Source organism: Schistocerca cancellata, chromosome 5 (genome assembly GCF_023864275.1).
Source record: "Schistocerca cancellata isolate TAMUIC-IGC-003103 chromosome 5, iqSchCanc2.1, whole genome shotgun sequence".
In the NCBI taxonomy this organism is placed as follows: Eukaryota; Metazoa; Arthropoda; class Insecta; order Orthoptera; family Acrididae; genus Schistocerca; species Schistocerca cancellata.
The window spans coordinates 297,713,317-298,688,491 of NC_064630.1; the positions used below are offsets into that span (position 1 = coordinate 297,713,317).

Consider the following 975,175-nt stretch of genomic DNA (forward strand, 5'->3'; position numbering starts at 1 on the left):
TAGGCTCTGCAGCACTGACCTCTTACTCGAGAAATTCGAATCCGCGTGTAGCCACCCACATTCAGGTTTTCATATATGGCTTCAAGCAATTGTCACGGCCGTTCCTTGCATCAACATAAAAACGATCCCTTCTCCATCCCTCAACATACGGAAAAGTGTCCTGTGCCTAATTTACTTGCTGTGGACGAGACGTTGGTGTTTGCTTTTGACTTCATCGCCAGCTCATGCTGCGAGACATTTCCTTGGGGAGTTCGTCTCTGCTCATTTCCGACGATCTACTTTTTTATTTATGTGCACGAGCTTTCTGTTTCAACAACGTTTCTCACTGTTTGCATGAACATACAACTCTACATATATACACTCCTGGAAATTGAAATAAGAACACCGTGAATTCATTGTCCCAGGAAGGGGAAACTTTATTGACACATTCCTGGGGTCAGATACATCACATGATCACACTGACAGAACCACAGGCACATAGACACAGGCAACAGAGTATGCACAATGTCGGCACTAGTACAGTGTATATCCACCTTTCGCAGCAATGCAGGCTGCTATTCTCCCATGGAGACGATCGTAGAGATGCTGGATGTAGTCCTGTGGAACGGCTTGCCATGCCATTTCCACCTGGCGCCTCAGTTGGACTAGCGTTCGTGCTGGACGTGCAGACCGCGTGAGACGACGCTTCATCCAGTCCCAAACATGCTCAATGGGGGACAGATCCGGAGATCTTGCTGGCCAGGGTAGTTGACTTACACCTTCTAGAGCACGTTGGGTGGCACGGGATACATGCGGACGTGCATTGTCCTGTTGGAACAGCAAGTTCCCTTGCCGGTCTAGGAATGGTAGAACGATGGGTTCGATGACGGTTTGGATGTACCGTGCACTATTCAGTGTCCCCTCGACGATCACCAGTGGTGTACGGCCAGTGTAGGAGATCGCTCCCCACACCATGATGCCGGGTGTTGGCCCTGTGTGCCTCGGTCGTATGCAGTTGTGGCGCTCACCTGCACGGCGCCAAACACGCATACGACCATCATTGGCACCAAGGCAGAAGCGACTCTCATCGCTGAAGACGACACGTCTCCATTCGTCCCTCCATTCACGCCTGTCGCGACACCACTGGAGGCGGGCTGCACGATGTTGGGGCGTGAGCGGAAGACGGCCTAACGGTGTGCGGGACCGTAGCCCAGCTTCATGGAGGCGGTTGCGAATGGTCCTCGCCGATACCCCAGAAGCAACAGTGTCCCTAATTTGCTGGGAAGTGGCGGTGCGGTCCCCTACGGCACTGCGTAGGATCCTACGGTCTTGGCGTGCATCCGTGCGTCGCTGCGGTCCGGTCCCAGGTCGACGGGCATGTGCACCTTCCGCCGACCACTGGCGACAACATCGATGTACTGTGGAGACCTCACGCCCCACGTGTTGAGCAATTCGGCGGTACGTCCACCCGGCCTTCCGCATGCCCACTATACGCCCTCGCTCAAAGTCCGTCAACTGCACATACGGTTCACGTCCACGCTGTCGCGGCATGCTACCAGTGTTAAAGACTGCGATGGAGCTCCGTATGCCACGGCAAACTGGCTGACACTGACGGCGGCGGTGCACAAATGCTGCGCAGCTAGCGCCATTCGACGGCCAACACCGCGGTTCCTGGTGTGTCCGCTGTGCCGTGCGTGTGATCATTGCTTGTACAGCCCTCTCGCAGTGTCCGGAGCAAGTATGGTGGGTCTGACACACCGGTGTCAATGTGTTCTTTTTTCCATTTCTAGGAGTGTATATAAGGCGTTGAATAGTGGCTCGATGGGGGGGGGGGGGAGAGGGAGAGAAAATGTAATATATATTTGAAACCGTTTAAAAATTGCTGCTTAAATAATTAAAAGGGAAATTTTGAAAGAATAATTGAAAGAAATTGGAAGGTACACATATCCTGAGTGAACTGTAACTGGCACAAATATCAACAGATCTTCAATATTAAATACATTCAAGACGACGTTCACCATTTACATTTACGTACGTCTCGTTATCGCCATTGTGCATAGAGCTGGTTATGACGATCACCGCTCCTCTGCACGTAAATTCCTCTTGTTTGCTTCGACCCTCTTGACGCAGCATTCTCGGCGCGTCGCGAAATGATGAACAGATGGTTTTTTATTAAACTTCGTCCCAAAATAACTTTTGTAGCGCTTCTTTTAATGTCCGGTTAGAATACACATTGTAAATAAGTTATAAAAAACTGCAACCAGTCACTCTTTTGAATAATTAAGTTTTATTCCATGAACCGGTTTTCAAACATTTTCAGGTTCATCTTCAGATGGTTTCAGGAAGTTACATCATTATTGCTAGCATAATGCTGGGTGCTGACTCTATGACAAAAAGATCGAACACACTTTAATGTATCGCCATGACTATAGCTTATCTGTCGATATTGATGTAAATTTAGTTTTTTACTTACTGCGACAGTATAGGCGGCAATTTTCGTTTAGTGTCCATCTGCCTGCTTCCATTTTGATGTCCAGTTCTATTACTACACACACTTCCACACAAACTACATTAATTACACTCTGGCAGCGAGACTTTTCCAGCATCCAGCATGAGCTTTACCACTGTTGCTTGTAACAAAGATCTTGAGAGAAAGATATGGCATAGGCCTACTTTGCACAGATATATAATTTGTTCTTCTTTACATGTATTAAGGTCGATATAAGAGCAAATATTCTAATCAGACTGGCGATAACATGAGAGTACAAAATAAAATAAATAAACTACTACAAGAACGAAGTTCAGGTGATCTGATAACTTATTTCTGTTTGTATATTATGTATAATACAGGCCGTTTACAGCATTTTTTATGTGATTGGCATTAACATGGATATCTATGAATCAATGCTACGGAGTTATTGCGTCTGCAATGAGATGCAGATGTCTGTTAAAGTAGGACCTTTATATTTAAATTTAAATTAATAACTAACCTTCAGATGAACTGTTGACTTATTTCTGTTGTTATGTTAACATGATATGGGGTATTAGCAAGAGTAGTTTCTTTTTATTTTAGCTAAAGGTATATGTATATAAGTTATAGTGATTGTAATGGACTAAAGCTGTTTGTACGGCTGTACACTTTATATTTAAAAACCATGAACAAAAGTTCTTTAACTGTTGACTTAATTTTATTCTAACATTAAAGCGATCTTGAATATTGGTAAAGGCAGCTTCTGTTTGTTCCAGCTAGAAGTAATATGTATAAAAGTACTGATTCATGTTAGTAGTACAGGGCTTTAACATTTAGAAACATAGTACCGGTTTTATTCTGTGGTAGGATATTACATTGGCACCAATGCAGTTAGGAAGTGAGGAGAGGGAGGGTGGGAGGTCGTTGGGGGGGGGGGGGGGCGCATGGAGAGGCAGTGTAGGGTTCGTTGAGTGGTTACTTGTTTTGTACTAGTAGATCTTCAAAGTTCTGAAGGAAAAATTTGTTTCTCAGTTCAGTTTGATCATTGAGTAGGTAGTCAGGTTCTGTATTTCTGTGGACAAATATTTCAGTTTCTTCAAGAAGGTCAAGTATTTTGCCTTTGATGGCAAAATGGAGTATTTGGAGATTCTCTTCTATGTTGTTTGCAGAATGATTGTGTTGGGCAAGATGTGAGGCAAAGCTGGACTTACTCAGGTTGTTAAGACGGAGTGCACCTATGTGTTCTTTAAATCTTGTTGTGAAGCTTCTTGAAGAAATTGAAATATTTATCTACAGAAATACAACTGACATACATTTCATTTCAATTTGCAGTGACTTAGTATCTGAGCATATTTATCAAGTTCAAAGAATTAAATAAGTAAACAATAGTCGCTACAACAGATTCAACGCGACGCTTAAATAACTATGCGTGGCTTCGCCCCTCTAGCGTTCTCCAGGAAGGCTCTACACATTACAGGCCTAAAGGAAGTTCACGGAAAGCCATTTATGTGCTCAGTTACATCTTGTTACTGGATTTAATTGTGATCCCCAGGGCAAAATAGTTTGTTGTTTATAAACATTCCAGTCGCGTATGGTTCGCAGGAAGAACGACTGCCAGAAAGCCTCCGTACGCACTCGAATCTCTCTGATTTTACATTCATGATCTCCTCGGGAGGTATAAGCAGGGGGAAGCAATATATTCGATACATCATCCAGAAACGCACCCTCTAGAAACCTGGACAGCAAGCTACACCGCGATGCAGAGCGCTTCTCTTGCAGAGTCGGCCACTTGAGTTTGATAAACATCTCCGTAACGCTGTCACGCTTACCAAATTACCCTGTGACGAAACGCGCCGCTCTTCTTCGGATCTTCTCTATCTCCTCTGTCAACCCGACCTGGTACGGATCCCACACTGATGAGCAATCGCAATCTCGGGTAAAGGTTTTTCCCATTCGTCTACCTGTTTGCAATTGAACGTCAGCTCATTTGGTATAAATCCAGTTGATGTATCGGGTAGGCTGTTAACAACTTGTAAGAAAGGGGTGCCATATTCCATCTACTTGGTATGTTTACGAGGTATATAGGTCCTCACAAACCTGTGAATTCCTTAAACAACCTTTCTCTGGGGGATGCTTCGGGATGAAATTTGGATACTAAAATGTGTTTGATTCGGTTGGAATCTACAAACTCTTTCCATTTACATCCCACAAAATATGAGGCATTATCTGTTAACATGACTTCTGGTTTTCCTACTCTTTCAAAATAATCATCTTTAATTTGTCTTATAATTGACCTGGCTGTAGCTTTCTGTACAGCATACAGTTTTACGTATTTACTGAAAATATCATACAGGCCTACTTTGTATTTTACTACCCCTTCACCTCTTGGATAGGGTCTAGCCACATCCAACGATACCTTTTCTAGAGGTTTATTGGCCACAGTGGGATGTAGCTGTATCAGTTTGGAGATATTAGAATGTTTTGCTTTCTGGAAAACAATAGACTTTACCAAATGTAGTACTCTAAGGTTGGGGAAATAACAATATTTAGCTATTTTATCAGAGCATTTTGCAGTGCCATAATGGCCCCAAGTATTGTGTGTGTATGAGATAAAATCATCCACATATTCCTCTGGCAAATACACGCGCCATTGTTCTAGTTCGGGAGCCTTCCTACGGAACACAACACCTTTATGAATAGTTAAAAACCTCTTTTATTTTTCATTGCCGTTATGTGCAAGTTTTGGTCTTACCTAATTCCATCGTGTGTCTTCCTGCTGTCATTGCTCCATATGTTTGCACATGTGGACATAGTATGGTCGGAGTTTTCTGTCCTCCATCATCATAGCTCTCATTTCACCTTCCTGTTCTAAAAGATCGTTGAATTCCTTTAAGCCTTGTGATAGTCAAGAAAGAGCATCAGCTATTATGTTTTAATATCTTTTATATATACTATTTCAAAGTCAAATTCTTGAAAATAGATACATCATCTGGCTATCCGTCGGTGTAGCAGTTTACAAGTTAACAAAAGCGACAGGGACTGATGGTCACAGTACACTTTTTTGTGTTTATCCCAATGGAAATATTCAAACTTTTTAAAGGACCAAATTACAGTCGAGCCCTCGAACTCTGTGACTGAATATGAACGTTCAGCTTCGAATAAGGTGCGACTTGCGAAGCTAATTACTGCAGGGATGAGATTTTCCTCTTCTTCTACCATTCGAAAAAGGCATGCACCCAGACCGTGAGAAGACGCGTCGGTACGTAAACTTTCTTCATGTTTGGTCGATATAAAATATTAACATTTAATAGGGCACGCTTGATGTTTCCGAAATCGGTTTGACATTGCTTGTCCCATATCCAAGGTATGTTTTTCCGGAGAAGATTGAGTTAGTTGGGGATGAATTTCCTGAAAAATGAGACTAGGCCTAAATATACCTTTAATTGTCCCTTGTTTTGAGGAACAGGGCAGCTGCTAATGGCATCAAGTTTTTTATGATACGGCTTCCGAAGAGATTATATGTCCTAAAATTTTTACGATTTCTTGTCCGAAATTAGATTTCTTGAGATTTGCTGTTACTCCATATTTGGAAAAACGCCTTAGTACTTGATCAATTAATCTTAAATGTTCTACCCAAGTGAATGTATCGACTAGAAGGTCGTCCACGTACACTGCTACCTTACTCAAAAGTTCCGACCCTAGCACTCTGTCAAGTGCAGAGATAAATACACCTGCACATACGTTCAATCCAAACGGTAATACTTGAAATTCGAAGCTCCTACCCCCACATACGAAGGCGGTATACTTCCGACTTTCTTCATGTAGTTTTATTTACCAATATGAAAACCGGTGGTCGATTGTAGTAAGAAATTTAGCATTTTGGAATTTCATAAGTTGTTTCTCTAAATTGTCTGGACGTGTTCGGACTGGTACAATAATCTTATTAATGTTACGTGCGTCGAGGACCAAGCGCACCTTGTCATGTGGCTTACTCTCAACCAAGATAGGATACAATAAGGGGAAAACCATGGTTATATTATGTACCATTCAAGCATCCTGTTAATCTCTTTTCTTACTGCTTCCCTCTTTGTCCATGATATAGGGTATGAGGCAGAACAAAAAGTTTCGTGAGGATACGTTTCCATTTTGTGCATGAAATCCTTAATAATACCTGATCTTTTTTCAAATACATGTATATAAGCAAGTATCAGTTCTGCTTGCTTTTCTTTAGACAAGCACTTTGATTCACCTACCTTTGCGCTTACTGTGTCGCTGTTTATTTCTTCTGCTGACGACTGTCCCTTACTGTATTTATGGAGAAACGTAACTATGGGCTTTACCAATTGAACTTCAAAGTCGTGAGTTACTGCAGTTTGACATTTATTAGTACATCACCTGATTAGGACTATTATAAACAATTGGTTATTCACAGTGAAATGACAATAGCTTTTTTCCTATATCAGTTTGTACTTGGTATGTCATAAATGTATCCATACCCATTAAACAATCAACTATAAATTTCTCTACTATCAAAGAATTGCATCGTACAGAAAACTGTCCTAATTGTACGGGAATTAAGGCTTGTACCTTGACTTCTTTCGACTTCTGACCAGTGGCAGTCTGTACCTTGCAATTTTGCATTGGCATTGTGGGTATACATCCACGTTTCTTCAATTATTGAAAGAATCTATGTGACATCAAATTACTCGTAGCACCTGTGTCAAGCATAATGCGTACATCAAGGTCAAATATTTTGGCTTTGATACTAGCTTGTACCTTGCTCTCTATCACGTTTTCCTGCGTATGCTCATTACCTTGATACAGATCACCTCTCACATCATTAACATGATCGTATCTGATAAAGCAAGTGTCGATCAAACTCGTGCCTCTACTCCCCTCCAAGGTCACAGAACGGATGCCTACCGTGACCAGTTCAAGTTTTCCGGCGCCGCGGCGGCATCGACCTCTAGGTTAGGCGTAACTTCCACTTTGCAGACCATTGGTACTTGGAAACGCCAGTTAGTGTCCTGAGAGGTTCTCGATTGAAATTCTCTTTGCCTCTGCGTGCTATTCGGCGTATGTGTGTTACTTTGCTGACCGAATTCCTCTGTCTATGGGTTGTTCTGTTGACTGTTATTGTTTTGCGTTTGCCAAGCGATTGGCTGATTATTGCCGGTATCTTGTGTCTGCACATACTGCACAGGCTGGCCATACGCTATTCACCCATTGTAATTGTTTTTGCTAAATTTTGGCCCATTTCTTTTATATCCACCTTTGTATTTACGGCTTTCTCCATTGCCGTTGTGATTACCGTTACCATAGGTCTGTGTGGGGTAAAATTGCCATTCGTGTTGTACTACGAATCCGTTGTTTACTTGATCCGTAAATCTCTGTGTCGCTATCGGCGTATTAACAGGCTCTGGTTGTACTGGTCTCTCTTCGTATATTAAATCTATTGAGTCCAGTACAGACAGAAAGTATTCGGTATCGTTTTCTGCGATGGTAATGTGTTCTTCCCTAATGTGGGCAGGAAGACACCTCATTAAAATTTTCAGCACGTCTACTTGAGATACCGGATTCGTCCAGTATCTGGTTTTATTCAAATATTTTTCAAAATAGCCCCTTAAAAGCCGGCCGGTGTGGCCGAGCGGTTCTAGGCGCTTCAGTCTGGAACCGCGCGACCGCTACGGTCGCAGGTTCGAATCTTGCCTCGGGCATGGATGTGTGTGATGTCCTTAGGTTAGTTAGGTATAAGTAGTTCTAAGTTCTAGGGGACTGATGACCTCAGAAGTTAAGTCCCATAGTGCTCAGAGCCATTTGAACCATAGCCCCTTAAGCTTCCATACTTGCTATTGAACGGAGCTGGGTTGAATATTTCACGTCTGAGCCCCTCTTGTACGGCCTCAGACCAATACGTATACAGAAATGCTTTCTCAAAATGTTCATAATAGTGTCGAAGTTCTGCCACGTCCGTAGGCCATATGAGAACGTCACCGTGTGTGTATCCAACAACAAATCTAATTTTCTGGGCTTCGGTCCAGGTTCGAGGTAAAACATTTCGAAATGCACTGATAAAAAATGGTTCAAATGGCTCTGAGCACTATGGGACTTAACTTCTGAAGTCATCAGTCCCTTAGAACTTAGAACTAATTAAACCTAACTAACCTAAGTACATCACACACATCCATGCCCGAAGCAGGATTCAACATGAGAGCGTAGTGGTCGCGCAGTTCCAGACTGTGTCGCCTAGAACCGCTCGACCAATCCCGGCCTGCACAACGGGAAAGATTTTTTCATCATAATTTAATAGTGGGACGCCAACCTGGTTGTTTTGGTAACCATCGACCATTTGACGATTTGGCATATTGGCATATTGCATTTTGTAATGAATTTTCAACAGTGGCAATTTCCTTTGACTCCATTGTGAAGTGTTTAACAAAATTATGAAAAGAAAAAAATTTTAAACATGAAATTTTGTTTGTATCGGTACTTTTAAATTAACGCAGATTTATATGCGTATTCATTAATGAACCTGATTATTCTGTGACACCGCCTTACGTAATTTGAATGAATTATTTTGAACTTTAATGCTGACTTCATACAAATTTTCGTCTTTCTTATAGAAATGCTCTTTCCATAAAGGGTATTCATTGTAAGGAAAAAGAGATTATTTACTGCGAGAGAGACGGCGCCAAGCGCTGCCATATAAGCATATTTTCCGCGCAAACAAAGTTGACCCTCAGCTCGGTGGCTGATGGGAGCGACTGTAAATGGGAAATGCCTTTACGGTCGCTCCCATCTGCCACTGCGCGGAGTGTCAACTCTGCGCGTATAATACAGCGTAGAAGCTTCCTACCTTAACCGCTGAAAACCGCATTCCCGGCGAGTTTCGTTTGCAGGCAGTATTTAATATTAATTTGCTCTTTCAAGTTGTTAATAGTTCCAATCTCACGGACTTGTAACAAATGCGACAAAGGCACATTAGTTCTTTGTAGCGATAAAATGGATCATTTACTTCAAAAAAATTTTATGTCAAAAATTGAAAGGTCTGTTCATATTCCGTTCGGCGCCGTCCTTTGAACGGCCGCCGTGGAATACGGGGGGAGGGGGGAATAAGATGTAATATATATTTGAAACCGATTAAATTGCTGTTGAAATAATTAAATAATTAAAATTGAGAGAAATTGGAAGGTACACATATCCTGAGTGAACTTTAACTGGCGCTAATATCAACAGAACTTCAATATTCAATACATTTAAGATCAACATTCACCATTTAAATTTACGTACTTCTCGTTATCGCCATTGTGCATGGAGCTGGTGATGACAATCGCCCCTCCTCTGCTTAAGCAGATTCCTCTTGTTTGCTTCGATCCTCTTGCTGCAGGATTCTCGGCGCGTCGCGGAATGATTAAACGATGGTTTTTTTATTTAACTTTGTCTCCCAAATAACTTTTATAGCACTTCTTTAATGTACGTTTAGAAGACACATTTTTGAACAACATTAATGACGCAGAGCTCTCCATACGTCCGCGCTACCACTTATAGAGACAAAAACATATTTTAACAATATTAACTCGGCGGAACTCGTAATACGTCCGACCGCTATCACATAGAGACGAACAGATGAATATAAAGAAATTAAGAAACTGAAGAGCATATCTCTACTTGTTTTGTTCCTATGCCAGAGTTACGTATGGTACAAAATTGAGTCTCTCGTAACACTCCAAATAGTAGTTAGGCGTATTTCATCTGCACTGTTTCGGCAGATATTTGCAGTTCTTTTTTTTTTTTCTTTTTACAGTGTGTGTCTGGAGTCATAGAATAAAAAATATCGCTCATCAATTATTTCATGCGATGCTCGGTGCCGACAAAAATCCGTCGTTTGTTTCCCATCACAAATAGAATGATTTAAATGATCTTTAAAGCGGAAATTTTAGTGCCCATTCGATAGAGCAGTGCCAAATTAGTCTTCTTTAATATTCGTTTTATCGATATGTATTAACAGGTACAGTAAAACCTGAAAAATAACCATTGCTCCTGCAGTGACGTCGTCGCCCTGGCCCGGTCTGACTACCACCGCCATAAAGTGCGTTGCTCAGTCGTTGCTGGAAGACTGGTTATTCTCAATGTTTTACTGTTCCTATCAATACATATCGAAAAAACAAATATCAAACTAGATTTAAAATGCGAAATCTCTGTAGAGTGGACACGTCAAATTCCGCTTAAAAAGTCATTTTGTTTTTAGTGGGAAACAAAACTATGCTTTCTGTCGGCACCTGTCGTCGCACAAAAAGGCGTGATGTCCATGTTTTTGTCTGGACTGACTCCAGCTACACACTGCAAAAACGAAACTGGAATTATGTACCGAAACACAAGAGGAAATGCGCCCCACGACTCTTGGTAGGAATACTCAGTGGTATTTGTAGCGTGTGCTTTCGAAAATATTGTAACGAAACGAGCACATCCATTGCTAGAAAGATAGCTTTAATTGCTTTGTGTTGAGATAGGAGCACCAAGTTTGCATGTAGTATTGCTAGCTAGGCAATTTTTCAATTCCATAAATGATTTTTTCTTTCTGGTTTATCGACGTTATGCTGTCTTATATCCAAAAAACTCTTCGGGGTTTTCAATTCACAGCCGTGCTCTGTAATCTGAGACGTTTCTTTCAGCATTTCGCGTGTGGATCCGCTTTTAAGACCTCATAAACTTTTCAATAGCAGCTACCAGTAACTCCTGCTTTACTATCTTCTTCGCAATCGCAGACGGAACACCCGCCAATTCTGAGGCACAAATAGCGTCGGTCTGGAACGTTTCCCCTCTCAGGCCCTGGCAAACTCTTTACGAGCGCTCCCCCGGGCTGACTCGCTGCAGCAGTGCATCGAAGTGAATCAGGCTCTCTCTTCCCAACGTTCCCAGTAGGTTAGGCCTAGTCTGTCTACCAGTCTCAAACAGTTTGCCAAATTATCCTGAGAGTAAATCCTCCCGAACCACTCTAAACCCTACTGTGGGCTATCAAGATACTGATACTACGCCACCATAATGTGTATAGTCTGTCTGGAAACTGAAGAGCGAGCAGCGCTCTTGGTGGGGGAAGTGGACTTCCCCGGAAGAACGCTGCCACCGGACTACAGGGGCACCCAAAATCTGTTGCCCGTTACCTGTGTAGCGCTGTAGATGGGCGTGCAGTGATATACGTCGTTTCTGTTCGTGGGATTTTAGTTGCCAGTGCCAGTATACTTACTGATATACTTCGATATAATCGTCTAGCATTGTACGAAAATGTGCAGAATACGAAGAAGAGGAGGTATTTGCGGAGTAACAAGCGTTCGATCGTCTCTAATGTTAGTACAGCGTATGTTAAAGAGGCGACGCAAAAAGAACTGTTGGCTCCCAACCAAAGGGCTGCAATTTAGGCAAACGTCGGCCTCTCCCAATAGGACGCTTAAAGAAGAAACGCGGAAATAAGCCGCATGGTTCACTTGAATCGCCACGAAGGAAATTAATAATTTTGTGAGGAAACCCATCGTTATAGAAAGTTTCAATCACGTAAAACCTTTGATGCTGATGGAACACTAAATCTCTGTCTCAGTCACTATTCACCCGATTCTAAGTCATCTTGCTTAAAACATGTGCGCAATAGCTATTGTAAACACTGCTGAAATTTCCTTCGAAACACATACCCTGATTCTGGAGTTCCAAGCAGAAAGCTTGACATACGAGGTGCGCTTACATATTAATTTTTATTTTTTTGCTAAGAACTTTCTTTGTTAGTCTACAGCAATGTTATACTCTTCAAAATATTCCCCATTACATACTACACACTTATGCCAGTGCTTTTTCCAATTCCTGAAACACTTTAGGAACTGTTTCTTCGGGGTAGTTTATAGGTCTTCTAACTGCACATTTTTAATCTCATCCATATTTGTAAAACTGCTGCCCTTTAAGACTCACTTTGAAATGTTTATACCACTTGTATGCCCTTGGTTTACTCATAACTAGTTCACCAAAAGCAATATTCAACATTTCTAAAAATTTCACACATTTTATTCCATTCTTACAACAAAATTTGATACAGATTCTCTAATCTATTTTTATACAAAACAAATAATCGTTGATGCTACCAAAACACATTAATCTTTTTGACAACTGACAACAGAGTAAATAGCCAATATGCATAACATTGTACACATAATTTAGAGACATGTTCACGAAAACAGTGACAAAAAAGTAGTGCAAATCGGACTAACACACAAAATTATAAATTTCTGCTTACTCTTTAAACACTCTTCATGTTGCAAGAATTGTTAAGTTTCAATACAGTCCTACAAAGAAAACTTGTACCTTTCAGTAGAAACGCAAAGTAAGAATAAGCCTTAAATTCTACAGATTGATTGAATTATGTGCGGCTCGTTTTACGAATAGCAATAGAGGAACATATACCATATTCACATGAACAGGCATTCGGTTCTACGTTTGTAGTAGAATCCTGACTTCCGTTCTTATGTTAGTATTATTTACTCAATTGTTTTATTTCGAAAGAATCTATCGTCTTTTGTATTCCTTATGGTCTTAATGCATTTGTCTAAAAACAAACGCAGCCGAGACGTATCTGTGTACGGCGTCGCCACAGATTGAAATCGCGCGCCGCAGCAGGGCCGGTACTACGTTGTGAAACAGCTTGTAGAAGCGCCTTGTGACGTAGGTGGGTTGGCGGAGTAGGGACTCGCTCGCTCGCTTTTCAGTTTACCGACAGACTATAGTGTGTCGTCTAGATGCAGCGGTCAAGATTTTTCTGGGATTTCATAAGGGCGCTACCGTTCAACCATGCACCACTACAAAAATGTTACCACCTCTGTGTTTTGTTTCGTGGACATCTGGGACCCATGTCCACTGGACAGTCGCTACACAGACCCAGCTGTTCATGTACTATAGCCTCGCACGAAAAGCAATTTCTGCTGTAGAAGTGAGTAGCGATTAATCTTCTGCGAAAATTGCCTTCCCATTTGAACGCTATGGTAGGTCCCACATTGCACTATTAAGCCCAGATGTTCTAAATGTAACCAGAACGGATGGACATATATAGTGCTTTTCAAAGTCTTTACATCAAACTCCTAGGGGCGTCTGATCACATCATGGGGGACAACTTTCGTTATGGTCAAAATGTTCGTTGACGCTTCTGCACTATGGCAGGAATCCTTTTGTAATGGTTATGCAGGGCGTAGCCGCTTTGCGGTTGTGTGTGCCTTGTGCGTTGCCTGTAATCCAGTCATCTGCTGGATGTCAAAGGGGATAGGCTCAATATCTTTCAAGTAGTTCAACTTTTTAAGTCGATAACTCATTTTGTCTTTTTGATTATTATAGTTCGAAAAACGGTTCTTGTTAAATGTGTTTCTATTGGCACTGAATACAACCCTAACTTCCCCCCAAAGAAGAAAAGCGAATGAAAAACCAATATGAATCGAAAGACAGCTACACAGCGATGATCGAAATACACGAATATCCGCAGATATATCGTAAGTTACGAATAATATAAAGTTATAGATCAAAAAATTCACAGTGCAGTAGGTTAAGGAGCGGTCTCAGAAAAGCCGCGAAGGAATGAAACCGTTGAATGTGTGCTTTGCAAGTTCGACTACCAACTACTGTTAACACACAAAGCAGTTTTTACAGTACGTATGAAGAGGAACACAAAATTGTAACGGCGATGTGTAGAATAGGTAATTCAATAAAAAAACTGAGTAACAAGTTTTATCTCCTGCTATGCAGCAGAAATGACAGGCAGTAAACGGTTACTTAAATAAACAGCTCACTCCAATTTCAGTAACTGTATTTGAATGAATATTAGTTATTCGATTGAATAGACACTGCGCTGTGTTCCACTCTGAATCTGAGTGATTTAGAGCTGTCACAAAACGGCGACTGAATTTATAGTGGCATAAAGTGCTGCGAGACAGTGTATAAACGTTCGGTAACTCAGTTCCCATCTACTTATTCCGAGACTGGAGGTGAATTAACTGGCTAAATTCATTGCGTATGTTCTTGTCATTATGTAATAAGTGACTATGAGTCAGAAAGTTTGTATCGACAGCAATATCATTTTACGAGTCCTATCTATTACTTTCCCAGCAATTTCAATTCCTTTCTGCTTTTGTTACAACAGTACGGTAATAATCACAATATAGGAGCATCGTTCCTTGTGCGTTACATCACTCATTTTCTGATGCTAATGAAACTTAACTATAAATTCCAATTTTGCCCCAGAAGTGTCATTTTCCCCTCATTTTGATGTTACTGAGAAACACAAGAACGAAATTCAGTAACGAAATCTTAAGAACTTTTCTGAGAGTGTACTGCAGTTGATTAGTCTTAAGAGGGAGCTTCTGACAATCATCACGATTCTTGTGAAGTGTGCCCAGCGTCATTCATAATTACTATGTTAAGTATTGCTTTTATTATTTGTTTAGTTATAAGAGGTTTCTACTATATTCTGAATGGAGGAATTGGACAAATGGAAGCATTTAATGTTCACCACGCGGAATACTACCAATTACCTTAACTGAATCTTCGTAGCATTAATAGTACCGTCGGACAAGCTGATAACAAGAAGCTCCGTAGGTATAAATTTTCAACCAATTATCACAATGAAATTCAGCAATTCACGTCAGAGCATTTTACCTAATTATTGACTGCGTAGCATGCGCTAGCTACCAGAAAGTCATGAATGTGCTTTCTTGAAAAGCTCAGAATGATTTACTGTTTATTCAGCTGCTGACTGCGATAAAATAACGGAAAATGGAAGCCAATTTTACACGATGCTTCGAGTCTGATGACTTTTCAAAGGCCTCTGCAGAGGGCGAAGTATAGAGAGTTTCTTGCTTACGGGTGAGCCTCTAAATTGTCAACAACCCGGTGTTATCGGTTCTGAGCTCCTCTTGCGACACACGTGCTCCTAAGAAGAAATAATCTTCTGTAATAGTGAAGGGGTTTGTGGGTTTCTAAATTCAGTTCTAACAGCCGACACAATACTTGGAGAAATGTAGTCAGCACAACAATCATAATATTTCGGTATTCTTTCTCTGTGTCATCAGCAGATAGATGAATATTAGCGTCGGAGATTGAGTCAGATTCGGCTGCATGTAGTACTAGTACTAACTACCGCTACTAAACATAGTAGATTGGGCTAGCATTTACACCTCGACAACTCTCATGTAAATATTCTGGTAGCCCAGAGATGTTGTTAGTATGAAACTAACAGTACCTAACTTAGGAGTGAACTCAACAATCGCAAGGCGCTGCTTAGAAATTCCACTTCATGAATAGGTTAGTGGACTTCTTACTGTTACTTGTCTTTGTTTTTGTTTTAAACGCACAGAATATTAAAAGATCATCATCAGGTGTTTTTCTCTTTTATTGACAAGTAATTAGAAGTGGTTGAAAAAAATGGTTCAAATGGCTCTGAGCACTATGGGACTTAACTTCTGAGGTCATCAGTCCCCTAGAACTTAGAACTACTTAAACCTAACTAACCTAAGGACATCACACACATCCATGCCCGAGGCAGGATTCGAACCTGCGAACGTAGCGGTTGCGCGGTTCCAGACTGAAGCGCCTAGAACCGCTCGGCCACTTCGGCCGGCTAGAAGTGGTTATATTCTGATCATTGCGAATAGGTGACTCTTCCTTTTTATTATTAATTTGTTGACATTTCTGCGTAATGATGATAAATTCTAAGACATTGTTTGGCAGTAGCTGAAAATATTCTCACAGGTCACAAACGTCCACTCACAGTCAGTTCTGAAGTTCATGCACTACCTGCATCCTGCACATTTGTTGCATCCACTGCCGCGGAATCGTTCTCGTGTTCTCGTTTCTTATGAGTGTTGGATACACCTTCGTGCTAATTCATGTGCCTTCATCAAAAGCTTTCGTGCAGTTTTCGCGATTGTTTCTTCAGTGAGCCTTGGCTCCCAAACATGTGCTTTTGTCTATCACTGTTGCATACTTTGCTGCAAAGTTGTTCGAAAACATGTCGACTGACACGGCAGAAGCTGCAGAAGGTCTGAATTATCGTCGAAATTTACACATCAGACGAACACGTTCACCCCCAAGAGACACCACCACCCGCGGGCCAGGTCCTCGGACAAGTAATTTAGTTTTTTGTGAACAATAACGTCATTCAGATTTTGATTCTCCCTCACTGTGATACAGTTTGCACTATATTGTTAGTCCCGTTCGACAGTGCCTAGCTATGGGGTTGGAAAAAATATCTAAACAGCAAAAACATATCGTACTACATGCCTAATACGGCACAGGATAAATGTTGTTGACACTAGAAACAGCTTCCAATCGTCTCGGAATAGATAAATACAGATCCCATGTGGTTTTAAAGAAAATCATATACATTCTTCCTGCAAAACCGTGGCAAGATCAGGGAACGATGATGGAGGTGGAGAGCAGCCGCGCATCCTTCTCTCCAAAGTAGGCCACAAAGGCTCAAAAATACTGAGATGTGGTGACTGTGCTGACCAAGGAAGACGCGGCAACTCATTCTGGTGCTCCCAAAACTACTCCTGGACGATGTAAGCTGTGTTAACAGGGGTCTGTCATCTTGGAACACAGCGGCACCATTGGAGAATAAATATTGTACCACTGGATGGAGCTGACCCTTGGCACCAGTGCAACCCTGGAGGTTAACCATGGGACCATGGAATACCAGGGCATGGTTGATCAAATCATCACCGAACCATCTCCATGTTTCACTCCTGGAAGTAAACTCGGCCAGAAGTTGGAAACAGTGTGAAACCAGACTGATGTGACTTAATGACTTTCTTCTACGCTTCACAGTCCAGATTTCATGGCTTCAGTATCACGTTTTTGCGTTACGGGCTTCATCACTGACGAGTGGTTTCGGAATTCCAACGTACCTTTCGCTTCCCTCATTATGGTGCTCCCTTCGTGTTTTTTTTTTTTTTTTTTTTTTTTTTTTGGTGCTGACAGGGTTTGCGAGTGCGAAATTTAGTTCTGCAGTGGCTCTTGCAGCTGTCGCCCTCTTATTTTCCGTACGAGATGTTAATGTTGACGCTTTCCCGCTTTCCCTACATATGGTATAAATCTTAGATACGGTGCCTCTTTAAGCACCAAACACTTTGACTGCCTTGTTTACGGAAACTCCCATCATGTGAGTACCAACAAACTGCCCACGTTTTAATTCACTTAGAACCGACATTATGCACTCACTACTACACAGAATACTTTCTGACCATGACTGACACTTAAACGCATAAAGGACATGAACAGGTGCCATTCGTGGTCAAATACAATAGCGCACCTGCAGGCTTGGCTGGCATCTGTGAATATGCTCTAGGACGCATTTATCGCGGTGTTTCCAATTTTTTTTTGTCCAACTCCTTTAATTTTGTTTGTCTCTTGACGACGACTTGATTATATTAGGATAAGACTTCGTTTGTTTTAGTTAGATCTGAAGATGATCGCTGTTGTGTCTGCAGTTCTAGATGTAGTTTATGAGGTAGACATTTATTCTAAAATACAAAGAGGTACAGTTTGTAAGGGTGTAGTACCCTTACATAGCTTTGCCCTTACATAGTATCAATCATACGCTCTATGCGACTACATTCCATTATCCTCGTTTTACTTTTGTTGATGTTCATCTTATATCTTCCTTTCAAGACATTGTCCATTCCGTTCAACTGTTCTTCCAATTCCTTTGCTGTCTCTGACAGAATTACAATGTTATCGACGAACCTCAAAGTTTTTATTTCTTCTCCATGGATTTTAATACCTACTCCGAATTTTTCTTTTGTTTCCATTACTTTTTGCTCGATATACAGACTGAATAACATTGGGGAGAGGCCACAACCCTGTCTCACTCCCTTCCCAACCACTGCTTCCATTTCATGTCCCTCGAATCTTTCAACTGCCATCTGTTTTCTGTACAAATTGTAAATAGCTTTTCACTCCCTGTATTTTACCCCTGCCACCTTCATAATTTCAAAGAGAGTATTCCAGTCAACATTGTCAACAGCTTTTTCTAAGTGTACAAAGCTGCAAACGTAGGTTTGCCTTTCCCTAATCTATTTTCTAAGATAAGTCGAAGGGTCAGTATTGCTTCACGTGTTCCAACATTTCTATGGAATCCAAACTGATCTTTCCCGCGGTCGGCATCAACCAGTTTTTCCATTCGTCTATAAAGAATTCGTCTCAGTATTTTACAGCCGTGGCTTATTAAACTGATGGTTCGGTAATTTTCACATCTGTCAACACCTGCTTTCTTTGGCATTGGAAGTATTATATTCTTCTTGAAGTTTAGGGGTATTTCGCCTGACTCATACATCTTGCTCACCAGATGGCAGAGTTTTGTCAGGGCTGGCTCTCCCAAGGCTATCAGTAGTTCTAATGGAATCTTGTCTACTCCCGAGGCCTTTTTTCGGCTTAGGTCTTTCAGTGCTCTGTCAAACTCTTCACGCAGTATCGTATCTCCCATTTCATCTTCATCTATATCCTCTTCCATTTCCATAATATTGTCCTCAAACATATCACCCTTGTACAGATCCTCTATATACTCCTTCGAACTTTCTGCTTTCCCTTCTTTGCTTAGTACTGGGTTTCCATCTGAGCTCTTGATATTCATACAAGTGGTTCTCTTTTCTCCAAAAGTTTCTTTGATTTTCCTGTAGGCAGTATCTATCTTACCTCTAGTGAGATATGCCTCTACATCCTTAATTTCTCCTCTAGTCATCCCTACTTAGCATTTTGCACTTCCTGTCGATCTCATTTTGAGACGTTTCTATTCCTTTTTGCCTGCTTTATTTACTGCATTTTTATATTTTCTCCTTTCATCAATTAAATTCAATATATCTTTTGTTACCCAAGGATTTCTACTAGACCTCGTCTTTTTACCTACTTGATCCTCTGCTGCCTTCACTATTTCATCCCTCAAAGCCACCCATTCTTCTTCTACTGCATTTCTTTCCTCCATTCTTGTCAATCGTTCCCTAATGTCCTCCCTGAAACACTCTACAACCTCTGGTTCTTTCAGTTTATCCATATCCCATCTCCTTAAATTCACACCTGTTTGCAGTAACTTTACAATGCAATATATACACATTTTACACAAACAGTGCAGTTTTCTTTTATATCTGTACAGCACCCAAAAGAAATTATGGTATGCCTACACTCACACCTGCTATATGTCACAATTCTCCTCAGTCCTAGGGAAGCACTGTCCGCCTTTTCTTTATTTCTGCAGACGTGACTTTCAATGGCAAAACAGATATTTTACAATGATCGCCATATTGCACCAACAACTAAACCTAGCAATGTGCCAAACATATCATCAAATATGGAAAGACTCTTACTCAATTATATTGCTCTCCCACTGGCGATGGGAGCTTGGATATTAGAGCATGAAACTGATTTCCTACCCAGCAATAAAGCACCGCATACTGTGTCGTTGTAGTAAACACACTATTCACATCCTCTGCCATACAAAATAATCCCTTCTACATCAGAGAGCCATCAATGGATTGAAGTCACTCTCAGAACTGTTGTGCGAGATCTGACTCGTTTCCCCCTAGACACAAACCTGCTTCCCTGCTAACTCTTTTCTGCACCCATCTCCAGACTCTGGGATTAAAAGAACAAATATATTTTCCCATGGTTTGCACACAGCATTGTCCTACCGATCGCTCACACAACAAAATTCCAAAGATGCGGACTGGGAATTATTTCTCAACAAACCCCAAACTTCAGCTAGGTTGAGTGTGCTCTAGACCATTGGGTAATTAGAAACTTATCCCGTCTGTGAATACCTTTATGTGAGAACTCAAAACAAATAGAGGAAATAGATATTTCCACTTGCGAATACCAATGTCGGTAATGTAATAGGTTCCAAGTCATCACTACAATTTATAAAGTCAGCTAAAGCATTGCTCATGTCTAGAGAACTGGAAACGTGTCTTCCACATGCTAGATGCACACACCACAATAGATACTCTCTCAACTAAATAAAGACAGGAAATGTGAAGAAACAGTCAACCGAATAATTTACATGGGAGGAAATAACGGTCCAGTGCAAACGCACCTCCATATTCAATCTCCTCAAATTTCCATGCGATTATGAAAGCCTTCCAGCACATACTAAGTATTAGTTTGCTATTCGGTAGTCTAGAGGACAACACGTTAATTCATCTCCATTCCTACACTCCAACAGGCATCTCCATTCTGACAGCTCCTACCATTAATGGGAAATATGAATCACCCACACACAGGTCACCTGCGCTGCAGGCCGAGCATACACAGGTATAATCAATAATACTAAGAAATCGGTCACATATATATTTTATCCCTGTACTTACAACTAAACGTTATGATCGTGGTCTCAGTTCAACAACTTTCGATAATGAGCAAAATAGAAATACTGTAGAAATATCAGTACCAATCTTATGACTTGAAATTCCCATTCTATAACAGTACTTGACATCAAATCCATACCCTCCTTATGCATGGACATAGTCATTTCCTTTGCAAATGTCAGAACACAGACACATACTTTACAAGCTTGATGTTCAAGGCGAAACTGTCACACACACCCTACTACTAAGTATAATACTTCGTCAATAATTGATTACTTATGATACAAAATAATACTTAGAGAAAATCAGCGATGGGTGGACATGTCTCTATAAGTTTTTCTTGTGAGTGATACCATTGTGTCTTAGAAAGAAAGCCGTAATCGGGTCATATGTTAAAAAACCCGATCGCAACAGCTACTGTATGTTACTGTCACAAGCGGTCTTGGTTCTACAGGTGCACACAAGTAGCCATGTTAAAAGCTATACCGGCTTGATAAATCCACGTATGGCATTACCTATGAATGAAGTATTTTTTCCAGACAAATACCGTGACAATGAATATAGATAGTGATGGCCGGGATGCATATTATAACACCAGCAGTGTAGTTACACGTTACCGACGGTGCACCCTCGTAATAAAATTATCCAATTTTGAAAGTGATTCAGCTAAAGAACGTGGTAGGAAACATATGTGCAACCCCCTCACACTGCCCCACTAGATATTTCTCCAGTATTTGTAACGCATTCTGTCTCCACGCCATTTCACATTTCTGTTACTCAAATATCAGGAAATGAGCCACCTTTCTCGAACACATCTGCTACAGTAAAATTCCAATGTGGGTTTAGGTAGCCTCTATGTGTTGTGCAACTACCCCTCAGACTCTGCGCTACTGTCCCTACATGTGATTGTTCCAATGTAAGTCAGAACTGAGTACAAGTCGGAGAAAGATATATCTACCACCTTCGGCAACCCATGTAGAAACAGGCAAAGCTGAGTTACTGTGACATAGCTATGTTTGGACCAACTGACGAAAAGGAATCCTGCAACATGAGGTAGTCGATCTGTTATAGAGTTTTAGAACATGTTTTTTGCTCGCGTATCATGTCGTTTTTGGAAACCCAGAATCTACTCTGTAGGAATCAACATGGATTCCGGAAACAGCGATCGTGTGAGACCCAACTCGCTTTATTTGTTCATGAGTTGCGAATACATAGAAAGAAGGATCCTTTATTGTATGATTATACGATAGCGGAACAAACACTGGTAGCAGTTACTTCTGTAAAATATCTGAGAGTATGCGTGCGGAACGATTTGAAGTGGAATGATCACACAAAATTAATTGTTGGTAAGACGGGTATCAGGTTGAGATTCATTGGGAGATTCCTTAGAAAATGTAGTCCATCAACAAAGGAGGTGGCTTACAGAACACTCGTTCGACCTATACTTGAGTATTGCTCATCATTGTGGGATCTGTACCAGATCTGGTTGACGGAGGAGATAGAGAAGATCCAAAGAAGAGCGGCGCGTTTCGTCACAGGGTTATTTGGTAAGAGTGATAGCGTTACGGAGATGTTTAGCAAACTCAAGTGGCAGACTCTGCAAGAGAGGCGCTCTGCATCGCAGTGTAGCTTGCTGTCCAGGTTTCGACAGGGTGCGTTTCTGGATGAGATATCGAATATATTGCTTCCCCCTACTTATACCTCCCGAGGAGATCACGAATGTAAAATTAGAGAGATTCGAGGGCGCACAGAGGCTTTCAGACAGTCGTTCTTCCCGCGAACCATACGCGACTGGAACAGAAAAGGGAGGTAACGACAGTGGCACGCCAAGTGCCCTCCGCCACACACCGTTGGGTGGCTTGCGGAGTATAAATGTAGAGGTAGATGTAGTATAGAAGACAGTACGGGAGCTGGGGGACGGACGTGGATTTCTGCTACTGCATTGTGGTGCTTCTCCAAACTACAAGTAGATACTACAGATCTGCGTTCCTTGGGGTCCATTCACTTCTATCACCCCATCACTCTGTCACCGTTATTCTATTCCATCCACCATAGAAAAATTATGAACTATAAAAGCTCAACTAACTTCATCTAATAGAGAACAAGATAAGATTTTTAACGCCTCTCTCTCCTCCCATATACTGAAACCAAATACCACATGAGTGCAGACATCGAGCACATATGACGATCCCATTAAATATACAGATATTGATCAGCTGCACAGACCAGTTTAAAGTTACATCATCAGTACTCTAGGAGGATGATCGTATCCTGCAGACAATACTGTAAGTCGCAAGATATGCACCCCTGTGACCCTGACTCATGGCTTGAAACATTATTTTCTAACACACTTTGTACACTGCAAACATTTTATTTTTATGCAATGACTTCGAGGTCTGTGTGAGGTTCTAAACTGACATTAAGGCGTTCTGATCCACGACTCTCACAGACAACAATGAAATCACCCCAAAGTACAGTTGTCCAAGACGTTTCTCTGTGAAGCATTTGACGTCATTCAAGATGGCTGCTGTGACATCAGCTGATGACGCTAGTACGCTTACCCAAGATAGCAGGAGAGTGCCACACCCCATGCCAAGCCCCTAGTGGGGAGTTTGAATTTTGGAAGGAAGATATGTCAACTGGGGTACCTATACATTGAAACTCGTCTGTCACAGTGACAGAATAGGTGATAGCTCTGCGTTCATTTCAACTGATTCCTCATATTGCACTCATGTACGCGATAACTGTTTCAGTGCTGGCAACTCCCAGGAGGTGTCACCCATCCACAAAACTCTTTCCCCAACTCAAACAAGCGTTGTCAGTCAATCATTGTGTGGTAACCAGCAGCCTGTCAGTGGATGGATGGGATGGAAAAGGCACCGCCGATGTACTGTAATAATAAGCATCACAGTTGATAGCGTGAACAATGTTAGTAATTTTAGAGTAATTTCAACACCTGCCAATCATATAACAGCATGTTTCCCCAATTTCAGTATCAGAGCTAAACCGCCCCTTCTCTACTTTGCGAGTATCATTGCGAATGTAGATAGATGACTGTACAGTACATCCATTCGTTGTTAATTCTCGAACACATACATCGTCAGAGTATACCAGACAGGGCTCTACATACAGGGTGTTACAAAAAGGTACGGCCAAACTTTCAGGAAACATTCCTCACATACAAATAAAGAAAAGATGTTATGTGGACATGTGTCCGGAAACGCTTAATTTACATGTTAGAGCTCATTTTAGTTTCGTCAGTATGTACTGTACTTCCTCGATTCACCGCCAGTTGGCCCAATTGAAGGAAGGTAATGTTGACTTCGGTGCTTGTGTTGACATGCGACTCATTGCTTCATCACGAACGTGGTTTTGCAGTCAGTGTAATGTTTACAAATGCGGAGTTGGCAGATGCCCATTTGATGTATATGTATGGATTAGCACGGGGCAATAGCCGTGGCGCGGTACGTTTGTATCGTGACAGATTTCCAGAACGAAGGTGTCCCGACAGGAAGACGTTCGAAGCAATTGATCGGCGTCTTAGGGAACACGGAACATTCCAGCCTATGACTCGCGACTGGGGAAGACCTAGAACGACGAGGACACCTGCAATGGACGAGGCAATTCTTCGTGCAGTTGACGATAACCCTAATGTCAGCGTCAGAGAAGTTGCTGCTGTACAAGGTAACGTTGACCACGTCACTGTATGGAGAGTGCTACGGGAGAAGCAGTTACTTCCGTACCATGTACAGCGTGTGCAGGCACTATTAGCAGCTGAATGGGCTCCACGGCTACACTTCTGCGAATGGTTCATCCAACAATTTGTCAATCCTCACTTTAGTGCTAATGTTCTCTTTACGAATGAGGCTTCATTCCAACGTGATCAAATTGTAAATTTTCACAATCAACATGTGTGGGCTGACGAGAAACCGCACGCAGTTGTGCAATCACGTCATCAACACAGATTTTCTGTGAACGTTTGGGCAGGCATTGTTGGTGATGTCTTGATTGGGCCCCATGTTCTTCCACCTACGCTCAATAGAGCACGTTATCGTGATTTCATACGGGATACTCTACTTGTGCTGCTAGAACATGCGCCTTTACGAGTACGATACAACATGTGGTTCATGCACGATGGAGCTCCTGCACATTTCAGTTGAAGTGTTCGTACGCTTCTCAACAGATTCGGTGACCGATGGATTGGTAGAGACGGACTAATTCCATGGCCTCCACGCTCTCCGGACCTAAACCCTCTTGGCTTTCATTTATGGGGGCATTTGAAAGCTCTTGTCTACGCAACCCCGGTACCAAATGTAGAGACTCTTTGTGCTCGTATTGTGGACGGCTGTGATACAATACGCCATTCTCCAGGGCTGCATAAGCGAATCAGGGGTTCCATGCAACGGAGGGTGGATGCTAACGGAGGACATTTTGAACGTTTCCTGTAACAAAGTGTTTGAAGTAACACCCTGTATATCTGACACCTTGAGCATAGTGCATAATTTTAGATCTATCTCTATGTGGATGGGAGTCATAGAGCATTCTCGCAGCCCTAGGATAAAATTAGAGACTGAATTGCCGCCCTACACTGTCCTTGACCAGACCACTCTGCAGCACTGTTACCGATTTAATCTGCAGCGGACCAGAAATAGATCACTACAATCCACGTCTCTTCAATGAATGGAGCTTGCCCAGTCCTCACCCATCCAAGTGAACAAGAGTTCCCCAGATGAACCCCTGTCAAGGAGGTTAGCACACCTTATCGGAGTATAGTAACAGATTTGAAAGTGTTGTGATGTAATAACAGATGGTTAAGAAGAACAAGAAATGGGTGATTTTTATGCCTGATGGTGCTCCATCCGTCTGGAATGTGATGCATTTTACATAAATCAGCTTGCTGTAAACCCTAAAGTGTGTTTCTAGAGTCCAGGATCAGTACGTGGAAGGTATTCGTAAGTGAGAACATAAACACCTGCACCCTAAGGCTACAACGTTCCGCACTTAAAACAGGCTATAATGTTGGATCACTTGAGTTTCTGACCTATCAGTCGTGTGGAATGCAGCGCAGGTAATATTTCAATGTAAGAAATATATTTCCAGCGCATGATGTACATCCTTCTTGCAGGTTTCTCTACGATAAACTATGGTAACAAACTGTAAAACACTGGCAGTGTGATACATGGACAATATAGCTTTCCAATGGTGTATACCATCCACTGTCTACAACTGATCATGGTCCAGAAATTATACTACGCTCACATCAGTTCTATATAAAATGATCGTTAATAACTGAGAATACCTCTTACAAGGAAACAGATAAACGCATAGCAGCGGTGTCTGACATGTGAATTTACAAGTCTTGCCACCACTAACTCTGTAAAAAGCACATCTGTCAAACAGATGTATACAAGGGGATTGTAGTGTCTCACAAACACCTACTGCTAACTTAGTTATGAAACTGAAGTATCGGTTTTACACTTAACATGCGACAGGGAGTACATCGCATAACTCTACATTTGTTTAGAGGAATGTGTCACATGGTTCATCACATGTGAGATGGAAGTCATCTGATGACCGAGAGGTTTACTGTTAATGATCGCAAGTAGACAGTGCACAAAGACCCACACAGAGCAAGTGGCTGTGTACGAGTCGAACGCTGGCATGTCATGCGACTGATGCATTCTGACAGATCAGCGGAAAAAAATGGTCAAATTACCTGCGCCAACATATCCATCCCTCTCTAGAATGCATCATCAGTCTGCCATTAAATCGTACCTCATTACAGCTCCATCTCAATCGACCACTGTCCATTCGCTGTTATCCTTTAACGCAGATGCAAGTAAGTTTAGAGGCATATAGTTCCCTGTCTTCCTGAAAAGCGTCAAGTACAATAGTCAACTCGCATGCATCACTGTTACCTCAATAGACGTACAGTTGAATGCCATCCCAACGGAAGAAAAAGTGACTGTTTCCCTGCTTTAGGTCGCTTCTGTGTCGACGTTTTCCCAGATTCCTCTTGCTGTCGCATACTTACCCCCATGTACAAATTGTTCCGGGCCAAGCAGAAGACACACAAGTACATCCTCATACACCCCGCATTTCAGCGTAATTTCCCTGAATATATACTTATTTTCCGCAATTCTGTCGATTTTTATGTCACTTCTACCCACGCGATCATAACATAACCTCTCCTTCTGTGTTCTAAAATTGATTGTAAATGTAGCACAACTGCCAAAACCTAGCCCAAATACACTAATCGTATGGTGTAGTATAGCACTGTACTCAATTGTATCCAGCCACCTCCACACTTAGAGAGCATATCCTCTGTTTTCTGTATGTCTGTGTATATACATGCTCTGCAGACGGCATGTGTTCGGTATCACTGTGATAAATATACTCCATCCCTAAATAAATTGTTCCAAAATAAATAAATAAAGTACACTCCTTCCTCTCTCCAGCAGTCCAGTGCAGTCTGAGTACTCTCCCAGCCATTTCCTAGGATGAGGTGACGGTTGGGTGACTTTGGTTAGTGGAGGTAGCCCAAGTGACCTATCTACCCGCGATTTTCCTAGGTTACTAGAGGTAACCATGGTGTGATGCATTAGCCTGTTGGAATTTGAGCTTCCCACCATTTTTGTGGGGGAGGGGAGGGGGTTTTAAGTTACTGGAGGTAGCCCAATTGATCTTCTTCCTGCCAAAATTCAAACTTCCCACCAAAATCCGCCATCTTGGATGACGTCATCGCCGCCATATTGGATACATTTGGAAACAATGCAGAGTGGCTCAGAACATAGGTTTCCCCAACACTCAGATGTTGTGTTGGAGTTGTGTAATCTATATATATATATTGTGAATTCTGAAGTTTTTTGATATCATATCAGCTTAGGATAATGAAAATATTGAGATAGTGATGTGATATTTCTGATTTTAGTCACTCGATATTTCTAAGATTGATGTTTTGTGACGTGTGCCACAAATTAGCGATCGTTTCAGAAGTACCGCGGATGATGTGCAATGAGTTAATTGCGTGACATATACATTGAAGCAGTTGTCACGGTTAAGATTCTTTTAAAAGTTCAACAGTTGTGAAAACAATGGGTCGTGATAGCTTAAAAGGGATTGGGTACATGTTATTCTGCTTGCAGATAGGATGCAAGGCAGGTTCAATATTATCCTCTGTCTCAGCTCAACATATCTGTAATACTGGTTCGATTTCTAGCCAAAGTAGTGTAAATGACACACTATTAACACTGCTAGATTTGGTGGATGATGAGCATGGAATCACAGCTGAGAGCTCCAGCGAAGCTTTTACATCGTTCTGTACTAAAACAGCTCATGGTTTGCATACACCCCCCCCCTCCCCTCCTACACACTAATTATCAAGCAAATGTTCAGACTCGGTGTAAGCAGTTCGTTATATAGGAGTGCATACACATACATTCGAAATTTGACACCTAAGTCGTCATTACGAGCCCTCATCCTCAAACCAGAATCAGTCATAAGCGTGTTTTTAAGGACAATCTTCTATAGTAGCTCCGAAGTTCGTGGGATCGAGCAGAGCTTCCTGGGATGGACCAGACTTTCCCAGCCTGCGGCAGTATTCTGATCTCATAACCGTCTTATGGTTCATGGTATGATCCTTCAGCTATCACTGATTTCCGCTATTGCATTTTCAAGAGGTGTTAAAAGATCCTTCGAATCAATAATTATTTATCACATACATAACACTTTTAGGATTACCGTGGTGTATTACGACGAAATACAGAATTTCATCAAGAATCTAAGACTCTTTTAAGGCTGTTTAATGGCTATAGGCTACAATTATTCCAAGAGCTACTTCCATACAAGTCTATTTTTTTACTAACACTCCTCTGCTTACATATGTATAATTTCGAAGAAATATTAGATTTAGGACAAATCATCCGCTTAGTAAGGAGTGTGTTATAACGACAAACGAGTCACTGCTAGGAAGCTGATCAGTAGATTTATAAAAAAAAACATTGCTTGATCATATCCCTTTTTTTCTTTTTCGAAGGAAACAGTGTATGAGTCTGTCTTGTGATACATCGATCATAATGTAACACTATGTACGTTTTAATAACGCTTTTTTTATGAGTCCCAACACGACGGAAAATGTGACGCAAGTCTCTGCATATCTGTCTCAGAACATTTTTTTTTCTAGCACACTCGACGTTACAAAACATGGCTGGGTAGAGAGACTCTGAAACGGTTCCTCTCAAAGCTATTAGGCTCCTATGTAAATTGATTTGTGATTTTTCATCGATAATATTGAGTCTTTGGAGCTCTAAAGTATTTGCGAGGTCGACCTGTAAAAAGTATAGAGTGTTTCTTGCTACTAAAAATATTTTTGTAAATAAGACTCTAGCCAACAACGTCTAGTCCATCCTCCCCCTCCTCCCCCTCCCTATCCCACCATACTTACGTGTTTACACCATTGGGTGTTCACTTTGAGTATGCCCTGTGCACAATAAGATGATGCATGGAAAGTTTAGGGGTGTGGATTTAGCAAAAACTATTGGTTTATTGGATGAGGCTGCGGCTAGTTACAGAGTTAGGTTAAACCAAGTCCGCCAGATTGCAGTTGGCTTTTAAAGTATATTACCAGATGACAGTAACATGGTTAAAGAATATCACAGCTTGAATTCTTTATTCTATACACGCAAGTGATGGCCAAACAGACTACTAAAATTGTAATGTTCACAGCTACAGATCAATTTAAACCTCCAGAGTGGATAACAGATGGTAGTTAGGGGAGATTACCTATGAGTAAAGTTGGTTATAGGTAATCGATTTTAACAGGCTTGAGTTACACATCCTACATACAAATGGAGGCGAGGTCAGACATTCTACAGTGATGGCATTGGCAATCCACTCTCTCCTTGAGAGTAATGCATTCATCTTGTGGGTAAGTATGCTCAGAAAAAAAAATGCACATGGGAAATACGCTTTATTCAAAAAGCTTTAAGACTTTCACTTAACTAACACATACACATTCTCAATAAATCGCCTTCTTTTTGTTAGACGAAGCTAAATGTGTATTCATGACCACTTATACGGGGTGAGTCACTAACTATTGCCACCGAGAATAACTCCGAAAGTATGATGGGAGCTGAAAATTTTGTGGGACAAAAGTTGCATGGGACAACTGGGGCCATAGTTCGACACTGGTTTTTTGTTGCTATGTGGGGTCACTTGAGAGATATGAAGGTCAACTTTGCTTTTTAAATGTGGTGCTATAGTTTGGTACTTATTTTATGATACCTGGTATCGAGACAAATCCAATATTGTGTAACAGTAAGGTCTTTGAAGGTCAAGGACGTTCACAATGGTGGCATGAACGTCCGTTTACAGAAGGTGTTCGTAGTGATGACCGCAGTGCTGCAATCTTCTTATCATGGGTTGAGTGGTATTCCTTATCACATCAGCACATATCGAAGTACATGCTCTGACAATTCTCTCTTGCCTATCTTCATGTGTAGTTGGAACATCTGTATAAACAATGTCTTCTACGAATCCCCACAAGAAAAGACCAGAGGCGTCAAGTCGGGCGAACGAGCCAGCTACGACACGTCTCCTCCGCGTGCAATCCAACGATTTGGGAATTGTCTCTACAACTCATTTCGAGTCATCAGCGAAAAATGTGCCGGATACCCATCGTGTTGATACCGCATTCTGTTCCTTGTTCCTAAAGGAATTTCTTCCAATAACAGACCTAATGTTTCTCACAGGAATGTGGTGTACTTCCTACCATTAAGATTTCCTTTGATAAAATGGGGGCCTATAATTCTGTCCTCCAGAATCCCACACCGTACATTCACCGACCACTGTGTTCGGTATGCTACTTGCAGCAGCCAACATGGATTTTCAGTTGCCCAAAAATGCATTTTATGCAAATTAACATTTCCATGGTTCGTGAATGTAGCCTCATCAGTAAATAAAATCAAATTAATAAATATGTCATCTCTCTGAATCTGAAGTTCAGCCCATCGGCAGAATTCAGTGCGACGCATACAATCGGTACCAGTTCATTCTTGGTGGAGACTGATATGATAAGGATGATATTTATGGCAATTCAGAAGACGAACAACACTACTCTGGCTCATGCCAGATTCCCTTGAGATTTGACACGAACTAACACAAGGATCTCGAACCACAGTGGCAAGAGTACCAATATCCGTTTCCTCGTTAGTAATTTTCCTTTGCTGGATACGTTTCCGATGCGTTAAAGATCCAGTTGTTCTCAATTTATCATACACATATGTAAATGTACGACATGTGAGTACGTTGGGATTATCTTTCAGCGAATAAGTCTATAGCTATCACCGAATTTCGTTGACATTCTCCGTAAATGAGAAGAATATGGACTTGTTCTTTGAAGGAAAGCGTCATTCACATTCGCTTGATTCGACGATACTAATCTTACCGTTCCTGTTAGTGTTATATTGCGAAACCGTCGAATGGTGTTTACGTGTCAATGGTATGTTAGGTGGATACGCCGTATTCGGCGAATCTTTACTATTTGCACGATATACGAGAGAGCATCGTCAGAGCACGTGCTTTGATAAGTGCCGAAGTGATAAGGAATACCACTCAATCCATGATATGAAGATTGCACCACTGCACACCTTCTGTAAATGGACGTTCATGCCACCTTTTTAAACTTTGCTGACCTTCAAAGACCTTACTGTTACACATCACTGGATTCGTCTCGATAGCCGCTATCAGAAAATAAGTACCAAACTATAGCATCGCATTTAAAAAACCAAGGATGACCTTCATATCTCGGAAGCGACCCCACATAACAACAAAAAACCAACGTCATATTATGGCCCCCATTGTCCCATGCAACTTTTGTCCCACAAACTTTTGTCCCAGAAACTTTTCAGTTCCTATCATACTTTCAGAGTTATTCTAGGTGGCAATAGTTAGTGACTCACCCTTTTTATACAAGGAAGTGATATTTTCTGCGGGAAATAAGCGATCAGGTTTTACTTTTATCATTTTCGTTTTATTCATCATTATAACACTTTTGATAAATGAATACCTGTGTCACATGCTCTGACACATGCTCTGACACAGCAACAATACATGTAGACCATTTCATTCTGGGTTTCGTTGTATGCAATGCTTGCTCCAGCACTTTGGATGGGTACGCAGGGTGTAAAGCATGACATCAGAGGTGTGGAGTAGAAACTGAAGTATGGTTGGCAGTGAATGATGATGTGTGGTGGTTTGTGGCAGATGATGTTCGATGTGGAATGATTGTCAATGTGGAATGCTGGTCATCGGCACTTCGTATAAATATGACCATACTTGACGATAGACATACAAGTGGACATGCACAATATCTCCAAACCGACTCGTGCTAGGAGAGGAGATGTAGCGCAGTTATGGGCTAGTGATGCCCAGACCCTCGGTCAGATCAGCCCACGACCTACAGCACTCATGGGTGAGTGGCTGCATTCGCGGGATTTTCACTCCACATTCTGGTTCACACTTCACAGTTAGCTCCTTTTAGAAGTGTCTCCTGTGGACAGTTCTGTCTTGCAGTAGTGGTGTGCGGCAGAAGGGTTGAGTGGTATTTTGTGGCATTGTTACTGCAGCTCATGCAATGGACCTGGCAGTCAGTCCCCATCGTCTCTGACAAGCACAGATCCGCAGACTTCTACTGGCAAACCTTTTGTGAGCATATTTCTTTTTTGAGATAAATTGTTGTGTTTCAGCCAAAACACCGATTTCACACACATACCACGGGTAACTGCATATTTCTAAGCTCTTCTTAGAAGTAGTCTGACAATGAGATAAACTGAAAAATTCGAGAGAAGCATTTTTCGGCATTCTGCATCTCTCCCAGGAGAGTCTATTGCTGTCTATATCAAAGCCACAGCCAGTTTAACCCATGAGATCTAGGAAGATCTTTTCGGCATTGCCTTTAAGACTTTCCTCAGGTCCATGGACGTCTTTGAGTACTGAAGCATTTCCTGGAAGCGACATTCTTTGTTGGTGAAAGCAGATGTTAGTACTAGGACAAAGCAGGAGTCAGCTCACTTAGTTAGTGCAGGTTGCCTACATCAGGGGCAAGTATGCACTCAGGGGCAAACCTATTGTTCTCCTTTGACTGAGAGGAACTTAACCTATTGTTCTGCTCAAAGGATCCTTCCTTTTGATTGACAGGCACTTAACCTATTGTCCCCCCACCCCCTCCCACTCCCACTCCTTTCCCTCATCACGAAACCTGACCCATTGCTGATACTAGTACACTTTCAGGTCTGAGTTATTCGAATAGCCCCTCTCACTTTTAACAGTTTGATTGACTTATCAATTAAATTGATGAATTAATTAACCTCTCCCCTCTGGTAAACCGCACTCCCCTCCAACCCTCCCTCCTGGAAATTTGCAGGTAAAAAACGTAGTTGATTGGTCATTTGAAGAGAATTTGGTTACAGGGTGCAGAATATTGTTTAAACACTTTAAACATTGTATATAATGTTATTTAATTATTTATGGCAGTGTACGGAGTATAGTTCATTTATTTAGTTAGTTAAAGAATGTGTCCAGTAATTGACTGCTGTGTATGGAATATTGTTTAAACAATTTAGACAATGTGTGGAATATTGTGAACTTTCGAAGGATGACAGAGACTAATGACTGTTGAAGACTGCAACTGAGACTGGGCCAGCCATCCTGCATCACAGAGGCAGAAGGTTTGTTTAAATTTGTATAAATTTGTTAATATTTGTTTAAATTTATTATCTACCTATGGCAGTAGTGGCTTAGTGTGGTGCTACCACCACAAGAGGCTTGCTGAGCTGTCAGTGTGGAAGGAGCATGTGTTCCATTAGCGAGATGTTGGTGCCAGACAGGGGGAGTTTTAATAGCTGTATTACATGCACTCATTTAGCCAAGGAGTGCATCCACAGCTCACTGCATGAAGAATTGAAGCCAGCATTAATGCTTGAACATATGAAGAGGAAGAATACAGTCCTGCAAATAAATACTTTGCATTAAAGATGCATTACACGGTGCATGGAAACATCTGTCCCTGCTGGAACTGTGTGTCATTTCTAAGACCTACGTGTAAGTTCAGACCACACAAGAGACAGCTGCCTCCGATCTAGCAGACCAAAGAACTGAACTAGTTTGGGAGTTCACTGCTAGAGGGCGCTGTGATAGGTCACATGATCATGCAGTTCAGTCAATAGGAGCACAGCATCATGATGACATCATGTGTTTTTCTCAGCTGCATGTGTGCCTCAGCCTCCTCATCCACCCCTCCCCCCCACCCCAGGGGTCTAGAGGGGAAAAATTGTGAGAAAAGAGCTCAGCCTGTGTACTTTATTTATTTTTTGGAACAGTTTATTTATGGATGGATTTCACGTAGTTTATTTATTATGCCAATACAAAACACTCACCCTGACGTACTTGGGGTCACAATATACAGTTTACAGCCATGGAAACTACTCGTAATGATGTGCAGAAGCACAAACAACTCGTAAATTACCGAAATAATCCAGTACGCAGCATACAGACATGCAAACTACTTGTAGATCACTAAAATAATGCATGTGTAACACTGTACAAACACGTTCACAACACTTAAATACCGGAAAATAATGCAGTGCACAAACACTCACTGCACATAAAAAACGCAACGTATCAGCGACTCGAACCCTGATTCTGCTGGATGGAAAGCCTAAGTGCACCTCCTAACACATGGAAACAGTTCAGAGATGGGAGAGGAAGGATAGGTTAGTGTACTTTATTTATTTTGATCAGGAAACTTACGCAAATATCGATCCTAATTACGTAATTAATCACAAAGATTGAGCCTAATTACACAACTATATGCATAGGACTACAGCAAAAAGCACAATACGCTGCAAAAACTGATGATACTATACAACTGGTGTTATCCCATTGGGAAAAAAATTCGCAATACTACTCGAAACCAGCGACAGATACACTCAATCTCCACCCTATACCTACAGTCATCAGTCTTAGTCAGCCTTCGACAGTTCGCAATGTTACAAACATTGTCTAAATCGTTTAAGCAATATTCGACACACAGCAGTCGATTTCTGGTCACATTATTTAACTAACTAAATAAACTATGTTCCATACACTGTCATAAATAATTATATAATATTCTATACAATGTCTAAAGTGTTTAAACAATATTCTGCACACTGAAACCAAATTCCCTCCAAATGTCCAATCAACTGAGTCTTTTCCCCACCAATTTCCAGGATGGGGGTGGGAGGGGAGGGGGTTTACCATAGGAGGAGAGGTTTATTAATTCATTGACTTAATTAAGTAGTCAATGAAACTGTTAAAAGTGAGACGGGCTATTCCAATAACTCAGACTGAAAGTGTACCAGTATCAGCAATGGGTCAGGTTTCCTGGGGGGGGGGGGAGGGGGAGAGGAATGGGAGTGGGAGGGGCTGGGGGGACAATAGGTTAAGTGCCTGTCAATCAAAAGGAAGGATCATTTGAGCAGAACAATAGGTTAAGTACCTATCAATCATAGGAGAACAATAGGTTTGCTCCTGAGTGCATACCTGCCCCTGATGTAGACAACCCCTCACTAACAAAATGCGCTGACACCTGCTTTGTCCTACTACTGATGTTCAGCATTATTTTTTGAGGAAGAACTTTGAAACTGCCACTGTCCAGTGTGGTAGTTCCTGCTTACATCCCTCTACAACTCATCTCCAGCTGCAAGGATGTCTTTGAATTATTAATGACTTGGTGGTTCCAGTGGTCAGCGTTCGTTGTCTGTGGTTGCCAATCTCTCTAGGAGGACCTTAAAGTTGCCATCACTTTAGAATGGTGCAGTTCTGAGAGCTACACCATAAAGGATTTTGGCATTCGCTTAGACCCATTTAGCTTCTCAGTATTTTACAACCATCAAAGGAAACCAACTCGTTAGCCCACAAAGCAACCCCCACTAAGATCATCCAGCGCCTCCCAGCTGGGTGAACACAGCAGCACTTAAACAAAACCCATGATGCCAATGCTTTGTGACACTGCTAGGTGTCAGGGGCTTGCATCATCTTCCGCTATTAGTGGTGGGTAGTTACCTGGCTCACCATGCAGCTGCGCTACCACTGTACTGGCAGAAGCCTTGGGCAATGGGCTGGACAGCTGTTGTGACATGTAGATGGAGATTGACTACACGATCCCAGTGTGCAGCACATATCATGCACAATTGCAAAGGTGATATCAAGTCAGATCACTGGCACACTGCAGTGACAGAGTTCATTCTGCGTGGTGCACCTACTCGGAGTTGATAATGTAGGGTGCAGATGTTATTTGACTTGCAGCACATGTTATATGACATTTGCTGTTTGTTTTAAATATCAGTTATCAATGATTTTGAACCATATAAAGATGTCTAAACAGGATACGTCATTACCAATACATGCATCTCCCACACCTACAACAAAGTTTTCCCTCAAAGTAAATAAAGACCATACCTTCCCCTCCAGCAGCTCATCACTGATTGAGTCTTTTTCCTGTCAATTCACATATGGGTAAGTAGGAGTGGGGAACTGGGTAGGGGGGGGGGGCTGGAAGCTGAGTTCACTAGGAGCCTCTGGTGGTGGTATTGTGAAGTAGGGCTCCAAAGTTTGAAATTGGTGCCATTTAGAGTTCCTCATCATTTCTTACATTTCTCGCCATTTTTGTATCTAATTAATTTCTAAAATTACCTTATTGAATTTCATATCAGTTTAATTTATTGGGATATCAATTTAACTGCTATGTCTGCACATCTCTAGTACAGTGTGGTGGAACCGGTTTATAGTATTTTGTGACTTTAATTACTTATAATTGATATTTCAGGTAGATAAAGAAAATATAAGACTAGTTACCTATTGTCACCTTAAGAATTCGTTTGATCTCAAAAATGATTACCCCGGCTAATATTTGTCACTCTGTTAAGGAAATCTCAGAAATCTCCACTTGACATTGTGTAGAAATGTCTGTAAAGTCATGTGAGTCACACTAAATTACATATCATTATCAGATTTTACACAACTGTTACTTAAGATGGAACCACTTTTCTCTAGCAAAAGGAACATTTAGTCAAAAAATATTACCCATGCACAACACTGGCATATGTCTCCAATTAAAATATTTCATGTAAATGGTCTCAAATAACTATGCTTCATACATCAGCAAATAAGAAATTGATGTTACATAATGTGCTGGGAGCACTATTTTTAAAGATTCAATCTGAGTTGAATTCTGTCTTTTAAAGTAGATTCGGGACCACTGGTGCACGTTTATTTCCATTCATTTATATCTAACAACATTTATGTTCGTTAAAATTCTCGATTCAAAACTGCCACGGAGATAGTTTTGCTAAGATGGCGACAGAGAGATGATAGTCAATTTGTCTACTGTTACTCTCAATTCCTTTTATATCAAGTTAATATATTCAGATAAAAGTCTTCAAGCCTTTTGTTCTCTATTCTTTAGCGTTTAAAATCATTCTCAACGTAAAATCTTTCCTGTGTTCTATACGAGTTGCTAGTAAACTCCCCTGTAAGTTACTAGTGCTAATGACTGCACTCCTAATTGTGGAGCTGAAAATTAACACTTAAAACATTAATTAGATTGGATTACAATTGAAATAAATACAAATGCACGTTTAGACAATAGCGACTCTATTTCTCAAATAATGATTAAGAATATACACTCCTGGAAATGGAAAAAAGAACACATTGACACTGGTGTGTCAGACCCACCATACTTGCTCCGGACACTGCGAGAGGGCTGTACAAGCTACGATCACACGCACGGCACAGCGGACACACCAGGAACCGCGGTGTTGGCCGTCGAATGGCGCTAGCTGCGCAGCATTTGTGCACCGCCGCCGTCAGTGTCAGCCAGTTTGCCGTGGCATACGGAGCTCCATCGCAGTCTTTAACACTGGTAGCATGCCGCGACAGCGTGGACGTGAACCGTATGTGCGGTTGACGGACTTTGAGCGAGGGCGTATAGTGGGCATGCGGGAGGCCGGGTGGACGTACCGCCGAATTACTCAACACGTGGGGCGTGAGGTCTCCACAGTACATCGATGTTGTCGCCAGTGGTCGGCGGAAGGTGCACGTGCCCGTCGACCTGGGACCGGACCGCAGCGACGCACGGATGCACGCCAAGACCGTAGGATCCTACGCAGTGCCGTAGGGGACCGCACCGCCACTTCCCAGCAAATTAGGGACACTGTTGCTCCTGGGGTATCGGCGAGGACCATTCGCAACCGTCTCCATGAAGCTGGGCTACGGTCCCGCACACCGTTAGGCCGTCTTCCGCTCACGCCCCAACATCGTGCAGCCCGCCTCCAGTAGTGTCGCGACAGGCGTGAATGGAGGGACGAATGGAGACGTGTCGTCGTCAGCGATGAGAGTCGCTTCTGCCTTGGTGCCAATGATGATCGTATGCGTGTTTGGCGCCGTGCAGGTGAGCGCCACAATCAGGACTGCATACGATCGAGGCACACAGGGCCAACACCCTGCATCATGGTGTGGGGAGCGATCTCCTACACTGGCCGTACACCACTGGTGATCGTCGAGGGGACACTGAATAGTGCACGGTACATCCAAACCGTCATCGAACCCATCGTTCTACCATTCCTAGACCGGCAAGGGAACTTGCTGTTCCAACAGGACAATGCACGTCCGCATGTATCCCGTGCCACCCAACGTGCTCTAGAAGGTGTAAGTCAACTACCCTGGCCAGCAAGATCTCCGGATCTGTCCCCCATTGAGCATGTTTGGGACTGGATGAAGCGTCGTCTCACGCGGTCTGCACGTCCAGCACGAACGCTGGTCCATCTGAGGCGCCAGGTGGAAATGGCATGGCAAGCCGTTCCACAGGACTTCATCCAGCATCTCTACGATCGTCTCCATGGGAGAATAGCAGCCTGCATTGCTGCGAAAGGTGGATATACACTGTACTAGTGCCGACATTGTGCATGCTCTGTTGCCTGTGTCTATGTGCCTGTGGTTCTGTCAGTGTGATCATGTGATGTATCTGACCCCAGGAATGTGTCAATAAAGTTTCCCCTTCCTGGGACAATGAATTCACGGTGTTCTTATTTCAATTTCCAGGAGTGTAGTTACAGGTTTTCTCTTTACAGACCTTACACGTCTCATGTCTGAACAGTTCATCGGATAGCACAGAAAGAGCAACTGAACCACAATTATCACAGGTAACACAAAAAGATTATAATTCTTGTTGTCTGTGAATGTAGTTCTCTGATAATAGTTTTAATTCTCACAGAAATTAAATTATTACAGAAATAATGAAATAATTATCGTCATTTTTACGCGATACAGTCTTATTTATACATAGTATCGATAATATTTGTTGAAGTTTGTATGTTTAGTTCATTCTAACATCTTGTGGTTAGAACATTGTGTCGTGGATATTAAAGCAGGGAGAGGAGACGGGGGGAACACCCAAGAAGAACCGCCATGTTGAATAACTTTTGCAGCAGTGCAGAGTGCACCAGGACAAACTTCGTTCCACTACTAGCAAGCATCCAAATGTGCATGCAGTGTGTTGTACAGATTCCAGATGTCATTTTGTGAGGTAAGGTTCCATACCTGTTGCACTTGGCCGGTCAATACAGGAACTGTTACGCTGTTTGTGCATGATGCTAGAGTTGTCGCCCGATGATGTCCCATATGTGCTCGATTGGAGACAGATCTGATGATTGAGTAGGCCAAAGGAACAGGCCAGCACCCTGTAGAGCATGTTGGGCTATAACAGCAGTATGTCGGCGAGCATTACCCTGTTGGGAAAAAAACCTGGAATGCCTTTAATGAATGACAGCACAATAACGCGGATCATGAAAGACATAGAAAATTGGCAAGTCAGGGTGCGTGGGATAACCACATTCATGCTCCTGCTGTTACAAGAAATCGCACCCTACACCATAGCTCCAGGTGTAGGTCCAGTGTGACTAGCACACAATCAAGTTGTTGCAGGCCCTCAAATGGCCTTCTTCTAACAAACCTAAGGCCATCACTGCCATCGACGGAGATCCAGCTGAGCAATGACTTACGAAGGTGTGTTAAAGGATATTTGCTTCGCTGTTGAGTGTGGCGATAATCGGCGGCTTATACACTAATGGCCATTAAAATTGCTAAACCAAGAAGAAATGGAGATGATAAACGGGTATTCATTGCACAAATGTATTATACTAGAACTGTCATGTGATTACATTTTCACGCAATTTGGGTGCATAGATCCTGAGAAATCAGTACCCAGAACAACCACCTCTGGCCGTAATAACGGCCTCGATACGCCTGGGCATTGAGTCAAACAGAGATTGGATGGCGTGTACAGGTACAGCTGCCCATGCTGCTTCAACACGATACCACAGTTCATCAAGAGTAGTGCCTGGAGTATTGTGACGAGCCAGTTGCTCGGCCACCATTGACCAGATGTTTTCAATTGGTGAGAGATCTGGAGAATGTGCTGGCCAGGGCAGCAGTCGAACATTTTCTATATCCAGAAAGGCCCGTACAGGACCTGCAACATGCGGTCGTGCATTATCCTGCTGAAATGTAGGGTTTCGCAGGGATCGAATGAAGGGCAGAGCCACGGGTCGTAACACATCTGAAATGAAATGTGACGTCCACTGTTCAAAGTGCCATCAATACGAACAAGAGGTGACCGACACGTGTAACCAATGGCACCCCATACCATCACGCCGGGTGATACGTCAGTATGGCGATGACGAATACACACTTCCAATGTCCGTTCACCGCGACGTCGCCAAACAGGGATGCGACCATCATGACGCTGTAAACAGAACCTGGATTCATTCGAAAAAATGACGTTTTGCCATTTGTGCACCCAGGTTCGTCGTTGAGAACACCTTCGCAGGCGCTCCTGTCTGTGATGCAGCGTCGCAGCCACGGTCTCCGAGCTGATAGTCCATGCTGCTGCAAACGTCGTCGAACTGTTCGTGCAGATGGTTGTTGTCTTGCAAACGTCCCCATCTGTTGACTCAGGGACCGAGACGTGGGTGCACGATCCGTTATAGCCATGCGGATAATATGCCTGTCATCTCGACTGCTAGTAATACGATGCCGTTGGGATCCAGCACGGCGTTCCGTATTACCCTCCTGAACCCACCGATTCCATATTCTGCTAACAGGCACTGGATCTCGACCAATGCGAGCAGCAGTGTCGCGATACGATAAATCGCAATCGCGATAGGCTACAATCCGACCTTTATCAAATTCGGAAACGTGATGGTACGCATTTCTCCTCCGTACACGAGGCGTCACAACAACGTGTCACCAGGCAATGCCGGTCAACTGCTGTTTGAGAAATCGGTTGGAAGCTTTCCTCATGTCATCACGTTGTAGGAGTTGCCAACGGCGTGAACCTTGTGTGAATGCTCTGAAACGCTAATCATTTGCATATCGCAGCATCTTCTTCCTGTCGGTTAAATTTCGCGTGCCGGCCGGTGTGGCCGTGCGGTTCTAGGCGCGTCTGTCTGGAACCGCGAGACCGCTACGGTCACAGGTTCGAATCCTGCCTCGGGAATGGATGTGTGTGATGTCCTTAGGTTAGTGAGGTTTAACTAGTTCTAAGTTCTAGGGGACTGATGACCTCAGCTGTTAAGTCCCATAGTGCTCAGAGCCATTTGAACCATTTGAAATTTCGCGTCTTCAGCACGTCATCTTCGTGGTGTAGCAATTTTAATGGCCAGTAGTGTATTTTCATGCGTAGCGACACCCAACAGTGTTGCGGCGAGAGTGACAGATGATGCGGAACGAGCGTCGTGCCTGCTGGTGGCCATCCCAGAGTCGTTGCACTGAAGGCCTGGTCACATAGAACGCGTCGTTGGAACGCGTGTTGTTGCATCCTCTTAGTCACATAGAGGGCGGTCTTGTCGCCACGGCGACCGGCTAGTGGCAGCGGCGAGCGCCAGTCTGTGTCATAATACAGCTTCGTCGCCGCGGACGGCGCTGTGAGCGCGTGCAGCCGCATTTTTTACCATGTTCTCACACCAACGGCTGAGCCAGCAGCAGCAGCAGGCAGATCTGTCGTATCGGTGAGCGTGCAGTTCACTCAGTGGAAAAACTTATCGAAAAGGTGAGGAAGTACAACTTGTTTCGTATAGGCGATGCAGATTATAAGAACATTTCGAAGAAGGGATATAGCTCTTAAATTTGTTCAAAATGGTAAATATTTCTGCAAAAAGTTTTTAAAACATGCAGTAAGTTACACTACATGAAGTGCAGTACAGTGTTAAGTACTGAAAATCAGTTAGTGTTTACTACATTTTAAAGCATCTGAGAAATATTACAGCAAGTATGTAGGCACCATGTGATCACAACGGAGAGCAACACCCAGAAAATCGAACTTCATATAAGACAATTACGTGTCGGATTCAAATGAAAATTGTATAGCTTCACATGATATTTCTGATATCAAAAAGAGTTATTTCCATGTTTGTTTTTATCACGAACAAACGAAGATGTTATTCTACACACTTGTTTTGTAATACAACTTGAAGCGATATCTCCTGTCTTACGAGAAATTGTATGCTTAATATTTGCAATCACTAAAGAGTGTACCCACTTGTTAAAACTGAACAAAGCCCCAGACCCCAACGGAATCCCCATCAAATTTTATACTGCGGCTGAGTAAACCCCCCTGTTAACTATAATCTGTCGTCGAACCTTGTAACAAAAAACTGTGACAAGTAATCGGAAGTAATATAGTCCATAAGCATCTACAAGAAGGGTAGCAGAAGTGATCCACTGAACCACCGTCCAATATCTTTCACATAAATTTTTTGTACCTTCGGGCACATTCTGAGCTCAAATATAAAGAGGTATCTCTAAGAGAATCACCTCTCCCATGCCAACCAGCAAGGAATTCGAAAACATCGATCATGCGAAATTACACTACCACTTTTCTCACATGACAAGTTCTATCGTATGGGGTATCAAGTGAACTTTGGGACTCGATTGAGGAGTTTTTGTTTGCGGAGATGCAGCAAACTACCTTGGATGGAGAGTCATCATGTGGTGTTGACCTAAATTCGGATGTTGTGCAGGAAGTGTGTTCAGACTCTTGCTGTTCTTTTTGTGTATTTATGACCTTGCGAACAATATTAATAGCAGCCTCAGATTTTTCCAAATCACATAATTGGCTGTTGTGAAGTACCGTATGAAAGAAGCTGCGTAAATATTCATTGAGTGCTAAAATTTTAGTGTGGTGCGCACATTTGTAATCTGCTCTAAATGCTCAGAAATGTAAAATTGTGCCCTTCTTAAAACGAAGGAACGAAGTAGCCTATGACTTATGATATCAACGAGTCACAGTTAGGATCTGCCGAGTCGTTCAAATACCTGGTTATAATACTTTATAGGGATATGGAATGCAATGATCACAAAGGCCCAGTCATGGATAGGGCAGACTTAGGTTTACTGGTAAAATTCTGAGGAAATTTCCAAATTTTGGAAAGGAAAGAGTACCGAGCGACATCTCTGAAAAATTGTATCCAAGATCTAATTTCTTTTTTGTGTATCCAGAAATAATTCTACTTCTATACTACGCAAACCGCTATCAAATGCGTGGCGGTTGGTATGTCCTATTGTACCAGTTGTAAGGGCTTCTCCTATTCCATTCACGTATGGAGAGCGGGAAAAATGACTTTAAATGACTTTGTGCGTGCTGTAATTATTCTTACCTTGTCCACACGATTCGCATGGGAGCGATACGTAGGCGGTTGTAGCATTTTCATAGCCGGCTCTTGAAACTTTGTAAGTAGGCTTTCACGAGCTACTTCACATGTATCCAGCACCGATCCCTGGGGCACCCCCCCCCCCCCCCAATTAAACATGCCCCACTCAGATCCCTCATCATAGCTATTCTCAGCATTGTGGAGAATGATCTTCTGCTGTCTGTTATTAAAATAAGAGGTGAACCAATTGTGAGCTACTCCCCGTATTCCATAATGGGACAACTTCTGGAGCAATATTTTGAGATCAACACACTCAAACGCCTTTTTTCCTTAATTCTTAATTAAATAAAAAATTATGCCTAGCGTTCGAAACCTTTTGTTTAATCCATCCAGTACCTCACAGAGGAAAGAGAATATAACATTTCCAATTGCTGAACTGCTTTTAAAACCGAACTGCACATTATTATGTGAAAAAAATGTTCAATTATCCTTATATACACAGCCTTTACACTAACTTTAGCAAACACTGTTGGCACAGAAATAGATCTAAGTTTGTTTACAATATCCCTTTCTGCCTTTTTATAAAGCGACTTTACTTCTAAGTACTTAAATCGTTCAGGAAACTGACCCTTCTTAAAGGAAACATTACAAATATGGTTAATTACAGGGCTAACATGTGCAACACAGTATTTTAGTATTCTGCTATGTACTCCATCATATCTATGAGAGTCCTTTGTCTTCAGTGATTTATTTATTGATTCAACCTCCCCTTGTTAGTAGCACAGAGGAATATTTCAGACATCTGTCTCGAAAAAGCGTTTTCCAAGGGAGTTGTATGATTTAATGTAGAAACTAAGATTTTGTTTAATTCACCAGCAATGTCCAAAAAGTGATTGATAAATACTGTACATATATCTGGCTTATCAGTAACAGAAACATTTTTGCTACGAACTGACTTTATATCGTCGGTCTTGTGCTGTTGGCCAGACACTTCCTTCACGTGTGACCATATGGCTGTAATTTTATTCTGTGAATCAGCTATTCTATTTGCATGCCACATAATCTTTGCCTTCCTAATAACAGTTCTAAGCACCTTTAAATACTGTTTTTTAATGGGCTACTGTAGCTCGATTGTTACTACTCCTAACATTTTGATATAATTCCCACTTTGATCAACCTGATATCCTCATCCCACTAGTCAGTCGCCCAGGCTGTATTTTACTGCTAGTACCTTGTTTACAACGTTCTAACGGAAATCAACTTTCAAAGGGCATGAGAAATGTGTTAAGAATAGCATTATATTTGTCATCTATATTATCTGCACTATAAACATACTGCCACTCTCGTTCCTTAACGAGTTTTGAAAAGCTCTTTATTGCCGTTGGATTACCTTTCCTACATGATTTGGAATTATCGTATATGACATTTGTTTGAGTGAAAAAACATTTTAGTGTTGAAATTCGTGTGAAAAGCCATTCACTATTTCACTAACAGAATACCCATCTAGTAACGAAAAATGAATAAAAATATTTGTCTGTGGTTTGCTACTGTTCCACTACTTCCTAGTTGCAAAAAGGCACAACCTGCATTAGATTATATGAATTTGGGAGATTTTCCAACATCCTTTTTCTTGCACATTTATATACAAAACTAATATTGGAGTCACCACATATAACCACATCTACATGTACATCTACATTTATACTCCGCAAGCTACCCAACGGTGTGTGGCGGAGGGCACTTTACGTGCCACTATCATTATCTCCCTTTCCTGTTCCACTCGCGAATGGTTCGCAGGAAGAACGACTGTCTGAAAGCCTCCGTGCGCGCTCGAATCTCGCTAATTTTACATTCGTGATCTCCTCGGGAGGTATAAGTAGGGGGAAGCAATATATTCGATACCTCCTCCAGAAACGCACCCTGTCGAAACCTGGACAGCAAGCTACACCGCGATGCATAGCGCCTCTCTTGCAGAGTCTGCCACGTGAGTTTGCTAAACATCTCCGTAACGCTATCACTCTTACCAAATAACCATGTGACGAAACGCGCCGCTCTTCTTTGGATCTTCTCTATCTCCTCTGTCATCCCGACCTGTTACGGATCCCACAGTGATGAGCAAAACTCAAGTATAGGTCGAACGAGTGTTTTATCAGCCACCTCCTTTGTTGATGAACTACATTTTCTAAGGACTCTCCCAGTGAATCTCAACCTTGTACCCGCCTTACCAACAATTAATTTTATATGACCATTCCACTTCAAATCGCTCCGCACGCATACTCCCACATATTTTACAGAAGTAACTGCTACCAGTGTTTGTTACGCTACCATATAATCATACAATAAAGGATCCTTCTTTCCATGTATTCGCAGAACATTACATTTGTCTATGTTAAGGGTCAGTTGCCACTCCCTGCACCAAGTGACTACCCGCTGCAGATCTTCCTGCATTTCGCTGCAATTTTCCAATGCTGCAACTTCTGTGTATACTACAGCATCACCCGCGAAAAGCCGCATGGAACTTCCGACACTATCTACTAGGTCATTTATATATATTGTGAAAAGCAATGGTCCTATAACACTCCCCTGTGGCGCGTTAGAGGTTACTTTAACGTCTGTAGACGTCTCTCCATTGAGAACAACATGTTGTGTTCTGTTTGCTAAAAACTCTTCAATCCAGCCACACAGCTGGTCTGATATTCCGTAGGCTCTTACTTTGTTTATCAGGCGACAGTGCGGAACTGTATCGAACGCCTTCCGGTAGTCAAGGAAAATGGCATCTACCGAGGAGCCTGTATCTAATATTTTCTGTGCCTCATGAATAAATAAAGCGTGTTGGGTCTCACACGATCGCTGTTTCCGGAATCCATGTAAATTCCTACAGAGTAGACTCTAGGTTTCCAGAAATGACAAGATACGCGAGCAAAAAACATGTTCTAAACTTCTACAACAGATCGATGTCAGAGATATAGGTCTACAGTTTAGTCATATGCTCGACGACCCCTCTTGAAGACTGGGACTACCTGTGCTCTTTTCCAATTATTTGGAACCTTCCGTTACTCTAAAGACTTGCGGTACACGGCTGTTAGAAGGGGTGCAAGTTCTTTCGCGTACTCTGTGTAGAATCGAATTGGTATCCCGTCAGGTCCAGTGGAGTTTCCTCTGTTGAGTGATTTCAGTTGCTTTTCTATTCCTTGGACACTTATTTCGATGTCAGCCATTTTTTCGTTTGTGCGAGGATTTAGAGGAGGAACTGCAGTGCGGTCTTCCTCTGTGAAACAGCTTTGGAAAAAGGTGTTTAGTATTTCAGCTTTCGCGTGTCATCCTCTGTTTCAATGCCATCATCATCCCAGAGTGTCTGGATATGCTGTTTCGATCCACTTACTGATTTAACGTAAGACCAGAACTTCCTAGGATTTTCTTTCAAGTCGGTACATAGAATTTTTCTTTCGAATTCACTGAACGCTTCACGCATAGCCATCCTTACGCTGACATCGTTTAGGTTCTGTTTGTCTGAGAGGTTTTGGCTGCGTTTAAACTTGCAGTGAAGCTCTCTTTGCTTTCGCAGTAGTTTCTTAACTTTGTTGTTGAACCACGGTGGGTTTTTCCCTTCCCTCACAGTTGTACTCGGCACGTACATGTCTAAAACGCATTTTACGATTGCCTTGAACTTTTTCCATAAAAACTCAACATTGTCAGTGTCGGAACAGCAATTTTCGTTGTGATCTGTTAGGTGGTCTGAAATCTGCCTTCTATTACTCTTGCTAAACAGATAAACCTTCCTCCCATTTTTTTATATTCCTATTTACTTCCATATTCAGGAATGCTGCAACGGTCTTATGATCACTGATTCCCTGTTCTGCGCTTACAGAGTCGAAAAGTTTGGGTCTGTTTGTTATCAGTAGGTCCAAGATGTTATCTCCACGAGTCGGTTCTCTGTTTAATTGCTCGAGGTAATTTTCGGATGTGCACTCAGTATAATGTCAATCGATGCTCTGCCCGTACCACCCGTCCTAAACATCTGAGTGTCCCAGTCTATATCTGGTAAATTGAAATCTCCACCTAAGACTATAACATGCTGAGGAAATTTGTGTTAAATGCATTTCAGATTTTCTCTCAGTTGTTCTGCCACTAATGCTGCAGAGTCGGGAGGTCGGTAACAGGAGCCAATTATTAATCTAGCTCGGTTGTTGAGTGTAACCTCCACCCATAATAATTCACAGGAACTATCCACTTCTTCTTCACTACAGGATAAACTACTATTAACAGCGACAAACACGCCCCCACCGTTTGCATGCAATCTATCCTTTCTAAACATCGCCTGTGCCTTTGTAAAAATTTCGGCAGAATTTATCTCTGGCTTCAGCCAGCTTTCCGTACCTATAACGATTTCAGCTTCGGTGCTTTCTATCAGCGCTTGAAGTTCCGGTACTTTACCAACGCAGCTTCGACAGTTTACAATTTCAATACCGATTGCTGCTTGGTCCCCGCATGTCCTGACTTTGCCCCGCACCCTTTGAGGCTGTTGTCCTTTCTGTACTTGCCCGAGGTCATTTAACCTAAAAAACTTTTGGCATTTCCTATAAAGTGAAACAAGAACCCTCTCTAGCTTGAGCAGAAATTGTTTGAAGTCAGAGTTCATAAATAACATCAATTACAAGTTTAATTTCACAAAATTCAGGTGCCCCTGCACAACATTCAAATATCTGTTCTGTACGTGCCGTGAAACGTGTATGGACTCAAATGGAATACTGTTTTTTACGTACATGACCACTCCCCCTCTCCGCAAGGAACTCCTTGAAAAACATCCAGCTAATCTGTATCGTGGTAAAAGAAGCCTCTGAATTGTCAGTTTATTTAAGTGGTGCTGTGATATACCAGTAATTAAAGGTTTTCAAGGTTTTCAAAAATTACTGCAACCAGTCGCCTGGTCGTACCAGTAATTTCAGATTCAACATCTATAAACAGTTCACTAACTTTACCTCTAATACTTCTAATACACTCCTGGAAATGGAAAAAAGAACACATTGACACCAGTGTGTCAGACCCACCATACTTGCTCCGGACACTGCGAGAGGGCTGTACAAGCAATGATCACACGCACGGCACAGCGGACACACCAGGAACCGCGGTGTTGGCCGTCGAATGGCGCTAGCTGCGCAGCATTTGTGCACCGCCGCCGTCAGTGTCAGCCAGTTTGCCGTGGCATACGGAGCTCCATCGCAGTCTTTAACACTGGTAGCATGCCGCGACAGCGTGGACGTGAACCGTATGTGCAGTTGACGGACTTTGAGCGAGGGCGTATAGTGGGCATGCGGGAGGCCGGGTGGACGTACCGCCGAATTGCTCAACATGTGGGGCGTGAGGTCTCCACAGTACATCGATGTTGTCGCCAGTGGTCGGCGGAAGGTGCACGTGCCCATCGACCTGGAACCGGACCGCAGCGACGCACGGATGCACGCCAAGACCGTAGGATCCTACGCAGTGCCGTAGGGGACCGCACCGCCACTTCCCAGCAAATTAGGGACACTGTTGCTCCTGGGGTATCGGCGAGGACCATTCGCAACCGTCTCCATGAAGCTGGGCTACAGTCCCGCACACCGTTAGGCCGTCTTCCGCTCACGCCCCAACATCGTGCAGCCCGCCTCCAGTGGTGTCGCAACAGGCGTGAATGGAGGGACGAATGGAGACGTGTCGTCTTCAGCGATGAGAGTCGCTTCTGCCTTGGTGCCAATGATGGTCGTATGCGTGTTTGGCGCCGTGCAGGTGAGCGCCACAATCATCGTCGAGGGGACACTGAATAGTGCACGGTACATCCAAACCGTCATCGAACCCATCGTTCTACCATTCCTAGACGGGCAAGGGAACTTGCTGTTCCAACAGGACAATGCACGTCCGCATGTATCCCGTGCCACCCAACGTGCTCTAGAAGGTGTAAGTCAACTACCCTGGCCAGCAAGATCTCCGGATCTGTCCCCCATTGAGCATGTTTGGGACTGGATGAAGCGTCGTCTCACGCGGTCTGCACGTCCAGCACGAACGCTGGTCCAACTGAGGCGCCAGGTGGAAATGGCATGGCAAGCCGTTCCACAGGACTACATCCAGCATCTCTACGATCGTCTCCATGGGAGAATAGCAGCCTGCATTGCTGCGAAAGGTGGATATACACTGTACTAGTGCCGACATTGTGCATGCTCTGTTGCCTGTGTCTATGTGCCTGTGGTTCTGTCAGTGTGATCATGTGATGTATCTGACCCCAGGAATGTGTCAATAAAGTTTCCCCTTCCTGGGAAAATGAATTCACGGTGTTCTTATTTCAAGTTCCAGGAGTGTATTTTAATGAAACATGCTAATTCCTTCCCTACTCGAAAACATGACGTTCTCTGAAGGTGATCTCTTAGTTAGAGGGATGCCTTTAAGCAGGTATACTTATCAGCTGATTTCAATCTAAAAAGAAGAAAAAGGTGCAGCTCTAACACCAACTAATACAGAAATTTTCCATGAGTGATCCCACCACCACTCACTACACTGTCACGTATAAGCTATGCCAGCCTCCCCTTCCCATACCTATTGAAGTACAGGCCATTCCTAATGAAACCTGATCTATTGATATACTCAACTGGCACCACTGCAATGTGAGCCATGCCCTCTGTCATCAATGTCTTCTCCAGCCCCATGTTAATACGCCTGACAGCAGCATTAAGGTAGGGCCAATCATGACGCTGAAACAGTTGCACGATGTGCACATTAGTGCCATCAGTTTGAGTCGCTATCTTTACCAGGTTACCATCTACATCATACCCCCCTTCCCTATCAAGACTACTACCAGCTGCATCCACAACCACTACCTGATACTGTTTCGTAAAATTCCTTCATAACTCCCTTACGCCAACAGTCACCTGAGCCAATTATGCACTAGGTTTCAAAATGTTGGTGACTTGGTACTCACTCCTCAACACTTTCTACAGCTGCTGGCCCACTCCTCTGCCATGCAAACTATCTAGAAGCAGAAATTCCTTTTTCTGCAGCAGCGGATCACCAAAACTAACTAAACGTCCAGTAGCTAGCGACTACAGTTTTCACTGCAAACCCTTCCAAATTCATGCTACACAGTAGTTGGAAAGTAGGTATCACAATAACTATGACTAACATCAACATAACACACTTCGTCGTCAAGCTATAATGTGAAACTATAACATATCCAAATATCAACTTTTTGTGCCACTTACTTTCCTCAGAACCGTATGAGAAGTATCTTATACTGACAAAAACCCACAAACCCGAAAGAAGTGATTTTTCATTTTTTAAAAGAATAAGAGAATCTCTGCCGAAAAACTAACTATGGGAGTTGATGTAGTTTTGTTTCATTTACACACAGTATTCTTTTAGCGCAACAAGTTCGAAAAACTCATTTTCCTCAATTACCGCCATCCGCCGCTCTGTGGGAACCGCTTTCTGTGTGGCGTCCCCTGACGCTGAAAGACGCTGCCAACTGTACGACGTGAACCGCAGCGCCAGACCTCTTTCCGTCTGGCCAGGCCTTTAAACTGTCTGTGGAGTGGTGCACTGGCACCGTCATGTGTGGCTCGTATTTCTTTTTCATTTTTTTCTTTCTTTAGAGACATCAGTCTTCTGATTAGTTTGATGCGACCCGCCACAAATTCCTCCCCTGTGTCAACCTCTTCATATCAGAGTAGAACTTGCAACCTACGTCCTCAGTTATTTGCGGGATGTAGTCCAATCTCTGTCTTCCTGTTTTTACCCTCTGTATCTCCCTCTAGTATCACGGGCGTCTTTCCCTGATGTCTTAACATACATCTTGTCATCCCGTCCCTTCTCCTTGTCAGTATTTTCCATACATTCCTTTCCTCTCCGACTCTGCGCAGAAGGGCCTCATTCCTTACCTTATCAGTCAACCTAATTTTCAACATTCTTCTGTAGCACCACATCTCAGTTGCTTCGATTCTCTTCTGTTTCCTTTTCCTCACAGCCCATGTTTCACTACCATACAGCGCTGTGCTCCAACCGTACATTCCCAGATATGTCTTCCTCAAATTAATATCTACATTTGATACTAGTAGCCGTCTCTGGGCAGGAATGCCTTTTTGCCAGTACCAGTCCTTGCTACGACCTTCATTGGTTATTTTGATGTCTAGGTAGCAGAATTCCTTAACTTCAATTGCTTCGTGACATCACTCCTGATATTAAGTTTCTCGCTATCCTCATTTCTGCTACTTCTCATTACTTTCGTCTTTCTTCGATTAACTCTCAATCCACTTTCTGTTCTCATTAGACTACCCCCTTCAACATATCCTGTAATAGTTCTGCATTTCCACTGACGATAGCAATGTCATCCGCGAATGTTATCACTGATATCCGATCACCTTAAAACAGAGTTCCACTCTTGAAGCTTGCTTTTACTTCCGTCATTGCTTCTTCGATGTATAGAATGAACAGTAAGGGCGAAGACTACATCCTGTCTTACACCCTTTTTAATCCGAATATTTCGTTGTTGGTCTTCCACTCTTGTTACATTATTGTACATGTGAATTGTTACCAGTCTCTTCCTGAAGCTTATCCCTATTTTCCTCAGAATTTCGAACATCTTGCACCATTTGACATTGTCGGAAGCTTTTTCTGAGTCAAAAAAATTCCTATGAATGTGTCTTGATTTTCCTTTTTGTCTTGCTTCCATTATCAACCGAAACGTCAGGGTCCTTTACGTCTGGTGCCTTCGCATTTCCTAACGCCAAACTGTTCGTCATCTAACACGTTCACAATTTTCTTTTACATCCTATGTATACTATTCTTGTCCGCAACTTCGATGCATGAGCTGATAAGTTCATTATGTGAAAATTCTTGCTTTTGTCGGCTCTTGCTGTCTTCAGAATTGTGCGGATAATATTTTTCCGAAAGTCAAATGGTATCTCGCCAGACTCTACATTCTACACACCAACGTGAATAGTCGTTTTATTGTCACTTCCCCAAATTATTTTAGAAATTGTGATGGAATGTTATCTATCCCTTCTGCCTTATTTTATCTTAAGTCTCCCAAAGCGCTTTTAAATTCTGATTTTAATAGTGGTTCCCCTATGTCTTCCCTGTCAACTCCTGACTCTTCTTATATCACGTCATTAGACAAATTTTCCCCCTCGTAAAGGACTTCAACGTATTCTTTCACCTATCTGCTCACTCATCTGCATTTAACAATGAAATTGCCATTGCAGTCTTAATGTTGCCATCCCTGCGTTTATTTTCACCGACGGTTGTTTTGAGTTTTCTATATACTGAGACAGTCCTTCCGACATTTCTTTTTCGATTTGTTCACATTTTTCATGCCGCCATTTCGTCGTAGCTTCCCTGCAACTCCTATTTATTTACTTCCTCAGAAAATACTTGTATTATTGTATTCCTGATTTTCCTTGAACGTTTGTGTACTTCCTTCTTTTGTCGATCAACTGAAGTATTTCTTCTGTTATCCATGGTCTCTTCGCAGTTACCTTCTTTTTACCTATGTTTTTATTTCCAGGTTCTGTGACTGATGTCTATTCCTCTTCAGCTGAACTCCCCACTGAGCTATTCCTTATCGAAGTATCTATAGCCTCAGAGATCTTCAGGCGCATCTCCTCGTACCTTAGTACTTCCGTGTCCCACCTATTTGTGCAATTAGTTTTCCTGACTAGTCTCTTCAACTTCAGCCTACTCTTCATCACTATTAAATTGTGAACTCACTCTGTGTCTGCTCCTGGGTATGCTGTTCATTACAGTATTTGATTTTGGAGTCTTTGTCTGACCTTGACGTAATGTAACTGAACTCTTCCCGTACCACTCGGCCATTTCAAAGTGTACCACCTCCTCCTATCACTTTTGAACAGAGCATTCGCTATTACTACCTAAAATTTATTACAGAACTGAGTTAGCCTTTTTCCTCTCGTATTCGTAGTAACAAACTCATATTATTTCGTAACCCTCTCTTCTACTCCCTCTGATACAACATCGTTCTAGTTCCCCATGACTATTACAATGAAGCACCAAAGAAACTGGTAAAGGCATGCGTATTCAGAAACAGAGATATGTAAAGAGGCAGAACACGGAGCTGCGGCCGGCAATGCCGAAGTAAGACAAGTGCCTGACTGAAGAGAATCGTACAACGTGACAGAAGCGCAACCCTTCCGCAAATTGTTGCAGCTTTCAAGGCTGGTCCATCAACAAGTGTCAGCGTGCGGAACATTCAACGAAAAATCATCGATACGGGCTTTCGTAACCGAAGGCCAACTCGTGTATCCCTGATGACTGCACGACACAAAGTTTTACGCCTCGTCTGGGGCCGTCAACACCGACACTGGACTGCTGACGACCGGAAACGTGTTATATGGTCGGACGAATCTCGTTTCAAATTGTATCGATCGGATGGACGTCTAAGGGTATGGAGACAACCTCATGAATCCATGGACCCGGCATGTCAGCAGCTGGAGGAGGCTCTGTAATGGTGTTGAGCGCGTGCAGTTGGAGTTACATGAGACCCTTGGTACGTCTAGATATGACTGACAGGTGACACCTGTCTGATCACCTGCATCCATTCATGTCTATTGGACTTGGGCAATTCCAGCAGAACAATGCGACACCCCGCACGTCCAAAATTGCTACAATGTGGATCCAGGAACACTCTTATGACCTTAGACACTTACTCTAACCACCAAACTCCCCAGACATGCACATTATTGAGTATATCTGGGATGCCTTTCAACGTGCTGTTTAGAAGAGATCTCCACCCCATCGTATTCTTACGGATTTATGGACAGTCCTGCAAGATTCATGGTGTCAGTTCCCTCCAGCACTGCTTCAGACATTAGTCGAGTCTACGCCACGACGTTTTGCGGCACTTCTGTGTGCTCACAGAGGCCCTACGCGATATTAGGCAGGTGTATCAGTTTCTTTGGCACTTCAGTGTAGAGTTTCATGTATCTTTTCGTACTGAATTACCCGTTCAATATCCTCATATAATTTCTCTTCTCCTCATCATCAGCATGGGACGTTGACGTGTATACCTGAACTATCGTTGTCGGTTTTGATTTGCTGTCAATTCCGATAAGAGCCACCTTATCACTGAACTGTTCACAGAAACTCACTCGCTGCCCTACTTTTCGATTCATAACGAATCCTTCTCCCGCTTTAACATTTTCTGTTGTTACTGATATTACCCTATGCACAGCTTACCAGAAATCCTTGTCTTCTTTCCATTTCACTTCAATGACTCTGCCCCCACTTTTGTATTTCCCCTTTTTCAGATTTTATAGCTTTCCTACCATGTTCAAGTTTTTGACATTCCACGCCCCGACTCGTAGAACGTTATACTTTCATTGGTTATTCAATTTTTTTCTGATTATCATCTCCCCCTTGGCAGTCCCCTTTCGGAGATCCGAAGGGGCGACTATTCCGGAATCTTTTGCCAATGGAGAGATCATCATGACACTTTTTCAGTTGTAGGGCACATGTCTTGTGCATACACATTATGTGTCTTTAATGCAGTGGTTTCCATTGCTTTCTGTATCTCATACCGTTGATCACCGCTGATTCTTCCGCATTGACGGGTAGTTTCCCACCCCAGGGACAAGACAGTGCCCTCTTTAACTACACCGTTAGAAGAATGAGGGTAACTTCTTATGCCTGAAGTCTTCGGCCGCCAACGGCGATGATTTTTATTCATAACTGAAGCTGTGATGGGATGCGAACCCGGGACCGAGGACGTTTCGACTACTAATCAAAGACGCTAACCCTAGACAACGGGTACTAGAATTAAAGGAACAAAAGTTGCCCTGTATTAGGAACGGCTTATAATTTTCCAGAATTCTTCACCATTGTCTAAACATTGTGGTTCTCATTTCACTTCATTCTGCTGAAGCAAGCTGAGATTTAGGAAATTGCCTTAATATAAACGCCTTTAATAACATTTTCTTTAAGTTGTGAAGGAAATTTTCCTTGAGCTGGGAGGGAGTATCATGAGACCCTCTTCCTCTCCGCTGCGATCCGCACCTTTGAAAAGCAATTTCTGTCACTGCATGTGACCCCATGGCAATCTGTTAAATGTTAATTCACAGGTGTTGGTGAAAATACTTCTTTTTGAATCACTGCATTATGAAACAGAAAGACCAAAGTCGAAACCAAACCCCTGAGTCGAAACTCCGTCACCTGGTCTGGAAGATGTATCGTAATATACGAACATCAACAAAAGCAAAATAAGGGTAACGGAATGTAGTCCAATTAAATCAGTGGATGCTGTGGAAATTAAATTTGGAAACGAGACGCTAAAGTAGTAGATGAGTTGTGCTATTTGGGCAGTAAAACAACAGATTATGGCCGAAGTAGGATATGTAGTATATGTAATGCAGACGGGCAATGGCAAGAAAAGCGTTTCTGAAGGAGAGAAATTTGTTAACATCGAATATACTAAATGACTTCGTGATCTTATAAACCTTCAGGGCTGATGGATAAGGATAAATATATGAATTTGAGATAAGGTACCCAGTTCCAGAAACGACCTATTCGAAAGTTGCTAGCGAAAATTGTTCTGGTAGTTCGGACAATGAAATACATGTAAGTATTACATGTTGGTAAGAATGTAGGATAGGCAACATTCAGAGGTGATAGTACGGAACAAACCAAAGGGCTTAAAGTGCATACCTTAAGGCCAGGAACCACTTCTTCATCTTCGCCTTTGCGAAACATATATCTTCTACTGAACAAGTGCCCTTAGCTCTTAAGGTATAATCCGCAGCTCGTGGTCGTGCGGTAGCGTTCTCGTTTCCCGGGCCCGGGTTCCTGGGTTCGATTCCCGGCGGGGTTAGGGGTTTTCTCTGCCTCGTGCTGACGGGGTATTGTGTGATGTCCTTAGGTTAGTTAAGTTTAAGTAGTTCTAAGATCTAGGGGACTGATGACTATAGATGATAAGTCCTATAGTGCTCAGAGCCATTTGAACCATGTTTTCTTAAGGTATAAATTTTAAAGCCCATGTTTGCTGACCATTCTTTTTCTTTTTGGCCCACATTATTCCTCCAGAACTATGGAAAACTAAGAGCTTTCGATAGAAGATGTCCACTGAAGGGGTATCAGAACGATTTTCACTTATAGCTTTCGACTCTGTCGTTTCCGGTCCAGGGTCCCTTACCTCAAGTTGACACATTTACACTTCTCAAACATCCCAGAAAGTCTGTAACAACGTCCCGTTATCGTCGTGTAGATTTAAGTGATAGGAAGCCTTTTCTTTTTTAAGGTATTTGTCTGCAGTGTTACCTTGTACACAAATGAAATGTGGGCAATAAACATCTCCGACAAAAAGAGAATAGCAGGTTTTGAAATGTGATGATAAAGAACAATGCTGAAGATTAGGTGCTAAAATTGTGTAACTAATGAGGGGGTACTGACTAAAATTAGGGTGTAAGAAAAGTTGTGGCACAGCTTGCCCACTACTTACCCACTACTTAATCTGACTTAAACTAATTTACGCTAAGGACAACACACACACCCATGCCCGAGGGAGGACTCGAATCTCAGACGGATCCAGCCGCTCGGACCGTGACGATGCGCCCCAGACCGCGCGGCGGGCACAGTTTGACTAAAATGATGCGTCTGTTGATAGGACGCGTTCGAAGGCATCAGAGGATCGCTGATTTAGTACTGGGTGGAAGTGTGGGTAGTAAAAGTTGTAGAGGGAGACAGAGATGAATACAGTAAGCAGGTCACAGTAGTTATTCGCAGACGAAGAGGCTTGCACAGGATTGAGTAGCGTGGACAGCTGCATCAAACCTGTCTCCGACTGCAGACAACAACAACACCAGTGAAATCGTTCAGCAATTTGTAATCATCATGTGCTGGACATATCGGAAGAGAGTTTGTGAACCACTGCGTGCCCGTTTTAAGAGTGATTAGTGAGCGGGAGACCGCATAGACACTCTGGCAGCAGCAGTAAGTGGCCGCGCCTGCCGGGCTCCCCACGTGAGCTACAGGGAAAGCGCGTCCCGCCTGTAACGATCAGCGCCGACCGGGTGGAAAGCGGGCCGTGGCGTCCCCCGAGAGACGCGCCGCAAAACAAACGTATAAATATTCACACGCCGCATTAACTTCGCCGCGCGCTGCCACGCTCCGACCCGTTTGGCGTGCAGGACCACCGGGAAAACATGGTGTCTCGCGGAACGCATATTGCGGCCGGAAATAGCGTTATTTACCTCGCGTTGTTTATTCGACCCCAGGCACGATAAACAAATTTAAGGTAACTCACAGGTCTTTTCTTCTACCACCGCGCTTTTCTGATCTGTAATGCGTTTATCGCATGCAGATTTAGAGCGTGCTTGCATTCGTGCGCTCTAAAACGTTGATTGGACTGGCGCTTCTCGTCTGATTACAATTTTAAAAGTGAAGTTTGTTAGTGGAGAGGCTCGTTAAAACTTCTGTAATGCACCTAAAGTAGAGCAGATTTGCTAATTCAGCATCGTCTTGAATTGTGAAGCTGCCTTCAAATGAATATTGCTATTTGTTTTTTAGTTGAGTCTAGTGGTATAGATCTAAAGGTTATTCCTAGAAACTGGAAGGTCGCGGGTCGAATTTCGGTCAAGACCTGCAATATTTGAATCTGCCTTTAAGCTAGCTCTTACCTCTTAATCATACGAAGATTCGCCAGGTACGACACATGGTGAGGATTCATCGTTAAGCTGTGGCGCTCTCACATTACACTCATGCTCATAAATTAAGGATAATTGCAGAATGTGGTGCCACTCAACGTGGCACTACACAAAACTGGCGCTAATGGCATAAGCACATAGGGAACACGCACGACACTGATCTGTATGTCCACGATATTGGTGATAAGTTGAGAAAACCGTCCTGAAACACCTGTGTTACTAAACGCCACTGTTGCCTGCGCGTGTACCCCGACATCAATATGGGATATGACAACCATGCACACGTACACAGGCCGCACAACGGGTTGGCATATTCTGGATCAGGCGGTCGAGCAGCTGCTGGGGTATAACCTCCCGTTCTTGCACCAGTGCCTGTCGGAGCTCCTGAAGTGTCCTAGGGGTTTGAAGACGTACAGCGATACGTCGACCGAGAGCATCACAGATGTGCTCGATGGGTTTTAGGTCTGGAGAACAGGCAGGCCACTCCAACACCTGATGTCTTGTGTTTCAAGGTACTCCTCCACGACGGCAGCTCGGTGGAGCCGTGCGTTATCATCTATCAGGAGGAAGGTGGAACCCATTGCACCCCTGAAAAGGTGGACATGTTGGTGCAAATTGACGTCCCGATACACCTGACCTGTTACATGGTGACAAATAAAAACACCTACAGCCGTCCTTATGATTTGATATTATTTTATCGCTACCAGTTTCGAAGCTTCATTGCGTCAGCTTCAGGCCATTATGATGCGGCATAGGTTGATACGATCCCCATGCATAACCGATCAGTTGCCAGCATTACTGGATTCGCAGATAATCAGAAACATAAGTGTCAGCCCTCCAACCTTCAACTGTTCAACTGAGATGTTCTGTTAAAAGGATGGACATACAAAAGCTTGACCTGTTACAGTTCGTTTGTGAAAGACATGCAGGGGTGGACGTGCAGCGCCGGCCGGTGTGGCCGAGCGGTTCTAGGCGCTTCAGTCTAAAACCGCGCGACCGCTACGGTCGCAGGTTCGAATCCTGCATCGGGCAGGGATGTGTGTGATATCCTTAGGTTAGGTTTAAGTAGTTCTAAGTTCTAGGGGACTGATGACCTCAAATATTAAGTCCCATAGTGCTCAGAGCCTTTTGAACCATTTTGTACGTGCACCAATCATAATCAAACCCCACACTATCAAACCACGACCTCCATACAGGTCCCTTTCAAGGACATTAAGGGGTTGGTATCTGGTTCCTGGTTCACGCCAGATGACAACCCGGCGAGAATCACTGTTCAGACTATACCTGGACTCGTACGTGAACATAACCTGGGACCACTGTTCCAATGACCATGTACTGTGTTCTTGATACCAGGCTTTACGGGCTCTCCTGTGACCTGGGGTCAGTGGAATGCACCTTGCAGGTCTCCGGGTGAAAAAACCATGTCTGTTCAGTCGTCTGTAGACTGTGTGTCTGGAGACAACTGTTCCAGTGGCTGTGGTAAGGTCCCGAGTAAGGCTACCTGCAGTACTCCGTGGCCCTCTGCGTGCACTGATGGTGAGATATCGGTCTTCTTGTGATGGTGTATACTGTGGACGTTCCGTACTGTAGCCCCTGGACATGTTTTCTGTCTGCTGGAATCGTTGCCATAATCTTGAAATCACACTTTGTGGCACACGGAGGTCCCGTGCTACGACCTGCTGTGTCTGACCAGCCTCCAGTCGCCCTAGTACTCTACCTCTCATAAAGTCATCAATATGTGTTCTTTGAGCCATTTTCAACACACAGTCACTATTAGCACGTCTGGAAACGTCTGCACACTTATTCGCTGCACCGTACTCTGACATCCACCAACACAACTCTGCGTGTGTGGACTGCTGTCAGCACCACCATGCGACGACCGCAGGCAAATGCACCGCATGGTCATACCCCGAGGTGATTTAAACCCGCAAACCGCCCACCAGAGCGTTGTTTTACCGTGTATCAGCATTATCCTTAATTTATAAGCATGAGTGTAATACAATGTCCACTCACCTTAATGTTACCACCAGCCGCGCTGGGTAGCTGCACTGTCTAGGGCGCATTGCCACAGTTCACGGGGCTCCGCCCGTCGGAGATTCGAGTCCTCCCTCGGGCATGAGTGTGTGTGTTGCCCTTGGTGTAAGTTAGTTTAAATTTTGGAAATTTGTGGTAAGTTCCTATGGGACCAATCTGCTGAAGTCATCGACTCCTAGGCTTACGCACTATTTAATCTAAGTTAAACTAACTTACGCTACGGACAACACACACACCCATGCCTGAGGGAGGACTCGAACCTCCGAGGGGGAAGCAGCGCGAACCGTGGCAAGGCGCCTCAAATCGCGAGGCTACCAAGCGTGACGTAAGTTAGTTTAAGTCAGATTAAGTTGTGTGAAAGCCTAGAGAGCGATAAACTCAGCAGTAGGAACTTACCACTACCACTTGTTACCACCACCTCCGATCGACGTCAAAGTGCAATAAACACTCACAGACGATAGGTGTCAGCACTAGCAGTGGATTGAATGTAAAGTACGTAGAGGGGGATACGGAAAACAGTGCAATCGTATCGTAATGCGGAATCTGAGCGTTTTATCTGACGTCGAAAAGGGCATCATCATTGGCTTTGGGGCCAAGGGCGGAAGAATTTCCAAAATAGCTCTGTTTGTGAAGTGTTCGTGAGCAGCTATGGTTCGAGAATACAGTGCATGGCAAAATGGCGCTATCCAACGAGGCAACGATGGTGCAAAGCAGGTCATAGATGACAGGGTGAGGCGTAGCGCCGTTAACGATTCTGCCTTGAAGGCGGTTAAGTTGGAGATGTGTCTCCGAGCTGGATAGTGACAGATAGTGACAAATGGTGACGCGAGACTGTACGCGCACATAGTTTATGTATCAGCCGATAGAAGACAGTATTGGATAGGGGACTGATTTAGTTTCTATTGTGCCCACTAGAGTGCACTAAAGTAATAGAATGTTTTTCATAAACTGTTCTAGTATTTTCATAAAGTGTTATGTCTTTTTGTGTATGTAAAATGTTATAAATGTGTTTTAGCAGTATGAGTGATGCGTGAGTGTGGTTTAAGGTTAATATGAAGATAAGTGTTTAATGAGTTATGTAGTTGGATTTAGTGTGGGAACATTTCGAAGTAGTATGGATATGGACAAAGGGGATTTTTGTAGAATAGATTTGTAAAGTAAGTTTATGGTAAAGGGAAATTTAATTCAGGTATAAATAACAATAGTAAATAACTTTATGCATAAACAAAACTTCAGCATATTAGATAATTACGTTGGTAAAAAGTGCAGTCGTTAGGTTTACTATTTTGCGACTGGTTATTGATGAAAAGCGCGGGAGAATGATGTGCTATTGGCTGTTGAGTAAACTGACCAATGGTAAAGCAATATTCTTCGCGCGTCTTTCTCTGCTGGTAGATAAGACTTAGAGTATTCTAGAGTCGGAGCCTAGCCATGAATCAGTTCGGACGTGTGTTGTTGTAGTTCCGATGGAAATGATAAGTTGTCGGATCTAGCAGTGTTTCATACATGAAAAGTGTGGTAAAGTGACGGTATAATTATTCCGATGGGTGTGTAGAAATTTCGGAATTTTTAAGTGAATTTTATGACGAGAAAAGACATATATTCCGCGTGGCGTATTGAGCAGGTCGGTGGCTAAAGAACTGTGACTGCATTTGATACCGACAGACTTGATATTTGGCGAGCATTATCAGTCAAAAATAATCAGTATTTTTGTAGCTATTACGTTTTCGGGAAAGGCAACACCATAAACTTGCTAACGTGAGTGAAAGGGATTGTGTTGACTGTGTTAAGACTATCACGGGCTTGGCAGTGATACTTGTTCACCTAAGTTTCAGAATATATTAATTGAGGACAAAATTCCCAACCTTTCATTTGTGCGAAAACTTTCTCCCGAAACGTAGGTTAGTGACTTAAATTGCAGCCTGGTTCACGTCGAAGTACAGTAGGTTTCACTCGGCTTTCCTACTGATGATCTGCTGAGACAATGTTCACGGATAGGTGCAGGTCCGTCGTAAAGGGACGGAAAGAACCGCGCCGCTGCAAGGGGTGAACGACGGCTGTGGGGACATGTACGGCCGAACGCGAGTGCAACTGTTGAGCAAGTGACCGCCCAGCTGAACCAACGGACTACTACCAGCGTCTCCTCAACGACCGTTCCTTGAACATTGCTGCGTATAGGCCTCCACAGTAGGTGCCTAGTTCACGCAGTTATACTGAATGCTGTTCATCTGCAACGAAGTCTTGAATTTGTATGCCAATACCGCTACTGGACGTCCACTAAGCAGCCTTTTCAGATTAATCACGTTTCTTGCTCCATCAAATAGATGGCCGTGGCGTGTAAGGCGTGAAATAAGAAAAGAGCGTTATGCTCTATTGAATGTTTTGTGGCATTCCCTGGGTGATATCGTCATTCTGAAAGGCTCAATGGATCAACACAAGTATACATCTGTCCTTGGAGACCATGTCCACCCCTACAAGCGGTTTGTTCTACCTCCGTCCAATGGTATCTACCAGCAGGACAATGCAGCGTGTCACACAGCTCGCAGTGTACGTACATGATTCGAAGAGCACCAGAACGAGTTTACAGTGCTTCCCTGACCACCAATTCCCCGTATTTAAGGCCAACTGAGAATCTGTGGGACCACCCCGACAGCGCTGCTCATGCCATGGATCCTCAACTGAGAAACCTAGCGCAGCTGGCTTCGGCTCTGGAGTCGGCATGGCTCCACATTCGTGTCGATACCTTTCAGAACCTGACTGACTCTATTCCTGTTGTGTTGGCTGAAGAGCCAACACCGTGTTACTAGTGGAGGCCAAAAGGCACACGTTTTAGCTCCCGCAGGCTGGCGTGAGGAGGGAAGGACTATACTGATGTGAGGTCTGGAACATGACAAGGAATTAGAATTCAGAAAACGGACGTAATTAGTACTTAAATTTAATCCATTAATGATGAACGTCGCTCTTGACGGTACATGATTCACAATATTGTCTTCAGAATTGATTCTAATTACTGAATATGGCGCCTTGCTAGGTTGTAGCAAATGACGTAGCTGAAGGCTATGCTAAACTATCGTCTCTGCAAATGAGAGCGTATGTAGGCAGTGAACCATCGCTAGCGAAGTCGGCTGTACAACTGGGGCGAGTGCTAAGGAGTCTCTCTCTAGACTATACCTGCCGTGTGGCGGCGCTCGGTCTGCAATCGGTGATAGTGGCGACACGCGGGTCCGACGTATACTAACGGACCGTGGCCTATTTAAAGGCTACCACCTAGCAAGTGTGGTGTCTGGCGGTGACACCACAATTCCTGTACGTCTCGTGCTGCAAAAGGTGGTCATTCAGGCTACTGACAAGCAACATGCGGTCCAAAGTGAGTTTTCGTGAGAGCAACAGAGCCACCTTCTTCAGAGCTGCGACGGCGCGTGGACTGCTGTGTTGAACACGTAGCTTATGAGCCGATTTTGACACACATTTGCGAGGTGGCCCCGCTTGCCGCACAACTGCCAGTCTAATGCATGATGCAGGAAGGCACTTTCTGGAAGACCGGCTACCACAGAGCAGGATGGGAGTCTCCTCAGCTTGCGGAAAGCACGTCGCAACGCCGAGAAGGGAAGGAGTTTCTCAACCACCCAATTGAAGAATTCTCTTTCAAATCCCGAAGGGATAACAACCGGCCGTCAGCTAATCCTCTGCCTTACAGCGTGATGTGGATGCGGTATTGAGGGATATGGGATCAGCACACCGCTCTCTCGGTCATTTCACCAACTTTGCAGACAGTGGAGCCCATACTTCTCACTCAAGTAGCTCCACAGTTGGCGTCACGGCGCTGATTGCATCCCATACCAGGCCTCCCCCTAAAGAAAAAGCCTTGGCAGTACTGGGAATCAAACCCGGATCCTCCGCCGGTTAACATTACAAAAAATGGTGACTCGAAACTGAGGAGGGAGCAGAATAATCAACGTACTTAACAGTCTGTTGTGACGCCCATAGCTCGTGAATCCGGCTGGAGAGGCAGAAAAAAAGAGGATGAGACGGAATTATCAGTTGACTGCAACTCAGTACGGCGAGAAACTGCTTTTGACTCTTGAATTTCACTTGTGAAAACACACTGAGCCACAGAAGCAACCTTGAAAAACACAGCAATTTAAGCACTTCGTCAAGACTGGGACCGGACTTGCCCACAGCTTCTGCAGCGACCTACTTCACAGGGGTAAGAAGCACAGTCACATTACGAATCAATGATACCGAATACAAAACTCTAGAGCTCCGACATGTGAAACTGCACTTGAGAGCGTGATCCTGCAAGTCAGCAGTTCATTTTGCGTAAGACTCTCCATACTGTTTACGATGTTGATTGATTGAACTGTAGCCTAGTGGCAACAAGGTGCCTCTGCTGACGCTAGTATTTTGTGAACAGAGCACAGACATCGTTGAAAGACGTAGCACTATGGTCCAAGGCTGGTCTTAATTTCTGTAACACTTCGTATAAACAACTACTAGAGGAGGAGAACAATACATACACTTTGCTGCCTACATGAAGCACCATAAGCACAACGATGAAGGTAGACTCATCGAAGGACAATGGTTCTTCGATTTCATTTATGTAGCCAGAAGAGATTTAGATGGCTTAATTATGATTGAAGATGGAATTCAAGGTAAAATTCGCAAGTATAGCGCAAAAGTAATTGCACGCATAGGCTAGTGATTGTTAGTCCGAATTTGCAATAATAGCATATTTTGCTTGTCAGTTAAAGAAGTCTCCTTATCCTTCAAACAATTATAATTATTTTCCGTATCTGAATAATATGCTGTGGTTATTAAATGTTAATGTAACTTGAAAACTGATATAATTTGTTAATCTGGCACTCAGCCATGATTGATACCTATATCATTGTCTATTATTTCTGACGTTTTAAATAGACTTAATTTATGAAATCCCTTCTCACAAGTTATTTAGTAGTGAACAGGGCCCAAAAAAACTCCTTTTCATTACATTCGTTCTTAGCAATAATAAGCTTTAGCCGCTGCTGCTCCGAATTGCTGTAAACCACATGGAAAAAGGTAGTCATCAAAAAAGGTGAGCGCAAAACTTATGGCCAAAACAGAGACACTGACGCACCACAACATGTCATATACTCTATTCCAGTAAATTCCGTTGCACAAGTCAGATTCTGTACATCTTGTCAATTTTTATTCAAAAACGCAGTCAGATAGCTTAGGTATTCATTGTTACGGGTTCATTGTTCCTGTAGTTTTTCATATTCAAATGCGCAGTCAGATAGCTTATCCAAACGTTAGTTTTAATTTTTTCATGTAACGATTTGTTGAGGGCTTAAATGTCAGTGAAACTGACACTCATACAACACGCACGCTGTGTTCTGTAGATTAGATTCCGTTTACTGATAGCTCAGGTTGCTTATCGAGTCCATTTTCACAGACGAGCACAAGCAACATCGGCTGTAGCTACGTCCCATATATTAGTTGCATATACGTTACAAGCACTATAATGGGTTGACTCATGGACGCTTACCTTGCACATTGCTATTAATGGCTTGGACCGTGTGACATGCCTGGAGTGTGTCTAGTGGCACTCGTCAGTCGAGGGCTGTATTGCCTGTAATCTGCTCTTCATCCCAGCTGCTTGTGGCAATATTAAATTAACTGTACACGCCCAACACACTGATTGGCCAGCCCCAATCTAAGATCTCGCTGTGCAGTAAAAGATTTCTTCTCTTCCTGTTTGATTAGACACAACTAAGAATAGTGACTGAATGTGTTGCAGTAGCTACGAAACGGCTGCCTTTCACAGTGTAACAAGCAGTGTGTTTTATTGTGCTCATAGTTGTACAAAAGAGTTACTAAAGGTGTAGAATGCTTTGCGTGTTCTCATTCGTTATTGTTTTGTAATGACTGTACAGAAATGAAACCAATACAAGCTATAAACTGTTATACTCATATTGTAATATTAATTTTTCTCGTAAATAGTTTTAGTTTCACCTCCTGCATCATAACGTGGTGCAGTTCTCCCCTAATCACACAGCAAACTCCACACGATCATCCTACAAACAGCGTACCTACTTTCTTTCATGAATGCGTTCCTCAGGATCGTGACAGATCTTGTTGACCCTCTCTCTTTAGCCTATTATTCTTTCATGTGTAAGGACTGAATGTGCTTCCGTTGATCCGTATGTTTCTAATTCTTTCAACTCTATTATGTACTTCTGATGTTGAGATATTTTGTTACAGTGTCTCTCGGGGTTAATTTTACTACGTAAAAGACGTACAGAGAAACTGTAGAACACGTGAGCTACAGTTAGGAAAAGCGTCTTCTGTCAGGTGAGGCGCAGACGTTTCTCTTGTGGCGTGAAGGGTAAACTGCAGGCCATCCGAGCCGTGAATGAGGCAGTCACAGCACGGCGATTACACAGTCAGCGTGAGTTATCGGAGTGCTAGGTCAGTCGTGAATGTGACCGCGATTTATGGCCGAGGGAGGGTTTGGGCGGCTGGGCGCCGTGGCTGGGTGGGGAAGGAGAAGTCCGGTGGGGAGCGGAAGGGGGAGGGGAGAGCTGTGTTTTACTGCGCGTCCCCCGTCTGGCCAGCCCAGGAAGCTGCGTCTGCAGCTAACGACACCGAGGAAGCGTTTTTATCCTCCTGTAACTCGCACGCCACTAGTTTTCACTAAGCTCAGAGGACGTCTGTGGTACCGTATTTCATAACATTTTTCTCTTCTATTTTAGTTCATTAATTGTTTTGGTTTGCCACGCATATGGTAGCACTGGAGATCAGAACTGTCATGTGTAGCAATCAATGTGAATTACGTAAACAGCGGTCAGCAAACATATCGTGCTCTTTCCTTCTTTTCTTTTTTGTAATTGAATGTATTGGCTTTTATCTGCCACCATACAATTAGCTCATACTTGAATATTCATAGAAAACTAGTGTTAGAATATTTGTTGATTTGTGGGAACACACACGTTGTAGACATAGTTACAGAGAGGCCAAGATATCTTAACAATGAGGACACTAAGAAGCTGTTAATGGAAACCTCCATGATTAACTCGAACAGTCCACGGGTATACTGCCGGTTCATAGTGTCCAACGGGCAAAATATTTCGGCGATCAGACGTGTCGCCGTCATCAGGTGCGCTGACGAACTGAGCTCCTGAGGGCGGGCGGCCGATTTAAATCCCCTCCCCCCACGGGGCGCTCTTTTCGCCGTCCACGCCCGCGAGCCGGCGGTCGCGAAGACGTGGGCGCCGAATTCTGTCGTAGCGTCGATGTGCTTCCTACGTCCGCCCTGGTTGCCAGTTCGTACTTTTTGCCGAGAGTCTTCTTAATTACATTCAGTGCCGGGTCCCAAGCCTTGCTGAGATTGTAGCCGCAATCTCGGTTGATAAGATCTTCCCTGGTGCGAATTTCGATAGCATCCGTTATAACGCTGTCCCAATATTTAGAGGTCTGAGCCAGGATCTTGGTACGCTCATAATCCATCTCGTGTTTCTCGGACAAACAGTGCTCTGCTACCGCCGACTTATTTGGATTTTTCAGTCGAGTGTGCCTTTCATGTTCTCGGCAACGATTTTCGATGGTGCGTACTGTTTGTCCGATATAAGTCTTCCCACACTCACAGGGAATTTGGTATATGCCGGCCTTCCTAAAACCGAGGTCATCTTTCACACTTCCCAGTAATGCCGGGCAACGATTTTCGATGGTGCGTACTGTTTGTCCGATATAAGTCTTCCCACACTCACAGGGAATTTGGTATATGCCGGCCTTCCTCAAACCGAGGTCATCTTTCACACTTCCCAGTAATGCCCGTGTTTTATTGGGCGGGCAAAAGACGGTTTTAACTAGGTGTTTCTTTAATATACGGCCGATTTTTCCCGATAGTGCGCCATTGTAGGGAATAAAGGCAGTGGCTACCACTTCTCCCGTGACTTCATCCGTCTCCACAGGCTGTGCTGTGGTGGTGGGACGGACAGCGCGTCTAATCTGGCATTCCGAGTACCCGTTTTTTCGGAACACGGTTTTGAAGTGTTCCAATTCCTGGGACAGATTCTCTGCGTCTGAGATGCTGCGCGCCCTGTGTACTACTGTATTTAGTACTCCATTCCTCTGAGAAGGGTGGTGGCAGCTGTCTGCAATGCAGGTACAGATCAGTGTGCGTTTTCTTCCTGTACACACCGTGGCTCAGGGTACCAGCAGCTCTTCTCTTGGCCATGACGTCCAGGAATGGTAATCTTCCTTCTGCTTCGGTCTCCATAGTGAATTTGATGTTTGGGTGTATGGAGTTTAGGTGTGTGAGGAAGTCCAGGAGCTTGTCCTTACCATGGGGCCAGATGACGAACGTGTCATTGACATAACGGAAGAAACAAGTAGGTTTCCAATTGGATGATGCCAAGGCTTCCTCCTCGAAGTAATCCATTTACAAATTCGCGCTCACCGGCGAGAGTGGGCTAACCATTGCGACTCCATCCGTTTGCTCATAATATTCCCCATTAAACAGAAAATACGTTGAGGTCAAGACATGCCTAAAGAGATCGGTGGTCTTCTCGTCAAATTTCTGCCTGATAAGCTCGACTGACTCTCGTAGAGGCACCCTGGTGAATAGTGAAACCATGTCGAAGCTCACTAGGGTATCAGTGTCTTTCAGTCTGAAGTTGTCGAGACGTTTCACGAAATCCACTGAATTACAGATATGGTGAGGGCATTTACCTACATAGGGGCTAAGTAATTCAGCGAGATATTTTGCAAGCAAGTAAGTAGGTGCCCTAATGTTGCTGACAATCGGGCGCATAGGTGCCCCCTCTTTGTGGACCTTAGGGAGTCCATTGAGTCTTGGTGGTACAGGTCCTTGAGGTGACAATTTCTTGCCGTCCTGTTTGTCCGAGAAACACGAAATGGATTATGAGCGTACCAAGATTCTGGCTCAGACCTCTAAATATTGGGACAGCGTTATAAGGGAGGCTATCGAAATTCGCACCAGGGAAGATCTTATCAACCGAGATTGCGGCTACAGTCTCAGCAAGGCTTGGAACCCGGCACTGAATGTAATTAAGAAGACTCTCAGCAAAAAGTACGAACTGGCGACCAGGGCGGATGTAGCAAGCACATCGACGCTACGACAGGTTCCGACGCCCACGTCTTCGCTACCCCCGGCGCGCGGGCGCGGACGGCGAAGAGAGCGGCCCGCGGGGGGAGGGGATTTAAATCGGCCGCCCGCCCTCAGGAGCTCAGTTTGTCAACGCACCTGACGATGGGGACATGTCTGATCGCCGAAATATTTTGCCCGTTGGACACTATGAACCGGCAGTATACCCGTGGACTGTTCGAGCAACAAATACGCCTGGAGCAAATGAAGAATCACATCCATTATTAAATTTGTGTCTGGCTATTACTGATACGAGATCCTTAGACACTGAAATTGTATGAGCTTTTGTGGGACAATTTCCAGTGGGTGAATCGTGGCGTACTTTCTGCCTTTTTCTCTTGTTGTTTCCTCCCATTATCATTCCCAGACTTCTATCTTGCGTCTGTGTGGCAAATGTCAGTAATCCGTGGTTGCAATTGCAGTCCAGATCGTATGCACGTCACATCAGCTTCTTTGGCTAAGTGGCCGATAATTTCATTGCTGACGTATTTCTGTGTCCATCCTCGTGATGGATTCTTACAAGGACTTAGGCCGTTCAATATGGTACGAAAATTAAAAATTCTGTGGCAATCTTTTCCGCATTTACTTTATTTATGCAACCAGTAACTAGTTTTGGTGTTCTGTTATACCATGTTTAGGCCCCTTGACGGACATAAACTGAGACATCCAATCTCGTGCACAGTCACAATAAAAACCGGTGTCTGTAGAGCTCTGGTTTACGTGACAGTATCTCTTCATTAGGAGATTCTATTTCTCCTAATTTACAGTGTCGCCGGCCGGGGTGGCCAAGCGGTTAAAGGCGCTACAATCTGGAACCGCGCGACCGCTACGGTCGCAGGTTCGAATCCTGCCTCGGGCATGGATGTGTGTGATGTCCTTAGGTTAGTTAGGTTTAAGTAGTTCTAAGTTCTAGGGGACTGATGACCACAGATGTTAAGTCCTATAGTTCTCAGAGCCATTTGAACCATTTACAGTGTCGAGAGGCCTGAGGATGGCTCAAAATGTTTCAAATGGCTCTGAGCACTATGGGACTTAACATCTGTGGTCATCAGTCCCCTAGAACTTAGAACTACTGAAACCTAACTAACCTAAGGACATCACACACATCCATGCCCGAGGCGGGATTCGAACCTGCGACCGTAGCAGTCGCGTGGTTCCGGACTGAAGCGCCTAGAACCGTTCGGCCACAGCAGCCGGTGAGGATGGAATAATGGAATACTGAAACGGGTTGTTTAAACAAATTAAATGCAAAAGAGACTGGTGCAGGTGGTTTAATTTTCATTTCACTATCGATGATCCCACAGTACAATACCATGTAATCAAAATTGCAGAATAGCCATCCTCATGCATCGATTCCTACACTTTGGTAATCCTGTGTACAATGGTGTTTTCAGTCAAATAGGTACTACAGCTTTTAAGTATTGTTAGAGCAGATAGAGAATCAATGAGCAGGAAATAAAAAATGCTGAAACCAAGTGCAGACATGAAATACTTCTAGTATCATAACAAGTTACTTGGCCTTGATACTTGCCTCTGTTCATACTTTGAAGAGCCCAAAAGCCTGAGAACGTGGTATGTAGTACATGCTTCCCACAGTCATTGGTTTTCGAGCTGTAAGTACAAAAATATATTGAGTCAACATACTGTCTTAAAACCTGCGCCGAAGTTCTATTGTTAATGCAAATCTCATGGTCAAATGTAATGCCAGTTCCTAAGTTCAACTCACAAAATTTTTCTGGGAATGAGACGCTAGACCTATTTAGTCTAGGTGCTCTGATGATCTTCCTTGAAATTTCCTCTGTATCTAAATATCTACACATATCGAAAAGAAAGAAAAAACTAGTGGACCTCTTCGAAAACGGAAATGGCTTCACATAGCCAAAGCCATGGAAAGAAGAGGTCCTTTGGAAGAAGAATGGCAGAATAGAAGTTCGTGGCACTTGAGATTCAGATTTTAAGAGCTGTGACAATACATCCCATTTCATTCTTCGATCCTCATATAGCAAAACTTGCTCCTGTTCATGAACCCACAACTTCCCTTACTCCATTCTCAAATCAAATTCCATCAAACCGGCCTGTCAGACGGATTCTTCGAGATTTTGAAGCCCCACATGTAGAGATAAGTAGCTTCTGCGATAAAAAGATAAAGGAAGTTTTTACGTTTACACAAACATACACAACAACAGCCATGAATGGGAATAGCCAGTAGGGACCTCGTTTTTCCAGAAAACGCTATTCTTGCTTCCCTAGACATTAAAAATTGTATACCAACATTTCCATAGACGAGGCATTAGAGGTTATAAGAAAACAACCTTTACCAAGGCAGTAAAAACGTGCTAGAATTCAATTCATGGTTGAGCTGAAGGACCAATCATGCATAAACTACCTAGAGCTGACAATTACGAGCGAGGGCTCAAAAGTGGGAGAGTTTGTTAGTGCGGGCTGCTTACATCAGGGTCAAACGTGATTGATTTATGAACCCCAGTGGATTGATTTATACCCCCTGGGAATTAATTGATTTAATACCCCCTGGGGGCTGATTTATGACCACCTGGGGATAGTCTGTCCTTCTGAGAAACCCACACCCATCCTCCCCCCTCCACCACCACCAACATCTCTGGGATATCTCCAACCCTTTCCACTTCCCATCACCATAGATGCATACTTTTGACATCAGACTGACTGACTAATTAATTATATTGATTAATTAATTATCCTTTGGATCTCTGGGAAATCGCCCATCCCTCCCATTCCATCCCCCCACTTCCCCTCCCCTATCAGGAAACTTGCGTGATTAAGAAGCGTCTATGCTCGAGACGAAGGATATAGGGTAGTTTTTTTTTATTTTTTGGTGCTACACTGCTGGAAAGTAGCAGGATGAGCTTAGCCTCTGCACCCTTTTCCCTTGCTTCCCCAGACCTGGAAAAATGGCGGAAAACGCTCAGTTTGTGCTGAGCTGTTGTACTAGTAGGTGCAAGTATTATCTGGTCCAGCAACTATACTTCCTAATTCTGTTATTACACGCTGCAAATTAGAGGTGTTGTCTTGTTGAAAAATTTTCTTGTGTGTGCTCACCTTGAAATGCAGTGTTCAACTGAGGCAGAGCACAATTCGACTGCCAGAAGATGTTTCAACCCCCGACCCTCGCACCGTCCCTCCCCATAACTCCAAGAAAAAATTGTCAGGAAAAATAGTTGAGCTGGTGATCTGGAAGGATCTCACGATAGGAAATTCAACTAAATACAGAGGGCAAAATAACATATTGTTTATTTTGAAAATTCAATTTTCAGAAACTGGATCTCTTTATTTGGCGAGAAAAGCTGATTACTGTCTGGTGTTTTGGAAGATGCAGGTCTTGTAAAATACATCGAAAAGATGTAATTAAATATGTAAATACATCTTTCTTTTTCCGAGCATACAAGGAATATCGTTATGAAATTGACATCAACGTAACCCACTGCATGTAATTACACTGTTACAGATCACGCTAAACACCTCGTGAAGAAACAACTTATTGATTGCACTGCTTCTTCATGAACACCGTCTACAGACTACCAGGCAATGACTGGATTGCAACCAGCCGCTCTATGTTCTCGCCCTGCTCTGCAGATACTGAGTTAGTTCACAATACCACCAGCAGACGACGCTGGGAGATGCAGCTTCCCCTCCTCCACCCAGTCCACCTTACACTTTTGATTTCTTCCTGTCAAGCAAAGCATCAGGTGGTGGCAACAGTTTGATATTAATATCTGAGAAATTCCTATCGAAACACATGCGCTCCCTCTCTCTCTCTCTCTCTCTCTCTCTCTCTCTCTCTCTCTCTCTCCCCCTCCCCCCTCTCTTGACTGGCTACTTCCTGATCTGTGAGCATCTGTCACATGCCACTGGAAACAACACTAACCGCTCTTAAATCCTGAACAAACTAGTGGATACCTGGTAGATACCCAGCCCTCCACAAAGCGCTGGGCTGTAGATGTCTTAGAAACAGACCACATGCGGTACCACCACCACTCAATCCAATTGTTTGACTAGTTAATTAAATTAATACCATCTGTGTTCGGCTATTTTTTCTTCTTTCCTACTGGTATACAGGGTGTCCCATTTATCTTGACCATCCTAAATAACTGTTCGTGCAGATGCAAATTACAAAATATTTCAAGCAAATGTTCTTCAGTCGTCAGAGGGACATCAATCAGAATGATTGCCTTCATTGTAGCTTTCTTTTTTAAAAAGATATGAACGGCGGTATGACATTTTTAAATGGCATCCCCTATTTTTTATTCGGTAATTAATTTTCTCTCCTAAAGATCTATTCAAAAATGTATCACAGTGTACCATTTACTGAAACGCAACGTTATTAATTACGTAACACAACATTGACGTTGACGCTCCCTGCGCGTAGTGCCGGTACTCGGGGTAATGGAGTACATCCACGTGCTGACGCTGACAGAGGACAAATGTCAACATAAGCAGAATGCACACCAGTTACTCCGTCAACCATCGTCAGTTGAAGAGTTGTGTGAGTAGAGAAGGTAGAAATGCTACTCATCTATGGGGAATGTATGTTAGTAGAACAGTAATTGCAACAATGTTTCCTTATATACGGGTATATTTAGTACAGTAGTTTAGTCGTTTCAAATATTGTTGTGTAGAGAAGGCATACAGTAAAGGCTGTCCTTCCTACAAACTGCATCGGCATAACGTTTCTTTTATTGTTATTGTTGAAAGAGAAGATATCAACATGATGGATGTCCAGCACACAACGCCTTGCGTGCACGTCGTGTTCTGAACCGAAGGTATCCTGCCAGATGGATTGGTCGAGGAGGAACAGTTACTTGGCCTGTTAGGTCTCCTGATTTAAATCATCTGGACTTTTTTCTTTGGGGATGCATTAAAGACGTTGTCTATCGCGATATTCCAACAACTCCAGAGGACATGCAGGAAAGTATCGTGCTTGCTTGTAATTCTCTTCAGCAGGCAACAATGGAAGCAGTAAATAATTCTTTCATTCAACAAGTGCACCGGTGTATCGGTGTCCAGGGTCATCACTTTCAGCACCTTTGAATTTTCTACTCCTGGGCAATGGTACAGGAGAGTCAAAGTCAATTTTTTTTTTACTTGGTTTTCATTTGTTTTTTCACAACTCCAGCAAGTGGACGAGTTTATGATCCCGGGCTCAAAGTCAGTGTTGTGTTATGCAATTAATAACATTGTGTTTCAGTGAATGGTACACTGTGATACATTTTTGAATAGATCTTTAAGAGAGGAAATGAATTACCGAATAAAAAATACCGGGTGCCATTTAAACAAGTCATACCGCTGTTCATATCTGTGTAAAAAATAGAGCTACAACGAAGGCAATAATGCTGATTGGATGTCCCCCTGACGGCTAAAGAACATTTACTTGAAATATTTTGTAATTTGCATCTGGACAAACAGTTATGTCGGGTGGTCAAGATAAATGGGAGACGCTGTATACTAGGAGTGAAATATATATCTCTGGAAATTCCAGGATTCGATCCTGCAACTGCCAAGTTTCCAAACCCTGCTGGTATACCGTAGAAGGACGTATCTACTTACTGCATGATAGGGTAGTAACAACAGTGAATATCACTCCCATCTTTCTGCTGTAAGACAAAGCCCAGTTAACCGTAATGAGAAGCAGTAAACACCACACACTTAAGCCACATTCCATTATGTACTAGTAGTCGTCATAGTTAGATGTCAGATATCACCGAAACACTTGCACATCCTACGCACTCATGTCCGGAAGTCCACACGCATAAACCCAGGCCAAAGATCACACGGAGCTCGTTGCGGCAGTGGATGCAGGTCTCAGCAATCGCGCTAGGTCTGTAGCCGGTCTTAGCCTGCAGAGAAGATTGTCTGGTTGTAGGTGGTGTCCAGGATGACCCGAGTGGTAGGAATTCGGATGTCACCAATATGTATAATGCCAACACTTGTCAGTGATCGATATTACATCTTCTCAAATATCCTTGTAAAAATTGGAGAATACTCACAACACATGCAATCACGAAGGGTGTCCAACACATACTATCAGTTCGCTATTCACTGCAGGCCTGTAACCCTCAAAATCGATTCAGGAGGCTCAGAGGTGGCTCGCTCCTTAACCCTGAATTGACAGTTCATTCCAGTCACGGGCTAACCCCACTATGTGCGCATACAGCAGACTGAGCTGTCCTAGGAAACTAGCCAAATATTCATCAGTGTAATTGTAATTAAATATTACGATTGTAGAGTCAATCTCGTGACATTCGACAGTGAGAAGTATCGCAAATACCTCCTCATGACGACTGTGGCTTGGGAAATATCAATTCCCCACGTAAATCTATATCTCTCTTATCACTGGACATAATTTTCCACGTAAACTCTTTCATCCCCCTTGCAGGCGTCAATGCACTGAAATTGCAGTTTCTCGAGTCACACCTGTACCTCCCTTACGATCGGCCATAGTTCTTTTCTCTCCATATGTCAGAACACTGACCACAGTAGTGTTACATTCCAACAACACAACATTCTGACAAGTAGCTTTATTAGTATTTACAGTTGTATAGTGTATGAAAAATCATGGCGTGTCCTCTCCCAAACCAGATACGAGTCATTTCACATGGCTAACAACAGTTTCCCAGTAGCAAAACCCTCCTGCCACATCGTCATTATCACGTATTTCTCAAGGAATAAAGGAAGTAATTACAAGGCTCTCATGTCTTATTTATGTTACATACTATTTGGCTCGATAGCTGACGTTTGCGAAAGCAGGCAGCACTGATACCACCAGACAGGTCACAGTTCCCTGCTAATTCCCTCGAAATACCATCAAATTCCAACAGAAACTTCCTTTGCACGTTTCAGAATACTGGTCACAGTAAAGTTATGTTCCAACAGCATAACATTCCTGACAAGTATTGTAATTATCATTTACAGATGTATAGCGTCCCAATAATTATGCTACGTCCACACTCACACCAGATTGGTGTCATTTGACATGGCCTACCATAGGTTCCCAGCAGCAAAACCCTCCAGCCACATTGTCGTTATCAGATATTAACGCACAGGAGGAAATTTACTAAAATGCAAAATATACACGAACAGTGAAAATAAATTCAGAATAACGCATCTACAATTCATCAATACTAAATGCCAGTCTATAAATATCCCCCTGTACATGTCCTAATCTCTTTTATTGTATTCTTATGATTACCACACTACAAATACGAGAGTGTAATGATGTCAGAGTCAGTCTCTCTCTCTCTCTCTCTCTCTCACACACACACACACACACACACACACACACACACACACACACACACACACACACTCTTTTGTAACACACAATGGAGTAAAAATAAGAAGTATAAAAACATCGTTAAAGTCATCTGGTAGAGAACTCAATAAGATATTACCATACCTCTCTTCCATTATATCAGAAACACATACTGTCTGCAGGTTAACATCGACCGTACCTTACGACCCCGTTTAATGTATATGTATTGGTCCATTGCAGCAGGCAGATAGCAATTTAAGTTGCACACTGCTGTGTAAACTTCTGTTGCCTGTACTGGAGGAAGACCATATCCCACAGGCTGTCGCTCACAGTATAGGGTTCATCTGTTTTTGTTTCATAAGAAGTATGATACATTATTGTTCGCTGCAACAAATCGAAGTGGTGTATGACTACAGCTGCGTACACATCCATAGTTACGTTATTCTATCGTCACTTCGAGGTCTGTGTCAGGTACTAAACAGACATTAACACATTTAGATCCACTGAATATCACAGAAAGCTGAAAATCAATGTGTTTCTTATTGACCTCTACATTTGCTCTCATCTTCTAACAGGGTATCAGATTTCTCAGTGTTCTGTTTTCAAGTCGAGCGCAGGTTATACCGCACAACTGATACACCCCGAGAGATCAACAGAAAAAAATCGTTTAATGTGTGGTAAATGACCTGCCTCACTGTAGACTGCATCATCAATCTAGTATTAAAAATCATACCTCGTTACAATCCCTCTCAACCGATTACTCCATATGCTTTCTATCATCCTTTAACTCATATCCATGTCAGTTTAGAGACAGATGCTTCTGTTTTTCCAGGAATGCACTCAACTTGTATGTATCCCTATTACCTCAATAGACATATGGCATAAGGTTGTTAAAAATCATTCAGCAACTTAATTACGGTCTATACCACTAGCGCTGGTCAGTTCAAGTCTGGAACACAAACTTCACCCATTGTGGAAGCAAAATGTAAAAGTATGATGATTACATGATAGTCGGCTCATTCTGTTTCTTCATTTGTGGACAGTTACAAATTAAATTAAAAACAATGTTGCTGGGAGGGTTGGTTAAAGACAGAGGAAGAGTTACGAGATGCATAAAGAGAGGTCAAAGAGAGTTTTGTTCAGGGTCCTTACCTGATACGTTCGATGAAGGGACAGATCGTTCCAAAATAGTGTCAGAGCACTAGATAATTGAATCCTTGACCTTACCCTATGGATGTGAGAATAGTTTGAGACTCCCATCCACGTATGGGGAGAGGGCAAATCATGATAAAATCGTACCGAATTTACGATATGTGTTGTCTAAAGAATATAGTTTCTGCACCTTCTCTCCGCTGTTGGCTATTTCCCACAACAAGAAACATTATTTGTCATGTGATATAGGCAGTATAACAGGGTCTGCAATATATCCACATGTGTATGACCGTTGCAAAGTAATGGAGAGCATGGTTTAGTTGTTATACAGAAATTGAGAACCATCCTCCATGTCACTGGCTGATAGTATCATGAGATCGACACCATGAGACATTTTATTGATGTGACAACTCATCGAGGGTTGTGGTCTGGACATTGAATAATTGAGTAAAATGCGTTGAAATTAAGAAAATTGATCTAAAATACGTAAAATTGATAGAAATACACTCCTGGAAATGGAAAAAAGAACACATTGACACCGGTGTGTCAGACCCACCATACTTGCTCCGGACACTGCGAGAGGGCTGTACAAGCAATGATCACACGCACGGCACAGTGGACACACCAGGAACCGCGGTGTTGGCCGTCGAATGGCGCTAGCTGCGCAGCATTTGTGCACCGCCACCGTCAGTGTCAGCCAGTTTGCCGTGGCATACGGAGCTCCATCGCAGTCTTTAACACTGGTAGCATGCCGCGACAGCGTGGACGTGAACCGTATGTACAGTTGACGGACTTTGAGCGAGGGCGTATAGTGGGCATGCGGGAGGCCGGGTGGACGTACCGCCGAATTGCTCAACACGTGGGGCGTGAGGTCTCCACAGTACATCGATGTTGTCGCCAGTGGTCGGCGGAAGGTGCACGTGCCCGTCGACCTGGGACCGGACCGCAGCGACGCACGGATGCACGCCAAGACCGTAGGATCCTACGCAGTGCCGTAGGGGACCGCACCGCCACTTCCCAGCAAATTAGGGACACTGTTGCTCCTGGGGTATCGGCGAGGACCATTCGCAACCGTCTCCATGAAGCTGGGCTACGGTCCCGCACACCGTTAGGCCGTCTTCCGCTCACGCCCCAACATCGTGCAGCCCGCCTCCAGTGGTGTCGCGACAGGCGTGAATGGAGGGACGAATGGAGACGTGTCGTCTTCAGCGATGAGAGTCGCTTCTGCCTTGGTGCCAATGATGGTCGTATGCGTGTTTGGCGCCGTGCAGGTGAGCGCCACAATCAGGACTGCATACGACCGAGGCACACAGGGCCAACACCCGGCATCATGGTGTGGGGAGCGATCTCCTACACTGGCCGTACACCACTGGTGATCGTCGAGGGGACACTGAATAGTGCACGGTACATCCAAACCGTCATCGAACCCATCGTTCTACCATTCCTAGACGGGCAAGGGAACTTGCTGTTCCAACAGGACAATGCACGTCCGCATGTATCCCGTGCCACCCAACGTGCTCTAGAAGGTGTAAGTCAACTACCCTGGCCAGCAAGATCTCCGGATCTGTCCCCCATTGAGCATGTTTGGGACTGGATGAAGCGTCGTCTCACGCGGTCTGCACGTCCAGCACGAACGCTGGTCCAACTGCGGCGCCAGGTGGAAATGGCATGGCAAGCCGTTCCACAGGACTACATCCAGCATCTCTAAGATCGTCTCCATGGGAGAATAGCAGCCTGCATTGCTGCGAAAGGTGGATATACACTGTACTAGTGCCGACATTGTGCATGCTCTGTTGCCTGTGTCTATGTGCCTGTGGTTCTGTCAGTGTGATCATGTGATGTATCTGACCCCAGGAATGTGTCAATAAAGTTTCCCCTTCCTGGGACAATGAATTCACGGTGTTCTTATTTCAATTTCCAGGAGTGTATTACAAATATTTGGAGATGAGGACAGTTACCTCCTCGCCTTGGTGTATGAAAATGATTTCATTTCTCTGCCAGTGGGGCTGGCAACTGATGTTGCATACCATCCGTGATCTTTGGGTTTAAGTCCTCTTCTTCCACATGTGATTACGCATTGTAAGTCATAAAAATGAAAGACGCAATGTCCAAAGATCTGAGTGTCAGGATGACTACCACCTAGGACCGAAACAGGAATCACATACCCAGGTGCAGTATGCACCACCAATATGAGAAATCAATACTCTGGATCTCTTCAAAAATAGAACACTGAGAAATCTGCTACCCAATCACTGTGCAAAATGAGATTAAATGTAGAGGTCATCACCTATAGATAACTGTCTGGAAACACTTCACAATGCCACAAACTCCCCCGAATTCCCATATACTGAGATGTCTTCCACATTTTCGTTAATAAGAAACATAGCCTCTATCTTTTATTTAAACCATTCTGTGTTGTGGGAGCAGCTTAGTTTCCACGGTTGTATGTTCAACTTCCTGTGAGAATCGGTGGATCTAAACGTGTTACTGTCGAATTAGTGCCTCACACAGACCTTGAAGTTATGGAGAACAACAAAATGTGTGGTTATGCACACAGCTGTAGTCATACACTGCTTCAATGTGATACAGGAAGAAACAATGTATGAGACTGCTTATGAAGCAACAACACAAGAAGCCTCTATTGAGACTCATAATCTGGGATAAGGTCTTCCTGCAGCACAGGTGACAAAACTTTACACAGCTCCGTGGAAATGACTTCGATCGCTGGTCGCATGTTCCATTGGATAATACATGTATATAATGGAATCACAACATAATGTCGACGTCAATACGCAGACGGCATTTGTTCCCAGAAGAGAGAGACATGGTAAAATCTTATTGAGCTCTCTACAAGGTGAAGTTGGCGAATTTTTTGTAGTGCGTACTTTTACTGCGGTGGATGTTACAAAAGTAACGAAGAGAGAGAGAGAGAGAGAGAGAGAGAGAGAGAGAGAGAGAGAGAGAGACAGAGAGAGAGAGAGAGAGAGAGAGAGAGAGAATGTGCTGTCAACGAAGACTATGACACCATTAAACTGTCTTATTTCTAGCATCGTATAAATAGGAATACGATAAAAGAGAATAGAACATGTAGGGGGGGGGTATTTATAGACTGGCATTCAGTATCAATAAATTATAGGTGTTACGTTTCTGAATATCTTTGTGCTGTCGGTACTTTATGGTATTTCAAGAGAATTAGCAGGGGACTGTGACCTTTCTGGGGATATGAGTTCTTCCTGTTCTGGCAGAGGATGGCTATTGAGCACGATCGTACGTAACACAAATGAAAAACGTGAGGGCTTTGTAATTGCGTCCATTACTCCTCATTAATGTTGTGGGAGGGTTTTGCTACTGTGAAATTACACCCATCTGGTGTGAGTGTGGTCAAGCCATAATTTTTCAGACACTATACACCTGTAAATGATGATAACCAATACATCCAAAAAATTTAGTTGTCCATTATTCTCTTCTCCATGGTGAATTGTATCTTTGGATTGAAACATTTTATGTGCACCAAAGATACAATTCACCATGGAGAAAGAGAGTAATGGGCAACTAAATTTTTTAGATGTATTGGTTATTAAACGGGCAGATGGGACTTCAGAACACAAGGTATATAGGAAAGACACACACGCCGATTCGAATCATAATCCTAGGCAGAAGAGAGGAGTCATAAAAACTTTAGTGGACAGGGCTAATAACATCTGTGATCCAATTTATTTGCAAGATGAATTAAGCCATTTGCGAACGGCTTTCAAGAGAAATGGGTACACTGACAACGAAATAGATCGAGCACTCCAAGTGGGCACAATTGGAAAGTTGTTTTTTCACAAGATATGCTTAATGCAATCTGTAACAGTGTAATTACGAGCAGTGAGTTATGTTGACATCAATTTTGTGACAGCATTCCTTGCGCCATCAGAAAAAAGAACAATCTATTTACATAATTATTTTCTTCTTTTCGAAGTATTTTAAAATACCTGCACCATCCAAAACAGCCGAGAATTATGTATTTCTTCCACCAGATAAAGATATCTAACCACTGAATACTGAATTTTAAAAATGAACACTATATTACTATGCCCTCTGCATTGTAGTTAAGTTTCCTGTTGCAGAGTCCTTCCAGTCCACCAGCTCAACGATTTTTCCGACCAGATTTCTCTGGGAGGATTGCGGAAGTAGACGGGGGACGGGTGTTGGGACACACTCTGCTAGTGGCATTGTGCATTAGACCAGCGTTTCCAGACATTTATCCCGGTGTGGGGTCGAGGGGGGGGGGGAGGCAGAGGGAATGGCTGAGCTTTTCCCACCAATTTCCAGTAGCACTCAGAATACACAAAATAAACTACCCTATGTCCTTCCTCTCCAACTCACAATGGGTCTTTTTCCCACAAATTTCCTGGTGGTGGAGGGGGGTTGGGTGGAAGGCAGGGGAGGGCGAAGGGATCTTGTAGAGATGGAAAGGGGTAATTAACTGATCACTTTAATTAATTAGTGAATTAATTTGATATCAAAAGTGTGCTTGTATTTGGCGAGTGGGAAGGGAGTACGGGAAGAGGGTACGGTTGGAGATTTCCTAGACGGGTTTTGGGGAGTCGGAGGAGGTGTTGGAATGGGAGGGAGAGGGTTGGTTGGTTTCTCAGAAGGGCAGATTGTCCCCAGGGGGTAATAAATCAACACCAAGGAAATCAAATAATTCACAGGTAATGATAAAACGATCCCCTGAGGGTCATTAATCCATCAAGTTTGCCCCTGAATCTATGCATGCCCCTGATACATGCAACCCGACATCCCCTTGCCCCACTACTGGACTGTCATTTCGTCAGAGATATCCATTGTAAACATGCTACTAAAGACTTAATTAGTAGTGTAGATTCAAACCATCCTAACTCTCACAAACGAGCTTAGTTTTCGTGCCTGTTTAATAGGCTTGCTAAGTTGCAACTTAAAGACCATGCTGTCAGGAAAGAAAGTAACATCATTGTTCAAACAACACTGTCTAATGGATACACCAAAAGCACCACTCATGCAATGGGTAATGATATTGTCAGCAAAACAGAAATAAAAAGCACTTGCTTTATCCCCTATTGACGAATATGAATTTCCTTCCATCTGCTATTTCGGAGCTCTTTGTGATAAAATAGGCTATGCTTTCAAAAGGCAAACGTAAAGATAGGTTTTTGCAGCTGTAAAAAACCTGGATTATTCCTACATCATTGCAGTGATGGCAAGAACAACAAATTCAATTTTCGGGTGCTACTATATTAACTGCGTATTGTGTGATTGTACCCATGTAGGGCAGTCTAGCATGGGCTTTGTCACACAATTCAGTGAATACATTCACAAGACCATAGTGTGCTTGGATCAGGTCTTGAAAATGGTCATGTTCTTTCATCCATAACTAAGAATATGGAAATTTTACACATCAGAGCTAAGGGGCAGAATCTGGAAATTCACAAAGCACTGGTAATCCATATACAGGCTATTCAGAAAGAAGGAACAGATTTGAAACATTTATTGCTTCCAAACTACAAAAGACACACAATTCCAACGTTCCTGGAAGGAGAAAAGTTCAATTTTTATGCATTTAGTGTGAGCAACATGTGTTACACTACAAATGCCAAATGGTGGCTCATTTCCTACCACACATGAAGCAGCTGTCTGTCCTTATCGAATTCGTAGCTTTAACAGTGCTCTGTCGCAGACATTCTAGAGTACCAGGTATAGAGGGGATAAAAATGCGCTCTTTTACTTAACGCCGCAGATAAAAGTTTTCAGAATGTCACGTCTGGACACCTGGAAGTCGACCGGTGATGAAGTTAATCTTCTGCTCTTCCTCCTGCAATCCAACGTCCTGAGAGGGTGTCATTCAGGTAACATCGCACGTGCTTAGAGAATGTTGATTGTGAGAAGGTCGTGTTGTGCCTCGCGCAATAATGAAAAATATGTGCCAGCACGTGTCGCAATTACACAGCGACAGAATCTTTCATCCACCCGCGATATTGCTGCTCGTGTTTGTCGTGTTCACAAGAGTGTCTTTCGAATATGTAATCGATGGTCTCAGAGTCAATGCCATGTGTGATTTCAGTGGGCACAAGTGACAAGTGACAAGTAGAACAGAGAATATTGTTCACTCGTCACATACTTTGAGTCAGGGAGTCGGCTTGTCATTACGACGACATTTGTCCATTGTGGACTACTAGCAAGGCGATCATTGGTGCTGTTCCCCTTGATGCAGCAGCCAGAGAGGTACGACAACATTGCTGTGCCCGATGGTAGCAATGGACGTACAAACATTACTACAAAGTTTTTCAAACGAGTAGCAGTTCTGCGTACAGCATCACATATCAGTGCGTGACGGCTCTAAGAAGAACGAATGTTACCAGTTCGTATTTGTCATCATCTGATGGGTCCAGCACTAGGAGTGAAGCTATGATGTTGCGTTAGCTACACAACATGATCACCTCAGGTTCACATACTTGTTAACTTTAAAAGCAGCTATTACATAACAGACGTTCTAAGACCTAAGGTCTGTGCACTGTCATCGAGATCTCCGCGAAATCGTCCCACAAGATAACGCAAGACCATACATTAGCCGTTCTTTCCCGGCTTACTTCGTTACGTTCGGCGTACGACTGTTGCTCTGGCCAGCTCTTTCTCCAGATCTCGTGTTCCATGCAAATATCTGTTCATTGTTTGTTGAGAGACTGGCTCACCACCACTCTCGGACAACTACGGTTGATAAACTGTGACATGGAGCTGCAGCTGCATGGAATGACATAGCTATTTTGTCAGCCAAGTTCAGTTTGACCCTTTACTTGTACTAAATTTACCACGCTGAGTAACACCAAAACACTTACAAATTTAGTCACTTGTTGTGTTTACTATACAGTATATGCACAATAATTAAAATTCCGTTATTTGCTATGCTGTCTGGTGTTGTAATATTAATGGCCAACAGTGTAACTACATATCCTCACCTGAAGAAAATACTAGGTTATGCGACGTCGAATAAGAATAGTAACTAAACTGGATACTTCTTAGTAAATCTAACTGTAAACCTGTATGAAATGGTTAGATGACCGTATTATGCAAAACTGTCCTATAAATGATTTAAAACCAGAAATAACGAGACAAATCAAATCAGAGTAATTAATCACCACTGACAAATGAAATGTGTATCAGTACCAGTGATTGCTAGTACTTAACTAACGTAGATTATATCTTCATATTGAACAGCATGTTCACTCAAACATGAACCTGACATCTTTATGAAAGCATCCTGCACAAGTCACAATAATGAGTAGGGAACTGCCCCCCCCCCCCACCCCCAAGTGAATAACAGAAGGGATTCGGATACCTGCAAGGGTCAACGCTTAGCGGTGAGACTGGCTGTACTATGAGAAGCCACCCTCGGTGTCGGACGCTAAATGTCTCTTTTTAAAGCTATATATGGAAGAGAGGTGCGCGTACTGCTTTTGGCAGAGACCGGGAAGATCGCCATTATGGACAGAATAGTAGAAATCAAGGAATTCGTTGAAATACATGGACCACTATAGACAACACCTAAGAGTGCAGCGAGAATCAGGGAGTTTAGGCCGCCTTTGAAGTGTGTTGGACACTGCCACCGGGCTCAGACCATGGAATACAAAACTTGCAATGCAATGTGAAAAACAGCAACGACTGGGTAACACAGATAATTTAGAAGTAGGAGAGAGAAATACGGCTTTGTCTACAGATGTCCATCCTCATTGGTCACGGACAGAGAGATAAAAAAGAGTGAGTTTTTCAGTGCAAAATATTAATAAACTGTTACTAGTTAACCGCCTGGAATAAGACTAAGGAAGGAGGCCAGCGTCCCGGCTTCTTTTAAGATAACTAATCGCTGTCTGGCACTCAGAATGTCTATCATTCAGCCAATCACAGTTATGTCATGAAAGAAAACCGCAGAGATAAGAGTCTTTTAAGAAGCAAACGGCGCAAAATTCCTCTGCAGCCGAGCATTTCTACACCCAGGCATCTCTAAAGCTTAGGATCTCCGCAGCCAGATGCCTCTTCGAGCAGACTTGATGATTTGAAATCAGACGCAGATGCGAGTTGTCGGTATGAAACCAACGTTTGATTTTGCAGCCCCTTCAGTCTCCATCTGCAGATTAACACGGTGAAATCTAGCTGCAACAGTGCGATGAACTATAGAGAAAGCCGAGTCTATTCACCAAGATTCAGTAATTTCACGCTTCGTTCTGAAGACTTGCCTACACCTATAGGTTCAATATGCCTTCAACTCTGACCATTCATAGTCTTCTGTAACATTTTCTCTCCTTCAACACTAACCCTTTGTCAATCACAGTGCGACTTCCACTAAGATAATGTGTGTTCTTCTTAGTCATATTCCAAATCTCTTGTTCAGGCTTGCCAAGATATTACCTTAGTACTGTCAACGTTTGTCAAAGCATTTTGTAACCTCCCCCTCACTTATCGACCTTAATGACAGTGAAAAATTAAACCGCGTGTACCTAATGGAAATTTGGGAAAAGCAATCGTTACCGAGGTTAATTTGTCGGTAAAGAGGGAGGAAAGGGTTACATCTAAATGAAAGGAAAAATGCTAATGAAACTGGTGGAAATTAATTTTGAAATAGGGGTAAAGTCAATAAAGAAAGTAAATGTGCGGCCGTTACGTTAACAATAAACTAGCGGTAATTAGATATTTGAGATTTGGGGGAAATTGCGGTCGCCAGTCCAAGGACAATTACTATAGTAACTGAAAAAGAAAGATTATTACACATATAATTAGCACTAGAAGTGTGGCAACTGAAGGTTGACAAGTGTAGTGGGAAACTGAAAGTTTGTCAGAAGTAATAAATTTCGCTACACTCTGACTTAATTTAGCAAAAGAATTAATAAAACCGGAAAATCGAAAGTTAATTTAGTGACTGAAGTTAATAGTGAGCTTTCTTTCTGAAGCACATCGAAATTCAGTAAAATACGGTTATTCTTGGACTACCTCAACAAAAGCTACTGGAATCTATGCAATTTAGAAATAAGAGGTTTAACTTTGAACTTGAATTAAATGATTCTCAGCAATTAACAATAGTAAAATTTAGTACATACCAAGCTGAGCTGCAGTCACAGGTAAGCTAAAATACGGTAACAAAACTCGCACTCTTAATTTGTGCTTGTGTAATCTGAATATTGTAGTCAGCTATGAATACTTTAACTGAACTTTGAAATTAAAGTAGTGAAGTGGAATGATGCTGGCGTTTGAATTTCAATGACACTCGGGTTCATTCCGGAAAAGGAAGGGACCCTGCTTGATAATGCAATTGGGACAATGAGCAACAAATGTTCATGCTAAGTTGCTGTAATTTTGTGATGCAACAATTTTAAAAGTTTGAAAAACTGAGGTCTGCCATACAGTTCTCAAACTTTACGTGCTTCCTGTCTTCCTTGTTGGTTGATTGAAGGTTTGAAGCCGTCGATCGAGGAGGTGGCGACAGTCACTCATTGTCGGCCGTCGCTGTTGCAGAAGCTGGTTGTTGGCGCGTCTTCTTCTCGACACGGTCACCAGACGAAACGGGCTCTTGATGTGCGCCAGCTAATGCTTCCCGTCCGCGACACCATGTCAGAAACTATCATTGCAAGTCGAGCGCAATTACATGCTGCCAAACCCAGAAAGCGCGGCAACTCGCGGGAGTGTCACACAACACACTTGCTCCACTCACTACTCCAGCCAGACTCCCTCTGACCGCGCTCCACGCGGCAGAGTTAACACTACCAAAGATCCTACACACTTTGATTCTTCACACGACCTATCGATGTATCCGTTCGATAGCATAGTTTTCCCTAGGCCAGACCCAGCGTATAAATACAAATAATATTCACAAAACAAACAAACATAAATGCATAAATATATATACAAACAGTAAAACAATTACAATATATAAAGAGACACAAATGTCATATCTTGAGATGACAAAGCAAGGAAAAAAAATATAGTACAATAGATGGAAATAGGAGGATATACATTTCCGGCGTTACACGTGCCCCACATTGTCTGAGGATGTTCGTGTAATGTAAACAGACTCAGAAAATGTCCCAAAAAAGAAACAGCGGAAATGCATATGCTCAAAACATCAACAAAATTTAGCATTCGTCTAATTAACCATAAATCAATTTTTAGACCATAATAATTGAGTGGAGACACTCCTAATCTCACTCCACTCTGTCATTTTGCACAAAATAAAACAGGTTGACAACATATTAAAATTCATAGAAAACATAGAAAATCGTTTAGCTATTCCAAAATCGTCAAAATTCGTAACACTAACAAGAAATGGAATACTATTTACAAAATTAATCAGAGTACATGGTCATAAAAACAGGTAGATCAAAATACGCAAACTAATTATTAATTGCATAGAATACACATTTTATATAACCTTTTCATAATTAATACTCTCGTCATGAGTGTCCACTTAACGCTAAACAAGAAAATAATATACAGCAGATCGACAAAAACATAAATATTGACAGCAGAATTCTTTCACATCAGCTGTCCCGAAAGAAAAACAACTCCACCTTCCGTACTCGCAAGTACAAAGAATGCTGACAGCGGCACAAGAGCCAACAGCGACACAAGAGCCGACAGCGGCTCCGCCTTGCCAGTATTGTTGCGCCCGCCTGTGCGGCACGCTTGATCTCACTCGCCCTTGTAACGGTGTTTCCAGAACGTCCGTTTCACTGAATTCTTTCGGAAAAACTCACTCCCGAGTAATCTCAAGGAGTCCATAAACACTATCACAGTGGATAACTCAACACTGTCCTTCATCACACGCATGTACTAGCCTGAAACTTAAAACAGCGTCTAAGTACACCGGCATTGACTAGTAAATCACATATTTATGAAATCTTACAGCTATTTACAAAATCATATTTACATTCCTTAATCTACTGTGACTCAGCTGAAAACTTAAACTAGCAGCTTGGATTTTTCAGTTGATTAGATCATGATTAAATTGATTAAAATTAAATTGATTAATCAAAATTAATTACTTATTAATTACAACTTCTTTAATGTCCTCTTGGTCAGGCAAAGCATGGAAATCTAGCAAATCATGAAATATTACACTCTATATGTACATATTGTACAAATTACCCATTCTGTGGTATTAATCAATCCTAGGTTGGTACAATTTCAGGTCTACAATATTCCGTATACCTAATAGTTTTCCAGAGCTTGGATACTCTAAGCAATAAGCCTTTGTGTGAGGTATACCAATGACCTTATATGGTCCATTATAAACAAACTTAAATTTAGAGATTTCATGGTCTATCTCGCTCGATTTCTCGTGAGCTTTTACAAGTACTAAGTCTCCGATCGCAAACTTAGCAAAACGCGCTTTAGCGTCATGACGACGTATGCGACCATCGGTTCTTAGCTTCATTATTTCTGGCAAACGATCCTTTTTCACACCAATACTCGGTTTGTCTGGAAACACACTCTTATTCCTCATTATTACTTCATACAGGTCTCGTCTTTGTTCGTGTGTTAAGTTTGACACACCGTCTACAATACTTTCCAAATCACTTTCTACAATATAGTCAATGCCGAGATTCCTCACATTACAGTAGTTCAAATTCATACCTACGTCAACAGCATCCAGCCAGTTAACAATGTGTATAGGCTGGTATTGCCTATGCACACAGTCTCCTGCCTCGTCAAAACTAACTACTATTGTTTTATCTTGTGATGTACATGTCAAAGTTTTGCTTTCGCAATTAATCACTGCATGGTACTTTAATAGCCAATCCAACCCGATAATTACTTCCGTAGTTAAGTCTGGCACGACGACAAACTCTTGTTCAAATCGTGCCCCACATATCTCGAAGTGGACAAAAATCTGTTTTGTGACCGGTTTACTGGCCTTCCCAGTAGCACCGATAATTTTCACTCCTGTTACTGGCATAACTACGATGCCAGGTCTGTTTTTCAGTAACTCAAATATTTTCCCAGATACAGCACTCAATTCTGCACCGGTGTCAATCAACACGTTCAGTTGTAGGTCGTGCATATTAACAGACACTACTACCTGTCTACACTTGTCCTCGACTGTTTCTTTATTTTCCCACAGTAAATCCTCGTCTATATTCAGGTCATTCCAGAAAAAACCATCTGGCTTTGATCCTAAATCCGGCTTATCTGGCAGCTTTTTCAGCCTCTGTTCACATACAGTTTTAATTTCAACACGTTTGTCCTGAGGCTTAGTCTGTAGCTTCGCCTCCAATACCGAAACCTTTTCCTCTAACTCGTCAACTAGTGAGTGTTGCTTTGCTATCAATTCACTAATTGTCACCTTCGTTGATTCCTCTTTGGTCAGATTGATCTCATCTGCCAATCTACCTGGAGAAATGTGCCCAGTAGTATCTGCAATTACTTCCTCTAGATCTGCGCAACCCACACTGTTATCGTCTGACCGTATAATGGCAGCTCTAACCTCATACACGCTGTAATCTACGTGCTTTTCTACCAATCGTGTCCGGCTATCACTAAAATTTTCGTAATCTTTCTCCTTAATACTCTCGCAATGTTTAAACTGGAGTTTTGCGTCGGATGGGTCGGCCACTTCTACCACTATAACTTTCGGTAAAGTCTGCCGGTTAGGGCCAGAACTTTCTGTCACTTCACAAATACTATCTTCCTGTGGGACGAGACGCGGCAAATCCTGCCCGCGCTCCCCATAAACACTTCTCCCGTACAGGCCCCTATAATCTCTTAGTTCGTCGTATAAGCGACCAAACTGCCTTAATCAGACCTCATCCCTCTCTGCATCCCCTCGCTCGATGACGGACGTTTTATCCGACATCTGATCTCCTCTCAACACTTGCGAATCATTCTTAAACTCAATCTCCAGTTCCGCTGTGGGTGTTACAGCTGCCACTTTATAATCGATTTCCGGAACACTACTTAAATCGTTCTCACTGACAGTGAATGTATTTTCTACTGCCGTGTCTACAGCTGATCTACGACTCGTGGGCGCACTCCTTTCTCCTAACACTGGCACACTCTCCCGCCGTTGATTATTCCACACGGAATTTTCATGACGACCTCTGGGTTTTCTCCTGTTATTGGGCCTCCAAAACTTCTCCACGCCCGGTCGGCCCCTCCCCGGCGCGGCTAATGGTTTCCCTGTCTCGTCCCAGCAGATACGCTCCCCGGATGCTGCTGAGGCGGCTTATCACACCCTCTGGCGTTATTACTATTCTGTGAAGCCCGTATCACGTTATTATGATACTGGTTTGCGTCATTCCTGTTATTATTTGCATTGTACCGATTGTCATTACGGCCCAAACCACTATTGTTATTGCTGCCATGGTTGCGGTATGCATTATTCCCATGGTTATCGTTGTTGTGGTTCCCGTTGTTGTTACCACGGCCTCTACCACTGTCGCGATTATTGCGCCAATTGTCCTCGTCCTCCACTCTCTCCAGGAAATCATTTATCGTCCTGTAATTGCTTCCTACGTAGCGTTTTGTATCATCTGGAAGCTTCTTGTAGAGTTCCCAGACTATTTCGGATTCCGTGCGGCGATCACGCAAATATTCCAACTTGCGGATCCAACCCTCACAAAACTCCTTCATCGAGCCGCGCGAATTCGCATCGAAAGGCCTCGATACGACAAATTCGCGCCAGACACATTGCTGTTTTTGCTCTGACCAGTATTCAGCCAGAAACAAATTTTTAAACTCGTCAAAAGTCAGGTTCGTAATGTTGAAGTTTAAGCCCCAACGCTTGGCATCACCAGCCAACACATCAATAATCGCATTAATTTTTCTCTCACTAGTCCATGATCTGGGTAAAACTCTTTCACAATTCTTAATGAAATCCGTCGCGTGTATACCGCCTTTTTTCAAGGGGTCGAACCGCTCCTCTTTCGTCAACAATTCCGAACTATGTGCATAGATTGGCACATAGCTCTGTTTTTCGTCAAGTTTCTTTTCTAATTCCGACACTCTCGTAATTACTTGGCAAGTGGTTGTCGCAAGCGTTTCTACTTCCCTTTTTTTCTCTTCGCAGGTATTAGCCTGCTTCGTCACTTTGGTATCTACTTCGGATACTAAAGCCTTTAAAGTTTCCACCTTCTCTTGATCCTCTTTTTTTCACTAATTGAATTTGTTCCGTCACCTTATTTTCGATGATCGGAGCAACTGATTCTCCTACACTTTTCTCGATTCTGCTAATTTCGGAATAAAAAAGAGTATTTATGCTCGCAATTTCCACCTGAACGCCTATCATTTCCTGTTTAAGATTACCGATTTCGGTATTAATTACAACAATATCTTCTTTGATTTTATCAACTTTTGTGTTAACAACTCCAACATTGTTGTTAACAACGTTAATAGCTTTGTTCTGATTGTCTAGCATCCGTTCAATTTTTTCAGACTGAGCTTCTTGCTTGGCAGCCTGAGCTGCTTGCTTGGCAGCCTAAGCTTCTTGCTTGGCAGCCTGAGCTTCTTGCTTGGCAGCCTGAGCTTCTTGCTTGGCAGCCTGAGCTTCTTGCTTGGCAGCCTGAGCTTCTTGCTTGGCAGCCTGAGCTTCTTGCTTGGCAGCCTGAGCTTCTTGCTTGGCCGATTGACTCTTGATTTCGTTAATCAAAACATTCAATAAATCAGTTAAATTCCCGGAACTACCGGTTTTACTTCCGTATCGGCTTCCTCTTTAATTGTCCCCCAGTATTCGTCATCAAGGGATTCAGATTTGATTTTCACTTCCGATTCCCAAACATTTTCTAAAGTTTGGAATTCCATTTCTGCTCTTTGTTGCGTTTCGGCGGTCGCGTCTTTCATGCTAGCCGCCTGCCCCTGAACATTGGGTACCGCGGTGCGCGTTTCCCACTGTTCGACCGATTGTTCCGTATCCAAGTCTACCAAATTTTGGCAATTGTTGCCTTCACTCATTTTAATAATTTTCAATATAAATGCCAAATTTCAAATATAATTAGGATAACTCCCACTACATAATCTCGCTGACGTAACGACCTATTCGTAACCAATACTTTGTTAAGAGATTTGCACCATACAAAATTCTTGTCCAGAACAACCTCAAATCCGAAGATGGTCCTGTCACCAGGTCGCCACGTGTAACCTCCCCCTCACTTATCGACCTTAATGACAGTGAAAAATTAAACCGCGTGTACCTAATGGAAATTTGGGAAAAGCAATCATCACCGAGGTTAATTTGTCGGTAAAGAGGGAGGAAAGGGTTACATCTAAATGAAAGGAAAAATGCTAATGAAACTGGTGGAAATTAATTTTGAAATAGGGGTAAAGTCAATAAAGAAAGTAAATGTGCGGCCGTTACGTTAACAATAAACTAGCGGTAATTAGATATTTGAGATTTGGGGGAAATTGCGGTCGCCAGTCCTAAGGACAATTACTATAGTAACTGAAAAAGAAAGATTATTACACATATAATTAGCACTAGAAGCGTGGCAACTGAAGGTTGACAAGTATCGTGTGAAAACTGAAAGTTTGTCAGAAGTAATAAATTTCGCTACACTCTGACTTAATTTAGCAAAAGAATTAATAAAACCGGAAAATCGAAAGTTAATTTAGTGACTGAAGTTAATAGTGAGCTTTCTTTCTGAAGCACATCGAAATTCAGTAAAATACGGTTATTCTTGGACTACCTCAACAAAAGCTACTGGAATCTACGCAATTTAGAAATAAGAGATTTAACTTTGAACTTGAATTAAATGATTCTCAGCAATTAACAATAGTAAAATTTAGTACATACCAAGCTGAGCTGCAGTCACAGGTAAGCTAAAATACGGTAACAAAACTCGCACTCTTAATTTGTGCTTGTGTAATCTGAATATTGTAGTCAGCTATGAATACTTTAACTGAACTTTGAAATTAAAGTAGTGAAGTGGAATGATGCTGGCGTTTGAATTTCAATGACACTCGGGTTCATTCCGGAAAAGGAAGGGACCCTGCTTGATAATGCAATTGGGACAATGAGCAACAAATGTTCATGCTAAGTTGCTGTAATTTTGTGATGCAACAATTTTAAAAGTTTGAAAAACTGAGGTCTGCCATACAGTTCTCAAACTTTACGTGCTTCCTGTCTTCCTTGTTGGTTGATTGAAGGTTTGAAGCCGTCGATCGAGGAGGTGGCGACAGTCACTCATTGTCGGCCGTCGCTGTTGCAGAAGCTGGTTGTTGGCGCGTCTTCTTCTCGACACGGTCACCAGACGAAACGGGCTCTTGATGTGCGCCAGCTAATGCTTCCCGTCCGCGACACCATGTCAGAAACAATCATCGCAAGTCGAGCGCAATTACATGCTGCCAAACCCCGAAAGCGCGGCAACTCGCGGAAGCGTCATTCAACACACTTGCTCCACTCGCTACTCCAGCCAGACTCCCTCTGCCCGCGCTCCACGCGGCAGAGTTAACACTACCAAAGATCCTACACACTTTGATTCTTCACACGACCTATTGATGTATCCGTTCGATAGCATAGTTTTCCCTAGGCCAGACCCAGCGTATAAATACAAATAATATTCACAAACAAACAAACATAAATGCATAAATATATATATACAAATAGTAAAACAATTACAATATATAAAGAGACAGAAATGTCATATCTTGAGGTAACAAAGCAAGGAAAAAAAATTATAGTACAATAGATGGAAATAGGAGGATATACATTTCCGGCGTTACAATTTATCATGCACTTTAGCATAATAAATTTCGTTAATTGTGATCCTTGGTTAAATTCGCACAAAAGGAATTCCTTTATCTTCACTTTGGAGGAAAACGATTTAAGTCACATAAACAGGACCGTTTTCATGTGTCTAATTAGCACCGCAAGCATTCTTCAACCACGATCACTTACAATTTGGTGATGCTGCTCAGGATTCGTTTGCTTGTGAACTTCTGACACTGCAGTTGTATCTACGAAAGTTACCAGTTTTTAATTTAGAAGAAGGATTTGCATTTTCATTTTCCATCTCAAAAATCATTAAATTAACTACTATAAAAATACTTTTTATTTGATGACGCATAACCATTTATGCAATTGTTTCAGTAAGGTGATGCACATCGATGTCCAGTTGAGAAATCATCGTTGAACTTTCGTAGAGGATTTTACTTCTTTTCCTTGTCTGATAGTTTTGTGTATTAGTCAGAGTATAGCGCCGGAGTTTATGCTGAATTGGGTGTCCGCTATTGAGAAGGACTTCGAGAAAGTGGATGAACTATGGTGAGGGACAGAAAAGGTCTTGCTCTGATGCAAGCGGGTGCTTCTGCCACGTTGCCCAGGCACGTGCGTTAATGTCTAGGAGAGATACGAGGGACAGTGTACGTTAATAAATAGTAGAGAAGACTGAGGGTACGAAAATCTCGGTGCTCGTCTGCACACAGCCAGGATAGTTGTGCACGTGATGGTTAAGTACCATCAAAGAGTCCAACATCACTGATATAACGGACACAGGCATTCATAGCCACTTCTAGGAGCCGTCAGATTTCCTGAGAAAGGGCTTGCAGCATAGCGTCCCTGTAATCAATAACTGGAAGTGCAAGTGTTTGTACAAGTCTCTTTTTCAGATAAAGCGGGATGAGCATGTTGATATCTTCTTGCATATTGCAGATACGTGCTCACTCCAATTTATATTTTCATCTATTATTACTCCTATACTCTTTGTTGAAGAAGAGAAGTTGATGTGTACCCATTAGGGATAAAGATGGTAGGGATCCCCTGTATTTCAAATAAAAATTAAATGATGATGTGGTGGCCATTAATTACATATCCTCTGACTCAAGGTTGAAAGTTTTGGCTGGTATCGTTGTTTATGGGCTGGGATACGTAGTTGGCGCATTACAAGCCAAATACTGATGAGTCTACAGTATACAATGTGAATTTACACATGACAAGAATGGTCAAAGGTTCCTATCACGCAGCAACTGAGAATTTTTAATGCTATTTAGAAATTTATAAATGAAAGATTTCAATTAAATAAATTCTGCAGGTACTATTTTAACGACTTTAAATGTTGAGTACATCAGAAGTACCTTTAAGAATGCCCTTTATTACTGTATAACACTTATTGGTGTCGACGGTCCAGCACTTAAATAAAATATAAGTTGAATAACAGGGAAACAATACATTCGTACTTTACGTAATTAGTTATGAACAACAACATAGCTCGCGAGATAGTCACTTCTAAACGCAAATAACGTCTCCACTGCAGAAGCCACGGAAATCACACAAGTGCACAAGTCGGTACTACGGAATATTTCTATCTCTCGCAACCACGTGCAGACTCCTCCACTATCCAAGTCTTTCCCGTGACTGTGCGTCCGTCGCGCCGTACTGTCCAGGACTCTCTCTCTGTCTTATCCAGCCTCCCACACTCCCCTGTCATCCCTCCGTGACCTCTTTGGAACGATCGCTGTGATTGGTTAGAGCGCTCCCGCCCTGTCTCCAAGCCAACACACACTCACAAACACAATGAAACACATTCGAAATACTGGATTTACATTTAAATAACTTGAATCTAAATAAATTTTCCTATGGCTGGACCATAAACACGCTCTAACACACGTTATTAAATACATAAACAAATTAATCATACATCAAAGGAATAGCAACAAAAGGAAGCCAGTACCCTAATGTCTCTGTGCTTTCTAAAACACAGTAAATATTTAACCAATTTCTTCATGAATAGTATATATCGTATATAAACAAAGACACAGACGAATAAATATATTTATAAGCATGCTGTTACCGTTTTATCGTGTCACTGTGGAGTACTTATGGCCTGACTCGATCGATAGTAATCGGCCACTTTGACCTCCAATAATTCATGTACTATTCAAGTTACATGCCTGTAATTTATAGCTTTCTAAAGACATGTCGATCGACTAAATCGGATGAAGCGTTTGGGTGTTGTAAATTCGTTGCTGGGAGTTACTTGTATAATGTATCGTCAGATACTAAACTTTGAACAAATAATGATATTGAAAATCTAATTAAATCTTCAGAGTCATCGTGTAAATAATGGTAATGTAGATGTTTCTTTTTGAGGTATAATCATTCATGTAGCTACTATTAATTTCTACATGAACTGGGAAGTGTCTGCCATTAAGGTTCCACAAAGTCCGCCACCTTTGGCACTCCTGGCATGTCTCCTTCATCGACACAGTGTCACCATGGAATTCCCAGACACTCGCTCGGCTGGACCACGTGGTCCGTCCGTTGTGCGGCATCACGCAGTTGCTAACAAGCCACGGCTTGCCGAGCGGCCCGAGCGGTTGCTGCCAAATCTGAACTTAAAACATTTCCAGGGCGCCACAACTCTCTCGTTACCTCACAGCCTACACTGACCAACCAATACCGCTTGGGTTTTTATTGGTTAAGTTTTAACACTATATCTTGTGCTCATTTTGATAGTGCATTCATGTCTGCATTGAGATTGTCGTCAGATGTCTTCAGGTTTGTTGGTTTTTCAATACATACAGCTCGAGGTCATTAGCATATATGTGGTATTTTCAGAACGAGAAAAATAATGACACGTATTTACACAAAACCCTTGGGGACGCCATTTAATACTACCTGCCTCCACTGTCACTTTATCGTGCCAGAAGTGACGCGTTGTTATGAACTAACCCATTGTGCTGCACTAGGCCATAGATTTAAGCTGCTAAGTTTGTCAAGTAAAATGTCGTAGTTTAAGTGTCAAAGGCTTTGCGGAAGTCTAAGAAATACATGACAGTTGCCCCTTGTGCATCCATGGCAAGTTTCAGATCATCTGTTACCTGAACCATGGCGTATGTTGTACGGCAATGTTCAGGGAAGCATGATTGGTGTTCATCTAGTAGGTTGTTCGTAGTTGGGTAGTTTGTCAGCTGGTCGTGGACTATACGTTCTGAGGCCTTGAGTAGAGGAGGGAGAATGCAAATAGGCCGGTTATCAGAGGGTGCTGTGGCAACTTGCTTTCCAGATAATGCTTGTTCCCCGACCTCAGGGAAAGAACTTTAGGTCAAGAAGTGGTTCAAGATATCTGTTATTGTGAGAAGTAGCGGAACGGTTATAAACATCATTTCGAGTGCGACGACTTCGTGTCCAGTAGATGCTGAGCTGGTAAGAATGATGCCCTTTTTTAATGGTATTGTAAGACAGAGTTTTCCGTAGTTACAGTCATTTACCCCCATTAAGTAATCAGTCTCTGTTTCGTTTGTGGTTCAATTGAGGTTATAGATAATGTTAAGTACCGGTTCTGATCATCGGAAGGACAATGGGATCAGCTGCAGCTTTTACTTTGCCTATGCTAAGACCACGCAGTGTTTTCCATCGGACCAATGGTATAATTCTGTTGTCACTCAATGTATGGGCATGACTGGGTCTTGCATTTATCACAGTTTTACTGACTCTGTTCCGCTTCTGTTTGTAAGTAATATGGTTTGTAAGCCAGATACGCTGCGTCTGTGAGATTAATGAGCTGTTTCAGGTCTTCAGTTAGCGAAGGTGCCGATTACCTTCTTACTTTCCCGGTCTTTACACAGACACGAGAGTGGACTGGAAGGAATATGTGGAGATACTTCTGGTGTCATTATCCGTGAGCACCAAGCTGTCAACGCGTCTCTGTCTGCTAACTCAAGGTACGAGGGGTGTTCAATAAGTAATGCAACGTATCTTTCTCCCCGGACAGTTTCGGTTGAAAAAAAATATGCGGCATTTATTATGGGACACTGTGGAATATTCCCTCTTCAGTCCCTACAGTTTCATGCAGTTCCGATAGGTGGTAGTGCTGTACGTAACCGTCTCAATCGTGTCTGTATTGGAGGTGTGTTCCAAGCAGACAGCTGTCATTGAGTTTCTTTTGGAACAAAACCAGAGCATCGCAGATATTCGAAGGAGCTCGTAAAATATCTACAGAGACCAGGAAGTGAACAAAACGATGGTGAGCCGTTGGATGAGGCGCCTAGCATCACCGCAACAAGGTCGCGCTGACCTTTCAAATTTCCCAGATGTCGGCCACCCACACAGCTATGTCTCCTGCAATGCTGGAACGTGCGGATACTCTTATTCGAGATAATCGACGAATGGCAATCAAACACCTCGCTGCACAACTGGACGACTGTGTTGGCGGTGCTGACACCCTCGTCCACAAGTTGGGCACTCAAAAGATGTGTGGCAGCTGGGTTTCTTTCCACGTAACAGAAGACCATAAGAGCAACGAAGGAACATCTGTGCGGAATTTCTTGCGCATTACGAGGCTGATCGTCAAACATCATCAAAGACGATGCAACATGGATTCATCACTTCGAACCGTAAACAAAAGACAATCTACACTACTACCCATTAAAATTTCAGCACCAAGAATAAATGCAGATGATAAACGGGTATTCATTGGACAAATATATTATACCAGAACTGACATGTGATTACATTTTCACGCAATTTTGGTGCATAGATCCTGAGAAATCAGTACCCAGAACAACCACCTCTGGCCGTAATAACGGCCATGATACGCCTGGGCATTGAGTCAAACACAGCTCGGATGGCGTGTACAGGTAAGCTGTCCATGCAGCTTCAACACGATACCACAGTTCATCAAGAGTAGCGACTGGCGTATTGTGACGAGCCAGTTGCTCGGCCACCGTTGACCAGACGTTTTGTTTTCAATTGGTGAGAGATCTGGAGAGAGTGCTAGCCAGGGCAGCAGTCGAACATTTTCTGTATCCAGAAAGGCACCCGATACCATCACGTCGGGTGATAAGCCAGTAGGACGACGACGAATACACGCTTCCAATGTGCGTTCACCGTGATGTCGCCAAACACGGATGCGACCATCATGATGCTGTAAACAGAACCTGGGTTCATCCGAAAAAATGACGTTTTGCCATTCGTGCACCCAGGTTCGTCGTTGAGAACACCTCGCAGGCGCTCCTGTCTGTGATGCAGCGTCGCAACCACGGTCTCCGAGCTGATAGTCCATGCTGCTGCAAACGTCGTCGAACTGTTCGTGCCGATGGTTGTTGTCTTGCAAATGCCCCCATCTGTTGACTCAGGGATCGAGACGTGGCTGCACGATCCGTTACAGCCATGCGGACAAGATGCCTGTCATCTAGACTGCTAGTGATACGAGGCCGTTGGTATCCAGCACGGCGTTCCGTATTACCCTCCTGAACCCACCGATTCCATATTCTGCTAACAGTCATTGGATCTCGACCAACGCGAGCAGCAATGTCTCAATACGATAAACCGCAATGGCGATAGGTTACAATCCAACCTTTATCGAAGGCGGAAACGTGATGGTACGCATTTCTCCTCCTTGCACGAGGCATCACAACAACGTTTCACCAGGCAACGTCGGTCAACTGCTGTTTGTTTATTAGAAATCTGTTCGAAACTTTCCTCATGTCAGTACGTTGTAGGCGTCGCCACCGGCGCCAGCCTTGTGTGTTTGCTCTGAAAAGCTAATCATTCGCATATCACAGCATCTTCTTCCTGTCAGTTAAATTTCGCGTCTGTAACACGTGATCTTCGTGGTGTAGCAATTTTCATGGCCAGTAGTGTATGAAGTGGCGCCACACCGATCTCCTCCGAAGAAAAACTTCAAAGCCGCACCCTCAGCAGATAAAGTCGTGCCGACGGTCCTCTGGGACTCTGAACGGGTTACTCTGTTTGCTATCCTTCCTTATGGTGCACTGATCAGTTCTGAAGTGTATTGTACTACCCTGACGAAACTGAAGAAAGGACTTCAGCGTGATCGTCGCCACAAAAATGCAAATGAACTTGTCCTTCCCCATGACAACGCAACAACAAGTCTGCGCACCCGAGAGGAGTTCGCAAAACTTCCTTGGACTGTTCATCCTCATCCACCCTACAAACTGGACCTCGCACCTTCCAACTTCCATCTGTTTGGGTGGATGAAGGATGCACTTCGCGGGAAGCAGTATGAAGATGATGGGGAGGTTATTTACATAGCGAAGCGTTGGCTTCGACGTCGACCAGTAGATTGGTACCACGCGGGCATATGGGCTCTCCCAGTAAGGTGGTGTAAGTCCATCGCATTGAACAGAGATTATGTACCGAGCGAGGTGGCGCAGTGGTCAGCACACTGGACTCGCATTCGGGAGGACGACGGTTCAATCCCGTCTCCAGCCATCCTGATTTAGGTTTTCCGTGATTTCCCTAAATCGTTTCAGGCAAATGCCGGGATGGTTCCTTTCAAAGGGCACGGCCGATTTCCTTCCCCATCCTTCCCTAACCCGAGCTAGCGCTCCGTCTCTAATGACCTCGTTGTCGACGGGACGTTAAACAACACTAACCACAGAGATTATGTTAAAAACAGGGTTTTGTAGTCAAAGCAGTGGGGAGCAGTACGATTTTTTTGGAATTCTTAATAAGACCAACCTGCTTTCAGAAAAAAATGTACTGCATCACTTCTGGAACACCCCTCGCACGTGACACTGTTGCATGATAGAGCACGACGGAGCAAACAAATTATCGGCCCACTCGAGTGGTACTCGGATGGGACCGTTGAGATGCTGCATAGCGTTCAGTATGGACCTCCTGATCCATTGGACTGCATATTCGATTGATAGCTGTGGGATCTCGACCGACGCGTGAAGCAATATGATGAAACGTTAAACCACGAACTTGCCCCTATCGAATTCCGCCACTTACTTGTGATCGTTTGTCCTCTTTACACGAGGCATAACACAATCGCCTCACGTACAGCCAACATAAAATTATGTATGGGAAACCCGTTGAGTAATCTTTCGACATACACAAATAGTAGATGGTATTACTTCTACCTATTTAGTGCAATTTCGTGGAAATGCTTATCGTTTCAATATACAGTTAAGTACGACGGTCACTCAATAAGTAGTTCTCCAAATACACAGAAAAAAATCTCTTTAGATCCTTCAAATTTTATGTTTCTCCTGCACGTGTGCAAATGTTCGAACGTTTCCGACTGATGGCAGAGCCGTAATCAAACCTCGGAACGCTGACTACACAAGACACTTGTCACAAACAGCTTGTTGTAATTGAATTCGTGGTTGTAGAAACAGAAACCGTAGTGACCCTCTATGGACATTTCCGTTCAGTGTATGGTAGTTTGTAGGTGTGCTTTTGAATAAAGAATGAAATTACCAGGAAGTGCAGAAATTGAGCTTTGTGATCGTCCACGTTCTGTACGACCAGTCACAGCCACTGCTCCCGATTTGGTGAACTCTGCGGATGATGATGTTCGTGCACCGTGTCGCATCACACCCCTACAGTTGGCTGCAGAGCTATCGATGAACATTATAGTGTGTACCCAGTGACTGAGATTCTTTTACATTCAAAGATGTGCTGAAGATGGGTTCCACGAATGCTCGGACCAGACCACAAGGTTCATGTTTGAGACTCACAGAGGGTCCATTCTGTCACCGCTATTTAAATGTGACGAAACTAGTGGACATCACATTGAGTCAGAGACAAAAAGGCACTCACTGCAGTGGCACCACCTGTAATCACCAAAAAAATAGTCTTTGTATGTACGTCCTGCTGACCGATGGTTTGTGGGACTTCGGTCGTTCACTTACGTAATAAAACGAAACACCTGCTGCAGCTGTTTTCATGTTATTTACTATATTGCAACCATTTTCGTTAACTCAAGGCCTCAAGATGTTGTACTGAGCCGCCAAAACTGGTTGCAGTATACTAAATAATATCAAAATGACTGCTGCAGATGTTTCATTTTATTAAGCACAAAGATAAGAAATTCTAACGAGTCCCTTTGCTGGCAAAGTCATAATGACAGTGCTGTGGGATACTGATGTCATTCTAGTGGATGTAATCCCAAGAGATTAACCATTAATTCAAAAGTATATGCGAATTACCTGAATAACTCAAGAAACATTTCGGCTGCGTACAACTAGAATTACTACTTAGCTTGTAGTTGCCACGTGTGCACCGGAGTCTATCACCGTCTTCTCCTAGTTGAAGCGTCTACTGCTCCATCAGGTGCTGCTAAGGAGCATCACTGCACTCTCGCTGCTCAGATTACTTGCTGAGTCTCTCCTCTCTGTTATACTACTATTACTACTGCTACTGTTACTAGCGCTGTCACTTCCGTTTTATCTGCCACTCTTTGAGCTTATATTTCGTTCTACATTGATTCTCGGTGCACGCGTTCCTCTGCGATATCTGTCGGGAACATTCTCTTGGAAGCATTCCACGACATATGATTATTCTAAATTGTACTTGAGCTTCTTCCAATGCGCACATTTGAAAGTTCCATCGACTCTCGCCACTGCTCGCGAGGAGTCGATTGTACTGTTTGCAGGCATGTTTGACCAGCCTCTAAGACGCTAATTGTGTCCAGCTGCTTCCAGACGCAATATCTGCGCCCGATATCCTGTTTAACTTCCCTCTTTCACACTCTCGGCCATCTTGCGTATCAAGGCCGCTTCTTCTTGCATTATGATGTGATATGTAATTACAATTAATATTTCCTCATCTGATATAATCAAAATGATTAACGTTTCCTGCGTTCATGGTATTTGTCCGCAAAAGTGCATTAATGTGTACTATCCAAAGTTCAGTTAATAAAAACCAAAAAAGCTTTACATCAACTTGCCTTTATACTGTACCTGAGAGAAAATGTCTTATCCTATTCACAAAAGTTGTTACATCCATTGCACTTCATTCTATACATCAAAGAAATTATTGTAGTTACAAAGTTTTTACATCCATTTTACTACATTATGTACTTGAAAGAAACCATCTTAACGTCTGTTTTTAGTTATCACTCGGCCATGCGTGTTTCTCAGATTTCTTTCAGGAATGACCAGTTCCCTCTCTACTATTGGTAAGGCTATTGTACACACATCAAAAACAGTTTGCATCACCTCGGTTCTGAGAGTTCTGGAACCTGTACAGAAAATTGGAATAGAGATCAATATAAACATCTTTTCCGCCCTTTGTATCGCTCATGAAAACCATACATTGCATGTTGTACAACATACAGCGAGACCTTCAGAGATGGTGGTCCAGAATGCTGTAGATACCGGTACCTATCATACCCAGTAGCATATCCTCTTGCATTGATGCATGCCTTTATTCGTCGTGGCATACTATCCACAAGTTCATCAAGGCGCTGTTGGCCCTGGCTGTCCCACTCATCAATGGCGATTCGGCGTAAATCCCTCAGAGTGGTTGGTGGGTCACGTTGTCCATAAACAGTCATGTTCGATACGGTTCATGTCTGGAGAACATGCTGGTTACTGGTCGAGCGATGTCGTTATCCAGAAGGAAGTCATTCACAAGATGTGCACGATGTGGGCGCGAATTGTCGCCCATGAAGACGAATGCCTCGCCAATATGCTGTCGATATGGTTGCACTATCGGTCGGAGGATGGTATTCACGTATCGTACAGCAGTTACGGCGCCTTCCATGACGACCAGCGGCGTACGTCGGCCCCAAAGCAGCAGGGAACCTCAACCTTGCTGCACTCACTGATTAGTGCGTCTAAGGCGTACAGCTTGACCAGGTGGTCTCCAAACACGTCTCCGACGATTGTCTGGTTGAAGGCATGTTGAGCCCATCTGTACCGCGCTGCATGGTGTCGTGGTTGCAAAGATGGACCTCGCCATGGACGCCAGGAGTGAAGTTGCGCTTCATGCAGCTTATTACGCACAGTTTCAGTCGTAACACGACGTCCTGTGGCTGCACGAAAAGCATTATTTAACATGTTGGCCTTGCTGTCAGGGTTCCTACGAGCCATAATCCGTAGATAGCGGTCGTCCACTGCTGTAGCAGCGCTTGGGCAGCCTGAGCGAGGGTTGTCATCGACAGTTCCTGTCTTTCTATCTCCTCCATGTCCGAACAACATTGCTTTGGTTCTCTCCGAGACGCCTGGACACTTCTCTTGTTGAGAGCCCTTCCTGGCACAAAGAAACAATGCGGACGCGATCGAATCCCGGTATTGACTGTCTAGGTATGGTTGAACTAAGGGCAACACGAGCAGTGTACCTCCTTCCTGGTGGAATGACTGGAACTGGTCGGCTGTCGGATCCCCTCCGTGTAATAGGCGCTGCTCATGCATGGTTGTTTACATCTTTGGGAGGGTTTAGTGATGTCTCTGAACAATCAAAGGGACTGCGTCTGTGATACAATATCCACAGTCAACGTTTGTCTTCAGGAGTTCTGGGTACCGGAGTGATGGAAAACTGTTATTGTGGTGTGTATTTATTTCAGGCGTCTGAACTATTGTCGTCTTGACACAAATAGAGCAGCAGCAATTCGCATCCCTAGTGTCATCAAAAAAGTTTTTGTAACAATTACATTTTGCACAGCATGAAAATACAATACTAAAAATAATGAAAGTTATCCTCATACTATATATGGAGCAATGGAATAATTTTGCATCTTCTTTTCCGTTCTAATTCCAGTTGTTATTTCCCTATGAATTATTAATGACTTTTAATCGTTATCAGCTACTCGCAGGCCGCCTAAGTTGAATGTGTTATGTTTTAAAGGCAATCCAAATTGTATTTCTGAGCTATTGATTTTTGTTTCCTTTTCGTCACATTTGGTATTACGTCTCTCCTGGTCTAGTTCATTTTTGTTGCGTTGTCTGATTGCATATACGTGTGTGATGAATAACCTTCAGTTTTTCTGAAATTTGAGTATACCTATTCCATTTCATTTGCTGGATACGTGCTACACAAAAGTCATTTCTTCTTTTTAGTGTTACATACAAGCATTCATTAATGCGTAAAGTGGTCCATAATCTTCTTTCTAATGCAATCTTTTTCTTGGCACAGATATTAGGTATGTGCTTGTCTTGTAACAATTTGACTTCACACTTCTCCTGGTTGTACGTTGAAATCAACCAAAATGTTTGTTTACATATCCTCCTTTCACTGTCCATTTCTTTAAATTTTATTGATCAAATGATAAATCAGCGTACTGTTTGTCAGCGCTTTCTATCGCCAAATAATCCTTCTCTGGTTGTATGTAAACCTATTGATCTGCGCCAGAAGTTAATGTCATTGGAACTGGGAACATGTTGTACAAATTAAAAATACTTGTTTTCAGTTAGTGAAATAGTAATCACATAGCCTAATATTTCACGATTTACAAATACATAGAGATCCAAAATTTTTTATACTGTATATCCATACTCTTTTGCTAGAGGTACTGGATATTTTACTTCTCGTAACTAATTTTGAATTAGCCGTAGAAAAATGACATCAAGTACTGGATTTAGAATGTGAGCGGCAAGAATGCCCTTTTGAGCGTAATTATCACACTTACTAATTGCTCATATCCCATACTTACTTCATTAAATAAAATCTGTAATTGCAAAAGTTGTTCATTGATTGTCATGAATGTGGCAATCCTCTTGAGCTCATAGTCTGTAGTCCTCAGAAATTATGGAATAAATTGTTATGTTTTTCATTTCGATTTTAAGCGATTGCTCGTTGGTTGCGATTGAATCCACGGTTTTATTCAGACCTGACAATGTGGCTTTTACTACGGCCACGTGTTCTTTTTACAGCTTCAGCAATTGTTCTCACCTTGGCCGCATAGTATTGATGTACGTTTTGAAATAACCAGCCTCTGCCTCCGAATAAAACTTTACTGATTTCCCATACAAAGTTGAGAATTACTCTCTTTTGTCTTCTTACTGGTCGTGTTGCTTTATTTATGAGAGCTTTGGTCCCTTGCACTCGTTCTACATTCTGAGTAGACCCTTTAACTAGCATATTACATTCTACTTGATTAATTTGAGTTGCTCCAACCTCTGTTTGCATTCTTCATTTAGTGTTAATACTACCCTTCTTACAGAGTGAAATTTTTCATCTAGCGTCTTCAGATTCACATAGGTTACCAACGTCCACGTCGTACTGATTCTCTCGACGTCCCCTTTATCGTGATAGTATATCCCTGTTGATGTCTTTATCATATGCATATCCACGATACCATCCATCTCGCCATACCTGGGCCAACTGTTGGTCCACCATCGCCGGTGATAATCAGAATCCACATCATTGTGGTTGATAGCATAATGATGGGTCTGTAAGTGAAATCCTGATCTTACATTTCTCACTTCGACTTATTACTAAGATTTCATTCTATTTGCATGTATTTTCCTTTCTTGTCTGCTATTTGTCTTCCTTACGATAGTATGCAACACGACTTTATTTCTTACTGGCGTCTGAGCTGCGAATTCAACTTCATTGATTTCCCACGTCTTACTGTCTCATCATATAGTAACGCACTATCTCCTACCTGAAATGTTCTTTGATGCTCCATGTTTTGATAATGAAGCTTGCTCGCTTCTTTGGCCTCTTATTTTACCCGTCGCTACTCATCCTGGCTTTGAATTTACATACATAATCCTCATAATTTTATCTGATTGTGGCTGTCTTCTTTTGTAACATTCCGGGTAATATCACAGTTCTTCCAGACTATTGCTTCCTTCTAAAAATAAACTTGTATGTGTACTTGTATCTACTAAACATTTCAGTTCTGCACTGAATTCCTTGCAATAAGTCGTCTTTATATGGTTTTATGCCTCGCAGCCTACTACCCTCACCTTGAAGTATTTAACGGTGGCCACGCACGACTGCTGTGTCTACCACCTGTTTGATTTCCCGTTATCTTCTCTGGAATCTTTCCGATTCTTAGCTTTACACTAAGGTGCTATATGCCCATATTAAGTATGTCCACAATATTTGGGATTGGCCCTGTGCCACAGTCTTTCACATTTTTCATATGCAATAATCCTGTCGCATTTAGCATCCTTATGACCTGGCTCATCGCAATGATAACTATAATTTGGGTACTTCTGTACTTCTGCCCTGTTGGGCATCTGTACCCATCTTACTCGGGCAATGTGATGGCAATGTTTGGCTACATGCTTCATTTTACCGCTCCTATAGCAGTTTACTTGTCTTGACTGTTTCTTACTATTATTATACCACGTTATTCCCCTGAAGCCCGATTCTTTTCGCTCAGTGACGTTATTTCGCTCTCTTCTTCTTAGGCTATTTCCATGCCCTCACCTGACTTACGTTTTCGCCTCGACTGAACACAATCGATGTATTCTTTCATTGGCTAATCCCTTGAATAAGACTTGCACAGCGTAGTGCATGAACTATGATATGGATTTGTCGTTAAGTACGAATGGGAGTAGGAGGGCTGGCCAAGTTCCGGGGGATCGAACAATACAGGCTCCGACAGTGATAGCGAGTGACGCGCCTCAGAATAGGCAACTCTCTCAACCCAAATATGCGCCCGAGGTACAGGGTACAGGATCACGGTTGGGTGCGGAACATCGGAAACCAATGTCGGCCCTGCAATGATCATAAATACAGACGTTTATTGTGTTCCCAAACCTTAAGTTGGAAAAATGTATATAAAAGGATATACCCAAATTATGATCACTACGCAATTAAACCAATAACCGGGGCACAATTCTCAATAATGACCGGTTATTCTCAGACCTGTTGCGACCAAATAGTACGTATGTACATAAAATTAGAAAAATGTAATCAACCAAGCAACAAGCCAGAATACTATAGCTGATGGCCGTAAGCTACCAGGTAAACCTGCTGCGGATGAGGCTATTAAATGACCAGAATTATTCTACCCTTTAAATATTAACAGACAGACACAGATAAAGGACTACAACAAGATAATCGTTGAAGCAACAAGTAGAAGGTGTTACTGACAACAGTAATACTTAGTCGACAGACCTGCTGCGACCCAAATTGCACTTACGTTATAGGGGCTTATATATATATATATATATATATATATATATATATATATATATATATATATATATATATATATATATATATAAACTGAGGACAACTGCTAATGGCTGTAAAACATTTGGTGATAACAGTATTTTCAACTGAACGCTGATTGAGCACGAAACAGCGCTCTGTCGAAAGGCTCTTCTTGTTGCTTGCCGTTAAACAAATCTCCATTCAACGGTGCACGTTAATAACAACAACAGGAAAATTTGGGGAACACTACAAGAAAGCCACGACATGAATCCGCAAGCTGAAAACTTGCAGATCAATTTGAGAATCTACCATTTGACGTTTTTTTTTTTTTTTTTTTTTTTTTTTTTTTTTTTTTTTTTTTTGTGGGTTTAGGGCGCAAAACTTCTATGGTCATTAGCGCCCAGTCCCCACCATTTGACGGTGAACACACACACGCGAGTACAGGCAGATTCAAACTATCAATCAAGCTCACCGTACGATTCAATCCTGCTCGTGAAACGCGGCCGTCAATGCGGGCCACCTGCCACAAACTGCCGGTACGCTAGTACGTCCTCTCTCTCCGAAAGCCGCCAGCGATCACACGCTAAGCACCGTGACCGCGATGCGCTAGAGGGAGGAGAGCACGGCTCAAACTAATTCTGCAGCTCCTTTTAGCTGTTCGTTGTCCGTACTCTCGTGACGGCAACCCTGAATGATTTAGACATCTCACCTACCGATTTCGCTAAGAGGCAATTGACTCACCTCAACATACGGCAAGGACAGGTATCCGTAGTTCTTTCAACAGAATAGTTCTCCCCTAAAATGTTTCTCCCTTCCGGCCAATTATTTTTGTTTCCCCTCACTATCAATTTTTCTCTAGCTTCCCCTTTAACGTATTGAAATAACAATTTTTCGTTTCCTCTATTTTAACAACTTCAAAAGCGGCATTCATATTTTTAATGAATTCTATCAGTTTTCTTTTGTTACCATCGTATGTCTTCGGAACCAAAACTGACACATCCTTAGCACTTACGTTAACGTTTCCGCTACTGGAGAACGTCATTTTGTTACTATACAAAGGTCTGTTCTATTGCTTTCCTGTTCCCGTTCTTTCTTTGGTCTGCTCGCCTCTGTTGGTCTGCTCGCCTCTGTTGGTCTGCTCGCCTCTGTTGGTCTGCTCGCCTCTGTTGGTCTGCTCGCCTCTGTTGGTCTGCTCGCCTCTGTTGGTCTGCTGCCATTTGTGTAGTCTGCCGGGCTCCCGGAATCTTGGGCGCTGCTCTTCGTGTAGTCTGCTGCGCTCTCCGGGATTTTGGGTGCTGCAACTCATCAGGGCTTCTTCTCGAGGTGAGACTCGGTGACGCAACTGCTATGTTTTAGTCTCCTGCTTCCTATGTCTTGTTCGCTACCCACCTTTCATTACCTAAGACAGTCTGATAACACCATCCCACACCAGGCACAAAATTTTAGTATCGCCTCAGGACAGTTTCTCTACACCATGTTTTTTTTTTTTCTTTTGGCTACGTCTCGCAATTACGACGTTAACAGCAACATGGGTTTAGCTAGCTTGTTTGTCAACCGTTATAGCCGAGATGATGCAAGCCGTCGCTTGCTTTACTCTTAAATAGATGTCTGAGTGACGCTAAATATTATTATTTTTGTGTGATATTCTCAATTACCTTGAAATCGTGAGCTACACTCTTCCCCTCGAACTCGTTGATCAGATGCCACAGGAGAAGATTATAATATTAAATCATCTAAAATCGTAAGGGCAAGCACATAAAGAACAATACACTAAGTGACTACTGTTTATGTTCTTTAAATGACCTACACATATAAAAAAATATTCGCGCCATCTCCATGCGGCATAGATATCGAGGGAGGCATGGCGGAAGTCGCAAGTTTTCGTGGACGTACCAATGAGCCGTGACTGTGGGGTACGGTATACTCCCTGCCGTATCCCTCCATCTGGCTCGCAAGGCAACAGGAATGTCCTCTGGAAAACTGCTGCCAAGGCGCACGTCCACTCCTGAGGGCGTGCCTTGGGGCGATAACGTCGACGTCGACGGTGACGGCGATGGTGGGTCCAGATCCATCAGGTCGGCGAGCGGTGACAGTCGTGCGAGGGCTCATCGTCCTTCTGCTCCTTCTGGGGTGCTCTGCGAAGGCCACGCAGTCCAGTGAGCCCGTGAATCTGGGGAACAAAAGCAGCAGAATCATGGGGAAAGTGACTTGTAAGAATTTGGTTCTGGTGGCGGCGCTGCAATCCATCGGGACCTGCAATCGTGTATATAAAAGAGCCTATGCGTTCTTGGATCACCACCTTTCCCAGCGCCCACGGTTGCCGTAGACCCTGAAAAGAACGATATCGTATGGCACAAAGCGACACTTGCGGACCATTGGCGGCGTCAGATGCTGTGATGTGTGTAGCGAGTGTAGCAGCGTCCGAAGACTGCGGCCATGCAGAAATTACTTCTATGATGGTCTGTCTCGTGGATGGGAGCGATAGGAGGCTAGAAAGAGTTGGAGCGCCTGCTCACGTGTGTGGGTAGTGTGAAGCTTAAAAATGTGTAAGAAGCGTTCTCCTCCTCTGTTGGACTGGGAGTAAAACGGAGCACTTGTTAGATGACGAGGGACCTACGACCTGAGCAGTTTGTTCCTTTAGGAACTCACACACACACACACACACACACACACACACACACACACACACATATATATATATATATATATATATATATATATATATATATATATATATATATATATATATATATATGACGAATGACAGTTCTTTCACAAAATGGTTCGAATCCACGTGAGGTGAAGTGTCGTCCATTGTCCAACACGAGTACTTCTGACAAACCTTCGATGCAAGACATGGAGGACAACGCTTACATGCAGCTACGTGATGCGGTAGAATCCAAGGGCACCGTAGATGGGAACTTGCTAAAAGAGTCTACCACTATGAGCTAACGAATGTCCTAAAATGGTCTTGCAAAGTCTATGTGAACTCATTGCCATAGAGATTGACTATTAGGCCAAGCTGAGAATGTCTGGGGCGCAGCTGATTGGCTTTTCGAGCATGCACGATACTGTGACGTCATCTGTTCAATATGGGCGTCCATGTCCTGCCAAGTACAGTGCCGGCGCGCTAACTGTTTAGTGCGAACAATTCGCCATGTCCTCTGTGGAGCAATCTCAACACATCCATTTGCAGAACTTTTGGAAGAAGCAGATACGATTGTCCACTGTTATTTTGAAATAGAATCACACCCTGTTAAACTGAAAAGCTAGACCACCGCGGCCGGCACTTGAGAACTAGGTCTGCTTTTGTGGCCTGTGCAATTTTTCTGTAGTCCAAGGGAAAAGATTTCAGCAATTCAGAACCCCGCGCATCAATTTGGCAACAAGATGTGGCAGATGCATCAAATTCAGAGAATGGACCAATAGGAAGGCGAGATAGAGAGTCCGCATTGACATGCTTTGCCGTAGGGCTACACACATTTTCATACTGATACTGCGAAAGCAACGAAGCCCATCGTTGCAATTTTTGAGCAGTGTGTGTAGGAACCGGTTTTGACGTATGAAACAATGACTGCAAAGGCTTGTGATCCGTCACTAAAAGGAACTTGCGACCATACTAATAGTGATGAAATTTCGACACACCATACACGATTACTATTTGAGAATAATTGTACTGTGTTTTGATAACAACTTTGAGGCAAAACCAACTTGTGCACCAATTCTGTGGAAAATTACAGGGCCGATACCGCAAGGAGAAGCGTCTACTTGCCGAACTACTGGCTTGGCAGGGTCAAAATGCATTAAACATCTGTCACTGAGCAAGGCATTTTTGAGTTTCTGGTGTGAATCGATTGTAGTATGTCATCTTGTGTAGTACTGACGGCAGTTCAGACACTGTGACAAACAAACAGGACACGGATTGCAAGCAAATGAGATTGGAGGGGTAGCACTCCCTGACGCATGATCCACGTACTGTAGTTCAGTTTGAAAAAAAGTCACACTTTTCGAGACTACACTTGAGTCCTGCTTCTAACAACACGCGAAAGAAAGTACGTAAATTGGCAATGTCTTCCTGTGGTGTACCATTATGGGACGACACTATCGTCAAGGTAGTTTGAACAAAATGATACTTTTGCAATCAGCTGTTCCAATTAGCGTTGACACATGGCGTGTGCGGAAGCACTGCCGATCGGCAAACACAAATACTTGAACAGGCCTAAGTGTGTATTTACAACAAACACATTCTGTGATTCTTCATCTAATGGAATTTACAAGTAGGCATCGCGCAGATCTGTCTTAGAAAAGTAATGTCCTGCATCAAGCATGTCCATGAGTTCGCCAGGGCGAGATAATGGTTAAGTGCCAACTACTGTCTGTGGGTTGACTGTATACTTGAAGTCACACAAATGCGAATGGGACCAGAAGGCTTCGGCAACAAAACGAGAGGACTTGTCCACTGACTAGCTTGAATAGGAGCAATTACACAATTATCCTGAAATCCTTTCAATTCACTGGCTACTTTGTCTCTTAAAGCAACTGGAACGGGACGGATCTGGAAAAACGTAGGCTGTGCATTGTCTTTCAATGTAACATGCGCTACCAAGTTATTAGCTTTCCTCATTCCTTCTGAAAATAGTTCAGTAAATCCTTTAAGCAAGCTAGCTACATTGTCTTTCGGGTTAAAAGCAAATACTGAAAGTACATTGTCTTGGATGCTAAGTCCAAACAAAACAAAGGCATCTGAACCGCACATGTTCTCACTATCTCTTCATTTCAACACAGTATAATTCACTGCCTTAATGTGTGGTTTGTAAGTGGAATTTCCTGTCCGTTATAAGCACTAAGGTGCTTTGCTAGATATAGAAAGGCGTGGTGAGCCTAACTGTTCGTACGTGGCACGATTAAGCAAAATTACGGAGGCACCTGTGTCTAACTGGAAGTTCACAAGACGGTCAGCAATTCGTAATGAGACAAATAGGGCGAGAAGGAGTTTTTCCACACGAGCAACATGTTGCCCTACATAATAGGCAATCCTGTCTTTAATGACGAGCAAAACATCTAGGGCAAGACTGTACTAAATTCACGGGCTCATTTGCATGTCTACATGGCTGTCCGCGCGGCTGTGCACGCGCTCGTTGTTGCGGCTGCTTGGGGCGGTCGCGAGCAAAGGGCGATCGACCTGACAAATCGGGGCCTGGTCAAACTTATCGGCCACTATGGCACCCGAATCATATTGCTCTAATATTTGCAATACTTAGGATTCGGGAACAGTTACACCATTTTCCCAATATTTGGGACCTCGTGATGTTGGGTGTTGTGTGATGTCCTTAGGTTAGTTAGGTTTAAGTAGTTCTAAGTTCTAGGGGACTGATGACCATAGATGTTAAGTCCCATAGTGCTCAGAGCCATTTGAACCAATATTTGGGACATTGAATGTTATTGCATCGTGGATCGTTAAATCACTGTAAAAATTGCCACATCTGTATTTAAATTTACACTTTCTAGTCATGCCCATTAATTTTGGGTACCACTGGCGGTACGTCTGTTCCGGCTTTTTCTGCAAGCGAAATGACTGATATCCAGCTGCAGCTACTTTGACATGCTGGACATAGTATTTAGTTAATGCAGCGATTGGCTCTGAGCACTATGCAACTTAACTTCTTAGGTCATCAGTCGCCTAGAACTTAGAACTAATTAAACCTAACTAACCTAAGGACATCACACACATCCATGCCCGAGGCAGGATTCGAACCTGCGACCGTAGCGGTCACTCGGTCCAGACTGTAGCGCCCAGAACCGCACGGCCACACCGGCCGGCATGCAGCGATTACTTGGTCATAGCTGAGTTCGTCAGGAGACGCGGTTGGGAATAGTTTTTGTATTAAACTTAACACTGGGGACACCGCAATCGAAAGTAACTATTGCTACTTTACAGTACTTATAACACGATGAACTTGACAATGTGCTTGGAACTTGGAACTGAATCAGGTACTCGAGCCATTCCTCTTCTATGTCCTTGAACTGCCGGAACGTAGGTATGCTGGTCGGCGACACTAGTTGGGCTGGTTGATTGGTCAGTTGGGTTGCGCGGCCGACGCAGTTTGTGTAGCCAGTAGTTGTTGTATCGTCGTCAGCAGGGTTGCAATTTATTGGTTCTGGAACTGAAAAACCTGTGTTAGATCCATCACACTGGCTGTTTCCGGCTGGGGTGCGGGGGCAGGGGGTGGAGGGGGCGAGGTAGCCATGCTTTACACAACTACGTTATAGCAAAAGAGCAAGCAAAGCCTCTGATAAAATAAATTTTATTAGTTCTGCGTCTCCCCTCCTAGAATATATTGATGAACACGATAACAAATTAGCGGATTAACACTCGCACAGGAGCACCCCTACAAGCTAAAACACAAGAGAAGCTAGTAAAACCTTAGGCCAAGTTGATTATCTTCGATCGCTACTGAATTATCCTCATTGCTACTGTAGTATCCTCGTCGCCACTGTAGTATCCTCGTCGCCACTGTAGTATCCTCGTCGCCACTGTAGTATCCTCGTCGCCACTGTAGTATCCTCGTCGCCACTGTAGTATCCTCGACGCCACTGTAGTATCCTCGTCGCCACTGTAGTATCCTCGTCGCCACTGTAGTATCCTCGTCGCCACTGTAGGATCTTGTACTGTAAGGATGCAAGGCAGAGGATGTTATGGGTGGCCAGGATCCCATTTCCACAACACAAATGCACATGAGGATTAATATGGTTGTTTACTTACATGAACTTGAAGTATTTACTTATCTTGAATAGACTCCATGTGTTGTCGTACAAGTTCATCAGTATTAGTCCTCTTGCAGGCAATATCGGTAATCTTGCTGATAGTTCTCTCTGCCAGTCCCGCTGTAGTCACTAATCTGTTCACTATGTACTGTTGTAATCTGTGACCTGCTCTCCGAGTGGACTAACAGACGCCAAATTGGAAGAGTCAGTGGGTCGGCCCTCCGGCCAGCTGCTGTTGAGAGGGCGTTGGCGGTGTGTTGCTTGTCGGTCTGGCCTCTCTCATGATAGGCACGCTTGATCCAGCGCCTACTAATCGATCTTAATCTTTACTGGCCGGTGAGCTATTAACAGCTTATGCCTGCCCAACCTTTACCGTTGATGGGTTGCAAACAGAGTGCAAAGCTCTACCTGAACAGGTGCAAGACCTGTCATTGTAACTAAACTAAGGTTTAATTACTCTGTTCATGAGGAAGGAGCAAGGCAGGATAGATACATACATTAAGGAAATAATAGAGCTGAGGCTGGTATCCTAGACCAAGGCAGTATCCTGGTGCAGAAGGTAGTCCAGCAGCACAAGAATTATGTAGATGTGATCCAGGAAGCAATAAAGGTACAGAAGGCAGAACCAAGAGCGGAAACAGATCAGAGGTTGAAAACACTGGAGGAAAAATCGCTGACTAACATCGTTAGTAACAGTGAAAAGGAAAGAGAACATTCAACCCCAAGGTATCGGGTATCAACAGAAAGGATAGATAATATGAACATCTATCCACACTTGCACCCTAACCTGTCAGGAGAAACAGATCGCAACTATAAGAGGCAGCAGGCGCGGCCGACTTCCGTCCCTGTTGCGCAGAGGTATTAGGAATACGATCCGCCATGCCACCAACGGACAGTGCTATATGCCTTTCTACTTTGCTTGAAGATAAGGGCTTATTATGCCACAGGCAGTTTCCAATTTTTTCTTCAGAAGGTAGGCGAAAAAACCCAGTCGTGTTCATAAGAGCCTTTCGGAATGTGTTACCAAGGAACGGTACCGAAGCATAGAAGATATGCTTTTTGGTAGGTTGTGCACAGGATAATGTATTGTTGTGGGTCATTGACAGGGCAACGAATGTCACACCTGCGAACAGTTTGAAAAGGCATTTCTAGAAGAGTGCTGGTCCACTGCAGTACAAGATAGATTCAGGCACGAACCTCTTAACCCTGCGCCATTCAGCAGTAAACAAGGAGGGCTTAGAAGGTAGTTCGAGAAGTATCTAAATAAAACTCTTCACTGGAAAACCCGATATCACACGTAGATGCTCTAAAAATTTTGAAATGATGACTACCAGCTAAAATAAGTGAGTAATTAATACCACTCCTGAGCATGATACAGCGATTTACCTCTCATTTCTCGCTTCCATTGATCTTATCTGCAAAGAGAGGCCCGCACAACCACAAAATGATAGTGCGCAGGCAGATCCCACAAGAACTAATTAACAACATGGTTTGATTGCCAATAACAACCAACACGGATGTCAGCCATATCACCCTGGTAGCAATACCAACAGAAACCAGTTTGCTAAATGAAAGGGCCGAAAATTCAGCCGGCCGCAGTGGCCGAGCGGTTCTAGGCGCTACAGTCTGGAACCGCAAGACCGCTACGGTCGCAGGTTCGAATCCTGCCTCGGGCATGGATGTGTGTGTGATGTCCTTAGGTTAGTTAGGTTTAAGTAGTTCTAAGTTCTAGGGGACACATGACCGCAGCAGTTAAGACCCATAGTGCTCAGAGCCATTTGATTTGAACGAAAATTCAAGCAAGGATGCAAAAATAACCAAGTACAGAATTTTAATCGGTCAGGATTCAGTAGCCAGTGAGGTTACAGTCAGAAAATGTACAATGCACCGTCGACCAGGGGCAATAACCCGAACGGCCAATTGCAAGAACAGAACCAACTGGGCCACAAAATAATCCTCCGCCGACTTACTATAATCGATAAAATCAAAATTATGTTTCGAATAGCGGTCAGGGACAACGAAATTTCGAATCGAGAGCCACGCAAAATACTAATTGTCGGAACCAGACGCATAATGTGCGCATAGTCGAGGTTACCCCTAATGAGGAGTTACGTGTTCAAGGTTGGTTGGTTGGTTTGGGGAAGGAGACCAGACAGCGTGGTCATCGGTCTCATCGGATTAGGGAAGGATTGGGAAGGAAGTCGGCCGTGCCCTTTCAGAGGAGCCATCCCGGCATTTGCCTGGAGTGATTTAGGGAAATCACGGAAAACCTAAATCAGGATGGCCGGACGCGGGATTGAACCGTCGTCCTCCCGAATGCGAGTCCAGTGTCTAACCACTGCGCCGCCCCGCTCGGTCCGTGTTCAAGGTAATTCGAAAATCTCGTACCGGTTCCGACAGGTCACCGTTCGTTGACCAGTAATAGGGTGGGGGCATGGAACTAGATAAAAGCTATATGAGAAAAAGTACCACCACAACTGTATCTTGAGAATGTCATTCGGTCACTCGACTAGTTTCGGCGGTACATTGCCGCCATCCGCAGACCCTACATCTGCCACAAGAGTGTTTGATTTCCTTGGCGCATTTACTGTAGAATCCCTGTTAATAGCACGTGTGGGCTAGCTTTTATCAGGAGTCTATACTCGGCATCATATTGTCTCCATCAGTTAAAAGCTGTTTTCTTCGATACGACAACTGTGGTGATTTCGAAGATGACCTATATCAGGAAGATATTACCAACTGTGTAAATGAAAATGAAGACACAGTACAGGCAGTAATCAATGCACAAATACCTGGTCTAGGGGTAGGCATAGTACTGGACAGTGGAGTTACCACAAATATAATTTCACAGGGTCTGATTGACCAGTTACAATAACGAGGACACATACCGACATTTCCAGTCCAGAACTGGAAAATCCAAACAGCTGTAGGACGTAAATATAAAGGTATAAAAGTGCAGGCATCGATACGTATTCAAATTTATAGCTTCTCTTAACAAGGCATTTTTCTTTTGGTTGAAAGGCTAATAGTAAACTACCTTATCGGCATGGACACCTTTAGGAAGTACCAAGCACAAATTAACATTGGTAAGGGAAATGTAGTTTTCTTTTGAACGAGCAATAATATTCAGTAGCCCTAGTCAAGTCAGACGCCAGAGAAAGTAAACCAAAACACACTGCTGATATTCAAATACAATCCTTCTATTCTACTATGATATTTGTAAACACACAGGGAATTGACCAATCATGGGAAGAGGAAATAGGCGCTAAGATCGTGGGCACCATGGTAAGTGAGTCAGCATGTCTTACAGAAGAACACAAGGAAGAACTGTAGGACCTGTTAATACGTTATGCCCACGTTTTTAAATGACATACTGGCATAACCAAAGGATACAAATACAGAATGGAGTTTTACCCACACGAAACCTTATTTTCGTCTTACCCCATTCCATGGGCCAAGATGGAGGCTGTGAGGAAAGAGATCAACAGAATGCTAAACTGGGAAACAATATAACCATCCTGATCTCCACTGTAGCCTTATTTTGGCTGTTAGAAAATCAGACAGTAGTGTTCACCTCGTGCTCGATGTACGAGGAATAAATAAAGTTATTGTGCTTGTCAAGAGGCGGCCTCACAACCTGGAAGAACAACTTCTAAAATTCCATAACGTTAAGCACCTCACCATAATAGGTCTCTGTCCCTCGTACTGGCAAATTTCACTACATGAAGATAGCCATACGTACACTCCCTTCATATGTGGGGGCAGGGGCTATGATTTCTGTGTTCTTCCTTTGTTTAGACGCCAGCATAGGCGTATTTATTTCTGTTTTAGATCGAGTCATAGGATATAAATTGATATGTAGAGTCACTGAGTACATAGATGATTTACTTATTGCTACCCCCATGTGGTCAGAACACTTCTGGCTCTTTTTTGAAGTCTTGTATAGCTTTTCAGAATACGAACTCACAATCCACCTAATGATGTCACATTTTGGCAAGGAAAGAGTTAAATTCCTTAGACACATAATACCATCTCAAGGCATACTTCCAGACCCTAAAAGCTCGATGCTATAAGACCCTGGACCTCAAAGTAAGAGAAACTGGTGAAGGGTTGTCTTGGATTAGCATCTTTCTTCAGAAAATTTATACAACAGAATCTTTCAAATAGAAATGTTCTGTTGAACTTTCAACAGAATAACCAGTCTTGGTTATCGACAAAGCGTGGTAAGCTGAATCACAAGTGGTAACTACTGTACACAGGGCCATTTATCATATCAAAATCGCTCACCTCCCGATAAGTTAATTTACTTAAACAGTGGTAAGGAAAAAGGTTTCTACTGACACAAAAAATTACGTGAATTTCTACACTAAACAGAATTTGACACTGATCAAGCATGGCTTAGAGCAGGCTGTTCCAGCTCATCGGCTCCGTTGTGAGCCGCGGAGCGCTCCCTGCTCCAGGGAGCCGTGTCGCTCGCTGTGACCATTCAAGTGGGCTGGCACGCCAGCACGTGGCACAGCTGGCTGAGGCAGGCGCCAAGGCAAGTGTTTTGATGTGCCAGCTGCGTCTTACAAGATCGACAACCTCATACTCTTAGCTGCTAAGACGTGGTGACATGCTACACCAGGCAATACGATGTTCAGGAAATAAATAAGAAACAACTGTTTTACAAGAAACTGCATACTAACTTTATTGGGTCTCTGTAGCTCCAACGTGTTGTAGTACCTCTTTCAACAAAGTTGAATTTTGCGAATCAGTTATCTCCAATTGAAGTGACGGTGACAAGTCATCGGGGGAAACTGAAAAAGGAGTGCTGAACACCTTAAGTTCCATTTCCAAACTAGTGAGGTCTCGGAATCGTGTTTCAAACGACGTGATGAGCTGCTTTAACTTTTCTTGGTAATCGCCGAAAGTAGTACCTTCAGGTAGTTCTAAAGAAGCAAGACGACTGAAGAACGTTAAATGTCCATTACTCATCTGCCTCTCAAATAAACGTAACTTTTCCATGAACGCTTTGATCTGGTCGTGCATGTCGACGATTAGCTGCCCTTTGCCCTGCAGTGACAGATTTAAATTATTCAGATGCATAGTTATATCAGCTAGGAACGCCAGGTCTGATATCCATTTTATATCTTTCAGACAACACATTCCTTCCCCCTTCATTTCGAGAAAAAGGGATATTTCCTCACGAATGGCAAAGAAAACAAGAACTTTTCCCCAACTCAGCCAACGAACTGTACTGTGGTAAGGTATATCCCCATACTCCGCTTCCATATCTTTCAGGAATCCTTTGAATTGGCGATGATTCATACCGTGACGCCGCACAAAATTCACACACTTCACGACATCTTTCATTACGCCTCCTAGCTCTACTGTTTCAGCACACAGTGCCTCTTGGTCAATAAAACAATGAAGAGTCAAAATGTCTTTCCAGAATTCGTCCCTGAGTTTATTTTTCAAACGAGAAGCAAAACCTTGGTGACACCCGATCATTTGTGGTGCACCGTCTGTCGCTACAGAATGGAGCTTATCCCACGGCAAATTCATATTGTCCACTGATTCACAAACAGCTTCAAAAATGTCATGTCCTGTTGCGGTGTAATCGAGTGGTACCACATCCAAGAGTTCTTCAGTTACTTGCAGCTCCATGTCAACACCACGCACAAAGACTGCAAGTTGAGCACAGTCCGATATGTCGGTGCTTTCGTCAAGCGCTAACGAAAATGCGACAAAGCTCTCCGCCTTTCTCCTGAGCTGTGTCTCTAAATCCGCGGCCATGTCCAGGATTCGACGAGACACTGTTTGCTTCGACAGGCAAACCCCTTCAATTGCCTGCACCTCCATTGGAAACAAACATTCTGCAACAGCTACCATGCACGATTTTACGAGTGGTCCCACCGAAAATGGCTTGCCACTTGTCGCAATGATGTGAGTGACCCTGTAGCTTGCTCGAAGTGCAGATTCAGTAGTGTTTTCTCCGCTCTCATTCACCTGAAAATTATAAACGCATTACAGAACACGAACTATGTTGCATGTTTTGATATCCTCCGTATTACGAAACTGTTTCTGAACTTACGTCTCCTGCTATGTCGTTCTTAAGCCTGGCTACCAGTTCTCTGCGTGCAACGCCTTCTACCTGATCGTAGTGCGCAGCGTGAAGACTTGTATAATGTCGTTGTATATTGTACCTCTTCACAGAATTGAATACTTCATGACATACAAGACATTGCGGACGACTATCCCTCTCAATGAATAGAAAGGTATCCTCCAACAGAGGTACAGGGCTCCCGCGACTAGTCATAGCTGTCATTGAACAAGGATCATTGCGTCAGTTGCGGCTGTATGCGGCCAGGGGGCAGTGAGTTAACTTTCCCCCTCCACGCAGGCTCCGAGCTGCCGCAGTGAGCGCTCCGGAGCGCTCCGGCTCCCTGGAGCTCGGTTGGAACAGCCTGGCTTAGAGGAATGTATATAAGTGTACATAATTGATGACTTACTGCCACTTGAATGTACTTATTACGACTGATGTTTGGTATTAAGAAAAGATTTCATTTTTGCCTATTTCATGTGTGCTCCCGTATTATGATACAAGTTTTAGTTATGTAAGATTTTTATTGTATGTTTACAGACTGGAGAAGCTCAGAAAACATTACCCTGCTGAGCACGAGAAATTCTTTAATCTCACATTGTACTATTTAAACACACAGTACATGTGCGATTGGGGTTCAGCGCATGTAAGTAGCGAAATGGAGTGGGGACAGATCAGCGCATGCGCAGAAGCTACCTCTAAGGTTGACAACCTCTGCGCATGTGCACAGCACAGCGTAAGCCGACGGATCGCCGCCAGACTAGCTTAACAAAGAGACACCAAGAAATCTACAATTAGAGAAACCTTATAATATGAGTTAACTAGTAAAGAAATAAAACGTTTACACTTCATAAGAAACTAAGATTAAGAAATTAGAAAGAACTAAGCTAAGAAATATATACAGAGCACAAAGCAAACACTATCTGCAGAAAACTAGCTACACACTGCGATACTACGTACAAGTTATCTAGATTTATACAAGTTGCTATTTACACGCTACACGAAAGTGGATATCTGCCTGAGGAATGAAGGAATATAAATTAAGTCTTGAATATACTACGAAAAATCGGACTGTGCCCCATCTACGACAACACTTTTCTTTCCAGGTTCAAAACGCAAGTCAAAACGACAACTGCAGAACGAACATGTGCGCTCTTACAACTCATAAATAAAACTGATAAAGAATAAACTGCGTACTGATATAAATTGAATATATGAATATTGAAAGTGTGATGCATTAGTAGCCAGCGAGCATCTATGCACTGTATTTAAGTCTCCTTCCAGCGAACGTGCACAGTCACGTCGTTGGTAAAACAGAGGACACTATAGTTAGGTGTTTGGTACCGAAGCATAAGCGACATCAAAAATAAATAATTACAATTATAAAAATATGTGTGCATGTGATAGTGTGAATGTGTGTATGAAAAAGTTAAAGTACGCCAGATGTATAAACGGATGAACTTAAGTCCTGTGCTACCAAATGAAAAGGGGTCAGACCAAGCATTACACGTATATGTGACTGAGAAGAGCGCCAAGCAAGAGTTATTACAGAACATTTGAACACGAGCACAAGTTGTCTCAACATTGTTTTACATTTGTTCATTGGCACAATCCTCGTAAGGACATATTCATGCTCATCAGTATACACAAGAGTGATAGCCTATAGCAAAGGAAGTATAAGTCACCGACAATGAAGTACACTGTTTACAGGCGATGATGACACTTGTATAAATAATATCGTACTGCCAGAATGTATCAGTAGCTAGTAAACACGAAGTAAGTGGATTAACACGAATAGATAGTCATGAAATGATGTACTCAATGGTTCCCCGAGATGAACAAAGGATAGCAGTGATACATAATATTTCCTGTAGACCAGTAGACACATTCTTGGAGACTTGTCAGAGGCGTAGCGAAGCGTAGGTATGTAAGCTTATCCCGATCTCGTGTTATGAAGCTTTGCTTCCTCCGCATCTATAACGATGGATACTCGCGTCACTTGCGGTGTTTGAACACAAAACGTATGCACATCATGTGATAATGTTATATGCAAATATTTTGTCAATACTGGAAAATGAAACTGAAAACAACAACAACAACCTGTTTAATGTTAAAGTAAGATTAGACTATGAATACAGATTGCTCACAAATGAACATTAAAAATAGGTAATGGTCGAGAGCAAAAGGCGATAAAAATGATAATGTAAAAACTGAAAGATATTACGTGACTTAAAATATCAGGAAATGTACGTAGTTTTAACTGACTTGTATGTATAACTTCTGTACAGTAGTTATGTTAATTTTTGTATAATATTTACGTAAAAAATGTAAATACCATACGAGAATGTAAATGTACGGAGTAACAAATACACAAATCCTGCTTGTCAATATACAGGATGATTCAAAAAGAATACCACAACTTTAAAAATGTGTATTTAATGAAAGAAACATAATATAACTTTCTGTTATACATCATTACAAAGAGTATTTAAAAAGGTTTTTTTTCACTCAAAAACAAGTTCAGAGATGTTCAATATGGCCCCCTCCAGACACTCGAGCAATATCAACCCGATACTCCAACTCGTTCCACACTCTCTGTAGCATATCAGGCGTAACAGTTTGGATAGCTGCTGTTATTTCTCGTTTCAAATCATCAATGGTGGCTGGGAGAGGTGGCCGAAACACCATATCCTTAACATACCCCCATAAGAAAAAATCGCGGGGGGTAAGATCAGGGCTTCTTGGAGGCCAGTGATGAAGTGCTCTGTCACGGGCTGCCTGGCGGCCAATCCATCGCCTCAGGTAGTTGACGTTCAGGTTTCATAACTAACCTTTTTCGTAGGACTCTCCATACAGTTGATTGTGGAATTTGCAGCTCTCTGCTAGCTCTGCGAGTCGATTTTCCTGGGCTGCGAACAAATGCTTGCTGGATGCGTGCTACATTTTCATCACTCTTTCTCGGCCGTCCAGAACTTTTCCCTTTGCACAAACACCCATTCTCCATAAACTGTTTATACCAACGTTTAATACACCACCTATCAGGAGGTTTAACACCATACTTCGTTCGAAATGCACGCTGAACAACTGTCGTAGATTCACTTCTGCCGTACTCAATAACACAAAAATATTTCTGTTGAGCGGTCGCCATTTTAGCATCAACTGACGCTGACGCCTAGTCAACAGCGCCTCAAGCGAACAAATGTACAACTAAATGAAACTTTATAGCTCCCTTAATTCGCCGACAGATAGTGCTTAGCTCTGCCTTTTGTCGTTGCAGAGTTTTAAATTCCTAAAGTTGTGGTATTCTTTTTGAATCACCCTGTATTTTAAAATTTAAAGGCTTAGGTTACTGTTTCAATGATGAAATGTAAAATCTGTGACGGAATATAATGCTGAATGGGTTTTTCATGAGTGTATATGTGAAATAACAACTATAAATGTGCTACGAAGATTTTGTGAAGGTTTGAAATCAGTAATTCTCTGTGAGTTCCAGTGAAAAATGTGTGCCAGTGCTGGGTAGGAAAGAACATTTATGTTATCGGTGGACTCTGGTACCGACAAGACATTCTACCTCAAAGAAGGTATGGAAAGGAATAAAGGCATAATTTCTAAAGTGGCCATTAAACAGAATTAAATATACTTTTAATGATACTTTACTCGAGTAAACAAGATGAACGTGGCCACAAACAAACGTCTCAATACCACAGGAGCAAATGGCGTAATATACCACCACTGTATTCTGACGTTCAGTGATACGGATGACGCCGGTATACAGTTGGGGAGGGGAGGGAGGTGTAGGTTCTTTAATGACCTATAGACCTTACAGACCTTCACATATAAATAAATATTCGCGCCCTACCAGCGCGGCACAGATATCGTAGGGAGATATGATTACATCTACGCTGACAGAAAACTGAAGAGCAAAACTGTAATTTTTCTGATGTACCTCACTTTTCAATTTTTTAAATTATATATATATATATATATTATATATATATATATATATATATATATATATATATATTTTTTTTTTTTTTTTACAGATGTCGATGTTTGCGGGTGTTTTAAGCTGGTGTGAGAAAGACGTATGTAATTAGGTTGTCTCGGAACTGTGTTAAGTAAAAGTTCTAATATGCGGAAGTCGCAAGTTTTCGTTCTATTACCGAACTACGCCCTAATTTACTTCTCCCTATGCGACGAGGGCTTGTATTTTTAAATGGAGCTTTACAGAAATGAAGTCAACACGAAGAGAGAATAGCCGACGCAGCCATGCCGGTATTACTATACATCATTCGGCAGAAAAGGTAAAAGGGTAATTACTTCAGATCTGAACAACTCCTATTATCTCTCTCCTTAACCACTGTACTACATAAATGAGTTGCAAACAAATGATTCTGAACATTAACTAAATGATATAACAAGGCCGCAGAGGTCTACTGTCAATTCCTACGCAAACGTCTGCTGCGGTTTCTATTTAAGGGGTCAAGTGGTCTGATTTCCACTGTGTCATTCTGGTGATCACGTTGTGGACTTCGCTTATAAATCCTTCCATTATTCCTTGTTTTCCCTGAGTTCCAAACAGGCTGCATGAACTGGTCAGAATTTTGCATTTCCTCCTGTTACTGTATCTGTTTTCTTGAAAATTGTCACAGTACTTCCCTCGTCTGCTTCTATCATTCGCCGCGTGGAGTTCGCGCGCTGTTAGAGGCGCCACGTCACTAATTGCGCGGCCCCTCTCAGCGGAGGTTCGAGTCCTCCCTTGGGCGTGGGTGTGTGTGTGTTGTTCTTAGCATAAGTTATTGTAAGTTAAAGTAGTGTGTAAGTCTAGGACCGACGACATCAGCAGTTTGATCCCTTAGGAATTCACACACATTTGAACATTTTTTTTCTAGCATTCAACTGACGTACATTATTAAATCTTTGGCCTTGATTCTGGTTTCTTGTTTCCCTTTTTCTATTCGCATTCTGACCGTCATTATTTCCACCAGATGCATCCCGCGGATTTCGTTCGTTATGTCTCATTCGGTCCCTTGCGTTTTGTGCTTCCTTGACAAAGTCTTACACTCAAAGAGCGCTTTTGCATCACTCTGTTGTGTCATTACATTTGCCAGTGAGCAGTTCCTGGTACCTCAATGGCAGTTTCATGTATCTGTGTCACATTATCTTTTTCTTACTATAAGGTTGGTCTACGTAATGGTTCTTGTTGACAAGCGTGTCGAAAAACTTCACCGGTCTGCGGCACCCCGATGTTTCGTAATCCTTCCCTAACAAAACCTCCTGTTTAATCCTTTCTTGGGCGTAGGTATTGAGAAAACGCTGCGGCACTTTGCTGCACGCTACGCATGTGCTTTGCTATCGAACCTTCCAAGTATCCACAAACTAATTCCAGTTTGTATACTAGTGGCCATCATTCGGGTCATACTGAGCAATCCACGACTTGGGATATAATAAATTGTGGTTCTCTTTGTAAAAGAGAAAAGCTTGATTTGAGAGAAAATGTTTTAAGTCGAAATATTTATAATTTAGCGACCCTGGAGTATCTTGCACGTATGTGTCCAAGATTTCATGGCCGACCGATCCCTGAATGCTGTTGTATCCTCGTCTCATGGCATCAGAGTGATGTAGTAATATTTCCGTACGTCTGAGGCGCGAGCAGTTGTGGTCTGGCTCGGAACTTTGTGCACTACGCGGCGTTTCCTGCCGTATATTGCTCTGTGCCGGGGATGTGGCAATGGGTTGAATTGCAATATCTTGTCTTTGACATTCCTGGTGACCAACGAGCTCACGGCGACGTGCTGATTCTTCTGGCTGTAATTCTACACGAGTGACCATTTAGCAGATTTTTTTCATCTCACCCGCCAGCTCATTCTGCTGGTTAGTGAGACATGCTCGTCTTTCATTTTTAACATTTCTTCCTGGGTCTTTACAACTACTCTCTGTTCCAATTTTTTGGGAGTAGAAATAGCCTTCTTGGCTGCTCTCACTTCGACGTTTGCCAGCGCTGCCTAGCGCTACTTGGACGTTTTTAGCGCATTTCGTGCTCTCGTAGCCTTACGTTTCGACTCTACCGCTATTTCTCGCGTCTCATCCCAAGTTTTCCTAATGTCTTCAACCTCTGCCTTTACACCCTTTACTTCATTCCTGACCTTATCGACAAGCTCAGCAGCCCTTGTAACGGTAACACCGACCACCATAAACGGCAATCGACTCTAACGTTAAACTTCTGCGAGGAATGTTTGAGAAAGTTGTGACCGTGAGATAGCCTAATGGGAACAGAACAATCAGATTGGGCAGGCTGGTGTGGCCGAGCGCTTCTAGGCGCTTCAGTCTGGAACCGCGCGACCGGTACGGTCTCAGGTTCGAATCCTGCCTCGGGCATGGATGTATGTGGTGTCCTTAGGTTGGTTAGGGTTAAGTAGTTCTAAGTTCTAGGGGACTGATGACCTCAGATGTTAAGTCCCATAGTGCTCAGAGCCAATCAGATTGGGATTCGTTTCCGAAACTTTCCAGCAGAGTACAACCAACAGGAAACAGATGGGTCAGGAACAGACGTTCTCCAAGCACAAAAGCAAGTTGTAATATCACGTATTAATATCGTTCGCCAGCCTGATTAGGAATTCTGCTGCCAAGCAATATAATAAATCAGAAGGCAGTGCTAAGGCTAACTTAGCCTTCCTTGACACACACACACACACACACACACACACACACACACACACACACACACACACACACACCAAACTCTTTCTTTATATCTGTTCACACTACAACACAGTAACCTAATCTTGCAGTTAATTTACTACTAACTTGGAAGTCAGACAAACAAATGACCAATGAGATAGCAAACAGTAACATGTGCCTCTCAACGACTTTAAATGAACTGCATGCAGTAGTTCATAGAACCAATCACCAACTAAAATGAAACTAATAGTAATACTAAACAGGGAAGAGCATGAAATGATTCTGGTTTATATCGGGGTATATTAATGATCATACTCCATAGCATCATTGCTTAGTACAGGGTATCTATGCCTGTGCATTGACCAACTTGCAATGGAATAGCTAACACATTAAAGATTTCTTTCTTAAGCTCATTTTGATGAAATTAAACAGAATGCAAATCTAACTGTACTGGCTCTGAAGGAGCCTTTGCTCTGCTTCATTAACTAACCAACCTAGCAGATGAGGGCCCTTCAACTTTCATGGTTTTCTAATCACGCACATTAACAAAACAACACAAGTATGTATGAGAAATGGTAAGTATTCTCATCAATAATTGTTAATTAGTAAAGCACAATAAACTATAACCCTTTAACTAACAAATGTGCTTTGATAAGCACTCTTTTAACTTATTCAATAACAGTTGGCTGTGCAAATGCCAACAAACATTAAATTCTAGTTCACACTTTCTCATGAAATGAACACTGATAAAACTTTGTAATTCTTATCAAAGTGCATAAATGCAATAATTAATAATCTTTTTCATTTCAGATCAATATTATCATTCTTTTAACTAACAACTTTAGTGTTTTCAGGCAGCTTTTCAAGTAAGGCTAATTATTTAAGAAAATGACCGCAGATTCATTTAAAAATGCACTGGAAATGGAGTATTTCTCAAACTAGAAAACTGAACTTTAAACACTGTATATCCACATATTAGTCAGAAATCACAACTATTTTTTCAGCTGCCGAATAAGACTTTCATAATAAATTAGGACACTCGGAATTAAATTCACTAGGATAGGATTCCTATCCAGGTTTGTGATCTGGTATAACCACAGGCGTAAAATTGAGTATTTAGCAATACCACGATTATTACTAAAATCAACCAAATTTCACAAATACCTGGTCCATTTACTAAGTGCCAAATACAAGCAATTTAGTGGAAGGCTGGTGGCACTGGTGATGTAATTCGCAGTGGCTGCTAACATGGCGGCTATGCAGTCATGGTAGTCACGGCCTCGCCGTGTTGCAGATCTTCTTGGCCTCGGAATTACGTTTTTACAGTGTCAAAAACCATGCCACGATAATACTACCACCAAATACAACATCCGAGGCCCATAAATACTGCTCTTAAGCTCATCTGGCTTCAAAACTCCATTAATATGAGCCACCATGTTCCGCTACTGCTAGCGAGACTTAACCACGGCGCTGTTCAGCCCCGACTCCTCACCCGACACAACGGACGAGATGCCACTTGCGCGCCAACCACACCTTTCCCACTCTGCCAGGCCACTTCCGTAGATGCAGGGCTTCCCCACATCTTTTACATTCAACCCTACTTTCCCTAACTATGGACCAAGTCACTAACAGTACATTATGTAACAATCATTCCAGTTGTTATTTAAATCCGCAAACACAATTTAAACAACATCGTTCAAAAGCTTCACATAACTGAAATATGAATTTCCAAGACAGATACAATACTCCACATAAGCAACACTACAAATTTACATAGAAATATAGATACAGATACAAAACAGGTCAAAAATAGGTGTTACACCCTCCGCGGGATTTCCTTAATTTATTTCATGACTTGGTCTTTCTCTTTTCTTCCTTCTCTAGTCGCTTCTGAATTTCGCTAATTTCATTATTGAAGATTTCCTGTCTTTGGTCTTCTTCCTGCCTTTTCTTTTCTTCCCTTTCCTGTCGTCTCTTCTCTGCCTCTTGCATCAACTGGATAATCGATACAACTTGCGCACTTCCAGTAACGTACCCAGGACTAGACGCACGCGATTCAGCTGCTGTGTGACGCCTTGTCCGCAAAATGTGGCTTCCTCCATCCACTTTCTGACAACTGGCCACCTTCGCAATGGACTGCCGCGTGGCCCAGGTAAACTGTTTTGCGAACTGACGCCCTTCTCTCCGACCCTAAGTGGAAGGAGGAGAGGCTTCAGTCAGAAATCCCTCTGTAGGTAGGATCCACTGTGCGCTGTTTCCCAGAATCACTTACACATCCCGGTCGCTTAACTCAGCATTTAAGGCTCCCAATTTCTCTCTCTCTCTCTCTCTCTCTCTCTGTGTGTGTTCTCCATTGTGTCCACTGTGGCCCCTGGGGTACAAGTTCTCTACAGGTTACACATGCAGTTAACGGAACATTCTGTCCACAATTTCCTCGTGTAAAGAAGTCATAAACGACACATGCCAAATGCAGTACTGGGAAACACCGAGATCATGAAATAAAATATGAATGTTAATCTGACTGACAACATTGTTAAAGTAAGAGAGCGGCGTGCCACCTGTCAGTGAGAGGGAGGTAATCTCCTTGGTTGCAATGGGTGCTCAGTTACAACAGGTTGGCAATTTTCATGAAAGCAGCAGGATTGATCTGCTGAACCAGCAAGTTACTACACTTAGACACTTCATTTATTGTTCTATCAAGACACGTGTTTATTGAGGTGTCAAACCAAAACCCCGTAACAGAATGTCAAATGCTTTCAGTAATCACTAGGAAGGACCTTTATCAGAAAGGAGTGCTTTCACTGCCACCCGGTCTGATAAGTATTTGCCCTGTAGCCTAAATAATAAATCATCAAAAATTTGAAATAATTCACTGTGAATCAAGAGCCACTTGACCTATAGTATAATGCCAATCAGTAACTTGCTCCTCGAATTCATCAAAATTCCTCTAACTTAGAGATAGTCAGTCTCTGTTCAACACTATTCCAATGAATACTGAAAACTGTCACTTATCTTCTTACAGTTTCCGAGTGTCCACCAGAGTCCGTCACCATCTTCTCATAGTTAATGCGTCTACTACTCCATCAGGTGCTTTTGAGGAGCGTCACCGCACTCTCGCTGCTCAGATTACTCGCTGAGTCTCTCCTCTCTGTTATACTACTATTACTACCGCTGCCCTTCTCTGAGCATTTCTTCCGTTCTAAATTTGTTCTGGATGCATACGTTCCTCTGCAATATCTGTTGGGAACATTCTCTTGGAAGCTTTCCTCGACATTTGATCGTCTTAATTTGTGACCGACATTCTAAATTGTACTTAGGGTTCTTCCAGTGCGCACGCTGGAAAGTCCCCTATCATGCCGTTGACCTCGACCCTCGACGCTGCTGCCGAGGTGTCGCGTGTACTGCTTGTAGGCGTTTTTTACCAGGCTCGCAGAAGCAAAAGTATCCAGTATCTTTCAGACGCAATATGTTCCCCATAAATCCTGTTTAACGTCCTTCGGTCACACACGAGGGCAGCCTTACATACGGAACCAAGCTCACTTCTTACCTTATGATCTAATACGTAATTAAAATTACTAACATTTCCGATGTGACTTGCTAGTAAAATTATTAACCTTTTCTACGGTCATGACACAGGCACACAGGTGAACAGTGGAATGAGGTTTGCATACAGTGACTGTAGAGGTGGCACTCAAAGCAGTTATATCACAGTCAATATACATAATGCCATTTTGAGTAATTTAAATTTTCTCTTTATGTGCGATTATGTGTTGATTAATTGTAACCTTTTATTTTCACTACTGTGATTCAACCGTTTTTAGATGCTTTTTGTAATCGTTGACTGTCATACAAGTGAGCGCCACCTATGTCTATCCTCTTCAGTCACTGTATGAAAGCCTCATTCCGTTGCTGGTCTGAGTGCCCGCTTGATGCAGCACCGGTGTGTGTTCTGCGTAAATGTGTATACTTGTTTGTTGCACCATTATGGCCTGCGGATACGACATTATTAATGTATGTTTCGTTCAGTTTTATTATTTATTTAACATTCTGTCCATCCATTACACGTAATACATTAGTTGTTTTTGAGCAGGCCTGTGCGTGTTCATCCGATTTTATGCGTGCATGAATGTAGCCCACAATCGTTCTATGGTTTTCTGTAACCCTGTAAAACGAAAATTCTAAATTAGTAACAATTCCTTATTCATATTTAGAATCGTGCTTGCTAGGAGAACGCTCTGGTTTCTGGTTGTTATCTGTATAGATAATCTGAAGATGTGCGACGAAGCAGAAACGTGTTGTTAGTAGAAGAATAAATCACAGCCAATATTGTTTTAGTTGAAAAAAAAAAACAATCTAACATATTTATGCTGCTTAAACGCCAGTCATATTTACAACGTTGATGTAAGAGCATTGATATAAATGCTTCTAGAGCACATCGCAAGACACGCCAGACTGGGTGCACATTTTTTTTTGTGTTTTCGCAGTCTTTATTATTGTCCTTTGTTATCGTGACACAATGCAAATGTTCGATGACGACATGAATATTTTTCATCGTTCTTCCACGGAACAGGCCATACATCTGAAAGTAAAAAATGATTAAGCTTTTAAAACATCTGCATAGAGGAAAAGCCTACACTATGTATAAGCGTAACTTGATGTAGCAGCTTTCATTGAATATACATTTTTTTTAACAATGAAAAAATCAACTCTGCTGAAAGAGACGTTATGTGGCACCTTCATGAAAAAGCCGCAGCAGATTAATTGAAATACTGTTTGATGGTTTATATTTATGTATTTTCGATGGCAATAAATGTCGATCTTTCGAAATCTATTGATGATATTTTTCCTGTTGTTTCTCTTCTGAGCAGCCTATCATACAAACTTTGTCAAGAACATTCGTTATGAGTTGCTCTGGTCATTAACAAAATTTACCATTGCTATTTCCTTAATTCTGATACTATATTCCGACATGTATCTCAGAACCCCAGTTTCACCGTTCGGTAGTGGGCTAAGTGCAGTGATGTGGAGTTGACATTCCGTCAACTGCGAACCTACCACTATCTGGCAGTGACGTCAGCCTCCGTTCCGTTGAATTTTGGTGTAACTCGGCCTTTACCAAGTTGATGTACATTGAGGTGACAAGACTCGAGGGACGCCTCCTAATATCGTGTCGGACCTTCTTTTGCCCGTCGTAGTGCGTCAACTCGAAGGCGTGGAAGTCCCCTACGGAAATACTGAGCCATGCTGTCCTTACAACCTCCAGTGCCGCTGCAGGATTTTATGTACTAACTGACCTCTCGATTACGTTCGATGGGATTCAAGTCGGGCGATGTGCTTGGGCAATTCATTTACTCGAACTGTTCTGAATGTTCTTCATATTAATTGCGAACAATTGTAGCCTAGCGATATGGCGTATAATCCATAAAAATTCAATCGCTGCTTGGGGACATGAGGTCCATGAATGGCTGCAAATGGTCTCCATGTAGCCGAACATAAACATTTCCACTTAGTGATCGGTTTAGTTGGACCAGAGAACCTAGTCTATTCCATGTAAAAAGAGTCCACACCATTATGGAAAAGCACCATCAGCTTGCACAGTGCCTTTTTGGGCCCATGGCTTCGTGGGGTCTGCATCACACTCGAACCCTACCGTCAGCTCTTACCAACTGTAAACGGGACTCACCTGACCGGGTCACGGTTTTGCAGTCGTCCAGGATCCAGCCGATATTGTTATGAGACTAGGAGGGGCACTGAAGGTGATGTCGCGTTGTTCGCAAAAGCATTCGCGTTGGTCGTCTGCTACCATAGCCCGTTAACGCCAAATTTGGCTGCACTGTCCTAACGGATACATTCGTCGCACGCCCCACACTGATTTCTGTAGTTATTACACGCAGTCTTGCTTGTCTGTTAGCACTGACAATTCTTCGCGGACGCCGCTGCTCTCAGTTATTAAGTGAAGGCAGTCGGCCACTGTATTGTCTGTGGTGAGAGGCAGTGCCTGAAACATGGTATTCTCGACACACACTTGACACTGTGGATCTCGGAATACCGAATTCCCTCACGGTTTCGGAAATGGAACGTCCCATGCTTATAGCTCCAACTACCATTCAGCACTCAAAGTCCATAACTCCCGCCGTGGGGCCATAATCACCTCGGAAACCTCTACCTAAATGATAGCTCCGCCAATGCACCGCGCTTTTATGGCTCGTGTACGCGATACTACCACTATCTGTAAATGTGCATATCACTATCCCACGACTTCTGTCACCTCGGTGTACACTCCTGGAAATGGAAAAAAGAACACATTGACACCGGTGTGTCAGACCCACCATACTTGCTCCGGACACTGCGAGAGGGCTGTACAAGCAATGATCACACGCACGGCACAGCGGACACACCAGGAACCGCGGTGTTGGCCGTCGAATGGCGCTAGCTGCGCAGCATTTGTGCACCGCCGCCGTCAGTGTCAGCCAGTTTGCCGTGGCATACGGAGCTCCATCGCAGTCTTTAACACTGGTAGCATGCCGCGACAGCGTGGACGTGAACCGTATGTGCAGTTGACGGACTTTGAGCGAGGGCGTATAGTGGGCATGCGGGAGGCCGGGTGGACGTACCGCCGAATTGCTCAACACGTGGGGCGTGAGGTCTCCACAGTACATCGATATTGTCGCCAGTGGTCGGCGGAAGGTGCACGTGCCCGTCGACCTGGGACCGGACCGCAGCGACGCACAGATGCACGCCAAGACCGTAGGATCCTACGCAGTGCCGTAGGGGACCGCACCGCCACTTCCCAGCAAATTAGGGACACTGTTGCTCCTGGGGTATCGGCGAGGACCATTCGCAACCGTCTCCATGAAGCTGGGCTACGGTCCCACACACCGTTAGGCCGTCTTCCGCTCACGCCCCAACATCGTGCAGCCCGCCTCCAGTGGTGTCGCGACAGGCGTGAATGGAGGGACGAATGGAGACGTGTCGTCTTCAGCGATGAGAGTCGCTTCTGCCTTGGTGCCAATGATGGTCGTATGCGTGTTTGGCGCCGTGCAGGTGAGCGCCATAATCAGGACTGCATAAGACCGAGGCACACAGGGCCAACACCCGGCATCATGGTGTGGGGAGCGATCTCCTACACTGGCTGTACACCACTGGTGATCGTCGAGGGGACACTGAATAGTACACAGTACATCCAAACCGTCATCGTACCCATCGTTCTACCATTCCTAGACCGGCAAGGGAACTTGCTGTTCCAACAGGACAATGCACGTCCGCATGTATCCTGTGCCACCCAACGTGCTCTAGAAGGTGTAAGTCAACTACCCTGGCCAGCAAGATCTCCGGATCTGTCCCCCATTGAGCATGTTTGGGACTGGATGAAGCGTCGTCTCACGCGGTCTGCACGTCCAGCACGAACGCTGGTCCAACTGAGGCGCCAGGTGGAAATGGCATGGCAAGCCGTTCCACAGGACTACATCCAGCATCTCTACGATCGTCTCCATTGGAGAATAGCCGCCTGCATTGCTGCGAAAGGTGGATATACACTGTACTAGTGCCGACATTGTGCATGCTCTGTTGCCTGTGTCTATGTGCCTGTGGTTCTGTCAGTGTGATCATGTGATGTATCTGACCCCAGGAATGTGTCAATAAAGTTTCCCCTTCCTGGGACAATGAATTCACGGTGTTCTTATTTCAATTTCCAGGAGTGTATTTCCCTTGATGAAAATGTTTTTAGAACGGAGTGTAACACTCTGCCCTAGACCAAGGCAGGCAGTTGGGGCCCCTCAGCCGGCGCCCGCTTCCCCCCTGCTCCGTCCTCGGCCCGCTTTTGTCGGCGGCCGAGCCGCACCGCGAGATATATTGCAGCGTCACCGCTGGCTGCGGCGCCGTCGTCCCTACCTGCGACCCCAGGATTGCTTTCTGTCTGCCTCCCCCGCCGCATTTCCACCCACGCGGTGCGCCAAATGGAGGCGGCTCGTGTCATAGCTCTCGCTGTTCTCACTAACGGAGATATATGGCAGTGTCTAGGTTTCCGTTGCGGTAATAAGAGCGGGAAAAGCTTTTACGTTTGATATTGACGCGGGAGGCGGATATCAGACCTCGACTGGGTAGTACCGTACACTCACTGCACCTTGCGCTGAGCCAGAAATATTATTTATCTTTTGAGAACTATCTGTACTTGAGGTTGTTGCTGTTGTGGCCTTCTATCTGTAGACTGGTTTATTGCAGCTCCCACTAATGCATCCCGTGTAACCCTCCGAATGACTTCTAAAATCTTGAAGGGACAGTCACATGAAAACCGAACATCTGCCACAATGGGACAACGGAATCGTTCCGTTCAAATGTGATCGCCACATGTATCATGATGTTTATCCCACTGGGAGACGACAGTCAGTTCCTATTTCGAACAATGCAGTCGAACACTGACTAATGCAAACCACACCCACTCTTCCACCTCCTCTTTTGAGTGAAACCGAAACCGAGACAGGTCTTTCTTCAGGTCACCAAGGATGTAAAAATAACATAGTGAATGACCCAGGCTGTATGGAGGATACTGCAGTGTTACCGAACCAAACTACTGAAAGGTAGCCTTCATTTATTGATAGTGTACGACTGGGAATTATCATGAAACAGGATGATACCGTCAGACAGTGTTCCTGGTTGTCTTGACTTTATGGGGCGTCATAGTTTATTCAAAGAGTTATCGTAGCGCTGCACATTGATTGTGCATCCACACTCAAAGGATTCGAGGAGCAGACGGCCCCTGCAGTCGAAGAAGAAAGTCATCATGAGTTTGCTGGATCTCTTTGGCAGGGGAGTTGTGGGACTTTTCCATTGTTGGCTTTGCCATTTACCGTCAGGCTCGAAATGGTGGCACCAGATAAGCTCATGAGGATCTTCTTCTTCGACAGCAAAAGTCATCTGCTCATAGAGTTCCTTGAGCACGTAACCACAATCAATGCTCAGCACTATAAGTCACTTTTCAGAAACTGCAGCGCACCATAAGGTTAAGACACCCAGGAATGCTGTCAAACGACATCATCCTGTAGCATGATAATGTCCTCCCCCTCACTGACAACCTGACGAAGGGTGTGCTTCAGCGATTTGGTTGGGAGACACTGAAACACTCTCCATACAGTTCATATTGTCCACCTTGTGATTTACACATCAATGGCGACCTGAATAAAGCCACGCGTTGCTGTCGTTTTCGGTTGGGTGAAGAAGTACAAGAGCGGATGTGGTTGTGAGTCCATCAGCAGCCTTTTCCGTCCTACGAGACAGGAATTGGTCATCTTGTCTCCCTGACGGATAAATGTCTTAACACGTGTGATGGTTACTTTCGAACAGAACCATACCACGACCCCAGTGTGGGAGGTGCTCAGCTTTCATTTCACTGCCCCTCATATATCCATCTGAACCTGCTTATTGCATTTACGGTTAGGTCTACAATTTTTATCCGTTACACTTCCTTCCATTGTAGTCAAGGGTGTCTTGTGGGTAGAGCAGGGGATTGTACTCATTTTAGTCCTTCCAGAACAGCTCTAGTTCAACTCATCCAGCTGCCAAAATTGAGTACTGGGGATCTTCCCCCAGTGGTAAATGGCAGCTGGGGTGGGGACCAATCACCCCTCCCCCTCCATGTCCCATGCTGGACAGAAATAAGACTCTATTCTACTTGAAATCAGGCTGATAGTACAGTAATGGGCTTCTGCCACAGACTTTACCTTTACACCTACCTCAATTTTCGAACTGGCGATCCCTTGAGAGCTTCAGATGTGTCCTGGCAACTGATCCCTCCTTTTTGTTAAATTTTATCATAAAATTCTTTTTTCCTGAGTTTAGTTCAGTACCTCCTCATTAGTTATTCAATGTACCTGCCTAATCTTCAGCATTCTTCCGTAACACTGCATTTCTAAAGTTTTCATTCTCTTCTGGCCTGATTCACTTGTCTTCCAAATAGTAAGACTCATCTGCCACTACTTGATTTAATTCGACTACATTCCATTACACTTATTTTACCTTTGTTGAAGTTCAACTGCCCAACCAAGTCCTTTGCCATCTCTGGCAGAACAACAATGTCATGGGCAAACCTCAATCTTTTTAATTTTTTCTCCATCAGCTTTAAACCCTTTATAAGTTTCTTCTTGGATTCTTTTACTGCTTGACAATACACAGATTGAATGACATTGGTGATGTGCTGCAACAGTCTCTCACTCCCTTCTCAACCACTGCTTCCCTTTCATGTCCTTTGACTTTATCAGCCATATACAGGATTATTTTAAATGACTCAAGCGATTTCATGAAATCACTGTAGCTACGCTAATCGACATATGGATAGATTTCTGCCGCAAGAGTGCATCAGTGAGCAGTTACGCAAGATAGCGACAGGTGTTGAGAAATCATATGGTGCTTGAAATATATTCATATCAGTCTGCTGTAACAGTACGTACAACGACACTTCAGTACGATGTTCAACAAAGGTCCACGAACTGCCAACTCCATTTGACAATGATATGCACAGTTTAAAGCTTCAGTATTCCTTTGTAAGGGGAAATCAATGGTTTGGTCTGCAGTGACTGAAGAAACTGTTGACTGCAAGTGGGGGAGTTTTGCTCATAGCCCACAGAAATCGATGAACAGGAAAACTGAAGGCTACTAACCGCTTACCGAGCGAGATGGCGCATTGTTAGCACTCTGGACTCGTATTTTGTGAGGACGATGGTTCAAATCTGCGACTGGCCATCCTGATTTAAGTTTTCTATAATTTCCTTTGAAAGGGCACGGCCGATTTCCTTCCCCATCCTTCCCTAATCTGATGGGACCAATAACCTCGCTGTTTGTTCTCTTCCCCAAAATCAACCGAGCAACCTTAATGCTTGCAACTGCTTCAAGCCCTGACTCCCAATGACAGCCAGATGCTTTGAATTTTCAACACAGTTGCATTATCTTATGTGGAGGAGGATGGGTTTTATGAGAAACTTATCTTCAGTGATGAAACAACATTTTTTGTGAAAGGCACAGCGAACAGTTACAAATCCCAGGGTGCCCACAGCTCTTTTGTGAGTTGGTGCGTGGCACGCATGGTGCCCTGAGCTGTTGTGACCCTTTCTTCCTTCCTGGACTGCATTTCCTTCCGTTATTCCGCCCTTCCTGTCCTCGCTGTTTCCCCTCTGCCTACTCCTTCCTCTGTCTCGGTGTCCCTGCTTACATCAGCCTGGCTATCCTCCTGGTTTCTGGTATTGTTTCCCATTTTTGATTATCTTTCTTTTTCTTCACCTTTCCTTTTCCTTGTTTTTGGTCCCCCTGGGATTTGACCTCCCATTCTAAATTTTGTCTCCATGGTGTGAGCCAACTGGGGAAGATCACCACCTTTGTGTCTTTCTCATGTGGCCTTACTGCCTCTGCCATCTTCTCTTTGATACCGTTGTCATTAAATGCTATATACCCAGCACATTGGCCAATCTGTGTGGTGGGGTCGTAATGTACTCTTTTGGTTGAGCCGCTTGACAACACAGGAATCTCACTTCTGATACCTGAGTTGTTGCTCCCCATGTATGCGTAGGATTGGTTACTCATCATAATGGACCATCAGAACTGGCAACGGCTGCTGTGACAGACAGCCCTTGCTGTTGCCAGATGGCACCCTCGGGGGTGTTTTTTCTAAGGCCATCACTTTAGCTGGCAATGGATTTTTAATGATATTTCTTATGACTCCGCTTCCTTCCTCTTCCTCGCTACACCCTGGGTGGATGGCCAGGCTCACTGCCTTGGGGTAAAACCCTGTCCCTAGTATCTGTTCTGACTGGTGGGGACACTTCCAACGCCACCAAGCCGTAATTTTTCGTGGAAATTACCAAAGATAAGTTTGACAAAGTGGACTGTCTGAGTAAGATGTGGTCAGGTTTGCGGTCGATCAGTCTGTGGCTCTTTGTGCCTGTCACCATATTGGCAACAGCTCGAATCCATTATTCCTTGTCAATCTTTAAATGTGGTTAGGGGAGGCATTTTTTATAATGACAACATCTTTCATAGTAGTGAGGAACTCTGGGCCAACGTGGATAGTTGGGGCATTCATGTTTTTGGCGTATCAGAAAGGCCATAAGGACAATCATATTCATAATGGCGTCTTTATTCTGCCATTTTAGGGACATACCCTCCTGGAAAAGTCAAGGTATTGGTTTATTGGTGTGATGTGAAGCTGTACGTCCCAACACCCATGAGGATTTTTCGGTGTTTGCGTTTCATGTACGTCTACCCACATACGGTGGACCTGTGTTCCACAACCTGTGTGTGTTAATTCTTATGACTATCATTCTACATGCTAGCTAGATTGTATGGTTTGTAAGAGGAAAAGTAGATATCAAGAACAAGAATCCCTTGATCGTTTATTCACCACATAGGCTGATGCCTATGACATTTAACTTTGCCTTTGGCACATGTTTCCCCCTCCTTTTGAACCCAGTCCTGTCTCTCTCTCCTTTCCTACACCCCCCTCCCACCAGCAGCTTCCTCACCCTGCCCTCTAGTTGCTTCTCCCCCATTCCAGCCAGAGAAATGATCCACTGTTTTGGCACTTGCCGGTGACCTGCTGCCACAGGTTGACCACACGACCCATAGTCCATGTGACCCATTGTCACCTGCACTCTCTCTCTCTCTCTCTCTCTCTCTCTCTCTCTCTCTCTCTCTCTACAGGCACTGAACTCCTCCACCTACAAAAGAGAAGGAGCAACATAAGTATGGGACAAGGCTCCCCTGGTGCCCCCAGTTGTGCTGACTCCCCCTTCACAATCTAAGTTTGACCTCTGGTTTATGGATATTACTCCACCCTTGTCGATGATGGAGGGTAAGGTGGCAGCATCACTGGCTTCAGTCCACTTGCCTCTCATTTGGATCCCCACTCTGTGCTTATTCAATGAAACAGTAATGGCTACTACCAACATCTTCCAGAGTTTCAGTCAGTTATTTCCGTCTATTCCGCAGGTTGTGTCATTCTCCAGACATCCCCTTTTACTGATGCTTACTCACTGACCCTTCATGGTTTCTGTGCTTTGTGTTGGGCCTAAGTCCACCCTTTGAGGACTCCTGGTAGTGTCTGAACATTGGTCCATACTAGCGTTGTTAGCACATGGATCGCCCTTCATACCACAATGGAAGTAGATGCTGTCTCAGTCTACTTGGAGTCTGTAGTCGCCATATGCAATTTCTGTCTCCCTCCAGACAGGCCACCTACATCTCCTGCTCTAACTGCCCTCCTTCAGTAACTGCCATCTCCTCTTCCTCCTCCTTGGGGATTTTAATGCCTATCACCCCTGGTGGAGCAGTGCTGGTTCATCTAGTCAGTGAATCCTCATAGACCAGTTTCTTATGGTCTTACGGTCACCTGTGTCTTCTTAATGACTGATCCTCTACCCAATTTAATGTCGCTTATGGCATTTCCTCTGCAGCCGATCTTTCGCTTACTTCCCCATCCCTTCTCCATTCACTATACTGGTAGCTCTGTGGTAGTGAGCGCTTCCTGTTGATTCTCTCGTTCCCTTCCCAACTCCCAAAGGGGATGTTACCCCACTGAGCATTCTGGCAAACTGTTTGGCCTCTATGTACCTCCCAGGTCGCGTTTAGCCCGGCTTTGTCACCTTGTGTTTATGAAGTTGTCCGTGACCTGTTCAGTACGATTATTCACATCACCACAATTGCCATGCCACACTAAGGGCCATAGGCCCCATTTATCATCAGGTAGTCCCATGGTGGAGCATGGCCATTGCCTCACCATCTGTGGCTGCCATCACACCTTGCAGCACTTTAAGTGGTACTTGTCCTTTGCCTGTCTTTACCTTCAGATTTCTTCACGCTAAAACCCATTAGTTAATAAAACACAGCAAGTGGGTGTGTTTGGAACACTTTCCTCCTCCCTAGGTTCTTCCATACTTCGCCACAGTTTGAGACTCTCAATGCACCCTCCAAGACTGATACGAGAAATTTTCCATCCCAGGCCTTGTCCTTCCAGGTGGTCTTTGTACGGATGCATCAGTTCTTGTTGGACACTTTGTGGCTCATATTGAGTCAGCATCGGCGTCAGATTCCTATCCAGCCATATTCCTCCTTCAGAAACAGCAAGCTGAAGCTTCCCAATTATGTTTTACCCCTTTTCAGGCTTCCACTTGCCATTAACATTTACTAAATGGGAACTTCTTCTTGCTCTCTCCTCTTCCCACGATTCATCCCGTGGCTGTGACTCCATCCATAACCAATTGCTTCAACACCGCAGTCCCTCACAAAGACAATATCTCCTCCAGGTGTTCAAAAGTAATGGCTCCAAGGCGGTTTCCCTCCCAATGGAGGGGCAGTATTGTGGTTGCCATCCTTAAGCTCAGTAAGGATTTAGGGTTCTTTAGTAGCCAGTCAGCCTTGTAAATGTCCCCTGCAAATGGATGGGGGCTTACTGGCTCAGTTGGGTCCTCATATCTCAGGACCTTTTATCTCCTTACCAGTGTGGCTTTTGGGAGGGATGGTCTCTGATTGATGATCTGCTTCAATTGTAAACTGCAGTTTGACAGGCCTTTTCTCAGTACCACCATCTTGTCACAGTGTTCTTCGATATTCATAAGGCTTACGACACAGCTTAGTGCCATCAGAGCTTGCTTACCCTCCATGAATGAGGTGTTCAGGCCACCCTTCCGATTTTTAGTCACCATTTCCCATTCCACCTTACATTCCAAATTCAGGTTGGTAATGTTCTCAGCTCTTGACAGACTAAGGAGAATCGCATTCCACAGGGCTCCATGTTAAGTGTCCTTCTTTTCCTTATCTCTATTAAAGGACTTGTGGCCTCCATTGGACCTTTGCCACCCCTGACATTAATGTGGATGATTTCTGTATCAGAGCTAGTTTCCTCTCTGTCGTCTCCGTGGAGTGTGCCATTCAGCTTGCTTCTGCTTGGACACTATGACATGGTTTTCGATTCTGCCCACTTAAATCGAGGATGGTGCATTTCTAGCGCCATACTATTATCCACCATGATTCAGAGCTCAACCTCGACACCCAGTGCCTGACTGTGGTCCACCCAGTTGCGTTTCTTGGGTCTTCTTCTTAACAACAAGCTTACTTGTTTGCCCAATTTCCACCTTCTGAAGGTTGGCTGTTTCTGTAAATTCAATATTTTTTGCTTTCTTGATCATATCTCTTGTGTGGCAGATAATTTCAATATTCTTCATCAGGCCTTAGTTCTGTCTCGTCTGGACTATGGTTGTCAAGTTTATGTTTCAATTTCACCTTCCAAACTACTCCTCTTGGACTCAGTCCGTCATTGTGGTATCTGTTTGGCCATTGTAATCTTTCGCACTAGTCATGTCGATAGTCTTCTGGTTGATTCTGGGATTCCTCCCCTCCATTTCAGTGTGGTGGTCAAAGTTCCTGGTTTCTTAAGCCATAACCGTCCGCGGTGGCCGTGCGGTTCTAGGCGCTCTGTCCAGAACCGCGTGACTGCTACGGTCGCAGGTTCGAATCCTGCCTCGGGCATGGATGTGTGTGATGTCCTTAGGTTAGTTAGATTTAAGTAGTTCTAAGTTCTAGGGGACTGATGACCACAGATGTTAAGTCCCATAGTGCTCAGAGCCATTTGAACCTAAGCCATAGCTATCTACATTTTCCCTGCTCACCCCTCCTACCTTTTTTTTTTTTTTTTTTTTTTGTGGCTTTGAGGTGTAGCCTGCCCTGAGGTGAGTTTATTGGTTGAGCTCTGCCTCACTTCTCTCCGCAGTGATTTCCATCTTCCCTTTTTCTCCTCTTCCCCTTTTTCTCTCCTTGGTTAGTTCCTCAGTTCCACATTCGGATGGATATATTCTGAGGTCCAAAACATCACACCAAAGGTTTTCCTCTGTTCTGCCCAGTCTTACAGGGTTTTTGAAACTGTTTTACACTGATGGCTCTAAATCTGTCATGTTGGATATGCCTTCACATCTTTTGGATCACCACCTATTGCTTGCTGGGTGTTGTATGTTTGTTGCAGAAGAGACGACCATCTGTCTTATTAAATTGTCATCTCTCATTCAAGTTTTGTTATGTATGAAATCGATGAGTGGCACTGAGGTGTGTTTTAATCACCACCCTCTGGCCTCTGCCCTCCATGATCTTTTCAGCGGTCTTGACCATGCTGCTTGTTCAGTTGATTTCCTCTGGGTCCACAGCCACTTAGATACCCCAGGTAATGAGCTTGCTGATTTGTGACAGGGAGGCCAGCCACCTATCCCCCATTCTCCCTGAACCCTCCAGGGGCGGGTTAGCACCTTCACATCAAATTTCTTTTTCTTCACTTGTGGGCTAACCCTTGAGGGCCACCCTATGCCTTATAATCTTTGTGCTTCTCCAAGCTTCTTTTGCTTCTCTGTTTGCCCATTTTGTCTTTCCATCGACTGACTCCGCTGTTTGTGTTTTTTCTCCCTTCATTTCTGCTCTCTTAGATCGTGGGACAGATGACCTCGCTGTCTGGTCCCCTTTGCCCTCCCCCTAATCAACCAACCAACCAACCAAAGAGCACAGTCTTCGAATCTGGAAGACCGTCGAGAGCGAATTGCCACACTATTGCGTAGCACATTCGGATTCAGCAAAAGTTAATATGTTCTGTGCAATCTCATGGTTTAAAGTTTATGAACTTCTCTAAGGAAAGGCCATTACTTGACACATGCATCTGAAAATGCTGAAAAATTGGCTCATGTCACAACCGAAAATCGATTTTTTGGGCTTTATCTACCAACAGGTTGGTGCTTCAGCACACTTTCATCATTATGTCCGTGATTTCCTAAACAGGAAATTGAGAAACCGCTGGATCGTTCGTGGTGGGGATGATAGCAATATTTGTCATTGCCTCGACGCTGTCCCTGTCTAACCCTTTTTGATTTTTTCTGTGGTATTATCTGACAGATTGAGCTTTGTACACTTCCTCTATCAACAAACTGCCAGAATTGTGAAATCGTATTAACAGTGGCTTGGAACAGATTGATAAGGGCATGCTGCGCCGACATGACAAAAACTCGTTTAGCGACTTCATATCTGCAGAATTACACATAAGGAGCACTTGTAACGTGAAAAGAAAACTTTTTCAGTTTTTCTATGTGAGTGTAAGGCCCTGTGACAATGACAAATCGTATAGCGGCAGCAAATCTGCGAAATCGTTTCAGTCATCTACAATAACCTTGTACTTACATTCATTTAAAACATAAAACTTCTTAACGTTTCATACCCGTAGAGACCCGACACCACATTAAAAAAGGGTTTCATTCAGGTTATAGGATACATCCCGTTATGCAAATCTTCTTGCTGGTATCTACGGCTTTCCAGACAAAAATTTACTCAGAGACTGCATGGCACTAATGCTCTGTAACCCCCACCTGTATCACTGGTATGATCTCACTCCAAATTGCACGTGTGCTTAATGCGTAAGGCGGTAGACTATTCCGACGAATGTTATTTACAATGCTGATAAATTATTTTATGAATGATTTAACAAACTGAAGAACACGTGTTTGCTACAGATTCAGTTACACATATTCCTATAGATAAGTTTGAAAGCCTAACACATTTTGTAGAACTTTCACTGAAGGTTCAGACAAGTTCTGCACGTATTCCATCACTATTTTTGTACCAAATTTTCATATACAGAATCCTGCATAACGCAGTCTGACTTGTCTTTTAGATTCATGGATGGATTAGCTATTGCTCTGCACTCACACGTACTTTCGAACAGGCCACAAAGGAGTAATTAAGTCAGATACGTTGTGTGAAAAGCTCTCTTGCATAAACACTACTTGAAAATGTGATCGAAGCACAAGATCCATAAATGGGACGTGAGAGAAGTACACGGGTTAGTGCCTGTAGCAGGCAGCATTGCTAGCCAGTTGTACCAAATATCTTGCTGAAGCATCGAGACACGACCATCGTTTGTCAGAAGAAATTATAATTAAATGGACACCCTAGCTGCAAACAGGCGTTGATATACTTCATTGGGGACATGTTGAAAATGTGTTCCTCGACCGGGACTCGAACACGGGATCTCCTGCTTACAAGGCAGACGCGCTATCCATCTGAGCCACCGAGGGCACGGAGGACACAGCGCCTGCAGGGACTTATCCCTTGCACGCTCCCCGTGAGACCCACATTCCCAACATGTCCACACCACTACAATCGCAGTGCGCTTAATAGATGTTTGCCCATCATACTCATTACTCGGGGCAGATTAATCTACAAAGTCCCGTACGAGTTCAGGCATAGCGTGTGCGTCCGCACAAGAAGGTCAATGGCCGAGAAGCCATATTTTAACTGTATATGACTGTAGTATCTGTTCCCGAAAGAACAGTTACAGTTGATGACCATGCAGCATGACACTGCCAGACCACACAGGAGCGCTGCGACGCCGGCAATAATCCGATGCTTTGGGTTCAGCGCAATCGATCATCCTCCATACAGTCACGACTTCGCCACATTGCGATTTCAGCGCAATCGATCATCCTCCATACAGTCACGACTTCGCCACATTGCGATTTTCATCTGTTTCCAGAACCAGAAGAAAACCTTTCGAGGACTTCACTTTGATAGCAATGAAGTGGTGCTAGCAGAGGTGAGGTAGCCTCTCCGTCAATTAATTAAATCATTCTATAGTGATTGCTCTCTTGTTGGGAGAAATTTGTTCGTCGCCAGAGCGACTATATTGAGAAATAAGTATGCAGACATACAAAATAGAGATGTACATTGTTAATAAAGTATGTTTTGTTTAATAACCCTTAAGAGTTTTCATATACAAGATTGGGAGACATTAATTTTCAGCACGTCTTCGCATTAAATGTTATCCAAGTGACAATAATCGATCACATATAAAATTAAATTATTCGTTCGATTACAGTTGACATTAAAACGTTTCAGACGTTTAATAAGCTATTTGAAATCCAAGAATATAGCTTTATCTCTGGATATATAAACGTATCGGTATAGTGAATTAATATGTTGAAAATACACGCTTGTAAAAACCAATCCATCTTTAACACAGCTTCATTGCTCGGACAGCACCAAGAAACAACTTTCACGTTTTATGTGTGGAACCTACATCTGACATTCTTCGCTCGGTGAACGCCCAGCAAAGGTGTGATTTTGTTTGATGGTCTCTCTCTTTTTCCTACAGTTCTGACTGATAATAAAGCATACAGTGTGTTTCTTATGTCCCTGACGTCCATAAATTAAGTATATATTGCAGGCCAAAAATACTCCTTTTTACTGTAACAGGCCTATAACGTAAGACCACTGGTGTTGAATTTGCGAGTATTTAGCTTTGTAGATGTCATCCACTTGATTACTTTTCTAACAGCTGTTTTAATCATATACTATAATTTTGTATTGGAAAAGGACACAGTTTTGCTCAAGTACAAAAAATGTTCCTTCTGGTTGAAACTGTGTTTCGTCTGAATTATATTCATACCCTGAACTAACCTTTTGTAATTTGAAAACGCTCCGACTACACAATCTCAGGTTACCTAACTGAATCATTGGTTTCCTATTCAGTGATTCCAAAGGTGCAGCGTTTGGAACACACATACGTCATTTGTCTATATTTAACACACAGTTGAGATGCGTAAAACTCTCTGAAAATTCTGTTGTAACTTTAGACGTTCAGCACTTCTCCACGTCTTTTAATTTTTCTTTTAAAGTAGCGGATAGGAGATCTTCTGCAACTTGATAACAGTGTCGGAATGGCGCAATCAACTAACACAAGTGATAAAAAATAAGTTTTATACAAAATGCCAAAGAGTGAAATAGCTCATAAAGCTGGCGCTAATCATCTCTGTTTCGATGGGAGTGACACAATAAACACATACAGGAATTGGACAAAAATATGGTAACACCACGAGGAATTCACGCTTCAACTTAAACGCAGATGCAACCATGTCTGCATGTTGCGCCGCTGCATCTGAGCACGAATGGTACCTGTTCTCAATATGCCGCAAGTGTCAGTCGCGGTCAGGATAGTGCTCTGTGTAGTTGTCAGCGCATTCTGTTGGCTCTAGGTGAATCCGAATGTGGGAAAAGTGTTGCTGCTCCTATGGAAGATGGTTCCGTAACCCTGGTAGGTCGCATCGTCCAGGCCTGGTTTTGTGAGCACAAGGTTGAACTGGCGCATCTCCCCTACCTACCAAAGCCGCCAGATCTCAACATTATCGAACCTTTGTAGTCTACTTTGGAGAGGAGGACGCAACTTCACTAACTCCTTTCATCATGATTACCTGCAATTCGGACTATTTTGCATGATGAATGGTATAAATTTTCCTGTAAACCACACTTGTAACTATCCATTCCAAGGTAACTGGAAGCTGGTTTGAATGCCAACTGTTTTCCTACACCGCATTAGCTGTTGTTATGTGCTTTTGGTGTTTCCATACAATCGGACCACCCCTGTCTGCAGGAACCTGTCGCAGCGGCCCCTTATCAGTTAGAGGGCCCGCACAACAGACAAGCAAGGTGGGCTGCCGACCTCCCTTCAAGAGGTCGACAGTGGATGTAATTATCAACAGACTTCCCGCATAAATACGGCACTACATCGTGAAAAGCCAGGCACTACATCGTGAAAAGCCACGTGACAGAGATCAACCAATTAGAACTAAAGTGACATTTGTAGCACTTCGCCGAATCGGTCTTGCAAGCACGCCAGCAGAGTCAGACGGCGGTGTGTACCTACAGCTAGGACAGCTCTGGTGAATACCTATGTCGGCTCTAGCCTGGTAGACACTCAGCGTAGGGTTCAGTAGAAAGTTATGTCTTGTTGGGCGTAACGCCACTTTGTAATTGTCTAGCGTAATATTTTGGTTACTATTTCTTTTCATTGTCCTGTACTCTTACTGGCTTCTGCCACAACAAGAATCGTTGGGTTTCTTGTTGCTCTTGCGTTTGGAAATTAGTCCACTCCAAGAAGAAGTTTTAGTTAAACAAAGTGTGTTCAGACTTGGTCGTTAGTTCTTCCCTGCCGACCGTAGCCCACTACAGAACCAATAACGTCAAAGATGCCGAAGGGATGTCTGGTGGAAATTACTGAACGCGTTTCACTTGCGAATTATATGGATGAGAATAGAATCTGTTACATGTCTGTTAGAATGATAGACGTATAGAACTGTACGCTATCTATCTAAGAAACTAGGAAGATGAAAGGCACACATAGAGTGAGAATAAAGAGAGAGGCAGACAGAGGTTTGTGTGTGTGTGTGTGTGTGTGTGTGTGTGTGTGTGAATGGAGGCAACACAGTGAGAGGCAGAATGGACCTCGACTAGCAACAGACTCAAGTGTTCATACATGGTGACCGTACATGGGTACGATTCACTGTCAAGACACAACAGAATAACTGTCTCATCATCGAGATCATTTGATACTTTCAGACAACCACAGAGTTTCAGTATTCTATAGATGTTGGAAGATAACGGAGACAAAACGTTGAAAAGTGTGATTTAAATTCAAGGTGGAAGGATATCACTGACATGGTTCGCCGATAAAGAAGAATTATGCTATATTTTGAATGAATGAGCAATGTAAGTAGTGCACACTGTGAACTGAGAGTAAACCTTAGAAACGAAATGGCCCTGAGCACTATGGGACTTAACTTCTGAAGTCATCAGTCCCCTAGAACTTATAACTACTTAAACCTAACTAACCTAAGGACATCACACACAACCATGCCCGAGGCAGGATTCGATCCTGCGACCGTAGCGGTCGTGCGGTTCCAGACTATAGCGCCTAGAACCGCTCGGAGGAGCGGAAGAAATGAGATTAGTGGCGTACTTAATATAAAAATTGGTGATCAAACAGTAGACGAAGGGAAGCAGTTCTGCTACTCTGGAAGCGAAACAACTCATGCCAGACAAAGTAAAGACGACATAAGAAGCAGACGCACTCAAGGAAAGATGGCGTTCCTCACTTAGAGTATCAAACTAAGGTCTTAATATGAGAGTGTAGAGCAGGTACACAGAATTATCAGGAAGCGAATCATGGACTGTGCGAACCCGAAAAGATTAGAATCAAAGAGTTTCAGATTTACTTCTCTATAATGTTGTTGAAAATTAGCTGATAACAAATAAGGAGGTTACAAGCAGAATTGGCCAGCGAGAAGTCAACTTTGTAGCAATACTGGAGACAGTAAGTTAAGCATTTTTCGGCAAAGAAAGGGATTACTGAAAAAAGTGTTTACAATTTTATTTCTGTTTGCTCTTCCACTATTGTCTTAGTTCACACTTACTAATCTACTGTACTTGAAAGAGGAAAAGCTCGTTCTCGCTCCCTGTACACACGCAAAAATTAAAACAGTGGCTTTTATATTTAATTATTAATAGCACTGAAATTGTATTCAGAAAGATAACGGATGAAATCGGCGTCCGACCATCCAGATATAGGTTTACCGCGATTTCCCTAAATCGCTTAAGGCAAGCGCCGTGAAGGTTATCTCAAAGGGAATGGCCGACTTCCTTCCCATCCTTAACCAATCCGAGCTTGTGCTCCTCCACTAAAGAGCTCGTTGTCGACCGGACGTTAAACCCTATTATTCCTTCCTTCTTTAATAGCATCGCACTTTACAGTAATATTCGACGACTGTCTTACTGCACTGCCGTTTCTGCAGTACTTTGAGCGATTTTGATTTAATAGTTAATTGTTAACCAGTAACCACCACAGATAATTCATGTCTAACAAAACCAGTCATGGATATGAATCTGAAGAATGTCTAGTTTTCTTTTTTCCAGCTGAAGCCACTACTTTCATCTAATTTCATTCGTAACGGTGCTCTTTAGCATAACCGGTAATGGTTGGGGAAAGTTACGAGGCCGTGCCTCCGAATTTTTTATGTTAAAACTTTTAAAACTCCTCTCTCAGCATTATCGCCATGGCGACTAACACTGATCTCCCAATTAGAGACCATTTTGTTGATACTGTCACTGTAGGATGCTCAACTTTGTCGAAAGAGCCGCAACCTCACCTCTACTGGCAACGTTTCATCACTATCAGTGTGAAGTTTCGGAAGCTGACGAAAATCGGATGGGGCCGTCGGATCTATTTGGAGGACTATTGATGACAAAGAACCCAAGACGTTACATTGTTGAACACTTCGCAGAGCTCGTGAGCCGCGCGGGATTGGCCGTGCGGTCTAGGGCACTGCAGTCACGGACTGTGCGGCTGGTCTTGGCGGAGGTTCGAGTCCTCCCTTGGGCATGGGTGTGTGTGTCTGTCCTTCGGATAATTTAGGTTAAGTAGTGTGTAAGCTTAGGGACTGATGACCTTAGCAGTTAAGTCCCATAAGATTACACACACATTTGAACATTTTTTGAGTTCGTGTGTGAGCGTTGCCATGCTGAAGGAGAAGGTACACCATGTGTGATCGAACTATTCGAATTCGAAACACGGTGACACCACGTTGTTTCTCACGCATTGGCAAAGTCACGTTACACACCGCCATGTTAGACGCTAAAACCCAGAGCTGTCTAGCGGCAGAGGGTTGGAGTGATATGCATGACATCTAATACCTCAGCCATAGTTTAAATACGCACACTCCACGAGGTCGTCGCTGATTGGCTGTAGTTTTATGGGTGTAGCTCCACAACTGTGCATTTCCGACCAATGGTTGTTCGAAATAATTTTGCTCTATTCCACTTGCCCCTTCCGTGCTCTAACTTTATTAGCGGGTTGTTTCATGTGCACCCCTATAAGTGGTACGCTATTTATCATTATAAAGGAGACTGGTAGCTGTTACATTTGAAGTAATTTTTTCACCAAACCAACAATCTACATCTATATCTACATCCATACTCCGCAAGCCACCTGAAGGTGTGTGGCGGAGGGTACTTTGAGTACATCTATCGGTTCTCCCTTCTATTCCAGTCTCGTATTGTTCGTGGACAGGAGGATTGTCGGTACTCCTCTGTGTGGGCTCTAATCTCTCTGATTTTATCCCCATGATGTCTTCGCGAGATATACGTAGGAGGGAGCAATATACTGCTTGACTCCTCGGTGAAGGTATGTTCTCGAAACTTCAACAAAAGTCCGTACCGAGCTACTGAGTGTCTCTCCTGCAGAGTCTTCCACTGGAGTTTACCTATCATCTCCGTAACGCTTTCGCGATTACTAAATGATCCTGCAACGAAGCGCGTTGCTCTCCGTTGGATCTTCTCTATCTCTTCTATCAACCCTATCTGGTACGGATCCTACACTGGTGAGCAATATTCAAGCAGGGGGCGAACAAGTGTACTGTAACCTACTTCCTTTGTTTTCGGATTGCATTTCCTTAGGATTCTTCCAATGAATCTTGGTCTGGCATCTGCTTTACCGACGATCAACTTTATGTGATCATTCCATTTTAAAAACATTCCTAATGCCTTCTTCCAGATAATTTATGGAATTAACTGCTTCCAGTTGCTGACCTGCTATATTTTAGCTAAATGATAAAGGATCTTTCTTTCTATGTATCCGCAGCACATTACATTGTCTACATTGAGATTCAATTGCCATTCCCTGCATCATGCGTCAATTCGTTGCAGATCCTCCTGCATTTCATTACAATTTTCCATTGTTACAACCTCTCGATATACTACAGCATCATCCGCAAAAAGCCTCAGCGAACTTCCGATGTTATCCCCAATGTCATTATGTATATTGTGAATAGCAATAGGTTGTTAGGTATAATATTTTGAGAGGGCTCCTTTTAACCTTTCTGTGATCGTGGATGATGTTTTCGAAAGTAGTACATGTATGACGCTACTGTAACTAGTGCACATTCAAAGTGTGGACTACTGGAACTCTTCAGGGACCTTCGGCATCACAGGGACTACTGGACTATTACAGGAAACACCGTAGGAGTAATATCAGCAGACAAGTCGTTAACAGTGTGGTAAGGAAACATGAGGAAGATTAAGGCAGTTCAAGTCAGAAATGGTGATCGTAAAGTAATACATTGAGCTATTGTAGTCAGACATGACGTACAGTACTGAAATTGCAATAACTTTAGCATTGCAATATTTTTCGTCCTTTATGTTAATCTAGACCTTCCTGATTCGTATCATTTTGGTCCATCTTTGAAAGACGCAGCAGCAGCAGCAGCTCTGTATGGTACGGATGCGACAAACCGTCAGAAGGATCCAGAGGTGAGTGGCGCAAGATACCTGCGCACGAGTCACGCAGTAACTGTAAATTACGGGCCGGTGATTTATAGGCGCGGAGCTAGCTCCCGGCAGCGTCCCAGAGATTTAGAACAGGCCTGCTTGGTAGCTAAGACGTCAAAATAAGTTCACTGTAATGCTCCTCAAACCACTGCAGTACGATTCTGGCACTCGGATAGGCAGAGTTACTTGCTGCTAGATGCCACTGTCTTTCGAAATGACATCAAGAATGACGAGATGTGGGTGGTACATATCTACATTCTCGTAGTTCACAGCTGTCATGGTATCTCCGATTACTACCACAGGTCCAAAAAGGCCACATGAATGTACCTTATAGTATAATACTGCTCACATTACCTGCATGTTTCCAACAGCCATTCCCCTCACTGAAGGCTGTTAGAAACCGACCATCGAGCTGGTGTAGCCAGGAACGTGGTTTGTCGACCAGGCGACAGTTCGCATTACTCCACGGTCAAATACAAATGAAACCATATCTTTTGCAATCCCTAATTATGATATCGCTGGGTCAACATTAGAACACAAGAATTGTGAGGAAGATGTGATGGACAGGGTCAGCGGCAATCTGCGGCTTTTTGCTGTTGATGCTGTACTTATGGAAAGATGTCCTCGTTGAGTTACTGAAGAGGGGTGTAAGATGGCTTAGACAAAATTCCTAGTTGTTGTGGTGAGCGGAAGCAAACTCTAAATGTATAAAAATGTAAGTTATGCAGATGAGTAGAAAAAACAAGTCCGTAATTGTCGAATACAGTCGTCTACTGCTTGACACAATTACATCGATTAAATAACTAAGTGTAGCGTTGCTGATCGATATGAAATGGAACGATCGTGTAACGACGGTCGTAATCTGACCCCCTCCTGTCATTTAACTACTCGAAAAACTATTACTGATGATTATTTTCCCAAACTGTGCAAAATCTACGTTTTCGTTGGAATAAAACGTGTTCACCTGCGTAAAGCATAAATATGAGAAAGAGAGAGAACCAGTAAAAGGTATTTCGCACGTAACTTATTTATCTTTGAGCAATGTACATTCTTTCTTTTTGATGGCTCGGCCTTCGTAGGTTTATGATTCTTTGAAGCTAATACTGGAAGAAGGTATCCGGAGACGGTTTAACTATGCATTAAATAAGCAACAGTGTGTAGCAGGAATGTTTGTTCTCCTCGGTTACATTATTTCATCTTTTCCAGTTTTCACGAATTAACTCACTCCTTGACACGAACTAGTCATTAACAAGTGTGCAAGAACATGCTTAACTTCCAACTATTTTGCTCCCCCCCCCCCCCCCCCGAAAAAAAAGACCTGTCACACAAACTCCAAGTGAAGAAGAACAAACAGTACATACATTTCATTAAAAATATAAGTTTACATAATCGGTATATTCGATACAATCGTCGTCTTTGACCAAAGAATTACGATTGATTAATTCTTCATAAGAATAAAGAGTAATGTAGCTTTTTAGTGAGTTTGTCTTTTTGAACATTTATGAAAAACGATATGTACTATATTAATAACAATTTGGCTTATATCGTGTACTTCTACTCTTCACGTAAAACCTTGGTGTGTTGAGCATTTCATTGCAGAGGGAAGGCGAATGGTCGATTCCGGTTTATTAGAACTATTTTAGGAAAGTGTGATTCATCTGTAAAACATACTACATATCGAACACTAGTCTGACCCATTCTTGAGTACTGCTCGAGTGCTTACGATTCCTACCAGGTCGGACTAAAGGATGACATAGAAGCAATTAAGAGGCGTGCTGGTAGATTTATTACCGGCAGATTCGATCAACACGCAGGTATTACGGAGATGCCTTGGGAACTCAGATGATAATCCCTGAAGAGAAAGCGACGTTCTTTTCCTGGAACGCTGTTGAGAAAATGTAGAGAATCGGAATGTCAAGCTGACTGCAGAACGATCCTACTGCCGCCAACGTATATTTCGCTTAAGGGCCACGAACATAAGAGGAATTAGGGCTCGTACGGAGGCATATAGACAATCGTTTTTCCCTCGCTCTATTTGCAATAGGGACAGGAAGGGAAATGTCTAATTGTGGTACAATGTTCCCTCCGTCAAGCACCGTATGGTGGCTTGGTGAGCATGTATTTAAATGTAGATTATCATCTGCGGAGCCTCATCTTCAACAAAGTTCACTGAACTGTGCTCTTCAAACACCTGTGCCTGTATCAGCCTTGTACTGTCATATCTGCCACGGATCGCCGCGTATCCCACTTTCCAGAGCATATGAAGACCGAACTCAACACTCTGGGATACGCGGACGTCCATCACTTTATCTGCTCACAGTCCTTCAAGCACTTTTCATAGTTGCTTACAACAGTACCATGAGAATAGCCTATTAGGTTCGTCGTTTCCAAGTTGCTAGTTCATATGTGTGGAGCCACAAGAAACTGTCCTTTGTCACAGTCATTTAAGTCAGTGGATTTTCCCATTTGCGGCCAGCAATAACGCTTGAATGATTTGCCATTCGCTGGTACTCCGCTTATACGCTTCCCCTACTGCGTCACGTGACAACAGCGCCACAAACAGCATTGAAATTCGCGGTAGGCAGTGGTCAAAATGTGTATTATCAGTCTTCCGTAATTTATACAAACGTTAATTATGAATGGCACATAAACCCAATGGTCACGAAGACTAGCTCCTCAGAATGGTTTTTCATTTTGACTCTGGTGTGTCTCTAGCTTACCTTTGAGCCACCGTGGCGACAACAGCAGCTCGTCAACGTGACCGCTGTGGTGACGCTGGTCGGTGACCGCAACGAGACGTGCTTGTCACGTGGCCGCGCGTTCACGTGGCTGCCATTCAGCGCTGAAACGTGCATCGCGTGGGGTGCAACAGCAGTGCCCTCTCACAGCTTATCGATTTTCCTTCTGTATATTTATCGCGAATTTCACAACAGCACTGTCGAAGCAAAACTTTAGAGCAACTCTGGTAGTAAGTGAAAGTGACAAGTTCAGTATACTCTATGTGATCAAAAGTATCCGGACACCTGGCTTACAAGTTCGTGGCGCCCTCCATCGGTAATGCTGGAATTCAATATGGTGTTGTCCCACCCTTAGTCTTGATAACAGCTTACACTGTTGCAGACATACGTTGAATCAGGTGCTGTAAGCTTTCTTGGCGAATGGGAGCCAACTCTTCAGGGAGGAGAGCTATCCATGTCTGTCGGTGAGGCTTGGCACGAAATCGGTGCTGCAAAACCTCCCAATAGTGTTCTATGGGATTCAGGTCAGGACTCTATGCAGGCCAGTCCATTACAAGGATGTTATTGTCGTGTAACCACACCGCCACAGGCCGTGCATTATGAACAGGTGCACGATCGTGTTGAAAGATGCAATCGCCATCCGCGAATTGCTCTTCAACAGTGGGAAGCAAGAAGGTGATAAAAACATCAGTGTAGGCCTCTGCTGTGATAGTGTCACGCAAAACAACAAAGAGTGCAAGCCCCTCCATGAAAAACAAGACAACACCATAACACCACCGCCTCCGAATTTTACTGTTGGCACTACACACGCTGGCAGATGAAGTTCACCGGGTATTCGCCATACCCACGACCTGCCATCGAATCGCCACATTGTGTACTGTGATTCGTCACTCCATACAACGGTTTTCCACTATTCAATTGTCCAATGTTTACGCTCCTTACACCAAGCGAGGCGTCGTTTGGCATTTACCGGCGTGATGTGTGGCTTATAAGCAGCAACTCGACTATGAAATCGAAATAATCTCTCCTCCCACCTATCTGTCATAGTACTTGCAGTGGATCCTGATGCTGTTTGGAATAGCTTAGTGATGATCTGGATAGATGTCTCCCTCTTGCAAAAAATGGTTCAAATGGCTCTGCGCACTATGCGACTTAACATCTGAGGTCATCAGTCGCCTAGAACTTAGAACTAACTAAACCTAACTAACCTAAGGACATCACACACATCCACGCCGAGGCAGGATTCGAACCTGCGACCGTAGCGGTCGCTCGGCTCCAGACTACAGCGCCTAGAAACGCACGGCCACTCCTCCCGGCTCCCTATTGCACATTACGACCCTCTTCAACTGTCGGCGGTCTCTGTCACTTAACAGACGAGGTCGGCCTGTACGCTTTTGTACTCTACGGAAACAGTGCACCTAGGGACGTTTAGGAGTGAGGACACCTCGCGTACAGACGTATACACAAGTGACACCCAATCACCTGACCACGTTCGAAGTCCGCGAGTTCCACAGAGCGCCCGATTCTACTCTCTTACGATGTCTAATAATTACTGAGGTCGCTGATATGGAGTACCTGGCAGTTGGTGGCAGCACAATGCACCTAATACGAAAAACGTATGTTTTTGTGGAAGACCGGACACTTTTGATCACATAGTGTATTTATGGTTGCTGAGCCCGAGAAGAAGAAAATACTTGAACGTACCTTTTCTTCTATTACCTGACAAGCCATTTCTCTTCGGACGAACCCAACGACAGCCGACAGTAGGCACCAAGATTTATAGAATGTCTGCGTGTCAGTGTCTTCCATTGCCTGTGTGATTTTCATCCGTGCAGTTGCAATACTGTACACAAGTGCACATTCCTGATGGTCTCGTGCCTCCGGCTGCTGAACGTCTGCGTGTGATGTGATCTGGCACTATCAGGTTTTGAGTATTCATACTTACCTTCATTCCTTTCCTCCTGGTGATGGATGTGCAAATTAGAATTCGTGACTTTTATCGAGCGAGGTGGCGCAGTGGTTAGCACACTGGACTCGCATTCGGGAGGACGACGGTTCAATCCCGTCTCCGGCCATCCTGATTTAGGTTTTCCCTGATTTCCCTAAATCGCTTGAGGCAAATGCCGGGATGGTTCCTTTGAAAGGGCACGGACGATTTCCTTCCCTATCCTTCCCTCACCCGAGCTTGCGCTCCGTCTCTAATGACCTCGTTGTCGACGGGACGTTAAACACTAATATCCTCCTCCTCCTCCTCCTCGTGACTTTTCGTTATTCAATGATATGAAATTATTTCGAAAATTTAATTGGAGTACCAGTCTTCCTAAACAACGATTTACAAAATAAAAAAGCACCCTGTCTGCACCCTATGATATTATATATGTTATCAATCAATCCATTTCATAAAATCTTTCGGATGCTTAGCATGAAGTTATCTCGGAATAGGGGGGAGAGTGCCACGGATATGATAAGCGAGTTGCGGTAGCAATCATCAAAACAAAGGCGTTTTCTGTTGCAGCGAGATCTTTTCACGGAATTCCAATCACCAACTTTCGTTTCTGAATGTGAAACTAGTTTAGTATAGCCAACCTACGCAGGGAAAAATGACCATAGCAATAAAATAGCAGAAATCAGAGTTCGTACAGTAGGATTTAAGAGTTCATTTTTCCCACGCGCTACAGAGTGTTACGGTTGATAAAGAGTCTGAAGGTGGTTCGAAGAAATCTTCCATGCATTTAAGTTTGAATATAGTGTAATCATGAAGATGTAGATGTAGATACAGAAAAATGTTCAAATGTGTGTGAAATCTTATGGGACTTAACTGCTAAGGTCATCAGTCCCTAAGATTACACACTACTTAACCTAAATTATCCTAAGGACGAACACACACACACACCCATGCCCCAAGGAGGACTCGAACCTCCGCCGGGACGAGCCGCACAGTCCATGACTGCAGCGCCTTAAACCGCTCGGCTAATCCCGCGCGGCGTAGATATAGACCTCAATGCAACCTGAACGCCGACTCAGCTAAAGGGAGATGAGTGTCCAATAGACGAGGAGACCATTCTAGATGCGATACAAACACGGACTGGAGAAGAGTATGGAAGAATATCGACCATGTATTTTGCAACGGAACCATCCTGGTGTTTGCCAGAACTAATTTAGGGAACAACAATAAACGTAAATTTGGATGGTTGGTGAGTGGAGGGGTGGAGGTGGGCGGGAGGGGGGGGGGGATGAGGGAAGGGCCAAACTACAGCACTCCCAAATGTGAATCTGTTGTTCTTAGAACTGCGACACCGCGCTCGGTAGCTCAGTTCAAAAAGTAGGTCTTGGCCCGCCAAAGTAAAGCAAGTGTACTCTCATTCATGTTCAGAATTCTTCGGTTGATTTCCAACAGTTAGCTGCCTACTTGTCTTCTAAATTTACTAGTATATTGTATTTTTAATGTGCTGTAACAACATCATTCTCGGATAAAATCTTCCCTCAGCCTTCGTAGCTTACCATAATCTTTTTAAGATATTCTTACTAAAATAATCGATTAATTTTCGCTTTGATGACGTGGTACTTCTACATCTACATCTACGTATATACTGCGCAAGCTACTGAATGGTGCATGGAAAAGCGTATTTACGCGAAGTATATGTTAGTGGCGACAGAATCATTCTGCAGTCAGTTACGAATGCGGGTTCTTCACATTTTCTCAGTAGTGGTTCGCGAAAAGAACTTCGTCTTCCATCCAAGGATTCTGCAACACACTCGTCTTGACTGAACCGACAAATAACAAATCTAGCGGCACACCTCCAAATTGCCCGAATGTCTTTCTTTATTCCGACCTGATGGGAATCCCAACACTGGATCAGCAGTCAAGAATGGATCGCACGAGAATTCTTCCCGCGGTCTCCTTTGTAGATGAGCTACACTTTCGTAAAATTCCCCCAATGAACGGAAGTCGACTGTTCGCCTTCGCTACTGCGTCATCGTTGGACTTCATATCGCTTTGTAACTTTTTTATTCTTTTTTTACGTAACACTTCTAACTTTTCTGTTGCGTCCTGCCACGAATTCCTCTCCTGTGTCAATCTTTTATCTCAGAGTAGCTCTTGCAAACTACATACTCAATTATTTGGTGTACGTATCCGAATTCTCTCTTCACCTACAGCTCCCTCCAGTACCAAGGGCATTATTCCCTGTTGTCTTAACAGATGTCCTAGCATCCTGTTCCTTCTTCCTGTCTGTGTTTTCCATACATTCTTTTTCACGCCGATTCTGCGGAAAACCTCCTCAATCCTTACCTTACCAAAGCATCTAATTTTCAACGTTGTTCTGTAGCACCACATATCGGACGCTTCGATTCTCTTTAGTTGGAACACTGACCATGATTCACTACCATACAACGCTGCGCTCCAAACATACGTTCTCAGAAATTTCTTTCTCACATTATATCTTACGTACGTTTGACACCAGTAGATTTCTCTTTGGCCAGGAGTATCGCCCTTACCTGTGCTTCTCTGCTTTTTATGTCTTCCCTGATTCGTCCATCACGGATTATTTTGCTGCCAAGAAGTCAGAATTTTTACTTCACCTACTTCGTGGCCACCAGTTCTGATGTTAATTTTCCCGTTATACTCATTTCCCCTATTTCTTATTACTTTTGTCTTTTTTTCGGTCTATTCCGAATTCATTTTCTGTACTCAACAGATCCTGTAGTTCTTATTCACTTTCCGTGAGGATAGAAATGTCGTCAGCGGTTCTGAACATTGATATCCTTTCACATTGAATTTTAATCCCATTCTTGAACATTCACATTCATTTTTGTCATTCGTTCTTCAACGTATAGACCGAACAGTTACGCTGAAAGGCTACATCCCTGTCATACACCCTACTTAATCCGTGCACGTCTTTCTTGCTCTTCCACTCTTAGTGTTCCCTCTTGGTTCTTCTGCATATTTTATATTGCTCGTCTCTCCCTATAGCTACCCCTATCTTTTACATCGAACATGTTACACCATTTCGCTTTTTCCTGGCCGAGAATTCCAATGGACTTGTGTTGATTTTTCTTCAGTCTTCATTCCATTATCAGAACTGCCTCTCTGGTGCCTTTATCTTTCCTAAATCAAAATTGATCGTCATCTAACAGATCGTCAATTTCCTTTTCCATTATTCTCTGTATTATTCTTGTCGCCATTTCCCCCAGTATTTTAGAAATTCCGATGGAATGTTATCTAAACCTTCCGCCTTATTTGATTTTAGGTCTTCCAAAGCTCTTCTAAATTCTGACTAACATTGCACCACCTATGTGTTCCTTAACGACTCCTGTTTATTATTCTATTACATCAGACAAGTCTTCCCCCTCATAGAGGCCTTCAGCGTACTCTTTCTACGCATCCGCTCTCTCTTCTCCATTTAACAGTGGAGTTTCTACTGCAGTCATATGTTATCGACTTTGTTTTTAATTTCACCGAAGGTTATTTTGTCTTTTCTACATGCTGAGCAACTCTTTCCGACAATCATTTCTTTTTCACTTTCTCACGTATCCGTTTCATCTTAGCCTCACTGCAATTCCTGTTTATTTCATTCCTAAGTGACTTGTATTTCTGTATTCCCGGATTTCCCTGAACATTTTTGCACTTCCCTCTTTCATCGATCACCTGAAGTATTTCTTCCTTTACCCGTGGTTTCTTTGCATTATTTCCCGTGAATCTTCGTTTTTCCCTCCAATTTCTGTGCTTGCCATTTTTATAGATGATCACTTCTCTTCAACTGAAGTGCCTACTGATCTATTCCTTATCGCAGTATCTAAGGCCTCAGAGAACTTCAGGTGTATCTCTTCCCCTAGTACTACCATATTACACTTCTTTGCACATGATACTGCTTGACTAGTTTCTTGAACTTCAGCCTACTCTTCATCCTTATCAAAGTGAGGCCTGAGTCTATATCTTTCCCTGGATACGCCATTCAATCTAATATTTGATTTCTGAATCTCTATCTGACCATAATGTACTCTAAAATCGTTTCGTATCGTCCGGCCTTTTACAAGTATACATCTTCCTCTCGTGGTTCTAGAACAGTGTATTCACTATTACCATCTGAAATTTATTGCAGAACTCAGTCTTTCTCCTCTCTCATTCCTACTACCAAGCCGATATTCTCTTTCAACCATTTCTTGTGCTTCCTCTCCTACAGCCGCATTCCAGTCCCCCATGAATATAGCATTTTTATCATCCTTTTCGTACCGAATTATCCTTTCAATGTCCTCATATACTTCCTTTCTCCATCTTCTGCTTGAGACGTCGGCATGTATACCTGAACTATTGCCGTAGGCGTTGGTTTGCTGTTGATTCTGATGAAACCAAACGTATTACTGAACAGTTGTCTGTAACTCACTCAATTCATAACGAATTCTACTCCCGTTATACCATTTTCTGCTGATGTTGATATTACCCTATACTCATCTGACAAGAAATCCTTGTTTTCTTTCCATTTCACTTCAATGACGCCCACTGCATCTAGATTTAGCCTTAACATTACCCCTTTAAGATTTTCTAGCTCAAACTTCCAAAATTCCAAGCCCCAACTCGTAGAACGTTATCATTTCGTTGGTTATTCAGTCTTTTTCTCATGGACAGCTTCCCCTTGGTAGTCCCTCCCGGAGATCCGAATTAGTGACCAGTCTGGAATCTCTTGCCACTGGAGAGATCACCAATACATATGTCCTGTGGTTACACGTTATACGTCTTTCATGCAGTGATTTCCATTGCCTTCTGATCACTGCAGATTCTTCTGTCTTCCAAGGACAGTTTACCATCCAAAGGGCAAGAGAGTGCCCTAAAAACCTGTGTCCGCTACTCCACCCTCTTTGACAAGGCCATTGGCAGAACGAGAGTCATTTCTTATGCCGGAATCTTCGGCCGCTATTGCTGATAATTTTTATTCAAAATTTAAGGAGTGGTAGGGTCCGAACACGGGACCGAAGACGGTTTGGCAACTAATCAAAGACGCTAGCCCCCCACCTTTTTTTCTGCATTTAGTAGTGGCAGACGGCACATGACACCCGTTGAAGTTCATCGTTGATCCCTTCACTTAGCTTGTTTGTCCTTTAAAACAATCACAGAGAGCAGCCAGCTCTCTGACCGAACCGCTGAGCTACCGTAGTGGCGTCCCTAGACCACAGGTAAGAAATTATGTAACATATTTCGTCTATGTGACAGTACCAAGCAGTAGACCACTAATACTATATTCGAAAAGTACAGGACTGTTTTTCCTACTCTTCCGCATTAACTTACATTTCTCAACATTCAGTGCAAGCTGCTATTCATCGCACCAAATACAAATCGTGGCTAAGTCTCTCTCTATCATCCAATAGTCACTCAACGGTTTTTCTGTCAACAGAGAATTATCGTAGTTTGTGCTCACCTTATCCGTCAGATCCTTAAGTGTACTTTAGGTTTTTTTACACACCCATAGATGTCACTCTCCTAGCCTTACTCGATTCCTCTGAGAGGGACTGCCTGTGTGAGAAAGCACATTCGAGCATGCTAATGAAGTTCAGACTATTAGCCCGTAATGAAGCTTCCCATACTGAAATGAGTTATACCATGTAAGATCAGTCTGATATTTATCAAACGCTGCGTAGATGTTTAGCACGTAATAAGTATGAAATGATACACAGTCAGTCATTTCGGAACTGGTGTCCATAATCAAAACCAGTATGACGTGTGACTCCCATCAGGAGCCAATTTACTCGTGTATTAGTTATGGTAGTGCAGCTAACAGCCTCCAAATACTTTGAGCAATTACTTGCATGCGCGCAAACACATGTTGTGTCATTGCTGGCTGGAGATCCCATCACATCCAATCCCAGACGTTCTCTGTGGATGACAGTTCAGGAGACTGGGCAAGGCTATATATACATTCGTCAAGGAGTTTGTGGTGTGAACTGCACTGTCATCTTGGATTATACTGCTGGAATATGACATTTCATAGCCTGTCGGTAAGGGTATTACATGGTTTATTATTCATGCCAGACACTGACGAACAATCAGCCTCCCGTCGAAAATGCAAAATCAACTCTGTTTTTGTATCCAATAGTGCTTCACAACTCGGTTCCAGGAGATGGAAAGAATTGTTGCTTCCTAAGACCTTTCACAAGATCGTCAATGGACGCAGTTTCGCCAACATTACCGCCGCAAACAGAAGTGAGACTCATCGCTCAACACAAAAAAAACGCCACTCACTATATGACTCCAATATAACTAGATTTGGGAAATGCCAGTCTCTGTTGTCTGCGCTAAACAAGGCATGATAGCTCAAGACCCGAACCCAGCTTCCAGTAATCCATTCTCGACGCTTCGTGGCGACACACTGCCTGTAACATCTATCCGGATTTCACCTGTAGTCTAGTGGTCAGAGCCAGTCGAGCAATCCTACCATCTTCCCGTGGCGTAGCCCTTCTGGAGGATCCGTTTCTACCCTTGTTGCCCCACTATTGTCTTCATTCCATCTCGTCACCACCCGATCTGTAGTCATTCTACAATAGCCAGTTATCTCGGCGATCTGACATTGTGTTTCTCATGACAATGATTTGATCTTTCCCAAAACCGGAAAGTTGCCGGTAAGCTACATGTGTCTGTACTAGGAGCATGCTGTGGTGAGATTTTCAGGTCACACACACCCAACAGGAGCACTTGTGCGAACAACTTTCTTATTCCTTAGCAATGTCTTTCTTTTTATTGAAATTTTGTTCACTGTGTCCCACAGACTTCTAAATGCCGGAGTATCTATTAAGCAGAGTTCAGCCGAGGTATTAATGGTGTAACGCGTCCCGTTTACTTTAGTGCAGCTTCCTACATAGATAAAACCAGAGCATGTGTCATGTGTACAGAAATGTTACGCCTTGTGGGTGAGGTACTGTGTTTAAAATGCACACCTAATTAATCAAGTTATCGTGGTTCTTTCTAGGGATAATGTGTTTAAGACAACCCACACTTTCGTCACCAACATTCGATTCTTCTACGCATTAACATACAGAGTGAGACGCCCGCTAAACCCGCTGGGCAGAACAGGTGATTAGGATTGTGGAAAGGGCCAAATAAGGTAATAAATTGTAATTTAATAACACATTTACAACCAAAGCGGCACATAGCCGAATTTTTACAACTACAAGTTTCAAACTCCAAATCTTTCACGGCTGAAGGCCTCCAAACAAGAAATCTTAAAAATCAACAAGGTAAATTTTAAAATTTTAAGTGTCTGAAAACAGGCAGTTACAATTATATCATATATATATGATATAATTGTAATATATATATATATATATATATATATATATATATATATATATATATATATATATATACACTCCTGGAAATTGAAATAAGAACACCGTGAATTCATTGTCCCAGGAAGGGGAAACTTTATTGACACATTCCTGGGGTCAGATACATCACATGATCACACTGACAGAACCACAGGCACATAGACACAGGCAACAGAGCATGCACAATGTCGGCACTAGTACAGTGTATATCCACCTTTCGCAGCAATGCAGGCTGCTATTCTCCCATGGAGACGATCGTAGAGATGCTGGATGTAGTCCTGTGGAGCGGCTTGCCATGCCCTTTCCACCTGGGGCATCAGTTGGACCAGCGTTCGTGCTGGACGTGCAGACCACGTGAGACGACGCTTCATCCAATCCCAAACATGCTCAATGGGGGACAGATCCGGAGATCTTGCTGGCCAGGGTAGTTGACTTACACCTTCTAGAGCACGTTGGGTGGCACGGGATACATGCGAACGTGCATTGTCCTGTTGGAACAGCAAGTTCCCTTGCCGGTCTAGGAATGGTAGAACGATGGCTTCGATGACGGTTTGGATGTACCGTGCACTATTCAGTGTCCCCTCGACGATCACCAGTGGTGTACGGCCAGTGTAGGAGATCGCTCCCCACACCATGATGCCGGGTGTTGGCCCTGTGTGCCTCGGTCGTATGCAGTCCTGATGTGGCGCTCACCTGCACGGCGCCAAACACGCATACGACCATCATTGGCACCAAGGCAGAAGCGACTCTCATCGCTGAAGACGACACGTCTCCATTCGTCCCTCCATTCACGCCTGTCGCGACACCACTGGAGGCGGGCTGCACGATGTTGGGGCGTGAGCGGAAGACGGCCTAACGGTGTGCGGGACCGTAGCCCAGCTTCATGGAGACGGTTGCGAATGGTCCTCGCCGATACCCCAGGAGCAACAGTGTCCCTAATTTGCTGGGAAGTGGCGGTGCGGTCCCCTACGGCACTGCGTAGGATCCTACGGTCTTGGCGTGCATCCGTGCGTCGCTGCGGTCCGGTCCCAGGTCGACGGGCACGTGCACCTTCCGCCGAGCACTGGCGACAACATCGATGTACTGTGGAGACCTCACGCCCCACGTGTTGAGCAATTCGGCGGTACGTCCACCCGGCCTCCCGCATGCCCACTATACGCCCTCGCTCAAAGTCCGTCAACTGCACATACGGTTCACGTCCACGCTGTCGCGGCACGCTACCAGTGTTAAAGACTGCGATGGAGCTCCGTATGCCACGGCAAACTGGCTGACACTGATGGCGGCGGTCCACAAATGCTGCGCAGCTAGCGCCATTCGACGACCAACACCGCGGTTCCTGGTGTGTCCGCTGTGCCGTGCGTGTGATCATTGCTTGTACAGCCCTCTCGCAGTGTCCGGAGCAAGTATGGTGGGTCTGACACACCGGTGTCAATGTGTTTTTTTTCCATTTCCAGGAGTGTATATATATATATTTTACCATAACCTTTCAAAGGCAGAAAGCCCAAATATTTAAGCTTGAAAGGTAATTTTATGAATAAGGTTCCAAGGATGAAGGCCCACAATTAATTTTCCAAAATTAAAAAAAATATATAACCATAAGCCTTAAGTTTTAAGTACCTGAAACCGGACTAAAAGAAAAGGCAACACAACGGCAATAACCTTTCAGCAAATATCCACTTGCTGGAATTCAAACTTACTTACATAAAACACAGTAAAACCAAGAATTTTTCTTTTATCATTGGCTATGAATGGACCGACCAACAAACGACTTGCTTGCCACCAATCGGTACACGAGAATTCAAACACAAAATGTTACAGGCGTGATTATCCACAGCCATATATGTGTATGTATTAAGCTGTCAAAACTATACACCGGGTTGGACAGGTGAGGAAAGGACACTGCCTGAAATTACTTTAGTGGCCAGGGCAGGTAACCGAAACACTAACGGCCACAAGACAGAAAATTCCGCTGGTGCACTTGAATTGTAGTCAACCAATATCGTTTCAGTCCGGAACCGCGCGACCGCTACCGTCGTAGGTTCGAATCCTGTCTCAGGCATGGATGTGTGTGATGTCCTTAGGTTGGTTAGGTTTAAGTAGTTCTAAGTTCTAGGGGACTGATGACCTCAGATGTTAAGTCCCATAGTGCTCAGAGCCATTTGAACCATTTTTCAACCAATATAGTTAATTCCAACACATGACGGCTAAATTTCAGCAATACAAACACTCGGTGTCGCTCACAGGAAAACCTCCCCAACAGCGAACCACCGAAACGAGTCACACAACATGAATAGACGTGGCTTGGGTGCTTGAAACCACTTCCCAACTTTGACGTCCAGGGTCGGTGAACCACGAAGCTCGTATGGATTGGACAGCTCCACACACGCTCTGGCACTGCACAGAGACCGCCAGCGGACCCAGCCGACTGCACCGCGCAGAGATAACTTCCCTGGTCCGCAGCAACCGACCGACTCCGCTCAGAATGCCGACAACATCTAAAATAGTGGTCACTGGAAATAGCGCTAACTACACACACAAACTGACAAACACTTGCACGAAGATCTGAACGATACCCAACAGTAACTAAGCACACATGAAGACACTCACAGCCGACTCAAGAACGATCGGTGAGCCAAAACGCGTCGTCCGGTAGGACGACGGACCGACGATCCAAGACCGTGGCCTGGCTCAGGTGACGGTCGGGCGAGCCATGTCGACGCAGACCTCACAGCTCCAACCCGACTGCACTAGAGCCACATTGCAACTCCCCGAGAGGCAGGTCCGGACTGCACTCCAGACGCGTTCCCACTGACTGGCAGCCCGAATTCGCGACCCGAACTCGCTTACGACACACAACGACCGGGATGTAATAGCAGTCAAGCAAAGATACTACGAGAGGGGATATACCGAAATGCATTGCTAGCACCGCTCACGGTTAGGCAAAGCAGCAACTAAATAACAGTAGTAATTTAAATTAACGTAGTATGATGGAAGTATGTTAAAAACAGGGCGTAAAATACGTGATGGCGAAAACACGAGCCACGCACGGCTCACAGAGTGTACCAAAAAGGATTTTACAACTCATAAAATCCGTACGAACTTTTTCAGTCGGCTTACACACTTAGTCTTGCTGTCAGAGCGTGTGTGGAGCAGTCCAATCGGTACAAGCTTCGTGGTTCACCGACCCAGGACGTCAAAGTTGAGAAGTGGTTTCAAGTACCCTTGCTTTTGACCCACGTGGTACGCTAGTACAGAAACGAGCCACGGCAAGCACAGTGCTCGCAAACAGTAGGTGCGCCACGTAGCGGCTGCCATCTTGAGACCTTTACTGGCCCTGAGACTGCTCACTCTGTGTTTTGGTCTGAAGCATCGAAGTCCACAACTGTCCAACGTAATTTTCATACAGAGTATGCTAAAGGTGCTCCCAGTAGACGTATATTTATGAGTGGCATAAGTGTTTTACTGAAACCGGATGGTCGGTAAGGCATGACAAATCCTCAGGTCGTTCCCGTACATTGGACGTCATAAAGCAAGTGAGAAAAATTTTTCTGAACAGTTCCGTTAAGAAAGTGGTTGCATCTCAAACTGCACAAGTTTACAATGGTGCAAGAACTGAAAGACACTGATACAATTGCTTATCAGGACATTTCCATGGGAATGTTACATCAGTTGAGTGTAGCTGGAAATTTCATTCGAAAGATCACCTTTAATTATGTGGCGATTTTTTGAATTAGTGATAAAGTTGATGAACATAAGTGTAAGATTTGGATCAGTGAAAATCCACAAAAATGCTTGGAACATGAATGTCGTAGCGCAAAAAATCAATTCCCTTTCTACCCTAAGTTTACGGACCTTTCGTTTTCCAAGAGAATAGTGTCAGTGGAGTAGTGTACTTACAACGAATCCCTTGAGTGCGAGGTCACAAAAGGCCCATGATGTTCATAAGATTCGACACCCCCTATACTGTCTACGATGCAACCACAACATTTGATGATTTTTTCATAATGCGGGCCACAGTCATAATATATTTCTTTAAAGTCAGTACCACCATTAGACTGTTGTTTATTTACAGTTTTAATTTTACACCTACACAATTATGATTTCGGCTTCAAAATGTCATTATCAAGTGTGTTAAGTGTTATAAATTGCCTGGGATGGCACACTGTCGTATTAAAATAAGCTATTAGACGCATTGTCTAGCAGTCGATATTTCTGGCAGAGCCTACTGCTTTGTTTCATTACTGAGTATACCATCTTGAAGATAATATACTCAGTATGCCATCCTAAGCAATTTATAACACATAAAACACTTGATAATGGCACTTTGAAACCGAAATCATGATGGTGTCATCGGCGAACCTCAAAGTAAATGTTGTTGTAGTTGTGGTCTTCAGTCCAGAGACTGGTCTGATGCAACTCTCCATGCTTCTCTATCCTGTGCAAGCTTCTTCATCTCCCAGTACGTACTGCAGACTACATCCTTCTGAATCTGCTTAGTGTATTCATCTCTTGGTCTCCCTCTACGAGTCCGGAACCGCATGACTGCTACGGTCGCAGGTTCGAATCCTGCCTAGGGCTTGGATGTGTGTGATGTCTTTAGGTCACTTAGGTTTAAGTAGTTCTAAGTCTAGGGGACTGATGACCTCAGATGTTAAGTCCCATAGTGGTTAGAGCCATTTGAACCATTTTTTGCACTTCTGACAATTCCCTATTTGCTGTTCCAGCAACAAATAGTTCTAGGGAAGAACAATTGTTTAGCCTTCGTGTGAGCTGGAATATCTCTTATTTTACTTTCCTTATCTTTTCTCGGGATATACGTAGGAAGAAGCAATACATTTGTTGACTCTTCTAGGAACGTGTGCTCTCGGAATTTTAACAGTAAACTATACCGTGAAACAGGACGCCTCTCTTGTAGCATCTTCCACTTGATCTCTGTAATGCTTATGCGTCTGTAACTACCTGTAACGAAACGTGCTGTTATTCTTTGGATAGTCTCTATTTCCTTTATCAGTCCTCTCAGGTACGCATCCCAGACTGACTAGTAGTAGTCAGGTATTGGTCGAATGAGGCTTTTATAATGTATTTACTTTGTGAGTGAACTATAGTTTCTTAGACTTCTTCCAATGTATCTCAGTCTGACATCTGCCTTTCTTGTGATTAGTTTTACATGGTCGTTCCACTTTAAATCATTCTGTATACGCGCTCCTAGCTATTTTACGGATGTGACTGTTTCCAGTGATTATTCTGTGTTCGCTTAGTCGTAAAACAATGATTCTTTCTGCCTCTTCATGCGCAATATGTTACATCTGTTATATCTGAATCAACTGCCAGTCCCTGCACCAAGCACCTATCCTCTTCAGATCTTTCTACATTTCTGTACAGTTTTCTAGTGTTGCGAGTTTTTCTATAAACAACAGCATCGTCTGCTGTTACATCATTCAAACTGTGTAAGATTGTAGGATTTTACTGTCACGAAACATTGAAAAATATTACGAAATGTCTTATCCAGCATAACAGTTAAATACATGTCGGTGTGTACTCATTGGGAATAGTAATCAATACAATTGCTCAATTATTTATTTATTTCTAAGTCCACCATTAGTTATTCAATGGGAATTATTCTTGCCAATGAATCAGGAGCACAAAATCGTTTCTGAAAATGCCTGAAAACATCTGCATGAAAGTAGCAGTCTCAATTTCTGTTAGTTAACATATGCCCTCAGGAAGAAGACATTTTCCAAATGACTGGTGGGGGCGGGGGAGGGGGGATGGGGGCGGGGGGGTCCACAACCAACTTTAGATCACGCACATAAATCCAAAGTTGCACTTTAGTATCAGAGTCAGTTTCACGAATTTCATGAAATGCACCTTCAAACACAAGCAGACAGACTACCCTACCTTCGGAATCTGTAGTAGACGTTTCACTCACTGGTCCACTGGACACTGCGTTACCCGGACTGCCATCAGGTACTGCAGTAGCTCTTGACACCGTAAAAATAGTAGCTGCATCAACTCTCCTACAAATTTTCAATTTTCTGCGTGCTCTTCTGTAAGCAGATCATTAGACGATTAGTTAGAAATTCATTTGCCGTGTAACTATGCCGCCTCAGTTAAATATCATTCTAATACACTAAAGGGAAAAACTCGGGCAACTCCGAAACATAATTACACCTCTGGCCATTAAAATTACTAAACCAAGAAGAAATGCAGATGATAAACGGGTATTCATTGGACAAATATATTATACTATAACGGACATGTGATTACATTTTCACGCAATTTGGGTGCATAGATCCTGAGAAGTCATTACCCAGAACAACTACCACTGGCCGTAATGACGGCCTTGATACGCATGGGCATTGAGTCAAACAGAGCTTGGATGGCGTGTACAGGTACAGCTGCCCATGCAGTTTCAGCACGATACCGCAGTTTATCAAGAGTAGTGATGCGTATCGTGACGAGCCAGTTGCTCGGCCACCATTGACCACACGTTTTCAATTGGTGAGAGGTCTAGAGAATATGCTGCCCAGGGCAGCAGTCGAACATTTTCTGTATCCAGAAAGGCCCGTACAGGACCTGCAACATGCGTTCGTGCATTATCCTGCTGAAATGTAGGGTTTTGCAGGGATCGAATGAAGGGTAGAGCCACGGGTCGTAACACATCTGAAATGTAAAGTCCATTGTTCAAAGTGCCGTCAATGCGAACAAGAGGTGACCGAGACGTGTAACCAATGGCACCCGATTCCATCACGCCGGGTGATAAGCCAGTATGACGACGACGAATACACGCTTCCAATGTGCGTTAACCGCGATGTCGCCAAACATGGATGCGACCATCTTGATGCTGTAAATGGAACCTGGATTCATCCGAAAACATGACGTTTTGCCATTCGTGCACCCCAGTTGAGTACACCATCGTAGGCGCTTCTGTCTGTGATGCAGCGTCAAGGGTAACCGCAGCCATGGTCTCCTAGCTGATAGTCCATGCTGCTGCAAATGTCGCCGAACTGTTCGTGCAGATGATTTTTGTCTTGCAAACGTCCTCATGTGTTGACTCGGGGATCGAGACGTGGCTGCACGATCCGTTACGGCCATGCGGATAAGATGCCTATCTCGACTGCTAGTGATACGAGGCCGTTGGGATCGAGCACGGCGTTCCGTATTACCCTCCTGAACCCACCGATTCTATATTCTGCTAACAGTCATTGGATCTCGACCAACGCGAGCAGCAATGTCGCGATACGATAAACCGCAATCGCGATAGGCTACAATCCGACCTTTATCGAAGTCGGAAACGTGATGGTACGCATTTCTTCTTCCTGTCGGTTAAATTTCGCGTATGTAGCACGTCATCTTCGTGGTGTAGCAATTTTAATGGTCAGTAGTGTAATATAGAGTGATGAAATTTCGGCAGTACGTTTGTCTGGGCAACATATTTAAGTGATTAACAGTGCAAGATCACAGATTAATGAAAGCGCGAGATAAGCCGTTGCAAATATGAAGTGATGGCGCGTTAATAACCGTTGTAGCCGCCTGAATGTTGAATGCAACCATGCAAACGTGTATACGCGTTGTTACATAGGTGCCGCATGTCAGTTTGTGGGATGGAGCTCCATTTCTGGTGCACTTGGTCGGTCAATACGGGGACGGTTAACAGAGCCCTGCAACTGCGTGGCCCACCAGGGTGGCCTGCACGCGCCTGTGGTGTGCGAATGAGAGCGCTAATAAGCTTCGCGAACTTCGGCGGAAATTGCCGAAGATTACTGATGCTAATGACTGCAGCTTGAGCGCGTATACAAGCGACTGGCACAGCAGCCTCAGCCACGAGGATTTCACGTTCCTGCATTCGCTTACACACAGGCTGCGAATTTAGAGTGTATGTATATGCGATGCGCTTCACTTAACACCGGATTTGGGTGAAATTTATATGAATGACGAATAACGAATGCAGATATAAAATACTGATCGTTATTCGTGAGTAACAAGTATTATTCGAAACATTATTCACTCATACGAATAAAAATAGTTAAGGATAATAGATAAATTTTAAATCCAGTTGCATTTATACCTTCAGTTCTTTGTCATTTCTTATACGAATGTACTTTTTGTTTCTTTTAAATTTGTTTTCAGAACAATTCCTTTTTTGAAGCGTTTCGTCGAAAACTATTTTTTTTACGGAAATTTACCGTTGTGACACTAAAGAAAGTACGTTCTACACATGCAGTGCACTCGTTAATTCGTTTTTAATCATGAATTCGATCTGTTTAGAAAGAACTGAGAAATCATCAATTTCGGTGTCGGTTTTGACGAATAATTCGTTGTGATCCCACTTTAACTTCACTTCTCAGATCACATTCCTAATAAAATATTTTTACGTTGTAATGTTATTCGAAACTCGTGACCCGATTTCTTTGATATTTCTTTGGCTATTGTATATCTGAAATTTGTAGGAAACTTCCCTTGGTCACATACAGCAATAGAGATGAACTACTTGTTTTCAGTTGAAGGTAATACTTCGCTGCAGTAATTGCAGCTGGTATAGAAAGGCGAAAAACGTGTTAAATCGTCTGTTGACGCTTTCACGGTACACAAGTTGCAAGTGGGCTGCAGTATTACGAAATCTTTTATACACTTGAACTCAATGTCTCTGAGAAATTTTTCAATCTCAAACCTCTACTTAACTGCAAAGATGAATATGGGATCGGAAAACTATTCCATATTCTATCGGAAAGCCCACTCAGAGTTAATTCAAAAACATTTCGGATGACTCTGAAGGTCCAGCAGCATTCCATAAACGTTTTAAGAGACATTAGACTAAAAGCCAGTTGATGTTAATCCTTAGGAACCACGGACTTCTTGCTTGGTTCACTCATTTTGTAGCACTACAGCCACGAACTGCGTAATTATACTGAGGAGACACGTATATCTGATGATGTTAGTAATCTAAGAAAGATTTTGATGATTGAGTTTTTGTCGGAGTGCATTCTCATCATTGGCTACATACGCAGAGTTCTTGCGCCACGTTAACAGTGGAAGGGAAAATTATGGACAAGTGCAGAGACAGATGACGGGGCCCGAGTCGGTAGTGTAGAAGGCTGTAAAGAGCTAGGCAGTCCATCTGCTGCAGCCAATAAAAGAATGACGTGCTGTCTAGCCCGCACACTGAGCCGCTGCGACTGCCGGCTGGCTCCGCGATGTCATTTGTGTGCAGGCTACCTCGTGGAGAACTTACGGCTACCTTCAGTATCCGTGCACTTGTAGAAGCAGCCAGACCTTCCTTGCATCCTGAAAAAAATTTCAGGATAACTTCAAAAAATGGTTCAAATGGCTCTGAGCACTATGGGACTTAACATGTATGGTCATCAGTCCCCTAGAACTTAGAACTACTTAAACCTATCTAACCTAAGGACATCACAGAACACCCAGTCATCACGAGGCAGAGAAAATCCCTGACCCCGCCGGGAATCGAACCCGGGAACCCGGGCGCGGGAAGCGAGAACACTACCGCACGACCACGAGCTGCGGACTCGTGATGACTTTCGACAACTTGTAGAACTTGGGGGAATTTCCAGTTCTTGAGTGACGTACAGTGTATCTTTAAATTTATAGCCCTCTCTTTCTGGCACATTATTTTGTTCAAAATGGTTCAAATGGCTCTGAGCACTATGGGACTTAACATCTATGGTCATAAGTCCCCTAGAACTTAGAACTACTTAAACCTAACTAACCTAAGGACATCACACAACACCCAGTCATCACGAGGCAGAGAAAATCCCTGACCCCGTGGGGAATCGAACCCGGGAACCCGGGCGTGGGAAGCGAGAACGCTACCGCACGATCACGAGCTGCGGACCATTATTTTGTAAAACGCAGCGTGCATTTATTATGACAATTGTAAATTCATCTCTTGGGCCATGAAAAATTCGCGGCGCTCTATTTATTTGTTTTATAAACCACCTAGTTCGAAATGTGGACTTTTAAAGGTTCTTTTATCATTTGTTTAGCTCCTTCCTCGATAAGGACGCATTGAATTTTCAGATGTACAAAATGCCTCGTCTCCCTTGTCTGATATGGGACTTTCTTCCTATATATTTGTAAACTTTTACTAACGAGATATTCATGCAAAACTGATTGCTAAAAATAAATGAGTCACTATATTTTCCGTATTCAAAACTGACTTCATGAAAACAGACGAGTCATTACATTTTCAGTATGTTCCAACATACTTGTAAGTGAACTTGTAATCCGCGGCACATAAAACAAGTAAATCGACGAAAAAACAATTTTTATGATTGTAGCAAAGGTATAACATATTCCACGTCCACCTCACTCGGCTGATCGTTCACGACTGTCCGTTAGCTGGCTGACTAAATTGGCTTCTGAACATTGCGGCTGCCCAGTACGTTATAGCCCAAACTGCTGAGGCCGTCCGCCTATAAACCTGTGCTCAACTTGAAGGATGGTTTCAGCAGTGCAGTGCTTTACTTGCCATGGTGGCGTGCCCTCGACATCCTCCCACCTCTGAACAGATACAGCCCGTTAGAGGGGATCTACATTTCAACATGAACTCCGAAACACAGTGCAACTTCACTTGGCATTATTTTCATTGTTATTGTTGAAAGAAGCCATAAGAACAGAGAAAACCTTAGGACTAACTGGGGATGAAACCCGAAGCCTAAATTTTGTAATCTGGAACTTAAGCCACTGAGCCACAAAGGCGCATTTCTGGACAAACCATTAACTAGTTATTTATAAAACTGAAACTGCACTGAGCCAAGGGAACATATACTAATTTTGTAGAAGCAGTAAACGAAGAAAATACGGTGGAATTTTATGTTATCCGTTATTTAATATACAGATGATTTATTGGAGAATAAATTCGTTTGAATTACCCGCTTATTCCAATAACTATCCAGACAGAACTCTATTCGAATAATACCCATGTATTTCCACCAATCCACGCTAGGCTTCCTTTCTCTTTACGTTCATATTATCAAATGTAACGAGTCCTACTAGTTCACTTGCTCGATTTACTCACTAAAGCCTATGGTATACCGCAATTGAAGTTTTTTACTTAATTGTAAACAAAATTGGCAATTATAGTCTGTTTTCACATTCTCAACGTAAATATGTTTAATTTGTTCTATTAAAATTACGTTTAAATGTCCGTGCCATTTAAGTCGCTGACCTTAAGCGACCATTAATTCATAAGATGTTCTTTCACGGAAATAAACGGCCCGACAACTGAAACAATGACCTTCAATAACATTCAATATAAGGTTACCACCATAATTTTCATTATACTGTGGTAACACTTGGAGAATCTCAGGTATACAGCGCACACGTTCTTCATAGAAAAAGTGGGAAATCGACAACTAAAAACAAATTCTCATTCTAAATGCATTTGAACGCTTGCCGGGCCCATTAGTGTCGCTACGTTGCGTCGAATCTGTATAGGTGGAGTCTATGTTTCCTTACGAGTATGGCTAGGCCACGCGGCTGTTGCTCGTCACTCGGTGAGTGAGCGCCGCGTGATACTGAATGAGTGAACTGCCAGCAACGTGCTTCTGCGTGCGCATGCATAGTGAGTGAAGTCCACAAGCGCTATTCACTCGTATTCCCCACACGGCTGCAGTACTCTCACGGTTAATGCCGGATGACGCTGGAGTTGTCATCCAATGATGTCCCAGATGTGCTCGATTGAAGATAGATCTGACCGAGCTGGCCAAGGCATGTCGACACTCTGTAGAGAATGTTGGGTTACAGCAGCGGCACGTGGGCGAGCGTCATCCTGTAGAAAAACGCCATCTGGAATTCTCTTTCTGAATGACAGCATAACAGGTCGAATCACCAGACTGAAGCACAAATTTAGAGTCAGGAAGCGTGAGATAACCACGAAAGTGCTTCTGCTGTCATACGAAATTGCACCCCAGACCAGAAACTTCAGGTGTTGGTCCAGTGTATCTAGCACACAGACACATTGCTCACCGACCTTTAACTGGTCTCCTAACCAACACACTGGCACCGAGGTAGAACCGTCTTTCAGCAGGAAACGCAGCAGACCTCCACTTTGTCTCAGAATATGCTCTCACTTGACACCGCTGAATCGCAGACGGCGGTGGTTTGGGGTCAATAGAATGCACGCTCAAGGGTGTCTGGCTCGGAGCTATCCTTGAAGTAACTGATTTGTAGTACACTCCTGGAAATTGAAATAAGAACACTGTGAATTCATTGTCCCAGGAAGGGGAAACTTTATTGACACATTCCTGGGGTCAGATACATCACATGATCACACTGACAGAACCACAGGCACATAGACACAGGCAACAGAGCATGCACAATGTCGGCACTAGTACAGTGTATATCCACCTTTCGCAGCAATGCAGGCTGCTATTCTCCCATGGAAACGATCGTAGAGATGCTGGATATAGTCCTGTGGAACGGCTTGCCATGCCATTTCCACCTGGCGCCTCAATTGGACCAGCGTTCGTGCTGGACGTGCAGACCGCGTGAGACGACGCTTCATCCAGTCCCAAACATGCTCAATGGGGGACAGATCCGGAGATCTTGCTGGCCAGGGTAGTTGACTTACACCTTCTAGAGCACGTTGGGTGGCACGGGATACATGCGGACGTGCATAGTCCTGTTGGAACAGCACGTTCCCTTGCCGGTCTAGGAATGGTAGAACGATGGGTTCGATAACGGTTTGGATGTACCGTGCACTATCCAGTGTCCCGTCGACGATCACCAGTGGTGTACGGCCAGTGTAGGAGATCGCTCCCCACACCATGATGCCGGGTGTTGGCCCTGTGTGCCTCGGTCGTATGCAGTCCTGATTGTGGCGCTCACCTGCACGGCGCCAAACACGCATACGACCATCATTGGCACCAAGGCAGAAGCGACTCTCATCGCTGAAGACGACACGTCTCCATTCGTCCCTCCATTCACGCCTGTCGCGACATCACTGGAGGCGGGCTGCAGGATTATTGGGGCGCGAGCGGAAGACGGCCTAACGGTGTGCGGGACCGTAGCCCAGCTTCATGGAGACGGTTGCGAATGGTCCTCGCCGATACCCCAGGAGCAACAGTGTCCCTAATTTGCTGGGAAGTGGCGGTGCGGTCCCCTACGGCACTGCGTAGGATCCTACGGTCTTGGCGTGCATCCGTGCGTCGCTGCGGTCCGGTCCCAGGTCGACGGGCACGTGCACCTTCCGCCGAGCACTGGCGACAACATCGATGTACTGTGGAGACCTCACGCCCCACGTGTTGAGCAATTCGGCGGTACGTCCACCCGGCCTCCCGCATGCCCACTATACGCCCTCGCTCAAAGTCCGTCAACTGCACATACGGTTCACGTCCACGCTGTCGCGGCATGCTACCAGTGTTAAAGACTGCGATGGAGCTCCGTATGCCACGGCAAACTGGCTGACACTGACGGCGGCGGTGCACAAATGCTGCGCAGCTAGCGCCATTCGACGGCCAACACCGCGGTTCCTGGTGTGTCCGCTGTGCCGTGTGTGTGATCATTGCTTGTACAGCCCTCTCGCAGTGTCCGGAGCAAGTATGGTGGGTCTGACACACCGGTGTCAATGTGTTCTTTTTTCCATTTCCAGGAGTGTAGTTCGTTGTGTCACTGTGCTGTCGAACGCTGCTGAAATTGCTGCTGCAGGTAGAGTACGATGCCCCAGAGCCCAACGCTAAACACGATGAGCTCCCCCATCGATAGTGCCACGTAGCCATCCTGAGCCCAATCGTCTTGCGACCATATATTAACGTTAACACCGCTGCCAGAAATCATGTACAGTAGTTTGCATTCCTGCCAAGTCTTTCTGCATATCGCAGAAGGAACATGTAACTTATCGTAGCCCTATTACGCGACCTCGTTCAAACTCAGTGAGATGCTAATAAGGGCGGCTCTGTCGGCCTAATGGCACCCTTGACGTCAAGTCAACACGTCAAATCTCAGAAGTAACTGAAGGTAAAGATTGTCACAGCGTGCATTTAAAGCAAAACTAATTTGCATTCTCGTAGTGGAGACACCTGTGACACTCGCGTCTCTTATGCGCCTGTCACGAAGTTTGAATAGATATTATCCTTCAGATGTTGAGACACCCCTATTAACTTTCGTTGACGTCGCACAACTCATCCTTCGTGTTGCGATTTTTTTTCCGTCAGTGTGAAATTAAAAGGAATATTCGTGAATGGCAGTGTGATCCCTCAGTCTCCAGGGCGACTAGGCAGTGTTTGACAAGAAACTATATGCGCACTATGCTGCCATTACGAGAATCGTTGCCATGACTACGTGACAGGTGAAGGTACCATACATTGAAGCCCTGTTCGCCGCAGCCACAACTGTAGCACAGTGACGCAGCGAAAAGACGTGAGCCAGACCTTGGCCTCTCGCCACAGCTGCATTGTAGCCTACACAATGAAAAACGTTGCCCTTTCAAAATAATGTCAGGCGAAGCCTACATCAATACAGCCCATTTCAGCCAGGCAGTATCAGTCACTACTTGCAGCCAGCTACAAGAACTTATCTCCTCATGTGGGTAATGTAACTGCCATTACTGGACGCCACATCCTCTAGCTCCAAGGGTTGGGCTTACGCCTTATGCTGCAGGGAGATGACTGGTGCCTGCAGCCTGGGGCCACCTATTGGCTGACTGCTGCCGACTCCAGGAACCTGACTAGCTGTAGGGTCGCCGCTTGCCTACGTCGGACACACTCTACTCCGGCAGGTCATCACTGCTGCTGCCCACACTGTGGTCGCTGGTTCAACTCCGCGCGCTCACTGCATTGAGCCGCGTCCTTTAGCTGCCAACGCGACTGCCTTCGGTGCACGCCGCGCAGAGCAGCCTGCTTCCATCCAGAGAAACTGCAGGAATTCCTGAAACTTTCAAAGCGCTGACAGCAATAGTCTGCCTCACTGTGGCATACTGTAAGCTGTCTGCAAAGACTGCTTGTTGGGTTCAGCGCCTTCTCCATGCTAGACAGCCAAGGTCCAATCCCGGCCGCTGACTCCGACAACGCAACCGCTGAATCAGATGGAATAAATACTCGTAGAATAATGTTTCTTTCACTCTGCTGTCTTATCAGCAGACGTACACCTGGCTCCAGAACCCAGACGCGCGGCTAGTCAGCTGACAACCTGTAGCAGGGTATACGAGTGAAAGCTAGAAGCGCCACGTGAGCTATTTTTGACCCACGAGAGATTTTCGAGGGCCCCACCCCCCTCCATAATCATTGCAGGACCAAAGGTTCCAGTGATTTTTCATCATACACTACTCGCCATTAAAATTGCTACACCAAGAAGAAATGCAGATGGTAACCGGATATTCATTGGACACATATATTATACTAGAACTGATATGCGATTACATTTTCACGCAATTTGGGTGCATAGGTCCCGAGAAATCATTACCGAGATCACCCACCTCTGGCTGTAATATCGGCTTTGATACACCTGGGCATTGAGTCAAACAGAGCTTGGATGGCGTGTACAGGTACAGCTGCCCATGCAGCTTCAACACGATACCACAGTTCATCAAGAGTAGTGACTGGCGTATTGCGACGAGCCATTTGCTCGGCCACCATTGACCAGACGTTTTCAATTGTGAGAGATCTGGAGAATGTGCTGGCCAGGACAGCAGCCGAACATTTTCTGTACCCAGAAAGGCCCGTACAGGACCTGCAACATGCGGTCGTGCATTATCCTGCTGAAATGTAGGGTTTCGCAGGGATCGAATGAAGGGTAGAGCTACGGGTCGTAACACGTCTAAAATGTAACGTCCACTGTTCAAAGTGCCTTCAATGCGAACAAGAGGTGACCGAGTCGTGTAACCAATGGCATCCCATACCATCACGCCGGGTGATACGCGATGACGAATACACGCTTCCAATGTGCGTTAACCGCGATGTCGCCAAACACGGATGCGACCATTATGATGCTGTAAACAGAACCTAGATTCATCCGCAAACATGACGTTTTACCATTCGTGCACCCAGGTTCGTCGTTGAGTACACCATCACAGGCGCTCCTGTCTGTGATGCAGCGTCAAGGGTGACCGCAGCCATGGTCTCCGAGCTGATAGTCCATGCTGCTGCAAACGTCGTCGAACTGTTCGTGCAGATGGTTGTTGTCTTGCAAACGTCCCCTTCTGTTGACTCAGCAATCGAGATGTGGCTGCACGATCCGTTACAGCCATGCGGATAAGATGCCTGTCATCTCGACTGTTAGTGATACGAGGCCGTTGGGATCCAGCACGGCGTTCCGTATTACCCTCCTGAACCCACCGATTCCATATTCTGCTAATTGTCATTGGATCTCGACCAACGTGAGCAGCAATGTCGCGATACGATAAACCGCATTTGCGATAGGTTACAATCCGACCTTTATCAAAGTCGGAAACGTGATGGTACGCATTTCTCCTCCTTACACGAGGCATCACAACAACGTTTCACCAGGCAACGCCGGTCAACTGCTGTTTGTGTATGAGGAATCGGTTGGAAACTTTCCTCATGTCAGGACGTTGTAGGTGTCGCCACTGGCGCCAACCTTGTGTTAATGCTCTGAAAAGCTGATCATTTGCATATCACAACATCATCCTCCCGTCGGTTAAATTTCGCGTCTGTAGCACGTCATCTTGGTGGTGTAGCAATTTTAATAGCCAGTAGTGTATATGGGGTTGTTGAACTCACCAACATTTCATCCCTCTATCCCACCTAGAAGAATGTAAAATTTAGCTGTTATACAAATGTGGATCATTTACGAACGATACACACTTCAACGCAATTTGATAGCAGTAACACCAATTTTCAGGCACTAAATAGTTTCTGGGCGTGCTTTGACATTATTCACGAGATGTTGAAGTATATTAAAACACATTGTGCCAGAAAGAACACAAAATACGAAGAATTCGGAGGTCAGGAGATACCTGAGCGTGGGGAAGCTTTTTCTTCCCCCCGCCCACATTCCCTTCCCTGAAGGGGATAGGGTGGGCTGCTAGAGAGCTTCTTCATGTTCTGTTCGGCCTTAGGTTTACAAATATTTGTTTCATTAACTGCTGGGAAGCTACAGCTAATAGTTCTCTTACACGGCAGCAGATGTAAGGCGCGTCGCCCCTACAGAACATTACGACTGACAACTCTTTCACCTCTGTTAAACTGGCAAATGAGCTGAAACAAAAAGGAACAAGTGTGGCTGGCACTCTTCGGAGATCACTCAAAGAGATCTCTCCTGCGACGTGAAGTGGAAATGACGCATTGTATGCAACATACTTGCAACTCAGGCGACAACCATCGAACAGCATACCAAGGGAAAAAGAAAAAAAATGTCCTTATTCTGAGTAGCATGCATGCTGGATGCCAGAGGACTGAGAATACTCAGAAGAAACGTGCAGAAACGGTGAAGTTTTAAAAAGAAACTAAGGTTGGAGTCGATATAGTTGACCAAATGCATAGAAGCTACAGTGTCCCAGCTAGCATTCACCGATGGCCTATCCATGTCTTTTGCATATTTTTGACCTTGCCATGTGTGGTGTCACCACCAGACACCATACTTGCTAGGTGGTCGCTTTAAATCGGCCGCGGTCCATTAGTACATGTCGGACTCGCGTGTCGCCACTGTCAGTAATTGCAGACCGAGCGCCACCACACGGCAGGTCTAGAGAGACGTACTAGCACTCGTCCCCAGTTGTACGACGACTTTGCTAGCGACTACACTGACGAAGCCTTTCTCTCATTTGCCGAGAGACAGTTAGAATAGCCTTCAGCTAAGACCATGGCTATGACCTAGCAAGGCGCCATTAACCATTTCTGGAGAGAGTCTCACTTGTATTATCAAGAGCGATGTACCACAATGATGGATTAAAGTTAAGTATTACCGCAGCTACGTACTTTTCTTTATAGCATTCATTAAGTATCCTGTTTCAGACATCACGCCAGCCGGCGTGTGTAACGCGTGCATTTCGGCTACTTCCGAGTGGCGTGGCTGTCTTGCAACGCCACAACACCATGATCAACACTAATTTTCAAATTATTTACCTCTAAAATTTCTCACCGAGACTTTATCCTCAGAGTAGCAGATCAGCTTGCTGTCATCTACAAACTGCAGAGATGAGTTAATCTCCCCTTGCAGCTACTCGATACTGGCGCTGGCTAGTATCGAAATAGGTGTTAGGAAATTCAGGTTTCCTGCGAACAACAAAGGGGAATATAACATCAAATATACGCTTCAAGTGAAACAAATATCTGTGTAAGCTGCCATCAAAACCTCTTGTTGAATGTCAGAACTGTGAACCCATCCCGGCTTAGGCAGCTCTGTCTAGTCCGTGTTCCTATATATTCCCAAATATTTATAGTCATAGACCGAAGTATTTTGTTCTTATGTTTTAGTTCCTCGATTACAATAAACAAGAAAAAACGCAAAGCATTTTAGTAAGCTCATGTGTTTTGGAATCTTTCACAAATATTCGGTAATTAATTTGTCTGTAAAAGGAAAAAAAGGTATTAGGACTCACATAAATAATGTGTTTTGATTGTGTTTCAATCTTTTTTATAAAGAAAAACAGTGTAATAATGTTTTACTTACTTGTTTTAATGATGACTGATGAAAGTCTGTGGAATTTCTTCCGTAAAATTCAATATATAAAAAGTTTTTTCTGAAAATTTGTATTTGACAGTGTACTATTCATTTTAGAGACCAAATTATCGTTTGGTTACACATGAGTCTTCCTGAACATACTGTCAACATGGCGGCACTCAAAATACCGCCAAAATATGAATAAAACGGTGGTTTCCTTCTGTGGGTAAAAAATTACCCACATGGTACTACTAGGAATACTGCGAAGTCCGGTACTTCTAGTATTAAGCGCCATCTCAGCACTCCGCTACCATACACCTAAGCAGTCTGACAGATAGGATGAGCAGCATTTTGTGATTGTTTGTTGGTGACTCCGTAGTGTACGGGAAAGTGCCTTCTTTGTGTTGTCATAGGAGGATACAGGATAGCTTAGAATTTCTAACTGGCGTGATGGATGGCAGCTTGCTCTAAGTGCAGAAAAATGTAAATTAATGCGAAAGAATATGGGAAACAATTCTCTAATGTTGAATACAGTATTAGGGGTGGATCGTGTCTCGCCACCTAAGAATCCAGAACCGGAGTGATGTGGGCCAGCCTGTGGCTGTACTCGTTACCGGCAACGACGCTGCTCCCTTGGAACAGGAGAATTCCTGCCTGCAACCAGGGAACCAACAAACAATGGAAGAGGCAGATGCAACCACAGCGCCCTCCAAGCGCACATGGAACCGGCAGCGGCGCAGCGATGGAGCGCATTGTGGAAAGTGGCAGACAAAAACAGAAGAGATTGTAACTTCAGCAGAAATACATTTGGTAGTAGGTGCAGTTATTGTTGGTAGCAGAAATAGTTTTTTATATAGTATACTTACAATAATAATAATTATTATTATTATTAGTAGTAGTAGTAGTAGTAGTAGAGGTAGTAGTAGTAGAAATAGTCATGGTGATGGGAAGTGGTAATGTGTAGGATAAAATTAAGTGCGGACGCATATTGCATAATTTGTGTAAGAATCACTGGAGCCTGTGTTTAAATTATAGGTGACAGGCTAGAACGAAATGAATAAATAAATATGCATTTGAAGTGCGCTGTCTGACACAGCTACGTCGATTAAGTATCCAGGCGTAACGTTGCAAAGCTATACGAAATAAAATGAGCACGTAAGGTCGGTAGGAAGGGAGGCGAATGGTCTGCTTCGGTGTTTTGGAAGAATCCTAGAAAAGTGTAGGTCATCTGTAATGGAGACCGCGTACAGAACATTAGTGCGACCCATTTATTAGTACTGTTCGAGCGTTTTGGACCCCAACCAGGTCCGATTAATGGAAGACATCGAAAGTGGCGTGCTGCTAGAGTTGTTACAAGCACGTTCAATGAACACTAGTATTACAGAGATGATTCGTTCCTTTCGCGGAATACTGTTGATCAAATTTAGAGAACTATCCTACACCATGCACTGCATTATTTCTAGATCATTGTTTTAAATATCGGCGGAGCTCGGCCATATGAGGCAGCCGTCGACAGCTGTTGTGCGACAGCAACTGTGCAATAATACACTATGTCGTCAAAAGTATCCGGACAACTGGCTGCAAATGACTTACAAGTTCGTGTCGCCCTCCATAGATAATGCTGCAATTCAGTATGGTGTTGGTCCACCCTTGATGACGGCTTCCACTCTCGCAGGCATATGTTCAATCAGGTGATGGAAGGTTTCTTGGGGAATGGCAGCCCATTCGTCACAGAGTGCTGCACTGAGGAGGGGTGTCGATGTCAGTCGGTGAGGCCTGGCACGAAGCCGGCGTTCCAAAACATCCCAAAGGTGTTCTGTAGGATTCAGGTCAGGACTCTGTGCAGGCCAGTCCGTTACAGGGATGTTACTGTCGTGTTACCACTCCGCCACAGGCCGCGTGTTATGAACAGGTGCTCGTTCGTGTTGAAAGATGCACTCGCCATCCGCGAATTGCTCTTCAACAATGGGAAGCAAGAAAAACATCAATGTAGGCATGTGCTGTGATAGTGCCTTCCATGAAAAACACGACCACACCATAACACCACCGCCTCCGAATTTTACTGTTGGCACTACACACGCTGGCAGATGAAGTTCACCGGGTATTCGCCATACCCACACCCAGCCATCGGATCACCACATTGTGTACTGTGATTCGTCACTCCATTCAACGAACGTTTTTCCACTTTTCAATCATCCAATGTTTACGTTCCTTACACCAAGCGAGACGTAGTTTGGCATTTACCGGCGTGATGCGTGGCTTGTGAGCAGCCGCTTGACCATGCAATCCAAGTTTTCTCGCCTCCCGCGTAACTGTCATAGTACTTGCAGTGGATCCTGAGGCAGTTTCGATTTCCTATGTGATGGTCTGCATAGACGTCTGCCTATTGCACATTACGACCCCCTTCAACTGTCGGCGGTCTCTGTCAGCCAACAGACGAGGTCGGCCTGTACGCTTTTGTGCTGTAGGCCTGCGTGTCCCTTCACGCTTCCACTTCGCTATTACATCGGAAACAGTGGACGTAGGGATGTTTAGGAGTGAGAAAATCTAGCGTACAGATGTGTGACACAAGTGACAACCAGTCACCTGATCACGTTCGAAGTCCGCGAGTTCCGCGGAGCGCCCCATTCTGCTCTCTCACGATGTCTAATGACTACTGAGGTCGCTACCTGGCAGTAGGTGGCAGCACAATGCACCTAATATGAAAAACGTATGTTTTTGGGGGGTGTCCAGATACTTTTGATCAGATAGTGTTTTTGATGTTTCGTTGATTTATATCTTAACGAATTATTAGGCGTCCTTTCTCATTTTAAACTGCCATCTTTGACAGTTTCTACGAGTCATTCAATAAACTGACTTCGTTTAATAGCTGTTTGTATTGAAATTTTCGTACGTACAAGCTGCGTGAGCATATGTTTAGCTGCTCAAAGTTCAGTTGCCATAGTGTTGACACACACTCTCGACTGTCTCTAGGTGGTTCATAACGGGCGGTTGGACGAAACGTTCTTCTTAGAGAACCGAAAAGAGGCTTTCAGAGGGTATTTGGTCGTTAATAACCGGCAGCTCTGCCATATTACAGTATTCATGGATTTACTGAAGTACTTACAAAATTATGCGCATGCTTGGGAGATCTATGGGGCATTCAGTTGATTACAGTTTCGCATGAGCGTCAAATAATTTCCTGTTTCTTATTACTTATGGCTCTGTTGAGAACAAATATGTTTATTATTGAAACTTCCTGGTAGATTAAAACTGTGTGCCGGATCGAGACTCGAACTCGTGACCTTTGCCTTTCGCGGGCAAGTGCTCTACCAGCTGAGCTAACCAAGCACGACTCAAGCCCCGCCCTCACAGCTTTACTTCTGCCATGTTTATTAGTAGATATTCCAGTAGGGTTACAATACATCCCTACAACTTTTGGTTACTTCTATACGACTGTTTCTTTAGCGAACGATGTCCGATTAGTTTCGGCGACTTTTCGGAAGCAGGTAGCGCCTTTTAATTTTCGGGAATCTGCACAAAATATTGTCAACACTATTTTGTAAAGTTTTGTTTGGTAACGAAACGCTGTTTGTCTGCATCAAGTGTAACAATTGTTACAACAAAAGGAAGAAACAATTAAATAATAGTGGAGAGTGATTGGATTTTTCATCCTTTTAGTGATTTGCACAGATGAACAAAATATGTTGGCTTTTGTAACGATATTGATGACAATCTTCAAGTCAAGAAGCAATTAGTGTTTTAGAGTCGCAAGTGTCATCCGAAGATGTTACGTAACGAATCTGATGAATAAAAATAAAGCCAGTAATCTCGCTAGCCTTCAGCTATGAGAAAAATGCCATTTAATGATCAAAATATGTTTCAGCTGAATCGTTCTTTCCACTTACATATGCTGCATCTATAACACAAAATGTTCATTTTAATTGCACATTATTGTTTCCCATTACTAAGTTGTAATTTATATATACGTCAGCACATGAATATGAATTCACTTTATGCATCGATACCTAAGTTATGAAAACGATACGCTGGATATTGCATTTATACGATGTTAACCTTCTTCTGTTGCAATTATTGAAGAACATGTTTCCTAGGCAATGTTAAAATGTACTGCAAACACTCTGAGGATTTTACTCCCCCGTCACAAACACTTCTCCATTTTTACATTTCTGCCTTTCTTCGTATATTTAACAACCAGAATGAAAAATGCTCCTATCGTAGCGGAAAAACAGGTGTGTCCTGGGTAAAGGCAGGGATGTAAATGAAGGGAACTAGCTTTTCGACTTATCTGGCAGCTTCAAAGACATTTTTGACATGTCGTACAAAATCAGACTACGTGTCCTAATACAGATGCAACCTCTGATACTTCCTGTTGTAGATGCATCCCACTCTCTACATGGGGCGGGTTTGGGGGAGAAACTGGTCCACTCGGGGGAAAACGTCAACCTCCTCCCCCCCCCCCCCCCCGACCACCCCAATCCCTCACCGCACCCAGAATTCAAAAAATTGTTCCAGGATCCCCCCAGGAACAAATACACTCTCAGAAAAACTTTTTTACCTATTACATATGATAATATACGGGGTGTTCCCGTAAGAGCGTGCAAAATATAACAGGAGACAAAGAATACTCCACTGAACAATTTGAGGTAGGGAACCTGGGGTCGGAGAACATAGCTTAAGGAGATATGGAAGTAAACTTGTCCACCACTTTATCTACCATTACTATATTTACAACTAACGTACGTACAAGTTTACACGCAAGAAAACAAGGAGGACGAGCCTGATTACTAGGCAGTCAAGATGCAGGAGGCCGTATGAATGGGCTGCTGTACTTGAGGTTCGAGAGAATGTGGATACAACATGGCAGTGCACCGCCTCACTTCAGTGTGGTTGTCCGCAACCATCTCGATACTGCATTTCCTGGTTGTTACATAGGAAGGAGTGGGTGGTTCTATTCCATGGCCTGCGAGGTTACCTAACTTAAATCCCGTTGATTATTTCCTGTCGGGATATCTAAAGTCACTTGAGTATGAGACCCCACTGGATACGGAGATGGAATTAGTTGCCAGAATTATAGCTGCCTGTGATTCTAAAAACACCAGGGCTATTTGTCAGGGTGAGTCAGAATCTTGTTCCCCGATGTCATGCTTGCATTGCGGTTAATGGCCAGCAATTTCAGCATATTTTGTAAGATACAGGACAAATAACACGTTAATTGTGTCTCGAGGGATTTGCAGTTAACTGTAACTATTGTAAATAAAAAAGTAGTCATACCTCATATTGTTCAGTCGAGCATCCTCTGTCCTGTTAAATTTTTGCGCGCTTTTACGGAAGTATCCTGTGAAATATTTACTATGACAAGCGAATCTTCTGGATTTTGAGCATAGAAGCAGGGACTTTAGCCTATAAACTGCAACATACAGGTGTTCCAACTCTTTGCTGACGGCTTTGGACTAAACAGACTCAATTTGGGTGACACTGTAGCATGATAACAAGATCCTAGCAACTGTTAACTGCGCATGTTGGAAACAAGATTACATCCATGATCTTTGTGAACCATGAAATCACCCAACACTCAGAGCTCAGTTCATCGGGTCGTTCCTAGTATCCAACATCGTCTAATTATTAGCTGAATGAACACAGCGACTCAGCCACAGATTACCCTCTTTCGCGGTAGATTTAACGCAAGCTGAGCAAAAATCTACTTCGTCGCTGAATGGGTATATTGTCCACATGCCAAATTCATATTGCAAGCTTTTAGACACCGAGGAATATTGTTCACATATTGCATTTTTACCGAGGTTGCAGAACACAGAATGTACGTTGATGGAAAAAAAGTCGCAACACCAAAAAATAATTAATGGTCTCTAATGAAAATTCGGGAATACATTTGTCTAGGTAATAGATGTAGGTGATTAAAACTGCAAGATCACAAGTTAATGTAAGCTCGAGATAGCCATTCCACATGTGAAATATTATATTACTCTGCTCAAAAGAAGAAATTAATGTTTTTCAAGATGGTAATATTAAACTCGTTAGTGAACTAGTGTCTGTAGTGTCTCTATTTGTATGTCTGTGACTTGATCGGAGTCGGCTACTACCACAGCATACGTAATTTCTTACACGTAGAAAAGTTAATCCCGTGATGGAGAAGCAGCTGCCGACTCCGGCGGATGCGTGTAAAATTCTTGAAACGTAACAGAAAGAAAACTTTTCTAGGATCTTCTCGAATTGGAACACTGCTATTCGCATGTGGTCGTTCGATGATTGTCTGCGAGTGAATGAGTTCTTTTTAGCAGACGAAAGTTTCTCTATTCTTTTGACCGTGTTATTGAAGCAGGTTCTTCAGCAAACATCGACCACCAAATGTTCGAAGTCCTGTACAAGCTTGTAGTACATAATAGTTCATCACAGATTCATTTGATCAAAATTAAATACGCGCAATTACATTTGAAAAACTCCACATTAACATAACATATCGCTTGTGAATCTCAAAAAACACAATTTATCCAATATGGCAGCTAACAATGACTGTTTCACTGCACACACTTCCTACACGTCCTCTGGTTAGGCCGGCCGGTGTGGCCAAGCGGTTAAAGGCGCTACAGTCTGGAACCGCGTGACCGCTACGGTCGCAGGTTCGAATCCTGCCTCGGCCATGGATGTGTGTGATGTCCTTAGGTTAGTTAGGTTTAAGTAGTTCTCAGTTCTAGGGGACTGATGACCTTAGAAGTTAAGTCCCATAGTGCTCAGAGCCATTTGAACCATTTGAATCCTCTGGTTATCTTGTCTCGTAACGAAGTCCAGTCACATTCCGATTTTCTTACTTTTCTTCGCTCACCATGGAGCAATGCGGAGTCAAGGAATAATCATTTCGCTCGCGAGGGCGAAACGCGCCGCCTCGTGATATGCATATGTTCACTTTAAACCAATAGCAGCAGAAGGATCGTTGAACCGATCACTATCTTCCAGCAGCTAGTACGGGCCAAGGAATGCTATAGAAACGTACGTTAGTAGCTGTATTGTATGGTCGCTGGATGTTAGTTTGTGGGATGGAGTTTCAGGCCTGTTGCACTTGGTAGGTCAATATAGAGACAGTTAATTATGCTTGTGGATGATGCCGGAGGTGTCTCTGATGATGTCTGATATGTGCCCGATTGGAGACAGATCTGGTGATCAACCAGCCCACGGCAACACGTCGACACTCTATAGAGCATGTTGGGTTACAACTAAGGTATGTGCGCGATCGATATTCTTTTGGAAAACGCCGCTGGAAAGCTGTTTATGAATGGCAACACGACAAGCCAAATCAGACTGACGTTCAGATTTAGAGTCAGGATGCGTGGGATAACCACGAAAGTGCTCCTGCTGTCATACTAAAGCACATACGAGACCGGACTCCAGATGTGGGTGGGTTGGTTGGTTGATTTGAGGATACGGGACGAAACAGTGAGGTCATCGATCCTATCTAATTAGGGAAGGATGGGGAAGGAAGTCGGCAAGGCGCTTTCAAAGGAACCATCCTGACATTTGCCTGAAATGATTTAGGGTAATCACGGAAATTTTAAATCAGGATGCATGGACGCGGCTATGCATCGTTATCGTCCCGAATGCAGGCCCAGTGCGCTAACAATGGTGCCACCTCACTCTATCCCACGTGTAGGTCCAGTGTGTCTAGCACGCAGACAGGTTGGCTTTAGGCCCTCAACTGACCACCGTCTAACCAACACACGGCCATCGGTGGCACCGAGGTAGAACAAGCTTTCGTTAAAAAACACAACAAACCTCTACCCTGCCCTCCAGTGAGATCTTGCTTGACGCCTCTGAAGTCAGAGATGGCGGCGGTTTGGGGTCAATGGAATGCATGCTCCAGGGCGTCTAGCTCGGAGTTGTCCTTCAAGTATCCGATTTGTAACAGTTTGATCTGTCACTGTGGAGCCAACTGCAGCTTAGATTGCTGCTGCAGATGCAGGACGATGTGCCTGAGCCATATGCCGAACACGATGGTCTTCTTGCGACTGTACATTCTCGTGACCACCGCTACCAGCATCCATGTACAGTGGCTACATTCCTGCCAACTCCTTCTCCAATATTGCACAAGAAACTTAAAGGCATTCTTGACTAACATCTACTCACCACGTCCAATCTCAAAGGTACCTAGCGTTCACGACCATTACAGTATTTATTTAAAGCTAACCTAATTTGTACCCTCATTGTGGCGCTACAAGCACCTATATTAAGCGACTGGCGCGAAATTTGAATAGACATCTTTCAGATGTAGGCACACGCCTACTAACTTTCGTTAATGTCGCACAACTCCTATTGCGATTCTTTCTCTTTAGTGCATTACTGCACTCATGTACTGCACTCATGCACTGCATTTTATTATAGCGACGCTCATTACCACTTTACACCAATGTCATGCCTCCTATCTACAGCACTGCCAAAACAGAGTACGTAAGACAACTGTCTGATCATCACTTACAACTTGTGGCGACCACTTACTGTCTGCCAGCTCGCAGTCACAACAGCAAACACACTCGAAGTTTACAGCTTATATTTTACCCGAAGGAACGTTAACGAAGAATAAATTCCAGCATTCCCTTGCAACCGCCAATTCCTTGAACTCTGGAAGTATTATCTCGTCTGTAAAGACTTTACAACGTCCCTTCTCAGAGTCAAGATCACCATGATTTCTATAAACATTTAGAGCTACTAAGTCATGCGTGTAGCTGCGGCCAAAAACACCAAATGCTTTGTATTTAAGAGACTCATAGAGATATGACATTCCAATGCCCAAATATCAGAGGCAAACTGATATTACACCAACGCTATCTTTGTCATAGGTTCTCTCTATAGAAGTAACAGTGTTAGGTGAGTAGTTGCACCATAATATTAGTCTATAAACCACCAACCCCCCAGTATCACTTTTGACAAGTTATATCCCACCAACCTCCAAGTTCACCTTTGATGATCTCAACAACTTTAAAAAGCAAACCATTAAGTTAGTCAGGAGATAGATACCGATGTAAACTGTGATGCTGTTATGGACTAAGTAGGCTAAACTATTGTGACATTGCCACTTGATAAGAAATTCCTAACATCTTTTAGACTGCTCATTGAAAATGAGACTGCAACTAAGCTCTTTGTGAACGATAAAATCATCCAACACTCAGAGAGGTCAGTTCAGCTCGCCATTCCTTGTACCAAACATCCACTAATTATATGCTGAATTAATGCAGCAAATAAGCCACAGCTTATTCTCTTTCGTAGCATATATAATATAAAGTAAGCTGACACAAAAATCTACTTCATCTGTAAATGAATATATTGTCCATTTAGAACCTGTGCTAAATTCATGTCGCTAATTTACTGATACTGTGAAATATAGTTCACATATTGCTCATTGAAGCTGCTGTGGGCCTATCTCACCTGTATCACAAAAACTCATTCAGCTAAGCAAAAATCGCCAAAGGGAATATTGTTCATAGATTATAGAGTGTATAAATAATACTGCCAATCACTTACCACAGAGGCCATCAATGTTTTTTGCTCTTGAGCCAATACTAAGAGTGTGAGGTAGCAGTGGGACAAAGACAACATCAACGTGTTTTGTTGGTGTGGGTTGCCAACATTCAGGGCAAACATATTGTTCTCTTTTGATGTCCTCAACCTATTGTTCTGCTTAATGGGTTTTGATCCCCTGGGGATAATCCCTCCTTGACTTATTGTTCCCCCACCCATACCCTCCCCCTCTTCTTCCCTCTCACAAACCTCCTCCTTCATCCCTCTGGGAATGCCCCTCACTGATACAATTACACTTTTAATAACAATTTGATTGACTAATTAATTAAATTAATAAATTAATTAAACTCTTTTCTGGGAAATCCCCCAGCCCTTCCTCTCCTCGCCCCCATTTGGAAACTGGTGGGAAAATGAATCAGTCTGTGCTGGAGAGGAAGAATCTCATGACAGGAAAAACAATTATATAGCATAGTATATTCTGTTTAATTATAAAATTCTATTTTCAGAAGCTAGATCTCTTATTTGGTGGGATCAGCTCACATCAGACACCTACATGACCTAATTACGTAATTGCACTACACCAGAACAGAGGTGTTGTCGTATTAGAAAAATTTTGTGTGTGTGCTCACCTTGACATATAGGGATCACTTGAACTAATGCACAATACCACAACCAGAGGATGTCCCACCCTCATCCTACCCCTCGCCCCTCCCCCCCCCCCTTCATGACGTGAAGCCGGCTGTGGTGGCCGAGCAGTTCTAGGTGCTACAGTCTGGAACCGCGAGATCGCTACGGTCGCAGGTTAGAATCCTGCCTCAGGCATGAATGTGTGTGATGTCCTTAGGTTGGTTAGGTTTAAGTAGTTCTAAGTTCTAGGTGACTGATGACCTCAGAAGTTAAGTCCCATAGTGCTCAGAGCATTTTTTGAACCATGACATGAAATTCAAATCAAAGACAATAACATATTCAAACATGCTCTTTATTTAACCAGTTTGTGGGAGACAGGGTTCCCCCAATTGGGTAGACATCATGACTGCACCCCCACCCTGGCTCCCCATGATATAATAACTGTAATCACCAGGGAATTGAATGTATTTTGGTATATTAGTCGACATTTGGGGTTCCCATGTGTGTGTCTTTGGTCAGTGCACCGCCACGAAGCTCCAATGTCCTAATTACAGATCACATTACCAAATACCACCAACCACGAACTAGTATAGGTCTCCTTTGATCTCTTGGCCCCCCAGAGAATACATCAAGTCATGGCATTCTGTTGATCAGCCAAATCCAGACTCGCTTCATGTCTCTGTCTCTCTCTCAAGAGATCTGTGTGAACCAACATCTCCAAACATGGACGTTTTCATCTCTCCTCAGAATACTGTAGTCCTATTTCCTAATGGTGGAGACAAAGGGAAAGCAGACGCAATGCCAGTATCAAAAATAGAGTGAAATAATCCATATCCACTACCCTATCAAACTACTTGTTTAACAATATACAGGAACCAAATACTTTGCTTAAAACACTCACCTCCTCCACCACAATGTTTCCACTAAACATGTTTGGTGAAAAAAAATCCTATCCGTCACACAAAGTTCGTGATCCCAAAGAGAGCCGTCTGCCGACTGCAAGATAGCCCCGTCCCCGCAGGCCAGTAGAGAGAGATACCCACACCTGCGCCAGACATACCCATCTCTACCGAATGAATGTGTGCATGCAGTACAACGATTGGAAAAAATAAATGGATCAGTCTGCAATTTGACGTCGCGATTGGAGTTTTACAGTACTATAGAATTCCTAAACAGATTATCTCCGCTGCATTTGGAAGGAGGTAGGGTTACTTCATGATAAAATAGGGACATCAGCAAATACGACTGCAAGACAGAGTCCACTGTGATGTGTTGAGAAGCACTAAACACGACAAACTTTCACCACAATCCGGTCCATAGTAATAATTTGTCATGGCTAGATATTAGTGATCACTATCATACAGGAATTTGGCGTAGCGACTAAGTTTTTAAAGTGCTATAGAATTCCTAAATTGATTCTCTCCGCTACATCTGGAAGGAGGAAGACCTACTGCATGATAGTATAGAGACAACAGCAGATACCATTGCAAGACAGGACTAGAATATTAAACTCATTTGTTGGCTAATGATGGAGTGCTAAGATCTACCACTCTCACAGGACGCCTCCTCACGTTTGGACTCTCTCTTAAGGTAACAACGCAGAGAAGTTGTTAATAGGCAGTTTATCCTATGTATCACTTTACAAATTCAGTAATACATCTGAATTTATTTCAGGCAGTTTATCCTATGTATCACTTTACAAATTCAGTAATACATCTGAATTTATTACGATGGCCGTCTCTCCCTATGTAGATGAGAGAGTCAAATATTGTTAGAAGATATCACCACAAGGAAAATAACGCCAAGTCAAGAATCATACCTGTGGTTCCCTAGCCATCGCCTCCACGTCCCAGGTGTTTCATTGATATCAAATTGATAGGCTAATTGATTAAATTTATCATAAGAGTCACTTTGCATGGTGAGCAATTTATCATTTTTAGTAGTCAGGTTACGCTCACTAGGCATTTCAAATGGGAATCCCTGGCGGGACGATGATATTCTTTTCGAGGAACACTATTGAGAACTGAATTTGATGCTAACCACAGAAAGACTCTACCGACGAAATATAAATTTCGCGTAGGGACTGTGCTGTTAAAAACACAATCACAACGACAATATTACCGTCACCCTGCATAAAAGTCAGTCTTGGTTCAACAGCCACACACAGGAGCCACTAATAGTGTTACACTTCCTGATAAAAATGCTCTCTGCAGTTTGGAATCAATTCTATCCGGTCAACCACATACCTGCGTTGGATTCTATGGAGTCGTCTTTTAATGATTACAGCCACTGGTGAACCATATTCATGCCACTTTCATATCCCGAAACGATTCACCTTTTTTGAACCTATCTTCTACAGCAAAACGCTAATGTGGCTTTAGACAGTCACTCTGTATCTTGTAACTGTTAACTGTTCCTCTGTCCCTGCCCCCCCCCCCCTCCCTGCAACTCAACCAAGTGATCATGGCAATTTAAGTCGGAAATGAATAGAAGTTGGAGAGCGCTATATCTACCTCCTACTCCACCCCATGCACAAATATTTTTAGCTGAGTTAATGCGAAAGAACTGTCTTTTTTGCCACGTGGTGGAAATGGGGACATATTGTCGTAGCTCCACCAATGGTTTACGATGTGTAGGGCAAGCGCCAACATGAGATTATATGAAAGACAGTATGGGAAGTGAACAACATACAGGTACTACAGTCTGAAAGAGGTCTGCATCCCTCAGGTTGCATTCATGTTTTCATCCCAACATTCTCTCAATCATCATTATTCTGTACCATCCAACAGAGTACAAAACCACAGACTATGAAAGCTCCACTAACTTCATCCACTAGAGTTCTCAATAACATTTTACTGCATCTCTCTCTTCCAGTATATCGAAAACAAATACCATCTGTGCGCTAGCATCAAGCAAATATGGCGATCCTATTAAATACACTCGTGGAAATGGAAAAAAGAACACATTGACACCGGTGTGTCAGACCCACCATACTTGCTCCGGACACTGCGAGAGGGCTGTACAAGCAATGATCACACGCACGGCACAGCGGACACACCAGGAACCGCGGTGTTGGCCGTCGAATGGCGCTAGCTGCGCAGCATTTGTGCACCGCCGCCGTCAGTGTCAGCCAGTTTGCCGTGGCATACGGAGCTCCATCGCAGTCTTTAACACTGGCAGCATACCGCGACAGCGTGGACGTGAACCGTATGTGCAGTTGACGGACTTTGAGCGAGGGCGTATAGTGGGCATGCGGGAGGCCTGGTGGACGTACCGCCGAATTGCTCAACACGTGGGGCGTGAGGTCTCCACAGTACATCGATGTTGTCGCCAGTGGTCGGCGGAAGGTGCACGTGCCCGTCGACCTGGGACCGGACCGCAGCGACGCACGGATGCACGCCAAGACCGTACGATCCTACGCAGTGCCGTAGGGGACCGCACCGCCACTTCCCAGCAAATTAGGGACACTGTTGCTCCTGGGGTATCGGCGAGGACCATTCGCAACCGTCTCCATGAAGCTGGGCTACGGTCCCGCACACCGTTAGGCCGTCTTCCGCTCACGCCCCAACATCGTGCAGCCCGCCTCCAGTGGTGTCGCGACAGGCGTGAATGGAGGGACGAATGGAGACGTGTCGTCTTCAGCGATGAGAGTCGCTTCTGCCTTGGTGCCAATGATGGTCGTATGCGTGTTTGGCGCCGTGCAGGTGAGCGCCACAATCAGGACTGCATACGACCGAGGCACACAGGGCCAACACCCGGCATCATGGTGTGGGGAGCGATCTCCTACACTGGCCGTACACCACTGGTGATCGTCGAGGAGACACTGAATAGTGCACGGTACATCCAAACCGTCATCGAACCCATCGTTCTACCATTCCTAGACCGGCAAGGGAACTTGCTGTTCCAACAGGACAATGCACGTCCGCATGTATCCCGTGCCACCCAACGTGCTCTAGAAGGTGTAAGTCAACTACCCTGGCCAGCAAGATCTCCGGATCTGTCCCCCATTGAGCATGTTTGGGACTGGATGAAGCGTCGTCTCACGCGGTCTGCACGTCCAGCACGAACGCTGGTCCAACTGAGGCGCCGGGTGGAAATGGCATGGCAAGCCGTTCCACAGGACTACATCCAGCATCTCTGCGATCGTCCCCATGGGAGAATAGCAGCCTGCATTGCTGCGAAAGGTGGATATACACTGTACTAGTGCCGACATTGTGCATGCTCTGTTGCCTGTGTCTATGTGCCTGTGGTTCTGTCAGTGTGATCATGTGATGTATCTGACCCCAGGAATGTGTCAATAAAGTTTCCCCTTCCTGGGACAATGAATTCACGGTGTTCTTATTTCAATTTCCAGGAGTGTATATGGGCTGTGATCCATTGGAACAGGTGGTCAGTGGTTGAACTCGCTTGCACATACCAGTGTAAAGTTTCATCGCCTGTAGTGTAGGAGATCCCTATCCCACGGGGTATCAGTCGCAAGAGAAGGTCCCTGTTTTCTTGTCTGATACAGTGTTTTTTTATGCAGTAACATGTTCAATCAGTGTATTACTACAGCTTTGTGCATTGCCATACGTTTTGCTTTTTCCCACCATGACTTCGAGGTTTGTGTCAAGTTATAAACTGACATTAACATGTCTCGATTCATTTGCTCTCACAGAAAATGGTGTAAATCATGTTCCTGCTGCTCCCACAACACAAATATTGGATGATTGAAATAAAAGACAGTCGCAACATAAGGAAACTGGAAGAAGTTTGCAGCGTTATGGAGCGTTTCCAAACAGCTGTCCAAAGGTGATTGATGACCTCTATATTTAAACTTATCTTTCACAGTGTTGGGGAAGCAGATGGATCAGTGTTCTGTATCGATTGATTCCTCATATTGCAGTAATGTACGTTATCACTGTTTCGTTGTTGGCTATGTATGTATTTGAATACGCATACCTACACCGGTTTCTTTGGCGTTTGTATACGAATGTGTGTGCAGTAATGACTGATTACAGCGCTAGTTTGTGCAACAGTATGAATCACAGCAAACTGAAAAGGCATGTAAAGATAAATGACATCAGAAATTTATTAATAATTTAAAGAGGTGCTCGAAAGAGTGGCCACCAATAGCGATACACGATTCACAGCGACGGCGCATGGATCGGCGTACATTAGAAAAGATGTCAGGTTTGTTGATCACATTTCCAGCAGCGACATACAAGTGGGAAGCTAGATATTCTTCCGATGTGACGGAGCTCTCGTAGACCAGGTTTTCATATGACGCCACAAGAAAATATCCACGCGCGTTAAGCCGCGAGAACGCGGTTTCCAGGGATCTGGAGCGCCCTGTCCAATCCACTGATGGCCGTAAACAGCGTCCAGGTGATTCCTGACGTTTCAACTGAAGTGAACTGGGGCTCTGTCGTACTGGAACCACATTCGTCTGCGGACAGTTAGAGAAACATCGCCCAGATGTTTAGGTAAGCCCTTCTGCAGGAAGATATTGTATGTGGGGCCAGTTATACGACAGGTAGAATGTACGGTCCTACTAAGTTCTTGTGCACAATGCCTGCCCAAACATTAATGGATAACTTTTCTTGGTAGGCACGTGCTTTGTGCCTTGTGGGTAACCATGAGCCCACAGGTGAGAATAAAGGATGTTTAACATATCCGACCGCGTAAAGGTAGCCTCATCAGCAAATAAAACATCTGTGGGGAAGGTTTCATTGGCTGCAGTCTGCTGTAGGTACCAACGAGCAAAGTTGAGACGTGGAAGATAATCGTCAGGGGCATTGCTTGCACTCTCTGTTAATGATAGTGACGCATTCATTATTTATATAAAGTCCTAAAAACAATTTGATGGTTCACACCCATCACACGCCCTACAGCTCTCGAACTTCTCGAGGGATTATTATCTACTGCGTTTAGTATGTCTTCCACTGAACGAGTTCTGAGATATCTTCCAGTGCCCTGGAAGCATAAAACGATCCACTCGTGCGTAATTCCCGATGAATGCGCTCGAATATTCGCCGATCCGGCTGATTCCTATCAGGGAATCGCTCTCTGCACTTCCTCTGAGCAGCAATCCATTTCCTTTTGCGGCTTGTCGGCCAGCTCCGCATGGCAAACGATGCCTGCTGCTCGAGACCCATGCGGTATATGATGTATCCAGCTATCGAAGCGCTCTTATACGCCTGTCAGCAGCGCCCTCTTTCGGCTCAAGGCGATATTACACCACAAACATTCCGATACGACACCTGATTATTTCGCTCTCCTCCACCTGCCCTTACGTTTTTGACATATACACACATTAAAAAAGTTTTGCATCACCTCGGTTCCGAGAGTTCCGGAATCTGTACAGAAAATTGGAATAGAGATCAACATAAACATCATTTCCGCTCTTTTCATGGCTCTTGAAAACCACACATTTCATGTTGTATCACCCTACAGCGAGACCTCCAGAGTTCGTGGTCCACATTGCAGTACACACCGGTACCTCAAATACCCAGTAACACGTCCTCTTGCACTGTTGCAAGCCTGTATTCCACACTGGTGGAATGACGGGAATTGATTGGCTTTCGGTCCCCCTCCGTCTAATAGGCGCTGCTCATGCATGGTTGTTTACATATTCGGGCGGGTTTAGTGACATCTCCGAACAGTCAAAGGGACTTTGTCTGTGATACAATATCCACAGTCAACGTCTATCTTCAGGAGTTCTGGGAACCAGGGTGATGCAAAACTTGTTTTGATGTGTGTAGTTTAGGACCATCCTGTAAAGAGGATGAGTATGAAATGTACAACATAGCAGGTGTAGCTATTATCGATCTGAAATCAGTTTATGATACTGTTAATCATAATCATAGTCAATCACTCGGAAATAGTGGGTTATTGACAGACTCTCAGAGACAATGCAATCGATAGAAATGTATGATAAATGTGTTAAAACAAGGAAGTACATTGAAACTTGTTCATATGCTTGCTATATTGTCGCTAATTGTGCCACAAGACGTAGTAGATATTAAATCACAAAAATACTTTAACTAAATACTTCGATTTCACAATTTCTCCGAAGGGAACAATTTCAGTATCTTTCCAGTTGCAAGTAACATTTACGGTAAATTAAATACGCCGAATAGGAATTTACGTTATCGCGTAACTAATTAGAAGATGAAATTAATTTCTGAATAATGAGTATTTTACCTATTTCATTATCTCATTTTAATTCGGAAATGATGGCTCCATCCTTTCTACAATGTTGGCCACTCGCCAAATCCTCGGATAGCATTAAGCTTCCGTAAACGTCTAAGTGAAAATGAAGGGGAGCTGATGAGAAAAATGTAATGTTAATTAGCAAAGTTTTAATTACATTCCAGTCAATGACATTGTAGCGTTTATTAAACTTGCTTCAAAGGGGTGCTTACTCGTTTCTCATATCCTTCACTTCGCCAACTTCACGACACCATCCAGATGACAGATCCTATCGGATTCTTAGAAGAAAATTATGTCGCTTGTTAAAAAATAAGAGTTACGCCGCAGAGACTCATCGTTAAGTAGAAAGATATTTTTCTTTAATTGTGTTATAGAACATGCGGAAAGTTGTGTCTACTGAATATTAGTTCTTCCATAAGTGGTTCATATTCTCTTACGTTATCTCCTTTTTTTTAAGTAGCTACGTATGTTATCGCAGACGTACAGTTATATAGTGTGTTCGAAAAATTCCGGAAGTTATAGACGGGAATTAACAGAAAAAGTTATCCATATAACATACTTTAGGAAATCGACTTTTTTTCATACTACGACGAAAACAAATTAATTTAGACAGAGACGTGTCTTTCATCAGGAAAGCTGTTTTCAACCGTCTAAACAGCCCCTTCATCGAAGAAATAAATCCTGATGCTACACATTCCCCCGTGTTTTATCATATGTTTTGCGCCATTCGATAGATATAATCGATGGTGACCAACAGATCCTTCAACCCAGTCTAATAGGACAAAAGCACCTCTGTTTTAGGCAAGAAATATTGGTGGTGTTCTGGGAAAATGTACCAACTGGCGTTCAAGTGAAAATGTCGACTGAATAAATGGCGCGATGACACATTGTACACCTTCAGTCCGAGACTAACTTGATGCAATACATCAGAGGAAGAATGAGATAAGCATATGTGGAAGTGTAATGCTTGGCCGTAAAGGTTCCCATAACTCCATCCGACTTTTACTTGTGGAGATCACGAGTAATCTTGTTTACAAAATCCCCGAACAATCTGGAGAAGATCTAGTAGGTCAGATTATGGAATCGGCAGAAATTCACCGTACCCCAGCTTATTCTATACCATAAACACGACAGGCAATGCTCGCCTGTCCGACGGCACTCGATTTGAAGGTTACTGTTGTTGTCGTTGTCGTTGTTGTGATTGTGTGGAGGTAGCCTTCGAATCTTGATGGTGACATAAATTTCCACAGTCCGTGTCTAGAAGATCAAAACCGGGCATCTAAAATACAAAAAGTAACGACTTTAATGCGATAAAGACTATTTTTATTAAATAATTTATAATATTAACAGAGCACTGTTTTTCTGGAAGAATGGCCCAAATAATTTTCATAAATGTATTATTATTAATTATTTACAGTTGTTTACTTATAAACATTTCGAAAAAATTCGAATTCTACAAAAATACAAATACTATAATTACTTTCTTCCAGTACAAAACTACAATAAAAACCCCTTAACCAACTCTCCAACTACTGCTGCTGTTAGTGCAACAGATTCTGCTCGGTTTATTTTCAGTTTTTAGGGTGCATGTAAACATTGGACGTACGTTTCCGCTGCTAGATCCGCCCTTATACTACCCCAGTCAATAGCCATTGCTTTCTGGATTTCCTGGACAAGGGGCAGCACAGCATCACCATAAACATAACATCACACTATATAACATCGATTACAGTCACCTAAACTCAAATAATGCACCTAAAACGCAGCACAGCTCTCACATACTTATTCTCGTAGGAAGAATATCCTTTTCGATTAGGAGCCTGAACCTATCCCTCGAGATGTTCCAAACACTAATTCCATATAACTCTTTCTTCATTCTCGCCCTCATGAGTTATTTGAAATAACAGAGGACTGCATACTACACTGCACAATGAAATGGTATTATATTTATCAAATGAACCAATGATTTGGAATCGATGGTCATAAAACCGGGACAGAATTACGCAGGAGGTGGTCTGCCTGTCGTGAGATGAATATTGTAATCGTTGTAGTAGCCTGTTTAATTTCCATCCTCCCTAACCTGGACGTACAAAGATTTTAAGACACGATCCAGGTGCAGCGCCAGCCTAAGATCAATCCACTGAGATTGCACAAATGAAGTTCCCAGCTGCACACGATTAGTAAAAGTTCAGTCCACACGGGGGTTATATAAATTTCTAAGAATAATTATTGCACGGCAAAAATCACCTAGTTACTCCCACTCAGATTTGAATAAACTGTTCAAAGCTAAACTCAAACAAAAAATCACTAATAGCAGTTCATCGAACGCCAGTCTACAGATCACAAAGTCACGAATGCTTGTAACTCAAGAACTATATTCTCTAAAATCCAACACAAATATTGCGCCTCCCTGGTTGACTTTAAGTATTTTCAGTGAAGGCAAATACAATGTTCACTCAGTCAAAAAGTATTGGCAATGCACATCGATATTTTCAGTATACAATTCAAGAAGAAACTGAACGTAGACCATACATTTTTCCATTTTTTCGTTCTCCGTAATGGCGTTATGAAACTCCTTGACGGTTGGGCTTTTGCCTTGCTGTCACTGCTTCTGCATCTCCCCATCTCATAACCAGATACTGTAATTCCCTGTAGCGTCTGCATATTAAAAGTTTTATTTGTACATATAAAGATATACAGTATGTGCGAATACATACGTTATTCTAACTTCAGTAACTCAATATTTTGGCCGGCCGGAGTGGCCGAACGGTTAAAGGCGCTACAGTCTGGAACCGCATGACCGCTACGGTCGCAGGTTCGAATCCTGCCTCGGGCATGGATGTGTGTGATGTCCTTAGGTTAGTTAGGTTTAAGTAGTTCTAAGTTCTAGGGGACTTATGACCACAGCAGTTGAGTCCCATAGTGCTCAGAGCCATTTGAACCATTTTTGAACTCAATATTTCAGTTCAATAATAAGAATAACAATGTTCACCTATGACTGCTTTTTAGGCTCTCTTGATGTTGAACTTGACAATGACCCTAGATGTGGCTATTTCATGACACTACAACTTTCGAATAGTTTCCACTGCACGTCGTTCTTCGAAACGCGGACGCAACAATAGATATAAACTTCAAAAACCAATTCATACATAAAATAGTGAATGCATTCCATGGTCTCTATCTACAAGTCAGTAACACAGGTCAATACTGTAACTTTTGTTTAACTGTCTTCTGAGAACGTAGTGTGGAATGTAATATATGTTTTTACAATAGTGCCTGTGATTCTGACCTATCTGTATAGCAGTTCAAACCAAATGCGTTTTGAATTTAATAATAACTGTGATGCCAACTCGAGAAAACGGACCGTACGACAGAAAAGTGAACATTGAATGATAAAACAGCCTATGAACGTAATTCGCAGCAGCGATATACAGGGTGATTCAAAAAGAATACCACAACTTTAGGAATTTAAAACTCTGCAACGACAAAAGGCAGAGCTAAGCACTATCTGTCGGCGAATTAAGGGAGCTATAAAGTTTCATTTAGTTGTACATTTGTTCGCTTGAGGCGCTGTTGACTAGGCGTCAGCGTCAGTTGATGCTAAGATGGCGACCGCTCAACAGAAAGCTTTTTGTGTTATTGAGTACGGCAGAAGTGAATCGACGAGAATCCGCGGGAAACGACTCAGTATGAACGTGACTCGCCTATGGTGAACGTTTTCTGTGCCATTTCAACCAATAAAGTTTTTGGTCCCTTTTTCTTCGAAGGTGCTACTGCAACTGGAGATGTTAGAGAATTGGCTATTCCCTCAGCTCGAACAAGAAGCACAACAATTCATATTTCAGCAGGATGGAGCGCCACCACATTGGCACTTATCTGTCCGTAACTACCTGAACGTCAACTACCCGAGGCGATGGATCGGCCGCCAGGCAGCCCGTGACAGAGCACTTCATCACTGGCCTCCAAGAAGCCCTGATCTTACCCCCTGCGATTTTTTCTTATGGGGGTATGTTAAGGATATTGTGTTTTGGCCACCTCTCCCAGCCACCATTGATGATTTGAAACGAGAAATAACAGCAGCTATCCAAACTGTTACGCCTGGTATGCTACAGAGAGTGTGGAACGAGTTGGAGTATCGGGTTGATATTGCTCGAGTGTCTGGAGGGGGCCATATTGAACATCTCTGAACTTGTTTTCGAGTGAAAAAAAACTTTTTTAAATACTCTTTGTAATGATGTATAACAGAAGGTTATATTATGTTTCTTTCATTAAATACACATTTTTAAAGTTGTGGTATTCTTTTTGAATCACCCTGTATAAAAACTGTTTAGCTTTTTCTCTTGCTCTAAGAATGTTCACTCGTCGCAGATACAAAAGTTCAACTAACGTCAGTGTTGGTGTTACATCCGCAGGTACATCGAGATGTGGTAACGCTCAGTTCATAACTTCTGAAAAACCATCATCCAATCATTAGCACAAATAAATCCTCCAACTCGCTGAAACCTTGCCCGCTCAACAATGATTAATGACATGATTTTTCAAGGCATACCATATGTCTGTAGATTAAAAGGAATGTTGACGGACGCACTAGACAATACACCACAACTCATCTGACAGGAATACGAAACTTATCGCACTGAATGCCAACATAGCTCTCACAGAGGCAAGCTTACAAGTCTTCTGTGCTCCGATAATGTCTGCATATTTTACCTTTGATTGTGGTTTTGTAGTTCTGTCAGGATCCGCAGAAAATAGGGACAGATAATTATTGAATTCATGATAAGAAGGACTGTAATTCAAAACTGTCTTTTAATTCACGTTGAGATTTTCTGTGGTCTCCCTAATTTGTTCCTGAGTAAGGCATGGTTAGTTAAATAAACTTCACCAAAGTTGAAACTTCCTGGCAGATTAAAACTGTGTGCCCGACCGAGACTCGAACTCTGGACCTTTGCCTTTCGCGGGCAAGTGCTCTACCATCTGAGCTACCGAAGCACAACTCACGCACAGTACTCACAGCTTTACTTCTGCCAGTATCTCGTCTCCTACCTTCCAAACTTCATATCAGCGCACACTCCGCTGCAGAGTGAAAGCCTCATTCTGGAAACATCCCCCAGGCTGTGGCTAAGCCATGTCTCCGCAATATCCTTTCTTTCAGGCGTGCTAGTTCTGCAAGGTTCGCAGGAGAGCTTCTGTAAAATTTGGAAGGCAGGAGACGAGATACTGGCAGAAGTAAAGCTGTGAGAAACGGGCGTGAGTCGTGCTTTGGTAGCTCAGATGGTAGAACACTTGCCCGCGAAAGGCAAAGGTCCCGAGTTCGAGTCTCGGTCGGGCACATAGTTTTAATCTGCCAGGAAGTTTCATATCAGCGCACACTCCGCTGCAGAGTGAAAATCTCATTCTTCACCAAAGTTTCTTTCTACCCTCCTCTGCATTAGTCAGAATTAAGATTTGGAGAAACTTCCAGTAGCCAAGATCGCATTCAATTCTAATCTGGTGTACAAAATTAAAGCAACAAATTTTGGAAGGTTTCTTTTGTTTTGCCGAAAAACAATCTAACAAGTGATAGTACAGCAGAAACAATGTAAAGAATACAGAACGAAAACAACTGCAATACACATAATGGTAGACAAAAATGTTTTTCGTTTTTCCAACTTAACGGGTTTGCACACACATTCAGACAGCTGGTTGATGTGCTCAGTATGAGTTGTGACCACCTTAGCAACAATACAAACCTGACAACGTCGGGACATGCTGTGAATGAGGTCGTTAGTCTAACGTTGAGACAATAACGCCCATCCTTCCTACAGAGCTGCTCGCAAGTCTTGGAGAGTGGCCGGTATATGCTGACGCGATGCAACCCGTCTCCCTTGTGTATCCCAGACATGCTCTGTAGGATTCAAATCGGGAGTGCATGCAGGTCACGCCGTACGTGCAGTATCTTCCGTTTCCAAGAAAAGTACATCTTCCATCAATTTGAAGTCTGGGCTCACAGTGTTCCGCACGAACAGTGCAGGAGATCACGAGATTTTGTCACGATTCACCCGTACAATTTCACGAAGAGCTGTTCGAGTGGTCAACATAATCCTTGCCTACACCGTTAAGGATCCTCCTCGATATCAGTCTTTTTTCACGATGTCTGGGTCCCGTAATCGTGTTCCACGTTCCCTCCAGATGCGAGTCCATTGAGAATCGGGAGTCATCAGTCAGAAGAACATTGGCCCATTCTTCGACCGTTCAGGTGGCATGTTGACGACTCCACTCTAGACGTTTCTTTCTGAGAAGCTGCGTCAGAGGTACACATGCAGCAGGTCTCTCATAATAAAGGTCACTCTGCCGAAGCCTTCAGTACACCGACCACCTCGATACAACGCGTCTAGTGGGTGCTGCGAGGTCAGATGCCAGTTGCCGTGCAGTACTAAGGCGGTACCGTCGTACCCTTACAGCCAAATAACGATTCTCTCTCTGATGCCACACTTGGCCGGCTCTGCCCTGGTCTTCGGGATAGTTTCGGACTCTATAAACTGCCATCACATCCAAGAAACAACGCGACGACTCACGTTAAGCCATCGTACCGCATCAGCTTGCGACTGTTCTGCCTCCATTCTTCCCATGGCCCTCCACCGCAGAGAGTCTGGTAGGCGTCTTCTGTGTGCCATACTGCACCATCTGTGACTGTGTACTCACCGATTGTGGACGTGGGATTATCCGACAAACACTACCTCGTTTCGTAGGTGCCCTGACGCCATCGTTGCCGTAGTTGTCCATTGACTGGAACGCCATCATTTATTTATTTATTTATTTATTTACATGTCAAGTTCCGTAGGACCAAATTGAGGAGCAAATCTCCAAGGTCATGGAACGTGTCAGTACATGAACTTACTACATAAAAGTAATAACAGATAAAAATAAATGTTCATCAACCTGAAAGAAAATCAGTCCATAAGTTTAAGCAAACGCTATCAGCAATACAATGAGAATCAGCTTAATTTTTCAAGGAACTCCTCGACAGAATAGAAGGAGTGACCCATGAGGAAACTCTTCAGTTTCGATTTGAAAGCGCGTGGATTACTGCTAAGATTTTTGAATTCGAGTGGCAACTTATTGAAAATGAATGCAGCAGTATACTGCACACATTTTTGCACAAGAGTTAAGGAAGTCCGATCCAAATGCAGGTTTGATTTCTGCCGAGTATTAACCGAGTGAAAGCTGCTTATTGTTGGAAATAAACTAATATTGGTAACAAGAAACGACAATAAGGAATATACATATTGAGAGGCCAATGTCAAAATACCCAGACTCGTGAACAGAGGTCGACAAGAGGTTCGTGAACTCACACCAATTATTGCCCGAACCGCCCGTTTCTGAGCCAAAAATATCCTTCTAGAATGGGAAGAGTTACCCCAAAATATAATACCATACGACATAAGTGAATGAAAATAAGCAAAGTAGACTAATTTACGTGTCGAAGTATCACTCACTTTCGATACCGTTCGAATAGTGAAAATGGCAGTATTAAGTCTTTGAACAAGATCATGGACGTGGGCTTTCCACGACGGCTTACTATCTACCTGAACACCTAGGAATTTGAACTGTTCAGTTTCACTATTCATATGCCCGTTCTGTGAGATTAAAACGTCAGGTTTTGTTGAATTGTGTGTTGGAAACTGTAAAAACTGAGTCTTACTGTGATTTAACGGTAGTTTATTTTCTACAAGCCATGAACTGAGGTCATGTATTGCACTACTTGAAACCGAGTCAATGTTGCACACAACATCCTTTACTACCAAGCAAGTGTCAGCAGCAAACAGAAATATTTTAGAGTTACCCATAATACTAGAGGGCATATCATTTATATAAATAAGAAACAGGAGCGGTCCTAACACTGATCCCTGGGGCACCCCCCACTTGACAGTACCCCACTCAGATCCCACATCACAGCCGTTATCAACATTGTGAATAATGACCTTTTGCTGCCTGTTGCTAAAGTAAGAGGTGAACCAATTGTGAGCTACTCCCCTTATTCCGTAATGGTTCAACTTCTGGAGCAATATTGTGAGATCAACACAATCAAATGCCTTTGTTAAATCAAAAAATACGCCAAGCGTTCGAAACTTTTTGTTTAGCCCATCCAGTACCTCACAGAGAAAAGAGAATATAGCATTTTCAGTCGTCAAACGACTTCTAAAGCCGAACTGTACATTTGATAGCAAATCGTGTCATATAAAATGGTCAATTAACCTTACATACACAGCCTTTTAGATAGCTTTTGCAAACACTGATGGCATAGAAATAGGTCTAAAATTATCTACATTATCCCTTTCTCCCTTTTTATAAAGCGGCATTACTACTGAGTACTTTAATCGCTCAGGAAACTGACCATTCCTAAAGGAAAAATTACAAATATGGCTAAATACAGGGCTAACATGTGCAGCACAGTACTTTAATAGTCTACTATACACTCCATCATAACCATGAGAGTCCTTAGTCTTCAGTGATTTAATTATTGACTCAATCTCCCTCTTGTCTGTATCACAGAGGAGTATTTCAGACGTCAATCTCGGAAAGGCATTTGCTAAGAAATTTATATGATTTCCTGTAGAAACTAAATTTTTATTTAATTCACCAGCAATGCTCAGAAAATGATTGTTAAATACTGTACATATATCTGACTTATCAGTAACAGAAATATTATTACTGCGAACTGACTCTATATCATCAACCTTGTGCTGCTGACCAGACACTTCCTTCACATCTGACCATATGGCTTTCATTTTATCCTGTGAACTAGCTATTCTATTTGCATACCACATACTTTTTGCCTCGCTAATAACATTTTTAAGCACCTTACAATACTGTTTGCAATGGGCTACTGTACCTTATTGTGACAACTTCTAACATTTTGATATAATTCCCAGTTTGTTCTACATGATATCCTTATCCCACTAGTCAGCCAACCGGGCTGACCATTACTTCTAGTATCCCGCTTAGAATGTTTTAATGGAAAGCAACTCTCAAAGAGCATGAGAAATGTGTTATGCAAAGCATTGTATTTATCATCTATATTATCGGCACTATAAACATCTTGCTACTCTTGTTCCATGACAAGCTTTGAAAAACTCTCTATTGCTGTTGGATTAACTTTCCTACGTAGTTTGTAATTAAATATGACATGGGTTTTAGTACAAAAACCTTTTGGTGTTAAAGTTTGTGCATCATGGTCTGAAAGGCCACTCACCCTTTTACTAACAGAATGCCCATCTAGTAATGAAGAATGAATAAAAATATTGTCTATGACTGTGCTACTGTTCCCCTGCACCCTAGTTGGAAAAAACACAGTTTGCATCAGATCATATGAATTTAGGAGATCTACCAACATCCTTTTTCTTGCTCAATCATGTACAAAATTAGTATTGAAGTCACCACATATAACTACTTTCTGGTATATGCTACAAAGTGAATCAAGAACCCTCTCTAGCTTAAGCAAAAATGCTCTGAAGTCGGAGTTAGGGGACCTATTATCAACAGCAATTAGAAGTTTAGTTTCACTAAATTCAACTAATGCTGCACAACTTTCAAATATCTGTTCAGTGCAGTGTCGTGATACGTCTATGTACTCAAATGAAATACTGTTTTTTACGTACAGAGCCACTCCCCCACCCCGCAAGGAACTCCTTGAGAAACAGCCAGCTAATCTGTAGCCTGGTAAAGGAAGCCTCTGAATTTAAGTGGTGCTCTGATATACCAATAATTTCAGAGTTAACGCGAACAGAACACGATCGTATGATCGTCTGTCGACAGTTTGTATGATTATATCGTGATTAGACACAGGACGGGGAAATAGCGTTTGTTGCTTTAATTTTGGGCACCATTATATTTATTTCTGATCTTCAAAAAACTTGATATTATACGTTCTGTTACGTTATGACTGTATCACAAATGCCATGTTGACATTATGGCGGACAGAATTTAGCATATTCTGCACTGACTTATAAAACTGAAAACAGACTTGTCACAAACAGAAACAATATACACGTAAAAAGCACCCTTTGTAGCTAGAGATGTCCATGCACATAACATTCTACTGATGCTTGTAGATATTTAACTAGGTAAGAGTACACATTTGTGCACATGTTTACATTTACAAGACGAATTAACGTGTCTGAATACCACGCTTTTCAAAGTACTGCTGAAGACAAACGTTAATTTTAATACTGTAGCGTTATCTGTGTTGTATTGGTATTATGGCGCGCAACGTACAGACCTGTATGGCTTTAACGGATGAATGGACCATTGACAATATTCCATTCAAATGATCATCATACAAAATCTAATCCACGGGTATAAAAGTAATTTTTTTAATTATGACAGTGCTGTGCAAAAAAAGTAATCATTCATTGTGGGCAGAGTCATGACACAGATTGTTGGTGTACAGCAGAAACCAGCAACAAATTGATTTTGGGCTGCTTTATTCAAAAATAGGACTGTCATTAAGTGAATTGCAAGACTGAAGCTGCCAGGTTAGCGAATCTAAAATATTGTTTTCAATAAAGTAATTTAAAACTAGTTTGTGGCTAATTGCTGCCGTATATCATCAACAATTTGTGTCACAAAACAGCTAAGGTCTCCAGTCTTGTTTTTATTTGACGAAATTGCACAGTTATGCCAGTTTATGAAGATTTGTGTATGAATTTTACAATAACTGTTCCGTATCCAATGTGAAATTTTTTTCTGTTATTACAAAACATTTAGGAGGACAGCCTACACGACGATTCAGTGAGATAAATCATGGACAGATTGTTCTTAATCTCTTCAAATCTCGAATGGAAAAGGAGGCAAGTCCTACTGTACGCCCCTTATACTATCGTCTATGGACTCGCTAGCTACACTAATAAGACACTCCAGGAGGTTTAGTAAAGTGAGGGTATTTTGCAACCAGAGTCAGACTCAAGCATGAAACATACACAAAGGATATATGCAGCAAATCATTTACAGTGATTTGATTAAAATGAACTTTCGATAGGATTTATAGAGCACTGCAGATCAAGGAGGTGCACATTGGTTTGCCCCATGAATTCTTCACTACGACATACAAAGGTACAAAACTGCAAAAATTGATGGACATAAACTTTACATATGTGTATGTATAATCATCTTGCTCATTGACGCTACCCTACTGTACATTCTGATTAGGATTACGAGACCTTGCACATTCAGGATGGGACACATGGTGGCTGATGGCCATTATCTACCATTTTCGAAAAATTCTATAACTCAGACATTATTCAAGTTGAGCATGCATGCGAGGATTCATTAAACTCAAAAAGAGAAGATCTCGCATTGAACATAGGTAAAATGAACTAGCTTTAAGTTGAAGGACATGTAGTGGCTAATTGTCAAATTCTGTCAGTCACACAATGGGAACATCATCAGAATTAGACCAAACAGAAAAATAAAATGCAGTTTATGGATGTAAGGAAAAAGAATCTATTCAGAAGCAGTGTTCCGCATCTTTATAGTGTAGATTCTTAGCCCATAGCCCTGGCTCTAACGGTCGTTTCCCAAAATACGGTTGTAAGAGGTCCATATTAAGGAGTTTGTTGCTAACGCACTCGAGCAGATGTAATTTCAATGGATTACTCGCGCTGCCTGCGATATGTAAGCTATAAGAGAATCTCAGACCAAAGAGCAGTGTTGTATGCAGCAGGAACTGTATAGCAGTAGGAGTTTGTAGTTGCTAGCAGTCTGATGTATGGAGTTGGCTGGGCCGGTCGTGCGGAGCGATGGCGGAGCCTGAGCGATATAATATAAGGTAAAAGCAGCCTCGGTTAATGTAGTATTGTTATACCCAGTCCCATGTAAAAGCTTTAAAATAATCTCTTAATAATAATCTTTCTCATAAAAAGTAACTTTTGACTATCATTCATTTCAATTTAAAGAATTTACTAATTTTTCCAATCAGTTGTTTCTTTTTATACATGACAAATCTATCGGCCAGCATTTCACTCGGCTGTGGCAGAAAAATTTCTTATAGGAGCAGATATATATGCGTTATCCGGCGACCTTACTGAGGTAAGAATTTTCAATTTATTCAGAATGATCTTTCAGGGCCATGACGCAGAACTGCTGACGTTCAAAATTCACAGTCAGTTATTGAAAGGTTATAAGTGAGTCACATTTTTATTATTCCTAGGTTACGGAATAATAAACTGTTGGAAGATTACGCTGAATGTGAATGAAATAAATAATTATATAGTTTTTACTGTTCTGAGGTTACGGAATTTATCTGTTGGGAGGTTACAAGGTAAGATACACTAAGTTCCTTCAGTCATGTTCTTTTACATCAAAACACCAAAATATTAAGGGTCATAAATGGTATGCAGTGTAATGATGAACAATCTATCTAAACTGATGGAAACACCAAGTCGATACAAATTTACAGAACGATTTGTTCACAATCTGAGAGAAGAGCAAGCAAATTGCATCCATTGCATACCAACCCCAAATGAACAGTGATCCAAAATCTTTATCTCCCAGTGTGCGTCTACTCCAGGTGGCTGATGGGGAAAGAACAAAAGGCACTTGCTGCCAATACCTGCACCTTGCAAAGCAATGGAGTGTTCATTTTGCGTCACTGAGCTATGTCCCTGGTCCTACACTAAGAAGTTGAAAAGTTGGTACCGTTCGCCAATGTCACAATAGTACTCTCGCATTACAGAGGAATGAGCTTCAAAACGTTCAAACATTCCCTATTACATACACTACACAACACAATCAAGGGATCACTTTTCCGAAATACCGCAACTTTCTGCAGGTGAGACGTAGAAGTTTGAAATTTGCTCAAGGGTGCCTACAACCTTTCTCTGTGACAGTACAAAAGCGTTGAGCACTGTGTTGTCACCCTTCGATCTAGCGACGCCTGAGATAGCGAGGTGTCAACGCATGGGAAGGAACGCCAGAGTTCAGAAGTTCATGTGGGTTAATGATGCCACATTGACAACAAATTCCAATACAATTCTGACCAATGTCAGCGTGGCCGTATCACACCATGGGAATGTCGTCACAACCCCTCTTAACCACATTTTCACCTACCTTTGACACCTCTGTGATGGAGATCAAAACCGCCACACCCAATGTTGAAATCACACGAATTTTTATGTGCGGCAAAGCAAAGAAATTCAGACACACCGCCCCTCAGAATCGGAACGAAAAGGATTTTGGGAGTGGATAAAGGTTGTCATTGAACTATGTTTTTCCTTGGAGCGTCGATTTCCACACATTTCGCGGCCAAGAACGACAGTTCGCAATGTGATGAGCAACATGACGACGTTTTTGACAACCTTTGATACTGCTGACACCGTCAGGACGATTCATCTCTTCTGTAAGCGCATCATCGGCCAGCAACCAATTGAACATGGTCACACATCATTAGAGTCCAGAGCGACAACAGGTTTTTGCTCTGATATAGAGAGTGGAACCCCTAGAGACTGTTCAAAACCATTCTACGAAATCTGAGTGCCATTCGAAGCATCAGAGGATGATTGTGCTTTTACATCACTCCTGTTTCACGCTCTGGATTGGATTATTTCGGGGAAGAGACCAAACAGCGAGGTCATCGGTCTCATCGGATTAGGGAAGGATGGGGAAGGAAGTCGGCCGTGCCCTTTCAGAGGAACCATCCCAGCATTTGCCTGGAGCGATTTAGGGAAATCACGGAAAACCGAAATCAGGATGGCCGGACGCGGGATTGAACCGTCGTCCTTCCGAATGCGAGTCCAGTGTGCTACCACTGCGCCACCTCGCTCGGTGTTTCACGTTCTCCTGTGGAGTGATCACAGAGGGGTGCGACATTGACACACAAGTGAATAATTTGGCAGTGAATCCCTCTAAGGCAGGGGCGGGCAGGAATTCTGCACGTGTGCGGTGCACATGCACGTGTGCAGTTAACAGGTGTTCTGCGTGCACACAGGGGCAAGCTGGCCACCCGCTTCTCACCCCTCCCCATCATACCGTCTCTCCGCTTCTTCCTCTGTAATGCGTTTTGTTTCCTGGCCTGCTTTATTAAATTAAGGAATAAGGTTAGTAGGCGTGCTTGACAGAAATCATGGTTTGAAAGAGTACCTATTACCTACGATACGTTTTATTTAATTATCACAGGTGGAGTTTGCAATACGTTTAATGTCTGGAACAAAATTTCTACATACAGACAAACGCAAACAGTTACGTAAATTTTCAGTACTGATGTTTGCTCTTAACCGAGACTTATTAATTTTCATAACAGAAAAAAATCTCTCACAAAAGTATGTCAAGCCCAACATTGATTATCTTCACGGCTTCACGATGGAGACGAGGATTTTCTTGCTGTGGAAAGTCGTGATAAAAATCTATTACACGTCTTGCCAAAAGGAACTTGTCTCTCAGACGAGAATTACACTGTAGATCTATTAATTCCATTTGCAAACTGAGATGAATATCATCTACAGAAACCAGATTCTCTCGAGAACTGTTCAAAACCTTGGGATAAGGAAGATATATCCCCAAATCGCTTGAGAAATTCCTCTTTTGTTGCACTAAGAACGGTAACATACTGAAATTATAATGGCGTTCAATATTAAACTTCCGCTCATCAACGAGAATACTGTCACATATTGTACATTTCCAATTTTCACGTTTTGCCACAGAGAACAAATGATTTTCCCATTCCTTTATAAAAGATAGCAAATCTCCAATTCTCCGTTTCCTTGTTTCACTCTGCATTTTCCGGCTATTGAAATACAACGTTCACTACGTAGTGGTCGCTTCGCTTCAACGTCCGCAGCTTAGCCTGGTACTACACTGCAGCAACCTGCAGGCTGTCGGCACTGTCCCGTTCGACGATTGCACGCGAGCAGCACACGTGCAGCGCTGTGTGCTCATGAACCACGTGCAGCGTTTGCCCGCCCCTGCTCTAAGGCCTTTCTGTTCGCCAACGTCCTTGGTACCAACCGCCTGCCTTTGTTGAGCGCTTTAAAAATATACCTGTACATAGACAAAATTTAACGCACTTCTAAACGTCTGCAAACAGACAACCCTTTGACGTATCTCCGGTTCTGCATGCTTACTAAGAGGCACAAGAGCAGCAGCGTAGTCTGCCTGCAGGAGACTAGGACTCTCATCATGGTTTGTCTCTGTACAGGCACATTTTCAAAGCGCTCAATAAAGGGTGTGAGGTGTTGGAAAACGGTGTCGAACAGGAAAAAGCATAACACTTTTTGCTGCCTTGGATGGTATTCAAGCTACGTCGAATGGTTTTGAAAGGTCCCTGATCCCACCCTATATATCGCATTAAAAACTGTGGTCATGCAGCTCTCCAAAGGGGTGCGATCATTTCAGCATGGTTGATATCCCATGATGTTCTTACAGAAAAGCTGAATCGTCCGAGGGGTGTCATCAGGGTCAAGCGATATCGAGAACTTCATCCTGTTGCTCATCACAGCGCAAACTGTCGTTTTCGACCGCTAAATGTGTAGGATTCAATGCCCCAACGAAAGGGATGGTTTCATTTAACCATTTAAGCCACCATCCTGTGACCTTCTCATGTCGGTTCTGTGGGGCAGGGTGTCTGAGTTGTTTTCCATGACCACCCATAAGAAAACCGCTCCATTTCGATGCTGGGCGCCGCGGTTCTGGCCTCCGTCGTGGAGGCGTCAAAAGAGAGGCGAAATGTCAGTAAGAGGGAATGTGAGGATCTTCCCATTCTGTGACACATCTGCGATGGCGATGGGCAGAATTGTGGTGAAATTTAGTGCCAATATAGCATCATTAATGCACCTTATACCTCACATGAACTTCTAAGCTTTGGCCTTTTTTTTCTTCTTTTTCGCATGTGTCGACGTCTTGCTGTTTGAAGTGTCGCCAGAGGCTGACACTTTTGCACCACTACGTAGTGTGGCGATAACGGATAAGAGGGAACACAAAATATAACTATCATCCGAAACAGCACCTCTTCGAACCGCGATGGGCTAGAACCGACTGTGTCCAATTACCCGGACTGACAATACTACAGTCCGTCTCCCCTAAATTTACTGCGCCAGGAAATTAGAAGTTAACTGGAACCAGAAACACTCTTCATTTCTTCGATTTGGCTAGACATTACATTGATACTTACAAGTAATTACCCAAAATTTATAACATTACAAATAATACTCTGTATCCCAAACCAAACAGATTACCATTGATAAAATATTCTCCTAAGCAAACTGAACATCTCATGATGTGTTTTTATCCATTGAAGCAATGACGAATGATGCACAGCGGGCGAAATTCATGGTCAGAGCACAATAATTCGTCCGAGGTTAAACGCAAAATATGCAACTGTACGTAAACACAGACTGTAGAAACAAAAAAGCATTGACAGTTAAACGCAAATGAAAGGAAACCAAAACGCAGAAGAGCTGCTGTGAAGTTCGGAAGGTAGGAGACGAGGTACTGCCAGAATTGAGGCTGTGAGGACGGGTGGTGAGTCGTGCTTGGGTAGCTCAGATGACAGAGGACTTGCCCGCGAAAGGCAAAGGCCCCGAATTCGAGTCTCGGTCCAGAAAACTGATTTTTGTCTGCCAGGAAGTTTCAAACCAAAACTGTTCAACTCTTATCTCATTACTGTTAGTAAATTTTGTTTGCAAAACTGACTGTATCGGTAAATGATGGGTATGCAAAGTTATTATGATTACGAAAAGAAATTATTAAATGAATGAAACCAAGTTTTAACTACAGTTCTGAATATAACTGAAGACAAAGAACAATATTACAGTATGACAATGGACAATTACGTAAAATGAATAACCAAGAAAAGATTTTGTTATTTATAAGTAGAGAGTTTTTACACCACTGATTAGAACGTGTAGTTCGCAGCGTCTCTTAGCCAATGCTCCTTCAAAACAGTTCCCAATTAGCTAATGCTGCTGAGGAGTCGTCGACATCCGCGTCGTTGATCTTTTATCCTTGAGCATTTAATCCAATAATTGATCTTGTCTTGCTGATGAACTCCTAGATCGACAACGCCAGTTGTGAATGTAACAAGTACGCTCGGTGTTTGCAGAATTAATTCGAATCTCTCGTATCACCATACGACGACGAAAATAAAACACTCTTCTTCTCATCAACCCATGACGTACCCTAACGTTATAAAGTGAGTTATCCATTTTAGCCACAGTTTTCGATTTTATGGTTTGCGATCGCGGTGCGACATTTCTTACAATATATCTGTCCGCACTAATGAAAGTAAATCAAGTCGATTGTTCTGTAAATCATTAGTCCGTGGTTTAAACAGAACAGTAAATGGCGTGCGCAATTTTCTACTCAATCACTTCCGTCATGTGGCAATCTGCACACCGCACATTCACTGTTTAAGTTCTTCGTATCCATGTATCATACGAAAATGTGTTACCATATTTTCTGTTTCATTCCGCAGTCCGTGGTATGCACTTAACACTTTGTGCTTTCTACAATCGAAAACAGCATGTTTGCGGTGTGCACATGGCTTAACGGTCCGCACATCAAAGTTTTATGTTCAGTGAATTAAAAAAGAAGTTCCGGTAAAAGAGTAACGTGACATGTAAAGTAACTAGTTCATTATTTGCGGTAAACACCGAGATCACAAATGTAGCACTGTCCAGACACATAATTTTCACCGACCACGAACACAACTTGTAGCAGTACACGTGCGGACTGACAATTACTTTTACTCTCCTCTTATCGCTCTCGACTCCCGACTTCTATATCGACCTATCGATACGATTGTACGTTGCTACACATCGCTCTACATAACACTCTCGAAGATTCTGATTATATCGATTTACAGTTTTCATGGAGGTAAAAAAAAGAAGGGAGATGGCATTATAGACTTAGACTGAAAGTTGTTTTGCAACCAGTGTGGATGGGGACTGCCGCCATTTTAAGTGGCCCAAAATATTATTACACTACTGTTTACGGTTGCTTTTTGCTCATTATTTTGGTCGTGCGCATTAAATACTGAAAATTACATAGTATCAGGAAGGCAGTTTCGAACATTTTTGTCTTCTTGAATACGTGTTTGCTCTAGTAATACGACACATTTGGTCTCATTAATGTAACTTGTCTTTTGTTGATGATGATGATGAGGTCCCATACTCCAAGGAGTGTAGGGGACAATGCGGGAAATCAGCACCACTGTCCTAGTGGAGGTGGTTTGCCATTGCATTCCTCCGATCGTAATGGTAATGAATGATGATGATGGTTCAAATGGTTCAAATGGCTCTGAGCACTATGGGACTCAACTGCTGAGGTCATTAGTCCCCTAGAACTTAGAACTAGTTAAACCTAACTGACCTAAGGACATCACAAACATCCATGCCCGAGGCAGGATTCGAACCTGCGACCGTAGCGATCTTGCGGTTCCAGACTGCAGCGCCTTTAACCGCACGGCCACTTCGGCCGACAATGATGATGATGAAGACGACACAACAACACCCAGTCATCTCGAGGCAGGAAAAATCCCTGAATCGAACCCGGGACCCCGAGCGCGGGAAGCGAGAACGCTACCACAAGACCACGAGCTGCGGACCTTTTGTTGATATGTTTCGAATAAGAAGACAAAGAAGTGATGTGAAAAACATGCTTTCTTAATCCCTTTAATTCCACTTTTACTCTATTTGTGTCGATAGCGCCGGCCGCTGTGACCGAGCGGTCTTCAGTCCAGAACCGCGCTGCTGCTGCTGTCACAGGTTCGAATCCTGCCTCAGGCATGGTTGTGTGTGATGACCTTAGGTTAGTTAGGTTTAGGTAGTTCTAAGTCTAGGGGACTGATAACCTCAGATGTTAAGTCCCATAGTGCTTAGAGCCATTTGAACAATTTTGTGTATAGATAGCAAATGAAGCTGGAACTCCGTGACCAATGCTTATTTGCTTGCAGTTACTGCTTCTTGTTCGTAACGTTTTCAGCTTTCATCTCGCATGGACAACATTTCTAATGTTCTCGTTTGCGAGAAGCTTACTTACATGTGCTTTGTTAGCATATAAACGTGTGCAATGACGTAATAAGCAAGAGTTACTATCGGATCTTGTGCATATATGCGACTGCAGGCTTTCTCGGCGTATTTCAGCTATGAAATCTTCACAGGTTATCAGCCAAGTGGCGTCGTCTTCTAGTCGCAATGTTTCAATGGATTTCGTATCCATCATCTTCGCCTGAAGATCCATCATCTTCGCCTGAAGATGATGGATACGCAATCCATTGAAACGTTGCGACTAGAATACGACGCCACTCTGCTGATAACCCGTGAAGATTTCATAGCTGGATCTTGTGCATGTCAACAAAGTGAAGATTATTGTAACGTCAAGGTAACAGAAATGCACAGAGGTATACCTCCATTCAGAATATTATTATTTTATTAGATTTTCACTGCAGTTTGAATATCTTCTGACTTGGAAATCTTACCTATAATGGATCATTCAACGTGTGAGCAATAACAGGAATTTACAGGGTAAAAAAAAAGATATAAGTTTTCAAACATCTTCCAGCATTGTGGAATGCTATAAATGTGATTAAGATAATGGGTTTAAAACGGTTACCACTCCGTAAAAAGGACACTTTGCTTTAATACCTTTGTAAGTAATTTCTTTTAGTAATGACAGCATAGCCAGTGTAAAATGTAGGCCTGCGTTTCCAACAGTAGCCTATTTGCTTCTTTTTCCAGAATATTTTTCGGTAGTAACTCTATCAGTTTTTCGGAAATAATCAAACTTAGCACAATTGGAATGTACGTCTACTTTGATCGTCTGTTTGACGTTACTTTTGAATTTAATTTTGAGGTTTTAAAAGTATATATGCTTGTACCTTGCTCTTTGATATACCAGTAGTTAGTTACTTAGTTAGTTTCATGTTCCATGTATCATTTACACGATAAACCTTAATGACGTGGAACGACTTATTACGTACAGACATTATTTTTTTCTTTTTTTTGTAAACATGCCTCCTTGCTGTCTATTTATTAGTTTTTTTTCATTTTTTAATTAAAGACTGACAGATGTTAGTCATTAATTTCTACGCCTCTTCATTTACACATTACAGTAATAGATAACTTTCTGTGGAACAAAAGGAGTTGTCAAAGCGAGACGTTTATAGTTTAGTTTCAAATTTTACTTTGCTGTCTGTCAGGAATTCTACCTCAATGGGTAAGTGATAAAAACTTTTGGTGCAGCGTTGTGAACCCTTGTTTGTGCTACAGAAAATCTTAACGTGGCGTAATGAATGTCATGTTTTTCTTCTGGTATTGTAATTATGAACATCATTGTTCCTGTTGAAATGTTATGGATTGTTTACAACAAACTTCATGAGGCAATAACTGTACTGTAAAAGAGATTGACTGCTACTCAAATGCTGAACAGCAGGAAAGCACGACGAAAAGAATGTCCGCATAAGATTTCAGCCAAAGCCTTCTTCAGATAGGAAGCAAAGCACGCACAGGTATTCACACAATCATACATTCAAAACTTACATGACATCTGTCTCCGGCTGTTCTAGCCAGAATCTTTTTTAAAAGGGGGGGGGGGAGTGGAAACAATGAATAATTATCGACGGGAGAAATTTAGGGCAAGAGGTGTTGCCCCAACAATCAGCGCGGTTACGTAGCCGTGTGTTGTGCGGGGACGAAACTGTTGACACAGTGTGGTTCGTATGTGGGTGCGCTTGCGGTTAGGAAGGCAATGAAAAACCCAGGGAGGACGAGTAAGAAGGGACACTGAGTAAAATAAGGCAAATCTAAAGTCAAACGCCGGAAATAAAAACACTGCAATAAAAGTAAAGAGTGCAGCCATAATTCATGTATACAAAAGAAAAGATTGCTTTGAACGGCTCCACCTACGAACGAAATATGATTCATTTAAACTTTAGATTACCGCAAGCTGGCATTTTTGATGAAACAACTACGTCTCCACACATTCAAAGCACCCAACACAGTCGAAACTGGGCATGGGCACGTCAGAGCGACGTCACGGGGAAGTATCACAGCAGTGAACCGAATCTTTTGAACTACTTGAAATGGCAGATGTCGGTTTCACATTTGTGACGTAATGCCAATTGCCTTCTTTTTTACCTCCATGACAGTTTTATACAAAATAACAATTCGATACTACACTGTCCAAAGAAAATGAAGGAAGTACACAACATCAGAATAACTGAAGATGGCAATCACACTCATAACACCTACATAATGTCAACAGAAACATAGTTATACCAAGAATTAGAGTTACAAAACCCATTCTGAAATAACCTTTCAATACATGAAAATAAAGCAGGAAGGAAGTAAAAGAAAATATAGTAAAAGGGAAAAAATTGTGTATTGGTCTGTTGTGTTAGCTTCACAAGAGGAAAGTTGCAGGCGCCTTTGAGCCAAATTTTATGGCTCTGCGCCACACTCGAAACTTAGCTCTCACCAACTGAAATTGGGACTCATCTTACCAGGCCATGGTTTTCCAGTTGTCTAGATTCCAACGATATGGTCACGAGCACAGGACAGCTCTGAAGGCTATATTGTCTGTTAGCAAATGCACTAGTGTCGATCGTCTGCTGACACAGCCCATTAACGGCAAATTTAATCGCACTGTCGTAACGGATACGTTCGTCGTTCGTCCCACATTGACCTCTGTTGTTATTTCATGCAGTGCTGCTCATCCTACCAGCACTGAAAACTATACACAAACGCCATTGCACTCGATCTTGAAATGAAAGCCGTCGGGTACTGCGTTGGCCGTGGTGAGAGTTAATGCACGAAATTTGTTATTCTCGGCACTCTCTCGACACTGTGAATCTCGAAATATTGAATTTCTTAACGGTTTCTGAAACGGAATGTCCCATGCGTCTAGCTCCATCTACCATTCGGCGTTCATTCCCGTCGTGCGGTCATAACCACATCGGAAACCTTTTCACACTTATGACCTGAGTACAGATGACAGCTCCACCAATGCCCTGTATATGCGCTTATCGCTATCTCATGACTTTTGCCACCGCGGCTTATAATGAAGAGCGAAGGAACGTCGGCGTTTAACGTCCCATTGACGACGAGGTCATTAGAGACAGTTCACAAACTCTGGCTGAGAGTAGACGATGAAGAAAATGGACTACGTCATTTGCAAAGGAAACATTTGACATTTGTCACAAGAGATTCAGGGAACCATAAAAAACCAAAATTTCTGTCTCGGTGTAGTATTTGGATCTTAATCTTCCTGAATGGCAGTGAAGTACCTCAACCACTGCGCCACCTCTTTCAGTGTGTGTGGTTAGTACCAAAGAGCATTTATTAGTCCATACATTTATGCATGCTCAGACAGTAGAGGGTTCAATTTTCTGCACAATATTTCGATGGAGCCCTCTTCACCAGTGATACATTATTGAGAGACAACCACAAAAATGAGTCATCGCTGGAGCCTATCTGAAGCATAATCATGAAACAGGAGACTCAAAGATTTACTGCAGGTTCAAGATTCTGTGCCGTTTTAACTAACGACTCTACGAAATAACTGTGTCGTAGTAGTTATGTACAGACAATTGGAGTTCCAGTTTCACTGAAGCTTTTTGAACGTTAAAATTATTTTGCTACGTTCTTTATTTTATCAGTCACTTGTGTGCTGTCAGCTGACTTCGCTGTGTGGCCATGGGAATTTTGTTTACATTCCCACGTTATTCCAGCGTCTGAGAAGTGGAGGAGGAGGAGGTTTGATGCTTTACGCGTTTGATAATAGTCACTTTACAAAACAAGCTGATGGTGCATAACTGAATTATAAAATACAGAAAAAATAATTTTAAGAATTTTAAATTGGCTTTAAACTTTAACTCAGTCATTGGATTTCGTCAATGTCACGATCATTCGCATCCGCAAAAGGGGAGGGGCGTGGGGTGGGTAAGACAGGGGCGCCTCCCCCGGCATCGAATCTGGATACAGAATTTTATTAATAACGGAATTGTTTTGCAATGATTATCTGTGACTCAACTAAACTGCAGTTTCATCATAGCCGAAATCGACGTGAAATACAGTGACTTCTGCAATTACAATATAAGTTAAGATTTATAGGAATTAAAGACATTAGCTGCCAATGGACATTAATTGACATCAATGGGACAAGTTCAAAATTCCTGCTGGACCGAGATTCGAACCTGGGTCGTCTGCTTAGTAGGTAGATGCACTGACTACTTCGCCATCCAGGCTCAATGATCAGCACAACCGCACGGACTACCTCTGCACGCCTCCAATCAGACCGAAACTCTCAAGTTGAACCACACATCACTTATGTAGTGCCGTTGCTCATTATCCTCCATACTCGCATCATCTTGCCGATTCCCATAAAACTTCGAGTCTGTTGTGTCTCTGCACTGAAGGGATCACTGGCCGTTATTGCCTTAGTTATAAGTCTTTAATGCCTTTGTGTCTTGATTCATAGAGGCTGCAGGATCAAAACGGTGACTGCTCTTTGACGTGTCCGAAGGAAGAGACACCACATATATACAAGTTGTTTATTCATATATTTAATTTTGTTACTCTTTTCACAGGAAATTATCCCAACTGCTTTGTGCGACCGAGGTCTGGGAGACACTTTGCTGTCAAAATGGCAGTTGCGAAACACAGTTCTCAATATCTTCAAATTTTATAGTCCTGTCCTCCTCAGTTGCGCGCAATATTACGGTATATTAATAATTTTTACTTATGGACCGTCTGACAGCAACTGAATAAAACACAATTTTAGTGCCATACGCGTTTCGCCTTTATTTTCTGCAAGGCATCATCAGTGGCCTGGAATATGTACATATGTTAGCTATTTTATTTACATTTTTGTCATTGTGCCTATAGGTTATAAACAGTTCTGGTGGTTGGTATTTCCTATTAAGTAGTAATGTTTTGGACTGTACTTACAGGTTGCGTGGACAATTTCCTAAATATTACGCTCCTGTTGCATTTTTGGTGTTGTTCTTCTTCTTATGAACGCCAATTTGCAGTTTTTTTCGCCATCCCACAACACTATGCACAGAACGCTTGTTTTAAAGCAATGTTTTTGACAGTCGTCAACAGAAAATTACAAAAATGTAAATAAAATAGCTAACATATGTACATATTCCAGGCCACTGATGATGCCTTGCAGAAAATAAAGGCGAAACGCGTATGGCACTAAAATTGTGTTTTATTCAGTTGCTGTCAGACGGTCCATAAGTAAAAATTATTAATATACCGTAACAGTTCTCAATAATTTCTCTGTCGCTTCTTCGTACAATTCTCATCGAGCTGCAGAAAGGATGTAATGCAAGATAGTCACACGTTGATTCCTAGCACAACATAAACTAGTCAGCACTATAAGTGCGTCATCTGTCTCCATTTGCCACAATGAAGCCCTCTCCTCTTGCTGCACAACAGAATCACAAACAGTTCTCCACACTTCATTATACATGTGTGCCAGCTCTTATTTCTCTCATCCCCATTCTCCTGCCATCATTACCATACTAATTCCATCCAATGGACTACTCAACTTCCTCCCCTTTTTTTCAACTCCTTGTATAGCGTTGTGTCGTCGTAGTTTCTTGAACCTCCCCCCTCCTCGCTCACTTCCTAAACCTTCTCCCAAATCCCCACTGCCAATCTGATCTACCTAACACTCAATCAAATATCCACCCATGTTTCTTTCCCTGAATCCCCTGCTCTAAACCCCCCTCTAAAATCTCCTCCCCTCTTCAGACCCCCCTTCCTGTATAATACCTATTTCTAATACCACTTGTCCTACTTATTCATCTCACTAACTGACCTATAAAGTTGCCGCCCCCCCCCCTTCTCCAACTCTTCCCTCTCTCCCTTCCAGTCGCACTCCTTACTTTCTTCTTTTCCCTAGCCTTATACTACCTTCCCATAATAGTATTTTCTATGGCATTGACTTGCATCCTACCTGTAATATCTAAACCTACATGTTAAGATTCCACAGTAACAAACATTTCTAAGCATTTGGTACTGTGGTTTACTTCTATATTGCTCATAGATTTTCTAACTCAATTTGGTGTATTTAAGGTTTTCTGGATTAACGTACTTCCTGTAAATGAGTTTGTATAAGCAATGTATTTTCGTAACCTGTTGACAATGCAATGACTATTAGTGTTTCTATTAAGTTATTGCTGACTTTCTTTAGGCACTATTTTACATGAATTTATTATCTTCTTTGAGCAGGATAATAGTGATTCTTTTCACGAATGAAACATTTAATAATGTTTGCAAAGGTAGCCTCTTTATTAGATTAAGGTTCGTTGTACCTGTTGGACATCTTGTAAATTCCCTGACTGCAGTAAACCTCCTTGTAGTATTTAGGATATATATCTATTGTTATTAAGATACGATCTACTTATACACTGTTGTCTTCATGCCTTGTGGAACCAGAGTTATTTTCTTTAGATGTCTTTACCTACTAACGAGGAATTACCCCATGCAATATAATTTGTAAAGCATGATTATTTTTCTGCAAGCATAACATGTTGTTGTTGTGGTCTTCTGTCCAAAGACTGGTCTGACGTAGCTCTCCATGCTACTCTACCTTGTGCAAACCTTTTTACGTTTGAGTAACTACTACGACACACACCCTTCTGAATCTGCTTAATGTATTCATCTCTTGGTCTTCCTCTACGGCTACACTCCACACAGATACTTTCCGAAAGGACTTCCTGACACTTAAATCTATACTCGATATTAACAAATTTCTCTTCTTCAGTAACGCTTTTCTTGCCATTGCCAGTCTACATTTTATATCCTCCCTATTTGGACCAACATCTATTATTTTGCTTCCCAAATAGGAAAACTCATGTACTTGTTTAAATGTCTCACTTCCTTTACTACACGTCTGTGGTCACAATTTTTTTGTCTCAGACTACCGACTTCGCTCTATAATGACCATCTTCAGATTCGTTTTATAAAAACATGTCCTAATCTAGTTCCCTCAGAATCACCTGATTTCATTCGACTACATCCCATAATCCCGTTCTGCTTTTGTTGATGATCATCTTATATTCTTCTTTCAAGGAAATGTCCTTTCCGTTCAGCTGCTCTTCCAAATAATTTTCAGTCTCTGACAGAATTACAATGCCATCGGAAAATCTCAGTGTTTTTCATTCCTCTCCCTGGACTTCAATTTCTATTACAAATTTTTCTCTAGTTTGCTTTACTGTTTGCTCAATATGCAGATTGAATAACATCGCGGATAGGCTTCCTCAACCACTGCTTCCCTTTCGTGCCCCTCGACTCTTGTAACTGTTCAAATGGTTCAAATGGCTCTGAGCACTATGGGACTTGTGACCGAACCGCCGAATCTTTCCATCAGTAAATGGGGTATGTTCTCAACTGACTCGGTTTTTTTAACCCCCTCCACTGACAGAATGACCCGCTTCCTAATTCCGTATGTATAAAACCAATAGGGACTTGTAGCTGTCACGCCTTTTGCTACGTATTTTAACTGTAAATAGCTCAGTCCTAATGGTAAGAGGTAGTAGTGAATTCACGTTGTTAATATTTGAATACAGCACAGCTGCCACAAGCTCAGCTCACTTTTACTCCACTCCTACCCTCGCCATTGCACCACATTAACTAGGTGCTACGAGGACCTTGCTAAATTCACTTGCGTATACAATTTTGACCGTTACTCGACCAGTATTTACCTAATGATTAGTACACTCCTAACCGGACTATTTCCCTAAGAGCTGTGATGATTGAATGGGTTCGATCCACGGCCTAGTGCCCTACAGTTCACACGGTAACACTGCCTACCTGACCCACTTAACTTGGTAGTGAGCTTATGTACCCAATCACCACTGCTAGCAGCAGTGGATAATCCTATCAGCACGACGAGAGCAGCAGACTTACCGTCGAATCCTCCTGAAAATACTTATAATTACGGTCGGCAGCTCTGAAGGAGCAAAAGAATAAATCAATTTTTGGCTCGTTTCAAAGTGAAATGGCTTGAGTTGAATTTAAACTTAATTCTGAATATTACTATTTCTGATCATTCTAGATGATTCTACAAAGCAAATACTCTCTCAATTTCTGTGAGTTGGCTTGGTAATTACTACCAAGATAGTTTACGCAACTTGGGTTAACAAAATTCTATCCTTCAACTTATTAAATGATTTTGGATATTACTCTTTGGACAACTGATACAGAATTAGTTAAGTGACTTTACTTGAAAGGTTACTCAGAAAAATTTAAGTAACTATAAATAGGCGACTCATTCTGGTGTGACCATTGCTCTTTTCAACATTCTTATACGCTAAAGTATTCTACAACCAAAAGAATTGTAAATGAAAGAGGCGATGGTGGCCTCAGTCTGATTTCACTGTACTATGTTTGAGGTTACTACACTTTATAATGAACAACATGCGTCGCAATTTTACTCATTACTATATTCTGTCCTCTGCACTTGCATAAAAGAAAACTGGTATTCTCCTTTTACATGTATACAAAGTTCGACTTAACAATTGCAAGCAGTCTTGCCTTGGGTAGACGTGTCGGTGCTGGTGGTGAGATGCATGTGGCTAACGCAGCTCTTCACGCCTCATGCCCTTAATGGCGGCTGGAACTACGAGCTGTAACACTCGTATAAGCTACTGCACGTCCGCCATAAAATCTGGTCGCAGGAACTCTTACAATCAGCCCCAGTGGCATAGAGGCGGCTTCAACAACCATTCGTCGCGTTTCACTATTTCTACGTTCAGTTCTACGTGACAGAGCGGTTGTAGTAGACTTTGTAGAACAAAGCCTAGTATTTCTGTGTTTTCAAAGCTTACATCAGATTCTTGCCAATGAAGAAGTCCCTTTCAAAATTTACTCTCTTCTTGCCGTCGCATTCCGCGAGGAAAAGAGAGCGATACTGTGTGTGAGACAGAGTATACAAATAAACCAAGACTTCTCAATTTGAGTATTGCCGCTACGTTCCCAGGTGTTCTGCTCGCGGTAAACGGCCAAAATTCCCCGGGCCACTTGAGATTCTTGGACACCCAAGTCGTGCTGTAGCTATTCAACTCGCCGCTCTGTCCGCGTTACCTAGAATAGTGACAAAGCTGTTTTTCGCTCTAAGTTTGTAGTTTCCGCTGCCTCAGTCACACGTGCGAATGTCCACGACTTCCTCTGGCAGCGTGTTGATGTATGCAGCGTCTTCGCCTGTCGCTAATCCTGTGGGGGCCTGCCCCCGGTGAAGCGTACCGACATGGGCGCGCGACCGCCGCTCGCTCGTTGGCGCTACCTGTGTCATACCTGGTCTCCGGACTTCCCACGTATCAGAAGAATTCCTTTCATGCACAAAGTGTACCAAGTTTTCGAAGAGAAGAATTATAGTCCTTTACCGACGTTTAATGACACAATAATTCACCTCCATCACACTTCATATGTTGCAATAAACTAATGATTGATTTTAAAAGCAATTATCTCCTTTAATTATAAACATGAAAATCTTTGACGTTTTTCATATTTGCACTTAATTTATGGGTCCAAATGAACTGGTCGATAAAACAAGATGTTCTGTTGGAGCAGACTCAACTTCATACTGGTGTAACACAGCGGGACATTCAGTCACATAGATATGAACTATGCAGTCCAATCAGCAAGGCTGCACAATACCGTGACAAGCTAGAGAAACAAAGACTGCCTTAGTTGAATCCTAGACTGCTAGAAGTTGATTATACTGGCCAAGTTGAGGGTGTGTTTGTGAGATTTCCCGCGTTCATCTAATCGTATACTGGCCCTGGCTACATTTTTCCTAACCAACCCAAAATATGCAGCTCTCAAAACACAGTGTATTCAACTCTACTTGTGTCAGTCAACATTAAGATTCCTTTGTCTTTGGCCACAAATAAACAGTCATTAAAAATATAGAAATCGTGAAAGTAATTCAGTGCCCATTAAAGTGATCAGATTGAGATTATTATGGAGAGAAACTGTTGCAGATGACGTTAAGCTGAATAAGACACTATAGAATGTCCTTACCCTATTTTATCCTTTAGAGATATTCAACAATTCTCAAAGGTTACTGTTTTTCTATTTCAGATTTTCATTGTCAGTTTCGACCTAACATTATAGGAGTTTGAATAAATGCTTATTGTGAACATTTTCAACTTTAATTTTATAACTCGTTGGACACCCTCGATTTAATAAAACGAGGGTGTAATTTCTGATCGTTGAATTAAAAAGGTGCCGTCCAAATTCATATCGATAACATGAAAAGATGTATTTCGTATGTGTTCCATTCAGATATCAAAGTAATCTAAAAGTACTTTGTGGAAAAGTATCAATCAGTTGAGGTGCAAAAGGCTGGGGGCTTTTTCTCTAGTTTAGTTTTTGGGCCATGATTCGTTATCGAACTCGCCGCATTAGTTGTGTCAAAGCTGGCAATTTCAGAATCCTGTCCACTACTCGAAAAAGTTTTGCGGACCTCTATGCTCACGATTGTATTGAACTAAAGTATATTGTCACAGTATCTGCAGTAACTGATTTGGCAATAATGTGCTACAAACTATCTTTCCGGTGATTTCGGGACAGTAGTTGGGTTATTGATCTTCCTATCATTGCGCTGGACCGAATTTCGAACTCGGAAACTTTGCTTTCTACGTGCAAGTGCTCTACCCAAACTCGACTCACAACCCGTCATCGCAGCTTTACTTCCGCCGATACCTCGTCTCCTATCATCCAAACTCCACAGAAGCTCTCCTGCGAAGCTTGCAAGACACGCACTCCTGGAAGAAAGGATACTGCGGAGATGCGGCATTGCCACAGCCTGGGCCATGTTTCCAGAAGGAAAATGACACTCTGCGGAGGAGTGTGCGCTGATGTGAAACTTCCTCGCAGATTGAAACTGTGTGCCGGACCGAACCTCGAACTTGGAACCTTTGATTTTCGCTCGCAAGTGCTCCACCGCCTGAATACCCGACTCACGACCCGTCTCACAGCTTTACTTCGCCAGTACTCAGTCTCCTATCTTTCACATTTCACAGAAGTTCTCCTGCGAAATTTGCAAGACTAGCACTCCTGGAAAAAAGGATATTGCGTAGACATGGCTTAGCCACAGCGTCGGGGACGTTTGCAGAATGAAACTTTCACTATGCAGTGAAGTGTGTGCGCTGATGTGAAACTTCGTATCTGTGCACACTCCACTGCAGAGTGAAATTCGTTCTGGTTACCTTCTAACACTCTTCCCACCCCAAGGACCTGTAACAGTAGCCGCTCCAAGTACTACAACACAGGATTATTTACGACGTGGAACATGGCCTCGTCGTAATAGTAATATGTGAGACATTAACAGCAGAACTATGACACACCAAACAAAAGTAGCCCTTAACTTCTCAGACGAAGTTGAGGGCAACAAGTGAAAGAAAGCATTTACTATAATAGGCCAGAAATTTAGCACAGCGTTTACGTTTGCCAGCATTAAGTAATTTTCAGGTTTATCTAATCAGAATTGGCAGGTAAAAATAAAAAAATAAGCTCTACTCATTTTCTTTTGTAGTGCAAGTCAGATGTACTGAACGTAATTCGTGAAATAGAGTAGTGTAGCTATGAACCATCATTATGCCTTTATAAACAGATGAAATGCCCTTTCCCAAATTAATGAACTAGGACAATTTTAAAGAGAGTGGCTGTACTTCCTTTATGCCATTCTCCAAACGGCGACGATCATTACCCTCGAGGCTAACACTTGTTTGGTCATCATTACCCCTGGTGACAGAAACATTAAATACTGGCAAATTTATCTAGAATCCCCGGGAGTAGCCTCTGGCATTGCGGTGACTGCTGGTGGCACCACAACTGGCGTTGCTATTGCTGGTATCCTGTAGTGGCGAAAGTGGAACGAAACAAAACCAGGGGCTCAGCTGCTTTTGTTTCGTTCCACGTTCGCCGGCGACTTACAGAACAAGACGATCTCTGTCGCGTCAGTTCATAACAACGCAACGCTGTCTCATTCTTCGAAACTCAATTCTAGGTAACTTAGAACTTCAATTTTTGTCCAGAAATTAAATCTTTCGTTAATTTCGTCCTAATTTGCTATTTCAGTAACCATTTAAAAATGATGAAAACGTTTTAGTATGATTTACATAAAAAGTAGTTTAGCTTCAAAAAGGCACTCATCCTGATATTCATCACGATGAATTTAAATAAAAATAAACAGAATACAGTATATAAAGTAAAAAAGTAATCTAATAAATTATCATATGAAATCATAATTCTATCGATGTTGTCAAAAACACACAAGAGTATTTAGTTAATTGACAATACTCTGATATACACTCCTGGAAATTGAAATAAGAACACCGTGAATTCATTGTCCCAGGAAGGGGAAACTTTATTGACACATTCCTGGGGTCAGATACATCACATGATCACACTGACAGAACCACAGGCACATAGACACAGGCAACAGAGCATGCACAATGTCGGCACTAGTACAGTGTATATCCACCTTTCGCAGCAATGCAGGCTGCTATTCTCCCATGGAGACGATCGTAGAGATGCTGGATGTAGTCCTGTGGAACGGCTTGCCATGCCATTTCCACCTGGCGCCTCAGTTGGACCAGCGTTCGTGCTGGACGTGCAGACCGCGTGAGACGACGCTTCATCCAGTCCCAAACATGCTCAATGAGGGACAGATCCGGAGATCTTGCTGGCCAGGGTAGTTGACTTACACCTTCTAGAGCACGTTGGGTGGCACGGGATACATGCGGACGTGCATTGTCCTGTTGGAACAGCAAGTTCCCTTGCCGGTCTAGGAATGGTAGAACGATGGGTTCGATGACGGTTTGGATGTACCGTGCACTATTCAGTGTCCCCTCGACGATCACCAGTGGTGTACGGCCAGTGTAGGAGATCGCTCCCCACACCATGATGCCGGGTGTTGGCCCTGTGTGCCTCGGTCGTATGCAGTCCTGATTGTGGCGCTCACCTGCACGGCGCCAAACACGCATACGACCATCATTGGCACCAAGGCAGAAGCGACTCTCATCGCTGAAGACGACACGTCTCCATTCGTCCCTCCATTCACGCCTGTCGCGACACCACTGGAGGCGGGCTGCACGATGTTGGGGCGTGAGCGGAAGACGGCCTAACGGTGTGCGGGACCGTAGCCCAGCTTCATGGAGACGGTTGCGAATGGTCCTCGCCGATACCCCAGGAGCAACAGTGTCCCTAATTTGCTGGGAAGTGGCGGTGCGGTCCCCTACGGCACTGCGTAGGATCCTACGGTCTTGGCGTGCATCCGTGCGTCGCTGCGATCCGGTCCCAGGTCGACGGGCACGTGCACCTTCCGCCGACCACTGGCGACAACATCGATGTACTGTGGAGACCTCACGCCCCACGTGTTGAGCAATTCGGCGGTACGTCCACCCGGCCTCCCGCATGCCCACTTATCGCCCTCGCTCGAAGTCCGTCAACTGCACATACGGTTCACGTCCACGCTGTCGCGGCATGCTACCAGTGTTAAAGACTGCGATGGAGCTCCGTATGCCACGGCAAACTGGCTGACACTGACGGCGGCGGTGCACAAATGCTGCGCAGCTAGCGCCATTCGACGGCCAACACCGCGGTTCCTGGTGTGTCCGCTGTGCCGTGCGTGTGATCATTGCTTGTACAGCCCTCTCGCAGTGTCCGGAGCAAGTATGGTGGGTCTGACACACCGATGTCAATGTGTTCTTTTTTCCATTTCCAGGAGTGTATATAGATATGATTAGGGTATAAAAGCAGATATTTTTATTGGTGACTGAAGATGGTCGACTGAAACGCAGTACATCTTTATTTATTTCATTTGCATACTAATAATAATAGCTATTAGGAGCAGTATGTTTTTAGGTTGGTTAGTATCTGCAAGTACATGTGGAAACAGTAATCCATTAATAATTATTTTCCCCTGGGCAGAACGTCATGTATTTAAGTGTGGATGTATGGATGCAAAGTGGATAATCTATACTGTAAAGAACTTAGTGGTTCAGTTACAACATTGCAGAAAATATCAGGTAGTCTATTACGTGATGTGGTTGTGGGTAGACTGTTTGTAACATACAACCAAAACACTGATGTAAGTATATATTAAATTACAACGTATAAAATATTTGCACTTATACCTGTAACACCTGATATAAATATATATGGTGTAACATATACAGCAACTAAGATGCTGGTGTGTGTGCATATTAAGGTACAACATATAAAAATATCTGCACTTACGCTACTCCTAACAGCTATAATTATTAGCCTGTAAATAAATAAATAGGGGTATTGTTGCTTTGTCCTCAGTCACCAATAAAAATATCTGTTTGTGTGCTGCACCCATGTCTGGCAAGTGTTTTCGTGCTAGGGAAGTAGCTGATTTTGATCTGCATACTGTGCGAATTTTTCTTTCATTGTCCATATGCCTGAGTTTGAATGGACGCTGCGTATCTGCACTTCTGGACAACAAGTGCAGTCTTTCTGCGCGTTGCTGCACCTGCTAGTTGGTAAGCTACTCCCTGCCACTACTGTCCCGGATCGCAAAAACAATGCGGGCTATGAGATCCCGAAGATTGTGACAGCAGTGCTGAGATCACGATAAACAAAGTTGGCCTTCTTTAGCTAGACTGAAAAGTGTATTGATAAATTTGTGAAGACAAGCATTTTTCATTAAGAGTTGCAATCGAAGTGTTCCAGATGGTAAATACAGGATATAACATACACATCTCTTAAGAAGAAGAGGTGGATACCATTTCTTAGAGATTGGTTTTCCTAGAACGACATTTCAGCTAGTACCAAGGACGCAGCGAATAGATGGGGGGTCCAGGGGTTCTGGACACCTCCCCCCCCCCCTCCTAATCACCTAAATGAAACTACACACGACATAGTCGTCGTGTAGTGAAATTGAAAGATATTTTTATTTTCAGTCATATAACGAAAAAGAGATACGCATTATCAATAGCCAGAAGGCCAACGATAGATTTGAACTGTCTACACATCCAAAGCAATATCGGCCATCGCTCATCCCTGTTTTATCCCATACCAATTGTTATGCTTCCTTGAACTCAGTTATTTCTTTAGTCAGTTCAGTTCTTACTTGCAGTAGAATTTAGTGTTTGTTCTACCGTTTATTGCTTTTGTGCATTGTGGTGTTGTGATGGTTTCTAATTATGGATAAGTTTGTATCAAGAAAGAAGAGGAAAACCGATAGAGATTCGTCCACTAGCGCTATGGTATGTCAAAAATATGTACGCACTACTATAACAGCCTAATTACCTATCTACAGTAGTTTAACATTACGGAGTCGTCATTTGGAGGCTGGTAGAACTTTGGGATTGGAATACTTCAGTATTTCACAAGGCAGCAAGCGGTAAAGTAACATTAAATTAAAATCAGTAAATAAAAATACACTTGGATTTGGCTATGTCGCCCAAAAAATCGTCTTGGTCAAGAAAAAAGTGGCCTAAATGGTGAAGACTGCAGTTCTTTAAAAGTTTGCTTAATATCTGTCGTTTATAATCCAAATGACAAACAATCACACGATCTGGTCACCTGGGTGGTAACAGTTATGAAAACCAGTTCCGATACAGAACAATGTGGTGTGGGAGTGGAGGGCGGGAGGTAGAAGTTTGTGGAGAGCGGGAAGGATATGTATATGTGATGGCTACACATTCCATAGTTCGTTCATGTGTAAAAGATTTTTTTAGTGGGCTGCTTGAATTCGTCCGAACCGACAGCGCCCATCATCCCTCCCTCCCTCTTTTGTCCAAAATTTATTTACGTACTTGTAACAGTATGATAACTGAGAAAAATTGGAAATTTATGGTAAGTTCCTATGGGACCAAAGTGTTGAGGTCACCGGTCCCTAGGCTTACGTACTACTTAATCTAACAAACTAACTTACGCTAAGGACAACACACACACACGCACACACACACACACACACACACACACACACACACACACACACACACACGTCCGAGGGAGGACTCGAACCTCCGACGGAGGGAGCCACGCGAACCGTGGCAAGGCGCCTCAGCTGGAGGCAACAGTTTCATGCAGAATTAAAACTTAAAATGTGCACTCATTTATGCACTGTCAAATGACTAAATATGCACATATAAGGGGAAAACATGCACTGTCAGATTTCAATCTTTTGTTGTGATGCATTTTATTTTACTTTAAAACAACGTACAACAACCAGTTTTTTTCAAATTCTCCGTCGTCTTCGGGTAGCTCTACGTGTTGAGCCGCCAAGCTACCAATCCCTGGATTTTGGAGGCGACGTGATTTGAATTCACCCATCGGCTACCGTGAAAATGATTTTCAGTGGATTACCGTTTTCAGTTACGCAAATGCCGAGGTTGAGCCCTTACTATAGGTAGAAGCCTATTGCTTCCGAACACATTTATGCAGCCCCTCTGCTTGAATGAAAAGAGCTGTATCGAAGGCGAGCCGCGCATCTCTCCGGAGACTCCCGGCAGTAAAAGTCGTCTGACAAATAAATCACAATCCAAATGCTCCTCATTTAGTCTCACGCATTTGTTTGGTGGGATGTTCTTTAATCCAGAAAATGATCTTTCTCATATTGCAAGAAGTGACATATACATGCTTAACTGAGGAAATCTGGGGAAGTGTACAGCTGAATAATTCTAGATCGTTTGCATTTTCGGCACCAAAAATTACTTTAACTTCTCCGTCGAACAGAATATATTTCAAAAGCCCTGTCGGAATAATTACGGTCTCTCAAAAGATTAGTGCTCGTGCATTCCTGATCACTTCCTCAGCTCAAATCCAGACTGAAAGAGAGAGAATTTAAAATGACCTTGGATGATAAAGGGAGATTGGAACCTGACTGTTTCTTCGTGGTTTGTCAATGTTCAGCACTACTAAATGACGGTAAGATACAGGGTGACAATTATTGAACTATCTGGCAAAAAACCTAAATTAGTTACAAACTATGACGTGCACACACTTTATTCAACATATAAACGTCACTACAGATATTCGGATTTAGGTAACGACATATTCGATATGTCTTCCATCCTTGGCGATGATGTGGCGCAGACGAATAACGAAATTCTTACATGACCCGCTGAAGTGTCGGAATTTCGATGTTGTCGATGACCTCCTGAATGGCTGTTTACCGCCCAGCAATGCTTTTTGCGGTTATTGCTGTACATCTTGTCTTTAATATAGCGCCCCAAAAAGGAGTCGCATGTGTTCAGATCCGGAGAATATGGCGGACAATCGAGGCTCGTGACAGTGGCCTCTGTGCACCCTACAGCTAGAATGCGGTTTCCAAAGTGCTTCTCCAGTACATCAAACACTCTCCTGCTTCGATGGCAACGAGCTCCGTCTTGCATGAACCTTATCTTGTCAAAATAATGGGGATGAAATCCTCTTCTAAAGTCTTCACATACCGGGCGGTAGTCACCGTGCCATCAACGAATATCGCACCGATTATTCCGTGACTAGACATCGCACATCACACAGTCACCCGTTGAGGGTGAAGAGACTTCTCGATAGTGAAATGCGGATTCTCAGTCCCCCAACTGCGCCAAATCTGCTTATTGACGAACACATCCAAATTAAAGTGGACTTCGTTGCTAAACCATGTGTACTAATTTTCATCACGCTCCGAGGCCAACCGTGCAGTTTGAATGTCCAATGCAAACCGTTCAGAAGTTATGACTTTTTATTTCATATAGTTCAATAATGGTCATTCTCTATCTCTGCTGGATTAAAACTCCGCGGTCGGTTTCAAATAACATGGGTTATTGATCTTGTTCTTTATGGAAATTTTCAAAATAAATGAGTCTCTGTAAGATTATCATTAACAAATCGGACTCCCCCACTGCCAAATCCTGACTACGTTCTTGCTAGTACAGAAGAAGATGGTATGGTGACGGAGTCTGCAGCTGCAAAAACATTTCATTATCATTCTGCCAGTGGATTGCAAAAAATGCAGAATGCATAAGATTTTCAAAAACTTTTTAAAATGTTTCATTTCAAATTTTGATAATCAACCGTGACCGAAAATTTCTCTACACGACTAACTGGCACACGCGACACAGAACATTCCAACGTGGTTACCGACAGTAAGACACCAGCACTTATAAACTTTTTTGAACACTAGGCCGGAAAAAAAACATAATAAAATAAGATAAAAATAATTAAAAGAATAAAAACTCATAATTTACTCACACAATAATGAATAAATGACAGTTAATTCTGGCTACATGTTTGTGATTAATAGTTACTAAATGCAAAAAAAAAAGGTTCAAATGGCTCTGAGCACTATGGGACTTAACATCTATGGTCATCAGTCCCCTAGAACTTAGAACTACTTAAACCTAACTAACCTAAGAACATCACACAACACCCAGTCATCACGACTAAATGCAAAGTATAGTTGCTTTTTTATGGAATATTTTCAGAATCTGTGATAGTCTATTTTCAAACTTGTGGTATGTTATTCAGCACTCACCTTGCTGCGACCTAGTTAACTCCTACTGGTAAGATTTGTCGTAGCATCGACAGCAAGCGTTTGCAGCCTGTTTACCGTTGAAAGATATGTAACTGATATAGACTGTGTCGTGCTCTGATTGGACATTAGTTAACACACAAATTCACCACACGTTTCATTCCTTAATGTGTCATGTACAGGAATAGGCAAGGCGGTCAATAATTATAATAAAAACACTGCCAGTATACCGACATAGTACAAAAGGCGCTTACAAGGGCACACGTACTGATAACATTCTGTTTGCAAGTTACTTTGTGTGTGAACACCACTTCAGCTGAAAATCAATGTTCATTCCCAGAAAATTTGTGTTTTTTGTATAATCTATAGGGGTACTAGCTAAATTTAATTAAGAGTCTCATTTCCACTATTCTAACTGAAATTCATGGCATTTCTTTTATTTATGTTCAGTTTCACTTTATTGCATGCAATCAATTGTTAACTACCTTGGAGGTTTCATTTTCTTTCTCTGCAACGAGTTGCTTTGTTTTGTAAGTGGTTATGATATTGCTCCCATGAGCAAAGATACTTTTTCTCCCCGAGTAACATTATTGGAAAAGTGACAGATGAATAAGAAGACCACTATTGGTCGAAATATACAACGAGAGGATAAGTGTTTCACTAAAAGTTTAGCCTTATTTGAGGTTTGTGTTATGTCTACTCATTTTATCCTATCTGGTACATATGAATAGAATTAGCCATTACCATGCTTTTTATCCAAATGCTTCTAGCTTATCTAGCAGAATCTTATGATCAACAGTATCAAAAGCCTTTGAAAAGATCTAAGATCGCGTATAACGCATTGCCCCTTGTCAAGAGATTCAAGAAATATTGTCCTTTATTCGGTTATGTCTGATTTGTGCTTCAACCACTACAGTACCAGAAACGTGATTCACTTAGAAGGCTGTAATTATTCTAGTAATTCATTAGTTTGTCATTGTTAATTGATTCTAATATTTTTTGATTAAATAGAGCAGGGCAGTGAGACAGTAGTTTATTATGTATTCTATACTACCTTCCTTTAGCAGTGGCACGATTTTTGGGTGTTTTAAATGCTCTAGAAATTTCCCTGATGCGAGTAACTCATTTATTATGTTTGTTACAAGAACTCGTCTACTCTGTATGCTTTGTTTCAGCACAAGTATTAGTACTTCATCTCAGATTACTGACTTCTTATTTTTTTGGTTCTGTAAAATTTACAGACTTCGTGCTCTGTGATTGGTAGTAACACAACTGTGAATAGTACATGATTGTTTGCAGGTGTTATGATTGTTTTCAGGTATTTTTCTAGTAGTTTTCTAGAGACGTGGGCCATGTGTTACTTTACCCCTCTCAATTGTTATTATATTATTACTTTTTTGTTTATTCCTCCCTGTCACCTGTTTAATGACATCTCCGATTGCGTTGTTTTTTTCTTTGTGTTGTATACTATGTTGTCATTAATTGCCCTTGTTGCAGCAGTCAGTGTCTTCCAATAAATCTTTTTGTTCTTACGACACAAATTTAAGAACTCAGGCACATTGCGATTCTTATTCGTGGAACTGTGGTATTTAAAGTTTAGCAATGTGTTTCTAATATTTATTGTTAACATTTTTTGGGAAAGGTTGCTATTAACGTAGATACTTCTCAAAAAGTTCAATTTAAATGATTTTGAGAACTCAGAGAACCTCGCTTGTATATCGATTTCTCTGTACATTTCACCCTAGCTATGGTTTGTTAATCCTCTTGAAAAGTCTTGTGTTCCGATTTCTTAGAAATGTCTTTTGTAGACCTGCAGTTCAGGGATTTTTTTCTGTATTCGATTTTACTGTCATTACTTGGCAGAAATGATCTGAGAGTCCAAAGATATTTTATAGCTACATCACACTTTTTACTGCCCATATTTGTGGCTACATAGACTAATAGTGAAGCAGTCGTTGGAATTACTCCTGTTCTACTACTGATCAAAAATGGAAGTGCTGGAAGTCTGAAGGATATTTATGAGGATACTACTAGGTTCTTTCGCCACATTTGTGTTTGTCTCCACACAAAATTATATTTACTTTTATTGTAGAAACTTTACTTAGAACATCTGTTAATCACCACTAGGTGATCGATACACACAAAATATGATTTCTTATTGATTTCAAGCTCCATTAATCCAATAGTTGTTACGTCAGTGTTTGTCCTCAGTTGCTGTGCTAAGGTCACGTCTTGATTTAAACTTTCTTCCTTTCCTGAACTAAATGCGTGGTGCTCTATCCACCCTCTGAAGTAATTCTGAAATGATATAACATTCCCACTATAAATAACATGCCCACTGTATTGCCGAAAATCTCTTAGGTTCATTACCATCGTTTATAGTTGTTAATCGGGCTTCAGATTGGCAATGACACGTGGAGACGCACCTGCCCCGACTTCCATGCATTTCAGACATCGGCACCGGCTCCCTATGGTTCAGGGTGATAGCCCTGTCCCTCTTTGGAGCAGGCGTCTCCTGTCTGCCATCGGCGCTCCGTCGTAAATGTCAAGCGTTCAGTGCATAGTGTTGTGGAATGGGGAAAAAAACCGCAAATTGGTGTTCATCAGAAGAAGAACAACACCAAAAATGCAACAGGAGCGTAATATGTAGGAAATTGTCCACGCAACCTGCCATTGATGATGCCTTGCAGAAAATAAAGGCGAAACGCGTATGGCACTAAAATTGTGTTTTATTCAGTTGCTGTCAGACGGTCCATAAGTAAAAATTATTAATATACCGTAATATGTCACAGTGTGTCAAATACCAGTGTAAACAGCAGAAAATACTTAGCAGTACTTCATCAAGTATTCCCAGTTAGTAATCCACCCGCATTACACCCAGGTTTTCTTAATTTTTTACTTTTTTTTAAGGGACACCAATTCGACGACGGTCCACAACAGAGAAAATAGCTAAACGGACCAAAAAAAATCTTTTTTTAGTCCAGATAGGTAGGAGGTGTTAGAATAAAACTCCTAGATATTTAAACTGGCAACAAGGTTACTCGTCAAATGCTGAGCGGAAGAATTAAATCGTGAATTGATGGCAGTCTTATTTAAATTTATTTATTTATTATTCCATCCCAGGGCATTTCAAAATTAAGTGTGTGTTTCTCCGTTACACTTTACTAAGGAGATGAAGATTTCTCTCCTGTCCAAGTCTTACGGAAAGGATATACAGCTGTCGCCGAAAATTGTTAATCGGCGTAGCTTGGCGTCCTGTTTTGGAAGCAATAAGGCACAAGCGACATCACCTACTGTGTCGTGGATGATTCGAGTGTGGAGGGAGCGAGCCGTATAGAGCGTAAACGCGAGACAGGGCAGCCATAAAGTTCTGGAAAGACCGTTACGGGATTTAAATGTCTGCCGGGGCAGACGCCTGTGTGAGAAGACGGACTGCGGCGCTCCAGCGTAGCAAAAGGTCGAATCTCGTTCTCCCTATCCTTAGAGTCTGCACAACATGCGGCTGTGCTTCATATTCCCGCTTCCTACCCAAGCGCCATCAAGTACGTACCCCTAATTTCATCTCTGCTGGTTATCCTTCGTGTGTGATATTAAACAACATTTAGTTCTACAACTTATAGATAAGTACGGGGTGACTTGTCCCAGTTTCTTTATTTTCTACATGCGGCGACATTCAAAAATCATCCCATCATCTACATACACTCTACTAAGATAATAGCTCTCCATTTCTTGGCGTCGATCCCAGACATCATTCAGTCAAATGATCCCTTAACTCTGCTGCTGCATCAGCCCTCCAAAAATCCAGGAATAAAATTGTAGGGAAAAGATATCCGAGCTTTCCGTTCCTGAAACCTTGTACTAACAGTCTGAAACCGCTCAGTCTACCTAGCTAACACCTGCAAATATTTGCCTCTGCTATTCTACCAAAAAATTAGAATACCTACGTCCTAGTGATCTAAAATAATCTGTTAACATCCATCATTCATATACTAAAGACATTCGCCTCCTCCTTATCTATGCAAATATTGAATGGCTCTCCGCCACCCGCCCCCTACTAATTTTTTGTCTCTGAGTGACATAAATTCCACCACTCCTATGTTCTACCTTTACCTACTCAAAAGCATGAAACACATTCATCTGGCCTCCTTCTCACGTCAACCTTAACTTCAATGCTACTGCTTAAAAACATTCATGAGAAACCTAGACTTTTTCGTGTCTTTTCCGACTCATTCTATGTTCCTTACATCGCCAAACGGTCCTCAGCTTTTCTGGGAATCATCTGAATAGTCCTTTTCTCCCTTTCCTCGAAGTCATCACTCAAACGTACTCAACCTACAACCATAAACTCTCTGTTTATACGTTTCCAGTTACGCCTCCAACATGCCCATTTCTTACCTAGCCGCAATCTTACATACTTTGTAACACCCATAGCCGATCAATATATCACACTTCTCTTTCCATATGGCATTTTCTATACTTCTGTTCCCACCAGAGGCCTCTACTCACAGTTCCCAGATGCTTTCACCATCATGATCTCCGTTGGTCATTGGCACCTCATCGTGTCAGGAATTCAGTAAGCATTATTTTATCTGAAACGTTAGAAGCCACTACACTGTTAAATTTAGATAGCTTCATATTCCTGTCAGTCAGTATCTTAGTAAGGCCAGCGTGGATTGCAAATAATTGGGGATACTTAACAGCTGTGTTTTTTCTTTCGGAATGAAAACAGTCTCGATTGGGAAATTATTTAATGTCAGTGGCGCTTTTATCCCTTTGGGCATCATCAGTTTGTGTAAAAGAAGTTGGACGTGAAACTCATCCCTCATAAAGTCATATAAAATGGAAAATGGACGCAACAATAACTGTATATGTAATCCATCCGTCATAAAAACGTATATAATGCAAACTGGGCCTTGAACACGCCAGCTGACTCCATCATAGTGGTACAAAATAAACGCGATATGAGCCGCACGAAGCCCAATATACCTTTAGAGTGCACACATATGGGTTTGTTTTTATCGCTTTTATGTTAGTTTAATTTATTGCCTAACGTTTTCTACAGTTACCAAGAGTGCTTGCTCTATGGCTCAGTATCTCCATGTCGTCACCTTTTACCAGTCCCCTCCTTTGCCTCGTTCCTTTCCACACATTTCCTTCGCCACCCCAACCATTCACCCTCCCCCTCCCTAGCTCTAACCACCTTTTCTCGAGAGTTGTTCCATTCCTTGGTTCTCCTGGGGATGGCTGCTACCCTTTGGCTTTAACCCTTCGTACATTCTACGTATCATCCCTATTTTTAATTTCATAAATACATCAATTTGTTAAGTACTGTTACGGGCCCTAACATTTGAAACAGCGTACCAGACAGCAGAGTGTTTTAATTTCTGTGTTTGCTTATGAAGTGCCATTTAAAGGGATTTTTGTAGTTATATATTCTGTTAGGTTTGTTTCTAGTTAACTATTTTACGAGTACGAAGTATTTCTAAATGTTATTATGATTCTTTAATGTCATACTATTTTGATTTCTTCCCACACTATTTTACGGTGTACAATCAATGATGTTACGTGTCGCTATAGCATACGACTTTTGCCTGTATACGCCATATGTGGTGCAGCTGCTGTTTACTGTTCGCCGGTTTAAAAGCTCTACTATTTCTTTAAGATCTTTAATTTGGTAGTTGAATTGTACTTTTATTGCATTAGTTGCTTTATCCTTGATGATTGGCAGTTGTAATGAAAACATTCCCTACATCCTGTTGTGCGCCCCCTATCTCAGGTTTCCTTGTGGCAGTGGAGGAAGCAGACTATTAGTTTCACGTTTTTTCTGTCACTGTGCATGATTAAACTTGACTTTGCTATACGTTTATGTATAACCTCGACATGGTTTGTAGGGTATTTCGGAAAATAGTATTTTGTCCGTCTGGTACTATATCTTGATATGATTGGGTAATTTTCGTAACAGTTTAAGGGATAAATTATAATTTTAACTATCCGTCTTGCAGGATGCTTTGAAAATGGGTTCCTATCCCGGAATTAGTTATCGATTAAAAGAAAGTGAATCTGACACCTTTGACTATTTCTGTATCGAATTGATTAACACAAGTTTCTGCCCTGCAACTGACTCATCATGCTGGAAATCCATTTGTTTTCTTATTTTCAGTAATCATAATCATTAGTGTAAGGACGTTACCACGTGGCCACTGTCATTTCGGTCCATAAAGAGCGAATATGGATCACGAATAAAAAAAGATATTCGCCAAAAGATGGGATAAGCCTGTGTTTCCCTTAAACGTAGCAGTCACTCTGCTAAGTTGTGTAATTAGTAACCACAGAACAATTAGCTGGAACAAAACGCTACAAATAGCTTCATCCGCATACTACAATACACTATGAATCACCAGTCCAATATTTATCAAAGATTTGCAGATGTTCATTGCGTAATGGGTGTTAAGTAATTAAACTAACATTATATTTAGAACCGATTCCCATCATCAGTATCAGTCTGAGCCGTGAAACCCAGTACCTCATATACAACCTTATTTTCGTTGCAGCATGGAGGTAAGTCGCCTCTGAACGTCGCACGAACACACACACACACACACATACACACATACACACACACACACACACACATATATATATATATATATATATATATATATATATATATATATATATATATATATATATATATAAACACACTCACAAAAAACAACGAAAACAATAGAAGAAATTCCAAGTTTGAGTCGTCAAATGAAAACGAAATAGTGGAACAAAAAACAGTCAAAAGCGCATCGAAAACGCAAATTATGTAGTGAAATGTGTGTCCAAGCCACAGCAATATAACAAGACGCAGTATTTACAAATCAGCAGGAGAAAACGTGAGTAAACTCTGTTAAAATACAAACATAATTCACGAATAACAAACCACACCAAATAGTTCTCCATACGAAACTTCCACAAAATTTTTAATGATATCCACAGATCATTTCAACTACGCAAAAACAGCAAAAGCGCGTTTGACCCACAAATACAAACCAACCACAACTCGGGATAAGTCAAATACAGCAATGGTGAGGCCAAAAAGTGGTACATGCCACGATTTTTACCGGAATATACAGGGTGTTACAAAAAGGTACGGCCAAAGTTTCAGGAAACATTCCTCACACACAAAGAAAGAAAATATGTTATGTGGACATGTATCCGGAAACGCTTACTTTCCATGTTAGAGCTCATTTTATTACTTCTCTTCAAATCACATTAATCATGGACTGGAAACACACAGCAACAGAACGTACCAGCGTGACTTCAAACACTTTGTTACAGGAAATGTTCAAAATGTCCTCCGTTAGCGAGGATACATGCATCCACCCTCCGTCGCATGGAATCCCTGATGCACTGATGCAGCCCTGGAGAATGGCGTATTGTATCACAGCCGTCCACAATACGAGCACGAAGAGTCTCTACATTTGGTACCGGGGTTTGCGTAGACAAGAGCTTTCAAATGCCCCCATAAATGAAAGTCAAGAGGGTTGAGGTCAGGAGAGCGTGGAGGCCATGGAATTGGTCCGCCTCCACCAATCCATCGGTCAACGAATCTGTTGTTGAGAAGCGTACGAACACTTCGACTGAAATGTGCAGCAGCTCCATTGTGCATGAACCACATGTTGTGTCGTACTTGTAAAGGCATATGTTCTAGCAGCACAGGTAGAGTATCCCGTATGAAATCATGATAACGTGCTCCATCGAGCGTAGGTGGAAGAACATGTGGCCCAATCAAGACATCACCAACAATGCCTGCCCAAACGTTCACAGAACATCTGTGTTGATGACGTGATTGCACAATTGCGTGCGGATTCTCGTCAGCCCACACATGTTGATTGTGAAAATTTACAATTTGATCACTTTGGAATGAAGCCTCATCCGTAAAGAGAACATTTGCACTGAAATGAGGATTGACACATTGTTGGATGAACCATTCGCAGAAGTGTACCCGTGAAGGCCAATCAGCTGCTGATAGTGCCTGCACACGCTGTACATGGTACGGAAACAACTGGTTCTCCCGTAGCACTCTCCATACAGTGACGTGGTCAACGTTACCTTGTACAGCAGCAACTTCTCTGACGCTGACATTAGGGTTATCGTCCACTGCACGAAGAATTGCCTCGACCATTGCAGGTGTCCTCGTCGTTCTAGGTCTTCCCCAGTCGCAAGTCATAGGCTGGAATGTTCCGTGCTCCCTAAGACGCCGATCAGTTGCTTCGGACGTCTTCCTGTCGGGACACCTTCGATCTGGAAATCTGTCTCGATACAAACGTACCGCGCCACGGCTATTGCCCCGTGCTAATCCATACATCAAATGGGCATCTGTCAACTCCGCATTTGTAAACATTGCACTGACTGAAAAACCACGTTCGTGATGAACACTAACCTGATGATGCTACGTCCTGATGTGCTTGATGCTAGTACTGTAGAGCAATGAGTCGCATGTCAACACAACCACCGAATTCAACATTACCTTCCTTCAACTGGGCCAACTGGCGGTGAATCGATGAAGTACAGTACATACTGAGGAAACTAAAATGAGCTCTAACATAGAAATTAAGCGTTTCCGGACACATGTCCACATAGCATCTTTTCTTTATTTGTGTGTGAGGAATGTTTCCTGAAAGTTTGGTCGTACCTTTTTGTAACACCCTGTGTATCGTGAAGGTTGGATTGTAAGCAAAAATCAATACAGGTGAAATTCTAACATATCTTACGTTTTCTGATGGCATGGTGTTTTAATTTAGATCTTTGGCCAATAGCATTTGGCAGTCACAGATAAAGTACGTACGTAATTTAAATAACAACAAAATTGGATGTAACGTACTTCCTCACCCAACATAATCCGAACCTTTTTTCAGAAAAATAACATAAGGCCCACTGAGGATGCCACAACTGTGGTGAAACATGTTTGGGTGTTAAATAAAAACAATAATTGTGTGAATTTTAAAATTTCCTGGCAGACTGAATGTTCAAACAAATTTCGGACTTGCAGCCGGTAATCGCTTAATTCAACCCATGATATTTCAACTGGGCACCTGCAAGTCATTTTCAGATGACCCATTGAAGATCATCAAGTCATGGCTCTCAGATTCAGGTGAGCCATCGAAGATCATCAGGTGAAGGCAGGGACCCAGTTGAAATATCGTGGGATGAATTAAACGACTACCGGCTGTAAACCCGATGTTTGTTTGAACAACAGGAACTGTGTATTTGCTAGAAGACGAACTCATCCTTAACGCATTATTATTTTCTGCAAGCACGGAACTGAACTGAAAATATCAGTAGGATAACTTGGGATTTTCTTGCCGTGAATGAAACTCTTGCTGTGTCAGTTCACGAAGATTGCTGGTAGGAGGCTGGTACAAAATTATATGTCTTCCCATCGCCTCCCAGACATGCTTTATGAGTGACAAATCAGGTAGCCAGGCAGGTCAGTCAAGGATCTGTACATTTCTTCAGGCGTTTGTGGTGTGTACTGTAGTGTGGGGTCTTTCCTAAATCTGTCGGAGTATGTCATTTGTTACAATCCTTCTGAAGGGCATGAAAACAGTGTTCACGTGCGTGTCACCTGCCCTATAACAGAAGTTACTAGAGGTATCCTGCTGTCGTATCCAGTAGCTCCCACATCATGACTCCAGGTGTTGAAGAGGTATGAATCTCGAGAAGGGCTGTTTCCGGTGGTCTTTCATAAGATCATCTATGGACACGTCGCGTCGATCTGACTGCCGCAAAGCGCGGCTTATTGCCGAACATCACGGAATGTAATTCATGTCGCAGCTGACTCTGGCTCTTTACTATGCAATAAATGTAGTCAATTGGCAAACGGCACATGACAACTATGGATCTCACCCCATGTTACAAAAATGTGTGGCATACACTCTACTCAGATTTCAGGCGTGGTCATCCGTATATTTGTCAGTCAGTCGAACAATCCTACGATGTGCTCGTGATGTAGTCCTTCCGGAAGGACTCATGCCTACTCTAATTGCCACAATGCTGCTATCAGTCCACTTTATCACCACTCGTCCTCTAGTCATTGCACTCCAGTTAATCTCCTCGATCTGTCACTGTGGTGCTCCCGTGTCCAACACTGCAATGATCAGGAAGATGGCGACAAATTGCACGTGTACGTCCTCTGATCCTGCTGAGTTGCAACCTCCACCTCAAAACTTCCACTATCGTTAGAAACACCCAACAGCCGTCATGAACTCACACTGATATGTCGCGACGTTACGCCTACGAGATCAATAACAAATCATACATTCCGAAGATAAGGGTTGTTCGCCTTCCAAGCAATCACTTCTAACCGAAAAGCAGGTTTCCTGGCGTTCCCTGGGCGGTTGTCGCGGATCGTGGGAATCTATTTGCTTCTGCGATGCACTTGACCGGAAATATTAGGTTGGTCCATAACTTCGTAGCGATTTTCCATAAGTTTAATAAACACAATAGATACACATAACAGAGACTCTAGCCATCGATAAAAATTCTCCTTCACTATTTACAACAGTCTATCAACTCTGGGGTAACTTTTCGATTCCGCAACTGTATAAATCACGTGATTTTGAGGCGAAGAACTCGTCGAGACATGTTCAGAGCGCTTCTTCATCGGCAAAAAAAGTTTTTTCTAGTTTGTTCGATAGGGAGCGGAAAAGTGAAAATCGGCGAGCGCAAGATCAGGTGAATAAGGTGGGTGTCGAATGACGTCCCAACTCACATCGTGAATAGTGTTTTTTATCAGTCTAGCAGAATGAGGGCGGTCGTTATCATGGAGTAGCACCAATTCATGTAGTCTTCCTGGTCACTGTTTTTGGATTTCGCCTAAGAGACGTCTTATTTCTTGACAATAAATGTGAGCAGTGATGGTTACACCTCGGGGAAGCAATTCGTAGTCCACCACACCGTCGCTGTTCCACCAAACGCATAACGCGCAGGTCTTTGCACGGAGAGCTGATGTTTGTTTGAGCTCCACCATTCCTTTCTTGTCCTTACATTAGCATAAAGACACAGTTTCTCGTCGTCAGTAACGATACATGACAGGAATGGTCGATGTTGATGTCGAGCAAACAGAGATTCCATAATGTGACCCACTTTTTTATTATGGTTTAGAGTATGCAGTACTCATATACCCAATTTTTGAACCTTCCCCACTGCATGTAAATGTTGCACGATCGAAGAATGGTCACATTTCATCACATGTGCCAGTCCTCGAGTACTCACGTAGATCATTGTGAATCAACGCTTTTAAACGGTGTTCGACAAACGCCGAAGGTATTCCTGAACGTAGAGAGCCACTAATGTCAAAACGATCCTTCTTAAAGCGAGAGAACCATTTTATTGCCATGCTCCGTTCAATGACATTCCCAAACACGGTGCAAATGTTTCTTACTGCCTACGTTACTGTCACCCCTATGTTGAACTCAGACAGAAGCATATGTCGGCAATGTTCCAATTTCTCCACTTGGCACTCCATTTTCTAGCGTCCACAGCTCCACTGACTGTCTCCAAATGACAACCGGCGCTATGGACAAAACCCTGGGTGGCTGCGATGCCACCGTCGGACCTGTCCTCGTGGATGTGGATATCGTAAAACTTTATTTAAAGTATTCTGAGGAAACTTTAACTCATTGCCTAGACATAAGAACTTAAATATTTTGTCGAACTTTAACTCCATGCGTAGCCGGAAGTACTTAAATTGTTTGTTAGTTTTTAACTCCTCTTCAAGACGGAGAAACTTAGGCTGCTAGCTGAGCTTTGCTTCAAAACGGTTTCAGTGAGACATAGCATCTTTGGGTGACTATTTTTCTAAATTACGGCCTTTCAACTTATAAATCCTGTATTATTATGCATCAGAGTAGACGAGCAATGTTTCCCATTTCTACGAATAAACTTTTTGAAGAATCTGTGACAGTTTATGGTGCCGCCTATGGCGGATTCATCACACACCATTCATCATCTGTGTGAATGGTTTTTTTTTTTTTTTGTACTGAAAATATCTAAATAAGATCACGTAAGAGAGAATTCTTGATCACATACTCTGTAGGAAATACTGAAGTCAGTTCGGTAGCATTTTGTCGAGGTACTCATGGTTTGACACTTCCCATTTCTGTCAATGTATTACGTAATGAAGTTATTCTTCATAGGTCTCAGATCTCTTTATTGGGACACACTTCGTAGTATCTCCCATTTTGTCTCAGATTTCTACTTCAGGGTTCAGGGATAGTGTGAGGACGAGCTAAGAGGGCGCGAGGCGAACGCTCTTGTGCGGGCTGTGGTCAGTCGGGTGGTGGCAGGCCTGCAGGCCGGCGCTAACGAGATTAGCTGTAACAAAACAGGCCTGCCAACTCGCGCAAACTCAATTCCTGCAGTATTGCCGCACGGTCCGGCTTCTGGCGAGCTGCTGGCTTAAGCGTATCTGCAGCTCTAAGTCGCCACCCATTGGCTCAGAGCACCGGCTTGAGCCCTCCAGACGTAATCGGATGAAAGGAACATTGCACACAAGAGCGTAAGAAACACCCGGAGCTAATTTCTCACCCTGTGGTGCCTCCTCTAACGCACATTGTTATTACCGCGAAGGGTGGGTGCTCACATGGTTGGAGTTTTCACTGCAAATGCTACTTTTTCGTATAGTTTGTCAACGTTAAATGACTCACGTGTAGATAAAGACACAGCTGTGAACGTGATGCAATTTTAACTGTAAGCTGTTATATATATATATATATATATATATATATATATATATATATATATATATATATATATATATGTATATATATATATATATATATATATATATATATAATTTTGTTTTTTGAGTGATCAGTCTGACTAATTTGATGCGATCCGCCACGAATTACTCTTTTGCGGTAACTTCTTCATCCCAGAAAAGCACTTGCACTCTACGTCCCCAATTCTTTGCTGGATGTGTAGGCTATTTCCTAATGTCTCAAAACATGTCCTAACGTCCCGCACCTTCTTGTCAGTGTTTTTGAAATGTCCGTTTCTTCATCGATTCTGCGGAGAACCCCCTCATTCTTCATCTTATCAGTCCATCTCATTTGCAATATTCTTCTGCCGCACCACATCTCAAACACTTCGATTCCTATTTTCCAACGGTCCATGATTCACTACCATATAATACTGTTCTCCAAATGTAAACTACTGGCCATTAAAATTGCTACACCAAGAAGAAATGCAGGGATCGAATGAAGGGTAGAGCCACGGGTCGTAACACATCTCAAATGTAACGTCCACTGTTCAAAGTGCCGTCAATGCGAACAAGAGGTGACAGAGACGTGTAACCAATGGCACTCCATACCATCACGCCGGGTGATACGCCAATATGTCGATGACGTATACACGCTTCCAATGAGCCTTCACCGCGACGTCGCCAAACACGGATGCGACATCATGATGCTGTAAACAGAAATTGGATTCATCCGAAAAAATGACGTTTTGCCACTCGTGCACTCAGGTTCGTCACTGAGTACACCATCGCAGGCGCTCTTGCCTGTGGTGCACCGTCAAAGGTAACCGCAGCGATGGTCTCCGAGCTGATAGTCCATGCTGCTGCACACGTCGTCGAACTGTTCGTGCAGATGGTTGTTGTCTTGCAAACGTCCCCATCTGTTGACTCAGGGATCGAGATGTGGCAGCACGATCCGTTACAGCCATGCGGATAAGATGCCTGTCATCTCGACTGTTAGTGATACGAGGCCGTTGGGACCCAGCACGGCGTTCTTTATTACCCTCCTGAACACACCGATTACATATTCTGCTAACAGTCATTGGATCTGGACCAACGCGAGCAGCTATGTCGCGATACTTTGATCGCGATAGGCTACAATCCGACCTTTATCAAAGTCGGAAACGTGATGGTACGCATTTCTCCTCCTTACACGAGGCATCACAACAACGTTTCACCAGGCCACGCCGGTCAACTGCTGTTTGTGTATGAGAAATCGGGCCGGCCGCGGTGGTCTAGCGGTTCTGGCGCTGCAGTCCGGAACCGCGGGACTGCTGCGGTCGCAGGTTCGAATCCTGCCTCGGGCATGGATGTGTGTGGTGTCCTTAGGTTAGTTAGGTTTAAGTAGTTCTAAGCTCTAGGGGACTTATGACCTAAGATGTTGAGTCCCATAGTGCTCAGAGCCATTTTAACCATTTTTTGAGAAATCGGTTGGAAACTTTCCTCATGTCAGCCCGTTGTAAGTGTCGCCACCTGCGCCAACCTTGTGCTCTGAAAAGCTAATCATTTGCGTATCACAGCATCTTCTTCCCGTCGGTTAAATTTCACGTCTGCAGCACGTCATCTTCGTGTTGTAGCAATTTAATGGCCGGTAGCGTAGATTTAGAGAAATTTCCTTCTTAAATTAAGGCTTCTGCTTGATTCCAGTAGACTTCTCTTGGCTATTCATGCCCTCTATGCTTGTGCTAGTATGCTTCTTATCTCCTCCTTGCTTTACCCGTCCTGGGTTATTTTGTTGCCAAGGTAGCACAATTCCTCAACTAGTTAGTGGTCATCGGTTTCAATGTTAAGTTTCTCGCTATTCTCATTCCCGGTACTTCTTGGCAAACACATTACATACGAAAGCTGTATACTAATACTGAGACAATTAAAATCATCTATGACAGCACGGTTGTGATAGAGCAGGAAACATTTAAGCCAACACTGAATCCAAAAGTTGAACAAAATTAGATCATAGCGCATTGTTCAGTTGACTTATAAAGAGTGTTTTTAAAAACACTGTTTCAAATTCTTTACCGTCGAAGCTGGAAATAAAGTCCCATGAAGATATGTCCCAAAATAAAGACGGGCTGTTGATGGAAAATGTGGGATATTGGGTATATTGTAACCATTCTTCAGTCTACAGGTTTTTATCGTAAAATCGGCATTAAAAGCATTGAAAGGTGATGAAAGATGATATTGAAAAATATGATGTTGGTTCAGTGAAGATGACTTTGCATGCTGAGCTCTTTGATGGTGATGAGCTGCTGAAGAAAACGCTCATGTTGGTTGTTGTTTGATGACCAGCTCCAGGTAAAGTGTGAATGGAGAAGATCATAGAAAGAATGTATGGAGGAGGGAGGTTGGGTGCAATAGGTTTGGATGTGATGTATATGGTTGAGTGGAAAGAAATTAAACGAGGGTATCTAATCGGGAAAATAAAAAGTGGAAGTTGTTGTGAAAGTATGTGGCAGTGCCATTTAAATGGAACGTGGAGTGGGCAGCGTAATGAAGTGAATGTTGTCTTCAGTGGAGGGAGCAGGACGCAGGGAGTTGTTTGGTTGAAATGATTTGATAGGGCGAATGGAGATGGTCAATTCAGGTTTGATTGGAGTGGGGCTAGCTCTGCATTTGTAGGGGTAGGTATGATGGGATTGTTTTCAAGTGTTGGGGTTAAGGCTAAGACAATGTGGTGCAGGTGTTCGGCTTTGCAGTGGGGTTCCGTGGGTAGGGTTTTACAATCAGGAGTTAAATGGCCGTTACAGATGCTTTTTTGTAATGAGTAGGATTGGGCTCGGTATCAGGACTCTTCTTAATGTTTTCGTTAACACATGATGGCTCCATTTTGGAAAAAGATTCAAAACTGTTTTCTTGCAATTTACCTTGATATAATTGGGTTAACACACTTCTCAACAATACTTCATCTCACAAGGAATCAGGTAAAGCGTTAAAATAATTAGGCGAGAAAAAGATAGAATATGAGGAAGCCTGACCGTTACAGAACGAAAAATCACCCTAATAATTGTAAAGATATGGGATTACAAAAGTCATGGGATGGCAATATGCACATCTTCAGATGCCGGTAGTATCGCGACCACAGTCTATAAACCAGCAGTGCATTGGTGGAGTTGCCTTCTGTACTCAGGTGATTCACGTGAAAAAAATTTCCGACGTTATTATGGCTGCACAATAGGAATTAACAGGCCTCGAACGCGGAATGGCAGTTGGAGCTAGACGCATGGGACTTTCCATTTCGGAAATTGTTAGGGAATTCGATATTCGGCGATTCAGAGGATCAACAGTGTGCCCAAAACACCAAATTTCAGGCATTACCTCTCATCACGGACAGCGCAGTGCCAGACGACTTTCACTTAATAATTGAACGTAGAGTTCGAGTGTGGCGCAGACCCAGCGAACCAATGGACCCAAGTTGTCAACAAGGAACTGTGCTACCTAGTGGAAGTTCCACAATCATATGAGCTGTGCTTACGTGGAATGGACTGGGTTCTATAGTCCAGCTGAACCGATAATCGTCTGGAAATGTTTCTGTTCGGCTACTTGCAGATAATTTTCAGCCATTCATTGACTTAATATGAGAAACAACGATGGAACGTCTATGGATGAAAATGCGCCCCGTCACCGGCCACAGTTATTCGCAATTGATTTGAAGAATATTCTGAAATGTTCGAGGGAATGAGTTGGCCATGTAGATCGCCCGACATGAATCCCATCGAACATTTGTGGGACATAACGAGAGATCAGTTCTTGAACAAAATCCTGCACCGTCATTTCTTTCGCAGTAATAGACGGCTGTAGATGCAGCACTGCTCAGTATTTCTCTAGTGGACTTCCAACGACTTCATGAGTCCATTCTATGTCGAGTTGCTGCACTACGTCGGGTAAAAGGAGGTCTGACACGATATTGCAAGGTATCCCATGGCTTTTTTTAGCATATCAGCATGCATACTGCTCGGAGAGGAGACAAACTAAGGAATATTTCCCTAAAGAGCGGATAAAGGAACGAGGTGGCCTCCCATCCGCATATTACGTAAATTTAGAGAAAATTTATCGCACAGTTGCTCGATTATTTAAACCCAAAATATAAGTATCGTGAGCACAAATATTTAGCGGCTGCTTCGACTCTCGTAAACAGTCAATCACTTGTCAAGTGGTCTTAAGATCAGCACAAAGTGACAAAATTCTATCTCATGAAACTCACTAACTAGGAATTATTCAGTTCGCACGTGTTACGCAACATTGTGGAAAATCTATGTGAGCTAAAACAATCAAACACAAAAGATGTTACCTGACTTGGGTACCAAATATACTCAAGCGCAATGAAGCTGAATAACAGACAAAACTCTGACACAGTGCCCATCACGGCTCAAAATTCAGTAAACTTCACAGGCAATAAATACGTAATACGAAAAGAATTTAAAGGGAACGAGAAAGCGCCGATGCTTTCGAGTTTACTGACATCCTAGCTCACTAAACGCACTCTCACTTAATGTAATTTCGCGTCAACTAGGAACATACATACTTACTCCTCAACAAAATTAGTCTCACTGCCTTGTTGAGAGCGGAGACCGAATGTTTTAGCAGAAGGAGGCGGCGCCCGTTACATTAGTCCGTGAGGAAGGACAGAAATGCCGCGAAAGCTAGGCGCCGTTTTAGCATGCAGCCCAAACGAAGCTGGATGACCAGTTATTCACTGAAGTTAATTCAAGGAGACCAAAAAAATACGGGAAAACCAATATCCAGTTGTTGGTACAATTACTTGGGAGAATAAGTAAAGGGACTTCTTGGCCTCTGCAAGACATTCAGACCGCTCGCCCATACTTCCAAACTAAACTATCAAGGCGGGAAAGGAAACCATTACGGCTACAGAAGAAAAACTGCTCAATTTAAAGAAAAATTGAACAAAATACCACGCTCTCATACTGTCTCAAGTACCAGTGCGACTTTGTCGCAGAAAATTAAGGACAACAAGAACATGCCATTTCCAGATTAAAAATGATAAAAATATGAAAGGGGAGAAAAACAAATGCACGTCTTTCAGTATGATCAAATAAGGAGAGTACTTTTGTATTTGAATGGACAGTTTTTTAGTATTTAGGAATTTTTATATCTGGTTGTGATAAGTTGAAGGAATGTATTGGAAATGATATTTGGGATGGGACGGGAGTTGAGTCCATAGGTTCTGTTGTGTGAGCCTTCTGTAGACGTTTTTGGGCTTCAGACGGGTTGGATGACGATTTTAGATCGTTCGTGGAAGTGTTTTGGCTGGCAAGTAGGATCGGATTTCACACGGTTCTTACCTGGAGCTGGCGGAGTTCAAGTTGGTGGGGATGTGGCTCATGTGAGTGGCTGATGTGGTCACTACTGCTGCATAAAATGCTGGTGGAGGTTTGGTTGTGGCTGCATTAGTTTAGTCTGGTGTTACTACTCTTGGACCAATTTGTAGTGATGATGGAGATGATAATGAAGTAGCACTTAAGTTTGATGATACTGCTGACTAGTGCCATTGTGCAGTTGTGAGGCTGTGGTGATAGTGGTAGTGGTGGTGATAGTGGCTGTAGAGTGATATTGTCAGCGAAAGGAAGTGTGGTTGGTTCAGAAGTTCAATATGTTCAGGTAGGAACGCTGATGCAGCCACTCGAGCTGGAGGAAAGATGGAAAAAATGGAGAGAACTGTAGGGGACATTGAATGTAGAATAAAGGAGTTAAAGGAGTAAGTAGAGGCAGAAGTATGGGGCGGAGTAGCTAATGCTCTTCTACCCTCCTTCCAACACAGAAAGTATTCCCTTTAGTGAACTCTTTAAAAGCGTGGACCACAATGAACTGACGTATAATATTCCACAGCTAAGAAAAGATGTACAAAATTAGGTGCACTAGACGTGTTAACAGGGTGCATAGACGTACTTCTCTGTATTATATTGATAAAGTGAGTCAATGTTTCCAGATTTGGCTGTAAGGAGGGGCATTCGATAAGTGATGCAACACTTCTTTCTCTGAGAGCAGGTTTGTTCTGTTGACGATTCTAATACGTCATATTATTTCCCACTCTTTTGGCTACAAAACCCTGCTTTTCAACATAATCTCCGTTCAACGCGACGGCCTCACGCCACCTTACTGGTAGGGCCTGTATGTCCACATGCTACCACTCTACTGGTCGACGTCGGAGCCAGCGTCTTGCTGCCTCAGCAACCCACCCGCCGTCCACGTACCGCTTCCCACAGAGTGCATCCTTCATACAGATGAAGATCGGAAGGGGCGAAATCTGGGCTATATTGATAAGAACAGTCCATTGATGTTTCGTGAGAGTCTCTCGGGTGCACAGACTTGAGTGATGCCTTGCGTTGTCATGGAAAAGAAGAACGCAGGTCATTTGCGTTTTTGTGGCGACGAACACGCTGAAGTCTTCCTTCAGTTGCCTGAGGGTAACATATTACACTTCATAACTGATCCTTGCACCATAAGGAAGGACATCAAACAGAATAACCCCTCCAGAGTCCCAGAAGAGAGTCGCCATGATGTTACCCACTGAGGGTGCTACTTCTTCGGAGGGGAGGTGTTTTGTTTCCGGTTCGAAGTCATGACACCATGTTGCAACGTCTGCGACGATGTTCGACATAAAATTGTCACGATCAGCGTCGTAACGCGCAAAATTTCCGCACAGATGGTCCTTTGCTGCTCTTTATTGTCTTCTTTTAGATGGCGAGGAATGCAGCGGGCACACATCTGCGACTACAACTGGTGGACGGGTTTGTAAGCACTACCAACAGAGACGTCCAGTTGTGCAGTGAGATGTTTGATAATGATCCGTCGACCACCTCGAATCAGAGTGTCCACACGTTCCAACCTTGTAGAAGTCACAGCTGTGGGCAGTCGGCCGGCACGCGGGACATCGGACATGTTTGCGCGACCCTGTTGCGATGATGATAGACGCCTCGACCAACAACTCACTGTTCTTTTGTTCACTGCTAGGTCTCCGTAGATATTCTGCAACAGCCTGTGAATATCTGGGGCGCTACGGTTTTCCGCCAAAAGACACTCAATGACAGGCCTCTGTTTGGAACGTAAGTCCATGACAGAAACCGTTTCGGAAGCTACGTGTAGCACTGCCACCTATCAAAATTTCATGAAACTATAGGGACTGAAGTGAAAATATTCCACGATGTCCCACAACGAATTCCGAATTTTTGCAACCGAAATTGTGTTGCATTACTTTCTAAAAATTCCCGCTTACTAATAGTTTTCAGTTGTCGCTCAAATATAATGCAGATCATCACTTTTGGACCCTGAAAGTTGCAGTTATAATTGCACAGAATGCCACGTAGAATTTATACCCTCCGAAAGAAAGTTTAAGCTTTCACTAAACAATACGGAATTTCCGTGGGGATCATTCACGAAAGATCATGAACTTTTATCGATAATTCATATTCTTCAAACAATCACTCTCACTCAACTTCAACGAAAATAATTAGAGCTCTGGGTTACGTGACCTCTTGTCACAAGAGCTGACGACAGAATCCTCCCGACTCTTTGCGAATTTCCTCTCTTAGTAGGAAAGAGTCCAACAGATCTCTTCTCTGATTTGTCGAATAACACAGTAGCTTCATATTCCAACCACATTACCCGGTACGCTCCCTCTCTAAACCAATCGCCGTTCGTAAGTCAGTTTGGATAAAATTACATAAAAACATATTCCCAAAAAAAGCCATCTTTAACTGTCTGAAAATTTGAAGTTAGTTTCATATTTATAGAATACCGAAAACTGGCTGCTTTCTCATTAGCATTTTTCTTCATGAATGTAACTCACGCCAAGGCTGCACAATCAGATCACCACATTCACTCACACTTAGTTATTTACAGTTTCAACGATTCCTGCCTCACATACATGCCGAACCCATGCCCTCATTCTTTCAAACAGCATAACAGAGAAAACAACAACACCAAATAAATGTAAAAAGACTACTTTTCAAACTGAGAACATTATGTAAATTACGCTATGAAACAAAATATTGTTTAATTAACTATTTTGGTTCCTCATTATTAAGCTGAAATCATCATCTGACGCACTTACAAAACATATCAAAGTTTCTGAAAGTCGAATGTAAAGGGAAGATATAAATTTCAGTTTTTCAGGGAATTTTAAATATTTCTGAAATTACTTTCACTCATAAAACAGTTATATAATGTTATTTTCAAAATTTGAAATTGATTGGTGAAAGGCAAATATCTATATTAATTCCCAAACTGGTGTATAATTTAGACGGTCTGCAAAGCACACACGTGGGACTACGTCTTCATGAGCAAGTGAGCCCAGTACGATGGATGGGGAACGCGTTCAGCAGGGTATCACAGCCACTGAGAAGTTTTTTTATCTATAGGCTACGTAGCCGTGCATATTCGATTACCTCAGTACCAATGTCAACTACGGCGATACGAAAGTAAGGACAAGATAGTACTCAGTCCCCGAGCGAAGAAAATCTCCAACGGGTCGGGATTTGAACACAAACCTCATCACTTAGCAATCAGCCGTGCTGACAGTAGTTACCGAGGCCCACCATTGAAACGTATCTTAGAGCTAGACTGGAGGCGAAGGCGATGACTGGCAGTGGAGACTGACTGCGAAAGCGATGACTGCCAATGACGCAACGATGACTGGCGGCGAAGACGATGTCTGGTGGCGATGACTGTTGAAGATGTCAACGGGCGGGCGAAGAAAGTTTTTCCTATCGAAATTTCAGCCTTGATAGCTCCCTAAGCTGTTGGTTGGTTGGTTGATTTGGTGGAAGGGACCAAACAGTGACGTCATCGGTCGCATCGCGTTAGGGAAAGATGGCGGAGGAAATCGACTGTGCCCTTTCAAAGGAACCACATCCGCATTTGCCTGAAGCGATTTAGGGAACTCACAGAATACCTAAATCAGGATGGCCAGACGCGGGTTTGAAACGTCGTCCTTCCGAATGCGAGTTCAGTGTGTTACGCAGTTGTTTTCTCGATGGAAAGAGGAGTCTCAACCACTAGATGACCGACGACCCAATACCAAGCATAGGCTTATATTCTCCTTTCTTCATTCTAAATTCTGAGACAAGATGTAGTTTCAGTATTGCCTCGTGTGTTCTTATATTTCTCCAGAACCCAGCTCCTACTATTTTTTCCATTCTTCGGTAAACAATTCGTGTTAGTGTTTTCCAGCCATGACTTATGAAACAGATAGGTTTATAGCACTGATTGTGTAGTATTCAAACCTGTCAGCACCAGCCTTGTTTGGAATTGTAATTACTACATTCTTCTTGAAGTCTGAGTGTTTTCTTGCACGTCAGGTGGTTCAGCTTGCCAACGCCAGTCTCTCCCAAGGCTGGCAATAATTCTGATGGAATGTCCTGTATTCCAGGTGCCTTGTTTCCACTTAGGTCTCTCAGTACTCTGTCAAATTTTTCTTGCAGTGTCAGATCTCCTGTCTCATCTTCAGCTGCTTACGCTTCTGTTAATGTAATATTGTCTTCAAGTTTCTTTCTCTTATATAGACCCACTTCCTTCCTCCTTTCAGCTCTGACTACCTTTTTAGTACTGCCTTATCGTCTGACCTCTTGATATTCATATAGCTGAAGCTCTTTTCTCCAAAGGTCTCTTTACTTTTCCTATAGGGTGCGTCTATCTTTCCCCAAGGCATGCGTGTTTCTGTAGCCTTACATTTGTCCGCTAGCCATTCCTGCCTAGCCACTGTGCACCTTCTATTAGTTTAATTTTTGAGACGTCTGTATTCCCTTTCTCCTTATACATTTGCTGCGTTCTTACATTTTCTCCTTACATCAGTTAAATTCAATATGTCCTGTGATATCCAAGGATTTCTTCTAGGCCTTGTTCTGTTTATCTATGTAAGCCTCTGCTACCTTGTTTCTGCTCTCAAAGCTACCAATTCGCCCCGTGTTGTGTTACTTTCCCGTGTTTCAGTCACTTTTTGCCTAATGCTCTCTCTGAAACTCTCAATCTCTGGTTCCCTCAATTTCTCTACGACCCATATCCTTAAACTCTCTTCTTGCAAAAGTTTTAATCTGCGAATTATAACCAATAAATTATAGTCAGAGTCCTCTTTAGCCATTGATATAAGAGTCTTACAGTTTAAAATCTTATTTCGAAATCTCGTTTTTATCATTACATAATCAATCTAGACATTTCTAGCGTCCCCAGGTCTCTTCCATCTATATAGTCTTCTTTCACAATTCTTAAACTAAGTTTTTAGCGGTGATAACTTATGCCCTGTGCAAAATTCTACCAGGAGGCTTCCTCTTTCATTCCTTTTCCGCAGTTCCCGTTCTCCTTCAATTTCCCTTCTCCTCCTTTTCTTGCTATCGAATCCCAGTTATCGCCACAATTAAATTTTCGTCTCCAGTAACTACCTGAATATTTCTTTCATCTCCTCACACATTTTTTCAGTGCCTTAATCTTCTGCGGAGCTAGTTGGTCTATAAATGTGTGCTTCTGTGGTGTACGCTGGCTTCGTGTCTATCTTGAATACGCTAAAAGAAATCAGTCAAATTAAATGTAAGTTGAACGTTTCTAGAATAACAGTATAAAGTAGGTTAACCTTGCAAATCCTTGCATTTATTTCCATCCTGTGGAACTAATATACCAATTGCCTATCTCGCGTGAGAAATATTGGAAGATGTAATTTTACCTGATACTTGTAGATCAGTGACTTGTACCAGAAAACAAATCCAAAAGTATGTGTTTCAAATTCTGGTGGGTTTTTACTTGTTACTTGCCACTTCTTTCACCTATTGCAATGTTTACTGATGAGGAAAACGCCAACATGGACTGCATATAGTGGTCCATATTACATGTAGATACCCTATACAGTCTGTTGAGTAAGAGCGTGCTCGGTATTACACACAGGTGGTAAAAGATATCACTTTATTTCTTTCATAGCCCAACAGATGGAACCTATGTCCTTCATGCAATGTCCGTAGACTATTAGGTAAGTTTGAATTCTTGACCGAGATACTCAAGAAGAGACATGAGTGTAGCTTAAGTGTCGCGTTTACCAAAGACATTTGATGCCGACTGCTAAATGTTGGTTCATCGACGAAAATGAAGACTGGGTACACCAATGATCCGAAGCACCGCACCAGCCTTTGCAGTGACTGGTAAAAGTCGAAAGGTGTGCAGATACTGTATTGGCCCTCACAGTCTTCTGACACAAATCCTATTGAAAATTTACGTCTTACATCAAAAATAAGTTGCAAGGAACAAAGATCTTCACTGTGAAACAGCTGTCGACGCAAATTCGACGCATCTGGAGGTCTCATCCGCGGAAAACTGGGTTCCAAGTATGTCTCGAAAGCGCCAAATAATTATCGACGCTGCTGGTGACTGGACGTATTATTAATCGTAACTACATGTTTCTTTTGTTCATATATGATGTTTGTATATGATTTAGTTTGTTGTCAAACACATTTTTCTACTGATAAGAATGACGTCTTACGTAACAGACTGTAAGCGATGGGTAAATCAGTTCAGCGGTCAGAGGATGACTCAATAGACCCATGACAGATATCTACATCTATATACATGTCTGGTCCGCTAGACACCTTGCAGTGTGTGGCGGAGGGTACTTTGTGTACCACTGTCACTTCACCCCCTTTCTTTGTCCAGCAGCGAAAGTTTCGCAGGGAGAACGACTGCCGGTGACCCTCCGTATGGGCTCCAATATCTCTAATTTTATCTTCATGGTCTTTTCGCGATATGTGTATGTTGGAAGAGATATATAATCTTTGGTTTTTTGACGTCCGTTCGACGACCATTCCTGAAAACGGGAATGACCTGTACTTTTTTCCACTCATCACGAACACTTCTCTTCTCGAGAAATCTCCGGTACACGGCTGCTAGAAGAGGAGCAAGTACTTTTGCGTACTCTGTGCAGAATAGTACTGGTGTCACGTCAGACGCAGTGGCCTTTCCTCTGTCGAGCGATTTCAATTTCTTTTGTATTCTAAGGTCACTTGTTCTGAAATCAGCCAATGTGTCGTTTGCACGACGATTTAAAAGAGGTACTACAGTGCGATCTTCCTCTGTGAAGCAATTTTAGAAAAAGACTTTTAATGTTTCTGCCATTTCTGCGTCATCCTCCATTTCAGTGCCATTATTGTCACAGAGTAGACAGAAGGCTGATTTAACGTAAGGACGAAACTTCTTCGGATTTTCTGTCGAGTCGGTAGAGCAAATTCTACTATAGAATTAGCTGAACGTTTCACGCATGGCGTTCCTACCTTAACTTCGGCACTGTTTTGTTTTGGCTCTGAGCACTATGGGACTTAACTGCTGAGGTCATCAGTCCCCTAGAACTTAGAACTACTTAAACCTAAGGACATCACACACATCCATGCCCGAGGCAGGATTCGAACCTGCGACCGTAGCGGTCGCGCGGTTCCAGACTGTAGCGCCTAGAACCGCTCGGCCACTCCGGCTGGCTGTTTTGTTTTGGTTTGCCTGTGAGTCTTTGACTACGTTCAGTATTGCAGTGAAGTTCTCTTTCATTTCGAAGCAACTACCTAACACGGCTGTTGAACCATGACGTGTACTGGTGTCACGTCAGACGCAGTGGCCTTTCCTCTGTCGAGCGATTTCAATTTCTTTTCTATTCCAAGGTCACTTGTTCTGATATCTACATCTAAAGCTTATTGTATAATGCTCGTGATCTTTGTCCATTGACAGTCAACATTGTTAATAATGGAGATGAAATTTTAATGCTCACCGCTCAGATAATTTTTCGCTTTTATTAAGAGGTAAGAATTTCCTACCTTTCTTTGTATTCCTGTCGACAACCTTACTCAGTGATTCTGTAACGGCCTTACGATCACTGGTTCCCTTGTCTTCACTGACTGTGTTGAAAATTTCGAGCCTGTTGGTTACTGTGTGGTCTAATATGTTATTTTCACGAGTCGGTTCTCCAATCAGCTGCTCAAAGTAATTTTCAGATAAGGCAGCTAGAACAATTTCACGTGAGTCTCTTTCCCTACTATCCATTCTAATCACTTGAGTGTCCTAGTCTGTAGCTAGTGAGTTGTAATCTCCTCTTAATACTGCAACATGGCCAGGAAATTTGCTCGAAATATTCGCCAAGTTTCCCCTCAACTGTTCCGCCACTATTGTGTGTCGCAGAGGGTCTATAAAAGCATCCGATGACACAGTTTGATCCACCTTTTACACTTGCCTTCATCCAGATTATTTCGTATTCGGAATCGGTACTAGTCCTACTAGATATAATCCATGGTTTTTAGAAATATCGCAGAATTTTGCATTTTCACCGTTTCCGTTTAAAAAATGTCGTAAATTTCATAGCAACATTCTATTAATATTGGTAACGCAGTTATATTTCCGGACACTTCTGAACGATTTTTTTTTTTTTTTTAGTCTTCAGACTGAATTGATGCGGTCCGTCACGAAATCCTCTCCTGTGTCAACCTCTTCATCTCGGAGAAGCACTTGCAACCTACTTCCTCAATTATTTGCTGGATGTTTTCCAATATTCCAATCTCTGTCTTTCTCCACAATTTTTATCCTACACAGCTCCATCTAGTAAAATGGAATTTGTTCCCGGTGTCTTAACTGATATCCTACCATCCTGTCCCTTCTTCTTGTCAGTCTTTTCTACAGGGTGTTACAACAAGGTACGGCCAAACTTTCAGGAAACATTCCTCACACACAATGAAAGAAAATATGTTATTGTGGACATGTGTCTGGAAACGCTTACTTTCCGTGTTAGAGCTCATTTTATTACTTCTCTTCAAATCACATGAAGCCTCATCCGTAAAGAGAACATTTGCAGCGAAATGAAGATTGACACATTGTTGGATGAACCATTCGCAGAAGTGTACCCGTGGAGGCCAATCAGCTGCTGATAGTGCCTGCACACGCTGTACATGGTACGGAAACAACTGGTTCTCCCGTAGCATTCTCCATACAGTGACGTAGTCAACGTTACCTTGTACAGCAGCAACTTCTCTGACGCTGACATTAGGGTTATCGTCAACTGCGCGCGCAGTGGTTAGCACACTGGACTCGCATTCGGGAGGACGACGGTTCAATCCAGTCTCCGGCCGTCCTGATTTAGGTTTTCTGTGATTTCCCTAAATCGCTTCAGGCAAATGTCGGGATGGTTCCTTTGAAAGGGCACGGCCGATTTCCTTCCCCATCCTTCCCTCACCCGAGCTTGTGCTCCGTCTCTAATGATCTCGTTGTCGACGGGACGTTAAACACTAATCTCCACCTCCTCCTCCTCAACTGCGCGACGAATTGCCTCGTCCATTGCAGGTGTCCTCGTCGTTCTAGGTCTTCCCCAGTCGTGAGTCATAGGCTGGAATGTTCCGTGCTCCCTAAGACGCTGATCAATTGCTTCGAACGTCTTCCTGTCGGGACACCTTCGTTCTGGAAATCTGTCTCGATAAAAACGTACCGCGCCACGGCTATTGCCCCATGCTAATCCATACATATACATCAAATGGGCATCTGCCAACTCCGCATTTGTAAACATTGCACTGACTGCAAAACCACGTTCGCGATGAACACTAACCTGTTGATGCTACGTACTGATGTGCTTGATGCTAGTACTGTAGAGCAATGAGTCGCATGTCAACACAACCACCGAAGTCAATATTACCTTCCTTCAACTGGGCCAACTGGCGGTGAATCGAGGAATTGTACCCCAGCAGGGCGAATTTAGGGAATTTCTACACAGTGAGGCAGTGGACATCTGCCTCGTCTGTGAAACCTTCATAAAACCCGGTGCACATGTCAAGGTCGCAAACTACGGGTCTATTGCTGCCTCGGGCACCTTATGGCAGGCCTGCTGTGACTCAAAGATTTTCGAGTCGGACGAAAAACTGATAGTGAATTGTAACGTTCAGTCACAGTCAGACACCTGGCTGCTCAACTGGACCCCTACAGTACATACTGACGAAACTAAAATGAGCTCTAACATAGAAATTAAGCGTTTCCGTACACATGTCCACTTAACATCTTTTCTTTATTTGTGTGTGAGGAATGTTTCCTGAAAGTTTGGTCGTACCTTTTTGTAACGCCCTGTATATATTCATTTCCCCAACGATTCTGCGGAGAACCTCGCCATTCCTTACTTAATTGCCCACCCAGTTCTCAACATTCTTCTGTAGCACCGCATCTCAAGTACTTGTATTCTCTTCTGTTCTGGTTTTCCCACAGACCGCTTCTCTTTACCATACAATACTGTGTTCAAAACATTCATTCTCAGAAACATTTCCCTCTAATTAAGTACTATGTTTTATACTTGTAGACTTCTCTTGGCGAAGAATGACCTTGTTGCCAGTGCTACTCTGCTTTTTATATCCTCCTTTCTCCGTCCATCGTGAGTTATTTTGCTGCCTAGGTATCGAATTCCTAAACTTCACCTATTTCGTCATCACCGATTGTGATGTTAAGTCTCTGCGTGTTCTCAATTCTGCTACTTCTCATTACATTCGCCTTTCTCCGATTTACTCTCAACCCATATTCTGTGCTCATTGGACTGTTCATTCCGTTCAACAGGACCAATAATTCTTCTTCACTTTCGCTGACGACAGCAATGTCATCAGAGAATCTTCACATTTATATCCATCCAGCCTGAATTCTAATTCCACTCTTTAACCTTTCTTTTATTTCCATCATTGCTTATTCGATGTACAGACTGAACAGTAGGGGCGAAAGACTATATCCCTGTCTTGCACCCGTTTTAATCTACTCTTATTATTCCCTCTTGGTTCTTGTACATGTTGTGTATTACCCGTCTTTCCCTGTATCTTACCAATATTTTTCTCAGAATTTGGAACATCTTGCGCTATTTTACATTGCCAAATCCTGTGAAAGTGGCTTGATTTTTCTTTAGTCTTGCTTCTATTATCAACTACAATGTCAGAATTGCCTCTCTGGCGGCTGTGCCTTTCCTAAAGCCAAACTGATCATATTTAACACATCCTCTGTATATTACTCTTCTCCTGTACATTATTCTCGTCAGCAACTTCAATGCAGTCTTTGGAATTATGCGGATGATGTTTTTCCGACGGTTGGATGGAATATCGACTCAATCATACATTCTACACACCAACGCGAATAGTCGTTTCATTACCACTTCTCCCTAGGATTTTAGAAATTCTGACGGAATTTTATCTATCCCCACTGCCTTACTTGTTTTAAGTCTTCCAGAGCTCTTAAAAAATTCTGATTCTAATACTGGACCCCCAGTCTCTTCTATATCGACTCTTGTGTCTTCTTCTATCACGTCATCAGACAAGTTCTCCCCCCCCCCCTCCCATAGAGGCCATCAGTGTATTCTTTCGCCGGCCGTTGTGGCCGTGCGGTTCTAGGCGCTTCAGTCTGGAAGCGCGAGACCGCTACGGTCGCAGGTTCGAATCCTGCCTCGGGCATGGATGTGTGTGATGTCATTAAGTTAGTTAGGTTTAAGTAGTTCTAAGTTCTAGGGGACTGATGACCTCAGATGTTAAGTCCCATAGTGCTCAGAGCCATTTGAACCATTTTCTGTACTCTTTCCGCGAATCTGCTCTCTCCTCTGCATTTATCAGGGGAATTCTCATTGCTTTATTAACGTTGCCGCACTGACTTTTAGTTTCTGCGAACGTTGTTTCGACTTTCAGTCCTCCCGACAATTATTTCCTTTTCAGTTTCTTCACAATTTTCATGCACCCAATTCGTCCTAGCTTCTCAGGACTTTCTCTTTATCCCTCTCATAAGCGATTTGTATTGCTGCATTCCTCAATTTCATTGGAAATTTTTGTACTTCCTTCTTTCATTAATCAACTGAAGTACTTCTTTTTTTAGCCATAGTTTTTTCGCAGTTACCGTCGTTGTATTTAAGTTTTACTTTCCAACTTGTGTGAGTGCCCTTTTTTTAGAGATGTACATTCCTCTTCAACTAAACTGGCTAATGGGCTATTCATTATCGTAGGATCTGTAGCCTTTAAGAGCTTCAAGCATACTTCTTCGTTCCTTAGTACTTCCGTATTCCACTTCTTTGCGTATTAATTCTTCCTGAATAGTCTCTTAAATTTCAGCTTCCTCTTCATCAGTAATAAATTCTGATCTAAGTCTATATCTGCTCTTGGTCAGGCCTTTCAATTCAGTACCTGATTTCGGAATCTCTGTCTGACCATGATATAGTCTAACTGAAATCTTCTCGTATCTCGCGACGTTTTCCAAGCTTAGCTCTTCCTCTTGTGATCCTTGAACTATAACTAGCTGAAATACATTGCAAACTCAATTAATCTTTTTCTTCTCTCCTTCCTAGTACCAAGCCCATAGTCTCCCGTAACCCTTTCTTGCACTCCTTTCCCTACAACAGCATTCCATCCTCTCATGACTCTAAATCGCTTCAGGCAAATGCCGCTAACGTTCCTTTGAAAGTGCACGGCCGACGTCCTTCCCCATCCTTAACTTAATCCGATGAGACTGATGACTTCGCTGTTTGCCCCCCCCCCCCCCCCAAAGCAACCAAACAACCAAACAACCCCTATGACTATTAGATTTTCATCTCCCTCTACGTATTGAATTAACTGTTCAATATCCTCGTATACTTTCTCTCTCTCTTCAACTTCGGCTTGCTACGTCTGTATGTTTACCTGAACTACCGTCGTCGGAGTTGGTTTGCTGTCGAATCTGATGAGAAGCACACTAGCACTGAACTGTTCACAGTCACTCTCGGCTCTACCTTCCTATTCATAACGAATCCTACTTCCGTTATAACATTTTCTGCCGCTGTTGATATTACCCTGCACTCATGTGACCTAAAATCCTTGTCTTCTTTCCTTTTCATTTCATTGATTCCACTATATCTCGACTGAGCCTTAGCATTTCCCTTTTCAGATTTTCTAGCTTCCCTTTCATGTTCAATTTCTGACATTTCACCCCCCACCCTCCCCGACTCGTAGAACGTTATCCTTTCCTTGGTTATTCAATCTTTCTCTGATGGTCACTTTCCCCTTGGTAGTAGCCGCCCGGAGAATGATGGACTATTCGGGACTCTTTTGTCAATGGTGAGATCATCATGACACGTTTCAATTACAGGCCACATGTTTCGCGCCACTTACATAAGAGGCGCTAGCAGGGCCACGATGAGGAAAAACATCAGACTTGCTTTAAATGCACGCTGCAACGTTCGTGAGCTTAGTTACCTTTGAGATTGGACGTGGTGAAATGATGTTAGTCAAGAATACCTTTAAGGTGACAGAGATGCCATTATCAACACCTCACTGAGTGTGAACGAGGTCACGTAATAGGGCTGGTTGTTCCTTCTATAGTAATTCAGAAAGGCTTGGCAGGAATGTACGTAGCCACTGTAGATGACTGCTGGCAGTGGTGGTCACGAGAATGTACGGTCACAGGAAGACTGGGCTCTGAGCCGCCACGTGCCACTACCGAGAAGAAAGACCATCGTCTTCGATATGTGGCTCTGGCACATCATACTGCACCTACAGCAGCAATTGGAGCAGCAGTTGGCATCCCAGTGGCACAACAAACTGTAAAAAATCGGGTATCTCAAGGATAGCTCCGAGTCAGACGTCCTTTAGCGTTCCACTGACCTCAAACCACCGCCACTTGCGACTTTAGTGGTGTCAAGCGAGAGCTATTGGAGGTCTGTGTGTTTTCTGATGAAAGTTGGTTCTGTCTCGGTGCCAGTGATAGCCACGTGTTGGTTAGCAGGAGCCCAGTTGAATACCTGCAACCAATCTGTCTGCATGCTAGACGCACTGGAACTATGCCATGAGTTACGGTCTGAGGTGTGATTTCAGCATTTCACCCTCGATGTTATTCCACGTATGTCAGTCTGGCGATCCAACCTGTTGTATTGCCATTCATAAAAAGAATTCTATGGGATATTTTCCAACAGGATAATGCTTGCCACATACCGTTATTGCAACTCAACATGCTCTACAGACAATCTAAGCTTTCACGGCCGGTGTTGTCTTCAGTTAAAACTTCCGGGCTGAGAGGCCGTGGTCGATGTATAAAATTTCCACCTGACGTTTCGTCTCCATCTGCGGGAGACATCTTCTGAGGTCGTCCGGCTACTGCCACTGAGGCTGCTGGTACTCTCGCATTTATAGAGCGCATAGAGGGCACCACCATTCGTCACGTGATGCCGACGGTATGCCTATCTTTGGAAGGCGTCATCATTCTCGATCCATCCATCCATATTTTGTCCAACTTTAAAACTTCCTCTTTTCTATTGAAACTGTTGTGATGCTTGTGAATTTCTATTGCTTCTCTATACATGCGCGTATGATAATGGGATGTTCGTGCTAGAACGCTTGTCTCATTAAATTTAATTTCATGATTCCCATCTCGAAAAACATGCTCAGCTACGGCCGATTTTTCGATGTGTCCTAAGCGACAGTTTCTTTTATGTTCGGCTAAGCGGGTGTTTACACTTCTTTTCGTTGTTCCAATATATACTTGTCCACAACTGCAAGGAATTTTGTATACCCCAGGTGTTGCTAGGGGAGGACTTTGCAATGGTGTGGGTCTTCCTTTTTAGTCTCTGTTTGGATTTTGCCTCATTCTTGACCTGTTGGCAGTGTTGTGTCGAAGGCTCCATCCTGTGGGTTGGAGTCCCACACCTTCCAAATCGGAAGATTCTGCCACCTGGGCTACCCTCAGGGCGAAGTCTGGAATAGGCCCCTCGTCGTCATCTACTGCTGCCGTCTGCTGCTGCTGCAGACCGTCCGCCGTCGGCAGCCCACTGCTGCTGCCGCCCGTCGCCGCCCAGTGCTCGGCACTGCCGCCCAGTGCTCGCCGCAGCCGCTGTCACCACTGCCGCTACCGCTGCCGCCGCTCCCCGACTTTGTTCTTTTTCCCCACTTCAGAAACACCTGTCGCCGCTATACAGCACATTCCAGCATGGACACCCCCACTATCACCATCATAAACACCTTCGTTTCCCTTGCACCCACCGTTAATTCCTGGAGTGCTTTCTTTGAGTTTCCACCGTCTACTCCACCTCCCCACCTCACAGTCTCCTCCCCTTGTATCCCCTCCCCATCCGTGTATTCCCACCTGTATACTGCTCCTGCTCCTGCTCCTGCTCCTCCTCTCCTCCTCCTCTTCCTCCCCTCTGCTCCTGCTCCTGCTACCCCTCCCACCGAAACCACCTATCAGGAAGACTTTCCCCCACTCACCACTCACTCTGCTGTGATGGCTCCTGCCTTCCCCACCAGAGCCACTGCCCGCTGTACAGTCTCCAAACTCGATTCAAAGTGCCTCTGCCTCACACAAGGGGCCTGCCTCCCACTGCCTCCCAATCCAATCAGTCCTAACCCCTCCTCCCAGGCCACCCCCACCAATAAAGACGCGAAGCGCCAAAGTGGCGACCTCGCCTCCACCCCCTCCTCCAAAAAACCACTGACTGCCCCTCTTCCTTCTTCTGCCCTCATGGACACCACCCCTCATCCCACACCATCAGCCTCTGCCCTGTATGTCTTCATCCTTGCCAACCCTGATCCTTTATTCCTAGATGCTTACACTGTCACCCTCAAAATCTGTTAGTACATCCCCAGTGGCCCCATTGCCCAACTTACCCTGCAGAGACTCTGTCCTCATCAAATCCCCTTCTCCCTCTTTCCACTCTGATCTGCTCTGGAAACTTCCCCACATCTTCTTTGACCCACATGTGTCCCTCACACTTTTCCTTACCTCCTGTTCTCCCTGTCAACCCTAACCCTGTCATCGTCTGGCAACCCTCACCGCCACGATCACAAAACTCAGCCCTGTAGTCATGGAGGTGTAGGTGATGGGGGATTTGAATGCCCACCCCATCCTGGAGATCTGCTTGGCCCGATGTATCTACAACAAATCCAGCTCTACCTTCCCAATGCATATGTTCATAGAGTCCACGTCCTCCATAGATCACCTCATCTCACAGGAAGCCCTGATTTTTAACTGTCACCATCCTGTTGACCTCTCCCATTCCCATCCTCAATTATATCACTGCCAACGCTGTCTCCTCTACAACGACCACTTCACCCAAATCTTCAAGAACCACCCCCACATGTCCCCACTGTAAAGCCTCCCACATCCTCAAACAGTGTCCTAGCTATGCCTCTACTCCTTCTTTCAATACCTGCAATGAACCCCACCACACCTTCTCCTCCAAATGCAAAGCCAAACCTCCTCCCACCAACACCATTCGCCCCATTGACCAGCCCATCCACTCTAATAGTTCCTTCCGCCCTCTCCCTATGGCTGAAGACATCATCTGGTTCCTTACCATTGTCCTCCTGACTATCCACCCCTTCCAATGCCCCCACACCCTCCAGCAGATCCCTCTTGCCACCCACTCAATTTTCCATTTGAATACCTATGCCACATACTCCCACAACCACGCCCACTTCACCTTCACTCACGTCAACACCCGCTTTTAAGCCTCTCTCTCCTCCTCCTTCTGTTCCCACCTCCCACCTCCTGGTGCATCAACACTATCATCTCCTACACCTTATCATTTGCTTCCTCCCTGCCAATAGATATCTCTTCATGCATATCCTGTCCCAGAACCAGATCGACTCCTTCATCGTTAATGAAACCTTCCTCCAACATCACCATGTTGTCTGCATCCTTCCCTGTCTCCTTCACTGCACTGACAACCATCTTCCCCTTGCACAAGGCAGGATCACTATTGACCAACTCAAGGATATCGCTGTTCAGCCACAAACCCCTGCTCAATGACCTGACTGAACACTTTCTCCTCAGCATCTTTTTTCCCTCCTCACTATCACCTGTGCCACTATCTATGTCTGCCCCACAGCTGCTCTCCCCTAAAACTTCATTTCCCATGTTGACCATATCTTCTCCACCATTCTCAACATCCACAGATGTGACCCTGTTACCTCTTGGTGGTGGCACCAGTTCCTTGTCACTCTCCACAGTGACCTAGTTCCCCTCCCAAAGTACACCCAACCTGAAAGTAATTCTCCCGCTATGTTGTCCTCGCTTCCCCCAACCTCCTTGGTCATATTGCCACGGACATTTGTAGCGGCCCTCTCCCAGTCATTCTCACCATGTCTTCAGCCCATTGTCCCCCTCCTGCCCCCACTCTGCTGTCACTCCGAAGTCCATCCATCACTACCATTGTGCTGACTGGGATGCCTACCAGGAATCCATTGCCTCGCAGGTCAAAAGCCATCCCCTTACTTTTCACCAGCCTACCGACATCACCCATACCTCTTCCTTCTTCCTTTCTCCAGAATACCATCACTGATGCTGTTGAGGCCCACGTTCCTACCAAACTCATCCACTCTCACAACCCCTTTCTTCCTCTGCAAGTGGTCCTTCTTCTCTGTAAACCCCACAGGTTCTATCACTCCTTACTCTGCACTTGTGACCGGGATATGCCCCTCTGCCACCGAAAATCACAATGAAACATTTGAAACCTCCTCACAGTGAAGAAACGCCTGGACTGGCACCAGACATGTACATGTCTCCTTACTGGTAGTCATCCCACCCCACATTACCCTCTTCTCCATGACATCTGCCCCTTCCCTGACAACCTTAGTAAGGCTAACTACTTTACTTCCCACCTCTATGAAGTTTGTCCATTCCTGATGATCTCCATTTTGATTACCCCTTCTTACCCACAGTCCTTGAACACACTGATACCTCTGTCCTGCCAATTGCTCCCAGTTTCTGGTACTTGGATCAGTTACCCGCCCTCAGACATAAACACCCCCATTACTGCACATGACATCAAACTCGTCCTCCACTCCAAACACAACACCACCCCTGGTGCATGATGGTGTCACCTACCACCACCACCTCAAGAAATCCCCCCGCCTTCCTGGCTACTCTTGCTACCCTGTACAACGTCCTCCTCTCCACTGGCCTTTACCCTTACCTGTGGAAGACTCTCTGTTCTACTGTTCCCTAAATCCAACCAACGCCACTTTGACACTTCTTCCTATCGTCGCATCTGCCTCACCCATATTCATCACCACCTAACCAGCACCACCTTCTTCCCCTTACCCATTGTGGCTTCCAGTCCTCCTCAGATGATGATACGCTCTTGAACCTTACAATCTTCTTTTCCTCCAACATAACTCTCATCACTCATTTAACTCTCATCACTCAGCTATCTTTGTTTTCCTTGACCTCCAGAATGTCTACAGCCATGTCTGGCGTCCCAGGCTCCTCTTTAAACTTCATACCTACACTCTTCCCATCAATTTCGACCATATTCTTGCTTCCTTCCTCGCCCATCGTCCCTCCTATGTCCACAAAACCAACTCCTGTACTTTCTACCCCACTGCCAGTGTGACCCAAGCCTCCAGCCTTTCCCTCTCCTCTTCTCATGGATACTGTAGATATTCCCAAACCTCCCCTGCTTTTCACCTCCTCCAATTTGCTACTGACACCACCTTCCTGGCCCTTTATCTTACCTGTCAGTGGTCACAACATACCCTTCAAGCCCACCTTGACCAGTTCACCACCTGCTGCAACCAGTGGCTCCTTTACATCAATCCTTCCAAGAGCCAGGCAATCATCATAGGTGGTACCACCCACTCCTTCTGGCTCCACGACTTTTACCTCACCATTTATGGTCATCCTATCCACCTCACTCCTACCCTGGAATATCTTGGCCTCACCCTCAACTGTCACCTCACCTGGACTCCCCATCTCCTTATGATCCAATACAAAGCCCACAATCGACTCCACCTCCTGAAACTCCTGTCCAGCTGGACATGGGGACTGCACCCTGCCACTATCCTTCACACCTACAAATCCTTTATCCACCCCATCCTTTGTTATGCCAGTGTCACCTGGATTTTCGCCCCTCCCAGATTCTATAAAGCGCTCCAAAACCTTGAACACCAAGCAATCCACTTCACCTTCTGTATGCACCTCCCATCCCCCATGTGGATCTTCTACAACCTCATCCTCTTCCCTCATCTCCTCCTTTCTCGTAAAAAGATCTGCACCCTGTACATCATCTGCCAACTCGATCCCCCATCCCCTGGTGTCTTCTATTCTCTCTATCCCCAGACTGTTTACACATCTTTACCATTGTGTCCCTCCGTGCCTCCATCTCCACATCCACCACCTCTCTACCCATCACAGTTTCCATCACCCACCCCTCCCAGATGATAAGCTTCATCCTGATTTCTACCCCTCCTACCAACTCTAACCCTCCCACTCCACAGGGCTCTCTCTCCTCTTCCCTTTCCCTGAGTGGTTTTCATCCCTCTTACGCCCCTCCCTTTCCTGTGCCCCCCTTCTGTGTCTCTCCACTCCCTCCTGACTTGCCTTCTCTCTCCATCTCTCACCCCACCCGTCTCCTGCATATTGGTACGCCCCCCAGACCCCCTTTCTCTTTTCATCCCACCTCTTCCAGCCTCCCCTCCTCCATTGCACCTTCCTCTCTCCTCTTTTCCCTCCTTTCAGGCCTCCTCTCCCTTGGCAAGTCCCTCCCATCAGTTTCTATTCTTCGCTGCATATGCTCCATCCCATATAATAGTTTTTAAGTGTCGTCGCTCTGGAATATTTAATACTGTGACAACTTTCAACCTGTGCATGTGACTTCAATGTGCTACACACATGGTCCACTATGTTTTTTAACTTAATGTGTATTTTTTTCACTGTCCCATTGACAGTCTCCATGTACGTGTGTATTTTAACCCCCAATGTCTCTCCTTACTGTGTTCTTATGCCCCTCTTTATAGCTTTTTACGAGGATTGGAATTTAAATAGTGGCAACTATTTGTTCACAAGCGATACAAAAGAGTTAAATGTTTGCACCTATTATTGTCCTTCAAAGTAGTCACCAGCGTTGTGTAGAACCCGTTGCCAGTGATGTGGAAGGCGTAGTATGCCGTTAGCAGAGCCTGTTCTGTTGATGGTGCGAATGGAGCGGTCTAAAGTTATGGTGATTCTCGTGTAAGACTGTGATGGTGTTCTCCTAACGCATTACGTTCCTCCACGGCAGACCGTCAATGCACACTATTACCATTCGCACCGTCAACAGAACAGGCTCTTGTAAATTATAGATTGCAGCGATCAGTCGTCCTCTTGAAATTTTATTGTGCAGATCTAGATTTCGGCTAGAAGCTAGCCATTCTCAATGCATTATTATTTTCGCTCAATGCTTGTAATGCTTGTTGGTCGGGCATCATCCACAGTTCTCTGCTAACGGTATACTACGCCTTCCACATCGCTGGCAACGGGTTCTACACAACGCTGGTGACTTCTTTGAAGGACAGTAACAGGTGCAAACATGTAATTCTTTTGTATCGGTTGTGAATAAATATTTGCCACTATTTAAGTCCCAACCCTCATATATGTCTTGTGTTCCCTCTCTTTTATCAACTGTATCACTCGGCTGAAGAGCGGCGGATTTTTCTGTTGACAGCCCTCCCATGCCCATATGGGGCAGCGGAATGAAATCACAATGAAGAAATATATCGGACGCTCCTTGCACTTTGTTGTTCCTTAGGTTGCTATTGACTTCTACACCTACATCTAAGTGATTACTCTGCTACTGACAGTTAATTGCCAGGCAGAGGGTTGAATGAACCACCTTCAAGCTGTCTCTCTACCATTCCACTCTCGAACGGCGCTCGGGAAAAACGAGCACTTAAATTTTGTTGTGCCCGCCCTGATTTGTCTTATTTTGTCGTGATGATCATTTCTCCCTATGTAGGTGGCTGCCAACAGAATGTTTTCGCACTCGGAGGAGAAACCTGGTGATTGAAATTTCATGAGAAGATCCCGTCGCAACGAAAAACGCCTTTGTTTTAATGATTGCCACTCCAGTCCACGTATCATGTCTGTGGCACTATCTCCCCTATTTCGCGATAACACAAAACGAGCCGCCCTTCTTTGAACTTTTTCAATATCATCCGCCAGTCCCACCTGATACGTATCCCACACCACACAGCAGTACTCCAGAACAGGGCGGACAAGTGTAGTGTAAGCAGTCTCTTTAGTAGATATGTTGCACTTTCTAAGTGTTCTGCCAGTGAATCGCAGTCTTTGATTTGCTCTACCCACAACATTTTCTATGTGATCGTTCCAATTTAGGTTATTTGTAATTGTAATCCATAAGTATTATGTGACTCAACGCGTAATCGAAATTTAGCAGATTTCTTTTAGTACCCATGTGAATAACTTCACACTTTTCTTTATTCAAGGTCAATTGCCACTTTTCGCACCATATAGATATATTATCTAAATCATTTTGCTACTAGTTTTTGTTGTGTCGGGTCCGCCCTTCGCTCAGTGCTGTTGCTCGACTCCGGCGTGGGCTTGAGTCCTGTCCGCAGGTGGTCTTCCCGCCTTGCGTCGTCATAGTTTATCTCCAGTATCCGGCTACTCCAAGATATAGCAGAATCTGTCTCCAATCGAGCATATATGGTACATCATAGGAAGACAATTCAACCATCATCCACAAACAGTGTTAACCGTCCATGTATTGACCGACCAAGTGCAACAGGCATGGAATTCCATCCCACAAACTGATTTTCGGCACGTGGACAACACAATGATTGCACGTTTGCTTGATTGTATTCAACCTTCTTGCGATTACACAGATTATTAACGTAGCAGCATTTCACATTTGCAAAAGCTCACCGCAGGTTTACATTGTTTGCAATGTTAATCACTTAAATGCGTTTCCTAGACAAACGACTTCCCGGAATTTCAGTACTCTGCGTAAATTATTATCGGTCCTGTGACTTTTTTTCGTCAGTGTATGAGCAATACCGAATGTGTGGCACTTTGATTTTGCAAAAATTTAAATCAGCATGGCGTGCGATCACCTTTCAACGCAAACTTGAACCTACGCTAATCTATGTATCATGCTGTCATTCCCGACTTCATCCCCCAATAGTAAAAGTAATGTTGAGTAAATACTGAAATAAAAATTCTCACTAGGGAAGGCTTCAGACACGGCTCATAATTGGGAGCTCCCTTGTGTGCATCCTAAGGTGAGAGATTCTAAGATTTTTGACTCAACATCCTCTCCCTCCCCCCCCCCCCCCCCCCATTTTTAAGAAAACCACCCTGTAAAGGTTATGATACGTGTTTGACTCCAAATTGACAGGCTATATAGACAACTGAAAACTGAGTCTTTTTCGTCGTCATATGTGGGGACTGCAAACGCCAGTTTTACTACAAATCTAGAAAGGAAACTATTACGACTGTCGCTGATGTACCCGTAAGAAAAACACTGCTCTGCAAAAGAGCTCCCTGGTTTTGCGACCAAGGCATATGGCTGGGAAGGTGAGAAGAGGTATTTATTTCCAAATGCGTTCTACAAGGTAACCAAAAAGGACTAACAACAATGTAGGCAAAAAAATTTCTCGATACTTGATTAGCGCAGAATCTGAGTTTTATTTCATATTTCCATATATTCGCTCATTAATTCACTCTGCTACATGTCCTCACTTCCCTTCGATCAACTACATCGATGGTACTTGTCTTATAAACTTTCGAAGCAAATGTACTGGTGGCAACTATTACATCTAACGAACGCAGTTTTCGTGCAGTTACATCGTTCCTTCCAATGTCTGGGCGTAAAATGGTTTACGTTTAAAAACATTTCTTTTTCGGAAATCAGTATGAGTGTATACCACGCATACCACAAAATCGCCAGAAAAGTCGGTGCTGCAAGTTGATCATTAATTATGCTGTGGATCGTTGTTACGTCCTTGCGGTTGTATAATTCTTGCTGGGTATCCATAAGCACATTGTATTTTTAAACCATCAAATAAAGATCTGTAGCGCGCCTCGCTGTCTGTGGTCCCTCGTGACGAATCCGCAACTGTTCTCATATAACGATGATTAAATTCCAAGCCCTTTTGAGATATTTATTTGATTATTTTGTTTTTATTCAGTATGGATTACCGTTTTATCTCTCCCATTCCTTCTAGTTTCGATACGCAATAAAATACAACTAAAAAATCTGCAGAATGCATTTGAGAATCGAGCACATGTTCGCTGCTCCCCAGCGAGATACGTTGGTTCTTTCGTCAGCGGCGCTTTCGTTGAAAAGCATTTACCTTATGGGAACATAAGCAGCAGCTGTAACAGTTTATCCTCGATTTTTAGGAAAATATGCTGAAAGTGTCCTCTACTAATTTATTTTCGTTTGATTTGATTTTTAAACTGGCTTGGTTACAACTTTGCTGTTGTTTAGGTTTGGGTGACCTTGTGCATTACCAACTGCGATAGAAACCAAATATATCTGCATCCGAGAATACAATGAACTGGCTCTGTTTTATAATATTTTATAAACGTGCGAACTGATTAAATCCTGAGCTTTACTACTAATCTCTTCAATTAAACAAAGTGGTCCCTGTGCGTTAATGATCTGCCTAATAATGCTGTGTATTAAATGATCCCTGTACATTGATAATTTTCGTAGAAAACTGATTCTGAAATGAAAATATTTTAACTCGTAATGTATTTGCTTAGGAATACGGTGCCTGCTGCTCTCTGTACGCCAGCTGCAAATTTCTAACTACAGTTGCTGAGAGCTTAGTGCAATGCTCCAGACGACAACTGAACTATTTTATACCCATCACTGAGTGAGGCACGCTTTAAATGAAGTTAGCTTGGATCGAGGATGTGGACAATACTCCTAGATGAAATATCTCTTTAACAATCTGTTTTTAAATTATTTGATACTTTATCAGTTGTACGAAACTCATGTCACAACACTCATTAACGTTGACAAAGGGAAACACTGTTACTAAACTCTTACTCTCACAAATGTTAGACCAATCATTTACAAACAAGGAAAATACCTTATAGTAAAAATTACTCAGACTTTGATGAAAAATCTAAACTTCCCTGATAGGTCTGTCTCATTCAACAATCATTCTAACTACTAGTGACCGCAGTGCTGATAAATAAAAGTATTATCTTCATTCCTCTTCATACTCGTTTCGTTCTAAATCAATAACCAAATCCTTCTCGTTTGTTTCGCAATATTCAAACACAAATCATTTTACTTAAACACAGGTGCACTTAACTCCACGTCTATACTGCCACGAGTCCTCTGCTCGGCGTCTGTCTCCCTACTATTCAAACGATAGAACTCCCGCGGTCCTCGCTCCCAAACAGCGATGAGAAAACAAACACACCTTCCAGCGACAGAGCTACTCTGACAAAAGGCTGCGCAAAAATAATAAGCGATTCTAAACTGTCGCTGAGCGTTTAATACATCCAAAGTATGTACAAATTCCAGAGATGCAAATAACAAACCCATGGTAGACTTACTTCAATGCTTTTACGGACCCTGTACAAACCCACTGGACAAAAAAGTAGTCGCTTCTAGAGAAATCATTACAAGATCATTTAATACCGTGCGCCCCAGGACGTCATGAGCACCTGGATTAGGTTACTAAGTGGGTCCACAAGGTTGTGCAGGTACGTCGCATCCAGGTTAACTACTCGCTGAGGATTTGATCGCGCAGTTCCACCAAATGCGATGACGCTGATGTTGGCGTTTTACCCGCTATTCCAACATGTCCCACAGACAAACTGCCTATTGGCTTCTGTCTCGGGTTCTTAGGCCGACGTTCATCTAATGATTTTTCTGACGTTTCGCCAGCACGAGTGGCTGGCATTGTCAAAGCTTCATCCTCCATAGCCGAAGAACCCGAGACAGAAGCCAATAGGCAGTTTGTCAACAAGTGGCCACGAAAGCCTTAACAATTTTGTATGTCCCACAGAGTTTAAATGGCTCTGAGCACTACGCGACTTAACTTCTGAGGTCATCAGTCGCCTAGAACTTAGAACTAATTAAACCTAACTAACCTAAGGACATCACACACATCCATGCCAGAGGCAGGATTCGAGCCTGCGACCGTGGAGGTCGCTCGGCTGCAGACTGTAGCGCCTAGAACCGCACGGCCACTCCGGCCGGCCCCACAGAGTTTCTATGGGCTTCAAGTTAGGAGGTTTTCCAGGCCAATCGAGATGTAATACAACAGTAGAATGTTCAGAAAACCAGTCGTATATTGTTTCAGCACGATGAACTTTGTTGTTGTGTTGAAAAATATGGATGATCAATAGCCTTTTGCGCGAACACAGTCTCCAAATGTTAACTGCAGGCAGTTGCCGTCGCAATGTTCGCTCTCTAAAATTTGGGCATTGACCTTCATTCACTGCCTGCAGCAATTCCTATCGGCTTTGGAAGCAATACTGATTCAGAATCCATGAATCGCGTCTCTGGTTCCTCTATTAGGATTTTTTTCCGATCGTAATTCTGACGTGTTTTGTGGCAACATGTGTTACACCACTGCTTGTACGTACGTTGAACAGTCCGCCAATGAACACCAACAAACGCAGCGACTTCACACACCGTATGGCCATGGGTAGGGCCAAATGTGATTTTCTCCTTTTGCCACTCTGTCTCTGCCTTAGATTTACCCGTGTTTAAGTACTACGTCCGCTTGAAATCGCTGCTGCCTTATGCTCACGTAGAGGTAGTGCTCGAGCAGTTGAGCACGTGATTCGACCGCTGCGATATTTGTAAATTCTTACTGGCCGTGAACACTGCGTTGACTAAATTTTTGTCTGCTGAATTTATGATGGTGAAAAATGCTCAGTTTTTATTTAGCTATGGAGCCTGTCAATTTCGAGTCGATTGCGTATCAAAGGGAGGAATTTTAGGGGTGCGTTGCTCAGAACTGGAGAGGTGATGAACAAAGCGTCGTACAGCTTTTCATTTTAGGTTGCACACAAGTGACCTGCCAAATACGAGTCGAATAGGTTGGTCATGTCTGAGGCCTTTCCCTTGTCGGTGTTCTCCATTACCGCCACATATACTTAATTTGCTGTGACTGGCTGACAGAAACAAACCGCGCAATGCTGATTTGTGTGTTTTGCATGTCTTGAGAGCTTTATTTGGTTATTTTCGTATTTGTACTTCCGTACTGCGAAAACATACTTATTGCGTTAAAAATCTCTCCAACCCACCTCATTTTTAGTTCGGGTTGTTGCACAGAAATAAGGGGAAATGTGACGTTGCCGATACAACCATTACCTGTTTATCACGTTAAAAATGTCTGAAGAGTTCTTCGGTGCTAATGGAAAACGAAAGACAGAGGTCCGTGGTGCCAGCGAACTCTTCTAGCAATTTGGTCGCCGTCTAGCTAGTGTTTGCCGTGCCAGCCCTCGGAAGTCTTCTGTAAGAAAGCAGGCTCCCGCGTAAGTTTGATGCAGTTTCGGTTGTCGGCTGAATAGGCGCAAATCGTACTCTCAGCAGGACGGACATAACAGCAAGAGGAGAAGGATACACTGAAAGGCACGGGTTGCTCTTCAGATTAGGCTAAAATTATGGTCATGGATTCACTTAAGTCCGCATACACAACTCTGTATTGTTGTTTAAATCTTGGGATGATAATGAACTATATGAATATCGACATGGTAAAGACTCTTTTATTTAAGTCTGAAATGACAAGGATGAACTGAGAAAGATATTGCGATGGGATATAAATCCTTTCTTAACGTAATGGGAAAACAGCTTTTCATGTCTGCGGGGTATATGGACATTGTCAAATGCCTGGTGGTGTGCTGGAGGCAGTTTGTTTTCTTTGTTCAAATGTAGACTCTGAGCAGCTGTTTACACACTGCAGTGAAGTGTCAGTGGATTGGTTTCACAACACCTCAGAAGAGAAATTTGAAACTATGGCCATGCTTTCTTTTCAAAAAGTTTTCAACAGTTCGTGGTTACAGAGATTTTTTTTCATTAAACGATCACATTTAATAGGATTAATAAGAATATATTTTTTTTTCAGAAAAGTAAATAAATGTGATCTGAGATGTCAGTTTATGCAATAATTGATAGGTATATTTTCATATTAAACATAACACAGAAAAACAGAGAATAAGACGAACAAAATAAACATACGGAACTCCAAAATTGGCGGAGACTACCACCGCAACATGTACAAAACAACACCGACATTAACAAAAATTTGGTAAAAATTATCACCGAAATCGACCACCAAGTGAAACAATATTTTACTATCTGTTTATAAGCGATGTTAAGGACAACACATTAGATGGTAAGAGCGCCTCGCGTGTCATTGCAAATCCTTCCATTAGTCATGAGAGAAGTGGGGCGACGTGATGGCGCGGCTGCGATCGATGGCAGGAAAGGCGGTCTGTGGGTCAGGGCGGGCGTCGAACGTGACAGACGCAGGTGCACGTGCACGTGCGGTCACTAGGGCATGCACGTGCGAGCCGTGTCGCTGCGCTACGCCCCTCGGAAGGCACCGCTCGTGTCATGCAGGGACATGCCCGTGGAAGGCGACCGCTGTAGCTCACCAAATTAAAACCGCGTGCATTTCGTTTCAGAATAGAACTGTACAGTAAATTACCTTTGATATTAAAACTCTAATTGGAAGTTCATGACTTTGTAAAGTAATTTCCACAGTCGTAAGACATTAATGTCAAGACCTCAATGTTGTAGATGAAGTTGTTTTTTTTTTTTTTTCCATCACTCTTCTGGCTGGTTTGGTGTAGCACGGCACGACTTACCCGCCTGTCGAAGAGTCCCCACCTCAGAGCTGCACTTGCACTCAACGTCAATTATGTGTAGGGTGTGTTCCAGTCTCTGTCTTCCGCTACGCTTTTTATCTCCTACTGCTCCCTCTGTTACCATGAAACTTATTCCCTGGTGTTTTATAACACATGTCCCATCGTCCGGTTCTGTTTCTCACCAGTACTCTCCGTATGCTCCTTTCCTCTCATTTGTTGCCTTATCAGTCCACCTGACTTTCTGCATCCTTGTATCTTTCAAATGCTTTGTTTCTCATTTCTTCTGGTTTTCCCGCACCCGATAGTCTACGTCCCGACAATTATTTCCTTCAAACGTAAATTCTCAGAAACTGTATGCTCAAATACTTGCAAACTAATTTTGACTTTACCTGTCTAGTCTGTTTTTTTACGTCATCCTTGATACGTACGTCACGTATTAACCTTGCCTCCATGGTAGCAGAATTTCTTCACTTCATCCACTCCTTAATCACCAATTCTGATGTAGGTACATTGCAAACGACATTTCTGCTACTTTCGATAATCTTCGGTTTACTCTCAATCCATATCCTGTAACCATTGTACTTTTCGTTCCACGTAAAATTTATTGACAGTTCATATAGTATCACAGGTATTTAAATACGGTGATAAAACTATTAAAATATAAAACTGAATGAAAAGTACAATAGTCTGCTGTACCTGTATTTATTTAAGTCACTTAGAGACTTACACAAAATCTTGTGATGTGTGTAAATACTAAGTCATATGGTATATGGAGTTACAGAATGCCGCAGAGTAACAATTTTCGTGGCAAGGGAAAGTTCTCAACCCTCCGAAAGAACAGACACCACTTATACTATATATAACTAAGGCGAGACGGCCAATGATCTCTTCGGTGCAGACACACATCAGGCACGAACTGTAGCTGGAATCGGTGAGATGCCGCGAGTAGTAAGAAAAGTGGACAAGTGGTACAACAGTAGTAGGATGTGGATCCGTCGAGAAGTTGGGTCTGACGTCAAGCGAACATGTCAGAAAGAACAGACACCACACATACATACACACACACATATACACATACACACACATATACACATACATACACACATTCAAACATACAATACTAACACACAAACACACATACTTCGGGTGAGTCACGTAAGACGTAACATACCTTTTGTTTCGTGAGCGGTTACTCATATCGAAACGCGGTTTTCGACAAATGTTAGAGCGTTGAAGGGCACATATGTTTTTCTTTGGTTAATGTTTTTAGCTCTGGTATCAACGGAGATAATGAAGCAAGCAGGGTTTTTTAATGGAACCGTCTACTTTTTATTACTGCATTAGAGAGCTCTTAAGAAGACAATTACAGTGATACAGTGTTTGTTACTGTTGACTTTGAAACCTGTTGTAAAAAAAATTCGAGGAATGTGCTAAAATCTGAGAGCAAAGTGGTCGGAATCAGCAATAGCGGTGCAAACACCGCCGAACAGAACTCTCGTAATAGAAATACCGCAAAACAGTACAGTGTTATAGGGCTACCCATCCGGATCGACGATGTCCGACGCGCCAGGCGACTGCACGAATTATTAAGGCGTTAGTGCGAACAGGCTTCTTGGACGTCAAAAAGAGGACAAGAAAGAAGACAGGAACAGAATGAACACGAGGAAGAGGCTCTGGCTACGACGCTAATGAATCGCACATTGGTACGTGACATATCAACAAGGAATGTGGAATCAGGCAGACGAGTGTCATTTGGATCCTGCATCGGCAGAATTTCCATCCCTATCATCTGTCACTACATCAGGCACTCGACGACCATGATATCGAACGTCATACAGTATTTTGTCGGTATGTCCTTCATCAACTGTGAGACGACCCTAAGTTTTTCCAACGTGTGCTCTTTACCCATGCAGCAACGTTTTCTGATCATGCTAATGTAAATTTGCATAACATGCACTAATTGCCAGAAAAAAATTCACGCTGGCTTCGTCAGGTGCAACATCAACGGCCGTGGAGTGTAAACGCATGGTGCGACATCATAGGAAATTACATTGTGGGACCTTACTTCATCTCAGGTGTTCTAAATGGCCATTCGTACGCACATTGCCTGACGATCACTCTTCCGGTTCTTTTAGCAGAGGTACCACCGCATATTCGACAGTGAATGTGGCTGTAACGCGGTAGTGTAGCTCACTCGTTCCGTGTTCCAACGCGAATACGAAATGAGAACCTTCCTAGACGTTCGATAGGACAAAAATACTGTCCCAAATGGCTGCGAGGTCCCCCGATTTAACTGATCTTGATGTCTGTCTTTGGGGAGACATAAAGATTGTGTGTGATTTGTATGGTTACCAAATAATTGTTAGTAAATTATTTATTTCATTTGCGTGTGTACGAAATTTCATTGCATAATCAAACAGGTCGACAGTATGTATTGCACGTAGCTGGTAGCATGGTCATTAAGTGCTTACGTTCAGCCTGAAACGACGTTTCGTTAAGAAGAATATTTTATTTTCGGTATACAGATGGTCACCAAAATATTTTTAATAAAATGTTTAGCTCAACGAATGTATCTCACATGATATGATTTAGGGCAGTGTAGGTAGAGGCAGCTGTCCGACTGCATGTATTTTATCTCAGACAAGTACACAGCCACGTAGGGAAAAGATAGGTCAAATATTCCTTCTAACATTTAGATATTAATACAGTAGTTGCTTTTTGCTGCGTATAAGACCTCTTTATTTTTTTCAAATGGTCAGTGGATTTCTCTGTTTCAGCTCGCGTAAATCTGGGAGGATACAAAAATGTGAAATAGTTTTCCTAACTTCTTTGTGATACGCTCGATTCTAGCCTATGTCGTATTTCCACATTCGTAAGTGAACCTGCGTCTAGGTCGTAAGTTGACTCAAGGGGAAGTAAAGCTTCATTCTCGCAACGCAGGTCTACTTTACGGTATACAACAATGCTGCCTGGTCCGAGACGCTAGCTTGGCAGTGTTTGCACCGCAAATGCCGTTTCCGGCCACCGTGTTCTCATATTCTAGCAAATTTCCCGAATTTTCTTAAGACAAGTTTCAACGTCAACATTAACAAACGCTATATCAGTCATTGCCTTCTCAAGAGCTATCGAATGCTGTTGTAAGAAGTACACGGTTCCATTTATAAAAAAAATACTTATTTCAAGATCTGGTACCAGCTCTAAAAACATTAACCAAACATAAACAAACGTGGCCCTCAACCTTGTAACATTTGCTGAAAACCACGTTTCGGTATATGTAACCATTCATGAAATAAACTGGGTGTTATCTCTTAGGTGGAACACCCTATAACTGTAATTTCTGTTTAGCATTTTACTGTCTGGTAATTGTCTCAAGTGTAGATCCATTTGTGTGTACTTGTAACTATGAGTCATCTATATGTAGGAAGTAGGGCTGGCAAGTAAGTTCCTTTGTTACTGTCATCTGTGTATAGAAAGTAGAACTGGCGATTAAGTTCCTTTGTTACTGTCGATGTTGCTTTTCTATGAACCATACAGAATATTTTCGTAGCCGTTAACGTTGAAATATGGCAGTCAGTCCGCCTCTCATACAATTTTGTGGTTTTGCTTTATCGAGTTCGACGTTTGCACACTTTTTCCACGCAGGAAGGAAGATCACGCTCGGAAGATAAATTGTGTATGTTTATTGTCATCTTAATTACACCTTGTAGTCAGCACAACCGTCAGCACCACCTGTCCCAAACGTGGTTGATCGCTGGTTTGAATGGATGAGTGTGTTGTTACAAACGCATGCAACTACGCAAATTCAGGTGGAAGTTCTTGGTTTAGCTTTGCACCTGCAGCTTGAGAAGCCAGTTGAATGTAATGTTCGAAGCCAGTGCCGGTGGCGACAGTCTGTCGCCACACTCTGTCACCAAACTCGGATGTGCGTCACTAAACGTGCGACAACACGAGTGGCCATTTCGAATCCAAGCGTTGGGACACCGTCTTCATAACTTCAGTCGATGAACGAGTGGAAAATTTTAGGCCGGAATAACCTCTACGCTCTCATCTTCTGATTGGAGGAAATACCTAGCAAACTCATCTTGACGATTTGTCAGTACACACCACGAAGCCAGTTTGTTCTCTGTTCACAGAGGCGAGACAGTCTGAGTTTTAGACAGCACCTACCAGAGCGCAGCGGGATCGAATCGTAACATCAGTCGCCGCTCCGTTGTGAAGTGTAAGGGGTAATCGAATGCAAATGAGACGTATAGAAAAAGAGTAACTAAACTATTCGTTACTTCAAAAGTAATAAATATAACTGTTAATACATTTATCCCACTGCGAGACAAAATGTTAAATGCCTTCATCATCATCATCATCATTTATTATTGTACATAACAGGTCATAAAGGCCCATGACAGAAAGCAAAAGAAACACTACAAAACAGAATAACACACTATACAAAGATCAATAACACAATCAGTGACACAGAAAGGAGCATTGTCCTGATTACAGTTGCAGGTATTTCGGGCAGATATTGTTTCACTTTCTTCTGTGCATTGCATCTTCCAGGACCGCTGTTGGTTCTACGTTGTGCAACGCCCTGATCACCCTGTCTTTCCACCTAGTCCTTTGACGTCTTCCAATCAGCTGGGAATTGAACACTCGGTTGGGGATACATTCACCAGCTCTTAAGACATGTCCCAACCACTAGAGTCGTCGTCCTATGATGCTCCTACCAACGTCAGCTTTGCCAAAACGTTGGTACAAGTCCTCTTTTTGCCTCCTTTCCCATGTTCCATTTCCTCTACTGAATGTAGGCCCATAGATCTTTCTGAGCACTTTCCTTTCAAATGCGCAAATGCGCTCTTCAAGTGTTTGTGAAGTCGCCCATGTCTCGCAGCCAGAACCGGTTTTACCAGTGCCACGTAAAGTTTGATCTTGCTGTTTTGTGAGACCAAGCGTGACTTGAATAAGTTATTCAGACTAAAGAAGGTAGGATTATCATTAATTATTTTTTAATCTCTTTCTCATCCTCGCTTTTATTAGATAGAATCGATCCCAAGTACTTAAATTCCTCTAATCGTTCAAAATTGTGTCCATCTATATTGATGCTGGTAGGGAAATCCTGCCGTAGTGAGATGATCATATATTTGGTTTTCTCGTCGTTGACAACTAATCCCACATTGCTTGCCTCTTTCATGAACGTAGCGGTGTCAGAGATTATCTGATTAAGTGAGTTTCACATAATCACCATATCATCGGCAAAGGCCAAGATTTTGTCAGTTCCAATCATATCCATCTCCCTGTCATTACCAATTTCACGTGGTACCTTTTCCAATGCAATGTTGAATAGCACTGGGGACAAAGGATCTCCTTGTCTCAAACCGTTTTGAACAGTGAAAGGCTCTGACATTTTGTTTCCAAACAATACTTGGCAGCTTGTTTCTGTATAACATGCTTCAATCACTTTGATGTATCTTCTTGTGATGCCCAATTCCTGCATTATCCTCCATAATACCGTCCCATTAATGCTGTTGTAGACCTGTTGGTAATCTATAAATATGAGGTGTGATTATCAAATTCATAGTCGTAGTGTAAAGATGTGATCTATGGTTGAGCTTCCTGCCATGAATCCACATTGATATAGTCTTATGATCTCTTGTAGAGCAGGTTTCAGGCGACTAAGTAACAGGGAAGTTCAGACGTTATAACCCATCTCAAGTAGTGAGATTCGTCGATAATTATCCGCTTTTGTGGCATTTTCTTTTTTAAAAGTTGGACATACAATTGATCTCTTCCATTCAGTTGAGATCTCTTCTGATGATCAGATTTTGACAATAAGCTGTCTTAGCGTCTCCAATAAAACCTCCCCTCCGTTTCTAACCAGTTCTGCACTAATACCACTACCGCCTGACGTTTTATTGTTTTTGAGTGACTCTACAGTTGCTCTTATCTCTTCCATTGAAGGTTCAGGTACTTTCTCTTCCTCTTTATTTAACTCCCATTCTTGTTCTACACTTCCTTCTGAAGTTTCTACATTTAGCAATTTTCTGAAATGCTTTCCAAATAGATCTTGCTCCATACGAGGTACCGCATTCTTTTAGGATTAAAGTTTGCTGTTTGTAAGTGCCTCGAGCAAAACTTGCCAATTTGAAAAAGGAATGCGGTGTTTTCTTCGATCCCTCAACTGTCAGCAGTAGTTTCTTCCCATATTCTCTGTTCTTCCTTCTAATGAGCCTGTCTGTAAGTCGTCTCACTTCTGAGTATGTTGCTTGTGTATCTTCTGACGGCTGATTTAACCAGCGTAATCTCTTCTTCATTCTATCTTTAACAGCCGATTGGCATTCATCATCAAACCATGGTTTGCTTTTGGGTTTAGGTTGTCGTCTCAGTTCTTTCTTTGCACTCTGGATAACCACTTCCTTCAATTGTGCCCATATTCCTTCTACATTATCTGCGGCCTTTGTTGATAAAAACGAGCCAGTGACTCTATCTTGGTTTCGCTGTGTTACTTGCTTATTTGAAAGTTTGTCCTTCTCATGCCGAACTACTCCTCTTTTCCTTTGCCATTTTGTAGAGAGTTTTAGACAGATATCCAAAACTACTAAAATGTGGTCTGGATTCATATCAGCACCACGGTACGTTCGTACTTGCTCGATGCATCCACAATGTCTTCCATCCACAAATACATGATCAGTCTGATTTTTCGTCTTACCATTTGGAGACATCCATGGGGCTTTATGTATCTCTTTTCGTGGTAAGTAGGTGCTACTAATGATCATTCTTCTAAGGTCAGCAAAATTTATCAACCTAACACCGTTATCGTTGGTCACTTCGTGTAGGCTGTTCGGCTTAGTTGTTGACGATAGTCATATTCTTTTCCAATTTGCGCACTGAGATCACCCAGGACTAAACGGATCCAACGCCGCGGTAGTCTGTCAATAGTGTCCTCCAAATCAGGATAAAAGTGGTTCTTTATCTCATCTTCCGTATCCTCCAATGGTGCATGACAGTTATCAATGCAAATCTTGTACGGTGATGCCTTCAGAGTGATCGCACGAATGCGATCATTTATTAGGACACATTTACTAACCGCTGAGAACACCTTGTTGCGAACAGCAATGTTCAATGCCTTCATGGAAAAAATGCTTGAGACTGGCTACGGAGCCGTCGTTGTACTCCGACGTGCACCTCTTCCTCCAAAGCAAATCCACGGCCACTAATATCTTTTTTCAGCACTGCGAAAATACGGAAATCGCATGGGGAGAGATCTGGGCCGTATGGAGGAAGTGTAACGGCTTCCCAGCGAAACTTCTGCAACGTAGTCGAAACAACCCTCGCAACATGAGGGCAGGCGTCATAAATATGCGACAGTACAACAAGCATACTGCAAAGAAACTTATAAGTAGCGTATCAGCTTCATACTACTCGTATATACAAATGCGATTAATTCACTGTCAGTTATCAATCTGTCGTTACAATTGTTTGATACACTTGGCACACTTTGCGACCCCTCATGGCATTATGCTTCATTGACAAAGTCTTGCCAGCTGTTTATTCTTGGAATAAACCGTTATTAAGTTTTTGGTAACATCTTCTTGTACTTTAATTAAGAGGACTCACTGCGAAGTAATATCTCCTAATTTTTTATTTAAAGACTGTTAGGGCTTTTTAAATAAAACAGACTTTACTATCACTACGTCTTTATTCTTCATATTTACATATTTTGTTCTCAACACAGTCACCCTGACGACGAACACATTTCTCCCAACGTAAGACGAGTTTGTTGATACCGTCACACTAGAATGTTTGACTCTGTTGGCGGAGCCACAATCTCACCACTGCTTGCACCGCTTTATTCCCACCAAAGTGAAGTCCTCGGAGGTGTTCCTTAAGTTTTGGAAACGAATGAAAGTCGGATGGGGCCAAGTCGGGGCTGTTTGGAGGATGATCCATGAAAGTGAACCCACGGCGTCGGAGTGTTGCAGATGCCGCAGCGCTCGTGTGCGGTCTAGCATTGTCAGGCTGAAGTAGAGGGCACTCCATGTGTGGACGGTTAGAAACTCGATCAGTGCACGATGTTTCTCACGTATCGGCATAGTTACCTCACACACCACCATGTTACACGCTACCCCTTTAGCGGCAAATGACTCAACTTAGGTCAGCGAAGTGGGAGAGTCAACCGAGTTATTCGCATGGCATGTAATACCTCTAGCGATATCGACAACAGAATAAAAAATTTAGAGCCATTACTTTTCAGTAGGCTCACGTAAATTATGGTTATATTCTAATGATTTATATTTTCCTTGACGTTACAAACTTACGAATATGACATATTAAACGGTCGAAACCGTTTAAGTGCAATAAAATATTCTAATTGTGCAGATGACAATTGAATTTTTTTTAAGAAATTGCTGTTTCTTCAAACCTAGTATTTATTTTGTCTGCTTCAGATCATATACTTTTTTAATCTGCTAGGCAATTCATTTTGAGGTCCTTGTCATCTCTATTGAGTACTGTTATGTTTTGCCCTCTTGGTGAAATACCAGGAATGGAAATTGTTAAGTAGTGGTCACTTTACACGTAAGCCCTCATTAAGTGGAATGAGATTCCTAGTATTACCTTCATTCAGCGTCATAAGTCCCTCCGGAGTTCTTCTAGGAGACAGAAAGAATGCAATGATGATGCCAAGAACAGTAAATACACGAATAAAGTACTTTATCTGCGTCCTTGTAGGGCCGAAACTTAACTTGTGGCTTATTTTTAACAATTCAAGCAGTTCGCCGTCGATACTGAATATGTGCTAGTTGCGAAAAGTTCTGAATGGTGGTGTAAGATTCCATCTCAAAACCCCGTACATTGTGAACAACAAGGCATCCGATAAGTGTGGATACAAGTTCCGCACTTCCAGCTTCTACAACGTGTGAGTGCTGCAAACGAAGTTTGTTACTAATACTAACAAATGAACATAATAATGACGTTGTAGACTATTTCTATTATTTTTTTGAGTATGTTGTCTGAGGTACAGTCCTCTGTTTGCTGTAACACAGGTAGAATAAAATCAGATGTAGAAAACCTGTGTAGTTAGGACTCTAGGAGTGCAGGGTTCTGGACCTTCAAAAGGCATTCTTCCTGTGTAACTTGTGCTTTCATTTTGTCCCATGCTGTGCTGCACATTTGAATTCCCCACCTTGGCCGAGATGGTCACAGGGATACACGGTTGTGTGGGGAGTTTTTGGATGGCCAGAAACGAGGCGGTGGCTGTAGAGACGAGGGTAGTAAGCCTTGACTTGCTGGTACGCTCCGGAGCTGTCACACTACACTGAGGTGACAAAAAGTCATGGAACAGCGACATGCATATGTACAGATGGCGACAGTACCGCGTAGGCAAAGTATAAAACGTCAGTGCATTGGCGGAACTGTCATTTGTACTCAGGGGATACACGTGAAATGGTTTCTGCCGCACGACGGGAATTAACAGACTTTGAACGCGGAATGGTGGGTGGAGCTGGAGGCATGGAACATTCCATTTCGGAAATCGTTATGGAATTCAATGTTCTGAGAGCCACACTATCAAGAGTGTGCTGAAAATAAGAAGTATTTTAAGCATTACCTAAAATGCCGACGGTCTTCACTTAACGATCGAGAGCAGCGGCGTTTGGGTAGAGTCGTCAACGCTAACAGACAAGCAACGCCGCGTGAAATAACTACAAAAATCAATGTGGGACGTACGACGAACTTATCTTTTAGGACAGTGCAGCGAATATTGGCGTTAATGGGCATTGGCAGCAGGTGAGTGACGCGAGTGCCTTCGCTAACAGCACGACTTCGCCTGCAGCGCCTCTCCTGGGGCATGACCATATCGGTTGAACCACAGACAACTGGAAGACCGTGGCCTGGGCAGTTTACTTCTAGTTTTAGTTGGTAAGAGCTGATGGTAGGGTTCGAGTGTGGCGCAGATCCCACGAAGCCATGGACCCAGGTTGTCAACAAGGCTCTGTGCAAGTTGGTGGTGCCTCCATGATGGTGTGGGCTGTGTTTACATGCAAATGACTGGAAATGGTTATGTTCGTCTACCTGGAGACCATTGGAAGCTATTCATGGACTTCATCTTCCCAAACAGGGATGGAATGTTTATGGATGACAATGCACCATGTCACCACCCGCTACTGTTCGTGTTGTGTCTAGATAAGACAGCCTAGACACAATGAAAGGAAGCCGAAAGGCACGCGCTTAAACTCACGCAGGCTGGCGTGAGGTCTGAAACAGGATACGTAATGAATGCTATAAAGAAAAGTACGTAGCTTCTGGAATATTTAACTTGTAGAACATCGCTCTTGATGATACATTAATAGAATCTCAATACCAATGGAATACGGCGCCTTGCTAGGTCGTAGCAAAAGTAGCTGAAGGCTATGCTAACTATCGTCTCGGCAAATGAGAGCGTAGTTGTCAGTGAACCGTTCCTTGCAAAGTCGGCTGTACAACTGGGCGAGAGCTAGTACGTCTCACTAGACCTGCCGTGTGGCGGCGCTCGGTCTGCCATCACTGACAGTGGCGACACGCGGGTGCGTCGTATACTAGCGGACCGCGGCCGATTTAAAAGCTACCACCTAGCAAGTGTGGTGTCTGGCGGTGACACCACAGTTCGTGTTTCGTTTGAACAACATGCCGGAAATTCGAGCCAATGATTTGACAATTAGATCGCACGACACGAATCTCATCGAACATTTGTGGGACATAGTCGAGAGGTCAGTTCGTGCACAAAATCCTGCACCGACAGCTCTTTCGCATAATGGTCGTTTATAGCGGCAGAACGGCTCAGTATTTCTGCAGGCGACTTCCGACTTGTTGAATCCACGCCACGTCGAGATGCTGCAGTAAGCCTGGCAAAAGGAGGTCCGGGACGATATTGTAAGGTATCCCATGACTCTTGTCACTTCAGCGTAATGGACAGTGTTGCGTGTGACCGCTGTGTGGACCAACCAGGAGGAGCGGTTCGTGTCTTTTTTACATCTACATCCATACTTTGCAATCCATCTTAAGGCACGTGGCGGACGTTACCCCGCACCAGTAATTTCTTTTCTTGTTCCTCTCGCAAACTGAATGAGGAACAAACGGCAGTCTGTAAGCCTCTGTACGAGCCCTAATTTCTCGTATCATATCTTCGTGATCCTTACGCGTAGTATAAGTGGAATGGTCGTCAGTAACGCTTTCAAGATCAAGAATGGACTACCTCAAGGCTGAGCCCTAGCACCACTACTATTCAAGATCTACACCAGTGACATGCCTTACAGTGACCAAAAAATTCCGATATACTGACGTCCTGGCCATAACAGTACAAAGCATATCTCTCGAACAAGGGCCAAAGAAGGCGAGTAGTTCCTGGGGTGCAGATGCATCAACTCTACGAACAGCCCGCAGCTCGTGGTCGTACGGTAGCGTCCTCGCTTCCCGCGCCCGGGTTCCTGGGTTCGATTCCCGGCGGGGTCAGGGATTTTCTCTGCCTCGTGATGACTGGATGTTGTGTGATGTCCTTAGCTTAGTTAGGTTCAAGTAGTTCTAACTTCTAGGGGACTGATGACCATAGATGTTAAGTCCCATAGTGCTCAGAGCCATTTGAACCATTTTTTTCTACGAACAGCAGCAACATCAATAAGCTACACCACTGCAGAATACTGTGCTCCTGTCTGGCAGAGAAGTCACCATACCACATGGTAGACGCTTAGCTTCACGATACCATGCGTATTATCACTGGGACATTAAAATTGACCCCAATACTGTGATCTCCGTCATTGCCAACATAGCACCGCCAAAACTAAGACGGCAAAAAGCATCTGTTAAAGAGTGGGAAAAAAATAACGCAAATAGATGACGCAAAATGCCTACCTATTCAAGACGTCATTAGAAATTTACCAAATCTCTGACTGAATTCACGAAACCCGATATGGAATAACAGCTATATAAGAGGAGAGGATAGCTTCCACCTTACAGACGCTTGGGAAAAGAAATGGGAGAAATCCGTCAGTAATTATCACCTTATAACTGACCCCTCAAAAGCACTAAAAGGGTTCGACTTTGCTAGGAAAGGCTAGGTTAAGCTCAACTGTATCCGAAGCGGTCATACTAGATGCGAGGCCACGCTGTCTAAGTGGGGATTCGTAGATAACCCAAGCTGTAATTGTGGAGCACCTGGACAAGCTCTGGACCACATCACGAAAGTGTGCCCTACTAGGAAATTCAGTGGATCAGAACAGGACGCCACAGAAGCCACACCTCGAGCTATGAAGTGGGTCCAAGACTTGGACATCGATGTGTGACCAATAACTTCTAGTCTCGCAGGATACATGTCATATTTCTGTATATCATATCACACTGACCACTTGTATGTATAAGAAATATTTTATTCACTAGTTAATTATTTTAAATATATTTCCGGCGGAAGTTCGAGTCCTCCCTCGGGCATGCGTGTGTGTGTTTGTCCTTAGGATAATTTAGGTTAAGTAGTGTGTAAGCTGATGACCTTAGCAGTTAAGTCCCATAAGATTTCACACACATTTTATAAATCTATTTGCATATATATATATATATATATATATATATATATATATATATATATATATATATATATATATATATATATATATATATATTCCTTTGCGTTTTAATGACAATTTTGTATATACGCTGCTGGCATGTCATACGATAAATAAATAAAATGTTGGCGGCAATAGAATCGTTCTGCAGTCAGCTTCAAGCGCCGGTTCTCTAAATTTTCTCAACAGTGTTCCTTGAAAAAAACGTCGCCTTCCATCCAGAGACTCCCATTTGAGTTCCCAAAGCACCTCCATAACATCTGTTGTTCGAACCTACTAGTAAAAAATCTAGCAGCCCGTCTCTGCATTGCTTCGATGGCTTCCTTTGAACTGACGCGGTACGGATCCCAAACACTCGAGCATCACTCAAGAATAGCTCCCACTAGAGTTATATATGCGGTTTCCTTAACAGATTAAACACACTTTCCTAGAACGTTTCCTACCACAAACCTCACATGCTCGTTTCATTTCATATCGCTCTGCAGCATTTTATGCTAATCTCTGTCTTTTTCTACAGTTTTTACCCTCTACAGTTCCCTCTAGTATCATTGAAGCTAGCCCTGACGTCTTAAATGATGTTGTATCATCGTATCCCTTCTGCTTGTCAGTATTTTCCATATATTCCTTGACTCGTTGATCCTGCACAGAACTTCCTCATTCCTTATCTTATCAATTCACCTAATTTTCAACATTCGTCGGTAGCACCACGTCTCAAATGCTTCTGTTCTCTTCTGTTGCCATTTCCCATATTTTATTATTTTACTATACTGTGCTCCAAATGTATTTTCCCAGAAACTTCTTCATCAAATTAACGCCTATGTTTGATACAAACAAACTTCTCTTCGCCAGGAATGCCCTTTTTACCAGTGCTGCTCAGCTTTTTATGTGCTCCTTGCTCCATGTGTTATGGGCTATTTTGCTGCTTTCGTTAACATCTTCTACTAAGTGATCCCCAATTCTGATGTTAAGTTTCTAGCTGCTCTCCTTTCTGTCACTTCTCATTACTTTCTTCTTTCTTCAATTATTCTATACTCACTAGACTGTTATTCCTTTCAGCTGATCTTGTAATTCTTTTTCCATTCCTCTGAGGATAACAATGTCACAGCAAACGTTATTCATAACATCCTTTCACCTTAAATTTTAATTCCACTCTGGAACCTTTCTTGTATTACCACCATTGCCTCTTTGACGTATAGATTAAACAGCAGGGGTGAAAGACCACACCCTTTTTAAGCTGAGCACTTCGTTCTTGATTTTCCACTTTTATTATTCGCTCTTGGCCCTTGTACATATTGTATATTATCCGTCTATCCCTATAGCTTACCCCTGTTTTTCTCAGAATTTCGAATATCTTGCGCCATTTTACATTGTCGAAACCTTTTTTTAGATAGATAAATCCTATGAACGTGTCTTGATTTTTCTTTATTCTTGCTTCCATTATCGACCTTAACTTGAGAACTGCTTCTCTCGTGCCTTTACCTTCCCTAAAGACAAAGTGATCGTCATCTAACAAATTCTCAATTCCCCTTTCCGTTCGTCTTTATGTTATTCTTGTCAGTAACCTGGATGCATGAGTTGTTAAGCTGAATGTGCGGTAATTCTCGCACTTGTCAACTCCTGCAATACTCGTAATTGTGCGGATGATATTTTTCCGGAAGTCTGATGGTATATCGCCAGACTCATACATTCTACACACCAAAATTATGTTGCCACTTCCCCCAGTGATTCAGTGATTTTAGAAATTTTAATGGAATGTTATCTATCCCTTCTGCTTTATTTGATCTTAAGTCTTCCAATGTTTTTTTTTTTTTTAAATTCTGATTCTAATACTGAATCTCAAGTCTCTTCCTTATCAACAGCTGTTCCTTCTTGAATAACTAAAGACAATTCTTCCCCCCATAGTGACCATCAGTGTACTCTTTTCACCTATCCGCCCTCTCTTCCGCATTTAGCAGAGGAATTCCCATAACGCTCTTAATGATACCGCCCTTGCTTTTAATGCCAACGAAGGTTGCTTTGACTTTCCTATATGCTGATTCAGTCCTCCCGACAATCATTTCCTTTTCAGTTTCTTCACATTTTTTCATGCATCTATTTCACCTTAGCTTTCCAGGACTTCCTCTTTGTTTCATTCTAAGTAACTTGTATTTTTGTATTCCTGAATTTCTCTGAACATTTTTGTACTTCCTTCTTTCATCGATCAACTGAAGTATTTCTTCCGTAATCTATGATTTCTTCACAGTTACCTTTTTTGCCTTTGTTTTTCTTTCCAGCTTGTGTGACTGCCCCCTTTATAGAGATGTTCATTCCTCTTCAACTGAACTGGCTTATGGGCTATTTACTATCGATACCTCCTCCTCTTGTGAGTCTTGAAAAGAGTAATTGCTGTTACTGCTAGAGCGCCCGCATCTCGTGGTCGTGCGGTAGCGTTCTCGCTTCCCACGCCCGGGTTCCCGGGTTCGATTCCCGGCGGGGTCAGGGATTTTCTCTGCCTCGTGATGGCTGGGTGTTGTGTGCTGTCCTTAGGTTAGTTAGGTTTAAGTAGTTCTAAGTTCTAGGGGACTTATGACCGCAGCAGTTGAGTCCCATAGTGCTCAGAGCCATTTGAACCATTTGTTACTGCTAGAAATTCATTGCGGAACTCATTTAATATTTCTCCTTTTCCATTCCTAGAACCAACCTCATATTCTCCAGTAACTTTTGCTTCTACTCCTTCCCCTACCACCGAATTCCAGTCCACCATGATTATTAGACGTCGGCCTGTATGACTGAGCTATCGTTGTCGATGTTAGTTTGCTGTCGATTCTGATGAGAACCACTCTATCGCTGAACTGTTTATAGTAACTCACTCTCGGCCCCACCTTCCTATTCGTAACGAATCCTACTTCCGTTATATCACTTGCTGCCGCTGTTGATAATACCCTATACTCATCTGATCAGGAATCCTTGTCTTTTTTCCGTTTCACTTCTCTGACCCCCTACTACATCTAGGTTGAGCTTTTGCATTTTTATTTTCTGATTTTGTAGCTTCCCTACCACGTTCATACTTCTGACATTCCACGCCCCGACTCTTACAACGTTATCCTTTCGTTGGTTATTCAGTCTTCTTCTCACGATCACCTCCCCCTTGGCAGAACCCTCCCGGTGATCCGAATGGGGGATTATCCCAAAACCTTTTGCTGATGTAGGGATCATCACGACACTTTTTCAATTTCAGTCCACATGTCCTGTGGATACACATTATGTGTCTTTAATGCAGTGGTTTCCATTGCTCCTCGTGCCGTTGATCATTCCTGATTATTCCACCTTTAGAGGCATTTTCCCACGTCCGGATTAACTTACTTTTTCAACATTTAGAACTGTCTGCCGCTCACCACAACAACCAGAAATTTTGTCTAAGTCATCTCGTATCCTCCTACAGTCATTCAGCTTCGACTCCTCACCGTATACCACAGCGTCATCCGCCAAATCATTCATGTATGTATAGAATAATAGCGGTGTATCGCACTTAACTGGGGCACTCCCGACGACAGCCTTGTCTCTGATGAGCAATAGCCGTCGAGGACAACATACTAGGTTCTATCACTTAAGAAGCCTTCGAGCCAATCAAACCCTTTCCGGAAATCATGAATTTCGAAATCTGCCTGTTGCCCTTCATCCGTAGATCGCTGTATATGTTGTAAGAAAAGGAAAAGCTAAGTTTCGCACGAGCGATACTTTCTAAAACCATGCTAATTTGTGGACATAAACTTGTCAGTCTGAAGAAAATTTGTTACATTCGAACAGAGAATATGTTCAAGGATTCTGCAGCAAACCAATGTTAGAGGTATTAGTCTGTAATTTTGCGGGTCCGTTCGTTTGCCTTTTCGTATACATAGGAGTCACCTGCACTTTTTTCTAGTCGCTTGGAAATTTGCGCTAGGAGAGATATTCGCGATAAATGCAAGCTAAGGAGGGGCCAGAGCTGTAGAGTACTTTTTGAAAAACCGAACTGGGGTTCCATCTGATCCTAGTTACTTATTTGTTTTCAACACCTTCAGTTGTTTCCCTACGCCAGGGATGGTTGTTACTATGTCTTCCATACGGGAGTCTGTTCCATGGTCAAAAGACGTTACGTTTTTAACGAGTCTCCTGTGTGAACGATTTCTTGAACGTTAAATTTAAAACTTCGGCTTTCGTTTTGCTATCTTCAACAGCCACAACAGACTGATCAATAAGTGACTGGATGGAAGCCTTAGACCCACTTAGCGATTTTATATAGGACCAAATTTTTCTCGGCTTCTCTGCCAGATCTTTTGTTGAGGTATGGCGGTGGTAGTAATTGTATGCTTCGCGCATAGATCATTGCAAAAAAGCACGAATCTCTGCTAACCTTTGCTTTTCGTCATTTGTGTTTTCTCTTTTTAACCGAGAGGGAAACAGCCTCTACTTTCTCAGCATCTTCCGAACCTTTTAATTAAATCATGGTAGGTCTTGATCCACCTACTAGGCACATAATTCTCCAGGCCACGATCTACAATCTGCTTAAACTTCGCCCGTAATCCTTCTACGTACGTCCAACTGGAATTAGGTGGCGTCAATTCACTGTCTGAGACTCTAAAATCTGTTTATGTTATCTTTCTAGCCATCGTAACTGATTTACTAACTTTCGTAACCATAGTTACAATAATGACACCATGATCGCTAATCCCCATTTCTGTACTGATGTTGTTGACAAGGTCCGGCCTATTTGCAGCAGCAAGTTCTAAGATGTTTCCATTGCGTGTGGGTTGCTGAGCTATCTGATCAAGACGATTTTCAGAAAACGTGTTCAAAAGTACTTCGCATAACTGTCTGTCTGTACTCCCTGCAGTCAACCTATAGACATCCCGGTCTACACTCGATAGGTTACAAAAATCTCCGCCAACTAATAATGCATGATCTGGATATTTACGCGGTACTGACCATAGACATTATTTGAATGACTTTAGAACTAAAACTTTTATCCATTATGGATGAGAATCACTGCGACTGTGATGAATAAAAGTTTCTTGAAATTACTGCACCAACCGCCTTATGTTTTGTTCAATTTTTATTATCCCGTTACCAGTTTCGAACCGCCTGCGATTCATCAAATATGCAACATCTGATGATGAATCGCTAGACGGTTCGAAACCGGTAACGGGATAATAAAAACTAAAGAACAAAACAAAAGGCAACTGTCTGCAGTAATTTCAAGAAACCTTGACTCTAGAACTGTCACAATAGAATCGGGTGGCCGGTCACAACCTCCAATAATTTACTTGGTATCACGTAGACACGTTATACGCAATCAGGTAACTTCACTGACACACTCAACTTCGACCTCAATGGATACAAGATTTTTGTCAACTGCAATGAACACTCCCTTCCTACGGCCTCTAATCTGTCTTCTTTGGGCAAGAGGACGGCGATTTCAGTGGAGGCGCAGAAAGGGATTTCTGTATGGCAACAGGAGCACTGCCTACGTGCTTCAGTAGGAGAGGTTTGCTTTATGGTCTTTGGGTGATTCAATACGCTGAGCGTTACTCAGTAGAAACTGTGCATTGAGTGCACACTGATTTCCATGCAATGTTAAGTACGAAAGTCTGCGGTTATTGTGTAACAGGCTGCAGTTTTTGTTTGATGTCATGTTGTGCGTACATGAGTGTTCTCGGAAGGCGAGAGTTATTTTGATTTTGCTAAATCACAATCAGAATTTAAAAAAGGTCTGGAAGACGTGAGGTCAAATAAGGCACAAGAGACAGATAACATTTCCATCGGAATTCCTGAAGTCATTGAGGGAAGTGGCAACCAAACAGCTGTTCGAGTTGGTGTATACCATCAGACTTTCGGAAAAATATCCACACAATTCTGAAGGCAGCAAGTGACGGTAAGTGGCAGAACTATCGCATAATCACCTTACCAGCTCTTACATCCAAGTTTCTGACAAGAATAATATACAAATGAAAGGAAAAGAAAACTGAGGCTCTGTTAGATTACAATCAGTTTGGGTTGAGGAAAGGCGGTTATGACGTTGAGTCTGCTAACAGAAGCAAGACTAAAGAAAAATCAAGACACCCTCATAGGATTTGGCAACTTTGAAACAGCGTTCAACAATGTAAAATGGTGCAAGATGTTCCTCATTCCGAGTAAAATAGGAGTAAACTGTAGGGAAAGGCGGCTAATATACAATATGTACAAGCACCGTTGAAGGAAGAAAAAGTCTAGCTGACCAAGGATGAAGTGCTCGGATTAAAAATGGTGTAAGACAGGAATACTGACTTTCGTCTACGTTCTTCAAGCGATGCATCGAAGAAGCATTGTCGGAAATAAAAGAAAGTTTAAAGATTGGGATAAAAATTCAGAGTGAAAGGATATCAATGATATTATTCGCTGATGACATTGTTATCCTCAGTGAAAGTGAAGAAGAATTACATGATTTGTTGAACAGAGTGAACAGTCTAATCAGTACAGAATATGGACTGAGAGTAAATCGAAGAAAGACGGAAGTAACGAGAAGTTGAATAAATGAGGATAGTGAGAAACTTACCGTCAAAATTGGTGACTGCGAAGTAGACAAAGTTAAGGAATTCTGCTACTTTGGAAGCAAAATAACACGGACGAAGAAAGGAGGATTAGCAAGCAGACTGGCACTGGCCAATAGGGCACTCCTCGCCAAGAGAAGTCTACTGGTTTGAAACAAAGGCCTTCATTTTACGAAGAAATTTCTGAAAACGAACATTTGCGGCATAGCATTGTACGGTTGTGAAACATGGACATTGGGAAAATCGGAACAGAAGAGATTCGAAACATTTGACACTTGGAGCTACAGAATAATTTTAATAATTAGGTGGAAAGGAATGGTTCAAATTGGTTCAAATGGCTCTGAGCACTATGCGACTTAACTTCTGAGGTCATCAGTCGCCTAGAACTTAGAACTAATTAAACCTAACTAACCTAAGGACATCACACACATCCATGCCCGAGGCAGGATTCGAACCTGCGACCGTAGCGGTCACGCGGTTCCAGACTGAAGCGCCTTTAACCGCACGGCCACAACGGCCGGCGGAAAGGAATGAGAAGGTTCTTCGCAGAATCGACAAGCAAAAAAAAAAAATATGGAATACACTGAAAAGAAGAATGGCGGGATGGTAGGACATGTGTTGAGAAGTCAGGGCATAGCTTCCACGGTGCTAGAGGGAGCTGTAGAAGGCAAAACTGTTGGGGAAGACCGAGATTAGGATACATCCAGCAAATAATTAAGATTGCTGAGGATATAGCATCAGTACCATTTTTAAACAAAGAGGTTGTTGCAGGAGAGGAATTCGTGGCGGGCAGCATCATACCAGTCCAGAGGAGTGTGAATAATTTGTATGATACAGAAAATGATTACGTTTGGCTAAATTGTTGGAGGTCGTCTCATTTGCTCTGACCAAGTTTGTATGTTTTATTGTACGGTAAGTCATTGAGATAGATTCTCTGAAAATTAGTTCATGAGTCCACACGAATAGTAAATGGTTGTGAAAACAAACTTGACCTCTTAACAACAAATAATCCTGAGCTAACAACAAGCATGGCAACGGTCTTGCCGCAGTGGTTACACCGGTTCCCGTCAGATCTCCGAAGTTAAGCGTTGTCGGGCGTGGCCGGCGCTTGGATGGGTCACCGTCCTGGTCGCCATGCGCTGTTGCCATTTTTCGGGGTGCACTCAGCCTCGTGATTCCAACTGAGGAGCTCCTCGACCGATTAGTAGCGGCTCCGGTCACAGAAAACCATCATAACGGCCGGGAGAACGGTGTCACTCCTATCCGCATCCTCACCTGAGGATGACACGGCGGTCGGATGGTCCCGATGGGCCACTTGTGGCCTGAAGATGGAGTGCTTAACAACAAGCATCAAAACGGATACAGGTATTAGTTGTAGTAGCGAGACTGAATTCTGTAATCCCCAAATCCCCCAAAAATAAACGAAAAGTATACCTACCATCCCCCACCCCCAAAATAAATAAATAAATAAATAAAAATTCACTTGATGCCTCTTTGAGAGACAATCCCGACTCCTTCGAAATTAACAGTGTGAGTGCAGACCAGATGTGGCCTGAATTCAAAGAAATAGTATCAGCAGCAGTTAAGAGATTTATACAAAATAAATTAACAAATGAAGGGGGATGATCCATCCTACTACACAAAACGCATCAGAACACTGTTGCAGAAACACCGAAGAAAACATGCCAAATTTAAACAGATTCTAAATCTTCTAGATTGGCTATCTTTTACAGGTGCTCGAAATTTAGCGCTAACTTCAGTGCGAAACGCATTAATAGGTTCCACAACGAAACTTTGTCTCGAAACCTGGCAGAAAATTCAATGAGATTCTGGTCGTATGTGAAGTATGCTAGTGGCAAGACACAGTCAATGCCTTTTCTGCGCGATAGCAATGGAGATACTATCGAAGACAGAAGAAATTTAAATCATTTAATAAAAGCGAGTCTTCTGCTCCAGACTGTATACCAGATAGTTTCCTCTCTGAGTATGCTGATGCAATAGCCCCATACATAATAATCATATACAACCGTTCGCTCGACGAAAGATCCGTACCCAAAGATTGGAACGTTGCACAAGTCACACCAATATTCAAGAAAGGTAGTACGAGTAATCCACTAAATTACAGACCCATATCATTAACGTCGATCTTCAGCAGAATTTTGGAACACTGATTTAGAAACCATCGTTCTTGTGAAACACAACTAGCTCTTTCTTCACACGAAGTGTTAAGTGCTATTGACAAGGGATTTCAAACTGATTCCCTATTTCTAGATTTCCAGAGGGCTTTTAGCACTGTACTACACAAGTGGCCTGTAGTGAAATTGCATGCTTATGACATAGCATCTCAGTTATGTGACTGGATTCGTGGTTTCCTGTCAGAGAGGTCACAAGTCGTAGTAACTGACGGAAAGTCCTCGAATGAAACAGAAGCGATTTCTGGAGTTTCCCAGGGTAGTGTTACAGGCCCTTTCCTGTTTCATATCCTTACAAACAATTTAGAAGACAATCTGAGCAGCCATCGTAGGTTGTTTGCAGATAATGCAATCATTTATCGACTAGTGAAGTCATCAAAAATCAAAACAAATTCCGAAACGATTTAGAAAAGATATCTGTATGGTGCAAAAATTGGCAATTGACCCTAAATAACGAAAAGTGTGAGGTCATCCACATGAGTGCTGAAAGGAATCCGTTAAGCTTCGGTTACACGATAAATCAGTCAAATCTAAAAGCCGCAAATTCAACTAAATACCTAGGAATTACAATTACGAACAACTTAAATTGGAAGGAACACACAGAAAATGTTGTGGCGAAGGCTAACCAAAGACTGCGTTTCATTGGCAGGACACTTAGCAAGTGTAACAGATCTACTAAAGAGACAGCCTACACTACGCTTGTCTGTCTTCATTTCGATTCCTGCTGCGCGATGTGGGATCGTTACCAGATAGGATTGACGGAGTACATTCAAAGAAGGGCAGCACGTTTTGTATCATCGCGAAACAGGTGAGAGAGTGTCACTGAAGTGATACAGGACTTGGGGTGGACATCATTAAAACAAAGACGTTTTTCGTTGCGGCGGAATCTTCTTACGAAATTTCTATCACCTACCTTTTCCTCCGAATGTGAAAATATTTTGTTGACGACTTCTTACATAGGGAGAAACGATCACCATAATAAAATAAGGGAAATCAGAGCTAGCACGGAAAGATATAGGTGTTTGCTTTTTTCGCGCGCTGTACTAAATTGGAATAATAGAGAATTATTGTGAAGATGGTTTGATGAACCCTCTGTCAGGCATGTAAATGTGATTTGCAGAGTACCCGTGTAGACGAAGATGTATTGATAGATGCTTAGGTAGCAGTGGTGGCTCACAGCTCTAGCGAGCGTGCTGCTCCAGATAAGTTTTAGCCATTGTTTTAAAATTTTGTAAAAGGGAAACACATCTACATAAAGAAAATTTATTGAGAAACTTGATTAAATGATAAATGAGCGAAGTCAAATAATCCATACTTATTTTAACCTAAATAGTTACAGTTCAAGCTTGATCTATTCATTTAATCGGGAAATGCACTCCTCTCGTTTAATTTTGGGCAAAAAAGATCAGTAATTTTCTCCTTACGGGAACTGTAAAGAGGATTTTTATCATTTTCACAATTTCACTAAGAATACTGTCTAATTTTCTCCTTACGGGAACTGTAAAGAGGATTTTTACCATTTTCACAATTTCACTAAGAATACTGTCTAATTTTTTTTTCCAAGATGACCTTCAGTAGCGCACTTCACTTGCAGTATTCATGAATATCAAACCTACAGTAAAATTTTACCTGAGTTTCAAGCTTATCGTTACCCATCATGAGATACGCTTCAGTTGTCAGCACTCCATCTTTTGTAGGATGGTCATTCTTAAAACCAGCGAGCAATTTAGGAGCTACTGAGAATTTAGTGCTATGACATCTCTTCATTATGTCCACATACACGCAGTCATACACTTCCTTAGCTTTACCATAAGGGCCTTTAAAGAATTCTGTCAGTACTTCGCGTTTCGTAATTCTAAATTAGGAGTTTTAAACACGGTAATTTCGAGATTACATTTGATTATAAATTATTATTAAATTAGGCATAATCGCGTCACAAAGCTCTAACTAAAACTTGAAATTATCAGCAATCAGGTGTTTCATAGTTCCTGTAACTACTGCAGTGGTTTCATCTACGAGGGCTGTTCAACAAAGAATGATCAAAATTTTTTTCATAGTCATAATTTCTAGCGCTGAAATTAAATCTTATGATATTCTGTTACGTGCAACAAACACGCCGTAGTAGTTTCATTGTTGGGACTCCTGATTCCCGCCTGTGAGACGCAGGTAAGGTCAGACATGTTCATTGTCGCCTACCGCTGTAATGGAGGTAACACTCTAGGAACAATATGCGGCTTTCAAATTCTGCTTTCGTCTCAACAAATCCTAGGCTGAAGTCTATACAATGTTACAGGAGGCCTATGGAGAGTCTGTTCTTCCCTACAGCACAGCTCGAAGGTGATTTAAAATGTTTCAAGGGGGGAGACAATCAATTTCAAAGGAAGGTGGACCCGGTGCCCCAGTTACTGCTCTTACGGAAGAAAACATCAACACTGCTGCTGTCATTGTGAGAGAGGATCGACGAACTACCTTAAGATCACTTTCTGAAATACTGAACATTTCACTGGGTGCCACCCACTTGTTGGTGACAGAAAAATTACACATGACACGTGTTGGTCCGCGATGGGTTCCAAGACTGATGATTCCCGAACAAAAGGACATTCACGTGCACATCTGCATGTAGTTAAATTTGATGGTAGAGGAAGATACGGAGTTTCTTTCGAATGTAATCACTGCTGATGAAACTTGGCTACATCATTTTGATCCTGAGAGCAAACAGCAAAGCTCAGTGTGGAAATCTCCATCACCAATCCCAAAAAGCAAAAGTGGTTGCTTCTGCTGGGGAAGTTATGGTCATCTCATTCTTTGATATTCATGGAATGGTTTATCAGCATGTTATACCTGCACACACATCAGTAACTGGACAATACTACAGAGATGTCCTGAAAACATTGCAAGTCCGTATAAGGCGCAATAGACCACATTTCCGTGAAGAAGACTGGATGCTGCACCACGATAATGCGCGGCCGCATACTGCCAATGTTGTTGCAGAACATCTTGCAAAGATCAACGTGAAGTGCATCTCTCATTCTCTATACAGTCCGGATTTAGCCGCATGTGACTTTTTTGTATTCCCTTACATGAAAAAACGTCTTCGTGGGAGGCATTATCAATCATCAGAAGCAATGGTGATGGCTGCGGAGGCTATTTTGAAGGACCTCTCAAAAAATTACTTCCATCATATATTTGAAGACTGGCAGAAACGCTGGGACAAGTGCATCGCATTCATGGAAGACTACTTTGAGAAGTACGATCAAAATTATGAGGATGAGAAAAGATATGTTGTCAAAAAATTATGATTATTCTTTATTGAACAGCCCTCGTACATTTGATGTTCACTGAATTTCAGTTGGGATATTTCTTGAAGGTTGCAAATTTTCATGGCCTCTGTTTGTGGTCCGGATGTTGAAGTTCTACCTTGTAGAAGATGTACGTGGAATGCTAACGTCAATACGCTTCTTGAGAATGTACGCACGTTGTGGAATAGCCACAATATTAGAAAAATAATCTTCCGTTTCGTGCAATGCTTACTGAGTTTCTCATCACTAAATTAAGTTCATGTGCATGACAGTGAATGTAATGTGCAATATTATAAACTACTTTGATATGCGCCCTAACTCCAGTTTTTTTTTTGCCTTTATGACATTAGCATCATCAAATGCTCGAACTATCACTTTTTGTCAACTTCAGTAAAGGAGTATGCCCAATTGTACTAAAAACGCTCTACTGTTTCTCTATTCAATACGTACTGTAGAATAAGAAGCACTTGAGCCTGTTCAGAAACATCTGTTGTGTCATCAGCCGTGAGTATCACAAAGGAAACTTCTCTAATTTCCGTCATTTCCTTTGTGGCAGGCAGTCATGCATCTAATTCTGAACTGTCTTAGAAACACGTCTGAAGACTGCACTGGTTGGTAAGTGGTTCTTCAAATCTGAATCTCATTTAAATACAGGACTTACTAATCTACTAAATAATCCTGGATGTTCTAAATCGCATTTTTCATCAGGTTTCGAAGTTTTCGCAGAAGAAACTGCGGTCCATTATTTTGCTTCAATGTTCTTTTTAACCTTTATCTTGTGCTCATTGACGAAAGTCGTATGCTTCACTAAGTTTCTCCTTAACACCAACTTTTTTTTTTAAATTGACAGTGACACTACGTTATCAACTTGTACTTAGACTCCTCATGCTTTTCAGTTTTCCCGTATCATTTAGTTTACGTTTCTAAAATTATCTCTTTCCTCGCTACATCACCTTCAAACATTAAACAGCAATTTATTTTTCTTTGCGAGCGCAAAGCCAACTTTTCGTTTGAACCACTCATAATTAAAGCCACGATATAATTCTTGTTGTTCCTTATGCCTGGCTGAGATATCAGAAGATTAGGAGCTGAACGACCTATTTTCTTAACTAACTTTCTCACAGAGAGGCAGCTGTGAAAAGTGAAGCTGTTGAAGTTCACTCACAATCCCAAAACTTACTAGTAGGGGTGCAACAAAATCGCTAAAATATTTTCAAAGAATCGAAAAAATTTAATCATATGGAATAGGTGATCAGGATACATTCCACGCTTTACGTTTGTCAAGAAAATGTTATGCGGTTAAGCACAACACTGTGCAGTTAGGAAGTACATATAAAGAATTGGTGGATGGCTACTGACGTAAAGCTGAAGGATAATACACTTACGGAAAATAAAATTGCAACATATAATTAATGTACAGTAACTAAATTTCTTGAGTCTATGTAACGTTTATATGTGATTAACATTGCAAAATAAGAGAGTAATATAAGCGCCAGATAAGTCATTGCAAGTGTGAAATACAGGTACGTTAATAACCGGTGTAACTGCTAGAATGTTGAATGCAAGCCTGCAAACGTGCGCGCATTGTTTGTACAGGTGCCGGATGTCAGTTTATGGGATATGTCTGCTGTTGTACTTGGTCCGTCAATACAAGGACGATTAACGCTGCTTATGAATGAGGCGGCTGTCATACGAAATCGCATCCCGGACCATAACTCCAGTTGTAGGTCCAACGTGTCTAGCATGCAGGCTGGCGGGTTGCAGGCCTCCTTATAACCAACACATGGCCATCACTGGCACCGAGGTAGAAATAGCTTTAATCAGAAAACACAACAGACCTCCACCCTGCCCTCCAATGAGCTCTCTCTCGAGACCACTAAAGTCGCAAATGGTGGAGGTTTGGGGTCCTTGCCACGCTACAGGTCTCTGGCTCGAAGCTGTCCTTGAAGTAACCGATATGTAACAGGTTGTTGTGCTATTGTGGCGCCAACTGCTGCTCAAATTGTTGCTGCTGATGCAGGACTATGTGCCAGAGCCATACGTAAAACACGATGGTCTTTCCTTTAGGTAGTGCCACGTGGCCGTCCGGAGCTCGCTCTTCTTGCGACCCTACATTCTCGTTACTACAGCTGCCAGCAATCGTGTACAGCGGCTGCATTCCAGGGAAGTCTTTTTGCAGTATCGCAGAAGAAACAGACAGTTTCTTCTATCACTGTTACACGACCTCGTTCAAATTCAGTGAGGTGTTAATAATGGCACCCTTTGATCCCTCAAAACTCTGATCTTTCCGATAGATGACGCAGATACACAACGCATATGCCTTTCAGCCGTTCATCTGATTATTGTTCCTTACCTATCTTGAAGTGTCACCCACAGCATCCACAGTAACGAATGGGAGCACGAAGTCAGTTTAATCTGCGTCGAACTTTGCGTATAAATTTAGCTGACACATTTGCTTTTGGCCAACTTTAAAGAAGTGTAAGACCTAGATGGCCTAAAGCTTTCTAAACATTTATATTTCATTAACCCTTAACTGGAATCGATATTTTGACAAACATAACTGGAATCGTGGGTCCAAATGGACCCTCGAATAAAAATTCAACATAATCCCCATAAGAGATATAATTCATATGTAAATATGTAATGACTGTATTAAAATAAGTTTTGTTTCAAACATAAATCAACTTTTAATGAGCAAAACTTTTTCATAGTATTATTTTTTAATCTTTAAGTCCTTCGTCTCATATTTTACAAGAATTTTTAGTACCTTACTTTGGAATGCTACATGATTACAAAAAAGGCTTAGATTAAAAAACTTAGATATAGCATGGGGTTTCTCATAACTTTCCCTTAACATAAATATGGATTCTTTATGCCATCACTCAGAAACAAAAATAATGACAACGAAACATGGAAGTGTCCAAATGTTATTTATATCAGTACCTAAACTAAGAATGGCACTTGGTACACAACACTTTTTTTTCTGCATGTCGTTTACAGATGAATTTAAGACATCTGTCACATTTTTGTGATTGTTTGCTGTCAGTTTTAGGACCTCATAAATAACATCTTCCTCGTTTTTGTGAGCCACTTTGATTGCAAGGTGAATTTTCTAATCGTAGGTCAGGGCCAGCCAAACGCTGCACAGTGTGCAGACGTGCGGAAGTGCTGCATTTGTGCGCACGTGTGCGACAGGGAGCGACAGCGACATCTGTTATTTGACATGTGTCCTAAATGAACGGCGGCGGCTCCACTTCCCTGTTTATGTGGTACAAGCAAGAGGAAAATTGGTCATTAAACCGATTGTTTCAATGTATACTTACATTTACGGTTTTTTTTAAATGCATGAAGGGCTACGCTCAGCTGAAGTCGATAAAACATAACATTCATCTAACTGTCGTTTATTATGCAGATTTCAGACGGAACTGATGAAAGATATAGCAATAATGGTATTGAAATAACAGGTGATCATCGAGAGATCTGCTGTTAGCATTCTGTTCAGGGGTGAGTGAGACAGAAATTATGTGGGTGTAACTGAGGGCACCGAGAATTAGTTATAAGAAACCTTGCATTGGTTTAATGTTATTTGAAATCACGACTAAGGTTTGTTGGAAGTGGCTAAGTGCTCTCTTTCTTAAATACTAGATCAAAAACATTACGCGTGTTTACGTGCCGTCAGTCAAGCTGCCTTAATAAAAACCCACGGTTGTTAACTGTATTACATGTCTTACTGGGTTAAACTGTTAACATAAAAGTAGATGTCTCAATGAGTAGACTGTGACAGTATTTTAAATGTTTAATACGCGAAATACCTTCCCTTGTTTGGCTTGCAAGCTGTGGAAAGAGCACTAGAATGTGCCGGTACAGAGTATCCCAGCAAGTGGATAAAGTGACATCTGTGCGTAGAAACATGCACTACATGAACGCTGACGCACTACATGAACGCTGACGGCTGTGACCCGGAAGTTGCACATGTGCACGAGCACCGCACGCGTGCAGAATTTCTGGCCGGCCCTGTCGTAGGTCATTTTGTGGTTCATCAGCTGCCCCTACAAAATTATCAATCCTACTCTTCAAATCTACTGAAAATGAAGAATACTTCATCTTACATTCTGTGATAAATGGTCTTATCAAATTCAGTGCAATTTCTTTTATGTAATTATTACGTTTCATACGTTTCCCACTATTTGATGCCTTCCATAATTCGAATCCATTTGCACTCGCAATATTTAATATTGCTGAAAGAATGACACATGGCCATCGTTGAGTTCTTCTAGAGACTGAGTAGTTGGCGCATTTCTGATCTAATGTATCAACACCACCTTTTGTTCTGTTGTAAAATTCAATTATCTCAGGTTTTCCAGTGTTTCCATTGACTGAATTGTCATGGTGCATTGATGAGGTTACCACTATGCTTCGATTCTTTTTTGGGGCCTAAGATGCCAATGGTTTATCCTTCACAAAACCAAATAACGTAGATCCTACTACACGCCGTTTATTGGCTAAAAATTCTAGTGGTATTTCCCTTTTATTTTTGCGCATCGTTCCAACATAGGTCAAACCATTTTCAATCAGTTTGTCAACCAACTCCACAGAAGAGAACCAGTTATCAGCAGTTATATTTCTGTTTATTCCAAATAAAGGTTCTGCAAGCGGCAGTACATTCTGTGTTTTGGAACTGAGAGTTGGCTTGTTTTATTAGTGATTGCTTTGCCCGTATAGATAAAAGCATTGTATAAATAGTGAGTTTTAGCGTCGCTAAGGCACATAATCTTGATGCAATATTTAGCAGGCTTCGATTTCATATAAACCCTGAAAAAACATTTCCCTCTAAAAGGGCAAAGCATTTCATCAACTGTCAAATATTCTGAGCAGCTATAGTTTTTCTGACAGTTCTGAATGAAATTTCCAAATATTTCTGAGATGAGGCGAGCGCGATCATTAGTTCTTCTTTCTTCCCCAGAATTCACATCATCAAATCTCAAAGTAGATAACAGGAACATAAATCGCTTCACCGACATCGCTATTCTGAATATATCTCGGCCAGTTCCGTCAGTTGCCCATAAACTTTCTATATCTTCATGGCCACATTTGAATACACCAGATAATAGGAACAACCCAAAAAATGCTTTCATTTCCATAATACTCACATGGTTAATGTAAGTAGCATTAGTTTTATACTTTTCTGAATATTCTGTTATTTTCTGATTAGTGTGAGTGCAAATAATTGCTATCATTTCATCTGATATCACCAACTGACGTGATTCAGTTGGTGACATGTTCCGTTTTTTACTAGCTGTACCGATGAGACCAGGCAGGTGAGTGATGATGTTGTGGCTTCTGACTCTGGACATAGCTGGTGGATGAGTAGACCACTTGAATCGATTTTTGCCACGAAAATATGCACTACTTGACAGCCAGCTGTCTCTACTGAATCACCAGATGATGAATTACTTGAATCAGAAGAAATTTCTTGTTGTGTATTTTCATCGTCACTTATGTTCTCTTCATCACAAGGTTGAAAATCACTTAAAGGTTCTGTGTCTGAATAATTTTCGTCTAACAATAGTTCACAGATTTCTTTTTCAGTGAGGCCTCACTGCATTGTGGCAATAAAGTGCCTGAAAAACCGCAAAATATATCGCTATAAACTGACTTCAAAAATCCTGTATCTGGAATCGCGGGTCAAATTAGACCCAGCGATGGCACTTACCTCCACTTCTAGTAAATTTCAAGCAGCGAGTTCCCGGCTCCTGGTGCACCTCACAATGTACTGAGATTACACTGGCGCGCGAAACAGAACTCCGCATGTTTCCATTGTTAGACGGTTTTATTGTTGTCGGCGGGTCCAAAATGACCCACGATCCCGGTTAAGGGTTAAAATATGTATCATACTCTTGCTTTTCGTTTTACGATAAAAACAGGTTCGACTGAAATTCGACCACCTGATCATCCACTTTCTAGGCACGCATTTTACCAGTCGACCACAACGTTGGACGCTTCTCGTGGTTCATCGACGTTTCATCGCAGACTGTCCAATCCAATACAACAGTATGCTACCTCTCATGTTTTCATCCGTGGCCTCAGTTTTGGAACGTTCCTCACGTGATCAGCTTGAAGTATGGCCACAGTTAAATACAGTGGCTTATTTCTTAACTGTGGAAATTAAAGGATTTCATTCCTTGCAGACTTTCATCAACTTTGTGCTAATTTTTGTTACAGATAAACCGCCTAAAATAAAGAAATAAAAGACAACAGAGTATATCAGATTACAATCATGTTCAGAAACACAGAAAACCTTGAACGACTAGGGACAGGACGTTCATATCCACAGGACATATACATTAGTATGTTCTGCAGAAATGATTAGCGTCTCAGTCACCTAGGTACAGCACGGGTCCTGTTGCCGAATGGGCGCAGCGTCCACCATGGGCCCTGGTAACTTGGCCCACGTGTGACGGCGTAGACGCGTATGAGGCACGAATGGCGCCCTGTAGTATAGCCATCCATGCTACATTCACCTGGTTCCAAAGTTCATTTGTAGTGGCTGGCAACTGGTCACAGTTCACTACCCGTCGGTTCACCATGTCTTACATATTTTCGATTGGCGACAAGTCTGGTGGTCTGGCAGACCAGGGCAAAAGACTGACATGTGACACCAAGAAGACATGTGTTTATGCAGCAGCATGCGGCCATGCATTGCCCTGCTGAAAAACGACGTCTAGGGTATTGTGCAGAAAGTGTATGGCCACAGGTCGCAACATGTCATTCACGTAGGTCAGACTTGCCACAGTGCCCTGGACACATACGAGCTGTGATTTTTGGTTGTATCCAACAGCATCCCACACCACGAGGCCCTGAGTTGGCACTGAATGTCTTGTACGAATGCAGTCACTGTGATACCACTCCTCCTCCTGCGGCGAACCAAAACGCGGCCATCATTTTCAATCAAACAGAACCTGGATGCGTCCAAAAACACTAAACGATGCCATTTCTGTCCCCAGTGACGTCGTTACATACACCATAGTCATCTAGCATGTTACCACACATTCGTTGAAGATAGGCAGAGAAGTGGACGACGCGCGCGTAATCCATGCCGTAATAAACGGCAACAGACTGTCACCCCTGATAGTGTACGATGTGTTCCATTGCTGCTACATAGCTGAGGATAATGCAGATCTGTCCTGCAATGCCATTCGGATGAGGTGTCGATCTTCTCGGGGAGTGGTCTGGGTGGTGCAACCTGACCCATTGCGTCGTATTGTGTGACCTTCTGTGAACCATTCTGCAAATACCCGCTGCACTGCCGAAGCATTTCGTCCCACACGAGCAGCAATTTCCCGGATGTATGCCTCACATTGTCTCATGCCAAGAATGCGCCCTCTTTCAGACTCACTGATTTGACAGTAGGATTCGCGCATACGTCTGCGAGGCATCTTGCACCTCTGCGCGAGTCACACTGATGCATTACCTTCGGTTCATAGCAACAACGACAGACGTAGGAACATTTTACCGGTAGGTGGTGTTGCGCCGCGATATCAATGTTGATCTTGAACCTGAGTGCCGACACAATTCAAATTCTAATCATTTCTGCAGAACTTACTAATTTACATGTTCTGTGGATATGAACGTCTGATCTCTAGTCGTTTAAGATGTTCTGTTTTTTGATGAACATGAGTGTACATAATTTCACAATAGGACAGCTCCAAAAATCAGTACAAACAAAACGGATGCGAGGATAAAGTTTTCGGTAGACTTACGCTACGGCTTAACAGGTGTACAAAACATTTGTCACCTCCAGGAGTCATCACATTGTAACACCGATAGACAACTTTTACAGGTAAACATCCGATGACACGTAACCACTGCACATTGCAATAAGCAGCTACTGCGTGACACATGTGCCATCTGCTCGGTAAGATGCTGGGCCAGGGCGTATATATGATAGATAGCCCCGAGTCAGCTGGAAAAATACATCGCATTGGCAGCCTCCACAAAGAGTGGACCCCGAGGTATTGCTGCTCTAACTTAGCACCCACAGGTTCACCCATCAATGTCGGTCAGCTTCGTTCAGTAAGACCGGTTGCCATACAGTACTGTATCTAGCACCACTGTACCCAAGAGCCGAACTTTTTCCACATACTGTGACTTAAATCCTCCAATGCGCAGAATTCGTTGTATCATTTAGGAAAACACTCTAAATGCCTTCAGGCGGCTATTCCAGTGTCTGCGTGGTTTATCCAGTTGAGGATGTGCAGCTTGTATGTGACACTGTGAGAAATGACCTCTTTTGAGGCATCCTACTCCAAATGACCATTGCATGTAGTTCCCTTCATACTGTTCTCTCGCAAAACGATAAGATGGACCTTCATTCACTGACAGCAGCCAGCAATTTCTGTCGGTTATCACTGACAAGGCGTGACACTCGACTTTAGTTCCGCCCAGTTAAGATATTTTACGACAACTGTTGTTAAGCCGTGGTACATCATTCCTTGAAGACACGTCGGGCAGGCCACTAGCAGTGGTGCAGGAAATCCTCTACCATGCACCATACGATGGCCTGTGGCAAATGTACGTAGATGCAGCCCCACTAAGAAATCAGGGAACTGTATTCATAGTGCCGGCCGGAGTGGCCGCGCGGTTAAAGGCGCTACAGTCTGGAACCGCACGACCGCTACGGTCGCAGGTTCGAATCCTGCCTCGGGCATGGATGTGTGTGATGTCCTTAGGTTAGTTAGGTTCAAGTAGTTCTAAGTTCTAGGGGACTTATGACCACAGCAGTTGAGTCCCATAGTGCTCAGAGCCATTTGAACCATTTTTTCTATTCATAGTGTTGTTACGGGCGTGTCCAAACACGATTCCTACTGTTTGCCCGTTTTACATGCAGATTCCACACAAATGACTGGCATGCACACACGACGTTACTGCCACGATATACGTCACTGTCCGGTACCAGATCTGCAGGGTGTCTCACACCTTTTGGATCAAATTGAAACAAATAATAGTGTGTCCACAACTGATTATATTGAGATAGGAACCAATGGTCGAAAATGCACATTTGTTGTTTTATGGATATACGGAGCATACATCGGATAATGACAACGTACTCATAGTAATTGTTCAGTGCAAGCATAGCACCGGCGCATAAAGTTGCGCTGCGCTGTCTCAAAGATCCCAGGTATCTGTTGTATCAGGCAAAAGGCAGTCTGACTCTATCAAGAGGTCTTCAGCCATTGCTAAAGGGGTTTCAGACATCAATATCTTGGCGTAACCCCAGAGGTGTCAGATGTGGCCCCCTTCCAAACCAACGTTGAGGGTACGTGTCTTTCAGGCCCATTATCATCGTAGTGGGCAACAACAGGAGGTACTGTCACCAAGAACTGTGGCAGCACATTTCGCAGGAACACCAGATAATGTGGACCAGTCAAACGCGGAGACTGCAAAAAAGTACCATGATCTAAGTTATGCACAGTATGACTGTTTGGTGGTCAGGGATGTAAGCTGTTAATCACACACCGCCTGTTCCAATGTACAACAGACACCCGAGCACTACGAGACATTGCAGCAGAACTGCATGCGCCGTTGCAGTACATGCATTGAGACTGGCGGTCGTAGCTTTTAGATTAGATTAGATTTACTTTCATTCCAATTGATCCGTAGTGAGGAGGTCCTCCAGGATGTGGAACATGTCAGAAAAACAACAATACATGACAAATATTTACAACTAAAACAAATAAGCTAATGTACCATTCCACAGGTCCCAAGTGGAATGATCGTCATTTTTTAATGAACACTAAGAGTCATTTTACAAATACTAATGCACTGAATTTAAAATAAAAAAGTTTTTTATTTATTTATAAGGTAATAAACATGTAATACAACTACTGTAATACTTATTTACAATGAACACATTACTGCACTGAAATGGTGCAGAAGTTAGATTATACTTACACACAACCACACACACACACACACACACACACACACACACACACACAAATTTTCAGTGAACACATTACTGCACTGAAATTGTGCAGAAGTTATGTTGTACTTATATACAAATCAGTTGGTTTTACTAAGAAATTCATCAATGGAGTAGAAGGAGTTGGCCACCAATAAATCCTTTAGGCTTCTCTTAAACTGAATTTCATTGGTTGTTAAGCTTTTTATGGCTGCTGGCAAGTTATTGAAAATGTGTGCTCCTGAATAATACACACCTTTTTGTACAAGACTAAGTGACTTTAAATCCTTGTGAAGATTATTCTTATTTCTAGTATTGATTCCATGAATTGAGCTGTTGGTTTGAAAAAGTGATATATTTTTAATGACAAATTTCATTAAGGAATAAATATATTGGGAAGCTGTAGTTAGTATCCCTAGTTCCTTAAACAGGCTTCTGCAGGATGTTCTTGAGTTCACACCACATATAATTCTTACTGCACGTTTTTGTGCCCGGAAAACTTTAGCTTGGCTTGATGAATTACCCCAAAAAATAATCCCATATGACATTATGGAATGAAAGTAAGCATAGTATGCCAGCTTTTTCATTTTTATATCCCCTATGTCTGACAAAATTCGCATTGCAAACAGAGATTTGTTAAGACGCTTCAGCAGTTCTGTGGTGTGCTCCTCCCAGTTGAATTTATTATCAAGCTGTAATCCCAAGAATTTAACACTGTCCACTTCTTCTATCTTCTTGTCATCGTATGTTAGGCATATACTCTTGGGACACCCCTTACAAGTTCTGAACTGCATGTAGTGTGTTTTTTCAAAGTTTAGTGACAAAGAATTGGCTAGGAACCAGTGATTAATGTCCACAAATATTTTATTGGCTGATCTTTCTAAGACTACACTTGATTTGCTATTTATTGCAATGTTTGTATCATCGGCAAACAAAACAAACTTGGCATCTGGTAATGTTACTGATGAAAGGTCATTGATATACACAAGGAAAAGTAAGGGCCCCAAAATGGAACCTTGTGGGACCCCACATGTAATTAGTTCCCAGTTGGATGATGCCTGATAGCTTGATACATGTCTCTTTCCTAATAACACCCTTTGTTTCCTGCCAGAGATATAAGATTTGAACCATTTTGCAGCATTTCCTGTTACACTATAATATTCTAGTTTACTTAAAAGGATATTGTGATTTACACAGTCAAATGCCTTTGACAGATCACAAAATATACCAGTTGCCTGCAATTTTTTGTCTAATGAATTAAGCACATTTTCACTGTAAGTGAAGATAGCCTTCTCAATATCAGAACCTTTTAGAAATCCAAACTGTGACTTTTACAGTATGTTATTTGAGATAAGATGGTTATAAAGATGACTGTACATTACTTTTTCGAAAATTTTTGAGAATGCTGGCAACAGTGAAATTGGACGGAAATTTGATGCTATTTCTTTATCTCCCTTCTTAAACAGTGGCTTAACTTCAGCATATTTCAGCCATTCAGGAAATATGCCACTGATAAACGACTGCTTACACAGATAGCTTAATATATTACTTAGCTCAGAATCACATTCTTTAATTAACTTTGTTGATATTTCATCATACCCACTAGATGTTTTTGATTTTAAAGATTTTATGATGGACATTATTTCTGTTGGGGTAGTGAGGGTCAAATTCATATTATGGAAGTTACTTGAAATGTCTGGTCTAAGGTAATCCATAGCAGCATCTATCGAACCTGACAACCCCATCTTTTCAGTAACAGTTATAAAATGTTTGTTAAAAAGTTCTGCAACACTATACACATCTGTCACCAATGTATCATTTACTCTTAATGCTATTTGTTCCTCTTCATGTCTGGTTCTACCGGTCTCCTCCTTCACTATATCCCATATTGTCTTTATTTTGTTATCTGATATGACTATCTTTTCCTTGTAATATATTTGCTTTGACATCCGTATTACAGTCTTTAATATTTTGCAGTATTTCTTATAATGCGCTATAGCATCAACATTGGAAATGTTTCGGATTGACAGATACAGTTTTCTTTTTGTTTTACAAGATACCCCTATTCCTCGAGTAATCCATGGCTTCTTTGTAGACTTTGCTCTAACCTTGGTAAGTTTTGGGGGAAAGTAGTGTTCAAATAAGGTAAGCACTTTATTAGCAAAAATGTTATATTTTTCATTCATGCCTTGAGCACTGTAAACATCAGTCCAGTGAATGTCTCTGAGGAGTGTCCTAAAATAATCAATTTTTGGCTTACTGATTACCCTCTTGAGCTCAGATTTAACAGATTTTATATCCTGTTCAGTATTAACATTTAACAGAAGGAACTGCATGTCATGGTCTGAGAGGCCATTGACTATTGGTTTTGTAATATAATTTTGTTCATTGGACTTTTCTATAAAGATATTATCAATGGCTGTTTGTGAGCAAGTGGCTATCCTAGTGGGGAACTTTACTGTGGGAATTAAGTTGAATGATAGTGTTACTAAGTCAAATAAGTTCTTATTGGGAGAGTCTTTAAGGAAATCTACATTGAAATCACCAGCAACCACTATTTCCTTGTTTTTGGTTGTTAAATGGGCCAGTACAGCTTCAAGGTGGTTTACAAACAGATTAAAGTTACCTGCAGGTGCTCGATATACACTTAATATTATGAAAGATTTTTTGTGAAAATCTAATTCTGTTGCACATGCTTCCATATGCTGTTCTAGGCAAAATTTATGAATGTCTATGTTCTTAAATTTATGACAGTTCCTGATGAATGTGGCAACTCCTCCTTTCTCCATTTCTGATCTACAAAAGTGAGATGCTAACCTAAACCCTGTAACACTTAAAAGTTCTATACCAGTGGTCACATGATGTTCTGAGAGGCAGATTATGTCAGCTGGGTTTGAAGACTCTAATTCATCTATGCAGATAGTTAATTCATTAATTTTATTTCTCAGTCCTCGAATATTTTGATGCAATAAAGATAGCTGACATTTCACATTGACTGAGTTAAAATTGGGTGGAGTTAAAATATCTGCTGACAGTTGAAAATTCTTAACCAATGGCTGTTTATGTTGATGTAATAAGCTGGAATTATGTTTTTTGATTTCTTTCTCAAACTGAAGGTTTGTCTCAGTTCTGACCTCTCTTAAAATTTGCTTTCTTTCTGTCCTCCCTACCCTAAAAAAGGGTCTTTTCTGAATCCTACAACCACTGGTATTTTACCACTCATGACAGTGCCTCCCCCCTTTAACTTTCCTGCTATTTCCCCAGCCAATTTACCCTTCCCCTTCCTGTTGAGGTGAAGGCCATGCCTAGTATAATCCCACCTACTGATAGAATCAACATGAACCACACCAATGTGTGACCCCGCACCCGACATGAGCAGCCTTTCCAGATCCAAATTAACTCTCTTGACAGAAGAGTTCAAATGAGGTCGGTCATGGCGCCCAAAAACAGATACAAACTCAACACTGGTATGCCTCGATGCTGATGCAATCTTCGCCAGGTCACACTCTATACTGTACCCAGGATCTCTGTCAATACTGTTACCTGCCCCACCCACTATAACCACGGTGTCTTCCTTAGTGAAATCTTTGCAAAGTGATCCTAAATCCTCTGTCACCTGCTCCAGACCAGCACTAGGTTTAAAAAAATTGGTGACCTCGTATTCTGATCCTAGTTCATCCTGCAAGAGTTGGCCAACACCTCTTCCATGGGAACTACCTAACAACAACACTTTCTTTCTCTTTACTGATTTCCCTACATTCTTACTTTTCAATTTGCTGCTGAAAGTTTGTTGTGCCCTGTCTACACCTGTAACTGCTTGAGGCTCACCAGCTTCTAACTGAAGCAACAGGTCAAATCTATTTTCCACATTCACCATAAAGCTGTCAGACAAAGTTCTAGGCCTGTTCCTCCTGTTGCCTGTTGCCACTTCCCACCTCTCTTTACCCTTCTCCCTCCTTAACCTGAACATATACTGTGAACTATGTTGTTCTTAAGCGGTGTGCACTGCGTATATCCGTAATACAGTAAATATGCATTTCCGACCACTGGTTTTCTACCTCGATATAATTGGTTGCAGACCCACTATCACCAGCTTCAATACGATCCAAGAGGTTTGAGACATTCTGTATATATGTATTGCTTTCCCAAGCGCCCAACCTGATCACTGAAGGGGTGACTGTGAAATACAAGTATTTCAGGTTGTTCTAGACGTAACAGTTAGTAGGAAAAATTAACGTTCTTTTTTCGGCGATCTCTACGCTACTGTGGTTGTAAAAGAATTAGGCGTGCCTGCTCCACCAAATCTGCAGAAACTTCTTGGGTTCTTCACTGTGCAGCTAACGATTTGGTATGCCAAGAGAAATTTTAAGAAATGTGATCGACGCGAAGTTTTCACTTCCACAATTACATGTTTATTGCACAAAAAACATTAAGAAAAACGGCTTTTCTCAAAAAATGCAGCACAGACTGACAATCTCGTTGCTGATCCGCCACTGCTTACATATCGACTGAATACTTACAGGTGACGTCATCCATTTTTACAAACAGATCTGAATTTTTCTGGAGGATGGAAAATTTTTCTTTATACTCTGATGATTTTAGGCGACTTTTTAATGATTTTAGATTTAAGACTTATACAAAAATATATACCCGTTTTCGAAACATACACTCCTGGAAATTGAAATAAGAACACCGTGAATTCATTGTCCCAGGAAGGGGAAACTTTATTGACACATTCCTGGGGTCAGATACATCACATGATCATACTGACAGAACCACAGGCACATAGACACAGGCAACAGAGCATGCACAATGTCGGCACTAGTACAGTGTATATCCAACTTTCGCAGCAATGCGGGCTGCTATTCTCCCATGGAGACGATCGTAGAGATGCTGGATGTAGTCCTGTGGAACGGCTTGCCATGCCATTTCCACCTGGCGCCTCAGTTGGACCAGCGTTCGTGCTGGACGTGCAGACCGCGTGAGACGACGCTTCATCCAGTCCCAAACATGCTCAATGGGGGACAGATCCGGAGATCTTGCTGGCCAGGGTAGTTGACTTACACCTTCTAGAGCACGTTGGGTGGCACGGGATACATGCGGACGTGCATTGTCCGGTTGGAACAGCAAGTTCCCTTGCCGGTCTAGGAATGGTAGAACGATGTGTTCGATGACGGTTTGGATGTACCGTGCACTATTCAGTCTCCCCTCGACGATCACCAGTGGTGTACGGCCAGTGTAGGAGATCGCTCCCCACACCATGATGCCGGGTGTTGGCCCTGTGTGCCTCGGTCGTATGCAGTCCTGATTGTGGCGCTCACCTGCACGGCGCCAAACACGCATACGACCATCATTGGCACCAAGGCAGAAGCGACTCTCATCGCTGAAGACGACACGTCTCCATTCGTCCCTCCATTCACGCCTGTCGCGACACCACTGGAGGCGGGCTGCACGATGTTGGGGCGTGAGCGGAAGACGGCCTAACGGTGTGCGGGACCGTAGCCCAGCTTCATGGAGACGGTTGCGAATGGTCCTCGCCGATACCCCAGGAGCAACAGTGTCCCTAATTTTCTGGGAAGTGGCGGTGCGGTCCCCTACGGCACTGCGTAGGATCCTACGGCCTTGGCGTGCATCCGTGCGTCGCTGCGGTCCGGTCCCAGGTCGACGGGCACGTGCACCTTCCGCCGACCACTGGCGACAACATCGATGTACTGTGGAGACCTCACGCCCCACGTGTTGAGCAATTCGGCGGTACGTCCACCCGGCCTCCCGCATGCCCACTATACGCCCTCGCTCAAAGTCCGTCAACTGCACATACGGTTCACGTCCACGCTGTCGCGGCATGCTACCAGTGTTAAAGACTGCGATGGAGCTCCGTATGCCACGGCAAACTGGCTGACACTGACGGCGGCGGTACACAAATGCTGCGCAGCTAGCGCCATTCGACGGCCAACACCGCGGTTCCTGGTGTGTCCGCTGTGCCGTGCGTGTGATCATTGCTTGTACAGCCCTCTCGCAGTGTCCGGAGCAAGTATGGTGGGTCTGACACACCGGTGTCAATGTGTTCTTTTTTCCATTTCCAGGAGTGTTTTTGTACACTTGGCTTAATTTAATGGAGTAAAATAACTAATTAGGAAATATTCTCTATTGTAATAAATAGTAATACGATCACTCAATTATTTCTGTACAAAATAACAACAACAATATTCAATTATTCAGTGGAATATAGCGAACCAATCACACCCGTGTGCTCTGGTGGTCACGAGATGCTGCGCAATGCTACATTGACTTGTTGATATTTTCATAATGATGCCGTAAAGTTCACAGCACTTGTGCTTGATGAACAGGTTGAACATTCACAAATGTAAGGTAGCTTCAATTTAGATGAGATAAGTCGTAACATAGTAGATGTACTGGAAAGCGTATCTAGTAAACTCAGGTTTCCATTGGGAAAAACACTTCTGTTGCAGCTAAGACATAATAAACGTTAATGTACACAATTGTAGCCAGAGTGTCTGAAAGAGTTAAGAATTACAATCAAAAACATTCTGGCATGTACAAACCAGCAATAGAAAATTAAGTCTTAATTCGTTCCTCCCACGCTGCAACATTAAGTTTTATTCCGTTCTTAGCTTTTAGCACTAAAATTCACAGAACGTTTTCGGTAACAATGTGTTTTACAAAGTCGCTTATGTCATGAGAGTTATTAGCTGGAAAATATTACTAACATGTACGTGAGTTCTTTACATAAGTACAAACGAAAAGCTAGTTTCAGTTCTTATGAAAAGCATTCTGGAATTAAGAAATGAGAAAATTTTATGATTTATGTTTACATATCGATTAGTAACAATCGAACTAGAGCAGAGACATATTTGCTGTCGATAAAATGGTAATCAAATTAAAAACAATATAATAAACTGAATTTTTAAAATGACCAGATAAATGAAATAAGAAGCCTGTAAATGAGACAGCCTGACACCTGAGATCAATAGTTCAGGTCGTACCTATCTTAACCATCATATATTGATACGTTTTAACTGTTATTTTGTGCAGAAAGCGTATGTACCAAACATATCAAAAACCAGAATTTCGGCGGTACGAACGCCATCTCTGGTCGGGCCGAGAAATCTTGCCCCTGCCCTAATACATGTCCGAACAGCCTGAAAGGTCACATTAAACGTTTGCCACCACAGCGTGGTTGAATGAAACAGTAAGAAGCTGTCTCAGTGGCCACCAGCAATTACAGAGCGGAATGCGAGAACGCGCCGCATCCCAGCGCACCCCAACAGACATGCGCCAGCAGCTCGCTGGTCTCGGCCGCCAGCGGGAGCACAACAAAACCGCAGCCACTGGAGCGCGACGTGACGTGAGCTGCGCGCGCTGCCGCCAGACAAAAGCCTATTGTTGCCGCCGTGCCTGCTGATGTGGCGCGTATCAACACTCGCTCTGCCCGTAAACACGCTCTGGCCGTGCCCTTTCCCTCTCACTACACACCTCTCCGCCTTCATCTCTCGCAACACTAGGTGTTCTCTCTCCCACTCTTACATTTAGCTACTCCTCCCAACCACCCACACATACTTTAACAACCTCTTAATGTTCAACACAAACACAAGCGTGTGAAATCAGAACTATAGTCCTTTTAAAAGTAGTTGATAGATGACCTCTGCCACTTGGCGTTACAGTGTTGCCACACTGCAGGTCACTTCACAAATGCTGTTAATTTCTAATCACTCAGGTTGTTGACCCATTTGTCACCAGAACTGTAAATTATCTTTACACGCTAAGATGCACCACGAAGGAATTATCCGAATAGGACGAAACTCGGTTAATCTGATGTACATGTACAGACAAGCAAATGCTTTGGAATTTCAGAATCATACGAATATTTATTGAAGGGAAAAAGCAGATCAGTAACATATAGGGTACTTACATGGATATGGTGTCTGTTCTTTCCGACAGGTCCGAAAAAAGAGACACCATATTCATGTAAGTATATAGTTCTACCAACACCGACCATGACCTCCTTCTTCTGTGCGGATGCACACATATTCCCCGAACTCTTACGGGACTTGGTAAGAATGTCTTCCATGAGTAATGAGTGTGTTGGGGTGGGACACTACGAATGTAGAGTGTCGACATACAAGGTGAGAATGTGGGTTTCGCGGGAGGCGTGCGCGAGATAGTGCCTGCAGTCGTGCTATGCCCTGTGCCCTCGGTGGCTCAGATAGATAAGAGCGTCTGCCATGTAAGCCGGAAATCCCGGGTTAGAGGCCCAGGCGGGCCACACATATTCACCTGTCCCCCTTGATATATATCAACGCCCGTTGGCAGCTGAACGTATTAATACAATTCTAATAAATCAATAACATGTTGGTCTACCTCTGACCCTAATGCAAGCATTTATTCGGCTTGGTGTTGATTGAGAGAGTTGTTGGATGTCTTTCTGAGAGATACCGTGTCAAATTGTATACAACTGGCGCGTTACATCGTCAGAATCCCGAGCTGGTTGGACGTCTCTGCCCATATTGCTCCGAACGTTCTGAATTGGAGAGAGACGGGGCGACATTGCTGGGCTAGGTAGGGTCAGGCAAGCACGAGGCCGGGCAGGAGAAGCTCTTGCCTTGTGCGGGCAGGCATTATCTTGCTGAAATCTAAGATCAGCACGCCTTGCTATGAAGGGTAACAAGACGGGCCGTGCAATATTGTCGACGTACCTCTGTGCTGCAATAGTGCCTGCTATGAAATGTAATGGCACCCCCAGAACATCATTCCTGATTAACGAACCGTACGGCGGTCGACAGTCAAGGGTTGTATCCCAGCGCTGTTTGGGGCGTCTACAAACACGTCTTCGCTGGTCAGTTCGAAGAGGGAGACATCACTGAAGACAATTCTATGCCAGTCACTGAGATTCCAGGCTGAATATCGTAGACACCATTGCAAACGGGCTTGTCGGTATCCAGCACTAGGGACGCTGGAGCTCAGTCCCCTTTCTATGAGCCTCCTATAAATGCTCCTTGCGGTCACTGAAGCATCAGTTGCACATCTAATAGCTGATCAATCCGGAACTCTAAGTGCCTTTGTGAGGTTTGCTCGGTTCTCATGTTCTGTCGTCTCCTAAGTCGACTGCTTTCTTCTTGGCACTGGGTTCGGCAATGGTTCACACATTTCTGTTAACATCGTCGAATAGTGGCATCTCTGCTCTCAGATATCGAGCGATTCACCGATTAATCCAATCAGCTTCTTTGAGCCCAACTACACGTCCCTCTCAAATGCTGACATCTGCGTATATTGCTCATACGCCTGTCTGAGCCAACCGAGTACACGGAACGAAATTCGCAAAGACTTTATGCCCTGGTAATGACATGTCCCCTGTTAACTATCCTTGCCAGCTTCGTGTTGAAATTGCGCTGTAGCGTCACACATTCATCCAGCGTCCGCCAAAGTGTACAATTTTGCATTTTCCTTCGATCCCTGTATGAATATCAATTTTTGATCAGTATGCATAACTTCTTCATGAGGCGTCGTTCTTTTTTTTTCAATTATGTTTTATATAATATAATATTATGTTATATTATTGTAATCGTAGGCTTATGTGGCATGTTAAAAGTGGCGGAGACGCCAAGTTATATTTGGCGGAGCGGAGGGAGGAGGGGGAGAGGAGGACGGGTGGAGAGTAACAGTCTCCTCTCCCAAAACCGAGCCCTGGCTCCGAGCCTGCACAGACAGCCTCGTCGTTACAGTTGAGAGTCGGAGAGAGGCGAAAATAAAATCTGCATAGGCACAAAAACTTTCTATACTACACAACATTTCAAACTTTCAGGAAGATTAATACTGTGTGCTGGACCGGGAAATGAACCCAGAATCTTGCCTTACGCGAGCACTACTCTTACCGACTAAGCTATCCAGGCACGACATAGCTGTGAGGGCGGGTCGTGAGTCGTGCCAGCCCAGTAAAATTAGCTTCCTAAAATTAGTGGAATTCTGTAAACTGTTTCAATCAATAAAGTAGGCCTCTGTTATGAATAACACGAGTTTGCTTAGAATTCTGAATGTAGCTTCAGCCGTGAAGAAAGCAATACCAAAGAAAATGTGGACTTTTTCTGTCTTTTCTTTCTTTCAAATTCGTCCGAAACCAAGCGTCCAGTCGAAGACCCAGGAATGTAGAGCATTAAATTCTACGTCCACTGAGTACCAGGACTTGGTTATGTGATTAAATTTTTGTACAGAAAAGCTACGTTATAAAACGGTAATTTTTCATACTTTTCAAGAATACTCGTTTCGTCGCTAGAAAAAGGGGCCGCAGCTGACATTTGGAGAATTTTGCACAAACTTTTATACAACAGCAGTGGTAGAGCATCAAATAGGGTATTCAAAAAGTCAAAGAAAGTGACAAAAAACATAGCTGGTAAGTAAATATCGCCATTATTCAATTATATGCAAATCAGCTGGTGTTTCACAGTTTGTTTTGATGCCTTAAAAGAGGCAATTGACTTCGTAAAGACAGATTTCCTTGTAGATGGAGGCTTTTTTGTTGCTTTGAGTGGCATAGGAGCCAAAAGAACTATTTGTTCCCATAATTACAAAGGACCGTAAGTAGATTACTACAAGCATATGTACAGCAGAAAGGTCACGACTGTGTTTAATTGACGCCCGGATGTGACAGGTGACAGGAGCACGAATCAACTCAGCGGCTGCGTAGCGCGACTAAAAGAACTGCGCCACAGCATCCAAGGTAAAGGATTTGTTTCTGTCGAACTAACATAATAAACAGCGCCTCATTTCTTCACTGAATGCACAACTTCACGGTGAGCACTTCAGTATTAAGCATCCTGTGAGGATGGCGATACTCTAATTGTAGGTAGTAAGTACTGCTGTTGACGTTGCACAGCACTCCGCTTGTGAAGAAGACTGACCTTCTTGTGACTCTGATCGCTCAAGTCCCATTCTCCCCAAACATTTTTATAAAGAAGCCAGGCAAAGGCAGACGAAACGTAGTCTACAGCACCCTAAATTTTAAATGTCCTCAATATCAGAACGTCACGTTCTGTTCATACACGCCCTCAGTGGCTGCGATATCCTACGGTAAGCAGCAGTGACGCTCAGCAGTTCCAGCGCTGCTAACGAGATTGATGAGGCTGCACAGGAAAGTTCATAGCAGCCCTGTAGTGCGAAGATGAACCGTAGCCATTAAATATATTTCGCTGTCAAATCTTTGGAAAATGTATATCAAAGACACCTTGCTATCCCGGCTTCTGGAGATACAGCTGCTTCGATCGTTTCAGGAGGGAGGAGGAGGAGGAGGAGATCATTGTTTAATGTGCCGTCGACAGCGAGGTCATTAACGAGCACGTAGTTGCAAGTGCAACCGTGGAAAAACAACGCAGTAGATCCAGTGCAACGGGGCTGGAACGCTTCAAAATTCGACCTCTCGCAAATTCCCAGTACTAAAGAAACAGCACCTGCGGAATTGCTCAAAACCATTTACCGCAAATGTGGCACAGGATACAATGGGGGTTGTTCCTGCAGGCAAAATATCATTACGTCCACCCCTTTTGAAAACTATGTAAAGGCAAATCCTGCACCAGTGTTCAAAGTTCCATCCATATTATTGATATTGATGACAGTAACACAGATAATGACATTTTTGAAGAAGGAAGAAAAGATCCCAACACGGATATGAATACAGAGTAATGGAAGAAATAGAGTTAATGTTTTGTGGACCCTCATCATCCAAGTATATAAGGAAAAAACACCGTAAAATGAAGCAAAATACTTAATACATCGCTAAACATTGATCTTTTACTCTAAGTGAAGATACTTTGTTTTAGTCTATAGCTTCAACGCAATTTTATATACTCGTTTATAACTCAGTTCATTGTCAACTGAATTAAATTCATTTATTCCTAATAAAACAATAACAAATCTAACGTGTTTGTTTCACTAGCACCGCTGCAAACAATTTTTTGACCGTTATGTAATATTGGTCTGCTAATTTCATAGTTTTCAAATCTATTATGTGGATACCGTACAAGTTAGGCATCAGGTGCCAGTAATAAAAATAAAAAAAATTAGTATTGGAAAAATCCATTGAATGAAAATTTTCTTAAATGTTTTGAAAACGCAGTTAATTGTTCTATAACATTTCTCGTATAAGAATTTGCGTTAAATTGGACAATTCTCAGATGCTACAAGTTTTATTACGTCGAAATGATAATTATTCAAAACATGTGAAAAATTATCCTTTTTTGGCGTAGTTTCCTATAGGGAAATTTCATCAAATAGCATAGTTTTCGTACTCAATCGATGCTAATTTAAATGTTTACATTTTTGGTAACCCTGACTTTTTCGATTCAACACCTAGTTTCGAATGAATTTGAAAAAAAGACAAAGCAAGGCCTAAATTTTGGTGGTTTCCGTTCCATAAAGAGATGAGGCTCCACTCAGAAATCGGAGCGGTCTCAAATTATTTATGTCAGAGGCCTGTATGACTGATTAAAACAATTTTCAGGATTCGGCTACTTTTTGGAACCAGCACTCTGAATTGTTTTGTCCTATCTTCAGATTGAAATATTAATTCTCGTGATCATTTGAATTTCGATGCTACATTTTTTTGGAAAAAGTAATATAGTATGCCTAATTGCCTACTATGTTATTACATATGTATCTTCTGACTATGGAACAGTATTTCATTGCCATTTATGCAAGAGCAGTGCTAGGATAATTTCATGATGCTAAACATAAATACGTTGTAAGAAAAAAAAAATATGCACCTAGAATGAATTATTCAAATGGGACGGGAATCGGTAGATGTGGTGTACAGTACAGACAAACAAATTGTCATATTTTCAGAAAAACTGGATGATTTGTTTAAGAGAAAGAGATTCATAAATTGAGCAAGTCAATTGCAGGTTGGTCCACGCCCGGCCCCTATGCAAGCCGTCATTCGACTTGGCATTGACTGACTGAGTTGTTGGATGTCCCCCTGAGCGATATCGTGCCAAATATGTCCATTGTGCACGTTAGATCGTCAAAATGCGGAACTGGTCGTAGGGCGTTGTCCGTAATGCCCTAAACGTTCTCAATTCGGGAGAGACCCGGCAGCCTTGCTGGTCAAAGCAGGTTTTAGCAAGTACAACGACAAGCAGTAGAAACTCTCGCCATGTGCGGGCATACATTATCTTGATGAAATGTAAGCCCAGGATGGCTTTTCATGAAGGGCAACTAGACGAAGTGTAGAATACCGTCGACGCACCGCTGTGTTATAAGGGTGCCATTGATGACAACTAGAGGGTCCTGCTATGAAAAGAAATGGTTTCCCAGACCATCACTCCTCGTCGTCGGACCATATGGCGGGCAGCAGTGACGTTGGTATCCCAATGCTGTCTGGGCATCTCCAGACACGTCTTCAGTGATCATCGGAGCTCAGTTCGAAGCGGGACTCATCACTGAAGGCAGTTCTGCTTCAGTCAGTGAGATTCCAAGCCAAATACGTATCTGGATATGGTGGGATACAAGGCTGTCCGTCAGCTGCCACACAGCCCGTTAGGTTGTCATCCGTGGTACCCTTCGAGCACATGGGTACGTCGACGATATTCTACGCTCTGTTTAGTTTCCTCTCATGGCAAGTCAACCTGGGATTTCATTTCAGCAATATAATCCTGCACGCACTGCTTCTCTTCGTGTTGCAAAACCCTACTTCAGCCAGCAAGGTCTTCAGATCTCACCCCAGTTGAGAGTGTTCGGAACATTGTGGGTATGGCCCTCCAACCAGTTCGGGATTTTGACAATCTAAGGCACCAGCTGGACAAAATTTTTCACAATAGCTCTCAGCAGTACATCCAACAACTCTGGCAATGAGTGCCAAGCCGAATAACTGCCTTCATACTGGCCATAGTTGCACCAGTGTATTATTGAGTTTCTCAGTTTGTGAAACTCTTTCTCTTGAATGACTCATCCAATTTTTCTGAAACTGTAATCATATGTTTTAGATGTACTTCACATCTACTGATTTCGGCCCCCTTCGGATAATTCATTCATGGTACGTAGTTCTTTGTTTTTGAGTTCTAAGTTTTTGAGTTGCAGGAGATAGTTTTCCTGTATGCTGCAATAGTCTGATCTTCCCAATTTTGATGGTCATCCAGTATTACATCAAGCCCTTCTACTGATTTTTTTAACGGTAATAGGATATCATTAAGAAGTATTGGAGTAACTGTTTCACGAAAATGTCTCCAGCTGAGGTTTCGGTATGATATGAGGATGACCTATGACTTCTTGGGTTTTAATTTAAGAGCCAGATACTGTGCCCTAACGATACTGAGCAAAAATCAACATTTCAACTTGATTCAGTAACAGCACTGTTCGTAGAGCTGGCAATTGTGTACATCTGGATACCGTCAGCACGCAATCGGCAGTTACCACTGTAGAGGGTGTGCATATGCTCTTCTCATGGGGGAAGCCTGCGCTGTGACAGATGTCGGCTCGATAACTCGCCGATTCCATCTACATCTACATCTACATGAATACCCTGCAAATCAAATTTAAGTGCCTGTCAGAGGGTACATCGGACTGCATTCACAATTCTCTAGTATTCCAATCTCGTATAGCCGCGTGGTAAGAACGAACACCTATATCTTTCCGTACGACCTCTGATTTCCCTTATTTTATCATGGTGATCGTTTCTTCTTATGTAGGTCGGCGCCAACAAAATACTATCGCATTCGGAGGAGAAAGTTGGTAATTGGAATTTCGTGATAAGATTCCTCCGCAGCGAAAAACGCCTTTGTTTTAATGATGACCGTCCCAAATCCTGTATCATTTCAGTGTCACTGTCTCCCCATTTCGCAATAATACAAAACGTGCTGCCCTTCTTTGAACTTGTTCGATGTACTCCGTCAATCCAATCTTGAAAGGATCCCAACAGCGCAGCAGTATTCTAAAAGAGGACGGACAATCGTAGTGTAGAAGGTCTCCTTAGTAGATATGTTACATTTGGTAAGTGTCCTGCCAATAAAACGCAGTCCTTGATTAGCCTTCCGCACAACATTTTCTATGAGTTCCTTCTATTTTAAGTTGTTCGTAATTGTAATTCCTAGACATTTAGCTGAATTTATGGCCTTTAGATTTGTCTGATTTACCGTGCAATCGAAGTTTAACGGATTCCTTTTGGCACTCATGTGGCTGACCTCACACTTTTCGTTATTTAGGGTCAATTACTAGTTTTCACACCATATAGATATCTCTGTTTATCGTTTTGCAATTTGTTTTGATCCTCTGGTGACTTAACTAATCGATAAACGACAGCCTCATCTGCAAACAACTTAAGACGGCTGCTCGGATTATCTCCCAAATCGTTTGTATATGTAGATAAGGAACAGCAAAAGGCTTATAACACTGTCTTTGGGAACTCCAGAAATCACTTCTGTTTTACTCGATAACTTTCCGTCAATTACTACGAACTGTGACCTCTCTGACAGGAAGTCACAAATCAAGTCACAAAACTGAGACGATATTCCATAAGCATGCAATTTCATTAGAAGGCGCTTGTGTAGTACAGTGTCAAAAGCCTCAGTTTGAAATTCCTTGTCGATAGCACTCAACACTTCATGCGAGTAAAGACCTAGTTGTGTTTCACAAGAACGATGTTTTCTAAATCCGTGTTCACTGTGTGTCAATAGACCGTTTATACCGTTTTCTTCGCGGTAATTCATAATTTTCGAACGCTATATATGTTCCAAAATCTTGCTGCATATCGACGTTAATGATATGGGCCTGTAGTTTAGTTGATTACTCCTGGTACCTTCCTTGAATATTGGTGTGACGTGTAGAACTTTCCAGTCTTTGGGTTCGGATCTTTCGTCGGGTGAACAATTGTATATGATTGATAAGTATGGAGTTTTTGCATGAGCGTACTCTGTAAGGAACCTAATTGGTGTATAGTCTAGACCAGAAGACTTGGTTTTATTAAGTGATGCTTCACTACGCCGAGGATATCTACTTCTACGTTACTTATGTTGGCTGCTGTTCTTGATTCGAATTGTGGAATGTTTACTTCGTCTCCTTCTGTGAAGGCATTTCGGAAGGCTGTGTTTAGTAACTCTGCTTTAGCAGCACTGTCTTCGATAATATCTCCATTGCTATCTCGCAGAGAAGGCATTAATTGTGTCTTGCCACTAGCATACTTCACATACGACCAGAATCTCTTTGGGTTTTCTGCCAGGTTTGGAGACAGAGTTTCGTTGTGGAAACTATTATATCCATCTCGCATTGAAGTTAGCGCTAAATTCCGAGCTTCTGTAAAAGATCGACAATATAGGAAATTTTGCATCTGTTTGAATTTGGCATTTTTTATTTTTTTATTTATTTTTTTCCGTTGCCGCGCGGGGTAGCCGCTCGGTCTCGGGCGTCTTGTCACGGTTCGCCCGCCTTTCCTGTCGCAGGTTCGAGTCCTCCCTCGGGCATGTGTGTGTGTGTGTGTGTGTGTGTGTGTGTGTGTGTGTGTGTGTGTCTGTCTGTGTGTGTGTCTGTGTGTGTGTGTGTGTGTGTGTGTGTGTGTGTGTTGTCCTTAGTGTAAGTTAGATTAAATGGTGTGTAAGCTTAGGGACCGATGACCTCTGCAGTTTGGTCCCATACGAACTTACAACAAATTTCCAATTCCAATTTTTTTCGCTGTTTCTGCAACAGTGTTCTGATCCGTTTTGTGTAGTATAGAGGATCAGCTCCGTTGTTTGTTAATTTATTTGGTATAAATCTCTTAATTGCTCCCGATACGATTTCTTTGTAGTCAAGCCACATCTGGTCTGTACTTATATTGTTAATTTGGAAGGAGTGGAGATTTTCTCTCAGGTGGGTGTTATGTGAATTTTTATCTGCTTTTGAATAGGTGTATTTTTCGTTTATTTTGGGAGGATTTGGGGGTTACAACATTCAATATTGCTACGACAACCCTGTGTTCACTAATCCGTTTATCCGTTTTGTAGTTTGTTATTGCCTCAGGATTACTTGCCAAGAGGTCTAGTGCGTTTTCACAACCGTTTACTATTCGCGTGGGCTCTTAATTTTCGGACAATTCATTTAGCACAATTTCGGATGATGTTTTACGCGTACCTCTGGATTTAAAGTTGAATTTTCGCCAATATATCGAGGATATATTAAAGTCACTACTAACTATAATTGTATAAGTCGTATGTGTGTGTGATATTGAACTCAAGTTTTCTTTGAACCTTTCACCAATTGTATCATCTGAATTGGGAGGTCGGTAAAAGGATCCAATTATTATTTTATTCCGGTTGCCACCAATGACCTCTGCCCATAATAACTATCTACTTCAATTTCGCGACAAGATAAACTACTTCCAACAACAACAAACACACCGCCACCAACTGTGTTTAGCCTATCCTTTCGGAACACCGTTAGGTTCCTCGCAAAAATTCTGCTGAACTTATCTCCGGCTTTAGCTAGCTTACAGTGCCTAGGAATATAAAGATTTGAGCATCAGTGCTTTCTATTATCGCTTGGAGCTCTGGCACTTTCCCAACACAGCTATGACAATTTACAACTGTTATACCGATGGTTCCTGTATCTACGTTCTTCCGGTGTTCGGCCTGCACCCTTTGTGACTGAAGCCCTTTTAGTGTTTTCCTGAGAGCCTCTAACCTAAAAAACCGCCCAGTCCACCCCACACAGACACTGCTACCCGTGTAGCCGCCTCCTGCGTTTAGTGGACACGTGATCTATTCAGTGGAACCCGAAACGCAACCACCCTATTGCTCAAGTCCGAGGAACCGGCAACTCACACGGTCGCAGAACCTTCTGAGCCTCTGATACAGACCCTCTACTCGACTCTGTACCAGAGATGCGCAATCGGTCCTGTCGACTATGCTGCAAATGGTCAGCTTTTCTTTCATCTCGCAAGCAAGAGTGGTAGTCTTCAGCATTTCTGTTAGCCGCTCGAAATTAGAGAGAATCTCTTCCGATGTAAAGTGACACACATCATTGGTACCGACGTGAGCCACTACCTGCAGTTGGCTGCACCCTGTACTCTTCATGGCATCCAGAAGGACACGTTCCACGTCTGGAATGACTCCACCCGGTATGCACACAGAGTGCACATTGCATTCTTCCCCTTCTTGGCAGCCATGTTCCTAAGGAACCCCAAACGCGCCTAGCGTTGGAGCTACCAACTACCAATATCCATGACCTGCCTTGTTGTTCTATCAGTGTTTATACATGCCAAATAGAGTTTGTTGTGGTATTGCTGCTGCAAATGTCACATACGTCATGTACTGAAGTGTCTCAGGTTTCGGTAACCATCCGTATACTGACCGGCAGGCAGGCGGTGGTGTCGAGAGGGTGCCATGGCACAGTCCTGTGCCAGCATATTGCTGCAAGAGGGCCGCCTTACGACGTCAAGACCTCTTACTTAGGACCATGCAGTTAAATTCCTCTCCTCTTCAAATAACCTTGCTCTCCAAATTCTTTCTGTTCTTGTATTTGGAACTAGATAATTCTTTATTGTTCATTTTGGACACTGAGCCGTTTTCTGAGCTCCTTTTCCGAGCTGTTATATCTTTGCTTTCTGGCGCAATCGGTTTTCCTGTTATGCCACCGGGTAGCTCTTCGGTCTTCGTGTAGTTGGCTCTTTGCTTAGCTGGACTTGGATGAAGGTTGTTGATGGACGGTGGCGCAATGAGAGAGAGAACCGTGCGACGAACGGTGAGCGTGTGATTACGGGGCCTGATCGGCGGTTGCTCTTCCAAGTGGGAGGCTATTTGAAAACGTCTGTGTTGGTATGGAGTGTTGGGCTTTACGCTGTTGCGCCCAGTTGACTATCTGGATTTTGGAGGGACTGTCAACTGATGTGTGCGTCACGATTATGTTAATTTTCAATGGTAACCACCCGCCCTACCTTATTTTTGGATGAGGTACTTCTGTTTATGAATTTTGGCTCGTGTGCTCCGGTGCTGAACTTGTTCCCGATAGGCTGGTTTGCCCGCTGTTCTCCGTCACTCCATACTCGAGCTGTTGAATTCGTCCCTGCCCTCTCTCTCACTGAACTCCAATTTGGATGGTATATTTGAGTGCATTTAAACTGTGTTTTCCTTTTTATTGCAGTTGGTCGCGCTTTTCGGTGATATTTGTCATTATTGCTTCGGTGTGAAATTAATTTGTTGTAATATGTTGCCGGCCGAAGTGGCCGCGCGGTTCTGGCGCTACAGTCTGGAACCGCGAGACCGCTACGGTCGCAGGTTCGAATCCTGCCTCGGGCATGGATGTTTGTGATGTCCTTAGGTTAGTTAGGTTTAACTAGATCTAAGTTCTAGGGGACTAATGACCTCAGCAGTTGAGTCCCATAGTGCTCAGAGCCATTTGTAATATGTTCTAGAGCATCTCATATATTAATGATCACTGAGGTCGTATATCGAGGCTGACCGTTATGGTGGCATGTTCTTGCTTGCCCGATTTGGGCATGAATTATAACATCAGGCGTGGCCGTGGTAAGCAAACGCCAGCGGCCTGATGAATGTTGGCACGTTTTCTCTACTCAAGTTGGAACATCTTGGTAAGTGCAGACGAAAAGAAGCCAATACGGCATTGACGTAATAGCGGCACCTTGCTTCGTAGAGTATGCAGCCCTCAATATCAGACTACTACACATTTCACATCTCTACCTTAGACCCTTGTTAAACTACTATCCCGTCAAATTAAAACTGTGAGAGATGCTTGGGTGGCTCAGTCATTTTGCCGGCACGTTAGCTCAGCGCGTTACAGACCAACGAACGAATATAATCTGACAAATATAAATACATCAATAAAAAATTAAAAATGTTGTTGTTGTTGTGATCTTCATTCCTGAGACTGGTTTGATGCAGCTCTCCATGCTACTCTATCCTGTGCAAGCTTCTTCATCTCCCAATACCTACTGCAACCTACATCCTTCTGAATCTGCTTGGTGTATTCATCTCTTGGTCTCCCTCTACGATTTTTACCCTCCACGCTGCCCTCCAATGCTAAATTTGTGATCCCTTGATGCCTCAGGACATGTCCTACCAACCGATCCGTTCTTCTAGTCAATTTGTGCCACAGACTTCTCTTCTCCCCAATCCTATTCAATACCTCCTCATTAGTTACGTGATCTACCCATCTAATCTTCAACATTCTTCTGTAGCACCACATTTCGAAAGCTTCTATTCTCTTCTTGTTCAAACTATTTATTGTCCATGTTTCACTTCCATACATGGATGGCTACACTCCATACAAATACTTTGGAAACGACTTCCTGACACTTAAATCTATACTCGATGTTAACACATTTCTCTTCTTCAGAAACGCTTTCCTTGCCATTGCCAGTCTACATTTTATATCCTCTCCACTTCGATCATCATCAGTTATTTTTCTCCCCAAATAGCAAAACTCCTTTATTACTTTAAGTGTCTCATTTCCTAATCTAATTCCCTCAGCATCACCCGACTTAATTCGACTACATTCCATTATCCTCGTTTTGCTTTTGTTGATGTTCATCTTATATCCGCCTTTAAGACACTGTCCATTCCGTTCAACTGCTCTTCCAAGTCCTTTGCTGACTCTGACAGAATTACAATGTCAACGGCGAACCTCAAAGTTTTTATTTCTTCTCCATGGATTTTAATACCTACTCCGATTTTTTCTTTTGTTTCCTTTACTGCTTGCTCAATATACAGACTGAATAACATCGGGGAGAGGCTACAACCCTGTCTCTCTCCCTTCCCAACCGCTGCTTCCCTTTCATGGCCCTCTTATAACTGCCATCTGGTTTCTGTACAAATTGTAAATAGCCTTTCGCTCCCTGTATTTTACCCCTGCCACCTTTAGAATTTGAAAGAGAGTATTCCAATCAACATTGTCAAAAGCTTTCTCTAAGTCTACAAATGCTAGAAACGTACGTTTGCCTTTCCTTAATCTTACTTCTAAGATAAGGCGTAAGGTCAGTATTGCCTCACGTGTTCCAACATTTCTACGAAATCCAAACTGATCTCCCCCGAGGTCGGCTTCTACCAGTTTTTCCATTCGTCTGTATGGAATTCGTGTAAGTATTTTGCAGCTGTGACTTATTAAACTGATAGTTCGGTAATTTTCACATCTGTCAACACCTGCTTTCTTTGGGATTGGAATTATTATATTCTTCTTGAAGTCTGAGGGTATTTCGCCTGTCTCGTACATCTTGCTCACCAGATGATAGAGTTTTTTCAGGACTGGCCCTCCCAAGGCCGTAAGTAGTTCTAATGGAATGTTGTCTACTCCCGGGGCCTTGTTTCGACTCAGGTCTTCCAGTGCTCTGTCAAACTCTTCACGCAGTATCTTGTCTCCCATTTCATCTTCATCTGCATCGTTTTCCATTTCCATAATATTGTCCTCAATTAAAAATAAAAAACGAAAATTAATTAAAAACAAAAATAAATACATAAAAAACGAATTTCATACTTAGTGGGATGTCCTATCCCTTATACCTTTCACTCTTAAGGATTGGTACTCGAACGATTGCCCTTTGTGTTATCTTAATTTAGTTAAAAAAATGGTTCAAATGGCTCTGAGCACTATGGGACTTAACTTCTGGTCCCAAATTACGCTCAAGTTGCCTCTGAAAACATCGTGAAAATGCACCTACTAGTTTCGGAGATTAGCGTCTTCAAACAGACAGACAGACAGACAGAACGGTCTTGGGTAGCACTTTAAATCACGATATCTTTCTTTTTTCCTTGATCCTGTATTGACGAAATATAGGCACACTCTATGTTCAAGTTACATGCGAAAATACCATGAAAAGTCGTCTAGCAGTTTTGGAGGAGCGTGTTCAAACAGACACAAATGGTTCAAATAACTCTGAGCAGTATGCCACTTAACTTCTGAGGTCATCAGTCGCCTAGAACTTAGAACTACTTAAACCTAACTAACCTAAGGACATCACACACATCCATGCCCGAGGCAGGATTCGAACCTGCGACAGTGGCGGTTGCGCGGTTCCAGACTGTAGCGCCTAGAACCGCTCGGCCACTAAGCCAGCCTTAATTTAGTTTCCTTTGCTTAAGAGAGGGGGTGGGGGGGGGGGGGTAGTGGGGGCTCAGTTAGGATGGCAAAGCCTGAAGAGGAATCAGTTTATTTCTGTTTGCTAGGGTCACAAATGGCGGTGGCCGGTATAGTTAGTCCTGCTTTTTTATACTTTCTTTTGCTTCATACCCATAATTTGCAAAAGCAAAGGTCCTTGGCTCGAGTCCCGTTTTGGAAACATTACTGGCCATTACAATTGCTACACCAAGAAGAAATGCAGATGATAAACGGGTATTCGTTGGACAAATATATTATACTAGAGCTCACATGTGATTACAGTTTCACGCAGTTTGGGTGCATAGATCCTGAGAAATCAGTACCCAGAACAACCATCTCTGGCCGTAATAACGGCCTTGATACGCCTGGGCATTGAGTCGAACAGAGCTTAGATGGCGTGTACAGGTACAGCTGCCCATGCAGCTTCAACATGATACCACAGTTCATCAAGAGTAGTGACTGGCGTATTGTGACGACCCAGTTGCTCGGCCACCATTGACCAGACGTTTTCAATTGGTGAGAGATTTGGAGAATGTGCTGGCCAGGGCAGCAGTCGAACATTTTCTGTATCTAGAAAGGCCCGCACAGGACCAGCAACATGCGGTCGTGCATTATCCTGCTGAAATGTAGGGTTTCGCATGGATCAAATGAAGGGACGTAACACGTCTGAAATGTAACGTCCACTGTTCAAAGTGCCATCAATGCGAACAGGAGGTGACCGAGACGTGTAACCAATGGCATCCCATACCATCACGCCGGGTGATACGCCACTATGGCGATGACGAATACACGCTTCCAATGTGCGTTTCTCACGATGTCGCCAAACACGGATGAGACCATCATGATGCTGTAAACAGAACCTGGTTTCATCCGAAAAAAAGAACGTTTTGCCATTCGTGCACCCAGGTTCGTCGTTGAGTACACCATCGCAGGCGCTCCTGGCTGTGATGCAGCGTCAAGGGTAACCGCAGCCGTGGTCTCCGAGCTGTAGTCCATGCTGCTGCAAACGTCGTGGAACTGTTCGTGCAGATGGTTTTTGTCTTGCAAATGCCCCCATCTGTTGACTCAGGGATCGAGACGTGGCTGCACGATCCGTTACAGCCATGCGGACAAGATGCCTGTCATCTCGACTGCTAGTGATACGAGGCCGTTGGGATCCAGCACGGCGATCCGTATTACCCTCCTGAACCCACCGATTCCATATTCTGCTAACAGTCATTGGATCTCGGCCAACGCGAGCAGCAATGTCGCGATACGATAAACTTTAATCGCGATAGGCTACAATCCGACCTTTATCAAAGTCGGAATCGTGATGGTACGCATTTCTCATCCTTACACGAGGCATCACAACAACGTTTCACCAGGCAACGCCGGTCAACTGCTGTTTGTGTATGAGAAATCGGTTGGAAACTTTCCTCATATCAGCACGTTGTAGATGCCGCCACCGGCGCCAATCTTGTGTGAATGCTCTGAAAAGCTAATCATTTGCATATCACAGCATCTTCTTCCTGTCGGTTAAACTTCGCGTCTGTAGCACGTCATCTTTGTGGTGTAGCAATTTTAATGGCCAGTAGTGTACTTACCGTGAGTTTCCACTTCCTGCTACAAGCCGTTTTAGTTGTTGCAAGTTACTCAACTGTCGAAACTTCCTGGCAGATTAAAACTGTGTGCCGGACCGAGACTCGAGCTCGGGACCTTTGCCTTTCGCGGGCAAGCGCTCTACCAATAGTCTCGGTCCGGCACACAGTTGTAATCTGCCAGGAAGTTTCATATCAGCGCACAATCCTCTGAAGAGTGAAAATCTCATTCTGGAAACATCCCCCAGGCTGTGGCTAAGCCATGCCTCCGCAATATCCTTTCATTCAGGAGTGCTAGTTCTGCAAGGTTCGCAGGAGAGCTTCTGTAAAGTTTGGAAGGTAGCAGACGAGGTACTGGCAGAAGTAAAGCTTTGAGACGGGGCGTGAGTCGTGCTTGCGTAGCTCATTTGGTAGAGCACTTGCCCGAGAAAGGCAAAGGTCCCGAGTTCGAGTCTCGGTCCGGCACACAGTTTTAATCTGCCAGGAAAGTTTCATATCAGCTCACACTCCTCTGCAGAGTGAAAATATCATTATGGATACTCAACTGTCACCTACGGTTAGGGCAGCTGTCCGCAGGTCGTGGTCGTGCGGTAGCGTTCTCGCTTCCCGTGCCCGTGTTCCCGGGTTCGATTTCCGGCGTGGTCAGGGATTTTCTCTGCCTCGTGATGAGTGGGTGTTTTGTGTGATGTCCTTAGGTTAGTTAGGTTTAACTAGTTCTAAGTTCTAGGGGACTAATGACCTCAGCAGTTGAGTCCCATAGTGCTCAGAGCCATTTGTAATATGTTCTAGAGCATCTCATATATTAATGATCACTGAGGTCGTATATCGAGGCTGACCGTTATGGTGGCATGTTCTTGCTTGCCCGATTTGGGCATGAATTATAACATCAGGCGTGGCCGTGGTAAGCAAACGCCAGCGGCCTGATGAATGTTGGCACGTTTTCTCTACTCAAGTTGGAACATCTTGGTAAGTGCGGACGAAAAGAAGCCAATACGGCATTGACGTAATAGCGGCACCTTGCTTCGTAGAGTATGCAGCCCTCAGTATCAGACTACTACACATTTCACATCTCTACCTTAGACCCTTGTTAAACTACTATCCCGTCAAATTAAAACTGTGAGAGATGCTTGGGTGGCTCAGTCATTTTGCCGGCACGTTAGCTCAGCGCGTTACAGACCAACGAACGAATATAATCTGACAAATATAAATACATCAATAAAAAATTAAAAATGTTGTTGTTGTTGTGGTCTTCAGTCCTGAGACTGGTTTGATGCAGCTCTCCATGCTACTCTATCCTGTGCAAGCTTCTTCATCTCCCAATACCTACTGCAACCTACATCCTTCTGAATCTGCTTGGTGTATTCATCTCTTGGTCTCCCTCTACGATTTTTACCCTCCACGCTGCCCTCCAATGCTAAATTTGTGATCCCTTGATGCCTCAGGACATGTCCTACCAACCGATCCGTTCTTCTAGTCAATTTGTGCCACAGACTTCTCTTCTCCCCAATCCTATTCAATACCTCCTCATTAGTTACGTGATCTACCCACCTAATCTTCAACATTCTTCTGTAGCACCACATTTCGAAAGCTACTATTCTCTTCTTGTTCAAACTATTTATTGTCCATGTTTCACTTCCATACATGGATGGCTACACTCCATACAAATACTTTGGAAACGACTTCCTGACACTTAAATCTATACTCGATGTTAACACATTTCTCTTCTTCAGAAACGCTTTCCTTGCCATTGCCAGTCTACATTTTATATCCTCTCCACTTCAATCGTCATCAGTTATTTTTCTCCCCAAATAGCAAAACTCCTTTATTACTTTAAGTGTCTCATTTCCTAATCTAATTCCCTCAGCATCACCCGACTTAATTCGACTACATTCCATTATCCTCGTGTTGCTTTTGTTGATGTTCATCTTATATCCGCCTTTAAGACACTGTCCATTCCGTTCAACTGCTCTTCCAAGTCCTTTGCTGACTCTGACAGAATTACAATGTCAACGGCGAACCTCAAAGTTTTTATTTCTTCTCCATGGATTTTAATACCTACTCCGATTTTTTCTTTTGTTTCCTTTACTGCTTGCTCAATATACAGACTGAATAACATCGGGGAGAGGCTACAACCCTGTCTCTCTCCCTTCCCAACCGCTGCTTCCCTTTCATGGCCCTCTTATAACTGCCATCTGGTTTCTGTACAAATTGTAAATAGCCTTTCGCTCCCTGTATTTTACCCCTGCCACCTTTAGAATTTGAAAGAGAGTATTCCAATCAACATTGTCAAAAGCTTTCTCTAAGTCTACAAATGCTAGAAACGTACGTTTGCCTTTCCTTAATCTTTCTTCTAAGATAAAGCGTAAGGTCAGTATTGCCTCACGTGTTCCAACATTTCTACGAAATCCAAACTGATCTCCCCCGAGGTCGGCTTCTACCAGTTTTTCCATTCGTCTGTAAAGAATTCGTATAAGTATTTTGCAGCTGTGACTTATTAAACTGATAGTTCGGTAATTTTCACATCTGTCAACACCTGCTTTCTTTGGGATTGGAATTATTATATTCTTCTTGAAGTCTGAGGGTATTTCGCCTGTCTCGTACATCTTGCTCACCAGATGGTAGAGTTTTTTCAGGACTGGCCCTCCCAAGGCCGTAAGTAGTTCTAATGGAATGTTGTCTACTCCCGGGGCCTTGTTTCGACTCAGGTCTTCCAGTGCTCTGTCAAACTCTTCACGCAGTATCTTGTCTCCCATTTCATCTTCATCTGCATCGTTTTCCATTTCCATAATATTGTCCTCAATTAAAAATAAAAAACGAAAATTAATTAAAAACAAAAATAAATACATAAAAAACGAATTTCATACTTAGTGGGATGTCCTATCCCTTATACCTGTCACTCTTAAGGATTGGTACTCGAACGATTGCCCTTTGTGTTATCTTAATTTAGTTAAAAAAATGGTTCAAATGGCTCTGAGCACTATGGGACTTAACTTCTGGTCCCAAATTACGCTCAAGTTGCCTCTGAAAACATCGTGAAAATGCACCTACTAGTTTCGGAGATTAGCGTCTTCAAACAGACAGACAGACAGACAGAACGGTCTTGGGTAGCACTTTAAATCACGATATCTTTCTTTTTTCCTTGATCCTGTATTGACGAAATATAGGCACACTCTATGTTCAAGTTACATGCGAAAATACCATGAAAAGTCGTCTAGCAGTTTTGGAGGAGCGTGTTCAAACAGACACAAATGGTTCAAATAACTCTGAGCACTATGCCATTTAACTTCTGAGGTCATCAGTCGCCTAGAACTTAGAACTACTTAAATCTAACTAACCTAAGGACATCACACACATCCATGCCCGAGGCATGATTCGAACCTGCGACAGTGGCGGTTGCGCGGTTCCAGACTGTAGCGCCTAGAACCGCTCGGCCACTAAGCCAGCCTTAATTTAGTTTCCTTTGCTTAAGAGGGGGGGGGGGGTAGTGGGGGCTCAGTTAGGATGGCAAAGCCTGAAGAGGAATCAGTTTATTTCTGTTTGCTAGGGTCACAAAGGGCGGTGGCCGGTATAGTTAGTCCTGCTTTTTTATACTTTCTTTTGCTTCATACCCATAATTTGCAAAAGCAAAGGTCCTTGGCTCGAGTCACGTTTTGGAAACATTACTGGCCATTACAATTGCTACACCAAGAAGAAATGCAGATGATAAACGGGTATTCGTTGGACAAATATATTATACTAGAGCTCACATGTGATTACAGTTTCACGCAGTTTGGGTGCATAGATCCTGAGAAATCAGTACCCAGAACAACCATCTCTGGCCGTAATAACGGCCTTGATACGCCTGGGCATTGAGTCGAACAGAGCTTAGATGGCGTGTACAGGTACAGCTGCCCATGCAGCTTCAACATGATACCACAGTTCATCAAGAGTAGTGACTGGCGTATTGTGACGACCCAGTTGCTCGGCCACCATTGACCAGACGTTTTCAATTGGTGAGAGATTTGGAGAATGTGCTGGCCAGGGCAGCAGTCGAACATTTTCTGTATCTAGAAAGGCCCGCACAGGACCAGCAACATGCGGTCGTGCATTATCCTGCTGAAATGTAGGGTTTCGCATGGATCAAATGAAGGGACGTAACACGTCTGAAATGTAACGTCCACTGTTCAAAGTGCCATCAATGCGAACAGGAGGTGACCGAGACGTGTAACCAATGGCATCCCATACCATCACGCCGGGTGATACGCCACTATGGCGATGACGAATACACGCTTCCAATGTGCGTTTCTCACGATGTCGCCAAACACGGATGAGACCATCATGATGCTGTAAACAGAACCTGGTTTCATCCGAAAAAAAGAACGTTTTGCCATTCGTGCACCCAGGTTCGTCGTTGAGTACACCATCGCAGGCGCTCCTGGCTGTGATGCAGCGTCAAGGGTAACCGCAGCCGTGGTCTCCGAGCTGTAGTCCATGCTGCTGCAAACGTCGTGGAACTGTTCGTGCAGATGGTTTTTGCCTTGCAAATGCCCCCATCTGTTGACTCAGGGATCGAGACGTGGCTGCACGATCCGTTACAGCCATGCGGACAAGATGCCTGTCATCTCGACTGCTAGTGATACGAGGCCGTTGGGATCCAGCACGGCGATCCGTATTACCCTCCTGAACCCACCGATTCCATATTCTGCTAACAGTCATTGGATCTCGGCCAACGCGAGCAGCAATGTCGCGATACGATAAACTTTAATCGCGATAGGCTACAATCCGACCTTTATCAAAGTCGGAATCGTGATGGTACGCATTTCTCATCCTTACACGAGGCATCACAACAACGTTTCACCAGGCAACGCCGGTCAACTGCTGTTTGTGTATGAGAAATCGGTTGGAAACTTTCCTCATATCAGCACGTTGTAGATGCCGCCATCGGCGCCAATCTTGTGTGAATGCTCTGAAAAGCTAATCATTTGCATATCACAGCATCTTCTTCCTGTCGGTTAAACTTCGCGTCTGTAGCACGTCATCTTTGTGGTGTAGCAATTTTAATGGCCAGTAGTGTACTTACCGTGAGTTTCCACTTCCTGCTACAAGCCGTTTTAGTTGTTGCAAGTTACTCAACTGTCGAAACTTCCTGGCAGATTAAAACTGTGTGCCGGACCGAGACTCGAACTCGGGACCTTTGCCTTTCGCGGGCAAGCGCTCTACCAATAGTCTCGGTCCGGCACACAGTTTTAATCTGCCAGGAAGTTTCATATCAGCGCACACTCCGCTGAAGAGTGAAAATCTCATTCTGGAAACATCCCCCAGGCTGTGGCTAAGCCATGCCTCCGCAATATCCTTTCTTTCAGGAGTGCTAGTTCTGCAAGGTTCGCAGGAGAGCTCCTGTAAAGTTTGGAAGGTAGCAGACGAGGTACTGGCAGAAGTAAAGCTTTGAGACGGGGCGTGAGTCGTGCTTGCGTAGCTCATTTGGTAGAGCACTTGCCCGAGAAAGGCAAAGGTCCCGAGTTCGAGTCTCGGTCCGGCACACAGTTTTAATCTGCCAGGAAAGTTTCATATCAGCTCACACTCCTCTGCAGAGTGAAAATATCATTATGGATACTCAACTGTCACCTACGGTTAGGGCAGCTGTCCGCAGGTCGTGGTCGTGCGGTAGCGTTCTCGCTTCCCGCGCCCGTGTTCCCGGGTTCGATTTCCGGCGTGGTCAGGGATTTTCTCTGCCTCGTGATGAGTGGGTGTTTAGTGTGATGTCCTTAGGTTAGTTAGGTTTAAGTAGTTCTAAGTTCTAGGGGACTGATGACCATAGGTGTTAAGTCCCATAGCGCTCAGAGCCATTTTTTTTTTTTAGGTCAGCTCCATTCTTCTCGTGATTTCTGATATCATATTCAGTTTTATTTTGTGTTCTATGTTGATATTCAGGTCCATATATTAAGAAAATTAAATGCAATATAAATCGAATACTTAGTGGAAATTAACCAAGAGAAGCTAGTGTACGAAAAATAGTGCGCACAGCGTACAACGTTTGTCCAGAATTTAATAGCAGAATTAACAGTCAAGAAAAGACGAGAGAACACTATGATACAAATAATACAGTTTGATATATGAGCGAAGTGAAATCGGTTCTTACGTTAGACGATTAGTCATCACAAATAATTTTTGAATGATTAGCCGTAGTTTACAAATATTAGTTGGAGACTGGTGTAAGACGACTTAACAACCTTAAAAGTTTTGAAAACAACATGGCAATGAATAATATAAGCTTGAATGAGCGCGCATCACTGACCACAAGTTATGACAAATGGGCACCGTGGTGGTGCCAAAACTACCTGTAATCCACACGGTACCCTCTTCTGTAACCTGTATCTTAATGGGGTTCGATGGTGGCTCGAATTCTCAATGGAACGCTACATCTCTTACCATCTTTAGTCTGCGCATACGTTCGGGACTTTCGTTGTTACACGGCAGGATGAGACAGATTGGCGAGCCTAGCGATGGGTGGAGGGACTGCTGTTGTGTAGCAGACTCTGGTGTATTGAACTCAGCTGGCTCTCAGCAGTTGTAGTCGTCTCTGTAGAGCAGTGGCAGAGATAGTTTTAGCTGCAGAGCGGCGGAGCATTTCTAATAGCTAGTTTACACGTATGGTTGGACACTAGTAGCTTATATGAACCCGATGTGCGTTACGAGCTAGCGCACCATAGCGGCGAGTTTGTCATAAGTCGGAGCAACATCTTGGTGCTGTGGGGTGATCATCACAGTGACGCCCCTCTCAATGCACGCTGTCTAGGGCCCACTGAAACAGTATTCACATACGCCGATGGAAATGGAAAGTGCTACACGATCCGATATTCATCAAACTTTGTGTAGATGTTAGTCACATAAGAGGTGTTAAACAATTAAATTTCATTGCATTACGAATTTATTTTCATCATCGACATCAGTATGAGTTGTAATTACACGGGCCCAGACTCAAACAGCCCCCGAATGTCATATTGAGAGCCGGCCGGAGTGGCCGTGCTGTTCTAGGTGCTACAGTCTGGAACCGAGCGACCGCTACGGTCGCAGGTTCGAATCCTGCCTCGGGCATGGATGTGTGTGATGTCCTTACGTTAGTTAGGTTTAATTAGTTCTAAGTTCTAGGCGATTGATGACCTCAGAAGTTAAGTCGCATAGTGCTCGGAGCCATTTGAACCATTTGTCATATTGAGAAAAGTCTTCCGATCACTGAAACACATACTGTGTGCTGCCTGGAGGCTGATACGCAAGTATAATCTACGTCTCCTCATTTCATTCCAGACAAGCTTCAGGAGTGACGAATCAACGGATCGGGTAGGCCACTCAAGGATCTGTGCATCACTCGAGGCGTTTATGGTGTGAAATGCAGTCTTCAACGTCTCTTCAGCCATTACCAGATGTCCCATTATCATGACGAAAACCTCCACACACCATGATCCAGTGAATTGGACCGGTATGAGACCTGAGCATGGCTACTTCCCGTAAAATTTCACCAGGTCATCTATGGACTCGTCTGACTGCCATAAGCATCGAGGCTCATCTCTGGTCACCACAGAATGGCAGTGAGTGTCCGAGTTGACTCCACACCATGCAAGTCTCTGTTGTCTGTGGTGTACTGTCAGCGGTAAACGACGAATGGCAATTCCATATCTCAACCCAGCTTCCAGTAATCTTTGCCCGACAGTTCAATAGTGACTGAGCCTGTTGGCTCCGCCTGGATAATAGCTGTTGTCATCTGTCTGTTCGTCAGAACCAGTCGACCAAACCTTTGATCTTCTAGAGCTGTAGTCACTCTGGAAGGAACCCTGCCTACTCTTCTTGGCATCCTGTTGCTCTGGGCCGATCTCGCCATCGCTAATTCTGCAATCATCTGTCGGCAAGGTGTTCCCAAAAGATTGGTGACAAGTTGCAAAAGGACGTCTTCTGGCCTTGCGAACTGCACCTGAAAAATTCCAGAAATTCGATAGCCAACATTTATTCATACCATTTTTCATCTGTAGTAATATTCTTCTTTCTTATACCGAAAATAGTATCACATAATGATGGCATTTGGTTCCATATTTTTCACAATCATGGAAAAACTGGAGCGTTTTGTTAGCGTTCGGAAAAGACGTTTATGGTACAACACTTCCGTCAGAGGCCAGCATGTGAGGTATGAAGGTAGGTGACGCTTAGCGCACATTTTGATACGGTGAATCTGTAAATGCTGGTACCAAAATCTGGCAACAGTGGAGACAGCTACCAAGGAGTGCATGGACTGAGGAAAAAGGCGCCCTGTTTGTGGATCGGTACTAACAATGGAGACGCTCCCTTTCCAGCTTAGCTTACGGGTATTCTGAAGAGGCTAGAGGAATAGCGGCCAATGCTACCAAAGACAATCAGGTTCATTTCCATGGAGGCAAAGAAATTCATAAGCCGCATCAATGGTCATGGAGACTGCCTTCGGCTTCATTCCGATGCGAGCTGTAACATAATATTCACATGTTCGTCCTCTGCTAGCCATTTGTGATTACTTTTTTGACAGATGGCCTAGAAGCTGACTTAAGCTCAGCCTCCTTCTAAGAAATATACCTTTGCGGCCCGACCTGGGAATGCTATATTGCTGTGATTCATTTATTCGTTCATTCATCATGTTCTGTAGATCCCATAAGGAAAGGAACCGTTCAGGAAAGTGGGATGAGTGAAGGCATAGATTAACAACAGACAAGACAATGACAGAAACACAACGTATACACTGTTTTAACAATAAACAACTACACTGTTTAATGCTATTCACGCTTATGGCATCTAAATACACTCCTGGAAATGGAAAAAAGATCACATTGACACCGGTGTGTCAGACCCACCATACTTGCTCCGGACACTGCGAGAGGGCTGTACAAGCAATGATCACACGCACGGCACAGCGGACACACCAGGAACCGCGGTGTTGGCCGTCGAATGGCGCTAGCTGCGCAGCATTTGTGCACCGCCGCCGTCAGTGTCAGCCAGTTTGCCGTGGCATACGGAGCTCCATCGCAGTCTTTAACACTGGTAGCATGCCGCGACAGCGTGGACGTGAACCGTATGTGCAGTTGACGGACTTTGAGCGAGGGCGTATAGTGGGCATGCGGGAGGCCGGGTGGACGTACCGCCGAATTGCTCAACACGTGGGGCGTGAGGTCTCCACAGTACATCGATGTTGCCGCCAGTGGTCGGCGGAAGGTGCACGTGCCCGTCGACCTGGGACCGGACCGCAGCGCCGCACGGATGCACGCCAAGACCGTAGGATCCTACGCAGTGCCGTAGGGGACCGCACCGCCACATCCCAGCAAATTAGGGACACTGTTGCTCCTGGGGTATCGGCGAGGACCATTCGCAACCGTCTCCATGAAGCTGGGCTACGGTCCCGCACACCGTTAGGCCGTCTTCCGCTCACGCCCCAACATCGTGCAGCCCGCCTCCAGTGGTGTCGCGACAGGCGTGAATGGAGGGACGAATGGAGACGTGTCGTCTTCAGCGATGAGAGTCCTTCTGCCTTGGTGCCAATTATGGTCGTATGCGTGTTTGGCGCCGTGCAGGTGAGCGCCACAATCAGGACTGCATACGACCGAGGCACACAGGGCCAACACCCGGCATCATGGTGTGGGGAGCGATCTCCTACACTGGCCGTACACCACTGGTGATCGTCGAGGGGACACTGAATAGTGCACGGTACATCCAAACCGTCATCGAACCCATCGTTCTACCATTCCTAGACCGGCAAGGGAACGTGCTGTTCCAACAGGACAATGCACGTCCGCATGTATCCCGTGCCACCCAACGTGCTCTAGAAGGTGTAAGTCAACTACGCTGGCCAGCAAGATCTCCGGATCTGTCCCCCATTGAGCATGTTTGGGACTGGATGAAGCGTCGTCTCACGCGGTCTGCTCGTCCAGCACGAACGCTGGTCCAACTGAGGCGCCAGGTGGAAACGGCATGGCAAGCCGTTCCACAGGACTACATCCAGCATCTCTACGATCGTCTCCATGGGAGAATAGCAGCCTGCATTGCTGCGAAAGGTGGATATACACTGTACTAGTGCCGACATTGTGCATTCTCTGTTGCCTGTGTCTATGTGCCTGTGGTTCTGTCAGTGTGATCATGTGATGTATCTGACCCCAGGAATGTGTCAATAAAGTTTCCCCTTCCTGGGACAATGAATTCACGGTGTTCTTATTTCAATTTCCAGGAGTGTATAATCGGGTAAATTAGAAAGCAAGCTGCTACTTTCAAGAAGCTACTACCTCTGAGTTATTTCATGTTGTTGCTGTTTATATGTTACTAGTAGCTTAGTATTTACTTGATTAAAATGATATTTTTCAAAGAAAATATTTGCTAACACATGTAAGTGTTGAGTCCTATATACAGTGCGTCACTACTTGTCATGCAGCTTTATAACAAACTAGCAATATCTTAGTGATTAAGACTTACGGTTGCCTTCTCTCAACCTATTATAAAATATCTACATCTGTGTCGCGTGGACAGCTGTGATGAACTGGAGGGAGAGGACTGTGCTGACATGTAATCTAATTCTCTCACCAAGCAGACCTCGAGTGCCAAACACCTGCATTCCGACGGGCAGATCACGATCAACAACGTTACAAGTACTGGCCCCGTGGCACTGTGGAGAAGTTTGGCGTTTATCTAGTAAATTAACGCAAGGACTGATAATTAAGAACTTGGCACCATCACCGACCCTCGTCGGCCGGAAAAGAACTGGAAGTGAAAATTTCTTTCGCTACCAAGATTCGAATCAGCAACGACGTCACACGCATGTATGAGCGATCTCAGTTACAGAGGTGTTGAAAATTTGAACAGTAATGTAATCTAACATTACGGGAAAACATAACTCTGTGAAGACATCGAAGAAAAAAACATTTTCCACAGCTTACTACGAGGAGGTTTCATCATAGCGCCTCACACTTAAAGAAATAAAAATCTATGGACGCATAAAAAAAACCATTTCGCTTGTGTTCATTCGTTCTCTATAACGAAAATCATGTGAGTAAAGAACAGAATATTGGCATGTGATAAGTAAAATTACCAACCAACGTGCAACTGTGATACTGCTCTAGACGCGCTCCTTATGGAATGGCTGAAACTCCAACCACACTGGTAGCTTCGTAGCATGAGAGCAACGTGCACTAAAGAAATAGTGAAACCCTCTTGCCTAACAACTGTTGGAAATAAACGTCAGTGTTTTTAAGGTATATCTGCTCCTGCGAAAATTCTAAATACGAAAGCCTAGTGTGTGGCAGGAGTTCCGCGAGAAATAAACAGATTACTGATTCTTTGCAAACGTTTCATTCTGTTTTTACACTACATGAGAGACTTTACTTCGTACTGTACCGGACGGTTTACGGTAGTAGGAAACTTTCAAACATGCACCAACCGAAAACATGTTAACAATATGTTAATATTATTTAATATCTCCATCATATATGTATGATGATATTAACTTTTACAAACAAATAAGAATTGGCGCTGTTCATGTGCACCCACAGGATTACAGCGGCAGTTCAAGTTTGTAATATCCACCGTCATAGATAATGCAAATACCGTAACTGTGCTTTTGCATCATAAGTAGTACTTCTTCAGCTGTAAGAGTGTACCCTGTCGTCGAAAGGCTGAAGACATAATTCTGGAAAAAAATGCAGCACAGCTTCTAGGAAGTACTTCTCAACGGATGTCCTTTCGGTACTTATTTTATGACACCTCGCCTTCCTAAGAAGCACATTATCTGATGGCTTGAAACTTTCTCCATTTCCGTAACTGCAAACTTTTCCTACATTACTCCTTCTTTCTGAATGCATTTACGATTCCACTCCATTAAACACAAAAACCACAGAAAACGTGGTTCTAAAGTCAACTAATCTATCACGTTAGTTTTGCTACAGCGTTTATTTTTACTACTACCAGGTTTTTTCACAGTGTGCTTTTTTTCTTTCGTACACTGATCTTAGTACCTGATTATAACTTCAAACGCAATAGTATGTTCATCTATAGGATTTGTTGCACAATTGTAAAATTTTGCATGTTTTTTCCTCTACGACGTTCGTAAGAAAATGGCAAATGGAATTTTGGGACCACCCTAGTATTGTCTACCAGGTTTAGAGTACATACATTCGCTTCGTGAATTGCAGCTGATAGTGATGTTACTGGTACGAATTCTTTGCCTGTTTCTTTTTGTTCTTGGTTCCACAACCGAGTTAAATTTCTTGAAAGAAGTCATGATCTTTATTGCTTGAAATAAACACCTATTTTCATTGACACGCGGATAATGTCACATCTTTGGGTATTTGAGACAGCATGAGAAATTTATTTTAATATTTTTATCTCGCCATTCGTATTTTATTTCAAGACGTGTGTGCTGGTGCTGTAACAAGACCAGAATATGGGTTGCACGTTGTGCCAAATAGACATATATCATTACTCTGTAACAAAACCTTTTTTAATCAGACTTTTAATGCATTTTCTTCACGTGTAGTTTAATTCAAACATGAGACCTATGTTACCTTCGAATTGGTGTTCTCGTGATGAGAACCATATCGATGGACAAAGTGGAGACTTTAAGGCATTTGATCGAATAGTTCACAGATCTCGGCGTTCAGAAATATCACTATCATCTGATGAACAGTTCGAAACATAGGGTATATCATAAGGACTTTACAACTTCGAAAATTCTTACAAACTTGTTCATATGAGTTATAGGCTTCGTCTTGGTGTCATCTTGAAGGAAAATAGATCAAGTTTTGACTGTTTCGTATGACGTCTGGCATTTCCCAAATGACCGCTTTCCACGTAAGGGAAAGGGCCGAGACGCTCCAGTTGCATGGCCCCCACGTAACTGGACCTGACACTTACTGACTTTTTCTTTTGAGCAATCATCAAGAGTACCTTGTTTGTTCCACGCTTACCAGAGATTAGGGCTAGGATCTACCTCAGAAATCAAGTCAACCTTATATCCTACAGCGAGTCTGGCAAAGAGTCGACTTCAGATGGGATGTGTGCCACATAACCAAGGGAAGCCACTTTTAACCTGTTTGCAAATATGGTAAAAAGCTTGATGTATTTTGCTAGAAAATCACACCAAAATTATGTCTATAGGTTCAATGAATGAATCAGTACAAGTTTTCAAAGTTTTAAAGTCCTCTTTGATAAACCTTCACAGCGCCCCATTGACATTAGGAAGCCGCAGTACACCCGTGAACTATCGGATCAACCAGTACCCCAGAAGAAACTGAAGAATCATATTTAAGGCTTTTACTTAGTGACCAGTTGTCGTTGACCAGTTTGGCAGAGCAAGGCAAGGAGAAAAGGGCCAACATGGAGAGTTTAGCGTCTAGAAATCTTTCTTCTGAAGCTTCCAGGCTTAGGGATGCAACTGGAGAGGAAAATGTTGAATACTTTCTCTACTACACTACATCCTGAAAGCACGAGGACAACCTATGTTCCAAATAGAGCCATCTGATTCGCCTTATTTCAGTATGATCGTCTTTGGAAACCAAAATTTCTTGGGCTGCTGATCACTTCTGCTAGTAGAAGATCGGGAATACACTATTAAAAGTTCAGAGTAACAAAACATGAAAGAATATGAACGCAATAACACCATGGAGGTTATGTAAGCCATTTTGCGGTAGACAGAGGAGAGAACGAACCTGAGAAACGGCGAGATGAGCCGGCCGTGTCCGTCTCTGTTATCTATCGTCCCAGGTCTCCCACCTCAGCTGCGGCGAACACAGTAAACAGTTGCAGCCTCTCACTACTGAAGAGCGACTAACTGCCTTACGATCATGCTTTCCGTAATTTTTTATAGCTGAGAATGGCCCAGAACTGGGTGTGTAAGTATGTGTACCTTAGCCAAGACTGTAGTTCCTATGTTCTCTATTTTCTGATGAAATTTTAAATAATCCATGTGGTAGCAAATCAATAAAAAAAATTCTCTCTTTGCTAACCCCGTGGCAAGGGCTCTGTATTTGGAGCCTTCGTACCAATACTTGACAGTTCCACTGTGTAAGGCGTAACCACGAGACAACTTCTGTCTGTTCAACTTTGCCCACGCATTTACATTTCCTGCAACATAAGCATGCATGCGTACTTGTGAATGCGTAATTTGCTCGAACTGAAGGTCATGCGTAAGAGAGCCTTGATCCCCGGGTTTTGTTTGATTCTCTTGCACTGTTTAGCAGACGAGGGGCAGCTGGTGGCCACGTGAGTTCCGTTGTGTACTCTGTTGTGATTATGTGGTTACGCTTTTAGACAATTCATGTGCAACGGTTTTTGCAGACTCGAAAGAAAGCGCACTCAAATTTGAGACGATTACAAAGAGAAGTCGTACGGAACTCCGCTTTTAAAGGTTATTTGAACAAAAATTTGATGCGCGATGTCCTGACTGTCAAGTCTTGGTGGGAACTAAAGACAAGATAAAAAGTTTTCTCTCATATTACTGTAAATAATAATATAAATCTCGAAGAAGGAAAACAGAGGAAAATTCCTACAAATTTATGAAAAGAGCATGTGAAAACTGTGGGCGAATACTCATACTTTAACGACTTAATAGCACAAACTACAAGAAAATAAAATGAAGGACACTGACGATACAATAATACTGATGTCTGACATTCCCGACTTCGTCGAGTCCGAGGACGTTAATTTATAATATTTTCTAAGTACAGTTTTTATGAACTATTTTACCTTACTTTTTCATGCACAGAAGCCAAATCATAGTCTTTCGGTCCAGTATTGGGCCTTCTCTATATCTTCTTTCTTGTCCAGCTACACGGCTGGTCCCGGCGGAGGTTCGAGTGCTCCCTCGGGCATGGGTGTGTGTGTTTGTCATTAGGATAATTTAGGTTAAGTAGTGTGTAAGCTTAGGGATTGATGACCTTAGCAGTTAAGTCCCATAAGATTTGACACACATTTGAACATTTTTGTCCAGCTACAAATCGTGAAGTTTGCTTCTATTGGGACAGTCTGGACAGGAAAGGAGGCGTTCCATGCCTTTCACAGCACCACAGTTGCACTTTCCGTCATCCACGTTCCAGTGACCCCCCCTGATCATGTTTGGTTTCACCGGGACCACTCCTGATCTTATGCGGTTCAGTTCGTTGTCGAGTCGCGAGGCACTACTTGCGCTGGGGGACCGTCAGGTGGTGATTATTCAGTAACCGTGTTAGAAGCCTTTTACGGGATCTCAGTCGTCCAGGCTCGCACTTGGTGCCAAAGAGAGGATGTCGATCATCGATGGTTTGTCTCAGCCTGTCTATGAATTCGTGAGATGTTCTTTGGGAGCTGGGACATACAAGATCAGCTGATCTCTAATTTTTTGGTAGAGACGTGAGTTTCATACATCCCGTTGTTATTTGAAATGTCTCATTAAGGCTAATGTCATCTTTTTCGTGTGAGTTGCTCTGGTCCGTACCAGGCAGGCACATTCAGCCGTAGACGAGCATAATGCTTGTGTGTTGATTCTCAGAATACTAGGTTTTGCGCCCCATTTGCTGTTTAAGAGTTTCCGCAAAACATTATTCTGTTGAATCATTTCTCAGTGGTGTCTGCCTATATGTCAAAGATCAGTCCAACGTCACACCAAGATCGGTTTGTTTATCCGTGTGTTCCAATGTGGTATTACTCCAGGTAACGTTGAGCTTTCGCTTTCCTTGCCGAAATTAAAGGTAGAAAGCAGTAACCTGAGTCTTTGAAGGATTCCGTTTAAGGAATTTGTTTTGATAGTTTTCTGAAAAGTCTCTGAGTGCTTTCTGCAGCTTCTACTCCACGTCCTCGAAAGTCCTCCCCTGATCTATGATTGCTGGGTCGTCTGCATATAGTAAATGCTTAGCATGATTGGATTTTGGCTGGCCGTTAGTGTATTGGTTACTCATAAAAAAGGATGTGGACCAGGATGCTTTCCTGGGCCAGTCCATTTTTGTCATACAGAACGACGTGAAATTGTGTATACTGAATGAGAGACTCAACGATCTTGACAAAATTGTAATCTCTGAGTTCGTTATACAGTTTCTGCCGCGCGTGGTAGCCGCGCGTTCTAGGGCGCCTTGTCACGGTTCGCCTGTCTCCCCCCGTCGGAGGTTCGAGTCCTCCGTCGGGCATGGATGTATGTGTTGTCCTTCGCGTAAGTTAGTTTATGTTAGATTAAGCAGTGTGTAAGCCTAGGGACCGATGACCTCAGCAGTTTGGTCCCATAGGAACTTACAACAAAAAATACAGTTTCTGGAAGAACAACCAATGGCTGACCGTGTCCTATGCACTGCTGAGTTCAACCAATGTTAGTCCTGTAATATTTTATTTTCGTATCCTTCTTCAATATGTTCTGCCAGGTACAGAATTTGGTTGGTGCCTGATTTGTCAGGTCTAAAACCAGCTTCTTGAGGGATAAGTTTCAGATCGTTACAATCTGACATACACTTCAAAATGAGTCTCTCTTTCAATTTGTACAGGTGACATAGAAGTGATATAGGTCAGTAGTTCTTTGGCGAGCCTGGTTCCTTCCCAGGCTTCAGCAGCGCCACTATCCTCGCTTTCTGCACATCTCAGAGATCCTTCGCGGCAATGATTGATGAGCCGTAGGATCTGCATTTTTGCACTCGGGCCAAAATGTTTGGCCTACTCCGTGCACAGACCATCCACCTCCGCCCCTTTAGCGCTTTTCATATATTGAGGTGGTTGAGTTCTTTCATTATGAAAGGCGCCGAGAGCGTAGAGCGTATGATTTTTTTTTAATCTTATGGGACTTAACTACTAAGGTCATCATGCCCTAAACTTACACACTACTTAACCTAAATTATCCTAAATTATCCATGCCCGAGGGAGGACTCGAACCTCCACCGGGACCAGCCGCACAGTCCATGACTGCAGCGCCTAGACCGCTCGGCTAATCCCGCGCGGCAGAGCGTATGTGTTTCCGATTGTAGGACCATGTTGATTTTTACTTTTTGGTCTGTTGTATTGAACTTGCCATTCAAGAGAGTTGAACAGTCACTTGGTTGGGTATTACCTCAGCACCTCAGCAGACTGGAGCCTTTTGGATCACCGTTCAGCTTTATCATAATGTTGTAGGCTGTTTTGCTGCTGTGTGTCACGTCCATCCTCTGCAAGGTCTCAGTCTATCTAGTTTGCCTCCTTTCACTTAGCATTTCCATCGGCGTCGTATCGCATGTTACAGTTTCTTCATTAAATGGGTCTTTGTGACATAGTTTCTCATAATTAATGAGGAGTTTCATAAATCTATGTGACAGATCTGGGATGAATTAGCCTTCCTGTAGTTACAACTTCTGCGGAACGGCGCCATAGTGACCTCAACTGGGGCATACACTTGCATCCTAGTTGGTCTGCACTGCATTCAAGGAATGGGCTTACATATCTTTTTAACACAGCAGACTTCTACTTGTATGTACAGTACGAGCTTGTGGCCACACTTCCATATTTTGCTTGCGAAGCAGAGGGAAAGTTTTGCGCCATGAAGGATAGAGAGATTACTTGTGTCTGCCCATTCCTCCAGTAGATGTCAGTTGTCATCTGTTTCGTTGAAGCCTCAGTTGATACTACGTCAATTGAAATCTACTGTTATGAATCTGATATTTTAATTGGTATAATTTTCTGACAGTGAGAAAGCGAAATTTTCTGGTCGAGGATTACACACGGATGTGTATGTGTATGTAAGGTTTCCACTTTCTATTATTAATATTTCAATGCCTTTATTTGTGGTTTTATTGACAGAGGTCACGACAGGTCTGGGATAATGAATATGGCATATACACGTATGTGGTGTCGTGCTTGCACAGCTAGTAGCATTCGTTTTATATCGGATGTTTTTTCTTCTGCGACTCTGTGAGGTTCTTGAATATGTCCCATTTATGTGCTTGGCAGAATGTCGATAAGATGCCTTACTTGTGTCTTACTTGTTTCTCGTAATTTCCTCGATGTTGATCGTCATAGTTAGCCCTGAGACGTGCGTTTTTTTGCTCTGATTTGTCTTGAACATAGGTTTCCAACGGTGGAAGAATTGGCCATTGTCTTTGTAGATAACGTATCCAAGGGACGTCGGCATTCTTTGGCCTGCTTTCCGATTTCGATAACAGTCTCTTGGAGGCTCCTTCCTCGTCCCACTTTTTTATTAAGTGGAATACAACTGACGCAACGAAAGTCAACTAATCATCATATAACCACTAAGGAACTCCTTTAAGTATTTCCCAGTTCCATGTATAATAACTGAAATTCTTTATTTTACATTGCGAAATTCATAGCTGAAACTGGTACATGAGTCACTGGTTGCTAAGTAATGAACTGTTATTGCCAGCCTTGACCCTGCATAAATTGTCTTACGCTTAACAGTAACTCCCCTAGAGAAACAATTTCTCAGTTCCCAATCAGAAATCAAAATCCTGCTGAGACGTTCTTCTGACATTTACAAACAAAACTTCGCAGTCACTTTGTATTTTTTGCATATAATACGTCTGTTACTTAGATACTGTTTTACCCCCATTTGCGTTCCTGTTTTCTTTTTCTGTCAGCTTTGATCGCAAACTGCCGAGTAAAGACCTGGGTGCGCAGCAGGTTGTTTGAATGATAAAGCAAAGTATGGACACAAAGGCGCATGCGTAGAATACGTTTTTTTCCGCTGATTTTTGTGCATGTGCTTGTTCCCACGTCTCCGCCTACGCACGAGGAAAATGGCGTCATGTGGACACACTTGTACGATCTTCGCTAGAATGTACGTAAGGGCATTGCAATCCTATATTCAGATAAAATATGTTTCACCTTATCGAATAAATAAATTTTCACATAGTACATGAACTGTTATAATATTTCTCCCCGGTTTAAACTATGTCCTTTAATCAGGTTTAAATATTAGAAGGCGCAACCGTCATACGATAATGCGCTAGTGCATGGTATGTCCAGATGAATAAGTTGAGAGTAGCATCGGTAAGTATTAGAGTTAATATTGCATTTCTACCAGCAACTGGGTTACGTAGCACCAGTATTATAGATAACCAAGATTTGCAAGAGGTCAATAAGTGGATGAATTCGTCGCAACTTTTTTATTCTGGATACTGAATCTGGTAACTATGAACGTTACCCTTGACAGCATTCACATATCAATAGTTTGTTATGACAAGTGATGGTATGTAAGCTACTGTAGCACAATAACATCAGCTGTCTTCATGTGTCCGTGTGTAGGCAAGCTTAGCACATGGTGTGCCCCATACTCTCGCCGCTCCCAAGCCGTCCAAAGGCACGATGCGTCGGCAAGCACAGTGTCGCTGCCGAACTGCGCACATACCGCTTTCCCTATTTAGCACACTATAACACGGAAAATAATTACCGTATGAGTACCAAACTTGGTAGCATTAATGTCCAGAGTATGGGGAGCATGATTTTTATGCGTAACAGCGCTATCGTCCAGTTCCAACTACGGCCACCAGGCGCCATGGCTAATCATCCTGATTCACAGTCTCACACGCCTGACCAGTCGCAGTACACTTGTTGGCGTGTCAACATGAGCTTGGACAAAAGGAGCAGGGCATTATTGGAGAAGCTATATTATCGAAACAACAGTAATGCTGCACCTGCACATCGAGAATATCGCCGGCTGAAAGGATTATGGAAGGATCTTCTTTCTCCACCTGCTGTGCGGAGCATGATGAGGAAGTTAGAATCCACTAGAGAACTGGCCGTCGCTCCGGGAAGAGGCCGACGACCGGTTGCAGCACTGGCGGTTGACGAAATCTCTGTTGCTATGGCAGACAACGTTGCGCGCACTTCCCGATTGTCAGGCAGTACGCGTGCTGTGTCGCGACAGTTAAACATCGTGTGGTCGACTGTACGGAAGAAGCTTCGAACCATTCTCAAATGGTATCCGTACAAGATCCGTATCATACCACAGGACGCACAACGACGTGTTGACTTCGCTCTCCACTTTCTCGCAAGAAATGAAGTTGATGAGGGCTGGCGCTGGACCATCCTACGGAGAGATCTAACTCTCTGCGATTTCTAGTTGTGGGGCTACCCGAAGGACAGGGTTCGCCAGGGGAACATTCACATATATGCTGATCTGAAGTGCAGCATACCAAAAGAGATATGCTTCGTTCTGCTGTGCAGAATGCGTTCCTCCGCTTTCAGACTCTTCGGGACACTGATGGGTGCCATACTGATCCCCTTTTGTAGCTGTAGTGGTATCGCTATGTAGTGGTATGATGTGTCGTAGCAGCACATTAAAAGTGTTTCAGTTGAACAGATTGTGCATTATTTCTCTTCCCCACGTCCTTAACATTAATGCTACCAAGTTTGGTCCTCGTACAGTAATTAGTTTCCGTGTTATAATGTGTTAAATAGGAAAAGCTTAATTATAAGCACCCTGTAGAAGACGGCCATGGCCACGAGCGCGCGTCTACGCATCGTGCTACTAAACAAGCTATACATTGTACAGCGTGTACCTTACGCAACAAATAGTGTGCAAGCATGGATTAAACACGTTGAAGCTTGTATAAGCATTGTATTGATTACATTGAATCATTTCACGTAGCACATATCAACCAATGAAAGCATTTTGAGGAACGTGGTTAAGTTAAAAATTCAGAGTAAATAGGTTTTTCAAAGAACAAATATTTTTCCCTTATTCACGTAATATTCTTCAAATCTGTATCTTTTGCTACACATTTTCTAAAGTAGCCTATGATCTTCCTCAGGATTCAAGCTATAACTGTGGTGTCACCGCCAGGCACCACACTTGCTAGGTGGTAGCCTTTAAATCGGCCGCGGTCCGTTAGTATACGTCGGACCCGCGTGTCGCCACTATCAGTGATCGCAGACCGAGCGCCGCCACACGGCAGGCCTAGAGAGACTTCCTAGCACTCGCCCCAGTTGTGCAGCCGACTTTGCTAGCGATGGTTCACTGACAAATTACGCTCTCATTTGCCGAGACGATAGTTCGCATAGTCTTCAGCTACGTCATTTGCTACGACCTAGCAAGGCGCCATTACCAGTTACTATTGATGCTGTAAAACATGTAATGTTAAGAGCGATGTTCACCAATTATGGATTAAAGTTAAGTATGTAAGTAGGCTGTTAATGTTTTCTTTATGTAAGTAGGCTGTTTATGTTTTCTTATTGGCAACGTTATGTAGCGCGCTATATGAAAATCACTGGCTGTGCTGTGTGCAGTCTGTGGCTAGTTTGCATTGTTGTCTGCCATTGTAGTGTTGGGCAGCGGCAGCTGGATGTGAACAGCGCGTAGCGTTGCGCAGTTGGAGGTGAGCCGCCAGCAGTGGTGGATGTGGGAGAGAGATGGCGGAGTTTTGAAATTGCACTGCTATATATATTATGATTATTAAGGTAAATACAGTGTTTGTTCTCTATTAAAATCTTTCATTTGCTAACTATCCCTATCAGTAGTTAGTGACTTCCGTAGTTTGAATCTTTTATTTAGCTGGCAGTAGTGGCGCTCGCTGTATTGCAGTAGTTCGAGTAACGAAGATTTTTGGTGAGGTAAGTGATTTGTGAAACGTATACGTTAATGTTAGTCAGGGCCATTCCTTTGTAGGGATTTCTGAAAGTCAGATTGCGTCGCGCTAAAAAAAATATTGTGCGTCAGTTTAAGCCCAGTCGTGTATAAATGTTCAAAAGGGGGACGTTTCATATGGCGACCCTGCCAGGATACCTCACTGGAATCTTCTGATTTTTTTCTTGTAGTTTGTGTAATTAGTGTAGCTATTGTTTATTGCTAGCGCGTAATTGTAGAGAGAGTCTCCTTTGTAGTTGCGGCCTTTCATTGTTGTACAGTGGAACAGTTGTGGCATGCATGTGGATTTGCACTAAGTATTTCGAAGCTGCACTTGCAATTAACTAGATATTATTTTCAGTGCTATGTTAATGTGTTCCCCTATTTTTGCTCTTCAAATTGTGTTTTTCTGTGTTGTCGTGTGAAATATTGTGACAATAGCGGCGTGTGAAAAGCGTAACACTGGGCTCCAAAATAAACTGAGAAATGACAGTGAAGACGAAAGCAGTGTGTTAACTCCACCATGTAATGAATTAACTAATATTCTAAGTAGTAATTTGGTAACTGTGCATAGGGAAATGGAGCGGGTGTCAAATAATGGTGTAGACAGTGAAACAGGTAGTAAACAGGGAAGCATTATCGATCGATCGGTCGGCAACAGCTCGCCTCAGGAATTGGGAATGACAGAACACAATATTGCAAATACTGCAGACTCAGGGTTGGGTTCTCACCGTTTTCTCAAATGAGTCAAGACACATTTTCTGCTTGTCAAAATGTGAATGTTGCTGGTGCAAATGCACTGCTGAAAAGTGTAGAGGAACAGATTCCAGACACTAATGCATTGTTATTACAATTAATGCAACAAATGGGACAAAATCTTCAAAAGTTAGACACAATGGAACAAAATCAGAGACAAACACAGCAAAAGCTTCAGAAGTTAGACACAATGGAACAACACCAGAGACAAACACAGCAACAGTTAGACACAATGGAACAACACCAGAGGCAAACACAGCAACAGTTAGACACAATGGAACAAAAGCTTCAAAAGTTAGACTCAGTGGAACATAAGCTTGAACAAACACATGAAGATTTAACTACTGAGTTACATAACATTGAATCGAAATGTCAAAAAGTCTGTAATGACGTAAAAACACAAATTTGTGAGCATTTTCAACCTATTTTTTCGCGGCATGAAAATGCATTACAGAATCACGAAGCAGCCAAAAAAGAACTACAAACTATTGTTCATGAAAATCATGAGACCTTGCAAGCTAAAATTGACTCAGTTGCATCTACCGATTTGGTTACGCAACTTTCAAAAACTCAAGAAAACTTAAAGGACACAGTAGATACTCTGAAAATTGGTTCAGAAAGACACATGGAGGAAATTAGTTCATTATCAGAGAAAGTAGTTGAACTTTCGGATCAGCTAAATAATTTATCTACGAAGGAAGATGATAATCTGAATGACACAAAACCAGTAGTCTTTAATGACACAGAAGAGTGCGAACAAATTAGGAAATTCAAACAAATTCAGAACCAAATTAATACGCAACACCAAAGAGAAATCCGGGAAGTACAAGATCAGCTGACACAGGTAATACAAGAATTACGTATTTCAGAGGACACTCGCGCTCCAATACGGGAAGAGGGACATAGAAATACGGAACAGCCACAAAATAATAACACAGGGCATTTTGGAAGTTATGAAAGAAATTGGCAATGTGCACCGAAGTTTGAGATGGAACCGCCGACACGACGTAACAATGACCGACATGCTACTAGCCGACATGATGATTTTGACTATAAGCTGTTCATTACTACACGTAAATTCAAAACGTTTAAGAATTCTGCCAACGACATTCATCCACAAGCGTGGCTCCATCAATTCTCTCATTGTTTTCCTCCCAACTGGTCATTAGAACACAGATTAGAATTTATGTGTGGCTACTTGGAGAATGAACCAGCTGTAAGAATGCAATCGGTCATTCACGATTGTCACAGTGAAGGAGAATTTTATCATGCCTTCCTCTCAGCGTATTGGTCTCAAGCTACACAAGACCGAGTAAAACATGGCATCATAATGATGAAACGTTTCGAACAATCTGAATTTTCCAGTCTTATGAAATATTTTGAAGACATGTTGCATAAGAATCAGTATCTTTCAAACCCATACAGCCCCTCAGAACTCATCCGCATTTGCTTAATCAAACTGCCTGAACATTTACGACATATTATTTTAGCAGGACGTTGCAAAGACGACATTGAAGCTTTTCATGGACTCTTACAAGAATTAGAAATTGACACAGACAGTCGCGGGATGCAGAAACAGGAAAACAATCACTACAGGTCACATCCGTCACAATTCCGTGACGACAGAAACAATAAGTTGACACGACAATTCTATCGTGAACAGAAGAGACACCACCCCTATGACAACCACTGGCAGGGTAATAGTTACAAAGAGAGATCGCATTTCCGTAGTAATGAATATGACAGAGACACTCATAGAAACAGACAATTTGGCAACCAGAACAATTATTATCACGGGAGACAGAATAACTTCAGACGCAATGGTCCAGCGCGCAGTTACGATTCAGGGAGCAATTCTCCACCACGTGACCGACAGGAAAGAAACTATGGAATCTACCGACATGACAACAGACGATATGATTGTAACGACAGACCTGAACTGCATCAGAACCGGCGGGATTTAAACAGAGCAGAGCCCTCTCGGCAAGGCGAATTTGTAGAAGGTAGGTCTCCTAATCCCAATAACGACGCACGCCAACAAAGGAACAGACAATGACTCGCACCACAGGCTGCCGCGTGCGCCGGCTGGCTCAGAGAAAAATAACATAGACGCTAACCTTGAGAAAAATTCCAGTATTCTTTACCGACATATACCACTTGATAATTGCGTTAAAGTTGAAACTCTGCATACTAAGAAGAGCTAAGGTTTACACCACATTTCACATCTAAAACCCTTTATTGAAAGATAATCTGCTTTTTAACTTTGTCTTTGCCATAAAACGTTTCACTTCACGTTACTAGTATGCTTTAGAAACTGTTACCATGCAACAATGTTTGAAGTTAAATAACCAGTCAAGAACCAAGAGAACTTATTTGAACAGAAATTATGAATGCATTGTTATTGTGAACAGACGTCACAGTGTTATTGTGTGTGTGCATTCTTGCTTGTTAGTTGCATGATTACGTAACGACTATAAGGCTCACATACTTAGAACATATACCGGCACTGCTAATGAGATTTTCATGCAACATTTTGGTTTGCTTGAGAGTGGAATCTGGGTTTGAGGTGCTTTCTGTGAAATGCCAGATGACACAGTGGTTGGTTTATGTGACAGCTACACGATTATATCACGACACTACTAATGAGTGACAATTTACAATGTTGCTTTTGCGGTGTTTCTGTTTCATATCTGCACAGTTTTTCTGAATTATTCTGGAATGTAAAACATGTTTTAGTAGTAACTTTTGTCGTATAGCTACAATGAGACAGCCTTTTCCGTAGCACAACAATACGTTACAGCACAGTAATTTCTTCATCACAATAATAAGCGTAATAACTAAGATATCTATACGCAAAGCATTTCACTTTTGTTTATCATGAGGTAAGTACATTGACTTCTGCAGAACTTAGCTTTCGGAGGACAATAACTACGACACTTCCACAGAGATTATCTTACAACAAGATGCACATTTAGTGCTACAGGACACGCATTTGAGTGCTTAATTTTGTGCTTAAACCTTTTATTTTTTAAGATTTTTGAAATACAAAGAAAGTTTTCTGTGATACATTTCATTCCATTGCTGTAATCTGTAACACCTGAGGGTATAATTACATTAAACCTCAGGGGGGTACACGCTTACTTTGTGTACCATATGTGTGGCAAGCACAAGGAGCCCTAGCTAATGTAGTATTTCCTTATACAACTTTAAACATCGGTACCATATTCCTCTAACACATAAATTACACAGCTATCTGATCATTTAACTGAGAGATAAACTTTTTTTACTACGTCAGTGACACATGTTTACGCAATTACGGAGTTGGATTACTTCACACTTACGAAATTGTATTTTGTCCGTACTGTGTGAACTGTTCATATTTTTTCGGACCCATTGTGATACTATGAGAGCTTTGAATGATGTATTCGGTATGAGATCATGATTTTTAAAGTACGTTTGAGGTAGATGACACTACTGAAATGAGCAGAGAATTTTCTTTAGGTTTTGAAATTATTGCAGAAAGCTACGACGTATTTGAGATTTGACTGAGGTGTTATGATGCTATTTTTACGACAACGATGTGTATTATGCTGTTGAGGTATGTTTATGATCAATAAGCCGATGTTATATGAGGAATTTGATTATGCTACATACTTCTTAAGATGAAGTATTGAAAAAGTGTCGACGAATATGTATATGTGTAGTAAGGTAAGGAGTAATGAATAGTGGTTAGGGACTCTGATTTATGAAAAGGATGTTGGAAACCAAGAAACGTACTTTAAGAGTTATGAAATGTATGTAAATGTGTGAATGTATCACAATGCTGATGAAAATTTTTTGGACACTGTTATATCAGTCGCATTTGATTTCTACAGATTTGTAACGCAAATTCTTGACCTGTGAAATATTTTTATGTGAGACTGTCACTGTAGCGGAAACTGCTGTCGTAAATATTTCCGTAAGAAAGTTAAGTGACCACCTACACGTAATGCGTCGTGGGCACCCATCTGTGCGACAGACGCCCAGAAAAAAAGCCTTTCAGAGGCACAGGTAGAAAAGAAAAAAAAGGGAGGCCATTATCCTCGTTTTTGACATACCTTTGTAGAAAGCACCGCAAATACGACACGCTTACATCTGCACACCTGATTATGACAAGCCTCTTTCTCTAGAATTGAGGGAATTTTTACTGCGTTATGAAATGCCATATGGCTAATGAATGATGTTTCATGCCGTCCTTTGTACATATTTGCTCATTTTCTTTAATATCTAGTTCCTAGCTGCACTGCAGAATTGGTTAAAATAAAATTTAATATATGTACTAATATAATTTTATGCCTACAGATCGAGTCAATAAGAAATTTATGATCTACTTCCAAGAAAACGAGGGCACATAAATAGACATTTCCCTTCACAGGAATTGCATAAATAATTTCTTTACGATTTGGTAACTTATCTGCTAGTGTAATTTCTTGTGATGCATCACTCTAGTGTTAAGATGTGACATAGGTATTAAATATGGCCATTTTTACTGTAATATTTTTTCTGCTTGAGCTTTGTCATGTATAGATATAAGTTTTATATTTTTTATATTTGCTGCTGCTGTTTGCCAGGCATAGTGCTACTGAATTTTAAATTGTGTTACTCTTCTAAGCTAGTTTTACTACTGATTTATTTTTCTTGTTTGCTGCACAGTGCCCTATATTAGTTGTAGTACTGCAATTGCTTTGCCTATTTAAAATTTTTGTCCTTGATGTTTGTGTTAATTGTTTTATGCTGCTGCATTGCCTCGTCCCTTAGTTTAGCATCTGAGCTCAGTAGATTTAAGTTAGCTTAAGAGGGGGTAGCCTCTAAGAGAATGAGTTGCAATGAATTTGAAGAAATGCACTGAGAAGTTATACGAACAAAGTACGGGTATAGGTAGGATTTTCTTGGAAATAAATAATGAGGTAAGACATATGTGAAATAAATACAGAAAGCATGCTTGGATAGGATTTTTTTGGTGGAAGCAAAGGTTGAAATAAGACGAAAGATCTATGGAATGAAGTTTTGGGATGGACTGCAGTACCAAATGTTACACTGAAAACGAACCCTGTCCTTTCCTTTTGTGTTATCCCACTATGTGTTTGTGTACCCTTGTGTAGTTGTTTTCTTCCTGTCTCTGTGTAGTTTCATAGAATTTTTTCTTCTTCTAATACTAAGCTATATTCACTATGATGAGGAATACTGTTATCCTCAAATATAATTGGCATTAATAATATGTTATTTACCTTGTAAAGATGCTTAGACATTATTTATTCTGTTTTGTTTTAATGCTCATGTGTAAAGTTGATGTTTCAAAAGTTATTCTGATCGTTTATGTATCTACTTATTTCATAATTCCTGTAACATTGATGTATATGTTTATTTCTATTCTGTTGTAAAGCCTGTACTACAAATGTTATCTGTATTGTTATGTTCTTTAATGATGTATTTTGTACCTTTGTAATTGTATTCTCATGTTATAATATTGTAATTGACACCAGTTCATCAATTTAAGTATCTTGTAAGTTACATTTCACTGCACACGTTTCTGTTGGTCACAGTAATGCGCAATATGTGAGAAGTTGGGACTGTTGTGTTTGCATGTGTGTTAATAATTCAGCAAGGGACTGGATAACAGCATTGCTGGTTCTAAGGACAATTCCAAAAACTTTGTGAGTGCACAAGTGGTGATTATGGACTTGCTATATTAACTGCAAGACTCTTCAATGGTGATTGTGCACCCGCACAGTCACAACAGATGGCTGCTGGCCATCTCTACAAGGACTGCAGTGGGTCTGCATCTTTGATGACTCACCAATACCATTATTTCTACAAGGACTACAGTGGGTCTACACATTTGCTGACTCACCAATACCATTATTTCTACAAGGATTGCAGTGGGTCTGCACCTCTGGTGGCCCACCAATACCACAATCTCTACCAGGACTACAGTGGGTCTACTCTGTGATGACCTACCTACCAATATTCATCAACTTCGACTGACTCTGCTGTGGGTTTGCTCTGTTGTGGCCCATTACCTGTCAGCATGTCAAGAGTCAGCACTGTCTTTCTGTTGGAAGGACAACACTACTTCTTCAAGACTGCATGGACATCCACTACTTCCGTGTGCATTGTCTTTTACTGCTCAGACTTTGATAAAAGAAACGGCAGTTTTACTGTGATGAATGATCAGGACTGTCTTTATGGACTGTGAGAAAATTTTAGCTTTTGACCACCATTGTATTAATAAGTGTGTGCATTTGATATCTTTGTTATTGTAATTATGAAAAATTTTATCAAATCATTATTGGCCACTGGCCAAAACAATTTGTAAAATTTTTTGTGGGGAGCATGGGGGCTATGTAAGTAGGCTGTTTATGTTTTCTTTATGTAAGTAGGCTGTTTATGTTTTCTTATTGGCAACGTTACGTAGCGCTCTATATGAAAATCACTGGCTGTGCTGTGTGCAGTCTGTGGCTAGTTTGCATTGTTGTCTGCCATTGTAGTGTTGGGCAGCGGCAGCTGGATGTGAACAGCGCGTAGCGTTGCGCAGTTGGAGGTGAGCCGCCAGCAGTGGTGGATGTGGGGAGAGAGATGGCGGAGTTTTGAAATTGAACTGCTATATATATTATGATTATTAAGGTAAATACATTGTTTGTTCTCTATTAACTATCCCTATCAGTAGTTAGTGACTTCCGTAGTTTGAATCTTTTATTTAGCTGGCAGTAGTGGCGCTCGCTGTATTGCAGTAGTTCGAGTAACGAAGATTTTTGGTGAGGTAAGTGATTTGTGAAACGTATAGGTTAATGTTAGTCAGGGCCATTCCTTTGTAGGGATTTCTGAAAGTCAGATTGCGTTGCGCTAAAAAAAAATATTGTGTGTCAGTTTAAGCACAGTCGTGTATAAATGTTCAAAACGGGGACGTTTTAAGTATTCTACCAGTTACCTCCTTTTTTCTGAAGTCTAAAATCCGTGTCCTGTTCCAGACCTCACGCCAACCTGCGTGAGCTTAAACGCGTGCCTTTCGGCTTCCTGTCATAGTGGGTTGGCTGTCTTGCCAATCCACAACAATAACCACATCAAATTTCATCGGATCAGATATTTGTAGACGTATTTCACCAGTACTTCTAGCGAGTTTCGTCCTGTTTCGTTTTCACGCATCCCGATGTTTATGACACCATAGCTCCCGAACTATGTGTCGTACAAGGATATAATTTTGTAGGTACATTCAGCGTCATGTATGCATCGATGTGTGTTGCAGATACAGTTATTTGCAAAGAAGTAATAGATTTATATGTCACGCGTGATGCGGCAGTTTGTCAAGCATCTCAGTGTTTATAACGTCATAGATTCTTAGCTGTGTATGGTACAATGATAAAAATTTGCAAATACATTCAGTGGTATATGCGAACATCGCAAAATGTGTTGCAAATACAGTTAGTAGTAATGAAGTAATAAATTCATACGTCATGACTGATGCGACAGTTTTACTGCATGAACAGCAAAAATGCAGTGAGCGACGAACTTATTGCATTTCATTATTTTGCAGAGGTTGTAAGCGAGAAAAAGTATCGTAAATTATATGTCAAGTTCGTCGTAAGTCGCTAAGTGCTCTCATTCTCAAATATTGAATGAATAAAATCTGGGTATTCGCACATCGTGGCTACAATTCTTTTTCACCCCCATCCCCATCCCTTGAGAGGTAGTTGGTTGTTACTTACACAGCGATTCTTTCCAGACAGTAAGTTATATGTCTACCAAGTTCGGTTGGAATCGGTCCAGAGGCTTCGAAGGAGATGCGCAACATAAATTCATTTTTATATTAATTATGGACATCTTTTTTTTCATGATCCGACTTTGATACAATAAAACTTATACGGTGTTCCAAGTTATGCTCAAGCTGCCTCTGAAAACATCGTGAAAATGCATCTACTAGTTTCGGAGATTAGTGTGTTCAAACAGATAGTCGGACACAACGGTCTTAGGCAGTACTTTAAATCACGATATCTTTCTTTTTTCCTTGATCCTGTATTGACGAAATAAAGCCACAGTCAATGTCCGACATGCGAAAATCCCATGAAAAGTGGTCTAGTAGGTTTGGAGGAATGTGTTCAAACTGTTGCGGCCACATCTAGTAAGCGTTGCTTCATGCAGTGGAGAACGGCAAAACAGAGGCACGCCGGCGACCGAGGCGTTGCGAAGTAGGCAGGCACAGATAGCCTTGCTGACAGCAGACGTCTACCAACAGGCTGACGCAAGGACACTCACAGACCGAGCGCCGAGCGAAGCCTGGAGAGTGCTGAGTAAGGGGAAGTGAGGCCAGCACGCTAAGTTACGATGCAATATAATGCGTGAGTAATAACAAAAAGCTACCACCAAGGGTAAAAGACGTCCTCCGGCCGGATATAAATAGTGGAGCGCAGGCAGCAACAGACAGAAGCCATTAGGAAGCAGTTCGGATCTGAGGACGGACGTGGTCCGTGTCCGAATGTTCACTCTTTGTAGGTGATGATTCCGGAAGTCTGTTCCAGCTCGCAGGAGTCATCCGTTCGCTGCCAGATGTCAACTTCAGTTCTGGAGGCCGGCCTGAGTTCGGTCGGCACCATGGCTGACTAACTACAGCGAGAATTTCCAGCAGGACCGGCCGCAGCGCGGTCTCGGTCACAGGCGCCGCCGGGGACTGATGCCCGGACTTCACGGCAACCCGGCCCTACGGCGCGTGGTCCGCCATGACGGAACCTCGCGGACATCGCGACTGACGGCTTCCCAGCCGCCAGTGCAGCAGGCGTCGGCAGCTGACCTCACGGCGATGCGGCTCCGTGGCCGTGCCGGTACTGGGGCGCCAAGTGGCGACGAGTTCATCTCAACCACAGAGCATCCTGGCTTCAGCGGAACAGTGGTGGCCTGAGGCTCACGGGTGCGATCAGTGGCGTGCGTTGTGCGTAGTGTCAGAGAATCTGCACAGCAGCAGCCAAGTGGAGGGATCCGCAGGGCTGGGCAGCGACGACGAGGGAGAAATTGTAAAGAAAGTTGAATAAATAATTGTAAAAAACTACGCCGTCTCAGTCTTTGGCGCAGCTACTGTGTCTGCTGCTAACAAGTGGTGCAGAAGTCGTAACAAAACAGACACACATGACAGTTTTACAGTTTTATTAATAATACAGATTGCTGTATGGATCATGGCATGATGACAAAAAGAATGACTTTTCTTGCTAATGCTGAAGTGGAGAATGTAGCTAATCAACGATTAGATAAGAAAGGTTGATGCAGATTGAGCTATACTGTCTACACGAAGAAATCAAGTATGAAGAGTAAGATGATCATAATTTGAGTAGCATTAAAAAAATTATTGGAACAAATTGATTATAATAGGAGTGGTGGTATGAAATAAAAGAGAAACAGGAGATAAGATTAGATATAAATTATTTATTTAAAAATCATACATCGGATGTACTATTTCTAGGGTGTCATCATAATCTGTACGTTTCTTCTTAGAACCTGTACAATATATACCAAATAATTCTCTTTGGTTGGCAATAAATTCTGCATGTATCTCACGCAGCCCAATAGGTGACTCTGAGTACTCTGGTTTTTGACACACGCATTTCAATTGGGAGTCTGTAGTTTTAATGGCCATATGCGAACGAAGATGCTGTTCAAAATCGTCAATATGTACATTATTAACACGTAGAGAGTTTTTAACATCACTATATGCTGCCTCTATGCTAGGGACCCAACGATTCAGTCTCTCGAGAGCAAACCGTATAGAGGATTCTAGGTTGAATAACTTGATAACTGACGGATGTCTTAGATAGACGCTGTCGACACCTGATTTAATGCATAAGGCACAGTCATCATATACAGTAGTAATAGAAAGTGTAACATCGGCAGGACGAATGTCTGGTGGGGAATGAGTTGGATCATATTCGGTGGTCATTTGTTGATTTATGTAGCGCCCTGCATGGCAGATCCCGGCCCAGTCGAACTCGGGAATCGGGACATTAACACTTTTGGAAATATTTTCAATCTCCATTATACACTCCTGGAAATGGAAAAAAGAACACATTGACACCGGTGTGTCAGACCCACCATACTTGCTCCAGACACTGCGAGAGGGCTGTACAAGCAATGATCACACGCACGGCACAGCGGGCACACCAGGAACCGCGGTGTTGGCCGTCGAATGGCGCTAGCTGCGCAGCATTTGTGCACCGCCGCCGTCAGTGTCAGCCAGTTTGCCGTGGCATACGGAGCTCCATCGCAGTCTTTAACACTGGTAGCATGCCGCGACAGCGTGGACGTGAACCGTATGTGCAGTTGACGGACTTTGAGCAAGGGCGTATAGTGGGCATGCGGGAGGCCGGGTGGACGTACCGCCGAATTGCTCAACACGTGGAGCGTGAGGTCTCCACAGTACATCGATGTTGTCGCCAGTGGTCGGCGGAAGGTGCACGTGCCCGTCGACCTGGGACCGGACCGCAGCGGCGCACGGATGCACGCCAAGACCGTAGGATCCTACGCAGTGCCGTAGGGGACCGCACCGCCACTTCCCAGCAAATTAGGGACACTGTTGCTCCTGGGGTATCGGCGAGGACCATTCGCAACCGTCTCCGTGAAGCTGGGCTACGGTCCCGCACACCGTTAGGCCGTCTTCCGCTCACGCCCCAACATCGTGCACCCCGCCTCCAGTGGTGTCGCGACAGGCGTGAATGGAGGGACGAATGGAGACGTGTCGTCTTCAGCGATGAGAGTCGCTTCTGCCTTGGTGCCAATGATGGTCGCATGCGTGTTTGGCGCCGTGCAGGTGAGCGCCACAATCAGGACTGCATACGACCGAGGCACACAGGGCCAACACCCGGCATCATGGTGTGGGGAGCGGTCTCCTACACTGACCGTACACCACTGGTGATCGTCGAGGGGACACTGAATAGTGCACGGTACATCCAAACCGTCATCGAACCCATCGTTCTACCATTCCTATACCGGCAAGGGAACTTGCTGTTCCAACAGGACAATGCACGTCCGCATGTATCCCGTGCCACCCAACGTGCTCTAGAAGGTGTAAGTCAACTACCCTGGCCAGCAAGATCTCCGGATCTGTCCCCCATTGAGCATGTTTGGGACTGGATGAAGCGTCGTCTCACGCGGTCTGCACGTCCAGCACGAACGCTGGTCCAACTGAGGCGCCAGGTGGAAACGGCATGGCAAGCCGTTCCACAGGACTACATCCAGCATCTCTACGATCGTCTCCATGGGAGAATAGCAGCCTGCATTGCTGCGAAAGGTGGATATACACTGTACTAGTGCCGACATTGTGCATGCTCTGTTGCCTGTGTCTATGTGCCTGTGGTTCTGTCAGTGTGATCATGTGATGTATGTGACCCCAGGAATGTGTCAATAAAGTTTCCCCTTCCTGGGACAATGAATTCACGGTGTTCTTATTTCAATTTCCAGGAGTATATATATATATAATTTTAAAGCTAATGCAGAGGTACTACCCTATCTTACAAAGTAAATAATATCGCTAATGAAGTTCCACCAGAAAAACAAAACACTTTTAATTAATGCCAAACGTATTTGTTTCAAGTCAATGGCTCTTAACATTTTCGAAAAGAACAACCAATTGAATATATATTTTTCCAAGTAAGTCGATTTAAAGATTTTCAACTACAAGAACAAGGTGAACATATATATATTTTTCTTTAAAGTGGTTGCGTGGAAACATTTTCCACTAGAACAAGCAAGTGAACATATAGAAAGAATTTAATTAGTGGAACTCATACACTTAAAAACTAGTTCTGACTGGATGGCTAGCGGTAGGTGAAACTTACAAACTAAAATCTAAGCTCTATAATGACGAGAAATGAAGCATATATTACGTGAGAAAATTTTATTATTTTTCTTTTTTTGTTCATACAGAAATTAATTGGCAAAATTTATAGCCTTTTCACATATACATATATACATATATATATATATATATATATATATATATATATATATATATATATATATATATATATATATATTAATAATGGCCAACAATATGTAGATATAAAGACTTTTTAAATAAATTTTTTAATTTTATTTATTATGATTTTCTTTGAAAAAATAATGATTATATTTACGTACACATACACTTAACCCAAGTTCGCGCTCATTCGCACACTCAGACATACGGAAGCACGCAAACTGGTACACACACAACAAAACACTCTCATCCGCTATTTACACTATGATAAAAGAGCCATACTATTTCCACGCATAACCCACATTCGTAACATTCACACGCTCATTCCCTCTCTATCACACAACCAGAGTCCCCCACCCCTACTTTCGTTTCAAGTAAATAGTGTGAGTATGGGAGGGTTCCCACCCCATCCTCACAAATGACTCTTTTATCGTCATGAGGAGACAATCCGACTTTAGACTGCAGCACAGTGTACACCTCGTGAGCTCGTGATCGAATGCTAGTTTGTTGAACCATGTGTGGACGAGCGCCTTCAACGCTACGACCGTACAGGCACTGCAAATAGTCCTCGACCGTAAGCGCACGAGACGCGATCCGTCTAACGCCCTTTGCCCGCCTCAGAGTGCTCCCGTCTACTGTGCGATATGTATACATTTTTGACCTCAGTCCCACAAACTCTACAATTGGTAAACCATTCGACTCGTCTTTCATGAGACCGATAGCCTTCTTGTTCTGTGGAACAATACCATAAGGATTATTGACCTTATAAGAAGAGGTGTCGAATTCTTTACCATTGCACCTAATTACTTCATATGGATCACAGTTCTTGATCCAGTAGATAAAGCTGTCTGTATCCATATAAAGTAATTTTGGATCTACGAAATGAGGTTTCGCAAACTCATAGTGGAATCGGTACATGTAGAATTTGGAGATATCGAGTATACACATCCCCAAATAGATGGGTTTCATAAACTCTACTGCAGTCTTCGACATCTCCACAGCAACAAAGTTTTCATTGAAGATGGTGGCACGCTTAAAATTTGGTCTGGCTATACATTTTCTCGTGCCATAACGCCCTTCCCATGCGGTTCTAATAACAATATCGCGTTCATTTCTTACATTCTGCATAGTTTTCCCGAAAATGGAATTATTCATTAATTTATAAAAGTCTTTTTCAAAATCATTACTCGCGACCGCCCTCTTTTCGGTATTTAGTTCAATATACTCCTTCAACCAGGGGGATTGCTTGAAGGAGATTGCCCGGGTGATTTTAATGAGCTCCATTCCTAATCTGAGGCACTGCTGGAGGTTACGATAATGAATAATATACCTCTGCTTATCCCCAACAGTGGCCAGCAGTTTAGGGATGGTGCTTCCTCGTGGAATTTGTTGCTCTGGACATAACGGCATGTCGCTTGTCTCTCCATGCAAATTTTTAGGATACGCGATGTCTGCCTCAAGCACATACCCTACATCAGAATCGGTCGAAAGACCCATTATCTGTCCACCTAATCCCTTCAATTCGTCTTCAGGCACCCATTGGAACCCGGCAATCGGCAGCGGTTGCTTCATAGCATGCCCATATAAATTGTTAACATCTAAGTACAAAATGTAACTAGAATCAAGGGATGCGTTGTACTCGACACCCATCCGCGGGTTATTTGCCTTGGCGTGCCTGTGAACACATTGACAAAGTCCGCCGCGGATCCCTCGCTCAAAAAATAGAAGCATCGAAGCATCAGTCAAAAGTTCAATGTTGCAATCTGTTTTTTTTGAGCATAGCGTCCCAGGACAACCCAGGTGCCGTGTAATAAAAGGCAGGGTCCAGAGAGTACGTGGTCATACATACACTCCGGAACTTTTCGAAAACATCTGCAAGCAAACGAACGTCCGTGTCCATGTATAACCTTGCATATTCTCCCAAATTGGGGATGTTGAATTCCTGCCAGACATTAACGGCATGCTCATAATCTGTGATAGTTATGGTATCGCCTGTGAGAGTACTGGTAAAAGAAGTTATGTCCGGAAGCCTGGTTTCATTGAGTTTTGCCATACTATCAAGATACTCATACGGGAAAACTCCTTTCCTCGTCGCAAGTTGAAACTTTTCCTCATCGGTAAATGCAGATCGAGTGATATGCATATCATTCCGAGGTAAAGTCTCAACCAGTTTCTGGAGCGAAGTCTGCATAAATCGTAGAGAGTCAAGGAAGTGGAGCGTAATTTTCGGCGTCATTCGTTTTGAAAAAGAAATGTACTTTTCAACACTTTCAGGCAGGATACTGACCTGATCATTCTTCATACCGAACTTAGCCAAGTGCTCAACGAGAAAATGAGCGTCATACCCGCTCAGATTATGAAAAAAGACGGGTATGTGTGTAGGTAACTGATACTTCAAGTTGCATGCTTTGTGGGCTGCACCGCGAAACTTACCCGTAAGATAACAATGGTCTCTACTAGGGGTCTCCGCTTTTCTATCTAAGGCCAGCCCGCAAATATGACAATTAACAGCCTTTTCATACAAGTCATCATTTTCCTTTGATTTGGTCATAGGAATATTGATGCTGTAGAGCTTGTGAACTTGCCATGAAAGTTTTTCAAGCTCAGTGAGAAGCCAAACCGCCGGATCGTCCCCTACATAAGACTGATAGCTATTAAGTTTACAATCATATGCGCATACAACTTGGAACGCCGCCGCATAAGGTACGTGTTTTTGTGTGAAGGTTGTGTGTGAGGCTAAGGGGTTCCCTTCACAGCGAGTAATAGGAACCAGCAAGCATTCAAAATCGGCGTACACAACAAAAGGACAACGCTGCTGGTGGTGAGCATTTTTAAATTTAATGAAGTTATTTTCCTCAGTGGGCATAACAACACGTACCGGGTCCTTGCATGCACAATCTAATAGATGTGTCGCTAATAACTCTTGAGATGAAAAATAATTCAAACACCTTACACAAATATGTTGTTTATGTTCATTTTTACTTAACTGGGAGGAAATGAGTCGGGACATGTCTTTGATCCAGACTTAGTGATAATTATCACGTTCGGAGAAGAGCAGCATGTTGACATGCAACTCTCGCTCACCTGCAAATTTTGAGAAATGGAGGGGTCCTACTACTGTTGCTTGTTCTGCTCATCTGACTTGCTTTTCTTCTCCAGGCCATAAACGTGGACCGATATTGCGGTATTCTGAGCCTCAAACTTAGGTATGTCCTGGATTCTTAAAGGGAACTCTATTCCGTCAAAGTTATACTGTCTCTTAATATTTTTGACTTTGTAACTGCTGGGACGCTCGGGATGATGTTTGTAATTGAAATTTCTCTCGCAAGCCAGGACTGACCATGGAAAACACGCATTATCATAGTTATTTTGAACATTAAAGCACGCCTGCTTTTTCTCAATATCTACAGGGAGTTTAATATAACTGGACCCTCCATTCATTGGATCATAGACATGTATATGGATGTCGAGGTGTGGTACACTGCTGAGCGCTTTAGCGGATCCACGTACTTCCATCTCGGAAAATCGGGCCATAATAGCGCTCAAGGTGGATTCTCGGTACCACTCAGCAATCGATGTGCTCCGAGATATAACGCCATTGTCACCCCATATATAATGCAGAGTAGCCATCTCCGCGTCACCTTGATGTTTAGGGGGGTGACTCAGTTCACAGCATAATACCGCACTGCATTTAATGGCGTTAAATTCCGGATCTTCTAAGAGTTTGAGGAGCTCGGTCTCCAAGACGGGGAGGCACGCCTCCAAAAACCTTACAGGATCGCAATACCTCCCGCCTGGATTCTCAATTCTGGTGAAAGAGATTCGCCCCTCAAACGCTCTAGCAACTGCTGAGTATTCTAAGGGAGTCATTACGCCGTTATTCTGATCGAATTCATTATCGATAGGACGGGGGAGAGAACTACCGCTAACCATAGGGAAATTACTATTATTACTATTGCTACAACTAGGAGTCCACCCGATAGATGAAGGGGCCGGTGATGCGGGATCGTAATCATCATCATTTGCGGGGAGAGGTATACGTCTCCGAACGCATACCTTGCGTGGGCGGCGGCGGCGAGCTGCTGCTTCCGGAGGAGGAGGAGGAGGAGGAGGTGGGGACAGCCGACTTGAAGGGCCAGGCTGTGGCGACGGCGGACGAGCTGCGCTGCTGCCTCTACCTGCCGGTGGCGCGGGGGCTCGGTGTTGTTGTTTTTCACAGCCAAACGGTTGTGGCAGCGCTGGGGGAGGAGCTTTCGCGTGTTCTGCATCCGCCTCCCGCGAAGCCCTTATAGGGGTTACACAAGGCGCTGCGTGTCTTTGCGGTTCGGTGCGCCCGAGTCCCGCCCCCGCAACCACCGCTCTAGGAACACGGCCTACACCGTGTGATATACCTGTAAGATAAATAAGAAAAAAAATATTAATTTAGTGATTTATATTTAAAAGAGCGATAAATAATAACAATAAGAGTAAATAATGGTAGTTATGTGAAGGAACGTTAATGTTCAAAATTATTCACCTTCTCCGCTCTGACTCCATGGTTTGAGCAACTCATTGCCAGAATCAAGTAGATCCTCAAACCAGTGAGGTAGGTTGATCTCCTCCTCCTCCTCTAAAGACTGAGTGTCCTGCTTGGCGGGCGCCGTTTGAACGCCACCGCCGCCTCCTTGAACGCTTTGGGTGGTAGAACTGAATGCTGAATTAGGCGCATCTACAAAGAAAAGACAAGCTTATGAGGACTAAATGTATACAATCAGAAAACGGGTATATATTAGATGAAATTATTTAAGTTTAAGAAGTATGTTTGTATTAGAAATGTACTTACATTCGAGCTGCACTTGAGCCCTTTCCATCTCGAGCTGCTTGTCTAGATCAACCAAGATTTGATGGAAGAAATCTAGAAAGATGGAGAAGACTGAATATAATATCGCGTACGGAAAGGGAAGTGTGCATTCAGTTAAGTGATAGAGAAATAAGCGGACCAGCAAATTTAGAAAAAAGAGGAAAGAAATGAAATATTTACAAAGAGCACTGCACAACAAATATAACAGACACACAACACGTGGAAGCTCTATCTTTATAGCGGACACGGTAAATTAATTGTAACACATCCCAAGTTAGAGGTAAAAAAGGCGTGGACAAGCAATTTTTATAGAGAGAGATTAAAAAAGGGGTAAAAAACGTAAGCTGGAACACACACAGAACAAGTGGAGGAGCGATCTTTAGAGAGAGCATTATAAAAGATATATAGCACTCATACACAGAGTTAAAGGGTGCAGATATCAGAATACTGAAAATGTACTTACCAGGGAATGGAACTTCATCCACATGAGCACGTTTGCTGCAGCTACTGCTGCTGCTGCTGCTGCCACTGGCTGATCGTGATCGCTTCATTTTGCACGTTTAATTACGAAGACGTGACAAGTATTGGACGAACGAAGTATACGAGCAGTGTGAGAGTGAGGTGGGCCGTGCACTGATTTATATAGGTCCTGCCTAGCACGTGTATGTAAGCGCGGGGTTGTGACATAGAGAGAGATGGCGCTAACTCTCTCTATGTCACACCTCGCTACGGCAATAGAGACTAGACACGCATCACGTGGTGGATACACTGGGTGCGACCTTGTTGTTGTTGAATAACAGTGCTTTGGAATGGTGGCGGTGTTATGATCATGACTAGCGCGTATCTGTAGGTGGGGGGGATGTGTCTCTGACGTCATGGCCGCCATCATGGATAACAGTACTTTGGAATGGTACCGGGATTGGAATGGGACCGGCCTTGTCCCAATACTAAATTCATCCAGTTCGCATGTGTTCCGAGACAGCTTTGTTCAACTGGCCTGCTGACTCATGCACATCCAGTATTGTTCATGAGGGATGAGCATAAGGGATGATTGTTGATAAGGGATGACGTGTTTGCACTGCTGGGCTCCCCTGGGACGTTAGGTTACCTGCGAGCCCAGTGAGTCATCTGGGGAGCAAGTAGGTAGGCAGCTAGACCAGCGCCTATGCAAGCAGGTTCAGGAACCCCTGGGGCATTATAGGACTCGAGACAAAGTGAACCACATACCAGTCCGTGGCTGGCCACAGAAACAAACGACAGGTGCGGGCATTTGCCAGTGGGCGCAGCCTGTAGAATTAACACAGGCATTACCACATGATAGGCACTTCCAGGGCAGGTTGCATCACCCAGCAGACGTCTCACTGCTGTGGTGTGTGAAAGTACTCTCAGCAACGAGTCATACAGTGCTCCAGGCATAGTGCACGAATAGTGTTTTCTAGCACTGTGCATCTGCTTGGGTAAGTGCAGAAATCATTATAGACTACTCATATGAAGTTTGTTATGCAGAGGAGTAGATTAGTGTTAAACATCCCAGGAACGACAAGGTCATTACAGATGGAGCAAAAGCTTGAACTAGGGAAGGATGGGGAAGGAAAACGGCAGCTCTCTTTGGGGGGGAGGGGGGGGGGGAACAATCCTGGCATTTGCCTTAAGTGATTCAGGGAAATCACGAAAAATCTAAATTAGGATGGCCGGACTCAGGATTGAACCATTGACCTCCAAAATGAGACTCCATTGTGGTAACCTCTGCATTATCCCGCTTGGTGTATATTAGATGGCATGTTTAGGTCTTTATTAGCTTCTGGCTATAACAGGTCAGGATAGGGACCTATCGCTAGACACAGGATCACTATTACTACCACTGCAACTAGCAGCCATGAACTGCACCATCCTGAGAGAGAGTTCATCCACGCTCATCTTTTCACAGCTATTTACAGAGAAGACCTCAAAGTTTCGCCTGTCATGCTGACTAAAGAAGAAGTCTTTGACTGTAATGACAAATAAGTTTACCATTCTCATGCCAGAAATTCAATATTCGGTATTTATTTATTTTCATTCCACACACAACACGAGGATGAATTGAGTGAGGCAACTAGCTGCTGGTGTGGCTTTCTAGAAATTGTACAGAAGATATTGTCGGCGATTACGCAGTAAACAATTCCAAATGATCAAAACTGCAGTGAGAAGTAAGGAACACAGCACATGGTTTGCGATAACACATTTTATTCAGCAACCATACATCATGCTTACATTTGGCATGGATGGCTCCTACGTCTATTGAGATAGACTTTGGCATCAGATTGATATATGAATGAACTGAAGCACTGTGCACTACGCACACGAAGATAGTTTACAATGTCATTGTACGCAGCTTGAACATAAAGCAAACGGCGGTTCAGTCTCTCCAGCACAGGAGATGAGACCATACTTAGTCCAAAGAAGTTCTTAACGTTGGAGTGATGTAGAAAAATGGTCAGGTCCCCTGATTTTACCTGGAGTGGGGTACCAGCATAAACTGTTGTAACGAATAGTGTCAGATCAGTGAGGTATATCTACCGCGGAAGAACAATGTGGATAATACTCCGTAGCCATCTATGCACTGATGTAGGGTATAGCGTGGTAAAGCAAACTTTAATACCCTTCAACAAATTTTGATATCCAACACAACACACCAGTCACAGTGTCATAAGACACAGTGTGTCATAGGAACGATGCCCTTTTGTAGTAATTCCCGCTGAGCAACATTATAACGAGAGGTAAGGAAAAACAACAGACGGTTTTTGATAATATACGTTTTATTCAGCAGTCATACAGGGGATCCACTATACTGTAATAATAAAGTCCCCTGGTTTATTCTTTTTCGTCACATCAGCACAGTATTTAGTAAATAACTGCTTCTTGTGCATATTCAGCAAGTATTTTCCTCAAACTAATAGGTGCATCATAAAACTAAGGTATTCCATGCGTTAATTTAGCATGATGTCTTCTATGTCGACTTTGACACTGCATTGATATATGTACTGAAGTACTGTTTTAAATCATTCACATGAAATGAAATGATCGTACGGCATTGTTGGGCGGGAGACCCCATGCGTGGTGTTCGGCCGCCGAAATTGCAAGTCCTTTTTTTGCTGCCGCCACTTCGGCGACTTGCGAGTCAATGATGATGAAATGATGAGGAAAGACACACAATACCCAGTCATCTTGAGCCAGAGAAAATCCCTGACCCCACTGGGAATCGAACCCGGGACCTCGTCCGCGAGAATCGAGAACGCAACCACAAGACCACGAGCTGCGGACATCATTCACATGTATACTATGCACACGAAAATGGTTCACAATGTCACTGTACCCCACACCTCATCCAGCAGTTCAGTCCCTCCAACACAAGAGCTGACACCATACTTAGTCCAAATAAGTTCATTACAGCGGAGTGGTGTAGATAAATGGACAGAACCCTTGATCACCTGGCGTGTGGTGTCACTGTACACTGTTGTGATGATTACTGTCAGACCAATACAGTAAATGTCTGTGGAAGAACGTGATGAATAATACTCAGTAGTCATCTGGACACTGATGTAGGATACAGCACAGGAAACAACACTTTAACATTTTGACACATTTTCTATCTTCCATTACAACACACCAGTCACTGTCTGCTGTTGCTTCTATAACAATATTTAGAAACTTTGAGCGACTAGCAGTTAAATTAGCTATTGAATGGAAAATCAGTAGCGCACTGGGAGCAATCGGCACTTTCTCATCCACAACATCTATACTTTGTCCTTGCACTATCAACGGAATGTTCTCGGATGGTGCATATGTCGGAATCCAGTACCCATCTGAATCATGCAGTTTAGGGCCCCAAGTGCCCTTCTGCGAGTTAGGGATAGGCTAGGTGTATTCATCGGTTAGTGTGACAGACAACAGCAGACCATTGTGCTTCAACATGCTGACAAGGTGCGCTACAGGATGCCAAGTGCCAGCAGACGCTGTAGGTGATGCCACTGTAGAGGGTGCTTCTGGTCCTAATAAGCTAGAGATCACCTCTACAGGTCTGGACGTACTGGAGACAACTTTTTGCCCTGACAAGGTGGAGAGCACCTCTGCAGGTCTGGACCCATCGTAGACCACTGAACAAAGAAGAAGAAGAATCATTATACGCGGGAACAAAGACATGGGGTTTCACCAAGAAGAAGAAGCAAAAGCAAAGATACATAATAAGCGCTTATTTTCCGCTTTTTCCAATCCCGCTGGGAGGCCCTGGATGATCTCAGCTGCTGCCATTAATAGATCTTCCACTTAGTGGGACCAGTGCGCTACTGCATTCACCTTATGACCCCTACGTCATGATCATGTGACTGAATGAAGCGTTCCCCCTAATTTCCAAGCGTGAGGAGGGGAGGATTGTCGCTTTTCTTTTGGTTCCCACCAATTTCCAGGGGGGGGGGGGGGAGAAACCTATGATGTCACTAATTCAGTCACTCTCTGGTGATGGAATTGTGAACTAGCTCATTTGGACTGGAGTTGGAGAGCACACATTCGTCTCTTAGGAATATAGAATGGCCATTTCCAAAAAGGTAGACAGTTACAGCACAAGCAACTATCTGTATGAGATCCAAAATGTATCTTCAGCTCGTCCCACTTTGTTATAATTATTTGTTGAAAAGTATTCTTATTCTTACGCTCCTCCATTACCTTTCCTTTCTAACCTTGTGTAGGGTGCTACAGATACAGTCCTCAGTTGAAATCTTACACGTAATAGGGTTATGAAAATCCTCTCCCTTCGACACCAACAGTTCATCAACTGAACACATTGCTTTTCCTGTCAAAGAAAGAGATCCACAGCCCTGTCTCCTGCAATTTATTTGACATTGATTTAAATTTTTCGTCGTGAGATTCTTCCACTCCAATAGCTCAACACAGATTGAGCGATTTTTTCCGTCAATTTTGTCCCAGAAGGGGTGGGGACGGGAGGGATAGGCAGAGGAAGAGGGAGCAAGGGGAACGGTTGGGGAGCGCTTTTCCAGAGGGGGAGGGGGACCCTCCGAAGAGCTGGGGATTTCCTAATTAATTGGTGAGTTTAAGTAATTAGTCAATTAATTTGCTTTAATGTTATATCAAAAGTGGCGCAGAACTATGTTCCTCTACTACTGATATCCACCGTATCAGCGTCCGAATAATTACAGTGTGGGTTGTACGATGTGTTCGGTATTCTCCATGTGTCAATTTGTCTGCTGTAAGGACAGCGTAAACATGGACTCTTGACAAACACTAAACGTATACCATCACCAGTAAGCCAGGTTTGTGTTGCTTACAGCGCAGAAGATTATGGCATTAACATGATGCACGTAAGATATGAGATTAACTAAGAAATCAACGTCCTGTCGATGATGTGATCATTAGAGATGGAGCTCAGGCTCGGGAAGGACAATATAGTGAAGGAAGTCGGTCATGACCTTTTCAAAGTAATCATCCCGGTATTTCCCTTAAATGGTTACCGCTCCTTCCGAAAGAGAGTCCATTTCCCTAGCCAATGCAATACCTCGCTCGGGACTGTATTACCAGCTCTGTCAGGTATCTTTCGTTATGACAGATAATGGTGCGTCATTCCATTCTTTTTCTATCTACTCTGTGCTATAGTTCATCAGTCGTAGTATCTGGCGAACAGTGGCGTGCCAGTCTTCCGGCAGCTCATGACGAGATGTATTCGGCTAGTGAGAACATGCTGACCGCACCAATGCTCGAACACCCCCTCTATCGAGATAGGTCAGGACATCACGGGCCACATGAGGTCTTGTTTAAAGTTGTCACGCAGACCCCTTAGGTAGGGCAGAGCCAACGACCTTAACAAGTCATGCATGTAACGACCGCTATGCAAATTACCTGCTTAGCGAATTAGAAAAGGTGCAGCTGTGTGTCTAATGGCACCAAAAACCATTATGCCAATTGCTGGGCGCGTACGGCAACTTCGTTCTTCTAGATCAGGGTTTTCCAAACTGCGTTCTGCGCAACATGTATTCTGCGGGAAGCGAGTAAGCGCTCCGCAAAAAGTTATGACTTTTTAAATTTGTTTATGAATTCTGTGTTACTAGTTATGATTTAGAATCACAGTAATTGTACTGATAGGTAGGACAGCTTGGCTGTGGAAGTGGAAGGGTAGCTCACAACATAGACAGACAACAGTATTCACAATTACAAGCACACAAGCTTTAATGATCTTCCAGCAATAAAGGCTCTTAACAAATCTCAATTAAGCAAGGATATAAACTTGGTTACAAACATATGTTAACCTTCAACCAGTGCATAACCCCAATAAAGAATTACCAATCAATAAAACGTAGATAAAGGACTGCTTTACAAGAATGCTTAAATTAAGTAAAATCATGAAAGCTAAGTTATAAATTTTATGTTAAGCTTCAACAGGTGAATAACCCCAATAAAGAATTCTCATTTAAATAAAACATAGATAGGAAAATGCCTTACCAAAATGCTTGAATTGTGTAAAATCACGAAAACTGAGTTACAACTTTTCTCACACACTACTTAGGAATTTACAGCAAATAAATAATTTTGATCTGTTTAACCAGAAGATAACTGCCAAGTCCAAGCGACCGAAGCCACTCAGAGCGGACGACCGCCCCAACGCTGGTCATCAACCGACATCGTCACGGCCCAGTGGCCACCGTGCTAAAACAGACTAACGTTTCGGTAAGCGACCGACAGCAACACAGGAGTAACAGTGACTGAAAGTCGGCGTACGCCATACGAAACACGGCGCATCCTGAAGCGGGAGCAGGCACAGCTGACTAGCGGCCATACAACCGCGAGCAAACAAATCTCACGCCGCCCGTACTAACGCGGGAAATGATAGCGAGCGACAAGACGCCACTCGCAAAGCAGCAACCGTGCCTACCCCTCGACCACAGAATGTGCACTGTCTCCTTATCTATGGTAATACAATTTATAGCACACAAGAAACGATTTAATAATGGTTTTAGTTCAACGCAAGATCAGTTAACAGGTAGGTCCAGTAAAGATTTACCAACGGATTTACCTTCAAACCAACTTCCAGACCACAGGCGGAAATTAGTAAACTTGGCATAAGTTTTCACCAGACCGATAAACAAGAAATCAAATTAAACAGTTGCCAAAAATATAGTCACGATATGCAAGCCATTCAAGACCTTGCTATCTTACAGTTATCATTAACGGCGAAACACACACAAATGAATGACAAGAAATTCACCATTGAAAGCAAAAAACAACACCACAAAGGTTAAATTAATTTGCAGACGAGCCAGTCACTGAAAGCTCAGTTCCACAAGATTAGGACTAACCTCACTCGGCAGCAATACATTTGTGTGCGTGATAACTAGGTTGCCCAAACGGGACTCCAAAACCCAAAACAACAGGTCACACGTTAGCTGTCTTGTTCTCGGATACTAGGCACCACCGGGCTAAGACAATCGCGACGAAAAAAAAAAATCTGAAATTACAGCTGCCTGCAGCAAAACAAATGTCAGGGTGCATGAACGTAAAGCACAAGCCACTGTTCCAGCCGGAGCGTAACCTTTTCAATGCACATACGGACAGAACAACACACGTGGGCATAAAGGGAGCAGCACATGCGTACCAAGCAAACTATACTGCGCCAAAATACGACCCACGTCACGTCCACAAATCGGAACGCTGCTCCCGGAGCCGGTGTCTGCTCGCCGGACTGCCGCAACTCTCTGTCCCCCGGAAAGCGATGCTGACTGCCGCCTTGCTCAACGCTCGCTTCTCGGCCGTGCACAACAACTCTTCTCTTGTCGCCTCAGAGTGCGGCCGCAATGTCCGTTGTCCCCTGCTGTCCGCCCCAGACTCCCGTACTCGCACTCACTCCCTCGTTAGGAGCCGCTCCGACAGGAGGCGCTCGCGATCGCACATAGCGCCAAGCTCAACCAGAGGAGTAATCGATAGCGTCTTGCGCCCGAGAGCCGCGCCACTGCTCAGTAATCACTGAATAAAACAAGTTTATCTCAATTTTTAAAATTTTATTGACGTTCAAAATAAGCAAGGCGTTCCAGGACTCTCAAAATGTTCTCTTCGTCCGAACAGACCTTGGCAGGCCCAACGGTACCAACCGGCCGCCGTGTCATCCGCAGTCCACAGGCGGCGCTGGATGCAGATATGGAGGGGCATGTGGTCAGCACACCGCTCTCCCGCCGTATGTCAGTTTACGAGACCGGAGCAACTACTTTTAGTCAAGAAGCTCCTTAGTACGTCTCACAAGGGCTGAGGGCACCCCGCTAGCCAACAGCGCTCGGCAGGCCAGATGGTCACCCATCCAAGTGCTAGCCCAGTCCGACAGCGCTTAATTTCGGTGATCTGACAGGAGCCGGTGTTACCATTGTTGCAAGGCTGTTGGCTCTCAAAATGTTCCGTCAGAGGAAAATTTTGGGAATTCCTGCTCTAGAGCATCCGCAAACAAATACGTCCATCATGATGCTACACACATAACTGGAACTCAACTGAAATTAGCCATGTTGCGCCGGCCGCGATGGCCGAGCGGTTCTAGGCACTTTAGTCCGGGACCGCACGACTGCTACGGTCGCAGGTTCGAATCCTGCCTCGGGCATGGATGTGTGTGCTGTCCTTAGGTTAGTTAGGTTTACGTAGTTTTAAGTTCTAGAGGACTGATGACCTCAGATGTTAAGTCCCATAGTGCTGAGAGCCATTTTTAGCCATGTTGCCACTCTCGTCTCCAGTCCTGTCGTTGACGGCGCGCCTCACTCTCTGCTGCCTCACTGGAATCGCATCGATGAAATGTCGTCCGCCCCCCCCCCCCCCCCCCCCCGGGGATACTTGCCATGCTATAAACAGGCGTCTTTTCTCACTCAAAATTCGTGACGTGCCTGTTACGCGCAGTCGAGCAAACAATAAGTCTGTCCTCCAGGTCGTTAGTCGCGTAGGATTCTTCAGTCATTTCCTGTCAGAAAGATCACAGTTCGTAATAACTGACGGAAATTCGTCGAGTAAACCAGATGGAATATCTGGCGTTCCCCAAGAAAATATTATAGGCCCCCTATTGTTCCTGATCTACATAAACGATTTGGGAGAGAACCAGAGCTGTCCTCTTAGACTGTTTGCGGATAATGCTGTCATTTACCGTCATGTAATCTGATCAGATGATAAAAACGAACTGCAAAATGATTTTGACAGGACATCTGCATGGTACAAAAAGTGGCAATTGACTCTAAATCAAGAAAAGTGTGAAGTTACCCACATCAGCACCAAAAAAAAAAAATCGTTAAATATCTGTTACACGATAAATCACACAACTCTAACAGGTGTAAGCTCAACTAAATGCATAGGGATTACAATTACGAATAATTTAACTTGGAACGCTCACACAGATAATGCTGTGGGGAAACAAACCAAAGACTTATTAGCAGAACACTTAGAAAATGTAACAGATTTCCTAAAGAGACTGCTTTCATTACAATTGTCCGTCCTCTTCTGGAGTACTGCTGCGCACTGTGCGATCCGCATCAGGTATGATTGTCGGAGGGAGTCGAAAAAAAGTTCAAAGGAGGGCAGCTCGTTTTATATTACCGCGAAACAGGGGAGAGAGTGCCACGGATATGATACACGAACTGGGGTGGCAGTCACTAAAACAAAGGCAGGACCTTCTCATGAAATTTCAATCACCAGCTTCCTCCTCAGAGTGTGAAAATATTTTATTGGCGCCCACCTACGTTGGAAGAAAAGATCACCATAATAAAATCACCAGCTTTCTCCTCAGAGTGTGAAAATATTTTATTGGCGCCCACCTACGTTGGAAGAAAAGATCACCATAATAAAGTAAGAGATCTCAGAACTCGCACCAAAAGATTTAAGTGTTTGTTTTAACCGCGCGCTTTTCGTGAATGGATCGGTAGAGAATTAGCTTTAAGGTGGTTCGATGAACCCTCCGCCAGGCACCTAATTGTAAATTGCAGAGTAATCATAGTGCTTACTCACCTGACAGTCGTGGGATCCCAGCCAACACGGGCAAAATTATCACGAAATGATAAACCGAAGTCTCAATAGGCCGCTCTAATGTACTGGCGTGAGGGAGCAACAACTGAACCGTCATCTGCTACGTCACCAGGAGTGCCTACAGCACAAGGGATGGGGATTGGGGGGGGGGGAGGGGGGAGGCCAGTGAGGGCAGCTATTCCTAGTGAGAATACGTTTAGTCTACATGAAAATATACCTTTAACGTAAGGCCCAGATTTTTATGACCTAATATAGCTGGAGAGATTACGTAAATATGATACAAAACTTACGTAAAGGGATTTATAAAATGATTAAGGGTAATAAAAAATGTTATTGGTGGTTGGAAATGAAAAAGGACACTTAATCGCTATGTTTCTCCTTAAGACATCTCGTTCTTAACAAAAATTGTAGATTGTTTTAGAGCTTGTGTAGTGTATCACAATCAACATGCAGAGGTTCTCGAAAGCCAGGGAACGTCTGTTATCGGCCAACACCTACTTTCAAGGTCCGTAAAAAAAGGGTTGAGCAATAAGCGTTCTGTGCCGCTACTGGCTGACGATGTGACGTCGCTAAGGAACAGCGTCCGCTTCGGGAACAGCGCTGTAACTCGTGGGACGCCCTTGTATGCGAAGTATTAGTGGTATGTTTTAGAGTCTACTGAAATAATTAAACATAGACCGCTATTGAGCTATTGCTAGAACGTTACATTATGTAACTTGTCCAGTTTTTAAAGCGACAACGCTGATTTTTTTTTTTTTAAATCAAGCATCTATCGAATCGAAACGCGATAAAGAAAAGCCCGGAGTTTTTGCAGTTTTCAGTCAGAGTTCGTAAGTGTTCAAAATGAGCATGGAATTTGCTAAGTTGGCTCTGAGAAAAGTTTTAACGAGTAAATAAGACCCATACACCGCTCATTTTTATTTTGTATTCGTCACAACTTCAAAAGAACTTCAAGCTAATACGTGGACACTGTCGTTTTCACTCAAGACATTATACAAGTGCCTTATTTGTAGAAAGCATCTGAATTAGCTAATCTAACTAAAATTTCCTTCAAAACACGTGGGTGGCAACCAAAACTGCGGTTTACCCACTAAAGCAAGGTTGACACTGCAAGTAGAGGATATCCGACTTCTCCCCTGAGAAAATTACGACATTTCTGCGAAACGGCGCACAATGTAATCGACTTCGAACGGCTTTGACGCCCATTGTAACAACCTTATGATTTGATTCGGTGAAAATATTTTGCCCAGTATTCGATAAATTTCACGTGACCCAAATCCATTTTTGTTATCTTCACAAGTCGTATCGTTGGTGACGATGACATCAAAAATCTTTCTTACGCGCTTGCAGTTTCAATGCACATGTTTTTCTGGAGAGCATTTCTCCTCTGTAATACTGCTACAGAATTGCGTAAACTGATTCTGCCCTTATCATTACAAACAACTAAATTTATCAGCACTCTTCTTCTATGGCTAAGGCTTTTCTAAAGTCTCTGTGCTGCTTCAGTGTACGTCAAGTTCTGTTGCATGCTGTGTGCCGTTGCTGGCGCTACTACTACAAAGCAAATTACATAATGGAAATGCATCACTCTTTAAGTACTCGTTTCATCGATTAATTTAGCGGTCTCGAACGCAAGTTGCCAACATGATGAACAGGTTTAATGACGAATATGCTCATATTCCAGTTTCTTCAACATCCACAGCGTTTTTACAGCTCTTCGACAACAAAATCTTCAGCGCACGTGTATCGCGAGGGAAAGCATAGAGCACTACTTCACTCCCTTCAGTGTTCCGACTGTGAGAATAACATCCAACAACAATACAAGATGGCACTGTTTACACAAACTCAAAAAGCTTTCAATTGCAAATCACTTACTACGCTAAAGTAACTAAGCGAAGCCCCCTCTTCCCCCCCCCCCCCCCCCGCAACCCCTCCCCATGCGTACTTTTAGTTATGAAATCTCCCAACATTTCCTGAAACAACTGGAGCGTACACTTTGATATTTTCCTTTACTTTCGAAAGCGAACCTAAAAACCACACTCGCGAATATCGATATTTCACAAATGAACATTACTTTTGGTACAATATTGACGGGAAATGTCCATAATTTCGTTTCAGTACTCATACCTGGTACAAGTTAACAGTACCAAGAGAGCAACAATGACAATAAGCATATGAACCACCAGTTTATTGTTAAGATAAAGATTTTGTTTTACTTTCAGTCATTTCAGAGAAAATATACAACTTTTAACTTGGGTCCTCCAGTGAAATGTTTAATCTATTGTGTGCAACATTTTATGTCAATATGCACTTACGTTCAGGAAAAAACAGAACACCTTGAACGACTAGAGATAGAATGTTCACGTTCACAATAGTATGTTCTGCAGAAATGATTAGCGTTTGAACCAAAAAATGTTCAAATGTGTGTGAAATCTTATGGGACTTAACTGCTAAGGTCATCAGTCCCTAAGCTTACACACTACTTAACCTAAATTATCCTAAGGACAAACACACACACCCATTTCCAAGGGAGGACTCGAACCTCCGCCGGGATCAGCCGCACAGTCCATGACTGCAGTGCCTGAAACCGCTCGGCTAATCCCGCGCGGCAGCGTATGAACCATGTCGGAGTACGAGTACAAGGTGAACATCGATGTAGCGGCGCAGCACCCCCACAGGTAACATGTACTTGCGGCTCTCGTTGTCGCTATAAACCGAAATTCATGGATCAGTGTGACTTGAGCAGACGTGCAGGATACCTCGCAGACGTATGCGCGAAGCGCAAACCGTACCGTCAAATCAGCGAGCTTGAACGAGGCGTGAGAAAATGTGGTGCATTCATCCGGGAAACTGCTGTTCTTGTGGGATGAAGTACTTCAGCAGTGCAACGGGTGTGTGCAGAATGCTTCACGGAAGGCCGTAGAACACGACCAGATGGGTCAGGTTGCACCACCCAGATCACCCCCCCCCCCCCCTCCCCGAGAAGATCGATAGCTCATTCGAATCTCATTGCAGAACATATCTGCATCCTCCTAAGCTCTGGCGCAACAGTATGAAAGTTTAGCGCATCATGCACTACCAGGGGTGACAGTCGCCGTTTGCTACGGCATGGGTTACATGCGCGTCGCCCACTTCTCCATTTACCTTTGACGAAAGTTCAGAAACATGGTAGACGGTGATGATGTACGAAACGACATCACTGGGGACAGAAATGGCATCAGATAGTGTTTTTGGACGAATCCTGGTTCTGTTTATTTGAAAATCATGGACGCATTTTGGTTCGCCATAGACAGGAGGAGCGACATCACAGTGACTGCATTCGCACAGGATACACAGCGACAACTCATGGTTTCATGGTGTGGTGTTCATTTGGATACAACCACAAATCACAGCTGCTGTGTGTCCAGGGCTCTGTGAGCCACGGACAAACGTTAAAGACATCCTGCGACCCGTAGCAATACCCTTCCTGTACAACACCCCAGACGTCATGTTTCAGCAAGACAATGCACGACCACATGTTACTTCATGAACGCGTGCCTTCTTGTTGTCACAGGATATCAGCCTTTTGCCCTGGCCCCCGAGATCACCAGACTTGTCGCCAGTCGAAAATTTGTTGAATATGATGAAATCACAGGTGCAGCTTTCTGACCCAATGCCAACCACACGCAGTGATTAGCACACTGGACTCGCATTCGGGAGGACGACGGTTCAATCCCGTCTCCGGCCATCCTGATTTAGGTTTTCCGTGATTTCCCTAAATCGCTTCAGGCAAATGCCGGGATGGTTCCTTTGAAAGGGCACGGCCGATTTCCTTCCCCATCCTTCCCTCACCCGAGCTTGCGCTCCGTCTCTAATGACCTCGTTGTCGACGGGACGTTAACCACTAATATCCTCCTCCTCCTCCTCCGCCAACCACCACAGATGAACTGTGGATCCGGGTGAATGCAGCTTGGATGGCTACATCACAGGACACTATTGGCGTCTTATTCTCGTCGATACCATCACGGACGGGCAACTTATCAGGACCTAAGGGAGACACCGTGCCTACTAGGCAATGGGCCATATGCTGAACTGTTGTTGTTGTTGTGGTCTTCAGTCCTGAGACTGGTTTGATGCAGCTCTCCATGCTACTCTATCCTGTGCAAGCTCCTTCATCTCCCAGTACCTACCGCAGGGTACATCCTTCTGAATCTGCATAGTGTATTCATCTCTTGGTCTCCCTCTACGATTTTTACCCTCCACGCTGCCATCCAATACTAAATTGGTGATCCCTTGATGCTTCAGAACATGTCCTACCAACCGATCCCTTCATCTAGTCAAGTTGTGCCACAGACGTCTCCTCTCCCCAATCCTATTCAATACCTCCTCATTAGTTATGTGATCTACCCATCTAATCTTCAGCATTCTTCTGTAGCACCACATTTCAACAGCTTCTATTCTCTTCTTGTCTAAACTATTTAACGTCCACGTTTCACTTCCATACATGGCTACACTCCATACAAATACTATCAGAAACGACTTCTACACTCAATGTTAACAAATTTCTCTTCTTCAGAAACGATTTCCTTGCTAGTGCCAGTCTAAATTTTATATCCTCTCTACTTCGACCATCATCAGTTATTTTGCTCCCCAAATACCAAAACTCCTTTACTATTTTAACTGTCTCATTTCCTAATCTAATTCCATCAGCATCACCCGACTTAATTCGACTACATTCCATTATCCTCATTTTGCTTTTGTTGATGTTCATCTTATATCCTCCTTTCAAGACACTATCCATTCCGTTCAAGTACTCATCCAAGGCCTTTGCTGCCTCTGACAGGATTACAATGTCATCGGCGAACCTCAAAGTTTTTATTTCTTCTCCATAGATTTTAATACCTACTCCGAATTTTTCTTTTGTTTCCTTTATTGCTTGCTCAATATACAGGTTGAATAACATTGGGGAGAGGTTACAACCCTGTCTCACTCCCTTCCCAACCACTGCTTTCCTTTCATGCCCCTCGACTCTTATAACTGCTTGTGGTTTCTGTACAAATTGTAAATAGCCTTTTGCTCCCCGTATTTTACCAATGCCACCTTTAGAATTTGAAAGAGAGTATTCCAGTCAACATTGTCAAAAACTTTCTCTAAGTCTACAATAGCTAGACACGTAGGTCTGCCTTTCCTTAATCTTTCTTCTAAGATAAGTCGTAGGGTCAGTATTGCCTCACGTGTCCCAACATTTCTGCGGAATCCAAACTGATCTTCCCCGAGGTCGGCTTCTACCAGTTTTTCCATTGGTCTGTAAAGAATTCGCGTTAGTATTTTGCACCTGTGACGTATTAAACTGATAGTTCGGTAATTTTCACATCTGTCAACACCTGCTTTCTTTGGGATTATTTTTGAAGTCTGAGGGAATTTCGCCTGTCTCATACATCTTTCTCACCAGATGGTAGAGTTTTGTCAGTACTGGCTCTCCCAAGGCTGTCAGTAGTTCTAATGGAATGTTGTCTACTCCCTAAGTCTTTCAGTGCTCTGTCAAACTCTTCACGCAGTATCATATCTCCCATTTCATCTTCATCTACCTCCTCTTCCATTTCCGTAATATTGTCCTCAAGAACATCGCCCCCGTATAGACCCTCTATATACTCCTTCCACCTTTCTGCTTTCCCTTCTTTGCCTAGAACTGGGTTTCCATCTGAGCTCTTGATATTCATACAAGTGGCTGTCTTTTCTCCAAAGGTCTCTTTAATTTTCCTGTAGGCAGTATCTATCTTACCTCTAGTGAGATAAGCCTCTACATCCTTACATTTGTCCTCTAGCCATCCCTGCATAGCCATTTTGCACTTCCTGTCGATCTCATTTTTGAGAAGTTTGTATTCCTTTTTGCCTGCTTCACTTACTGCATTTTTGTATTTTCTCCTTTCATTAATTAAATTCAGTATCTCTTCTGTTACCCAAGGATTTCTACTAGCCCTCGTCTTTTTACCTACTTGATCCTCTGCTGCCTTCACTACTTCATTCCTCAGAGCTACCCATTCTTCTTCTACTGTACTTCTTTCCCCCATCCCTGTCAATTGTTCCCTTATGCTCTCCCTGAAACTCTGTACAACCTCTGGTTCTTTCAGTTTATCCAGGTCCCATCTCCTTAAATTCCCACCTTTTTGCAGTTTCTTCAGTTTTAATCTACAGTTCATAACCAATAGATTGTGGTCAGAGTCCACATCTGCCCCTGGAAATGTCTTACAATTTAGAATCTTGTTCCTAAATCTCTGTCTTACCATTATATAATCTATGAAGTGAGGAGACTAAATCTAATCATTTGTGCAGAACATACTGTTGTACGTGTCATGTGAGTATGAACGTCCTATCTCTAGTCGTTCAAGGTATTTTCTGTGATCATGCGCGTAATTTATTTTAGTAATAATTTTGAATAATGCTTCATTTTTCTAAAGCCATTTATAAAGTTATAAAATTTGCTAAATCTGTGTAGAAAACAATTGCTGAAATGTAGTTTCATTGGTGGGCGCTTGGGTTGGGGATGGGGGCCACGAGGAAGGCGCAGAATTGGGTTTTCTACCAGGGAAGCAGGATAACCTCTGTACGGCTCTCACAATGTAGATTTTGGAATTACTACAGTGAGCAACATGCACTAACATAACAAAAACTACACTCCTGGAAATTGAAATAAGAACACCGTGAATTCATTGTCCCAGGAAGGGGAAACTTTATTGACACATTCCTGGGGTCAGATACATCACATGATCACACTGACAGAACCACAGGCACATAGACACAGGCAACAGAGCATGCACAATGTCGGCACTAGTACACTGTATATCCACCTTTCGCAGCAATGCAGGCTGCTATTCTCACATGGAGACGATCGTAGAGATGCTGGATGTAGTTCTGTGGAACGGCTTGCCATGCCATTTCCACCTGGCGCCTCAGCTGGACCAGCGTTCGTGCTGGACGTGCAGACCGCGTGAGACGACGCTTCATCCAGTCCCAAACATGCTCAATGGGGGACAGATCCGGAGATCTTGCTGGCCAGGGTAGTTGACTTACACCTTCTAGAGCACGTTGGGTGGCACGGGATATATGCGGACGTGCATTGTCCTGTTGGAACAGCAAGTTCCCTTGCCGGTCTAGGAATGGTAGAACGATGGGTTCGATGACGGTTTGGATGTACCGTGCACTATTCAGTGTCCCCTCGACGATCACCAGTGGTGTACGGCCAGTGTAGGAGATCGCTCCCCACACCATGATGCCGGGTGTTGGCCCTGTGTGCCTCGGTCGTATGCAGTCCTGATTGTGGCGCTCACCTGCACGGCGCCAAACACGCATACGACCATCATTGGCACCAAGGCAGAAGCGACTCTCATCGCTGAAGACGACACGTCTCCATTCGTCCCTCCATTCACGCCTGTCGCGACACCACTGGAGGCGGGCTGCACGATGTTGGGGCGTGAGCGGAAGACGGCCTAACGGTGTGCGGGACCGTAGCCCAGCTTCATGGAGACGGTTGCGAATGGTCCTCGCCGATACCCCAGGAGCAACAGTGTCCCTAATTTGCTGGGAAGTGGCGGTGCGGTCCCCTACGGCACTGCGTAGGATCCTACGGTCTTGGCGTGCATCCGTGCGTCGCTGCGGTCCGGTCCCAGGTCGACGGGCACGTGCACCTTCCGCCGACCACTGGCGACTACATCGATGTACTGTGGAGACCTCACGCCCCACGTGTTGAGCAATTCGGCGGTACGTCCACCCGGCCTCCCGCATGCCCACTATACGCCCTCGCTCAAAGTCCGTCAACTGCACATACGGTTCACGTCCACGCTGTCGCGGCATGCTACCAGTGTTAAAGACTGCGATGGAGCTCCGTATGCCACGGCAAACTGGCTGACACTGACGGCGGCGGTGCACAAATGCTGCGCAGCTAGCGCCATTCGACGGCCAACACCGCGGTTTCTGGTGTGTCCGCTGTGCCGTGCGTGTGATCATTGCTTGTACAGCCCTGTCGCAGTGTCCGGAGCAAGTATGGTGGGTCTGACACACCGGTGTCAATGTGTTCTTTTTTCCATTTCCAGGAGTGTATATCATTTGATATGCCTTTTGCGTACCAGGACGAAATAAGTAAACTGAAGTTCCGTAGCGAAAATGTTATGTCATACGTGGCAGATAGCTGCAAGGTTTCACGTAGGGAAAAACGATCTTGAGATTTGCTTCTCAAAGGCTGAGGGCCAATTGGTTATACTCAGCTTGAGTAATATTGATAAACAAGCGCAGAGGCGAACATTTGAGTGTGTTTCGTTGCTTAACGGCGTCGAGTGGAAATATCTATTGAATCACTATTCAGATATACAGAACACATTTTGTGTTCCCAACATGGAGTTAAAAAAAGGAGGAAGATCGCGCTATAGACTTACGCCGTATGTTGTTTTGAAGCCAGAGTGGTCAGAACCTGCTGCCATCTTAAATAGCCTAAAACATTAGCGGACTAGGGTTTGCTGTTACTTTTGTTCATTATTTCTGTCGTGTGCAAGCAGCTTTTTTAAATATTGAAAGTTACAGCGCTTACATGAATAACATATTGTAAGGAAGGCAATGTCGAACGTTTTTCTATTCTTGAATGCGTATTTACTCTAGTAAATGACACATTTGGCCTCGTTCGTGTAACTCGTTTTCGTTGATATATTTCGAATAACAAAGAAGAGAAGTATTTGATGTGAAAAGGATGCTTTCGTAACACATTTTAACCCACTTTTATTATATTTGTATCGATAGCAAATGAAACTGCAACTCTGAAACCAACGCTTGTTTGTTTACTAGGCGACTTCTTGTTCGTCACGACTAATAAAGTCATCAGAAGATTAAAATAAATTACAAATCGATTTAGAAAAGATATCTGAATGGTGCGAAAAGTGGCAGTTCACCCTAAATAACGAAAAGTGTTAGGTTATCTACATGAGTGCTAAAAGGAACTCGTTAAACTTCTGTCACACGATAAATCAGTCTAATCTAAAAGCCGTAAATTCATCTAAATACCTAGGTATTACAATTACGAACAACTTAAATTGGAAGGAACACATTTTGGGGAAGGCTAACCAAAGATGCGTTTTATTGGCAGGACACTTAGAAAATGTAACAGATCTACTAAGGAGACTGCCTACACTACGCCTGTCCGTCCTCTTTTAGAACACTGCTGCGCGGTGTGGAATCCTTACCAGGTAGGACTGACGGAGTACATCGAAATCGCGAAATATGGGAGAGAGTGTCACAGAAATGATACAGGATTTGGCCGGATATCATTAAAAGAAAGGCATTTTTCGTTGCGACGGAATCTTCTCACGAAATTCCAATCACCAACTTTCTTCTCCGAATGCGAAAATATTTTGTTGACACCGATCTATATAGGGAGGAACGATCACCACGATAAAATAAGGGAAATCAGAGCTCGTACAGAAAGATATAGGTATTCATTCTTTCTTTGCGCTATACGAGATTGGAATAATAGAGAATTGTGTAGGTGGTTCGATGAATCCTCTGCCAGGCACTTGATGTGATTTGCAGAGTATCCATGTAGATGTACTGCTAGTCTTGCAAATTTCGCAGGAGAACTTCTGTGAAATGTGGAAGATAGGAGACGGGGTACTGGCGAAAGTAAAGCTGTGAGGACGAGTCGTGAGTCGTGCTTGGGTACTCAGGCGGTAGAGTACTTGCGAGCGAAGAACACTCGTAAATAAATACATCAGATTGTTACCAATGTGCCCGCGGAAAGCAGAGTTCCTGATTTCGATATTCGGTCCAGCGCAAAGCCATATTGATAGGAAGATCAATAATCCAACTACTGTCCCGACATCATCGGAAAGATAGTTTGTAACACATTATTGCCAAATCAGTTACTGTAGATATTGTGACAATATACTTTCGTTCAATACAATCGTGACCATAATGGTACGCAAAACGTTTACAGATAGTGGACAGGAAGTGGCTGGTTTTGCTTGTATATTTCAATGTTATGTTGCGTGTGAAATAGTGTGGTATGTGAACTACCTTGGTGACGGTGATTATAAAAGTTTCAAACATATTCAAGAACTGAAGCCGTATGGGGATGATGCTGTAGCGCAGAAATTTGAGTGTATTGGACATGTACAGAAACGAATGGGAGCAAGACTTCAGTGACTGAAAGCTTCGTGTAAAAACAAAAACTCAGTGGTGGTAAAGGGTTGGATGGGAATGGAAGGTTAACTGACAGTGTAATTTACAAAACACGGAACTATTATGGAATGGCTATTAGGAAAACACACACCGTGTTAACGAAATAACTCTATTTAGGCTCTTTTTTCCATACTTTTTCAACCGATGAAAGTCCCCATCATTGCTTGTGTCCCAAAGGAGAAAACAGTACAACAAGAGATTGCTTACTAGTCAAGGGTACATTCATGAACATAGGCCGCCTGATTCATTAATGGAGGTTATAAAACAAATTTTCGGAGACTTAGCAGCACCTGAAGGGTTGAAAAAGTGTGCTCATGGAAAAACTCAACACCCCAATGAAAGTGTAAATAGTGTTATATAGCCAAGAATCTCGAATACCTGATTTGTTGGAATAGAAACACTTGACTTTGGTGTGTATGGTTCTGTTGCTACTTTCAATTATGGCACCGCTGTAAGGTGCAAAGTATTTCGAAGTATGGGAATGAAGACAGGTTCCAACATGGTACGAACGATACTTGCTTTAGACAAGGAAGACCTTTGGGCTGCTGACAGGGCTGTAAGTAGCCTAGAAATACAGTGCAGAGTAAACATGAGGAGGACAAAGACGAAGCTGGTGGGAGTAGTTTCCAGAAGATGAAGACAGGCCATCCTGTGGACCGGGAATACACTAAAACGGTAATCCAAACTTCGTCGCTCTATTCCCAAAACATTTATTTTTCATACAAAGTACAAATTTTAGCAGGATCTACCTAACAATTTGCTTAAAATTTTGAAAAAATGTTATACAATCCCTTCTGCGTAAATTAACACAGCCCTTTTTCAAAAACCTATATATTCTTGAATTTGAAAAAAAGGCACAAAAAGGTAGTGAAGTTTCATTACAATAGAAAAAATCAATCTCTAAAAAGTTGACTGAAATAATCAATCTCTAACAATTTAACTCAAATTTGTAAAGTATCTTACATTGCGCAGGTGTGAGCTGTCAGAAATGTATCAGGAGGGAAAAAATCTAACTCCTATTCAGTCTCTTTCGAGGTTCGATCCATAAAAAAGAAATAGAAATTTTTCAAGCTGTGGATTTTAGTTGCCTTTTATGTCTGCGAGCACCATAATGGAATTCGTTATTAGAATTTACAGGAGAAGGTGGCCAAAGACTTCCCTCTACAATCACACACTTTTCCACATGTAAAATATTTATTCAAAATGCAACCAAAACAGCAGAGTTCGTCAGTGTAGCAACACAACTCAAAATTTTTTCCTTTCTTGTATTTCTCTTTGCACCTGTAGCAAATACAGTTACTCACCACTGGTATCACAACTAAACAAATGGTGAACACGCAATAAATACATATATTTTACGTTCCGAACTCTGCGGAAAGCATAAGCAAACAGCTTCGACCCGAGATCACGTGACAAGCCAACCTTCATGTTGAGAACATGTGCAGCACCCGAATGCTCAGTCCAGAGAAATCTCTACTTAACGCTTAACGGCCACGGTGTGACCTCCCGCCTACAGAACGTCTGACCTCTGGCGCCGGTGGCGGTAACAAAGTTAATTACGCAGTACGCCGCTCCGTCACCTTTCCCGTCGCGCGAGCGACCGGGCCGTCCTGCCGCCGTGGTGTCACTGTCGTTGCCCGGGTCGTCTGTGGCGCTGCGGGGGCGGAGGCGGGGGCGAGAAGGATGGTGTGGCCATTAGCACTGCGGCCTCCGCTGTCATTACGGACTCTGCTCTGCTCTGCCCACGACGTGCGCGACGTGGTGATCATCTACAGGGACGTGGCGCCCGGAGACGTGGCCGTGCTGCCCCTCCGACTCGCAACCATCACGGTTTCCTCATTATGCGTCGCCTCCGCAGCAAATTGTCTTATCTCTCCAAGCATACTCAGAATATTTTGTTCTGTGCTTGACGTCTACCCCCATGAACCATGGACCTTGCCATTGGTGGGGAGGCTTGCGTGCCTCAGCGATACAGATGGCCGTACCGTATGTGCAAGCACAACGGAGGGGTATCTATTGAGAGGCCAGACAAACGTGTGGTTCCTGAAGAGGGGCAGCAGCCTTTTCAGTAGTTGCAGGGGCAACAGTCTGGATGATTGACTGATCTGGCCTTGCAACACTAACCAAAACGGCCTTGCTGTGCTGGTACTGCGAACGGCTGAAACCAAGGGGAAACTACAGCCGTAATTTTTCTCGAGGGCATGCAGCTTTACTGTGTGGTTAAATGATGATGGCGTCCTCTTGGGTAAAATATTCCGGAGGTAAAATAGTCCCCCATTCGGATCTCCGGTCGGGGACTACTCAAGAGGACGTTGTTATCAAGAGAAAGAAAACTGGCATTCTACGGATCGGAGCGTGGAATGTCATATCCCTTAATCGGGCAGCTCGGTTAGAAAATTTAAAAAGGGAAATGGATAGGTCCAAGCTAGATATAGTGAGAATTAGTGAAGTTCGGTGGCAGGAGGAACAAGACTTCTGGTCAGGTGAATACAGGGTTATAAATACAAAATCAAATAGAGGTAATGCAGGAGTAGGTTTCATAATGAATAAAAAAATAGGAGTGCGGGTAAGCTACTACTAACAGCATAGTGAACGCATTATTGTGGCCAAGATAGACACGAAGCCCATGCCTACTACAGTAGTACAAGTTTATATGCCAACTAGCTCTGCAGATGATGAAGAAATTGATGAAATGTATGATGACATAAAAGAAATTATTCAGGTAGTGAAGGGAGACGAAAATTTAATAGTCATGGGTGACTGGAATTCGAGAGTAGCAAAAGGGAGAGAAGGAAATATAGTGGGTGAATATGGGTTGGGGGAGAGAAATGAAAGAGGAAGCAGTCTGGTAGAATTTTGCACAGAGCATAACTTAATCATAGCTAACACTTGGTTCAAGAATCATAAAAGAAGTTTGTATACATAGAACAATCCTGGAGATACTAGAAGGTTTCAGATAGATTATATAATGGTAAGACAGAGATTTAGGAACCAGGTTTTAAATTGTAAGACATTTCCAGGGGCCGATGTGGACTGTAGATGAACTGTAGATTAAAACTGTGGACTGTAGATGAACTGTAGATTAAAACTGAAGAAACTACTAAAAGGTGGGAATTTAAGGAGATGGGACCTGGATAAACTGAAAGAACCAGAGGTTTTACAGAGTTTCAGGGAGAGCATAAGGGAACAATTGACAGGAATGGGGGAAAGAAATACAGTAGAAGAAGAATGGGTAGCTCTGAAGGATGAAGCAGTGAAGGCAGCAGAGGATCAAGTAGGTAAAAAGACGAGGGCTAGTAGAAATCCTTGGGTAACAGAAGAAATATTGAATTTAATTGATGAAAGGAGAAAATATAAAAACGCAGTAAATGAAGCAGGCAAAAGGGAAAACAAACGTCTCAAAAATGAGATCGACAGGAAGTGAAAAATGGCTAAGCAGGCATGGCTAGAGGACAAATGTAAGGATGTAGAGGCTTATCTCACTAGGGGTAAGATAGATACTGCCTACAGGAAAATTAAAGAGACCTTTGGAGAAAAGAGAAACACTTGTATGAATATCAAGAGGTCAGATGGAAACCCAGTTCTAGGCAAAGAAGGGAAAGCAGAAAGGTGGAAGGAGTATATAGAGGGTCTATGCAAGGGCGATGTACTTGAGGACAATATTATGGAAATGGAAGAGGATGTAGATGAAGATCCAATGGGAGATACGATACTGCGTGAAGAGTTTGACAGAGCACTGAAAGGCCTGAGTAGAAACATGGCCCCGGGAGTAGACAACATTCCATTGGAACTACTGACAGCCTAGGGAGAGCCAGTCCTGAAAAAACTCTACCATCTGGTGAGCACGATGTATGAGACAGACGAAATACCCTCAGACTTCAAGAAGAATATAATAATTCCAATCCCAAAGAAAGCAGGTGCTGACAGATGTGAGAATTACCGAACTATCAGTTTAATAAGTCACAGCTGCAAAATACTAACGCGAATTCTTTACAGACGAATGCAAAAACTGGTCGAAGCCGACCTCGGGGAAGATCAGTTTCGGGATCAAATCAAAGACACAAACACTTAATTTCGGGAAGTATGGTGGATGGTACAATACTTCCCAGTTCTATCGATCGAACAGAGCAGCCACAGCTTGAGCTGTGTGCGCCCGTGTATTGTCGTGCAAAATGATTGATGGGTTGCGCAGAAAGTGTCGCCGCGTCTTTCGCAAAGCTGGTCACAGGTGAAGCTCCAAAAACGAACAGTAATGCTGTGCACTGACGGTCTGCCATGGAGGAACGTAATGCGTTGGTTAACACCATCACAGTCGTACACGATTATCACCATAACTTAAGACAACTCCACTGGCACTATCAACAGAACAGGCTCTGCTAACGGATACTGCGCCTTCCACATCGCTGGCAACGGGTTGTACACAACGCTGGTGACTACTTTGAAGGACAGTAACAGGTGCAATCGTACTTTGATAGATGTGCAAATGATAAGCACTATAGCACAAGCGTGTAAATTACGTAGGTGTGACGCCATCTGCATTCTGTATGCAAGGGAAGCTTATGCAGCGGGTTTCTCAGTTATAAATCGTCTTCTTTTTAATATTCGTTTACAGTGATAAGATCATACTATGCACCGTGTAAGGAGCGTAAACGTCGAATAGTAGGTGTCTGACTTCGACAGCAGAACAATCGTGGTCTAAGGTTACGATAGCAAGATCACTATGTCTTGAGAGCCCTTTGGATATTGTTTACGCCAGTGTGATAAGTAAAGGGGAGGAGACATGCAGGTGTGCTTGTCACCAGAGATATGTGTCTCAGTGAAAGAAAAAAGAAAAAAAAATCGATTTACAGCAAGTGGACACAAATGTGGAAACACCAAAAGCACAACACATTACCGTGCCTAATACTATGCAGGAAAATCTTTGTCATTCAAAACAGCTTACAGTCGTCTCGGGATCGATAAATACTCGTACAGGTCCATTGTGGTTTCCAAGGGAATCTTACATCATTCTTCCTGCAAAGTAGTGGCAAGTTGGAGTAACGTTGACAGTGATGCACAGCGATTACGCACGCTTCTCTCCAAAGTGGAACACAAAGGCTCAGTAGTACCGAGATCTGGCGAATGTAGTGGCCAGGGGAGATCCGACCGTTTATCCTCGTCCTCACAAAACCAGTCCTGGATGACGCGCGCAGTGTAAACTGTAGACGTGCCGTCTTGGAACATAGCTTCCCCACTGGGGAACGACCATTGTGCCACGCGACGGACATGATCTGCTAGACATGATCAGCCAGAATGGTCACCTAATCGTTGGCAGTAATGTGACCTTGTAGTGTAACCACATAGCCCTCGGAGTACCCCTATATGGCTGCCCATATCATCACCGAACCTCCGCCAGGTTTCACTGTTAGGACATAAACTCGGTCAGAAGCTGGAAACTAAAAGACTCATCCGACCAAACGACTTTCTTCCATTCCTCCATACCCCAGCTTTTATGGCTTCGACATCATATTTCCCCGTTACGGACATTTGCATCACTCATGAGTGGTTTTTGAACTACGGCTCGCCCTGAATTTCCCTTTTATTTGGACCTCACTTCGTGTTGTTTTGCCGATGACAGGGTTCCCTAGTGCAACATTCAGTTCTGCAGTGACTTTTTCAGCTGTCATCCTCTTACTTTTCGTCAAAGTCTTCAACGAACGTTCGTCACGATCATTCAACACAGTTTCGTCCACGTTGTCGATAATGATGTGTTCTCGCTTTCCCTGTATGCGGTACAAAATTTCGATACGGTGCCTCTTGAAACACAAAACACTTCGGCTATCTTGTTTATAGAAGCACCCAACATACGAGCACCAATAATTTCTCCACGTTCGAATTCACTTACCTTCGACAAAGCTACTCACAACTAGAGACAACTCCGTTCTAACCATGACTGACCCTTGCAACGTGTTGCGGACATTGCACAGGATCCTTTCGTGGTCAAATACACAGCTCAACCAGCACACTTGGCTAGCATGTGCATTTATGTTCAAGCATGCATTTCTTATAGTGTTTCCATAGTTTCGTTCAACGTCTGTGTCTGATGTCTCCCAAAAGTTTTATGGTTCCGATCTCTTGAGTAATGAGTGACGTGAAGGGGCGCCTGTGGGTTTTCATGACAGTAGGCGCAAAACACTTTCCTCCATAAGCGTGATTTAGGAATTTTAAGGACATTGTCATCTGCTCATATTTTTCCGCTGTTGGTTGGCAGTTTGTCCGCCATTTACGTTATTTTCTGTTGGTCCAGTCGTAAGACATATTCTCCCAAATAATTGTTTTCCGATAGTTAAAAATGTCGTATGAATAAGATCCTTCATCTTGCGCTTGTGAACCACTAGCACAAACTTCAACATCAATTTTCAAATCGACTTCTGTGGAAAATACATCGTGTTCCCGCGCACGCACGACCTGTGGTATAATGCACAACATGACAGTAAAGTTCGTTTCAGAATATATATCATTTTGGTTTCTATGACAAATAGGAATGGATTTTTAAAGCACTTTCTAAATGTTTCCTCAATGTTTCGAAACGTGACTGTACTCTGAACTGAAACAAATCATAAAAACAGTATCTGTATTTGTTTTTCCTCTTAAAGGCAAGGCACAGTAATGCACAAAACAGTAAGCGAGAAACAAACTAATTTGAACTCCGGGCGGTTAGTTTCCACTAATTTCGCAAGATTCCCATGGACAAGTTCTTCTGAACACGTCGTTTTGTCTGTCATAATATTAACAAAATTATGAACTACATCTTTATGCCAATAGGAATTCATATGCATTTTTTTAGATTCATGAAACTTTTTGGAAGTAGTGAGTTGTCTGCTTGTGAATGCGCCATGACGACTGCCATGCGTTATATTAGGCCGGAAAAGCACACGACTTACAAAGCGCACCTTTTAACTCCTTTAAAATAAACCAACCATGCATGCAATGAAAGCTAGTCCAATTGACTTTATAGAATCTTATTCTTTAAGGAATCGTCAGTTTCTTTTTTTTTTCAACGTAATTTCCTACACTGACCAGGAGACTACAATCCTTTTTATCAAAGCACTTAAAACCAGCAGAGGTAATCTCCATGTCTTTATTTCATCCAACAGTACAATTTTAAAAAAGGGGTATTTTGTGTTTGGCTCACTTTTTCTTGTGATATTCCATCGCTGATGGTGTACATTTCGGTTTCCTCACTTTCATTTTTGATTTTCAGTTGTACATGAGGTACAAAAGTACGAATATCGGTTATTTTTTACTCTATTCACTATGCGTTTACACTTCACAGTGCACAAAATCCTACGTAAACGACGTTACCGAGCCGCTGCTCGCTTACAACTCGTTGTTGTGTATGGAAAAATTAAGAGAGATCTTCGTTCAGCGTCGACAAAACTCCTGCACCGTACCGAACAGCTGAGTTTCATAACGGTCGTTACAAAAACCTTCATGCTCAATGTGACGCTTATTTGCAGTAGTGATTATGATTTAATTAAATGAAGGTTGCTGTGTCACCCTTTGTTGGGTACCACAGACTGGCAGTAGTTCCAATGACGGCGAGTTTCCACCACAATCGTCCTAAATTTAGGGACAAATACAGATCAGCGATCACACTGTTGAAATGAACATCCCTTTGGCAAACGAAAAGAACCATAACACTACATATTACTTTACATTGGCACCTGACTGTTGCCAACCATTATTTGAACACTGAAGGAGTCGAGTGTGGTTTGTCGTGCGACTATCTTGTTGCACAAATAGCTATTTGAGTTTTATGAAGATATGTGCACTAAAGTGATGTGGGAACTTGGAAGGTCAACTTTAATTCTCTATTAATGCAATATTTCTGAGAGGGCACTCGCACAATGGGTATCCTTCTTATGGGACCTCGAACACCCTCTCAATTGACAGCTTCATTTCATTTCATTATGGCTTTTTAGTAATGCCCGGAGTTTGTTGACACGAAATTTTTCTTTCTTTGTGAGCTAAAACCCCGAATATTCTGGCCACTGAATGTAAATTTTATTTTGCAGTTTTAGTCATATGGATACCATATTTTATTGAATTCTTCAAGCACGATTTCATTTTTTAAAGATTTTATGTTATTTTTTACCTCTTTGTGTTCAACGTCAATGTGACACAATTCATTATTTTAATGTTGGCAATAACTAAAACTGGACGTACCTCTAGGAAAAAAGCAAGAATGTTGTTCAAGAATGTTGTACATTGGATTTAACGCGACATGCAATAAAGAACAGACTTTATTCTTTCGTCGTAAATTGTTTCAATGGGTAACTTAATAACCACAGAAACCACAGAACATGAAAGAAAGGCTATAGTGAACATCTGAGACAATATTTTAAGATATGAGACAATGTTCCTTTCAATGAATTGTATTTTTATCGCAGTTTTAATCTGCGTGTCTTTGCTTTCGGTCAGACAAACTCATTATATCATTAAGGTCAATTTTAGAAGCTGTATTATATTCTGTTGAAAATATAGCTACAGTTTTCAGTCCACTTTCACCCGTACTCCACCTTAAGGGCGTCTTTAATCATCTTTAACTTGCAAAAACTGCGTTAGTAAGATGCGCAGTCACTGGCACTGTCATAAATGTTTTCAATCCTATGTAGATGTTTGTATAGTGCCCGTTTTGCAACCTGCACCACGCAAGTAACGAGCAGCCCTTAGTGGTTCGCCATCATTGTTTTCTTTATCTTAAATATCTTTGTGACTAATGCCCTTTTGGCTTATTTATTATTTTATAAATGACATATACGTACTGCCAGTCTTTCAAGATGATTCCGTACTTATACTCTATCATACGTTTTAGTCATAATTCTGTAACCACGTTATAGAATATAGACCATTCTTTGATTTAAATTCTGAGGAAGACACTCCTAGCTGTATTGAAACCTGGTTAATTCGCTAAAAATAGTGACCGAGGGCTGTTTTCTTTCAATTGTTTGTATAGTGTGATAGAAGACTTCAGAATGACCTATTAGGAAGACATGTTGATGATCTTCACCAGGGCTTTCACCTAGAAGTTGACAGCAGCTATTTCGTTAATTGGGTCCACAGTACCAATATCTATGCTACTTTTGCTACTAAAATCACCTGCACATTCTGAAGATAAGATACAGAGCTTTTATTTAAGTCGTTTCCCGGCCAGAAATTCAACTCACATGAAATGGTGTGATACATGTGTGAAATATTTTCAAGTTATTGTCCTATCTAATACATTGAACACACTCTATTTCCAGTCATCATGCAGTCTGTTTTCCGTTAACGTATTATTCTATCAAACACATTAAAAACACTATATCAAACATCACTGCTCCAATTCTTGGTCAACAGAAATCAGTCAAATGGCATGTTTGCTCCAGCACCCACTCGCCAAATTCTGAGATCTTACAAAACCACAGGGAAGTAGCAGCAAACACCGCGTAGTTGAACATCAGTGCGTTGTGTAGGTAGCAGTTGTGTGAACCAAGCACACTGTTGCCACATAAACCAAGTTACGCTGTGCTCACAGTGGCACTGACACACAATAGTGCAGACGATCAGCATTGGCTAAATGCGGCTCATCTTTAGAAATTAGTACATCAGTACATGCACTGTCTCGATGTATCCAGTCTCAACACCCGAATGTAAAAATAGACCTGGGCTGACAGACAGTGGAATTCAAATCATTTCGTTTCCTGTGGTCGAATCGGCCGACATTCCTCATCATAAAACATGGGTTGGGAGAAATTTGTAAAATTAGTACAAGAAAGGAGTTTATAGAATCCTGAAGATGGAGAAGATAATATGATTATGTCTCAGACTCACTGATCTACAGTCACTACATTATTGAAGACCACAAGTTTCGAACAGTTTCAAAATTTATTGATAATGTACGGTATTGAACGTTACCTTATGTTACATTATACATGTTTTGTGGCTGTCTAGCCATTTCAGCCTCATATCTATACTTAAAGCAGCATGTCATTTGCAACACAGGAAAAATCCATGTGTAAATTTTAGGCCTAGATTATAGTCTCTAAAATTATATTTTTCAAGTGAGAAAGAGACATGTCCATTTTGGAGCTGATAATTTCTGTAATGGATCTGTTTTGGGTTGTGATAGGTGGTCATTAGCTGTCTACGAATTTTTATTACTGCTTACTGTCTTTTTATGCCAGTAGGGTTTCTTTCACATTTATGATGAATGACAATCATTGAAGGTTAATTGACATAAGAATGTATTTGAATATGTGCAGAGTGTTTCTAATCTTGCTTTTCATTGTCATCACGAATCGTCTCGAGTACGTAATGGAATGTTTCTCTCTTCATCCCAAATATTCTTAAAACGTGCCTAGTTATTGCAGTAACAGAGGAAATTGTGTAGTATTCGCCACGTTTTTCCCGACACATAAATAGGTAAGAATAGATTCTAGCCTCCCTGACTTCGCCAAAAACTGATGAAGGAGATACTCCAAACTGTCAGCCGATGTTATCAGGCGACGTCTGGCGACGGCATCTGATGACCATTGTTAGCCCCACTGTGAATGCACCCTTAGGCTACGGTCACAGTGGATCTGGTACCGATGGCAGACATCAGACAATCTTTTGAAATCAGTGCACCACCACATGCATGATCACAGTGTAGCCAATCTCGTCCCCCAAGCGTGCAGACTTCGGAAGATAATCAGTGAAATCCAAATCAGTTTGATACCTTTACTCAAATCGGCCATGTTCCCATACACGAAATATGAACGATGGAGAAGTGATAAGTTTAGTCCAAGAAAGAAGAAGTTTGCGGCATCCTGAGAGTGAAAATAATCATAATCGGGATACAGTTCAGAATCTGTTGACTGAAATTGTAGGTTTATTGGAAACCACAAGTAGGCAAAATCAGTATCGGAAATGTTAGGCGTAAATTATAACCTACAAAAACAAGATTGCTCAAAACTGCTGAAGTGAATCTGTTTTTGAGATCTGGTAGGTGGGCATCGGCTCTCTGCAAATTATCATTACTGCTGACTGGCTTTATTATGCCAATGGAGTGGTGATTGTATTATACGAAGTGGTCTGCCAATTTAGTGAATGTGATTCCACTTTTCAGTGGTTTAGGTATTCAGAGCATTTTATTCTAAACATTGTTTGTCTTTCACATGTATGCTGAATGACAGTCATTGATGGTTAATTGATGTATGTTTGCACCACTTCAAATAAATTCAGCAGTACGAAGTGTCTATAGTCTTGCTTTTCAAGGTTACCATGAATAATCTCCACTATGTAACAGAACGTTTCTCCTTTCATCTTACGTACTCGTAAGAGTGTTCTGATAAAGGAGTGAGTGTACAGTACTCCCCACGTTCTTTTCGTTCACATGCATTCTGTGTCTTTTCAAGAGCAAAAGCCGCAGTGCAGCTCCTATCTCCAAGCACAGAGACACTGTGGTAGCCATCGCTTCCTAGGGGGTTAAAATTTAGCCTGCTTCATACACAGAATAGATTCAAACCTAATCTAATCTCCCTGACTCCGCCAAATACTAACAGAGGAGGTCGGAGGCACAGTGACCAAGCTGTCAGCTGATTTTATCAGGCAACATTTGGTGACAGCGTCTGACGACTGTTGTCGGTGCCACTACCAACGCAGCCTTTAGCGGTAGACAGTTCCACGAAATGACACTACAGAAATGAGAATGTGGCAACAGCGTCCATGTGCCATCGCAGACCGAGCAGAAAACTTCTTATCGTCGTAGAGGATTGTAACATGAAGGTAGAATTCAGTTAACTCATGAACTGTCTCCTTTTGTGGTCAGTTTTTGCACTCCTCTGTAGCTCTGCCTGCAATTTGTTCATGAAAGTAGAGGCAATCCTGACATGGATGCTGGGAGTGGAGTAAGCACGCTCCACCCACCGACTCCCAGCACATAGGCTGTCGAGGCGAGAGCGGCATTGCCGGGTAACATGGCGCTCTAACGTCACGCATTGCTTGCAACACACTTGCGTTCACATACGGTTTGTGCTCTAACCGACGTTGACAGGCCATGTATTTGCTGTCGTCTTACTAGCTTTCAGCTGCTACGTATTGCGCATCTACGAAAGTAAAAACTGAGACACGACACGGGAGTAATAAAACTTAACAGGATTTGTGAAATCGAAATTGATGATTTCGTGTTGAATGTTGTTGCTGCTAATACCATATCAGTCGTTATAGACAATTCTGAATTTTTTTTAAAAAAAGAAAAGAACAGTAGTAAAACTTACATTGTGTCAATGAGAAAGAGTAAAATTTAGAAAATTTGTTCTGATCTGTAATGCTGAATTGTAAGTACACATAAATCACTGAGAATGACTCTCATTATATTCATCATCTGTCACGATGCATTATTGTCGCTATTATAGATTCAGCAGTATTAATAATGATTTCGTCTATTGCGAGTTCGACGACTCCATGGCGTCTTCATCAACTTTCTTCCAGCCGTTGGACCTTCCTGCAGTACTGCCCTTCCCAGTAATCATGAATTACTGACAGAAGGGATTCACCTTCAATCTTAAACAGATTGTCTTTGGACATGTTTCTGAAATGTTGCGCTCCCAAAAAAACTGTTTAACTTTTGCCTGTGCCAGTTCTACTGCACTCAGCTTATTACCATAGGGTGATAATCGAACGACCATGTGGCCTCTCTCCTTTGCCATTTCATCGATCACATGCATTTTTGGGTGGTCTATGTGCTTGAACTAGAGGTAGCAAAGCCTGTTTCCTCATGGTCTCGTTACAGGCAACAAGCCTCTTTTGCTGCTATTCCAACACCGTCACTTTGGTATTACATCGTATCAGTGTTTTGTCTACCTGTCTGTCATGCTATGAAGCGTAGTCCATCGCAATGACTGATTTCGGAGGAAGATTTGGGAGAACCATATCTGCAAAACATCTTTCAGACTTTCGAGAAATCATTTGAGCATTGTAACCACCTTTTGTGGAATTAGCCCACAATTTTAGTTTGGCCTCCCTGATGAACCCCTTAATCCAACACTTCCTATAATAAGTATATTCCGCAGAGATGTAATACTTCAAGTCCAGCCGATCTTTTTCCCAAGTATTGGCAGAAGTATCTGCAGATGAAGACTAATTTTCTGCACCTAATAGAAGTCTTCAATAATCTGTCTCAACACATCTCTGTCAAAGTTATCCAACTAGATTTCCCCAGTAGATCTAGGCCTTGGTGAAAGAGAATTTAAAAAATGGCAGAAAGTAGAATTGCATTTTATGCAGAATGCATAGTTACAAGTAACAAGGAGAGGTCACAAGGGAAGGATCGACGTTCTGAAACCAACTATACTTTAGTGAGGTTATCACACTATGCAGCCACGCTTAATTGAATAAAAATAATGACGACTGTCAATTCTGTTATTATACTGGGTGATTCAAAAAGATTACCACAACTTTAAAAATGTGTATTTAATGAAAGAAACATAATATAACCTTCTGTTATACATCATTACAAAGAGTAGTTAAAAAAGTTTTTTTTCACTCAAAAACAAGTTCAGAGATGTTCAATATGGCCCCCTCCAGACACTCGAGCAATATCAACCCGATACTCCAACTCGTTCCACACTCTCTGTAGCATATCAGGCGTAAGAGTTTGGATAGCTGCTGTTATTTCTCGTTTCAAATCATCAATGATGGCTGGGAGAGGTGGCCGAAACACCATATCCTTAACATACCCCCATAATAAAAAATCGCAGGGGGTAAGATCAGGGCTTCTTGAAGGCCAGTGATGAAGTGCTCGGTCACGGGCTGCCTGGCGGCCGATCCATCGCCTCAGGTAGTTGACGTTCAGGTAGTTACGGACAGATAAGTGCCAATGTGGTGGCGCTCCATCCTGCTGAAATATGAATTGTTGTGCTTCTTGTTCGAGCTGAGGGAACAGCCAATTCTCTAACATCTCCAGACACTGTAGTCCAGTTACAGTAGCACCTTCGAAGAAAAAGGGACCAAAAACTTTATTGGCTGAAATGGCACAGAAAACGTTCACCTTAGGCGAGTCACGTTCATACTGAGTTGTTTCCCGCGGATTCTCGTCGATTCACTTCTGCCGTACTCAATAACACAAAAAGCTTTCTGTTGAGCGGTCGCCATCATAGCATCAATTGACGCTGACGCCTAGTCAACAGCGCCTCAAGCGAACAAATGTACAACTAAATGAAACTTTATAGCTCCCTTAATTCGCCGACAGATAGTGCTTAGCTCTGCCTTTTGTCGTTGCAGAGTTTTAAATTCCTAAAGTTGTGGTATTCTTTTTGAATCACCCTGTATAACAGATATCTACATGCGACAGGTCTAGTTCCCACCACCATCAGCATACCAGCCAAGCATCTTAACCACTGCACTACAGAAGGGTTTCTGACAAATCGACAAGCTGCGCGGGATTAGCCGAGCGGTCTCAGGCACTGCAGTCATGGACTGTGCGGCTGATCCCGGCGGAGGTTCGAGTCCTCCCTCGGGCATGTGTGTGTGTGTTTGTCCTTAGAATAATTTAGGTTAAGTAGTGTGTAAGCTTAGGGACTGATGACCTTAGCAGTTAAGTCCCATAAGATTTCACACACATTTGACTTTTTTTTTTGACAAACCGACGTTGTTACTGCACCTTTAGCGACCTACTGGATGACAAGAAATTCTTTTACACAAACAAGCAAAATGACCACTTTAAAGTAATTCAGACAAGGGGAGAGGCAGTTTCAGAGCACTGTCGAAATTAAATATTTGAACTCAAATTTATCTCTTTTTACCAGTATTTTCCAGTGATTTTCCAGGATTACCTTTACAAAATATGCGAATTCTTTTCATACAGCTTAAGCTTGCCCCTGTGTATATCGCTGTTCATCTAGTCGACCAAGCGAGAAGGTGGAGTAAATCTTTATTTTGCTATCCTGCTCGCAACGTTCAGCGAAATTATTAATTATTTTCCTTGTTGCACTCTGTTCCCCTCTCCGAGGAATGGAAGGAGTATCCAGCGATGCCCTTCATGATCCAGGCAGTGCTTCATCACTCATCGTGAGGTGTAATACTTTACCACGGAACACAAGTCGCTTCTCAGTTGCTACATACGCAAGGTTCTACGTTAAACCGCTGAGGTTGGCAGCTGCTGTACGCAAAACATGAGCAGACCGACGTTGACCGACTCCTATCGATTTCTGCTGATTCCATAGTCGAGTCCCTGTAAGAAGCTCCCAGACAGTTGCAGTGATCTGAACGCAGCAACTCCGCGTACTTACAGAAACCAATCACGTTAACCGTTACCGGAGCTGTACTGACGGTTATTGTTTCGTCTGCAACCGTTCGCACTATGTAGTTGAAAGTTGACAGCTGGCAGTGATTAACTTACGCCGCCTGTACTATAGGCATCCTTCGCTATTTTGGTCACTCCCCCGCTAGGGCTTGCACGCAATGTATGTAGAAACCTATCAGTAGGAGCAGGCCCGGATCTAGGGTGGGTGCAGGGTGGGAGGGGGGAGGGGAGGGGGGACAGGACATGCCACTACAGTAGTTGATCCATCTTTTTCCTTCCTATTTACAATTGTGGTGTCACTAGGATCATGCATAGTAGAGATCAAATTCACAGCTCGTTTTTCCATCCACTTGTAAAATGCTACACCATGATTGCTGACTTTGCTGTCAAAGTCCCCTCGTTTCATCTTTTTATCTTCCTTCAGTTTTGGGAGGAATTTACGTGTAGGGTTCACAGTTCCAACTGCAAATGTTTTCTAGGCTTTTAGTAGGACAAAAAGATTATAAGATGTGAAGAAATTATCCATGAAAAAATATGATTTTTGCCATAAAGTTCTTCACGTAAATCTGTTACTACCCGTGCACCCAGTCCCAGTTCAGACTTCTCTGTAGCTAATCTTCCAGTATAAATTTGGAACTTCAAATTATATGCAGATTCATCACACAGCATCCATATTTTATAGCCTCTTTTCACAGGCTTGTCCCTCATGTATTGCTTCATTGAGCTTCTGCCTTTAAATTTCACCATTGACTCATCTATTGCTTCTTTTTGATGAGGCTGATAGCATTGTGCAAACCTTTTATTCAACATTTCAACAAGAGGCCTTATTTTAAAAAGCTTGTCAAAATTGGCCTGTCCCCTTTTAGGCATCATCTAGTTGACATTTGAATGGATATGACTGAGGAGAAAACTGAATCGTTTTACAGTCATCAAGTCACACATATATATATGAATCATTTAAATTTGGAGATGAAGACCAATAATCTTAATAACTTGGTAATTTTTTGACACTCATAAATAAATTGATGCCTAAGAAAACACTTATCTCATCTTCAGTAGTTGGGATGAAAGGCTTTCCTTTTTGTGTGGTGTACTAATTGGTGTGAAACGTAATATGTTTTACCATTTCATCAGTAAAAAATTCACAAAATATTTTATGTGGCGATGGATTTGACATCTCTGTAAAAACAGCTGTATGGCCAATTTTTTCCACAAAATTAGGCAGTGCTTCAACTCTGAAATTTTGGCTCCATTGTGGAGGATCATCCTGAACAATGGGTACACTTCCGGATCCACCAGAGGTACCAGAATGATTCGGGATGTTTGGCTGTATATGTGAAGAATTAACTGTCACAGATGTCGTTGCTTTAGCCAGTGGTGATCTCAAACGTCTAGGCATGGACAGAGAAACTGATTCAGAGGCAGACGAATCATCATTTGATGGAATTGTAGCCATGCAAGATTGTTTATTATCGCACACGAGATGATTACTTTCTGGTAAATTATCATCTGCTTCATTGTTACTCTCTTCAGAACATGATAATACAATATTATCACAGTCAGGTTCATATGTAGGAGTCTTCTAACAGAGTCTTCTAACAAACTTATTTCACTATCTGAGTCTGATGGAAGGTCCTGGAAAAGCAGTTGTCGTATTTCATCATCACCAAAACACCTCCTAGTCATACTTAATGAAAGCTGTATCCCAGTTGCGCGCTGGTTAGCAGCGCTAACCTAGATTAAAGTAACAAAAATATGAAATAAGTAAACTTGTTTCACGTAACTATTGCATTGGAGGTCATTAACATGAACTAAATTTACATATGAAAATACTTACTTGGAAATGAAAGTAGTATATATGGGCCAAATTTGTTCTTCAAAACGTACACCAACTAAACGGCAAAAAACTGCTGCAAGGCAACAAACGAATTGTGCTGTACCAACAATAGGAAAGCAAAATGCATGATATTCAATGCCATGCCATCTAGGGAGAAATCCCTCAACTAACTGTGTGGCTCGCAGTGACAACTGCTGCCCCATTCGGTCACCAGGTGTCGTAGAATAGGTGGTTAACATTGATAACCACCGCCCTTGAAAGAAATAACGCCTGGTGATAGCCACTGCCCCTCAAAGAGTTAAATTGGATTGACCGACCGTCTGCGCAGGGTTCCATACTCTACACTGTAACTACACAACCGATCACTCCTAAGGCTTCCCGCCAACTGGAGCTGTAGAAAAGAGGCTACGGAACAAGCCAGTACGTGCCGCATACCAGTTCTGCCAAATGTTGAAGACTTACGAAGGTGGAGACATTATAATCAACCCTCGTATTTGAATCTGTCTCCGAACAACCTGATTGTAAATAGGCTTTTATCCATCATCACTTCCCTGTCAAATTATTCTTTCTGACGCTGTGCAGCATGTCGCACAGACTGTGCCCACGCTACAGGTGGGATGTTGTCTATTGCCTCATGCACAAGCGATGCAGTGAATTTTATCTCGAATGTTTTTTTTTTCTCCCACATAGCCTTATCCTTTGCCCAAATTAATTCCATAGGGCTACATTGACAGTTACACATGGGTAAACTCATAACTGTGTGACTCCATTCACGTGCAAGGAAGTCAAATTTGTATGTTCTGTCACGTGACGTGTATAAATTAAGGAGCTGCAGGAGGTCGGCCCGAGTCTGGTTTATACTGTGCTTAATATTTGTATTTTTAAACCAGGGAAAAGTATCCGATTTTCTGGTGTTTATACTTGGTGTTTTCTCTGTAACAGTCGAATTATAACTGGCAACGGCCGACTTCGAAGCAAGGTATGAAAAGAATTGTGAACCACCTCACGAAACTGACAGCGTTCATTTCCGAATGGTAGTCACTGCTGTTTTCCTTACAAATAAATACAAATTTACTCTCAGAAACAAAACCAGACGAAGAATCAGCATGCTGAATAATTATCTGAGAACCTGTTCCTATGCAAACTTTAAAACCACCAGTACCATCACTCATTTTCCAGCAGATCTTCCGGGAATGATTCTAATTGATCCCTGTTTCATCAAGGTAATACACTGGTGAACTACCTCCTTCTCTTGTACCATGAATCTTTATATGGGATATAGTTCGTGCTGCACCTATGTCACTTCTTTGAACTAAAACCTCTCTTCTTGATATATATCAGGAACCAATTTCTTTTAAAATTCTTTACGTTGACGAAGCGCTTACCATTAAAGCTAATTTTCTCCTGCATAACTTAATACGTTTTTGTGATGTCGAGCATTCATCATTCACATGGAGCACTTTAAAACACCGTTATTAAAACTATCCGTTTGTGTTACAGGTTCCTTGCGATTTCGATGCTTTCCAGGCGACACGAAACGAACGTGTTCTCGGTTCCTACAGTTCTGACACTTTGTTTACAATTCTCCTTACAGTTCTCTTGCAGACGCTACATGGTTCTGGAGACCGTTCTTGTGTCTTCAAATGTCAACAATAGGAGACCTGCTTTCAAATTCATGTTTTAAAAAGTTATAAATGCGGTAAATACTCCCCCTTGCCTGCTTATGAAGCACTTCACATTTATTGCCGTCACCTGGCTCTTTTCTTTTTTTTTTAATCGCACTTAAACATTTACAGATACACATTTACACCTATATTGCTACAGGAAAAAAAAGAATAAAAAAACTGGCAGTTGAATGAATAATTCGGCTGTCGCCAAGTGCGGCAACAGTGCAGCATGTAGGAGCGAGATTCTCGCTGTCTAGTAGTGGTGGGCAGGAAATCGCGTATCTGTTAGAAACCACAGTGACTGAGAAGTCACAGATATCACAGTAGCAACTTTACAGAATCTAACTGCGATTTCAGTCACAGTTAGCAGTCGCATATTCAAAGACGTGAGCCATCTATTGGTCGAATTTAGCACTGCTTTCTGCGATTCCAGTGACAAGTCGCAACTAAGAGTCGCAAGTAGCAACTAAACAGCGCGGTTAACAGTGGCATCTGTTGGCCAAAGTTCGTACTACGTCCATCTCTGCAGTACGCTATGGAGTCTAACTGCGATTTCCGTGACAAGTCGCAACTAAGAGTCGCAAGTAGCAACTAAACAGCGCGGTTAACAGTGGCATCTGTTGGCCAAAGTTCGTACTACGTCCATCTCTGCAGTACGCTATGGAGTCTAACTGCGATTTCCGTGACAAGTCGCAACTAAGAGTCGCAAGTAGCAACTAAAAAGCGCGGTTAACAGTGGCATCTGTTGGCCGAAGTTCGTACTACGTCCATCTCTGCGGTACGCTATGGAGTCTAACTGCGATTTCCGTGACAAGTCGCAACTAAGAGTCGCAAGTAGCAACTAAAAAGCGCAGTTAGCACTGCCATCTGTTGAGCAAAGTTCATACTACGCTACTCGCTACCGAGTCAAACTGCGATTTCTGTGACAAATCGCAACTAAGAGTCGCAAGTAGCAACTAAAAAGCGCAGTTAACATACTTTTCCTAGTGTCATCTGTTGACCGACGTACGTACTTCGTTATGAGAGCCTTGTGCCTCACGAGCTCGATGTCCTGTGTGTGCATATGAAGGACTTATTTCAATAGTGGTACAAGTCCATTTTTGTTCATTTTGAGATACAGAGTCGTAAAGTTAAATGAGCGCTGACAAATCTGCATTTGAGATACCAGAAATATTCAAGCATATGGCTTCTTGCTAGAGATGAAGCTTTATTTATGTTTGTTTGGATCATTAATTTCAGAAGCATTATAGACAGAAAAGTGGAGGTAATGGGCTTGTACCACTATTGAAATAAGCCCTTCATATTATATGACGACATGCACATTCAGCATCAGTTATGGTTGGTCAAATACTGCTGTGACTCTGAATGTATTATATTAATAAGAAGCAACATTGCCTTTTTCTCCTGAAAATATCAAGTAACGTAACAAATGTGTTTGATTCTGCTTCCAATATGACAGTTTTGGTTAATACTCCACATGCCTACAGGACTTTGCAATGTTAACACAGCAGAACTCAGACATCTGTATAAGTGTAGAGAAATGAAAACAGTCATATGAATGCCTCACTTTTGTTCCGACACAGTTCAGTACTTGGGAGAAAAGTTTTACACCTGGTGTTCTACATGGCAACTTCACACACAAGAACTTTTTGCCGACACTACTACCACCTACATAAGTAAGCTTTTCCAGTGTTACTTTCAAGGAATTCACTTAAGCTATTCCTGATTTAACTGTAAGATCTGTACTTCCCACTTTCGTATCAACAGCCTCAAAATGCATATTGTAGACTTCGGGATATGTTACAGGTCAGTGTCACAACAAGATTGTGGAGGAAGAGGGGGGGGGGGGGGCGGCATTTCACTCTCCAACAAGTGTTTACCAATAAATATGTGGCGGAAAATTACGGGTATAGGACGGCTTAACATGTGGAAAATGAGATTTTCATTATTCGCTCACTGTATTTAACATTTATTATTCCTTCAAAATCGCACAACAACTTCAATAAAACACAGTTTAATCACTCATCTGCACACTTATTTCGCAATAATGTCACTTTTAAACTGCAAATCCTCTAAGAGCTCTCTTGAATCTTCACGAGTCTCTCCCTACAGCCTTGATGTGGATAGATACGTACAGCAACCAGAACTGTGTCTGCAAAATCACAAGGATTATTAAACAATTTTTGCTGTCACTAATTACAAGCAATATAATTGGCAGAGTAGATTGCTAATATTTGCTGTAATGACAGCCACTCAATGGGGTATATTTCACATTTGCAAGAACGATCTCACTTAAGTAATGAAGTCCATCGAAACACTTAGAAACTAACCTCTCGTCTGACGAAAACGGTCTAAAGACGCAGTGTCAATTTATCCAGATCTGCTGACAATGATATTTTGAGTTATCAGTTTACTGAGTGACTGAAATGTAGTTTGGGTACCTGAGAACATAACAATACGTTAGAATTCATTTTCTAAACACGAACTATTACGGTACTGTATGGCTACTTACATATTAATTACACTATTAATATTTTCACAGTTGTTTCTTTAATACAAGATTAAAGCCAACGGAAGAACAAACGTAAAACATACTTACCAATGACATGTTTGTTGAGATGCAATTTTCTGTGTGGACAGATGTAGCTTTTTCATGCGGTGGTAAGTCGCAGAAATCGCAGGAGTCACAGAAATCGCAGAAGTAGCAGAAGTCACAGAAATCGCAGAAATCGCAGAAGTCACAGAAATCGCAGAAGTCACAGAAATCGCAGAAGTCACAGAAGTAGCAGAAGTTGCAGAAATCGTGGAAGTAGCAGAAATCGCAGAAATAGCAGTGGCGGAGGGATACGCGACTTGGTTCCTTAACTGCGACTCTTAACTGCGACAAATCACAGTTAAGAATAACAGATACTGAAAAGTAGCATTCACAGAAATCACTGATATCGGAAAATCGCAGTTTAGCCCATCACTACTGTCTAGCATTAAGTCGCTGCTACCCGGTCAGAAAGAGAATGAATATTACTGGCTGCCAGTGGCTAGTGGAGGGGGATGCGCAGAACGGCTGAAAATCGGGCCGCCTTCCAACATGACGCGGACTGTAACAGTGACAAAATAGACGTAATCAAATAGAGAAACCACACCAGTCTTGGGTAGGCATACTACTCGTATTGAGAACTTTTTCAGTACTGGACAACGGCATTTTGATTTTTCATGCAGCAAAACGTTTGACGAACTTAGATGAGGTATTAGATTCTTTAGCAGAAAGGAGAGTATGCCAAGCTGTAGCAAAATTAGAGAGCAAATTGGTTGTGACCAAGGACTGAAGAATGTGTAATGTCTTATTTGTCTCTTGATTTTGCTTGTTTTATGTTTTCTGTATTTAATTTTATGTCACACATAAGAGGAAGTTATTAGCTAATAGGCAACAAAGACTGCAAATTTTCTGAAGAGTTCTTGTTCTCCCTGGTACAAATAATCCCACCCAGTATTAATTGTGAATATCTTTTTAAACTGGGGTAGGATGTCAAACCGGCCGACTGGGAACTGGAGAGGCATCACAGAACATTTTAATTTCCACTGTCCTGAATATAATTTTGATGGCTTCCATTATAGAATATACGCGTTTGAATTCCACAAAGCAAAATACAGTGACGTGCGATAGAAAAATGCTGTGTGAAGAGGCACGGCATTTCACTTTGTCACACTTAAGACCAAATAACATGTCTTACATATGTATTTTATATATCAAATCATCTTCAGAAAGATTTGTGCTATAAAATGAACATATTTTTTTTAAATTGATTTTTTAAAAATTTTTGATGTCCTATCTCAAACGCCCGTGGTTGTTGTGGGGGGGGGGGGGGGGGGAGGTAGAGGGGAAGGGGAAGGGGACGGCGCCACTATCAAGATTTTGTCCCTGTTCGGAAACATTGTAGATCCTGGGCTGAGCAGGAGTGTAACAAGTGTGTCATCTCTCCTGCTGTACCTCCAAATACAAATTCGTTTGAGACACAACAATATTTTATACGTGAATATTCTACTCGCGCTCTGTCTTTTCCACTGAAATCAAAAGCCACTCATTTCAATTCGCCGTAAACTCAGACAAGAAAAAGAGCAAAAGAACACAAGGATATAGCTGTTCAATAATTCAAAAACAGTCTTAATCGCATTTATTATTATTATTATTATACTAATCGCTGCTTCTCTCCATAACCATGTTGTCCAAAAAAGATATAGCTGTTGTCTAGCACTGTGTATCTTACTGTGCTTGGGAGAATAAAATAAAAGCTAAATCGACAGTCACTCGCCGTGGCAGATCAAAACTATACAGGGTGTTACAAAAAGGTACGGCCAAACTTTCAGGAAACATTCCTCACACACAAAGAAAGAATATATGTTATGTGGACATGTGTCCGGAAACGCTTACTTTCCATGTTAGAGCTCATTTTATTACTTCTCTTCAAATCACATAATCATGGAATGGAAACACACAGCAACAGAACGTACCAGCGTGACTTCAAACACTTTGTTACAGGAAATGTTCAAAATGTCATCCGTTATCGAGGATACATGCATTCATCCTCCGTCGCATGGATCCCTGATGCGCTGATGCAGCCCTGGAGAATGGCGTATTGTACCACAGCCGTCCACAATACGAGCACGAAGAGTCTCTACATTTGGTACCGGGGTTGCGTAGACAAGAGCTTTCAAATGCCCCCATAAATGAAATTCAAGAGGGTTGAGGTCAGGAGAGCGTGGAGGCCATGGAATTGGTCTGCATCTACCAATCCATCGGTCACCGAATCTGTTGTTAAGAAGCGTACGAGCACTTCGACTGAAATGTGCAGGAGCTCCATCGTGCATGAACCACATGTTGTGTCGTACTTGTAAAGGCACATGTTCTAGCAGCACAGGTAGAGTATCCCGTATGAAATCATGATAACGTGCTCCATTGAGCGTAGGTGGAAGAACATGGGGCCCAATCGAGACATCACCAACAATGTCTGCCCAAACGATCACAGAAAATCTGTGTTGATGGTGTGACTGCACAATTGCGTGCGGATTCTCGTCAGCCCACACATGTTGATTGTGAAAATTTACAATTTGATCACGTTGGAATGAAGTCTCATCCGTAAAGAGAACATTTGCACTGAAATGAGGATTGACACATTGTTGGATGAACCATTCGCAGAAGTGTACCCGTGGAGGCCAATCAGCTGCTGATAGTGCCTGCAGACGCTGTACATGGTACGGAAACAACTGGTTCTCCCATAGCACTCTCCATACAGTGACGTGGTCAACGTTACCTTGTACAGCAGTAACTTCTCTGACACTGACATTAGGGTTATCGTCAACTGCACGAAGAATTGCCTCGTCCATTGCAGGTGTCCTCGTCGTTCTAGGTCTTCCCCAGTCGCGAGTCATAGGCTGGAATGTTCCGTGCTCCCTAATACGTCGATCAATTGCTTCGAACGTCTTCCTGTCGGGACACCTTCGTTCTGGAAATCTGTCTCGATACAAACGTACCGCGCCACTGCTATTGCCCCGTGCTAATCCATACATCAAATGGGCATCTGCCAACTCCGCATTTGTAAACATTGCACTGACTGCAAAACCACGTTCGTGATGAACACTAACCTGTTGATGCTACGTACTGATGTGCTTGATGATAGTAGTGTAGAGCAATGAGTCGCATGTCAACAGAAGCACCGAAGTCAACATTACCTTCCTTCAATTGGGCCAACTGGCGGTGAATCGAGGAAGTACAGTACATACTGACGAAACTAAAATGAGCTCTAACATTGAAATTATACGTTTCCGGACACATGTCCACATAACATCTTTTCTTTATTTGTGTGTGAGGAATGTTTCCTGAAAGTTTGGTCGTACCTTTTTGTAACACCCTGTATAAAAAGGTTATTACTCCTTTTTTGTACTTTTAGTTATACAAGTTAGTGCTTTAGTACAACTGCCTGGTCAATGTAAGACCATCTCCACTATTTGTTGATGTGCACTGTAAAAGGAAACGATGTGCTCTCCCACTTCCAACAAAAAATTGTTGTATAATGTTGAAATGGAACCTCTTGGTGCAGTGAGAAATACGTACCTGCTTGACATACCACACTGATCTGCACCAGTCGTAGTAATATTATGTTACTTCTTCGCTGGAATGAACCTATGTGCAGCTGTCAGCATTAGAAAAACTAAAAACAGAAGAGAAAGGAATATTTATTCACTATTGAACATGTTTACATGCTATCGGTGTCGACATATAAAATTTATATACACTGAGGAGATAAAAGTCATTAAATAGCACATATAATAGCGGTAGCATCCTGTACACAAAGTACAAAAATGTAGTGCTTTGGCGGAACTGTCATTTGTGCTCAAGTGACTCATATGAAAAGGTTTCTGCTATGATTATGGCCGCACGATGGAAAGTAACAGATTTTGAACACAGGACTGTAGTCGGAGCTAGACGTATGAGACATTCCATTTCGAACATCGTCGGGAAATTCAGCATTCCGCGAGCCGCGAGCCACAATGTCAAGAGTGTGGCGAGAGTGCCACATTTCAGGCCTTACCTCTCACACAGTGGACAACACAGTGAAAGGCGGCCTTCACTTAACCACCAAGCAACAGCGTAGAGTTGTTAGTGCTAACAGAGAATCAACACTGTATGAAATAAGCGCAGAATTCAATGTGGAATGTACGACGAACGTATCCGTTAGGACAGTGCAGCGAAATTTGGTGTTAATGGACTATGGAAGCAGACGACCGACATGAGCGGCTTTGCCAACAGCACGACATATTAGTTGGACCATAGATGACTGGAGAATCATGACTTGGGCGGACGAGTTCCAGTTTCAGTCGGTAAGAGCTAATAATAGAGTCTGAATGTGGCGCAGAGTGACCATATTAGTTGGACCATAGACGACTGGAGGAATCGTGACTTGGGCGGACGAGTTCCAGTTTCAGTCGGTAAGAGCTAATAATAGAGTCTGAATGTGGCGCAGAGTGACCCTATTAGTTGGACCATAGACGACTGGAGGAATCGTGACTTGGGTGGACGAGTTCCAGTTTCAGTTGGTAAGAGCTAATAATAGAGTCTGAATGTGGCGCAGAGTGACCATATTAGTTGGACCATAGATGACTGGAGGAATCGTGACTTGGGCGGACAAGTTCCAGTTTCAGTCGGTAAGAGCTAATAATAGAGTCTGAATGTGGCGCAGAGTGACCATATTAGTTGGACCATAGACGACTGGAGGAATCGTGACTTGGGCGGACGAGTTCCAGTTTCAGTCGGTAAGAGCTAATAATAGAGTCTGAATGTGGCGCAGAGTGACCATATTAGCTGGACCATAGACGACTGGAGGAATCGTGACTTGGGCGGACGAGTTCCAGTTTCAGTCGGTAAGAGCTAATAATAGAGTCTGAATGTGGCGCAGAGTGACCATATTAGTTGGACCATAGATGACTGGAGAATCATGACTTGGGCGGACGAGTTCCAGTTTCAGTCGGTAAGAGCTAATAATAGAGTCTGAATGTGGTGCAGAGTGACCATATTAGTTGGACCATAGACGACTGGAGAATCGTGACTTGGGCGGACGAGTTCCAGTTTCAGTCGGTAAGAACTAATAATAGAGTCTGAATGTGGCGCAGAGTGACCATATTAGTTGGACCATAGACGACTGGAGGAATCGTGACTTGGGCGGACGAGTTCCAGTTTCAGTCGGTAAGAGCTAATAATAGAGTCTGAATGTGGCGCAGAGTGACCCTATTAGTTGGACCATAGACGACTGGAGGAATCGTGACTTGGGTGGACGAGTTCCAGTTTCAGTTGGTAAGAGCTAATAATAGAGTCTGAATGTGGCGCAGAGTGACCATATTAGTTGGACCATAGATGACTGGAGGAATCGTGACTTGGGCGGACAAGTTCCAGTTTCAGTCGGTAAGAGCTAATAATAGAGTCTGAATGTGGCGCAGAGTGACCATATTAGTTGGACCATAGACGACTGGAGGAATCGTGACTTGGGCGGACAAGTTCCAGTTTCAGTCGGTAAGAGCTAATAATAGAGTCTGAATGTGGCGCAGAGTGACCATATTAGCTGGACCATAGACGACTGGAGGAATCGTGACTTGGGCGGACGAGTTCCAGTTTCAGTCGGTAAGAGCTAATAATAGAGTCTGAATGTGGCGCAGAGTGACCATATTAGTTGGACCATAGACGACTGGAGAATCATGACTTGGGCGGACGAGTTCCAGTTTCAGTCGGTAAGTGCTAATAATAGAGTCTGAATGTGGTGCAGAGTGACCATATTAGTTGGACCATAGACGACTGGAGAATCGTGACTTGGGCGGACGAGTTCCAGTTTCAGTCGGTAAGAACTAATAATAGAGTCTGAATGTGGCGCAGAGTGACCATATTAGTTGGACCATAGACGACTGGAGGAATCGTGACTTGGGCGGACGAGTTCCAGTTTCAGTCGGTAAGAGCTAATAATAGAGTCTGAATGTGGTGCAGAGTGACCATATTAGTTGGACCATAGATGACTGGAGAATCATGACTTGGGCGGACGAGTTCCAGTTTCAGTCGGTAAGAGCTAATAATAGAGTCTGAATGTGGCGCAGAGTGACCATATTAGTTGGACCATAGACGACTGGAGGAATCGTGACTTGGGCGGACGAGTTCCAGTTTCAGTCGGTAAGAGCTAATAATAGAGTCTGAATGTGGTGCAGAGTGACCATATTAGTTGGACCATAGATGACTGGAGAATCATGACTTGGGCGGACGAGTTCCAGTTTCAGTCGGTAAGAGCTAATAATAGAGTCTGAATGTGGCGCAGAGTGACCATATTAGTTGGACCATAGACGACTGGAGGAATCGTGACTTGGGCGGATGAGTTCCAGTTTCAGTCGGTAAGAGCTAATAATAGAGTCTGAATGTGGCGCAGAGTGACCATATTAGTTGGACCATAGACGACTGGAGAATCGTGACTTGGGCGGACGAGTTCCAGTTTCAGTCAGTAAGAGCTAATAATAGAGTCTGAATGTGGCGCAGAGTGACCATATTAGTTGGACCATAGACGACTGGAGAATCGTGACTTGGGCGGACGAGTTCCAGTTTCAGTCGGTAAGAGCTAATAATAGAGTCTGAATGTGGCGCAGAGTGACCCTATTAGTTGGACCATAGACGAATGGAGAATCGTGACTTGGGCGGACGAGTTTTGGTGGTGGCTCCATGATGGTGTGTTCTGTGTTTGCATGGGATCAGCTGGGTCCTCTGGTTGCTCTGCTACTTGGAGACCATTTGCAGCCATTCATGGACCATCTACACCCAGTACAACTATTAGACAGATGACAAGTGCACCTACATAGAGAACAAACAACTGCTACAGCTCTGTTACACAGCTACTTATGAACCCTAGATACTTATAGCTCTTTGGGCCTTTGCTAGTCTGGCGTGTGGCTCGTCAATGTATGTCTATGTCTGTAGTTATAATGATGTATTGACATCCATAGGTCAGCATTATTCACGTTTTCCGTTGTGTACTAGACAGCCATAAGTATTGGTTGGTGCATAAGTTCTTAGTGTTTTTCTGTAAGTTCAGTGAACACAACATATACACATAAGAGAGACTTTAATCATAAAATATACGTGCTCCTCCACTATTTACAACAGTCTGATAACGCCAGGGTAGCTTTTCCATTCCACGATGCATTATCTGGACAGACCCATGTAATTTAAGATCACAATAATGATGGAAAGCACAAAAATATGTGCTTATCTTTTTATTTATTGTAAATAACTTCAAATCTAAATAATATATGTAAACTAATTTTGTGAAATGTAATTGTTAGTGGTGGTATGATGGGGCTCCTACTACAATTTTGGTATGAAATTGATATCTAAATTAAATAATTGATCAATTACCACACCCCCAGATGACGTCATAAGTTTTCTCCAGCTGGCACGTGGGTCCTCGCCCCCTCCCCCTCCACATCCCTCCCCATCCTCCTACCCCCTCACCTGCCCTATTGGCGAGAATTTCGAATTTTGGTGGAAATTCTGAATTGTTTATAAAAAACGAGGATAAGTGGTAGAAGTCGAAAAAATTCAGAGGACATTCTTTCTGTGTGCTATACGAGATTGGAATAATAGAGAATTGTGAAGGTGGTTCGATGAACCCTCTGCCAGGCACTTAAATGTGATTTACAGAGTATCCAAGTCGATGTAGATGTAGATCAGGGAATTATGCACTACAAAGGACATAATATGCATTTCTTAGCTTAGGGATACTCTTGTTTAATTTCCAATGCCATCGTATACTGTGGTTACACCACCATTAAGAAGCTCCACGGCGCGCCACTGGTTGCTATACATGGCGTTCGAAATCGCATATTTAATGCACAACGTGGCACGACGAGGGGTCATGGCTGTCTGGTGAGGGGTGTTGCTCATGTGGTGTTTTGTAGCTGAATGAGCACCAGCACATGCCACTCATGCGCCACTTGGCACGGTATCTGGCGGCAGGCAGTGGAACTGTGGGACCCGCCACAGGTCTGCTCACAGATGTGTCGCATGAAGATGCGGGACCCGCACACACGCATTGGACTGCCTCCTTCGCCCCCCTCCTCATCGCTTCTGCTCAGTGCCGAGTCGCACAGGATCACAGATGTCCAACGCCTGGCCAGGCATCAAAGGGAAGTGGAAGACGATTGTAATGTGAGCCACTGCTCCTGAGGCATTAGACGGTGGGTGCCTGCCGCATCCTCTAGAATGAACAATAGATTTGTTTTTGAATATTAGGTCCAAGCTCCCACAGCTGTGCCCTGAGGAACAACATCATGTATTTTGAGGGACGCAGCTGACGCTGGAAGTGCCAGGATATCTGTTTGTTAAAGAATAAACAAAGGGAGTTTTTCGAAAGTTAGCAGCTGTGTCCCATTTTCCAGCCACATACAGACACCTACCAGCAAACAAAGAATATTTTCGAACGTTCCCGCTATCTGTTTGTCCCAGATTTTTTTTTTTTTTTTTTTTTTTTAAGATATCTCTCCCTTCACAGCAACATTCTGTTTTCTTAGCCACCTGCGCCAAGTCTGTTTGAAGAAAAAGATGGCAAATTCTAACTTGCAGGAATGGCTTCTGAGTTCCTACTGGTGCTCTGCAAAATAGAGGGTGGAGCCTCAAGGTACATAAAACCCAACCCCTACCCCCTTCTCCCCAACACTTCGAGCGTCATCCGGCAGCTGAGAAGCAGTCATGCAAGTACTTTTCCAAATTCTATGTGTTATAGTTTACTTGTTCAGAAAACATGTCTTGAAGTATTCAAATTGTAACAAGTGCTTAGAACATATTTACTTTTCTAGCATTAGTGCGGCAGCTGGATGCTGAAAGTCGACAGCTGTAGCAAGCCAAAGAGGTTCTGCCACCATCATGTAAATATTTCACTATGTTCTGTGTGTGTGATATTTTACATGTTCAGAAAACAACTCTTGATGAATTTAAATCATTACAAGCGTTTATAAGACTTTTGATCTTATTGTTGCAACATTAGAGTGGTAGCTGAACAAATTTCAGTGGCTGTTGGAGGCAGTGGCAGCAAGAATGTAAGTACATTTGTATTACATTAATGTTATACATTTTTTTGTCGTATACTATTGTATGCTACATACATTATTCATTGTTGTAGATGCTGCTATGGAACAGGAGAAGAACAATCTAACAGGGATCTGTCTAGGATGATGATCGGGAGTCATCACTTCCATCTGGTATGAACTTCATTTTTCAATTTTTTCATAGAAACGTAGAATCAGTATCTTGTTGTAGGCAATTTCAGTACCGATTTTTTGTTGTTGTTTCTTATAATCAGTATCTTGTTGTAGCCGACTTCAGTGAGATGGATCGATGGCTCCATGGCAGTTCTGGTGAGGGTGAAATACCGGAGTGGGTGCATGACGTGGCGGCTGATGAGGGAGCTGAAAGGCAGCGCCATGTCGCCCTTTTGGGTGAGGGGAACAAAGTACTGAACTGAGTGGGGGAAAAATCATAAAGACTTACTGAACTGCTCAGTCTTTGGACCCAGAGTGTAAAAGGTGATTACCATACAATTGTAATCATTACAGTATATAATTGTTACTATTATTCTGGAATGTTCATTTACTTAATTGTTGTTATTTGTTTACAGCATATATTAAAAATTTTCATTATTCTTCTGACACAGAGACATAACCAACACTGCCACCACAATACCCTTGCTATTGCATGGGTGCCAAGAGCGATGGTTGCGGGGGCAGGCCTCAAACTTGCACCCAAGTGGCATGCATAATATTGATACGATGTGGTGTAATACACTGGTGAAAAAATTTCCTAATAAAGGTAGCATGCATCCCATAGATTTTATGCAGCACTGTAAAGATTATTTTGTGGCAAACAAGACCAATTGCATTAAAATGAAGCTTGTTAAAAAGTTTTTAGAGTGTGAAGCACTGTTGTGAGCAAATCAAAATGTTTGCACCAACATATCACTTGAGACTTTTGAAAAGATTCTTAGAGAAATTTTAGCCAGAAACAGGGCAGGCACATAACAAAAGGGTATTTCTGAATGGACCAAGGTACAGGGAGGAGGCAGACAGTGTGAAGCGATTTTTCAGGAAATAGATATGAAAATTACCGCTCATTAATAAACCTTTTGACAAATTCACAAAGATAGATGTTTTAAGATGTAGATTACCAGCTGAAATTCAGTGGGATCTAGTATATGGACCAGATGACACACTTTAACTGTTTTTATAGTATGTTGACAAGTTGGATAGCAGTTTGGAAAGAATATCAAAACAGCACCATATTTACCACAATTCTGCACACAAAAATGGGAATCAGAATTGAGAAAATAATAATTATCACAAAAAAGAACACAAAGATTATCACCAACACAACAGCTTTCCACTAAAGTATCATGGTAGTCAAGGTGAAAACAATCAGAACCAGCAGAATGGTTATCACACCACAGTTTGACAAAGGATTGAAAACACACATTTTGAACACAGATGCAGACATTGATAAGATCACCACAATTCTAGAGAATACCAAGAAGCAACTATACATTAAGTAAAAGAAAAGCAAAAAACCAATTAGAGCTCCACTGTCAGTCAACAAGTTAGGAACAGAGAAATATAATAGTAAATTAACCAACCAACCGAATTATCAACAACAAACAAAGTCGTCTGATGTAATGAATAATTATTTTAATGAACTTTATTATCCTGTAAGCACCAGTACAGTAGAGAAGAATGAATGTTGCATAGGAAAACAAAACAAAAAATAACATGACTGACAACACAGATGATAACACCGAACATGAAGTAGAAATGAATTTAGTAGATTTTCATGAGTGGGCAGAAAACAATACTTTATCAGAACATGTAACTGAAGTATGCAATGATGATGATAAGGAATGAGAACAATAAGAAATGCACAGTCACTGAAAAATATGTACAAAGAAGACTTATTGTTGAGATTCAAATTTTACCGCCACATAATATCGTTGGTGTCCACAGATGTTGTTATGTACACAGTTGTCCTAGCTGCGTGTGTGCTCTGTCTGTGTGTGTTCCTTGTTCAGTGTGCAGTCCTTTTATGACTAAAGTTGTTCGTTAAACACGCGTTGTTGCCGAAATTTCAAGTCCTAATCCTAACAGTTTATGGGCTCAGGTCACGCGATCGGTAAAAGCGATACTCTTCGTTTATACGAAAACGGAAATTTGTAAGCTGAAGTGCAGCAATAAACTGAGTTCATTAATGCAAATATAGCACACATGGCTGCTGCACACGGAGTTCGAATGGAAACGTTATCACGCGATAACTACGACACATGGAGAATTCAAGTCGAAGCAGTACTCATCAAGAACGACACTTGGAGATATGTATCTGGAGACATACGGCAACCTGCAGTGACTGGTGAAGGCACCGCATTCGCCACTGCACAAGCCGTGTACAAAGCATGGTTAACTGCAGACAGGAAGGCGAAGGCAGACCTCATTCTATCCATCAGCCCCACGGAACTGAAGCAAGTGAAGAACTGCAGCACATCACGTCAGGTATGGCTCAAACTGGAATCAATTTACGCATCCGAAGGACCTGCTCGCAAAGCAATGCTAGTGAAACGTCTTACTCTTCACAAGATGCAACCTAGTGACAATGTAACACAGCATCTTAATGAATTCTTCCATGCAGTGGACAAATTACAAGCAATGAACATCTATATAAAAGATGATTTATCGTCGATAGTGTTGCTCTACAGTTTGCCAGATAGTTATGGGAGAGTGGGGCACTCTGAACCGCGGGGCACAATGAATCAGGTAGCATAATTTCAGTATAAGGTGGTAAATTATTTTTTCCTCTGTGCATATGTTGTCAGTGCTGCTCTACCAACTGCCACTTGTTTTCTGCAGGGTCTAGTTCCCGCCATTAATGTTGTACTGGTGATACGTTAGTTTCGCGACAGTGAAGTAATTTTTGGGGACATAGATAGATTGAATTTTGTTCAATCCTTTGTCACTAAATTTTAGAGAAAGTAAGTCACTGTAACAATATCGATAGTGTATTTTATTGATATAGATATTCAAATATTAACAATGTTCATACATAACCTCACATGAGCTTTGTTTGAAATATGTACTGTTGGGGCACATTGAACCAAGCTCTCCCGGGGCACAATGAGCCGTGGTTCATTGTGCCCCAGGAATCTTTTAAGTGTCCAATACAAGCACTCTGTCTGTGTTCCCTTAGCATGGGTAAAACATATGTGTAGGAATTTAAGGCTTTTAAATCACAGACGTTCAGCTGTCCTGTTTTATATTATCAGGTTTGAAGATGGTTCTTTCATACCGCAGGAAGACGGACAGAGGTAAATCTGACCATTACGTTATGCAAGAAGCTGTATAGGATGTTCTTAATAAGGGCATCGCAGTTCACAAAGCAGCTAAATCTCATTTAATACCTTACCCAACTCTTCATTGATATGTTCAAGACATTAAATGTGGTTCCAGAGAAAGATTGACACCAAACTATGGCAATCGTAAGGTATTTTCTGTGGAGCAGGAGAAAGAACTAGGTAAAGGATGAAGCTTTTGTTCCAGATAGCAACATATTTTATGTACTCCCACGACCCGCTACTGACGGTGTGACAAAGAGACAAAAATCATATTTCAAATTTGGAATCAGCTTCGATTCCATTGATGTTCGGTAATTCCAAAATAAGTAACATGATTGTGTGCCTACAGATTTAATTATATGATTCACACATGGAATATATGTACACATTATGTTTAAAGTATATTTACACTTACTTTGTATGCTAAATAGGTTCTTTCAATGAACCTGCTTAAAGTGGTTCATTGTACCCCACATGTGGGGCACAATGAACCATTTACCAAATTTTCTTCAAAGGCCTGCAGCTAAAAAACAATTAATGACAATGCAATCATATAAGTCAATTTGATACTTGAATGATTAAACTGTAATATCTGTAAATCACAACTCTGTAATAAAATTATTGGATGAGTAACACGGAGAAATATATTTTATGGTTCAATGTGCCCCACTCTCCCCTACGATAATTTTAGGTGTGCAATCAAATCTCGTGATAACCTACCCGATGTTGAGACACTAAAAGTGAAAATCTTGGAAGAAAACAACGCGAGAGTTCAGAAAGACAGTGAAAATGTGAGTGCTACAATGTTTGTCAAACCAGTCAGGCCTAAAAATTTCGTAAACAAATCAAAAGGTGGATTAAGTGACTGTGCCAAATTGGAACAAAAATCAAAACAGAAGCAAAAGTGGGAAAAGTTATCATTCAGGTGCAGTTTTTGCAATCAGAAAGGCCACAAAGAAGAAGAGTGTTTCATGAAAAGGAAGCTAATTCCGCAAGCTGCAAATAAAGTTGATGAAGCTTTTTGCTGTTTTTCCATTAACAAACTTGCTCCAGAGTCTTGTTAACCAAACGTTCTGTGGTGTATAGACAGTGGTTGCAGATCACACATATGTAACGACCCTAAAGTGTTCATAAGCGTAACCAAAGCGTAAGAAAGTTTAACGCTTGCAGACAACAGTGCTACGCAAGTGACAGCTAAAGGTGACATACGCATCAAAATCTCAGCCACTGATACCAACTCCATTACGCTGAAAAACACTTTGTATGTGCCAAAACTCGGAACCAATCTAATCTCAGTTGCAAAGGTTGTGGACAGTAATCACACTGTAACCTTTGAGAAATATCGTGCAGTTATAAGGGACACTAACGATAAAGTTAAGGTGATTGCAACAGAGATGGTAACCTGTTTTACTTGCATGAAAACAGCCCAAAGGCCTGTACAGCTGCCGAGACAAAAATTACGAAAAGTGGCAAGCAAATCTGGCATGCTCGATTAGGACACTCTGGAGATATGATTAGAATGCTCAAGGATGAGCATGTGACAGGCTTGAAATTCAGTGATGCAGACTTCACCAAGTGCTCTATGTGTCTTGAAGGAAAGATCACATCCACCCCCTTCACCAGGCGGGCTGAAAACAAAAATGACCTTCTGGAGTTAGTACATTCAGGCATCTGTGGGCCAATGAGAGAAAAATCTGTAAGTGGTGCAAGATATTTTGTAACCTTCATAGATGACCACAGCAGATGGTGTCAAGTCCATTTTCTTTGACACAGGGGGGAAGTTGTGGACAGATTTGTTGAATTCAAGAACTTTGCTGAAAATCAGACTAGATGTAAAATCAAATCTTTCCAGTCAGATAACGGCAAGGAATACTGCAACGAAAGGATGAACTCCGCCTTCCAAGCGGCAGGAATATAGCGACATTGACCAGTTCCTTAAACACCACAACAGAATGGTGTTTCTGAACGAAAGAACCGATCCTTGATTGAAGTGGCTCGCTGCAAGATGCTGGAGTCTGGACAGCCACCATCACTTTGGGCCGAAGCTATTAACACAGCCAACCACATCCGAAATCACTGCCTGACCAAAGGACTTTCAGGTGGAACTCCATATGACAAGTGGATGAAGAAGAAGCCGGACCTGGGACACAGTCTTCCTGTATTCGGTGAAACTGTCATCATCCTGGACAAATCACCAAACAAGGGGAAGTTTGATCCAAGAGGCAAGCAAGGAATCTTCGTAGGCTACTCAGACAATTCAAGTACCTATCTTGTGTGGGTGCCAAAAGACCACAAGATACACACATCACGAGATGTCAGGTTCCTTGATCATAACAGTTTTGAACTCAAGCAAACCTATGTAGACCTATCTGCAGATGAACAACATCATTGCCAAAGAAGAGGCATCTGCATGGACCTTTCACCAGGAGACTTCAGTGACAACAGAAACTGTGAGTCAGAATCATTCTCTGATAAAGAACCACTTTACAGTTTTGAAGAAGAAGTCACCTCGCTACCATACAATATCATTTCAGATGATACCCTGTCATGTGACGAGGACAGCAATTCCTCAAGTGTCACACCTGCTCCACAGCTTGCAACAGATGTTTCAAGTCATGACATCAACTTTGCTGCTAATGCAACAGAAATCAGTGTTGAGGTTGTATTGAACAGTCCAGATAGTCAAGAATGGTTTAGCGCTATATACCGTGAAGTCAAGTCGCTAGTCAGGAATGAAACCTGGGACATTGTGGACAGACCAGCAAACAGGTAAATAATTGATTGCAGAACTGTCTTAAGAAACAAATATGGCAGTGATGGATCCTTGGTACGAAGAAAGGCCAGAATAGATGCACGAGGATTCAACCAAAGACCCAGAGTTGACTTTGGGAAAACATTCTCTCCAGTTGCAAGAATCGAATCATTCAGACTCTGCATGGCTCTGGCAGTGAAGTTTAACGTGCATGTCTCACAGCTGGATATCACCACTGCATTCCTCAATGTTGAAATTGATACTGAAATCTTCGTGGAACAGCCAGACTCATAAGCCAAGTTCTTATAGAAGATGAGAGATGTAAATGAGGACCATCACATAGCCAAAAAGAGGCAGATGATATGCTCCAGAAGCTAAAATCTGGTGTCAAAGTGTGCAAGCTTACAAAAGCCATCTACGGATTGCGCCAAGCTGGCAGACAGTGGCATGCCAAATTAAATGCCACATTTATGTCAATTGGATTGCAGCCCACTAGAGATCCTTGTATATAAGTGGACAATGTGGGAAATTCTCGAGTCTTCCTGTTCACTTATGTTGATGACATCATAATTGCGTCATCAGACCTCGAAAGGACAAGGCAGATCCAGGACAAGTTATCTGCCAGATTCGACGTCAAAGATCTTGGTCCTGTGAAATGCTACCTGGGCATTGACATAAATTAGTCCGTTGACAAACTCACGCTGTGTCAAAGTGGCTACATCAGAGAAGTTTTACACCGATTCCGAATGGATGACTGCAAGCCCATAAGAACCCCGTTGGTGACCGGGATCAAACTGGATGTTGCAGCTGCAAGTACAGCAGATGGGACTGAGTATCCGTTCAGGGAACTACTCAGAGCATTGGTGTACATCGCCTTTGGCACTCGCCCTGATATATGCCATGCAGTCAAAAAGCTAAGCCAATACAACAGCCATAATCTTGTTCACTGGCAGGCAGCTAAACGAATCCTTAGATACCTCGAGGGGACAATTAATAAGAAACTAACCTATGTCAAGGATAAAGAGGGAATATTTGGTTTTGCAGATACTGACTGGGGAAATTCTGATGCTGACAGGAAGTCTTATACTGGTTACAACTTCATCTTGTGCAAGTCAGCAATCTCATGGTGTTCGCACTAGCGGAGGACAGTCACTCTCTCATCAACTGAGGTTGAGTATATGAGTATCTCCGAAGCAGCAAAGGAGGCAATTCACCTATCAACCTTTGTGAAGGAGCTGGGTTTAGCGCAGCTGTCAAACGTTGTACTGTTCAGTGACAACCAGTCAGCTGGAAAATTGGCAAATGATCCAGTTTTCCACTCAAAGACAAAACATATTCACATAAAGTACCACTTCATTCGCCAGGCCCTGCAAGATTATCCACTGAAACTGAAATATTGGTCAACAGAAGACATGGTAGCAGACGTGCTGACGAAGGCCCTTCCTGCGCCGAAGCATGAGATGTGTGTTGTTGCGTACCTAGAACCACAAACTTAAGGACTCAATTTCATCGATTTATACCTGTGTGTTAGAATTGAGGGAGTGTGTTGAGATTCAAATTTTACCACCACATAATATCGTTGGTGTCCACAGATGTTGTTATGTACACAGTTGTCCTAGCAGTGTGTGTTCTCTGTGTGTGTGTGTTCCTTGTTCAGTGTGCAGTCCTTTTATGAATAAAGTTGTTCGTTAAACATGTATCGTTGCTGTAATTTCGAGTCCTAATCCTAACACTTATTAATGCAAACAATGTAAGGGTATTTAATAGTATGCTAAAAAGGGTGTAGTGGGGCACTGATTATAAAAAGAATTAAAGTCAGTGAGAAGACAAACACATGGATAACACAATGGATTAAAAAATCAGCAATCAACCATAGAAACCTAAGCAAACATGCTAAAATAAATACAAAAATAAAACCATACTACAGGAAATATAGAAGTGTCTGCAGGAAAGTTTAAAGGCAGCAAGAAGGCTAAGCAATGATTCATATATTAACAAGGGAAGCAACAAATCAGAATCAATTTGGAAGGTTATAAACAATAGCATAGGAAAATGTAAAACCAAGACTCGTAATTTCGAAATTAAAAATGAGGATAAAGTGCTCAACACATAGCTAATATATTCAATGAACATTATGCAAACATAGCACCGAACCTAATTAAAAGTCTGTGCAATTCAAACAACAAAAACATAGAAGTACCAACTTGTGAAAAGACAATGTTTCTGTACCCAGTAACAGAATGTGAAGTTAGAAATGCCATTAATAAACTAAAAAATAAAATGTCTTGTGGTACTGATGGAATTCCAGACAAGGTAATCAAATATAGTTCTACCAGTATAGATACACACCTAACTGACATCAGGACAGGGGTGTTTCCATCAAAACTAAAACTCTCCATAATAAAGCCACATCACTAAAAGGATAGTACAGCTGACATAAATAATTATAGGCCAGTGTCATTACTGTCAGATTTCTCTGAAGTAATTGAAAGAGTAATGCATGAAAGACTAGCTGACTTCCAGAATAAAAATTAAAATACTGACTTATGGTCAGAATGGGTTTAGAAAGGACAGATCCACAGAAACAGCAGTCTTCCAACTCATGAAAATGGTCCCAAATGTCTTGGACAAGAACAAATTAAGCTGTGGGGTATTCTTAGATTTATCTACAGCATTTGATCTAACGAGCCATGACTTACTGCTTATGAAACTAGAATTTTATGGGGCCCGGGGACTTCTCTTCAAATGGTTAAAGTCTTATCTCTCAGATAGACAACAGGAAGTACAAATATGTCATGAAGGCAAAGTGTATGATTCAGATTTCAAAAACACTAGCTATGGAGTGCCCCAGGCTTCTGTGGTAGGCCCTCTGTTGTTCCTGGTGTATATAAATGATTTGCCAAATCACCTGACAGTTGATGTTCGCTGATGAAACAATCATTTTTATAAATGGATACACAAAGTCTAATCTACAGCAGAGTGTCTCTAGGACAATAAATGAGACAGGAAAATGATTTAGTGATAATGCTTTGATCATAAATAAGGATAAAATGGTAGTGATGAATTTCAGTAATATTAAAAGTAAAGCTAGAAGAAGAGTAAAAGCTGAGTTAGGGAACTATGTAATTGCACAAGCTCCATACACAAATTTTCTAGGTATATGTGAGGATGAGCACTTGGCATGGGAAAGCATATGGAAGTTTTAAGTAAAAAACTAAGCAAATGCTGCTATTTGCTAAGAATGCTTTGGGAACGTTGCGACACTGAATCATTGCAGTGTGCCTATTATACTTACATGAACAGTTTGCTTAGATGTGGTGTGATCTTCTAGGGAAATACAGATATAGCAAAAGAAGCTTCCAAACTTCAAAATTTACGGAACATACATTACTGGTCCATGGACAATCCTCGCTGGCTCAGACAGGTAGAGCAACAGTGACCGTGGGCTGTAAATGTATGGTGCGGAATCATTGGCGACCACCTCATTGGTCCTCACTTCATTGCAGGGGCCCAAACAGCTGCAACTTACATCGCATTTCTACAGAATGATCTGTCAATGTTGCTCGAAAATGTCCCACCGGAAACGCGTCGACGTATGTGGTATCAGCATGATGGTGCACCTGCACATTCCGCAATTAACACTAGGCTGACCCTTGACAGGATGTTCGACGGGCGTTTCATAGGACATGGAGGACGCATAAATTGGCCAGCCCGTTCTCCTGATCTTACACCTCTGGACTTCTTTCTGTGGGGTACGTTAAAACAGAATGTGTACCGTGATGTGCCTACAACCCCAGAGGATATGACACAACTTATTGTGGCGGCCTGTGGCGACATTACACCAGATGTACTGTGGCGTGTACGACATTCATTATGCCAGAGATTGGAATTGTGTGCAGCAAATGATGGCCACCACATTGAACATCTATTGGCCTGGCAAGTGGGGACAAACTCTATTCCACTCCGTAATTGAAAACGGAAACCACGTGTGTACATGTACCTCACCCCTCATGGTAATGTACATGTGCATCAGTGAAAAAGACCAATAAAAATGTGTTAGCATGTGGGCGTAATGTGCTGTTCCAGTCTCTTCTGTACCTAAGGTCCATTACCGTTCCCTTTGGATCCCTACGTAATTCGGTGCTCTCCGATACACACGATCGAAACGCGGAGGAGTGGTACTCAAGCGTCAACTTTAGGTTACAATATCTCCAGATGTAATTAACATTTTACAATGCAACAAATGGCACTGATTACGTATTTGTTTATATGTTCAGATGTGCTAACAAAACTAATGGGGTTCCATTTAAAAAAACGTAGGTTTGTGTTAAAAAACATACTTCCGTGCATTTTTTTATGGTTTGTATTAACCAATTACACTAGCCCCTCTCCTCACGTTCGGTCTGTGAAATCGATTCGTCAGTATTTTATTTGGTTTACAAAATATATCCAGCCATAATTTTAGGTGACTCACCCTGTATACACTGATATGAGATATTTAAATTTATTAGTCAAGTTTTTGTAACAAATTAAATTAAGGAATTATATTGTAATTGACTACATCCATACAATGTATATTGTTAACAGATGAATAAAGAGATTCAATTGAATTTAATTGAATGATTCTGGTATAAGTCAATTTATGGAGGCACCAGGTAAGTCACAACCACAGACTGTGTTATGTGAAACTGATTCTCATGAATGTAGGTATGAAAATGATGCTATGTTTAAGGGTGATTTGAAAGGGTAATGTATTTATAGTACTGTTTGAGTTAGTAAGATAATGATGGATTCATGGGGGAAAAGTAAGGAAAAGAAGTATTTCATATCTTTTAAGGAAGAAGATGAGGTAAACCACGATAAGGAGGGAATGACATCCATGGTTGTGTTGTAGAAATATCCAAAGACATAGTTGAGAAAATGAGTAATTTAATGATGTGTTAAAGTTACTAAGTTTCTGATTTTATTTTCAAGTAAAAAGTTATGTCCCAGTAGTGACGATACTTCAGTTAACAGTTGTGAGAGTAACGACAAATTTTTGGCTGAGACTAATAGTGATGAAGTGTTTTTTCACAGTTTGTGGTTAAATAGTGATGCTGTTCAGAATGGTGAAAATTTTAGAAAATATTAATGAATTTATTTTCAACTTTGTGCCCAAATTGGTGGCACAAAATTAAGTACGATATCTGTAAACAACTAAAAGATAAGTACATGAGTGACCAATTGTTAGGCTCGTGATATTTCTTGGATAAGTGACTTTCTAGGTGTGGATAATATGAGTAATGATTTTTCTGTTAGTGTGATGAACATTTGTAATCCAGATAAGACAAGTACAAGTAAAATACAAACCACAGGTGGCAGTTTTAAAGAAACTGAAGGCGATTTGTTACATGAAAATATTAACCACAGCGATTATGATGAAATTTGTAGTCCCTTCATTAAAGTAAAGACAGGATCATGGGAAGGCAGGTACCTTTTCAATAGTGGGAGGCAGGTGTCAGGAGTTTCTGAGGCCTTAAGCAAGAAAATAAAGGGAGGAAGAAATTATGCTGAATTATGAGTGATTGGAATTAAAACAGAGATGCTACAGGTAGACACTGTAAAACAGTGAAAAATCAGGCTCTGATTACTTTTAGTATTGAATGAGTACAGTTTACTCAAGGATGTCTTATAATTGCAGAACTTTCAGAGGATTTTGTACTGGGGAGAAGTTTGACAGGAAAAGTCAGTGTAGACTTTGTATTCCAAGGAGGAGGAGGAGGAGGAGGAGGAGGAGGAGGAGGAGATTTGTGTTTAACGTCCCGTTGACAACGAGGTCATTAGAGATGGAGCACAAGCTCGGGTTAGGGAAGGATGGGGAAGGAAATCGGCCGTGCCCTTTCAAAGGAACCATCCCGGCATTTGCCTGAAGCGATTTAGGGAAATCACGGAAAACCTAAATCAGAATGGCCGGAGATGGGATTGAACTGTCGTCCTCCTGAATGCGAGTCCAGTGTGCTAACCACTGCGCCACCTCGCTCGGTTTTGTATTCCAAGACCAAATGGAAGCTTTGTTGTAACCAATTTTCTCAAGTCAGATTTCAACAGCAATAGTGAAGTTTATAGTATTCAGCTTTTGAAAGAAGGAGTAGGTGTGAACTATGACACTCTTGGTATAGACAAAAATGAGGCAGAGTTCGAAGAATTTGTTAACACTAAAGTAGGAGAAGCTGGGGGGCTCAGTGAACAGCAAAAACAGGAATTAAGATCTCTACCTTGGGAATCTAGCGATGTCTTTAGTAATGTGCCAGGAAGAGTAAAAGGTTACCAGTGCACTCTACAGTTGAAATCTCATGAACCATTTCTTACAAGACCTTATGGTGTACCAATTTCCAGAAGACCAGCAGTAGATAAGGAATTACACAAATTGGAAGTATGTGATGTTACTGAAAGACATACTAGTCCTTACAGCAAAGTTATGTAAAGAGATGGAAGTGCAAGATTGATGTTGAATTCCAGACTGTTAAACAAATTTTTATATAGAGAAACAGACCAGCCTGAAAACACTGATGAGCTCTTCACAAATTTAAGAATGTACAATTTATGTCAAGCCTCAGTTTGATTGCAGGATTTCACCAGACACCTCTAGTAACAGACTCATGAAAGTATACTGCCTATTTATATAGTGGTCATTATCTATATTGTTTTGTACCATTTGGTTTAAATTCATATGTTGCTGAATTTATCAAAGTATTGAATCATGTGCTCAGTAGAGAAGTACTATCACAACTGACAATCTATCTAGATGACATTTTGGCAGGTGGACAAGACTGGAATGAACAGTTTGAACTCCTGAGACAAGTATGCAATAAAGTGCAGAAGCTGAGTCACAGAAAAGAACAACTAAAAAGACTTATCAGAAAGTTAGCTTTTGTCCAACAAAGCCTTTGTCAAAAATAGATAACATACACACATGCACACATTCATGCAAATGCAACTCACACACACACATTACCAGTCTCTGGCAGCTTCCATTACATCCTGGATTTTCTATTGCTTGAAGTGTTCACTAAACTTAGACAATGTTGAATGACATTTAAAATAGAGATGTGTAAAATTGCTGTGCCAGAATTTCAATTTTTAGGTCATGATACTGCTAAATATGGGATTCTTGCTGACCTTGAGGAAACAGAAGCCATTTCCAAATTTCCAACAACACATAACAGAAAGCAGCTAAAGTCGTTTTTTGGTTTCTGTGGGTTGTATGGAAAATTTGTTAGTAACCAATGTCTGAATGCACCCTGTCTGAGAAATTTACTTAAAAAGAATACTATGTGGATCTGGAGTGATGAATGTTATAACACCTTTGAATGCATTAAGAAAGAATTGAACAACTAACAGCTATTTCCTTCATCAAGATGGTGTCGGGTATGCAAATAACAGTCAAGTGTTATGTAGAAAAGCCAGTTAGATACAATTTAAAGTGCATAAACTGTCAAAATAGTGTTTACAGTGGTATTTGTTCATGCTCTTTCACACATCTGTGGATCCATAAATCGTACACAAAGTAGGGTGCTTATCTCAACATTGATTTCCTTGAAGAATCTGCTCGAAAGTCGCAAGTAGTAAATTTAGTGGTGTCACTCAACTTAAATATGAAAGTTATATGTCCAATGAGATTAAACAGCTGTCTTGATCAGGTTGATACTAAAACTGATTGCACTGTAAAAATTATAGATGTTGGTTTTTCAGATCACAGTGCACTAACAATACATTTTAATCCACCACTCAATATATTCCCAACAGGAGAAACAGTTATTATGAGAAGAAGTTGTAGTGACAGTAACATAAATAACTTTGTACTTACTTTAAAGAAAGAAGACTGGCAAAGTATATTTACCTCTTCAACTACAAATGAATAATATGACACTTTTCTGCAGATATTTGAATATTACTTTAATTACCATTTCCCAGAGAAAACAAAGACCATCACTAACAAAAAACAGAATACTTGGGTCAAAAAAGATATTAAAACTTCAACATAAAAGTCGAGGCTGCTGCAAACTGGACAGTGGCAAATCCAAAGAGTTCGAGATCTACCATAAAAATTACAAAACCATATACAGGAGAGTTATGAAATGGGCTCATAATGATAAAACAATTAGGTGCTCTTCCAACAAATGTAATAGCATCTGGGGTATAGCAAATGAACAGACTGGTAGTTAGTTAAGGATAGAGGATAAAATCACACTAAATATAGAAGGACAAAAGACTGAAAATGCACTTACAATTGCCAATAATTCAACAGCTATTTTTCAGAAATTTCCATAAATCTCCTAACCAACTCTTCAAATACTGTACACTCTCTTCCCACAAATCTCCTTTCTAACTCTTCAAACACTGTATACTCTCTTATCTAAAACAATACTCCTCTGAGCTCTTTTTTCCTACCTCCTACAACACCATATGAAATTGAAGATATTATTTAAAAAAGAGTTAAAAAGATTTATTCTGCAGGGCAAGATGTGAGATCTTGCTTCTTAATTCATAAGTGTTCAAGTTATGTCAGTGGACCCCTGTCAAATATCATAGACACCTCATTTCTAGAGGGAACATTTCCAAACCAGCAAACTTGCTAAAATTATAACTTTCTATAAGAAGGGAGAGAAAACGGACATGACAAACTATAGGCCAATTGCTATACTATCTGCCTTCTCAAGAATATTTGAATACTGTATGTCAATTAGATTAGAAATATTTTTAAATTCTAATAACATAATTACATCTTAAGCAAAACGGATTTTGGAAAAATAGGTCCACCATACATGCTTTGTATGCATTTCTAGAAAAGTGCTCAAGTTCGGTGACCATAAACAACCTGCTGTTGATATATTTCTTGATCAGTCCAAGGTCAACCACAAGCTAATGCTTATAAAACTCCAGAATTATGGGATCAGAGGTGTAGCCCAGAATTGGTTCCACAGCTACCTTAGTGAAAGAAAGCAATATGTAAAAATAAGAAAATCAAAGACATCCAGGCACTGTGGGTCAGATACACTATGTACAACAAATGGCATCCCTCAAGGATGTGTTCTTTTCATAAATGATCTCCCAGAACACATACCAAATGCCAGCTCCTTTATATATGCCGATACACAAACCAGTAGAGATGACACATTGCAAGATGCAGTCAATGAAACTACTTGTCAACTACAATCTTGGTTTGAAAGGAATAGACTACTCATAAATACTCAAAAAACTGTAAGTATGAACTTCCACACAAGACAAAATCTTACCCCCTTGAAGGCAGCTATAGTTATTGGAAAAGATGACATTACAAACAGGCAGGACACCAAATTTCTTGGGCTTCATATCATTACCACTCTAAATGGGAAACCACATATTGGGGCATTGTCACAAAAGCTTAATAAAATCTGTTATCTATTAAGATCATTAAAAAACAGCCAGTGTAGATACCTTGAAGTGTGTGTACCATACCCTGTTTGAGTTGTCTTGAGCTATGGCCTCATCTTCAGGGGAAATAGCTCTGATTCTCTCATAATTTTCAAGTTAAAAACAAGTGGTAAGAATAATGAAGTACAGCATTTGGAATCCCTACACAGAAATGCAGACCGCTACACACATGACACCAGAAACAAAACCCAATTACAAATTATAGCTCACAACACAAAATTATATGTGAGTGGGATTAAGTGTATGGGCATTAAAATATACAACCACCTCCCAACAGACATAAAAACAAGCAAAAACCCAAAAATAATGAGAATTAAATTAAAGGAATTACTATTAAGTTGTTGTTTCTAGTCCATACATTAATTTCTTGAAACAAAATTTAATTACTTGTCATAAGCTGTTTATTCATCTGTAGGTATTTCTACTTAGTGGTATAATTTAATTATTGTATGTTATTAATATTCTGTACCACCACTATCATCTCTCATCATGCACCACCTTTTTTTATATTTTGTCTATACATCCTATATGTATTCTACTATGTGAGTTATGTACCACTAACGTCATCTCTCACCATACACATCTTAACATAATTTTCAAATTGAATTGTCCTATATCATGATGTGCTTAGCTGCACAAATTGTTTGATCTACAGGACCACTAATAAATAAATAAATTACACAGACCTGATTTAATTTTGCCTTTTTGCTTGCACACTGACAACAGTAATTATGGACCAGGTGATAGGTTATTTCAGGAAAAAGGAATTTATGGTAAAATTGAACATCGTCCAACTGCTTTTGGAAATAGAATGTTACTCAGACATTAAAAATATTAGACGAGCATTAAAGGCAGCTTGTGATTACCAGCAGTTTTGCTGCATGCTAATAAAGTGGCACGATCTTTGTACATTTTAAAACCAGGAGCATGGTCTTCTGCTTTTGATGCCAGGCTTTTTGTTAGCAATGCCCTAAAATTAAGGCCAGTCTCGTCAGTGTTATAAATTTGTTGGGGAGAATACTTTCCCCCTCTTATCATTTTTTCAGACTGACCCAAGTATTCCTTCGCTGCATCATGGTCAGAAGAAAGCTTCTCTCCTGTAATTGTTACCTGACGGATTCCATTATGTTTTCCAAATCAGCCTAATCAACCCATACTCGCACTAAAAGATGCATCAAAATTCATTAACTTGTTCAGGTAAGCAGTCTTCTCCTGGACCAGTGCTCCACTCAAAGGAGTTCCCCATTCCCGTTCCTGTGTAAACTAAAGGAAAAGCACTTCACCCACTTTATCGTACAGGGACTGTTTCAAAGTCTGGCGATTTTCGAGTGATTTTCCTGAAGACGTTGCACAGGACTGTCAAGTTTTACTCGGTTATTCTTCCTATAACAAATGGTTGATTTACCAACACCCAGTTCCGTTTCCAGTTTAGATACATTCTCACCATTGTCTATCCGCTTCAAAGCATTTAGTTTTTCTTTGCGAGTGAACATTGTATGTTTCCGTTTACTCGTGATGGAAATATGTACACCACTACACCTGAATGAATACAATACAACTGTTATATGTGCCAGCGATTGATAACTAAATTGCGAGCCAACTGGCAGTGCAATGACCTCAGACACTACAAAGGCCTCAACAATGCACAACAACAAGGGCAGGAAGTGAGAGTGAGCCATTGTTCCCACACTTGTTCCCATTTGTTGCCATGGTGTACCTATTATTTGCTTGGTATACTTCATTCTAGAAACTTGTGACCGTAATTATGCCTAATCCGAACAAATCGGTAATCCAAACAAGGTCTGGTCCACATTACTGCGGATTAAAGGGGGTGTACTGTATATCAGATCACAAAGCATTAAGTTACCTTCAATAGTGGAGATCACACAATGAAAAACTCACAAAATGAGGTATATTTTTACACAAATTTGACTAGTAAGTAGTGTACATCAAAGGTACTGACAATGATGTAGCAGATTCTCTACCTAGGTTTCCCTTTGGTGGAATTATGAATTACATAACCAGGAGTAGGAAAAGGAGTTTAAGATGAGATACATGAATGGTGTTCATGATGAGAAAGTAATTAAAGCAATGTTTAACAGAATCAAAATCAAAATCATGATACAAAATGGAGGTTAGTCAAAAGCTGCGTAGGTAAGAGACGGTATGAAAAATTAGATAAGTTTTATAAAGTACACCAAGGAACACTGGTTAGAAGTACAGATTCTGATTCTGACAACTCGAAGCTATCTTGGGCAGAGGAGAAAGCTGAAACAATAATTGGGTACACTCATGAATCACATAAACACTGTCACATTCAAAAATGCATTCAAGAGCTACAAGAAAATGATTATTTTTACCATATGGTTAAAACAGTAAGGAGAAAATTGTTATCATGTGATATATGTCAAAGAGTAAAGTTAAGTAACAGGACATGTGAAGATGAAATGCATAACAGCATTCCTGAAAAATGTATGGATTTGGTAGCTGTCAATTTCTACGTCTACATCTACTTTTATACTCCACAAGCCACCCAACGGTGTGTGGTGGAGGGCACTTTATGTGCCACTGTCATTACCTCCCTTTCCTGTTCCAGTCGCATATGGTTCGCGGGAAGAACGACTGCCGGAAAGCACCCGTGCATGCTTGAATCTCTCCAATTTTACATTCGTGATCTCCTCGGGAGGTATAAGTAGGGGGAAGCAATATAATCGATACCTCATCCAGAAACGCACCCTCTCGAAACCTGGACAGCAAGCTACACCGCAATGCAGAGCACCTCTCTTGCAGAGTCTGCCACTTGAGTTTGCTAAACATCTCCGTAACACTATCATGCTTACCAAATAACCCTGTGATGAAACGTGCCGCTCTTCTTTGGATCTTCTCTATCTCCTCTGTCAACCCAATCTGGTATGGATCCCACATTGATGAGCAATACTCAAGAATAGGTTGAACGAGTTTTTTGTAAGCCACCTCCTTTGTTGATGGACTACATTTTCTAAGGACTCTCCCAATGAATCTCAACGTGGTACCCGCCTTACCAACAATTAATTTTATATGATCATTCCACTTCAAATCGATCCATACGCACACTCCCAGATATTTTACAGAAGTAACTGCTACCAGTGTTTGTTCCGCTATCATATAATCATACAATAAAGGATCCTTCTTTCTATGTATTCGCAATACATTACATTTGTCTATGTTAAGGGTCAGTTGCCACTCCCTGCACCAAGTGCCTATCCACTGCAGATCTTCCTGCATTTTGATATAATTTTCTAATGCTGCAACTTCTCTATATACTACAGCATCATCTGCGAAAAGCCGCATGGAACTTCCAACACTATCTACTAGGTCATTTATATATATTGTGAAAAGCAATGATCCCATAACACTCCCCTGTGGCATGCCAGAGGTTACTTTGATGTCTGTAGACGTCTCTCCATTGAGAACAACATGCTGTGATCTGTTTGCTAAAAACTCTTCAATCCAGCCACACAGCTGGTCTGATATTCTGTAGGCTCTTACTTTGTTTATCAGGCGACAGTGCGGAACTGTATCGAATGGCTTCCAGAAGTCAAGGAAAATGGCATCTACCTGGGATCTGGTATCTAATATTTTCTGGGTCTCATGAACAAATAAAGTGAGATGGGTCTCACACGATTTCTGTTTCTGGAATCCATGTTGATTCCTACAGAGTAGATTCTGGGTTTCCAGAAACGACATGATACTCGAGCAAAAAACATGTTCCAGACTTCTACAACAGATCGATGTCAGAGATATAGGTCTATAGTTTTGCGCATCTGCTCGACAACCCTTCTTGAAGACTGGGACTACCTGTGCTCTTTTCCAATCATTTGGAACCTTCCGTTCCTTTAGATACTTGCGGTACATGGCTGTTAGAAGGGGGGCAAGTTCTTTTGCGTACTCTGTGTAGAATCGAATTGGTATCCCGTCAGGTCCAGTGGACTTTCCTTTTGTAGTGTTGGCAGAAGAGCCAACACTGTGGGGCAAGAGGAGGCCAATTTGCATGCGTCAACTCACGCAGGTGCTTAGGTCTGAAACAGGATACGTAATGAATGCTATAAAGAAAAGTACATAGCTCCTGGAATACTTAACTTTAATCCATCATTTGTATACAGCATTCTTGATGATACAAGTGAGACTCTCTCTAGATATGGTTAATGGCGCCTTGCTAGGTCGTAGCCATGGACTTAGCTGAAGGCTATTCTAACTGTCTCTCGGCAAATGAGAGAAAGGCTTCATCAGTGTAAGTCACTAGCAAAGTCGTCATACAACTGGGGCGAGTGCTAGTACGTCACTCTAGACCTGCCGTGTGGTGGCGCTCGGTCTGCAATTACTGACAGTGGCGATACGCGGGTCCGACATGTACTAATGGACCACGGCCGATTTAAAGCTACCACCTAGCAAGTGTGGTGTCTGGTGGTGACACCACATTACTCCCCCGCAAATTGGCGAACGGTCATGTTATAAGGCTTCCGCCCGCCGTGGGGAGGGCCCCATATTGACGTATGCGATGAGGTGGGGAGCCTAACAACAGGCGAGGCTGTGCCACCCGCACCCAGCCATTTGGTCCAAGGGGAGCTAGGAAACGCCTGGAAACCTAGTCCAGGGTGCACGTCAACATGCGGTGTATGCGCCCGTAAAGAGACACGAGGGGCCGAAGGGGCGACCTCCATTGCGTCGGGGTAGCCGACGCGCGATGACGCCATGTGGTCCGGAGCGGGCAAGAGTTCCATGGCTGAGGACAGCTGGTCATGGGAAGCGATCGGCGGCGTGGGACCCATGGAGGCACTTGGCGGCTGCAGCGAAGCGTCCACTGCGGGCAGCGCCGGCGGCAGCTGCGGGGGCGGCGCGACGCCATGGGGCAAAATGTAAGGCATCGTCGGTAACACCTGGGGATGAGGCGAGCCAGTAGATGGGTCCCCAGGGTGCTGACCGGACAGCACCATCGCTGAAAGCAGACGGGGAGCGGCAGAACCCGTGCGACGACAGAGGCGCAGCTGGTTGAGATGCCGACGCACCTCACCAGAGGCCCCCAAAACCAAATACATCGCGTGGCTGAGGCAGCGAAGAATGCGCCCTGTGAGCCAACGCCATGAACCGCGATAGTTGCGATAGAATACAACGTCGCCAGGAGCAAAAGCAGGAGTCTGCCGCTGCACAGGAACCTGATGCGGTGGATGCAGCAAAGACATCAAGGTTCGATTAGGACAACCATGGAGCAACTCAGCCGGCGAGCGACCGTCTCGGGGCTGAGAGTGATACGAGGACAAAAAGAGCAACAACACGTCCTCCCGAGAATGAGACTCTTTCAACTTCAACATCTGTGACTTGAAAGTCCGGACCAAACATTCAGCAGCACCGTTTGACTGAGGCGAAAATGGCGCGGATGTCAGATGTTGAATACCATTGGCCTTGCAGAATGACTGAAATTCTGCAGACATGAATTGTGGGCCATTGTCAGAAACTATAGTCTGTGGAAGACCTTCATTTTTTATTACTGAAAAAGCAAATAGCTTGGCGTGACGGGCAATTCTCACGCGAATGTCTAGTTGCACACCGTGGGCATGATTTCAGCACTGCATTTGCTTGCTTGCGCGGCACGCGTGCCTGTGCTGACGTGCACGAGGGCAGTTTACAGTTCCGTGCAGCTCGCTCGGCGGGCCGGTTTATGCATCCAAAGCAGACAAAATTTCGTCGTAGGACAGAGTTGCTACGTCGTGTCGGGGAAACAATTTCACTATCACATGGTACGTCTGCACCCCGACGGATGCTAACAAAAAAGGCTGCCGCTCGTTACCTTGAATTCTGTAGGCGGCGAGATGGAATCCAAATTGGCGTGACCACTCCGTCCATGTTTCCTGGTCTGAATCATATGGACGGAACTGGGGTGCAGCAGCATGTTGTGGCTGCGGTAGCGATGAAGCGGCGGCTGCCGCATCATTTTGCATTGCTCGTTGACCCTGAACAAGCTGTCCAAGGGCATCCAATAACGCCTGCATCTGCTGAGTCTGCAAGCGATAAAATGCAGACAGTACATCTGGAGATTGTGGCGATTGTAATTTAAGCAAGTAGAAAGAACACTTTTACACTCGTCGCCAATGTAGTGTTGGCAGAAGAGCCAACATTGTGGGGCAAGAGGAGATCGATTTGCACACGTCAATTCACGCAGGTGCTAGGGTTGAAACAGGATACGTAATGAATGCTATAAAGAAAAGTACATAGCTCCTGGAATACTTAACTTTAATCCATCATTTGTATACAGGACTCTTGATGATACAAGTGAGACTCTCTCTAGATATGGTTAATGGTGCCTTGCTAGGTCGTAGCCATGGACTTAGCTGAAGGCTATTCTAACTGTCTCTCAGCAAATGAGAGAAAGGCTTCGTCAGTGTAGTCGCTAGCAAAGTCGTCATACAACTGGGGTGAGTGCTAGTACGTCACTCTAGACCTGCCGTGTGGTGGCGCTCGGTCTGCAGTTACTGACAGTGGCGACACCCGGGTCCGACATGTACTAATGGACCGCGACCGATTTAAAGCTACCACCTAGCAAGTGTGATGTCTGGCGGTGACACCACACCTTTGTTGAGTGATTTCAGTTGCTTTTCTATTCCTTGGACACTTATTTTGATGTCAGCCAATTTTTGGTTTGTGCAAGGATTCAGAGAGGGAACAGCAGTGTGGTCTTCCTCTGTGAAACAGCTTTGGAAAAAGGTGTTTAGTATTTCAGTTTTACACATGTCATCATCTGTTTCAAAACCATTATCATCCCGGAGTGTCTGGGTATGCTGTTTCGATCCACTTAATGCAAGACCAAACCTTCCTAGGATTTTCTGTCAAGTCAGTACACAGAATTTTACTTTAGAATTCAGTGAACGCTTCACACATAGCCCTCCTTACGCTAACTTTGACATCATTTAGCTTATGTTTGTCTGAGAGGCTTTGGCTGCGTTTAAACTTGCAGTGAAGCTCTCTTTGCTTTCGCAGTAGTTTCTTAACTTTGTTGTTGAACCATGGTGGGTTTTTCCCGTCCCTCACAGTTTTACTCAGCACATACCTGTCTAAAACCCATTTTACGATTGCCTTGAACTTTTTCCATTAACACTCAACATTGTCAGTGTCAGAACAGAAATTTTCATTTTGATCTGTTATGTAACCTGAAAACTGCCTTCTCTTCCTCTTGCTAAACAGATAAACCTTGCTCCCTTTTTTTATATTCCTATTTACTTCCAAATTCAAGGATGCTGAAATGGCCTTATGATCACTGATTCCCTGTTCTGCACTTACAGAGTCGAAAAGTTTGGGTCTGTTTGTTATCAGTAGGTCCAAGATGTTATCTCCACGAGTCGGTTCTTTGTTTAATTGCTTGAGGTAATTTTCAGATAGTGCACTCAGTATAATGTCACTCGATGCTCTGTCCCTACCACCCATTTGAAAGAACAGGAGTTAAACACATTTTGATTTCAGTGTGTAACCTGTTGTCATACCCTGCATAAAGATACATGAAGAGGTTGGTCATCTACGTCATACATATTGTAGTCATAATCACCCTACTTGGTTTGAACTCATTAACGATTTTGAGGACATCACGAATTTCTATGGCTCTTTGCCAAGGAGTAGAGTTGGTCACAGTTACAACAAGTATACTGTGTCAGAAATGTCACAAATAAAGAGATTATTTCTAAGACTGAGAAGAGTTACTAAAAAATGTAGGTAAAACAAAAGCCATTCTGTGAGATAATGGATCACTGTTCATATATAAAAATTGGAAAGCATTGTTTGAAAGAACAGCAGTTGAACACATTTTGATTTCAGTGTGTAACCTGTTGTCATACCCTGCATAAAGATACATGAAGAGCTTGGTCATCTATGTCATACATATTGTAGACATAAGCCAAACAAAAAAAATAAATATGCATTATTAATATTCTACTTTGTATGTTGCCTGTAATGTTTGTTATATGTATGAATCTTTGCTAAATTACTTCAATATCTAGTCTTTAGGATTGCAATACAAACTGTATTTTATCTTGTAAATACCTAACCATGTCCAATATCCTTGTATATATTCTATACATATAGGATTTGAAGGACTAAATAAAATAAATAAATAAAATAATAGAACAGAGAGCTACCTTAAGAGAAATGAAACAGAGAGAAAATATTGAAACCTACAGGCAGCACCTGAAAAAATACAGGCAGCTGAAAAGACAAGAAAAAGCAAAATCAATCAGTGAGACTATTTCAAAATAAAGAAATAAAATGAGAGCAGCTTGGAATATGATTAACTCTGAGAGGGGCAAGAAAAAATACTCACAGGAAACAAATGCAATAAAAACTGTGACAGTAAATAACAAGATCATCACAGATGAAACAAAAATTGCCAACATTCTGAATAGTAACTACACAGATGCAATAGAAAAACTAAATCATGGATATAATAGCCAAGGAACTCACCAAACTATTGTAACAGATAAGCCAAGATACTCAATGTTCCTGAAACCAGTGTCTGAAAAGAACTGACAAATGTTACGAAAAAGCTAAAAGCAAAAAAGTCTGCTGGACATGATGAAGTGTCAAACTACCTAATCAAGCAGGTGGCAGCAGAAATAATTATGCCGCTACTGGATATTGCCAACTGCTGTTTCTAAGAAGGAGTCTTTCCATATAACATCAAATTAGTTGAAGTAGTACCTGTATAAAAAAAGGTAAAGCATGACGACCCTGAGAACTACAGGCCAGTATCTTTAGTATGAGGCTTCTCCAAAATATTAGAAACTCTTATGCTAAACAGGCTAACTGCTTATTTGGAAAAAAACATAATGTAATAACTCCAGCACAGCACAGATATCAGAAAGGGAAATCAACGGAAACAGCAATCAAATCATTAACAGAATCAATTGTACTGCCCTTGGACAACAAAATGGTAGTTCTGGAGTTTTTCTTGATCTATCCAAGGTGTTTGACACAGTTGATCACACAGTAAAGGAACTAGAGAATACTGATATTTGTGGACATGCAGCAAACTGGATAACATCATATCTAAGTAACAGGAGGCAATATATAGCCATTAATAAGTCATTCAGCTCAGAAGTTAAAAAGCATTAAGTATGGTGTACCTCAAGGATCTGTAATGGGAACTGTTCTCTTCAATTTATATGTGAATGTTAAATCAAAATATGTTATGCAGATAATATGACTGTGCTAAATGTTTCCAACAATTTGGGGGCACTTGAACAAAATACATCCATATCAGGCAGTAGTACAGCACAATGGCTCTCTGAAAATGAGTTAATTATTAACCTGAAAAAAACTATGTACATGGTCTACAAAAATAAAAAAAAAGAAGAACATATTGATGTTTTCTTAGATAAAAAAGGACTGGAAGATGTAGCTTCAGTTAAGTTTTTGAGCATTACAATAGACAGTGACCTTAATTGGAAACAGCAGATAAATACTGTTTCCAGTAAACTAAGTACAGTGATATTTATAATGAAACATATGGCTCAGTACACTCACTGAGACATCTTGTGCACTGTCTATCATGGACTTCTTGAACCATACATGCAATATAGAATCAAGGTATCGTGGAACTCAACTATCACAGGAATGAAGAGAATATTCAAATTACAGAAGCAAGCCATTCGAATTATATTGAAAAAGAAGCAAAAAGAATCATGTAAAAGTTGTTTCAAAGAACTAAACATTCTAACATTTCCATCATTGTATATATTCAAGACCATTGTGAGTCCATTACGTGATCACACAAAACTGGAGACTAATGAGACTGCTCATACACACAACACAAGGAACAGAATACAACTGTGGTGCAATCCACATAGACTTAAGATTTTTGAAAAAGGACCCAAATACTCTGGCATCAAGTTAATACAAGCAATGCCAAGGGAATTACAAGACCTCAAAACTGAGAAAACGTTTCCCACAACTCTAAAACAGTTTATGATACAAGGATAATTTTATAGTGTAGCTGACTACATTAGAAAACAGTGATCAAAAGTTCATCCTGTGAGTGATAAATCTCATGCATCATATAAAGAACTAGCAACAGAAGTCAGTGTTAAAGAAATTAACTATAACCACTGCTGTATAATATAAGCTAATTATATCTCACAAAATTATTATTTTTTTTGATATATCATGTATTGTAAGTCATTTTGTACCGTGTAATAGTATGAATATACTGCATCATAAGTCATTGTGTAGGATGTAATATGACATATATACTGTGAAAGCTCCTATTTATACTTAATGAGTAAGCTATTTTAGATACTTTTAAACTTCATATTATCTAGAGTAAGCCTAATGACCTGTCCTATGTTACTAGTACATATCTGTACAAAAGGTAATTTATGGGACCTATAAAAATCATGATCACACAATCATGAAACTGTTTTACACTGTAGGGACCAAGAGAAGCAGAGAAAGTCTTTATCAAAGACCAATGTTGAACACTACCTCACTCAGTTGACTCCTCCATTCAACTGTGATTCACCTCCATTGACCAAAAATCACCCCATGTTCACTTCCCGGAGTTTCTTAATCTCAAGCCTTGCCTCCAATCATTCCCCAAATACCTCAACATGCAAACTAAGTTTACATCCATAGAAGGATCTGCAATCCACCACCTAATTACTGATGCTGACCTTATAATCCTACATGCTGACAAAGGCTTCACATTGTTGTTTTAAACCACAAGGATTACCTAGCAAAAGGACTCCACCAGCTGTCAGATTCATCCAGCTACAAATGCTGTCACAACGACCCCATTCCAGAAATCCAGTAGGATCTCCAGTCTCTCCTCAAGTCGTTAGACCAATTCCAGAACCTCTCCGTAGAATACATCTCACTCTTCACCCTTACCACTCCTCACACTCCCACCTTCTACATGCTTCCTAAAGTCCATAAACCCAACCTACCAGCGTGACCCATTGTGGCTGATTACTGTGCCCCCACTGAGAGATCTTTGCTCTCATAGACCAACACCTTCAACCTATTACCCAGAACCTATACTCCTATATAAAAGATTCCAGACATTTCCTCCACTGATTCTCCACAGTTTCTGTCACTTTACCATATGGTGCCCTGCTCATCACTGTTGAATACACCTCCCTCCACACTAACATTCCTGATGCCCATGACCTTACTGCTACTGAAACTCCCTTTCCAGACACCCTATGGATTCCAAACCAACAACCTCCTTCCTAGTCGCCATGACCAACTATATCCTCACCGTAAATTACTTCTACTTTGAATGCATTACTTACAAACAAATCTGGGGTAAAACTATGGGCATCCACATGGCACCATCCTATGCCAACCTATTCATGGACCATCTAGAGGAATCCTTCCTAAAACACAGAATCCTAAACCCTTCACTTGGTTCAGATTCATTGAAGACATCTTTGCTATCTGGATTGAAGGTGAGGACTCTGTATCCACTTTCCTCCAGAACCTCGACACCTTCTTCCCCATTTGCTGCACATAGTGCCATTCAACCCATCAAACCACCTTCCTTGAAGTTGACCTCCACCTCAAAGATGGCTGTATCAGTACCTCTGTCCATATCAGACCTACCAACCACCAGCAATACCTCCACTTGAACAGCTGCCACCCATTTTGTACCAAGAAGTCTCTTCCACACAGCCTAGCCACCTGTGGCCATCACATCTGCTGTGACAAGCGGTCCCTCTCAGAATGTACCAACGGTCTCACTGAGACATTTATGGATGATAATGAACTTCCCAGCCGTGTAAAAAAAAAAAAAAAAAAAAAAAAAAAAAAAAAAAAAAAAAAAAGGCAGATGTCCTGTGCCTCATCTTTCCAGTCATCCAGTACCTTTCAAAGTCCCACAGTCTGGATACGGAGGAGCATTTCCCTCTCGGCTCATTCCACCCAGGACTGGACCAAATGGACTACAGTCTCTGCTAGGATTTTGACTACCTCCTGTCATGCCCTGAAATGGGAAATATCCTACCCACTTTCCTTCCCACACCTCCCAAAGTGGCATTCCACCACCCACTGAACCCACAACAATATCCTTTTACATCCCTATGTAACTCCTGCTCCCAACCCCTTGCCTCATGGCTCATATCCATGTAATAGACCTAGATGCAAGATGTGTTCCATTCAACCTCTCACCACCACCTACTCCAATCCAGTCACAAACATCACCTACCCATCAGAGGCAGGGCTACCTGTGAAACTGGCCATCTGATCTACAAACTAAGCTGCAATCACTGTGGTGCATTCTACATTGACTTGACAACCAACAAGCTGTCTGTCCACATGAATGGCCACTGACAAACTGTGGCCAAAGACAACAGAACTACCCTGTTGCTGAGCATGCCACCTGACTTGAAATCCTTAATTTCAGTGACTGCTTCACAGCCTCTACCATCTGGATCCTTCCCACCAATAACAGCTTTCTTGAAGTGCACAGGTAGGAAGTCTCACTGCAGTTTGCCCTTTGTTCCTGTTGTCCTTCTGGCCTCAACCATTGTTAGTCATTTGTTCTTACCCATCAGCCTCTTCCCTGTTCCCATTCCAGCACTACACAGGCTTGTATTCCAGCAACACACCCACTCCTTTTAATTTTCTCATTTTCCACTAATCCACATCTCTTCCTTGCCCTCTGTGTAGCCTTTGAGTGGACATAGCTGCCCTACTCTCCACCTTGTCTCTACACATTCCCAGCAGCTCGGTTACCTCTCCCACAATGCGCTGCTGCTTACACCTGGTCTCCATTTGCCAGAGATTATGGTCATGTGTGTATGAGTTGTGTTTGGGTGAGTGTGTGTGTGCATGTGCTTATATGTGTGTGTTTTGTCTACTTTTGACAAAGGCCTTGTTGGCTGAAAGCTACCTTTCCAACAGCCTTTTTGTTGTACCTTTCTGCGACTAAACATCTTTGCTATATGGTGAGTAGCAACTAACCCTCTTTATTACATTGTTACATTCTATCCTGGATTTTCCATTGTTTGATTTTGGCTTAAGAACTTTGATTGGTTTTCATCATACAATCTCACCATTAAAAGTCTCAGATATTCTTGAATGAGCAATCTTACTAGCTAGTGCCACCAAACAAAATGCTTCAGAACTGTTCTCCGAGCAAATTCTATTTCTCAGTCTTTACTTTTGCTGGTCTGTACCAGAAGCAACCTGTAAAGCCTCAGAATTATCCTCTGAGCATATATTCTAATTTATGGAAATGCTCTCATGAAGTCTTAGAACTGAGCTCTGAGCAAGTCTTAATCATACATACAGGTCACTGTACACTATACACTGTAAACCATGTACTTGTATATACAATTACCCATTTGAAGGAGTTCTCACTGTTCTGTCTTGCTTGTACTGTAAATATTGATAAATCAACATTTTCAATATCTGAGAAATTCTCAGAGCCTTGTAACTAGTTGTGAAGTTTGTCTTCACTCTACAGTTTTGATGGACTGTTAATTAAAAGTCATTTCTTTAACATCTTACCATAGTATTTCAATATTTTTATTGCAACAATTTCTTTTATGTAACTAATCAACATATAATCATCATAAAACATGTTCTAACAAAACACAGTTGTCTTTATTCATGAAAAATGAAAAGCACATTATTTGCCTCATTATGTACAACATAAGATCCTTTCACTTTTACTTTAATATTGTTGTAAAATACACACATTCATTTAACAAGCTCAGTATGATATTTACCACACTGGAAAACCACAGTAAAAATCAGATATTCTTGAGAGGAATAAATATGAGGAAAACCTATTTGCTATAAAAACTAGCAATTTTGCCAGTCAGCACAGAGGTCATTGTGCGCAGTAATAATCTTGTAACTAAATATACCCATGTGTAGAGAAGAAGAGAGAATGGAAAGGAAAATAAAGTAATATTTTTTAAACCTGTAGGTATCTCTAGAGAGTAAAGTGAGACAAAAACATTTGAAGAGGATTGAAAAACTTATTGTTAATTAATGGGTTTACTGCATGCAGATAAAGTAATAAATATCATATTGAGCTGAATCTGAAATAGAGATGTTATACTGGGCTATTATAGTAAAGAGATGTTGTATTGAGGTATTGAGAAGGTTGATCATGCTTTTGTTGCTTGTTGCACACATATTTGTGAAATGAAGTAATTTGTGATGAATAGGGAGTGGCTTTATGGTGAAGAACATGAAGTTTAAATAAGTGTGAGAAAACTGATTCAGCTTTATGATATAAAAAACGTAGTTATAACAAAGTAAGGGAAGTCAGACTTAAAAATGCAAGTGCCAATGAAGTTCCTCTCTCCCTTTTTCCTTTTTTTTCTTTAAGGTAGACAGAAACTAGTTGTCTGATTAATGAAGCAATGCTTACAAAGCAATATGCCTATTAAAAAGTAAAAAAAAAAAAAACAAGTAGTTAATGAATCACACTAATCACATTTGATATAATTTCTCAGTTTTTTATACTAATTGCTTTTGTATTATTTTACTATGTGTTTTATGCTATGTACTTTTACATTATCCCTAGTTACTTGACAACTGCCTTCATGTTTTACAGCCCACTATGTTTTATGTCGCTAACCCATTCTGAAACCCTTTTGTGATTGTGAACTGTATCCTCACCAGTCAGTGACAAAGTGTTATATCTGTTGATCTGTTGTAGTTTTCTTCAGAAACATGTAATGACGGTGAAGCAGTATGGGGATGCATGATACAACAAGTCATGCTAAGGAACTGCAATAGCGGAAATTCACAATCCCATGGACAAGATGTCAAAAGAGCCCTTCATGAAGAAAAATAAGACATAATGTTTTATATTGTATAGAGTGTAAAATAGTGATCAGACCAGTTCCCTTTATGTTTTTGTCAGCCTATTGTCATTCTCATGCTCACATTCTTACTGATGGGCTTGTGTGATGAAACTGATCTGACTACATCATGTTCTATGTACCAAGTGTGATTTCCAAAACAAGATGTTTTATAATCAATGGCAAATCCAGGATGGAATTTAACAATATTATGAGAGTGTGGTTTCAGTTGCCTGAGACCGCAGTCATGTGTGTGAGCTGCGTCTGCATGAGTGTGTGTGGCGAGGGTGTTAATCGCCGAAAGCTTTAATTGTCAGAGTCTTGTTGTTGTGCCTATCTGCACTCAGCATCTCTGTTACATGATGAAGAGCAACTTCCTCTCGTAACATTGTTAGATGTTTTATCATACATTTTGAGATATCCTTTTGTTATAAATTTTGTAAATATTTCTTTTAAAAAATTGTATTGATTATTTTGATGGATGTAAACATCAGAGAGGTGTGTAAGCATGGAGAAATTTAATAAACTTTGACCATTGTTTAGCTAGCTTTGTATTTCACAGTCTATAGGCTATCAGTGGGTGAAGTGACTTACCTGCTGGGGAGTAGTTTGCCAAGAGAAGTTTTGTGTGGCTGCATGTGGTCAATGTTGGGTGAGTGTTTCCCATTATATCTAAGTAATAATGCTCAAAAGTACCTTTTTATAATTGCAATCACAAAGAAAAAGTGTTATTTAAAATTTATGAAACAATTTCAAGAATATATCTACAAAGTGAAAACTGAAACCTGTCCTTGATTACAATTGATACTACAAGATCAAACCCATGAACTCCTGTAAATCCAAATATTTTGTCAATATTCCACATGTAAGCTAGGAAGAAGACCACTAGATGTGAATCACAACAAACAATGAAGAAAAATTTTACCAGCTAAGTACCCTGTTTTCTCAGCGTGCTATTATGAAGAATGAAGTATATGTCATTTTGCAGATATTCATCATCATCAAACAAATATGTGACAGAGAAAATTCCTCTTTACTTAAAAGTTCTGGGAGTTTTCACATACAACTACATCCTCCCAACTCTAAAAAAAAAAAAAAAAAAAAACATCATAGTACTTACATGTACACTGGCTTTAAAACTGTCATTAACACCATGTAATGTTTGTACTCAGACAGTACAACCACAAATGTATCAATGTACTTGGTGATTGTCTAAATTCTTTCTGTACTTTCAATTGGGCCTTTTCATCCTGAGAAGATGCTGCCAGCTTTTCTATTTGATTTTTTGTGCATGATTCCCAATCTTCTTCAGATCTTTCCTCAATAATTTTTCATCTAATACGTGTTCCTCATAAGAATTACCAAGTGCTGTCTGGATGTTTCTTTTCTTAAGTTGTTGACTATTACCTGACACACGTTTAGAAGAATTTTGTGACATTTCAAATAAGTGTTCCATGTCTTTTGGATTGTGGGTATTCCCTAAAAATACAGTACTGGTACTACAGGTTTGGCTATTGGAAAGTATCTGAGACAGCAAGTGGCAGACTAACTCAATCATATGAGCTAGGTGCTGTCAACTCTTGCACAGAATCAAAACTGTTCTGAAATGCTTTTTAGAATGGGTGCTGGGCAGGATTGAGTCTTTCTTCAAATGTGGAACAATGTTACTCCTGTTTGCGCTTTATGGTACATTATTGTTACCTGGGGATTAGTTTCAAATTCCAAGATTCCAATTTCCATGACAATCACATATATGTAACAAAATTTAGTAAAATATTATCAAATTTTGATCCTTTGGAAGATTGGTGACTAAATTGAAACTAACTAACAACCAGTTTGCATGGTAATAGGACAGCAACCTAATATTCTTCTATACGAAAATTATTATTTTATTTTATTTGAATACTTGCACTGAAGAAATACTGAGATAAATTTTCTTTTGCTTTGATGCTGTTGTGCGTTCACTGCAGTTGTAGATCACTTACAACAATGTTGCAAAGAAATGGCTTTGTGGTAAAGTTTGTCCAGTGGGGACTGTTGTTTGTTTCAAAAGTAGTTAAGTTCATTTCCTGTGAGTAAATTATTCACTCAATGTTAATATTTATTTATGTTAATATTTATTTCTACTACTGATGTGCCCTATCTCTAATCCTTTATTCATTAATAAATCCATACCAGAAATATTGTCACAGATGAGTGAGTTGTCATTTCCATTCTCAGAAGTGACATCTTTGCACTTTACTTTGGCAGCATTTGAAACTTTTGCTTCCAAGATCCTAAGATACATGACTACACAGTCAAGTGCTTTGACTGATCACAGTGTATGGATGCTACAAGCTTCTCAACTTGTTTATTGCATTGCTTAAATAGGAGGCCATGGTTTGTCTCCTATCAGTATTTCAAGGGTGTTAATTACCTTATTAACAAATAAAAACAAAATACTAGCAATTAAAAGTGAATTAATAGAATTAGTTGCTGGGTTTTGTATTTACAATATTAAATACAACAACAGGATGGACAGCAAAATAAATGAACTGAAGAGTACAAACAGTTGCTCAGTGAGCAATGAGGAGGCGAACAATCGTCCCAAACTAATGGATCAGTGAACAGTAAGAACCAAAATGCATAACTGTTACCGTGAAGAAACTGAATTGGAAGAGGAGACATATAGTGATAATGGACAGTTGATGGACTAAGGCATTCTTTGCTCAAATACAAGGAACAAGGGAGGACTGAGATGTTGACCTAATGGAAGGACAGAAGATGCCATTTCAGGACTTGCAGGAAGACCATATAGATGTGTGCCTGAAGACCACAATGCATAGAACAGTCTCGATGATACTTCATTCTAGTTCTGCATCTCATTTTTGAAAATTTGTGAGTATGCTTTCATGGAATACACTTATTATTATTCTCTAAGCTGTTATTTCATAGTCAGATGACTTCTTGTTGAAACCCACATTTGGTCCTGTCCGCAGAGGACAATTTCTTTCCTGCACTGAAGTACAAGGCCTCCAAAAGGTAATGCAACTATGGATGATAGCAGTGCTATAAAACACCTGAATTAGGATGATAACTTATCATTCTCTCTGGTGATGAGGGCAGTGCAGCAATAATTATGAATAAGGTCATCTATATTAGTAATATTACCAAGTCATTAGATCCACTGTGATACAGAAAGAGAAGGACTTTACTGACAAACTTTGTAGGACTGTCACAGGATTAATAAGAAACTCCTCAATTGAACAGAGTACTCAGAAAGGTCTGCTAAATTTAGTTGCACTGTCATTGAGACTTTATGGGGACCACATATTGCCAAGGTTGTTTTGGCTATGCTGCAGAAGTTTTGGCAGAAAGCCCTAACACATCCCGGTCCACATCTTGCCGAGATTGTTTCAAGTACACAACCAAAAGTTTCTCTGGGAAACCCTTACAAATTGTCCATACAGTCCCGATCTCTACCCCTGTATTTTCATACCTTTGGAGCTCTGAAGGAAGACATTCACGGCTGTTGATTTGCTTCAGATGAAGATATGCATGCCTGGGTACAATCACAGTTCCTTAGGCAACCATGAACATTTTCCCATGATGACGTTGACCATCTTGTCTCAGAGTGAGATAAATGTGTTAACAGTTATGGTGATTATTTTTGAAATAAATAAACAGTTTACTTATTTTTTTCCTTTCAGCTTATTCTCATTTGGCTGCCCCTTATAAAATGAGATATCATCTCCAGAGATGCTAAGAAAAACTAACTTGCAGATACTTTAACATAGGAGCAAACTATCATGTGGAATTATAAACTGGAAATGTCACACTGATTAAAATATTATGAGCTATTATATCATGGTCAGATTTTTTTCAGTTTTCTTTTGCTCCCACATATATTTTCTACACCAGGGTCTAAACACCATCATCAGTAAATCCCAGCTACTAACATTTAAAACAACTGTTTCTTATGAGGCTGAAATATACAATATTTGTGGTATTACATCAGCAGAAACAGATAACATTAAATTTCTTGGTGTCAATCTGAACAAAAAATCTTTGTTGGGTAAACCATGTTACTTCTGTATGTGAGAAAATCAGCAGTAGCTTGTATCTGGTAAATAAACTGGCAAAAATATTTCCAACTGAAGCACTAAAAATTGTTTACCATGGAACTGTTATCAATTTCTCCATTATGGTATTCAACTGTGGGTTTGCACGGAAGTATTATAGGAGAGAGCTATTAGGTTTATGCATGGACTTAAGTCCAGAGAGTCCTGTCATGAAACCCAACATAAATATTTAACAGTATATTCCTTGCATTTGCATAAACTTTTTATATTTTTTCTGAATAGTAAAAACAAAGTAAATAAGTGTAGTGATGCACGTAATTATGATACTAGTAGCAAGGATAACTACTTCAGGCAGAAGGAAAAATTAAAAATAACTGAGAATAGTCCTGATATTAACTGGCAGATGTAGTTCAACAAGCTGCCACATGCTATGACAACTTGTGAACCAAAGCTCTGCTATGTGGAGTTAAAAGCCTTCTTAGTAAATAAATGTTTATATTCACTCAGTGAATTGTAATCTACTTGTCCTCTGTTGTAACATGTAATATAATTAGAATATTAAGCTGAATGTATGCACCACTACTGTATGTAAGTGTCATCTATATTAAGCTACTCAACCTATGTATGTCATTAGCAAAAGTCATCAGCTTGATGGCCCACATGCAAAAAATGAAAATAAATAAATAAACAACAGCAAGAGGACACAAAGTTTTTATAACTCTTGCACTGGGAGCAGAGAGGTATATTTGGATTTATTGATTTGTTCACTTCTTATCTGAACTCAATGTTTTGACTTGTTTCCTGACACAATTTTGATGACCCTTACTAAGTCCTTTTTGTGGTTCAATGCTGCTGGAGGTCAGTGTAGTTTCACACTTAGTAGGGTACTCTCCCACTGAAGTAATGGCATAAAGATAAAGTTCATAAGGCTCACATTGCTAAGCCATCATTATTAGCTATCTTCTAGAATTAAATGGTGCAGTGAGGGTAAGTTTTATCAAAACAACTTGGGAACAAGAACATTATTGTTGTCCTCCTTCCTATGTCCATTTTTCATAATACATCTGAAGTTACTATTCATTTTTGCCAAAGATGATGTGAACAATTTAAAATTGTTCCTGATATTGTCAATCACTGTCTCCAGTTGTGTACACTAGCTCATATTAATTTGCATTACAGACTAAGATACGTATATGTTGACAAAGGTTGTGTATAGATTGGATTATCTAAAAATAATACATACTATTAAATAGCGTAGGTGTTGAAAAAATAGTTAATGCAACCAAATGAGTAATTCAGACCTCAGATTAATGCCTATAACCTGTAAAGGTATATTTTGAGATAAAAAAACAACAACATGAAAACAGGTAAAAAAAGAATTGAAAGATTATCTCATTGTTTTTCAGGACGTTTTATAAATGCAATAAATATTTACAATAATTTATTTTTACATATAAATTATATTCCCTAAAGGCTCAATAACAGCCACCGTCATCTTCAACATCACATTTGAACTACTCTTATAATCATTGTGACACTTTCATCTGCAGATAATAGAAATCATTGAATAAGTTTTCATTCTTTGTCATGATGAACCATTATACAAATTTCATAATCAACATTTTTTCTTGCCTGTCTTGTTTTTCCCTTTCCATTGTTTCAGCAGAAACATGAATGTGGTTGTAGCCTAAGACCTGTTTATTCATCAGATAATTCGATACTCCATATGTGTCATGCATAAATTATTGATTTCAATTCGATTCAAGTATTTCTTCTGCTGAGCCATTTGCTTCTGTCAGCTGTTGTGAAGGGATTGCATCAGTCTTCTTCTCATAGTAAAAGTCTTCTGCAATCTGAAAAAAAATGAAGAATACTGTTTCATATTTTATAAAACTTTTATGATGTGCGGTAGATCATGTAATAAATAAAATGGATATCAACAAAATAGCATTTAATAAAATATGGTAGCCCATTTCTAATAAAAGTAGCTTTTTGTGACATTATGCTGCATTAAATAAACAATTTCCAAAGATCCAGTGTCTCATTAACTACAGCAAATCATAAGATTTTTTGTGGCATCATATTATATTATCATAGAATGGAGCAATCTGAGTTTCAGATATTCTTGTGGCAAAATTCTGGGAACAATTTCTGTTGTGTATGACCACAATTTTCCATTATAGTCAGAATATCTTTTTCCTTTGGAAATGTTGTCCTTAGAACACACCAGATACAAAAATGTGTTGGAGAAAATTGTTGTACATGTGAATCCATAATGTGTGTACTAAACCAGTCAAATCTTAGATGAATTAATTAGAAAGTATTAATTTTCACATGAGTCTGCTACCTACTTTACATTATTTGCAAGGGAAGTATAGAGTAAATATAAAAAAGGTTGGAGATTAATATTACTTTGACACCAAGGTCCTTAGAGAACAAACAAAAGATAACACCAAGTAAACTTTAATGTTCATTAGCATTTTAAATATTCAAAGTGTTATAAAACTGGGATTAGCTAAAAGTTTTAAATTTACATTTAGCTGCACATTTTGTGTCTGATATTCATAATACAATGTGTTTATTGTCACACATTTCCACATTTTATTATGTTTATTCTGCAGCATTTAATACAGATAGACAATTATTTTGTCAAATGTACTTGTTGATCAGATATATCCAAATTAGGATTTTTTCTGCTGATTGCAACTGTGGTGTATCTGGAGCAAACAGAATTTGGTTCTCTCTAAGTTTTTCCATGGAAGATAGAAGTATTCATGGGATACAGAAGAATCATTGAGGAGGAGAATACATTATGTGATCTTCAAGAATAGTTATAAAACTTGAAATTCAAACTACCATATTTAAAAACAGATTAAAACAATCGTGCTGAATGAACTAACAAGGAAAAAATAGGATTAGGGTAACTTCATCTCAAATGTTTTATTAGTAACCTGAGTTACGGAAAACCAAATTTCATTTAAGTATCTGTTGCAAATGTATACAGAAGGTTCCTATTGCCATGTTGCCATTGTGGGAGGAGAGTGAGTCTATGGAGCATGTAAAAATAAACTCATGCTAACAAATTATGTTGCCTTCATATATTCAATTCTAATCACAGGATAGTTTTCAAAAGACTGTATAAAGATTTCAATGTGAAGACCTGACAGTAATAGACATTGGATTTGAAATTAGTAAAAATAATTACTGGATGCACAAATGTAGGTCACTATGCTATGATCAGCCATGAAAGTAGAAATTATCATGATATACTATTTGTGGTGTATAGGAATGGAAGCGGTGAATATGATTTAGGGAAGTTAGTTGAAAGAGGTGGAAGGGGGGGGGGGGGGGGGAGGCTTGCAATCAGATGAACACAAATACCTGTAGTCATTAGGATCAGAGAGATAATTTTTTTTAGCTTAAAATCAAAATTCACACCCAAAGTACCAAACCAAAGAGCTAGAAGATTACCTCTGTTAAATTAATTTGCTTGCTTCAAATATAGAGCATAACTGAATAAAGTAAATAATTTATAATTGAATTTTAAAGCTTCTAACAAACTTGTGGAATATGAATGTTTGAAAACTGTTTGATAAAAGAGAAATAAATCTGAATGTAATTGGGTACATGCTAATACAGTACTCAGATTAATCTAATGTGGGTTTGAGAGAAGTTATAACATTTGTAAGAAAATGAATATGCATTCAAAATATGGGGTATTCAACTAAAGTGTTAACCTTGTGAGAAATGGGGTAGTGGCATTGAGATAGTAGAATAGTGAAATAGCACAGAGATACAATTTCCACACTATTTATTGGTAAGCACAATATAAATAACTTATGTAAACATTATGAGCATATACAGCATACTAACTCTCACTGTGTCATGGGGCAGCAATCCTCCTTTTACTGAGTCAGAGAATTTATGCTACCACAACCATATATTTCCTGAAGTGTTTTCAGCCAAATGAATTGTGAAAAAGTCTTCACTAACTGATGTATAGTCTATCTTCATAGCTATATTAATTACAGAGATGACAGTATCAACTTTGCTTTTTCAAATGAAAATACAGTACTTGAGGACCATCTTTACAAAAGCCCACTTGTACAAAAAAAATAAAATAAAATAAACTAAAAAAAAAAAAAAATAATAAAATAAAATTCAGGAAACATGTTTTAGTGAATTACTTTATTAGTACATGTTGATGATGCCTTACAAAATTAAGTTTCACAAATAAATCCTAGATACACAAAACAACAATGGGAAAACATTTCTTTAGCTTTCAGCTGTGAATAAAAAACATGTTAAAATCACGACTTTTTTCCCTAACTGAACTTCTATAGATTAATTATTTAGTAGCAGTAATGTTCTAGTTTATGTTAGCCTACTTTTTATTTATTTATTATTGGCATGTGATGAGGGCCTCCCGTCGGGTAGACCGCTAATCTGGTGCAAGTCTTTCGATTTGACACCACTTCAGCAACTTGCGAGTTGATGGGGATGAAATGATGATGATTAGGACAACACAACACCCAGTCCCTGAGAAGAGAAAATCTCTGACCAAGCCGGGAATCGAACGCGGGCCGTTATGATGGACAGTCTATCACGCTGACCACTCAGCTACCGGGGGTGGACTGTTAACCTACTGAACGAATAGTATTTTAATATATTATTTTATTAAGATATTGTACTTCATTGTTTTCATTGTGATGTTCATCACAACACTCTAGGGCCTTCCAATAAAACTTTCAACCTTCTCCTGGTGATATATCAAAAAAAGATCTTTAGTTTCCTTACATCACCACCTTTTTTGATATACACATGGTTTCTTTGTTTTATTACAGCTCACTGATCCATGTCCTTGAAACAATCTATGTTAGTTTTCTTCACCTCAACAATGATTGAGAGGGAAAAGTATGTTGTTTCAACTTTGCAGATGGCATCATCTTTCTTTGTTTCTTTTATAAATTATAACTCTGCTGCCAAACATTTTGAATAACGTATCTCTTTTATTAATCTATTAGCAGTGGTCTTGAAAGCATAGACATGTCACTCCTTGCTCAGAACTGTACATGTACCAAGGTGGCTCAGAACATCATGATAGTGTAATGATAAGGCTATGGTTTCAGGTCTTTTCAACTCCTTTTTGATGATGTCAAATATCCTATCAGAGGAGATGTAGTGACTGAGGTAGATGTAGGAATGGCTGGGGAAATGCCTGCTGACTATATAATAACTCCCAACTGCTTTGACAAGCCTTACAATATAATAATTGGAGGAAGGGAGCAGTGGGAAAAAAACAGTTCAACACCATACAGGAGACATCATTTGCTTCACTGATGGGTCGAAAATAGACCAAGGTATTGGGGCAGGGGTGTACAGGGTTCAGCGAAGACTGGTTGGCATCATCTCTCTAGGAAAACTGGCCTCTGTCTTCCAAGCTGAAATTACTGCAATCAGAGCGTGTGTGAAGGAGAATATGCATAGATGCTACAAGGATGTAGCATCTACATCTATTTAGACAGCCAGGCAGCTCTGAAATCATTGGCAGCTCCTGCAACAAGATCTAAGATTGTTGCAGAATGCTACAGGGCTCTGGTGGAGCTAGGGGGATGCAATAGTGTAAACCTAGTGTGGGTCCCTGGCCACTCAGGGATCTGTGGCAATGAACAAGCTAAGATGGGGGCAACAACTCCATTTATTGGACCAGAATCTGTCCTGACAATCACCAAGGCTATGATTAAATTAGAACAATGGAACTGGCTTAGGAAACAGTATGTAGGATATTGGACCAAGGTCCATAGACAAAAATATGGTAAGGTAATGATGCCCAATGATGATAAAGTCCCACACTCCTTGACAGAGCGTAGGGGATGAAGCAGGAGACCCGGACTGCTGTACTAAGCAAGGTCCTAGTGGAGATGGTTTGCCATTGCCTTCCTCTGACCATAATGGGGTTGAATGATGATTATGAAGATGATGCAACAACACCTAGTCATCTCAGGGCAGGTGAAAACCCCTGACCCCGCAGGGAATCAAACCTGGTACTCCATGCTTGGGAAGCTAGAATGCTACCGCGAGACCACAAGCTGTGGACTATGAAAACCATGTTTTAAAAGAAGCTCTGTAATCCTGGGATTGAACAGGAAAGAGATCAAACTCACGACTGGACTGATGACTGGCCATGCAAATTTCATAAAACACCTACATAACAGAAGAGGACCCTAAATGTAGGATCTGTGATGAGGGCAAAGAAACTGTATGGCATTGGAGAGTAAAAGATAAAGAATCTTCAGGGCAACTAGACCAGAAGAAATTGTGTCTAACAAAAAACTGGTGGAGGGGCTCCTTGCACTGTTGAAGGGCACCGGTTGGCTTTACTAGATAGACAGGGAGCGATACCGCACTAAACGTAGTTTTGGTGTGTGCAGTGGCAGTTTAGACCTAAGCTGTTTTAGCTTCCCTGTTAAAATCAAATCAAATCAGGGAGCATGTAACTTAGATATCAGGTTTTGAAAATTTCACAGTTTTGTGTGCATGGTTAAATAGACAGGTAGTAAGTTTTTACAAAATCCTTTTTTTTGCAATGGATTAGACACATTTAGAAGTAAGCAAATACATATATAATTAATTTTTTCCAATTTTGTTGTTGTTTTGTGAAAAGGGTCCTCAATTTCTGCAGCTCTTATCAAAGTATTAGGAGAGACTAATTCATTGGCATTTAGTAGTTTTGGAAAAATTGTAATATTTATGACAGAGGAATTATCTGATTTTAACATGAAACTAATGGCTGTCTTATGCAAAATTTCAGGTCATTGTATGGAACTGTTCTATCAGGCTCACTAAATGCTGAAGCTTGACAAGCTAAGAGAGTCTAAGTACAAAAGCAAAATAGTGGAGAAAAGGTTACTTTAAAACTGATTTTAATCTCTCTAGGCTATATGTGGTTGGGCTGAAACACCAACTGAAAATGAAATGACATGGTATCTAAGGACAGTTCACCAGTTAACTACAGTAACAGTTCTACCCTTTTTCAAGGAAGCTCCACATCAAAAATTGAATAAACTTGTAAAACAGGAAACTGAGGTTTAGAACTGTTAGATAATAACTTTGCAGAATGAGTTTAGAACCAAGATACACACATTGTAAAATTTCATCAGAAACACTAACAAAAAGGAAATCACAAACAAAACTGATCATTAACACTTCCTCAAAATTCCATTTATTTCAAGTGCTGGAAACATCTGCTGTCTGCAGTGTGGCACATTTGCTGTTGCTGGTGCAGGGGTTTCTGGACAGGCTAAAGAGATTCATTTGACATCACTGCATATGTTGCAACAATGACATGTTTTAAATACTCTTGACTTCATTCCTTCATTCATTCTTTATTGACCCACTGAATCATTTCATGTACAGAGAGCTCTACATGATATGGGACAAGTCATTATAGTAGTTAAACATTTAAAAATACATAATACCAAATTAAATACACCTAGACTTACACAAATCCATGCAATGTCCATTGTCTCTGGATGAATAAACTACTACTACTACTACTACTACTACTACTACTATTGTATGATAGTTAAAGATTACAAGATATAGCATTATTATACTCACAAGTTGTTTAAAATTAAGGTGAACTAGGTCTAATTAAAATTAAAATTTGAGGATACATTTAAAATCAAATTAAGTACAGATAAGCATTACATAATTTAAACAATAGTTAAGATTTACTAGATAAATATAATGAGTACATACAAGTAAATCAATTTATAATAGTCTATTAGGCCTTTATGAAATTTACATTTTGAAGATAAATTATGGTACAGAAAGATAAGTGCACAAATATATTACACAGAAAAATCACATTCAAAATATTCATGTAAGTTATAAAAAGAGTATTTTAATAATATTGATTTAAGCCTTATTTTAAAATGTGCTGGGTTGTTGATGTTTCTCATGTTTGATGGTAGATGATTATAGGGTTTAATCCCCATGTGCTTAACACTATCACCATATAATTTGGTGGAATGGGGAAACTGTGTCACCAAGTATTTCACTCTAGTATTACGCTGGTGATAGTCTAGATTCTGCTTCAGGCTGCCAATATTTAGCTTCATAAAACTTAGTATCTCCAATATGTACTTGCATGGAAGTGGAAGAATACCTAGTTTTGGAATAGTTGCTTACATGAGCCTCTCTGCTTTTTAAATAACATTATCCTGATAGTTTCCTTTAGGAGATTGAATATTTTATTGGATTCAGAACTGTGGCACCAGAATATGAGGCCGTATGTTAGGTTTGAGTGAGAAAGAGTGTGGTATGCTGACATTAGGATTTTTATATGTGTCACTTCCCTGACTGGCAGAAGCAAAAAACATACTTTACTTAGCTTGGTAGCTAATCTGTCAGTCTGCCCTTTCCAGCTTAGAGTGTCAGAGATAGATATTCCAAGGAATTTAGTAACATTTTCCAGTTCAATACTATTTCCAACTATTTGTAGAGTTGGGACAGTGGGATTTCCATTCTGGACTGTGTGAAATGTTAGGCCTACAGTCTTTTTTGCATTAAGAAGTAGCCTACTAGCTGTAAGCCATGGATGCAGTAGAGCTGTACATTTGTTGACTGCAGCTTCAATGCAATTATCTGAGTGAGATATCAGAATATTGGTGTTGTCAGCAAAAAGGAAGGTATTGCAAATCGGTAGGTGAAGAGGAAGATTATAAGTGAACAGGAGAAATAGAATAGGGCTTAAAATTGATCCTTGAGGGACACCATGTTTTACAGTTTGCATATCAGAACATGAAAATGTGGATCTTCCTGAAGGGATTGGACTTGTGCACAGACTACATCTCTGAGTTCACCCCAGTGACATCAAATCACACAAATGTGCAGACCAAATCCTTTCATGTCTTCTGGCTGGTTAATCTACTGCTGAAATTATGCGTGATACAGATGGAAGCTGTTGAGCTGTTTGCCTGCAAAATGTGTTCAACACTTTAGAGACACTCACAATTTCTCTGCTACACTCATTTCAGGCATGCTACTTAATTTCTGTGTAGTGTTCCAGCGCCCTTTCAACAATAATTGTTTTGTAAATTTGCTGAATTGTCATTCTTGTTGGACACTGTCTGTCAGGATATATTTGTGTGCACAGCTCAGCTATTCTCTTTATGTTCCTTCTACAATCTCTGCAAAGAAGTACCATATCTTATTTTTATTGGTTTACGAAAGATATTTATTTTTTCAGACTAACAGTACATGTATGACAGAGAGGAAATGAAAACTACATGCCCTCTGTGCCCTTTTTATGTTCTTATTGCAGCAGTGAAATATCGTTTTTTCACCTTATTTGAAATGTGTTGAAATGTGTCCCTTTATAGTAGTTCACATTGATAGCATTGTTTATCACAGGTTGACATTATTTTAAGGAGATGGATCCTGTGGGCTGTGTTACATTTACTGTCACTGGCAAATGCTATGAGAATCTTTTTCACACCAACATCGTTCCAACACTTCAACAGCAGGGTTGTGTGGGTAGGATAAATTTTATGCAAGATGGCACTCCTCTTCCCATTGCACAGCCAGTGAAGCAGCTACTGCAGAGGCATTTCGGAAATGTTAGAATTATCAGCCATCACTTCCTTACAGCCAGGCTACCCAGATCATTTGATGTTAATCTGTGTCACTTCTGGTTGTTTGATTATCTGAAAGATGCTGTGTTCAGTGTTCCAATTGAAGGCACACATTGCGCAATGCATTCTGAATGTGACGACTGAAATACTATGATCTGTTGTGGAACACGCTATTTCTCAAGTTCAACTTTTGCCAGCGGTTATGAGACTGTATTTGGAACAGGTATACACACCATATGTTGACAACTGGAATTCCAGCCCAGGCCAGTTTCTCTGGCTTCACAACTCCAGACCAACCACATGTGCCAGTGTTCTTAGGAATAGATAAAACATGCCAAAACTACAGAAGAAGTTGAAAATTGACTCAAGGAAAACTGAATTTATGTCAAGTGAGAAGATGATTGCTATCAAGTGTTGCAATAAAAGAAAGTGTGAATGTTGAGCACATGTAGAACAATACAATTTGTTGCGGAAAAGGGTGGACAGCATATTAAACATGCCTTGCACCAGACTCAAAGCATTTAAAAACCAACTTCATTGTTTCTTTTTATGCAACTTCTTGCCTCAGGACAATTAAAAACTGGTTTCAGTGTTGCTTTTATGTGATTTTTTGCCTCAGGGAAATTAAAAACCAATTTTTCACACATGATGTGGTACGACCTTGTTGAAATGGATGGTTCACTTAGCTAACAGTGCCACAACTGTTGAATGCCAAACTTGTGTGGTCACGCACATTACACAGTACAATTGGTTTAATTTGCAAATCACACCATAGTTGTTGTACTGCGATTCATTTGTCGTTTGTAGTTGAAGCCATTTATGTTATGGTGATTTAGAGGGAAAATTTTTGTTAAATTCCTTTTTGTTTCAATAAAGTTTCCCCCTTCTTTGAAAATATTCTGTTCAAGTTTGACACCATTGCAAGTAGCAGCTCTTTCTTTACCTGATAATTAATCTCTGGATACGTGCCTGTATATCACTAGAAAAATTGTTGAAATTCTCATAAAATTTCTTCTTCCATATCAAAGAAATCCAACATTCAAATTTGAAATGCTTTAGAACTTCAATACATCATCAATTTTTTACAGATATAGGATAATTTATGAGTTTGTTGTTTAATCCCTTATTTCAGACGTCTGTGATGCAAACAGATCATGAAATGTACTACCTCCAAAATTCACGTTTTCCAGTGGGGCAGACCTTCTCAGGTATTATTTTCAAGCTAAACTCTTTTCTAAATTATTGTAGGGTTAATAGCTATAAGGAAAGTAGTGGGGTTTAATACACATGGAAGACACACAACCAGTCTCTCTGGGTCTCTCAGCTATAGCAGCCACTCATTCAGCATTCAGCCTCAGAACTTTGAAATTTCTCATTTTCATACACTTCAATTTGAATGGCATTCTGTCCAATGTAGCCCTTCAGGGAATGGTACAATTTTCTGTGTTGTGCATCAGTCACTGTACTTTCAGTCCACATGCTGCTGTAGTAGTAATAATACTATACTAGTGGCACAGTCTGCAGTTGATAGCAATGTAACTGCTTCTATGGTAAGGTAGGCTTCTTTGTGTCATACAGATATATAAGAGTTAAACAGTCTTACACTGATTAATTTATATTGCATATTTATTACATTGGAAAATCTAGTATTATTATAAAATTCAGTATCAGATAAACCATAAACACATTAATATGTTACTTGTGATGGAACTGAAGTTTCCAGTGGTTTAAAAGTTAGATAACATTTAAAAAAATGCATTTACATAAACTTTTGGTGAAGCATCCTAAAATGTATCACAGAAATTAAAACTAAAATGAAAACATCTCTCAGAAGACTCTGACTCTGAAGTTCCAATTTCATACAATGAAAAACTTATCACTTTAAGCAAGCCAATGATACATGAGATTAATGCTTTGGTAACACATTAGACATGACAACTCTGCTTTTATTCAGTACAAAAGTGAGTCCAAAAGTAATTCTGATCAAAGCACGGTACAATGGCCATTTGCAAAGTGATGTGTTTAATAGTGACACTATAACAGTACTGGTAACGCTTTGTCTAACAAGAAACACCTGCTGAGAAGTTTTTGTTTTGGTGAACTATACCTAAACATTATGGAAACTGAAAGCATCTTTAAAAAGGATAAAGAAAAGAAACCTAACTACTCTTATGTGTGGAACTCCCTACATTTAAGATCAATATGTCGAGCCTGTGGCCCAATTGTCATGTATGGTCAGTGTGTCATTTGTCACCCCTTATTCCTTCTGGTTAATATCACACTTTTTAAACAAAATTGAAATCCAGAACTGCATTCAACCAAAAAGCATGCAAAATGAAGAAACACACATCATTTCTGGAGTCTACTACAACATCCTAGTACTGCATAGCTCTTTGAAGTGTCTTTTGAGTTGAATGGGTAAGCTGCTACCAATAAATCTTCAGGTCCATAATGCTGCTGATGCTACCATTGATGAGAAAAGAACAATAGTATTCAGTCATTTCATCAATAACTTTTCTTTTCAGTTGCTCTTTGGGATGAATCAAGTACAACTGAAAATTTCCAAAATTTTCAGAACTGAAATGGGGGAGTAATTTTGTAAGAAGGGATGAAACTTTCTGGTATCACTTGGAAATGAACAACAAAAATGTGAAATACTGTTGTCCCAGAATGAAATAATTTATATTTGTGGTAACATTGGAGGCTTCATACTGGTTGCTGGTATTACTACTGGCTGAAGAAACAACCAAATTCGTAAGTATGGAGCAATCATTTCTGGAAGTATGAGTACCTGAACACATTAGTTCAGAAACACATCCATCCAGCCCACTTCTGGTTCCTTATATCCAGCCAATGCCAGGTGAGGACATGTATGGTACATATCCACTTCCATAGAGAAACAACCTATTACTATGGTGGGGTTGCCAGTCCTGAAGGCATTTTAAAGCTTGCTGCTAGCTCCATGCCCTCCCCCCCCCCTCCCCCCCCCAATCCCCACCTCCCCGTTCTCCTCCCCTGGAGAGGAATCTATGCACTCCTTCTGTCTGCACCTAGTGTACATCTCATGGTTAAATGTAACAACATTTTTCAGAGCATTTGTGACTTGTGTAACTGAAGTGAGATGTGGGAACCAGCACAGAATTCATCTCAGAGGATGTTGAAAGCTGTCTAAAAACCACACCAGACTGGCCTGGACACTGGCCCCCATTATGCATCAGTGAAGCTTATTCAATCTGGAGCCACACTTGGCTGTCTGTGCAGGTTAATTCAAAAACATGTATGAGCAAAACAATGTGGGGTGTTTTGCCAATCTGAAATGTTATCTATCAAAATTATTAAATCTTTTCAAGTTTTTAACTGAATATGGTAACTTTAGTTGGGCAAGTGTATGATGGTTGCTCTATGATGGCAGGAAAAGGAGAAGGTGTGCAAGCAGAAACTAAACATAACTATCGAAAAGTAAAGTTTTTGCATTATTCCTTACATCACCTCAATCTAATTGTGCATGACCTACATGAGTTATCACCAAGAAATATTTTAAATGTAGTAGATAAGTGATAATCACAATTACATCTCTTTGGGGATGTTCAATCAGAAGTGATTTATTACCAAATATTTTAAACTTTTGTGAAAGTCAATGGCTATAAAAGACATAAAAGAAATCAAATTTTTTTACATAACTTTATATAAAATTATGAGCCAGTTAGAGAATTTCCCTCAGGATGGCAATAGCTTACCAAACCAGATGGCAGACCCATTTTAATATGTTTGCACTTACTACAAAGCTAATATTTTTCTGTAGAGGTAAGTAAATACTCTTCAGCACTAGAACCAGTGTGTCAGGCTTTGCAGGCTCTGTTGGTTTGTCATTTATTTATTTATTTATTTATTTATTTATTTATTTATTTATTTATCAGTGACTGTTTTGTCTCTAACCCATTCACATCTTCTAATTCCATCACTTTTGCTTTTGATGTAAAGATATTTACATTACATTCATGCCTACATTCAGAAGCAAGTACAGCCTACTTTATTGACTAATTTCTGTTGCAGCTTAAATTAACCAGTGTACTGTGGAGAGCAATTTTTTTAGTGGTCTTGTGTACTCAAAATATGGCAGATGTTAGAGGGCACAATTGTGTAAGTCCTTGGAGTATTTCAGCTGTCATCGATCAGTTAAAAACTTTAAATTAATTTCCATCATACATACTTTGTATTACTTTTACCTGTCCAGTAATACTTGAAGTAATTTGGTTGCTTTACCACAAGACTTGTAATGTAAGTAAACAAAGGAAAATCCAGGATGGAATGTAACAATATTAGAGAAGGGAAGTTGCTACTCACTATACGGCAGAGATGCTGAGTCATGACAGGCACAACAAAAAGATTCACACAATTATAGCTTTGGGCCATTAAGGCCTTTGTCAGCAACACACACACACACACACTCACACACACACACACACACACACACACACACACGCAAATGCAACTGGCACACACTGCAGTCTCAGACAACTGAAACCACACTGTGAGCAGCAGCACCAGTGCATGATGGGAGTGGCAACTGGGTAGTGGTAAGGAGGAGGCAGGGGCAGAGAGGGGGAGGGATAGTATTGTGGGGGTAGCAGACAGTGAAGTGCTGCAGTTTAAACTGAGGGCATGAGAGAAGGTGTTGGGGGGGGGGGGGGGGTTAGGTAGTAGAAAGGAGAGAAATAAAAAGATATTAAAAGACTGGGTGTGGTGGTGAAATGACGGCTGTGTAGTGCTGGAATGGGAACAGGGAGGGAGCTGGATGGGTGAGGACAGTGACCAACAAAGGTTAAGGCCAGGAGGGTTATGGGAACATAGGATGTTTTGCAGGGAAAGTTCCCACCTGTTCAACTCAGAAAAGCTGGTGTTGGTGGGAGGGATCCATATGGCACAGGCTGTGAAGCAGTCATTGAGATGAGGGATATCATGTTTGGTAGCATGTTCAGCAACAGGGTGGTCCACTTGTTTTTTGTCCACAGTTTGTCAGTACAGTACATACAATCTTAGCTCGTAAATCACATGACTGGTTTCACCAGTAGCCCTGCCTTTGATGAGATAGGCGATGTTAGTGACCAGACTGGAGTAGGTGATGGTAGGAGAATGTATGGGACAGGTCTTGCATCTGGGTCTATTACAGGGTTATGAGCCATGAGGTAAGAGATTGGGAGCAGGCGTTGTGTAAGGACGGACAAGTATACTGTGTAGGTTTCGTGGATGGCAGAATACCACTTTAGGAGGGGTGGGAAGGATAGGGGGCAGGACACTTCTCATTTCAGGACACGATGAAAGCTAATCAAAATCCTGGTGGAGAATGGAATTCAGTTGCTGCAGTCCTGGATGGTACTGAGTTATGAGGGAAACGCTCCTCTGTGGCCAGACTGTGGGACTTTGGGAGGTGGTGGGAGACTAGAAAGATAAGGCATGGGAGATTTGTTTTTGTACAAGGAATAGGGTCACTGTGGCGAGGTTTGTAGGTAGAAATATCTGACAGCTGACACAGTCCTTCCACCAGGTAACCCTTGTGTTTAAAAACAACGGAGGTGGAACCTTTTTGTGCATTTAGGATTATAAGTTTGGGATCAGTTTTCAGATGATGGACTACAGTTCCTTCTTCAGATGTGAGGGTAGTTTGCATGTTGAGGGATTTGTGGAATGATGGTGAGGCAAGGTTCGAGGTTAAGAAATTCTGAAAAGTTAAAAGGCAGTGGTTTGGAGGCAGTGGGGGTGGATCACAGTTCAATAGAGGAGTGAACTGAGTTAGGCAAGGTTCAGTATTGGTCTTTGGTTGAGCCTTATTGGTCAGGTTGGTGGAGAAAAAGTGTTTCCACTGTAGGGACTGGGAGAAAGAGAGGAGGTCTCTAACAAGTCCTGAATGATTGAATTTGGGAGAGGGGCAAAAGGCAAGACCTTTGAAAATGATTGATATTTCTGTGGGACTAAGGCTTCTGGAGGAAAGGTTCATGACTGTGTTGCGGGTCTGTTTAGGTTCTGGGTTCTGTATGGTGGTGGGAGGGAGTTTTGGAGTGTGGGGAAGAGTAATAGGTCTGCAACGCAGGGTTTGTCAGCTATGAGGGGGCATGGTGGACGTTTGGAGGTTGTCATAGAGGTGGTGGACAGTGGTATTCTGAGGTGAAGCTAAGCTAAGCTGCTACCATTGTGCTGCATTCTACGTAGGCATGACAAGCAACAAGCTGTTTGTCCAGATGAACGGCCACCAACAAACTGTGGCCAAAAAACAAGTGGACCACCCTGTTGCTGAACACGCTGACAAACATGACATCCCTCAGCTCAATGCCTGCTTCACAGCCTGTGCCATATGGATCCTTCCTGCCAACACCAGCTTTTCTGAATTGTGCAGGTGGGAAACTTCCCTGCAGTACATCCTATGTTCTCGTAAGGCTCCTGGCCTCAACCTTTGTTAGTTACTGTCCTCACCCATCCCGCCTCCTTCCTGTTCCCATTCCAGCACTACGCAGCCGTCATTTCACCATCACACTCAGTCTTTTAATTTCTTTTAATTTCTCTTCTTTTTGCTACTCCCCCCCCCCCTTCCCCACCCCACCTCCTCTCCTGCCCTCCATCTAAACTACAGCACTTCACTGTCCTCCATCCCACAATACTATCCCTTCCCCTCCCCATCCCAGCCTCCTCCTTACCTGCACCCAGTTGCCACTCCCACCATGCACTGGTGCTGTTGCTCATAGTGTGATTTCAATTGTCTGACACTGCAGATGTGTGTGCAAGTTGCATTTGTATGAGTGTATATGTGTATGTGTGTCTATTGCTAACTAAGGCCTTAATGGTCAAAAACTATAATTGTGTGAATCTTTTTGTTGTGCCTATCATGTCTCAGCATCTCTGCTATATAGTGAGTAGCAACTTTCCTTCTCTAATATTATTGTAATGTAAGTAAATATTCATTGATTTTCTATTGAGTTTGTTTTGTTGAAAACACAATCTATGTATGATCTCCTGTTTCAAGTGTAATTTATAACTGCTTCTGTTAATATGGTAACTCTTCCCTGTATTATCTTAGCGTATATTTTATATGTTATGCATTGCAACATTATACTCCTCTTACTTGCACTTTAAATTTCAATTCTATTCTTATATATATTATATGCCATTTCTCTGCCACATGTCCATATTTCCAACAATAGTTTATATGATTTAAAAAGCTATCTTTCACTTTTATGCATAATAAACAGTTTGAATGTAATACACAATTCACAGTGGCTTTCTACATCTTGGTGTTGGTAAAGCTGCTTGAAATACTCCATTGTTATTGAATCTACAGTACCTGTTAATAACAGTGGCAACAAATTCGTGTCTGGTTTGAAAAACACACAAGTGGGTGCTCTACACTACTATTTTTGTGTTACAATGATGATCTACTCCACCATGTTCAGTCAGATACGATACTTTATGCAAAATACTCAAGAGTGAGAGTTTTCTGTAAAACTGATAAAGACTTAATCTGCTGTATTGAGCAAACACTTGTAGAAGTAGAGGCGCAGCTCAAAAATAATAATTTGAAATTAAATTTAGCAAAAACAGAAATTGCACATTTCATCACAAAACAATCATCACAATGTATAAGCGAAATAATCCATAGAGATAAAAAGTTGTACACTGCAAACTGTATAAAATTTCTGGGTGGATTAGTAAATAAAAATATGCAGTGGATGTGCCTTGTAGTCAGCATACTGAGTTGACTGTACGGTCTTGTGTGTCATGTACATCTTACATAGTATCACTGATATGAGATCCTTAATTTCATAAAGAGAAACCTACAACTTTTTGATGCAACTACTTCTTCCATCAATATGAGACTAGACAAAAGGAAAGTTACACCTTTCTTCCCACAGAATTGAAGGATCTGGAAAGGTTGTGATTTGCTTCATAAGGAAAATTCTGATGGAGCAACATCTATTTTGACAGATATTACAGCTCTATAAATCTAATGCATACCTATTGAAGCTAGGAGTTCAGGGTTAGGAAAAACCCAGAGTAGTATAACAGCAAACTGTAAATGTCAATGTGAAAAGGTGCTGAAGAAAGAAGTAAGTGGGTATTCTGACTGTTGTCATAGTGGATGTTTCCTCCACTTTGTATAAGGACAACAACATCGTCTGTTTCCTATCTACTTTTGTCAATGAGCTACCGAAATCTAAAGTGAAAAGGTTTAATGGAAAGAAGAGAGAATGGAGACTGGTATCAAAAGGTTTGACATAAAGAAGAGTGAACACAGAATGGTACCATGTCCTGTTGTTGTTTCTATTTACAGTTCACATAGAGGAAATGTAGATTTATTAGACAGCAACATTAGAATAAGTCACATACAGATTAGACCCAAAAAATGGCATTTATATTCATTTCTCCATCTGACTGATATAACTGTAATAAGTTCATGGATTCTCTACAAAAGTCTATACACTGATAAAAGAACAGCAGACATGCCAACACAAAAGATGAAGTTTAGAATTGAATTGGCTCAAATACCTTGCCAGACTGGTCTTGAGCAAAAAAAAAAGAGGTATACCAGCTAGCAGAGATCCCATATAGATCAGTAGTTTTAAATATAAGGGATCATCATTATCTCCAGAGGATATAAGATTAGATCCCTTCAATCAGAGGTCAGTGTGGAATGAGGAGAGAACAAGACACAAACACCCTAAGCGCAAAAGCTATATCTTTGTCATATATGAGAAGTGAAAAGCAAACTTATATTTAAAAAAGAAAAAAATGCCTTTCTTGCATTCCGTAGTATCTGAAGACATGTGCCATTCATCTATTTTCAAAGGTACCAATAATTGTATCATGACTGTTGTTCATTTGGTGTTTGAAACTATGTTTTATATGTAAAAATTGTTAATTAATGATGTAAATTTCATACAGTTGTGCATAACTGCAAAGTGTCACATATGAGTGAATATGATAAGTTTCGTACAGCTTTGCATAAATGCACAGTGTCAAAAAAAATTTTCCAGTATGTTTAAGAATGTACCATTTTTTCCAGCATTTTTCCTGACTTCCTTCAACAGTTTCAAATATAAAATAAAAAATTATTTAGTGTCCTGAAAACAGTGCAGAATAAATGTTTAATGAGCCCTTGAATAGCAGAGTGGAATGGGTGGTACAGACCTTTAGAGGTTCTTTGCTATCAAGCGACAAGCAGAGAAAAAGTACAGAAACACTTTTTAATTTTTTTTTAAATATGTGTACTTTTAATCCCTTCACAGTGTATCACAAGATCAATTGGGGGGGGGGGGGGGGGGGGAATAAAAAATAAAAATAAGAAAAAACTGCTACACCAACTTTAGGACCAACATTGCACAGCAGCTGCTAGAGAGTCGACAGCTTTCTTAGTGCTCTGTTTATGGGAAACCATCATCAAGTATCATTCCTATGAGAAGTCAAAAATATGGGCTCATTTCATGGTGCATATACCTCCAACTGATACGAAAAATGCCCCAAAAATCTGTGTTACACACTACTCAAGGGAGAAAAAAGTGGAAGAGTATCACAGTGTAGAAATTGTGGCATTGTTCTACTGTTTTGAGCTCTACTTTTCCCAACTATCATACTAGCACTTCTTCTTCTTTTTCTTCTTCTGTATTCTTGTTTCCTTGTTTTGTCCCATTCAACTGTAGAGTTGGCACTGATTTGTGTGTACATGCAGGGCCATATTTAGGATGTGTGACACTCCTGTGTAGTAATTTATTTTATGACTCCCCCCCCCCCCTTTTACTAAACTTCAGCACTGCTATTCGTTTAATGACTACCAACAATAAAGCTGTGTAATCATTAACTTCAGTTCTAAACTTGACTAACATATTTAAATAGCGTATGATACAAAGTACATGTGCAAGTTAAATATTCAAAAATAATAAAGTAACTACTGCAGTTCACCAGCCCTTTTACTGAAAAATCTCAACATAAAAATCAAATTTTGACATAATATATCATAAAAATACAAATAAAATCATTACAGTTTAATACCCTATGCCAAAATTACTTCACTAAAATATGAAATTTAGTCAGTCCCAAATACAATACCATTTAACTGATCTTACCCAGAATATAGCAAACTTAGAGAAATTAATTCCTTCTCACTTTTGTAATTTGCAAATTCATTTATCACATCCTGAAAACCAAACTGACAGTCATGCATGATTCTGTGGCTAGTACTGCAAGATAGATCAGTCGTTCTTGATTTTCTGTTGTCTGTAGGTAGTTCTTAATCTGTTTTAAAGTAAAAGCTGCACAATTTGTTGCTGGTGTACATCTGTAAATCTTTAGTGCTGTGTACAAATTTAGACAGACATCACCATTCCTTTTGTTTTAAACAGCAGATAAATGGAAGAGATGACAACTTCTCACCATGTTCTTTCTTCATAGACAACAAATAGCTTTTAAAATGTACACATTCTTTACCAACATTGTTTTCTCTGTCAGAATTATAGATGGCTTTAAGTTTCTCTGCAGCTTGAGATATTTGAATAACTTCTAGATCAGTGACATTTGAGAGAAAACCTTACTTTATACTCTCTGTAGACATAACTCTCTTCTGTTATGCATCTTGAAGAGGTTTTATAACATTAGAATATGGGGTGTGACATGCACCATCTCCAAGATGGTGCACCCCAGGTAATGGACTGCGATAGCAAGACGGCAGAAAGTCTACACAAATGGCAGCCGAACTAGATCATTGATCTCTCACAGCCACACACAGTGACAAAACAAGAAAAAGGAGAATGCTGTCATCGAGAAAGGCTCTTCTGAGAGCCAACAAACTAAAGATATTGGACCCATCGTCCATGATCTGCAAATTAATGTAGAAGGCCTAACAAGGGATAAATGTGACTACATAAGCAAGTTGGCTAACAATCATAAAGTCGACATCATAGCACTCCAAGAAACTCATCAAGTGCAGGAGCGTATAACAGCATGCACCATTCCAGGCTACTGGATGGTCGCAGCACTGCCATCGCACATTCATGGATCCACTCTGTATCTTGGTTACAACATTGCTGGGTACAAAAAAGTGATAAGCCCAGAAATTAATGACATAGAAATAATTTCTATTGAACTTAATGGAATGACCATAGCAGTCGTTTATAAGCCCCCACAAAGTAAAAGGCCAACACCAGCTTTAGCAGTTCAACTTCAACCCCAAATACCCTGGCATAACACTAGACTGCTCCCTGACTTACAAAAACATCTAGAAAACATAAGCCAAAAGCTAAAGAGTCACAACAACATCCTAAGAAAATTGGCTGGCTCAACTTGGGGAGCACAAGCATCCACCTTACGTACTGCCGCAATATTGCCGAATATTGCTCTGCTGTCTGGCATTCTAGCACTCATACTAAGAAAATCGACATCCAGTTGAACGAGTGTATGAGGATAATAACAGGTACTATTAAATCCACCCCAGTTCCTTGGCTGCATACTCTAGGCAATATCCCACCTCCACATTTGAGAAGGTAAGAAGCAGCAGCAAGAGAGTGGTCAAAAATTCATGACTCAGATTACCCACAGAATCTACCAATCCATGACGTTTTGAACGAAATACCATCAACCCGCTTGAAGTCACGGAAGCCTATATGGGTTAATACACAAAAACATCAAGGAGCAATGGTGGCACTTTTGGAATGATTCTGGAATTAATAAACAAGGTATCCAAGATCCTATGCTGGAATTACTGGGCTTTGACCTGAAGAGATGTACCTGGACTAAATTAAACCATATCAGAATGGGCCATGTAAGATGCAATGCATATAAGTACAAGTGGGGCCTACGCGACTCACAAGCCTGTGACTGTGGAGCACAAGAACAGAACGTCTGCCATATTATTGAGGAATGCCCCTTAAGAAGAACGTTGGACCTGTCTCTGAGGTTATATATGTGAAACCTTCTGCTTTGAATTGGCTGTGCAATCTAGATATTGAGCTTAAAATATATGAATGAGTTTCTAGTCAGGCTTGCCAAGCTTTTAACGTGTAGTTATTTTGTATTGAGTGTTTGTACTTTATCCTTTTGTGCTATTGCTTGTTTTTTACACATGTACTATTTACACGTTGTTTTGTTTTATACATTTCGTTTACATATTGTCGCTGTATTGCCATAGGCAAAATAAAATAAATAAGAGAATTAAATAAATCTTAGAATATGATATTTTCATTTTTCTCCCGATCTCAATGCTGTCTGGTTCTGTTTCTTCTTACGGACATTTGTGGTATTCTTCTGAGTCAGTTGATGAAACAAAGAATTTCTTGCTTTTAATTTGATGTTTCCTTTTTGATTCTCAACAGCTGGAGGAGGTTGAAATGATTCCAAATACCTGATCTCCACAAGTTTCTTTTCAGCTTAACCCTTGTGAATTGGAAAAGATGTCTGAAGTGTCTACATCCTCAGCTTACAGTTTTTTCATTGTTTTGTAAGATTGTTGCAGAATACAACCTTAAACTGATGTCAAATGTACAAAATGCACATAACAACAATCCTTGGCTAGGAGAATGTACAAGATATTCATGGTTGATAATTTTCCCAGTCACCAAAATCCTCTAAAACAGTTTTTTGCTGCAAAAGTACTGACATACATTGGCACATTGCCATAAGGACATAGAAAATTCAACATTTTTATTCCAATTAGTACCAATTTACAACCAAAATATGTGTCCAATCATGGTATTTTCTGTAGAAGTTTATTATCCCTTTGTCTTTTTCCTTCAGCTATCTTTCAAAATGTAGTGCTACTTAATATAGAGTGTCCATCCATTCCACTATCATCAACCGAATAAAAAAATCTGCAATATACAGTGTTGGAAACTGAACATGTAGTTCACTTCCCAATTATCTGGCCTAATGTGCCAGAAGGTCAAGCTGGACACACACAAAAAAAAGGGAAAAAAAGAAACTGATGAGCTAAAGTTTTATAATTTTATAATTTTCCATTTGGTCCCCAGCAGTACCATTAAAAACACCATTTTTTATATCAAATCCAAATTTTATTAACGTTTCCTGGATTCCATAGTCACTACAAGATTTTTTATTTCATTTATCACCTACTTTGAAATTTTTATTTAAATACAAGGAACCACATGAAACAATTTAACAGTGCATGCACTTTGGTCATTAGATATGCAACTGAAGAAATGAACACAGGGTTGCCAAAAGAGTTGTTCTTGATATGTTTTCATTGTTATTTGTGAGCATTTCTCCGTATCACTTTTTAAAGAGTGGTTCTGGTAATTTATTCAGTGTTATATTTGTGACTCCAGATGTGTTAGAAGCACAAGATGTATGAAACATTTTCAAAGGCCACTCAGCATTATAGCCAGCAGCCAGCTTGTTAAAGTTTTGGAAAAGTGCAGAACATAAAACAAATTAATCCTCATTTTACTATGAAACGGTATTATTATGACATTCATTAAAAAGGATAGATAGTCTAGAGGCCAGATAGTCATGAGTCCGATAGTCAAGAGTTCACTGTACTTTGTTTATATCAAATACAACAGAACCAACTTCACTATGATCAGTAAGTATGAGACTTAGACTCATTTTCGGAAAAAAACAGAACACCTTGAACAAGTATCGATAGGACATTCATATTCACAGGACATGTACATTAGTATGTCCAGCAGAAATGATTAGCATTTGAACCACATCAGACTGTGGGTTCAAGGTCAACAATGATATAATGTTGCAACACCATCTACTTGTAAAATCTGCCTGTGGCTCTTGTTGTCACCGTAAACTGCCGCCGTTGGATAAGCAGCTGCAGCAGCAAGTCGTATACTCCTAGCTCACTCATTTGTTACATAGTTTAATTCTTAATTTCTTTGCGTGTTTTTGGTACTTGCATTGTTTAATTCATAAATTTCGGGCGTATTATAGTATTTGAGAGTTGTAGCATCGCGTTTTAGTACCTGAATAGTGTAAATTCGCGTAGTCGTCTGTCAACTGTTTTTGTTTTGAATGGCCAGTGTCGGTTGGTCACAGTCAGTGTGCTCCCTGCCGCCGTTGGATAAGCAGCTGCAGCAGCAAGTCGTATACTCCTAGCTCACTCATTTGTTACATAGTTTAATTCTTAATTTCTTTGCGTGTTTTTGGTACTTGCATTGTTTAATTCATAAATTTCGGGCGTATTATAGTATTTGAGAGTTGTAGCATCACGTTTTAGTACTCGAATAGTGTTAAATCGCGTAGTCTCCTTCCGCCGCCGAGCAGTGTGTCAGCAGTGCACAAGTGGCAGCATTACTGCATTTACTAGGCAATCTTGTATTTTAATAACCGCTTCAATTTTGTGTCGTTTTGTTTGCGCTCTCTGTAGATTAGTTCAGACGTTCTTTGCACAGTTTTTAGCATGGATAGGGACTGCAACTGCTGTGTTCGGATGCAGGCTGAGTTGGCATCCCTTCGCTCCCAGCTTCAGGCAGTGTTGGCTTCGGTCACACAGCTTGAGGCTGTTGCCAATGGGCATCACTGTGGGGGTCCGGATGGGGGTTTGTCGGGGACGGCCAGCTCGTCCCACGCATCCCCCGATCGGACTACGACTGTGGTTGCCCGGGATACTGCCCGCATTGAGGCTGATCCCTCACCTGTGGTAGAGTGGGAGGTCGTCTCAAGGTGTGGCAGGGGGCGAAAGACATTCCGGAGGGCTGAACGGAAGGCCTCTCCAGTTTGTCTGACGAACCGGTTTCAGGCTCTGTCTCAGGCTGATACTGATCTTCAGCCTGACATGGCTGCTTGTCCTGTTCCAGAGGTTGCCCCTCAGTCTGCAAGATCCGGGCAGTCGCAGAGGGTGGGCTTACTGGTAGTTGGGAGCTCCAACGTCAGGCGCGTAATGGGGCCCCTTAGGGATATGGCAGCAAGGGAGGGGAAGAAAACCAAAGTGCACTCCGTGTGCATACCGGGGGGAGTCATTCCAGATGTGGAAAGGGTCCTTCCGGATGCCATGAAGGGTACAGGGTGCACCCATCTGCAGGTGGTCGCTCATGTCGGCACCAATGATGTGTGTCGCTATGGATCGGAGGAAATCCTCTCTGGCTTCCGGCGGCTATCTGATTTGGTGAAGACTGCCAGTCTCGTTAGCGGGATGAAAGCAGAGCTCACCATCTGCAGCATCGTCGACAGGACTGACTGCGGACCTTTGGTACAGAGCCGAGTGGAGGGTCTGAATCAGAGGTTGAGACGGTTCTGCGACCATGTGGGCTGCAGATTCCTCGACTTGCGCCATAGGGTGGTGGGGTTTCGGGTTCCGCTGGATAGGTCAGGAGTCCACTACACGCAACAAGCGGCTACACGGGTAGCAGGGGTTGTGTGGCGTGGGCTGGGCGGTTTTTTAGGTTAGATGGCCTCGGGCAAGTGCAGAAAGGGCAACAGCCTCAACGGGTGAGGGGCAAAGTCAGGACATGCGGGGACCAAGCAGCAATCGGTATTGTAATTGTAAACTGTCGAAGCTGCGTTGGTAAAGTACCGGAACTTCAAGCGCTGATAGAAAGCACCGAAGCTGAAATCGTTATAGGTACAGAAAGCTGGCTGAAGCCAGAGATAAATTCTGCCGAAATTTTTACAAAGGCACAGACGGTGTTTAGAAAGGATAGATTGCATGCAACCGGTGGCGGAGTGTTCGTCGCTGTTAGTAGTAGTTTATCCTGTAGTGAAGTAGAAGTGGATAGTTCCTGTGAATTATTATGGGTGGAGGTTACACTCAACAACCGAGCAAGGTTAATAATTGGCTCCTTTTACCGACCCCCCGACTCAGCAGCATTAGTGGCAGAACAACTGAGAGAAAATTTGGAATACATTTCACATAAATTTTCTCAGCATGTTATGGTCTTAGGTGGAGATTTCAATTTACCAGATATAGACTGGGACACTCAGATGTTTAGGACGGGTGGTAGGGACAGAGCATCGAGTGACATTATACTGAGTGCACTATCCGAAAATTACCTCGAGCAATTAAACAGAGAACCGACTCGTGGAGATAACATCTTGGACCTACTGATAACAAACAGACCCGAACTTTTCGACTCTGTAAGTGCAGAACAGGGAATCAGTGATCATAAGGCCGTTGCAGCATCCCTGAATATGGAAGTTAATAGGAATATAAAAAAAGGGAGGAAGGTTTATCTGTTTAGCAAGAGTAATAGAAGGCAGATTTCAGACTACCTAACAGATCAAAACGAAAATTTCTGTTCCGACACTGACAATGTTGAGTGTTTATGGAAAAAGTTCAAGGCAACCGTTAAATGTGTTTTAGACAGGTACGTGCCGAGCAAAACTGTGAGGGACGGGAAAAACCCACCGTGGTACAACAACAAAGTTAGGAAACTACTGCGAAAGCAAAGAGAGCTTCACTCCAAGTTTAAACGCAGCCAAAACCTCTCAGACAAACAGAAGCTAAACGATGTCAAAGTTAGCGTAAGGAGGGCTATGCGTGAAGCGTTCAGTGAATTCGAAAGTAAAATACTAGGTACCGACTTGACAGAAAATCCTAGGAAGTTCTGGTCTTACGTTAAATCAGTAAGTGGCTCGAAACATCATGTCCAGACACTCTGGGATGATGATGGCATTGAAACAGAGGATGACAAGCGTAAAGCTGAAATACTAAACACCTTTTTCCAAAGCTGTTTCACAGAGGAAGACCGCACTGCAGTTCCTTCTCTAAATCCTCGCACCAACGAAAAAATGGCTGACATTGAAATAAGTGTACAAGGAATAGAAAAGCAACTGGAATCACTCAACAGAGGAAAGTCCACTGGACCTGACGGGATACCAATTCGATTCTACACAGAGTACGCGAAAGAACTTGCCCCCCTTCTAACAGCCGTGTACCGCAAGTCTCTAGAGGAACAGAAGGTTCCAAATGATTGGAAAAGAGCACAGGTAGTCCCAGTCTTCAAGAAGGGTCGTCGAGCAGATGCGCAAAACTATAGACATATCTCTCTGACGTCGATCTGTTGTAGAATTTTAGAACATGTCTTTTGCTCGAGTATCATGTCGTTTTTGGAAACTCAGAATCTACTATGTAGGAATCAACATGGATTCCGGAAACAGCGATCGTGTGAAACCCAACTCGCATTATTTGTTCATGAAACCCAGAAAATATTAGATACAGGCTCCCAGGTAGATGCCATTTTCCTTGACTTCCAGAAGGCGTTCGATACAGTTCCGCACTGTCGTCTGATAAACAAAGTAAGAGCCTACGGAATATCAGACCAGCTGTGTGGCTGGATTGAAGAGTTTTTAGCAAACAGAACACAGCATGTTGTTCTCAATGGAGAGACATCTACAGACGTTAAAGTAACCTCTGGCGTGCCACAGGGGAGTGTTATGGGACCATTGCTTTTCACAATATATATAAATGACCTAGTAGATAGTGTCGGAAGTTCCATGCGGCTTTTCGCGGATGATGCTGTAGTATACAGAGAAGTTGCAGCATTAGAAAATTGTAGCGAAATGCAGGAAGATCTGCAGCGGATAGGCACTTGGTGCAGGGAGTGGCAACTGACCCTTAACATAGACAAATGTAATGTATTGCGAATACATAGAAAGAAGGATCCTTTATTGTATGATTATATGATAGCGGAACAAACACTGGTAGCAGTTACTTCTGTAAAATATCTGGGAGTATGCGTGCGGAACGATTTGAAGTGGAATGATCATATAAAATTAATTGTTGGTAAGGCGGGTACCAGGTTGAGATTCATTGGGAGAGTCCTTAGAAAATGTAGTCCATCAACAAAGGAGGTGGCTTACAAAACACTCGTTCGACCTATACTTGAGTATTGCTCATCAGTGTGGGATCCGTACCAGATCGGGTTGACGGAGGAGATAGAGAAGATCCAAAAAAGAGCGGCGCGTTTCGTCACAGGGTTATTTGGTAACCGTGATAGCGTTACGGAGATGTTTAACAAACTCAAGTGGCAGACTCTGCAAGAGAGGCGCTCTGCATCGCGGTGTAGCTTGCTCGCCAGGTTTCGAGAGGGTGCGTTTCTGGATGAGGTATCGAATATATTGCTTCCCCCTACTTATACCTCCCGAGGAGATCACGAATGTAAAATTAGAGAGATTAGAGCGCGCACAGAGGCTTTCAGACAGTCGTTCTTCCCGCGAACCATACGCGACTGGAACAGGAAAGGGAGATAATGACAGTGGCACGTAAAGTGCCCTCCGCCACACACCGTTGGGTGGCTTGCGGAGTATAAATGTAGATGTAGATGTAGAAACTGAAGATAATGGATCAGTGTGACTTGAGCAGGCATGCAGCATGCCTCACAAATGTATGCACGAACCATATTGTCAAATCAGTGAATTTGAAAGAGTGTGCATTGTTAACAGTGGAACACATTATACACTATCAAGGTTGACAGTTCATCACTATTTATTATGGCATGGGTTATGTGTACGTCGTCCACTTCTCTGCCTACCTTGGTGAATGTGCAGAAACATGCTAGATGGCAATGGTGTATGGAATGACATCAAGAATGGGGACAGGAATAGTCATAGATAGTGTTTTTGGATGAATCCAGGTTCTGTTTGTTTGAAAATGGTGGCTGCATTTTGGTTCACCACAAGTAGCAAGAATGGCATCACTATGACTACATTTTCATGAGACATACAGTGCCAACTTAAGGTCATATTGTGTGATGCTATTGGGTACAACCACAAATCACATTTGGTGCATATCCAGGGCACTGTGACAAGTGTGACCTATGTGAATGGTATCCTGTGACCTGTAGCCACACCCTAGAAGCACAACATCCCAGAAGCCATGTTTCAGCAAGACAATGCACGGTCACATGTTACTGCAAGAACAGGTGCCTTCTTGTTGTGAAAAGATGTCAGCCTTTTACCCTGGCCTGTCAGATCACCAGACTTGTCACCAGTCGAAAATGTGTGGGACATGGTGAAATGATGGGTGCAGGGCTGTGAATCAGTGCCAGCCACCACAGATGAACTTCGGAACCAGGTGAGTGCAGCATGTCTGGCTATACCACAGGACACCATTTGCACCAAATAAGTGTCAGTGCCATCATGCGTCAAACAAGTTGTCACATCACATGGCAGACCCTGTGCTTGCTAGGTGACAGTACATATTCTGGACTGAGGTGACTGAAATGCTAATCATTTCTGCACAACATATTGAAGCATATATTCTGGGTGTTTGAACATACTATCTCTAGTTGTTCAAGATGTGCTGTTTTATCTGAAGATGAGTATGCATATCTTAATTTTCAGTTGAGACACATGTTAAACGTTATGTTAAGTATGAATGCAACATAATGATGAACAGATGAAGAATTAAACAACATGCTAGTTACAATATCTTGTAAGGAACCTGATTACATGGAGAGTAAGGCTGTGTGAAACAGAAAGCAGGCCACCCATGGTCTCAGAGTGCTCTGTTGCCTGCTGCAGTTGATTATGGTCAAACAGCATGGGCATGATGCAGTGGCACTCATTGTGAGTGAGTCAATTGCTTGTCCAGTCTGAAGAAGTGCTGGACGGAACTAACACCATGAATCCTCCTACAGAGCTGTCCATTAATTCATAAGAGTATGAGGGTGTGGACATTGCTTTAAAGAAACAAAGCAAGTCAAAATCTAAAATTAATGCTAAATGACAAGACAACATTGAATTTCACCGTCTTTGCAGGACACTGTAGTTTTGTGAAGATCATTTCTTCAGTTATTTTTGAATGTCTCACAAACAGTTGGAAACATTACATGAGCACCTTTAACCAAAAATCTAAAACTTGAAATGAACAAGATAAAGCCCAAAGGTTCAGAAGAAAGTCTTGTGAATTTGTTTGAGGTGAGTACATTATTTATCGTGTCAATTGATTCTTCTGTCACTGCTTGATAGAACATTATTTGCAGTAAACATTATTCATGTCAGAAATCATTACTTATTTTATTATTTACTATAACTATATATTTTCAGAAGTAGTAATAATCCTAAAACATAGCTCTACATAAATAAAATATAAACTGAAAAATATTATCAGCACCATGTGCAAACAAGAGTGAGCTACAGGCCAGTCTTCAGTCGCCTACACTGAAACAAACTTATGGCTTCTGACACATTTCTCTGGTGCTAAAAAGAACATTGGAAGTTTCATACTTCCAAATTTGCAAAGGTGACTTCATTACATAATATGCACTGAAGTGCCAGACAAACTGGTACACCTGCCCAATATTATGTAGGGCCCCCAAGAGCACGCAGAAGTGCCGCAACATGACGTGGCATGGACTCGACTAATGTCTGAAGAAGTGTTGGAGGGAACTGACACCATGAATCCCGCAGAGCTGTCCATAAATCTTATGAGTACGAGAGGATGGAGATCTCTTCTGAATAGCACACTGCAAGGCATCCCTGATATGCTTAGTAATGTTCATGTCTGGGGAGTTTGGTGGTCAGCAGAAGTGTTAAAACACAGAAGAACGTTCCTGGAACCACTATGTTGCAATTCTGGACATTTGGGTTATCACATCACCCTGCTGGGATTGCCCAAGTCCATTGGAAGGCACAATGGACATGAATGGATGCAGGTGATCACATAGGATGATTATATATGTGTCACCTGTCTTAACCATATCTAGAGGTATCAGGGGGCCTATATCAATCCAACTTCAGACACCCCACACCATTGCAGAGCCTCCACCAGCTTGAACAGTCCCCTGCTGACATGCAGCATCCACGGATTCATGAGGCTGTCTCTGTGCATGTACGTGTCCATCTTCTGGACACAATTTGAAACGAAAGTCATCTGACCAGGCAACATGTTTCCAGTCATCAACAGTCCAATGTCAGTGTTGATGGGACCAAGTGAGGCATAAAGATTTGTGTCACACAGTCATCAAGGGTATACGAGTGGACCTTCAGCTCCAAAAGCCCGTATTGATGATGTTTTGTTGACTGGTTTGCATGATTACATTTTCAGATGGCTGAGCACTGAAATCTGCAGCAATATGTGGAAGGATTGCGCTTCTGTTATGCTGAACATAATATCACTAGTTCAGTCTCTCCAAATTCTGTTTCAGCTGCAATTTCAAATGAGTCTGTGTTTGAGCTGGAAATATCTGGAAAGTGTGCATAATTCAAAAATAATTTGCTGTATCATCAAGCTCATCCTTCTCTCTCTCATTACTGTCTCTAGTGTTTTGATAATTCATGTCTGCAGTTACATTTTCATTTATTTCTTTTTTTTGGCTTTTTTCTGGATGAACTAACATCATGATTTCAATTAAACTTTGTCCTCTTGATCCCCATCCTCAGGAAGTGGTTCCTCTGACTCTTCAACATTTGATGATGCATGGCATGGTGACAGTGTGTCAGGAAGAAACTCCAAATGACCTACCCATGGCCAATTACGGTACTTCTTGGTTGGACCTGTGCCTCCATTGATTAATTTTAGATGGTATTGTAGATTCTTCCATTTTGCTGGAACAGCCTCACCTGTCTGTCACACCACATACAAATTATTTTACTTCATATAACTAATTTATTACTAATGAGCAGTGCATTTTGTTCCAGATGTTTGGCCTCCGGTGATGCACACTACACCGTTGCTTTTAAACTCCACAAGGGAATCGGCTTACATTTAGTCAAATATGTGTGTCAAGAACTGCACAATGTCTTACAGCCACAGTATATACCTCAGCCAGCAGAGGAAATCTGGAAGCAAATTGGGATAGATCTGATGGGATAGAGGCCATTTCCTAACTCCACTGAGGGGGAAGGGGGGGGGGGGGGGCATAGGTGGGAAGCATGTTAAAAGGAAGTGTGCTAAAAGTAATGGCTGAAAATATTTTTGTTACAAAACTTGTTTTCAATTAACCTGCTTGCAGTTATTGATCACTATTACAACTCTGTGGTTATCATTGTGGGCAGCTATGGCAGACACAGTGACAGCACAAGGTTTGAAAACTCTGCATTTTCCGATGAATTTGTGGGAGGAAATTGTTTGATGTACACTAGTGTCAATTTTGTTTCTTGTTGCTACCTTTTACAGTGTCATATATCATACAAAAATACATGCACATGCATCAACTCAGTCAGTCTTTCTATTTCTACCATCACCTTGTGCACACTTGCCCACCATGGACTTCAGAAACTGTCAGATGCACGCCACAGGCAAGTGTGGTCTAGTACAGGCCCCCGCCTCCTGTTTGACCAGCTTAGAATAGCCATGGCTTAGCATAGCATGCGACACAGGGACTGAGGTGGGTGCCCACACAGGTTGCATACTTTCTGTTTGACAATGCACTCATGTATGGATGACATTATACAGGCAGAATAGTAGTACAATACAAGTTTAATATCAGGTAGAAATATTTTTAATACTTTGTTAATAAATTATTAGATGCCTGAATGTTGATCCAAAGAACATTAAAATTGCGCTGAAAAAATTGTTTTTGGATGGCAACATCTTGCCGCCCCCAAAATTTTGCTGCCCTATGCACATGTTGCACCTGCCTAAATATGGTCCTTTGTATATGTGTTCAAGCAATGTTAGTGACATTGGTGCTCTGGATGCCTTTACTGATGTCACACCTTCCCCATGGAACAGAATTCATGTAACCCATCTGTCTGCATCTACAGTAAAGTACATATTCCAGTGTGAGGTCGTTTTTGAAATGTTTGTGCATTGTGTATCTTAGATGAGACGTGGGAACCAGGACAGTATTTACCTATCTGTTATGTGGAAAACCACCTAAAACCACATCCAGATTGGTCAGCATGCCAGCCTTTATCATTAGTCTTCCAGGTCAGTTTAATTCAGGGCTAGCGTGCCTTTCTGAATCCTGGATGTTGTGCATAAATGGGCTCAGTTATATATTTGGGTCAAGAGTCATACTAATAGATATGTAATAAATCATATTTCACAGCAACCACAATCTCATTGGGTAAACAAATTTCTGTGACAGTCTTGACAATTATTATTTACCTTACAATGAGGCTACATGTAATGTTACAAAGGAGGGAGAAAACAATATGAAACTTCATTAAATGTGACAGTGTTCAAAAATGGTTCAAATGGCTAAATGGCTCTGAACACTATGGGACTTAACTTCTGAGGTCATCCATCCCCTAGAACTTAGAACTACGTAAACCTAACTAACCTAAGGACATCACACACATCCATGCTCGAGGTAGGATTTGAACCTCCAACCATAGCGGTCGTGCGGTTCCAGAGTGTAGTGCCTAGAACCGCTCGGCCACTCCGGCCGGCTGTGACAGTGTAATCTCTAGGAACTGGTACCTTCTCAAACTTGATATCACAACACAACTCATCAGGCAAATGCAGGTTTAAGAATTCTAAAGGCTTTGTCATGGCTGCACTACAGTTTATTAAGCTGTGAATAATGAGATCATCTTGGTTTGATCCTATGCTGGAATGAGTAACTTTGGTGTGGTTTTTAGATCATCACATTATCCTAGGTAAATACTGGATATGGGTTACTTGTTACACAAGAAACACAAATGTCACTTTGAATATTTGTTTCTTAAGCTTTATAGATGTGAAGAATAATAATAAAAAACATGAAAATAATTCACTACATCTATTAAAATGAACAGGAATGAATTTTTGTAAGGTTTTATAAATAAATGTGCTCTAAAATATTATGCCTCTCCCTTGGTTTCATTTCTGTAGATGCTCATAATGGTGTTACACACTGTTTGTATTCTAATGAAAACTGATATCATAAAAATGTTTTAAAGATAATTAGATCTACTTTTTCAAAGCCTAAATATTTTACTATACATATAAGGAACGTTTTGTGAACTTACAGTTGCTGCCACTAACTGTTCAAGTGCTTCCTTCTTCTCTCTTCTAAAAAACCCTGCCTATAAAAATAGAAATATATTGGTTATTTGTGTTTCATAAAATTTAATACAAAAAAGTTTTTAGATGCGACCCAGTATGAATATTAACAGATTTCCTATATTAGATTTAGTTGCTCTGAAGTTAATTATCACTGAATATGCTATAATTAATAATTACTGTTAACATTTAATATTTATGTATTGTTGTTGTTGTTGTGGTCTTCAGTCCTGAGACTGGTTTGATGCAGCTCTCCATGCTACTCTATCCTATGCAAGCTTCTTCATCTCCCAGTACCTACTGCAACCTACATCCTTCTGAATCTGCTTAGTGTATTCATCTCTTGGTCTCCCCCTACGATTTTTACCCTTCACGCTGCCCTCCAATACTAAATTGGTGATCCCTTGATGCCTCAGAACATGTCCTACCAACCGATCCCTTCTTCTGGTCAAGTTGTGCCACAAACTTCTCTTCTCCCCAATCCTATTCAATACTTCCTCATTAGTTATGTGATCTACCCATCTAATCTTCAGCATTCTTCTGTAGCACCACATTTCAAAAGCTTCTATTCTCTTCTTCTCCAAACTATTTACCGTCCATGTTTCACTTCCATACATGGCTACACTCAATACAAATACTTTCAGAAATGAATTCCTAACACTTAAATCTATACTCGATGTTAACAAATTTCTCTTCTTCAGAAACGCTTTCCTTGCCATTGCCAGTCTACATTTTATATCCTCTCTACTTCGACCATCATCAGTTATTTTGCTCCCCAAATAGCAAAACTCCTTTACTACTTTAAGTGTCTCATTTCCTAATCTAATACCCTCAACATCACCCTACTTAATTCGACTACATTCCATTATCCTCGTTTTGCTTTTGTTGATGTTCATCTTATATCCTCCCTTCAAGACACCATCCATTCCATTCAACTGCTCTTCCAAGTCCTTTGCTGTCTCTGACAGAATTGCAAAGTCATCGGCGAACATCAAAGTTTTTATTTCTTCTCCATGGATTTTAATACCTACTCTGAATTTTTCTTTTGTTTCCTTTTCTGCTTGTTCAATATACAGATTGAATAACATCGGGGATAGGCTACAACCCTGTCTTACTCCCTTCCCAACCACTGCTTCCCTTTCATGTCCCTCAAACAATTACCACTTGATACTGCACCTAAACATTTATGCAGTAAGAGCCATGACAGCAAGGCCATTCCAAAGTAGTTGTAAAATTAGATAGATTTTTGTGAGAATGGAGTTCATGAGTTAGTTGTTCATTATGACATGCTCCTTAATGCTAGCGATACGACCACATTTCCCGTAATGGGTACTACCAAGTGGAAATACTTTATGCTCATCACAATTTTTTTTTAATTTCATTCATTGCTTTTAATTTTTATTAATAATGTAGTTTTTTAAATAGATACTGATGTGTAAGAATGGTTCACAACCTGAAAAAACCTTGTAGCACAATTTTTGCAGTACCAACACTGTTTCAATAACGTGTTTTACCAAATGGGAGTTACTTTATTATCACCACAAAAAACTTAAAAAAACCTAAAAATTTCATTATTTGTCATTGACTTTAATTCACTACATACTTTTTAAATGTATATTGATGTGTAAGAATGGTCTTTCATCTGATAATAAAAATGAGACATTTGTTGTAAATCAAACAACGTAAAATCCAGGATGCAATGTAACAACATATGAAAAGTTAAGTTCCTACTAACTGTATAGCAGAGATGTTGAGCTGCAGGTAGGCACAACAAAAAGACTGTCACAAATTAGCTCTCAGCCAATACAGCCTTCATTAAAAGTAGACGACACACACATACACACACTCATGCAAACACGCAACTGACACACACATGACAGCAGTGCAGTTGCCAGAGACTGCAGTCGTGAGTGTGAGTTGTGTTTGCATGTGTGTGTGTGTGTGTTTTGTTTCTGACATAGGCCATACTGGCTGAAAGATAATTCATGATAGTCTTTTTGTTGCGCCTATCTGTGACTCAGCATCTCAGCTACATGGTGAGTAGCAATATTTCATAATATTGCTAAATTTGTTCGAAAAAGTTACACACATTACCACGACTTACATTTTTAGTTTATATGTTACTGAAAATCAATTATGGAACCTAGTAGAAGAAATTTTTTCCCAAATTTTAAAGTATGAAGTACATTACCAGAATAACTAAATTACAATATTCTCAAAAGGTGACCATAAAGTACTCCCTCTCCCCAGCAATTGTTAGGATTAATATTGGTAGAAATTATTCTGAAATGTAGATTAATGTTTTAGCTGTCACATAATAATCAAAATGTTTTAATAGTGTAATTTTTTCAATATAAACAAATTATACTTTAGAAGAGTGCCCCATATATAAACACAGTTTCAGCAATATTACTTCAAGAAATATTGCTAAATTCATAAGAAATACACATTATTTCTCTTCTTTTACATGCTACCAAGTATAAGGATTTTTAGGTGTCAAGACAAAACTTATTTTATTGAGTAGAATAATATGAAACATCATCTGAAATCTAATATTATGTTCACAATTCTACATCCATCTGTTTATAAAATGTTTAAATACATACAAATATTGAAAATAAATTGTCACTCAAAAGTTTTGACTTGAAGGAGTTTTACATCTTTCACTTCAACAGAGTTTGTACTGTTGTACTGCAATGAGTGTTCCACTCATCATGTAATATTTGGCCTAAAATAATAATCAACAAGAAGATAAGAACATACCTTCATCAGCACAATGATGATCAACAGCAACACAAAAATACCACAAATTGCAGAGACAGCAATCACCCATACCTCAACTTTTTTCTCTGATATCTCAAGGACAAAGGATATTGTTACCAATGCAGTGTCCATTCTAAAAGGAATAAAATAAAATATCTTTAGTGTATTCACTCCTAAATATCTCTCCATTACACATTAGGATTTTACAAAAATTCTGTAAAGTTTTCAAGTAACAACAAAGGAATTCCTTAGAAAGTAATGAGTATGTATAATAAAAGGGGATCAAGAGATCATTTGTTCACGACAAAACAATAAGGGTAAGGGTATTTTGTCTGCGTGTGCTGCTATGAGTCCGTCACACACTGCTGCAGCCCGATGGGTGGTATACAGTAAAGCAGCTCTGCATTCCATCCATTGTAGATGTGGCAGTGCTTCACCTCTTTGCCAGGTGCAGAGTGAGGTCACTGCAGAATCATTTGCTGAGTGAGGTGCCATTTACCATTCAAGAAGATATGGTGATCATTAGCCATTGATGGCGTTGAGACCAGTCTTTAACACATCAGAGATGAGGAATGAGGTGAGAAGATTGTAGAGTGTGTTTGCTAGACTACAATAGGAAGCAAAGGGCAGAGGTTTATTCAGAGGAGTTTTGGGAGAGTAGGATGCACTACATAAGTCAGATGTGATATGACGTTCATTTGTTGTCATTTGGAGAGAGAAGTTTGATCATGAGTTGTACTTAAAGGGAGCACACACGGTGACCAGTGAGGCCGGCTCAGCCAGGTAGTGGGTGAGACCAGGAAGGAAGATGGTGGTGAGCAAGTGATCAGTGACAGATCCATTCCATATGGAGCTGTCAGTTTCAAACAGCTGGCACTTACACGATGTTACAAGTGTTTGCCCCATTTCAGCACATGGCTTTAAGACAATGCTTTATCCACTTTTGCATCGATTACATGCAAATCCATATTAGTACAACAAAGTATGATACAGCAAATGAAAGAGGAGTTTGAGATGAATCAGCTGAGATACTGATATGATTTATGTAAATTTTATATCGAAAGATATTAAATAAACAAATCTGCAATATGTACAATTTACTGAATAATTTATAACTTTGAACCAGTGCAGGTACATAATAGAGTGAGTGCTCATTGTAAAGGTCTTGTTGAAACACAACAACTGACATACTTGTCTGAATTGTAGCATTAATATTTCACTGATAAATCACAAAATCCATTAATTTGTTACTAATAATTAATTTGAAAAGTAATACAAGACATACACATGAACAGCGAGGCAGTGTATGGTAGCAGGTGTCATTATACACATTTCCACATGACTATTTTGTGATATTTGTAATTTTAATGATATGTTGTCTTTGATTGTTAATAATTTTCCCCACATTTGTTAGCCTTTGTGTATACATAAATTCTGATCAGCACATCAGAAAGAGCACTTCAAATTTAGGGAAAATGATGTGCTATAAAGTACAGTAGTGTTATTTAGTAGCATAAATGGACAAAAACTATTTTGCGTCTTGCAAAGCTAACTGAAAAACATTGAAACATTCATTCTGTGCAAACTATTGCAGCTACAAATTTGTGTGAAATATGTTTTTTGATGAGAATTTGAGCACACATATAATGGTGCAGACAGAATTAATATTGCTCCTTTATGTGGAAAGTTATGCAAATAAGTGGTGGTCAACGGAAAGCAGTTACTTGACATAGCTTCTACATCTACATCTACATTTATACTCCGCAAGCCACCCAACAGTGTGGCGGAGGGTACTTTACGTGCCACTGTCATTACCTCCCTTTTCTGTTCCAGTCGCGTATGGTTTGCGGGAAGAACGACTGTCTGCAAGCCTCTGTGCACACTCGAATCTCTCTAATTTTACATTCGTGATGTCCTCGGGAGGTATAATTAGGGGGAAGCAATATATTCAATACCTCATCCAGAAACGCACCCTCTCGAAACCTGGTGAGCAAGCAACACCCCAATGCAGAGTGCCTCTTCTACAGAGTCTGTCACATGAGGTTGCTAAACATCTCTGTAATGCTATCACGGTTACCAAATAACCCTGTGACAAAACGTGCCACTCTTCTTTGGATCTTCTCTATCTCCTCTGTCAACCCGATTTGGTACGGATCCCACACTGATGAGCAATACTCAAGTGTAGGTCAAACGAGTGTTTTGTAAGCTACCCCCTTTGTTGATGGACTACATTTTCTAAGGACTCTCCCAATGAATCTCAACTGGGTACCCGCCTTACCAACAATTAATTTTATATGATCATTCCACTTCAAATCGTTCCGCACGCATACTTCCAGATACTTTACAGAAGTAACTGCTATCAGTGTTTGCTCCGCTATCGTATAATCATACAATAAAGGATCCTTCTTTCTATGTCTTCACAATACATTACATTTGTCTATGTTAAGGTTCAGTTGCCACTCCCTGCAACAAGTGCCTATCTGCTGCAGATCTTCCTGCATTTTGCTACAATTTTGTAATGCTGTAACTTCTCTGTATACTACAGCATCATCCGCAAAAAGCTGCATGGAACTTCCGACACTATCTACTAGGTCATTTATACATATTGTGAAAAGCAATGGTCCCATAACACTCCCCTGTGGCATGTCAGAGGTTACTTTAACATCTGTAGATGTCTCTCCATTGAGAACAACATGCTGTGTTCTGTTTGCTAAAAACTCTTCAATCCAGCCACACAGCTGGTCTGATATTCCGTAGGCTCTTACTTTGTTTATCAGGCGACAGTGCGGAACTGTATCGAACCCCTTCCGGAAGTCAAGGAAAATAGCATCTACCTGGGAGCCTGTACCTAATATTTTCTGGGTCTCATGAACAAATAAAGCGAGTTGGGTCTCACATGATTGCTGTTTCCGGAATCCATGTTGATTCCTACAGAGTAGATACTAGGTTTCCAAAAATGACATGATACAAAGGAAAAAACATGTTCTAAAAGTCTACAACAGATTGACGTCAGAGGTATAGGTCTATAGCTTTGCGCATCTGCTCGACAACCCTTCTTGAAGACTGGGACTACCTGTGCTCTTTTCCAATCATTTGGAACCTTCCTTACCTCTAGAGACTTGAGGTACATGGCTGTTAGAAGGGGGGCAAGTTCTTTCACGTACTCTGTGTAGAATTGAATTGGTATCCTGTCAGGTCCAGTGGACTTTCCTCTGTTGAGTGATTCCAGTTGCTTTTCTATTCCTTGTACACTTATTTCAATGTCAGCCATTTATTTGTTTGTGTGAGGATTTAGAGAAGGAACTGCAGTGCAGTCTTCCTCTGTGAAACAGCTTGGGGGATTTCATATCAAAGGTATTTAACCAGAGCTGACACAAAACTCCTGGACAAAAATCCACACAGCTTTGTTGACACCAGACCTGTGTTGCTCAGCATGACAGTTTGGTAACAGTTTTTGCAGTTCCAGAAGTGTTAAACGTAGCCACATTTCACGTTTATGTGCAAATGGAAGACAGAATTTTCTGAAAAGAATGTGGAATTAGGATATCTTCAGTGTGTAATACAGTGAGGACTTGGGCTTTTCACATCTTGTGTCTTTTGGTGATTGTGTTTGTAAGCAAATGGGACTTTGCTGCAAAATTGTAGCTGTGGGACTCTGTTTCCATTTGAGCACTGCCACACTTAGCTGTTGGAACATAAATGGACGAAAACTAATTTGCACCTTGCATAGATAAATGAAAAACATTAAAACATTCATTCTGGGCAAACTATTGCAGCTACAAATTTGTGTGAAATATGTGGGACTCTGTTTAATTTTGAACATTCTGTACTGTGTTTTGGGATACCAACAGAATTTAGCTTCTGATATGGTCAGGTTGGGCTCTAATTACTTTTACCATATTTAGGTGACTGATTCTGAAACAGTGTCCTTGGACTTTAACTGTGTTTAAAGAAGTTAGGACTTTGAATTTTTGTGGTGTCCAACACTTAGGAATTCATGCTTGTGTCACAGAGGCTTGAGGTCATTGGCATTAAGGCAGTGTTTTAGTGAACTGATCAATTTGCTAAATATTAATCAATGTTCTTTTGCATTCAACAGCTTTCGTTAAAATTTATAGGGTGTTCAGTATTGCTATTGGGGGCTTGAGCAATAATTAAAAAAGCGCATAACTGTTTGGAAGATACCTTGCTTGGAGGTGACATTAGGGATTTGAACAGGGCAGTAAGGCAGTGATGAAGTGGCATACCACACAGCTGTCAATTTTGGTATGGGAGGTATTGAATAATATGCACATATTACAAAAATTGACAGATTAAATGACAGGATTTTGCCAAGGCACCAGTGATGCCATGTATCAGGATCTGGGAGTTATGCTGCCATGAGTGGATGTATTGGTTGCAATGGTTCCTATCACAGTGCTGTTGCAGTCATTAGTAGCCCACATTTGGTATGCATGGGTGGTAATGATAAGCTTACAGGAAGCCCTTCACCATACAGTGCACAGACAGAAGACTCCAGCACTGCTAACACCAGAGCAGTACTTGATATGGTTGCAGAAGACACAAGAGGAGATGCCACCTGAGCTGGGACTCATCATAGAGCCTAGTCAGCAGAATTTGCTCCTGTACTGTCAGTAGGATTGGTAGAGGTTAGACGATGCATTGTTGTATGCACTGGTTCAGTTCCTGGTAGTGGATAGTAATATGTTGTTTTAGTCTTTCACCATTCAGCCTTGCCAGTTGATGTGGGGGCCTTGAAAACATTCATGTGAATGAGAAAAGTTGAAGTTTTACTAATATCAGAAGAGAGAGGACAGGCATGCCTAATTACATAGGAACTCCAGCACTTTAAGAGGGAAGAATTAAGTGGGTCCAATTGAGGTAATTCAGACTTAAGCAGACATGTGTAAATTCACTTGTTCTTGGACAAACATATGGCCAGGGTTGTCTGTGGGACATTATAAAACTGAACTCTACTTCCAAAAATCAGGGCTATAATGTATCTACTCCACATATGACACCAGAGAGGTGGTAGCAAAATGCTACAAGCAGGGTAGACTCGCAAGGGCAGTAATTGGAAATGAGGGGAAGTCAGATATTAGTTATTGGAGCAATGTGCGACATAAGGGGACCAACATTCTATCTACCAGCCACAGCTACAGTGATTACCAGGTTAAATATAATGCAATCACAGTTGTACTGGCCATTGACATAACTGGGCCAATATTCCATCTACTAGCCACAGTCACAGTTATTAGCAGGTTAAATGTGATGCAGTCACACATATACTGATCCAACAAACCACTGGAGGTACTTGCAGAGCAGAATGTAGCCTCCCTCAATAAAACATTGAAACCATAACTGATCTGACGCTCAACTAGCTTCAATCAATGCAAGAAGGGTGCATTTCAGCAGAAAAGATGATACAGAATTAGCAGTAATGCACGACCATGATCTTAAATGTCATGACAACTGGTGCCATCTGTCACTCTGTTCTGTGCAGCCTTTGTCTACCTTTGGCAGAAGCTTGATGACGACCCCCTCCCCCCCCCCCCTCTTCAACGAATACAACCTGGTAGCACAGACCACAGACCCTGATAGTGTGGATCACAAATCATGCTTAAGGTAGTAATAAATATGAAGAGTGAAATAGACTATATGTGTGACACTATGAAGTGTGTGGTAGTAAGCAATGTATTTCCTAACATTTAAGAAATATAAGGCTATTGAGCAGACCTTGAGGGCCTTGAAAGTGTGATGATGTGTTGAGTAGTATATGAAGATTTGTCAGGATGAAATGGCTAATGGGATGCTAGGAGTTACATGTTGTGTTATACATTCTCACTAGAACTAATGGGAAAGTAAGTAGTGTGACAAAGATATTGTAATTTTAGTTAAGAACCCAATGAACTAAATATTGCAGGAAAAACTGACAGCCTCTGAACATTGTCATTCCAGCAAGCTAGAAATTGCAGAGAGTAAATTCTTTGGTAAATATTGTACTTTGATGCCCATTTGCACTGAGTTTTGCTGCAGACTAGTCCAGAGTAGTGACCTGGCAGTTGGGACTTCCAAAGGAAGAGAGTATTTTAGCACTGCCACTAGTTTTGGGCATTCTGTGGAGGCATAGCAGTGCAGTATTTTGAAAGACATAGGCAGCCAGGGAGCTCAGGATATCTGCATGCCAGTTACCATAATGGGGCTGTTAATACATAGTGAGACAAACCAGGTCCACCACTGTAAGCCTGGCAGTGTGATAGAAAGAGTGTGATCTTACAGAAAGGACCAAGCAGTTTCTCCACAGTGAGCCATGGAAATGTTGATAGGGACAGGATCAGGAGTGGCACTTTTGTACAACAAATGAGCTACTATCTCATTTAAATAGATGTGAGGTTTTAGCAGAGATATTCACAGCCCTGCAGGCCGACTACCACATGGGGGCTTCACCATTCACAGCAAGCAGCCACAATGAGCTTTGCCAGCTGGTACCATGGTACCATCTACTAGTGCCAGATCCTCCTTCCAGAATTTGTTGCTCCTCCACTAGTGGGACACACCAGTCTGGCTCCAGCACAGTTCACCTTCTGCCAATTGGTCAGCAGGTTGTGAAAGGGTGGTACACCGACTCTCCCATCTACTCTGATTTGGGCACCGTGACACCTGGTGTCACTACTTGCAGAGATGGAACTTCCCATTAGAAGGCTGACGTCCTCTGCAAGAGCTCCTGTCATCTTCTGCTGCCACTGATGCCAACTGCACACAGTGTGAAGTGCCTAACTGCGACACATGCTGAAAGCAGGCTGCCAGTGTCATTACTCAGGAGAACTTACAATAGTACTTGGCGGATGCTCACCAGCCTACACCATGCAACACATGCCTACAACTCCACATGTAGTGAAGGACATGGTTGCCAAACCATGGCATCTGAGTGTATATGCATGGGTTTTACACTGAAGGGCCGAAGAAACTGGTACACCTGCCTAATATCGTGTAGGGCCCCAGTGAGCACACAGAAGTGCCGCAACACAACATGACATGGACTTGACTAATATCTGGAGTAGTGCTGGAGGGAAATGACACCATGAATCACGCAGGGCTGTATATAAATCCTAAGAGTACAAGAGGGTGGAGGTCTCTTCTGAACAGCACATTTGCAAGGAATACCAGATACGTTCAATAATGTTCATGTCTGGGGAGTCTCGTCGCCAGCAGAAGTGTTTAAACTAAGAAGAGTTTTCCTGGAGCCACTCTGTAGCAATTCTGAATGTGTGGCACATTGCATTATCCTGCTGGAATTGCCCAAGTCTGTTGGAATGAACAATGGACATGAAGGGATGCAGGTGATCAGACAGGATTTTTACGTACATTTCACCTGTCGGAGTTGTATATAGATGTATCAGGCATTCTATATCACTCCAATTGCACACACTCCACAGCACTACAGAGCAACCACCAGCTTGAACAGTCCCCTGATGACATTCAAGGCTCATGGATTCATGAGGTTGTCTCCATTCATGTACATGTCCATCCACTCAATACAATTAGAAATGTCCAACCAAGCAACATGTTTACAGTCATCAACAGTCCGATGTCATTGTTGACAGGTCCAGGCAAGGTGTAAAGCTTTGTGTTGTGCAGTCATCAAGGGCAGACGAGTGGGCCTTCGGCTCCGAAAGCCCACATCGATAGTCTTTCGTTGAATGGTTTGCATGCTGACAATTGTTGATGGCCCAGCACTGAAATCTGCAGCAATTTGTGGAAGGGTTGCATTTCAGCCACTTGGAATGCGTTCTATAGTCATTGATGGTCCTGTTCTTGCAGGATCATTTTCCAAACACAGCAATGTCAGAGATTTGATGTTTTACCAGATTCCTAATATTCACAGTACACTCATGAAATGGTCTTACAGGAAAATCCCCACTTCATCATTACCTTGGAGCTGCTGTGTCCTATTGTTCATGCACCAAAACTATAGCACCATGTTCAAACTTACTTAAATCTTGATAACCTGCCATTGTAGCAGGAATAACTGATTTAACAACTGCATCAGACACTTGTTGTCTTATATAGGCATTGCTGACCACAGCACTGTATTCTGCCTGTTTACATATCTCTGTATTTGAATACACATACCTACACCAGTTTCTTTGGCACTTTAGTGTAACAAAGTGACTGACTGGTTAACGTTGTTTTAATGAGCTACCACTGGCTTGCATCCTCACCACAACAGTCCACCACCTGATGCTGTGCAGAAGGAAACCATTGCCCCCAGGTTAACTTGAATACACTCAATGTAAGACTGGTTGAAAGATAAATCTGCACTGCCTGAACACAGTTTCGGAGAGAGACACACACATATAATTAAGGAAAAATTCAGTTATCTCTTCAGGGACTGTTTACTGGGAAGATATAGTGAAGGAGACAACTAAAATACATATATATTAAATATTATTAATTATGATGTTATTTTTAATCTCACTACTACCTGACAGTCTTTATTGGAAGCAACGAAATGGGAGTGATAACTGTGATCCTCATATGTGATTAATGGTAAGTAGGTATGAAGTGTCACTCACATGTTTGAAACACACACTACTGGTCATGCCTGTACATAGACATGACCTATGATTAACTGGCAAATATCAGAAGATTAGAGGAGATAAACAAGCTTCCTGAAACTTTACAGGCCTCCCACAGATTAATGGAATCAGTAACATGAGAATTTTGTTTTATATACTAGACTGGGCTTCTTAATTGACTTCTCTTTGTGTTTATTCCATGTTAGTTTGCTATTATTCTGGATATATGGAATTTTACATAGTGTTACATTTAGTGCATGATCATTGTCTATTTCTTCTACCAGTAAGCTATCTTTGGTTGCTTGCAACTGCATAATTATTGAAGTTTTTGTGGGACAGTTTGAAACTATTTTCTGTCATCTATTTGTAGGCTTGATGTACTAGCACCTATGATATGTCAAATACAGTTCATTGTTAGCCCTTGGAAGTCATTTCAAGGTCATTCATGTGGGCTATGATTGGAGAGAACCTAGGACATAACTAGGCATGGGAAAACAGGGCAGGGCAATGTCTCTGTCACCCCAAGGACTGAAGGGCCCCTGCTGTCCAGAAGAATGGAAGAAAAAGAAAAGCAAAATTAAAATTGAAATACAAAGTAGAACACAGAAAATAGAACATGCATTAAAGCACGTCAACAAATGTTCATAGGATGTTAAATTAAAATTGAAATACTAAGTAGAACATACAAAATAGAACATGCATTAAAGCACGTCAACAAATGTTCGTAGGTTGTTTATGGACAACAGCTATTTCAACCTTCACCAATAGCATACAGACAACTATTAGATATACAATGGGGTTTGAATTCTACTAGTACATCACTGCAGGAGATAACAAGTACTATGCTTCATGGAATGAAAAGAGAAAACTCTGACCAACAGAGTGTCTTTGGTGACTTGTGTAACAGTTGGTGTGGAAGACTTGAAACAGAAGCTGTTTCATTCATGTACTGCTAGCTTTGGCCCATAGGCAACCCATTTCTACTGTGGTGTTGTGCTCTCTATGTGGAAATTTTCTTCAGTAGTGAGCTTTTGATATTTGCTGTGAATGACTTTAAGAATTAGCAAGTTTGTATCTAAGTTGTTTTGGGTAATGGTTGAGGGCCATAAAGTGAGCAGTATATGTTGAAGGTGTGCTTTGGCTTTCTAAGACGTTAGGGTACTTAAAAAGTTTGTTTTAAAATCCCTGCATGCCTGACTTAACAAGCAGATCAACAGGAGGTGCAGAATTAGTGCATGAGTGGCACTGAATAAGTAACACAGTTTTGGTTGAAAAATTCAGAATTTTTGGTGGGATATCATCAAATATTCCAGCTTCTGCCTCTGCAGCTCCAAGAAGTTCTGATAGGTGGTGGTGTTATATGCAGCCTTCAAAATGGCATGTATAATGGAGGAGGTGCATTCTAAGCAGAGAGTTGTCATTGAGTTTCTTTTGATGGAAAAGCAACATTTCACAGTTATTCAAGGGTGCTTATGCACTATCTACAGAGACCTGGCAGTGAACAGAAACATGGTGAGTCATTGGGCAAGGCATCTGTCATCACTGCAATGAAATCACACAGACCTGTCCTATCTCCTGCATTCCACCTGCTGCACTCTGCTGTGACTCTTGCAATGATGGAACCTGTGCACAGCCTCATTTGATATGATCACTGAATCACAAACAAACACCTCATTGCACAATGAGGATCTCTGTTGGTATTGCTGACACACTTGTCCACCAGTTGGGGTACTCCGAGGTTTCTCACCACTCAACAGAAGACCATAAAGAGCAACATGGACCATCTGTGCAGAATTGCTTGTTCCTTATGAGGCTGATTGTGACAACTATTTGCCAAAGATCATCATAGGTGATGACACAAGGGTTCATCACTTTGAACTGGAAACAGAATGGCAATCCATGGAATGGTACCACATCACTCTCCTCCAAAGAAAAAGTTCAAACCCACACCATTAGCCGGTAATGTCAAGGTGACAGTCATCTGGAACTCTTAAGAGGTCATTCTGTTTGAAGTCCTCCTTGATGGTGCAACACTCAACTCTGAAGTGTATTGTGCTACCCTCAGGAAATTGAAGAAAAAACTGAAGTGTGTTCATCACATCAAAAATACAAAGTCTTCTCCTTCTCTATGAGAATACAAGGTTTCACACAAATCTGAATGTCTGACAGGAGCTCATAAAACTTCATTGGGCTGTTCTTCCTCTTTCACATTACAGTCCAATCTTTCACCTTCCAACTTCCTTCTGTTTGACCCAATGAAGAATGGACTCTGCAGGAAGCAGTAGGATAATGGGGAGGTTACTGATGGAGAAAAACATTACTTCCAATGTTGACCAGTAGACTGGTATCATGAGGGAACATAAAACCTTCCAATGAGGTGGTATAAGACCATTGCATTGAACAGAGAATATTTTGAAAAATAAGGTTTTGTAAAGAATGGGGAATAATGTGGTTGCTGGAATCCAGAATAAAACTGACCTTCTTTCAAAACAAAAGTGTTACATTACTTAGTGAATGTATCATCTGTTGTAAGTACTTCTACATTACAGTATGTGTACAGAACCTTATTTGAACTCCATACTTCTCTAATATATTGGCTGCTTTCGGGACAATTTTGATATTGTAATTGAATATGTCCATTTCACTTTTTGTTTAAAGGGAGGAATGGTGGATTACTGTTTACTGTTTACTGTGTGTTGTTTCCAGTTTGCTCAGTTATATGTTTTCTTAATTTTATGATCATATTTGTACCAGATGGCTATTATACATATTGTATAAATCTGTTTGTTTTGTTGTGTTTAATTCTTGTGTGTACCTGTATTCCTCTTTGGGTGTTATGTATGATCTGCCAATTATTTATCTGAAAATTACTTGTTATATGGCACTTGGTAGTAGATTGATTGCAAATGGTGATGCTTACCACTGTGGGGTTTTGTTATAAAGTGGAATCACACCTCATAACCCAGGAAAGCAACTGCTCAGGTTCTGCACATACTGACCATACAATGGCCCACAACCATTAGACATCACATACAGACATTGTCACAACCTATATCAAAAACTCACCGCTGATGAAAGTTTCTACCTACAAAAGGGCACAGGCCAAAGTGTATTTTATTAATGAGAAGACAATGACATGTAATGGCATATGTGCAACACAATAATGGAATTATACATAAATTATTTCAGAGAAAACATTTCCAAAATTATATTTAATTTTCCTTGAGTACAAAAATAAAATAGACTCATTTTGATAGTAAGTAGATAGTCACAGTCAGAGCAGATAATTTTGGGACCAAAGACATGGACATGTCTAAATTGGTTGCTGGTCTCCAATTTGGAAATTTTAGAGGGAGATGATCTGGGTAGAAAAATTATTTCTGTCTATGAGATAATTAGTAATTGAATAAATGTTTGGCTGGACTCCTGATGCAACTGAAGCATTTAATGCTTCGAGTGTGCCATTACCATAGGGAAGCACTTGCACTCAGCAACAGAGTGACATAACGAAAGTTTATGTTATTACTGCAGATGTCAAGTAGCATCTGAAAAGGTGAGAACGCAGTCACAGGGTGAGAAAAGTCAGGAGTAGGGGGAAAAGCCACTGTGAGGGTAGAGTCCATATCAGGGGACTCACTGATGAGATATCAGGTAGATATTAGTCAACTGATGAAGACTCTGACTGGCTTTCCATTAAGCAAAGTGTCATTGATGGTGGCACCACATTAAAGAACTTTATGCAGGCCCAAGAATGAGGGTCAGAGTGCAGCATGGTCAGTATCATCATGCAGTGTGACAAAGTTGCAAGTGCATAGGTCCTTGAGGACAAACATTTTAAGAGGGGTATGGGAGGAGGACAAGGTTACATGAAGGTTGGCAGTGTGATGTCAGATGCTGTCAACCAATGCAGGAAGTGATGTTGGACATAGTGGGGGTGATTGGAAGATGTGAAATTGCTGGGGAGGGGTAGTGTCTCACTTTATAAAATCTCAGATAGTGAGGCATTGAGGTCTTGTTTATGCACTATGCAGACACCTAGCAGCACCCATGGGAGTTCATGGGACCTGTTACTCCTGTAGCACATAAGAGCAGCCTTCAGGGTGCAATACCACTTCTCAACAAGCCCATTAGCTTTAAGGTGGTAGGTGGTGGTTGCCAATGATCTTGCCATAGTGGTAACATTGTTTCCCATCTGATCACTGAAGTTAAATGCTGTTGGACTGGGATAGCACTTGGATAGGTGACCATCCGGTCTGCCAAGCCCTTGTGAGGCAAACTGAGGTTACTTGATTGACAGGTAGTGGCTCCAGTCTCATAAACTGACATACGGCAAGGAGAATGGTGTGCTGACCATATGCTCCTCCATATTTGCATCCAATGATACCTGTGAGCAGAGGATGACATGGTAGCTGGTCAGTAGCATTGATCCTTCATGGGTTCAGGCAGAGTTTAGTTTTAGTTTTAGGTAGGTGGTGGTTCTGTAACAGGTAATGCTGCACAGTTTATGGACTGGGAAAACAGCAGGGACTCAATCTGCCTACCTTGATCTATGGTTGTGGAGCATGGCAGCCAAGATGTGCAAACCAGATAGACATGAGAGCTCTGGCAACTGTTTCAGAAGTGATGTCTTAGATGGGGGTAGCCTATACACAATGTGTTACCTGGTCGACAATTGAGAGGGGGGTAGCAGAGGATGCTGGATGGGGGAGGTGGCCAACCAGTCCACATGAATGTGTTGGAAGCATCACTTCTGTATCTGGAATGTGCCTAGCTGGGACAGAGTGTGCTGGGTGATTTTGCATCGCTGGCATGGTACACAGGCCTTGGTCCACAACTTGCAGTCTTGCTTAACATGGGGCCAAACATATCAATATTATGGGAAGGAAAGTTGCTGCTCACCAGCAGTTGGGTCACAGATATGCACAACAAAAGGACTATGACACTTAAAGCTTTTGGCTAATGACCTTTGTCAACAATAGACACACATACGCACACCTACACTCATGCAAATGCAACTCACGCACATGACTGCTGTCTCAGACAACTGAAACCACAGTGTGGGCTATGGGTGGTCTATGGATGGTGTTGACTAGGGGCTGGTAGTCCATCAAAATGACATGGGGGCATCTTTTAGTATCTTTCTGAAGTACCAGACATTCTCACAGGGGCCCTCAAGAGGTGGGAAGACCTTGGTGGCCCAGAAGAAAGTCTAGGCAACCTCACTATGATAGATCCAGATGGATAAATTGGCAACGGAAGAATGTGCAGGAAGACAGAGTGAGCAGCGCGCCTGCTGTAACAGTAACTGAGGGTGATACGGTAGTTGATACAGTGATAACTGTCTGTAATAATGATGAAAACAGAGTACCAGTCAATGAGGTAGAGGTGACTACGGTTAAGACAACAATGGTGCTACAGATCTAGTACAGTGCAATTTGCCTGCGGCAGTAAAGAAGCTGATATTGGATAAAACTTCCATTATTGAGCAGGGCAATGCGGAACATGAGGAGGTGTGGCAAGGTCAGTTCGGTCGGATATATGACAAACTGAAGAATTACAGAGGATTCCATGGGAAGGTTATTAATGGGGAGAGCAGACAATATTTGACGCCTCTCAACGTGCATGAAATTAGCGTTTATGAAGTTAACGAAAAACTCTATACCAAAGAGGCAGGCTTATCAAAATGTTGTAGTAATTAGGTTGCCAACCCCAAAGATGCTGGTCCTAAAGAAAACTGAGGCAAAGTTTCTGAAGAGGGGCAAGACAAGTTTGTCGATCATTATGACTGGATATGACTAATTGATGGCCACGAAGATTACAACATCTACAAGGTTAAGGTTGACGTCATACAGTCAGATGAGAGTGGTATGGGTTGTGTGAGCTTGGGAGAAGAATTAGAAGCAGAAACACAGCACATTTCTCCAAATTTGGAAGAAGATAGTCATCTTTCTGAAGAAAATTTACCTGACTTGACTGTTAGCAAATTGTTGGTGACACAAGGTTTGTTACTTGAAGAAATTGATAAAAAGGTTTTAGTGTTTGGGTCAAAATGGCTTCAACAACTGCAGAACAAGCAGACAGAAATTAAGAATGTTGAAAAACAGAAAATTAAAAAACCACCAGATAAACTGCTATTGGTGTCAGAGCTGAACAGAATTTTTCAGAATAACTTTGATGTGAATTTGGGTTTGTCACGGGATAATGAATCTGAAGGTGTACTGAAATTGTACTACTTTCAAGATGAAAGGATGAAAGAAGATGGAGAGTATTTGTAAAAATATGTGTCATCATCAAAGTGAGGACAAATGCTTGAAAATTGTGAAGACTGAGTATGAGGAAATAAATAAAGATGGAGAAAAGTTGAGAAAGTATTACAGAATGTACAACAATATCCTGTAAATACGCAAAGATGAAAATAGTAACACTTAGTGGGTGTGTTGGCCCACTAAGTATATCACTGAAATAGTAGACTATTATCACTTAGCCTACAGGCATTGCAGACCAAAAAAATGTACAGAGAAAATGGATGAGGCTGTGAATTCTAACATGTTAAAGAGAATAACAGATAGGATAAAGACTTGCAATAAGTGTCAGAGGGTGAAAGTGATCAATTGCACAGATCATGGCCCTATGCAGAGAGTAAGACCTGACTATGTACTAGAGTTAGTGTGTATGGACCTATATAGCCTTCTGCCAAAAAACCCCGGGTAATTTCGTCTACATATTAGTAGTGATGGAAGGCTTATCAAAGTTCATTAAGTTCTATCCAATAAGACAGGCAACAGATACAGCATTTTATAACAAACTTGCAAATGGTTACTTTGTGAATATTGGCAAACCAAAAGTGATTTTGTCTGATAATAGGACACAGTTGACTTCAAAATTATGGAATGAAAGTTTGGAAAGCAATAGGGTTGAAGTGATACTCATCTTGTCCTATTTCCTGGCCAGAAATCCAATGTAACGATACATGTGCCAGCTGGGGCGACTTTGCTGAACATATCACAGAGCATGGGGCAAATATATAAATGGCTTTGAAAAGATTGTAAAGGAGAAACAAAGGTGAGGTGTGAATATGGCGTCATGATGTGAAAGCATGGTTTGCTAAATTTGCAATTGGCGACCTCATTCTCATTAAAGTACATGAGAAATTGAGCAAGATTGAAAAGTTCTCGGAATCATCACGAGTGCTCAGCACTAGCGCAAGTTATTCACATGATATTCACTGGACTGTTGCCTGTAAACATATGCCACATCAGTGCTCTTGGAAGAGAGCTGGGCCGGTGATGTGGCTCTGTCATTGTTTCCACGTAGTGATTTGCAAAGATGGAAAAAATGGAGATCTGAGCAGTGATTAAGTACTTAGCAAAGAAAGATATGAGAGTAAAGAACATTCATGCTGATTTCCAGAATGCACTGGGGGACTCTACTCCCTCATATTCAACTGTTGCCAAATGGACAAATGAATTTAAATTTATTTGGGAGAGCTTAGATGATGATCTGTGCGGTCATCAGCCAAGATGTGTCACTACTCAGAAACCATTGTAAAAGTGCACAAAATGGCCATGGAGGAAAGTGTGTGAAATTGCTCATGCTTACCAGATGTCTTCTGAAAGGCTATATCACTTTTTAACTGAAGAATTAGAAACGGAAAAATTATCTGGAAAACGGATAAAAATGCATGACAATGAACATATCAGCTCAATGATTGGCACATTTTAGGAGACACAAACAACATTTTTTGCCCCAGTTTGTGACCACAGATGAAAACTTGGGTGCACTGCTATACCCCAGAGACAAAACAACACTCAAAGCAGTGGAAAAATGCTGATTCTCTGACACCAAAGAAAGCAAAGACAACTCCTTTTGTGGGAAAGGTCATGACGTCAGTGTTCTGGGATGCAAAGGGGATCCTTTTTGTAGATTATCTCCCCACTGGGCAACAATTACTTGAGAATACTATGCTAACCTCCTGGACAAGTTGCAACAAAAGATCATGAAAAAAAGGCAAGTTTAGCAAGGAAGAAAGTCATCACCCATAAAAACAATGTGTGCCCGCACACATGTTCCATCACCATGGCAAAATTACATGAACTAAGGTATGAATTGTTGCCACAACCAACTTATTCACCTGATATGGCCTTGTCAGACTTCCATCTCTTCCCAAAACTGAAAATTTTTCTTGGTGGATGAAGATTCACTTCAAACAAAGAATTGATAGCCAGAATTGACAACTATTTTGCAGGCCTAGAGGAAACTCATTTTTGAGTTGGGATCAAGACACTGGAACATTGTTGGACCAAGTGCATTAATCTACAAGGAGATTACACTGATAAATAAAAAGTGTTTCAGTGATGTAAGTACTATTTTCTATTCCATTCTGAGAACTTTTCAAACCACCCTTGTATTTTATTGTTGTTATTTTAAAAGTAAAACTAATTGCCCATTTGCTTAAAGTAAATTCAGTCTGATCTTTCAATAATCAAAAGTAAATTGGTTGCCTTTTTCTAAATTTTGCATTACGTTACACTGAGGTTACTGGAAGTAATTTTTTTCTACATAACAGAGTTTAAGTTAAGCCCATTATTCATTTAACAAGTAGCTCCATTTAGTTTAAAAATTTATTATTCAAGAATAAGTAACTGCAAACTCAGTGCTTTCTGATTCATTTATTTTCTTGTGAACTGTTGTGCTGTGGAAAAGTGTGACAACCTTCTGTTGCCATGCCAGTGTTTGTTTGCTTAAATTTATTTGCCATTACCTTTCTCAAGATGCTGGGGATTCATTGGCCTAGCAGGATGTCAACCATTTAATTATTCCTTTTATAGCTAATCAGTGTTTTATTGTGTTATCAGTGATTTTTGTATTAAATATTATGTGGTACCTTTTTTTCGGCCCTGTGTGGTTCGGGAGCAATTGCACTATACTCCACCCATTTCAAAATTACCATCAGTATTTAGGTTAAGTTCAGAATAGTCTTCCTTCAGAAGAGTCTGTTGTACACTTTCCTCCAACAAACCAGTGTTATTTTCCTTCAGTAATGATAGCCTTACTCATTGTAAAATTTCATTAGGCATATGCAATCATGGTCAGTTACATCACAATGCAGTAGGCCAATTAGTAATAGGGGGGTTACACTGTGGCTGGTTGTATTTTTGCCTATGAGAGCCAGTGTTAAGGGTTATTGCAGGGCAGTGGCAAGGGGACAAGTGAGATGATAGGCAAGATAGTGGGTGAAGTCTTGGATATTAGGGACTGTATAACTGTCCATGACTATGCAAGCATTCAAAAAAATGGCTCTGAGTACTATGGGACTTAACATCTTTGGTCATCAGTCCCCTAGAACTTAGAACTACTTAAACCTAACTAACCTAAGGACAGCACACAACACCCAGTCATCACGAGGCAGAGAAAATGCAAGCATTCAAGGCATGCCAGTTCCTGCAAAGTTTGCCTGCGCTGTCCCTCTTAGGGACAAGGTAGGTGGATGAGGCCCAGCTGCTATCTGATTGGCGAATAATGCCAACTTGTAAAAACTTGTCCACTGCTGCCTTTGACATGGGGAGGTGGCCTGGGGGTAAATGTCTGTGGTACTGGCTAACTCGTAGGCTAGGTGTAGTGTTAAAATGGTGCACTATGCCACTGTTGATTGTTCACAAGATAAAAAGACCATGCAGGGTGGAGCCACTGGTTGAAAGTTTCTCAGCACAGGCTGCATGGAGGTTGATGTCCCGAGCAGCAGAAAGAGTACTTAACGTCAGGAGCCAGATTGCCTGAACAAGGTGGTAGTCTGTGCATGTTCAGTGTGGTCAGTGAGCTGCGGAATCTTAGATGAGGTTGCAGCAGGCAGCTACTGGCTTAGTCCAGGGGGTGATGGCATCAGATAGCAGCCTCAGATTGGAGCTGGGCTGCCCATGTGAAGCTGGTGTGTGTACAAGAATGGCATGATCAATAGGCTGTGAAGGTTTAGTCATGGTGCAGCAGGCAGCACATGGTGCATGTGCTGGCTCGACACAGGCTGTAGTGTACTTTGAAGGCACAGGTGCAGTGCAGGTGAGGCCAATTTGCCCAGACATGAGCATGGAGCAGGAGGCATTGTTTGGCATTGGTTTGGAGTGGCTGTGTCAGGTGACTTGAGGTGTTGGGTGACAGGTTCAAGTCTGTAGGCATATATGACAGGTGAGGAATGGAGGCACTCAAGGGTGGAGTGAGTCTCTGTGAGTTCTGCCTGTCCTGTTTGGATGCAGCTGCATAGGGACGCATCATCCTGTCATAGATGAATAAGTGTCTCTTGCGTGTCCATTTACTGCTGACAGATATGTAGTAAGTGTTGTATGTACCATTGCATGGGTGTGAGGGTGAAGGAGCATCGGTGTTGTTTTGTTGGGGCAGTGAGGCAGCCAGGGTTTGTGTGCTACCAGCAGCACAGTCAGGAGGCATGTAGGTGAGTTTTTTTGTATGCAGTATGGGCACAGGGTGAAAGACCCATAGGAAATCAGCACCCAGGACCAGCTCCATAGCATCAACAGTGATGAACAACCATGTGAAGGTTGTAGTAAAGCTGAGGTCTAAAGTCAATGTCTGGATACCTCTCACAGTGATAGGAGAGCAATTAGCAGCGTCAAGCAAAGGTGCAAATGTTCACACATAAGCAAGATAGGTATGTGAGGTGCTGTGCTGATCCGTGACCTGGTGTCGACCAGGAAACTTAGTCTACTGATGCTGTTGAAGATGTACAGCTGACTGTTGGCAGTGACATCTGAAGCTGGTGGGCAGGTGCCAACTTTGTGTGTGTTGAGGCAATTTATGCATCATTCACAGCTCAGGGTGCCTCTCATAGACCATGAGGTGAGTTTTAGTAGTCACATGGTTGATAATAGAGTCGTGTGGTGTCACCAAAGTAGGTGTGGTACCAATAGAGGTGAGACTGTGAATGCATGGCTGCCAATGTACAGGGAGTGACAGCTGGAGCTGCGTTTGTTTCTTAAATACAGAGGGCAGTGACCGTCGTGACATCAGTGTTGGGTAAGGCTTGGAGCACTAAATGACTGTCAGTGGCTGCAGGAGGTCTCATGCATGGCAGGGCAGTGAATGTTGTTGATGCTGTGCCTAAGTTGAGAAACAGTGAATATGTGGTTGGCCAGGGCAATTGGGCACCAAGAGACTGGTTACTAGTGGCAAGTAAAATCATCTTCACCTGGGGTGGGAACCTGATGTTCCAGATTGTCTACAGTGCCTTGTCAGGCATTACACATGGGTCTATTTTGCTGCAAAGATGCCACCACAATTTGGAGGGGTTTACATCCTCTAAATGTTCACTGTAAAGTACCTGGTGTAGTTACTCTTTGGGATTCCAGAAAAGGCACGATAAAGTGGTGTTTTGGTGCTCCTATATTTACCTGTAGATGGTAGTGCCAGGATGATGTCATAGATAACATCAGTGTGGGTGCCAAATGGCTGAGTAGAGAGAGGTGCTTGTCTCACCTGTGACAATGGCATTGGAGGCAAACATGCTTTTGATGATCGTGAACCACAGGCATGGGTTGTCTGTACATAACAGCGGTAGTCTGAGCCATGAAGTAGAATAACTCTTTGATTTGGTAAATGGGAATGACATGTGGCTAGGGCCTCCCATCAGGTAGACCATTCGCCTAGTGCAAGTCTTTCAAGTTGACGCCATTTCGGCAACTTGTGTGTTGATGGGGATGAAATGATGATGACAAGGACAATAGAACACACAGTCCCTGAGTGGAGAAAATCTCTGACCCAGGCGGGAATTGAACCTGTGATGTTAGGTATGACATTCCTTCGCACTGACCACTCAGCTACCAGGGGCAGATGTTCAGTTTGGTAATGTGGTTGGAATATGTCCACACAGCACTGGGAAAGCTGCAGGTTGACAGCAGGCAGAAATGCAGGCAGCTTCAAAGGCTGGAGAATGAATGGACTAGTATCTGACATGGATGAGATGAGCAGACACATATCCAATGCATATGACAACAGACATAACATGGTCAGCAAGGATTGGTATCAAAGTCATGAAAATGTTGGCAGAATGTGGAGGAGACGTTACACTGGCAGAGTGTGTAATAAAGCCAATAAGCAGATTGTCAATTGTATTGCACTGTGCTTAGTCTGTAGTGTGAGAAGTGCTACTGTCACTTTTAATCACTTGGGCAACATATGGAGTACTGTATAGTGATGGTGAGATGCACAAGAGGTTGATGAAATTTGCAGTCAGTGTAACACAATGTTGATGTGGTGGCCACATTGTTACAATGTGAATTTGCACTATTTTAGCACTCACTCAGAGTTAGGGGCACCAATGTGGAACTCCAGTATGTAGTGATGGTGAATGATAGATGACACATTAGTACAGATTACACAACACCCTTTATTGAATAGAAATTCTATACATTCTAGAATACATGACATAGCACATTTGAGTCACACAACGAACCAAACTGTGAGTAATTTTCTCTGGCCAGCAATGCTAATGTTCCCACAAGCTCTTTGCATATCTTTCACACTTTTACAAATTTCTCTTACTGTTTTACCTTAATATAATTGTAAAGTATAATCTATTTGATAGTAAGCCTATTAGAGCCCCTAAGGTATTACCATTTTCCATTTTCTTGCCTGAGTTCTCTTTTTAATTTCAGAAACCTGCCACCCATCCTCTTTCAAATATGTCCAATACATTATAGTTTCACAGTCTTACAATCAACTCCTTAAGGATCACTATCAAGGACAGTTTTAAAGGAACTAGAATCACAATCACCAATGCACTTGATGTACTGTACCCCATATCTTTCAACACTTCTTTGAAATATAAGTTTCATACCAGCTGCTTCCATCCTAAATGACTCCTGCAGCACATTTCTTCATATTTACTCTGCTGTTTATTCTCTTCTTCTGTACTGTTACATTTCTTCCCAAGAGCATGAACATTATGGTACTTGCTTATCACTTGAAGATCAAGTATTTTGTCATTATCAAAACTAATCACAGATGCCCCTCACAGTGAAGTGTGACCATGCTTCATCCATGTGACATCACAGGAAACATATAAATCAATGTTGGGCACATTACATTCATTTATCTGCAAGCCACTATTTAGTATCATAGCCTCCTGCACTGCAGAAGTAACATTTTGTTTACATTCCTCCTCTACTACACACAGAAGTTCTCTGTCTGTGTAACTGTACCTTGCAGCAGTGGATAGCATGTTCATAATTCCACAAAACAAGTTTGTACCTTGATTGCCAACAACCAAACACCTCATCTCATAACAAAGTCTCAGATTTGCTTCATACACTCCTGGAAATGGAAAAAAGAACACATTGACACCGGTGTGTCAGACCCACCATACTTGCTCCGGACACTACGAGAGGGCTGTACAAGCAATGATCACACGCACGGCACAGCGGACACACCAGGAACCGCGGTGTTGGCCGTCGAATGGCGCTAGCTGTGCAGCATTTGTGCACCGCCGCCGTCAGTGTCAGCCAGTTTGCCATGGCATATGGAGCTCCATCACAGTCTTTAACACTGGTAGCATGCCGCGACAGCGTGGACGTGAACCGTATGTGCAGTTGACGGACTTTGAGCGAGGGCGTATAGTGGGCATGCGGGAGGCCGGGTGGACGTACCGCCGAATTGCTCAACACGTGGGGCGTGAGGTCTCCACAGTACATTGATGTTGTCGCCAGTGGTCGGCGGAAGGTGCATGTGCCCGTCGAACTGGGACCAGACCGCAGCGACGCACGGATGCACGCCAAGACCGTAGGATCCTAAGCAGTGCCGGAGGGGACCGCACCACCACTTCCCAGCAAATTAGGGACACTGTTGCTCATGGGGTATCGGCGAGGACCATTCGCAACCGTCTCCATGAAGCTGGGCTACGGTCCCGCACACCATTAGGCCGTCTTCCGCTCACGCCCCAACATCGTGCAGTCCGCCTCCAGCGGTGTCGCGACAGGCGTGAATGGAGGGACAAATGGAGACATGTCGTCTTCAGCGATGAGAGTCGCTTCTGCCTTGGCACCAATGATGGTCGTATGCGTGTTTGGCGCCGTGCAGGTGAGCGCCACAATCAGGACTGCATACGATCGAGGCACACAGGGCCAACACCCGGCATCATGGTGTGGGGAGTGATCTCCTACACTGGCCGTACACCACTGGTGATCATCGAGGGAACACTAAATAGTGCACGGTACATCCAAACCATCATCGAACCCATCGTTCTACCATTCCTAGACCGGGAAGGGAACTTGCTGTTCCAACAGGAGAATGCACGTCCGCATGTATCCCGCGCCACCCAACGTGCTCTAGAAGGTGTAAGTCAACTACCCTGGCCAGCGAGATCTCCGGATCTGTCCCCCATTGAGCATGTTTGGGACTGGATGAAGCGTCGTCTCACACGGTCTGCACGTCCAGCACAAACGCTGGTCCAACTGAGGCGCCAGGTGGAAATGGCATGGCAAGCCGTTCCACAGGACTACATCCAGCATCTCTACGATCGTCTCCATGGGAGAATAGCAGCCTGCATTGCTGTGAAAGGTGGATATACACTGTACTAGTGCCGACATTGTGCATGCTCTGTTGCCTGTGTCTATGTGCCTGTGATTCTGTCAGTGTGATCATGTGATGTATCTGACCCCAGGAATGTGTCAATAAAGTTTCCCCTTCCTGGGACAATGAATTCACGGTGTTCTTATTACAATTTCCAGGAGTGTATGTCTGGCTATTCACTTTAGAAGTTTTGAAACTATCATTAGCCTTACAGCTCTCATAAAATAAATCCAAAATACACATGACACCAATCATTTTTAGGCCATCATAAAAAATCAAAGCATGGGCAGCACAGTTAGCACAAATGCAAGCAAACTGAATTACTTTAAACAATATACTAAGTTCTATGAGCCTAGATCCACTCAACATTTCATCTTCTGCCTTGAAATCATCAATAAAATGCCTCCATCGGCTTTTTTGCTTGAAATAATTTGTTATTTGATGTACAAGCTTGTTTCATGATATGAGAAATATGACTCTTTTTCATTGTTTTAAAAATCTTGTACCCAATATGAGGCATGCTAGAAGGAGTAGGAGTCAGAGTATAAACATTATGATAATATTTAAACTTTCACAGAATATGAAATCATACTGCCATCTGGAATCTATCATTGAACAATCCTTCAGCTGTTAGTGACAATAAGAAGAAACATTTTTAGTGAGAGCCAAGGAACAAGTTAACAGTCACAGAAGAAATCAGATGTGGCTGTAAACAAGCTTTAAAAAAATTATATGTTTAGAGTCTGAGCTGGCATCCAATATTTTGCTGCTTTAATTTTAATGTATTAAACTGACTTCTAAGCCAACGAAAAACTTTCATGATTTTCACTAATTTTTGCATAAACCGCCCCCCCCCCCCACCCCTCCCTTAAGAATTCCTAGGAATATCATTCTGCATTTGAGCAAATATTTTGATAGAGCACACTCAAGTAGTAATTGCCCATGTTCAGGTTAAAGTGAGACAGTTTCATTCATTCAATCAATCGTTTGACAATCTCAATGGGCTTATTTTAATGACCAAAATAGGGGGCCTCAGGATGTTTTCTACAATATATTTTAAGGGTGTGAGTATAAAATGTCTTACTGTAAACAATTTAATACATTTTGATGCTGTATTTTGTGGGCTTTTGCTTTTTGATGAACTGGGAGTGGAAGACATGAATAGGAGCCAATATGTCACCATGTTGCCTTGCAGCTCTGATCAAATGAAGGCATCATAATAGAAGCAAAAAAACTACTGAAACTAAAATTTGCTCTGAGCATGATCAATCCCAACCGATCAATTTTCCACAGTTCCCTCATGTTAGAACAATTTGACATTTTACAGGAAATCAAAAACAGAGCCCCTAAGTGCCATGATTTCTTCACAGTTTGTCAACTGGAAGTCTCTAACGTGTCCATCAATTTTTCTCTGTTCCTCCCACTGCAAGCATCTATTTGATGAATTTTTGTTGCAGAAATATTTATTTCAGAAATTAATCCTCCAGTTGGAGATTTATGATTTGATTTGTAGAAATGCATCTAGAGGGGTTTTGACATCTGCTGCAGTTCCTTTCAGTCTAGGCAAAGTCTTAATACTTTCAGCTCTTATTTTTTGTGATATTCTGGTTAAGTACTTTGAATCATTTACCTATAATGTTTCCTTTCCATGCAGAGATAAAAATATAACTGAACAAGATCATCACCCTCAAGTAGTATTTCTTCAACTGATCTATCATCTTCTTCCCCTTCTTGTAACTACAAATCATAATCTGTGCAGGTATCCTCCTGCTCTATGTTCTTAGTTTTGTAATTCATAATTCTTCCTTCACTCTCGATTTACCCTTCCTCTTCAGCTTCAGACAGTGCATGTAAACACTGATGTATCTCCTCTTTGGTATGAAGTCTGTAATCCCTAAAATGAATTAATGAATCAGGGACCCTTCAAAGCTGAGGATAAACCATGTTCTTTGGGTGATGATCTTCAATCAATTATCTGCCCCCCCCCCCCCCCCCCACCTCTACCATACACTTCCATACTGGCTATCCCTGTATATGGAACAAAGCAACTAACAGAATAGTGAATAAAAGAATAAACACTAACATCGTCAAAAAAACTATGCATCTGTATGTTCTACCATTCACTCCCTACCTACTCAACATAACATAAGAACACCAAGAAAAATAAAGTTATAGTGTTTACATGACAGCCTCCACATTCGAGTTTCAGAAAGATTAGTAGCTGCATGGCAGCTACACTATGTGATCGAATGTATCTGGACACCCCCAAAAACATACGTAATTAATATTAGGTGCATTGTGCTGCCATCTACTGCCAGATACTCCATATCAGCAATCTAACTAGTCATTAGACATCGTGAGAGAACAGAATGGAGTGCTCTCCGGAACTCACGGACTTCAAGTGTGGTCAGGTGATTGAGTATCACTTGCGGCATACGTCTGGACACGAGATTTCCACACTCCTAAACATCCCCAGGTCCACTGTTTCTGATGTGATAGTGAAGTGGAAACATGAAGGGATATGTACAGAACAAAAGGGTACAGGCCGACCTCATCTGTTGACTGACAGAGAGTGTCGACAATCGAAGAGGGTTGTAAAGTGTAATAGGCAGACATCTACCCAGACCATCACACAGGAATTCCAAACTGCATCAGGATCCACTGTAAGTACTATAACAGTTAGGAGGGAGGTGGGAAAACTAGGATTTCATGGTCGAGCAGCTGCTCACAAGCGACACATCATGCTGGTAAATGCCAAACGATGCCTCGCTTGGTACATGGATTGTAAACATTGGATGATTGAACAGTGGAAAAATGTTGTGTGGAGTGGCAAATAATGGTACACAATGTGGCAATCCAATGGCAGGATGTGGGTGTGGTGAATGCTCTGTGAATGTCACCTGACAGCGTGTGTAATGCCAACAGTAAAATTCGGAGGCGGTGGTGTTATGTTGAGGTCAGGTTTTTCATGGAGGGGGCTTGCACCCCTTGTTGTTTTGCATGGCACTATCATGGCAAAGGCCTACACTGATGTTTTAAGCACCTACTTGCTTCTCACCATTGAAGAGCAATTTGGGGTGGCGATTGCATCTTTCAACACGATCGAGCACCTGTTCATAACGCACAGCCTGTGGCAGAGTAGTTAGAAGACAATAACATCTCTGTAATGAACTGGCCTACACAATGGCCTGGTCTGAATCCTACAGAACACCTTTGGGATGTTTTGGAATGCCAGCTTCATGCCAGGTCTCACCGACCAACATTGATTTCTCTCCCCAGTGCAGCACTCCGTGAAGAATAGGCTACCATTCCCCAAGAAACTTTCCAGCAGCTGACTGAAAGTCTGCCTGTGAGAATGGAAGCTGTCATCAAGGCTAAGGGTGGGCCAACACCATACTAATTTGAACATTACCAATGGAGGGCTCCATGAACTTGTAAGTCATTTTCAGCCAGGTGTCCAGATACTTTTGATCACATAGTGTATTTGGTTGTCATCTGCTTTCTGCTTTTCACACTCAACTGGTGCAGTAGCAGCAGTTTTGGCAGGATTGCCTTAGTGCCTTCATATGCTAAAAGAGATTAATTTCACCATAGCTGTCAGATTTTTCTGCCATGGGTCAATCTGAGTACTTTTTTCAGGAAGTAGCTCAATTTGCAGCCAGTTTGCTGCACATACTGCTTCCAGAGGATCAATGAGTGGTTATGGTTTAGCATTATTGAAGCAAGTACCAGACCTTTGGAAGCACCATTGGTGATCGAGCCAGAAAAGGGCACACATGGTGTAAAGGCATATTGGCTGCATTATGGATACAGATACCTCAATAGTCTCAAGATTACAGATGCTTATCTGATCCCAGGTGTAATGGAAACTTTGGATAGTCTGGGACAATACAGGTATTTCTCCCCATGGATCTATGGAGTGGCTATTGTTAGCTAGAAGTAACGCCAGAGAATATTCGAAAAAGAGAATTTACAGTTCCTTTAGAAGACTATAAATATTGATATGACACAGCACATCTGACACACAGTATAGAAAAATGTCAGTTTGCATTGCTGCAGCTGCACACAGGTGTGCTGCACAGGCCCACATGCAGCAACATTTACAGAGTAGTTGGTCTGAAAGCCAATGATCATGCCCTTTAGGATATCAGATAAATCATTCTGTTTCTGCATTACGACTATGACTGCACTGTTTTCCACATCCCTACTGACACACTTAATATACCTTCCACTGCTAGTGCTGCTACCTGACATTTGTGAGTGGTTATTGCAAGCTGATGTCAAACATAGACAGTGGTCAGATTAATGTGGCTGAACCATGTACATTCTTTTGAACATAATGAAGCTTGCTTAAAGAAAAATTAATGAGGTAGTCCATGTTGCACTGATTTATGTTCTTTTGTAAAGGACATTTATTGCTATGTTGAAATATTTTGCTAACAGCATTTCTTAAAAGTCAAGTTATGAATTTGTTTCCATGAAGGAAGAGGTAGGGATTTTGCACTAAAATGTGCCTGTTAATTAATAATGATATACGCATTCATTGTTATAGTCCTCTATACTGGACATAGTGTGGAAATAGGTGTATTGTTTGCCTTTTGCCACCAGCATTTTCTTGAATACCATGTGTTAGAGATTTTCTATTGATATGATATTCACTTATCCTATGAAGTGGATAAAATTAATGTGCCTGTGAGTTTACCATTACATAGTTTTTCACTATGGTTTGTTTATCATTTGAGCAGCCCCTCTTACTGATTAATTTCACATTGAAACTTCATGTCACCATGAATTTCCACACAGAAATTTATTTTCTGAGATGCGGGGATGTGTGAGGATCCTAAATCCTTCCACATCAATATACTTGTCATTCTTTGGGACATTTGGCATAAGTTTATCAATTACATTCATCACAGCTTATGTGTTATATTATTGAAGTTGTTGGTAGATTGGCGGGGTCCAGCATTTTTGAGTAATCATTGTCTGTTTACAATTCATTCTGATACATTTATTGTAGTTGTTTTGGGTGCGCACTTGGTGTTGCAGACTAGCAGCTGATTTCAGCACAGACTGTGTTTGTGAGTCAACATTGGTTTGTTATGACTGCTAATTGTGCTCAAGGGAGAGATGTGCATTTTTGGAAGTAATGGATTCAGTTATAATTATTGATGCATGTACTTTATGCTGCATTCTCATATTGATCAGTTCTGATCAAACAAAAGTTGCAGTGGGGAGTTGGCTAGAGTCTGTCATTAACTGACCACACTCACTAATGTTTTCAGGCTCATTACCCATGCCACATTCTGAGGGTTGAAAGATTTCAGTGTGAAGTGGTTAATGTTGTGTTGTGACACATAGTAAGTTGCTAAAACTGATTGTAGTTGAACTCTTTGAAATAAGCAATAATTTAGGTAATAAACTATACAGTCTGTGATTCATTAATAAATACTCTCAATCAGATTTGGCACTGTCTGCATTCTATATAGTTACCAGGAAGAAAAGTAATTAGAGCAGTATAAGAGGAGAGAGACAGCATTGTTTATATAAGAGGAGAGAGACAGCATTGTTTAATATAGCACACCAGCCAGTTGTGTTATAATGAGAGGTTTATGGAGTGTATGGAATCAAGTACAAAAATCAAATACAAAGGCCCTGGAAAGTCAGGAATAGGTGGGACAATGGAATGCTATGTTACCTGAATACAGTACAGGACAGTGGGTGATGTAGTTAAGTCCTTACACCCTAAATTGCAAGACAAAAAAATTCCTCACTTGTTGCCAGGGTCCATACCATGTAGTCAAGATGACGTCACTGGTGAATGTGAAAATGCAACTTCCTGACCATATTACTGTCTTTCAATTCAGGCAAATCTGACCATTATGGGGTGCTCTGGAATCTTTATCATCATCCCAGCATCAGCCCCAGAAAGGGGAGAGGAGGTAGAAAGGAGAAGAAGGCATACTGAGTGGAGCTGACTGCTCCTTTGCAAATTGTGTAATCATTGTCTTACGCATCGAGACCTAGAGTTGGTCAATGTAAAAAGGAAAGTATAGGGCTTTAAAACTTTATAGAGTTTTATTAGATGCATTTTTTCCATGTTATGTGCAATAATAATGAAAATGTGTGGAGGAAATGATGTACAAATGGTGGAGGAGTGTTGTTTTTATTTGTGTGTATTGGGTTGGTACATAAGTTCATGGTGTTTTTCAATAAGTTCAATAAACACAACAGATATACACAACAGAGACTTTAGTCATTGATAATATATTCTCCTTCACTATTTACAAAAATTTGCCAACACTGGGGTAATTTTTTGGTTCTGCAACTGTAGAAATTGTGTAGTTTTTGTGTGAAGAAATCATTGTGTGATGATCAGGGAGCATTTTTATCTATAAAGGAAGTTACTTGAAGCTGTTCAATAGAGAGCAGAAAAGGCAAAAATCTGAGGGCACTAGATCAATTGGAAAATGTAGGTGTGGAATAACTTCCTGTACAGTGTTTTTTGTCTGTCTAGTAGAATGTGGGCAGAAATTATTGTGGAGTAGCATCACTACACATAGTGTTCCTGTTCTTGTCCTTGGACTAAATCTACAAGACTTCTCAGTTGTTGATAGTAAATGTCAGTGGTGATGGTTACACCTCATGGAACCGATTTGTAGAACACCATGTAGTCATTGTTCCACCAGGTGCACATTTCTTTTGAGAATTTGCCCAGGCCTTTATACAGGGAGTTGCTGCTTTATTTGGGCTCAACCATCCCTCTATTTTCCTTATGTCAGCAGACACCATTTCTCACCACCAGTAACAATACAGGATAGGAATGGTAAGTGTTGTTCATGAGCCAATTGATGATGAGCAAGCAGAGGTACACATATGGTCACTTGGTGAATTTGGCTTAGAGCATGTGGTACTCTTACACCTGATTTTTGGACCTTCCCCACTGCATGCAAATGCTGGACAATGGTGGAATGATGACAGTTCATTACATTTGCCAATTCTTGAGTACAATGACAAAGATCATTGTGGATTAATGCATCTGAACAATCTTTGTCAATCCCCAAATGTCTTCCTGAATGTGGTGAGTCATTAATGCCAAAACAATCCTCCATAAAGTGAAAAAAAATAACAAACAGTTTCTTGCCATGCTCTCTCAAATGGCATTATCCTCATACACAGCACAAATGTTTCTGGCTGCCACCACTGCTGTCAGCCCTCTATTGAACTCAAACAGAAGAATACACTAGAAATGTTCTAATTCCTCCACATGGCACTCTGTTTTCTAGTGTCCATAGTTCCACTAACTGTCTCAAATGACAAAATGGCAATATGTGTCATGATGACAGAATTTTTTTGATCATGTATATAGCCAGTCATGCACTGTGGTTTTCACCTCTTTACCACTTCTGAAATGCCTGCCTTGCATTGATTCTTTGAGTGCATCAAACAGATGACAGTCACTAGGAGTGAATTCTAGTGAATAAGGAGGATGCACCAGACATTCAAATTCAATTTCTTGAATAGTCTCAACTGTATTATGGGCTGTTGTTGCAGCACCCCTGAAGTCAAAAGTCACTATCAATTACTCCTGGTGTTTGCAATGGGTAAAGTCAATTTTTCAGCATTTCTGTATAAGAAATACTGGTTATCATCACTCCAATATCTGTGTAATACTCCAAAATTGCTCCATTTGCATACCAAAAGAGAAGGAACATGACTTTTCCAGCAGATGGTTGAGTGTGCAATTTCTTATTCCTTGTTTGACCTTTTCATTTCTGGTTGGTGACAGTGGACCCAAGTTTCATTGCTTACAATGATTTTTATCAGATATATACATAGCCTTCAACATGGAAAGGATGGAAAAGTCCTTCACAGGCGCCACATGGGGTAGCTGCGCATTCTGAGTTGCCTTGCCACAGATCGAACAGCTTCCCCATCAGTGGTTTGAGTCCTCCCTCGGGCATGGGTGTTTGTGTTGTCCTTAGTGTAAGTGAGTTTATGTTAGATTAAGTAGTGTGTAAGCCTAGGGACTGATGACCTCAGCAGTTTGGTCCCACAGGAACATACCACAAATTTGCAATTTTTTTTTTTTTTCATGGGCACTGACGTGATGGTCTTTCAATTCACCAGTCAACTGACATGGCACCCATCTTGCAGTCATCTTATTGAGGTGCAGTACGTTGGGAACAATGTTCTATGCTGAACCAATACTAATCTTCAAACTTGTGTCTATTTAATTGAGAGTTATGTATCTGTTTTCCTTTACAAGCTCCTCTACCAACAAAATGTTCTTTTCCGTCACCACACGATGGTCTTGGGGCATCCTCCATAAAATTTACAGTGCTTTTAAACTTCCTACTCCACACATACACCTTCTCCAACAACAAACATAATACCACACTGTGCTGTCATTCTGTGATGAATTTAGTTTGGTTTGACACCTTCACTATACAAAACTGGCATCACAGATCACTGCTCAATCAGGGTACATGTTGACAGTGGGGAAGTTATCTTGTAGTTGACGCTGCTGCCTTCGCCTGCATTGGTCATCTTGTTGTGGATGCTGCTGCCTTCTCCTGCATTATAGCATCAATCTGTCACCTGCTGATCACTTTCTGAACCTCAGGGAACACTACTGCCACTTACCAATTCCATCATAAAACTTTTCAAAATTTTATGGGATTTTAAGGTTTTCATTTGAATCACCCTTGTAATATGGTAATTTTGGGGTTCATTTTGTTTCAGAATAAACTTTATATGATAGGAGATGGTGTTAGTTTAGTTTTGTTATATGTATAGTGTAAGTGAAAACCACCTACGGGTATTCTCAGGTTGTAGAATCAGAAGGAACAGTGGAAGCAGTTTATGGGTTGCCATTCCACTTTGGTCTGAACTGTCACAGAGACATACAAAATGGAGTTGTTTCTGGAGAGACAGGTGTGCAAGAATGCCCTAGGGGACATCTCACAACACAGCCATATTTTCAGAAGGCAGGACCCCATACGCCATGTACGACCGAATTGTAGTACGTAGGGAGGTTCAAGGGGAACAGAATACTTAGAACTATGGAACAGTAGGATGCTATGAAAAGAACAAAATGTGGCAACTCCAGACTGACTTTTCAGCTTCCAGCAACAGTAACAGGGGCTACAGAACTGAACTGACCAATAGTACTGTGTTATTTCAAGTTATTCACAATTTGAGAAGGAGCCTTGCATTTGGAGGACTGAATTCTCCTAAGGTGGGAAGGAATATTGTTGCATCAATCACAGACCAGACATTGCAACCTTTATAGGGCATGTAGGCAAGCCACCTATGAAGTCCTGCTGTTGGATGTTAGAATACTGCTGGGATAGGATGCTGCAATATAACTGTCTGCCACAATGATGTACTACACTTTCACATGTCATGGCACAAAGCTGTGCTTCCATAGCCATCTATGCAATCAGGAGGCACATTCCTGTCACAACATAACTGGCCAGAGCAGCCATAAATACCCAACACTCAGCATGGTTCCAGGACATCTGGCTGAAGCTGACACCAAGACAGTCTCCACATAAGTCATCAGTCCAATGTGTGACCAAGCAGCTTCAAATTTCCCTAGCAGCATAGTGAGCTACCTGCTGGTATCTAAGGCACTACTAGATGTGATGGTTGTGAGTCTTGGGCCAGTGGCACCTAGTGAGCACCTGCTCTAGGATGTCTTCATGTGTCACTCCAGGTGACTCCAAGGGCTCTGAGTTTGGTGCAAGGCATCAGTGTGCCTGACATGCTGTTCATGGCTGCAGCCATGTTAGCTCACTGGCTGCTGGGATGCCTTTTGTGTGTAAGCAAGGTCATCCACTGTCCACAGTTCTTGCACTAAGACAACAACTGGCTGATCAGTCCATATTTGCAATTCAACTAAGCTAAGCATACTGCTGAGAGTTATGTTGAAGTAGCAATGATTGCCATGAATGTCTCTGCATGGAAGTCTTGCAGAATAAAGACTGTTAATACTGAATGAACTCTCCTGATTCTGCACTCATTGTGATACCAGTAGATTGTAACTCATAGTTCCTGCATGTGCCTTCAAGGGGCAGGGCAGAAGCGATCATCTTGGCTGATAGTGGTGGTGTGTGCATTGCCAGTACCATTAGATTAATTATCAGGCTTCTTAAACCTCTTATGTTCTGTTAGAAACCTGCAAATGTATTTCATACTTTTCATTGTCCATGCTGCAACATTCCCCCCCTCTCCCCATTAACTGTTGCAACTGTATCAGTTGTTATTTGGAAGCTATGTCTTTTGGAAAATTTTACTTCAAAAGTGATAAGTAAAAATATCACAGATACTGGACAGTCAGAAGTCCTATTACACTTCAAATGAATTAGTTTCATTCACAGTTAGTGTGGCTTACAGAATTTGTTTCAAACAGCTTCTTCTCATTGCTTATTTGTACCTTTACGTGCCTGTACCCATGAAGCTTATGATTTTATCTAAAGAATATGGTAAATGAATGAATGTGTTACTATGATTCCAGATAGTCACAGCAAGACAGAAATAAAAAAGGAATGCAATCACTTTTTTATTGTTCTTCTCCTTTTATTGATGTGGCAGTCAGTTGATAACATAGGACCCTTTGTATTCTTAGGCATATTGAGGATGACAGTAAATGAGATGGATGTAGGCAACACTGTCAGCTGTGATGTTTAGTGAGGTAACACACTAAGTAGAATTCTGTCCTGATGCATCTTATTAGAAGTGAGGCAGTAATTTTTATAGTTTAATTATCATGAGTCAATGGGTGAATATAAGTAATTTAAATAGTAAAGGTAACAAGTCACTGAATAGTTGAAGTACTGCATTGTTCATAGGTACATCATGCGCGCGCACGAACGCACGCACACACACACACACACACACACACACACACACACACACACACACACACACACACACACACGTATGGCTATATTATCCCAGCTGATTGCATTGTTCTAGTACTGTACCTCAACTAGCATGAAGGGTTGTGTCAAATGAAGTGGACAAGGGGAGAAAAGAGTTAGGGAGAGGGGTTGGGGAAGGGTGGTTGATGCCTGTGAGGAGGAGCCACAAGGAGCACAGGATAGGAATGTGTAACCTGTGAGCTCATTCTGGTCACAGTCAGAGGGGTTGTGTGCAGTGCCTGATGATTTGAAGGAGTAGACTGGGAGGGGAAGATAGAGCAAAGGAAGAGGGAGACCACAGAAAAGGTGGGTGAGTGCAGGAAGAGTGAAGTTAGGATTGTGGGGCACATATGGAGGTGGTCATGGGGCAGGGGCTGTTGAAGATTGAGGCCAGTTTTATGAGAATAAAGGATATGTTGGAAGCAAAACTCCCATCTATGTAATTTAAAGAAACTGGAGTTGAGGAAGGATCCACATGGCTTGGGTTGTAATGCCACCATGAAATCCGACATGTTCAGCTACATGTTCTGTGACTGGGGTGATTAACTGTGCTCTAGCCACTGTTTGGCAGTTGATGGACAGCTGATTGCTAGTCATCCACACTTAAAATGCTGTGCTAATATTAGAGCACAGCTGGTATGTGATATGACTGTTTTCACAGGTGATGCCCCCTCTGAAGGGACAGGAAAGCCTGTGATAGGAGTAGAATATATTGTGATGGTTCGTTCTTCCAGATATATTTTGTGCTGTTTCTTCCATGGGGGTATGACATACATGACAAGGAGTAGTGAGTACCTCAGGTGGTAAGGTGAACTAGGATGTTACATAGATTGGAGGAAAGACAGAACACCCACTTTGAGGGGTGAGAGATATTATGGGTAGTATAATTCTTATTTATGGGCCTGATGATAAGTAACTGAAACCCTAGGAAAGAATATAGTTCAGTTGTTCCAGTCAAGGATGATATTGTGACAAAGGGGGTGTTCCTTTGCACCTGGTTCCTGGATGCTGTCAGAGCATATGGCAAAGGATATCTGTCTGCAGATTATGTCTGGGGTCAGTGAAGGCTTTGGTAATACCTTCAGCATACTAGGAAAGGGACTGCTTGACACTGCAGATGAACTACCCTTTGGTGACCGCTTGACACTACAGATGAACTATCCTTGGGTGACCAGACTATACTGAAGTGACATTTTGGCTTGGATGGGATAGCAGGTATCAGACTGCATGTTCTGTTGTTGATTAGTGAGCTTGATATGGACAGAGGCTTTGACAGAGTCATAAGAAAAGTGGAGGTCAATGTCCAGGAAGGTGGGGCACTGAGCTGAGGAGAACCAGGTGGAGCAGACGGAGGAGATGTTGCAGCTGCGGAAGAATTTGGATGTAGTGTCTTCATCCTGGGTCTAGATCATGAAGATATTGTCAGTATACATGAATCCATCTTGGTGTTTGGGATTTTGGGTAGCTGGGAACATTTCCTCTAGATGCTCATTAAACAGGCTGGCATAAGAGTTTCCATATGGGTGTCCTTGGTGATTGTGTGGATTTGTTTGTTACCTTTTCCTAACAGGAGACATATTTTAGTGCTAGGAAGTAATTAAGTACACATATAAGGAATAAGAAGATGGTTTTGGATTCAGAAAGATGCAGAGAGAAGTAGGGTTCAACAGTGCCATAGTGGATGTTTCTTTTATAGCAAGGTGAGGGATGAGAGTGGCTGATAGTAGGGAAGTCATTCCTGTCTGATGTGGGAACTTCGGCTGAGGGCACCTAGTTGAGGTATTGGTTAACAAGAGCTGAGATCCTTTTGGTGGCATTTGGGATTGTCAGATTTATGGATTTTGAGAAGCATGTAGAAGGAGGATGTGTTGGGTGGTTGGGGTGAGGAGGGAGAATGATTCTGGGTAAATCTTCTGAGATGGGCCTTAGGATTTGAGCAGGGACAGGTTATCCTGGACACTTTTGGATGGAATCATCATGGCAGAGCTTATAAGTTGAAGGATCAAACATTTTCTGGGTGCCTTCTGTCAGACATTCAACCCACCAGCCAAGCAACTGCACAAGCACATTGTAGCTATAATGGTAAGAGTGAGTTTACTATTTAGTTCTGAAGAAGGATTTGTCCAAAAGCTAGCAAAGTTTTTAGTCTAGTTTGTTTGCCTATTTATAAAACTACTAAATTCATATTATGTACCATCTTGCCATGTAGCTTTAGGGACATACCTGTCAGTATCAGAACGAATTAAATTTTTTGGTTCTTTCACATCTACACTTCCATTGGTAGATAGCAAGATAATGTTCTTTTTCTTCATTATGTTTCCTGGAAAGTGAAGAAAAACAATAACAATTCAGTCTCTGTAACTTTTATTAATGCAGTAAAATGTCAATTTAGTATCATGATAGACAGTTTTTGATCTAAATGTATATAAAAAATTAAAACTGTGATTATTAAAATTATGCATCACAATAATATGAACAGTGTATAGTTCAGACATCTGAGGAGTGAAGCTATTTTTAGACTGAAAAAAAGCACTTTAAGCAGAAAAATGCTTTGATCTTTTCTCATCTCATACTTACTTCCCTTTGGTGGATGTGCTGGTGTACATACCATGACATGTACTTAAGGAAAACTCAAATCATGTGCTACTGAAATTATTTTGAATGTACAAGGGTAAAAGATGCCGAATGACAAAGAGGGAGGACTCACAAAAAATAAAATTATAAAATGAGATCTTAGACTCTGAAATCTTGGAACCACTGGATCTAAAGTGTAATGAAAAGGTCAAGTGAGGTCATTTCTTCATTTAAGGATTGCATTTTCTACAAACAAAAGGGTACTAAAAGACAGAAATTTAAGCAAATTGGTCACAGAGAAAGTAATCCATATGAGAAATAAAGTTTTACTTCTATCACTGCTTAAATAAAAAAAATATTTATTTATCTAACTCTCTACAAAATTGAAGGAAGAGCACTTTCAACTTCTGAAATAAACAAAAGCTTGCTTTATTAGGATTCTCTCTCTCTCTCTCTCTCTCTCTCTCTCTCTCTCTCTCTGTCGCTCTGTAAAACTCTCTTTATACTCTGAATGGTTTGATATGGTCCATCACAACTTCCTCTCCACACCCATTTCAGAGTAGCACTCCTGTTCTTTTTTGGATACATTTCAATCTCTTTTTTTACCATTTCCCTCTAATACTGTGGAAATTATTCCTGATATCTTAACATAATATCTATCATACTGTCTCTTCTCATTGTCAATATTTTACACATGTTCCTCTCCTAACTGAGTCTGTTAAAGACCTCCTGACTTCTTATCTTATTATAGACTCTTGTAGAAATAGTTTTCGTAATCTTAAAATATACACAACTACATGCCAATATATTTTTTCTCTCATGTGTTTTGTTTGTAAAAATATAGATATATTTCAACCAAACAGTAATTATCATGAGCATAACACACGGAGGAAGAATGACATACACAGTGAACTCAGAAATTTGAGCTTGGCACAAAAGGGTGTCCACTACACTGGAGCAAAACTCTTCAATGCTCTTCCTCCCGAAATAAAGACAAAGATTCATAACAATAGTGAGTTTAAGAAAGCTCTAAAAATATTTTTGCTAGAAAAAGCTTTTTACAGTCTAGATGAATTTTTAACTAAATAAATTGTAATATTTTAATACTATATAATACAAGTTGACATAATGCCACTATGAATTTTATTTAACCTGAGCTCTGTAACTGTGTGTGCTCCATATCTGTTTTATGTAGTGTTTTAATGATTCTAAGGAAATATGTATTTTCTTTTTCTGTATTGCTGCCCAAAGAATTTACTGTATAAATTTTTATATAATTATGTACTCAAATTTCTGAATATGCTATAAGATTATCAGATTGTATTTGTAAAAACCTGACTCGTTCCACGTCCTTGTGTATCCAACACAGTTGGACCTATGGAACACGAAATAAATCAAATCAACCTAATTTTGGAGATATTTCTACAGCATAACATCTTAAATGCTTTGATGCTCCTGTTTTCCAAATTTCTCACAGTTCATCATTCATTCCCACACACAGATATGCTCCAGGCATATATTCTCAGAAAATTTTCCTTCAAATTGAAGCTAATGTATGACCGTAGCAAACTTCTTTTAGCTAGGAATGGCCTTTTTGCCAGTGCTTGTCTGATTTTTATGTTTACTTGCTTCATCCATCATATGTTATTTTGCTTACAACTATAAGTTTTCCTGATAAGCAAAAACAAAAGAGACATTCTTTTACCCTTAATTTTAATCCCATTCCTGAGCTTATCTTTTATTTCAGTCATTGTTTCTTTGATGTACAATTGAACAGCATGGAAGAAAGACTGCATCCCTGTCTTAAATAGTTTTTAATCTGAGCACTTCATCCTTGGTTGTGCATTCTTATTGTTCCTTCTTTGTTCTGTAGTTACTATCACAGTAAGATTTGTTGGCATGATAACAGCATTTGACAATGTAAAATGTCCAAGATGTTCACAATTCTCAGGGAAATAGCTACATGCTATAGGGAAATATGGGTGTTATACAATTACAGAACTGACTTAATGTATTGAACAGTCTACTGAGCATAGAATATGTATTTAGAGTAAACTGGAGAAAGACAAAAGTAATAAGGGCAGAAATGAGATTACTTATTTAGTTAATATCAAAATTGTGGCCCAAAAAGTAGATGAGTGAAGGAATTCTCCTACCTTGAAGGTTGACTGGGTGTGGAGTACACAAGACGGTCTTTTAGCTTAGGAAATTCTCAACCCATTTCAGACAATAATAGCTATAGGAGACCCAATATAGAGTGGGATTCAAAAGTGAAATCATAAAAATCCAAGTGATCAACTTGTAACATTTCCTGGCCATACCTGTGTGTTAGCACTGTTTCACTTTTGTAGCCATCTCAGGCAACTTTTGCTCACAGGGGAAGGAATTTTAGTTTAAGCTGAAGATAATGGGCTGGGGTTTCCCTAACCCTGCTAAATGGTGGCGGCTGGAACCTATTAGATGGTCTTGGTGAGAAATTTCCCCATGACAGTGGTTATAGAGAGGGCCTCACGATGTCCTGTCAAGGGGCAGAAACTGACATGTTGAAAGCAAGAGCAGGATAATGGCCAATGACAGGGCTTACTTTTTGCTCTTGATTTCTGACTGGCTGAAAGGCCTGTATTTTAAACAGTTTTGTGAAGTGGTATGGAGCTCACAAAATAGTGGCGTCCCACATTGTGTAGGGAAGACATGTGTCCTCAGAGGTGTAGTTGGTATTTTTGATCTGTATTCCGGAAATCTGGGTTTTATATCCATCATTATCAATACTGGGACTGAGTGCAGTACAGAAAACTGACAGTATTTGTAGTGTATTCTCATGGCTGGCAAGTGATTTTTGCTTAGGCATTTTCCAGTTGTGCTTTATGAGTTGTGAGGAGTAATAAGTGTCAACTTGTGTGGTAAGTTACGTCTATATGAAAATTGGAGATTTTAGCTAATTGTAAGTGGTAGTTAGATAAAAACTGAAGGACTTGGCTAAAAGTTATTTTTTATTTGGTGAAAACTACATCTGCATAGTGCAAATCCAATAGTGATGCTTTTACAGTGAGCTTCTCCTGGTTGATACTGAACTGTATTCCCATTTGGTTGTCAGGAAATTATCAATGGCAATTGCTAATAGCAAGTAGAAAGTGATTTAGTGAACTGTTAGTCATGACACATTTCAACCCGCTCATTGGATCCTGGAATAATACCTGCAAGTAGTTAGGTGGTAGTTGGATTTGTGAGAATAACCCTGTCTTGCAGGTCAAAGTGTGGCTGGTTACCATTATTTAATCTGATTGAGCAGTGAATCATGTCATTGGTCTCACATTCTGCATACTGCCTACAGAGAATCTGGCCATGGCTGTGAGTGTGATTTCATATGACGCCATGGAAGCTTTATATATGAATAAAAGGAACATTTCAGCTGGTGACACCTTTGCCAGGATTGAAATCGCCACACACAACTGCATCGTCTTTGGCTGGAAGCACCAGCAATCATACCTTTACCAGCCATAGACATAAAATTTGCATCCTTACCCATGGGAGAGATCAACTGTTGCATCAATTTTAATATCATCGTTGGCTGCTTGTTGAAGAAAAACAGTAACTTATATGCTAAGGCTGAGCACAATTCATGTTTTACAGTTTGAGTGTAAGTTATTGGTTTTGTATTGTTTCATATTTTCCTCATAAGTCCTTCAAATTGCTGAAATCTATGATCATGATTTAGCATTTAGGGGAGATATTTGTGAAGGAGTGGGTGGAAGATTTTAAGTGTTTCAATTTCTGTGAGCTTTTGGCAAGTTTGGATCACTGGAGAAGGTGGAAAGCCAAGGTATGGTACCCACAAGAAGGAAATTGAAAAACCCAATGTAAGAAAGAAATTTTGAAGCCATTTTAATTTTGAAACCTAATGTAATAACACAGATTCCAGATAATGTACTGAACAATATAATTAATGACTTACACAATGTAAAATGGAAAAATATATGAGTGCTAAGTCAAATTCTGGACAGTGAGCTTAGGGAGGAAGTGAACAGCATCAACACAAAATGTGTGGAAAAATGTAGGAGTACAGAAGAATCTAAGCTATCTTCTGAAGGAGAAAGTGAGAATTTTAAAGAATATGCAAAAGAGGTGATTTAGGAGACAAAATTTCTTATTATCAGGTTGGAATAGTCTATATCACAGAAGTAGGGCACTATAAGAAACCATAAGTATCTAACCATGTGTTCACAGAAAGCTCATCATAAGAAGCTGATACAGGACCTGAAACAGAAGACTCAAATGAAACTGAAGAGATGGTATCTGAATTTGAAACTGTTGTAGCACAGTCAGATGTGCCTGAAATTTTGGCTGTGTCTGATAGCGAGACCTTCCAGAAATGGGAGCTATTCCAGTGCTAAAGCTAGAGAAAGTTTATTCTGCATCATTATTGGAAAAAGCATGGGTATTTTATCATGTTACGATCAACTGCAGGATCCATCTGACACAAGGAATCCATGCAGGAAAGGATGTACTGTTGCCTCTCATGTCTATATGTTTGGGTGTTGTGAAAAGTGCATCTATCAGTTTTCAAGAGTGAGAAGTGTTTGTGTATGCATTTCACAAGAGAAGCAGGAAGAAGACACACAAGAAATGAAAGAACTGGTCTCAAGGTTTTTTCAGGAATGTAGGAGTCAGAGAGCAGCAAAGCAAATTTTTTAAATGGCTGCACTTCCCAAGGAGCCTGGATGCTGAGACTGGCTGACAACATTTGCAGTCATGAGCACAAACATGACTTCCTCAAATTCTCGTATAGTTATGACACATGTGATACATGAGGTGGTTTTCCACCAAAATCTGTCACAAGTGCATAAGACAGAATTTCCATCAGAGCTTCAACGACTGAAGAAATTGCTAGGTGATGGTTCAAATCCTCCCATGATATTTTCTAACTCTACTTCATCTGATGCTGAAATCTCCTGACCGTTCTCAGTGATCCTTTTTATATATAATGTATTTAGCATAATGTACTTTTTATATGTGCTGTGCTAGTATAAAATCTCTCTTTGGCATAGAAATTCAAGAATTACATGTCTGCAGAAATAATTCATGACAGTGAGTGAAATATTCCTCTGTCAGTAGTTGAAAATTGTTCTTAAATAAATATGTTGCCACCATTAAATAGGCTTTGAAAACACAAACAGCTAACAACTGTAGGATATGGAATCTGTAGCAACAGCCCTTACTTTATAACAAAAGAGGTACATCTAACATCCAATTCCATGAAATATTGTACAGCTTCTAGTAAATACTGAAAATATGCAACATATTACTGAAAACGAAGATGATGTAACTTACCAAACGAAAGTGTTGGTATGTTGATAGACTCACAAACAAATACAAACACGCACACAAAATTCAAGCTTTCGCAACCAACGGTTGCTTCATCAGGAAAGAGGGAAGGAGAGGAAAAGACGAAAGGATGTGGGTTTTAAGGGAGAGGGTAAGGAGTCGTTCCAATCCCGGGAGCGGAAGGACTTACCTTAGGGGAAAAAAGGACAGGTATACACTAGCTCATACACACATATCCATCCGCACTTACACAGACACAAGCAGACATATGTAAAGGCAAAGAATTTGGGCAGAGATGTCAGTCGAGGCGGAAGTACAGAGGCAAAGATGATGTTGAATGACAGGTGAGGTAAGAGTGGTGGCAACTTGAAATTAGTGGAGGTTGAGGCCTGGTGGGTAACAGGAAGAGTGGATATATTGAAGGGCAAGTTCCCATCTCTGGAGTTCTGGTAGGTTGATGTTAGTGGGAAGTATCCAGATAACCCGGACGGAGTAAATCTGTGCCAAGATGTACTGGCCGTGCACCAAGGCATGTTTAGCCACAGGGTGATCCTCATTACCAACAAACACTGTCTGCCTGTGTCCATTCATGCGAATGGACAGTTTTTTGCTGGACATTCCCACATAGAACGCTTCACAGTGTAGGCAGGTCAGTTGGTAAATCACGTGGGTGCTTTCACACGTGGCTCTGCCTTTGATCGTGTACACCTTCCGGGTTACAGGACTGGAATAGGTGGTGGTGGGAGGGTGCATGGGACAGGTTTTACACCGGGGGCGTTTACAGGGGTAGGAGCCAGAGGGTAGGGAAGGTGGTTTGGGGATTTCATAGGGATGAACTAAGAGGTTACGAAGGTTAGGTGGACGGCGGAAAGACACTCTTGGTGGAGTGGGGAGGATTTCATGAAGGATGGATCTCATTTCAGGGCAGGATTTGAGGAAGTCGTATCCCTGCTGGAGAGCCACATTCAGAGTCTGATCCAGTCCCAGAAAGTATCCTGTCACAAATGGGGCACTTTTGGGGTTCTTCTGTGGGAGGATCTGGGTTTGAGGGGATGAGGAAGTGGCTCTGGTTATTTGCTTCTGTACCAGGCCGGGAGGGTAGTTGCGGGATGTGAAAGCTGTTTTCAGGTTGTTGGTGTAATGGGTCAGGGATTCAGGACTGGAGCAGATTTGTTTGCCATGAAGACCTAGGCTTTAGGGAAGGGACCATGTGATATGGAATGGGTGGCAGCTGTCATAATGGAGGTACCGTTGCTTGTTGGTGGGTTTGATGTGGATGGATGTGCGAAGTTGGCCATTGGATAGATGCAGGTCAACGTCAAGGAAAGTGGCATGGTATTTGGAGTAGGACCAGGTGAATCTGATGGAACCAAAGGAGTTGAGGTTGGAGCAGAAATTCTGGAGTTCTTCTTCACTGTGAGTCCAGATAATGAAGATGTCATCAATAAATCTGTACCAAACTTTGGGTTGGCAGGCCTGGGTAACCAGGAAGGCTTCCTCTGAATGACCCATAAATATGACTCTTGAAGTTTTCCTGGTGTATCAAATATTCCACAAGATTTCGGTATTGCAGCTGGATCTCATCGACTTCTTTCCATGATATTTCGGCTGACAACCTTACAGCCATCTTCAGGCGAGTGTTTGACACTGGAGATTGCTAGTACAAGTAGCTCTATTTATACCTAAAAGTGCCGCAAGACGCGCATGTGCAAGTTACCATTGCATACGTGCCACCTGTCGATTCCAAGGCCCTCTATAATATTACTGCATCTATGGAGCGCAAACGAATGTGTGAAACATGTAAAACATGCATGCAGATGTGTCCCAAACAATAAAATGCAAAATTTCAATATTAAAATTAAAATTACTTGTCGCTCGACATGTCAGAAGCCATAAAAAGTTTTCTTTTGGTTGATATTAAAGAAATCTATGGGTCCCAGGCCTTATTCAATTGAAAGCCGCCATCACAATTAATCAGATTTTCCACCAAATGTATTTCCATGGATTCCTTAACAACTGCATCCCAGAAGGATCTCGATGGGGCCAAGATTTTCGTGGCAGAATAATCCATAGTATGTCCTGTGGAAATACAATGTTCGGCTATGGCCGACTTACTGGGCTGTAAAAGGCGAGTGTGGCACTCATGTTCAATGCAGCGGTCGTGTGCGTGTGGTCTGACCAATGTAGGCTTTCTCACACTTGCAAGGTATTTTATAAATTCCAGCCTTCCGTAATCCCAGATCATCCTTTGCTGAACCCAGAAGAGCATGAGTCTTTGTAGGTGGCCGGAAGATTGCTTTCACACAATGTTTCTTTAAAATTCTGCCTATTTTCGATGAAATGTTCCCGACATATGGGAGAAATGCTCTGGACTTAAACACCTCCTTATCATCTTGATCTTGTGGGTGGTCATGTCTTTTCATCCTTAAAGCAGTGCTGACCTGATGTGCAGAATATTCATTATGTTGAAATACAGATTTCAAGTGCTCTAATTCGTCTGCAAGGCTGTCTTTATCAGACACGACATGTGCCCTATGTACCAACGTTCGAAGGACGCCCATAGTTTGTGACGGGTGATGACAGCTTGATGCCTGCATGTACAGGTCCATATGCGTGGGTTTTCGATAGACAGAATGCCCCAATGACCCATCCACCCTGCGATTAACCATGACGTCCAGAAATGGTAGGCAACCATCCTTTTTAACTTCCATCATAAACTGAATGTTTGTGTGGATGGAATTCAGATGTTGTGAAAACCGTGAAACCTCTTCTTCACCGTGAGGCCACACTACAAAAGTATCGTCCATGTACCGCCAGAAGACTGTTGGCTTAAATATCGCCGAATCGAGAGCCCTCTCCTCAAAGTCTTCCATATAAAAGTTTGCTACCAGAGGGACAGAGGACTACCCATGGCAACTCCATCAAGTTGCTCAAAATATTCATTATTAAATAGAAAGTAAGTAGAGGAAAGGGCATGGTGGAAAGCGCCGTTATATCGTCCGTAAACTTATTGCCGATAAGTGACAATGAATCCAAAAGAGGGACCCTCGTGAAGAGTGAAACGACATTGAAACTTACTAACAAGTCCGAATCCTTCAGCTGTAGTGTTCTCAGTCTGTTGATAAAGTCCGCAGAGTTGCGAATATGGTGCGTACATTTGCCAACAAAAGGACTCAGTCGATGAGATCCGGCTGCAATCCCGAAATCTTGTGGAAGACCCATAAATAGGTTGGCGTACGAGGGGGCCATCCTGGTACCCATGGCTGTTCCCTTTAATTGTTGGTATGTCTGGCCTTTGAAAGTGAAGAAGTTGTGAGTCAGGATGAAGCTGGCTAAGGTAATGAGGAAAGAGGTTTTAGGTAGGGTGGCAGGTGATCGGCATGAAAGGAAGTGCTCCATCGCAGCAAGGCCCTGGATGTGCAGAATATTTGTGTATAAGGAAGTGGCATCAATGGTTACAAGGATGGTTTCTGGGGATAACAGATTGGGTAAGGATTCCAGGCATTTGAGAAAGTGGTTAGTGTCTTTGATGAAGGATGGGAGACTGCATGTAATGGGTTGAAGTTGTTGATCTACGTAGGCCAGATATGTTCTGTGGGGTCTTGGTAACTAGCTGCTATGGGGCGGCCGAGATGATTGGGTTTGTGAAATTTAGGAAGTAGGTAGAAGGTAGGAGTGTGGGGTGTCGGTGGGGTCAGGAGGTTGATGGAGTCAGGTGAAAGGTTTTGTAGGGGGCCTAAGGTTCTGAGGATTCCTTGAAGCTCTGCCTGGACATCAGGAATGGGATTACCTTGGCAAACTTTGTATGTAGTGTTGTCTGAAAGCTGACGCAGTCCCTCAACCACATTCTCCCAACAATCAAGTGCCACTGTCGTGGAACCCTCTTCCGCCGGAAGAGTGACGATGGATCAGTCAGCCTTCAGATCACGGGTAGCCTGGGCTTCAGCAGTGGTGATGTTTGGAGTGGGATTAAGGATTTTCAAGAAGGATTGACAGGCAAGTCTGGAAGTGAGAAATTCCTGGAAGGTTTGGAGAAGGTGATTTGGAGGAAGAGGAGGTGGGTCCCGCTGTGACAGAGGACAGAACTGTTCCAAGCAGGCTTCAATTTGGGTAGTGTCTTGGGGAGTTGGATCATTAGGAGTAGGATTAGGATTATTTTTCTTCATGGCAAAGTGATATTTCCAGCAGAGAGTACGAGTGTAGAACAGTAAATCTTTGATGAGGGCTGTTTGGTTGAATCTGGGAGTAGGGCTGAAGGTAAGGACTTTGGATAGGACAGAGGTTTCGGATTGGGAGAGGGGTTTGGAGGAAAGGTTAACTACTGAATTAGGGTATTGTGGTTCCAGATTGTGTTGATTAGAATTTTGAGGTTTTGGGGGGAGTGGAGCTGGAAGTGGGAGATTGAGTAGATGGGAGAGACTGGGTCTGTGTGCAATGAGAGGAGGTTGAGGTTTGCTGGAAAGGTTGTGGAGGGTGAGTGAGTTGCCTTTCCAGAGGTGGGAAACCAGGAGATTGGATAGTTTTTTGAGGTTGAGGGTGGCATGCTGTTCTAATTTGCGGTTGGCCTGTAGGAGGATGCTCTGAACAGCCGGTGTGGAAGTGGGAGAGGAAAGATTGAGGACTTTTATTAAGGATAGGAGTTGATGGGTGTGTTCATTGGCTGAGTTGATGTGTAGGTGAAGGATTAGGTGGGTTAGGGCTGTGGATTGTTCAGTTTGGAACTGGTATAGGGACTGATGGAAAGAACGGTTACAGCCAGAGATGGGTACTTTAAGTGTGAGGCCTTTGGGGGTAATGCCAAATGTCAGACAAGTCTGAGTAAATAAAATATGGGAGCGTAATCTGGCTAGGGCGAAGGCATGTTTGTGGAGGGAACGTAAATAAAATTTAATGGGGTCATTGTGGGGATGTTCTGAGGGTGACATGGTATTAGAATGTGGAAAGTGTGACATGAGGCTGAAATGAAAATGAAAATGAAAATAAAAATATATGGGGGAGACATAAAGGTGAACTAGAAAGCAACTGGAGATCTGGTGCGAAAAAAGTCGAAAAAGTGTTGGTAAAAGCTGAGCTATGTTGATCCTGTGGTGAAATTGGCTTGGTAAACAACGATGTGTGCAAAGGTTAGTGGTTGTGTTGCCGCCAAAACACGTTTAAGGGCAGAGAAATTTGCGAAAATTTCGAAAAAAACTGGTTGTAAATGTATTAAAAGGAGAAGTTTTGTGGTGGAAGATTATGAAAATGAGGCTAACAATTGTCTGACGAAGAAATAATGACTTTAAAACCTGTGGGAAGCAGCTAAAAATGATCAGTGATGTGGGAAAAACGGAAATGGAAATAAAGCGAAAGTTGTTAGAACTAGCTGAAATGGTTGTTTAATAGGTGAAAGGAACTGTTTGTGAACTGGGAATGGTGGATTTCATAGCAGCGGTAGTGTTGAAAGCGGAAAAAAATTTTTGTTATGGTTTTTAAGTGGGTTACGGATTATTCAGTATATAGAGGCAACATAAAATTGTACGGTGGATTATGGTAAAAAGGAGAAGGTGAATACAAAGTGAAACTACTTGCACAAACAGAAAGAGAAAGTGAGATGGCAGAAAAGAATTCGAAATGCAGCAGTGACAATAACAAACGTATATGTTGGGTTCAAATTAATGATATGAATACAACAGAGGGAAACATTCCACATGGGAAAAATATATCTAAAAACAAAGATGATGTAACTTACCAAACGAAAGTGTTGGTATGTTGATAGACACACAAACAAACACAAACACACACACAAAATTCAAGCTTCCGCAACCAACAGTTGCTTCATCAGGAAAGAGGGAAGGAGAGGAAAAGACGAAAGGAAGTGGGTTTTAAGGGAGAGGGTAAGGAGTCATTCCAATCCTGGGAGCGGAAGGACTTACCTTAGGGGGAAAAAAGGACAGGTATACTGTTGTGCACACACACACATATCCATCCGCACATATACAGACACAAGCAGACATATGTAAAGGCAAAGAATTTGGGCAGAGTTGTCAGTCGAGGTGGAAGTACAGAAGCAAAGATGATGTTGAATTACAGGTGAGGTATGAGCGGCTCCTACCCTTGTAACCGCCCCTGGTGTAAAACCTGTCCCATGCACCCTCCCACCACCACCTGCTCCAGTCCTGTAACCCGGAAGGTGTACGCGATCAAAGGCAGAACCACGTTTGAAAGCACGCACGTGATTTACCAACTGACCTGCCTACACTATGAAGCTTTCTATGTGGGAATGACCAGCAACAAATTGTCCATTCACATGAATGGACACAGGCAGACAGTGTTTGTTGGTAATGAGGATCACCCTGTGGCTTAACATGCCTTGGTGCACGGCCAGCACATATTGACACAGTGTTACTCCGTCCGGGTTATCTGGATACTTCCCACTAACACCAACCTGTCAGAACTCCGGAGATGGGAACTTGCCCTTCAATATATCCTCTCTTCCCATTACCACCAGGCCTCAACCTCCGCTAATTTCACGTTGCCGCCACTCATACCTCACCTGTCATTCAACATCATCTTTGCCTCTGTACTTCCGCCTCGACTGACATCTCTGCCCAAATTCTTTGCCTTTACATGTGTCTGCTTTTGCCTGTATATGTGCGGATGGATATTTATGTGTGCATGAGTGTATATCTGTCCCTTTTTCCCCCTAAGGTAAGTCTTTCCGCTCCCGGGATTGGAATGACTCCCTCTCCCTTAAAACCCACTTCCCACTTCCTTTCGTCTTTTCCTCTCCTTCCCTCTTTCCTGATGAAGCAACCATTGGTTGCGAAAGCTTGAATTTTGTGTGTGTGTTTGTGTTTGTTTGTGTGTCTATCAACATACCAACGCTTTCGTTTGGTAAGTTACATCGTCTTTGTTTTTAGATATATTTTTCCCACGTGGAATGTTTCCCTCTATTATATTCATATCATCATATTACTGAGAAATATAGACTTATTGCAGACTGAGATGTCTGTCTACAGTATATCTCTTGTCATATGCCAGATGCCAGAACAGCTGATCAGTTTTTTTTATATTATTCGAATTATAGTAACTGTTGAACATGCTAAAGATACTAACTGTTTGCTAGCATCTTCCTGTACACTCACTTCTTTCTAATGTCTTAAACAACAGATTCATCAGCTACCATAATGTTGTTTTTCTTTCAGATAACAGCACTCCATACTTTTTATGAACTACTGGAAATTAAAATTTTAAGTCAAATATGTTGACTTTTCCTGTCGCAATTTTTCTGCTCTTAACTGTAGCAGTAATGATAATAATAAAGGTTAACTGACCTAGTGCTGATGTGTTGAGTTTTCCAATGAATTTTATACTGAGCAGTGCTTTTGAATCAGTAAAACCTGATGTACAAGTAATGTTTTGACAAACAACATCCTCACGTGTACAATTTAAGTACAGTATGTTATCTGTTGAAGAGACACTGTCATCACTGTTCACTTCAGGAAGTTTTATTGTCTTTGTCACCTCTCTCTTTGGTCTTGATTGGTCCATTTCTATACTGTTTATTTCCTGAATTTCTGGTATTATATCATTGTAGCTGCTGGTTGGCAATGGAGGGTCTGATTCACATTGGATGACATACCTTCCTTGTGTTACCTGAAAGGAGAGTATATGATATTAATTTTATTTGAATGACCCTATAGTTAAGAAAAATAGACACTCATAACTTATGGATATGTCAGCATTTTTTATAAGTGCTGATGCTAGTTCTAGATATGCAGTAACATAGTTTTAACAAAGCAGGGGGAAGCCTTGATCCATAGCAATGTTTCAAGAACTATACAGTAATTTACATGAAGTGAAATAAGGAAATAATTGTAATAGAGTGTTGTTGCTTGAAACTGAAACCTGACTGTAGCACAGGAATTGAAAATGTGGCAGTGTAATGTACACAGGTTAACAAATTTATTTTAGTTGAAACTTCAGAGCTGAGAGGCTATGGTTGATGTATAAAATTTTCACCTAACGTTGTGGGAGACATCTTCTGAAGTCGTCTGGCTACTACCGGATGACGTCAGAAGATGTCCTCCGCAGATGGAGATGAAAAGTTAGGTGAAAATTTTATACATTGACCATAGCCTCTCGGCCTGGAAGTTTCAACTGAAGACAACACCGGCCATGAAAGCCTACACTGTATGATTAAATTTATTTTATCTAATAATCTATAAATGCTAGCTAACATTTGGATGAACAGGTGTGAGATGAAGTGTTACAATGAAAACAGAAGAACAAAGATTTAAAAAGTTGTCTCATGGATAACTGTCACTGAAACAGTAGAAGAAAACATGTTATTCTAAATTACCAATGGTGGTTTACAGCAAAAAATGGTTAAAATGGCTCTGAGCACTATGGGACTCTACTTCTGAGGTCATCAGTCCCCTAGAACTTAGCGCTACTTAAACCTAAGTAACCTAAGGACATCACACACATCCATGCCTGAGGCAGGATTCGAACCTGTGACTGCAGCCGTCACGCGGTTCCAGACTGTAGCGGTTTAAAGCACCTATGGTTATTTTTCTGTGGTTACGCTATCTACAGTAACTAGAATATAGTTTCTGATAAAATATATTGTGACATTCTAGTTCACTTCTGATAATGATGAAAATAAATGTTACAATTTAAACAAGTGCTGTTTGTTTCATTATTGTGACTGGATTACCTATGATGTTTCTGTTTTTGAAAAAAGACAATGAAGAATGAAGAAGTATTTGTTCTGTTAAAAAGAAGTCCATTTTCTCTGCTTGAATGATGTGCACATTTTTTTCTTTCAATAAACAGGAAGCAATTTACTGAACGTTCTTGGGTTAAGCTGATGTACTCTGTGGCATACATAATAAAGTGTGTTATAAATAGCAACAACTATGAAAAAACACCTTGTGAATTGTGGACAGGATGAAAGCCTACTGTACAATAATAGAATGTGAAGGTTTCATTCATGTACCCAGATGAAGATGTCTTTCTAAATTATCCATGAGAGAAGAAAAAGTCATTCTTACAGGATACTCTCTATACAGCTGCAGTTTCAGAATTTGCATGCCAGAAACAAGACAAGTTGTGGAACATAGGGAGTACATATTTAAGAATTTTTGAATGGTAAATACTGAATTGAAAATCAAGAAAAGGAAAATTCCAAAGGGAAGGCTTATGTTGCAGAAGTACAAACAAACATTGTATAAGGGAGGAACAATGATGAACCATTGTATATCATGAAGCACTTAATTCTGATAAGGCAGTTAAATGGGTAGTTGGAATGAATGAAGGAATTAACTCCTTGAAGAATCATGATGCTTGGAAATTGGTCAAGGAACCATCTGTTGTCATTGCAGTAAAGAACAGTTTTGTATTTAAAAAGAAGGCAATTGGAGGAAAGGAAAATTTTAAAGCCTTTTTAGTCACAAACAGCTTTAGTCAAGTTGAAGGCAAATACTAAAATTAGCTTTATGTTTCTCTTTCCAATTTTCAAACAATTCATCTACTGATAACAGCCAATGATGAGAAAAATTGGCATATTTGTGAACAAAGTGTGAAAAGTGCATACAAACATAGCAAATTAAAGGAATATATATCCTTTCTTTTAGCAGCGCTGGACAATTCTGTGAAGTTTGGAATATATTGGTGGAAGTGAAGCTATGAGGATGAGTCACGAGTCATATTGGGGTAGCTCTGTTGGTAGAGTATCTGCCAGTGAAAGGAAAAATCCTGGGTTTGAATCCTGGTCTGACGTTAAGGCCAGGTGAGTGGTGAGAGCCAAAGACATGTAAAACCAGTTCCCACTTGCAGAGTTCTGAGGTACAATTGTCTGGAGGAATAATCCAGATGGTATGTGTGGTGAAACAGAGACCAAAGTCATGATTGTCATGTTGTGTAACATGCTCTGCAACAGGATATTGTGTGCTGGCAGTATACACCCTCTGCCTAAGCCTATTCATCCTAACTGATAGCTTGGTGGTACTCATGCCAATGTAAAAGACCAAACATTGTTTGGATAACAGCTGGTGTATGATATGTGTCATTTCACAAGTGGTTCTCCCTTTGATAATATATGAGGGGGTGTTGGAAAATAAGTTTCCCCTGTTGACAGTTGGCAGAGTTGTGTGATATGGGCAAAAGACAACATGGCAGGTGAACGTGCATGTGCAAGACACCGATACACCATTGAGTAGACATCAACTGCAAGCAAGCAGATGGCACTTTTGCAATGCCTGCACAAAGCGGAGGCCAGCCGCTCAGTCTTTTCCCAGAGCTATGGAGAGAATGTGCATTTTGAAGTCATGGTCAAAGGTGGGTGCATGGAGTACCAGGCACAGAAATTCATAACCCATTTGTTGAGGTGTATGGGTCAGGTGTGATGACAAGACACATGGTGTGGAGATGGTGCCAGTAGTTCATTGATGGACGTCAACACGTGCAGGACATACCAAGACCTGGACAGATGTGCACGGCCACTACAGATGCAAATGCCAGAAAAGTGGAAGATATGACTAAAGAGAACCAGCGTATCACCATCAATGGAGTAGTGGCAGAACTTGGGATCCGGCATGAGTGAGCTCATAAGATCGTCCATGACATTCTTTGATACAGGAAAGTGTCCGCACAATGAGTGTCCCACCAACTGACCTCGACATAATGGAACAACGCATGGTGTTCAGCCTGGAACATATTGTACATTACCATGAATCTGGCACTGACCTTCTGTTTTAGATTGTGATGGGGGATGAAATGTGGGTCCACCATTACATGCCTGAATCAAAGGCTGCATTCATGGAGTGGAAACATCCATCCTCACCTGTCCGAAAGAAGTTCAAATGCACTCCATCTGCAGGTAAAGTGCTACTCACTGTTTTCTTGGGGGCACCAAAGGAGTTTTGCTGCTGGACTTTCTGGAAGATGCAACCATCAGTGCTGGGTGGTACTGTGCCACTCTGTTGAAATTGAAAGAAGTGATTCGGAAAAAGCGGCCTGGCCTTCTCAGATCTGGCATTCTGCTGTTGGATGAAATGCGACACCACACAAGGCAACAGAAATGCAAAACCATATGGAACTCTTGGTTGGGAACCCCTACACCATCCACCTCACAGTCTGGATCTAGCACCAAGTGACTTCCATCTGTTTCCTGCTTTGAAGAAGACTCTCGGCAGAAGGCACTTTGGCAGCAATGCTGACGTCAAACAAGCTGTTCAACACTCCATCCATATGCAACACCCTGATTTTTTTTCCTGGAAGGCTTTTCGTAGCTTATAAAGCTGTATGACAAATGTCTCAATGTACTTGGAAATTATGTATAAAAATAAAAGATATGTCTTGTCTTTAATGTCTCATTCTCTTTTTCTTTTCCTTTCACACACAACTCTGACCACAGATGACAGGGTACACTTATTTTCCAACTCCCCCATGTATATTTTACCAGTAACAGGGCTGGTATAGGTGGTGACAGGAGGCTGCATAGGACATATCTTATCGTGGGGGTGATCACAGGAGTAGAAGCCATGTGATAGAGAAATGGGTGCAAAAGAAGCCTAGGGCCTCATAAGGGTGTTGTGGAAACATATGTCATATACTAGCTGTTATATAAATACTCTTCAGCCTTTTAAATATGCATAACTACCACATATTTATTAGTAGGATGTATTGGAATATGCAGAGGGTGTATTTTAGCAACACACAATATCTTGTTGCAGAGATTGCTCAACAACATGACAGTCATGACCTCAGTGCCTGTTTCACTGAAAGTACCATCGTCCTCCATACACCTGTTTCTCAGAACTCCACAAGTAAAAACTGATGTTACAACATATCACTGGTTCTCAACTGTTCATTTTCTGACCTGCCTATCTATTCCTGCCACCACTACTTAGCTTTACGTTCCTATTAACGCATACATGATGTTTTGTCAGTAATCTCTGTTTTGCATATTACCATGTCTTCCATCTTTAAGCTCTCGAGTTGTCAAATGTCATTTGGTGCAGTCCTCAACTACCATTCTTTCCTTGTAATACATTCAGTAAGTCTTCTGTGACCAAGGGTTTGGGTGGCTTTTCTGAACTCTCCCCATTTTCACCAGTTTATTTCCTTCAGCCCTCTTCCTTCTGCCAGAAAAAGTAGCCACTGGATCAGAAAGCTTGAAACTTTAAATACCTTCATATCAGTGTTCTCCTGCCACTGCTTGATGAGTGATTATTTATCCATCCAGTAACATTGCTGAGTGTGTATAGTTTGAATTACCAGTTCCAAGTGTATCACATAAAAATAACAGTTACAAAGCAAATTTCTAGCATCTAGTTTCACAAGTAGTGCTGCCTTTGATGGGACAGGTGATGCTTGTGACTGGATAGGTGTAGGCGGTATTGGGAGGATGTATGGGACAGGTATTGTATCCATATCTGTTACAGGGATATGAGATATGAGGCAAGGAGTTGGGAGCAGGAGTTGTAGAAATGGACAAGGATATTGTGTAGTTCTGATGGGCAGCAGAATACTATTTTGAGAGGGGCGAGAGTGATAGAGAGCAGGACATTCTCATTTCTGTGAATGAAGAAGGTAGTCAAAATACTGACAGAGGATGTAATTCATTTTCTCCAGTACTGAGTGGTACTGAGTCATGAGGGGAATGCTCCTCTGTGGCTGGGTGATGGGACTTTGGGAGGTGGTGGATGACTGGAGCCATATGGCACCAGAGATCTGTTTTTGTATGAGATCAGGTGGGTAATTACAGTCTTAGAATCCTCAGTGATACCCTTGGTGTATTTTGCAAGGGGCCACTTGTCAGTCATGAAGCAGTGCCTTGGGTGGCTAGGCTGTAGGGAAGGGACTTTTTGGTGTGGAACGGGTTACAGCTGTCAAAGTGGAGGAATTTCTGGTGGTTGGTAGGTTTGATACAGATGGAGGTACTGATATAGCCATATATGAGATGGAGGTCAACATCAAGAAAGGTGGCTCATTGGGTCTGAGTAGGATGAGGTGAAGTAAATGGCGGGGAAGGTGTTCAGCTTCTGGAGGAATGTGAGTGTCCTCACCCTTGATCTAGATCACAAAGATGTCATCAGTGAATCTGAAACAGGTGAGGGGTTTGGGATTCTAGGTGTTTAGGAAGGATTCCTCTAGATGGCCCATGAATAGGTTGGCATAAGAAGGTGCCACGCAGGTGCCCGTAGCCATACCCCAGATTTGTTTGTAGGTAATGCCTTCAAAGGTGAAATAATTGTGGATGAGGATGCAGTTGGTCATGGTGACTAGTAAAGGAGGTTGTAGATTTTGTATCTTCTGGGCATTAGGAAAGATACTGTTCAACAGTGGTAGGCCACTGGCATATGGGACATTAATATGAAGGTAGGTGGCATCAGTAGTGATGAGCAGGACACCATGTGGCAAAGGAACAGGACCCAATTTGGAAGGAATCAGGAGAGGATGCAAATGCAAAATTATGTAGTAGAAATTAGGAACATGGCAATTCGAAAGAGATTTATTACATGAGGACGAGGATGTTGATGATACTGAAGTGGGCAACCTTTTGTAAAATAAAGAGTCTGTGGTAGGGAAGAGAAAGCTCTGTTTGATATGGGCAGTGAAATTAGTGAATTAGCTGAAGAATTCTGTAATTGTATGAAATATGGTAATGAGGTAATGGATGTACCAGTGTTAGGGTTAAAAACAGTAGGTGCCACAGGTAAACAGAATAAAGTTGTGAAGCGTCAGATTATTTAAAATCTGAACTAGGGGCATAGATTTGGTACACAAATTTTTTGTGGTGCCTGGTCTGAGTGTGGATATTATCTTGGGTATGGATTGGTTACCGGTAATAGAGTGCAAGAAATTAACTGTGTGGATGGTTTTATCAATTTTGATAATCAAGAATCAGAAATGAAGAAGAATTTGGAGGGTATGGTGATAGATAACAATAAGTTAGTAGGACAATTGGAGATATGATTGATGCCAATGGGAATGGACATTGGGTATTTAGAACTGAACCTAGACTGTGGTTCTAATGAAGGTGAAAGTGGAACAACAGAAGCATTGAAGGTCCAAATGGACAAGGTAGAAGGGTTAAGTGAGCAGCAGACAGATAAGCTAAGAGAAGTCCTATGGGTGAATAGAGAAGTATTTTCAGAGAAGCCAGGTAAAGTTAAAAACTTTGAATGCAAGTTAGATCAGAAACCATATTAACCCTTTGCAAGAAAACCTTTCCCTATACCGTTCACTTTGAGAGAAGCTGTACATAAGGAAATTGGGAGGATGATAGAGTGTTGTGTTATAGAGAGAAGTAAAATTGAATACAATAGTCCATTAACAGTTGTTGGCAAGAAAGGTGGTAGTGTGGGATTGGTCATAGATGCTAGGATGTTGAATACCATAGTGAGTAGAGAGACTGATGAAACTGAGAATATGGCTGGAATATTCCAAAAATATTACAATATGAATTATCTGAGCAGTCTTGATCTGACAGCTGGGTACAGGCAAGTCCTGCTCACAAAGGAGTGTGTTTTTTTGGTAAATGGAACTGTTACCAATACCCTGTGGTTCCAATTGGCTTAAATATTAGTGTGTCAGTGTTCATTCTGGCCCTTGACCAAGTATTAGGACCAGAGATGAGTTCTAAAGAAATAATGTATGTGGACAACCTTTTGATTGCCACTGAGCCTTGGGAAGAGCTTCGTAGATTGTTGGATGAGGTGTTTCAAGGGAGTGTGACCCTTAGTCTTAAGAAATGTGAGTTTGTAAGAAAAGAAATAACATTCTTGGGTAGAATCTTGTCTACTGCTGGTATTAAGGTTAACACTGAAAGGATGAAAGCAGATAAAGAGTGTCTATCTCCAAAGACTCGGAAGCAATTGAAGTCATTCATAGGTTTGTGCAATTTTTATAGAAATTTTGTGTCTGGACAAGTGTTCAACAACTTATGTTTAAACAAACTATTATGTCCTAAAGTACCTTTTGTTTGGATGGATGAATGCAAAGAAGCATTTAACCATCTTAAAGAGGCCATGAAAGAGGGGAGGATTTTGCACCATCTCAACCTTAATCAACCTATTTGTCTGGGATCTGATTCCAGTGGTTATGGTATTGGAGTTGAATTATTTCAAAATTTTGGGTATGATGAGAAAAGGAAGATCATAGGACAATTGCTCTTGCAAGCTGATCATTAATGAGGTATGAAAGAAATTATAGTGTGACTGAAAGAGAAGCTCTGGCAATAATTTGGAGATTCAAAAAATTCAGAGACTACCTGTGGGGCAATAAAACTCATTTACACTGATCACAGAGCTCTTATTTTTTTTAAGAAATTTAGATGACGTGGACAGTGTTTATGCAACAATTTGAGTTTGAAATAAAAAAACCTCATGGGCACACAAAACAAAGTAGCAGATGCACTATCAAGGTTACCATTGGGAGAAAATGGAGAAGCAAGACGGAAAGTAAGTGGGGAATATGTTAAATTGTTCTATACAAAGGGACTTCCTGGAGAAAAGAAGATAGAAGGCATCTGTAAGTACACGAGGAGTTATCAGAATCATGACGAAATATGGAAAATGATAAAGAGGGACTTAGCTATGCCAGGTACTAATAATAAATTGGCGAAATATTACAAGGTGCATTGTGGGGTTTTATTTAGGCAAACGAATGAAAATTCAGAAGATTGGAAAGTGTGTTGGCCCAGTGAGTACATAGATGATATAATTCGTTTGAGTTTTGGAGACATAGCAGCAAAAAAGTGTATAAAAAAATTGAAAGAGTGTATAATTTTTGACAACATGGTGAAGAGAGTAAACAACCATATTAAGATGTGTGACAAATGTCAGTGACCCAAGGTTACTAATCAGATGTTCACACTTCTCATGCAAAATGTCAAACTAGATGACTTAGTGGAATTGTTAGCAGTGGATTGTTATGGCCCCTTGTCGAAAACAAAAGGAGGTTTTGCATATATTTTTGTAGTGTTGGAAGTATTCTCTAAATTTATAAAACTCTATCCTTTGTGTAAATCAACTGGCAAAGTGATCTTGACTAAATTAGGAGAGGACTATTTCTTCAAGTTTATTAAACTGAAGGCCATATTTTCTGATAACTGGTCACAGTTTACACGTAAGAAGTAGAAGGAAGGCCTTGCCAACAATGGAATAACAGTAATATATGTGCCAACTTACCATCCAACAGGAAATCTTGCGGGATGTTACATGAGGGAAATGGGCTGACTGTGTTGTACATATTATAGCAATAACCATAGTTCGTGAGGAGATATTGTGGAAAGTATTGAGGATGTAATGAAAGCTGTAAGTCATGATGTAACGGGATTTACTCCTTATGAAATTATGAAGGGAAAGAGATTTTTGGGTTTTGTTGAGGAGAAATTGACTTTTCCCCACAAAGAGGAATTAAGTTGGGGTGAGAAAAAGAAAAGAATGAAAGAATTGGTAGGAAAGGAGTTGGAGGAAAGGAGGAGGCAACATGATGAGAAAATAAAGAAGGTTGGTATTAAAGTAGGAGATCTAGTCTTAAGTGAAGACATATGAAAAATCAAAAGAGATAAGTAATAAGATTTCACAGTTTTTTGATGTGTATAAGAGTCCTTACGAGGTAATAAGTATACCAGACCCGAATGCATTTTATTTAGTTTACCCAAAGTCAAAGAAGAAATTTGGTCTTAAGAATATAGTAGATTTGAAACCATATTATACTAAAGTAACAAAAACTGTGAGTGTGAACAAGATGGGAGTTGTTGTTGAGAGTAATATTTGGGATATAGGATGAATGAGTAGAGGCCGAGTGTATAATTTTGCTTTGAAAGACAAGAAGATAAATTTGATGAATAGGTACTTGAAGGCAGTACTCAGGATCTAGGTGGAGGACTTAATTCCAATATTGATGACTCAATCGAAAGAAATGGTTAAAGAGGAGTTCTTGCATGTGGGATTTTGTAATACTGTGATTTGGAATAATGAAAAAGTAAGCTGACAGATGGGGTGAGTGGTCTGTAAATGTGATGGGATATTTAATTAGTAATTTGATAATTGAGTTTGAGTTGTTACAGCATGTGATGAGAAGCAAAAACTTCCAAGAGATACGCCATGTTATGGGGGAAAAAAATAAAAAAATAAAAAAATAAAAAAAAACAAAAAAAAACATGCAGTGACTATTTGTAAAGGGATTTAATGACAGAACATTCAAGTATACAGAGAAAAGCAATAAATGAGACTCACTGATATAGAGTCATTCATGTGAAGCATAGTAAAGACACTCAAGGTGTGATGAAAAGCGTAGTGTAATATGTATTGTAGGTAGAGAACTGATTGGATATGTCTTCAGTTTTAGTATGTAAATTTATGGTTATTAATTATTTTGCTAGAATATTTGTAATAATGCAGACATTTCTTGTTACTCTTTTTGGAGTCACAAGCCCAATGACATGTTTAATTGTGGAACTTTTCATATTATTCTATAAGAGGTTTGTAATACACTCTTTCATTATTATTGGGTAAATTTCATACTTCATCATGATATATTGGATTATTGAGGCTATATGTTGTGAAAGGTAATTTTAAAATTTAAATTGGCATAATCAAAGACTAACTAGTTTTAGGTAGATGGGACTCACATGTCTCAAGGACATAATCAAAGACCATAACTAGTTTTAGGTAGATGGGACTCACATGTGTCAAGGACATTTTATCTTGAGAGATTCTTGGGAAAATCTCATGATAAAATGGGGGGGGGGGGGGGGGGGGCACATGTGATTCTATGTCTAATAATGAGATATAATTTTTTTCCTTTCTTTTGCTGCCTTGTACTTCATAGATATATTTTTGATGATGTAGAATATTTTTCATTCAGTTATATAGTGTAGAAAATGAAGTGTGAATGTGTTTACTTTGCTGTTTTATGTATGAGTTCCTTATGTAAAGACTTAGATTTTTTCTGATGATATGTCAAATAGTTTTATTAAATGTATTGTATGAAATAGAATGCAATGGGCAGAAGTGTTGTAAGAACTGTGGAGTGAGAGAGTTATCAATAGTTGTCGAGTTGAACAGTGTGGGGCAGACAGTCGCAGATGACTCGTGAGCATGGCAATAGTAATGGTGGGCGATATTAATACCAGACATTAGTGTGTTAGATGTGGTTTTAAATGTGATTTTATGATGGAAATTCTAAACAAACATTGTATTACATGTATGCTGTTGGTTTTTGCACAATGAAACTTGTGGCAGTGACAATGCACTCATGAACAGTCAGTATTGTCATTGGTTTAGATTTGAACTGTATTACATAAACTCTGAATCGTAATATTGCTCATTTTCTTTACTATGATATATGATGTATGCTAAAACACTAACTGCCAATGTGGAAACCGTGAACTGTGTTGCTACGTTAGTGACTGTTTTTGCAGGAACAGTGTTATCGTGAACCATGAATATTAACAGTAGATGGACTGTCTAACTTTGCAGTTGGCCAATTATAGCAGATAGAATGTTATTTTAAACACAATGTGTGGACTGTGCTAAACTATTGTGTGTGAAAGTTTCAGCTGAACTAGTATTACCTTCAAGTGCTGCATAAACAGTTACTCTGTTCTGGCCTATGACAAACGGATGCTACAAACTTATTATTACTGCTAGCCAAAACCAGATTTAAGGAAAGAGGATTATTAATGCCAAGGACATGACTAGATGAACTTATGGGATTCATATCAGCAACTTCAAATTGCTTCTGCTGCTATCGTCACATCATACCAATCCAGAACAGATAAGACTCAAAACCAATCCTCTCTAGAGAAACTCACAACTGTATCAATTTAATTTCTTTCTGTTTTGCAACAGACAATCCCTTAATGACTCACTCTGTAAATAAAAGTATAGTAGTGTATTGTAAAGACTGTTTACCTCCAGTGGTTGTTGACCCCACCACTAACAGTAGTTGCTGCCATCCTTTTATTTGGTTTTACTTTTAGTTGCATTTGTACTAGCTGTCGCACGCATTGTGTGCATATTTTGAGGGGTGTGCTTTGAGGGGTAAATACAGTTGTTTAGGCAGGAGAATTTATGTGTTGTACTGTGAAATGTGGCCAGATGTGTAAGTTGAGGCATGTGTGTAAGTTGAGACATGTGCCATTGAAGTTATTTACACCGACCAACTACAAAGAAGTAGCTTATTTGGCACTGGTTCAAGTTAATGTATGAGAGGGAACTTTGACTCTAACAGCTGTCAAAGTATGTGATCTTTGTTTACATGCCACTTAATGTCAAATTTACATTCATTCATGTTTAGATGCAAATTTATCTGGGTTTAACTGTTACTGGCAAGCAAAATTACACTATACTGTGTCCTTCTTTATCAAATTAACTTCAGAGAGTTTTACTGTTTTCTGCTAACAAAGGATATTATTATCAGAATTTTAGCAGGAATGGTAAACTTCTCATATAGAGGTTTGCTTTTGAAGTTTCAGGAAGTAAAATGTGTCCTTGGGGTTTATGCAATATTAATTTACTTCATGCTGTTTTTCTTTAAATATTTTCTGAATACAAATTCACAGTCACAGTAAATCTCCAGGAACTGTTTTCTTCACATGCTCCATCTCTAATGGTTGCACAGTTGGCTGAATGTTAAACTCTAATGTTTCTTTCTTCCATTATGAACTATACACAATAAATTCAGAAGTCCAAGAACAGATATAAAGAAAATTATTAGCCATGAAATGAATAAATTTTGTAAGGCAAATCAAATCATTGATCAATAAATTCAATAAATCCTTTAAAAGATGCTGAAAACCCAGGAATATGAGACAGTCATCTAAGGCAGATCTGTTAAACTTACATAAACACGTATGCCATACTCGACCATCAGACTTTAATTTTGCCAAACAATTAGTTAGAGAGATTGCAAATTCATTAGGTCACTGAGAAACAGTAATTCTTCTGGCTGTGAGAATACTACAATCAAAGCATTAAATTCTTAATGGACATAGTAGTATCCTCCTGCTCCTCCTTATTTTTCATTGTAACCAGTCAATGAGCCAAGGTGTATTTTCTGAAAGACTTAAACATGCAGTAATAATGCTAGTATACAAAATGGAGATAAGCACCAGACCACTAATTACAGATCACTCTCCATCCTTCCTGTGTCCTCAAAAATATATAAGAAGGTACAACAGTGTATTATAGAATCATTCTGAGCACAACAATTTAAGGACATCTCAATCTGGCTTCTGTAAAGGTTGCTCTATTAGGAATACAATGTATAATCTCACAAGCTCATTTCTAGTAGAGCTGAGAAAGAAAAGTCATCTTTATAATATCTTCTGTGGTCATGCAAAGGCCTTTGATTGTCTAAATAACAAAACTGTGTAATATGGCATAATGGGACAACATATCAGAATACTTTGATAATATGCCAGCTACAAATTACAGAACTCCATATTGGTCATAGTGTACATAGGTAACAATCAAGTATCTGTTTTATATGGATGTCATTTGCAGAAAACAAACACTTTGAAGTACAGCTAGCTGATTTTCATTGTAATTTTAATATATACTATTGCTAATGATCATAATCAGAATTTTAATGCAAACAAATGTTTTCTTTTTTCATATATTTGTCATTTGAGTCAATCTTGTACAAGCAATGCTCAAAATGATGTACACAATCATTATGACCCCTCAAATTTTCATACAAAATAGTAATAGTTATTTTTGAAGCATTGAATGAAATATTATTGAAAACATGTTAGGAATATCAGAATTCATATAATCAAAAATAATTTACATTTTCAACAATTTGACATAATTCATTATTTACTCAACAAGAACTGTATATCCATAAGAAACGGGTAGTGTAAATCTGCAAAACTATTACTCTGTATAAAAAATTGTCTCAACACCAAGTGTTTTTCATCAATTAACCATTCATATCAGCATAAACTTGATTGTAATTCATAAAATGCAACAATCACCATCTATGTACTCTCCATTATTGTCATTTTAAGTAATTCATGCAGTAGAAGCCATGGTGTGGCAGTGCTAGATCAGTTTTTGTGCCATCAACTCTGTGCATGTCCTTATCACAGTTTTAATGTTGTAATAAACAGTAAAAGTCAATATTTGGTGTGTCAACTACATTATTTAGTAATCAATAAGCTGCAAAATTGTCCTGATATTGCATACTGAACTGCAGACACCATTTACAATAGAAATTATTTATATTTCATCATGTAGTCTCATTCAGAACAACATTTGTATTTTATCTCTCTGTATATAGCATAACAACATTTATTTAAGTATTCATCATTAATTGATATATTAATGTGTGTTATTATGTACAAGGGTATATTATATGTAAAACTGTTAATATTAATAAAAAAAATCCAAATATCTCTTGCACATTTTGCAGCTGTAGATGAAATGGATCAATAAATCAAAATAAATCATCCTGAGTTATGCTAGCCACACACTGCACTGCAGATTTCAAGTCAAGTATTCAAGTGTGTATTCAAGACTGGCATAATAATTATTTCTCAGCTTCCTGTCTACTCTAGAAAGCAAAAATTTGGAAGAAAAACAATAAAAATCACAGAAGACTACAGACACCAAAGCCAGTATTCTTAGCCAAGAATATGACTGCACAGAAAAAAAGGAAAGTAAGAGATAGCTAGCCAATAATTACTAAATAATTACCGCCCAGGCTGTTACCTTCCAGTAAAACCAAATGATATACACAAAATTTACTTAAGCAATCATTTTCCTTTTTCAGCCTGAGTATGAAGAAGCTAGAAAAGAAGCTAGAAAGTTTTATAGTGATGGGGTCAATCTGAGGTGCATTGTGGAAGAGAGAAGGGAAAAATGCATTTTCTGCATGGTGGCACCAGTACTCTGGTTGAGTGTCTCTCTTGATCTGTGATCCACTTTTCCAACTTTCCATTCCCCTAACTTTTTCCACAACTGTCAACCTTGAAAAGTAACCTGTGATTCAGAGTGATACATTTTGAATTTATTATGCTAAAAAGTGATGTTTGGTCTTGTATAAATTTGTATAAATTTAACACAGTATAGCCTTTCAAATCTAAATTAATAGATAATATCAACAGAAGTTTCTAACTTCTGTCTGAGCATCCTCCTACATAATAGCAGTTGTGAAAGTTGAACACCAGAGTGGAATGTAACAGATCAACTTTGATAGCAAACTGAACAGTTCAGTACCACATTCTTCAGCTCATTGAGGACTAAGAAACCACCAACATTCAAATTAATAAGATAGCTAAAATGTCGTTACCAGTAATCACTACCTAGAGGATAATACAATATACAAATGAATGTACCTTGTGAATGCATCAAAGCAATAAAGTCGTCAGTTGTTATGAACATCTGAAATTGTTACATTCCAGCATATAATGAAATCATGTTACAAGTTACTCATTTTTTATTATCAGCTAAAATATTTCAGACAAAGTTTAGCTCACAGATATTATTCAGTGTACACCTATTAGTCATCAACATGATCTACATATGTAACTATATTAAATATTTTTTTTTTGAATAATTATGAAATTTTGTGAATTATTGTCACTCAGATTCTATAAACAAAGTCTAAAACTTACTTTCTGTTTTAAATGTCAGAACTTCCATTGGCACCGATAAAAATGTTTGTTTAGTTAAATGTTAATACATTATAGAAATGCTGTACCTAATTTATTTATTGAGTAGTTAACAAAACTGTAAAAATCACTATTTGTGTTGCATATCTGAAGCAAATTCCTAGGCTGACTTCTTTTTTGGACTGAGTTTGTATATTGATTGTATGGTAGCAGTTGTAACATTTCCATCTGGTTGTTAAATTAAATGTGATATTTTTTAATTGTAAGACATGAAATCTGTACTGGCAACACATTACCATTGTCATGAAATGTACGTAAGAGATTAAGTTTTAGAATTTGTGGTTCACTGTTCATCCAACTCATGTGATGTAAATTATATGTTGCATTGTGGAATAAAAAGTTGTAACAAGCTTTTCAGTGTACCTCAGACTCATTTCACATTACACATCATAGGACCTCATTTCCATTTCAAAGTATATTAATTATTTTATATTCTAAATCTTAATTTCACAGCTATTATCTTTAATTGAGATTATCCTTATATTCCTCTATAATATATAACAGCCAAAGTTATTCTTGGATTTATATAGCACAAACATACTGATATTAATGAAGGTACTTACCTCAAACTGTATAATCTTAAGGAACTCCCTCTTTTCACCATCAGACATCCACAGTAAATATGGTACATTAACAGTGATCCCTGCTTTTCTCACTGGGCTGTCACCAACTTTGTATACCTAAATAATGAAGACATTATCTTTGTTGGGAATATTATATTTTTTATGTATCAAAGACAGTACAAGATGTTGTAAAAACATAACATATGAAGGTAAATATTTACATTTAATTGAGAACTTCATTTTAATTTTTGTGTAATGTTACCATAAGTTTCAATTCCTAATTGAGTCTTATGGTGCATATTCACTTTCTACAGAACATTCTAGTATTAACATCTTATCAACAACTCTAAGATTGAACATTAATGTTTATTCACCTCACACACACAGACACACACACACACACACACACACACACACACACACACACACACACACACACACACACACACACACACACACACAATAAATAAATAAATAAATTTGTACGGAATATTATCAACAAATACAACCACTGAAAATGTGTTAGTAAGAGGATTTGTAAAGCAATTAAGACACAATAAAAAAGCTTTGTTTGAAAGTCAACATTTAATTTCATGTGAAAGCATTAAGCACAAAACCTTAACAATATCACAAGATTGGTATTGATTTAAACTATTATACAATATAAGAAACTGTTGTAAACAATTTTTATTGTAATTTAATTAATGTAACATTGACAATAATGAAATGTATTGATTATTGTTATATTATGTGAACTGCTCAACAGTGGCCACAGTCTTTCTCAGAGTTCAGTCTCTAAAAGGTAATGTATTTTGTTAGTATTAATTAATAGAGTGGAAAATAAACTTCAAAATTGTGTGTTAATTTTTGCCATAAATAAAGTGCTACCTTTTTTTAATTCCTCCATGAAAAATGAACTAGTTAAAAAATACACTGCTCTGAAGCAAGATCATTAATAACCACGTCAATCTAAGGTAAGTATAATTCTAATAGAAACAGTTAGAACAATTTGCAATACACTTGGAAAATAAGCTAGAAATCAAGCCATAGGATCTGATATTTAACATTAGTTTTAAAGAGCTGTAGTAGAATTGTTATAACATACACTATGTGATCAAAAGTATCTGGACACCTGGCTTAAAATGACTTACAGGTTTGTGGCACCCTCCATTGGTAACACTGGAATTAGTATGGTGTTTCCCCACATTTAACATTAATGACAGCTTCCACTCTTACAGGCATATGTTCAATCAGGTGCTGGAAGGTTTCTTGGGGAATGGCAGCCCATCCTTCATGGAACGCTGCACTGAGGAGAGGTATCAAGTTGGCTGGTGAGGCCTGCCATGAAGTAAGGGTTCCAAAACATCCCAAAGGTGTCCTGCAGGATTCAGGTCAGGACTCTGTGCAGGCCAGTCCATTACAGGGATGTTATTGTTGTGTAACCACTCTGCCACAGGCTGTGAATTATGAACAGGTGCTGGATCATGTTCAAAGATGCAATCGCCATCCCAAAACTGCTCTTCAACAGTTGGAAGCAAGAAGGTACTTAAAACATCAGTGTAGGTCTGTGCTGTGATAGTGCCATGCAAAACAACAAGGAGTGCAGGACCCCTACATAAATAACATGATGACACCATAACACCACCGCCTCCAAATTTTACTGTTGGCAATACACACACTGGCTGATGACATTTACTGGGCATTTGCCATACCCATACCCTGCCATCGAATTTCCACATTGTTTATCATGATTTGTCACTCCACACAATGTTTTTCCGGTGTTCAATTGTCAAATGTTTATTCTCCTTATACCAAGCATTGCGTCGTTTTGTATTTACCGGCTTGATGTGTGGCTTATGAGCAACCGCTCAGCCATGAAATCCAAGTTTTCTTCCCCCCCACTTAACAGTCATAGTACTTGCAGTTGATCCTGATGCTGTTTGGAATTCTTGTGTGATGGTCTGGATAGATGTCTACTTATTACACATTACGACTCTCTTCAACTGTCAGTGGTCTCCGTCAGCCAACAGATGAGGTCGGCCTGTATGCTTTTGTGCTATATATGTCCCATCACGTTTCCACTTCACTATTACACTGGAAACAATGGACCTAGGGATGTTTTGGAGTGTGAAAATTTCATGTACAGATGTATGAGACAAGTGCCACCCAATCACTTGACCACGTTCGAAGTCCAGGAGTTCTGCAGAGTGTCCTATTTTGCTCTCTCATGATATCTAATGACTAATGAGGTCTCTGATATGGAGTACCTGGCAGTAGGTCACAGCACAATGCACCTAATATGAAAAACATATGTTTTTGGGAGTGTCCGGATACTTTTGATCACATGGTGTATACCCACAACCTGGCTATTTATCATTCGTATGGGTTGAAAAATAAACTGTGAAACATTTGTGTCACCCATGAGATGGCATTTGGATGTAGCCTCATTTCTTAAGTTTTGTTTTAATCTTGTACCTTTTTCAAATGAATAAATCAACTGAAAACTAACTATGAAACAGACTTTAATATAATGTTTACAGATTTATCTATAGGCAATAAACACTGAAGTGCCAAAGAAACTGATATAGGCTTGCATATTCAAACACAGAGGTATGTAAATAGGCAGAATATGGTGGTGTGGTCAGCAATGCCTATATAAGACAAAGAGTGTCTGGTGCTGTTGTTAGATTGGTTACTGTTGCTACAATGGCAGGTTATCAAGATTTAAATGAGATTGAACATGGTACTACAGTCAGCAAACAAGTGATGGGACACAGCATCTCTGAGGTAGTGCTGAAGTGGGGACTTTCCCATACGGCCATTTCACAAGTTGTTGTTGTTGTTGTGGTCTTCAGTCCTGAGACTGGTTTGATGCAGCTCTATTATACTGCAAATATAAGGAATCTGGTAAAGCATCAAATCCCTGACATTGCTACAGCCAGAAAAAGGCCCTGCAAGAAGGGGACCAGTGATGACTGAAGAGAATTGTTCAATGTGACAGAAGTGCAACCCTTCTGAAAATTGCTGCAGATTTCGTCACCGGGCCATCCACAAGTGTCAGCATGCATACCATTCAATGAAACATTATCGATATAGGCTTTTGGAGCTGAATGCCTACTTGTGTGCCCTTGATGACTGCATGTCACAAAGCTTTATGCCTCGCCTGGGCCCCTCAACAGTGGCATTGGACTGTTGATGACTGAAAACATGTTGCCTGGTTGGATGAGTCTCATTTTGTATTGTACCAAGCAGATGGATGTGTACAGATATGGAGATAACCTCATGAATTCAAGGACCCTGTGTATCACCATGGGATTTTTCAAGCTAGTGGAGGCTCTATAATGGTGTGGGTCATGCGCCATTGGATTGATATGGGAACCTGATATGTCTATGTATGACTCTAACAGATGACATATACATAAACATCCTGTCTAATCACATGAATCCCTTCATGTCCCTTGTGGATTTCAATGGACTTGGGCAATTCCAGCAGACAATGCAACACCCCACACATGCAGAATTGCTACAGACTAGCTCCAGGAACAATCTTCAGAGTTTAAACACCACCACTGGTCACCAGACTCCCTAGACATGAACATTATTGAGCATATCTGCAATATGCAGATGGATTTATGGACAGCCCCTCGGGATTCATGGTGTCAGTTCCCTCCAGCACTACTTCACACATTAGTTGAGTACACGCCAAGGTGTGTTGTGGCACTTCTGCATGTTTGCAGGGGCCCTACATGATTTATGTAGGTATACCACTTTCTTTGGCTCTTCACTGCATGCATATTTTGTTTCCACCTAATACTTGGGAGGAAGCAGTATAAAGTTTCCTGACAAAGAAAAACAGACTCTTCTAGGGAAGACCAAGCATTTGAAGTGTTTGACCCTATGATTTAGTTAATGTCATTTGGAAAGGTATTCATTCCTAGAAACTGAACATGCTTTAATGTGAAAGAATAGTGACTTATATTGCAATTCACCTCAATGAGTACACAAGAGCCTTGTTCCATTACCCCGTAATGGTGTCTTCGAGTCTTATAATAGCATTACTGAAATGCCTACTTTTAGGACAAAGTTTATGAGTGAAAATTCCATGTATTTCAATGAGTTTAGGTAACAAACTAGGGAATAATCAGGACTCTTCTCTTTACAGACAGTATTAATGTAAGAGTAATATGTCAACCCAGGAATTATTCGTGATTGTTATGTAAGACAACACTGTCAGTTATGAGAGCAAGGCTAAATCTGTTAAACTGTCGAGTAACAAATTCAACAGTGCCAAATCCATGATGGAACGTAACAGTAATAAGAAAATGATAGTCACTACCCAACATATAGCAGAGATGCTGAGTTGCAAATAAGCACAACAAAAAGACTCACAAAGTGAGCTTTCAGCCCACAAGGATTTCATTGGATATAGAACACACACAGGCACACATTCATGCAAATGCAACTCAAATGCTCAAATGCTCATGACCCCAGTCTCTGACTGCTGAAGCCACACTGCGAGCAGCTGCACATGTTACAAGACAAAAGCAGCAGTTGGCATAAGGAGGCAGCTCGGGAGGGGAGGGGTGGGGATAGCAGAATAGGGAGGGGGGACAGAGAAGTGCTGCTTGTGGGAGTATGCAGGAACAAGGTGGTGAAAAGGTAGGGCAGCTAGGTGCAGTTAGCAGATTAGACAGAGGGTGGGGGGTTAGAGGAAAATGAGAGATGTAAAAATACTGGGGGTGCATTGGTGGAATAGGGGACTGTCTAGTGCTGAAATTGGAACAGGGAAGAGGTTAGAGGGTAAGGACAAAGACTAACAAAGGTTGAGACCAGGAGGGTTATGGGAAAATAGGATATATTGCAGAAAGATTTCCCAGTTACACAATTCAGAATAGCTGGTGTTGGTGGGAAGAATCTAGGCAGCAGAGGCTGTGAAGTAGCGATTGAAATAATGAACATTCCTCTCTCATCAAGCACAGCAGCTCGAAGTATGGCCTCAGCAGCCAGAGACTGTGATTGTGTGTGGTTGTGTCTGTTTGTGTGTGTGTGTGTGTGTGTGTGTGTGTGTGTGTGGTGTGTGTGTGTGTGTGACAGAGAGAGAGAGAGAGTGAGAGAGAGAGAGAGAGAGAAAGAGAGAGAGAGATAGAGAGAAAGTGTATTTTCTACATCAAATGCAGGTCTTGTTGATCAAAAGCTCATTTTCTGAAAGTCTTTTTGTTTTGTCTACCTGCAACCCAACATCTCTGCTAGGTGGTAAGTAGCAGTTAACAAAATTCGATATATTTAAATAACCATTCCAGAAAATGATCATAATCCTATATGTGACAAAGTAATTATGTTCAAATAAATTTGGTTCTTTGATGTTCAGCGATTTTTGCCATGAAGTAACTTTGCAAAACATCAACTGTGCTGCAAGAAATAAAATACCAGGTTGGATTCCCAAAGCAAGCAAAAAAATCTATGCTTGACAAAAGGCAAATAAAGATTGTGTAAGGAGAAAATGATGATTCATTTGCAGAAACAAAACCCTGTAAACCAAACATGTTGATGCTGATAAGGAGAGAGGATTACAGTGCAAACATGATGATAAATTTATCCCTTGGTAGTAAATGAGGTAGTGAAAATCTGGAAAGAGAGTTTATGAGGCGCTTCGAGTAATGTTTTTATGGGAGCATATATTGTACTTGTGAACACTTTTAAGATAATCTTTTGAGAAAGATAAGCTTCATACAGTAAAAAGTAGTGTCACGTTCTTCAGCAATCTGCAACACTTAATGTGTCATATACCTAGCAGCAGTGGCATGTAAATACATTTGTAGCTGTGCTAGAGGTAGTAAGGAATGCTGCAAGACCATCTGCTTGTGTTACCTTCCAGTCATTTCTGACATGCATCCAGAGTCTCAGAAGAGCAATGAGATGGAATAATATTGCAATTAGTGTTGAATCACACTAAATATGCTTTTATAGTTGCAGAAGGTGGGGCTGATAAATTATTCATGGTCTCGAATAACAATATATTTAAAAGGAACATTATTAAACCCAACACAAATACAAAATCTTGGTGAGTAAAAGGCAAGATATTTCCTGGCTAAGTGCATAAGTGTTGAGAATCAAAAAGACAAATAGCCTTCCCAGATGCAGTACATAGATTATTTAGGCACTACAATATGATCAAGGAGGAAGTTGATGAACAACAGGAAAATTACTGAATATACGTATGCCATAGTACCAACAGCTGTCAATGGCAAAAATATCAATTGCCATTTCTGATGGTTGTCAGCATATTCTTTAGAACTGCAGCACACATCTGAAGCATGTGTGTCCAGTTAAGGGGACTGGTCCGTGAATGCCAGGCGAAGTCTTGAAAAAACTGTTAGTTTTCTAAAAAGTGTAACTCAAAGAATGAGGTTTGTAAGCTCCTATAATGCTTACCATCTTTTAAGACAGCTTTTGTAAACATTTTTTTATATGAACTACATATTATTTTTTTTTGCAAGTGAAATAAACCATGCTAAATATTTATATACATCATAGGTATACCTTACTCAAAATACAAACAAAGTAGATGGTTTATTTTTTTCCTGTAAGTAAGCCAACACTCAGTGACAACAAAGTACACAGTCAAGACACACATTTGTTTGCATGCTGTGCTATCTGTTCTGTTTATATTGTATATCTCTTTGGAAGTGACTTGTCCATACCACTGCAAAGAATGATCAAAGGGTGATGAAATATAGTTATTTTCATGATTTTATAAATTACCTGATATGTTTGCTCAAAGACAGCATCAGTTCCACTAGAATATGACACCACCTCTTTGGCAGATTTCCTAGACATGAAGAAAGGGAATATTAAATTAATTAAACAGACAAAAATTGCAAAATATGGCAAAAGTGAATTTAGTAAAAGGAAAAATTGGGACTTGCCAGAAGAGTATTTAATATACATTAATATACATATATATATGTATATATATATACATATAATAGAGGGAAACATTCCACGTGGGAAAAATATATTTAACAAGAAAGATGATGAGACTTACCAAACAAAAGCGCTGGCAGGTCGATAGACACACAAACAAACACAGACATACACACAAAATTCTAGCTTTCGCAACCAACGGCTGCCTCGTCAGGAAAGAGGGAAGGAGAGGAAAGACAAAAGGATATGGGTTTTAAGGGAGAGGGTAAGGAGTCATTCCAATCCCGGGAGTGGAAAGACTTACCTTAGGGGGAAAAAAGGACAGGTATACACTCGCACACACACACATATCCATCCGCATATACACAGACACAAGCAGACATTTGTAAAGGCAAAGAGTTTGGGCAGAGATGTCAGTCGGGGTGGAAGTACAGAGGCAAAGATGATGTTGAAAGACAGGTGAGGTATGAGCGGCGGCAAATTGAAATTAGAAATTAGCGGAGATTGAGGCCTGGCGGATAGCGAGAAGAGAGGATATGCTGAAGGGCAAGTTCCCATCTCCGGAGTTCTGACGGGTTGGTGTTAGTGGGAAGTATCCAGATAACCCGGACGGTGTAACACTGTGCCAAGATGTGCTGGCCGTGCACCAAGGCATGTTTAGCCATAGGGTGATCCTCATTACCAACAAACACTGTCTGCCTGTGTCCATTCATGCGAATGGACAGTTTGTTGCTGGACATTCCCTTATAGAACACTTCACAGTGTAGGCAGGTCAGTTGGTAAATCACGTGGGTGCTTTCACACATGGCTCTGCCTTTGATCGTGTACACCTTCCGGGTTACAGGACTGGAATAGGTGGTGGTGGGAAAGTGCACGGGACAGGTTTTACACCGGGGGCATTTACAGGGGTAGGAGCCAGAGGGTAGGGAAGGTGGTTTGGGGATTTCATAGGGATGAACTAAGAGGTTACGAAGGTTAGGTGGACGGCAGAAAGACACTCTTGGTGGAGTGGGGAGGATTTCATGAAGGATGGATCTCATTTCAGGGCAGGATTTGAGGAAGTCGTATCCCTGCTGGAGAGCCACATTCAGAATCTGATCCAGTCCCGGAAAGTATCCTGTCACAAGTGGGGCACTTTTGGGGTTCTTCTGTGGAAGGTTCCGGGTTTGAGGAGATGAAGAAGTGGCTCTGGTTATTTGCTTCTGTACCAGGTTGGGAGGGTAGTTACGGGATGCAAAAGCTGTTTTCAGGTTGTTGGTGTAATGGTTCAAGGATTCCGGGGGTAACAGACTGGGTAGGGATTCCAGGCGTTCGAGAAAGTGGTTGGTGTCTTTGATGAAGGATGGGAGACTGCATGTAATGGGTTGAAGGTGTTGATCTACGTAGGCAGAGATGCGTTCTGTGGGGGCTTAGTAACCAGCTACAATGGGACGGCCGGGATGATTGGGTTTGTGAATTTTGGGAAGAAGGTAGAAGGTAGGGGTGTTGGGTGTTGGTGGGGTCAGGAGGTTGATGGAGTCAGGTGAAAGGTTTTGTAGGGGGCCCAAGGTTCTGAGGATTCCTTGAAGCTCCGCCTGGACATCAGGAATGGGATTACCTTGGCAAACTTTGTAAGTAGTGTTGTCTGAAAGCTCACGCAGTCCCTCAGCCACATACTCCCGACGATCAAGTACCACAGTCGTGGAACCTTTGTCCACCGGAAGAGTCCTCTAAGCGACCCATGAATAGGTTGGCGTACGAGGGGGCCATCCTGGTACCCATGGCTGTTCCCTTTAATTGTTGGTATGTCTGGTCTTCAAAAGTGATGAAGTTGTGGGTCAGGATGAAGCTGGCTAAGGTAATGAGGAAAGAGGTTTTAGGTAGGGCGGCAGGTGATCGGCGTGAAAGGAAGTGCTCCATCGCAGCGAGGCCCTGGACATTATGACCAGAGCCACTTCTTCATCTCCTCAAACCCGGAACCTTCCACAGAAGAACCCCAAAAGTGCCCCACTTGTGACAGGATACTTTCCGGGACTGGATCAGATTCTGAATGTGGCTCTCCAGCAGGGATACGACTTCCTCAAATCCTGCCCTGAAATGAGATCCATCCTTCATGAAATCCTCCCCACTCCACCAAGAGTGTCTTTCTGCCGTCCACCTAACCTTCGTAACCTCTTAGTTCATCCCTATGAAATCCCCAAACCACCTTCCCTACCCTCTGGCTCCTACTCCTGTAAATGCCCCCGGTGTAAAACCTGTCCCGTGCACTTTCCCACCACCACCTATTCCAGTCCTGTAACCCGGAAGGTGTACACGATCAAAGGCAGAGCCACGTGTGAAAGCACCCACGTGATTTACCAACTGACCTGCCTACACTGTGAAGCGTTCTATGTGGGAATGTCCAGCAACAAACTGTCCATTCGCATGAATGGACACAGGCAGACAGTGTTTGTTGGTAATGAGGATCACCCTGTGGCTAAACATGCCTTGGTGCACGGCCAGCACATCTTGGCACAGTGTTACACCGTCCGGGTTATCTGGATACTTCCCACTAACACCAACCTGTCAGAACTCCGGAGATGGGAACTTGCCCTTCAGCATATCCTCTCTTCTCACTATCCGCCAGGCCTCAATCTCCGCTAATTTCTAATTTCAATTTGCCGCCGCTCATACCTCACCTGTCTTTCAACATCATCTTTGCCTCTGTACTTCCGCCCCGACTGACATCTCTGTCCAAACTCTTTGCCTTTACAAATGTCTGCTTGTGTCTGTGTATATGCAGATGGATATGTGTGTGTGTGCGAGTGTATACCTGTCCTTTTTTCCCCCTAAGGTAAGTCTTTCCACTCCCGGGATTGGAATGACTCCTTACCCTCTCCCTTAAAACCCATATCCTTTTGTTTTTCCCTCTCCTTCCCTCTTTCCTGACAAGGCAGCCGTTGGTTGCGAAAGCTAGAATTTTGTGTGTATGTTTGTGTTTGTTTGTGTGTCTATCGACCTGCCAGCGCTTTTGTTTGGTAAGTCTCATCATCTTTGTTGTATATATATACATGTATATTAATATACATTAATACCAAAACAAGACTAAAAATGCAAAACTTTTTCCCATATACATTGAAAACACTGAGAAATTTCCTCTCAAATTACTCTAGCTCTCATTGTCTACGAAATTTATGTGAGTACCTACTTTCCAATAAATCCCAGCTTCAGCCCAGGTAAATGATACAAATTCAGTATGTAACACACTAGTGAGAGCATTCATGTCACATACTGATGCTGTTCAAATAACATTCAACTTTATTTGCTGGAATGACCAAAATAATAATCCTTCTATGGACACAAGGTAGCACTTCAAATTAGTAGTATAGAAAAACTGTTACAGAATACTTTGTGTGAACTATAATAGCAAGAAAGTGCCTTAACACTTTACATTTCAGCTTTCCAGTACTGTAGAGCAAATGAAATATGACAGATTAGAATTTTTTCACATCAGACATTTGGTTGGAGTTCAGTTCTGGCTTCTGTTTTTATTAATCTTCACTGTCAGTATCTAGCTTCTGTTTGTGTCCTTAGTTAATTCCTTACATAGTTTTTTAATTTTTCTTTTTGTTCTTTCTTTCTTCCATTTCCTCTTAACATTTACCATCATTTATTTTTCTTCTTCTTTCTTGTATTTATCTTTTATTTTCTCACTTTATTACTGGTGTTGTCCTGTCAAAGTCATCTGGATCTTACCCTCAGCACCAGCTTCTCTGAACTAAGCAGATTGGAGTTATAATTACAACACATCCTCCACTCCCATAATCATCCTGCTCTCAATCTCCAGTAATCCACTGTCCCTACACCCTCAATTCAACAGTTTTTAATTCTGTTGTCCTGTAACCCCTTAATAATTCCCATCCCCGTGTCACCTGCAGTATGTGTCACTCCCCACAGGCTCAGACAACCATGTACCACATGCACAGCCATATAACTGCCACCACTTCCTTCCTGCATTCCTGTACTCCATATGTTGAGAGAAGAGCTCTGACAGCTGGCAGTGCAGTTGCCAGTACTCAATGCAGATGGGCAGAAAGCCAGCGGAAAGTGGAGCTGGGTGACAGGCTTTCCTGTCTCACTCTTCTGCCTGTGGAAACATCAGCTCCTTTAGAACCTAACAATGCCCCATTATTCATTGCAGCATTCCTGTAGGGGCAGCATTCTGCTGACCGATGTGTTCCTTGGTGGAATATTTTTTCACATGTACTACCAGAGTTTGTCACCTTACACAAACACACATATAAATATGTTATTTAATGATGTTGCAGCCATTGAACTGCAACAATTTTTATTTTATTGTTGTACAGTTCAGATTTTGCTGTATTTCATATCAGTCTGATATCTTTTGACATATAAATAAGTTACTGTACTTGAAAATGGCCTATGGCTGAACTCTGGATCATATAACAATAAAATAAAAATTATTACCATCAAATGGCAGTAACAACATTAAAAAAATTACCATGAGTATGGTTCCAGCCGAAATAAAAATTACACTCAAACATATTTTCAACATTAGCAAAGTAAAGCAAATTGCACAAATGTTACATGTAAAATATCAAATAAGGATGTTACCTCTATTTTTCATGTGGGAGAACAGAAACCCCAAGATCATCATTATCTGATTGGATATCTCTCATTATGACCACATAGTCTTCGGTATCTTTGCTGCTGCTGTCCTCATAGTCTGATAAAGAAATTACAATATAATGAAGAGATTCTTCTATGTTTGACCTTGTAATCTCTTTCCACATGTGGTTCACAACTTTCTGACATTCGTCTGACAGCCTCATTTACCAGCCTCTCAGTCAGTGTCTTGCAACATAAGGGTTTTGTTTCACTCTGCAACATCTGCTTTTATTTCAGCCCAGATGAGTTCAATTGCATTGTAATGGCAGTGGTATGGTGGAAGACATATAACTTTGTGGCTATGGTTCTCTGCTAATGCACATAATGCACATAATGTGTCTTCTGAGGCTTGTATAATTTCACTAATTTCAGAAGTTCCACTTTCCACATATTCTGTTCAAAGCCTATTTTAACATCCTTCAACCAGCTGACTATTTTGTCTCTCCTTGCAGCAGCTGTTGATGCCTTATTTAATTGTACAGAATTGCATGGCATATTGTCCATTACAAAAACACTACCAGAACTGACATTTAGTAGAAAACAAGTAACAAACCAGTCTTTGAATGTATCTGCATTCATCTCCTCATTATAGTTGGCAGTTCTTTTAACTGAAACATCATCATAACACTGGGCACAAAATGGTTCATACAGCCAGCAGTAACTATAATTAGTCACCATCCCTTACCAGTTGGCACACTCATAGTTCCATGGTGCACGTCATCTGTCCGTGCGATGGAATGCGCATGATGCATGATGACCCATGTTTTGTCAATCCATATTACATTTTCCAGATTCACTGCTAGCAATTCATGCAGGAAACATCATCTCCATGCTACAATGTCTCTGTGTTCCTTTAATACCTTTTGTCCTGAGAACTTTTTCCAATGGAAGCTAATTTTTTTCAAAACAATGAAGAGACTTGTCATTCTGCCTGTGAAAAAACACCTGTCCGTCAGTGACCCCATCAACTTTGAAGTGTTGGATACTCCTTCCTGCTGTAGTATGGGTATATGTGCTGCCTGATTGCACTCCCATCAAAGTTGTCTGTTTCAGATACACGATATCATCGCTTCCTTGACCTTCCAGGCATCACAATAACAGAGCTTGCAGCTGAGTTGGCAGCCTCGTTATCATTTGTGACTCTCTTCACTGTTGCTATGGAGATGTTCAATGCTTCTGCCACTCTGTCAATTACTTTACTGATTGATATCAAAGGCCCAACATTGTCCCTTTCTGTTTCAAAGCAAACATGCAATCTGTATATAAATTTACGTGCTTGCGATTTCAGCGTAGCTTCTTTCCCTAAAGCCCTCTTCTCTCCACTACTGGCTTTTCCACTTATACACACTTTTCCACTTGTATACATGGCAAGAAACTCACAGAAGTAGTGGAAGCACACATATATTTATCAATTTCTAAATCTTTGTTTATAATTATCACATACAGTGTATACATATTTGGACATGTTATGACATTATACTTTTGTGAAGAAGATGTTGACATCAGCTAAACCAGTATTAAGTAATACATTTTCAGTTTCCATAAATGTAAGTCCAAATTTCCAAGTTCTAATGATTTATAATATCCCAATTTTGCAGGCTTCTTAAGATTATAGATTAGTCTGTTAAACTAATAAAGCAAAATAACAATAATTGTGCAACTGACAACTAAATTTTATTCTGAAATATATACTACATTTTCTCTGCAAACAACAGCTATGAATAAAATCATAGTTCTAATTTTCATTAGCATTGAAGCAAGTGAATGTCAATAAAGGCAGCTAGCACTACCATGGGTAAACTAGATCTGAAATGAGTTAGTTATAAAGTGTATATAAATTTATAAAATTGTCATAAATAAAGACCAGGGTCATTCAAATCTGTGAGAGAGGAGAGCTAATACATGTAAACATAAAGCATGGTGAAGCACGTGGACACTATTACAGCTCAGAACAAAGTGGCTTTCTGTCTTCAGTTCTGACAACAGTGTCGTATTATGGTGTGGGAGACAGACCAGACACACCACTGCAGTGCTTAGAACATACTTTGTGCTATGTTTTACCAGAACTTCAACATTTTGTGATATTGTTGTAATAAAAATATTTCAGTTACTTATTATTTTAGTGGCCCCTAATTTTTGCATGTGAAGAAAAAATCTTTGCAACTTTTCTTATCAAGTGTCATGACCAATTCTTTAACCATTGTACGGTATTGTATTGTTATTGGTCCTGTAGTCTACAAAAGTAGCTTATGCCTAAGACACTAGAGAAGTCAGTTATATGTATACAGGTGAAAGTGATTTCTATGATACATATTTAAAATTAAAAACAATACAAGTCAAATTTAAAAATTTATACAAAGCAATTCATATTTTTAAATATCCTTCAGTGGAATAAAATCAGTGATGCTGTAAATATGACTTTAAAGATGTTAGCCTCAACATTATCATTTACATCTTTTGAAGTTTGTTACAGATTTTAATTTCCATGTGGAAGGTGTGTTTTTAGTTTTATCTGATCATGAATACTGCTTTTCTTACAGTCTTCTGTCCTTACTTATTACATTTACTTTAAAGAATATAAGGGTTTCCAAAATGTAGATATATAGAAAGGAGAAACATCAGAGATCTTAATAGAACTTGACACAAATCACTAGGTTTGCGTCCAGACATGAATCTAATGACCCTTTTTGGTGTATGAATGTGCTGATAGGTGCATTATAGTTCCCTCAAAATGTGATCTTATATTAAAAGTGAGCATTAAAGTGGGCTTCATATATACTCTTCACTGTTTTCTCACTACAGCTACATTTTAGTGAGCAAAGAAGTTTGCAGGTCTTGCTCAATGGGACACTGAGACATTGTATCTGCTTACTCAAATTTAAATTCCTTTGAAGCCACAATCCCAAGAATTGGTTTCTGTAATGTCACCAAATAGATTATCATTCCTAGAGAGGAATGAGATGTTCTTATCCTTGTTCAAGTCATTGCAAAATTTTAGTGCAATTGTTTTCATACTACTTAATAAAGGCTGTTTATTCTGTGCTCAGAGATTAAATTATTTTGTGACACTGTTTACTGACTGCTGCAGTTTTTCCTTACTTTTCTATTTTAATGGAGTTTTAGTGTCATCTGCAAATGTTATCATTTCATGATCTCCACTTAGAATGTTAATGTACGAAAGGAACATAAGTGTTCCCATTACTGATAGATGGAATTTTTATATTCTGTAAGGTAGCTTTGCAAAGAATATAAATTTGCTTAACAAAAAGCACAATGTAATTAGGATGACATTGAAGAGTAAAACAATGAAAGATATGAAATGAAAAAAATATTTAAGTAAAAATCAAACAATAGAAAATCCAGGATGCTTGCAATAACATCATGAAAAGGAAAGTTACTACTCACCATATAGCACAGATGCTGAGTTCCAGATAGGCACAACAAGAGGACTGTCACAAATAAAGCTTTTGGCTATTAAGGCCTTTGTCAACAGTAGATGATAGACACACACGCACACACACATCCATGCAAATGCAAGTCACACACACAACTGCAGTCTCAGGCAACTAAAACTGCAATGCGAGTGGCAGCACCAGTGGATGATGAGAGTGGTGACTGGGTGGGGGTAAGGAGGAATCTGGGGCAGGGAGGGGGAGGGATAATACAGTGGGTGTGGTGGACAGTGAAATGCTGCACATTAGATGGATGGCTGTGGAGAGGCGGGGATGGGGGGAGAAGTATTGGGAAAGGAGAAAAGTAAGACTGGGTGTGATAGTGGAATAAAGGCTTTCTAGTACTGAAATGGGAACAGGGAAGGAGCTGGGTGGGTGAAGACAGTGACTAACAAAAGTTGATGCCATTAGGGTTATGGGAACATAGGATGTATTGCAGGGAAACTTCCCACCTCACCTACGCAGTTCAGAAAAGCTGGTGTTGATGGGAAGGATCCTTATGGCACAGGCAGTGAAGCAGTCATCATTTCATTGTTGGTGGGAAGGATCCATATGGCACAGGCTGTGAAGTAGCCATCATTTCAATGACTACTTCACTGCCTGTGCCGTATGGATCCTTCCCACCAACACCAGCTTTTCTGAATTGTGCACGTGGGAACTTTCCCTGCAATACAGCCTACGTTCCCGTAACCCTCCTGGCCTCAACATTTGTTAGTTACTCTCCTCACCCATCCAGCCCCTTCCCTGTTTCCATTCCAGCACTATACAGCTGTCATACCACCATCTCACCTAGTCTTTTTACCTCTCTCCTATGCCGATACTCCCCCCTCTCACCCCCTCCACCATCCCTCTATAGCCCTCAATCTAACCTGTAACACTTCTCTGTCTGCCACGTCCACCATACTATCCCTCCCCCTCTGCACCCCAGCTTCCTTCTTACCCCCCCTCCCCCCCCCATTCCCATTATGCACTGGTGCTGCTGCTCGCAGTGTGGTTTCAGAGTTGCTTGAGCTGAGACGGCAGTTGTGTGTGTGTGTGTGTGTGTGTGTGTGTGTGTGTGTGTGTGTGTGTGTGTGTGCCTGTCATCTATTGTTGACAAGGCCTTAATTACTGAAAGCTTTATTTGTGACAGTCTTTTTGCTGTGCCTATCTGCAACTCAGCATCTCCGGTATATGGTGAGTAACAGTTTTTCTTTTCGTAATATTATTATTTAAGTAACCACTTCCTAACAAATAAGACTGTCTGATGTTAAGCCATATGATGAGGCAATTTTGGATGCTTATTGAATTTCCATGTGGAGGTCCATATTTCCCCCTGAAATGGTAATTTCTGGTGCAAACTATCATTTTAAAAAATACACATGCTTAGAAATTCTTTTTACATCTTTAGAAAAGATAGTATACATAGTTACAAAATATTTTAAGTGTGTTCAGAAAATATTTCACACATGTTTAGACATTCTGGAAATATGATTTCAATGTCTCATAACTCTCTTCAGCAAGCTACAGTTAAGGTTCACAGATAGTCAGTTGCTATATATAGTAACCAGGTTGGTGTGAAAATTCATAGTGTTTTTCCATTAGTGTAATAAACACAACAGATACTCATAACAAAGGCTTTAGTCACCAAATATATATTCTCCTTCACTGTTTACAACTGTATGCCAATGCTGGGGTAACTTTTCAATTCAATGACTGAAGAAGTCATGTGGTTTCGAGCCAAAGAACTCATTGATCCATGATCGGAATGCATTTTCATACAGAAAGGAAGATACTTGAAGTTTGTCTGATAGAGAGCAAAAAAGGTGAAAAATCCATGGTTGCAATGTCAGGTGAATAAAATGGGTGTGGAATGAGTTCCCATTGCAATGTGTGTATGGTGTTTTTTGTCAGTCTACCACGATGTGAGCAGGTGTTACCACGGAGTTCCAGTCCACGGAGTTCCAGTCTTCCTGGCCATTGTTTTTAGATTCTGTCTGCAAGATGTCTCAGTTGTTGACAATAATTTTCAGCAGTGATGGTTACATCTTGGGGAAGCAGTTTGTAGTACACCACACCATTGCTGTTCCACCAGATGCATAACACTATCTTCTGTGAATGGGCACAGGTCTTTCTATGGGGACTTCTTGCTTTGGTTTGGCTAGTCATTCCTTTCTTTTCCTTATGTTTAGCATATGGGCACAATTTATTATCTCCAGTAACAATACATGATAGGAATGGTTGGTATTGTTCACAAGCCAGCTCATGATGAGCAAGCAGAGACGCACATATGGCCACCCACTGATTTTTGTGATTTTGGCTTAAAGCATGTGGTACCCATGCACCCAATTTTTGAACCTTCCCCATTACATGCAGATGTCATATGAGGGTGAAATGTTCACAGTTCATCACATTTTCTAGCTCTCAAGTACATTGATATGGGTCATTGTGGAGTAATGCATTTAAATGATCTTCATCAAACCTTGGAGATCTTCCTGAATGTGGAGAGTCACTACTATAAAATGATCCTCTTAAAAATGAGAAAACTATTTTCTTGCCATGCTCAGTCCAGGGGCATTATCCCTATTCATGACACAAATATTTCTGGTTCCTTCTGCAGCTGTCACTCCTCTATTGAACTCAAACAGAAGAATAAGTCAGAAATGGTCTGATAACTCCACTTGGCAGTCCATTTTCTAGTGTTCACAGCTTCACTCATTACCTCCAAATGACAAAATGGCAATATGTAAACTGGAATAGCAACAATCAACTACAAATAAAAAATGACAATTGATAACTTAATCCATGGCTACTGGAATACCAACATGCAAAACAAAAATGCTAAGAACTTATACGCAACCTAATATATTATAATTAATATAATTTTCTCTTTGTCCTCATTTATTAAGATATCCTTTCACCATGCACCATATACCATCAGATGTAAAAGAAAAACCCCAATTCACAGCCCTTCAAAACCATGTACCAGTGTATTTTGTTCACTGGTGCTGAAGACAGAAGGCCTTACAATCATCCACAATTTGTATTATCAATTTTATTCTCTAATGTTGAGCTTAGTGTGTTAAATTTGCTAAAGGTCTTTCTGTATGACAATTTTTCTGAACTTGTAGTGGTAATGACTTTTTCAAGATTTTGAGGGTAATCATTTTGCACCTTTGTGGAGCATTAAGCCTCATTTTATAAGTCTGCAGCATTGTCTGATATTTCCCCAACATATGTACATACCTGTAAATAGTGTATGACACATTATTGCAAGTGAGATATGTAGAAAAACTACATTTAGTTTCATTCTCAAAATTTATATGAGTTTTCTCTTCTGGTACAATGATGAAAGTATTTGCATAATGATAACTAAGAATAATATACTGTTCCTGTCCAAATTTACACTTGTGTCTGATATTTCCCTATCTCATTGGTATGCCATATTTAATTAGATTATAACCTGACAACTGTTCAGAAATAGATTTAAGATTGACTTTCATGTGTTTCACTCTCTCTGCTTGCTTATCTTTTCTCAGGCAGCAACTCATCCAACTCTTGGACAGACCTGGAGCAACATACTTTTCAAGCTTTCACAGCAGAATCTTATGACACACTACATTAAAAGCTTTCGATAGGTCAATGAATACATCTGGTGATACCTGTTTCTTGTCTGTCAGGCTTAGTGTATAGTTTCTGCACTCATAAATGGCAGCTATTATTGACTTCTTATTTGTGAATCTATTTTGTTTATTACATAGGATTTTGCTTTTATTTACAGATTCCATAAGTTTATCATACACAACCTTTTACAATACTTTCGAAATGGGAAAGGAAATTATATTGGACCTGTGGTTATTAAAATTATCTCTTCCACCCTTTTTATAAATTGGAATTATCTTAATAATTGTAATTCCCTAGCATAGAAGTTTTCAGTACATTAGGGAAACTGCCCACTTGAAGTAGTTCAACGTTCAACAAAGTTCAGGCCACCGGTCTTATGATTGTTGGAGGGATACCATCAGTGCCTGCAGAGTTGCTGTTTCCTGGTCTTTACATTAATTTTGCAAATTGATCTTGTCTGACAGTGCTGATGTACACTGACATACTGCATGTGTTCATTTTATATTTATACACTCCTGGAAATGGAAAAAAGAACACATTGACACCGGTGTGTCAGACCCACCATACTTGCTCCGGACACTGCGAGAGGGCTGTACAAGCAATGATCACACACACGGCACAGCGGACACACCAGGAACCGCGGTGTTGGCCGTCGAATGGCGCTAGCTGCGCAGCATTTGTGCACCGCCGCCGTCAGTGTCAGCCAGTTTGCCGTGGCATACGGAGCTCCATCGCAGTCTTTAACACTGGTAGCATGCCGTGACAGCGTGGACGTGAACCGTATGTGCAGTTGACGGACTTTGAGCGAGGGCGTATAGTGGGCATGCGGGAGGCCGGGTGGACGTACCGCCGAATTGCTCAACACGTGGGGCGTGAGGTCTCCACAGTACATCGATGTTGTCGCCAGTGGTCGGCGGAAGGTGCACGTGCCCGTCGACCTGGGACCGGACCGCAGCGACGCACGGATGCACGCCAAGACCGTAGGATCATACGCAGTGCCGTAGGGAACCGCACCGCCACTTCCCAGCAAATTAGGGACACTGTTGCTCCTGGGGTATCAGCGAGGACCATTCGCAACCGTCTCCATGAAGCTGGGCTATGGTCCCGCACACCGTTAGGCCGTCTTCCGCTCACGCCCCAACATCGTGCAGCCCGCCTCCAGTGGTGTCGCGACAGGCGTGAATGGAGGGACGAATGGAGACGTTTCGTCTTCAGCAATGAGAGTCGCTTCTGCCTTGGTGCCAATGATGGTCGTATGCGTGTTTGGCGCCGTGCAGGTGAGCGCCACAATCAGGACTGCATACGACCGAGGCACACAGGGCCAACACCTGGCATCATGGTGTGGGGAGTGATCTCCTACACTGGCCGTACACCACTGGTGATCATCTAGGGGACACTGAATAGTGCACGGTACATCCAAACCGTCATCGAACCCATCGTTCTACCATTCCTAGACCGGCAAGGGAACTTGCTGTTCCAACAGGACAATGCACGTCCGCAAGTATCCCATGCCACCCAACGTGCTCTAGAAGGTGTAAGTCAACTACCCTGGCCAGCAAGATCTCCGGATCTGTCCCCCATTGAGCATGTTTGGGACTGGATGAAGCGTCGTCTCACGCGGTCTGCACGTCCAGCACGAACGCTGGTCCAACTGAGGCGCCAGGTGGAAATGGCATGGCAAGCCGTTCCACAGGACTACATCCAGCATCTCTACGATCGTCTCCATGGGAGAATAGCAGCCTGCATTGCTGCGAAAGGTGGATATACACTGTACTAGTGCCGACATTGTGCATGCTTTGTTGCCTGTGTCTATGTGCCTGTGCTTCTGTCAGTGTGATCATGTGATGTATCTGACCCCAGGAATGTGTCAATAAAGTTTCCCCTTCCTGGGACAATGAATTCACGGTGTTCTTATTTCAATTTCCAGGAGTGTATACTGAGTATTTTTAATTATTTTATCACATTAAGGGGGTAGGACTTGGAGTAGGAGAGGTACTACAGAACATTTTAATTTCCACTGTCTATACTTTTACAAATAAACTCATAAAACTTTGTTAGCATGACCAGGAAGGTTTCAGGATCAACATTCATAGCAGTGGAAGTTCAAAAACATAGCAAATAAATATTTTTACATGTGAAATTTCATCATTTTTTCACTTACTATTAGCTGCATTTGTTGGTATAGGTACACTTTTCTTCACAAGTAAGAGAGATTCACTGAATAATTTTGTATAGCATACAAACCATACTTACAGGTGTATGAAACTCTAGAATTTTCCAACCCTATTAAAAACTGTAAAAACTGAGATAATTATCTATAAAATTTCTAAACATAAAGTTTAAAATGTAACAGCTCATTCATATTTTCATAAATTAAATAAATTCTAAAGTTTCATACACCTGCTGTATGGTTTGTGTGCTGTGCAGAATTCATCAAAGAATCTCTCTTACTTATTAAGAAGAGTGTACCTATAGCACAAATGCAGCCAATAGTAAGTGGAAAAATGATGAAATTTCACATGTAAAAAAATTTATTTTGTAATGCTTTTGAATTTCCATTACTATAGGTGTGAATTCTGAATCCTTCCTGGTCATGCTGACAAAATTTTATGAGTTTATTTGTAAAATTATAGACAGTGGAAATTAAAATATCCTGTGGTGCCTCTCCTGCTCCAAGTTGGCCCATTTGATGTCCTACCCCCGTTAACTGCAATGCTAGTGGAGAAGTTGTTAAATTTGTTGGCACTTATAAGGGGTTTGCAATTACTTTTTCAAGCTTGTTGTGATAGTGTTATATTTTTACATGATTTGATGCTTCACAATTTTCTTTTCTTAAAACTGTTCCCATGTCACTTACTTCATTTGATGAACTATAAATGTATTCATCATTATGTATTATTTTTGGTGCTCTTACTTTTCTTAATATTTTGGAATATTTTTAATGATATCCATGTAATTTAGGTGAACACTTACCATGGCACACCTTTGATGTATTTTTCTCTTCTCTTGGCATGAAACCCTTGGTCCCATGCTTTGTTCTACTATTGCCAAAATACAGTTTGGAAATAATAGGTTAATACATCAATAAAGGTGTTATATTTTTCCTTTTGGTCATTAAAATTATGAACCTGTGACCATTCTTCTTTGTTTAGTAAGCTTTTGAAGTAGTTTATATTATCCTGACTATAGCATCTACATATAGATTTAAAGATATGCCATTCCCAGTACTCCCTTTTACTTCAAGCTTAGTATTTGAGGTGGTTGTGACTCTTCAAGCTTTGAGGTGGTTATTAGAGACTGCATTGAAACTTTTTACAGAAGTTTTGAGTAAATTCGTCTTGACTAGAAAGTGATCTGACACTGTTTCTTCAGGTAACAGCATGTGCTTCAGTCTTTAAATTGTAGGATGTAGTATGGTTGAGAAGGGTCTCTCAGTTTCCACTTTTTGTAAGAAAATCAATGTTGAAGTGTCCACAAATTATAAATCAAATTCTATTTTATTTACTTTGTTTATCAATAACTCCAATTTATTTAAATTGGTAAAGTGCAGCAATAATAAAGATGAACTTAATAACTTTTATGGCTGCAATTTCATTGTCCTTTTCAATATTTGTTTCAATTAAGTTAGGTAAGATAGTGAAAACCATTTTTTCTTTATGCAATCCACTGCCTCACTCTGCATGCTACAAATTCTGCACTAGTAAGAAGACAGAATGAATTTAGTTATTTCTGTGTTTTGATTTAATTCAGGATCAGTCCATTGATCAGAAAAGCATATTACTGAGTTATCTTTTAACTCATCTATTACTAATACATTAATTTGATATTATTATGCAGGGATTGTACATCATGGTGACGTAAATGTGTCACATTTACAGCATCACATATCTTTAGGTTAACCTTCAATCACTGGTAGTGTTAGACTTTCTTTCTTCTTCCTTGTTTGAGTTCATGCACTGGTACATAGCTGTTTCACTTAGGATATTTTGAGCCTGTAAATTAGCATGATAAGATTACTTACTGGAGCTATTTAAGAAAAATAGGTTTGTGAATCAAATTGGAATTCCTGGAGGGAATACTACATTCTGTTCATGAAACATCATTGAGAAAACGTAGGAACCAGCATTTGAAGCATACAAGGACCACAAACATAAGAGAAATCAGGGCTCATAGAGAGATATAGGTCAATTTTCCCTTTCTCTGTTTGCAAGTGGAATGCGAAAGAAAATGACCAACAGTGGTAGAAGATAATCTCTGCCATGCACCATACAGTGGCTTGCAGAGTATAAATGCAGATATAGTTTCAGATTGTGCAATTATTTCACCTACGTCTGCCATAATTGCTGTATTCTGAGGAGTACCTAATGATTTTTCCTTACTTGTTTAGATGCATACTGTGGTCATCAAACAACTCTACTAAAATTACTTGTACCTGGAACACATCCACAACTAAAGAGCTCGATTGAACTTCACACTTTATCGGCTGAGATGTGATATGTTTTGGAAGTGAGTGAGTGATATTGGATTCAGCATTCCAATGAGAGGACATTAATCAGTGGTTGCATAATACACTCCTGGAAATTGAAATAAGAACACCGTGAATTCATTGTCCCAGGAAGGGGAAACTTTATTGACACATTCCTGGGGTCAGATACATCACATGATCACACTGACAGAACCACAGGCACATAGACACAGACAACAGAGCATGCACAATGTCGGCACTAGTACAGTGTATATCCACCTTTCGCAGCAATGCAGGCTGCTATTCTCCCATGGAGACGATCGTAGAGATGCTGGATGTAGTCCTGTGGAACGGCTTGCCATGCCATTTCCACCTGGTGCCTCAGTTGGACCAGCGTTTGTGCTGGATGTGCAGACGGCTTGAGACGACGCTTCATCCAGTCCCAAACATGCTCAATGGGGGACAGATCCGGAGATCTTGCTGGCCAGGGTAGTTGACTTACACCTTCTAGAGCACATTGGGTGGCACGGGATACATGGGGACGTGCATTGTCGTGTTGGAACAGCAAGTTCCCTTGCCGGTCTAGGAATGGTAGAACGATGGGTTTGATGACGGTTTGGATGTACCGTGCACTATTCAGTGTCCCCTCGACGATCACCAGTGGTGTACGGCCAGTGTAGGAGATCGCTCCCCACACCATGATGCCGGGTGTTGGCCCTGTTTGCCTCAGTCGTATGCAGTCCTGATTGTGGCGCTCACCTGCACGGCGCCAAACACGCATACGACCATCATTGGCACCAAGGCAGAAGCGACTCTCATCGCTGAAGACGACACGTCTCCATTCGTCCCTCCATTCACGCCTGTCACGACACCACTGGAGGCGGGCTGCACGATGTTGGGGCGTGAGCGGAAGACGGCCTAACGGTGTGCGGGACCGTAGCCCAGCTTCATGGAGACGGTTGCGAATGGTCCTCGCCGATACCCCAGGAGCAACAGTGTCCCTAATTTGCTGGGAAGTGGCGGTGCGGTCCCCTACGGCACTGCGTAGGATCCTACGGTCTTGGCGTGCATCCGTGCGTCGCTGCGGTCCGGTCCCAGGTCGACAGGCACGTGCACCTTCCGCCGACCACTGGCGACAACATCGATGTACTGTGGAGACCTCACGCCCCACGTGTTGAGCAATTCGGCGGTACGTCCACCCGGCCTCCCGCATGCCCACTATACGCCCTCGCTCAAAGTCCATCAACTGCACATACGGTTCACGTCCACGCTGTCGCGGCATGCTACCAGTGTTAAAGACTGCGATGGAGCTCCGTATGCCACGGCAAACTGGCTGACACTGACGGCGGCGGTGCACAAATGCTGCGCAGCTAGCGCCATTCGACGGCCAACAGCGCGGTTCCTGGTGTGTCCGCTGTGCCGTGCGTGTGATCATTGCTTGTACAGCCCTCTCGCAGTGTCCGGAGCAAGTATGGTGGGTCTGACACACCGGTGTCAATGTGTTCTTTTTTCCATTTCCAGGAGTGTAGTTATGTATGGACTTTGCTTAAATACAATCCAGTGCTACCTGATGATTGTGACTAACTTTGTAAAGCCATCATACCAGATACTAATTGAATTGAATATTAATGAATACACCATTGAGTATTCACAACCCAAGGGCCTGTTTATTGTTGCATATCAACTTTTGATATCTATTCCACATGTGTTACACACTACTTTTCATTTTAAAAATTTCGTGTAAGTTTGTGCAGTCACTCTTGAGATATGCGAAATGAGCAATGTATCTTGTAGGATCAATAGTTGTCCAAAGGCTCTATCACTTTATACTATACCTACATAGGTGAAAGTGGAAGTCAACCTACAAGCTACACAACCTACAACTACCTATTTAAGCCAGATATATTTCTGATGAATTGGTTACTTTTTAAAAAGAATTAATATTTCTTTCTATTTTGTATACTTCATTCTACTCTTTTTGAGAATTTTTGTGAATGTATAATATTATGGGAATTTTATTGTATTTTAAAGTCTTAGTGTATGATATTGGTATCAGAGCATCTATATCTCACTACTTGTACATATGTATATGTGTGAATTAGCCTATAAACCTGAAAACTAATCATATATTTCATACTCTAATTATCAACCTTTTTCTGTAAGCAAGTAATATAATTATATCAGACATCATAAGAAATCAAAATTGAATAACTAATTTCATGTGTAATTTTAGTATAAAAACACAATTTTGAATAATTGAAGTTAATACTCACCCAATTATATATATGTCGGCTGTAGCTTTCAGTTTTAAATCAAGTGAACATCTGTCAGATGAGCCATTGTTCAAACTTGCTGTGGTCAGCCATGCATTGAATGTGACAGATAGCAAATCCTTCTCAACAAGATGAGACATATCAACCTCAACAATAAGTTCATCCTGCAGATGATAGCATTATTCCAATTACAGTAAGAAAAATATATGTCATGTGCAACATTAGCATTCAGCTCTACTTAACATGTAATGCAATTATGACCTAAGTGGGTTCCATCTCACAAAACTTATTCATAAAAACTTTAAACATAGCAGGAAGCAGTACAGCTTGAAAAATAAGTATGTGAAGTAATAAAATTATATGCTAAGATTATAAATATAATGCCAAGTTAATCAGACAGCGTAGAAGGTCATAGAGTGAATTTGGAAAACTTGAAGTGATTTTATTCACATATTCTTACATAAAGCATATTTAGTAGAACTCAATATGAAAGGGGCTGTTTAGGAACATGTAACAAATCAAATTACATATAAAAAGATTAGAAAGTTTCTTTAACGAGAAAGTGATACTAATGTACTGAAACGTAATTTGGTTTAGGAAGGGTGTAAATAAACATAAAACTACCAGATAAACAACAACTGCACTGGAAAAAACTGCTGCTTTCACACTTACACTAAGTGAGCAGCTCATTTTGCTTTAAATTTACACATGTTGTCTGATATCTTTCAAACAATATAAGCTACCTATGTGGCATGACAATAGTGGCCTATTTACAGTGAGCACTGGTACAGTCTTGCTTCTAATGTGGATCTTCAATCTCCCAACATAGTGTTACTGGTCATAAGAGGAATGGTTAAGAAAGTATTTCCCAAATTATTTCTTTATGCCAGATGTTATGTTTTGAAATTGTACTAAAAAAAAATGCAACTTTTGATGCTAGCAGCAAATGAAACTAAGAAGCATATAAAAAGAATTGGAAACATTGTAGTAACAAATAAGAGATAGAAAATTTGTGGCAACTGTCGACCTAAATGACAACATCACTGACTACCAAGAGTGACTTTGTGGACTCCCTCTGACTGTTTAGTAAGCACTACTGCTCTGTTGATGGGTGGATGTCCCGTGTATATTGTCTTCAATAAAAAGTGTGTTACTCTACTTATATCAGATTGTGTATCTGATATACTACACCTGTCCATATTCTGAGTTCCCACATTGGTGACCCTGACAACTTGTGGCAATCGTGTATGAGGTAAAATTCATGCCAATACAGTTATGACAGTGAGACCTGCATATAACCACTTTTGTGCAAGTGATGTGATTCTATACAGTGGATCAACCTACACCCCAAGTCCTGGACACTGAAGGCAACAGACAATCCACTGTGGCACCTCATCACTGTACACTACATGCAGAAACCCTATGCACTGGACTGTAACATTCCTGCTGCATTGATACTTGTTCATTCGCCGTGGACAATGCATATTTCACACTACATGCAAATTCATTTGATCTGCCCTTATTGCTGCTGGTTGCCTGGCTTTTGAAAACAACCATGGAAAATACCCAGGTTCACCCAGACCAACCTTAAACCTGGCCTACTATTGTGGACACTGTATTTATAACTAGTGGTATCATAAATGAACTTTTACATCAACACTATTCCATGAAACACCAACATCACATTCACATTGTTGACAACTATGCACTGCAATAACAGGTTCTGCATCCTTCCTTGCACATAGCAGCCAAGCTGACTGACTACTCCTGATAGGTTCCAATTCTGACATCACCATGCTTGGCTGGAACAACAACCTTTGCAGATCAACAAACCACAGTCTCTCCATGACCTGCTCTTCACCTATACACCTTCTGTGTCATGCCTGGGCCTGTGCAGGATTCTGCCAAGATTGCTGCTCCTGTGCCTGTACAGGAAATCGCCATCCTTGCTGTGCCTGGGCATGGGTAGACTGCTGCTAAGTGCACTGCATTCTTGCCTGCATAGGACATTGTCACCGCAGTGCACAACCACTCTACATGGCCGACTCTGCCATATCCGAGCAGAGCCACTTCAATGGCATCATACACTGTACACCTCCACTGCAACTCAGCACAGTTACTTGCAGCCTGTCAAAACAAATAACTTTGCGCCATACAACCTTGCCCTACACACTGACACATTCATAGCAGCATCTACCAAACCTGACAACCCCATCTTTTCAGTAACAGTTATAAAATGTTTGTTAAAAAGTTCTGCAACACTATACACATCTGTCACCAATGTATCATTTACTCTCAATGCTATTTGTTCCTCTTCATGTCTGGTTCTACCGGTAACGATGTTCACTGGCTTGTGACTACTCAATAGTGCTCACACCAAGTATATCTAAATGAGAAGAATATCCTAGTCACCTCAATGTTCTGCACAACAGTGAATCTTTTCTCTCTCCAATGACAACTGTTACTGGAGTTCACGTCTCCAATTGCACACATGAACATTATCTTTCCACTGACTCAGAATTCTGACGAGTGTTCTGCGGGGCTTTCACCCCTGCCTGTCCCACACTCACAACTCACATGCACATGGCCACAGTGCACCCAGAGATGACAGTGGCCATGTGTGTCTGAGGTCTGTCTCATAGCTTATAATATCTATCAGTCTTCTTTCAGTGTGCCTATCTGCTGTTCAACACAACTATGTGATTAACAGCAATCTGTCCTGTTTCATATTGTTGCTAAACATCTTCAACAACTATAGAATAACTGAAGATCTGAAACAAAACCATTAAGCTAGGAGTTTGAAACCAACCAGAAACAAACTCTAGCTAGAAGTTTGCAACCAATGAGCAAAAAACTCTGATGTTACAAAAACTCAATGTTTATTACCAACATAACTAGAGAAGAAGTAAAAGCTATCAAGGAACTATTAAATAAGCACTCAACTGGCATTAATGGTAAACCTAGTCTGAACATAAATAACTGTTATAAAAGCTGAGTGAACCTCTAATACATATGTGTAATGGCATGCTCCAGACAGGAATTTTTCCGGAAGTGCTTCAAACATAAGAAATCATACCAATTCGCAAAGTGGAAGAAATGTAATTAGTATCTAATTATAGTTTTCCAAAGTATTAGAATGATAACAATGAAAATAATCAGTTTGGAAAAGTCAGCCAGAACCCTGAGTCAGGGGAGACTTACCAGATGAGATGAGAAGGAAAAACTGATTTCGAGAAAGGATTTTTAGATAGATTTTGGTTAGACAAAAAGTGAATTTCTCAGTGCACCAAATTACACAGAAGGGTGTATTAGGGTGAAACAGTTTTGTACAAATCAAGTTAAAAAATTAGCTCAGCCAGATTGACAGCTTAAAAAGGAGATGGTACAGTGTGACCTAGTGTATGGAACAGATAATACAATACACCAGTTTTTGAAATATGTAGGTAAATTAAATAGGGTTTTTGAAAAAAATTGAAATAGAACCACAATAGGCATTTTGAAAGAGATAGTAATCAAAATTGGCGCAGTAAAGAGGAAACATAGCAATGACAATGGTAACAATTATCATTGGTAACAACTATAAAAACATGTACCTATTCCATGTAAAGAACTATGTAGTCACAGTTTTTCATGGATTTGTGTGCAAACAATTTAATTGTGGTCACCTATGCTTATGCTGTCATACTTTTTGCTTATGCTGTCATACTTTTCTACATGTTGTAAATAAGTCATGATTTGTATTTTATTGTGTTCTTTCATGAGAAGTTCTAAGCTTCTTTTACGGTGTCATTTATCAATGTTTGCAGTAATGTTTGAACTAACTAATCACTTGAAAAACTGAAGCTGTAAGTACAAATCTCAGTCAGTTCCTCACAATTTTTTCCATTTTTAATATAACTTTCTTTGTGGTACAGATGTGTTCAAATTATGAGACTAAATGATTATTGTTGATACTCTTAAGTTTCTGGTGTAAAAATAGGAGAGAAAAGTGTAATAATTGATTTGTTTCAATGGTTTGATCAATGCAATGAAATTTCACTTCCAAGAAACTCACAGATCACTGAATTTTTTACATTTGATAACATTTGGCCTTTTTCCCTCGAAATTTTGTTGGCGTTAGTTGTCTGTGTACATGTGCTGAAACTTTGTTTACAGTAATGTTTAATGTTTCTGTGGTGTACTTCAGCTTGTTATTTATTCTGTCAACTTCTTGCTACATTAACAAGACATTATATGGCTTGTGAACTTGCATGTTTTTAGCTGTAGAAATACATTGTGGAGTATCCAAAGAAAGTGAGGTTATGGGGAAGACCAAAGATGCTTCACCTCAGAAAGTTTTGGCTGTGGTAGCACTTCTTGCTGAAAATCATTACACACAGCAGAAAATTGCTGTCAGAATGAGAATATTACAGAAAACTATAAGCAGAATCAAACTTTCAGTGCAGAAAGTTGGTGAATACAAGCCAGACAGGAAAGGAAAATGTGGATGTAAAAGAAAAATCAGTCTTAGAACAATGAGAAGACCTGCAATCACAGCAGCAATGAACCATAAACTTATTTCTACAAACATGAGGCATCAGCTGAAAGGTTTGAGTGTTGAAGTTTCACCTATAACAGTGGGCAGGAGGCTGTTTGAAAGTGGTTCAAAGACATGCCGACCAAGGAAAAAACAGAAAATTACACCTGCCATGGAAACCAAAAGATTGCAGTGGGCTAAACAACTTCAGGAGTGGACAGTTGAGGACTGTGCTAAGTATGTGCAATGATATGGTAAATTAAGTCAGTCTGGTGCCTAAAGTTAGGAGTTTTGGCTTGAAATTATGATGTTTTATTGATACTGAAGACATGCACGTTTGAATTTTGAGACTGTTGAGGTCTCCTATGCAATTATTCCCAACTTTTCTAACTTGCAATTCTATACACATGCTTCAGGTATGCTTCAGTGAGGAATCTGTATTTACTGTGATGGAAGAAAGCAGCCAGTATGATCATTGGAAACATGGGGAATAGTTCAAAGCTGAGTGTGTGCAGCAATGTGTGAAGCATCCAACTTCTGTTACTGTCTGGAGTGTGATGTCCTTGAAAGATCCTGACAGATTACACCTTGTTGAAGGGACAATGAGGCAAGAACAGTCGAAAGAAATCCTTGAAAAGGAACATAAAAGGAACACAATAAATGAGTGGTTTCCTAATAAAGATGCCATTTTTATGCATGATGGGGCACCTTGCCACAAAGCCAAAATCATTGCCAAGTATGTGAAAGAAAAGCAACTGAAAGTGTTGTGCTGGCCTGAGAATAGACCTGACATGAACCCAATTGAAAATTTGTGGGCTATTGTGAAACAGAGGACAAGGAAATTTACAGTGACAACCAAAGAAGATCTCATGGAGAAATTAGAGGAAATCTGGTACCACAACAATGATATTAAAACACCATGTGAAATGTTGATAAAAACTGTGCCACACAGGATAAAAATGTTGATTAAGAACAAAGGCATGCATAAAGAGTATTGAATGTACAAATATAATCTGTATGTGGATGTAAATGTGTAATAAATGGAAAGTTTTGGAAAAAATGTCTTTAGTCTAATAATTTTAACACCTTTGTATATAATGAATTAGTGCTTGTGTCATTTCCATGTTGTTTTTAGTCACGATATTTGTGTAAAAGGACTCTGGAATCTGAAAATAACTGTTATAGCATTACTGTCTAGAATTATTTGTCATCAAATGAAACTTTGTTATTTCTTGTGTTCTAGTTTTGGGAATGTATGTGGAAATCACCACAACATTTCTCACATAATAACTGCAATTTCTTGTGCTGTATATAATTTACTTGTGTTTACTATGACAGAGATTTTTTATGTTGTCCCACTGAATCAATGTACTTTATGTAGATGTGAAAGAAGATTTTAAATATGACAGTGACAAATAATTAATAGACAGTATTTTAAAGAAAATTTCAGTGTTGTTGACATATTTGGCACAACTTATGGTCATTTTTTTTCCTACATAAGTAGCTAAATAGCTCAGTTTTCAGAAAAACGTGTAAGAATGAGCTAGCTATTTCATCCTGTAATATAATTTAAAAGACCTGAAAACTAGTTTTTCATATGTTAGTGTATAATCCATTATGTGACATGAAAACTAATGAATGCAAAATGTTTGTAGTAATCACAGACTAAAGGACAAAATGAGTGATAAAATTAATGATCTTGCACATCGAATTAATGTAGAGGGTCTGCTGATTTCCACCACTGCTTGGTACTCACCAACCCTAGCTGGGTGTATCCATTCTTATTTTCTGGTCCACTCTATTCTAAGTCTTTCCAATCAGGGTTCCACTCCCGCTGTGCTCTTCAGTTTTAGATTTACTCTTTTCTATCCAGGATCTATCCTAGTTGATGCTGCCACAACTTGTGTGGATTAGGGGACAGTTCTACACTTAAAGCATCTGCCATTTCGTGCAGAAAAAAATTCTAGCAACGTAGGGAAAGAAATAATTTTTGTTGTAGCTTATTTTTGTATGCTGAGAGTTCAATGTTTTGTAAGAAAGTTAAATTTGGAAGTAAGAAGGTTCTGGTATTCCTTTGGGATGATAAAGTAGAGTCAACTGTGGAGTTTGGTAAAATGTGGAGTTTGGTAAAATGAATGAGATAGAAGGTTAATGATGGGCAACAGTAACAATATTGAAGAAAATAAAGTGGAGTTTGCTTCAGTGAATGTCAGTGATTATTGAGGCTTGCAGCTGATGCTTATAGAGACAGTAATGCCCAAGAAGGAGTGTTTACTCCAATACAGAGGTGAACATTTAAAATAAAGATGCAGTGGTTTCTGTGTCATATGTTGTGGTCAAAATGGTAATGCACAAAAGAATGCTTGCTTTAAAGAAATAAGAGAGGTTTAAGTGGACAAAAAGGTGTTGATGTTGTTATGACAGCTGAAGCTGCAAGCAATGAAATGTAGCTTAATGATGTAAGTTCTGTTTCATGTGGTATGAATGTAAGTGTTGAGCAGGCACATTTGTTTTATTAAACCATGTGAAAGTGAGATAGTGAGAGAATTGGATTCTGGTAATTAGATAGAAGAAACAAATATAAATTTCCAAAGTGATGTGTGATGATGTAGTGTATTATGAAGGAGATGAAGATATTACTGAAGAATGTAAAAGACATTGTAAAATGTTGTTGGAAAAACATTTGATTTGTGTTCTAAGCAATTGGAGTAAGCTCCTAACTAAGTACATTAATTTTGTTCTGTGATCTAAAGTACAACAAAGATCCAAAGAAACTGCTACACCTGCCTAACATTGTGCAGGGCCTCTGCGAGCGTGCAGAAGTGCCATAACATGATGTGGCATGTATTTGACTAATCTCTGAAGGAGTGCTGGAGGGAGTTGACACCATTATCCTGCAGGGCTCTCCATAACTCCATAAGAGGACGAGGGAGTGGATATCTCTTCTGAACAGCATGTTGCAAAGCATCCCAGATATGCTCAATAATGTCATGTCAGGGGAGTTTGGTGGCCAGCGTAAACTCAGAAGAGTGTTCCTGGAGCTACTCTGCAGCAATTCTAGACCTGTGGGGTGTTGCATTGTTCTGTTGGAATTCCCAAGCCCTTTGGAATGCACAATGGATGTGATCAGACAGTATGCTTATGTACATGTCACCTGTCAGTGTCATGTGTCAGGGGTCCCATATAACTCCAGCTGCACACACCTCACACCATTACTTAGCCTCCACCAGCTTGAACAGACCCCTGCTGTCATGGAGGATCCATGGATTCATGAGGTTGTCTCCATACTCATACACATCCATCTGGTCTATACAATTTGAAACAAGACTCATCCAACCAGACACCATGTTTCTAGTCACCAATGGTCCAATGTCAGTCTTGACGAGCCCAGGCAGGGCATAAAGTTTTGTATCATGCAGTCATCATGGGTACATGAGTGGGCCTTCAGCTCCAATCATGTTTTGCTGAGTGGTTTGCAGGCTGACCCTTGTTGATGGCCCAGCATTGAAATCTGCAACAATATGTGAAAGGGTTGCACTGCTGTCATGTTGAACAATTCCCTTCAATTGTCATTGGTCCAGTTCTTGCAGGTTCTTTTTGTGGCCTCAGTGATGTTGCAGATTTCATGTTTTGCTGGATTCCTGACATTCACAGTACACTCATGAAATGAAAGTCCCCACTTTACCACTAACCCAGAGATGTTGTATCCCATTGCTCATGTGCTGACTGCAACACCACATTCAGACCTTATATTGTAACAGCAGTAACCAATCTAATAACTGTGCCAGACACTTTTTGTCTTACATAGGCATTTCCAGGCACAGCACTGTATTCTGCCTCTTTACATTTGAATGCCTATACCAGTTTCTTTGCCACTTCAGTGTAATTTGCTGCATCTTTTTAAAGCACTTCAAATAACTCAGTGTGGACAAAGTTGTTTTATTTTGGTTGTAGGGTTCTTTCAGTCAATAATATTTCATTAATTGAAGAGAGATTTATAAATGTTGTTTTATGAAGGCGTATAAACAAATATTTTGTGTAGTTGTTAGTTATAGACATTTGTTGATCACAAGACTTTTAGGTATATTAAAATGCTTAGACGTTCTCATGAAATACAGATTCTACTATCTTGCATCTAGGATACAATCAATGAACATAGCTTTAAGTCAAAGGACAGAGATATAAGTAGATATTTTTGTTATGTATATCATCTTTTGTTTATATTATTTATGTTATGTTGTTGTTGTTGTTGTTGTTGTGGTCTTCAGTCCTGAGACTGGTTTGATGCAGCTCTCCATGCTACTCTATCCTGTGCAAGATTCTTCATCTCCCAGTACCTACTGCAACCTACATCCTTCAGAATCTGCTTAGTGTATTCATCTCTTGCTCTCCCCCTACGATTTTTACCCTCCACGCTGCCCTCCAATATTAAATTGGTGATCCCTTGATGCCTCAGAACATGTCCTACCAACCGATCCCTTCTTCTGGTCAAGTTGTGCCACAAACTTCTCTTCTCCCCAATCCTATTCAATACTTCCTCATTAGTTATGTGATCTACCCATCTAATCTTCAGCATTCTTCTGTAGCACCACATTTCGAAAGCTTCTATTCGCTTCTTCTTTATGTTATATGACTTTGTAATTATTTTGAAAATTTGTGTGGAGAGAACTATGTAAGGCATAATTTTGCTCTTGCCCTCATTTGAATGAAGTAATGATATTAAGGTAGTCAAAACTGCTGTATTTCAGGTAATGATGAACTTAGGAATATTGATTTGTTATACTCGCATATCTTTTTGGCATAACAAGGTTTATTATTTCAAATCAAAACTTTTCTCACATTTTATGCTTTCAAAATTCTTGGAGGGTAATTATAATAGAACTATATATGGTTAGATAAAGGTAGTAACTGATATCGGATCATGTGAACTGACCGATTCCCAAGTTGAAGACTCAAAACCCAGAAATCCACTACCATACAGCTGTACGACAATGTGTAAATGTCATCTTCTATAAACACTTAATGTGTGTATTCAACAACAGAAAGTCCACCAGTGTTCCTACTATTTAACAAAATGAAGCTGAGCATCCTCTAGATCATTGTAAAAAGTTGCATTTCAGAATGCACTATGAGTGTGCAATTTAAAACAAAGAAGAAGAATAATAGATGAGTATTATGAAAACTATTTATACAAATTATATCATTGCTACTTCTCCCTTCACACTAACTCACCATGCCAGGTGCTGTAAAAAAGTGACCAGCCACCCAAATTATTAATTTGCTTCAAAATTCATAAATCGACTTTGCGCTACATGAGGGCTACACGAGGGTAGTGACGGTCAGAAGTACTGAGAGTCACATCATGGAGTTCCTCCATGGAAAAGGTCCATGTTTTTTTAGAAACACCGATCTAACAATGTAGAATAAAGAAAAGAGAAGAATCTGATGACTGAAATCTGTCAGACAGGATGTTCTTGTGAAATGACTAATTTGTAATCTGAGTTGAAAATTAAGCTTGAGTTGTAGTCTGACCAATAAACCAGGTTGTGGCCAGTACAGAGCCTGTTCTTCTCCATATTAAAAGTAGCATTATGGGAAGAACCGTTGGAAGAAATGAGATTCTCTCTGGTATAAGATAAAAGAATACTTCAAGGTGGCAGAAACACAAAAGTTATCCTGTTGGTGTCTTCTGTGATACTGTTATAGACACTGATGTTGAGGACTATAAACTTCCACCTACTGAACAAGAATTTTATCTCATTATTGCAATCCCTCTTGCATGGATGGAGTCTTCTCTACAAAGTAGAAAATAGGAAGTCATATAGACAGATTTTATCAGAAGAATGAAACTGATCTCACAATGGGGTAATGTAACATGTGGTAATCAATATTAACCCCACTCTTGTACTAAACCTATACAGATGATCTTCCAGTTAGTTTAAAGAATGATTGAGGTACTATAAAGTTTGTAAAGAAGCAAAAATGACTTACTATCATTATCAATTGAAATAAGAGCTGAAACAATCTGGTGAAACTTTCTGCATAAAATTCATTGGGTGTCCAACTGGATAACGAGTTTAACTGTTCTCAACATTTAAGGTAATGAGATGAAATCTTCATCAGGTGATATTTCAATAAGCATGACTGCATGATAGTTTGCTTATTTATGAGAGATGCACATCAGACAGCAACCAAATTGGTGACATATACACATTCTTGAGAACAGGTGCCATATGTTAGCCCAGAGGATGGGCTGTGATTGGCTGGGGGTTGGAACTACCCAGCCATAGTGAAGCAAGTGGGCTGTCTACAAGTAAAGGGGCAGAAGTTAAAATCCTATAGCGGCATTTTGTGTTCTTCACATGTCATTATATTTTGTAAAAGAATAGAGACATTCAGTGGGTGAAAACAGTGAATTAAAGACAAAGTTGGGATGTAATTTATGGCCATCAAGTTCTGTAATACAATTAGCATTTCCAGAGCTGCAACTGATCAATTTTACTACCAAATTTCAATATTAACTATGTTAATAAAAAACTTCCTGTCAGATTAAAATTGTGTGTCAAACTGGTACATGAACCTGGGACCTTTTCCTCTCACAGACAAGTGCTGTACCAACTGAACTATCCAAGCATGACTTATGAGCCACCCTCACTGTTTCACTTTTGGCAGTACCTCATCTTCTACCTTCCAAACTTGACAGAAATTACCCTGCATACTCTGTCAATTAGCATTTCTCGGAGAAAGGATACTGAGGAGACATTGTATAGCCACAGCTGGAGGATTGTTTACACTCTGAAATGTAATGTATCATGCTTCATAATGTCCTGACAGATTAAAACTCTGCAACAGACTGAGGCTTGAACATGGGACCTATGCTTTTTGATGGCAAGTACTCTACTGAGTGAGCTATCCAAGCATAACTTGTGAGGTGGCCTCCCAATTTCAGTGCTGCCAGTACCTCATCTTCTAGCTTCCAAACCTCACAGAAGTAAGTTATCAAATATACCTTGGAAGACCAGCACTCCTGGAAGAAAAGATATTGTGGAGCTATTATTTCCAGAATGAATTTTTTCTCTGCATTGGAATAAGCGTTGATAGGAAACATTCTATTTTAATAAAACTGATAAATCCTCAGTGAGGTGTCAACAGATAGATCTCAGTGAGACCTGTCTATAAATATTTTCATTTGTTTGTTTAGCAGGTGAAATACCATCACTAATTTGCATATTTGATTACTTTTGAGTAGCTGCATAGTTAACAGAATGTAACACACAACATAATGCACTTGTGTTAAGACCTAGCTATTAGAATAAATATGAATGCGTCAGTTTTTAAGTTTATTGAAAACAAGAGTAGATGACACCATATTTGTATAATTAATATTATCAACTATATGAGAGACAGAGGCTGTGAGCTGTGTTTACATGAAATGGACTGCATACCCTGGACCAACTGAATAAACAATTGCCTGGAAATCACTATGTTTGGCTACTTGGAGACCATTTGCAACTATTCGTGGACTTAATGTTCCCAAAAAATTATGAGATGTTTATCAATGACTATGAGGCATGTCACCAAAACACAGTTCTTTGTGATTGGTTTGAAGAACATTCTGGGCAAGTCAAGTGAATGATCTTGCCACACAGTCTGCAGGACATGAATTCCATTGAACACTTATGGGATGTAATTGACAAATCAGTTCATGCACAAAATCCTGCACTGTCAACACTTCTGCAGTTATGGAGTGCTATAGTGGCAGCATGACTCAGTATTTTTGTAGGGAACTTCCAATGACTAGTTGAGTCCACACCTCATGGAGTTGCTGACTACACCAGACAAAAGGAGGTCCAACATCATATTAGGAAGTATCCCATGACTTTTGTCACCTCAGTGTATCTTCTCTCCTTAGTGAGTACTACTTTGGATATGTTATATGCTAATTTATTGATACTGATAATGAAACAGTGATATGCACCTTACCTCATCATTATAATCCAGTGGAGACTTTAGGTTACAGTGCAGAACTGTCTCCATCAAACTTATAGTCTCATAACAATCTTTGTGGAGCCTAAGACGTTTTACAGGTTCTGGAATTTGCACATGCAGAATGGTCTGGTAAGCTGGTTCCTTTTTATTAGTAAAACCAAACAGTAGTTTCAGTTCACTGCTTGAACCAATCACGTAAGTTCCATTTACACTAAAAAGAAAACTCAGATTACTAAAAATAATTAAAAGTGTCAATACATTGAAAACAAAAACAGATTGTGCTTTAACATTAATTTAAATTATGCTGTTATATAGCATTAATAAATTTTATATAAATTATCTCACATTAACAAGTTGTCTGTGCTTGCAAATAGGCACTGTAAACTTTGTCTAACAGCAAACTCAGTTGCCTGGTTAGGTAATGGGACACCATCACAACACTAACTTCTAAAAGTACTTCAGTAGCCATATCATTTGGGCTCTCCTCCCAGCAACACTCCTCTGAAGTACTTATTTGGAATCTGTCCTTCCCCCAAAATACCCATGTTAAAATATCCGCTAGTCCACATTTTTAACAAAATCCTTTCCATTCTTTTCTTCTCTCACCAATTCCTCCCCCTCATCATTTTCTCTCTATTATTTTCCTTAGTAACTGTTTCATGACCTTACATTACCCCCAACCCCCCTCCTCTTTCCACATTTTTCTCCACTCCCCCTCAGTCAAATTACTTGGGCCTGCTTCATTAAGTTATGTGATTTTTTCTATCATTAATCCTCATTTTACTGAGGTTTATCAGTTTCCCTCCCCATCCCCTCTCTACCTGAACTTCTAATTTTTCCCAAATCATCTGCTTGTACTGCTAATACATAGTCTGTGTTATTGCTATCACAGGACTGTGTGTATTTGTGTACAGTGACAGTGAAGTTAGAAAAAGAGTAGAAGTAAAATTATTACTCTGAGCATGTATGTTTGCATGTCTGTGAGGTTGTGTGTGTAAACGTGTGAATTCTTACAAGAAAAACAGCAAGAGTTTTTTATCATGCATTTGTATGTGTCACACACTGATCCTCTGTAGGAAAGGAGTTGCCTTTCCCTTATTCTGCAAACTTGTCCATCCAGGAATTTCAGTTATTTTACAGCCTACAGCACTGTAGCACATAAAATGTCATCCCTTATGGCAATATCAAGATGACATATCTCTGAAAATCTCAGCTGAGATTAGTTAATCTTGTGAGTGTGTCTGTAACTCTCCATAATATCATCTCAAAATGTTACAGGATAGGCATTTTGGCAACAGGTCTGATACATTATTCCAAAAATATCTTCACAATAAGGATCTAACAATGTATGCATCTATCTACACTCCTGGAAATTGAAATAAGAACACCGTGAATTCATTGTCCCAGGAAGGGGAAACTTTATTGACACATTCCTGGGGTCAGATACATCACATGATCACACTGACAGAACCACAGGCACATAGACACAGGCAACAGAGCATGCACAATGTCGGCACTAGTACAGTGTATATCCACCTTTCGCAGCAATGCAGGCTGCTATTCTCCCATGGAGACGATCGTAGAGATGCTGGATGTAGTCCTGTGGAACGGCTTGCCATGCCATTTCCACCTGGCGCCTCAGTTGGACCAGCGTTCGTGCTGGATGTGCAGGCCGCGTGAGACGACGCTTCATCTAGTCCCAAACATGCTCAATGGGGGACAGATCCGGAGATCTTGCTGGCCAGGGTAGTTGACTTACACCTTCTAGAGCACGTTGGGTGGCACGGGATACATGCGGACGTGCATTGTCCTGTTGGAACAGCAAGTTCCCTTGCCGGTCTAGGAATGGTAGAACGATGGGTTCGATGACGGTTTGGATGTACCATGCACTATTCAGTGTCCCCTCGACGATCACCAGTGGTGTACGGCCAGTGTAGGAGATCGCTCCCCACACCATGATGCCGGGTGTTGGCCCTGTATGCCTCGGTCGTATGCAGTCCTGATTGTGGCGCTCACCTGCACGGCGCCAAACACGCATACGACCATCATTGGTACCAAGGCAGAAGCGACTCTCATCGCTGCAAACGACACGTCTCCATTCATCCCTCCATTCACGCCTGTCGCGACACCACTGGAGGCGGGCTGCACGATGTTGGGGCGTGAGCGGAAGACGGCCTAACGGTGTGCGGGACCATAGCCCAGCTTCATGGAGACAGTTGCGAATGGTCCTCGCCGATACCCCAGGAGCAACAGTGTCCCTAATTTGCTGGGAAGTGGCAGTGCGGTCCCCTATGGCACTGCGTAGGATCCTACAGTCTTGGCGTGCATCCGTGCGTCACTGCGGTCCGGTCCCAGGTCGACGGGCACATGCACCTTCCGCCGACCACTGGCGACAACATCGATGTACTGTGGAGACCTCATGCCCCACATGTTGAGCAATTCGGCGGTACGTCCACCCGGCCTCCCGCATGCCCACTATACGCCCTCGCTCAAAGTCCGTCAACTGCACATACGGTTCACGTCCACGCTGTCACGGCATGCTACCAGTGTTAAAGACTGCGATGGAGCTCCGTATGCCACGGCAAACTGGCTGACACTGACGGCGGCGGTGCACAAATGCTGCGTGGCTAGCACCATTCGATGGCCAACACCGCAGTTCCTGGTGTGTCCGCTGTGCCGTGCGTGTGATCATTGCTTGTACAGCCCTCTCGCAGTGTCCGGAGCAAGTATGGTGGGTCTGACACACCGGTGTCAATGTGTTCTTTTTTCCATTTCCAGGAGTGTACATCTACATGAATACTCTGTGAACCACTGTGAAGTACATGGCAGTGGGTGTGTCCCACTGTACCAATTATTAGGGTTTTTTCCCATTCCATTCACATATGAGCATGGGAAGAAAATGATTATGCAAATGCCTGTGAGTGTGCTGTAATTAATTTAGTCTTATCCTCATGATCCCTGTGGGAATGATATATAGAAGTTTGTAGTTTATTTCAAGAGTCATCATTTATAGCTGGTTCTTGAAGCATTGTCAGTAGATTTTCTCAGCATAAGCTCCATCTGTCGTCAAGAGTCTGCCAGTTCAGTTCTCTCAGCACCTCTGAGCCACCCTCCTATGGGTTCATGCTGTGCTTCATTCATGCTGTGCTTCTCTGTACATGTACAGTATCCCTGCTAGTCCTATTTGGTACAGGTCCCATGCACTTGGGCAGTACATAACTGCATCAGCTGCAAAAAGTCTGACACTACTAAAGTGGTCAAAATAAATCTTGCATTTTGCCAAAACTTTAATACTGAAGGTTGTAATGCAAAATGCATTATGATATCAACTCACTGGTTTGTTTTTAATGTAATTCTAGTGAGAACAATGCATTTTTCTACCATGAGGGCGCAATAGGCACAGTCTATGGCAATTGTGTCACCTGTAAACAATACAGTACTTGTGCTGAGTGTCATTGTGAGAGTTGTGAGGCTCCACATAGTCACACTAATTCTGCAGGGAATGAGACCAGCAGATGTAGAAGGGAATATCACTGTGAGTCAAAAGTGATGTCTCTGCAGTCTGGAACAAGTTTCTAGCAAAAGGATCAGCTTAGTATCATTGTAGAAGTAGCCAAAGAAGAAATCAATGAGCTGTGCAGGATCAATATCTGCATACAACAGCAAACAGAAACTGCCAATACATTGCTATATGTCTATGGTGGCAGCTTCAAATAGCTGCAGAAGTGCAGGTGACAACACAAACAATATGAAACATGCTCCACAAGCAGGTATTATGTGTAAAAACACTTCTCATGGCAGCTCCTCTAAATTGGATTTAGAGCAGGGCTTGTGTCACATGGGCACCAAACCACTCTTTGTGGACTAAGCACACTGGGACACGGTGTTCACATTTGATGAGATTCATATCAGTCTCCACCCAGAAAATACCGATATTCACATTTAGAGGCATCAATGACAAGGTGTACACCTGAAATGTATTATAGACCTCCACTCTTATCAAGGTAGTTCAGTCATATTTTAGGGAGGAATCATGTGGCCAAAAGAATCTCCATGTGCCAGTACATGGGAAATTTACTGCTGTTTAGTATAGGAACAATATCATTGCATGCAATGTGGCCTCATTTGGTGAACATATTGAAGCAGAATTCATGCTGATGGAGGGCAATGCTTCTTCTCATCATCACAATCTTGTGAACACCCTCCCAGTGGAGCATAGAATCAATCAGATGGAATGGCCTCCATATTCTCTGGATCTCAGTTGCATTGAGAATGCATCAACCAAACTAAAATGAGTAGTTTACTAAGGTCCTGCCCTACTAGTGACCTTACAGCACATCATAGAGGCCACTATAGGGGAATGGATAATACCCCATAGGCTTTGCTGGTTAATTTAGTAAGGAGTTAGCCTAGTCTAACCAGTGTCTTTGTTCTTTTTTTGTGTTTATCAGGAGGAAATTTGTTCATCTTCTTTATTTTTGTTTTCTTATGACTGTCACTGACAGAACAAAATCAGTTTTGATTTCTATTATGTCCAGTATTGCCAATAAAACAATATTCAGTGTTTATTTTGACCACTGCATTAATACTGACCATAAGATTACTGATATACAATGTGAACAGCAAAGGACCTAACATACTTCCCTCGGTTACACGTAAAGTAATAACTACATCTATCAATGAATCTCCATCAAACATAACATGCTGCATCCTCCTATCAAGAAATCCTCAGTCCAGTCACATATTTCATCTGATAACCCATATGATTGTACTTTTGATAATAAGTGTAGATGTGGTGCACTGTGAGACACATTAATATCCTGTCTTTCAGAATTTTGCACCAAGCTCCTTGTTACCATATATAAGAGTTACAAGTGAAATCATGCTTTGCAAACAGCCTTAAAGACAAAGAAAGACAGTGCAATGAAACTACACAAGAGCCAACAGCATTACAAATACAAATGTTCTCACGCTTTCTCTGGACAAAAATCTAGGAAAAATGTGTAAATTCCTGTTGAGAATTTGTTTCCCAATCACTGGGTTTACAATGCATCTACATCCACAGCCTGTGGAGTACCAACAGTGAACAATTGGTCAAGAATAGTTATTCCAAATCCATACATACATAGGTTGGTTTAAGAATTTCAGCAATTTCATCAAGAGTTACTCCCATATTTGCTTTGTTTCCACTGAAGCAATACCTTAAAATGTTTGCAAGTAATTCAACTTTTATAACGTTGTCCAACACATTAATAATTTCTTCCAAGTTTGAATACTTTGTGTAAGTGACATAAGAGAAAATAGAAAAGTGTTTTTGTTATGATCTGTTATGAAATTTGTTATTAGACGTCATACAACAGTTATTATTTAGTCAGTAAGCAAATACTGCAAGTTGTGTAAAAAATGTTAGTCTCTGTGGGAGTGAGAAAGAGAGTTGCTGGCACTGGGCTACTCATTGGTTGTTGAGCTTCACATCAGACCTCATAATTCTGAAGTGATAAGATACTACCTATTTAAGTTATTTAGACAAGACAACAAATGGTATATGCAGTTAATGTAGATAAATATCAGCATGTAACTGCTGTGACAGGAATACCTGAGAATACCAAAGTGGCAGAAGCTCCACTGGATTTTCAAAATCTTTGAATCTAAATCGAATACCATATACTAATGTTATTTTCAAAAACTTGTTTCTGTTTGTGTAAATGTGAAATGGAAAGCAAAAAAGGACCTTTTGGTGGGGAGGTAAATTTTCAATACAAGCAAAAAAGGTCCATTTTTTTGTGTATTGTAGGAACTTACTTCATTCTGGACATGCCCATGTTGATCTGAAAGTTCTTTGATCCAACAGGAGTCAATAATATCTTTGAAAGCTATTGATGTCAGTCTGCTGAAAAATGATCACTTGTCATTATGGGGGAATAGCAATGGCATGACAAGAGGCCCCTTTCTTAAATCTCACAGCCACATATGTAATGCTTCACAAAACTGTATCTCTTTAATTTTATAGGCATTTTAGGGAGCTCAGAGCAGCTTTGTATAAAACAGGAAGTCTTGTGAATACATTTCTGCCAAACTAGAGAAGTGGTCCCTTTCTGTACGAGAGGTACAAATGCCTGCACATATTACCAATTTGCAGTTGGCAGCCCTAAATTGGCAGCTGACAGCTGACATTATTGTCACAGCAAAAACCTACACTCTACAATACATATTAACTCTGCTGTTACTGCTAGTAAAGACAAAGGTGAATATTTATGATAGACTAAATATCCAGATGAATAGTAATGCTAACAAAGAACCTCACATAACTAAATACATCCACTTTAAGTTCATTGTTAGCTACAGAGTTAGTGTACATTGCCAAATAGACACCGATGGAAATGAATTTGCATGCCATGTATTTCATGGAGAAACTGGACCTGTTTGATTTCCAAGTGCAGTAATTCTAGCAGGGAAGACAAGGGAATCAAAATATTACATTTTAAAAACAGCAGGATCTATTGCACAAAGAAATAAAAAGACATTCTACATTCTGAAGTAAAACCAGAACGAGAACCTGAACCAGAACCTGACAGTAACAGTGACAGTGACAGTGACAGTAAAAATCCTGAGGAAGAACTTGGCTAGCCAGATATTCTAGAACCGAAGAAGATGAAGCAAAACTCTGTGAAAAATCTAAAATTCCTTTCAACACAAGTATTTTATAAGTAGAAAATTAAATCCTTTGGTCACTTTAAAATATGGCATGTGAGAAATATATATTTTTAGAACTTTTGTGAATTCACAATTTTAGATGGTTTTGGGTTATAAATAGATTCAGAATCAAAATTTGGGTTAAAAGATGCCACAACACAAAGTAAAAATACCAATAATTTTCCAAAAAAGTGCAGATATGCAAATTTCTCTCAATCTGGGACAAGTTTATTTGTTTTTAAATATTTGTTCACTATAATGAGCTGTAAGTCTGAATGGGTTAATCACTTTATTGTGTAATGTTAACTTTAAAAAAATATATAATGTGCTATAAGTCTGAACAGGTTAATCACTTTATTGTGTAATGTTAACTTAAAAAAAACTGAACCATTTGACAAAGGTCATTTTAAGGGTAATATACAAGCAGAATTTGTTTCTTAAATGTGTAAAATTAAACAAGAGCAATAAAATGAAATTTAAAAATTCTTTATCACAAAACACCTATTTTCCATCACTAATATTCAGCTTCTTAGAGTTCATTCAGGTAAATTTATTTTATTCTTTTTATTTTTTATTTTGTAAGTGTTCAGAATTCAATGCTGAACCTCAAAATACAAAATTTTCTACTAGAGGTCCCTTGTCAATTTCCATCTCACAAATGATGATGGAATGGAACTCTAACAAGAGCATATATGGATTTTCACTGATGTAGAATGATTAGAGTAACAGAAGGATAAATGGAATATAAGTACTGTTCACTAGATTATCAAACAGTTAACTGCAGTTTATGAGTGTGATGATGGTATTGAACCAACAGTCCACAAGAAGGTAGTTATTTGATAATTTGTATATTTTTTTTCAATTTGTTTGGTTGCTGTTTATCACTGTAAATTTCTCCATTAGGTGGAGAGTATCTCAACTCATACTCTTTACTTTAAAACTGATTAATTTAGATTTATGAAAATTGTCTTCATTTCCTTTTGCTTCTCATAAAATAGTCACGACATTTATGGATGTGTTACTTTTAAATTTGCGCTTTAGTGTGCACTAATGTTCCACAGTTTCTCACATCTGTAACAACATCTAATAGTGTATGTTTCACAAAAGTACATGTAATTTTATCACTTCACAAAGTTTCCAGAACAGTAACAATAATTTACATTCTGGAGGCATACTTGTTAATAAGCTGCACACATATCAATTTTTTTCAGTATTATCACCATGAGCTATCAAGTCATGTACTGACTTACCAGAGTTCAAGAAATTATTTTCAAGAGATCACCATTTGCATTAAACCTCATTGTCATCAAAGCTTTTTGTAATAGAATTTGACTAACCATAATTTTCCACTCAAAAGTTCAAGTTAGAAATTCCTCAAATTGTGTACAGTTTCCTTGACTCTAAGTGACTGTCTGAAATTCACTGGATTACTTATGTGTTACATTTCCTGTAATTTTTGTGAGGTTCCCCCACTGAAACCTTCTTCCATCCACTGAATTAAAAGTCCCCACGTTTTCAGCTGTGTTAAGTGATTAAAATTACATGAGACTTTGGCCAAGCAGTCCCTGGTCAGTGTCAAGTGGTATGACTACCAGTGGGCTGCTGGTATGTCCCTTACATAACTTGTTGTTATGGCCAGTCTTATATCTGACAAACAGTGCACACTGTAGAAAAAAGCAGGAACGGACATTAGATGTTTTATCACATATGCTACACAAGAAATCTGCTTTAGCTGAGCATGCTATAGAAAATGGTCACTGGATAAAATTTGATGAAACATATGACAAGGCTTGCATTAATGGCTTCTAAAACTTTGTAATTAAAGACTCCAGTGAAATAAAAATTACCAAAAACACTCTAGATAGAGATGGTGGCCTGTAGCGCTGCCTGTCATGGAATCCAGCAATCATGCTGTTGATGTAGGCACATCAAACACCAAATCAAGATATGCCCTTATACGGTGGTACTGCAAGCACCAGTGATGCTACAGCCAGATGTTAAGTCCCATAGTGCTTGGAGCCATTTGATTTGAACAGGATGCTCGCAGGTCGACATCTCAGTAGGGGCAAAACATTTTCCACATAAAATTGTCTTAGGAATTTTGTGAATACTGTTAACTGCTCATTATTTTCTCCTATTAGTTTTAGTATCCAGCAATGCCATAAACATAAACACACTAACCATATATATACAGTAAAACATGTTTTCACAATCCTGGATTTTACTTTTCAATGGCATTTACGTCATTTACAGTTGGTTCCATTGTAAACTCTGTTCTCTCAATTAATCATTTCCATCTCATTAAAATTCCTTATGAATAACATTTCCCACACTTTGCATTTTTGATCAACTACCACAAGTTCAACATCAATTTACAGTCATTTTATGTGAAAACTACAAATTTATTTTAATTTATTTTTCCTCTTAAAGGCAAGTCATATAACACACAAAAATAACTGAGAAACAACTGATTTCAGATTATCATAATTAGTTTGTACTAATTTCTCAAGATTCTCATTAAAGAGTTCTTCTACATTCTTAGTTTTATCTGTCATAACACTCTCAATTACATGTTTATGCCATTCGGAATTCATAAACATTTTTGCAGATTCATGAAAGTTTTTGAAATACACACTTTATGAATATGCCATGATGAGTGTCATGGGCTGTGTGTTGTGAGCAAATCCACACAACTTACAAAGGACACTTTTAACTGTTTAAGAATATACAAACTGTGCGTATAATGGTAACCAGTCCACTCAAAACGTTATCAATATGCCAACTACATCAGTCTTAAAATCACAACAGTTTATAGTTATCTTGATACCTATTACTATTAGCACTGCCACAACAGCATATACTACTACTACATAACAAACAATAGAAGTATTGCTATTATAAAAAACTCCTATTACTGTTGCTGCCACCTTGATTTTTCTGCAGCATACACACTGAGGTGGCAAAACTCATGGGATAGTGATATGGACATATATAGGTGGTATGTTGTACACAATGCATAAAAAGGCAGTGCATTGGCAGAGCTGTCATTTGCATTCAGATGATTCATGAGAAAAGGATTCCGACATGATTATGAGAATTAACAAACTATGATAGCGCAATGGTAGTTGCACCTAGATGCATGAGACATTTCATTTTAGTAACCATCAGGAAATTCAATATTCCAAGATCCAATGTGTCAAGTGTGTGACAAGAATAACAAATTTCAGGCCTTACCTCTCACCAAGAGAAACACAGTGGCCAACAACCTAATGTAATGACTGAGAGCAGCAGCATTCGAATAGAGTTCTCAGTGCTACCAGACAAGCATCATCGTCGTTGGCTCATACTCATATCTGAGTTTTCATTTCTCTCCTGAGATTTCCTTTGTCATGGTTCAGGTGTGGAAATGTCTTTGATGGCTTAGTAGTCAAATCCTAGCATGGAACATGTGACCACAAAAATTACAAATGATGGAAGGTGGGGGACGAGGCTGGGTCTGGAGGAGTTTGCATCTCTGGCATTTGTCATTCTCCAGTCTTTGACATTCCCACTCAAAGTTCTGAAGAACATTTGAGGTACTTGAGTGCCAGTGACTGCAGTCTTCTGCCATGGTGGACCAGTTACTCGGATCAATGTTCAAGGTTTTTAGATTTTTCTTACACTGATGCTTATGGTGTTTCAGAGGGCACCTCACAGCCGTTTACCTGTGTTCACTTCAACGTCAAGGATTTGACATGGAAATCTGTCTTCTCTCATCTGCAGGACATGCCCAACCCATCTTAGGTGGTGCCCAATAATGAGAGCTTCTATACAATTCATTTTTGCTTTCTCATGAACAGTGGTATTCGATATAGTCATCCCATTTCATGTTCATGATGTGTCTTAGCTTCTGTTGGTTGAAGCATTCTAATTTCTTCAGATCACGGCAGTATAATGTCCAGGCTTTGCAACCATAGAGCAGCATTGAGATGACAACAGCTTTATACACTGTCAATTTGGTGTATAGTGTTAGGTATTTATTCAGGAAGACTCATTTTCTGAGACGACAAAATGCTACATGGGCAGCACTTATTCTGTTCTCCAAGTCTTTTTCAAATGAGCAATTAGGTGACAGTATGCTTCTTAGATAAAGGAAATGGTCCACTTGTTCCAAGGATGTATCCATAAATGGAAATGCTGAATTCAGAAAGGGAAGAGCCAGGAGCTGGCTGTGCGAGCACCTTTGTCTTTTAAGTATTGATGGAAAGACCAAATCATTTGTATGCCAGACAAGCAACACTGTGGGAAATTACCCCAGAAATGAATGCTGAATATATGGCCAACATGTCCATTGGGACAGAGAGGCAGAATCTGGCATTCATGAGCTATGATAGCAGATGACCGAGTGAGTGCCTTCGCTAACAGTATGAGATAGTGGGCAGTGCCTCTCTTGGGCTTGCAAACACATAAGTTGGACCATAGATGACTAGATGACTAAAAAATCATGCCCTTGTCAGATGAGTCCCAATTTCAGTAGGTAAGAGCCGATCATAGAGGTAGAGTGTGCCACAGATCCCATGAAGCCATGGACCATGTTGTCAATAATTCACTGTGCAAGCTAGTGGTGAGTGCATAATGGTAAGGATTATGTTTTCATGGAATGGACAGGGTCCTCTGGTCCAAATGAACTGATCATTGACTGGAAACAGTTACATTCAGCTACTTGGAACGATTTGCAGCCATTCATGGGTTTTGTGTACACAAACAATGATGGAATTTTTATAGATGACTATGTATCATGTCACTGAGCCACAATTGTTTACTGTTGGTTGGAAGAACATTCTAGACAATTCAAGTAAATATTTGGCCACCAAGATCGCCTAAATAGAATTTCATCAAACAACTATGGGACATAAATGAGAGGTCAGTTTGTGCACAACATTCTCCACCACAACACTTTCACAATTATGGGCAGATATAGAGGTAGCATGGCTCAGTATTTGTGCAAGGGACTTCCAACAACTTTTGAGCCCATGCCATGTTACTGCATCACAGCAGGCAAAATCATGTCCAACACAATATCAGGAGGTATCCCATGACTTTTGTCATCTCAGTGTAATATGGGTACAACCACTGAAAATTATGTTACTAACACTAACACTTAAAACACAGTTACATATGAGAATCTTAGGGTCACTGGCTCCTGGAGAACAGTTAAATAGCATAGTGCCTTGTGTAGCTTTTCTATTTCCCTTTACTGTAGTCAGAGATGGACACACACACACACACACACACACACACACACACACATGCACACACACAAAACATACTACTAACAGAATGCATCTAGTTTCTCTCTACAATTCATGCCAGTTTGGAGCTCCATTGGGTCCAGAAATATTCTGCTGCCTCCAGATAACATATCAATGTGTCACTTGCATCATTTATATTTCTCTGAATCCCCCAGCCTTGCTAGGTACATTAGTGGTCATCTCCCTTCACTATTCCATTACTCGACCAAGCACTTGTAGTGCTGTTGGGCTTCATTCCCACTCCATAGAGTAATACAGGGTGATTATGTAAGTCAAATGAAAACTGAACAGCTGCCACAACATTCAAAGAAATCACCACAAACATTAAGACATTTATCCCAGTGGGAGACGAGGTATGTATTTAAGGGGTTGAATAATAGTACACAGGTGGCACCAAGGGTTTTACCACACTAGATCAGGTGTTTGCCATTTTGTTCCTGGGCGTGTCAGTGCTGCAGCATCCCATGGTCATGCCTTAGGAGGTCGTGAAACAGGAGGGCTGAAAAAGCATAAACACCCAAGTCTGCTTCAGGTCACATTCAGTTTTCTTTGCATGATTTTGAACAGTCCCTAATGATTCCACCCAGTGTATCAGAGCAGAAATTGTGATTGTACTAGACTAAAATTGGGTCAAATCACATTCAGAGATGTTGCAGTACCATGGTGACCTAGAATAAGGTTGAATCATCCATTGGGTGTCAACACTGTTGACAGTTGTCAAGAACATCATCATATTGATCATTGCACTACAAACTTTTGTTTTTGACCAAAAAATGTGTGGAAATCAATAACCCAAGGAAAGGGGTGGTATTACTGATGCCTTGTATACCACCTCATGATGGATTTTCCTGTAATATCTGAGTGGCAGTGTGCCTGAAATTTTTTCTCATGCAACAGTGCCAAACTGTTGCTGCTGAGCAGTTGCTCTCCTAATCAGCATCTCATACGAGCAATCAGTTGTATCCTTTATTGATATTGTTCACACCTTAGGTACTTCGGCTGCACACAGCTCTGTTTAACATGAGCAGCTTGCTGTAGTCATAGGGTCAAGCCATGCATATCAGCTTACATGCCCCACAGCAAACTCACTACAAAAATTAACCAGTAGCTGTAATTCTGCTATCAAATAGTTTATGCATTGACTAAAACTGCAAGTTTTTAAGATACACAGAATTACAAAATAAATGTTAAATGTATTATAATTGAATAACAAGGGTTCTATTCTAACATCTGTAATTGACATAGATAACAGGGAATTACATTGACTAGAGTTTATTCAAGAAATGACATCTCGGATAAATGGGAAGCTGTCCTATGATATGCAGTTAAAATATGGACAGAAATTGCCCTTAGCAAATGCAGTAAAATATCAGCACCTCTTTAAGTTTCTGAATAAAATCTAAAAACTCATCAACGGGATTTGTTGGACTGTGGACAAAAATTCATTGTAAAAATTCCAGTTGTTGCCTATCAAGTGTCGTAACCTCTGTCAATGGTATCAGCATATGACTTATATGCTTCAGCATAGATAGTTCACACACAAAAATCTGGCAACAACCCATTTCAGTGTTAGAAATATGACCTTTTTTATGAACTCACTCTGGAGTCATGTTTGTTTTGCTCCACTGCAGAATTTTTTTCAGGAAACAACTCTCAGACACTTCATAGGTGGTGAATGAAGCACTTATTAAATTTGCCAATGATTGTACATTGCCCTCAATATGTCTTCTAGTAAACATAGTTTTTGCCTCTTTTGACACCAAGAAAATCAACTGGGTGGTATTTTCCATCATTTGCAAAACATTTTTTTGTTCCTCAATTAACACAAGGAACACCTATCACAGTAGTAGCCTGATTCGCTGCTAAAGAATTTATTTCTGTCCATAGGTCTTTACTCTGCAGTTCCTGCCACAAAACTTTATTATTAATTTCTTCTTCCAATTGTTGTCTATTTTCACCATCTCTTTTTCACAGTCTACCAGGCAAATTGCTAATAGACTATTTGGTCACTTCCTCAAGTGCATTTTTCCTCAGCACACAATTCTTAACATCACTACCCAGCTCTTAATATATGTTTTATGGCTTGTCCTGGAAATCTTTTGCCACTTTGTTGACTCTAGTGTTAACTGGGCCAGTCTCTTCAGAAATTTTGCCTACATCTGCCCTTATAGGTTCTAATTTTGAATCCATCTTCCCTTCTACATCAGATTTAATTTTCTTAACCTCAGATTTTACACATTCTGCTACATTTGTCAACTGAACTTATTTCTGTTTTTATTGAACCCCATCTTAGAATTCCATTTTGTCAGAATTGCCCTTAACAGTGCCACTGAATCACTAATAATTACACTTCCTGTCTCTGATTTCTGATGATCTGCCCCACTAATATCATCCCTATCAAAGTCACCATTTTCAGAGTTTGGACTAAGGGGCCCACCAACATTATCTCAACCACACATGCTGGGTGACAGCTTAATCATTGGAAGCTCCATCATTGATGATGATGCTTCATGGTCAAATATTTTAACACTACTGGTGCACGTACTTAATTTGTCTGTCATCCTAGCTTTTTCTGCTGTAATGCTGTTGCCAAAAAGTGTAGATGATTCCGATGGTGATGATCTTGAAGTCAATGCAGGTAGTCCACATTGCCGTGGTCACCACTGCTGCTGTGCTACCGTCATGGCGTCCGCTGCTGCTGGGCTCTGCAGACTCTAGCTCAGCATGCCTCTACATAGCCTTCCTCTTCTCTCTTGAAATTCTGTCCCTAATTTCTCCATGCCTATCTTTTGCTACCAATTCTCACTCATGTAACTGCTGCAAAATCTTGTGCTTGGAGCCCCCACGCAAACTGCCAATAATGAAGTAGATTCGGGACCTGGATCACAGAATGTTTTATTGTGTTAGAATTACAATTCTAAAGTGATTACACTCATATCGCAGGCAAGAAAACCCCAATTGCGACTGTACCTAACTCTTACTGCTGAGTAGTTGCTCTTCAAAACAGTATCTCATATGAGAAAACAAGTTGCATTTTTACCTATGCTTACTGATAACTTATGTACTGGACTTGGGCTATGCAAGGCTCTGTTTAAAAAGAATAGCTCAATGTTGTCATAGCTTTGAGCTGTGCTTGTCTGTTTTCATGGCCTGCAGCTAATTCACTGTGAATAATAACCTGTAGCTGTGATCCTGTAGTCAAATAGTCTATGCAATGGCTATTCTTGAGAGTTAATAAAATGCATAACATCTATAATCTATGTAGATGACAGAAAACTATGTTGAACAGTGTTTATGCAAGAAATGACATCTCAAATTAATGGGAAGTGGTCCTATGATATTCAGTTAAAATACAGACAGAAATAAACCTTACCAAATGCAATGAAGTTATACTGAGAGCATTATGAGAAGCCGGCCGGTGTGGCCTTGCGGTTCTAGCGCTTCAGTTTGGAACCGCGTGACCGCTGCGGTCGCAGGTTCGAATCCTGCCTCGGGCATGGATGTGTGTGATGTCCTTAGGTTAGTTAGGTTTAATTAGTTCTAAGTTCTAGGCGACTGATGACCTCAGCAGTTAAGTCGCATAGTGCTCAGAGCCATTTGAACCAAGCCATTATGAGAATGGTAGCAAAATCCTCAAACTAAATAGTCATGAAAGATAAATGAAAACTAAGTCCATTTCATAATTCCAAGCCAGCCGGGGTGGCTGAGCGGTTCTAGGCACTACAGTCTGGAACCGTGCAACCGCTACGGTCGCAGGTTCGAATCCTGGCTCGGGCTTGGATGTGTGTGATGTCCTTAGGTTAGTTAGGATTAAGTAGTTCTAAGTTCTAGGGGACTGATGACCTCAGACGTTAAGTCCCATAGTGCTCAGAGCCATTTGAACCATAATTCCAATACACAAAATGTTCACCAGTTCACAACAGTTCAGAGTTTAACATGATTTTTCACAGATCAACAGATGCAAAACTAAGAATTGTCAGAGCATTGTAGTGGGCATTCACTGCCAGGAATGCATCACTATACTAGTGAATCATGCCTGTTACCATGGGTACATCTGTCATCTTCCAGCACTTGATACAGTGTCCAGAATTGTTCCCTTGAGCTCTTCACTTGGAAAGTCCCAGTCTCCACTTGACTCCCACAATGTTACAATACTACTTGCTTTTCCATTGGCTGAAGGCCATCCCATCAAACATTTACCCATTATAGACATGATCTGACTCTTCTTGATCACTTCCTAGACTAAACTAATACATTACAACAATATTTAAATAAAGAAATGTTAGGAATATTACAATACTTTCAGATAATTTATGATAATTATAAATAAAAATTTGTACATAAGCAAATATGCCAGTACTCTTTCACAACTACATTCAAGTTAAATGACAAAGAATTTTTCTCAAATAATATTTAAATAATTATTAATGCTTTCTTGATAGAAGTATCTTTTGGTTCTGTTTTGGATTATGGTGTCTACTAACATATGTGATTGAACACTTTTGAATTAACACAGTTTTTAATAGCACTTGCAATCAACATTTAAATAAAGTTACTGGGAAAGTAGTAAAGTGGCCATTAAATGAAAATGTTAAGTATGACAAAATATGAGGTAGTCATGCGTGTTCATTTACTTTGTAATTGTGGCAGATGACAAATGTTTGCATAATGGAACAGATATAAAAGATGTCATAAAGCAATAATTAAAATACATACAGATACATAGCTTTCAGGGCTGACAGCTATGGTGCAATGCTATCATATGAGATAATGTTTGTTGAAATTTTGTGAAGCATTTAAAAGTTAATTTGCAGGTTCATTGTGTAAATGTTTATTCACTGTGAAATATTAACTTTTGTGGTTTTAAACATATCAAAAGGTTGTTGAGTCATTGGATGTGCCACATTTTTCTGGAATTTCTGATTTATTCTGATTTGCATTAACATTTGGATGTAGTTATTATAGACCCTCAGAGAGCTGTAAGAAGCCATCTTTCTGTTAGTGTCAAAGTCTGCAATTTCTGGGAGCACAGCTGGCTCTCTCAAGTGATCAAGGCCTCATCCTTATTCCCCTTGTTGGGATTTTCTGGTTTCCAGCCATGTGCTCCTTGTTTCACCTCTGGCTGGCCTGGAGCATCTGCTGTGGCCTGACATGATCTCCTGGGCTAGTAGCATTCAGTCATACAACAATTTCATCTCTTACCAACAATGGCCGGCTGATAAGCTCACCTATATGTGTGTAATGCTACACTTGACCACCCATAAGAAAACTGCATGATTTCTAAACTGGGCATTGCACTTACAACCACCAGTGCAGAGACATCACAACAGGGGTGAAACGTGGGTGAGAGTAGGTGTGATGAACTACTGAACGTGTGACATGTTCATGATGGCACTGGGCAGAATTTTGGTGAAACTTGGTGCCAACGCACCATCAGAAACTCATCTTACACCTAACATGAACTCCCAAGGTGTGGTCTTTTTATTGCATGTGTCGGTGCCTTGCTTTTTGAAGCATTGCCAAGCAAGACGATAATGCCACAGGACATCACATTTGCTCCCCATTTCAGAGAAAGTCTTCTAACTGTTTCTGACAACACAAGACAGCACAGTACTGCAGTGCAAGACTTACATGTTTTTCACAGTTGACTTATGTATTATGTGGAGCAATTCCAACACCAGAAAATCAAATGTAAGTGTCTTCAGTTCAATACATAATTCATTTGTTCACCACAAATACAGTCATTACACCATCAAGGAATAAAGTGTGCTTGCTACTTGTACTGGACATACAGATTCTATGGTGTGAGCAGTAAACACTTGTCCATGCTGATTGGCTGTCACTATTGCAGTATTCTCCCAATACACGCCCATTTTGCACACACAGAAACTGGCGGTGAGGTAGACAGATTACAAAACAGGACTTGCAGCATATGCTGTTTACTTGTTATTTCTAATGCACACCAGCAGTTAAGATTCCCTAGAAAATAATTGTTGCAAACTCACCCTCGCACTTAAAATATTGGGTGTTCAAGATGGTGGAAAACCGAGTGTCTTTAGAACTTACACCAAAATTCTCGAGGCACTACAGGCTGCAGGTAGCTTTGAGTCAAATTTCAAACTTATGTCTCACAATGGGTGATAATTACTGGTTTTCCAATAAGTGATCCTTTAATTTTGTTGAGCTGTGTGTTTACTGTATGGGTACTCAATTTATAGGAGCGATGTTCAGACTGTGCACTGCAGGATCTGTGTTGTCAGTAGAGTTAGTGTCATGAAGTGCAATTACACAATGGTAATGGCATGGTGACATGGTGTTTCAACAGTCATCGTTGCGCATGCAGCTGCAGACAGTCAAAATGCATCTGGACAAGGTGAGCAGGGCTTTACTCATATAGCTGTTTTAACAAAACAATAGCAATAGTTCTGCTGCTCTTTGCAAGTATCAACACATTAAAGGAACATAGAGAGGTCATCTTTCTGCACCATGTTTGAAGAACATGGTTCTGAACATTAAATTAACTGGAAATTTGAGAATTGCTTCTTGGAGATGCCAATGGCCAATTGTGCCACAAATGGTTGAAGAAGTTACTGTTGCCATTGATGAGAGTGCCAGATGGGATGCATGCTCTTCAAGCAGTGCAACAGCTGTGGAATGACACCTGAACATACCATGGCCCATTGTCTGAAAAGAGCTAAGAACAATATTGTGAAATGGTATTTCTTGCTCAGTTCTAGGCTGTTGTGGATGGATATGATTGTTAACTGGGCAACATTTGTGAACTGGAATGAAACGATGGTACACAATTAATAAATGTTAGCCTTTCATGGGGAAATAAAAATGTCCTTCAATGTTTTGTTCATTATTTCTCTTCTGCATGTCCTTAAAATTGCTTGCTTTAAGTTTCATTCTCTTACAATCAGCCATTTTCATGGGGCTTCTCAAATAGAAAAAGTTTAATTATAACCCCCTTATCTACAGCCCTTCCTCATCTCTTGAGTGGCATGTGTTGGCGATATTGCACATTGTTTTTTCTGAGACAGCATCAGCAACAATATTTAAGGTGTCTTTTACTCTAATTATGCCAAAAATGATTATACCTCTTAAAGTGTGCCAAGCAGTCCTTGGTACATCTTCAACTATGGTACAACCATTTTTGACATGATCTAGTGTGCTGATTTTGCTACAGCCACAACTGCTTGTTGCCTTCTTACCTATTATATTAACATATGTAGGATACAGTCCACATCCAGAAATGTACCTCTACTTGCTTCAAAATGTTTTATCTGAAGCTTTTCGTTTACATCAGGAGGAAATCAAAGCATAATCTTTCCTGTATCTGAGGAATTCCATCTCTGCTGCCTTTCTACAGATGCTATATTTTTTGTTAGTAACTGATTTGTTACCATTTCCCCAAGAATTTCCAGAAGATGACAGCCTTTTTTCTTATTTGTAGGTTCATGGGACACACATACCCATCAAAATAGTTAGCCTGTCTGTAAATGTGGCACTGAAGGCTCCATAACATCATAACAGGATTCACTGCTGTACTTTTCTCACTGTAGTGGCGGGTCTGACCAGTCGTATGCTGTGCATCCAAACACTGACACTATAGCCCACATTTGCACACTTATGGTACAGTATGATTACATTCATGGTACAAATGAAGCCTCCTTTGCCCCCTTACTAATAATTTTATTCATTATAAAATTCCCTTTCCCACCCGAAAATTCTGTATGGGCACTGAATGTCCATGTTCTTTTCTGCAGTTGGTTGTCCAAGTTTGAACTATGAGGATGGAGAACGAGTTGTGTTTTTTTTATTGATTCGTACTGTGAAGTGAAATGACTGAAAATATATGTGTAATTCTGCAGAACCAGAATTCATATTATTATTTAAACATCAACATGATCATCCTCTAGATGATACCAGAAAGATAAATCACAGAATGGAAATGCACAATCAGCCATCAATACATAACAAAGAAGAGCAACAAAAAAATGATTATAATTGTTATTAACATAACTGGTTATTTAAGTTCAACTGTCCCTGTTACTCACTGCAGTGTGTTACTATCTCAGTGTGAAAACTGCTTTGAAAATTTGATCAGCTGCCCAAGTTACTAAGTTACTCCAAACATTAATAAACCAACTTTGGGAACTAAGAGGGTGGGCATGGTCAGAACACTCACAGACACAGCATACATAAGGGGAACAAGGGTTTAGTGAAATCAGATAATAATCTTTCTAGATACCTTACAAACAAAGAATTTCCAATGGAGGTAGCCCAGAAACAGATTAAGAGTTCATAACAAAAACAACACCCACGCTCTTTTTTTAAATACGCAAGTTTCCGCGTAATCTAGCACCCATGCCCAAGTCCCAACAAATGCTTCACCAAATTTAGTTGAGTTACTGCAGCTCAAAGAAAAGATGGTTCTATGGAAACTAACCTTGACAAAAGTGTTTGTGATAAAAACAACCTTTATCAAATGACAAAAGCTTTTCATTTGTGAAGATTGGGGACACTGTGACTTGAATGTTTGGTGTCACCTTTCTAGTAACTCTTGAGGTCTTTTAGCCTAGTCCTTGCATGTGTTGTGGTTCAGTAGCTGAGGTTCTGTAAATAATTCTGAAGATAGAGTCCAGTTGTATAAAACAACAAAATGTCAAGAAAGAAAGAAAAAATGTAATAAAAAATATGAAGCTAATGGAAGAGGAACATATAAACCATGTTGGCAGTAATGTTCTTTTTATATCTTCAGATTTAACACATATTTCAGACAACACAACAACACATATAAGTCACTGAGTAAGTTGACCTGTGTACAAGTCGGCATTCGATTAAACACTGAGTCTCAGTCTAGCGGCCGCTGCTTGGCTGGCCGCTTAGGTGGCGCAGCTGCTGCCTGGCTGGCAGACAGCACCGCACGTAGAGGACATGCGTAATTGTGCGGCGGCACTTTGAATAATTGGTGAGTCACAACACTTTTCCCCCCTTTGAAATTGTTGCACTGGTCTTGATGGAGGTGTCCTGGAGATGGCTAACGTCCATAGGCGTCGTTTGACTCACCGTAAAGTCTCGAGGAGGAGGCTTCCCGTACGGACGGAAGTGCCCCGATGATAACGGGTCGAGATGACAGGAGACGTAGGGGTTGAATCTGCTGGGGCCCCCTGCACCAATCTGCCCATTGTGGCAAGGTCAGTTGATATGACAGGAGACATGGGCAATGTGTCGGCGTCTGTTGGAGGAGGAGGCGAGTAGATGTACTCTGACAGAGGACAGTCCTCCGGTTCCTGCATGGGCACATCTCCTGCTGACATCCGTTCTGGTGCTGGCATCACAATGACGGTGAGAGGGCTGTGTTGTGAGTTTTGAGAGATGCCAAGATCCCAAGCATCAGGTAGAGCCAAAGGTGGTGTGGCGGCATTCGGAACAGGCGTTGCTGGCACCCGAGGCAGAAGCTGGTCCGAATGATGCACTGCAACACCCGTGTCCGTCTGGATTTCATACAGGCGTCTGCCACGGTGTGTTAAGATGCGGCCCGGGCTCCATTTTGGCCACCTGCCATATCCCCGTACCCAGACGAGGTCGTCGGCGGTGAACCGGCCAAGTGAAGGCACCCGCGGCCGTGAGGTGGGAGGCCGCAGAAGATGAAGTAGCGTGCGGGGCTGTCGGCCATGTAAGAGCTCAGCTGGGCTGTGATCGACCATGGGGGTGAAACAGTAAGATGCCAGGAAATGGAGAAGCGCATCATCAGCAGCAGAAGAAGTCAGAAGTTTCCGCATGTGAGCCTTAAATGTGCGGACCAGTCGTTTAGCCTCATCGTTGGATTGTGGATGGAACGGCGGGGCCGTGACATGCATAACGCCGTGACGAGCACAAAAATCCGCAAAGTCGGAAGAGGCAAATTGCGGATCATTATCAGTAACAAGAGTAGAGGGGAGGCCTTCCAAAGAAAAAATGCAGGCGAGAGCACTGGTGGTTGCCGCGGTGGTAGGTGACGTGCAACGGACAATGAAAGGAAAGTTAGAATAGGCGTCAATTATGAGGAGCCAATAAGTACCTATAAAGGGTCCCGCAAAGTCAGCATGAATGCGCTCCCAGGGCTTCTCAGACAAAGGCCATGGTGACAAAGATGATTTCGGGGCAGCGGCCTGTGACGCACAAGGGCCGCAGGCAGCGACCATGTGTGCAATGTCAGAGTCGATGCCAGGCCAGTACACATGACGGCGTGCCAGAGATTTTGTGTGAGACACACCCCAGTGCCCCTGGTGAAGGAGGCGCAAGACCGAAGCATGCAAAGACGCAGGTACCACAACACGCGGCGAAGCATTGTCAGTGGAGAGGAGGATAACACCATCCCTAGCCGTGAGGCGGTAGCACAAAGGGGTAGTTCCGCAACGGATCAGAAGTCTTAGCGGACAGGCGATCTGGCCAACTCTTCTGAATACAGCGTAAAACCTGGGAGAGGGTAGGGTCAGAACCCGTAGCAGCCGCCAGCCTGTCCCCAGTGATGGGGAACCCGTCCACAACCCACTGCTCGGCAATATCCAGGTGGAAACACAAAAGTTCGTCCCTATCGAATGCCTGATCAGGACCCATGGGAAGGCGAGACAAAGCATCAGCATTCGCATGTTGAGCCGTTGGCCGGAAATGAATCTCATAATTGAAATGGGACAAGTAAACAGCCCAACACTGGAGGCGGTGTGCGGCCTTGTCAGGAAGTGATGTTGATGGATGAAACAAGGAAACAAGCGGTTTGTGATCCGTAACAAGATGAAATTTTGAGCCATAGAGAAAAACACCAAACTTATGAAGAGCATAAATGATGGCCAAAGCTTCTTTCTCAATTTGAGAATACTTTTGTTGGGCATCCGTGAGGTTTTGGAGGCATAAGCGATGGGTTGTTCCGAACCGTCAGAAAAACGGTGCGCAAGGACTGCACCGACCCCGTATTGAGAGGCGTCTGTGGCAAGAACAAGATGTTGGCCAGGGCGATAAGTAGCCAGGCACGGGGCCTGTTTCAGCATAGTCTTTAATTTCCGGAAAGCCGCGTCACATGACGCGGACCAGTGAAAAGGCACGTTTTTATGCAACAGGCGATGCAACGGCTGAGCCACCGACGCCTCAGACGTTAAAAACTTGTGATAGTATGCTATTTTCCCCAAGAAAACCTGCAGTTCCTTAACAGATGTAGGGTGAGGAAGGGCACTGATCGCAGCAACAGTGTGTTGAAGCGGACAAATACCATCCCGAGAGAGTTGAAACCCCAAGTACATGATAGATGCCTGAAAAAATTGTGATTTCTGAAGATTACACTTAAGACCGGCAGTCTGTAAGACATTAAAAAGTGTGTGGAGATTTTGAAGATGTTCTTCAGTGGTGGAGCCCGTGACAACAATGTCGTCCATGTAATTGATACACCCCGGGACAGGGAGCAATAATTGTTCCAAGAATCGCTGAAAGAGAGCAGGGGTGCTAGCAACCCCAAATGGCAATCATTGGTATTGATAGAGGCCGAAAGGCGTGTTAAGGACCGGAAACAGCCGGGAAGCAGCATCGAGAGGAAGTTGATGATAAGCTTCCGACAGGTCAATTTTAGAAAAATACTGTCCTCCAGCGAGTTTAGTGAACAGTTCTTCCGGACGGGGCATAGGGTAAGTGTCGATGAGGCATTGAGCATTTACAGTGGCTTTGAAATCGCCACAGAGACGAATATCACCATTGGGCTTAGCAACTACAACGACAGGAGAGGACCACTCACTGGAAGTGACAGGAAGCAAGACCCCTGAAGCAGTGAGACGATCCAACTCCCATTTTACCCGATCACGAAGGGCCACAGGAATGGGCCGAGCCCGAAAAAACTTAGGCCGAGCAGTGGGTTTGAGCGTGATATGAGCTTCAAAGTCGTTTCACGGCCTAACCCAGGAGAAGAAAGGGACGAAAATGTCGTCTACAAGGAATCCAGTTGAGCATAAGGAATAGCGTCAGAGACAATATTGACAGAGTCATCTATGGAGAACCCAAAAACGCGAACGGCATCGAAACCAAAAAGATTTTCTGCGGCGCTCTGGTCGACCACAAATATGGGACCAGTGCGAATGATGGATTTGTAAGATACCTCGGCATTAAACTGTCCCAAGAGAGAAATCTTCTGTTTATTGTACGTCCGTAATTGCTGAGTGACAGGGGACAGGAGTGGAGAACCCAGCTGAAGATACATCTGAGAATTAATTATAGTGGCAGCAGAACCGGTATCCACTTGCATGCGAACATCTCGACCAAGGATTTGGACAGTGAGGAATAACTTCCATTAAAGGGAAGAAGTGCAATTGACAGACAACACAGAATCACAATCAGCGACATGTTCATGAACATCATGTATGCGGTCGGATTTACAAACGGAAGGCACATGACCATTCTTTTTGCAATTGTGACACACAGCCCAACGTTGGGGACAATCCTCGCGTGAATGTTTCGTAAAACACCGCGGACATGAAGGAAGTTGCCGTGGATTTTGCTGCAGTTTCTTAGTGCGTTGTTTACGGCTAGGCCGAGGCTGCGTGTGGGAGCGTACTGCGGCCACGTCGGCCGGCGGGGACGCGCCGCACGCATCGTCAACAGCGCACAGCGGTTGTATTTCCCCGACGTCACCCCACGCTTCTATTTGCGCCCCAGCGGCGCGAGAAATTTCAGAAGACTGCGCAATGGAGAGAACTTCATCTAGAGTCGGATTCGCCAGCTGAAGGGCACATTGCCGAACTTCTTTGTCGGGCGCCGACCGGATAATAGCATCCCGTACCATGGAATCGGCATAGGATTCTTTGTGAACGTCAGTAACAAATTGACACTTTCGACTGAGGCCGTGAAGTTCAGCAGCCCAAGCGCGATAGGACTGATTTGGTTGTTTTCGACAGCGATAAAAGGCAACACGAGAGGCTACCACATGCGTTTGCTTTTGAAAATAGACAGACAGAAGGGAGCACATTTCAGCAAAGGACAAAGACGCAGGATCCTTCAAAGGAGCCAATTGCGACAACAACCGATACATTTGAGGTGAAATCCAGGAAAGGAACAGAGACTTACATGGTTGTTCGTCCATGACATGAAATGCCAAGAAGTGCTGTTGAAGACAATTTTCATAATCAGACCAGTCTTCCGCCATCGGAGGTACAGCCAACGACAAGAAACGCCCCACATTGGACGCCACGACGAAATCGCGAATCACCGCTGTTAGAAGCATTTGCTGTTCAAGAAGATTTTGCAAGAGCTGCTCGACAGTAGCCATGGAACCCTGTGAGTCAACAGTGAAAAGGAAAAATCCACTACCTCGTCGCCAATTTTATAGCTTCAAATTTAACACATATTTCGGACAACACAACAACACATATAAGTCACTGAGTAAGTTGACCTGTGTACAAGCCGGCATTCGATTAAACACTGAGTCTCAGTCTAGCGGCCGCTGCTCGGCTGGCCGCTTAGGTGGCGCAGCTGCTGCCTGGCTGGCAGACAGCGCCGCACGTAAAGGACATGTGTAATTGCGCGGCGGCACTTTGAATAATCGGCGAGTCACAACAGTTCTCATGAAACACTTTGGAGAGGACAGCAATAAACAACAGTTTTCATTCTTTCCTTCTCTCTGTCTCTAAATTTTTCTATCAGGAAAGTATGTAGGTGAAGCAATATTTGCCCATTGGTTGCATGTGCAATGGATTGTGAAGCTTTCAGCCAACAACTCCTCAACAACGGGAACAAAATTTTTTAGAGTTATACCATGAATTCAGAAAGATTTCAAGACATAGCCTTATCACAGCTGTTTATGTATAACAATTAAGGCAGTTGAAAATAGTGCTTAGAAAGGGTGCAATTTGTGAAGATGGTGCAAGTTCATTGTTAGGTACTACTTCTGCTCATGACATACTTTTATTATGAAGTCTGGGTTATTAGTGATGCTCTAGGAACAGAGCTACCTGTGTCTAGAGAGACTGGTGCTTGTAGAGAATGATATATACTCCCCTGGTGTAAATTTTCCTTAATTTTAAATAAAAGTTCATTGCCAACATTATATGATGACATTTAACACATGTAAGATAGGAAATATTAATGTCTTAATATTTGGTCTATGACTTTGAGTATTGTAATGACTCAATAAGAAGCACTTAAATCTGATCTTATGAGCAGTAGAGTATTGACAATTATGGCATATATTATGTAAGTAATGCTGTTATGTTATATATGCACTGCTGTAATATATTTTTTGGAAAATTTTGCTAAGGGACGAAGAGCATCTGAAGATGGTGCTGATAGTCTTAGAACTGATTACAGTATACAATTTAAAAAATTAAAAATCATCCTTGCCACTAGAGACTAATTTATTTATAACTGCAAAAGGTATTTCTGACTTTTCATGTAATCTCTCGAAATCAACAATGCATACAACAGTTCTTTGCAGGATATGAAAAGAAACCAAATAAACAGGCATCATGAAGTTTCTCAGGCATTCACAGGCCTTGTTGAATATCACATATGCTTATTTAAACCAAGAGTTTTTCAACAAATAAAAATCCATCTGAAAGGTATCAACCTGAAGAAAATACACAAAGATTTTATGGACAAATATTATATTAATGTGCCCTATAAACTCTGTTGGGATATTCTTGGGTGGTACTTCTCTACCTGTGACACATTGGAGAAGAATATTACTGCTATTAGCAGTAGTGATTAAGTGTGAAAAAAGAAGTTCACTTAAGAAATGTGGAAAACTTTTAAGATGTAAAAACACACTTCAAGCAGAATGCTCAGTAGGGCTTACTGATAGTTGTATCTCTAGATTAAGTGCTCCACGCACATCAGCTAACAAGTAATGTTATATTTTATGTGACATGTCTTCTTATATCCAGCTAAATTTTCTGACGAGAATAGCCTGTATCAGTGAGAAATGTAGTTTGATAAACCGTTTCTTGTAGCTGGCCTGAAAGGTAAATTAAGCCCATAACATAATAATGGTTTAGATATTCCTTGGAAACAATATAAAATTTTTTGACAAGGCCTGTGATTGTTATGAACTCTCCAAGTATCACTTTGGCATGCACTGCATACATCACCAACAGAAATTAGTTTAGAAAATGTGATCTCAATGGCGATTTCAAAATTTGTTATGTCATTCTCCTGACTATGATGATATTTCTAGGGCAGAATTAAATCTTGTACTCACTTGGCAGATCTACTCTTATACAACTTTATAACCAGTCAGTGACTTACTTCCCACATCCTGAGAAACTTATATATGCTGCAGTAAGACCCATCTACAAATCTACAGCTAAAGGCCACCTCTAAGAACAGATTCATTTTACGCTTTTCAGACTTTTGAAAAAGCTATTGAGGTTGTAGTTGGAATACTTATTCAGTTTTGTGTGTAGGACTTGTCAGCTACCTCTCTATTTAGTTTTCATCCAGGATTCTCTAAAGGAATAACCAAATGTGAGCTCACTAATGACATCCCATGGAGCTAAATAGCAAAAATTATGCTAATGGTGAATTCCATAACCACAGAATTCTCCTTGCTAGCCTAAAATATTATGGCACTTGTTAAGATGTTGCTAGTTGTGACCTATATAGGAAGTTTTTCCTGTTTTCTTTCACGCCATTCTCGTAGTTATACATGAATTTCTGGTGATATAGCATAGTGTTTATTTTGTTAAACAGGGTGTTTATAAATGAATATCAGGGTTTTAATGCTTTATAATATTTGTTACATTAAAATTACAGTTGTAAATGATATGTCAAATGAAACAGCAACTCAAACAGTTTTACCAAGAACCTTATAAATGTTCATTGTGAGCACCATTTGTCACACACCACACATCAAGTCTATAGCTGAGTTCTTCCCAAACATTGATAAGTGTGTCTTCAGTGATTGTAGCAACAGCTGCTTCAATTCAGTTTTTTAAATCAGGGAGGTCTGCTGGTAGTGGAGGCATATACACACCATCCTTGATGAAGGAAAAAATTGCATGGCGTTAGGTCTGGTGAATATGGAGGCCATGCAAAGCAAGCCCAGTCATTGGGCCTCTTGTGGCCTATCCAGCGCTTGGGTACAGTGAAGTTCAACCAATCGCGTACTTTGCTATTATTTAACATTTATAAGGTTCTTGGTAAAATTGTTTGAGTTGCTCTTTCATTTGACATGTCATTTATAAATGTAAGTTTCATATAATAAATATTATAAAGTGTTAATTAATTTATAAACAACCTGTATAATGTAATGGGTAATTGTTTGTTGTAAAAACAGTAATAATCAAATGATATTATTTCCCTTTTGGACATTAGTAATTAGGTTTTCTTGTCTATTGAATATGTTCTTGCCACAGTGATAACACTGGTTGCTGGAAGATCACTGAAGTTAACGCTGTTGGGTTGGGCTAGCACTTGGGTGGGTGACCATCCAGTCTTCCGAGCACTGTTGGCAAATGGGGTGCACTCAGCTCTTGTGAAGCAAACTGAGGAGCTACCTGATGAGAAGTAGCAGCTCCTGTCTTGTAAACTGACATACAGCCAGGAGAGCAGTATGCTGCCCACATGCCCCTCCATATCTGCATTAAGTAATGCCTGTGGGCCGAGGATGACATGGCAGCCAGTTGGTACTGTTGAGCCTTCCAAGGCCTGTTTGGATGGTGTTTAGTTTAGTTTAGTTGTCTATTGAATATGTAAAATATTTTGATTCTTCATTTGTCATTTATTGCATTAATTTGATTGGAATCAGTTAGTGAAGCTAAATGTGTACTGAGATATTGTACAAGCAGAGTGAGAGCAATCAGAATATTGATTGTGAGAGTCAAACAGTGTGAGAAGAATGGGTGGCACTCTTGTTCGTACTGAGAAGGTGGAAGGAGGTTAAAGTGTACTGATTGTGTTGCATCATGAAACAGTCAGTGTGAATGACACTGATTAATGATGAGATACATTTCTGCTTTTTCCTGTAATGGAATGTAAAAACATTTAAAGTAAACAGAGAAGTTGGACTGTGTAAAACTGCCAAATGAACTTGTCATTTAACTATGACAGTTAGTTATGGAAATAACTGTGTACACTCTGACCGTGCTGTGTGTATTTTAAATACTTTATAACTTCACTGCATATTCAGGCTGTCACTGACTACCATGTGCATGAATCATTAATTGTGCCACAGGCATATAGAGACTGCTTGTTAAGAGTGTGCATGTTACTGCCAACAGTGGACAGTTGTGGTAATGTTACTCAAGTGTTAAATGAACAGACTGTAATTCTGTGATCAAAATAACTTTAAAATCCTCTACTGAACTCTGTTGCTTCAGCCTTGTGCATTGTTGTTGTTGTGGTCTTCAGTCCTGAGACTGGTTTAATGCAGCTCTCCATGTTACTCTAACCTGTGCAAGCTTCTTCATCTCCCAGTACTTACTGCAACCTACATCCTTCTGAATCTGCTAAGTGTATTGATCTCTTGGTCTCCCTCTACGATTTTTACCCACCACACTGCCCTCCAATACTAAATTGGTGATCCCTTAATGCCTCAGAACATGTCCTACCAACCGATCCCTTCTTCTGGTCAAGTTGTGCCACAAACTTCTCTACTCCCAAATCCTATTCAATACTTCCTCATTAGTTATGTGATCTACCCATCTAATCTTCAGCATTCTTCTGTAGCACCACATTTTGAAAGCATCTATTCTCTTCTTATCCAAACTATTTATCGTCCATGTTTCACTTCCATACATGGCTACACTCCATACAAATACTTTCAGAAACGACTTCCTGACACTTAAATCTATACTCGATGTTAACAAATTTCTCTTCTTCAGAAACGCTTTCCTTGCCATTGCCAGTCTACATTTTATATCCTCTCTACTTCGGCCATCATCAGTTATTTTGCTCCCCAAATAGCAAAACTCCTTTACTACTTTAAGTGTCTCATTTCCTAATCTAATTACCTCAGCATCGCCCGATTTAATTCGACTACATTCCATTATCCTCGTTTTGCTTTTGTTGATGTTCATCTTATATCCTCCTTTCAAGATACTGTCCATTCCATTCAGCTGCTCTTCCAAGTCCTTTGCTGTCTCTGACAGAGTTACAATGTCATCGGCAAACCTCAAAATTTTTATTTCTTCTCCATGGATTTTAATACCTACTCCGAACTTTTCTCTTTGTTTCCGTTACTGCTTGCTCAATATACAGATTGAATAACATCAAGGAGAGGTTACAACCCTGTCTTACTCCCTTCCCAACCACTGCTTCCCTTTCATGTCCCTCGACTCTTATAACTGCCTTGTAAATAGCCTTTCGCTCCCTGTATTTTACCGCTGCCACCTTCAGAATTTGAAAGAGATTATTCCAGTCAACATTGTCAAAAGCTTTCTCCAAGTCTACAAATGCTAGAAATGTAGGTTTGCCTTTTCTTAATCTAGCTTCTAAGATAAGTCGTAGGGTCAATATTGCCTCACGTGTTCCAACATTTCTATGGAATCCAAACTGATCTTCCCCGAGGTTGGCTTGTACCAGTTTTTCCATTTGTCTGTACAGAATTCGCGTTAGTATTTTGCAGCTGTGACTTATTAAACTGACAGTTCAGTAATTTTCACATCTGTCAACACCTGCTTTCTTTGGGATGGGAATTATTATATTCTTCTTGAAGTCTGAGGGTATTTCGCCTGTCTCATACATTTTGCTCAACAGATGGTATAGTTTTGTCAGGACTGGCTCTCCCAAGGCTGTCAGTAGCTCTAATGGAATGTTGTCTACTCCCAGGGCCTTGTTTCGACTTAGATCTTTCAGTGCTCTATCAGACTCTTCACGTAGTATCATATCTCCCATTTCATCTTCATCTACATCCTCTTCCATTTCCATAATATTGTCCTCAAGTACATCGCCCTTGTGTAGACAGTGAGTTGTTTTCTGTTGGTATTAGCTTTTAGAAATAGAAGTAGTTTAATAAATAATTATGAAGACTGATGTTAGCAATCAGCTCAGTTTCAAATTAATCTCAATAAACACTACTTCAAATTTTAACACTGCAGATTTCTATAGTTCTGCTACTAATAAGACATAATTATAGTTGATGGTCTTCTAATCAACCATGAAACAGATATATTGAATGTGATTAGCTGCAGATCACAATTATTTGAAGAGTTATTTATTGTACAATGCTTAGCAAAAACATTTTGATTTAACTACCTTAAATGTAAGTGATTAGTACTCACATATCAAGGAAAGTACACTGTAAGTGAAGCTCAGAATTACAAATCTCATCATCTCCACAGTCAGAAAATGGCAGTTTGAGAGTATCAGACAGTTTTGATGTTTTCCAGTTCACTATTGAACAATTTCTGCAAAATGTATCAATGCCTGTGGAAGAATTGAACATAAATAAACTGCTTTCTCTAAAAATGTGTTATTTATCTTTATCAGTAGTCAATTATTTGTCATTATTACTATGAAATAATTACTTATTATTAGATCAATTTTTTTATAATTCCTATTTGATTTGAATCTACTACAGATGCTGATGTTTCAACATATCAGAGTAGAAGGAATTGTTTCTAAATAGATATGAATGTTTTTGAGAAAAAGAAATCCAAATTCTTTTTCTTGAATTAAACAGCAAACAAAAAAACTCTGAACTTTAAGGAAAGACTGAAAGAAAAAATTAATTTATATTTATAATTATGATTGATGAGAGAGAACAGTAACAATAATAAGCTTACATTGCAGAGGTTTCTCAAACAGAAAGAACATACTTGTGTCTTAGATGGATTTGGTTTAAGTTGGTGAGCACTCTAATACCTTGGCAATTTCTCAAGAACATTAGTGGAGGTGTTTTCTACTAATTGAAAGTGTATGCTCTGTTGGGCAAAAGCAGATCATCATAATACAAGAAACTCCTGGTGTTAGAAGCCAAAGATTGGTCATTTGTATAGAATACACTGCTGGTGTGTGTGTGTGTGTGTGTATGTGGGTGGGTGGGTGTGGATGGGTGGGTGGGTTTGGAGGGGGGAGGGGAGGACAGAGGAGAAAGGAACAAAAAATAAATAAAAGAATAAAATTAAGCACCCAGAAGGATGGAGAAAACAAAATAACAGTTCTTGGGTTGAAGAGAGTATATAATTTTGTCTTCAGGGATTTTCAAATCTGAGTCAAATTTATGAAGAACTTGGTAATATGAAGCATCTTTTCAGTCTGATGGTGCATCCTCTCTGGTCTGGATGCATGCTCTGATTCAGTTTGGAAGGGTGCCATAAAGCCATTGTATTCTCTCCTGAGGCAAGCTGGTCCACAACTGCTGTAACTGATGCTGGATATCCTGGATACTGGCACTGGGATGGGGTTTATGTCTGAGCTGGTAGTGAGTTCTTGTGACACATGTTCTATTGTGGAAAGATCTGGGGATCTTTCTGACAGTTTGAAAACCTCAACGTCATGCAGACAGCTCACAGAAACATGTGCTATATCTATATGAGTGTTTTACTTATGAAAATTGGCACTGTTATTAGTATGGGATGGCACAGAATGTTGCAGAGACTTCATTACTTTTTCTTTGAGGGCAGCTGCAGATGTGAAGGGGTTATAATGTGTTGGGGCACAATATGGTGGTCCTTCCTTAAGTGGTGGTTAGACATGCTTAAATACACTACCAGGCCAGGTGACAAAACTAAACAAGAACAGCTCTAATGCATTCTGATGACTATTCCACCTGTCACAGAGAATTGTAGTTTTAATCATTTACTTATATGCTAATAGTGTGTACTTGTCTGAAGATAAGTTGTCATCCAGTCATGTCTTCTGGGAGCTTCACGTTTTTTTTTCGAGGGAGTGTATATAGTACAGGATTGAGGATAGAACACGTCCTTGAGGGCAACCGTTCTTCTGTAACTTCCATCAGCTGTGATGTCCTTGAAAATCAATGCACAACCATTTATTCTGCAGTGTAAAGGAAAGGAACTGGTTAGGTTGAAGTCCACAGGCAGGTTGTGGAGTGTAGAAAACAGTGGCCAATGTGTGATGGTGTCAAACACTGCTGATAAGCCACCTAATGAACTTTGAAACCAACTTCTCTTAACAGCATGAGATTCCAGAATTTTCCAGTTGCCTGGATGAAGTCCAAAGTCCTGGGGTATAATTAGGGGCTCAATTACAGGCAGAAGGTGATTTAAGATCAAGGTAAGAAAATAACTTAATGACAAAAGAGTTTTCACAAGGAAACAGTTTGTAGAATATGTAAATGAAGTAAACTAAGAGTTTAGAAGCTGGATGAATGCTTCTCAGCCTTGGAAAATAAAATAAGAAAAGGTAGACAATGTACAGAAAAAGGGCTGATGAGAACACTAAAAGAGAACTTAAGGAAAAAGTAAATATTTTTCTAACTATGTGAGAGAAAGCATGTCAAGGAACAATGAATTTTCAGGATGTATGGAAAATGTGGAAGATCAGTCACAAAAGATAAATTATCCTAATGGTAAGGAATATTGGAGAAAAAGACCAAGGTCATTGAAGACCAATAATTTAAAGAGGTAATGGGGCAGTATATAGGAGCTTTCACTTAAAGGCTGAGAGAAATCTTGCCTCTAATGCTAGAGATTGTTGGAAGAATTTTGCATAGAAAGTGGGAGTCATTTAGCTAATGATATTCCTCAATTTAAGCCAGTAGGTGACCTCATAATATTTTTGAGAACATTTGAAAATGCATTACCCTTCCTTTGGATAGTAAAAAGAAAGTCATATATTTAATTGATCACATAGAGGTAGAATCATATCAGTGACATGTATTACATTGGGATGAATTTAGCAAAGAGTGTAAAGAAGAGTAACAGTTAGAAGGCAGTCAGTCAAAAGTGTCCCTAGAGTTGTTAGATCCACAGTACTACCTAAGTTGTATGAAATTTTTTGATGACTAATTAGTGAATGACATTTAATGAAGGTGTAGTGATTAGTATTATGTTCATACATATAAAGGAATAAATGATAAACCATGAATGGTTTTCACTCCCAGTTACGTAAAACAGCTGGATACTTCAACTGGAGCTAGGGAAGATAAGTGAGTACCGTGACATTACATAGTGATGGGACTTAACAAGGATGGGAAATTCACTGAAAAGAAACTGATGCCAAATGAAAATTCAAACATAGCTATGATATGGGAATAAAAGAAACAACAATAAAAGAATCATTGTGTGCAAGGTCACCAATTTGAGGAGAATAACCATAACACTATTGCAGCACCAGTATTTAAAATATGGGAAATGAACAGGGTAACGGAAGAAGTTCTATTAAACATACTAATGAATGTAATATAAAGACCCAAATTAATAAGATTAGTGAGTGTGGAACAGCAATATTTTCTGATGAAAGAATTACTGTATGAGAGTATTACCTCCAGGGAATAGTGTAATGTTATGCAGATAATAAAGGGAATACCCAAGATCAGTTATTGTGATCAGTTCTCAGTTTTTGTTATTGATAACTTGATACCAGTGTCTGAGTTTAATTTGTACATATCAGCACTGAAGATGATCACTATGTGATCAAAAATCGATTCTGCTATCAATAAAAGATCAATATTATGGCCAATGCTGACCTTCCTTTTAATTTTAATATCCTAGATCATTTCCTTAATCCAGTTCTTGATTCTGGCATTGACATCATTGTAATACATTGGAGTTTATAAGAGTGAAGGGTAAAACTTTTCTACTGGCCATAGTGTTTATTCTCAATTTCCCCATAATTCTGAAGTATTCGACCACTCTAGTATGTCTCATTTGAACAAGATGGTACTCCTCACAGACCAGCCTTTGTCAAAGTCACAAATTGTTCTAAGGTTGTTAAAACTGGAAACAACCTGGAAATCTTATTACAATAGAGATCAGGGATATTAACTTATAAACAAATCAATTAACATATTATAACTTGTAACAGTACATATTAAAGGCTTTACTGTACCGAAGTATGCGATACCCTCCAAATTCAACCAGTTTAATGAGTATTTATGATTATAGAAAAGTTATTGTGTATGTTAACAATGATTGCATAACATGTCTCCATAAACTGTCAACCCATTAAATTATACTGAATAACTGACCCACACAAAAGTTAATATCACTTGATCACTGATACAGCAAATGTCATCATGTAAAAACACTAAGTTCATCTTAAGTAATTAATATGAAGTACGACAAACAGTGGCCAACTTAGGTATTTTGGATCTCCTTAAATAAAAATCACCCAGTGAAACCTATTTGTTCACTAGGAGTGTTTTCACTCAGTATTCACGAAATCAATCCTATTTTATACGAAAACCAATGTAATTCTTAATAATTCATGTTATTTACTTATTTATGCAAATTAGAGAAGTCAATTGACAAACTTCTAAAAAACAGCCTTTTTGTAACAAAGAATTATTCTGTCAAGTCAACAAATCTGTCTGTCATTTTAATAACATGTTAAATTATGTCACTCGATGCAAATTAATAACTTTTCTGCACAAATTATGATAACAGATGTACATGTGACTTGTAAACTATATCTCTTTTTAGTAGTTCTTTGACAATGTTATAAATACGAGCAGCAAGAAGGTTCAAAAGGCAGTCGGAATGTCACTTTGGTAAAGTGTGTTTGTGTGTTATTGTTTGAGGTGGATAAACAATGCAAAGAACATGTAACGGAAGTACTACTTTGTGTTGAGTCATGGTCTTTGGTGGACAGTGGAAGTAAGATGGCCACCAGAATAATAAATATTTGAAGTTTACATATTTGTTGGTTTCGCTCATTCTTTATCATCAAAAGCACATAAAAAACACGGGACCTCATGTTTTTAACCCTAGACAACCAGATGTAGAGCCAGCATCAGCATCGAGAGACAGCAGCGATCCAGCAAGTAGCAGCGATTACTACAACACAATGCATTTTAATGGCGCCAACCTAACATCAAGTGCTAAGAAGCTCCGTAAATGGGAGTGAAATAGTGCAATTATAGCAATTAGCAATATCTACAACCAGGCGACCATTACAAACTCAACAAATCAGGTAATGTATTATAACCCATAACAAAACTGTCCCTATGCAGAATTCCAATAAAAACTAACAGAAAAATGTTGCTACTTACAGACACTTTACTTTACTATGAGGTACTACTTCCTTCATTTCTGAGTTACTTTCTTTATACTCTAGTCACAATGGAAAAATACTGGAAGAATTGCCATATAATGATCTATTTGGCTAAGCAGAAAGTTATATTTCCATGTTATGCACTAGCTTTTGTGTCACAAGAACTCAAAACAACTAACAACTCAGCTTTATCAAGCTACTGTCAGTAAAAGTCTTTCAAATGTAAAAGCCCCTTCCCTGTTATTGAAACCTAGAATAAGCATGGAGCTTAAAACAACATAAAAATAGGACAAAGCTTAATGTTGTACAGTTGTCAGCATTACCATAATGCTTGATGCAGTTTGTTTTTCTCCAATGCACATCTTCATCTATCCTACAGTATACAACACTTCCACTTTTCAGTCGTGAAATCTCACACCATTACTGATTTATGGTGCACTGCCTTTATTTTTTTGTAAGGCTTTTTCATTTGGGTGGAAGAACTATATAATTTCATTTCCCCCACCTTGAAATTCATTCTGCACTTTTTGGAGATGAGATAAGCTCCATGGTGTTAAAGTTTCAGGAAATTTTACATATAAATACCTGAGTGTAACGATGTTTAGGGATATGAAATGGAATGATCACATAGGCTTAGTCATTTCTAAGGTGGGTGTCAAACATCTGTACATTACTTTGTTGGTTAATTTGGTGGAGGGGCCAGACAGTGAGGTCATTGCTCCCATCAGGTTATGGAAGGTTGGGGAAGGAAGTCAGCCATGCCCATTCAAAGGAACCATCCCAGAATTTGCCTGAAGTGAATCACAGAAAACCTAAATCAGGATGGCCGGATGTGGGTTTCAACCGTCATCCTCCCAAATGCAAGTTAAGTATGCTAACCACTGTAACTTTTTGTCATCTGCATTGTCAAGTAGGGAAATAAGCCATCTGTTACGTTAAAATATATGGATTAAAATCCTATGTCAAGATCACAAAAATGTTTTTATTGATAACTAGTTTCAGTTCATTGATGAGCCATCTTCAGCTCTTACATACAGAAAATTGCATACAAGAGGTGAACAATAGGAAAGCATGTTTAATAACTGATCTTTCATTACATGATAAAAATTACTAATTTGTTCAGTGTGTATCAGCCACCAAGCATTAGAACATTGTCTAAATCTGTCACTTGCTCATATTAAACTGAAGGATCATAGGACAACTGCATATTGGGAAATATATTAGAACATGACAAAAATAAAGACATAAAAATGTATGTCTGGTAAGTGGTATCAGACTATTATTTTAATAAAGGAAAGGTTATCATTTTTAAAATGTTGGCCATTTACCACATATATTAGAGGGAAACATTCCACATGGGAAAAATATATCTAAAACAAAGATTCTGTAACTTACAAAATGAAAGTGTTGGTACTTTGATAGAGACAATAACAAACACCAACACACACACAAATTTCAAGCTTTCGCAACCCACTGTTGCTTCATCAAGAAAGAGGGAAGGAGAGGGAAAGATGAAAGGATGTGGGTTTTAAGGGAGAGGTTAAGGAGTCATTCCAATCCTAGGAGCGGCAAGACTTACTGCTCGTGTCTGTATATGTGCAGATGGATATTTGTGTGTTGATGATGTTGATGTTTGGTTTGTGGGGCACTCAACTGCGTGGTTATCAGCGCCCGTACAATTACCCAATCTTTGCTCAGTCCAATTTCGCCACATTCCTGGATGATGATGAAATGATGAGGACAACACAAACACCCAGTCATCTCGAGGCACGTGAAAATCCCTGACCCCGCCGGGAATCGAACCCGGGACCCCGTGCTCGGGAAGCGAGAACGCTACCGCGAGACCACGAGCGGCGGACAAGATATTTGTGTGTGTGTGAGTGTATACCTGTCCCTTTTCCCCCTATTGTTATTCTCTATCAACATACCAACGCTTTCGTTTGGTAAGTTACAGCAACTTTGTATAAATATCCATTGTTAATATTTCCACACTGGTGTGTTAGTACAAAGTGGTTGATAGCAGTAGCAGTTATGTACTCCATGTGTGGATGTAAACAATACAAATCATTTGTAACACTAGATACAGAAATAAGGAAGTACCTATACTATGACTGTCAGAGAAGTGACTGATAATGTAGAATCGTGGTTACATGAAAACACTAATTTCCAGATGGCACTACCAACCACCTACTTTTATGAAGTCATGACTCTATAATAAGAGAAAGAATGACAATTTAACACAAATTTCTAATCCATTTACATTTTATAAGAGCGAGAAACTGTATTCCATTTCACTAAATCTGTATTAAACAAATACCAAACATTACTCTTCATTAAGAGAAACAAAACCACAAAATACTAAATGAGGTGGAATATGGTGCAAAGTCACAATTGTTCAGTACAGTACAGACATACATTAATCCTTGTTCTATAGATCATGAATACAACATTTCATAGTGGTGTTGAATGTGTCACTTTAACATAAGTTTTCTTTACATACAATAATTAATTATTTTTTTTACAGTTACTACTTCATATTTTTTGATTCAGAAAAGTATGATCAAACAACATTCTGGAAACATCCCATGGGCTGTGGCTAAGCCATGTCTCCGCAATATCTTTTCTTCCAGGAGTGCTAGTTCTGCAAGGTTCGCAGGAGAGCTTCTGTGAAGTTTGGGAGGTAGGAGATGAGATACTGGCAGAAGTAAAGCTGTGAGGATGGGGTGTGAGTCATGCTTGGGTAGCTCAGATGATAGAGCACTTGCCCGCGAAAGGCAAAGTTCCCGAGTTCGAGTCTCGGTCTGGCACACAGTTTTAATCTGCCAGGAAGTTTAAAACAACAGTATAACTGTAATATTGAACATTAAATTGAGGTAATACTGTAACACAAGATATTTGTACCAAATACAACCAGTGTTATATGTGTCTGTGATTATAAATCAGTAAATAAATGGATAAAACATAAAGTAAGTATAACTGAGCCATTAGATGTTACATGAAAGCAGGATGCAAAAATACAAATTAATTAATGTAATTATAGTATGTTATGCCTAAGTGTTTCCTATGGACTATAGCATCAACTGATAACACACACAAGGCATGTCAAGGTACAAGTAGACTGATGGTCAATAAGCAATATTTTGTTTATTTTGTAATGCTTGTTAGTGCAGTCACCCATATTCCAAGAACAAGATGCAGAAGATGTAGAAATATATATAATCCAAATGTAGCTTACAATCTAGATGTTACATACATAATGATATACTCAATAAGGAGCAAACAATTGAAAGTTACATAAAGTTATAATCTGAAGTCTAAGTTCCGAGTGCAAACAGCAGTTATGTGGCTGATACTGAAAAACCAATAAATAATAAGAATAACTACATAATTATCAAAAAAATGAAAGGATGGCTGACATAGTGTTTAGTGTATCTGGGATTGTAAAACAGTTAAGATACTTAGACGCCAGGAAGGCATCTGGCCCAGACGGTATCCCCGTAAGATTTTATGTTGACTATGCTACAAATATAGCACCATTCTTATCCATCATCTATCAGAGATCATTGGAATGGTGAAAGTTCCATGGGACTGGAAGAAGGCCCAGGTCATAGCAATCTATAAAAAGGGTAGAAAATCGGATGCACATAATTACCGGCCAATTTCACTGACATCGATTTGTTGTAGAATCATGGAACATATTTTGTGTTCAGACATAATGACCTTTCTAGACTCTGAGAAGCTCATCTGCAGAAACCAGCGTGGTTTTAGGAAACAGCGGTAATGTGAGTCACAGCTGGCCCTCTTTATGCCTGATATACAACAGGCTCTAGATACTGGCTCCCAGGTTGATGCCATATTTCTCGACTTTCGAAGGGCGTTCAACTCAGTTATGCACTGTCGATTGCTACAAAAAGTGTGTGCTTACAGTTTATCCAGTGACATATGTGGTTGGATAGAAAGTTTTCTAACAGACAGGGAGCAGTATGTCATCCTGAACGGGGTAAATTCAACAGAAACAAGAGTAACTTCAGGTGTGCCCCAGGGCAGTGTAATAAGTCCTCTGCTTTTTATGATTTACATAAACGATCTGGTTGATGGTATTGACAGCAACCTCAGGCTGTTTGCCGATGATGTTGTAGTCTACAGGAAAGTAGTATCACACAGAAGTTGTGAACAAATCAATGAGGATTTGCAGAAAATAAATGCATGGTGTAATGACTGGCAGTCATCTCTCAATATTAGTAAGTGTAATCTACTGCGTATAACAATGTGAAAATCCCCATTAATGTAGGAGTATAAAATAAATGATCAGTCTTTGGAAGCGGTAACATCAGTCAAGTATCTGGGTGTTACTATTCGAACTGATCTCAAATGGAATGGTCAGATTATATGTAAGGAAAACTCTATACTGCGGTTTATTGGTAGAATCCTGAAGTGAAGCAGTCCTTCAACAAAGGAAATAGCTTACAATACGTTAGTTCGTCCAGTCTTAGAGTATTGTTCGTCTGTAGGGGATCCTTACCAGTTGGGTCTGAAATTGAGAAGGTCTAAAGAAGAGCGATAAGATTCATGACTGGTAAATGTAGCCATCGCGAGAGCATTACAAATCTCATAGAAAGTTTGAAGTGGGACACACTTGCAGATAGACGATGTGCTAAACATAAGGGGCAAGGGGCTCCTCACTAAATTCTGAAATCCAATCTTCACCAAAGACGTAGAGCATATATTATTACCACCAACTTTCAAATCACGTAATGATCATCATTCAAAGATAAGGGAAATAAGAGCTCATACTGAGGTGTTCAGACAGTCATTTTTCCCTTGTGCGATCCGTGAGTGGAACAGAGGGAGGAGAGAGGGGAGGCAGGGGGGGCTGGTGGCGGGGTGGGGCGGGGGGGGGGGGGGGGGATATGACTTTGGTGCGAATTGTGCTTTCCGCCACACACCGCTTGGTGGCTAGTGGAGTATATATGTAGATGTAGATGTAGAATTAAAATCGTTGAATGTTAATTACAATCATAAGCAGCCTTATGGCTCTGTATGTGATACACAATGAGATACCAACTAATCATATGTGTAGGACTGAATGAGTAGGAAAATGGTACAAAGGCCAATTGAAACAGTACAATATTTTATGATACAGCAAAGCATGAACAGTACCACTGATCAAGAAACAGTGTATGCAGTGTAACCCAAGACCTATGCACCATATAGAACCAACATTATACGTGGCTATAATTGCAAATGAGTGACTAAATGGATAAAATCTAAAGTATTACAAATGAGCCTTTAGATGTTACATTAAATCAGATGACAAAAGTCTAAATTCTTTAATATAATTGTAGTACCTTATACCACAGTATTTGCTGTAGAATATCTTATGTAACTATCAGCTCTTCACTTCTTATATTATACGTAAAATCTTTTAGTTACCTTACTCAATATGTTATTATGTATGTAATATGTAAACCTAAAGCTACATTTTTATTACATATATATTTCTACTTCTCAGTCTTGGTCTTCAAATATGATTGACTTCACTAACATGTATTATAAAATAAAGAAATTATTGCTTATTGATCAACAGTCAACTTGTATTTTGACATGTGTTGTCTGTGTTATCAATTGGTGCTACATTCCATAGCAAATACTTAGGCATAACGTACTATTTTGATATTTGTGACCTGCATTTATGTTAGATGTAGAGGCTCAGTTGCTCTTACTTTATGTTTTATGCTTTTATTTACTGGTTTGTAATTATAGTCACATATAATGATGGTTGTATTCTGAACTTAGACCTCATGTCCAATATTATGGATATATTGGTTTTTGATCCTTGGCACTGTTCATATTGCTCTGTATTCAAAATTTTATACTGGACAATGGTGACTTTGTATTATTTTTCTTCTCACTCAGTATTTTACAGTTTTCTATTACATATTGAACATGCAATGCTCGGTATATGTTTACTATAGATTTAGTAAAATGAAACATTGTCTCTTGCACCTTATAAAAGATAAATTTTTCTTATATTGTCATTCTTTCTCTTATTATAGTCTCACGATGTCAAAAAATTAGTTGGGTGGTAGCACCATCTGGCAGTTAATGTTTTTGTGTGGGCATGACGCTACATATCAGCCAGTTCTCTGCAGCCACAGTACAGGCACTTCCTTGTTCCTGTAGTTAGCATTGTGAATGATATGTCTTGTTTATATTCACATACTGATTATGTAATTCAGTAGGGCAGTACCTGTATTTGACAGTGTCTGTATAGTTTGATGCAAATTTCCAAAGAAGCATTGCATTGCATAAATCTAAACCTTTTGCGAACAAGTGCTCTACCAACTGAGCTACCCAAGCACGACTCACGCCTTGTCCTCGCAACTTTAATTCTGCCAGTACCTCATCTCCTACCTTCCAAACTTCACAGAAGCTCTCCTGCTAACCTTGCAGAACTAGCACTCCTAGAAGAAAGGATATTGTGGAGACATGGCTTAGCCACAGCCTGGGGAATGTTTCTAGAATGAAATTTTCACTCTACATTGAAGTGTGCGCTGATATGAAACTTCACTTCTAATTCTATTTGCATCAGATCATATGCATCGTTTGTCAATAACATGTCCTGGAAGTATCATTTATTTTCTTCTAAATGGAAATTTCTGCAGTTTCACTGTTATGTAATTATCCTGGAACATTTCTGGGACTCTTTGTAATAAACATTTGTGTTCCCAAATTCATTAATTACCACAATGTTATTGATATAAAAAACTAAATCACAGTGCTGCTCCTTACCAGTAGCCAACTCTAGAACCTGTATAAATACAGAGACTGATACAATTAAGCCAAATGGGAGTACTAAAAGTTGATAAGTTTTGTTTTATGTACTTCACAGATTTCCTATAGGCATTTTGTGGCATCTCAGTAATACTTGAATTTAGTATTTCTGTTATCTCTGCTCAATATGCTTCTCCAGTGTTTGTAGAATGATATGAGGTGCTTCATTAAGGCATATTTCACACTTTATTTTGAATTTACATTCATATTGTGCATAATCTTTGGATACCCTCATCCTCACTAAAGGTGAATCTCTCTTATCCCAGGGTCTGGGTAACCCACTCTTCCTCTTTTATCTTCCCCAATCTAATCCTATCTCCTACCCCAAAGAGAAACTGTTAGTTCCAAAATCTAGGAAGTATATTACTTTTATGTCAGGCAACAGTGCTGCAAATTTTTTACTTCTGAGGTTTAGTTCTAACTCATAATTTATTATAAACAAGTAAAATTGTCTTCAAATGAATATGCAAAACAGATGGTCCCAATTATACCAAATATGAGTTATGTAAATGAAATACCTATAACTGACTGGCTCAAGGGTTGCATGAGTTGTGAACAATGCTCTGAATTACAAAAACCTCAAAAGGCTAGGTTACAGAGTTACAACTTTCAATATAGCAAATGTTGCATTGGAGTCCTGCTACCCTTGTGTGAAAGCCAGTGTCTTTTAGTTACACACTATTTATGTATACACTCAGATGTTAGCTGTGGCATTATTTTCTGGGGATCAAATGCACAAAACATGAACACAATTTTCATGCTACAGAAAAGGACCATAAGAATAATAACCATAGACAGTATTCATGCTCATTGCAAAGATCTGTTCAAGACACTGGGTTTTTAACTGCACCATATGAATCCATTCACAAGGCTGTTGTACACATCAGAAATAACATGATCATGGGGTAAGATGTAGACTAAACATACATTTACCAAGAAAGAAAAACACAGTGCTTGAAACAACATTTTCTATCAAAGAGTGCAACCATACAATAATAATAATAGGAGATTAAAGAAATTACTAAAACAAATGTATTTAAAAAGTGTCTGTTTATCCAAACATTCTATACACTGGAGGATTACTTAGAAAATGCAGAGTAGAGGTTTGTTAAAAAGATAACACAAATAACAATAACAATAACAAAACATTCCACATAACAATTTTGCACTGTATTTTTTCCTTCTTTTTTTCCTTTACTCCCAAAGCAATGCAATGTATAATACTAACAGTTTATTTCTTTCTGAGTTCAACATCTTACTCACTGTAGAGGGATTTTTAATTTAAAAGAAATTCTTATCTTACAAAAATGGGATGTTCAAATAATTACCCATAGTCCTACACAAGCTCAATGTAGACCTCTTTCCAGGAAATTAGGAATACCTACTTTGCCATCACTCTATATATTTAAATGTTTAATCTTATTCTAAGCAAAGCTAAGCAGTCTCCACATGAATGTTAACTGCCACAACTACAATACAAGGAACAGGAATGACCTCCACATAGAACACATGAAAAAAGCACTAACTCAGAAGCTTGTAAGTTCTACACAGCATTGTCTCAGTACATTAAGGACTTACAGGATGATGTAAATTTTAAATTAGAATTTAGAAAATTTTTAATTGACAAATGTTGCTATTCAGTAGATGAATATTTTCAAGATCAAGAAAATGATTTTATAAATTAATCTGCAATATATGTAATGCAGTTGTGTGATAAATCCTGTGAGAAGTTTCTATCTTTGTTTGTTTCAGTCTATTCTATACTAATTTACTATCTATATTAGTATTTATTCTCAATGTACTTACAACTAGGAAACAAATTATTACACACCGTTCATGTCCAAAGAATTGTAAATATATTGGTATATGTACATTCCATATTTTTAATTTCTATGTATGACAAGTTCAGTCATTTGTACAATGACATGGATGCTAAATAAATAAAATAAAATAGTATAAATAAAAATGCTGACTCAGCTTTTCAGGCTTCCAAGGGGAAGGGTACAGTAAACAAAATGGTTCTGACACTTGCAATATTATGTGCTGTGCTGTGAAACAATATGGGTATGGTGTGTATAGTGTGTGCAGTAACAAAGTGAGAAATTAATGAACAGTGTAGCATTAGCTTTTATCATTATTACATAATTCATTTGTAAAACAATATTGTACACTAGGGGTAAACTGAATGGTGTAGCACTATTTTCAACAGAGTGACCTTATGTTCCGGAGGGTGGATGCTCCAGTCTTCATCCAGCCATCCTGATTAAGATTTTCCATGTTTTCTCAAAATTATTTGAAGCAAATGCTAGGCTGCTTCCCACTATGATGATTTCATAGGAGACTGAATATACAACCTCTGTGAAAATGGTTCTTAAGCTACAAAAGTGGTTACCAAGTTAGGAGCGCATCATGTTGATCAGACTCAATGACACGAACATCCTACAATAGTAACAGTATGTATGACTGTCAGTGTTAAAGAAAACACACTATCTCCCCACCTCTGTCCCACCATTACTTGTATTTCCTAGGGTCATATTCCATGGCAGATTACCAACAGCTCATTTCAGGAAGTTGTAGAAAATAAAAATAAAAGTGTGTACAATGTGGTTGAAAGCAAAGAAAATATTATTGCCCATTACAAGCCACAAAAGTTATTGCAGTTTTGATGTTACACCATTTTTATAGAAAATAGTATAGTAACTAGTTGAGTTTAGTGACTGACTAAAGACCTTGGATGTATGGATATTGAAAACATTTAAAATCAAATTAAAATAACTACTATCAAATCCAGGGAGGAACTATTATTTTTCGTAACTTCATTCACTAACACAGCATACATTGTGTCAGTTTGATCTAAATATGTTATACAGTTTTTTAAACAGCTGGCATTTTGCTGTTTTATCATCAGATTTTTATAGATGAATATTTTGAAGATTCTCATATAATTTAGGCACCTATTAATAACATATGAAGTCTCTTCAAAAAATTCCAGAACATTGTTCACAAAACTCTTCTATGCTTAACTTTTACTTGTTGTGCATGGTCTCCTTCAAAATACTGCCCTCCATAATCGATCCACCACTCCTACTGCCATTTCCACTCCTGGAAGCAGTCTTGGTACACTTATTGCTGGCTCGCACAAAGTGCCGTCTATGAATTTTCTTTTATCTTGTCTATCAATGCAAATCTTTGGCCTATGGGGTTTTCAACTTTGGAAATAAAAGGAAGTTCACAATGGCCAGGCCTGGAGAGTTATGGAGGATGAAGCAGTAGAGTGACTTCATATTTTGTGCAGAGTCACGCACCAACATGGACAAATTTGCAGATGTATTATCATGCTTCAAGAGCCATGATTTGTCTCACCACATAGCAGGCCATTTCCTTCTCACATTTTCTTGCAGGCATCACAAAACATCCTGATAGTACCATCAATTAACAGTTTGTCCCTGTGGCATGAATTCATGATGAACTAATTCTCCAAGTAAAAAAAAAAAAAAAAAACTATTAGCATGGCTTTGATAATTGATCTGACCTGATGAGCTTCCTTTGGTCTTGGAGAACCTTTCAGGTTCCATTGTGAAGTTTGAATTGTAGTCTCAACATCATAACCACTAACCCACATCTCATCACTTGTTCTGATTCTCTTAAGGAACATCTCATTCTCATTTGCACGATCCAAAAGCTCTTCACATATTGTGAGGTAAAGGTCTTCCTGGCCTTGACTCTCAAATTGTGGGACCTACTTGGCAGTAACTTGATTCATTCCAAGACCTTGTGTCAGGACTTCATGACATGATCCAACTGAATTGTTACAATCTTCAGCAACCTCTCAGACTGCCAGTCTCCAATTGGCATGCAAAATTTCTTCTACATTCCTGACATGAGTGGCGTTGGTAGCCATCAAAGAGCATCCTGTCGTGGACAGTCTTCAATTGGCATTCACATTTTCACTGATGTTCCTGACATGAGCATTGCTAGTAGGCATCAAAGGACATTCTGAATGAGGGTCATCTCTAACTTCCATCCTGCCATTTTTAAACAGTGTTAACATCTCCATCTACATCTTCATACATACTCTGCAAGCCACCAAACTATACATGGCAAAGTGTACGCTGTACCACTACTAGTCATTTCCTTTCCTGTTCCACTAGTAGACAGTGTGAGAGAAAAATGACTGTCAATATGCCTCCATACGAGCTCTAAGTTTTCTGTATCTATCTTCATGATTCCTACATGAAATGTATGTTGGCGGCAGTAGGATCACTCGACAGTCAGCTTCAGATGCCAGTTCTCCAAACTTTCTCTGCAGTGTTGTTTAAAATAAATGTCTTCTTTCCTCCAGGGATTCCCACTTGAGTTCTTGAAGCATATCTGTGACATTTGCATGCTGATCAAAGCTACCAGTAACAAATGTAGCAAATCGTCTCTGAAGCAATTCGATGTCTTTTTTCGATCTGACCTGGTGGAGATCCCACACACTTGAGCAGTCATCGAGAATCCACTAGCATCCCATATGTGGTCTCCTTTATAGATGAATCACACTTTCCTAAGATTCTCCCAACAAACCAAAGTTGACCATTTGCCTTCCATACCACAATCCTCACTTTGTGTTCCATTTCATATCACTTCACAATGCTATGCCCAGATATTTAAATGATGTGACTGTGTGTAGCAGGGTCCTAATAAAGCTGTATAGAAACATTATGGGTTTGTTTCTACATCTACATCTACATCTACATTTACATCTGTACTCCTCAAGCCACCCAACAGTGTGTGGCAGAGGGCACTTTGCGTGCCACTGTCATTAACTCTCTTTCCTGTTACAGTTGCGTATGGTTCGCGGGAAGAACGACTGCTGGAAAGCCTCCGTGCGGGCTTGAATCTCTCTAATTTTACATTCATGACCTCCTTGGGAGGTATAAGTAGGGGGAAGCAATATATTCGATACCTCATCCAGAAACACACCCTCTCGAAACCTGGACAGCAAGCTACAGTGCGATGTAGAGCACCTCTTTTGCAGAGTCTGTCACTTGAGTTTGCTAAACATCTCCGTATTACGAAACTTCCTGGCAGATTAAAAATGTGTGCCTGACTGAGACTTGAACTCGGGACCTTTCCCTTTCACAGGCAAGTGCTCTACCATCTGAGCTACCGAAGCATGACTCACGCCCGGTCTTCACAGCTTTACTTCTGCCAGTATCTCGTCTCCTACCTTCCAAACTTTACAGAAGTTCTCCTGCGAACCTTGCAGAACTAGCACTCCTGAAAGAAAGGATATTATGGAGACATGGCTTAGCCACAGCCTGGGGGATGTTCTGATCTTCGTATTACGCTTACCAAATAACCCTGTGATGAAATGCGCCTATCTTCTTTGGATCTTCTCTATCTCCTTTGTCAACCTGACCTGCAATGAATCTCAACCTGGCACCTGCCTTACCAACAATTAATTTTATATGATCATTCCACTTCAAATCATTCCATACGCATACTCCCAGATATTTTACAGAAGTAACTGATACCAGTGTTTGTTCTGCTATCATATAACCATCTGCATTAACTTTCATTTTTCTACATTTAGAGCCATCTGCCATTCATCACGCCAACTATAAATTATGTCTAGGTCATCTTGTGTCATGCTACATTCACTGATCTTCAACACATTCCTGTATACCACAGCATCATCAGCAATCAACTGCAGTTTGCTGCCCACCTTGTTCACCATTAACACATATAGAAAATAGCAATGGTCCTATCATACTTCCCTGGGGCAACCTTGATGTTATTCATGTCTCTGATGAACACTTGGCATCAAGGGCAACATACTGGGTTCTATTACTTAAGAAGCCTTTGACTCACTCACATATCTGGGAACCTACTTCATATACTCATACCTTCATTGACAATCTGCATTGGGCTACTACATTGAATGCTTTTCAGAAATCTAGATCATGGAGTCTCCCTGTTGCCCTTTATCCATAGTTTGCAGCATATCATGTGAGAAAAGAGCAAGCTGCGTTTTGCATGAGCAATACTTTCTGAAGTCATGCTCATTCTTGGACATGAGCTTTTTGGTCTCTAGGAAATTAATTATATTCGAACTAAGAATTTGCTCTAGAATTCTGCAGCAAATCAATGTTAAGGATATTGATCTGTAATATTGTCAGTCTGTTATGCTTCTCATATATGGGAGTAACCTGCACTGTTTTCCAGTCACTTGGCACTCTGTACTGGTGGAGGCATTCACAATAAATGAAAACTAAGTAAGGGGCCAATGACATAGAGCACACTTGTAAAACCAAACTGAAATTCCATCCAGACCTTGCAAGTTATTTATTTTCGACTCTTTGAGCTGTTTCTCTATGTCAGGAATGCTCATTACTATGTCATCCACAGGGGACTCTGTGTGATGGTCATATGACAATACATTTGTATGATTGTCCTGTGTGAAAAAATAGCTGAAATGTGTAATTTAAAACTTCAGCCTTCCTTTTGCTATCTTATACTGTCAAACCAGACTGATCAACAAGCGGTTGGATGGAAGCCTTAGACCCACCAAGCAATTTTACATAGGGCCAGAATTTTTCTGAGTTTTCTGGCAGATCTTTAGTTATGGTATGATGGTGGTAGCTGTTGTATTCTTTGTGTATATGTCTTTTCACAGATACAGAAGTATCTACTAATCTCTGCTTGTGTCCTCTTTTGTACTGAAAGTGTGACACCCTTTAATTCCTCAGCATTTTCCAGATTTCATCACTAATTCATGGCAGGTCTTTTCCTCCTTAATCCGCTTACTAGGCACATACTCGTCCACAGCATGATTTACAATTGTTTAAACTTTGCCCACAATTGCTCTATGTCTTGGAACTAAATGATTGCATATTTTCAACAAAAGGTATGGCTTAAGGACTCATCACTGTAGGCTTCCTGCATCATTTGGTGTGGCTCTCTCTGCTGTCTCAAAATTTGCAAACTGTGCAATTCAACATTCTACTCAATACACCACTGAACAATAACTAACAGACATACAACAATGAAACTTCTGGCAGTTACATGTTAAACATAGGCACGAGAAGAAATGCCAGCTGCATTTTGCTCCAACACACCATTGGCATGAAATTACGAATGGTCCACAATTATTTGCACAGACCTCATATAAGAATGTATTGATGCTTACTTTGTCATTTCTGTTTTATATTTCTGGATCTGAAGATATCCACTAAGAGCTGAAAACAGTCTTACTATATCACAGCTGTGATCTTACAGGAAATTAAATCTGAGAAAATAGGCAGAAATGAAAGAAAACTTACATTTTATATATCTTTTGACACAGAAGATGGCAAAATGGTAAAGTGTTTTTACTAGTTGGGTCTGACTGTAAAGATTTAGGTGAAATGCTGATTTCTAGACCTACAACATCAGAGTTTGAAGAAAATAAGGTCTTAAAAATTGATGATGATTAGAGAATACAAATGAATGATTTTGCACTCATAGAATTTGCAGGAAAAGAACAGAGTCCTATTTGTTGGCAAAAGTAAGATTATAACCATTCAAGCAAAGAAAGAAAGCTTATTGAAAACTTCTATCTGAAAAGGACAATATTTGCTATATCGACAGAAAATGCAGACCAAGCAGACAAATGATTCTCAAATGCTACACTGGGTCCCAATAAGGGAAAACCTGTGACCCAGCTTCAAATTTCTAACCACTTTACAAATGAGTTAATGTGTTAACTTGGCAGTAAGTATGTAAAACCATTATGACTGAAGATGTAGAACCCTAATCATGCTGGTTTTGTAAAGTTTTTTTATTATTTTCCCATAGATAATGAAAAGTCTAAACCAAAACTGATAATGCAAAAATGTTATAACTGCTTTAGGTTGTTCATGTAAGATATGTTTGGCAAATAGTGTATAGAGTCAAACTGTTTATTTTAAGTTTTAACCCAGGAAAAGAATGTGCTTTGAATAAAGTTAGTGGTACAGAAGTAATAAATTAAAATGTCATGTATGCATGATCATCAGAAATGAAGTAAGTGATTAAGTTTTTTCCTTTCATTACTTTGCTAGGGTGTCATTTGAAATTGTGTGTATAGTATGTTGAAAGGCATTAAGTGCTCTCGTTCTCAAGCATTTTATAAGCATAGTCTGGGTAATTTCTATGCCATGAATTATGTTGCCTCTAGAAATATACACTTATTTTGTTAAATATTTCTTTAAGATTATACATCTTAAAAAGTTGATTGTGACAGCATGCTAAGAAATGCACAAAATTAAATTTTTGCTGGCATTGGGAACCACTAGACAGACAACATGCATCTGGGGTTGGGTGAACATTTTAGCCCTTTATTAATGTAGGTATTTTACTGTCCTATGTATTGTGATATATAAGGTGTATTTTTGAACATCTGTGAGTACTGCATGAAATTCACACTATGTTGTCAAGTGTACTTCTCAAAAATGTATGCTAACCATAGCCTTGTTCAAAGACACTCATTCTGTAATTTCATTACGTAGGTATAGAAGTTATATTTTCGAGAATTTTTGCAGCCTTATGAATCCTGTGTGCAGTGTTTCAGTGCTTTTTGCAGTGAATTGTGAGCTACAGCTACATATCCTGTAAATGTAGGCAGCAATATCTTTCAGTGAATCATTTCCCCATATTTCAGCAGTAGTCATGCTTTTTCACCTGTTTTTTTGCTAACTTAGTGTTTGAAATTTTACATTTGTGGTACAGACTTACTCTTTTTTTTTTTTTTTTTTTTTTTTTTTTTTTAGTGCATGGCCACTGTTTCAGACACTGTTATACTAGTCTATTACTGAGTATAGCCTTGACAAATGCTTGAGACACAAAATTAGTTACAGACAATCAGTAAATTACATCCCTGGTCATTCTGGAATTACTCACAACAACTACTATCCTGAAAGTTGTAACTTTAGATCTCAGGGGATACTTGTAGTCTGTGTAGCACAACAAACACTGAAATTAAAACAATATCATCGAGGCTAATGTAAAGTTAATTATTTAATGTTTAGATAAATACTGAGACAGCCACAATAGAACCCCACTGTCAATTCTGTTCACAGTTGGAATGAATTAACTGCTATTTGAAAGCCGCTGGAAATTGCTCTGACTGCTGTCTATTTATTGGAATCTACTTCAGACAGATGCACTGGATGAAATTCTGTGCTTTGTATACTGGAAATTCCAAATGTACCCCAAGTAATATCCTCATGATTGGATATTATGTCCTCTGCAGGAAGTATGTAACGCCGGAAATGCATATCCTCCTATTTCCATCTATTGTGCTATTATTTTTTTCCTTGCTTTGTTACCTCAAGATATGACATTTCTGTCTCTTTGTATATTGTAATTGTTTTACTATTTGTATATTTATGCATTTATGTCGATGTATAATTGGTTTGTTTCGTAAATATTATTTGTATTTTTACGCTGGGTCTTGCCTAGGGAAAACTGCTATCGAACGATTACATCGATAGGTCGTGTGAAGAATCAAAGTGTGTAGGATCTTTGGTAGGGTGAACTCTGCCGCATGGAGCACGGGCTGAGCAGAGAGAGTCTGGCTGGAGTAGCGAGTGGAGCAGGTGCGTTGTGTGAAGCTCCCGCGTGTTGCCGCGCTTTCGGGGTTTGGCAGCATGTAATTGGGATCGACTTGCGATGATAGTTTCTGACATGGTGTCGCGGACAGAAAACATTAACTAGCGCACATCAAGAGCCCGTTTCAGCTGGTGACCGTGTCGAGAAGAAGGCGCGCCAACATCCAGCTTCTGCAGCAGCGACGGCCGACAATGAGTGACTGTCGCCACCTCCTCGACCGACGGCTTCAAACCTTCAATCAACCGACGAGGAAGACTGGATGCACATAAAGTTTTAGAACTGTATGGCAGACCTCAGCTTTCCAAACTGTTCCATTTTCGTCACTATAATTACAGAAACTTAGCATAAACGTTTGTTGCTCATTGTCCCAATTGCATTACCAAGCAGAGTCCCTTCCAGAGATCATGTGAAACTCAGCTCGCCCTATTTGCCCAAGAAATTCACAGTGCTGTAGACACTGGCGAGCAGATTGATGCCGTATTCCTGGACTTCAGGAAGGCATTTGATACGGTTCCGCACTTACGTTTAGTGAAAAAAATACGAGCTTACGGAATATCGGACCAGGTTTCTGATTGGATTCAGGATTTCCTAGAAGAAAGAACACAACATGTCATTCTTAACGGTTCAAAATCTGCAGATGTAGAGGTAATTTCAGGAGTACCGCAAGGAAGCGTGATAGGACCTTTATTGTTTACAATATACATAAATGACTTAGTTGACAACATCGGTAGCTCCGTGAGGCTATTTGCAGATGACACGGTTGTCTACAAGAAAGTAGCAACATCAGAAGACTCGTACGTACTCCAGGAAGACCTGCAGAGGATTAATGCATGGTGCGACAGCTGGCAGCTTTCCCTAAACATAGATAAATGTAATATAATGCGCATACATAGGGGCAGAAATCCATTCCAGTACGATTATGCCATAGGTGGTAAATCATTGGAAGCGGTAACGACTGTAAAATACTTAGGAGTTACTATCCGGAGCGATCTGTAGTGGAATGATCACATAAAACAAATAGTGAGAAAAGCAGGCGCCAGGTTGAGATTCATAGGAAGAATTCTAAGAAAATGTGACTCATCGACGAAAGAAGTAGCTTACAAAACGCTTGTTCGTCCGATTCTTGAGTATTGCTCATCAGTATGGGACCCTTACCAGGTTGGATTAATAGAAGAGATAGACATGATCCAGCAAAAAGCAGCGCGATTCGTCATGGGGACATTTAGTCAGCGCGAGAGCGTTACGGAGATGCTGAACAAGCTCCAGTGGCGGACACTTCAAGAAAGGCGTTACGCAATACGGAGAGGTTTATTATCGAAATTACGAGTGAGCACATTCTGGGAAGAGATGGGCAACATATTACTACCGCCCACATATATCTCGCGTAATGATCACAATGAAAAGATCTGAGAAATTAGAGCAAATACGGAGACTTACAAGCAGTCGTTCTTCCCACGCACAATTCGTGAATGGAACAGGGAAGGGGGGATCAGATAGTGGTACAATAAGTACCCTCCGCCACACACCGTAAGGTGGCTCGCGGAGTATAGATGTAGATGTAGATGTAGATGAAATGAACCCGAGTGTCGTTGAAATTCAAACGCCAGCATTAAAGTAATATAGCTAACTCGTTTTCACAGCTTTAATTTAAAGTTCGGTTATGGCATTCATAGCTGGCTACAATATTCAGATTACACAAGCACGAATTAAGAGTGTGAGCTTTGTTACCGTATTTTAGCTAACCTGTGACTGCAGCTCAGCTTGGTATGTACTAAATTTTACTATTGTTAATTGTTCAGAATCATTTAATTCAAGTTCAAAGTTAAATCTCTTATTTCTAAATTGCGTAGATTCAAGTAGCTTTTGAAATGATTGTTGAGGTAGTCCAAGACTAACCGTATTTTACTGAATTTTGATGTGCTTCAGAAAGAAAGCTCACTATTAACTTCAGTCACTAAATTAACTTTCGATTTTCCTGTTTTATTAATTCTTTTGCTAAATTAAGTCAGAGTGTAGCGAAATTTATTACTTGTGACAAACTTTCAGTTTTCACACTACATGTGTCAACCTTCAGTTGCCACACTTCTAGTGCTAATTATATGTGTAATAACCTTTCTTTTTCAGTTACTATAGTAATTGTCCTTAGGACTGGCGACCGTAATTTCCCCCAAATCTCAAATATCTAATTAACACTAGTTAATTGTTAACGTAACGGCTGCACATTTACTTTCTTTATTAACTTTACCCCTTTTCAAAATTAATTTCCACCAGTTTCATTAGCATTTTTCCTTTCAGTTAGATGTAACCCTTTCCTCCCTCTTTACCGACAGATTAACTTCGGTGACGATTGCTTTTCCAAAATTCCCATTAGGTACACGCGGTTTCATTTTTCACGGTCATTAAGGACGATAAGTGAGGGGAAGGTTACAAGTAGAAGATTTGGATGGATGATGACAGCCTTCCTCTGGTCCACCCTGTGAATGGAGTGTCTAGTAGATTAAGCAAGATGGCTCATAAAGCATGAAGAAAGTCAGTTTGATACAAATGTCCCCCCTAATGAGATAGCTGAGTCAATTTCTGTGTTCCAGCAAATCCTGACAAATAATAAGAATAGCACAAGTAAGAATACTTCTGATAATAGGAAGAGGGCTCCTTATCACCTGCATCTTGATATGAAACATGGACTGCATATATGCCACAATAATGGAGAGGGATTTAGCAGAGCCAAAGGAGAAATCCCTACTAAGCTTGCTAATGATGAAGATGTTGACATATTGGCTCTCCAAAAGACACACCTACAAAACATAAACAATCTGAAAGTACATGGATTCACTGAAGAGAACTGTATTGAACACTGTACAACAGACACATGTACATGAACACAGCTGGATTACCAAACAAAAGCATTGGTATGTTGATAGAGACAATAACAAACACAAACACAAATTTCAAGCTTTCACAACCCACAGTTGCTTCATTAGGATGGAGGGAAGGAGAGGGAAAGACGAAAGGATGTGGCTTTTACGGGAGAGGGTAAGGAGTCATTCCAATCCCGGGAGCAGAAAGACTTACCTTAGGGGGAAAAAGTGACAGGTATACACTTGCACACACACACATATCCATCCACACATATACAGACACAAGCAGACTGTCTGTATATATGCGGATGGATATGTGTGTGCGAGTGTATACCTGTCCCTTTTTCCCCCTAAGGGAGGAGGGGGAGGAGTGACACCTAGTTCAAAAACCTTGGTTCACCTGGTCCGGGTGATAGTACCTCTTGAGGGTCCCTTGCCAGGGAAATGTTGAAGACCTCAATGGCAGTGAAGGTGGCGATGAAGATCATCAGAACGATGGAACTGCCGGAAGAGGCAGGCTTTTGTATAAAAGAACCAGACTGTAGCGTCTGTTCCCACAGTGGGCAGATACAAAAGGCGTCTGTCCCACATGTTAGTGGTGGCCTCAGTAATAATTCTAAGCTAAATGCTTGAATTTTTATCATCAAAAGGTTCAACTACCTTTCCCCAAACCAAACTTTAACCTAAGACATGATGGTAAATTTCAAAAGGAAAACTACTCCAGAAAGTAACCAATCTTCAATCGCTATTCATGGCGGTGCAACTAGGCCTTTGGATTCTGGAGAGCCTAGAACATCATGTAAGGAAGAGTCAGTGCTTCCTAGTACTTCTTCAAAGATAAGACCCAAGATAAAACATCTACTGGGGACTCTGAATATCAACACACTTCTGAAAGTTGGGAAACTAAAACACCTAACGGACACTCTTAATCAATGCAACATACTTATATTAGCTCTTCAAGAAACAAGGTATCTGGATGAAAATGCATTTGAATCAGGTGGATACAGGATCTACAAAGGAAAACCAGCCATTAAAAATTCCAAGAATATGACTATATTAGAGACCGCATTTATGGTCAAACAGCAACTTACGGAATCAATAACTAATTTTAGCTCCCCATCAGAACGAATTTCATTTCTGATGTTCAAGTCAGGCAATAAACGTTACACTATTATAAATGCACATGCACCTATTAACCAACATAACAGAACAAATGTTGACAAAGTGGATGATTTTTGGGGAATGCTAGAACACAAAACATCCATATTACCAAAAGAACACATAAAAATTTTAGTGGGAGATGTAAATGCACAAGTTGGCAAAGAAATAAAATTTAAATCAGTAGTTGGAGATTATCCAGCACATGCAAGAACCAACAGAAATTTTTGTAGACGGAGATTTTTGTCGATAGTTTAATCTAAAACTAATGTCGACATGTTTCAGGAAACTTGCAAGAAAGAAAAAAACGTGGGTATCACCTAATCCAAATCAAGGTGAATATCAGTTGGACCATGTGTCAATAATGACTTGCAATTACAAGGAAATCTTGGATGTCAGATTGAGGAAGAGCCTAAACATAGACTCAGACCATTATCTGACAGAAATAAAGACCATGTTCCAACTGAACAAACATAAACCAAAACCAAGAAGATTTCCAAGAGTAAACACTAAATTTCTCATGCAAAATCAGGACAAATTCTGTTATATACTAAACACAAGAAAAATGGATGATTGGGAAGAAATTAAACAAACAATGCTAGAGTCAGTTAAAGAAATGGGACAGCCACGAAGAATACCAAAACACAGATGGTGGAATGAGCTGTGTGATGCAGTAATTGACAATCGACTAAAGGCATGGAAAAAATGGAACGGTAATAAGAAACACAAATACAGGGAAGAGTTCAAAGAAGAAAGGTAAAAGACAGCAAAAATCATCAGATCAGTGAAAAGAAAATATGACAAAGACAGATTAGAAGAAATGGATTCAGAGTTTAAAAGGAACAACACTAGAGACCTCTATAAGACTTTCAGAGAAGTTTTAACAGGATTCCAGTCTCCAAGTTTACATTTTAAAGATAAAAATGGAAAAATGGTTTTAAGCAATAAAGAGAACTGCCAAATTTTAGCTGAATACTTTGAAAATCTATTACATTGTGAGGATCCTAATGATAGGTTACAGTTTCAAAAACCACTACATGTAAATCCACCATCAGAACCACCTACAGTAGAAGAAATAGAAAAGATTATCAAAGCACTGAAGAATAATAAAGCACCAGGTGAGGATGGAATAGTAGCAGAAATGTGGAAACTAGGGGGCTTATCTGGAAGGCAGAAAATTCACAAAGTAATTAAAGCCATTGGGACAAAAGGAATCATACCCAGTGACTGGAAACAAGCATTGATCCACCCTCTCCATAAAAAAGGAGATAAAACATACACCACCAACTACAGGGGCATATCCTTGTTACCAGTGACATACAAAATACTTTCTAAAGCACTTCTGAATAGAATAGAGGAACAAGCAGGACCTAATATAGGAGATTATCAAGCAGGATTTAGAAAAGGTAGATCATGTGCAGAACAGATTCTTAATTTAAAAACAATCTTGAGAGTGAGAGCTATAAAAAATAAAAATACAATAGTTACTTATGTAGACTTCAAGAAGGCCTACAACTCAGTTGACAGACAAACACTATTCCAGATACTTTATGAATCAGGGATAAATGAAAACAGCAGAAGACTTGTTGAACAAATGCTCACAGATACAACATCAAGAATTAAGTTTCAAGGTGAAATTTCTGAACCATTCAAAATCAAACAGGAGTTCGACAAGGAGATGGACTGTCCCCAATTCTCTTTAACTTGGTTTTAGGTAAAATAGTAAAAACATGGGAAAGCACATTAAAAAACAGAGGCACAAAGGGTATGAGCATGGGCCACGAAAAGAACAAATTTGAAGTGAAATATTTAGCCTCTGCAGATGATATGGCATTGATAACTGAAAACCGAACAGATGCAACAGTTACGCTTGATGTGTTACACGAGATTGCTGAAAAGACAGGGCTAAAAATATCCTATCAAAAAACCGAGTACATAGAACACAAACGTAATACAGAAAAGTTTATGAAAACAAAGTATGGAAAAATTAAAAGAGGTGATAGATTCAAGTACCTGGGGGAGTGGATCCAAGAAAATGGACTGGATAACACAACAAATAAAGAAAGAATAAAAAAGTTAGAATTTGCATTTAAATTAACACAAAACTACTACAATAAGAAATCAATATCCATACAAGCAAAGATTAAACATTATAATTCAGTTATTAGGGCACAAGCAACGTATGGATCACAGTGCCTAACATTGAATAAGAAAGGTGAATTAAGAGAACTAGAAAAAAGAGAGAAAAAAATACTAAGAAAAATTCTAGGTCCTGAAAAAAAAAAAAGGAAAATAGGTGGATTAAAAGGAGAAATGAAGACCTACACAAAAATACAGAAAATATCACAGATACAATGAGGAAGAGACAGCTAAAATTTTATGGACATTTAAAATGAATGGAAGAGACACGGATTACAAAGAAAATTTTTAATTACGTTAGTAAGCTGAAAAAAAACTGTAGGGTACATAGAAGCAGTAAAAAAAGATGCCAACAAAACAGGTGTTACAGAAGAAATAATACATGACAGGAATCACTTTAGGCTACTTATAGGAAATGCAAACTATGAAGAAGATGAGCCAAAACCTCAACCCAAGAGAGTGTGGAGAGATGAGCAGAGATGAGCAGTTGGCAAGAAAATTAAGAAGTACTGGGAAGAACGGACTTACCAAACGGGAAAGTGCTGGTAGAGAGACACAATAAAAAATACACAAACACCCACACAAATATCAAGCTTTCGCAACCCATGGTTGCTTCTCAGGAGAGAGGGAACGAGAGGGAAAGATGAAAGGATGTGGGTTTTAAGGGAGAGGGTAAGGAGTCATTCCAATCCCGGGAGCGGAAAGACTTACCTTAGGGGGAAAAAGGCGCAGCTATACACTCGTACACACGCACACACACACACACACACACATATCCATCCGCACATATACAGACACAAGCAGACATATGTGTTTCTTTCTATATATATAAACCTCACCACAAAGTTGGAAAAGTTAGTGTTACCAAACCCACAGCACCAAATCATCTGGAAATGTGACTTTAAATTGTACCATCATAGATAGGGCTATGCAATCTGCAATGAAGACAGACTGAAACTAAGGGACTGGGCAGACTTGACCAACTGCCATTTAGTATATGATGCTAAAGATCAAGGCTCCTTCTAGTCAAGGACTAGGTGCACAACAACATCACCTGATCTGTGCTTTGTGACAAAATCAACACAAAGTATAGTCTTAGCTCAATTCCCAAAGAGCCAACACTGTGTAATCAACTCATGACTATGGCTCTAATTACCCATTGTAAGAAGAAAAGCTTTTAAGCACTAGAAATTCAGGAAAACCCCAGAGGCACCTATTTTCATAGAATGTTGGAAGACAGTAAGAAGAACAGTTCTGATACCAAACAACTGCATACAATTTATGAAACTGATGCTTTAATATTGGTATAAGGAATGTGACCCTCTTGGTGGATTAAAGAATGCACAGCCCTTCTGAAAGAGTGTAATAGAACTGAAAGCCATGAATGCAAAGAAAAATTAATCAATCTTCTAGATGAAGAATGACAGAAAAGAAAGCTTGAGACTATGGAAAACAGCCATGAATGCAAAGAAAAATTAATCAATCTTCTGGATGAAGAATGACAGAAAAGATGGCATGAGACTATGGAAAATATTGATTTCACATACTCAAGCCACAGAAGTTGGGGACTCCTAAGGAAGATAAGAGAAACCACTCATCAACCCAGGTAAATGGGCAAAGTAACTCCAAACCATGATAGTTCTAGCATACTTAAGTCCTCAAAAATACTTGTGACTACAGAGAAAAACAAAATAATGATGGAGAACATGAAAGAAGCAATGAATGACTGTGAGGATGAGACTATGCTGGCTTGTAAAATAACAGATAGAGAAATCGAAAATTCACTAAAACACACCAAAAATGGAAAAGCAGCTGGCACAGAAGAACTACTCCCTGAATTCTTGAAGAATATTCATGAGGATGCAGTGAAGTGGCTAGCAGAATTGTTTGCAACTACTATTCCAATCTTGTATAGTGCACAGAAAGAACAAATACCTATATCTTTCCGTATGAGCTCTGATTTCCATTATTTTATCATGGTGATCATTTCTCCCCATCGCGGTTGGAATCAACAAAATATTTTTGCATTTGGAGGAGAAATTTGGTGATTGGAATTTCGTGAGAAGATTCCTCCACAATGAAAAATGTTTTTGTTTTAATGGTGTCCATCCCAAATCCTGTATCAATTCAGTAACATTCTCTCCCCTATTTCACAATAATACACAACATGCTGCCCTTCTCAGAACTTTTTTGATGTACTCTGTCAATCCCATCTGGTAAGGATCCTGTACAGCGCAGCAGTATTCTAAAAGAGAACAGAGAAGCATAGTGTAGGCAGTCTCCTTAGGAGACCTGTTACATTTTCTAAGTGTCCTGCCAATAAAATGCAATCTTTGGTTAGCCTTCCCCACAATATTTTCCATGCATCCTTCTAATTTAATTTGTTCCTAATTGCAATTCCTAGGTATTTAGATGAATTTATGGCCTTTAAATTTGACTGATTTATCATGTAACTGAAGTTCAACAGATTCCTTTCAGCACTCATTTGGATGACCTCACACTTTTCATTATTTAGGGTCAATTGCCAATTTTTGTACTTTGCTAGTCGATAAATAACAGTGTCATCTGCAAACAACCTAAGATGGCTGCTCAGATTGTCTTCCAAATCATTTATATAGATAAGGAACAGCAAAGGGCCTATAACACTACCTTGGGGAATGCCAGAAATAACTTCTGTTTTTCTTGATGACTTTCCATCAATTACTACAAATTGTGATCTCTCTGACAGGAAATCATGAATCCAGTCATGTAACTGAAATGATATTCCATAAGCACATAATTTCACTACAAGCCACTTCCAGAAATCCAGAAATATGGAATCAAACATCAGCTGAAGAACCTGAACATACGCCAACAGGCAATTTGTAATACAATTTTGATATTTACTGTTACTTTTCTCTGTTAGAAAGACCATTTATAGCATTCAGTGTAGTACTAATCTATAAATTTCAACAAGAAAAATAGCAACTTTTTGTTCATAATTATAACAATAAATAAATGAAACAATGAAAATTCCAGATAGGAGGATCACCAATATAGGAAAGGAAAGATTGCTACTTACCATAGAAATGACAAGGTGAGTTGCAGTCAGGTAACATTAAAAGACCCTTACGCACAAGCTTATGGCTACACCCTTCACCAGAAAAAGAAGGAGAAATACACACTATCCACTCACACAAGCAAGCACACCCTATGCACACATGACCACCAGCACTGGCAGTTCTGACCCAAGTTGCATGTGTGCATGAGGTGTGCATGTTGTGTGAATGAATTATGTGTGTCTATTTCTTTTTCCAGTGACGGCTGTGGCACAGAGCTTATGTGTAAGTGTCTTTTAATTGTGCCCATCTGTAACTTAATGTCTCATTTTATAGTAAGTAGCAATCTATCTTTTCCTACATTGACTATAAATAAATAAATAGAACAGAAAGAGAGAGAAATTAATTGGTTGATATATAGCTAAAACATACAAAACAACTGACCTTGAATTTACCTGTTACATTCTGGTTCTAAGGAAGCTCAAATCAGACAGTGACTTGGAAAGCTTACAATGAAAACTACACATATATTCTCTCCTCTCTGTACATTCCCAATAAAAAAGTTATGACTATAGAATGTTCATTTGTTTCTAGAAACTTAACACTAATTGTCAGAATTTCAGATTTGTGTCAATTTTATATGTTTACACTGATGATAATATTTCAGGAGAGCATAGCTGAAAGTATTTACCTGTCTTCATCCCATTAGTTTTTATTAGAAGAGTAGTTTGTGCTTGTTCATAATTATTTAAGGTCTGTGATGCCTCAATTACGATGCTATATTCAGTGTTCCCTTTGTCTTCCTAAAACAGCATGAAAATTCAATATACATTTCATTTCTACATGTCATAAATGTCTTATAATTGATTAGAGTTAATTATAACTATGCATCTTAAGTTGCATGTTTAGCCAAAAGTCATTCATTATGTTCCACAAATTTCATTATGAAACAGAATGTCCAGAGATGTAAAATTATATATCACAAAGTGCAGTAGCTGTTAGATATTACTTCTGCAGTTTACACTGATGATTAATCATTAGAAAATTGTCTAATTATAGTTAAAAAATGTAGCTTCTAATTCAACAAAAAAATCCTTTTTACTTCTCATTAATAGATCACTGACAATTTTGTTCAATGCAATTCATGATGTGTACATGAAAAATTACATTACCTCATTACCAAATTGTAGTAAGTCTTGCACCACTCAGCTCATTAATTAAGATAATTACTATACATAACATTGATTCATATTTGCTGCTATCCAACATTGAGATCATGGTTTCAATTTATTTCAATAAAAACTTGAATTATCCTGTCCTCTTTCTCTTACAACCCTGATGTAGCTTATTGTTGTCTTCCCAACATCTGAAATTAATATCGTGCAACCTGCAAATCTTGTCATCTCATTTATTTGACATTCATTGAAATAATCCCTCACTCTCAATGAGGTATTATAAATACCATTCTCAGCATTGGGAAGATCTACTTCATCAAAGAGAGTGGCAGTAGAGTGCAATAGTAGTGCTTATTTTTCCATAGTGCAAGCAGCATTAGATTAGCTGAGTGCTATAAATGGCAGCAGTAACATTATGAATAGGATACATTACTGGACTGTGGTCAAAGTTTTGAAGGTGGGAAGGATGTTTTAGATGTGCTAAGAGTCTTCTACTTTTAGTCTGCATATCTCCAATAGATTCACTCCCCTTGAGATTGGGTGTTAAGCGACAGATTTGTAAGATAGAGAAAATAATGTACAAGTTTAAGTAAAATAGCAGTCAGAGCATTAAAAAGGCCAAGAAGGCTTGTCATCTTGAGAGTAGTCATCAAACTGTATGTAATGTTTAGTACAGAACTCCCCGGATAGTGAATAAAAAGTAAGTAGAATTTTATGTAGCTGACATTCAATGCTCTGAAATGTCACACGTTATTTAAGTTCTTTGGGGAGAGACTTTATAAAGAATACCTTACTGCTTGGATTGTCTTAACTTCAGTTGTGTGTTTAAGGACAAAATCAGATGCTTGTGTGAGAAAGCTCCTCACACTAACATGGAGATTTTATCTCATTTTGAATGGTGTTCCCCAGCCCTAAATGAAATGTTCAGTCAAACCTGTAAATGTAGATCTTTAGCTGTTACACAAGGAAATGTGGTGGTAAATGGAGTGATTAATACATCACCTCTGACATGGCCATGCAACACATGTCAAGGTCAATTGCTAAGTTGATTTCCAGGAATATTCTGTTTAGCCAAGCATTGTCCTTAAAATCCCTGTGACTACCAACATTCGCACTAGTGCTTGTTATGGGTAAATATTTCTGAAACACAGTGTTTCTACAATTCATAGAGGAACAAATAACATCATTTCAACTGCATAAAGGATGAAAATCAAAATACATTTTGACCTTTTCAGCAAATCATAACAGACTTGTTAAATAAAAGAATGTTGGACTTATCACATCACTTCAAGGAATTCAAAACTAAAAAACTGTTTTTACGGATGTGTTGTGCTTAACAGAACATCATTTGTAAGCAGTGGAGATTAAATTCATATATACAAATGGATACATGTTAATATCATATTACTGAAGGCATAATATAGTGAAAGGGAGAATGGCTCCATATGAAAAAAAGTGTAATAATGAACAAAGCTGTATATTTAAGAGAGAACAACATTGAACAGCACTTTGTGTGATGTGCTTCAGTAATAGACTTTGATAAACGTAAGAAAGTCACTCTGACAGCGTATAGATCCCCTGCAGGAAATGTTTCAAAATGTTGTTAGTCAATTACAAAGGTTACTATCACATTTTTGGAAAAATGATAAGGAAGTCGGTGTCCCAGATAGTACCAAGTGAATGCAACTAGGGTCACTAAGAGCCAGTATGTTTGGTTTTCCACAGTAGTGTTCCCAACAAGAGATCAATTAATTAATCACTCAGTAATCCAACTGTCTTTCTGGAAATAAATGTGAACCTCAATAAATAATATTTCAGACCATGATAGTTAAATTGTACCAAAAATAATTCTCATAAATCAGGTTTAGCTGAAAATTGAAAACAATAGTTTCATGGAATTTTCTAGATAAATAATGTAAAGAATTTTTTAAGAACACACACTGGATGAGGTATTTACTTATTTTTGGTAACAGAAACTTCTGGGAGAATGTGAATAATGGAGTAATGGTAACGTCTCGCAGAATAGAGGAGGCACAGAGTCATCAAGAGGTACATATACGAGGCTGAAAACTTTGCTAGCTTTTGGACAGATCACATTTTCATCTAACACACACACACACATACACACACACACACACACACACACACACACACACACACACACACACACAACACTGTTTAGCTCACTCTACCAGATGAATACATAGCTGGTACACTGTAGCTGTACAGCGAGAATGCACTGAGGCAGAGAGCACATACAGTATTTTGGTGAAGAAAAGGTTCTATAACATAATAGTGATCACACGTAAAGCTTCACCATGTGAGCAACTTGGATTCTTTATACCAGCAACAGTGCATCAGAACTTTGCAGAGCTGGTATGTTCTTCTGCATACATTTTATTCCAGCTGACCCTCACCACTTTACCAGTAGCTGCTTTATGGTAACCAAACCTCTCTGTCATATTTTGCATTATCTTTCATTTGTCTCTTTTGCTGCAAATTTCTACTTAATCTATGTTTACAATTTTTGCATTATTAATTTTTCTATTCTGTCCTTGTTGATGACCTGTTCTCTAACATATCCTTTTCCTCCAAGTATTGAAATTTTTGTCTCTTATCTGCAACTTTTTTGATTTTCTCTTTTATCATCTTCTTCTTACTGTATCTCTTATTGTTCCAACACATTTGTGTTTGTTGCAAGATGAAAGAACCACTAATTCTGAAAGAGTGTTTTTTTTTGGTGGTGTTTGTATAAATTACCTACCTTCAGAAGGTGAAATATCATACATGCTGATAGACAGATAAAAAACAAGAGACTATAGTTTGTGTATACTTATTGGCAGTAGTAATATTTACTCTTCTGTAGGTAAGTTCTAGTCAACAATTCTGTCAAAAATTTTATAGATTTCTGGAGTGAACTGTGTGCATGTGTGTATTTTTATATTCATTTTTCTGTTCCAGCTTCTTTCATCATCATTCACTCATTCACTCACCGTGTTCTGTAGACTTCATCAGAGATGTGAATCGAGTCAAAGTATACATTAAGCAAAAGATGTTAAATCATAGAAATTAACCTGTGTATTGTATTAACAATAAACTATCAATATAATGCTTTATACTATGACAGTTATGATAGCTATATTTAATCACGTAGAATAAAAAGAAAGCAGCAGCTATGAAAAAGTATGCTCCCTCCTCAGTTATACTGCATAGCTACTGTTTATCTCCAGTTTTTAGTTTAACACTTACTTGATTACAATGATATTTTTCAAAGAAAATAATTGGCTGCATCTGCTAATACTCAGTCCTGTTTATCTGTCATGCAGCTTTACAATGATAATTGCTATTCCTATGGAGCTAACACAGCTATACAATGGCTGCAATTAGATATTCAGATAATTTGTAGAAAGAGTGGCTATTGAAATATGTATTTAACTACCTTTTGAACTTGGGTTTCTGAACTTTTTATAGTAAGTGGGTGGGAGCTTGTTGAATCCTTTACACTATAAAATTTTGTGTTGTCAGCAAGGAGGTAAAGTCTACATGAAAATTATATTTGTCTCTTGTTTTGTGATGGTGCAGATCACAGTTTTTCATGATATTGCCTCCTATCATCAGTAACAAAAAACATAAAAGAGAAATTATGTGGGGAGTTGTGAATAAGAATTCAAACGCACTTAACCCTTATGTAATTGCATGATATTATGATACACAAACAATGTGACAGGTGTGTTGGACATAAAACTACTAAATAGACAGATGTGAGTTAGTAATTCCTACTTGCTGCCTTCTACTCACTGCAATAATAGTTATTCTTCTGTGGAATAGAAAGAGTTGTCAAGGTAAAACTTTTTCAGTTGGCTTTCAAATTTTACTTTGTTGTCTGCCAGATACTTTCTACCACTGTGTCAGTAATCATATAATGAGAAGGACAGTTGCTACTCACCATATAATGGAGATGCTGAGTTGCAGAAAGGCACAACAAAAAGACTGTCACAAAATTTGCTTTCAGCCAACAAGACCTTTGTCAAAAATAGACAATAATCACACATGCACAGACTCATGCTAACATAACTTTCTCTCTTTCTCTCTCTCTCTCTCTCTCTCTCTCTCTCTCTCTCTCTCTCTCTCTCTCTCTCACACACACACACACGCACACACACACACACACACACACACACACACACACACACAGATGACCACAGTCTCTGGCATTTGGAGCGACGGGAAGCAGCAGGGCATTATGGGAGAGGCAACTGGATGGTGGTAAGGAGGAGAGAGGGGTGGGGAGGAGGATGGATAGCAGGATAGAGATGGGGAATGGTTAAGTGCTGCTGGAAGTGTGCAGGGATGAGATGGAGAGTGGGGCAGCTAGCTGCAGTCAAGATGGAGGACGGGAGAGAGAGGGGGGTTAGGGGAAAATGAGTGCATTGAAGAGACTGGATGCATTGGTGAAATAGAGGGCTGTGCAGTGCTTGAATGGGAACAGGAAAGGGGTAGATGGGCAAGGACAATGCCTAATGAAGGATGAGGCAAGGAGGGTTATGGGAACATAAGATATATTGAAGAAAGAGTTCCCACCTGTGCAGTTCAGAAAAGCTGGTGTTGTTGGGAATGATCCAGATGGCACAGGTGGTGAAGCAGTCATTGATACGAAGGACATTGTGTTGGGTGGCATGTACAGCAACAGAGTGGTCCAGTCACTTCTTGGCCTCTGACAAACTGTGGCCAAGAAACAACTTTTTTGGGTAAACAATCAAAAATTTTAGCTGCAGCATCGTTTGCCCATTTTTGTGCTAAAGATAACCATAATATGAAAAGTGAATACTATTTTCCTTCTGGTATTATTATGTACTTTATCATTCAATTTAAACTGCAAGAGACAACTATTTGAAGTATATATTTTTATTCCCTTTTAAAAGGATATTAATCATTTCATTGATAGTTTAATCATCTTTTATTTCCAAATAATTGATTTTTGAACTTAACATTAATCTTTCAGTATAGAGGCATAACATCTTACACATTACATGGTGTAAACTGTTCATTTATTATCACTGCTACAGGATGTGCAGATCACCTTGCAGTGCTTTTTGCATGCATGTGTGGAACAACTCATGCATACTGTGGAATGCTTGATGTCATTTTTTTAAAAACATATGTAACACTTTCTTCTTTTGTTGAGCAGTCGTAGCAGGTCCTATCCCTCACATGTACATGTCCTGGCACCAAATCCTCTTCATGATAGATAAAATTTTATTTTTGATTATAGTTTTTGATGCCTGTAAGAAGTATTCATGCTTTGCACAATGGTCAATTAGGAAGCCCTAAGTCACAGTCTTCCCAAATTCAAGTCACACCCCATTCTTCTGCCAATGATGTCACTATTGCACACTTGATGACGTATTATAACTTCCATCATTTTCTGAGAGCCTGTACATCCATATTGACCTTTCCATTGGTATGCATTGTGGAAATGAATGAACACTTTTGAATAAGCAGTCTTGACTTCAGTAAAAAGAGAAAGAGAGAGAGAGAGAGAGATGGCGGGTGGGGAGGGGGGAGGGGGGGAGGAAATAAGCAAGTGAAAAGAACCTTGCGGTACTTCAAACAATTGAAATTTGTGATACTGTGTGAAAAAAGACCCAAACAGATAATAGATTCAAATTGGATTTTCAAAATCCCAGCATCAAAAATTGAATATGGTCCCTAATATAAAGCTCGACTTGTCATTCAAGGCTGCAATGAAACTTTCTTGCCAGGAGTGAGGTATGGTTCACTACACACTTTGCTTATGATTTCAGCCAAAAAAGAATTTCAAATGTTGCAATTTGATGTAAAAACCATGTCTTTATATGGAAAATTAAATGGAGAAATTTATATGTGTGTCCAACAAGACACAATGCTAGATTAGAACAAATGTTAATGCAAGCTCAAAAAATCATTGTACAGTTTGAAGCAGGCACCCCATTGTTGGAATCAAACATTTTGTAAATTCTTGAAGATGTTTCATTTCAAAGGAGTACAGATAAATGTATTTTTGTTGGGAAAGTTAGTAATGATCTGGTCTTATAGGCTTTGTTTCTATACAATGGGCTTTTGACTGGAAAAATCAAAGAATACCTCAAGGTCATTGTAGAAGAGATAGTAGTGGTGGTGGTGGTGGTGGTAGTAGTAGTAGTAGTAGTAGTAGTAGTAGTAGTAGTTTTATTCATCTGTAGATCTCTTTTTACAAGGATATAGGACATGTCAAAGTATTTACAAATTTATGAATATAATAGAGGGAAACATTCCACGTGGGAAAAATATATTTAAAAATAAAGATGATGAGACTTACCAAACAAAAGCGCTGGCAGGTCGATAGACACACACACAAACACAAACATACACACAAAATTCTAGCTTTCGCAACCAACGGTTGCCTCATCAGGAAAGAGGGAAGGAGAAGGAAAGACAAAAGGATATGGGTTTTAAGGGAGAGGGTAAGGAGTCATTCCAATCCCGGGAGCGGAAAGACTTACCTTAGGGGGAAAAAAGGACAGGTATACACTTGAACACACACACATATCCATCCACACATACACAGACACAAGCAGACATTTGTAAAGGCAAAGAGTTTGGGCAGAGATGCCCATCATCTTTCTTTTTAAATATATTTACAAATTTAGATCAATTTAAAAGAAACTAATTCATATACACATAAATTTACAAACTTCTAGTTGGAGACAAATACTTTTTTTACAAATTTCTTATTAAATAATGTAATGTCACATTGTTCACTCATATCTCACTATCAGACTCTGCACACACTATATACACATTGTTTCATTCACTCAACACACACACACACACACACACACACACACAAACAGACACACACTGGTGATCTCGGGGCCATTTTCTGCACCGTAACTTTCCATTCGCTATCCTGAAAAACTGAGTCAGCATCCTCCATATGGAATGAGATGTTGAGCTTAGCAAGAGGAAGAGCTGTTAGTATTGTGCTATGCATAGCTTGGGAGCAAGTATTTCTAGAAAGGAAAAAAAAAAGAAGGAAAAAACAAAGTGAAGGTGTTATGCGGAATGTTGGATATTTTATAAACATTATTATTATTATTTATTTGTATAATATCTTTTTATCAAACCCCTACTCTGTTTTAGCTAAGTAATCCTTCAATGTATAAAATGTATTGTATAACCGGTACTTTTTAACTACCTTTTTAAATAAGTGTATTTTTGCAATTTCTTTAATCTCTTTTGGTAATTTACTGTACAGTTTGATTCCTTGGTAGAATTTTTTGTTTATTTTTTCTTGGTAAATGTAAGCTGAATCTATCTCTTGTTACATGGTCATGGACAGAGATGTCTGTGCAGTAATTACCAATGTTATTTTTGATGTGTACAACTGACTGGTAAATGTATTCACATGGATCTGTTAAAATCCCCAGTGTTCTGAACAGGTCTTTACAATTTCAAAACTAGACTCCACAGCTCAAGTTACCATAACATTTTCCTATGTGGTGACTTTGACAGATTTTTTTTAACTCCCCACATGGATTTATATTTATTCCTAGAGTAGAATATAAACTGTCAGTTGTACAGTTTCTTTGCCTCATAGTCAACCTTGTTGTTTTTAATTCGTACTCTGCAATATTATTATGTAGCATTTCCAATCAGGTTTACATCTACACAGCACTGCAAAAAGCTAGTAAGATGGAATACAAATTTCTTGGAGGAAAAAAAGTTTCTTGTGTAGCTTACACCAGAATAAAGGACAATAAATTTCATTACTATTTCAAAATGTGTAAGGGTAACTCCCATTTGTGCAGTTCTAAAAAGTTGGTGCTGGAGGGAAGAATCCAGGTGGACTGAGCTGTGAAGCAGCCATTAAAAATGGGCAAGTCATGTTCAGCTGCATGCTGTGCCATCTCTCCATGGGACAGACATCCCAGGCACACCTCTGCACCATCTGTTGGATGCTGCTGCTATGCTATCTTTACTACTTACATAAAATCTCATAAAATGAATCACTTGCTCTCCAGTACCTGTAGGAACATTCCAGACACCATCTGCATGTTATCCAACTTTCTGACATCCTACCACCACCTGGCCATGTGAGGGCTACACTGTCCGGCCCATATTGTATTTACAGTGTTCCTCCTCATCAGCCCCTTATAGCCCTGCCTACCTGACCTTTTTAATTTGCGATATCCCCCACAAGTTCCTACCAACACCCAACTAAACCCAGAGTTGAAACATTCCTGAAACATTGTTGTTAACCTTTTCAACAAAATCCTCAGCCACACAGAAGTTTCAGTTTCATCCAAAGGCCTCATCTTTAGCCTTACACCAAATTTAACCATTTTGGACTTGTCATAAACATACTCTCCTTCTCCCAATCTGTACAATGGAAACACTTCTTCGTCACTATTTCCTCCAACAAAAGCCAACCTTATCCCAACATTGGACCCTGCCTATCCCATTTCATATCACCATCCAAATGTGATCCTCCCCCTCTAGCCTACCTAACCTCATATTACCTTCCAGAAATTCCTTACCTCCAACTTGACCTCACCATCCTTCCTTAGCTCTCTTCCTTAAAAAACCAACTTCTTAACAGGAGAAAGAACAGCCATAGACTGCATCAAAACAAATCCTGACCTCATCATCCTACCTACAGGCAAAGGTTCCACGACATTCAGTACAAATTACAGTGACCACTTGGCAGGAGGCTTCTGCCAGTTATCTCACTCCTCCGTCTACGAACTTTGTCAGAGTGATCCCATCCCAGAAGTCCAAAGCAACTTCCATTTTCTGCTTAGAGGCTTCGGCCCTTACCAGAACCTCTCCCCTAAATCCATTCCCTCATTACCACTGTGACACCCTGCACACCCAAATTTTACATGCTCCCCAAAATCCACAAGTCCAAAAACACTGGGTGCCCCATTGTAACTGGTTATTGTGTCCCCACTGAATGAATTTCAGCCCTCATTAAACAACATCTGCAACAAATTGCCTGAAGGCAGCCTCCCACATCAAAGATATCAGCCACTTCCTTCAACAAGTCTCCACCAAACCCACCCACCCCTTTACTTCCTAGATTCCTACTCATCACTGCTGATGCCACTTCCTTATTCACAAATGCCCCTCATGTCCATGGTCTTGCTGTTATTGAACATTATGTCTCCCAATGCTACAAACCCACTACCCCATTCCTCAAACATCTTACTAATTTTATCCTAACACAACTACTTCCTCTTTGAAACTAATATACATGAACAACTGCACAATGTATACTTGGGCACCCACAAGGACCCTCCTATGCCAACTTGTTTATAGGCAACTTGTGTAGCCCCCAAAAATCCTGAACTCCTAATCTGATTCAGATTCATTGATGATATCATTATGGTCTGGACTTAGAGCCATTCCTCATTCTTTCACAACCTCAACACTTTCTCTCCCATCGACTTCATGTGGTACTTCTCAACGCAGTGCACTACCTTCCTCCATGTTGACTACTTCCTCTCTGATAGCTCCATCCACACCTCTGTCTGCATGAAACCCTCCAACCACTAAAAGTATCTGCATTTCAATAGTTGCCAACCCATCCACGCCAAGGAATCCCTCCCATACAGCCTGTCCACCTGGGGATGGCTTATCTGCAGTGACAAGAACTCCCCTGCCAGTGTGCTGGTCTCTCCAAGGCCTTCAGAGACAGGCACTACCCCAAACCTAGTCCACAAACAGATTTCCTGTGCAATTTCCCCACACACTCCCAATCCTCCCATTTCCCAAAGAGTGCTTCCTTCATCAACCAGTACCACACCAGATGGGAACAACTGAACCACGTCCTTTGTCAGTGTTTGATTACCTATCATGTCCAGAAATGAGGAAAATATTACCCAAGACTCTTCTGATTGCTCCTAAAGCAGTATGTCATTCCCCCTCTTAACCTTCACAACATCCTAGTCCATCCCTATGTCACTCTCAATCCCACCCCTTTTCAAAGGGAACATATCCCTATGTAAGACATAGGTTAATGAACTGCCCTCTCAGAATTTCCTATTCCAATCCTCACACAGTCTTATCATATTCCTCCAGGGGTTGGCCACTTCTGAAATCAGCCATGTCATATATCTCCTCTACTGCAATCATTGCACAGCTTTTTATAGTGGTATGACTACCAACCAGTTGATTACCAGTCTCTGTGGCCAAGAGCATGGTAGACCAGCTACTGGCACAATATGCAGCTGAACATAACATACTTGAACAATCTTGACCATCTGGATCCTCCTTTCCACCACTGGCTTTCCTGAACTGCATAGATGGGAGTTATTCTTAAAAAACATTCCCAGCCTCAACCTTCAATAACCTCTTGTCCCCACATCCTCCACCCAAAAGTTTCTGCCCTTCTGTCCTATCACCTCCTCCCTATTCATGTCACCTCATTCTCATTGTGAGCCACTCTCCTCCAACAGATACTTCTGTCTTTCCCCTTCCATATATCTCTCCTTTCCCAATCCTCACAGTGTCCCAGCATGACACATGACAGTTCTGTAATGCCTCCATCTAGTCCCTGCATGCTCCTCCAAACAGTGCTCTTCACCCCCCACATTTATACCCTGCTATCCCTGTCTTTTCCCTGCCCTACTCAAGATTTCTGCTTTCATTTAATGTGACAATGGCAATGCACTCCAGGCTGCTGCAGGAATCCCTATTGCTCTCTGGCAAGAAGCTGGAAGGGGAACTTGTTGATTTCATTAACATATGCTACCCTCAAATTACAATTTATTCAGTGACCAGTATTTTGGACAGACTGACAGTTTTGCAATGGGTAATCTCTTGTCACCCATTCTGGCCAATCTTTTTATGCAAGATTTTGAGGAGAGAGACTCCAGGCAGGGGAGTTAAAATCTATATGCTTTTAGGGATATGTGGATGACATCTTTGTCACCTGGCCCATTGGCACTGCATCACTGGATTCATTTTTGCAACACCTAAATTTTCTTCATTTGAATGTCAGGTTAACAGTGAAGATCAAGGAGAATAGCAAACTACAGTTGCTGGACATGTTGGTGTGGAGAAAAGAGAATGGCACCTTGTGTCACATTGTGGAACATAAACTTACACATATGGACTTATACTTCTAGCCCATCAGCTGTCACCATCTTGCACAACATAGTGACATGCTAAGGACATTGGCACACAGAGCTCTAGCAATATTAGATTCAGGCAACTTATCTGATGAGCTACACTACCTCTGTACCATATTTTTAGAGAAGTGATATTCTGATAGGAGATTCACTGTACCTTATTGTTGGCATGGGTCAGAAAATGTGAGAGCTGGAACAAAGAGGAATGGTCATTTTGCCAAACATCTATGGTGTTTCTTTGAAAATAGGAAAATAGAAGGATTTAGTTTGAGAAATATAAATTTAAATGCAACTTCTGTCCACCAACAAAACTCAGAGCTATCTTAAGCTCAGTGAAAGATGATGTGGTTTAAGAAGGGCTGGTGTCTATAAGATTTACTGTAGCTGCAGGACATCACATATTGCACAAACTTGTCACACTGTGGAGGACAGATGCATTGAATATTGATGAAACACACATCCAGACCAGCCAGAGGAATCTGGGGTGGCTAAGCATTGTCTCAAATATTGACAACACACACATATCTGGACCAGCCAAATGAATCTGTGGTGGCTGAGCAGTATCAGTACAGGATACAGTGTGGATTACAAAAAAAAAAAAAAAAAAAAAAATATTCTCTTGTCAATGTCCTCAAAATACTGGGACGGCATTATTAAAGAAGCTGTGGAAATCCACAGCTTGCTTAATCATGTCAATTAAATACAGAATAACGTAGAATGTCACATTTGGCCACTTCACTAAAATATGGAGAGATATACTTACTTACAGTGGCTCAAAATAGGTAATATGAAGACACACTGAAAGCAACAACCATTTGAAATAGAGCTCAAGAATCAGGCTCACAACAGAGGAATTTTCCTTTGCTCCTCACCATGTCAAATATTAGCAAAAGAAAAAAATATTTCAGAACATGGTGACCCAATATGAAATGGACTCTGCAAAATGTGTAGCTACGTACTGAACTGAGTTTTTTGTTTCATTTGTCTGTATGATGACTCAGTTTTATCTTTTGCTAAAGTTAGACCCAAAGGAATTTTATACTGAAGTTGTAATTCAGTTTACTAACATTAATGTTAGGTGCTATTTTCCTGTAGATGCTACTTTCCTTGACTTCCAGAAGGAGTTCGATACAGTTCTGCACTGTCGCCTGATAAACAAAGTAAGAGCCTACGGAATATCAGACCAGCTGTGTGGCTGGATTGAAGAGTTTTTAGCAAACAGAACACAGCATGTTGTTATCAATGGAGAGATGTCTACAGATGTTAAAGTAACCTCTGGCATGCCACAGGGGAGTGTTATGGGACCATTGCTTTTCACAATATATATAAATGACCTAGTAGATAGTGTTGGAAGTTCCATGCAGCTTTTCGCGGATGATGCTGTAGTATACAGAAAAGTTGCAGCATTAGAAAATTGTAGCGAAATGTAGGAAGATCTGCAGCAGATAGGCACTTGGTGCAGGGAGTGGCAACTGACCCTTAACATAGACAAGTGTAATGTTTTGCGAATGCATAGAAAGAAGGATCCTTTATTGTATGATCATATGATAGCGGAACAAACACTGGTAGCAGTTACTTCTGTAAAATATCTGGGAGTATGTGTACGGAATGATTTGAAGTGGAATGATCATATAAAATTAATTGTTGGTAAGGCTGGTACCAGGTTGAGATTCATTGGGAGAGTCCTTAGAAAATGTAGTCCATCAACAAAGGAGGTGGCTTACAAAACACTTGTTCGACCTATACTTGAGTATTTCTCATCAGTGTGGGATCCATACCAGGTCGGGTTGACGGAGGAGATAGAGAAGATCCAAAGAAGAGCTGCGCGTTTCATCACAGGGTTATTTGGTAAGCGTGATAGCATTACGGAGATGTTTAGCAAACTCAAGTGGCAGACTCTGCAAGAGAGGCGCTCTGCATCATGGTGTAGCTTGCTCGCCAGGTTTCGAAACGGTGCGTTTCTGGATGAGGTATCAAATATATTGCTTCCCCCTACTTATACCTCCCGAGGAGATCAAGAACGTAAAATCTGCGCTCACGGAGGCTTTCCGACAGTCGTTCTTCCCGCAAACCATATGCGACTGGAACAGAAAAGGGAAGTAATGACTGTGGCACGTAAAGTGCCCTCCGCCACACACTGCTGGGTGGCTTGCGGAGTATAAATGTAGATGTAGATGTAGAATGTCCACTTATGGTGTTAATAGGTCAGTTGTAGTTATTCCAAACTGTACAGTATCAGTCACTGTGAGTTACAGTTCTAAGTATACTTAGTGATGAAACTGAGGCACTTAGATCTAAACCAAAAGTCACAGGAATGAAACTCCCTTACAGTGGATTAGTGTGTGAGAAATCAATTGGAAGATCAAAACTTTGTAAGCCTAATCATTCCCCAGGCTATTCTTTCAATGTTTACACTATTAACAGGTTTGAAATACTGAAAAATGAGGAATCAAAATACAGAAGAAACAAAAATGATTGTGAAAATACAAGCAGAAAACAGTAACAAGGGTCATACAAGAGCCACAGTCGATTACAATATGAAATTTTTACTTTCACCTGAGAACCACATTAAACATTCACTGCCCTGCTGAGCTGGAATTGCTTCAAGATTCCACAATATCTGGATTTGTTAATTCAAGTGGTTGCCTGGATAAAGTGACAGAAAATATAAGTAAAAAAGTATGCAATGTAACTAAACAGAACTGTATTGCTATTAAAGACAACTTTGACACAGAAGCCCTGAACTTCAAAAAACTGTTATGTAACTGATGCCAAAAATAACCCATACCAAAGAATATTCTATGTATAGTATCATAGTGTTTTTTTCCTAATTTCAGTTCAAATTGTAAACTATGTGTGGTATACAAGATGCTCTAAAATTCCCCTTGCAAACTTCTAAAACTTGTGGAGAGGAAATTTACCATTTCTGTGCTATGACCATTTGAAAACATGTTGGTAATGTGATCTCTTTTACAAGTAATTTATGAGGCATGACACAGTACATCACTTATTTAATCATTTTTGATAATACTACCATTTACTGTTAAAATTAAACTGTTTTTGTTCTTTTCAAAGGAGGGTTAGCATTTCAACCAACTACAAGTAAGGTTCTATGGGCTCAATGTGGTGACCACCAAGTCCAGTGCACACATTGTACTTACAAAGGATTTTGTGGGATATGCTCTATCACACCTGGTGTCTCTTCAGTCTGTCCTGCAGTGACCATAACTCATGCCACAGATCTTTGTCTATCTCATTAGGAGCCTCATAAACCAAACTCTTAATTTAACCCCAGAGGAAAATGTCTGATGGAGCCAAATCCAGTGATTATGGTGGCCTATCCATCTGAGTCTGAATTGTTGGTTAAAATGTTTCTGAACATGGTGTGGAAAGTGAGCGGATGCACCATCTTGCTGAAGCCATATGTGTTGATGGACGTTCAGTGGCACAGCATCAAACAACATGCTCAATAATTGATGTAGGAAGGTCAAGTAGATGGAAACTGTGAGCTTGGGAGGAAGGGTGTACAGTCCAGTCAAATGATCATCCGGAGTACCTGCTTACATATTGATACCAAATCTGTGTTGTAAACCCTGGGAATATCTGGCCTGTGGGTTTTTGATTCCCCAGACTTGGTTCTTTCAAGTATTTAGAACACAATCCCTAGTAAATTTACATTCATCTGTGAAGAGAATGTGCTGTGGAACTACTAGGGGTTCATTGATGTAGTGGCACAGGAACTGCATAGCGATCTCAATGTGTGATGCAAAACTGGCTAGCATTAGTGACTGTATCCTTTGGAGGTGGTATATATGTAGTTGTTAGTCATGTAGAGCATACCAGATGATACTGTGAATATCATCTGTTGCATGCACAATTGTTTGTGATCATTTGTTCTTTTTAACATGACATGGTATGGCATCTTCCATTTGGGTATGCAGTGCCTCGTGGGAGTACCACAGTCACGCCTCTCTTGAAGCCATTGCATAACTGTGGTGAAAAGGGTGTGTGATGGAGTCGGATGATGTGGGTAACAATCTTGATAATGGCGACAAGCAGTACATCATCTTTGCCATGCAGGAGGTTCATGTTGGTGTATTCTGCAAACATATATTCAGAAATGTTGCTCTGACACTCACGCATATGTGAATGGTGCTCAGACCAGACTAGAGATGTGGGATCAACGTCAAATGACATCAGCCAATCTGACATAACAACCCACACCATGACTACCGTGTTGCTTACCTATCTAGGAAACATGCTTACAAATGGCTGAAGCACAGGACCAGTGCATAATTGGACATGGATTTTCAATTCAAAATATTGTCTATTCAGTCCCCCTCTGCAAGTTCTGTTAATTTGTAACGGGAATTTTCGAGCACACTGCATATGTTAGTATTTCCAATTATTACAGTGTCACTTGAAAATGTGACAGTTTTGGGTATTAAAGCCTGCATACACAGAGATGACTATACAAGACACAGTTACATTTGAATACTTAAGCAAAATGAAATCTCTAAAAAAGACATAACATACTGAAGGAAACAAACCTTTTCTGCATGCTGTGCATGAAATATTTTAATTCTGAAATGAACAATGGAAACTCAAGGATGGAATGTATCAATATTGTGAAAAGGATATATGCTACTCGCCATATAGTGGAAATGCTAAGTTGCAGAGAGGCACAACAAAAAGACTGTCACAAAATCAGCTTTTGGCCAACAAGCCCTTTGTAAAAAACAGACAAAAGGCACACACACTCACTCAAATTCAACTCTCACACACATGAACACAGTCATTGGCAGCTGAAGCCAGACTATGAGCACCAACAGTAGTGCATGATGGGAGAGGAAACTGGGTGGTGGTAGAGAGGGGGTTGTGGCAGGGAGGGGGAGGCATAGCATGTAGGGGTGGGGATGGTAAAGTGCTGCTGGGGAGTGTGCAGGGATGAGGTGGAGAGAGGGCAGTGCAGCTAGGACGTTAGACAGTGAGTGGTGGGAAGAGAGAGGGGTGGGGAGGAGGGGGAAGGTAACAGAAAGGGAGGAAGTAAAAAAACTGAGTGCGCTAGTGGAACAGAAGGGTGTGTAGTGCTGGAATGACAACAGGAAAGTGGTTAGATGAGTGAGAGCAATGACTAACGAAGGTTAAAAAATGTTTGACAAAGGCAAACAGATGCAATTACAATGTTACTGATGAGATTGGGAAAATAACCCACAGAAACCCTTGAAGTATTCATGTAGCTAATTTTCAAACATGTTAGGAACACCAGTACTTAATTACTTTCTGGATATTAAACACTTCTATGTATGGTAGCTATTTTTGCAGTTTTCATCATCAAGAAGGTTTATTGTGTCAAAACTCTTATTGTAACATAAAGTTCAGACCAAATCCAATTTTTCAGCGCTACTTTATTAATTTGAGAAGTAAAAATGTTATTGTGGATTATCAAAATTACATATCTAACAAAGTGAAACTTTAATAGCTATTTTAGGAAAGCTATACAAGCATTGGGACTGAAGCCATTTTGAAGTCAGTCAGTTCCAAGGTTTTAATCATGCAACCTTTGTGAGTCACAACAGTTGTAATGTAATGGTGCAATTATGTGTCATTGTGAATAAGAAGATGGGCAGTGACATAGGACAGTTAACAATGATTGCTGATTAACTTTAATATGAAAGATTCATACATATTGTTCATCTGAATTGCTGGTTGGTTTGTTTATACTGCACAGTGACTATTGTTGAATAATTATGGATGCAGTATGGGAATATCTGTTAAATCAAAGTCAATTACATAATTAAGGCATGGACTGGCTATAGCTATTGTATATACTCATTCCATGTATACAGTTGACGACATCCATACAACACAAGTTGTCTACGGATGAATAAATAAATAAATAAATAAATAAATAAAAAGCTAATACAGTGAGGAGGCTCTAATGTTTGTAGAAGTAAACCATGTGAAATCAAATGTATGTGTGTTGACCAGATTATTGGATGTAGATAGTACAGTACCCACCAAAATTTACAGCCAATTTTTCATCATGATCACTGCCACTGATATATGACAAGGTATGTCACAACAGAAGGAAGTGCTGCTGAGGTACAAAATGTAGATAAGACCCTCTGACCACAGTAAACAAATAACAAGTCTGTGTTACTGCAGAAAGCTATAGGTTGTGTTAAAATACAATATATTATACATTGAAAACAACATTTCTTCTATTTTTTAACAAAAGAGGAACAGCTATACTTAGAATCAACAGTTGATAGAGTATTTACTACTGCTTTGCTGATGAGACTGACATGCCTTTTTGAAATGTCTTTCTCTAAAAGCATGACCAAAATTAAGTTAAAAGTTTTCATTATATTTTTAGCTTCTGATTATACAAGTGATACCATAACTGGTTCTTATCAAACTGCAGCCAGATGATGCAAATGTGTTAAATAATAATTCTTCAAAGTATTCATTCATTCTTCCATTCTACCATCATGTTGTGTCAACTCCATCTAGAACAACAGCCTTCAAGATGTGGAGTGAGCCAAGTTACTCATTAACAGATAGAAGCAACCATTGGTGGCTAATTCTCTAAAGTATACTAACAATAAATTATGATTAGTTCTAATTTATCCTGACTGGTGATTATGATATTTTCTTGTAGATTACTTTTTTCATGTTTGCCGAGAGAAAATGATTACTTAAGAAAAACCACAGTCCTTACCTCAGTGTCAAGCTGCTGTTATTACATAGTACTTTGAATAAAGCCTTTTAACTTTACACACACTGCCATTAGATGCAATATACTGGCAAAACCAGTATCTATTTAATACAGAATTATAGATATGCAGGACTTACATTCATGGATCCAAGTATTCAGATATACTGTAGAAAGAATGGCTAGTGAAGTATTCTTTTACTTTGTATTTAAATTCTGGGAAATTTTCAATTTCTTATTTCATGCCCACTGGTAACCTGTTATAGAATTTGGCATCAGAATGTAAAAACACCGTAATGAACCCTGGAGAGGGATGTATAGTCCATATGGAAATTATTTGTACTTCTAGTATTGTGATTGTGAAATGCTAAGTTCACCTTTAATTGTCTATTAACTAAAAATAACATCGGGCATATGGGTATTGCCATGAAAGTATGGTAATCCCTATGTCCTTCAAGAAGTTTCTGCAAGATGTTAAATTTCAAATTTAAACAATGTCCTTACTGCATACTTCTGTAGAATAAACACTTTTTTTCACCTTAGCTATACTGCCCAAGAAGATTATTCCATAGGACAGAAGTGAGTGAAAGTGTGCAAAGCATAGCAGCAATCTTGCCTATAAACCATCAAAACAGAGATTTCTGGGCGCAAAGCAGATAGAACACAGCATTTTGGTTAACTTATGCACACACTGGTGCAACCTCAGTTTATTATCCGTCTGGATACCCAGAAACTTGATATATGGAACCTCATCCTGCATATTCTCACTGATCTCTACTACTGTTATCTCTGAGTCATTTTTATTTTTTGGGATTGCAGAACATTAGCCTTTTGAAGATTAAGGTTTCAGGTGTTGGCTGTTTTTAGACCCTATCTCTTCTTTTTCATTTAAATCATTTATCAACTCATGTATCGTGTAAGGATGTACCCTACATCAATGACATTATACTAACAACAGTGGGTGAAAATTTACAAAGTGCTCAACATTACAACAGAAATGACCTAATTATTAGTGTGTGGACCACCAGCTGGCTGTTAACAACACAAAATCTGAAGAACTTTACTTGTCTGAGAATAAGAATGTGAATTTTCTTGCAATTAACAGTTGATAAAAGATTGTCATAGTATGAAAAAATTAAATACTTCAGCATCAAACGAGAAAGAGTATACTTTTCACTACATTAGGTCAATGTGTCATTAAGAATCTGCTACTGTCCTCTTATTAGGCATTTTTCTACTTGCACCTACAGTAAGTATGGAATATTTTTATGGGGAAATGTATCAGAACAGGGTTACATTATCCGTGGCATAAGAGAATTGTTAGTTGTATTCTGGGTTTGCCTCCCAGGAATACTCACACAAAACAGTCAAATCACTTAATGTAATGAAAGTCCTCTGTTTCTACATATGTAGTTCTTTAATTTATGCCAGTGAAAACTTTCACAAACTTAGACTAAGAGTAATGTTCATTTGCACAACACAAGAAGTATCATCATTATAGATTTATCATACTCATAACATTTTCATTCACACAGCAGCCATAAATAAGTTTAAAAATGTTTTAGTAACTTGGCTAAAAGCGTACAATTTTACTCAGTTAGTGAATTCAAGGAGAGTGATATTCAATAATTGTACTTTGCATAGCTGTATTTATCAGTAAAATTGTATCTAATAATTGTAAAATTAGAATTATGGATTTATATGCAAGTAACTAGGTAGACTAGTATCCTATGTTACTTTGATTAAAATTGTATCTAATAATTGTAAAATTAGAATTATGGATTTATATGCAAGTAACTAGGTAGTCTAGTATCCTATGTTACTTTGATTAGCCATAAGTACTTGTAGATGCATATATCTGTATTGCTAGATCTACATTGTGTAGATACAGGGTGAAGAAAAAATACCGAAATTGATTGTTGGCACACAATTCCCCATCCACTTTCAAGATAAAAATTATTTAGTAAAATCAGATCAAGTGCATTTTAAAAACACATGTATGAAAAGAGGAGATGGCAACACTGTCACCTCACACAGCACATTGGAATGTACAGAGGAATGTGTATTACTCCAGACTACTGTACCAGCCTTCCTAGCTCAATGAGTAGACCGCTGAGACATCAAACCCCCAACCAACATGGAGCTATGATTTGAATCCTTGTCAGGTTCCTTTTTTATTTTTTAGATGTCAATTCCACAGTTCTCACCATTTGTAAGCAGAAAATGACAGTGGGATCCATTAAACTGCATGCATGTGTCTACTAACATCATACGTGACCCTGTCAAGTTCATGTAAGGTAGCTTACCAAAGGAATACACAAATATTGAATATGTTAACATGCTTTTGGTGCAGGGTGCATCCCATAACCAAGCTGTTCCTGCTGCTTGTATGCAAGCTGCATGATACCATCAAAGGCACCACCCCAATAAGAATGTTTTTCATCACCTGGAGTGATGCCTTCCAGAAACCAGTAATTTTCATCCACAAGTAATGGACAGAGGTCATCCATGGATTAGACATACTCTACAAACAGAGGACACAATTTTTGAAACAGTTCACCAATCCACCAATCACCTCGGCAAAGCAAATTTAATGTCGCAAGGTAGTTCCAGACGTTTCAAGCGACTGATTATTGAAATGTTGCAAGGTGAATAACTACATCCATATCATTACAGATTAACTTAACACCAGCAGACAGAGGACCACATTTGATGTGCACAATTTGGGAATGACTTTTTCACCAAGTGGAAGATAATGACCATGTTATAAATAACATGATTTGGATTGACACATCTAGCCTCACTTGTGAAGGTATTTTCAGCATCCATAACAGCCATTATTGGTCAGGACACAAGCCACATGTCACCTTGAACATGGCTTTAAGGGCATAAATCTATGGGCTGGAATCATGGGAAGAGTGCTCTTTGTCGCTTACCTATTGCTGCACAGATCAAGTGCACTTCTGCATCATGTTTCCTTGTAATACTTTGGCCAATGCATTAGGAAACTTTCCATTTGGTGTTCAGTGACAACTGTGATTTCAACATGATGATGCACCTCCACAATTCAGAATGAATGTCCATAACTGTTTTAATTATGTGTTTCCTAAGAAATGTATTGGCATAGAAGTCCAATGTTGTGAGCACCTAGACCTTTATACAGTAGATTTTTATTTGGGGACACTTAAGGGACCATGTTTACAGTATTTCACACATGGATGTACATAACCTAGTAGTTTGCTTGCATACAACTTTGGCAATAGTAGATACAGGAGTGCAGCAAAGTATGACCAAGTGAGTGGCAATGGGTTTGCAAATGCAATGTGGTCACTTTGAGCATCTTCTCTAAAGTGAACATTGCTCACACATGTATGTACTTGTTTTGTGAAAATAAGCGTGGACATGAGACATGCAGAATGGTATTACTGTGTGTAGCACAATGTGCAATCTAGTGTGGCCTGCCTATTGTGTTTCTTACACCCCACTGGATACAGATGATGTTACGGTATCCACTATTATTTTCTACTGGCTTTATTTATGTTGTGGATGAAACAAAGCATTATCCAAGTTCTTGCTAACAAGTGATGTTAGCTGGTGGTTGTTGTAGGTACAGGCATTATTTATCTTCAGTGCCATGTTACGAGCTCAGGGTCCCTGTATACCAGATACTGAGATGACATCAGCTGTGTGTCAGTAGTTGTGCTTTCCCTAAATCCATTGTTACTGCATAGTGGGTGAAGAAACCAGCATCTAAAATATATTATTGATGTTGGCAACCATAAATTTCCAGATGAAGGGTACAGCAAAACCTTTTTTCATAGTCAATACCTTGTTGCCATAGATGGTAACCACCAAAGGGTGTACCACTTACAGTCATGAAATGTCTGGGAGTGTGCTGACATCTGGGCCATTGTCAACCAGGAAGATCATGCCCATATGCCTGTCTGCCACATATAACTTTTGTGATTCAATGGGATGTGTCAGTGGCAGTAGTGTTTGAGGAGTTTGTGTAGATGACATACTGCTGCTGTGGAGGTGTCAGCTTTTACTGTGAAATTTGTTTATCACTTTGTCATGACATTCCATCTGTTGATTATCTTGCTTTCACAGCTGGAAAAGCTTTTTGTTCCACTTTCTGATGAAACTAACCTGCTTTTCATAGTCTCTCCTCAGTAACGTCAATCTCAATCACCTCAAAGCTGAAAATGTAATTGACTGTCAGATAATGTTTGTTTATTGATGCACAGAAGACCATATTTTTGATGGAAGTGATAAACACATTTTATTCCTGAAGAAGTTCACTTATTCAGTACAGTTATCAAATTTTACCCTAAGAAAAGTTTACCTAAAATTGACATAGTTCACTTTTAGCACAGTCCTTTAGTAATTCATCAAATATAATTACACTGTGACAGTTCATTTAAGCTGGTCTATAATTAATATCACCATATAGAACTATCACTTACTTAGATGACAGTAATATGATCACAGCACAGTTCAGGCAGAATACTCACTAATTGTATGTAAGGAATTCACTCAAAAGTAATTAAGCATTGAAGTTAATGAGCTTTGTGATTTCTATTGCATGTATTCTTACTTACAAAATATACATGATTGTGGTATAAGTCTAAAAGTGGAGGCACACTCAAAATGGATGTTACTCTTTAAAGTTCAAACTGGAGACTTACTACTTCAGGACTGAGTTGGTCTTTTAAATCTGGTATAGAAACTAACTGTTATTTTGACAGTAATGTGATACTTTGAAATTTGCTTAGGTTGTATTTTACCATTTTTGGTAAATTGTAAGAACCAATATAATTTTGGATTACAGAAAATGTTACTGGTTACAAATTTATAAAAAAAGAATGGACAATATTTGCCTTCTGTTATGTGAACACCATCAGATACGTGTATGAGTGCCATAATGCATATCAAGGTAAATTACCTGAAATTATTTATTAATGAGTGAACTGTATGCTGTATGCTTTTTTTTTCAGAAAAATTAAGATAACAACAAAAGTAAGTAGTCAAAATTCAGAGTCTTACAGTACTTTTCATGAAATCTGAAATGGAAAATGGGACTGTTTCAGAAATTCAAGTTTATTTGTTGCAGAATATAATGTTTTTGGTAGTTAAAAATACTTTACAGGAAAGTTTCAGATGGTGTAGATGTATTTTATATGAGTATCAGCACATAGGTTTTTGCATGTAGTTAACTATATTGCTAACTTCAATGAACTGGAACTTTTAATTAAAAATGCCCTATTGAAAACTAATACCAAAAATGAGATCAGAACACTTGAAACAATAATCTAAATAATAAATTTGAGTGAAATCTAGTCAAAATAACCTCATGTTTTTAGGTAAGTCTAAATGTCACTAGTTAAATGCATCAAAAATGAGATAAAATTTAGCAAAGAATTTGGTTATTTTTGGGAGTATAAAAGGATAATAAATGGGAAGCATCCACCTGCTTCATCAGAACTTGTGACTGCCATTTTGGTAGGAACATGGTATTGTGTATTTCAGTACCTGTCAACCAAAATGCCTAAGACAATGACAAAATTTAACTAAACTGCCCCCAGACTGCTTGTAATCTGTGGATGAGACACCATGGCATGCTGGGGTTCTCAATATTTATTAGCTGCCTCCATTGCTGCTGCATCCAAAACTGTCTGGCCAGCACTTCAGCTGCAGTGCATAAACTCCAGAGCTCTTTGGAAGTGCCTAGCAAATGTTGGGAATGTCATGGCAACTATTGCTGGTCACTCCAATGCTACATGCATTCTACCAGCCACTCTGAGCAATTTGTTTAATGGCTGACCAGCTTGCATGATCAGAGCTATCTGTACTTGTGATGGTAGTTGCTGTTACCAAAATAGATGCTGCCATAATTCTAAGGGATTTTTGTCACCTCATTTTTCTTGATAAAGCACTTGTTTGAATCTTTTGTTTAGTGAATTGGTGCTCTGAGTAATTAATTAAGATTTTAAGACAAAATAAACTTGCTAACATGGTGGATATGTAATAACATCCATCACTAATGCAGTTCCCTATTGTTCCGAATTGCTGATCAGTAATGTAAATTATTTGTGATCATCTGAGATGTACTAAAGTATGGGAATATTTTCAATGATCACAAGCCAAATTTGTGGTTTGTTGGACTTAAATGGCAGGGCATGTAATCGCAAACAAGGCATAGAAGAACTGCTTCAGCAAGTGATGTAAAAATCACCATGATACTTACTTCTTTTTTTTTAAAAAAAAAACATGGCTTAACTTCATTTTCTGATGCAGCAGAAATATCCAATGCACTGCTGCTAATGTTTGTTTAATAAATGAAGATTTTTGGACTGTATATCTGTTTGGTCCTTTGCACTGCATTGGGTTCATAGTTTTGCACTCCATGAAGAGAGATCTCCAAATTGTGGATCTTATAGCAAATTTCATGAATCTTGGTATCAATGGCATGCAGTAAGTTATGATTTTCTTCCATTGTGGTATTGTATTTTAATTATCATGAAATAAACTGTCCACACTGAAACTCGAGTGGAAGTAAATAATTGTTCCATTATTGAACTTCTTGAAGACAATGCCACTGATGTTATGAAAAATTGAAATTTGTGGTAAGTTCCTATGGGACCAAACTGCTGAGGTCATCAGTCCCTAGGCTAACACACTAATTAATCTAACTTAAACTAATGACAACACACACACACACCCATGCCTGAGGAAGGTCCTGAACCTTCAACATGGGGGGCCATGCGAACTGTGGCGAGGCGCCTCAAGCCACATGGCTGATGTTATGACGTGGATGAAAAGCCAGACTATATTGTGAAACAATTTGAAGTGTCTGATGAAGAAGCTGACAGTAATATAGAGTTGGGACCCATTCAGGCCTCTGTTGGAGCAGTGCAATATTCTCATGCCACAGAATCTGAACTTACAAATGCTTCAGTACACCTATAGTTTGTATTGGGGGAAATGATGTGTGGAGCATTTAGGAACATGAAAGCAGAGGCCAGCCATTAGCTAGGATCCTGATAACTCATTTGCCAGTAACCAAGGGACAGGCCAAAGATATAAATAGCCCATTTCACTTCAGGATCTACTTATTGATCATATTGTTTTTACAGAAATAATTACTAAAACAAATAAAGAAATAGCTAGGGTCCTTAGAGAAGCTGGAACCAAACACAGTTACCATAATGATGCATTTAAAAGTGAGCACCTGGCATTTCTTGATTTTCTGTGTCTATCTGGAGTAGAAAGAAACTTTGACAATAATGAATTTTTGTCTGCCAGCCTTGGAAGCTGTAGATATTGAGAGAATAGATTTAATTTATTTAGGAAAATGTCTAAGATTTGATGACAGGAAAACCAGGCAGGTTATAACAGTTGCTCCAATTCATTTGGAAGAAACTCCAATTATATGTCCTCAGAGTTGTGTATTATCAATGAGCAATGGCTGGGATTCAGAGTCAGTGTCCATTCAAGATTTACATGAGAAGTAAACCTGGTAAATATAGGACAAAGACTGTAATACTGAGTCCATCCAAACATGAAGGATTCCATTAATGCCATTACACTTTAGTTTACCTATCAGAGCTATGTAACACGTAAGTTTAGGCAAACCAACAATGTATGGATAGAGGATAATTTTACTCATTTAGTCATACCAGGACTTCATTCTTCATGTACTGTACTGCTTTTTGTGCAGAAGGCTCTATGAAAGCTATATTGAGAGGGATTTAAGAAGTTCTGCTCAGTTAATGAGTAAATGTTCTATCATTGACCATTCTAGCATTTTTGAAAAGATGGAAGAAAGGAATTTCATTGGAGGTTATTTGCTAATCTTCAATTTTATACAAACTGTCTTTGTAGGAATGGTCAATATTCAGAGATAAAACAGGAAGCATCATTTAAAGCAAAAAACTTCATATGGACAGATGACATATACCAAACAGTTTCTAAGATAGAACACATTTAGTATGCATTTGTTTTTTGGATAGTGGCATGCACACATACGCTTTATCCAACCAAACTTTTTGACATTTTATTCTAGCTCAACCTACCTTGTTGCTTTCAACCTCCTTGCTCGGGATGTCTTTCTGCCACTAAACTAGCCTACTGAACATGCAGTTGCCCATGGTGTCTTGTGAGTGAAGTATTGTGAGGAACAGAGAGCGTATTGAAGTGTGACATGTCATTCTTTGAATGAGATATCCTGCTTCCCTACTCTACATTGGTTGATAAAGATGTTCGCTAGTTAGTTAGTAAGTAGAAAGCATCCCACTTTTGGGAGGTGCTGTTCAGTCTGCACAGATCAGAGTTGTAACTATACAGTGCTACCAGCAAGGCTGGCCATGAATGTGTGTCTCTACCTGCTGGATGAAGTTGTATGCTCTGTGGTACCATGGGTGAAGGGTATGGACAGAATGTGATCTCCATGACAGCAAAGAAATACTGGCCAGAAAACAAATGATGTTAGAATATGTTTGTACCAATTGTTATTTGTCTTGAACGACTTCAATAGACTTACAGTCTCCTGTTCAACACAAAAGGAGATGAAGTCCATTGAAAAGGGCTGATCCACAGCTAAAGGGGCACTGATTAGCAGAACCCTTTCAGGACAAGAAATGTAGCAACTGATAAATATATTGCAAGTACTTTGAGGAATTAATCTACAAAAATTCTACAGATCAACAAAAAATCTGTTTTAGCTGCCAACACCCACCAACACAGTAGTAGAAGTAGGAAAATTTCAGTATTACAGAGAAGCATCGTTTAACTGTATTTTTTTACATGCTGTCTAAAAAGCATCTTGCAACATTTCCTAACTCTTGCACATATTTACATGTGTAAACCTGACTTTATATTAATGATATAATATAAATGACAGATAAAAAAAATCTACTCACCAAATGGTGGCAGGGGAACACTGGCACAAAAGGATCGAACTTTCACAAGCAAGTGGCTCCTTCTTCTGGTGTAAGAGTTGAAGCAGAAGGAAGAGAGGTGAAGGAAAAGGACTGAAGAGGTTTAGGGAAAGGAATATAGATTAGAAAAGTCACCCAGTGAGTGTATATTGAATAATACAGAGAATAAATAACAATGCACCTTAAATGGTTTGTCTGTTGGAAACTGTTCGGCATAGGACATAGATCCACATGATGTTTTTGCTTCAAATGATTGTTCCTGTCATATCCCTGATTATTGACCATTTCTCCTGGGACATCCTGTTGATGGGTGTTACTGTAGCATATTTAAATCTATCAGGAAATAGTCACTGGGACAATTGATTGATTACAAAAATAGATTAAGAATAATCAAATCAAATCTGCACCAGAGTTTAATATTCTGCTACTAGAAACACCATCATCTATAGCATAATTATGGTCTATTAGTGATCTGATGGATTTTGTAATCTTTTTAGGGACTGCATTTCTGAATTAACATGTACTGATTTGTGCATGCAGTAATGACTAAATCTAATGCATTTGTATTTGTTTGTTTGCTAATGGTTAAAACATGTGCTTTCAGTATGTGGAGGTAGTCACTGAATTTGGTTGCCAGTGATTTTAATGTTTCACTGTACCCACCAGTGCTTCTTTACAAGCATTAAATTTCACTTTAATCACTAGTTTCATTAGTTGCTTGTTTAGTAAGGTTCCACATTTTTTCCTTGTTCCTGGAGTGTTTTATTTCTTCAGTAAAATGTATTTGTTTTACTTTTTAATAACTGACAGACAGATTTTACAATATTGGTGTAATATTTCAACTGTTTGCTGCAACTTCTCCCCTGAATGAGAGGGAGATTATTTTTCTTTGTTTAAGTAACTTTAATTCCATTATACATATAAGTGTTGGAGAAGAAAGAAACATGCTGAAAGTTATCAGAAAGAGAAAACAGAACTGGATTGTACATTGTTTGAGGAGGGACTGTTTATTGAAGGAAGGAATAGAAGGAATGGTGAAGGGAAAAAGAAGATATCAAATGCTGGAAAATATAAAATGAAACAAATATTCAGAAATGAAAAGACCGGCTATGAACAGACAAAAGTGGAAGAGGTTTAACCAATGACAAGACCTGCCATAAGGCAGAATACCATACTACTACTATACTTAATTACATCTACATCCATACTCTGAAAAACACTTTGTAATACACTGCAGAGGTTACATCTCCCTGTACCAGTTACAAGGGCTTTCTCCCATTCCTTTCACACATGTAGCTTGGGAAGAATCAGTGTTTGATTACTCTTAAGTGCAACTATTAAACTAATCTTGTGCTCATAATCCCAATGGGAATGATATGCAGGGAGTTGTAGTATATTCCTAGAGACATCACTTAAAGCCATTTCTTGAAACTTTTTATTTGATGCCTCTTAAGTGCTACTATTGTGCTCAAAATCCCAATGGGAATGATATCCAGGGAGTTGTAGTATATTCCTAGAGACATCATTTGAAGCCAGTTCTTGAAACTTTATAAATATGTATAATTGTGTAGGCTTCTGTGGTTAGTCAGTTGACAAAAAAATTTCTGAGTATGGTACCATGTCACAATGTGAACAATCATACTGAAGAAGCCAAATTTTTGGCCTTCTTCTGAGTAACTAGGCTTTCTCAGGATAGTTTAAGTCTGTCTTCAAGAGTCTTCCAGTTCAGTTCTTTCAACAACTCTGAGACACTCTCCCATGGCTCAAATAAACTTGTGATCATTTGTGCTGCCCTTCTCTGTATATGTTCAGTGTCCACTGTCTGGTATGGATCCCACAAACTTGAACAATTTTCTAGGAAGGATCACATAAGTTATTTGCAGAGTCACTGCATTTCCCTAGTACTCTACCAATAAACTAAAGGGGGGCTACCTGCGTTACCCCACTATGGAGCCTATATGATTCTTCCATTTCATGTCTCTATGAAGGGATGTAGCCTGGTATTTGTATGAGTTTACCAATTCCACTAGTGACTTATTGATATTATAGTCACAGGATGTTACATTTTTCATATTGTGAAATGCAAATCTTACATTTCTGAACATTTGAAGAAAGTTGCCAATTTTTGTAACACTTTGAAACTTTATCAAGGTCAGACTGAATATTTGTGCAGCTTCTTTCAGATTGTACTTCATTATACATAATTGCATCACCTGTGAAAAGTCTGTAGTTACTATTAATACTTTCCACAAGGTCATTAATACACAACATGAACAGCAAAGGGACCCAACACACTTCCCTGGGGTATACTTGGTGGTATTTCTATGTGTGTTGAAGACTCTCAATCCCATGTAACTTGTTGTGTCCTTCCTGCAAAAAATCCTCAAAGCAGTCAAAAATTTTGCTTGATAACCCATATGATTCTAGTTTTGGTAATAAGTGTAAATGTGGTACCAAGTCATATCCTTTTTGGAACAGAAATATGGCATCTACCTGACTGGCTTGATAAGTGGCTTTCAGTATTTATTGTGAGATAGGTGGGAGCTGTGTTTTACATACTGATGTTTTTGGAATCCATGCTGGCTGGCATGGAGGAAATGGATATCAAGGATACTGGGTCATATTTCCATTCAGCATCTCTCCAGGTATAGCTCTGTGTTTTGTTTCACACCTATTATGGCGTAGTCCCTGTTTCATTAGCAGTTCCTTTACAGTGACTGTATACCACAGAGCTTCACTCCCCTTATGAACTGTTATCCAGTGCATGGACAAAGTTTCTTTTAAACTTGACCCATAGTTCCTCTACATTTCAAGTTCTGCATTGAGACATGACACTGCTGCTTCTTTGTCTAGTTTTCTGAGCACATAAATCTTTCTACCTTTGATCAATTTAAACCTTTCTTATTTTAAAATAAAGTAGGCATCAGATTACTGCAGAAATAGAAAGGAAAGAGTTACGTTTTCCATATATCCTATCCCCCAAGCAAACTTCACATATCTTCTATCTAAACACAGTGATCAAGTCATTGTTAATGATTCACAGAAACAGTACTTTTCTTCTATGAACTGTACCTTACTGATGTGTTGTTGTTGTGGTCTTCAGTCCTGAGACTGGTTTGATGCGGCTCTCCATGCTACTCTATCCTGTGCAAGCTTCTTCATGTCCCAGTACCTACTGCAGCCTACATCCTTCTGAATCTGCTTAGTGTATTCACCTTTTGGTCTCCCTCTACGACTTTTACCCTCCATGCTGCCCTCCAATACTAAACTGGTGATCCCTCAATGTCTCAGAACATGTCCTACCAACTGATCTCTTGCTCTAGTCAAGTTGTGCCAGAAACTCCTCTTCTCCCCAATTCTATTCAATACCTCCTCATTAGTTATGTGATCTACCCATCTAACCTTCAGCATTCTTCTGTAGCACCACACTTTGAAAGCTTCTATTCTCTTTTTGTCTAAACTATTTATCATCCATGTTTCACTTCCATACATGGCTACACTCCATACAAATACTTTCAGAAATGACTTCCTGACATTTAAGTCTATACTCGATGTTAGAAAATTTTTCTTCTTCAGAAACGCTTTCCTTGCCATTGCTAGTCTACATTTTATATCCTACCTTACTGATAACTATATACTATTGTTGACATTTGACCAATATTATTGGAGAAACAATTCATTATTGATTTTACACCTGAACCACTCAATGTTGTTGGGTCTACGTAAGCGGTTTCAATCCTCAATGGGAATTTCACCATGGCAAATAACCCAAAGTTGGAGATTAATACTTCTAGGTGCCCTCAGCCAGTACTATCTGATGGAGGATCATCGTTAAACTCCCAGAAAACATTGATTCTCCAGTTAAGTCTGCAGGACTTTATTAAAGCTCTATCTTTCTGCATTGTGAAGCTAAAATATTTCCAGCTGATGACCAAACTTTCAGGCTTGTGTGTTTCCTCTCCCATTAATGTGGCACAGTTGTCAAAGAGATATTCATTAATATATTCAATAAGCTGCAGGGCCTGGAATTTAAATCCATCATTTGCATGTATAATCACATAGTAGTAATAAATTAGCTTGTATAAACTCAGATTAGTCCACCTCTTTCTATTATTTCTATGTAATGTTCTGTAATGCACAACCAATCTGCTGCCAATCCAACTCTCTCTTCATTTACTGTATGATATGAGAACTTCATCATTTTCATTAATGTGGCTTATAATGATTTGATAGACACACTAAATGCACTTCCTTTAATGTACATGGACTTGTCTACATTGTTGTGTTTTGTTCTAACTATACCTGCTGTAACTATATTTACTCTACAGCTCTGTCTAATATATAAATTTACTCTAAAATGTGTAGAAAACACATGGGTAACTGCTGGGTAGGACAGATACTGCTTTGGTCAGACTGGATGCTTCTGGCAATTATCTGCACAAGCAATCTCTTGCCAGAAGCATTTAGATACAAATCACGCCATATATGATGCAACTGACTGAGGCAGTGTCCTCCCCTGAAATTCTTTCCAAGTCTGTTGTAAGATGTTAAACTGATTGCTCCATCCAGGGTTTATCACACTGCTCAAAAGCTTCAGAACAGTATCAGGAGAATTCTCAGTAATTTGCCTATTGTTATCCTGAACTGTATAGTTAAGGTTATGGTTCAAACTGTTGTCTGAAGCCCCTACTATTATTACATGGTCTTAATTTCCAAGAGCCTCCTCAACAGAGTTTAAGTCACATATGACATTGTTGAGTCCCGCACTTGGTTTAAAACACTTGTAATCAATTCCCAAAGGGTTCTGTATCAGTTCTAACAGTCCCTTCTCATGAATACTGCCTAGCAGTCGGACTTGGTTTTCTTACAAATTTGCATCCTAGACTTAGCTTAGACATTATGTCCCATACTCCCAGACAACTTTTGAACTACTTGTGTTGCCAGAATACTTTTATGCACAACCTCTGCAGCACTGAATCTGTTGAAGATAACTAGACTGAAACTAACAGGCATGCAGCATCTCAGCAGTGTTTTCAGTAATTTGGAGGGCTTGACAGTAATTCTCTCTTCCAATATAGCCCTAAAGTTATTGCTGCAGACTGCTAATTCTTCAAGTACTACTGTCAAATCAGTTCAAAGTTTCAAGATAAGCTGCTCTTTTTCCATTACTGGAATTGTGTAGTGGCAGTGATAGCCACTGCATCTCCAGAAGTGACCAGCATGGTACTTCAAATATATTGTATTACAGTGTCCTACATGAAAACAAATCTGACATTATTTTTTATTTGTAATTTATTCTTTTTTATTATTAATTTTTATTTTTGTTTTTATTATGAATTCTTGAATCCATATTGTGATAAATCATGAGCATTTGGGATGAGCCAGATTTACAAGTGCACAAAAACAATAAATGTAATAAACAAATAAACAGTAAAAAAAGTAGCATAAATTGGTGTACAAGCTTAATGATTGAAGTAAAATTAATAAAATATATTCCACTAACACAAGATAATTACTGAAAATAAATTTAGAAGAGAAAAAAATATTCATACATTATCTATCTCAAACAAGTGAGATAGATTTTGGCTTACATGTGTCTCAAAACTTAGAATACAAATAATAATGCAAATTTATAGAAACAGTCATTGAGTCATCTGCAGCTACTCATATCAGAGAGTAGAAACACTTTCATAAAAGGCATTTTCTTAATTTATATTTAAATGCAAGCAAGGCATTAATGTGAACTTTAATATCTGATAGAAATGTTTTTGAGGCAGAATAATGAACACCTTCTTGTACAAGACTTAGAGGTTTTAGACCTCTATGTACGTCTTTTTAGACCTTTCACTATGATTGTGGTACGCACTATTAAATCTAAAAGCACTGAAATGTAGCGGTTCATATTTGGTACTTATGGAATAAGTTTCTGGAAAAAGATCTTGAAAGATGCCATTCACAATTCTAGCTGCTGTCTATTGTGCAATAAAGATTTTTTTACCTAAATATTGATTCTCACATAAAATTATGTCATATGATATGACTGAGTGGAAACAGTCATAATATGCAACTTTGATAGTATCCATATCAGCAGCCACAGTAATTAGATGCAGGGCATATATTGCCAAAGTAAGTCTTTTAGAAAGAGTTCACTGTTTGCCATTCCTGACGATTCTGTGGAAGTTTTCACAATTGTCCACTTTTAAAGTCAAATTAAAAGCATTGTTCAAAAAGACAGCTTATAAGATATTTGTAAATATGAGTTGTTGATAAAATAGTTTATAAAGGAGAATAATTTAGTGTGATTGTTTTACAGTATTTCATTTATATACAGATTTTAAGCTTAAATACTTCATAATGAAACAGAAAACATACACACATTCACACAAGCACAACTCACACACATGACCCCCATCACCAATCTCTGATGCTGAACAGCCAGCACCTGGAGAAAATGGCAGTGTATGAGTGAGTTGTCCTTGTGTGAATTTGTGCATGTTTCCTGTTCTAGACCAAGGACTTTTTTGTCCAAAAGCTTAACCCTTTGACTGCTGCTGACAAGTTTACTTGTCATGCTGCATGCCGCTCCCTGGGTGCTAATGATGATATAGTCGCAGCCGCTGGTTTTCCCCTAAGTGCTGTTGACAAGTTAAGTCACACCTGCTTGCCGGCCACTGAGCACTGATGACTAGTATAGGCATGCCGCTACCTGAGCGCTGATGAGGAGATAACTCGGACAGCGGACTTCCCGTCCCATGTCTCAGTAGCCTTTCGCAGTTCTGGCCGCTAGCTTGTCTGTTGTGAGCCTATGCTTCACACTACAGTTCACAGTTTATTGGAATTTACATCAGTGTTCTTCACATCCTGTATTTTACAAGGAAAATGGCAAGATGTCATGGTTGCACTGAGGAAAAAAACCTGGAGAGTCTTATGAGGAGCGACAGTGATGATGAACTACTTGATTTTGATGAAAGTAATAGCTCTTCCACAGAGTCCAAAAGCTCTATTCATAAACCATCCACATCAGCAGGGGTGTCAAAGCAGTCTCATGTTTCAACAAGAGATGTTATTTGTCCTGAATCTGAAGAATCAGAAAGTGATAGTGAAATGCCTATGAAGAAATCATGTCTTAGTGATATATTTGAGTGGAAAGAAAATTAATTTCAGCCAGTTAATCATGCATTTGATGATACACTGTCAGGACATGTGTGTCAAATAGGAAATGAGTCAAGTATTCTGTCTGTTTTCATGTTACTCTTTACACAAGAACTGATGAAATATATAGCTGACAAAATGAATTGGTTTTATTTATTCACCAAGGAGAATATTCCCGAATCAGTGCATTTTTGAATCTCAAAATGGAAAGATACTGGATATGAAGAAATGTATTGTTTCATAGCTGTTTGTCTTCTGATGCCTCGTGTGAAAAAACTGAAAATTAGCAAATACTGGACCAGAGATGTTCTTCTAAATATGCCAATTTTTAGTGAACTCATGTCAAGAGACCGCTTTTTATTACTTATGAGAATGTTACATTTCAGTGACAACTCTGGCAATACTGGAGTAGACAGATTATTCAAAATTAGGAACATTGTCAATAAAGTTTGTACAGCTTTCCATTGTGCATTTAATCCACATCAGAAACTCTGCATTGATGACAGTTTGTTATTATTCAAAGGACGCTTATCTTTCAGACAATTCATTCCATCAAAACGGAGTATATTTGGTATAAAAACATTTGTGTTATGTGATTGTAAGACTGGCTATGTCTTGGATTTCATTGTCTATACAGGAGCAACAACAGAAACTGAGTTCCACAATTTGGGAAAAAGTGGTGACATAGTGGCTACACGTATGAAGTCCTATTTAGGACATGGACATAACTTCTATGTCGATAACTGGTACTCAAGCCCAGACTTGTTTGCCTGGCTTCACAGTCATGGGGCAAACGCATGTGGTACTCTCTGTTAAGAACAGACGCAACATGCTGAAACTTCAGAAGAAACTGGAACGTGGAGATATTCAATTTATGTGTACTGATACAATGCTTGCAATAAAGTGGTGTGACAAAAAGGAAGTGTGGATGTTGACCACATGTAACACCACAGAAATGGTTGACACAGGAAAGATTGACAGTAATACTGGAGAAAAAATTAAGAAACCACAAAGCATTGTAGATTATAACTTGAATATGGGAGCAGTTGACCATTCTGATATGCTGTTTAGCTCTGTTAGATGTATACGGAAAGCAAGTGGTATAAAAAGTTCTTTTTTCATGTTCTAGATCTGTGTGTTTTAAATGCTCATGTTCTACACAGATCATTAACAGCTCATAAAATGATGATAGCAGAGTTTTATCTGTCACCGGTAAGGGAACTTACATAAACATATGCGTTAGAGTACAGAAAAGCTGGTAGAGGAAGGTGTTCTGATGATAATCCTCTAAGATTTGTGGGAAGGCATTCTCCAGACATTATAACAAGTGAGCAATCCAAGAAAAGTGCACTAACGTGTAGATGCATTGTTTGCTGGAAACAAAAAGTGCGCCGAGAAAGCAGGTACGAGTGTAAAACTTGCAAGGTACCATAGTGTGTCATACCATACAAAATAGAATTACTAATTGCAGTATAGAATGAATACAATAATGCTATTAGGAAAAAAAACTTAAAAAAAAAACAAAAAAACAAAAAAAATATGAAAAGGGAAAAACAAAATAAAAATGTTTTTAACTTCGCCAGTGCTGGTCCAAAGCTTGGATAAAAAAAAAAAAAAAGGATGGGAAACATATTTACAAAGTGTAAAAGTAACGCCTAAATTTACAGTTCATGACTTTGAATTTTCTCTACAAGTGAATTTAATGTGCTAACAAAAAGACAGAGATTTCACAGCTTTGAAATGTTGGAAAACCTGTTGAATACTTATGTGCAACAATCACAAGTATTGTACAAATTTCATCAAAGAAAAAAAATTATGCATAATCAGGTAATTACAAAGCACAACAAATATTCGGGCAATTCAGCAATACAAACAGTAGGCCATGTGAAATTTCTTATTACACCAGAATACGAATTTAATGACGTGAAGTAAAATTGTTCTTATCATTGCCCACAGTAAATTCTGACGATGTAGTGCGATATGAAAGATGATCTATATGTCGCTTTCTCCTATAAATGACGTAATACAATGTTCTGAACAACAAAATTAACATACAATAATCTAAAATCTATGGCTTATTTTATTCATTCTTGAGTTAGTATGGTGAGGAACGCATAGATGAATGCAGACATTATAAACGGGTATCCAAGAAAGAACGATAAACTATTGATGTGAAGCTAACAAATCACATCACTTTTGGCATAATCTACAAAAATAGTGCAAGAAAACTACAAGTAAGATATCATTCTTGGTGACAGAAAATAGTTTTACCAGACAGTTTGATTCTGTAGTAATTCACCTGCAGGGGAACTACGTAGTGAGAGCATTTATGAGTATTCTGTATCAGCCATGAGAGGACACAATATTTTGCATGGAGTCGCAGTTACTGCAGAACTGTTCAGCACATGGTCGGTTGGGCAGCGAGGGGTGCTCCGCCCCAGGTGGCAGCTCGAGGGTCAGGCACATTAGCGCAGGTATACGGATGACAGTGCAGGCCGCAGCACCTCAGTGTGCCAGGTGGACCGTGCGCCTCCAGCAGTCAAAGGGTTAAATGTTAGTAGCCCTTCTTATTGCGCCTATCTGTGAATCTATGCTACCTCTAGATTGTGAGTAGCGATCTATTGTTTTCAAATTGTTGCTATTTCATCCTTTCCACTGTTTCATATAATGAAATTTATTTATTTATTGAAACGAAAATTATTCATGAAAAATAACTTTATTTGTAAAAGAGTAAAATTATCTAGAAAAGGTCACCTTCACAAAATTTTTAAGAGCATTTTACTTGATGTTGTGTTTTATTAATGAAAATTATTTGATAGATGAAAATGTTTACTGTCACGGGAATGGACCTCCTGTTCACTACCCAATAGATATAAAATTTAGCAATTTGTCAGTTAGATAATATTAAACATACAGTTTTGAGAACATTGTTATTACATAAAACTAATAATTGCAGAAATGTGCTAATATTTTTTGTAAAAACTAAAACTGAAAACTTTTCAACAATCACTTCAGGTCTCATAATACTTTGAAGTTTTCAGTAACATTTAAATTCAATTATCTAAATATTTTTCTACATGTTTTTCTTATGTGATGTGGATTCACTTCTCATACTCATTCATAAATATGGACCTGCAACCTTTTTTTTTTCTTTTTTTTTTAATACATATATTCTCCCTCCACAATAATCATAAGAAATTATATCAGGGCTGCAATCATCTTCTCTGATGACTTTGCTATGTGACTTCATCTTTGCTTTCTTACATTTATTTTCTCACTGAAATTTAACATAAGGATGAATATTACAGGACAGTTCAGATAACTCACAGGAATGCAGTGGGTGATGTCATGGACCACTGCTGATATTTTGACTTGGTGCAGTTTTGCACAGAAAATGTCAGGGTGTGCTCCCTTCAAAATATTGGCATTTGTTGATGATCCCAATGTGTTGCATCCGTATAAGTTATTTGAACATTTTATATGTTGGGAGAAACTAAGGACTTGTACAACAGAACTTCTTACGTTTCTTGCTCCATCCACAGGAACATGAACACTCCTCTTTAGCTGTTCATATCCATTGTCTTAATCTTTGAGTATCATGTTTAGAATCACATATGTCCATTTTTACTCATGGCAGATGATCAAATTTGTTCTTTATAGTTAAACATTATTCTATTTTTCTTGAAAAAAATAATTACCTTCATATAATAGGATCATTAAAAATAGTTAATAGAATATGTGAGGAACAATAAAATTGATTGGTATTAGTGACTTACATGAATGAAGACATCAAATGTGTTGCAAGATCTCTGACCATTTTGGAGTATTATCTCTTCTTCATGTAAATTCTTTTTCCCATTTTCATCTTGTATGTGGATTCGATAATACTCAGTATCCAAGAAAATGTTCCTTGTCACACCTTGCAAAAGTAATTAAATTTCTATTTGAAAGTGCAGTATGTGTATAAAATTCATAACATCTTAAATAAATTGTAATTTTTGTTTAAACAAAACACATCCATAACTGAAACTGAAAAAAGGTAAACAATTAAATGTTCACATACAGGAACTACAATTGTGGTGTATGTGTATGTATGTGTGTGTGTGTGTGTGTGTGTGTGTGTGTGTGTGTGTGTGTGTGTGTGTGTTTGTTTGTTTGTTTGTTCGTTTGTTAGGTTATCAATGCCTTAGTTAAAATTATTCAAGACAAATATGGTCACAACATGTCAAATTTAAAAAGTTATAAAACAGAGTCCAGTTAAAGTCACACAGTGACTTTCAAATTTTGGTGTTCATTATTTCTCACAATTAAGCCTATCACAGTAACTATAAAAAGTAAACAAACATTCTAAAGTGTGTCAAAGAATGAAGTGAGTGCTCAGAATGTATGGAGGACCGATTACTGACATAGTTATTGTATGATCCTGACACCACATTCTAAGCTACTGCCTAATTTATTCATTCATTTACGGTTTACATCCAGCAAATCTTTCATGAGGGAGAGCCTTCAGTGATGTGAAATGAGTGAAGCTATACATTAACAGGCAGAAGCAGCTACTGAAGATTACTTTCATAAACTATACTAACAAAAATTCTGACTACTGCTAATTGTTCATACTGATAACTATGGAATTACTTATAAATTAATTTACTTTAAATTACTTTATGTACTACATGTTTATGAATATTAGGAGAAAAGCAGTGACATTGAAAACATCCAGTGCATCTCCTCATCTACTACTCAGCTGCTGCTTCTATCTAATACTTATAACAAAGAATTTATGTGAAAGTTGGGACCTGGTTAATATAAGCATTTGAAGTTGTGAAATTTACATTACTGAGTCCTAATAGCCTGATTAATTGTAAGAATGTCTAAAGAGGGATTCTTTGACTTTTTTTTGAACATCCTTGATTTTCAGTTTCCTGCCTGACACAAGATGGTAAAGTGTTATACACTCTGAACCAGAGAACAAAACTCCATTCTGAGTCCTAGGTAGGGTTGTTTACCTTACTTTTGTTATTAACCATAGATACCATGAGGGTGTACATGTACGGGCATGTAGAATGAATTACACCTAGTTCCCTGAAGAGGATTCTGAAAGATGCTTGGTTATCACCTTTACACAACATTCCTATTGCAGGTTTCTGTAAAAAGAATAATTTTTAATCTCAGCTGCACTGCCAAAATTTAGAAAGCTGAATATACACTCCTGGAAATTGAAATAAGAACACCGTGAATTCATTGTCCCAGGAAGGGGAAACTTTATTGACACATTCCTGGGGTCAGATACATCACATGATCACACTGACAGAACCACAGGCACATAGACACAGGCAACAGAGCATGCACAATGTCGGCACTAGTACAGTGTATATCCACCTTTCGCAGCAATGCAGGCTGCTATTCTCCCATGGAGACGATCGTAGAGATGCTGGAAGTAGTCCTGTGGAACGGCTTGCCATGCCATTTCCACCTGGCACCTCAGTTGGACCAGCGTTCGTGCTGGACGTGCAGACCGCGTGAGACGACACTTCATCCAGTCCCAAACATGCTCAATGGGGGACAGATCCGGAGATCTTGCTGGCCAGGGTAGTTGACTTACACCTTCTAGAGCACGTTGGGTGGCACGGGATACATGCGGACGTGCATTGTCCTGTTGGAACAGCAAGTTCCCTTGCCGGTCTAGGAATGGTAGAACGATGGGTTCGATGATGGTTTGGATGTACCGTGCACTATTCAGTGTCCCCTCGATGATCACCAGTGGTGTACGGCCAGTGTAGGAGATCACTCCCCACACCATGATGCCGGGTGTTGGCCCTGTGTGCCTCGGTCGTATGCAGTCCTGATTGTGGCGCTCACCTGCACGGCGCCAAACACGCATACGACCATCATTGGCACCAAGGCAGAAGCGACTCTCATCGCTGAAGACGACACGTCTCCATTTGTCCCTCCATTCATGCCTGTTGCGACACCACTGGAGGCGGGCTGCACGATGTTGGGGTGTGAGCGGAAGATGGCCTAACGGTGTGTGGGACCATAGCCCAGCTTCATGGAGACGGTTGCGAATGGTCCTCGCCGATACCCCAGGAGCAACAGTGTCCCTAATTTGCTGGGAAGTGGCGGTGCGGTCCCCTATGGCACTGCGTAGGATCCTACGGTCTTGGCGTGCATCCGTGCGTTGCTGCAGTCCGGTCCCAGGTCGACGGGCACGTGCACCTTCTGCCGACCACTGGCGACAACATCGATGTACTGTGGAGACCTCACGCCCCACGTGTTGAGCAATTCAGCGGTACGTCCACCCGGCCTCCCCGCATGCCCACTATACGCCCTCGCTCAAAGTACGTCAACTGCACACGGTTCACGTCCACGCTGTCGCGGCATGCTACCGGTGTTAAAGACTGCGATGGAGCTCCGTATGCCACGGCAAACTGGCTGACACTGATGGCGGCGGTGCACAAATGCTGCGCAGCTAGCGCCATTCGACGGCCAACACCGCAGTTCCTGGTGTGTCCGCTGTGCCGTGCGTGTGATCATTGCTTGTACAGCCCTCTCGCAGTGTCCGGAGCAAGTATGGTTGGTCTGACACACCGGTGTTAATGTGTTCTTTTTTCCATTTCCAGGAGTGTATTTCCTACATATTATTAATAGTCATTCCACAACAAGAAGGCAGATCAAGTGATAAGCTAGGTTCTATCTTTTGTCTGGATACAAAGCAGAAACAATACCTCTGAGCAGAGAGAAATGCATTTTTAGACTGTGTTCTATGCTTAGTGAATAATAAGAACTTCATTCCATCAAATTTGGTGGACAGAACAATACAATGGTCCAGAATGGGGTTTATCAATCACAGCAAGATGTCAATCATTCCCAGCTGTTCTTCTTCCCACTGAACCTTGATTCTGTACTTCAACAAAGGGACAAGACCACATAGGGGAACACCACTTGAACCAAAAGAAGATTAGTAAATTTGTCATTGGCTGTCTGCCGTACACACTAATTCATTTCTGAATTCCCTTTTCCACTGCTATCAAAGAAAATATAATCTCCTTTCCAAGACTTTGTAGGTAGAAACTGTCATACACTCTTTAAGGCTCTTCACAGATGCAGTTGTCTACATCACAGTAGCAGTGTCAGAAGATAGTAGGAATTAGCAGAATGACCTGCGAGCATGTTGCCCGGCATGCACTGCCGCGCGTAGCGATCGCACACACTAATAACAACCAAGTCCTGCCCTTTGCACTGTCCAGGGGACACACATCCCAGTGACTTCAGTGTAATTACTGTCTTTGAATAAAAGCATCATTTCTGTTCATGACATGCTCTGTTTCTTTCAATTATCTTCTGCACTATACGCTAGCAGTTCTGTGTATCCTCCAAGTTTCATCAAGCTATGTTACTTGGCGGTGACACATTTTGCGGTAGTTACTCTACCGCGCGAGTTCAGCCGAGCATTTTTTTTTCTTTTTTTTTTCAGTTACTCTCGTCCTTACATTTTGCACACCGGTATACCGGAATACTTGTCTCTCAACAAACTTTTTTAAAATCACAGAAGAGCCAGAAAAACTAGCCTTCCAAATACTTTCAAATTGCGCTGTGATTCCTTCTTGATCCGTTGTTAGAAGACATAGAGAAATAGGCCAAAGCTACAAAAACACAATGCATCTGGGGAAGATGGCTTCATAGAATCATTAAGAAACTGGCTGATACCAAATATAAGAGAAGTGCTAAGCAATAGAATCCTATGAAAAATAGAAAAAAAAATCGTGAAGTAAGAGAAACAAAGTAATATTCACTTACACAAGGCCATCGGTCCTGCAAAAATTGTAAATACGCTATCTAGCACAGACCTGAAAATGAAGTTCATCTCATCATCAAAATCAACTGTAACATGTAGGAAGTATCATTAGATTATAAATAAACATACGTATACGTACAGTCTTAGACATAAAAACTGACCGCCGGCCAGCCGCCACAGAGACTAAGTCCGAGTCGTTCACTTAAGGTGGCCAATAAAACTGACCGCCCCTGACAACTCTAAGTCCGGCCATCTGCACAATCTGGCAACACTGTAAGATGGGGAAGTGTCAAGAGGAAGTGTTGTCTACTTTCGAGGTGTTGTCGGAGTGTGTGGGCCCGTGATCTAGTGGAAATCGTCGTGTATTCTCAACTTATGGGCGCCTGTTCGCGTCCAAGTGTAATTTTTTTTTCCCCCCATTTCGGCCCAAGTCTAAAGTTATGAGCCTGATTGAACATCGAATATAATTTGCTTCACAGTCTACCCACCAGCAATAACAAGAACTACCAGAAACAATTCCGCAGGACAGTTCATGGCTGCGACGTGATCAGAACAGCTTACGCTCGAGCGTTTACTCGCGCTGCAGCGGCTACCGGCCACCGGCCAGAAGCCACCCGCCACCTGAAATCCGGCGCCGCTCAGGTGAATGCGGCGCAATGCTGTCAACTGTCATTTTCGATTTGAAGCTCTAGTTATCATCTTACAGTTAAGCACTGGATTTTGCATACCTGAAAATCATGAACTATGGTTAAGCATTGTAAAATTGAGTCGCAAGTGGAAAAAGGCGTAACATCTGCAACACAATATATACTTTTGGTATAGCAGAGGGGTGAATGCAGAGGAGGCAGCTAGAAAGATTTGAACTGTGTGTGGAGCGAGTGTTTTTGGGAAAAATACGCCAGAAAAAGATATTCTTGTTTCAACAAAGGTCGTTGTGGCATGAATGATTTTCCACATTAAGGAAGTCTCGACTACTGATGTGATGGATTACCACTTGACCATCATGCGACATTTGCATTCAACAGGGAAAGTTCAGAAGTCTGGTGTAGGAGTACTGCTTGCTCTAATTCGAAACAACAAAAATCTCCAGAGTGACTATTATTGAACCTCACCAGGTCGCTCATTGAGCATTCCTATGCAGTACTGTTACTGATAACGAGTTATGATGCCTTTATCGTTAACTTCCTAAGAAGAAATGAAAGGCTGAGCCCCACCAAAAGACATAAACTCGAGCAAAGGATAGTGTGAATATAATAGTTTACATCTGCTGGCTCCAAAATGTGTTTTGGGCTACGAATTCTGCTCCAAGGGGTGTGTGCATCACAGCAGGAATTTGTTGCCAACAACTGAGGCACCTTTCGGTCGCAGTGAAAATCGACCGACAAAACTACATCACCTGTGCTACTGCATGATAACGCACTCTGTTGATTTGAGAAACAAAACTATCCAGGAGATTGATAGGAAAGTCGTCTCTCAGGCACTTGTATTGACAGGGAAGTCCTCTCTCAAGCACTTGTCCCTCTCGTCATATATTCATAGAATTTTACGTTTCCCGCTCTTGATCGATCAAACGTCAAGGCAATTCATTTCTAGACGAAAATACTCTTCAAACCACACTGGTTTAAAGACATCATTAGAAACAGTAGATTTCTACGGGCGTGGAATTTGTAAACTACTTTAGCATTGTCAGATTGTTTTAGATATCGTGAAAGAAACTTTTGCTGCTAATTAATTTCTCTTTGTGATTAGTGTTGCGTTCAGTGAACTAATGGAAAACGCAAGTAAAATAATCACTGAATTAACCCAAATTAAATTCAGCTTACTGTAGAAACATCACGATGGCAGCCTACCATAATAAAGCATCAAGTATCTGTAAGACGATTGGGCCTATTTTAACACTAATTAGTAGGATATTACCGACTTTTGATTTCAAAAAGGTCTGTATTTACTTCATTTCCTGTACCATTCACAAGAATTATGAAAATGTGGCAGTTCATAGATAAAATTATGTATTCACAACAAAAAATATGTCGGCTGAAAACAAAAGTGGCATTATGAGTTTTGCAGTACCGTAAGGTTTTCTCTCTGACACTAAGAGGTACTAAAAGTAGCAAGACGAATTTTGCTCGAGCGTTGTCTTACGATCCCCTTATTGAGTTTGTATCTGCCTGCTTGTAGCTCTGCTACAAAAGAATAAAAAATCTGGCTTTCAGCGGGTCTCGAAAGGTGGAATAAAGCAGCTCGCACCTGGTAGCCAAGCATGTTACCTGAGAACTGGTTTTTTCCTAAAGTGGGTTGACATCATTTTGAAGTTGAATTGTTGGCAAATGTCAGTCAGACATGTGCCGTTGGTGTAAGTGTTTCGGTGTGATGAATTTGTAACAATGATTTTTCTATAGGTTTTTTCTGTCCCAAATAGAGAGTTGAAGTCTCCCATCAGTAATTTCACGTCTCTTGGTGAATTTTGCTCATAGTTTTTTCGAGTATGTTACAGAATTTTTCGACATTTTCGGTGGTATTCTTATTTTCAATGTTGGTGGTTCAAATGGATCAAATGGCTCTGAGCACTATGGGACTTAACTTCTGAGGTCATCAGTCCCCTAGAACTTTGAACCACTTAAACCCAACTAACCTAAGGACATCACACACATCCATGCCCGAAGCAGGATTCGAACCTGCGACCGTAGCGGTCGCACGGTGGATATTGGTGGGGGAATGTGCATTGATGAGTGTATTTTTTTTGGGTGGGGGGGGGGGGGGGAGGGCTCTGAATGAGCATAGTCATAAGTCGATTGTTGATGGGTGTGATTTCTTTGACAGAGTTGATGATAGATCTGTGTTCGAGAAATGCCATGCCGAAGATTGGTGCGCATTTCGCTACCTTTTGTTGTGTTTTGCTCCCGTAATGCGAGGTTTCATTGTCAGTTAGTCATGGTTCTGGAAGAGCAAGCATGAGAATTTTTTGTCGGTCGATTTCTTATGTGAGATTATGTAGTTTTCGTGTTTGGATCAATGTATCAATGTTTATTTTGCAAATGCATGTTTTCTGCTTGTAGGGAAATTTACCAGAGATCTCCGATATTCTCTGCTGTGCTAGCCTGGACTCCCCAGAATCTGAAAATCCAGCTGCCGCCTTTTGACGGGCGGGTTGTGTACCACCTGGGGTAAAGTTGATGTTGCTTGCACAGTTCATGTTTGTTTCTGTTTCATTGGCATGGCCTGGGTGATACCAGGACCAGACAGGACCAGAGAGTGCTGAAGCCTTTGGAAGAAAATATTTTCAGCCGAGCTCATTGAGCTAAAAGACGGTGACCAGAGTACTGGTGATTTTCACTCATACGTGTCTGGATTTCGTGTTCAACGGATTGAGTAGTTTAGAATTGTGTTAGTATTTGGTTCACCCCAAGTATTTGATTTCCTCACTACCACCCATATGTGGGAGGCTTTCCCCTATCCCCCACACTGGATTATTATTATTATTATTATTATTATTATTATTATTATTATTATGTCATCAGCAAGTCCGATATGGTGTATCTTCCCACCACTGACGTAAATGTGTATTGTTCGATTCAGTATTTCCATCACATAAATGTGGGTTATAATTATGTTACATTGCTCCTAGTAGACATATTTCTCACTTTTTCTTAGACAGTTGCTAAATGTTACTCCATCAAAGGAATTATGTGTCCAGCATTGTTGCAATACATACGCTCAAATTATCCGATTTCTGTAAATTCATTTCGATACCAGATCGTTCTTATCGGATTCAGCCAGTCAGTCTTAATGTGGATATCCAACTACGGCTCTCATCACATGATTGACTGGGTAAACCACATTCTTAATCGGACTGTTGAATCTGGATCACTTATCTATGACAGGGCCTGAATTCTTAAACACTATGGAAAATACTAATACAATGTGCTTATTACAAATACGTTATTTGAATATAAATATATGAAGTAACGAGAGAACAATTTATTTACAGGAGCAGTGCCCCATCCATCATAGCAGAGCAGTGCAAGATTGGTTTCAGGGCCAAGAGAGGATAAATATGTTGCCGTTTATTACACGATCACCGAACATCAACCAGATAGAGAATATGTGGGCAGAGGTAACAAGGTCATTGTCATGTGGACCTACAAATGCAAGCGACCTTTGGGCGAATGTAGAAAACGTATGGTGGGTAGTAAACCATGACGCTACACTATCGATGACTTAATGAAATCAATGCCCCTACGCCTTCGGGACATCTTACGCAATGATGGTGGGTGGGTTGGTTACTAAAAGTACACTTATCCACAAAACCCATGTGGGCAATTATCTGATAATCGGTCAAGCTTTGCTGTGTGGCAGCTCTTTAGCATACAAGTCCATTTCCTTTCAGTCTCCTCCTTACAATTCTTGCAATGCAAGGTAATTGAAAAATCTCATCCACTCGACGCCAACTGAGGAATTGATTGGAGCATGTGTTGTTCAACACGCAGCAGTCGTCACCCTCACTGGAATCAATGACTGTTTATGCGTGTGTGTGTGTGTGTGTGTGTGTGTGTGTGTGTGTGTGTGATTGTGTGTGTGTGTGTGTGTTTTTTTGCGTTCACGCACAATCTGAATCAATACTATTAACGTTAGAGAGACAACCAACAATAAATATTGCACCATATATGACTGTACAGTATTTTAATATGATGGTAAGTTACAAACTGAATTTTTACCCAACCCACATCCTGTGTATTACGTTGAGTAAGTAAGATGTATTAACTCCATAATATCGTTAGGAGAGACAGTGCGCCCTTGTTGTCATGGCTCGTAAGTGCAGCGGCTAGCAGTGCCTAATGCCACAGCGATTTATGTTGGCTGAGCCTGGACACTGCAGCAGATGCTTCGCCATAAACGGAAAGAAATCACCTTGACTCTGACAGCAGTGAGCGGACATCACTGCCTGTGTGTTTTTATAGTAACAAACGTGAGACTCTGCTCACATGTGCCATGGAGGAATTGCAACGGGTATCATCAGAATATTTACCAGTGATGAAATGTCCACTCTATTTGAATCCCAAAAATATGGGAACATTCTCACAAATTAATATGAGATGATACCAAAATTTATCTAAGAAGCAAAAATTAACTGCAGAGCTTCCATGCAAGCAGTAGTAGCACGTAAGGAAATATTATGTCTTGGAAGCGTATATTTCAGTTCCTCTTCTCATATCAACGCCCTTGTTTTAGTGTGAAGTGAGAAAATAAACACGAAAAATTAAAGTTTCTGAGAAGCATATAAGTCATTTTCTCATCTCATATCATAGCTTTTGTTTTAGTATGAAGTAAAAAATAAACAGTTTATGGTTCTGAAGCATAATATGACACCAGATTCTTATCTTAGGCACTATCGGACAAGCAAAAAAGTAGAGAGCTGTCCATTCTTTTGTCCAACAGCATGTTTCCTTTCATGCATTACTACCACTCGGAGATTCCTATTTAAGGACTTTTGGGCATCAAGTTCTTCAGCAGAATAAGCCTTATGTTATTGTGCTAATTACAGTATGGGGAAATGCAACAAAGACGAGTTCCCCTAGAGCAGTGAGGATATTTGGACGTGTCGTATTCAGCAGTGTTTGCCAACTGCCACAACACTTCACATAATTTTGCTCGAGCGTTGTCTTAGGATTCCGTATTTGAGTTTGTATCTGCTTGCTTGTAGTTCTGCTACAAAATTATTAAAAATTTTGGTTTCGGTGAGTCTCGAAAGACGAACAAAGGCAGGGTGCACCTGAGAGACAAGAACGTTACCTGGAGGCTAACCACCACATGAGATATCTCTGCCTTACTTATTGGCAAAGTAGCCACTATGGCAGGTAATTCGCAACATAAGAGACGAGAGTAGTTGTATTTCCTGTGTGGAACGACTTCCCTTGACTCAAAAGCATTCACTGATATCTTTGTGTCACATTCCAAGAGAAAATCACGTTATTCAATTGAAATGACATGATAATGTCAAGTGAAATTAGCAGGATAGTTCTGTGCCATCAAGGAAATAACTCGTCGGTCACAAAGTTGCCAAACATATTCTGCGCTGTTGCCAAGTTTCAATTATACTGCCTCTGGATACCAGCTGATGTGTTGTTTGAGTGACCTTGGAAGTGACTATAGCTTCGTCTCAGAGTTGCGGGTGGCAAAGGCCGCAATATCCTCAATGAGCCTTATTCGCATTTCTGTAACTAGTTTTAGGGGCTAGAGTGTAATCGATGCAATGAGTGCAACTAAATGTCATAAATTAATACCTGCGACAATTATTTGTGTTTTACTGTCTTAATCGGACCGTCTTAATCGGAGCGTATTCACCAGGCACGATCACAATTTTTGGAGATTCTCTAGTGGTTGAGTTGGCAACGTATCTTTGCTGTACAATATTGTTATTGAGATCACTGTCATCAGCACATCCGCCACAAGACAGGCATGACCTGGTTTTTTGTTGTCAGCTTTTCTGACGGATATTCTGCCTTTGCTCGAAACGTGAAGACTTAAGGTGAATTCGAACATTCCATATGGCGAAAATTTGATAATTCTATTCTTACAGCTCTAACATTCAAAAAGCAGTTACAATAAGCGGCAGAAAAGCGCCTGTGAACCAACAATTAATAATGCAGTGATAATTAGTGGAATCTGACAAATTCCATCTGTCATCTGATAATTGTGAAAAACTACTTTTTTCATCTGCACAACACTGCAGAATGAACTCAAGGGTTTCATAGGAGTCCTATACTTGATTTCGTTGTGACCGTTTTCAATGACAGTAGGGGAGGAGCAAAACCATCTGACTTGAAACATACTTTTCCAGTGGGATTTGAATCGTTGGCTACAATTGCAGTAGCACGTCCAGTGAGGTATCAAGAATGTGAGCAATCACTCATTGCTGTAGTATAGGCTAGGGCAGAAAGAAGCAGGTTTCTGACAAAGTAAACGATGGAGACACTGTCGCTGTCATTTATTAAACAGGAGCTGTTCAGAAAATTACAACTATATCTAGTGAAATGAGTAGGTTGATGCAGCTCCAGTCCGCCACTATCACTGAGTTGCCAAACATTTTCCGAATAGCACTTAAGATAAAAATGTGTGTGTGTGTGTGTGTGTGTGTGTGTGTGTGTGTGTGTGGCCCTGTGTCTGTTCTTTCGCACATTTCCGAAAGAACAGATACTACGAATCGAAATAGACAGCTTTGTTAATCAATTAAATATCGAAGGACAGATGTCAAGGCTGTCATTGGCGTTAAAATAGACCAACGGCATCATATGAAAATTTGTGCCTGACCAGGTTCGAACCCGGATGTCTTAGAGACATGTCCGACAGAACAGACACCACAAATATATCCATATTCAGGGTGTTTCAGGGGGAACAGTAGATATTTTAGCAGGCGGTAGTACAGACAAAATGCATAAAAAATTCCAAATAAATGCGTCCTGAATAATTATTAAGGTCTCTACGGGTCATCGAAAATTTTCAGTGCTAGACACACGTCATCGTCCGAACCCTCGCGGGAATACAATGTGGCCACGAGCGAGTGGAATAATGTAAGAGGGGGGGGGGGGGGGGGGGGCAGAAGGTACCATGCATGTGGTATGCGGCAAAGATGGGAATTTGCGTCTGACGAGGAGCGTGTGTAGATAGGTGCTGCAGAGAGGTTGGCTGCTGTGTTCCAATAGTGCCCACCATCTGAGGTTCGAGTCCTCCCTCTGGCATGGGTGTGTGTGTTGTCCACAGCGTAAGTTGTTTTAAGTTAGATTAAGCACTGAGTAAGCTTAGGGACCGATGACCTAAGCAGCTTGGTCCCATAAGATCTTACCACAAATTTACAAAATTTTAAATCCAAAATACTGCATCTCGGTTCTTACAATAGTACAATAGGTGCGCACTGGTTAGATGTAACTGAAGAGAGACTCCAACTCGGTTTGTGGTTAAGGGCGAATCCCAAGCTCATGGCAACAAACAATTGGAAGCGGAAACTTAATGTCATCGGAGCCTTGTTGAAGAGCCATGACATGCAATCGTTAGACTGACTGCAGAAAGTTCAGTTTATAAATACATACATACTTAGCAAAATATATCATATCGCAGCAGTCTTACCAATACTGCAGGTCACTGCACATAAAATATTAGCTGTAGCCTCTTGGTATGTGTAGAAACAAAATGTCTTCAAAGTATCCTTCCACACGGCGACTTTGCAGAGGCAAAACGGAGGACTTGGAATTAAAGACATGCTTTTAAACTAATACATGCCGCTAAGACAGGCATCACGAAACTTCTGTTCATCTCGTTAGATCCTGGGGATAGAAACGCTCCTGTTAATGTAGCATGCCAGCCTAGATTTTGTCCGAAAGTACTATGGTGATTGGAGCTGTATAAGACTTCCACCAGCACAAACAAACACTAGAACCGTCTATGATTATATTACAGACATCGTCTTCACAAACCAATTCCGGTAAATTAACCTACTAAAAACTGGATGAACGTCTGGAAAAATATCAACAATAAAGTTCTACCAACTAAAGTCAGTGCCGTATGGTGCGACGTTGTAAACGAAACCATACCCTCAGCGGAACGATGAAGGAAAATCAAATTGAGACCGTCTCCATACTGCGACAAATATTGGCTTGTCGAAACTGTAGCTCACATGTTCTTTTCTGAAAATAGAATCAGAATTTGGAACTGCATTAGGAAGAAATCAGCACTATCAACAGAACCGCAGAAAGTCATATACCGATAACTGAAGCTTTACAACCACACTGGAAATGTTACCCGTCCACAAAGAATAACAGTTTTTCGTGGCTTCTGGGACAGTATGTGGTTTACGTGTTAACAAAAATAACTTTGAACTTAGAAGAGTACATGTTTTATATTGCAGAAGGACATTTTAAGGTGAAGAAGTATAACAAATATAAGGAATGGTTTCAAAATTTTTTGTCCATTGCTTTATGTGGGCTACAAAGATGTGGGCAGTTTTATTGATTAGATGCAGAATAATATTCTTTCACTTTTTTTATTCCTGGAATATTCTTTTACGTTGGATCTAAAGTCAGAAATGTTCTAATTTCGCAAAATCCCTCCGGCTTCGAAGTTTCTTTCGTTTGTTGAAAAATATATGGCTTCTTTACTGACCTCATATGCATCCAATGCATAATAACTCAAATTGTGAATATGTTTCTGAATGAATGTTTGTTATGTATTTTTCCGTCACCCTTTTAACTGTTATAAGTTATGTTCTGTAAGGAACGCACGCCATTGGAGGTGGCAATCTGTAATTTATTTTACCTTAATTACTACTTCAATTTTGTTCTACAATTTAAGGCACATATGGCAGCCAGCTGGTGTGGCCGTGCGGTTCTAGGCGCTTCAGTCTGGAACCGCGTGACCGCTATGGTCGCAGGTTCGAATCCTGCCTCGGGCATGGATGTGTGTGTTGTCCTTAGGTTAGTTAGGTTTAAGTAGTTCTAAGTTTTAGGGGACTGATGACCACAGATGTTAAGTCACATAGTGCTCAGAGCCATCTGAACCATTTGTACATATGGCAACAAACATGGACTATATTGAAATAATGCAGCTACTCAGTAGACAGGTATGGGGGAGGCATTGTGGCCAGGCCTCGCATCTTCGACCCCTGCCCTCTTTGCCTCCGCCTACCTGGTGCTGAAAGTCTTCTCAAACTTTTTTCTAAAAAAATACTGCAGTGGTCAGCGCGTCTGTCTAGTAAGAAGAAGGTCCAGGTTCGAAGGCCGGTCGGTCACAAATTTTCATCTGCCATCGTTGCTGTATTTCAACGCGTTGTGACAGTGTGGACGTTCGTCCTTCGATATTTAAGATTCAATTGTTTTTTGAGACAACAGAGGTGATTTGCGAACATTTGTGTTGCCATCAATGTATTGGGACTTCACCGGCATCCAACCCTTAGTCATTGCTTTGTGACGACGCTAACCCATGTCATATACATGCGACTCAGATTGTAGCGCATATTTAGTCAAATAACGAATGGTCAGTATAAGAGTATTTACGAACAGTAGAAGCAGGATTGCACCAAACTGATCACTTAACCAAGTGCAACGTAGAGTACCTGTGTAATGAGTCATTCCAGCAGCATAGCTGAGGGTAATATTTGTTAAGCAATTCACTGCAGAATTAATGTAATACACGTACGATGATCTGTGTAGTCACACTGAATTATTAGCAGCTCGCGGATAGAGCACTATGTTCGTTAAATCGGATTACTCAAGCTGATACCAAATAAAGAGAAGCGACGACGCCACCACAATATCTTTACTTAAGTAGGTAGTCAGCGCTAAATTATGTGCGCAACCAATAAGGTCAATGTAAGCAGTTTGACAACAACGCCACCACAACTACTGACGACCTGTACCATTATCAGCACGAAGTTGTAACTCGCAGAGATTACAAGTTGCTTATGTTTGTCAACAATAGCAACAAGCGCCTCATAAATGTGAATTTACATTTGCATTACGCCTAGGATGGAGAGTATCCTAAATAATAGTAATAGGTCACTCAGCCAAGAGAAGAGTCTACGTATTGTCTCTACTTCTTGCAGTTTAATATTAATGCAGTTCCCGATGGTTTCACAAAAATGGGTTCGTTTGGCTCCGGGATTCTCATAGGAAATTATCCAAGTGTATTTGCTAGAACGCTCAACTACTTTAATAACACGTCATTCTGGATTGAATACAACTCGGAAAGTGACGATAATTTGACGTTTCCGTCCATCTACTGACGTCTTACTGAATGAAGTCTGATGTGCACGCACGGTTGTGTTGTCTGCCTCATGGATTCTATGAAGTGTTGTGGCAGTAGGCAAACACTGCTGAATACGACATGTCCAAATATCCTCACTGCTCTAGGGGAACTCGTCTTTGTTGCATTTTCCCCATACTGTAATTAGCACAATAACATAAGGCTTATCCTGCTGAAGAACTTGATGCCCAAAAGTCCTTAAATAAGAATCTCCGAGTGGTAGTAATGCATGAAAGGAAACATACTGTTGGACAAAAGAATGGACAGCTCTCTGCTTTTTTGCTTGTCCGATAGCGCCTAAGATAAGAATCTGGTGTCATATTATGCTTCAGAACCATAAACTGTTTATTTTTTACTTCATACTAAAACAAAAGCTATGATATGAGATGAGGAAATGACTTATATGCTTCTCAGAAACTTTAATTTTTCGTGTTTATTTTCTCACTTCACACTAAAACAAGGGCGTTGATATGAGAAGAGGAATTGAAATACACTCCTGGAAATGGAAAAAAGAACACATTGACACCGGTGTGTCAGACCCACCATACTTGCTCCGGACACTGCGAGAGGCCTGTACAAGCAATGATCACACGCACGGCACAGCGGACACACCAGGAACCGCGGTGTTGGCCGTCGAATGGCGCTAGCTGCGCAGCATTTGTGCACCGCCGCCGTCAGTGTCAGCCAGTTTGTCGTGGCATACGGAGCTCCATCGCAGTCTTTAACACTGGTAGCATGCCGCGACAGTGTGGATGTGAACCGTATGTGCAGTTGACGTACTTTGAGCGAGGGCGTATAGTGGGCATGCGGGAGGCCGGGTGGACGTACAGCCGAATTGCTCAACACGTGGGGCGTGAGGTCTCCACAGTACATCAATGTTGTCGCCAGTGGTCGGTGGAAGGTGCACGTGCCCGTTGACCTGGGACTGGACCGCAGCGTGCACGGATGCACGCCAAGACCGTAGGATCCTACGCAGTGCCGTAGGGGACCGCACCGCCACTTCCCAGCAAATTAGGGACACTGTTGCTCCTGGGGTATTGGCTAGGACCATTCGCAACCGTCTCCATGAAGCTGGGCTACGGTCCCGCACACCGTTAGGCTGTCTTCCGCTCACACCCCAACATCATGCAGCCCGCCTCCAGTGGTGTCGCGACAGGCGTGAATGGAGGGACGAATGGAGACGTGTCGTCTTCAGCAATGAGAGTCACTTCTGCCTTGGTGCCAATGATGGTTGTATGCGTGTTTGGCGCCGTGCAAGTGAGCGCCACAATCAGGACTGCATACGACCGAGGCACACAGGGCCAACACCCGGCATCATGGTGTGGGGAGCGATCTCCTACACTAGCCGTACACCACTGGTGATCGTCGAGGGGACACTGAATAGTGCACGGTACATCCAAACCGTCATCGAACCCATCGTTCTACCATTCCTAGACCGGCAAGGGAACTTGCTGTTCCAACAGGACAATGCACGTCCGCATGTATCCCGTGCCACCCAACGTGCTCTAGAAGGTGTAAGTCAACTACCCTGGCCAGCAAGATCTCCGGATCTGTCCCCCATTGAGCATGTTTGGGACTGGATGAAGCGTCGTCTCACGCGGTCTGCACGTCCAGCACGAACGCTTTTCCAACTGAGGCGCCAGGTGGAAATGGCATGGCAAGCCGTTCCACAGGACTACATCCAGCATCTCTACGATCATCTCCATGGGAGAATAGCAGCCTGCATTGCTGCGAAAGGTGGATATACACTGTACTAGTGCCGACATTGTGCATGCTCTGTTGCCTGTGTCTATGTGCCTGTGGTTCTGTCAGTGTGATCATGTGATGTATCTGACCCCAGGAATGTGTCAATTAAGTTTCCCCTTCCTGGGACAATGAATTCACGGTGTTCTTATTTCAATTTCCAGGAGTGTATTTTTGTGGCCTGGTATCAAGTGGAAGGGAGTTCTTCCAATTCCTGTGACAACTTAGCTACTTCTACAAATTCAAATTCATTGATTTGTTTTCAAAACACAAAGCCAAATTCAGTGACATTGACCTATATCTCAGTTAAGTTACTATTATATAAAACCAAACAAGAGGCAACAAACAATTGTACTTTGAAAATTTCCACTCCTTCTACATCAATATTCTGTTCTGCATGGGCAGGGCATCAACTGAAAGTGTAACTGCACATCTGCCAACTCTCCGAACGTTTATACCAACAACTCCTCGCAGGTTTTCTTCCCTCCAACCACCCCAAAGACCTTGTTCACCCTACTCCTGAACTTACCTTTTGTCAAGACCACTCCCCATTCTTTGACACTATTTGTATATTCACTCTATTACTTTTTATTTTTCATCTCATTCTCCCCCTTTCCCGTCTCTCTTTCAATGCTTTCCATTTTTCCTTTACCATTTTCCTCCTAGTTCTCAATTGCACTATTCATTTCACTCCTCTTCTTCTTGAACCATCTTCAGTTTTTACTGTCCCTAGTAAAATTTTGGAGTGACAGTGCTTACCAATGTACCACCTCTGATGCCTACATTTTTGCATTTGTCTCTCTTTACTCTCACAACATGTGGGTTCCTCTAAACCTGGTCCTAAGTGACCTGCCCTTCCTGTCTAATCTCCATCATCAACTTATCCATCCTTCTTCTGTGAAGAAGGTGCTAAAGGTTTTCTTTTTTCTTTTTTTTTTCACTTTTATATGTACTCCTTAAAAATGAAAGTAATGATCACCTATTCTGACACATTTCAATTTTACAGTTCATTCAATTATTTTAATTCAATTCTTAGACAATAATTTTGTCTACTTCAATGTTTAAAAGCAAAAATATAATTTGCTCTAAACTGTAGCTACCTAATTATTACTCACTTACTTATTTCTGAAGGACCACATGCCGCATCATACCAAGAACAAACTGTGAGTAAAAATTGGTGATTACTTTTTTCAATTGTTTTTATTGAAGAATTCAGCTGTACATGTAGGCTAATGTCAGGGTAACTTCTCAGAACAGCCACATGTCCTGACAGGTATGCACCTATGGCCATATCTGCAAATGAAAAACCATAATTACATAGTAATGAAGAATTGCTTCCATAACTTCACACAGAAAAATAATGTAAGTGGCCCTGAAGTACATATTTATGGCCACATGATAAATGCAATGTCATGGCTCATATATTTTGTGCTCAAACTAAGAACAGGGTAAGATGGCACAGACCTATTGCTAGGGTGATGAAACAATCACGAAATACACAAGCTGGAATATTTCAACTGAACTGATACAATTAAAAACTCCACTAAATTTTGGTAACAGGCTAACATTAATGATAATAGTGATTATGTAATATACAGTTCTATTTCATAAGAGCCAGTCACTTCTGTGAACAACACATTTATAATTCATTCAATGTGTATCTCACTACTTTGAAGAAAATATTATGAAAAGGATAGAGTGCTATTCACCATATAGTTGAGATATTGAGTTGGAGCCAGGAACAGCAAAAAGACTGCTAAACATGTGAACTTTCAGCCAAAGAGCCTTCTCTTAAAGCAGACAACATACACAGATTCATGCAAGCACATGTCACACACACATATGAACACAGTTCCTGGATACTTTGGCTGGTCTGCTATCAGTTGCACGTGATGGGAGAACAAATTTGAGGGGGTTATAAGGATGAGGCTGGGGTGGGTAGGGGGAGGGATAGCAATGTAAGAGTGGGGGATGGTAAACTGCATACAGGAATGTGATGGGGATAGGGAAGGGCAGCTAGGTGCAGTCAGGAGGTTAGACAGCATTGGTGAAGTGCTGGGGGGAGGAGAGATGTAGAGGCTGTGTAGTGCTGGACTGGGAGCAGGGAAAGGGATGGAAGAAGGACAGAAACAAATTATGGTCTTGCATCTTGGTTTATTACAGGGTATGCGTCATGAGGCAAGTGGTTGAGAGCAAGGATGGAGTAGGTGTGGATGAGGAGTTCAGTAGGCAGCAGAGGATAGCAGGTAGAATGTTTTTCATTTCTGGGCAAAACAAGAGGTAGTAGAAACCCTGATGGAAAATGTGATTCAGTTGCTCCAGTCAAGGATGGTAATGAGTCATAAATAAGGGGAATACTCCTTTGTGACCAGATCATGGGACTTTGGAAGATGGTGGGTGACTGGAGAGATAAGGCAAAAGAGCCCTCTTCCTGTACAAGTTTGGGAGGGTAATTTCATCTGTGAGGGCCTCACAGAATATGTTTGGAGGAGATGCTTGCCACTACAGATGTGACAGTCATTAGTGATTATGCTGTATGGAAGGAACTTCTTGATATCGGCTAGGTGAAGGTGTTCCTGGTCGTTGGTAGGTGTGATGTGGATGGAAAATATTGTCATTATTACATCCTGGATTTTCCATCATTTGATTTTGCCCAATGGCTTGGTTCCATCACACAACCCAGTGATGTTTTCCTTCAGTGCTGTTTTCCTTTGTAACTTTTTTCTAATGCATTAGTTTACTCATTGTCCATGCTTTCTTTTCTCTTTTTCTTGTGTTTTACATGTCACCTTTCTAGCTGCACCACATGCTCTGTCTTATGAGCCACACTGTACCAATCATCTCATTTTCACACATCACATGGCTACATGAATGTGTTGATTGTTGGTGCAGTATCTTATGTTGCACATTGGTCCCACTGATATAATTAATCCTAAACCTTCAGACTGATCACTCTTTGTGCCCTACTCTTGCATATTTTCACATATTATTCTCCATACCTTTCTGTGCTGCACAAATTTGTTGCACCTCATCCCTCCAACACCATCCCTACACTCTACCCATTCTCCTGTCGTATTCCAGCACTAACCTCAGTTAATCCAGTCCCATCTGCTGCCCCTGTTCTTCATACATATCTGGCCCCCAATCTGCATCCCACATTGTTGTTTTTTTTTTAATTTTTGTATTTAATCTCATTGTGTTTTCATATCAACATCAATTTGTTTCTGCTTTTCACTATTGGCCCTGCTCCCTCAGGTTCCACCTTGTGTCCTCACACTTCACCTGTTCTGTCCCTGTCATGATTATTCCGACATACTGTTCTCAAGTAGATGCATGACCCATGGAATGCTCCAAATGATCTTGCCATAAAATTACCAATCTCTAGCTTCAACCCCTCCTTCCACAATGACTTCCATCTCTTCTAATTCCAAAAGTCCTATGCCCTTACCAACCAAGTCCTTCAAAACCATGTAAATTAGGACAAAACCTCCTTGTGATACCTCCTCTCTAATCATAAAATTTTCCTGACCTGCAAATCAAAATTCCTATGTCACATCTCTCACACTGAAACTCTTGGCCTCCAGGACCTAGAGCAGCATGCACAATGCCACCTCAAAAAACCCTCCAACTTCTTCACCTCCTACTCCTGGACTATCACTATCAACCACTCTTACACCAGCCTCCAAACCTCCCACGCATCCCCTTATAGGTGACAAACCCTGCCTCACATGCCTACTACATTATCCACACCCTCAGTAACCCTCTCCCACCACCATACACAATCCAGAAACCTAAACATATCTGGAACACAGTCATGAACCTTTTCTCCAAGAGGCTTAGCCCCACAAATTATTGGTCTCTACCAAATGTCTTACCTTTGGTCTCACTACCAAATTCAATCCTGCTGGACTTGTTAAAGACCATCTTCCTTCTCCCAGTCCCTACAGTAGAAACACTTTTTCATCACCAACTCTAACGATCAGGTTCAACCCAAAACCAAGGTTGAGCCCTGCCTGACTCAGTTCACCTCTCCATCAACCATGATGCATCCCCACTTCCAGAGTTTCTTAACCTCAGACCTTGCATTACTGCCATTCCCCAAATACCTCAAGATGGAGACCAACTTTACAGCCACAGAAAGAACCACAATCCACCACCTAAAAACCTATCCTGACTCTATGGTCCTAGCTGTTGACAAGGGTTCCACCACTGTGGTTTTGAACTGCAGGGATTACCTGGTGCAAGGACAGAACAGTTGTCAGATTTTTCCACCTACAAACTCTACCACAGTTACCTCATTCCAGAAATCTGAAAGGATCTCCAGTCTCTCCTTATATCCTTAGGCCCATTACAGAACCCCTCCCATGAGTCCACCTCTCTCCCCATCACTACCAGTCCCTGCACTCCTATTATGTACATGCCCCCTATAATCCATAAACCCAACCAGCCATGGTGCCCCATTGTGGCCAGTTACTGTGGGCCAACTGAGAGAATCTCTGCTTTCATAGATCAACTTCTTGAATCTATTGATCACAAACTACCCTCCTACATAAAAGACACCACCTATTTCCTGCACTGACTCCATAGTTCCTGTTCATTTACCACATGGCACCCTGCTCATCTCTATAGATGCCACTTCCCTTTTACACCAATGTCTTTAATGGTCAAGGCCTTGCTGCTGTTGAACAGTAATTTTTACAGTGCCCAATGGATTCCAAACCTACAACATCCTTCCTTGTTACCATGACCAACTGCATCCTCACCCACAATTCCTTCACCTCTGAAGGTATAACCAGCAAACCAATTTGTGGAATGGCAGTGGTTACCCACATGGCATCATCCTATGCCAAACTACCTTTATAGCCACCCAGAATCCCAGACCACTCACCTGGGCAAGATTCACTGATGACTGTAGATGAGAACACCCGATCCACATTCCTTCAGAATCCCAACACCTTCTCCATTCGTTCACCTGGTCCTTCTCAACAGAACAAGCCACCTTCCTGAATGTTGACATCCACGTCAAAGATGGCTACATAAGTACCTCCATCTATATCAAACCCACCAACCACGAGCAAAACCTACACCTCAACAGCTGCCACATATTTCATGCCAAGCAGTCCCTTCCATACAGATCAGCCACTAGTGCCCATAACATCTGTAGTGACAAGCATTTCTTCTCCATATACACCAAGGGCCTCAGAGAGGTCTTCACAGACTGTTATTACCCTCCAACTGTGTACAGAAATAGATCTACTGTGCCTTATCTCTCATGTCCCCCACTACCACACAAAGGCCCAATGTGTAACCACAAAGGAGCATGCCCCTCTCAGTTACATAGTACCATAAAGACAAGAGCAACTGAATCACATTATCCACCAGGGTTTTGACTACCTCTCATCATGCTGAGAAATATCCTACCAACTACGTTCCTCACACCTCTTGCAGAGATATTCTCCTGCCCACCGGAATTACACTGTATCATTTTCTGTCCCTATTCCACCTCTGCTCCCAACTCCTTGGCTCATGGCTCATATCCCTCTAATAGACCTAACTGCAAGACCTATCTGATACATCCTCCTAGCATCACCTACTCCAGTCCAGTCATGAGCATCATTTAACCCATCAAGCACAGGGGTACTATGAAAGCTGTCACATGATCTACAAGCTAAGCTGCAACTCCTCTGCTGCTTTCTACATGGGCATAACAATCAACAAGCTCTCTCTCTCTTCATAATTGGCCATTGACAAACTGTGATGATGGCATATGCCACTTGGGCATAATAGATGTGCTGATAATAGTTTTGAGGTCGTCCGCCAAAAGATAGCATAGTACCAGAGCTACCTGAGTGTCTACATCTACATCTACATGATAACTATGCAATTCACATTTAAGTGCTTGGCAGAGTGTTCATCGAACCACAATCATACTATCTCCCTACCATTCCATTCCCGAACAGCCCGCGGGAAAAACGAACACCTAAACCTTTCTGTTCGAGCTCTGATTTCTCTTATTTTATTTTGATGATCATTCCTACCTATGTAGGTTGGGCTCAACAAAATATTTTCGCATTTGGAAGAGAAAGTTGGTGACTGAAATTTCGTAAATAGATCTCGCCACGATGAAAAACGTCTTTGCTTTAATGACTTCCATCCCAACTTGCATATCATATCTGCCACACTCTCTCCCCTATTACGTTATAATACAAAACATGCTGCCCTTTTTTCTTCCTTTCGATGTCCTCTGTCAATCCCACCTGTTAAGGATCCCACACCGCGCAGCAATATTCCAACAGAGGACGAACGAGTGTAGTGTAAGCTGTCTCTTTAGTGGACTTGTTGCATCTTCTAAGTGTCCTGCCAATGAAACACAACCTTTGGCTCGCCTTCCCCACAATATTATCTATGTGGTCTTTCCTACTGAAGTTGTTTGTAATTTTTACACCCAGGTACTTAGTTCAATTGACAGCCTTGAGATTTGTACTATTTATCGAGTAATCGAATTCCAATGGATTTCTTTTGGAATTAATGTGGATCACCTCACACTTTTCATTATTTAGCGTTGACTACCACCTGCCACACCATACAGCAATCTTTTCTAAATTGCTTTTCAACTGATACTGGTCTTTGGATGACCTTACTAGATGGTAAATTACAGCATTATCTGCGAACAACCTAAGAGAACTGCTCAGATTGTCACCCAGGTCATTTATATAGATCAGGAACAGCAGAGGTCCCAGGAAGCTTCCCTGGGGAACACCTGATATCACTTCAGTTTTACTCGATGATTTGCCGTCTATTACTATGAACTGTGACCTTCCTGACAGGAAATCACGAATCCAGTCACACAACAGAGACGATACGACATAGGCCCACAGCTTGATTAGAAGTCGCTTGTGAGGAACTTGAGATCCCCTGTCGATAGCGGCCATTACTTCATGCGAATAAGGAGCTAGCTGTGTTGCACAAGAACGATGTTTTCTGAAACCATGCTGATTATGTATCAATAGATCATTCCCTTCAAGGTGATTCATAATGTTTGAATACAGTATATGCTCCAAAACCCTACTGCAAACTGATGTCAATGATGTAGGCCTGTAGTTTGATGGATTACTCCTATTACCCTTCTTAAACACTGGTGCAAAATGCACAATTTTCCAATCTGCAGGTACAGATCTATCAGTTAGTGAGCGGTTGTATTTGATTGCTACATAGGGAGCTATTGTATCAGCATAATCTGAAAGGAACCTAATCGGTATACAATCTGGACCTGAAGACTTGCCCATATTGAGTGATTTGAGTTGCTTCGCAACCCCTAAGGTATCTACTTCTAAGAAACTCATGCTAGCAGCTGTTCGTGTTTCAAACTCTGGAATATTCCATTCAGCTTCCCTGGTGAAGGAATTTTGGAAAACTGCATTCAATAACTATGCTTTAGTGGCACAGTCATCAGTAACAGTACCATCGGAACTGCGCAGCGAAGGTATTGACTGCATCTTGCCGCTTGTGTACTTTACATACGACCAGAATTTCTTTGGAGTTTCTACCAAATTTTGAGACAATGTGCCGTTGTGGAACCTATTAAAGGCATCTTGCATTGAAGTCCGTGCCAAATTTCGCGCGTCTGTAAATTTTAGCCAATCTTCGGGATTTCACGTTCTTCTGAACTTTGCATGCTTTTTCTGTTGCCTCTGCAACAGCGTTTGGACCTGTTTTGTGTACCATGGGGAATCAGTTCCATCTTTTACCAATTTATGAGGTATGAATATCTCACTTGCTGTTGCCACTATATCTTTGAATTTTAGCCACATCTCGTCTACATTTGCTGGTCAGTTCAGAAGGAATGGAGATTGTCTCTTAGGAAGGCTTCTAGTGACACTTTATCCGCTTTTTTAAATAAAATTATTTTGCGTTTGTTTCTGGTGGATTTGGAAGAAACGGTATTGAGCCTATCTATAACGACCTTGTGATCAATAATCCCATTATCAGTCATGATGCTCTCTATTAGCTCTGGATTGTTTGTGGCTAAGAGGTCAAGTGTGTTTTTGCAACCATTTACAATGGGTTTGTGGACTAACTGCTCGAAATAATTTTCGGAGAAAGCATTTAGGACAATCTCGGAAGATGTTTTCTGCCTACCACCAGTTTTAAACAAGTATTTTTGCCAACATACCGAGGGAAGGTTGAAGTCCCCACCAACTATAACGATATGAGTGGGGTATTTATTTGTTATGAGACTGAAATTTTCTCTGAACTGTTCAGCAACTATATCATCGGAGTCTGGGGGTTGGGAGAAGGAGCCAATTATTAACTTAGTTCGGCTGTTAAGTGTAACCTCCACCCATACCAATTCGCACGGAGTATCTACTTTGACTTCACTACAAGATAAACCACAACTAACAGTCACAAACACTCCACCACCAATTCTGCCTAATCTGTCTTTCCTGAACATCATCTGAGACTTTGTAAAAATTTCTGCAGAACTTATTTCAGGCTTTAGCCAACTTTCTGTGCCTATAACAATTTCAGCTTCTGTGCTTTCTATTAGTGCTTGAAGCTCACGGACTTTCCCAGCACAACTACAACAATTTACAACTACAATTCTGACTGTTCCTTGAACCAAGCACGTCCTGTATTTGACATGCACCCTTTGAGATTGCAGCCCACCCCATACTTTCCCGAGGCTTTCTAACCTAAAAAACTGCCCAGTCCATGCCACACAGCATCCGCTACTTGTGTAGCCACCAGCTGAGTGTAGTGAACTCCTGACCTATTCAGCGGAACCCAAAACCCCACCACCCTATGGCGCAAGTCAAGGAATCTGCAGCCAACACAGTTGCAAAACCGTCTGAGCCTCTGATTCAGACCCTCCACCCGGCTCTGCACCAAAAGTCCGCAGTTGGTTCTGTCAACAACGCTGCAGATGGTGAGCTCTGCCTTTGTCTCGTAAGCAGTACCAGCAGCCTTCACCAAATCAGATAGCCGCTGGAATCCAGAGAGAATTTCCTCAGATACAAAGCGATACACGTCATTAGTGCCGACATGTGCCACCACCTGCAGCTGGCTGCACCCTGTGCTCTTCATGGCATCCGGTAGGACCCTTTCCACATCAGGAATGGCTCCACCCGGAATGCACATGGAGTGCACACTGGATTTTTTCCCCTCCTTAGCCGCCATATCCCTAAGGGGCCCCATTACACGTCTGACATTGGAGCTCCCAACTACCAATAAGCCCACCCTCTGCGATTGCCCGGACCTTGAAGGCTGAGAATCATCCTCTGAAACAGGGCAGGCTGCTGCATCTGGCTCAGTCAGAGACAGCACCTGAAACCTGTTTGCCAGATGCACCGGGGAGGCTTTCTGATCAACCTCCGGGGACATCTTTCGCTGCCTGCCACGCCTTGGAACAACCTCTCAATCAACCACAGGCGAGGGCTCAGCCCCACTGTGGGCAGCAACTGGGGCAACCACAGTGGCAGACCGATCTGGGGACAGACGGGACAAGGTTGACATCCCCGTGATACCCAAGTCTGGCTTCCCACAGTGGTGCCCACTGACAACAGCCTCAAGCTGCATGACCGAAGTCAGTGTCGCCTGCAGCTGTGAGCGAAGGGATGCCAACTCAGCCCTCATCCGAACACAGCAATCACAGTCCCTGTCCATTGTAATCACTGTTAACAACAGTTACTGAAACACGAGTCCGTGTCTAGATAACGCAAGGGAAACACACGAAGAATGTATGAACTAACGTGTACACATGCCTAACGACTGTGCTACAGTCTGCCAGAATTTATGATTACATCTGTGTCCACCCTTTAGTTGGGAATACTCACAGCAGATGTCTCAATGTGGTGCAAACGTGTAAAGGAAGCAGATAACCATGACATGGAGATGCACTCATGCTTTTTACAGTCAACTTAGTAACTTGTGTCAAATTGTGGTCTTTCAAGTGGTGGGATGGTCCTTTTGGAGAAATACTGCACAAGTTGGACATGCTGCATCACTTGTGCAATAATACTGGTATCATTGCTCATGTGAAAATTCTCACTCCCATAGATGAGTTTCTAGATGCCCATGCAGCACAGTATCTTCATATTGTGATGACAGCAGTGACAGATCCAACAGCACAGATAAGAGGGCTTGTGAGCCCCGATGTGTCAATACAAACTGTTGTAAACCAATTATTGTCAGAGGGACTAAGGGCACATAAACCTGTAACCCATCTTCCAGTCATGCCACAGCATTGATGTGCGTGGCTTAGCTGGTGCCTTCAAAGGATCTGTTGGAAGATGGAATGGTGTGGCTTGGTCTTCAGTGATGAAAACAAATTTTGCCTGCCCACAACGGATGGTTCTATGCACTTACAATGTTGACCTCTAGAGTGATGTCTTGTGTAGTGTATTCATCTAAGACACACTGGCTCCACCCCTTAAAGTCTGGGGTACGATAAGCTACAACTCTCTTTCACCTTCTGTTTGTGGATGAGATGCTAACCAGTGCTTGGTGTCTGCAGAAGTTTGTAAGACCCTTTCTTTTGCCATTCTTGCAACAGGAAGGTGATGTGTTGTTGCAAAAGGATAATGCTCACCCACATACTGCCCTTGAAACTCAATGTACTCTGTAAGATGTGCAGAAACCTCACTGGCCAGCATGACTTCTGGACTTTACTCCAATCAAGCAAGGATGTCTGGGGCACTCTCTTCTTCCTGAAGTAAGAAATCGTCCCTAAAATCATATGAACCAAGAGATGGTCAATAGCATAGAATGGGAAACCACTATGGATATTCCCTCATCATGGTTATGAGTGAGTCTGAAGCATAAAGTTCCAGATATAGTCCTCCATTCAGGTCTCTGGGAAGGCATATTTTATGTGAAGCACAAAGGAAACAGAACCGACCTGATCTAGACAGTAGGATATGCACATTTTAACAAACCAAGTTTATTGTATATCTAAATCAATCAAAATTTCCAATTCCATTCTGAGTTAACTAAAAGTTGGACTTCCATCTTGTTTTCTGGTAATATTTATCCTGATTTCAGTTAAGCAGCATGAAATGCATGGTCTTTATACAATCCCAGAAAAAAAAATTAGCACAATCTTTCAGAGATTTCATATTCACTCAAGATTTATTGTTGCAACTGTGCATATGGAAAATATGAAATGATTATGTTTACAGACCAATAGAACAAGTGATTATGAGGTACCAAGTACTAACCCATGATGAAACACCCATATTAACATGTGGCATAGCCACAACAGCCAGAAATGCAGGCACTGACTCTGGCATCCAGTTGGTCCTACAGATGGTAAATATTGTCCTGGGACACATTATGCCATGCCTGCTCAACCTGTTCATGTAGTCCTGTAAGAGTTGGTTGATGAGTCACATGAGTCACTTCTCATCCATCATATTCCACGTGTGCTTTACTGCAGACAAGTCCAGAGATTATGCTGGCCAGAGAAGTTGCTGCATGTCTTTCAAAGTATACTGAGTTTCACAGGCAGTGCGTGGGCAAGCATTATCCTGTTGGAAAAAAATCACCTTCCTGTTGCAAGAGTGAAAAAAATAAGTGTCTAACAACATTCTACATGCACCAAGCACTGGTTAGCAGCTCCTCCAGAAACACCAAAGGTGAATAAAAGTTGTAGCTTATCACACTCCAGACCATGAGGCCTGAGCTGCGGCCAGTGTGTCTTGGTTGAGCTCACTAAATGTGACAGCACCCACAAGGCCTATGTCATATGCACAAAGGATGATTACTTGCATGCAGGAAGAATCTGCTTTCATCACTGAAGACCACAGCATGTTTTCCATCTTCCAAGAGATCCTCTGTTGGCACCAGTCCAGCCATGCACATCAGTGCCATGCAGTGGGTGGAAGATGGCTAGAGTTGTGAGTGCCATAGCCACACTGTTAGTAACCAGTTTGTAACAGTTTGTATTGATGCATCTGCGCTCACAAGCCCACTTATCTGTGCAGTGATAGCTGCTGCTCATACAATAGGACAACCCTGGTGGGCATCTGTGCTGTGTGGACATCCAGAAACTCATCTGTTGGTATGAAAATGCTCACGTGATCACTGATACTAGCATCATTGCATAACTCACACAGTACATCCAGCTTGTATGCCAATCCTCCAAAAGACCATTCCACCACTTGGAAGGCCATAATTTGATTCCTTTCAAAGTCACTCAGTTAGCCGTAGCAAGTATGGGTGTGTCCATAAGGCCTGCTTGCTTCACTCATCTGCACTAAAATGAGCCATCTGGCTGTGAGCATTCCCTTTTAACAGGCAGACACAAATGAAACTCTGGTAGCTATACCACTGCACTATCTGTTGGCAGGTGACATGAAACCGTTATCAGTACATCTGTTATCCTCAGATCGGATGTGCTGTCATCAGATCAAAATTGATGTTGCCTTTCTAGTATACTAATTTTTTTCTGGCAGTATATAACTACACTACAGTCTGAAGTCCTTATGAAATTAAACTTTTTTCCAAATTTGTTTATAACATTATTTCAGTTTTTTGTGAACTATTATGAGAATGATTTATGGCATAAAAACTTGGTCATCACAGGGATTTTACTTTCCAAAGACATTTTATTCCTCTTGAAAAATTTAATTTGATTTATTTGTTTTATATAATTTATAACGCCTTATTTTCCAAATTTAATTTATGTTATGAGAAATTAGACTTTATTGTCCACTAAATTAACAAACTTCATCATATTTCAAAAACACATTCTGTTTCTGTAGAAACAATGTACTGTGATATAAGATCTCAATGTGAACAAACCTTGTGAAGTGGCATATCTTGTAATTTTACATTTTTATTTTACAGCTACATCAAAAAGTTTTTAATACCACTTTTATTTAAATTTTTGTATGCATAAGAAAGACAAAGTCTACTTACATTATGATTGTTTTTAAAACTGGATGTTACAGTAATCTTTAGTTTGAACAAATAGCATCTAGATCATGCTGGAAAAAATGGTTTGCTATATAGACCTGAATGTATGCCAAATGCTATATAGACCTGAATGTATGCCAAACAGTTAGTCTGTATTTAATCTGTGGTCAGACTGCATTCAGTCAGGCTGTCATCTGTAAGAACTTGTACTCTCCATGTAGAACGCATTTGTTTTCAAAAAGTGTTGCACAAATCAGTCTCTTGTGTGTAAAAACATGTGTGACGCACTTTGCTTTTGTAGCCAGATGAAAATATGAAATAAAATGAGAAGATACTGTGTGAAATTGCATTTTTACTGGAGAATAATGTCCTGTGGACTATATAATCTTTTTGTAAAATGACAAGCACTGCATTTTTACAAGTAAAAGATGAGTTTATTCATCACACTTAGTATTGAAAATCCATACTTCCCATTTCACCTAAATGTACTCAAATTAGTCATCAAAATTGATAAAATAGTACACAATTTATGTAAAAAAAATGCTTAAACTTTCTTGTAGTTTTAGAAAATAGGCCATTTCATGTCTGGTATCTCTCCAGGATCTTAAACAAAAACAGTGAAAACACTAAAAGTGATTTATTTTTTAGATGAATGAATAAAACAGTATATTAAAGTCTATGTCAGAAAAATAGCAATGTAAACACCAATGATGCAGTGGGAGGACTGGAAGTAAACTGGACATCACCCAGAAAACAAAGTAATGTGGAAAAATTCATCTCAGAAGTAATTACTGGTGGTGAATGAAAGTAAATGAGTTCAACAGAAGATGCATGACCCAAGCCGCAGAAGAGAAGACTAGGTAAGTGTCACAGAAATACTGAAGTTTGTTCTTTTTGGTTGTACTGGTTAACAAAAACAAATACAAAATCTGAGGATTCATTTAGTGAAAGAATGTTGCTATTGGAGGGGTTGAGGACAGGAGAAATCAATTGTGAATCTAACCATAGGTAACAAAAAGAATAGTCACCAACTAGAAACCAAATTAGTGGAAAACAATAATCAGTTGCATGAAATGAAATTAGCAATGAAATGCAAAGTGAACAATTAGAAATTAAATGAGTGGAAAACAATAACCAGTTGATAAGTTTTAAGAAAGGGATGAGTCAACAAATTCTGGATAGTACCAGTCAAATTACAGAATTAAAAAACAACAATACCGTGAAAAAGGAATGCCTCCTCTCACCATATAGTGCAGATGCTGAGTTGCAGATAGCCACAATAAAAAGACTGTCGCAAATATACCTTTTGGACAGGAAGGTCTTAGTCAGAATTAGATGACAAACACACACATACACACTCATGCAAATGCAACTCACACACACATGACTGCAGTCTCAGGCAACTGAGGCCATACTAGAAGCAGCAGCACCAGTGCATGATGGAAGTGGAGACTGGATGGTGGTAAGGAGGAGGCTGAGTTGGGGAGGGATAGTAGAATATAAGTAGCAGACAGTGACATGCTGTTGGGGAGAGCACGGGGATGAAGTGGAAAGAGGGTAGGGCAGCTATGTGTGGTCAGGAGGTTAGAAGGAGGGCAGCAGTGGAGAAGGAGGAAAAGGGGATAGTGAAAAAGGTGAGAAGTAAAAAGACTGGGTGTGATGGAGGAATGAGGGCTATGTAGTGCCAGAATGAGAACAGAGAAGAGGCTGGAAGGTGAGAGGACAACCACTAATGAAGGCTGAGGCCAGGAGGGTTACAGGAACATAAGATATATTGCAGGGAAAGTTCCCATCTGTGTAGTTTAGAAAATCTGGTGTTGGTGGGAAGGATCCATTTGGCACAAGCTGTGAAGCAGTCATTGAAATGAGGGATGTCATGTTTGGTAGCATGCTCAGCAACAGGGTTGTCCACTTGTTTATTGGACAGTTTGTCGGTAACCATTCATTTACTCAGACAGCTTGTAGGGTGTCATGCCCACATAAAATGCAATGCAGTGCTTCCAGCTTAGCTTGTGGATCACATGATGGGTTTCACAGGTAGCCCTCCATTTGATGGGATAGGTGATGTTTGTGACAAGACTGGAGTAGGTGGTGGTGGGAGGATGTATAGGACAGGTCTTGCATCTAGGTCTATTACAGAGGTTGTCCTATTGTATGAGCAGCAGCTATCACTGCACAGATAAGTGGGCTTGTGAGCGCAGATGCATCAATACAAACTGTTACAAACTGGTTACTAACAGTGTGGCTATGGCACTCACAACTCTAGCCATCTTCCACCCACTGCATGGCACTGATGTGCATGGCTGGACTGGTGCCAACAGAGGATCTCTTGGAAGATGGAAAACATGCTGTGGTCTTCAGTGATGAAAGCAGCCTTGAGGTAAGGGGTTGGGAACAGGGGTTGGGAACAGGGGTTGTGTAGGGATGGATGAGTATATTGTGTAGGTTCAGTGGACAGCAGTATACCATTATGGGAGGGGTGGGAAGGATAGTGGTCAGGACATTTTTCATTTCATAGCATGGCGACAGGTAGTCAAAAACCTGGTGGAGAATGTAATTCAGTTGCTCCAGTCTTGGGTGGTACTGAGTCATGAGGGGAATGATCTCCTGTGGCCAGATGGTGGGACTTTGAGAGGTGGTGGGAGACTGGAAAGATAAGACATGGGAGATTTGTTTTATACAAGGTTCTAAGGATAATTATGGTTTGTGAAGGCTTCAGTGGGACCCTCAGTATATTTCGAGATGGACCTCTTATCACTGCAGATGCAACGACTATGGGTGGTTAGACTGTGTGGAAGGGACTTCTTGGTATGGAATGTGTGGCAGCTGTCAAAGTGGAGGTATTGCTGATGGTTAGTAGGTCTGATATGGACGGAGGTACTGATGTAGCTACCTTTGAGGTGGTGGTCAACATCCAGGATGGTGGCCTGTTGGGTTGAGTAGGACCAGGTGAAGCAAATGGGGGAGAAGTTGCCGAGGTTATGGAGGAATGTGGATAGGGTGTCCTCACCCTCAATCCAAACTGCAAAGATGTCATCAATGAATATGAACTAGGTGAGAGGTTTAGGATTCTGGGTGCTTAGGAAGGATTTTTCTAGATGGCCCATGAACAGGTTGGCATAGGATGGTGCCTAACAGATGCCCATAGTTGTGTTCTGGGGAGGGTATAGTTGGTCACGGCAACTGGGGGGGGGGGGGGGGGAGATTGTTGGTTTGGAATCCATTGGGCATTGGGAAAGGTAGTGTTCAATAGTGGTAAGGCCATTGGCATTAGGAATGTTAGTGTACAGCTAGGTGACATTAATAGTGATGATCAGGGCACCATGTGGTAAAGGGACAGGAACTGTGGAGAGTCAGTGGGGGAAATGGTTGGTATCTTTTATATAGGAGGGTAGGTTCCGAGTAATAGGTTTAAGGTTCTCTCAGTGGGGACACAGTAACTGGCCACAATGAGGTGGTTGGGTTTGTGAACTTCAGGAACCATGTAGAAGTTAGGAGTGTGGGGAGTGGTAGGGATGACTGAACAGAGATATGGACTCCAGCATGAAGTTCTGGGATGGGCCTAAGGATTCTGAGGAATGACTTGAGATTCTGTTGGATTTCTGCAACGCGCTCACTGTGGCAAGATTTGTCAGTGGATAGATGCTTCTGACAGTTGGTGGAGTCCTTCTGCCAGATAATCCTTACAGTTCAAGACAACAGTGGTGGTGCCTTTATCCTCAGATAGGATTATAAGGTAAGAATCAATTTTTTGATGATGGACTGTGGTTCTTTCTGCAGATGTAATGTAAGTTTGCATGTTGCAGGATTTGGGGTATGATGGTGAGGCAATGTTTGAGGTTAAGGAATTCTGGAAAGTTAAAACGGAGTGATTTGGGGGCAGTGGTGGTGGATCACAGTTTGATGGAAGAGTGAACTGAGATAGGCGGGGTTCAGCATTGATCTTTGGTTGAGTCTGATTGGTAGAGTTGGTGGCAAAAAATATTTCCACTGTAGGGGTGGGAGAAGGAGAGAAGTTCTTTAACAAGTCCTGCATGACTGAACTTGGGAGTGAGGCTAAAGGTGAGGCCTTTGGAAAGGACTGATATTTCTGTAGGGGTAAGGCTTTTTGAGGAAACTTTCTGAATTAAAAATCATATGGAGGGTAATCTCAATAACATCCATTCTGAATTTCACCCCCTTTATGGCATGTATTTCAGATTGGATGTAGCTGAGAATATGTTATTCTTTTAGAAGATGTATTTAGTAAAGAAAGTTGTGAGCGGCAAATGACTTTTGAAGAACTGAGAACTGTACATAAAATGTAGGAGAAAAATTTACTAATTTAAAAACTGATACAGAGGGAAAAGTTATTAAATTTAATTAAGACAGAATTAAGTAGAAAAGACTGTAACTAATGATGTAAATGTTTTTCATTGAAAGAAAAATATATCTAAGAAAATTTTGTGTCTAAAACATTATGTGCAAACCAGGGTATTAAGTGGTCCAACTTACAAGTGGAAAGTTTTCCTTGTGATAATTTACATCCTATCAGCTTTTTGCAACACTTTAAGATAACTTGGGGTCTAGGATGACAGAAAATTCAAAAATAAATTTGTCAAAAAGACAAAAAGTAAATACTGACATGGGCAAACTTAATTTTGACCAGTGGGTAATATTTGATGAATTTGAGAAAAGTTTTTTTGAATAAATTTTTTGTGTAATCCAAACATGTAGATCTACATCCACAACGATACTCTGCAAAACACTTTTAAGTGCCTGGCAGAGGGTTCATTGAACCACCTTCACAATAATTCTCTATTATTCCAATCCCAAACAGTCCACAGAAAAAATGAACACCCATATCTTTCCATGTGAGCTATGATTTCTCTTATTTCATTATGATGATCATTTCTCCCTGTGTAGGTCAGTATGAACAAAATATTTTCACATTTGGTGGAGAAAGTTGGTGATTGAAACTTCATGAGAAGGTTCTGCAGCTACAAGAAATGTCACTGTTTTAATTATGTTCATTCCAAATCCTGTATCAAATCAGTGACACTCTCTCCCCTACTTTGTGGTAATACAAAATGTTCTGCTCTTCTTTGAACTTTCTTGATGTACTCAGTTAAGCCTGTCTGATAAGCATCCCAGACTGTGCAGCAGTACTTGAAAAGAGAATGGACAAGCATAGTGTAGGCAGTCTCTTTAGTAGATTTGTTACATTTTCTAAGTGTTCTGCCAATAAAATGCAGTCTTTTGTTTGCCTTCCCCACATTTTCTATGTGGTTTTTCCAATTTAAATTGTTCATAACTATAATTCCAAGGTATTGTGAAGTAGCACCTTTAGGTCTGTCTGATTTTTCAAGTAACCAAAGTTTAATGGATTCCTTTTAGCACCCATGTGGACGACCTCACACTTTTCATTATTTATGATCAACTTCCAATTTTCACACCACATAGATATCTTTCCTAAATTATTTTTCAATTTGTTTTGATCTTCTGTTGACTTTACTGGATAATAAATGACAGTATCATCTGCAAAAAGCCTAAGATGGCTGCTCCTGTCATCTCTTAAATCATTTATGGATATGGGACAGCAGAGCACCTATTGCATTACCCTGGGGCATGCCAGAAATCACTTGTGCTTTACTTGATGACTTTCCATCAGTTATTATAAACTGTGGCCTCTCTGTCAGGAAATGACAAATACAGTCAAATAACTGAGATGATATTCCATAATTACACAATTTCATTACAATGTGCTTTTGTGGTACAGTGTCATAAGTCTTCTGGAAATCTCAAAAAACAGAATCAATTTGATATCCCTTGTCAATAGTACTTGACACTTTGTGTGAGTAAAGAGCTAGTTGTGTTTCAAAAGAACAATGTTTTCTAAATTCATGTTGACTGTGTGTCACTAGACCATTCTCTTCAAAGTAATTCATAATGTCTGAATATATAATATATAATGTCTGAATATATAATTCCAAAATCCTGCTGCGTATCAATTTTAATGATATGGGCCTGCAATTTAGTGGTTCACTCCTACTATCATTTTTGCATATTGGTGAGCAGTTGTATATGATTGTAAAGTATGCAGCTATTGTATTAGCATACTCTGAAAGAAACCTAATTGGTATACAGGCTGGACCAGAAGACTTGCCTATATTCAATGATTTAAGTTGCCTCACTACTCGGAGGATATCTACATCTAAGCTACTCATGTTGGCGCTGTTTTTAATTCAAATCCTGGAATATTTACTTCTTCTTCTTTGGTGAAGGAAATTTGGAAGGCTGTGTTTAGTAACTCTTTATTGGCAACATTGTCGTTGACAGTATTTCCATTGCTGTCTCTCAGAGAAGTCATTGATTGTGTCTTTCCATTAGCATACTTTACATACATCCAAAATCTCTTTGTATTTCGTTCTAGCTTTCAAAACAAAGTTTCTTTAACAGTATTGTGACACATTTTGTGTACAGATGGGGATCAGCTCCTATGTTTTTAATTTATTTGGTATAAATCTCCCAATTTCTGTCAACATTGTTACTTTGAAGTCAAACCACATCTGGTCTACACTTAAACTGTTAATTTGGAAGGAGTGGAGATTGTCTCTCAGAAAGGCATCAAGTGAATTTTTATCTGCTTCATTCTTGCTACGACAACCCTGTGTTCACTAATCACTGTACCCCGTTTGATGCTCTTTACCAGCTCAGAACTATTGGTTGCTAAGAGTTCAAGTGTGTTTTCACAACTGCTTACAATTTTCATGGGCTCATGAACTAACTGCTTGAAATAATTTTCAGAGAATGTGTTTAGAATAATTTTTCATGGTGTTTTATGCATACCTCCAGATTTAAACATGTATTTTAACCAAAATATTGTGGGTAAATTAAAGTAAGTTTAACTTGTATGAGTCAGGTATGTGTTTGAACTTAAAACAAAGTTTTCTTTGAACCTTTCAGCAACTGTATCATCTGAATTGGGAAGTCAGTAAAAAGATCCAATTAATATTTTATTCAGCTTGTCAAGAATGACCTCTGCCCCTACTACTCACAAGAACTATCTACTTCAATTTTGTTTCAAGACAAACTACTAACAGCAGTTAAAACGCCACTTCCAATTATGTTTAGCCTACCCTTTCTGAACACCATTAGGTTCTTCACAAAAATTGGAGCTCAACTTCCCTCTGGCTTTAGCCAACTTTCAGTGCTGGTAACTATTGGAGCATCGGTGTTTTCTATTAGAGCTTTGAGCTCTGTTACTTTCCCAACACAGCTACAACAATTTACAACTGTTATTCCAATGGTTCCTGGATCTATGTTCATCCCATGTTTGATCTGTACCTTTTGAGATCAAAGCCTTTGTTGTGTTTCCCTGAGGCCCTCTAACATAAAAAAAACTGCCCAATCCGTGCCACACAGCCCTTGCTGTCCATGTAGCCACCTCCTGTGTGTAGTGGCCTCCTGACCTATTCAGCAGAACCTGAAATTCAACAACCCTATGGTTGCAAGTCATGGAATCTGCAATCTGCACAGTCACAGAACCATCTGAGTCCCTGATTCAGACCCTCCACTTGGCTCCGTACCAGATGTCTTCAATCAGTCTTGTCAACTATGCTGCAAATGGTGAGCTCTGCTTTCATCCCACAAGCAAGACTGCCAGTCTTTATCACTTTTGTTAGCCACTCAAAACCAGAGAGAATCTCTTCTGATCCAAAGCGACACACATCATTGGCACTGATGTGAGCCACCACCAGCAGTTGGCTACACCCTGTGCTCTTCAAGCCATCTGGAAGCATCTATTCCACATCTGGAATGACACCACCCGGTATGCACAGGAGCTGCATATTGGCTTTCTTCCCTTCCCTGGCAGCCATGTCCCTAAGGGGCCCCATAACATGCCTAACATTGGAGTTCCCAACTACCAATAATCGCACCCTTTGTGATTGTCCAGATCTCGCAGGCTGAGAGGTTTCCTCTAAAACAGGACAAGCGACTGCATCTGGCTGAGGGACAGTGACAGCCACAGACAGCACCTGGCACCTGTTTGTCATACTAATTGGGGAGGCCTTATGTGTCCCCTGGGCAGTTTTTTATCATCTGCCATGCCCTGAGTTGACCTTACACTTGACCATGGGTGAGGCGTCAACTACAGTGAAAGCAGTAACTGGGCCGGCCACCGGTGTGGACCAATTAGCATACTCAGATGTGCTAGACGTCCATTGGCTCACCACTGCTGGCCCACAACAGTGATGACAATCCACTGCAAATGTTTGGAGGATGTCTTTAGAAGACTATGACAGGCATGTGTGATGCGAAGTGTGGACAGGTGCAATTTTGCACAATTTCAGGTAAACTATATGGGGCAAATGATTAGTGAATGTGTTGTACACACTGATCCTCACCTTACAGGTGCAGTTCAAAATTATCCAGTACTACAGTCATCCACTAGTCTCTGTAATTACTATAGGTAATTAGTGAAAGATTTTGCAAAAATAGCTGGACTCGTGAACAAGCTACTGATGAAGGAGATGAAACTCTATTGGTCACAGGAATTTCAGGAGGCATTTGAAAATTTTAAAGAAATGTTAGTTTCAGATCCAATATTGGTTTTTCTGGATTTCAAGAAAGAGTTTACCCTTTCATGTGATGTTTCAAAGGAAGCAGTCAGTTGTGTTTTGGGAAAGACAGTAGGTGGTCAGTAACATCTGGTAGCTTACACTTCAAGGCAGTTAAACAAAGTGGAGCATATCTACTCAACAATGGCAAAAGAGATATTTGTAGTTATATATGGTACTACATATTTTTGATGCTATCCTTATGATAGGAAGTTTAAGGTCATGACAGAGCATGCCTAATTGAAATGGTTGCTTGGTTTGAAAGATCCATCTAGTAGATAAACTCAGTGAGGTAATCTATAAGCCAGGGAGATCACATCCAAAGGCAGATTCATTAAGCCATGGGATAGTGATATTAAGTATGTTGGCAAAGAGTATTGAAGAGTGGCAGCAGGCACAGGCAAGGGATAAGGACTGCCAGGCATTTCAGTCATAGCCACTTTTTGTTATACTGGAGGGTTTGTTGTGTAGAATGATGAGGTGTGGACTATGTTTGGTAGTTCCAGAAGGTTTTTGGAAGGAAGTTTTGTATTTAGTTGTCAGATCATGATGGGTGATGTGCAATGGACAGACATGTAGCAGAACAGTTTGGGAGGATGAACAGGAAACAAGACATGGAACTGTATGTTAAGGACAGTGTGCCATGCATGCAGATGGCAAACTTTACACATCAGAAAGTGCTATTGTAAAGGTTACTAGAGGTGTTACATGTCCTTGGGCCATTTAAAAAAAAAATAAAAACACCTGCAGGAAATAGGTATGCTCTCATGATCACTGATCATTTTTCTTGATTTTTGGCAATGGTACTGATGCTGGACCAATGGGCTAGTACTGTAGCACAAGCATTAGTAAACAACTGAATATTAAAGTTCAGAGTGTCTGAGACCATTATTAAAAACCAAGGTATGAATTTTGTCTTAGATTTAATGAGACAACCATGCCATGTGTTGCATATAAGGAAGTTGTGGACTAGTCTGTTTCATCTGCAGACCAATGGGAGAAAAGAACATAAGTTCAAGACAATTGCAGAGATGTTGAGGTATTACACAGGTTACAGGCACTATGATTGGGACACCTATTTATCAAATGTACAGTGTGCCTGTAATTTGAAGGTACTGCAATGGGCTTGTCACCATTTAAGGTTGTGTACAACAGGCAAATGCCATCTCCCTTTAATGTTTTGATTCCTAAATTAGGACTGGATGGTGAGTCGGTGAGGAGGTTTTCGAGGAGAATTAGGGAACTTCGGAGGAATGTACAAAAGGCAAACACAAAGGTGCTAGAATGCCAGGAACAACCGAACAAACACATGGGCAAATTGCCAAAATACAGACTGAGGTAGTCCTTATCCATCAAAGGGGATTACGAACAAATTTTTTAACAAATACCAGGGACAATATCAGATCATGCAAACAATTTCACCAGTCAATGTGAAGATACATTTCTCCACAAAAGTGTCTGTTAAACATGTCAGTCAAGTGAAACCATTCAAAGGAATGGTGTAGGGGGAACCACAGTTACTGGCAACCAACCAGGAGATGAAAGTTATGAAGGGAAAAACGAGGAACCTGGACTTCATGAGCAACATAAAATGCATGATGTTACATATAGGTTAAGGGGGCATAAATAAGTTGTATGACTGTAATTCCTTGCTTTTTTTATTTTAGTTTAGAATATCAGGGAGTACATATTTTTATTGACACAGGGATATTTCTTGTTGCATTTTACTTGGAGTTTTAGTTTTTCATGTTGTTATTACTGATATTGTCTTTTTGAGGATTTTGCATTCTCAGAAAGAGGGAGGGGGTACCAGAGTAATTTGTGATCAGTCAAATTGGCCAAGTATGGACTGATATGCAGACATGTGAAGTTAATTTGTTTCTGGGGGAATTAGATGGGACAAGTTGTGGACAGGAGCTTCTGCCAGTCTGAACATACTTCCAGAGGGTGGATACACATTAGTTATACTCCACATTCACACCAGAAAATATATGGTTGAATTGGTATGAAGGAGACAGATTGGTAGGGTTGAAAGTGGAGTGATCATTAATGGCATGACTTGGGAGGCAGCCAGGATGATTTTTGTCTTCTGGCTATGCCTACAGGCTCAACTGTTTTGACATTGTCTTGGAATATGTTGTGTTGGCCAGAAGGATCTCTGACAGTATTACCTAAACAAAATTTAACTTATTTAAAAGACACACTCAACCCATAGCTTTTGCAGACCTTGTACAGATTAAAAGAGCCTCATCAAGGGGGAATGTCAATGGGACAAATGTGGCAGCACATACACCTTTTTAAAAAAGAACTGGAGCACAAAAATTAGTGGTGAGTGTGTCGGCCATCAGTTGTGGCATGTTTCTAGCAGTCTTTTTTGTACTGTATTTCTGGGTAAGATGCAAGAGGGCACAGGCTGTGGGCATACCAACACACTAATTACCAGTAGAATGGTTGACTGACATTGATCAAGGAAGCAGTTAGTTTTAAAGTCTTAATTAGAGTATAATGGTTTTATAAGGGATAAATGGTAGTAGTACAGTGCGAACATAAGTCCTTTGTGATGAGTTCAGAACATTGTCCTCAATATGTAAGCTGTTACAGTAACATATGAGTGGGAGCACACTGTTACAGACTTGGGACAAATCTTCTCAGAGGGGAGGAGGTATGCTATACCACAAATAAGTACAGGCATTGATTTGAGGAATTCTTGTAGATTTTGTGCAGTGGAAGGTAGTAAATAAGGGACCATTTGGCACATCAGATGACAGACACAGCAATGTTGATATTTTGGCAAATGATTCTGCAAGGAAGGTTTAAAACACCATTCACAGGTCAGAAGACAGCCCGACAGGCATTGTATACAATTGTGAAGTAATCAGGTCAGCACAAAACACTGTCATGCTGTGACAAACCCATATGTTGCAGTTACAACAGCGTGTAGTTACTGTGTTTAGGGGCCAAAATGGGCTGACGAAAGCAGAGGTTGTAATTATTAATGAGCATTCCACTTGTCCCCTCCTGAGGAACTACATCAGAGGAATGTATAAATAAGCAAGCCCAGAAGATCAAATCAGGCAGCTGTGTCACCATTATGTGTATATCTAGAACTAGAAAGAATAATGATTGTTTAAGTTGCAGGCCAATCACGATGATGTATTGGTGATGTATATTTGCAGCCAACAGGCCTACTGAAACTATCTCCAACCCCCGCAGCATGGACACATCATAGCTGTGGCAGCTCATGCCACACCTTGGAGCTGCAGCAGTATGAGGAGTGAGAGGTCTGCTGACCTCCAATTTCTGGGTGACATCATCTGTTGGATTGGAAGCTGACATCCACAGGGGTGGATCTGGGATGCAAACTTGCAGTCTCCTGGCTCCAGAGCTGTCTGTGGTCAATGACTGAGCTGCCCTGGGTGGTTGGTCAGAGGTGCTAAGGCTCACTACAATGATGATAGTTGGCTCTTTCCCTTTGGCACTGTACATGAGGTCCACAAGTCATGCTTGAGGGAGCAGAGTTCTGTGTTCTGGTCTAGCAAGTACAGCAACACATATGGTGGTTGCATAGCCGTAGCATGAATAGGAGTGCTACATCCACAAAGCTTAGTGACTGGGCACCAAATCTGCAGATTCTGGCACTAGCATTTTCTCTGATCCACATGCGCACAGTCTGCAGCACCATCACCAAGTTCAGCAGGAGGCCTGCTCTGTATCTTAGATATAATAAAGTCAATGACACATTTGCCTGTGTTTCTCTGCATGCTTCGACATGAATCACCCCTCCCTCCCAAATCATACCTCTCAGCTCAGTTGAATTAAGAGGGAATTTCTGAATGGACTTAATTATAGAGGAATGGAGGTATGAATGAAATTTGTAAAAGCAAACTAAAAAAAATTAGCACACATGGATAAACTTATTGCTGAAGTGACTCAAATTGACATACTTATAAGGAGACTACCTGAAAGACTCCAAAGGAATATACACTCCTGGAAATTGAAATAAGAACACCGTGAATTCATTGTCCCAGGAAGGGGAAACTTTATTGACACATTCCTGGGGTCAGATACATCACATGATCACACTGACAGAACCACAGGCACATAGACACAGGCAACAGAGCATGCACAATGTCGGCACTAGTACAGTGTATATCCACCTTTCGCAGCAATGCAGCCTGCTATTCTCCCATGGAGACGATCGTAGAGATGCTGGATGTAGTCCTGTGGAACGGCTTGCCATGCCATTTCCACCTGGCGCCTCAGTTGGACCAGCGTTCGTGCTGGACGTGCAGACCGTGTGAGACGACGCTTCATCCAGTCCCAAACATGCTCAATGGGGGATAGATCTGGAGATCTTGCTGGCCAGGGTAGTTGACTTACACCTTCTAGAGCACGTTGGGTGGCACGGGATACATGCGGATGTGCATTGTCCTGTTGGAACAGCAAGTTCCCTTGCCGGTCTAGGAATGGTAGAACGATGGGTTCGATGACGGTTTGGGTGTACCGTGCACTATTCAGTGTCCCCTCAACGATCACCAGTGGTGTACGGCCAGTGTAGGAGATCGCTCCCCACACCATGATGCCGGGTGTTGGCCCTGTGTGCCTCGGTCGTATGCAGTCCTGATTGTGGCGCTCACCTGCACGGCGCCAAACACGCATACGACCATCATTGGCACCAAGGCAGAAGCGACTCTCATCGCTGAAGACGACACGTCTCCATTCGTCCCTCCATTCACGCCTGTCGCGACACCACTGGAGGCGGGCTGCACGATGTTGGGGCGTGAGCGGAAGACGGCCTAACGGTGTGCAGGACCGTAGCCCAGCTTCATGGAGACGGTTGCGAATGGTCCTCGCCGATACCCCAGGAGCAACAGTGTCCCTAATTTGTGGGGACGTGGCGGTGTGGTCCCCTACGGCACTGCATAGGATCCTACGGTCTTGGCATGCATCCGTGCGTCGCTGCGGTCCGGTCCCAAGTCGATGGGCACGTGCACCTTCCGCCGACCACGTGTTGAGCAATTCGGCGGTACGTCCACCCGGCCTCCCGTATGCCCACTATACGTCCTCGCTCAAAGTCCGTCAACTGCACATACGGTTCACGTCCACGCTGTCGCGGCATGCTACCAGTGTTAAAGACTGCGATGGAGCTCCGTATGCCATGGCAAACTGGCTGATACTGACGGCGGCGGTGCACAAATGCTGAGCAGCTAGCGCCATTCGACGGCCAACACCGCGGTTCCTGGTGTGTCCGCTGTGCCGTGCGTGTGATCATTGCTTGTACAGCCCTCTCGCAGTGCCCAGAGCAAGTATGGTGGGTCTGACACACCGGTGTCAATGTGTTCTTTTTTCCATTTCCAGGAGTGTAATTCATGGACTAGATGACTCAGTGGAACAGTTTCTTAAGTATGTTTATAAGCAAGACAGGGCTTTGGAAAGGTAAAATAAGCAAAATTTCAGTCACAGAAATTGTCAGTATGAGGCTGCAATTCAAGTTTTACTGGGGGAAACTAAGGGAGAAGAGAGTATGGAAATGATAAAAATGAGTTCAAATGATGGGGAAAGAAGAGATTGTAACAGGAATGGAAGGTAAAGAAATTGGGAAAGATATGTGGATAATGGAAATAGAAGATGGGATTGGGTGAATAGAATGTCAATTATTGGGAGACAGGATAATAGGAGAAACCAACTGGGAACCTCTATATTGCTCCTATGAGGGTCCACAGTTTTAGAGTGCACAAATCAATAACAAAATGGCTATTGATTATTATTGAAATACAAAAAGAAATTACAAGCATAGATACCATGAAAAAAATACCATGACAGAATGCCAGATAAATAGGTTGAATTGTGACAAAAGGTTTCTAGGACTATATGAGGGACAATGACACATTAATAAATAATGATAAATGAAAGAGGGTTGAAAATCCTGATTTTGGTATTATTGCTATTACAGACGATAATGAAAATGTCACAATGAATTTAAGTTTTGATGATGAAGTTTTCAATGATGACATTAGGGAAAAGAACACCGCTGAGGAAATTGTGTAAGCAAAAAGTTTGAAGGAGATATCAAATTGGTAAGGTAAGGACCACAGTTCTCTCTTTTAATCATCAATACTTTTATTACACGACAAATGTACGGGTCAAAGACTAGGCAGAAACTGATGTCCTGGAAGTATACAAAACAAAGATCAACTAGAAGAAAATACACATATGATGTTCTGGCCTATTGATCCGTGGATCAATGCCACATAGCCTCGCCCTGCAGTATGGAGTACGTACCCGAAGGTAGGGGGGGTTGGCAGTAGGTGAGTTTGCTTTCATGTAATATGTATGTGCACATGTATGCTCCTTAATTGTATCAAATGGCAAAGTCCACAATGCGAATATTGTATTTATTAAAGCCTAGGATGTTAAAAGTTTGTCTTGTTAAGTGCTACATGTTTAACTGCCATCAATGAAAACCATTTCTGATTTTGATTGGTACCCATCTTCTAACCTTTCTGACCTGGAATATAATGACTACATTAAACATGTTTATCTTCTGTGACCATGAAGATAGAAGAGAAGAGTGATGTGGGGGCCTTACAATGGGATGCATGTCAGAGGGCTTCAAACACTGTGCCATCTTAGGATTGAGCCAAAGAAAAATCACAGTGAGTGTCCAAGCAAACATTTCAAAGTACCACAAAAAGTCTGTGTTGCACAATGGTGCAATGGTATAACTCAAACTATAAAAATGGCTAGCACAATTAATGTTATTAATAAAGCTCAACTTATCAAAGGTGTATTATTGAATGATTTGGTAGGAGAGAATTTCATAAAACTGAAGACACTCAGAGAAATGGGGATATAGACTTTCATTTGAATGTACTAACACAAAATATACAGATAATGAATATTCAAAAACTGGAAATGAATGATTTGCAGTATGGCTTATTGATAATGCTTGTCCAAGAAATGTAGAACATGAATTCTAATATTCAAGAGATGAATGCTAAGATGAGTTCTATTCAAAAGATATATGTTTGTATAAGTTCTATTCAAGGGATGAATGCTAGCTAGGATCAGCAAAGAAATAGCAGATATGTCATGCCCCGCAACTCAGTTAGTAGCACTCGTATATAATGAACAGAAACCTGACTTACATTCATGATGTGAAAATGTTGAAACTGAAATTGTTACTTTGAAAACAGAGAAAAGTGAACACACACAACATTGTCAACAGGCAGTTAACAAAACAGTTAGTCTCATTACTCAACAAAACACCAATATTGGTAAAACTAAATGTGACTGTCACAAAACACAATGAATATTTATACCATGCATTCTTTATGAGTTTTCAGACACAGTACCTGAAGCAAAATTTAATGGCATTAATTATACCACCAGCAGTTGTTGCAACAATAGTGTGGAAGAGTTTAGCCGTGAAACAAGTGGTGGCTCACCTAAAATTCTACCACTACACTACAATGTGGTGGCCTATAGCCTTTTGACTTACAATGGTAGTAACCATAATTAAATTGAATATATTGATTTTACATATATAAATGGAACAGTTTAAATACGTTTAAATTTTATAATTAATACTTTAACTTTGTGAGGAATAAAATAAATTTAAAAAAAGGAAAACTTAGCATCAATGTGAATCAAACAAAGGTTCACAAATTACAACACTATGCTTTAAACCATTCACTCAGAGTGGAAGCATTATAATGGCATTTAAAAATCCTTCATGCTCTATGTTGCGAAATACACTATGCTCAATTTCAAAGAAAAATACTGACCTTTTCCATAAAGTAATCTGTGACAAATGATTTATTTCAAATTAAAAATGAAGTGCCCTTCCTGAAACTACCTTCATGTTCACCAAAATTACTCTCCAGTGTTGTTTCTACTCTGTTTAGTACAATCTTGGGAACATGTTATATGTAAGTGGTTGCAAAGAAATTCCTCTGTTGTTGTTAACATCTTGCTTATTGCCATTCTTGTGTAGTGGATGTACGAAAGCTGCCTTCCACTCTCCTGAGAGTTTTCCTGCTTTCCAAGTTTCCTCTAAGATTAATTTTAGCTCATTTTTTATTTTTGGTAGAGATCGTTTTGAAATTTCTGTTGTTAAAGTCTTCTCCACTGACTTTATAAGGTTTTGATAACTTCTTCAGTTCCTTTGACAGTTGGGGTAAATCTTATAGATTTTCACTGGTGTTTGAGTATCCAGGCTAATGAATTGGTTCTGGACAATTAAGAAGCTGATCAAAATATTTTTCCTAGTATTTAAAATTTTTTAGTGTTGTATAAGCCAAGTCAGTGAGCTTCATCCAGTTTATGCAACAAGCATTGATTGTCAGCAACTCTTCTTTTAGTTCATAACACTTTTCTGATGACATGACCATAGGTTGTACAGTTGTATCTCATGCAAACATCCTCACAGAGCTAAAAACTTTAGATGTGTGAATCGTATGTCCCCTCACACTTCTATCAGAAGCAATTGATGCTACTTTTACCTCTGATTTTATGTCCTCACTGAAAATGATCTACTGGGTTCTTTTAAATAAAAAGCCTGGAAGCCAAGAAACATTGAATCTACATGGGATCTGCTATCAATGGCTTTCTGAATTTTGTATATTTGCTAGCAAGCCAATATTCTCAAAATCAGTTCTTGCAAAATTCATGTTGATATTACTAAGGAGTTTACAGTCTACATAAATGTCATCACAGAGGATGTTTCAAAAATGTTTTTACAAGCTTTGGGGATGGGAAGAAAAAAAATATAAACACATATCTGAAAATCCTTCATTTTTAAGTTTCTAATGAATATTTACAGTTTAGGAGGCTGGAGCTGATCAACATATAAATTCATAAGGTATCCAAAAAGTCCTTCTTTTACTTCCAAACATGTGTGCACTCATCACATCATGGACTGTCACACAATTTCAAATATACCCTGATGGTTTTGAATAATTTTGTAGTCTTCCATGATATGGTGATGAAGAGTTTCTGCATCTGGGTGGTCTGCTGCATAGACCAATTGTTTAAGCTGCCCCCCCCTCCTCCCAAGATAATAATCCAAAGGACTGAGGTGAGGGGGGATGTGCAGGACATGGAACTGGCTATCCTCTATCAATCCGTCTGTCACAGTAGATGCCACCCAGTGCATCATGGATGCTGGAGCTCCACCACACATAAATCACACGTTCTTGATTTTTTCAGGGGCACATCAGCAGGTCTTGGAAGCTGTTCTGAACAAATCTGCTGCAGACAGCACCTGTAAGATGTACTGGCAGAATGTATGGTGCTGCCACACTGTTACCTACCATTGCAGTGCACACATTTATCTTAAACTGATGTTGATGACTTTTACTGTAGCATAAGGATTGTGCTCAGCCCATAAATGTAGGTGGTGAAAATTTGTTATATCATCTCTTCCAAGTGTTGCCTCATCTGTAAACAAAACTCCAGACACAAAAAACGGATTGGCAGTTTGTGGCACAAACTATTGACAAAAGTTCTCTTGTGGTGGGTACAAAGTAGGCATAAGTCCCTGCACTCCTTGAAGATGATGTAGACACATGAGTTGCTCCTTAAGTATCCTCAATGTTGAACTTGCCAGTGTACCACTTGCCAGGCCCACTTGTCTTGTGCTGACACCTGATTCTTTTCCACTTGCCAGGCCCACTTGTCTTGTGCTGACACCTGATTCTTTTTTGACAGCTCATGGAATGTGCACTTCCTAGTCAGGCACACAAGAAACATGTGGTCTCCCTCAGTCAATTGTCTGTGGTGCTGTGGATCCTGCCTCAGCAGTGTGATGGCACACAACACTAAAGGTTGGGCAGCTTGAATGTCTGAGATCTGTAAACACTGTCTGACACAGCCATGCAGTCTCGTGTCAATTACTGTTCATGCAGCCATAAATAAAATCCATGTTTTCTGGCTCATGAAATGAATATTTTGTCATGTTTGAATGAAACACTTTCAGTTAACGCATAACCTATAGTACATAGACACAATGGTCACACTGAAGACAGATGAATAATGATTGTACACAAGTCCCAATGCTATCAAGAATACAATGAGTCAAACAAGTGCATAGATGGTGAAGATGCTAGGCTATACTAGGAAAGCCATTTTTTTATTTAAACCCTAGAGCAGGCATGCCAATTTATCATAACACAGTTGATTGACTGTGTTGATTCCTCCCTTTGTTATACTGTAACCCAAAACTATCTCTGTAACTTTGCCAATGGTCCCAAAATAATGCATATTTGACAGTAACACAACTGCCTTGTTTTTTATTGGCACATACGAAACTAGTGTCATATCATTCTGAAAATCAAATAAAGAGTTGATAGCTGTTCATTTATCAGATACAAATTCTTGTGGAATATTGTGTCTGTTTTTTCTGAATGTGTCGATGTATGTTAGTCACTTTTCACAAGAGAGTTCGCTAAGGAATAGCTAGTGTGCCAATTATCCATTGTAACATTTCTTCCTGAGCCTTCAGGGTGAGTAACCAGAAATCCTACAATATGACAGGGAGAATTAGAAACACTGTGTGGTCCTTCAGGTTTTTATTCACAATATACTTCAATATTACTAGTGAAGAATATTTTACCATCTGCTAAAACAAAAAACTTAATCCCATACTTTGCTGGTTTCTTCAGGATATACTGAACAAAAGAGCAGCAACCCTGGAAAAATTGCAACTTTTCATCTACTGTCACAAATTGTCCTACACTATAAGCATTCTTGCAGTTCACCACAAAAGCCTCCAATATTTGCCTTATTGCAGCAAGTTTATCTGTTACTCTTCTTTCTTTTCTTGTACTCTTGTTGCCAAAATAGATGTACCATAAAAGGAACAGAAATCTTCTGTAGCTCATCACAGCTCTTGTAATCCCCATACCAATACCATCTGCTGTGCACACTTCAGTGACATTTGTATGGTTTGCTTTCTTAATCCCAATGAGATACAGCAATCCCAACAATGGCATTATTTCATACCTTGTATTTTCCTTAGCATTCTTTTCTCTGAAATATTGTACACATTCTTTCTTAGATTGAATGTATATGTATTTTACATTTTCATCAATCATTTCCAGACTAAGTATTGTGCATAAAGCCTCCACTTCACTTGTGATCCCTCTGGCAACACGTGTAGTCCCAGGGAATATTTCACAATATTCTTTCTTTTCATTTTCAGAGACACATTAGAACACATTTTATTCAGTTTACATATTTTGTTCCTCCCAATAAAAATACTACCAGTGGAGAGTGGTTCCTCACAGTCTTCATCTGCATTATGGACTTGATCAAAATCTGAATCGTGGTCACTTCACGTGATAAATTCCTCTTCTTTTTCAGAGTCATCATCATTTTCATTGTCTGGTATAGAGTTGAAATCTGGATCCTCATTGAGTAACCAATTAATCTCATTGTCCATTGGCGTTTATCTCACCCTGCACCGCGATATACTCACTTGTTACGTGTTATCTTTTGATTTGATTAAAAAGAAATGAAATAAAAGTGAAGGAAAAATTACTTACATGACTGGGGGCGTGGTGTACTTTGTACACTAAGATAACACACTCACAGTTTAATTTAAGTTACTGTTGCTCACATGAACCTATAACAACACAACTTCTTGCTGTGGTAGCTGAAACAATAATGCAGGAATATGTAGACCCTTGCTACTGTAAAACAATGGAACTGTGCACGACTATTTATACACAGGGGTGCCCACTCAAGGGTCAATAACTCAAAAATGAAGGATTTTCAAACATATATTTATAAGAAATTTTTTTCTTGATTAGTAAAAGTAAAATGTTCTGCATATTCCACACAGAATGTAACTTGTGTATCATCAGTCCAATGGTTCTTTAATTCTATAACTGCCACTGGCACATCCCTCTGGTAGTTGAATAAAGAAACTGAATTGTGAAGGTGAAGAAGAAGGAATCTAATAATACTTTGATCACCTTACAATTTTCCATTTTGGTGCCATCACGATCAATGAACACCTAAATGGTCAACTTTGATTGATTGGGTCATTGTCTCAATACTTCCCAGGGTTGATTTTTTTTCCTTCTTGCATGTGTTATATTTGCAGAAGATGCATTTATTACACTATTACAAGAATCTCTATACCTGCCTCCTGTTGTAAATATGTGCATCTCCCAATCTGCAGAAAACGGGGCAAAATCTGCTTCTAACATGATTCTGTTGTCAGGAAAATTGTACGTACATTTTCCAAAGCATTCTCTGAAGTATTCTATCACTTTGGTACTTGATGAGAGTGGACTATATAAGCATCCAATTACTATTTCTGAAACAAATTTTATGTATGTATTCACCCACACTATTTTATGTTCTTTTTCAGTGTTCAACTCATTAAACATTACCAAGTTTGACAAGGTAATAAATACAACATCATATGACCTCTTACATATGCATTCTATTTGGAATGTAAGCTTTCACAGTTATTTTTCAGTGGTTTCAAGCAAGTTACCTGTTCCACGTATTACAATTACATTATTGTCTTTATGTGAGGGTATTTCTAGGACTTAACAGTAAGTACATCTGTAATTGACTAATATTAGGCTTATAATTTATTTTTCTGTCCTGCATGTAACTTCATGCTCATTTATAGTGAAAATAGGTTACTGTACCTAGTATTCACTCTGATAATTGGCTCCTCTGAGGATAAGCCCTTATCTAAAAAAAAACTTTAAGTGCACACAGCACATATCTTGTTACCCAAGAAGCTTTTCACTGAGTGCAGTATACACCTAATCTATTCATGGGGACAGGGGCTACAGTTATCAGCTTGAGAAGACAGGGCAAGAAATTTGCTTGAAAGTTTTTCACAGAATCCAGAAAGCTTCTGCTTAACACTTTTCATCTGGTTTTTAACTAGAAGAATGCATTCAGTATTAAGGATGATGCCTTAAATTGTTGGTTGCACTTCACCTCATGTGCAAGGGTAGTAATCTCCGCCAAGACTGGCATCTGACCTCAGGAAACAGGCATCTTTGATGCTAACATAAATCACTCAATGCACTTGGCTGCACTCATTTCATGCTGTACCTGCTGATAGTACAACATCCACATCTGATGGCTTACTGTCCATGAAATACATCGAAACTGTAGTGTTATTTTTTTGACACACTTCAACAAATAAATAACATTGCAGCTCCTGATAATGTAAAGACTTTGCTGCCAGTCCCAGTAGTTGAAGCAATTCATGATGTGTCAGCAGCCTTATCAGCAATGGTCAAATACTCCTGCCAATTTTAAGGCATATGATATCATTCACACAACTGGTATCGGAATCACTAAATTTCCAAGTATCCATGGTACTACTAGAATAATACGTTTATCTCCAGGTGAAGATGAACTGGTGCTTTTGTATTTTTGACATAGGTTGATGATTTATTCAAACTGGCAACAATGATACCTAAAGCCACACTACAAAATACATACACTCAAGTGTAGCACTTGTAAATACATCAATCATCAATCAAATAAAAAGACAGCATTACTTGTCACCCAACAAAGGTAGAAAATTTTTGCTTCTACTCAGAAGCACACAATAATACACTCAAGTGTAGCACTTGTAAATACACCAATCATCAATCAAATAAAAGACAGCATTACTTGTCACCCAACAAAGGTAGAAAATTTTTACTTCTACTCAGAAGCACACAATAAAATAAGTAAATTAATGTCTTTTGCACATGAGGCAATAGTGACCCTACGACTTACCTTAGAAGATAGATTAAGGAAAGGTAAACCTACATTTCTAGCATTTGTAGACTTAGAGAAAGCTTTTGATAATGTTGACTGGAGTACTATCTTTCATATTCCGAAGGTGGCAGGGGTAAAATGCAGGGGATCAAAAGGCTATCTACAATTTGTACAGAAACCAGATGGCAGTTATAAGCGTCAAGAGCCATGAAAAGGAAGCAGTGGTTGGAAAGTGAGTGAGATAGGTATGTAGTCTATCCCCAATGTTATTCAATCTCTACACTGAGGAAGTAGTAAAGGAAACAAATGAAAAATTCAGAGTAGGTATTAAAATCCATGGAGAAGAAATAAAAACTTTGAGGTTCTCCAATGACACTGTAATTCTGTTACAGACAGCAAAGGACGTGGAAGAGCAGTTGAATGGAATGGACAGTGTCTTGAAAAGAGGATATAAGATGAACATAAACAAAAGCAAAATGAGGATAATGGAATGTAGTCAAATTAAGTTGGGTGATGCTGAGGGAATTAGATTAGGTAATGAGACACTTAAAGTATTAAATGAGTTTTGCTATTTGGGGAGCAAAACAACTGATGATGGTCGAAGTAGGGAGAGTATAAAATGTAGACTGGCAATGGCAATGAAAGCGTTTCTGGAGAAGAGAAATTTGTTAACACTGAGTATAGATTTAAGTGTCAGGAAGTCATTTCTGGACATAATTGTATGGAGTGTAGCCATATATGGACATGAAACATGGACGATAAATAGTTTAGACAAGAAGAGAATAGAAGCATTTGAAATGTGGTGCTACAGAAGAATGCTGAAGATTGGGTTGATCACATAACTAATGAGGAGGTATTGAATGGAATTTGGGAGAAGAGAAATTTGTGGCACAACTTGATTAGAAGAAGGTTGCAGTAGGTACTGGGAGACAAAGAAGCTTGCACAGGATGGAGTAGCATGGAGAGCTGTATCAAACCAGTCTCTGGACTGAAGACCACAACAACAATGTCTTTTGTAGATCAAATACTGCTCCTACCACTGATGCTGCAAACATGATGCATTATTGTTGTGTCCATAGACTGAAAAATTTGTAGCAATTCTGAAGCGAGTGCTGTGAAGTGTTTCCCTCAGTTTCGAAATCGAGTTGAACTTATGAGGGCTTAAGTCAGGGGAGTGCAGTAGGTGGTATAGTACTTAGCAGCCCCATAAGTCAAACAAATCAGTAACAGCTTGCACTGTGTGTGCTTGAGCATTGACCTGCAAAATGATGGTCAGATCCTGCTGAAAGCATCATTAGTTCTGTCTCTAAGCTGGTCATAGTTTGTGTTCCAAAAACGAGTAGCTTAGAGGCAGATGTGATGACACTTTCTGCAGGATCTGACCATCATTTTGCAGGACAATGCTCAAGCACATGCAGTGCAAGCTGTTACTGATTTGTCTGACTTATGGGGCTGTTAAGTGCTGTACCACCTGCTGCACTCCCCTGACTTAAGCCCTCATAAGTTCAACTCGATTTCTAAACTGAAGGGAACACTTCACGGCATTCACTTCAGAACTGCTACAGTTTTGTCGGGCAATAGACCATGCCACTCAAACTGTCAATACAACTGGCACTGCTAAGAATATCCTACACTTCCACATCACTAGCAATGGGTTATACACAATGCCAGTGACCACTTTGAAGGTGAATAAAGCTTTGAAACATGTATCAATTTTGTGCGAACCGTAAATAAATAGTTGCCACTATTAAAGTTCCAACCATTGTATATTTGTAGTTGAGTTTTCCCAAATCGGTATGAGTACTAAAAACTCTCAGACTGCAAGAAGAAGTCAGTAATTCCAATTCCAAAGATGATCAGAGAAAATGATATATGTGAATATTAATGAACAATTAATTAAATAAGTCACTATTCAGTATATGGACCCAGATTATTTGTAGAAGAATGAAAAACTGATATAAGCTGACCTTGTGGAAGGTCATTTTGAAAAATAGAAACGCATGAGGCAATACTGACCTTATGATTTATCTTAGAAGACAGACTGAATAAAGAAAACCTATGAAACTTCCTGGAAGATTAAAACTGTGCACCCGACTGAGACCTGACATTAGGATCTTTGACTTTCATGGGCAAGTGCTCTACCACAAGCAGCTGCCTGCAAAATGCAAAGGTCCTGAGTTAAAGTCTCAGTCTGGCACACAGTTTTAATCTGTCAGGTTTCATATCAGTGCTCATTCCACTGCAGAATGAAAATGTTTACATCAATACGAGTTTTAAGGCAGGTTTTCACAAAGTTGACTGGAATACACTCTATGAAATTATGGAAGTAGCAGAAAATGATAAAAAAATGGGAAGAAAAAAATTATCTACAGCTTTTAGAGAAACCAGAATGCAGTCACAAGATTTGAAAGCAATGGAAGGGGGAAACAGTTGCAAATGAAGTGAGAAAGAGTTGTGGTCTATTCAAGATGTTATTCAATCTATACATTTAGCAAGCTGTAAAAGACACCATGGAGAAATTTAGAAAGAGAATTAAAGTTCATGGAGAAGTTATTATTAATTTTTTCAGATTTGCCACTGACATTTCAGTTCTGTCAGTGAGGCCAACAGACTTGAAACATCAGTTGAACAGAATGGATATTGTTTTGGGGAAAAAAGGTATTACAGTGCAACAGACTGCCAATAGTAATAAAAGCACTTCCGAAATAGAGGAGTTTGTTAACACTGGATATACAGTTAAGTGATGGGAAAAATTTTCTGTCAGTTTTTGTCTGGACTTCAGGTGTGCAAGACAGTAATACTTGGATAGTAAACAATTCATATATGAAGAGCATTGAAGCTTCTGAAAAACTTTGCTGTAGAAGGATGCTATAGATTAGATGGTTGGATTGAATAATTAATGAGGATATATATAACTGAGCTGGGGAAAAAGGAAGTTAATGGTACAATGTGACTGAAAGAGGGAGTAAGTTGATGGGCACATCCTGAGGTATCATGGACTCACCCATTTGACAATTGAGGGAAGTGTGAAGGGCAAAAACTCTACAGAGAGAGACCAACACTTGACTATGGTAAGTAAGTTAAAATGGATGTCTGTTGCAGTAGTAAATCAGAGATGAAGATGATTGCACAGGACAGACTAGTGTGGAGAGCTGTATGAAACCAGTCTTAGGACTGTAGACTGCAAGAACAAAGTAATAAAAAATAATTACAGACAATCAAACACTTTTCAAAATATTGACAAACACTTACATGCTTTATCACGTTCACACGTCTCAACTGTGTGATGAATACTGATACCAAAACCTCTGAGTGATGAACTTATTTGAGCAGCATCTATGACCTGTGCTAGTGAGAGGCCATTCTTTCCTCCAATATAGATATACACAGTACCTCTATAGTCATTACTGTATGGAGCTCCCACAGCTACATCTGAAAAATGAGGTTACATTTATGGATTTCTTTGTATAAGATCCCTGAAAAAAACTGTGTTGCCAAGCCACAACAATGTATGATAGTAAGTGATGTATTAAAGTTATGATACACTCACATGTCAATCATAGTTTTTCTTTAAGTTAGTCAAATTAATTTCTTATAGTAGGGACAAACTTTTTCAGTATTAAACATTGCTGGCTTAATAATTGAACTATAAAATTAAAGTGCTGATTTACTGTAGTGATATATACAGTAAAAAGACTGCATTTTCTATAGTAATTATCCACTGGTGTTACACTCTTGTCTCTAAGTTAGAGGACTTTTCTGATCCTTGAGACAATATGAAGTATAGTGATAATAGTTTCACTACATGATGATGCCCTGGCAAAATTGTGGCACAAAATAGTATTACCAATATGGAAGGTATACTTGAAAATTGGTCATTGGTCTGTCTGACATTAACAGTGTGTGTGTGTGTGTGTGTGTGTGTGTGTGTGTGTGTGTGTGTGTGTGTGTGTGTGGCAAAGCAAGCTGGGACCCATTCCCATTTCATTTTCTTTTGTTATTTACCTCCTTAGATGTATTTTTTCTTCTTCTTATGATTAGTGTTAGTGAGAGATGTGCCGTAACATATAGCTGTCATTCTGTAATTCCAAATATAAGACCAGGTCCTACTTTGCTAAATTACATTAGTCAGAATAATTTCTTAATTATTTTGAATCATTTTGAGTAATTAGTTTTGCCAAAGCTCAGTTCAGTTAACTAACAGTAATTATTTCCTATTCCAATCACCTTGTTGATACATAAACCGATGCGTTTACTATATTACCAATAAAAGTAGGAAAATAACCCATAGAAATCCTTACAGAATTCATCTAGCTAATTTTCAAAACATGGTAGGAATGTCACCACTTAATTACTTTCTGTGTAATTAACACTTTTATTATGATATTGTTTATTTTAGTTATTTCTGCTGTTTTGTCATCAAGAATCCTTATTTCAGTCAGAAGTCTTACTGTAACATAAAGTTGAGACCTCAACCAATTTTTCTACACTATTCATTTAATTTAAGATGTAAAATTCTAGTTGTAAATCATTGAAATTATGTATCTGAGAATTTTAAACTATAGTAGCTATTTTGCAAGTCCTTATAAACAGTGGGCCTGAAGACATTTTATGTCAGTTTGTTCTGAGGTTTGAGTGTGGGTCCTGTGTCAGTCAAACCAGCAATAATGTAATGGTGCAATGAAGTGTTGTTGTGAATAAGAAGATGGACAGTGAACAAGAACAATTAACAATGATTGCTGATTAACTTTAATATAAAAGTGACTCATGTATTGTCCAGTTAAGTAGTTGGGTTATACTGCACAATGACTATTATAATATAATTAGAATGTGCATTATGTGCATACATGTTTAATGATACTTAGCTATGTAATTAAGACACAGACGGCTCACAACTAATACATTAATGGGGAGAGGGGCTGTCATTTATGGAAGCAAAAGCAAAACCTGTGAAACTGAATGTGTGTGTGCATTGACCACATTATTGGAAGTAGGCAGTGCTGTATCTATCCTCATTTGCAACCAATTTTCCACTGTGATTGCTGACTACAAATTGATTTATGACCAGGAATGTCACACGTAGCATACAGAGAGTCAATAAGGGGTGTTCACAGATCAATAAAGATCCATAAAATATCTCTGAACTCATGGTGAGACTGTCTGGCATGGCCTGTCAGAGTGCTTCCCACTGCTGACAAGTACACCCAGGAAGTCAGAAGTAGTCCCTAGTGGATATGTAAAGAAATTCTTATTTATGTCCTACCAAGTCCTGCTAATAAAATAATTTCTTCATTTGCTACAAGTTTCATTCAAAACAACCATTATCAGGCTATATGAATTATTACAACAGCCTATATCCACATTTTTTTCCTGCAGCATCAATTAAATACAATTTTAGAAAATCACCCTGCACCTTTCATCAATCATAAAATTCATTGTAGAAGTAAATAATCTTTGTACACTGTCCATTTCTGTATTATCTCCAACTATGTGGAGTGCACTCAGGTTCAGCAGACTATTTTCATCACTTTACTCTATAAAACATATAATTATACTATTCTTCTAACATAAGTGAGAAAGCTGACACAACAACGTTGACAATGTTGGACCCTTGCCAAACTATTGGCAGTGTTGTAACATGACCTAGGTGCATTCCAGATGAAAAGACAGTGACAATTTTTTGCAGTGCTACAGTACCCATGCCTCCTCTATCTATTTCAACTGACAGCTGCCATTAAAAACATTTTTGAAGCCATTTTCTGCCTTTTTTTGAGGGGAATTGATCTGACTGTTCCACAAGGTTACAGAAATCTGAAGAGACACCATGTAGCAAGAGGTGAAAAACTGAGAGACTCCAGTGAACTCTCTAGCCATATAAGTATAGTACCAGTTGTATGAAGGAAGAGTTACTTACATGGCTGGGTGCATGACACACTTTGTACACTAAGATGACACACTCGCAGTTTATTTTAAATTACTGTAGTTCACATGAACCTATGACAATATGACTTCTTGATGTGCTACCTGAACCAATAATGCAGGAATAGGTAGGGGCTTGCTATGGTAAAACAAAAATGGAACTGTGAACAACAATGCTATTTGCGGTTGGCACACTTTATACATAGGCATGCCTGCTAGAGGGTTAACCTAATGGTCCATGCCATCTTGCTCATTCAGTCTTCCGTATGACTTGCTGTAATGTGGACATTTGTACTTAAGAAAATGAAATATCTCAAGACTTACAGTATTAAGTGTGTTTTCCTTGGGCTACAACTGAATAGAATTCCCATAACCACTTGAGAGTTAGCAAAGCACTTGTCAAGAAATATGAAACTTTAATTATGTTGGATCTTGTGTTAATATTACATATTGTTTGATGAGTTAGTTTCATGATAAGGCTTCTTCTCTGATCTGGTACAACCTTTGAAAATCCTTCAGACATATACACATGAATTACTTGTCATTCTTTTACTCACAGGAAATTGCCTCATTAGCTGGCACTAAACTGAAATCAACTTGATGGTGAAAGAGAGTATATTATTAGACAACTTATGGTGAGATATATTAATTACAGTCATCTTAGGCAGTTTCTTCACCCTTTTATGTTGAATTCCACATCTTCTTTTGACTGAGCAACAACTCACTGAATGTAACGTGTACTAAAATCCCATAATGCTACTTCTCGCTAGCAGACAGCTCTTTTATATGGTGACCCTCATATTCAGGATCCTATCTCTGGAATTCCTCTGATTAGCCCCAGTCAGATTGGAGCATCAATTAGAGTAAATAATTGGATATGTACCTTTCCTTTTTGAAAGGTGCTTTTGCAGTTTTATTTGTTTTCGGAAAGAATCAGTTTTCCCCTCACAACATTCCATTTGTGTTAATTATTTACAGGTTGTGTGTGTGTGTGTGTGTGTGTGTGTGTGTGTGTGTGTGTGTGTGTGTGTGCACTCGCGTGTGTGCGTGCATGTGTGTGTAAGGGGGGAGGGGGGGGGGGGATAGATAATTAGCTCTGATATTGTGTGTCAGTTAACAGAGAATGAGTTAATCTGGTTGTTCATTAGATAGTGTATTTAGGCATGGCATAAATGATGAGTGCTATGACCAATTTAGGTGCAAGAAAGTTATAAAATCTTGACAACATTCCCAAAGTCGTGTTAGTCATGGCAGAGTGAAATGTGCTTGTGATTAACCAATGGCTAGAGGGAGAAACAGACCTGTTATGTAGCACAATGGAGTAGGCTGCCAGTGAGCCAGAGCTGTTGGCTGCATGGAATGCAAAAGCTGTACAGGTGAACAGTCTCTCGCACCACTGCCCAGGCTGTGCAATGTAAAGACAGGCTCAGGGATCAGTGCATGACAAACACAGGTTCATATAGAATTTGTGGAACCCACCAAACATTAAGAGATGTGTTGTGAAAGATGGAGAGTGACATCTGTATTCTTCCTTGCAGCCTGAAAGCCCTGGTGATGTGGAAAAATTGCAAGTAGCAAACTCAAATGAAAATCAGTGATTAGAGCACCAAGTTAAATGCATTTATAACAGAGACTATGGGTGTAACAATATATCTAATGTGAGAAATGAAAGAACTGAAAGAAGATTTAGAAGCAGTGGAATCATGGAAGGAGGAGATGGCTGGGCCTACAGGTGATGCAATACAGGACCATTCAGAGATGAAAAGCTGCTGGATAGTCATATAACTGGTGTTGAAAGTAGTGAAGTTAGTGTTACTGATGCAGTAACAGTAGACCCACATAAATTTGCAAAGTTCTTTTTGAGCTAAATAAAGAGCATTTAAACTAGTGCAAGGGATTTTCCAGCAAGTGTCGTGTCATGAATAGGAAATCAGTAAAGTCTTATAACAGCTAGAGACTCTGACTGTTATGCTTGAATAACTGTCTGATAGAAGTGATAGAAATTCTGATTGTGTGTATCCAGTTAGAATAAATGATATGTGAAGAGGTTCAGTCCCATCTCACTAATTTATGAAAGTAGTGAATCACTGACTACATTTTCATTTCTTTTATCAACCTGCTTCTTTAGATACATCTAATATGCATCCTTGAGAGGAAATAAGAATAAAATAATAGCTGATGTTGATAGGTGTCAAAATGTGAAAACAAATTTGGTTTCTGATATAGACTTAGGAATAACTCATTGTGATTTATCTAAAGGAAAACAAAACACAGAGCAATCTAATGACATGTTTAGTTATGATGGTCCTCTATATTTACAACTACATTCGAAGTCTGCAAACTCATGTGAAGTGCATGTGTGTGGGACCATGACTGTTTCAATGCCTCTGGGCTTTGGGTAATTGGTCTAATATTGTAAGTCTTGTCTTCACCGTCCCTACAGGAGCAATACATAAGAGGGTGTCACATATTCAGACTTACAACTGGTTCTTGAAACTTAACAATTAAATTATGGCAGGATAGGTGGCATCTCTTTAGAAGTGTCTGCCAGCTCAGAATTTTCAGCCCTTCTGTAACACTCTCCTCTGGATCAAACACACCTGTTATTATTCGTGCTACCATTCTTTACATATGTCAATATATTTTGTATGGGTTCCACATACTCAAGCAATATTCTATGTCAGATTGCACAATCTCCATCATAGACTTCATACAAATGTACAGTATCCTATCAATGAACCAAAGTCTACCACCTACTTTATATATAACTGAGTCCATGGGGTCATTCAGTTTTGTATCCTCACATATTGTTGCACTGAAGTATTTACCTGAGTTTTCAATCATATTCTTCATGTGAATGGAGAGTTGTAAATTACATTCATTCAAGAAAGGCCACGTGGTCCATAAATACCCTCTCTGACACGCATGAAAACCAACCAAAATATTCAAATCATGATTTTTTGGTACTGTAGTCATACTGTACTATACTGGTAGTTTCCAATTTTGTGAAGTACACAGTTTTATGTTTATGAACCATTACAGTACATTGGCAATATCTTCAATGCTTTGAAATCTTATCAAGATCTGGCTAAATATTTTTGCAGCTGTTTTAAAAATTTCTTCTTCCCTGCCCCTTCCCTCTTCCCCCTGTCCCCTCCCAAAGAGGACTTATAATGGCATTATCTGTAAAAAGTCTGAGGGTACAATTAAAATTTTCTGCCAGCTCATTGACATACAACATGACCATAAAGGGTCCCAAAACATTTATCTGCAGTATGTCTGAGGTTACTTCTACATCTGTTATGACTCTCCTTTGAAAATATCATGCTGCATCTTTTATCATTAACCCAGTGAATATGTTGTTTAACATCCTGTATGGCCTAAATTTCATTTAAAAATATTGGCTTGGTATTGAGTCAAATGCTTTTTTGAATTTAAGAAATACTGCATCTGCTTGATTTCCTTGGCCATGACTTTCAGGATGCCATATTAGGGATGCATTAGCTGGGTTTCACATGACTGATGTTTTTAAAATCATGAATCAGGTCATTTTTTTCAAGGTACCTGATTATATTGGCTGTCTGTTTTGTCAATCACTTCAACTGCCCTTTTAGTAGACTGATGCAACCTGTGCCTTCTTCCAACTTCTAGGCACAGTTTTTGTTTGAGGTGTCTGTATTATGACTAAATAAGGGTTTATTTCAGCACAGATACTGTACAGAAAACTGTATAGAATCTGATAGGATTTACATCAGGCCCTGTGGCCTTGTTCTCCTTTAGCAAAATCAGCTGCCTCTCAGAACCATGGCAATACTAATGACAAGTGTGTTGCTTCATATTTTCTGGGTTTAACTAGTAATGGACTTACATATCCAGAAGCACTTTACCTTCAAAACCATCATTGTTAATGTCACCAACTGCTGCTACTGTTGTCCCAAACTGTGCATTCTTTATTCCGCCATCAATGTGTTCCATTTCTTTGTTCTATAAAAGAAAAGCAAATGTATTTCAAACCTGTATATAACAATAGAAGTGACATATTTCACTGTTTGATACAGCTTATGTCCAAAGATACTAGATTGCTTTATTTTCTACTTCTGTAAGTGCACAAAAACACTGGATACATAATGTAGGTACTCAGAGGTCAGATATTTCTACGCTTGTCACAATTTTAATTATATCAGAATGACATAGTTTATTTATGGAAATAAGTAGCTTTACTTACTATTATTTCACCTCCTAAAGAGATATATATGCGTCCTTGATCTGGGATGGAGGTAGTTGAATACCTTGGTGCACCAATGATCATATCATCATAACCATCTTTATTTATGTCTGCAGTCGCAATGCTGGCACCAAAGTACTCTCCAAGCTGTGTCCCTGTTATTTCAATGATTGGTGCAATATGATATTTTGCACTGTAGTCATAAAGCAGCACCTGTAACAATTGGAATGTTAAAAATGTGGTATTTATTGATTTAAATTAAATAAAAATGAACTTTGACAGTTGAATATGAAATGTGTGGAGAAAATACTCATAGCAGAAATAATGATGCTAATTTTATACAAAAGAAAACATAAACATTCAGTACTTAGTAAAAATTATGAATTACACCAGTTACATACAAATCCCTGTTTTATATTATACAAAAGAATTTTGTTTAGAGCTTATTGAGAAACCATACCAACTTCATCTACAACAGTAAGAAGACAGTTAACCACTACCGTATTTACTCGAATCTAAGCCGCACCTGAAAAATGAGACTCGAAATCAAGAAAAAAAATTTTCCCGAATCTAAGACGCACCTGAAATTTGAGACTCGAAATTCAATGGGAGAGAAAAGTTTTAGGCCGCACCTCCAAATTGAAACAAAGTTGGTCCATTGTAATATGAGACACAATTTAGGTCGAATGAATGACGATACAGCTACAGTAGTTTGGTTCGAGTCATAAGCTTAGCAGTTAAGCTTTACCAGGTACCCATTGCTATGCATCAGGTGCTCCGTCCGTATTTATACGGGTACCCTTCCTTTTTCACGTGCTTCGTCTGGTTTGAATCGATTGCTTGTTTTGCTTTGATCTGATAAGTGCCGTTTTCTCTGTTATAGGTGTTTACGTCACTCTAAGTTGAAAATGCATCACTGTACTGTGCCATGCATTGTTTGTCGCATTCTGATAGTGCGTGTTTACGGCCTGTCGCCGCTCACGGCATGGCTTGCTTTTGTGCGCGCTAGCGCCGCTTACAACTAAAAAGAGGCGAATCGTCTCATTAGCAAAGCAATGTCAAGTTGTTACTTACACTGCTGCTTTCTTTGAGAATGATCAACAAGAACCAAATAATAGGCTGCGTATGATAGAACACGTTCTGAATGAGAGTTAGGCGAAAATTTTTCTCCGTTTGAAAATCTTTGCGGCCGCTTCTTTAGTACATCAAATTCTGCACAGAAATTAGAGTCATCTTAGATTTAAAAATCTAGTCAGTTGACGTGCTTCATTTCTGACTGTATCACTATTAGGCATAAGAATAATACGAATATCAACATGACATGATAAGCATATTCTTCCGCGTTTGCTGTTGTCTCACTCTAGTTTCGTAGTTTATTAGGCAGACAGGATTTAAATGAGATAGCAACAAACATGGAAGAATACAGGGCAAAATGTTTATATTTGTATTATTCTTATGGCGAATGGTGAAGAGAATACTGCTTGTGATTCACATTTCATCAGGTTACTATTAGCAACCATCTCTTCTCACAGTTAGGAAAAAATTCAGAACGTAGAGTTGGCCATATTGAAAAACATCCCAGTCTTGCCAGTCGGATTTTCATAGTACATTGAAATTATACTACATTCGGAGATGAACAATACAGAATTTGTATTTACTTCGTTGGATAATGTATGAAAATGCAGTGGTCTAAACTTGGGGTGGAGAAAGAAAAGCTCGTTTTCCACCTTTTTTTTTTTTTTTTTTTTATTTATTTACTGACGCAGAGGTTTTGGTGCCAGTATTTATCTTTGTGCCTACAAAGCATGCCTGTGTAGCGCTACATGTATTCGACGGCAGAAGTTAGTTGTGGCGGCACCTACCAACATTTTTCAGAACTTCCGCTTGCTTTGCACTCGATTCTAAGCCGCAGGCGGTTTTTTGGATTACAAAAACCGGAAAAAAGTGCGGCTTAGATTCGAGTAAATACGGTACATTTTTATTGGTTTTCATTAAGAATACATTGCATGCCACAAGGGCTATTTATGGATTGCGTAGCCTTTCTTGAATGCTTTGGCATTGGCACAAAGAATGTGATTTCATATAGCATAAGCCAGTATATTATATTACAAGGGGTTTCAATAATTCATGTAACACAATTTTTTCCTTGGCCAATTTCAGATGAAAAAAAGCAGAATTTGTTGTGAGGCATCATGGAATATTCCTGCTTCAGCATCTATAGTTTCGCAAAGTTTTAATAGATGGTGATGCAATATGTAGCCTTCAAAAATGGTCCCTGTAATTTCCGTTCATTCATAGAAGAGAGCTGTCATTGATTTTCTTTTGGGGGAAAACCAGGGGATTGCAGATATTCATAAGCACTTGCAGAATGCCTATGGAGACCTGGTAGTCAACAAAAGCATGGTGAGTCACAGGGTGAGATGTCCACCACCATCGCAATGAGGTCATGCAAATCTGTCCAGTGTCTCATGTGCTGGCCAGCTGGCCAGCCGGCAACATACAGCTGTGACTGTAGCATTACATAAGTATGTCCAATATAGTTGGATCTACTTTGCATCATGTGAGTGTTGGGGAGTCAAAACAAGTGGTGACCCATGACGTCATATCAACTTGAGATTTTTTTATACATGTAATTCATTTGTAAATTTTATTGATTATTTGCAGAGTAAATAATTTAATTATGTACAGCATTTAATAGGTAATGAGTTTTAATGAGATAGATATAAATATGTTTTAACATAGCAAATCACTGTGCTGCATTATGCATGATATGTTTTCACTTCCTAAGAACAAAAACTTCCATGTTGCTCGAGAGCAGGACCAAGTGGTCATCGAGTGCAGATCTGCTGTAACCTTCATGAACAGGCACAGAATTGTTTATTTACAAACTGCAGCTGATTTAAAAATTATTCTAGAGAACCACAGCCCAACTTTGGTGCAAACAAATCACTCACAAATTCTAAAATATTGGCATGGAGTTTAAGATAAGTGGCTGGATATCAGGCATTATCATCATGTGTATGATTCAGTAACATTAACCACAATTTATGGACATTAGCTTGATAATAACTATCAAAGACTTGTGTGAGCAACATAGTAATCATCTTGATGTTTAAAGCAAGAGAGAAGCGATTTACTGATGCGATACGAAAAATTATAATCATTGCATAGTCAACTTGTTGATATGTTGCTTAGCAACTCATCAATGGACAGTGATAGAATTACTGAAATGATCTTTTAAGTATCCATGACCACTATGAACACACCAGAACCTAATTACTCTAACTGTGAGTGACTTCTGGATTGGATGAGGCTTTTTTTTATTTCAGCTAATTGGTATTAATAAATTTCTTTCGAAGTTGAAGCTTCATCAATAGTGTTGCACTCATTCAGTGTAGAAGAATGATAGATAGATGGAATGGCAACAATTATGTACTGTCCTGAGATCTCACTAGTGATGAACTACTATAAATCAGAGCATTTCAGGCTACAGTGATTCGAAATTTGTTGCCAACCTTGCAGATCAACAGCCCTGCTGCTCAGTGACCACCTTAGTGCCAATGTTGAACCTTGTGTTTCGGTTGGACTGCATTCTGAGTGTACTATGCAAAAATATTTATGTTAGAATAATAATGTCTTGTATAGAAATGTTGACTTTTATTGAGTATGTGTAATTTCAGTTCTGTTCCACCAGCTATATTTGGATTCATGCAAAACGCAACATAAGTGTGGTAGACATTCACAAAAAGCCCTGAATAGAGGATGCTTTCCCTTAGTTGTACTTACAATGAATATTATTCCTCACTTGACACTCCCATAGCCCACTGATCGTGGTGCTCATCCAAACTGCTGCCTACACTTCCTCTCTCACCAGTCCTGAAATTACCAGACTGAATCTATGCATAACCTTGATTACCAAAGCTTCATCTAAAAATGTAAGATGACCTCATATTTTTAAAATGATGGATTTGAGAAAAACTTTTCTTGTAGTCAGATAATTACAATAAAATGTCCTTCCACTGCATCAAACCCTGGAAAGTTTCGAAAAATTTCCACAGTCAGTTTGGCTTCTTCCATTCCTAAAACATTTTTCAGTTCATCTTAGAGCTGCATAATGAGTAGCTATGACTTTAAAACCAATTCTGACTTTATCTTTATTCCTGATGATAAGAGCCTCACCATGAGCTGTGGTGGCTATATGGCAGACAGTTATTGCCCTCTGTCATAGGGTTGGTTAAAGGCCTAAGTGACACATAGGGTGTCAGTCTGAGAGGGGGGCCAGAGGTGCCACAGCCATAAGACATATGGGGAATACACCAATACACTCCTTTATACTTTAATGTACATGCACCTCCCTTTTCTGGCATTAGGGCAAAATTACAGGTGACATAATATTATCCTATCCACCTACTGCCTCTCCTTCCCAGCCATTAACCACAAACCTCCAAACCTTCCTACCCCTTTCCACATCTTATCCCCCCTTGCCTACTAAAACCAACACAACACATCACCTAAGTCAAGCTGCACTGTGGAACAATATAACTCCTCAGGACAATACAGGAGCACATCACCTCAGAGCCTAGGAGCAGCCTTCAACATACTTTTAAAAAATGCACAATAAAATAAACACAAGATGAACATGTAACTGGTATAGAATCTAATACCAAGCATACAAATGTGAAAACTCTAATTAAATGTGGTATGTAAACTTTTAAAGACAATTTCCTACATTTTGAGCACCTAGAATATATAAATAAGAAGATATGAGAGCTTAGAACACAAACTGCATCTCCGGCATGCAAAGCAAATTTTCCGTTTTTCTCCCCATAGTACACCAATGATAGAAAAATAGAAACTTTTTGAAGTCCAAATACATTAATTTCTGCACAAAATAATTCAGTGTTTTCAATGCCGCTTGGCAACTAAGAAATACATAAAAAATAATGGTGAGTAACTTCCTGAGACAATCTTTGACAATGTGTCACAGAAGAAGTGATAAAATTACAATTCCTAGCGTCTGTTTATCTTACAATCTACAGTATAAAATAAGTGACTGCCATTAACATTCTGTAAATGGATGAACCATCTCAACATATAGTTATGTTATACCCCTCATTTTTTTCTAGACCTTCTCTACAAGTGACCTATTAACTCAAAAGCTTTACTGGACATATTCACCACACAATCTGTAGTAGAAATAAGTTGATAGAGGAGCAGGAGCATAAGATCTGTGCCCTTCTTGTACAGTTACATATTCACCACACAATCTGTAGTAGAAATAAGTTGATAGAGGACCAGGAGCATAAGATCTGTGCCCTTCTTGTACAGTTACAATATGCAAAGGAGTAAGTAGATAGGTTGACGAGGGTTAAGTGTGCTGGGGAATAAGAACTGGCAGTTGACAAGAAGGTGGCAAGGAGGAGGAGGTATTCAGACAGTTTTACTTTGCATATATGCGATAGATTTGACCAACTCCTAGAGTTGAGTGGAGAGGAGACTGTTGTAGCTATAGATGTATGAAATATGCAGCAATCCTCGGCAATTAGGAGGCCTAAGTCAGTTGCAAAGTGTAACAGAAAGAAAAAGATTCTGCTGCTAGGTAGTTCACATGGTAGAGGTGTGGGCTAGCAGTGGCAGGAAGTGTTGGATAGTGAGTACCAGGTGACCAGCATTGTGAAGCCTAGTGCAGGTTTGGCTCAGGTGACTGACAGCACAGGGGAGTTATGCAGAAATTTTACAAAAGAGGATCAGGTAGTGGTTGTGGGTGGAACAGTGATAGGGATAAGGAATATGATGTAGGTGGTGACCTACTAAAGATAGTTACATAAACTGGAGGCACTAATGTGCATTTCATACATCTGTTTCAGCCTCATGATCAGCCTCATCATAATGCGGCTGTTACGTGTGTTAACATGGGGTTGGAGAAAGCACTGATGGCAGAGGACATGGGTCACACTGCAGTGTTGCCAGTTGAGTCTATCAATAGATCGGATTTCACTAGGAATGGCCAGCACTTCAATAGATAAAGGAAGAGGAGGCTGGTAAAGCTTATAGGTGACAGTGTAGTGGGTGATGGTGGGATCACTCATGGAAAAATTCCTGTATTAGTTGGTGTTAGACCTGTAAATTTTTTTTTGCTTAACGGAAGTCCCTCTTACTAAGGAATCAACTTCAGACATTAAGAGGAGGCCAGGTATCCAACTAGAGAAGGAATTAGCATATTTCATTGAAATATAAGAGGTATTAGAGATAAAGTTAGTGAATTGCTTGTACATTATGACTCTGATATCATTGGTATATCAGAGCACCACATAAATATTTTGGCAATTCAGAGGCTTCCTTTACCAGGATACAGATTAGCTGGTTGTTTTTCAAGGAGTTGGCTCAAATGGCTCTGAGCACTATGCGACTTAACTTCTGAGGTCATCAGTCACCTAGAACTTAGAACTAATTAAACCTACCTAACCTAAGGACATCACACACAGCCATGCCTGAGGCAGGATTCGAACCTGCGACCGTAGCGGTCACGCAGTTCCAGACTGAAGCGCCTTTAACCGAACGGCCACACCGGCCGGCCTTCAAGGAGTTCCTTGTGGAGTATGGGAGTGGCCATGTACACAAAAAACAATATTCCGTTTGAGTCCACAGACATACCGCAGCACTGCACTGAACATACATTTGAATGTTGTGCAGGACTGTTGAATTTAATGAAACTAAACTTCTAATTGTCATTGTTATAGATAAATTAGTTGTATGTGGTGACTTCAATATTAATTTTACATATGATTGTGCAAGAAAAAGAATGTTGGTAGGTCTCCTAAACTCATATTATCTGATGCAGACTGTTTTTTTCCAACTAGTGTTTAGGGAAACAGTAGGACAGCCACAGACAATATTTTTATTCATTCTTCATTAGTAGATGGGCATTCTGTTAGTAAAAGGGTGAATGGCCTTTCAGACTATGATGCATAAATCTGAACACTAAATGCTTTTGTTCTTAAACAAATGTCACATATAATTACAAACTATGTAAGAAAGCTGGTTCAATGCCAATAGAGAGTTTTTTAAACTTCATTCAGGAACAAGAGTGGTAGGATTTTTATAGTGCTGATAACATAGATGACAAATATAATGCTTTTCTTAACACATTTCTTATGCTCTTTGAGAGCTGCTTTCCATTAGAACATTCTAAAGGGGGACTAGCAGTAAAAGGCAGAGTGGGTGGCTGACTAGTGGGATAAGGATATTGTGTTGAGCAAAGTGGGAATTATATCAAAATTTTAAATGTAGTCACACTCAGGCTACAGTATCCCATTACAAACAGTATTGTAAAATGCTTAAAAATGTTATTAGTAAGACAAAGATTATGTGGTATGCAAATAGCACAGCTAATTCACAGGATAGAATAGAAACCATATGGTCAGTTGGGAAGGAAGTGTCTGGTCAGTAGCACAAGTTCAATGATGTAAAGTCAGTTTGTAGTAAAAATATTTCTGTTATTGGTAAGTCAAATACATGTACTGTGTTTGAAAATCATTTTCTGAGCATTGCTGGTGAGTTAAATAAAAACTTAAGTTTCTACAGAGAATCATATATCTGTCTTGGAAAATGCCTTTCTGAGACTGATGCTTGAAATACTCCTCTATGATACTGAAAAGTGCAGAACGAGCCAATAATTAAATCACTGAAGACTAAAGACTCTCATGGATATGATGGAGTGCCTAGTAGAATATTAAAGTACTGTGCTGCACATGTTAGGCCTGTACTTAGCCATATTTGTAATTCTTCCATTAAGAATGGTCAGTTTCCTGAATGATTAAAGTACTCAGTAGTGAAGCTGTTTTATAAAAAGGGAGAAAGGGATAATGCAGACAATTTTAGACCTTGAAAAATTTTCACTCTGCAGCGGAGTGTGCGCTGATATGAAACTTCCTGGCAGATTAAAATTGTGTGCCGGACCAAGACATGAACTCGGGACCTTTGCCTTTCGTGGGAAAGTGCTCTACCAACTGAGCTACCCAAGCATGACCTGTGCCCCATCCTCACAGCTTTAATTCCGCCAGTACCTTGTCTCCTACCTTCCAAACTTCGCAGAAGCTCTCCTGTATACCTTGCATAACTTGCACTCCTGGAAGAAAGGATATTGCGGAGACATGGCTTAGCCACAGCTTAGGGGATGTTTCCAGGATGAAATTTTCACTCTGCAGCCATCATTGTTTGCTAAAGTTATTGAAAAAGCTGTGCATGTAAGGATAATTGATCATTTTGTTGTTATTGTTGTGGTCTTCAGTCCTGAGACTGGTTTGATGCAGCTCTCCATGCTACTCTATCCTGTGCAAGCTTCTTCATCTCCCAGTACCTACCGCAACCTACATCCTCCTGAATCTGCTTAGTGTATTCATCTCTTTATCTCCCTCTATGATTTTTACCCTCCACGCTGCTCTCCAGTATTAAATGGGTGATCCCTTGATGCCTCAGAACATGTCCTACCAACCGATCCCTTCTTCTATTCAAGTTGTACCACAAACTCCTCTTCTCCCCAATTCTATTCAATACCTCCTCATTAGTTATGCAATCTACCCATCTAATTTTCAGCATTCTTCTGTAGCACCACACTTTGAAAGCTTCTATTCTCTTCTTGTCTAAACTATTTATCGTCCATGGTTCACTTCCATACATGGCTACACTCCAAACAAATACTTTCAGAAACAAATTTCTCTTCTTCAGAAATACTTTCCTTGCCATTGTCAGTCTATATTTTATATCCTCTCTATTTTGACCATCATCAGTTACTTTGCTCCCCAAATAGCAAAACTCCTTTACTACTTTAAGTGTCTCATTTCCTAATCTAATTCCATCAGCATCACCCGACTTAATTTGACTACATTCCATTATCCTCATTTTGCTTTTGTTGATGTTCATCTTATATCCTCCTTTCAAGACACTATCCATTCCATTCAACTGCTCTTCCAAGTCCTTTGCTGTCTCTGACAGAATTACAATGTCATCAGCGAACCTTAAAGGTTTTATTTCTTCTCCAAGGCTTTTAATACCTGCTCCAAATTTTTCTTCTGTTTCCTTTACTGTTGACAACATCGGGGAGAGGCTACAACCCTGTCTCCCTTCCCCACCACTGCCTCCCTTTCATGCCCCTCAACTTTTATAACTGCCATCTGGTTTCTGTACAAATTGTAAATAGCCTTTCGCTCCCTGTACTTTACCCCTGCCACCTTCATAATTTGAAAGAGTGGATTCCAGTCAACATTGTCAAAAGCTTTCTCTAAGTCTACAAATGCTACAAACGTAGGTTTGCCTTTTCATAATCTAGCTTCTAAAATAAATCATAGGGTCAGTATTGCCTGATGTGTTCCCATATTTCTATGGAATCCAAACTGATCTTCCCCTAGTTCGGCTTCTACCAGTTTTTCCATTCTTCTGTAAAGAATTCGCTTTAGTATTTTCCAGCTGTGGCTTATTAAACTGATAGTTCGGTAATTTTCACATCTGTCAACGCCTGCTTTCTTTGGCATTGGAATTATTATATTCTTCTTGAAGTCTGAGGGTGTTTTGCCTGTCTCATACATTTTGCTTACCAGATGGTGGAGTTTTGTCAGGACTGGCTCTCCCAAGGCTGTCAGTAGTTCTAATGGAATGTTGTCGACTCCGGGGCCTTGTTTTGACTCAGGTCTTTCAGTGCTCCGTCAAACTCTTCATGCAGTATAATATCTCGCATTTCATCTTCATCTACATCCTCTTCCATTTCCATAATATTGTCCTCAAGTACATCGCACTTGTATAGACCCTCTATATACTCCCTCCACCTTTCTGCTTTCCCTTCTTTGCTTAGAACTGGGGTACCATCTGAGCTCTTGATATTCATACAAGTAGTTCTCTTTTCTGCAAAGGTCTCTTTAATTTTCCTGTATGCAGTATCTATCTTACCTCTAGTGAGATAAGCCTCTACATCCTTACATTTGTCCCCTAGCCATGCCTGCTTAGCCATATTGCACTTCCTGTCAATCTCATTTTTGAGACGTTTGTATTCCTTTGTGCCTGCTTCATTTATTGCATTTTTATATTTTCTCCTTTTGTCAATTAAATTAAATATTTCTTCTGTCACCCAAGGATTTCTACTAGCCCTCGTCTTTTTACCTACTTGATCCTCTGCTGCCTTCACTACTTCATCCCTCGTTCCCTTATGCACTCCCTGAAACTCTCTATAACCTCTGATTTAGTCAGTTTATCCAGGTCCCATCTCCTCAAATTCCCACCTTTTTGTAGTTTCTTCAGTTTTAATCTACAGTTCCTAAGCAATAGATTGTGGTCAGATTCCACATCTGCCCCTGGAAATGTCTTACAGTTTAAAATCTGGTTCCTAAATCTCTGTCTTACCATTATAGAATCTATCTGAAACCTGTCAGAATCTCAAGGCTTCTTCCATGTGTACAACCTTCTTTTTATTACTCTTGAACCAAGTGTTAGCTATGATTAAGTTGTGCTTTGTTCAAAATTCCACCAGGCGGCTTCCTCTTTCATTTCTTACCCCCAATCCATATTCACCTACTATGTTTCCTGCTCTCCCTTTTCCTACTCTTGAATTCCAGTCACCCATGACTTAAATTTTCGTCTTCCTTCACTATCTGAATAATTTCTTTTATTTCATCATACATTTCTTCAATTTCTTCGTCATCTGCAGAGCTAGTTGACATATAGACTTGTGCTACTGTAGTAGGCATGGGCTTTGTGTCTATCTTGGCCACAACAATGCGTTCGCTGTGCTGTTCGTAGTAGCTTACCCACATTCCTATTGTTCTATTCAGTATTAAACCTACTCCTGCATTACCCCTATTTGACTTTGTATTTATAACCCTGAATTTACCTGATCAAAAGTCTTGTGTCTCCTGCCACTGAACTTCACTAATTCCCACTATATCCAACTTTAACCTATCCATTTCCCTTTCTAAAATTTATTTACCTACCTGCCTGATCTGACATTCCATGCTCTGATCCATAGAACGCCTGTTTTCTTTCTCCTGATAATGATGTCCTCCTGAGTAGTCCCCGCCCGGAGATCCAAATCGGGGACTATTTTACCTCTGTAACATTTTACCCAAGAGGATGCCATCATCATTTATCCATACAGTAAAGCTTCCTACCCTCGGGAAAAATTACGTCCATAGTTTCACCTTGCTTTCAGCCCTTCGCAGTACCAGCACAGCAAGGCCGTTTTGGTTAGTGTTACAAGACCAGATCAGTCAATCATCCAGACTGTTGCCCATGCAACTACTGAAAACGCTGCTACCCCCCTTCAGGAACCACACATTTGTCTGGCCTCTCAACAGATACCCCTCCATTATGGTTGCACCTATGGTATGGCTATCTGTATCGCTGAGGCATGTTAGCCTCCCCACCAACGACAAGGTCTATGGTTCGTGGGGGGAAGTTCAATGTGTGTGTGTGTGTGTGTGTGTGTGTGTGTGTGTGTGTGTGTGTAGAGGGAAACATTCCACGTGGGAAAAATATATCTAAAAACACAGATGATGTGACTTACCAAACGAAAGCGCTGGCACGTCGATAGACACACAAACAAACACAAATATACGCACAAAATTCGAGCTTTCGCAACCCCTGGTTGCTTCATCAGGAAAGAGGGAAGGAGAGGGAAAGACGAAAGGATGTGGCTTTTAAGGGAGAGGGTAAGGAGTCGTTCCAATCCTGGGAGTGGAAAGACTTACCTTGGGGGAAAAAAGGACAGGTATACACTCGCATACGCACACATATCCATCCACACATATACAGACACAAGCAGACATATACAGAGGCAAAGAGTTGGGGCAGAGATGTCAGTCGAGGCGGAAGTGCAGAGGCAAAGATGTTGTTGAATGACAGATGAGGTATGAGTGGCGGCAACTTGAAATTAGCGGAGATTGAGGCCTGGTGGATAACGGGAAGAGAGGATATATTGAAGAGCAAGTTCCCATCTGCGGAGTTCGGATAGGTCGGTGTTAGTGGGAAGTATCCAGATAACCCGGACTGTGTAACACTGTGCCAAGATGTGCTGGCCATGCGCCGAGGCATGTTTAGCCACAGGGTGATCCTCATTACCAACAAACACTGTATTCCTGTGTCCATTCATGCGAATGGACAGTTTGTTGCTGATCATTCCCACATAGAATGCGTCACAGTGTAGGCAGGTCAGTTGGTAAATCACATGGGTGCTTTCACATGTGGCTCTGCCTTTGATTGTGTACACCTTCCGGGTTACAGGACTGGAGTAGGTGGTGGTGGGAGGGTGCATGGGACACCCTTCACAACCTTTCCAGCAAACCTCAACCTCCTCTCATTGCACACAAACCCAGTCTCTCCCATCTACTCGATCTCCCACTTCCAGCTCCACTCCCTCCAAAACCTCAAAATTCCAATCAACACAATCTGGAACCACAACACCCTAAATCAGTAGCTAACCTTTCCTCCAAACCTCTCTCCCAATCCGAAACCTCTGTCCTATCCAAAGGCCTCACCTTCAGCCCCACTCCCAGATCCAACCAAACAGCCCTCGTCAAAGATTTACTGTCCTACACTCATACTCTCTGCTGGAAATATCACTTTGCCATGAAGAAAAATGATCCTAATCCTACTCCTAATGATCCAACTCCCCAAGACACTACCCAAATTGAACCCTGCCTGGAACAGTTCCGTCCTCCATCACAGTGGGACCCATCTCCTCTTCCTCAAAATCACCCTCTCCAAACCTTCCAGGAATTTCTGACTTCCAGGCTTGCCTCTCAATCCTTCTTAAAAAACCTTAATCCTACTCTCAACATCACCACTGCTGAAGCCCACGCTATCCATGATCTGAAGACTGACTGATCCATCGTCATCCTTCCGGCAGACAAGGGTTCCACGACCGTGGTACTTGATCGTCGGGAGTATGTGGCTGAGGGACTGCATCAGCTTTCAGACAAAACCACATACAAAGTTTGCCAAGGTAATCCCATTCCTGATGTCCAGGTGGAGCTTCAAGGAATCCTCAGAACCTTAGGCACCCTACAAAACCTTTCACCTGACTCCATAAACCTCCTGACCCCACCAACACCCCGCACCCCTACCTTCTACCTTCTTCCTAAAATTCACAAACCCAATCATCCCGGCCGCCCCATTGTAGCTGGTTACCAAGCCCCAACAGAACGTATCTCTGCCTATGTAGATCAACACCTTCAAGCCATTACATGCTGTCTCTCATCTTTCATCAAAGACACCAACCACTTTCTCAAACGCCTGAAATCCTTACCCAATCTGTTACCCCCAGAAACCATCCTTGTAACCATTGATGCCACTTCCTTATACACAAATATCCCACACGTCCAGGGCCTCACTGCAATGGAGCACTTCCTTTCACGCCGATCACCTGCCACCCTACCTAAAACCTCTTTCCTCATTACCTTAGCCAGCTTCATCCTGACCCACAACATCTTCACCTTTGAAGGCCAGACTTACCAGCAATTAAAGGGAACAGCCATGGGTACCAGGATGGCCCCCTCGTACGCCAACCTATTCATGGTTTGCTTAGAGGAAGCCTTCTTGGTTACCCAGGCCTGCCAACCCAAAGTTTGGTACAGATTTATTGATGACATCTTCATGATCTGGGCTCACAGTGAAGAAGAACTCCAGAATTTCCTCTCCAACCTCAACTCCTTTGGTTCCATCAGATTCACCTGGCCCTACTCCAAATCCCATGCCACTTTCCTTGATGTTGACCTCCACCTGTCCAATGGCCAGCTTCACACGTCCGTCCACATCAAACCCACCAACAAGCAACAGTACCTCCATTATGACAGCTGCCACCCATTCCACATCAAACGGTCCTTTCCCTACAGCCTAGGTCTTCGTGGCAAACGAATCTGCTCCAGTCCGGAATCCCTGAACCATTACACCAACAACCTGACAACAGCTTTCGCATCCCGCAACTACCCTCCCAACCTGGTACAGAAGCAAATAACCAGAGCCACTTCCTCATCCATTCAAACCCAAAACCTCCCACAGAAGAACCCCAAAGGTGCCCCACTTGTGACATGATACTTTCCGGGACTGGATCAGATTCTGAATGTGGCTCTCCAGCAGGGATACGACTTCCTCAAATCCTACGCTGAAATGAGATCCATCCTCCATGAAATCCTCCCCACTCCACCAAGAGTGTCTTTCAGCCATCCACCTAACTTTTGTAACCTCTTAGTTCATCCCTATGAAATCCCCAAACCACCTTCCCTACCCTGTGGCTCCTACCCCTGTAACCGCCCCCGGTGTAAAATCTGTCCCATACACCCTCCCACCACCACCTACTCCAGTCCTGTAACCTGGAAGGTGTACACAATCAAAGGCAGAGCCACATGTGAAAGCACCCACTTGATTTACCAACTGACCTGCTTACACTGTGACGCATTCTATGTGGGAATGACCAGCAACAAACTGTCCATTTGCATGAATGGACACAGGCAGACAGTGTTTGTTGGTAATGAAGCCAGCACATCTTGGCACAGTGTTACACCGTCCGGGTTATCTGGATTCTTCCCACTAACACCAACCTATCCGAACTCCGGAGATAGGAACTTGCTCTTCAATATATCCTCTCTTCCTGTTATCCACCAGGCCTCAGTCTCTGCTAATTTCAAGTTGCCGCCACTCATACCTCACCTGTCATTCAACAACATCTTTGACTCTGCACTTCCGCCTCGACTGACATCTCTGCCCCAACTCTTTGCCTCTGTATATGTCTGCTTGTGTCTGTATATGTGTGGATGGATATGTGTGTGTATGCGAGTGCATACCTGTCCTTTTTTCCCCCAAGGTAAGTCTTTCCACTCCCAGGATTGGAACGACTCCTTACCCTCTCCCTTAAAACCCACATCCTTTCGTCTTTCCCTCTCCTTCCCTCTTTCCTGACGAAGCAACCAGGGGTTGCGAAAGCTCGAATTTTGTGTGTATGTTTGTGTTTGTTTGTGTGTCTATCGACGTGCCAGCGCTTTCGTTTGGTAAGACACAACATCTGCGTTTTATATATATATATATATATATATATATATATATATAGTTATAAAAGAAGGAAACATTCCACGAAGGAAAAATATACCTAAAAACAAAGATGATGTGACTTACCAAATGAAAGTGCTGGCAGGTCGACAGACACACAAACGAACACAAACATACACACAAAATTCAAGCTTTCGCAACAAACTGTTGCCTCATCAGGAAAGAGGGAAGGAGAGGGAAAGACGAAAGGATGTGGGTTTTAAGGGAGAGGGTAAGGAGTCATTCCAGTCCCGGGAGCAGAAAGACTTACCTTATGGGAAAAAAAGGACGGGTATACACTCGCACACACACACATATCCATCCACACATATACAGACATCTTTGTTTTTAGGTATATTTTTCCTTCGTGGAATGTTTCCTTCTTTTATAACCATATCATTAATTTGAACCCAACAATTACGTTTGTTATTGTCGCCTTTGCATTTCGAAATCTTTCCTGTCGTCTTATTTCTCTTTTTTCTCTTTATTTTCTCTTTCTGTTTTTACCAGTAGTTTCACTTTGTATTCACCTTCCCCTTTTACCGTAATCTACTATACAATTTTATCCCGCCTATATATGCTCAACAATACGTAACCCACTTCCCAACCATAACCAAAAAATTTTATTTTCCGCTTTCAACACTACCGCTGCTATAAAATCCACCGTTTCTAGTTCAATAACAGCTGCTTTCACGTATTTAACAACCATTTCGTCTAGTTCTAATAACTTTAACTTTATTTCCACTTCCGTTTTTCGCACATCACTGATCATTTTAGCCGCTCCCCACAGGTTTTAGCGTCATTATTTCTACAATTGTTAGCCCCATTTTCGTAATCTTTCACCACAACACCACTCCTTTAATACGTTTTTTCGAAATTTTCTCGAAATTTTCCCGAATTTCTCCGTCCTTTAACGTGATTTAGCGGCAACACAACCACCTAACCTTTTTGCACATCGCTGTCTACCAACCCAAGTTCACCACAGGATCAACTTAACCAACACTTTTTCGCCTTTTTTCATACCAGATCTCCAAGGTGTCTGTATATGTGTGGATGGATATGTGTGTGTGTGCGAGTGTATACCCGTCCTTTTTTTCCCATAAGGTAAGTCTTTCCGCTCCCGGGACTGGAATGACTCCTTACCCTCTCCCTTAAAACCCACATCCTTTCGTCTTTCCCTCTCCTTCCCTCTTTCCTGATGAGGCAACAGTTTGTTGCGAAAGCTTGAATTTTGTGTGTATGTTTGTGTTCGTTTGTGTGTCTGTCGACCTGCCAGCACTTTCATTTGGTAAGTCACATCATCTTTGTTTTTAGGTATATATATATATATGGTTTTACTAAAAGGTACGACCAAACTTTCTGGAAACATTCCTCACACACAAATAAAGAAATGATGTTATGTGGACATGTGTCCAGAAACGCTTATTTTCCATGTTAGAGCTCATTTTAGTTTCGTCTGTACATACTGTACTTCCTCGATTCACCGCCAGTTGGCCCAATTGAAGGAAGGTAACGTTGACTTCAGTGCTTGTGTTTACATGCGACTTATTGCTCTACAGTACTAGCATCGAGCACATCAGTACGTAGCATCAACAGGTTAGTGTTCATCACGAATGTGGTTTTGCAGTCAGTGCAATGTTTGCAAATGCGGAGTTGGCAGATGCCCATTTGATGTACAGATTAGCACGGGGCAATACCTGTGGCGCGGTACATTTGTATTGAGACAGATTTCCAGAACGAAGGTGTCCTTATAGGAAGACATTCGAAGCAATTGATCGGCATCTTAGGGAGCACAGAACATTCCAGCCTATGACTAGCGACTGGGGAAGACCTAGAACGACGAGGAGACCTGCAATGGACGAGGCAATTCTTCGTACAGTTGACGATAACCCTAATGTCAGCGTCAGAGAAGTTGCTGCTGTACAAGGTAACGTTGACCACGTCACTGTATGGAGAGAGCTATGGGAGAACCAGTTGTTTCCGTACCATGTGCATCGTGTGCAGACACTATCAGCAGCTGATTGGCCTCCACGGGTACACTTCTGTGAATGGTTCATCCAACAATGTATCAATCCTCATTTCAGCGCAAATGTTCTCTGTACAGATGAGGCTTCATTCCAACGTGATCAAATTGTAAATTTTCACAATCAACATGTGTGAGCTGATGAGAATCTGCATGCAATTGTGCAATCACGTCATCAACACAGATTTTCTGTGAACGTTTGGGCAGGCATTGTTGGCGATGTCTTGATTGGGCCCCATGTTCTTCCACCTACCCTCAATGGAGCACGTTATCATGATTTCATAAGGGATATTGTACCTCATCTGCTAGAACATGTGCCTTTACAAGTACAACACAACATGTGGTTCATGCACGATGGAGCTCCAGCACATTTCAATCGAAGTGTTCTTACGCTTCTCAACAACAGATTCGGTGACCGATGGATTGGTAGGGGAGGACCAATTCCATGGCCTCCACCCTCTCCTGACCTCAACCCTCTTGACTTTCATTTATGGGGGCATTTGAAAGCTCTTGTCTACACAACCCCAGTACCAAATGTAGAGACTCTTCGTATCCGTATTGTGGATGGCTGTGATACAATACGCCATTCTCCAGGGCTGCATCAGCGCATCAGGGATTCCATGCAACGGATGGTGGATGCATGTATCCTTGCTAACAGAGATCATTTTGAACATTTCCTGTAACAAAGTATTTGAAGTCACACTGGTACGTTCTGTTGCTGTGTGTTTCCATTCCATGATTAATGTGATTTGAAGAGAAGTAATAAAATGAGCTCTAACATGGAAAGTAAGCGTTTCCAGACACATGTCCACATAACATATTTTCTTTCTTTGTGTGTGAGGAATGTTTCTTTACTGTCATTTCTTGTTAACAATATCAGAGCATTCACTCAGTTAATACCTGGCAGAAATCCAGTCTGCATTTGGATCGCACTTCCTTAACTCTTGTGCAGAAATGTGTGGAGTATATTGCTGCATCCATTTTCAGTAAGATACCAAAAATCTTAGCAGTAATCCAATCACTTTCAAATCAAAACTGAAGTGTTTTCTCATGTGTTATTCCTTCTATTCTGCTCATGAGTTCCTTGAAAAATTAAGCTGATTCTAATGTTATATTGTTGATTGTGTTTAATTAAACTTATGGCTTGACTTTTTTCATTTCATATACATTTCATTTTATCTGTTATTACTTTTATGTTGTAATTTCACGTAGTGACACATTCCATGACCTTGGAGATTTTCTCCTCAACTTGGTCCTATACAACTAAATGTGTAAATGACTGATTGCCAGTGAGACTTTGTCCAATGAATTGGTACACCAATATCCATACATTGCCCATCCAATATCTGCATAAGTAGGTGTCTGAGAGTCAGCCATACATCACTTGCCACTGCTCCTCACATTCATGTAAAAAGAAAACTTCATAGATAACCAACTGAAAAGCATCCAGACAATAATTTTCCCAACTGCTGTCCCAGGAAGTCTTCTACCTCTTACATTGCTTTTGCTCTTTGGCACTGGTCATAATATTTGTGTATAAGAAGAAATGGCACTCATTTAGTGATTACAGACAACTGAGTGTTCAGACAGTACCAACTGTTCTGCAGAATATATCAAAGCCTCTGGTTTGTACACCATCTAAATTTGCTGAATGACTTCGGACTCTATAGTGTAGCAGGAACCTTTCGGTTATTTATGACTGTAATCGCTCATGTGTATTTAGTCTCCAATGTATACACTGACAACAACCTCATCACATAATCTGAAGAGGCAGAACATATCAACCACTTATGGTATATTTTTAGATGGTTTTGTAAACAAGACTTGGTCTTTCATCCATCAAGCAGTGGATATTCAGTCAGTGCTCAAGGCTTAATCACTATTGTCACAATGTCAAAGTAATTCATAATGCACAAGCTAAGGTGCTTCCTTGGATTATACAACTTCTATTAAAGGATTGTCTACAAAAATACACTGACAGAGGCCCAGAATAACAATACCTTAAACATTCTCTAATTACTTGAGATGTATCAAGATGAACAACTGTAACAGACATTGCCTTTAATGTTAGTGATATTAAGATAACCATCATAGATGCAGCACTCTTACCTCACCTCTCACAGTAAACACTTGTAGCTTCCACAGTAGATGCATCAGCAACTTCAATACTGTGCTATTGATTTGTGTGGTGTCAGTTAAGTGCAACCAATTGGATACTTTAGCAAACCATTTGGTCAGCATTTGACAGAGAACACTTGATTGAAGGTGAGCAATTCACACTTCACATGTAACAAAAATCACTAACTTCTTTCAAAAACTAGGGAAAGCACTGTCATGCTAGATGCCACACCTAGACTAAATTGTACACTTTACAACCAATGTAAGACAAGATAAAATAAAGCAGAGTAAACCAACAAATATTCTTTCTTACACTGAGACAATAAAAAAATAAGCACATCTACATCTAAATGACTACAATTCTCACTTAAGTGCCTGGAAGAGGTTTCTTTGAACCACCTTCTAACAATTTCTCTACGATTCCAGTCCCTAACAGCATGTGAGTAAAATGAACAGTTAAATGTTTCTGTACCAGCTCTGAATCGTCTTATTTTATTATGATGATAATTTCTCCCTATGTAGGCTGGAAATGATAAAAAAATTTCAGTTTCAGAGGAGAAAGCTGGTGACTGAAGTTTTGTGAAAAGACCTTGTCACAACGAAAAATGTCTTTGTATTAATGATTTCCATCCCAGCAGGCTTACTAAATCTGTCACAGTCTTCACTTTTTCATGATCACACAAATTGAGTTACCCTTCTTTGAACATTTCTGATGTCCTATGTCAGTTCTATCATTTAAGGATCCCATACTGCACAGCAATATTCCAGCAGAGAATGAACAAGCACAGTGTAGGCACCCTCTTGAGTACACCTTGTAGTGGGACCCCTCCACACTACCTTTTTTTTAATAGAAATAATCGATACCATGTATACTATCAATTCTTCTATAGTTGAACATTCTCGGCTGTTTCACTGAAAGAATTTCATTTGATTTTGTATACATTGTACTAAACTTCAGGCTAAAATTTACCAAAAGAAATTAATTTGTGACAATCAATATGTATTTAAGGTTAAAATTCTTCTTCTTCTGGAAATGATTGAAACTATACTTAACATTCCTATTAATAATTGCACAATCTGACAATAATTATAAAATTTATTTCTGGACTCATTTACAAAGGTTGATGTATTTTGGCAAAGATTCATCTTTTGTCAAGAAAGTATGTAAACTCTTCTGCCTTGTAAACTCTTTGGAATATTGTGAGTACCACAGAATGTAGGGATTAGTGGGTACGCCTCTGATAGAAACGCACATATTTTTCTAATCTTTCCATCAACCACGTAATTAATGGTTTTATGAAAATGGAAATTGTGATGTTGGTGTGACATAGAAGAATGGAATAAAATAAAAGAAAATCATAGCAACAGATAGTACCTCATCAGTTATTTAGTCATCAGGAATATACAACATTATAAGTCAAAATTTCAACCGCAAGAATGTACCCCTAGACACAAGACTTGGAGCCAACAACAAGAGAAAACTAAGATAAGCAAAAAGTTTTGCTTTTGTATATATTATGCTTCTCAAACCTTTTGAAAATAATGAAGAGACTAAAGAGAAATTTAATAGTGATGTGTGGGAGGGTAAGATTGCGAGTGTGGGCATGAGCCATGATCAGTTGACTGATAATGCAGTCTTGTCTGTTGCAGAAGAAGAAAGGACAGTGTTTAGTTTCATTTCCAGTTTTTATATACATACAGAAACTACAATAACTTGACAAAAGAAGATCCGAGAGCTGCTCAACAAAGTCGGATAAAAATGACAAGATAATATCAACAATGGTAGACTGGATCAATTGAAACAGTACTTTACAACTACGATGAAAGACATCAATAAGAAAAAAATTAAATACAGACTATTTGTGAAATTAATATTTTTCATGGAGTCTTGTGATTGCTAGGATAATGGATAGAGACAAGGGTTGTGGTGATGAAAGTTGCAGGACAGCCTAGACATGTTCGAACAAAGTGAAAGTGTAGTCAGCAAAGAAACATTGAAACCAAATATTATGCTGTTGATTTTGGGAAAATTGAGCGCAGTTACTGATCAGTTAACGGAAATACAAACTGAAAACAATCATAAAATGGACAGGGTACAATACCAAATAGACGAACTTAGTAATCAGGTTTTGGAACTAAAAAATGGATTGTCAGATGGATAAAAAAGTGTGAATGAAAAAATCGATGTCTTAGAAAATAAATTTATTGTTTTGGAAAATGAGTTAGTTGCACAATCTTCAAACAGGAGAAGAATGTAAATGACATCAAAGTTCAAAAAAGGTTGTAGAAAAAAAAAGAAAGAAGAAAAAGGAACAGAACTTTAGTTGTTTAGATAAAAAAATTTAATGTTGAAAACACTATGCTAACTAATATAAATGTTTTTGATCATAAAATTTCAATAGTTCAGGAACATTGCATTCACAACAATCTGTATTCATACAATCAAAGTTTTCCATCAGACAATTTACATCCAGTGGATTTTCTGCACCACTGTGGAGATAGTTTGTGTCAGGTATGAGTGACAATCAAAAAATTAAGTTTGTTAAAAATGTCTTGAAGGTGAAGCATTGTCTTGGGTAAATCTAAATTTAAGCCAGTGGGAGACTTATCAAAGATTCACAAAGAGTTTTTTAAACAAATTTTGGTCAGAAGCTGAACAAGGAAGAATTAAAAGTGAATTACTGAATGGTGCAAATTATAGGAATAGGGATGGAATTGTGAAAGAGTTCTGGAAGAATCAACTTAAAAAATTAGCACACCTCGACAGGCCAATTGACCAAATGAGGTTGATTGATGCACTAAAAACAAGATTACCAGAAAGATTGCAACGGGCTTTAGTACATGGACCTGACGATTGCCTTGAACAATTTTTACAATATGTTGACAATCTGGATAGGGCAGTAGAAAGAAGCATATATCATTACAATCAAAATGATAGAAATCACAATGGTAACTACAGAATTGGAGATAATGTTGATTTCTATCATGGTTGATGATGGACACCAGCAGAATAGGAATAAGGGAAGTAGCCATGGTCAGTTCAATAGAAGAAATAATCATAGAGGTGGCCACTTGGGAAAGGGTAATTCACCTCAATGAAGTCCACAGTATTGCAGTGAGGAAACACAACAAGTTCAGGACCCCTAATTTAGCGACCACTGTGGCCGCAGGTTCGAATCCCGCGTCGGGCATGGATGTGTGTGATGTCCTTAGGTTAGTTAGGTTTAAGTAGTTCTAAGTTTTAGGGGACTGATGACTTCAGCAGTTAAGTCCCATAGTGCTTAGAGCCATTTGAACCATTTTGAACCCCTAATTTACACTTGCATTTAGACATTAATAACACTGTATCTTCAGGTTTTTGTGATATCAAGACTTTTCCATGAATTTTCAGACATGGAACTGCATAAATTCAGATTCTTCTTCTAATATTTTGGCCGAATACCATCCAGCCATCTTCAGAGTGAACTGAGGTGCAGACGCAGTGGTTTGGCCCTCGGGTTTAAAAGGTCAGAGCAAGTGCTGGGGCATTAGTCACCTCAGCTCACTCTGAAGATGGCCTGGATGGTATTCAGCCTAAATATTAGAAGAAAAATCTGAATTTATATGGCTGCACACCCAATACTTTGTGGAATAATAATGTGTCACAAGTATCTGAAGTTGAACAGACAGAACAATAGATTTCTCATGTATGTTTTGATCAAAAGTTTTGAAATACTATGTTTGATTATAGTAGTGTAGATACTCATCACAAACCAGAATGTGAGTGTAATGAGAATTTTGATGTATTGTGTTTTAATCATTGTTTGTCTTGGTCAGAAAACAGTGTTACTGATGTATGCAAAACAGGTGATGACTGTATGGAATATGAATTAGGTGGAATTTTTTATGTAGATGTGAATGAGAGCTGTGAAATGACTGAGGTTGGTAAGACTGAGACTGGTAGCTTATTGCAAATGAATGTATGATGGTGATGAGACTTGTGTTGTTATTGATGTTATCGATGAAGTAGTTTTAAAAGAAAATGATGATGGAGTTGATGATGATGATGATGATGATTATGATGATGATGATGATGATGATGATGATGAGTATCAGGTTTTCCTAGAGTTTAAGAATAATGAATTTTCAGAGTTATTTGAGAATACAGGTACAGTAGGTGATGTATGTGATGATGAAAGTGAGAGTCATTGAATACCAGTCCTGTCAAAACAGTTTTTCATTAATGTCATGCAGAGTAATGATCCAAACAGTAAAGCTGAGTTATCTGTAAGCATAGAGCATAAAGGTGAAAACTTTTTGAAATTTCTTTGGGACCAGATTGGTGATAACATAGATAAATGTGCATTCTGGAATAAGTTAGCTATGGTTAGTCAAAATTTATATCCAAATTGGTGGAATGAAGTGAAAGAAGATCTAAGTAGGAAATGAAATTTTGACAGCAATTAATTTTGTGCTCCTTTTGTAATAAGTAATGTTAGTTGTCCTATGGCAAAACCAGTGTGTTCAATCTTTACCTGATAATTTAAGTAACTGAAGTAATACTGTGATACCAGGAAAGCTGATAAAACCCTGTAAGAATAGTGTGGATTGTGGATGTAGCATTTGATGAAATTGAAAGTGATCTCTTGCATGAAGTGTCTAATAACAGAGATGGTGATTCAAGGTTTGGATGTCCTTAAATTAAGATTAAGATTAATCAGTGGGAAGGGAAATGTTTGATTGATATAGGTAGTCCACTTTATGGTATATCTGAACAATTTTAAGACAAAATCCAGCATAGTAAGAATTTTGTGGCAATGCCCATTATAAGTGTAAAGATAAGAGGAGCTACAGGTAAGCAAAGCAAATTACTAAAATCTCAGGTACTTTTAACATTTAGTACAGAAGGCAAAACCTTTGAACATGGATGCTTAGTGATCCCTAGTCTGGAAGAAAATATAAATCTCATCATGGGTTGGACAGTGAAAGTTGAGACTTGTTTTGGATGGAATGCTAAAGAATTGTTTACTTTGTAACCAAAAAGTAATACACATGTGAAAACTAATTCCTGTATTTTAAACTGTGGGAAAAGTTGTAACGAGCTGCAAAACATCAATAACCAAGGTGAGTACCAGATGTTTGATGATATAGATTTTGATGAGACTGAGGATCAAGATTTTGAATTTGTAGTAGATTCTAAAGTAAGGGAAGCTATGAGTCTTAATGACATACGAAAGGAACGACTTAGGAATTTATTATTGGAATTTAGAAATGTGTTTAGTGAAAAGTCAGTGTAAGTGAAAGGCTATCAGTGCATACTTTGCCTTAAAGATCATCAACCTTTCTTTCTCAAGCCATATAATATACCATTACCAAAAAGGAAAGCTGTGGAGAAAGAAATTCAGAAAATGGAAACATGGGGTGTCATTGAGAGAAGTAGGAGTGCTTACAATAATCCTTTAGTTCTAGTAAGTAAGAGAAACGGTGAAGTGAGAATTGTTTTGGGTTCTAGACATCTTAATAGATTTCTTATCAGAGAGAATGATCATCCTGAGAACATGGACAAGCTGTTACACAGATGTGATTATGTAAAATTCATGAGTAGTATGGACTTTTAATCTGGATTTCACCAGGTCCCACTTGAAATTAATTCTAAAAAGTGCACAGCATTTTTGTATGGAGGTAAGTGTTTTCAATATTGTGTCGTGCCATTTGGGCTACATGTATCTGTATTTGAATTTCTGTATTCTGTCTTAGGAAGTGAAGTGATTTCAAAATTAATTGTCTATGTTGATGACATTCAGGTCTCTGAAAAGGCATGGGAACAACATTTGAACCTGTTAGGAGATGTGGTCTCAGAATTAGAATCATGAGGCATGCTTTTGAAAATAGGCAAGTGTAAATTTGGTGTGGAAGAAGTTAAATTTTTAGGACATGTTATATCTGCAAAAGGAACTGCACCCGATAAAGAGAAACTTGATGATATTGCTAATTTTCCTACTCCTCACAACAAAAAACAGCTTAAATCATTTTTCAAGTTAACTTCTTTTTACAGAAAATTTTGTAGCAGCTAAGCTTTGAATGGTCCATGCTTGTGAGAATTTTTGAAAAAGAATACCATTTGGGATTTGAATCAGGAGTGTCAGGATGCTTTTGATGAGATCAAATGACAGTTGTGTGAAACTCTGGTTGTGTTCAGACCAGATTTGTCTATTCCTTTTTGTATTATGACAGACAGCAGTGATGCTCATTGGGTGCAAATTTATTTCAGGAGTTTAAAGCTGATGGTGATACTGAACACAGATCTCTTGCATTTGCTAGTAGAGTATTGCAGAAACATGAAAAGACATACACTGTAACCAAGAAAGAACTTTCGCCTGTATATTGGGCATTCAACAAACTTAAAAATTATTTACTAGGTCACAAAGTCATCATCTATACTGATCACCAATCATTATGTTATTCCAGGAGTGTAAGCTGTACCATAACAGAATTACTTGTTGGGCCTTGTTTTTACAGCAATTCAATAATGAAATCAGGTACATTTAGAGTGCACACAGAGTAGTTGCTGATGCTTTGTCTGGGCTATCTTTAGAAAGTGAATCATCTAACAGCTTTAGGGAAGGAGACAAGAGTTTAAAATTATGTACTTGAAAAGTGTGAAAGAGGAAAAAGAGATCTTAAAAATTTATAAAGACACCCGCTGGTATCAAAATTATGATCAAATTTGGAAACTATTAAGAGCATGTTGGGTATGAAAGGAGGACAAAAGACTGATCAATATTATATGGTACACAAGGGTATTTTATTCAGGAGACATAAGACTGACTCAGATGATTGGAAACTATGTTGATAAGAAAGGTGTATTGATACTTTAACTAATTATACACATAGAGTTTTGGTCATTGTGGATCAACCAAATGCTCACAAAAGATTCAGGAAAACATCTGTGTTTATAACATAGGTAGCAGGGTCAAGAAGAAGGTTGCCAGCTGTGACAGATGTCAAAGAGTGAAGGTAAGTAACCAAACAACTAGAGGCCAAATACAAAACATACTGCCTAATAGTAACATTGATCTCATGTCTATGGATGTTTATGGACCCTTACCTATGTCTAAGAATGGATTTTGTTATGTTTTTGTGAGTATTGATCTATTTCCAAAGTTCATAAAGTTGTTTCCTCTTAAGAAAGCTACCAGTAAGCAAATAATCACTAAGTTTGGAAACAAATATTTTCATCACATCATCAGGTGGATATTCATAAAACAATTTTTCCTGATAATAGTTCTCAGTTTACATCACAAGTTTGGAAAGATATTGTTGATCACACAAAAGTAAGACATGTTCTAACCTCAGTGCACCATCCCTCCAGTAACACTGCAGGAAGATTTATTTATTTATTTATTTATTCATCCGTGGAACAATAAATATGAGGGAGATTGGAAGACTGTTTATAAGATATTGTAGTAGGAATCATACCAGTTGGATAGAGTATGTCAGTGATTTTGAGTATATTATGAAAGGCTTACAACATTCTTCAACAGGTTTTTCTCCATCTGAAACCACGTTTAATCACAGACCAGCTAACTTTATTTCTGAAAATGTTTCCACCATGTAAAATTCTGTTATGACAAGAGAGAGAAGAATGTGTTAGGGAGATGATGAAAAAACAAGGGGATAGGAGAAAGCAGAGACATGATGGTAAAAGTAGATTTCCTAAGTTTGAGGTAGGAGATTTTGTGATGGTGAAAGCCAAAGAGAAATATAAAGTGTTGACATCTGAGATAGATAAATTTTTCAATATTTGTATTGGACCATTCAAGATTCATGAAAATCCCCACCCTAATTCATACAGATATTTGTCTCCTAAATCTAAGAAGTTGTCTTGATTATGCAATATCACCGAACTGAAATCATATAGACATGATCCATAAGTGTCTAATTTTTGTTTGTTTGTTATTTTCTATTGTCATAAATTTATTATGTAACACTGTGTAGTTTCTAGAGTTCTATTTTATCCATTGACTGCATTTAAATCTATTTGTTGATTCAAAAAATTATATAATTGTGTTTTGTTTCTCATGAATTTAGAATACAAGATGAATGTGATTATTAAGGTTCTATCTTATCTAGTGACTGAGTTAAAATCTATGCGACACTGTATAGTTGGTTTCTGTATTAGATTTGTGCTTTAGAATTTGATACATATGTACAATGAGACTAAAATAGATCTTTTTGCAATTTCGAAATGGAACATTGTTCATAATTTTAACTGCAAAGATTAGGATTAGTATCTGAGCATACATATGTCTATTTCCTTAGTAGTCCATTTTTTATTGCATTTAACTCTGTTTAATAATGTTTCATATGTGAACACTTTTTATTGCACCTGACATAAATTCCATATAATTTACTTTGAAAAGTTACTAAGGAGAACATGTCTCATGTGATGTGAAGGAGGTATTGAACAGCCTATTTAGTACACAAAACAGTATTTTAAGATTTGATGTGAATGCTAGACAGAAAGTTGCCTATTCATTGGAGCATGTGATGAGAACTCTAGGGAGGAAGCTGAAAGATGCAGGCAGATCCACTCCCCACACTGCTGTACCACTGTACGCTGCTGGACCAGTCAACTTGCAAGAGATCGTGGGTGCTGGGTTATGTTCTTGAGCATCTGTAAGCTGGATCTGTATTGTGACTGATATTTGTGAATTGTTTGCCAAGGATGCTAAAAACAATGTTATTCAGCATAATTGCATGTTTTGTCAAGTACAATGCATTATGAAACTTTATATCAGTATGTATTTTTTTTCAATTGTAAATCGATCTTCTAGGTCTTTCTGTAATTAGATTGGGTTGTATGGACAGATAGCAAATAGTGTGGAAGACATTTACTAGTACAGACAATATAAGAAGATGTATACATGTCTGCTTACATATATAGACTCTGGTCCTCAGGCTACTGGATTGTGTCTTCATTCAAAGCTATCCATGACTTTTTACGTATATTTATACTGAATATTGCACTATTATGTCTGATTGAAACTTGAGTTTTGGCCAGACTCATGCTTAGCTCTGTTTTGGGTACCTCTGAGCATCGCAACTGTGTGTGTGTGTGTGTGTGTGTGTGTGTGTGTGTGTGTGTGTGTGAACTCAAAGAGAGTGTACAACCATTGATTGAGGCTACATGCTGCTTATATTTACTCATTTCATATAATTGAAATTATTGTTATGATTATGAACTTCATTCATTTTGTTGTGTTGAAACTTTTTTGCTGCTTTGTACCACGTGTGGTCTGGATTGTTGGGTCAATGCTCATGTTGTAAACTTAGGCCCTAATATTTCTTCATTATTTTGTTCTTTCATGAGTCAACATATCTGTGAATACTCTAGTTTATATGGCTGATTGATTGCTACTCATAATTGAGTATATTGGTCTGGTCTGTACCCATCACTGTGACTTTTTTTGTCAGCTCATTCATATACAGGATGCGTCAAAAAATGTATACGCACTTAGAACAACCATAGACAATTCATTTCCCATTCTACAAGGTTAGATATCTGTGAGAAAGTAATGTTATATTTCTTCAACAGGTGGCAGCAGTGGCAAGGAAGTAACTGCAACATGGCGGAGGTGCATTTTAGCTTTGAAGTGCGGAAGCAGATAATTAAGTGGTACTGGAAGTTTGAGAATGTAGCTGCGATTCGAAGACAGTGGGGAAGTGAGTATGGTGCAGAACCACCTTCAAGGTTAACAATTACACGTCTATGAGACAAATTCAAAAATCATGGAACAGTATGTGATGTGCATAAAGGTCGATCAAGGCAACCTCGTACAGCTACAAGTGATGATTCCACAACTGCAGTCTTGGAATTGTTTCAGCGGTCGCCTCAAAAATCTTCAAGGCAAGTGGCATGTGAGAGTAACGTAAGTGCTAGTAGTGTACTACGCATTCTGAAGAAAGGCAAGTTTCATGTGTACATTCCAAGGCTGGTGCAACAGCTACGTGACAACGATCCAGATCAAAGGCTAGAATTTTGTGAATGGGTTCAGGAGATGGTGAGATGTGAACCAGGATTTATGGGTAGCATAATTTGGTCGGATGAACCCCAATTAAAACTCAACAGAACTGTCAATAGGCACAATTGTGTGTACTGGGCTGAAGATACTCCTCAAATTACAGTTGAAAAGGGTGTGAATTTGCCTGGTGTAAATGTGTGGTGTCGTTCATCTGCAAGGGGACTCATTGGGGCTTTCCACTTTGAAGGTACTGTTACTGGAGAAACGTACCTTGCTGACTCCATATTCCCTGCCATTTGTGCATTATACTGTAATGATGAGTTTTATTTCCAACAAGATGGCACCCCAATGCACTATCATAGGGACGTATGAGCATACCTGGATCACAATGTGTCAGGCCAGTGGACAGGACACAGGGGACCAATCAAGTTTCCTGCACGCTCTCCAGACCTCACACTGCTGTATTTCTTCTTATTGGGCACAGTAAAAGATGAGGTGTACAAACGTAAACCACGTAATCTGGACACACTTTGAATTAGATTGAGGTGGTGTGTGCAGAAATCTCATTGCACACTTTGGTACAATGTATGGAATCAGTGGTGACTCATATTCAGAAATGTATTGATGCTGAAGACCACCAGTTTGAATATTAATCACATTTGCAAAGTACATTTATTTTTCCGATTGGACTTTAAGCTTTCCATTTCCAGAAATTTAACATTGTAGAACAGGAAATAAATTTTCTATGATGCTTCAAAGTGTGTATATATATTTTTTGATGCACCCTGTACATTGTCACAGAAGAAGCTGAGTAGCACAGTGGTGTAGTGGTGATTATATAAAACTGTTGCTTGGAGGAACATGAGTTCAAAACTCACCTGGGCTGTACAATTTTAATTTCTATATTTGGTTAAAGAACATTCTAGAAGTATCAAAAAATGTCAAGAATCATTGTACTGGAATGTAATGTGGCTATATATAAATTGTATGCGTTCTGGCCGGAGGCAGTTCGCTCCAAGCTCTTGTATGTGGAAGTGCTGAATAAACCTTCATTAAGTGAAGTTAGTGTTCGTCATTCTTCTACTTACACCTTCTTCTATGTGATATTCTTCTGGTGGAGGCACCGGGTATTGGATCTGTGATAGAACCCATTATTAACAAAAGAGTGGCTCCCAACAGGCCACGACAGAGCTGCCATTTAAGTGGCGAGAAACCAGAGTTTGAGCCATATTCAACAGATCGCACTCTATTGGTGATAGAAGAAGAAGAGGACATGACAGTGACAGCAACTATGTGCCACCATATCAGACATCCTTCAGGGTTCTTGGGTGCTGATGGCCAAGATCCAAACAAGTGGCTGAAGGTATATGAACGTATAGCCAAATTTAACAAATGGGATGACACCATGTGTTTGGCTAAAATATTTTTCTACTTGGAGGGCACTGCCAAGCAATGGTATGAGAACAACTAGGAGAAATTCACAAGCTGGGAAGTATTCCAGGTGGAAATGTGCTAGGAGAAACTACGGCATCCTACATTGAAGATGTCTTGGAATTGTGTAAAATAGTGGATCCTAGAATGAAGGAGGGTGATGAGGTTGTACATCTCATGAAGGGTGTTGCTGAGGACATGTATCAAGCCCTCCTCCTCAAGGAGGTTTCAAGAGCAGACAACTTCATAAAATGGTGCCAGTATATTGAGAAGATGCATCAAAAAAAATTTACACACAAGAAGTTTGAATGGCTTTCAATCATCATATCAATGTCTGTGATGGAGGAAGCAACTGATTTCACAAGTGTTCATCAGATAGTGAGAGAGGAAGTTCAGAAGGCACTTGGATTGCACAGTGAGCAAAAAACTGAGACACTTCAAGAGGTCATAAGGGAGGAAATGGAACAGACATTGAACCTAATCTCTCGTCTTCCATTTCCCTTTAAAACAGTGATAAAGTCGAGACCCAGTTGGCGATAGGTTTCTACAATGCCATGTGAGGAACCTGTTTGGGCAGCAAAGAGGACTGATGTCCGGCGGACCCAGGATAACCAACCAGTATGTTTCCACTGTGGACGACTGGGACATGTGGTGCACTATTGTCAAGAAAGGCGGTGGATACCTGATGATGCCCACACCAGAAGACAGCTGGCCAATCTTAGCCAACGCCAACTGCGGGACAACGAAGATGAACAAGAAGATGTGGGTGCAGGATGACTTAGGTCACCATTGTCACAAGCTAGCCACTGGAAAGGACGCTCCCCAACATGCCGATCAAGGTCTCTATCGCCATTTAGAAGCTCAACCAATCAAAATCTGGAAAACTAAAGGGTGCGACCTTCCTTGGAGGTGAGGCCGCCAAAGAAAAAATTCCTCCACCGTTGATCACTACAAAAATGATACAAAACTATGTCAATATCCTCATGAATGGCTGACCAGCCCAAGCTCTTGTGGACTCTGGAGCATCATATTCAGTCATTTCAGAGAAGTACCACCACCAGCTGCAGAAAACCATATTCGTTGACAGGAAAATATCTCTGCTGAAAGTGGCTAATGGGAAATATGTAAAACCTACAGGAAGATGTACCATATATGTGGGTATAAGTGGAAATACACAGCCCTTAGAAGTCATCATCTTACAAGAGTGTAGCCATGACATCATTCTCGGATGGGACTTTTTGAAAGCTTCTCAGGCAGTTATAGATTGTGGTCACTCGAAGATTATTCTAGACGAGATGAGTTACTGTGGACAGGAAGATGTGCATCCGAGTGTGTGGAGACTAAATGTGATCATTCCTGCAGTCAGCGCTAGAAAGGTAACTGTCACATGTCATACCATGCAACAACCATGGATATTGTGGTGGAATGTAAAGGAAGCATACCACTGAAGAATAATTTGGTCATCCCAGTCTCTGTCATCTTGTTTAAGAATGGATTTGGTGAATTGTGGATAGTTAACTGTCACCAAGAACAACAGATCCTTTCAAGATGCATGTGCGTAGCAAATGCCGAGCCATTAATTGAAGAACAGCTGAGCATCATAGAAACCTCCCATACCGAGTCTGTGGGTGAAATTAGTGCTACTGCTACAAGACAACATCTTGCTTGACTATCACCAGATCTCACTAAGGAACAACAGAAGAAGCTACTTGCCATTCCTCGAAAGCTCCCTGAATGCTCCAATCCATAGGTGAAGAGCAAATTAGACAAATTGACGGTGAAGTACTGGACTAGCATTGCAGACCATCAACCAATAAGCCAGAGAGCATACCGTGTGTCAGCAATGGAATGTTGAAAAATTCGCGACGAGGTAGAGAAAATGATGAAGAATGACATCATTCAGCCTTCATAGAGCCCATGATCATCACCAGTGGTTCTCATCAGGAAGAAGGATGGCAGTTGGTGCATTTGTGTTGATTACTGGAATCTTAGTAAGATAACTAAAGAGGATGTTTACCCTCTTCCACAAATTGATGATAAACTAGACTGTCTGAAGGGGGCTAAGTTTTTCTCAACCACGGGCATGTGCTAGGGATACTGCCAAATCAAAGTAGGTGAGGCTCATCATGTGAAAACTGCATTCTCCACCCCTGAGGGCCTGTATGACTTTAAGGTAATGCTGTTTGGTTTGAGTAATGAACCAGCAACTATTGAACAGATGATGGATAATCTTCTGAGACACCTGAAGTGGACGATGTGTCTTTGTTATTTAGATGACATTATAGTGTTCTCAGAGACATTTGATGGACATATAAAAAGACTTAGGGCAATTCGTAAGTGTCTCCAACAAGGCAGACTGAAACTTAATCCAAGAAAGTGACTCTTTGGAGCAAAATGAATTAAAATACTTGGACACCTAGTGTCAAAGAAGGTATGCGTCCAGACCCTGAAAAAGTGATATCTATAATGGAATTTCCTATTCCTAAAAGTACTAGAGATGTGAGAAGCTTCCTCAGATTATGTTCTTATTACCGTCTTTTTATCAAAGGCATTTGTATCAAAACCAGGCCAGTCCAAGAGTTGTTAAAAGCTGATGGTAAATTTATCTGTGATGGTGCTCAACAAGATTCTTTTGAGGTGCTGTAAAAAGGTCTGACAACTGACCCTGTACTTGGTCTGTATGATGAGAGAGTACTACAGAACTACACACATATGCCAGTGGGTATGGGATCAGTTCTGTTCTGGTTCAAATTGAGGACGGAAAAGAGAAGGTTATAGCCTATGCTTCTAGGACACTTACAAAACCTGAGAGAAACTACGCAACTACAGAGAGAGGCTGTCTTGCTGTGATCTGGGCCTTCTCTATGGAAGGGCATTCACAGTTGTTACAGACCATCATTCACTTTGTTGGTTGACAGGTCTTAAGGATCCAACAAGAGGACTCGCCAGGTGGGCACTACGTCTTGAAGATGTGCACAAAAGTGGAAGAAAACACCAAGATGCTGAGTGTCTCTCAAGAAACCCTGTGCAGGACCATCAAGACTTTGATGAAGGTAGTCACTGTCTCACTGCACTCCAGTGTCTTTCTGGTGATCAGAGAAAAGATGCCAAGATATCTCAAATTATGCTTGCCTTAAATTGGTTAGAGGTTGTGAAAGGACAATTTAAGGTAGTTAATGGATTACTTTGCAAGAAAAACTCTGATTCGTTTGGAAAGAGATGGCTACCAGTGATTGCTAAACAAATGTGATTTGATGTTCTACAGAAATTGCATGACACACCTGAGGCCAGACATTTAGGATGTATTAAGACATACCATAGAATCTGCATGAGATTTTTCTGGCCAGTTTTATTCAGGAGTGTCCATAACTATGTATTGCACTGTCGAGAGTCACAGAGGAGAAAGGCAGTTCTTCAGAAACCAACTGGTCAACTCATACCAATTCCACCAGCCAAAATGCCTTTCCAGCATGTTGGGATTGACCTCCTTGGATGATGTTCAATGTCTGCTAGTGCCAATAGATTGATTATTGTTTGCACTGATTATCTGACACACTATGCCATTACAATAGTTGTGAAAACAGCCAAAGCATCCAAGTTAGCCAAATTCATCATGAAAGACATTGTTCAAAACACGGTGATCCAAGGTAATTAATTATTGATTGAGGGAAAGTTTTTCAGTCAAATCTTGTGACAGAGATAAACTGTTGGTGCAACATTACGCATCAAAAGACAACTGCCTACCACCTGCAAACTAACGGGCTTACTGAATACCTTAATAAGACCTTGGCCGACAAGCTAGCAATGTTCGTCAATGTTGAGCAGAGAAACTGGGATGAGGTGCTACCTTCCATGATGTTTACTTACAACACTGCCAAACAAGACTCCATAGGATTTACACCATTTATCCTGGTGAATGGGCGTGGGCAACTACAATGATGGGCACTGTGTTTCCATTACATCCTGATGACGTGGACGATGACTACATTGGCCAGGTGTTAACCAGAGCTGAGGAAGCTTGGCAGTTAGCTCAACTCTGCAAGCTGCATGCTCAAGAAAATGATTGCCGAAGGTATGACGTGAGCCACGGCCCTGTTGTCTACCAGGATGGAGACCTCGTCTGGATCTTCACTCCTGTTCGGAAGGTTGGTCTCTCTAAGAAGCTCCTCAGGCGCTACTTTGGACCTTATTTGGTTGTAAGATAGTTGTCTGGTGTTACTTATGAAGTTTAAGGTTTCGACCCCGACACAAGATGACAAAAGATCAGAGATATGGTCCATGTATTTCGTATGAAGCTCTATGAGGATCCTGCAACCCAGGATAAATTCAAAGCTCCAGCAACAGGCAACAAGTGGAAAGGTGACGAAGAGTGTAGTGTCAAAAGAAGTTCTAAGAAGAGCACTACCAGGGCAACAATCAGTCATTGGGAGTCAGAGTATGCAGGACCGATGACTCGTTCCCAGACTAGGAGGGTATAACATTGAGATGCTGTTTGCTTAAGGAGGTAGCAGTGTAGCAGAAGAAGCTGAGTAGCACCATGGTGTAGTGGTGAAGATACTGTTAAATGGAGGGTCATGAGTTCAATACTAACCTGGAGTGTACAATTTTAATTTCTCTATTTGGTTTGAGTACATTCTTAAAGTATTCACAAATGTCAAGAATCATTGTACTGGAATTTTCTGTAACTGTATGTATACTGTATGTGTTCTGGCCAAAGGCAGTTTGCTCCACACTCTTGTATGTGAAAGTGCTGAATAAACCTCCGTTAAGTGAAGTTAGTGTTCGTCATTCATCTACTTACACCTTCTTCTGTGTGACAGTATACACTCCTGGAAATTGAAATAAGAACACCGTGAATTCATTGTCCCAGGAAGGAGAAACTTTATTGACACATTCCTGGGGTCAGATACATCACATGATCACACTGACAGAACCACAGGCACATAGACACAGGCAACAGAGCATGCACAATGTCGGCACTAGTACAGTGTATATCCACCTTTCGCAGCAATGCAGGCTGCTATTCTCCCATGGAGACGATCGTAGAGATGCTGGATGTAGTCCTGTGGAACGGCTTGCCATGCCATTTCCACCTGGTGCCTCAGTTGGACCAGTGTTCGTGCTGGATGTGCAGACCGCGTGAGACGACGCTTCATCCAGTCCCAAACATGCTCAATGGGGGACAGATCCGGAGATCTTTCTGGCCAGGGTAGTTGACTTACACCTTCTAGAGCACGTTGGGTGGCACAGGATACATGCGGACGTGCATTGTCCTGTTGGAACAGCAAGTTCCCTTGCCGGCCTAGGAATGGTAGAACGATGGGTTCGATGACGGTTTGGATGTACCGTGCACTATTCAGTGTCCCCTCGACGATCACCAGTGGTGTACGGCCAGTGTAGGAGATCGCTCCCCACACCATGATGCCGGGTGTTGGTCCTGTGTGCCTCGGTCGTATGCAGTCCTGATTGTGGCGCTCACCTGCACGGCGCCAAACACGCATACGACCATCATTGGCACCAAGGCAGAAGCGACTCTCATCGTTGAAGACGACACGTCTCCATTCGTCCCTCCATTCACGCTTGTCGCGACACCACTGGAGGCGGGCTGCACGATGTTGGGGCGTGAGCGGAAGACGGCCTAACGGTGTGCGGGACCGTATCCCAGCTTCATGGAGACGGTTGCGAATGGTCCTCGCCGATACCCCAGGAGCAACAGTGTCCCTAATTTGCTGGGAAGTGGTGGTGCGCTCCCCTACGGCACTGCGTAGGATCCTACGGTCTTGGCATGCATCTGTGCATCGCTGCGGTCCGGTCCCAGGTCGATGGGCACGTGCACCTTCCGCCGACCACTGGCGACAACATCGATGTACTGTGGAGACCTCACGCCCCACGTGTTGAGCAATTCGGCGGTACGTCCACCCGGCCTCCCGCATGCCCACTATACGCCCTTGCTCAAAGTCCGTCAACTGCACACTGTCGCGGCATGCTACCAGTGTTAAAGACTGCGATGGAGCTCCTTATGCCATGGCAAACTGGCTGACACTGACGGCGGCGGTGCACAAATGCTGCGCATCTAGCGCCATTCGACGGCCAACACCGCGGTTCCTGGTGTGTCCGCTGTGCCGTGCGTGTGATCATTGCTTGTACAGCCCTCTCGCAGTGTCCGGAGCAAGTATGGTGGGTCCGACACACTGGTGTCAATGTGTTCTTTTTTCCATTTCCAAGAGTGTATATAAAAAGTAAAGAATGAGGGAGCAAAAAAAGAGAAAAAATAATAATAATATGATTCATTACAGTGTCTTTGCCAAAATAATCACTACTTTGTAAATGAGTTCAGAAATAAATTTTATAATTTATGTCAGATTGTGCAATTAATAATAGGAATTTTAAGTATGCCAGATATATAATTAGATAACATTGGCACAGAAACAAAACAAGTAGAGATATACTCTTCAGTTTTTTAATTTCTTAGGGTTATCTGTTTGTCTCTATAATGGGTCCTGTTCTGTTCTTACTCTATGTAAATGACCTAAACATAAGCAATGACAGCAATAAAATATTTCAATTTGCTGATGATACGAGTGTTCTAATTACAGGGAACTCAGAAGAAACTCTTGTAAAAAACATAAAAGAAGCCACTGACAGGCTAACATATTACTTTGATGACAATGACTTAATAATAAATATTGAAAAAACTGTAGCTATGGACATACACACAGCACAAACAAAAAATCTGATATAACCCAAACTAGAGCTATATGGACAGACCATTGCCAAAACAGCCTGCACCAAATTTCTTGGACTTCATCTACAAGACAACTTGAAATGGAAAGCACATATTGAGCAAAAAACAAAAAATTAAGAAGTTCTTGTTTTGTGCTGCGTATATTAAAAAATTGTACCAGCTACAACACCCTTCAGTGTGTATATTATGCAGTTGTACACTCTCACCTCTGGTATGGGATTATGTTCTGGGGAAATTCTGGAGATGCCATCAAAACATTCAAAATTAAAAATTATAAGAATAATGGAAGGCAAATCATGTGGACCACTGTTTCAAAAAAGTATGATCCTGCCACTTCCTTGCACATATATACTTGAAAAAATAATGTATTTAAAGCAAAACTTACATACAAAAGACCACTCATCACTCAAAATCACACAATACACAGCTATGATACAAGACAAAAATTGGATGTACATGTTCAAAGTGCCAACACAAAGTTATTTCAAAACAGCCTTATTCATCCTAGTATCAAACTATACAATGTCTTACCAGATACCATTAAACACATACAAAATATTGGTCACTTCAAATCTAAACTGAAGTCGTATTTGGTTGATCACTGCTTTTACACAGTAAATGAATACCTACAAAACTAAATTTTTGTGTGTTTACCCAATGTAGTCTCATTCAGAAGAACATTTGTATTTTATCTCTCTGTATATAGCATAACAACATTTATTTAAGTATTCATCATTAATTGATATATTAATGTGTATTATTATGTACAAAGTTATATTATATGTAAAACTGTTAATATTAATAAAAAAATCCAAATATCTCTTGCACATTGTGCAGCTGTAGATGAAAATGGATCAATAAATCAATCAATCAATCAATAAGTGATGGTGGGTGGACATATTACAAGCTCTGCCAAGTTAAATTGTTAAAAAATGTGATTGTCTCTATCAGTGACAGTGGGCAGACATATTTCAAGTTCTGCCATTTTAACATTGTCAAAAAAAAAAAAGTCTGTTCGTCTCTATATGTGGTAGCAGGAGAACATATGAAGAATTCTGCCACATTAATATTGTTCAAAAATGTGTATTGTAATCAGACATAAAAGGTGTGTTATAAACATTATTTGGGAAACAAAGTTTATTAAAAAACCATCTGTTCATCATTCCATGACATGCTGAGAACACTGCATCAACAGGATCAAAGCAAACAAGAGGAATTTGCATGAGCAGAGTAGGGGCAATCATCATAACCAGCTCTACACACAATGGTAATAACGAGAAGTGTGTACATTTAAATGGTGAATGTCGATCTTAAATGTATTGAATATTGAAGCTCTGTTGATATTAGTGACAGTTAAAGTTCACTCAGGATATGTGTACCTTCCTATTTCTTTCACTTATTCTTTCAAAATTTCCCTTTTAATTATTTAAGTAGCAGTTATTAATCAGTTTCCAATATATATATATATTATTTTAACTCCCCCCCCTACACTGCTATTCAATGGGACCATGACACGATGGTGTTGAGCGGTATATGAACAGACCTTTCAATTATTTTAGAGAAATGGTCCATTTCATCCTTACAAGAAACTAATGAGGTCTTTGTTGCATTTGTTACATGTCGATAAGATTGGAACTAATAAAAACTTGATGAATCAAATTAAAATTAAATTCTGCCTACAAACGAAATGTGCCGGAAATGCGGATTTCAGCAGTAAAGGTAGGAAACTGCTACATTGTAGGCTTATATGGCTGTGCTCACACTAAATAATCTCTTTTACTTCCAATTAATATCCTTTACGCAAAGTGCATTTCTATAGGAAAGATGATAATTTATGTAAAGTCAACATCAAAGTGCACAATAGTTAATTCAGATTCTGTAAGACTGTATCACAGAATAATCAGGTTAATTAATGAATATGCAAATAAATCCGTTTTAATTGAAAAGTACCAATACAAACAAAATTTCATGTTTAAATTTTTTTTCTTTTCATAATTTTGTTAAACACTGTTCACAATGGAGTCAAAGGAAGTGGCCATTGTTGAAATTTCATTACAAAATGCAATAAGCCAAGACAGCGGGAATTGGAGCTTGGGAACATTTGAAACTAATGCACCAACTTATGAACTGACCACTGGCTACCAAAAGAACCAGGATGGCGACCCACTACTAAAAAATGATGACACTGGTAATATATCTAATCATTATGCCACTTTTATGACACTGGATGAGTTAATTTCTCAGTTCTCATTGGGAATCATTTTTCCATATAGTGAAACTGAAGTGCATGACAGTGAAAATTCCTTTGATTATTTGCTCACTATGCTGCGAATGCAAGAGCTGGAAATGTTTTGAAAAAGCAATGTCAATACTAGTGACACCTATAATTGGACACAACTCATTAATTAATAACATGTCAGGTTGCAAACAACAGGAATTTCAGGAAAATATAGGACAAAAATTTGCACAGCAAAAGCAGGAATTTAACAATTTCAAGAATAGTATTAGTCAACATTTCAGTGAGGTGAGCTAAACTATGTGCAATGAATTATCTGATGAATTATCTGGTAAGTTCACAGAGCTTGGTAAAAAACTAAAACAAGAAATAATTATCACATGTCCTGCAATATAAATACATTAACAGAAAATGTAACACGAGTAGGTTATAAACAGGAACAACTTGCAGGTGTGTTACAAAATGTTAGTGAAGCATATTCTCAAATTCAGGATACGTTAGCTCAAGTGAATGTGTTGGTAAAACATGTCACAAACGCAGTCAGTGAGCTGCAAGACATATGCAAAAAACCTACCTACAGAAAAGCACAAGTTGAGTTTAAGAGTAGAGCAGGTAAATTCATAGTCAGAATTTGACAAAACACAGAGAGAGAAGTTATGTGCAGATGTTAAGGAAATAACTGAAAAGGCTGAAGCCAGGATGCTGGATAAGGGCAGTACCCTTGCTGGAAAGGTAGTGTCAGAATGCAAAATTTGTATAGACACTGTAGAAGAAGCTCTAAAAAAGAAAGAAAGTAAACTTTTAGCTAAAATACACTTGAGTTTAAAGGAAACAGAGGAAAGGTTATGAGGCAGTGTTGCCAAATCTACTGATATTCCAAAACAACATATGACAGAAAACAAATGTATGATTTTAGAGAAGTTAGATACCTTCACTGAAAACCTTCAATATGCGGTTAGCCCATAGAAGGAAAATATCACAGGCTGCACAAGCAATAACACTTGCTGGCAGTTGCACCTGTCAAGCAAGCACAGTTGCCATGCACTACCCCACAAGTGAACATAGACACACCTGTCACTGACAGCACAGTGTGTTTGTTGACATTACTTGCAGGTGAGGGATTACTTAGGCATCGACAATTTCTGATATTTACTTCTGAAGGAAAAAGAACACATTCTGTGGTTGTAATCATATCATTTCAAAATGTTTTACCTCGTACCTGGACCGAAGCCCAGAAAATTACATTTATTGTTGGATACACACACAGTGACATTCTGCCATGGGCTAAGGAGATGGCAGAACATTGCCACTATTGTGAACAGTTTAAGAGAGCATTTCCAGATAAATATTGGTCCGAAGCTGTACAAGAGAGGCTCAGATGTAAAGTACTCATCCCAGCTCCTTTCAATAGCAACTATGGAAGCTTAAGGGGCTATTTTGAGAAATATTTGAATGAAACCAGATACTGGATGAACCTGGTATCTCAAGTAGATGTGCTGAAAATTTTAAAAAGCCATCTTCCTGCCCACATTACGGAAAAACTCATTACCATCCCAGAACATGACACCAAATACTTTTTATCTGTACTGGACTCAATAGATTTAATATATGAAGAGAGACCAATACAACCAAATCCTGTTGATCTACTGATAGCAGCACAGAGATTTACAGACCAACAAGTAAACAACGGATTCATACTACAACATGGATTGCAACCTCACCCCACTTAGATCTATGGTAATGATAATGGTAATCACAATGGCAATGGAGAAAGCCATGAATACAAAGGTGGATATAATAGAATTGGGCAGAAATGTAGCAAAGACAATTACAATGGGTGAGTATCATCTGGCCAGCCTGTACAATATGTACAGACACAAGCAACTGGCAGTAACCAGCCAATTGCTTGGCAAATGCAAAACAATAACAGACAACCAAATAACCCAAAGACAGTGGAATTTAGCCAGCAAAATAATACACATATGCTGAATAACACACAGGGGCAAAGAGAATTTCAGTCAAGAGCCTCTCATTACACTAACATAGTGGAAGTTACGCCTAACCCAGAGTTTAATGCCACTGTGACAACAAAATACTTGAACTGGTCTTGCTGGGCCCCCATCCTGTGACCTTGGAATGGGATTGGGGGCACAAGCTCGGTCAACACTTGCTTTATCAGATACAATCAAGTTAGCTATAAACTCTAAGTTATATATATGTATAATAATATTAGATTGAGGATCGTAGTTACAAATTTAAATAGTGAAAGTACACACACTATAATTATAATTGAGGGACCAGAAAACTCTTGCTGCAGGTAAACAAGTGAGTACAATATGAGTGGCAAACTGAATAAGAGGTTACACCATGCCTGTAATACACTTTCTATTTCAGATTTACAAGGTAAGTAGAGATGTGCACATGACATTAAATGATGTGATAGCATGACTGCACACACTTAACTTAATTAATACATGGTTGAATATAGGAAAGAGGTATTAGTGACCATCAAGTCACTGTACACTTATCTATGAAGAATTAATTTTACATTAGTGTTAAGTTTTTTCATCCAGGGAAAACTGTGTTGACACGTCCTAAAGTGAAGAAAGATAAATGCTTGTCAAGTGTTGGGTACCATATAAATATAAGAAAGGGCTGCACCACAAGTAAATATAGTTGTAAGTTTATGATATGTATGAATGTGATAGTGTGAAAATATGTGTAGAAGAATACAGTTGCAGTACATCACATATCACGATGCTGAACAAGGTGGAGCACTACCAAATAATCAAGGGCTCGAAACCTAACTACTATGAGCATTGACTACTCATGAAAGCGTCAAACACCTGATTTACATTAAACTACTTTTGCATGTTTGTTACTAATATGCACACTATTTTACACTCGTTGTACATGAATCAGCTGAAAGTGTGTGAGCACCCAAAACAAACAATGTATTATTGCTGATACAACTCTGTATACCTCAGCATATGAAATGGTTATCCTTTATACTCTGTACATAACAAGTAAATATTGAGATGCACTTTAAACACTGAATAAGTATTCAATACAATTGGTATCATCAGCTTTGTGTTATGTTTATAAAAAACACATTGTTTAGTTCTGGGGATCACTATTAAGTCTAGTAATGAGATGTAACTGAGCATGTAAACGCCTTTCCATGAAATTTCCTCAACTCTGTAGCATGAAAATCCTTCCCAGAGAGTGATAGAGAGGAAAGGCCATGTGTAGCAGGGCATAGAATCTGTTGTAGCGAATATTGTTTACTTCTTTAATTCTTTGAAATTGATAAATATGCTGCAACAAAAAGCCACTGTGTATTTGAATGAAATGTATGACAATTTATGCCATAAAGGAAACATGAATCTATTATTGTATGGATGTTATGCAAAAATGTAAAACCAAAAGAGAGAAAAACGTGTACTCTTATAATTGGAATTGAACAATGTAGTGAAATTATAATTTAACAAAAAGTACTAGACAATATGACAATTAGACTGTGACGTATATAACCAATGATAATGGCATGTCAGCAAATGAATAGGATAAGTTTATTTTTGTAGCTGTATTTTTATTTTTTTGTGGTTTGTATAGTATGAGGAAAGGACACTACAGAAATTTTGTTTAACGCAATGGTACGAAAGAAACTCACAAACAAAGTAAAAAAAAAGATACAAAAACCTGCCTGCAAAGTGTTGTGTGTCTGTGTGTGATATGTGGGTGTGCACATGATGAACTAAAAATGACAATACTTCATGTAACATGAATTTTCTGTGCTCGACAATGTTGTAAAAAGATGAATTTTCTGTCTTCAAGAATGTCATAGAAGCAGCAAGAAACTGACCTTGTTGGCGGATGTCAGATGTATGAGTGGTGTCCCCATTGAATAAGTGCGAGCAACGAGTTGAAATACATTCATCAGGCTGCTCATATGGAATCCAGTTGTCCCCACACTGAACATTACACAGAGGATCATGCTGATGAACACAAGCTTCATGAATTTGTGCAGTGGAGACTATGTGAATGCACAACATTGGCACTCTGACATTAAACACGCGAAAGTGAGCAGGGATGGTAACAGACATCAAGCTTCATGCACATGCTTCTCAAGCCAAAAGTTGGGCAGATACTGACTGACCATAATGGGACTATGCACTTACAGCAAGCACTTTGTTATGAAGAAAAACTTATGAATGTATGTAGTAAGGGAGCTGACATGCCTATAAAAATTGATAACCATATAGGATAACTCCAAAGAATAAAGGCTATGCCCATACCAGCCAGGGTTATCAACCCATAAAAAGAGAAATAAGTTCAGACAACATGCACCTCTGTATGACAGTACACAGTGGGGAGGGGGGGACGAGCAATTGTAATGTATCATATTATTATTATTTTTTTCTTTTCTTTTCTCCCTCATTTTTTTCTTTTTATACATGTAATATAGATAACATTGGCATAGAAACAAAACAGGTACAGATATGTTCTTCAATTTTTTAAATTCTTTGGATTCATCTGTTCATCTCTATAAGTGATAGCAGGTGGACATATGAAGAGTTCTGCCACATTAATATTGTTCAAATAAGTGTATTCTAATTGGACATTAAACAAGTGTCATAAATGTTATTTGGGAGATGAAGTTTATAAAAAAAACCATCTGTTCATCATTCCACAACACACCAAGAATCCTGCATCAAGAGGATCAAAGCAAACGAGGAATTTGCAAGAGCAGAGGAGGGGCAATTGCCATAATCAGCTCTATATATCGAAGGTCTGTTGATATTAGTTAAAGTTTACTCAGGATATGTGTACCTTCCAATTTGTTTCAGTTATTCTTTCAAAATTCCCCTTTTAATTATTTAAGCAGGAATTTTTAATGAGTTTCCAGTATATATATTGCATTTTAATGCCCCCCTTCCCCCCACCCCCCCCCCCCCCCCCACCCCCCACCCATTCAACTGATCTTCAATTCTTTTTTTGGCAAGAAAGTATGTAAACTCTTTCGCTTTGTAAACTCATTGGAATATTGTGAGTACCACAGAATGCAAGGAGTAGTGGATATGCCTCTGATGGAAACACACATATTTTGCTAATCTTGTCATGAACAATGTAATTAATGGTTTTATGAAAATGAAAAGTGTGTAGTCAGTGTGTCATAGAAGAATAGAATAAAATTAGAGAAAATCATAGCAACAGATAGTACTTCATCAGTTATTAGTCATCAATAAGCCACAACATTATAAATCAAAATTTCAGCTGCATGAATGTACCCCTAGACCCAAGACTTGGGGCCAACAACAAGAGAAAATGAAGATAAGTAAAAAGTTTTTCTTTTGTATTTGTTACGGCTCTCAAAGCTTTTGAAAATAATGAAGAGACTAAGAGAAATTTAATAGTGATGTGTGGGAAGGTAAGATTGCATCTTCTAAGTGTTCTGCTAATGATACATAGTCCTTGGTTCCCTTCTTCATCACATGTGATTGTTCCAGTTACAGTTGTTTGTAATTGCAATTCCCAGGTATTTAGTCAGATTGACTGCCTTTAAAGTTGTGTAATTTAATTCATGTTATCAAAGTTTTATGGATTTCTTTTTGTACTCATATGGACAACCTTGCCGTTCTCCTTATTGAGCAGCAACTGCCACTTTTTGTGCCATTGATATACCATATCTAAGTCATTCTACAATTCATTTTCATCTTCTGATGACTTTACTAGACAGGTCTGTAATTCAGTGGATTATTCTTATTTCCTTTCTTGAGTATTGGCATGACTTGTGCAACTTTCCATTCTTTTGGTACAGATTTTTCAACGAGTGAGTGGTTGTATATGATTGCTAATTATGGAGTTATGATACCAGCATACTCTGAAAGGAACATTACTTGTGTGCAATCTAGACTGGGTAGATTGTCTGTATTAAGTGCTTTAAGCTGCTTTGCTATGATGAGGATATCTGCTTCTGAATTACTCATGCTGCCAGTTGTTCTCAATTCAAATTCTGGAATGTTTACTTCATTTTGTTTGGTGAAGGAATTTTGGAAAACTGTCTTTAATAACTCCACTTCAGTGGTACTATCATCTGTTTTATTACCATTGGTACACTACAGTGAAGGTATTGATTGCATCCTGCTGCTGGTGTATTTTATATATGACCAGAATGCCATTGGATTTTGTGTCAGATTTTGAGACACAGTTTCATTGTGGGAACTGTTAAGATCATCTCACATTGAAGTCTGCAGTAAATTTGGAGTTCGAGCCATTCTTGGAGATTTTGTGTTCTTTTCAATTTGGCATGCTTTTTCGTTGATTCTGCAACAGTCTTCTGATTTATTTTGCATACTGTGGGTGATCATAACCTTGTATATAAATCTTTCAATTGACTCAGACACCATTTATTTGAATTTAAACCACAACTCATTTTTTAAAGAAATGTTCTTCTTTTACTTTTGATGGATTTGGATGTTGTGGTGGTCAGTCATGCTATAACAGTCTTGAGGTCACTCACCCCTGTGTCCCCATGGTGCTCCCTTTTTTACTCAGGATATTTTTTGATAAGAAGTCAAGTATGTTTTTGCTACAATTTACAGTTCAAGTGGGCTCCTAAATCAAGGCTCAAAACAATCTTCAGAGAAAGCATTTAGTACAATTTCTACTATGGGCTTTAAAAACACATTTTTTTCAATAAATTGAGGGTTGATTGAAATAACTAGCAACTATAATTGTATGAGTGGTATCCTTACTTATGATAAAATACACTTTTTTTAGCTGTTGAGCAACTGTATCATCTGAGTCAGGGGGTTAGGAAAAGGAACCATTTACTTACTTATGCAATATATCAACTGAACTTATCTTCAGCTCTACCCGTTATACCTCACAGGAACTATCTACTTCAATTTTCCTGCAAGATAAATTACTTCTAATGGCTACAAATATTCTGCCAGCAACTATATTTAATGTACCCTTTCTAAATACTTTTAGGTCTTCTGCAATATATCAGCTGAACTTATCTTCAGCTTTAGTCAGGTTTTAGTACCTATAGCAATTTGAGCTTCAGAGCTTTCTATTAGTGCTTGAAGCTCTGGTTCTTTCCCAACACAGCTACAACAGTTAACTGCAACATTGACTGTTGCTATGCCAGCCACTTCCTGTGTTTATCCTACACCTTTTAAATCTGAAACCCTTTATGCTCCTTCCTGAAAATTTCTAACCAAAAAGACCATCCAGTCCATTTCACACAACCCTTGCCACCCATATAGCCACATTCACATCACTACATGCACGTAGTGCACACCTGACCTACTAACCAAAATGCAAAACATCACAACCTTATGACGCAAGTCAAGAAATCTGCAACCTACACAATCCCAGAACTGACTGAGCACCTGAATCATACCATCTAATTTGATTCTGATGTTCCTATGAGCACATATGAGGAGCTAATTAATTGAAATATCTTCTTGTTTCTATATCTGTCTTGCAATCACATTAGTCTACAAACCAAAACTGGAGCACTGTACTGAAATGTCTCAACATCAAATGCATTCCTATTTGTTAATAAATCAACACCAGACCATCTCCTAACTCCACAGGCTGTTTAAAAGTAGAAAAGGACACTTACAGCTTCATACAGCAAATTAAACATGGCAACAGAATAAAATCAGGGACAATTTCATTTTCCCACTCAGCAATTTTGCTCTGCCAAACTATATATTCATAATCATACACAGACATTTTTAGACCACTTCCATTATAAGAAAGCTGTATTCTTCTTGATAGCAGTTTACAAATTTTCATATGGTCATCTGTCCCAATGGAACACACCACAGCTTAGGTTATGGTCCAAACATCCATTCAGGTATGGATCACACTGTTTGATTTGCAACTGCATATAACAACAGATCAAGGCAAACAATTTGAGTATCACCTGTTCATTTTTCAAGATTTGATATCAAGGATATACATCTGTGTGCACCATGATGCACATCATAGGTCACTGCAGTTACAATATGATAGTTCCTTTAGAACCCACATAAGCATTAGAAAGATACTTCATGTCAATATGCATGGTTTGTTTAGGGATATAACAATTGATTGACCAAAACTCTTTGTTGTTTGGGATCTGAATTTATATGTGATTTCAGTTCCCTTCAATTAGTTTTGTCATTCATTTCATTATATATTAGAAAAATAGCAAATTGCATTTTTTTGACATGCTGAAAGACTTTATTAAATACACCTATGTCACATTGTATGGTGTATGTCTACTGGCTTATATTTCCTTGATCTTTTCTCCTTAAACATCTAGTACAGTTTGTTATTTGTCTTGGGGAAGTGGTCAATAGTAATCCCCCACTTTATTGGTATTCCATCAGTTTGAAGTTTTGATAAAAGAACTCATCTCATTCCACACTGAAATCATCCATATTTTCAAGGAAGGAGAAACAAACTGACTTATCAAACAGCGACTCTTCAGACTCTTTAAGCAGCCTATCTTTGTGAACGTTTCTGTTCAAATGGTTCAAATGGCTCTGAGCACTATGGGACTTAACAGCTATGGTCGTCAGTCCCCTAGAACTTAGAACTACTTAAACCTAACTAACCAAAGCACATCACACAACACCCAGTCATCACAAGGCAGAGAAAATCCCTGACCCCACCGGGAATCGAACCCGGGAACCCGGGCGTGGGAAGCAAGAATGCTACCGCACGACCACGAGCTGCAGACGAACGTTTCTGTGATGTTGGCTATGAAAGAAATATATTGTGGATCACTTTTGATGCCTAAGAGCTTAATACTCGACCTTTGAAGCAAGTGGTCAATGTGCCAGATGTGGGGGACCCAGGCTCAATTCCTGGACCTGCCAGGGATTTTTTCTTGTGGGGAAGACTAGACTGTGGTGCACTAAACCTCATGATGCCAATTGAGGAATCACCTGATAGAGAGGTAGCAGCTCAAAGGTCTAATCTTTGACAATGGCTGGGAGTTTGGTGAACTGACCACATGTCCTTTCATACCAAATCCAATGACGAATGGCTGAGGGTGACATAATGGTCAGTTGACTATTGTGTAGTCTTCAAGCCCTGATCATGGGATTTTCTTCTTTACTTTTGACAGCTTAATAAGATGCTTGAATTATTGTGAAACTTCCTTCTTACTCACAGCTCTATTTAACTAAAATTGGGGAACTGAATATCATTTTTGGAATGTCAGTCCAGCAATGGCACTGTTTTAAATTTTGCTTCTAATACATGGAGAAACTTCTCTCAGATATACTTCCAAAATGTTCCTTCTTTGGTCAGGCTTTCATAAACTGTGTCAGCATGCCAAAATTAATATATGTAGGTGGTAACAGATTCATTTTCCTGTTTGAGGTGGTTGTTGGCAAACATAATTCACTCCATGCATCCAAGACTTCCTTTTTTCAGGTCTGTTTAGTGTGGAACAGTTGATAACTTACAGTCCTATCCAATTCCCACAATAAATAGACCAGAAGAACTTTATAAAGTCACTTTGCTGCCCGAGAACCATACATGACATTGCTCACCAACATATATATTCCACTATAAGCAGAATAATCTACTTTATTTAAAACTGGTGACTAGCTCCAACTTTGTACAAGTAGTATCTATGGGCAGACAATTTCACTGACACTGTGGTAATTTTATTTACAGGCATGATGTAGAGTTATGCTTAAAATTAAGAGAACAGTGTTAGGTAACTGAATATCATCACTTATGATTTAAGCAGTTCATGCTAGAAAAGTTTAATGAGGCACAAACACTATCTATTCCATATTTAGTTGGTGTTTGGAGTGACAATTTGGGGCAGTGATGGCAGCTGCATGCTAACGCTGCCTGTCCACTCAAATGCAGTGTCAGGTAAATGCAGTCTCTAGCCACTTGTCAGCTGCCAGTTTACAGTGCCAGTCAAGCATGATCTACAATTCCTGTGTGATCTTTTCCCATTTCTAGTAAATAATGGCATATACGAGCAGGCAGATAAGTAATGGAAACTGATTAATAATTGCTGCTTGAACAATTAAAAAATTATTTGGAAAGAATAATTGAAAGAAATTGTAAGGTACATATATCCTGTGTGAACTAGTAGTAATATCAACATACCTTCAATGCCAATACATTTAAGATCAATATTTATCATTTAAATTATGTACTTCTTCACATTAATTCCTCTGTGCATACTCCAGATCATAACAATGCTGATGCAGGACTGCCCCTCTGCTACTCATGCAGATCCCTCTTGTATGCTCCAAACCTCCTGATGCAGGATTTTTGGCACGGGTGAAATGATGAACAGACAGGTACAGTTGATGTGAATATATGAATAAAACTTTACCTTCCCAATAACTTTTTAGAACCTCTTTTAAGGTACACTTGGAATACACCTTTTTAAACAATACTGGTGTGACGTATCTAACCATTTGTCTGCCCACTACCACTTACAGAATGAAACAGGTGAAGATACAGAAATTAATCAATTGAAGAGCGTATCTCTTCTCTTTTTTGTATCAAAATATTATCTCTGCTACAAAACAACTTGTTACTTTGTCTTTGGCTTTGTGTATATATACCATACACGTATGAAAAGAAAAGAACAAATAAAGAAAAAAAAACATGATTCAACATAATTGCCCCTCACTGTGCAGTGACACCATACAGAGGTGCGCAGTGTCTGGGCATATTTCCTTTTTTGAGAGTTGATAACCGTGGCCAGTATGAACATAGCCTTTATTTTTGGCCATTGGAGTTATCCTGTATGGTTATCAATTTATATGGGCATGTCAGCTTCTTTTAACATATAAATACATATGTTTCCTCTCCTAACAAAGTGCTTGCTATAACCATATACTCCCATTGTTGTCAGTCATCATCTGCACAGTGTTTAGCTTGTGACGCATTTGCGTCCAGTGCAATGTCGGTTATCATCCTAGCTCACACTCACATGTTTAGCACAAGGTCAGAGTGACCATGACAGGTATTTACAGTAGCTTACACTGCACAAATTCGTGAAGGTCATGTTCAGTGGTGTGTTCCTTTGTGAAATCTACAATGCGGTGAAAAATGGTTTCCATACTAGCGGCCCAAGAAATTTATTTTACCTTGCCGCTCTCACTTATTCAGTGGAGACACCAGCTGTACATCTGAGATCCGTCAATAAGGTAATTTTGTTGCCACTTTTATGACATTGTTGAGAACAGAAAATTCATGTTACATGAAGTATTGCCATCTTTAGTTTATCACATGCAGACCCACATATATCACACGTGCACTTAACACTTTACAGCCAGGTTTCGTATGATTTTGCACTTTGTTTTTTAGTCTTTCATACAGTTTCATTACATAAAGTTTCTGTAGTGTCCTTTCCACATACTATACACACAAAAAAAAATTACAAATACAATTACAAAATACACTAATCCTATTCTCTTCCCTTTTTTATATATATTTTCATAGCTCACTGTTTTGTTAAATCTCACTTTTGTTACGTTATTCTAATACAATTATATGAGTACATGTAATACTCTCATTTCATTATACACTCTTTATATAACATTCATACAATAATATATTCTGTTTTCCTTTATGGAATAAATTGACATAACTTTCATTTCAATTTACAGTGACTTCTTGTTGGAGCATATTTATCAATTCCAAAGTATTAAAGAAGTAAACAACACTCGATCCAACAGACACTACATGCCACTCAGATAACTATGCATGGCCTTGCCTCTCTAACATTCTCCAGGAAGGATCTACACACTACTAGGTTGAGGAAACTCCATGGAAAGGCATTTATGTGCTCAGTTATGCCTTGTTAATAGAGTTAACTGTGATCCCAAGAGTAAAATGGGTTGTTGTTTACTAACACAACTTAAATCTGATGATACCAATAGTATCAAATACTTATTTAGTGTTTAAAAGTGAAGCTCAGTATTTACTTGCTATGTTCATTGTGTAAAGAATAACCACTTCATCATTGTTGCGGTCTTCAGTCCAGTGAATGGTTTGATGCAGCTCTCCATGCTACTCTATCCTGTGCAAGCTTCTTTATCTCCCAGTACCTACTGCAACCTACATCCTTCTGAATCTGTTTAGTGTATTCATCTCTTGGTCTCCCTCTATGATTTTTACCCTCCACACTGTCCTCCAATACTAAATTGGTGTTCCCTTGATGCCACAGAATATGTTCTACCAACCAATCCCTTCTTCTAGTCAAGTTGTGAAACAAATTTCTCTTCTCTCCAATTGTATTTAATACCTCCTCATTAGTTATGTGATCTACCCATTTAATTTTCAGCATTCTTCTGTAGCACCACATTTCAAAAGCTTCTATTCGCTTCTTGTCTAAACTATTTATCATCCACAATTCACTTTCGTACATGGCTACACTCCATACAAATACTTTCAGAAACGACTTCCTGACACTTAAATCTATACAAAATATTAACAAATTTCTCTTCTTCAGAAATGTTTTCCTTGCCATTGCCAGTCTACATTTTAAATCCTTTCTACTTCGACCATCATCAGTTGTTTTGTTCTCCAAATAGCAAAACGCACAATACGGGAGTGAGGATGACTGATCACACTGAGGAGAGAGATATTGAGATCATCATGATGGAATTTGGTGAATACATGGTGACCTCACTGTATAAGCCCCCAAGTGTAAACTTCCACTTTGAAACACCAGTAAAAATCGGTAAACAGAAAACGGCTTTCATCATCAGCGATTTCAACAGCCATAGTCACGTATGGGAATATGCACAAGAAGACAAAAACAGTGAAGCCATTCTGGTGTGGGCTGAGTCAAACCACCTGGCACTTATCCATGACAGCAAACTAACCACATCCTTCAACAGTGGCATGTGGCACCTTGGATACAACCCGGATCTCCTATTCATCAGCGAAGAAATAGTACAACAGCGCTTTAAGTCCTTCTGCGCCCCCATCCCAAAGACACAACATCACCCAGTAATGTGCCAAATGTTGCCAATAGTTATACTATGAAGAGTAAAGTTCAGGAGGAGATATAATTTCAGGAAGGCAGACTGGCCCAAATTCACCAGAATACTAGAAGAGAGAGTCCAGACATATAGCCCAGATCCAGAGAACTATGACAGCTACGTGGACACCATCAAAACCTGCTCCCGAGCATCTATTCCAAGGGAATGCAGAACAATTTACACACCAGAACTCACCAAGGAAACAGTAGCCCTACTGGAAGAGTATCAAATGTTCTTCAAAAGAAACCCCTTCAGTGAAGAAACCCTCACCAAAGGAAGAGATGTTACCTTCCATATATCAGAAGTGAGAAGTGAGCAATGGACCAAATTGATGGAGGAAACTAATTTTGGCAGAGATAGTCAAAACGCCTGGAAACTCATAAAACATGTAGCCAATGTCCCCACCAAACCAAATCTACACGCAAACGTCACAGCAGACCAAATTGCACACCAGCTTCTCACAACTGGGAAACCACCAAGGTACGACAACCTAAAGACAAAAAAGAGGGGCATAGAATGAAACCCCCCTCAAGAGACCGAAGAACTATCCAAGCCATTTACCTTGGTGGAACAGGAGAAGGCGATCAGTAAGTGCAAAATGCGGAGAGCAGCCGGCCTTGATGATATATGCGTTGAGCAAATAAAGCGTTTTGGACCTGTAATGAGGAAATGGCTAGTCGATATGATGAACAACTGCATGACATCCTGCAAAATTCCAAAAATCTGGAGAAAATTGCAAGTCATTGCCATCCTAAAACCAGGCAAAGAATGTGATAATCCCAAAAACTACAGGCCAGTCTCTCTGCTATGCCATATTTACAAGGTTTTGGAAAGGATGATACTCCACATAATCACAGACGCCATCGAGCCCCTCCTGATCCCACAACAAACAGGCTTCAGACAGGGCAAATGCTGCACTTCACAGGTGCTAAAATTAATGAAACACATATAGGATGGGTTTGAGAACAGGAAGATCACCGGGGCTGTCTTCCTAGACCAATCAGCAGCCTACGACACAGTCAAACACCGACTGCTCCTGGGGAAAATATACACAATGAGTAGGGACTACAGACTAACCTTACTGATAGGAACCTACTCCAGAATCGAAGATTCTTCGTGGATTTTCAGGGACAGAGAAGCCAGTGGAGGATACAGAAAAATGGCCTTGCCCAATGAAGCGTACAGACCCCAACACTTTTTAATATATATACTAATGATCAGCCCCTCCCCCAAGGCTCCGAAAGCTTCATATATGCAGATGGTCATGCCATTACCACTCAAGCAGACAGCTTTGAAACTGTTGAACAGAATCCATCCAAAGCCATTGAACAGCTTGCCACCTACTATAATGTGAACCATCTCGAACCCAACCCAGGGAAAATCCAAACCTGTGCCTTCCACCTAAGGAACAGACAATCTGCAAGAAGGCTACAACTCAACTGGGAAGGACTGCCCCTGGAACATTGTGAAACACCAAAATACTTAGGCAGCAGCTTGGATAGAGCACTCACCTATAAAAAGACTGCATGAACACAAACACAATCCAGCTGTGAGAAATGACATTGTGCGCAAACTAATGGGCACTACATGGGGGGCACAGCCTGGAACAGTGAGAACAACAGCTCTTGCTTTGTGCTATTCAACAGCAGAGTATGTGTGCCCAGTGTGGTACATTTCTAGCCATGCCAAGCAAGTGGATATACCGCTTAATGAATCCTGCCGTATCATCACAGGCTGTCTGAGACTAGCCCCAACTGATAAATTGTACTGCCTGGCAGGTGTGGCCCCACCAGATATTAGAAGGAAAGTAATGGCCAGGAAGGAAAAGACAAAGGTGTTGACCTCACCTGCCCACCCGCTGTACAAACACCAGCCAGTCCACCATTGACTAAAATCTAGAAAAGGCTTTCTGCACACAGCAGAAAACATCGTCGGGACACCGCAGCAAGTGAGGCTGGAAATGTGGCGAGAAGAAAACGCGCTCCTAGGGGAATAGTTAGTCCCAAACGAAGAACTCCCTTCTGGCCATATGAAAGGATGGACAACATGGAAATCTCTTAATAGGCTGCGCTCTGGTATCACATGATCCAAAGAGAATATGCGCAAATGGGGCCTCTCAAATGAACCGGTGCTGTGTGACTGTGGACACACTCAAACCACCATCGACCTCACACAGTGTGTGCTGTGCCCAAGCCCCTGCACCATGAAGGATTTGATGAATGCGCTGGACATGGCCAGGTTCTGGTCCAAGACTTCATAAAATAATAATTTAAAAAAAAAACTACTTTACCCTGCTTATATATCTCTATACTTTTATACTCTTTTTGTAATTGTTACATACTTGATATGTATGTGTTAATAATTCTGATTTTATGTATGAAGCTTCTGACATGATTAAAAAAAATAAAACTCATTTACTACTTTAAGCATCTCATTTTCTAACCTAATTCTCGCAGCATGACCCCATTTAATTCGACTACATTCCATTATCCTCATTCTTCTTTTGTTGATGCTCATCTTATATCCTCCTTTCAAGACACTGTCCATTCCATTCAGCTGCTCTTCAAGGTCCTTTGCTGTCTCTGACAGAATTACAATGTCATTGGTGAACCTCAAAGTTATTATTTCTTCTCCATGTATTTTAATTCCTACTCCATATTTTTCTTTTGTTTCCTTTACTGTTTGCTCAGTATACAGATTGAATAACATTGGGGATAAGCTACAACCCTGTCTCACTCCCTTCCCAATCATTGCTTCTCTTTCATGCCCCTCGACTCCGATGACTGCCATCTGATTTCTGTACAAATTGTAAATAGTCTTTCACTCCCTGTATTTTACCCCTGCCACCTTCAGAATTTGAAAGACAGTATTCCAGTCAACATTGTCAAAAGCTTTCTCTAAGTCTACAAATGCTAGAAACGTATGTTTGCCTTTGCTTGATCTATTTTCTAAAATAAGTTGTAGGGTCAGTATTGCCTCACATGTTCCAACATTTCTATGGGATCCAAACTGATCTTCCCCGAGGTCAGCTTCTACCAGTTTTTCCATTCATCTGTATAGAATTCATGTTAGCATTTTGCAGCCATGTCTTATTAAACTGATAGTTCCGTAATTTTCACATCTGTCAACACCTGCTTTTGTTGGGATTGGAATTATTATATTCTTCTTGAAGTCTGAGGGTATTTCACCTGTCTCATACATCTTGCTCACTAGATGGCAGAGTTTTGTTAGGCCTGGCTCTCCGAAGGCTGTCAGTTGTTCTAATGGAATGTTGTCTACTCCCGGGGCCTTGTTTTGACTTAGGTCTTTCAGTGCTCTGTCAAACTTTTCACACAGTATCATATCTCCTATTTCATCTTCATCTACATTCTCTTCCTTTTCTATAATATTATCCTCAAGAACATCACCCTTGTATAGGTCCTCTATATACTCCTTCCACCTTTCTGCTTTTCCTTCTTTGCTTAGAACTGGGTTTCCATCTGAGCTCTTGATATTCATATAAGTGGTACTCTTTTCTCCAAAGGTCTCTTTAATGTTCCTGTAGTCAGTATCTATCTTACCCCTAGTGATATGCACCTCTACATCCTTCCATTTGTCCTCTAGTCATCCCTGCTTAGCCATTTTGCACTTCCTGTCGATCTCATTTTTGAGATGTTTGTATTTCTTTTTGCCTGCTTCATTTACTGCATTTTTATATTTTCTCCTTTCATCAATTAAATTCAATATCTCTTCTGTTACCCACGGATTTCTATCAGCCCTCGTCTTTTTACCTGCTTAATCCTCTGCTGCCTTCACTATTTCGTCTCTCAAAGTGACCCATTCTTCTTCTACTGTATTTCTTTCCCCATTCTTGTCAATCATTCCCTAATGTTCACCCTGAAGCTCTCTACAACCTCTGGTTCTTTCAGTTTATCCAGGACCCATCTCCTCAAATTCCAACCTTTTTGCAGTTTCTTCAGTTTTAATCTACAGTTCATAACCAATATTGTGGTCAGAGACCACATCTGCCCCTGGAAATGTCTTACAATTTAAAACCTGGCTCCTGAATCTCTGACTTACCATTATATAATCTATCTGAGTCCTTCCAGTATCTCCAGGCTTCTTCCATGTATACAACCTTCATTTCATATGCTGAGGTATACAGAGTTGTATCATCAATACGACATGTTATGTACAATGAGCATAAAACAGTGTTTACATAAGTAACAAACATGCATAAAAATTTCAGTGTAAACCAGATGTTTGACCATTTCATGGGTAGTCAATGCTCACAGTAGCTAGGTTTTGACCCCTTGAGTATTTGGTAGTGCACAACCTTAGTTCAACATCATGATATGTGACCTACTGTGACAGTTTTCTTCTTCACGTACTTTCACACTATCACATTCAAACGTATCATAAACTTATAACTATATTTACATGCATTGCAGTCCTTTCTTATTTTTATCTGGCACCTAACTCTCTAGAAGCATTTATCTTTCTTCACTTTAGGATGTGTCAATGCATTGTTCCCTGGAAGAAAAAACTTAATACTAACTTAAAACTAAATCTTCATAGATAAGTATATATTGGCTCAATAGCTATTAATACCTTTTTCATATATTCAAGCATGCACTCATTCACTTCAGCATCGAGTCATGCTTTCACAAAACTTATTTAATGTCATGTGCATCCCTGCTTACCCTATAAATCTGAAACATAAAGTGTATTAAAGGCATGGTACAACCTCTTATTCAGTTTGCCACTTATACTATACTTGCTTGTTTACCTGCAGCAAGACTTTTCTGGTCCATCAAGTATAATTACTGCATGCACTGCAATACTTAAATTTGTAAATATTGTGCGTATATCGATATAATGCATATAGTAGCATAGCTTAAGTAGATATATCATAGTTGAATGTCCTTTTCCTGTGTATATTTGCTTAGTTTATTTTTGTATGCATGTATTGTGTAGATAGTTGTAGTTATAGCATAGACTTTCTCTTAATTTTGTATGTCCCTGTTTATGCAACAGGCTTTACAAATGCTAGTGAATGCTGTAGCTCATTGGGTTTGCTTGTTTTTCGCCATCCAATACACCCAGATGTGCCTGTCTTGTGCACATGCTTGTGGATTGTTGACTAGCATGCTCCCCAGTGTGCATACATTTCATCATTCTTATACCACTTACGACATGGCAAGTTGTGTATTGCATTGTGCACTACCATGCATCTAACAAGTTCATTTATTTCTTCTCACCTGAGCTACACACAAGGCAAAATGTTGTTTTTAGAGTGTTGTCATCTCTAGACACACAAAAATAAAATTTTTCCTTGTTACAACCACTCATCTTATCGTTTACACATTTGACATATAACAAAATAATACAAACAAAAATTTTCCTTATCAACTAACAACATAAATTCTGGAATGTGACTTTCCTGCATCCTAAACATAATATTATTATACATAGTAGTGATGCCTGCAATAAGGATATGCAAAACGCTAGTGAAGTGATGCAAGACAGTGAAACAACGTCCGAGTGGATAAAAGTGTCGCGAAAAGGTAATCCCTTGTCCACTAAAAGAAAAACAAACTCCGTAAAATCTGTCACATTTTGCGATAAAAACAAATACGACGTTTTGCAACAAAGTGAAGATACAAATAAACAAAAACCGACGTGTGTGACAAAGAAGAAAGAATCAAAAGTCGACGTCTTCGGAGACAGTCACGCCAAAGGAATTTCTCAAGAACTGCAAGAAAATAGTAAATCAACGACAGTCACAGGCATGGTTAAACCAGGTGCTGGTTTCAAAGAAGTGACGGGAAACATCATAAAATATAACTATGACAAGCAGGACAGTGTTGTAATCTGCGCAGGAGCTAAAGACATTTACGAAAACAATGCTATGAAAATGTATAAACAGCTCTTGAGTCTTTTGCTAGTACTGTCAAATACAAACATTTTACTGGTGAACTTTACCCACAGGCATGATTTACCTGAATGGTCATGTGTGAATAAGGAAATTCACAGAATTAATGCGAAACTTAATAGTAGTTGTAGGCTATTCAGCAATGTGAAATTAATTGACTCAAGCACACTTGACAGAGAATGTTTTACGAAACATGGGCTTCACCTTAACAGAAATGGTAAGGCCAGGTTAGGAAACTTAATAAGGGATGCAATTACAAAGTGACAGCCACTGAACTGGGATGGTATAAATCTCCAATAGCAGAAACACCAGCAAAAACAGGAGCAGCACGCAAATGGACCATCCAAAAAACAGTAGCAATAGAGGAACCTACTACTGAACCAACAGCATGAAGAATCCTGTCAGCACCACCACCACATCCACTACCATTACCACCACCACCACCACCACCACCACCGGCCACAGAAGCACCAGCAGCAACAACAGCAGCAGCAACTGAACCAACAACAACAGTAGCAGCAGCAACAAAACCATCAACAACAGTTGCAGCAACACAACACTGCCTAAGGAGGAGTCAAAGACAAGGTACATCCACATCATTAAATAAGGATTTTTTATGGCTTCAGACAAAGAAATGGAAAAGATTGTGACAAATCAGCAAGAAAATTTGCAGATAAGTCACAACTACTACGGAAAAAGCAGCACATTACCAGGTAATGACAAAAGAAAAAATACTTGCAAAACAGTCAGGATAATGTGTCAGAATATTCAGTGCCTCAGAAACAAAGTACTAGATCTAGAAGTAGCTTTAAGTAATCTTGCTGATGTCTCTTGTATTTGTTTATCTGAACACTGGTGCAAGGCTAGTGAATTAAGTCTCATAAATATAAACAAATTTAATTTAGCAACACATTATTGTCGAAGTGTTTTTAAAAATGGTGGGGTATGCATTTACTCTAGAGTAGGACTGCAGTTCAAAGTGAAAACAGAATTGGACCATCTAAATATAGAAAAACATTTTGAATCATGTGCCATAGAGTTAAAAACTGAAGAGAAGAGTGAAAAACTAGTTGTCATTACAGTATATAGATCTCCACTGGGTGACAAAAACATATTCTTCAAAAAAATAGAAGCAGCATTAAACACTTTTTATAGTAATGAAGTGAAATTATTTTTATGTGGAGATTTTAATATTAACCTGTTAATTGAAAGTGATGAAAAAAGACAGCTTTTGAGTATACTCAGCAGCTTCCACATGAAACCACTCTTTACAAATGCCACCAGAATAACAGAACTGTCATCTTCTCTTTTAGACAATATTTTCTCAAATATGGAGAATGGTATCACTGAGCCACTAAACGTAAACTTAGGTCTTTCGGATCACAATACACTATTAACATACATAAATTACTCTATCCCCAAGGCAGTGAAATATAAGTGGGGATACAAAAGACACTTCTATACAGAAAAAGTAAATACTTTCATCCAGCTGTTAGCTAATGAAACCTGGGAAGATGTCTTTGCACAAATTACAACCGAGGAATCTTTCAATGCTTTTTCTAGTACATTCATGTCCCTATTTGAGATGTGTTTCCCAAAAAAGCTCACAAAGATCAATGTCATGCCTAGGAACACAAGCCAGTGGATAACACCCGCTATTAGAGTATCTAGTCAAACACTAAAACATATCAGTCAACTCAAAAAAGATAACAAAGATGAACACTTCTCAGATTATGTTAAGACATACAAGAAAATTTACAGGAAGGTGATCAAAAAAGCCAAGACAGTGCACAATGACAGTGTAATTGCTGGGTCAGCAAACAAATCAAAAGCTATATGGAATGTAGTAAAAAAAGAAATAGGCCCAAGCAAAAATGTTAGAAATCCAGATGACTTTGTTTTAAAAGATGATCAAGGTGTGGTAGTCAGAAATCGTACTTTAGCAAATTACGTTAATGACTACTTCATAAATAGTCCAATCAATCTGCATAAAAATTGTCCTAAGATTAGTAGAACATCAATCCCAGAAGAACAAAGTGTGAATTCATTATTGCTACCTCCCACAAACAAATTGGAAGTTAATCAAATAATAAAAACAATGAAGAATAAAATGTCCTCAGGGATTGACGAGATACCTTGCTCAGTCATGATGAGATGTGCTAGTGTCATATCAGACCCACTCTCACACATCATAAACATATCATTTTCGGAAGGCGTCTTTCCACAACGATTAAAAATTGCAAAAGTAAAACCATTGTATAAAAAGGGCAATATACATGATGTGGGAAACTATAGACCAATAGCTTTATTATCGGTATTTTCAAAAGTAATAGAGACAGTCATGAAAAACAGAATTACAAATTACCTCGAGAAATTCAATCTATTGTCTGTAAACCAACACGGCTTCCGCAAAGGAATGAGTACAGAGTCAGCCATCACCCAATTCATTGAAAATATTGTAACGGGGCTAGATAAGAACAACAGTACAATAGGAATAAATTTGGACCTCTCAAAGGCATTCGATACTATCCAACATGATATCCTGCTAGACAAATTAGAATATGTCAGTATACGAGGAGTAGCTAAAAAGTGGTTTCAGTCATATCTCCATAATAGGAAACAGGTAGTAGAAATTGCAACAACAAACAGTAAAAACCAAAGTATTGTTTACAGATCGGATATTCAGACTGTGCCAATAGGGGTACCGCAGGGGAGTGTTCTAGGACCTCTCCTATTTCTTCTTTACATAAATGATATCAAGATTCCAGTAAATGGTACTCATATAACCCTGTTTGCGGATGACACAAACATTGTAGTAACTGACATAAACCGGGTATTGCCAACATCTGCAACCAGAGTTATAGAATATTTGCAAAATTGGTTTGAAGTGAACAAATTAACCATAAATATCTCTAAAACTAATTATATCCATTACAGGAAAGCAAAGTCACACTCTGATCTAGATCTCAGAATACAAAATAAAGAAATTGTGAGAGTTGCTACCACAAAATTCTTAGGTGTACATATAGATGAAAATTTAGACTGGAAATCCCATATCCTGTATCTCTCACATAAGTTAAGTTCTGCTTGCTTTGCTTTACGCGTTATTAGCTTTGTATGTAGTAGGGAATGTAGCAGAGCTGTTTACTTTGCTTATATACATTCTGCTATTACCTATGGCCTCATCTTCTGGGGTCATAGTAAGAAAAATCTCAAAACCATCTTCACTCTACAAAAACGAGCTGTTAGAATAATTACCAACAGTTCAAGGCTAACTCCTTCAAAGCAATTATTTAAACAGCTGAATATTCTACCCCTACCGTGCCACTATATACAGAAAAGCGTAATTAATATAAAACAAAATATTAACAATTTCCAATCCAACTCGGATCTACATACTTACAACACAAGAAAGTGCAATGACGTTCATATAAAAAGAGTTAACAAGGCTTTGGCGCAGAAACAAACAAACATACAAGGAAGTAGATTGTATAACAAACTACCGGTAAAGTTAAAAGAAATAGAAAAATTGTCTTCATTTAAAGAAGCAGTATTCAAATTTTTAATGACCAACTGCTATTATAGTGTAAAAGAATACCTGGAATAGCTCCATACTAAACCATCATATTTATGTACTCTGTGCCAATAGTAATTTTTATCTGACTGTTGCTATGATCTAAATAAATAATATGTACAAAAGTGCTAGAATTGTATGTGTTATATCTAAATATCAACTGTGTATTCCATGTAAAAAGTCTTTCTCATACATCAATGTAAATAATCAAAGTTGTACATGCTATTTCAATGTGGTCTAATGTTACATAGTCTACTATGCACATCTGTATTTTGTATAGTATTGTTCACCCTATATGTGTGTATATATATACTATGTATTTTTTTTGACGAAATCCATGCAATGTAAATTGTCTCTGGATGAATAAACTACTACTACTACTATATAAAACTTGGAGGGCATACAGTCCTTTTTGAATAGATAAATATTCTCAAGTTTTTGTGCGGGTAAAGGCCCTTGTCTTTACCCGTGTTCATGTGTGCCAATATGTATGCCCCTGGGTAGGGAATTTTAGTAATTATGTATGATCCAGTGTATAGTAATTGCCACTTATGGTTCAGTTTTTCAATTTTTGTGGATTTGGGAAGTGTTCTAAGTAACACCTTTGGTCCAATATAAAATTATGTTATACATTTCAACTTTCTATCCTACATTAGTTGCCTATATTTAGCCAAGGTTTCAAGGTTATTACTGCTTGTCATATTTTATCATCCAGTGATAATTCCATTATTGGTACCCTGGGCAAAATTTTTCCCACTCATCTACTTGTTTGCAATTGTACATCAGCTCATTGGTGTAACCAGTGGATGTATGGGGAAGCGTGTTAACAGCTTGTAAGAAGGGAGTGACATATTCAACCCAAATGATAATACTTGAAGTCCATAGTTCCTGCCCCCACATACAAAGGTGGTATACTTCCATTTTCTACACAAAATCCTTAATGATACCTGGTCATTTTTCAAATCCATATATATAAGCAGGTATCAGTTCCCTAAGTTCTGCTTGTTGTTCTTCAAACAAGCACTTTGATTCACTTATCTTTGTGCTTATTGTGTCGATGTTTACTTCTTCCACTGCTGACTGTTCATTACTGTGTGTTTTGACAAACATAACTATGGGATTTACCAATTGAAGCTCAAAATCATGAGTAACTTCAGCTTTATGTCTATTAGTACTTCCACTGATTAGGTTTATTGCAAATAATAGGTTATTTACAGTGAAATGACATTGGCACTTTCCTGTATCAATTAGTACTTGGTATGTCCTAAATGTATCCATACCAACTAAACAATCAACTATTAATTATTCTACTATCAAAAAATTGCATCATACAGAAAACTCTCCTAATAGTACAGGAATTAATGATTGTATTTTGACTCCTTCTGATTTCTGACCAGTGGCAGTTTGTATCTTGCAATTTTGCCCTGGTAGTGTGAGTATACACCTACGTTTCTGAAGTTCTTGAAAGAATCCCTGTGACATCTAATTGATCATAGCACCTGTGTCAAGCACAATGGGTACATCCAGGTCGAATATTTTGCCTTGAATAGTCACTTGTACCTTGCCCTCTGTCAAGTCTTTCTGTGACCCCCGTTTCTTCAGTACAGCTCAATTTTTGCATCACTACTATGATCGTATCTGATAAAGCAAGTGTCAATCAAGCTTGTGCCCCCACTCTCCTCCAGGGTCACAGAAAGGATGTCTATCATGACCATTCAAGTTTTCCAGCATTGCAGTGGCATCGATCTATGACTTAGGTGTAACTTTTACTACATGGACTATTGGTGTTTGATTATGCCAATTAGTAGCCTGTGAAGCTATCAACTGAAATTCGCTTTGCCGTTGTGCATTGCTGAATCCTGCCATCTGTGGATTATCCAGCTGTCTGATATTGTTTTGTGTTTGCCAAGCAATTGGCTGATTATTGCCAGTAGCTGGTGGCAGTACATATTGTACAGACTGGCCATAAGCTACTTGCCCATTGTAATTGTTTTTGTCAAATTTTTGCCTATTTCTTTTATATCCGCCTTTAAATTTACAGCTTTCTCCATAGCCATTGTGACTACCGTTATGGTTACCATAGGTTTCTGTGGGGTAAGGCTGCCATCCATGTTGTTCTACAAATCCACTTGTTGGTCCATATATCTCCATGGCACTACCTGTGTATTAATAAGTTTGGGTTGTACAGGCCTCTCTTTGTATATCAAATCTACTGAGTCCAGTAAAGATAGAAAGTGTGGAATGTCATGTTCCAGAATGTTAATGAGTTTTTCGCTAATGTGGGCAGGAAAATGGCTCTTTAAAATTTTCAGGATGTATGCTTGAGGTACCGGGTTCATCCAATATCTGGTTTTATTTGAATTTTTTTTTTCAAAATAGCCCTTTAAGCTTCCATGTTTGCTACTGAATGGAGCTGGGTTGAATACTTCATGTATGAGCCTCTCTTGTACAGCATCAGACCAATATTTATCCAGAAAGGCTCTCTCAAACTGTTCATAGTAGTGGTAACATTCTGCCATGTCCATAGTCCATAGCAGAATATCACCCAGTGTGGATTCCGCCATGTCCATAGTCCATAGCAGAACGTCACCCAGTGTGGATCCAACAACAAATCTAATTTTCTGAGCTTCAGTCCAGGTATGAGGGAAAACATTTCAATATGCTCTGGTAAGGACCACTGAGTTTGTTCTTTTCCCTTCGGAGGTAAATAGCGAAAATTGTTTATGCTTAAGCAATTCCTAATCTGCAATTAATGTTAACAAACATGCTGTGCTGTCAGTGACAGGTGTGTTTATGTTAGCTTGTGCGGTAGCGTGTGGCAACTGTGCTTGCTCAACAGGTGCAACTGCTAGCAGGTGTTGCTGATTTGTGCAACCTTCGCTAGTTTTCTTCTATGGGCTAACCAGAGGAAAAATCACCACCATTGAAGCATCATTTACCAGCTTCATACGCAGCTTCAACGTCCAAAGTACTGTCAATGCCAACTGTAGTTCAAGATTTAAATGAAAATACAGTTTCAGCAAAAGTTCCAGTATCAATTGAAACATCAGTTACAAAAATGGACTCAGCATCAAAATTGGCAGCATCTCCAACATCCACTGAATCATCAGCTTCAGAAACACCTCCAGCATCCAATGAAACAGCAGCTACAGCTACAGATACAACAAGTATGGTGGCACGTCCAAGGGTAAGAAATACAAGGAGCAGGAAACGTGTAAGTCTTAAGGATTTTTGGTACCCAGCCTCAGCAAGGAACAGCCAGTAACATTGGGAAACATAAGTACAAACTCCTCTCAATCTAATTTCAATAATTTAAAAATAATGAGCCTTAACATACAATGCATTAAAAATAAAATATTAGAACTTGAGATTGCAGCCAGTGAAGCTAGTATAGATTGTATTTGCATTCAAGAACATTGGTGCATGAGTTATGAACTAGAAAATATTTGCATTTCCCCATACAAATTAGTAAGTCATTATTGCAGGAAGGAAACAAGACATGGTGGTGTTTGCATTTATGTAAAACCTGGAGTAAAGGTTAAGAATATGACTGTAACTGAATCCTTGAGTGAAGAAAAACATTTTGAGGCTGCAGCAATACAGTTGAATATGCAAAAGAGTAAATTAATAATAATGTCAGTGTACAGATCACCATGTGGTGATCCTGAAATTTTTAGAAATAAGTTAGAGGCATTGCTCAAAATATTACATCATAAAAAATCAACAATAATTATAAGTGGAGATTTTAATGTCAACTTATTGACTGTAGGTACATCCAAAGATCAGTTCCTGAATGTTTTATAGAGCTTCAATTTGTATCCACATATAACTAACCCTACAAGAATAACAAACTCTTTAAAAAGTCTCATAGATAATATCTTCACAAATATAGATGCCATAGATATAGATGTAATAAATGTTGACCTAGGAATATCTGATCACAATGCACTCATCCTTAAATTTCCCATAGCCCCCTGTGATCAAAAATAGTTCATACCAAATATACAAAAGAACCTTCTCCACAAATAGTTGCAGTCACTTTATAAATACACTGACTAACCAATCATGGGCAGAAGTACTGTTACAATCTAGCACAAACACTGCATATAATGTTTTTTTCTTCCCTGTTTATGTTGAATTTTGAAATGTATTTTCCTAAGAAACTTGTCAAAACAAACACATATGGGCATACACATGCTAACTCCTGGATCACAACAGGTATTAGAAATTCCTCCAGGACCATGAAAATGCTTAACTATAGACTGAAAAGATCAACTGACCCCAAGTTTAAAGAACATGTAACAAATTACAAAAAAATATATAGAAAACTAATTACAAAAGCAAAATTACTAAGTAATGATAAATTAATAAGAAAATCAGGCAATAAATCAAAAACTATTTGGGAAATTTTGAAAGGGAAACAGGTAAGGGCCTCAAGGATCAGGAAAGAGTAATCAAAAATAGTGAAAATATTGAATTAAAAGATGAAACTCTGGCAAATTACATTAATAATTACTTTTTAAGTGTACCAGTGTCATTAAGTTGAAACTTTACTAAACATGAGAAATTAACATCCCCAAAAGTAGACAGTAGTATATTGAAACAAATACTAACAAAGAACATAGAGGGGCTGGCCAGTACTTACCTCAGCTCAGTACAGCCGATAGATACACATAAAACAGAACCGAAAATTTACATTCCTAGCTTTTGGAACAAATGTTCCTTCATCGGGGAGGAGAGGGAAAGAAAGGGAAGAAGGGAAAGGAGATTCAGTTACTCACAACCCAGGTTATGAAGCAACAGGGAAATTTCCCTGTTGCTTCATAACCTGGGTTTCAAAAATTCTAGAGAAACCTTGGGCCACAGCACAGAATCAGCTATCCATGACTATACCAAAGAGAATGTCAGAAGTCTTGACATTAAAAAATGTGTAGTGGGAATTAACTTAGATTTATCTAAAGCTTTTGATGCAGTAAATCACAAAATCATGTTAAACAAGATGGAGGCAATAGGTGTAAGGGGAGTTGTGAAGCAGTGGTTTGAATCTTACCTTCAAGATAGAACTCAGGTGGTACAAATCATCACAGAACACAAAAATCAGAAAATCAAGTGGGTCTCAGATGCAAAGAAATTGGAAATAGGTGTTCCACAGGGCAGTGTTCTTGGTCCCTTATTATTCTTGCTTTACATAAATGACATAAAAAATCCTAATATTTCTACCAAAATAATGTTGTTCGCAGACGACACTAGCATAATTATAAGTGATGATAAAAAATCATTAACCATCACAACTGATATAGTCCTGAAATATATTCAACATTGGTTTAATGCTAATGAGTTAACACTTAATCTAAGTAAAACAAATTATGTACAGTATGGCAAAGCAACCAAGATATGGACCACCAGTTAAAACTAATGGATAAGAAGATAGAGAGTGTATAATCCACAAAGTTTTTGGGCATGCACGTTGATCAAAACTTAAGCTGGAAAAACCATCTCAAGTACTTATCCCACAGACTCAATTCGGCATGTTTTGCATTGAGGATATCATCTAGAGTATGCAGCACAGACTGTACTAGACTAGTGTATTTTGCTTAATTTCAGTCCATCGTATCTTACGGCATAGTGTTCTGGGGTAAAACTAAATCAAACTTAACAGATATCTTCAAATTTCAGAAAAAAGCTATACGAATCATAACACATAGCTCTCCAAGAACTCATTGTAGGCCCCTTTTCAGAGAACTGCAAATACTCACAATACCATCACTGTATATTTTTAAAAGCATTCTGTGTACAAGAGCACATATAAAAAATCTACGTACAAATGAGGACTGCCATAATTATAATACTGGAACTCGTAAGAATTTGTATGTAGAAAGGGTAAGGACAACACAAACCCAAAAGCATGTAAGTTATTTTGGAATAAAACTTTACAATGCTGTGCCAGTGTACATGAAGGAAATAATAGATGAAGTAATATTTAAGACTGAGATTAAAAAATTACCTTTTAAGCAAAACTTTCTATAACGTAGATGAGTACTTTGATTGTGAGTAAATTTATTGCCAAAAAGTTTAATTTATATGTCTAAATTTGTACTTTTAAAAAATACCTTGAAAGTGATATTCCATTATTATGTGTGTAGACTTGTACTAGTATGATAACTTTGTTGTGACAATTCCTACATCATGTAAATTATTTACAGGAAGATAATAAAATGAAATGAAAAATGAAATGAAATAACCCCATATTGTGAGTAACTGGTGAAGGTATCTAACTTCTCTAAAAGCTTAGGTTTGTTTTCTGTCATATGTTGTTTTGGAATGTCAGTAGTTTTGGTAACACTGCCTCGTAACCTTTCCTCTGCTTCCTTTAAACCTGAAACTATTTTAGCTAGAAGTTGACTTTCTTTCTCTTTTAGAGCTTCTTCTATTGTATCTACATACATTTTGCACTCTGACACTACCTTTTTAGCAAGGGTGTTGCCATTATCCAGCATCCTGGTTTCAGCCTTTTCAGTTATTTCCTATACATCTGCACGTATCTTATCTCTCTGTTTTTTTTGTCAAATTTTGACTCTAAACATAACTTTTCTATGCTTAGACTTCACTTTTGTACTTCAGTAGGTAAGCTTTTGTATACGCCTTGGAGCATGCTGACTGTGTCCATCACTACTTTTACTGATGAATCTGCTTGGGATTGCATCCCCTGAATTTTAGACTATGCTTCACTAAGGCTTTGTAACTCAACTACAAGTTGTTCATGTTTATCGTCTACAGATGTTACTTTTTCTGTTAACATAGTTATATTGCGGGATATGTCAGTCATTATTTCTTGTTTTAGTTGTTTACCTATCTCTGTCAACTTCATGGATAGTTCATCAGATAATTCAGTGTGTATAGTTTTGCTCAACTCACAGAACTGTTGGCTAATACTATTATTGACATTGTTAAATTCCTGATTTTGGTGTATAAGCTGTTGTCCTATACCCTTAAGTTCTTATGTTACACTTTCCTGAAATTCCCGTTGATTTGTAAACTGTTGTGTTACACTTTGCTGAAATTCCTATTGTTTTGAAAACTGTTGTGTTACACTTCCCTGAAATTTCTTTTGTTTTGTAAACTGTTATGTTATTAGTTGCATGAATTGTGTCAAATTGTGTGTCTCACTAGTATTTACATTGCTTTTATGAACTGGTTCCCATTCTTGCATTTGCAATGTCTTGAGCAAATAATATCAAAGGAATTAATGCTGTCATGCACTTGAGTTTCATTATTTGAAAAAAAAAAAAAAAAAAAAAAAAATCCCAGTGAGAACTGAGAAGTTGTCTCATTGATCATCATAAAAGTGACATCATGATTAGTTACACTATGTGATCAAAGGTATCCACACACCTGGCTGGTAATGACTTACAAGTACTTGGCACCCTACATCGGTAATGCTGGAATTCAATATGGTGTTGGCACATCTTTAGCCTTGATGACAGCTTCAAGTCTCACAAGCATACATCCAGTCAGGTGCTCGAAGGTTTCTTGGGGAATGACAGTCCATTCTTCATGAAGTGCTGCACTCTGGAGAGGTATTGATATCAGTTGGTGAGACCTGGCATGAAAACAGCATTCCAAATCATCCCAGAGGTGTTCTATAGGATTCAGGTCAGGACTCTGTGCAGGCCAGTCCATTACAGGGGTGTCATTGTTGTGTAACCACTCCACCACAGGCCACGCATTATGAACAGGTGCTCAATCATGTTGAAAGATGCAATCACCATCCCCAAATTGCTCTTCAACAGTGGGAAGGAATAACGTGCTTAAAACATCAATGTAGGCCTGTGCTGTCATAGTTCCATGCGAAACAATGAGGGGTGCAAGCCCTCTCCAGGAAAAATGCGACCACACCATAAGACCACCGCCTTCGAATTTGACTGTTGGTGCTACACATGCTGGCACATGACGATCACTTGATATTCGCCATACCCACACCCTACCATCAGATTGCCACATTGTGTACCATGATTTGTCTCTCCACACAACATTTTTCCACTGTTCCATCATCCAGTGTTTATGCTCCTTACACCATGCAAAGCGTCGTTTGGCATTTACCGGCGTGATGCGTGGCTTATGAGCAGATGCTTGACCATGAAATCCAATTTCTCTCACCTCCCACCTAACTGTCATAGTACTTGCAGTGGATCCTGATGCAGTTTGGAATTCCTGTATGATGGTCTGGATAGAGATCTGCCTATTACTCATTACAACTCTCTCAAACTCTTGACTGTCTATGTCAGTCAACAGCCGAGATCGTTCTACATGCTTTTGTGCTCTACATGTCCCTTCACGTTTCCACTTCAGTATCACATTGGAAACAGTGGATCTAGGGATGTTTAGGAGTGTGGAAATCTTATATAGTGGCATATGACACAAGTGATAACCAGTCACTTGCCCACACTGGAAGTCCATGCTCTTTCACAATGTCTGATGACTACCAAGGCCTGATATGGAGTACCTGGCAGTAGGTGGCTGCAAAATGCACCTAATATGAAAAACATATGTTTTTTGGGGTGTCCAGATACTTTTGATCAAATAGTGTATATTATCAGTGTCATTTTTTTATAGTGGGATGCCAACCCCTTTATTTTGGTTGTATCAGCCAGTTCACGAATTGGTGCATTAACTTCAACTGTTGCCAAGCTCAGATTTCTGACATCTTGGCATATTGCATTTTGTAATGAATTTTTAATGATGCCCATCTCCTTTGACTCTCTTGTGAATAATATTTAACAAAATTATGAAAAAAAAATTTCGAAAATGAAATTTTGTCTGTATCGGTACTTTTCAATGAAAGTAGATTTAGCTGCATATTCACTTATGAACCTAATTATTATCTGACACAGTCTTATAGAATCTGATGACTGATCTTGCACTTTAATGATGATTTTACACAAATTTTCGTCTTTTCTGTAGAAATGCACTTTCCATAAAGGATATTAATTGGAAGGACAGGAGATTATCTACTGCTAGAGAGACAGTGACAAATGCGGCCATATAAGCATACAACATTGCAGTTTCCTCTCTTTACCACTGAAATCACCATTTGTAGGCAGAACTTCATTTTAATTTTCTCTTTCAAGTTTTTATGAGACTCAATCTCATAGACATGTAACAAATACAATGAAAGTTTCATTAGTGTCTTGTAACAATAAAATGAATCATTAATCTTAAAAAAAAAAATTATCTCAACATTTGAAAGATCTGTTCATATTTCGCTTGGTGCCATCCTTTAAATGGTCACCATTGAATAGTGGCAGAATGTGTGTGTGTGTGTGTGTGTGTGTGTGTGTGTGTGTGTGGTGGTGGTGGTGATGGTGGGGGGATTGCTGCTTGAATAATTCAAAAACTTAATTGGGAAGAATAATTGAAAGAAATTGTAAGCTACATATATCCTGGGTGAACTTTAGCTGGTACATATCAACATACCTTCATTGCCAATACATTTAATATCAATATTTATCATTTAAGTTATGTTATTCTTCACATTAATTCCATTGTGCAGAGTCCTGATTATAATAAACGCATTGCAGGATTGCTCCTCCACTGCTCGCACAGTTTCCTCTTGTCTACTCTGTACCTTCTGATGCAGGATTCTTGGCATGGGTGAGGTGATGAACAGACAGGTATGGTCGGTGTGAATATATGACTAAAACTTTACCTTCCCAACAACTTTTTACAGCACCTTTTAATGTTCGCATGAAATACACATTTGTAAAAATTACGGGTGTGATAAATTTCACCATATGTCCACCCACTACCACTTAAAGAACCAAACAGGTGAAGATACAGAAATTAAACAATTGAAGAATGTATCTCGTCTCTTTTTTGTATCAAAAGATTATCTCTGCTACAAAACAACTTGTTACTTTATCTTTGGCTTTGTGTATATATATAGCTTACATGTATAAAAAGAAAAGAATGAAGAAAGAAAAAATAATATGATTCTTCACACTATACTTAACAGCTACAAGCCTACAGCACCAATAGAGCATGATCTACAATTTCTGTGTTTTCTTTTTCCACATTTCCCTTCACACACCTTAAATATTACTTCTTCACCACAATACCTTGATCTTATCAACTTAATATCTGTTAAACCCTGTGTCACAGGTTGTTTAGAAACTCGTGGTAGCTCATGCCATCCTCCTAATACCTGTAGCTTTCACTGGCCTGGTACTGCCTTACATGATTCAAAGGAAGCATTTTCTCAGTGATGGGGGCATTAATTCTTCATAGTTACACCATTTTGCACTGGCAAAATGTTGAACTTCTCTAAACCTACTGATGAAGAGATGTGTGCAGCTGATGAAATTTCTTATTTGAAGAGTCTGTATAAAAACAGTAAGTGTCAGATTACTGTCAATACATTTTCTAATTATTAAGTGCTCTGCTGAAAATGGCAACTAAATGTGTAAGAAAACTACTTTGTCCACACTCACCATTCCACTTCCTTGAGAGGCCCGTGGTGCACCTACTGCATAAACAAGGCCTTTGTCTGGAAATAAGTTTCCAGCAGAAACAGCATAACCTTTGGGAAGGAAATTCAAATTTCACATAAGCTTTAATAAATTGTATTTCCAATCATTTAAAGCTGCATTTATAATTGTGTGTTCATGTACTTAAACTCAAACTAAGTATTATGTATATTACAAATATAGAAGTATAATACAGAAGAAGTAGAAGAGAAAGATTTTTTAAAAAATTAAATAATTGTTCAAATGAAGTTACAATTTGATGTTGCTGTATCTTACCAAAGTAAACTGGTTCAGTGTTTAAGTCTGGTCCCCTTATGTGGCTGCTGTATGCTCCACATCTCTTTTCTTGTGATATGTTATAAGAAATTGTAGCCCCTAAAATTTAAAAAGAAATGAAGTAACTTATGAGTAGTTATCTTTTATATAACCTAAAATCAAATGAGGAAAATAATGATGCATCTCTTATGAAATCACTGATCCACTCATTGTAAACTTAAATGCATGGCAACCGAGAGCTGTTTCCAGATTAATAGACTCATTTTGCACTGTGGTAACAACTCCCCCAATAAATTATGAAACATTCTGTTGAATGTATCACACAGTGTGGATCATAAATGTAGCAGATTAGGCAAAAAACAAAGTGACATCATATTCATGGTCCAGATTAACAAGAGGTAACATTGGAAAATTATATCTTGATGTTAGGAAGGAAGGTTTGGGTGTATCATTTTATCATTGACACAGCCACACCAACTATACCCAAAACAGCAGCCTGCAGTTCTGTTACATCCTTCTCAGGTTACCTATGAAATATAATTTGTAGGTAATGCTCATGAGATGGTTTTACGGACCAGAGGCAACCACAATAAGGCATATATTCAATATTTTGTGTCTCAAAAAGGCAGCTGAGTGGTAGAATGATGTTACTGTAGTGCTCACCAATTTGGCAACCCTTCTTCTGTAAAGTGACAATGTGTACATGAAGTGATCCTAGAACACATGCTGAGTGACTGAATATCAACAATATAGGAACAGATATATTGCTACATACCATAAAATTGATATGCTAAGTTGCAGACAGTCCCAATTAGAAGATACTTACACATAAGCTTATGGTCACAGCCTTTGTCAGAAAAACAGAAACACCTACCATTCATTCAGACAAGCTAGCACACATCATGCACATGACTGGCAACTCCAGCAGCTCAGGAAAGAATGCTACAGGAAAGAAGAAAAAGAACAGATGCTGAGAAGAGTAATGCAACAGACAATAGTAACAAAGGAAAACATCATAGGATTGTAGTATTGAAGATAGGCTGTTCAGCAAAATCAAACAATGGAAGCTCCACGTGGGAATATCAACAAATTAGGAAATGATCAATTGCTACTTACCATAAATATGACAGGCGTAATTAAAACATGCTTACACACAAGCTTTCTGCCATGGCCTTCACTGGTAAGTAGCAATTGATCTTTCCCTACTTTGTTGATATTCCTACCAGGAGTTTCCATTTTATTTTATTTTGCTGAACAACCTTTCTTCCATCCTACAACCCTGTCATATTTTCCTTTGTTACTATTATCTATTGCATTACTCTTCTCAGTAGCTGTTCTTTTTCTTCTTTCCTGTAGCACTCTTTCCTGAGCTGCTGCAATTGTCAGTCATGTGCATGATGTGTGCTAGCTTGTGTGAATGAATGGTGTGTGTTAATGTTTTTCTGACAGAGGCTGTGGCCAGAAGCTTATGTGTAAGTATCTTCTAATAGGGCCTGTCTTTTAAGTGTGTCTGTCTTTTTCCTTCACCCCTCTTCCCTCCCCTTCAATCCTTCTGCCATAAGAAAGAGCCACTGGTACCAAAAGCTTGCAAAATGTAATACCTTTTGTATGTGTGTTCTCCTGCTGCCACTTGGTGACTAGACTTTTTTGTCTGTCCAACTATATAACATATTCAAAAACTGATTATGTTCATTTGTATACACTGCTACAAAGGATCAATGATTTTGGAACAGTATATGACTTGCAACCATTGGTATACTACTAAATATATTGTCCACAACAAATTTTCAAACACTTATCTTCTGTCAAATAGATATACTATGCATTGAAGGAAACCTAATTATCTGGTTGAGAATATTACTGTTTTAGGAAAAGGGGTGACTTCAGAAAAGTCACCTAAAAACCCAGATCAGATGGGATAAGAAGGAAAGACTGGTTCACGTAAGGCAGAAACAGATGGCTGTTTGAACAAGATAGATGACAACAAAAAGTGACAAGAAGGTTACATAAGAAGTAATGATGGGCACATGGGCTAATATATCAATATATAATAAAGTAATTAACAGTGGAAAATATAATGTAGTTGGATAGATCAAAAATCTACTCATGAAGTGCCAACAGGAAAACACACAGTTAAAAAGTGTTGCAGTTTTCAAGCTTTTGAAGCCAGTGGCTCCTTCTTAAAGGAAAGGAAAGGATAGGAAAGGGGGTGAAGGGAAAAGACTGGTGAGGTTTAGGAAAAGGGTTAGAGTCCAGAAAAGTGGCTCAAAACTCTGGGTCAGGGAGACTTATCAGATGGGATGAGAAGGACAGACTGATTGTTGAGGACTGAACCAAATGAAATTTGGAAACCTGAGAGCTTAAAGATGGGAGATAAGGTAATACACAAAACAGAGGTTACTGCCGGAACATTGCACACAAGTTAATAAGAGCAGAAAGCTAAGTGCACTTTATGTGATAGCTTTCTGCTATTATTAACTCATGCATGATGTATTGGCAGTAATCTCTGTCTTGTGTATTACCCTGTCTTCCACCTTTAAGCTCTCAGGTTTTCAAACCTTGTCTTGTTCAGTCTCTAACAATCAGTCTTCCTTCTCATCCCTTCCAGTAAGTCTCCTCTGACCCAGGGTTCTGGGTAACTTATCCAAACTGCACACCTTTTCCTAAACCTCTACAGTCCTTTTCCTTCAGACCACTTCCTCCCCTTCAAGGTTTCCGAAAGAAGAAGAAGCAACTGACTGCGAAATTTTGCACACTGTAATACCTTTTGTGTGTGTGTTATCCTTTTGCCACTTTGTGAGTAGATTTTTTATCTATCTAACTACATTATATCTTCGATTATTGATTACTTTAATTGAAATATTAGCCCATATGGCCATAATTCCTTCTTATGTGCCCTCTTGTCAGTCTTTGTTGTCTTCTATCTTGTTCAAACTGTAGTCTACAGTGTACATAAATTTGTTATTCTACTCACAGGCCTGTTTGTTCTAAGTCAATATTTGAAATCAAAGTTCTTATAAAGTTGACAGTTTTTGCATAATATTTTGTTTCGCATATATTATAACTGTCATATCATGTTTCATTTACTTCTTTCTTGAATAGCAGTGGAAAACTGTCTACATTTGTCTTAACTTACCACTTTATTTAGTCTGTTATGTGATCTGATAGTGAACATAACAAAACAATAGTTCCATAGGCAAATTTACCTCCAGGGAGTCAGGAAATTTCATCCCAGGTTTCTGTCACATTATAATCCAAACCATATTCATGGAAATTGCAACTTATGTCATTAAATGATACCTACAATTCTTGTAATGTAACAGTCTCTCATAAAAAAGAACATGTGAGTCTGATTTCAAGTTATTATGTTACTGTTCAGAAAAAAAAAAAATTGAAACAACTTGAAAGGTTGTTGGGCATAGTGTTCGATTGTGTCATGTAAACTACATAGTATTTCCATTAGGCTGCTGCTCATCATCTTCATGGGAGACTGTAGCTAGCTGTTGTAACTCATCACTTCATACACTATTTTGCTAGAAAAGCACAGATGTCAAGAGGTGAAGTGGACATTGACATCCAGAACTGTCTCTCAAAGAAGCAAGCCATGGACACCACATATGCAGTATGGTGAAGTTCATCCATAAGTTATGGACCACAGCAGATGTGTGAGAAAAAATCTCCAGGGCTGGATGAGATCTCTGCCAAAGTAATAAAAGCCTCATGGAGATGTAGCTGTAGATATGACCAAATGAGTAATTAGATACATACTTGTGCAAACTTTACATTGACCATCACTTGCAAGGAAGGGTCTTTACTCCATGGCAGAATGCTGAGGCTGTCATCATTAGTAAAGGAGAAGAGAAGGGTCAGGTGATGCCAAAATCCCACAGACTAATTTCACATGTAAACATTCTCAGTCAAATATTTGAAAAACTCTTACACAAAGTAGTAAAAGATCAGAGATGCTACATGGGATCAGCTCACATCAGTATGGGTTTAGTAGAGGCAAGTCAACTAAAGACATGATAATGAAACTGTAGATCACTAGAGTATATGTAGAATGAATGCCTGACAGTAGCAAGATTGCAACTACATATATACTCCACAAGCCACCATACTGTGTAGGGCGGAAGCCACCCTGTAGCTCTACTAGTCATTTCCTTTATGTGAATCATTCTTTTGTAAACTTCTCCCAATAAATTGAAGTTGACCATTCGCCTTGCTCATCGCAGTTCTCACATGCTCATTCAATTTCATATTGCTTTGCAGCATTACACCCAGATATTTAAATTACTTGACTGTGTCATACAGGACACTAGTAATACTGTGTCCAAAAGTTATAGGTTTGTTCTTCCTATTCAAGTGCATTAACTTACATTTTTCACACATCCAGAACTGTCTCTCAGAGAAGCAAGCCATGGACACCACATATGCAGTATGGTGAAGTTCATTCACTCTGGCATTCATCACACCAACTGGACATTTTGTCTAAATTGTCTTGTGTCTTCCTATAATCACTCAATTCGACACCTTATCATATGCCATAGCATCATCAGCAAACAAACAACTGCCTGCCAAATCTTTTATCTATATAAAGAACAACTGTGGTCCCATAACACTTTCCTGGGGCACTTCTGACGATACACTTTGTCTCTGATGAACTCTCACCATCAAGTACAACGTACTGGGTTCTATTACTTAAGAAGTCTTTGAGTCACTTACATATCTGAGAAATTATTCCTAATGTGCATACCTTCATTAACAGCCTGCAATGGGCCACCATGCTTTTCAGAAACCTAGAAATATCAAATGTGCCTGTTGCCCTTCATCCATTGTTCACAGTATATCATGTGAGAAAAGGGCCAGCTGAGTTTCACATGACCAGTGCTTCCCAAAACAATGCTGATTCATGGACATAAGCTTCTCCATCTCAAGAAAGTTTATTATATTCAAACTGAGAATATGTTCAAGAATTCTGCAGTAAACCCAAAATTAGGGCTATTAGTCTGTAATTTTGTCGATCTGTTCTTTTACTCTTCTTTTATGCTGGAGACACCTGCATTTTTTTCCAGTTACTTGGAACATTTTGCTGGGTGAGAGATTCACAGTAGATGTAGGCTAGGCTAAACACTCAACTAGTACTCGAGAATGAATCACAAATATGTTCTAAATGCAGACTCCTTTGCAGACGTGCTACACTTTCCAAAAACTCTCCCATTAAATTGAAGTCATATATTCACCTTCCCTGTTGCCAATCTCATGTTTCATTCCATTTAATATTGCTTTGTCTGATTACACTTAGATATTTAATCAACATGTCTTTCTCATGCAGCACACCATTAATTCTCTATATGAACATTACCAAAATGTCTTTTCTACTCATCTGCATAATGTACACTTTTCTACATTTAGAGCAAGCTGCCATTCATGACATGAAATAGAAATTCTAAGTTATCTTGTATCTTGCTATAGTCAACAATAGCAATACTTTCCTACACACAACAGCTGGTCATCCTATCATTTAATTTATATCTTTGGAGAACAAGAGCAGTCCTATCACATTTTCCTGGGTCACTCCAGATGTCTCTGATGAACAATCTCCATCATCGACACATTCTAGTTTCTCTTACTTAATAAGTCTCCAAGCCACTCACATAACCAGGTATCTAAACTGTAAGCTCCGAAATTTGTTAACAGTCTGCAATGGGACACTATGTCAGATGCTTTCTGGAACCTTAGAAATATGGACTCTTCCTGTTAGCCTTCATTCATGGTTCACAAGATATCATGTAAGAAAAGGAAAAGCTGAGTTTCACATGAGCAATACTTTCTAAATACATGTTGATTTGCGGGCAAAAGGTTTTCATGCTCAATGAAATTTATTATACTCAAAGTTCATGTATTATGCAGCATGCCAATGTTAAGGATATGAGTGTGTAATTTTTTTCGTTTTTTCATTTCTCATCCTTATCTAGTAACCTACTCTTTTTTCCAGTTGCTTAGAACTCTGAGCTGGGTATGCAAGCTATGCAAAGGGCCAATACAGTAGTGTACTCACTGTAAAACAGAATCAGTATTCCATAATGACCTCGTAACTTATTTGTTTTCAACACTTCCAACTTTTATTTTTTATTTATTTATTTATTTATTTATTTAGCCATCTGTGGACATTTTAAAATGTATGGATGTTGTCAGTTGTGTACATTTATATATTTATATATTTATACTGCTTCTCAATAACAGGGATGTCTATTTATATGTCCTCCATAGAGCTGTATGTGTGACAACACCAAATGATGGTATATCTGTAAGATCTTCCTGTGAGAATGTTTACCAAATTTTAAATTTAAGACTTCAGCTTTTGTTTTGTTGGTTTCTGTTGTCAGAGCAGACTGGCTGATGAATGACCCATCTAGTGATTTTATGTAGGACCAGTATTTTCTCAGGTTCTTGGCAAGATCCTTCACTGAGATATGACAATGAAGTTGTATCCTATGTGCATAGATCTTTCTGCAGACCCATGAATTTCTGCTAACTTTTGCCTGTGCTCTTTGGGCCCAAGGGTACACATATCCTGCTCCCTCAGCACTTTTTGAATTTTGTTGTTAAACTACAATGGGTCTTTTCCATCCTTAATCCACCTTCTCAACACATACTTCTCCAGGGCATATTTTAAAGTTAATTCAAACTTTGCCCATAGCTGCTCCATATCCAACACATTGGAGCTAAGCAATGTATGTTCACTGTCTGAGTATTAAGCTAATAACTGCTTATCTGATCTTTCCAGGATAAATAATTCCTTAGTCTCCTTGACAGAATTATTAACTTTGGTAACCATTGTCACTATGATGATATCACGATCAATGATTCCTGTCTCTGTACTGGCACTGACAATTAGGTCAAGTCTGCTTGTAGCTAAAAGATATAAAATATTTCCATTTCATTTGGGCTGTGGCTCTAGCTGTCCAAGATAGGTTTTGGAAAACATGTTCAGAGCTACTTGACAATACTGTCTGCCATTACCAATTGCAATGAATCATTGATGTCCCAGTCTATACTTGGTAGTTTAAAGTCACCTCCAACTAATATTACATGACTGAGTTATTTTCGCACTACTGTCTATTCTCTTTCTTGGAATGACTCTATAATTATTGTGGCAGAATTGGGTGGCTAGTAAAAACACTTGATTATTAACTAGAGTCTGCTGAGGTCAGTTACTCATATCCAGATTACTTCACAACCAGACATGATTTCAATCTCAAAAGTGACAATACTTTCATTAACTGCAATGAACACTGTCAGTCCCATAGTGTCTAATCTGTTTTTCTGATGTATGTCCTATACCTTGTTAGATACTTTGGAACTTTCTGCTTCAGGTTGTATACAGCTCTCAGTTCCAAGAATAAACTGAGTGCAACAACTTTCCTGAAGGGCGGTAAATTCAGGAACTTGGAAAAATTCTTTGGTAATTTACTGTTAAAATTTTAATGTACAAAGTGCCTTTGCTTTGTATGTAATCTGGTTTCAATATCTACATCCTGACTGCCAAGCATTCATAAGAAGTCCTCAAACTGTTGCATGGACTTAAAATAATAATAATAATAATAATAATTTTAAAAAAGCCATGTGTACTCCTTTACCCAAGTAACTGATTTTTGCATGTAATGCAACCTGACCTATCAAGAGGGAACTTGCAAGTCTCTAATCCATAATGCAGGCCCAGAATTCTGCTGTCAAGACCATAACAGAATCAAAAAACCTTGGCTGAAACCCTCCATTGGGCTCTAAACCAAGCAGCATAATCAATTCTATATATTATATTAAAGATGGTGAGCTCTGCTTGCACCTGGTGAGTGAGGCCAGAAGTGCCTGCCACTTCTGCCAGCTGCCCATACAAACTGAGGGTGGCCTCAGAACCCAACTGACAGGTGTTATTGATGTTGAAAATAGCCCCAGTCAACTGATGACTGTACCTTGCAACCACAATAGCCACTGGCAGGGCCTTGTTTCACATCTTTGATGAGGCTTCCCGGCAGGCATAACTACCACACATTCAATTTCCATCTTGCCCTGGACACTATTTTCCTAAACTTACCCACTTACATTGGAACTTCCTTTATCTAGTAACCCTTCCCTTCCTCCCCACATGCTTCCTCAGACCCTGCTGAAGAAGTGACCACCTGTCCACTCACAGGATGAATGAGCTGGACCGGATGGCCAGATCCTGCATTCACCCTTCACATTCAGAGATGGAAGCTCTTTCCAACCCCCCAATCATCCTACAGTGAGGGCAGATCCCTTGTGTTGGATATGCTGGAAGGTGCCTGCATGCCCAGAGCTTGAGGGTAAACCAAGTGATACCTGAGGTGTCCTGTCCAATGTGTCATGTTATTTGTATCCTCAGTCAGCAGCCTGAAGAAGGCTGATCAAGGCCAACAATGTCTTCAGCTTTTCATGGACCAATGCAAGCTACTCCTGCACCCACACACGAAAATGTATGTTTGCTAATGCATAAGTTCCCCCTAAACACTGTAATCACTGGAGAATATTCCAATCATTCAAAAATCACAGTTTTGTTAGTGGCGGACAAGACAAGACATTCTGTGAAATATTACCAATTGCTTCCCCTGAAAACTAGATAAAACAGAGAGTTTAGAACCCCACTCATTATACCAATATGTTAGATATAATGGCAACAAATAGACTTGATCTCTATGAGGATGTCCACTCAAAACTGGTGTCAATGACCATGAGGCAGTTGTGGCAGCAATTATAACAAAAGTGCAAAGGCCAACTAAAAGAAGTAGAAAGGTATATACGTTCAGTAAACTACACAAAAGAGCAATAATGTAATATCTCAATGAAACAAAAATAGAAATTTTATTGCAAGACAGGAGAATGTAGAGGAATTATGGCTCAAGTGCAACAAAATAATTAACAATGTTGTGGGGAAATATGTATCCATCAGAAAAATTTGTAAGAGAAGGAACCTCCGTGGTATGCAGTAACTGTAAAGAAACAGGCACTGCTGCATTACAGGCGTAAACAAAGCATAGGCTTATACATAGAGCAAGGATCAATGAACACATTTGGTTGTCAAAAGAGCAAGCCTTCAGTGACTACCATAGCAGAATATTGTCAAATGATCTTTCACAAAAGCCAAAGAAATTCTTGTTATATATAAATGTTGTTAATGGCACCAAGTTAGTGTCCAGTCAGTCACAAATGACACAGGAACTGAAACTGATGGCAGCAAAGCAAGAGTTTAATCCTATTTTCAAATGTTTATTCTAAAGGAAGGCCCAGGGTTATTACCCCAATTTAATCCTTGAACCACTGCCAACATTCATCTACATCTACATCTACATCTATACTCAGCAAGCCACTCGATGGTGTGTGGCGGAGGGTACCATGAGTACCTCTATCGGTTCTCCCTTCTATTCCAGTCTCATATTGTTCATGGAAAGAAGGATAGTCAGTATGCGGTATGCCTCTGTGTGGGCTCTAATCTCTCTGATTTTATCCTCATGGTCTCTTCACGAGATATACATAGGAGGGAGCAATATACTGCTTGACTCCGCGGTGAATGTATGTTCTCGAAACTTCAACAAAAGCCCGTACCGAGCTACTGAGCGACTCTCCTGCAGAATCTTCCACTGGAGTTTATCTATCATCCCCATAATGCTTTCACGATTACTAAATGATCCTGTAACGAAGTGTGCTGCTCTCCATTGGATCTTCTCTACCTCTTCTATCAACCCTATCTGGTACGGATCCCACACTGGTGAGCAGTATTCAAGCAGTGGGCATACAAATGTACTGTAACCTACTTCCTTTGTTTTCAGATTGCATTTCCTTAGGATTCTTCCAATGAATCTCAGTCTGGCATCTGCTTTACTGATGATCAACTTTATATGATCATTCCATTTTAAATCACTCCTAATGCGTACTCCCAGATAATTTATGGAATTAACTGCTTCCAGTTGCTTACCTGCTATAGAGTAGCTAAATGATAAGGGATCTTTCTTTCTATGTATTCACAGCACATTACACTTGTCTACATTGAGATTCAATTGCCATTCCCTGCACCATGCGTCAATTCACTGCAGATCCTCCTGCATTTCAGTACAATTTTCCATTGTTACAACCTCTTGATATAACACAACATCATCCACAAAAAGCCTCAGTGAACTTCCGATGTTATCCACAAGATCAGTAATGTATATTGTGAATAGCAACGGTCATATGACACTCCCCTGTGGCACACCTGAAATCACTCTTACTTCGGAAGACTTCTCTCCATTGAGAATAACATGCTGCGTTCTGTTATCTAGGGACTCTTCAATCCAATCACACAATTGGTCTGATAGTTCATATGCTCTTACTTTGTTCATTAAACTACTGTGGGGAACTATATCGAATGCCGTGTGGAAGTCAAGAAACATGGCACCTTCCTGGGAACCCATGTCTATGGCCTTCAGAGTCTCGTGGACGAATAGTGCGAGCTGGGTTTCACACGATCGTCTTTTTCGAAACCCATGCTGATTCCTACAGAGTAGATTTCTAGTCTCCAGAAAAGTCATTATACTTGAACATAATACGTGTTCCAAAATTCCACAACTGATTGACGTTAGAGATATAGATCTATAGTTCTGCAAATCTGTTCAACGTCCCTTCTTGAAAATGGGGATGACCTGTGCCCATTAGTGAAATACGTATTAATATCAGTGGAGTTCAGAAACAGCTGAAACCCTAAAAACTGAAGAGTATTCCAGGTCCTGATCGAATCACTATCATATTGTATATTTAATTTTCAGGTGAGCTAGCCTCTATTTTAACTATAATCTATTATAGATGCCTCAGACGAAAGTCTGTGCCCAGTTGTTGGAAGAAAGTGCAGGTCATACCTATCTACAACAAGAGCAATAGAACTGATCCATAAAACTACTGCCTAACAGCCTTGACAATGATTTGTTGCACAATCTTAGAACATATTCTGAGCTTAGACATAATGAGGTACCTTGTACAGAATGAACTCCTCCATGCCAACCAACATGTATTTCAAAAACATTGATCATGTGAAAACCAGTTTGCACTTCCCTCACAAGACACACTGAAAGTCTTAGATCAAGGCCATCAAGTAGATGCAATGTTTCTCAATTTCTGAAAAGCATTTGAATCAGAACCATATCTATGTTTATTAGCAAAAGTACAATCATAAGAGATGTCAAATGAAATTTGAGACGGGATTGAGGATTTTTTGGTGGAGAGGAACACAGTATATTACTTTGGATGTAGGGTCATTGACAAATGAAGAAGTTACCTTGAGTGTAACTTAGGATAGTATGGTGGGTGCCTTGCTGTTCACGATGTATATTAATGACATTGCAGACAACATTAATAATTTTTCTGATGATGCTCTTATCTGTAGTGAAGTACTGTCTGAAGGAAGCTCTATAAATATTCAGGCAGATCCTAAGATTTCAAATAGATGCAAAGATTGGTGTCTTCCTTTAAAGGTTCAGAAATGTAAAATTGTACATTTCACAAAATGAAAAAAAAAAAAGAAAAGAAAAACATATGTCCTATGACTGTAACATCAATTAATCATATTTGGAATCAAGCAACTCATACAAATATCTGAGTGTATCACTTTGTAGGAATATGAAATGAAATGATTACAAGGATGCAAACCATGTGTAAAGCAGGTGGCAGACTTTGGTTTATTGGTAGGGTACTGGGGGAACACAATCACTCTACAAAGGAGATTGTTTACAAATCATTGTACAAGACATCCTAGAATACTGCTCAAGTGTGTGGTACCCATTACAAATAGGACTAACATGGGATATTGAATGTATACAGAGAACGGCAGCAGAAAAGGTCACAAATTTGTTTGAGCCATCAGAGAGTATCAAAAACATTATAAAAAAAACTGAACTGGCAGACTCCTTAAGATAGATGTAAACTATCCTAAAAAGTCTACTTACAATGATCCAAGGAAAAGCTTTATATTATGACTCTAGGAATATACTATATGTATCACTTCTGTAAGGATCTTGAGGACAAAATTAGGTTAGTTATAGCACACACAAAGGCATTTAAACTATCATTCTTCATGCATTCTAGACATGAATGGAACAGGAAAATACCCTCATAATTGGTACAATGGGATGTATGCTCTGCCATGAACTTCACAATGCTTTGCAAAGCATAGATGTAGATATAGTTGTAGACACACGTTATCCACCCTAGTACTACTAAAAATTACGAGCACACAGGAAAAGCTAACTATGGGGGTCAGTCAAATGAAAACTGAACATCAGGCACAATGGGATCATGCAATGGTTCCATTCAAAAGTAATCATCAAATGCTAATACATTTATCACACTGGGAGATGAGATACTCTATTCCAGTTTCATGGAACATAGCTGACCACTGATAGATCTAAAACTGCACTTAGTCTTGGTACTTCCTCACCCAGCTGAAACTAATGTTAATGCATGTCTTTCTTCAGATCACCAATGATCCAGGCCATACAGAGGATTCTGCAGTGTTTCCCAACCAAATCACAAAAGTGTTGACTTAATACACTTGTCAGTGGGGGCAGGGGGGGGGGGGATGTTATAGTGCAACAGGATGATTCTGTCCAACAGCATTCTGATGGCCTGATGGCAAACAGTAGAGCCAACAGAGGAAACATTTGACATATCCCCTGCCAAAGAAAGAGAATAATACAATTTCAGGTAAGGTCATGATTACCTTCTTCTTTGACTCCAGAGTCCATCTGCTTGTTGAGTTCCTCAAGAGTGGGAAAACAATCAATGCACAGTGCTAGGAATACACTTTGCAGAAACTGTGATGCCTCATAAAGTCAAAATGACCAGGAAAGTTGTTGGACAGAATAATCTTGTTGCTCTATAATGCCTACCTGCTCAGTGTCAATCTGATTAAGGCTACACTTCCGTGATCATGTTTGGGAAACACTGCAAGATTCTCCATACTAACCAGACCTCTTTCACTGTGTGATTTTCACAACTTTGCCAACTTGAAGAAAAGCATATGTGGATGTAAGTTTAAGTCAGATGAGGAGGTGCAAGTGTGGGTGCGGTTGTGGAATTGTCAGCAGCTAATCATCTTCTATGAAATGGAAATTGATCATCTCATCTCCCAGAGAATAAATATTTTAATACATGCCTTGGTTACTTTTGCATGAAACTATTCCATGATACCTTTGTGGTGGGCACTCAATTTTCATTTGACTGTTCCTTATACGTAACTTGCTCCTCTCCTGTTGTATCAGGAGCCAGCCTGAACTTTCTCTAATGGTTGCTAGTTGTACAAAACAACTGGCAAATACACTACAGACTGCATGGATCTGCATCAAACAATTAACTAAGACATGAGACTACACCTCTTAAATATTCAACACATTAGGTATTTAAGAACTGTAAAACCAAATATTAAAAGCTAACTAGATAATGAGTTTTTGAGAGTATATTATAATTATATAGATAAAAATATCTACTCACCAAGCAGCTGACAGGTGTAAGGAAAGGGATAAAGTTTGGAAAAATCAGCCAGAACCTCAGGTGAGAGGTGTCTTTCCTTCTCATCCCATCTGGTAAGTCTCCCCTGACTCAGGATTCTGGGTAACTTTTCCAAACTCCACCTCTTTTCCTAAACATCTCCAGTTCCTTTCCCTTCAACCTTCTTCCTTCCCCTTCAACCCTTCTGCTGGAAGAAGGACCCAGTGGCTCTGGAAGCTTGCATAAGTAAAACCTTCCTTGTGTGTGTATCATCCTGCTGCTGCATGGCAAGCAGATTTTTTACCTATCCAATTACAGTGTAACTATGTAACCTGCTACTCTCCTGATGTGGAGAGTCATATTATTATTGGCTATTTCCGTACTCTATGAAACTGCCTGAGAAGCTAATGCTGCAGGAGACTTGCGTCTTTAGAATGCCAGGAAAGGAAATAATGAAGACAACATCAAAAGGTTGTCCATTGGGAAGAGTGTATGGTCCAGATTTTTGGGATACTACAGAAGTTACATGATGATTGTAACATAAGCAGATGGGTAACATTTATACATAAATGTGTTCATTATACATTGTGATCCCAAAAGAATTATAGAGGAGAAATATAAGACAGTACTAAATTGTAGCTCATAGCTCAGAGATACAGGTCAATGTATGTTGGCTTACAAAGCACACTTTATTTTCATCCACTTATATGTTGAAACAATTACTTGGGTGCAGGAAGTTGATACATTATACAAAATTGAAGAACCATTGTTACCCCATTTGGTTGTATCAGAATGGTATCATCTACATATCCCCAAAAATATTTTTTATTTCAAAACTGCTGACTAAAATGCTTTGTCCTCAAAATCATCCATAAAAAGATTAGCTATTATGGGAGGTAGATAGCTATCCACAGCACTGTTCACTAATGTGAACAAGAAGACCACCGAAACTCATGAATACATTTTTTGGCTCAAGGCATGAATTATTGAACTACCTTGTTAAATCATTGTGAATATAGTATTCATATTTCACTACCAAAGGGACTCAAAAGAGAAGCCTGATGTTTTGGTAAGTATTATGTTGAGACTCCTATATTACCCATGAAGGGACGAATCAGAACTCCTTTTCTATGTATCTTTGGTAGCTTATTAGATATCCATGGAATCAGCACCATGCTGCTCCAGAGTATTTTTGGTTACGTTCAGGAAACTGGCTGATTAACTGAGGTAAATAGATGCCATCCACTGCGCTGATTAGGTGTTGCAGACAGAAGGACTTTGGTGTTTGCATTGTCAGCAGGTTGCATTACTATTTCTTTGTTGTCTCTTAAAGATCAAAGTGTACTTATCCAGCATAACGTACCTTGGCTGAAGTAGTATGCCTGACTGCCTATACCATCAGAACATTCCACATGGGGATTAGTTTAAGGTGGCGGCCAACTCAAAAGTTCATCATGTTTCTCCGCGGAAAAAAGCTAATTCTATCGGTAAAAAGAAAGCGTGTACAAATTGCAAGGACGAAATAACAAAGTTAGGCCTAAAAGAACGTTTATCGAGCCTACAATTTATAATCAGTGCTATGAAAGAAGATATTTCGAAATTTCAGCTCGGAAAAAGTGAGCCAAATTCTCTAAAAGGCCCGGAAAACATGGCTGCTGCCAGTGAAAACTGGACTAAAATCACATACAAGAAAAACACTCAAGAACTGCAAAATCATGTGAATAGTAAATGTATTGACAACGCAAGCATTGTGTATGAAAATGCTTTCGAAGTGCTCTCTATTATAGGCAGTGATAATAAAATGAAATGTGTTGAGCCGCATTGAAAAAAAGACGATGGAAACAAAGCACAACAAAAAAGCTTTAAACCTCAGGGAAAGTACAATTCTACCATGAGTGTGGTCACCGACAGTGTTTCAAAATCAAGAACTTCTCAAGATGGATTATCGACTACTGTGGACAAAAGATGAGAAACAAACTGTGTCAACACGCAACACAAAAGTTCAGGTAGGCCAAATCACCATCCAACAAATTCTAGGAAAATAAACCTGTTTGCGGACAGTCAGGGAAGGAACATAGTAGCTGAATTTCAGTGTAGAAGCTATCATAGCATTACTAGAACAGTGAAGCCTGGCACAACATTTCAAGCAGTGACTTCTACAATTCATGTTGAGAAAACACCATCAACAAAAAAAGCCTTTTTCATGTTCTGAGCGGGAACGAACGATGTAGCAAGAAATGAAACAAAAAGCCTAATGATCTCACTCAAAAGGAAGCTACTTGAACTTAGAAACTCAAATGTTATCATCTTCTTGGTTCCACATTGACATGACTTACCAAATTGGTCGTGTGTAAATGAAGAAGTGCGGCGAGCAAATAAGGAAATACTAAATATATGATCGAGATTTGAAAATGTAACATTTGTGGACATAGCCAGCATAGGAAGAAGATTCCACACAACCCATGGTCTACACATCAACAAACTAGGAAAGGACTTGATTATAACATGGATCGAAGAAACAGTAAACAACAATCTGAATGCAGATTGTTATGCTACAGTGGCTATCCCTCTCAAGGACAAAAATCACAAATTCACGTATGAATCAACCACGAAATACCAGGTCAGTGATACAATACATCAGCAGGACAAAAGTAACGTTTTTTTAGGACAATAAAACTTTCCACCAGTGCGACACCAGATGCATTTGAATCATTCATCACAGAGGTAGCTCCACATGTAGTAATAGTCACAGAACACAAAAAACAGTAGACAACATTCATAATTTCAAATTAGAAGAATATAACCTAGTAACATTTTAATAACTGTCTTTCAGCTTTGTACTCATACCTTGCCAATTCAGTATCCCAGGGGCACCAAGTAAAAGTTCATGATGACCATTCTTCTGGAAACATTAAATAAGAAACATTAAAATATGTCATCATGAAACTATTTTAATTCAAATACATTTTTAATCTAAATTACCAAAGACAATTATGTTACATAAAAACTAAACGCTCTCAAGAGAACGACTAGACTTTGTTACAAGGGATGGTTAGTTATGAGTAATGGAGCATCTGTCTATCACTAGTGTAGTATACAATCCCACTCTCACAGAAAAATTTGTTCAACACCTGATTTCTTATCTCAGACAGTTCATTTTAAGTTACCTACAGAAGGCAAAGATCTAATGTTGCTAAAATTACTGCACAAATTCTGCTTACACATATAACAGATGAAAAGCTAATGTCTATAATTACCAGAAATGCAGGTTAGCCAAACATCCTACATTTGTGACACAAAGTACTTCCAAGTATAATCCTGTTACTGCCAATTTATACACTAACTTGGCCATAGATGAAACCTTTGAGATCACAAAGAGGAACCTGCTGTTCTAAGTTCTAATCCCCTTAAATTTAATTGCAAAATACATAAACACATACAAGGACTTGCCACAGAAAGTTGTTTCCAAAAAAATTTCATGAATGACTTTGAGTGAAAGTCTGTTTGCAAGAACCAAGAAATAAAAGATGATATAACAAACTAAAATATGTGGACAACATTACGGTGTTTTGTATCATGGAGGGAAGTCTTAAATTGAGCCTGTAGGACAGATGGCATGTGATTCATAAACTACGCCATATACTCTTGCTGTTAGAATTGTCTGTGGGTGAGATATCTGGGCACTTTCCTTCCAACAAAATGTGATGGTAGGGGTGCAGTGGTCAGTGAAGACAATGAAGCAGCATTCTTCAACTGAGGGTTGAAAACATTTAACTACCTCATGAAGTGCAAGGATCTTATGGTCATATGTGGCTCAGACAGATTTTTTTAAGAGAAGGTCAGCACCTGTCAGGTGTCCCCAATGCACTGCTGGAGGCTAGTGCCTATGGCAGACTGGCTAGCATCAGTGACGACTGTGAGCAGGGGAGTATGGTGGAGGGTGGGCGAGAATGACGGTGTCAGTTAAGTCATGCTTCATGTGCTCAAAATTGTCCATCATTTGGACATTCCTGGGTATATGGTGATTTCATTTTGTGTGATCACCTTAGAGTGCAGCAGTGAGGGTTTCCTGTATGATTGTGGCATTTCTAAGGTGGTGCTTGTCAAGCCAAGGAACCAGTAAAATTCCTTAAAGATCATGGGGTGCAGAAATTTGGTCATTGCCCAGACCATATCAGGAAGTTGTTGGGAGCCTGTGGCAGATATAGTTGGTACCAGAAATTCAGTCTGTGGAGCACCAAAAATACATTTCTCCAAGTTAATTATAATGCTCTTAGAAGTATTAGTGGTTCTCTGTGAAGTTGCATGGGTAGATGAGGATACATTTCAGGTAGGCAAATCATCCTGGGGCACCTCAGAGAAATTTTCTAGAAAGGGTGGCTACATTTGAGTTGTGTTGAGGAGCCCAAATTGCTCAAAAAAGATCCTGAAGAGGCCAAAAGGCATGATAATTGCTGTTTTCTCAATATCCTCTGGGGTGACCAGAATTTGCATGAATGTTTTCTTGCCTTCAGTCTTGCTGCAGATAGTCATCGCTGTAGCTTCATAGGAGGGGCATGAGACAACAGTTGGGGATTGTCCTTGTATTTAGCACTTGATTGTTGCCACAAGGGTTTCAAATTCCATCTTTTTTGGGTACCATGTGCAAGGTTGAGGCCCAGAATCTTTTGAGGGGCGGAACATACCTGTGGCAATCAGTGCCTCAATATCATACTGAGTGGCTCTTTGCTTTGCAGTGACGTGCTCCCCAACCTCTATGCCTGCCACTACTTTTCTCTAGTAGATGACAAATGTTTCAGCAGAAGAAGCATGGGCACATGCCATGCATTATTTGCATAGTGAGCACCATGGTGACATAAACTATCTCCCTGGGCCTGCTTTCTCCCCAGGTTGGTTTTTCCAATGTGAAGAATGTTGTTGGAAGCTTCTCCCCTGGGCTGGCACCCTTCTCAAGGACGCAGAGCAAGTGACTTCCAACACCATCACTGAGTGATATGTAATGTTTAATCATGCAAGATACAACTTAATAGTTTGCTTCATAATGCTACAAGACACATGTATGAGAAGCAACAAGACTATGTACTGGTAAGTTGACCCTGTGTAACTATGAAGTATGAGCATTGCAGGCCCCATACATGCACTCACCATAGACACTATGAACAATGCGGGTTGTATGCCCACACAAGTGTGTTCATGAACCCACACATACTTTTGACAAGTCGCCTACCGACATGCATGTGACCTATGAGTGTGTGCAATAACATAATTGTATTAACTCTTTTACCTGAACTTATGGTTAAATTTATTCACTATCTAATGTAGTTATGGTTGAACATTGTATCCTTTTTTTTCTCTAAGTATACACTACTGGCCATTAAAATTGCTACACCAAGAAGAAATGCAGATGATAAACGGGCATTCACTGGACAAGTATATTATACTAGAACTGGCATGTGATTACGTTTTCACCCAATTTGGGTGCATAGATCCTGAGAAATCAGTACCCAGAACAACCACCTCTGGCCGTAATAATGGCCTTGATAGGCCTGGGCATTGAATCAAACAGAGCTTGGATGGCGTGTACAGGTACAGCTGCCCATGCAGCTTCAACACGATACCACAGTTCATCAACAGTAGTGACTGGCATATTGTGATGAGCCAGTTGCTTGGCCACCATTGACCAGACATTTTCAGTTGGTGAGAGATCTGGAGAATGTGCTGGCCAGGGCAGCAGTTGAACATTTTCTGTATCCAGAAAGGCTCGTACAGGACCTGCAACATGTGGTTGTGCATTATCTTCCTGAAATGTAGGGTTTCACAGGGATCGAATGAAGGGTAGAGCCACGGGTCATAACAAATCTGAAATGTAGCATCCACTGTTCAAAGTGCTGTCAATGTAAACAAGAGGTGACCGAGACATGTAACCAATGGCACCCCATACCATCACGCAGGATGATACGCCAGTATGGTGATGAGGAATACAATCTTCCAATGTGCATACACCACGATGTCACCAAACACGGTTGCAACCATCATGATGCTGTAAATAGAATCTGGATTCATCCGAAAAAATGACGTTTTGCCATTTGTGCACCCAGGTTCGTTGTTGAGTACACCATCGCAGGCACTCCTGTCTGTGATGCAGTGTCAAGGGTAACTGCAGCCATGGTCTCCGAGCTGATAGTCCATGCTGCTGCAAATGTCATCGAACTGTTCATGCAGATGGTTGTTGTCTTGCAAACGTCCCCATCTGTTGACTCAGGGATCGAGACGTGGCTGCACAAGCTGTTACAGCCATGCGGATAAGATGCCTTTATCATGACTGCTAGTGATACGAGGCCATTGGCATCCAGCACAACATTCCATATTACTCTCCTGAACTCACCGATTCCATACTCTGCTAACAGTCATTGGATCTCAACCAACGAGAGCAGCAATGTCGCGATACGATAAACCGCAATCGCGATAGGCTACAATCCGACCTTTATCAAAGTTGGAAATGTGATGGTATGCATTTCTCTTCCTTACACAAGGCATCACAACAATGTTTCACCAGGCAACACTGGTCAACTGCTGTTTGTGTATGAGAAATCGGTTGGAAACTTTCCTCATGTCATCACATTGTAAGTGTCGCCACCGGTGCCAACCTTGTGTGAATGCTCTGAAAAGCTAATCATTTGCATATCACAGCATCTTCTTCCTGTTGGTTAAATTTTGCATCTGTAGCACGTGATCTTCATGGTGTAGCAATTTTAATGGCCAGTAGTGTACATTCATGTAGGCATATTGTTTATAGTGTTTCCAGAGAGTAGATGCAAGTCATGGAGAAAGGTCTCATGCAATGCACCAGTTTCGTTCTATGCCCTGCGAGAGTGAATTTGTAACTATTCCTCTGCTTCACTCTTGGCCATGAAATGGTAGCTTGACCATTGTACAAATGTTTTCCCTTACATTTTGTACAAACTCTGCTTGACAGTGTGGGTGGCATGCTTGTACATTAATTCAGTATTTATCTGCAGTAGTAGATACATATCTTATTCAATAAATTTCACTTGCATGTCAGAGCATTTAGTTTGTTTTTATGCTTCCCTTGCAGATGCTCATCCCTGAGCAATCTAATTGTAAGATAATTACAGCTGTGCTAGCGAGTAGTGTAGGGATCACTGCCATAAAGGTGTGGACTGGCCCTCTAATATTCCAGACAGTCTGGGCCTCCACCCCCCTGCAGCTGTTCAGTGCCCACAGCTGATTCTGGTTTTCTTCTGTTGGAGCTATATTTGCCCATTCCTCAATTACTATTGACTTCACAGTATCCATAGTTATGATCTCACAACATGAGCCTGCAGATGCTGTGGAGCCACATGACATCATATCAAACCCACCATAATCCAACAGTTTTGGCATGCTATAAGACCATTTGATATCATGATTAATGTCATCCAAGATGCAGCACACACACACACACACACACACACACACACACACACTGTTTCTGTCTGAAGAATGCACTGACATGCAACCCTTGCAGCTTCTCCAACATCTTCATGCCCTTGTTGAGCTGAACATAATGCATGAACAGCTATTATTCCTGAACTGGCTCATTCAACTGCCCATCATAATCTACACAGCCCTGATCACATGAATCTGATATGGTTGTCATTTTATTAGACAGATTCTTTGACACACTCGACCTCTCACTGACCACTATCATTACCCTCTTCTGGCTGCAGTCCACCTTCCCCCATACTGCTCATTGCAGTTATTCTCTCTGTAATCATCACCTACTGTGCCCACACCCAATCCATTGATCTAGGCCTCAGCCAAGATTTCCTGTGGATTTGCACTGTTTCCAGTGTCAAGGACTCTGTCTTTGGCACCAGTTTCTTTCTCATTGTCAATGGCACATTTCACTGTCACATTCCCTGCCAAACCCATCCCACCTAGCTGTCAAGCAGCTATCCTATTCCAGCCCCTTTGCAGAGCTCCTCACATTCTCTTCTCAGCTGCACTTCCAGTGCCCACCAGGAGGTACATCAGCACATGCACTACATAATCACAACCATGCCCCCCCCCCCATTTTCTGCAGTGCCCGCTGGCTCCCATTGAACAAACAAAGAGCCACTCTGGGTGAACAATCTTAGCCAGAATACATTTATAAAAGAAATTAATGAGTGTCTTTCAAAACTAATAGTATATCAGTAACTGAATATAAACTCGAAACTTCCTGGCAGTTTAAAACTGTGTGCCCGACCGAGACTCGAACTCGGGACCTTTGCCTTTTGCGGGCAAGTACTCTACCATCTGAGCTACCGAAGCATGACTCACGCCCAGTACTCACAGCTTTACTTCTGCCAGTATCTCGTCTCCTACCTTCCAAACTTTACAGAAGCTTTCCTGCAAACCATGCAGAACTAGCACTCCTGAAAGAAAGGATATTGCGGAGACATGGCTTAGCCACAGCCTGCAGGATGTTTCCAGAATGAGAATTTTCACTCTGGAGCAGAGTGTGCGCTGATATGAAACTTCCTGGCAGATTAAAACTGTGTGCCCGACCGACTCGAACTCGGGACCTTTGCCTTTTGCGGGCAAGTGCTCTACCATCTGAGCTACCGAAGCCTGACTCACGCCCGGTACTCACAGCTTTACTTCTGCCAGTATCTCGTCTCCTACATAGAGCACTTGCCCATGAAAGGCAAAGGTCCCAAGTTCAAGCCTCGGTCGGGCACACAGTTTTAATCTGCCATGAAGTTTCATATCAGCGCACACTCTGCTGCAGAGTGAAAATCTCATTCTGGAATATAAAACCATTTGTTAATGCATAAATGTGACATTGTTTGAAATATACGTAACATTTAAAAAGGTATATTTTATAAATTCATTTGTTGTAACAACCAGTACCATAAGCTATGTAGGTCCAATATATGACAATGATGCCAAATACAAAAACGATCCTTTGGATTTGGAATATACCAACACTGTGTGGTCACATAACAGTGTGGAGAGGAACAAGAATTGGTGGCCAGATAGACCTCTATGACATTTGGATAAACTATTCAAGTGGTTGAGGTTGTGGATTGTGACTCACACCTGGATAGGTGTGATAATATCAATTTACAAAATTCCTGGAAGTTCTGCTACTAAATTGTTCTTAGAAACATTTCAATATCTTTTAGATAAACTTATAAAAGAATGATTGCAGCAGACTTCAAAAGGGGTACATTAATTGAAAGGAGTAACATTGAAAAATTTCGTGATTTAATCCAGAAATCTGCTTTCAAGCTAAACTTTAGTTCATGCACTAGAGAAAACTTCCACTCTGCAAGCTGTATAGATAATATTATTACAAATGATCAGTTTGATGATAAAAGAAGTTTTGTCTAGATTTAGGGCTATCTCATCACTGAACTTTGTTTATAGAGCTCCACAAAACAGAGAAACTAAAATCTGAATCTTATATCAGAAGGAATTTTAGCAAAGAAAATTTAGATTTTTTTTTTTTTCATTAATTAAGCTGTCCCTTTTTCTGGACCACTGTGATTCAAGAAACAAAAAATTTGGTACATTTCTAAATTGTTTTTTGGATGTATTCAATAAAACATTCCCAAAAATCTTATCAAAAAAGACTCAGGAATAAACGAAATTGGATTAAATCAGGCATAAAAATTTCAAGTGCCAGAAAAAGATAGATGCACAATGCGCACAAAGTAAATAATAACTTTAATTTTGTAACTTATTTTAAGCACTATAACACTATATCCAAAAAAGTTACACTGGCAGGAAAAACACTGGCAAATAGTATATTCATAAACAAAAAAAGAAAGAAAACAAAGGCAGTCTGGTCTGTTGTGAAATCAGAGTTGAGAGTGAATGTTAAAAGTGAAGAAATTTCTCAAACTAGGTTTCAGGTTGATTTATTGTAAATCATGTTCAAACGTTGAACTGCTTCAATGATTTCTTTGTCAATGTAGCAAAATCTGACATAGACATTACAGCCCCTAAAGGACAATATGATTTTCAGGCATAGAGATGACATCCAAAACATTTGTTTTAAAAAATGCAGAAAAATAACGCAGAAAGATGTGGAAGACACAATATTCTCATCAAAAAACAAAATTTCAGCTGGATGGGATGGAATACCTTCCATGGTAATCAAAGCAGTGTGCCATATTATTTCATACCCATTGACTATTATTGTAAACCAGTCCTTTGAACATAGGTCTTTTCCAGATGACCTAAAATATGCAAGAGATTAAGCCAGTATTTAAAACAGGATCACCAGAAGATATGGGAAACTACTGGCCCATCTCTCCCCTTTCTGTTTTTTCTAAAATATTTGAAAAACTTGTGGTGAAACAACTAGAAAATTTCCTTACAGTAAATGCCATTATTTGTAAAAGTCACTTTGGTTTTCAAAGAGGAAAAATCACCATAAATGCCATCAGAGAATTTACAGAAAAAATAAGCACATCACTAGACCAGGGTACAAAAGCCTCAGGAATATTCTGTGATCTAATGAAAGCCATTGACTCTGTGAACCACTCATTATTACTTCACAGACTGAAGAGCTATGGGATCATAGATACTGCATTACAGTGGTTCAACTCTTATCTCACAGAAAGGAAACAGAGAGTTATTTTAACATCATATTCAGTTAACTACCACTGCGAATGGAAAACAGTTTCCCAAGGTGTTCCACAGGGTTCCTTACCTGTTCTTGTTGTATATAAATGATTTACCATTAAATATTGGTGTCATTCAGTCTTGTTCAGAGATGACACCTCAGTCCTAATAGAAAATGCTACAATAGAAAAGATTCCAGATAGTATAGAAAATGTTCTGGGGAAACTGGAATCCTGGTTCCATAAAAATGGACTAAATCTCATTGTCACTAAGACCCAGATAATGCAATCTGTCTGTAAATTGTCAGCAATGTAATAATCAATAGAAGACATAAGTCAGCCATGTGAAATTCTTGGGCCTAAACCTTGATAAAAGTTTAAACTAGAAGACACATACAGACTTCCTGGCAAATAGATTAAATTCCCTAGCTTTTGCAATGTTTATCTTATCTGGTGCCACTCATGTGGACACAATAAAGACAGTCTACCTCAGTTACTTTGTATCTGATATTCGGTATTGGATAATTTTCTGGTGAAACTCTAGAAGCAGTACAAGGCTACTAATTCAGAAGAAAATCTTATAAACATGTGAACTGACCACAAAAATGAGTCATGTCACCCATTGATAAAAAAAATCATAAAAACTAACAATTACTTCATTGTAAATTTTTGAAATTTTGATTTTTCTATGTAATAATCAACATAAGCTTGAAAAGTTCTGTTTTAAGCATAGCTATGATACTCGTCACAAGGAGAACTTCAAATTTCCTTTGCATCACTTAAAAGCTTTATGCTCTTACATAACTGTACATGGGGCTAAAATATATATAACAAATTAAAAGGAAAAAAACATATTAACAATGGACCTTGGTTCACTGAAAAGTTTACTCAAAAATATTTTAATAGAGAAATGTTACTACACCAACGAAGAATTCATGGAAGACAGTCTGAACTTTGAACAATAAAAATCTATAGCTAATATTGTAGTGTTGTCTGTGTACAACAAAGGAAATCGGCAAACTGTCAATTTGTAGTAAATATTGTAGTGTTGTAGTTATTGGCATTATTCTTAAAATAGTGAAAAAAGAATTTCTGTAAATCATTATACATAATACTTTGTTAAACTTGACGTGTCTCCTGTACAACAGATCATACTATCTGTATAATGTATGTAGGCCTAATGAGACTAATAAATCATATTTTATATTTACATTTAGATTTACTCATTCTAGATACAACTACTAAACTGTGGCTAAACTATTTCTCCACAGTATCCTTTATTTCTGGAGTGTTCATATAGTGGTTTGACCGGGAGAGCTTTTGAGAAATTGGAAAGTAGGACAGAGGAGCCTGTACGCTGAAGCAATCAGGGTATGCCATTGTCTGTGCCTCAATAACTCAGTCATTAAGAGTATTATTAGCCATTACAGTCAAGGTTCTGGTTTCAAATCTTAGTACAGCATACAGTTTTAATGTGTCAAGAAAATTCAAAACATCCTACACTCCTCTCTTAGGTGATATATTTATGATAATTACTCTTATAAGATAAAGTTTATGATAATTATGCTTATAAAATACTTGTTAATTAAGAATATTCAAAATTAATTAACTTATGCATGGTTTCAGTGCCCAAGTTACTTTATGTACAATATCTGACTTACCTTTGGATAGTGAGCTGAAATTCCTACCTGACCCAAAGCTGTGTTAGAAATACGGACTGTCCTGCTTCCAAACTTAACTGTCTTGGTGTAATATCTTGTATCTGAAAAAAATATTGTTCTCATTTAGGAAATGTTATCAACAAACTTCGTTATTGCCACAGTTCATGCACTGGTTTCTGAATATTTATTTATGTCTGTGGACCATTCTGTACTGCAGTATTGGACATGTCATGTTTACATGATATCTGAATCATTAAAAGGTTCAAAATTATCCAAATAGAGGCATATGTCAACAAAATGACTGATGTCTTAAAAATATACAGAAAATACAAGTACCTAAACAAAAAAAAAAACATATTTGCACAATTACATATGAAATACTACATTCATTATTAGTTCAAAATATTCTGTAACACTGTATAGGCAAGTTTCAATGAAGTGAAATTTTAATTTATTTTTCAAAAGCGACGTGTTTTCAGTTTGGACTGTTGTATAGAAGGTATTCTGCTTTAATAGGCTTTTTGTTGGTTATTCTGAGTCAATTTTCTTCAATAGTTGTGGAACTTTCTGTTTAATGGAACAGCATATATACTTGTTACATAAATAATTTTTTCATATATGTATAGTGATCCTACTGTTAATACATTTAGTTCCATGAATATATTTTTGCAGCTATCATATAGCCTTATTTTGTAGCTTTAGTGCTCTTTGTATAAGCACATCTTCATAATTTACACAGATCAGGATCCCTTCTGATTTTTTTGTAAATGAACTAGCCCATAGTACATTTTTATTAGTGATTGTAAGTTTAAAGTCCTTGACATTTTTAATTAGAAATATACTTGAACTCACTGACAAATATTATTTATATGCATCTCCAGTGTCAAGTAACACTTCACTCTCAGGCACAAAAATTTAGAAGCTTCTGTCTCTTTTAAATTCAAGTCTCCAAGTTGAGAGTAATACTGTTCAAGTTATTTGTTTTGTATGCATGTGTTTCCATATAATATATGGTTTTCTTTACATTTATAATAAGATAATTTCCTCTGAAGTAATCATTTCCATTTTCCATATTTACAGAAGGTTGCTTTTGTAAACCATCTGTTGAAACATTGTTTGTAAGAAATGAAATTTCATCTGCATACATCACAGCATATATTTTGAGAATATCCTTTTCTTATAAAATAAAAAGTAGTGGACAAGGCACTGACCCTTGAAGCACTGCATATTTAACAAATTAAAAATCTGAATAAAGATTTCTAATAAAATTGTTCTCTATTTCCCATTATTGATTTTACAGTTTGGCTATTTTCCCCATTATAACATAATATGTCATCTTATCTAGTTACATGTTGTAGCAAGCTAAATCAAAAGCTTTTGAAAGGTCAGGAAATGTACTGCAAACTTCCTTTTGTTGGTCTGGTGTGTGATATTTGCCTGCTTTATTTATTCGTTGATGATCCTCAGTGTCATCGTACTACTGCATTGTGATACTGCCTGAAAAATGGGGGATGGAAGTTCAACACTGACTACTATAAATGATATAGCTGACAGTTGCACAGTTAAGTCTCATATTTCAGTTCTTGACTTTCACTGGTCACAACCCCCCCCCCCCTCCCCCCCCCCCCTCCCCCGCCCAATAACTCACAGTCATATGGCCAGTTAACAATTTATAAATGTTGATAAGCCTCATTAATACTTCACAGGCATACATCATACTGCTACAATAGTTTGCAGTTGAGCATCTATGAGCAGTAAAAACCTAACTGCACATTTTACAGTCTTTCAGGTAAACTAAACAGACACTGTCAGTGTTTTAACAGACAGCCTATTAGTGTTACACTTATTTCACACTTAAGTTGATGCATTGTTGTTGACATAACCAACACTGGTTTCTTATCTGAAAATTGGATGTGTGCTGACTGTCTTGAGACAAAAAATTGGGCCTTTGTATATCATCACAATAATTGCTACTGAAATGATAATTGTTTGATGTTTAATTTACAGAAATTACAATTAAAATATAATTCATTTAATTAACTGAATTCATCAAAAAATTGGTTCTTTATAACAGTTTCTTCTACGAAAAGGGTTAAGCCAAATTAGTTGTTTAAATTATGAAATTAACAAATAGAGTTATACAAACAATACTTGTGACAAAAATGGTAATTACTTGGGAATTAACTAAGAGCTGGCTTTGCCAACATGTTTTTGAGTAGAGTCAAATAAATACTTTAAGAATCCTAGTGATTCTTTTTGCAAATGTTTATCATTATTACAAAATTTATATTTGTTTATAAGTCAGCAACAGAATGTAAGTTACAAAACAATTACTGATTTCACCCTATAACAAAAATATTAACTAGAAATAATCAAAATAAATTAGAAAATCAATTACACATACTAAACTATGCACAAAAATAGATCTGGTGTTATGTTCTTCAAACCTGACGGCAAACTTTTCTCTTTTATAAAAATGCAGATTATATTCACGTACGTTAATGGTAATTAGTTAAAAATGAAAAAAAAAAACGAATTTAAGGAGGCAGATGGCAAAACAAGAGAGGAAATAAAAAGATCCCAGCTTGCTTCATCACAAATGCCTTAGTTACACCAGCTATAATGTCAATTATTGCTTGTTGGTGCATCTACCCTTCCTAAACCCGAGCTGGGCACCATTCAAAGTATTGATTTTTTTTAATAAAATTTACTATTGTGCTCCTAATTACACATTCTTTTACCACTGATAAGACAGGTGTAATAGTAATTGGTTCGAAATTTTTTGGATCTTCCTTGCTGCATCTTTTGGAAACAGGGATCATTTTACTCTTTTTTAAACATGTCAGAAATATTCTTTCTTCCATGGCTAAGTTTATTAGAAAAGTCAGAGGCTTTACCATTGACTGCAGGCAGCATTTAATCAGTCTAGTAGATACACCTGCTGGTCCCTCAGTATTTTTGTTTTTAATCGGTATATTATTTTTATTAATTCAAGTTCATTTGTTGCGAGAAGGAACAAACATTTTGTCTTGTGAGGAGTATTTTGTATGTATTTTGTTTCAGGCGAGTTTTGCTTTATTAATTTGTCCACTACCCCAACACAATGATGATTTAAAATGTTGCTGAATTCTTTAGGGTCCCTGATTTCCATTCTTGTTTATAGTTATGTTCTCACTGTTTTTCATGTCTACACCTTCCCTCTCTTTCTTTATGTGTGACTGTGTTGTCTTTGTGATACTATTAGTTGCTGTAATTATGTTTATGTAATTGTCTTTGGTTTCCTTTATCATGATCTCTTCTTGTACCTATAGACATCACCATTTGCATATTTATTCAAGCTTAGTTTTTTCTCTTCCTTTTTACGACTGCTTTGACCTAATTTTTAATGCATTTATCATTTGTCTTCCTACCTGCTAATGGACATGTAAGATCTATATAACAGGACAATGTTTTGGAGAATGATTCCCAGTCCTTATTAGTAAGCTGAGCAAGTAGTTGGGAAAAGAACTTGCAGAAGCTCATGACTAGTCTAAGCTTTGAATCATTCTGTCAAGCAAACACAGAAAAAGTAGATTGTGGCATACTGCCTTTGAATATCATGAATGTATTCAAGTTCCATTCTAGCATTCATTAATTTTGTCACTTGTTATCAATATATCACACATTCACAAAAGAGAAAAATAATCTTTTCTCCTTAATAATCCTAATGCATTGAACAAATTCCTTCTGAACCTATTATCACTTAAGTACAGCTAGCCTCACGCTAATATGGAAAAGGCACCTCAGCGATTGGAAAGTATGGACAAAAAGCTTTCTCAGCATTTTGAAGGAAAGAAGGAAGATTAATGTTTAATATATCTTTGACAGCATAGGCTTTCGAGATGGACACCATTCGGGAAGTATTTAGGGAAGTTTTGAGACAGTGTTTGAGGCACAATTTCATGAGACAATTGGTTAACTGCTGCCCACAAGGATCACGTCTGTATATGAATCCCATCCCACCAAATAAATTTTAATTTCCCCATATATTAATTAATTGTTTTAGAAGAATCCTATGTGACCAGTGAAATAATGAAAACATGATTCCATGTGTTGTTTTGTTTAAATTGACTTGTGCCTCCAATTTTGAATTTCTAATTACTTTTCATGTAATTTTAAACTCCTCCTTTCTCCACATTGTTTCTGCTCCTTACAGTCTTCAACATATACTATTTCTATAATTGATTAATCCAATGCTATGACAATGATTTTGTAACTACAAAAGTACTGATGTAGTAATTAATAAGGTGCTTAAAATCCTGAAATGGATATGAGCTAATATAGCAATGAAAGTAATAATTTTTTGCAATATAATGTAACTGGACGGATAAAAAATCTACTCACCATGTGGTTGCAGGAGAACACAGATATTAAAAAAAAATAAAATAAAAATAAAGGCAGCATATTTTATATATGCAAGCTTTCATAGCTAGTCGCTCCTTCTTCTACATCTACCTCTATGTTACATGATTCTTAAAGCAGACGATGCAAATGGTAAGGAAGAAGGGTGAAGAAAACAACTGGAGAGGTTTAGTAAAAGGATTAGTGTTTGAAGAAGTCACCCAGAGCCCCAGGTCAGGAGAGTCTTTCCTTCTCATCCTATCCAGTAAGGCCGGCCGCAGTGGTGGTTCTAGGTGGTTCAGTCCGGAACCACGCGACTGCTATGGTCACAGGTTCAAATCCTGCCTCGAGCGTGGATGTATATGATGTCCTTAGCTTAGTTAGGTTTAAGTAGTTCTAAGGCTAGGGGACTGATGACCTCAAATGTTAAGTCCCATAGTGCTCAGAGAAATTTGAACCATTCAGTAAGTCTCCTCTGACCCAGGGTTCAGCATGACTTTCCAGAACACTAATCCTTTTACTAAATCCCTCCAGAAAGTTTTTGGAAATGTCACCCAGAACTCCAGGTAAGGGGAGTCTTTCCTTCTCATCCCATCCAGTAAGTCTCCCCTGACCCACAGTTCTGCATGACTTTTCAGAACACTAATCCTTTTACCCTCACCCCCATGGACCATGGACCTTGCCATTGGTGTGGGAGACATGCCATACTGTAGGTGCAGCCACAATGGAGGGGTATTCATTGAGAGGCCAGACAAACGTGTGGTTCCTGGAAAGGGGCAGCAGCCTTTTCCGTAGTTGCAGGGGCAACAGTCTGGATGATTGACTGATCTGGCCTTGTAACACTAACCAAAACGGCCTTGTTGTGCTGGTACTGTGAACAGCTGAAAGCAAGGGGAAACTACAGCCATAATATTTCCTGAGGGCATGCTGCTTTATTGTATGGTTAAACACGATGGCATCCTCTTGGGTAAAATATTCCGGAGGTAAAATAGTCATCCATTTGGATCTCCGGGCAGGGACTACTCAGGAGGACATTGTTATCAGGAGAAAGGAAACTGGAGTTAAATGGATCAGAGCATGGAGTGTCAGATCCCTTAATCAGGCAGGTAGGTTAGAAAATTTACAAAGGGAAATGGAAAAAAGTGGGAATTAGTGAAGTTCGGTGGCAGGAGGAACAGGACTTTTGGTAAGCTGAATACAGGGTTATAAATACAAAATCAAATAGGGATAATGCAGGAGTAGGTTTAATAATGAATAAAAAATAGGAGTGCGGGTTAGCTACTACAAACAGCATAGTGAACGCATTATTGTGGCCAAGATAGACTCGAAGCCTACACCTACTACAGTAGTACAAGTTTAAATGCCAACTAGCTCTGCAGATGATGAAGAAATTGATGAAATGTATGATGAGATAAAAGAAATTATTCAGGTAGTGAAGGGAGATGAAAATTTAATAGTCACGGGTGACTGGAATTCGATAGTAGGAAAAGGAAGAGAAGGAAACGTAGTAGATGAATATGGATTGGGGGTAAGAAAAGAAATAGGAAGCCGCCTGGTGGAATTTTGCACAGAGCACAACTTAATCATAGCTAACACTTGGTTCAAGAATCATAAAAGAAAGTTGTATAAATGGAAGAAGCCTGGAGATACTAGAAGGTATCAGACAGATTGTATAATGGTAAGACAGAGACTTAGGAACCAGGTCATAAATTTTAAGACATTTCCAGGGGCAGATGTGGGCTCTGACCACAATCTATTGGTTATGAACTGTAGATTAAAACTGAAGAAACTACAAAAAGGTGGGATTTTAAGGAGATGGGACCTGGATAAACAGACTAAACCAGAGGTTGTACAGAGTTTCAGGGAGAGCATAAGGGAACAATTGACCAGAAAGGGGGAAAGAAATACAGTAGAAGAAGAATGTATAGCTTTTAGGGATGAAGTAGTGAAGGCAGCAGAGGATCAAGTAGGTAAAACGACGAGGGCTAGTAGAAATCCTTGGGTATCACAAGAAATATTGAATTTAATTGATGAAAGGAGAAAATATAAAAATGCAGTAAATGAAGCAGGCAAAAAGGAATACAAACATCTCAAAAATGAGATTGACAGGAAGTGCAAAATGGCTAAGCAGGGATGGCTAGAGGACAAATGCAAGGATGTAGAGGTTTATCTCACTAGGGGTAAGATAGATACCGCCTACAGGAAAATTAAAGAGACCTTTGGAGAAAAGAGAACCACTTGTATGAATATCAAGAGCTCAGATGGAATCCCAGTTCTAAGCAAAGAAGGGAAAGCAGAAAGGTGGAGGGAGTATATAGAGGGTCTATACAAGGGCAATGTACTTGAGGATAATATTATGGAAGTGGAAGAGGATGTAGGTGAAGATCAAATGGGAGATACGATACTGCATGAGGAGTTTGTCTGAGCACTAAAAGGCCCCGGGAGTAGAGAACATTCCATTAAAACTACTGATGGCCTTGGGAGAGACAGTCCTCACAAAACTCTACCATCTGGTGAGCAAGACGTATGAGACCGACGAAATACCCCAGACTTCAAGAAGAATATAATAATTCAAATCCCAAAGAAATCAAGTGTTGACAGATGTGAAAATTACTGAACTATCAGTTTAATAAGTCACAGCCACAAAATACTAATGCAAATGCTTTACAGATGAATGGAAAAACTGGTAGAAGCTGACCTCGGGGAAGATCAGTTTGGATTTGGTAGAAATATTGGGACACGTGAGGCAATACCGACCTTGCGACTCACCTTAGAATAAATATTAGGGAAAGGCAAAACTACATTTGTGGTGTTTGTAAACTTAGAGAAAGCTTTTGACAATGTTGACTGGAATACTCTCTTTCAAATTCTAAAGGTGGCAAGTGTAAAATGAACATCAACAAAAGCAAAACAAGAATAATGGAATGTAGTCGAGTTAACTCGGGTGATGCTGAGGGAATTAGATTAGGAAATGAGACACTTAAAGTAGTAAAGGAGTTTTGCTATTTGGGGAGCAAAATAACTGATGATGGTCGAAATAGAGAGGATATAAAATGTAGACTGGCAATGGCAAGGAAAGTGTTTCTGAAGAAGAGGAATTTGTTAACATCGAGTATAGATTTAAGTGTCAGGAAGTAGTTTCTGAAAGTATTTGTATGGAGTGTAGCCATGTATGGAAGTGAAACGTGCATGATAAGTAGTTTGGACAAGAAGAGAATAGAAGCTTTCGAAATGTGGTGCTACAGACGAATGCTGAAGATTAGATGGGTAGATCACATAACTAATGAGGAGCTATTGAATAGGATTGGGGAGAAGAGGAGTTTGTGGCACAACTTGACTAGAAGAAGGGATCAGTGAGTGGGACATGTTCTGAGGCATCAAGGGATAACCAATTTAGTATTGGAGGGCAGTGTGGAGGGTAAACATTCTAGAGGGAGACCAAGAGATGAATACACTAAGCAGGTTCAGAAGGATGTAGGTTGTAGTAGGTACTGGGAGATGAAGAAGCTTGCACAGGATAGAGTAGCATGGAGAGCTGCATCAAACCAGTCTCAGGACTGAAGACCACAACAACAACAACAACAACAATCCTTTTACTAAATCTCTCCAGTCCTTTTCCTTCCCATTCAGCCCTTCTAGTGAAAGAAGGAACTACTGGCTCTGAAAGCTTGCTTTCATAAAACCTTTTTTCATATGTGTATTCTCCTACCGCCACTTGGTGATCGCATTACATTGTCTGAAATGGGTGTGAGAATGATGTTAAGGATATAAGTGTAATTATGTTTGGTGTTTGAAATGTGTGTCTCAAAATAACAAAATAAATTTAATAAATAAAAAATCATGAAGTTATATTCATTATTTACAAACTAATGTGTATCTGGCTTGCATTGCTAAGTGACTCACAGAAACAAAGTGTTTGCATTTAAATTCTGATTAATGAAGTTCTTTTTTCTTCTCTTTTGTTGATGTTTGAGGGGAGGAGGTTGAGCCGTGCGTGGCTCATGTTCATGCTGTTTATTGTTTGTCATCTTCTCTGTACTGTAGTGCTGCCCTGTTTTCTTATTTGATTTACTGATGTCACTAAGTTCCTGTCTTATCTGCCCGTGAGTGGCATCAGCAGCACTTATTGATAAGGGCACTGTTGTATTATCTTTGCAGTGCCTGCTAGTATTTCCATCTCATCGTGTGTTGGGAGTTCAATGGGGGATTGAGCACCAGTGAGGTCCGGAGAGCCTGTACTCGCCCGACCATTTTTGGGCCCCTTCAGTTGGTCATGTTGCGAGATGTGGGTTGGTTCGTTGCTTGTGTGGAGATGTTGGTTGGCCAAGGGCCAAGAGTTCCCTGTACATGATTGGGTCAGAGACAGTGTCTCTGGGTGTCATGTGTTTGAGTTGCAAACGGACATCAAGGAAGTCGGGATGGAGCTCCAATAAGGTCTGCACAGCTAGAACTCGCCTGACTGCTGGCAACACACATGCACTGTCCACCAAAAGGGGACTTGAGCAGGGATGACCATTGGTTGGTCATTTGGTCAGTTGTCTCATCGAATGACATGTATTTGTTCGCTGACCACTTATGGAAACTCTGTGTGTGTCGACTTGAGGTTTCTCTTGTTGTTTCACAGTGTTTGATTTCAGTATTTTCGCAGTTCTTGGTGCAAGTGTTTACATGGAACTGTATGTAGCTTCTGTGATTTGCGCTGAGCAGTTATCAATGCTGTCTGTGTACTGGAGTAGGCAGTCGGTTGATTGGGACAGAGCAACGAGTGTGTGTTTCCTCGCCGTGTTGATGCTGTCCTGCATGGAGCGTAGTTTGATAGCCTTGAGGTCAGTTTATATTTTTGAGTGGCTTGGTGCATTGACTGTGTTTAGATGCCAATTATCTAGACAATCTTCAACCTTGCTGATATTTTAGGTTGTTGTGTCATTGGTTGGGAGGAAGCGAATTGATTAGGTTGTTGGTTGGTTCGTCAGCTGTCCCTAGGTCATGTTGCCACCCGATTATTTAGTGTTAGGTTTGGCTGCCTGCCTTACCTAAACTGTTGTTAGTTTCCTGCCCAGGCTGACCATTGGAACACTTCTGAGCACCACTGTTCTGTTGTTTGTGATTGTGATTTTCTTTTGTCGCAAGCACTGTGCCAGGCCTTCAGCCATGTATTAATTTTGTCTTTTCTATGTTCAGTATATGACCTTCAGCCAAACCTTATGTGAAGTATTTTAAGATTAGGCCTTCAGCCATGTTTATTTAAAATTCTTGTTTTCTCTGTATTTAGGCCTTCAGCCGCATTTGTTTTAAAATTTGTGGCTTTCTTCAATAATCTATAAATTCCTGTCTGTAAGGTTTCTCTCTAATTATCTTGAATTCTTAAAATGGCCTTCAGCCATACTGTCTAAATGCTTATCTTAAGGTTTGTCTTTGATTATGTTTAATAATTGTTTGGGCCTTCAGCTGTTAAGATATTTCAAGTTTTCTTAAGATGGTTTTCTGTTGTACTGTGTAAATGCTTGTTTTTAAAGGTTGCCTGTTATTATGTTAAAATATTATTGGGCTTTCAGCCAAGGAATTAATTTAAATTTTCCTTAATATGGCTTTTAGCCAAAATTGGTAAATGCTTGCCTTTTAAAGAATTTCCTTTGTTGATCTGAAATATTATTTTGGCCATTAGCTGAGAAGACATTTTAATTTTACTTAAGTAAAGCCTTCAGCTGTTAGTGTAAATTCTTGTGCCTTAAAAGGAATTATTTAAGGATATTTTAATTTTACTTAAGTAAGGCCTTCAGTCATTTCTCTAAGTCCTTGTGTTGTAAAAGGAATTATTTAAACCTTATTATTGAGAAGTTATTTCAGCCCTCAGTCATGAATTGATCCTTGTTTTTTTAAATAGAAAACTGTGCATTGTATTTTAAAGGAATAAAGTTCTGTGTTCTTGTGTAACTAACAGTAACTGATCTTGGCCCCTTTCCATTACCTGATTCACTCTGTCCTGTTAAAACAGATTTCAATATTTTTTCATGATTTAATGATTTCCAAAATAAATGAAATGATAAAAATTTTGCTTGTGTTTTTGGATGCATCTAGGAAACACAGTCCACTGTTTTGGCATGTAATTGCATGGATAATTATGCCATATGCTATGTGTTATTTAGGAACCAATTTTGAGAGATCCATTTGAAGCCATATGCCCAATTTGTCAAAATTAAATTGTGTTTCTAGCTGCAATTTATGATCCAAAATGTGATTTGCAGATGAATTTACTGTACTCACTCTCAGTTGTACCAATGCCTACTACTCCCAGATTTCATATGGGATTTTCCCATGCTCTTGTTGAGCATCTGTTCTGGATGTAGAAGGCCAACATCAGAGCATCCCACAAAAGTTGTTCTGCAAACCAACATGGAATAGTAGCACCTCACCGTGGATATGTGTGTTTGACTCAGGCACTTGCATTTCCCATTGGATGGAAAAGCATAAATTGTGGGTTTCTGATCTAGTATGCTCTCAGCCTTGAAAAACTCTTAAAATTCTCTCTTGATGTAGTAAGTACCATTGTCTAATGGAAAATATGCAGTTCTTCCATGTCTCACATACTGCATGTCCCTGAAATTTGACAAAGACAAATACCTCACTCTTCTGCTTTGGCACTTTCAGTGCTGCATATCTTGAGTGATCATCCAGGTAAATAGCATAGTAATGTGCTCCACTCAAGACGATTTGTCTAATATACATAAATCACCGTGTATCAGTTCTATAACATTTTAATAAGTAATTTCTCTAGGCTTTATAGGCTGTCTTTTTTTCCCTTGCATATACACTTCACATTTATCTTTGTACTTACTAGCACCATGTATTTTGGGCCAATCTTCTTTGTATACAAGTCTTTGGTGCTATAAAATTTCTGCCACATACTGTTGCTTCATTCTCCAATTGTTGATGTGATTTGTCATTGTATGGCATCACTTTGTAATGTTCACAGTACACTAAATAGACATCACTACTTGATGATCAGTCTCCACTGATAGTGCTGTAATAATTCTGAAATGCTTTCCTCATCTTCAGCTATTGCAGAAAGCTAGATACATTGTTCTAATCAGATGTTGCACTTAATTATTTTTCTTGATGAACTCAAACTCACTCACCACATTGATACACTTCTGTAATTTTAACGTGCATGATGTTATTGGAATGTGGATGAGAATAGGTGTTTGAAATTATAACACACACATCATCACTTTTTATAAGTGTATTCCAGGTAAACACATTCATACATAAAGAGAAATATAAGCTAGAAATCCTGTCAGTTTCCAACTACAGTGGAAATGGTATTGCATCCAAATGATGGCCACTGCATTAAGTAGACAGAATTACAACAGTTCCAAAAGAATTCCCCCTATAGACAAGAGTATTGAAATGCTAGCAGCTAATTGCTGAAGCATTCACAACAAAGTCCAGGATTTGAAGCAAATCTGAAAAGCAGAGAAGCTCATATAATGCTTGGTACAGAAGCTGGTTGCCACCAGAAATTGATCCCAATGAAATTTTTGGGAAATTTCAAAAATGGTTCAAATGGCTCTGAGCACTATGGGACTTAACATCTGTGGTCATCAGTCCCCTAGAACTTAGAACTACTTAAACCTAACTAACCTAAGGACATCACACACATCCATGCCCGATGCAGGATGCGAACCTGCGACCGTAGCAGTCGCGCGGTTCCGGACTGAGCGCCTAGAACCGCAAGACCACCGCGGCCGGCTGGGGGAAATTTCTTATGTGTATATCAATGAATAGGCAAATAAGAAATAAGAATGTTGTGTTTGTCGCAGTAGACAAAAAACTAAAATCCATTGAGATAAAAATTGAAGCTACATTCAAAATTGTTTCAGCAAGTTTCAGAATCAAGGGTGGGCATAAAATTGTAACTGAAATCTTGAGCAAAAACCTCAGTTCAATTCTACTGTAACCATCAGTGGAGACTTTAATCAGCCAACAATCAGATGGGAAAAATCACTGTTATCTTCATGATCTGGACTCAGGGCCAAGACACCCTATCTTCATTCCAACAAAACCTCAACACCTTCTGTCCCATCTACTTCATGTTGTCCACCTCAACCCAGTGTGACAACTTCATAGATGTTGACCTCCTCCTCTCTGATGACTTCATCTGCACCTCTGATCCACACTAAAACTGCCAACCACCAACAGTACCTGCGTTTTGCCAGCTGTCATTCCTTTCACTGCAAAAAATCCCTCCCAAATAGCCTGGGAAGACATATCTGCAGTGACAAATATTCCCTTGCTCAGTATGCTGAGGACCTCACAAAGGACTATACAGAGAGTTGCTATCCCTCAGATCTAGTCCTCCAACAGATCTTCCATGCCATTTTCTCTCACATCCACAATCCTTCCACCACCTCCAAGAACCAGCCACAAAGGAGTGTTCCCTTCATCACACAGTACCACCCTGACTAGAACAACTGAGCCACATCCTTTGCCAGGGCTTTGATTACCTATCATCATGCGCTGAAATGAGGGACATCCTATCTGAGATACTTCCCACCCCTCCTAAACTGGTGCTTCAGTGCCCCCCTACCCCTCCCCCCAACCTCTTCAACATCCTAGTCCATCCCTACACCACTCCCAATCCTACCCCATCAGTGGCCGGGCACCATGAGAAAGCAGCCATGTCATTTACCAGCTCTGCCACACTCACTGCACAGATTTTTACATTAGCATGACTACAAACCAGCTGTCCACCAGGATGAATGGCCACTGCCAAACTGTGGCCAAGAGCAAAGTAGGCCATCTTGTGACACACCTGAGCCATCTGGATCCTTTCCTCCACCACCAGCTTTCCTGCACACCACAGATGGGAGTTATCCTTAAAACACATTCTCTGCTCCTGTAATTATCCTGGCCTCAACCTGTGTTACTGGTAACATACTGTCACCACATCCTCCACCAAACAGTTTCCATCCTCTTCATCCTGCCATCTCATCTCCCACCCTGTTAATTTGCACCCCTCTGCCAATGCACCTATCCATCTTTCTCCACTACTCTCCATTTTTGCTCCTTTTTCCCTCATCTCCCTGCTCCATAACTTCCTGATGTTGCACTTGTGGCAGTCTAGTGCCTGCACACACAAGCAGACATTGTTCATCTTTCCCCCACCCTTACACTACTATCCGTTCTGCTTCTCTGACCACTCTGTATTGTTGCTTGCATCCCAAATGATGTTGGATTGTGGCTTGAGATGCTGGAGTTGACGGTTGTGTGTGCATGAGATGTGCTTGCTTATGTGTATGTGAATGGTGTGTGTGTGTGTGTGTGTGTGTGTGTGTGTGTGTGTCTTTAACTAATGAAGGCTGAGGCCAAAAGCTTTATGTAAGTGTCTTTTAATTGTGCCTCTCTACAACTTGATGTGTCTTTCTTACAGTACCTAGCAAACTGTCTTTTCGTACATTGTTGCAATCTGTCTTTTCTTACATCATTGATTTTCTGCTCAGTCCATTTATACCCAGTGCATGGTCAACTACTATTTTTGACTGCAGCCATAGTTCATCTACAAGCTTCTGTCTTATACTGAAAGTTTCAAGTTCTGAGATTGTGTTATGATTGTATCTAGAGGTTTTGATCAGTAACACTGAATATGAAAGTGAGTCCCAATGACCCAAAACTATAGAGTATATGGTCTTCCAACTACCAAGAAGAGAACTCAAATAATGTAAAGAATAAAACTATAAGTTGTGTTGCACATGCACCTAAGACTTCGTTTATTGCATTTAATTATTAAGCACATTAAAATAATAGATTAAGTTTTATTTAAAAAACATTATAGTGAATGTTGCAAGCATGTTTTAATTCTGTGCAATAAGGTGTTGATTAATGGTGTGTTGCAAGTCCTCATAATGCAAACACAAGGGAAAGTGAACAAGATGATTGTTCAGATGTGGAGTGACTTAAGTAACATTACACATGATGTAGCAACTGACTTAAACATCTTAAATAATAGAGGGGATGATGTTTACAAAAAGTAAATACTCATATGGATGAAATATATGGCCAAACAAAGTGAACTGTGATACATAAAGGAAATAGCATTGACCAGGTAGTTGAAGTGGACTTTGGGGTTATAGACGATTGTTAAACTTACTATGTTAAAAGAAGCATGACTCAGATTAATACTTGAAAAAGGTAAAGTTCTGTGTTCTGGCCCCAGATGGGCCAATTGGGTCTGACTGACCACCATTTCATCCTCTGCCAGTAACATTGTTGGATGCCGCATGTAGGAATATATTGTCAGCACACCACTCTCCCACTAATTGCCAAATTTTTTGACCTTGAAAGAGACACTAATCAGCCAAGTAGTTCCTCAGTTGGACTCACAGAGCTGAATGCACCCTGTACAAGTTTTCCCATCCAGGAAAAATTTCTGGCAGTACTAGGAATCAAATCCAGGTCCCCCACATGGCAGTCAGCCATGCTGACTGCTCATCTATGGAGTGGATTGAAAATCACTGAATTTTACTGTAGTACTTAACTACAGTATAAGATCATAGATGAAGGCATGAATAAAATGTAAATGATAGGCAAAACTTCTGTTATTGCAAAAGTTCCAAAGTACATTTTGAGGTGTATTCCAAAATATTTACAGTGACACAGAATGCAAAGGAGTATCTGAATCCGTGTATTGAGGCCAGTATATTTAATCAGTAAATAAGGTTAGTAGAATTTATTACATATTTAAAATGTGGAGTTAACTCATAAAAGTACACTTGAATCATTTATGAAACACATTTTTGAAATAATTAAAAAGAGATCTGATTGTTGGGATGAACAGTGATTTACTGAATGATTATATGTATTTGTACATATATTTTTGTGTGTTTCATCACACACTACATACATATTTATATAGGTTAAACAGCTTAATACTCAGTTTTATTCAGTTACACATTCATGCCAATCTTATATTAGATATGAAAAATTTAAAAAAAAATTAAAAAATTAAAAAAAAATTTGTGCAGCACTAAAACATACTCTACATAAAATTTATATACATTATAATGTGGATTTAATGCAAAATGTGTTCATATTTGTAGTCACCACCCAAGGAAGAGAATACATAAGTTATTGGGTGCATTCAGTTATGTGCAAGCAACATAAACCTGCTTTTTGGAGAAATATGGAAATCTCTGCTTCTGCTGTACTTACTAGACTGTTCATGTTATTTATTTTTAATGTACACAATACAAGTCCTTTAATTAAAAGGAGCTACACAGGACTGAGTGGTATCCATGTTGCAAAGTCTGTTTAAGCCTCTACTTTTCTTGATATGATTGTTATTTCATTGACATATTTTTCATGTACAGTTTTTTTGCCACTGGAACGTAGATGAAGACATGGTTAAAGTGAACCAAAACTGCATTTTGTTGACAAAAGACACAGAAGGTGCGACATCTCCACTAAAGAAACTGCCCGCGGTAGCTTGTCCATCCTATCCTAAACTATTGCTATGTGGTACAGAGTGCTTAACAGGTAATACTGATGGAGGACATCAAAATACTTCAAAGAAGAGCAGCTCATTTTTTAGTTTATTGAAATAGGGCAGAGAGTGTTACATACATGATATGAGAGTTGGGGCAGCAATGATTAAAACATAAGTGTTTTTCAATGTGGCAAGATCTTTTCATGACATTTCAATCTCCAGTTTCTCTTCTGAATGTGAAAATGTTTTGTTGGTCCCCACCTACACAGGGAAAAATGATCATTGTAATACAATAAGAGAACTTAAGGCTCACACAGAGAGATTTAAGTGTTCTTTTTTCCTGCACACTCTTTAAGAGTGGAAAAGCAGAAAAATAGTGTGAAAGTGGTTTGGTGACCCTGCCGGGCACTTAAATGGAATTTCAGAATTGTCATGTAGAAGTAGGGGTACATGTTGGTACGTCAAGTGTCCATGTGAAATAACTCAAAATCTTGCAACAGTACAAAAGTATTTTTATTACACTTTTGTGGCATCACTGCACAAATATTCACATGTCACATTTATCAAAAATGGTGACTATAATTCTGTGAGGTATGCAACAGAAAATAAAATAAAAATTATATTTCATGCAACAATATTAGATATACATTTTCCTGTGTTAATCTGTATTGCAGATTTTTTTAAGCAGTGGAATGCAGCCACATAATTATAGCAGTGGGTGCAAGTTTGTACAGCATATGCCTGTCACAGAGCTCCCAGCACTCTGGCCAATACACCCCTGAGATTTGATGGCTTCACAACAATGATGATTCCCTAAAGAGGTTACTCAGTGTCCATTGGGAACTTTTAAAACTAACAGTTGTAAACTACCAGAAAAAGATTCCTTTAGTTTATCATTCCAATAGTGAAGTGCTATTACGGTTGGAGGAAGGCAATGGCAAACCACCTCCATTAGGACCTCGCCTAGTAAGGCGACGTGGGCCTCCCGCATCATTCCCCTACACTCTGTAAAGAAGCATGGGACTTCATTTCCATTTTTATTTCATGCTCCATGTAATGTGCAGTCAAATGTTTTACAAATATCATTTACATCCATGTCACCTCCTGTTTGTATTTTATGCATACCTAAAATGTCAGTATGTAATTAACCATGTACTAGATAATGTCATATAAAATTATTGTTCCTATATTAAATATATTTCACAGTGTAATAAGAAACCATCCAAATTAAAATGTGTAACTCATAATCAAGTTATTGTGTAAATGCAGCTGTTACAATTTTGTGCACAAATTAAGATAGTTTAGAATTCATTGTTTGAGAAACTGTATTTATTAAAATTTGTGTAAATGGCTGGCTTTTTCTAAAATTTTGATTATGTTAAACATTTTTCAGACATTCACAAAACAAAATATTGTACTTAAAGTTATATAAGTTTTAACTGTAAGATGTAAAATTAAACAATGTAGGGAAATAGCTTCACTGTTACAAATGTGTAAATATTATTTCAGTGTTGCCACTTATTAAGTTCAAGTTTTGAGTTCTGTACAGCAATGTATCAAGTACACAATGGAGGAATGATGCATAATCAGATCATCTTACTAATAATTTATTGTTTAGAAGAGGGTGTGGAGGAGTTCCTATATGCAATGAATCCAGTAATATATGAAATGATCGTATGGCACTGTCAGCCTGGATGACCCACTTGGGTTCGGCCGCCAAGTGCAAGTCTTATTTCACTTGGTGCCACATTGGGTGACTTATGGCTAGTGATGAGGGTGAAATGATGATGAGGACAACGCAACACCAAGTCCCCGAATACAGAAAATCTGCATGCAGCTGAGAATCAAACCCTGGCCCAGTGCAAGGGAGGCAGGCACGTTACCATCCAGTGAAGCAGGCAGACAACGAACCCAGTCAAATATTTCTTTAAACAGCAGTCTAGAGATCACCAGCAGTGCAATAATCAGAAGTTAAGCAACAACAACATGAGTTTCCACTACAATTTCTATCTTCATGTGTTATTTAAAGAAAATTATAAGTTCATTTTAATACCATGTGTCCCTACCATTTGTAGTGCTAGAGGTGAGCAGATGTATGCTGGAAACATAGAATAAACACTCTGATCACATTGCTTTAAGTTTCAGATATCAAACACATCAGTTGTGAAATTTTGGAAATTTTATTTATAGAAAACACTGATCTAAAGATGGAAGACTATATTTTAGAAATCAAAATTGCATATTGCTTACCACAAAAAAAGGTATAGCAAAATATTGAAGTGGAACAAAGTGTTACTTGCAGACTGAACTAGGTCTTCACTATGATAGAAAGAAAAGATAAATACAGATTTTTCTTATTTTATTATAATTTTGTGCTGTGACTGTTGACTTTGGACATGAAATTATTTTTTGTATTATAAAACTGAAAAGACATAGCAACAAGGTTAAATTTAGTTGTAAATAATTTTGGACAATATGGTGGCCAGTGGTTGTCAATTCACTGAATTCACAAATGGTGTGATCTCTCCTGGAAACTTAAATCTTTTAATCATATCTATATGGTATAATCCTTTATATTTCCTGCATCATGCTCCATTAGATATGCTGCTTTTGGATGCAGTATATTCTGAACTTTGAAAGGTCCACTGTAATGTTGAAAAAATTTGCTTGTTTCCTTCTTTAAATTTGAGCCATGATGAAAATCATGTACTAAAGATCTAGAAAATACTCTCAAAAATAGGTGGGGTGAAATTCTCAGATCTGAATTTTGGAAACTGCTTTTCAGTTGTAACTTCTCTAATAAATTACTTGATAATCCATTGTTATTCACTCCTGCCTTCTTATGGATTTAGGGCTTTGTACTCTCAATAGCCTCTCACAGGCTCATTAATTCTTGAAACTTCCTGACAGGTTAACACTGTGTGCTGGATCGAGACTCAAACTTGGTTTCTTCGCCTTTCATGGGCAAGTGCTCTAGCATCTGAGCTACCCAAGCATGACTCATGACCCATCATAACAGTTTCATTTCTGCCAGTAGCTCATCTCCTACCATCCAAACTTCACAGAAGCTCTTCTGCAAACCAGCAGAACTAGCATTCCTGGAAGAAAGGATATTGTGGAGACATGACTTAGCCACAGCCTGGGGGATATTTCCAGAATGAGATTTTCATTCTACTGAGGAGTGTGCACTGAAATGAAACTTCCTGGCAGATTAAAACTGTGTGATGGACTGAGACTCTCTGAACCCACCAAAAAATTCTTCTCCTTCAAATCTACCTAGAAAATACTCCATCATAGTTAAAACATTCTTTTAGTTAGGTGTTGACAATGATATTTGACCCATAAATTTAATTGAAGTTGCCATGATACTTGTATACAGTTGTATAAGTATGGTTTGTCTTCAGGTTTTGTGACTTGTTTGAATATTTCCTTTTGCTTGCTTCTTAACAGATCATTACTCAGTTTGGGCAATATTGTTACACCTGTTCACTTATAGTTTCTTCTTTTTTTTAATCCTTGTTGCTCTTAGCAGTGCTGTAATTTATTATTCTTTAACATTTTTGATTTTGTCAGTTTATAGTTCCTTATTTTCTTCCTTTTGCTACAATGCTCCACACCCTGTACACTGGGAGCCAAGTGAAGCATTTTTCTTGTTGATTTAGGGTTTTGTGTAAATGTTGGCTTGCTCCTTGTAGTTGAAGCTGAGTCAGAACACTTCATAAGATCTGTTGCCCAATGTAATATCTGATATATTCATATATCCCCCTCCCCCACTTTTTTAAATTTTTTTTATTTTTCCCTGTAGCCAAAGTTGATCTTCTTGAAGTGGAGGTCCTGCTAATCAGTGGCTCTGGAATCCCATGTGTAACTGAGGAAAGGCTTGAATACCAGTTGTTATTGGAGTAAAGGAAGATAACTTCTACTTATATCCCAAAAAGGCACTATCACTAATTTCCTTGAATGAGTGTACAGATCATTAGGATGATTTGTGAATTAGAGTAGAACATAACTTTTCATATGACATGTGCCTTGAAGCTCAACATGACATACAAGTTAAAAGTAATGTTATAATTATGTCTAGTTTCTGCAGTGGCCATCATTTGAATGTAGCACAGCTTCCAGAGAGCTCAGAAACCAAAGCGATTTCTAGCTTATGTCTCCCTTTTCTGCTTGTACTCTTGGTAGCAAGAGACATAAAACATATTGAAGTCAGTGTGGAATCTCTGTTTCATGTAAAATAATTGCTAGAATTGTTCATTTATGTAGTCCTGTATGCCTTTATTTGACTTTCCTTAGACATAAAATAGTAACTTCTGTACCTCAACAGCCATTGAACATTTGCTATATATCTATATAAGGTTCTGAACTACAAGTCATCTGGAGTACAGCATGTGGAAATGTTTAAAGTTCAATGAATAAGCATACATAAGATCTAGCTTTCCATACAACATTCTTGAATGGATGAAGTAAATCTATAAATGCAGTCTGATTCCAGATATCATCAGTTCCCAATGGTGCTTTGCAGAAAGCACTGAACAACAGTATCGTTTTGACACCTCAAAATCAGCTTTACGAATTCTTTGCAAATACACTTATTAAAGGTAATAAATTGGATACCTAAGTTCTGTTCTGATAATAGTGAAAGCTTTCTGACAACACCATAACTGAGACAGCCTGTAATGATTAATGTAAACCTTTAAAAACTGAATCATTACATCTAAAACACCAACTGATGGTCTTATCCAAATAAGAGTCTGGATTTCATTATTACATCACACACATTTATTTATGTTTTTGCCCCTTATAGTAATTTTAAGATCAAAAGACATTGCACTCACCATTTAATGGAACAAGTTTACATTGTTCCTGTGTCTCTCTCTTGCCAACATGGATAATATAGCATGAACCTGTCATTATATTGCTTTTTGGATAACTTATGTCCCTCCGTCGGTGGCCACAAACCTGTAAACCAAACTTATTACTGGAAGCTTTCATAAATGACTTACTCTAACATATTAAATTAGTTCTTCAGATACTCATTATATATATTGCAAAATAATAAGGCGTTATTTTATAAATTTATTATTAATTACGAAATTTACTTTATATATCAAATTTAAAAACTTCCTTTCCAGGATCATTTAAAAAATATTTGTGAGGTTCCTCTACAAGCATCAGATAACAGAATTCCTCCATCACAGAATTTTTGTTTTAGATGAATGTCTTATGTCAAATTATTTTTGGGTACTGTAGTACTTTCTGAGCAATGCAACTAATAAATTTGATGTTATTGTTTTCATTTACTCTTCCTTTATTAATCAGTCTCTCTATGACTTCCAGGTTTCAGCTACCTTATGTGTTGTATTCAGAAATTTTGTGTCTATTGCAATACATCTAATTGTTGTATTAATGTAAATCTTAAACAATTTCCATGAGATGTTAATATTCATTACTTGCAAGATGTTTTCCCTTCATTTACACTTATGTGTAGGACTCATGTCAGCCAAAATATATTGCTCCTACTGCATGATTGTACATATTGTTCCTTACCCTTCACCATTTGTTGATATACATAATTGAAACTTGATATTGTGCAGCAACAAGCTTCTGACTGCTATTTTTTCAAACACAGTGGTTTTTCTGTAGGTACTGTTAGAGGACCAATAGGAAGGCAAGAGTGAAGACTGCAGTCACTACAGTAAACTTGTTTGCCATTTATGCAGTAGCTGTCACACATATATATCCATAATGATTACCTAACAAAAGGAATTCATTTTAGTTGTTCTTCAACAAATCAGACCTCTGTCCAGTTGGTTTCTTAAAATCAGTAGTTGAAATACCTCAGTAATGAGGTATATACTGTCAACATCAGTATGAAAAATGTAGAAGCTATAGCATGTCTTCTGTTATTAACTTTTACCTTTCATTCTTTTAGTTGGTGGAGAAAGAATTTAAATCTCTGCTGATTTAAAAAAATTTACACATATACCATTGTACGTGCTTGTACGCTATTGACTATTACTTGATTTTTAAATCTGATGCACATATATGTATCCTAAAGGCTAATGCATTTTCAATGCAACCATTCTCTTCAGTCATTGGCTGTTTGTTTTAGTTCCATGTAGTTGTTATATACCTTTCCTCATCTCTCTATATTTTCCAAATACTTCACCCTAGACCACCTCTTGCTTTATTTCCCAAAACTTTCCTTTCAAGAATGTTTATGATAAAAGTGTTGTGTCTGATAACATGTCTAATAAATTTTAGTGTTCTCTTTCCACTTCCTTCAACACTTTGGCACCAAAACCTGAGTCCAACTTGAGCCATGATGCTGTGTTCAAAAGCCCACACCCGAGTATTACTCAGGCCACAATTTTCTTAACAAATGAGTCATGCTTTCTTAGAAAACTGGAATCACTTCATATGAAAGCAATATAAAAATGTCTTGCTACCTCTCTGTTGACAAGTGATACCTTCTGTTGTCAATTTATAGAATTATGTTTAAAGGAACAGTAGAAAACTTAAAAGCTGTTGTTGCAAGCGTCTGGGACAATGTGTGCCCCTGTTGTGAGTTTCATGCATGTGCTCATTATATTTTACGATGTGCTGGAATTCTGGTACAAGTATGTCATGTTTGTTGAGTGGGAAAGAAATTTTGAAAGCTGAAGAGGAAAAATTCAGTGAGTCTGGATGTCAGGGAGAAATACAACAGTGGCTGAAGAAAATTTATGCTCAGGTAAGCTGCAATCTGATACAATTTTTCAATGCTAATATTGTTGTTACAGGTACTACTGCTGTAATAACATTTAGTTTCATTTTATTTGTCTTAATCTTCTCTTTTTTTATAGATGAATCTCATGATGAAGCAGTATCCAACAAAGGTTACCAAGATTTAGAAGTTAGTTTCTTTTTTCCATCCAGCTCATTCTTGTTGTTGTCCACCTTATCCACATTTCAATAATTTCAGATCAGTTCTTTTCTTGTTTACCCAAGGGTCCAACTTTTACCCCAATAGAGCAATGTACTCCATACAAGTGATTTTGCAAATGACTTTATGAGTTCTCTATTTACTGATTAAAATATTTTCCTTAGTTATAAATGCCTGTTTTGCCAACACAAGCCTTCTCTTCACTTTTATTAAGCATCTATGGCCATCCGAGGATAATTTGAGTATTTGTTAGTAATTGCAATACTTATTAAATATTTTATTTTTTTTTAAGGCTGTAGTCAGTTAAAATGAAGTGTATGTGACTTCTGAAATGAAATACATGTTTCTTGCTGTAGAAATATAAACAATACTTACCACCACACTCTCATCTTTTTTTCCATTGATAGCAGTCATTGAAGCTCCTATCCATGCATTAACCCTGCTTTCTTTCTGAGGATTTTTTTCATTGGCTGTAAATATAAACATGATTATAAGAAACAATTTGCCATACACATTTCCATGTTTCCATGTAGTAAATCAAAATAGATTTTTGTCTGAATTTGAATTCAAGCATAAATTAATACAAGACACACAAAACGTTACCCTAATTTTCTGTAAATGAGGTTATCAAAGAGATTGCAGTAGAATTTGGAACAAACACCTGATAATTGAAGCGTGCGCACGAATAACGCTGTATAGCACATTTTGACATTTCGTAGAATTGTGTGGAATAATGCTGTATACGGCAGTCTGCATTGCCTGCTGTTACAATTTACATGTTCACCGTCCGAGGGCAGCACTAAACAGCGACGAGACATGCACAGTATTTGTGGCTCTGTGCGAACAATGCTGTATATTACAAGAATGGCGGAGAGCAGCAAGGTGGCACTTACCGCAAGTGGTTTGAAACGTGCAAATAATGCACAGAAAAGGAAAATTAACATTGGTAGTTGTCAGGATATTAAGAGGAAAAGGCTTCGTGATGCTGGACTGGAACATAAATCACAAAAAGGAAAGGTAGTTCCTGCAAAACAGCCTCCTACACAAGTGAGTGGAATAATGCTGTATGGGTTTTGTAAAAATGTGTATCTCTTTAGAGAAGCATATGTGTCCCGTAAAGCAGTGATGTGCCCTGTAGAGTACATGGCACTAATGACATGTTATGTGTATCTTCTGAAAACATTACAGTAAAAGTATGTAACATGAATGAAATTAACTACAGTTCTGTAGTTATCATTGGCAAAAAAATAGAATACTCAGTCTGAGTAATGCTATATCATTCAAAGAGAATGTGAAATTTGATAATCTAGTTGAATATTAGGTAGTATTAGTGATTGTTTTCGTAATTCAGGATCGTGTATGCACTGCAGAAGTGTGTTCAAAAGAAGGATGCAAGGACATAAACCTGGAAATGAAGTTAAAGCCGTACGAAGAATATCATGCCTTAACATATGATGAGCAGTCCATATACTTAATAAAATCCATGGAAATAGGTGTGCCAGCCAGGCACAAGAGAGGTAAGACAGACGATACTTCATGGAAACAAGCTACTTTCAAATACAAAGTTTACTCAAAAGAAGTGTGTCAAAAAACATTGATTGACATATTCTCCATCACCCACCGTTGAATGCAGACTCTGTAACGTAAAGTAAAAGGTGGAATAACCACTCCTGAAGGCGGCATAGAGGAAAACATTGCAATAGGCCACATGCCATATCAAATGATGACAGGTCTCTTATTCGGCAACACATATCTAGTTTCCCAAAGCAGATGAGCTATTACAGCAGGAATAAATCCTCAAAAGAATGTCTGCACCCCGATCTCAACCTTTGTAGAATGTACCGGTTGTTTACCGAAGTTTCCTGATAAGTCAATAAGCAGGTCATTCTATCAAAGTGTGTTTCAAACAGATTTTAATCTGCCTTTCAGAAAACCTATATCAGATACTTGCAGACTGTGTGATTTATTGTTTAACAAAATGATTGCAGCTTCAGATGCAATAGAACTGCACAAGATTGAAATTGAAAGTTAGTTGCATCATTCAAGGGCAGACCAAGCATACAAAGCCCTAAAAACAATACAGAAATGGCTAAGAGGAATAACAATAAACATGTTATATGTGTTGACCTACAACAGGATTTACTTTGTCCTACATTGACCCATTCCACGATATTCTACCAGAGACGGCTGTCATTGTACAATTTCACGATTCATGACGTTGGTACTGGAAACATCACCGTAAATTTGTAGGATGAATCCACCGCACGGATAGATTCAGCCAAAATAGTTTCCTGTCTGCTTAAATTTGTGATGCACAATTATGATACGCTTGAAGAAGGTATGGAATGAAAACTGATTGTTTGGTCTGACTGCTGTGTCGGGCAGAACAACAAGTGGAGAGTTTTAGCACTTTATTTCTATCTGATCAGCTGCAATTACTTTACAGAAATACATCAGAAGTTTTTATGTTCTGGTCACAGTTTCCAACCTTGTGAAAGGGATTTTGCAGTCATCAAGAAAAGAAAGAAAGTGTCAAAACTTATGGTTCCTTCAGAATGGAAGCACGTCATTGCTGAGGCCTTTGTCGATCCTTCAAAACTGACCATTCACAAGATGATGATGGAAGACTTCAAGGACATAGGATCCATCGAGTTGCTTTTGAAGAAGCCACCTGCTCTGAAAATTACTGATGTACTTTGGTTGAAGCTGTGTAGTGACAATCCTCGAGGTTTAAGCGTGTGCCGTACCCACAATGTGCTTCGCCCATAGGGAAGACACTGTATTGTAAAGCATGGTTGTGAACATCAAGTAAAAAATTGTCCATTGCCTTCTGAATTCTGGTTGCTCTATAACGGGACACTGGAAGTTCATAAGGAGAAGAAAAGGGATCTTTTGGACATGACGAAATATATGGAACCAAAATACAGGCAGGTTTATGAAAACCTGCAGTGTGACAACTGAGTATAATGTACTAGATTTGAGCCTAAACTTGTTAAACTAATGTCGTATTTTTTTTTTTTTTAAGATCAAGCAATTCAGTTTAAAATAAATATTATTTAGTATCTTGTTTTAAATCTCTTACTTACTATTTTTGGATTCTAGATACCTTATAATTACAGCAGAGCACTGGATGATCAGGAATAATGCTGTATATCCATTGCCATACAGCCTTATTACATTTTAAAACTTACTTATTTTCGAAAAACCTTTGCTTAGTGCAATTTTAAAAACCAGAAATTAGTATTTTCCACATTTTGTATGCACAAACAATACATATCTGCTATTACATTATTATATCATATTAATTCTCTGGAACTAACAGTTTTTATCAGTTTCCCAACAACTGCAAAATGTGCCATACAGCGTTATTCGTGCACATGCTTCAATTGTCTGAACAGTTCTTACACTCTGCTGACAGGCTGGATAGGGCAGTAGAAAGCAGTATACACCATAATAATAATAATGATAGAAATCACAATGGGAGCAATCAAAGAAACAGAGATAATGGTAACTTCCATCAGGATCAAAGTGACAATAGGGAGAGAAATTCTGAACAGTATCAGGATAGGAATAATGGGAATAATCATGGTCAGTTTAATAGAAGAAACAACCACATAATTAACTTCTCTGAAACAGCAGTTCACCTCAATGAAAGACCACAGTTTTGGGGTGAGGAAAAATAACAAGAATAGGATCCCTAAGTTACACTTACAACTAGAGAGTAACAACAGAGTTAATGATAGGGCACATGTATCTGAAATTGGACAGAAGGAACATCAGGTTTCTCATTTATGTTTTGATCAATAGTTTTGGGATACTATGTTTAACTATAGTGATGTAGGTGCTAATCACAAACAAGAATGTGAGAGTGATGGGAATTTTGTTGTAGTGTGTACCAATGATTTCTTCTCTTAGGCACAAAATAGTGTTGTTGATGTGTGTAAATCATGTGATAACTGTAGTATGTCTGAACTAGGTGGTATTTTTGATGCAGATGTGAATGAGGGCTGTGAAGTAACTGAGATTGGTAAGACTGAGGCTGGTGGCTTATTGCAAATGAATGTAGGTGAGCTAAGTGCCTTTGATGGAGATGAGACTTGTATTGTCAGTGAGGTTGATGAAGTAATTTTGGAGAAATGTGATGATGATCCATATCAGGCATCTGTGGACTTTAAGAATAATGAAGTTTCAGAGTTATTTGTACATGACGTTGACAATACAGGTAAGGTAAGTGAGATATGTGAGATTGTAAGTGAGGGTCATGGAATACCAATACAATCAAAATAGTTTTCAATAATGTCATAAAGAGTAATGTTCCAAACAGTGAAGGTGATGTATCTGTGAGCCTTGAGAATAAAGGTGAAAATTTTTTGAAGTTTGTTTGGCACCAGATTGATGATAATGCAGGTAAAGGTGCATTCTGAAATAATTTATCTGTGTTTAGTCAGAATTTGCACTCCAATTGGTGGAATGAAGTGAAAGAGGATCCAAGCAGGAACAGTAATTTTGACAGTAATGTGTTTTGTGTTCCTTCTGTAACAAGTGATGTTCATTGTGCCATGGAATCTATTCATTGTGTTCAATCTTTACCTGACTACATCAGTATTAAAAGAAATGTCATGATACTTGTAAAGTTGATAAAACTTTGTGAATACAATGTGGATGGAGCATTGGATGAAATTGAAAGTGATCTTTTGTATGAAGTGTCTGACAACAGGGAGGATGATTCATATTTTCGGTGTCCTTACATTAAAATGAAGATTGTTCAGTGGGGAGGCAACTGTTTGATGCAGATAGCAAGATGAGAGGAGCTACAGGTAAGCAAAGCAAATTGGTAAAATCTCAGGTAGTTTTAGTATAGAAAACAAAACGTTTTAACATTGATGCTTAGTGATCTCATAGTCTGAAAGAAAATATAATTCTTGATATGGACTGGATAGTGAAAGTTGAGGCTTGTTTTGGATGGAGTGCTAATGAATGGTTTATTTTGGAACCTAAAAGTAATACTTGTGTGAAATGTAATTTCTGTATTTTGAGCTGTGGGAAAAGTTGTAACTATTTGCAGAACATTGTGAACCAAGGTGAGTACTAAATGTTTTATGATGATATAAATTTTGATAAGACTGAGGATCAGCATTTTGAAAGATTAGTAGATTCTAAAGTGACAGAAGATGGAACTGTTAATGTCCAACAAAAGGAACAACTTTGGAATTTGTTATTGGAGTTTAGAAATGTGTTCAATGAAAGACCAGGGAAAGTAAAAGGCTATCAGTGCATGCTTACTCTTAGAGATCATCAACGTTTCTTTCTCAAGCCACATAATACACAATTTTCAAAAAGGAAAGATGTGGAGACATGCAGAGAAATAGGAGTGCTTACAATAATCTTTTGGTTTTGGTAACAGAGAATGACCATCCTGAGTACATGGACGACCTGTTACACAAATTTCATTATGTAAAATTCATGAGTAGTTTGGACTTGACCTCTGAATTTCACCAGATCCCACTTAAAATTAATTCTAAAAACTATACAGCATTTTTGTATGGAGGTAAATGTTTTCAGAACTGTGTGTTGCCATTTGGGCTAAATGTATGTGCAGTTGAATACATAAGAACTCTTGGGAAGTGAAGTGGTTTCAAAATGAATTGTGTATGTTGATGACATTTTAATCCCTGAAAAGACTTGGGAACAAATTTAGATCTGTTAAGAGATGTGTTCTCAAAATTGAAATCAGGGGGTATGACTCTGAAAATAGGTAAGTGTAAATTTGGTGTGTGAGAAGTAAAATTTTTAGGACATGTTATACATGAGAAAGGAATTCAACCAGATAAATAGAAACTTGATGCTAGTCCTAATTTTCCTGCTCCTTGCAACAAAGAGCAGCTTAAATCATGTTTTGGGTTTACTGGATTCCATAGACAATTTTTAGCAACCAAGCTTTGAATGCTTTATGCGTGTGTGCTTTTGAAGAAGAGTACTGTTTGGGATTGGAATCAAGAATGTCAGGATGCTTTTGATGAGATCAAAGGATGATTGTGTCAAACTCAGATATTGTTCATACTGGATTTGTCTCTTCCGTTTTGTGTTATGACAGGTAGTGATGTTGGTTTGGGTGCTCATTTGTTTCAGGAGCTTGAAGTTGAAGGTGTTACTGAACATAGATCACTTGCATTTGCTAGTAGAGTATTGCATATGCATGAAAAGACATATACTGTAACTGAGAAAGAACTTTTGGCTGTACATTGGGTGTTCAACAAGGTTAAAGATTATTTACTAGTTCACAAAGTCATCATCTATACTGATCACAAAGCATTATGTTATCTCCAGGGTGAAAGCTATACCATAACAGAATTACTTGTTGGGTCTTGTTTTTACAGCAGTTCAATAATGAAATCAGATACATTTAGGGCACACACAATGTAGTTGCTGATGCTTTGTGTAGGCTACCTTTAGGGGGTGACTGATTTAATGATTTTGGAGAAGAGGAGAAAAAAAATTGTTGAAATGGCTCTGAGCACTATGGGACTTAACATCTGAGGTCATCAGTCCCCTAGTACTTAGAACTATTTAAACCTAGCTAACCTTAGGACATCACACATAACGATGCCCAAGGCAGGTTTCGAACCTGCGACCAAAGCGGTCACGCGGTTCCAGACTGAAGCGCTTAGAACTGCTCGGCCACTCTGGCCAGCAGAGGAGAAAGAGTTTAAAATTATGTACTTGAGAGTTGTGAAAGAGGAAAAAGAGATCTTGAAAATTTGCAAAGACATCTGCAGGTATCAAAATAATGATCAAAATTGGAAGTTGGTTAAGAGAATATGGGTAAGAAAGGAGGAGAATAGACTGAAGAATATTGTAAGGTACACAAGGGTATGTTGGCCAGAACAGTGTATTGATACTTTGATTACTTATACACATGAGAGTTTTGGTCATTGTGGATCAAACAAATGTACATAAAAGATTTAGGAAAACATCTGTTTTTATAACTTAGGTAGGAGAGTCAAGAAGAAGAATGCTAGCTGCGACAGACATCAAACAGTGAAGGTAAGTAGCCATACAAGTAGAGCTCATATCTGAAACATGCTAATAGTAATGTAGACCTCATGTCTATGGACGTCTATGGACCTCTGCTAAGTCTAAGAATGGATTTTGTTATCTTTTCATGGTGGTTGAAGTATTTTTGGAGTTCATAAAGCTGTTTCCTCTTAAGAAAGCTACCAGTAAGCAAATCATTTCTAAGTTCAAAAACACATATTTTCATCAGCTGGGTATTCCTAAAACAATTTTATATGACAATGGTTCTCAGTTTATATCACAAGCTTGGAAAGACTTTCTTGATCATGCAAAAATGAGGCATATTCTAACTTCTGTGTACCATCCGTTCAGTAATCCTGCAGCAAGATATATGAGAGAAATTGGAAGACTGTTTATAACATATTGTAATAAGAATCATGCCAGTTGGATAGATTATGTCAGTGATTTTGAGGATGTTATGAACGGCTTACAACATTCTTCAACAGGTTTTTCAGCATTTGAAATCATTGTTTAATCACAGACCAGCTAACTTTATTTCTGAGAAAGTTGAGTTTCCACCATATAAAATTCTGTCACCACAAGAGAGAGAAGAGTGTGTCAGGGAGATGATGAATAAGCAAGGGGATAGGAGAAAGCAGAGACATGTTGATCAAGGCAAATTTTCTAAGTTTGATGTAGAAGATCTTGTACAGGTGAAGGTCAAAGACAAAAATAAAGTGCTGACATCTGAGATAAAGAAATTCTTCAATAATTATATAGCAAAATTCAAAATTCTTGAAAATCTGCATCCTAATGCATACAAACTTGTGCAATCTAAATCTAAGAATTTGTTTGGATTACACAATATCATTGAACTGAAATCTTATAGACATAATCCATAAGTGTCTAATTCTTTTTCCTTTCTCCTTTGTTAGTAATGTTGTATGTAAGATGACATGATTTCTAAAGTTCTATCTTGTCTGTTGACTGAGTTTAAGTCTATGCCACACTATATTTGCAGGTTCATACAAGTAAATAACTCAGTTATGTAATAGATGTGTGCTTTAGATTTTGATACATATATGCCATGTGACTAAATGGGTAGATAATTTTACAATTTTCAAATGTGACAATGCCATTAAATATCTAGTGATAGATTTCTGATTTTAGAATGTTATTAGTGTTAAATATTATTATTATCCTTGTCTGCTCTGCAGAAAGTGTTTTAATTTAATTATCAGGAACTCCTTTGGGCAAAGTCATGGGTGTTGTGGTAAACTGAGTGAAGACTATTTTATTCATGTGTACTGTAAATATTAGGTCTAGTATTCTGAAATTTAATATGTGCAAAGCAAATGCATTTGTATGTTAAACACAGAATTCTTATATCAGTATAATGAGGTCTACAGTCTGTACTTCCTTTTGTAGTCATTTGTCACATGCTGCATCAGTGCAGTCCAACTTGTCTTGCTTGTGTACATAACTTCTTTTAATCTGATTATTGCCAATTGAATATTACTTTAAGAGATCTTTAGTATATATGAGTATATTGCCTTACTAGTTCATTTTGCCATTGCATTTAGTTCTTTTTATTAATGTACCAGATGTGTAATCTCTTCTTAATCCATCCTGACATAAACCTACCATACATATTTTGTAAATATAGATAGGCAAAACAGTTCCCATGTGATGTGAAGGAGGTATTTAACAGCATACTTTGTACATAAAACAATTTTCCAGGACTCAGTGTGAAAGTAGATAGGTAGTTGCCTACCCATTGGAACATGTGCTGAGAAACCTAGGGAGGAAACTGAAAGATTTGGGTGGATCCACTCTCACACTCCTGTATGGCCTCACCCTAATTGGTCCAGTTGACTTTCAAGAAATTGTAGGTGCTGGGCAATTTTCTCAAGAATCTGACAAGTATTAGAGGAGTCTTGTGATCTATTTCTTTTGATTGAAGCAGGTTCTTCTGCATTGTGTAATTCAATGATAAATTTTGTGTGTAAAATATATATATATATAAAGAAAGATGATGAGACTTACCAAACAAAAGCGCTGGCAGGTCAATAGATACACAAACAAACATAAACATACACACAAAATTCTAGCTTTCACAACCAATGGTTGCCGCGTCAGGAAAGAGGGAAGGAGAGGGAAAGACAAAAGGATATGGGTTTTAAGGGAGAGGGTAAGGAGTCATTCCAATCCCGGGAGCGGAAAGACTTACCTTAGGGGGAAAAAAGGACAGGTATACACTCGCACACACACACATATCCATCCGCATATACACAGACACAAGCAGACATTTGTAAAGACAAAGAGTATGGGCAGAGATGTCAGTCGGGGCGGAAGTACAAAGGCAAAGATGATGTTGAAAGACAGGTGAGGTATGAGCGGCGGCAAATTGAAATTAGAAATTAGTGGAGATTGAGGCCTGGCAGATAGCGAGAAGAGAGGATATGCTGAAGGGCAAGTTCCCATCTCCGGAGTTCTGACAGGTTGGTGTTAGTGGGAAGTATCCAGATAACCCGGACGGTGTAACACTGTGCCAAGATGTGCTGGCCATGCACCAAGGCATGTTTAGCCACAGGGTGATCCTCATTACCAACAAACACTGTCTGCCTGTGTCCATTCATGCGAATGGACAGTTTGTTGCTGGTCATTCCCACATAGAACGCTTCACAGTGTAGGCAGGTCAGTTGGTAAATCACGTGGGTGCTTTCATACGTGGCTCTGCCTTTGATCGTATACACCTTCCGGGTTACAGGACTGGAATAGGTGGTGGTGGGAGGGTGCATGGGACAGGTTTGTTTGTGTATCTATCGACCTGCCAGCGCTTTTGTTTGGTAAGTCTCATCATCTTTCTTTTTACATATATTTTTTCCACTTGGAATGTTTCCCTCTATTTATATATATATATATATATATATATATATATATATATATATATATATATATATATATATATATATATATATATATATATAAAAACAAAGATGATGTGACTTACCAAATGAAAGTGCTGGCAGGTCGACAGACACACAAACGAACACAAACATACACACAAAATTCAAGCTTTCGCAACCAACGGTTGCCTCATCAGGAAAGAGGGAAGGAGAGGGAAAGACGAAAGGATTTGGGTTTTAAGGGAGAGGGTAAGGAGTCATTCCAGTCCCGGGAGCGGAAAGACTTACTTTAGGGGGAAAAAAGGACAGGTATACACTCGCACACACACACATATCCATCCGCATATACACAGACACAAGCAGACATTTGTAAAGGCAAACTATATATATAATTGTGTAATTCAATGATAAATTTTGTGTGTAATATATATTATATATAGCTTGTATTTCATTATCTTATGAGACAAAATAATGTACATATGTATGTATAATGACAACATCTGTACAAAGAAACTTATTTATGAATGAATAAATAAATAAATAAATGTCAGTCTCGTGAATGAAATTTGTAAATTGTAAGCCCAGAAATTATCCTATATGTAAATTAATATTTATATAAATTTCAGGGAACTATTTGTTTAGAAAATAAGTTACTGCTATGGGCAGTGTTATTCCACACACATGTATGTTTTTTTCAAGTTGGGGGTTAACTTCCCATTACAATACACTGGGTGCAATGTTGTGGAAGGTTATTGTTCTATGACTGATGATTTGTTACGTTCAGCATAGAAAATTTTAAACTTAAAAAGTTCAGGAGTATGTTCTATGTATCCTTTTGCAAATAATTATCGAATCTGATACAATTAGGCACTGTTAGTTTATTAGTCATTCATTTCAATGAATTTTACTATCTCAATACTCAGTATTTTTTAATCAATTTAAATGAATCTTATAATGAATCTTGTAGTGACCTGAGGAACGTGAAGAATTCTTGGAAGGATTGTAAGGGAAGATTTTTTGGGAGTGGTGGTGGATCAAGTTGGGATCATGGCCTGAACTGTTCAATGTAGGGTTCAATATCAGTTTTGCTGTTGGAAAGGTTTTGGGATTGGTTTGGAAAGTGATATTTCCTGTGGATATTATTTGTGAAGGGAAGTTGGTCCTTCACCAAAGCAGCATGATGTCATGCAGGTTTAGTGCTGAAAGTGAGGCCCTTAGATAATCAGATAATTCAGGAGGGAGACTGCTTTAGATGAGAGGTTAAGGACACTGTACTGATGTGAATGGTTCTTGGGATTATGGGTTATTTTCAGTCTGGGAGGCAGTGGTGTAGGCTGTAGAATATTAAGGAGGTTGGCCAAGTTTGGGTTTGTAGAAGAAGAGTGGTAGTTGACGATGTGGTTGTTTATGGAGCTGCAGAGGGACAGGAAGTGAAGTAACACTGTTGAGGTAGTTTAGGAGAAAGTGAGATAGCTTTTTGAGGTGAAGTCTGGCATGTTGTTTTGGTTGCACTATCAGATTGAGAGCCACCTGAAAAGTGACTAATCTCATATACCAGCTACTATGTAAACACTGTTTGGACTTCTACATCAGCATGACTGTCTCCAAATTATCAATTAAAATGAAGGGGCATAGGCAGAGGGTGTTACTGGCAACTCAGCATGTCCTGTTGCAGAGCATACTCTACAACATGGCATTTGTGACCTGTTTCACCACACATACCATTTGGATTCTTCCCCTACACACCAGTTTCTCAGAACTCTGCAGGTGGGAACTAGCACCACAGCATTTAGTGGGTTCTTGGCACCCACCTGGCCTTAATTTATGTTAATTTCTTCCATATTAAGATTTCTTCACTGTAACTACTTTCTTCTTCACTCTGTTTTAGTTTTTTACATCTTTCATTATCTTTCCCATCTATTTTTCACTTATAAAATAGCAACAATCCTGTATCAACTAACCAGAGTATGCATCTCTATAACAAAAGGAGCAAGCAGTATATACATGTTCATTCAACATGACTACACAACACTAAAACAGAATGGACCATTGAAAATAGGAAACAGACTATACAGTAACCTACCTTATAATATTAAAACAATAAAAGACACTTCAAAATTTAAAACTGCTGTCCACAAATATTTACTGCAAAAGTATTGTTATAGTATAGATGACTATCTTGAAACATAAAAATTTATTGTCAAATATTATAAAAAGAATGTATGAAATATTTATCAAATGTTTTAAATCACAATGATGTGTTAAATTTCTTATTTTACAAGTATAACTTGTACAAAAAATGATTAAAAGGGCCAATAAAAAATGAAATGAAATGAAGTGAAGCTAGACTGGCTTCAGTTGCCAGAGACTGTGGTCATGTGTGTGTGATCTGCAGTTACGTAAGAGTGTGTGTGTTCCTTGCCTACTTTTGATAAAGGCTTGTTGGCTGAAAGCTCATTTTCTGACCATCTTTTTGTTGCTCATGTCTGTAACTGAGCACCTAACATTGTTACATTCCATTCTGGAGTTTCCAATGTTTGACAAAACTATATCTTTGTTTCAAACATCAGCAACTTTATTATCTTCTTTGCATTAAAGAAAAACTGTGCTATTACTCTGTGTGTAGTACCCTATAGATTAAGAACCTTTTTAATTTCAAGATAGAAGTTGCAGACTGCAGGATTTCTATCATGGGCATGTCTTATTTTGCACACAACAACTTTAACTCTTTGGATGGTGGCTTAATGACTACTGAGGATTTCTTTAAAAAAATCCTATGTTCTCCAAGAATTAATAAATAATGTGAAAAATATTTATATTTATGTTGATTGGTTCATTAGTTCTTCCAAAAAAATTTTAAAATTGCATATTTTATTGGTTGACTGAAGAGAATGGTGCCTTACAGAAAAAAAATTCTGCATATGTTGTGTTTCTGTTAAGAAGTGCTTGCAATTATTATTTTTTCTATAATATAGTTCCATTCTTTTGTTTTGCCTTCTTTGTACATGTAATATCTATCCCTGTTGATATAAGTACTTTGTTAAATACCTGCACCTTTTTTATACTGATCATCACAGTCCACCACTCCCCAGGAGATAGACTTTAGGGAGAGTTTCTGGGGTATGTCTAAGTATTTAAAGAGAGACTAGAGATACTGCTGGATTTCTGGAATGGTTTAATTGTATCAGGGTTTGTAGTTGAATGTATCTGGCAGCTTGCAGAATACTTCCTCCAGATAGTCCATGCAGTTCAGAACCATAGTGGTGGAGTCTTCGTCCGCAGGCAGGATAACAAAGTTGGGATCAGTTTTTATGTGATGGATTGTAGTTCTTTCTGCAGATGTAAGGTCAGCTTACATGTTGTGGTGTTTGATGAGTGATGATGAGGCAAGGTTTGAGGTTAAGAAATTATGGAAAGTTTACAAGGGGGCATTTTGGGGACAGTAGGGATGGATCATAGTTGGATAGAGTAGTGAACTGAGTCTGGGAGGGTTCAGCATTGGTCATCAGTTGAGTCTGGCGGGTAGGGTTGGTGGCAAAAAAGTGTTTCCACTGTAGAGACCAGGAGAAGGATAGAAGGTCTTTAACAAGTCCACCATGACTGAATCTGGGAGTGCAGCAAAAGTAAGGTGTTTGGAGAGTGCTGATACTTCTGTGGGACTAAGGCTTTTGGAGGAAAGTTTCATGAGTATATGGTGGTATTCTGAATCCCATGCCACTATCTTTAATGTTGATCTCATCCTCACTGAAGGCCAGCTACACACTTCTGCCTCCATTAAACCTGCTAACAAACAACAGTACTTATATTTTGATAATTGCTATCCTTTTCATATCACACATTCCCTCCTACACTGCATTGTCATTCAAGGGAAATGTATTTCTTTTGATGCAGACTCTTTACAGCAATACACCACCATTCTCATCCCAGCCTTCTCTGTATGTAATTACCCCACCAGTCTAGCTCAAATGTAGATTTCCTGGGCCACCACCTCCAATCCTGGTACTGCTGATCGCTCCAAAAACCAACTTTGGAGTACACCACTTGTTACTCAGTATTATCCTGGTCTTGAATGTATTAATCAGCTAGGCCAAGACTTCCTAAAATCATGACCTCAAATGAGATCCATTCTGTCTGACATTTTGCCCACCACACCTAGAAGAGTCGTGCTTGGGTAGCTCAGTTGGTAGAGCACTTGCCCGCAAAAGGGGAAGGTCCCGAGTTTGAGTCTCAGTCTGGCACATGGTTTTAAGCTGTCAGGAAGTTTCATAGCAGCACACACTCTGCTGCAGAGCAAAAATCTCATTCTGGAAACACCTAGAACAGCCTTTTTTTGCCCTCCCAATTTCTGCAATATCCTCATCAGACCCTATGCTCCTTCTGCACCCACCTCCCTACCATATGACTTCCCTGCTGCAAGACTTGCCCTATCCACCCTCCTACCACCACCTACATCAGTCCTGTAACTAGCAAAACATATACTATCAAAAAGAAAGCCACCTGTGAAACAACACAACATATACCAGCTGTTATGTAAATACTGCTCAGCCTTTTACATTGGTGTGAGTATCACCAACTTATCATTTAGGATGAATGGGCATAGGCAGAGTGAGTATACCAGCAACACGGAATAACCTGTTATAGAACATGACAGTACCTGTTTCTCCACACACACCATTTCGAGTCTTCTCTGACATACCAGTTCTTGGTTCTTGCCACTCAACTAATCTTAACTTAAGTTCTTCTGCCTCAGTATTTTTCACAGTAACAATTCCTTTCTTATCTCCATTTTAGTTCTCTACATCTTTGAGTTTCTGACCTGTTTACTTTATATTGCCCCTCCAGCCTCTGTGACATACAATGCACAATATTTTAGTGGTAACTGCTGTCTTGCATATTATTCTTAGTTCTACCTTTAAGCTGTTAGGTTTACAAATCTTGTCTGGTGCAGTCCCTAACAATCAGTCTTTCTTTCTCATCGCATCCAATAAGTCTTCCCTGGCCGGTTGTTCTGGGTGAGTTTTCCAAACCCTACCCCTTTTCCTTACCCTCTCCAATCCTTTTCCTTCACCCCTCTTCCTTCCCCTTCAAGCCTTCTGCCAGAAGAAGGAGCCAGTGATGCTAAAAGTTTGCATACATGAAACCTTTTTTTATGTTTTTTCTCCTGCCGCCACTTGGTGAGTAAATTTGTTTACGTATCCAATTACATTAAATATTTTGAGAGGAGTGTCTCTGAGACCTTCACTGTTTGTAATTATTGTTAATGACTTAACTACAAACATTCCATGTAAAACTGTTCTTAATGCCGAGGATATCATTTCCTCTGTCACTGTAAATCATGTAGAGTACCTAATCCAAAAGGAACAAAGCAAAGCCAACCACAGAATTTCCAGCATCTGGTTTGAAGACAAATAATTGAAAACCAGTATAAAATTGAAAAGCCATCTTTCATTTATGTCTGTTAAACTCCTGGATGTATACCTGGTTTCCAGATTAATTTGAAACAATTGCACTGACTCTATATGCATTAAAATATAATGAGCCATTTTCTTGTTGCATAATCTTTAAGCATGCCTGAAACAAAAAATCTTGCTTAGCTCAATTATGCATTTGTTTACAGCCATATAAAATACTGCATACTGCTATGGAGCAGATTCTCTGGGGTAAAATGAGTTTTCATGTGGCAGAAAAAGGTAATCAGATGTAGAGTAGGTGCAGTACGTGTTTTGAAACATACTGTATCCTTCAGGTCACTTTTCAAGAAACTGAGAGTAATGATAATTCCATCATTATTTACACCTAGATACTTAATCCACATAAAAGAAAACCAAGAGAGCTATAAATTAAGACAATCATTTGTAGTGATTCGAAAATTCTGTGTAAATTCTAGAACCACTCAGCCTTATACCACCTTGAACACATGATATTCTGAGTATGAGTGTGGGATAGTAGAATGCTACCTACTGTGAGTCACATCTTTGTGTGTGCACATTTAAAGTTAATCTTGGGAAAAAAGTAGACGCGGCGGTTGGACAACACTGACAAATACCTGTAACGTAATCCATAGATGTTTCAGTGAGTGTGTAAGCAAGAACCATGGAGTTTATATGTAGCAGTGTGCTTATTGTTTCATTGACTATTGTTGTTAAAACAGGAACAGTTGAAAAGTACTCTTGTAGACTCTTAACACAATCTTGTAAGAGGCAAGACTCATATTATGATTCTTGTTAAGAAGGGTGATGGTATCCAAGCCAACTTTCTTTTAACTGTAACTCAATTTGTTTCTGCCATCTGACTTTCAGGAAGGTTCATGTTCATGTGGAAAGTGAGATTTTTATTGTGTATGGAGGTCAAATACATCGTTAGCTGATGAAAAGTAAAGTTTGTATGTATAAGTAAAAAGAGTCTAAAAGTTCCTGTACCTAGTGTTATTCGCTGGAGAAGAAGTCTAGAGGGTTTCCAGGAGTGAGCTATTCAGCAAAGAAGAGTGGCTGAAAATTCCAAGTAAGTCACCTCATAAAGAAATGGAAGGTGGTTTTGGGGGAATAAGCCAATATAATTCAGATCCACACACACACTTTAAGTCGGCAGAATTTTAGAACATGGCAACCTGTGTGGAAGCACTGAGGAAACAGGAATTTTAAGTCAAGAATCTTGGGCAACATGGTTGTGGAGAGGAAGCAGCAATTAGTATTATTAATCAATTATTCAAAAACAGTCTTAGTCGCATTAATTATTATTATAGTTCCAACCGGTTTCAACCCAATGTAGGGGTCATCTTCTGGGCATTTACACTGTGAAATTATAGATATCCATCAGGAAGTTTCCATTATACAACAGCTAAAATTACATAAATTTAAAATATGTTACCCATTGGTCAACTGCTGGTGGCGTCATGCCTGTCTACATAACGGCACGAAACTATGCAAGACTAACCCTTCGTATGGGCTTAAATAGCGTGCTGAGATCACACGAATAGACGGCAATACCCCCAGTGGTGATCAACAGCATTTAATACAGTTTATTATATGTAGTTACTAGTCACCTTGGTTTAACATAAATTTAAGCGACAGTAAATAACAGAAAACGGAACCATTCCACATAAAAAGAGTTACACATATAGTGTTAATTACGAGGGCTAACCACAAAGTACATTACGTTTTTGTTTGTGTCCGTTAGGTGTGGGGCTAGCATGGCCATCTTGGTGTAATGGCATTCTGCCGCTCAGTTGGCATCCTGCCATGCTAGTGAGAGGTTCGTGCTGTACTCCGTTGAGTTACTGTGACAGTTTGAAATGTCAGCGTTAATTGAAAATGCCGCAGAGTGTGAAGTGCGTGCTGTAATATGGTTTCTGACTGCAAAAACTGTACACCGATAGAAATCTATCAGCAGCTTTGTGGAGTGTATGGGGACAACATAATCACTGAAGGTGGAGTGCGTCAATGGGTCATAAAATTTAAAAATGGCTGAACTAACGTTCACGACGAAGAGCGAAGTGGACGACCCAGCATAGTGACTGCCGAACTTGTCGAAAAAGTTGATGCTGGGGACCGTGAAAACCGTAATTTCACAATAACAGAACTCTCTATGAGTTTTCCACAAATTTCACGAAGTTTGTTGCATGGAATCATTACCGAAAAGCTTGGTTACCACAAGTTTTGTGCAAGATGGATACCAAAAATCTTGACAGAGATTCACAAAAATCAGTGAATGTTTTTGGATGCTTATGAGAAAGATGGTGACTCATTACTCGATCGCATCGTTACTGGTGACGAAACATGGGTTAAGCATGTGAACTGCAAGACAAAATTGCAGTCAATGCAGTGGGGGCACACAAATTCCCCCAAAAACCCAAGAAATGCATGCAGACAATGTCGGCAAGGAAGGTGATGGCGACTGTCTTTTGGGACAGAAAAGGTGTGATTTTTGTGGATTTCCTGGAAAGAGGCACTACAATAAACTCTCAAAGGTATTGCCAAACTCTGCACAACCTCAGAAGAGCAATACAAAACAAGTGCAGGGGAAAGTTGGGCTCAAAGATCTTGCTGATTCATGACAACGCCCAGGCCCACATGGCAAATGCCACTCATGAATTTCTCGAATCTTTTAAGCGGTAGTTGTTTCCTCATCCTCCGTACAGTCCCGACCTGGCACCAAGCGACTTCCACTTATTCGCAGCAATGAAGAAGTGGTTGGCTATGCAGTGTTTTGATGATGACACACAGCTTCAAGAAGAGGTAACAACGTGGTTGAAGGGGCAGGCGGCCAAATTTTACAACAAAGGAATTTCCAAGCTCGTCCATCGCTACAATAAGTGCCTTTATTTAATTGGCAACTATGTAGAAAAATAGTATTTAAGTGTGACTTTCATCTATATATAATAAAAAAAAATTCCAATGCTTTATTTCTTTTTAATTCCAAAATGTAATGTACTTTGTGGATAGCCCTTGTATAAAATAATAACAAATGTTCTGAAGTCAATGCATAAAATTTGAAAAAGTATATTACATTATGTGCCATAATATAAAGTAAAACAATTTGTGACACACAAAAACTGGTGTTGTCTTATATTATAATATATCTATTCGTAGATTTACGTAGAAAACATTGGGTCAGTTTACTAAACTGGCTAATATGGAAGGACTACAATGCCCTTTATTCCTTGTGGTGAGGACACCGTTGCCATGGATTATAAAGCATATATCAGGCGCCCTCTAGTCTGTGTAACGAGGATGCCGTCATCATAGTAGCAGCTGGCATGTTCATATGGTTTTATCTTTGCCCTGGCCACAGCATCCATTGGCGTGGTAGCGGTATGTCATGGCTCTTCATCCGCAAAGAAGTTGTAACTTATTTGAGGTTATAGAAATCGACAATCAAGGATAACATAAAAAATCTAAAGATTGGATAAAAGTTTATGACACGTTTGTGGTACCCATTAAAGGAAATACAGTATTAAAATAATAAAATGAAAAGTAGCATCATTGTGTACAAATAATCCAATCTTTAGATTTTAACAAAGTAAAATAAGAAAAGAGTTGAGAAACACTAAGCAAAAGATTGTTCAAGAGAGGACTGAGAATTGTTATGGAAAGGAAAGATATGTATATAAACATATGAAAGAAATGTCTACTGATAAGGTATGAAATGTTATTATGAGTTATACTATTTGTATAATGATTATGTAGAAAATAACACGTGTTCAATCTAGGGGTGAGGGGGGGGGGGGGGGGGGGGATATGTCGTGATTTGAGAACTTCTGTGTAAATTCTAGAACCACTCAGCCTTCTATCATCTGGGACACGCGATTTTCTGAATATGAGTGTGGGATAGTAGAATGCTACCTACTGGAAGTCACATGTTTGTGTGTGCACATTTAAAATTTGTAGCGGGAAGAAAGTAGATGTTGTGGTTGGACATTACCGACAAGTACCTGTCGGGTAATCCATAGATGTTTTAGTGAGTGTGTAAGGAAGAACCATGGAGTTTATATGCAGCTATGTGCTTATTGTGTCATTGATTATTGTTATTAAAACAGGAACAGTTAAAAAAGTACTCTAGTAGACTCTTGACACACCCTCAGTAGAGGCAGGACTCATTTTATGACTCATTTTAAGAAAGGTCATGGTATCCAAGCAAACTTTGTGTTAACTGTAACTCAATTTGTTTCTAACATCTGACTGTATGAGAGACTTGCAGGAAGATGCATATTCATGTTGAAAGTGCAATTTTTATTGCGTATGGAGGTCAAATACATTGTTAGTTGACAAAAAGTAAAGTTTGTATGTCTACTTATATCATAAGTAGGAAGAGTCTAAAAATTCCTGTACGTAGCTTTCTTCCACGGAGAAGAAGTCATGAGGGTTTTCTGCAGCCACCTATTCAGTAATGAACAGTGGCTGCAAATTCCAAGTATGTCACCTCATAAAGAAGTGGTAGGGGGTTTGGCGGAATAGGCTGATATAACCCAGAACCACACTCACACTTTAAGTCAGTAGAATGTTAGACATTTTGTTATCGTTATACATGTCATGAAGGTGACTGACCTTCCATTTACTAGATTAAGAAAGACTCATTAATTTTATATATTTACTCATTCATCCTTTGATCACTGTTTAGAGTGATGCTGAATACATCAATATAGATTTACAGTTCCATTTACAGGGAAAGTTACATTTTAACACATATATTATTTTACTGTAGACTTACTTATACAAATATGTATTCTAATTAATAAAACATAGAGAAAACAAAAACTTTACTGGGCATAGGCACCCAATTACACTTTTGATGCAGTGCTAGAATGTTGATGAAACTAGAAAGTTTCATGCATGATTTTCATTGATATAATATATGTAGCTCATTTCTCAGAATTTTGCTTAGTACCACAATTTTTGTAGGTCTTTTGATCAAGTCTCAAAATATTCCTTAAGCATGGTACAGTTATGGTGTTCTCAAGTATTATGTTAGTTTTGTTTTGAAGATATCCAGTGTTTCATATTTTTAAATATTTTTAAATACTTGGTATTCAACTGCATAATAAGCACTCCCCCCCCCCAACTATGAACCATGGACCTTGCCGTTGGTGGGGAGGCTTGCGTGCCTCAGCAATACAGATAGCCACACCATAGGTGCAACCACAATGGAGGGGTATCTGTTGAGAGGCCAGACAAATGCATGGTTCCTGAAGAGGGGCAGCACCCTTTTCAGTAGTTGCAGGGGCAACAGTCTGGATGATTGACTGATCTGGCCTTGTAACATTAACCAAAACGGCCTTGCTGTGCTGGTACTGTGAACGGTTGAAAGCAAAGGGAAACTACAGCCATAATTTTTCCCGAGGGCATGCAGCTTTACTGTATGGTTAATGATGATGGCGTCCTCTTGGGTAAAATAGTCCCCCATTCGGACCTCCGGATGGGGACTACTCAAGAGGATGACATTATCAGGAGAAAGAAAACTGGCATTCTACAGATCGGAGTGTGGAATGTCAGATCCCGTAATCGGGCAGGTAGGTTAGAAAATTTAAAAAGGGAAATGGATAGGTTAAAATTACTTAAAGTGGGAATTAGTGAAGTTCGGTGGCAGGAGGAACAAAACTTTTGGTCAGGCGAATACAGGGTTATAAACACAAAGTCAAACTGGGGTAATGCAGGAGTAGGTTTAATAATGAATAAAAAAATAGGAATGCGGGTAAGCTACTACAAACAGCATAGTGAACGCATTATTGTGGCCAAGATAGACACGAAGCCCACGCCTTCTACAGTAGTACAAGTTTATATGCCAACTAGCTCTCCAGATGACATAGAAATTGAAGAAATGTATGATAAAATAAAAGAAATTATTCAGATAGTGAAGGGAGACGAAAATTTAATAGTCATGGATGACTGGAATTCGGTAGTAGGAAAAGGGAGAGAAGGAAACGTAGTTGGTGAATATGGATTGGGGGTGAGAAATGAAAGAAGAAGCCTCCTGGTAGAATTTTGTGCAGAGCATAACTTAATCATAGCTAACACTTGGTTCAAGAATCATGAAAGAAGTTTGTATACATGGAAGAACCCTGGAGATACTAAAAGGTATCAGATAGATTATATAATGGTAAGACAGAGATTTAGGAACCGGGTTTTAAATTGTAAGACATATCCAGGGGCAGATGTGGACTCTGACCACAATCTATTGGTTAAGAACTGTAGATTAAAACTGAAGAAACTGCAAAAAGGTGGGAATTTAAGGAGATGGGACCTGGATAAACTGACTAAACCAGAGGTTGTAAAGAGTTTCAGGGAGAGTGTAAGGGAACAAATGGGAGGAATGGCGGAAAGAAATACAGTAGAAGAAGAGTGGGTAGCTTTGAGGGATGATGTAGTGAAGGCAGCAGAGGATCAAGTAGGTAAAAAGACGAGGGCTAGTAGAAATCCTTGGGTAACAGAAGAAATATTAAATTTAATTGATGAAAGGAGAAAATATAAAAATGCAGTAAATGAAGCAGGCAAAAAGGAATACAAACATCTCAAAAATGAGATCAACAGGAAGTGCAAAATGGCTAAGCAGGAATGGCTAGAGGATAAATGTAAGGATGTAGAGGCTTATCTCACTAAGGGTAATATAGATACTGCCTACAGGAAAATTAAAGAGACCTTTGGAGAAAAGAGAACCACTTGCATGAATATCAAGAGCCCAGTTCTAAGCAAAGAAGGGAAAGCAGAAAGGTGGAAGGAGTATATAGAGGCTCTATATAAGGGCGATGTACTTGAGGACAATAATATGGAAATGGAAGAGGATGCAGATGATGATGAAATGGGAGATATGATACTGCGTGAAGAGTTCGACAGAGCACTGAAAGACCTGAGTCGAAACAAGGCCCCGGGAGTAGACAACATTCCATTAGAACTGCTGACGGCCTTGGGAGAGACAGTCCTCACAAAACTCTACCATCTGGTGAGTAAGATGTATGAGACAGGCAAAATACCCTCAGACTTCAAGAAGAATATAATAATTCCAATCCCAACTAAAGCAGGTGTTGACAGATGTGAAAATTACCGAACTATCAGTCTAATAAGTTACGGCTGCAAAATACTAATGCGAATTCTTTACAGACGAATGGAAAAACTAGTAGAAGCTGAGCTTGGGAAAGATCAGTTTGGATTCCGTAGAAATGCTGGAACACGTGAGGCAACACTGACCCTATGGCTCATCTTAGAAGCTAGATTAAGGAAAGGCAAACTTACATTTCTAGCATTTGTAGACTTAGAGAAAGCTTTTGACAATGTTGACTGGAATACTCTCTTTCAAATTCTGAAGGTGGCAGGGGTAAAATATAGGGAGCGAAAGGCTATTTACAATTTGTATAGAAACTAAATGGCAGTTATAAGAGTTGAGGGGTATGAAAGGGAAGCAGTGGTTGGGAAGGGAGTGAGACAGGGTTGTAGCCTCTCCCTGATGTTATTCAATCTGTATATTGAGCAGGCAGTGAATGAAACAAAAGAAAAATTTGGAGTAGGTATTAAAATCCATGGAGAAGAAATAAAAACCTTGAGGTTCGCCGATGGCATTGTAATTCTGTCAGAGACAGCAAAGGACTTGGAAGAGCAGTTGAATGGAATGGACAGTGTCTTGAAAGGAGGATGTAAAATGAACATCAACAAAAGCAAAACGAGGATAATGGAATGTAGTGGAATTAAGTCGGGTGATGCTGAGGGAATTAGATTAGGAAATGAGACACTTAAAGTAGTAAAGGAGTTTTGCTATTTGGGGAGCAAAATAACTGATGATGGTCGAAGTAGAGAGGATATAAAATGTAGACTGGCAATGGCAAGGAAAGCATTTCTGAAGAAGAGAAATTTGTTAATATCGAGTATTGATTTAAGTGTTAGGAAGTCATTTATGAAAGTATTTGTATGGAGTGCAGCCATGTATGGAAGTGAAACATGGACGATAAATAGTTTAGACAAGAAGAGAATAAAAGCTTTCGAAATATGGTGCTACAGAAGAATGCTGAAGATTAGATGGGTAGATCACATAACTAATGAGGAGGTATTGAATAGGATTGGGGAGAAGAGAAGTTTGTGGCACAACTTGACTAGTAGAAGCGATCGGTTGGTAGGACATGTTCTGAGGCATCAAGGGATCACCTATTTAGTATTGGAGGGCAGTGTGGAGGGTAAAAATTGTAGAGGGAGCCCAAGAGATGAATACACCAAGCAGATTCAGAAGGATGTAGGTTGCAGTAGGTACTGGGAGATGGAGAATCTTGCACAGGATAGAGTAGCATGGAGAGCTGCATCAAACCAGTCACAGGACTGAAGACCACAGCAACAACAACAACAATGACTTTGAAAATAAAATGGTTGAATGTTGCATGAAGGTGAAAACTTACAGAATTTGGGATTTAGTCCATTGCTTAGCATTATGGTGGAGTCATTGCAATGAGTCATTTAAGAGTATAATACCCAATTCCTGGTCAGATTTTAATAAGATATGATTTGTGATAAGCCATTTGATGAGTGATGCTACACAGTTGGTTGTGTTAAAACTAGAATAATTCACAACTTATGATGATTTTGAAACAGCATTTAAGTCTAAGTATTGGAGCGTGGGATTCCAAAAGAAATTGCAAATATATATTTAGGAACAGAACCATACAACAATAGTTTATGGAATGGGTGTAGAGATTTTGTGGAAGCATCTTAACAAAGCAAAATATATAGACAATCCCACAAGAGAGGAACATTTATTGGAAGTTGTCATTAGCTGATTACAAATTGTTAGGGAAGGACTGGGGAAAAGTGAAAAACTTATTGGAATACCTATAACAAGTGGACAAAATGGAAAGGCAATCAGAAAGGCGGCACACAGGCAGCAATACCAACAATAATAAGCAATAGAGTAATGTTAACAGAGGACCTCTCCCCATTAGGGAGAGTACCATGAAGAGAAGATGCAGAGTACACACTGGACATGATTATAACCATTCAGGAATTGGGAACAAGAAAAGAAATTATTGCAATAAGACATTTAACAATACAAATATGACAGAGACAGAAAACTAGTATGCTCCCGGGGAGAGGCTAAGTCCTCTGAAGCAGTAGAAAATGAGCCACAACATATTTGTTATAATTTACTTCTGATTATGACCAGAATTTAGCAAACATGAAGGAAATACACACATAAAAAATATACAAAACCAAAATTGACATACATTGTAAACAAAATAACTCTGGAAGTTATTTTAGACTCTTGTAGTGACATATCAATAGTAGATCACTATTACTTACAGCAAAATAATTTGTTAAATGGTTTTCCTCAGTTACACACAGAGGAATAAGCGTAACCAGTGTAATAGGTATGATGAGCAAACCATGACACACAGAATTGTTTATTGAATTTACATTAAACATATACACACTTCAACAAGCAATGTTTGTAGTGCAATGTTTAAGTGTGCCTATGATTTTAGGCATAGACTGTGTTAAACTTCCAATAGGGGCAACAACATTCCCATATTGGCAACAAGATGATATGGTTTTCATTCATTTCAAGCAAAGAAACACCGGCAAATTAGGACTCGTTTACTGACGGAAGCTGCATTACAAGATGCATGACACAGAATCAGAGGCATCATTTAGCAGCAGATATGGTCCAAGTGAATGAGGCACACATAATTAATAACATTATCAAGTCAAAGAATCTAAGCATTAAGGGAACAAAAGTACGATTTCTTAGTTATGAAGACATTTACAAGTATTTTCAACAGGCTGAGGTGTTATAAAATAATTTGTTTGTTGGATGAAGATTAAACCACATAATCCATTTCATATCACACCCTACTCCATACCAGTACTAATGAAGCCATTAGTATAAAAGTAAACTGAAAGAATATTACACTGGAATATTATACAAATGTCCAATAGCAGTTACAACAATCCAACAGTTGTCATTAAGAAAGCAGATGGTAATGTATGTATACTGTTGGATGCACCAGCGGTAAATATAATGATAGAGCTAGAGAGAGATAGATGCCCTATAACAAAGGAATTACTTTGCAAAGTTTGAAAGTCAAATGTCAAAACCATGTTGAAGTTTTCTTGGACTTTGAAGGATTAATCCTTCATGAATTTGAGCCACAGGGACAAACTGTTAATTGATGGTACTATTGGGAGGTGTTGCAAAGCCATTAGGTCTTTACAGTAATAGAGATTTTTTTAATATATATAATATAATCATTACATTAGCAAATAGAACTGTTTGGCCATGTCATTGTTACCTTACAGTTCCATGTTGCAGTCAAAAAATAATTTTACTTCATAGAAGAGGTTGACAAGAAGCCTTTTATTTAATGTTTTCCTAGATTCACACTCTGGAAGGTCTTGTACCCTCTGCACAAGCTTTTCAAATAGTTTGTAGCCCACTAACTCATAGCTATTGATTGACTTCGATAATCTATGGTATGACATATGAATGGAATTGTTATTTCTTGTGTTGTGACCATGAATATTATTTCTACATTTTACTTGATGTAGTTTCTTTTTTGTATAGATTAACACTTGGTATATATACAGATTTATAACAGTCATTTTTTTACATTCAGAGAACAAGGGCTTAGAATATGCTTTATGCTCTGAACATCTAATGACTCTGATTGCTTTCTTCTGTAGTAGTAATATGTTTTGAACATTGCTTGAGTTTTCCCAGAGAATAAGTCCACCTGACATAGTACTTTCAAAAGGTGCAAAATAAGATGTTCCAGCATAAGCTTCTGGTACACATTTCATAATTCATCTTAATAAGTAAGTTACTCTGGATACTTTAACACCAATTTATTTTATGTGTAGCTCCCAGGACAATTTGTCATCCAGATATACCCCCAAGATCTTAATATAACAGGGATCATTAAAAGAACTTTTGTCATTTGGACTAAATACCATTTTTTGGCTTTGTAAGAACTTATTTGAGTTAGTGACACTATCATTCAACTTAATTCCCACTGTTAAGTTCCTAACTAGGGTAGCTACTTGCCTTGCTCACAAACAGCCATTGATAATAACTTTATAGAAAAGTCCAATGAACAAAATTATACTACAAAACCAATAGTCAATGGCCTCTCAGAACATGACATGCAGTTCCTTCTGTTAAATGTTAATACTGAACAGGATATAAAATCTGTTAAATCTGAGCTCAATATGGTAATCAATAAGCCAAAAATTGATTATTTTAGGACACTCCTCAGAGACATTCACTGGACTGATGTTTACAGTGCTCATGGTATGAATGAAAAATATAACACTTTCGCTAATAAAGTGCTTACCTTATTCGAACACTGTTTTTCCCCAAAACTTACCATGGTTAGAGCAAAGTCTACAAAGAAGCCATGGATTACTGAAGAAATAGGGGTATCTTGTAAAACAAAAAGAAAACTATATCTGTCAATCTGAAACAGTTCCGATGTTGATGCTATAGCACATTACAAGAAATACTGCAAAATATTGAAGACTGTAATACAGATGTCAAAGCAAATATATTACAAGGAAAAGATAGTCATATCAGATAACAAAATAAAGACAATATGGGATATAGTGAAGGAGGAGATCTGTAGAACCAGACATGAAGAGGAACAAATAGCATAAAGAGTAAATGGTACATTGGTGACAGATGTGTATAGTATTGCAGAAATTTTTAACAAACATTTTATAACTGTTACTGAAAAGATGAGGTTGTCAGGTTTGGTAGATGCTGCTATGGAATACCTCAGACCAGACATTTCAAGTAACTTTCATAATATGAATTTGACCCTCACTACCCCAACAGAAATAATGTCCATCATAAAATCTTTAAAATCATCTGGTGGGTATGATTAAATATCAAAAAAGTTAATTAAAGAATGTGATTCTGAGCTAAGTAACATATTAAGTTATCTGTGTAAACAGTCGTTTATCAGTGGAATATTTCCTGAATGGTTGAAATATGCTGAAGTTAAGCCACTGTTTAAGAAGGGAGATCAAGAAATAGCATCAAATTTCCATCCAGTTTCACTGTTGCCAGCATTCTCAAAAATTTTAGAAAAAGTAATGTACAGTCGGCTTTATAAACATCTTATCTCAAATAACATATTGTCAAAGTCACAGTACTTTATATGCTCCTATGACCTGCTACTGATGGTGTGAAAAAGAGACAAAAATCATTTTTAAAATCTGGAATCAGCTTCGAGTCCATTGATGTTCGGTAATTCCAAAATAATTTACATGATTGTGTGCTTACAGATTTAATTATATGATTCACATGTGGAATATATGTAAACATTATGTTTAAAGTACATTTGCACTTACTTTCTATGCTACATAGGTTCTTTCAATGAACCTGTTTAATGTGGTTCATTGTACTCCACATGTGGGGCACAATGAACCATTTACCAAATTTTTTTCGAAGGCATGCAGCTAAAAGGCAATTAATGACAATGCAATCATATAAGGCCATTTGATACTTGCAGGATTAAACTGTAACATCTGTAAATCTCTACTCTGTAATAAAATTATTGCATTAGTAATATAGGGAAATATTTTTTATGGTACAATGTGCCCCGCTCTCCCCTAATTCATCTAGCCAAGCTAAAGTTTTCTGGGCCTAAAAACGTGCAGTAAGAGTTATATGTGGTGTGAACTCAAGAACATCCTGCAGAAGCCTGTTTAGGGAACTAGGGGTACTAACTACTGCTTCCCAATATATTTATTCTTTAATGAAATTTGTCATTAAAAATACATCACTTTTTCAAACCAACAGCTCAATTCATGGTGGTGGTGGTTGTCGGGATGTTTAAGGGAGACTAAACAGCTAAGGTCATCAGTCCCCCATCAATTCATGGAATCAATACTAGAAATAAGAATAATCTTCACAAGGATTTAAAGTCACTTAGTCTTGCTCAAAAAGGTATGCATTATTCAGGAACACACATTTTCAATAACTTGCCAGCAACCATAAAAAACTCAACAACCAATGAAATTCACTTGACAAATTTCTCAGTAAAACCAACAGATTTTTTTTATATATATATATAGTTATAATAGAAGGAAACATTCCACGTAGGAAAAATGTACCTAAAAACAAAGATGATGTGACTTACCAAATGAAAGTGCTGGCAGGTCGACAGACACACAAATGAACACAACATACACACAAAATTCAAGCTTTCGCAACAAACTGTTGCCTCATCAGGAAAGAGGGAAGGAGAGGGAAAGACTAAAGGATGTGGGTTTTAACGGAGAGGGTAAGGAGTCATTCCAGTCCCGGAAGCGGAAAGACTTACCTTAGGGGGAAAAAGGGACGGGTATACACTCGCACACACACACATATCCATGGATGGAGTGCTCCTTTGTAGCCAGGTAGCCAGGTAGTGGTCATGTAGGAGGTGATAGGTGACTGGAGAGACAAGGCACACGAGATGTGTGTCCGTACAAGGATGGGTGACTAATTTCTGTCTGTGAAATTCTCACTGAGACCCTCAGTATATTTGAAGACGGACTGCTCATCTCTGCAGATGTACTGACCATAGGCTGCTAGGCTCTATGGAAGCGTCTTCTTGATATGTAATGCGTGGCAGATGTTGAAGTGGAGGTATTGCTGGTGATCTGCAGGTTTAATATGGCTGATTCACCCATCCCTGTAGTGGAGGCACACATAAAGGAAGGTGAAGTGAACAGGGGAGAAAGTGTTGAGGTTCTGGATAAATATGGATAGAATGTCTTTGCACTCAATCCAGATCAGAAAGAGGTCATAATTGAATCTACACCAGTTGAGAGTATTAGATTCTGGGTGGTTATAAAGTATTCATCTAGATGGTCCATGACTAGGTTAACATAGGATGATGTCATGCAGATGCCCATTGCTATACCATGGATTTTTTGTAGGTGATGCCTTCAAAGGGGAAGTAATTGTGGGTGAGGATATTGTTGGTAATGATGATCAGGAAGGAAATTGTAGGTTTGGAGCCAGTCAGGCATTTGGAATGGTAGTATGGCAATGGGGATTGGGCATGTTAGTGTAGAGAGAGGTGGCATGAAGAGTGACAAGCAGGGTGGAGGAACAGGAACTATTGAGATCTGGTAGAGGAGGTGCTAGGTGTCTTTTATATGGGGGAGTAGGTCATGGGTAATAAGCTGAAGGTATTGCTCCACAAGAGCAGAAATTCTCCAGTGGGGGAACACTAATTAGCCACAATGGGCATCCTGAATGGATGAGTTTGTGGACTTTCGGAAGCATGTGGAAGGTTCGAGTGTGGGGAGTGGAAGGGCTGAGTTGAGGAGAGGGTGAGAAGGGCAGAGGGGCGAGGGGGGGGGGGGGGAGGCTGAGGTTCCTGGGACTGGCCTAAGGATCTGAGGAACTGGAGGTCCTGTTGGATTTCTGGAATAGAGTCACTATGGTATGGTTTGTAGGTGGACGAATATGACAGCTGGTCGAGAACCCCAGTCAGGTAATCCCTACTGTTCAAAACCACAGTGGTGGAGCCTTTGTTGGCAAGTTGGATTACAAGATTGGGTTCAGTTTTTAGGTGGTGGCTTGCTCTTCTTTCTCTGGATGTAAGGGTGGTTCCAATTTTGAGGGATTTTGAGAATAATGGTAAGAGAAGGCTTGAGGTTAAGACATTCCGAATCATTATCAGCAGCTGGTTAGGGGTCAGTGGGCTTGTATTATGGTTGGATAAAGAAGTGAACAGAGTCAGGCAGTGTTCAATACTGATTTGAAGTTGAGTCTGATTGGTTGGATTGGTGGTGAAAAAGTGCTTCAGATGTAGGGACCAGGAGAAGAAGAGATGGTCTTTAACAATTCTCATATCATTGATGTGGAAATGAGGCAATAGCGAAGACCTTTGGAAAGGATGGAATAACACTGATACTTCTGTGGGGCTAAGGCTTTTGGAGGAAGGTTGATGACTGTGTTCTTGGTCTTTTGAGGTTTCAGACTATGTACAGTAGTGGGAGGGAGCATTTGAGGTTGTGATATATGATTTGTCAGCTATGAGGGGGTGTGGTGGAGGTTTGAAGGCAGTTGTAGAGGATATGGCTAGTGGTAGTCCAAGTGAAGAGTGAGGAGTTTGAAGAATAGTCTGGATAATTCAAGCAAATTATTTGGCCAGCCAGATCATCTGACATGAGTCTCATCAATCATTTGTGGGACATAATTGAGAGATCAGTTTGTTCTCAAAATTCTCCACCAGAAACACTTTTGCAATTATGGACCACTATAAGAACAGCATGGCTGAAGATTTCTGTAGGGAACTTCCAGCAGCTTGTAAAGTCCATGGAATATGAAGAAACTAAGTGAAATTATTTTGTGCTCTGACAAGTTTAAAATTATCCTGAACACTAACAATTATGAGCAGATTAATGTCCATCATATCTAGGTTAAAAAGCATGGCTTTGCTACTCATTAAACATTTCTTTACAGGGTGTCTCAGGAGGAATGGCCATTATTCAGGGATATTACAGGGAAGCTCACTTGAAGCAAAAAAACTGCATGTGGACAAATGACCATATCTGAATGGTTTCCAAGACAGAACACATTTAATTTCACTTTTGTATATTTTTCTTGAATAATTCAGAAGCTACAGCTTCTATCAAAAACATGTAACAGTACAAAATTAAACAATGGAAAATCCAGACTGGAATAATGATAATACTATATATCTCACATATTTATATTCATCTTCCATTATACAAGGGTTGGAACTTAAATAGTGGCAACAATTTATTCACAAACAATACAAAAGAGTTACATTTTTGCACCTGTTACTGTCCTTCAAAGCAGTCACAAGCATTGTGTAGAACCTGTTGCCAGTGATGTGGAAGGTGTAGTATACCGTTAGCAGAGCCTGTTCTGTTTATGGTGCGAGTGGAACGGTCTACTGCCTGTCAAATGTCTGGAACAGTTCTGAAGTGAATCCCATGAACTGGTTCCTTCATCTTTCGAATTAAATCAAAGTCACAAAGACTTAAGTCCAGGGAGTATGGTAGAGGGTAAAGTACTTCCCAGTCCCATCGATCAAAAAGAGCAGCCACAGCTTGTGCTGTATGTGCCCACACATTGTCGTGCTAAACAATGGGTGGGTTGCACAGAAAATGTTGCCACTTCTTTCACAAAGCTGATCACAGGTGATGCTCCAAAAATGAACAATAATACTGTGCATTGACAGTGTAGTGTGGAGGAATGTAATGTGATAGGATAACACCAACACGGTCATACTCAAGAATCACCATAACTTTAGACCACTCCATTTGCACCATCAACAGAGCAGGCTCTGCTAATGGTATACTATGCCTTCCACATTACTGGCAATGGGTTCTACACAATTCTGGTCACTACTTTAAAGGACAGTAACAGGTGCAAATATGTAACTCTTTTGTATTGGTTGTGAATAAATAGTTGCCACTATTTAAGTTCTAACCCTCATATTAGTATGAAATAAAAATACATTAAATTTCCTATAAAGTAAATCCTTTTTGCTTTTTCTATAGAACTAATAGTTTTGTATGAAGAGAGGGAGAGAGAGAATATCGAAAATCTCATGTGATCAGCATGTGCTGTACCTTAGGTATTTTTGTAGGCCAATTCAAGACAGTTTCCCATTCTGATAAACACTACTAGATTAGATTAGATTAGATTAATACTTGTTCCATAGATCATGAATATGACACTTCGTAATGATGTGAAACATGTCAGGTTAATAAAAGATGTCTGTAGATGATATTACATTACACAAAATATTGCATGACGCTAATGTTTAAGTTGTTTTTTTTTCCCTTAATTTATATCTAAAAATTCAGCCAATGAGTACAAGGAGTTGTCATCTATAAATTCTTTTAATTTATTTTTAAATGTTAGTTGGCTATCTGTCATGTTTTTGATGCTGTTTGGTAGGTGACCAAAGACTTTTGTGACAGCATAATTTACCCCTTTCTGTCCCAAAGTCAGATTTAACCCTGCATAGTGAAGATCATCCTTTCTCCTGGTGTTATAGCTATGCACACTGCTATTACTTTTGAACTGGGTTGGATTAGTAACAACAAATTTCATAAGTGAATATATATACTGTGAGGTTACTGTGAGGATCCCTAGATCCTTAAATAGATGTCTGCAGGATGACCATGGTTGGGCTCCAGCAATTATTCTGATTACACGTTTTTGAGCAATGAATACTTTTCTACTCAATGATGAATTACCCCAGAATATGATACCATACGAAAGCAGTGAATGAAAGTAGGCATAGTAAGCTAATTTACTGACATTCTTATCACAAAAATTTGCAATAACCCTAATAGCATACGTAGTTGAACTCAGACGTTTCAACAGACCATCAATGTGTTGCTTCCAGTTTAACCTCTCATCAATGGACACACCTAAAAATTTTGAAAATTCTACCTTAGCTACAGACTTCTGTTCAAAGTCTATATTTATTACTGGAGTTGTGCCATTTACTGTACGGAACTGTATATACTGTGTTTTATCAAAATTTAAAGAGAGTCTGTTTGCTGAGAACCACTTAATAATTTTGTGAAAAACATCATTTACAATTATATCGCTTAGTTCTTGGTTTTTGGATGTTATTACTATACTTGTATCATCAGCAAAAAGAACTAACTTTGCATCTTCATCAATGTGGAATGGTAAGTCATTAATGTATATCAAGAACAGTAAAGGACATAAGACCGAACCCTGTGGGATCCCGTACTTGTTAGCCCCCCAGTTTGAGGAATCAGCTGTTGTTTTAACATTACATGAACCACTTATTTCAACTTTCTGCATTCTTCCAGTTAAGTATGAATTAAACCATTTGTGCACTGCCCCACCCAAACCATAATGATTTAGCTTATCTAAAAGAATTCCATGATTTACACAATCAAAGGCCTTTGAGAGATCACAAAAAATACCAATGGGTGATGTCCAGTTATTCAGAGCATTTAATATTTGATCAGTAAAAGCATATATAGCATTTTCTGTTGAAAAGCCTTTCTGAAAACCAAACTGACATTTTGTTAGTTATTTATTTTTACAAATATGGGAGGCTACTCTTGAACACATAACCTTCCCAAAAATTTTTGATAGAGCTGTCAGAAGAGAGATTGGGTGGTAGTTGTTGACATCCGATGTATCCCCCTTTTTATGCAATGGTTTTACAATGGCATATTTCAGTCAATCAGGGAAAAAACCCTGCTCCAAAGAGCTATTACATACGTGGCTGAGAATCCTACTTATCTGTGGGGAACAAGCTTTAGGTACCTCGCTGGAAATGCCATCAATTCTGTAAGAGCTTTTACTTTTCAGCGAGTTTATTATTTTACTGATTTCAGAGTGAGAGGTTGGTGGAATTACAGTTGTTTCAAACTGTACAGGTATGGCCTCTTCTATTAGTAGCCTTGCCTCTTCTAGTGAAGATTTAGATCCTATTTTCTCCACAACATTTAAAAAATGATTATTGAAAATATTTTCAATTTGTGATTGTTTGTTAGTATACTTGTCATTCAGTTTTATGGCACTAAAGCCTTCCTGTGCTCTTGGTTGCCTTTTCAATAATATTCCAAATTGCTTTAATTTTATTATCAGAGTTACTGATCTCAGACATGATATACATGCTTCTGAACTTTTGAATAACTTTTCTTAGTACTGCACAATAGTTTTTATAATATTGAACAATTTCGGGGTCAGTACTCCCTTTTGGTGTTAGATACAGTTCTCTTTTACGGTTGCAAGATATTCTTATTCCTTTAGTTAGCCAAGGTTTTTTATATGTTTTCTTGGAATTATGTTTAACTATTTTCTTGGGAAAACAATTTTCAAATACCCTTAAAAATGTATCGTGAAATAAGTTATATTTCAAGTTTGCATCGTGTTCCTTATACACTTCATCCCAGTCTAGCTGCTGTAGGCTTTCCCTAAAGTTTGCAATATTTATCTTGTTAATTGAGCACACTGCTTTGAAAGTTTGATTTGATATACTTCATGGAGCTATGTCATGTACTGTAACTAGCTGTGCACCATGATCTGAAAGACCATTCTCAACAGGATAAGCATTTATGTCCTTAAACTTATCTTGGTCTATAAAAAAGTTATCTATCAATGTACTGCTGTTCTTTGTTATCCGAGTAGGAAAATCAATGATGAAGCTCAAATTGAAAGAACTGAGTAATACTACAAGGTCATTCTTCCTATTACACTCTTTCAGGGAATCAACATTGAAATCCCCACAAATGATAATTTTCTTCCCCCTGTCTGACAGATAGCAAAACAAAGTATCCAAGTTTTCTATAAATAGCTGGAAACTCCCTGAGGGAGACCTATACACTGTTACAATTATGAAAGTGCCATCATTTAGTTTAAGTTCAGTGGCACATGCTTCCATATGTTGCTCTACACAAAATTTTTTAGTTTCTAAATTTTTTACACTGTGGAAGCTTTTGACATATATGGCAACTCCTCCTCTCATCTCTACTTTCATGTGCAGCTAATTTGTACCCATTGATGCTAAGCTTTTGCATATCAGTGACAATGTGACGCTCAGACAGGCATAGGACATCTATTACATTCTCAGTTTCTATATCTTCTAAACAAAGCAGAAGCTCATTAATTTTATTCTTCAATCCCCCAATATTTTGATGAAATATACGAACATTATTTTTCACTTTACTTTTGAGAGTATCTCGAATTTTTTTTAACATCTTTAGTACTTGCCTGGCTGAGTTTCCCACTGGACACTGATCTTACACTAAAAAAGAGTTTCCACCATGAGATGTAGTTCCTCCCCCCTTTAAATTTTGTGCTATCAGCCCAGCCATTTTACCCTTCCCTTTCTTGTTGAGGTGTAGGCCATGTCTAGTATAGTCCCACCTACAGAGTGAATCTACAGGAACCACACTAATGTGTGACCCTGCACCAGATCCAAGTAGCCGTTCCAGCTCCAAATTAACTCTCCTGACAGAAGAGCTCAAATGAGGTCAGTCGTGGTGCTCCAGAACCGACACAAACCCAACACTGGTATGACTCGATGTTGATGCAATCTTTGCCAGGTCACACTCTATGCTGTACCCCGGATCTCTGTCAATACTGTTGCCTGGCCCACCCACAATAACCACGGTATCTTCCTTCGTAAAGCCTCTACATAGTGAACCTAAATCCTCTGTAACCTGCCCCAGTCCAGCACTAGGTTTGAAAAAATTTGTGACCTGGTATTCTGACGCTAATTCATCCTGCAGAACTTGGCTCACACCCCTAGCATGCGAACTTCCTAGCAACAAGACTTCCTTTCTGTTTGCAGACTTCCCTACATTCTTATTCAATTTGCTGCTGAAAGCTTGTTGAGCCCTGTCTACATCTACTTCTGTGAGAGGCTCACAGAATTGTTTGTCTCTACTTGCTCTAAATTAATTTGAGACATTGTAAACAATGACAATCTCTTGAAAAATATAGAAAATAAATAAAAGTATATATTATGTATGTGGTGTTGATATAAACATTGACTCACAGATGAGGACTCTCTCTCCACTTACCAGTTCTTTGGACAAAAAGTTTGAGATGATTCAGTCTGTTTATGAGATTTGTCATATACACACATGTAGATACTTGTACTTAAATATAAATCTGTATCAAAATATAAAGTAGAAGTGTTTGATTTGAGGATAGTAACACACCACATTCTCACACTGGTGACCCCGTTATGAATTTCGAGTACATTGTATGCCTCCTGTGTCAGTTCATTGTGCTACAAGTGACTATTTGCCATCTTGACTTCTCCACACAATGCTTTCCTCATGGATTTGGAAGCTCAAACCAACTCTCTGGATGTATTCATCACATCTTTCATAACTGGATTTTCTCTTTCTAACTACAATCCACGTACTACACCCACATCACGTGGGATATTCGTCTTGTCACAATGGCTGTTTGCTGCACCTCTGGCCAGAACAATTGACTCAGGATTTGTATCACCAGATTGTATTCATTACTGTGTGCATTTCAACTCAGACAATAATCAGAAAAGTATTTCTTGCAATTGTAATCTGAATGCACAAGTTAGGTTGCCTCCACAGCTGAACATTCATCCATAGCATGCTTCTGCAACACTTATTGTTGAGCCATGTGTAATGCCACCATAACTGCAACATGTAACATGTTTCAATCAGCCATCCTCTGCACCTGTTATGACTACTGTGAATACTCGCCAAGGACATATCATCACTAATAGTGCACCACGGGCATTCCCTAGGACTTCTTCGCAGGCGGTTGATCATAACAGTACAAATTCAGTTTATGAGCCAGCACCTGCTGCTAGTGTTGTGCAACTGATGGATACATACCCCAATCATGATGGAAATATATTGAATCTACTGGCAACAAATAGACCTGACTGCTCTGAGGATGTCCACACTGAAATTGGTGTCAGTGACCATGAAGCAGTTGTATCAACATTGATTACCAAAGTGCCAAACACAACTAAAATAAATGGAAGGATTTACATTTTCATTAAGCAAGATCAAGAGGCAATACTGTTATTTCTCAATAAGAAATAAAAATATTTATCTCTAGACAGGAGGGTGTAAAATAACTTTGAGTCAGTTTTGAAAGAGTAATTGACCATGTGCTTGATAAGTATGTACCAAGTAGAACAGTTAATGATCGGAGAAACACTCCACACATATTGTCACTAAGAAAATTCTATAGAAACTGAGACCACTGTATAATAGTTGTGAAACAAAGAATAGGGTTATATATACAGAGATGTTGAATGAAATGCATTTGGCTTTCAAGAAGACAACAAATGAAACCTCCAGTGACTACCATTACAAAATATTATGGGAAGCTCTCTAACAAAGCAGAAAAAAATCTGGTCATGCATAAAGGCTTTCAGTGTCATCAAAGTTAGTGTCCAAATGCCAAAGGGACCAAAACATAGGGTAACAAAGCAAAAGCAAAAATGCTTAACTCTGTTTTCAGATGTTAGTTAACAAAGGACAATCAAGGGGAGCTACCCAAATTTAATTCTTATACCACTGCAAAAATAAACAATATAAATATTAGTGTCAGTGGTACTGAGAAAGTGCTGAAATAACTAAAACTGGATGAATCTCCAGGATCTGACAGAACTCCTATCAGATTCTGTACTTAATTTGCAGCTGAGTAAGCTTCTATATTAACTATAATCTATCATAGATCACTTGAACAACAAACTGTGCACGCTGGTTGGTAGAAAGCAAACATCACAATTATCTACAAGAAAGATAGCAGAAGTGACTCACAAAATTACTGTCTAATACCCTTGATAGCCATTTGTTGCACAAACTTAGAACATATTCTGAGCTCAAACATAATGAAGTAACTTGAGCAGAATGACCACCTCTGTGACAACCAGCAATTCCAAGAGCATCAGTCACATGAAACATTACTTGCACTTTTCTCATGTGACATTCTGCAAGCCATGAATCAATGCAGTATTTCTAGATTTCCAAAAACCATCTGACTAAGTATCACACTTACACTTACTATAAAAAGTATGTTCATGTGTGATACAAAGCAAAATTTGTGACTAGAATGAGGCTTTATTCATAGGGAGGATGAAGAATATTATCTAGGATGGAGAGTCATTGACATATGCAGAAGTAACTTCAAATGTACTACAGGAAAGTGTGTTGGGACCTTTCTTGTTCATGTTGACTATGAATGATCTTGCAGACAATGTTAACAGTAACCTCAAACATCTCAGATGATGCAGCTATCTATAATAAGGGAGGGAGGATTGCTAAGGCAGTAGTGTGTGAGAAGTTGGAAATTGCAGAATTTCATATAGCATAAATGATTCTTAGAACAAAAAGAGATTTTGGTCAACCGTTGATCAGTTCATCAGTGAAAGAAGCATTATTATGACAAAATTTTGAAAATCAGTTGTAAAGAGTCTGTCCTGAAGATGATTGATTACCTAAAGTTCAACATGGTGACTCTAGGCACTGTTGTTGGCTTATAACTGTATGAAGCTCACGAAACATCATCCACTGTAAATGTTCACATGAAATTTCCATTTTCCCCACAACATTGTTTCCTTATGAAATGTGACATAATTATAGTGAAGAGCATAGAAATCCAATATTTAAAGCTTGTAGAATTTAAAACAGTTTCAAGTCCACAATCTTTTCTTCTTTTGTGTTACAATTGGTTTCAAGCTTCATAATCATTGTCTCGACATATCTGACGATGATCATTTGGGTCAAAACTAGTTACAAAAGAAAAGAAATTTTTTGCCATCAATGACTATTCCAAATTCAACAGGAATGGATTAGTAAATGAAAATATGTTTAAAATTTTTACCTTACTGGTGCCACACACTGTCAAGCAGGGTTTCAATATGATCTATGAAGAGAACTTTAGTTCATGAGATATTTTGTAAATAGGTGTTATGTGCACTATGTGATCAAAAGTGTCCGGACACCCCCAAAAGCATATGTTTTTCATATTAGGTGCATTTTGCTGCTGCGTAATACCAGGTACCCCATATCAATGACCTCAGTAGTCATTAGATCAGAATGGGGCACTCCGCGGAACTCACGGACTTCAAACATGGTCATGTGAGTGGGTGTCATTTGTGTCATACATCCCTTACATGAGATTTCCACAATCCTAAACATCACTAGGTCCACTGTTTCTGATGTGATAGTGAAGTGGAAACATCAAGGGACACGTACAGCACAAAAGCGTATAGGCCGACCTTGTCTGTTGACTGACAGAGACCACTAACAGTTGAAGAGGGTCTTAATTTGTGATAGGCAGAGATCTATCCAGACCATCACACAGGAATTCCAAACTGCATCAGGATTCACTGCAAGTACTATGACAGTTAGGCAGGGAGTTGAGAAAGTTTGGATTTCATGGTAGAGAGGCTGCTCATAAGCCCCACATCATGCCGGTAAATGCTGAACAATGCCTCGCTTGGTGTAAGGAGTGTAAACATTGGACAGTTTAGCAGTGGAAAAACATTTTGTGGAGTGACAACTCATGGTACACAATGTGGCGATCCAATGGCAGGGTGTGGGTATGGTGAATGCCCAGTGAATGTCATCTACCAGTATGTGTAGTGCCAACACTAAAATTCGGAGGCACTGGTATTATGGTGTGCTCATGTTTTTCATGGAAGGGCTTGCACCCCTTGTAGTTTTGCATGGTATTATCACAGCACAGGCCTATATGGATGTTTTAAGCGCCTTCTTGCATCCCACTGTTGAAGAGCAATTTGAGAATGGCAATTACAACTTTCAATACATCAAGCTCCTGTTCATAATGTACAGCCTGTGGTAGAGTGGTTACATGACAACAACAACCCTGTAATGGACTGGCCTACACAGAGTCCTGACCTCAATCCTATAGAACACATTTGGGATATTTTGGAATGCCAACTTTTTGCCAGGCCTCACCAACCAACATCGATACCTCTTGTCAGTGCAGCATTCCTTGAAGAATGGGCTGTCATTCCCCAAGAAACCTTCCAGCACCTGATTGAACAAATGCCTGCAAGAGTGTAAGCTGACATCAAGGCTAAGGGTGGGCCAACTCCTTATTGAATTCCAGCACTACTGATGGAGGGTGCCACATACTTGTAAGTCATTTTCAGCCAAGTGTCCAGATACTTTTGATCACATAGTGTATGTTTATATTTCTGACATGGACACTATTCTTCAGTATCTCTTCACTATGGATCTACAGAATGAGCAAAGTGTCTTATCTAATTAAAAGATTCTGTGAGGGCATTAGGGCAATCAGCATGACCTGGGGTGGAGACTTGTTCTACTGCTGTGCTGAAATGTTCAATTTCTCCTGTGTCAGGACAGCATACATTCTCTATCCTTAGAGTATACTTAACAACTCAGCCTGCAAGCCAAATTGAATTACAACCCCACTGAGCACCAAGTTAGTTGAAATCTTGCTAAAAGAGAAACAATACAGACAAACAGTTGAGAAGCTTTATGAAAGCCCCAGTGGTTAATTGGTCCTGTGGCAGCAAGTAGATTGACCACAATGTTACATACAGTGACACAGGTAGTGAAACAGTAACTGCTTGTAGTATGGTGATTAGAGTGACAAGTGAGATGTGAAATACAAGGCTGATAAGCATGCCCACTCCTTCATTTAGATAAAGATTTCTGCAGAGCTGATAGTTCCATTGCACATGGGCACAAGAAGAGCTAAAACTTGTCTCTTCAAGATATTTACATATATTTCTAGACAGTACTATGCATTTCTGCTCCTCCAAGTGAGATCTAATCTTTCAAGCTATACTGTAGCACGTCCATTAATTACTGGCTTCTTGTTATTTCCCTTTTTACAGTTCTGTGAGAATTTGAAATCCATTGCAGGTGGGGTACAGGGGTGTCAGAATTATTGGAGTTTTCCTCTCTTATACTTTACACTCTACTTTATAGACATTTGCTCAAATCTTCCTTGCATATTCCTTTTGTGAAGGAGGAGGGGAAGGCGATAAACTGAGCTAACTAATCACTCTTATTAAATTCTTTGTTTCTGTGGATGTAGGTATCACATTTTAAGAACATTTGCAAGACTCTTAGTGGTAAGATCAACCACCTAACTGAAAATTAATTATTTCCTACAAACACTATTGCCTCTTTCCACTTGGTATGTGTGAGTGTGTGTGTGTGTGTGTGTGTGTGTGTGTGTGTGTGTGTGTGTTTTGTGTCTAAGTGTATATGTTGTGGGCAGGTGACTATAATTGCTGTCTGTAAAGTGTGCTGTTATGTGTGTCGTATAATGATGAGAGACGGGAGGTGGTGAAGCCCAGTGTCGACAAACAGCATATACTCTCAAATAGCACCAAGAGGGACAATAACGTTAACTTCTCATAGGTTAACTTGTCATCTTTACTAGTGTCACAAGTCCTCATCCTCATGAGATACTGCAAAGAGGTTCAATATTTAATCTGGGACACTGGTGATAAATCTGATGATTAGGAACAATACACAAATATTTCTCATACTCTTCCTGGCTAAAACTGGCAGGACAAATTTTTTTCATTGGCAAGATTTGAACCATCTACCTCCGAACTGAATGACACAGTGCAGGTGTTCATTAACAACCATGGCTACAGATGCATGTTTAAACTCTAAAACTTATATAGCCAGTTAACTGAATGCTGTATATAAACTGGACTGAGCAGCATATCATATATAATGGCAAAAATTTGATGAATTTAATGCTTTCATCTATGTAGATACATTAACTTTAACTAGGTTCTGCTTGATGATTGAGTTAAGTGACTCAAGGAAAATTAGCTGCAATCAGTTCCATTTAGGTTTTAAAATTTATTTTGTTATTCTTAATTGGTGTTTGGTCATTTGGAGATACTTAATAAAGCTCCTGATGTTCACACCTGCAAGACCTCCACTCTTTATCTGAATTAAATTTTGGTTCTTGAATCCTGCTCCTTTAATTTTCTTTTATCAGTATTGCTTTAATTATGAGGTACACTATCACAGTTCTTAACAGTGTGTGTAAGTGACAACTGCTCTATCAAACTCCTACTCTCAATGCTCAACATGACTACCTTAGTAATACCACAAAAATGCAGGTCTCATGAATTCAGAAACAGTTGGCATTACACCATAAATGTATTGTACAGAGTCTGCCAAAAAATATGCAAACACACTTTAATGAATGAAAATAACGTATTATGTGTTTGTTTTACATTTAAATACAGATCACACATGTAGTACTGTCTTCAGTTAACTACTTGGTTAGGTTATCTCTTCAAAATGTCCACTGTTGGCAGCTAGCAGCTAGACACATAGAAGAATGACAAGCAGTCATCACAGCTACATAGATGAATGTTCCAGTGGATATCATTTCACATGCCACTGTACTCTCTTGGCAAAGTCCACCAACATGCATGTCATGTCAATATACTTGATCTACCACAGTTCCCTGTTAAGTCCATAGAGGTTAGACCTGGGGACCATGGGGGAAACTAAATGGGCCCTCTTCATCCAATCCAATGTCACTGCAGAGTGCAGACTGTCATCCAGGATAGCTCATATTGCTAGGTTGTAGTATAGTGGTGTCCTGTCCTGTTGGCAGAAGACCTCATTGTCTGTTCCATAAAGCAAACATACACCTAGCAGAATTAATTCACACAACATTTTCAGGAGCAATTCATAACAGTACTATCAAAGAATAAGGGTCATACCAAGACCCTAGATGACAGTCCACACCACAAATGAATCCCTGGTAGATTGACTGCCTTATCCACATGAACTTGAGAATATTTTAGTGCCCTGTAGACACAGTTATGTTGATTCACTACCATTTTGTTTAAACTGGGCCTCTTCAGTCCACACTACCTTTGTCACAACTGTTCATCTCCAGTTATTTACTGGTACCATTCGCAAAATTGTATTTGACAGTCAGGATCATCATTGTTTAACATATGCAGTATTATTGGATGCAACCTTTCTTCTTAGCAGCTTTTGGAATTTGTTGTACCCTTGCACTGTTAATTCTCTTTTCACATGAACACTGCACAGCAGACATCTGTGGAGAAGTAACAAACTTTCCCAATATGAGAACTGATGGAGCAGGACTTGTAGCTGTATGCAATCTTTCAGATGTTCCTTTGTGAATATCACAAATTGTTCTGTGCACTTCAAATGTAACAGTAATGTGTTAAATTCCAGACTGAACTTCACTCTGCAGCAGAGTGTGCACTGACTTGAAACTTCCTGGTAGATTAAAACTGTTTGCCAGACTGTGCACCAAATTTAGGTCCTTTGCCTCTCATGGGTATGTGCGCTACCAACTAAGCAATCTGAGCATGACTCATGATCCATCCTCAGAGTTAAATCCCACCAACACCTCATCACATACATTCCAAATCCTCTATATAACTTTGGGGACTAGCATTTCTGGAAGAAAGGCTGCTGCAGAGAAATGGCATAGCCACTGCCTGGGAAATTGTTTTCAGAATGAATTTTCATTCTGCATTGGAGGGTGTGTTGATATGGAAATTCCTCCCAGATTAAAACTGTCTGCTGGACCAAGACTCAAACACAGTAGAGCACTTTCCCATGAAAGGCAAAACTTCTGTGTTTCAATCCCAATTGGATACAAAATTTTAATCGGCCAGGAAGTTTCAGTGTGTTTAATTGTATAGTCAGGTTTGGGGTTTTGTTTCAAATTCTTACCTCATGTGATGGTGTTCTTCAATGTCATTATTGAATTTGATAAACAATTCCAGAATGCATTTTTGCTGCTTGAATGTCAAGTATGTTTCAGCCTTTCTTTCCTCACTATCATGATGAAAGTAACAACATATGTTGAACAAAAGACCGTCCTACAACATGCTCATAATTTAAACCCATTGGCAATATCTATATCCCAATACAGTCTGACAAAGAGTTTACACATGCTGTTTTTATGGACTCTGTATTTTAGGTTCATAGAAAATGTCCCTACAATGTCTAAAGTTCGTCCAAAATACACTGGCATATAGTTTCATAACTTCACTTGAGTTAGCCATTGCTTTTCAGATTCAGTAGGATTGTCCTAAAATATAACATGTTTCTCATTTTCACACATAACTAACTTGAATAGCTAACCTTATGTTTCACACACTGATGCTTGATTGCTTGCGGTGTTCTCTGCAGAATAAACAAGCTCATGTCAAAATCAGCAGGCATCAAAATGCTTGTACTCTGGGATGATGGGGCATCAACTGTTCTTTGGTCTGGCAGAGATAAGTAAGGGCAAGATTCAATAAATAGGAACACATCTAAAGGACCAAACATATGGTCTAATATGGACTAATAACACTGTAAATTGCCACTGAAGGTGCTTCACAAATAAAAGGAGGCAAATGCATCTGGCAAAAAAGAAACTGTATTTCATTTAGTTGCATAGTTAGAAGATTCCTCCATGAAGTCAAATGGGGTGTTTGCTGGAATAGTTAATACTTAGTGCAGCAGTGTGCATTATATTCATGACTCAAGGGCTATCCTGACAATTTCTGACAAGCAGCTTGACTTTTGCACATGATTACAGTATGGCTCCATTTTTGGCAGTTGATGAACTGCAAAGTGTTTCAAATAAAGTGATGAACCTTGGGCTATAATTTGAAACCACCTGTATCATATTCCAGAAAATCTGTCAATCTGAATGACAAAATAAAGTTAATATTCACCGAAGAGGAATTCAGTAATTCATTCATCAGTGCTTTTGAACTTCAGTAACATATACTTTCTCCTATATCTCTACAACTCAAGAGGATCCTTGTCTTGTTCAGTAAGTCTATGCATGATATGATCCCATAGTCAGAACTGAGATTTTCACGCAACTGTATATCTATATTTACATCTACAGCTATACTTTGCATCTTTGCACACCATGTAAAGTAAACGGTGGTGGCGGCGGTGGTGTTGGGAGTGAGGGGGGAGTGGGGGGGGGGGGGGGGTAGGAGTGTGCTTCCCATTGTATTACATATTAGGGTTTCTTCCTGTTGCATTTGCATATGGGAATGAGAAGAATAACTTCTTAAATGCTTCATGAGAGCAGCACTTCACCTATTTTTTTTTTTCTTTTAACAATGGAAAATCCAGGATAGAACAAAAATATTATGAAAAGGATAGTCTGCTACTCACCATTGCAAGCAGATGCTGAGTTGCAGAGAGACACAACAAAAGGACTGCTATACATTTCAGCTTTCTGCTAGAAAGCCAAAATATTAATTTTGTCTTTGTGAAGTGATACATAGGTATCTGTCATATATTCATTAATTCCTCATACAATAATTGTTCTTGAAACTTTTTAAGTAGGCTTTAATAAGATAGTTGATGTCTACCTTCAAACCTCTGCCAGTTCAAATTTTTCTTCATTCCATGAATATCTCTTCTCATTGAAACAAACCTGTGACCATTTGTATTGCTCTTCTTCTATGTACACATTCATTATCCCTTCTTCTCCTATGATGTACAGGTCCCACATAAATGGTCAGTGGTACAGAATGGATTGAGGATGATTGCCTTTTCATAGTATTCTACCAATGAATCAGAGTGTGCCACTTGCTTTACCTTGAAATGAGCCCATGTGATCATCTATTTCACATCCCAATAAACTGCCACAAATATTGTATTTGCCTTTTTGATTTCATCAAACTGCTACACTCAGGTATTTGCATGAGTTCACTGAGTCCATATATGAAGTACTGATATTGTAGTCATAATTTTGTTTGTTTCTCCCATATTCGTAAACAGGGCTGTGCTCTCATGTTTGTATTTGGCACACTTTCCAGTTGCATATACCATACTGCCATCTGGGACTTCTGTATTGAACTTATCGGTAAAAACAATGTCTGTTCTTCTTGTAATGTGTACATGACTGTGTGTGTCACATGGCTCATTTTGTAACTGTTTAGCAATAAAACTTTTGTCATTATCATACAGTGAGAACCAGTATTGCTGCACTGTGACTCCTTTAATGGGTTATGGGCCCATTAATGACTGAGTACAAGTTTTTTGTGACATAAATAAAACAGAGTACAGTGTACTGTATCAAAAACTTTCTCGAGAAGTTTTGAGGTTATTTCTGACATGTGCAAATGAAAATTAAACATTAAAATGAAGGAAAACAACATTACAAAACTCATCTCAGGAATTGAGAACTGACCGGCCTGCAAATTTTAGTACAACTATAAATGCTATGGGAACTTGGGATATTGTCATTAGCCAAACAACTAAACCAATGCATAAGAATGATTCACTACAGGCATATGAAAAGTATCTGACAGCATGGAAAAAATGGACAATGCAGCTCAGAAAATTATTGGAACATTTGAGGAGAAATTGAGAATCTTCACCTGCCGTGTGGACCAAACTAAATTCAGTTTGCAAACAGAAAAACAATGTGTAATGGGAAACCTTCCTCTGACATTATCTTTCCTTATAGAAATAGCAAATACCAAAAAGTGTTTTGAGTCTCATGTTGTTGTTGTTGTTGTTGTTGTTGTTGTGTTCTTGAATCCAGAGACTGGTTTGGTGCAGCTCTCCATGCTACTCTATCCTGTGCAAGCTTCTTCATCTCCCAGTACTTACTGCAACCTACATCCTTCTGAAACTGCTTAGTGCATTCCTCTCTTGGTCTCCCTCTCCGATTATTACCCTCCACGCTGCCCTCCAATGCTAAATTGGTGATCCTCTGATGCCTCAGAACATCTCCTACCAACTGATCCCCAATTCTATTCAATACCTCCTCATTAGTTATGTGATCTACCCATCTAATCTTGAGCATTCTTCTGTAGCACCACATTTGGAAAACTTCTATTCTCTTTTGTCCAAACTATTTATCATCCACATTTCACTTCCATACATGGCTACCCTCCTTACAAAAACTTTCAGGAATGACTTCCTGACACTTAAATCTATACACAATGTTAACAAATTTCTCTTCTTCAGAAACACTTTCCTTGCCATTGCCAGTCTACATTTTATATCCTCTCTACTTTGACCATCATCTGTTATTTTGCTCCCAAAATAACAAAACTTATTTACCAATTTTAGTGCCTCATTTCCTAATCTAGTTACCTTGGCATCACCTGATTTAATTCGACTACATTCCATTATCCTCGTTTTTCTATTGTTGATGTTCAACCTATTTCCTCCTTTTAAGATACTGTCCATCCCATTCAACTGCTCTTCCAGGTCCTTTGCTGTCTCTGACAGAATTACAATGTCATTGGTGAACTTTAAAGTTTTTATTTCTTCTCCATGGATTTTAATACCTACTCTGAGTTTTTCTTTTGTTTCCTTTGTTACTTGCTCAGTATACAGATTGAATAACATCAGGGATAGGCTACAACCCTGTCTCACTCCCTTCCTAACAACTGCTTCCCTTTCATGCCCCTCGACTCTTACAACTGCTATCTGGATTCTGTACAAATTGTAAATATCCTTTTGCTCCCTGTGTTTTACCCCTCCCACCTTCAGAATTTGAAAGAGTGTATTCCAGTCAACATTGTCAAAAGCTTACTCTAAGTCTACAAATGCTAGAAACATAGGTTTGCCTTTCCTTAATCTATCTTCTAATATAAGTTGTAGGATCAGTATTGCCTCACGTGTTCCAACATTTCAACGGAATCCAAAATGATCTTCCACAAGGTCAGCTTCTACCAGTTTTTCCATTCGTCTGTAAAGAATTCATGTTAGTATTTAGCAGCCGTGACTTATTAAACTGATAGTTTGGTAATTTTCACATCTGTCAACACCTGCTTTCTTTGGGGTTGGAATTATTATATTCTTCTTGAAGTTTGAGGGAATTTTGCCTGTCTTATGTACCTTCCTCACCAGACGGTAGAGTTTTGTCAGGCTGGCTCTCTCAAGGCTATCAGTAGTTCTAATAGAATGTTGTCTACTCCCAGGCCTTGTTTTGACTTTGATTTTTCAGTGCCCTGTCAAACTCTTCACACAGTATCATATCTCCCATTTTGTCTTCAGCTACATTCTCTTCCATTTCCATAACATTGTCCTCAGGTACATTACCCATGATTAGACCCTCAATATACTGCTTCCATCTTTCTGTTTTCACTTCTTCACTTAGAACTGTGTTTCCATCTGAGCACTTGATATTCATACAAGTGGATCTCTTTTCTCCAAAGGTCCCTTTAATTTTCCTGTAGGCAGTATCTATCTTACCCCTGGTGATACAAGCTTCTACGTCCTTACATTTGTCCTCTAGCCATCCCTGCTTAGCCATTTTGCACTTCCTGTCAATCTCATCTTTTAGATGTTTGTATTCCTTTTTGCCTGCTTCAGTTACTGCATTTTTATATTTTCTCCATTCATCAATTATATTAAATATTTCTTCCATTACCCAAGGATTTCTACTGCCCCTCATCTTTTTACCTACTTGATCCTCTGTTGCCTTCACTATTTCATCTCTAAAAGCTACCCATTCTTCTTCTACTGTAATTCTTTCCCCCATTCTTGTCAATTGTTCCCTAATGCTCTCCCTGAAACTCTCTACAACCTCCGCATCTGTCAGTTTTTCCAAGTCCCATCTCCTTAAATTTCCACCTTTTTGCAATTTCTTCAGTTTTAATCTACAGTTCATAACAAATAGATTGTGGTCATAGACCACTTCCGACCCTGGAAAAGTCTTACAGTTTAGAACCTGGTTCCTAAATGTCTGTCTTACTGTTATATAATCTATCTGAAACCTTCCAGTATCTCCAGGTCTCTTCCATGTATATAACCTTCTTTCATGATTTTTGAACCAAGTGTTGGCTGTGATTAAGTTATGCTCTGTGCAAAATTCTACCAGGCGGCTTCCTCTTTCATTCACCCACAACTATTAAATTTTCATCTCCCTTCACTATATGAATAACTTCTTTTATCTCATCATATATTTCATCAATCTCTTTTCATCTGCAGAACTAGTTGGCATATAAACGTGTACTACTGTGGTAGTTGTGGGCATTGTATCTATCTTGGCCACAATAATGCATTCACTATGATGTTTGTAGTAGCTTGCCCATGTTCCTATTTTTTTATTCAGTATTAAACCTATTCCTGCATACCCCTGTTTGATTTTGTATTTATAACTCTGTGGTCACCTGACCGGAACTTCTGTTCCCCCTAAAACTGAACTTCACTAATTCCCACTATATCCAACTTTAACCTATCCATTTCCCTTTTTAAATTTTCTAACCTACCTGCCCGATTAACGTCTCTGACATTCAATGCTCCGATCCGTAGAACACCAGTTTTCTTTCTCCTGATAACAATGTCCTCCTGAGTAGTCCCTGCCCAGAGACCCAAATGGGGGACTATTTCATCTCCAGAATATTTTACCCATGAGATGCCATAATCATTTAACCATACAGTAAAGCTGTATGCCCTCGGGAAAAATTACGGCTGTAGTTTCCCCTAGCTTTTAGCTGTTGAATCTTGTATATATTAAAATTATCTCAGCTGTTTTATGTGGTGTTATATACGCTGTATTATATTTCAGGCTAAAATGTATAAAAAGAAATTAATTTGTTACAACTGATACAACTAAAATTATTCTTCTTTTAAAATTATTTGAAACTATGAAATATCTGGCATACTTAAAATTCCTATTATTAGTTGCAGAATCTAATGCTAATTATTAAATTAATTTCTGGATTCATTTGAAAAGTAATGATATAACTTGTTGAAGATCCTTCTTTTGTTAAGAAAGTTTGTAAACTCTTTGCTTTGTAAACTCTTTGGAATAATGTGAATACTGCAGACTGTTAAGAGTAGTGGCCATGTCTCTGATGGAAATGGTCGTGTTTTTAATTTTGCCAATAACAATATAATTATTGGTTTTATGGAAATGGAGATTGTGAAGTCAGTGTGATGTAGAAGAATGGGATAAAATTAAAAAAAAGTCATAGCAACAGAAAGTACTTTATCAATTATTCGGATCAACTGGAACCCACAAAATCAAAATTTCCCCCTCAACAATGTACCCCGAGAAGAAAGAACTGCAGCCAACAACAAGAGAAAATGAAAGTAATTAAAAGTTTTTCTTTTGTATACCTTACACCTGTCAAAGCTTTCAAAACTTTTGCAGAGACTGAGAAATTTAATGGTGATGTGTGGGAGGGTAAGATTACAAATGGGGGCTTGTCCGGGATCAGTTGACTGATAACTAAGTTTTGCCTGTTGCAGAAGAGAAAAAGATAGTGATTTGTGTCATTTGCAGGTGATATGAAAGTCCTGATCACTTGAAGAAAGAAGGCCCAAGGACTGCCCAACAGTCATATCAACATTTGAAGCCAACCTTTATGTATCAACATTCAAAAAATACTGTCAGCAGTGACAGATCTGATGAACTGAAAGAGGACCTTACGACTATGATGACAAACTACAATAAGATGAAAGGTAAGCACAAACTATTTGTGATTTTTTTACGGACTCAGGTGTCTGCTAGGAAAATGAATAGAGATGAGGGTAGAAGTGAAAGCAGTAGGGCACAGTCTGAACATGTCTGAAACATGTGAAAGTGTTGTTAGCAAACAAACAGTTAAAACTTATATTTTGCAGTTACTTTTGTCAAAATTAGAGGAAATGAAGACAGATAACAATAGCAAATTTAGTGTAGTCAATGATCAGTTAATGGAAATAGAAACTGGAAACAATAGTAAAATGGATGGGGTGCAATACCAAATAGACCATATTATTAGTTAGGTTTTGGAGCTAAAAAAGGGCTTGTCAGAGAGATTAAAAAGTGTGAATGAAAAAGCTGAGATCTTAGGAAATAAATTTATTATTCCTGAAAATGTGTTAGTTGCCCAATGCATACAACAAACGAAGAAAGTTGATGTTTTCAGAGTTAAACAGAAGGCTGTTGCGGAAGAAATGGATCAGAACTGTTATAGTTTACATCATTAAATTTTAAATGTTGAAACCAGTATGCTAAATAATGTAAATATTTTAGATCAGAAAATTTCAGCAGTTCAGGAAAATTGTACTCACAAAAATCTGTATTCAAACAATGGTACTGTGTGGACCAACATCCAATGAAAAGTTTTCCATCAGACAATTTACATCCAGTGGATTTTCTGCACCACTATAGAGATAGTTTTATGTTAGGCATGTGTAACAATCAAAAAGTTAAATTCATTAAAAGATGTCTTGAAGGCAAAGCTCTGTCTTGGGTAAATCTAAATTTAAGTCAGTGGAAGACATATCAAAGTTTCAAAAGAAGGTTTTAAATAAATCTTGGTTGGAAGCTGAACAATGGAGAATTATAAGTGAATTTCTGAATGGTCCAAATTATAGGAATAGGAATGGAACCCTGAAAGAATTTTGTAAGAATCAATTTAAGAAACTAACACATTTTGACAAACCATTTGATGAAATGACATTGATTGATGCATTAAAAAGGAGATTAGCAGAGAGGTTGCAGTGGGATTTATTACACAGACCTGACAATTACCTTGAAAAATTTTTATGATAATTTGTCAGGCTGGATAGAGTAGTAGAAAGAAGCATGTACCATAATAATCAAAATGGCAATAACTAAAGAAACAGAGATAGTGGTAACTTCTAGCAGGGTCAAAATGTTAATAGAATGTATTTATGCTGAGTATTGCAATATTGTATCTGATTGGGACTTGAGTCGTGCACAGACTCATGGTTAGCAATGTTTTGGGTACCTCAGTCATTGCGACTGTATGTGTGTGTGTGTGTGTGTGCGTGTGTGTGTGTGTGTGTGTGTGTACTCAAGGAGAGCATACAACACTTGATTGATGCTAGATGCTACTTACAATTATTCTTTGCATATGATTGAAATTATTGATATAATTATGAGCTTTATTCCTTTTGTTGTGTCAAAACATTTTTTTCTGGTTTGCAGTTGGTGTGGTCTGGACTCATGGGTCAATCCCCACAATGTAAACTTAGGCCCTAACATTTTTCCACTATTTTGTTCCTTCTTGAATCAACATATCCTTAAATACTCTGGTTTACATGGCTGATTGCTTTTGTGCTATATTCCTACTTATGACTGAGTATATTCTTTTGGTCTGTACACAGCATTGTGAGTTTTTTGAGTCAGCTCACCTGTCATATACTTAGGTTCTGAAATTTTTCTCTTCTCTTTTGTGGATTTTGAAGAATTGAATGTATGGACGCTAATTTACAATGTGTAATTCTAGAATTTACCTTGCCTCTGTATTTATTTCTATAGTTTAATGTTGCAATGGTGGAATTTTAACCTTGTATTATTTGTCTTGTTACAGCATGTTCCACATGTCTGTAAATATGAATGCCATATCCTGATTATGACTTGTATAGTAGATATTTTTCTTATGTTTACTGTAATATGTTATGTATCATACTTCTACACATGTATGTTCTATCTTTTGGTATCATTTTGTTTACTGTATGGCAAACCCTATAGTCTGTCACAAAATATTATAAACATACTTTTTCCAAATTTTGTGAGGGGGTATTGTAATAGGACATGCTCCTCTGACATTACCTTCCCTTATAGAAATAGCCAATACCAAAAAGTATTTTGTATCTTGTATAGGTTAAAACTACTGCAGCTGTTTCACTAAAAGAATTTCATATGATTTTGTATAATATGTGTTATATGTCAGGCTAAAATGTATAAAAAGAAATCAATTTGTTTCAATCAATATGGCTAAAACTCTTCTTCTTCTAGAAATATATGAAATTACGAGGTACCTGGCATACTTAAAATTCATATTATTAATTGCACAATCTAACGCTAATTATTAAATTTATTTCTGGATTCATTTACAATATTATGATATAACTTGGTGAAGATTCTTCTTTTGTTAAGAAAGTTTATAGACTCTTTGCTTTGTAAACTCTTTGGAATATTGTGAGTACCGCAGAATGTTTTGAGTAGTGGGCATGCCTCTGATGGAAACGGACAACATAAAATTTAGCAAAGCCGTTAAGTCATATTTGTTGTGTCACTGTTTTTACTCTGTAAATGAATACTTAGAAGAGTAATCTTGCTGTTTGTGTTAAATTGAAAACATTGAGCAATATTATACATTAGGATACTATAGGCCTATGTTAATATATGTTAACAATGTTAAATGATATGTTTTTAACTCTGTCAATAACAGTATAACTGTTGGTTTTATGGAAATGGAGACTGTGAAGTCAGTGTGATGTAGAAGAATGAGATAAAACTAAACAAAGTCATAGCAATTATTCATATCAACTGGAACCCACAAAATCAAAATTTCACCCTCAAGAATGTACACCTAGATGTGAGAAATGCAGCCAACAATAAAAAAGGAAATGAAGGTAGTTAAAAGTTTTACTGTTGTGTATCTTATGCACCTTGATGCTTTCAAAACTGTTTCACAGACTGATAAATTTAATGGTAATGTGTGGGAGGGTAAGATTACAAATGGAACCATACATTTACTCCAGAATCAATTATACAGCTTAAAAAGGAATTTTTCAAGTGCCATGCTTACCTACATTTCACAGTTATGAGACCTGGCACATTGCTTGAAGAATTTAGGTGAAAATATTTACACCTCTATGGTGATAACAAGGTTGTTAATGATGTTACCAATGAGTGTGTGGGAATAAACGCATGCTAGTCAAGAAACTCTAGAGTATTTGATCTCAAGTTTGTTGATGTGAGAAAAACTCTAAATCTCCAGTAAGATACAAAGGGAGTGATGCATCTGGCATGTAAACAACAGAGATACAATCACATTAAGAATAACCCTCACCTTGAATATAAACAGGTATATATTTCCCACATAATAAACCTGTCCATCGGGCAAAAGACTGTAGAAGTTTTGCTTCAAATAGTATAAACTTGGACATTGCAAAAAGATTGCAGAAATCTTATGTGAAAAAAATCAAGGTCAGAGGCAATGTAAATTGAGAAGGGATGTACTGTTAAGCAAAATTCTCTCATCAGCAGCAGACAAACAAGTGGATAAAAATGGATGGTTTTAAATTCTGGTCCTACAGATAACATGTGTAATCAAACTGAATGGTTTACAAGTTACAATTCAAATGAGGGTGAAGTCCCAATCTCTGATGGCAATGGTAACTTTAAGCCATCAGAAGGAAAGGGTGACATAAAAAATTTAGCCTTTGATGGAGAACGATGGAATGAGAAACATCTGGCGAATACTTTATACATGCCATGGACTCAGTTCAATTTATTCTCACATGGAGTAGCTTTTGACTTGGGTATAACATTTAAATCTGATGAGGCAATACACTCTATCAGGGAGAAAATGTTGTTGTAGTGGGAGTTCATGAAGAAAAATTTTATAACATGAAGTTTAAGATTCCATTGAGTTAAAAGTTACATTATCCAGGCAAATATGGCCACTAAGATAGATTTTAAAATATGTCATGAAAGTCTTACACACCAACATTTTTCCAATGTAAAAAAGTTTTTGAAGGACATACAAATTCAATTTGAGGAAGAAGATAAAAGCATATGTTAGGATTGCATTATGGGAAATTTTTTTCCAAAAAAGTTACTCAGAGCCAGAAAAGACAGTTGAGTTGATTAACAGTAATTTTTGCAGTCCTATACACATTAATTTAGTTGGTGGTTTGTGGTACTTTCTTTTGTTAAAAGATGACTATCTTCATTTGTGAACTGTATATTTCTTAAAACTTAATTCTGAAGTGGGCAGACACCTTAAATATTTCATAAAAACCATTGATAACTGAGCTGAGCATGGAATTAAATTTATCATAACTGATATGGGAGTAGAATTTATTAATTAAACCAGTAGCCTACAGCCCCCAACAGAACTGTGCAACTGAACATGAGAGCTGAACTTTGTTGGAGATTTCATGGACATTTCAAGTTAACCAGCTGCAAATATGATTATGGGCTGAAACCATAGATATGTCAATTTATATACTGAATGGAACAGATACAAGTAGTGTTGATGGAATAACACCTCACAAATTTAGGACAGGGCTGGAATGTTATGTTGCTGAACTCAGGATATTCAGACAGATGGTATACATAAACAATCCAAAGAACAGATAAGATTCCAAAGCTGAAAAAGTTTGCTGGTTGGATGTGATACAAAGTTGAAAGGATATTGCACTTACTTCTTCAGAAAGATCATGACACTGTTTTCTTAGGCAAATTATACAAGGATTGTAAACCTGGGAAAATTGTCAAGAAAGATAATCAACTGTTCCTAAAATCCTAGACCATTCAGGACATACAGCCTAGTCAAGAGGAGAGCCTGAATCAGGCAGATGACGAAACTAAATCAGTTGGAGATAATCTAAATTCCAAAATTAACTGTACGAAACAGTAAGTCAATGAAGATTGCACAAAATCTGTGTATCAAATAGGAAGAAACTTATTAAACAAGGCAGAAATGAAAAAAAACCTATTAAAAATGCCATTCTTAATATACTCTCTGCATGTATGAGACATTGTTATGAGCCTGTCTCTTATACGCTCCTGGAAATGGAAAAAAGAACACATTGACACCGGTGTGTCAGACCCACCATACTTGCTCCGGACACTGCGAGAGGGCTGTACAAGCAATGATCACACGCACAGCACAGCGGACACACCAGGAACTGCGGTGTTGGCCATCGAATGGAGCTAGCTGCGCAGCATTTGTGCACCACCGCCGTCAGTGTCAGCCAGTTTGCCATGGCATACGGAGCTCCATCGCAGTCTTTAACACTGGTAGCATGCCGCGACAGCGTGGACGTGAACCGTATGTGCAGTTGACGGACTTTGAGCGAGGGCGTATAGTGGGCATGCGGGAGGCCGGGTGGACATACCGCCGAATTGCTCAACACGTGGGGCGTGAGGTCTCCACAGTACATCGATGTTGTCGCCAGTGGTCGGCGAAAGGTGCACGTGCCCATCGACCTGGGACCGGACCGCAGCGACGCACGGATGCACGCCAAGACCGTAGGATCCTACGCAGTGCCGTAGGGGACCGCACCGCCACTTCCCAGCAAATTAGGGACACTGTTGCTCCTGGGGTATTGGCGAGGACCATTCGCAACCATCTCCATGAAGCTGGGCTACGGTCCCGCACACCGTTAGGCCGTCTTCCGCTCACGCCCCAACATCGTGCAGCCCGCCTCCAGTGGTGTCGCGACAGGTGTGAATGGAGGGACGAATGGAGATGTGTCGTCTTCAGTGATGAGAGTCGCTTCTGCCTTGGTGCCAATGATGGTCGTATGCGTGTTTGGCGCTGTGCAGGTGAGCGCCACAATCAGGACTGCATACGACCGAGGCACACAGGGCCAACACCCGGCATCATGGTGTGGAGAGCGATCTCCTATACTGGCCGTACACCACTGGTGATCGTCGAGGGGACACTGAATAGTGCACGGTACATCCAAACCATCATCGAACCCATCGTTCTACCATTCCTGGACCGGCAAGGGTACTTGCTGTTCCAACAGGACAATGCACGTCCGCATGTATCCCGTGCCACCCAACGTGCTCTAGAAGGTGTAAGTCAACTACCCTGGCCAGCAAGATCTCCGGATCTGTCCCCCATTGAGCATGTTTGGGACTGGATGAAGCGTCGTCTCACGCGGTCTGCACGTCCAGCACGAACGCTGGTCCAACTGAGGCGCCAGGTGGAAATGGCATGGCAAGCCGTTCCACAGGACTACATCCAGCATCTCTACGATCGTCTCCATGGGAGAATAGCAGCCTACATTGCTGCGAAAGGTGGATATACACTGTACTAGTGCCGACATTGTGCATACTCCGTTGCCTGTGTCTATGTGCCTGTGGTTCTGTCAGTGTGATCATGTGATGTATCTGACCCCAGGAATGTGTCAATAAAGTTTCCCCTTCCTGGGACAATGAATTCACGGTGTTCTTATTTCAATTTCCAGGAGTGTATATACAAAATAAAGGATTTTTGCACTGCATGCAGGCACAACAAAAAGACTGCTATACAGTGAAGCTTTCAGTCAAAAAACATTTTTTTAAGTGGCCCACATACACACACACACACACACACACACACACACACACACATACACACACACACACACACACACACACACACACACACACATTACCACTGTTTATAGCCACAGATGCCAGACTGATTGAAATGTGTAGCGGTCTTTTTGTTATGCTTGTCTGCAGCTCCACATCTCCTTTATAAGGTCAGCAGCAAAATATCATTTTCATACATTTTCATTATTCCATCCAGGAATTTCCATGGCTCAGTCTTATGACTGAACCCCCAGAAAATAAACAAAACAGATGCAACTGTGGATAGGCTTAAAGCACAACTTTTTACTAGAATATTTCAACAGAGGCACAACACTGACTGCACTGAAACCTTCACTCTTCAGTCCAGATGTAAGGTTTGACTCCATTAGAATAATCTTATCTGTCACAGAATCCAAAACCTTGAACATGAGCCTTTTTTATGTTAAAACTGCATTTTTATACAGTGAAACTGATGTTGTTGTTGTTGTTGTCTTCAGTCCTGAGACTGGTTTGATGCAGCTCTCCATGCTACTCTATCCTGTGCAAGCTTCTTCATCTCCCAGTACTTACTGCAACCTACATCCTTCTGAATCTGCTTAGTGTATTCATCCCTTGGTCTCCCTCTACGATTTTTACCCTCCACTCTGCCCTCCAATGCTAAATTTTAGATCCCTTGATGCCTCAGAACATGTCCTACCAACCGGTCCCTTCTTCTTGTCAAGTTGTGCCACAAACTCCTCTTCTTCCCAATTCTATTCAATACCTCCTCATTAGTTATGTGATCTACCCATCTAATCTTTAGCATTCTTCTGTAGCTGATACTGCAGTATATATGTAACAACCAGAGGGCTTTGAGGCTGGTACTAAAAGAGTATGCTAACTGAAGAAAAATATCTATGGACTCAAACAAGTATGGAATCAATGATTCACCTATGTGCTAAATAAAATTGACCTGAAAGCACAGATGCATATTCCTGTGTTTTTGTAAGTGATGAGGGTGGACTCTAGACTAATGTAGCTATTCGCATTGATTGATAATGGTCTGGTTGTAACAGAGTCTAGAGAAGTCATCACTATGTTGCTGAATGAATTGGAGGAACTTGATGTACCTAGGAGCAGTGTTAGTTATTATCTAGGTTTGCAAATAGAGCAGTTTCAAGATGTCTCTATCTTCTTAAACCAAGACACATATGCTACAGCTATGCTGGAAGAGTACTACATGGGGAATTGCAGTGTTGCAGCAATACCTGATCATGATTGTCAAATGTACTCTGAACTGGGACTCAGTTAAAATATTAACGTGTACCATACAGTCAAGTTGTTGGAAGCTTGTTCCATCTTTCAGTCGTAACTAGACTTGATATCATGCTTGGTGTGCACATTGCTGATCAGCACACTGAAAACCATAAAAGACACATTGGAGTGCAGTGAAGAGAATCTTAAAATACCTGATGAGAATAATGAGAATAGTCTCTTGTGGCTTATATTCTCCAAGGAGTTTATTCATTTGCTTTTAGTGGGTCACATTATGCAGGAGATGTGCTTGTTCGACAATCAAATCAACCACTGGTTTTGTTGTCAAACTTGGTGAACCCACCATAATTTGGATCTCTCAGAAGAAGAAAATGGTAACCTTGTCAACAACAGAAGCAGAATATCTAGCTTCCTGTTAAGCTGTAAAAGAAGTTATTTTGAGAAACATTATCAAACTAAGAAAAGTAACAAATACTTTGCATATAGATCATCAAAGTACCATCCAGTTGTTCAAGACTGCTGACTACTATAAGTGAAAAAACACACATAAATGTGAAGTATCACTTTGTATGAATAAATTCAATCTGGAACTTGTCAGCTCTGCAGATCAACAATCTGATATTCCCACTAAGCCCCTCAGTAAAAACTATGTCAATAAAGTAAAGTACCTGATTTCTGTTCTTGATGCCAAGGACCTTTGAAACAAAAGACAGTGAAAGTGTTACGTATTTATTAATTGAAATGGGACTGTTGTTGTAGTAACACTGTTCACGTTTACGTCGCACTTCACTTAGTGCAGACCGGGACTGTGTCCTAGGCATGCCCGATGTTAACTGACTGGGCCCGGCCCGTGCTGCTGGAGTTGTTGTTGTTGTTATGCCAGCAGAGGTCGCGTCTGAATTCTGGCATGCCCTCTGGTGGACGGGACTCTACTTGCGGCAACTACCGTCCATGACGCGCCGTGACAATGTGCGCCTCCCGCGATCTTTCTGGTGGCTACTGCAGTTGTATTAATCAATTAAAATGTTCTATTTTGTTTGTTTCTCCCATATTCATACTCCCACATTTGTATTTGGCTCACTTTCAAGCTGCATTTACTATGCTGTCATCTGGGACCTACATAGTGAAATTACTGATCAAAGACTGTCTTTCTTCTTGTAATATGTATGTGACTGTGTGCATCACATGACACATTTTGATTCTGTTTAGCAATAAAACTTTGTCATTACAGTACAGTGAGAGTAGGTGTAGTTTAACTGTGACTCCTTTAACAATTATTTAAGGAGGTATTCTGATGAATATGAAAATTTACAATTAAAAGTAGAGATAAGCTAAAATCTTTAATGGTAATAACATAGGACTGGATCAAAATGAAACTTATCTTTAAAAAACAAACAAATGTTCACTACTCTTTCTGCTGATTCAAAGTTTGGAGTAACTTTTAATTGTTTTATAATTACTATATTTTGGTTTGTTCTTCTCTTTGTCTATCAGCCATGACATATACATTACATTGTTACTACTTAAAGAGTAAATACCCTTTTCTGTCTGACATATAGTGAACAGCTCTGATTTTATTTCACATTTTGATATGCGGTATACACCCCCAATGTCACATGTAAAGCTACTGAATTAACAGATCATTAGTTAATGAAGTCATCACTGGCAGGAGATTTAGTAATAGACATATCCTTTGCTGCTTGTTATTTTAAAACATAATTTTTACTAAATGCCTGAATGTATTGTCCAAAAATATATTTAATACTACAATAAAAATTCACTGCAAGCACTTACTTCAACATGATAATTTAATATTACAGGTCCATTAAGGAGTTTTACCTGTGCCACTGAGATTAACTTCACCACATGTTTCTCCAACTTGACACTGGTAAACAATGCCAGGTTCCCTCACACTTCTGTCATGTGAAGAATTTCCTCTAGGAGCTCCAATCTGGATCCTAAACGTGCCATAATTATTAGATGGATTGCTGATTTACCTACTGCATAGGGACTTTCATAGAAAAATAACATATGTCATGTATCATACATTATTTTTCTATTAAAGTCCCTGTACAGCAGTTAGATTTACCTGTACATTACAAACTAGCTCATGAATCCATAGCCTAAATACAAGGATTATCAGGGCCTCTTCAGCTTAGTAGTAAAGGCAAAGGGGAAGGAATTGTATCACCTAATTATTACCATCCCATATCATCTGTGCTAATAACCTGCAAAATGTCTGAGTACTATATGCCATAACTTAAAGCAGTATTTAGAATAAAATTATATACTAACAGTCACACAGTGTGGCATCAAAGCTAACCATGCCATCATCAGAGCAGTAGAAATACTTTGTGTTTTTGCTGCTGTGGTCTTCAGTTAGAAGACTGACTTGGCGCAGTTCTCCATAATACTTTATTCTTTGCAAACCTCTTTATCTCTGAATAACTACTGCAACCTACATCTACATATCTACATGAATGTGCTTACTGTATTCATCCCTTGGTCTGCCTCTAGAATTATTACACCCCCCCCCCCCCTGCCAACACAAAAAACTTCCCTCTGTTATCAAACTGACTACTGATGCCTCAGGATGTGTCCTGTCACCTGATCCCTTCTTTTAGTCAATTTTTTAGTTAATTTGTGCAATAAATTTCTTTTTTCTCCAATTTGATTCCTTACTCATCCAGCATGTCTAATCTTCAGCATACTTCTGTTGCACCACATTTCAAAATCTTCTATTCTCTTCTTAGGTGAATTGCTTACAATCCATATTTCAACTTCACACAAGGATACACTCCACACAAATATCTTTACAGAAGGCTTCCTAGTACTTAAATTTATATTGGATGCTAACAAATTCCTATTTTTCAGAGGTGTTTTCCATGCTATAGGCAGTCTGCAATTTATATCCATGTACTTTGGTCATCATAGCTTATTTTGCTTCTCAAATTGTAAAACTCACATACTCATTTTAGTGCCTCATTCTGTAATCTAATTCCCTCAGCAGAATCTTGTCTAATTCACCTACATTCCATTACCTCTGATTTAATTTTTGTTGATGCTCATTTTATAACCTCTTTTTAAGTCTCTATCAATTCCATTCAACTACTGTTCCAAGTCCTTTCCTCTTAGAGAGTTTCATTGTCATTGGCAAACCTCAATGTTTTTATTTCTTCTCACTGAAATTTAATTCCTTCTCAGTTTTTCATGTTACCTTTATTGCTTGCTAAGTGTGCAGATTAAGTAACATTTAGGATAGGCTGAAAGATTGTCTCATTTTCTTCATGGTTAGTACTTCCTTTTTATATCCTTCACCTGATGTAACTGCTCTCTGGCTTCTGGATAAGCTGTGACCTTTCAGTCTCTATATTTATCCCTGCAACCTTCATAATTTCAAACATAATTTCAAAGAAAGTACTCCAATAAACTTTGTCAATAGCTTTCTCAAAGTCTACAAATGCTATAAATGTAGGTTTGCCTTTCTTTTCTTCAAACATACATCATAAGATCAGTATTGGCTTGAGTGTTCCTACATATTGATCTGTGTCCCAAGAGTAGTTTCTATCAGTTTTTCCATTCTTCTGTAAATAACTCTTGTCAGAACATTGCAGCCATGACTTTTGTAACTACTAGTTAGACAATATTATGAAAAGGATAGTTGTTACTCACCATATATCAGAGATGCTGAGTCACAGATAGGCACAACAACAAAAAAGAGGACTTTCAGAAAGCAAGCTTTTGGCCAACAAGTCCTTTGTCAAAAATGGACAACACACAGCCACAGGCAAGCATGCACACACTCACATCTGGGCACACACACACACACACACACACACACACACACACACACACACACACACACACACACACACACAAATGCCACTCACACATACATGACCATAGTCTCCAGTGGCTGATGCCAGACTACTGTAGTAGTGGTCTGCCTCCAGCTGCCAGAGACAGTGGACATGTGAGTGAGTTGCATTAACATGTGTGTGTGTGTGTGTGTGTGTGTGTGTGTGTGTGTGTGTGTGTGTGTATTGTCTATTTTTGACAAAGGTCTTGTCAGCCAAAAGCTTCCTTTCTGACAGACTTTTTATTGTTGTGCCCATCTGTGACTTAGCATCTCTGCTATGTTATGAGTACCAACTATCCTTTTCATAATTTTCTTACTTTTCATCCTGGATTTTTCATTGTTTGATGCTTTGAGATTATTCACACCTGTCAGCCCTTGCCTTCTTTGGAATGGGAATTGTTACATTCATGTTGATATCTGGGGGTATTTCATCTATCTCAAATTTCTTGCATGCCAGGTGGAATAGTTTTTTCATGGCTGGCTCTCCTAAGGAGAGCTTTTTCTTTTTGTTTTTCTTTTTTTTTTTTTTTTGACCTACATCTTTCAGTGCTCTGTCAAATTCTTCTTGAAGTATTGCATCTCCCACTGTATATTCATTTACTTCCTCTTTCCTTTCTATAACATTTACATCAAGTTAATTTCCCTAGAGTAGCCCCTCTATGTAATCCTTCCACCTTAGAGATTTCCCTTCTTTACTTAGTACTAGTTTGCCATCTGAGCTCATGATATTCATATAGTTGCTTCCATTTTCTTCAAAAGTCATATCAATGTTTCCCATAGGACATGACTTTTTTAAAAAGGACATCATATTTGTCACTGGCTGTAGAAATTATGTATTCCACAATTTAACTTTTCATTTTGTGTTGAGGATATAACTAGAATGCATTACCAAAATAATACAGGAAGCTGTAATTGGTAATTCAACTATTATAGCCTGAAGACAGTTCTGTATGGGGAGAAATCACATATGGGATTCCCCACAGCTCAATATTAGGTCCACTATTGTTCTTCATATATCTAAACAATCTTCCATCGAATATACAAGTTGAATGAGTTCTTTCTGCAGATGACACTAGTACTGTAATCAGTTCAAGTACATACAGAAACAGAACAGATGCCAAACAAAGTTCTTAAAAGAAGCACTGATTAGTTTTCTGGGAATGGTCTCACCTCCAATTTTAGAAAGACATAACATATTCAAGATAGACACAAAGCCAATGCCTACCACAGTAGTACAAGTTCATATGCCAACTAGCTCTGCAGATGATGAAGACATTGATGAAATGTATGACGAGATAAAAGAAATTATTCAGATAGTGAAGGGAGATGAAAATTTAATAGTCATGGGTGACTGGAATTTGGTAGTAGGAAAAGGAAGAGAAGTAAATGTAGTAGGTGAATATGGATTGGGGGTAAGAAATGAAAGAGGAAGCCACCTGGTAGAATTCTGCACAGAGCACGGCTTAATCATAGTTGAACAAGCCTGGAGATACTAGAAGGTATCAGACAGATTACATAATGGTAAGACAGAGATTTAGGAACCAGATTTTAAATTGTAAGACAATTCCAGGGGCAGATGTGGACTCTGACCACAATCTATTGGTTATGAACTGTAAATTAAAACTGAAGAAACTGCAAAAATGTGGGAATTTAAGGAGTTGGGACCTGGATAAACCAGAGGCTGTACAGGGTTTCAGGGAGAGCATAAGGGAACAATTGACAGGAATGGGGGAAAGAAATACAGTAAAAGAAGAATGGTTAGCTTTGAAGGATGAAGCAGTGAAGGCAGCAGAGGATCAAGGAGGTAAAAAGACGAGGGCTAGTAGAAATCTTTGGGTAACAGAAGAAATATTGAATTTAATTGATGAAAGGAGAAAATATAAAATTGCAGTAAATGAAGCACGCAAAAAGGAATACAAACATCTCAAAAATGAGATCAACAGGAAGTGTAAAATGGCTAAGCAGGAATGGCTAGAGGACAAATGTAGGGATGTAGAGGCTTATTTCACTAGGGGGAAGATAGATACTGCCTACAGGAAAATTAAAGAGACCTTTGGAGAAAAGATAACCACTTGTATGAATGTCATCAGCTCAGATGGAAACCCAGGTCGAAGCAAAGAAGGGAAAGCAGAAAGGTGGAAGGAGTATATAGAGGGTCTATACAAGTGCAATGTACTTGAGGACAATTTTATGGAAATGGAAGAGGATGTAGATCAAGATGAAATGGGAGATATGAAACTGCATGAAAAGTTTGATAGAGCACTGAAAGACCTGAGTCGAAACAAGGCCCCGGGAGTTGACAACATTCCATTAGAACTACTGACAGCCTTGAGACAGCCGCTCCTGACAAAACTCTACCATCTGGTGAGCAAGATGTATGAGACAGGCGAAATACCCTCAGACTACAAGAAGAATATAATAATTCCAATCCTAAGGAAATCAGGTGCTGACAGATGAGAATTCTTTACAGACGAATGGAAAAACTTGTAAAAGCTGACCTCAGGGAAGATCAGTTCGGATTCTGTAGAAATATTGGTACATATGAGGCAATACTGACCCTATGACTTATCTTAGAAGATAGATTAAAAAGGCAAACCTACATTTGTAGCATTTGTAGACTTAGAGAAAGCTTTTGACAATGTTGACTGGAATACTCTCTTTCAAATTCTAAATGTGGCAGGGGTAAATTACAGGGAGCAAAAGGCAATTTACAATTTGTACAGAAACCAGATGTACTACATAAATACGTAATAAAAAAATGGAAGTTCCTATTTAAAAAAAATGCTGTTGATATCCGTTTGACCTATGGCAGCACCATCTAGCGAGCCAACCACAGCGCCATCTAGTTTCACCCTTCAAGTTACATGAGTTTCGTTATTTGTAGTTTTTTTGTATGATACTTATTTTGTGAGATGTTTGGCCTGGTGACTATCAATAAACCACTCTCTATATCCATCATGAGTGGATTTTCATGCCAACTGTTGTAGGTAGTTTTAATAGAAGGCATTTACTAATGTTTCACAGGCTATCTTATCATGCCCACCACTAACAAAATTAATTTTTTCCAAATGACTGTTGGATGATTGAAATCTCCACCAGTGATTACAGTATGAGTGGGAACTTCTGTAAAAGTGACCTGAGGTTTTCAATACAGTGTTCACTTACAGCAGGATATGGGTCTGGTGGGTGATAGAAGGATACAATTATCATTTTATGCTCACCCCTGATACTGAGTCTTGCCTAAACAATCTCACATGGAGATTCAATTTCTACCTCAGTGGATTTGAATTTCTTGTCTCCTGTGACAAATTCACCTCCTCCAATTACCATTTGGCTATTGTTTTCATGTACACTGAAGTTTTCCCAAAAAATCTCACTGCTATCAATTTGAGGTCTCAATCAGCTTTATGTACCAAGTGCTGTGTGAGATTCACTGCTTTTCAAGAGCACGTCAGACTCTGGCACTTTGTTGTGAATGCTTTGACAGTTAACCACTATGATTTTAATACTTTCACCAACTGAAGGCCTTACTTTTTGTCTTATACTTATACTTCTAGTTTTATACAGGTATCATTATTTGGACTGGATCGAGATTTGCCTCATTTAAAAAACCCTTGTGGGCATGCCATATACTGTCAGCTACCTGGGTAGTACCCTCTGGTATGTAGTGCACCTCTGACCCATTTAGGGTCACCCTACAATTCTCATCCCTATTGCATAAGTCGAGGAAATCAGATCCTAACTTGTCACAGAAATTTTGAAGTCTCTGGTTCAGTCATTCCATTCAACTCAGAACCAAAAGGCCATGATCAGTTCTGGGGATAATGCTGTAAGTTTTGGGCTTCATTGGAACTTCTTGTCCAAGGCAGATCTCCTCAGCCACCTCTGACAGTTGCTGAAATGACCCGAGTTTGACCTCAAAGTCCAGACAACAGGCATAATTTGTTCCAGCATGTGCCACATTCTGCAGTTGCTTGCACCCTGTTACCTCAATGGCTGCTGGAATAGCTTCTTCAAAATGTTCAGTGAAGCCCCCATGCATACACATTGAGGCTACCTCGTATCCTTTCCTGTCCCTTGCTGCCACTTCCATAAGTGGTGTCATTATCTGCCATATGTTTGAACTGGTGATGAGCAGTAGACCTCTACCCTTTTGCATTTGCTTCCTCTTGTCACTGGACAAAACATGTTTCCCCAAAACAGCTGAAGTGAGTTCTACTGGCTCAGTTTCAGGTTCAGTGAAAGGCAGCACCTCTAACTTGATGGTTAAGGGGATTGGTATCGCAACCTTAGTCCTCCCTCATTCCCTTCATTACTGCACAGGACACCTGGATCTACCATTGAAATGCCATTCACAGTCAAGAGGACAAGTAATGACAGAAACTGTCTAAAATATGCTGAAGTTAAGCCTCTTTACCAGAAGAGAGGTAAAGAGATACCTTCAAACTATCAACCAGTTTCACAACTTTCTCGAAATATCTGCAAATGTTGTGTTCAAGCATGTCCTTAAGCATCTGATTGCAAATAATATATTGACTAAGTCACCTTTTGGACTTCTTAAGGGTTCTGATACAGAGACAGCTATTTACACTTACAGTGTGAATGTACTTCATTCATTCATTAATAAATTAGAGGCTACAGGCATTTACTGTGACTTGTCAAAAGTCTTTGACTGTGTGCATCACAGCAGCCTCTTAAGTAAATTAGAATATTATTGTCACTGGCAATGCTATGAAATGGTTTGTGTCTTATGCAACTAAAGTGAAACAAAGGGTGTCATTGTCAAATATCTGTGCAGTAATCAGTCAGTCTTCATCTGATTGGGAATTAATTACATATGGTGTTCCTCAAAGTTCCATCTTGGATCCATTGCTTTTGTGAGCATTAATGATGTCTCATCTGTTACATTGCCAGATGCTAAGTTTGTTTCATTTGCAGATGATACAAACATTCGAATAAGTAGCAAGTCAAGTACAGATTTAGAAATAGCTGATAATCAAATTTTCACTGACATTAAAAATGGTTTAAAGCTAATTCACTGTCAGTAAACTTTGAAAAGACACACTATATGCAGTTCAGAACCTGTAAGAGGTTTGCTTCCAGCATATGTATAACATATGAAGACGTGCAGATCGAAGAGGTTGACAGTGTTAAATTTCTACAATTACAACTCTATAATAAATTCAGTTGGGAAGGCCATACCACAGAGTTGCTTAAGTGCCTGAATAAGTCTGTATTTGCAGTGACAAAGATGTCAGCTGTAGAAGATATAAATGTAAAAGACCTGCATACTTCACTTAATTTCATTCTATTATGTGATATGGAATCATATTCTGGGGTAACTCATCAAACTGAACAGAAGTTTTCAGCATGCAAAAGAGTGTAATAAGAATCATTTGCGGTGTAAATTCAAGAACATCATGAACCATGGACCTTGCCGTTGGTGGGGAGGCTTGCGTGCCTCAGCGATACAGGTAGCCGTACCGTAGGTACAACCACAACGGAGGGGTATCTGTTGAGAGGCCAGACAAATGTGTGGTTCCTGAAGAGGGACAGCAGCCTTTTCAGTAGTTGCAAGGGCAACAGTCTGGATGATTGACTGATCTGGCCTTGTAACAATAACCAAAACGGCCTTGCTGTGCTGGTACTGCGAACGGCTGAAAGCAAGGGGAAACTACAGCCGTAATTTTTCCCGAGGGCATGCAGCTTTACTGTATGATTAAATGATGATGGTGTCCTCTTGGGTAAAATATTCCGGAGGTAAATTAGTCCCCCATTCGGATCTCCGGGTGGGAACTACTCAAGAGGATGTCATTATCAGGAGAAAGAAAACGGGCGTTCTACGGATCGGAGCGTGGAATGTCAGATCCCTTAATCGGGCAGGTAGGTTAGAAAATTAAAAAAGGGAAATGGATAGGTTAAACTTAGATATAGTGGGAATTAGTGAAGTTCGGTGGCAGGAGGAACAAGACTTCTGGTCAGGTGACTACAGGGTTATAAACACAAAGTCAAATAGGGGTAATGCAGGAGTAGGTTTAATAATGAATAGGAAAATAGGAATGCGGGTAAGCTACTACAAACAGCATAGTGAACGCATTATTGTGGCCAAGGTAGATAAGAAGCCCACACCTACTACAGTAGTACAAGTTTATATGCCAACTAGCTCTGCAGATGATGAAGAAATTGAAGAAATGTATGATGAAATAAAAGAAATTATTCAGATAGTGAAGGGAGACGAAAATTTAATAGTCATGGGTGACTGGAATTCGAGTGTAGGAAAAGGGAGAGAAGGAAACATAGTAGGTGAATATGGATTGGGGCTAAGAAATGAAAGAGGAAGCTGCCTGGTACAATTTTGCACAGAGCACAACTTAATCATAGCTAACACTTGGTTTAAGAATCATGATAGAAGGTTGTATACATGGAAGAACCCTGGAGATACTAAAAACTATCAGATAGATTATATAATGGTAAGACAGAGATTTAGGAACCAGGTTTTAAATTGTAAGACATTTCCAGGGGCAGATGTTGACTCTGACCACAATCTATTGGTTATGACCTGTAGATTAAAACAGAAGAAACTGCAAAAAGGTAGGAATTTAAGGAGATGGGACCTGGATAAACTGAAAGAACCAGAGGTTGTACGGGGTTTCAGGGAGAGCATAAGGGAACAATTGACAGGAATGGGGGAAAGAAATACAGGGATGAAGTAGTGAAGGCAGCAGAGGATCAAGTAGGTAAAAAGAAGAGGGCTAGTAGAAATCCTTGGGTAACAGAAGAAATATTGAATTTAATTGATGAAAGGAGAAATTATAAAAATGCAGTAAGTGAAGCAGGCAAAAAGGAATACAAACATCTCAAAAATGAGATTGACAGGAAGTGCAAAATGGCTAAGCAGGCATGGCTAGAGTACAAATGTAAGGATGTAGAGGCTTATCTCACTAGGGGTAAGATAGATACTGCCTACAGGAAAATTAAAGAGACCTTTGGAGATAAGAGAACCACTTGTATGAACATCAAGAGATCAGATGGAAACCCAGTTCTAAGCAAAGAAGGGAAAGCAGAAAGATGGAAGGAGTATATAGAGGGTCTATACAGAGGCGATGTTCTTGAGGACAATATTATGGAAATGGAAGAGGATGTAGATGAAGATGAAATGGGAGATATGATACTGCGTGAAGAGTTTGACAGAGCACTGAAAGAGCTGAGTCGAAACAAGGTCCCCGGAGTAGACAACATTCCATTGGAACTATTGACGGCCTTGGGAGAGCCAGTCCTGACTAAACTCTACCATCTGGTGAGCAAGATGTATGAGACAAGCGAAATACCCTCAGACTTCAAGAAGAATATAATAATTCCAATCCCAAAGAAAGCAGGTGTGGACAGATGTGAAAATTACCAATCAATCAGTTTAATAAGTCACGGCTGCTAAATACTAACACGAATTCTTTACAGATGAATGGAAAAACTAGTAGGAGCCGACCTCGGGGAAGATCAGTTTGGATTCCGTAGAAATACTGGAACATGTGAGGCAATACTGACCTTACGACTTATCTTAGAAGAAAGATTAAGGAAAGGCAAACCTACGTTTCTAGCATTTGTAGACTTAGAGAAAGCTTTTGACAATGTTGACTGGAATACTGTCTTTCAAATTCTGAAGGTGGGAGGGCTAAAATACAGGGAGCGAAAGGCTATTTACAATTTGTATAGAAACCAGATGGCAGTTATAAGAGTTGAGGGACATGAAAGGGAAGCAGTGATTGGGAAGGGAGTAAGACAGGGTTGTAGCCTCTCCCCACTGTTATTCAATCTGTATATTGAGCAAGCAGTGAAGGAGACAAAAGAAAAATTCGGAGTAGGTATTAAAATCCATGGACAAGAAATAAAAACTTTGAGGTTCGCCGATGACATTGTAATTCTGTCAGAGTCAGCAAAGGACTTGGAAGAGCAGTTGAACGGAATGGACAGTGTCTTGAAAGGAGGATATAAGATGAACATCAACAAAAGCAAAACGAGGATAATGGAATGTAGTCGAATTAAGTCGGGTGATGTTGAGGGTATTAGATTAGGAAATGAGACACTTAAAGTAGTAAAGGAGTTTTGCTATTTAGGGAGTAAAATAACCGATGATGGTCGAAGTAGAGAGGATATAAAATGTAGACTGGCAAAGGCAAGGAAAGCGTTTCTCAAGAAGAGGAATTTGTTAACATCGAGTATAGATTTAAGTGTCAGGAAGTCGTTTCTGAAAGTATTTGTATGGAGTGTAGCCATATATGGAAGTGAAACATGGACGATAACTAGTTTGGGCAAGAAGAGTATAGAAGCTTTTGAAATGTGGTGCTACAGAAGAATGCTGAAGATTTGATGGGTAGATCACATAACTAATGAGGAAGTATTGAATAGGATTGGGGAGAAGAGAAGTTTGTGGCACAACTTGACCAGAAGAAGGGATCAGTTGGTAGGACATGTTCTGAGGCATCAAGGGATCGTGAATTTAGTATTGGAGGGCAGCGTGGAGGGTAAAAATCGTAGGGAGAGACCAAGAGATGAATACACTAAGCAGATTCTGAAGGATGTAGGTTGCAGTAGGTACTGGGAGATGAAGAAGCTTGCACAGGATAGAGTAGCATGGAGAGCTGCATCAAACCAGTCTCAGGACTGAAGACAACAACAACAACAACATGTAGAAACAAGAACCTTTGTATTCAAACCACTGCTTCTCAGTATATTTATTCCTTAGTGAAATTTGTTACAAGTAACATATCTCTGTTTCCAACCAATAGCTCAATACATAGTATCAATACTAGGAATAACATCAATCTACATAAAGACCTAAAATCACTTACCTTGGTCCAAAAAGTGGTCTAATATTCAGGAACACACATTTTTAATAAATTGCCAACAACCATTAAAAACTTGGTTTCAATTAAAGCACAATTTAAACAGATTTTGAAAGACCTTTTGATAGGCAACTCCTTCTACTCTCTAGATGAGTGTCTTAACAGACACTATTAGGCCAGCTTAAGTAAAACTGTCTGTTAGATTCCAGTTTTGACAGCACTTGGTCAGAGCAGTCAGGATCAGTTATTCTGTGTATGATAAATTTATTAATAGTGTGTAACAATGTTTCATTCAGACGGAGTATCAATTCTGTAAATATTAACTATTTCTGTTTACTGTATTGTATTCACCTACTTTGACAATCTCCTGAGAAATGATCAGGGTAGTAGGTATTACACTCCTGGAAATGGAAAAAAGAACACATTGACACCGGTGTGTCAGACCCACCATACTTGCTCCGGACACTGCGAGAGGGCTGTACAAGCAATGATCACACACACGGCACAGCGGACACACCAGGAACCACGGTGTTGGCCGTCGAATGGCGCTAGCTGCGCAGCATTTGTGCACCACCGCCATCAGTGTCAGCCAGTTTCCCATGGCATACGGAGCTCCATCGCAGTCTTTAACACTGGTAGCATGCCGCGACAGCGTGGACGTGAACCGTATGTGCAGTTGACGGACTTTGAGCGAGGGCGTATAGTGGGGATGCAGGAGGCCGGGTGGACGTACCGCCGAATTGCTCAACACGTGGGGCGTGAGGTCTCCACAGTACATCGATGTTGTCGCCAGTGGTCGGCGGAAGGTGCACATGCCCGTCGACCTGGGACCGGACCGCAGCGACGCACGGATGCACGCCAAGACCGTAGGATCCTACACAGTGCCGTAGGGGAGCGCACCGCCACTTCCCAGCAAATTAGGGACACTGTTGCTCCTGGGGTATCGGCGAGGACCATTCGCAACCGTCTCCATGAAGCTGGGCTACGGTCCCACACACCGTTAGGCCGTCTTCCGCTCACGCCCCAACATCGTGCAGCCCGCCTCCAGTGGTGTCGTGACAGGTGTGAATTGAGGAACGAATGGAGACGTGTTGTCTTCAGCGATGAGAGTCGCTTCTGCCTTGGTGCCAATGATGGTTGTATGCGTGTTTGGCACCGTGCACGTGAGCACCACAATCAGGACTGCATACGACCAAGGCAAACAGGGCCAACACCCGGCATCATGGTGTGGGGAGCGATCTCCTACACTGGCCGTACACCACTGGTGATCATCGAGGGGACACTGAATAGTGCACGGTACATCCAAACCGTCATCGAACCCATCGTTCTACCATTCCTAGACCAGCAAGGGAACTTGCTGTTCCAACAGGACAATGCACGTCCGCATGTATCCCGTGCCACCCAACGTGCTCTAGAAGGTGTAAGTCAACTACCCTGGCCAGCAAGATCTCCGGATCTGTCCCCCATTGAGCATGTTTGGGACTGGATGAAGCGTCGTCTCACGCGGTCTGCACGTCCAGCACGAACGCTGGTCCAACTTAGGCGCCAGGTGGAAATGGCATGGCAAGCCGTTCCACAGGACTACATCCAGCATCTCTACGATCGTCTCCATGGGAGAATAGCAGCCTGCATTGCTGCGAGAGGTGGATATACACTGTACTAGTGCCGACATTGTGCATGTTCTGTGCCTGTGTCTATGTGCCTGTGGTTCTGTCAGTGTGATCATGTGATGTATCTGACCCCAGGAATGTGTCAATAAAGTTTCCCCTTCCTGGGACAATGAATTCACGGTGTTCTTATTTCAATTTCCAGGAGTGTATATTCAAATGTTTTATGTTTTTTATGTTATTCTTTCTGAAATGTTCCACACCAATGAGAATCATCTCATTTCTTGGGGCTATGGAAAGAAAATTGAGTCTAATTTAATCTCCTGTACTTTCTATAGAGGAGACAGGATTCACCAGGAGAGGGCAGTGCATGAGGTACCTTTGGTATAGATACCAGCAGTACATGACTCTTGGAAGCTCTTCCAAGTACATCAGTTCACAGCAGCTGCCCATCATTTGACAGTACCAGGGCAATTTCCATCTGCTTATGAATAGCAACCAACTCATCCTGTATTCAATGGAGCTCTTTCAACATATTGATTTGCAACAGCTGCTGATCATATGACAGCAGTCAGGGTGGATTCCAGCTGCTTATGAATGTCAACCAGCTCATTCCATGTTCAACAAATCAATGCATTGAAATAGTTTGCATATTTTCATTCAATAAAGTAACACAAAATAATTTTCTGGGGTAACTCATCTTTGTGCAGAAACAAGCTGTAAGAATAATGTGTGGTGCTCATTCATGATCATCTTGCATGCATCTGTTCAAGGAACTGGGCATTCTGAATCCTGGTTCATAGCATATTTATTTCCTTGTGATGTTTGTTGTAAATAATCCACTACAGCTCAAAAGGAATATTGATGTACATAATCACAGTACCAGAAGGGGAAAATGATACTCATTACTCCATGTTAAGGTTGTCTTTGGCACAAAAAAGGGGTGCACAGTTGAGCAACAACAATTTTAGATCACTTAAGACAGAATCACTTATGACAGAATTGATGAAAGAAGAAAATATAAAAATGCAGTTAATGAAGCAAGCAAAAAGGAATACAAACATCTAAAAGATGAGATTGACAGGAAGTGCAAAACGGCTAAGCAGGGATGGCTAGAGGACAAATGTAAGGACGTAGAAGCTTGTATCACCAGGGGTAAGATAGATACTGCCTACAGGAAAATTAAAGAGACCTTTGAAGAAAAGAGATCCACTTGTATGAATATCAAGTGCTCAGATGGAAACACAGTTCTAAGTGAAGAAGTGAAAACAGAGAGATGGAAGCAGTATATTGGGGGTCTAATCATGGGTAATGTACTTGAGGACAATATTATGGAAATGGAAGAGAATGTAGATGAAGACCAAATGGGAGATATGATACTGTGTGAAGAGTTTGACAGGGCACTGAAAAATCAAAGTTAAAACAAGGCCCGGGAGTAGACAACATTCCATTATAACTACTGATAGCCTTGGGAGAGCCAGCCTGACAAAACTCTACCCTCTGGTGAGGAAGATACATAAGACAGGCAAAATTCCCTCAAACTTCAAGAAGAATATAATAATTCCAACCCCAAAGAAAGCAGGCGTTGACAGATGTGAAAATTACCAAACTATCAGTTTAATAAGTCACAGCTGCTAAATACTAACATGAATTCTTTACAGACGAATGGAAAAACTGGTAGAAGCTGACCTTGTGGAAGATCATTTTGGATTCTGTTGAAATGTTGGAACACGTGAGGCAATACTGACCCTACAACTTATGTTAGGAGATAGATTAAGGAAAGGCAAACCTATGTTTCTAGCATTTGTAGACTTAGAGTAAGCTTTTGACAATGTTGACTGGAATACTCTCTTTCAAATTCTAAAGGTGGCAGGGGTAAAATACAGGGAGCAAAAAGCTGTTTACATTTTGTACAGAAATGGCAGTTATAAGAGTTGCGGGGCATGAAAGGGAAGCAGTGGTTGGGAAGGGAGTGAGACAGGGTTGCAGCCTATCCCCGATGTTATTCAATCTGTATATCGAGCAAGCGATAAAGGAAACAAAAGAAAAATTCGGAGTAGGTATTAAAATCCATGGAGAAGAAATAAAAACTTTGAGGTTGACCGATGGCATTGTAATTCTGTCAGCGACAGCAAAGGACTTGGAAGAGCACTTGAATGGAATGGACAGTGTCTTGAAAGGAGGAACGGAGATGAACATCAACAAAAGCAAAATGAGGATAATGGAATGTAGTTGATTTAAGTCAGGTGATGCTGAGGGAATTACATTAGGAAATGAGACACTTAAAGTAGTAAAGGAGTTTTGCTATTTGGGAAGAAAAATAACTGATAATGGTCGAAGTAGAGGATACAAAATGTAGACTGGCAATGGCAAGGAAAGCGTTTCTGAAGAAGAGAAATTTATTAACATGAAGTACAGATGTAAGTTTCAGGAAGTAGTTTCTGAAAGTATTTGTATGGAGTGTAGCCATGTATGGAAGTGAAATGTTAATGATATATAGTTTGGACAAGAAGAGAATAGAAGCTTTTGAAATGTGGTGCTACATAAAAATGCTGAAGATTAGATGGGTAGATCACATAACTAATGAGGAGGTATTGAATAGTATTGGGGAGAAGAGGAGTTTGTGGCGCAACTTGACAAGAAGAAGGGATCAGTAGGTAGGACATGTTCTGAGGCATCAAGGGATCACCAATGTAGTATTGGAGGGCAGTGTGGAGGGTAAAAATCATAGAGGGAGACCAAGAGATGAATACACTAAACAGATTCAGAAGGATGTAGGTTGCAGTAGGTACTGGGACATGAAGAAGCTTGTACAGGATAGAGTAGCATGGAGAGCTGCATCAAACCAGTCTCTGGACTGAAGAGCACAGCAACACCATGACAGAACGCTAAGTAAAATTTGAAAACTGACTGAGAAAGTTTCTCTTGATAGGTCCATCTATTCTGTAGAAGAATTTCTATTACTGTAATGTGTAAAAGGCAGACTCATTCCACATCGTTATGCTTTATCATGCAAAACAATCCATGGAGTGCATAACTAACTAGCCAATGAACTAACTAAACAATCAAAGGTCTGATTACCCACCAATTACTTAAACTTTGCCATATGTCTCTGTTCACGGATGCTTTATATTTGCCCTTAATTTGGCATTGTGAACCAGTATTACATTTCAGTGGTGAGATGCTACTCTGCATGAGTAATGGTCACGTGTAATGCCTTTTGTGGTAAATATTGTACAGAGAAATAAAATTAAAACAAAACATTATATTTTATAGATTTATTACCAAACACAAAGAGTTAACTACTTAAAACTATTTGGTTTCCTTATTGGTCAGTCTCTGCTGTGTTGCTCACTGAAAGTAATGCACAATACTATCATATTCAATCTGTTCATTACATCACATCAGAAACAAATTGAGTAACACACCACTAAGTCATGCCTGTCATGCCTTCTTCTGTTAGGGGGTGATTCAACAAGCACAAAAATGGTCTTATATGACAAATAAAGGATATTAGAAATATTTCTGGAATTGACCAACAGGAATTACTAGCATTCCAAGACCCCTCACTTTTAGGAAGACTGCTGTGTTTGGTGTCAGGAGAAAGCAAATGCAAATGGATAAGAAATTGTTAATGTTTAGCAATTTGTATGTAACGCATAAAAGCATTCCTGTTTGGAAAAAGCAGTAATGGGTAGGAATGATCTTGCTCCCTCAGTGTGTACATCTCTGGTCCCCAGTGAACATGATAATGAGGCTCTTCTTGGCAGTCACTGAGGAAACACTGGATGATGAGTTGTGGACTGTGGCACACCAATCATGTCTCTCATCTGAGCTCACAGGTAATATTTGGATAATTTCAGGGATTGAGAGATAATGTTGAGAATGGCAGCCTTTCACACAGAATTTTAACTAATCTGAAGATCTACAGCATTATCAAACAATTGATGTAATGACCCCAAGTCAAATAGTAGAGGGCACGAAGCAGAGACAAGACAGAGGTCTTCAACAAGCTAGGATGTTAGTTCCTAGACATATGTCATGGGGTTGAGAACTGTACTATCCCCTGAATGTCTCAGGCATGACACTACATATCAGTCTGATTGCTACCCAGGTAACTTAATATGTGTGGGGTGCACACTAGGGTTTATTGGATTAGATGACTCTCTATCCAATCCAAGAGACCTCAGAGTACTAGAAAACAACACCCCTCCTCCCCCCCCCTCCCAATTCCTCCGAAAAAATTTATGGGGGAACAAATGAATGTAGGACTCAAACTCTGATGGATTTGTACAAATGTAATAATAATAATAATAACATGTCTTTTAACTGGGCAACACTTTGACAAACTGTGTGTCCCTAACCTACCTCAGTTATCCAACCAGGGAAAGGGCACCTACAGTTTAACTTTTAATCTGAACCGTGTGTCATTTCTTATGATTCCTCACATAAGAGGTAAAGACTAGGTTAACAAAAAGACGAAAAATCCATAGTCAGAGTGATGATGCAGTTTCCATGAACGAGCTTTACCACAAGACCACCAGGCCTAACATGTATACACATAGTTAGTCAGAACCTTTCGATGAGTGAGTTTGTGAGTATTAAAATATGGGATAAATGGCTGCATCTTATGATTATGTTGACTTAGAAACTTATGTTTTTACACTAGCAACAGAAGATACACCTAAGTATTTCACATAAATTTCAACTTGATACAGCTATCCATTCTTAAGAAAAACAGGTCTTAACACACAGCTGTATCTTTTGATGACACTGACTTAGAAGCTCAAATTTTTGACATTGCCAAGCGACCATCAATCTTAGTATTTGACAAAAATTTCTATTTGGAACCTCTTCCCATGCCTGAGAAAAAGAGATCTTAAAAGAGGGACAGACAGACAGATGGACAGCAAATAGCACAAAAAATATTTTGCTTAAGTGATTTATTAACTAATTAACTGTTTTTTTTTTTAAATTTTTTCCTTTACTTTTACTGTGAAACATTGCTTCTTACCAAATGCATGATTTTAGGTTAACAGGAAGCACCCTATATGTTTTGATGAGTGAGTCTGTGAGTACTAAAATTTGCGACATAAAGGCCCATGTCTTTTGATAGCATTGACACAGAAGTTTGAAGTTTTTACACCACCAACAGATGATAGACCTTAGTATGACACATAAATTTCAACATGGGACCTATAGCCATTTCTGAGAAAAAGAGCTTTTAACAGATAGACAGATGGACATCAAAGTGATCCTACAAGAGCTATATTTTTACTAATTGTGGTACAGAATCCAAATAAGGTGAGACTATCACAGTCATAGTGAGACTGTCAAAATCCTTGTGATCAAGGTTTAAAAGATTTGCAAAAAATTGATAGTTACTGAAGCTGGCTAAAACTCAAAATCGACAGGAGTGAGGTTTTAAGAGTAAATCTAAAGCTATGTCAATAGTTAGGCTAATGGAAATTGGAGGTTTTTGTATTCATTACAGTAAACAAGAATGTCTATTCCAATAAAGTAGAAACTGAAGCTGCATGTGAGATCATTTGGGAAAGTCTCAGTGTCAAGGGTGGTAATATACATATAAAAGTATCAGCAGATTCATCTGCAAAATACAAGGTCAGTCAGAAAGGACTTCACAACTTTGGAATGATATAGAACTTTACTGCAATAAATTACATAACTGGTAGATGTGTCACTCTGTGGCAAACAACGTCAAGTCTGCTTCACATGTTGCATCACTAGGAGGGTACAGTTAAAGTGGCTATTTTCAGTGGTGTGGAGCATGCTCATTATGTGTAATGGTTTCATGAAATGAACTCTGCAACAACTGTTCAGTATAAATTTTGCACTGAATATGCTAAAGAACTTCTGAACATGACTACAATTTACTCTTGTCACAAGAACTTTGCTGAGATGTTCACTGCAACATGATAAATCACCAGGTTACCTTCATGCTGATGATTATGTCCAACAGCTTAGGGAAAGCATTGCCCACAGTCCACAAAAATTGACACAATGCCCATCTTGTGAGACTGGCATTGAACAAAAAAACTGTTTTTTGAGTATTGCATAGACATTTACACATGAAATCCTACAGATTAACAATAGCACAGCACGTTAGTGGTGTAGATATGGTTGCTATTGGGTAATTCTCTGTCAAAATGTTGCATCAGATAGAGGACAATGAGCACAATAATCTTCAGTGATGAGACAACATTTTGTGGCAGTGTTATTGTGAACAATCACAATTGCAGAATAATGGTCAATGATTATCCATGTGTAACTGTGGAATATGTTTATGACAACCCCATAGTTAGTGTGTTTAGTGCCCTTAGCAAATTGAAAGTGTGTGATCCTTTCTTCTGTATGGAGAAAACTCACACTGGTATTGTGTATCTGGATATGCCCAAAAACTTTTTAATTCCACAGATCAATGAAGACGACTGAGATGGAATGGTTTACTATCAGAAAGATGGTGCACCACCTCATTTCCTCATGAAAGTTTGAGGTTTCCGCAATAATCAGACCCCACGTCAGTTGATTGGCTGTGAATGGTTAATCGCATGGCCAATCAGGCTCCAGCTCTCAGCTGATTTACAACTGCAGAGCGGTAAGTTAAGCATTTTCTATTCTGTGTTCTTCTCATAGTGCATTTATTAAATTTTGTGCATGTTTCTTCTGTTTAAGAGGTTTAACATTGCATTTTTGCAAGAGTAATTTCATTCAGTCTGCAGCACAGTAGCTGCTCACTGAAGAACAAGCTACACATCTCATCAATGCATCAGCATCCATTGTGATACATCAGGAGAGTAGCGAGTTGCATATCTACGGTTTTGTCTGCTTTTACAGTTTACTTCTTCAGTTAGTCTTGCTAGGATGGTTAGTATATGTGCATACTGTGGACAGATGCAGGAGGAGCTGGCTGCAGTTCCTAAAGAGCTGAATGCACTTTTGGCTATGGTCAGTCACTTCACTGCAAGTGAAGCGTAGCAATCAACAAGGATGCTGACTGCTGCATTTCACCTTGCAATTTGGTAGCCCTGTGAGATCTAATCATCAATGAGTGGCATCAGCTGGACATTGTATATCTGAAGCAACTTGTGGGCACACTTCCTCACCAAACAGAGACCATTATCATGGCAAAAAGTAGTGTTACATGGTATTGGCCTAATATCTTCTGGAACTTACTACTTTTATTCCATTGTACTTACATGAAAGGGAAAATGTATTAAACCACCCACATCTACTCTCAAATGTTACAAGTTAGTGTGGACAAAAGTCTATGAGGCATCGCTTAGCATCACAGGGCCCCATACCACAACATCCACTTGTACTCCATAAACACTCTACAGAAGAAGAGAGAAAGAAACAGGAAATGTGAAAAGACAAATAAAGACAACCTTCTGAAATCTACTGTTTTCACTTGCAAACAGTGAAAACAACTCAACAGATACTGATGTACATATGAATCAATCAAAATGCTCCTCTGCCATTTCATCTAAAAGCCAGTGCAGTTCAACCAGGTGAAAAGATTAGTAGAAAGGAAATGCTCACCAGCAAATGTCTTACATCCTTGAGTGGAATTCAGATCTGAAGTAGAGGTGCTAAGAGTCCTAGGACAGGGAAGGCCACCAGACAGATACTGAGAAGAATTTAATTTAAAAGATGCTTCTTTTTCTGTGCTAAGTTTACACACCCTGCAAGAAGGATGATCATGCTAATGAGAGACCAAAAGAGGTGTGGCCATGTTAGTCAGTAGGACATACCACTCCATCCCTCATTATCCTTTTAAAAGCAAATTCAAATTCTGTGGTTATTTATGTGTCCCATAAAATCATCATTTGCTTTGTATATCTACTGCTATATGGCCTAACTGAGAGAGTGAATCTCCAAGAGCTGATTAAGGATCTTTCTTATTTGAACCTTCCTGGAAGATAAAAACTTTGTACCAGTCCAGGATCTGAACCTAGAACCTTACCTTCAATGGACAATATTCCTACTGACTAAACTACCCTTGTATGACTCACAATCTACATTTACAGTTGTACTTTCACCAGGGCTGCTCTTCTACTTTCCAATAAACTTCACTTGCTGGGATATTGTTCCTGGAAAGAAGGTTATTGCAGAGAAAAGATTTAGCCAAAATATTGAGGACTGATTCTGGAATGAATCTATCACTTTGCAGCAGAATGTGTGTGGTTTCAGAGCTTTCTGGCAGATTAAAACTGTGCGCTGGGCTGGGATGGAGTTTAAGCTTGACCCAGAATCTCAACAATCACAGCAAAACACTGTACACTCTGCAGCAGAATGTAGAAATTCCCTGTCTCATTACTCCTCCTAGTTTTAAAGACTGTCTACTCTATGGTAATTCACAAACACCTGCCTCAGGTTCCAAGAACTTGAAAATCTTGTTTAGTCAGAGGGCATAAAGCATTCTGAAGAAAGGCCAAACATTGCACTTCAGTTCAGCAACAGATTCATTTCCACTAGTTCACGAGACTTGGAAGTCTTTACTGATCTCCACACAATCTAACACTTCCCAATTTGGTTACATCTCCCAAAAAGAGAAGCCTTTGAAAGGAAACTGTGAAAATGTGTGTTCAGCATAGCAAAGTGCCCATTGGGCTATATTTGAATAACAAAACAGCATCCAGGACCGGGTGAACCACATCACAAGTGTGAAGTACCACTTAGTTGAAGCATCTGGACCACAGACCTGAGAACAGCAGAAGAGACATCCTGTACAGTGGAAGAATAACAAATGTCACTCTGGTCTCAAGGATGGACAGGTTGCAGTGTGAAGGTTCAAGTGCAGACCATTAGGAAAGAACCTAGCAGCTTTTCTGCAAGGACAGACTCTCAGAAAATAATTAAAGAAATTTGGAATAGGTTATGGAGACTGTCTTTCAGTTAGAACAATAATTTCACTGTGACTGCAAGTGTATTGTAGTCAATCAGAAAGAAAGAGTAGAAGTGCAGTAGCTGTCATACAGTGAAACAGTAATCTTACCACATATTCATACCTTACATGGCAAGCAATTGAAAAATACATCCACAATACAAGTTAAAATGCATGAAAAGACTGTGTGATGTACTAAAATATGGCAAAATAAATTAACATAAAAACAAACATTCTGCAATGACAAGCTTCATAATTATTTAGATCAATTCAACCATGAGGACCTAAAATTTCAGCTTCAAGAATCAGACCCTTAGACAAGAAGAACTGGAGCAAGCTCCACAAGAAAAGAAAAGTAAACTACAAAACTTTGTAATCTTACTTTGCTCATTATGGACAATAGCTGCAACTAGAAAGGAGGGGTAGATTACAAGTGTGGGTATAATCTGTGAATAATTGACTAATAATGAAGTTTTGTCCATTGCAAAGAGTGCTTTATTTTGTTATTATTTTTTTTAAATTTATGTACTTTTATAAATTTTCAATCATATGGAGCAAAACACCAAGGGCTGCCTTACAAAGGAAACCAAATTAACAGTGACAATGTACTACCAATAATGACAGACCAGAACGAATGAAAGTGAAGAGGACTTCATGGATACAACCAGGGATGTCGAAAAGAAAGATAAGTGCAAATTTAATTTGTTTGTGGATGCATGTGAGCTGTGAGCATTGAGACGATTTGGAATAGGTTATGGAGACTGTCTTTCAGGTAGAACAATAATTTCACTGTGACTGCAAGTGTATTGTAGTCAATCAGAAAGAAAGAGTAGAAGTGCAGTAGCTGTCATACAGTGAAACAGTAATCTTACCACATATTCATACCTTACATGGCAAGCAATTGGAAAATACATCCACAATACACTATACACCAGGTTGAAGCTCTTTGGCAAAACATAGTGTCATGATACATGAAGAAGTCCGTAACTGCCTCCTGTACATCCTTGTCTCACAGGGATCATCAACCACCAAGGGCTTCTTTAATGTACTGAAGGCATGTTAATTGCATGGGGAGAGATCATGACTTTTGGAAGGGTGCTTGTGTCTCCAACTTGAAGTGGTGTAACTTCTGTGTTACAAGTTTTGTGAAATGGGGCAAGCATTATTATGAAGCAGCAGCACCCCTTGTTGCACCATTCCACAATGGTGGTTTCCAACAGATATGCTGTCCCATACACAATTTTCATTCTCTGATGGGTGCCTACTGGTGTTTGTCCTTTGGCAGTCAAGAAAACAATAACAGCATGTTGGTCCTGTTTGGATGCAGTTAGTTGCTACAGTTCATGTCTCCACACTTACTGAACATGTGTTGGAAAGATACAAATGCCATTCTAATTCCTTGCCTTCATGTTGGCACTTATATACCCACATTGGAGTTGCACTATGTTGCCTATACACTGCAGCAATGCTCTCAAATGGAAACTTTTTAATTGCTGCTTACACACACACACACACACACACACACACACACACACACACACACACATATTCCTCACTGAGATGTGAAATATAAATGTGCTGAGGCTTCATTACTGGAGTGTTCCCACCAGGAAAGTTTCTAAGAACTAAGAAAAATAATACTTCATACACACAAAAATGAAGATACTTATACTGGCTCTCTGAGTAATGTAAAAATGTCACAATAACAATCTGACATACATGAGAAGCAAAGCATACTCTTTTTGATAGCATTAAGCAGCTGAACTAACCAAATGATTTTAACTACTTACCAATATCAACTTTTTCAAAGGCTGTAAATTCTGCTTAACACTAATTTCCTCTATACTGGTAAGGTTAAGACTAGATTAAGGCCTTAACTTTACAAGTATATAGATAGCTGACAGTGTTGTGTGTAAAGTAATATGAACACTTGCAAATACATGTTGGATTGAAACAACATTTGGGAAGTGTATGGTCACGAACTGCTATTTTTTCAAGGTGCTACATTTCTGACAATATACATAGTAATAATGTAACTGGAAGTTAGTGTTGCCTAATGAAAAACCCTTCATTGACAGCTTCTTCTAGTTAATATTTCACATTCCCCAAGGGTTTTATTAATGACAGGATGTATAAAGCAAAATGTAAGAATGAGTGAGTAAGATTTTCTGGTTACAAGAAGAATATTCTGACAGGATAGCTATGATTTTATTTTTGAGTAAGACATTGGCAAGACATATGCAACTATATGTAGTCAATTTAGTGCAGTCAAAAATTCATTTAACTGTCGTTATTCAGTTAACATGATTTCTGGGAGTCTGTCAAACATCTGTTTCTATTATAATGTATAAACTGTGCATCTTTATAAATGCAATATGGTTGTTCGTGTTTACACATTACATCATACGATTATAGTAGTAGTATAATTTTGTGAGCATTTATGTATTTATATTTTATTTTGTTTATTATTAGAATATGGACAATATAAATAGTTTTAGCTAAAAAGAAAAGCAAAGTGGAGTTTAGTGTAGAGAAAGTGAAATACTGATGTAACTTTTGATATTCAATGTTCATATTAAGAACTTTAATATAATATTCGTAAAGCTTTGAGAAAAATATAAAATATTTTAATGAATACGATGTATTTTTTGTAGCAAAATCTGTAAAATGACAGAATACTGGTTATTAGGAACTCTCAATGAATTTTTCTAGTTTAGGTATGTCTTATTACAGAATCATGAGAATATCTGTTGTTAGAATCTTTTATAATTAATTTTATACTATGACATAATAAGAAAGGAAATTTTTGGAATTGTTGCTGTCAACACAACAATACTTCATCAGCAAAAATGCTTAAAACAATGTGTGGCTTGTTATTAAAGTAATAAAATCTGAATAGGTTAAAATTTGGGAAACAAGAAAGGAAATCTTACCTGTTACATCTTTGTCTGATGTGTTGTGTTGCTCCTAAAATAACTTATGGTTTCAGTAATATAGAAAATAAAACAAACAAACAAAATGCTGTACTTACCAGTGCTCTTTTCCTGTGTGTATAACAACACTGTATCCAAAGTATGTTGCTCTTGATCGATTAGACATAACATCCTCATATACAATGGAATGTTTTGTATCAATATGCAAGCTGAGAACAGACATGACACTTATGAAAAAGTTAGTTGTTAAGACACAAAACTTTGGCTGCAGCATTTCAGTGGTTTTTTGACTGGTAATGGATTTTTAGCACTTATAATAACATCTCCCACTTGAACCAGGATCTGTCAAGAAAGGAAGGATATAGAGATACCACATCCTTTCTGTGGCCAGAACAGGAAATACATGTAATGATGTGTTATCAGACCACATTCTATTGCATTCCACATTGCTAGTTTATTGCAAAACATTAAAGGAGCAAAGTCCCATTTGAAACATAGTAAATCTCTGAGTGAATGTTACTGTATATTCTAATTACCACAGATTAAAACTAAGACCTTTTGGCTTAAAATCTCTAACAGAAAAATGTATATGATGAGCAAGAATGAGTATGACATGAATGTCTTAGTTGTGTGAACAAAGTAATTTATTTAAAGGATGGAATGAGGATCAGATTTCAATAAACATATGACAGTGTGATTATTAGAGACAGTGTGCAGA

The 975,175-nt window shown here is 40.6% G+C and overlaps 1 protein-coding gene across 1 annotated transcript; it reads right to left on the minus strand.

Annotated features, from left to right (window-relative positions):
- Positions 1–467,999: 467,999 nt before the first annotated feature.
- Positions 468,000–974,793, minus strand: LOC126188103 (integrin alpha-4-like). The gene is made up of 24 exons (XM_049929569.1): positions 974,556–974,793; positions 950,153–950,271; positions 890,499–890,593; positions 888,034–888,157; positions 867,334–867,434; positions 857,901–857,955; positions 841,524–841,622; positions 841,212–841,300; positions 768,577–768,789; positions 768,239–768,335; positions 761,685–761,864; positions 724,291–724,464; positions 706,619–706,761; positions 668,397–668,508; positions 637,167–637,311; positions 605,939–606,155; positions 593,440–593,603; positions 574,838–574,904; positions 568,076–568,192; positions 552,151–552,472; positions 539,165–539,261; positions 502,864–502,996; positions 500,067–500,123; positions 468,000–468,440 (listed from the first exon to the last, which is right to left on the minus strand). Exons 1-24 carry the CDS (start codon positions 974,729–974,731, stop codon positions 468,339–468,341), a joined length of 3,198 nt encoding a protein of 1,065 aa, XP_049785526.1. The 5' UTR covers positions 974,732–974,793; the 3' UTR covers positions 468,000–468,338.
- Between the last annotated feature and the right edge of the window lie 382 nt (positions 974,794–975,175).

Bases quoted from the DNA above. Each gene is read 5' to 3' on its own strand.
- LOC126188103 (XM_049929569.1), bottom strand. From the start codon at position 974,731: ATGCTGCAGCCAAAGTTTTGTGTCTTAACAACTAACTTTTTCATAAGT. The intron at 888,158-890,498 runs GTAAGTATTGTT...TTTGGTTTACAG, and splicing joins AAAAAGATGAGAGTGTGGTG to GTTTGTGGCCACCGACGGAG. The intron at 857,956-867,333 runs GTAAGTCAGATA...TAATGTTTCCAG, and splicing joins TTTCAGCTCACTATCCAAAG to AAGAATGGTCATCATGAACT.